Here is a 1153433-nt window from a genome sequence, read left to right as displayed (position 1 = left end):
CTACAATGCTTGACCTCCAGAATACACTGGTAGCAGTACTATCAACAGCTGTGATTCCATTCTTAAAAATCCAAGAATCCATGGTCGATACAACAAAAAACCAAGCGACCCTCTTAGCCATGATCATGACCAAACAAACCCATTTTGAAACCTTCATAGGAACCATCCAGGGGCGTCTGAAATACGAAGATGAAACATCCAGGACATGGCAAACCCACCTAGCTGAGTTGGCAAGAGTGGATCGAGTAGATAAACAAAACCTAATGGAGACAGTATCAACAATCACTAAAAAAATGATAGAGGAAAAAACAGAAAAACACTCACAAACTACTCCACAATTACAACAGCCAACAAAACAAACTCAAACCAAGAATTCAACCCAGCTAGATGTCACAAAAATAGATCAAATTACACAATATGAAATTCAAACCTTTCCCATTGCAGTACTGAATCCCTCTGTCCCGATGAACCATGCTAACATCGAACCATATCTATGTACTCCTTTTGACATCTTTGACCTCTCTAAACGAGGGATTGTGGGACACGAATCATCGAGTAAAACAAAAAATATAAAAAAAAAACAAAAAATCTCAAAAGGGCTCGTGTGCATTTCTTAGAAAAATGCAATCAGTGCAAAAATTGCTACCTGAAAACACACTCAAAAACAAGAAACAAACCGCTTATAAGCAAGTAATTCAAGAACTCGTCATTCCTTCTTCAATAAATGGGAATCTGCCGAGAATTCCAATCCAACAAGACATTCATCCACAGCCTGAACCACTTGACGCGCTGTTAGCAGTAATTAATCAGGATTCATCTAATAAACCGGCAAATGTATTACCACCCAGAGATATAACCACATATGAAGACTCGATTAATTGCAACTCCATTTCCATAGATTCACAAGATGACTTACTAATTGTCTTAGACGAATGCCAGGACACGTCTACAGACCTTTCTCAAACTAATCCACACATCCAGGTTGCACCAAATAACACCTCGTTTACATACTCAACAGTATCCAACGAGGAATCCTGGTCATCATCAGAAATGCAAAATGGCTCAAAGCATAACGATATCCCGGCGGCCCACCCGAGTCCACCACTCGTTAGACCAAAATTTCACAATCCAACGAACGCTTCTTGGGCATTTAGAATAGCACTATTTCCAAATACGACAAGCACGGAAGAGCCGATAATTATGAATAGATCCAACATCTTGCGTTTATTCAATGCAATTCCACAATTAGCCCAAATTGGATCTGATGACCTTGAGGTAATCCTCTTTCCCAACAAAAACATATGGAAGAAGCTCACATTGATTTCTACACTCAAGACACCATGCAGCGTGTCTTAGCTACAAATCGTCAACTAACAATACTAGGATTCAAAACAGAAGAAATGTTTGTATCCAGATCAATGGCTGAAAAAAAATCCAAGAAATTGCACACAACAAGCGAACGGAACAACACCTGCCTCAAGCGACCCAGAAACATGTTAAAGATACTGTACCAAACTCTCGCGAAACAATTAGTGGAAACAACCCATCTAACACCCATGATGCTACAAAAAGACAAACAATACGGCGTGACCATCTACGGACCCCGCAATGCAAAACAGGAACTAATCTCATACGCGATAACGTGAGTCAATGTAGCAGAAAAACCTATTTATAACCAGCAAATTGTAAAGATTTCCATTTGAGTAAAACATCTCTATGCTCCTGGAACACGAGAGGCCACAAACATCTTTTCGACGAACCTTCAGCAACTCTTGCGGAATCGGACATTATTTGTTTGTAAGAAACTTGGTTGAATGAAGAGGCACTCTGCGACGGATTTATAACCTTGATGAATCCTGCAATAATCTCGCAACAAGGCAGACCCGCATCAGGAATGATGATTCTAACGAAAATCATGCCCTCATGGTCGATAATAACAAGCACGAATATCCACTCTTGGGCTCAATATATCACCATCCTTATGCCGATCTTCATTAACAATGTGGTTCATTGCCCGGAAACCATCCACATAACCATTTTTAACATCTATTGGAATCCAACTGCAATGACCGACAATAGATTCATAGATTCAATATGTGAAGAAATTGACAATGTTGCTATCACTAACAGCAAGCAGAATTAGACCCTCAGGATATGTCAAGCAGAGCTAGAAAATGGATTAAAGAACTAAACCTTTGTAACATTTCCTTGAGGAAACAACCTATGAACGACAAAGTTCTCCCGCTACCAACTTGGTCACGACAAAACTCTACTTCAATTATCGACTACATCTTCATTTCAGAAGGTTTACGGAAATCATAATCTCGACTGCTAATTCTGCACACTCTTCCAGCGACCATCATCAAATAACAACTACATGGGCAATGCAAAAATCAAAAGACCAGCGATTAATTCTACCAGATCTCGAACCTACTAACTGGTTGAATAGACTATGATTAAAGCACCATCAGATAACCGAATTAGTCTCCACCTTTGAAGAAGAGCCACTTCAAGATCTATTAAAACTGAACTATGGATGGATTCTGGAAAAATATCACCAATTGATTGATTGATTGATTGATTTATTTATAGAGCGCTTTACACCAAGGCACTGTACAATGGAACAACAAAATACAAAAAACCAACAACACTTAACAATGGGAGCAAAATTTACATCTTGAATCATTCAACAAAACAGTGCAAAGAGCAATTAAATGAGGGGGGTAGAAAGGGGAGAGGGAAGAGGTGGGGGGAGTAGGAGTTAGACAGGGCGAGGGAAAATGGAAGAGGAAGAGAGAGGAGTAGGAGAGGGGAGAGAGGAATCAGGTGAGAGGGGAAGTTTTCAAGGAGGAGAAGGAAGGAGGAGGGATTTAAGGGAAGTGCGAAATGAGGCAAAGGTCGTGGTAGAGCGGATTGTGAGAGGGAGTGAGTTCCAGTGGAGAGGTGCAAGGAGTTGGAATGAGCGGAAACGGGAGGAAGCGCAGGGGGAAGGAGGAACAGTGAGGAGGAAATGGTCAGCAGAGCGAAGGGGGCGGGATGCGGAGTAGAAGGAGAGAAGGGAGGAGAGATAAGGAGGAGCAAGACCATGTAGGGATTTGAAGACAAGGCAGAGAAAGTAGAATTTAAGCTGTGAGTGGAAAGGTAGCCAGCCAAGGTAAGAGAGCGAGGAAGAGATGGAGTCACGGGAGGTAAGGAGACAGAGGGTACAGACAGCAGAGTGGTATATGGATTTAAGAGGGGCAAGTTGAGATGCAGGAAGTCCAAAGATTAGAGAAGAGCAGTAGAAGAGGCGGGAGAAGATGAGAGAGGAAATTAGGAGTTTGGTGGCGTGGAATGTGAGGGAGGAACGGATTTTGCGTATATTGTAGAGGTGGTATCGGCAGGTGCGGGAGGTGAGTGAAATGTGTTGTGAGAAGATGAGAGAGGAATCAAAAAGAACACCTAGATTACAAGCTTGGGCGGAGATCGGGAAATTAGAAGAAAGGAGGAGGGGAGGGAGGGGGAAGAGAATTAGAGGGGAAGAAAAGGACTTCGGTTTTATCAGTGTTAAGAGAGAGGAAGCGGGAGGACATCCAGTTCTTGATAGCAGTGAGGCAGGAGGAGAGTTTAAGGTGGAGGTCAGGTGAGAATGAGGAGAAAGAAAGAAAGAGTTGAGTATCGTCAGCATAGAAGTCATGGGAAATGCCAAACGAGGAGATGACAGGGGCAATGAGAGAGGTGTAAAGAGAGAAAAGGAAAGGACCAAGTACAGAGCCTTGAGGAACACCGTAGATAAGAGGAAAGGAAGGAGAGGACTGGCCTCCCCACGAAACAGCAAAGGAATGGGAGGATAGGTAGGAGGATAGCCATTTTAGAACAGGGCCTTTAAATCCGAAGGAGGAAAGAGTATGGAGTAGGAGTGGATGATCGACAGTGTCAAAAGCTGCAGAGAGATCAAGTAGAATAAGGATAGAGGATTGCTTAGCATGACGAGCAGAGAGGAGTGAGTTAAGGATAGAGGTGAGAGCAGTTTCAGTGGAATGTTTGGGACGGAAGCCAGATTGGAAGGGAGGAAGGGGAGAGGAAGAAGTAACAAAGGATGAGAGTTGAGAGTAGGCAATGCGCTCAAGAAGCTTAGAGAGGAAAGGTAGAAGAGAGATAGGTCTGAAATTAGCAGTGAGAAGTGGATCGGCGGAGTGTTTCTTTAGAATAGGAATAATCGTTGCATGTTTGAAAGTAGAGGTAAAGGTTGATGAGAGGCAGGAGTTGAAGAAGGTGGTAAGGTAAGGGATAAGAAGAGGGTAGATCTTGGGGATAAGAACGGAGGGGAGAGGGTCAGAGGGGGCGGACGTGGGGTGGGCTTTGGATAGAAGGGAGGAGACTTCAGAAGGGGAAACAGGTGAGAAGATGGACATAGTAGAAGAGGGAGGAGAGGGGGAAGGAGGAGAGGGGGAGTAAGAGAGGTAGTTAATTTTTTGCCAGAGTGTGAGGATTTTGGAGGAGAAAAATTGGCAAAGTCAGAAGGAGAGAGTGTGGAGTTGGTTGAGGGATCAGGAGTTGGAGGAGAGAGAAGACGGGAGAGAGTTTGAAAAATCCGACGAGGGTGGGAGGCTTGAGACTGGAGAAGGTTAGAGTAGTAGGAGGATTTAGCTGCTGCAAGACAAGAGTTGGAAAGTGCGTGGTAAGAAAAGTAAGAAGTTTGATTAGAAAGCGAGGGAGTTTTGAGCCAGAGTCTCTCTAGCCGCCAGAGAAGGCGCCGCATAGGACAGAGATGTGAGGTACGCCAGGGTTGAGAAGGCTTCCGAGTAGGACGAAAGAGAGAAAGAGGGTAAAGTTGATCTAGGGCAGTGGAGATAGAAGAGGAAAGGGAAGAGAGAGCATCGTCCGCAGAGAGTAGAGCAAAGTCATGGGGAGATGGAAGAGAAACTGAACAAGTGTCAGAAAAGAGGGGAGCGTCAAAATTACAAAGGTCACGACGCGAGTAGATTGGAGGGGAGGGATTAGCAGTAGTGGAGTGCAAGAGAGGAGATGGTGAGAATGAGAGTAATACATGGTCTGAAAGATAAACAGGAAGAGAAGAGACAGGGCAGGAGGGATAGGAGGAATTGAAGATAAGGTCAAGAGTTGACCCAGAGGAATGAGTAGGGGATGAGGGAAGGGGGGAGAGGAGGTAGGAGTCCAGGATGGAGAGGAGGGGAGAAGATTGAGGGGGAGAAGGAAGATGGATATTAAAGTCGCCAAGTACAGTTAGAAGAGAGGGGGAGGAAGAGATAAGCGAGAGGAGGTGATCTAGGTCTTCATAGAAGGAAGAGAGAGGGCCAGGGGGGCGGTAGATGATCAGGAAGGAAATAGGGTGGGGAGTGGAGAAGGACTTGTATAGGAATTCAAAGGAAGGGAAAGAGGGGAGAGTTGGAGAAGAAGAGGAGGAGATGTATTTGAGTTGGTACAGGAGACCGATGCCTCCGCCACGGCCAGAGTGTCGGGGGGGGGGGGGGTGTGAATGAAGGAGGATGAGGAGGTTGTCAAGGATGCAGGGACAGAAGTGTTATGAGGGGGAATCCAGATTCCAGTACAACAGAGGAAATGAAGGTTGAGGTGAAAGAATAAATCAAGGGTAGCTGTGTTTTATTACAGATAGATCTGGCGTTCCAGAGAGCAGTGTTCATGAGGGCAGAGTGGTTGGCAGTGGGGGGGTAAAGAAGGTTAGGGCGGTGAGAGAAGGACTGGGGGTAACTGGAGGAGGAGGGGTGATGATAGTGAAGAGGACTAGGCATTAGGACTAGGAGGAGAGAGGAGAGAAGAAGGGAAAGGGGAAGGAGGAAGGGTGGAGAGAGGGGGGAGAGTGAGGTGGAAGGGAGTTATGGAAGATCGCATACCAAAGGACAAGGAGAGGGACAAGTAGAGAAGGGCCGTAGTTGTAGGAGTTAGGAATGTGGTGGGTAGAGACCAGTATGACAGTTACAGAAGGGGGAGACAGTGGGCAATGAAGAACCAGGAGAGAAGGGGGAGTGGAAAGTGACAGGAGGGGATACGGGATGGCGCCAAAGGTGGACATGGGTCCAGTGATTAAAGTTGGCAGGTAAGGACAGTGGAGACAGAGGGAGCAAGCCCACAGAATAGAAATTGGAGTAATCCAGGTACAGAATGGCGCCAAAAGTGGACTCAGGGCCAGTGATGAGAGGTGGCCCAGAAGGAGCTAGGTGCGTCAGAGGGAGCAGGCACTCGAAACTGCAGTTGGAAGAGTCCAGGTGCTTGGGGCAGGAAAATGAGGTGGTAATTTTGGACAGCTGCCAGGTGATCACGGGACCAGAGTTGAGAGACCTGCAGGAACCTCTAGAGGCAGAGGTAGTAGATACTAGCAGATATGGTTGGAGGAGACCAAACGCATTGTTGAACAAACACACTTCCGGCGGGCCGGACCGATGTAGGTGTAGACCCACAGAGGCTGCAGGTTCACAAGTTGATAAGGTAGCCCAAGTAGGACCTCGTATGGTGAAGGAGGGGGCCAATACCGAAGAAGGAGCAGGGGCACACAGAGCCTCCTCGTTTCAGTCTGGACACAGGAAGGGTGAGAGGCAGATGTCGGTCTCCGGAGGTCCCAATGCCAGTCGCACGGCACCAATCACGACCAAGCCACAACAATCGACAAAAGCAGACCCATAGACATCATTTCAACATGGAAATCAAACAGAAGAGACAGTTCCATCAGAAACGACTATGGCAACTAAAGAAAAAGAAATAATCTGATTTCGAAATCGAAATAAAAAAAGAAAAACAAAAATACTCAAACTCAATCAAAGCCATTAAAGCTATGACGAAACAAAATGATGCTGAAGCGATCTTAACTGCGCTGAACCAGAAAAACACGAGGCACTTATGGTCACTGTTGAACGACTCAACCAGAGAACATACCATGATTCAAGAAGTCGAATCTCACACTTGGGTCAACCATTTTTCAAGTCTCTACAAACGAAGCATTCATACTTCGATAAGCGACGTAGAGAACGATGACTCTTCCTGGAATCTTACCTGGGAAATATATCTTAGAAATACCATCATGGCCCTCAATCCATCTCGAGCACCAGGTCCTGATGGACTGTCAAACATCAATCTTAAAGCAGCTCCAGAAGAATGGGCCACCTTCTTCATCCATCTTCTACACCTCATAGAAAAGACAAAAGAGATTCCACGCACTTGGTCAGTAGCCATTCTGATCCCAATCTTTAAGGCCGGGGACCGGAAAAATCCGGCTAATTACAGACCTATAGCCCTCTTAGATCCTCTAGGAAAATTATTTGCAGGCTACCTCCTAAAAAAAACTTAACATCTGGGCAGTAGATAATGACAAGCAAGAAAAAAGGCAAACGGGTTTTGTCACCCAAATAGGAACCAATGTGAACCTTCTTCTGTTGAACATGCTAAAATACGAAGCTATAGTTAAAACCCAGCAAATTTATGCCATCTTCATAGATCTAAAGATGGGCTTCGATTCCGTCAACAGACAAAAACTTTGGACTAAATTAACATCATGGGGCTGTCCTTCCTCCATCTTGAACCCAATAAAACAGCTTTATTCGAACACCTCCATTCAAGTCCGGCTCACGAATAATGGTATGGTGACAGACCCAATCCCCACATGGAATGGCTTGAAACAAGGGTGCCCCTTGGCCGCTTGCCTATATAATCTGTACACTTTTGATTTCAGAGAAAAAATTCAAAATAAAGCGGCGAACCCTCCTAAAATTAACAACGAACCCATTCAAACTTTAATCTATGCTGATGATATTATCATCCTAGATAAAACGGTGACAGGTCTACAAAAAACACTGGATAAAGCACAAATCTTCATGATTGAAACAATTTGCAAATAAATACCAACAAAACTAAAGTAATAAACTGACCACTCAAAAAAACAAGAATCAATGCAACCTAAAGATACATCTTGAAAACAAAGAGATTATGGCAACTAAAATAATAAAAAATCTGGGTGCACTGATTAACCCTCCCTGATTGAAAAAGAATGGAAAGATTACATCGAGTGAAATGCAAGATCATTGGCAAGACAAGGCCGTTTTTTCAATTTAAAATATGGAACGTACTCAATAAAAGCTAAAACTACAAATTTACATACAAAAAGTAGAATCACTAATTAATCAGCAATCTATGAAGTGGTCCCGCTATGAGGCGATATTCTGGAGGAAAACCCTAGCACTGCCAAAATCATTCCCGATGCCAAGAATCCGATTCAAATTAGCCCTACAGCCTATACAATCCATAGTTCTCTGGAAGCACATGGATCTCCATAGAAAAATAATCTCGGAAGATAAAATACCATCACTGGAAATCCTCAAAGAAATAAACAAGCCTTTCAGATTTCAGCCCTTTCGAAGTGGACTTCCGAGATTAAACAAAAAATGAAAACAGAAGAAATTAACAAAGAAATGCTGATAAACAGACCACAGTATGCGAAACGAAAAATTTGAACTAACAATTGGATAAGAACTACAGACGAACAAACCAGATACAAATGCCATCTCAAATGTGAAATCGAAATAAGGGCCCTTCATGAACTACCACAGTACTTGAAGCAATTTCCAAATTGCAACTTCCGTGATCTCTTTTTGCGCTTCTGACTTAATATCCTACCGACTCATGACTATCTAACTATGACAGACAAATCAGATAGCACATCCTCAGATTGCCGGTTTTGCAAAGAGCCAAACATGCAAGAAACACTATTCCACCTGATTATGGTCTGCCCAACTCTCAAAGAAAAAAGAGATCTATACAGAGACTTCTTCAAGATATCTGACAAACTAATGACGACTGAAGAAAGATGGGCAAAACTACTACAAGGACAAGATCAATGTCTTATTATCAAAGTAATTAAATTTTGGACTGAGATCACTAAAGAATTTTAAATGAATGATTGAAATGTAACGATTCAATAATACTCTTAGATGTAACATATGTACAAATTAAAAGTTTGTCAAATCAAACAAAACATTTTAATTAAAAAAAATTCAAAACAATTATTCAGCTGATTTGCATCCAGGAATCTTGGATGACTTCTAATCTTCAACTTGATGACTTTGAATTTAAATACCAACTAGCTAGGAGAGGGAACCCTGGCAGACCCTCAGGGGGATTGTTCTTTGCAATAAAGAATGACGCCGGAACAAACATTTGGGAATTCCTAGATATATTAACCGGAGCCATTGCGGTAGTCCTGGAGATCCACATTGATCCAACTCCATCTAATGTTCTGGTAATAAATATTTACTGGAATCCAATTGATGAGTTGACAGATTTCATATTTAGAATAAACGCCTATCTGACCAACATGATATTGAAATTCACAGGACTGCAGGTTGTTGTCGCAGGAGATTTCAATGCCGAGATAGAATATGGTCTGGTCTCGGTTTGACTAAAAATATGGGGGAAATTACACTACGAAACAGTGATAAAAACCAGACTATCAAAGGAGTGCCATGTGGTAGTACTAGGAAACTAGTCCAAGGTCACATTTGGCATAATTTATTTGAAAATTGGGGCCTCTTTCACATGAATGCTTTATCTAGTATCTATACTAACATGTACACGTGGTAGGATACTGCCATAGAAATGATGTATGATAACTCGGAGGGAGGGTACGAAATATCCCATATTTACCAACTGGTGGTGTCTAGAGTGGGTAAGTAGCTGCTCCAATTGAGGCGGGACTGGGAGGAGGAAGCGGGAGACCCTATGAAAGGCGGGCAGTGGGAAAGAGCTCAGAGATATCATAAAAAGGTGTCCAGGAATGCGAGGCTGCAGCAGATTCAGTTATATGTCACCCATAGGGCATACATGACCCCTCGAAAGATCACCAGAGTTGAGAGTACAGATGTACAAAAATGACCCAAGTGCGGGGAGGTGGATGCCGGGATGATCCATATGTTCTGGGTGTGCCCGGAGGTGGGACAATTCTGGGATGAAATCAAGCTACGACTATCTGAAAAGGGAATCAAGCTAGATGTAGAATCCATGTGGGCGTGCATGATTGGGGGTTTTAGCAGACCATGCAACCTGAAACACGTATGCAAACTCAAGGACCTGGCCTACATTCTGGCCAAAAGGAGAATAGCCATGAGCTGGAAAGCAGCCTATAGACCCAGATTAGAGGTATGGTGGAACGATCTTCTGAAATGGGCAGACGCTGAGACAGTAGTATGGTATGAGGCAGCCAACAGGGGGGAGGATGATGAAGTGGGACCTCTGATAGCATGGAGACAAATGGTAGCCACATTGTCGGTATCCTCCCATGCCAATTCCAACGAATGTGACATGCCGGAGAAAGGCAAATGGGATTAACCCCAAGAGAAGGGAAGTCCGAAGAACTGAGGTGAAAGTTCGAGTTAAAGTAGGGGGAGTGGGGAAGACAGTAATAAATAATACACAAATGTATGCTAAGAAGCTTGTAACTGAAAATGTTGGGTGTGATGGTTATGTTTTGTTTGTTGTAAAAACCAATAAAATGTATTTTAAAAAAATAACACGTACACGTGGTCCAACGGATTAAATACGTCATGTATAGATTACGTGTTTTTATCTAAAAAACTGCTTGACTCCTGCGTGAACTTCTCTGTGGTAGATTCCTCCCTTAGTGATCATACATTTCTCAAACTCGAGTTGATAAGGGCATCTAATTCTCCTGACAATGGTAAAATGAAAAATGGTGCAACAATAAATCACACCGGTAATCGTATTAAATGGCATGAGGGAAATGTTAGTAAACTAAACGTTACCTTTATCCATGAACATCATTTGAATCCATGGGCCAAAAGAGCTTTTTACTCTCTGTGGCCTCCTTTCCAGAGTATCTGAAATCCATGATCGCATATTCAATCAAAACTACGAACCGAGTTGTCAGTAACTCCCCCCGGTCACACGTATTTGACCCCCTAATTAGACAACAAAAAAAAACGGTCAAATCGAAACATCAGGAGGATTCTAAACAGTACAATAAATTCGGAATTAAAATCAAAAAGAGTCAGTTTAGCAAAACAGGCCTGGCTGAAGTCCCACAAGGCATTCATGCTCCAAGCAGACAACGAAGCTATGCTGAAGGCTCTAAGAGAGACCTCAGGCCATCAATTCTGGACCTTAATAAACCTTTTGGAATCCTCGCAGGTGGCCCTCCAATGTAACTGTATTATAGAGGACACCTGGATTTCACACTTTGATTCCCTATATGCATGTACATTTGCCACCCCAGATGAACTGAAGGCTTGCAGAAATCATCCGTGGGTAGGTATTAGAAATCGAAAAACAGATCATATCTTCTAATCCATCTAGGGCTTGCGGCCCAAATGGCCTGGCAAATGTCAACCTAAAAGCAAACCCGGAGTTTTGGGCAAAAGCGCTTTCTTTACTATTTCTTGATATAAAGTTAAACCGACACATTCCTGCCTCATGGAACATCTCTTACATTGTTCCCATTTACAAGAAAGGCGACAGATGGATGCCCTCCAACTATAGGCCCATCGCAATTATGGATGCGGAATCAAAAATCTTTGCAGGGATAGTACTTAAACATGTAGTGGAATGGGCTAAGTCAAATAACATCTTATCCAACAGACAGTTCGGCTTTCGAAAAAGTATGGGGACAGAAATTGGAGGCATAATATTCAGCTTACTTCTGGAAAAAGCATGTACGAAATCTGCCAGTCCGATATACATGGCTGCTATCGACCTTTCATTAGCATTTGATAAGGTGAACAGAGTATTGCTGTGGTCTAAGCTCCTACATTTTGGTCTCCCCGGGGGAATTGTAATATGTCTTACAAAACGCTAAAAAACTTCTACCTTCAAATGGAGTTTAAATGATCACATTCTCGCAAAAACCAGATCAATGCGTTACCTGGGATTCCCCGTTTTTGACACTAACAAAAATTATCTGTACTGGAACTGTGTTCTGAAAAGAGCTGTCAATTCTATATCTCAGATAAAAATAAGTGGTGCACAAGTATTGTAAATACTCCTTGTCTCCCCTACTTAGGTTCTACAAGCCAAAAGACATCCCTAAAATAATGTATGGTCTAGAGATATTACCAATCTATTCTCCTGTTTTTCTGCACAAGCTTGAATCTAAAATTTGGCGAAAGGTGATTTGTTATTTACCGAAATGTGTTCTGTTACATGCCCTGCAATACAAACTGGGACTTTTGTCTAGATTGTATGGTCCAATGGACAAGGATGACATTATATAGAAACTTGTTTATGGCTAAGCATAATTGTCTTTATGCCGAAATTTTTTTCTTTAGTTTTATGCATTGTTCATTTTTACTGTTTTAAAGTGTATGATACTGTGTATTATGTTACTTGGATTTTTAAAACATTGTAATTTGTGTTTGCTTTCTTTTTTGTAAAGATCTTTTGAAAACCAAACAATTTTTTTTTTAAACGAGAGATGGGCGAGGGTGAACGCGAGAGAGACAGAGAGAGAGAGAACCAGAAAGAGAGAGAAAGTGAAGGATAGCGGAAGAGAGGGAAGGAGAGCATAAAGTGGGGTGAAGGAGAAACAAGGAGTGAGAAAATGAGGATTAGAGGGCGAGGGAGAGGGAAGGAAAGAAACAGCAAAAAAGAGAGAATGGAAGAGAAAGAGAGAGGGGGCACAGCGAGATGGGAAGAGAGATGAGCCGGGTGAAAGGGAGGGAGAATGTGAGGGATAGTGAAAGCGGGAAGGAAAGGGTAGAAAAAGTGAATATTAGAAAGACAGGGTGAGAGAGAACTAGAGGGAAAGAGAACAGGTAATGGCACAGAGCGGGGGAATAGAGAAAGAGCGGTAGAAAGTGAATTATGGAGGGAGAAGGCACAGGAGAGAAAGTGAGAGACAGGGTGACAGGGTGAGGGAGAGAGAGGATAGAGTGGGGTAAAAGAGAAACAGGGAGATAGAAAGTGAGGAATAGAGGGAGAGGGAGAGCGAGAGGGAAGCAAAGGGGAGAAACAGCTAAAAAATGGAGCGACGGGGCGAGAGAGAATGGGGGAGAGAAAGAGAGAGAGCAAGAGAGAGTGATGGCAAGATGGAACAGCGAGAAGGGAGGGAAATAGAAACTCAAGAATAGACGGGAAAAGCACAGAGTGGGGTGAAAGAGAGACAGGGAGGGTGAAAAGTGATGGAAAGAGGGAGATGGAAGGAAGGGGAGAAAAAGCCCAAAAGAGAGACATATGGGAGAGAGAAGGGAGAAGGGTAGAGAGAAGGGGAAATAGAGACAGTGAGGTAGAACGTGAATTATGGAGGGAGAAGTAACAGGAGGGAAAGGGAGCGCCAAGGAGATAGAATTAGGGATAGAGTGAGGTTAGAGAGAGAGAGACAGGGAGAGAGAAAGTCAGGGATAAATGGAAAGGGAAGGTAAAGCAAAAAAACCGAGAAACCTTGGGAAAGAGAACGAGATCGAGAGAAAGAGAAGAGAGAAGGGCACAGAGAGGGTGGAGGAAAGATAGTGAGGTAGAAAGTGAATCATGGAGGCAGAAGGAACAGGAGTGAAAGGGAGATAAAGGGAGGGCCAGGGAGAAGGAGCAGGAGAGAGACTGTTTTAATATTTAAATCTCGTTATTAGCTGAAAATATACATCTTACAAACTGTGAAAACTGTAAGATCACTTATTAAAAATTAACTTATCATCTTCTTAGAAATAACAAATTGCTTTATGCAGAGACGAGAGCAAGAGTTTGGAAAACACGGTAGATAGCAGCAGACCTTCATAGGAGCCATTATATGATGGATACATTGCTTGTTCTTGAAGTGCCTGGTAGACAGATACTGTCAGGCAGCCCGGGTAAAATGATAATAGTGTGTATTTATTGACGTCCACCATCGACCGTGTAGGCAGGAAAGGTCTCTGCGTGATATAAAAACGTGAGGCATCCCTGAAGACGTATTACACACTAGTGTGAAAGCCTGTGTACACTGGCCAAAGTGCGTAAAGAAAGACATTGTCAGAGGGTTCATCTATCATGTAGTTACTTGATTGTAAATGATTTGTAATTCATGTTAACAGAAAAACAATTGTTATAACATTTTACCAATCAACACAGTAGGACTGCTATATATCCTAAGGCAACAGCTGCCTCTAGTGGTGACAACAGACGATGGGATACAGAAGATACAGTAGGTTTTCATTCATGCAGTAGGACCACTATAAATCCTAAGGCAACATCTCCCTCTAGCGGTGACAACAGGTGAAGCAGGCAGTCCCTACTTCACATGACTTCTACTTCTGACAAACATGCACCTGGCCTCGTTTATATAAGATAATAATAGCTATGCACTTGTTAGGGAGCAATGTGGGTCCTCGGGTCTGCTAACAAGGAGAATCTACATTGAACATGGTTTATAAAAGGGCTGTATTTTAGCTCCCCAACTGTCCGCATTGAAAGTCACAAGGCCTTTTCCACCCAAATGACTTCCATCCAAGTGCTTGTTTATGAGGACGACACTGCTATTCTTGACTAGTCATGCATGGGACTCTAGCATGCTTTAGAGCACGACTGTAGGGTAAACTCTTTTCAAAGTGAGGCTAGAAAGGACTAAAATCCTTTTAAAGAGAAGCGGGTGCCTTCCATTCTTTTGGTTTTTTTCTTCAGTGACGATTAACCAATGTGACAAGGCCTTGTCATGAGAGAAGAGAAACCCCTCTCATCCGTGGATGGGAGGTCTACCAGGAGGGAACAATCCAGGGCCAGTACTATCAGTGAGGAGGATGGTGGCAGTTGAGAGTGTCCCAGTTCCTGTGCCCACCCCACCCCTTGTACCAGCATGTATTTTTGCAGAATGCATGCCCTTGTCTCATGCATTGCCTCCTAAGCATGGGGCTCACCAATATCTTTGTGTTTTTTCCAGGAGCATTGCATCTAATCTTGCTAGCAGTATGAACCAACAGAGAGAGAGGTGTTATCCAGCACTACACATTGCTTGTGCCAGGAAACCTGAGACTGATACCCGCCAAAGTGAAAGCAACCCTCTCCGGCAGCTTCCCCCAACCGCCACATGAGGAAAGTGCGCGAGAAGACAGCAGGGAAAGAAACACAATTACACAGCAGGGAGGCCAACCGTGCTACACTCCCTAGACACAGCCACCCACACCGTGGGGCCACAGCCACACCCTAGAACACCAGAGACAAAATAAAGGGTGCACACCCAGCCACAGGTCACTCCTCCCTCAGAGGACATAGACCGAGCCCCCCTAACACAAACCTAGCTGCAGGGCTACCCGGACCGCCATCTTGGTTCCCACACAGGAAAAAGGGGTGGAGCTTAGACCACTATTTACATTATTGGCTGAGTGTACCACCTCCCAGGTGTGAAAGATAAACGCAGACTGGTGAGGAGAGGAAGTCAGGAATGGCAGGAGGGGGGAACTGGAAATCAGAAGTGCTGGGTTGTTTGGGTGAGATCAGAGGAGAAGGTGGCAAACCAAGAGACCAGTAGGAGGAAGGAAGTGCGAGAGGACGCTGAAGGCAATTTCTAAATCAGGTGATGTACTGGCTAGTGAGTGTAAGTGGTACTGCAGTGTAAGGGGGTGTGAAAGTGTAGCAAGTGTGTTTAGGAGAAACAGAGCAGGGAGTGAGTTGTGAAGTGATTGTGTGAGTGAAAAGGGGTGGTCAGAGTAGAAGGTGGGATGGAGTGGTGCTAGTAGTGTGAAGCAGGGCCACAGACGAGCAGTGTGAAAGAGAGAGTAGTCATGTAGAGGAGTGGTAATAGTGTGGAGGAGGGAGGAGTAGTATGGGGGAGAGAGTAGTAGTGTGGAGGAGGGAGGAGTAGTATGGGGGAGAGAGTAGTAGTGTGGAGGAGGGAGGAGTAGTATGGGGAGAGAGTTGTAGTGTAGAGGAGGGAGGAGTAGTATGGGGGAGAGAGTAGTTGTGTGGAGGAGGGGGGTAGTAGTGTGATGGGAGGAGTTGTAGGGAGGGTGAAGGAGTAGGGACATCAAAGGTTAGAGGAAGAGCTTGAAAAAGGAGTGAAAAACAGTGGAGGGACAGAGAAGGAAGACACAGAGAATAGTAGGAGTAAAGGAGGGTGGAGTTGGAGGGAGGTGAGTAGCAAGAAGAGAGAATCACACAGAGAGAGAGAGACCTAATCAGACAGAGGGCCTCATTACGACCCTGGCGGTAAGGGGTTAACGCCAGCGTTAGCTGCGCCGACCCCTTACCGCCAATTACGAGGTCCCCTAGCGCCATGGTGCTTTTAACACCTGCTTTTAGAAGGTGTTAAAATCCATGGCGCTAAGGGACCATGGAGTTAATTACGCCACCGTAATTTACGGTGGCGTAATTAACGCCTTCCCCACTCCCATTATGCCCTATGGGGCAAAAATGGGAATGGGTAAATGGGGATTGGGGACTTACCGCCCCGCCAAGGTTGGAATGGGGCGGTAAGTCCGCCAACCACCATGGCGTAAACGTAGTTTACGCCATGGTGGTAAAGTCACGGCCCAGGCGGTAACTTACCGCCTGGGTCGTAATGAGGCCCAGAGTGTCTGTACATCACATACCTAAATCCCCTTTATTCAAGCCACTGGACAGTGTAGGGACAGTTAGGAAGTCCATGGAGGAGTTTAGTTAGTGATGGAAAATGTCCTTCAGGCCTCAAGTTGTAGAACAAATTGTACCATAGACAGCAAGATGAAATCTGCTATATATACTATCCCTGGGTATAGGCGCCCCAGGTTAGGGAAGACATGGCTTTATAGGAGAGAAAGAGAAGGACAGCCATAGGTCAATTCAAATGTTTAATACAAAACCTTGAACCATCTCAGAATGTTGGAGCATTCTTTTAGCCATCTGTGACACATGGTGTCATCATGGGATCCTATAGGTCCAGCTTAGCCGGTCCGATAGCACAGTGAGTAGAACGCTCCTTTTGACATCTGTGCAGAGCCTGCTGACGCAGGTTCGAATCCCGGCAGGGCCAAACTTAGCCTTTCATCCTTCCGAGGTCGATAAATGAGCACCACACACAGTGGGCCAAACTCAGCCTTTCATCCTTCCAAGATCGATAAATGAGCACCACACACAGTGGGTAATGAATAATAAGCCGCATTCCGATGCGCTATATAAATGCTAAATTATTATTATACAGAGGTCACCCACTGACATCCAGAAATGTTGAAAATTGCGAGACTGACAACTACAGCCCGAATTCTCACAAGAGTCACCCTAAGAGAAGCAGGGTGTCACTTGAATGAAGAAGTGACTATCCCTCCCAGAGGTAAAGCCATGGTTTGGAACGGGTTACGCATGCAGATACCAGAGGGAACCTATGAAAGAATGGCTCATAACTCAGGGCTGGCCCTTGAATACTCCCTGGAGGAGGGAGCAGGAGTTATACACCGGAGAGTACCAAGGAGAAGTAAATCTAATTTTGCTAAACCTCGGGAATACAGCCTCTGGGCCTCATTACACGGAAGGCGGTAAGGGTTAACGGTCACCGGTAATGGTACTGGTGACCGTTAACCCTTACCACCTTACTACGAGGTCCCTTTGCGGCTTGGTACTTTAACGCCTGCTTTTTAGCAGGCGTTAAAAACCAACCCGCAAAGGGACCAGGGTGCTAATTACGGTACCGCAATTTGTGGTACCGTAATTAGCACCTTCCCCATTCCCATTATGCTATGGGGCAAAAATGGGAATGGGGAAGGGCAATGGGGGAAGGGGGGAATTACCACCCCGCCAACCTTGGAATAGGGCGGTAATTCCCCTTTCCTCCAAGGCGGTGCCAGCTCACAGCAAAACATATCTGTGAAAAGATATCGGTCCTGGACATACAAGAAGTGGAGACATTGCAGACACCCGAAAGAGCGTAGGTCAGATTCGGCGAAACGACTGAAGCACGCGGAGCGCGGGAATCCAGCCACGCACGAGGGGTCACGAGACCTGCCTCACAGGAATTTGCTGAAGCCAAGAGAACAGATCCGCTTTGGAACAGGCCTTCTGGTTTCAAAAGCTGAGAGTCAAACGCTGAGGACACCCCCCCTTTGCAACTAAGGGTGGACTCCTGTTTCACATCAACATAAATCCCAGAGGAGATGGTGTCAACTGTCATCGTCTGCTTGTGCCGAAATGTTTTACCGCAAATAGGTAGATGGTGGGTTTGGGTTATAGGCATATATAAAGAGGGGAATGATGCGGAGTACGGCGGTATCTCCGCCGTTTTATAGTAAATAATGTGGTAAGAAAATGGGTTTACACACTTACTATAACCCCACAGGTTTTACTTGTTGTTGCTGGCGCTTTCTATGAGATGTGTTCTGATGCCACCATCATTAATACATTTCAGCAAACTTTCTCAATACAATAGTTTATTGAATTTTCATATAATAAAAAACCAGGTCTTAAAAAGGTTATGCATGCTCGTTTAAAACCACATTAGTATCTCCTGATACATAACATATAACAATTTCAGAGTATTTGTGCGCTTTTTTTCTTTCATCTGTGGCGTCAGAAAGGCATTCCTCTCATGTGTTTTTCAAGTTCCTATTCGGACCCCCTTCATTGATTTACACTCTTGCAATCGTGCGTAGTTAGGGCCCTCATTTTCCTGTCATAGATCTGTGAGAAAAACGCGGCAAAGGCGTGCGTGCATTTCCACTCACCTGTCAGCAGGGGTCTCCATAGCCACTGATCCACTGTGGCCTGGAGGAGGCAGCAGCACTGCCAGACAGGAGGATCATGATGATTCAGCTCAAAGCGGTCTTCACGGTGAGGGCGTCTGCCACCCCAGACTTGGCACAGGTCAACGGGGAAATTATTTCATGGCCTCAGAAACGTTTTTCCATTACAGGCTGGTGTTGCATAAAGGGGCACGTGACCACACCGTGACAGAAATTCAAGGCGAGGCATTTGCTTTTTCCTTCCTTTCTGTCGTGCAGATTTGCTCTACGTTGCAGAGAAATAAAAGAGAGACGGTCCTATCAAGCAGGGGCACCGAGTACCCCCTCCACCTCATCAGGAAAGGCCATCTGCATAAGAGTCCCTATGCTTTCAATGGGAATTTTTTTTGTGTGCACTCCTGGGAAAACCAGAAGTCGGTTCCCCTGCTATCAAGGACTCCTAGTGCAGGTTTGAGTATGGTTGTGGACATTTGCAGATCTGCAACCGTTGGGTGTGGATTTGCAGGAGAATCCTGTGTAAAGAGCCCACCCCGCTGAAGCAACTTGCTTTTTCACTCCAGTTTCTATTCCCACAGCAGATTGAGGCTATAAGGATCTATATGAATCAGCTGCACTAGATGACTTACATCCTACAGGGCTCAAAGAACTGGCTGAGGCAATAATAAGACCAGAGCACGCATCTTTGAGACTTATCCTTGGCCTCAAACCCAACGACCGTATCTCTGCAGATCTAAAATCTCTACACTGGCTCACGGTTGCTGCAAGGATCAAATTCAAGACCCTTTGCATCATCCATAATGCTGTCTGGGGCCTGGGACCACGCTACCTGCAGCTCTCTCTCAATAAATACTCTCCTTCCAGATCTCTTCGATCTTCTCGCTCCAACTCTGCTGGTCAAACGTTTCTCCAAGCAGAGAGCTGGGGGCAGATTGCTCTCCTCTTGTGGCTCCCTCCTCTGGACCAATCTCCCTCTCTCTCTCCGCCTTGAACCGGTTAACCTCAAATTCCACAAACAACTCAAGACTTTTCTCTTCCCCTCCTCCTTCCCTCTCTCCCTTCCATGCTAACCATCGCCGCAGTCGCTGAGATTGGCGGCTAGGCCAGCCAAGAGTCCGAAAAGGGTCCTGACCTCTGCCTAATCGCCACCAGCATCCACACCCCCTGTGCACTGATCTTTGGGCCCACACGTGCCTGTTGGGTGGCTTGACGCAAGCGCACACTTACCTTTTGGGTGTTAGACCCCCCTCTTCACTTGGGATGTCTCTGCCCATGCACTTACCTGCTGTCTCTAGCAGGCACCTCTAGCACTTCCCTCCTGGGTACCGTCTAGCACTTACAACCTGCTCCCACCCCCTTCTCTTTCGCTGCACTTGCACACTCCGAATCTCACAAGAGCTAGTAGGACCGCTTTTTGTCTTTTATTTATTGTCATTTCTATTTTTGATCTGTTTCCTTGTGGCCGTCCCTTTTGCCTTGTGGCTCTTTGAAACACTGTCTTGCTGTATAAGTGCCTTATAAATGTCCAATCAGTAAATAAAATGGCTGGTTTCAGGTGATAATTTCCGAGGAAGGGGTAATGTGGGACTTTTTCATAATTACGTGTTTTTGTTCTCAGACGGTTGGTTCCTATTTTTTATAGCATTCGGTCAGCACGCACTTGAAGACATACAGCTCATGTTCGAGTTCTGGATTATTCGACGGTGGGGACTCGTTACATTAACACTTTAAAGTAAATGGGGCCCCACCGCCAAATTTCATCATTTTCATGGCGGAGTGCAAAAAGGGAGGGCAAAAGTTGGCATACAAGCATGATGTACGCCGTCCTTTGCCCTCCCCTTTTTACACTTCACCGTGCAAATTGAGTAAACGCGTGTGTGCATGGCAGGCAGCATTTACAATGGATCCCTGTGGAGTCCACCTGCTTTTTGCTCATGGAAAAAGCCGGCGGACTCCACATTTATGCATCTGAACTGCAGTTTTAAGGTCAATGGCTGGCTGCCTATCATTGCTTCTTCCAATGTATAGTCGAATATCATAATTCTCAGCTAGCCAATATTTCAGAAACTTTGTTTTCTCTTTGAAAAATTGAGGTTTGGAACAAGGTTACATGTCAGAAGCAATATAAAATGGGTTATTTTAAAGCTAGTTATAATGGTGGGAATATATTTTGAAAGGCAAGTTGTAGGCTGCAATAGGTTAATAAGGGCTACATTGGATTATGTATCGTATTGTGAGCAGAGGTGCCTTCAGAGTCAGGGTTTATTTTCGAGAAGTTTGTTGCTGCCAACTCTTGGCCAAAAAAACTCATAGAAAAATATGGAGAGGGGGTGGGTTAAGGAATATACAGGTTGGGGGAATAGGTAGTAAATAACTGGGAAGTCGGGATTGGGGGTGAACCCTCCAAATTAAAAAATGACAAAATCAAATTCGTTTTTGGGTAAAAAATCAGCAGCAAAAAACTCAGTGAAAAAACACCTTGCAATGGAAAGGCATACAACTGGCTTAAAACAGTTACGAGAAGCATGAGACTGTGACAGAACATTCTCTTTGCGACATGGGAAAATACACAGGGACGTCATTTCACCAAAATGCCAGGGGAAGCGGAAGTGACATCACACAACCCTTGTCCTCTGATGACATCACAAGTAGTGATGTCATTTGACTCACCCCGAAGTGATATCATGGGAAGCGATGAAACACGACCTTTCACCCCTTGACAACACAGGAAGTTGCATCACATAGCATTGTTCCTAAGTACACTACAAAAAACATGGTTACGATATTACTATGTGATATACATTTCATACAAGAATGGATCACCATATGTATTTTAAGATCCGTGTGTGTATAGGCCCATATTACCAAATTACTGTGAATGCAAGCAGACGTCCATGGCCAAATGATAATGATGTCTTATTTAAAAAGCACTTACGCTTAAGTGTTTATATACAACAAATATACATACAATATCACCTAATCTCTGTTGGTACTCATTTATCGACTTCATAAGAATGAAAGGCTGAGTTGAGGTGTTTGAGAACAGACTAAATCAGTGACTCACCCCTTGGAGTGTGCCTGAAATAAACCTTTAATGTGTTTAGCAATTATTGTATAGAATTCTAGAAAGACAAATTATTTGTTATTCCTATTCTTTCTTATTTAGGGTCACTGCAGATAGTGTTCAACTTGTGGACCCCCTATTTCTTTGCTTTTTTGGAGGCCTGAACAAGAAAGCCAGCCACTCCAGAAGCAAAGAGCCACATGGTGCTGGCCAGAGCCCAGGAGGTTGCATTTTTTTAGGGGTAGCAAGGGAGACTTCAGGGGTCGCAGTTGCGACCCCTGGCAACCCCTAAATGACGTCCCTGAAAACACACCAGTGAAATCTCAGCCCAGCAATTCCATATAATGCATTTTGAATGGACGGCAAGCCCCATATGCCACCACTCCACGCCCTCCCACCCTTTCCCCTACATACATCTTAAAAACGTATGCTTAATCGATCTGTGAGGGATAGAAGTAAAAGAAAACATCCATGTGTCAATAAATATACATTCAGAAATGTCAAATCATTAGCGTGCCATCAGTATTTGTCGCTGAAAAAAATGAAACCGCAAAGTATAACTATCACAAAGATTAAAGTTCTTTTAAAAAATGAAGGTGCTCCTGCTATGCTTATATTGGCTCATACAAGGGAGGATTGAAGACGCATTTCCATAGCTCCAGCGATCAACACTGGGAGAAACGTTGCCAATGAAACCACATGCTACCCTGTACACTCATTGAGTGATTCGCAAGATGTTACTGCTGGGGCTGAGTTCCCTCACAATCCTGGTGCGTGTTGCACTCGCAAGCGGAGCAGCCTTTGCTACCAGTAATGTGACGAGTGGAGCAAGAAGCCCAGGAAGCTCTAAGAGCAGGAGGAGGAGCAGCAGGAGGAGTCAGCAGGGTCAGACTGGGAGCCTTTGCTACCAGCAATGTGACGAGTGGAGCAAGAAGCCCAGGAAGCTCTAAGAGCAGGAGGAGGCGCAGCAGGAGGAGTCAGCAGGGTCAGACTGGGAGCCTTTGCTACCACCAATGTGACGAGTGGAGCAAGAAGCCCAGGAAGCTCTAAGAGCAGGAGGAGGAGCAGCAGGAGGAGTCAGCAGGGTCAGACTGGGAGCCTTTGCTACCACCAGTGTGACGAGTGGAGCAAGAAGCCCAGGAAGCTCTAAGAGCAGGAGGAGGCGCAGGAGGAGGCGCAGCAGGAGGAGTCAGCAGGGTCAGACTGGGAGCCTTTGCTACCACCAATGTGACGAGTGGAGCAAGAAGCCCAGGAATCTCTAAGAGCAGGAGGAGGAGCAGCAGGAGGAGTCAGCAGGGTCAGACTGGGAGCCTTTGCTACCACCAATGTGACGAGTGGAGCAAGAAGCCCAGGAAGCTCTAAGAGCAGGAGGAGGAGCAGCAGGAGGAGTCAGCAGGGTCAGACTGGGAGCCTTTGCTACCACCAGTGTGACGAGTGGAGCAAGAAGCCCAGGAAGCTCTAAGAGCAGGAGGAGGCGCAGCAGGAGGAGTCAGCAGGGTCAGACTGGGAGCCTTTGCTACCACCAATGTGACGAGTGGAGCAAGAAGCCCAGGAAGCTCTAAGAGCAGGAGGAGGAGCAGCAGGAGGAGTCAGCAGGGTCAGACTGGGACAAGACATAGCCCCGGACACCCAAAAAAAGTGACCCACCCCTTGCCTCACGACCCTTGACCTTGGATGACATCACCAGAAGTGATGTCATTTGACCCCACACCAAAGTGACATTCCGGGAAGCGATGAAACACGACCTTTCACCCCTTGACAAAACAGGAAGTGGCACCAAATAGCCACTTCCTGTTTTGCGAAAAATATGGTTATGATTTCACTAATGTGATATACATTTCATACAAGAATGGATCACCATATGTATCGTTAATATCTGTGTGAATATATCTATATTGTCAAATTACTGTGAATGCAAGCAGACGTCCAAGGCCAAATGATAATATGTTATTTACGCTTAAGCTCTTTTTTGTAGAACAAATATGCATACAATATCACCCAACCTGTGTTGGTACTCATTTATCGACCTAAGAAGGAAAAAAGGTTGAGATGGCCTTGCTGGGATTCAACACCTGCAGATCAGACACACATCGCAGCAGCTAGCGCTCAACACACTGAGCTATCATATCGGCTATAGTAAAATGAACAATTATTCTGTAGTGGATACCATTAAACAGGTAATTGAGATTGAACAGCAGACCAGATAAGTTCATCTGCAGGTCTGGTGCACATGGGGCCGCATGTCAAGCCTGCGTGCATCTACTTTCAGGCTTCAGAGGTTGGCAAAATAGGGAAATCAGCGCACTCACAGGACATCCCATACTCTGAGCACTCATTACCTCATACATGCAAACAAACATTCTGAACAGCATGCCAGGGAGATGGGAAAGATAGACACATTACAATAAAGCATTCATTGTGGCACAATGAAGTCAATGGCCACTTGATGTGCGAAGGTCAAATATTTGTACACTGTACAGAAGATTTTAGGCACAAGGATTTTGTCAAGTGACCGAGGACACCGAGATGGAATGTCTTGTGATGATCGTAACAGAGACAACGGCAAAAAAAACATGCTATGCAACTTGCGAAAGGCAAATACATAGTCCAAAATGAATACTTATTCTACTCTAAAATTGGTAGTTTATCACTAATATCACTAATACATATTTATCACTAATACAACAGCACAGCAACTCCAGCGGGCACCATGCCCCCTGGAGTGGCGGCACGGTGACAGCCGCCGTCCCGGCGGCAGCCCCGGCCTCTCAACTTTGCATGCTGCAACAGGGGAAAGAAAACGAGGGGACTGTACATGTCTGTAGGAGGTCTCTAATGGCGAAGGCTCCACTGCGGGGGATCTGGAACCCTAGTACACTATAATCAAATGTGAAGGGGGTGAGAGGAGGCCAGACCTATGGTTTGGGGTTGAAAGACCGAGTGGAAAATGTTCGAGGGAGAAAAGACCGAAAATTATTTTTTTGAAATAACCTTCTGTCTTTTCTCCCCTGAACATTTCTGACTTGGCCAAACCCCTGCCCACACGCCCCCTTCTTTTTTGGGGGGGGTGGCTGCAGGGGACACCCCCACATACCCCCGCTCACAATATAGTGAGCAAGGGTGCAGGGGACACCCCTGTAGCCCCCAGCACCGAATGTGTGATTTGATCAAACTTTTCGCCTGCTTGGAATTTTCGAACGGCCGAAATTCACCCAAATCACGCATTCGGGCATATATTTTTGGTCATTTTGGATAAAACCAGACCTTCAGCTGAGCTAACAAGGATGAAGAGGTGGCTCTGGGTGATGAGCCCTGTAAGGTTTTCTCTACTGGTATACAATTCCTGCTGTCACCTCAAGCTAATACTTATCCTTGTATTCGCTTCACCAATATTGACCAGTGTCTACACCTTGAGCTTAGACTCCACACCTAGTAGATCCTCAGTCCAGCTAACCTCTCAGATCCAAGTAAAGAATACTTGGACATAATACAGACTACTAATCTAACTTCTGACGATATCATACCTCAATTATTAGTGATCAAAAACACACTGCATAGCCAAAGACACTGAACCGCTCAGTCCTACCGGAACTCCAGTGCCGACCCAGCTGACCATGAGTGCACTACGGTAAGATGCTGCAACCGCCCACTGCCTCAATGATTTCTGTTGTGATCTCTGAGCCACCATAAATGATAGCTGCAGTCTGATGTGTACCCCTAGGACAACGTTTTAGGAGGCCTTAGGTAACGGGCTTACTCGCCTCATAAACCCATTATGGATCCTCGGCTGTTAAATTTGGCAATGGCCCTGGCAGGAATCAACCACAGGGGCTCCTTTTTCATTAGAAAATCATACCGATTGTTGAACAGAGGTGCCAGCTATTGCTACTGCGTGTAGTGGTTTACTGGACCTAATTTCAGACATCTGCGCTAAGTCACAAAAATATTTTCAAGATTGGGTCCAAGACAAGGACAAGAATGCCTGCGATTACAAACATGCAGAAGTGATGGTCTCAGAAATGACAAAGGCTTCGTCTGACCCCCAAATTTAGAGCAAAATCTCATCAGGTGACGGAATAGCTCAAATTATCATTTATTTACAATCAAACAACATCTAAGTGTTGATACCTTTAATTGGACTAACTGAAGATATAGGGCCTCATTACACGGTAGGCGGTAAAAAACGGGATTTACCGGCACGCGCATAGGGCCATGCCGGTAAATGACCCTACGGCCATGCCGCAAAAGCACCTTACCGGGGCCGCCCAAAGTGCTGATAGCACCTCCGCCCTCACTCTACATGCTATTAGCGGTCACCGCTATTAGCATCGACCGTTAAATTGCGGAACCGGAAATAGCGTCATCGCACCGGAACGGGAAAGAGCACGGCGGCCATCTTTTAAAACACAATCCATTGCCATCCTCTGCCCCCTGGACCATTTTGGAGTTGGGAGCTGTGTTAAATCATCCGTGACACCTGCATCATGCCCAAGGCCTTGAAGAAAACCTGTGACAGGCAGCGGAAGGAAAAGTATACTAACGAGGAACTGGTCATGTTGACACAGACCCTTGCAGAGCATGCAGAGGTAGTCTTTGCCAATGACATGCGCCGCACTACCTTGCTGAAGAAGAAAGCCTTCTGGGAGGAGGTGGCTGTCAAAGTCAGTGCCGTGGGCAGCAGCACGCGCACTGTGCGCAAATGCAGGAAGAGGTGGGACGACCTTAGGCTGCGGGTGAGGGGCATCCTGGCGGAGAACCACCGCATTGCCAGTGCCGGTGGAGATGGCTCCCCAATACGCCTGAAGGAATGGGAGGAGACATGCGCCAACATGATTGCCACCGAAAGCATCGAGGGAGTGGGCAGCATGGAGGACGGCCTGGCTACCACTTCCGATGGAGGTGAGTGTACACATGACAGGATGCGGTGTGAATGTACAGTCACCCCCATATGTGAGCACAGACCCCACTCATGCATGGACACACATCCATCCATCACCATGTCAGTGTCAGACCCAAACACACACACATGCACACATCACCAGAGACAAGTCCCAAACTCAACCATGCATGGATGAGGCACTGAACTGGCACATCACCTGCATCCACAACTGCTAAGTCCCAATGGCCACAACTGCATCATTCCTGTAATTTACATTGAGTATATTGAAACGCAACCAATGCCATCCCCCTTCTCGTCCCTGACAGGCTCACATACAGATGGGGAGGATGCCGCTGATGCATCAAAGGCACCACCTACATCCAAGAGGCCAAGGGCACAGGAGCCGGAGGATACCCCAACAACATCCAGGGGCAAGGGGGGAAGGGCACACCTGACGGGTAGGAAACATCGTCATGGTGCCACTCCCAGGGCAGTAGTAGCTGCACCACCAACTGCGGCCCCACCACCGGAGGTGAACCCACTGGCACCAATGCCAGCCACCGAGGGACCACCATCAGCTGCGGCTAGCTCCGCTGGTGAGGCAGCCGCCACTGCCCCCCTATCCGATCCGGAGGACACCCTAGGCCAGCACATGGAGATGCACATCCCAAGCCCCCCTGGAACCCCAGCGGCTATGCCATTCCAGACCCCTGGGTCTGATGGGACTGTTGAGGACACCAACCCTGCAATCATGTCCCCCATGTTACCATCACCTGCCACAGTGGATGCATCGGAGGGCACAGCATCCAGTGCACGGTCAGCCAGCACTGCCCCCCAACTCACCACCATCCTGCAGCGCCAAAACGAGCTGACTGTGCTGGTCGGCCAGCATGTTGAGGAGGCTGCCAATCTCAGTGAGAACATTGTCCAGACGGTGAGGCACTCCACTGAGCGCATGGACGCCAACACGGACAGGATATGCAATGAAATTGCAAGGCTTAGGGAGGTGCTTGTCCGCATGGCAGACACAATGGACCGCCACTTTCACCAACAAGGCCAGTCTGCCTCATCCTCGTCTTCCGGGTCGACACAAACAAGCCCCCTCAGGCGCTCGATGCGAACCACCAGGCGCACGTCTGGCAACCCTCAAGATCCTTCCAAGGACAATTGAAATTAGGGGGTTGATGGGGATACCTCGGTGTGCATTGGCGATGGCAAAAATGGCAGAGACATGAGGGACTGTTGTGGGGGGTGGTGGGAAGGGTGTTATGGGTCTGTTGTGGGGGGTGGTGGGAAGGGTGTTATGGGTCTGTTAGGGGGAGTGGGTGGGAAGGGTGTTATGGGTCTGTTGGGGGGGTGTTATGGGTCTGTTGGGGGGGTGGGGTGGTAAGGGTGGTGGGATGTTGTGGGGCTTGCACTTCTTCACCTTTATGTTAGTCAATACACTGATTTCTGATGAAAACACAGCCTTGGACATCTTCATTGTGTGTGTGTGTACTTCATTGGCGACAGGGTCCATTGCGTGCTCTGAGACATACACCAGTGCATTCCTCCCCATATCCATGTGACAGTACGAAAACATGTTCCGCAGATTGTTTGGCTGATCAGATGGTGTCTCACAGCACGTGCCTCCTGGCCATCCCCTCTTGCAACACCTGCATCCCCTTCACCTCCGTCCTCATCAACATCATCATCCTCATCATGTGCTTCTATTCCAACGTCAGGGGGCAGTGGGCCATTCCGTCTGTCACACATATTGTGCAGCATGACACATGCCATGGTGATCTTGGCCACCTTCTCATGTCCATACAGGAGAGCAGCACCAGACCTGGTAATGCACATTCAACGTGACTTCAAAAGTCCAAAGGCCTGCTCGGTCACGATGCGGGTACGGGTATGTGCATGATTGATTACCTCCTCGTGCCTGTTCTGTGGTCTCCGTACAGGTGTGAGGAGCCAGGTTTTCAGGGGATAGGCCGCATCACCTGTATGGGGGGGTGAATGGGGTCCTGTTACTGTTCACCTCAAGGGCGGCCTGTTCACATCATACAAATTGACATAGCATTGTGATGCAAGTGCTAAAATGAGAGCATACATGCAGATGGTCTGTGTGACAGCAACGTGCAAGTGTGTGGCCGACCCTGCAAGTAGAAATGGCACAATAATGCCTACAACAGTAATTTTGACATGTCCTGGGTGTGGCCAGGTCTTAGGTGTCCCTGGCCCAGGCAAATTTTGTAGCACACTGCTTGTGTAATGACATTCTGACAGCAATGTTGCCATGCTGTGAAGCATCACTTCCATGGTGCTATAGGTGTGTGGTTCAGTGCTATGTCTAGGGGTGTTCCCTTTGCATGCATTCAAGGGTACATTGCTGGATTGATGCTGTGATGCGCTGATTCTGTATTACCATCTTGACGCCATGTTGCTGATTTGTGTAATATGTGGCGTGGCATGATGTGCAATGGGGATGGATGTGTAATATTTTGCAGCCTGCATTGTTCTCATAGTCGTGCACCTTCAAATTGCATGTGGGTTCTTCTCAGGTACATCGTGGCCTTCCCTGAAGGACATTGGCGTACATCTGTATGTCCATTTTCCCTACGGACGCCAGTCAACACCCAGTTGGAGTATGTATCTCTCCCCCCCCCATTCACACCCAGTTGGAGTATGTATCTCTCCCCCCCATTCACACCCAGTTGCAGTATGTATCTCTCCCCCCCCCCATTCACACCCATTTGGAGTATGTATCTCTCCCCCCCCAAATCACGCTGCCATGTGCTTGCCCTGCTACTCACCAAGTAGCCACGAACGTTGTCCGGTGTGTCGCTCCATGTAGTGTGGGATACTTGAGTTCCGCAGAACCATGGAATCATGTGTTGATCCTGGGAATCTGGCACAGCAATGTGTGATTGTCTTGTTGGCGTCACATACCATTTGGACATTGATAGAGTGGAATTGCTTCCTGTTTCGGTACACTACTTCATTGTGATGTGGGACCACCAATTCCGCATGGGTACAGTCGATGGCCCCGATGCAACTTGGAATGCCTGCCAGTGAATAGAAGCCAACTTTTGTGTTTGCAATCTCCTGGGCAGTCTGTGGCATGGATATGTGTTCAGGTGCATGCTTCAGGAGTGCATCGAGTACCTGGTTCAGCGTGCGTGAGGATACTGGTTGTGAGATGCCATGCATCTGTCCCACTGTATGCTGATAGGTGCCTGTGGCCAGGAAGTGGAGCACACTCACCACCTTCAGTAGCGGGGGGATGGCAGTTCTGATGTCTATGAGGCTCACAATGTCGTCGTGGATCATGTCTACGATGCTGGTGATGGGAGCCCTGTCCAGACGGTACAGGGTGTGTATCTGCTCAGGGGTCAGGTTAAATGGACTGGCTCTGATCCTGGGTATTGGTGGGTGCCTCTGTGGTATGATTAGGTGCCGTTGTGGTGCCTGCTGTGCCTGTCTTGCCCTCCTCCTCCTCCTGCGTCTCCTTTGTGCTGCCTGTTGTTGTAGCAGCTTCGCTGCAATGAGGTCCTCCAGGCCATGTAATGCTGCCAGTATCGGAACCATCTTGGTGTGAGGAGGGGTGTGGGAAGGGGTGTGGTGTGCTCCTTTTGAGCTGCCACAGTCTCCATTGCCTTCACCTGTGCTGATTTGGTCCACCTGTGGCAGGTGGGAACACTGCTCATTTCCCTTAACGGGTGGTCCGCGATGCCGGTATTTGCACCATGGCGGTAAGGGGTTTGGGGGGATTTACCATGCCGCTATTAGCATGTGCACTGGCCTTGTGATGCTGTGCTAATAGCGGCATGGCGTAATTAACGGGATGGAGGGTCGCGCGCACGCGGCCTGCCCGCTCTTAGTGGCACCGTAATTAGCGGTGCCGCTAATAGCGGTGTCCCGGGTCGTGATCCACATGGGGATTTAACATTACCGGTAATACATTACCGGTAACGTTAAATCCCTACCGCCACCCGTGTAATGAGGCCCTATATTGATATAGTAGGTGCATAATCTTTTAGAATCACCTTTATCAGATTGTGGTCACATCAGAATTTTTTACAAATAGGAATGCTGGAAGTCCTAAATCCGAGTGGATTATTGGCTGTGATGAAAGTTTGGTGGAGGGATAAATAAAGACAGTGGTGGTGGTGAGAAGCATATTAAAAGGTCAGCTGAAATGCGGACCCATTAATATGCATTTAAGAACCTGAACCTGACTCCGAGAAACAAGTGAATGGGCTCTGCTATGCAGGACCCTCAGAGGCGTGTTAGGCAAGTTTGACAACTTCGCCTGCCTTGCTCTGACAGCCTGGAAGGTGGTTATTCAGGAGGTCATGTGCCACCCCAAGCCAGTGGATGTTGGTCCCCCGGTAGTATGTGGAGTACCCCCTGGTTACCTCACTCTGGTGCCCGTCACATGGCAGGGAACAGGCACCGGCCTGCAGCTTAGGCTAGTCTGGGCACCCTAGACCCAACCCACCCCACTGCTCTGTTAGGAAAGCCCACTCCTGGCACCTCTACTCCTACCCACTGCAAGGTAATGTTAGTATGCCACCTCCCCAACCTAGGGTTATTGAAGCCTTTTCTGAGCTGACACAAACATGCAGCAACGGAAAATGAAGCTTTTCATCGAAGACAGAGGGTTTCGGTATACTCAACAATAGCAGGTATTTAGAACTGTTTCAATACTCCTTTGCATATCAGAGAACTCTTCATTCTAGGTCTGCAGGTCCCGCAGTGTACTCAGTGGAATCGCGTACACTATGCTGTGAGTTTTGCAAATTTACAAACACTGAGAATTACCACTGGAATGCATATTTTTGCAGTGTTGTTTCTAGGCACAGAGCTCTCTGGCCAGAAATACAATGTCCCCCCCATGTTAATCGCCCTATGCTCAATAGAACATAATGATCCAAAACTTTACCCAGTGTAACTCCAGCCATGAAATCACATGTTAGGGGCTCAGTGGAGCTCAGCACAGTGTGAGCAACAACCAATAGCGGAAACGTTAACATCCAATTACAACCTCAGCCCATCCCTTGATCCTTCTGATGTACACAGGAGGGATAGCCATTGGCAGCTGTCAACAGATTTCCAGCTACCGGTGCAGACCATCACTTCCAGACCCACCTGTTGGGGGGAGTTTATTTAATATAAAAGCAGTCATTTACAGGCAGTCATTGCAGGTTGTGGAGTTGGGTGTGGTGAGCAGTGGTACAGTGTTATCGTGCATTAGGAGAACCTATTAGAAGGTTTTGGATGTTAGAACGGGAGAAGAGTGTGGAAGGGGTGGCAGTAGCTTCAGGAAAAGGACGGCATCAGAGAAGGCGGAGGTGATAGCAACATTATAAGAGGAAGTGGCATCAGAGAAGAAGGAGATAGTACTAAGACCAGAGGAGGAGGTGGAGGAGGTGGCATCAGAGACAGAAGAGTTAAGGATAGTGGGGATACCATCCACTTAAAAACAGAAGAGGGCATCCCTTATCTAAAAAGATCAGGAGCGTACAAGGAGACCATCTTAGCCAAAGGCAGGCTGAGGAAGCAGGAGTGGAAAGGAGACTCCACAATGGAAGAAAAAGCAGGAGAAGTCATGGTGATGTGGGCGGGACCCAAAAACTAGAAGAGGCAGGGACCAGAATAGGCACTTTGCCTACTTTACCAGATTAAACAAAAGACAAAGTGTCAGCAGCATACAGCGGCTATCTGTGGACTTTCCTCATCCGGCCAGAAATCCTTTTGCTGTTGCAATGATTGTTTTAAAAGACTAGATGCAGATAGCATTAGAACCAGGAGGTAATCGCCTTCGCCTAAGATCCAGTGACATACCCGTATTGGCAGAAATGATAAAACCGAAAGATGGGTGCATAGAAAATGACCCAATCAAATATCAAACTCTGTTGGAGGTGTACAGAACAAAAAAATACTCTTGTAATAAACCGACATTCCAAAGACATAATTTCGACCCTCAAGTTGCCCGAAAGAAAAGAGACTTGCGCTCTGATATAAGAAGAATCTCTAAGAAAGCGATGCTACAACAACTGGATTAAAGCCCATCGTGGGCTCCGAGAACAAAGAGACGCCGAAACAATTCTAGTGGCATTGAATAAGAACAATCCAAGAAGCTTCTGGTCGATAATGAATGAGTTGGAGTATCCACAAAAAGCTAGGTTAGCAAATATGGTGACCAAAGATCAATGGACAAGCCATTTTGGTCATCTATTTAAAAAAAAGAAGAACACTTCTTCTCCAAACCTGAGTGTAAGCCAACCATGGGATTTAGTCTTTGAACACGAGGAGATCCTGAACACCATACAAAAGATTAGCTTGTCAAGAGCAGCAGGCCCAGATGGGCTCTCGAACGGGATCCTCAAAAACAACATCGAGGAATGGACAGATTTTTGCACAATACTTTTCCAAAACATAACAAAAGAGGTCCACATTCCAACATCATGGAAACTGGGCATTCGAGTTCCAATTTATAAAAAGAGCGACCAAACAAATCCAGCTAACTACCGGCCCATAGCCCTATTGGATGTGCTAGGGAAAGTATTTGCTAGTCTGCTCCTAAAACAGCTGTCGAGCTGGATAAAGTTAAATAAGATCTTCGACGTACGACAGACAGGTTTCGTCAAAGGCGTAGGATGCAGGCAGTTTAAACTTGCTGATCCTGAACCTACTGAAAATAGATGCCATCAAATCAGGTAATAAAATCTATCTGGCATTTATAGATTTAGCGAACGCCTTTGATGGAGTCGATCGTGAAACTTCATGGTTGAAACTAAAATCGAGAGGATGTCCACACAGTCTCTTTCAGGCCATTTAAGAGCTCTATTCAGAGACCCAAATAAAGATTTGACTGGACAGTGAGGATCATCTAACCAAGCCCATCAAAACAGAACGAGGGGTGAAGCAAGGGTTCTCATTTGGAGCAAAACTCTTCAATTTCTATATCTCTGAGGTCAGATCTATATTTGATGATGTAGTGTCATTCCCCCCCCAAAACTAAACGGGAAACACATCAACTGGATTCTTTACGCCGACGACATGGTCCTTCTGGACCTAACACCCATTGGTCTCCAAAGAAAGCTAAATGCTTTAAAGTTGTTCATCGAGGACCTGGGTCTTGAGATCAATGTAGCAAAATCAGAGATACTTGTCCTCGAAAATAGGAAAGGGCGTCAGTCGAAGAGAAAGAAGCTGAGATGGACATTGGGGACTGAAGTACTGAGCAAAGTAACACACACGAGATACTTGGGGACACTAATAAATTCGAACATAAATGATGACCCAATGATGAAGAAGATCGCAAGCAATTGTAAACAGCTACCAATCCAAGGCAGAATCCTTCACAAAAAATATGGGAAATTTTCCTATGTCCCTAAAATAAAGTACTATAAGAGTAAGGTGACCCCCATTCTGACCTTTGGAGCAGAAAGTATGTTTGGGTGTTCGTCCGAGATTTGGGCCAGGTGCGAAAACAAGTTCTGGAAACACATTCTGCAATTACCGCTGAGTTTTCCTACCGCTTGTGTTCTATATGTGGTGGGTCTAACGACACTAAATGCTAGGATAATGTGGAACAAACTGTCCTTATATAGGAAGACATTAGAGGAAGCGGAACTAGCACCCTTTGAAGTTCTAATGGAGCCAAAAAAAAATCAAAACGGCAAGACAGCCTTAATCATGTGGAGACAGCAATGCAAAGACATCTTGATACAACTGGCAACAGATGAAAAAACACTGTGGGCCAGCCCAAATGCGGTAAAGAAAAAGCAGCTGCAACTGGACTGGATTGAGACTGCGGAAAAAAGATTGAGCCACAAATGTATGGAGAATTCGCCGATGGAAGCCAAAAGTGTTAACACAATTCCCAAATACATGATCATTTGGCCATGCAAACGCTTGAGAAAGCTGTACCTGAAATTCAGACTGAATCTATTTGAAACAAAGGAAATTCTGATTCAAAGAAGAATGATCCATTTTGAAAATAGGAACTGCAGATTTTGCAATCATACTGAGGAAAATTTAAAACATCTGGTCCTCTCCTGCCCGCACTTAAAAAATCTGAGGACACTCTTCTTAGGGAAAGAGATGGACAAATGCACGACCTACAGTAGAGATGACTGGTGGTGCCAAATGCACAACAGTGATTGTAAAATACTAACCATGGCACTCATGAGGTACTTAGAAAAGCTACAAATCAAGTTGGAAGCAGAGAAATTATAAAAGTAGCAGCGAACAAAGGACCACTTAGGTTGATAGAGTGCCTTCTGAGAGTAAGCCGAGTGTTCGTCGATACAGCATGAATTTTCACCGTTTCTCTCTTTTCTTTTTAGTCCATTGATGTCCATGCGTGGACTTTATGTAAGTAGTAATTTTTGTAGTAAGTGATGTAAGTATTTCAAAAGTTTATTTAAACTGGATGAAATAAATAAAAAAAATAAAAGACTGTGCAACTGACAGGGAGACTGCTGTCAAAACCTCTGGAAGACCTAAAATGATGCTGGGGAGAGATGAGACAACATCACACCCAGTTTGAGAGACTAGATTCTTACTATATACTCTGCTCACATACCAATACAGAACTGTGAATAATCCGCCGTGTTCAGTCTTCTGAGCATCCTACACAGGTGACTTGACTAAAGAATACAATTGTTGTATGTAGGTCCCCTGCATATAACAATTGGCAATAAAGAGATTCATACTCCTTTGGACACCCTCGCCCCATCAGCGCTCCTATCCCTCTGCGCCTCTCTTTTTAGCGCTTTACAACGAATAATAATAATATTAATAAGAATCTCAGACATCTGTTGCCATCAACAGGGATGAGCATCGCCTTTATAGGGTCTGAAGGTTTAAGTGGCTTAGATATGGGATGACACAGCAAGCTCTCTCATGCCGGTTTCTGCTGTCTCACTCTGTAACACCCCATTCACATCAAGAGCAACAACCAATCGGGAAAATGCAGTTTGGGGTTGAACTGTAAGGACACTAACAGGGTGCCTGCTTTGCATTGCCAGGAACTACAGGACATGATGTGGGAAGGGGTAAGGCTGGTCTAAATGAAACCAAAAGCTCTAAAGATTTGCTGGTTTTTGTGGGGGGGGTTAATATGGAATCAGTGTCAGCATATGAGTGGGAGGTTTCCATGTTTAAAAGGGGTGTTTTTTTTTTTTAAAGCTACTTGCTGCTCACTGGAAATTCCAAAATGGCAGCCTGAAAGTTGAGGAGAACAGCCGCAGTTTCAAGTTGGCTGCACAAGCACTGTCCATCAGTAAGAGATTGCAGGGGTGAAACTGAATCCAAGATTGATCAGAGGTCTCCCCCTTCTGCTCTGTTTTGTGGGCCCAAGCTTTGTCTGAAGGGTACCTCAGAGCAGAAGATATGGAGAGAGATATCTCCTTGGAGGAAGCTTGACAGCCTGCCATGTCAAGAGCCAAGAGAACCTACAATACACAGAGTGAAACGCAGCACAGAAAGGCAGCAGAAGGAAAGGCACATGCATGCACCAGTAGACCTTACATTATGGTGATTAGTGCTCAACTAGTGAACTCTCAGCCCAGCACCGGCACCACATGGTAGCATTCCTGGGACACTTATCAACACTTCCTGACACTACTTAATGGTAATGTCTGTGCTGATCGAGATTTATAGCAAATCATAAGGGGAGAAATTATTGCAATCCTGAAAACCTTCAAAGGAGTATTATGATAAATCCTTCAGATCCCTCACTAATTCCCCGCCTTACGACTCCTCCCAGGTGCCCAGGGAAAGGCAGACGCTTCCTGATCCTGGCCTAGGGGGTGGTTTTCTGCAGGAGGATCACATCGGAGGAGAAAGAGCCCAGAGGAGTGAGAGGAATGCGTGGGATGAGACATTTTCTCCAGGGACGATGGTTCAGTAATGCCTGTAATGGCTTGTTGTAATAAACATCTGGTTGGCCCACGAGCTATCGATCCAAATAGGGGTAAATCTACTCATACACTCCTAGACTTGGAGAGAAATAAAAATCCTTCTACATTTCAGGATACCTATAAAGCTAAGAACCTCCCTTACACCCAATGCAGCAGTGAAAGGAAAGTTGGTAACAAAAACAGTGTAAAAGACTTGCCTTTCTCTGCACAACCATGGTTAATTACTTAGTAGTGTAAAGTTCCTTTAGATAATGTTATAAGGAACAAATTGAGGTCTGATTGCAAAACAGTGGAAGTAAGAACACCTAATGTTCCTTTAGGGACTTCAAGTCCCAGAATTCCCTAACTACTGGGACAAGGATGAGGGCTGAAAAGGCACAATGTTGCAGGAGTGGCCAGTTCATTAGTGTAGATGACCCACACATGTGGGAGACTGGGAAGTTTAAAAGGCCACCTCAGGTGCAGGCCATAGCGAAGGTGTTGAATATGCTGGTGGAGAGTAGAGGAAGTCAGAAGCAGAAGGCTCTGTGTACGAGTTGGCAGCCTAGACAGAAGCTGGAGGAAAGAGATGGTACCTGAACCATTGCGAGGCAAATTCCAGCTGCCGATCCTGAGAAGGTTTGTATCCCCAGAAACCTGAAGGGCAAGGGTCATGCAGCGGGAAGCACGCAGAAGGAAGGCTTTCACCCTTGTGGCCCGCTCTGCAGAGGCTGCGCAGCAGGAAGCGTGCAGGAGGCTGTGGGTGGCTGGTGTGCACCTGTGAGCATCGAGGTCATTTCCGGTGGCTGGTGTTAACCGAGGGCCCGCGGAGCAAGAGAAGCTCCAAGTGGAAGAGGTGTGAGAGAAAGCAGGCTTACCGAAGAGGCTTGCTGCATCGTGAAGAGCCAGATTAGCAGAGGTCCTGTGGAACACGAGGGGAATAGAGACGTACGTCTAACCAGTGACTGACTGGAGCGCTCTGTTCCCGCTTGCAGTCTGGAAGCAGGCATACGAGTGAGAGACACTTGCGTAGTAGCAGTATGAGTGCAAAGCAGCACTCGCATGTCACTGAAAATAATACTTGTGCTGGTTTTGAATCCAGAACTATTATAAAACAGCAGAGGCAGTACTCGCATGAGAGTGAAAGTGGTTCCTAAGCTACTTTTGCATATCTAGCTTGAGAAAAGCAGCGAAGACTTGATATACAAGAGCCAATTGACTGTAATCTTGAACGTGGAAGTTTGTGGAAACCCCAACCAACTGTGGGGGCGACGTTTTTGAGAGTTGATGACAGTGAGCATTGCCCAATTCAAGAGAGGCTGGAAATAAGACAAACACTATCTGGACAATACTGCAAACAGCAAGAGATGTGAATTCTGGAACTAAGTGCCCATATTATATACAACACGTGGTACATGTTGGGAATTCCACAGCTTGTCAAAACCTGGGGAGAGGTAGAAGGAGACCCTATATGTCAGTCTTTGGTTGTTTGTGAAGTGGGGAAACATGAGTGTCAAAAAAGCTGCCCTTCTTGGGACAAGTGTCCAGAAGGAAAGGAGCATCATTTACAGAAAAGTGTTGAAGAGCATCAATGTGAATCTTGTCTTCCCTAAAAAGAAGTGTTGATAGTCTTGAAACTGTCATTTTTTCAAATCTGCGAAGCTGTTGTAACATCTTGTCAGTTGACATTAAATATAAAAAGCACTTGTTGTGAAAAGCTGTTTGGGCAGGAAAGTATACCCGAATTGTAAACCCTTGAAGATTGTAGGCCAGCAGGGAAGCAGGCCAAGTGAAAGTTGGCAAAGTGCTATGAGGTGGTCCTGACAGAGATATTGTTTTTTTAGTAGTATTAGAGGAAGAGCCAAGCACGGCTGTTGTGAAAAAGATATATTTCCTGGAGTTGTTCTAGTGGCAAATCATCCTGACCAATATAAACATTGCTCCTATTGGAGAACTAAAAATCGTTTCAAAGAAGAAGAGGAATTTTGCAATCTATGTGTTGCAACTTTCTGTTGAAAAGTTAAAGTTGCACCAGACTATATTGGAACTTTGTTGCAAACTGGGATTTCCTTGTGTTCTTTTCTTTAACTGTAACGAAGAATCACATTTAAAACTTGGGGAAGCAGAGTTTTCCTAGGTTGTGAAGAGAGACTTTGGTTGCTTTGAACTTAATCATTATTCTTTTGAACTGCCAAGCATTTCCTAGTTTATATGTTATATGCTTAACTGTGTGGGGCGTAGCTATACTTTGGCATAGTGTTTCATTTTCTTTTTTTTAGACAGGGAAATCCACGTCAGAGTAGGAGGAATAGCGAGGCGTTCATCCAACCTAAAATTCAGATAAAATGGCATATGTTGAGAAAACTTCACATTTCTGACCCCTCACATCATGCAGTTCCTCAAATAAGAATTGTCTGAGTACCAATAAACAGTGTTTCGATGCAGTTTTACACCAAAGCAAAGGACTAGAGCCAGTGTAGACCTTTTCATGGTACAGCGCATCGAAAGAATATTTGTTTGAATGAGGGCAATGTCTGCACTCATGCATATTGCACTTAGACATGTGTAACGTTTCTGTAATACCCTCATTGTTTTTTCATAACTGGCTAAGACATTGGAAATGTGTGTCCTTCTACAGGGTTGAGAAAAAAGCAATGAACGTATGCCCATAGCACTTTATTGTACTGAAATGCTGCTAGATTATTGCACAAGCCAAAATACATGAAATGCCAATCATAAAGACTGGAATTAGTTTGGAATAAAATCTTCCATTCATTGTCTTTGTTTACTCATAACCCCCAAGTATATCCTACTTTGCATGAATGGATGCTCCTTTTATTTGATCTATTATAACCGGAACCAAGTGCTAGGGTTATTGCTTTGTCGCCATCCCTCTATTGATCCCCCTATTGGTAATCCATGGTCATAGATCTCCAGAATTTCTGGCAACAAAAACAGGGGAAGAAACTATTGTCTTGAAATGCCTGATGAATCGCATTGCCAAATATTCATCAAAGAATTGTTTGAAGAAACAAATGTTTGTCTCAGTCAGAGCATGGATCGGGCTACATTATAACATGGCCCCAAATATTAAATCAATTTGGCAATCAAAATCCCTATGTGGAGGGAAGACACCTGCCTCCTTTTTGTCAAACTGATCAGCAAATTCTACATTTTGGGGTGGCAACTTGACTGTGACTGTTCACCCATGGAGAATAGATTTGTTGGCTTGCAGACAATTCACAGGACTTTTTTTTTTACCTTGGCCAGATGCTCCAGCTTCAGCAGAGAAACTGATCTCAGTACAATAGATGAAGTGACAGAAATGTGCTGCACAGTCAATCTTGGGGTTGTCCGTCAATAACCAAGATAAACCTAACATTAAGTGGAACTAGTGTGTTAATCATCCCATTAATGAGGATACGTAACCTTGACACATCAAATCCCACTAATTGTCTAGCCATGTTTATTTTGCTTAATTAATCTTAACTTCTCAAGATAATTGTTCACTCTCAGGTTTCTACTTATTATCCTATTGACATAATTTCAATCAGGTGTACGTCTGTGTTATTCTACTGAAACAGCTCTATTGACAGCATCAGGCTCAATTTTCTGTGAACGTCACCCTGACCTTTCTTCTTTTTTGGTTGTTTTGGATCTTTCCGGTGCTGTTTATATTGTTGATCGCCCCATGCTTTTATGTTCTTTGTCTTCATTTTGTATTTCTATTACTGTGCAAACGTGGGTTTCTTCTTAGTTGTAATGTCTGTCCTACCTCTTGGAAAGGTTTTCCCGTACTCTTCTCATTCTTCGTTTCTCGGGGTTCCAGAAGGTTTGGTTCTGGGTTCTCTTTTGTTTCTTTATATACTATTCCCCAAGCTTCTTTGATTCTATAATTGGGGGTTCAAGCTCATTTTATGCTGGTGACACTTAGATTTTTCTTTCTTTACTTTCATTTATGCACTCTCTTCATCAAAGCTTGTCTTGCTGTTTACCTTCTCCTGAATCCTGGAAAGCTGCTCATTGTTTATGCTTAAAGCTCCCAAAAAAACAGACATTTTATATTTTCGTTCCTCGTCATTAGTTACTCGTCCTCCACTGATTTCTTTTCCTCGCCTTCACAGGGAGCTTTTTAAGCTCATAATCGGGATTTATTTCTGATTCTGCATTTTCTTCTTAGGATCACATTTGATCGATTGCTCACTCTTATCATTTTCGGTTATGTAATATTAGGGAAATGCATCATTTACTTAGGTTTTCTTCCACTAAATTACTTTTTCAAACTTTTGATTTTTTCTTGTTTGCATTACTTTTGCTCTCTTTATGTGCGTTAACCAAAATACTATTTACTTTCATTCGGACCCATTCTAAGTTTCCAGTTCATATTCATTATAAAATACTTTTTCATCCCATGTGTCACACATCTACTTTCTTACAATGGCTCCTGATTATTCGTTGGTTTGTAATTCATGTGTTGTTCATGATTGATCTTTAAATCGTGTGCCTATGTACCTTTCTGGTCTCATTTCTTTGCACCAACCTTTACAATTACCAACCTCGACAATTACCAACCTTGACAATTACCAACCTTGACAATTACCAACCTCGACAATTACCAACCTCGGCAATTACCAACCTTGACAATTACCAACCTTGACAATTACCAACCTCGACAATTACCAACCTCGACAATTACCAACCTTGACAATTACATTCTTCGTCTCAAGTTCTACTTTTTTTAAATTGCCCTCAATTGGCATCTTTTCATTTTCATTCATTTCAATGGTCGCCTCCTAAACTCTGAAATGCTTTCCCTTTGGATTTATGTTGGTCTATCATGTAGCTTTTATTACAAAAAAGCTTCAAAGGAAATCTTTTGCATATCGCTTTTTCTTCTGCAGGCTAATGTTGTCACATTTATGGTCATTTGGCTGTCATGAATTATTGCAAACTTCTATTATTTCTCTCCATGGATATTGTACAGTTTTCATTGTTTTGAACATCTCTTTGGATAAAAAGTGCTACAAAAAATGTATAAATAAAAGTTAACTGCATTTTTGCTTTATGTCCCTCCCTTGAAGAACTTCGTGAGGCTCAGTTTGTCAGACGTGTAACGTAAATGAAAGGCGTAAAAGCTTGTACGCCATTCATTCACGCCACGCCACATTTTCATTCATTTTCATGGCAGAGAGCTGGGGCGGACTGCAACTTGCGCTTATGCTGCCTCTCTTCCTCTCCGCCATACAAATGCCCCAGCATTTGCACCGGCAGGCATTTTCATGCTGGCGCAAATGGTGGGGATCTCTATAGAGCCCGCCGGCTATATGCACCAGCATAAAACAGGAAGACACCATAGGGATCCATTCTACATGCTGCCTGTCATGCTCGCATGGCAGGCAGGGTGTACAATTAAACGCTGCCTACCGTGAGTGCCTGGTAGGCAGCATTTACAAATACAAAAAAATGCTGCCTGCCATGTGAGCAGGGTAGGCAGCATTTACTCATTTCCACAATGGAGTGCAAATCTGCAGGGTGAAAGGCAGTATACACGTCTGCTGAATCTGTAGCATCTGGCAGAGACGAGCTAGATTCCTGCCTAAACTTAAACCACAAACGTCTCCAACAGCCGCGACTATTTGATTCATACCGCGCAGGCGGGGTCATTAAGTGGACTTGCAAACCGCCATGCCTTGCCTGGTCTTCAGAAATGATGCGCATCTCCCAGACTTCCAGGACACCCCACCCTCTGCCCTCTAAAGTATACAGATTGGGAGGGGGATATTTTTGAAGGAAGGGAACTCTGGGAAAGGGATTCTCCTGCTGATTCCTCAACCTATCCTCCTTGCCCTCCCTGCCCCCCCCCCACGGTCATCTCTGAATGCAATGCAGGTGCCTTTGGACGGGAGTACTGTGGATACGCTATCTTGATGTTGAAGTCTTTGGCTGCATCATTTGGGTGTTAATTGACGCCTGAATGAGTGCTGATTACTGTGGTAAGGAGGTGAGGGTCAGGGGTTGGCAAGAAGCGGGAGGGGTTGAAGTGCAGTACTTTGCTAAGGAGGCAATGAAAAGAAGGAAGATTCCCATAAGGAAGCTGGAGCAGTATCCAGGATGATGAGTACGAGAATGTAAATCAGCCCCTAGGTGGAGGACCATGTGGATGTGCAAGAGGCTGATCCAGGCCACAGTGGCAGTGGAGGTAATGAACTGGCTGAGTTCCAGGTCATGGTCAATAAGGACCCCATGATTGCTTGCCTTGTGGAGCGGAGTAATACACACAGTGGGAAAGGATAAGGATGATGGGAGGCAGAGTAAGCTTTAGCAGCTGGGAGGTAGATGACCTATGTGGAGGAGAAGTTCAGCATTAGGCAACGACACGCCATCTCGTTGTAGATGGCAGAACGAGAGTTGGAGTTCAGGGACCACATATCAGGTGTAAAGCATTGGAAGGGGAATAACATGTGAGTGTCAACCACAAATAAGTGATAGGAGAAGTCGAACATGGATATGTGGGCGTAGTAAAGGGAGGAGCACCCCATGACGGATCGTGAGGATATCCGACTGTGAGGGGCTCGAAGAATAGATGCCACTGTTCTATAGAAAGGGGAGAAGAGTGGGGGGTGAGGAGGCTACAAAGTAAGAGGCAACTGGGAGCTCTCGGAGGCTGAAGATGAAGAGATGTACAGCCATCAGCATAAGTAAGGAAGTAGATGTTTGGGTAAATGCTGTTTCAGTAGAGTGGCAGTTGTGGTTTCCAGAATGGAGAGGGTCACAGAGCCCACTGAGCTCCAAATAGGCAGGGATGCATTTGAGCACCCCACACTTCAGAACTTAAGAGTTGCAAAGATAGGCTACATTTTGTTGCCTGGGTGTTTAGGGACAGGAGTCAGATGAGTAGATTTGTAGCCACCTTATATCAGGCTTGGAATATCCCATTGGTAAGTGACGGGTAAAAGGGGGAGAGGGCAAGGAATCAAAAAGTCTTCATCTCATTTGCTTTCAAGAGTGTTAAATCAATTCAAATGCAACTCTTAATTACCATTATTGCCCTATGCGATGAACATAAATGAGTAGGATGTGTTGCCCTTTAGAGGTAACCCTAGCCTGCATTTGAGGACAGTGCAAGTTATATTTATGGAGCTGTGTGATACAAGAGCAGAATAGCCGATATCGATAGACATATCAACATCCAGCACTCTACACTAAGAATTGCTCTCAAAATATTTTTGAGAATACCTTTCTAACAATACGCATGGAGCTACTTCTGCTTCATTCAAATAAAAGCTCCACCAGCATAGTCAGGGGCAGAAACTCCTTTAACCACGATCAAAGAATTGTTGGAGGTCACAGCTGTATCTCTGCTGTTCAGTCATAAGTTGCTACCCTGTCGTAAGGCATCTGACTCGGGCACAACAGACGCAAAGTGGGCTTCTACAAATTGCAAAACATGCAAAAACATGTTCGGCAGTGTTGTTGCAAGTGATGCATGGATGCATTCAAGGATCCACCATTGTTCAAACTCAAAGAATGCCAGGCAGAAGACTGTCATGGTTGAGAACAATGGCTCGGAGTTTATCCAGGGGCATCTGCAGTTGATGGGAAATGGCACAGTCTCGGGAGGATAGTTCAGGGGCAACGTGCTCGCCTTGGAAGCAAAATGACACGGAGCACCACAGGTTCGATCCCCGGGTCCGCGCTTAGAAACCTCTGGGTATTAAGCGTGTTACAAATAACCCATCATAACAGAAAGCCAGGGGAGTAACATTATTGAAGCTACAGAGACACAATCTGACGTTGGATGATGGTTACACACGTGTACAGGGCGTGTAATCTTCAGGTGAGAGCAGTACTCGGCCTGCACTCTCAAGAGTTATTCTCTATCCACACTTACGAAAACATCTAAAGGCATATACTCGATAAGTTACCATTTACTGCCATTGCTCCATAAATGTCATTTCCCTTGGGCGTGCTGCATTAGTCAAGCCATGCAGGGCCAACCACAAACAACGTAAACCTTCCACACTAATTCCGAGATGCCAAACAGCTCCTTTCTGTCTTTGAGATGGCCTACCACGCAACTCAGACCACTTGGGGAGATTGGAGTTTGCACAGGCTTTACCCAATCACCAGCCATCTCTCAACTCGGACACCATTCTCACATTCACATAACCCTCGCCCAGCCCAGCCCTGCCAGATCATATGAGGAATGTGCATGTGGGATTTGGGAGAATGATTGTGGAGCTGCAGGAGAGACTGAGAGTGCAGCGTAAAGTGTGGTGAAGTGGCAAGGAGGTGGAGAGGAGAAGGGGAGAACAGAGAAGACGTGGTGGAGAGGAGAAGAAGAAGAAGAGAGATTGCACAGGAAACGAGGAGCTGGTGAGAGAAATGACAGGGTGAAGTGGAGGGGAGGAGAAAGAAGATCAGGAGAGGATAGAATGGGTGGCAAAGGGGGAGTGTAAGGAACATTGGGAGTAAGGAATGGAAGGGTGGTGGAATGTCAGAGGAAAGGGAAAGGGAAGGAGGTGTGGAACATCAGAGAAAACAGAAAGTAAAGGAGGAGGAAAATCAGAAGAAAGAGAATGGGGATTAAAGACGTCCAGAAGGAAGTAGAGACTGATATGTGACTCTGGCAACTTTAGCCCCAAACAAGAAAGATACACGACTAGGAGAGCAGCATTTAGGGACTATTCATCCCAAAGACTGTGAGTAACCGTTTGCCCACTGAGGAGGCAGCCAAGAACTGGGGGAGAAAGGAAAGGTTTGAGGATCACAGTCCTAAATATATCACGGGGGCGTGAGTAGACTGAAAAGACTGGAGGGGGGGTCTGTACTTCTGCTCTCTATATGGTAGAGGAGAGGCACAGAGGACCCCAGCCAAGATTCTCTATTATTGGTGCGTGGTCGAGCAATCAAGGCCTAGCTTCTCAGGAGGTGATGCAGGCTGGTTCTTAAGTACAGTGTAGTCCCAGAGCCCCACAAAGGAATGTCCACACAATGTATTAGTTAAAACACAGTCTTTATATAATTAATATTCAAGGTTATGTACACTATCACAATAACTCACTTTGTGCTCAGAAAATCTACAATGGCAAATATATACAGTTCTAAAGTGGTACCACAATTATTATCAGATCTCATTAAAGTGCATCTACGATACTCTGGTCAAAAATCACACAGATCAAGGAATAAAAGTAACCAACAATAGATATAAGAGGAAAGCAGTTGGTTAGAACAATAGGCAGAATACTGGCCCCTACCACTAGACCCGGTTCTTTGTGGACATCCCCCCACCTGGGCAACCTGTAAAATAAAGATATACCACAAGCCCAGTCCATATATTGTTTACAAGAGCCTTTCCAATAGTTCAGCAACCCCAAAATGCCTGGTGTTGTCAAGTTCCTCTACGGGAAATCGACGGCCCTTCTTGAGTGCACTCCCTTTAAGGATGGAGCCACTGGTTGTCGAACGTCTGGCGAGAGGAAGGGTGAACTACGGCTGTGCTTGGAAGATATGACCCCCTTTTGGTGACTTGCCAGACCTTTTGAGAAAGCACTATGCAAAGTCGCTGCTGTAGGATTACATAGGATCCAGCAGATTCAAGTTAAGGCACTTCTTCACTCCATAGGTGACCCGCCAAGAATCCAAGCCTACCAGCAGATGCACAGGTCACCTCATGCTGCTCTGATTTATCAGAAGTGGGGGTCAGATATTACACAAGTTTTAAGAAATGCAAGGTTGCAGTCAACAGCTTTCTTGAAGAAGGGATTTGGAGAACTCAGGCTGTAAAACACACTACAGAAATCAGGGAGCGCTTGCAGATGGGAATCTACTTGGTGATCCAGGTTGACTCACAGCTCCTTCTCATTCGCAAGAGGGAACTCCGCACCTGGCAAGAAGCATAATTTTTTCAGAGACTGCAGTGGCTGAGATCAGAGACTGCAGTGGCTGAGATCCAGAACCTAGATACCAGCTGTTCCCCCTCTTTACTTTACTTTACTTTAATTAATTTGTATAGCGCGCAATGGACCTGAGGCATGAAGGCGCTCAACAAACACAAAAAGAGCAACAAGGAAAGCAGTGACAGATGCCCAAAGGACATAGGGAGAGATCAAGAAACGGTGGAGGTTATGCAAACAGCCATGTTTTCAGCCCTTTTTTGAAAGGCTCAAGATCGGGTTCAAGTCTAAGATGCAGCGGAAGGCCATTCCAGGCCGACGGTGCTGCCACTGAGAATGCCCCCCTCTCAGTCTTCTTTGCTCTACATCTGGGAAAAGCTAGAAGTTTGAGGTTGTTTGATCTAAGGGCTCTGCAGGCGACCTTGTTGGTAATCAAATCACTCAGGTAGGATGGCATAATACCCAGTGTGCATTTGAAAGTGATCAGTAGGAGGCGGAAAGGAATTTGCGCCTCTAAAGACAGATAGTGAAGAGCTCTTCTGGCTTACGAAACATGATCGTGTCTAGAGAGGCCCATTACCAATCTCACTGCCCCGTTCTGTATCACTTGGAGTTCACTGATTTCTGTTTTACTGATACCTGTCAGAAGACTGCAACAATAATCCAATTTAGCCCCTACAATTGCTCTGGCTAAGATCTTGGCATTGGCCTGTGTGATGAGAGTGCGCAGGTGGGTGAAGAGCTTCAGATAATATGCTGCTGCTGAGACCAAGCCCCCCACGTGGGCCCTCATGGTGAGGGATTGATCAAAGCTAACCCCAAGGGATTTGACTTTCTTTAAAGTAGGAATGTACACGTTGTCCAGTAAGAAATCCTTGTAAGCCGATCGTAGCTTGGATAAAGTGCCCTGTGAACCCACGATCAGTAGCTTGGTCCTGAACCTGTTGAGTGCCAGGCCATTCAAGACCATCCAGTGTTCTATACTAGCATAAGCTTTATTCAGGTTAGCTTTGTCTTGGTCATGGGAGCCTAGTAGCAGGATGATACACTGGGTATCATCCACGAAGTTCGTTAACCACATCCCTTCTTGCTCCAGCATGGCGAAAAAGGGAGCTGTAAAGATGTTGTATAGACACGGGGATATACTGGCCCCCTGAGAGACACCAAATTTGATGGAACTGAGACACGCCTCTGCTGTCTCAGAACAGACTCTACTAACCATGTTGTTAAGGAACGATGCAACCCAGCATGAGGCAGCTATGGAAAAGTTAGCCACTTCCTCGAGCCTGGAGACCATCGGCGGAGGGTCTTCCAGGTCGAAAGTGGCAGAGAGATCGAGAAGCATGAGCATGGAAGAGAGTCCATTGTCAGTACATGCTAGAAACCTCGATTTGAGTTCTAGCAATGCCGTTTCGGTGCTGTGTCCCCCTTGAAATCCTGATTGGCGGCAGTTGAGGATGGGGAAATTATTGAGAATGCCACCTGCTTGCATGCGACCTGATCCAGGATCTTTACAGGAAAGCATTGTTAGTGATGGGTCTGTAATTTAAAGGATCTCCCTTAGTGAGAGCAGGTTCTTTCAATAATGGTGTCACCGAGGACTGTTTGAGATCATTGGGCGCCGACCCATCCATGAGCGAAGTGTTCACAAATGTGTGAATTGCTGCGAGCAACGTGGGGGGACAGGTTTTAATGATGACAGCAGATAGTGGATCTCCCTTGCAGCTGGTGGTTTTCAGATGGGCCACTACCTCTGTCAATTCCTCCAAAGAGATTGCTGAAAAATTAAACACAGTAACAGTGGGACATCTTTTCAAACCCTCTGCATTTGACTTGCTGGCCTCACCTACAGCGACAGCTTTCTTGCTGGATGTGACGGTTTTAATGCCCTGTAGTTTTTTTGCCATAGCATCCTGGATGCTCTGACACCAAACCGTGTCTTTCACTGCTGTTTTAGAAGTGGCAGTTGGGCAGCAATCTAGAAAGACCGCAGGCCCTCATGAGTCCGTACGGTGTATTACTAATGGAAATCAGAGCACACACCCGCAAACTTAGTCACTGGGGAGCGGAGCACCCTTCTCTGGCAGCTGCACAAGCAAGAATGGTCTGTTTTAATGTATACTACTAGCTGTGGTCACTAAAAGGATTCTCACTGCATCTTTCGAACAATAGAGTTGTCATCGAGATATAGTCAAGAGTAGAGCGAGTTGAGCCATTAGTCCAGGTGGGCTTTTGCAACACATTTTTTAGAATAAATTGGGGGAAAGCAATAGAAGCTGCAGGCAGCACTGAACAAATATATCAGAAACAGTCACTCAACCGACTGGGCTACATTGAAAGCTTTCCAGTTTTCACTTGTGACTCAACAGTCAAAGAATTCAATGTAGGCTGTATATCATTGCCTGGCACTACTCAAAAAAACTTCATTTCCAAACAGTGCAGTTCAAATACGTGACTTAAAAGCCAATAGAGTTTCATCTCCAGACTCCAGCTGCTCACCTGGCATCTGTGTGGTGGTTGGCGAGACTGAGCTGGGCTGTGTGTGAGGTAGAGGGTCGGTAGAATCATAAGGGAAATTGATGTGCCATTGGTACGGAAGATTCAGAAAAAGCAAGCTGCATAACATTTCACCTGCTGCCTAGCTTCACCCAGTCTGTTTCAACATTGCCCTGTGAGATCGATACTGCGTAGGCAGTATCATACTGCCTACGCACAGCGTACAATATATGGAATGTTACTTGTGGGGGAGTTTTAAATGAGCACGGCAATCATGCACGCACACACACTCTCCACTCCCTACCTAACCTGAAACCTGGTGATCTTTTCCCTCTTTTTTCTCTACTTGTTGCTTGTAGAGCCGTTGCAGACACAATCCCTGCACCACCCTACGTTGTTTGTTCCGCGCACCCTTGTATCTCTTCTTCCCTCAGAGTGTCCTTCCCCTGTGACTTGTAAAGACCTTTCTTGGCTCCTGTAGCAAGGTCCACGCTCAATTAATACCCCACTAATAGTAGAAGTAGGCGTTACCGCCTTAAACAAGAGAGAGCCGAGATGAACCCTGCCTCGAGGTAGACGACTGCAATGCGCAGTCCTGTCTACAAAGCCTCTGCCAGGCCTTGTGCTGTCTGTTTTTCCCCCATCCGGGGGGAGATGAAGGGATTTGCCTCGGCCCTCTTGCCTCTCAGTGCGCTGATGTTGAGGGGACAGCTGCTGTACTGCTGTGCTCCTCGATGGTCTGGCGACTCCTGACGGACTCCCCGGCCTGGCCTCCTGGGCTCCTCCTAGACCTGGTTCTGTCCTGGACCAAGTTGTTCTTGACTCTCCTGGCCACGGCCCTGGTGTGGTCTGTCCTGGACTCCTGGCACTGGTCCTCCTCCTCCTTTCTGTATGTGGCTGAGAGGCTCTCTGCAGCCCAGTTTTCTATGCACAGCACCTGTTGTCAGCTACCAGTCTGTCAGGGCAGAAGGGTTAGAGCAAAATATAGGGGCAGGCACGCAGGCATTGAGGGCTGGTGGTGGCACAGTCTCGCGGGGCCGCATTTTCATTGGCCATTAGTTGCTTTCAACTATGCAAAGTGGCCTGCTGCAACAAATTTGTTGCTTGCTTGCTGCAGTGCAAAGTTGAAAGCAACTTTCATGTGCACGCCGCTTGCCCAGCACTGCAGGCAGCTTGGCTCCAGCCTCCTCCAGCAGACTGCCCTGCCTAGGAGGCGAGGTGTGAATCGCACATCGACACGTCTTTGCAATTGCAAAGAAACACTTGTTGTCTCTTTGTGAGCTGACGGAGCGGAAGCCGGGCCTGATACCGTCCGGACCGTTCGTCGCCCCTGGCCCTCTTGTTGTTTGCATAATTGGATTGCATACATGCTGCTTGATGCATGCATCATAATTTCCGATGCACACATCATGCATGCATGCTGCAAATCAAAGCAAGGTAACAATGAGTGTTACCTTGCTTTTTTGATTTATGCTGCCGCCGGCCCCAGCCAGCCCCCTGCAACCATGCATAGCAGACACAGTTCATCCGAACCACCCATCAACGCCATCCTGGCTGCTGGCGGCGTGGGCAAAAGCAACTTGCAACTTTGCAAGGGCTGAAGAAGGGCAGTGCACTCACTCTGTTTAACAGGGCCGGCCACCAGCCAGCCCAGAGGTTCTTTGCCTGCTGCGTGGGCGGCGCCACACCTGACCTCCGAGCATGATCGTGAAAGACAAACACAAACCAACAACAATGTTCTGGTGTTGTCAGTCACTGGGATGTGATGTTCAATAAAATGCACACAGCACAAAGCCACGGCGCGGCCCCGACCGCCTTGCAGGCCGCCGCAGTCACACAACAGAACAGTGTCAGTGAGTGACACACTGTCAGCGCACTGCGGCCTGCGGCCGTGGGGGGCGGCCGGGGCGGCGCAGCAACTAGTTGATAAATGAAAATAAAACCGGCCCAGGCAGGCAGCCCAGAAAACCGGCCCCCTAAGTCCTCAAGGTCGTTTGGCCATGGGCCGAACGACCGATACCGCCAATCCGACCCTGGACAGACCCACACAAATCTTTCTTTTCTCTTGTGCCTGACACCTAACACACACACAGCTGTGTGAGACCCCTGCTGAACGCGAGGCCGGGGCAGTTTGCCCCCCCTGTCCTCCCTTGTGACGGCCCTGATTCCACAGTGACACCTTTCCCTTAAACAAGAGCCAATGATTCTGTTTCCTTTTCTCAGTTTCCACTGATTAAGCCAGGAGAAACTAAAGTGTGTCTGCTCCAGTATGCCCACGCTTTGAAAGAGTCTAGATGAGACCAAGTGTACACAGCATGGATTTATGAAAGGAGATTCCAGCTGAAGTGAAAACACCCTTCCCTTCTCGCACAAGCACTTCAAGGAGGTTTTTCAAAAGCAAGGGTGTGCCCAAGCTGCACCACCCATTGTTCCCTATTACCTGCTATTCAGGTCCTCGGGCAGAGATGTGGGCGCCCGTTCTGGTCCTACGCGTGAGCATCATGGAAAAGGCAAGGTGGCGCAGTGACAGGTTTAGCAAACACGAATAACTCCAGGCTCACTTGATTTGTTATTCGTTCTAATGCCTCAATTGATTCACAGAATTAACAATAATTATCAGTGAGAATGTATCAATTTAGTTTCTTATGCCAGTACATATTTCAAGCTATCTGGTGCTTTATGAGGGCATTACATTCTCAGGTGATTATAAACGCACCTCAAATGGGTCGCTATTACTATATGTATTCATCATATTATTTGACCACTGTCACAGCTGGGGTGTTGTGAAACACGGTCCACGCTTCTCCTGTGCACACAGATCAAAACAACAAAAGTCTTATCAAATTGTGTAAAATAATGGGTTTAATGTTACAAATACAACAGAGCATGGCATGCGAGCAGTACCATCCCATTCTTTGTAAGACATCAAAAGGTATATATCAAATCTTCATAGGTATCAAGATGCTATTGGTCTGTACAAAGTTTCCGAATCAATCTTTACATGAGTACAATAACAAGAGCCTGTCCACGTGGCATGAAAGAGTACAGTGTGCCCTTCTCATCAATGCAGCAAACACTTCACTCACTCTTACTTTCCCAATGACCCAACTAGGCAGGCCAACCTCTAAGACCACCCTCATGGGAAAGCTTAGAACTACTGTAAGACACCCCTAATTCTTAGACCACATGATCAATTTCTCCCACCTAACTAAGTAAAGAGCCTACATGCCTCACGCAGCATTGCCCAGAGATGTGTATTGCTCTGGTAAGCAACATTTCCCCTGGAGGACAATGATTGTCCGATTCGCCTTAAAGTACTACTTTCTTGCAGGCACTTATATTATCTATGTGTCGCATATGAGTCCTGGTGGTCTTAACTTGGATGCCAACCTTTGATCTTTGTATATGTAGACATTTGTCATAAAGCTGCATTTGGTTCCTTGAGTTCCTATTCAATGGTTGAGTGTATTTCCAAATATGTTTCCTGTATGACTCAAGCTAGTCCTTTGCATGAACCTTCATAAAAACAAATGTGGGAGAGTTGGTGCTTAAAACAGGACAGGTTTCTAACTTGGTTAGTAAAATTAGATCTTGTTTTTCTGGGACCTTCTTAAACTTGCTGTAGTACCACCCTGGTCCTTATAGCTTTTGTCATCTACAGAGCTCTAGGTCCCAACAGGCACGTCAGCACTGAGCTACTGGAAGAAGAGAAGAAATCATATTAAAAAATGACTTTTTAAATTCTCTTTCTAATCAATTCTGGGAACATCCCCCTGGAGCGAATTCCATAGCCTAGTGGCCAACATAGTTATACATCTTTGAAGGTGGGATGCTCTCTGGACATTATGTTAAGAGTATAAAATTCCCTTGGGACAGTAGCATTGGACTTTATTTCTCAGATAAGTTGGTGCTGGGCCCTACAGTGCCTTATGGACTAGGGCATTTGATTGAAATATGTGATTTTACTGGCAAATAATGTTGTTTTTTAAAGACGGGAGATATGTGCTCCCCTAGGTATGCTTCTAATCACTGTCGCTTTTGTGTTCAATAGGACTTCAGAGGATTTTTTCATTAACCCCAAAAAAGAGGATATTAGAATATGTAAACTTGGCGCCAAACACAGCCCAAGCAATGGACGCATAATTGGCTGTGGCAACTCCTTGTGCTTCTATTAGAAGGGACGGGTCAAACATTTCGCCAAGGTCCTCTTGTCTGTTTTTGAGTGCCCAAAGACACATCTGCGGGTGGTGGGAGAAGGGTGCTTAAATGACATGTATTATATGTTGAAGGTAGCCAGCGCAAGGAATTCTGTGTTTGATTTACTGAGGCTTTGCCAGCTGGTTTCTTTCCATATTTCTATTAAAAGTGAAGATAGATTGGTTACGACCCAGCAGCTGATAGGGTCCCCAGACAGTTCAAACCAGATCTATGCATTTATTTATTTATTTATTACGTTTATATAGTGCGCCTAACCCTTGGGCATCTGGGTGCTTGTGCTTAAGAATACGGTTACATCCAGTTACATTTCAGGCTTATTCCATGTCATAGTTTATGCTTAAGAATATGGTTACATCCAGTTACCTGTATCATGTGCACAGTTATGGAATTATACCATCGTTGATGACCAGGTAATTTAGAGGCTTCATTCTGGTGGTAAACAAGTCTGGGTCCAGACATGACCCCTGGAGGAAACACTACACTCAACTGGAGAGGACAGGGATTCAAAGATGTACATCCTTGCCTGGTAGCATCTGCCACTAAGAAACAACTTGATCCGTTGTCTGGCCTTGTCCCAAGCAGCCGTTGGCCATTTCCCCAACACCCAACAGTGCACGGCTTTGCTGGGTTCCAGTTCATTGCGTCTCACGCACTTTAGGTACTGGGAATAAAAGAGGCAGTCACTTGTAACCCACTATCCTGCAGTACCTAGCTGTTCTTGTCGAAATATGACTAGGTAAGTGTGTCTTTGGACCGCACACAATCCATACCATGTTTTATCGATTTGTGTGTATTCTTTATTGATAGTTTATATAAGACATAGGGCCTGATTCTCAGAGCGTTTTCCTATGGGAGTGTGCCATTATAAAACGCGTCTGTGAATCAGGCCCACAGATTCCTCAACGTTTTGCGCTGCTCTCCCTGTTGGCCTTCGCTTTTCTTTCTGCTGGTAGAGCCCGATAGGTATTTCTTAACGCACAAGATTGAGACTCATTGAAACATCATTGGAAGAAGTGCTTTGCATGTCATAAGGATTGCAAATTCTGTGAGGGTCCACGGAACCGTATCGGTTGAATGGTATAGTCTTCCTGCGGGAGGGGCATTGGGGTGACCAGATGCTACAAGATGATACAATTACCTAGACGCCCTTAGATTGGTCTTGATATGTTTTGTCAAAGTGGTCTTGGCAATGGGATGAGGGCAGTGCAGATGCCAGAGAAACTCTCACATTATAGAAGGTCCTCTTGTATTAGAGACACTGTGACATTTTTCAGGGCGATATTCATTTGAGGGGAATTGTTTTCTAGTGGAGGGGTCCAGGAGGTCGCTGAATCCTGAGGTCGTTAATGGGGGAAGGGGTTGAGGTTCTAAAGGAGGCATTGAGATTATGAGCACTGCTTGCAGGCCTGCACGCACTCAGCATTACCGAAGGGCCGTATATGGACTAGAATGCTACAGTAGTGTTTCTGTATGTACGAGTCCATTCGAGGCAGTGAAACACACTGTGGCTATACGGGTGGCAATGCTCGGGATATTTTGACGAGTTCGGTGCGTATAATGGAGGCAATCCATTAGGAGACGGCTACACTCGTTTAGTTCAGTGAGGTGTGACGTCACAGTGAGGGACTTGATCCTGCAGATGGTCGTCCTGATCAGGAAAAAGATCTTGCAGGCAAAGTAATTAGAGAGGAGACTGCGTGTGACTCTCTTAATGAACTCCAAGGGTAAAGGAAGATCCCATTTTCCAAGGCACCTCTCTCATTTAAACACCATTTTTGTCTGCCAAGGGTCAGCTGTGAACGCCCAGGGCTGGCTTCTGCAATAGTACAAAACACAAACAAATGCAAACATGAATTATCACTGACACGGCACCAAAGTGCACTCCAACACAGGGGCTGTTAAAAACTCACTGGGCCTCATTACACGGTAGGCGGTAAGGGTTTACCGGTACCGGTATTTTACCGGTTGCGGTAAACCCTTACCGCCTTACTACGAGGTCCCTTTGCGGGTTGGAGAATTTAACGCCTGCTTTTTGCAGGCGTTAAAAACCAACCCGCAAAGGGACCAGGGAGCTAATTACGGTACCGCAATTTGCAGTGCCGTAATTAGCACCTTCCCCATTCCCATTATGCCCTATGGGGCAAAAATGGGAATGGGGAAGGGCAATGGGGGAAGGGGGAATTACCGCCCCGCCAACCTTGGAATAGGGCGGGAATTCCCCTTTCCACCAAGGCGGTGCCGGTATTTTACCGGCATGGACCAAGGTGCTAATAGCACCTTGGTCCACCGCCGTCCGTGTAATGAAACCACTGTATTCAAAAGGTTACATACTTTGTCTTTGAAAAAATATTCTCAGTTCAGTTACATTACAAAATCAATACATACACTCACAAAAGCAGGTCAGTGGATACCGAAAATATATTCCGCATGTTTGCAACAATGTATGCGATACAAGAATAAGGCATAAACTGTCATTAGTCAGATACTGCAATCTACTTGACATTCAGTGGAATCCTATTTGAAATCATACAACGGCTTAAAGAGTCTGCATTTTCATGTGCATAAAATACCAAGGGCAGCGGCCAATCTCCACTGGTACTACCAAATGCTCACACTTACACCAGTTGCTTCATTTTCTCCCATGCACATTAAGTTCCCAATGAAAGCTAGAATACATTTTCGACTCCTTCTAATCACTCACAAATGTCTGAAAAGCCCAGCACCAGTATACTTGAAAGAGGTGCTGGAATTAAAATCCAGTTGTGTGCATTTTATTGAACATCACATCCCAGTGACTGACAACACCAGAACATTGTTGTTGGTTTGTGTTTGTCTTTCACGATCATGCTCGGAGGTCAGGTGTGGCGCCGCCCACGCAGCAGGCAAAGAACCTCTGGGCTGGCTGGTGGCCAGCCCCGTTAAACAGACTGAGTGCACTGCCCTTCTTCAGCCCTTGCAAAGTTGCAAGTTGCTTTTGCCCACGCTGCCAGCAGCCAGGATGGCGTTGATGGGTGGCTCGGATGAACTGTGTCTGCTATGCATGGTTGCAGGGGGCTGGCTGGGGCCAGCGGCAGCATAAATCAAAAAAGCAAGGTAACACTCATTGTTACCTTGCTTTGATTTGCAGCATGCATGCATGATGTGTGCATCGGAAATTATGATGCATGCATCAGGCAGCATGTATGCAATCCAATTATGCAAACAACAAGAGGGCCAGGGGCGATGAACGGTCCGGACGGTATCAGGCCCGACTTCCGCTCCGTCAGCTCACAAAGAGACAACAAGTGTTTCTTTGCAATTGCAAAGACGTGTCGATGTGCGATTCACACCTCGCCTCCTAGGCAGGGCAGTCTGCTGGAGGAGGCTGGAGCCAAGCTGCCTGCATTGCTGGGCAAGCGGCGTGCACATGAAAGTTGCTTTCAACTTTGCACTGCAGCAAGCAAGCAACAAATTTGCTGCAGCAGGCCACTTTGCATAGTTGAAAGCAACTAATGGCCAATGAAAATGCGGCCCCGCGAGACTGTGCCACCACCAGCCCTCGATGCCTGCGTGCCCGCCCCTATATTTTGCTCTAACCCTTCTGCCCTGACAGACTGGTAGCTGACAACAGGTGCTGTGCATAGAAAACTGGGCTGCAGAGAGCCTCTCAGCCACGTACAGAAAGGAGGAGGAGGACCAGTGCCAGGAGTCCAGGACAGACCACACCAGGGCCGTGGCCAGGAGAGTCAAGAGCAACTTGGTCCAGGACAGGACCAGGTCTAGGAGGAGGCCAGGAGGCCAGGCCGGGGAGTCCGTCAGGAGTCGCCAGACCATCGAGGAGCACAGCAGTGCAGCAGCTGTCCCCTCAACATCAGTGCACTGAGAGGCAAGAGGGCCGAGGCAAATCCCTTCATCTCCCCCCGGATGGGGGAAAAACAGACAGCACAAGGCCTGGCAGAGGCTTTGTAGACAGGACTGTGCATTGCAGTCGTCTACCTCGAGGCAGGGTTCATCTCGGCTCTCTCTTGTTTAAGGCGGTAACGCCTACTTCTACTATTAGTGGGATATTAATTGAGCGTGGACCTTGCTACAGGAGCCAAGAAAGGTCTTTACAAGTCATAGGGGAAGGACACTGTGAGGGAAGAAAAGATACAAGGGTGCGCGGAACAAACAACGTAGGGTGGTGCAGGGATTGTGTCTGCAACAGCTCTACAAGCAACAAGTAGAGAAAAAAGTGGGGAAAAGATCACCAGGTCTCAGGTTAGGTAGGGAGTGGAGAGTGTGTGTGCGTGCATGATTGCCATGCTTATTTAAAACTCCCCCACAAGGTTACATACTTTGTCTTTGAAAAAATATTCTCAGTTCAGTTACATTACAAAATCAATACATACACTCACAAAAGCAGGTCAGTGGATACCGAAAATATATTCTGCATGTTTGCAACAATGTATGCGATACAAGAATAAGGCATAAACTGTTATTAGTCAGATACTGCAATCTACTTGACATTCAGTGGAATCCTATTTGAAATCATACAACGGTTTAAAGAGTCTGCATTTTCATGTGCATAAAATACCAAGGGCAGCGGCCAATCTCCACTGGTACTACCAAATGCTCACGCTTACACCAGTTGCTTCATTTGCTCCCATGCACATTAAGTTCCCAATGAAAGCTAGAATACATTTTCGACTCCTTCTAATCACTCACAAATGTCTGAAAAGCCCAGGACCAGTATACTTGAAAGAGGTGCTGGAATTAAAATCCAGTTCACATAATCTAAGATCGAATAACACCATCCAACTAAGAATTCCAGCCTGTAGACTGTCGCAAATAAAAAAAGGGCCATTTTTTGCTATACCCCCTTTTGTCTGGAATACAACTCCTTTGAACCTTAGAGAGGAAATCTCAACACCCGTGTTTAAGAAGAAACTAAAGACGTTCCTGTTTAGTTAGGGCTCTTAACTAAAATCTTCATAGGCTCTTCTAGTGATATTGGACTTACTGCCCTGCTTGTTTCGTCTGGTCTGGGTGTATTGTTTTGTCTTTGCTCTTTGTTGGCGCCCTTAAGCCTCCGGTTCAGTGGTGTGCGATACAAATTAATAAAGTAAAATAAGTTCAGGTTGTGATTGGGGATGACACAGGGATGCATTAACCAAATGGACAGCGATTAGTGATGCTTCAAAAGTGATGCTCACATTTCATTAAAATGACATTTGGTATTGTAGAGACCATAGCTTGATGCCAGATAAATGGTACGCATTTGTGCTAAAAACATTTTATTTGATCCATTGAGATAGGCTGCTAACTTGCATCCAGTTTTGAATCTCTGATTCTGATGAACTGTGATTGTCCTTAAATGGATCATCATGTATGTTTTGTCTGCCAACATTCAGACATTCAGAAAAACATGTTGTATTCCTCTATGAGCATGACCAGCAGCTGCTTGTAGTCATTGAAGAGCTGCAGGGAAGGTACTGACCCTTGCCGAGCTCCTCATGATGATGGTTGGGCATGGAGAAGAAAACGACGATTTTCACTTCGGTTTAATGCTGTTTTGAAATCATTTGTGGCAGTAGAGGTTATTTCCGTTTTTTCCCCTGGTATGGGTTTTGTGGTTAACCAAGTGCTTTGTATCCAATTGGCTCAAAAGTATTAGCATTGGAAGTTGTTTGTTTGTCAGCTGATTGAAAGAGTACTTCTCGTAGGTTCAGTTATGTGGATTCTGTGTCCCTGGCCTTATCACAGTTTACCAATCATGGGAAAGGGGAGCAATCATTGTCAGTTTCCTTTAAAGGTGGGATGATGATTGCATTTGGCATCAAGTTGTACAAAGGGTTGCCTCGACACTCACCAATAAAAATTACAAAAGTAATAAAAAAAGGAGTGTACGGCAGGCAAGAAGTAACGCAATTTATTCTGGGCTCAGTTACAGCTGGCAAAGCGAAATTCAAACAGAATGCGGAACAGAACTGCAAAACCTTTATAATGGCACAAATTAATTACCATCAAAACACATTGCAACATTAGGTCAATCCCCCAAATGAAGCTTATTGGCAAAGCTATATTATTACCCTACAGCGTGACATACATTGTCCAGAAATGACTGGGTCCCACAAATCTTACCACACCACCCTCAACCCCTGCTGTGATGTCACAGTCCAACCCACGGTTCCCACATCATAGTGCCAAAACATTTAAACATTAGAGATGACCAGCGTGACTTTATTCATCTGCCGCCAGACATCTCCACAAGTTTCCCATGAGAGCGCAATTGATTATGACACCACATGAGCCTTGAACTGTTAACAAGTTATGGACTTAATGTTGCAGCCTAGGAACTCATTGAGCCACATCTCAGGCTGACATGTGCCGAGGGGCAATTTAAAACCGCTATGGGGTGTTTTCAAAATGTCAGAAGGCCAATTGCCAGAACTAATATGCTAAATTATAAAATAGTTGTACAATTGCTCCCTTCCTCTGGCACCGATGAGCTTTGTTTCCTGACCTCAAATGTATCGAGAGCTGTTTATTTCTTTCCACAGTAGCCTGGGAACATGTAGTTTGCAATGTGCTGTCAGCTTCTTCCACTGATAGACAAATTAATAAAAGTGTGTATTTATTTTCTAGTCAACGTGAGCAAGCAGGCCTGTTTGCAATGCCTAAATCTAATGTTATGTCCAACATACTTACCTGCAGTGTAAGCCTCATTTGTACATTATTTAGTTAGAACACCATCAAAAAGTGGTATTTTCCAACCTGATGCATAAACCTATGCTGCCATCACTACAGCCCCCTCCCCTTTTAGTGGGCTACTCCAGCAGCTGATAAGTTTGCAGCTTTTCTCCATGCAGCACTTGCATCCCCACTACATTATTCCCCCCTTTATTGATCTATCAATAACTAACTCTTCTTTCCCCATCAGTCCCAAGTCAGCTACTGTTGTTTTAGGTATCCACACTCTTTTTAGTCTGGTCATATCACCCCATCATCTTCCCATTTTTCCAAGGGCCCCTCTATTAGTATATACTCCTGCTCATCCTCATCACATAAAATCCAGAAAGCAGCGTAATTTTCTAGATCCTTAGGTTGTATTGATACCCAATCAGTATAATAATCAGTTTTTTCGTCCTTGGTTAGAAGGTTAGTATTTTCATTTTTGTCTTCTACCCTGTCAACATTCAGGGGCAACATGAATTTTCCTCTCTTTGGGGTAGTATAAAGTCTAAACAGGAATTTGCCAATGTAGAAGGTGACGAGCATGAGGACCAACGTGAGAACAGTCACTCTAAATACTCAGGAAAGCCAAGCCGCACCCAAGTGAAATTGTTTTGATTGCACCCACTAACTTCATCTATCATCTTCTCATGGAATGTCTGTATTTCACTTGCTGCCGCTTTCAAAGTACCATTTGAAGTTTCCCCATCAGACACAATGGTGCAGCAACTGCTGCCAAACTTGGCACACACTCCTCCTTCAATAGCTGTTAGAAGATCCAAAACAAACCTATTTTAAAGTGCTTAACACTTATTTTACTGCATTCAGGCCTTTTGCTGTTGAATTGGCCAGCTGCAGTAACTTGTGGCACGTCAGCTGCAGTCATTTTGTGTTAACCGTGGCTTGCACACCCAGAAGCAATACAGATGTGAAAAAAGTAGCAGCCTTTGAGAAAAGTCGAAACTCAGCTGAAATCGCGGCCAAGGTTTCGGCACTTTTTTCCGCACACGTAATTATTCAATCGTCTTTTTCTATTGCGCAGTGTTTTCACCTTGCATTGGTTCACCCCCCTTTTCTTCAGCACTGTATACTGCTCCTTTAACAAGGGCTCCATGTTGCTGCTGTTTCGTGGCACCACCAGGACAGGGCATAATTGAATTGTGGATAATTGCATTCGGGGTTGTACAAAAGTGAAAAAAATACATTTGGATGAATTCCTTTATTTTCTTATTATTATTTTTGACTAACCACATTTTGAAAGAGGCAATGAAATAATGTTTGTATCAATGTAAAAACACAATTGTTTATTTGGGGGTGAAGACACAATAACAGTAAATAACGTTTCTATGAAATATATAGTCAAGTGCATCATTGTGAAATACTTAAGTAATATAATAGTTCTTGGTTGTATTTACAACATAAAGGGTGTGCAGGGGACGGGACGGCTCCACAAAGTTCTGGACATCTGCTGTAATTCACTTGATACTGGCACTAGGCATTTCCCATGTGTTGGCCAAAAGGGTATGCCTGTCATTGGACCTTCACCCAGCACACACGCCATTGTGGGATGGTAGAGATGAAGTCCTTTTACATAGGCCGACCCGGAAAACACAGTAACTACATTCACCAATAACAACAGTGGCATTTTCTCCTACTACATTTGGGGAGTTACAGCAAAAATACAGATCCGCTGGGTTTTGGGGGGCATCAAGTTCTTCAAGTTGACCTGGTTATGTACCGGCACACGTGGCTGAACATTAGCCTGAAATCAGCCTTGATCCATCACATGGAGACCAAACATTTGATGCTCTTCATTCCCAGTTCTTTCATGGATTCTGAACTCCATGGATAGGGGAGAGGTCACAATTTAACACACTAGGAATTCCTTGAAGTACAATCCACATTAAAAGAATTTTGTTCAAATATTAATTTTATGAAGGCTTCATTATGGCCTGCGGTAGACCCTTGTTTAAATCTGTGCCGGAAGGGTCAGTTAGTTTATTGCCTAATGATTCTTTGTGCCATAATAAGCAACCCCTTAAAGTTATCTCGAAAGCACACCAGATGATGCAACCTGACGTGTTGGTGCCTCAGCTCCAGACTGCCCAAAATGTAAACTTGACTTCTCAGATTTGTCAGGTGGCATCTGGTTCTATGGGAGCAGTGCCTTTATTGGCTTTTGAACGCCCCGTAGATCTGGGGCCTTCCGCCCAGGACAAAGATCCGGCAGAAGCACATGAGGCTATACACTCCTTTGAAAGAAAGAAAGCAAAAAGAAAAAGTTTGAAAACGTTTCCTAAACAAGGTCGCAAGGGCTCACATACGTTTCTTTGATCCCTAAACATCACATAGGCTCTGAGCCCTTGAATTCCATTCCCACTACTGCCTCATTAGCTACATTTTCGGCAGAAGGTTTGAAACATATTTCAAAGAAAGGTCTTTTGTCTCTATAATTATAGGCTCAATTAGTACCTAAGGTTCAGGTGACTAAATCCCTAACCAACAAAGGATCAAGAAACGTAAAGATTAATGGGAAATACTTGATTTCTACCGGTTTTAAATCAAAGGTTTTACCTGCTTCAACTGACATACTTGATTCTAGTCTTCTTACAACCCATTTGGATGGGTGGGATGAGGACCTGATCAATTTAATGGACCATATAAACAAAAAATCAAATGGTGAATTGTGTGCCAACCCAGTTGTGGAGCTGATAGTACCTGGATTCGTTCTGGGTCCCTCTACCATGACACCAATGGCCCCAGTCTTTGTGTCAGCTTCGTATCCTTTCCACTCAGTGGATAATGTATTTCTTGTCTTCCTCTCTTTGGAGCAGAGAGGTAACACATTTGTTTGTTCAATCTCTCGCGGCTGTTAGCGTCCCTAATGTAGGCGCTATAAATGCTAAAGTTAAGCCATCCAATCCATTTAAATTGCCCAGACTGGGGATTTAATTTCTGACATTAGAAGTCACATGTACAATTGACGAGGGTCCAGGAGGACTAACATATGTGTATCTTAAACAGACCTTTGCTGCTAGAGGTGCATTCCCATTGAATAGGCAATACATACTGGCTTTATTTGGGGAAGTGCCTAGTTTAAAACATATTTCATCAAAGAACTTAGCCCCAGTAGAGTTTTTGGATAACTCTCATGTGGATATGATGAAATTATGATCCCACTCACAGTTGGTTAGAAATATAGTTTGGTTGGAAGCTAAACATCTGAGGGGCACTGGCTATGTTATTTCAGACTTTGAAGGGGTGGCTAAATCAACCAGAACTATACACCTATTGTTAAGTAAGCACTTACCTATTCCACGAGACCTGCTGGTAATAAATATAAAAATCTAGTCCTTGCAGTGTGTGGGTGGCATCCCTAACCAAACCTCGAACCGCTCAGTATTTTATGACTGGGCGTTAATTCTAAACTCTTTGCACGATCGGGGGAATGCAAGACAGACTCACAATTAACACATGGGTGCAATGGGGTTTATAGTGATTACATCGAAAAAAAAGGATTGTCAAACCAAACCATCCAAAAAAAGCATCTAATGCTAAAGCATCGACAGACTATCTTTTACATGTAAAAGTGCCTTTCCATCTAAACCAGTCCACCAAAAATATAAATGGACTGGTTTCAATGGAAATGCACTTTTACATGTAAAATATAGCATTTCAATGCTATTTTCTGTAACTTTAAAACGTTACATGGAACTGTCCAGTGCTGAAATTTCGGAACTGGCCAGCTCCTTGTAATATTTTAATTTTGTTTTTTATATTGGGGGGTTTCCCCCTCAACCCCCCAACCCTAACCCTACCCCTAATATAAACCCTAATCTAACCACAGCCCCAACCCTAACCCTTACCCCTAATGTAACCCTTAAACCCTAGCCCCAACCCTAACCCCTAACCCTAATGTAACCCTTAATCTAACCCTAGCCCCAACCCTAACCCTCATGTAACCCTTAATCTAACCCTAGCCCAAACATCAACCCTAACCCTAAACCTATGTAAGCCTTAAACTAACCCTAGCCCCACCCCAACCCTAATTTTAACCCTAAACCTACTGTAACCCTTAATCTAACCCTAGCCCCAACCCTACCCCTAACCCTAACACAAACCCTAACTTTAATGTAACCCTTAATCTAACCCTAGCCACAACCCGAACCCTAACCCTACTGTAACCCTTAATGTAACCCTAGCCCCAAACCTAACCCTAACCCAAACCCTAGCCCTAACCCAACACTAACCCAAACCCTAACCATTTCGATACTACCATCGAATTATATGCAACAAAATGGTCATTCGATGGAATGGCATTTCATTGCTTATAATTCGATGCTATGGTGTTCGAGGCTATGGTGTTTGATGGATTGACCGTATACCCTGCAAGGGTAGTGTCTTGGAATATGTATGGCTTTCATTATCCGTCTGCAAACTATGAGATTTGGCTAACCTCTGATTTGATCTGTTTACACGAAACCTTGATGCTTGACACCCCATGTACTAGATATTTGCAATTGTTTATGAGCCTGCTAGAAGGGGTGCTCAGGCCGGTCATACAGAGGTTTACTATGTGCTTTGCTATTGGCAGCTGGCACTTAATTAGAAAATCTGGTTTGGGGTAGAGAGGACATATTGGGGGTTAGAATTGTTTGGTGGGATTACTCGTCTGCCATTTGGGGAATGTACATCATATTGATTGTCTACTACAATCGGTCGTCAATTGATTTGTTGGTTTTTCTGAGAGCAATTTCAGATGCACTTGAGTGTTATACGCCCAATATTAATACAGTGATAATTCTTTTGGGAGATTTCAACAGTGACTACCTGGACGAGCACCACTACAATGTTGATGATGGTAGGAAGTGCTCCATAGCATCTAGAGTTAGAGGAAGATCTTTTAGATTAATGCTCACCTCATTGCATATTCTGAACGGCAACCTACTGGGTGACATACCGCCCAAATGCACTTGGATTAGCCTTGCTGCCCAATCAACTATAGAATAAGGGTTTTAGTTGTGCAATATTGTGAGTCATTGCCTATGGTTGGAAGTTGCGGACCAAGAGGATGGTGGCCATTGTCAGATAATCCTGGATCTGGCGTGGTCAAATCAAATCGACCCTAGGGTTGCTACAAACCTTCAAATTGACATCAGATCCAGAGACCATGCAGTCCAATGGCGTTCCTTTATGGCAATAAGGTTTAATTCCAGAATTGACAAATGTTATGGTGAAGGCTGGTTTGCGAGTGGCATGCCTGATGGTTTTGTCCCACTACTTCAAAACCTCTTGAAGGGCTTAGTAACGGTTAAATATTTAAAGACAGGGCCCATTAATCAATTCAATCTCCAGAAATTTGATAAACAGATTCAATCAGGAAAGAGGAGGGAGATTAAAAAAGCTCTCAAGTGGTGCCCGGTTGGCCGTCTCAGCGTCAAAAATGCTCATGCCAATTAGGCGAAAGGCCAAAAATATATAATGTACCAAACTGATGCAGAGGCAATGCTGAAATCTTTCCTCTCCAGAGACGGCTCTTTATTTTCGTCATTACTAAAGTCACCTACCCAGCAGAATTATTTGCAAGCTCAGCTGATTACTAGGGGCCAACTATGGGAGTTGTACTTTTCTAGCCTCTACTCAGAAGTTGAGGCATATCTAGCACCAACCCTGGAATACTGGAATCCTCCAGTGCAACAGTATCTTGGAACATTCTTGATGTTGAACTAAACAGAATCATCTGTGCTATTTCAAAGGCCAAGGTTTTGAATGCTCAAGGCCCTGATGGCCTTTCTAACCTTAGTTTGAAATTAGCTCCACTTTTGTGGGCAAACGTTCTGCTTGAGTTATATCAAAATTATCTTTGCTACTGTCGATTTCCACCATCATGGAAGGACGTTACCATCATTCTTATTTTTAAGGAGGGTGATAAGGCGGACCCTACCAATTACCGACCCATTTCACTTTTGGATGTGTCCTGTACAATTCTTTATTCTTTTATCCTGAGGCCACTCAATACTTGGGCTAGACAATCTGATTCCTTTGGCATCTACCAATCAGGTTTAAAGAGTGGTACCAACACCTCACTCAATTGTTTCATAATACAGCTTTTGGCCAAACAAGCGGCAGTGGCTAAAAGGCATCTTTACCTGGTATTCCTGGACATTAGTAAAGCATTTGACTGCATTATTAAATCTAGGCTGTGGAGTAAAATGTGTGTTCAAGGATGACGAGAGGGCTGCAAACGATGCTAGAGGTTCTTCATACAGACACCCAGATGAAAGTGAGGTTAGATCAATCTGTTTAATTTCTGGCTGTATTTACGACAAACGGGGCCTACGCCAGGGTTGCCTTTTGGTCCTGTTTCTTTGTAACATGTATATTTCCAATTTCTATCATTGTCTAACGGGAGTCGGGGCACCTCCTCCTAAATTGGGATCTGTCGTAATACATTATCTGCTGTATGGAGACGAATTGTTCCTATTCGATTATACGCCTGTTGGACTGCAGCAATCTGTAAAGGCGGTGAACGCTTATTTAAAAATGTACATCTGGACCTCAATATCCCAAAGTCAAAAATTCTGATTTTGAAACATTCGAAGGGAAAAGTGCATACTTAACCATACAATTGGAAAATAACTAATCAAAAGCTGGAATTAGTGACTAATTTCAGATATTTGGGGGATCCTATTTATTTGAAAATCTCGAAATATGATCTAAATTTCTGCTCAAAACAGACGCCTTGATAGAAAATATGAACGTTTCTCACTAGGTTCGGTCATTAGAATGTATAATCAGAAGATTTTGCCCAGAGTAATCTATGGTGCGTGGACGAGGGGTGAGGGAATGCCTTGATCTTAGTTTGAATCCAGAGTATGGTAAAGTGTTCTGACACTACTATTGGGTACTCCATTGCATGCAATTCAGCATGAATTGGGTTTAATTTCCCTAAATGGGCGAATTAAATGGCTGAGGATGCAGCTATTTAGAACTATTCTTATTCCACCCAAACATACACTGTTTAGTAACTTAAAAGAAATGGACAAATCATTCATGCACAATCTTAAATGATTAGATGGAATCTTGTCTAAATGCTCTTAGAAATGGCGACTTATCTGTGTCAGTATTAGTACAGTCTCCCTTAAGAGGGAAAAAAAGATCTTTGAAAATGACGGGATACATAACAGACACATGTTGATGGATTAAAAACTCTCTGGCCATTTTCTATATGATATTTAACCCTACATATTTTTATTTCGAAATATTGTATATTGAATGCACATATCTCGAATATTTGATCTTGAAAACTTTTATAGTGAATGCATTTTTTGGGGGGGGCCCCAAACACCTGTTTCCAACCTCTTAAAACCCACCCTGACAGTTTCCCAAACATATTTAACCCTTTACTGCACCCCTAAATGCGTTAACTATAAAGGTGTTCAATATAAAGAATTCAATCTATGGGCATGCAATATAAGAAATGTGTGAATCCCAACTGAGTTACCCTGTGAGCACTCGGCAGCGGTGACCTCCTTGCAGAGTACAGGGTTCAACAGAGAGTTGGACAGCCCTGCTTAGTATGTGACTTAGTACACTTTTGGCCCAGCCACTACCTGTGCTATAGTTCTTGTGTCATCCAAATTGTTCGTTTTAAAATACATGCTTATAATGCCTTTATTGGCACAGGTTTGGGATGAAGCTTGCACAAAGGTTTCCTTGCTCTTTGATGGTTTGTTTTGATCCATGAGACATCTACTGCTTCTGAGTCCGTACACCATGGGGGGAACCACCTGCCCTATCCCTGAGGCGGTTACCAGTGAGATCGACAACCGCAGGGAAAAACCAAAGGAATGGCAATTGCAATGATACCTTTGGTCTTGATTCTTATGTCTTCAGTCGGCCGTCAGCCGGACTGCCAGACTGCACTCACTCCACTGAATGACCGCACACGAGTGGTACACGCTGCGCCATCCCAATAAGAGGAGTTGCTGGCAGGCAGGCACGACAGCTGCAAACCGATCTGGCAGTTGTTAGCAATCTACAGCACAGCAGTAGATCAGTAAGTCGTCAGGGTCCACACCGCAACCTCCAATGATGAGGTCAAGTTCACTTTGCTCTGAAATTTACTGCAAAAACAATTGTAGCCACGCGCAATTCTTTGTACTCTGCCAGACTGCAGTATCTCTCACTCTGCCTCACTCCAGTGGATGAATGCATGCGAGTGCTATGCATGCGGTCTCGGGAGGATAGCTCAGGGGCAACACGCTCGCCTTGGAAGCAAAACAACATGGAGCAACACAGGTTCGATTCCCAGGTCCGTGCTTAGAAACCTCTGGGTTTTAAGTGCAATATAAAAAACAATTACAATTACGTGCTGCGCCTTCCCTATAAGAGGAGTTGCTGGCAGGCAGGCGAGATAGCTGCAAACTGATACGGCAATTGTAAATAATCCACAGCAGAGCAGTAGATCCGTAAGTCATAAGGGTCCACACGGAAACCTCCAATGACGATGTCAATTTCAATTTCACTTTGTTCTGAAATTCACTGAACAAACAATTGTAGCGACACGCAATTCTTTGTACTCTGCCAGACTGAAGTATCTCTCACTCTACCTCACTCCCCTAAAGGTCCGCACTCCAGGAAAAAGGACAGCAATTACTTTAGAAGAGGAAGAAAAAGGTCAGATGGACAAAGATACAGAGTTACTGAGTATCTACCCTTCAAATGGATTGAAACAACTCTCAAAAGATAGGAGTGGAAGCCCTATTTCCCATGAACTACGAGGCCCTATTGAATTGCTCTAAAAATTCTATCTCTATTTTTCAAAGATCCCACAGCGTATAGTCATAATTACAGCAGATGTTGACCAGGTGGTATTTCTGGAAGGTTGAAAATACTAACATAGTAGCACTACTCATCCCGTCTAAACTAGTGTTTGAATGAATAGAGGAGGAGGTGGAACTTTTGTTAAAAATGGGCTACGATCGGTTTCAGGTTAAAACAAATGTGTCTAAATGTTGGGTAGGACGGTGGAAAGGAGAAAAAGATACTTGTTTTTTGTTAGAAAATCAGAGGTGTCTGGATGGGGGAAACAATCTGAAAATTAGAACATTAGAATACAAAGTGGAGGAAAGGGGGCCAAGTTAGTAGTAGCAGAGGATGCCAAACAAATAAACAGAAATGAAGACTGTTCATGGCTCCCGAGGGCACTATCGCAAATGGAATTAGAAGAACCTTTACTGAGAAAAAATTAAGCCTAATTTCTTAGAATTCAAGAGGATACAATAGTATCCAGAAATTGACTTCTTTATGCATGGACCTAGTCAATTGCATGGGATTTGCATTCAAGAAACTAGGCTTGTGGAAAAATAATAATAGATGGCTTTTTCAACATTTACTCAGAGAGCGAAGAAAGGTGAAAAGGGGTGACCATTTTGGGGTCTGCTTGTTGCAGTCAATAACCAGCTAAGCACAGTGATTGTTGGAGGATGCATTTGAGAGCCTTTTGGCTTTGTCCTTAAGTGGCCAAAATAATTCAGATTTGGGTTGCATATTACTAGTAAATTTCTGTAGAAATATACCAGTGGCTGAAGGAGTTCAGTTTCTGGAAAACTTGAGCAGTGCATTATCGTTGTGTTTGGAGTGTGATCACACAAAACAGGTCATTATAATGGGAAATTTAAATCAGTGGCGTCACTAGGGTTGGTGACACCTGGTGCGGTAACTCATGGTGTCACCCTTCCTAGTGAAGCCACTGTATAGGCTGCACCTTTGAGCAATTGAGTTTGCATTGCTCAAAGGTGCAGCCTATACAGTGGCTACACTAGAGGGGTGGGGCGGCGTACTCAGCGCCCCTGGTGTTACCCCCTGTGAGCGGTGTCACCAGTGCAATCTGCACTCCCACACCTCCCTAGTGACGCCACTGATTTAAATTGTATATACATGGAAAAGCATGAATTTCCAACTGAAGAAATCAAAAAAGTAATAATAGGACCTTATCAGCACATCACGAAACAATGATATAAACAAGGGTTCAAATGGAACGAGGTAATGGAGCATTGGGATATGCATCAAGTAAATCGAAATCTTGTGGGTGATATCCCTGCCAGGCCATCATGGTATAATGACAATGCCTGCTCCCTAATTGATTATTTATTTGTTACGAGACAATTCTTCATCCAGTGTACCCATATTGAAATTATAAAAACAGGAGAAAGTGACCATGGGATCCTTCAATTCAAAATAAATACTCAATGGGAGAGCGAGAGGACAAAGAACAGACCTACAAATATAATGGTCAAGTCCCAAGGAAATAGAATTTCGAGGAGACCCGCTATAAAAAAGAACTTAAACTGGAATATAAATCTTAAACGGGAAGCTGTGGATAGGGAAGCAAAGCAAGTCCTCTCATAAGATGACTTATTTTCTATATATTTAGACTCCTTCTGGACTGACGCCAGGAATGTGACTTTGGGGAGTAAAAAATCAGTAGGATGTAGGCACCTCCATGTATTTGAAAAAAAATACAAAAAATGAATTAAGACGAGAGTTCGAATCAATCAATAAAGATTAGACTTATGAGGAAGAAGACATTTATTTATTTATTTATACCGCGAATATACACATATGGCGTGCTTCAAAGAAATAAAGAAAACAAGGGGATTTTAAAGAAAGATTGTTAAAATTGCCTACACCACCATACAATAATGTTATTAATAAGAGACAGTCATCATATGCTGAATATTTTATGGTCTAAGAGTTCAGTCTTATTTTTTTAATGTAGGGGGCAAAAACATCTGCCCAGCTAAATCCAATATCTTGGGAAGGATGGGAAAGATATTTTCATGCGTTCTTTAAGTGTCTGGTGTAATTAACAGCTCTCTTGTTGTTGGAGTCCAATCCAGAATGGGGTCTAAGGATTGTTAAGGAGAATATAGTCTCCAATTAAAAGTTTCAAAAATTCTCAAGCGCCACAACATGACATTATATCCACATCTATTCTTAAAGACAATCCTTCTTTCTGCGCAAAAGTATTGTGGCCATTGTTTAATAAGATAAGTATGACCTACCCAATGCCTAATTCATGGCATTTGGCACACGCTGTTTGGAGGGGATTGAGAGAGGTACCAAGCAATTACTGTGGCGTTAAGGGCACAGAGCTGTGAACCTTCCCCCCCACACGTTCCAGCCCCCAGAACGGGGAGTTTAGGCCATTAGCACCCGTACCAAGGGCTGGGAAGGGCTCATTAAAAGTATTTTCCTTCCACAACAGGATACCTTGCGGCATTCTGATCGCGGGAGAAAAATACTATTCCAAGATGGCCACTGCATCTGAAATGAGGTAAGTGGGGGGGGGTAAGGGAGAAAGCTGGGACAGTGGGTGGGGGAAGATGTAGCGGGGAGGGAACCGGCCCTCAGGCGGCATGGAACACAGGCTAAGATTGCAGGTTGCAACTCGCGATCCAGGCCACCTGATTGGATGGCTCCCCCAACAGCGTACTAATGTCCAATAACTTAATTGGATGTGTCTGTAGAAAGGTGTATACAGCATTTCTCCAAAAAGAAATCCAGAAACGGGCAGCAGAGACTTATTGTCTGCTATTGCATCAAAGAGGTTTCAGTTAACTACAGGGGCCCTCTTTGAATGGCCTAATAATGTCAATGCTTCAATGAGTAGCAGTAAAGTCAGGGATGAAGATTTATTTTGGCATTTCAACAGTAATGTGTGTTGGTTCCGAACTTGTTTAATCTATAGTTGTCTGACTTCGAGAAGCATTTATAGGGACAAGATCCTTCTCGCCTAAAGTGGGAAAATTAAGAATTCATTTTCTAGCTTTTACTGATTTATTTATTTATTTGGTTATTGTATTTATTGATAGCGCCGAGACCCGGAGGTATCACAATGATTTTAGGATATTCGACTACACGCCCGTGGGTCTTCAGCATAGTACTGTTGCTCAATAAAGTAAACAGAACAAAATGACATAATAATCAACAGGAAAATAATTGGCATATCTTATTTCATGGGATCAATGCCAAAGAGGCTTCATAGATGGTTTATTGGAGATGATCCAGTTGTCATAGTGAAGGAACTCCTATATTTGGGATTCCAAATGATGCCCAGAACAAATAAAGAGACCTTGAGAGGAGATTGAGATTAAAATTGGTGCTATCTTTGGCCCAATTTAAAATGATTAAAATCGTTTTGGGAGATTTTTCGCTGATCCCTGTTCTAACATTCTACAAACAAAAAATAGTGCTAGGTTTAATATATGGACTTGAATGTAACCTGAATCTCACAGAATCTTTGCTTAAAAAACTGGAAGGTCAGTTGGAGAGAACTGTGTTGGCTCTTCCATCTTGGGTGTCAATATCTGTGATTCAGAATGAATTGGGACTGGTATCTCCGTCAGCTATTATATTTTGCAAGCGTCTGTAGAGGTATGCAAAAATATTTAATCCGCCCGAAAATATGCTGTTTATAGATTTATCTAGAATACAATTGACAATTGGATTTTTATAACTAAACCTACAAACAGAATTACTATTGAGGAACCCAAATAAAGTAAAGAAGACATTTTTGGAGTATGACTGGGATGGAGCCTACAAATTATATGCAAAGAATGCGCGGGTGGGTATTAGGCACAGTAGTATCCAAGGTTACTTGTGACTATTCCTGTGGCCCAAATTAAGACAACTGTTTCTAGAAGTATGTTTCAATCTGTATTTGACGCAAACAATTATTGGGATAAGATCAGGCCTGCCACAGGAAGATCAACAACGTCAATTTGGTGGCCTGAATGTTTCACTAGAAACTCTTTATCATTTAATTTTAATATGCACAGGGTTACTAGGGATAAGGGGTAAATATTTTAGGAATTATGTTAATGATGTAAATAGAGTGTTGATAGATGCTCTATGGAAATTAATGTGGTGATGTGATACTGTATCTGTAACAATAACAGGTGTAAAATGTTTCTTTTTTTAACTGAAATCAAATGGATGTGAAAGGTTTTAGAGTTTTGCTCAAACCTGGGGAAAAGGGTGAGATGTCCTAATGTCATGCAGTCAGTAATGACCGGAGGATCCTAAAAGGTAACTATGCAAAATGTAGTGCAGGTAGGTGAAACAGTGTGGAATAGTGTAAGGAACAACGCTTCGCCAAGCCACAAACCCACAAACAAATTGGGACTTTCGCTGAAATCTGGGGAACGGAGTGGGATGTCCAAATGTCATATAGCCAGTATTGTCCGAGTGGACCTAATAGGTAACTATGCAAAAATTGGTGCAGACTGGTGAAATGGTGTGGAATTGTATAAGGACCAAGGCTTCACCAAGCCACACCACAAACCCACAAAACGTTTTTGAGTTTTGCTGAAATCCAGGGAAAGGGGTGAGATGTCCAAATGTCATGTAGGCAGTAATGTCCAGAGGCTCCTAACAGGTAACTATGCAAAATGTGGTGCAGATTGGTGAAATGGTGTGGAATTGTAGTATAAGGAACAACGCTTCGACAAGCCATAAACCCCCAAACAAATTTTGCCAAAACCCAGGAAAAAGGTTGGGGTGTCAAAATGTCATGCAGCCAGTGTTGTCCGCACGTTCCTAAAAGGTAACTATGCAAAATGTGGGGCAGATTGGTGAAATGGTGTGTAATTGTATAAGGACCAGGCGACTAGTGGGAGGAGGAGCTCCAGGCTTATAAATCCAGCAACAACTATGTTCTAGGTTATTTACAACTTTGATCTACAATATTGTATTACTGTTACAAGTGTGATATTAGGTCTTTGGAACGACAAATTAGAATACTGAATATACTGAGATACAGGAAACAGGAAGGGATTTTTACCAAGCAAGGAATTTACCATGAAGTTTAGTACATGTTGTTTATATTTTAGAAAAAGGGATAAACCCGGAATTAAGTTACTTTTGAGAATCGCTTCAAAAATTACAAGAAACGAGGTCAGCAGCCGTTGGGGTGAGTACAACCCTCTGAGTTTCACCTCAGGACCCATCAAAGTGGCGGGGAATGATATAACAAATGATAATGGTTTGTAATTGATGTGCATCATTTCTTAACCAATGCGGTTGATTATTATTATTTTTTCTCTTTGTTTTTCTTTTTCTATCACCCTCTAATCATATCCTTTTCCAATCCCTTTTTTTCTGTCATTCACACACAAGCAATTTATATAATCATTTTGTTCATGTCAGTTTTTGAAAAAGGCCAAGGGCCAAAACACATCTAAACCATAGGACATATTTAAGAAATAAGCCCCAAGCCGCGGGGGCATTACCTTGTCAAGTAATGCCCCGTGGGCCCATAGTTACAGGTCTGTTTTCCCTTTCCATGGCGGCAATCGGGAGCGGACGTGCTGGGGACAGAAGTGTTCACAGCGCGTTCGCTCTCGAAAAAGGACCAAAAAGAAGGTAAGTGCGGTTGAGAGGGCGGGGGAGGGGATTGTTTGGAGGGGAGGGGTGAAGGGAGAAAACACCTGAATTACCAGCGGGGGCGGATGGCAGCCTCCAGCCGTGTGGTGGCTCAAAGAGGGACTGCCACACCCCAGCCCCCATGGAGGAAGTTTAACATTTGAGGGATTCTGTGTCAGATAAATCCCTGGCAAGGGTCAATCAAATTGCGTTTAACAATATTATTGTCTCTCACCGGGTACTAATTTGCAATATAAGTGACTGGTGCAATTCTGTGACATGGCAATTAATTTGTATCAACAGTGTTAGGAGTAGGGGGCCTCACTCCTTGGCTTCTTCCAATGCGACGGGGTACCTAACCAGACTAATTAATACCAGCAACATTTGAATCCATGTCGCAGAGGGATTCTCCTCAATACCCCAAGCTTCACCTTCTAATTGTATAAGGAACAATGCTTCGCCATGCCACAAACAAACCCACACATTTTCACGTTTATAAATATAGATAGATTGATGGCACTTGCATATTAAATGCCAGCAGGAAGCCTTCCATTCTTTGTCCATCCTTCTCTTTCTGCACTCAGTAACCTCTATCATGCATGTGCTGCCACAGTGTGAGACCACCAGGCCATGGGCTCCCTGGCAGTGCACGCAGGCCGAGGCTGGTTTCCAAGGCGTTGACAGAGCGGCAACACTTAACCCATGACATGATCTCAGCAATCAAGAACTTCTCCAACCTTGCATCGCTGCGCATGTGTGGGAAGTTGTCACAACAACCATTAGCTGAACACATCCAACTCGAAAAAATAACATTTCTTTCCCAGTGGGTGGCGGAATATGATATATGATGTAGCATTTATAACGCGTCTGTACACAAGTGCTTCTAGGCGTTCAGGAGAGAAACTCAAATGTTCACTGGCTGAGTGCATTATATGTATTCACTAGCTATTAACCCTTGCATTCCTGGCCTCTTCATCAAGTTGAATAGGCCAAATGTCTGCATGTCTTTCACTGCACGTGATGCTACTAAAAGATTTGCCTGTATCATCATAACTAAAGGAGAAGAGAGATAAAGAAAATGTTACGGTGTATTAAGAGAAGAGATATATAACGACATATCAACATCATAGTTTAGAGAGATGGAGAGATATGTCTCGAGTACCCATTCACATGATGTGCACACGTGTGACAGAACTATCGTGTATAGGCACTTAAGTTGTGACTTAAGTGGAATAATTGAATGAAGGATCGCCATTTATTGCTGTCACATGAATATTTGGTCAATCATCTGCATGAACTTAATTTAACAAAGGTATATTGATATGATTGGATATTTATAACGCGCTTCATACCCAGAGGTTTCTAAGCGCAGACCCGGGGATCGAGCCTGTTTTGCTCCGTGTCGTCTTGCTTCCAAGGCAAGCACATTGCCCCTGAGCTATCCTCCCGAGACACCAGATAAATGAGATAAACATGGTCCGAAAGGTCAGTGCCAAAAACCTGACCTTTGGGGCCATGACTATCAATATACCTGTTTGGTATTCATTTCAGCATCCAGTGTTATTGTATGGTATCAGTGTTCTGCTGCAAAGCGTGATAGTATCTTTCTTATTGAGATCCTTCACGCTGTTTCACTAGTTCTTTCCTACTATACGTGCTCGACCATAACTTTACCCCAGTAACATAAATAAGCAGCTGTCTATCATTTTGAATTAAAACTCGGCAGACCTTTCCACATGTGTGCTTCACACATGAGTTACCACTTATTCATGTCACAATAAACAATGGAACACAATCAATTCCTTTTGCGTAAACATGCCTTCAAGCCGCAATTGCATCACTTTAGACTTCTCTTTGGTCCATGCACACTTTGGCAGACCTTATCAGATCTTGCCACAGGTTTACTGTATACACATAGGTTACCAAATGTTCATGCCGTGATAATATATTGTGTTTTTCAAATCAATTAACTCACCGATATCTCAACTTAAGTGTATCTGCAATGGTTCTGACACACTGGGGGTCATTACGACCCAGGCGGTAAGTACGCCAACTTTACCACCATGGTGTAAACTATGTTTACACCATGGTGGATGGCGGATTTACCGCCCCATTCCAAGGTGAGTGGGGCGGTAAATCCCCATTTCCCATTTACCCTTCCCCATTCCCATTTTTGCCCCATAGGGCATAATGGGAGTGGGGAAGGCGCTAATTACGGCACCGTAAATTACGGTGCCGTAATTAGCACCAAGGCGGGTTAGCGCCATGGGTTTTAACAGCTGCTAAAAGCAGCCGTTAAAATTGGAATCAGGCGTTAAGGGTTAACGACGGCGTTAACCCTTAACGCCTGGGTCGTAATGAGGCCCACTGTCACATGTGCATCTTATGTACATGAGTACTCAAGACATTTCTCCCCAATCGCCCACATCTTTCCATCTGCCTCCGCTGTGGTATTGACATATCTCTTGTCTCCGCAGATCTGCGGTGGCTTCCCTAGGCGAGAGTCATACACTTGGTCCTGTGGTTAACCCCCCCCAACCCCCAGTACCAGAGACTCAGGGTTAGGATGAGAGAAACTCCTACATGTACAAAATAAAAATGAAAATGTGGGCACCTCTGATGTAGCCTGCCTCTGATATACTGCTACATGTAATACTTACATGGCACGCAACTACACCACTGTGTTGTATGGGAGAGGCCAGGTGACGGATAAAAAAAACATAAATGGAGGAGTTTAAAGCTATTGCCTGTGCAATATTGCCAGGGTGGCTCTCCCATCATAACCAATCATCATTGGTTATGATGGGAGAGCCACCCTGATTGGATGAGTATGACAGCACAGAGTGTTGCAAATTGAAGAGAGACAGGTGAATTTGGCCCTTGTCGCACCGGTCCCTCTCTCCTCCCGACGCTACAGGAATGAAAGGTGTACATCGTTCCTGGCCCCATCCTCCCCATCACCACTGTACCGCAGATGCGAGAAAAGCTACTCACTCAGACAACCATACAGATCCACCCTGATGACGACATCGTAGAAGAGATAAACTTGCAGACGATTGAGCAATTAGACTGACTGTGACCGTGCAGGGAGCCAATGACGTCACGGCTAGGACCAAGACATAGATGTGTTATACACAAAGCATTACTCTTCCATCACAAAGTTACTGCACACAGACCCGAAGAACATGCTTTGACCCACCAAGTTAAAGGACATAAACTCGTTTGCTATGCTGAATCGCAAAACGTGACGCACATGAATAAACATGAGGTTTGCACAATGCAGAACGCAGTTAACTTAAGTAGCCACAAAAGTCAAAATGAAAGATGCAGCCATATTGGAGTGAGTGGAAAGCACTGGGAAGTTTCAAGGACGCAGGGAGAGGCCTGACTCGCTGATTTGGCACGGAAACGCAGACCACACTGCTCATGCAGCCGGTGTACATATTTTTGCCAAAGCTATCCCGGGTGGGGGAGAGTTTCACATCGGCACCCGAAAGCACAGACAAGGGCAGACTTAAGAACCAGTCTTCTTAGATTAGGAGAGGAAAAAATGTTGCTGGAAGGGCAGAGACACACTGCATCAGACTGAACGTGACCGAAAGATAGCTCGAAGAAGCCTCCAGAGGACAGGGAAGGTATGACACCTGCATGTATAAAGGCTAAAAATCCTTGTAAATGTTGAGCAGGAAAATCAAGCTAGTGGGCTCTACACACCTGATCTGAGACTGAAGGGCAAAGCCTATTAGTTTGAGACAGACAAGCCGGTCAAGTGGCACAGCGAGTAGAGCGCTGCAGAGCTTGCTAACGCAGGTTCGAATCCCGGCGGGCCAAACTCAGCCTTTCATCCTTCCGAGGTCGATAAATGAGCACCACACACCGTGGATAATAATAAGCAGCGCTCAGATACCTGAGGGTTCGTAGCGCTATATAAACGCAAAATTATTAGACAGAGACCGTTGTTCCCATCTACTTTAGGACAGACAATACAAAGTAGTAATAGGTTGAAAGATAAATGTTCTAACTCAAGGCCTAGAGGATTGGAGATGGTAACCTTATTGGTATAGAAAGCACCTCTGGGGCTGTTCCCATCCCCTTGAATTGTTGCTTATGGGCTGGTAACCTTCCAAGGTATCAAGGCTGAGAAGACCCTCACTGACCAACCCCTACTCACCTTCCGCGCCAGTTCACACTTTGTTGCATCGACCAGTTATAAAGCACCAACCTGAAATGCCTTTATTTGCAACATTTAACATTTAACCCCGTATAGAGGCTATATGTAGTTTACCCCACTAACAAACCCCAGTCTGCCTGAGGTTTTGTGGAATAACTTATAATTTCTGACATCATAACCCTTTATAAACGCTTGACAAGCATATAACCACCTGAGAGTGCATTGGAAATCCTGAGATGTCCATATCTGTCCCTGTTTTGTGAGATCCCGTTAATAAAGCAGTGATGTTGTCATAATTCTGGACTTTTCTGTTTCTTGGGAATGGGGATTTCCCCCGAACCAGACCTCTTGCTGTTATATTGGGGACTTTCCCACCCCTCCACTACAAAAGCAAGGGTTTCACTGTAGTTATCTCTGCCTGTGGGTGTGGAGAGGAGAGACGGGGTTGACTCAGAGGTATGCCCCATATACCACTTGCAGGCATCACATCAGGCTTCCATTGGACACCGGAGTCCCCAGTCCCTCTCCACAATCCCTTCAGAAGTGACTTTGTCACATATTATCTCTGCTTCCTACTCCCCCTTCTCTTTCTCCCTGGTGACCTATAAGGGGTCCTTTTTCTGCAAAGCTTGTCTGGTGGGCGGGGGTGGGCATGTGCAAGAAGGAACCCCTGACCTTCGGGCTGTCATGATTATTCTGTCTGGTGGTGAAATGAGTTCGAAAATCTTGGGTCCATTCTAGAATCTAGCCTGCTCATGTTTCAGACATCACTCTCCCAACCTGGATGAAAAGGGATGTTTGATATGTGACAGTTGTTCGGGTACCCTGGTCGATCTTGCATATGGGTATGAGAGGCTTTCAATCAAATTGGAAACTCTAACAAGTCAGTCCATAGGATTACTGTCTCTGGAAGTCCAGGCTTAATAGGAGATTCCACAGGGATGCTCTGGTCTCCAACTCCAAGGCAAGAGCCACCTTGGGGTAGACCTCATTGTCTACGTGGACAAATGTGATCAGGACCTGGCTCTTAGGAAATACCTGATAGAGTACAACCAAATTACTATGTGCATCTACCTGTCCACTCACTGAGTCTAAATCACCCTCTGCTGGAGTATCGCCAACCTGCTCTGGGATCTTAACCTATCCTTCCGCGGGTCCACTGGGTGAGCTCTCTACTTGTGTCACATATTCCCCCTCAACTCCCTCTTTATCATACAGAAGCCAGTAGATGTTTTCCTGCTCTGAATAGTTGCTGGGCCACATATAGCTGGTGTCTATGGGTGGCACATGTCTAATGATACCCATATTTTATTCCCACACCAACTGGTCAACACTAACTGATGACCATTCCTAACCTGTAAAACTCCCATTTGGTCACCACGAACTGATCGACATTGCCCCGCTGCTGAGCAATTCCCTTTTCAATACCCTCTTCATGTTGGAGCTTTCATCAGGTTTATGTTGGGCTTGCCTCAAGATCCCCTGTGTAGGCCAAACCCTCCCGACCTCCAACCTCCTCTGCGGGGTACCACAAAAAATCCCATTGCCTGCCGTACAATGCACACAAAAGTACTGTCTGCCCTCCTCCCCCCTTCCTCCACCCTCAGACAAAATCCCATCAGTGCTCCACTTACCATTGGTTTGGGCATACTGGCTTTAAAGTGCCGTCACCGCATGCACTCATTTGTGACTTCTTCTCCACCAGCACGCTTCCATGGGAAGCTGACGCATGCCTCTTCCCTTATTGTCTCATTGTTCCTGTTAACATACAGCAGTGATGCTGCTCAAAACTGAGAAGCTGGCATGTCTAAAAGGGCGACTTGCCTGTCAACAGCAATGTCGACCCATCTGTCATATTGACCAGTTAGGGCTAACAAACGTTAAATGCCAATGTGTAGACCGACAGGGAATACCGTCCATGGGCTCTACCAGTTGACGATCCTGGAAGAACCTGAATATACAGCCTTCATTACCTCAGCAGTAGCACTTAGGGGAGGATTGATCAATAATGGTTTTGGATGTGCCTCCCACACCGAGTCTCCGATTCTCCAGGTGTCTGAAGGATATGATTTTGCTAGGTTCGCCATGGGGTTTGGGGCCTATATAATGACTTAGGCAAAGTCAGAGTCCTGCTTTAGCAGAAGTTGAGCCTTCCTTTCTTACTTCACCAATCAGGGGTTTGAAGGTGGAGTCTCCTGTCACCGATGTCAATACACATCTGTATTGCTTCCTCAAGAGATTCATTATAGAGTTTCCTTACCAGCCTTTAAAGGTAAGGGGAACCAAGCCTGAAAACTCATCTCATATTGGTGTGCCCTCTATGGCCTCCAAAATGTTCTTTCCAAAAATCTATTTAGTACATCCTTATTCCTTTATCACAGATATCTGAAAGTCTCAATGGATAGTAGCTGAAGACACCTCAATTTCCATCATTAAAATTTGGGGCCACATCCCTTTCTCTCTAAAATCAATTGTGTTATGTCATTACATGGGGTGGTCCATTGGGGTACAACACATGGTAAGTTGCCTGTAGATCACCAATTAGTAAAGGATCCATGCACCTTTCCCGTTGTTCCCTGGCCCGGCCGGCAGCCTCTGCTGCTCATTTAAAGTTTGATAAGAATGGATCCTCCACTGTCAGTTGCCTTTGCAATTTGATGGGAAGCATTTGTGAGGATGGCACAGTGTTGTCACTGCAGCCTTTAAATCTTCTGAAGCTTCACCATAGATCTTCTGTCATGATGCCTGCTCCCGGGAAGCCGGTTCAAGCCCTGCGTCCCCGAAAGCGGACATCCAGTCCCCAGGGAAGGACCCAGCAACCCCATATAGGGGCCCTTTGGACAGTGTCCTGGCGCCTCATAAAAGACATCAGTCCTGGCGCCATAGGCGCCAGACTCATTACGGGAGTGCTTGGGTGCACTTACCTGATGCAGACCATGCTGCAGGATCCCGGCCTCCTTGAGGCCTGAAAGGAACTACTTTACCTGTGGGACTCATTTACCATCCGGGCGTGGTCGGGGAAGGATACATACCTGATTGGAGGAAGGATACATACCTGGAACTTCTTCCAAGGCTATTTAAACCCCACCCGAACAGCCACACGTGCTTCGCGTTGGTCTGCATCTAGCAGCTGGACGCTCACCGTGTCAGCTCCTGCATCCTGACTTCTGCCACGCCTGCCAGCATCCTGGATCACCTGCAAAGGAAGAGAAGAAGAGAACAGAAGAAGGAAAAGTCCTTACCTGCTAAATCCGCATCCCGGAGACATCTCGCCGACAATCCTGAAAAGGAAGACTTTAATTTAAAAGCTCATTGCGTCGATCGCTGCAGCGCCGCATTCCACTCACCTTTACAGGGCGCCTCCATGTTCAGCAGCGATCATCTGGATTCGCAGTCACGCCCCAGCGCCTAGGGAGAAAAAGACCAGAACAAAAGGTGAGAGAGAGAAGGGAATAAGGAAAGCTAAATCTCCATGTTAAGACTTACCTGTTGATTCATTCCCTCTTCATTTCGGGTCTGCGCCGCATCCTGGCATACCCAGACCCCGGTCCCTAAGGGGAAAAAGAGACATCAGCGTTAATGAGCGAATGAAAAGACATTACCAAAAAACGCTCATTAAAGACTTATCTGATTTCTACAAGGATTTCACCTCACATCTCGGGTCGGTGCCTGTTCCCCGGCATTCCGTACCCCGGCCCCTATGGGGAGAAAGACACTAGCATTAGTACATTAATGCATGGACACAAGGGGAACCTCTTATAAAAAAAACTTACCTGGAAGCCAAGCAAGTTTGGTTCTCACCAATCCGAAAATCCAGTGAAGTAACTGGATACCAACGCGCCCCTGCATCAGAAGCAGGATGGAGAGCTCGTCCTTCCAGACCCTAAGGTGAGACGCTACGAGAAATCACAGAAGGGTTTCGAGGAGGGTGAGAGGGGAAAGTGGGAGGCCGATTGCATTACCCCGCAGACAGTTAATCCCCTATTTTCGCCTACAGAGGGATACTTCTGCGAGCCAGGCAAGCCAGATTTGGGGGCCCGGTCCAGTCCGTCTTCCGAACCCTGCGCATCACCTTAGAAGAGGTCACAGCAGCGTGAACCAGGCCAGCGCCTCTGTGGGAGTCAGGTGAGCGTAACATCTTCACAACGTTCACCTGGTTGTTCACCAGCTGTTTCAAGAGACTTTGCAGTGCAATGTTTAGCTGAAATTCTCTGTCTTCCTTAATTCGGATTTGTTGCCTGTTAGTACCGCCTCTAAGGATTGTCCAAGAAGGCCAGCTAGTCCATGGATATCTCCCTGTGTCTGTGTGTGATTGTGGCAAGACAGGACATATTCCAAGAAGCTTACAGAGGATTACCTCACAGGGGGTGGGGGGTGTTGATCTTTGGAACAGATTTCTTCTTGGTAACGTGGATCTTGGTCTATATACCCTTCCTCACATAACAAACAGACGAATCCCCACTAACCCTACTAAAAAAAAAAAACCTAAAGTTTCCTGCATACTCACCCTCAAACACTGAACAAACACAGTCATACCTCTACCGTAGAAAAAACGAAAACCACCACAAACGGCACAAACTCTACACCACTCAACAGGAAACTAAACCAACTGCACACACATCACTATGCACACTTATACACCAAATACCACAACGTCTACCAACTAAAAACAAACCAGCATACAGTGGCCAAACTGAAGCTATCAACAGCATATCGAAGCTATATTACACTTTTGCTTTCCCTCTCAATCCACCTAACTAACTGCCCCCAGCCCTCCGTCCTTTTCAGATCCGTTAGAGCACCTGGAGTCCATGAAAATAGCAACAGTGTGCGATATAAGTCACAATAACAGAACATAACTCCAAAGGGGAAGATGGTCCTGACATGTAGGCCTTCCTGGGGTTGAAGTGTGAAGATGAGTAAGGCGATGGGCTGGGTGGGGTCACTGTAGCAGACTAATCCATGTCAGCAAAGAGGTGGGAGCCCTTGTATTTAAAAGGTGCTTTGGGAAATTCACCAGGCCAACCTTTGCTGAAATGGTAGACTTGTTACATAAGCTAATTTCCTGAGTTTTGTGAAATATGTTTCTGGACCTCAGCCTGTGGGTAGAAGATTGTACCGCAGGTTCTGTTCCATCCACCTCTTGACACACCTTGCCACAATTGCGGTTGGGGGAAGCAGAGCCTTCACTGCAATTACCAGTTGGGTTTTGACAGCTTTCATTCTTAATTGATCCAAGATTGAAGAATTATATAAAAAAAAGGTCACAATAAATAGTAGCCTACTAGACAGTGATTTTTGGTAGACAATGGACCTCATTACGGGTTTGCCGGTAACCCGCCTATACTACCGGCTGGTTACCAGCAAACCTGCCTTACCCTTACCGACACCAGATATCTCGGCGTTACCAGGATATTATGGGTGCCGGCAATGGAGTTAAGTTCCCATCCCATGGAGTCCATGGGACTTCAAGGAATGGGATTGCCACAATCACTGACACCAGTAAGTCAGGCCTGCCAGTAGTTCACTGCCCCTACTGGCAAACTCAGAGTGTGCCGTTCCGGTAAAAATGTTGGATCCGGCATTACCGGCCATTTTACCGGCATTTGTACTGTACTGGCACACTCATAATGAGACTCAATGGGCCTCATTACGACCCTGGCGCTAATGGGTTAACGGCGCCGTAAAAAGCTGCAGCGCCGTTAACCCATTAGCGCCTAATTCCGAGGTCCCTTTGCGGGACCCGACCTTAACGGCTGGTCTAGACCAGCCGTTAAAGTAGGGACCGGCAAAGGGACCTTCACGGTAAGTACCGCAATTTGCGGTACCATACTTAGCGCCTTCGCCATTCCCATTATGCCCTACGGGGCAAAAATGGGAATGGGGAAGGGCCATGGGGAAATGGGGAAATACTGCCCCGCCAACCTTGGAATGGGGCGGTATTTCCCCATTTCACCATGGCGGACACGTTACGATACTGGCACCAACCATGGTGCTAATAGCACCATGGTTTAGTGCCGGTATCGTAATGAGGGCCATTGACAACTGTAGGAGTGATTTCTGTTTGAGAAGGTTATGAGGAAAAAGGCCCTTCCAGTTGCCCCCACACACCAGGTAAGCTATAAAACTGTGTCACACAGCATCCCTGAACTCTTGCAGAAAGCCCATCCACTCTCCACACAACCTCATGTTCACGCACAGCAACTTCATTTTCACACCACTAATCACTACCCACAAAACACAATCTGACTGAACACTAAATGTCATACTTGGGCTAAACACTAAATGTCATACTTGCCAACAATCAGGACTTTAGAGCGTTAAGAATGAATGGACCCTGCAACTTGGCAAGTTCTTCCCCCAACATGCCGGCTCCATTCGAGCATACCGCACTTGGGCAGACAACTTGGTTGAAAGGCAAAAGTAATGCCTCTGACTCGCTGTCAAGCTGCAGGGGAAAAAAGTACCACACTGATTACAAGCATTAACGCCAAGAACAATGTTCAAAACCCAACTCAGTACACCCTGGTTACCTTAGGAATAGGAAGTTAAGTCCTTATACCTGAGAATCCTCACAAAAGTATTGACTGAATCCGTAGACCACAAAGACAGGCCCGGTGACATGAGGTCGACCAGAACCGAAAGGTCCAAGGACCTCTAACCAAACGCATATGAAAACTCATTGGACAGAGAAAGGGAAACCCCAAACTATTGAAGCAAAAAGAACCCTCTAACAAAACAAAAGAGCAGCAGGGTGAATAATAACAAGAACAAATCGACAGAGCAGAAACACCAGAGAAGTAAGAGCAGTGACAGCTTTCAAGTAACAGACAAAATCGAGTTGGAGGCCAGAAAATGTGCCCCAGTGGAGAAGGCAGTGGCAGATTCAAGCAGTGACGCCGAACAGCAAGTAACTGGTCAGGCTGAATAGTCAGTAAACACAGTACCCACATGGTAATTCAAGAGCGGAAGTCATACAGCAAACACACTCTAAATGCCAGGCAAGCTTTTCATTGGAGTATACCATGTCTGAACGTGATCAAGGAAACAGGTCACGTGGAACCGGGCCAAAATCAGAAATCAAGTCAGCCTAAATGGATGCATGAGTAACCACAGATGAACACTTTCCTTCTGACACTGACAGATACGGGGAGCGCATGGGTGGGCAATGCTGCGAATTGCGCATGTGCAACCTTACATCGGATGTCAGAGTTTTGCTGGGTGGCCCGGATGAGGAACCGTGACGCTCCGTAGCAACTGCCAGCGACCCAGAGTCACCCAATCCTAGAATGCCAAGCAGCATGGATATACATGCTCCGCGGACGAGCCACTCACAGACAGAATACATTACGACCACAAAAAAAGGGAAAAAGCTGTTGCAAAAGCCAATCTAACAAAGACCAGAGGGCCAAGGAGCCTGTATTTTTGTAGGGCGCTACACGCCCGTAGGCCTCAGAGCGCGGCATGTAAGATGGAGAGGGGAAACCTAAGACGGTAGAGAGATCTATTCCGGGTGGGTTTTATTCTTCACATGTTTCTTAAAGACCACAAGTTAAAGGGAGTTTTTAATTTCTAGAGGCAAGGCATTCCAAACGCTATGCAGTGATAAATCGCGTCAAATATGTCGCCTGTACAAAAAATCAGAGCAAAAATGCCATCGTTTGACCCGTTAAAGGTGTACCCCATTATACCATTTAAGGGGAGCGGGGGGTCCGGTGGTTGCGGGGGTGTCCCCCACATCCTTTACATGGATTGCAGAGGCAAAACCACTGCCTTTTTGCCACGATATTTTGTGTCCACCGCCATTTTTGCTGCAATTTTAATTCCAAACACAGGGTGCGTTAAAATCAAAACTGCAATCGCCAACATTTTTCAGGCGAGTTCTTGGTTGATTAAGCATAAGGGTGTCAGAAGAGCGCAAAGATCTGCTAGATACTTTCCTCGACTCTGTTAATAAGATATGACGGGCCTTGCCATTTTCGCATTCATAAGCAAGAGACAAGGTCTTACGTTTGATTCTCTGCTTCACCGGCAGCCACTGTAGCTTCCTCCTAGCTGCGGGGACATGGTCCCATCTAGTCAGACCAAAACTGCCCTAACGGCCCCATTTTGAACAGTTTGCAACCGCTTCCGAATTCCCTTGTGCGGTTCCAGTCAGCCAGCTGTTGCAATAATCTAAGCGTGAATTGATCAGTGAGGAGGCCAACAGGGATCTATTAGTGATGCTGAGGTAAGATCTAATCTGGTGTAGAAGCTTGGTAATGTATCCGCAAGATGAGCGGATGTGAGAAACATGATTTGTCATCGAAAGATTAGCATCCAGCATTACACCCAAAGTATTCACTGATTTGCTGACGGGGATGATGTTACCCTCTATAGCAATGGATTCATACTGCTCGGGTAGATTCTTCAATTTATGCCCAGATGCTGAAATCAGAAGCTCTGTTTTAGAATCATTCAATGACAGGGAGTTAATTGCCATCCGTGTTTGTATTATGGCGAAAATATGATTCACTGCATCCACATCCTCCTGGTAGTTACCTGAAAGTTCAAGGAGGATCTGCGTATCGTCTGCATAATAAGCACATTTAACGCCCAACCCAGCAGGTCCGAAAAAGGTCTAATGTAGATATTAAAAAGCAAGGGAGATAAACAAGAGCCCTGAGGTACGCCGCATTTGTTCAGTAAGGGGTTGGCTTGGGAATTCTCGACTGCAACTCTTGAGGGTCTCGGACCGAGAAAGGACATGATCCACTTTGCTGCTTTATCAGAGAAGTTGGCTATGGACTTTAGTCTCTGGCTGAGGAGACTATGATCTATGATATGTCTTGCAAATACCCTGTCCTCTCCTCCTTGGGAGGAAACATCCTTACTCACGGATCTTGTGCCTGCTGTATGTGGTCCTGAAAGGAGAGTCTGTGTTTGGATGAGACAAGGACTATGGGCTGTGACCTTCATCAATTTGTCGATGAAGCTCTTGTTCCTTTAGTTGTACTGCCTGGTAAGTATGATGTGCAGTCACCTCTTGCACGGTAGAGTTCCTTTTCTTCTTATTCCCAGCGCAGCTGCATTGGTCACATTCATCCAATGAAGTGTCCTGTTTATATCAAATCTTGAGCCACTTTAGCTGCCAGGAATTGTCCTGATATTTGTCTTCTAAAAAGTGCCACTCATACCCTTTCCACTAATCGCCTAGGGAAGAACACCAGGCAAACTCCAAAGAGCTTACTGCTGAAAATAACCCCTTTCAGGCCAATTCCAAAGTAATGTTTTATTCCAAAATCAAGCAGAATTACTACTGACTGTTCTGTTAAAACACAACCTCCCAAAGCACCAGAATCACAAACCTTTCCAGCAATCCCTGTGGCAGAAATGTACAGTGACACGCACGCGGGGCCAGTGAAAGCACGCATCCTTAAATAGCCATGGACGAAATTCAAGGTGATGCGTTCCAAGTCATGCAGAGTGAAGGGCACTCAAGGGAAATGTAATCCAATACAGCCACAGTTACTGGCATGATATGATGTTGGGGAAAGGATACCCAAAGGAAAAACACAAAAGCAGTCAGGGACAAATGAGTATTATAAGTCAAGACAAGGAGGTTGTCCCCAAATGGACCATTCAATAACCTAAATATGGTCAACGTTATTTAACCACACACTGAGCGGGGCTACAGGAAATTATGGGCTAAGTCAAAACAAATTAATATGACATAGAAAGAATATTGAATATACAAAGAATACTATTTTATTGTATTTTGGACCAATAAGTCGTCCATAGAGTAGGGGTATTTAATAGCCCGTACAAAACATAAATAGAATGGATTCAAAATAAATGTGAAAAAATATACAAGGTATTTGCACTATTGTGAACAACTTAATACAAAACTGAAATAAACATATGAAGAAAACAGGGAACACAGTTTCCCACAAAAGTAACATATATCAAAAAAATGTACTTTCAAAATTGCTGTCTCAAAATTACATACATCAAAGAATTATACTTTCAAAATTACTTTCTGGATAATCCTCTGGTTACAAAAAGCAAAACAAGCAAACTCATGAAAAATCATCCACCACGGTTTCGATATTAATCTAGCAAATAGGGTAGTTGTTAGGAGGTCCAGATGTAGAAAGCCAATAGTGAATTAGTTTGTTCACGGCCTACCGACACATCCCATGTCTACGTCCCAAGAGTGGCACTAGACAAGACACCCTATGTGTGCAAGGGGTGTCTTATGCTAGGATTTGACGTTGGTAGATATGCTGCCTTCTTCAGGACCCCAGGGAAGATTGGAGCACTGTGGATGTGAAGAAAAACAGCTTTTAAAAGATCATAAAAGAAGGGTATTTAACCCATTAGCGTATTCTAGAACCTATGTACAATACAAAAAATGTGTATGAAAAGCCCATTAGGTGTGCCATCGCCAACAGGAGCAACCATGCAAAGAAAAAAATAATTTTGCATGTAGTTCCAACACCAAACGCCTTGTGTACCCAGAGAGGGTAGGGACAACACAATTCAATCCACCACCTCGCCCCAAACCCCCGTCACTATGTGCCGAGAGCTAGTTCATCCGAGCAGGACTCTGCCCCATACACCAAAATAGGAACCAGGTGGGGAGTGAACTTATGGTAAGTAGGACCAGACCAGTCTGGGGAGGACTGGGTGGTGAGCCAAACATAAGTGGAATGGAGGGCTTCCTGTCTGACAACAATCTGGAGTGGACACAGGAACCGAAGTAGAGCCTGGCGGGGGTAAAACATATATAGAGCCAAAGAGGTGAATGTAATCAGTCTGTCAGTGCGACCTAGGGGTAGGTGACTACAGTTAGTACCCCCTAGGGCCAGGAAGCGGATGTATAGATTAGACAGTACATGGGGGGTAGACCTTGCTAGGAGGTGGTGTCTGGAGACCATTGTACCTGTAATTCGGAGTGGATGTCTCGAACCTAGGTGAATATATTTGTGCTTGGCCAGTCCATGTGGTCCGGAGTTTTCATACTTGCGGACTGGAGCACGTCAAATTAGTTGGTTAGACAGGACTCCTACAGTAGGAGATAAATGAGTGGAGAATAGTATCCGGAGATAGTGGTGCCATATATAAAAGCAATACGAATACATTAAACAGATGGGGCAGACACCTCATATAGAAGCTGATTGGAGCGGGCTAGTGCCACTAGAGATAGCGGTAGCATGTGGAAAAACACTGGGAATACATGGATCATATGAGGCAGAAACCTCATCTGGAAGCCAAGTGGACCGGGCTGGTGCCACTGTGAGGTCTGCGCAGAGTGAATGCCTCGTATCGAGCCTGAGTATACAGAGGAAAATGTATAGGCAGCTTACCTAGAGTCAAACCGTGTGTTAGGATCTGGCATGGAGTCACCGCACTGAACGTACAGCAGTCAATGCAATAGTTAAAGATGCATTAAGGGAAGAGAATGAGGCACAATCCCAAGGAACACGAGTCTATAACAACAGAACAGGGAGCCACTTTAAGTGGGCATCTAACCACGCGAAACAGCCGAGTAATAGGGCTGAAAATGGTGGGTAGCTGAAAACCACTCCTATGTGAGACTAGCTGAGGGCGTAAAAAAGGACTTACACAGCGAAGCTCTGTAACAGCCGATAGATGCTGCAATGTGGTTACCGTTGCAATGGACCCCATGCCCGGCGTAGCTCACACGCTGTTAAGCCCTACGGCTGATCACCTGATCTAACAGGGGCAGAGCAGGATGAGAAGGGGGAGTGTCTCCAATGCGACCAAGGTGGCTGTGGCAAAAAAACCACAACCAATGACATATGCTGGGGAAAGATGCACTCAAGAATGCCACCAGAGGAGGTGCTTGTGGTTCTGCCATCTTGTTGTAGAATAAAATATAAAAGGGCTCCTGGTTGAGACCCTGTTCTGCCGAGGGGGGCTCTATGATAAGTAAACAAATGAAAAGGGTCAGTCTTACCTAATTGCCTAATTATATAATTACTTTTAAAAGCCACATGATAAACCAACATGACAATGTATACATCATTGTGGAAATGTGTTGGTGAACAAGTAAGGGAGTCATTTAGTTTTGAATCCTAAATTGCAGAGAGGGGACCACTCCTGTTTGCAGTTTTTGCAAAAGGGCCCTCCATGCAATTTTAATTGTTTCCACCAAGTACTGGCAAAGTAAAGCATAAAACACTGGTAAATAGCAATTCTGATCGTCAATTTTCCACTACTTGTCTGGAAAATTGTAAATCCCTCCAACAATTAACGACTGTGGGAACCATCCATAATGGTTTCTTTTTTACTCTGCCTGCTTTTACCAGCATGCAAAAGTCTGGTGGATTCCATAGGAATCCATTGGTTTTCTACCAACATAAAAATACATGCTGGTGGAAAACCAATCAGATTCGGCAGGGGGCCTTTAAGAGCAGGCAAACATGTTTAGTCCAATCTGCTCTCCAACTTGGCCTGTCAAATCATGCAAAATCCTGCAGTGCATAAAAAGTGGCAAAAAATGCTATTAGAGCCACTTTTTCCACTCCACCTGACTTGAAAAATGACCCCCTATGATTGTAGCTTTATTTTCCTCATCCTGAATGGAATCCTACAACCTCCAGCCTTTGAAAATAATGAGAACTTACAAAAAATGTCATGAGACAAAGTGAAATTAAATGCATGACAAGATAATTGTTTCACACAACGTGTTCTGCATCCCCTTAATTTCTAATCAGCCTAAAATCACGCCGTATATCATTTTAAGAAGAAAGTGCTGCTGCAATCTTAACTGCCTGTTACCTTTTGTCATCTCTACTGACTTCGTGTTGTAAATAATCTGCCTCTGAGACACATTAAAAAGATAAAACCTCACTGGGAGGGCCTCTGCAGCCCTGGCTGTTTGTCTTTGAGGGGTTAGAGGCAGATCAGGGGGGAGGGGCAGGGGCATTTGCCCCTTGTCCAAATGTTGAATCCATCTCTGATTGCACTCTATAGGAAATATATAAATGCTGTTTTTTAATTGTACATCTTTTATACTTTGCCTATGACATTAAAGAAAACGCTCCTTTCTTGTGTTATTTTCCAGGTGTTCATGATTAATCTTCTGAGAGGCAAATGTTTATTGGGGGTTGGGGGCAATCCTCCCAACCTGCTCCACTCCCCATCACTGGTGGGGTCCCACAGCAAATAGCAAATCATTTCCATTTCCGGCACTGCCCAGCACCCAGGATTTACATCATACTTTCCAAACAAGATCCACAATACACATGGAGTTATTCTGTCTGGATGCAAACTCTGTTACGTTACTCAAGCAGTATGAGGCTATCAATTCAGTTCTTATCAGTTTGGCTCATGAAAAGTTCTAGCAGTTCAGGCTGGGCTTCCACACAGACAGAGATACATTCTATTTAGATCAGAACTTCACTGGCAAGTACTCATGAGAAGACAATCTGAAACTGGTCCATGCTTGCCACCCTAGTCTTGTCATTTTCAGGTAGGGCCTTGTTGGACCAACTCGGTGAGGTGCAGCTTAATTCCCTAGGCATAGCAAGTGAAGCACCCACATCTGGGCATAGACACTTTCACTTCGGGAGGCAAACTGAAACCAACATGCATTGTCAAAGCCAACAGCTTTGGCTTTTGATTAGGCATGGGTAGGCTTTTGCCAGGCAGAGCCACAAGGGTATCTCCTGGCCATAAAATGGGAACAATGCGAGTACCTGGGCATATGATGTCATTGCCTGGCAAATTTCTAATACCTATAAACAAGCCAAAACTGCTGGCTTTGTGATTTATTGTTTTAGAGAGGACTCCCATGCAAGGAACAGAGGCATTGACAAGGATATTGCTTATAAAATCAGCTGGCTCAAGAAACACACACAGAGATTTGTATCACGCCAGGAGCTCATTTACAGAGGCAATTAACTAATTGAACACTACAAAAATGCTTAGATATAACACTGCCAGGTCCTATATAGCACAGAGATTGATGTTACTTTGTGATAGAGCTTGCTCAAAGAGTTCCCAAAGGATACATTTGGACGGTGAGGGGCAGGTAGTTGTAGTAATGCCATGGGCCTTCACCTAGCCATGGCTAGTGATTGGGTGGGTAAATGACCAAACACGCCTGTACGGTATGTGTTTCCACCCATCCTATCTATGTTCCACTGCAAGAGTCGGCAAAACTAAAAAAGGATGGATGTAAGTCTCTGAATCAATCATAACCACTGGCATTGCTCTGGTCACCCTTCCATACCATTGTCTGCAGAATAGCCTTGGCCCTGCCACTAATGTGAGCAGCCCTGCCTAAACTACTAGACTACAAGGCCTAAAAATGCCTGTGGTTGCTTGTGTTCCAGTGCAGAAGGTGCATGGCCTAGCAGTTGAGATTGAACTGCACCTTCTGGTGGCAGAACCAAGAGTTATCTGCTAATGGCGTTTCCCCTTCTTTAATGGCGCAGACATACTAAAGAATTATGGCATGGAATGCAGTGCAGAGCAATAATAGTGGTAATGTCTAATTGAAACCCTTGCATCTATTACTTATTGAGTTTACTACTCTTCCCTCCAGAATTACATTTTTGTTACTACCAACCTTATTCTTTTCACTTATACTTAAGTTATTAATGCAGAAGAATTTATATTTTAATGTAAATTGTAAGGGCCCTTTGACGAATCTTTGAATAACACCAGTTCTCCACATGGGAAACCCCTTCCCTGTAAGGCGAGGGTGGTGTGACCGCTAATCAATATTCCCCTTAGGGGTGCTAACATGTGGAAGGTCCTTCCAGGAGAGGGCTCCCCTCTTGGGGATGAGGATGAATATTCTGGGCCACAACCACCATATTCCCTTAATAACCCCAGCATCCAGAATACCAGTACACCACCAGATATGATGTACTGTACTCAGATTCTATATAGTGACGTGTTATGGTCCAGTAGTACAAGATTGAGGAAGGAGGCATAGAGATTGCCTCAGTAAAACAGACAAAAGACTCTTGTAATTCTCCAAAGCGGAAAACTCCTATAAAAATGGAAGAAGGACTCACCTTGTTGTCAAACCCACCCGAGAGAGGCAACAGATGCAGAAACCAACTGGAGTTTCAAACGCTGTGGGCAGACCAGAACAGAGAAGAGTGGAGGAAGCCGGCAAAGGGGGCGGAAGAAGTTCTCTGTGGGTTCAGCTGATGTAGACCTGAATGCGAAGCAGGAGGGAAGAGCTGAGCAGCATACCAAAGCGCCGAAGGGAAGTGTTGGCTTGAGGCAGGGAAACCCCTCTTAGAAGATAGGGGTAGTGAGGGCCTCTTTATGCACAAATAAACGTCTAGAGCCACCACCATGCCACCTTTGTGTCAGCTTCCTTCTTCGACACCCTTACGGCCCTCAGTCAATGCACCTTCTGCAGAAAATCTGCATGCAAGCAACATTATGTCAATTATTGTTTGATATAGTTAAGCATTTTATTAAGCATGATCTGAAAAAACACTATATTCCCGCAAAACATGAACATACTTTAAATTAGAGAGGCCAACTTTGTGATTTTAGGTTTGAGAGAATAGTTGTAGGCAGCCTGCTTGAGTAAGTGCGCTACTTCAATTAGTGGTCTGAATGGCCCTTCATTTCCCTGGTCATTCGTGCTTTCATGGCTGTGGGGCATAGATCATCGTCCAGAGCAAGCAGACATACCCTGGCCAGGCCTCCTGCAGTGCAGCCTCTCCGAATGCTAATCTCTCTGAGGGTCCTGCTGCACATTTAGAGCGAAATGCCCCCCACAGCCGAAAGCTCCCACTCCCTCTGGTCCCACATTCAAGGCCTCCTTTCTAGGGGGGGCAGGAGTGGCCTTGGGGGGGGGCTTGGTCCCCCCCCTGCTGGAGCCGGGCCTGCGGAAACGACTGCAGCGCTCTTTCCTGCCGTATTCAGCTTCACAGGGTAGCACTGGCAGGAAACCAAGAACGTTCCAAAACAAAAATGAGCCGCTTGCCTTGATGTTGCCTCATAGTTTCTATGCACCGCCGGCATTCCTGCCTTTATGCCAGCACATAAGCAGCAGCTCATGTTGCGCCAGGTTCGCCCCCATTCCCAGCCTAAGCGGCTTTTTCAATACGCAGTGAGAGAACCAATATTGCCGCTGGGACTCTGGCTGGTAGTTTCTATTATATGTTAAAGGAGGCGTGAACAGCCCAGCAAAAGATGGCATTGCTCCTCGACTGTAATATCCATTTTAAAAAGAGTGTGTAGACATCAGAGTAATCTGTAGAGGCCTAATGAGGAAGGCGCTTCAGGAAGTGGTAAATGAATTAACTAAACTTCAGTGTGGCTAGAAGTTGACATTAAGCTGTTGAGAGGAGAGAGAGAACAGAGAGAGCTGTTTCTGCTCTACTTCCCCTACCTCAATCCCGTCACACACATAGGGGCTCATTACGAGTTTGGCAGTGCAAGCAAACGTGGAGATAATTATGATATGATAGGTTATTTATTACGCGCTTAATACCTAGAGGTTTCTAAGCACCGGACCCAGGGATCGAACCTGTGGTGCTCTTCGTGCTTTCAAGGCGACCATGTTGCCCCTGAGCTATCCTTCCGAGACAATTACATTTACCTCAACTTTTCCTGCACCTCAAGCTACAGGTTTGCCAGTATTACCTCTGGTGGTATTACTGGATGGTACTACCACTGATTTTCTGAGGCAAAGTGGAGGAGTTACCTCTGTCTACAAGCTGCAGGTAACTCCTCCACTTTACAGCAAAAATAGGAGGTATTACCATCTGGTAATAACGGCCAAGGTAATACCAGCAAAATCCCCAATGGAGTGGACTCCATAGAATGGCGATTTACACCACCAAACCACCACTTGTAATCTGGAAGTATTACCACCAGAGGTAATACCTCCAATGGTAATACTCCTTGACCAAGTGGCGGTATCAGTATTTACCGCCGGAATACCAGCAAACTCGTAATGAGCCCCGCAGTTCTTTGGGTGGGTGTTTAGCTTTGAGGCAGACACTTCGGGTAGCCTTTCCTTTGGAAATACCACCAAACTCCAGTACCATTACCTCCTCATGCATGAATCATGCAGCAATGGGAAGAATATGCATTATTTAGAGTTATATGGACCCATACATTATTCCCCATTTCGGAGACTGATGGTACGCCATGGGCTTTGCATATCACCACATAGGGTGTTTGCTGAATGTGGTAATGACTGTATGTGATACTGATTTTGTCTGGAGGAGATGTATTGCACACAAACCATGCGTTGTTCACTGAGTTGCATTTTGAAATTCAGAATTACTACACAGAAAGACTCTGAATGTGGCCCATAGAGGGCATTGGCTTTTTGGGGTGTCATGTGATGGAGACATACGTTTTTGGCCTTCTGACTGTCTTCTTAGAAGAGAAGATATTTCATCCTCTGAGCCCACTTGAGCAGGGGTCTGCAAGCTGCGGTGCTCCAATTTTTTTGGGACTACAACTCCTAGGATGCCTCACCATTGGGAATGCTGGCAATGGCTGATCAGAGTTGTAGTCCAAAACATTGAAGATCCAAGTGTTGCAGAGCCCTGTGCTAGAGGACAGGTGTTGCTAGATCTTTGTGGTGAAACCTTCATATCTCTAGTTCGTAGATACAAATGTCTACAATACACCAGAATAGGAAAGTCATTTTGCTTCCGAATGAGTGGCTAACACATGTTTTGGGGTGCACAGGGACATGGGTGATGAGTGTCTATGGCATGAAAGTGGCAACTTGAGTGACAGAGAATCTCAGAGATGACCTTGCGTTGGAAATATGTCACCCAGAGTTGGGCATGAGCACAAAACCCTTGGTAATACCATTTTAAAGTGGCACAAAACATGGAAAACCCCATCATGGGAGATCGAACCGAAAAACGTTTAATCCTTTGTTTTGTTTCGCAAAAATACCATTACAAGCAATAAAAACGTTCACAATAAAACACACAAGTGATAAACTCCATCTTCGTTTGATCAAATGGCTTTTGTTTTTGGAAAAGGAACTTTCACGCATGATCCAAAGCAACACAACTACCTAAAGCTTTTTGTTTTAGGTGTGTCAGATTGTGCAAGACATGACAATACGCCTGTTGCAAAGGGAAGATCCTCACCTCCTAAAATGACCGCTAGGCCTCAAATCTAGTTCTTCTTCCCATGGTGTTTGCTATGACTTTCGGGTGCTCAGATCCCACTACCACACATGTGTGACATGTGAAGAACGAGCAGGAGCTCAATCATGCCAATAGAATAACACAGCAGCGTTTCCACTGCTCCCAGCGCAGCCTCACATTCACGCCCACAACAGCTAGGACCGGAAATTGGCCTATTCTAGTTTTACACTCCTGCAGGTGCATTTTATTCGAAGAAAGAACCCTGCAAAACTGTTGAGAACCAGGTGAAAATAATAACAAAGCTAACTTGGCCAACAAATCCTTAAATGCCGCCAACATGTCGATGCCCAGCCTTGGAACCGATATATTGTGATGTCATTTTTCCCTGTGTGGAAACCCTGAGGCGTTGGGGGGCTGAGCCACCAGGTCTTTTGGTTATAGCCGCAGATAAAAGCTCAGGGGTTACAACCAAAAAGGCTAGCTAGCCCCCAGTCCCGACAGTCCCAAAATTAGAGCAGCCCCAGATCTTTTCCAGACCTAGCAACACCCCTGTGGAAACCCATGCCCGATGTCGCGCAGTGCAAAATGCGATGACGTGCATCGGAAATAGGAGGCGGGCCAGATGCCCTGATCTAGACCGCATGCCTCTCCACTTTCATTTTTCAGGCAAGGACATTTGCCAAACGATTTTTTTGACCTAATTTGTACCATTATTTTTACTCCTCAAATATAGATGAGTGCTTGGGTTAGGTGCATTGAAAGGCGCCGGGGTGGGGGGGGGGGGGGGGGGGATAAGATGGGAAGGGGGCTGGTGTATGAGATGCAAAGGTGTTCCCAGCTTTTTGTGGTAAAAAGTGATACAAGTGGCAAAAAATAATTCGACGAAAGTATCATTTGGCAAAAATAATTCTTTATATTCCAAACACACACCGAACAATATATAATCAATGCAAAGAACATAAAAACTATACCCACAATAAAGTTAAATATAGCATGTTCAGAAAACCCCTCATTTGGCAAAAATGAACCGTGAGTATTGGTCACAGATCCCGTGCAGGGACTCTGCAGCCCCGTTGGAATTGAATGGATGCATTTGAGCTCGCGTCTGGCAGATCAATGGCCTTTGGTAAACTGAAATTTGGTCCTCAGACTTTTCTATTCTTCGAATGCAGCAAATAATATTTCAGATGCATCCTCGTATATAAAAGGCTTGGATGCAACTATGTATGATAAGCATACAGCAAAGAAGACCGCCTCGGTCCTCGAAATATGCATTCAGTATTAATAGTCTAGCATACATTTACCCTCAGCCACAACTGAAGAGGACAATGGCATAGCGCATTAAACGCCTACCTTCAAATATGTGTAGTTATTCACCTGCTTTAACAGCTTGGAAAACATGATGTTTCACAGGGGGCCTCATCACGACTTGGGCTTTACCGACGGCGGTATTACCGCCGGCGGTAATAGCCCTACCGCCGAACTCCCCGGTGCTAATAGCGCCGGATCACGAGTTCGGCGGTAAAGTAATTCCCCATTCCCCATTGAGCCCATTCGGGAATGCCCCATTCCCCATTGGGCTCAATGGGGAATTTTCGCGCTCTTACCGCCGGCGGATTTCCCACCGGCGGTAATAGCGCAAATTTTCAGCAGATTTCCCCCCAGCTCAGAGCTGGGCCGAAATCCGCCAAAGCCCTGATTCGGCGGACCCTTAAATCCGGCGGTAATAGCGCGACCGCCGGATTTAAGGGTTACCGCCGAAGTCGTGATGAGGCCCATAATGTATCCAGTCAAAGATCATCACCTTAATGTATAGAGTTTCTTGACATATTTCACAGATTCAGAGGCAGCAACATTTTTCAGAAGAACACCAGCACATCAGGAAAATATGCATAGAGGCTAATTGGCGGCAAATAATGTAGGTTCGTTTGAATTATGTTGCCAAAGACCTGAGTTCCTCTTAGTAGAAGTTCACATTTCCCTCACTGCGCTTAAGAGTTGTCAGTCTGTAGGTTACAGTCTTCAGTCAGTGGTAACTGGTTCAGTCATTAGATTGTCCACTACATTGTGCCTTTGTCAAAAGGCTGGTCACGTGGATGACCAGTTGACTCTGTGATTAGACCATCCATTGTAGAGCGCCCATATACTAGAAACTGGCACATTTTGCAGTGAGGCACATTCCAAGCCACTTGTGCCATCTGAACTACTAACTGCATAATTTCCTCTGGTTTCAATCTTGTTTACCTGGTCAATTACCTTTCTACACAAACAAGAGTCCTGGGAGTCCCTCTCTAACTGGCCTAAATCCTGGGAGAGGCTCGACCAGATTCTTAAGCTCACCATCCGTTTCGCAGAACAGACCTTTCCATTACATATCAGCCTTTCCATTACATATCAACATTGAAACGCCAGACAATTCTCCTCTGAACACGAGTACCAACAGCAACCCCAGACACTGCTTTCCGCCTGGTTGGGCCACAGCAATGCGATGAAGCTGTGCCTCTCTAAGAACAGTGAACAAGAGGTCCAAGTCTCGATTACCCTAGTAATTTAGGGTGAGAACCCAAAGCTACTTAATATGCACAAACAAAGGGGGTCATGGGAGTCCCTCTCTACCAGCCTATATCCCAGAGAGTCTCAACCAGGTTCTTTAGCACACTGTCCCTTTTACAGAAGAGACATTTCCATTTGCAGATCAGTCTTGTCCCACCCACAAGGGCAGTACAGCACCGAAGTGCCTGGCAATTCTCTTCTGAACAAGAGTACCAACTGCAACACCAGACAGGTGTTTCAGCCTGGTTGGGCCTCCTCAGTGAGATGGAGCTGTGCCTCTCTAAGAACAGTGAGCACGTCTCCATTACCCCAGTAATTTAGGGTGAGAACGCAAAGCTATTGAATATGCAAAAACCAGGGGCGGTCCTGGGAGTCCCTCTCTACTGGCTTATATCCAGGAGAGTCTCAACCAGATTCTTTAGCTCACTATCCCTTTCACAGAAGAGACATTTCCATTACATATCAGTCTTTCTCCTGCCCAAGGGCAGTTCAGCACCAAATTGCATAGCAATTCTCATCTGAACAAGAGTACCAACAGCAAACCCAGACATGTTCAGTGAGCTGGGCCTCTCTAAGAACAGTGAGCAAGGGGTGCACGTCTGGATTACCCTATTAACTTAGGGTGAGAACCCAAAGCTACTTAATATGCACAAACAAGGCGGGGTCCTGGGAGTCCCTGTCTACTGGCCTATATCCCAGGAGAGTCTCAACCAGATTCTTTAGCTCACTATCCCTTTCACAGAAGAGAAATGTCCATTACATATCAGTCTTTGTCCTTGTCATGAGGAACAGATTCCGCTGGTCCTTATGGCATCAATGGAAATGAATTGCTGCTACAGTAAGGGCTACTCCTAAAATGGCACCTGCCAGCCGCTGCTGTGTTTCACTCTATCTGAATGCAGGCTTGTCACAGGCTCCGCCCCGTCCGTGGACACTGCTGAATGGAAGCACTCCACGTTGCTTCTTTTCCAAGCGATATGCTCAACTAACCCAGTCTCCCTTGTCTGACGCTTTGGTCTTTCTTTCTCATAGAAATCCCTTGTTGGCACGAAGATCTCCCCTTCGCAATCGTTGCTTTCTTTCCATGGCATCCTTCCGGGTATGCACGCTGTCTTTTAGTTACCTTAGCAATGGTCTTACACTTGCGCTTTCATTTATGAACAGCGTTTCAACTCTTTGCAGCCGTTCGGCTACAACTCCCAGAACTTCTGCCTGCAACCTCAGGACTCCTGGAAAATCCATCTAGTTCAGAGGAGCAACCACAATGTACAAGGAAATCTTGTCGGACTGCGATTATCACGCCGACGGCATGACATTCCCTGGCAACGGGCATTCTGTCACTCATTAAGAAGGCACAGTATTTCCCAGCAACAGGTAGATGCTTCCCTCTTTGCTTATTCTTCCTCACAGTTTATTATCTCTGACTCTCCCTAAGCATTACGGTTTATAGTGACTTTTTCGAACGTCACATTTTCGAAATGCCATTTTTTCGACACCAAAATGCCGGGAAAAAAAATTTCAAATCGTTTTTTCTTATTTTCTTTTTTAAATGGGGGGTTCCCCCGAACCCCCCGTTTTTTTATTGACACTTTTTTAAATAACGAAACAAAAATGAAACATAAAATAAAAAATAAACATTCCAAATTTTTTTTTCACCATTTTGTTTTCGACAAAATGGCATTTCGAAAAAGTGTTTTCGAAAATTTGACTGGATACCAAGCATTACATCACACCCTTCCAGCCTGCTATTAGAATTCCAATCCGCCATTAACTCTTCGACACTCATCCACCAGGGTATTTGCTCTATTACATGCGTATTACCTTCTATCTACAAGTCAGTACTTACCTCTGTCTTCACTGTTCGAGTAATCTGCAATCTACTTTGTTTCTGTTCAGGGTTTTCTGAAAGTGAATTCCGCCCCCAGCAAAGTCTCTGCAGTGCCCAGCTTGTAGAAAGACGAAAGAGTCTAAAGAAGCGGAGGAGCTGCCAGGGTTTTCTTCCCCAGAGGGTATCCCTGGGAATCCTGTTCTCCCTGACCTTTTGGCTAGTTCAGGGGAACCAGGAGGATTCTCCTTTCCAGGTACTGCTGCTTCAGACCCAGGTCAGTGCAGGTTCTAATTAAACATAGTGCATGAAGAGCATATTATACAGAGATGATCACAGTCCTGCCCAAGGGCAGTCCAGCATTGAAATGCCAGGCAATTCTCTTCTGAGCAAGAGTACCAAAAGGAACCCCAGACACGGGTTTCGGCCTGCTTGGGCCTCGTAAGTGAGGTGGAGCTGTGCCTTTCTGGCTATAAATTCTGCACAGAAAACAACCTTGGGTATAGTTATAATTGAAAGGCACCCATTCTAGCAGAAATCTCCCTGCTCAATTCCAGCTGAATTGATTACACTCAGTTGGGGAAAATGACTACAAATACTCTAATACTTTACAGCAATTTAGATAATTTCGTTTTGTCCTATCAACAAATAGTAAAATGAAAACAAATTCCTAGACGTACGTTGAATTCTGAACTCTATTTACATCAGCAGAAAGAGCCAACTTTGTAGCACATCCTGCTGCCTGAACACTCCCTTGAAGTGGCACATCACCTATAATCTGCCCCTTACCATGGAAGTAACATTTGTGGGGAACTTATCATTGACCACACCATCACCAATAGCTCCCAGCTTAGAAATGGCATCCAGATCAGTGGGTGACTTGCCCTCCAAATGTATTTATTTATTTATTTATGTATTTATTTATTGTGCATTTGTTAGGCGCTTATACAAGTACATTGTGTTTCAAAGCGCCCACAGGGCAAGAGGGAGGGAACATGGAATTGAGAGACAATGAATACACTGGAGGATAAAGACGGACCTACTAGGCCTTGTAAGCATTCAGAGCATGCAAGTGCAGGGAGAGGGGAGGGAAAGAGAGTGGGGGTAAGTCCTGGAGTGTCCTGCTTGTGAGTGAGCAGCAGATGTAAGTGCCCAGTGTAGGAAGTGGTAGGGAGCGATCAGCTGCAATAACTAGGTAAGGGGTTAAGTCCTGGAGTGTCCTGCTTGTGAGTGAGCAGCAGATGTAAGTGCCCAGTGTAGGAAGTGCTAAGGAGCGATCAGCTGCAATAACTAGGTAAGTGCAGGCCTATAGTACACAGGCCAATGGGTGCCAAGGCAAGTGCTGTGGGCGGGTGAAGGTTGGGGCGATGTGGTGTGTGAGGCCAGGGCCCCAAAGGACACATAAGGGCCCTGGTCACCAATCTCAGCAACTGCGGGGTTAGCAGAGTAAGGAAGAAGGCAAGAAGGGGGTGAAAAGGAAAGTCTTGATGAGCTTCCGGAATTTGAGGAGGTCTGGCTCAAGATGAAGAGGAAAGGGGAGTCTGTTCCATACGAGGGAGCCAGCGGAAGAAAGAGATCGGCCACCGGCCCTCTGTTTAGTGAAACACTTGGTACACAGAGAGTTGGTACCAGAGGTATGTAGAGGTCTAGAGGGAGAGTATTTAGTAAGTTGCAGATAGTGGGGCCGCTGGGCCCAGACAGCCTGCTGGATGATAGAGAGGGATTTGAATTTGTCCCTTGCAGCAACTGGAAGCCAATGACTCAAAGAGTTTTTAGGGCATTTAACAGCAATGTAGATCAAATGTTGATGACGTTTTGCATCTAGTCTAAATTTAGATCTCTTAATTTTCATTTTCTACTGGGTTTTCATTTGCAGCGTGTCACACTCTGACTCTTCACTGTCACACTCTGACTCTTGTCTCACCTGTTTGTCCTTTGAAGTCTTCTTTCTTGGGTTTGGAGGTCTCTCTTTTTTCCTGGTCTTCGAGACTTGTACAGGAACGGACGATTCTCCTCTGTCGCCAGTATGCAGGTGTATGTATGCAGTCTGGATACCTGCCTTGATAAAATGGTAAGGTAAGAAGTTCAGTGTTCCTGGAAGGGTCACGTGAGTATTGGGCAATGTCCCGGAAGGGTCCAGGAGCCAGGAAGGAGCAGGGAACTCGCACAGATCCGTGAGACGGAAATGCGAGGAAAGGTTTCGGATCAGAGCCCAGAGTCCGGGAAGAGTAGGAGACTCGCACAATTCCACAAGCGGAGAATGCGAGGAGCGGTACTGACTGGATACCAGGAAGGAAGAGCACGGTACCACTGGAACCAAATGGAAGAAGGAAGCGGGTGTGGGAGGAAAAATGGGGTAACGTACTTGCCGGTAACACGGAAAGTTAGCGTTGAGACGCGCAGAGCCGCGGGGGCGTGTCTGTTTTCTAGGAAGTGGCAGACATAGCTGGAACACTAGACAGCGGTCTGCCTAACAGCGCCGGCCATGTTGGTAGTATACTGGACATGACACTATGGTGCTTAATAGACCACATATTCCAGAAGGTGCGGAAACGGTGAATCATGACAGCATGCCTCTTAAACTTCGATCCACCAGGTTTACCTGGATGAGTCAAATGAAACCCCTGCATCAAACGGGGGGGCGTTCATGTTGGGTACAGGTTCCCATGTTCATTCGCTGGGAAGATAACCTTTCCATTCCACCAGGTATTGAAGACGATCTCTCCTATATCTTGAATCACATATCCTGGAAACCTCAAATTTGACCTGATCATTGACGAGAACAGGGGGAGGTCGAAGAGCCATCCTGGTTGACTGAGAGTAGGATTTGAGTAAAGAAGTGTGAAAAACGGGATGAATTCTCTTCCAAGACTCTGGTAATTGGAGTCGAAAGGCCACAGGGTTTATGATTTCCTTCACTGTAAAAGGCCCGTAGAATCAAGGGGTCAGCTTATTGGGCCGTAGGTGTCGAGGCAAAAGTCTAGAAGAAAGCCAGACCTTGTCGCTGATGGCATAGGTAGAACCAAGTCTCCTCCTGGTATCAGCCTGTCTCTTAACATCTATCCTGGCCCTTTCTAGATGTCTTTTTACATCCTTATGTACAGTGACTAAATGCTCTATCCAGGAGTCAACAGAGGGAACCGGGGTGGAGTAAGGCAGGAGAGTAGGCAGAACAGACGGATGGAAACCTTGACTGCAAAAGAAAGGGCTTGTCTTGATCGCGGAGTGGTCAGAATTATTGTTTGCAAATTCAGCTACTGGGATTAGAACAGACCAATCATCCTGGACTTTGGAAGCGAAGCATCGCAAGTACTGTTCAAGGGTCTGATTTACTCGTTCGGTGATTCCGTTAGACTGGGGACTATATCCTGAAGATAAGGCATGTTGAATACCCACCATATGGCACAGGTACTTCCAGAATTGGAAAATGTATTGGGGCCCGCGGTTTGAGATTATTTTGAAAGGAAGACCATGCAGTCTAAAGATGTGGTTCAAAAAAATCCCTGCCTTTTCTTGTGCCGAAGGTAACTTGTTCAAGGGAGTGAAATGGGCCATATGGGAAAATAGGTCGATGGTAACCATGATAGTGGTAAAACCCTTGGAAGGAGGTAGATCCACGATGAAATCGGTGGCAATTAACTCCCAAGGATGGTCCGGCAATGCAGGTTGAAGGAGTAATCCAGCTGGTTTTCTAATGTCACACTTGTTCTGACTGCAGACTGCACATACTTGGATGTATGCCTTTATATCATCGATCATTTTAGGCCACCAAACGTTTCTCTGGATGAGCCGAAGGGTAGCCTTAATGTCCCGATGCCCGGAGTGGAAGGTATCATGACAGAGGTTTGTTATCTTGGTTCTTAGGATCTGTGTAGGAATAACCAATCTCTTGTCCTTAAAAAGGTAACCATCCTTAGCAATTTGGGACCATTGATTGGTCTGCGAGTAATCTTTGCAGAGGTCTGAGAGTGGAGTCTCAGTCCGGATGTTGTCCAATAGTGAGTTGGCCTGGGCTATGAATACAGTGTCGGGAAACATCTTGGGAAAGGTGCGATCTTCATCTGGTTCATAATCAGGACATCTGGATACTGCATCAGCTATTATATTGGGTTTCACAGGTACATGTTGAATGCAGAACTGATATTGGGCAAAAAAAGGCCCAACGGGCTTGACGGCTATTTCTGCATTTCAGTGATTGTAGGACCTGTAAGTTCCGATGATCAGTTCGTACTTGTACAGGGAACTTGGCACACAAAAGTAGATGACGCCACTCCGTAAAAGCCTGTCGCATGGCAAGTAATTCTTTCTCCAGTACTGAGTAATGTGCCTCACTAGGATTCAATGTTCGAGATAGTTAAGCAATGGGATGTTCTTCATTATCCTCAGACTCTTGCTTTAGTACAGCCCCAATAGCATACTCCGAGGCATCTGTTTCTACCAGGAAAGGTTTAGTAATGTTGGGTTGAGCCAGGATGGGTCCTCGAGGAAACCTTTGTTTTAATTCCTGGAAGGCGGTTTCCTGATCAACCGACCAATTAAAGGGTGTTTCTTTCTTTAGCAATGAAACTATAGGTTCAACTATAGCTGAGAATGTAGGAATACACTTCCTATAAAAATGTGCAAGTCCCAGGAAGGATTGTATTTGTTTAACTCATGTGGGAGCAGGCCATGAAAGAATAGATTCAACCTTGGCGGGATCCATTGCTACTCCTTGAGGACTTAAAACAAATCCCAGGTAATGGACTGTAGAGACATGAAAAATGCACTTCTCTGATTTGGCCAGCAGCTTATTCTCCCCTAGGTATTGTAACACCAAGGTAACATGTTCCTGATGTAAGAGGGGTCGTTAGAATATATCAATATGTCATCCAGGTAGACGATAACAAAAAGGAATAACATATATGAGAAGAATATATCCATAAAGCGCTGGAATACCGCTGGGGCATTGGCAAGACCGAATGGCATGACCAGATACTCAAGGTGTCTGAAGGGTGGTCTAAAGGCAGTCTGTCACTCATCGCCCTCCTTTATGTGGATTAAATGATAAGCACCCCGCAAGTCGAGTTTGGTAAAGATTACAGCGCCACGTACGGCTTCTAAAATGTCAGAGATGAGTGGTAATGGATAATGATCCTTGAGAGCACACTGATAAGGCCCCTATAGTGCAGGCATGGTCTGAGCTCCTTGGTTTCCTTTTTGAGCACAAAAAACAAGGAGGCCCCAGCAGGGGACTTGGAAGGATGAATGGTTCAATTGGTGAGATTGGTGTCCAGGTATTCTCGTAGGGCTTTTTATTTTGGGGTTCTGAAAGAATAAACATCCTTCCAAAGGGTATAACTGCAGAATCTTCAGTATCAATAGCACAGTCCTCTGGTCGATGGGAAGGTAGTGAATGAACAATAGCTGTTGAGAATACATCTGAAAATTGTTGATGGTTCTCAGCTACCTGAGTAATGTTGGAAACACTGATAGGTTGTTGAACTGGGATTCCGTGGATATGGGTTGTAACGCATTCCGGGACAGGCAATGTGAAAGACAAAATTCCGATCCTAAAAATAAGGACCCGGCAGCCCAGTTGATGTATGGATTATGCCTTTGAAGCCAGGGCATGCCCAGAACCATTGGGTAATGATCTGCCTTTATTATGTCAAAACGTAATATCTCCTGGTGGTTGTTTATAGAAAGCAGTAATTCTGAGGTTTGCTGAGTTATGGGTCCTGGAGACAACGGCTTCCCATCTATTCCTTTGACCACCTGGATGACTTCTTTGGACTCTCTGGGAATTGTGTGCTTCAAGGCCCACTCGTGGTCTAGGAAGATACCCATTGCACCACTATCCACTAGGGCCGGGATGGAATGGTTCTCTTTATTGGCCGTCGACAGAGATACCTGGAGTATCACCAAAGAGTTCTTATGATGATAGTTTAAGGAAGGAGAAGAGTCGGCGCAAGTTCCTTTCTCCCGAAGCTGGGCTCTGTTCAAGATCGGGAGCTGGTGTTTCCCGAACGCCGAGGTGGGGCTATTGGGCAGTTTCTCACCAGATGTTTGTCAGGGGCACAATACATACAAAGTCCAGTGTTGATCCGATGAGTCCTTTCCTGTGAAGAGATAGGTCCCCGCAAGGAGCCGAGTTGCATAGGCTCTGGATCCAAGGGGTTAGGTGTGACTGATTCTTTAGGGCTAGGATATTTCAAGGAGGCTTTTTGTGGTAGTGTCCGTGTCTTCTTCTTCTCTGCTTTTCTCTCTTGAATACGGAAGTCAGTTTGTAAGGACAAGTCTAAAAGAGCCTGGAAGGAACCTGGGCGGGCCACTCTAGCTAAATCGTCCTTGATTTCTTTGTTTAACCAACACCAAAACAAGGTAAAGTTGCCCAGGCTAAAGCATTTCCGGAAAGATAGGAAATTATAAAACCCACCTTAGCCCTGGGAGTAGAAAAATAGTAAAGTTTGTACGTGAAATACACCAGACATGAATCAAGGAAAGAATGCAGGATCTTGGACGTACCATAGTATTCGTCCAAAATTTCCCCTACCAGGGCACTTTCCTGAAATGCCGAATCCCTGGATGACACGAGTTGTTTTAGTGCTGCATTTTCAGCTTTGAGGTTCTGAACTTCTGTCGATAATTCTTGCATTCCTCTCATGAGATCCTGTACAGCAGCCTCCATGTTAGTTTCAATATCAGGTTTTTGGCGTCTCAAACTGTCACACTCTGACTCTTGACTGTCACACTCTGACTCTTGTCTCACCTGTTTGTCCTTTGAAGTCTTCTTTTTTTGGTTTTGGAGGTCTCTCTTTTTGCCTGGTCGTTTGACACTTGTAAAGGAACGGACAATTCTCCTCTGTCGCCAGTATGCAGGTGTATGTATGCAGTCCGGATACCTACCTTGATGAGATGGTAAGGTAAGATGTTCAGTGTTCCTGGAAGGGTCATGTGAGTATTGGGCAATGTCCAGGAAGGGTCCAGGAGCCAGGAAGGAGCAGGGAACTTGCACAGATCCGCGAGACGGAAATGCGAGGAAAGGTTTCGGATCAGAGCCCAGGGTCCGGTAAAAGTAGGAGACTTGCACGATTGCACAAGCAGAGAATGCAAGGAGCGGTACTGACTGGATACCAGGAAGGAAGAATACGGTACCACTGGAACCAAAGGGAAGAAGGAAGCGGGTGTGGGAGGAAAAACAAGGTAATGTACTTGCAAGTATCACGGAAAGTTAGTGTTGAGACGCGCAGAGCCGCGGGGGTGTGTCTGTTTTCTAGGAAGTGGCAGACATAGCTGGAACACTAGACAGCGGTCTGCCTAACAGCTCCAGCCATGTTGGTAGTATGCTGGACATGACTTAATAGACCACGTATTCCAGAAGGGGTGGAAACAGTGAATCATGACACCGCAGTGCTCGACTGCTACCTCCGTCCTTCCCAACAATGGACTGCAATGAGGGTATTGAAATACAGTCAGCTGACATGTCACACTGTCCCCATTCTAGCACCGATTCTCATTTGAACTGATATTTTTCGCCTCAGGTTACTCCTAACTCTTTTGCAGCTAACTGGGACTGATCCTCTTTCGCCTAATTTATGAGGGAAACTGCAAACATCTGTTATCGATCAAACAACAAACCCGTCAAATGGTATCTTCTCTGAGTTTATCGTGATGAATCATGACAGCGTTAAATGCATTTGAGGACCCAGACCTGGTCAATGCTGCCAATTCCTAACAGGTAAAAGCTACAATTTTCTGAAGATAGTTAGTATAAGTGTCATGAATAGCTTCTAATCAGACAATACACTCAGATAGCATAACATTCCTTCCAGCATCGTCCTATGAGTGAGAATTTGATGTTGTTGTCCAGAACCTCCCTCAGCACTTCAGCGATGGAATGATCGAAAAGGGTTGTCTCTTAAGGTGAAGTTAGTGATGATGATGAGTTGCATTTGGCTACCAGTAAATCCCTGTTGCTTCTAGAATCCAAAGTGGCCCCACCATAATCCACTGCTGAGCAAAGGTCCCATCTGTGCGCCGGGGGAAAGGGAGAGCGTCAAGTTTATCACCTTTACCTTCTACAACCAGAAATTCACAACACGGATATCCCTCGGACACAAGCAGGCATTTCTTCCCTAGAAATACTTTCGTGCTAAGTCACAGGGACATTTAGGTAGACATGCTCAGACATTTTGAGTGCCTTTCTAGCAAGCTGTGTTTCCTTCAGCAATCCCTTATTATTTCCCAAATGTTTTTTTTTTCTCTCATATCGCAGATCCTGTGCTGTTATTCATCAGAGGAGAACATTAAGTTGCGGCAGGCATCACTGCGTGAGCCACTTTGGGAGCACCAGGGAATATGTGGGTTAGGAGCATGGTGAGAAGTGTAAGTACTCATCAGGAGCCCCTCAGAGTCTTTGGCTATGTCTAGTCCCTGCCGTCTATAACTTTGTTTCAATTGCTTTGCACCTTTCCATGGGTGGTCCTACATTGCCATTTTCCAATGTAGCCTTTGGCCTAACAATGGCCTCAGCATATTTTACTTTTCAAAACCGCTGGACCATGTGGGACCATGTGAAGTTGAGGCAGTGCCGGGATGCCCAGATGGGCATAGATGAATAAAGATGAATGACAGAGAACTAAGGGCAAAGGAAAACCTCCTCTTTGGCCAGAAAACAGTATCTTAGCATTAACTGAGCCCCTTAACTTCACTCTGCGAATACATTAATAGTAGTTGCTCTTTGGACACTGCAGAAAAACAATAATATGTCTATGCACATCAGGAGAGGTCTTATTAATACTAAAATGTGTCCGCTGGGAGATTCCTATAGGCGCAATTGTTATTTGGGGCTTCAGTAGGTATAGCTTCCATCTCCCCCATCGCCAGTCACCGGCTTCATTCTACTTTCTGCCCCTTTCCTCCCCTCTTAGGACACAACTACACACACTTGCACGGCACATAGCTCGCTCTTCCCCAAAGTTCGCACCTCAAGATTAATGGTTTGATAGCTCTGTGACCCAGCAACGGCACACTGACTTCACACATGCTGGAGACCTATGGGGGGCTTAGTGTGTTGTCCCATTCCCTAAACAGTCCTGTGTGCCTCCTGCTCAGCTCCTTGGAAGATGGAGTGTGCTGGGCAAGCAGCAAGGCAAGCCACATCATGAACGTCAGCTCTGGAATGCTCGCCCTTGTGCAGACCCCCTTGCACAGATCGTGCAGGCATTCCCAATGCTGGCCTGCATTGCACCAGAAAAACAGCCAACCTTGGCTCATATGTTATAAGTATGTTCTCATAGGACACAAGTTGCAAGCTGTGTTCAGTGTCGTGTATTATTCATGTGTGATGCGCCTTCATTCAAAGAAAGTGGAAGGCGTACATACATCACAAGGATGTCAGACTATACTGCAGTGATGATCCCTAACCAGGTTAAAACCTGTATGAGAGAGAGAGAGAGAGAGAGAGACAGAGAGAGAGAGAGAGAGAGAGAGAGAGAGAGAGAGAGAGAGAGAGAGAGAGAAAGAGAGAGAGAGAGAGAGAGTTACCTGAGCCAGTACAAAGGCAGATGAAAAAACAAGTAGGGATGGAAGCAAAGCACCATTGTCGGTTATTACAAGAGAAAAAGAAGAAAGAGGAGAATAGGAAGATCGTGGAAGGCAAGTTAGTTCAGAAAAGGTTGTCAAAATTTGCCATAGAATGGCGGTCTTGACAAGCGGAGAAGGAATGGGAATGCGGAAAGCAATGGGTACATCACAGGCAAATAATTTGTGCCTGATGGACCAAGGAGGGTGCGGGTTTACACCACGACACAGAAGTATGGGTTATAGAGGAAGAGGAGGCGGATTCAGCATAACCAAGGTGGGTTTCAAAATACACAGAATGAGAATCAGAGTACTCAGGGAGGATATAACCAAGGAGGTATACATAGGAGGGTTCCTCCAGTATGTTGAAATTGTGGAATGACAGGACATAATGCGCGTGTGCGTGGGAGTCAAGGGAATGTACAAAATAGCCAATTTTCCAGAGGGGGGAGAGGTTATCCTCCACCATACAGCACACAGACCAGAGAATGCTTTGCACAAGATCACACATCTTATCGGACACAAGCGCCGCAAGTACAACATGTGCAACAGCACGGACAATTACAAATGAATCCGCCACAATTGCAGTCGCAACAAGCCCCTATGAAGACACCGCAGTATGCAAATACAGGACACGTATTGACACCTAGAATAGGAGATGTCACTGTGGTAGGAGGAAATCATTTTACAGGGACGGGAATGAGCTTGTATCCACAATAGGACAGCTCACAGGGAGACTTGATGTGTTCAGTACTATCAGTGACACCAGACCCCCAAAAGGAACCAAGGATTGATGCGACGAGAGGAGGCAAATCCTTTTCTTTTCTTGTAGACAATGGAGCAACTTGTTTGTGTATACGAGAGGGACAATATACAATGTCAGGTATTGCCATGAATACTCCAGGGTTCTCTGGAGCTATGAGTTGAGTTCCTTTTACTGATAAATTACTGGTCTCCATAGGAGAATGTGACATGTCCGTTCCCGTATTATATTCACAACAGGCACCGGTTAATATTTTAGGAAGAGATTTAATGATGAAACTTAACATGACGATTTCGTTTACTGACCAAGGAATAGTGTTCTCCACTCCAGGAATACGGTATTTTAATGTGGGAGAGTTTATATTGACGCTCACAGGGCAAGTGGCACTGTGAGGCGTTCCAGGAGATCCAAAAATCCTTCCATATCGGGTGAGCAATTAACAGACGTGGCTAGCTGGTTTGGTGGGAAAGATTGTGAGAATACCTAATGAATTTCTGTTTAGATCACGAATATCTATGTATGAGGAGGGTGGACAAACTATTCTTGTAGAGTTGGAAGAAGCTATAGTGCGAAAAGAAATGGCAATTCTCAAAGGAGTAGACGATGAAGGTAGACCATAGAGTACAGTGATAGCTTTTGAGGAGGGGTACACATTGACTGACATAACTGATGACGATATGTTTAGGGAAGACTGAACCGATGATGAAGTAGTGTTCTTCATGAGCATTACTTAGTGGATAAGGATAGAGAAAAGGGAAGTTCCACAAAGAATGGCGATAATGCGGCAGCGACCAGCATTTTTTCAGGAGGATTTTCAAAAGGTACCAAGTGCCTTATGGACCACAGGTCCTTATGATATAGGTTTATTGAAGAGGATAGGGGAGGTTAAAATAAAGCTTAAGCCAGGAGCAATTTTACCCCAAGCAAAACAGTACCCCATGTCACAAGAAACTGATGAAGGTATATTTCAGATTATTTCAGCAATGATAAATCAGGGGATTCTGGTGCCACCAGAGTTATCGTGTAATACTGCAGTGTATCCGATTAAGAAATCTAAAGGAGGGTCGTGGAGATCTATCCAGGATTTGAGACATCTTAACCAGATTGTAGATGCTGAGTTTCCATTAGTTCCCAATCCGGCAACAATATTGTGTAGTATCCCAGTAGAAGCTCGAACTTCACAGTGATCAATTTGAAAAATGCGTTTTTCTTGATCCTGTTGCATAAGGACTCCCAAGACTTGACTTCATTTACGTTTTGACAAAAAAGACTAAAACATACTAGGCTGCCTCAAGGGTACCGTGAGTCACCATCGATCTTCAACAGAGTTCTACAGATGGATCTAGGCAATATCGATCTCGAACGTGCAGTGATACAATACATAGATGACTTATTGATTTGCAGTAAAACGGAGGATGAGTACAGACAGGACTCTATCCGATTATTGCTAGTCTAGCCCATAAGGGATATAAGGTGGACAAGGAAAAGCTACAGTACTGTCAAGAAGAGGTGTTATACATAGGTCAGTTGATTTTGCATGAAGGCAAGAAATTGACACCTGAGAGAGCTAAGGCAATCATGAAAACATCAAAACCAAACACAGTGAGACAAATGCAACTGTTTCTGGGTTTGTGCAATTACGTTAGAGCCTGGGTGTTTGATTATAGCATGTACATGAAGCCACTTATGCAAGCATTAAAGAAAGCACAAGTTAGTCAAAGCTAGAAGGAACTGAAGAAATGGAGGAAGGACTAAAGAATTGAAAAAAGCTATTTGTATAGCCCCAGTTTTAGGGATTGCCAAGTATGCTGAGGAATTGTATTTATTTTCACACATAGATGGGTCAGTATTAAGAGCAGTACTATACAACGAACCACATTGGGGTACAAACCTTGGCATATTACAGTGTGATTTTAGATCCAGTTATGAGAGGACACTTCCCTTGCAAACAATCTTTGGCAGCTTCCTAGTTTGCAATTGAGAAGTCCACAAGTATTGTTATGGGCTGCTCTATGACCCTTTACGTGGAAAATGCTCTATTTGCTATTGTAGAGAAACCCAAGGGCACATTGACATCCCAAAGAGCTTCAGTTTATGAGGTAACGATTTCTAACCCAGCGATTAAAATCATAAGATGTAAAATAGTGAACTCAGCCACATTCATAGCTGAGCCAGTAGAAGAAGGTGATCATGCACATGACTGTGCCAATTATGTTGAATTTTTGGATAATATACGCCATGTGAAGGAGAATGCTTTAGCAGGATGGGAGATTCTTTTTTTATGGTTCTTTGAAAAATTGACCCGACTAGTGGGGAAAAGCATTCAGGCGTTGCAGTAGTGAGACACAGATTAAACAGGGAATTTGAATTAGTAGCAAGTGCAAGACTACGTCTCACTTTTCAGTACAAGCAGCAGAATTCGTAGCACTTATTGCCACACTCGAGAAACATAAAGGACAGGAGGTGACAGTGTATAGTGACTCCGCCTAGGTGACGTCAACTGTACACTCAGGGTTGGCACTTTGGAAAAGGAGGGGCTACCTCCGCGCAGATGATTCTCCAGTGAAGCATGCATCCTTATTAGATAGGCTCATTAAGGCACTACAACTCCCAATAGCCATAGCGGTCGTTAAATGCACAGCTTATACTAAACAAACAGATTCTATCTCTCGCGGGGATGAAGCAGCAGACGCAGAAGCCAAAACGGTTACATATTCTCCAGAAATGTCGAGTTTTGATACTCAGAATATTAAATAAAATTCAGTTACAACCGTGTTGATACAGTAAGGGTTTAACAAGTTGTCAATAACCCAATTAATAGAGATTCAGGGAAGCGCACCACAGGAAGAGCGAGAACTGTGGAAACAAAGGTGGTGTTCTTTAGCCCCCACAAAAGCTTTATGGTGACAGGGCAGCAATGGAAAGCCAGTAATGCCAGTAACTTTATTGAAAGTTGCGTAGAACAGCTACATTATCCTGTGCATGTAACTAGAGAAAGTCTTGCTGCTAGTATTACAGAAGACTGGTTCATTCCTAATTTACTGGAACACGTTGCATTATTTATAGTGAATTGCATTGTGTGTCAAAAGTTTACTGCTGGGCATACACTGAGAACGATTAGAGGAGTAATACCTTCGCCCGAATGGTCAGTTTCAGCATTTACATATTGACTATGTCGATATGCTGGAGAAACGTAATAGATACAGGTATCTATTAGTGGTGGTGTGTCCCTTCGCTAGGTGGATAGAGGCAGGTCCATGTACACACCCTGATGCCACTTGCACAACAAAGCTTGTAGTGCGCAAAGTATTTCCAAGGTGGGGTGTGTGTTAGGTTCTAAGATCTGATAATGAGCCGTATTTTGTTAATGTGTTATTTGAACAGATAAGGCGTTTATTAAGTATTAAGCACAAGTTCTCTTCTGCGTATCAACCGGAAGCAAACAGAATATATGAGAGACTCAATGGCCTCCACAAAGAAAGGATCGGCAAGATTAAATTGTCTTTGAAAAAGGGATGGCTGTATTGCCTACCCCTGGCCCTGTCGGCCCTTTGGAATCAGCCAGGATCAGACCACCACCTCACCCCACACAAACTAGTGACAGGGCGTTGAATGAGAAATAAGAGTGATGTCCAGAGCATAGCAAAAACTTTAGGTGATGAGATGCATGATTATTTGACATGTATGACTTCTAATATTTCTTACATTTCAGATCAAGTCAAGCGCCAGGTGATCGGTCTAAGAACACGGAAGAAGATAATTCGGCAACCAATCCAAGTGAACTATTACCACCACCTAAGTTATATGCTGGGGACCTAGTGTTGATTCAAACCTTTACCAGGAAGTGGCATGATCCACAGTTCCATGGCCCTTTTATTATCGAAGAAGTTGCCCCTTCTTCATCTAAAACACAAGGAAGAAGAGCTTGGTTGCACCTGAGCGATGTGAAGATTTATAAAGGCAAGACCTTCCCTCCCACCGTTATCGATCCAGAAGCAAGACAAGAAGAAGAACAATAAAAAAACAAGGAGTGATTAACTTGTACTTTATTTGGACTGGAATTCAATAGAAATTTATTTTAGCAGGGAGTGCAAAGACTTGCAGAGAATTCCAGGAATTTTGAAATGAACTTTTATAAATACCTTGAAGTAGAGAATAATGCATCAGAATCATGAATAAACATCAGTTGTTGATCAGAAATTGGAAACGCGACCAGTGTCCAGATTCATTTTGTGGAGAATATTTGTTTTAAGTGATCAAACATGCAGTACCTGCCGACAGTGATGTTCATCGGCTTGTGGTTGCTGTCTTTGTGTTCATACTTCAATCTTACCCTGCTCTTGTTAGAAGAGACGTTAATATTCACACTTTTTTACAGGGGCCTAAAAATGGTCAAGTGATAAGAAGACTCCTTATTGCTATAATTGAACACATTTAACAGTTGCAAATATAAAGGAATGTGATGATTATATTAAAAATGATTAATGAAGAAAATGGCATGATCATAGAAGGTGAAAAAGTTCAGCAAGCAGTAAGATTGCACGAGAAATGGATGCCCAGATTTCTACGCATGATATATATTTGCATGATTGTTGACGTTGTCATTCTATTCCTTTTTCTCACAGTCTCTATCATCTTAGTACTTCTGCTGAATAATGAGTTTCTATGTTCTCCCCACTGTGAAAACAGATAAAGACAGGCTCTTTGATTTCTATGAAGATATTGTGAGGAAAGAAAAGAGATGCAGTGGAAGATAGTGAAGGGATAAATACCTATCTAGATAATACAGCTCATCTGGGGAATAACATGTGGTACCAACACATGAAAAGGGTAGGGGAAAGAGCATCTAATGGGGGTTGCTATATCTGCTCTCTCATCCCCTATGCCATAAATACAGTAAGAACTTTCATTGCGAAGGAGGTTCCAGAGCACGATGCGAAGTGCCTCACCCATTTTGCAACATGTACTACTCGAGGACAGTTCCAAGGAAGTTGGGCGACCTTGCAATGGAGATCAAAATGGTCCAGCAGGGCCCTGGGTTAATTGCAGAGGGGTTGCCCTGCTCGTGGAGCGTAAGCTCAAAGTGCAGTAATGCTGAACATAGTGCAGCAGCCCGGAGGCAAGTGCAAAAGACTGGCAGAGGAGCCTGGGACCTGTAAAGCTCTGGAGGTGATCCAGGGAACCAGTCAGCAAAACTGAACAGAGCTAGGGAGGAGAATGAGGAAGGAGCTTGGAGAGAAAAAGAACGGAGGTTAGCAAGGGAGATGGAGAGAGAAGGAGGAAGAGAAGAGGAAGGTCTTGAGAAGTTTCTGGAACTTAAGGTGCTCCAGCTCAAGACGGAGAGAGGCAGGGAGGCTGTTCCAGGGGGAGGCACCTGCAGAGGACAAAGATCTACCCCCAAATCTCTGTTTGTGAAAGCGGCTCACAGGCATAGAGTTGGAGGAGGATGAGTGGAGGACTCTAGAGGGAGAGTATTTAGGAAGAGAGCGTTGTAGGTAGTGCAGGCCCTAGCCCCAGAAAGCCTTGTGGATTATGCAGAGGGTCTTGAACTTGATCCTTGCAGCCACAGGGAGCCAGTGGAGGGATTTCAGCACCAGAGAGATGCAGCCCCTGGGCTTGAGGCCAAGGATAAGTCTTGCGGTTCTGTTCTGGATGAGTTGTCGAAGACGGAGAGTAGAAGTAGAAAGATTGAGAAAGAGGCTTTTGCAATAGTCCAGCTTAGAGAGAACAAGGGCTCTCGAAATGGTGAGCCTCTGGGGGAAAGTGAGAAAAGGTAGAATACATCTAAGGAGGTGCAGTTGGTAGTGTAACTTTCTGGAGATTTCTGAGATGTGAGAAGAGAAGGAGAGAGTGGAATGAAAGATGACCCCTAGATTTTCATTGGTAGTTGAGGGTGCAGGGGCAAGGGAGGCCAGCCAGTGCGAAAGTGGGAAAGTGGGAGCAGGGGTCCCAATGAAACACTTGTGTATAGGCGCGTTATAAATGCCATATCATATATCATATCAATGAGAGCCATCTCTATCTTACTGGCATTCAGGCAGAGATCATTAGCAGCACACCAAAACTGAATTGCGGATAGACAGTCAAGGATGAGTGAGGAGGAGTCTGAGGGTAGCCTGAAAGAGAGCTGTTTGTCATCTGCATAACACTGAAAGTTAGAGGTAAAGGTAGAGATCCTGTGGGCCAAGGGGGCCATGTAGATATCGAAGAACCATGGGGATAGGTTAGATCCCTGGGGGACACCACAAGTAGAGGGAGTGATAGAGAAGAGAAAGGGCCCAAGTTCCACCTGGGAGGGCCGATCAAAGAGAAAGGAGGGAAGCCATGCCAGGGCCTGATCTGTGATGTCCAGGGTATCACAGAGACGGGTGATCAGGATGTTGTGGTTTAGCGTATCGAAAGCAGAAGAGAGGTCAAGAAGAATGAGGACAGAGAGAGAGAGTTTGAGTCAAGATTTGACAGCATGTCTTCACAGGTGTTCAGAAGAGCAGTTCCCATGCCTCTGGATGCTCTAAAGCCGGACTGATGTTCCTGGAGACAAGCAACAGATTCAGTGTGGAGGGTAAGTTGAGTGATAGCCAGCTTCTCCAAGAGTTTTCCCAGGAAAGGGATGATGGAGATCGGGTGATAGTTTGCTGGAATAGACAGGTCGGCAGAGGGTTTTCTGAGCAGAGGGTACACAAGAGAGTGTTTGAGAGGAGAGGGGAAGACTCCGGTGGCAAAAGAGAGGTTTCAGAGGTCAGCCAATGCTGGAGCAAGAGTGTCAATATTGTCCTTGATGGTTTTGGAGAGGCAGGGGCTGACCTGTTTGGAAGAGGCTTTCATAGACCAGACTTGCCTAGAGACCTCATCATTTATGACAGGGGAAAAAGAGGAGAGAAGAGGGTGAGGAGTGGGGGTGGCTGAAGGGGGCCCAAGAGATGTTGATGGAGGAGGGGGAGCAGAAAAGAGAGAGGACAGGATGTCCTGTGTTTTGGTGGTGAAATGTGTGGCCAGGGCTGAGCAAAGGGTCTGGGTGGGTGCTGTAGAGGAGGCGGCTGAAGTAGGGTTGGCCAGTTCCTTGCCGACTTTGAAAGGTTTGGCTGTGTTGTTTGATGCTGCGGCGATGCGGCCTAGAATGTAAACTTTTCTTGGAGTGGATGCAGAGTCTAGAAGGCGGCAGGCCAGTTTATCAGAGGGTGCACCTGAAGATCCCCATTTCCGTTCTGCTGCTCTGCACGTGTGTTTAAGGGCAACCAAATCGGAGTCGTACCAAGAGTTGCACTTTTTGGAAGGCTTCAGTTGGACCCTCCTGACAGGGGCAAGAATGTCAAGCGTGTTGGCGATGGAATAGTGAATGTTAGAAGGCTGTATCAGGGTGGGAGTCAGCTGCACGGGTAGAGGGAGGAGAGTAGGTGGAGGCAAAGGCAGCCATTGGCACTCTTTTCGTTGGTCAGATGTCCTTGAAGGCAGGGGTTGGTGTAGGGTGTGCCATTGCTAAAGGAGTAGAGAGCTTCAAGTGAGACTAGAGAAGAGAATAATCAGTCCATGAGAGTGAGCTAGTGAGAGGAATAGAGAGTGGGATGTCTGTGGAGATGAGAGCATCCAAGGTGTGGCCAAGGGTGTGCGGTGGACCAGAGGGTAGAATGGAAAGAGAAAGGGAGTCACACAGGTTGTGGAAATGTCCTGAGGAGTCTGAAGAGTCAAGATGGATGTTAATTCCCGCAGCAGGAGGTGTTGCGAAGAGGAGAGGAGAGAAGAGGCCAGGTCAGCCGATTCTGAGAGGAAGAGGGTGGACTGGCCCGGCGGCCGATAGAAGGTGGCCAGAGTAAGAGAGGCGACAGGTGAGAGAGAGAGAGCCTGCAGACCAGGAATTCAAAGGAGGAGTAGACCTGAGTGGGAATAATGGAAACAGGGATTCACTCAGGAAAGATCAAGGCTACTCCACCTCCTGGCCTGTTGGGCCTGGGCACAGAGAGGATCTTGTATCCTTCAGGGAGAAGTGTGTCAAAACTCATGACAGAGCTGTCCTTAAACTATATCTCAATAAGAGCAAGAACATCAAGGTCCAGGAGTTCAAAGAGGTGGCAGATGTCAGAGGAGTACTTGACAGCAGAGCAAGAGTTTAGTGTGGCAACATGGAACAGGTTGCCACTTTTGAAGGGCTTACAGGGGGGTGCAGTGGACAGAGGTCCCCCCTGTAAGCGGCAATAGTGTCTGAGAGATAGAGGTAGGAGGAGGCAGAGGGGGCAAGGATGACAAGGGTGTCAGTGAAGAGGGTGCAGGCAAGGGAGCCAGGATAGTGGAAGATGGCCAGGGAGCCAGTGTGGGAGGGGCGGCAGGATGCAATGGAGCTCCAGATGTGGCAGCATTGGGTGGCCAGGGCAGCAGCGTGGAAGAGGCTGACGAGGCTGTCAGTGTAGTGCGAGTAGGCAAGGGAGCCTGTGCAGTTGAAAGCAACAAGGGGGAGTTGTAAGGGAGGTGGTGACGTTGGCAGGAGACAAGGTAGCCAAAGTGGGCATAGTTGATGGGAGCCTGGGTGGCCATAGAAGTATGTGCAATGGAGCCCTTGAGGAGGAAAAAGGAAAGCTGATTAGACGAGGAAGGAGCCTATCAAAAAGACAGCGGTTGGTGTTGAGGCCTTTATACCAGGATGGCACCATTTCGATAGACATTTATGATAGCCTTGGAGGTGAAAAAGGAGGCAAGAAGAGCCTCCCACCGGGTACCTCAATTTATTTGTGAGGGAGAGTAAGGAGAGAGCAGAACGGCCATATGGAGAGTCCATAGGTCGGGAGCAGGAATGACAAAGAGGATGTCGGTGAGAGACTCTCTGGCGGAAACACTGACGTAGGTGTCAGTGATAGGAAGGCCTGGTTTGGAGTCCAGTATATCCTTCTTGAGTTTCTTCCTGCCAGACTTAGTGAGAGGTGAAAGATAGGAGATGCAGAAGCAGTTAGAGAAGATGGGGGAGATAGAAAGCACCACAGTGAGGGGCACATAGTGTGGTACACTTAACCAGGGAGAGCATTTGAGGTACGTGGGAGGAGATAGGCAAGGAGGGAGCAAGCGCACAGGGAGACACAAACAGGATAGGGAAGAAACAATGGGAAATGAAGAGGGTGAAGGAACAGAGAATAGACCAGAACAGAGGGCAGAGGGGGTAACTAGTCAGCACATTCCCATGAAAAGCAGGATGTGAACACACCCAAAACCGATTTTTTGAACAAGCATCAGAACAATGCAGGATATGCACACAGCCTCACAAAGAAATAGCAGCAACACCAATGCAGGATGTGAACACAGCTAAATTCGATTTTTAGATACAGCAGCAAAACCAATGCAGGATGGGAACACAGCTAAATCCAATTTTTAAAACAGCATCAAAACATGCAGGATGTGCACAGCTACATTCAATTTTTTTAAACAATCATCAAAACATGAACGATGTGCATGCAGCTAAAATCAATTTTCTTTTTTTGTCAACAGGTGTAGCAGCACAACACTACAGGGGTGTAGGCCGAGGCGTTGTAAACCCAGGAAGGAAGAAAAGTGCTATGGCCTGGTGCTTCAAAAAAAAGGGAGTGGTGCCTTCTGAGATAGATTAGATAGATTGTCAGGAGAGGCACAGGCACACAGTCTGGAGGATGATGCAGGCAAATATAACAACAGTCCACACTTACGTGATAACTGAGGGGGGAGCCCATTTGCCAAGGGCACCTGGATGAGGTACCCAGTCGCCAGGTGCATATTGATGTTTTGAGATAAGCAAAAGGGCCCACAACCCCTAGCCAGGCCCAGACAGGAACAGACAGGGCCTTAGATGTGGGGCATGGAAGGAGGGGGCCGGCTAAAAACCTGCTGGTGCCGAGATTGGATGCATATGGGCAGCACTGGCCAATGAAGCTGCATGAGGCAGCAGGGAGAACACAAAGGATGTCAGCCTCCTACAGGCAGAAGCGGGCAGCCATCTTGGAGGGTCATGAGGGTGACAGGCAGCAGTTGCCTTTCAGTGGGTAAAAGATCTTCATGTGGTGACAGCACTTCTGGGGCACATGGGAATGAGATCAATGCACAGATATGAATTCTGCACTGGGCACCCTTGAAAACAAATGTTTTGTTTCCTCTTTTTTTTATTAAGTTCAAAGGTGTACTAAATTGCAGAAACGAACACCCACATATGCAGCCAGGAATCCTGTTATGCCTACCCAATGGCATGATCCAAGCAGCCCACAATGATGATGTGCAGTGGCATGGGGAGGCCAGGTCCTCCGAGGCTCCTTGGTGTAGAATTCCTTTATGCACGTTCAATAACTTTATTATTGTCCCCTTGCCCTCCCTTTACCCAAAAACACCCTCCCTCATTATGATGCCCTCTGCACTCCCTGTGCGTATCCACAGTATGTTTCCTCTGACGCACTTACATTTAGCATATTTTACATTATAGGCGTAAAAGTTCCTTTGTTGCAAAATCATTATTTCCTAGATCGTGGACTCCACAATTTCACATACTGTCCCTACCTCTAGCCTGATATCTTTTGAACTTTTCCACCCCTCCACATGAATGTTTCCAACTTTTAATTCACAGCTAACCAAGCCTACAACTGTCTATGCCATATTTAACAATAGCCGAGGCAATCAGACATTTCTTCCATATCCGTGGTTATTGAAAATGTCTTTGTGGCAAACTTCTTATGTCCTGCATCCTAGTTTCCAGAATTTAACATGCTGTCCTCTTTCCCCTTCCCCACCTCTAGCCTGATGTCATATCATGCTTTTCCCCCCTCCAAATGTAATATTTTACACTTTTCACTTTCAGGTAGCCGCAGCTATTTTCTGTTATATCCATGGCTATCTCTCGCATCAAACCAAAAAGATTGGTGGATTTTGATTTCTAAAAATCCTCTCGCCTGCAGTGCATCATCGGAGATAAACCCCTTTCTCAGTCAAATATTTAAAAAAAACTACTGGATGTGATAACCCCAGAAACCATCCCCAAAAATCGAGTCAACGCTTTGTGCCCAAGTTGTTTCATGCCTTGGCCAATTCTGTCCTGCGGTTTGGGCAGTGCACACAAGCAAAAATTGGCCTTTTTCCTCATTGGGAAAATTAATCTGGACTAGGCCGGAACTGTTTTTTTTTGTTTTCTTAATAACTTCTTTTTTTTAACAAATCTTTCCCAAAATGTCCAGTTTGGGAGGGGAGGGGTGGGGTGTGGAGTGGAAAGGAACGGAACGTGCAGGGCGCCAGTAGGTTTATAGTCATAATGTAGAAACCAATAATGTCGAGTCATTTTTTCGAAAAGAAAATGTCGAAAAAAAAATGTCGATTTTTTTTAATGCATTTTTGTTTCGAAATGGGGGGGTTCCCACAATCCCCCTTTTTTAATTTTTTTTTTGTTTTACCCATTTTTTTTATCCCGAACCCCAAAATAAATATATAATTTTAAAATAACGGAATTCTACATTTTTTTTCGACATTTGTTTTTCGAAGAAAATGTCATTCGACATTATTTTTTCAAAAAAATGACCGACCACCGCTCCAGTACAATGCTGTCTGCAAAAGTTCAGCTAAATCCGTCATACGAGTCAAAACTTATCAGCAATTCATTTTTATGATTTCTGATGTATCTCAATACTTACCTAACCTTAACTATAGTGCGGTGACACCGCACTATAATATATATTAAATATATACATAGTATGCCTAAAATGTACTTTTCCTATGGAGAAGTCAACTTAACCATAACTACAGGGTTGCTATCTAAACATATTCGGATAACATTTTCCAACAAAATATTTGGCGGAGCCCCCTCGAAACTGGAAATGGGAAAAATGTATATAACTGTTCAAACGTTAACGAAACAAAGAAAGCTTTTTTCGGCATACTCCCATTCATGCTCCCATAGAGAAAAGGGTGCTTTGATTGAACACCGTTAGCACAAAAACAGGTGGGTTGATTTGCACCAAACAAAAAACATGTTGGGTACAAATCTGGTTTGCTGTAAATCCGCCCAGTAATTTTTTTAAAAGTCAATTGAGTGTCCGGGGCACCGGTAGAAAATCACTTTTTTGTATCTGCCACCGTGAATTGCAGCAATTGAGGCTTTTCAGAAATGAAAAACTGCCATCTTGTTTATTCATCAATATGAGCTGTTTTTTATGTAATTTGGTTGTACAATCGCAGTGATTTCACAGTAAATTTACAAGAGCACAACGGGACGGTGCCAGGAAACTCTTTTCAAAATGTATGCTAAACAAGTGTGTCATTTTCCCAAAAATGTAATTACACGTAGTGGTCGACCAACATTAGTACTTGTGTGCTGTTGTGTCCTTTAATTTCAATTGAAAACAGAACTTAAAGTAAATCCAGAAGACATTCGGCCTCATTATGAGTTTGGCTGTAATACGGCAGTAATTCCGTTACTACTGTGATGTCCAGCAAAATTACCGCCGTGTTATAACTTGGAGTGAGCCTGCACACACCCTTGGCGGTAATGATAATTAGTGGAATTACCACTGAAAAAGTGTCCCTGATGGTAATTCTGCTCAGATGTGCCAGAATTACCATTACCACCATACATTCGGCGTTAATTCCACCAGCGGAATTACCGCTGGGAGAAATAGCATCATCGCCGAAATGGAAAGCATGGCAGCAACCATTTTGAAAAACTCAGTCCACTCACAATCCTCCACTTCCTGTAGCCATCCACACCCAGAAGGGAGTGCAATCATGTCCCAGGAGAAAGTCAAAGGGAAGGTGCCCGATCTACGCCTTGAGGAAGCAGAAATTAGGTGAGGCCGAGCTGCAGATCTTCACTGATGAGGTAGTGGCCCATGCTGAAGATTTCTATGGCTCTCTGCATCACAAAGCATCTGGGGAGAGGAAGGCAGCAATCTGGGCAAGCATACATGACAAGGTCACGGCAGTGGGCACAGTCCCACAGGACAACAAGGACTGCAGGATATGCTGGAATTACCTCAATGCCAGGGTCCGCAGTTTCCTGTCCAAACACTGTCATGTGGCATCGGCCACAGGAGGCAGCACTGTGGACCACCTTGTCCTGACCACCCTGGGCGGAGAAGGCCAGTTCCATCCTCCACATGGAGGGGATCATGGGACTTAGGAGTTCCAAGGTCAGAGCCAGCAGCAAATTGCGAAACTGGTGAGTATGAATGTCCTCCCTCCCCAGACAATGCACTGGCCCAATAAGCATCCCAAGTATGTGTCCCTCAGCATAGATGGGGCCAGTAGATAGGGAAAGTGCCACCACACGCCAATGCATCCAAAAGCAATGCCACCCAGAGCATATGCAAGAGTATGTGGGTATCTGTGCACACACCCATGCACAGTAGAATGAATGTGCATGTGAGGACATGCAACTATGAGCAGCACCCATGTGTGCTGAGACAGGCCAAGTGCCAAAGTAAACCCCCACCACAACTGCCTGTACAGGCCACATTGCCAGCCCATCAGGCTGTTCCTTTCTCAGGGAGAAGTAGCCTATCTCCCTCTACCCCATCTTCCTTAACTGCTCCTACCACCACACAGGGTACTCCTGTAGGGCAGAGGATCACACTGGCTGCCTTGCAGGCCATACAGGATGCTGTTGATCCTTACCTTTCGAGGGTCACAGTCTTCTGTCTATACTGCGACCCACCACTCCGCAGGGAGGAATAGTTTCAAAGTGCTTTCAAGGCTTCGGTCAAGGAGCATGAGAAACACTGCCCATTACCTTAGATTTAAGGCACACCCAGCATCTTTCCCTGTCCACCTGCCCCTCCGTATCTGTTGTTGGTGCTCCTTCCCTCCCCCACCTTACCTCCTTCCCTCTCCTAGACAACATAAATAAAAAATAAATATAAAATATGAAATACCAAAAATAGGTTCCTTTTGGTAACACCTTTCACAGTTAGAAAATAGCCTTTTTGCAGCCTGTGTAGTCTGCAGACAGCATAATATTCCTCAGACATCTGGAAAATTACAGGCGCAGGGGGGTGAATCAAAATCAATTAACTTGTTTTTCGTTCAAAAATGGTGGCTCTTTAAAGAACTTTTTTTTAAAAATGTGGGAGGTTTATATACTGAAATAACAAATCTTCTACTGAACTTAATAATTTTTCACAAAAACTGCTTCTAATTTATTTTCTGTTTTTCCTTCTTATTTACTACAACTACTAAAAAATACTTCAATACATATTTCACATGTTCACAAAAACTATTTCAATGCTTTTGCATATTCAAAAGAAAAATCGGATTTCCAACATCAGTCAAATGCACTCCATCTCCTTGAAGAATATTAATAATATCAAACTTGATGTGTTCATAGTGAAAATATGTAATTCCAACATCCTACTAAATCATACAGCATTGTTCACATTGCACCTTGCTTTCTCGATTTGTTGACAAAATAAATTAGAACATTTCCAGATTTGTCTTTCATCTATCCAAGAAAAAACAATCTTCGAACATGAAAACAGTTCCATTAACTTTCCAAATGTTTCCTTTATAGCAAACTGTAATACAACTCTGGTGACATAGCCCAAATAGTTGCATCCACACTAAACTACAATGATGTCGAGATGCTTCAAAGTAACCATACTCCTGCAAAATGGGAGCCTCCTGCCCACTTCATTCCTCAGACTCCATACCAGGAAACTTCAAATCCAATATGGACAGGTAATCTACACTGCTCACAGTACACCATTAACCAATGGTTTCAACAATCTCCCACAATCCGGACACTCTCCTTCCTCAAAGCCATAGCCATAGCCATCTTCACTGCACAAAACAATAATACATCTTGCTACCTTGTCTTCTTGTACACCACAACCTGGAAACCTGATTGTCTAATCCCCCAATGCCTGCGGACGTCCATAGCAGAAAGCAGCCCTCATCCATAGCACAAAGCAGCCCTTCTGCCCTTTTTACCTTTATGTTTATAACACTCCCTTATTGACTGCCTTCAAACAGTCACACATCCATCCACCCATCACATCCAAAAACTCTACATGTAACCCTGTCATCTCAGTTCAATACTACAGATGTACTCTTGAACTCTCACAGTACATATCTCCTGTTACTCACAGCCACCTGCATCAAAAAACACTGTGAAACTCTCCAAGATTTCTATTTGCACATTCAACAACATCTTCATCTAGCAAGAAATAGTACAGGTTTATTTATTAGTTTTCTATGGGCCTCATTACAACTCAGGCGTTAAGGGTTAATGCCGTCGTTAACCCTTAACACCTGATTCCAATTTTAACGGCTGCTTTTAGCAGCCGTTAAAGCCCATGGCGCTAACCCGCCGTGGTGCTAATTACGGCACCGTAATTTACGGTGCCGTAATTGGCGCCGTCCCCACTCCCATTATGCCCTATGGGGCAAAAATGGGAATGGGGAAGGGTAAATGGGAAATGGGGATTTACCGCCCCACTCACCTTGGAATGGGGCGGTAAAGTTGGCGTACTTACCGCCTGGGTCGTAATGACCCCCTATGTATTTTTTTCAACACTTTTTCAACATATATTTATACAGGGTTGCTGCCACTTACCCTGTAATAAGCTTCTAAATAAGCATATTCTCTTTTTTAACCACTCTATCACATGCCATATATTGCAGCATTCTCACCTGGTCACATCAAGTGGCAGTTACTTACATGAATTGCCAATATATTAAACTTCCACACACCAAGTAACACTTACACATGTTCTACAAATCATTTGCATCTGCTTTTCCTTTCTTTTAAAAATAAGTTACACACAGTGGTGCTGTAAATGCACATATGCATTTTTTTAACTTTCAACAAAATGCTCCTAAAAAGAAACATTTTTAAATGCACAGCATTTTCAATTGTTCATTCCAAATAAATGTCATGCTTTCCAACCTTTCTCAATACATCCCTTATAGTGCAACCATTCTCCGCCTGTTCACACATATGTGTATACTACCAAAGTATCTAAATACAACACTTCACCTTACATATAAAGCAACAGTCTTTACCAACCACTACTATAAGACACCAAACACTACTCAAACTACAATCTGCCATTGTATTACCACTAGGCCAAAGGTTCTGTATTCTTTAGAAACCACTGCACCACAAACACAGCACTTATCCAACCAAGTAACCATACCAAGTATTATCCTATTGTTTATCTTCACAAAACACAAATACATATTCCATAAGCACTATCCTCAGTTGTACAACAATCATAAATACCATATACACTTACAAATACTGTATACTCCCCCTACAGTACCTATAATTACTATACACATATGACTAAAAGGTGTGTGGCCAGTAGCCAGATTCTTGGGGGCACAGCCTATGGCATTCCCCCAAGAATCTGGCCACTGGCCACAACCACCACAATAGAAATAAACCATATAACAAGTACATACAATACACCTTCACATAACAAGACTCACTGAGGACCCCCCCCCCACTCCCAATGACATCCACGGACAGTTAACATGACCGTGGACTCTGTGGTACCTGCGCAGCTTTTTTTCACCTATGAAAATAGGTCCCTATCAAATGTTTTCCGCTCACTAACCATTTCCAGGTCCTCTTTCGGCCACAACATAACCCCAAATGTATTTTCCAGACTTTTTCTCACCACGCTGTCCACCGGAAAAGGTGGTGGTCCACCGATCCAATATGGGTACCATTTCAAAAATGACAACGAATCTCATGTTTTTGAACATCCAATTAGAGTGCGTCTTTGATGTCCGCGGACACCAAGTGGTCCCTGATTGACCCAGAGGCGTCCACAGACCCTGAATTAGGAAATGAGCCCGCGGACCGGACCCAGATATCATTAATTTTGTTTGACCAATTTGTTTGATACTTTTGGGACTAAGCCGCCGCTCCTCACATAGGTTTTGTGAAAATCCGTACAGCGGTTTGGGCTGTAGAAGCAAGCAAAAATATGTTTCCATTGTGTCTATGAGGATTTCAAAAATGTTGGGATCCCCCCTATGACTTTGCCACCCCTGGATAAAACCACACCAAACTTTGCTAAATCATTGCGAGGTGGCCATATACTTTTTTTGCAAAGTTTGGTGGGGATTTGTTGAATGGCAGCAAAGTTATAAGCCACCCAAAAAGAGCTCTTTCTATGAGTTGAGCAACTTAACCATAACTACAGGGACGCTACCGCAGGCCCTGTAATAAATAAATATATAAATTGTTTTTAATTGAAGCTCCTCGACTGTGGTCAGGGTCGGACTAGGGCTATCCGGCATTCCGCCATGGGCCGAATGACTTGGAGGCCCTGGGGGCCGGTTTCATAACAAGCCACTGCCATGGGATGGTTTTTTAAGGTTAAAACAATATTTTTGTAACTTACATTACTTTAAGTTACTTTGCTTACCTCAGTTGCCTGTGGAGTACGGGCTGCTGGCTGCAGCCCACTCAGCAGCCAGACAGCTTGCAGCACAAACAAGATGTATTTATCACAGAAAGGTAAAACCTAAGTGTTACCTTGATTTTGATGAATGCATCACAATAGGCCATACTGGCTTGGCAGTGCCCCTGAGCCAAGCCTCCCATCCAACAGCGATGCAGCCGGCATGAAATTGTAAAAACATACTCAATGTCAATTGCATTGGCAAGTTGCTTGCCACTTTGCAAGTGCAATTGTTCTGGGGCCTGAGGCCCAGGGGTGCGGGCTGCTGAGCACGTGACTGCTCGTGTTGTTGTGACTTCCTGGTGTGTCAATATCAGGTTTGTGTGACTGCGCTGGCCCAGGGGGCATGCACATGGTGGTGTGAGCGTGAGCCTGGGTCTGCGGCCACTACTCACACACCCCAGCATGAGGCAGGCGGTGCAGCAGGACACAAGGTCTCAGGGAGCAGGAGGTGGACCAGACCTCTGCTCTGGCTAAAGGAAAAGCAGGTGTGTGTGCGTGCCAGTGCTGCCTGGCTGCGCCGAGCAAAGGGCCGACTGCCGAGCTGCAGGCACTGGCAGGCAGCCTGCACCTGACCCAAGCCCAACCCGCAGAGAACAAGTCTGAGAGGAAGTCAACCATCAGGATGGAGGACAAATAGTGCTGTAAGTACTGGGTACTGGCTATTGAGTGACCACAGACCGTGCACAAAAAATGTTGCCCACACTATCCCACTGCATGCGCAGCAGTCTCTGCTTGGAGATTCCACAATCTGAGGTATTTGGCCATTTCGGAGGAGGAGGGGGTGCCACATTGCCAGTACAGCTGTACTATGTTGTACAATATCATGCATGTGTATTTTCTTGACGTTTGCATAGCATTAACTCTGGCCACCCACTGAAACACGCCGCCAACAACACATGTCCTACCATCCTGCTTTCCCACAGGTGTCCCAATGAAAACGGTACCTCACATGTGTGGGTGCACCTACCTGGGGCAAAGGGAAAAGGCTAACCCACTGGTAACCCCAAGCCTTTCGGCTGAGCATATTTTGCTCATGTGGACAACATACAGATTTGGGCTTAGGGTGTCGAAGCCACCAAGGAAAACAGGGAACCCCATGCATTTCCAAAAAGAGGACACCCGTAAAAATCCACAGAGGTCTGACTTGCGTGAATCGCCCCAGAATTTATTACCCACAATCCCAGACAAAGTGAAAATTGTGTTTTTCCACCAAATTTCAGACTTTGTCAGGGATTGTGGGTCATAAATTATGGGGCGATTTGTGCAAGTCAGACCTCTATGGATTCCCACGGGTGTCTCCTTTTCGGAAATGCCTGGGGTACCCTGTTTTCCTTCGTGGCTTCGACACCCTAGGCCCAAATCTGTAGGTTGTCCACATGAGCAAAATTCCTGAAAATCTGCTGTGCGAAAAAGACTTGAGGTTACCAGTGTTTTAGGCTTTTCCCTTTGCACCCAGGTAGGTGCACCCACACATGAGGTACCGTTTACATCGGGAAACCTGTGGGAACGCAGGAAGGTAGGCCATGTGTTGTTGACTGCGTGTTTCGGTGGGTGACCAGGGTGAAATATGCGGAAATTGTGGGTTTTTTTCTGTCATTTTCACGATTTTCCCCAAACTATGGAATCTTTCCCTACATAGTTGTTGCCTGACCTGCGCAAATCACCTCTTCCTTAACTTGGAATATTGTCTACTTTTCAGAAATGTATGCCTTTCGGTTTCCATTCAGCTTTCCTGCCCTTTTCTTCCATTCCGCCCACGCATGTCCTATTGGACAAAAAACAGCAAAATCGCCTACCTCTCACAAAACGGCTGATTAGCATATCAAAATATGTTATTTTGGTTGCCACTCAATCTGTTCTTGAAAGCCTGGAAAATGGCGAATCCAGCACAGTAAACCATTTGTTCCTAGCTCTTACAAGGAAAACACCACAGGCTTCTTTGTACAACAATTTATTGGCATTTTCTGAAAAAAAAACAAATGTTCTCCTTTTTGGTTATTTTCTCTCACCCCCCTACAGCAAACTAGGATTCCTGGGTGGCGTTACGACTGCCTACATGTGGGAAAAAAGGGGCCAACTTTGGCCAAGATATCTCATGTAACAAAAATTTACAAGGGATTGAATGCGACATACCGAAATCACCAAAAAAGGCCTTGGCACTGGGGGGGAAATACCCAGGGCAGTTAAGGGGTTAAGACAGTAACGCCCCAGAGAAGATATCATTTGTAAGGTAGCTCAGTTAGTGAATGCTCCAAATGCAGATTGTGCACAGGAATATGTAACACCTGTGTTCAGCACCTGGCTTAATCTTCCGGTGGGATAATAGGCAGAGTGAATGCATTCAGCTTCAGATGCAACACAGCATTTTCCAGGTCAATTGGTTCAGAAAAAGTGGTGGAAAACACTATTATTGTTGCTTTTTCTAATTGACCAGATTTTCGTGCATTTTCTTTGTGGAGTTCGGGAGCTGAGTGGACACACCAGGACGCCCTGTATTTCCAGCTACACCAGAAAAATGCGGCCTTACTGCCAGCATGGATTCTCATGCCGGAAATAAGGAAAGGGATTCCTCTGGGATCTGCTTGGAAAGGAAACCTGGTAAAAGTGGGCGAAGTCCAGAGGAAGACACTGTCATTTCTGCCAGCAATCGCTAATTGCACCAGGTATTTACACTCTTCCAAAGTGGAAAAACAATGTGATTTCACCTGCCTTTTACGCTAAAATCTTCCATTTTGTGGCGGAAAAGTAAAAACGTTCGCCAATGGAAGTGGTCCACTCCATGCAGTTTACTTTGCGCCTTGATGCTTGGGGCTTTTGCGTGATGCTACACATGTAATAAATAAATAAATACATTTAACATGACCCCAGATAAATGACAATTTGTGATCAGAATGAGTGAGCATGGCAAGTCGCTGGTAAGATGGTGTCCTGTGCATCTTGAGTGCGTTGGCAAATGCCCTTAATTGCCATCTCACATTAAGCAGGTGCTTAAACCCATCAGTGCGGATTGGGCAATAATACGTTGACAGAGGTATTTCAAATGGCCAATTTAGCTCTTTGGGTGACATTGTCAAAGTGGGAAAATGTTGCCCAGCATGTGCCACTTTCTCTGCGGAGTGAATTGTGCCCACCCCGAGGAAGAAGTGTGAAAACCCACAAGGGCACCGTGCACTGCTCTTTCTGTGTGGGTCTTCCCCACAGGGCGACAGATGCCGACTCAGACATGGGTAAGTATCAGGTGGCAAGCCTGTACCCTAGTTGATATGGCAAAGGATTCCAGACTTCTGAGGCTGATAACATTAGTAGCATTGAGTTACATGACACCTGACAGGTATGTGTGATAAAGTTGCAAAGCAGAGCTGTTAGTGGGCTAAAGCAGGAGGCAATGTCTGCCCTCCCTAAAAGGGTACGTACAACCAAAAGTAATAGGCCCCTCCCCTCAACATGGCTCCAAACCAGGGAAATAATAATGTAACAGGGCAGAGGACCCATGCTCTGCCGTCCTAGTAACATATGAGAGTCCAGCTCTGCATTCAGAATAACAAAGGCAAAGAAAGGCTCGGCTCTGAAGCCAGCATGAGATGGAATAAGACGGACCAGACTCATCGTGAGAGGCTGGCTCGGCCCTCGCAGGGTAGCTAGAGGGCAGCACATATAGCGGGCTGCCCCTCGGGCCACCCCCCTGGGTCCACAAACACCCCACCTACTGGGCATCCCCCGGGTCTGACACATCCGGCCGCGGACCTGGGGATTGCTTATAAGGGGGTGGGCTTGCGATCGCTCATCCTCCTTGTTTGCTGTACAACCCCCCCGGAGGACAATCAAAGCAGCAACATCACACACCTGGTCCCTCTACTCCCATGACAGGGCTTACTCAGAGGTACAAACAAGATTCCCTCTTTCTTTGAAACCCCCATCCTTCGATTCCAAGAGACACACATGTCTCCTTGCCCCACACAAAAAAAGTAGCAACTTGCAGTTGGTAGAAAAGGCTGCAACTCCTATATTTGGCAGAAGTCCACTTACAGGTGATATGCCTCTTAACGAGCTGGCGTCCTAGCTGTAGCCCACTGGAAGTAATTGTTATTTCCTCTCTCTTACCATGAGCTCATAGTCAGATGTAAAACCCAGAAATGCAACATACAAAGACATGTTCTTTGCTGCTGCATCCTTTAATTTTCTTCTGTTTTATTTTCTCTTGTTTTATACAATGATATTTGTAATTTAATATGTACTGCTGTTTTAATTCTAATTTTGTGAAAAGTCGAGTTCTTTGACTAAAACACAACAAATATATAAAGCAAAGTCCCCAAGATGTCTCCTGTCTCCCCCAGATTTTATGTGTCTCCTACGACCCTGTACCCCCCTCTCCAACATCATTGAAGTGGTCAAAACCTTACCCTAACGTCCCCAACCTATCCATAACCTCTCCCTAAACCTCATTCCGGTTTTCCTACTTCCCCCTTCCAATCCGACCATCGTCACCCTTACCCTCCTTCCCTGCTGAGGTTGCGGACCCCTGTATAATCAGGTCCCAAAACCGCAGTCGGGGCAGGGATGTCATTTGGGGTCGCCAAGGGTCACAACTACGACCTCTGTGGTCTCCCTTGCGACCTCTGTGGTCTCCCTTGCGACCTCTACTAAAAAAAAAAAAAGGTTTTTTTTTTTTTTTTTTTTTTTTTTTTTGTAATGCAAGCTCCTGGGCTGTGGCTCTTTACTTCTGCGGTGGCTGGCTTTCTTGTTCAGGCCCCTTAAAAAAAGACTTGAGGCACTCCTGTTCCTATTTTTTTCTTCTAACACTTTCAGCAGTGACCCTAAATAAGAAAGAATAGGAATACCAAATAATGTGTCTTTCTGGAATTCTATACAGTAATTGCTAGACTCATTAAAGGTTTATTTCAGGCACACTTCAGGTGGTGAGTCACTGATTTAGTCTGTTCTTAAATGCCTCACTAAGCCGTTCATCCTTCTGAGGTCGATAAATGAGTACCAACACAGGTTGGGTGATATTGGGTGTATATTTTTCTATATAAAGCGCTTAATGATGTGTTATTATATAGCACTTACGCTTATCATTTGGTCATGGACGTCTGCTCGCATACACAGTCATTTGGTAATACGGGCCAATAAACACTGAACTTAATGATACATATGGCGATCCATTCTTGTATGAATGTACATCACATAGTGATATCGTAACTATATTTTTCGTAGTGTACAATGCTATGTGATGCCATTTCCTGTTTTGTCAACGGGTGAAATGTCGTGTTCCATCGCTACCCGCGATATCATTTTGGGGCGGGGTCAAATGACATCACTTCCTGTGATGTCATCAGGGGGTCAAGGGTCGGGTGATGTCACTTCTGCTACCCCTGGCATTTTGGTGAAATGACGTCCCTGAGTCGGGGTGGTTGGTTCATGCCACTCCTGCTCCTTGGAGCTGTGGACCCTGTCACAGAACTGTAAGTATGCAAAGTTATGTTATTTTATGAATTGTGTTGTAATGTAATATTTGAGCATAAATACACTTCTGGTGTCATCATTTGGCTTTACTACCTATTAAATGCAACTCTATTAGCATTTTCTGTAATGTTGTGAATTGATGCGATTCACGGATGATGGTTTGAGGGCCACTTTTTTTTGGGCAATGGGTGGGCCACTTTATTTTTGGTGCCTATTTCTTGTCCCAATCCGACTCTGATTGCGGCTCTTTGTTTCTGGAGTGGCTGGCTTTCTTGTTTAGGCATCTTGAAAAAAAACAAGGGGTTCCACAATTGTAACACTTTTAGCAGTGAGAAAGAATAGGGATAACAAATAATTTGTCTTTCTGGAATTCTATACAATAATTGCTAGACTCATTAAAGGTTTATTCAGGCACACTTCAGGGAGTGAGTCACTGATTTAGACTGTTCTTTAAGACCTCAAATTCACAATTCAGACAAAAACTTCCAAAAGCATTTAGAGTAGAGTAAGCATCCATTTCGGATTATGTATTTGGCTTTTTGCAAGTTGCAGGTATAGCATGTTTTTTTCAGCCGTTGTCTCTGTTATGATCATCACAAGACATATTCCATCTCGGTGTCCTCGGTCACTTGGCAAAATCCTTGTGTCTCAAAGCTTGTGTACAGTGTACAAATGTTTGACCATAGCACATAAAGTGGCCCTTGATTTCATTGAACCACAATAAATGTTATGTTGTTTTGTTGCAATGTGGCTATCTTTCCTATCTCCACGTCACCTGTTCAGGATGTTTGTTTACATGTATGCGGTAATGAGTGCCTAGAGTACGGGATGTCGTGTGAGTGCGCTGCTTTCCCTGTGCTATCTAAATTCTTTAATACACAGTTATGAACCCTCCCAATGGTATGTATTTTGCCCACCTCTGAAGCCTGAAAAGTAGATCCATGCAGGCTTGTTTAATGGTATCCACTACAGAGTGTGATTTGCTTTCTGACTTAGTGCTCGTTTTACTATAGCCGGTAAGATAGCTATAGTCGGTAAGATAGTTCAGTGGGTTGAGCGCTCGCTGCTGCGATGTGTGTGTGATCTGCAGGTTACAGGTTCGAATCCCGGCAAGCCCATCTGAGCCTTTCATCCTTCTGAGGTTGATAAGTGAGTACCAACATAGGTTGGGTGACATTGTATTTATATTTGTTCTATATAACGCGATTAATCGTAGGTGGTATATAATAACACATCATTATCATTTGGCCTTTGACGTCTGCTTGTATTCACAGTAATTTCATGATATGGGCCTATACACACTGATATTAGTGATAGATATGGTGATAGATTCTTGTATGAAATGTATATCACTTTACAGTGATATCGTAACCAGGTTTTTCGTAGTGTACTTAGGAACAATGCTATGTGATGCCCCTTCCTTTTTTGTCAAGGGGTGAAAGGCCGTGTTTCATCGCTTCCCAAAATGTCACTTCGGGGTGGGGTTAAATGGCATCACTTCCTGTGATGTCATCAGAGGTCAAGGGTCGTAAGATGTCACTTCCACTACCCGTGGCATTGTGGTGACATGACGTCCCTGTCTTTCTCCGACATGGGATTATCCCGACAGCTTCTGCACATGCAGGCTATTCCCTGCCCTGGCGAATCTCTTCAGAATCTAGTACCCACATATGTTCATAATGAGGCCTCATCACGTGTATCTCGGGATTCCCTGAAATGAGCCGTGAAAAAGGCTCATTACTGGGTCCTTTTCTCTGTCTTGCCGTGTAGTCCCAGGACCATGATAGAGGGAATTATGGGCAATTGTCCTCTCGTTCACCCACATGCTCCCACCAACGTCTTTGCCACCAATGTGCTCATTATGGGCTCACAAATGGTTATTGTGAGTCCCCGCATGAGGGATGTGGTGGAGCAGATAACTCCCAGATATCCAGGGGTGCACTGGCCTATAGCTAACTCTGGAGATTTTCTGGTAGGACTCTGCAACCTGGGTCGCTCTTTTGTAATATCCTATTGTATTTCCAAATGTTCTCATAAGAAAAGGTTTGAGCATGTTAAAATAGTGTAATGTGGGGCCATTTTGAATATTATTTCCAGGGCTTCATTTGGTTCCCAGTACACCCCTAGCAGACAACCCATTCATGGAAGTTGCACTGTCAGTAGGCATGAGCCTCCTGTATGCAGAGCCACCTGGAATGTTCCCATATGTCCACAGAGTTCCTAAGGCCATCGCTCCACACCAGAGCAACACGGCTCAGCACCAAGATATATCCGGGTGTGTGCTGAAGGCCGATTTAACAAATAAGAACACTCTGCACGAAAAGTGGCCAGAGATATATGGTACAGTCTGTGTTAGGAGTCGTATTCTCTCTGATACATTGCCTGCTTTTTTGCATCTGTTTCATAGTTTTAGCAATCTTCATAAGGAAACTATTGCATTTCAGTACAGCTTGGGGGAGTTATTTGGCTATTTACACACCCATTGACTGACCATGGTCATGCTTAACCCTATGGCCATGGCCACGCACTTCCTGCCCCCACCCCAATAAAACACACTGGCCCTCATTACGACCCTGGCGGAAAGTGACTGACCGGACCGCCACAGCGTAAATAGCGTTTCCGCCATTGCACGAAGGAGCAAAGTGCGGCCCATTCCGACCCATCGGGCACGAGCACCACGGCATGGCGGAAGTGCAAAGTCCGCGATGGCGGAAATGACCCCAAAACGGCCCACACCGCCGCCGTACGGCGCCCTAGGTGCAATACCGCCACCCATCACAGCGGACACCGCAGTGTGCGCCTACCGGAAAGTACGGTGACCGTAAATATACGGAAACGGAAGTAAAAACATGGGCCCGGAACGGGAAACATCCCGCCGTACACCTATAAAACCACAAAAACCACACAACCACTAAAAACACTACCCCGAGACACACCCCAACCCGTCATCCACCCTAGCGAAATCAAGAAAAATGGGAAAAGTAGCGAAGAAAGCGTGCGACCGCAAGCGGCAGGTCCACTTCTCCCGTGAGGAACTCACCGTGCTAACAGAGACCCTCCAGGAGAATGCTGCCGTCGTCTTCTCCACGCAAATGACCAGGACGGCACTTGCGAACAAGAAGGCCATATGGGCTCTGGTGGCACAGCGGGTAAGTGCGGTGGGGACCGCACCCCGCAACCCACAGCAATGCAGAAAGCGATGGGACGACCTGCGGATACGCGTCCGCAGCATACTCTCTGCCAACCGCAACATTGCCACAGCCACCGGGGGAGGTCCTGAATCACCCATCAAGTTGACCCCCTGGGAAGAAATCTGTGCCTCCACCATCGGAATGGAGAGCATAGAGGGAGTCGGAGGGATGGAGAAAGGAGTGCAGACATCCGAAGATTCAGGTAGGTGGGCCAGATAAAACAATGCTAAATCCACAATGTCCAATCATGTGAAGTACCATGTGTCCACATAGTGCAACAGAAACACATGTCCAGGAGAACGTCCACACACATCGCCCTGATAGCGCACTTTAAAACTCACAATAAATACATAAATAATTAAAAACCCCTAAAACACCCACTACACGTGCAGCAGGCACACCCTAACTGCAGGCTGCCAAACAACTGCACCCTCACTCCACACACAAATGAAAGCACCTCCAAGGCCCCGACCCAAATCACCCTCAGGTACCACCCCAATGCATGTGATACAATGCCATTCCAATACCCACAGACCCATTAATAACCCTCGCCCTCCTTTACTCCACCACAGGGTCCGATCCAAAAGACGAGCATCAGGACACCCCTACCAGCACACCTGCAAAGAGGGCCAAGACCAACGGCCAAAGACCCTCCACCTCAGCTGCACGCATCAAGACACGGCAGCAGCACAAATCAGGTGGCAGCACAGAGGAGGGAACATCAACAGGCACCCCAGCAGCCAGCATGCCCACAACACCACCACCACAGGTCCCCCCAACGGATGCCACAGAAGGCACTGCCTCTGGTGGCAGCAGCACCATAGGTGACACCCCATTGATGGCAGCATGCTCCGACACAGAAGACGGGGATGTCGAAGTCAGATCCATCCATGACCTGTCCCATTCCCCCTGTCTGTCCCATCCCGTACAACATGAGGATACCACGCAGGGGCACCCACAAGACGACGACTGGCCATCCCCCACAAGCCCTGTGGCAAGGCAACATGAGGTCAACAGCCCCTCTGTGACACCCCCGCAAATGGCCATGGCCCAGCAGAGGCAACAGTCCCTCGACCAGTTAATCGTGCAACAGCAGCAACTGGCCACGCTCCTCAAGGACCATGCCGATGAATGTGGGCGCACTAAGGCAGACATAGAAACATCAACTGAGACACTCAGGGCAGAAATGGAGAGAAGTACAGAGACACTAAGGGCACAAATGGAGAGTAGCACCGAGAGCCTGAGAGTACAAATGGAGAGAAGCACCGAGAGCCTGAGGGGGGAACTGCATGCGACGTCCAAAGACGTATGTGCCGAACTTGCCGCAGTGCGCCGTGTGCTCACTGAGCTCTCACAAACCCTTAGGGACATGCATGGACGTGAGCAGGCAGAGACATCATCCGTTGCAAGTTCCGTCCAGGGCAGCCCCCAACGTAGATCTGGGAGGAACCTGCGCTCCACAGGCAGGGGTGCCCCTGATACCCGCAGAGGGGGCTTGCAATAGCGACAGCCCACTGACAATGAGCATCTTTGGACACTGGTGTTCGGGGGGGAGGTAGGAGGGTGGAGGGGGTGTGTTGGGCTCACTTGGGTGGCGGGTCGATAGGGTGTTCAACATGATATCACATATGCCATAAACAGTGCATGATCAACCAATGAGATGTGTGGACAATGATCTTTGTGTACTAGGCCATCATAGGCGTACAGTCCATATTGTGCATGTACCAGACACACACAGTGCCACGGGTCCCGTGTCCATGTATCAGCCACCAGGCGTGAGTGCTAGAAGCATGCATCAATGAGATGCTGACGAATGTCACGGCCCTCCGGTGCCTCGCAGACTCCTTGAGGTGCTGCCACATCCCCACCCTCATCATGACCATCATCAGGTGCTTGCAGTTCTGCGTCAGGGGGCATGGGCACATTTCTACGTACGCACATGTTGTGGAGCATGACACATGCCATGACCATCTTTGCAACCTTCTCATGGCGGTACAGGAGTGCCCCGCCAGACCTGCTGAGGCAGCGGAAACGAGTCTTCAGTAGGCCGAATGCCTGTTCAATGACTACACGGGTACGTGAGTGGGCATGGTTGTAGTCCTCCTCATGCTGGTCCCGTGGGTTCCGGACTGGTGTGAGGAGCCATCTCTTCAGTGGATACCCAGCATCACCTGTATGTGGACGATAAACCTATGATGTGGAATGCCATTGCTACGTACGCACACCCCCCCCCTTCCTGCCAGGTCATTGCCGCATCACATACCCCACATCATCATGCATGAAATGAGACTCACCGAGTAGCCAGGATCTGTTCCCTGCGTGTCGCTCCATGTAGCGTGGTATAGTAGAGTTCCTCAAGACCATAGAATCATGGGTTGATCCAGGGAATCTGGCACAACAATGTGTAATGATCCTGTTGGAGTCACACACCATTTGTACATTCAGGGAATGAAATTGTTTTCGGTTGCGGTACTGGGCCTCCATGGCATGTGGGACGACCAATTCCACATGGGTGCAGTCGATGGCACCAATGCAACCCGGTATGCCGGCAAGTGCATGGAATCCCACTTTTGTGTTGGTAATTTCCTGCTCCGAGCGTGGTAGAGAGATGTAGTCGTCTGCGTGCTGCAGGAGGGCATCGAGCACTTGCAATAGTGTCCGTGAGAACAGTGGCTGAGAAATGCCATGCAACTGTCCGACTGTGTGCTGGTAGGTGCCTGTGGCCAGGAAGTGGAGTACAGACACCACCTTCAGTAGGGGTGGGATGGCGGTTGGGCTATCTATCATGCTGACAAGGTCAGCGTGTGTCATGTCCACAATGGCGGCTATGGTGTCCCGGTCCAAACGGTAGAGGGTGTGGATCTGCTCATCAGTGAGGTTGAACGGATGTGCTCGGAGGCGTGGGATTGCGGGCTGCCTGCGTGGTGGTAGTGGCTGTGCTGGCGGCCCTTGCTGGCCCTGCCTTGGCCTCCTCCTCCTCCTGCGTCTCCTCCGTGCGGCCGGTTGTAGTTGGTGTTCGTCTTCTTCTTGGAGTTGGAGTACTTGCAGTGCTATCAGGTCCCCCAGGGCCAACATCGCGAGTCCTGCCGGTAGCATTTCGGAGTGGGTGTGGTTGTGGGAGGAGACTGGGTGTGCAATTTATGTGTTTTCAGGCTGTATGGCCTCCACCTGTGGTGATTCATTCCACCTGTGCAAGCTGCTCTCCCCTTTGGGCGAGCACGTCCCGCACACAACGCTGCAATTCGAGGAATGGCATCTTGCTATTGCAATCATGTATTTGTACCCGATGGCCGTGTAACATTTGTTGATATGTACATTCGGCTATGGTCCCATTGTTTCACATACAATCTTTGCAGTCGCGAACAGACTTGTGATGGGTCAGTGGAACGTAGTACTCGAGTAACGGTGGGCCCTCATGCATCACTGTACCGAGTTGCAACGACGGGTGGGGCGTCCCATTAGTGGGTGAAGGCAGTTGCCATTTTCACACACAGCCGCACTAGATGGATTAATTTGTGATTTCAAACGGCCACAGATGCCTTTTCGACGTGATGTTGCAAATGAGGAATTCGAAGGGCGGCGCTTTCGGTTTTCAGCTAGCGGCGAGGAGATGCCCACAGGTCTGACTGCAAATATAACGTTCTATTGTTCAATGTCCTTGAGACAGGGGCCATGGCGAGGATGCAATGATTGATATGAATAGTTTGGGATGCGCAATAGCGACGTGGGCGATGAGGCCGGACGTTCCCAAATACATGTTACTTCACAACACTGGAATTACGGGCTGGGGCACTGTGGATTTTGCAGGCTGCATAACGCACAGACTCAATGGAAATTTCTAATGTTATGTGAGTAAATATTCAGGCGTTTTTATACCGGGATGAGGGAATGATGAATGGATGCATGGGCAGGTGATTTGATACAGGGTTTGCCATGTACAGGGCTTCTTGGAATCTATCCGCCTCCCCTGCGCTATGTGATGCAGGGCTGCCATAGTGGGACCATCGTCTATCTGGCCTTGTTGAGCCCTCCCTGTCTCGACGCGCCTTCAGACACTTGTGTCCATGCACGTTAACATTCCCATCTGATGGAATCTGTTTTGACAGACGCATGCACAGGTACACTCGTTTGTGATGGTGTTTACACCTCGATATAGATGGTTATGAGTCGCAAGTGGTTTTGGGGTGGTGATGATCCTTTGGAGTGGGCTAGCATGCATTTGGCTGTGGATTTAGTGTGATCATTGAAGTGAGTTGTTCGAATGTAGTTCTGATGGCCATTCTGTTCTTTTTCTTTTCTTTTGGTTGACAGGTATCTCCTCCCCTTTTGCCACTGCCATCTGTATGCCACTCCTGCAGATGGCTTTTACTCCCGACACCTGCTGCTTCGTGTTAATCAGTGGAGCAGCATTACGATCTTATGGGACGATCGCCAATGGGCCACATGCCCTTACGCAGTACTAGTGGCTCGGAGCAACATTTCGGCCTTTCAGCTGGACTAGTGCCTCCCCATTGGGACGGCCCTGCGGTTCTGTGCGCTTCCATGTTGCCTTTTCGTACGTGAATGTGGCTCTGTGTACCATGATGGAACAGGGCGTCACACAAGTAGTAGCTGGTCATTCCTTGCGGATGCAGCCCACAATGGTGATATGTGTTTTGGAGTTCATGGACTAATGGCTGTATGGGCTTGGTGATTTTGTTGTGCATTAAATTTCTATTCTGATATGGGCCGTGTAGCGTTCTAGTGATGTGGCATATTCCTATTTGGGGAGCGATGTATTGTGAGGAGATCTGCATTGGGTTCCAGCTTCGGAGTTTAGTTGCGTGGTACTGTGCTGGGCGCGTTTGCCTACGGAGCCCAGTGAGGTCAGGGATGGGGGCTGCCAATATGACTGTTTGAATGTTGTCATGCTCAGGGGCGGGGGATTGGGTTTTGTGTAACAGATGCCGGTCAGCCAGGTGGACTGGTGGAATGATGTGATTTTCGGAATATTGCTGGTCACAGGTGCCTGTGTTTGCGTCCGTTTCTGGGGGGGGGACTGTGGTCATGTCCATTGGAATGGCTTCTGTATTCGTGCCATCTGTGCCCTGCAGCTCCCATTGGCCCCTCTTGTGATTCTTTTGTTCGTTGGCATGCATGGGTGACTTGTACATTTCACTGGTTGCATTGTGACTTCATTGCACCTACGGGGAGTTGTACTTTGTGGGCAGGGAGCGGTGTACAGGCACTCAGTGGGGCCGTTTACGGTTGATTCGCGATGCCGTACTTCTCACCATGGCGGAATGGTACTTTCCGCCATGCTTGATGGCGTTAGGTACATGTCCGCTAGGGTCGGAATTCGCGTACCCTTGCGCCATGGTGGTATTTACGGTTTGGCATGGCGCGCGCGCGCGTACTTGGTGCAGTTAGCGTTGGCGTTCACTACGGTGTCGCTAATGGCTTCGTACTTTGCGGTGACGGGTCATAGTCGCACCGAGCGCTATTCGATGGCGGTATTGCATTTCCGCCATCGTTTTCCGATTTCCGCCAGGGTCGTAATGAGGCCCACTCTCCTGGGATCTCTTTGAGCTAGTTTAAGTAAGCCTTAACAACATAGTTTGAGCTTGAAGTGCCTGCTAATGTTTTCTCAGTCCTCTACTGAGAGGTAATGACTTAATTGGAGCTGTGCACGTTCTATTGGTGTAACAAAACTGTCTAAGCCAGGTCAGCCTTCAGTCACTTGATTTGTAAGCAGCATGCATGTCCTTCACTGAAGTCCTTTTAAAAACCGGCAAAGCCAACATCTTTGGCTTATGTATAGGTATTAGATAGGAATTTGACTGGCACTGCTATTATATTCCCAGGTATTTGCAACATGTTGCAGCTGCTACCACCAATGGTCAGTTGGTACCATTATGGCAATGCCTTTCCCATGTCTACACAAAAGAAAACTGCAGGCATGGCCAATGCTTGTTTCTTAGTGTGTGGCACCCGTAATGTACCTAAACTGCGTTTTTTGTTTAGTTTGCTAAAGCAGTGCGCCCTTCTCTCCGTTCCATGATTGGCCGATGTCATTTCACTGAGTCACGAGTTCATCGTGGCCAGGAATTCCAAAGCTCTCCTTGGCTTTTGCCAGCGCGTGGCCTCGGCTGACATGTTCTGTGCCATGCTGGCTGGTGCACGGCAGGGCATGACACTTCATAGTCAGCTCACAGCACCACAAATAGAACACAGTGGTGACAGAGCTGTTTGTGTTCCAAAATATAAGGGAATACAAACCAGGCGCGTTAACTGCTCGGTGGCTATTTATAGGCTGGTGTAAAGGTTGGTATCATTGTCTTACAAAGTGGAAAGTATTTTAAAAGGCGTGAGGGTGTACCAAGAGATGGCGGGAAGGTATTCAGACTGGGTCACTATTTAGTATGGATCTGCTCTAACTGTGCTGCACTCTCTATAGATGTGCTTACTAGTTATGCCTGAGGCCCGTCGTGGATCTGGAAATCCACGCCAAACACGTTGGGTTTTCAGGATACCCCTCATCAATAGTTCCTGTGGTAAATGCATGTACCGCAGTTCTAGAAATTTGGAATACTAATGAAGAGTAGCCAGAAACGCTGATATGTTTAAGGCTCTCGAGGCCTGGATTTCGGCATCCCTAAAACATATTTTTCTCATTACAAATATTTCATTGTGGGTTTCTAGGCAAAGAGGAACTAATGTCAAGTATGTCCTTATAGAAACATGATCAGCCGTATTTGGGGAAGAAACCTGACCGCCTGATACCAATATGTCTCTTCTACCACTAAGCAGGGACGTCATTAGGGGTCGCCAGGGATCGCACGTGCAACCCCTTAGGTCTCCCTGGCTACCCCTTAGGTCTCCCTGGCTACCCCTGCAGTCTCCCTGGCTACCCCTGAGGTCTCCCTGCCTACCCCTGTGGTCTCCCTGGCTACCCCTGAGGTCTCCCTAGCTACCCCTGAGGTCTCCCTGGCTACCCCTGTGGTCTCCCTTGCTTGCCCTGTGGTCTCCCTGGCTACCCCTGAGGTCTCCCTGGCTACCCCTGTGGTCTCCCTAGCTACCACTGAGGTCTCCCTGGCTACCCCTGAGGTCTCCCTGGCTACCCCTGTGGTCTCCCTTGCTAGTCCTAAAGGAGTTGCTTCCTTTCTTGTTTAGGCTTTTTAAATGAAAACAGGCAGTTCCACAAGTTTAACACTTTCTGCAGTGACCCTAAATAAGAAAGAATAAGAAAAACAAACAATGTGTCTTTCTAGAATTCTATACAGTAATTGCTAGACTCATTAAAGGTTTATTTCAGGCACACTTCAGGGGGTGAGTTCCTGATTTAGTCTGTTCTCAAACACCTCAAATTCACAATGCAGACAAAATCTTCCAAAAAGCCTTTAGAGTAGAATAAGCATCCATTTCGGACTATGTATTTTGCTTTTCTGAAGTTGCAGTTCTAGCATGTTTTTTTCTGCCGATATATGGTGATCCATTCTTGTATGAAATGTATATCACATTACAGTGATACTGTAACCATATTTTTCATACTGTACTTAGAAACAATGCTATGTGTGAACAGTCTCTGTTTTGTCAAAGGGCAATCGGTCATGTTCCATCGCTTCCCGTGATGTCTCTTTGGGGTGGGGCCAAATGACATCACTTCCTGTGATGTCATTAGAGGTCAAGGGTCATGTGATGTCACTTCCGCTACCCCTGGCATTTTGGTGAAATGACGTCCCTGCCAGTAAGTACATGACATGGAAATCGGAGTATTTACTGTGTGACATTTTACTCCCCATCTCTCATAATTTTCAAGAAAGAACGGAAGGCTTTTCTCTTCAATGAACATCTGACCCACCGGGTGTAGCTAGGCTGGCCTGCTGCTACTATGTTTTGCTGAATTGTCCCGGTCCAGTACCTGGCCACCTCCAATGACCCTACAGCTGGTACAGATAGCTGAGCCGATTGAGCTCTTGCTGCAGCGATCTGTGTGTGACCTGCAGGTCTCAGGTTCGAATCCCGAGCAGGCCAAGTCAGCCTTTCATCCTTCTTAGGTGGATGAATGGGTGCCGACTTCGGTTGGGTGCTATTGTATGTAAATATGTGCTATGTAAATTGCTTTTGGCGAAAGCGTTTTATAAATAACACATCATTATTCCTATCCTGCGCTCTCATGGCACCTTGCTTCTGAGGTGTAACATGCCTCCCTCTTTTCCTATCGTTGAACCCTCCTCATGCCCTGTTCCCTTGTCTCCACTCTGCACCAGAGCCTTCGGCTTATGTGCTGGTCATAACCACTTTATGTACCCCGCTTCTCTCACTCCGCCGGTCACATTTATAGCATGGCAAGCAGGTTAATTGCCAGCTGTGGATCCTTTTCGGTGGCCAGCTTTCCTGCCCCCCCTCTCCCATTGACCAAGAGCTGAAGGCTAAACAGCTAGATCGCACGCATTGGACATGTTCCCCAGCAATGGCGTTCCCTTCATTGGCAACCATTGAGCACCCCAGAGCAGCAACTACCTGCTCCCTCACCTGACCCGCCTCAAACCCACCTTACTATTTATACGGGAGCCTACTCGCATACCTACCTAGCCCACGGTTTCCACCTTCTGTTTCCCCCCTTTGTGTCTCTGAGATACCTGAGGGCATACTTGTGCCTTGTTGGGCCTCCATCCTCCACCTTGGGTGGGATGCTAAATGCCAAACTGCCTTCCTATGGCCCCTCAAACGCCTCATTCAGACATCCTCGCTCACTGTGTCAACGTCCAGTTTTGAGCTTGCCCCCAAAATTATGTTTAGTAAGTAATATGATTAGCCAACTTGAGTTCACGTGTAGATAAATGTTCATGCATACATGGGTCTGACTATTTAGCTATATATCCACATATATGACCTAACTTCCACCAATGTAGGGGTGTTAGTAGGTCTGGAAAAGATCTGGGGCTACTCTAATGTCGGGGCTTTCGGATCTCAGGGCTAGCTAGTCTTTTGGTTGTAGCCCCTGAGCTTCAATCAGGGGCTACAACCAAAAGACCCGGGGCTATATCCCCCCAGACCACCCTAGCGACACCTTTGCCCCAATGTCTCTTCTCTTCTATGTACAGTGTTCTGAAGCCCATTTGGCCGAGTCCGCTTGATAAAAACATTCTACAGTCCTTCAGGAAAACAGCAGTTTGGTCCCCTTGAAACAAATTATTCACATAAAACATCAATTCTTGCTGACCATACAAGGTTTTATGAGTTCAGGATTAAATGTTGGGGGCTTCAGACCGCAAGCAAGCATTTTTACAGACTCTTTAGGATGTCTGGCTTCAGTAAGTCAATACAATTCTGTGGGTTTGTGGTGTCCACCGGTGGCTATGTCTGAGCTTTCGAGTGTGGAAGTCAGGTGGGAAGCACACCCAAAGAGTGGGGTGTTTCCTCTGGCCTGATTCTAATCTGCATTAGCTCAGCCCGAACTAGAGACACCCCCACCGAGGTGAACAGTGGTAATACGTTTGGGGGAAAAGGGGAAAGAGATGCCTCTCCCACTGCCCTGACAGAGACTGGTGGTATATTTAAGCCACTCTCAAATCCAAATTGTGCTACATCAGAAATGAAGAATCTATAAAAGTTCCTGGATGACAGAGTGTGGTTTTGTTTGAAGAGCAAGGGGCCTCGATGCTAGTAGGGTGGCACAGTAAAAAAGAAGCGGTATTGGAATTAACGCCACTCTTACCATACCGCCATATCACGGGATTGAAGGGAAAGAGGAAACACCTACCGTACTTGTTTAGACACCAATGGGCAAAGTACCGCTCGGGGATTTAAAATTGGGGGTAATACCTCAGCATCAGGCCCAGTTCATGGAGTCCTACAGGACTCCATGAACTGGGCCTGATGCTGCCTTGCCGATACAAATAATTTGGTGGATTCACTGCTGATAAGTGTGGCAGTAACAGAAGCTTAGTATGGTGAAAGTACTCATAATGAGGCAGGACCGCCATTCAATGTAGAAATGTCAATGGAAAAGGTCTGGGCTTGCTTGCTGGGAGGGATCCCCAGACCACGGAAACTTAAACATGTTGAGAAACTGAAAGACTTGGCATACGTGCTAGCAAAACGGAGGATTGCCTTGGGATGGAAGAAGTGCCACAAGCCACGGGTGGAGGTATGGTGGAAGGAGTTACAGAAATGGGCGGAGGCCGAAACGATAGTATGGCAGGAGGCGAGCAACATGAGTGGGGAGGAAGAAGTGGGTACCCTGATGGCATGGAAATTATGAATAGCGGAACTGTTCGGATCTATATCGGACCCAACGGAATCCGAGGATAGTGAGACCCGGCCACATGTAGCTGATACTGAATGCGGAGTACAAATAGGCTCATAATGGAGGGTGGGACTATGGGAGCAGTGGCAAAAATGGAAATACAAATGGTGTTTAATGGAATTGTTGTAAATTGCACTGCGTGTTGGGTTTGTTTGTATTGTTGTTTGGTTTGAATAAAATTAATAAAAATTAAAAAAAATAATATATATCAATGGAAAACACGTTGGTCAGTTCAAAGGAATAGGCCCGTATACGAAAGTGGCTGAAAAAAGAAACTAACATTAAAAAAAACCATGCCTGGAATAAGAAAGGTAAAAGATAATTGACAGAATGAAAGTGTAATTAATAAATGTTCAAAAAAGCATACATTGTTAGGTGCCAGATGACAAAGCGCAAACGTTTCTTCTTCACCACTCCGGTGGTGCCAGTGCAGGTCCAAATATCCTTTAACATTAACATTGTCTGGCGTCAGTGGCTTGACACAGGAAATGGCTGCCACAAGTTCTCAAGCCGCTGCTTACACTCTCATATCAAGGAGCAAATACAGCAGCCACAGCCCTGGATCAGTAGACTTCCCAGCAGGCAAAGGGAGGTCTTTGCAGCTGGCAGGCTAGGCTTCTAAGAACTAAGCTGGAGGCAGTCCGGACAAATCCCTGCTCTCAGAAGCAGCTGGTCCCGGGTTATTCCACCAGCTGACATTTCTACAGCACAACAAAGCCTCTGGAGAAACTCAAAAACCAATGGGTAAAAACCCTGCATTAGGCCACGCCCATTAGCTGATCACGGGGGTGAGTGATTACACACATGAACGGGAAGCACTCCAGGAAGACATATCACTTTTAACCAAAAATGAATGAAAGCATAGATACCACGCCCAGGCCACAGTGGTGTGAGTGGTGTGCTGTGCTATGAGGCGTTGTCCGTCACATAAGATTTCCTACGGAAGTTAAGGGGTGTAGCGACTAAAGCCAATTCTGTAAAGCAAGCCGACGCCATAATATTGGGACTCCAAGTTACATTGTGTGTGCCACATGCGATTTATATTTTATTGACCACAACTAAAACGCAGCACCTGACAAATGGCAGGTTAACTAGATATGAGCCAACGTTGTTGGCTCCAAATATTGCCATACAATGTTGTAACGCTTTAAATCCTGCCACCTCACTACCCCTTCCATTGGATGAATCAAAAGTAATGCATGATTGTGTATTATTAACAGATAATGGGCCTCATTACGACCCTGGCGGTAAGTGAAAAAACGATGCCGGTAAATGATTACCGGCATCGTTTTCTGCTAGGTCCGATCATGACCCGTGACCGTTAACTACGATGCCATTAGCGGCATCGTAGTTAACGCTCCCGCTAACTGCACCAAGGTCGATCGCACGCGACCTGCCACGCCGTAAATACCGGCATGGCGCAAAGCTAAGCGGATCACGACCCAAGCGGACATGCACCTAACGCCATCACAAAGCCAGTTAAGTACCTTACCGCCATGGTGCTAATTACGCCATCGCGAACCAACCGTAAATGGCCATGTAAAGTGAACCCAGCTGCCACAGGTGCACAGAATCAGCATAGGTGGAGGCAATACAGACTCAGGAAGTACAAAAAGAGCACACCCCACCCCTTCCCACACCCATTCACACTCCACAATGATACCAATAGGACTAGCAATGTTGGGGCTGGAGGACCTGATAGCAATGCAAGTGCAACAACAACAACAACAACAACAACAGGCAGCACAGAGGAGACGCAGGAGAAGGAGGGCAAGGCAGGGCCAGCAAGCCCCACCAGCACAGCCAGTGCCACCACACAGGCAGCCCCCAATCCCACGCATCAGAGCCAGTCCATTCAACCTCACTGCTGAGCAGATCCACACCCTGTACCGTTTGGACCGGGACACCATCACCGCCATCGTAGACATGACACACAACGACATCGTCAGCATGATAGAAACACCAACCGCCATCCCACCCCTATTGAAGGTAGTGTGTGTACTCCACTTCCTGGCCACAGGCACCTACCAGCACACAGTGGGGCACTTGCATGGCATTTCACAACCATTATTTTCACGTACACTGATCCAAGTGCTCGATGCCCTCCTCAAGCACACAGACGACCACATCTCATTACCACGGACTGCCCAGGAGATTGCAAACACCAAAGTGGGTTTCCATGCACTAGCCGGCATACCTGGTTGCATTGGTGCCATCGACTGCACCCATATGGAATTGGTGGTTCCACATGCCATGGAGGTACCGTACCGCAACCGTAAACTATTTCACTCAATCAACGTGCAAATGGTCTGTGACTCCAACAGGATCATCACACATTGTTGTGCCCGATTCCCCGGAGCAACCCATGATTCAATGGTCCTGAGGAACTCCACAATACCACGCTACATGGAGCGACATGCAGGCCCAAGATCCTGGCTACTCGGTGAGTCTAATGTCATGACCATGGAAATGTTAAGTGGGTAGGTGAACGATGTACCAATGCATACTCCACCTGGCTGAAAGGGGTGGGGAATGATGCATACTCCACCTGGCTGAAAGGGGGGGGATGATGCACACTCCACCTGGCTGTGAGTAGCAGAGACAACGGAGCGAGATCATACCCTAAAGCAACACAAACTTCACCCAACACCAGTAAACCCAATGCCTGATGTATGCAGCCCTACCATGTGAATGAGGTTGTGTCCCAACCATGACACAACCATCTGCAAGTGCATTGTACCAATTCAGACCACATTGACTACAACGAAATGCACCTACATGCACGTCACCAAACACCATCAACTGAAAGGCCTGTCCCCCATAACTGCGCACGAAGGAGGCACATGACGGACAGAAACATCAACACACCATCACACAGACAGCAGGGCCCTCAAAATGTCCCTATAAACATCAGTATTGCTCACTGGGGTCATGATGAGGCCGACAGCAATGTTGCAATGATGTGAGCATTGACATCACAGGTCACGTGCCAGGCCACCAAAACAAACGGCATGAACGAACACCGTGGATGGGCACTCACAAGGCACTTGACCACCCTGCATACATTGGTTGATGGCATGCAAAACAGGCCATGAGAGCCATGAGCATATACCGGTCGCATAGTGTGAATCAATTAGTGCATTTAGAAGTGGTCCAAAGTAACAGTTGGATGCAAGCCATGGTGGCACATCATGTTTCGAATTAGACGTCATGACTGACACATACGTTCTCGCCCACATACAGGTGATGCAGGCTATCCCCTGAAGAGGTGGCTCCTTACACCAGTCCGGAACCCACAGAACCAGCACGAGGAGGACTTCAACCGTGCACATACACGTACCCGTGTGGTCATTGAGCAGGCATTCGGCCTATTGAAGGCACGGTTTCGCTTCCTCAGCAGGTCTGGTGGGGCACTCCTGTACCGCCATGAGAAGGTGGCAAAGATCGTCATGGCATGTGTCATGCTACACAATATGTGCGTCAGACGAAATGTGCCCCTGCCCCCTGACGCAGAACTGCAACCACCTGACGATGAGGATGAGGAGGGTGCAGATGGGGCCGCACCTCATGGAGGTGGTGATGCGCAGGAGGGGCGTGAAATGCGTCAAGATATCATCAACCAATGCTTCTAGCACACACGGCTGGTGTGTATGACATGGAGATGGCACTTGGGGCACTGTGTGTGTTGGGGACATGCACACTGTGGACTGTACACCAATAAAGCACACATACGCAATGAACAATGTCCACACATTTGATTTGTGCAAAAGGAAAATGTGTATTTTAAATGTGAATTGTTGTGACACACCCACTCCCCCCTCCCCCTGAACACCCCAACACACCCACTCCCCCTCCCCCTGAACACCCCAACACACCCCCTCCCCCTCCCCCCTCCCCCTGAACACCCTAACACACCCACTCCCCCCCTCCCGCCTCCCCCCTGAACACCTCAACACACCCACTCCCCCCTCCCCCCTCCCCCCTGGACTCCCCAAAACACACCCTGTGACTAAGTGGCTAATGTTGCATGATAACGGTGGGCAGCCGCTATTGCAAGCCCCCTCTCCCGGCCCCCGGGGCACCCCTGCCTGTGCTGCGCAGGTTCCTTCCCGATCAGCGGATGGGGCTGCTTTGGGTGGAACTGGCAGCGGAGGAGGTCCCTGCCTGCTCATGTGCACACATGTCCCGAATGGAGTTGGCTAGCTCTGAGAGCACGCGCCGCACGGCGGCAAGTTCCGCACACATGTCCTTTGAGGAGGACTGCATTTCAGCCCTCAGGGTCTCTGTGCTCCGCTCCATTTCAGCCCTCAGGGTCTCAGTGCTCCGCTCCATTGCTGCCCTCAGGGTCTCTGTACATTGTTCCATAGCTGCCCTTGCTCCCCCACATTCTGCAGCATGCTCATTCAGAAGCGAGGAGAGTTGTTGCTGGCGCGTGATTATCTCCTCCAGGGAATGTTGGCTCTGCTGGCCCATGCCTATTGCAGATGGTGTTACGAAGGGGCTGCTCCCCTCCTGCTGATTTTCGACAGGGCATGGGGTGGATGGCCAGTCCTCATCTTCTGAATGCCCCTGTGTGGGATCCTCATGGGGGCTGCTCTGGGACAGACAGGGGGAATGATGGTGGTCAGTGGGGGGTCCGACATCAAGCTCCTCTGTGTCACTTTCAGAGCATGCTGTAATGGCAGCAGTTTCGCCTATGGTACTGCTTCCTGCAGAACCTGTGTCTTCTGTGGCGAACATTGTGGGGATGTGTGGTGCTGCTGCTGCTGCCATGCTGCCTGCTGGGGTGCCTGTCAGTGGCCCGTCCTGTGTACTGGCAACGGATTTCGGCTGCTGCAGTGTTGTGGTCACTACAGCTGAGTTGGAGGGTGTTGGCACAGTGGTCTTGGCCCTCTTGGCTGGTGTTGTGGCAGGGGTGTCCTCATCCTCAGGGTTGGAATTGGAGCCTGTGGTGGAGCAAAGGAGGGAGAGTGTTATTGATGGGTCTGCGGACATTGGAATCGCGATGACTGACATCATTTTGGTTACTAGATGCAGCACATTTGAGGCAGGGGCATGCAGGTTGTCTCCTTTATGTGTGGCTTTAGCATGGAGGTATGTGGGTGCCTGCAGTTAGGGTGTGCATACTACATGTGTACAGGGTGGAGGTCGGATGTGGCTGTGGGCAGTCTCCTGCTGATGTGTTGCATTTACACTCTAGGGCAACATTGTGCTACACATGAATGGACTTCAGTGACTATTGCATGGCTTGATTTGAGGCACCTACCTGCATCGCCTGATGTCGGTGCTCCTCTCTCCATCCCTCCTACCCCTTCTATGCTCTCCATGCCGTTTGTGGAGACACAGATTTCCTCCCATGGCTGGAGTTTAATTGTGGAATCCGATCCTCCCCCGGTTGCCAGGCCAGGTTGCGGTTTGCGGAGAGGATGCTCCTGACGCGCTTTCGACACTGCTGTGAGTTGCGGGGTACGGTTCCCACCGCACTGACCCGCTGTGCCACCAGCGCCCATATGGCCTTCTTCTTGGCAATTGCCGGCATGGTCATTTGTGTGGAGAAGACCACCGCCGCATTCTCCTGGAGGGTCTCCGCCAGCATAGTGAGTTCCTCCCAAGTGAAGCGGTCCTGCCGCTGCCGATCGCAGGCTTTTTTGACAACTTTTGGCATTTTGTAGTGGGAAAATGGGTGGGTAATGGGTTTTGACAGGTCTCAGGGTCGGATGTAGACTGTTGGGGAGGATGCCAATGGATTGTGTTTTTAAAGATGGCCGCCGTGCTCTTTCCCGTTCCTCCGCGATGACGCTACTTCCGGTTCCGCTTATTTACGGTCACCGCTAATTGCGGTGACCGCTAATTACGGTCGCCGCTGTGATGGATGGTGGTAGTGCACCTTGCGCGGCGTACAATGCCGGTAGGGGACCGTTTTGGGGTCTTTTACGGCATGGCGTAGTTTACATTACCGGCATGGTGCAAAGCTCGTGCGTGATGGGTCGGAATGTGCTGGACTTTACGCCATCGGACCAGGGCGTAAACGTTAATTACGCCATGTCGGTAATGTTGAATACTTACCGCCTGGGTCGTAATGAGGGCCAATGAAACTAAGGGACAGGTAGAATTGGTGGATACCCCAATTGATAAACCTAATGGTACATTATATGTAGATGGCTTGTTTTTTAAATTATCAGATGGTACTACCACGGCAGCATATGCCATTACAACCTTAAAAACCATTGTTGAGGCTTGTAGGATATTTCAGCATTCAGCACACGCCTCTGAAATTATTGCCCTTACCGGAGCTTGTGAGTTGAGCCCCGGTCTTGTAGTTAATATTTACACTGACAATCAATATGCATTTGGAGTAGCTCACAACCTTGGCCGCTTATGGGCTGATAGAGGATTTTGAACTTCACATGGGATAAGAATACAGCATAGTACATTGATTTCAAAATGATTGTATGCACTGACCCGGCTAAAGAAATTGTCCGTCATTAAATGTAGCGTACACAAGGCCATTGTAAATTATATGTGTTAAGATGGATTTCTAAACACTGACCTGGTGGGCAGAAGTTTAGGAGGCCACCCTAGTTTACTGGAACAGGGGAACCTGCTGGATAAGCCAGACCAATCAAGGTAGCTCGGCGGCTGTCAAGACTAAGGCCCTCATTCCAAGTTTGGAGGTATGTAACGTCCCTTACCGGCATGGCGTAAATAGCGTGTCCGGGCTGTCACCAGTCCTCTAATAGAGGACTATTCCGACTTTGCGGGCACAAGCTTTACGCCATGCTGGTAAGGTCATTAGCGCCATGCCGTAAAAGGCACCCAAAATGCCCTTAGCGGCATCAATCATAGCACAGTTAATACTACCGACATTGCTCAATGTGGCATTAGCGGTGACCTTAAATAGCGGTGACCGATGTTAGCGGTCACCGCTATTTAAGGTCACCGCTAATAAGCGTAACCGGAAGTAGCGTCATCGCACAGGAACGGGAAGGAGCACGGCGGACATATTTAAAAACACAATCCATTGCCACCCTCACCACACAGGACCCCTGGGACTCTGCTGGTTTTCGGAAAAGATACATCTCAAACACCACTATGCCCAAGGCCCTGAAGAAGGGAGCTGCCCGCCAGCCGAAAGAAAGGTTGAGTGAGGACGAGCTGTAGATGCTGGTAGACACACTGCAGGAGCATGCTGCCACAGTGTTCTCAAGCAACATGAAGAGAGAAGCTGTGCTAAAGAAGAAAGAGGCCTGGGCACTTGTTGCCCAGAAGGTCAGTGCTGTGCAGAACACCCCACGCACAAATAAAGATTGTCGCAAGCGCTGGGACGACCTGCGACTAAGGGTGAGAAACATCCTTACAGTGAACCGCAGCCAGACCATGGGAACAGGAGGAGGCCCCAGTTGCCCGTTCAAGCTCACCCCATGGGAGGACATCTACGCCAGCATGATAGGGATGGAAGGCATCGAAGGAGTTGGTGAGATGGAGTGTGGCGCCACAACATCGGGCGATGGAGATGAGTGTCCAAAGTAAACATTGCTATGCCAAATCTGATGGAAGCCAACCAATATGTCCCTTCAAAAAGTCAAGCCATGGTCCCACACACACACACACTCCCAGCAAAGTAGGCTGATGCATCACAGACACATGCGTTAGGAAGGGTCTGCTTAGTGCTATAAGTTTAACCGTGTATGCTGTAGATGAGGAGGGTGTAGACCCCTAATGTTTTGACAAGGTTGGAGATATTGATTGGGGTACCATCAATGACTATGGCTGAATATTGTGGGTTGAGCTTACTTAGTCGGTCTGGGGAGCCTACTATCAAAATCTCTGTTTTCTCTCCATTAAGGCAGAGTCTATTGGTCGCCATTCAGTTCTGGATGATGGAGTACATTTTGTTGATAGCGATGGTGTCCTGTTCGAGGTTGCCTGTGATGGGAATGAGTATTTGTGTGTCATCTGCGAAGTTGGTATATATTACTCCCATGGCGTCTATTGCTGCAAAGAGTAATTTTGTGTACGCGTTGTAGAGTGCCAGGGAGAGGCAGGAACCTTGGGGAACTCCCAGTGGGACTGTTATTGGGTTTGCTGCTACATCACCTAGTGCTACTCTTGATGTACGATATGCAAGAAATTACTTGATCCAAGCAGTAGCATCCATTGAAAAATGGAAATTATTCGCTAATGTCTGACATAGTTTATTGTGGTCTACTAAATTGAAGGCCGCAGATAAGTCAATTAGTAATAGAATACCAAGTTGTTTTTACAGACACACTGCGCGCACACACAATATAAATTGCAGTTGGTGTATGTTCATTTCCCAAGAAGGTAGCTTGCCACGTGTTTCGAGCACTTGCTCTTCTACTGAGGCTGAGTAGTGGGAAGTCTTTAATAATATCACAATAGATGTGGTAAGCGATTACGCTTTCAGTTGTCCTTGCACCTGCATATCAAGTGGAGCCCACGATTCTTCTATTTTTTGTTGCTTACCACATCTATTGTGCTATTATTAAAGACTTCCCACTACTCAGCCTCAGTAGAAGAGCAAGTGCTCGAAACACGTGTCATGCTACCTTCTTGGGAAATGAACATACACCAACTGCAATTTATATTGTGTGTGCGCGCAGTGTGTCTGTAAAAACAACTTGGTTCCTACTTATTGGTGGACGACTTGGCAAGTCCCCACACCCACACTCACCCGCAGCGCTCCTCACACCACTCTTTATAATTAAAGTCCTTGCGCTGAGTCTCGCGGTCCTTGTTTGCCAACTTCGTTTACTTAGTAATAGAATACAAAGTTTCCCTGAGTTTGTGATAGCGTCCATTTGGTTTTTTAGGTCCAATAACGCTGTCTCAGTACTATGTCTTGGGCGGAAGCCTGATTGCCTTTGTCCTAGTAGCTGGTTATTTTCGAGATGGGATTGGACTTGTGTATATGCAATTTTATCTATGATTATGAGTAGAAAGGGGACTGTGGTGATGGGCCTGTAGTTGGTGGGGGTAATGGGGTCTAAGGATGGTTTTTGAGGAGGGTGGTGACCCAGGCTTCTTTGATGTTAGCTGGGATGGTGTTAGTGTTAAATGAGGCATTAACGAATTTGGTGATGATGGGTGCTAGTATGGGGGTGCATTCCTTAACTAATTTGGCGGGGAAACGGTCTCCTTTGCAGTTAGAGTGTTTGAGAGAGGCTATGGTTTTGAGCACTGAATCGGAGTTCACTGGCGTGAAGAGGATTTCAAGGATATCTGTTGTGGAGTGAGTCATTCACTCCACAACAACAACTATATCGTTCAGCACAGGGCCCATTCAATATAGTTTTTCTCTTTCGTGCTCTGTAACCGCATTTTGATGTGTGGCAGCTGCGAAATGAAACACTGCCCTTTCAGTTTGGCAGTCACCTCTGTGTGTTTTCAAATTCCAAGTCAGTAGTTTGGCATTTTTATGCCCCAGTCAGCCAAGTTCAGTTTCCTTTTGTTTTACAGCCGCAATTGAACCCCACAAACCCCCCCTCTCTTTTGTCATGGTTTTGCTCCTAGGACAGAGCAGGGAAGAGTGGGAGTTTTCACACCAGTCAAATTCTTTGATGGACCCTCTCCCCTAATATCCTCTGGCTTCCTCCATTCCCTCCTGCTCCTCCAAGGCACTCTTTGTCTCCCCCTATCTTTTAAAACTGCTTTTCCATCTCTTATCCTCCCTCTCTCACTAAGTCTGGAAGGAAGAAACTAAAAAAAGGCATTCCTTAGTTCCAACCCTGGTCTGTCTATCGCAGACACCTACATCAATGTCTCCTATAGACAGACTATCACTGACATTCTCTTTGCTGTTCCTTCTTGTAGCCTATGGACCCCCGTATTATCTCTGTCCTCTCCCGTTTCTCCGCCTCTCCCATTACTGGCTGTACCAGAGGGGAAGTGCTCTTGATGCACTTTGCATCTTCCAAATGCACCATGAATGTCTATCATAATGGAACTTTCATGGCCCAGGGCTCTCAGTCCAACCTCTGCCTTGTTGACTGGCATCTTCCTTCTCTCTTCAACTTTCCTCCTTCTCCTTCCACCCCTTCTTGCCTCATCCCCCCTCACACAGTGGTTGCCCCCACCCCAGTGCCCCCTCGCAAATCTTTTAAGGGGGGGCAACTAGCTTCACTTAGCTATCCACAATCCTCCCTCTGCTATCAAACATTCCTCTTACATCGGTCACCTCCTTGAAGACCTTGATGTCCTTGCTCTCATTGAGGCGTGGTTCAAGGCCAGCTCTGTCACTGCTTTTGACACTTTTCTCCCTGAAGGCTACAAGATCCTGTCCAATCCCAGGCCCTCCGAGGCTGATGGTAGAGTGGCTCTGATCTTCCCTGAGTGGGTACCTGCCTCCATCATCCCCACTCAAACCTACTCATCCTTTGAAAGTCTAGTCTGCAGGCTGTCTATCTCACCTACTCTCTCTCTCTTACTTTCGCTACCATCTGCAGAACCCCTGGACCCTCCTCCTGTTTCCTCTCAGAATGGGCCGATATGTCCTCCTCCCTTCTTGCCTCCTCCCCAAACTTATCTTCCTAGGTGACTTCAAAATCCATCCCGACTCTCTCAATGGGGACAATGTTCTCTTACGCATACTTTGCACACGCTTTCCCTCTCTATCCTTTCTTCTGGTCCAACCCACTCAGCCAGAGACACACCCTTGAAGCTCTCATCTCAACAGACATCCTCTGTCTAACGCTCTCATTACCCATGGTCTGACCACTCTCTCCTCTCTTCCCACCTTGACCTTCCCTGTCCCCTGGCACTTCCACCTGCACTGCCATTCTCCTTCTCCATCATTCAACTGATGAAGCGTATATCTGTCGCTGCATTTGCCTCTTCCTTCATCCCTCACCCTTCATTAGACTCTCCCTCTGACTCTGTTCTTGCTAACCTCCATCTCTCTATCTCCAACACCCTGGACATCCTTGCCCCCGTCATGAGAATCCGCATGAAGCCCACCTCCAAATGCAACTCTTGGTATGATTCTGACTTGGGCGCTTTGAAATGCAAGTGCAAAACTGCAGAGCGGAAGTGGCAGGCATCTAGCTTAGTCTCTGACAAACTGCCTTGCCACCTACTCCGAAGGCATGACCATCTCCCCATCTGCTCCAAGAAGAGGGCTCATGTTCAAACCTGTATCTCTGGAGCCACCAACAACATGGCTGAACTCTTTAAAATCTTCAAGACACTTGCCAATCCTACGGCAGTCTCCTCTTCCCCTGCCCCCTCCCAGGCCCACTGCTCTGCACTGGCCACCCGCTTCTCCTCCAAAACTTAGTACATCCTGTCTTCTCTGTCATCTGCTCTCCCCTCCACTCCCTCACCCCTCTCTCACCTCCCTCAGCCCCATATGCTCCTCTTTCTCTCCCATTGCATCAGATGAGATCTTTACAGTTGTCCACTCTATGAAAGTCTCCTCTAAAAAGGTGCTCCCCTGCTCCTCCAGAACGATCAAGGACAACATTACTTCTCTCGCTCCAGCCTTGGCTGACCTCTGAAACCACTCATTTGCCACTAGCTCCTTCCCCCAACCTCTCAAGCTCTCTCTTGTGCACCCTCTCCTAAAAAAAGCCATCTGCTGACCCTTCTTGCTCGGCTAACTATCGCACTATCTCTATAAAACTCATGAAGAAGCTGGTCATCCCCAACTGACCCTCCACACGAAATGGCCAGCTGCCCCCACGACCACCAGTCCAGTGCTAGGGCTGCAAGAGGCACGGAAACTGCTATCCTGAACACCTGTGAAGACCTATTCTCCAGCCTGGATTCCAACTCTCCCTCTGTTCTGATTCTCCTCGATCTCTCTTCTGCTTTTGACATAATCAACCACTCCATCCTCATAAACTGTCTCCATGATACCCTAGGTATCACGGGCCTGGCAGTGGTGTGGCCTTCCTCATTCCTTTCAAACAGACCCTCCCAAGTGCAAATCGCTCCTTTTTTGTCACTTCCACTACACTCTACATGTGGTGCCCCCCAGGGCTGCATTCTATCGCAATGGCTTTCAACATCTATCCAGCCCCTCTGGCCTACCTAATATCCACTTTCTCCCCACATATCCAGTGTTATGTAGACGACACACAGCTCTCCTTAAAGCTGCCATCCTGTAGCTCCTCCTCCTCCCCCTTCATATCTGACTGCCTGAATGCTATTCAGGCATGGTGCTCTGCCAGTAATCTCTGCCGTAATGCCAGTAAGACAGAGATCCTACTTATTGGGATGCCTGCTCCTTGATTCCCCCTCTCTCTAGCCAGACTCCTTGGGTCCCGTCCCCTCACCCAACTGTGAGGCAAAAATCCTTGTGATGATCTTTGACTCTTCTCTCTCTTTCTCTCCACACATCACAGACCTTGCCAAGAAGTCCAACTTTCAGCTCCACCTTCTCAGGGGCATTCTACCTTTCCCCCATCCCCCAGAAGCTCAACATCTCCAGAGTCATGTTTTTCTCTAGTCTAGACTACAGCAACAGCCTCTTGCTCAACATGCCTCTTTCCTCCCTTTGCCCCCTCCAACTAATCCAGAATAGGGCTGCAAGATGTATCCTTGGCCTCAAGCCCAGGGTCTGCATCTCTCCAGCCCTAAAATATCTCCACTGGCTACCGGTGACCGCAGCGATCAAATTCAAGACCCTCTGCATCATCTACAAGGCTGTCTGGGGCATGGAACCTCTTTACATCCAGCACTCCCTCCCTAAATACCTCCCATCCAGAGTCCTTCGGTCCTCTCACTCCAACTCTCTGCAGGTCAAACGTTTCTCCAAACAGAGAGTTGGAGGTAGATCTCTTTCCTCGGCTGGCTCCTCTCTGGAATGGCCTCCCTTCCCCCCTCTCACTTGAGCCAGATCTTCTAAAGTTCCTCAAACGTCTCAAGACTTTCCTTTTTTGCCTCTTCCTTCCCTCTGCCCATCCGTGCTAACTCTCCGTCTGCCACTGCGAATGAGGCCTGGTCCCTTCCGAGACATACAGGGGTCAGACCAACCCCCACCAGTCCCATCTGTATCCTTGGCCAGCACTTGCCCTTGGGCTCCCTCTCTCTGACTAGCCTAACCTGGTCCTCCCTGCCCACTGCACTCATCCTCACTTTCGTCCTTTTCCCCTGACACCTGCCGCCTTGACCTGTCAAGCACTTCCCTGCCCCCTTCCGTGGGGGCACCACACTCCTGCACTTTTCCCTCTACCGCCTGACCCCCTGCGCTTACCACCTTCTCAAGCACTAGCACAGTACGATTGTTACAAGGTGATTCATGATTCCCTTGCCCCCTGCCCATCTTGTCTTGTGGCACCAGGAAACACTTGTGTATAGGCGCCATACAAATGTCCACTAAATAAATAAATAAAATGGCATACAGCCCACTCTCTTTTCTTCCTCTTGTAGTGGAGGATTTGGTCTGCATCTCCTGATTTTAGGTTCCAGGGGTACGGTAACAGAACTCCTCCCTCTTTTCCTCTTTGTTCCTTTCCAGGGTCCCAGTGGTCCTTCCAGCACTCTGCTTCTTCTGGTCCCCAGGCGGAATGAAGAGGAGCTATTGCTCTAAGGAGAGGCATAAAAAGAATTGTTAAGTATTTTTGTTCAAACCTCCATTCCCCAGATAACATTTCAGAACAAGACACTAATTATATTTTTTTAATCACAGACAATATTCATTGTCAATCATGAATTATGAATTATCATTTGAATTTAATTACTCACCTGTGTTATATTTTAGTTTCCATCCAGGGTTTGGATCTTCCTCAGATGGCTCCATGGCTCTAACTTCCGTGGACTCCTCAATCACTCTAAGAGTTTGTCTGGGATGACAGCTTTTTAACTGATTGAAAAGGCCCAATTTCTCTTACGTCTGTTCTCCTTTTCGGATGCAGATCATGTAGGCAACAGATGATATTTTATCCACAATTTCAAAACTACCATGCCAAGATGGATGATATTTCCATTCCTCCATCTGGTTTCCTGGAAATTGTACAGGTAAACCTTGTCACCTTTCTCATAGTCCTTTTTTTGTGATCTTCAGGTCATAGTATGATTTAATTCCTTCAGCCGACTTTCCTAAGTTGAACTGTGCATAAGCAAACACGTGCTGATGGTGCTTCCTTATGTTCGCAATGCACTCATAAGTGATGGACGCATTTATCAGTGCTACTGAGTTCTATAGAGCAGATGCTGAGTTAACACCATTTTCTGTCTGGTCAAAAACTCAAATTGAAACATTTTAGTTGCAGAAGATAGTATAGACCTAATAGCCATCAGGACAAACGGTAATCAAATGTGAGAACTGTGTCCAGAGTCAGCCACAAACTTCTGCAGTATGATTACAATTGTCTTATTGAATCTTTCAACCCCTCGGCTCGATGCTGGGTGGTAGGCAATGTAGAGTTTTCTGTTTATCCCTAGAATCTCCCACATCTTGGCAAGCATCTCACTGGTAAAATTACTTCCTCGGTCCAACTCAATACTTTTACGGGAGGCTGAAATGAGAGAATATGTAGTTGATCATTAGCGCGCCAGCTGTCTCCGCCTTATAATTCGGGGCAGGAAGTCATTCTACCCACTTTGTAAACAAACATGTTACAGTCAACATGTACTTGTTTCCTGTAGAGGGGCATATCACTGACCTGATTAAATCAGTTTGCAAATCTGGCCAAGGCAGAGCCATTCCGCTTTTTTGTAGGGGAGCTCTATGTGTGGGGGAGATTGGCTGAAATTGTGCACATACGAGACACCCCTTTAAATATGTTTTGAGGTCCTGGGCCATGTGTGGCCAGTATGCAACCTCTCGCAAGATTTCCAAGGTCATGTGAAAACACCTATGTTCGGCAGTGGCTGTGTCATGGGTGTGATTCAACATCAGGCTCTGGAAGGAATAAGGTAGGTGCCACCCACTGGTCTCATACAGATAGGGATCTCCGTACCAACAAACCATCTTGGATTATAAAAATTTTGGAAAATGTCATCAACACCCAGAGATCCTCCTTATCTGTATAATCTGATTCTGTTAGAGGAAAACTCACAGGGTCGTCAATGTGTCGATAGAATTTTCCAATAGTAAGGTCGTCTTTTTGTGAAGTGATCAAGTCTGCATCCAGGGCAACTTTACCCCACTGAGCAGTTGAGAGTTCACTGTTGGCATGAGTTTGAGACCTGGTCACAGCCGTGACTTGGATTGCACCCAGCAAGGACTTTGTATCGATGAAATCCCCCTGTAGAGCTCCAGTTTCTGCCAGCTGGTCAGCAAGGTAATTCCCAGTCTTATCTGAACCATCTATTTTGGAATGACCCCTAATCTTCTTCCAATAGACAGTCATCTCATTAGAGATCACCAGCGGGCTTCTTCACAAACCTTCTGTGGGTAAGTTAGGTATGCTTCAATATTGTCTTTGGTCATCAGACTTTCATCCTCAAGCACCTTGAGCACAATCATGCAAGTCAGCCAATCCTTGCACCAGCGGATTCTCCTTGTTTTGGCCATATCTGACCTCCACGGGAAAGCCTTGCATGGACAGAATCAAGGAAGTAATTCAGGAATTACTTACATTCCCTACAAGTATCCTGTCACTTCATATGTACTGCAAGGGTTGGTGTGGATTCTCTATGAAGATGTGCTTCCCCTAGGTGAATGGGTGGTAGTTTTTCAATACCCATACCATTGCCAGGAGTGCCTTTTCGCAGTGATCGAATATTTCCTCCACAGAAGACAAAGTTTTGCTTACGTACAAGATAACTTTGCTAACTTTGTTGTGCTTTTGGTACAATACTGCTGTTAGGCAGGTATCTGAAAGCCCTGTCTCCAAGAAGAGCTCCTTATTCTTGATGGGGTAAGCCAAACAAGGAGCTTGGAAAAGGCTTCTTTTCAGTTGTTTAACTACCTCCGATTTTTTCCGGGCCCCACTCCCACTTGACGCTGGCCTTTAATAAATGGACCACAGTTTGAGTGACCTCTGCAACGTCTTCAATTAATTTTTGACTATAATTAGTGAGTCCAAGAAGGTTTCTCAATTCTTGCAGAGTCTTAGGGTCTTTTAATTTCAGTAAGGGTTCCCCTTTCTTTGCCTGGGGGTTGAGATTCTCAGGGGTGATTTTGTGCCCCAAGAGGTTGACTGGGGTCTTACACCACTGTGCCTTCTGAAAGGACAGTTTTGCTCTGGCCTTCTTCAACTGGGCCAGAACATAGCAAATGTCTGCAATATGCTCTTGCACATTTGAGCTCTTGATCAATACATTATCTACTTAAGCCAGGTTTCCCCTTTCGCCCAAATCAGGCATAGCCTTATGCAGGAAGATATTGAACTAATTTCTGGAGTTTATATATCCAAAAGGTGTTTCGGTACAGGTGTATTGCTGCCCCCCAAATGTAAAGGCAAGATATTATTGGTCTTCCCTGCCCACAGGTACCGTCCAGTAACCGTTGGGCAAATCAATGGCTGTGTACACTTTTTACCCTTGGATCTGTACCAGCCCTTGATCGATGTAGAGAAGTGGCCATCTAGACATGTGGACCCGTTTGTTTAACTCCCTCCGGTCTGCACACAGTCTCCATTGCCCATTTCGTTTTAGTATCCCTGGTACCAGGTTATTAAAGGTACTAGTGTAGAGGAGGCCCCAAGCACGACCCGCACTCCAACCGTCCATTTTGAAGTACCACGAACGTTCCCCCCTGAAATATGTGACGTATGATGAGCAAATAAACCAGCAGAGAGCCGCAGTGGGGCTCTGTCCAGTACCTCTCAGAAGAACAGCACCTGATGAAGTACCTACACCTAAGAAAACCTGGACAGTAAGGTACCCATTGAGAAAGCCATATCGACAAATGAAACAAAAACAAGAATGTCAGAGCACAGTCCCTGAAGAAGCTAAAAAGTTACTAAAGGAAGACGAATAGTGACGTCACACGAACCCGGACTGACGCACATGTAAAAGATATGATGACCTGCGAATGACGAAAAGAGACGAAACACCATGGATAAGTGCCATCCTAAGTTTAAAGTGAAACGAGTGATGTGAAGTGTAAAAAGCTTATGCCATGTGCGTGATGAAGACAGGCAGCCAGTTTACACATGTACATATGCTTGGAACTGCAAGAAAGCTGAGAAAATCGTGCGACTTGCTATGCTTAGTAGTAAGATAGATTGCGGCAAACACCACCTATAAATATCGACCTCAAAGGGAGCATTTTATATAAGTATACTTCGAAAACTAAAGACAGAGAGAAACCCAGACGCATGCAAATTGTGCCAAAAAAGCACAGTTAATATTGGCTGAAATAGACTAACAGTAGATACAATTAATGAAGCAAAGAACAGAATATCCTATTCTGAAAGGTCAAGATAAGCTGCAGAAGGCAGGTGGTGGGCAAAACTTTATATAAGCCTAATAAAAATACAAATACAAATACAAAACTAAAATCAAACACAAATTACATGCAGAATGAGATGATTTCACAGTGTCTGAATCACCTGACCAGCCAATCGATAAGAGAGGGAACTTTCACACCTACGCATGGCCTTGTGCCATGCACAGATATCTAAACTTTTCCAGACAGAGATGCAGTCTCAATGCCAACCACCAAGAAATAATTGATACATGACCACTAAAGAGATGATTGATTGTTGCAATAATTGGAGGAAGGCTGGGGGAGCAGGTGAGCACCCTGCACCTGGCCAGCTTTTCTGCACACTGCTACGCTAGTGGAAAAGTATGAGTGGGGTTGGTGCCAACCCAATCATAGTCGACCAAGTAATCTTGGGTCATATAGTTAGTAGAGCCAATGAGACGTCGTACTTTTAGTGACATCTACAGTAGCCATTTTGAAGGAAGGGCTTCGATGCCCCACCTGACACTGTTTATCCAATCCCCTCATTCCGTTACCATATACAGATATAGTACCTATATTAAAGTTACCTTCCAAGAACCAATAGAATTACATGCAACATTTTAAGCGTTACGTGTCAGTGATGACGAGTTTTTAGTATAAATGATGTGTTTTTTATGAAGTTCGTTGGAGTTGTTGAAGCGAGAAGGAAGAGCAAGCAATAGCTGATGCTCATGAACTCCCCGTTCTTTGTACTTCTCATTAAACTGACTCCCTTTGCCAAACCATTGATTTGATGCTAGAGTATTAATCTGCATCCCCATCCATCTCACGAGTGCTGCTACTCAACTTAAAGTGCTATTGGGCAACACCCAGCTTCATGGACCGGTTGAGGTCCTAGTGCACACTTGGTAGCAGAGGATGGTTTATCGATTATCGATTAGATAAGACACCCATTGACCGTCGACATAAAGTATCTCTAGGTCCTCAGCAATATCATGAGTCCTTTTGCCATCCAGCCAAGTAGACAGTGAATGAAAAAGACTGAACACTTTGGCAAAAAATTGCATGCCATAGAACAAGTAAGGGAAGTGACGGTGGGAGGAGGGACAAAAATAAAGTTAGAGATAGAGTAGAATGTATATATATATAAGGGAAGAAAATAATGACTCGAAGGTGACCGAGCAATATATGGAAGATACCGGGAGGATACCCGAGCATAGAGGAGGATACCTGAGCAGAGAGAGGATACGCCCAAATACCTACGCTTTAATACAGCGGTTAGAAGAAGCCTGCATTCAAAGTCCTGAATAAAATAGGACAAACTAGGAAACCAAAGCGGTTAAAGATGCTTTCGAAAGGGATGGGCTTACACTCCATGTCGGGGTAAATTATAGGGGCAGAGATCTGTGTAACCAGCTGGAGTCTGTCTAGTCTGTCTAGTCTGTCACGTCTGTCTTATGGTTTCTTACCTCTTTTTTCGTTCTTCTCTCTCCTTGACGTCATACAAAATAGGACATTTCTGAAGGAATTAGCTCGCAAATTGCGCGATTGTTTAGGTAAGACACTGTATAATATGAATCGATGATTGTTGTTTGGAAAAAAGAAAAAAGAATTCTTGTGGAAAAACGGGATTGGAGCTTGCGACGATTGGTGCTCGCTCATATTGTTGGAGTTGGTTGAGAAATGTAAAAGCATAACAAAGTGTTATATATAACAGCCGGTCAAGTGGCACATCGAGTAGAGCGCTCGCTTTGACATCCGTGCAGAGCTTGCTAATGCAGGTTCGAATAGTTTGTAGCACTATATAAATGCAAAATTCTTCTTCTTATTATTATGATTATTATTATTATTATTATTATTATTATTATATAAAGAGAAGGTTAACAGATTTAGACATGGAAGATGTTACACCATTGATACACTTGTGCAAGCAGTTGCCAAAACATGCACCTAAGCTGAAAAAGTACAGTGCAGAATGGGTTAAGGGAACCGCCAACAAAATTTTTATGCAATGGCTCCAGGGTGGATCACTGTCTAAAAACGGTCCCGCAACACATGACGACATATTTGCATGCATGAACACGGGCAAAAGTTAGACCAACGCCTAGCTAGTTTAGAACTTTGGAAGATGTACCAAGAGGATAAGGCGGAGGAGCCACCCTTAGATTGGAGACTTAACGTATGCACAGAGGGTGAGACTCCATCCGCACCACCCGCCCCGTCTGAAATGAAAAGTGAAGACAGTAAAGACGAAGGATTATACCCGCCGAGGGAACTTAAAGCCGCCACAGGATATAGCAACCCGGCGTATGAGTCACCTACACAAAGTCGTGACGAAAACCCAAAGACAGAGATAGAGATATCACCTCCAAGGTCCCGAGGGACAAGGAGAGACGTGAGAAAGGAAGAGGAGATCAAGCACAAGCAAGTACATCTCTAGATATGAATAGAGAGGGCAAAAGATGGAAAGGAGATGAGGATAGAACTGATGAGATAGCATTCGCACAGAACGAATGAATGGGAGGTCAGATTCTATTGAAACTCGATGGTAAAGGCATTGAGGACGTGAGACAAAAGGGAGAGCTAGACGATTTACAAAGAAATGCAAAGGAAAAGGAAAAGGATTGAGAGACGAAAGGATCAGGAAAAAAGATATGCAGAGACGATAACAGTTGTATCGCGAGGAGCAAGAAAGGAAAAATGATCATAAGCAGAGAGCAGCTAATGATCAGAACAGGCAGGAACAACAAAGAATAGAAGAAGAAGAACAAAAGATAAGGCAAAAGAGAATAAAAAGACAAAGGGATGAGGAAATACGAAGGGCAAATGAACGTAGTGATGCAAAGAAATGGGAAGAAGATATGGTCAGGGAAGAAGCAAGGAAGCGCAGAGAGTTCAATGACGACACAGAACGTAAGAGAAGACAGAGGGCTCGCGAGCCTGAATATCTGGAAAGAGAGGTTAAGAAACCCGGTGCAGTAGTAGATTGGGAAGACATAGAAGTACGATTCAGTACCAGGCACATCTAGGCAAATATCGAGGATGACTTCTACACCCGAAGCATCAGAGAAATGATCGATAGGCTATATGATGAAATGGGGCTAGAACAAGTACCCCAAGGGAAAGGAGAGGACGAGTGTCTTGAGAGCACATAGTTGTACGACAATGAGGATGCCTCTCGGAGTAGTTGAACGAGAGAGCTGTCCCTAGATAGGTTGACACTAAATAGGAACGAGGAAGATGAGAGGAGTTGCACGAATTGGGCACAGACAATATCAGACGCAGAAAGAGAGGAATATGAGGAAAAGCAAGAAGAGAGAAGACGCGAAAAACACTTCTCTGGAGGAAAAGAAATAATATGGTCAGATTCTAGCGAGGCGGTACCCAAGGCGTCAGATTCAGCCACGCAGTTTGGCCGACGCAAAGGAGTATCTTACGGTCAGAGGGGGGTGTCTCCACCACCCTATGTGAGCCGACTAAGGACATTGCCAGGTAGACGGCGATGCGGGAATATTACTCCTGCGAAAGACAGAAAAATTATGAGAGAAGAGACGGAGGGCTATGCGTCGCAATTCCCGTTGCTCGAGAATGGAGGAACGAGGCCACAGTATATTCCATGGCCACACTTGGATCGAGAAAACCTGAAAAATAAGTTTCCAATGTTAACATTGGGAGCCGGAAAATGGATACATGAGCTAGAAAAAATTACTGTATTGAACACATTGGCGATTGGAGACATTAAGGGTCTTTTAATCGCCATACTTGGTGATCGAGCTGACGATGTGGTGACACATGCAGGTTACCCTGGCATGACTACAGTTAATACTGTACATGATGGAGCTCCATTTAACAATTGCAGAACCGCGGTATGGAAATCATTACGGATGCTATACCCGGATACATCTGACATGGGAGCCATAATGACATGAAAAATGAAGGAATCGGAGGATCCTTTGCTTTACATTCAGAATTTGCAAGACGCATGGGTGCTCGAAACTCATGAATCTTGGGGAAAATCTATACCCGTGCTTTACCATATATTATGCCAAGGACTGCCAGATCAGGTGCAGAAGCAGCTCAAGAAATTGATAGGAATTGAGGGAAACTGTGGTCCGAGATACAGCTGACCATAGCTCACTATTGCAGATTGCTGCAGGAGAAGAATCGCAAAAAAGAGGTTGTACGAAAAGGTGAAGAGGCAAAACTAGTGCAGAAAAAATTGTCAAAGTATGCCATAGAAGGGGCAATGATAACTAGCACAGACGGATCGAACATACAGCAGGTCCATAATAAACAGCAGGGTAATCAGGGCAGTAATGGGTTCTACCCCAGAGGGAGAGGCTTTTGAGGAATAGGGTGTCAGAGTAATAAGGGAGGTTTTCAAAGTAATCAGGGAGGATGTCAAAACATGCAAAATGGCAATCAGGATATATCAAATGGGCAAATAATCAGACCACCGCCAATATGTTGGACGTGTGGGATGACAGGGCATCTAGCACGCACATGCAGAAGTCAAGGCATGGTGCAAAATGACCAAGGAACAAGAGCAAGTCTGATGAATCCATCTGTGTTTTTACAACAAGGAGGAAATGGAGTTGCACAGAATCACACGGTGCAACAGCAAGCGCCAGGAGCAAATCAAAGCTTGCAACCTTAGAACTTGATACATTTTCCACAAGGACAGTCTCAACAGTCGCCAATGCAACTGTCACAGACAACAAGTGCAGGACAGGCATTGAGCTCTGGAATAAGAGCTAACACTGGTGATGGAGGAAGTCCATTCACGCAGCATGGGACAAAGTTATATATGGACTAGGACAGCTCACTGGGAAACCTGATGCGTCTTATCCTATCAGAGACACCTAACCCTCACGAGGAACCAAGGGTGGATGTTGTTATAGGGGATAAAGAATATTCTTTCTTAGTAGACAAAGGTGTGACACGCTTGTGTATACGTGAAGGCAAGTTTTCCTTGTTCGGCGATGCTATAAATACTCAGGGCTTCACAGGAGCAACAAGTCGTGTTCCTTTTACAAATGAATTTCCAGTCTCTATAGGAGAATGTGATATGAATGTGCCACTGTTATATTCAAGACAAACCCCAGTAAATATCTTGGGACGAGACTTAATGACAAAGTTAAACATGACAATCTCGTTCACGGAGAAGGGCATTGTATGTTCAACTCCAGGAATGCATTTTTTGAACGTATGTGAAATGATTAGAGCATACGTGGGACAAACAGCTATGAGAGCTATCCCATTGGAGCCAGAAATATTTGCGTATGGAATGCGTGTGTGAATGGCAGGGCTACCAGGCCTTGCAGGCAGAAACATGAGAACCCCAGATGAATTTCTATTTAGGCCAAGAATACCTATGCATGAAGAAAAGGGACAAGTATTTCCCTTGACGATACACACAGCCATAGTGCGAGGGAAAATGGCACTGATCGATGGTTGCGATGATGAAGGCCGACAATGTTGCACAGTAATAGCCGTTGAGGAAGGCTACAGATTGACTGACGTCACTGATGACGATCTGTTTGATGAACAAACAAATCGAGAAGAGAAAACAGTTGAGGTAAATCTCATCTTTTGGATGAGGATGATCAAAAGAGAAGTGCCCCAGAGAATGATGCACACCGTCCTGAATATTTTGATGATGACATGGCCCAGGTGCCTGTCTTAGTATGCACCAGAGGCCCCTATGATGTAGGCTTGCTGAAAGGAGTCAGAGAAGTAAGGATTAAATTGAAGCCGGGAACAAACCTACCGAAAGCACAACAGTATCCCATGTCTAGGGAAGCAGATGAAGGAATTTTCATGACAATTTCTGCCATGATGGAACAGGGCATCCTAGTGACATCAGAGGCGTCATGGAATACCGCAGTGTATCCTATCAAAAAATCCAAGGGAGGGTCTTGGAGACTAATTCAAGATTCACGCCCGATAAATGATATTGTGGAGTCCTGCAGATGGACTTAAGCAATGTTGCATTAGAGAGTGTTGTCTTCCAGTATGTCGACGCAATCCTAATTTGCAGTACGGTAGAGGGAAGATGTAGACATGATTCTGTTCAGCTATTGACTATTTTGGCTGAGAAAGGATATAAAGTTGACAAAGAGAAGTTACAATATTGTCAGAAAGGAGTGCTGTACATAGGCCTCATGTGAGGGGAAAAGGGTCACCCCTGAAAGGGCTGAAAGGGCTGAGGCCATACTGAACACGGCCAAACCACAGACATTAAAACGGATGCAGAGTTTTCTAGGTCTTTCCAATTATGTCAGGGCATGGGTCTTTGACCACAGCTCATATACCAAGCCCTTGTTACAGGCCCTAAAGAAGGCACATGTAATGAAAGAAAAAATGGAATGGTCTGAGACCATGGACGAAGGGTTCACTGAACTCAAGAGAGCCATTTGCACCGCACCAGTTTTAGGGATTCCCAATTATGCAGAGGAATTCCACCTGTTTTCACACACGAATGGCAGCGTTAGGACGGCAGTACTCACACAGAGAACCACATTGGGGTACAAGCCCCTGGCATACTACAGAGGAATTTGGACCCAGTGATGAGAGGTCACTTCCTTTGCAAAATAAAAAAAGTTTAGCTGCCGCAGCGTTCACCATGGAGAAAGCTACAACCATTGTGATGGGATGCTCCATGACATTGTACATCGAGCACACACTATGTGCCATTCTAGAAAAACCAAAGGGCACATTGACATCTCAGAGAGCTTCTGCTTATGAAGTGATCATATCGAATCCATCGATTAAGATAGTTCGATGTAAGATAGTAAACCAGCTATGTTCATAGCAGAGCCAGTCACTGAAGGAGAGCCAATACATGACTGTGCGAATTATGAAGAATTTTATGATGAGATTCCCAGAGTGAAAGAAAATGCATTGGCAGTAGGAGAAATTGTCTTTGTTGACGGTTCATCGAGAATCGATCAAAATGATGGGCAAAGATACACAGGCACTGCTGTGGTGAAGCACATGACAAATGAAGAATTTCGAGTACTCATTAGTGCTCGATTACCATCTCACTATTCAGCACAGGCTGCAGAATTATTGCCATTGATACTCGCCATGATATGATATGATATGATAAGGCATTTGTAACGCGCCTATACACAAGTGTTTCAAGGCTCGACGAGGCAGGGGGGGGGATCAAGGGGAGACAGACAATGATCTTACTAGGCCAGGTGTCATTCAGATCGCGCAAGTGCAAGGGTAGAGGGGAAGGAAAAAGTGCAAGGGGGAAAGGGAGAGGGGAAAGTGCAGTACAGGGTTATTAGCATACAGCATACAGGATAAATAACAAGGGCCAGCTGGTGGCAAGTGCGAGGTAAGTGCAGACAAGTGCTGGGAAGGGGGGCTGTATGGATACAGACACAGTCCCGTAGTGCAGGGGTTGCCGTGGAGGCAGTGCAGGGGAGAGTGGCTGGGCCGAGAACGGTGAATGGCCCAGTTGCAGATTCAGTGCAGTTTCAGTAGTATTAGCAGGGGAGAGGGGGAGAGAAAGCGGAGGCAAAGAGGAAGGTTTTGAGGTGCTTCCGGAACCGGAGGTGGTTCTCCTCAAGTTTCAGGGAGTTAGGAAGGCTGTTCCAGAGGGAGGCCCCTGCAGTGGAAAGAGATCACGCAGACCAGAAAGTGACGTTGTACAGTGACTCCGCCTATGTGACGTCCACAGTGCACGCAGGCTTAGCGCGCTGGAAAAGGAGGGGCTACCTCCGAGTGGACGGCACGCCAGTGCAGCAAGCAGCCCTCTAGGATAGGCTCATTAAGGCACTACAGCTCCCAGTGGGCATAGCGGTTGCGAAATGCGCTGCCTACACGAAAGGGATAGATTTTATCTCACAAGGAAATCAAGCAGCAGACACAGAGGCCAAGTGTATGGCATCCAAGGGCAAAACCATAATGGATGGGGAAATAACTGATGTAAATGAAAAAATTATTGTTGCACGAAGTGAACATGAGGGTTATAGTAATATGGGGCAAACCCAATTAATGGAACTCCAAGGGGAAGCCCCACAGGACAAAAATAACCTGTGGAAGCTGCCAGGGTGTTCTTTAAACCCCTCAGAAAGCTTGTGGTGACAAGACAGCACTGGCAAACCAGTAATGCCTATAGCCCTGCTAAAATTAGCATTGGATCAATTGCATTATCCAGCACACATGAGAAAAGAGAATCTAGCAGCAACGATCGCTGAAGACTGGTTTATACCCAATTTAGCAGAACACATTGCATTTTTTATAGTGAACTGTATAATCTGCCAACAGTTTACGGCTGGGCATACACTAAGAGCAATTAGAGGAGTGATCCCAAGGCCCAACGGACCTTTTCAGCACTTGCATGTCGATTATGTCGATATGATTCAAGTATGTAACGGGTACAGGTATCTAATTGTTGTGGTGTGTCCATTCTCTAGATGGATAGAAGCAGGTCCATGTACACACCCAGCCTCTACCTGTGCGGCCACATTTCTGGTGAGAGAGGTATTTCCCAGGTGGGGAGTATGTGAGGTCATGAGATCAGATAATGGGGCTCACTTTGTTAACAAAGTCTTTGAACAGATTAGCTTGTTTATGGGTTTAAAACACAAGTTCTCATCGGCGTATTACCTGCAAGTTAATGGAACATGTGAGAAGCTCATCGGCTTGTTAAAAGGAAAGGAGAGCCAAGTTAAAGCTTACTCTAAAGAAGGGATGGCTACACTGCCTTCCATTGGCACTGTGTGCACTCAGAAACCAGCCTGGCTCTGACCATCATTTTACACCGCACGAAATAGCAACAGGCAGAAGGGTGCATACTCCACTGACACCCGAGATAGAGCGAGAGGTGATGCCCAGCCAACGAGAGAAATCTTAGGGTCTGAAATGGAAAATTACTTGAATTTCATGACATCTTGTCTTATTGTAATTGCAGGACAGCTGGAGCGACAATAAAAAGGGTGCAGGGCAGCACAAAACACAGAAGGAGATACTACTGCTAATTTAGTTCAGAGTTTATGTGTACCAGCAATCTTCCCTGGAGACACGGTCCTGGTGAAAAATCACACGAGAAAGAAGTGGGACGAGCCAAGGTTCAACTGACCCTTTGCAGTGGAAGACGTCACTCCATCTGCAGTCAAGCCACAAGGAAGAAGAGCTTGGATCTTCCTGGGTGACATCAAGCGATACATCGAGAAGGTCCCCTGCCCGCACCCCAACGCGAACAGACTACAGACAACGGGGAAGAACCACAGCATGTGCAAATGAGATCCATGACGAGGAAGAAAGACGCATGACCAGCAAAAGCCAAGACAAAGAATGCTTGTGCAAGGTTGTGGCTTAAATTTGGACATTTTTCTCTATGCAAAAAAGGGGATAAGGACATAAAAACGGACACTCTGTGCATCCTAGTTGCAGGGTGAAGAAGAGAACTGCATGCATAAGCCATAACATAGGTTATTGACTTTGAACATTGGACTGAGGCACACTGAAGCCTCGATAAGAAAAGGATATGCCAAATTATGATCGAGGACACACGAATTCGAAGAAAATACAGTATCCAGACTCATTCCATACAGGAGCATTGTTTGGACTCACTTATGGTGTCCGACAGCAGCGACATCACTAAAGACGTTTGAACTATTTTGACCTATTCTTGAGGTCATACCCGTCACTAGTGGTAAGGCTCACTAGCATCACTGAATTTCTTCAAGACCCTGAAAACGAAAAAACAATAAGGAGGCCGCTCACCGTGATCGCCGAGCAGTTTCTCCTAATTCCGGAATGCAGAGAGGAAAAAACAAATGGCCCGAGCAGAAGAAGAAGCGAATAGGCTTGTCAGTGTGCTATTCTTTCGCTTAATTGAAGACTGTCCAGATCTTGTCGGGAGACACACTGACGTCTTGACATTTCTTCGAGATCCAGCAAACACAGAACGCGTTAGTTTAATCCTGAACAGAATTATAATCCAAGTTGCTCTCCACACACATCGAGAGTGCAGAAGCTGCTCACATTGAGTGAGGGCCAAACAGTTCTAAACTTCAGCAAGGGCAGGACAAATGTCTCTGTCACCAGAAGATAGCAGACTGGTGAACAACACGTTTTTTTGCCTTATTTAGGACTTTGCCGAACTTGTGGGGAGGCCCGCCGGTGTTGACGTCCTCACTTTCATCAGAGACCCAGCTAATTCTACACAGTTGAGGATGCTCTTGCATGGTATTGTGATGCAGGTTGAACTTTCTAACCATCAGCAGAATTATCTGAGAAGATTTTAAAACTTTCCGCCGAGGGACAGATTGAGAAAGTACTGCCAGAGACTTCACTCTTGTTTATATTGAAATGGGCACGACATGTCGTCTGGAGTGAAGCAGATAAGAGGCACCGACTGGGAGGTCGTGTATTTTGAACACGCACAGTAAAAAGACTTGCTGAACTTATTGCCTTAATTGACATTTTTTTCGAATACAGAAAAGAGAACTGTATCCAGAGAAAATAGACACTCTGTCCAAGCCGAGAAGGACAATTGTTTCAGTACCTGCAACTGACAAGCAGAGACAGCAGAATACAGAGCTGTTGTTGCCTAGAATATATATTAATGTTAGTCTTTTTTCCTTAAATGATAGAGATGGGAAATCAAAACAGCAGCATCGTCATCCCTCAGGAGGAGAGACGTGCTCATTGCTCCAGGACTAAGTGCTGCTGCCTAACCTACAGGGACATAATGTATTTATGCATTGTATTTATCGTTGTTTTACTGTCACTAACGATTCGAACTTCATTTTTCATTGGTGCACAAAGTGTTCCGATTCCAGTGCACCCAACTAATGATGTACGCATGACACCCACAAAAGCACCCAGACCCTTTATAGTGATCCCAGTTCCTAGAAGGTCTGACAAAGGAGTGAGTGAGCATGAAATTGATGTGATTAGCAATGACACACATGCAGTGACAAGCAAGTTAAAAAGCCGGAGACTGGGTCGGCAGAGTAAGAATGAAAGAAGGTTCCTGACAACCACACGCATGCAAACTATGAGTTCACACTAGCTGGTCTAGTGTCAATGACCGCAGAACCACAGGCTAAAGAAGGGGAGAAGGTTGGACAACCAACAATGAGAAGCTATCCTACAAGCGAAATGAAAAGACAAATGAAGAAAGCTGAACTGCTAAAGAGACAAAAGGAGTTTGAGAAGAAACCAACAGAGACAGCATTGATAAGCACCCCTGATCCAGCACTGAAAGAGGCAAGTGCAAGCCCAGCCAAAATCTCACGAGCACAGATGATAGCAGAATCAATATGGCCGTCTATAGCCAGAGCCAGCAAAAGGCAAGAGGAAAAAGAAAGAATTTCCAAACTTTCCTCTACTCGACTGGCACAGATGAAGATGCCGACACCATGGATTGAGGTACCTGAGAATCCTCCAGCAAGAAGAAGCTATGAGGATGCTATTAAGGATGTGATGATAGCAAATTAAATGAAAACTCTGAGAATAAAGAGAAGCATACAAGGAGATGATAATGAACTAAACGACTACTTGCACAGCACAGCACATTTGGGAAATAACATCTGGGACCAGCATATGAAAGAAGTTGGAAGACGGAATTCAGAGGAGGAATGCTTTGTTTGTGCACTCCTACCTTACAGCATGGGAAAGTCAAAAATCTTCATAGCTGTGGAAATGACTGTCCAGACAGCACACTGTCTATCACACGTAGCAATGTGCAAGACCAGAGGCCAGTTCATGGGAAGTGATGTCTCACTGAAATGGGCAAATACAAATACAAATACAAAACTAAAATCAAACACGAATTACATGCAGAATGAGATGATTTCACAGTGTCTGAATCACCTGACCAGCCAATCGATAAGAGAGGGAACTTTCACACCTACGCATGGCCTTGTGCCATGCACAGATATCTAAACTTTTCCAGACAGAGATGCAGTCTCAATGCCAACCACCAAGAAATAATTGACACATGACCACTAAAGTGATGATTGATTGTAGCAATAATTGGAGGAAGGCTGGGGGAGCAGGCGAGCACCCTGCACCTGGCAGGCTATTCTGCACACTGCTACGCTAGTGGAAAAGTATGAGTGGGGATGGTGCCAACCCAATCATAGTGGACCAAGTAATCTAGGGTCCTATAGTTAGTAGAACCAATGAGATATCATACTTTTAGTGACGTCTACAGTGCCATTTTGAAGGAAGGAATTAGATGCCCCACCTGACACTGTTTATATAATCCCCTCACTCCGTTACCATATACAGATATAGTACCTATATTAAAGTTACCTTCCTAGACCCAATAGAATTGCATGCAACATTTTAAGCGTTATGCGTCAGTGATGACGAGTTTTTAGTATAAATGATGTGTTTTTTATGAAGTTCGTTGGAGTTGTTGAAGCGAGAAGGAAGATCAAGCAATAGTTGATGTTCATGAACTCCCCGTTTTTTGTGCTTGTCATTAAACAGACTCCCTTTGACAAACCATTGAGTTGTCATTATGGATTTGATGCTAGAGTATTAATCTGCATCCGCATCCATCTCACAGATGCTGCTACTTATCTTTAAGTGCTATTGGGCAACCCCCAACTTCATGGCCGGTTGGGGTCCTAATGCACACTGTGGATCGGACAAATAATCCCACAGGATTCTAAATTCTTAATAATATCCGTGAGTGGCTCCATGGACAAGAGAGGTAACCGGCATTGCTTTGCGAATACTGGAGCCATCTCTGGGTCCGTGGGTATGGTAGTGGAAGATGTACATCCACAGTCACATGAAACTGCTGAAAAGATATCCTGCAACTCCTGGAACACTTTTTTACGTTTCTGTCTTTGTTCCTCGATCTCACAGGTATCAGCAAGATTGATCCGTTTGTGAATGGAGGATAGCACAGGGGCAACATGCTGGTCTTCGAAGCAAGATCATCCAGAGAAACAGAGGTTACAATCCCGGATCCGCGCATAGAAACCGAACCCAGGTATTTAAGCATGTTATAAAAAAAATAACATAAAATAAATAAATAAATCCGTTCTTCGATCATCTGCCTGGAAAACCTCAGGCTTGGGCAATTTCAGGGTATGCTTCTGTTGGGTGGAGAGATATTTTTTATGGTGTTCACCTGGACATGAGGTTCTATGGATTTGAAGTAGTGGTTAACTCTAAATACCTGCATCGCCCTCCATCAGGGCCCCATCCTCAAGAACCTGTCCATTGTTGAGACTTTTGTTCACTCGTTTCGATGTCATTTTCAGTCCTGATTCTCCCTTCTCCCTGGTTTAGGGATCTATTATCTGTCCTGGAACCGGAGAGAAGGAAGAGGATTGCTTTGAAAATTAGGATTTGGAGGGTACCTGTTGAGAAAAGTCACGTTTGGAGGTGGTGGGGTACTTCTCTCCTGTGGGAAATTTGGAGGTAAGTATCCTGGGGAAGTACATACCTGCTCTGGCCCCTCTACCTTGTGCTGGGGGAGTATACGCAAACCCCAGAATTGGTTGTATACCCTTATATCGAGGGCTCACATAGGTAGTCAGTCAGAGGTGTCATTTTGCTGATACCCCGCCTTGCTACCATTCAATTGGGCCTGGGCGGAGGGTCTCCTCTGCCTCTCAGTCTGCTTATCAACTGGAGTAGTATTTTTAGGCATCTCAGTCTCCACGTCCAATGGAGTGGTCGTTTTCACCTCTGGCACATTTGTGTTACGCTCACCTGGTATCCACGGAGACGCCGCCCAGCCCTGGTTGGATGATTTGCACTCTCGAACCCTCCCCGGTCCCTTGGTAAGGCCTCTGGTTAAAGATGGGTCTGCAATATAGGAGAGCTGGATTCAATACCAGATTGTCTTTATGTTTTCCCACCTCCTTGGCCTCAACTCCTTACTCCCCCTTGGGCCCTCTCCTCGCCTTAATATTGTAAAAGTTGGATTCTCCATCCTGCTCCCCGTGGCAGGGGCACGTAGATGTGGAGGGGCGAGCAGCGACGAAGTTACTTCACCGGTGCAAGCCCCCCTGTGGGAATCCAGGCCTGCTGAGACTCTGTGGGTTTGCGGCTTTACAGTCTTTATATGCAATCCTTATGTTCCTCTTAGTTCGAATAATAATGTCTTGCTTCTTTCCTTTTAGGTATGGAAAGGTATTTTGGTGTTGTCATGCAGTTTGAAGATGAGCATGGGCCGGTAGGCGAAAGCGCGGTGTGCGCAATGCTGTCCGGTGAGTAATGCGCAATGCACGCGCTGTTTCGCCTTTTATATTGCTAACCTGTGTCTTTTCTCTCCTTGCAGGTTGCGATGTTCCTCGCCGAGCGCCGTAATGTTCCAGCAATGATACTGACCAGGAGATGACTAACCAGGTAAGAATTGTGTGGCTTTCTTCATTCGGGAGGAAACGTGAGTTAACGCTTACTAATGCTGTCTTTCTTTCTCCTCTTTCCAGGTTATGGTATTCCAGGATGCATGCGGTGCCGGATGATGGAGTTCGTACCTTCAGGTGAGTGGAACTGAAGTCGGCGATGGATTGAAGACAGGATATTGTTCCAGGTAAGTTTCGTAGTGTTCTTTCTCTCTCTGCAGGTCCTTGGTTTCAGGTAAACTGGCATCAAAGAACTGGGCACGGTGAGCGTTATGCTGCCCACAGCAGAATAACGCAAAGCATGTTCTGCTGTTTGGGTGTGGTTTAAATAGTCTCATTTAAAGTAGTCCAGGTACACTAGTCCCAGGCCTGCCACACCCAAAGTAATCCAGGTAAAGTAGTCCCAGGCCTGCCACACCCAAAAGACTAGACCGCATAGCTCAGTTCCTTGTAACTGAGCTCTGTGTGTGCCTCCATGTTGGCTGAACCCCAGCCAAGTTAAATAATCCCAAGTAAATAGTCCCATTCTAATGTTGGTGTTCATGATGGTCATGAGCCTGGTGCCAACAGCGCCAGGACTAACTCCAAGAGAGTCTTGGATGAGGTTTTAAGGCCTTTGACCTGGCCCTAACTGGAAGGCTGACTTGCCAGTGAGGGCCAGGGGCAAGTGTCATGACAGCACTCCCCCCAAGGCCCCTCTCACGGTGGCACTTCTGCCTGGTCCTGGTTTGGCTGGGTAATTCTGATTAAACTTTTTAATTAAGCGAGGTGCATGGATGTTTTCACTAGGTTCCCATGATCTATCTTGAGGGCCGTATCCCTTCCAATCAACTAAGTAGTATAGTTTAGATCTGGTGTATTTTGAGTCTAGGATATCCTTTACTTCAAGCTCTGGCTCTCCGTCAATTAATACTGGTTTTGGTGGTGTTGTAACCCGAGTACCGGGTTGTACCGGTTTCAGGAGTGATACGTGAAACACAGGATGTATCTGCATAGTGGGTGGTAGGGCTAATTTAACTGCCACTGGATTTATTATGGATTCAATAGAAGTACGTGGATGTCTACCATATATAGTGTATAAAGGGGTTTGTCCAGTGCTGGTGTGTAATGAATTATTATAGGCATATTCAGCTATCCATAACAAGTCCTTCCAATTTCTTTCCACTTGATGTAACATGCAACGTAAGTATTGCTCGAGGGTTTGGTTTGTTCTTTCTGTTTGGCCATCTGTTTGATGATGGTGACTTGTGGATAGTCGAATGTCAATTTGGGCCATTGAACAGCATTTCCTCTAGAAGTTGGATACGAACTGACAACCTCGATCTGAGATCAAGACCGATGGAAAGCCATGTAGCCATACGATTTCCTCCAGGAATACTTTTGCTAAATTGGATGCATTTGGAAGACCCTTAAAAGGAATAAAGTGTGCCATTTTAGAGAACAAGTCTACAACTACTAAGATGGAGTTGAATCCTTGACTGGGAGGTAGATCTGTAATGAAATCAAGGGACAGTGTGTGACATGGTGTGGGAGGAATTTCCAATGGTTGGAGAAGACCAGCTAGAAGACCGCAAGATTGGAAAAATTGTATGATGTCTTTACGCCATGTGGGCCACCAATAGTTTTGTTTTACTTTAGCTAGAGATTTGGCAATTCCAGGATGACCTTCAATCAGGGAGTCGTGATAACCCGAAATAACCTGCTCTTGTAAATCTTTACTTGGCAAGTATAGACGGTTCCTAAAATATGGTAACTGGTCTTTAATGGTGTAATGTTCTACTTGAGTACACCACTCTTGTGAGAAAGTGGGATTCATTAAGAGTTGGATCTTGTTTTGGAGTTCACCCTGTGTCAATGTTGTCGTAAGACCCAGGAGTTTGTCTTCTGGAATGATGGCTACTGGATCCTGAGTTATGTATACCTTGTCATCAACACCCAAGCGGGACAAGGCATCAGTCTTTCCGTTTCAGACTCCTGGCCGGTAGGTGATCACATAGTCATATTCAGCGAAGAAAAGAGCCCACCGCAGTTGACGGGATGATTGAGCCTTTGCTGTTTTTAGGTATTTCAGGTTTCTATGATTAGTTATAACCGTGACAGTATGTCTAGCACCAAGGAGATAGTGCCGCCATGCCGTGAAAGCTAATTGTATAGTCAAGAGTTCTTTGTCTGTGATAGCATAGTTGAGTTCGGGAGGTGAGAATTTTCGTGACCAGAAGGCCACAGGGTGTAATTGGCTAGTTCCTGGGTCCCTTTGTGAGAGAACAGCTCCCATAGCCATGCTAGAGGCATCTGTTTCAACTATATAAGAGAGGTCTGGGCAAGGATGCCGTGGAACTGGAGCAGAAGTGAATTTTTTCTTAAGTTCTTGAAAGGCCGTCTCTGCTTCTTCGGTCCAATGGAACTTTTAATTGTTTTTTCTCAATAGTGATGTAAATGGATGCACTATTTGGGAAAAATCTGGGATGAATCAGCGGTAAAAGTTTGCAAAGCCCAACATACTCTGGATTCCTTTAAATGAAGTTGGTGACGGCCAGTTAAGAATGGCATCTACCTTGTGCCTATTCATTCTGATACATTTTGGTGTGAGGATAAAACCAAAGAACTCCCCTTCGGTGACATGAAAAGAGCATTTTTCAAGATTTTCATACAGTTTATGTTGGCAGAGTTTAGTAAGAACGGATCGGACATGCCTGACATGGTCTTCTTTTGTAGCAGAATACACTAAGATGTCATTAATGTAAACCAGGGTGCAAACGTCGATTAACTCCTGTAAAATATAATTCATAAAGTATTGGAATGCAGCAGGAGCGTTGCAAAGTCCAAAAGGCATTACCTGATATTCATACAAGCCATATTTGGTACGAAAGGCGGTTTTCCATTTGTCTCCTTTCTTCACTCTAACAAGATGGTACGCTCCCCCTAAGGTCCAGTTTGGTATATATTTGGGCGTCTTTGACTTGATCCAATAATTCAGGAATAAGGGGCAGTAGATAACGTTTTTTTACTGTGATCTGGTTTAATGCGCGATAGTCGATGCAAGTCCTCAAATCTCCTTCCTTCTTTGGTACGAAGAATAAGGGACTGGCTGCCGGTGATTTAGATGGGCGGATAAATCTATTTGCCAGGTACTGATCAAGATAAGATTTCCAATTGAGGTTTTCTGGTTCAGTAAGTGCATAGATTCGACCACAAGGAATTTTCGCACCAGGTATGAGATCGATCTGACAATTGTAGGGCCTGTGCGATGGTAGAGTAGTGGCTTGTTCTTTCTGGAGCATGTCTTGAAACTCTTGGTATTCATTTGGTAGAGTACTAGTCACACCTAGTACAATCGCCGCCGTACTCGGAGTAGCAGATGTACATAAGTCTGTTTTCCCCTTTTCTTGGTAATAACAGTTGCGAGCACAGTCATCGGAAAAGGCCAACTTCTTGGCACGCCAATCTATTAGAGGGTTGTGAGCTACCAACCATGGCATCCCTAGGATTAGTCGAAACTGACGAGCTTTGATGAGATCGAATGTAATAGATTCTCGGTGTCCATCCCGGCACAGTAGGGTTAGTGCTGCTGTGCATTGTGTTACTGATCTGGAAGCTATTTCTGTCCCATCAACAGTAGTAGTTTTTTCAGTAGTCGACTTAGAGCATAAGAGAAGCCCCATCTCTGCTGACAGATCTTGGTCTACATAATTCCCAACTGCTCCGCTGTCTATGTATGCTTCGACAGCATGCATCCGAGACGGTTGTTGGTGATTGATCAAAATTACTGGTAATGCAAAGTGTGAGGTCTGTGGTTCATCCTTCTCGCTCGACAAGTGGACCTCTACGCTTGCCGGGCTTGGTAGTTTTCCGACTCCTTGTTATTATCTTCCTTCTCTGTGGCTCCAACAGTTCTCTTTGGTGGTTTCACTGGACATTCTTTGAGGAAGTGGCCTGCTTTTCCACAGTATAAGCATAATTGCTGTTGCCTTCTCTTGTCTCTTTCAGTTTTAGTTAAAGGGTGCTGTACACCTCCGATTTGCATGGGTTCTACCGTGTTTTCCAATGTACGTGGAACATTATCCTTGGACCGGACATACAGAGCTTGAGTGTCTAACCTTATCTGGTCCGCTTTTCAGTCTTGTAATCTGTGATCTAATTGCACCACAAGGTTGATGAATTCTCCACAGTCTTTAGGTGGGTTGACCACTTGAACAAGGACATTCTTTAGTTCCCCTCGTAGACCCCGATGAAATAGTGTGGTCCTTTTTTCCTCAGGCTACCCAGCTTCAACGACTAGTCTGTTAATTGTTGCTATATATGTAAGCAAGTCTTGACTTCATTGACGGAGTGACAAAAGTTTGTTGTCTAAGGCTTGGGCTTGGGTATGACGAGCAAAGAGTTTTTCCATTTCCATCTGGAAACCCCCAAAGTCATTTAACAACGGGTTATGCTGACTTACCAAAGGTACCGACCAATCCGCAGCACTGCCACTCAGATATGACAAGACAAAAGCAACCCGCACTTGGTCATTAGGAAAAGCCCCAGGTCTGCAAAGGAAAGGAAGACGACATTGGTTCATGAACGTTACGTACTTCTTGGGGTCCCCTGTAAATCGTTCAGGTGGAGCTAAAGGAACTGCCTCAGGAAGGGTTATTTGTACTGGATTGGTGGAAGAAGTTGGTACAGGTTCTGGCGGAATTTTACCAGGCAATGTGGTTTGTCCTGCCTGTGATTGGAGCAATTGTCTACTTATTTCGTCGGTACGATCCTTAGTAACAATCAAATCCCTCCTAAGAGCGTTGGTTTCTTGCCTGGCTGAATGTACTTCAGCGCGTAGTTGTCCCAACAACTGAACTAACTGGTCAGTCTCTGAAGTCTCCATGACAACCAGGTGGATAATATTATTGAGGCTTTGCGTTCTGTTATGCTCACTTGGTATCCACAGGGATGCCACCCAGCCCTGGTCGGATGATTTGCACTCTCGAACCCTCTCCCGGTCCCTTGGTAAGGCCTCTGGTTAAAGATGGGTCTGCAATATAGGAGAGCTGGATTCAATACCAGATTGTCTTTATGTCTTCCCACCTCCCTTGGCCTCAACTCCTTCCTCCCCCTTGTGCCCTCTCCTCACCTTAATAATGTAAAAGTTGGATTCTCCGCCCTGCTCCTCGTGGCAGGGGCGCGTAGATGTGGAGGGGCGAGCAGCGACCAAGTTACTTCACTGGTGCAAGCCCCCCTGTGGGAATCCAGGCCTGCTGCGACTTCGTAGGTTTGCGGCTTTACAGTCTTTATATGCAGTTCCTATGTTCCTCTTAGTTTGAATAATAATGTCTTGCTTCTTTCCTTTTAGGTATGGAAAGGTATTTTGGTGTTGTCATGCAGTTGGAAGATGAGCATGGGCTTGTGGGTTCCTGTGAGTGGAGAAGTGTTTTAAGTTGGCCGCCTTGTAGGTGGACCATTTGCAATAATCCTGGTCTTTCAGTCCCGCAAAGAAACTGGAGTACTCAGGGAAAAATGTCCCTTTCACAAACTCCATGCAATTGACATAATTCTTTATTTCAAATGATGACATAATTTGTTCATACAGTTCTAATTGCTCCCACACCAAATACTTTGCATTCTTGTGGTATGGGGTCATGAATCTTTTTATGGCTTTCATCTGGCTAATGGGGTCCTTAACATGTTCTCTGTTTTGTAGTCTTTCTGCACCTCTGAACCTGAGTCCATCCACCTTCAGAATCAGAGCTACTATTTGAACTCATTCCCTGTCTCCTAAGCACTCCTTAATTCTATGAGATTGGTAATATCTCCCAGAATCATAGGATCTGGACACCTCCTTTCGCCTGTACCTCAGTGAACTCTCAGGGTCAATTTCTCTGTCGTCACCTTTTAGCACAAGATAGAAAACAGCCTCTTCTTCAGACTGTTGACAATGAGTACTACCCCTCCTTCCAGGTAGTCTTGGGGAATCTACCCATTCACTGGAATATGTGGAAGTTTCTCGAATGCCTTTCCTAGGCTGAACCTTTTGCTTTTCTCTTTCAGCAGGGCGGGCAAGATTATCTCTTTTCAAGATCATTTTCTACAAGTCTAACGCTCTAAAATTCTCATCATATGAGTTTCCAGGGTCAGAATTATTCACAGGGCTATTTTCGGTCTCCCATGACACACCAGTCCAGCCGCCTTCCGTTATGTTTGGAACAAGTGAATATTCCTCAATGTCAGACAAGGACTGGCCGTCCTGACCAGGTTGGCTAGGAACAGGTAAATCCAGCTACCTCCTGTTTCACTGTTCTCTGTAGGTGGTATGCATGAGGTCAGTCTCAGTCTGTGCCTGGGAGCTTGTAAGTAACTGGCATTATTATTATTATTATTATTATTATTATTATTATTATTATTATTATTATTATTATTATTATTGTATTTATTGAGTGCAGACCTAGCTTTGAGAAGCAGCAGGGCAGTTTACAGAGGTGTACAACAATACATATACATAACAGAGTGCTTTACAGAGGTATACAACAGTACAGATGCATAATGGAGCACTTTTCAGAGGTAACAACAGAACAGATATTCAGGGGGGTAGGATACAGAGGGGCACAGAGGAGGGGTACTGGGTGGTGGGTAGAAGAGGGGTGAGCAGCGTGTAGCGAGTCAGGTGGAACGAGGGGTGACGTGATGGCCTGGGTGTTGAGGAGGGGAGACTCCGTGAAGAGGTGGGTCTTGAGTTCTTTTACAAATACTAGGAGCGTGGGGGCGAGACTGATGCTGACAGGGAGGAGGTTCCATAGACTTGGTGCGTAGGCAGAGAAGGCTTGTTTCTTGTCTTTTCCTTATTGCTGCAGCGGACTTCAAGTCTGCACGTGTCCTGGCTTCTGGTGGTGCACTGCCCACCAGAGATGCTGAGTTTCTCTACAAGGTAGCTGGTTGACTTCAGGGTGACTTCCTTATAGATGATGCAGCAAGAATTGAAGGAGATTTGTGCGTGCAGTGGGAGCTAGTGATGGTCGATGAGGGCCGGGGTGATGTGGTTGTATCTGCGTAGACCCTTGATGAGGCATATGACCATGTGTAGGACACTTCTCACAAGTCGGGACGATGGGAGGCCTTTGAGGACTGCATTGCGCCCATCCAGGTCGGATAGGACTAGTGCTTTAACATTGGATCTAAAGCTGTCTGGTGGGACGAAGGGCTTGACTTTCTGCAGGAGGGGGAGCTGATACCAAGCTTTCTAGGTTTTCTCAGCTATGTGTGTCTTGAAGGAGAGATTTTTGTCGATGTGGAACCTGAAGGGCCGGGTGCAGGAGGTTTGCTCGGGTGTGAAGCCCTCAGTGTTTATAGTTGATAGCTATGTCTGCATGTCTGAGTGTTCTGTGTTGTTGATGAGGAGCAGGAATTCGGTCTTGGAGGGGTTGAGCTTCTAGTATGCACTTTACATCCAAGACTGGATCAGCGAGAGGCAGCTTTTGAGCCTATGGATGTCATTGATGTAGTCGATCTTGAGGTATAGCTGTGTGTCATTGGTGTAATGGTGGATGTTTTTCTGTGGCTAGGAGGGTTACCAGCGGCTCCATGTATATATAGAAGATCACTGGGGAGAGGATAGAACCCTACGGGACTCTGCAGTTGACGGGTAGTATTGCCTGGTGGTCTACTGTGTTGAAAGCATCTGAGTGCTCGAGTAGAACCAGGAGGCAAAGTTGGCCATTGTCAAGGATGTTGAGGGCATCGTCGACTACCTGTAGGTTTGCTGGCTCCATGCTGCATCTGGGTCTGAACCCAGATGGGTAGGTTTGGGGGAGATTGTTGGTGTCGATGTGTTGCAGCAGTTATGCGGCTACCGCTTTCTGGATGATCTTACCTTGGAAGGGAAGATGGGTGAGGGGGTGATAGTTACCTAGGTTTTTGGGACCCACAGTGTATTCTTTAGTAGAAGGAGGAATTGTCCTGTCTTTAGAGTCGATGGAAAGGTGCCTTGAGTTAGGGAGCTGTTGGTGATCTCCAGGTAGGGACGGAGAGCTTCTCCGGGGAGGGTTTTGAGGATGGATGCTGGGAGGATGTCGCCTGTAGTCAATGTGGCTTTGAAGGTTTCTAAAAGGTCCTCTGTCGAGAGTGTCTTGAATGTTGTCCAGGGTGTGGGGCTTTCACGAGGAGGAATGTGAGGTGGATGCAGAGTTGGTATCTACATGCTGGCAAATCTTGCTGATTATGTCGATTGAAGAATGTGAAGGCATCATGAAGCAGACACAGACAACTGAGTTACACGTTTGGGATATAAACTTTTAGTTAAACAGAAAGAGGTGAGGTTATGCTAAGGTGGGATTTCCCTACTTAAATAAAATTAAGGATAATCTGTGTCAGGAAGTACAACGCAAATGTCGGTCTGTGTCCAGCACCTATACTTGCCCTTAAAGCTATTTATATAAAATGTGTAGGGATGTCAGCATCAAAATAAGTGTTCAAATAAAAGTTCAGAGTTTCTTCCAGCGGTTTTGTTTTCAAAGGGTTTCCATTCCCCAGGATTCAAATAGTTCACAGTCCATAAAGGGGCTCCCTTCCCAAGTGTTCAAGTCTTACAACAACGTCAAAACAACACACTTCCTTGGTATACTTCCCAGCTCTTCTGATTTGGTTACCTTTCACCAAGTTCAGTTTCCTAATTGCAGCTCACACAAGATTTCATTATAGTCAATCACCAGCTTCTTTGTGAGTGCTTAAAGTGGCTTTTCCATAGATGGGTGTACTCAGTCTTGGCGTAGGTCACGCAACCAGCACACCTTACTTGCTTCTTCTTCACACGCATGTTGCCACTGTTTCAGCTCTAGAGTGGTGTTTGACTTTTTCTCCTTTCACACCCTTATGCTGCTTTACCATTACTGTTTTTGCCACCATTCACTTGTTAAACTTTCACATACTCTACTGGCTTTTGCCAATGCTTGTTTACACACTTCCTTTATGGCGCATGCCAATGCTTGCTCCCACAAGCTGCACAACTCCTTTTTAACGTGTGATTTCACAAAACTGCTTTGATTCATGAAGGTATTCGACCGTACTTGCTTTTGTTCAAATCAGTATTCAAAAGACTTTCTTTCATTTCAGATCGGTATTCAAAATACTGGCTTTCATTCAGATAGGTATTCAATATGCTTGATTTTGCTTTCATTAACTTTCTTATAAGTCTTATATGCTTGCCTGTCATCCCGGTATTCCCTTTCCTAGATTGACTCACCGGTTGGTCATTACAGCATCCCAGCGAGGTTTCCAAAAACCACGAGCTCTCTCTCTCTCATGCAGCACCTCGCTCTGTCTCCTCAGCGGCACTCCGTGGCTTTGCTCCCACCTCCAATGCATCTCTTGCAGCAGTGGCAGAGCCAAGGGAGTGGTGGGGCAAAGGTGTTGGTTGCTCCAGCCTGGCACAACCCCTGGTGTCCGGTGCACCCCCATTCGTGGCCAGCTCACGCAGGGCTGACGGGCGAGCGTCGGTCCGACATGAATTTGCAAAATGCTAATCCATTAAAGAAAAGGCTTGGCACATGTGTGCTGTGGCATGAGACTACTACAGCCCTTGCCTGCCCTGGGCACGGGCTGGGGATGATTTGTTTGTTTAGGGTTACAGTTACAAAGGGTGCTGAAAATCGCTCTCTGTGTAAAACTTGGAGACTTCCCTGGGCCCGCCCCAGAATATCTGGACCCTGCCACCTCAGTTGCCTTGACAACATCAAGGCAGCAACCAGCTGGGCCCGGGGATGGGCGGGGCATGTTGCACAATGATGCATTTCCTTCATCTCCTCCAGGACATGGTGGATGGACACATGCAGGCAGGCCAGGGGGCACAAGTCAGAGAGCCACCCCACAGCACCCACCTATGGCCAGCTACAGGCCCTGGGTAAAGGTCCAGGTGGGGGGAGTATGCAAAGGGGGTGGGGGCCTCATGTGCGGGCAGGAGGCCAGGGTGCCCTCCCCTTGCCCCTGCTAACTAACACCTTAGTGCCAGTTAGTTTCAGCCACCCTAGACTAGAAGGCTGCTGCCAACTGCAGACTCCCCGGGCGCCAGGCCAGGTGGAAGGGAAACAGGAAGGAGAAGATGACACGCAGGTGCCAGGTGGTGTACAAACATGACAAAAGGTGGGTCAGTGTCATAGGTCCCAGGATTAAAAGCAACGGCAAAGGACAAAAAGACAAAGTGAGAGGCCAGGCCTCCTCACTGGAAAGGTTGGGGCCTCCCCTTTGTGTTTTTCGCCTGTGTGTGCATTTGCCCTCAGGCAAGTTTTGCGGTATAAAAATACAGGCCACAAAGAGCCCTTTCATACATTTTTCCCAATCCACACCACAGAGAGAGTGCTGAGCTTGGATTTGGAAGGAAAGGAGAAACGCTTGTAAAAGCACCTCACACTGCCCAGTCCAGCAGTGGTGCAGCCTGAGCCAGAGTCACTATGCACCACCCAGTGCTCCCTTTGCCACTTGCTGACACAGTGGTCCTGCCTGCCTGCTGCTGCCAGTTAGCAGATTTTGGAATTCAGGGGGCGGAATCGAGAGAGCGAAGAGTGAGTCTGTCCATCCAGGACCAGGAGTCAGGTCAGAAGAGAGAGGACAAGCTGCCTGCAGCATGCTGCCACGCACCACAGAGCCAGAGTCTGGAGCAAATATAAGTTACTAGTGTGTGTGTGTGTGTGTGCTGCTGTGTGGGCCGCCAGCACCCAGGCCCACAGTGGCAAATCGCTATTCATTCCTTTTGTTACACTGCTAGTACTAGTAGCTAGTCTAGTAACCAAGGAGGATATATGATGAAGTGTGATGCAAATTATGTATTTGAAAGAATATTTATTTAGCAACACTAGTAAAAACTACTGCTGCCCAGAGGGTGAATTAACTCATCAAACTAGGCCTGGCTCAAATTGGCCCAAAGAATGGCACACTTTGGAGTTTTGACGTTTGAGTCTGACCAAATAATCTGGCTGCCACTGCCCACCAGCATTTTGTGTTTCTTCTGGTTCAGAGCTGGCAGCCCTGAGCTTTTGCCCTATTAGGCCAGTCCTTGCCTGACAATGACTATGTGCCAAGCACCCCACTTGCCAGGCAGTTACACATGTGTGTGTCTGACCACCGGCGCCCAGGCCGACAGTCGCAAATCGCTATTCATTTCTTTTGTGACACTGTTAGTAGCTAGCCTAGTAACTAAGGGATATTTATGATAAAGTGTGATGCAAATTGTGTATTTTAACGAATATTTATTCAGCAACACTAGTCAAAACTACTAGCAGCCCGCAGTCCGCTGAATGAATTAACTCATCAAACTGGCCAAAATTGGGTAGGTCGGGTCGACTCTGTTAGTCTGCCCATACAATGGTCTCGGGCACAGTGATGAAAAGTGGTTGGCCCAGGCCCACAGTCTGTCGCAAATCGCTATTCACATTCGTTTTGTCAAAGACTGTTTGAGTAGTAGTAGGCCAGGAGGGAGGTTTTTGATAAAATGTGATGGAAATTGTGCACTTTAAAGAATATTTATTCAGTAATACTGCTCAAAACTAATAGCCGCATGGTGAAGGTACTTAGCAAACTGGCCCACAAATAAGTGCCTGTGCCCCACTTAGACCCAAAAAACTGGCCCACGCAGACAGTGCTTATTTGCTTTATTTTTGTTCTATTGTAGCTATATATGAATATTTATTTTGTAATTAAAGCATTCTGTCAGTTGAGCTTGCAGGAACACATTAGTATCTCACTGACTCGCCACCTCGTTCCCAAGCCTTAATGCAATTTAAATCTCAGCTCCACCAAGGTTGCAAAAACTAGGAGCACTGTGAGTTAATCAGATAGTGTGTGGTAGCATAAGTGTTAAAAAAAGCATTTTCCATATATGGTTTAACTGGGCAGGCATCAGCAAAATTGCTGTGAGCTAAAAAGTTGCTGCTGCTTTCAATCAGCCTAGAAGAACCTTATTAGCCTGGCATCAACACCTACCTACCAGCACTAGTCATTGCATTTGATTCATCTATCCAACCTGAACTAGTGGCATACAAACATAGCTAGATGACATTAACGTTTGATTGAGAATGAGTAAAGTAAAATATGGCATAACTGCAAGACATTTGAAGCATAATAGGTCTATATAAGGGACAACAAACAAGTGTGTATAAATTATATTTGTGTTTAGTTATTAGCTCCTTATTCATAGAGGTTGCTACAGTGCTACTGTGCTAACCGAGTATCCACCACAAGTTCAAATGGTTAGCTAATCTGTGTTACTTTCTGCAGAAGTAGGGAATAGAGCAACGCCATGAATCCTGAGTCATCAAAACCAGAAATGTCTGGAGCGACATGACACAAACAGGCCAGCAAACAGAAACTTGCTAAAACAGCTAAATTCTCTCAAGATATTTTGTCTGCTTTCAAAATCCAGCCCAAATGTTCCACTGACAAGCAGAAGCAAAGGTACGATATTGCTCATTCAAGCAATGCCAACGTTTTTTTAACCTCTGCACGATGATATTGTAACTATAATAGGTTCTTTCAATCCTTGCTTTCAAGACTCAGCTTCTGGTGATGAACATCTGTCTACTGCTTCTCCTTCTACCACGATAAATTCTGCAGATCACCCATGCACTGACATTCCTGAGTATCCACAATGCTCTACTGAATCAGCAGAGGGTCTGACTCCTGATCACTCAACAGACACTCTTACCCATCCTGATTGCTCAACAGACACTGTTACAGAGCCTGAAGTTAAGATTGGTTGCACAACTGCTGATTGCACTGAAACTGTTGAAGATATCAATGTTGGCACACAAGTAGTACAAGAAGACATGGATACTGAGGACATTGGGGAAAGTAGGGAGAATGTAAAAATGCAGGTCACACTTGACATGCAGCAAGATTACCCAACAAATCCATTCCTCTTTCAGAGCAGGGCAATGTCTGCGCATCGTTAGTTCAAGCAATTCTTGCAAGTGGTCCATGTCAGCCTGGATTAAAAGATGGCTATAAAAAATGTCCATATGACTCCAATCTTCGAAGATTTAGTCCAGTACGGTGTACAAAAAAAAGGTTGCAGATGGATTTTCTGTAGTAAGACAGAGGTTAGTGTATTCTCCTTGAAGTAACTGGGTCTCATTACGATTCTGGCGGTAGCCGTGCCGGTAAAACCGGCAGGCTGGCTGCCAGACACGTGATTTTTCCAGCGCCTGGCTTCCCGGAAATACTGGGGAATTACGACCCCGGCGTTCTGGGAAATCAGTCACAGGAAAAAAAGGTATTCCCCATTCCTATTTGAGTCCCATAAGAGTCAATGGGTAGGGGAAGGACAGTAGCACCGGCACCATTCATAATGGTGCCAGTGCTACCATCAAAGTCTGCGAGCAGGTGCAGTTCCGCCCGCCAGGTCAGACCTGGCGCGCGGGAGGTCATCTGGCCCGCAATCTTGTACTGCTGGTTCAGTAACAACGGTGCCGGTAAGCCTACCGGCACCGTTGTTACCGGACCGGCAGGGTTGTAATGAGGTACACTGTCTTTTTTGCTTTGCATCTTGGCTATTTGCCAATAAAGAAGAGCACTTTTTAAAGGTTTGGCCTGATCCTAGTTGTAGTTTTATCATTATAAAAAAGGAACAGAAAAAAATGTAATTCATGAACATTTCAAGATACACTGTGAAGATGAAAAACAGCTACAAATAACATTTAGAATTAGCCAAGATAGAACTATTGTTTCTGAGCTAATAAAAGCTGAATGAGAACAGATAGAGAAAAACTGTGGTATTCTTAGGTGACTGCTTGATGATATATTGTATCTCGCCAAGCAAGGGATGCCTCTCCGTGGACACGCAGAACATGCCGGATTGGGAAGGAAGTCCAATGAATAACATTTTTTGGAGTTACTCAAGATGATGTGCAAGTATGACAATGTTTAAGTACAGCATATTTCTCATGGTAAGTGGAATGAAACCTACATGAACCATGACATCCAGAATGATTTCACTAGTGCACTACTGAAAGAGACAATTTGCGCTATCCTTGAAGAAGTTAAAATGGCCAAATTCTATCGTGTCATTGTTGACTCTACAATGAATGTCAGCAGAGTTGATCAATTTTCTTTATCGCTTAGATATGTCACATCATCAGGTCATGCAGCTGAAGATTGTGTATCATCTGCTGAACTTCCTGGAGCAGGATCAGCAGACTTTTTATATAAACTATTAACATCGACTTTATAATCCCTAGAACTTGATGTTTCCTTAATATGTGGGCAGGGGTATGATGGTGCAAGCACTTTGTCTGGGTGAAAGAAGTCTCGCCCAGAGCTATAGATGTTCACTATTGTGTGCACAAATTAAACCTTGTGCTGACTGATGCTCCACAGTAAAAAGAAAGTTATTTTTTGGTACACGTGAGGCACTGTACACTGTCCCTACTGGCAGTCTGCCTCGCTTGAAAGTTCTGCAGGAGGAGCATGACCTATAGGAAACAGCCCTGCCATTAAAAAAAGCTATTTGACCCTAGATAGGCTAGTCGTAAAAAAGCACAGTTGATTCTGTGAAACAAAACATTGTTCCAATTAGCACGGCATTGCACAGAATATCCAATGGATGCATCCCAAATGCACATGGAAAAGCACTTTGGGGTGCACAAGGGCTCTGGAACACGATTGAAACCGTAGAGTTTAAATTCTTAATCTGTTTTTGGTACAAAGTACTGCAAACTGTACATACACTGTCGACATATTTGCAAAGTAGTAGTAACTGCAGAACGCATGGTGGTGACATGCTGTAAGGAACCAGAGAAACTTTGGTCAGATGTTGTATTTGATCGGTTTGAAACAGATGCTAGAAACATGGCTGAATAGAGTGGGACATCAACACACTTTCAAGAAAAAAGGAAGAGGGCTAATTTCATGATGAATCAGCTGATGATAATCCTTTAGAGAGTGGGAGGCAGGCAATCAAAGTAGAAACCTTCAATGTTCTTGTTGATACCTTTGTTGCTCAGATGACAGTGAGGTATCAGGATTTTAGAAATACTGTGCATAAATCCTCAGCACTGGATCCTAAACATTTTACTAGACCAAATCATTCCGACGCATTAAGAGTTAGCTACATTTTATGAAGGTGGTGTCCCTGTGCCTGATTCTGTGGAAGAGTATTCTTTCTTTTTGTGCTCTGTACGGGGAAATATTCTCTGACAACAAGCAGTTGGTAATAAACAATGTGCTGCCCTTCTTGATAGCCAATGATATGCACGCTGTTTACCCAAACCTTTCTAATTTGTACAGAATATTTGCCTGAAAGTAGCACCACCGCAGAAGGAAGCTTTAGCAGGCTGAAGTTGATCAAAAGTTACTTACGGTCATCAATGGGTGAAGTGAGACTTTCAAATGTAGCCTAAGTATTGAAAGAGACCTGACTGACTCTGTGGACTTTGATAAAGTAGTTCAGACATTTGCTTCAACAAAACCACACAGAAAGGCTTTGTGGCGCTGCCGCTCCATAGGTTTTTTGCTGCGGCGGTGGGCTTCTTGGTCCTAATCTGTCATTGCAAAACAACTTCAAGCACATTAGTCTTCCGTAGCCTACCACCACATGGGACACATTCTCAGTGTCACCTTGCATTTGAAGGAACAGTTTCATCCTCATATGTTTGTGTGTATTGAGTCATTGTGATGCAACAAGCATTTGATTTTAGGGATATATATTTTCAGCTCTAAGGTTTGGCCACATGTTGGCTTTTTGTACTAAGAAATGTTTACAAATGATTTTGCACTGATTCACTCAGGAAATAATGACAATTACATTGAAAGATGTATACAATGTACTTAAGTTGTTTGCTAATGTATAGCTTTGTTTCAGGAGGATCCATGTGTCTGTTATTGGGACAAAAGGTTATTTTTGGTCCCTTCACAATCTGGTATTATATTGGTATTTACATTATCATCTTATTTTATTTTAAGCTCAAATGTCTGGACAACTGGCTTGTCTTTGCCAGGGAGACAACCTTGTGTGTAATGTTTCAGAGAATCTAACAAAATTATTAACACATTTTTCCATTGCAGTGGTTTTGTATTGTTTGGCCTGGTTACCATAAGCACGGTATGGTATATTGTTTGCTTGCAAATGTTTATTGAATTGTTCTTTTTTGCCTTGCTGATGGATGGATCCAATTCAGATCTCTAGATTTCATTGTCACATTGAAATTGCATTTTAATTGGACGTTCCCTCCATAAGAAATATGTGGTGTGTAAATGATAATAGATGTGTCTTGTAGTGTAAGGTTTTATAAATGAAATATATATCGGGTAAAAAACCCTGCCAGTTTACCGTTGAATATTAAGCGTCAACAGTTCCTAGTTGTACCTGCAAAATTAAGTAAATCATAGTGAGCCCTGGCCCGACCCTGGCTCCTCTCTGACCCAAATGGCGCAGCAAGCAGGGCGCAGCGACAGCAGTGCCCCCGGAGTTCCACTTCGCCCCCTCCCACCCACAGCACCAAAACCTGGCTCTGTCACTGTCACTGTCTTGCAGCCAGCGCCTCACTCCACAGCTTGGCCTGATCATGCCGGTTCCGTACTCCGCCACAGACCATTAGCTATCTTTAGCCTTGCTTCCCACTGCATACACTCTGCATCCTTCCTGGGTCATCGAGCACTCTGTCTGCCACGCCACCTTCCAGAAGAGGTCTGCTCTTGTCCAGCAGCCCGTAGACCTGCTTCTACAGCTGACTCCATGTTTCCCATTCTTCCTGCTTTTAAACTTCCTGCTAGGTTGATTAGTCCAAAAAGGACTAGACCGCTCATTGCCAACTTGGAAGTTCTGCATTGCTCTTGCTGTCCTCCTCCTCGCCCCAATACTTAACTGGTGTGTGTGTGAATCATTAAAGATAGAATGTATGGTTCTGGTTTGTCTCTTCCTCATCCCAGTATTTAACTGGTGTTTACTGGGGCAAGATGTATTGGAAAAATAGGGTAGGGACTGGTAATAGCCTACAAAGGCCTGGGGAATATCAGACTCATTATAAAAGGGAAATGGGGGATACTGTGGCTCACCTAAGGGTACCTCATCCCCACTCCCCAGGTCTCCTCCACCCAGGTGATCCTCCCTTTCATATCCACCCCGAGGGTCAAGATTCGACTCCGACAGCCTTTCCCTGGCAACCTAGGAGGAGGATATTTGGGGAAAAGATGTGAGGGCGCCCTCAGATTTCTCACAAGAAGATGCTGATAGCAGTGGGTTGTTTTGATGGGAGTGTGGTACGGTAGAGTCAGGTAGCGGGTTGGGACAGTGCTTGACTGCTTTGAAGAGGGCTCTGCTTTTGTTGTCAGCTTCTACTATGGTGTTCCGATAGTAGGAGGCCTTGGCTGTGTTGATTAGCTGTCAGTGGATTTCTCAGAGTTCCTTGAGGAGCGCCAAGTCAGATGCTGTCCAGGAGCAGCACCAGGTATTCTCTTGTTTCCTGATGACTCTTTTGCTAAGGTTGAATTCTTGCATGCACCTGGGTGCTGACGATTTCGATTTGCAGGTGCGTTGTTTCAGTGGTGCATGTTGGTCAATGGAGGTTGAGAGGGTGGCATTGAGTGCTTCCAGTCGAGAGTCGCAGTTCATTTGGGTGATGTTTGGTCCATGTATGGTGGAGGTTGGCAACATGTTCCATGAGGGCTTCCCCTGGGAAGCCCTTGAAGGACCTGAAGGTTTGTCTAATGGGTTTCTGATGGAAGTGATTGGCTGGGGTGGTGTGCATGATGATGAAAGGCATGGGTAGGGGGTCAGACCTGTCAAGCAGGAGAGCAGAGCTGTAGTGGAGGGAAGACAGTGCAGTGATGATTAAGTTGAGGATGTTACCTTTCTTGTGTGTTGGGTCTTTCATTAGCTGTGTGAGGCTGTGGGTGTCGAGAAGGCTGAGGAGAGATTCTTTCATCGGTTTGTCTGGGAGGTTGAAGTCTCCTAGGAAGATGTTGTTGGCGTGCATAAGGTACATGGTGGTGACAAGATCGGTGAAGTTTCCGATTAAGGCGGTGTTAGGTTTGGGTGGTCTGTAGATGAGATCGAAGGTGACTGTGTCCATCAGGGAGAGTGGGAAGTGGCAGGAGAGGACTTCGAAGGAGCCATTGTTGTCTTGTTGTCAATGTCAAGTCTGTTGCGGGGCCAGGAGGTCTTGTGGATGATTGTGAGGCCTCCACCTGTCTTGTTCGGCCGGTCTCTGTGTTGGATGCTGTAGCCATCGGGGACAAGGACGTCTAGGATGTGGGTGGAGGTGGGTGTCAGCCAGGTCTCGGTGATGAAGATGGTGTCTAGGTCGTGTGTAGTGATGAGGTTGGCAATATCTGCTGCATTGGTGATAGCTGAGCGGACGTTGATGAGCATCAACTTCCGTGTTGTGGACGTTGAGGCGGTGAAGATGGGCTAAGGGCTGATGTGGGGGAGGTTGCTGCATTGCACAGTCCATGCCTTAGAGGATGGGCGATGCCGTTGGCATTGCCTGGTGATGGTGAGGATCCCCTGGGTGGACGGAGTGTGAAAAACACATGTCGGCTTATGCTGACCGGCTGTTTGAGCAGGGGTTCAGGCCTGGGTCCTCCCAGTCCGAACAGGTCCCAACAGTAATTGCCCTTTTCTTCGTCTGACCTTCACTTTGGATACCCAGGCAAGAGACACCCTTGATCTAAGAGTAAGAGCAGAAAGGAAGAGGCAGGGCTAAGCAGGTGGATGGGGCTTAGGCCATGTGACCTAGATTCACTTGCAACTGCTCACCAACTGCAAAAGAAAAAAGAGGCTGGAGGGCTGCTTGAGCAGGGAAAAAGGGATGCAAAAGCAGGAAGGCACCAACAGTTTAAAGTGATTGAGAAGCGGGGGGGCTTAGGCCACCTGACTTAGATCCACTGATCAACTACAAAGGAAAAGAGGCTGCACGTCTACTTAAGTAGGGAAAAAGTGCAGCAAAAACAGGAAGTCACCAACAGTTTGAAGTGATTAACAGGTGGGCAGGGCTTAGGCCACGTGACCTAGATCCACTTACACCTGCTCACCAACTGCAGGTTCATGGGCGTAGGACATGGGGGAGACAGGGGGGACAAATCGACCCCCACAATTGTAAGTGGGGGGGATGTAATATCTTTTATCCCCCCCAGAATATGTTTGGTGTGTTGTGCAGGGATCTGTTTTTGAAGTGGGGGGAGGGGGCTGCTTACTGTGTAAGCAGCCCCCTCCCCCCCGACCCCCAAAGCATGGGGGCAATACCCTGGGGGCAGATGGGTGATCATCTGCCCCCAGGGAAGGAGGCAAACAACAAAAAATATATATATATTTTTTAACGTAGTTTTGGGTGGGGGTGGGTGCGGGTTGGGCCCTCTCCCCCCACCCTAAGTGGATGGGGCACCTTATGTAGCCCTCCCTGGGGCAGATTTCTGCCCCTAGGAAGGGGTACATGAGATGCCCCCCATCCATTTGGGGGGGAGAGCCCACTGCAAATATTGGTAGATCCAGCCCCCAAGCCTGGGGCAGTACATTTTGCCCCCCCCCCGGGGCAGATGGCCACACACATGTGTCCATCTGCCCCTATGAAAAGGGCAAAACAAAAATAAAACAAATTATAACTTGTTTGGGGTGGATGTGGGGGCCACAGAACCACCATTGATGTTATTAGTGGAAAGGGGGTGGCCCTCTACCCCCCACCCCAAATAGATGGGGGCATTTTATGTAGCCCTCCCCGGGGGCAGATTGCTAGATTGGAGTTATCAGCGGGTTAGCCTTTTACCTTTGCGCCCAGGTAGGTGCCCCCAGACATATGAGGTACCGTTTTCGTCGGGACACCTGTGGGAACTCGGGAAGGTAGGACATCTGTTGTTGGCGGCGTGTTTCGGTGGTTCGGCAGAGGGAATTGTCTCTGACATTTGGTGGAAAAAACACAATCAGACATTTCACTCTGGACACCCACCGAAACAGGCCGCCAACAACACATGTCCTACCATCCTGCGTTCCCACAGGTGTCCGAACGAAAACGGTACCTCACATGTGTGGGTTCATCTACCTGGGCGCGAAGGGAAAAGGCTAACCCACTGGTAACCCCAAGCCTTTCAGCAGAGCAGATTTTGCTCATGTGGACAACATACAGATTTGGGCCTATGGTGTCGAAGCCACCAGGGAAAACAGGGAACCTCATGCATTTCCGAAAAGAGGACACCCGTGGGAATCCACAGCGGTTTGACTTGCGCGAATTGCCCCAGAATATATTACCCACAATCCCCGGCAAAGTCTGAAATGTTACGACCGCCTACATTTGGGGAAAAAAGGGGCACATTTTGCCGAGATATCTTATGTAACAAAAAAGTTACAAGGGATTGAATGGCGACATAGGAAAATCACCAAAAAAGGCCTTGGCAGAAATACCCATGACAGTTAAGGGGTTAAGACGGTAAAGCCAAAGAAGAGATATAATTTGTAAGGTAGCTCAGTGAGTTAATGCTCCAAATGCAGATTGTGCACAGGAATATGTAACACCTGTGTTCAACACCTGGCTTAATCTTCCGGTGGGATAATATGCGGAGTGAATGAATTCAGCTTCCGATGCAACACAGCATTTTCCAGGTCAATTGGTTAAGAAAAAGTGGTGAAAACACTATTACTGTCGCTTTTTCTAATTGGACGGATTTTCGTGCATTTTCTGGCTGGAGTTCGGGAGCTGAGTGGACACACCAGGACCCCCTGTATTTCCCACTCCACCAGACAAATGTGGCCTTACTGCCAGCATGGATTCTCATGCTGGAAATAAGGAAAGGGATTTCTCTGGCATCTCCTTGGAAATTAAACCTGGTAAAAGCGGGCGGAGTCCAGAGGAAGCCATTGTCAATTCCGCCAGCAATCGCTAATTGCGTGAGGTATTTACACTCTTCCAGAGTGGAAAAGCAATGTGATTTCATCTGCCTTTTATGCTAAAATCTTCCATTTTGTGGCTGAAAAGTAAAAACGTGCGCCAATGGAAGTGGTCCACTCCATGCAGTTTACTTTGTGCCTTAATGCTTGTTGGTTTTGCGTGATGCTACACATGTAATACATAAATAAATACATTTAACTTGACCCCAGATAAATGGCAATTGGTGATCAGAATGAGTGAGCATGGCATGTCGCTGGTAAGAGGGTGTCCTGTGCTTCTTGAGTGCGTTGGCAAATGCCCTTAATTGCCTTCTCGCATTAAACAGGTGCTTAAACCCACCAGTGTGGATTGCGCAATAATAAGTCGACAGAGGTATTTCAAATGGCAAATTTAGCTCTTTGGGTGACATTGTCAAAGTGGGAGAATGTTGCCCAGAATGTGCCACTTTCTCTGCAGAGTGAATTGTGCCCACCCTGAGGAAGAAGTGTGAAAACCCACAAGGGCACCGTGCACTGCTCTTTCTGTGTGTCTTCCCCACAGGGTGACAGATGCCGACTCAGACATGGGTAAGTCTCACGTGGCAAGCCTATACCCTAATTGATGCGGCAAAGGATTCCAGACTTCCGAGGCTGATAACATTAGTAGCATTGAGTTACATGCCATCTGCCAGGTATATGTGATAAAGTTGCAAAGCAGAGCTGTTAGTGGGCTAAAGCAGAAGGCAATGTCTGCCCACCCTCAAAGGGTATGTACGACCAAAAGCAATAGGCCCTTCCCCCCATCATGGCGGTAAGGGCCAGGATCCAAACCACAGAAAGAATGCCCTCCAATCATCAATGCCCACGAGTAGGGTACCCCTCGTGCTCCAGGAACCCTGTTAAGCAACCGCTTTGCTTTCCAGGTGATACTAACATTATTTAAAGCCAGAAGTCTAAAAGGTAATCGCTTAGTTGCAGCTGGAAATTAGCTCCTGGTGTGATCAAAATGTCTTAACCAAGTGTGACATCATCCCCTTCATGTATAAGCAATATGTGTGTTCTCACGTTTTTTCATCCACTGAATTACTGTTAGAAACAAAGGTAACAGTTGTGTCTCTTTTGTAGGCATTAGGAAGGCAGTTGCCCGCCTCTGGCATAATATGCCCATGTTCTACCAATATTGGCTAACTGTTGCCCTCTTATGGCCAGGTAGAACCATTATGGCAGTGACTGGCAAATGCCTTTCCCCGGCAGACAGTAAAGCGGAAATAAGAGGCCAATTCAAGACACGGAACAAATAGCAGTTAAGACTGACTGCATCTGCCATTGCTGTGTTAGGGAGAATATGTTGAGTGTTCAAGCAAGGAGGTATGTATTAAGCAAGCAAGCAGTGAGATAAGGGAGGGGCAAAGAAAGGCCAGAGGGGCTCTTTGAATAGTGTAACAGGGCAGAGGACCCATGCTCTGCCGTCCTAGTAACATATGAGAGAATCAAATAGATCAGGCTTTGCAGCAAATGTTAAACGAGAAAGGAACAGAGTCCAGCTCTGCATTCAGAATAACTAAGGCAAAGAAAGGCTCGGCTCTAAAGCCAGCATGAGATGGAATAAGAGGGACCAGACTCATCGTGAGAGGCTGGCCCGGCCCCCACAGGAGCACTAGAGGGGCAGCCCACATAGCGGGCTGCCCCTCTGACCACCCCCTTGGGTCCACATACAGCCCACCAACTAGGCATCCCCCGTGTCCGACCCATCCGGCCCCGGACCTGGGGAGTGCTTATAAGGGGGTGGGCTTGCGATCGCTCATCCTCCTTGTTTGCTGTACCCCCCAAACCCTGGAGGACTGTCAAAGCAGCAACATCACACACCTGGTCCCTCTACTCCAATAACAGGGCTTACTCAGAGGTACAAGCAAGATTTCCTCTTTCTTTGAAACCCCCCTCCTTCGATTCCAAGAGACACACATGTCTCCTTGCCCCACACAAAAAAAGTAGCAACTTGCAGTTGGTAGAAAGACTGCAACTGCTTTATTTGGCAGGAATCCACTTACAGGTGATCTGCCTCTTAACGAGCTGACGTCCTAGCTGTGGCCCACTGGAAGTAATTGTTATTTCCTCCCCCTTACCATGAGCTCATAGTCAGATGACAAATCCAGAAATGCAACATATAAAGGCATGTTCTTTGCTGCTGCATCCTTTAATTTTCTTCTGTTTTCTTTTCTTCTTTTCTCTTGTTTTATACAGTGATATTTTTAATTTAATATGTACTGCTATTTTAATTTTAATGTTGTGAAAAGTCGAGTTCTTTGAATAAAACACAATAAATAAATTAAAAAAGCAAAGTCCCCAAGGTGTCCCCTGTCCCCCCCAGATTTTATGTGTCTCCTACGCCCCTTTGCAGGTTGATGGGAGGGGCATCTCCACTTGGTCATAGCACCCCGTCCCATACCCTGGTTATTTAGGGTGTCTCAGTGCCCGTTTATATTTTCGGATTTCAATAGTTACTTTATCACACATGCATCTCTCTGTCAGGATTTCCTGCTTTATTTTGGGTTTCCTGTTTTAGGGGTTTCTGTTTTTTCTACTTCTGTGGATGTTTTTCCAGTGTTTTCAAAAATGTCAGTGGAGCTCATTACAAGTTTCCCGGTATCCTGCCAGTAATTCCGGCAGGATACTGGGAAACTGCGCCTACCATCTCCAAAAGAACTCCATGGAATGGGTTTGCCGGGATGACCGGCACCGGTAGTAATGGTGCCAGTGATTCTGGCATTTCTTTGCCGGTAGGGGCCTGATCTACCAGCAGGTCAGGCCTGCAGGGAGATCAGAGCCCCCACCGTCAAACTCGGGTTTCCCCCCCGGTCTGGTAAAAATGCCACTGCCAGTATTACCCGCAATTTTCCCAGCATTTTTACCTGCCAGGGGACTCATAATGAGGTCCAGAATCTGTCTTTATCAGTGTTTGCCCGTTTGCCCCATTCAAAAAATTGCGACTGTTTTTTCCAGTGTAAACGCACAAATATTCTTTTATTGCTTCATTGCATGCATAAGTAGGGTAAATCTCTCAGAGCAAGATATTATGAACACTTTCCAGAGAATAAAGATGAATGTGTTAATCCAGTAATATCTAACATTTTTAAAAGTCAAAATTATTGTAGTCAATCATGCAATACTTTTTCAGGGACTCTTTGGCCATCATTGCCCTTTCTTTGCTTCCTGTGAAGACTTTGATTTGTCTGGACAAAATTATTTTTTGCGGAAGAGATCAAATACTTGCACCAGTAAACATTTCTCTTAAAGTGCCTGCCAGTGTTTTTTCATAGCAGTCTTCTGAGAGTTAATGCTTTAATTGGAGTTGTGAACCCCCCCTAGAGGTGTAAAAAAAAGGTTTAACCAGGTCTGCCTTCAGCCGCTCGATTTATAAACATTATGTGTGTCCTTCACTGAAGTCCTGTTAAAAACAAGCCTTGACAAGGCCAATAGGTTTGGCTTGTGTGTAAGTATAAGGCCTTTCCAGGCACTGCTATTAGAAGCAAGGGTAATCTGTCAAAGGGGCTTGCGGGTAGAGATGTGCCCACAAAGCCGAAGGGAGAAAAGTACACAAGAAGCAGGAGTGCAAGGAGTCCTGCAGACAAGAAAGGATAGGTAACAAGGGCAGTGAACAGAAAAGGGCAGGGAATACAAGTTAAACAAACACGTTAGGTTCCCTCTTGGGGTGTACGCAGAATGGGGGAGGAGTTTGCCACAGAACAAGGGAAAATCCAGCCTTCTGAGCAGGTTATGATTACAGGTCCCCACTCACAGCAGTGGGGTGTCTGTATCTGCACCCTAAGGCACAAACAAGAAAACAGTACTCACAAGACTGAAGCCTGTACGGGTCCAGCAGTAATCGAACAATGGCTGCCTCCTGAAACAGGAAACAGAACACTGTTAACAATGACACAAGGTACAATATTGAAACGCGACAAAGGAAAGGGGCATAGATTGCCTGCTGAAAAACCAGCAGCCATACTCTGAACAAAGGAATTACACCAGGCACAAGTGAAGACAAGAACTATAAAAAATATATCCAGGAAAAAAGGAAGTCAAAGTGAGCAATGTTCAGGACAGAGAACCAGAAGAAATGAGAAAAGCAAGAAAACTAGAACTTAAGTGCAGGGGTAAGGCGACTGGAACCTGCAGACTGGTAACAAGGAACGGTAATTCTGGACTGGAATAACAAGGGTAGGACTGCAGACAGAAAACAAGGAACTGTAACTCTGAAGTGGGATAACAAGGGCAAAACTGAAGACAGATATCAAGGAAACGGTAGCTTTGAAGTGGGATAACAAGGGTAGGACTGAAGAATCAACGAAGCTAAATCCAGGTAACATAGGCAATGGGCACAGAAACAAGGAACTGCAGGCAGAGAACAAGATGATTACTGTCAGGGGGCTGTAGACAGGGAACACAGAACTGCAAGCAGGGGAGCAGGGCTACAGTGTAGGAAGCACAGTGGTGCAGGGCCAAAGGCACGGGGTGAAGGCAGAGTAGCAGGGCTGTAAGGCAGGGAGCACATGGCCCTGGAAACAACAGGACACGGCAGAAATCCAAGGATCAAAGTAGCAAAGGGCTGGAAGCGAGCTCAATGCAAGATACTTGTGCTCCTGCATGCAGCTGCTTGAATACTGACCCGCCCTGTGCTGGAGCAGGCTAATTAGCAGCACCGGGAGCAGTACACCTGAAAGTAATTGGTCTCCTCCCTCTTTGGACCCGGGAAAGTGAAAGCAGCACTGATCTCTAAGGTTTCTGGGGATTGTAGTTCTAAGACTGCTGCATAGGAATAGCCAGGGAATGGGAACTGCCACAAGGTGCATTATGGGACACGTAGTTTGTGAAATTAAATAAGGAAGTTCCAAAGTCTTGCAAACAGGAAGTAAAGACAAAATATGAATAAGTATGATCCGGGAAGGTTTATGGTGATGATTGAGTACCACCATATAGTCCACAATGGGTACCAATTGATGCTCAAGTGGCCCAGTTGTGACATTATCTTACCATTTGCACCGGCTAACATCAATGCCCAGTTAATACAACTGCGTCTAAACAAAAGCCAAACTGTTGGGATTGCTTATGCTTTAACTTGCAGAAGAGCATCATACATGCATTTTGTATCTGGTGCATTCTGTGCTGCAGCTTTAAAGGAATTTCCTCATATACAGTGCTTTAAGTAGGCCTAAAATTGAGACAATGCCCTAACAGGCATGAGAAGATATTTGGGGGTTGGGTCTGAAACATATATCTGGGGAACCTAATGTGAGGAATCAGAAATGAAAGTCAGACACAAGATTGGCAAGGTTTCGGTTAAATGTTTTTATTAAAAGTAAAGGGGTTGAGAAAAGGCATGTCTGACCCTGCTCTAAGAGGAATTACCCTAGCTAAACCAAAACTAAGGACATAACTGTGCAAAGATGTAATAACAAAACTGTCTTGTGTCAAAATGTTCTATTCTGACCCTCACACTGCAGATTATACTAAAAGGTGAAAAAGGAAAATTCCTTTAACCTTGGAAAGTTCAGAAATAAGTGTTCATAAAGAATAACTGATTCAAACAAAACATTCAAATAAAACAAAAACAAAAAAACAAAATAAAATTCCTCAGAGAAGAAGGTTCTTGGCTCCAGAGGGTAGTGCCCTTCCCCTGGATTCTTCCTTGGTCCTTGAGGCTGTTTCCACACAATAGTTCTTTGGGCCTCTCAAGGATAAAAAGGGCTCATGATCTAGAGGGTAGCTCCCTTCCCCTGGGTTCCTTTTTTATTCCTTGTGTTTTATCAACAATTGTTCCTTGGACCTTCTTTGGGTCTACTACCACCCTTGCCAACAAAACTGTTTAGTTTCACATTGTCCGATGTGGTGGTTTCTTCTGTCTTGTTTAATACAGTCTTTTCCAATGTGCCTGGTATACTCTCCTGCCACAACTTCCGATTCACATACTTGAGATTTTCCTGGTATACTCTCCTGCCAGGACTTCTGATACACGCACTTGGATGCGCTGGTTTGCTCTCCTGCCAGGAGTTCTGTTTTCACACACTTGAATGGCCTGGTTTACTCTCCTGCCAGGGCTTCTATTTGCACACACTTGAATTGCTGATTTTACTCTCCTGCCAGGACATCTGTTTACACACACTTGAATGGCCTTCTGTATTCTCCTGCTAGGATGTCTGTTTATACACAGTTGAATGGCCTGGTTTACTCTCCTGCCAGGACTTCTGTTTTCCAACACTTGGAGCCTTTGCTCCCACAAGTACTTATACATAATGTTGGATAACGTAACCCTGCAATAGGATATCCTCTTTCTGTTCTCTAAATATTTGCACTTCTCACATATACACATTAGGAGAGGGGTTAGTTGCAAATTAAATTTCCCCTTTTCAATACGTCCATACTGTGTCTCTGTAAATTGCTTTTTGTAAGTTTGCACTCGGCTTCTTCACTGATATGCCCTGGTGTCCCCTCAGCTTCTGGGTGGACTCGCCAGTCTTCGTTGACATTGATTCTCTCTCTCCTGGTGTGCAAATGAAGGACTCCAGCCTGCTTTCTCCTCAAAGCCACCTACTCTTCGTTCACTGTTCCGCCGTGACTTCGGCTGGACACGCCTGCTTTCCTCTCAGCTTCAGTAAGCACTGTGCTGCTCTTCACCATCTGGGATTGCCCACACGTCCCTCACCGGCTCGTGGCATTCTGCAGCGGATCTTCACTCTGCAGTTTCTTTCTTCATCTGCAAGCCGCTCAGATTCTCCACGCTGGTTTCGGCTCTTTGGTTCCCTGCTTTCCACAGCGAGGTTCAGCAGTCGATTGCCAGTTGCCACAGCAGCTGTCAATGTTACTTGGCTCGAGCTGCTTAAATTTCCCACAAGGAACGCACTGAGATGCTCGCCAAGCTGCTGGTCTCTTTTGCTCCAGTCTCTCTTCTTTTTCCCAGTATTTTGAGGATTCTGGAAACCATAGTCCATTATTGAAAATTGATTTATGGCCTTTGAATAAGCATAAAAAGGTTTTGATGGATAAATGGAGTTGTCAAACGTGATTCCGTCAGGTTGGCAAAGTTGGTTTATAGATTTTATATGGGGAATTTCCCTGTTCTTCACAGGAAAAGGAACAGATGCATGACAATAGCACATGAGGATTTCAGACATGTGAAGGCTATTTTCAAGGGAAAATGAGGGATACCATGTCTCACCCGATTCAGACATGACATTCCCCCGGAGGCTGTCTCCTCCCATGTGGTCCTAACTCCTATAGCCGCCCCCAGGGTCAGGATCAGGTCGCACCTGCCGTCCTCTGGCCAAATGGAAGGAGGTTACCATCTGGAGATCAGTGATGACTAAACTGGATTCATCACACAAGACGCACAAGTAATTAAGGCCCCTTTTATAGGGATGGGGACCATATCATTAAAGGAGTGGCCTAACTGATGTGGTCAGATTTTTGATGATCACAAAACCTACCTGGCATGAAGGAATGGCAAATCAAAGGAAATGTGTGCTAAGCAGTCAAATAATGTATTTACATGTACATTTTCCAACAAAAAAAATGAAATTTAATGAAAATAGGCCAGTCCAGAATTTTTAATGAAAATGTGTCCTCTTGTTTTTAGCACAGGACCAATTCAATTTAGTTTTTCTCTTCTTGCTCTTTAACAACATTTTGATGTGTGGCCGCTGCGAAATGAGACGCTGCCCTTTCAGTTTGGAAATCATCCATGTGTGCTTTCAACTTCGAGGACAGTATTTCTGCATTTTTAGGACCCAGTCAGCCAAATTCAGTTTCCTTTTGTTTTGGTGCCACATTTGAACTCCATACGTTTGGAAGAGAGCCCTGGTAGTGAAGTTAATTATCTTGTCGAGAGGATAGAAAGCATAGTTAAAGGGGCTAAAGATGATGCTGGCAAAATAGTCCAGTTTAGAGAAGACAAGTGTAGCCCCTGGCCACATGGGGCCCGGCTAGTAGAGGCTACACGTATGTCCCCTAAGGGGAGTCCTAAGAATATAGACGCAGACACCATTGTAATGAAAGTACTTTATTAAATGTATAGTGTTTGTTTTTATTTATTAATGTGTGTGTCTTATCAAGGTGTTTCGGTCTAGATCAAACCATCCAATCATTTAAAAAAGAGGACAGAAATGTTAGAAAAAGAAGGGGAGCAGGAAAGAGAGAAGAAGCAGAGAATAGAAGGAGAAAAATACTTACCTGGGGTCCGCTGCCTCGAGCAGCTCCCCAGGAATTCAGGCATGGGTGGCGTGTGGGGTAGTGCCCCAGAGAGAGAGCCAGGGAGCCAAACCTCTTATGCCAGGGGAAGCTCGGCCCCCAGGACTGTGGTGGGTGTCGGCCCACCCAGGGGCCTGACCAGACAGGCCCAGCATAATCCTGGGCACAGGCAGCATGCAGGGTGTGGCTCGTGCCGAAAACTACCAACCCAGCCTGGGCCATGCATGAGCGGTGACCCAGACCAGGCTGCCTTGCCGTGCCCCCAGTTGGACCATCTTATTTCTAGGGATGCGGCCTCTTTATAAAAGGGCTCCCGGGAAACATGTGTCAGGTGCGGTCAGGTAGGTGAAGAGCTGTGAAGAGGGCCCAGGGCTGGCTCGCCGGCCAGCACAGGTGAAGAGCGGGCCGAGAAAGTCCTGTGCTACTCCTCTGGGCAGCCCGGGTGAAGGAAAGCCCCACTCTGTCTCCCAGAGAAGCCAAGGTGAAGCCCAGTGGCCCGTCCCCTGTGACCCATGATGTTTTGCTGAAGGGGCAGGCCAAGAAGATCCAACAGACCGTGGGCATGTGGCCATGAAGGTGACAGTGTCCCTATTGCCATGGGGACGTGCCTAAAGTCAAGATGACCGTGGAGTGTGGTGGTGAGCATGGTGGCATCCCCACAGTACAGGAGACTCCACCTGAAGTCATAATTCTGGTGCAGGCCGCATCAGTGAGGTGGAGCAGCTCCCACGCCAACGGGGGCACCCCAAAGATTGCAAATCAAGCCTTGGTGGTGAGTGGTGTGTTTGGGCCCCCCAGCCAACGGGCCCACCCAGATGATTTAAAAAATGCCACAGGCGTGGGTGGGCCCCACACCAATGGGGCCGCTCTGAAGAATGCAAACAGGCTTCAGGGAGCAGAGGTGATGTATGCAGACCCCCAAGCATGCAGAGGGCTTCCAGATGGCAATCAGCAGAGCATGTGCTGCACAGTGAGTGTGAGTTATCCCATGTGGTGGACAGGATCACCTTAAAGAAAGAAGAGGGGCCAGATCCCCATCTTTCATCAGGGGACAGGTCCCCAACCAGCCCCTTCAACAGCGCTTTACCACCAGCCCTCAGTGTGCCAGAAACGGCCCTAAAAGGTACTGTGGAGGAGGTGACTGACTGCACCTGTCACCCCATTGTAACATAATGTTATATGATGTATACATGGTGCATGTCAATGTATATATGTATGTATGTACATAAGTAATGTTAAGTAGGATGTTATGTAGGGAATTTTAAGTAGGGTAAATGCTAAGCAGGGATATGACGCTATATATATGTAAAGAAATTAAATAGGTAAAAGGTGGTAGAGGAGAAGTACGCTGGCGAGAAGTCGCAGAATTTTGTGACGGCCTTTCTGAGGCCAGCTAGCGAGATTTGACCACCCACAGAGTTCACCCTCTGACCGCACACTCCAGGTGGGTGGTGCCTGAGTTTAGGTAATGGGTCTGTTACATCAGACTCACCCTAAGGGTTTTCGAGACTGCTCCAAGGAAGGGTGAGCTGACGTAGCAGTGCCCCGTTTAGTTGGTGCTCATGCCAGGGGAATCCTAGGGTAAAAGAGTGAAAGGGCTAAACGTATAAGTGCGATTTTATAAATAAAGAGGGGTCCATGTTGGAATCCCTGTAAAAGTCACTCTGTTGTCAGCGTCCATTTGCAATCTAAGAACTCAGGGTGTAGCCCTTCTCCTGTTAACAATTTTATTTGACAGGTGCAGTGCCCCTCCCTATCCAGATAGACTGTGAGTGGGGTTGGTCCATGTTTGACTTGATTGTGTCGAAATCTGTCTAGCATTTTTCTGACCATTCATATGGTGATCCTTTCTTGAGAAAGGATCTGAGCAGTGTTGTTGTTGCTGCATAGAAAGATTCTATGAACTTGGTGTAGTATTCAGAACTCCCAAAAAAGAGCATAGCTGTTCTTTGTGGGCCTGGGAGTTTTGGCAATGGAAACCACTAGGGATATTTGTAGGCAGAACCCTATCACAGATATTGTGTATCTCAGGTACTCCACGTAAGGTTGCTCAAATTTGCACCTCTCTGTTATGAGAGTCAGCCAACTGTCTCCAAGCTTTTGCAGACATCTGCTGAGAATGATGCAGCGTGACTCTGTATCCTAGCGATGCACTAGAACGTCATCCTGGAAGAATGTGATGTTGTAAGTTAGTTTGCAATGAGTCTCTAGAAAACAGCAGCAGGTGATGATAGGCCGCACTGAATCCTGCTGTATTGGAACGTGGCCTCTTGCGTGTTGAAAGCTGTTTAGGCCTTGTACTCTGAATGAAGACAGACCTCATGATATGCATTTTTCTCGTCCAGTTTTGGAAAGACTTTTGCATCTTGTGCCAGTATGAGCTTGGTGATGTTTGGCAAGGTGTAGGAATCAGTGGCAATGTTGTTGTTGAGGCTGAGAAGATCCGGTATGACGTCCTTTCATCGCAGGATGTTTTTTCGTGTGGTTTTTTACCACGATTTTTTTGCTGAAAAAGTAATCCCATTTTTTGGTGGGGGGGTTAAAAACATTATATAAATTGTTTGTGTGTGTACGGGAATATAAAACAATTTAAGGCGGTGGGGGTTTGGCGGGGTAACCCCTCCAAAAATAAAAAAATTAAAACATCGAGTTTTTTTTAAAGAAAATCTGCGGTAAAAAACCCAGCGAAAAAACATCACGCAATGAAATGACATGGAACCGAACATCCATACATATAGGCAGAGCCTTTGGTTGCCTTGTTTGTTTGGAGTACGAATGGGCTCAGCCATTCAGTGAATTTGACTGGTTCAATGATGCCTTGCTGCAACAGTTAATCAAGCAATTGTTTGAGGGCTTTGCGTGCTGTCAGAGGAAAAGGATGTACCTTGTGTTTGACAGGAATGGTTCCATGTCATTTCATCGGCAGTAATTATTCTGTGGTAATTTACTACGAAGTTATTACTTTGAAAGTTTACTTTGAAATTTCTATTTTTGATTTTGGGGGCTTCCCCTCCATGCCGCCTCTTCTCCTTCATTATTTCCCTTTCCCAACCCCTCCCCACCCCCTTTTACCCCTTAATCCTTAAATACCAATATTTGTCAAAGTAATTTCGAAGTAATTACTTTGTAGTAAATTACCATAAAGTAATTACTGTTGTTGAAGGAACGGTATATCAACAGGAATGGAACCTGAGCGTGAGAGGATTTTGTCAACATGCTACCTAAGCGTGCTTATTCATTTGTGGAAAATGCCTTGATAGTGACTGAAAATGTCATTGACTGTCGCGTGTTGGACTGAGAAGACTTGTTCGGTGGAGCATGGATCTAGCTTTATGCACAGAAATTGCTGAGGATCCCACACTAGGATGGCTGATGCATTGATTGATACATAGACCTTCCCTCGGCTAATTGTTTCCTGAAAAAAATGTTGCTTTGACTTTATCCCAGTAAGTCTGCTTTATGTGCCCAAAGAATTTTAGGGTGTGTTTCCTGAACTCACATTTGTCTTTGTTCATTGTTACTCTGGTAGCTTCCAATGCCATACAGATGTGGCATAGAGAGTCATCATGTTCAATCAGGGACTTGCCGAAGACAAGGATGTCATCGCTGTAGTTCAAGCAATTTAGTATCTGTTTTTGTATTGCTCTCCCAAAGTGCACGGACAGTCATAAATCACCAGTACAATTACGGAGCCTATACTTTGAACGCAGGAAGACGCAATAACTTGCAACCACACACTCATAGAAAATAATGAGCACTTCTATGGCTATGTATTCAAAGCTTAGAAGCAACCAGTGATAACATAGAAATAAATCACAGAAGAAACATAGAAATAAATCACAGAAGAAGCAAAAAATTCAAAAGGAAATACATCACCGTGAGCGAAACTGGATTCCTCATCTCGCCAGAAGCGGCTGGAAGACCCCGATAAAAGCCAGGCCGAGAGCACAACAACCCACAGGTATGCCGGACGAAAGCGCCCCCCTCCGGCTGAAGTCTCACCTGACCGCTCAGGGGTTCCGCATATATGCACACTTCAAAAAGGGGTGGCGATTTCTTGAACCTTCTGGCAACGCACTTGCGCATTGATGAGCAGCCGTTGGTTGGCAGCTGGGTCAACCGACAGTACCCTCAAGGAGCAAAGTGCCTCCCTCCTCTAAAAACAAGCACCACGAAATATTTATATATATATATTTTAGGTTTTCGTTTAGGGAAAAAAAGGGGTTTTTAGCAAACCATTTGTCCTGTCGACCATTTAGATTCGACCAAATGACCTACAACCCTAGCATTGCACTCACCACCTTTCTCAAATCAGCGTTTGTTGGCTGGTACGGGGAAGGTGTCCCCATAGACCCTTCTTCTTGTTCTTCCGCAGGAGGAGCGGAAGGTGAACACCCTGTGGCTTGGTTACTGCCTGTTTCTTAACCTGTTTATAGCGCTCTTTGGCTGCAAGTCCTCTTTTTTTGTATAATTCATACATTACTCGGGTTTCAATGCCATCAATCTCTTCTCGTGGCACACCGTCTTTTAACAAAGCCAGAAACATGTCCTTTCGGGACACTCGGGAGTCTTTACTATCTTGCCTCCTGCCTTCAGTTCTTCTCTCACTACGCCCCTCTCTGTCCCGTAGCTTGTCATCACTCTTGTCCCACTCCCCTAAATCTGCAAGTTGCCGAATGGCATCCACTACCTCATCAGTGGGTTTGCCCGTCATACCTACGAGCAAAGTCATAATGACACTTTTGTATGCGGGTGGTGCAGTTCTAATCACCATGTTTCGAGTTGAAACTGAGAGCGGCACGGCCCCCATGTGTCCTGGAGCATCTACGTGAATTGCCTCTTTCATAGCATGCTCTCTGACTTTTTGAATTGCTCTCTCAAAGTATACCACTTAGTTTCTTCACTAGGCCAATCTGTGGTAATAGGGTATTTACGGTTACATGCTCGGGCTGCTAGGTGCAACAAAGACAGCTGTGCATCATGACCATTGTCATCAGGGGGCAGCCCTGCCCTTAGGACCTCCTGTACATTGGTGTCAGTTGACAGGGGTAGAAAACGCGATGAATCCGTGGAACCCACCAACAACCCTGCAGCGCCCCCATCTAGCAATCTCACCATCCATGTCAATAAAGGTTCCCCTGATTTTTGCCTCAAACGGGTAATAATTTCCCCAACCTCCTGCTGGGTGTAATCCTCCAGCGTGGTTAAATCCACCATTCCGCCTGCAGGATTCTGCGGGTGGGGTCCGGCTCGCCGTCTTCTAACGGGCTTAGCCGCCACTGTTTTCTGCTTCATTTCCATTTTGGGTTCGGACTCATTTGCGGAACTACTCTCTAGACTGGTTGAGTCAAAAATATCACCATCCCGCTTATCCGGATCCCAGTCCACACCGGCGGTAATGATTACAGCTGCCACCTTTCTTTTGTTGACCCCTCCCCTTCTTTTCCTATACTTATACCGGGCTACTCTGACTGCTGCCCTCTCGGCCACAGCCTGATATGTGTCAGCCTTATCTTTAAAAAGTTTCATTTGAATCCGCTGCATTAACGCAGTCTGCCTTTCTGCAGCCAGCTCTCTTTCTAATCACAAAACCTCATTTTTCATTTCCACCTTCATTTGATGTATTTTCCTATAAGCATGCAAAAGAACCCAACCTCGCCTACCTAATGCAGCGCATTCTCTGCCACGTTCCACTGGAACTTGTTGCAAGCATACCATTACATCAGATGGATCAGTATCGCCCAATCCCTGATCCCGTGTTTCACTTAGCCCTGCACCGCATGCCCACGCCTGGGCCAATTTATCATACTCTTAGTCCAGCCTGGAATGGTAACATCAGAACATTCACCGCCAGCGGTAACGCTCTTTTTCCTGAACAAACTACTCATTACTAGCACACACACAGCGGCAAAGGGGAAAAAAAACAGCTTAACACAGTTCAGCACTCACTACCAAATTACTTTCGCTTGCAAGGTAACCAAATCCTATCTACGTTCAAACAGATTCTTGAATATTTGGAACAATTCATCACAAATATCCTGTTCGTGACGCCAAAAATGTTTTGCTCTCCCAAAGTGCACGGACAGTCATGAATCACCAGTACAATTACGGAGCCAATACTTTGAACGCAGGAAGATGCAATAACTTGCAACCACACACTCTTAGAAAATAATGAGCACTTATACGGCTATTTATTCAAAGCTTAGAAGCAACCAGTGATAACATAGAAATAAATCACAGAAGAAACATAGAAATAAATCACAGAAGAAGCAAAGAATTCAAAAGGAAATACATCACCGTGAGCGTAACTGGATTCCTCATCTCGCCAGAAGCGGCTGGAAGACCCCGATGACAGCCAGGCCGAGAGCACAACAACCCACAGGTATGCCGGATGAAAGCGTCCCCCTGCGACTGAAGTCTCACCTGACCGCTCAGGGGTTCCGCATATATGCACACTTCAAAAAGGGGTGGCGATTTCTCGAACCTTCTGGCAACGCACTTGCGCATTGATGAGCAGCCGTTGGTTGGCAGCTGGGTCAACCGACAGTACCCTCAAGGAGCAAAGTGCCTCCCTCCTCTAAAAACAAGCACCACGAAAAACAGTCCCATAGCTCATAACAAGACATAACAAAGTTAGCTTTCCCAGCAGAAATGTCCTTGACTACATACCAGGTTTGGAACGCATGTTTTCTTCAGCACTGTGAATCTAACTCTCAGCGAAATGCGTGCAGCTTTTCACTGCGGCATGAAGTAAATATCCATCATGGCTCCGAGCGCTCCCAGAATGCACTGCGCACCAGCGCCATGTTTTAGCTCAAGCATAACAGTTTTATAATCTGGTGTATTTCCCTCTGAATATTTCCGCCGCCAACAAAATACCAAAGTTAAATGTTTTGTAACGGAATAGAGCCATGTGCGTTATAAAGGTTGTAATGTAGTGGGATTCAGGGGCCAGTTCCAGTTGGTGGTACCCCTTATTAAGATCAAGCTTAAAAGAAAATGTGGAGCCGTTGAGCAAATGGATCATGTCAGTGATCTGGGTGCCTGGTGCCTTTCTCTCTAAATGGCTTCCTCCAGTCTGTGCATATTGATGCACAGGCGGATGGATCCCTCTGCTGATTTCTATGTTACAGGGACTATTGGAGAAACCCCGGGTGTCGGGCCACTTGCCCGCTCAATGATGTTGAGGTCTAACAGTCGGTGCAGTTCTTCTTTCAACTGTTTCGGGATATTGATAGTGATTCCCATGTGGTGTTGGGTAACTGGTTTGACAGTGGGGTCAATGTGCAGTTGTAGGTCCTCAGTTTCCCTAGGTCTTTGAACAGATTTGGGAAAACTTTGACCACGTCGCCGTCTGGAGCCATGTACTTGTGTGCCATGATGTGATGGAGAATATGGACCAGGCCCATGTCCACTGCTGTCTTAAAGCTCAGTATGCACCCGCTGTTCGCCGACGTGGAAAGGACATGCAGCTGTACTATACGGGACGTGTGTGATTTGTTTGTACACAAATTAGTGAATACCCCCTTGCAGGGGAGTGGGGTGTCAGATCCATAAGGGTAAATATCCACTGTTGAAGGCTTAAGTTTTGGGGGCCTCAGAAGCTTGTTGTAAGTCTCTTCACTTATGACATTTACGGTCGCCCCTGTGTCGATGAGGAATTCTGTTGACGTATTGAGGACTTGCAGAATGAGTGTTGGGCTATGTTCTTTGGCAGTGGTGTTATGTAAAGCCCACAGGTAGCCCCTATTCCACTGGTCGGTGGATGACCTTGACGAATCCCTCTCGGATTCTGAGTTTGTTGCCACGTGTCTCAAGTGTCGTCTCAGGAGGCACGTTGTCCTCCTTTCCGGAGATCTGTGGTACTTCTGTTCATAGTGCTTGTCACAGTACCCATCTGGATGTCTGTAATTCTTGGAGTCGTGGGCGTTGGAGTCACAGGTGTATCTGCATTCCTCCCTGTGGTATCTCGTGGATCACCGGCCACCTGGTGGTGACGGATTTCGCTGCATGGGGTGTGGTGCATTTTTGCATACTGCTCGGAAGTGGTCTTCTCCTCCACAGGCTGTGCACTTCTGTCCCAGGGCGTGGCACGAACCTTCATGCAGGTATTCATAACCATACCGATAGCATGTCATGTTGGATTTTCTGGTGCTATACCATTGCCAGGGGATAACTTTTGGACAGACTTGCGGTCTTTGGTTGAGGATACAATTTTTTGTTTCCCCATATTCAGGACTTGCAGGGTTATGGCGGAGCCTGATCTGGCCGTGGCCAGGATTTCATCCAACAATCTTTGTTTCTGCAGTCGTTTTTTTAAAATTCTGGCGACTCGCAACCTGATATTACGTGGGTATCGTAATGGCTCTTTGTTGGAATAGAGGTGAAAAGTGCAATGTTTCATGCAGATTCGTATCCTCATGATGAAGTTGTCAAGTGCCTCCCTGGTTCCTAGGTCATGGTCTGGAAGACATGTCTTTTGTAATCTACATTTGTGTGTGGGGTAAAGTATGTGGCTAAGGCCTGCTGGATCTCTTGGAATGTCGCCTTTTCTTCATCAACCAGTTCGTAAAGAACATCTCGGACTGCTGCGCCTACCGCCAGTCTCAGCAGGTCCTTCTTTCTTTGCTCCTCAACATACCCCATGGAACCTATGTATACTTTGAAATTCTTTGTCCACCGGACCCACGTTGGGCCTAGATTGCTTGTATTGGTGAGATCAAACACCACTGGCACTTTCCATGGGATGGTGTCACCTTGGGCCATATGAAATGTCTTTGACGGTCGGGCTGGGACAGTGGCTGGCATGTCGTCTGATGACATGGTTGTGTGCCCTTCTGGTCACGTGCTGCCGTGGACACCCTGGGGCAAGATGTGCTCCCTCCCCTCGTGTGGGATCCCCTATGCTGTATCTGACCCCCTGGGCCACAGGACATGAATTTGGGGTATAGTGGGGGTTTGCTCACAGTATTGAAGGGGGTTCACTCAATAGCTTCCTTGATTGATCCACCGGGCCAGTGACTTTTCACAGATACATCGGTTTCTGGGGCGGGTCTTAAGGGCGGGGCTCGACTCACTGCCGTAGATACGGTTCCTGCGAGGTGCTGTTGGCAAATGGGCTCGCCGTTGCCCTCTGTCAGGCTGGATGATGTACTGTGGTGGTTAGGATTAGGCCTGAGACACTAAACCACATTGCTTGCGATGCTCATAGGATAGCTCTGAAACCCCTTGTTAAAATTGTGCTCTGCAGGAAATATTTAAGTACAGCCTTTTAGGTTTAAAAGGTGTGCACCTTTATACTTGGCTTGCAACATTATCAACATTATAAGAAACACCTCTCCCTTGGGCTATTTCACATGTGCTGAGGATTCATTTTCTGAAAAAGGGGTGGGGAGGGAGGGGCGAGAACAGAGCCATCCACTGTCTTGAATAAAAGCCCACCCCCAACCTCCAACCCCAAACTGGCATTGCATCGCTGGTGCCTGTGGGATCCTGTCGTGTCCATGCTCATACCAGGGGGACACTCATGAAAGGATCACATGGGAGACAAATGGTTAGTTCAACTATCTTCTTTATTTCCTCTCCACAACTGAACCTCCTTTCTTTGCCCTCTTGTCACTTCCTCTCCCAAGCCCCTTTCCTCAATCTCCTCTGCCTCCCCTTCAGTGTCCCTACAAGGACAAAACATCTTCTCTCCTCTGACATGTCCAGGTCTAAATCTCTTCTGCACATCGGCGAGGTTGTCGAATCACTTTCCCAGATCGTACCTACAGAGCCGCCATATTCCGAGATCTACTTGGGTGCTCTTCCTCAACACCAGTGCTTTCTTCCTCCCCTCTCAGTGGTTCCCCCTTATCATATCCTACCATGCTTTCTTCTCCTGACCTTTTGAACGGACGGAAATGTGACACATTCCTTGTCACTTCCTTGTCCGCTAGAGCTAAAGTAACCATGGATCCCTTCTGTGCCACAACTGTAGCAGGGACAGTTATGTATCAGGGATCCGGCTTTCTTATCTGTCTTTGTTGCACCAGCACCTAATCGCTGATCTCAAAGCTTTTGGGGGCTGCCCCTTTTCACTGATCTGTATATGTGTTTGCCACCACCTTCTCCTGGTTATCCATTCCTCAGATTTCTTTATCACCTACGTTTGCAGGTCTGATGCAGCTTGATAGCCTTGTCTTGAGAGACCTTGCCATCATGAGCTCAGCGGCTGTTAGATCTGTTGATTCACGCAGGGTTGTTCTAGATTGTCTAGGCACTTTGCACAAAGCTTGTTGCAGTGGTAAATTGTAAACTTCTGCCTTTTATGATATGATATATTTTATTTATATCGCGCTCGTACACAGCTGTTTCTTGATGGTCCCCATGGCCTCTTGATGGTCCCCATGAGCCTCTTAGCCTTTCCATTTACTTGGGGCCACCATGGCATTATTGTTTGACGTTGAAAGCCCAGATGTGCTGCCAGCCTGGCAAACTCATGTCCCTGAAAAGGTGGCCCCATTGTCCGACTTGATGATTACTGGGATGCCTCACTCGTTGAATACTTCATCCATGGCTTGGGCCGTAGACTTGAAGTTTGTAGATGACACCACCCTCATTATGGGAAATCTGGAGTACTCATCTATGAATAGCAGGACATACGACCTCTTTTGCGTCGGTCCATAGAAATCAACTGCTATGGTATGCCACATGCTGTACAGTAAGTCTATTATTTCTAGTGGTACGGGTGTGTTTGTTCTTAGCATCCTGCAGTGTTCGATCACTGACGGCACAATTTCAACAATGTCAGGAAACCACACCTAATGTCACAGAAACCTTTTGGTGTTCACTACTCCCCTCATGCCCTACTTCGATGGCTGCCTTACCCAATGCCGCCGGAATGACCAACTGCATGCCTCTCAAGAGTAACGAGTCTGCCGACAGGGCCAGTTCCATGTGAACAGCTGCTAGCTTTTTTAGATCTCCACTTCCTGGTTTTTCAAGGGGTGAAAGGTCATGTTCCATCCCATGATGTCACTGCAGGGTGGGTTCTTAGAGATTAAGGGTCATGTGATGTCACTTCCGCTACCCCTGGCATTTTGGGGAAATTACGTCCCTGACCTCTCAACTCACTCCTCTAACTGTTGGTGTTCCACAATGCTCTGCCTTGGGTCTTCCCCTCTTTACACTCCTTACACTTACACCTCTGCTCTTAGGGCACTAATCTCTTCCTTTGGGTTCTCGTACCGACTCTTCACAGATGACACCCAAATCTTCTTCTCTTTTCCTGAACTCTCCTCTGATCTCTCTGTCACAATTTCAAACTGTCTCTCTGCCATTAAATGTTGTATGGCTTTGCAGTCTTTGATGTTAAACTCTACCAAAATAGAAGTGCTCTTCTTCCCTGCCAAAAGCTCTCTCTCATCTCTTCCTCTAACTATCCATTTCCCATCACCCTCCCCTACTCTTCTTCAGCTGGAATCCTCTATGTCATCTATGGCCCTTCTCACACCACCTCTACTTTTAGCTCCAAAAAATCGTGAACAGCAGCTCACTTCAACCTCCTAGGTAATAGGAAAATCAGGCACCGGCTTCCTTTCAACACCGCCAAACATCTCTTAACCACTCTTGTCTACTCGAAACATGACTACTGAGACAGCATCCTCTTTGGTCTCCCCAACTATGCATTCTGTCTTCTCATCAAGCAAGATCATTAACTTTGCCACCAGGTCTCTCTTTGAACTCCCTCACTTCACACCTACTTTCTTGTACCATCTCCAAGCTGGATGGCTGACAATGCAAAACACAGCCAGATTTAAATGTCTTCTCCTGGTTCACATATCTATTCACAGTAAGGTACTGCTGTATCTATCCTCCTCTATCAACTCCATAAGCCTTCTCATATTCACTTGCATGGAATTCTCTTCCCCCAGGCATCTGAGAAACAGTCCACATGGATTTGTTCAAAACCAAACTAAAAGCCTACCTCCTAGGCTCCAGGTTACCCTCCTAACCTCCCTCTCATCTGCCTGCTAACTAACATTTTTCCCTCTCCTCCACCTGCTGCTGTCCCTCACTTCATCTGTCTCCACTCTAGCACTTCACCTATCATGGTCACGTACCGAGCACAGCTAGCCGTACCGCCTAAATATGCCCAATGTTCATTATCCTTAATCTATGTATGTCTACTTATGTATTGGCCCTGGTGACTCTTCCATTTACTCCCCTAAACAACCTATTCAGAATGTCCCTCAAACTCACCCCGTTGTAAGAAGCTCACAAATCTTATCTATTGTACATTCTTTTATGATCAAAAGAGCATTGCTGGGTGGATGCCAAGATGGGTGGACAGAGCAGCAAAACGTGCAGCGCCATAGCATGAAGGATGGATTGCCTGTGTGGGGTGGGTGGTTGGAAGTCCGGATGTAAGGACGGAACAGCAAATCTTGCAGTGCCGTAGACAGGAATGCTGGAGCTCTGGGTGTGCCCTGGGATCAGGGTGCCTGCCTTCTGGGGATGCAATTCACAGTCGTGGGAAATGCCAGCTGCACCAGACCACTTGTCAGAGGTTCCCACGGATGGCAGATGCACGCAAGCATCCATCTCCTCGCCAAGTTGCTGTGTCCCCCACATGGACACCAGGTGGACACTTATGAAAGGATCACACGGGAGATAAATGGTGAGGTCAGTGTGAGATCTGCCCTTCAGATCTAGACTGGGTCCTCCGGTCTGTGGTCTGCCTGTGCGCACTTCGCTGTGCGGGACAGAGAGTCAAACTCAACATTTATTCATTTATTTACATTTATAATGCGCACAGACGTCTGTAGGTATCATGGCGCTGTTACAGACATTTGTTGTTGGGTTGCAAGAAAAGCATACTTAGTTACATGGCATTAGTTGTTACAGACATTTGTTGTTGGTTGTTAGAAAGGCATACTTAGTTACATGACAGTACAGCCAGTCATTGTGGGTTTCGGTAGACATACTTGGTTCCTAGACAGTACAGTACTAAATATTGGTTACAAGATGCGTGAGGTATACATGTCTTTATTCAATGCTCTCTGCCTACAGAGTGCTGTTCCCCTTCCCTTTCACATCATTTCCCCACTGTGCCCCTGTCCCGCCCCTGCCCGCCTGGAATACAACTCTGGACGCTACACCTCCCCCAATTTAAATGCCAACAGCAGAATACCCACAGAACTTTAGCCCATTTCTTCAATGAGTCTGCAGGTTTTGGCTCAAGCCCTTTGTGGGCGAGAGTTGCCTGGATCCACCCTCTCCTGTGGATCATCCAGTCCATCTTCCTCCTGGCGCGGTGGATCCAATTCCTCTCCATCTCCTTGATATGACTCGCCTGAGGAATAATCTCTTTCATCTTCTTGCGCTCCTTGTCGTGGTCTTGACAGGTCCCAGACACTCTCTTAAAGTGTGACGAGTTTCTGGTTACCTGACGCCGGTCCCCTTCCGCAATGAGTGAGCCCTTCTTCCAGGTGATGATGAGGGGATCCTCATGGAAAAACGTGTACCCTTTGCTGGTCCTGGTTTGTTTCACGACCACCACGTCCCCTCTCGAGAGTGAATGGTCCTGCTTGTCTTCTTCAATCAGCATAGCCCTTCATCTTTTCCCAGGGTCGGACCGGGCCATCGGCCATTCGGTCCATGGCCGGGCCGACTTGCATTCCCTGGGGGTGGGGGCCCATTTCTGAACTTCATGCCACCACACCTGGGCCGGTTTGGGTTTACTGTAACTTACGTTACTTTATGAATGCAGCTAGCGGATGCATTCATAAAGAAAGGTAACACCTAAGCGTTAACTTTCTTTATGAATGCATGCATCAGAGTAGGCCCGGGGCGGCCAACCCTGTGCAGAGTGCTCTGCAGGCTGCAGCCCTGAGCCAACTGCCAAGTCGGCGACACAATGGCTCCAGGTGGCCGAGGCACTGTGCTGAAGACAACAAGTGAAGTGTTACTATTTTACAATCCACACTGGGAGAGGCCGGGCTTGGCGGGGCCGGGGTTGCCTTGGCAGCCTGGCCTGCTTCCAGTGAATTGTAAGTAACATGAGTCCCGTCCATATTTGCAAGTTGCAAATTGCTTCGGTTCCTCCAAGTGCATTAAGGTTCTGGGGGTGGGGGTGGACAGGGCGGAACGAGCGGGGACATGGCCAGTGAAGGCACTGCAGCCAAGTTGGGCTAGCAGTGGGGTGGGTACGGGGGGCATGACAGCGGCCACCATCTGAGCCTCCTTCCACAGATCCAGGATCAACATGGCCCTCCAGGACCTCGGCAACAATGTGAGTACCTGAGGGGCCTATTAGGGGCTAGGGGGCTGGGCCAAGAACACTGGAGGGGAGGCGCATGTGTGTACTGAACCCAGGGTAAGAAGAGAGCTGGACATCGACTGGCACCAAAGGTGTGCTTGGTGCTGAAAGCACTGATCCTGTGTGGAAGGGTGGATGGCATGCAGGAGGCTGCTGCAGAGGATGCATTCGGAAATGGAGGGTATTCTCCGGAGGACAACAGCATGCAGGGGAAGTGGCAGCTTCTTAGGGCAGGTGATGGAGTGGGCCTCTCACCCACTCACCCCCATACAGTGCAGGGTACTGGTGGGGATCCCTGGGAAAGGTTGGGTATGCAGGCGAGAACACTGTGGATGTTGGGGTGCTGGAAGGGATGGTTCCGGGGGAGAGATGCGTGCCTGAGAGATGGGGTGATGAGAGTTTAACCCCTGTAGTAGAGTCGTGTATCTTGGTCTAATAGCAGTGCCTGGCAAATGCCTAATACTTATACATAAGCCAAAGTTGTTGGCTTTCCCAATGCCTGTTTTTAACAGGACTTCAGTGAAGGACACATATAGGGTTGGAAGGCAGACCTATCTAAGATATTTCTATTACACCATTAGTGGGTTTACAGCTCCAATTAAGTCCTTTACTCTTGAAGGCTGCTCTGAAAAAACACTGCAAAGTTTGATGATACGGCTCGATTAAAGCAAGCTCAAAGAATTCCCATGAAGAGGTGTTTTGGACGAGGAGGGGCAGGCACTGGATGGATATGGCCATAGAGATTAGCATGGCCATGGGCAGTCAATGGGTGACCAAACAACAGACACAAGCTTTGTGTCCCTCCTTGTTAGGCAGAATCCAGTCCAGTTCCCTTAGGGAGCACTACACCAGATTAGGACTACAGGTGAGAGCAATAAATCCCCTTTGGTATCAGTCTGTACCACAAAGATTTAGTTGGTAGCTGTGGCTGAGCAGTCAGACTTATCTCAAGAGGGAGATGAGCAGTATTCAGGGTTTACACAATAGGTCTACTGTACCATAGTACAAGGAAAGACTGACCAAAGCTTTGTATTTAAAAAGTATATATATATTTACTTTATACACTTCTAATAAAACACATGTATCACAGTCATCAAGCAAGTTCATTAAAGTCAAAGGAAAAATATACACACTCTCAAGTTTAATTGTAGACCAAGTGAACCAGAGCGAAAACTGAGCAACACGGCACAGTGAAAACTACACACAAGGGATCCTCTAACAATTCCTCACAAGGGAGGGAAAACACAAGTTATCTAGAAATAGTTTCTCATAACCCTAGCAACACTTCCCATCAGTTTGTGAACCAGTTCAGCAAGACAGTGCATCAGTATAGGCAATACTTAAAATGAAAACTGAGCAAAATGGCATTTCACAGTGTTTAAGGATGGGAAGGAAAGGGTAGTTAAAAGGAATAGGTGCACCAACACAGTTCTTAGTGAGAATCAATCTAAAGAAAGCAGATCTAACAAATGTGACCAGAGTCAGTAGGCCTGTGCCAGAGTCAGTGGTACTTGCCAAGTGCCCAGGAGCAAAATGTTCTTGTAGCTGCAGTCAAGTCTTTGGTTAACGAATTTGAAAAGGTGGGTGCAGAAGTTGAAAAGACAATGTTAAGTGAGGGGGGTGGCCAACCCAACAGGTAGGTAAAGGATTTAAAACACCTTTAGTGCTACCGCGAAGAAAGGGCGGCCTGGCGGAACAATGTACCTTAAAATGAAGAAATGGCTCCTGCGGTGGCGCTTGTTCCTGTTAGTTCCTGCAGTTCGGGTGATCCAGCATAGGAAGAGAGGCTGTCGTCGTGGAGGAAGGTTCGAGTTACTGCACTGCCCAGGGATGAAACCAGCCGCGGTGCTGCCCGGCGAATAAAAGGTACGCTCCTTTAAATCACAGTCTGGGTGGACTGGTGCTTGGCTATCTGGCCTCCGAGTACAGGGTATGGGAGATTCAACCAAGGCAGGTCCGGGAAGGCGATTGGCAAACTGGTTGGCCCACCAGCTCAAGGGAAGAAGGCTCTTGCAGGTGAAGATCTTCTCTTGTTGTGTGGAGGAAAATAGTGGAGGAAAATAGTGAGACGCTACAGAAGGGCTTCACCGGTGGTTCAGTCGTTGCAGATGTCTTTGGCTTCTCTCCTCTTCGGCTTCTTAGTTCCAGTGGCGACATCTTGCTTTTCCAGTCCTCAGGACCCTGCTTTTATGCAAAAAGATCCCCATTCATACAGTCTAGTTGTCACTCACACAGTGGAGTGGTCATCTTGGCGGGAGACCCTCCAGCCTATCAGGATAGAGTGCGACATGGGTTGCTGAGGCAACCCTGTCCAGGGGTCCTACTCCCCCTCCCACACAATGGACCCATCCCAGATACAGTGGCGCCGAAAGAAGGGCTTCTCGGTAGAAGCCCGCCAAAAGGACGAACAAAGGATCCCCGACCTGGGTTAGGAATTTAGAGAAAGACACGAGAAAGAAGTTATATTAATGTTCTGGCAAATAAAACCTACCGGAGCAAAGTTAATATTAAAATGCACCGGCGGTATGTTAGAGGCTGTCAAAAAATGTGGTAGTCTCGAACAATGGGAAAATCCCATAGGGAAATATTTTCAGTCGAATATTTATGGAAGTAACCACTGCCACCAGCCAGAAACTTATGAGAGAGGTACTGTAGGCTATACTCTCGAAAATTAACATAGGGGAAAAACTATTAATCCCTTCCAGTACCTCCATAGTAAAATGGGTTGTACTGGTTTAGTTCATAGGATTTGACTACTAAAGTCAATGGGGACTTTACATGCCCTGGGAGACAGTAGTTAGTCCCAGGGTATGGAGTCTATGTTTTGGTGTCACTACGACACCCCTGCGTCACTGCACTGAGGGTGCTGTGTAACACATGTGAATAAAGATTGTTCCTATGGGGTTGAGAAAGATCCCATAAGCATTCAATACAAAAATAGCCAAAATACACATAATAAAAATGCCTAAGAGTGGGAAAAAAAGAGTCTCACTCTTAGCAGGTAAAAAGAAACAAACCCTTCAGATCCAGCAAAGCTGCTGGGGGACTCTATAGGTAAGGGAAATTAGCCATAAAATGAGAATTCTCCCTAACACTCGGCCCCCCATCCCCCCAGACTAAGGGACAGGAGGATATAATCCACTCCTGGATGAGTCTCTTACCTCTAGTCGGTTATAAACATCCTAGAGAGACCATCAGCATTTTGGTGGTGACATCCTGACCCGTGCTCAATGGTAAAATCAAACCCTTGGAGGCAGATTGACCATCTTAGCAGTTTGGGGTTTTCCCTTTCATTTGCATTAACCATCTCAAGGGTTGGTGGTCTGTTTAATTGATGAAAGTAGATCCATACAAGTATGGTCTAAACTTCTTCAAAGCCCACACAATAGCAAAACATTCTCTATCAATAGTTGCCCACCTTGTTTCAGGTTCCTTCAGTTTCCTACTGATGAAGCAAATGGGGTGTTTCCTACCTTTCACATCCAGTGGACTGAGTACTGCACCTATACCTATATTGGAAGCATCTGTTTGTACAATGAAGGGTTGGTGGTAGTCAGGAGCTCTGAGAACTGGAGCTTGACAAAGGGCTTTCTTCAGACTTTCAAAGGCCTGATTGCACTCCTCATTCCATTTGATCTTTTTAGGGAACTTAGGAGAAGAGATTACATTCAGTCGAGAAGCTATGGATCCATAGTTCTCAATGAAATTCCTGTAATACCCAGTGAGGCGTAGGAAGGCTCTCACCTGGGTTTCAGTAGAAGGGGTTGTTCATTTTTGCACAGCTTCAATCTTGCTGAGCAAAGGCCTTATTTCACCACCTCCTACCTCATGCCCAAGGTAGACCACTTTACTCTGACCAATTTGCCATTTGCTTGCCTTTATGGTCAGATGGGCCTGTTCCAGAGCCTGCAAAACATATCCTAGGTGGTCAACATGTTCTTTCCAAGTAGGGCTGAACACTCCAATGTCATCCAAGTATGCCATGCAGAATTCCTCCATCCCATTTAGAACCTGATTAGCCATCCTTTGGAATGTAGCAGGTGCATTCTTTAATCCAAAAGGCATAACCTTAAATTGGTATAAGCCAACTGGGGTGGAAATGCAGTTTTCTCCTTGGCATGGTCAGTCAGCGCTATTTGCCGTGAGATCAAATGTGCTGAGGAACTTGGCTGAACCAAGTCTATCCACCAGCTCATTTGTCCTTGGCAAAGGATGGGCATCAGTCTTAGTGAATGCATTTAGAGCTCTATAGTCCACACAGAATTTCAACTCCTTGGATCCTGCCTTTGGTACTAACACATCTGGGCTAGACCATGGACTAATAGAGGGCTCTATTACCCGAGATCAATCGTCTTTTTGACCTCTCCTTTGATGTGGGTTCTTACATTCTCTGACATCCTGTAGCCCCTGCCTTTGACAGGTAAACAGTCACCAGTTTGAATATCATGTTGGCCCCAAGGGGTCAAGTCTGGTGCTAGCAAAAACAGGGAGGCAAATTGATTCAACAAAACTTTGCACTCCTCCTGTTGCTCAGGTGTCAGATTAGAAGAGAGATTAACTTCTTCTATTTTCTCATCGTAAGGTTTGCCTCTGAGGCGTTCAGGTAGAGGTTCACTCTCCTCCTCCTCTTGAGCCGAAGCTAGAAGCAGAGCTCCCAGTTCTGGTCTCGAGACATAAGCTTTTAGACGGTTGATGTGAAAGACTCTAGGAGCCTCCTTAGGATTGCCTAAGTCTACCAGATAGTTCACCTCTCCAAGTTTCCCCACACCTTGAAGGGTCCCATCCATTTGTCCTGCAAGGCCCTCTGCCTTGTTGGGACCATAACAAGAACTAGCTTGTCTTGAGCGAACTCAACCATGTTGCCCTTCTGCTCATGCCAATGCTTGACCAGAGCCTGACCTGCTTTCAAGTTATCACTTGCCTCAGCCATCATGTGTGACATTCTTCTCCGGAGTCCTATCACATAGTTAGTGACTCTGACTGGCATGGGGGAAGGAGCACTCTCCAACCCCTCCTTGATCAGGGCCAATGGACCTCTGACCGGATGGCAATAGAGAAGTTCAAAGGGACTGTAACCCACTCCCTCCTGAGGGACTTCGCTATATGCAAAGAGAAGTTATGGCAGTAGAAGATCCCACTTTTTCTTAAGAGGGTCTTCTAAAGCTCCTATCATGCTCTTCATGGTTCTGTTAAACCTTTCTACCAATCCATTTGTCTGAGGGTGGTATGCTGTTGAGAACTTGTAGGTAACTCCCACAGTTTTTCCACATAGCCTTCATGTAGTGGGACACAAAATGTGACCCCCCTGTCGGATATTACCTCCTTAGGAAACCCAACCCTGGTAAAAATACCAAGGAGTGCCTTAGCTACAGCCGGAGCTGTAACAGTCCTCATAGGAATTGCTTCAGGGAACCTAGTAGCATGGTCTGCTACAACAAACATAAACCTGTTGCCTGAAGAAGTTGGAGGATCAAGGGACCAACAATGTCGATTTCTACCGTCTCAAATGGTACTCCCACCACAGGGAGGGAAACTAGAGGTACTACATTCTTGGAGCCTCTTTTACCAGAGGTTTGGCAAGTGTGGCAACTCTTGAAATACTTATCTACCTCAGCCCCCATTTTAGGCCAATAAAAGTAGAGAGAGAGCCTTTCCTTGGTCTTCTTGAAGCACAAGTGACCAGCCAAAGGTATCTCATGGGCTAGTTGCAAGAATTGGAATCGGTTTGCTTGGGGTAATACAAGTCCTTTGTAGTCCCCAGGGAGTGACTCTGTTGGTTCACTATAGAAGAGGCCATCTTCCCAGTGTAACCTGTACTTCCCAGGCTCTTGCCCTTCAAGCTGAGAATCTGCCTGATGGCGAGGACCTTCCAGAGTTGGACATTCTCTTTGTCCCTTACTGAAGTCTGGCCTTTGGGGTCCACCTTCTGCCAGTAAAGACTGCAGCTCAGGATGGTCCACAGGGTCAAGATCTCCAATGAGTTCCTGGCCTCCTACTAGATCTGAATCCTCAGGCACTAGCTCAACCACACAGGGATGTACCTCACTCTCAGCCTCAGCTGGAGGAGGAATCACAGGTGTGAATTTTGACAACCTAGGAGATTTCCTGGTTGGCAGCACTGGAGTGCCTTCTACTGGTTTCTTCTTTGAAGCCTTGGGTTTCCCCTTTGCTTCTGGTTGCTTTGAAATAGCAGTTAGTAACTCCAGTGGAGTAGGAGTGATTTATTTTTCTATCATCTCCTCAGGAGAGCCCCTCAAGGTCCTCTCCCTTGAAGGTCTGGTAAGCTCCTGTAATCTATTACTAGGAGGTCTGGGAGTACTTGACACTACTCCCAGGTCTTTCAGATCATTTCCCAACAGCACCCTTCCTGGTACTTCAGATTGTACACTCACAGGTATCCTGACAGTCATTTCATTGCACTGGATGAGAGCTGGTAATTGGGGAAGCATCTGCACAGGCCCTCCAGCTAACTTTGTGAGGCGTTTGGGTGCCTTAGCAACATCCTCCACCTTGAAAAAAGATTTGTCCACCACAGATATGCTGGCCCCGGTGTCCCTAATGGCAGGGGTTTCCTGACCATTGACTAGGACACTGTCTTTATAATACTCTTTAGTATTAGGAGGGATAGAATTATACACATCTAAATTCTGTTGTTCCCACAACCCCAGAGATACTAAAGATACACTAGCTGAGACTCTAATGGGATCATCAGCTAGTAGTTGAAAGTTTCCACTGACCATATGTATTTCCTCCTTTGGAGCAAAGGCTAAGGAGACAGTGTGGACCCCTGAAGGTTTACCCTTACATCTGGGATACCCTTTCACATGATCAGTAGATCCACAAACATAACATTTCCCAAATGTCTTTATGAATGGTGGCTTGTTCTGACCTTCTTCTGGTCTGGGACCAGAAGGTACACTAGCCTGATTAGGTTTCCCATGTGGCTTACCCTTAGAATTTTGCTTGGGGCCCTCTTTGGAATTGGAATTATTTGAATTCTCTGTGTTGTCTTTCTTTGGCTGCTTCCCCTCATCCTTTTTCTGAGTTACCCCTGAATCCCTGTTTGCAACCCACAAGTCATCAGCCTTAGCTAGCTTCTTAGAATCAAGTTCCTTAGAATCAGCCAAGTGCTGTCTGAGCTCAGGAGAGCAGGCATCATAGATAGACTCCATCATGACAAGATTTCTCATTCCTTCATAAGTGTTAACTCTATAACCCTTAATCCATCCCTCTAAATTCTTCAAACACTCATTCACCCAAGTAGCCAAGGGGTACTATCATACTTTTTGAGGGTCCTAAACCTCTTAAGGTACTGGGAAGGAGTCTTCCCAAATCTAGCTATCAAAGCTAGATTTACACATTCATAATCCATCCTATCCACCTCCCCCAACTCCATTACCACATCAGATGCAACAGGGGGAAGCCTAGAGAATAACCAGGGGATCAACTGATTCCCTGTGATATCCTGGAGCCCATGATTATATTCAAACATAGCAAGCCAATCTAATACATCCAACTTAGGTTCATACATACCCACAATCTCTTTAGGCATCTGGGGTCTTTTTGGACTGGAAGATCTAGAAGATTCGGGGAGAGAAGCAATTTCCAAAGACAATTTCTTCATCTCAAGCTCATGGTTGAGCTCCATTTCTTTGAGCCTTAGTTCTTGATGCCGCTGTTCAGTTTGGGCACTAATTCTTTTGAATTCAAGTTCAAGTCTCATTTTTTCTAGTGACATAAATTCAGGACATAATGTGGGACCTGGAAAGGGTCTACTAGCCACAGGCTGAGGCCTTTGCGCAGGTAGAGGGCCAGAGGGGGTGACATTGTTATCCTCCTCTTCCTCATCTGTCTCAACAATAACATCTTCAACATTATCCTCATTACTGTTTGCTACATTTGCTGGAGTAGTGGGCACTACAGCACCACTATCCAGACTTTGTTTCGTTAACAGTCTATCAATCATTTCTTGTTTCTTGCCTTTGACAGGAAGACCTTTCTGTCTACACAGATCCCTTAAATAATCAGCAGTATTAGTAAGGATGGTCTCCTGGCTGTAACTTTACATAATTTTGACTTTTGTTTAAATTAAGCTTATTGTGATAGTTAGCCTTGTGGTTATTTGAACCAAAGCACTAGCAGAACTCTAAAATGTAAATCCAATACTTTTATCCTCACCGCTCTACACCAGTGTTAGGCAGAATCCAGTGCAGTTTTCTTAGGGAGTACTACACCAGATTAGGACTACAGGTGAGAGCAATAAATCCCCTTTGGTATCAGTCTGTACCACAAAGTTTTAGTTGGTAGCTGTGGCTGAGCAGTCAGACTTATCTCAAGAGGGAGATGAGCAGTATTCAGGGTTTACACAATAGGTCTACTGTACCATGGAACAAGGAAACACTGACCAAAGCTTTGTATTTAAAAAGTAGATATATATTTACTTTATACACTTCTAATAAAACACATGTAGCCCAGTCCTGCTGTGTTTCGACACATTAAGCGCTCTTCTACGCTGGATGCCCACGGAAAACATTTCCTCGAGATCCGCTAAGCTGGGGCTGCGGTCCTCCTGATGCCTGCCCGCCTCTTTAGTCCTGTAACCACTCCGTGAGGCCGAGTGGAACATATCGGGCAGCTCGGCGTGCTCGGCTCTCTTTTGATTGAGGTGGTGCCTCGCCGCCGCCATAGTGCGGCTAAGCGGCCCTTCTTGATATGCACTGCAGGCTTGGCCGAACCTCGTGGTTCTCCTTTACGGACCCTGACGCTTTGAGGTACGCTGACCCTCGCCCACGGTCCGAGGTTTGGACCCTCCTGAGCTCTTTGGACATACTATACCCACGCGACTCGCCGTGGGCATGGGGGAACCAAGTAAGTCAAACAGGGCATCCAAAACCCCCGCCGGCAGGAAGAAGGGCCCTATGGACACGTTTACCAACACACTAGTCACGCTGTGACGGTGGACACACACCCAGAAGAGGGTACTCAGGGCGAGCAAGACGTAGTGGACAGAGAAGATAAATTGACCACACTAGTACAGAACGGATTCCTTGCAGTGAACACTAAGCTGGACGAAATAGTTGCCACCATCGGCTCCTTGAGAGCCAGAATAGACAAGGAAAGTGTACGTGTCACGGAGACTGAGAGCAGGATAAGTGTGAACGAAGATACTATTGCCCACCACAGTCGAGATATATCCTACATCAAAGACACAATGAATAAACTACAGAGCAAATGTGAAGACCGCGAATCCAGGTCGAGGAGGAACAATGTCCGCGTGGTCGGAGTGGCGGAATCCTTCGGCAGGGGCCAGATGGAGAAAAATGTGGAGGAACTTTTCAAAACCCTATTCGGGGCCGAATCGCTCTCTGAACATTTTCTGGTGGACAGGGCGCATCGTACTCTAGCACCGGTACCCAAACCGGGAGCCCCACCACATACAATAATTGCCCGCCTTCTGAATTACAGAGGCAGGGATACAATCCTTCGGTTGGCACGGGAGGCCGGTACATTGCAATATGAGGGGAACCGTATACATATATACCCAGATTTCTCTGCCTCTGTCCAGGCAAATAGACGCTCTTATGAACCGGTTAAGAAACTCCTTAGAGAACGACAGATCCCGCACGCCTTGATGTTCCAAGCCAAAATGAGAATTCAACATGCAGGAAGAGCACACTTTTTTGAAAATCCGTCTGAAGCCCAATCTTACATTGAGTCCTCTATTCCCCTCCCTCCAAGGGGGGAACGACCTGCGCCGAACGATAGACCCCGGCCGGCACAGTTTGAGCACTCTACTGATCTGGTTGCAACTGGTATGGGCCCTACTTCAGGGTCCTTGGTAAATTGATACAAAAGATGGCCATCTTCTGTGTTTGGTGATGGACGCGAGCCGGGGATGGGGGTCATGTGAGGCAACATGACTATCCCGGGAATATTCCACAAGTTGAGGGACAGACATTGTCATGTTGGGGGAGACGATGAGGGTGGTGGGCGGGATGGGGAGTTTGGATTGGGTTGTTGTCAATGCAATATCCCATGGTTTGAATTGGGAAAGGCCCCCCACAGTATGGCACCTTGCCCAGGGAGGACTATCTGGGGATCTGGGTATAGTTTACTGGTTAAACAAGTGGTCTGTGAGATTCTGACACAGTTCGGGTTATTTGAAAGATACATCCAAGAGGTTGGGCATGCTATTCGAACATTTCTACGTAAGACTTGGACCACGCACTAAGGGTTAAACTGTTGTCATGGAATGTAAGGGGACTGAACAATCGGTTGAAGACTAAGAAGGTTGGAAATGATATCGTCAGACATGGCGCTCAAATTGTTATGTTGCAAGAAACGCATACTGTTGATACTGGCAATGAGTGCATACTTCCCAGCTGGGGCAAATCCAGGTTTTGTACAAATTACTCGTCTCAGTACAGGGGTGTTGCCATGCTCATACATCCAAATCTGGGATTTTGCCCTGATGGCCATAAGTTAGACCCCCTTGTTAGATATGCTCTGGTTTGGGGCTCGATTGCAGGACAGCGGATGCTACTGGTAAACACGTATGGCCCGAACATTGATGACCCCGCCTTTTATTCTAATATATACCAATTGCTATCTGCCATTGATATTCCTATTATAATCTGGGGTGGGGACTTCAACATCGCTATGGACCCTAAACTGGACAAATCCAGCACGGTTGCTAGAGCACCAAGTAGGGCTGTTCTAACTTTGCGACATGTCCTTTCCCAGCTCTCCCTCGATGACGCCTGGCGAGTGATGCATCCGAAAGGAAAGGCCTACACATGCTACTCTACGGTTCACGATTCTGAGTCCAGAATTGATCATTGGTTTGTTTCCCCCACTATGCTTGCTGTAACAAAGTCGTGTGAGATACTTCCCCGTACACTGTCTGACCACTCCCCGACAACACTTGAGGTAGCAATTCAAAACTGCCCTAGATCTCCCAGAAGATGGAGGATGCCTGGGGGGTTGCTGAGTGACCCTGGGGTGCTGGAGGAGCTACACACCGAAATTGCAGAGTTCCTCGAAATCAATATAGGCTCGGTTGATAGATGTTCCATGGTATGGGAATCCTTAAAGGTCTGGGCTAGGGGGACGCTTCTATCCAAATCCGTGGGTCTCCTGAAAGTGGTTAGGGCTGACCTGACCCAAACTGAGGGCGAACTGCGGAAACTTGAGGACGAGTACGCTCGTACACATGATAAGACCATACTAGCTGGAATACAACAACACCTCCAGGAATTTGGCAGACTAGCTGCTAGGGAAGTACAATACATGGCGGCCCCGGTCCAAGCCCATAAATATGGCAAAGGTAACAAAGCGGGTAGGACACTGTCTAAATTACTGAAACAAGACAGGCACCCTAATCGAATTACTAGTATACAAACACCTGGCAGAGAGGTTGTGCTGAATGAGAGTGGGATCAATGCTGAGTTTGCTAAATTTTACCAACAACTGTATAGCAATAAAGACACTAAGTCGATCACGGAAATCGGGGCATACTTGGAGACGCTGACAATACCGAAACTCCCTGAAGAGACCCGCCTGGCAATGGACCAACCTCTCACTACTGACGAGCTTACTGAGGCGATTAAGGACTTGGCATACAATAAAGCCCCAGGGCTAGACGGCCTGGGAGCTGAGTTTTACAAGGAGTTTAGTGCGGAACTCGTTCCATTGTTATTGCGGGTATGGGAGGAATCCCTCCAATGCAAAACACTGCCCCCGTCCATGAGAGAGGCCCTGATAACTGTTCTCCCCAAACCGCGCCGCCCGCCCCAGGACATGTCGTCATATAGGCCACTATCTCTGATCAACACAGATGCTAAGACATTTGCCAAAGTATTGGCCAATAGGCTTCTGCCGGCAGTTCCTACACTTGTACACCATGACCAGAATGGGTTTATCCCCACTAGATCTAAGGCTCTTAACCTTCGTAGGCTCTTTGGTATTATGCCCCAAATAGACCCGGGCAGAAACGCTGTAGCCGTATCATTAGCCGCGGAAAAGGCCTTCGATTCTGTGTCGTGGGCCTACTTGCTGGCAGTGCTGGAGGCATTTGGAATTAGCCCTAACTTCATTAGATACGTGGAATTACTCTACACGGAACCTGGGGCGCGGGTATTGACCAACCAGTCAATTTCAGATTTGTTTTTATTGGGAAGGGGCACCAGGCAAGGCTGCCCATTCTCGCCCATACTATTTGCCTTGACAATAGAGCCAATGGCTATTGCGATCCGTCTGCGACACTCTAACAGGGGCATCAACCTTAAGGGGGCTACTCAGCTTATCTCGCTACACGCCGACGACACGCTTTTATATATTCGTGAACCGGAAAACAACTTAGCACCTATTATGGCTGAGATTCAAGAGTTCACCGCACACTCGGGGTACTCCATAAACAGAGACAAGTCGGAGGTTTTCACCCTCACATCGTCAGCCGGCCGTCCCGGCTCCATCTGTGGTTTGAAGTGGTCTGGGGAGTCCATCCGATATCTGGGGATACTTGTCTCACGTGGGAAACACACGCTGTACGCAGACAACTACGATGCCACACTTCAGGCCTTGAAGACTAAATTGTTGTTATGGGACCGTCTGCCGATGTCTTTGCATGGTAGGGTAGCAGTCCTAAAAATGATAGTCCTGCCCAAATGATTATACCTATTTGTGAACATCCCGATATGGCCGGGAAGACCCTTCTTTAATAAACTTAGATCCATGGCGACAACCTTTCTTTGGAATGGGAAGACTCCAAGAATAGGGTGGGAAAAACTAACTGAACCGTACTCCGCAGGTGGCTTAGCAGCACCTAACTTTGAACTTTACTATTATGTTTCCCAGGCCCAGTTCTCTAAATATTGGTATTCCAAGGACGAGGGTCCCCCACATGTGGAGGTAGAGGAGCTCACCACTTCCCCCACGAACATACAGTCCGTAATCTTTGATGCACACTACAGGGACTCATGCGACTTTAACCCAGTGAGCTGTACAATTGGCGCATGGAAAGCTATATTTAAAAGACTGGAAGTACTGGCCCTGTATAACCCCCGAGGTTTCCCTCTGGAACTACCCTAACATGATACCAACACACGACGTCAGCCTACGAGAGGCCTGGGATCCCAGTGGAGAGATGAGACTGGGAGATATGTTTATAGATGGGAAGTTTGCGACCCTTCAGCTGATCATGGGGGCTCTTGGCGGGGGCCCTCTTAGGACACTGCAGTACTATCGTATGAGATCGGCCTTCCAGAAGTGCTGGGCGTCTTTCCCTGATGAACCCCCTACGCACCCATGCGTGCAGATGATAGCAGCGGGCGACCAACTGGGGGTGTTCAGTCTGTACACTGTAATACAGGCACACACACCCTCGACCAACCTAATCAAAGGTAAATCGGAGAGTGATCTCCAAATCCCTATAGACGATAAGACCTGGGAAAGGTAGTGTTCCCTTATCAAGAGGGTTTCCCTGAACGCTGGGCTATGCCTTATACAATTTAAAATTATAAACAGATTACAATAAACTCCGGCCAAGATAGCAAAGTGTGTTCCAGATAGTCCAGGCAAATGTCCCAAATGCAAGGCAAATCAGGCTGGTTCATTTCACATGTACTGGGGCTGTCCGGTGGTGGCTGACTTCTGGAGGGAGGTGGCGGAGTTCCTTGAGGAGGTTACACAAATCCCCCCGGCATTGGCCCCACAGAAATATCTATTCGGAGATATAGGCAAGTGCTCTGAAAAAAACAGAAGATTATTTAATGTCTCGTGCGCAGTTGCCAAAAAATGTATACTATAACAATGGAAAAATGCTGCGCCATCCACTGTAAAGCAGTTCCTCCGGGAATTGACATATGTAAACGAGGCTGAAGAACAATTTGTCCTCACCCGCCCATCGGATTGGCAGACCTAAAGATATCTGGGGGCCCTTCAGAATGTTTTTGTGTGATATGATCTCCGATGAAGATGAAGCTATGTAGATGTACCACCTTGTTGAGATGCATGATATTTGTACCGATTTTCTATTTTGTCATGTTTATTTCTAGCTTTAAGGTAAAGCTGTAACTGTGTTATGTATCTTCTGGACCACTAATAATAAAAAAAAGTGTTAAAAAAAAAGAAAGGGGGCGGCCAACCCAACAGGTAGGTAAAGGATTTTAAACACCTTTAGTGCTCCCGCGAAGAAAGGGCGGCCTGGCAGAACAATGTACCTTAAAATGAAGAAGTGGCTCCTGCGGTGGCGGTTGTTCCTGGTAGTTCCTGCAGTTCGGGTGATCCAGCAGAGGAAGAGAGGCTCTCGTTGTGGAGGAAGGTTCGAGTTACTGCACTACCCAGGGATGAAACTAGCCGCGGTGCTGCCCGACAAATAAAAGGTACGCTCCTTTAAATCGCGATCTGGGTGGACTGGTGCCTGGCTATCCAGCCTCCGAGTACAGGGTACAGGAGATTCGAACAAGGCAGGTCCGGGAAGGCGATTGGCAAACTGGTTGGCCCCACCAGCTCAAGGGAAGAAGATTCTTGCAGGTGAAGATCTTCTCTCGTCGTGTGGAGAAAAGTGGTGAGACGCTGCAGCAGGGCTTCACCGGTGGTTCAGTCGTTGCAGATGTCTTTGGCTTCTCTCCTCTTTGACATCTTAGTTCCAGTGGCGATGTCTTGCTTTTCCAGTTCTCAGGACCCTGCTTTTATGCAAAAAGATCCCCATTCATACAGCCTAGCTGTCACTCACACAGTGGAGTGGTCATCTTGGTGGGAGACCCTCCAGCCTATTAGGATAGAGTGCGACATGGGGTCCTACTCCCCCTCTCACACAATGGACCCACACCAGACTCAGTGGCGCCGAAAGGAGGGCTTCTCGGTAGAAGCCTGCCAAAAGGACAAACAAAGGATCCCCGACCTGGGTTAGGAGTTTAGAGAAAGACACGAGAAAAAAGTTATATTAAAGTTCTGGCAAATAAAACCTACCGGGGGCAAAGTTAATATTAAAATGCACCAGCAGTATGTTAGAGGCTGTCAGACAATGTGGTAGCCTCGAACAATGGAAAAATCCCATAGGGAAATATTCGCGGTCGAATATTTATGGTAGTAACCACTGCCACCAGCCAGAAGCTTTTGAGAGAGGTACTGTATGGTACACTCTCGAAAATGAACATAGGGGAAAACTATTAACCCCTTCCAGTACCTCCATAGTAAGATAGGTTGTACTGGTTTAGTTCATAGGATTTGACTACTAAAGTCAATGGGGACTTTACATGCCCTCGAGACAGTAGTTAGTCCCAGGGTATGGAGTCTATGTTTTGGTGTCACTACGACAACCCTGCATCACTGCACTGAGGGTGCTGTGTAACACATGTGAATAAAGATGGTTCCTATGGGGTTGAGAAAGATCCCATAAGCATTCAATACAAAAATAGCCAGAATACACATAGTAAAAATGCCTAAGAGTGGGAAAAAAGAGTCTCACTCTTAGCAGGTAAAAAGAAACAAACCCTTCAAATCCAGCAAAGCTGCTGGGGGACTCTATAGGTAAGGGAAATTAGCCATAAAATGAGAATTCTCCCTAACACTCGCCCCCCCCATCCTCCCAGACTAAGGGACAGAAGGATATAATCCACTCCTGGATGAGTCTCTTATCTCTAGTCGGTTATAAACATCCTAGAGAGACCATCAGCATTTTGGTGGTGACATCCTGACCTGTGCTCAATGGTAAAATCAAACCCTTGGAGGCAGATTGACCATTTTAGCAGTTTGGGGTTTTCCCTTTCATTTCCATTAACCATCTCAAGGGTTGGTGGTCTGTTTGATTGATGAAAGTAGATCCATACAAGTATGGTCTAAACTTCTTCAAAGCCCACACAATGGCAAAACATTCTCTCTCAATAGTTGCCCACCTTGTTTCAGGTTCCTTCAGTTTCCTACTGATGAAGCAAATGGGGTGTTTCCTACCTTTCTCATCCAGTTGACTGAGTACTGCACCTATACCTATATTGGAAGCATCTGTTTGTACAATGAAGGGTTGGTGGTAGTCAGGAGCTCTGAGAACTGGAGCTTGACAAAGGGCTTTCTTCAGACTTTCAAAGGCCTGATTGCACTCCTCATTCCATTTGATCTTTTTAGGGAATTTAGGAGAAGAGATTACATTCAGTCGAGAAGCTATGGATCCATAGTTCTCAATGAAATTCCTGGAATACCCAGTGAGGCCTAGGAAGGCTCTCACCTGGGTTTGAGTAGAAGGGGTTGTCCAATTTTGCACAGCTTCAATCTTGCTGAGCAAAGGCCTTATTTCACCACCTCCTACCTCATGCCCAAGGTAGACCACTTTACTCTGACCAATTTGACATTTGCTTGCCTTTATGGTCAGATGGGCCTGTTCCAGAGCCTGCAAAACATATCCTAGCTGGTCAACATGTTCTTTCCAAGTAGGGCTGAACACTCCAATGTCATCCAAGTATGCCATGCAGAAGTCCTCCATCCCATTTAGAACCTGATTAGCCATCCTTTGGAATGTAGCAGGTGCATTCTTTAATCCAGAAGGCATAACCTTAAATTGGTATAAGCCAACTGGGGTGGAAATGCAGTTTTCTCCTTGGCATGGTCAGTCAGGGCTATTTGCCGTGAGATCAAATGTACTGAGGAACTTGGCTGAACCAAGTCTATCCACTAGCTCATTTGTCCTTGGCAAAGGATGGGCATCAGTCTTAGTGACTGCATTTAGAGCTCTATAGTCCACACAGAATTTCAACTCCTTGGATCCTGCCTTTGGTACTAACACATCTGGGCTAGACCATGGACTAGTAGAGGGCTCTATTACCCGAGATCAAGCGTCTTTTTGACCTCTCCTTTGATGTGGGTTCTTACATTCTCTGACATCCTGTAGCCCCTGCCTCTGACAGGTAAACAGTCACCAGTTTGAATTTCATGTTGGCTCCAAGGGGTCAAGTCTGGTGCTAGAAAAAACAGGGAGGCAAATTGATTCAACAAAATTTTGCACTCCTCCTGTTGCTCAGGTGTCAGATTAGAAGAGAGATTAACTTCTTCTATTTTCTCATTGTAAGGTTTGCCTCTGAGGAGTTCAGGTAGAGGTTCACTCTCCTCCTCCTCTTAAGCCGAAGCTGGAAGCAGAGCTCCCAGTTCTGGTCTCGAGACATAAGCTTTTAGACGGTTGATGTGAAAGACTCTAGGAGCCTCCTTAGGATTGCCTAAGTCCACCAGATAGTTCACCTCTCCAAGTTTCCCCACACCTTGAAGGGTCCCATCCATTTGTCCTGCAAGGCCCTCTGCCTTGTTGGGACCATAACAAGAACTAGCTTGTCTTGAGCGAACTCAACCATGTTGGCCTTCTGCTCATGCCAATGCTTGACGAGAGCCTGACCTGCTTTCAAGTTATCACTTGCCGCAGCCATCATGTGTGACATTCTTCTCCGGAGTCCTATCACATAGTCAGTGACTCTGACTGGCGTGGGGGAAGGAGCACTCTCCAACCCCTCCTTGATCAGGGCCAATGGACCTCTGACCGGATGGCCATAGAGAAGTTCAAAGGGACTGTAACCCACTCCCTCCTGAGGGACTTCGCTATATGCAAAGAGAAGTTATGGCAGTAGAAGATCCCACTTTTTCTTAAGAGGGTCTTCTAAAGCTCCTATCATGCTCTTCATGGTTCTGTTAAACCTTTCTACCAATCCATTTGTCTGAGGGTGGTATGCTGTTGAGAACTTGTAGGTAACTCCACAGTTTTTCCACATGGCCTTCATGTAGTGGGACATAAAATGTGACCCCCCTGTCGGATATTACCTCCTTAGGAAACCCAACCCTGGTAAAAATACCAAGGAGTGTCTTAGCTACAGCCGGAGCTGTAACAGTCCTCATAGGAATTGCTTCAGGGAACCTAGTAGCATGGTCTGCTACAACAAACATAAACCTGTTGCCTGAAGAAGTTGGAGGATCAAGGGGACCAACAATGTCGATTTCTACCCTCTCAAATGGTACTCCCACCACAGGAAGGGAAACTAGAGGTACTACATTCTTGGAGCCACTTTTACCAGAGGTTTGGCAAGTGTGGCAACTCTTGAAATACTTATCTACCTCAGCCCCCATTTTAGGCCAATAAAAGTAGAGAGCGAGCCTTTCCTTGGTCTTCTTGAAGCTCAAATGACCAGCCAAAGGTATCTCATGGGCTAGTGGCAAGAATTGGAATCGGTTTGCTTGGGGTACTACAAAGCTTTTGTAGTCCCCAGGGAGTGACTCTGTTGGTTCACTATAGAAGAGGCCATCTTCCCAGTGTAACCTATACTTCCCAGGCTCTTGCCCTTCAAGATGAGAAGCTGCCTGATGGCGAGGACCTTCCAGAGTTGGACATTCTCTTTGTCCCTTACTGAAGTCTGGCCTTTGGGGTCCACCTTCTGCCAGTAAAGACTGCAGCTCAGGATGGTCCACAGGGTCAAGATCTCCAATGAGTTCCTGGCCTCCTACTAGATCTGAATCCTCAGGCTCTTGTTCAACCACACAGGGATGTACCTCACTCTCAGCCTCAGCTGGAGGAGGAATCACAGGTGTGAATTTTGACAACCTAGGAGATTTCCTGGTTGGCAGGAATGGAGTGCCTTCTACTGGTTTCTTCTTTGAAGCCTTGGGTTTCCCCTTTGCTTCTGGTTGCTTTGAAATAGCTGTTAGTAACTCCAGTGGAGTAGGAGTGATTTATTTTTCTATCATCTCCTCAGGAGAGCCCCTCAAGGTCCTCTCCCTTGTAGGTCTGGTAAGCTCCTGTAATCTCTTACTAGGAGGTCTGGGAGTACTTGACACTACTCCCAGGTCTTTCAGATCATTGCCCAACAGCACCCTTCCTGGTACTTCAGATTGTACACTCACAGGTATCCTGACAGTCATTTCATTGCACTGGATGAGAGCTGGTAATTGGGGAAGCATCTGCACAGGCCCTCCAGCTAACTTTGTGAGGCGTTTGGGTGCCTTAGCAACATCCTCCACCTTGAAAAAAGATTTGTCCACCACAGTTACGCTGGCCCCGGTGTCCCTAATGGCAGGGGTTTCCTGACCATTGACTAGGACACTGTCTTTATAATACTCTTTAGTATTAGGAGGGATAGAATTATACACATCTAAATTCTGTTGTTCCCACAACCCCAGAGATACTAAAGATACACTAGCTGAGACTCCAATGGGATCATCAGCTAGTAGTTGAAAGTTTCCACTGACCATATGTACTTCCTCCTCTGGAGCAAAGGCTAAGGAGACAGTGTGGACCCCTGAAGGTTTACCCTTACATCTGGGATACCCTTTCACATGATCAGTAGAGCCACAAACATAACATTTCCCAAATGTCTTTATGAATGATGGCTTGTTCTGACCTCCTTCTGGTCTGGGACCAGAAGGTACACTAGCCTGATTAGGTTTCCCATGTTGCTTACCCTTAGCATTTTGTCTGGGGCCCTCTTTGGAATTGGAATTATTTGAATTATCTTTGTTGTCTTTCTTTGGCTGCTTTCCCTCATCCTTTTTCTGAGTTACCCCTGAATCCCTGTTTGCAACCCACAAGTCATCAGCCTTAGCTAGCTTCTTAGAATCAAGTTCCTTAGAATCAGCCAAGTGCTGTCTGAGCTCAGGAGAGCAGGCATCATAGATAGACTCCATCATGACAAGATTTCTCATTCCTTCATAAGTGTTAACTCTATAACCCTTAATCCATCCCTCTAAATTCTTCAAACACTCATTCACCCAAGTAGCCCAAGGGGTACTATCATACTTTTTGAGGGTCCTAAACCTCTTAAGGTACTGGGAAGGAGTCTTCCCAAATTTAGCTATCAAAGCTAGATTTACACATTCATAATCCATCCTATCCACCTCCCCCATCTCCATTACCACATCAGATGCAGCAGGGGGCAGCCTAGAGAATAACCAGGGGATCAACTGATTCCCTGTGATATCCTGGAGCCCATGATTATATTCAAACATAGCAAGCCAATCTAATACATCCAACTTAGGTTCATACATACCCACAATCTCTTTAGGCATCTGGGGTCTTTTTGGACTGGAAGATCTAGAAGATTCGGGGAGAGAAGCATTTTCCAAAGACAATTTCTTCATCTCAAGCTCATGGTTGAGCTCCATTTCTTTGAGCCTTAGTTCTTGATGTCGCTGTTCAGTTTGGGCACTAATTCTTTTGAATTCAAGTTCAAGTCTCATTTTTTCTAGTGACATAAATTCAGGACATAATGTGGGACCTGGTAAGGGTCTAGTAACCACAGGCTGAGGCCTTTGAGCAGGTAGAGGGCCAGAAGGGGTGACATTGTTATCCTCCTCTTCCTCATCTGTCTCAACAATAACATCTTCAACATTATCCTCATTACTGTTTGCTACATTTGCTGGAGTAGTGGGCACCACAGCACCACTATCCAGACTTTGTTTTGTTAACAGTCTATCAATCATTTCTTGTTTCTTGCCTTTGACAGGAAGACCTTTCTGTCTACACAGATCCCTTAAATAATCTGCAGTATTAGTAAGGATGGTCTCCTGGCTGTAACTTTCCATAATTTTGACTTTTGTTTAAATTAAGCTTGTTGTGATAGTTAACCTTGTGGTTATTTGAACCAAAGCACTAACAGAACTCTAAAATGTAAATCCAATACTTTTATCCTCACTGCTCTACACCAGTGTTAGGCAGAATCCAGTGCAGTTTCCTTAGGGAGCACTACACCAGATTAGGACTACAGGTGAGAGCAATAAATCCCCTTTGGTATCAGTCTGTACCACAAAGATTTAGTTGGTAGCTGTGGCTGAGCAGTCAGACTTATCTCAAGAGGGAGATGAGCAGTATTCAGGGTTTACACAATAGGTCTACTGTACCATGGAACAAGGAAACACTGACCAAAGCTTTGTATTTAAAAAGTATATATATATATTTACTTTATACACTTCTAATAAAACACATGTAGCCCGGTCCTGCTGTGTTTCGACACATTAAGCGCTCTTCTACGCTAGATGCCCCCGGAAAACATTTCCTCGAGATCCGCTAAGCTGGGGCTGCGGTCCTCCTGATCCCTGCCCGCCTCTTTAGTCCTGTAACCACTCCGTGAGGCCGATTGGAACATATCGGGCAGCTCGGCGTGCTCGGCTCTCTTTTGATTGAGGTGGTGGCTCGCCGCCGCCATAGTGCGGCTACTTGGCCCTTCTTGATACGCACTGCAGGTTTGGCCGAACCTCGTGGTTCTCCTTTACGGACCCTGGCGCTTGGAGGTACGCTGGCCCTCGCCCACGGTCCGAGGTTTGGACCCTCCTGAGCTTACTTGGTTCCCCCATGCCCCCGTGGGCATGGGGGAACCAAGTAAGTCAAACAGGGCATCCGAAACCCCCGCCGGCAGGAAGAAGGGCCCTATGGACATGTTTACCAACACGGCTAGTCACGCTGTGACGGTGGACACACACCCAGACGAGGGTGCTCAGGGCGAGCAAGACGTAGTGGACAGAGAAGATAAATTGACCACACTAGTACAGAACGGATTCCTTGCAGTGAACACTAAGCTGGATGAAATAGTTGCCACCATCGGCTCCTTGAGAGCCAGAATAGACAAGGAAAGTGTACGTGTCACGGAGACTGAGAGCAGGATAAGTGTGAACGAAGATACTATTGCCCACCACAGTCGAGCTATATCCTACATCAAAGACACAATGAACAAACTACAGAGCAAATGTGAAGACCTCGAATCCAGGTCGAGGAGGAACAATGTCCGCGTAGTCGGAGTGGCGGAATCCTTCGGCAGCGGCCAGATGGAGAAAAATGTGGAGGAACTTTTCAAAACCCTATTCGGGCCCGAATCGCTCTCTGGACATTTCCTGGTGGAGAGGGCGCATCGTACTCTAGCACCGGTACCCAAACCAGGAGCCCCACCACGTACAATAATTGCCCGCCTTCTGAATTACAGAGACAGGGATACAATCCTTCGGTTGGCACGGGAGGCCGGTACATTGCAATATGAAGGGAAAAATATACATATATACCCAGATTTCTCTGCCTCTGTCCAGGCAAATAGACGCTCTTATGAACCGGTTAAGAAACTCCTTAGAGCACGACAGATCCCGTACGCCTTGATGTTCCCAGCCAAAATGAGAATTCAACATGCAGGAAGAGCTCACTTTTTTGAAAATCCGTCTGAAGCACAATCTTACATTGAGTCCTCTATTCCCCTCCCTCCAAGGGGGGAATGACCTGCACCGAACGATAGACCCCGGCCGGCACAGTTTGAGCACTCTACTGATCTGGTTGCAACTGGTATGGGCCCTACTTCAGGGTCCATGGTAAATTGATACAAAAGATGGCCATCTTCTGTGTTTGGTGATGGTCGCGAGCCGGGGATGACGGTCATGTGAGGCAACATGACTACCCCAGGAATATTCCACAAGTTGAGGGAGAGACATCGTCAAGTTGGGGGAGACGATGAGGGTGGTGGGCGGGATGGGGAGTTTGGATTGGGTTGTTGTCAATGCAATATCCCATGGTTTGAATTGGGAAAGGCCCCCCACAGTATGGCACCTTGCCCAGGGAGGACTATCTGGGGATCTGGGTATAGTTTACTGGTTAAACAAGTGGTCTGTGAGATGCTGACACAGTTCAGGTTATTTGAAAGATACATCCAAGAGGTTGGGCATGCTATTCGAACATTTCTACGTAAGACTTGGACCACGCACTAAGGGTTAAACTTTTGTCATGGAATGTAAGGGGACTGAACAATCGGTTGAAGACTAAGAAGGTTGGAAATGATATCGTCAGACATGGCGCTAAAATTGTTATGTTGCAAGAAACGCATACTGTTGATACTGGCAATGAGTGCATACTTCCCAGCTGGGGCAAATCCAGGTTTTGTACAAATTACTCGTCTCAGTACAGGGGTGTTGCCACGCTCATACATCCAAATCTGGGATTTTGCCCTGATGGCCATAAGTTAGACCCCCTTGTTAGATATGCTCTGGTTTGGGGCTCGATTGCAGGACAGCGGATGCTACTGGTAAACACGTATGGCCCGAACATTGATGACCCCGCCTTTTATTCTAATATATACCAATTGCTATCTGCCATTGATATTCCTATTATAATCTGGGGTGGGGACTTCAACATCGCTATGGACCCTAAACTGGACAGATCCAGCACGGTTGCTAGAGCACCAAGTAGGGCTGTTCTAACTTTGCAACATGTCCTTTCCCAGCTCTCCCTCGATGACGCCTGGCGAGTGATGCATCCGAAAGGAAAGGCCTACACATGCTACTCTACGGTTCACGATTCTGAGTCCAGAATTGATCATTGGTTTGTTTCCCCCACTATGCTTGCTGTAACAAAGTCGTGTGAGATATTTCCCCGTACACTGTCTGACCACTCCCCGACAACACTTGAGGTAGCAATTCAAAACTGCCCTAGATCTCCCAGAAGATGGAGGATGCCTGGGGGGTTGCTGAGTGACCCTGGGGTGCTGGAGGGGCTACACACCGAAATTGCAGAGTTCCTCGAAATCAATATAGGCTCTGTTGATAGATGTTCCACGGTATGGGAATCCTTAAAGGTCTGGGCTAGGGGGACGCTTCTATCCAAATCCGTGGGTCTCCTGAAAGTGGTTAGGGCTGACCTGACCCAAACTGAGGGCGAACTGGGGAAACTTGAGGACAAGTACGCTCGTACACATGATAAGACCATACTAGCTGGAATACAACGACACCTCCAGGAATTTGGCAGACTAGCTGCTAGGGAAGTACAATACATGGCGGCCCCGGTCCAAGCCCATAAATATGGCGAAGGTAACAAAGCGGGTAGGACACTGTCTAAATTACTGAAACAAGACAGGCACCCTAATCGAATTACTAGTATACAAACACCTGGCGGAGAGGTTGTGCTGAATGAGAGTGGGATCAATGCTGAGTTTGCTAAATTTTACCAACAACTGTACAGCAATAAAGACACTAAGTCGATCACGGAAATCAGGGCATACTTGGAGATGCTGACAATACCGAAACTCCCTGAAGAGACCCGCCTGGCAATGGACCAACCTCTCACTACTGACGAGCTTACTGAGGCGATTAAGGACTTGGCATCCAATAAAGCTCCAGGGCTAGACGGCCTGGGAGCTGAGTTTTACAAGGAGTTTAGTGCAGAACTCGTTCCATTGTTATTGCGGGTATGGGAGGAATCCCTCCAATGCAAAACACTGCACCCGTCCATGAGAGAGGCCCTGATAACTGTTCTCCCCAAACCGCGCCGCCTGCCCCAGGACATGTCGTCATATAGGCCACTATCTCTGATCAACACAGATGCTAAGATATTTGCCAAAGTATTGGCCAATAGGCTTCTGCTGGCAGTTCCTACACTTGTACACCATGACCAGAATGGGTTTATCCCCACTAGATCTAAGGCTCTTAACCTTCGTAGGCTCTTTGGTATTATGCCCCAAATAGACCCGGGCAGAAACGCTGTAGCCGTATCATTAGCCGCGGAAAAGGCCTTCGATTCTGTGTCGTGGGCCTACTTACTGGCAGTGCTGGAGGCATTTGGAATTGGCCCTAACTTCATTAGATACGTGGAATTACTCTACACGGAACCTGGGGCGCGGGTATTGACCAACCAGTCAATTTCAGATTTGTTTTTATTGGGAAGGGGCACCAGGCAAGGCTGCCCATTCTCGCCCATACTATTTGCCTTGACAATAGAGCCAATGGCTATAGCGATCCGTCTGCAACACTCTAACAGGGGCATCAACCTTAAGGGGGCTACTCAGCTTATCTCGCTAAACGCGGACGACACGCTTTTATATATTCGTGAACCGGAAAACAACTTAGCACCTATTATGGCTGAGATTCAAGAGTTCACCGCACACTCGGGATACTCCATAAACAGAGACAAGTCGGAGGTTTTCCCCCTCACATCGTCAGCCGGCAGCCCCGGCTCCATCTGTGGTTTGAAGTGGTCTGGGGAGTCCATCCGATATCTGGGGATACTTGTCTCACATGGGAAACACACGCTGTACGCAGACAACTACGATGCCACACTTCAGGCCTTGAAGACTAAATTGTTGTTATGGTACCGTCTGCCGATGTCTTTGCATGGTAGGGTAGCAGTCCTAAAAATGATAGTCCTGCCCAAATTATTATACCTATTCGTGAACATCCCGATATGGCCGGGAAGACCCTTCTTTAATAAACTTAGATCCATGGCGACAACCTTTCTTTGGAATGGGAAGACTCCAAGAATAGGGTGGGAAAAACTAACTGAACCGTACTCCGCAGGTGGCTTAGCAGCACCTAACTTTGAACTTTACTATTATGTTTCCCAGGCCCAGTTCTCTAAATATTGGTATTCCAAGGACGAGGGTCCCCCACATGTGGAGGTAGAGGAGCTCACCACTTCCCCCACGAACATACACTCCGTAATCTTTGATGCACACTACAGGGACTCATGCGACTTTAACCCGGTGAGCTGTACAATTGGCGCATGGAAAGCTATATTTAAAAGACTGGAAGTACTGGCCCCGTATAACCTCTGAGGTTTCCCTCTGGAACTACCCTAACATGATACCAACACACGACGTCAGCCTACGAGAGGCCTGGGATCCCAGTATAGAGATGAGACTGGGACATATGTTTATAGATGGGAAGTTTGAGACCCTTCAGCTGATCATGGGGGCTCTTGGCGGGGGCCCTCTTAGGACACTGCAGTACTATCGTATGAGATCGGCCTTCCAGAAGTGCTGGGCGTCTTTCCCTGATGAACCCCCTACGCACCCATGCGTGCAGATGATAGCAGCGGGCGAACAACTGGGGGTGTCCAGTCTGTACACTGTAATAGAGGCACACACACCCTCGACCAACCTAATCAAAGGTAAATCGGAGAGTGATCTCCAATCCCTATAAACGATAAGACCTGTGAAAGGTACTGTTCCCTTACCAAGAGGGTTTCCCTGAACGCTGGGCTACGCCTTATACAATTTAAAATTATAAACAGATTACACTACACTCCGGCCAAGATAGCAAAGTGTGTTCCAGATAGTCCAGGCAAATGTCCCAAATGCAAGGCAGATCAGGCTGGTTCATTTCACATGTACTGGGGCTGTCCGGTGGTGGCTGGCTTCTGGAGGGAGGTGGCGGAGTTCCTTGAGGAGGTTACACAAATCCCCCCGGCATTGGCCCCACAGAAATATCTATTCGGAGATATAGGCAAGTGCTCTGAAAAAAACAGAAGATTATTTAATGTCTCGTGCGCAGTTGCCAAAAAATGTATACTATAACAATGGAAAAATGCTGCGCCATCCACTGTAAAGCAGTTCCTCCGGGAATTGACATATGTAAACGAGGCTGAAGAACAATTTGTCCTCACCCGCCCATCGGATTGGCAGACCTAAAGATATCTGGGGGCCCTTCAGAATGTTTTTGTGTGATATGATCTCCGATGAAGATGAAGCTATGTAGATGTACCACCTTGTTGAGATGTATGATACGTGTACCAATTTTCTATTTTGTCATGTTTATTTCTAGCTTTAAGGTAAAGCTGTAACTGTGTTATGTATCTTCTGGACCAGGTCCGGGAAGGCGATTGGCAAACTGTTTGGCCCCACCAGCTCAAGGGAAGAAGACTCTTGCAGGTGAAGATCTTCTCTCGTCGTGTGGAGAAAAGTGGTGAGACGCTGCAGCAGGGCTTCACCGGTGGTTCAGTCGTTGCAGATGTCTTTGGCTTCTCTCCTCTTTGACTTCTTAGTTCCAGTGGCGAAGTCTTGCTTTTCCAGTTCTCAGGACCCTGCTTTTATGCAAAAAGATCCCCATTCATACAGCCTAGCTGTCACTCACACAGTGGAGTGGTCATCTTGGCGGGAGACCCTCCAGCCTATTAGGATAGAGTGCGACATGGGGTCCTACTAGCCCTCTCACACAATGGACCCACCCCAGACTCAGTGGCGCCGAAAGGAGGGCTTCTCGGTAGAAGCCCGCCAAAAGGACAAACAAAGGATCCCCAACCTGGGTTAGGAGTTTAGACAAAGACACGAGAAAAAAGTTATATTAAAGTTCTGGCAAATAAAACCTACCGGGGGCAAAGTTAATATTAAAATGCACCAGCAGTATGTTAGAGGCTGTCAGACAATGAGGCAGCCTCGAACAATGGAAAAATCCCATAGGGAAATATTCGCGGTCGAATATTTATGGTAGTAACCACTGCCACCAGCCAGAAACTTTTGAGAGAGGTACTGTATGGTACACTCTTGAAAATGAACATAGGGGAAAAACTATTAACCCCTTCCAGTACCTCCATAGTAAGATGGGTTGTACTGGTTTAGTTCATAGGATTTGACTACTAAAGTCAATGGGGACTTTACATGCCCTGGGAGACAGTAGTTAGTCCCAGGGTAGGGAGTCTATGTTTTGGTGTCACTACGACACCCCTGCCTCACTGCACTGAGGTTGCTGTGTAACACATGTGAATAAAGATGGTTCCTATGGGGTTGAGAAAGTGTTACTCACCACTCCGAATAGGCCGAAGATGCGGAGAACACGACCTTGGAGGTGTTGGTAGTATAGAATTCCGAATTCAGCCTTCCATCCCAGCTCCCCTGAGTACAAGACTCAAGCTTCCTCAAAGAGGGGCTCTTTTCCACAATGTACCTCTCTGCTGTTTCAGTTAGAACAGACAGAGGTGTCAATTGAGTAAAAGAGCGGGGAGAACACACACCGCCAATACCAATGCTGCAAAAGAATACCAAGATATTAGACAGTGTTGATGTTAAACAAGTGATTAGAACAGTTGAAATGATTGGAAAACTACTTATATGGATATTGGAGTGGAGTTGCGTTTCCCCGTGATAATCTACAAAGAATAACACGAATGAGTGGAATTGATCTAAATCAGTATCGGTTCCCACTTTAGCTATAGAAGTGATAACAACTCACCTGAGTAAAGATAAATGGAGTAAGAGGAGTCCAGGATTCTGAAGACAACGACAGGAGAAAATAACAAACAGGGAAGTTAGTATAGGGAAGTAAACCCGAACGGCACGAGGGACGCACTAGTGCCGGGTTGGTGCATTTCCGGAAAGCGTTCATTTGCACTAAAGAGCAATCTCACAGGAAAGTCACTCAATGTCCCAGAATCCAACAAAAAACAATGTCCATGGAAGACAATATATATGTACCTGAGTACACAAGTATAGTTGAGTAGTTGTTGAGATGATCTGGATGTAGACAGCAAATTGATGTGCAGAGCGGCAACCAGGGAAGAACCGCAAGACACAGAAGAGAGCCGTATCCAGTAGCGTTCCGAGTCCAACAACCAGACGATCACAGAACAAGGGAGGAGACGAAGCAATCCAAATTTCAGGCAAAAGGTCAAAACCAGGAGTTTAGATAAGGATTCGTGTAGGGAGACACGAAGAGGAAACGGATGAAACCGCGTGTAGCTGGTAACGCTAATTAGCAGCAACGAGCCCCTTGGAAGACGGTGGTTTTATAGTCGTAAGAGGGGCGTGGCTTGCTGTACGTCTTCCACGTACAAGGCGTGTCAGGTGGCCTGGAGTGCGTCGACGTTTGTTTTGACGCCATGGTAGCTTGTACCTGGACCTTAGAGGAGCCTGTAAAGAAGTTGTATTCTGCAAGGATGCCGGCAGGGAAGTCTGAAGTATAACAGCATCCTCCCCCAAAGACACCGGCAACCCCCTGGCGGAATGGAAACTCCTCAGAAGAACCGGACAATGCAAATTGGAGAGTGGCTCCCAAGTACGGTCCTCAGGACCATACCCCTTCCAATCCACGAGGTAGAACAACGTACCCCTAGACACCCTGTAGTCCAGGATACGCGAGACCTCATATTCCTCCTCACCATCCACCAAGATCGGCGAAGGAGTAGGCAGACGGGTCCCAGGGATGAAAGGCTTGATCAAGGAGATGTGAAAGACTGGATGTATGCGCCATGATCGCGGCAGAGAAAGCTTAACTGCCACAGGATTGATAACATCAGTAATGATATAGGGTCCCACAAATTTAGGCAGAAGCGAGCGTTTACCTGCAATTCGCAAATTGCGGGACGATAACCACACCTTCATGCCACTGTGATAGACTGGAGCAGGTGATCGATGCACATTGGCATACTTCTTGGCACGATCTTGAGCTCGGAGTAAATGGCAGCGTACATCCCGATGAATCTTATCGATATCTCTGATGCAATCCTTTGCTGCAGGATTAATGGCCGGTAATACCGGATCAAGTGGAAGAGCTCTAGGATGCACCATTCTCAAAACGGCCTCAAACCACAGTTGGGGATTCGCAAACTTCTTACTCTGTGGAGCATCCAGGGCCTACATTAATCTAATGACAATATGTATTATATACTAGGACAGAAGACAGAGGAATCCAGGCAGTAAACTCTAGAATAATTGGAATTCTGCCTTTAAATTAACCATTTAAGGTTAAAGAAGACTCCGGGATAGAGAACTCTATAGTCAGAGAGGTATGTAACTAATCACATACTTTTCACCTTTATGGGGGTAAGGGTCATGCAGTCAGTTTAATTGATGGACTAGTACTGTCATAAGAGAGAGTAATATAGTGCCTCCTTTATATTAATAGGGTACATCGTCTTTACACGAATACAGAAATTTTAAATAGATGATCTCAGCTTGGATAAGATCTACACAAGACACTACACACCCCTGAAGAATGTCCCACATTTTTGTGACAATGGGACAGAAACTTGTACAAGTTGGGAATTTGAAAAACTAAAATACGAAATAGCCAAAACAACATTTTAGGCTAGGGTACTCAGTGTGATTAGGTCACACGGGTTCGACCAGAGATCAAATTGAATCGACTAAAGCTGATTTACTTGTGTGGTTTTAAAATTGGTTGTTTGTTTTATTTAATATGACCATTTTTTATGATGACTTTTTTAGCAATGAATTGTGTATAACTAATAAAATTTGTATTGTTGAACTTCATAGTGCTGCTTACCTGCTAGATAGGATACCCATGTGAGTTGTGGCACCTTTTAGGTATTGAACTTCTTTTTGTAGAAAACAGGCATTGTAAGAAGTTTGCGAATCCCCAACTGTGGTTTGAGGCCGTTTTGAGAATAGTGTGTTTTGGAGACCATTAGGGTCTCGGGGGCTAACGTGGTTAGTCGCACGTCCTCTCCTGTCTTAGTGTACTTTTTCAGATATTGGCTGGCCTAAAGATGACTTCAGATAAGTGTTTAGCTTATAATGATGATTATGTGCGTAAACTCATGGAATCTTTGCCTGTAATAGGCCTTAACAAGGATCTAGATACCCTCGGCAAAGATGACCAATGGGATGAACTCGTACAGATGAGAAAAAGACTCATACGTACTGAATTACATGCGATAATTATGATAGAGTATGTAAAGAATCTAGCTTTGCCCCAAGGGTTGACAGTTAGAAATGAACCCCGTCTGTTTTTGGATAATCCAGAATTCAAGCTAAAGTGGAGCTATATCGCCAGTAAGTGTGGCCGTGATTGGCTTATACTTATTATAGAAACTGCACAAGAAACGGCAAAAAAGATTGAAATAGACTTAAAAGATCTAGAGGAGGTAATAAAGAAGAAAATGTGATGTAGAGGCTTTCAAGAAAGGACTAGAGAAACATCTAAAAGAGATGCAGGAATTTAAAACCGAAACCATTACTGAACGCATTAAAAGAATGAAGAAAGATATACAAAATTTTACCCATGAGAAGGCTTTTGGTTATACTAACAAAGATTACAAATTTGGAGAACCAAGACCAAATTCGAGACAAAATCGGAGAGTACGTTTCCGTAACACCTCTTACAGCTCTAGTGATGGAGCCTCTGAGTTCGGTGAATATAGTGATCCACCGAGTAATAGCGGTGGTACCCGACCGAGCCGGGGTAGAGGGTCCAGAGGTAATAATCGTAGAGGGGATAACCAAGGACAGTCTTTTTTAGGAAGGGGAGAAAAAGTACACCTGAGAGAATTCTTTAAAGACACCCCGTTTGAGAAAGGTGAAAACTGTAGTGGCCTTAGGAACCCCTCCACCTTTTGCGCTCCTTTTAGTGCACACACACCTGAATCCAAAGTCTTTGAAAAGAAAGTGATGGAGGAAATTAACATTTTAGAATCCCAAGGTATACCTCATCACTCTAACTTGAGTAAAGCTGAACAACAGATTTTGAAAAATTTGGGGGCGAATGAGAAAATTATTATACGCCAGGCCGACAAAGGTGACGCGATAGTGGTTTTGAATAGAAACGACTATATTGAGGAATGTCTGAATCTCCTCTCTGATACCAATCACTGCAAACTAGATAGAGATCCTAGTAATGACCTCATTGGTAAAATCAAAGACAAGGTTACTAAAGCAGTGGAAGAAGATATGATTAGCAAACAGGAGGGTGAGTACTTAATCAGAGAAAATGGGAGAATACCTATATTTTATATTCTCCCTAAAATTCACAAAAACTTGGAGAAGCCCCCGGGCAGACCAATTGTTTCGGGAGTTAATTCTCTACTTGAACCTCTCTCAAAATATGTGGATTTCTATTTGAGGCCTTTCATCCCAACTATGAGGAGTTACATTAAAGATACCACGGACGCCATCAACAGAATTGAGGGAAATAACTTTGATCCAAATGTAAATTTACTAATGTGTCTAGACATACAAGCACTATACACCAATATACCTCAATTAGCAACATTAGAGGTAGTAGAAGAGACGTTATTGAACGGATAAGATCAATATCCAGTGTCCAATTCCTTTATAAAATGGTGTACGGAAATGGCTCTCACAAACAACTTCTTTCAGTTTATGGGTCAATTCTATAAACAGATAGAGGGAACAGCCATGGGGGCGGCAATGGCACAGAATGTGGCCAATTTGTACGTGAATATGTTCGAAGAAACAGTGGTGTATACCAACCGTAATCCATTCCAAGAGAACATCCTATGTTGGTTACGCTACATAGATGACGTTTTTGTCATTTGGAAAGGGAGTGATGAGGAATCTAAGCAGTTTGTACAATGGTTGAACTTACAGAACAGATACCTTAAGTTTACCAGCAATATCAGTAATGAACAAATTCATTATTTAGATATTTGCATTTACCATGATCAAGGCTTGTTGCTGGTCAAACCATTTACCAAGGAGACTGATAGGAATGCATTATTGCACTATAACAGCCACCATGCACAACATGTTAAAAATAATCTGCCTTTTGGGCAATTTCTCCGGTTGAAGAAGAACAGCAGTACCAATGTTTTCTATGAGAATGGGGCTAATGTTCTTATTGACAAATTGGTACATAGAGGATATCCCACCGCTTTAGTGAAAAAAGCTGCTAAGAGAGCCTTTAATAACAATCGAGAAGCACTCTTGGACCAACAAATACGTAGAGGTGGAGAAACCAAAGAGACGCCACTAGTTTTTGTAAACACCTTTAGTAATCTCTCGTACAAGATTAAGAGTATTATTCACAAGAATTGGAAGAAAATTATGACAAAGGAAATGGGAAATCCGATTATTGCCTTCAAAAAGAGTACTACTGTACGTGACTTAGTCATGAGGAATGATGTAAAGAATAGAAAGAGAGTATGTCAACAGACTAACCTGTGGGGACTCCCGCCAATACTGGGACATCATCCATGTGGTAATTGTACAATGTGTATGCAAACCAAGAAAACCTTGACTGTGGATTTGGGCTTTGGAAAAATGTGGAAAATGGCAGAACACACCAATTGTGAAACGAGCAATGTCACATCTATTTAATTAAATGTCCCTGTCAATTGATTTATATAGGGAAAACGAACAGAAAGTGTACAACAAGGATGATCGAGCATAGAAGCTGCATTAGGAATAGAATTGAACAGGCACCCATGGTGAAACATTTTATGGAAAAGAAACATACCAGTAATGAATTTGAATGGGTTATTCTTAAGCAAATTAAAGGGGAGTCACAGGAATTGATTAATAAAAAGTTGCTTCAATTAGAACAGAAATTGATTTTTCTGTCAAAAAGCCATCTCCACAGGTTAAACGAAGGTGTGGAATGGCACAATGCCTAGGCAACTTGTTCTGACTCGATCATTATTGTTTGAAATGGATTTTGGATAGATGTAATCATGTTATTGCCAAAATCACCATTGGTTTGTCTACATTATACATATTGCTAGATCAGATATATGTGGTGGGAAAGACCTGTACACAGCAGTGTGACAAAAACTTCTCTATAAACAAATATATGGAAGCATATGTCTGGGGGACGTGAAAAACACCAATTTATTTGCTAACTCTTTGCAGCTCCCTTGCTGAATACTGGTGTGTGGCTCTGTTTGTATACACTGGACTTTGTTATAATGTGATCTAATGTGGCCAGCTCGAATTTGTAGTTATTATGACTAGATAATGATATGACCATCCTGATTGGCGCTAACACACACATTTGGTCAGGTGGAACTAGTGTTGTTCTATTGCTGGCGGATGGTGAAACAATAGGGGTCTGATTCCTAACATCTGAATGTCTAGCCCATTTGGTGGCTGATGCGGGGTGGCATAGGGAGCGTAGGGACTACATTTCCCTTCAGTAGCGGTCGTCTATGGCCGTGCGTGCGTGGCGTGATGACGTCATCGTGCGGCGTCACGGTTACGCTGACTTCCGGCGTGATGATGTCATCACGCCTCCCGCGAGAGCGATCGCGGGAGGTAGATTCATATACTGGATCCTACTGAGGGTCTACCATGGCCCCCGATACCGGCTCTTCTTGAGATTACCCAATTGAGTAACTTTTGGAATCTCAGCCTTTTACTCATGGCTTAAGAACTGTGGGTCTTCATGAGTCTTTGTTACCCTATAGCCACCAAAGAGAAGAGGCTAATCCCCCTTTTCCTAAGCGTGAATTGAACATTTGGGCTGGATACCTTGGAGATACTCATCACCTATATTGGTATATGAGTAAGTGGAAAAGTTTTTACTCAATTGTTATATGCATTTAGAGTATAAGAAGCAGACAAACCTTACAGGTCTTTTGTTCCTGTTATTGTATCTTTCAGGAAACAGACAGTCCTGGGGGTTTAAGAAAGCTTTTGAAATACATTATGACCGGATGAAGTAACGTTGGGGCCATACGTTTATAAGAACATGGTAAGATGCCTCCGTTATATAAGCAAGAGATGATAATTTACCATCCAGGGGCTACATTAATCTAATGACAATATGTGTTACATACTAGGACAGAAGACAGAGGAATCCAAGCAGTAAACTCTAGAATAATTGGAATTCTGCCTTTAAATTAACCATTTAAGGTTAAAGAAGACTCCGGGATAGAGAACTCTAGAGTCAGAAAGGTTTGTAACTAATCACATACTTTTCACCTTTATGGGGGTAAGGGTCATGCAGTCAATTTAATTGATGGACTAGTACTGTCATAACAGAGAGTAATATAGTGCCTCCTTTATATTAAAAGAGTACATCGTCTTTACAAGAAGACAGAAATTTGAATGCATGATTACAGCTTGGATAAGATCTACACAAGACACTACACACCCCTGAAGAATGTCCCACATTTTTGTGACAATGGGACAGAAACTTGTACAAGTTGGGAATTTGAAAAACTAAAATACGAAATAGCCAAAACAACATTTTAGGCTAGGGGACTCAGTGTGATTAGGTCACACGGGTTCGATCAGAGATCAAATTGAATCGACTAAAGCTGATTTACTTGTGTGGTTTTAAAATTGGTTGTTTGTTTTATTTAATATGACCATTTTTTATGATGACTTTCTTAGCAATTAATTGTGTATAACTAATAAAATTTGTATTGTTGAACTTCATAGTGCTGCTTACCTGCTAGATAGGATACCCATGTGAGTTGTGGCACCTTTTAGGTATTGAACTTCTTTTTGTAGAAAACAGTGCTCTAGGATGACCACCATACAGGGCAAAACAGGGAGAAACTCCAGTTGATGTATGCATAGAGTTGTTATATGCAAATTCTGCATAAGGAAAGAAGTAAACCAAGACTGTTGGTTCTGAAGGCATAAACTGCATAGATACTGTTCGATGGTAGCATTAGTTCTCTCAGTTTGCCCATCCGTTTGAGGATGGTAAGCTGAGGAATACCTGTCCTCAATACCCAAAGAAGCTGTAAGAGCCTTCCAGAATCGTGACGTAAATTGGGTGCCACGATCGGAAACAATAACCGAGGGTAAACCAAAGAAACGAAACACATTTGTCAAGAACAGTTTTGCCAATTCAGGAGCTGCAGGTAAACCAGAACAAGGTATGAATAATGCGTATTTAGTGAAGTAATCAACGATTACCCAAATAGTATCATAGCCCTGAACGTCAGGAAGTTCCACAATGAAATCCATAGACAGCATCTGCCAAGGTTTGTACGGCCCAGGAAGAGGTTGTAACAATCCAACTGGTTTGGCTCTAGAAGTTTTACACTGAGTGCATATGGAACAAGTCAGAATGTAATCCTTTACGTCACGAACCATAGAAGGCCACCAGGCCCAACGCCGTAAGGCTTCAAGAGTTTTCTAACTTCCTGGATGTGCAGCAATCAAGGAATCGTGAGACCACTGAAGAGCTAAATCTCTAGCTTGACCTGATGGTATATAGACGCGCCCTTGAATGAATGGCATAGCCTGAATGATTTCCAGATTGAGGTCAATGATCTCTTTTAGATGTTTTGAAACCCAATCAAGGATAATTGAACGCAAAGAGGGCTGAACCGAACAACCACAAATAACCTTGTTTGGCAGAAGAGGAAGAGCTTCAATCTGTTGAGACTGGCCATCCGCATGTAAGCACGATAGTGTATCAGCTGGAACTTGAGCTTTAGCAGGATGGTATGTAATAACAAATTGGTATTGTGAAAAGAATAAATGCCACCGCGCCTGTCTAGCCTTAAGACATTTCATAGATTTGAAGGCTAACAGACTGCGGTGATCAGAGTATACAGTTACAAGGTGTTTGGCCCCCAAAAGATGATGCCTCCATTCCAAGAATGCGTCTCTGACGGCTAAAAGTTTGCGTTCTGTGATGGAATAATTATTTTCGTAAGCTGTCAATTTACGAGAGAAATAGGCAACAGGATGAATCTCTCCTGAATGCGGACAGGTTTGAGACAATACCGCCCCAATGGCATAACCTGAAGCATCAGCTTCAACAAAAAAAGGAAGCTCGGGATCAGGATGTTTGAGGACAGGAGCGGAAGTGAAGGCTGATTTTAATTGATCAAAGGCTCCGTGAGCTTCTGAAGACCATACAAATGGTACTTTGACACTTGTCAGAGAGGTAAGTGGTGCGGATATTTCAGAAAACCCATTGATGAAGCGTCTATAAAAGTTTGCAAATCCCAGGAATGATTGTAATGATTTGACTGAATTGGGCACAGGCCATTCCAAGATCGCACTAATTTTGGATTGACTCATGCGCACACCATTGTTAGTAAGATCATATCCCAGAAATTCCACTTCTGAGGCATGAAATATGCACTTTTCGGCTTTAACGAACAATCTATGTTCTCTCAGACGTTGGAGTACTATCTTGACATGTTTTTCGTGGTCTTCCTGGTTTTGAGAATAAATCAAAATGTCATTCAGGTAGACAACAACAAATTGATCAAGAATGTCGTAAAACAGATCGTTCATGAAAGCTTGAAAGGTGGCCGGGGCAATTCATAAGCCAAAAGGCATGACAAGATATTCAAATAGACCGTAACGTGTTTTAAATGCGATCTTCCATTCATCCCCCTCTCTCATGCGGACGAGATTGTAAGCTCCTCTAAGATAAAGCTTAGTGAATATTTTGGAAGAACCCAACTGGTCAAGAAGGACAGAAATCAGAGGAAGAGGATACTGGTTTTTAATGGTTGCTGCATTCAAAGCACGATAATCTATACAAGGACGTAGATCCCCTTCCTTCTTAGGAACAAAGAAAAGTGGGGATGAAATAGGTGATTTGGAAAAACGAATAAATCCCATGGACAAAGCCTTGTCTATGTAATCTTTAAGAACTCCGTCTTCTTTGAGAGTGAGGGAGTACACTCAGCCGGATGGTATTTTTACTCCCGGAATTAGGTCTATTGGACAATCATAAGCTCTATGTGGGGGTAGAGTCTCCGCCATCCCTTTGTCAAAAACATCTGTATAATCTGTATATTGCGAAGGTATCACAGAGGATACGTTTTTAGAGACAGCTCCGATATTCATAGTAGGTGAAACTAGTGCCCTAACTGGACTATCATGGGTAATACCGAGTAATGTAGAACATCGAGTATTGCACATATTGGAAGGGAACTGAATCTGAGATGTCGACCAGTTGATGGCAGGATTATGAAGTTTCAACCATGGAATGCCCAGAATGACTTTGTAAGCTGGTGCTTTAATGATATCAAATGATATGTCTTCAGTATGGTCTTCGTCAGTACTCATATGGAGTGGAACTGTTTGGTGAGTTACCATTCCTGAGACAAGAAGTGAACCATTCACTGCATTCACTGTTTCAGGGATAGTTTTGCGAACTAATGGTATTTTTGACATGGTGGCAAAACATTGATAAACATAATTACCTGTTGCACCTGAATCGATCACAGCTGTAGTCTGGAATGAAGCACCATGATCTAAAGGAAATGTAACAGGTAGGTGAACTAAATGACTCGGATTCTGTACTGTAGATTCCAAGGGTGAGTTTCCCGACATAGCGACTCTGTCTACTGTCGGGATTTGGCGTTTCCCGCCTTTCTTTTAGGTTTTTTGGTACACTCAGGTAACAAGTGATCAGAGGCCCCACAATACATGCAGAGATTGTGTGTTCGACGATATTCTCGTTGAGCAGGGGTAAGCGGTCCCCTAACCACCCCAATCTGCATAGGTTCAGGCGCAGGAGATGACGAAGATGAGGCCTCTGCTGCAACCGAGCTGAACAATGCTGTTTTCTTTTCGCCGCGTCTTTCAGACTTACGAGCATCAATCTGAAGGACTAAATCTAGTAGTTCCCCGAATGCTGCGGGAACCACAGGAACAGTGGAGAGGATGTCCTTTAGTTCATCTGAGAGACCTTGATAGAAGACAGCTGTCTTCTTTTCTTCAGGCCAGTCAGTCTCTGCTGCCAACTGATTGAATCGTGCCAAATAAACCAATAAAGAATTGTTTCCTTGTCGATGTTTTAAGAGTTCCAGATCAGTAGCTTGAGTAGTGTAACGTGTATCAAATACTTTACTCATCATAGCAAGAAGGGCATCACAATTGTAAAGAACATGACTATTAGATTCCAACAACGGGTTAGCCCATGCGGCTGCAGTGCCTCCCAAATGAGACAAAACAAAAGCCGCTTTGGTTGTAGATGTGGGAAATGAGGCGCGGTGACACAGAAAATGCAATTTGCATTGATTGATGAAGGTTCTGTATTGTTTTGGGTTGCCTAGGAAGCGTTCAGGAGGAGCTAGCGGGAACTGGGTTGTAAGCATGATCGGATTTGATTCCTGCTGTGGAGGTGGAAACCCTGAACCGGATGCTGTAGCTCCGGCACCAGCCATCTGTGACGCTGGTGTGGTAACCAAAGACTGAATGGCGTCCATGCGTTGACGCAGTGCTTCTTGTGCATTGGTCAAGTCGGTACGTAGATCCGTGACCATTTGCACAATTTGATTCAAAGCATCACTGGCCTCTGTGGACATTTTTAAGGCTGCTAATTCTGTTACTCACCACTCCGAATAGGCCGAAGATGCGGAGAACACAACCTTGGAGGTGTTTTGGTAGTATAGAATTCCAAATTCAGCCTTCCATCCCAGCTCCCCTGAGTACAAGACTCAGGCTTCCTCAAAGAGGGGCTCTTTTCCACAATGTACCTCTCTGCTGTTTCAGTTAGAACAGACAGAGGTGTCAATTGAGTAAAAGAGCGGGGAGAACACACACCGCCAATACCAATGCTGCAAAAGAATACCAAGATATTAGACAGTGTTGATGTTAAACAAGTGATTAGAACAGTTGAAATGATTGGACAACTACCTATATGGATATAGGAGTGGAGTTGCGTTTCCCCGGGATAATCTACAAAGAATAACACGAATGAGTGGAATTGATCTAAATCAGTATCGGTTCCCACTTTAGCTATAGAAGTGATAACAACTGACCTGAATAAAGATAAATGGAGCAAGAGGAGTGCAGGATTCTGAGGACAACGACAGGAGAAAATAACAAACAGGGAAGTTAGTATAGGGAAGTAACCCCGAACGGCACGAGGGGCGCACTAGTGCCGGGTTGGTGCATTTCCGGAAAGCGTTCATATGCACCAAAGAGCAATCTCACAGGAAAGTCACTCAATGTCCCAGAATCCAACAGAAAACAATGTCCAAGGAAGACAATATATATGTACCTGAGCACACGAGTATAGTTGAGTAGTTGTTGAGATGATCTGGATGTATACAGCAAATTGATGTGCAGAGCGGCAACCAGGGAAGAACCGCAAGACACAGAAGAGAGCCGTATCCAGTAGCGTTCCGAGTCCAACAACCAGATGATCACAGAACAAGGGAGGAGACGAAGCAATCCAAATTTCAGGCAAAAGGTCAAAATCAGGCGTTCAGATAAGGATTTGTGTAGGGAGACACGAAGAGGAAACGGATGAAACCGCGTGTAGCTGGTAACGCTAATTAGCAGCAACGAGCCCCTTAGAAGACGGTGGTTTTATAGTCGTAAGAGGGGCGTGGCTTGCTGTACGTCTTCCACGTACAAGGCGTGTCAGGTGACCTGGAGTGCGTTGACGTTTGTACAGACGCCATGGTAGCTTGTACCTGGACCATAGAGGAGCCTGTAAAGAAGTTGTATTCTGCAAGGATGCCAGCGGGGAAGTCTGATGTGTAACAGAAAGATCCCATAAGCATTAAACACAAAAATAGTGAGAACACACATAGTGAAAATGCCTAAGAGTGGGAAAAAAAGAGTCTCACTCTTAGCAGGTAAAAAGAATCAAACCCTTCAAATCCAGCAAAGCTGCTGGGGGACTCTATAGGTAAGGGAAATTAGCCATAAAATGAGAATTCTCCCTAATACTCGCCCCACCCCCAGACTAAGGGACAGGAGGATATAATCCACTCCTGGATGAGTCTCTTACCTCTAGTCGGTTATAAACATCCTAGAGAGACCATCAGCATTTTGGTGGTGACATCCTGACCTGTGCTAAAAAGAAACAAACCCTTCAAATCCAGCACAGCTGCTGGGGGACTCTATAGGTAAGGGAAATTAGCCATAAAATGAGAATTCTCCCTAACACTCCTCATTTACCATTCTCCCTATCTGTAGTCTAATGCAATAGTTTGGGCTTAAAGCCGCACCTAATAGCCAAAACTAAAACAAAACAGTGAGCAATGTATTAAGTCATTGGGGGTCATTACGAGTTAGGAGGTAACCATGCCGCTATTAGCGGCATGGCTACCCCCTTTACCGGGCACCGGGTCCAGGTTCCTTGAATGAGGAATTACTGGGCCATTCCGACCTTGGAGGGCCTGGTAATTCCTTATTCAAGGAACCCATCCCCATTCCCATTCGAGCCCCCATAGGGCTCAATCGTAATGCGGAGGGTGCTAACAACGGGCCCGTTAAGAACGGGCCCGTTGTTAGCACCCTGGTCTGCTTGCGGGACCTGCTAAGGGCGCCTGGTAAAACCAGGCATCCTTAGCAGGTCCCGCGAGCAGACTCGTAATGGAGCGGTAAGGGGTTGACGGCTCCGGCACCTTTAGCGGCGCTGTTAACCCCTTACCGCCTCACTCATAATGACCCCCATTGTCTGCTAAATGGGGGGTAGATGGATTTGGGCAGGGCAGGCTATTGGGTCCTTAATACTGGCCTGAAAGCGCAGGGGTATTAACAGCTTCACCTCACTGATGATCCCCAACAAGGGTGAAACACGTGTATGGGGTTGCTGGTGGTACTCTCGTTCAGATTGGAATTGCCATTGTATTTCGGTGCTGGACTGCCCCTGGGCAGGACAAAGACTGATATGCAAATGGATATTTCCCATCTGTGAAAGGCACAGTGAGTAAAAGCAGTGGCTGCGAACTCTCAAGTGGTTAACAACCACTGAACAGGTTATCATGTCTGTTCTTGCGAGAGAGGGGCGCCCGCTACCTTTGTAAAACTATTTGTTAAGGAACCTGGGATTGGTAACCCTAGGTCTCCTGGGGGCAACCAGACGTGGTCTCCCTCTCACTGTGCTTAGAGAGGCATCAGCTTCACCTCACTGATGATCCCCAACAAGGGTGAAACACGTGTATGGGGTTGCTGGTGGTACTCTCGTTCAGATTGGAATTGCCATTGTATTTCGGTGCTGGACTGCCCCTGGGCAGGACAAAGACTGATATGCAAATGGATATTTCCCATCTGTGAAAGGCACAGTGAGTAAAAGCAGTGGCTGCGAACTCTCAAGTGGTTAACAACCACTGAACAGGTTATCATGTCTGTTCTTGCGAGAGAGGGGCGCCCGCTACCTTTGTAAAACTATTTGTTAAGGAACCTGGGATTGGTAACCCTAGGTCTCCTGGGGGCAACCAGACGTGGTCTCCCTCTCACTGTGCTTAGAGAGGCATCAGCTTCACCTCACTGATGATCCCCAACAAGGGTGAAACACGTGTATGGGGTTGCTGGTGGTACTCTCGTTCAGATTGGAATTGCCATTGTATTTCGGTGCTGGACTGCCCCTGTGCAGGACAAAGACTGATATGCAAATGGATATTTCCCATCTGTGAAAGGCACAGTGAGTAAAAGCAGTGGCTGCGAACTCTCAAGTGGTTAACAACCACTGAACAGGTTATCATGTCTGTTCTTGCGAGAGAGGGGCGCCCGCTACCTTTGTAAAACTATTTGTTAAGGAACCTGGGATTGGTAACCCTAGGTCTCCTGGGGGCAACCAGACGTGGTCTCCCTCTCACTGTGCTTAGAGAGGCATCAGCTTCACCTCACTGATGATCCCCAACAAGGGTGAAACACGTGTATGGGGTTGCTGGTGGTACTCTCGTTCAGATTGGAATTGCCATTGTATTTCGGTGCTGGACTGCCCCTGGGCAGGACAAAGACTGATATGCAAATGGATATTTCCCATCTGTGAAAGGCACAGTGAGTAAAAGCAGTGGCTGCGAACTCTCAAGTGGTTAACAACCACTGAACAGGTTATCATGTCTGTTCTTGCGAGAGAGGGGCGCCCGCTACCTTTGTAAAACTATTTGTTAAGGAACCTGGGATTGGTAACCCTAGGTCTCCTGGGGGCAACCAGACGTGGTCTCCCTCTCACTGTGCTTAGAGAGGCATCAGCTTCACCTCACTGATGATCCCCAACAAGGGTGAAACACGTGTATGGGGTTGCTGGTGGTACTCTCGTTCAGATTGGAATTGCCATTGTATTTCGGTGCTGGACTGCCCCTGGGCAGGACAAAGACTGATATGCAAATGGATATTTCCCATCTGTGAAAGGCACAGTGAGTAAAAGCAGTGGCTGCGAACTCTCAAGTGGTTAACAACCACTGAACAGGTTATCATGTCTGTTCTTGCGAGAGAGGGGCGCCCGCTACCTTTGTAAAACTATTTGTTAAGGAACCTGGGATTGGTAACCCTAGGTCTCCTGGGGGCAACCAGACGTGGTCTCCCTCTCACTGTGCTTAGAGAGGCATCAGCTTCACCTCACTGATGATCCCCAACAAGGGTGAAACACGTGTATGGGGTTGCTGGTGGTACTCTCGTTCAGATTGGAATTGCCATTGTATTTCGGTGCTGGACTGCCCCTGGGCAGGACAAAGACTGATATGCAAATGGATATTTCCCATCTGTGAAAGGCACAGTGAGTAAAAGCAGTGGCTGCGAACTCTCAAGTGGTTAACAACCACTGAACAGGTTATCATGTCTGTTCTTGCGAGAGAGGGGCGCCCGCTACCTTTGTAAAACTATTTGTTAAGGAACCTGGGATTGGTAACCCTAGGTCTCCTGGGGGCAACCAGACGTGGTCTCCCTCTCACTGTGCTTAGAGAGGCATCAGCTTCACCTCACTGATGATCCCCAACAAGGGTGAAACACGTGTATGGGGTTGCTGGTGGTACTCTCGTTCAGATTGGAATTGCCATTGTATTTCGGTGCTGGACTGCCCCTGGGCAGGACAAAGACTGATATGCAAATGGATATTTCCCATCTGTGAAAGGCACAGTGAGTAAAAGCAGTGGCTGCGAACTCTCAAGTGGTTAACAACCACTGAACAGGTTATCATGTCTGTTCTTGCGAGAGAGGGGCGCCCGCTACCTTTGTAAAACTATTTGTTAAGGAACCTGGGATTGGTAACCCTAGGTCTCCTGGGGGCAACCAGACGTGGTCTCCCTCTCACTGTGCTTAGAGAGGCATCAGCTTCACCTCACTGATGATCCCCAACAAGGGTGAAACACGTGTATGGGGTTGCTGGTGGTACTCTCGTTCAGATTGGAATTGCCATTGTATTTCGGTGCTGGACTGCCCCTGGGCAGGACAAAGACTGATATGCAAATGGATATTTCCCATCTGTGAAAGGCACAGTGAGTAAAAGCAGTGGCTGCGAACTCTCAAGTGGTTAACAACCACTGAACAGGTTATCATGTCTGTTCTTGCGAGAGAGGGGCGCCCGCTACCTTTGTAAAACTATTTGTTAAGGAACCTCGGATTGGTAACCCTAGGTCTCCTGGGGGCAACCAGACGTGGTCTCCCTCTCACTGTGCTTAGAGAGGCATCAGCTTCACCTCACTGATGATCCCCAACAAGGGTGAAACACGTGTATGGGGTTGCTGGTGGTACTCTCGTTCAGATTGGAATTGCCATTGTATTTCGGTGCTGGACTGCCCCTGGGCAGGACAAAGACTGATATGCAAATGGATATTTCCCATCTGTGAAAGGCACAGTGAGTAAAAGCAGTGGCTGCGAACTCTCAAGTGGTTAACAACCACTGAACAGGTTATCATGTCTGTTCTTGCGAGAGAGGGGCGCCCGCTACCTTTGTAAAACTATTTGTTAAGGAACCTGGAATTGGTAACCCTAGGTCTCCTGGGGGCAACCAGACGTGGTCTCCCTCTCACTGTGCTTAGAGAGGCATCAGCTTCACCTCACTGATGATCCCCAACAAGGGTGAAACACGTGTATGGGGTTGCTGGTGGTACTCTCGTTCAGATTGGAATTGCCATTGTATTTCGGTGCTGGACTGCCCCTGGGCAGGACAAAGACTGATATGCAAATGGATATTTCCCATCTGTGAAAGGCACAGTGAGTAAAAGCAGTGGCTGCGAACTCTCAAGTGGTTAACAACCACTGAACAGGTTATCATGTCTGTTCTTGCGAGAGAGGGGCGCCCGCTACCTTTGTAACACTTTAATACCGACACTGTCTTTTTCTTTGATTGGAGGTCCCGATTTCTCATCCCTCGATCTTCCTCCTGATGATCAACAACCTGTCATGGCCACTTGCCCAGGATTACAGGAGCTGCACCATCAGGTTGTGGGAGCAAGGGGTAGCCTGGTTCACGCACATCCCTTTGGCACGTTTATACACAGGAGCCCCGGTTGGACTCAGTCCTGAAACCTTTGGCGCCATGCTCATGGAGAAACATAAGCAAGACTCTTTATTATGGGCAGGAGTGCTTTTGAGGAACTTTCCACATGTGTGCAGTCAGCCCGGGTGTGGCTTTCCATCTTGAGCTGCACGTTCAACTTTCCATCTATAAGCTGCATGTGCAACTTCAAGGAGTGGCAGGGTGTGGCAAGCAGAACAGAACTAATGGGCTTTGCTTTAAGAGCTCATCTATAAAAGCCAACCCAACCCCAAGGTGCACGCTTCACATTAATCTGCATTTGCATGCAGCATAATGCTCACCGCCTGGGATAAAGCAGCACTTACCTTTGGGAATCCAGTCTCCTGCCCATAGGCTTACCTCCTGGAGTCAGCATTCACCTGCATTCTTCACCGCTGAGCCTGGCGTCCATTCTTCATCCTACGGAACGCAGGACTTCTGCTCTGGGCACTGCAGCACAACATCTTCTTCATCCTCCGGTGTGCTGGACTTCAGCTCTGGGCACCGCAGCACGACATCTTCTTCATCCTCCGGTACGCAGGACTTCAGCTCTGGGCACCGCAGCACGACATCTTCTTCATCCCCGAAGGCGGACCCTGTAAAAGGGCAAAAAGCAAGGTTAGACATTACGAACTTTCAGTTTGAGATCGCACTTGCAAACTTCTTTGTGCTTATCCTTAAAAGCTCACTTACCTGCTGCCAGACCGCCGCGGGATACTTCGCTCCTCATCTGGGCAGTCACACCTATTTGGGAGAAAGATAGACATTATTACAGAGCTGACAACAGGCTGTGAGAAAGACAATACAAATACTTCAAGACAAAGAGAAAACTGAAAGACACTTCCCAGAAAGGTGTGGAATAGTCGCAGCTGGACTGGACACCTCGTATGAAGGACCAGTGAAGGAACTCGGTCCTCATCCTAAAAGCGCCCATGCCAGAAGTAGCAGGACGGAGAGCTCACCATTAATAATCTACAGGTGAGCCTTAATGGGTCGATACATGCTCACGAAAACCACGCTATGGGAAGAAGGGTTTGAGAGGGAATTCACTCACAGGCCAGCAAACTTACGTCCTCTCATATCTACGCATGAGCAGTGTTCCAATTCATTGTAGCAGCCCACAGCCTATTAGCAATGGGCGAAAGCAGACAGGAGGGTTCTACTTCCTGGGAGGGCTGCAACCGTGCCCCAAAGTCCTTGCAGAGACCAGGTGAGCGTAACACAACCCCTTTGTGCTGAGTCAGTCTGGTGTGCACACTCTGTTGAAACATGACTTCAGCGGGGTACTTCCCCGTCGAGCTTTGAGGGGTGTTCCTGAATCCCTCAATAGTTGATGAAGCACTTGCACCTACGGTGGTCTTGTCAAATTCAGGTTAGCCATGTATCTTTCAATCATACCATTTGCCTGGGGCCATAATGGCCTCACCTTCCTGTGTTTGAAGCCCATATAGTCTGCAAAGTCACAGAAGGCTTAGCTCGTGAACGGTGGTCCATTATCTGATTTAAACATCAGGGGAACACCATAAGCAGTGAAGATCCTATCCAACACCGGAATGACATGGTGTGCCACAGTGGAAGAGATTACTTGTGCTTCAGGTTATCTGAATATTCATCCATCACTGCCACCATGTATTTCCTGCCTTCCATCGGCCCAAAGAAGTCTATGGCAACCTCCTCCCACACCCCTTCAGGTAGTGGTGACATGTTAAGTGGTTCAGGGTACCTTGTAGGGGTGATGAGGCTGCATGTGGAGAGTCCCTTAACAAGTTTTCTACCAATCCATCTGGTTGTGGAAACCATACTTTCTGGTGGAGAATTTGTTTTGTTGATACTATTCCTCTATGTCCTACATGTGTGAGGTTTAATACTTGTTTCCTGAGTTGATTCAGTATGATGATCTTGTTCACTTTTAGGAGTAAACTCTCTTCTGGTAGTGCTAGCTCATCTCTAACTAATAGTAGGCTGTCCATGTCTTTTTTGTTCAGCCGACTCTCCTTTGCTTCTTTCCTTGACTGGCCACCATATTCCTGTCTTCAGCCACTCCCTTATTATTTGAAATGCCTTGTCCTCCTCCACCGCCTTTGTGAGTTCCAGGACTTTTACACCCTTCGGGACGGTCTGATGGATGAGGTATCTGATGTATTTGGTCTATCACTGACGGTTCCGGGGTATGTTCTTGTCCTACTTTCCCGGTTTGTGGATGATGTCAAACGAGTAGTCTTGTAACCGCAGGCCCCATCATGCAATGCAGGGTGGCATTTTGGCCTGCGGGTTGCCATAAAGGAACATTAATGCTTGATGGTCCGTTATGATCGTGAAGAGCTTTCCGTATAAGAACAAGTAGAAATGTTTGCAGGCCCATACGACTGCCAAACTTTCTTTTTCTGCTTGGTAATAGGCGTGTTCCGTTTCTGACAGGCTTCTGCTCGCATATGAGACAATGGGCCTCATCACAAGTCTAGCGGTAACCCTTAAATGCGGCCGTAGCGCTATTACCGCCGCATTTAAGGGTCCGCCAGATCATATCATGATACCTACACCCGGGCATCAGGCTCATGCTCATGCCCATCAGCTCCGGGAGCAGGCATCCAGATTCTTATTAAAACCCCAACAGCCCCGGCTGGGGGCTGTTTGGGTTCGGTCCTGGCACCTTAGGCGCCAGGCTCATCATAGAAATCAGTCCTGGCACGATAGGCACCAGGCTCATAGACTTTACTTACCTGATGCAGACCATGCTGCAAGTGAGACCAAGCCAACGTGAGGCCTGGATGGCACTATTTTATTACAGGGACTATTTTTTTACTCGGCGTGGTTCTAGGGAACTTCTTACCTGGAACTACTTTGGAGGCTATTTAAACAATGCCCGAACAGCAGCACACGCTTCGCGTTATTCTGCATCAAGCAGCGTAATGCTCACCGTGCCTGCAGTCAGCATCCAGTCTTCTGCCACGCCCGCCTCGAATCTGGAGCTCCTAAAACAAAGAGGAAAGAAAAGGACAAGGTTAGAAAACGAACTATTTTCGAATTCCTCACCTGATTCCGGATCCATCTCGCCTCCGGACCTGGAAAGAACATCATTTCAGTACGTGTCGCATCTCCAGCTGCAGCGCCGCGTCATACTCACCAGTCCTCGCAGCATCATTCGATTCGGCGCTGCCTCATTTCTTTGCCGAACTCCGGCACCTGCGGGACAAAAGAAAACAACAAGGTTAAACATGTGCAACATTTACCGGACAGCGTAAGGTAATACAGACTCTTACCTGAGTGCCTCCAGCTACCAGGAAAGCATCTTCTCACAAACTCAGCAGCAAGACAAGGAAGGAAGGGGGGAACAAGAGTGAACATCGGACATATTGAACTCTATGAACTTGATACTTACTGGTCCTCGCCAAGAAACCTCAGAATCAATACTCTCCGGAACTCTCCCACGCCTTCAGACCAGTGAAGTAACTGGCATCAACACGCCCCTGCAATCCATGCAGGATGGAGAGCTCATCTTTCAAGAGTATAAGGAGAATACTTCTACGGATCAAGCAGACAAGACTAGCAGGGCCAGTCCAGTCAGTCATCTCTGCACTACGCACCACGTTGGAAATCCGCCGGCGGTAATAGTGCAAATTTTCCCCATTTGGCCCATTGGGGGATGAGGAATTACCGAATGGGCCCAATGGGGAATGGGCAATAACCCTTCCGCCAAAACCGTGATCCGGCGCTAATAGCGCCGGGGGTTTGGCGGTAGGGCTATTAGCGCCGGCACTAATAGCACCGCCGTTACCGCCCAACTCGTGATGAGGCCCAATGTGTCTCTGTCCTGAGCCCTCAGGGCTCTTCTGTGCTAGTATGGCCCCCAGACCCACTGGGCTTGTGTCAACTGTCAGTTCAGTCTCCCTGTCCGCATCAAAGTAGTTATCTCTACTGAGGTACTCTCCCTCAAATTTTTGTTTTCGGGGGCCAGTGTCTCGGAACGGGAGGCACAATAACGGAAAAATACACAATTGAGAAAAACTGACTACCCCACTCTATGTCCAACCAGTACTGGCAAAGTGATCTACAGATTTATTGTGAACCTGGCTTTCACCTTCAAATTAAGTGAGCCAGATTTATACAAAACATCTTGTATTTTGTGCAGAAGGAACAGAACCATACAACTCAATTAATACACACTAAACATGACCATTTTTCAATATGTCCATATCAATTTATTAAGTGTTAGGATCACTTTAGAAAAGTTAAAAAGGGAGAGAGATAGAAAAACAAATCAATGAAACACACATTAATCGTGGTACATCAATATATCTTCTCGCTCACTTCTAAAAAACACAATGTTTCATATGGGGTTTTGTTATCTTAATAGAAAAAAACACTCTGAACAATTCAGTAGTTTACAGATACCAGACTATATTCTTTAGCTAGTCTATTGTCAAGTGTCGACATGTTTCGGCCGTTTTTGGAGATAAAACACTATCCCTAGTGTCTCTGCAACCAATACTTTTTAGGCCTTCTTCAGGACAGACAATTTCTTGTTAGTTGCTGGACATCTCTATTTCAAATCCCCCGTAACAGGATACTCTAAAAACAAACATGAATACATTTATACATTAATCACACGATAAAACAATGGTTCCATTCCAAACACACACATTTTCTTTATTCTTTAATCGATTTACCATATTCTCATAATCTCTTAGGTTGTTCACAATCAATTTAGATCTATCGATCACACACGCCTTTACTTACATCCTGGTTGGACTTGAGCTTTATACTAGGAGACCCCTAGTCGTAGCAGGTCTTAATTCCTGCTTCCCAGATGTCACGAATCAATTCCGGTTTATCTTATTTCCTGGCTGTGTGGGAGACCTATTTAACATAAGGAACCCAATTTTCTTTTAGTACATGTTCATTTGATGTATATTAGTTTAAGGCACAGCACTCTCAAACATACTCCTGGTGTCATACTTACTCAGAATGACACCCCTTAGTTTATGTCCCATATTTTCTACATTATGTACACAGGAGAATTAATCCTCTATGTTGCTAAATAGTTTCATACTTTCATCACCTTATCAAACTGTTTTCTTAGACTTTGACTTTTTCCATTTTTTCTTTTATTTTTTCATTTATATCTTACATTTGTATTCCCCATATGGGCATGTTTGCAAAACTAGCAACACAATCGTGGTCCCACACTGACTTGCTTTCCTTCCGCTACATATGGCTGGCCCGTAACAGAGTTTATTCCATTCGGTGCACGGGGAGTACTACAAAAGCTTCAAAATCTTCAAAATACTACACAGCTCGACAGGGTGGGAACAGCCCTCGGGACACGTACGTGTCAAAGTAGCTCAATACATTTCCCCGATAACCTATGAAAAGCATAACAAAACAAACGGGGGCGGTTTAGTCAAAAAGCCTCTCCATCATCTGAAAACACTATGTCTCCCCCAAAAAACGACCCGCCTGAGGAATTTGCACGGCCGAGTGGGAAGGAAGTCCCATACATTTAACAACAACGGCGGTAGTAATATTGCCATTTGAAATGCAAGTCCTTAAAAAGGGCTTAAGTTTTTGTACCAACGGCAAAAGCAAAGGATTTTGAAACTCAAATAGAATTACAGAAATTCTTTCGAGTTATCAGACTCCAATACTTTTTCAAAGATTCACCTACATTGAATAAAAAACAAAGTATAACGGGTCTGAAACCACCCTCGACTTTCACTCATCTCAATAACATGGTATCTCCAGCTATATTAGCTTTCGAAAACAAAATTACCGAAGAAAGTAAAAAACTAATATCTTCGAATAATCGACACAAAGACAACTTGAGTCGAGAAGAAAGAAAAGCCCTATTATCACTACAAACGAATCAGACATTCCATATAAAACCAGCTGATAAGGGGGGGTGGGATTGTCTTATGGGATAAATTGCTCTACGCTAGAGAAATCGAAATTCATCTGCAAAATCCCCTTTTTTACCGCAAGCTCGATCGAGATCCTACTATGCGTTTTAAAGATGAAATCAAAAGTTTGATGAACCATGCAATGCAAGAAGGATGGATAGAAAAAGATGAACACACTTTTCTGGTCAAAGACAATCCGGCCATTCCAGCTTTCTACCTTCTGCCAAAAGTGCATAAGAACGCAGTGACACCACCGGGCAGACCCATTGCGTTTGCCATGAATTCGGTTTTAGAACCTCTGTCAATGTATTCAGATTGGTTTTTGAGACCGTTTGTAAGAATTATGAAGTCTTTTGTTAAAGACACCACAAGCATGGTGAATATCATCAATGATTTACCATGTCAAAAAGACAGTTTACTTGTAACACTAGACGTAACGGCTTTATATACAAGCATACCTCAGGGTGAGTGTTTGAAAATTATGGAAGAGGTTCTGAATAGAAGAACATCGACTCTCGATTCAGTCCCCACTTCGTTTATTTTGGAGTGCATTCGCTTAGCACTCACAGAAAATGTCTTTCTTTGTGATGGAGTTTTCTTTCGGCAAATCCATGGAACAAGTATGGGGGCCACTTTTGCCCCAGATCTGGCAAACTTGTACATGGACCATCACAAAACCACGTCTGTATACCATGCCAATAATCCATTCAAAGAACAGATGGGACATTGGTATAGGTATATAGACGATGTTTTTTTATGATTTGGAAAAGTGATGTAGCGAGTTTAGAAGATTTCTTGGTGGGGCTCAATAATCAGAGCATGTATATAAAATTCACTATGACATGGAATCCGTCGTCCATTCCTTTCCTTGACCTATTGATCCTCAAAACTGAAAGTGGCCATTTGTCAACCACGTTGTTTAGAAAGCCTACAGACAAAAATACCCTCCTGCAATTTGACAACTTCCACCCTTTGGCTTTACGTGAAAATCTCCCCATCGGGCAATTTCTGCGTATTAGGAGAAACTGCTCTAACAGATGGGACATTGGTATAGGTATATAGACGATGTTTTTTTATGATTTGGAAAAGTGATGTAGCGAGTTTAGAAGATTTCTTGGTGGGGCTCAATAATCAGAGCATGTATATAAAATTCACTATGACATGGAATCCGTCGTCCATTCCTTTCCTTGACCTATTGATCCTCAAAACTGAAAGTGGCCATTTGTCAACCACGTTGTTTAGAAAGCCTACAGACAAAAATACCCTCCTGCAATTTGACAGCTTCCACCCTTTGGCTTTACGTGAAAATCTCCCCATCGGGCAATTTCTGCGTATTAGGAGAAACTGCTCTAACATAAGTGATTATGTAAAGGAAGGCAAGGAGTTGAAAGGAAGACTAAAAGCCAGGGGATACCCTAAGAGATTAGTACATACTGCATATAAGCGAGCAAAACATGCAAATAGAGATAGATGTCTCCACCCGGAACCAAAAGTACAACAAGAAAAAATAACATGTCTCACCACATTTAGTCCAATTAGCAATCAACTCAGACGGACTATTAAAAAGAACTGGCATATCCTAAAAACGCTGGATTTTGAACCAGTAACTCCTCGTTTCGCTTTTAAGCGACAAAAGAATGTAAGAGATCTAGTAGTTCACTCGTACCCTAAGAAAGAGAAAACAGCTACCCAGACCAACTTGTGGCAACTACCACCAGTACTGGGACACTATAAATGCGGCAAGTGCGTTGCTTGTGCAACTACAACCAATTTGAAAGAAATCGACCTCAATGGAAAGAACTGGGTATTCCGCTCTTTCACCAACTGTGGATCATCATGGGTCATCTATGGAATTAAATGCCCATGTAATTTGATCTACATTGGTAAAACTAAAAGATGCATTAGACAACGAATTTGTGAACATAAATCTTGTCTGAAGAGCAAAGTACCTAACAAACCGTTAGTTGCACATTATGAAACAAAAAAACACAAACATACTGACATCTTATGGTTTGTGTTACAAACAATCCCGGCAACCGAAAGAGGAGGCAGTAGGGAAATGTTACTAAGCCTGGGTGAACAAAGATGGATCTATTCCTTGAACACAACAAAAACAGGTTTGAACTCAGCGGTAGAGTGGAATTCCCTCATCTCCTTAAGATAGTTCAGTTTAGAATTTTAGAACTTGAGCAATTAAATACTACGCTGTTGCTTTAAAAGCCCAGTGGGCTATGCACATGTCACGTGAACGTTCCAGCCAGTTATAAAATAAGAAGAGAGTTGGATAGTTTCGAATACGACAGTCTAGACGCTTTCGTGAAGTCTCGCCGTACCCTGACGTAAACAGTAAGGTAAGCCCGACTCTCTAAAAAGCTTTGCTAAGCTTGTTAGCCTGCCGCCCCGCGTACCAAGGAAGACGCGGCCGATTATAATGGCAATATTACTACCGCCGTTGTTGTTAAATGTATGGGACTTCCTTCCAACTCGGCCGTGCGAATTCCTCAGGCGGGTCGTTTTTTGGGGGAGACATAGTGTTTTCAGATGATGGAGAGACTTTTTTACTAAACCGCCCCCGTTTGTTTAGTTATGTTTTTCATAGGTTATCGGGGAAATGTATTGAGCTACTTTGACACGTACGTGTCCCGAGGGCTGTTCCCACCCTGTCGAGCTGTGTAGTATTTTGAAGATTTTGAAGCTTTTTAAGTACTCCCTGCACACCGAATGGAATAAACTCTGTTACGGGCCAGCCATATGTAGCGGAAGGAAAGCAAGTCAGTGTGGGACCACGATTGTGTTGCTAGTTTTGCAAACATGCCCGTATGGGGAATACAAATGTAAGATATAAATGAAAAAATAAAAGAAAAAATGGAAAAAGTCAAAGTCTAAGAAAACAGTTTAATAAGGTGATGAAAGTATGAAACTATTTAGCAACATAGAGGATTAATTCTCCTGTGTACATAATGTAGAAAATATGGGACATAAACTAAGGGGTGTCATTCTGAGTAAGTATGACACCAGGAGTATGTTTGAGAGTGCTGTGTCTTAAACTAATATACATCAAATGAACATGTACTAAAAGAAAATTGGGTTCCTTATGTTAAATAAGTCTCCCACATAGCCAGGAAATAAGATAAACCGGAATTCATTTGTGACATCTGGGAAGCAGGAATTAAGACCTGCTACGACTAGGGGTCTCCTAGCATAAAGCTCAAGTCCAACCAGGATGTAAGTAAAGGCGTGTGTGATCGATAGATGTAAATTGATTGTGAACAACCTAAGAGATTATGAGAATATGGTAAATTGATTAAAGAATAAAGAAAATGTGTGTGTTTGGAATGGAACCATTGTTTTATCGTGTGATTAATGTATACATGTATTCATGTTTGTTTTTAGAGTATCCTGTTACGGGGGATTTGAAATAGAGATGTCCAGCAACTAACAAGAAATTGTCTGTCCTGAAGAAGGCCTAAAAAGTATTGGTTGCAGAGACACTAGGGATAGTGTTTTATCTCCAAAAACGGCCGAAACATGTTGACACTTGACAATAGACTAGCTAAAGAATATAGTCTGGTATCTGTAAACTACTGAATTGTTCAGAGTGGTTTTTTCTATTAAGATAACAAAACCCCATATGAAACATTGTGTTTTTTAGAAGTGAGTGAGAAGATATATTGATGTACCACGATTAATGTGTGTTTCATTGATTTGTTTTTCTATCCCTCTCCCTTTTTAACTTTTCTAAAGTGATCCTAACACTTAATAAATTGATAAGGACATATTGAAAAATGGTCACGTTTAGTGTGTATTAATTGAGTTGTATGGTTCCGTTCCTTCTGCACAAAATACGAGATGCTTTGTATAAATCTGGCTCACTTAATTTGAAGGTGAAAGCCAGGTTCACAATAAATCTGTAGATCACTTTCCCAGTACTGGTTGGACATAGAGTGGGGTAGTCAGTTTTTCTCAATTGTGTATTTTTCCGCATCAAAGTAGGACATATTTTCCGCCCTTGCTGTCCTGTCGAGAATGGATATGAAGCTTGCTTGAAATTCAGTTGACCAGTGAAAAGAAGCATGTTGCTTCGTCAGTGCCTTCAGGGGTTCACTTATTGTCGCAAAGTCCTTGATGTAACAAGCACAATAGCTCGCTAGGCATAAGAACGACCGAAGTTCCGACAAATTTGTTGGTGGCAATGTCTCATTTAGTGTGTGTACTTTCTCCGGGTCCGGTGTCATCCCGTCTGCCGACAAAATTTGACAAAAGAACCGAATTCACACTTATCGCGATTTAATGTGAGATTGGCCACTTCCAGGGCCATGCATACTCGCGCCAGGGTGTCATCATGCCTTTCCGTTGTTGTGCCAAAGACCAGGATGTTGTTGTTATAATTAATACAGTTCGGGATATGCTTCCTGAAACTCCCCCTAGTGGGCAAACGGAAATGACCGCCTCCTCGAGGTACGAGCACCATTGCTTTTTGCGGGGGGATTCCCAGTGGTACAATGCTCTCCCGAGCACTCCAAACTCACTGCCGCGGCCCAAGGCTCTGAAGTACCGCCTCCGGGCTTTGTACTACCTCCTATCGCGTGTCGGCACCAGTCAGGAGCTTCCTGCTTTTACTGACTTGTGTGCCCTAGCTGCCGTGGCAACGGCCGCACGTGTAAGTCGTTGTCCTCGTCGCCAGTTGTGAGATCTGTCCCTCAGATTTGAACCGGGGCCTCTGGTCTGTGGTTTAAGCCTGCGCGCATCTCGCTGCGTGGGAACAGAGAGGCAGAGACGGAGTCGAACCGAACATGTCTTTATTCAACGCCCTCTGCGTACAGACTGCCGTTCCTCTTCCCTTTCACGTCACTTTCCTCCCAGCACTTTGGTCACGCCCCTGCCCTCCTGGACTACAACTCCTGACGCAGTCAACTATCTTCTTTATTTCCTCTCCACAACTGAACCTCCTTTCTTTCCCCTTTATCAATTCCTCCCTCCCGCCCCTTTCCTCAATCTTCTCCTTCTCCCCTACTGTGTCCCTGCAAGCACACAACAGATCCCACAATAAAAAGCACTGCTTTAATGGGGTGTGTGTAAAACCCGGAATGCGCCGGAATGGGCCGGAATAGTACTCTAACATATAAAATGGCAGCAAAAATGACAGCACATTGTTCAACCTTCCCCATTTCCAAAATGTTCTTCATGTGTGTTTGCATCATTTTCAGGTGAGTTTTGCTGCCGTTGTATATATTAGGGTACCGTTCCAGCCCGTTCCGGGTACTTTTTCGTGTGAAAATGTAGCTTTTGGGCAGCAATGGGTTAATGACAGCACATTGTTCAACCTTCCCCATTTCCAAAATGTTCTTCATGTGTGTTTGCATTATTTTCCGATGCGTTCGTTGTATATATTAGGGTACCGTACTGGCGCGTTCCGGGTACTTTTTCGTGTGAAAATGTAGCATTTGGGCAGCAATGGGTTAATGACAGAACATTGTTCAACATTGCCCATTTCCAAAACGTTCATGTGTGTTTGCATCATTTTCAGGTGAGTTTTGCTACCGTTTACCGTTCCGCCCTGTTCCCGGTTTTACACCGTTCCGCTTTAATGTATATTTGTGTGATGAAGTAGTCTATTGGTCAAATTTGAATAATGAAAATGGGTCAAATTTGAATAATGAAATTTGCGGTATACAACGTTGTTCTCTATGCCTGTATTTGTTGTATACCCTCTTCTGCGTGCTTTCCTCGAAGCACTTGTAGTAGTATAATCTTCGACGTGCGTCGCGCCTGGGTGTTTGTAGTATCCACTGCTCCTTCCCGCAGTGCTTCGTTGTCCTCCACCGCTCCAGCGGGGCTACTTCTGCGCGTCTCGCGGGCTGGCTGGGCACGCTCGCCACACTGACTCTGTCACACGTTTTGGGTTTAAGGAGTGCGGCGCCAGCCAATGGCACGCGAGGACCCGGGAGGTGTGTGCAAGCGCGACAACTCGCCGCCGTCACTTGGCCCAGCATCACTTCCGGTACCTGTCAGCTGGGCGCACCGACCGAGCTCACACAAACAAGGACGCGCGGGGTTAGTCAGCTTGCGCCGGCCGGGAGCTGCCTGCGCACCCCATGGGAGCTCCGCCGTGGGGCGCCTGAGGCCCCGCCGCACGGTAAACACCGATCATGAGTGCCGTTCTTCTCTTTCTGACTCGCATGTTACCTAATTTATGGGGCTCCCAAGCTGTCCCGTGTCTGCTTGTGTAGCTCTTCAGTCCTATTTTGTTAATTGCATTGTAGGGCTTCAGAACCGTATTTAAAAAATTAAAAAAAACATTGGGTGGGGGCGCACGTAGCTAAATGCTAATAATAAAACGGGCATCTTGATACGTTACGTGATAGATATCTAGAGAATGCAAATGCTGAGCTGTAATCAGTGCAGGGATCTCTGGCAGTACTAGCATGGCTATTTAATGCCGGGCTACGTGACACGGGGGAGAGCAGAGCCCTGTTTTTCCATGTTTTGTCTTGAAAAGCCTATACAATTCCTGACGTTGATGCTTTGGAATACTTGTACTTTTGTTTGCCCGGACGTGAAGGACTACTAGCCCCAAAATGCAGTTTGGAAGAACAGGATGAATGCACCCGCCTCACATGAAACAGTTTGTGAGCTGTTGAAAAGCCCCGAGGCTGTCCTGCCGTGGGTCATATGCTCAGCCCTTTCCCTGCGCGCGTGTGTTTGTGCATTAATCACGCATTTGCTGAGTAGCAGAAGCCGCAGCTCAGTGATTCAGTGGCAGGGCATTTGTGATCGCCTTATCCTATTACGGCAGCAGAATAACGTGCAACCTAGAACGTTGCTTGGTTCGCAAAATATTCCCACCACTGAAAAGGTGATTTACAATTCTGTTTCAGGAGTGCCTGGAAAACTGGGTCTCCAGCTGGTTCTGAATCTTGTTTGTTGGTCGTCTGTGCAGTGGTGCTGTGTTTGTGTGAAAGCAAGAAAAACTTGATTTGGGTTAGTTACTCTTCTGACCTGACCTGCAGACCCTTGAAAAACGTGTTTACGTTATCCTGTCTGTTTGCAGAACCTCCCCTTGCCGTCTCCACTCGCTGTTGCAGGATTGGCCTCCCCACCCCCACCCCAAACGCACACACTCCCTCCCCCATCAATTTGGTCTTGCATTCTGGCAGCCACTTTACAACAGAACAACGCAACCCTGCGCCTCACCCCAAAAATGCCACGAGACCAGTTCTATTTTTGAATGTGTATATCTGGGTCAGGCTACTCCACAAAATGCGTGCTTACACCCCCTCCGCCCCCACCAAACTGCCGTTTGGGTGGGTTGTAAACCAAAGAGTAAACTTTTTAAGCAGGGAAGCGGTTCACTGAAACTCCTTGGATAATATTACAGAGCGCAGAAGGCCGTTGTTGTGGGAGCAAAACGAGGTTCGTGGTGTCCAGTGGACTTGTGGATATAACATGGAGGCTACATTCCAATTATACCTCACTTGGTTTTTGCCAGCAGTCACCATTTACATTGATTTAAGTACTGTAATCCTACCCTCAACAAGCACTAATCTAATGTATGATGTAATCAACGTAACCAATTTCTGCAACTTGTGTAACTGATATCTATTCAAGCATCCAATGTAACCAACCTTCTTAAGCAAAATCGCTTAGATGCCGCTGGTTTAGGTGCCCTATACAAATGTCAAAATAAATAAATACACATTGTCTTGCTACCCTGAAGAATCTTTAGAACAGAAAGAGGAGCATTCGAACTGTACGTTTTCTTTATTGGGTATTTAGGGGCTTTAAGACCATTGCTTTTCGTATTCGGTTTTAAATATCATATCTTTTTTGGTAGGCTGGATAATTTTATATGCTCAATACATTTAAAATGTCTACATTTCATAGGAATGTGGCCGCTATAATTTGGCTTCGCGTAGTTTCTTTTCAAATGTGTATCTTTTGTGTTATTGGAGACAATTGTTGGGTGAAGACATTGATGTATCTCTGTGACTAATGAGCCTGCGTTACACTATTGTGAAGTATTCAGTGGGCTGCTGTCTTGCAACCAGTAGCGCTGCCTAATGTAAGAGTGCCTTTAGACTTGGATGGGCAGTCGTGAGAAAACGTTTCGTTCACCGGTTGTACCCGAAATTCACTTATGATGGCAGTCTTTATTTGACACTTAAACTAAAATAATCCCCAGCAATTTTATTTTAGTAGTTATATATGGCTTGTACTGGTACCAGTTGTAATCTGTGCTTTTTAAAAAGAAAGTCTTGTCGGCACGTGAGACAAAAAGCAAGGAAAAATGCTTCTGGTTAAAAGCATAGACATTCACCAAGTCAAAGCATTCAGAAAGGGTCAAAGCCAAAGGCTGGACTGGTGAGGTGGCTGAGGGCTGAGCTGGCAAGGACCATGGCTCTGGTTGAGCTGCAAGCCTGGAGCAAACGCTACAATCACGAGAACTAAACATAACAAAGCAGCATTCTTAAAATTCCAAGAAACTACACTATGCCAAAGGCATCAGAACAGCAGATATACTGCAGAAAAGAATGCTCAAAATCCAGGAGATGAGCAAACTGACATCTTGCAACAGTAAGCACAAAAATCAGGCCCAGCAGATAGGTGGGGAGGGAGGATGGAGAGAGTGGGGAAAGGGTGTCATATGTTCTTGGGGGTGTAGGTGGGGACGTGGGGAGGCCTTATTGCCTCCCCACAATCAATATGGGGCCACAGTGTGTTCTTGCCTGCTGTTCCAGTCACCTGATTGGCTGAGTTTCCTTCCCTGGCTGTAAATAGTGTGTTCTGCCTATGCGCGGTGTCCGAGGATACATAGTTTGAGGTTTCTTCTGTACCATAGTTTGAACATGCAGTGTTGAGTTATGTTGCAAAATGCAGGTTTTTATGAAGTTCTCCATGATGTAAGATCAAATCTTGTCTCGCGATGCATATTTTTGATGCATGCGATTTGTATAGTTTGGTTCAGATTAGGGACTTTTCTGACCTGTTTTCGCTTGCATTTCTGTTCCTCAAACAGGATAAAAATGCATTTTTTGGGTCGCATTTTACAGCTGCAGGCACCTCGAGGCCCTGTCCCTGTGAAAGGCGCTGGGAGCTTGCAGAACACTGTCGGGAGAGCGATTCTATTGAAAGTACTGCCCACAAAAATCTATCGAATGTTACAATTTGACCTATTTCGTCCAGTACTATTCGATCGATTTTTAATAAATACTGAACATGTGTTGCGGGGGTGTCACCCGCTCCCCATGTTCAGTATTTTTGGTATAGGGTGGTTGCAGAAGTGTTTTCCCCTTTTTTCCTCAAAATTGGAGGCAGGGATAGAAAAAAAAGAAAATAACAAAAAAGGGACCCTGCGGAGTCGGATCCGACCCGCGTTAGAGGAACTGATCTGGCCCCGCAGGGTTGCAGGGGAAGTTGCAGCAACCAAGCAGTTAAGTAGGGGAGGGGGTGGGGTGGTGGTGAAAGGTACATTTTGGGTTTTTTGGCTGAAGTGCAAATCAATTCGCAGCGAAATTGACTACGGTCAATTCCGCCGCAAATAATTACACTTCGGTCAAACAACCCAGAACACCATTCAAGGCAGCTGGTCAGCGCACAAATTGCGCTACAGCTCAAGCCTGTGGAAATGCGCCAGTCACCTTTGAGAATAAGGTGAACTGCTCATTTCCAAAAATGGGTTGTCTAAAAATAGCATATCCTCCGTTCTTTTTTTAAATGCCCCATTATTTGAGGAACTGGATCTAAATCTACATTAAAAAAAACAAAAAAAATGGTTACACTATGAGAGAGAGGGAGAGTGATGGGTGAGATGTGAAGTGATAGGCAAGAAAGCAGATGGAGAGCAGTGGGTCAGAGAAGGAAGCGCTCCACACGAGAGCAGAGGAAGCAGTGATGCGGTGGGCCAGAAATCTGAGAATGGGCAGAGGTACAGAAAGTAGAGGGAGCTTGTGGTCAGTGAGCCAGAAAGCAGAGAGGAAGTGGTTGGCCAGAAAGAGGAAGTGAGCTGCAGATTGGGAAAAAGGATGAGGGAAGAGTCTGATAGAATGGGAGAAGGGATGGAAGATGCAGAAGCAGCATAAAAGAATGAAGGACTGTATATTGCGGGAGGAATTGTAGAGTGTAAGGTGTGAGTTGGGAGTATGATTTGGAGTGTGACAGGGGCTGGGCAGTGCAAATTGTGACTTGACAGTGTGACATAGCACGTGAGTATTTGTATGACAGAGTGAGAGGTTAAGGAATGTAAGTTGTGATGGAGAGTTGGTGAGGTGTGTGTTGGTGAGAGAGGTGTGTGGGTGTTTGGGGGATTGGAGAACATAGATGGGGAATATTTTCAGCATTACAATTGATAATGATCAATTTAGTTAATACTATTAAATAGGCATGAACATGAAACCAGAAATGTAGCCAAATCAAACACTGTTCTGCCAAGCCAGAGACATCTGGGACTCTTCCCATTAAATGAATACAAAAGATACATAATAATGATACCCTGGCTCTCTTGTAGCCTTGCACTCTGCCTATTTCCTGCAATGTGGCAATCTTACACCCTCCAGTTAATACACAATGTCCCACAAAAATGCTGCAATAAATAAAGGTTTGTGCCGCAAAATTTGCCATTTCATGCCGCAAAATTTGCCATTTCATGCTGCAAAATCCTAGGTCTGCCCAGGGCCCTGGCCTGGTTGACTGGCCTCTGTAGCTCCAGGCGCAGCAGGTAGAAGTCGACATCAAGGCTCCCGGCTCCAAATGGCAGCATGGTGTTGGGGTGGGTGTGTTGTGCATGGGTGGGTCCTTTGTAGGCCTCTGATTTGCATTGGTTCCACCTGGGCCCTCATTGCTGTCTCCTCCCTGCTCCTGCTGGTGTAATGGTGTTGGGGAGGGTGTGTTGTGCATGGGTGGGGCCTCTGATTTGCATTGGTTCCACCTGGGCTGTTATTGCTGTGGCCTGTGTTCTGTTACCTCCAGCTTTTTGCTGGAGGTATTTTCGGTGGATTATCCGCCGCTTTTCTGACGCTAATAGCGCTTATGCCGGACTCGTGATTGATGTTTTAGTGCTAATGGTTCCTGGCGCTGTTATGGCCGGCGCTTGTACAGCCGACTGTCCTTGCGCCGGCTGTAATGGCGCCGGCGGTATTTGGAGTCGTGATCGTACGGACCCTTAAAATCGGCGCTAAGAGTGTTCCCGCCGATTTAAAGGGTTACCGCCCAAGTCATGATGAGGCCCTCTGGGTCCAAAGCTGGACTGGAGCAGTTGGGAGTCAATAATACCACCTCGCTGTTATTTTGCGTGCATGAACCAGGCTTCTTCTCATTGTGGAAATGGGTCAAACCAGATCCCGGTGGGGCGAGTTGTATAGATCTAAGCAGTGAGTCAGTTTGAAGTGGTGGCTCAGTTCAGTTTGAATGCAGTATTCCAGTTTGTAGGGCTCACCACGGTAGGTTAAAAAATCTGGCTGGTTGGAGACATTTTAACTGCTGATTGGGGTTGGTGAGTAATGCTTCAGTGGTTCGAGTCAAGATTCAGTGCAGGTTGGAAGCTGTGGTCCTTATGGTCTGCTATACTGTTCAACAAGGTAGCAGTTCAATGCCAGTTCAATGCCAAGCCAGTTTGAGTCATTGTTAACCACTGGTTCGGCTCAATGCGTAACACAATTCTTCCTGTTGGTTTGAGATGAGGTCTGGCGATGATTGGTTGATTTGAGCCGAACAGGTGACAGGCTCTGATTGGGACGATGCAGCATCAAGCTGGTTCAGAGAAGCAAGCAACAGCAGTTCAAGTCAAGAGTGCTCAAAGCGGCATCAGCGGTGCCCGTTAGACGGCATGGGTCCTTCTCCTCCAATGAGGTCTTTGGTACTGGTGTAGTTGGCAGAGAGGTTACGGTTTGCTCTAACAGCAGGTCACCTCCCATTGTGCCCTGGTAGTGGTCAGGGAGTAGAGCTTGCCTCTACATTGGGCACTCAATTTTCACCTGTGGTGGCAGACTATGGAGGTCAACTCTCCTATAAGAGGTCCAACTTAATTATTCCTTCTCCCTGGATGCTCCAAAAGTGAATCGGTTAAGGAGTGGCAGACCCATCGCTCCCCCTGCCTTTCTTAAAGGCAAAAGTTCAAGGGTGATTGAAGGAGGCTTGCTTTTGTCCAAGGTGTCCAGTCCCTGTCCTTGTGACAAGTGGTCTTTGTCATCTTCCATCATACTCAATGTGTTTTGTGCTAAAGGAAGTGGAGGGGGCCGGAAGGAAGAATACAGATAGGAACAAGGTGGTAGAACCTTTCCCCAACTGAGCTGAGCACACTCTGGCTACACTAACGTGTCCCCTACTCAGAACCCAGACCCAAAGCAGTAAAGGCCCTTTGGTATGCAGTACCCTGGTGTGGGACTAGTCCTTTTATATAGGGTGTACCCTTTGAGTCTTGTTTCCCAGTACAGCTAATCTGATGGCTTCCTGTGCTGGGGAGGGGTGTTAATATGACTTCATAAACAAATGAAGGTGAGGCACTCTCTTTCAGCCTCTTGTCCTGCTGGCTGGCAGGGACAGGCTGTCTGACTAGAATACATGTAACCCTTCTGCAGCTGGTCTTGGCTCACAGTGCTGACATGTGCATGGTTCAAATCTGTTGTGGCTTTTAATAATTATGTAAACCTTCCACGACCATATCACATGGGGTATTGATTATATTTGCCTCTTACCCAGCCACCATGAGGGGAAATTACATGATTGTATGGAATTTGGAACAGAGGTGTACGTTTAAATGCACCCTCTGCAGTGACTTGGCACTCGTGACCTCAAACCTGTTCTGCGGGCAACAATATATTAGACTACCCTTAAAATGGGGAGTTCATGTCAAAGTGCCATCCAATAGATCATTGGTCGGATTCAATCTAGCCTGGTCTGTGATTCATATATAACCACATAGATCCCTCCCCTTGTGCCAGCAATAAGCCAAGAAACAGGCCAGGGTACAGAAAGAATATATATTTATTAAATAATGGGTTCATTGAATATTTGCACCAAATGATTACACACACCACATTCTATGTGGCACAAAACATCAATTCAGTTTTTGTGGGATTTCACTTTTGGGTCCCGTGTACACAGAACACCGTACAAATAAACAGTTCAACCCTCCTGTCCCACAAATACCCCTGAATGTCAAAATTAAACAATACCTTGGAACACTGCAAGATCATGAGCATTAGCATTCCTTGATAAGGTTTAGATTTAAACAAGTGCAACCTTTTTCTATTTTCAAAAGCGATTTCACACATGCAGCGCTTTGTATGTTTAATTCCCTGCGCACTTGAAAATGCTAGCAGTTTTGAAAGCACGACAGACTTTTGATAATATTTTGGATTGCTAAAACCCATCTTTCTTCTTCACCCTGAAGCAATACCAAATCGCTCTTCTATCACTTTCTCACTCTCGGGAGAGAGTGTTTGTTATTCGATTAGGAGCTACACTTTGTTTAATTTAGCAAAGCACTAACACCCAGACCTTCAGTTAGACCCAGCACCCCACTGCTCAAATGCCAGATCTGAAGAATGGTGACCGTTAAGAATTTTGTTTTTTTTAAACAAGGACACCGCTCCCTTTAGGGAATTCCGGAGTTGACAAGGAAAATGGGTGTACCCAATTACATTTACAAACTATAGTGTTTATTGACACGGAGAGCGTTTTGTGAATTTCGAATGTTTACAAAATCACCCTGTGGTATTTGACTATAGGGGCAATTCATAGACTTATTTATCAAAATATGCTATGGATCTACTTCCATTGCAGGCGCCCCCCTCCGTAATTCCCAATTAACTAAGGGGAAGTTATTAAACAAATCCCCACACTGGGTTCGGTTGGACAAACTGCTTGCATTGGATTTCCGTGTTCAGCGCTCTGGAATGACCAGGACCCTCTCTTGGGGAAGCACAGGGATCTGGTCAGGTACTTCAATCATGGATGGCCACAAGAATTCATCCATCTATCTTGCTCTCCATGCATATATCCCAGCCTCTTTAGTCTTTCCCAATAGCTGTCTCCCAGGCAGTGTTACATTTGCAGCATTTTTCAATAATTGCGACCAGATTACTTCAGACAGCTATCCTGGTAAGGTTAAATCCTGCAACCCTATTTCATTCTCGCCAGATTGAACCCATAGATCTAGGGCCTCTTTAAAATGAGGTAGCAATACTTAGAGATGGATGGGGATGCAGATTTTACTAGTACATCTATAATCAAACGGACTCAGGAAGTCAGCAAAACATGGATCTGTTTTTATTTTCAATGATCTGAAAAGGGGAGTTACAACGGACATCAACAGACGGCTTGATTTCTCTCGATGCATTTCATAACTTTTATAGTCAAAACCCGTCATCAATGATGTCACAATACGTGGCAAAGTACGGGGATGTGTTGGGCTTACAGGGAACATCTAAGTATACGTTTCATACTAATAAGGATAGTGATTGGGTCTCTAACATCAGTTGGACAACTAAGCACTCCTCTAGTGCAAGTCATCTTCATAGTCATAAAATACACGACAATCTATTGGTTATACAAACTAAAGGTCTGTCTGGTACGTGGCCCTCTGCTATTGGTTGTCACCCTTGTATCCTTCTGGAATATTTCACACACCAGCAGCATGCAGGCTGGTACCTCGGGTGCCTGTGGGCTGGTCTTGACCATAGCTTCCCACCCAATAAGTCTGACATCCATCATCACTCTTGCGGTCTGCCATTCAATTAAGGCTTTCAACTTGGCATTGCAGAAGCTGCCTGTGCCAGAGAATAAAAGGGAAGTGTGGCATGGTTTTATCTTTTGGTTTCGTTCTAGCACGAACCAAAGTAGATTTCAATATAACGATGGACTGGAGACCATGTTTTCGAGCTCTTTGCTGCATTTAATATTATTAAATGTTGAACCCTTGACGCCTTCAGTGTTTTTTCTTTAAGCTTCAAACATAAGTTTGTTTCTTTCTCGCGTTCATGTAACTACTGGATGGACAACCAGGCTCGCGGTGGCCTCGACTCTTGGTGCTGGGCCAGCCAAGCCTTTCTTGAATTTCTCCTTCGCCATTAGCTATTTTCCAACTGGGCCACATGCTAGGAAAGATTTCATATGTGTATGTAATTTTCCCTCCATGTGTCAACCCCCAAACTTTTTGCTGCTGTTTAGACACCATTGACTGACTTTGCCAGAGAAGCACAGCCTTCATCTGCACTCCTCTGAGCTTTCGCTCACTTTTTATGGTGAAACTGACATGCCCTTAAGACAGTCAGTACTGGGAGACTTTGTTTCCCTTAGTCCTTTTCTCATGTTGCTTCTTTTGTGCAACATGTAACAAGTGTGCAATGTATCTTACCATACAGCACACTTGGGTCTATAGTAATTTCCAAAGGCCCTAGATACTCTTGCTGGACTTTTTATGAACTGTGCAGATGTGTCATGGACAGGACTGGTGGCAGCTATCCTTTTGCCTTTATTTTTAACCCTTTCCTGCCATGTTAACCGCGTTTGGCACAAATAGGTAGCCTGGCTCCTAAATGGCCATGCCACGAGGTTCTTTGTCCTGTCCTTTGGCCATCTTGCCCCTTCACCTTCCCCAGTTCGAGTTGACCCCGGGCCAGTCCTTATTTGATCATGCACTTTGCTGCTAATCCCAATGCTTTCGCAGGTCTCTCTCTCACTCTCACTCTCACTCTCTCTCACTCTCACTCTCACTCTCACTCTCACTCTCACTCTCTCTCACTCTCACTCTCTCAATACACATCCTGGGTGCCAGAGTCTGGAGTGTCCTGAATGACTGAGACCACCATGGAGTGAGTGTTTGTGAGCAGATCTCCCATTGGGCCCTCTTTGGATAAGGGGGAGGCTGGAAACACCACTACCAGGTCGATCTACTGAGTTCTCAATGAACAAAGGACAGGATCCAAGTATCCTGCAACTACGAAGCTGAGTCGAGGAACCACTGGTGACCCGCTGGAAGGTTTGGCACCCTGAGCCCGCTGTCGTCCCGTGGGACCCCTCTGCATCTGGTCGTCCTAGAAGGTCTGTGAAGAAGCTTTGACCCATTGGAATAGTGGCACCAACTATTCTTGGCACCTTCACCAAAACCTGCAAGTAAGCTTTCTCGGAAGTGTCCCTGGGCCAACCAGTGGGCTGACTAGCTTACACAGGACCTTTGCTCTGTCTCCGCCGTTGTTTCGAGGAGGCCCTCTAAACTTGGGATACTGCTAGCTATGTGTCCACGGTACCCTCACACTGAATTTCGTACACTTGCCATTCCCAGGTCTAAAGTGAGACGAGGACGCCCGGACCGGAGTAAACGCGGTAACCATGTTGCCCTGCTGCGGCAGCGTCCTTTGCAAGTCCGCTGCATTTGTGACCCTCTTCCCCCTAAAGCCTGCTGCAGTGAAACTGTGGCGATTCATCCACCCAGAGCAGAGAAATTGCCAGTGTGCCGTTTGGGAATCCTCGCTGGATCTCACGAACTAAAAGGTGCCGAGATGTCCTTTTTGCCGCATTCGAACCTGCAACCGAATTGGACTGACCTGCTGAATTTTGGGTCTCGTTGCATCAGGGACCGGTGAGTAATCGAAACCCCAACCGACGGCCCCTAGCACAAGAGCCCATTTTTACGCATTAGTGGCCCCTGGGGGCCCCTCTCCTGTTCACCGCTATTGCAAAATAGCGACTCCATCCCAAACTCTCGAACTGCCTCTGCCTTCAAGTGGAGGTCCTTCTTGAATAGTGAGAACTTATTCTTCATCGCCTTATCCACCTTCCCCGAGCTGCTAGAGACCCCTGAAGAGACCTTGTTTTGCCCATTGGAACAACCGCATGCGTTTGCATCACATGTACTATTGAGCCCAAGGCTCCCCTCTTCTTAGGGCTTGGACTGCCTCTTAGGTGAATAACTGATATTGAACTGGGCCTAAAAGATTAACTGCACTGCCTGTTTCCTTCCCATCTAGGTTGTCAACATATTTCGTGCAGTCACCCCTTTAGCCCCCCCCCCCGGTCTTGTGTGTGTATATATATTGTATTGAGAGGGATGTATTGGTTTACTTGGTGTTACTGTGATTCTTTGCTATGGTCTATGTTACAAAGGCCTTGTAATGTGTCTATATTTTTAATATAACACCTGTCTGGAGTAATTTGTAAGTGTCCTTACTCTGTGTGCTCATTGAGGTCCTTCAGTCACCCTCACCCCTCCTGAGACTGTCTTTACCGCCTGCAATAGCTACCCTGATTGGTCTGGCTTGTCCAGAGGTTACCCTGTTCCAAGAAACTAGGTTGGCCTTCTGAACCTCTGCCCCTCCTGGACAGAGTTCAGAAATCCTTCTTAACACCACACTAAAAATGCTTTCCAGTCACAGGGTTCAAGCCTTGCTAAAGTGCATCGTGGAACCTCCAGGTTCTATACATTCCTTTCCTATGTATATACATTGGTGCATCGCCTCAATCTATTCACTACGTAGCCAGCCTCAAGATCACTTTGTCTACTTGCGTTACTGTGTTTGTACAATTGTAAAATGACTGCATTTTCTTCAGCGTTTCTTTGCATGCGCATCTTCATTTCGAGCCTGAAATGTTGCTCATCTTTGACACCTCTTCAGATCTTACCGAATGTCTGTTCTTTTGTCTTTCATATCTTTTCTGGGGGCTTCAGTTCTGGTCCATATGACATCACCATTCTTCTTTCTCACTCATTTTCACACTTCTTCCACGACTTTATCCAAAAGGCCATTATATCGTTGTGAATGCATTTCTCGTGGATACTTTATTTCAAGAATTCTTTGCGGTACAGGCATCCTCACTGGTACTGCATGTGTGGTAATTTCCGGTTCCCAACATATAGGCAACATGGGGGCAGAGCTTTTAGTAGGGGCTTTGGCTCTTCCTCTACAGGATAATAATTAGGCAGTTCTCCCCTCTCTGGCTTGTGCAGCCACTTTTTAACCTCAACGCCACACCTCCGAAATAATGTAATCAGGCGGTGTTAACTTATTAGCCCTGACTTGTTATTGAACCACCCAGCTCCTCTCTTTGGATAGGCCCCTGGAGTTATACAGTTGAATTAAGGGATGCATCCACCCACCAGCATTTTCAATTGACACTTTTAAATTTGTCATCTTGACTTTTTTTATTTTACAAATAAACATAATGTATATATTTTTGATTTCCTCTAATACTTCTGCTTGTAATGAGCAAACTCCCGTCTCAGCAGGAGTTTGCATGTCCGACCTGAAGGTTTTTCACACTTTACTCATAAATAATAAAAGTCTGTATCACCGAACTTCATACCCAGTTACATGATTCCCGATGTTACTACCTCCTCAACTTTTGGTCTTGTGTCCTTTTCTGGGGCACTATAAATACATTTCAAGGCTTAGCCTATGACCCCAAGGTTGAATTTTGATGAATATGTGGCAACAACGCGGCCATGGGATAAGATTCAAAATTATACATTCCCATTTCTGTTAGTATCACAATTCCAAAGTTAATGGGCAAAACGTGATTCCTAATATAAACCTATGGCAACATAATTGCATACATCTGATTCTGACCATCAAACGGCACCCTAAGTTTCAGTTCTTGTTCAAGGTTTCATTTCCCGTCAGAGCATTTGCTCCAGTCTCTGCTGCTCCATTTTAGCCTGGTGTAAAGTAATCCGCCTTTCCTCTCCCAAGGTTAATGGATTATCTGTTGCTTATCTCGGAGAACAGACTCCAATAAAATTCCTTCCTGGTTACTTGAGCTTTCTGAATAGGAACTGAGCCCTTCTCAAAATATAGAAACTTAGCCATGCCTCTAGAAATAGACACTTACATTTTTGGAGGTGATTCTGTGTTGCAAATGCCATGCTTTCCATGTAGAATAAGCCTTTAACTTTTCTTGTCTTTATGCAAGCCCCAATCAGTATTTGGATTTCTCTTTATTTGAAACCGTATTATATGTGGCAGATGGAATTTCTTAAGAACAGTCTAGGTCGTAGACCTACTAACGCGTCAAATCAAACCACTTCCTTTTGGTTAACCATGATTATAAGATTGGAATACTTTGTAGTGTTTTTGCCTCAGCAAATGGGGGGGGTGTGTGTGGTTTATATGGCTTTAACTGGGAGGTGTGAAATAGTGGGTTGACTATAACAGAGAATGGGCAGGTATAGCAATGCAATCATTTCTGTGTACCAGAGATGTGCATGTATCAAGTCAATAACCAGACTTGGTCAACTGGAGCATATGAAGGACTAATGATGCTATATTTGTTGGCTTGTTCTATGTGCTTTTTGCATCTATGAATGACTTCTGTATCTTTTGAGCATTACCTGCATGGACCGTATCACGTCGACTGCAGCAGGACAGTTTCATGTCGCCCACAGCAGGGCTGGAGTGGAGACCAACAAATCCTCTGGTAGCATGTGTGGGTGAAGACCATAGCAAGCACATTGGAGAGAAGTTCTTGTGGGGGAGGCACTGTAATAGGCAAACTGTGCTGTTGGGAGAGGGGTGCACCAGGACAATTATTGCGGCAAGCAGCAATTCACCCTACCCAATTTGGCCATCCAATTTTTGTAGAGGATGGCTAGAAGACGACAAAATGTCACTTTGTAACAGGAAATTAAAACTAAGCCAGAACCTGGAGGAAATTTGAGACCCTCGATCAAGGACAAACGTATTAAGACCATGTAGGTGAAAAACAATAGGGAAGAGCTAATTCCCAGACAAGGTGCACTCGGAACCTCTTTACAGTGGCCACAATAGGCCATCTCAGTGAAGGAATCTACCAAGACAAGAATAGCAGATCTGAGACGTGTGCACATCAATGATCACATGTAGGCTTACTGTGTGCCATGCAGCCAGCAGCACCGCTAGCGGTTGTAAGAGGTCTACTGGATTTGAATGTGGTCTTGCACAGATGTCTCGGGTCACAACCTATCTTTCCACTGTTTAGTTTGGGATATTAAGTGTTGCTTGCAATACCTATTCCACTAGAGTACAGAGAGGGTCAAATGGCATAGGAGGACGGACACACAGCTTGTAGGTGTATGGTTATTTGCCCACTCGTTGACTGCCAATCGCATACTAATCTCTATGGTCTTTCCCACCCAGTTCCTGCCCAAAACGCCTCCTTGTCTCTTCTTTGAATTTGCATTAATCAAGCCTTGCTATCAGACATTGCAATTGAAGTGCATGCCAGTGTTTTCTTTTTCAAAGCAGTCTTTAGCAATTACGTAATTGGAGTTGTATACCTGCTTCTGATGTAATAAGTGTCTGTCTTCAGCCATTTGTTTTATAAGCAATATGAGTGTCCTTCACTGAATTTGTGTTAAAAAAACATTGGCTAAGCAAACAGTTTTGTCTTATGTATAAGTAGTAGGCATTTGCCAGGCACTGCTATATGGAAACATTTACATCATTATCCTCCACTCCAAACATTATTTCCCAAACTGCCAATGATGGCCTACAGGAGAGGGAAGAATCTTAGAGACAGACTAGTGAGAGCTGAAATAAAAATCATCCAGGCATGCAAAGGACGCTCACGAAAAGCATAAAGGGTATGGTATATACCTGTATCTACAGTACCACAACAATGTTATTAAAGTCAACCCAATCCAACATCCTCACAAGGGTCAGAAAATAGCTCTTAAAGATTTTGCCCCATGCAGCACTACAGGAGTGACCTAAGCTATAAAATATCCATGTGTACTCCTATATGTTAGACAAACTAGCAGGACAGCAAGAGAGAGATGGCTTGAGCACAAATCCAACATTCGCACACCGAGCCTGAAGTCACCAGTAGCGAGACATTTCAAGGAGAATAGGTACAATTTGGCACAGATTAGATTTATGATCCTAGAAGTTGTTTGAATATCATCTAGAGTAGGCAACAGAATGAAAAAACGCATGCAGAGAGAGATGCACTGGATCCACTTGTTGGATACAGTCCATTCTAAAGGAATGAATGAAGAGTTTAATCTACACTGTTTTGTAAGATGTAAATCTGTTTGTTATTAGTTGACACTCTCTTAACCAGAAAGAGTTAATTGGACTTTACTTTTCTAATACCAGTCGGCTTGGGCCCTTACCAAATCCTGGTTTCTTCTGATAGGAATAATGGTTGGGCTTAGTCTCAGGGTCCTACATTTTGTGCCCTATATGTAGATTTCCTTCACTAACCCCCTCATCCCGTTTTATGAGACATGTAGATGCTTTGGAATATACTGCTTTGAATTTTCAATTTGAGAATTGTTATCACGTCTATATTTTGTACATAGCTATGTTTGATTGTAATAGGAGAATTTGTTCAAACCTCAGCGGTGACTAATACAATATACCTGCATCTATTTGACTACTTGGCTGCTTTTACACCCTCTTGATTGCTTGATAGTCTCAACAATAATGTAGCTAGATATGTGAGCCTCTTTCTTTTATAATCATACACAATGCTTGTGGTATTTTATTTCTTTAGTGGGACTTTTGGTTCTCTGTAGATTTTTTTACTTTTATTGTATTTTCGTATTTCTTCAACACACTCCTCCTTGGCGGTTTTCCCTATTTTTTTTTTTTTTTTTTTGGTCCATAATTGTTTTATTTTAATTTTCTGAGGACTTTTTCTGAATACATGGTATGTGTTTATAGATCCCTTCTATATTTACATGGCTGAAGGTCTAGTGACTGTCTTCTCTAGTCTTTTTTTTTCTGTTTACTATTGGTTTCCATAACTACGAAGGCCTTTTTCCTCGGCCTCCTTTCTTGAGTCCTACTTTGTTTTTACTTATGTTTCCTTGGTTACCTCTGCTCTACCAGTCCCGTTTGCGTCTTCTGTGACAGCACTCTTCGCGAACCACGGTGTACAATCCACCGGTTAGATATAGTGTTCTTTTATGTGTTAAGACATTGGTATTTCATATTTGATTGTGTCAAATGTATGGATATGTCATTACAGCTCAACTGACGGTTTACCTTAAGTCAGCGACGATCGATATCTGAAACGACTTTAGACTCAGGTTGGAGTTTTACTGACACTTCGATTCGTCACTCGGTGGATTAGTACTAATTATCCCGGAGGCACTTTCTAGGATATTCTTCCGCTAGCTACCTCTAGATATGTTGGCTTTGTTTGTTAATGTTTTGTTATTTCCCTCTTTTCTCCAGTAGAACTCATGGGAGGCCACCGACTATCTCCTTGTGACCGAGTGGTTGCCTACTCGTTGCCTACTCGTTTCATTTGTGACCGAGTGGTTGCTCATGCATTTGTGAGGTATTCTTTTTGTTACCTTGATATCCTGACTCTTCTGGCATGTTTCACACCGTGTTCTTATTTAGACGTACCTTATTCATTTATTTGGGATCTGCATATACGGGCTACAGACACTTTTTCTTCAGATATATAGCACGTTTGTTAAGCGTTCTTGACTCTGCATGTTTAATTTATTTTGGCTTATGGGACACATACTAATACACTTATTCTTGAGAGGATATCATCATAATATTTGATTATTTAATTTGAACTCTTAGCAATTCATAGCATACGATTGGCATGTATATCACTTACCATCTTATGTTTTACATCATTAACACAGCATGTTTATATATGATTTAATCCTTTTTTTGTTTTTATTGGCATTTTGAATAATAAACATAAAATCCCCCCCCCTTCTTCCCATCGTGTATGGTACAAAAAAAGTCATTTATAACATTTCAAGCTATTGACAGAATTCTTAGTTTTTGTGGGTAGTAAACCCTGTTCCAGTCATTACTTAGCTTTGTCACCTTGTAAAGAGTAAGTGATCCATTTGAGTGCAAGCAGGTTCCATTCGCTGACATGTGGTGGATCCTCGATTTACATCTTTGAGCGATTACCAATAAAGCAGCAGGATCTAAGTGACCTAGGCTCCTGTAGATCAAATATTTGTGTCCTATGGGCATTTACTTATTAACAATATTTTGTCAGCCCCGGGCAGCTCCACCAAACATGTCCCCAGACCCCAATCTCCCCACATTCTCGACACCTGTCAGAAGGTCGGATTGACGGTTTCATTTTATGTACCCGAGCTGGTGTGTAGTACCATTGTGTTATGAGCTTGCACCAAAATCCGCGAACCTGCATAGAGCTGGTAATTTTGGGTGTTTCCTTCCACGACGTATGCCTTTCTTCTTCCGGTACCTCTGCCCCTAGTGTTTGGTGCCATCGATTGCATGTATCTCGGAGAGCTTTTAGGAATGATGTCGGCTATTATTTTATACACTTTTGAGATGAGCATTTTGTTTCCTGGATTAGATGTGACAAATTTCTCAAAAGCGGTTAGGTCTCTGATTGCAGCCTTATTTGAGGGAGCCAAAAGGCAGTGTCTAACCTGAAAGTATTGGAATCTGGCATATTATGAAAATCCCAGTTCTAGTTTGCATTGTGTAAAGGGTTTGGGATAATTTCCCTGGAACATGTCTCGCAATCCATTGCACCCTGCCCGTCTCAATTTAACAAATGCAAGCGGTTTGAAACATGGGGTAAACTGTGGATTGTAAAAAGGTTTGTAAGGGGAGGAGGGAAGGTCGTCAGTGCATGTTTTGGGGGCCGATCTTGGGCTGCCACAGCTTCTGTTGCCCGCCGAGTGCCATTTCCATCTGGACCCATCTTTTTCTCTGTGGTGTTCGCACATTAATCTTTCAAGACTCAGATTTGCATAGCTTGATAATATTTTAAGAAATTTGGCAAGCCCAGGCTGCCCCTGGCCCTTGAGGTCATCAATACACGCAGAGCTACCAGTGGGGGTTTATTCTTCCATATAAAAGTGGAGATCGCCCCATGCCATTTTCGGAAAAAGGAGGCAGGAAAGCGGATTGGTAGTGCCTGAAATATATCGAGCGCTTTAGGCAGTGTAACCATCTTTGAGTTGATTCTACCTAACCAAGACACCGACAGCAGGCCCCATCTTGACAGTTTTTTAATTTCTTTGAACAGAGGAGGATAGTTGACCTCATACAGCCCTGCCAGAGTTGGAGTTATGGTAACTCTCAGTAGTTTGACCACTTACACAGCCCACTCGAATTGTGTGTGTATATAATCGTAGGTGCTGCAGGTCATCATGCAGGAGGGATGAATTTAAGATTTTGGATTTGGATGTAGTTATTTGTAAACCGGCAGCCAACCCAAACTTTTCCAGTTCTTGTGCTACTGCTTGTAGTTAGTTCAAGGGATCTGAAGCTAGGACAAACGTATCATCAGCATATGCCATTTTATGTGAAATTCCAACAAAATCTATCCCCCGGACAGCGTCTGTTTTTCTGATCTTGGCCAGAAACGGTTCCAGATGTAGTGCGTATAGGGGCGGTGACAATGGACACCCTTGTTTGGTCCCACGCTGTAAAGCATTGGGAGGGATAAATGGCCATTTATGAGTAGCCTAGCACTGGTTTGTATATAGTCTGCCCATATTTTATCTATACGTTTTTCCACGAACCCCATCTGAGCCATAGTCTGAAAACAGAATGACCATTCAACCCGCTCAAAAGCTTTCTCTGCATCTAAGGATAAGAGGACCGCTGGGATCTTTTTCTTTTTGACCTTTTCTAATAATATACGATGCATTATCCTAATATCCTGCATCTGTTGTTGTTTTAAGAGGCCTGATTGGTCTGAGTGTATTATTGAGGGTAACAGATCCTCTATCCTGTTAGCTAAAACCTTGGTATACATTTTTGCGTCCATATTTATTCAGGCTATTGGTCGATATGACCCGCTCAAGCACAGGTTCTTGCCGGGCTTGGGGAAATAGTACTATTTTAGCTTCTTTCATTGTAGGGGATATACGACCGGTATCGATAAAGGAATTGTCTAAGTAAGTTAGTTTAGGGGCTATACGTTTTATAAAATAATGCAAGATACCCGTCAGGGCCAGGTGATTTGTTCATCGGGAGGCAAATGACCCTGAGAATTTCTTCTTGCGTTATGTCTGAGTCAAGTTGGTCCCTATCCGCTGTCGCTAATTAGGGAAAAGTGACTGCATCTAGGTATGCTCTTTAACACCTTGGATCAAGCACTTCTGACTGATGTAGATTAGAGTGAAATGCATGAGATTGTAAAATAATATGTGGAGTTTCAGTGATTATCTCACCCGATGGACGCTCGTTTGTATTGTATGAGATGCGGCTTTCTGCCGACACTGTCTAGCTAAGAGTTACTGTTGGCTTTTATGTAATATATAAGGTATAACAGGGTTTTTTTTTTGTGATATGTTTTTTTGAAAATTTGGTTTTATTGAAGTTTTACAATTATGACCTAGTTCAAAAAATAATGCAAACATTGGTATATATCAAAGTGAGGTCACAACCTCCCCCCCAACCCATGCCATGCTTTAATGGTCGATAACAACAACATGGTCCAGCACATCATCTGAAGATGCAATGCGAGCATAGGGTTGCTTCCGAAAGAAAGACGGTGCTCAAAAAACAAGGTCCAACATATAAGTCACATTTCCTGTAACAATCGATCTCTTCCCACTCCAAGGGGGTCGCCCCGAGTATTGTTCCCATCGAGAGGACCGTCTGAGCTGATTACTTATGCCTCAGGCTATTTTCCCATATTTATCAAAAAATGGCAGCCATAGGGCCTCGATGTTATATCTGGATTCATCAATCAGGTGGGTAAGATACTCCATATCATAGATTGCCCGTGTTTTCGCTTCCCCCTCCCCAGGAGGTCGGGGTAATTTCCATTTTTGGGCCCAGCAGCATCTAGCCGCGACTAGCATGACCTGCAACATATGGTCATGTTTCACCTTGGGGGGGGGGGGGCCCCCCCTCAACCTCAATGCCGAACAACACCAGCCAGGGGGACAGAGTTCTTACCATTCCGTCCACTCCTCTTATCCATGACAGGATCTCGCTCCAGTAGGTCTGTGCCACCTGGCACTTCCACCACATATGGACATAATCCCCCTTTTCAACGTGGCATTTTCAGCAGTTGGGGTCGTAACCTTTTCTCATTCTGGCTATCCTGTGGGGGGTAGTGCCATCTGTGTATCAACTTCAGGGCCTGGTGGCGGTTTTGGGGTGCAGTTGTGGAACGGTGTGCCTGCCTGCAAATCTTGGTCCATCTTTTTTCCGTTATGGGGGTGCCTAAGTCCTTCCCCCATTGTACTTGGGAAGATGGGGGGGGGGGGTCCGTGGAGTAGAGAACAACAAAAAGCTATAAAGCCGTGATATCACCCCCTTGGTACCTTTGTGTGTTATGAGGAATTTCTCAATCAGTTAGGTCCCGCCTGAGTGTGTCACCCCATCTGCTCTCGGTAAGGGCACCCTTAAGCTGTAGGTATCGAAAGGGGGAGAGGTTAGGGAGGCCCAGGGCATCCTTCAGGTCACCTAGAGATATAAACACCCCATCCACCCAAAGATGTCCGGCCCTACAAAGACCCACCTCGTACCATTGCTGGAAGGCTAGTGGTTCGTTGATCCCTTCCCAAAGTGGCGGAGCCCAGATGCAGCTCAAAGGTGAGGGCCACGTTGTGAGCCATCTTAGGTAATCCCCTTCTTTCCAAATAGACCACAGCACTCCCAACACTGGATGTTTTAGAACCCTTCTCGGAATAGATGTCTTGAGGACCCATAGCCACTCGTCCAATGTGACTGGCGAGAAGAGTGTGTTATCCAGTGTTACCCATTGTTTCTTTGGGCCAGTCGTCAGATGATCAACAAGGACGCGCAATTGTGACGCCCTATAGTAAGAGTTTAGATCTGGGAAATTAACTCCACCCTCATCCTTGGGTCTAGTTAGTGTCATAAGCAATCCGGACTTACCGGCCCATAGATAGCGGAGAAGGGCCCGCTTGATCTCTAGGAGAAATGAGTTCAGTATCTGGGTTGGCAGCATTTGAAACAGATATAAGAATTTGGAGAGCATTACCATTTTGATGGAGTTGAGGCGAGCCATCCATAATAGGCCGGATTTTGACCAGCGTCCCAGGTCGTGTTTGATTGACCGCCACAGGGGCAGGTAGTTTACCTTAAAGAGATCTTCTAGGTGTGATGGAATTTGGATCTCCAGGTGAGAGAGTCCCTCTGTTTGTTTACAAAATGGGAGGTTATCGATGTATTGTCCTTCGGTCTCGTTGAGCTGGCCTGCCGGGAAAGCCACTGATTTATCTACGTTGACCTGATAGCCTGTCAGGGAACCATACCGCTCCAGACTATTCAACACCTCTGGGACTGATTGGGATGGTTTAGAGAGGTACAGGAGGACATCGTCGGCAAACAGGGTTATTTTGTAGTCAGTCCCCCTATTTTGACACCCTGATCTGATCATTATTCCTGATTGCTCTGGCCCAGGGTTCCATCAACAGGGCGTATATGAGGGGAGACAGTGGGCATCCCTGTCTTGTGCCTCTCTCTAAAGGAAAGGACTCCGACTCTCCTCCATTGACCACCACTTTGGCGGAAGGACGGGAGTAAAGGGCCGTCGTCCATCCCCGCCACCTGGGTCCCATCCCCAAGGACGACAGAACCCCCTCCATGAAGGCCCAGCTCACCCTGTCAAACATCTTCTCCGCGTCTAGAGACAAGAGAAGAGCACCGTCGGATTTCACTCCATTTGAGCTCAGTATGTGCAGGGTTTTGCGCATGCTATCTGCTCTTTGTCTATTTACTACAAAGCCTACCTGATCGGGATGGATCAGTCGGGGAGACACCTTTCTAGACGTGTCGCTAGGATCCTGGTGAAGATCTTGGCATCTGTGTTCAGAAGCGAGATGGGCCTGTATGAGCCACACTCGCAGGGTCTCTGCCCGGCTTAGGGATAACTGTGATTATGGCCTGCAGGAATGTCAGTGGAATGGTTTCTAAGGTTTTGATTTGGTTAAATAACTTGGTCAGTGGTGGACTGAAATTGTTTATAGAAATCCGCTGTGTACCCATCTTCTCCCGGGGTCTTGCCTATTTTAAGCTTTTTGAATGCCTCTTCCACGTCCTCCTCTGTTATCTCCTTGTCTAGTGTCTCCCTCTATAGGTCTGTGAGCTTGGGTAGGGGGTAGTCTTCAAGATATTTTCAAATTTCATCCAGTGATTCACCCTGTGGTTTAGTGTAAAGGGCCTTATAAAAGGCCGCAAATGATTCGGCTATGTGTTCAGGTTTTAGCTGGGCGTTGCCCGCCCCGTCCTTGACCTTTTCTATGCGTCTGCCTGCCCTGTTTCCCCTCAGCCTATGTGCCAGAAGAGTTCCAACCCTGTCTCCCCTCTCATAGTATCTCTGCTTCGTGTATCTCATTTTTTTAACTACTTCTCCAATCAGGATTGTATGCAGGGCTTGTCTCCTCTCTCATTTCATTCAGGAGGTTTTCACGGTCTGTTTCCTTTGGTGAGCTGTGCCCTCATGGCCCGCAGGTCTTTCTGGATTCTATCAGGGCCCTCTCTCGCTTTTTGCTTGAACCCTCTGCAATGAGGAGACCCTTGAAGGTGGCCTTCGCTGCCTCCCAAACTGTAACCATTGGGACTTCCGCTGTGTCGTTTGATAAGAAGGCGGCTTCTATTTCCTTCTTAAGGAATTCCCTAAACGCCTGGTCCCTCATGAGTGTGTCGTTACAGCACCACCTACGTGATTTCACGGTGGCTTGCAGCCGCCATTCCATAACGAGGAGTTCATGATCCGACCAGGTCACAGATTCAACCGTGGGGTTTCCGACCTCTCCCCCTCCCTCTTCCGACACCAACAGCAAATCAATTCTGGTATATGTTTGGTCGGGGGGGGGGAGAAGAACGTGTAACCCCCAGGGGTTTGCCAGCATTTGCGCCATACGTCAACCCAGTAGTACTCTTGTAGGAGGTCCCTCAGGGCGAGATTATCTTTCGTGGGGGCTTTTGGTCCCGTCCCTTTGGCCGACCACCAGTCAAGATGGGGGTCTGTAATGAGATTGAAGTCTCCGCCCAGGATTGTGGCTCCCTCGGCCCACCTGTCCATGATATGTGATAGGTTTAACCTGCCTTCAGCCGTTCTAAAAATTCTTCGTGTAGTTGGTCCTTTGTTTGTTTCAAGATCCTTCATTGCACATTGCAGATCCTCCTCCAGTTCTATCTCAAGTGCACCTTTTTGTGTGTCTTGTGTGTCTAATGGCCCCCTCCGCTATCAGAACCCCCCCACGTATAGTTGCCTTGAAGGTATCCCATACTGTATTTGCAGCGGTCTCCCCAAAGCGATTAAGATCAAAACTCTCCTATCTTTTCTATTTTGTCTCTCACTACCTGATCCCTCAATACTTGTAGGGGGGAATCTCCAGGCCCATAATCCTTGTTTTGCCTTCGACATATTTGAATCTATAGAGATTGGGGCATGATCTGACAGCGTTATCGTATGACACTACACTAGTATCGCCTAGAAGTGGGATTGAAGCCTGAGCATAATTTATACGTGAAAAGGAGCAGTGGACATGTGCATAGAATTTAAACCCTTTCTCTTCTCCTCTGAGAGTTAACCAAATGTACACCAGAGACATATGTGTGCATTTTTACTTCAATGTATTTAAGGGGGGAGGTTGAGCATAACAAGTGATAGTACTACGATCACGGCTAGGGTCCCAAGTTATATTGAGTTCTCTGAGGAGTAACGTTAAGCCCTCCCTGAAGGATTCCAAATGTGCAAGGGTCATCTTCAGAAAGCCCTCCGGGCCTACATTGGGGACGTCCACTGAAGCCACTGTTGGTGTCAAGAGCCCAATACCTAGGATCGCAAAAAATATGGCAGCCTTCTTTGTGGGCCTTGGTAAGTATCACTTTAATTCGGGCTCCCACCCTAATTGCTAAAAGTACCCTGGCCACTTTCCCTTTGGAATTCGCCTGTAGAATAACCGGGTGGTGTCGCAATCGAAGCTTATGCTTATCTGAATGCCGGACTTGAGTTTCTGGAAGCGCCACTAAGTCTGGTTGGTAGCGCGCCAGTACGCCCTCAAGCTTCCGCTTTACCGGGATGTTCAGGCCTCTAATATTGAGCGTTAAACACTTGAAAGTGACTCGACAAAATTGGGACCTCGATAAGGCTAATGTGTTTCTGAACCAGAATTCTGCTTGAATATGTTACAACAAACCATGCACTACAGCCCCCTCCCCCCGAACCCTGTTCCTCTCCTCACAATATTGAGATTCTCCATCCCCATTTTGAATTTCCCCCTTGTCCCCCCTCCTCACTAATGTCCCCTGGTGTGAACCACAGTACCTAGTGTATACTGGGGTGAGAACCCACAGCTGTGAATCGACATATGTCCCAGGGAAAAGTGTGGGGTATACTAAAACACCCATCTGTTACCTGAACAGATAAGATCCAAGATGGGTGAATTCAGTCTCCGCTAATGTTGGGTATTACCGCTTTACTGTTCATAGTTTGCTTGTTTTTATTATTGTTGCGCCCCTATGAAGATGCTTTTGGGGTTGGTCCTCTAAAATGAATTTTTCAGACTTCTTTCTGGGTGCCCCTATTTCTGCGGCCTCGATCCTACCCAGGAAGTAGATTGCTTGCTATGACGAGTATTTGTGTTTTCGGTTTGTCCCACTGCAGTATCTTCTATTTGTAGAAGGGCCGGGCCTGCCTCTCAGAAGTGATTTTATTCTATTGTCTTTCCACAGTAAAAACCATTCCAAATGGGAAGGCCTATCTGTATCTCGTGACTGCAACGTTTTCACCATTGCTTGCCTATCTCTGCATTTTTGGAGGGTTGTCTGCGATAGATCCTGATATAATTGAATCTCCACCCTGTTGTATGTTACTGGTCCCGATTCTGTTGCCTCTTAAAGGATTTGCTCCTTCTGTGGATTGGATGCACGGGCTACTAGTACATGTCACGGGCGGGCCCCGGGTTCTGTTCTTTTCAGTCCTGTCCTATGAGCTCGGTCCAATAGGATATTGGACTCTTCCGCTGCGATTAATCTGCAAAGATGTGCGTTGGTGTCTTTTAGATGCAGGCCCGTCACTGATTCAGGAAGGTTTTTAATTTGAATATTAGATCGCGGGATCTATTTTCCCCATTTTCACAGTGAAGTTCAAGATTGTGAACTACCCTCGCCAAGTCTTCAATAGCCACATCTGACCTCCTACATTAGTGTGTCAATTCTTGTATTGCACGTTCATTTGTGTCGACCCGGTCCCCCACGGTGGAGATTTTTGCTGAAATCCACGAGTGCCTGAATTTCTGAAGTAAACCTAGAAAACTGCGGTCAAAAGGAGGCAGAAAATGTTTCTTGAAAGTCCTGCAAGCTTTTTGCAAAATCCTCTTTGGAGGCCGCCATTTCTAAATCTTTGCGAGGAGCTTCCAGTAGGAGGTTGGGCTTTGTTATATTTTTCAGGTGTGGGAGCAGTTGGATCTTTTGCCCACAGTCTTGGCAGAGGATAGATATATAGTCCCTGTGGCCTGCTGAGTCACCTGAGATGGGGCAGCTTATTGGCAATACAAGATTTCAGAGTCCTAAATCCTTTGGGACGAGGACTACAACTTTTCCAAAGAGCGCTCCTCTAATAACACTACACTATGCTATTATCCCCCTTTCCAACCGTGCAAGCTTTGAGTCACACTTCTGTCCAATGTTAGTGGCTTTGATGTCCGCCTTCAACACAGAGTGACATGAGGGTAGTCTGAGGAAGGGAGGGGCTGTGCTTCTCCCTTTTTGCTGCCACAGCAGGTGCTCAATAAGTAGTGACATCTGTTAACTCTCCTTGGGTCAGGCAAATTATAAACTTGTACCCTGTCTGCATGTATGTCCATGGACTCCTAAGGAATCCCTGTGAAGGTGGCATTCACTGCGCATCATGTCCTGTCTGAAGGGGGCCCAGTGTATCTCACAGCGCAACCAACATGGCAAGGCAAAGGTCTGGAGCTCCTGTGAGAAAAAGTCTGTGTCGCTAACCACTGCCGAAAGCCGGGTCTTGTCGGATGCTGCAAAAAATCTCAATTTATGCTTCTCACAGGAAGACATGATGGCGGCTCGCTTGCTCTGACCGGACTCCTCGTGTGTTGGTGTCCCTGGTCCTCAGGACCACCTGGAACACCTTGGGGCAGAGATCCGGCCAAAGCACGCCAACAGCCCGAGAGAGGAAATGACCTTGCGCTGCTCAGGGAGCCTCAAGACTGCAATCTGTTCGTCCCCGTCACTGCCACACCACCACCACAGGCTTGGGATATGGGTTATCAAGTACTGAACTGCTGATGGGTGTGCCCATTCAAGATGGGGGGGAGGGGGGGAGTGGCACTTCTGCATAGTCCCTGCATAATCTGTTTCTAAATGGGAGCGTCTCTACAGTGCGGCGGCCATCTTGGAATCCATATAATTTCATCCTTGAATGCACTTAGTGTTATTACATCTTATTGTATTATAGATATTTGATTTGCACCCGATGAAGGGAATGTTTTCCCGAAAAGCGTTGTGCAGCTTTAATTTGAATATAAAGGAAGACTTTAAAATTCAACCTTCTCGTACCCAACATGATTTATATTTTTTCCAAGAATCTTATGACGTACCTTGTGCTTGAATGTATAAATCTACATGCATTACTTGTGGCTGATCTTTTCAGCAAAAAGGTGTACAGAGGACGGGAGTGCCCGATATTTCGAACACCATCTGTTCCTTTGTCTTCAACCTTGTGTCGAGCACCCATGTGTATATAAACGTATTGTTTACATCTGTTAACTACTATTACGTGTTGGTGTGCATCAATACCATTTCTACACACTAGTAACTGCTATTCGATGCGTAAGTACTCGCCCCATTTTTCACCTGCTACCATCAATGGCCAGTTACTACCACTATGGCTGTGCCTGACCACTGCCTTTCCCACACCTACAGAAACCCAAGCTGTTGCCATTGTCAATGCTTGTTTTGCTAGTTGTGGCCACCACCAACAACCACCACAAAGGGACAATAATTGAATCGTTTTTCTAATTGTTCGGTGTTCCCCTGTCTTGGAATCGTGACACCAATGCAAGACAGTTTTGATTCAGGGATTCCTCTGAGTAGTAAAGAAAGACCCTGACAATGGGCATGGCCCCTACAAGCACTACAGCAGAATATGGAAATTTAGCAAATTCGTTTTTGAAACATTGCTTTATCTGCAGAAACACATTTAGGGTACAGTGTGAATGTGCACAATGTAATAATGGCACAATAACTACAGTTCCCGAGTCTTGGGGGTAGGATATTGGTTCTCGAGACAAGCCATTGGCTTTAGAATGGTGGCCCTCAAGTCTATATATTGCAGTGAAATCATAGGCTGGATGAAATGGGTGCCATATAGTCTGTTGGGCATTCTAACATTGTGCCGATCCCAGTACCAGTAGGATTTTGTTGATGTATACTGTGACCCTATGATGGTCCCCCATGCAAATGATGGGGCCACTCTTCAAATGCCACCTTGGTGGCCAGGTGTTTGATCTTTGGCAATGTATTTCTGTTCCGATGCAGCAGTTTCCATTAGGAAAAAGGCCCTGGGTGAGGGTTTCATGTTTCAGGACACCGCTGCAAGAGGATTGCAGCCCTTGCGATGGCTGTTGCATCGTCCTCTACAAGGAACATTGCTCAAGGTTTGCATGTTCTAACATGGGTCTAAAGGTAAAGGGCTTCTCAAGTTTCTGGAAGCCTTCTTGTTCTGAAATGATAGCCAGAGCAATTATCTGGTCTAAGTTGGACTACTGTGGTAGCCTTTTGACTGGGATCAGTAAAGCCGCCACTAATCAAGTGCTGTAAAATGTTGCCGTAAGACTAGTGGTCGGACTATCCTGCCGGGATCATGTATCGGCTGCAAGAAGGTCCTTGCACTGGCTCCCTGTAGCTTCACGGATCTATTATCGCCTATTGGTGATAACCTTGAAATGTAGACTTGGCTTAATGCCTAGATATCTACAAGATCTCATCTCTAATAAGGTAATTAACCGCTCCTTAAGATCCAGTGCTCAAAACTATTTGACCATGCCCACAAGCAAGACCAAAAAAGTGGAGAATGCAGCATTCTCTGTAGCAGCCCCCAAAGCCTGCAATTCGCTCCCTGTGGATCTCCGTGGCTAAGTGTCTTTAACATGTTTTAAGAAAGAATTAAAAACATAGTTTTTTACTTAATCTCTCGTAAAGCACTTTTGAGCAGCTTTCTGGTTAGATAGGTCCTCCAATTATTTGTTTTATGTTGTCGTCTTGTCTGGGCCCTAACGCCCGCAGGTCCATGGCTGCGCTATATAAATAATTTAAAGTAAACTTCCTCAGTTGTCCAACTTATTCCCATGGAATGTTCGGTGAAACGTGGGAAGAGGTTAGCGAAGTTGTGAAAGTTGACAAACTCAAATTACCTTTGTACAATCAGGCACCGTGGGAGCGGCCATGATAAAGTGGCCTCGACCTGTCATATAAACACCATATAGAGACCAACAATTCCACTGTATTCATTTCGAACTGGCACTTTGTTTCACATAAATGTTATGGGTGCATAAACTCAAAACTGTGTGGCCATGGTTTGTGTGTTCCATCAACGTGGGTTAGCATATCCGTATGTCATCCAGATACACTATATGATAAGTAATTTTTAAGCTGTCTGTACACAAGTGTTTCTAGGTACAACAAGGCGAGGAAGGGGAAGTCAAAGGGGAACAAAACAAACTAGATTACTAGGCCTTGTCATTCAGATCATGGAAGTGCAAGGGAGAGTGAGAGGAGAAGTGCCAAGCAGAGGGGAAGGGAGAGTGCAATAAGCAAAGCTCAATTAAGTGCATCTGGGTCACAGTAAGTGCAAGGAGGTAGGGGACTGTAGTGTTTCAGATACAGTCCCTCGTGCACGGTAGGTCTGGAGGCACTGCATGGCGCTACTGGTCGTGACGTTGCCTTGTCCACATAAGGTTCAGAGGGATGCCAGATAACCAGCTAAGTGTAGCAGACAAGAACATCAGCAGGGGTGAGCGAGGGAGAGCGCGAGAGAAAGCAGAAGAGAAAAGGAAGGTCTTGAGTTCTGATGTGGTCCTGCTCAAGTTTGAGAGAGGCAGGGAGGCTGTTCCAGAGGGAGGCATCAGCCGAGGAGGGAGATCTACCCTGCACTCTCTGCCTGGAGAAGCGTTTGACCCTCAGAGAGTTGGAGTTGGATAAGCAGAGGGCACGAGAAGTAAAGTGCTTAGGAAAGAGAGGGTTGGATGTAGTGTGGTCCCTGGCCCCAGAAAGCCTTGTGGGCAGTGCAGCCGGTCTTGAACTTGATCCTTGCAGACACCAGGAGCTATTGGAGAGATTTCAGGGCTGGAGAGATACGATCCCTCACTTGAGGCCAGGGACAAGTCTTGCCATCCTGTTCTGGATTAATTGCAGAGGGTGAAGCGTAGAGGAAGGCAAATTTAGAAAGAGGGTGTTGCAGTATTCCAGTCTAGAGAGAACCAGGGCTCTGGAGACAGTGAGCATCTGGAGAATAGGGTGAACACCTCCTGAGGTGCAGCTGTTATTTGGACTTCTTAGAGATGTATGTGATGTAAGGAGAGGCTGTAGTCGAAGATGAAACCAAGGTTTTTTGTTTCGCAGGAAAATGCAGGTAGAGGGCCCACGCAGAGCGACCAGAGGGAAAGCGGGAGCAGGGATCCCAATGAGAAGGATCTCGGTCTTACTGGCGTTCAGGCAGAGATCATTGGAGGCACACCCATCCTGAATCGAGGCACACCCATCCTGAATCGAGGCACACCCATCCTGAATCGCAGATAGACAATCGGGAATGAGCAGGAGAGGAGAGGAGAGGAGAGGAGAGGAAGCTGAGGGGAGCCTGAAGGAGAGCGGAGTGTCATCCGCATAACACTCAAAGTTAGGAGAGAAGGTAGAGATGAGATGGACCAGAGGTGCCAAGTAAAGGTTGAAGAGCCAGGGTGAGAAGTTAGAGCCCTGGGGAACACAACATGTGGAAAGAAAAGGTGGTGGAGTGAAAGGACCCCATTTAGACCTGGGAAGGTCGATCGGAGAGGAAGGAGGTCAACCAGGCTAGGGCCTGTTCCATGATGCCCAGGTAGTCACAGAGAGGATTGATCCGGTTGGCGTGATCATCCAACATGTCCCAGAAAATGGTGTGATAAAATGCTGGAAAGTAGTGTGCCTCAAGGGAATTAAATGATACGCCTATAAACCATGCTCTGTATGAAAAGTAGCTTCCCCCTTGTCCAAGGCCTTGGTATAAACCAGACTGTATTCTCCATCAAGATCTAACTTGGTGTACGCTTCTGCAAAGCAATTTCTTCTTTCTTTAAATGTTTTATTGTATTTATCGTGATATCCTTGACCTACAATAACCTGCTTAGGTTCAAACTCTCACTTTCTCTTTGGAACAAAAATAAGGAGATGCCTGGTATGGAAGATCACATATGAATATCAATGAAGCCCATAGACAAGCTATTATCCATGTATTGCTGCAGATGGTCCCCTCCAACCCCCCCCCTCCTTCAGAGCGTTGACCCATCCACAAGGAATCATAGCCTTTCCATGACGTCTGTAGGGCAGCCCTATTCCTGAAAAGGGGCAATCTTGCCTTTTTCGTTCTAAACGCATCAAAATATTCCTGGTGCTCGGGTGGCAACTTGACAGCATTGTTAGTGGCTATATGATGGTACTATTTGGCAAGTGGTGACCAGGACATACTGGTTTCACAGACCATGCATTCTATCCTTGAACCGGTCTTGAAGGGAAAAGTGTGGGGAATCCAGTTAATGGGTGCTGATAATGGTTATAGTGGTCCGATCAGCATGCAGCGCTGATGGTGACTGGCTGATGGCTGCTACAGCATCTGGATTGTTTGTGCAGGCAGGCTCCTCTGTCTGACAAGGATGGTGATGTGCTAGATTCTTAAGCTCACAGCCACATGTGTCTGTCTTGCCTACTCGGGTGGAAAAAGCAAGCAAGCGATACACAAAAAGGTGGGGAGGAAATCGGGCCGCAAGGAGTTCCTGCGACCAGAGCCACAAAATCAGTTTCAAAAATGATCAAAGCTAACATCCCAAAAAGCAGCTGTCCTTCCCACTCTGCTTGGGGAGAGATCCCGGAGGACAAACCTCATAGACTTGAAGAGAGCCCAAGTACTAGCGGGCATGAGGATATTGGGAAAGGGTGTTGGGAACAGTTTTTCTAAAGTCCAACTAAGGGCTTCATAAAACCATATCTAAGCAGTCAAGGTGAGTCAAACCTAATAATACATTCAGAATGGCATTAATCTATTCTTGGGGAGTAAAACCAGGTTGGGTATTACAATACTGTAAGCAATTCAATGGCAGTAAATCTTACTGGTCCCAATATAGTGTTATACAGTTATAGACACACTTAGACCAACACTGTTACAGTAGCTCTTGCAACATTCTTTCCAGAATGTATACATTTACATACCAATGTTAGTATTTTAGAATACAGTTCAGAGGGAGAACCTAGTTTGTATACTACCTAGAGGGGCCTATTCTACTCGGGGATAAGTAAGAAACTAGGGACACAATTTCAGAAGAGCCCAGAAGTAATTTGGGGAAAGCACAACCCAACAGGTGAGTAATTTGCCATGTACTCTTCTAACCACACACGGAGTGACTTCATGCAGGCAAGTAAGAATACTTATTTGAATTAACTCTGCAACCTTACAGTTTGAGAAGAGCAGCAGCCATTCAAAGTCAGTAAGTAACTGAAGTGTATTATACAGCTCTAAGAGAAGTAATAATTCTGACTTTTTAGAAGTGCTTTAAAGCAGTTCAGCGAAAGCATAACCCAATTATACACTTTAAGAAAGACGCAATGTATTTCAAGTTAAGTAAGGAAACAAGTATACTGTTTAGAGGGGCTTCAAGTAACTCAAAGACACGTATTCACACTAAGACTGTTTTAGAAATGCACTACAGCATATTGGGGAAATCAAAACCCAATAACATAAGAAGAGCACACGGCTAATCATGGTGGGGTAAATCCTATTGGAAGGCTTTTACACTCATTTGCTTTAGAATTGATAAACTCTATCAAATCTATTACTTTTTAGAAGTATGAACCACAATTCAAAGCGAGTAAAATCCCTTTTTAAAGGAGCAACAAGCAATTTAATGGTAAGTATGAACTTTTAGAAACTTTGAAACTTATTCTATTGCAGAAATAGTAGCCACAGTAACTCATTTACACGTTCAAGAAAGAAGCCATATGATATGATACGATAGGTTATACTATCATCAAAGTCCTTCCCTGTTCTGTAGTATGAGTTTTCTCTGAGGCAGAAGAGGTACCCTAGTGGTCTAGGAGCAAGCTGTAGGCAGGTCAGGATAGGGTTTCGGTACAGGAAAATCAGTTTCAGAGGATGTCTTCTTCAAAAAGTAAGTATTAGCTTCATAGTTAGTTAAAAGTGTTCAGGGACTTCACAGAAGGCTCCCTATATGCATTCCAGAATTTGGTATGGGAAAACTCCCAACCACACGAATCACCCACCCAGTCTCACAGAATTCACACAAGACTTAAGGTAAGTATTACCCAAGCCAAAACAGTACCTTAGCAGAAAAGAAGAGCGCAGGATCCGGTCCTTGGGTTCTTGGTCTGGAGACTAAAGAAATTGACACTGAAGGAAAACTGGTAGCAGTCATCGACTGGGGAGACTTCCAACAAAGGATTCTTTGCAGCTCATCTCAGCTCTGGGGACTTGGCGCCCTTTTATGGGTACTTGATGAAGAATGAATATTGCTGGTCGGATTGTCTTCACTCTCTCGGTCCTGCACTCTGGTGTGGGGACTTCAGGGATTTGAACTGTGTCTGGTGGTCCAGGAGGAGCCCACCAAAGTTTCAGGTGAAATCAGACTTCGGGAGACCAGACTTCGGGAGACCATACACTGCGCTCAGGCTCGAGGTCCCCTGGTATTGGCGTTTTGCAGCCCAGCAAGCTCGGAGCACGTTGAGGATGGCTTGTTTTGCAGGTCTTCCCAAGGCTCGAAACTAGGGGATCTCAACAGCCTCTGGGTAGGAGTTGTCTCATTACAAACCCCCAGGTCGCTTGGAAGGAAGGGTTAAATCAGACTCTGGTTAGACAGCAGGCTGTCCGGTTGCTGGAAATGGTTCCAGCTGTCGTTTCTTCATCTTCGGATTTGGTTCCAGTTGTTGACTTGCCAGCAGCTTCCAGGATTGTAATATTTATCAGGAACTACAGCACTTCTGCAAACTCTCACTGCAGTTTACAGAAAGGGGTGGGCTAGCTGTCCAAGCGGGACAGCCAGCCCAGCAGTGGGAACTGGTTCCTTTCAGGCAAGGTGAAAGACAAAGGGCTGCAGAGTTTTGGATTCCTCCCTCGCTTCCTGCCTTCTCCGATACACTGGAGCCTCTGCAGGGAATACAAAGGATTCCTGCCGAAGACAAAAACTTCAACCAAGGTCGTTCCCACCTAGAATGGCGGAAGGCGACCTCGGAAGCAACAAGCAAATGAGAAATGGAGGGGGGGGCACCATTCTAGCAGAATGGTGGCCCTCCACAGAATTTGACAGTCAGCGAGTAATGACTAAAAGTCATATATATTGTTTCACTGCAACCAGCCATTCAAGTTAGCATTAATGTTACACTGTATCCCCTTTGCCAAATACCTGGTATTTCCCCAGCACGCCACATAAGGTGGGTGTGCTGGCTCACTATATAAAATGTAAAGGGAATGGGAATCTAGCTTTACTTCTCTGGAAAGGTAGTTCACCCAAGATATAAAAAGAGAAATAACAAAGGGAAGCCCAAAGGGGCAACTCATCCTAAGCCCAAAAGTTATAGGAAACTATAATTATAATCGCACACTGTGGAGAGACATAAAAAGGTCACCCATAAAAGAGTAAAAGACCAGGTTAGAGGGGGAAAAATATTCCCACTCACCTAGGGACAAGGCAAAATCATTACCAAGTCCAAGAAAAAAGGTCTGGGGTTGACACAGGTCAGGAAGATTGATCACATTTATTAAAAACGTACCCAAGACAGGGCAGAAGCTACGTCTCACTAGGACGTGAACAACAACTTGAGCTGGATCTTCTAAAGTTCTGGAAACCTCAAGACTTTACTTTTCTCCTCTTTCCTCTCCCCCTCTCGTGCTAAATCTTCCTCTGCCGCTATGACCGCGGACTGGTCCTAGAGTCATACAGGGGCCAGACCAAACCCACCAGACCACCCCTGCATTCTTTGCCAGCACTTGCCCTCGAGCTCTCTTGCCTGCATCCTAGTTCACCCTGCCCACCACACTCTTCCCCCTTTTTTATTTTTTTTTATTTTATTTCACCCCCCCTGGCACTTGCCTTCTTGAACCCCCTCCACCCGTCCACACCTCCACCCCCAGCACTTCCCTGCCGCCTCCCTCTACCCCCTTACTCTCTGCACTTAACACCTTCTCCAAGGGCAATATAACCGTTTTTTTGTTTGTTATTCCCTTGTCCCCATCTTTAATGGATCAGTACAATAGACACTTATACTAAGCCGTCGACCCAAAAATTTTATTGGTGTTCTCTGATGGGCTATTACTGCTTGGGGCCCACCTAGTATTGTAGTTTATTTACTCTGTTTAGTTGAAATTCAAATTCCTTTCAACGCTATATTGGTTCTCCTTGGTTATTGGGCAAGGAGAGATGACCATCATTTTATGTGACGCACATAAATATCCGGTAAATCAATCACTAAAACATTTGCTGATAATTAGAGTCTTTGTGCAGTGGACGTATCCTGTGTGAGCTTGGGAGAGCCGTCGGGGCAGCGCAGAGCAGCGCAGAGTTCGCGGGATATCGCAGGGGGCGGTGTTTCTTACTCCAACTTGCCCGCTCCTGCTGACGTCCTCGATACCGTCGGATCGCCGGATCACCGGACCCGTTCCACGATGGAGGTTCGTTCTCCCGACATCAACATCCTCGAACCAAGACCCGATTCAGGACTCGAGAATTTGAAAGTAACTTTGTCAAACAACGCTGGAGCCCCTGACTTGGAGCCAGCCCGCCCCTCACAGCCTGCCGCCATTGAAAGCTCACTTTCCACCCCTGTCCTTTCCCAAACCCTTGTTTCGCCCTTCTCCCCCTCCCACCCCATGGCTTCCTTCCCTCCCTACACTCCCCTCTTACCTACCCTTCCCATCCCAGTACCCGTCTTCCGCACGCCACCCTTACCTCCTGTTCCTTTCCGAGCTGTCTTGGCGGACCGTGGCTCTGTGGGATCTGAGGAGGAGGGGGAGGGGCCTTCACGCCGGGCTCTTCGTGCGAGGAGAGAGACTGCCGTGCCCGCTGCGCGGGGAATGCCCACGAGGAAGCGAGGTGAAAGGCTAGCGCTTCCCAGGCAGGCGGTGAGGCGCGTGGCTTCTCCGGGCCCGCTTGCTCAGACTTTGCAGCCCGTGGATCCGGCGGACGAGCCGGCGACGGGGCTGGCCGTCTCGGCGGAGTGCGGAGAGGCGGTGGACGCTGGCTCCTCCCGCCTCGCCTCCCCTGGCTCGGGTGGCCGAGCGGCCCGCACTGCGCGCGAGTCGCTGGGCTGTGCCGTGGACGAGGATTCCCGGCGGCCCATTGCAGCCTTGGCGGAGCCGGGGAGGCGGACCTGCCCCTCTCCTCCGGGGAACGCGGCTCCCAGCACATCTTGTGGGCAGGTTGACGCGTTCCCATGACATAAAGGAGATCCTAACTTTGCTGCAATGGATACTGCAATTTCCTCAGAGGGAAATGAAACGGCAGTGGAACACTTTCCACCAATCCAGGTGGAAACCTATTCCATCAGTTCAAAAGGATCATCACTCAATGTAGAGGTCCACTCAATACCTAATTGGAATGCCCTGTTGAGCCCTAAAGCGACCTTTCACCACTCGGAGTCAGTTAAAGACACTAACGAGTGCATGCTGAACCCAATTCCTTTTCCCAATTCAGAACTTCACTTACCTGGTGCGGACATCCTTAACAAGGATGAGGTTTTATTATCTGATCCCGGAAGATCGGGAAGTCGTCTCCCTAATACACCTCTGAAAAAAGTACATCAAGTAGCCCAGGCGATGTCTGCTCAACAAGCCCCCCATTCACAAAACAAAAATTCAGACAAAATCCTGTCAGCTGAGGAAGATCAGAATCCTACCAAAATCTACATTAAACGACATCGCAACACAAGCAGTAAGTGCAGAAAAAGGCAGACCACGAAACCAACGGTCCCGCAAAACAAAAAAATGGGACCCATGAAACACCCCACAATACCCCTCACTGAGGCGGCCCTGAATGACTTTTTTAAAAGGAAACTGGATAGCCGGTGGACTCCCCAGGACGAACTATCTGATAACGAAATTTTGGATAGTTTAATCTACCAAGAGCAACTTGCCTCCCATTCAAACTCAGTGCTAGGGGGCCATCTCAAAAAACCTCAAGAAGTACAGTCCAGAACAAACCCACTAGTGGCACAAGACCCTTCTGTGGTAAGATGGCATTGCACTCCCAAATTCATATTAACAACGGAAACAATTAAACAAAATACTGAACCAACCCCTGACACTGCTGAAATCTTACTAAACAAAGAAGGTGAGAGATTAAACACCACACCCCTGAAAGAACGCTCAATTGCAGTCCACACAGAGTCTACCATAAATCAGGTTTGCCAGGGCTCTGACCAAAGGAGTAGGTTTGACGCTCCAAGCCCTCCCATCTCAGTACAAGCAACCATCAAGTCTCCCACCTCAGAGGAAAAAGCCCTGCCTCAACAAAAACCAGAGGATCCACCAGTTCGTTCAACGTCCCTTGTACTCCGACACAATTGAGAAGACCGAACGATGGAGGCTACCCGACACCCCAATCAACGCCTCAATACAAAAAGGCAGACCTGATGTCTATTATGTCTACGATGACGATCACGCTTGCCCCTTTTAGCAAGCTGTACGAGAGCATTAACGACACCTTACAAGATCAGACGTCCCTAATAGCATCAATGCAGTCAAAGCTGAACTATCTTGAAGGCTTCATCGTTGGAAATTATGGCAATCTCGCTTCAAGAATAGACCAATCACTTAAAACGGCTCTCCCCAAAACCACGCTGCCCATGTATGGCACATTGGGGGATCAAGCAAACAGAGTGTCAACATCTACCCAAACAAATCAGAACCCTCCTTTACCTGTAGCTCAGGACCATCACGAGGCCGAAGTCTCCCAAACACGCGATAATAACGTCTCGGAAACAGAAAACTTGCTGGATCCTCTGGACGCAATAATCGCGATAATAGACTAAAATAATAAGCCCACCCACAAGGACAATCGAACCAAATCCTTTACTGGACCTAAGCCTTCAATGTCAAATCACTTTTCCTACACAAAACCAGTGGGTCACCGAATGGCCACCATCAAAAGTCCAGCCCAAATCCCGAAGGTTTTCTCCTACGGGATCTTCAACCAGCAACAGACCGCACTTCACTTTGGTGCAAAGAAAAATCCAAAAAGGATTGTGACGTTACAATGCTCTCAATCAGTAAAGAAGAAAATCAAGCGGGTGGAACGAACCCAAGATCCAACAACTAAGTCACAAGTAGAAAATTCTACCTTGACGAACCATCAACCGATCACAATAAATTTAACAGGATCAGAGGAGCTATCGGACTCAGTAATGACTGTAGAAGATCAATCTGACCGGAGCTCGATAACGATTGACGAAATTGGCTTTGAACCAAGCAAGAAAAAAGCCTCAAAACGTAAAGCCACAGAAGCATGTACTTCTCCAGACAAACGAGAACCACCAATTAAAGTTCTTCTGCACGATCGACCATCACCAGAACTGCGTGTAGCAAAAAAACATTCAAAAAAACAAAATGACTGTTCAAAAAATCCAAAGAACAGAATAGTCAACAAAAAAAACGATAATCACGCAGTAAGAACATCAAACCCCTCTAATCGAGGAATCAGATCTCGGTCTGTGAGCTTACGTCCCCGCGATTCTGTGAGGACATCGAATCACAAAACTCGCGCACTCGAAACGCAATACGAACCCAGCAACAGATCTCAACTACCCTCTCAGAACCATCGTGCAGCAACAACTATCAAAAATTCGATAAAGCAGAAGAGAGAAAGGGACCCAAAAGTCCTAGTGAAGCAAATTGTAAGTGTCTCCATCGTTAGGTTGAAAAAGATCAATCCAAACGGTGGAGAAACCACATTGAACAGAACCAATATTCTGAAAATACTGGCCCATATCCCAAGCCTAAGACAGATCAGAAACTACGACTTGTGGATGGTGGAACCAAGTACATCAGGAAGAAAGGACTATTCATATATTCACTTAAACTCGGAAATCATCAATAACCAACTGATGAAGGAAACAGAATTGCTGTTGATTCTCGGTTACGAACTTACAGAAATTAAGCGGTCAAACAATCAAACTGAACCTTCATCTCGATCACTGATGGGCCTGAGAGAACCGAGAACCTCACCAACAAAGCCCGGTCCCTCTCGCATTCATTATGTCAGCAGGATGGACCACTTACGTTCATCTGACAATAAGCGAACAAGCAAGAAACTAAGAAGATGCACAGATCCGGAGGAGGACCCTGCTTCTCTAATTAATCGTCATAAGGGACAGCTAGTGCCCGACCAACCCCAAGTACGATCGCAGAGAAGTTTACATCAGCCTCAGAAACTAGCACCATTGAATCAACTGGAAAAAACAGAGGAGAGAACTAAAAGGCCCTAGACCTGGCTCAAGGAAGAAGCACAACGTAACAAGAAAAATTAGCAACTATCATTAGAAGACGGAACTAACTCACCAGATGCAGGAAAAAAGGAAAATCGACTTAAAACAGACCTGAAGTACTCCCTAAAACTGGGAACTTGGAACACAGGTGGATTTGAGCACCTAACTAAAATAACGGATGTCAACTTAGGCACCTTCGATATCCTGTGTCTGCAGGAGACATGGCTGACTACTAAACCCCAACTGGACGGGTATGAAATAACTTTTTCAGCAGTAACAAAGGGACCCTTGGGTCGACCGTCTGCAGGGCTAATTACGGCTCTCAGATCAGGATCGGGACTTAAAGTAATTGAAGTTCTGGCCACACCTAAATGGATCCAGGCGATGATTCTAAACCAAACATTCAACCAGGAACTCTCTCAGACTTCGAACAAGGGGAAAACCCTCTTACTTAATATATACTGGAACCCAGATGTAACATCTAACGAGGAATTTGAATCTACCCTCTCAAATTTGTTCGACGAAGCCGACGAAAAAATCCAGCATCATAACATCATAGTAAACGGGGATTTCAACGCAGTATGCGAAGGGATCGGGCAAGATCACAAACACCAAATCACTTCGGCAAGAAGAAGAGGGAAACTGCTTGAGCATCTCATGAGAGCAAGGGATTTGCATAACCGTCACCTGATGCGCACCAACGCAAACCTGGAGATCCCCACGTGGGAAAGAGGGAACCAACATGCTTCGATTGATCATGTATTCGTCTCCAAGGAACTACTTCTGGTGATCCATTCCTTTGCGGTCAAGCGGACGACGTTCAGCGATCACAACCTTCTCATTACGGAGGGGAAGAACTGCAGACCCCACTCTCTCGCATACCCAATCCCCCTGGAAAAGTCGACTACGGGGAATCGGGTAAAGATATCGGAAAAAGGACTCCGAGATATCGATTCTCATTACTCCCATTTCCATCTTAATGGTGAGACTCTGGGAACAACTGTCATAGACATCCTGGATTACACCCCTTTGCTGTCCAAATTCTCGATATCAAAGTCAAAATCCCGCAACTCGGCAACTGCCCCCAACCACCTACATAATATCGATTTGGTGGAAAAAAGAAGACTTAAAGAAAGTTTACTTAAATAAACCCACCGCAGAAAACCTAATCCTGTGGAGGCTGGCTGTCCGCGAATACAAGAGTTGGCTTAGATAGTACCGACACAAACTCTATCAGTGTGACGCAGAACAAATGCTGTCAGCCATTTGCGGAAATAAACCCAAGGAATTTTGGAACCTGATTAAGGGAACTCTAAATAAAACATCTGGAGAAATCCAGAATAATGTAGGAGAGGCCAAGTGGATAATCCACTTTTCAAATCTGTTCGCACCGATAGCTGACAACAACTTTTCGTTTGGTTCGGGTACCAGAACAACAGTCCATGACACCGAATTTTGGAATATCCCTGCTGATGAAGCAACGATCCTGCTAAAAATAAACAAATTGAACAACTCGAGGGCCTCCGGGCCGGACGGCCTCTGTAACGCCGAGCTTAAGTCCCACCCAGAACTATGGGCAACTATAATGAGTAAGATCTTCAAAAACTGCAACCGCCTCCAGGATATCCCTCTGTCTTGGAAAAGAGGTATTATTGTACCTATTTTCAAGAGGGGTCCCACAGACGACCCGGGTAATTATAGACCGATTGCCCTTTTGGACGTCATGGGCAAGGTGTTTGCATCTCTGGCCCTGGACGCTTTCCAAAAATGGATCATGGACTCGGACCAAGCGGATCCTTTTCAAAATGGCTTCGTAAAAAACTCTGGAACATCAACCAACATCTTTTTATTAAGCTCCCTGAAAGCCAGAGTACTGCAGGGAGGCCCTCCTATGTATATGGTTTTTATTGACTTGGTCCAAGCCTTCGACCAGGTCAATAGACAACGACTATGGGCCAAATTGGAAAGCTTAGATTGTCCAAGTGACATCTTGGAACCCATAAAAGCCTTACATCACGGAACCTCAATACGGGTGCGACTAAGCGCCGAAGGCAGATTGTCAAGGGAAATACTCACATCAAGGGGTGTAAAGCAGGGATGCCCGCTAGCACCAGCTCTGTATAATGCCTATATAGCAGATTACAAAAAATCATCTGAACTGATCAGAAGTTTCCCCCCATCCCTAGTAGGCTCAAAAATCGAGAGACTACTCGATGCAGATGACGACATTCTCATGGATTCAACCCCTATAGGCCTGCAACGCCAATTAGATAATCTAACTCGCTACATGGCAGAAAACAACTTAAGATTGAATAAAGAAACAAAAATTTTAATACTGGGAACAGCAGCTACAAGAAGGAAAAAATTCACTTGGTATGGAGAAGGGAAGTCGCTGGAAACAGTCGAGGCCTTTAAATATCTGGGCATTATGATCAGCAACGACAAAGAAGAACAAGTCATGCAGGAGACCCTTTGGATAAAATTGAAGAAGCTTACGGCGCAGGCCAAAGCAGTGGACAGGAAATACGGAAGATTCTCCATCATTCCCGTTATAAGATTTTACAAAGCTAAAGTCGTTCCTGGCCTGATTTATGGCACGGATGCAATGCCTCTGATCCCTGATTCAATCTGGCCAAAACTTGAAGGTTTCTTCTGGCGGGGCGTTCTAAATCTGGCCACCTCGACACCGATAACACTGATAAGAAGAGAATTGTGCTTATCCTCTCTTCAGGCCTTAAAAATGAGATCGACCATCATGCTATATCGTAAAGTCTTCGACTCTCCAAAAAATAAAGTTCTGGACCTTATTAGGAGAGAAACTAACTACGGGAACAACTCAATGTTGACCAAATGGGCCCAATACAATCTCTCCATTCTCCAAGAACTAAACATCAACCTGGAAACATTAATACAAAACCCCAACCAGGTATCAAAGAAACTTCTTGAAGCTGACTGGATAAATACCCAGGAAGTTGCAACCAACTACTCGATGACAGTCAATCTACCCACCACGCCGATGAAACTTGACGGGGTACGTGGATACCTATGCAAGTTCCCAGATAAACGGCTAAGCAGAACTTTCCTAAGGTTCAGACTGAACCAGTTGAAAACAAACTAAGTCCGAGCGATTCGAAATCAATCCAGCTCAAACAACTGCCGGTTTTGTGAAACATCGGACAATGTGGAAACTACTAAACATCTGATCCTCGAATGCCCTGGCCTAACAGGGAACAGACATCGATTTCTGGCCGACCCATTGAAGAACGACCGCACCCTCGATTTAGAAAACCTATGGGCCCTATTGGCTAGCGGTAACAACAGAAGGTGCACTATCGGTCTGTCTGTTTCTGGAAAAACTGAATTTGTGAAATTGGCCTTCTCGGTTAAAAGACCCCATTCAGAACTAAGAATGAACAATTCAATAAATCATCATTGGTCGGATTTTTGTGAAAATTGTAACACAATTAAATCAAAAAAATAAAAAAATAAATAAATAAAAAAAACATTTGCTGATGGACTGTGAGGGTACTTGGCCTGCTAGAGCAGCCCTGTTCACGAGAATTGTGGTCAGAAAAGAGGGGATTCTATCTGAAATGTTTTGGGATAGATTGATCTCTGGATATGAGACAATGTTTTTAATAGCCATGATACAGGTTCTGGAAAGATGTGATATCATAGTCTGAAAGCAGTGCTAGTGTATCCGTTGAGAATGGGTGTCCCAATACTACGATGGAATGTTATGTTGATTTAGTCTGAATTATTGATTGTTGCCTTTTTTTTTCTCGTCGCCTTGCACTGCCATCATGTAGTCATTTTTAATGTTTTAATGACTTGCATTCTTTTTTGCCTTTCTCATTTTATGTGCTATAGGGAGTTATACTAGGCGTTGCGCCTATTTTTTCTGGTTGTTGGTTTCTTTTTGTTCTGTATTTGTCATTGAATTGGTGTATTGTTCGTATTTTCTTCAAACAGTATTTTGTTAACTACTGATGATATTTCTTGTGTTCATTTTTTTTTTTGTAAAAGGTTTTCTGTAACTAGAGGCAATTTTTTTTTTTTTTTTTTTAAAGAAACAAAATAAGAAAAAAAAATGTGTAACTACTCTTCTTTTTTTAATCACTGCTCATCTTTTGCAGGGATAAGCCATGAGCTCTGCCAAGCTACTAAAATTAGAACTCATTTAGCGCATAGTTAAGTCTGTGCTTCGGAAGCTAGGGAGTAGAACAAACGAGAGTTTAACCATCCTCCACCTTTACTAGGCCTGGGACTTCCTCACAACATTCTTGATACTTTGTAGATTGTGTTATGTTATTCGTTCATCGTGAGTTTATGTTCCTAGTGAAATGCTATGCAGAGCGTTGAGATCCTCTTACTCTATGACACTACCGGAAGGCTATAATTGTTATGGATATATGTCAGTGGTCCGTAATGTATTCCTCATTTCAAGTGTGGGGAAAATACCTATATGTATTCCTGCTTGTTGGTGAGTGTTCTTACTGATCAAGTGTCAGTTTACAAGATATTAGCCATGTAGAGTAAAACGGCCCTACCTAGATGGAGCAGGCTAAACTGATTTTCGCAGTGCTGATAATCTGCTTTTTTTTGTTGTGATTGGCTTCTCTGGATTACACACTCGTCCTAAATGGAAGCGGCTCAAAGTGCCCTGCAGGTGCTTGCTTACCTGAGTATCGGGAATACCTGTAGAGAAATGTGAAAAGGACTGCACAGTGGGAACCCCCACCCACCCCTCCCCTTTTCCTCAAACTGTGCCCGTCTCCAGGTATGGTTTGTAGCTAATAGTGTGAGCCTTTGCAAGAAAATGTACTAATGTTGCCTGCCACAATTATCAGTACTTCTGCATCAGCGACTAGTTATGCCCAGCTTTGAGGGATGGCTCTCTGCAAATCAGATCATTGCTTCACTTAACAAGTGCCTTGATTAGTTAATGCCTCGCGATGAAGAAGCCATGTGGTTCCATGTAGCGTTATTAGGAAAGATTCCTCTTTTAGCAACTTTCCCTCCATAGTTCTATGGATGCCCAAACGTCTTGCTTTTTGTTTTTGAACCTGTCCCAACATTTTACAGGGAAGTGAAGCCTTCAGTTTTTGTTGTAAGGGGAAACTGATAGTCCTTCAGACAAGGTACTGGGAAACTTTGTTTCCCTTTTGACCTCTTACACCTTTTACTTGCACACAGCATCTTACAATTCAGTGCAATGGGGATACTTCTGTATCCCCCTAGTGGTTTACCCTTGGGATGTGGGGTTACTTTTAGATCTGCCTAAACACAAGCTGGTGGCAGCAGATGCATTTTTACAATTGTAATTTCTAGTGTACACATTCACGTTTACCACGTATGGCTTCTAAACTTGTCTAGTGCTCTAAATGGCCACACCACGAGATTTCTGCTTGTTCTTTGGCCATATTGTTTGGCCTTCGTCCTGCCTTGCCAGGTCAGGAAATCCTGTATAAGGTCATGCACTTTACCAGGAAAGCTGCTGCTTCGCATCCCTGGTGCCTGAAATGCTGGAGTGAACCCAACCATGGTCCCTGATTGCACCACTGCTGGCTGTTTGAATGGTGCAGATCCGTACCATTGGTGGGCTTGGACTGCTTCCAGGCTGGAGTTTTGGATAGTAAGAGGGCTCCTGCAGCCATTTGTTAAGATCGGCGTTAGAGCCAAGAATCCTGTGTGGAAGAACAGCTGACGGTAAATCCATCCTCCACCGAACCACCTCCCGCCTCCTAGTCGACCCATTGGGAAAATCCAGGCCAGGAGAGTAAGTAAATCCAAAGCATTTATCTCCCCCGTCCTCCATAGGATAACATTGGGAAAAAGTTGCTGAATCCTTCCATTACACTGTTTTTTTTTTTCATCCTCTCACCTGGACAGTGAAACCTGAAAGATGAGAACACTTCTTTACTTGCCAGTAACTTTGTTGCATCTCTTCTCTTGAATATTTCACCAACACAAGTACTTAACCTGCATCGGATACATTTTGGACAGAAGTGTTGTGACGTTTGGGCTCAAGGCCCCACTCTTCATAGGGATTAGTCTTCTGAGGCAAGGGCATATTTCTTGTGACTTGGTTCCATCTTACTACATCATTTACCTTATTTTATTAAAGTAATTGCATTTTAGAACAAATGGCGATTGAATGTTTATTATTGAGTGTTGCATATATATTTATTGAGTTTTGTACGATATCACTTGCCTGTTTAATTTCTAGTCTAGAATAAATACAGTATTTTTGTACATGCCTGTCTCTATTAAATTATTGTGTTCTTCACGGTGGACCTCTGGCCCCACTCACTCTCCTAAGCATAGCCTTGACTGCTCACCATTGCTACCTTGATTGGGGTTTGGCTAAACTGAGTCCCCCTGTTCACTATAACTAGGGTGGCCTCCTAAAATCTGTCGTCCATGTCGGATTCTAGAAATTCATCTTAACAGTAGCTAACTGTGAATACGACTTTCAGGTGGGCACGCTTCCAGCATTCTACTAATTAACTTTCAGTGGTTACCCACTGAATTCTTTGACGACTGCTCGCAAATATTGATATGTTCTATGAGGTTTTCTAAAGTGCAAACCTTGCTATGCAAGAGTGTGCACAGGCATGCAAGTGTTTTATAAGACTCCATTGAGTAGCCGTTGACAAGGTTTTCTTCAAGCAATGGAGCCTACGTTAACTTACAGAATGTTAGGAGAGGTGGGCCAGAGACTGCTTGTATTTTATTGTTTGCTTCTTGCATTCCTTGTTTTCTGGTCATTGGCCTAGTGTTGACCCTACCTCCTCCAACCGTGTTCAGATTCTCTCTGGGGTTTGGCCCTCCGTGTATAAAACCACAAATGTGTGTTCACGCTCGGACATGCCCATATGGTCACGTGCAGCCAATTCCAAGTGAGCATGCAGCGTTCAGACATCGTTCTGGTCGGTTCGCATTTTGTAAGGTTCTCAATATTTATAGGCTATCCATCATGATTCATATAGACCGCGCTTATAACTTGCTCTAAGCAAGTCATGATTGATTGTGTAGATCAAGTACTGGGATTGGAAAGTCGGTTTATTTTAGTTTGTCAGGTGTTAAGAAAAATGTAATCTTTGTCAGTGGGTTGGGATGTCTATCCGTCTGTGGAAAGTGTTTTATTTCAGAGTTGTCCTACCCTCACATCAAATACATCGGCTTGTCTTGTATTTTATGTAAATGTGTTTTATATCCCAGAGGATAGCTCGGCGTCAAAATGCGCACCTTGGAAGCAAGACCACACGAAGCAACAGAGGTTCGATCCCTGGGTCCGCACTTGGAAACCTCCAGGTGTTTAAGCACGTTATAAATACGCAACTAAGACACACAAAAAAACAATTCCGCAACTAAAAAACAAAACAATTCCTGTTACAGCACCTCGATGATCGCGGGCTGTGTGCGCACTTTAAAAATGTAAAATAAATAAATATCACACTTTTAAAAAACTTCTTTATGGCACGTTGGGCCTTAAGTTCTGGGCAGGTCGTTGTCCTAAGCAAAGAAGACCCCTCCAGAGGTCTGTAACGCTATTAGAAAATAGCAGTAACGGAAAAATAGGTTTTGGTGGATAAGCAACAAAACATTGGTTTAGTAGTGTGTGAAATAGATGGACAAAACATGTTGGTTCACGTCGATGGTGCAGTGGAAAACAGATACTCTCCGCGAGGGAAGTGTCTTGTTGAAGAACCTCTTTCAGGCAAGTTGTATTGTTTCTACAATGCAGAGAAATGTCTTTTGCCGTTTCCCATCCTGTTTCTGAAATCGAAATACAGTTAAATAATGGCAGTTTTTGACTACATTCGGCTCGTGGAGGTAAACCATGACTTCCATTACCCCATTCAATGGTAGTCGATCAACGGATTAACAGAGACTCCGTCCTGGCTGGATTCTTATTTGTGAAGCGTAGGCTGGCCCCATGTCAGAGCGGGGTGCATAATTTGAGAACATCCGCTCTGCGCCGTTTGCAGCATTCAGTATTTTAATGTGACCGCTGTTTTGATTGTTTTGAGTTTTCGCCGTGACCTCTTGCACTGGTGGCATGATACCTTTCAAGCCTCGCCCGAATGGGTTCTCGTGTTTGTGGCAATCAAATGCCTAGTCATGTTGCCATAGGTTGCACATGAAAAGCGATTACAGATTATATTCATGGCTCTCTGTGTTTGCTTATTGAACAAAGCTGAGCATGTGTCCGATATGCTGAACGTCGATGGTGTATGTTCCACCACATGCATTCTCGGGTGAACTAAATAAAGCAGTTTTTAACTGGTTTGTTTTATAACTTTTTTGAAGGTTTCAGAAGAATGATTGAAATGACCTTGCGCTTCAACTTTTTTTTTTATTCACTTCCTTATTTTTCCTTAATACACATTAGGAGATGAGTGCTTGATGGCTTTGAAGTTTTCCAAGAGGAAACGGTTTTTTATTTTGCTGTTTTTTTTGGGGGAGGGGGGCTGTTGCCCTGGATGAGGGCACTGAAAGAAATACGCAGTACGCAGGGGTGTTGGACGGAACGTCCTTTTTATTTCACTGCTCCAACAAAAACTGGTGCCAACCGCGCCTTCTCCCACAATCCCCGAACTCCCTCCTCCTACCATGTCTCCCTCGACCTTTGTGGGCGGGGCTTGCGGTTAACCCTGTGGAGGTCGGTAACACCACCCCCAGACAAAATGTCCAAACGTCCCTTTAACATTCTTCGACCAGTCTTGCTGGTCTCCTGATGACTCGCTGCTCTCGTGACAGACCTCTGGACCGCTGTCGTTTCGCACTCCTTCATTTTGGTCTGCTCCGGGGATCTCTTCCTCCGACGGATGCCACAGGTCATCTCGGGGAGCTCGAGGCTCTGGACTGCTAGGTCTTGGGGGAGACTCGTGGTCCTCCCTTGTGACGTGGTGCTTGAACTGTTGGCAGTTACTGGTGATGATCTTGTCCTGGCCTTGGGCTGTCACCATCATTCCTTTTACTCCTGTGATTTTCATGGGGCTCGGAACATACCGAGAATATGTCTTGCTCGCCATGGGTTGTTGTACTAACACTTCGTCCCTGATGTGAAAGTCTTTGGTTGTTGCTTTGCGTCTGGCATCAGTGGTTTGCCTTGCTATTCGTTTGTGTTTGGCATCTCGCAGCATTTCTGCGTTGGGGACTTCCGTTCCCGACGGATTTCGTGGGATGCGAGTGTGTACCTCGTATCGTAGCATGAGTGCTGCTGGTGCTTTGTTAGTGGCCTCATGTGGTGTGTTTCTGTAGTCTCTCAGGAGTCGGCATAGGACCTGATGTGGGTTGTTTGCTTCAATTCATGCTCTCTGGATAGTTTTTTTTATGGACGCCATGAAGCGTTCCACCATCCCGTTTGCCTGTGGGTGTCGGGGTGTGATCTTCATGTGCTTAAATCCTAGGTGATCGGCAAGCGCTGCAAACTCATGTCCACAAAATGGGGGTCCATTGTCAGACTTGATTACTCTGGGGATTCCCCATTCGCTGAGGACTTCCTCCAGTACTTCAGCGACTTGTGGAAACGCTGTAGAACCCACTCTCTTTACTATGGGGAACCGCAAGTGTTCGTCTATCAGCAGTAGGAGGTATTCTCCGGATTCCATTGGTCTGTAAAAGTCTATGGCTACTCTTTCCCAGGGGTGGTCAGGCATTTGAGTCTGTTGCAGGGGGTCCGTAGTTTCGGCTGGGGATGTGCATTGACATGCGTGGCAGTTTCTTACCCATTCGTCTACTGCGGCGTCTAGGAATGGAAACCAGGTATGGCACTGTAATTGTTTCTTTGCGCTTTCGGCTCTTCTGTGCCCTTCATGTGCAGTTCGGACTACTTCTTTTCTTAGGGCAGCTGGTATTACAATGCGGCAACCCCTGAGTAGAATGTTGTGATCTTTCACTGCTAATTCACTGTGCACCCTCGCCAGTCTCACAATTTCATCTCTGCATACCCCCGGGTGTGCCAGCATTGCACGTCGGTGATCTTTCCACTTGTTGGCTGGTGTCAGGCTGATGGCAAGCACGATAGTGGGGTCTGCTGCTGCTGCTGATGATGCTGCAGCGACTGCGTCTAGTGAGAGTGCTGGAGGTAGGGAGTGTTCAGCGATGTAGTTGACATATGCGACATCTCCTCTCTGCTGTATTGGGGGCCCCACTGGATGTCGTGGGAGGTAGTCGGCAGGGTTCAGGTCGCCCCCAGGTCGATGAATGATATCGGTCGTATTCCTGAAGTCGTATGCCCCACCGTTATATCCGCGGAGGCATCTTGGTGTGGGGGTTTCCGAAGAGTGATAACAGCGCCTGAGGATCTGTTATCAGGGTAAATCTTTTCCCTATCAGGAAATTTTGGAAATATTCGCATGCCCACACAGCGGCGAGACTTTCTTTTTCCTCCTGGGAATATGCTTTTTCTGGGGTGGACAATGCCCTGCTGGCGTATGCCACCACATGTCTGGGGTTGATGTCTGCGCTAAGATTGCACCCAGGCCCACAGGGCTAGCGTCCACAATCACTTCCGTGTGCCACTCTGGGGTGAAGTAGGCGAGGCGATGCGCCTCGGTGAGAGCTTTCTTTATGTCACTGAAAGCTCGTTGGCATCCTGGAGTCCAGGCAAAGATCGACTCCTTTTATAGCAATCTTCTGAGCGGTTCCGTGAGAGATGCATAGTGTGGTATGTATCTGGAGCAGTATCCAGCCATCCCTAGGAAGGAGCGGACGTCGGCCGCCTGTTGTGGTTCCTTGAGGTTGGATATGGTGTCCACTTTTTCGGGTTCAGGCATCATTCCTTCGCTGGAGAAAATGTGTCCAAAAATGTTTAGCTTGCCCTTGCTGAACCTGCATTTTTCGATATTGAGTGTAAGGCCAGCGGCTCATATGGCTTCACATGTGGCGAACAGTGCTGCGCCGTGTTTCTTTTGATGAGCCAAAAATGAGAATGTCGTCGTTGTAATTCAACGCTCCTCGTATTGGCCTAATGATTTGTCGTACCATCTCTTGAAAAATCTCAGTGGCAGAAGAGATGCCGTAACTCAGTCTGCGGTATCTAAATGGGCCATTGTGGGTCACAAACGTTGTGATTGCTCTGTAGTCTGGATGCAGTTCCAATTGGTGGTAGCCTTGTCTAAGATCAAGTTTGGAGAACAGGCGTGCTTTGTTTAGTTGTACGATCATGTCTTCAATGCGTGGGCCCGATGTCTCTCGCGTTGAATGGCAGTGTTGGCTACCCTCATGTCGACACATAGTCGCAGCTTGCCCCCTTCTTTGGGCACTATGACCAGTGGGCATACCTACGGTGTTTGTCCTGTTGCTGGTTCGATAATGCTGTCCGTGAGTAGTTCAAGTTCACGTGATACTGCCTGTTGGAGGTGAAAGGGTGTTGTGGTATCGGCCTCACGTTGTGGTCAATGTGCAATTTAATTGGGGGCCCTTTTTCCCAACCCTAAGCATATGCTTGGGAATTTCTTTTCAATGTCTGCTTTTGAGATCAGGTTTTGTGACTGTTCCTGTACTATTGCTCTGACTTGTTCTTTTGGCTCCTGGTGGACAGTGGTGGATGTGATTGTGTCTCCTGCCCCCACGTGGATCTCAATTAACCCTATGTGAGAAGCGGTATGATAGCTGAGCAAACATCTGCCTTTTGTGAGGGATCTAATCACGTGGATGGTGGTGTCTACCTGGCGTCCGTTTAGGAGAAAACGGCACGTGAACCGCCCAATTATTTGTAGTGGCGTGGCTGCACCCCACTGGAAAGTCCTGGAGTTTGAAGGCTCAAGTACTGGTGGCTGTGGGATTTTCATGTATTCTTGTTCGCCCATTATGTTTACAGTGGCGCCTGAGTCCACCATGAAGTGAAAAATGCAGTTCTCCATCTTGATCGGTATTTTTGGGGCTTCTCTAGCCTCCTCATTGTCAAGTACCAGGTTGAAGTATTCGTCTTGGTGCTGTGAGTCATATTGCATGTAGTATGCGGTAGCTGGTGGGTCATAGTATTGTGTGTCCTCGCCATGATCTTCAGGTGGGTTGTCATATTCGTCTATCAACTGTTGTTGTCTATCTCCGTAATCACGAGGTTGAGCGTTTTCGTAAGTTGATATTCATCGACCGCTCTGATATGTCTCTGCTGGTTCTGTTGGTGGTATCTTTGCATTCCACCTTGTGGAGGTGTCGGGCGAAACAGCGTTCTGACCGGAGCTTGGGGTGGCATTGTGGGGAATGGCTTCCCTTCTCTACACACTGATTGGTAGTGTCCTTCCCTCCCACAGTTCGAGCACCTCTGTGACAGCACCGGGCAAGATCCTGAGTGTGGGTATGCCATGCCACATAGGTAGCATTGTCTCTGTTGCCGTGGAATTTGTGTCCTGTAGGACTGTGGGCCTCGATCGTATTGGTGAGGTGTCTGAATTGCAGCTATGAACCCTGCTGAGTCTTGTTTCAGATTGTTGGTGCCGGCCATGGACGCGGCTTGCGCATCGACTCTTTCAAAGATGCGGGCGAGCTCACTTACTTCAGGGATGGTGAGTGGTTTCTTTAACCGCTGCTTTTTTAGTGTGGGGGATAAACAGCCTTCTATGACTATGGGGCGGATTGCTTCTTCTAGGGAGAACTCATGAACATTTCTGTGTGCTCCCTTCACTCTTAGGCAGGTTATGAACTCATCCACTGTTTCTTGGTTTTTGGACGCACTGGTTGAAAAGGTATCTTTCATAGTCGCGATTAGTCTCGATTATGAGTAGCTTGTCTAGGACGCTGATCAGTTTTGTAAAATCACTTTGTTCGGCTGCGGGGACTGTCTTGACAATTAGTTTAATTTCTCCCCCCACCAGGTTCAGAAAAAGGTCCTTTAAGTATGGGGAGTCTCCATCTCCAGATCCTCTCACAAAATGGTGGAAGTCTTCCCTCCACTCAGTCCATCTTGGCCCTTTTGTGGCGTCGTGGAAAATGGGGGGGGGGCGGCGGCATCTTTAGCTGGATAGACTTGGCTGCACGCGTAGGCTGGGGTGACGCAGGGTTACTCATTATGCAGTGTGGTTGGCCGTAATGTGGGCCTTATTGGGTGAGGATGGTGAAAGCTCTCTTTGTGTGGAGCTGTTTTCAAATAGTCTCACGGGACACTGTAGCTGGGCCACATGTGCTGCAGGTGGGCTGCTTGGGCGAGCACGTGCTTCCACTCACCTTGTTATCTTTGATTTCCGTAGGCTTCCCTTGAGCCACACGTGTTGTCTCTCTTTCTGCGCCAGGATGACGCTGTGGGCAGCTGAGGCTTTGGTGTCCCAGGAGGTTGGGGGGGGGGGGGGTGCTGGTGGGCTGCTTGTCGGCGAGTAGCGGAGGCGGGCTGCGCTGTGCCCAGCGGGCAGTTGGGGGGGGGGGGGGGGGGGTGTGTGTGTGTGTGTGTGTAAGCGGGGGGGGGCAGACTGCCCGTGCGCCATTTGCGCGCTCAGCTGGGTTGCTGGCGTAGCTGAGGAGGAGACGCGGAGGACTGCACGAGTGCTGGGCTCGCGCTCGTCGGGGCCGCCGTATCAGGTGGTAGGAGGAGGAGGAGGATCGGGCGGATTGCCCATGGAGCGGAGGGTTTGGCTCCCACGCGTTGGGGCGGACTGCCCGTGAGGAGGAGAATGAGGACGAGCAGTGCGGGCATCTAGCGTACTGGGACCGTCCTCGTCGCCAGTGTTGCCTGGATGAGGGCCCTGAAAGAAATGCGCAGTACGTAGAGGTGTTGGACGGAACGTCCTCTTTATTTCACTGCTCCAACAAAAACTGGCGCCAACCGCGCCATCTCCCACAATCCCCGAACTCCCTCCTCCCACCATGTCGTCCTCAACCTTTGTGGGCGGGGCTTGGGGGTTAACCCTGTTGAGGTCAGTAACAGGGGCGGGGGGTTTAGGGCCTCATTACAAGTGGGTGGATTTTATTTTGGGCAAATTCCAGCTGGTTGTCTTTACCATTATCATTGGTGTCATTTAAAAAATATATATATATATATTTTTTTAAAAAAGCTCGCCCAATCGCATCAATGTTAATTCACTAGTGCCATTGATTTCTTTTAAATTCCACTTGGAATATATTTTATTTTCTGGCTCTTTTCACCCTTGTTTTGTGGCAGGAAATTGATTAGGAGCAGTGTGTGTAATACTCAGTGGGGAAAAAAAACTTTAAGATGAACCAATTAATTAGAACAAAATCTTTGAAATTCGGCAGTTAGGGGAGGTGATGACAATCTTAACTGGGAATCCGTCGGCTCCCTAGATGCCGTATATTTTATATTTTTTCTTTTCTCTCCTCATTGATCCCCAGGAGACAGAAGATGCCCCACATCTTCAGTCCGTGCACATGGGCTGAGCATCTGGGGGCACTACATGTTAAGATCTTCATATCATCTTAATGCTGTCTAAACCGGTGGGTTTTATTCTCCACTGAATTTCAAGGGCTTTGTTATAGTCTTATTCTATCTTCTCCAGGGCCTCTTGGGCAGCCATGGCCATTATACATATCCACTTTGCAAAAAGTGGAATACAAAACTGTGCCCCTCTCCCCCTCACGAGTAAATCTGATCCCACCGGCCATGACCTTTAGCCCTGGCCGCAGTCCTTGTTGCCACAATTAGGCTAAACACCCCTGGTCACTCCACTGACCATGGTCTGTGTACAGTCCCCTTTTTTACATTTCCACGATTGTTTCCACTGGCAATTTCTTGCAGGTACATAACTGCAATCGGAAAAATGGCGACCATGTGTTGCCACGATGATGCTCCCAGTAACGCAGCATTTTCCGATTACCATGGTACTGCACAAAAGCTCCAGGTAGTATTCGCCATCTCCACTGCCATGCTCCTTGTGGACACCACATCATTCCGAAGTCCAACCCATCCTGCGTATATCCCTCCTGACCATCTCCTATTATCATATTTTCCCTACTCTTTCCCGTGACGTGGTATTCTTATCCCCAGACCCCCACCCTGCCCCAACCATGTCTTGTTTATTTTATTTATTTATTTATAAAGCGCAGCCAGGCCCGGGGGCATAAGGGCGCGTAAATTAGATCTGGTTACAGTTACAATTAAACAGTCAACAGAGGTTACGTTACAGTTACAGATAGGTGCAAACGTAGTATTGCAAGTGTGTAAATCTACATTAAATTACAAGGTGTGTCAGCGAAAGTCAAGAGGTTAGGCTGTCATAGAGTCTAAATTATGAAGCCAGGACTTAGTGTTGTGTTTGAACAGGTTGAATGAGGATTCTGCTCGCAAGGATGCAGGGATAGTGTTCCATAATTTGGAAGCTTGTACAGGGAAGCTAGCTCCACCCGAGTTATGAAGTTTGAATCTTGGTATGGTCATGGTGTTAGTTTGTGCTGCTCTGAGTGGTCTTAAGGAGGTGTGGGGTGTAAGTTGGTTCGTAAGGTATGCTGGCGCAAGGTTGGCCCTGGCTTTGTGTATAAGGGCCAGCGTTTTAAGGGATATTCTGTGTTCGACAGGGAGCCAGCGTAGTTTACGTCTGGTCTCAGATATGTGTGCCTTTTTGGGAATGTTGAGGGCAGCCCTGATGGCATTGTTTTGGACAACTTGCAATTTGTTGATATTTTTGTGACTAGTGCCCAAGTAAAGAGCGTTACAGTAGTCTATTTTGGATAGGACTAATGCTCGGGCAAGAGTAATGCAATTGGGTGCGGAGATGAACGGTCTACATGCGGTGATCAACTTGCAGGTGTATGCAGCTGATGATGCTACTGCATTGGTTTGTTTGGAGAAGGATAAGGTGGCATTGATGTAGATACCAAGGGTTTTAGTGTTATTTAACAATGGGATAAGCTTGCCATCAATGGTAAAGGCTTTGAATGAGGGGTTAAGATTTTTGAGTTTAGCATGAGTGCCCAGGATGATCAACTCGGTTTTTTCGTCATTGAGACACAGTCCATGGTGTGCCATCCATGCTTGTATTACAGAGTAGATTTCATTAAGGGTGGTGCTGTCAGTTTCGTAATCACCCGTCATGGGACTGACTATCTGGGTGTCATCAGCGTAATTGGTATACGTGACACCCAGATAATCAAGGATATCGAACAGGGGTTTTGTGAATATGTTATAAAGTGTCGGGGACACGCAGGAGCCTTGCGGGACTCCACAGGGTACAGGTGAAGGTTCGGCAGAATCCGTTGGAGAGAAGAACCCTCATGGTTCTGTTCGCCAGGAAGGAACTAATCCAAGCCGTGGCTGCGTCTGAAAAGTGTGCTGCAGATTTCAAATGGTGACAGAGTGTTTGGTGATTGACCAGGTTGAAAGCAGCTGACAGGTCAAGCAGTAAGAGGAGTGCGAGTTTGCTATTGTCTTTCAGGATTTGGATCTGGGTAGTAAGGTCTATTAATGCAGTTTCCATACCGTGTCTTGGTCGGAAGCCTGATTGCCTGAGTCCTAGGAGGTTGTTTGATTCTAAGTAGGCCTGTATTTGAAAATAGGCTGCTCTGTCTAATATTTTTTTATAAGAACGGTACAGTAGTTATCGGCCTATAGTTAGACGGGTTGGTTGGGTCAAGAGTAGGTTTTTTGATAAGTGGAATGACCCAAGCGTCTTTAAGATTGTCAGGTACTATTCCAGATTTGAAGGAGGCATTGATGAGGTTGGTAATGAATGGTGCCAGGTCGTGAGCTGCCGCTTTGATGATCGGGGCAGGGCAGGCATCACCTTGGCAGTTTGAGGGTTTAAGTTTCCTGATGATGTTTTCTACTTCCCAGATTGAGAGGGGTGAAAAGCTAAAAGGTTTGCAGGTTGATTTGAAGGTAGATGGTTTGTTCGGTAGTTGTTTATAGTTCGGGTCAGCTAGTAGTAAGGATTTTTTTAGCTTTGATTTTGGTTCGAAGGCGAGCTATTTTATCTAATAATGCCTTCTGAATATTGTTACACCATAGTGTGTCAGTAACACATTTGTCTGTATGGGCGATGGGGGGATTCTAGTTCTTTCAGAATCTTAAAGAGTTCCTTTGTGTTGGAAACCGCTTGTGTAATCCTTTTATTATAGGTATCTTTTTTGGCAAGAAGTATGGCTTCTTTGTAGCTAGAAGAGGCTAGGATTAGCTCAGTTTTATTAGATGTTGTGGGGTGTTTCTTCCAATGAGCCTCAGCGGTTCTTTTAGTTTTACGTAATTCTCTTAACTGTGGCGTGAACCAGGTGTTAAGGTGTCGCTGTGGTTTAGGTTTCTGCAATTTTAGAGGGGCAATGGTGTTCATTGCTTTGAGAATAGCCTGGAATCCACTAAGACTGTGGGGTCGGCGTCTGAGTCAATATTATTCAAGATAGGCAGTAGTATAGGTATGAGATTGTCCGGAGTGATATCTTTCTTGTTTCTCGTGCAGGTGGCAGGGGCGATGTTGGGCACCAGGAGGGGTGTGTTGGCTTTGATAGTAAAGGTTAATTTATGATGATCCGACCAGATGCAAGGGTCATTGGATAGGAGGTCAATGGAGCAGTTGAGGTGGGAGAGCCAGTCTAGTCTTCTGCCTTTGATATGAGTAGGTTCATGGATAATGTGTGTGTGGCCCAGTTCAGATAAGGTGTTGGCTAGGTCATGGGTGTTAGAGTCCTTAGGATCGTTGAAACCTAGATTAAAGTCCCCAAGTAAGATGGTTTGGGAATTAGGTTTGGTATTTATGGTTATAAGTGATGCAATGTCCTCTATAAAAGAGGAGATGGGTCCTGGAGGACGGTAAATAAGGTGCACCGTTGCCGTGTGGTTGGGTGAAAGAGGTAGTTTAATTGATAGGGATTCAGCAGAAAGGATTTGGGCGTCTTGGATGACTTTAATGTCGAAGGTATTTCTGAATATGAGGGCGAGTCCGCCTCCCTTCGTTTGAGTGGTGTTTCTATCGGATCTAATGATAGCATAATCCTTAGGTATGGCGAGGGCCAGAGATGGGCCGGATGCAGCATTGAGCCAAGTTTCTGTGACTGCGAGGAGATCAAGATTTTCATAAGCTATAAAGTCAGCGATGTCGAGAGCATGGGCAGGAAGAGACCTAGCATTCACCAAAGCTGCTTTAATTAATATGTCTTTTTTGGGAGATTTTTCAGATGGTATCGGTCGACTATGCCGAAGGCTGTGAGCTAGATTGTTTGAGTCAATGGAGGAATTGCCAAGGTTATGGTCCGTATGCAAGTGTTTCATTCTACGGGCTCTTGAGTTTCTGGATGAGATGCTAGGGTGGTGAGAGTAAGGAGAGGTGGGTGGGCCGGTTCTAGGATTCAAACTAGTGTTTCTATTCGAAAGGCTGGGGTGGTGAGAGCATGGATAAGTAGCTAGTCTAGTTCTAGAATTCAGTCTAGTGTTTCTAATGGCAATGGAGCAAGGTTGGTTAGGTGTTGGTCTAGTAGCAAAGTGGCGTATCCAGAGTGCAGGATCATCCAGGTATGGATTTGCGGGTGTCATGGTGCTGGGCAACGATGAACTAGTGGATGTGTCTTGATTAAAATGTGGGTTGGGTTGACTAGACCAGTGTCTACTGTAGGTATGCAGTAGGTGGATGAGAGTCGATGGGTACCAATACATGATGTGGGTGGCGTTGCTAGTACACAAGGTAGCAGATGCGGTCTGTTAGCGACCAGAAGCACTACACTGATCAATTCAATGTGGTCAAAGGGTAACCATGAGGCACAACATAACAATTAATGGGGTCTGTGGGCGACCATAAGGCACAACACAACATATCCAGTGATATGCCCTCTGGAATCCTGCAGGATCTCTGCAATTAAAAAAATCAACCGAAAGCATGCTTCTTTTGCCCATCCAAGTGGCCATTTGGTCCTCCTTTTACCCTCCCCTCCCCTCCCCTTCATATTTCTGTAGGCCTCAATACTACTACACTGCTCTGCACCATGGGCTCTATATAACGTTTTTATTTTTTTAAGTACTGGGGCCACTCCCGTCTATGTCAAATCTTTAACTACTGGACATATTTACTTCAAACAAAAGGAATAACTTTGGCACACTTGTTCAAATCCATCAGGCAGATTGTGCTGTGCACGTGTTAAATTGAAGCAACTTGTTGTCTATGAGGGAATGAATTGGAGTTGGCTGAAACAGCTTTTTTTTCCCCTCTGATTACTTTTGAACCATTTTATATATTCACTTTACAATGCCAAGTTTTGATGGGCCCGTGCCAAACACTTATTTTGGAAAATGTCAGTGTGTTTTTGCAATAGACGTTTGGGAAACCTCAATGCAAAGTGGTTTTATCTTGACTATAGTGCAGAGATTACCTCCCTATAATATTATGCTATTGTTCTAGCTCATAGTATAGTCTGGGTCAAGATGAATATTTTGTTTTTCAAAAAATAACATTTCACGGTAACTTTGAATGCTTTCATGGATAATTCTGAACAATTGCCACACTAAATGTTTGAGTCATACGCCACTACCTGCACATTTTCCATTGACTGATTTATATTTAAAAACCGTTTTTTGAATTGCTTTTTGAAAATGTTTTGACAGGAGAGCTTCCTAACGTGGAAAAAAAGCATTCTTTCAGCTCAAACAACTTGTAGTTGTCCTCTTTGATATTCAAGGTATTCTGCGTGCACCTAGATACTGATCATTCAGAAACTAGCCACAAAAAGAGAAATTGAAAATCGAGCTGGCCAGTTTCTAGTTGATCGAGATTTTAGATTTATTTACAATATATCTATCGTACATGGCCAGAAAGAATGTATATCTTCTGTGTGAACTGTACATGTCATGGCTGATTTTATCAGTTGTTATATGAACAGGAGATGTACATGTACACTATTGTACGTTTTTGAAAAGAAATATCAATGTCAGGCCTACCTGTGAATAGTCATATGTTTCGGAAGTGTAGGAGATGTAAATCACATATGTGGGTGAAATATAAAACTCCTATATGCCTAACATTGTACATCAAAGTCAGATATCGCTTTAATGTGAGCTTTCATATGTGTATACTACCTGTGAATTGCATGGGACCTTCTGGCAAACACTCATGTTGTACATATGCACCATAGACTAGCATGCCCGACACGAACGACAAATACTCATACATACTCCTTAACAGCATGGTCGTCCATATAACACGCTCTTATACACTATACTCCATCCTCCCTACACAAAAAGTGTAATTAAAATCGTAAAACTAATATATAATTTTTTTTAGAGTTCAGGTTACTCTAACAAAAAAAATAACAAAGTTAAGGCACAAACACTACCCACAAATTCAACCAGGAAACTCAAAGTATGAACACTAACTCCATACCACTATGAACCTAACCATGGTGCTCTCTTCAAATATAAGTTGGGTTACTTTTGCAACATAGTTCAAGCAAGCGTTTAGGTTAGATTGGGAGTGGTATGGAGTGAGTGTTCATACTTTTGGTTTCATGGTTGAATTTGTAGTGAAGCAAAACCTTTGAAATATAATGGTTGTGGGAAGTGAGGACCATCTTAACTCTGCAATTTACCCACTGCCCCTGTTGTTGACCCCCAGGATGCCACTGTGTGTCTGATTGTGAATTACTACTGAGAGATCATGTATTTATTTAAAGGCTTTGCACTATGGGGGTGGGGGTGCCAGAGTTCACATGGTCATCACTTCCCACGCACGCTGCATTTCAAGGGCTATGTTGCCATTTATCAGATCACCTTAACTCTCTCTCAACTGATTTTATTTCAACGAATTTCAAGGGTTTGTTATGAAATATTTTCTTCAGTGCCCATAGCATTTGGCTATGACCCCTATACCAGTTACGAGGCCCAGCCCATCCTGCCCCTCAAACAACCTCCCTAGTACCTATCCAGATCCCATCAGCTATGGTCTATTTACATGGCCAGCAGCCTCTGGGGCTACTGGCCATGGCCTTCGATGGTCTCCACTGTACATGGTGATTACATTTGTTTGAGACCCAGATCCCCCTGCCTAGTAAATTAGATACCACCTCTGTGTATGTTCAAGACCGTGGCCCAGCCATAGATGTTAATAGGCTATTAGTTAGCCCCCCCTTCCTTTACCCCTTTTTTTTAAACCTGCTATAAGTTATCATGCTAACAATGTATGGCTTGATCAATGCTGTCCTCTAGTCCCTCGAACATCATTCCTGGTGTAGAGAGGCAAATGTACACATTTATAGTGCCTGCCCCCTCACCTCTATCATACGTGACACAGGTATCATCCCAATACCGCTTCAAAGATATGAGGGACGTTATGCACTTACACAACCATATCACATGTGCCCTCACACTGACGTGGTGGAAGGGATGTCATCATCCAACATTGGACATTGAAGAGCTATAAGTGAAATCATACCAGAGTAAAGTGACGTCATGAAGAGAAGACATGAGGACGCACTGAAACGATATGCAAATACTTTAAGAATGAAGATGTAACTGAAGTCACAAGAGAAACATGTATGCAAATACAAAGAAATCATATACCCTAAGAAGATGCGCAAGAAGAGAATCAGTAAATGTATATACACAGAAACGCAAGGTAGATGAGACATATAGAAGCTTGCTGCAGGAGAAAATATAATGCGAGTAAAGCGGCCATGATGAAAAGGTGGAATTTGACTCTGTATAAATAATAAGCAAAGAAGCTTTGAAGAGAGCTGCAGAGCTGACGGGCACTGGAAAATAGCTTTGTGCGAAGAACAAAGGATATCTGTTTGGGTTGGGGTCAAGGATGCCGCATCAAGAGGTAACTGCAAGGCACAAGGGGAGTCAAAGGCAATAATTTACATACGCACAAGATATTTCTCTTAGATTAAGTAAATGAGAACTTTTGCAGATGTCAAGTATTGAACAATTAAAGATGCAGAAGGCCTTTGCAAAACGGAGCAACCAAGTTTCCAGAGACCAAAAGGAGTAATGGTACCAGCCTAATTGAATTAAGTAGCACTAAATAAAAGGTCTAAATGGACAACATTGTGGTCTCCTCACAAGTGGTGCAAGACTCGAAAACATGGACTTTCCGTTAGGCTCTAACTGATGATTGCGATGTACCTACAGTCCCTTGAAAGTCCCAATGAAAAGAACAGTCAGCAAGGTCAATTACAGAGAAGAAGCCTTGGCTTGGGGCCTAACTGATGAGATGGTAGGCTAATTGATCAAGTGGGCAGTGGTCTGACGTTGACCCTGCACGTGGGTTTCGTTTTGCTTACGTGTTGCGAACAAGCCGAATGTCCAAAGCTGGGAGAGAATGATGACCAATCATGAGGGCCTATGTAGCATTGTACCATACATTGTTGCAGAAGCCAATCCACTGCTGTTAGTCTATTAATCTTTGTTATATGTATTTAGAGAGAGTTCAAAGCGTGCCTAGCAGCTAAGGGGCAGCAAATTAAGTTACTAACACCTAAATAAAGTATAGATCTGTATGTTCCCTTAACCAATCCTTCCTTTCGGTTGGTTTTTATTGCCTGCCACGTAGGATGACATCATAGCTGATGTACATCGAGGTATAAAGTCTTTGTGTAATGGAAAGGGAGAGGAGAGTGAGTGAGCTGAAATGTGTTTGTTCACCAGGTTTCCCTACTTATCTTGAGCTGATAATAAAGTAGTAATTTGCCATATTCTTGTGCACTGAGTCATTTCTACACTGGTCTTCTGTCGGGCTGCAAATCAAAATGTCGTCTACATACTGTATGACCGTGCTCTCCATCTGTACATTGCCTAGGTCCATCTGGAGGACCCTATTGAATATGGAGGGTGACTCAAGGTACCCTTGAAGTTTCCACTTGTGTTTTTTATACATAAAGGAAGTCCAGTCTTGTGAGTCTCTGTGTCGTGGTATAGAGAAGAAGGCATTCTTCAAGTCTATGACCGTGAAACAGGTAGCTTCTGTCGGAACGCTGCACAACATTGCCACTGGATTTGGAACCAGAGGATACTCTGCTTCTACAATGTGATTAAGGGGGCGCAAGTTCTGGATAAAACACCTTGACCCCCTCCTTTTGCTTTCTAAACTGGGTACACTGCAGTGTTGCAGGGGTGATTCTGATGGGACTAGAATACCTCTCTCCGCTAGTGCTGCAATCATGTCATAAATGCCCTTGTCTGGCTCTTTTGATAGTGGGTACTGTTTGACTGTCTGTAAAATTGCTCCTGGTTTCAACTTTATCTTCACTCCCCCACTCATTTCAGAAGCCCCACATCATAGGGACTTGTGGTTCATAGGATGCTGGGCACCTTGGCCAAATCCTCCTCGCAGAAGGATGGTGGTGCTTGCAGCATCATTGCCATCCTCTGTGGTACCCCTCTGTAGTGTATCTTCAACCAGTATGTCACACTCATCTCGAACACCATCTTGTTCTCTGACTGTTAGTCTCTGAATAGTTCTCCATCTGTCACTGTGGTTAGCTTGTACCCTTGAGCTACGGCAATCACTGCTCGCTGTGGTCTTCCTGTGTTGTCCATCCCATGTACGGCTATCCACTCGTCCCTCACAATCACTGCCTCAATCGCTATTCGTATTATTGGCCCGCCTGCCTCATCCAATGGTATCCATGGTCTGAACAAATACTCATTTGGGACGCGCCACATTTTCCCCATAATCCCTGGGAGTCATGCAATTGCAATCTCAGTCACATACTGGAACAGCTACTCCTCTATTGGCACCCCTCTCTGTACCTTCTGTCCATAATCGGCTTGAATGATCTCTTACGTCGAGATAGTGTATCCCTGGTGTAGAGCACACTACCCTTTTGTCTGTGAATGGAATTGTCCTGTTTAGTCTGTTCATAGTCTCGTCCCAGTATATTTACAGGTGTCTGTCGAGAGTAAAGTAGAGGCAAAGGTAAATCGTGTTCCTCTCTAGAAAGGGAGATATTGTCGGTGAAAGGAACCACTTCCGAGCCCCAGAGACTCCTTGAGTATTCATGGCATCCATCGCCGGTCAACCTAAATGTTCCCTCTCAAATGCAGGACCTAGTCGCCCCTGTCCCTACAAGAAAGGAAAAGGAAAACGTTTTGTCACCTATAGCCACCCCTATGCAGAGTTTCTCCGCAGGGTTGGGCGTGTTCGACAGGATGGAACACATCAAGTCCGTCTGTGGACTGTCCTATTGGCAGTATAAGGACATCCCATTCCCAGAAAATAGATTGTTTCCCCACCATGGTGACCCCTGCCAGGTTTCTAACAGGGGCCGTTGCCATAGAGTCCATGTGACACTGTGACGTCGTGTGGCAGCAAACTATTCTGTATCTGTGCCACCTGCTGAATGCTGGGGTGATTGCAAATCCTGTGGTATGGGTGCTTGAATCTGTGGTACCTGTGTCATGGGCTGTTGTGCCTGCATACATGCTCTCTGTGTATGTGGTTGGTTCTTTGTGTAACAATCATCTTGGTCCCCCTGATATGCTTGCTGCTACTGTGCTCCCCAATTCTGCTGCATCCCTCTGTTTCTGCACACTCTTGAAATGTGGCCCATCTGCCCACATGATCAGCACTGTGGTGGCTCCCTCCCTTGCCCTTGAAACCTCCTGCTGCACCTGCGGCTGGTTTCCTCTAAACCCTCCTGGGAAACCCCAGTGGTTGTGAGGCAAATGTGGTCCATACCTGCGTCCTTTGGGTGGCCCCCTCATCCTCCACAGCATGTTCCCCCCCCCCTGACCGCCATGAATCCTCCCCCTGCGGGCGCCAGTGTGTACTGCTGCTGTGTCTGCTGTGCGCCTTCGCTCATCAGTACCGCCCCTTCCAATGCATACTTGATAGTTTCTTCTGTACTAGTTTGCTTCCTCTAGATATCTTTCCTCAGCCTTCTTCCTAATTTTCTCCTGCAATAGCGTACAGTGGTGCACTATCGTGACCTGTATTTCTGGCCAAGGTTTTGCCTCCATGCCTACTAACTTCTTCAGCTGCTTCTGATCTTCACCTGCTTCTGAAGCGGTTCTGGTTGTCCCTGGCCTAATATATGGCAAAATACTGCTACTGTTTTGTCCCACGGTTCTCGCATTTCAAGGCGCCAAAGCTCTTGGATCGCCTGAATATAGTATAAAGGGTCTTCACCTGGCCCCATCTTGTGGGACATATTTTCACCAATGTCTGACTTGTCTGGGTATTGTGTCCTTAAAGCTTGCCATACGGCAGCTCTGCAATTTGCGAACGGCGAGCCATTGTGCGTCGTGTCTTGAACTGTCACTCCAGGAAACTCCGCCCTCTTCCATATGTCATCAGCGCCCTCTCTGAGGATTGCCACTAATAGCCCCTTTAAATCCCCTATTGCTAGTCTCTCTCCCGCTGTCATCCTTTCCATCTCATATGTCCATTTCCCCGCGGTCAACAGAGGTAACCTACATCTCGCGTTTTCCTTGTCAATATGCTTCCATGGTATATATTGAGCTCGCCCCCCTCCTCCAGTAGGGGCATTTGTGTGAACCCTACCTCCCCACCCGCTCCTCTATTCAGTCTGATCTGCCTTTTGACATTTCTACTGTCGGTGTACACGTCTATTGGTTATCCGATGTGTATTTGAGAACAGTTGTCGCATCCCCCATGATCCTTTCTCTGGAACATATTCTAGCCATCTCCCCCTTTTTTTCGCCCCCTGTGAGGACTCTCAATCTCTGAACGTATGGTACTAGGTCATCGATATTGCATAACTCGGCCACTGACCGTGGCGTTCGATTGCCTTTGTCACCCTTACTTGCCACTCATTGATCGGCTGCCCTGTACTTTTCTGTCCCTCTTCCCTGGTATATGATGGTGGCTTATATATCGGGTTTGAATGCCCCTCTGCTGCCCTAAGCTCTCGTAATGGGTACACCCCATGCTCATCGTCTGTGTCCACGTAGTTCTTGATTGCAGGATCAGGCCGAGGGTGGGGGCGCGGGCGCCTGCACCTCCTCTTGGGTCAGCATCCGCCTGAAACATCTTCCATAACTCAAATTTTGCCATGCAACTTACTAGCTTCTTCCCCTTGTAGGTACCTTATATGTGAGTCAATAGTGATTGCTGCACATCTTTGAAGAAACTTCTGCATGGTGGCCATGGTTTGGTCAATTTACCTTTTTTCTTTTATTCCACTCTACACTATATTTGCAAATCTTGTCTTTATAAGGTGGAAGGGTCTTGTACAGGTGCTGTAGAGGCATGTCACCCCTGCACTTCCCTTGATACACTGCTTTTGCTCTTACCTGACCTCCAAATTGAGGGTTTCGATAGTCCACTGTTAAGGGAGAAACACAGTGTAATCCATATTGCTTTTTAATTGACTGAGCCTTTGGCTCCACAACCTGTCAGGCGTGCTCTGCGCACCGCCCCTTCGCAATCGCTTCCACCTCGGGCGCACCCACAAATCTCACGCATGCGCCTTCCGCGCACCCTCCACTGGTTCACCTTGTCTTTCAATTTCAAGCTTTCCAACGCTAGCTCTTCACCATCTCATGTCCTCCAAGTACTATGTGCAAACCTACGGGTGATGTCGCCAATTTACTAAACAAGATGCTAGGTGCTATTAAGAAATCAATTAAGGCGTGCACAATGCTACAACCCTGTTGCCTCAAAAATCCACACAAACCCCACAACGGTCTCCTGCCTCCTAGCAGAGTATACCAATATTCTCTTGTGTTCAATCTCTACCTGCTGCGTCGCCTTGCAAGTAATCAGTCTCCTCGCGACTTAACCAGTCTAGGTCAGCTTCCTTGCTAAACCTTATAGGGATACCATCATCTGTGACCCGAGCTAAAATGCCCAACCCACAGGAAATCCACTATTTACATACATCTATCATCTGTGCCCTTGAGTCAATAGTCTAGGTTGTTCACCAGAACCTTTACCTCGAACCCGAATGTGCCCCAACCACAAATGACATCTACCTCCCACTCCTGTCTCTACGAAACTCGACGATGCCAAACAATACTCCACAATACTAGATACCCTCCCTCACACCCTGGTTGTTGTTGTTTGGCTGGCTCAATACTTCCACTCCGTGGTCTGCTGACGCTGCTCAGCTGCAGCGTCCCCCAAAGCTGCTACTTCCCCTTCCTGGTCTGTTGGCAGTCTCACAGATTTCGGGCAGGATATTTCCCAGGCTGGCTCCTGATGGCCTTTCCGCAGGGCATGCGTTCCCTGTCGTCGCACGCAAGAGTTCCTGTAGCCTTTCAGGTTCTGCGGAGAGAGAGTCTGCTTCGTGCCAGGCTAGCGTAGCTAACCATCACCTCTGCTACCAACTTGTTAGGGTTGTTTTCCCAGGTATACCAGAGGATGGCTGGCGATCCACCGGACACTCAAGGGCCCACTCCCTTCCCCAGTATAAACGGAGGATTCGGCCAAGTTAAAACTGCAGTTTATTTAAAATAAACAGGGATCATAAAAGATAATTAGGACTCTCCAGTACTTATCAGCTCTCCATTGTGTACATTCCATTTATTTACAAGTATTGCGCCATCACTGGGCCCTTCCCCCAAAAGCCTATCAGAGGATTGGGTATGAAGTACTATTACCTATGGAAGTACCCTATAGAGGTTATTCTACCGGCCCTTGCATGTTAGGTGGCTTGCCTGTCCCGTCCCCAAGAAACTATCTCTTGGGAGGATAGCTTGGGGGCAACGTGCCCGCCTTGGAAGCAAGACGACACAGAGCAACGCTGGTTCGATTCCCCGGGTCCACGTTTAGAAACCTCTGGGTATTAAGCGCGTTATAAATCTATCATATAATACATTGTTGCAGAGTAATGGGTTTACCATTGGTTCTTTCCCCTCGCCATCCACCCTGGAGTTTCTATGCAGTGATTGGTTAGAGCTGATCTCCCTAGGCCTGGGACTCGATTCGGTTCTCAGCCCTCTGTGCACCTCTTCAAGGTGATGTGCATGATTACGTGTCTTTATTGTAACTAGTATTGTACCACCTTTGCCTATGAGAGTACGCTCTGTTGCAACACTTGTTGCTTCTTTCTTCTGGCTTTGCTGGGACTGGCACTGCTTTCCCACCACAGGTGAATCCCCATTTTTCATTTGGCTGCATCACGTGCTTAGAGACCACAACATTGAGCCCTTGAGCTTGCATTTATGAGGTTTTATTTCCTTTCTATGCAGCTGGTCCCCTTGTCGTCTGAAGATTGGAAGGTGTCTGTATCTCTGATCATGGCTGTGATCCTGCTTTGTGCTCTGTGCAGTCTGAATCAGCTCTTCTCGTCTCAGGTTCTTTAGCTTGAGGCCTTCTGTAATTTTCCTTAAACATCATATTATGATTGCTACATGCTCTGGTTATACTAGGTCATCTAGAAGTTAGTCACACATGGTCCTATCAGGCTGCCTGTATACTCCTGTATTCCCATAGGGTTATTCACTTTAAGCATCTGCAAGCTGACTCATGATCTCGTGTTTGCATTGCGTTTCTGCATTTGGCTAGTGATAAAAATAATAAAAGCTTTGACAGTATGTATATGTATCTGTCCTCTAGCGATAGAACTGTGTAAGCATGTTCTTCGTGTAAGCGAATGTGAGTCTGTGTAATGCGGTGCAGGACTGCGAGTGTGCTTAATGACTAACGCTGCTATGTCGTGGTGTCACTAATGACGGCAACATTGTGGCTCTTGGTGCTTTAATCGAGACTGTCCATTAGGGTGTTTCCTTCCACAATCTTTGTTTCTTCCCCTATACCTGTGAAGACATGTACCGGATTAGGTCTGTATGGCTGACTGAGAGGATAACTTTCTGTGTATTTGTCAATCATTGGTGCACTCCGGATTCGTCCAAAATAAGATGGGTGGCTGCAAGGGTTTCTGGCTATTAGTCCTGTCATGAATCTGGGGGTGAGGAGGGGGATTCTCAGGACTCTCTTCACTTTTGTAAGAACACCAGTAATTCACGTTGATATTTGTGCTGTGATGATCACTACTTGGTGTGTGGGTTGAGCTCTACTCCTTGGCTTGCAGTTCACCTTGCCTCTGAGTCCCAGAAAGTTCTACAACCAAGCGCCTAGCTTGTTCTTTTTGCGATGTTTCGTCTCCTTTTTTCCATGCGCTTTCCGTTCCTGTATGTGTATGGCAACTTCATTGACCTCCTAAAAGGGCAGGAAAGATTTACCATTCCAAAACAGTGCAGTGTTCATCCATCCGTACCACATCAGCATGGCATTATGTGTATGCAAATTAGCCCAAGTCCAAGCCTTTTGCTCCAGATAATTGTTAAGACTACTGCACTGATGATGAAGACTGAAACCAGGTATGTAGTTGTCTGTAGCATTGAATAAGGTCTGTCTTCGGTTGATAAAGCCATGTCTAAAGTAGCACTGCCCTGTAACACGAAGACCTTTTCCCCAGGTGTCACTTGTCTCTCACATTTTGAACCTAGACAGCACGCCGGTACTTGCTCGCCAGTCGTTGATTATCACTTTTGCACCCTATGATGTGTTATGCCAAACACCTATTCATTCACATAACACAATCTAGAGTAGAATGGATAACAAATCCAGATAAAGCAAGGTGATAGGAGTCCTGTGGCGTCCTCAATCGAATGGTCAAGCTCTTTTCTTGAATCCAGTGCCATCAGTGGTAAACCTAAGACCACACAGCAGGTGCTACAACAGCAGATTTGGTTGCCTGAACTGGGGATGCTCCCATCTGCAGTGCTTACAAAAGATCCTCCTTGGATCCAGGAAGATTGAGACGATGTATAGGAGGATCTTTCAGAAGTGAAAGAAATGCATACCCACCTCCAAGCAAGAGATGACTGACAGGCAGATGAGATACCCAGCTAGTGCAAATGAAGGCAAAACCTACATCTGCGTTAAATATGTGAATGGCAGCTTTGAGCTTTTGGTCATTTTGTTTATTCCTTACATTGGATTGTCCTATTATTGGTGTGCATATTGTGCCAGTCTGCCGTTGGTATTGCCCCCTACCGACTTCTCTGGGGCCTGTTGGATCATGCTCTCTGGACTCCTTGGATGGCGGGATGGATGGGGCAGGTGGTAGAATTCACTGAGGGATCGCATCCTCCACATCAGGATATTACGCAGGGCACCGGATACGATTTTACAAGTGTAAATTAAAGCCTAATTATTTTACTCCTAGAGTGGCAGTACAGCTATTTTTCAGGAACTAAAAAGAGCTCTAAAACTGTTATCTTTATGTAATCCGTGTCCTCCTAGTAATTTTCAGTTTTTGAAAAGATGCATTTTTACTAATTTCCACCCAGAAGTAGTAATATTAAAATGTCTTCCCATGGCACTCATCTGCTGGTTCCACTCCTCTTTAAATGTCCATGGTTTGGATCAGGAGCTTAATCCAATGTGTCAATTGTCTTCTATTTTGGGGAGTATTTCTGTTTTGAGCAGCATTTGCCTGTTTTTGGAGAGTAAAGGTGACTGGCGACACCGTTTAACTGCAGAGTGGTTCGGCCTGATGGGAGGAAATGTTTTGTGCAATACATTACTTCAAATGTGTGTGTGTTGTAGGAGGGGGGGGGGGGGGTTTATGTCTTTTTTGGGGGGGTTGTTGCATTGATGTCGATTTCAGTCCAGTAATAATATAAACCTGCGTTACAAAACTGTTCTTTTAACTGCAGAGCAATGTGCAATGAAATGGTGTCCGGTTCATGTGAACAAATAAGAGCACTGGGTTCAAATGCACCCCATGAACAATTTATTGGCGCACGATCCCTACCCCTTTCAAAACCACTACATGCAGACGTGGGACCGTGTCTAGCAGTGAAGGTTACTTTTAAAACGGGCATGTGTACGGGAGGTGCGATTGCTCCGCCCGTTCTGGCCACATTGTTCAACTGGACCTGATTTGATGGTACGCATGTTGTAGTATGTGAAGTTTTGTTTACCGCACCACCACACTGATGATATCATATATCTAGGCCACTTGTTTTTGTTTACTGACAGTCAGAATATGAATATTCAAAAGGTGCTGTATATCTAGACTTCAACTTTGTCGTATGTTCTTAAAGTGCTTTCCTTAGGGTTTGGTCTCGCTTATGGTGCACATACACTGGGCAATAAGCGGGCCTAAAACACACAATTCATTTGTATACATGATGATGAACTTTAATGTTACATTTTTCTGGTGATGTTGTTTCTTTCTTCCTTACTCTAGTTTCCCTGTATGTGCCTCTGATTTGTATGCATTGTGGATCTTCATATGTATTTGTACTAACACAAGTGTGTAGTAAGGCTTGAATTGTTAGCTATTTATTCCATGTTTAACATTACTCAAAACTCTGATGTAGCATTAATTGTACTTCTATGGTGCATGCTGCAGCCATTCCATATGTGTATGCATGATTGGGTTCTTGTATTAACAACACTCCAATATAATGTCTTGTTTAGATGAGTATTTGTATTTATTTTAATTTATATAGCTCTTTAATCCAAGGCGCTTTACATGAGGAACAAGAAAATACAACAAGCAATACATGACATTAAAACTAAACCAGTAAACAGTACAAGGAACAATTTACTTTATTTATGAGGTTAAGTGCAAATGGAGAGGGACCAGAGTGAGAGAGAGAGAGAGAGAGAGAGAGGGTGGGTAGGAGGTGCAGGTGCAGGTGGAGCTGGCTTCGGTGGAGAAAAGGAAGGAAAAAAAAGCTAAGGGGATGAAATAGGATTTTAGAGAAGGGCGAAATGAAGGGTAGGAGGTAATAGAGCGGGTGGGGAGAGGAAGGCGGTTCCAATGGAAAGGAGCGAGAAGTTGGAAGGAGCGGAAGCAGCACAGGGTGAAGGAGAAGAGAGAAGAAAGTGATCTGCAGAACGGAGAGAACGAGTATAGAATTTTTATTTTTAAATTTTATTTACTTGTTTATAATCAGATTAGCAATTTTTACAAGAGTAACTGCTGTTTCTTCGAGACTAAGATTACAGAAAAGGAAGAGAAGAAGTGAAAACAAGATAGTCACAGCAGGAAGGAAGATGTAGCAAAGACCAGAAGCGGCTGAAGATAATTAAAGAGGTCAGTGCCAGGAGCGCACAGAAGACCGAGAAACATTTAAAGTTCGGGGAGAAGAAAAAGAAGATAAATTTAAATTAATATGTTTCATTTAGACAAGTCCTTCTCTTGAAAGAATGGAGTCCGTTTCCAAAGCTGCCATTCAGCCAGGTCTCCAGCTGAGTGCGTGGGAAGTGCAACAGTTTGTGCGTTTATTTTCTGAAAAGCCGCTCCCAAAATATTAGCCGTTGCTATTGACCAGGTCGTCTTTTCTCCTGACATCAGTCTGTTCCACCATGTGGATTCTTCTTCTTCCTGGTGTCCCACAAAGTCGGTGCACAGGCTGTTCAAATAAGTCTCCCGCACTTCTCTTAGCTCCGAGCATTGCATTAGGATATGTCTTACTGTTTCCGATTGGTTTGACTCGCCACAAAGTCTGCATTCTTTGATGGCCGTTTTTAGTCTAATAGCCTGAATTTCGCGTGTTGGCAGGAGATTCAAGCGAGCTCTCATATATGTTGGTCTTAGTTTTTTATCTGGGATCTTTATGCAGTATGGCAGTGGAGCCTTCAGTCTGTTAAAGGTGAGCAGGAGATGTTTTGTGAGTTTGTTGTACTGTGATTTTTTTCCAGAGTATTGATCCAATCTTGGGCTTCCAATTTGGTTTTTACTCTTAATTGTTTCACTTGCAGGTCTTCTTCTGTGCATGCGATCTCCCCCAGCTTCTCCCTAAACTTGTCTACCCAGACATTTAAGGTCGTCAGATTGCGGTTATGCTAATTCTCTTTCAATGATCTTGTGAAACGGCGGAGACTCAGGTAGTACGGTATTTCTGAGGAGATGCATCGCACCAAGTATTACCGTTGCTTCTAAAGAAAGCAAGCCTAGCTCTCGCCTGATGAGGTCCACTGAGACTGAGTTCGGGAGACCTAGAAGAGATTTCCAGAGGTAGCCTTCTAGTTTTTGCCAGATGGTGTTGGGCATATTCGAGGTTGCACCCATCCCATAGGTGATAGTAGGGACTACTTTCCCTTTTGTAGAATTGGATGACCGGTATTACTGAGAATTTGCCATATTTTCTATCCACTGTCTTCATTTGGGCTGCTAGATTTTATGCTTTTTTCCACAGTGTTGCATGCATTGTTTCGTTCACAGATGCATCAATAAACACTCCTAGTATTTGTAGGTGGAGACCACCTCAATGTTTACCTTGTCCAAGGACCAGAAATTAAGAAGGGAGGATAGGTAGGGAGGGGCAAGACAATAGAGGGCTTTGAAAGGAAGTTGAATTTGAGCTGGGAGTGAAATGGGAGCCATCCTAATGAGTTGAGAAGAGGAGATGAAGTTGTGAGGTGAGAGAAGGCATGGGGAGCGGATGGCAGAGTTGTAGATGAATTTGAGGGGGTAGAGGTGAGAGGAGAGGAGAGGAGGGGAGTCCGAAGAAAACATTCTTTAATACATTAAGTAGTTCAGGATAGGTCTCCTGATCACCCCTGACATCTTGTTAACACTATTATCAACGCAACCCCTTGTAGGGACTTTTCATCAAAGTGAATTTCATATGTGATGTCATTGGTGACATTTGTGATGATATCTTTGATGTCCTGGGTGTTCGTCTTAGCAGTGCACGGTGGTGGCACGAGTTATGGTTACTTAGCTTACCATAACTGGCACATTTCTTGGGTTTCTAGGTTTTACTTGTAACCATTACGTCCCTTTGTCACTTAATTTAATAGATTTTTACTAATGCAACTTAACCATAACGTACCGTAACAGTTTTTCTGTGAATTTCATAGTTTTTTATGAATGAAAATGTTTTATGATGTTACATCACTGTATATTTATTAATGTGTCTATTATATATGAACCCACTGTAAACATCCTTTAACAAACACATTTTGTACAACGCATAGTCATGTTTGTCGTTATCGGCACTGCATGCTGGGGATGCAAGTCATGGTTGAATTGCTTGGGGCATGAGGCTTGACCAGAATCCCAGCCCCACCAATACACCCCCGTTATCCACTGCACCTAGCCTGCATCCTAGGTCAGTGTCCACTATACCCCGATTATCAGGCCAATTCTCCACAATCCATGGGGCATGAGCTTTGGGCATGCTGCATTACCCAATAGGCAAATCGGAGTAGACATTTGTCCTTGCTCAGGGCCAGGCCCATTGCCCATGCACCAAAGTTATATCACAATGTTTTGTACTTACCTTTTTGAAACTTTCAAAAAAGTAAAACACTGGACAGATTTGCAAAACCATGCTTTGTGGTCCTTGCTGATGCTCCTCGGTAATGTTTGCTGCAATCCTGTCCAGCACTTTTCCTTCCCATTCAAACCTATCCCGATTTCAAAAAACATTTTAACACCTAGCCGGTCCCTGGTGGCCATGCCCACTTTGACCCCATTGATGGTCCCTCGTGGTGACGGCCAGTAGCCAGATTGTCCAGGTCATGATAATCTGGCCACTGCCCATGGCCACAGGCTATACCTCAGTCACCAAAGGTATAGCACTATTTCTTTATTTATTTTATTTATTTTTTTGTACCTATACTGACACTTTTCAAACCATAAAATTCCAAAGCCATGCTTTCGGATTCTTGCCAATGCTCCTTGCACGAGTTTACTGCAAATCTGTCGAATGTTTTTTTTTTTTATTTTTAAAGTGTCAAAATGTACATACAAAAAATAGTCCTAACTTAGCCCCCACTTTACATCCATTCAGACTTTGCACAAACATTAAAGGTTGGGTCTATAATCTTTCTGAAAACCTATGAGCAGATTTGTCAAACGGCACCAAATTCATAAGCCTTTCAAATATTTTGGGCACCCCTCTAATTTTGCAGAACCATTCGGGGCCAGGTCTAACGTGATATTGCACATTTTCATGCAGTTTCATTGAGTGGCGCCAAAGTTATAAGCCCTCCAAAAACTGCTTTTCACTGACCCTGTAATGCAGAAATATGCATGGATGTCCCCGAACATCTGAGATGTTCGCACACTGTGTAGGAACACCCGATTTTTGTCTTTTTATGGCCATATCCCATCCCATTCCCATCACCGCTCACTTCCCCATAGATTGTTTCATTAGTTTGACAAGTGCAATGTTGTGTTTCTTTTTTTAAAAATGTTTTACTGCGATGTCCGCGGACTACGGGCGCAGTTCGCGAATCCAATATGGCTTCAGTTTAAAAGGTTTTGACGCACCTCACGTTTTTAATTAACTAATCAGCAGGCGTGTATGTTGTCTGCGTACATCGCGCTGCTCGGATCGGTCCAGAGGTGATTGCGTACTCCGAATCAGGAAATGAGCCCATGGACCGGACCTAAAGATAATACCTATTTAGCTCAGTGAGTTTAGGTGATCTTCTGTTGTTCATATTTCCTTTGGGAGCGAGTTCTAAGTCTTGCTGATATGCAGGGGAAACGCTGTTTTCCCCTCAATGTATGCTTCGAGTATTATTCAGGTTTGAGGCAAATGTAGTTAATGGATGTCCGTTTGTGTTTGTAGATGGACATTTTTTTCCTGTATGAATTCTGCCTCTTGCTCTGTTATGCAGAGCATTTTGAAGAAAATTTAATTTTGACCATTAGCAGCCAATGTAGTGTTCTCAGTGCTATTGTGATGTGCTCACTTTTAGTGAGTCTGACGAGTAGTCTTGCTAGTATGTTCTGTATTCGTTGTGTTTTTGGATGAGGCATGCTGGCATTCCAAGAGATGCTGTTGGCGTAGTCTATTCTTGACAATAGAAATACAGCAAGTGTTCTATGTGGGAAGGTAAAGAAGGGAGGTATCCACCTGATTGTGTGTAGCTAGAAGTAGCATTTATTAACTGCTGCGTTGACCTGTGTTTCAAGTAATCGTCCACTAATATTCCAAGGTTTTTAACCACTTTGGATGGTTCTGGTGGGTGTCCCAATTCAGTAGGCCATGGAGTGTGACAATGGTTTGACGAGTCATTGGGCATGATCATGATTTCTGTTTTGTCCGTTTTGAGTTTGAGGCTATTGGTGGTACTCGTCCAATGGTTTATTTCTGTTATGCCGTTTTACTTAAAATGTTGACATTGTAATGAGATTTAGAACAGTCAGTTGAAGTAGGTCAGACCCAAGATCAAGCTCTCACCCTTTGACACCATAGGCCTGGAAGTCATGGGGGACCTTCAGATCCTAAGAGAACAGATGGGGCCTCCTGCTATTTGTCCTACTCTGATTCATTCATAATTGGCTGGTGAGGATGAAAGATGGACTTCCCCCTTGTTAAGGTGTCTGAGCTGTCGGGGATCCATTTTGAGTGTGATCTCCTCACCTTGAATGACACAGCCCCTTTGTCTGTTGACAGCAGACCCCAGGATAAGGTATAGCAAAAACGTTTGTATTATCTATGATTAATAAGAGGGATACTCCCTTTGCCCAATTCCCCACACAGAACCCTTGTGATAATTTCCTTGGTATTATCAAGAATGGACCACGCAAATAGTCTCTACCTTGGAATGTCTGACAACTACAATGCATCAAAAATACTGCAGCAAGACTACTCCTGAGACTAAAAGAAGAGACCACATTGCACCTGCCTTAAGAAACCTACACTGTCTATCGGTAAAGAAATGCATCAACTTCAACGCTCCCTGCATTGCCCATAAATTGCGACACAGACAAACCACTGAATTCCTCCAAGCAACAATCGCCCGATACCAACCAAGAAGAGATTTCTAGCACCGACCAAATAGAAACCATACACTACGAGAAAAGAAAATTTGGAGGAACTGCCTTCTCCATCTGATAGCCAAATTATGGAACCCAATCCCGAAGGAAATAAGATCGACAGAAAACCACCTTACTTTCAGGAAACAACGAACAATCTGGGGGTTCAACTCGCCGAGATACATATGGACCAACTAAGTATACAACAACCACTCCAACATACGCACCACCCCAACCTTCTGCAAGGACTGGTTCTACAAACGGCAAGGCCTGGAATAATGAAAACGCAAGATAAATGCCAGCAGAAAGACGCCATAATATAGCTATATAATGCCCAGATACCACCCTAAACCCGCTAACTATCCCCGATTCTCTCTTCCACAACTCTCACCTACCAACACACCCAAAGGGCTAGTGAAACAACCCACCAATACTCAAACTACACATCCCTCTCTAGTCAAACTACAAAACCAATAACCTGTGACACCAAACAGCTCAAACACTGCCCTTCCAGACACAACAAGCCCCAGTGCACAAAACACAATGCACACCCAGAAAGCTTGCATGCACAGATGGCAGTTCCCCCTGGTTCTGCATGCATCAACTGCCATGCACAAATATCTATCCTAGCCCTCTCCCCTCACTAACTAACCCAACCCACCTTACAGAGCCACTTGAGCTCCTGGAGACCATAAAAATGCCAGTGGGGTGTGGTGTAAATTCACATAACCTTTGAGTGAACAAATGTGAGTGATGGGGAAACCCCTGTCTGTAGTGACTCCATTATTTCCATTTTCCCAGTTGCCCTTGTATAGTGAATCAAAGGTATCTGTAGAAAAGATCAAAATTAAAAAATCAAATGGAGACTTGACCGCACCTTTTTAACGGTTTTCGAATATTTGGGAAGTTTTTAAAGAATATAGGGGTTGAGTAATAGATAAAGTATGTGGAGAAGGCATGAGGGTCTTCACCCTCATTATAAAAACAAAAGATGCAGTAATTTCTCCATTCCATCTTTTCATGGACATCCGGTATCAACTAGGTAAATGGTGGTGTTTATGGTGATTTTGTTTCTCTCTACAAATCTAGTCCAAAGCATGAGAACCCGGTTTATGATTTACCATGCAAGAGTAAAACGTAATGCCCCACTCCAGTTTAAGGTGGAAAGTAACATGTAGTAGGAGAGGTTTAAGTGTTTACCCGTGAAACGGAGTATGCCAGACCATGGGAGAGTTGGGGAACTATGCGACCCTTGAAGATTGTTTTAGATTAGTGCCTCATGAGTTTGTCAGACTATTGGCTTTGTGTGTGTGTGATATATATTTTCAAGGAAAAAGTGCAGTTAAGGTGAGGTGACCACCAAACATAACACAACAAAACCCTTGAAATTCAGTGCATTGGGAAACTCTGGACCTCCTTAACTCAGTGTGCTCCCATTGCAAAGCCCACGAGCCCATATATATTCTACGAGAAGGGATTCACAATGCCCTACAAAATGCATTTATGTGGGTCCTGAATTTCCCAATGCACTGAATTTCAAGGGTTTTGAGTTATGTTTAGTCACCTTAACTGCACTTTAACAGAATTTCAAAGCTTTTGTTATACCATTGTTTTATTACGTCACCACTGGGCCACCATGGCCAGCGGGTATGGTCTTCAGCCATGCCGACTACATTTATCGGAGCCTTCAGCATGCCCACTGTATTTATTTTCACCGCCAGTGGCTGCAGTGTTTGGCCATGCCCACTGTATATGTTAAATCTGTGATGGCCCACTAGTCGTGGCCTTTGGCCTTGCTCACTGTAGTTCTTAAATCAGTACTTGCCCACTAGGCCTGACCTTCGGTTGTGCAACTTTTTATTTAACCCTAATAAGACACTGCCTTCAGTCATGGCCACTGTATATATGTTTTTATGTTTCTTCCCCCCCCCCCCCATAACCTCGGCTATAATATCAATGTACTACATATATCCCCAATTTTCAGTAGTTTCGGATAGCCCCGATTAGATGTAAAAACAGAAAAAATGTTTCTGCTGGACCCCCACTCACTCAGCAAGTGCCCATCTCCTCGTGGCAATGTCCCCCCCCTACTTCCAACTTCCATTTGCCTCCCTAACCTTCTTCCATACCCGTTCAAAAACTCAACATTCCTTGTGATGCACTTTCATTGCCGATCTCATCTCCAGTAGTCGTGGGTATCCAGCGAATATTCGCAGCTGCGAGAAAAGGTTTGTGCTACAAATTTGTCTGCAAAATCTCAGCCAACTCTGTTGCACAAGTCCGTTATTAGCAGTGCATTTTTTCGATTTTGTTTAGCTAACTCACCTTAACTATAGGGGGCCGACTGCTGCCCTATAATATGTATTCCATTATGAAAATTCTTTTGCATTTAATATTTTGTGTGCACCTCACTCGTAAGTCCTTTTTGAGGTATGTGCATGGAACTGGAAAGATAGTGTAAATGTGGTTTTGAGCAAATTTATTTTTCGAAGCGATTGTGTCGCCCGACCTACTCCTTATCTTTGATATATCCTCTTCCAGCTTGCTGGCCTCGGAAATGTTTTCTCACCAGAGGGCACTGTGCGTCGACGTCCCTCGAGTCGGTGTCCGTCGACAGTCTCCGTATCGACGCCGATGTCATCCTGAGTATAAATAGTCACGTGCAGCATCCATTATTCAGTTCTGTTTTTCTGCGCTTCGTTGAGCCTCGGAGACGTAACGCTCAGTTCCTTTCTTCAAAAATCTTCATTATTCGAAAAAATCTAAGTTTCTTCGATGGCATCTTCATCCGAACCATCAACGCCATGATCCAGTTTAAAAAAAATGCTGAGACTGTGGAAAGAAGATGTCTCTAACGGATCCTCACAGGATCTGTTTGTGGTACCTGGGATCGGAGCACCAGTGTTCAGAGTGTGAGGACTGCATGTCCATGACGGCGAAAGCATTGAAGGAGTGTAAGGGGTAGTTAGAAAGAGGTAAGGCAGTTAAAATGTCTAACCCTTCGAAAGTTTCCTCGGTTGAGACATTCGTCTCCTCGCCATCGGAAGAAACATTCCCGGTCGAGATCTCGAAGCAGTTCCCATCACTCTTCGAGATCGAGACACTCTAAGAAGAGGCGGCATAGATCTCCCTCTTCCTCGAGTTCCCCGGAAAGGGTCACCTGCCCCACAAAACATAGCTCTCTGACTAAGTGGGAAGAATTCCGTAAAAATATGCTTAGGGTCTTCGAGAAAGCAGCCTCAACCCCCTTGTAGATGCCTAGAGGTGATATCCTGGGTGAAAGACCCGAAAAACAGAAACGCTGCGAGTCGTTGAACCCGGCGAGTAAAAATACTCCAGAGCGCCATGAGCCTTTGAGTAAAGGCAAAACACCATCGGACAAGACTGCGTCATCGACGCACACATCGGCTTCGTCGACTCCGATGAAAGGTAAGCCTAAAGCCTCTGGTACGCCACAGGCACCAGAGTGGCGTCGACAACCTCGACGATGCTGAGTAGGATCCCGATCCTCTCGAGTTCGAGACCTTTTTCGACTGGTTAGAAGCCTTTTTCATTTTTTCAAAAACTTGCACGTCGAGAACTATGACGTTTTCACAGGCATTGACTACAATTTGGCTCCTTCCTTTCTAGAAATGAGTTTCACTCCCTATCCAAGGTCTGATTACTTCAGAGCCTTATCTATATATGAGGAAGGGGAGGATTCGGACAATGCAAGACCTTTTGGTCTGCAAAGAACAGTGCCTATTCCAGAGGAATTAATCTCTGAAGAAAACGGGTTGAAAGATCTACAAGAGTCTCTTCAGGAGGGTAGTGGTATAGATACCTCTCCAGAGGCAGAATTTTCTAGACCAGAACCTGGCGAACATGCTGAGATGCCTTACAGGGCCCTTATGGCCAGAATAATACAATTTATGGGGTGGACTACACCCGCACCCTCTTTTCAGCAAGATGACCTTATTGATATTCTAGATAAAAGACCCCAAGAGGATCCCATTGTCCCTTTTTCATGCTGCACTGCAAAGGAAAATATCTGCAAATTGGAAACTCCTGAATTTGTCCCAGCAGTAAATAAAAAACTCTCTGCTAAATACAGAGTATTGGCTTCAGACCCTGAATATTTAATCAAGCGTCCAACTCCAGAGAGTCTAGTGGTGCAGGCAGCGACTTCATCAAGCAGTAGGTCGGCATACCCCACTATTCCACAGGACAGGGATGACAAAAGGTTTGACGCCATGTCAAAAAAAGTTTTTTCGACATGTAGTATGGCGCTTGAATCTACTAAGGCCACTTGTACGCTAGCAAGATTCAGCCACATCCTTTGGGAGTGCGCTTCATCTGCGGCTGACTGTCTTCCAGAAGGGGAAGAAAGGGAAGCATTTCTAAACATCATTAAGGATGGGACGGATGCAATGTGTGAATCCCTTCAAACAGGCATTGACTCTGCTGACAGAGCCATGGCGGCAAGTACCATAATCCAAAGATTTGTGGTTGCGGAAGTCTGGTTTTGCAAGCCAGACTTCTGAATATGCCCTTTGACGGCACTTCTATCTTTGGCAAAAAGGCTGATGACAGCCTGGAGAAATTGCAGACATCAAAAGCAGCAGCGAAACCACTTGTGGCTGCAATCCGGCAAAATCCAAATCGCCCCCAGGTACATCCTGGAGGGGGAAGTCCTTTAGTTTTTATTCCGCATTCGGAAAAGGCAGAGGACAGCCAGCTCAAAGAGGCCATAGACGATTCACCCGTGGTGGATGGGTCAAAGGTACTAAACCCGCATCAGCAGGTGCTTCTAAACCCCTCTGAGGTCTCCCCTCACAAGACACCAGTAGGAGGCAGGTTAACTCAACATCTGGCAGAATGGCTGGCTACTGTGTCAGATTCTTGGGCATTGGAGACAGTTGCCCAAGGTTACTGCCTGCCTTTCCTACACACCCCTCAGTCATCCACCAGGGAACAACCCTTTGAAGTTTCCAAACCCGCTCCTTATTCAGGAGATTTTGGACCTGCTAGAGAAAGACGCCTCTAGACCTTCAGGATGCTTACTCCATGTGCCAATCCATCTCAAGCACATGAAGTACCTGAGGTTCGCAATTGGCAACTCTCATTATCAATATCGAGTTCTGCCATTTGGGCTCTGACCTCCGCCCCGAGGTTCTTCACCAAGCTAATGGCGGTTGTGGCTGCAAGTCTAAAGAGGGAAGGGATTCACGTCTATCCCTAACTGGACGACTGGTTGATCAGAGCAGCGTCCCCGGAACAAGCTCAGACTCACCTGGATTATGTTTGCCATTTCCTCCACAAACAGGCTTCTCCCTCAACTTAAAGAAGTCACAGATGATACCATCACAGAGACTCCAGTTCATTGGAGCAGTCCTGGACACGTCCCTGGGAAAAGCCTCGCCACCAGAGGTGAGGGCTCAAGATATTCTACAGATGGTCACCAGATTTCAAAATGCCCAACGTCTACCGGCCTTCGACTTCTTAAGGTTGCTCCCTCCCATGGCATCCTGCATTTTCCTAGTGCCAGAGGCTCGCCTGAGAATGAGATCTCTCCAGTGGGCGCTAAGGACCCAGTGGTCACAATTTTCAGGAAGGATGTCCGATCTCCTACTGATTACAGACAGAGTAGCTCAAGACCTTCAGTGGTGGACCTGTTGGGAGAACATCTTGAAAGGAGAACAGTTTTGGCAACCATGGCCAGAGATCACAGTAGTCACGGATGCCTCACTCACGGGGTGGGGTGCCCATGCCAATGACTTGACCATCAGAGGTCGTTGGTCTTCATCGGAGTCCAGACTACACATCAAACTATTAGAGCTGAGAGCAATCAGACTGGCGCTGAAGGCTTTCCTGCCATCAGTACAGGGAAAGAATGTCCTGATAATGACGGATAACGCAGTGGCCATGCACTACCTCAACAAAAGAGGAGGCGTAGGGTCGCTGCCACTGTGCAGAGAGGCAATGCAGCTCTGGTTCTGGACAATTCAAGAAGGAATCTGTCTATCGGTTGTTCACTTAGCCGGATAGAAGAACTTGACGGCGGATGCTCTGAGCAGGCAGAACAGTCTCCCACGAGTGGGAACTAGCTCAGGAAGTCCTTCAAGAGATGTTCGCCCTTTGGGGAGCCCCTTAAGTGGACCTCTTTGTCATGACCACTGCTTCCAAGGAGTCAGGACCAACCCAACACCCTTGGAAGCAGACTCATAATATATACCATCGGCGCCAGCCAGTCCCAATGGGGACCTTTTGGACCCTGTCCTGGCACCGGTGGTGCCAGGCTCATAAAATGGACCAGTCCCGGCACAGGAAGCGCCGGGCTCATAACAAGTGTGAAAGTGCTTGGGTGGACCTACCTGCAGCAGACCATGCTGCTTACTTACCAGCAGAATGATGTTTCATTCTCTTCTGGCAGGGACTTCTTTTTCTTCTGGGTGGGGCAGGCACCACTCCCTGGATCATTGATGCTGGAACCCTTCTGGAAGCAGGAACTCTTTTTTTTCCTGGGCGAGGCTGTGGAAGGAGACACCTAAGCACTCCTGTGGGCTATTTAAACCACACCCGATTGGTGCAACGTGCTTCGCGTTATTCTGCATCTGCAGCAGGACGCTCACCGTGTCAGCTCCAGGGAATCTTCAGCTCCGGATCTTGTTAATAAGAAAATTACCTGCTGGAACCAATCTGCAGTCTTCAGCAACTCCTGCAAAAACAAAAGGCACAGGTTGGGCAAAAGCAAGGTTGGCGCTTCAACTTCCCCGATCCATCGGCAGCATCCAAGGCGTTTTTTCTGCATTTCTCGTCCGGCATCGGGCCTGCAAAGACAAAGAACATTGGTTACTAACGCTTAGTTGCAAAACGACTTACCTGCGTTACGCTCGCCCCAACGCTGCTCGCGCCACATTCCATCACCTGTAAAGACAAAAAGAGACATTAAGGTGCATTCTACAGCCCTAGAGCAGCCTTTCTTCTTACGTGCCATCCTATTCTCCATCTTCTTGCTTCGTTCATTGCCACGAACCGGGAGGGCATCTTCTTTGGCACCGGCAGCAACTGAAAAGGAAAAAGACATAGACATTAAAAGAGAGCAATCTAAAAAGAACTTTAATACTTACAAGTCACGCTCGTGCAGCAAACGGCGGCATCGCTCTCAAATCACCCTCTGCAATCAAGAGGCTGAACTCGAATCCAGTGAAGTAACTGGACCCAGCGCCCCTGCACAAGACGCAGGATGGAGAGCCCGGCATTCACCTATTTAAGGTGAGCGCGACTACAACCCAGTACCACGGGGAGAGAGGGAGAGAGGGGCTTGGAACTTCTCCCAACCTTCCAGCCACTAATACCTAGATTTTCTACTTGCAGACACCTCACCCTTCGGGTCAAATTTTCAGTGAAGAAGGGGACTAATCCGGGAGCCAAACGAATCCTACGCCTAACGCTGAAGACGGTTTCACCGCCCAGTCAAGACCCGCGCCTCCGAGGGAATCAGGTGAGCGTTACACTCTTCGCCAGCAGTGTCAACCGGAAGTGCGATCAGTATTGCTCAAGGGAATTTCCCTGAGGGGAGCTCTAGGGGACGCGTTCATAGTGGACTGGGAGTTTCCACTCCTGTACGTGTTTCCTCCAGTCCCCATCATTCCTCATACGATCAGGAGGTTGAGAAGATTCCGAAAACCCATTATCCTAATTGCCCGGATTGGGCCAGGAGAAGATCCAGTATCTGGATCTTCTAGACATGTCCATCTGCCCTCCAATTCCCCTTCCGCAAACAGATGATCTTCTCTCGCAGAAGGGAGGTCCTGTTCTCCATCCGGATATCAGAACCCTCCACCTTCAAGCCTGGTTTCTGAAAGGCTGAGCTACAAGAATTGGGATTTCCCGGATGATGTAATAGAGTTGTTGCTTTCAGCTAGAAGGCCAGCAACAAAATCTTTATACCGCTGCCGCTGGAACAAATTTTGCAGCTGGTGTAGAGAAAAGAATATTGAACCCTTTTCATGTAATACACCGACGGTGTTATATATTTTTTTGCTTCATTTAGCAAATTCAAGTCGGCACAATCAAGGACTACCTTGCAGCGCTGTCAATCTTCAAGCGCACTTCAGAGCAGCCCTCTTACTTCAAATTGCCCTTAGTGATTCAATTTCTGAAAGGGAAACTAATGTTTTCCCCCAACTCCTTTTCACGTTCCAATGTGGGACCTAAACCTAGTTTTAAAATTTCTAATGGGCGCTCCATTCGAACCCCTTCATTCCTGTTCATTAAGATTTCTTACTCTTAAAAATATTTCTAGTGGCTTTAACTTCTGCCAGAAGCGTGAGCGAATTACAAGCTTTATCTTGCAAACCTTCACATACAATCTTTCACAAAGATAAAGTTGTTATACAAGTGGAGCCGAATTTCCTCCCAAAGGTGGTCTCAGAATTCCACATCACACAAAAGATAACTTTACCCTTGTTCTATCCTCCTCCCCATCCAGGGAAAGAGGAAGAGAGATTACAGAGGCTGGATCCAAGGCGTGCCTTAAGTTTTAATATTAGTAGACTTGCAAAGATCAGGCAAGCAGACCAATTGTTTGTGGGGTATGCAGGGCACAAGGTAGGCTTGCCCATTACAAAACAAACCATTTCAAGATATATTATTTTAACCATTATTGAATGCTATAAACTGGCAGGAAAAGAGCCCCCTCAACATCTCAGGGCTCATTCAACCAGGGGTATTGCATCCTCTTCAGCTCTCCAAAGAGGAGTTCCAATTAAGGACATATGTGCGGCTGTGTATTGCTCTTCCCCAAAAAGTGCACGGAACAACCATAAATCACCAATGCAATTATAGAGCAAATACTTCAAACCATAAACAGACACAATAACTCACAGCCACGCACTCTTTAGAAGAGAATCAGCTCTTTACAGCTATTTATTCAAAGATTACAAGTACATAGAAATAACTCACAAAAATAATAAGGACATAGATTACAGAAAAAGTAAAAAAGAAATACATCACCGTGAGCGTAACAGAATTCCTCATCTCTTCCAGAAGCAGCTGGAAGACCCCGGGAACAGCCAGGCCGAGAGTACCACAGCTCACAGGAAGGCCAGACGTAAGCGTCTTTCTCTGGCTGAAGTCTCACCTGACCCCCTCCGGGCTTCCGCATATATACACACTCCACAAAGGGGAGTTAATTCTCAAACCTTCTGGAAATTGCACTTGCACAGTTGAGGAACAGCCGTTGGTTGCCAGCTGGGTCAATCGAGAGCTCCCCCGCCAAGAAGCGCAGTGCCTCCCTTCTCTAAAAACACGCTCCATGGAGAACAGTAGCAAGCCATAACAACGTTGGCTTTCCCAGCAGAAATGGCGTTGACCGCATACCAGGTTTGGAAAAGCATGTTTGTTTCAGCACTGTGAATCTAACACTCAGCAAAATGTGTGCAGCGTTTCACTGCGGTATGAAGTAAATATCCAACATGGCTCTGAGCGCTCCCAGAATGCATTGCGCACCCGCGCCATTTTGGATCAAGCATAAATTGAGCATAACAGGATGCCAAATGGTCGTCCGCACAAACTTTCACTAAATTTTACAGTCTTGATTCCTCCTCTAGCCAGGAGATGAAATTTGGAAAAGCTGTGTTGCACTCTGTGCATGTTTAAAAGGGGAACATTTAATTTGACTCCCGCCTCCTCTATATACTACTGCTATGGGAGTCTATCAAAGATAAGAAATACGTTGGAGGACACAATCCCTTCGAAGAAAAAGTTAATGACCAAACTGGTAATGTTCTTTTGATGGGATGTTCCTCCGACGTATTCCTTAACGCCCCTCCCATCCATATCGCCCCTCCCATCCATCCCTGCAGTAAAACTTCCCTTGTAGTTGCAGCCTACACTCCTTCAAGGTTAACCAATTGAGGCAAAGCAAAATAACACGTCAAAACGGAACTGAGCAACAGACGCGTGACTATTTATACTCAGGATGATGTCGATACGCAGGCTGTCGAGGGACACCGACTCGAGGGATGTCGACGTGCAACGCCCTCTACTGAGAAAAAGTTTCCGAGGCCAGTAAGTTGGAAGAGGATATATCAAAGATAAGGAATACGTCTGAGGAACTTCCCATCGAAAAAACATTACCAGTTTGGTAAGTAACTTGTTCTTCTGTACTAATGTGGGAAAATGGTTGTGAACTTGAGGACAAGATCGTGGATAGACACCAGCACCTGTAACACGCAAACATTGTGATTTTTTTTTTTTGCTATCTCCAGCAGGAACTTTCTTGATGGAATTGGTCAGGTTTTTTGTGTAAGCGGCACACTGTCGCCAACTGACTCATCGGCCCACTTTATGAACAGACGGTGCAAGGAGTCCTCCTCCTGTGTTGAATTATCTGAGTTTCGTTTATTTAATATGCTGGGGTGCTTTTGAATAGGTCATTGCGTGTATTTCCTATAAAGTTGAACGTCTGGTGGGTTGGTCAGGTTTGTTCGGGTAGAGTGAATGTATTGTTCTGGCGATTGTCTTGCAAGACAAACTAACCTACCTCTGACTCGATCTGAAAATATTTCTGTTTGCTTGGTTTCACCAACAAGAGTTAACCTACCAAAAATTAGTTGGAGCTTTAAAACATTATCAACTTTCCGGTAGCATGAAATTCAGACACTGTTCCGAAGATGCTGTGCCTTGCACTGTCATTACCTCGTATTGTTCGTACTTCATTTCATTCATCAACAGGATAAAAGAAGAGATGTGCTACCTTTGCTGGCTAGCCATTGTAATTATTAAATTGAAACACACCCACCAATGTCAGGATCAGAACTGCAAATTGCAAAGGAAAGAGAACCAATTTTCCCCCATCCCTCCGGACCACGTCGCCACAACGTTGATGCCCTCTGGGATGATACCAAATTATGAATCACTTGTACTCCATTGTAGCACCACCCCCTGCATCTTCTGAGCTGCCTCCTAATTTCGGGACCACCAGCATACAGCCTTGCATTCGTAGAAGGGTTTTCTGATGTAGTTTCCAATTTTGTAGTGGACCAGAAATCTAGGGGACTTTAATATACGTTTTAGTGATCAGCCCAGGACAACAACCAGAACTTAATCTGCCAATTTGGAAGCAAAGCATGTCAAATGAGAAACCCACTCGGCGGGACATAGACTGGACAGTGTGCTCTGCAGCTGGGCCCTATTGGAGGGGAACATGTATAACTGGCCGAACAACGCCCCTCCAGGTGAAATATACTCTGAACAAAGGGACACAATTCAAAATTTATGGAACAAGAAATATTCCAACAAAATGTAACTAAGGAATTGCAGAACCCTAAGCTAATCAACCCTGTGCAATGCCTTGTGTCAACTTCTCACAGAGGACTGAAGTCATCATTTTAATGTTTCTCTCGCGTGGAATAAGGAAATAGTATCTATCTAGGACTTTAGAATATCTCTTAAGACTGCATAACAGTACGAAGGGCTGGTTTGAGACTACTACTACGACTGAATCTAAGAGAGAATGCCCCTCTTCATACCCTATACTGGCTATCAGACTCAAGATCCAGTCCCGGGCATTGTGTTATGTTAATAGACTTTTATACTGTGCCAAATTGCGTATAGCACAACGCACCAACCGATGTGAGATGCAGAGTTTCACCCAGAAAGGAATCCAGCCCTGCAAACCAAGGTGGGGGTTGTTTTAGTCCAGCAAAGCTGCCTTACACCTGGGGGCATCATACAACAGAAATCTCCTGAAAGGCTCCTTTTTGCCTTCTATGGTAACTAAACCACGGAACACCATATCATAAAAATCCAATCCATGGGAGTGTTCCCCCCTCATTCAAACAAGCCTAGATAGTTACAAGATCAACCGAAGAAGGTATGCAGTGAAAAGGTTGCCAAAACAAATGTCGACAGTGGAAAAGGTCTTGCTGAAAATACCTCTGCGTTGAAAAGCAAAAATTACTCGGATGTAGCTGAACAGTAGTCAAAAATGCAGTGCTGCTAGGGCTTAGTGAGCTTGTGATAACGGTTATGGTAAGGCTGTGGCTAAAGGAATAATGTTTTTGATTTAAGTGTTAAAGAAAGGGATAGGGTGGTTGGAGAGGGTGGCTGGTGATGTTAGCGTAGGATTGGGGCTAGGATAAACCTAATTGTTAGTGCAGTGTAGAGTAAGCATTGGGGTAATAATAATTTCATTTTTATCCAAAGTACTTGAAGTACATTTTTTTATAATCTTATCTAATCCAAATTGGTACTCCTGCTAACCTTGGGAGGGCGAAAGCCGTAGTGGACCTTGCCAGGATTCGAACGTGCAACATATCACACACAAATTGTGCTTAACCTGCTGAGGTTTCCTACCGGCTAAGGGTAATTTTTAGAGTTGTCGTTAGGGTAAGGCTTAAATTGGGGATTAGAGCAAAGGTTTGGATTAGGGCAAGGGCTACGGAATTATTGGCAAGTTGGTGATGGGGCTGGAGTTAGATTCATTTTCAAACTTTACAATGCTTGTATTGAAGGTCCACATATTTTTTCTGACTACTTTTTCGAACAACTACATTTTCACATAGTACCCCAAAGAATAGAAGCATATGGAACCAGAGCAAGAAATCGCAGGTCGGAGAGCTGAAAAGGCGATACTAAGATATGCAAAACAACCAACTGAACAATTGGGCCACACTTTGAAAACTCAGTATAAGAAACATAAGCGATGAAAAGCATGAGGAAGAGACTTGCAGATTCGACCCCCAGCAAAGGGGGGGGGGGGCGGGGTGCTCCTTAAGTGACTGTACCAAGTAAGACCACCCTACTTTCTTTCATAATTGAATGCACTCTGCTAATCAAGCATGAACTGCCCAAACTTGTCGATCCACACCGAACAAAGTTCACCAAATTCTCACTCGCACCCTATTGGTTACTGGTGTGCCTGGCGTCCTGTCCGCACCCATTAAGATAACTCATTGGAGGGGGGCGTGGCCCCGCCGACGCTGCGGTCGCTCCTTTGACGGCCTCCGTGGGATGCCCGCTGCTGCGACAAATTGGGGCCAATATTAGGCTAGGACGATGGACCGAAATATAACCAAGGCTTGGTGAAAGCCTGCTGCAGGGGGTGGCTGCGCTCCGGGAGTCCTCTGGGGACAAGCTGCGGAGATACGAAGCTTTGAGCTCCCCGGCCGCGCCTTTCTCCAAGATGGCGTACGAGGGCTCGGAGGATTGCAGAGGCCGAGCAGCGGAGTAAAGAAGAGGAGGAGCTCCTGCCCCCGAGGGATCTTTGCGGCAGTCCCCGTTCAGCACGCTGACCCCCACATACATAACTCTCCTCGCCGGGGATTGCCCCCCCTTGCCCTGTCTCTGCGGGCAACGCTGAGGCCACGACGCAACAGCCCGTGCGGCCTGGCCGAGGCGCACGGGCCCCCTGGCTCCAGCTGCAGGATGCCGGCGGCGGTGCGCCCGTAATCGGAGAGAAGGGGCCCTAGCGGGAGGATTCCGCTTCGGACGCGGCTCGCCGCGCCAACAACAATAAGAAGCCCCGGCCTGGAGTGGAGGTGAGCCGGGGGAAGGGGGACATCGGCAGCGCTGCTCCAGTGCCTTCCCATAGTGAACCACCACAGCCAGCGGGGGACACCGTCCTTAGCGGCCTGCAGCAATCCCCCGCCACCCCACCATCGGAAGAAGCTGCCAACAGCAGGGGGGGTGCCGCCGGAGCCCCCACCCTACGGCCAGAAATGGTAACAATTTGATTCCCCCGATATCCCCCCTACTACAGCTCCGCTCAGCTTCCGGGTGGGACAAGCCACCGCTCTGGAGACAAGTTGGGAGCTACGCAGCATGGCTTGAGCAGGCCTGGTGAGTTCCCAACAGCAACTAAGAGGGGGCAGCCAGATACAATTACCCCCCTTACCTACCTGACACACAAAGATCTTCCGTCCTCCTGGGGCGCCCCGGCCCACCTTCTGCAACCCCCCATCCACCCACTGTGACTCTTTGGCCCCTAACACCGCCTAATCCTCCCCTCTACTCCGGGGAACACAGAAGCCCCGTTTTGCCCAGGAGAACGAGATGTCCAAACAAGCCAAGACCGGCAAAAACGCAGACATTGCAACAATGCTGACGGATAAGTCTAAAAAACAAGAACCCCCTGGTTCCACCCCTCTAGCAGCCCTAGAGGATAGGGGTACCCTCACTATGAAAAATGATATTAAGGCTTTCATGGCAGAAAACACCGACCAAAGGGTAACAGACGCCGAACGGAGGCTAGGAGAAGTAGAAGACCGGACACGGGACCAAGCATTGACCCTGGCGGAGGTTCAGCGCTCAAACTCCTCCAGGATAAATGTGAAATATTAGAATTTAAACAAGAAGACGTGGAAAACTGGGCCTGACGCAACAACCTGCGCATCCGGTGGGTTCCAACCTCCGTTCCGGATAGAAACCTGGTGGGATATGTGGGGGACCTATTTCAGGCTCTTCTACTGGACTTCGATAAGTCACAACTCCTCCTGGACCGCACTCGCAGGATGCGCCCTCGCCAGGGAGTGGAAACTGACTCTCCACCAGACGTCATTACCAGAGTGCACTTCTTCACGACAAAGGAAGCCATTTCTGCAATCAGTCGCTCTCGTGATGAAATAATAAATATTTATTATTATTAAATTATTATAACTTTTCAGAGCACCCCCATCCAAATTTACCAAGATTTATCCGTCCTCACTCTCCAGAAAAGACGAGCCCTTCGACCCCTAGCTGTCTTTCTACAAGACCAACAAATTTGTTATCGATGGCTCTTCCCCACGGCCCTACAGTTCTCCTACAAAGGCACTCGAAGAATAAGCAACCTGGAGGACGCTGAAAAGATCATGACCCTGGTGCCCTCTGAAGCGCGGTCACCCATGAACTCTGAGAGGGGCCTCTGATTCAGACCTCCCGAAATCACCCATCACTACGGCAAACTCCTGGTCCAGAGTCCCAGGTTCAGAAAGAAGAAATAGCCACACCTAAAGTAACCTCACCATTCATAAGAAATGAAAGAAGACCCCCGACTGTCGGGGCGGCGGGCCCCACCCCACGGCCCATGCCCGCTTCCAAGATTCAACCCATCTATATCCTTGGAAGACGATACCTACAAGTTTAGCCATGTTGCTATGAATAGTTACGTGGTCATGTTGGCCAAGGGGGGGTGCTGGACATATAAACCTGCCCCTTCACCCCCCAGTTAAATCTCCACCTCCCTGTTGGAGGCTTGAGCAAAAATTCTCAATGGCAGTGAAGCACGCATCTTCAGTACCCACGAGATGCTGGCTGACACAACCTCGTCCCCCACACCCCCATCAGACATAACGACTGCATCGTTTAGTGGTCCACTCCACCCTGAACTTCGTCTCACTGAATGTCACAGGTCTAAACTCCCCAGTCAAACGCAAGTCAATATTGCAAAAACTTCAAAATGAAGGGGCGGCAGTAGCCATGCTGCAGGAAACACACTTATTACCAGCCGACTTTGGACGTCTACGCTCTCTTCTCTTCCCGAAACAATTTATTGCATCTGGAAACTCCAAAAAAGGGGGCACAGCTATTCTCTTCGGGAAGGGGGTGGACCCCAGATTCTCGACGCGAAACTCTGCCCGGAGGGCTGGTTCGTTGCTGTGAAATGCTTTCTACTGGGGAACTATACTCCTTTGTGTCGATATATGCTCATAATTCGGCTCAAGCCGCCTCTACGAGGCCCTATGCGCTGCTCTCCCCTCCTTCCTAGAAGGCCAAATTATCATTGGGAGGCGACTTCAACAGAGTGCCGGACCCTACAATAGACTAGTCCCACCCTCCATCATCTGGGGACTTCACCTTAGCTTTGGCACTACTACAGCTATTCAGGACTCTGGACATGGTAGACGCATGGAGGGTTCTCCACCCCTCCAAAAAAGACTTTTCATTTTGCTCCAATGTCCACAGAACATTTTCAAGGATCGATCTCCTTCTGGTCTCCACACAAATTCTCTCATTCACCAACAAGGTCTCTATAGGCCCACGGATTCTGTCGGACTATGGTCCAGTGTCCTTGGAAATCCGAATCCAGGGCCCTCCTCACCCAGTCCGACGTAGATGGACACTCAATGATCCAATTCTCAACAAAATGCTGCTTAGGGACTCGATCGCTACCACAATTAAGAATTTCTTTCTTGAAAACCCTGTAATACGCATCGCCCGCCAAAACCTGGGGCGCTATGAAAGCGGTCGTGAGGGGGGAGTTAATAGCACGGGGAGTCGCCTTCCACAAAGCCAGACGTCAAACCCGCTTGGCCCTCGAAGACCTCCAGAAGGCAGAGCAAACTCATAAAGAGAAAGGATGGTCCCCGAGAACCCAAAGTGCCATTCACACAGCACAGAAGGAGGCCCACCACGCCGAACACACAGCACATGAAATGGCTAAGGCCAAGCAATTCTATTACGCCAAAAACAATAAAGCAAATAAGCTACTGGTGGTCAAACTAGCCAAAGCAAAACGAAACGTGGTTATTGGGCTCTGAGACGCACCTGACCGCTCCACCACAGGACGTGAGCGAACAAAGGAAATATCTTCGCAAAGCAGCACTCCCTCGAATCCCAGACGCCACGCGAGACCTCCTGGACGCACCAATATCTACTGAGGAGTTAGATGAGGCTATAAAATCGCTTAAATCTCACGCGCCAGGCCCAGATGGCAACACAACCAAGTTCTACAGGGCCTTCAAGCACCAACTACTCGCCCCACTGGTACAGCTGTTCAACTCTTTTAGAGAGACTGGCGTGATCACCCCCTCCATGCAAGAGTCAATCACCCTCCTGCTCCCCAAACCTGGAGGCGACCCGAGATGTCCAGCCTCATATAGACCCATCGCCCTCCTCAACATTGACGCCAATATTAGCTCACATCCTCCCGGATATAATTCAGCCCGACCAGTGCGGCTTTCTGAAGAACCGATCTACGGCGGACAATATACGCAGAGCTCTGAATTTGGTGGATCTAAGCACACATGGAGAAAGAAGGATGGCACTCTTGGCACTGGATGCAACTAGGCTTTTGATAAGGTGGACTGGACATTTATGAGGCTTACCCTAGAGTCATTTGGATTTGGGCCGGAATTCCGCGCGATGATTCTAGCCAACTACAAAGCATCCAGAACCCTACTCGGAATCAATGGCAATCTCTCGGCCCCCATCCCGCTGACCTGCGGAACGAGACAGGGATGTCCACTGTCCCCACTCCTATTTGCCTTGATCATGGAGCCCTTCACCCAAAGGATTAGGCTGAACCACTCGATTAAGGGGCTCCACGTAAGGCCCTCGCACCATAAACTGGCCCTCTACGCAGACAATGTCCTTCTAACTATCACTGACCCCCGCAGTTCCTTGGCACACGCCTTGGCCGATCTAAACAATTATGGAAGGGTCACGGGCTTCAATATTAACTTCAATAAATCAGCAGCGCTGGAAATAGTGATTTCACCATGAGAGCGAGAAGACCTAATTCCAATGTGCCCGATCCAATGGAAAACGAAGGCTATCAACTACTTGGGGGTCCAGATTCCGGCTAAACCGACAGATGTCTACCGCATGAACTTCCCTCCGCTCTTCCGAGAACTGGAGTCCGACCTGAAGCGCTGGGCATCCCAGGAGATCTCCCTGATGGGCAGGATCACAGCATGTAAAATAAACCTGCTTCCAAGATTTCTGTATACATGTTCAGCCCTCCCAATGATGATCCCAACCCCTGCACTTCAGAACCTACAGAGGAAAATGCTGCAATTCATCTGGAGGGGGGAAAAAAGCCAGAATACCAAGAGACTCGATGATGGGGAATGCAAGACTTGGCGGCCTGGGGGTCCCTGACCTCCAGAAATACCAGATAGCAGCCCAACTAGCGTGCACCCAAGCTTGGCAAACAATTAACAATCACCCTAGATGGGTGGACATGGAACAATCGCGCCTAGCCCTTCCCCTATGCTTCCTTCCCCACATCCCACTGGCGGCCAGACGACCATGGCAGGAGCTATTACTGACCACCAAGCACACTGTGACCACATGGGATAAATTGCTGAAGCAGAAGAAAATCCCAAGGGGACTTAACCCCTCCTCCCCGGTCTTCATGAACCCTGCCTTTTCCCCCAGGAACAGCTCCCAAAAACCTCAAAAACTGGATCGCGGGCGGGTTAGAGGCCATAGGACAACTCTTCATGGGAGGACAACCACTCTTACGAACAATGTAAAGATGGCTTCCACCTTCAAGAAACGGACCGGTTCACTTACCTCCAACTGTGGCACTGGTGTTCCCACTCAGATACGCCAAGCAGCAACACGCCTTCCCACACCCATAGAACTTACTCTCAAAGACCTTCCACTCGGAGGTAAGATCTCAACATTATATAAGCTTCTCCAAAAAGACTTTCTCACCTCCAAATCCCGGGCCATGGCACAGTGGGAGGCGGACCTGGGACACCCCATAGAGGACCAAGCCTGGGTAGACATCTGGACCCGCACCCAATCAGCATCCACCAGTGTTACAAATGGAGAATGCGCCCACAAAATCTTACTATGCTAGTACTACCACCCCCCGCCCCTCCCCTTTAAGACTGCACCACATGAATCATTCGGTGGACCCGGCCTGCTGGAGACGATGTGGCCAAGTAGGATCCTTTTTCCACTAGTGGTGCACTTGTCCCAAGGCCCAGAACTTCTGGAAAGAATGCATAGCGGTCATTGCAGAAATCACGCACATTACACTCACACTAGAGCCTGAGCCTATTCTCTTGGGTGCTCCGGTCCCGGGGATTTACCCATGCACAGGCCCTAAAGCTAAACTGCTGTCCCAATGCCGGTTGGCAGGTAGAATAGTGGTGGCCCGCACATGGAAGTCGGTGGAGGGCCCACTCCTACCCTTGTGGTGGGTGAAACTGTGGGATGTACTCATCGCGGAGAAGGTGACCGAGGCCAGAGCAGGCCTTCTCCACCGCTTCCAGAACATTTGGAACCCAGTCCTCGAATTTGATCGAGACTTTCCAGCATTAACATACAAACCTCAGCTGGCCAGGAGGGTCCTGGAAAGCTGGCCCGCCCTACAAGGACAGGAACAGGAGGAAGGGGAATGAACTACGGGATGAACTCAGGGGGGGGGGGAGCAGTACTCTTGTGTAACAATGCATACTGAATGTTGATCACAAGTGAATGTAATGTTTTCCTGCCTTGTTCAAAAATAAACATATTTAAAAAAAAAAAAAGATAACTCATTGGAAAAAGGCAACCGCACTACACAGTACAGTAGGATGTATGTTTTTTGTATAGATCTGCAGTTCTGTAATGCAGTGTATTGCAGTAGGCTGTTAAGATCTGCAGAGACTCCTATGGCAAGCCTCATAAAAATGTGATCCTTCTAATTATCACCCACTCCGTCATACCATGAATACACTAACAGGTACTCGCTCGGCATGGTTATGTACCAGGCCAATCCATGCTGCAATGGACATTTTGAAGGCCCGTACTACAAAAGATTTGTCACTGGCAGGGTGTCCATGATGTTTTCTGTGCTATGGATGATTTTAAACTCTAATCTGTGACTAACTACTAAGTCTCAACCTCCTACCAGAGCAGATACTGATCCTACTCTGCGGTGGCACACTTGACACACCCTTTTCTCCAGGAAAAAAAGCATCACATAGCACTCCCTAATCGACAGGCTCCATCTTGCTGATCACCCGCACCCATCAAAAAACTAAAGTACAGGCATATGGGCAACCATAAAACGCAACCTGCTTGGGTCAACCAATTATGCAGCAATCGCTTCTCTGCTTCCAGTAGCACCTCCCAGTAGCATAATGAAACACAAACTCTTGCGGCAATCATCACCGCTACATTACGCACACAAATCCATATTGTATTAAACATATGGCAAAATATCTGCCAAAAATGCGAACAACTTTACATGTTTGGACCTTGGGTGTGAGCTTCTGCTTTGCATTCCATTGCATTTGTGGTGTACCTGTTTCAGCCCGTCCCAGAAGTGAACAATGCCAAGATGTACCAAACCTACTGAGCCGTGAAGGTGTTCGGGATAACCGCAGGTAACTTGGCAGACTTATTACATATCCAATAGAAATTGCTCCCAGCCATTTAGCACCTGCGTGTAGCCTAGAAGAGACTTGTTTGTATATATATTTCTGAGGCTTGCGGAATCTGCTTAGATCACATGCTGTGCATAGGCCGACATCTAGTGGAAGCTGCGGAGTATTACAGTTTGTTTTTCGAAACTCAAAAATGGTCGTCGACACAAGGCGTGCCAGTAATACTATCCCTAGTGTGACGTCCACTGTATCCATGATCCCTCAAGCGTGTAGGACCCTCAGATTGTTTTTTTCCACCATACTGGTCGGAAGCATTGCGCAGAGTTCCCTGGCTTTCAGCCATTTTGCAAAAAATCTATTCATTTCCCAGTTCTTTCACTCCCATGTCGAGACATCGAAGATCGATGCCGATCCGAAGAACAAACAACTGTTGAGAGCTGCACGCCGGACTTTGGGCCTCAGAAGGCCTCTGGTCGGGCCTTGGTAGGCCTCTGGCCTCGGCCCTGCAAGTAGGGAGAGTGGGGGGCGGAGACATACTCTACACTCTTTTATTTCCTACACGCACTAGCCCGCTGCCACAGGTGCATATGGAGAGTACTCCATTTATATTTTCCCCCAAGTGAAACCGCAAGTACCCTTGGGCTGACAAACGCGCCACCTGTAACCTCTGCTTGCCGAGGGATCACCCTGATGCCAACTGCAGAGTGTGTAGCCTGTTCAAGGCGAAAACACTAAAGGACCGCTCCACTAAACGTTGGGGCCACCACCCCAGGCAACTCGAGGCCATGGACGCGGTGGGTGCCTTCAGTGATGGCAGCAACGCTGTACTTTCGGATGGCGAGGGAACAGAGGTGTCGAAAGACGCCCATGCGCAAGTGCCCGACCTCGGAGGATTGTCCGGCAGGGCAGTTATGCGGAACACACCCGGCGACACGAGCGCTATCCACACTACTACATATAAACACTCTTGTCCAACTGAGATTCGACACGCATGTCGAATTCTCGGAAAGAGGTACAAAGAGAGCGGTTCACGGAATCAGTGTCCTCTGGGCATCCCAGGTCGGGTTAGCCACACGACACAAGGCATCCGTCCACAGTTGCCAAGAGTGCCTCGCTTCCCAAAGTCACGGAGGTACGTTCGTCAGAAGACTAATCTGACCTCCACCCCCAGGCCGCACACCAGAAGTTAGCTCCGGCAGCCCGTCCGGCGTCTTCCTCCGATTCCCAACGTGCACACTCTAAAGAGAGAGAGAGAGAGAGAGTACCCCCAAATCTCGTCAAAGCTCGGAGAAGGTGAAAACATCAGGGAATCCCTCTTCTACGCAAAGGGAAGGGGGTAAACCGCAGCAGAAGTCTTCTCACTCTGCTTCTGCACCACAGACACATAGGGAAAAACAGAAGTCTTCAGATAAACAGAAATCCAAGACCCCTGTCACTGCCCCTAAGTCCACAATCATTCCACCCACTCCTCACGATATGGGAATAGAAGGGGACACTTCTCAGGAAATTGTCATTCCCAGCTCCAGAGAATGGAGCAGTGAAGATATAGACAGGGTAATGAGGAGAATGTCTTCCCTGGCTGATTTCTACTCTAAAAACCCAGAACATTTCCTCATTTCTACCCCAGACAACGCTGCTCCTTCAGGATCCAGGGACCCTCGGCCCTTAATAAGAAACCTCGGTTTGAGGCTCCAACTCGGGGCCTGACTTCAGACTCTTTTTACATACAACCGTACCAGCAGTATGGTGAGGATCCACAACAGTATGATGAGGATCCAGATTTAGTAATGTTGGACGACCAAATGGGGGTAGATTATTATGGGGATGACGAGGGCCAGGATGGGGGAGGAGGATGACGTCGCAGAGGTCTACAGAATAGACTCTCCTGTTCGCAAAGAACCTCAGGTTACCGACTCGCCAATAGATAACCAGCCCCTTCTAAATGAGGTCTTAGGTAGAGCTGCAGAGCACTTCCGCATAGACACTCGGGGGGCGCAGGAAGAGGGGGACTTTGCAGAAGAGCTAGTTGGAGACAAGAGACCCATTGCTCAAGCATTCCTATTCTCAAATCCATCCAACAGAGAATTGATCCTTCCCTTCTCACCCCTAATCTCACCAGGGCTGTAAAGTCCAGAATTGAGAAAATGTTAGGGCCGCCCAGTCAGACCCACTTTACATAAGGGGTCAACTTAAGCCCGACTCCTTGGTCATTACAAACACCAGAAAAAGAGCAGGGATTCCTCTATCTTCATTCGAAGCTCTCCCAGACAAGGAGAGCAAAATAATTTATGGGTTAGGAAGGAAGGTGGCCTCCACTTCCGCTTACCAGGCAAGGATCGCCAAAACCACCACTCTGCTGGTAAACTATAATTGCCACCAGTGGGAGCAGGTAGCTATTCTCATTGACTCTGCACCTGAACCACTAAAGGGTCAGTTGGCCCAGATCTCGTCTGAGTGTAGAGCCGTGTCCGGTTGCATCCTGAAGACAACCTTTGATGCTGCAGATAACGCTGGCCGGCTCATAGCAGAGAGCACTGTCATTAAAAGGCACGCTTGGCTAAGACAGTCTGGGTTTAAACCCGAGACCCAGGCAACCCTTATTGACATGCCGGTCGAACCAGATCTCTTGTTTGGTAAAGCGGTAGAGGACACACTGAAAACTGCCAAAGACGAGTATGATACTCTAAAGTCCCTGGGACAATTGACGAATAAACCCCCCCAATCAAAGAGGGAATAGTAATTTTTGTCGCTCACACGGCCAAAATTCGCAGAGAGGCTCCAATTATACACGGGGACAGGGTACATCTTGGGGTGACAACCAGCAGACTACCCAGAGTTATGGAAGGGGTAACAAGAGGAGCCGTGGTAGAGGCAGCCCCGGCAGAGGCAGTACGCCTCCCACAAAGCAGTGATGTTCCGCTCAGGGTCCCTTCCCACGCATCCCCAGTAGGGGGCCGCATTTCCAACTTCACGCAAGCATGGGAAGGGATCACATCAGACAGATGGGTGCTGTTCACAGTGTCCGCAGGATACTGCATCGAACTGCTAGAGCGAACCCCGAAACCACCCTCCACGACAAAAGATACATTCACTGGACCACCAGAAGATCCTCCTCGAGGAAATCGTCAATCTTCTCGCAAAGGACGCGATAGAACTTGTCCCGGCAACCAGGTAAACAAGGGTATCTATTCAACTTACTTCCTTGTGCCAAAAAAAAAGATTTGACAATACGCCCAGTATTAGACTTACGCCCTGCAAACAAGTATGTCAAGCCCCTAAGATTTCGCATGACTACTCTCCAAGAGGTAATCCCCCTCCTAAAAAGGGGGATTACATGGCAACATTGGACCTGAAAGATGCCTATTTTCATATTTCCATGTTCCCAGCGCACAGAAGATTCTTAAGCTTCAAGGTGGACAGTCAGCACTACCAGTTCAAGGTGCTCCCCTTTGGTATAGCCTCGGCTCCAAGGGTATTCACCAAGGTACTGGCGGTGGCGGCGGTACACCTACGCAGGCAGGCTATCCCAGTGTACCCTTACCTGGATGACTGGCTCATCACAGGGGAGACCCCAGTAATTTGCAGTTCAAACATTCAAAGAACGATCAACCTCCTCTTCAAATTGGGTTTCTTGATCAACGAGAAAAAATCAAGCCTGGTGCCAAGCACCTCCAAAAAATTCCTAGGAGCTGTCCTAAACACTCAAGGGGGGTTGTCCTTTCCATCAGAGGGAAGAATTCGGAATCTACTGCTGCAAATTCCTCTATATCAACTCAGCCGCCAGATAAGGGTGCGCAAAACGATGCGTTTGCTAGGCATGATAGCGTCATGTATTTACCTGGTCCCCCACGTGCGCCTGCGCATGCGACCCATGCAAGAATGGTTGGCGAAACATTGGTCTCAGGCAAGTGGTCAGTGTGACGATCTAGTGATCGTTTCGCCAACACTTGTACAAAGTCTTCATTGGTGGACAAGAGATAATCGGTCAAAAGGGAAACCCTTTGACGATCCGGAGTTACAAGCTGTAGTCACTACAGAGGCGTCCCTGTCAGGGTGGGGAGCACACCTCCTCCACCACACAGCTCAGGGTCTCTGGTCTCACTCAGTGGCCAAGAATCATATCAATCTGCTAGAGCTTCTGGCAGTCTTCAGAACGCTTTGAGCATTCGAACCCCACCTGTTGAACCTGTCAGTGCAGATTTTAACAGACAGCACATCAATGTTTTACATAAACAAACAGGGAGGGACTAGTTCGCCAAATCTGTCCAGGCTTGCCCAGAAAATGTGGACATGGGCACTCAGACGGAACATTTACCTGTCATCTCAACATGTTCCAGGGGATCTCAATTCACTAGCAGACGCTTTAAGCAGAGACCCCTCCTAGAAGAACACGAATGGTGTCTACACAGAGAAGTCATAGAAGACATCTTCTCACAGTGGGGTTTCCCCACTATAGGCCTATTCGCCACAAGTGAAAATAGGCAATGTCCAGGATTCGCATCCAGATTCCCTCAGCCAGACTCCAAGGGGAAGGCCCTGTGGATGAACTGGTCAGAGATGTTTGCCTACGCTTTTCCACCAACCCCTCTCGTGAGGAAGGTGGTCCACAAGATGCACAGGGAATCGATGACGCTCATCCTAGTTGCTCCCATGTGGGCGAGGCAACCGTGGTTCCCACACCTACGCAAACTAGCAGTGTGCAAACCCATCAGACTCCCGGGGCTGGTACAACCTACTGTCCCAGCACCAAGGCCAAACAGTGCATCCTCAACCCAGCTCAATGAACTTGGCAGCATGGCTCCTGAAGTCATAGAGTTTGGACATCTGAACTTACCACAGAGATATATGGACATTCTAAAAGAATCTAGGAAACCAAACACGAGGCACTGTTACTTTTGATAAATGGAAAAGATTTGTTATCTGGTGCCAGAATAAACAAATCAACCCGGTTGATTGCACTCCTTCCAATATTGTCACATACATGCTCCACCTGCTGGATGCAGGGTTGGTATTTAACTCGCTCAAGGTACACCTGATGGCGCTGTCAGTCTACACCACCTCCCATAACAAGGTTTCGTGGTGGAAAGTACCAGTGGTTAAAGCCTTCATGGAAGGGGTAAAGAGACTCCACCCTCCAATTTCAAACCCACCACCAGGCTGGGACCTTAATGTGGTGCTTGCTAAGCTCATGGGCCCACCCTTTGAACCATGCATAAAGCCAGTCTCAAACACCTGACCTAAAAAACTGCCTTCTTAGTAGCCATTACATCCATAAGAATGGTCAGTGAAATTCAGGCTCTGTTAGTGCAGGATCCTTTCTTTACTGTTCATAAGGATAAACTGGTTCTACGAACACACCCTAGGTTCTCACCTAAGTTAATTTCTAAATTCCACGTTAACCAGTCCATTGAGCTTCCGGCCTTCTTCAAGAACCCAAAAGCTCTGCTGAGGTGAAACCTTACACTCTAGATGTGCGAAGAGCGTTCCTCTACTATGTAGACAAGACCAGGCCGCTAAGGAAAACAGACCAACTGTTTGTCTCCGTAGCTACAGGCAGAGAGGGAGATTGCGTCTCTAAAGGTGCCATCTCGAAGTGGATAGTCAATTGTATCCAGCTATGTTACTCCCTTTCTGAAAGAACTCTGCCTTTTACACCAAGAGCCCACTCTACTAGAGACACTGAGGTCACTCTGGCTTTCATTGCAAATGTACCCCTTGACACCATTTGCAAAGCAGCTACGTGGAGCTCTATTCACACATTTACTCAGCACTACTGCACTGACACTCATTCCCAGACAGATACTCAAGTGGGATAAGTGGTTCTAAGACATTTATCTGCTCATGACCCTTCTCACACCCCACCTTCTTCTAACACTGCTCGCTAATCTATGCACAGCATGTGATCTAAGCAGATTCCACAAGCCTCACAAGGGATACATTACTCACCGTGATCATATTTCTGATGCTTGTATCTGCTTAGATTTGCATGTGCCCGCCCTTCCTCCCCTCGGAGAGAAGGCGCATGGATGCTTGTAGTCTTAACTTTCTATCTGCTTGGATAATCTGTACTCGTGCTACTCCTCATGTCAGAAAAAATACAATCTGAGGGTCCTACACCCGTGAGGGATCATGGGTACAGTGGATGTCACACTAGGGATAGTATTACTGGCACGCCCTGTGTCGACACCCATTTTCGAGTTTCGAAAAACAAACTGTAATACTCTGCAGCTTCCACTAGATGTCGGCCTATGCACAGCATGTGAATCTAAGCAGATACAAGCATCAGAAATATGATTATGGTGAGTATGTATCATATATATTTCACTACAAAAAAAACTTCAAGGGGATATTATGGTTAAGTTGCCATACCAAAAACCTGTGCACTTCACTAAAAAAAACGTTCCCACCTCCCCACTATGCTTCAAAGTAAAACCGAAAAACCCCTGAAAATCGCCAGTTATGGTAGACTGCGCCACCATACCTGCCATCACCACTGTGCACTGCTAACACTAAAACCCGGAACATCAAAGATGGAATCACAAATGTCATTGATGACATCACTGACGCCATCACTTGTTTAGCCCCTTTGTTTTCGTTCACTGATTTTTTTATATATATATATATATATATATCTATATATATATCTATATATCTATATATATATATCCATTCAGTAAAACAACTTTGTTAAAGGGATGTTACACTTCACAGTGAAACCAATAAACACTACACTTTCCCTAATTTTGGTAAACTAGGCAACCGTAACTCGCACCACCTACGTTCATTGCTAAGACTAACACCCAGGACATCAAAGATGACATCTTTCCGAAAGCAATGGAATGTGGATGTTGTAAAGGCAGTACACCTACCCTTACTAATGTCAAGTAAGATGGAGTTGATGTTTGACCGCACCATCTGTGCAAGTTGTGCGTACATAAACAGAAAGGGGAGTCCTAAGGACATTACCTCGGCGCACCGCTTAAAAACGAGATAAAACATGTTCGTAGAACACACCAGGTGTTCGGGATGGTAGTAAATTAGCAAAATAGGAGTGTTAAGGACAGTATAGATGTCCATATTGTCCGCAACCAAGATGGTGCCGTCCATAGAACAGGCGCGGTGGCCTGCAAGGTCGTAGTCAAACAAAGTGGAGTTGTCCTAAGGACACTGGACCTGTCCGTACAGTGAGCATATCATGTATGCACATGCGCAGTATAACCATAGGTACAGAGAACATCGTGCCTGACCCTAACTGTCTGTCTCACTTGTGTCGCACTTTCAATTCGTTTGAGAACCCGAACACTGTCTTTAGGACACTTGCGCAAGTTTGTTAGTCTGTATTTGCTGTCCAGCGGACACCCATTTCTGTCGTGGATGTGTTCAGGACATCATCATGTGACCGCACCCACGCTGAGCGTGTGCACTAATTTGCGCAGTTTGTGTGCTTCTGCAACAGTACAAAAGGAACCTATGCACACAAGGAAAAATATTGTACAGTCTAAAAATATCATTTCACATATTCCAGACAATAGCTTATCTGAGAACATGTGACATTTTCAGAACGCTTTTCAGTGATGAAGATTGTCACGAGGCGCACCCCTCGACCCCTATAAATGGCCACACTCTGAGCGCATCTTCATTGTCCTGCTAGCTATAGCCAATTGAGGTGCCTTTACTGCAGTAGTGACCAAAAGTAAAGTAATTGGTATGGCATCCATGGCTGCTGTTGCTTCATTAGCCTCTGCACCACTCCCAAACCCACCACCACCAGCACCACCACCTCCCCAAGGGCCTGCAGAGAGATATACGGGTGAGGATGTAGAGATCGAGGAAGAAGAGAATGAGGTGGAGGAACTCTGCACTACAAGCACTCGCCGGGAGTCGTGGGTGTGGCGGTTGGTTTCCGTTTATGGGAACGTACCAAAAGCACGTGCGAACCTGGTGAGGTGTAACCAGTGCCAGGTGTTGCTAAGTCGGGGGAGACTTGGTGCGTACAGCTTTGGTACGACAACCATGAAGCGACACCTCACTTCGTTCCACAGTGCGGACATTCGCAAGGTGGTGCCATGTGAAGAGCATAGTCGATAGAGTTCCTCCACAGCATCCTTCGTGTCCGATCCTGTCACCACAAGAGACACTCCTATGGGGGAGCGCCTCCCTCCAGCTGCCTCACAAGCCATTCGCGATGCTGTTGACCCTTACCTTTCAAAGGTCACAATAGTGTGTATGTATTGTGACGCAGTACTATGCAGGGGGAAGAGTTTTCAAAGTGTTTTTGAGGCTACGGTCATGGTCACGGAGCACCAGAAGAGCTGCTCCTTAGCTAAGTAAAGCTCACCCTATATCTTTCTCTGTCCACTTGCCCTTTCTTATCCCTGTGGTTGGTGTCCCTTTCTTAGCCTCCTTTGTCCTCCTCTCCTAGCGTGTCGTGTGGGCAAAAGCAGGAAATTTGAAAACAACAAAAATTGAAAAACATTGCTCTTTTCAGAGCCGTGTTTCTCAGTTTAACAATAGAACTATCAAGTGACCGATGTAGGCCTCCGCATTTGTGAAAAAGTTTGCGGACAGTCGTAGGACACACAAAAAAGGAGGGTGCAAGGGGAGCAAACCCCAAGGAAGTGGACGCTGGGAGTAAGTGGTGGCTCTGAAAAGAGCCTTTTGGTGCTGTTGTGTGGGTCAAAAACTGTGGATTGGAGAAAACGGATTGTCACATAGGTTATTGTGAATGCAAAAGAGGTCGCAATGCATTTTGTACATTGTGAAGAAAAATTTGATTGCCAGCATATGTGAGATGGACTCCATCTCTGCGGAAAATGAAAGAGCTGCAAAACAAAATGGGCCTCATTACGAGTCCGGCGGTAAAACTGCCTGGTTACCGCCGGACTCGTATTACCATTGCGCCTCTGTGATTCCCGGAATTACCGGGGCATTACAACCCCGGTGACCCGGGAATTCCGGAGGCGGAATTATGTAAATTCCCATTCCCATTAATGGGAATGGGGATCATGGAAACACCGGCACCATCTTTTGATGGTGCCGGTGTTTCCTCGTCCCCCTGCAGGGTTGACGCCTCCGCCTGCACGAGTCCTGATCACCAGGTATGGAAATAACGGTGGCGGTGGGTTTACCGCCACCGTTGTTTCCATACCGGGTGAGTTGTAATGAGGCCCAATGGTTTCATTGTGGAAGGAGGACATGCCAACATCTCTTAGAAAGGCACAAACGGCCTTATTCACATTGCGTCTCGCTTTCTCCATTTGTGGACCAAATGCAGAAGAACGCAGTCATATTTGTCTTTTTGCAATACGGGAAAAAAGTATTTGACAATTTGGAAACATGTCCATGACCTTCGCAAGTCCTTCCTTCATTGCAAATTGCAAAGACATTCCAGAGACATGGCCTAAACTGTTGCCTCCGCAATGAATAAGTATATCTGGAGGATGCTCTGACAGTAAAGTAACGCAGAGAGGTACCAAGTCCAGCCACTTCATTCCACTCATGCCATGCCAGTGCATTTCCACATGAGGAAATCCGAGATCTGCAGATAGACGGCAGCTTTTTGCATGCACCTTCAACCAATGTTTCCATGAGTCTCCCAGAATCCAGATAATTTGTTTTTGAGCACGCAGAGCCATGGCTGTGTGGTCTCCTGTCGGGGACAAGACTGTCTTACTGAATCTAGCCATTCAGAACACACCTACTGAACTTTATTGACCAATCCCTAGCTCCGCTCATTCTCATTTGCATGCGTCTCCACCCCAGAATCCCCGTTGGTGATATACGCAGCCTGCAAACTACCACCATATCCGCGGACATGTATAGGATCAGAGCGTGACGACGGTACATTAAAGTATTATTCCCCTTTTTCCCCCTTTAAAGCGGGCTCTGAAAAGAGCAGTTTTTTTGTTTTTGGGCATATGCCTTAGACATCTGTTTTGTTTTATTTTTTTTGTATTTTTTGTCCTTACTGTACTCCTACAACCATTGCAGAACCTTCTCTAAAGCAAGCCTTACATTCCAAAAGAACATGGCATTTCCCAAAGAAGATAGCGCAACACCATCTGCTTCAAAATCTGCATTACTTGGAACAATGTTATCGTGGCTGCAGAAAAAACATACCAGCTTGTAACATGAAAGCATGCATGCCGCGATTGATGATACACCTCCCAATACTTTGATCTTGACAGAAAACAGAATTGTTTTTCCATTTTACTCTAGTGAGTAAACCATAAAAAAATACTTTTGTTGTTGTGCAGATGTTCATGAGTGCTTCAACCAACTGTCCCAAATCTGCCAACAAAGTACGGGAATTCACGTAGCCCAAATGGCAAGCACCGCAGTGCAAAATTACCACATGAGGAGTGGTCATCCTACGCATGTCTCTGCAAACTTGCACAATTGCCGCAACAAATGTCTCCAAGCACCAAAACCCTGACCCTCTCCACCTCTGCCATTTTCAGTATACCCACCGTCTTTCGACACAAAAGAGCAATGTGAACATCTGATTGGCTGATGGCTACAGTCCCCTTTCCATGCAGGATTTGCTGTAGAAACCCGTATGTGACACGCCCTACCCGCGGACAAGCATTGCCTACGTGCGGCACGTAGCTCTTACCCAGTCCTTCTACCCTTTCTACATCGGTAGCAAATAGAGTCCCTCATCGGAGACGACTAAGCAGTCACACAACCATCCACCAATCACATTGAACATTGCTAAATCTAACTCCATCATCAACATTGCGCACTTCAAATGCACTTTCGATGACTCTGACCGGAAGTCGCATATCATTGCAAAGCACCTACTTCACAAACTACTGTGCAGGTGTTGCGGATTTCTACATAAAGCTCAATGTATGCGCACATGCATGAGTATAGAGTACAGGTATGCATATTTTAATCAGAGAACATGTGCAACCCTTATGATATTAATTTAAATAAATTAATGCCGCTAAATGTGCATAGGCAATACATAACAACGCTCCCCCTTTTAAGTGCAAGATGTCCCATTTATCATTGACAAACCGTACAACTTCTTACTGTCTTCCACATAACCTATACATACGTTACAAGCATGCCTATTTAGGGCGAAACTCTATTTTGCATTAGAAAATGCCAGAGTTGTGTACTGTGTACGGCCTACAGTAATGCTACTTGAAATGTGATCGGATGAGAAAAATAAGCGCTCCCGATTGCTCTGGTGACATCTCCCTCTGAGGGTCTTCCGATGTGTCGGCATTGTGCTTATAATTTGCAAGTAGAACATTTTTTTTCCCATCTACTATTATGCCCCATCGCTTACAAACCCCTCTCCTTTAGATAGTATACCTTTTTAAAAAAACAAGGCATTACCATAACCTTAAAATTGTTCTCAATTCAGAAGGACTTGCAAGTAACATATAAAGGCAGCACAGAGTGAAGTGAAATGCACACGTGCACTGGGTTGAAATATGAAAGTAGAATGCTTTTACGAAAGATGCACAATTAATGTGTGCTGTATCATCACTGCTGTAAACACACAAAGTAATGTTTTTTTTTCTTCAATTGCAGTGAAGACTACTCTCCTGACAATCAACAGCATCTACACTGCAAACAACATATCCGAAGAAACCTGGTCATTTCGCAAATAAAAATTAATTACAGTATTAACTTTATATTGTAACTATTCCTCAAAGAGGCTGCGTGGGTTATGTTGTTTAATTTGTACACCAAAGCAAACATTGATTTCTGAACCATTCTAACTACAAATACCCATTTATTAAACTGAGAATAACGGGCAGAATGACTCACAAATGCCTGTGTGTTTGGAACTCCAGTAACATACAGAATCATTAGAAGGTTAGTTCTAGAAAAGAAGTTGCTGTTTTTAAGTTTATGGCATTTCGTTTACTAATAATGCTTCTCGTCACCACTAGGCCACTTAGTACTCTCATCTGAAGCACATTGTAGTAGTATACAAACAGTAAAATAGCCTTACCAAATCATTGTAAGGGTCCAATGCACATTCACACACCATGACAAAGAGCTTCCCCATCAGACTCATGCACACAGCACACGTACATTGAACAACAGACCAAAGCATGCCTTCTTTTTTTCAACAGACACCAAAGAATGCCTACCAAAAAGCAACTTCGTAGAAAGGAACGCAGAAGTAGAGCAAATAAAAATGTGTTCAATCTAAGCAGCCATCTGTAGTAGAGCTTGTAGAGAATGTTGGAACAAACCAGCTAATGCAGTCGTTTAGCAAAACAAAGGAAGCTTCAACTACAGAAACTTTACCTCCTCCATCAAAATGTGTCACAAAACACAAAAAGCGTGGCAAAAAATCGGCTACCAGTACAGCTAACAATGCTCCTAATAATCCTGATATAGTAACAAGAACCCATAGTAAAACAAGTATTTAGGCATAAATGTTTTGTCACAGAGTGCTTCAGAATCTACTAAGAAGAGAACCGAAATCATCCTCACCCCTTAAAGCCTACCGTAGAAAGTTAATCCTACAAGCTCTCGTGGACAGTGCAATCCTTCTCAAAAGGAAGTTGTTTATATTAGTTTTAAGTAGGATGAAAGCACTAACAAAACTAAGTACCAAACTACAAAAGAAACTCGGCAATAAATGGAATGTGAACAAAAATAGTTTAAGTTTGTGGAGGTGAATGGAGTCACAAGACAACCACAGAACCATATTTTAATGAAGAAGCATACAAACAAAATCAAACAAAAACAATTGCCATCCATATCAGTGGACGAGAGTATGGGAAAATCAATAGTACCATCATGGAATAAGAAACTCTGCTTACAAAAGTAGCCCCTGAAAACTCAATTACATCTCGATTCGACAGAACCACACCGTCCAGTATACAAATGGCCGTGCACATAAATGTCTGCCATTCCAAACAAAGCTTTCAAATCTTTACGTCCGTTCCTCAATCAGTATGTAAAAGGTAAAGACAAAACTAAAATGAAAGTGCTGCAAAATATGGATATTTGTCCACTGTGCAAATACACAGTACTACAAGGACATTCATTAGCCTGCATTTCTGGGCCTATTTGCAAAAGCACCTTCCATGATATCAAAAGCATATCAGTACATCATTCAAATGTAAGACATCTGGTGTATAAAATATGCTATGCAAAAAGTCCAGCTTCAGAATTGGGCAATTTAAATAACACTCTTCTGCATGGTACACCCAAATACTTACAAGAAGAAACTGCCCGCATTCAGAGAAAGTATTTTGGAAGTGAAAGCCACTTACAAAATTCAATAGTCATAGTAGCAACAAATCTGCACGTAGCAACCTTCTATTACACACATACAGAAAAGAAATACTAAAATTTAAAAGGACATTGGCTGACGTACCAAACCGTGTGTGTGTGTTGCCACAGAACGTTTTACAAAAGGAACACAAAAAATGTGGACATAGCATACAAAATAGAAGACAATGAAGATTCCAAATGGTTTGAATTATCTCTCTACCTTTTAGCAGAAAACAAATATGAACTAACTGAACGCCTAATATGTTGCAGTTCCTGTACTACAAAATTAGATAACAACACTCCTTCACGTGCTATTGCAAATAATTTGGAATTGTTCCCACTACCAAAAATCCTGCAACAACTCAATCTGTATGAGAGCATCATAATTCAAACAGTTCACCCATATACCCCTTCATCCAAAAACAGCAACATTACCTCCCTCTGAATTGGTGAAATGCATTTGTGGCAAAGTAGTTTATTTGCCATTAGATCTAACCGAAAATGTACTCGCTCTAGGAGTGCAACGTTCAATAGAGCATTCTTTAAAAGTCTTGGTAAATGGTGTACCAACAAAAGACAAAAAATATTTGGCAACAACTGGTGGACTTGCATCAAGTTAGACAAGCATTGCAATATCTAAAAGAAAATAACGAGTACTACAAGGAAATAAATATTGAAGAAAGCTTAAGGGAAACAACTGAAATAATTCAAGAGCCATCAGAAACTGGACAATTTAATCTTCTGGATCCTGCTACAGTATCCGCTCTTTTGGACCAGTGCACAATTCATCCATTGCATTCCAATGAAAGTATAGATGATGCACTAGAAACTTACCAAATGCGACAAACCAAAGGTTCACCAATGAGTATATGGGAAAAAAGTATAGAAGCACATGCTTTTCCACTGCTATTTCCTACTGGCAAAGGTGGAAGATACAATGATAGACCCACTCAGAGTGGGGCATCAGAATACCGTTCATTATGAATGTATTCGCAAGATCCCAGATTTAGACAAAATGTGGAATATATATTCCACCTACCCTATGAAAGTGAATTAGCAACGCTATGTTACGGATTTGCACACATTTTGAAATCTGGAACCCACTTTCAAAATATGTCAGCTACGCAGTTAATACAAAAAGTACAGGAAAAAGATGAGGTTTTATAATCAAGTATAACAAATTTGTTTGCAAACATGCGTGGTACAAAGGAATACTGGTTCCGACAGCACGGAGACGTGCGTTGTATGATCAGAAACTTTGGACCACCGACTTGGTTTGTTACACTAAGTTGTGCAGAATATCCATGGGAAGATTTGCATGAGTTCCTACGCATAGAACATAGATATATTAACACCTGGAGAACTTTGCTCTATAGATCCAGTTAATGTGTCAAGATATTTCCATCATTGTTTCATTGACATGCTACACTTTATTTGCAATAAAACTGTTCCGCCCCTTGGAGAATTGCAACACTTCTTTTAGAGAAAAGAATATCAAGCGAGAGGAGCACCACATATTCACATGCTGTTATGGATCAGAGGTGCACCTAAATTTGGTCACGACAGTGATACACTGTTTTGCAGTTTATCCAAAAATATGTTGCTTGTGAAATCCCTTCACAACAGACACATAGTGAGCTGCATGGGCAGAATTTACAATTTCAAAGACACAAATGTGGCAAATATCGCAGCAAATACAAAAACAAAGGTAAATACTACACCAAATGCCGCTTTGGTTTCCCTAGACCAGTTACAGAAACAGGTGAAGTGAACAACTTCATGTCTTCAGTTCGACATAGTGTTAAAGATAAATCACCCAAGAACACGTATTACATAAAAAGAACAGAAGAATCAAAATATAGCAATGATTACAATGCAATCATTGCCCTCTTATGAAATGCAAACATAGATGTGCAGTACATTGCAGACAATTCTACTGCTGTTGCACGATATGTTACAGCCTACTTAACAAAAGCAGAAAAAAACAGAGCTTCAAGACCTCTGGTATGACCTAGCATCAGGCAAACTATCACAGAAATTGTACAGCCTACGCATAAAAATGCTCTCTCATAGAGAATGTGGCGCCTATGAAGCAGCATATCATTTAACCGGTACTGCTTTGTATGGAAAATCAGACCACATAGTATGGCTAAGTCTTGGTCCTGCTAAATCTAGAAAAAGAGTGCTGAAATCATATGAGGACATAGAAACAATTGCCAGAAATGATCCCAACAGCCAAGACATACTAAAAAACAATTTTCTGGACACATACTATCTGAACAGGAGTAGCACTTTGGAAAGCATGTGTCTATACCACATAGCTCAAAACTTTGCATACAAAAATAATATAAAACCCAGTGAAAGCAAAGGTAGATGTAGAGTGACCGATTGTGAAGGGAGCTAGTGAAACTTACCAAATGAAGCTTAATTAATCACGTAAAATTATCATTAAAAACTCCTCAACAGAAAGAACTATATTACATGTCTCTGTTACAACTTTTTAAACCATGGAGAAAAAAGGAAGACGTGCTAGATAACTATGACTGCTATGAAGATGCGTTTAAAGCAAATGCAAGAGCTATCACCGATGTGAACTTTACGGAGTACAAAAGAATGTTCCACAATGAGCAGCAACAGGAAGAACAACTTCAGGCCCAACTCGATAAGGACTCTTCCGACAATAGTCAACCTTCTGTAACTGGAAGTGAAGAACCACTAGGACAACCACTAATAGCAAATGAGGCAGAAGTAGCTATGGCAGAAGTAGAAAACACCATGTATCGGTATCAAGAAGATACAGAAGACTTAACTGTACAACAAGCAACAATTAACAAAGATCAGCGCACCATTTTTGAAGACGTAACAAAACAAATTGTACATGGTTTACAACACGAAAATAAAGAATGTACCTGCCAAAATTACAAACCTATACTGCTGTACGTGAGTGGTGAAGCTGGATCAGAAAAAACATTCTTAATCAAAATCATCAGCAAGTTCCTTCAACAATTGACAAACAACAAACTGTCAGCTGTTGTAACGGCCCCCTCAGGTTTAGTGGCCTACAACATAGGCGGTGTCACTTTACACCGATTACTACTGCTTCCAGTAGAGCATCAAAATAAATTAGACTATTACAAACTTTCTGCAGAAGCTGCAGTGGAAGTACGCAGAGTATTAAAACAAATGAAAATGCTACTAATAGATAGGTGGGCATGGTCTCCAACCTAATGTTGACTTTGATTCACCTCAGATTGCAATAAGTACATAAAAGTAACAACGAAGAACTCTTTGCAGGAAAACAAATTATCGTTTTCGGAGATCTTCTACAATTGACACCAGTGAAAGGTGAACCTATTTTTAAAACCTTAGGCCACAAACTCTGCCGTAAAACTGTTGGCAGCATAGGAAATGTCAACCTTTGGCAACATTTCCAATACAGAGAATTAACAGAGAACATGCAGCAATCTGCAGATCTCACTTATGCCAACATCTTAAAAAGTATTAGAGTTGGGTACTATCGCAAGAAGCACAAGCAGTATTGAAAAACCGGCACATTCATGCACTTTATGGTGATAATGCATGTGCAACTGATGTTATGGAACAAATTGCACACAAAAATGTCAATTGTATGGCCTTAATGCCAACTCTTGCAAGCTGTTTCAAATTCAATGAAACAATGTTAAATAAAGCAATGCAACCAATAATTGAAATTAGCGCCACAGACAAACTAGACATACATGGTATGACAGTACCCATGTGTGAGCAAGCCACAACAGGACTAAATAGTTTAGAAAATTCAATCTCCTACACAGCCGGGTCGGAAAAAATATTAAAATTATCCTTCAATTGTAGAGTAATGCTTAAACGTAACCTTGACGTCGAGCAAGGACTAGTTAATGGAGCACTGGGTACAGTTGTTGGCTTTCAATCATACCCACGTGACCCCAACATTCAGTTTCTCAATATTAGCTTTGATAAACTTTCAGAAGTGAAAAGGATAGGACGCTCAATTGCTCTATTCCTTCTCTCCAAAGACATGTATGTCTGTAGAGAGCAATTTTCTCTAACTTTTGCATATGCAGTTAGCATTCATAAATCCCAAGGTCTTACCCTAGACAAAGCCTTGATGGATATAGGAAACAGTCTTTAAGGAAGGCATGAGCTACGTAGCATTATCACGCTTACGTACACTTAACGGTCTATTGCTAATGAACTTTGATGCAACTAAAGTCAAAGCTGATATTCCTTGCATTCTAGAATACAATAGACTGCGTTCACTCTACACCCCCATCTGAAACAATATCCTGTTCCAGATAAAGTGAAACGTGGTAAAAGAAAACTAAATCAAACAGAAATGCAACAGAATCCAACAGCAAATCCCTCAAAGAAAACAAAAGAAGGTAAAGCTTCATCAATTACCACAAAGAAGAACCTTTTAGGGAATGTAAACCAGGTACGTCTTCAAAGAAGGAACATAAACACCGAAAAATGCACTGATACAGAACTAGCTGGTCCATTCAAATTTGCAAATGAACCTGGGGTAAGTTGCTATGCAAATGTAGCAATTAAAATTCTATTTCAATTGCCACCAATTGTTAATATTTACTTACACAGTACAGACCAATTGTGTTTGGAAATGTTAGTGCTTCATAGAAATACAACAAACAATCCTGACAACACATACAGAATAAGGCAAGAATTGGACTACTGTGCTGCAATGGTGAGATTCACTATGAACTCACAAGAAGATCCACAAGAATTTCTAATGTACTTACTACTTGTATTGGAAAACAAAAGCATACCTGTAAATGAAATCTTCCAGATATTGTACATGTGGAAACATACATGCACTCTGTAAATATGTGATACAGGAACAAATCCCAAATGAGCGATTTGTGTATGTTTCCATACCTAATTGTGAATCCATTCCATTTCAGCAACTTGTACAGAATGCAAACCATGGCAGATTATGTACTGTTCGCAATTCAGACAATCGCTCCACTTTACTGATACAATCGCATAGTGCCTATATAATAATTATGCTTCTATGTTATAATGCAGATGGTACCAGAAAATAACTGCAAACTGACTGGATTCACACACGGTCAAGTGTCACTTGGAAAGAAAACCTTTACAACAATAGATATAATCTACCATGCAGGAGCTACAACCAATGCAGGTCACTACACTGCATACATTAAAAAGAAATGTGGATGGTTCGAATGTAACTATAGCACCATTACTGTAAAGCAGAGATTGCCAGCTAATCTTACAAATGCGTATTTAATCTTCTTAAAGCCAAAATGTAATAATGTGTACTTCAAGACTACCAAAAAATTATAGAAAAGACTACAAACAGTTGGGCAGTTAGATACCTGTTGGCGTATTCCAAGAGGATATAACAACGCAAATAAATGAATATCACAGAACTGTAAGTACAAATGCACAGTTAGAATACGCCTACAGGTATGTAACTGTTAAAAATTGGCAGCAAGGCAACAAACATAACATTAATCAGAAAGATGAAGGAAACGCTCAAAGGAAACAAGGAAGTAGTTGGTACCATAGCAAATAGTTTTTTTTTAATCCGACATGGATTCTTTTCCCCAGACCCAAGGATTAGAAAAGCAAACACAGAAACTGAGCAGAATGCACAGTACACTGGTTTGTAAACTAAATATGAGGGTAAAAAAAGGTAAACTGGCTATTATGCAATGTAGTAAGTTTTAATAAAATGCAAAGACTAACATACTTTTTTCTTTTATCACAGAAATTTAAAAAGATACTTCCGCCAACTACTAAAGGCATTTAAAACATATATGGATTCTTAACAAAGTAAGGAGTAAGTATATTGGCAGTCATTTTGTACACATGCGAACCTACACGTCTAATCTATGGTACTAATATGCTGCAGTGGCTGTAAGCTGGCCCTTGCATCTTGGTTGTGTAACATACCACCTACGCCTTACGACCAAGGTACAAAGAGTATAGTTCCTACCTACAACCATCGCTGCATATCAAAACCATGGTCCTTGTAAATTAACTACTTATAAGTTAACTTTTGGGACCATCGTCTGCAGCCATGCAGCCAAGATGCTAGGAAGTGCACACAACTACCGCATTACACCACACCCATATTCACTTATAACCCTACGGCTTATGACTTCAGTCTTGGGTGCATGGCCTTTGGGCATGCAGGCAACACTCTGGAGGCAACACTCTGGGTCCTGGGCAGAAACACCACAGCATATTGGAACAATTGTGCCTTGTAATTTCACTACAAACAAAGTTGGTTTAGGAAGCATGGCCTAATTTCTTTACACCTACTTTTTGGTCATTTTAATGAAAAGCACGGAAGGTCACCAAATTTACAAAAGCATGCTTTCTGGACCAAGCCCCTGCCGCAAATTTGGTGAAAATCCGTCCAGCGGTTTGACCTGTAGCCGTGCGCAAAGTTTTCCTCCCATTCAGTCTATGGGTAAAACAGAAGTTTTGGGATCCCCCCTATGACTTTGCCCCCCCTGGACCAAACCTCACCAAACTTCGGAAAAAAATTCAGAGTGGCCCATATACTTTTTTATTTATTTTTTTTGGTGCAAAGTTTGGTGAGGATTCGTCCAGGGGGAGCAAAGTTATAAGCCGCCCAAAAAGTGCTCTTCCTATGGAAACAGCAACTTAACCATAACTACACGGCCACTAAAATATATATCCTCTGTTTATTTAGAATTGTGCGGAAAAGGGAGTTGGAACAAATCCAGTCTTGGAAACATTTAAAGCATAATGGGTCATATGCAATGGACCAAGTCCTAGTTTGCACCTCATGTAGAAGTTGGATTTGTTGGATGTTAAATTCTCATTTTCCGGGAGGTGCACCTTGCCCCTGGGTTATGCCCCAAAGCCCAAGAGCTGATTTTAGCTCTGCCTATCAAATCTGTATTTCTATTCTTGGATTCTTCCAGCTCGGACCAATGACTTGGTAGGGTAAGATTGACATGTCAACACTCCTTTAGCCGACGAATCAAACAAAGGCAGCAATGGATCGCCGAAAGGGAAACCGATAGGAAGGGAGATGAACGGAGATGATGAATGTAAAATATACCGCACCAATACCAGAGGGGGACAATGCGTGCCTCCAGCTGGTATAAAAGCTCCAAAATAGCTCAGATGGAAACTTGCGATCCCATACACCTAATTAGAGAAACTAAAATGCCATCTCCATAGGGTAATCGGAGACGTGAAACAAGAAATGCAAAGATCAAGAGACAAAAAAAAACCTAAGCCAAAAAGATCAACTTTCTGCATACATCTCTCACAAAAACCCACACAACCACTTCTCTGCACAGAAATCCGCACGTACCTCACCACACCGCAACAAACGCACACATAACTCGCACCAAAGGACCCATATCAATTAGATAATCACACCCAAGCTCAGTGCACAGTGAAAACCAAACTGATGCTTCCAACAGGACACCACTGTTCTCACTCTCCTACTTCCACTTCACCCTACTCACCACTACCCCTCCTTTTTTGTTTGCAGGTCCGCCAGAGCGCCTGGGATCCAATTCTGTTGGTGACGGTGCATGTTACAAATACCTTTTTTAACATTAAAAGCAGCGCTTCTAACGTGAGATTATTGAATTACTAACTGTCCTCCTGAGATGCTTGTGCATAATCTGTGATCTGCTCAGGACTTGGTCAGGGTGTGGGGGTCTGGGCATGTTTCACTATTGCAAAGTAGAAACCCTATTTTCTAAGTATAAACACTTCAAATTTAACAAAATGGGTGACTACAAAAGCTGGGTTATTTTTAAAATAATAGGTTACTGTGCAGTGCAAGCGGAGCATTGCACAGGGCAAGCTTGCACTGCTCTCAGACCATTCGTAGTGACTACACCATCTTTACAGTGAATTGTGAAGCTTCGTCCATGAGGCTTTAGAGCATCTTGTATGTAGCAGCCAGAAATCTTGTATGGTGGTTGACAAGGTTGAGACCATGACTTGCTGGTTTAGGCTGAAAGTCTCTAGTGGACTAAATGGCCCAGTGCAGACTTCACGCAGCTTGGAGACCTCATGGTACAGCAGAGGCAGCGCCCCATTGGGAATTCTGGCAACAGAATGCTGAACCAGCCAAAGGGCTAAGGAGGCCTCGTGGAAGTCCACACCGAGCCATGGACCTTCTTACTTGCCCGCTGAAGGGGGAATTGATATTTGGGAGGCCTACCTGGATATTTGATTAGGATAGAGGTGGATAAAACCGTATCTCTCCAGATATACTGGCCTAAGACACTGTTGATCCTACGCATTGGCTATACTGAGAAAGGCTGGTGTGAGTGGTAGGCTAAAACATCTGGAGGGCCACTGGTTGCATTTCCCTAGACTAAGCAACTGGAAGGTGAGGCCTGGGAGGTATTTAAACATAGCGTTTGTGTATCCGCTTCCCTGGGAGGAGAGACTGGTGCATCACGTTTCGTTGATGCCTCAGAAGTTTTAGAAGTTGATCTGTGGGAATTGCAACGGGCTTGGTTTGGAATGGAAAGAATTCTGGCGAGTGAACTCTAGTTGTAAAAATACATCACAAACCACCTAAAATCCTTATGAGATACTTTGGGAAAATATTTATGAATCATTAACCTGATAGATTGAGGACTATGCGTCCCTGCCCCAGTGCAAGATGGCTTTGTTATGTTAAACAGGGGGGTGGGGGTCTGGGAAACTCTACCAGCACGAACACAGCCCATTGACTTGTTCTTGGGTGAATGGCCCCTGGGAGAGTCTCAACCAAGTCTTAAGCTCACTGTTCTGTTCACAGAGGAGAAGTTTCCCAGACCCTCCCCTGTTTTGCATACAAAGTAACTTAGGGTCTCACCCTAAGTTACCAGGGGACTCCAGGCGTGGACCCCTTGCTCACTGCTCTTAGAGAGACACAGCTTCACCTCACTGATGCCCATCTAGGCTGAAACACGTGTATGGGGTTGCTGTGGTACTCTTGTTCAGAGGAGAATTGCCTAGCCTTTCGGTGCTGGACTGCCCCTGGGCAGGACAAAGACTGATATGTGGGGAAATGTCTTCTCTGTGAAAAGAACAGTGAGCTAAAGACTTGGTTGAGACTCTCCCAGGGGCCATCCACCCAAGAACAAGTCAATGGGCTGTGTTCGTGCTGGTAGTTTCCCAGACCCCCACCCCCTCAACCCCCACCTTTGTTATGTTGCTGTGCTTTTGAGCGGCACCAAATTGCCACCGTAGGCACACACAAATGAAGTAGACAAAAACATATTGTTAGCTCCAAGTACCCACGTCTCACATACTACAGATTGATTTCTTGGGAACTAAATGCCTGCTGGACACTACCAATAAAGATACATTGTTACAGCCTCTTATTTGTGAGTAGCCGAAACGAAATTATCTAAATAGCAAAACTATACCTGGTAAACTCTGCTAACATGTATTTCAATAGAAAGTAGAACCGGAAAAACAGAATCGAGAAAATAAAGTGCACCAGGTCTGTGCACTGGCCCTCTTCCTCTTGATTTAAACTGCTTTAGCAGCGTTAGCACTGCTGTTGCAGGCAGTAATGTTAAGGTAGTTTGTCACCTCTAGGGTATCCGTTTATCTTTTGCATGCACGTAGATCTGATGTGCGTCAGTAAGATCAAGTTTCATTGTTTGGCTTGTTTTGTTGATGTTTGCAACAAAATGGATGTAGAACAGGGAATGTGCTGGAATTTTAAGCCATAGCCAACCATGGTTCTTTTTTGGAAAGGGCATACAATTGAAGGCATATTTATTCTACTATCATTAAACAATGAAACTCTGCAAGTCGCCCTTCTTGTCCGACTAGTATGACATCTTTAGTGGGATGCTAGAATTTCCCCCACTTGAGTCACAAATTGCACTTTTGACTTGCGGTCAATCTGGAATGTCATCTTGTGGGACCTCGTAATAAAGAAACGTTTGAAAACAACTCTGCATCCGACAATGGGGGTGTTCTTGTATTCAATTTCCTAGATATGGCATGATAAATTGAAACGTCTGTTGCCTCTCTAGTTTGCCCTTAGTACAGTGATATTAGAAAATGTTCTGTATTTAATTTGCGCCTTCTGTTTGCAGATATACTTCATGTGAGATTCCAGGAATGTATTTGTTCACTAGCTTAATGATCCTTCAGGTGATTAAAGTATATAAACTGAGAATTGTGGCTCTGAGACTCTTGACTAAACACAGCTATATAAATTCTTCTAAGAATGTAAAATATAATTCCACGTGTGCTTGCTTGCATATTTAAATCAAAATGTAAAAAAGCCCAGGGCAATGGCAGATACAGTGCAACCCGCAGACTTTAATTGGCTGCTTTACACAGTACACTTAGTAAAACGTAATGCTCCATCTTAGAAAATAGTAAGTGTCTTTTCTGAAATTTATTCTTTTATTTTATCCACCGGAGAATGTTCATTTTCAGGAAAGTTTACCTGGGAGGGTAATGAAGACCTTTCATATAGGTACTTGAGTGCAACATTGACTTGATTTGAATTTAGGTTTACAAAAAACATAAAATGGAGTATTGTTTCTTAATAATGTTCACATGCATTATATCATTATTTTGGAACCTTTTTGCTAAGACTTTCCCAGTAGGTTAAGACTGAAACGCATCGACCATCTTGTTCCCTCCAGGATGTGGTTCCCGAACAAAATACATTTCGTTAGAAATGAAGGAATTTAACAATCTTCTATTTGCTATCCAACGCGGCTAGCCAGTTTAAAAGTAATATGAACGCGGAAGCCAACTAGCCAAAAAACAAAACACTGCATTCATTACATCAATGATTTTCGATGGATATATGTACATGTATTGATTTACTTCCATTTTATATGTTTCATAGATGACGCGCAAACACAAATATCTTTGCAGCTTGTTGGGGTAAGAGGCTTTGGGGTGATTACAGATGGAAAACCAGGCTTTTAAGGGTGACGTTTTTTTACTTTGTCGTCAACACATCCCTTGGTCCAATTCCACTTGAATTGGAAAACCAGATGCAGACAAAGTAACCCCCCAACAGACTGCAGGGGTGGACCGGCCTATAGGGAACTCTGGATATTTCCCGGTGGGCCTCTGCACACTGGGCCTCTTTTCTGTGGTATTTCCAGTTCTCATAGGAAAAGCATTGGCTTTGCTGAAAATGTGTCATAAGGGGCCACTTTCAAAATTATTTCCAGGGCCTCTTTGGGTCTCCAGTAATTATTTCCAGGGCCTCTTTTGGTCTCCAGTAATTATTTCCAGGGCCTCTTTTAGTTCCCAGTCCACCCCTGACTGTCTGCGAAGGAAGACTCGCCCCCTTGTCTGGTAATTGTGCCCCATGCACCCGCTCTGCCACCAGGTGTAGCCGTACAACATGACCATGGCCTTTGCCTGACTTCAGACGCAGGCACACCATCTGTGCCATTTCTTTATATGCCCTGCTCCTCCAGCGCTGCCCGATGGCATACAGCAGGTTCCAATGTTAACGGAGCTGGATCAGTATTAAATACTGCATCAAAAGACCTAACCGTGTAGGAAAGTAGCCACTGCCAGAACACAACGATGTACCAGGCAACTTTCACGTAGCAATTAGAAAATCTGATGTATGAACCTACAATGTGCACAATAATTGCAATCTAATGGATTACAAACACACAGCTGGCTGCATAGACCGTCAAACGCGTCCTTCTTGCCAATGAAATGTTTACGTAGTGCTCCCTGCACTTAACAAAAGAAGGAAAGAGCACAAAACCGTTGTCGAACCAGAGACTATACAACAATATTAGGGAAAACAAGCAACCTGGTGGTCCAGAGTATTCCTTGATCTAATGCTGCATTTCTGCTACAGAGGACGATAAAACGGTATCCAGTTATTTTGATGATTCATTTTCACGGGGGGATGTTTTACCGAAAGGAAAATAATGAAAAAACCCAGAATCTTTTCGTGTGTTTTTAAAAAAAAATTAAAAAAAATAATCTGAGGGTCGTGAGGGGGCTTGTGTGGGCTTAACAGTCCCGCCCCCCCCCCCCCCCCCCAAATAAAAGCAAATCGGTTATTTCTTTCAGTGTTTTTGGTAAAACATCCCCCTCTGAAATGTTTTCGTTAAAATCACGTGGAACCGATAAAACATCAAACTTTGACATCAAATTTATTGTTGCGACGCCCATCCAAAAAAAAAAAAATCTAACCTGCCACAGAGGTAATGGTACAGATGGTAAAGTCAAACAACCAAGAAGTCCAATCCACTGCTCCCAACAGACTCTTCCAAAATATACATTAAAAACAAATACAGGGTTTGAATTTCAGATTTGATAAGGAGCTGAAATCAGCTCCTGGGTGTCTGCCATCACCCAGTAAGAAGGATTTACCTTTGGGATCCAGGAGCGAGTACATGCCATGCCGCAAATCTGGCATGCACACGAGCTGTAACGTTTTAACTTTTTGTCCATTATACACGACATTCACAATGCTTTAAATGTTATTGTCTTCATACACATTCCAAAACACACAGTTAATGTGACATGGGTATGACGATGGAATGGGGTTCTGTTGCTGCGCTCAGTGCGTTTCTGTACTATGGGTTTTTGTTCGAAAAGAATGCTGAACAGTTTCTTCTAGTCTATTAGTACTTTTGGGATCGCAGTAGTAAGAAGCAAACTGAACACAGTGGTGATTGTGCAATCACCCACAACTGAAACAATATGTGGAGTAATATTTACAGTTGATAAATATTGGATAAAATAAAGCACTGATAGACTAAACAAACCAGTATTGAGCATTCTTTTGGAACAAAAACCCAGTGTAGAAAAATGCACCGAGCGCAGCAACAGAACCCCATACTATCTTCAAGTCTTGCATGTACTATTGGACAGACACCATAACAGGGGTCAGAAACTAACGACAGCTGTTTTAAAAAAAAAATCAAATTATGAGATTAGTCACCATAGCAACAGACGTTTGCCTGCTATTTTGTTTTAATGTGACATAGGTGTGTTTGCATGGCACCAGTTAGCCTTGGAAGCCAAAAGTTTATTTTGTTATTTGTTGATGGCAAGTTAACCAGACTCTATTGGGCTAGAAGCAGGAGCTAAATTGCCCCGAGCAATTTCAAACCCTGCAAACACGTATTGCACGTCATGTGTATCAATTGTTTTAATCTCAAGTGGTTCTGCGAATGGTCCAATTCTAAGCTTTGAAAAGTATATTTTGCATCTCATTCCTGAGAACTCAGCATTTTGGCAAGGCACTGATAAGACAAATGTTGTAGGGTCAAGTGGTTCCAGGCATGAGAGCCATGTGCCATATAGGTTTTCCTTCCTTCCTTTTTTTTTTTTGTTTACATTTCAAATTGGTTTATGCGCCAGACCTGGGGGTATCAGGGCGCACAGGTCCATGAATACTTAAAGCTTAGGTTACAAGCAAGGTCAAATATATACAATTACAGGTATAGTAAAAGTCAGATCATAGATACTTGGAGAGATAAAGTTGAATAGAGTATACGAGACAGAAATGTACAGGCAGGGTTATAGTTGTATACGATACAATACACGTTTGTACAGAATATGCTCACTATATATATATATATATATATATATATATATATATATATATATATATATATATTTCTGATGTTTGTTAATCTGCTTAGAATCACATGCTGTGCATAGGTCCGACATCCAGTGGTCACTGCGGAGTATTGCATTTTGTTTTTCGTAGTCGAAAAGGGGACGTCGACAAGGCGTGTCTGTAACACTATCCCTATAGTGAGGTGTGTTGTACCCACAATCCCTCACGCGTCGAGGTCCCTCAGATTGTTTTTTTCCGCCCAGCTTCTGGTCGCCTTACGCGGAGCTCCTAGAGAGACATTGCGAAATACTTACTACGGACCTCGGTCCTTAATTATACTTATTATATTGTTAAAGATCCCTCCACTCGACGTTAGCTGTGAAGCTGTTTCTCCGCCGAGCAAGTTTTCGACGGAGGGGAAGAGACGGAGGGGATCCTTCGGCGCTGCCGAACACGTGGCCTGGCCTCGCCGGCCAACATACAGTAGGGAGAGTGGGGGTTCCAACTTTTATCTTCTCTTTGAGAATGTCTTTCTTTCTCCCCTATCTTTCCCCTGGGGTTGTTATCACCAGTTATTATTGCCTCAGCTATGGAGAGGACACCTTTTAAGTTTTGCCCACGCTGTAGGGGCAAATACACTTGGAAGGATAAACACAAGCTCTGTAATCGTTGCTTGCCCCTCGATCATAAGGAGGACAGCAGCGCGGCCTGTAAGCTCTTGAAACCAAGAACTCTTAAAGAACGGAAAGTTAAGAGGTGGGCGGACTACACTATGTCGAAGTCCGTTTCCTCACCCGCCGCTGCTGTTACAGAAAGTGACGAGGCGGGTGATAACTCGACGTCCGTTACGGAAGTCATTAACCCCCAGAAGGAGCGCTCGCGCTCCTCGACGTCCGTCCCCGGCCCCGACGGGCTCGGCTCACGCCCTGCTTATGGGGATGAACACCCCGGCGACAAGGACGCACATAGACCCCATAGGCCTAAGCACACAACCCACGGCTCTTCTTCGTCGAAGACGAAGGATCCATCAGCGCCGAAGGGGACGCAGGGCACTCCGGTGTCTACCTCAGACCGTAAGGGTCTCAAGCCCCACCCGCAAACGCAGCCGCGACTAGCGATTGGGCTTTCATCAAACACGGGCGCTACCTCAAAAACATCCGACGTAACGCTCCATAGAGCGGCCGTCGAAAAACAACGCGTAACGCAGGCAACGTCGACACCAGAGCCCTCTACTGACGAACTCGTTGTTGAGAGCCTGGCGAGAATTGTTTCCGAAGACAAACGTAAGCGGACGACGAAACAAACGTCGAATACCGCACCAAAAGCTATAGAAACGCCGAAAAAGCACAAGAGTAGCCAGGAACTGCCCCCCTCATCTAAGGGCACTTCTGAACTACCGGAGGGCTTTTCTGAGGGCGACGGAAACCTTTCTTCGACGTTGTGGGAGCGTTCTAAGCGTTTTGAAGGTGAAGACACTGATTTCCCACCTCTAGACTATTCAGGGGTCCCCCATGAGACCCTTGAAAGACTCCATTCTTGTATGGAGAAAATGGAAAGGTTTTTGGGAAGCCAAAACCCACCCACACACAAACGACCAAGAGAATGGCCCCAGGATGACCCTAGGGTCAAGATCCCTAGGCTGTTTCCCCTTTCTACAGACGTATATGACCTCACTGAAGAGGAGCAATACCTCCAGGAAGATGAGGAGGGTTTGGGTGGAGAGGAAGAACATGAGGAAGAGGGGTTTGAAGAAGATCCTTACACTAGTGCAGGAGTTTTTGAAGAAGATACAGCTACCTCGCAGCCCTGGCAATCCCCACCAGTGCAGCCTTGGCAATCCCCATCTGTGCACTCAGACCCTGATGCCTTTCACCCTTCTCCTCCCAAGGATTCACCTATTGTAAACACCTCTCCCATAGATGACCAACCTTCACTTAATGCACTATTGCGCAAGGCAGCAGCACATTTTGAAATAGACACAGGGGAAACTCTTCCTGACATAGACTTTGTAGAAAAAGTTATTAAAGAAAAAGCCCCTGTTAGTCAGTCTATTCCGCTCCTTGCTTCTATAAAGAGAAGAATAACTCCTTCCCTTTCCAATCATGCATTAGTCAGAGGGGTCAACCCTCGGATAGAAAAGCTCTTCAGCCCTTCGTCCTCTGACCCCTTGTACATCAGAGGACATTCTATTCCGGACTCCCTTGTAGTTGCTAATACAAGAAAAAGAGCAGGGGTACCACTATCCACTAGTGAGGCACCACCTGACAAAGAGGGCAAGAAGCTCTATGCACTTGGGAAGAGAACCACGACCTCCGCAGCCTTCTCAACTAGGATTGCAAATAACAATTCCCTACTAGCTAGCTACGCAGATGCACAGTGGAGCAAGCTGCATAGCGAAGCAGAGGACGCACCAGAACCCCTGCGTTCACGCCTGTTAGCTATCATCTCAGAGGGAACTCTTGTAAACCAGGGCATCGTAAAGAACTCCTTAGATGCCGCAGAGACGGCTGGCCGTTCCCTGGTTCAGGGAATACTTCTCAAACGCCATGTCTGGCTGCGCAATTCGGGATTTAAGCCGGAAACCCAGGCTTCCCTGATAAATAAGCCCATAGAACAAACACATCTGTTTGGGGAAGCAGTTGATGAGGCCCTAGAACATGCGAAAAAGGAGTTTGATACCATCAAGACTCTTGACCAAATTTCTAGGCCCCCTAACAGACGCGGCTATGGCAATAGACGCTCCTTTCGTGGCCAACGCCAGCAAAACCAACAGCAATTTTACTCTGCTACCAACTGGCCCTCTAACCAGGGTAACAACCAGTTCAGTCAAAGAGGACAACGCCGTGGCAAAGGAAGAGGTCGCGGCTCCAGCCACAAAGGTTCCACGCCCAATACCAACAAATGACCCGAAGATTCGGGTCCCCTCCCATGCATCACCGGTCGGGGGCCGGCTAACATCGTTCCTATCAGCATGGGAGGAAATATCGTCAGACCGCTGGGGTTTATCCACCATAGCCCACGGATACTGCATCAAATTCAACGGTTCCCCGAAGTACAGACCCCCACGGAACCGACGCATGACACCGGAACACCTCACCATTCTTCTTCAAGAAGTAGAAGAGCTACTGAAAAAAGAAGCTATAGAGGCTGTCCCCCTATCTCAGGTAACAGAAGGTATTTATTCAGTGTACTTCCTTGTACCCAAAAAGGACTTAACCATGCGCCCTGTATTAGATCTGCGCCCAGCTAACAAGTTTGTCAAACCCCAAAAGTTTCGTATGGTGACCTTTCAGGAAGTAATCCCACTGTTATCACAAGGGGATTACATGACAACACTAGACATGAAAGATGCATACTTTCATACTTTAATGTTGCCAGCGCACAGAAAATACCTCAGGTTCAAGATGGAGAACAAGCACTACCAGTTCAGAGTACTACCCTTCGGGATAGCATCTGCACCAAGGGTATTCACGAAAGTACTGGCAGTGGCAGCGGCCCACCTACGCAGGTTATCCATCCCGGTATACCCTTACCTCGACGACTGGCTCATAACAGGGGATTCTTACGAAACATGCTTCTCCAATACCCAAAAGACCGTAGACCTTTTGTCCCAACTGGGCTTCTCCATCAACGAAAAGAAGTCCAGCTTAGACCCCAGCCAAATCAAACAATTCCTAGGGGCTCTAATTCGAACAAAGGACGGCCTCGTCTTCCCCTCCAACGAGAGGGTCCAAAACATGCTGTTTCAGATCCCCCATTATGTGACAGGTCGAGAGGTGACGGTACGCAAAGCAATGCACTTGCTAGGGATGATGGCGTCATGTATTTATTTGGTACCTCACGCGCACCTGCGCATGCGCCCAATGCAAGAGTGGCTCTACAGCCAGTGGTGTCAGGCCAGCAGACAATGGGACGATCTAGTGGTGGTCTCGCAGGCCTTGGTTCTCTCGCTACGGTGGTGGACAAAAGAAAACCTGTTATTAGGGAAAACTTTTGCCACACCCGCAGTGGAAGCCACTCTAACCACAGACGCATCCCTTACAGGATGGGGGGCTCACCTATCCCATCAGACTGCTCACAGAGCGTGGACTCCGAGCCTAGCATCCAAGCATATAAACCTGCTGGAACTACTAGCGGTGTTCAAAGCACTGAAAGCCTTTCAGGAACACTTACAAGGAAAGACAGTGATGGTCCTCACAGACAGCACCACAACCATGTACTACCTCAACAAGCAAGGGGGCACTCACTCTCCAAGACTGTCCAAGCTGTCCCAGAATATATGGAAGTGGGCTCTCAAACACAACATGTTTCTACTATCACAACATGTACCAGGGGAACTCGATCTGCTGGCAGACAAACTCAGCAGAGACTTCCCCCTACCCGAAGAGTACGAATGGCAATTGCACGAAGACATCGTCTTAGACGTCTTCACGCAATGGGGGTTCCCGGAAATAGACCTGTTCGCAACTCTGGAGAACTCACAATGCCAAAGTTACGCCTCCAGGTACCCCCAGAACCAGTCCAAGGGGAACGGTCTGTCGATTCAATGGTCAGGGAAATTTGTTTACGCCTTTCCCCCGACTCCCCTTCTCAACAAAGTGGTACACAAGATGCACCAGGAGCAGGTTACCATGATACTAGTGGCCCCAATGTGGGCCCGGCAGCCATGGTTCGCTCACTTGATGGAGATGTCCCTATCTCCCCCAGTGAAACTTCCCTGCCCGTACAACATGCTGTCACAGGACAAGGGCAGGACACTGCATCCATGCCCTCAGACCATGAACTTAGCAGCCTGGCTCCTGAGATCATAGAATTTGGACATTTACAACTCCCGCAGAGATGTATGGACATCCTCAGGGAAGCCAGAAAACCTAATACTCGCCACTGCTATTCTAGCAAGTGGAAAAGATTTGTCATCTGGTGTAGAGGTAAGAGCATCAACCCGGTTGACTGCTCTCCCACTAACATTGTTCTGTACTTGACCCATTTACTGGATTCAGGTCTAGTCTTCAATTCCATTAAAGTCCACCTAGCGGCACTTTCTGCATACACCACTTCCCAACTTAAAGTGTCGTGGTGGAAGATACCAGTTATCAAGGCCTTCATGGAGGGGGTAAAGAGAATACACCCTCCGATAGCTAACCCAGCTCCCGGATGGGACTTAAATGTGGTACTTTCTAGGCTCATGGGCCCTCCTTTCAAACCCATGCACAAGGCAACTCTTAAAGACCTCTCTTAAGACTGCTTTCCTAATAGCTATCACCTCCATTAGGAGAGTTAGTGAACTACAGGCTCTTTCTGTACTAGACCCCTTCGTAACAGTTCACAAGGATAAGGTGGTTCTACGCACACACCCAAGGTTTGCACCAAAATTCATCTCGAAATTTCATGTAAACCAGTCAATAGAACTACCAACGTTCTTTCAAAACCCTTCCAGCTTGGGAGAAAAAAGTCTGCATACACTAGATGTACGCAGAGCTGTCATGTTCTACATGGAAAGAACCAGACCACTGAGAAAGACTAATCAGTTCTTTGTCTCTGTGGCGGCAGGAAGAGAAGGAGATGCAGTTTCAAAGTCCACTATATCTAGATGGATTGTTCAATGCATCACTCTCTGTTACACTCTTGCTAAGAGAGAACTACCCTTCAAGCCAAGAGCACATTCCACTCGAGGCACTGGGGCTTCCATAGCGTTCATTGCAAATGTTCCCCTTGAGTCCATCTGCAAAGCGGCTACCTGGAGTTCTGTGCACACCTTTACAAAACACTACTGTCTAGATGCACACTCTAGATCTGACTCCCAGGTGGGACAGGCAGTATTAAGACATCTTTTCTCTACTGTTCCTTCTCATAACCCACCGCCAACTCCGGGTACAGCTCGCTAGTCTAGGCACAGCATGTGATTCTAAGCAGATTAACAAACATCAGAAGACAATGCATTACTTACCGTAAAAGCATTTCTGATGGTTGTATCTGCTTAGATTCACATGCGCCCACCCTTCCTCCCCGCTTGGATGGAAGGAACATAGAAATCCTTTTCTATATTTCTCTCTTTTCTGTACTCACTCACGTCTAGAAGGCTCCCTCAGGGCAGAAAAATACAAACAGAGGGACCTCGACGCGTGAGGGATTGTGGGTACAACACACATCACTATAGGGATAGTGTTACAGACACGCCTTGTCGACGTCCCCTTTTCGACTACGAAAAACAAAATGCAATACTCCGCAGTGACCACTGGATGTCGGACCTATGCACAGCATGTGAATCTAAGCAGATACAACCATCAGAAATGCTTTTACGGTAAGTAATGCATTGTTATATATATATATATATATATATATATATATATATATATATATATATATATATATATAATGTGGTTAGTGTCTAGCACACAAGGCAGGTAGTCAGGGGGGTTTACTGAGTAAGGTTGCAGTACCCACTGGTATGGAGCCAATTACTGGTCGTTATCTTTGAGCCATTTAGTAAGGTTTTGTCTAAAGTTAATGTAGGTTTGGTCAGCTGCTCGTAAAGGATAGGGTAAGGAATTCCAAAGCATTGGTGCCTTAACTGTAAATCTGCTGCCCCCAACTTTGGTGAGTTTGAATCTAGGCACGGCTAGGCAGTTGGTATTGGCTGTTCTGACAGGCCTAAGCAAGGATTTTCTCTTCATTCTGCAGCATTATTTAAACATTTATGTATGAGAGAAGCCATTTTCAACCGGATTTTATCACTGGTTGATAGCCAATTGTGTAATCTTCTTAACACTGAGATGTGTTAATTTTTAGCAATGTTTAAAGGGGCGGCGTTCTGAAGTGTTTGTAATTTCTTGACAATGTATTTGTTGGCGCCAATGTAAAGGGAGTTACAATAATCCAGTTTGGAACGGATTAAGGCTCTGGCTAGAATGATACAGCTATTTATAGAGGGGAAAGGTTTACCCGCTCTGATAAGTTTGCAAGTATATGCAGTGGCGGATGCCATGGAGTTCACTTGTTTGGTAAAAGTAAGGGTGTTTCCATCAATGTTAAAGGACATGTAATCAGGGCACAGTCTCTTGAGGCTGGAAGTGGTGCCCAGGATATTAAGCTCAGTTTTATCATCATTCAGGCAGAGACCGTGTGCGGTCATCCATGCCTGAATGATGATTTAAACTCTATTTACCAAGTCCGAATCCTTGTAATGATCCCCTGAAAGTGGAAGGAGAATCTTGAGTATCATCAGATATCATGTGTGCATAGGGTGGTTGTCTTTGTGTGGTGGGAGCCTACAACCATGCTCGTGGAGAGCAATCAGTTTACATATGTATCCAAGGCACGCATCCTGAAAGCCTTGTAGGCATTTGCCCGAATTTAAGTTGTCCCATTTACATTGTATTTATGTGAATTCCGGGGTTTGATATGGTCGGACATCTATGTTGCAGTGATCTAGCCAAAGCCCTGGGACATTCAAACCGGAGCCTCGTTTGTAGCAATGAATCTTGCTTGCATTATGGGTTGCTAATTGGTGCTATGATGTCTGTGATTAGGTTCATGAGAAGTAGAAGTATGGGACACACCACACCATACGCCTTGAGGAGGGAGGGGGGAGCTGGTCACATTTTGGACGGGTAAAGTGTTAGCTTTCTGAACTAAATGAGATTGTAGACTATCTTGCTACCTTGTTTCAGTTCACGCTGTTTGGCCACAGAATGAATGGCATTTTTATCCTATGTATTTTTGCACCTGGGTTGCCAATCGGGCTGCTCAGAATGCAGTCTGAATCTTGGATCAAAGCCTGCATTCCGAGCAAGCTCACTGATGCTTGCATCCTCCCACCCACCCTTTTCCCTTCCTCTTTGCCTTGGAAATGGAGGAGGTCTCCAAACAGAGACCAGTGTTCCATTTCCAAGGTGCCCATGTTGGGTGAGTTTGTTTGAAACAGGTTACGGCGAGCACACAGACCATTCTTTCAAACACATTTCTATCGTGCCCTTCCCGCCACCCCTGCCCGGGTGTAACACAGGGGTGCTATTGACAATTACCCTCTCTGTGGGATTCACAGGCTAGTAGCAGTGCTGACCAGTGCAGCGGAATGGAGAACCAAGTGCAGCTAGAGGGCACAAGAACGTAAGCAAGGACAAAAGGGGCAAACACAGTACATGCAAAATATAATATGAACACAGAAAACAGAGAATGGACTTGTCTCCCTCCACCCCCCCCCGCCCCTTTCCATCGCCCACCTCTGCTCACATAGTGACGACAAAGGGGATAGCAATGTAACACACAGACCAGAATAGAGCGTGCACACCAGAGTGCAAGAAAGGAAAGGCAGTAAAACGGAGACAGCGGGTTTTAGCAATTAGCAACAAGGCAGAAGGGAAAGGAGATGAGAACAAAGGTACGAAGAAAGGGATGCAAAAGAAAGAACACAGGGGTGTGAGTAACTGTCGGCGCCAGCCAGCCCATTTGGGCTACCAAGCCATGACGATATGCATGGCCTCAGACCATATTTTGAGAATATAAGGAGGGCCAAGGGGAGCTGCTCCCCAGCCTGATCAGCACTCCGAACGGAGCGCTGATCAAAGTCATCCTGCGAACGCAAGAAAATGTTTTTCTTCATGTTAACATTGTCCTGTTCAAAATCCCAGGTGGTCTGCGGACGCAGAGGCCACTTCCTAAATTTGGCAGGTCCTACTTTTGCAGCTGCAGTACGCAGGCACACCGACAGAAGTTGCACGCTATCAGGAGTCCACATTCAGAGCACGTTGGCTGTGTGGAGCATACAGAGCACAAAGGAGTCATTCTGCTTACGCAGAAGACTCCTGTTTTTGCAATCGTATCAACCATTGGAGCATTGTCCTGCTTGCACTCTGTGCACACCCTTTGCAAAATGAGACCTTACATTTTGCTTCCATGCAAGTGTAATCCACAAAAACGTACGTGTGCAGAGGGATCGAAACATCTTGTCCGGAATTAGGAAGCAAGGAGCATTCGAAGCGAGGGGCAAGCGTGGAAAGTAGTGTCACCTGAAAAGAGTGGGGGGCCTGAGGCCCGCACAATTGCAAGAGCAAGTAAGGGGGCCGGAGGCAAGGAGCACGACACATGCAACTGAACGTCTGATCATTGCCGGCAGAATCCCAGCTGCAAAGAGGGTGGAGTAGGCGGAGCAACGCGAGGGAAAGGATAACCCCCAGACAGTGTTGCAAAGCAACGAGGAAACTGTCACTTTAGCTGCATGCAAAAGCCAAGGCTACAATTTGTAAACACCACCGTCATCAAGACAAGACTGCAGTCCACGGCGCACGCATTTTGTGGTAATTTCAATATTTTAAGAAGCTCTACTGCACGGCGTGCTTTACAACCGGCCTCAATATACCAGCATCCTGAATCACGGACACAGCTTGCAGCAAGAGCTCGAAACACCAAACAGAACGGAGAGCCAGGCAGACAGATTGACAGCAGCAGGCTCTGGTCCTGCAGCTCAGAAGCAGACGGGCAGAAATGCACTGTGGGTAGGGGCGTGGCTACGCGCCGGGAAAGATGGCCACCTAGAGGTGCCGCTCTGCCTCAAAAAATGTACTTGATGCGTTAGGTTCTTTATTTATTTTTATTTTAACTTACCTTCTTCGCGTGTTCCCTCCTTTTAATCAGCTCCGAACGGGTTTGCAGAGTTTCAGAGGCGCTCGGACGTGGTGGAGAGTTTCTGCAGCAGCCGTGTCGCATCCCATGAAAAGGCACCGAGACTCTGTTGGAAGCGCTCCGCCCCTCATGTGGAGAGGTGTGGCGTCACGCTCAAAGTGACGCGCCGGCTCGGGCCCAGTCTCACAGGCCCATACAAACAAAGTGTGCCACCCGGTGGACAAAGAAAAGAATAGGAAATGAGAAGAAAGCAATTTACCTGCCTTTCCAGGAAGACCGAGAAAAGAAAGACACAGATAAAGAAAGACAAGTAGGTGAGAGGCAGTGGAGGAGGGGGTGGTAAGAAGAGGAGTAAGGAATAAGAGGTGAAGAGATAAGGTAGAGAGAAGATAAGAAGGGAAAGGGGAAGAAAAATAAAGACATATACTGTTGCAATTTAAGACCCCTGCACCATACATTAAATATTTCTTGCCAATACACTTCTGTCCTCGAAATATTATAAATAAGTGCCACATTGTCTCACCAGCGATCTATATCTGCTTATCACACGGCTTGGAATATTAACCCCCACTCCTCACACCTCCACAGCTTTGCATGATTATATTCTGCTCTGCAAGACGGCTCTTGGAATCCTTTATGATATCATTATTACCTACTGGATCTCTTCAACTTTTTCGCCTCAATAGTATACGCCTTATTATTCTGTCTTTCTAGTCTGGTCTCTTTACCTAAGAGTAATACAGGAGGAATAATATGGAGATAATAGTTGTATACTAAGAGTCATCACAGAAAATATATACAACGAGGTACCGCTAAACTCTTCTAAGTTAAGAAGTCACTCTAACATATTACAATAAAGCGGTCGTAAGAATAAATGCAAGCAGAATATAGTTCTGATACTTATCTGCCCTCAACTCTGAACCTCAGCTAAACGCCCAAATTACAAGCGTCAGTCAACCACCTTCAACTTCAACTATGGCAGCTAACAAAACTAATCAGAAAAATGCATCCTCTGCTAAAGATGCCACCTCCTCTGCTACAAATCTTAAAAGACCAAAAAGTGACTCGCCACCTCCACTAGGCATTTCCGATCCTGCCATTGAAGCCATTCTAGCTGAAATTAGAAACCCTTTATTGAAACCACAAACACTAAGCTACAGCAATTAGATGAAAGATGGATGGGGGTTAACAGAGTGGAGGAGGTAGAGAAAAGAGTTGGTGTTCTTGAGGACATAACCCCTAGAGTGGCGCAATTGGAAAAATCTGTTAAATATCTCCAAAGACACACCGAAGACTTAGAAAACCGCAGTCGGTGCAACAACCTATCCATCTCAGGCTTATCAGTGGGTTCTGAGGGTACTGACCCTATAGTTTTCCTACAGAAATTCTTGCCAGCCATTCTACATTTGCCCTTGGAAACAACATTTAACATAAAACGGGCCCATAGAATTGGTCAACCTACAGCCTCTTCCACATCTCGTCCGCAACCTAGGACTCTCATATTTTATCTATTGGAATACTCACAATTACAACTCATCATTTCCACAGCAAGAGAGCGCAAATCACTGACTTGGCATGGCAGCAAGCTTTTTATTTGACAAGATGTGGCCAGAAGCACGGCTCAAAGAAGAAACGTCTTTCTATCCTTCCGTCCTGCTTTAAAGCAACTAAATATTCGCTATGGATTGTACCACCCATGCTCCTTTAAAGTAACACATGAAGGTCGCACTGCAGTGTTTGAAGATCCAGCCGATTTGAGATCCTTCATACAATCCATAAAAACTGACCTTATGGACACCTCCTCACCTGCAATGGCCTTGTCATCTACCTCTTGAAACCTTGACCTCATATCCTATACAAATTGTCCCATGGTTCATTTTTCTTTTTCTTAATATTATTATTAACCTAATGCAATGACTATCCAATTACTCTAATATATTGGGGCGGGCACTCTTTTGGTGTCCCTCGTCCAATGATGGTCGCTCTCCTCCTTTTGGCGACCCAGTTGGCGCTACCTATCCCCGGTATATCTTTTCTCCCTGTTCCTTCTCCTTTGTCCTGTTTGATCTCTTAAAAAAAACCTGCATTTCATTGTCTGAGTTTTCCCAATGTAAGATCAAACCCCTTTCTCCCCTCCCTGGTCCTCAATGTTCTATCCTCCTGTATAACTATTTGGGTATATATGTTTTAAACCAGATAACTAAGGATCTGTTTCTATTATCGTTTTACAGTTATAAGTTGCATGTTTATCAATATGTTTCTGACTAAATGATTTTGAAATGCATAACATGGGACATCAAGGGATGTAAGAATCCCATTAAAAGATGCAAAGTTATATCTCACTTGAACAAATTTAAGCCAATGGTTGCTTGCCTACAAGAAACTCATTTATCCAACAAAGAAACAATGAACCTCAAGTCTCTCTGGCTGAAGGAGGTTATTACCAGTCCTGCTACATCCAAGAAAAATGGAGTTGCTATATTAATAAGTAAAAAACAACCCTTCAAAATTCTTGACCAAGATGCTGACACTAATGGCAGATGGGTTTGGGTAAAACCTTTAATTGATTCTACACAAGTATCAATCCTAAACATCTACGGGCCCACATTACCAGATCCCCACCCCTTTTGGATCGCTATCAAACAAATGATACCTAAAAATAACTTCACCAATTTGATAATGTGCGGAGGTGTCAATCAGGTCCTTGACCCTTTTTTAGATCAAAAATCCAGCTGCATGTTCAAACCCAATAAAACTCACAAGTCCTTTCTTAATTGCCTTGCGGAGACGGGACTAATCGACACATGGAGACTATCTCATCCCACACAATTAGACTATACCTTCCATTCTCCCCCACACAATACATTGTCACGCCTTGACTATATCTTTGCAATCAAGACCTTTTCTGGATCTGTTATAGATTCTAAAATCTCTAATATTGTATCGGATCACGCACCGGTTATCACATCCTTTTTCCTTACAGATGCGAACAAAGTTGCTACCAGATGGAAAGTTAATAATTTCCTTCTAAATGACCCACAGTTTAATCAATCCGTTCAAGATTTCATCCAACAATATTTCACTAACAATCAAGACTGTGATACCTTGGTTGTTAATAATTGGGACGCATTCAAAGCTGCCTTAAGTGGTCACATAATGGCCCTATCCGTTAGGAAAGAAAAACTCAGGAAAAAACACCTAGATGACCTTTACTCTAAACTCACCCTTGCAGAACAATGCTACTATGTAGAAACTAACTTAACAAACTTACGACAAGTAATAAAATTACGCTTTGAAATCAATAAAGAAATCACAGAACTTGCAGCAGGTACCATACTTAAATACAAAACAAAGCTATATCAAACTTCAAATAAAGCGGGTAAAATGCTTGCTTTTTATCTAAAAACCAAAAAGGAAAAAGTTCAAATTTCGAATATTAAAGACACGCAAGGCATATCTCATCATCGCTCTGATGAAATACTTGAATGCTTCAGGAAATTTTATACTGATCTCTATGCTCCAGAAAGCTCTATTCCCAAAGACAATATTGATTCCTTTGTTAAAAATATCAGTCGTACTTCATACCCCAGAATAGACCTTTCTTACCTTGACAATATTACCTCATCAGAGATTACTAAAGCTATTCACAACCTGTGTAAAGGCAAAGCACCCGGCCCAGATGGACTATCCACTGAAATCTATATCAATTTATCCCAAGTATTAACCCCCAAAACTTCAAACACTTTTTTCATACTTTATATCACAAAAATCTTCCTCTGGTTCATTCTCGGAAGCTTTCCTAATCATTTTCCCTAAACCTGACAAAGACCCTTCCCTCCCCAGTAACTATCGACCCATTTCCCTTATTAACATAGAAAGCAACATTTTTGCTAAAACACTAGCTAATAGAATCGAATCCTCACTCTGAAATCTGGTTAAAGCGGATGAAACTGGCTATGTAAAAGGACTTAACATATCCTCTAATGCTAGACTTCTACTTAATGCCGTTAACCTAGCAGCTAAAGACAAAAAAGACAGATAAGGCTATGCTGCCATTGCATTGTTTGATCGTGTAGATTGGAATTTTATGTTCCAGACCCTACGTTGACACAGATGTGGTGAAAAATGTATCTCACTTGTTAAACTCCTTTATTCAGCCCCTAAATAATAATAATAATTTGGCATTTATATAGTGCTACGAACCCTCGGGTACCCGAGCGCTGCTTATTATTACCCACGGTGTGTGGTGCTCATTTATCGACCTCGGAAGGATGAAAGGCTGAGTTTGGCCCCGCCGGGATTCGAACCTGCGTTAGCAGGCTCTGCACGGATGTCAAAGCGAGCGCTCTACTCGCTGTGCCACTTGACCGGCTAAATCCGCTGACTATTTAAATGGACAAACATCCTCATTCTTTCCCTTGCTCAGAGGCACGCAGCAGGGCTGCACCTTCTCACCGTTATTATATATTCTTTCACTTGAACGGTAACTGGAATTAATAAGATCAAACAAAAATATCCCGGGGATTCAAGCAGGTGCTTCAATTACCAAAATTGCTGCATATGCTGACGATATTCTTATCTTAATCAAAAACCCCAAACTTCATATACCTAACCTCCTTAGATGCACTATCTCAGTTTGGTCATGTATCAGGATATAAACTAAATAGACAAAAATCAGAAATGATTCCCTTAAATCCCTACTGCCTCAAACATGACATTGACATTTTCATCCTCAAATGGTGCAGTGGTTCCATAAAATACCTAGGACTTCGTTTTGCCCCTACAATCCAAGAGACCATCAAGCTTAACACTAAAACGTTACTGGACACTCTTCGGGATCTCGCATGCAGATGGTCCCCCCCCCCTTTACCTCTCCTTGTGGGGGCGTTTGGATGCAATTAAAATGATGCTATACCCTATTGTACTATATTATCTTCAACTTCTCTCCGTTCCACTTTCCCTTTCTTTTTTCAAATCTATATATTCCATGCTACTAAATGTTCTCTCGGGAGTAGGAAAAAGCAAAAGAATTGCGCTAACTAAACATATAGCACCTTATGAAATGGGTGGTGTTAGATTCTCTGACTTTAAGCTATATCGCTCTGCATTTCTCATAAAACAGTCTCGCCAATGGTTTACAGATCCGAATTCGCCGATACTCCTACATGGTATACATTAGAAAATCACACAGTTCATCCACACAATATTACTGATTATATATACATATTTAAACATACCTCAAAGGACATCTTGGAATCTATTAAGCATCCGTTTTAGCCCTACAAACCTTTCTCTTCCCTCATACCAAAACTCCCAATAAATACCTTTCCCCTTTACTGTGGCATAATATGAATATTGTAATAAATAAAAAGATCCTTAATCGCAAAGCATGGATCAAAAAAGGAATCGGATTCATCCAACACATTATTGATGGTCCTTCCATTCTCTCCTTCCAACAATTCTCTACCATATTTACCATACCCAAGACTGACTTTCAGTTTTACAATAAATTAACTCATGTCTTGATGGACTTGGTCACTTTTCCAATGAGATTCTTTCACCAGACGCCCTCGGACTACTACAGCTAACCATGACCGGTGAGGTTAGAGCCTCAAAAATATATAATATGCTCACCTCAACATTTAATATTTGCCCTATTCGTCTGAAGTGAGAATTTGACTTAGGATATTTGTTTGAAGATCATATATGGCTCCGCCTGTTTTCTAAAATTAAACAATTGTCGGTCTCAACAAACATTACACAACACTATTACTACTTTATTCACAGAGCATTTATCACACCAGCTAAATTAGCTAAGGCCAACCTGAATTATGATGCTAAATGTTGGTTATGTGGCCTATCTCCCGCTACATATATGCATATGTTCTTTGAATGTTCATATATTGTTACATTTTGGCATGATATTTGGAAGCTCATTAAGCGTATCTTCTCTGTAGATGTTGCGTTTTCTTCTGTGAGTATATTTTTAGGTAGTCTGGCCATTACAACATCTATTCCACCTGACTCTGCCAGATTATATGATCTATTTATCTGTATAGCCTTAAAATGTATCACAGCGAACTGGAAAGACTTTCGATCGCTCTCTACTAGAGCATGGTGGAACGCTATTTGTTAAACTCATAAATTGGAAATGTGCATGACTAATAATCAAAATACAATTCCTAAATACAGTGCTAAATGGTACTATTTCACCTGTTATCTTAACTGTTTCAATGTAACTGCTCATGGCTCCTGAATATATAGTCTCAGGTTTACTTCACTAACCTGATGACTATATTTATATTCTAATGCCTGTTTTATATTATTACAGATAGATCTGTTTTATGAAATAATCTATTATACCCATCTTCCCTCTGCTCCCATCTGTTTCTTGTATGTCTCCTGTTTGTCTGCCCGTATGTCTCCCCACATTTCTATTATCTCCATATTAGTTACTCTTTACAGACATGTTTTACAACAATCCATGTTTAACTAGCGTTACCTCCAACTTCTATTCTACTCTTGTTCAAATTGGTACAATTAGTTAATTAATAAATGTTTTGGATAAAGATCACATTCTTCCTTGTTAAGATTGTTAACTCTGTTCATCCTTTATGGTTACTTGTTCCACTCAGTCTGTAACGTGCTAACACATGTATCACTATCTGTATCTTGAATAATAAAAATCATTTAAATTAAAAAAAGAAATGCACTGTGGGTGCAGGAGGCTCCATGTTGGGGCTTGGGGGGGAAAAAGGGAAAATGCCTACTTCAACTCGAGAAAGAAGCAAGTTTAGTCAGCTGCAAAAGCAAATAGAACAAGTGAACTTTCCTTGGAGGAATCGATCCCCATAGACTCACCATAAGAAAACATGTTATGGCGTCGGGGAAACTTTCCCAGCTGCAAGGAGACCCCTGGCTGTCGTAGGATGGACAGGGCTTGTCGCTCAGGCAGGGAAACCACTGCAGAGCATACACGACAGGAACACATCAATCATTGGCTTTGGGGCAAAGACCGTATGTGGAGCGTCCTCTTTTCATTAGACAACTCCAAACGGGAAATGCAAAGCGTGAAGATCAATTTACGGGAGTGGCTGACAAAGTATGGTGGGACATGGTTTAGGAAGAAACTCGGCGCAGAAAAGGAAGAAAAGTTTGACTACAACAGCACAGAAGTAAGCAGCCAGCCAGCCAGCAAGAAATCACAGGAAGAGAAGTTTTTACTAATGCAAAGATGACGAGCACAACGCAGATCGGCAAACGGAAAAAGAGCAAGAAGATGAAGAAAAGTGTCAGATTGAGAAAGAGCACATGGTTAAGCAGACAGAGGCCATGTTTTGCAAATAAAATGAGAACCCGCAATAGAGGTTCTCCAGTTCGCACAGTACTCCGAACAGAGCACAACAGATTTATTCTGCGCACGCAGAAGACTGCAATTTACTACTACAGAAACAAGATCACCACACGCTGCTCTTACAATCCCTTCAGGTGCGATGAAAACGCAATGTCCGGCTGTTGCAGGGCGGATGCAAGCGAAATTCGATAAGTAGTTATGGAAAGTAGATGACAAAGTGTGTTGTCACACATTCATCTCAAAAGTAGCAACCGGGTCGAGCCGGTCAATGAGTAATTTTAGTAGCTAGCGAAGTAATTTTGCGGTATAATTCACAGCACACTGCATTTTTTTTTATGCCGTTGGCCAGTCTCTGTGCAGTAAGCGGCAAATGAAGGTGGTATTATCTGGAAGGCTGGTGGTTCGAGCCCAACCACAGATGACAAAAGTGTGAAAATGTTATTGTTAATTTGTCATTAAGCACAGAATACATTCACATAGCCCAGCTATTTAATTACTCTGATGTAGTGGGAAACTTGAACTTGTCTGGGCACGTAAGTGTTTCAGTACCAGTTTGCAAGGCAGGTTGGGGATCATTGCATCTGTTAGCACAGAACGGATAGCTTGCTGTGTCTACCACACGACCCGATCTGCAAAGTGTTGTTTCATACCATTAAGGTGACTAGGGCACCACAGGGCCACCGCAGAAACACACAAGTGAGTCGGGTCATCCATCAGGAAAACAAAGTTGATCCTGGTGTAGGCCTAATCCATCTTTGTTAGGAGAAAGTTGGGGTGCAGCACAGATCGTACAGCAAAAGCTGAGCAGACGTGTAGCCAGTAGGATTTGCATGGGGTTTATGATGAGCTGTGGAAAGTAGGAATAGAAATATTCATGATATCTCGGGTGGGTTGGCAGAAGCAGTCTTGGGTCCCCAGCAAGGAAAGGTTTAAGGGGGCCCAGCGCCTGGGGGAAAATGAACAAAGCAAATGTCAGCAAGGTCTGCCCCGATTGTCTTGATGCTTAACTTGCAAATCTGTGATGGTTAAAGTGAGCAACACAAAGCGCCCATTTAAAAGATGCAGAGTTTCTGCTAGCGTGACATATACACAATAAATTGCTTTAAATCCGTAATCTAATGTTTTCAACATAAGGAATAGCAACGAGCTGGAAATCGGCGACTGAGAATCTGCATATCTAACTTGACGGATTACATAACTTTTACAGGACCAGTATTAAATTGCTGACGGTACAGTAGGGTAATTTGCTAGGACTTATAGGGCACAGGCGAGATGTAAAATAGAATTCAAACCACAGCTATATTCGTTATCATAACACATAGCGAGAGGTTTTTTGCAGGTTCTGTTCAAGTTTGTGCATTATTAGATAAACACTATAATGGCACTATTACCTTATTCTATCAAATCTAAATATTTGAGACAAAATCGAGAAGACGACGGAATAGCTGCAAGGTTGTAGTACATAGATGGCTGAGAGCAAAAGCATTCTTAATTCAGGTTATGTTATGTCAAGCTAATTTATGGCACTCACAGCTACCACCCAAGGGCATGCATAAGTAGCCTATGGCACGTGTGTTGGGCAGGGTACCGTAAACCTCAGGAGGTATGTGCGAGACCACCAACAACTGCCAAAGGCTGGTCTCAAAAAAGCCAGTCTTCTGTGCTGTACAGGGGCATTTTAAAGCTAAAAGGGTCTGTTCAGACACCAGAATTTACATACGACAGCTTTTTATAGAATGTTAATGGCACAGATAGCACAACGAAACGTCTAAAGTGCGGTGGCTTCCAATTAGGCTGCAGCCAGACCATTGCTTTAGGGCAAGACATTTTGTCTTGGCTAAACTGCAGCTTCCTAAAGCGGTGAGATAGGTATACCAAATTCATCCAACATTGGCAAGTACATAATAGTGGTGAATGTAGACCGTTTCCCCACCCATCACCCGGTAAGTAATGAAATTAGAAGTCCGAAGCACAGAGAGGAAAGTTAGTATGGCCACAATTGGCAGACCAACGGCTGTGGCTGGAGGCACACTCAAAGCAAAGAATAGCTTCACTGCAGTTTCTGCCTGAAAGCTACTGGTCAAACCGTTGGAAAAGTTGCTGTGTTGGCCCATGGCCAAAGGCATACCCATGATGCAGGTAGACCATAAGCATTACACTATAGGTAATCTTCCCTGCAAGATGTTAAGATGGATTTCTGAACTCTGACCTGGTTGGCAGAGGTTCATAAGGCCAGCCTAGTTTCTTGGAACAGGGTAACCACCTGGACAAGCCAGACCAATCAAGGTAGCTATGGTGGCGGTCAAGACAAGGTCTCAGGAGGGGTGAGGGTGACTAAAAGACCTCAATGAGCACACAGAGTAAAGGACACTTACAAATCACGCCCACGCAGGTGTATAATATATATCAAAAATACAAATACATGTATTCCAAGGCCTTTTCAATTCAATACACAGTAAAATAAATCGCAGCAATACTATTAAATCAACACAATCCCATCTATACACATTATATATATCTCCAATTTGATTCAAATCTGAATGCACCAAATGGGTCCACAACCTAAACTGGGAAGGAAGCAGGCTGTGCAAATAGTCTTTAGGCCCTTCTGTATCAAACACAATCCTAACTGAAAGGCAGTCCACTCCCTAAAATGAGAGGATCCTAATGTTTAAATGTACTTGCGAAGTTGGCGCATGCAGTAGTTCACATGGGCAAAGAAGGGGCTGGACAGCTCAGGAAGGTAGGTGAGATGATGCAGAATAGGTTCCCACTATTCGAGGAGGGCCTCCACTTGAGGGCAGAGTCGATTCCAAGATTTGGAATAGTCTCTTAGTTCGCACTAGCAGTGGAAAGGAGAGGGGCCCTAAGGGGCCACTTGCGTGGAAAGATGGATGCGCTAGGGGCCACCAGTTAGGGTTGCAATTACTCACGACCCCCGGTGCACTCCGGACCAAACTTCGGCAGTCAAATCCACTTCAGTTGCAGGTTCACATGCGGCAATCTCGCGGCTCTGTGGCTTTCAGCGATGAAGATACAGCGTTGATTCCCCTACTGCACAGTGGCAATTTCTCCGCTCCTGGGGGATGGATCAGGCCACTTCTGCTATAGCAGGCTTCAGGGCACAATGGACCACAGCTGTAATGAACTTGCAAAGTTTGTCACCACGGCTGGGCTACACGGCAACCGCTTAAACTCCGGTTCGGGCACACTCACTTTACTCCAGACCTGGGAACGCCAAGTGTGCGAAATTTGGTGTGAGACGGCCGGGAACACAGAATCTGCGATGTGCCAGTTTTCAAGGCTCTCCTTGAAATGGCGGCGGTACCAGGGCAAAACGTCTGCGCAAGCTGGTCAGTCCACTGGTTGGCCCAGGGACACTTTTGAAGAGGCTTACTTGCAGGTTAAGATGAAGGTGCCGAGAATAGTTGGTCCCACTATTCTAATGGGTCGAAGCGTCTTCACAGACCTTGGACGACCAGATGCAGAGGGGTCCAGCGGGACGACAGCGAGCTCAGGGTGGCTTCTTAGTTTCAGGATACTTGGATCCTATCCTTCGTTCAATAAGAACTCCAGAGATCGACATGGTATGGGTGTTAAGGACCCAGTTGGAGATCTGGTCACATACAGGCATACCATACATGGACCAATCATGATTCCAGGCATTCACAGCACTCCAGACTCTGGCACCCAGACTGTGTATTGGAACTAGACGTTCCAGCCTACATCCTAGAGGTGCGCACACAAGGCATGCAGAAGCCTGCGAAAGCTTGGCGATTCGCACGAAAATGCATGCCCAAATAAGGACTGACCCGGGTCGGCTCGACCTGGTGTAGGTGAAGGGGCAAGATGGCCAAAGGACAGGACAAAGAACCTTGTGGCGTGGCGGTTTTGGAGCCAGGCCACCTAACCGTGCCATACGCGCTAATTGCGGTTTACCTGGCAAGAGGTTAAAAATATGCGAAATGATAAGCTGCCACCAGCCCTGCCCAAGGCACGTGCACTCGCTTAAAAAAATCCTTTGAGTGTATCTAGGGCCTTTGGAAATGACTAGACCCTAGTGCACTGTACTGTATGGTACATTGTACACTTGTTACATGTTGCAGAAAAGTTGCAACATGGTCAAGGACTGAGGGAAACAAACGTCTCCCAGTGCTGACTGTCTTTTTAAGGGCAAGTCAGTTTCCCCATGAAAAGTGAGCGAAAAGCCCAGGGGAGTGCTGCAGAAGGCTGTGCTCCTCTGGTAAAGTCAGACTATGGTGTTTAAACATGACCAAAAATGTTGGGGGGGTACACAACTGGAGGGCAAATTACACATGACATCGAAATCCTTCATAACACAAGATTACTTTAAAGCTATGGTTCACACAGTCCGAAAAGTTGTTGTACAGGCCCTTGGCCAAAGGCATAGCTATAATATGAGTAGACCAGAAGCATTCACTGCTGGGAACTTTCCCCACAGGATTGCTTTAAAGCTATGGGTCACACAGTTGGAAACGTTGCTAGCGGACACGTGGCCAAAGCCATGGCTATTATACGGGTAAACCAGAAGCATTAGACCACGGGGAATCTTCCTCACAGGAGACCAACACCCGGAAAAATGACAGCAAAATATAAAGCAAAATGCTGCAAATCCAGGTGATCCTGGCAGGGAGTTGAAAGCCACTAGTTACCCAATGCCGAACGGCTGGGAATAAAAAGAATGGGTCAACAAAAATACGCACCTCAGAACAGGGTGCCAGCATAAGTGCGCTCCCTGCATAGGAAGCATTTGTTCACCTCCGGAGCTAGAGGGACTCGCCAGTAGAACAGCTGATCAGTACACTGGTGAAAGGATGCCCCTAAGACTTTAAGAGTTAATATTATTAGAATTATAAATTGGCCGTTTTATTAATACAATTTTAGAAAATGTCATTGCATAGTACTAGTTCACTGATTGACCTTCACTTAGCGGAACTAGTTCACCTGGTAAGACACCAGCGCATCCAATCTGAAATAGTTATCCTGGCCGAGATAGCATCAGAAGGGGACCATGGCTAATTTTAAGTCACCAACCTTTATATTCTGCAATTGTGCTGACTTTATGGGGGACAGCCTCCAAAAATGCTATGGATGTTGGAAAAATAAAATACAAATTAGCCAAGGGGTAGTACGTTTCTCAGCAGGAAAGGCCCGCGACCCTATCGGACGTAACCTGATTGTTGGCCAACCTGGAAATCCTACAACTGGAATGGGGCGACCTACCTAGTAAAGATATGAACGTTTTTCCTGTCGAGGATCCTCATCAGATTGGCGCCCAAGGGGGATCGATAATCCAAGAACATTTTGGGGGGTAACCTGGATGGCTCATAACCCATCCAGGTGTGGCGGCACAGGCCAGGAGGACCACAACTGACCCATGTGCCCAAAAGTACAACAGAGACGAGACTTTGTTTTCACATGAGTACATTTTATGAATAAAATTACAATCATGTTTTATGATTTACTTCTGTATTGTGCAAAAATCCTGGCGAGGGTTTGAGTTATACATGTATAGTTGCAATCTCTTGCTCCTCAGTTTACGAGTCCTGGCATCAAGACACTATTCACTCTGTGCCTATGACCTGGGCTGAAGGCTCTTATCGGCCGGAAAAGCTCACAGGGCGGGTGATGATTGCTGAAAAAAGATGGCGCGTTTGTAAATACGGGAAACTGGCAGACCAATACTTTTACATTAGCCATTTACTCTTGAAGTTTCACAATTCAGTATTTAAAAAAAGAAAAATTATAACTGTTCCTTGACTTGGACTTGCGAGAACCCAGCGTGGGTTTTGTGGGTATACATTGGGACACAAAAGCGCATATGCAGGAAAGAAAGTGGCATGCACGAAATATTGGCAGAGGTGTAGACGCCACCATGCATTTCATTTTTGCTCAATCAATGGGGGTCATTACGAGTACGGTGGTAAGGGGTTAACCGCACCGGTTAGGATGCCGGTGCCGTTATCCCCTACCGCCGCATTCCGAGGTCCCTTGGCGCGTCCCACTAGGGCCGGCTGGTTTTACCAGCCGCCCTTTAGTGGGACCCGTTAAGGGACCAGGGAGCTAATAACTGGCCCGCTATTTGCGGGCCCGTTATTAGCACCTTCCCTATTTCCATTGAGCCCTGTGGGGGCTCGAATGGGAATGGGGAATGGTTTTCAGAATGGGGTCTTACCAAGTCCTCCAAGGTTGGAATGACCCGGTAAGTCCCCATTCCGACCACCCGGACACGGGTTTGGAGGTAGCCATGGTACTTGTAGCACCATGGCTACCTCCAAACTGGTAATGACCCCCAATGTGTCTCTTTCCTGTTAATTCCTTTTCGATTTCATCTACTGTGGAATCGCCTTAGTCGAAGAGTTAACAATTACCATTCAATGCTTAGGAGTTAAACATTTTCAAAGATCAAGGAGCAAATGTATAAAAAAGACACCTTTGGACTCTGTGTGATGTTTATCAAGGAGTTGCAGGTAACAAACATCGGCCATCCATTTTGTTTCCAATTCAAACTTTTACTTGTATATTGACAATCTGATCTGTAACTGTTTATTGTTTAAAGTTCTAGAGCGGTTAGAGAGGGGCAGTAAGTAGTGTCTTGGTGAGCTGCCGCCCTCCATGGCCAAGTATTTTGCCGTTTTGCTTTCGGGTCCTGCTACCTTCGAATGAAAATACTCGAAGTGGTCTATTTACCTGCAAACAAGGTTAAATAAAAAATGAATTGGTCCTTTTCTTTAAAAAAAAAAAAAATTCAACAAAAAAAGGATTGTATGTCGGGTTTATAACACGCCCTGATCAGCGATCACCACCCTTGACTCTAAAGAAGTACAATCGATGCAAACAAAACGTGGGGTCAAAGGACGCCACTGGTTACATCACCTGCTTCCCTGCCTGCCATTCCATCTGGGGGGAGCTTGGAAAATGTCGAGTTTTATGTATGTATGTATGTATGAAAGAAACTGGTTACTGTGTTAGTTTGTAAATTAATGCGTTTAAGAGTATGATACTTGAAGTTTTTTTTTAAAAAAGCCTCCTCCACCGCCACCCGGTGGTTGCTTGTTTCTTTATTTAATGATGATGTGGAGTGAGCCACGTGCCGCAGGCACTGCACAAGAGTGCAAAAGCAACCTTTTTTGCATTCTCTGCATACGGCACTTGCAGTCTCTTTACAATGTAAGTGCATGTAGGTGGCAGAGGCAAAAACTTACTGTTCCTCAAAGTCCTATTTTCTTTGGTGTGTCTCCACCCTTGTGATGGGCACTCGCTTGCTTTACAAGCGTGGAGCCAGCTTCAATATTCGGGTTGGGGGTCAAAATGTTGGCAACGCATACTTGGGAGTAAACGCAAGTGAAATTTGGGACTGAGGGGGAAGGTGAGATTTGGGTGGAGGCTGTTTTATATAGAAAAAATATACTCCCAATATCAGCCAACCTCTGTTGGTACTCATTTATCGACCTCAGAAGGATGAAAGGCTGAGTTGAGGTGTTTAAGAACAGACTTAATCAGTGACTCGCCTCCTGAACTGTGCCTGAAATAAAACTTTAATGAGTCTAGCAATTATTGTATAGAATTCCAGAAAGACACATTATTTGGTATTCTTCTTTTTTTATTTGGGGTCAGTGCTGAAAGTGTTAGAATTGTGGCACCCCTGTTCTGTTTTTTTTCATTTATTTTTTATTTTTTTTAAGAAGCCTGAACCAGAAAGCCAGACACTCTAGAAGTAAAGAGCCACATGGTGCTGGCCACAGCCCAGGAGCTTGCAAAACAAACAAACAGACAGTTGAAAAAAAAAATGTTTATGGGTAGCAAGGGAGACCTCAGAGGATGCAGTTGCTACCTCTGGTGACCCCTAAATGACGTCCCTGCTCAGGACATTGACGGTGTATGACGAAATGGCTAAAGCTCTGCTGTAGTACATGGATGAGTAGTGGCTAAACTGCCTACTCGGTCCCAAACTACTACGAAAACAGCAGTGATCCTAAAAGTAAAACAGATGGAGCCTAACTGGGTTTCCTCCTTCCCCTTTTGTGTATTAGTACACAGCGAGAGTTGAGCCGAATGCAACACTCATTCTGATTGGCTCTTGCTGGGTCATTACCCGGCCGAGAATCCCTCGATTTTCGCCTGGGATTCGAGCCGCCTTGCCCACGGCGGGGGGCGTGGCAGCCCCTCAGCCAATGAGGAGGCTCCAAGCGGGGCCCCGCTCCAAGCCTCCCCGCGGCTGAGAAACTGCCTTCGCCCCCCGCCGGGGACTCAGGTAAGGGTGTATTTTTATTTATTTATTTTTCCTCCCACCTCCCTGCCCTCCCCACCCCAATTACCTTCTGCCTCCTTTGTCCACGGTGGGTCGTGGCAGCCTCCAGCCGTGTGGAGCCTCGAAGCGGGCCATTGTCATGATCTCTGCTTCCAAAAGGTCAGGGTTTTCCCAACTCCCTTGGAAGCAGATCCATAACCCAGGTTCCGAGTGCCAACCAGTCCCAATGGGGACCTTTTGGACCCAGTCCTGGCGCCAGTGGCACCAGGCTCATAAATATGCCCAGTCCCAGCGCTGGAAGCGCCGGGCTCATAATGCTTGGGTGGACTTACCTGCAGCAGACCATGCTGCTTACTTGCCTGCCAGTTGAGCCTCTGATCCTCTTCTGTTTGGAACTACTTTTCCTATTGGGTGGGGCTGGAGCCACTCCCTAGATGCAGAACACTGGAACTCTTCTGGAAGGCAGGAACTCTTTTCTTACCAGGAACTCTTTTCTTACTTAGGCGTGGCTGTGGAAGGAGACAACTAAGCACTACAGGAGGCTATTTAAACCACACCCGGTGGATGAATCTTGCTTTGCGTTATTCTGCATCCTCTGCAGCAGAACGCTCATCGTGTCTTCTGCATCTGATCAGGGGCCTAAGGAAAAAGGCTTACCATCCTGAATCCAGTCTTCAGCAACACCTATAAAGACTAGAAAGAACAGGTTAGCATTCCGGCATCTAGAAAGGCAAAGGCTTACCTACTCTTCGTGCGCTCCGGAGGTCTTCACACTGTATTCCGGCATCTGAAAGACAAAAGCTTGCCAACTCTTCGCACGCTCCGGAGGCCGTCGGCGCTGCATCCCGCATCTGAAAGACAAAACAAGGTGCGTTTAAAGACATTGGGGAACTTTAATACTCACGTGCCATTACTCCTTTCCACATCTAACCCAGTGGGTATCCCGGCACCCTGCAGCCGCTCCGAACTTGTACCTGCAAAATAAAAAGACAGTTCGAGCGCATTGTGAAGCTGGCAACAAGCGCTTACTTACGTGCTTCCAGGCGCTTCTATTCATCACACGGGCTCCATCTTCAAGGCACTTCAGCCCGTCATCCGCCATCGCCGGAACCCTGCAAAACAAGAGACATCATTATTAAAGACTTTAAAGACATTTGAGTTACTCGAAACTTACAGTTCGTGCAGTAAACGACGGACAGCAGTCCTCTGAAGTCAAGAGGCCTGCGCTACCTATCCGGTGAAAAAACTGGTTACAGCACCCTGCCCCGAGGCAGATGGAGAGCTCGGCATTCACTTACCTAAGGTGAGAGCGTTAACCTGTGGGGGTCTACAGGAGAGGAGAAGAGGAAAGAGATAGGGACACCCCAATAACCCCAGTTCATTAACCCCGTATTTTCTATCTGCAGACATCTTACTCTGCACGTCAGGCATACAGGGCACAGAGGTCCAGCCCAAAGAGCCAACCGGGTGCTGCACATCACCTTTGAAGATACGGTAGTCGCCCAGTCAAGACCGGCGCCTCTGCGAGAATCAGGTGAGCGTTACAGCCATCCATCCCTGCAGGGGATTCCGGTGCTTTTTTTCCTTTCCCTCCATCTCTTCCCCCCCCACTCCTCACCCCACTTACCTTCTTCCCAGAGCGGATGCGCTGGCAACATTTCTGTTCCCAGCGCGTCCGCTCCTGATGGCGGCCATGGAAAGGGAAAACTGACTCCGTTGCACCCTCCATGTTCCCTTTAGATGGTTCGGGTACAGGGTTCCCCTCTACCTTGGATGCCTTTTGCCTTCACCTCTGTTGGAAGCAGTTCAAAGGTGCATTATTATGTCCACAGTTAAATCAGTGGAGGGGTGTGTGTGACCCCTTCCATTATAAAGGCAAATGTTACAGGGATTGGACAAAAGTGAGCCTGCTATAAAGGGACCAATCCCTGTTGCTGTAACAAGTGACCCTTGGTTTATTACCCCTTATCCTGGGTGCATTGTCCCAAAGGTAATTGGGAAGACAGGAGGGAAGAGAGCCCTAACTGAAAACTGTTGAAACACCTTCTCGGGATACATTCCCTCTCAAGCTTCTCTAACTCTGCCCCATTCAAGGCTGCTGCCTTCGAAGGCTGATTGGATGATAACAATGTGGTGTTGGGCTGGACTTGATGTCAGTGCCCCTTTTCAAGTAAGGTTCTCCAGAGATCTCCCTGTGATAGCTACTGTGCCCCAAGGGGAGGTGTTGTCCTTCCACTCAGGGTCTCAAAGGTAGGCAGCATCCTCACTATAGTCTCATTTTGAGCAGTGGAGACAGCCATGAATCTGCTTCACCATGACATCACTCGGGCTTGCATGTCGAATTGGAGTAGCTCTAATAAATATTTTCTTTAACCATTAGCAGGTATGGCCCGTTCTTAGCGATTGCCCCCCACCAGACTCCTGAGGCAAACATTACTACATTTTGATGCAGAAGTTAAAATGCTACCCCTGTCTGCAGGATCTTGGTGTCCCAGCAGCTGTCAGGAATGCACATGACCTTTGAACCTGCTCTGTACCACTGGAGAGCAGGGGTTACAGATGTCAGGAAACGAGTGCAGTCAAGGTATATGAATGCACTATGCTTTTGGCATGGAGCATTTAGGAATGTGGGATTTGAGTAGTTGAGTACTAGTTGACCCCTTTACAGAAACTGAATTACCTGTATCATTTTCTTAATAATAAAATGAAAGCCTGGGCTTTCTCACCCTCGACAGTCAGTCACAAGGTGAATAATCACTGCATAGCATTAACCATGATACTGATTCAATCGAAGCACCTTGGTGGTGGAGTGGGTGCCCAATCAAAATCCTACCAGCCATTCTCTACATACAGGTACAATAAAGACATGGCTAACACAGGTCTGCTTATGCCAATCTTCTATAGGGAAATGAATGAGTAGATGAGACTGGCCATTATGTCAGGACCTTCAGGTTTAGGAAGCTCTGCATAAGCTGACTGGGCTTGTGGACTCAACAGACGTAAAGCCTGCCAACAAGCCAGGAAACATTTGTCATGCATCTGCTGTTTCTCTTGCGATGGGCCCTCAGTTCTACTTACCTCTGAATTTTGGGTGAAGAGTAAGCATACTGCTCTTCTGCATAGACTTAAACTGACGAATTGGCAGTACTCGGTCTCTTTCCATAGTCTATATTAAGTAGGTGACTGCCAAACAGCTCTGAACTCTAATCTAGCTACCACATAGCCTTGTACATCTGCAGTTAAGGCGTACTAACACAGTACACAGATATATTTAGTCAAAATAGGCGCAGGAGCACTGAACCATGGAGAGTTTTATATAAGGGACGAGCTATGCTTTTTGAAAGTACTAAATTCGATAATGCAGGATTAATGTAACTCGGTTGTAATGTTTTTTTTCTTGTTGCTTTTCTGTGAGTTCATACTCTTTCCTGTAAATATATGAGCAAAGGTAGTATTGATTTAGATTACACCAACTCCTGATCTTCGCACACTGAATCGGTCTCCACCTGTACAGTCTCCTCCTCTGGCCACCACTAGGCAAAAGTGGAAGAATCCATGTGTACCCTGTACCAGGCCCCTTACCTCCAGGCCAAAGTGAATGGATTGACAGTACCGCATGCTTGCCAGATACGGTTCTATGTTCCATCAGCAGTATTTCTTTCAATTAGTTTTTTTCCAAATTATTTTTCTCTGATAAAAAAAAAATCAACGTATTTTTCTACTGTGGTGGAGGGGGGGTTCCCCCTATGTATTTTTTTTTTTCCCTAACCCTCACCCCATATATGTATGCCCTTGGCCACCTCCCCTATTTTTTCAATACGTTTTTTCGAAGACAAAAATTCAGAAAAAATCCCATCCCAAAAACGGTTGATGTAACAAGTGAGTGAGTGTAACCAGTACAGGCACCCAACCCTAATTCAGTGAAACCTGTACATTTATATTACCAGTCCTGGTGGACGCACGTACAGCTAGCTGGCTGCAGATCAGAGGTACACAAACTTTTTCTAGGGTTCCAACATTTTCCATTAGGTCTTTACTGGGGCCACATTGATCTCCAGCTACTGCCTAAAACGCAAAGCTCCCAAAACCTTAATACCTTGATTCGATTGGAAAGATAATGGGGGTTCCAAATCCAGATAAATAATTGGCTTTTCTTAAGCACATTGAGTTAGTAATATTGATAAGACATGAAATTATTTGAATATCAAATATTGTGAGCGGGTCTGCAATTTTACCCAAGTAATTTGTGTTGCCATTTGTGTTAAAGGGACCCTTTCAAAGCACACTTAATTGTGAAAAAGAAACTCCTTTTTAAGAAGCAGGGATCCTGGTCCTGGGTGCTCCCAGCCTAACTGGTCCAAACAGGAGTGACTTTTTCAATGTCTGGAGAGACGGCTTGGGATCTAACAGTGAGAAAAGGAAGCAGCAGCACTAAACTGCATATTGGGGCAGAGGCGCAGCCGGGCCTGAAGCGACTGTAGTTTGGGCCCATTGCAGTGCGATTAACATTTGTAAATTCCCCTAACCGCACGGCTGAGTGGCCATTTACAGACTTTGGGTGAGCCTTGCTCACTCAGGCCCTACCCTATCTGTCACAAGTCTGAAGGAATGTCCAGAGAGCAAAACTGTATTAATCACAAAAGTGTATCAAATTCTATTCACCGTTACAAAATATTTGCAAAAAAGTCAATTAATGACATATTACTTTCCATAGCATCATTATATCACATAACACGACAACATGGAGATGCATAAAAACTGGCTAAATTAGTCCATCACAACAACCATTCATAGTTCAGCATTCAAATGTGGGATACACATTCCTCACGTCACATCTGATTATTTTAGTATTTGATTTTTCTTTTACACAAACAACAATAGAGACAATTAAAAACAATCTATCGCAAGGGTGGTTCAAGAAGGAAGAATGTTGTGTAGATCACATCCCTAGGGAGTAAGCTCAACCGGTTTCGACGTAGAGTTTATATTGAACAACGTCTTTATCAGGAGATAGAGTGAAGGGCTGCAAAGAGAGAGCAATACTGGATAAATATGCGTCAGTGCCCTATCTAAAAACTGAACTCAAAAGTCAAAGAAATGTGTTGCCACCATGTGCCACCTGTTACAGACCAATTATTGAATAAAAATGTGTGCTGGAGAAGTAGTAAAAAATCAAGACCACCCCAGTACAGAGTTTTTTTTAAACCAGAGCAAAAGACACCAACCCTTAGAGACGTGCTGAAGAAGACAGTGATTGCACCATAAGAAGCCATTAATGCAGAAAGATTTGAGTGACCAACAGGAAACTAGTCTACTCAAAGAGTGAAGACATGCTCAATTTATCAAGCAGAACTAACCTCATATATATGGCCATTCACAGGCAGGATGGAGAAAAGGGTCATTAAGCTGGAATCTGACCACAAAGGAATCTGCGTTTGAACAGGAGAGGGAAAAAGGCAACTGGGACAAGTAATGAGCCACTAGAAATGCTGCATTGGACAAAGATACCCTAATGCAAAAGACCAGATTTTACCTGCAATTGGAAAAGAGCTGCTATAGGCTGACCCCTACAGTGGTGGATGTATTGGGGTGGCCTCCTTGATGGTTTGTGGAGCGAAATGGGTCGTGTCAGCAGGAAATGGCCTGATGTGCTGTTAAACAAGAAATATTTATAGCTCAATCAGCATAAACATAAACAGAGCAGAAAAAAAGCTGCTCTAGAACTGAACAGCTCAAAAGCAAGAAGGAAGGGGCCCTTTTTTTGTTTAATTATTTACATTCGCCTCCAGAGTATCATGTCACCATTTGCCGACCTAATAAACCACTAGTTCAAAGAAGCAACATGGATAACCAACAAGCTAGAGGCCCCACAAGACCGAATATAGTGCTTAGCCCAAATGACACGAAACAGACCGCAGTTGGAAAAGTAATGCAGGCTGACTGTCTTCAGACACTGGCACAAGGCATTAGCCATAAGCCTCAAAAGCAAGTGTGCAACCCACGGCAGTATACCGTGTTAGTTATTTCAAATTGTGAGCACTGCCAGCTATGTAAGAATACTGACAGCTGCTTAAACAAAGAAATTGCAAAAATTGCGTACTTACATAAGAGCGTCCGCGGCATTGGCGGCTTTCAATGGAGAATCCAGCGTGGAAAACACAATAAGCGTGCTGCGCTACCGGTAGTGCACCAGCCCTCTAAAAGGGCCTCTGACTCACGTGAATGTGTTTAATACGACGCAACAAGGCTGTGCTTGGTCTAATCAATGCGTGTCACATGAAGGACCCTATGCATGCCCCTGGGAACCATACCAAAGGACAAAGAAAGAGGACTGGATATTCAGTGCAGACAGTGCATAAAACTCACATGAGGCTGCCACAGCCAGAATTACCCATGAGTGAGGGCAAAAAAAGGGAATGCTAAAAAAGCTGATCTGGGGAATGAAAACAAAAGGCAATAAGTCAAGCCCGCCTTGATTAAATGCAGAAATAGCAGCTATGATAACTAGATGCTAAATATATGCCCCAAAATAGTGAAAAGGAGAGAGCCACCTCAGCAAAAACACAATTGGCAATAAAGATGAAAGCACCATTGCCATTTAAGATGGCATGATGCCTAATATGTGCCAGCAAAGGAAGTGAAAATGGGCCAACTTGGTTGGATAGTTGTGAATGTTGGTGCTGAATGCTGAAAAAGTGCCCGGATGGAACAGGGCATAGAGAGATGAAACTGTCTATCTGGCATTGAACTCCCATGTTTCCTTTGAGTTCAATCCTTTGTGGAGAGTTCTTAAATTAAAAATCCACATCTGTTCTTAATAGGCCAGTTTATTGATTGTTTGTGCATGTCCACTTGTTGAGATTTTTTCAATACAAAACCAACTTAATGAATCTGCGTCATGCCCCATCTCAATAAAACGAGAGACCAATGGGGCAGTGAGAGAGCGCATCCTGATCTTTGAACGGTGTTCATTGATGCGCACATGTATCTCTCTGGTAGTCTTAGCTATGTAAAGCAAGTGGCGCGGACACTGGATTGCGTACACTACATTCTTGCTTTTGCAAGTGTTGAAAGTGTGCAAATCCCATCTCCTACCTTCGTTCACAAAATGTGTCATCTTTTTGGAGAATCTACAAGCCATACAAGTGGTACAGGGGTAATGACCTACCACCTGTTGGAGGTTAACATCCCTGACCAAATTACGTCGTGGCGGTAATCTCTTGGCTCGTGTGAGCTTCTGTGCCAGACTCTTGCTTTTTTTTAAAAGCAAAGAGTGGTTTTTGTATTTTTATTTCGGCAGAATTCAAAATCCTCCATTCTTGAGGATAATCCCCTTAATGGTCTCACTGTATTTGCAAAATGTGGATACACTTTCTGTACTTTTAGGTAGAGCAATAAGTAAGGCATCCCGGTTGATGTACCGCACTCTTTTTCTTGAATGTTTAACTAATTTTTTGGGGTAACTCCGAAGTAACAGTCTAGCTTGTAATACATCTGCATGTTTGTTGTAGTGAGTGATGTTGGAATAATGAAGTTGTAACCGTAAAACATACCATACGTCAAATTCCATAATCTTCCCTATCTGTGCCTGTGGGCAGAGGTTAGGTGGCCTAGACCCACTTGCACCAACTGGCCAATTACTGTTCAAAGCTGCCATTTTGTGTTAATATACCCTAAAACATTACTAAGCGATGCAGTGACATGATCTCTTAAATCAAAGGCACAATTACCTAATTTCACTAAATTCCAGAAATTCTTATTTGGAGGTGCCATTTTGTACGGATATCTGGAAGCAAAACTGGCCCATACATAGCTAATCTATTAACTATCTATTAATGATTCCAGAGTCAACAACGCAGTGACGACATAGATCTCTCGCACATTAAAGTTCAGAGATATCCTTTAATGGTATCCGAAAGCATCACTACTCAGAGCGAGAACATCCAAATAAATATGCTGCATTTTTACTTTTGCTCATTCCTTGGTTATAAAAGTGTCCAAACTCTATAGAACATTGTTTTGTAGTAAAACTCTGAAACCAGCAAGAATGAATGTTCAATGGTATCCAAACCCCTATGGTTTTCCGCCTATAAGTGAATCTTTGCCAAAGCGGCAGAGGAAGCAGGTTGCCATGGAGACTAACAAGAGTGGGTTGGGTGGTCCCATTTTATAGGGTACATTTCAATATCCTTATGGCATGTAAGCTGCTTGCAAGCTGAGCCCGTGACGACGACGAGTAGGAGAGAATGTAGCTCTGCATTGTGAGTTAGCAACAATAGAAACACTTGCAAATCTTCGATCAATACTTAACAAACCACACCAATTTACATCTAATGTTGCTATTGGGAATATATTCCTGACATAAGGTGCACCTAAACTACTGCCACCTAAGGTGGTTTTCCAGTTCCCCCAAGTTGTAGAAAAAAAATATGATGGAAGACTAAAGTTTAGAGTGAAATACCAATTTGAATGGTTTACATTTTGTCCAGATCCGAGCGACGGATCCATGTTGGATTTTCAGGTTACCTCTCATTAACATTCATGAGCTAAATTTGCATACAACGCTTCTAAATGCATGCACATTTTTGCTCAAGAATATTAATTAAGGATATCCTGAAAACCCATCAGGTTTCCGGCCTTCGAGGCCTGGAGTTGGACAAGAATGAATCATTCATTTATATCACTTTGAATTTTAGTGAAGGCTTTTAATTGTACATTATTAGTAGGGACATCTTATGCAGTGGTCTTCAAAAGGAAGCTGGGACACTACCAGTGCCTCAGACTTGCAAGTACGTCGTTCTCCAGGTCTGTAGACCTTGCAGTCCACTCGACAGGGACTGAGCAGATTAAAAAGTGAAAAAGCAAGAAAATGACAGGTTGTTAGGAACTTTCTTTTGCCTAATATTATAGGGAATATTCTCAAGCCCAAGAGTCCTCCGGTCAAGGGTGAGAGGAGAAGATGGAGTGTAATGTCGGTGCACTGGGCATGCAGATAACTGCAATGGAAAAAGCTCAGTGTCAGTCAAAGGAGCGAGTGAAGGGCTCCAGGGGTGAACTATAGGGGAATGCAAAGTGGAGGTGCAACTGCAATCTGACCCTCGGTTGATGTGCATGCGCATTTTAGATCCACCAAAGCAGCAACTAGAGCAATTTGCAAGTGCAAGGCTATGCAAGAGAAATGTAAGCCACATGCTCTAGATCTTGTTTGCTGGACGGGTAGAACCTTTGATTCTGAGCAAAGATAATTTTGAAACTTAAATATCAACTATTATATAACTTTTTTGTGGTGGTAAAATCAATCTTTTCATTGTTCGTGAACTGCACAAAGAAGTATGCGTTACCGTTTCTGCTAGTTTGGTTTTTCCAGTTGCCCTGCAATAAATATGTAGTGCTAATTATTGTGGACTAGCAGAAGTACCTGTTCTCCGAGTGGCTTCTGCAGACAGACATGATAACACTGATCCTGTAGATTGCTGTTCCGATTCGCTTGATGTGCTTTGCACCCTGAATTAAACTGCACTGAGAATGGGTGTATGTGATTGGCTGACATACCTCAGAGCAGACATTGGGGGGAGACGAGAGTTGGTGTGCTGCTGCATACTGGGACCTTCTGTGTCCTCTCCACTTGTCACCTCACCCTGGCGTGGTGCAGTTTGTTGCAGTGCAAATATCTTGGAAACTGTGTAACCTAGGGCCAGGACCTCGAGTTTTGTTCCTTGTATCTGGATTGGTCCTTCTATGACCTCTCTGAGGTTTTGCCGATTTCAGGCAACCGTCTTATGTGTGAAGTGCTGAAATTTGGGGAACGGGGTGTGGTGTCCAAATGTCATGTAGCCTGTAATGTCCGGAGGTACCCCAACGGGTCACTCTCCAAAAACTGCTGCAGATTGGTCAGACGGTGTGGAATTGCATAAGGAACAACACTTTGCCACAAATCACACCAAAAACAAATGCATTTTGACTTTTATATATAGATGAAGGACGATTCCAAAGTTGTGTTCATGATTTGTGAATTGAGTCCTTTTCGGTTCTATTGAAAAACTGCTTTTCAGTGTCTAAGAACAGACTAAATGTAACCATGTCTTATTGATATTTTGTGAGAGGAGTACTACGGCACTATTTTTCTGTTTTTGAAAATAAAACCGTGGAAAAGATCAAAAACGAGCATTGGTAATGGCAACACTATTTTTTTTAACGCATGAAACAGAAAATGTATTTGTCGGGCATTGCTGTAGTAATATGAGCTGGCCTTTTATAGTAGCAGCAAAGTAGTGCTAGTAGCGGGGCATCTAGTAGCAGTGCCCTGCAAATGCCTGTACACAACTGTTGACTCTGCCAATGCTTCTTGTTTAGCAGGACTTCTGTCAAGGACATGTATACTGCTTGTAATTCTAGTGGCTGAAGGCAAGCTTGGATAAGACCTGTTTATTACACCAGTAGCTCATGTACAGCTCTAAACCGTGAACTCTCAAAATACTGCTTTGAAATAACAATGGCAGGGACTTCGAGGACAAAGTTTCAAGTACTGCTTTATAAAGCTCGCGCAAAGAGATCACAGAAGGATGTGTTTTGGGTGGAGACGGGCTGATCGTGGGTGGTAGTGGCCATAGGGATTAGCATGGCCATGGGAATTTGGCGGGTGAGTAAATGACCAAAACGCCTAAATTATGTGTCTCGCTCTCCTCATATACCATATCCATCCTAGCTGTACTCTAATGCAACAGTTTCGGCGTGTATAGGTGGCACTGCCTCCCAACAACCAAAACTAAAAATGATACGTGGGAGCGCCCTTTTAACATATTTAGCTCCAAATGTAATTCCTTCAAGTGCTTGGGGATTAGTCCATGAATGGGATTAGTAAGTGAACTGCCAAGCCCTTAGCATGCCATACAAAATGCCAAGGACGGGATGTTTACATCCTTGGCAATGAAGGACTTGGATAAGCTAGTAATACTTCGTCTCCAGCAGTGAAGAGGGTGGCTGCATGAATAAGCAAATACCTTGCAACCTGTGCTGGCAACCCAAGGGCTATTGCAGCTGCTGAAAGAGACGTGGTTATATGCATTTTAAACTGAAGTTAACATGTACTTGACATGTGTAGCAGGGGTTTCTGGGAACGTGACAGTGAGCCCCTATCTAGTGGTTACATGTCTAACTTTAATCGGTGAGATTCCAGCTCCAGTAGGTGCATCGTCTCCTTGGCAATGATGGGTAGGGCCCGTGATCTGCTATCTTCTTTTTTTGGTATCTGAAGAGCACTTAAAGGCTGGAAGTTAACCAAGTGCTCAAAGTCCACATATTCATCATCAAAGCAAGTTTATTTTGGGTAACTGCCCCATAAAAGCAACCGACCTATGACACGTGTCACAGTATATAGGCCTACCTCCAAAATACTTTAACTGTAGATTTAGCTGCATGTTCTTTACTGCAGTGGTCAAAACCAGTTGGATACCAAACTAGCACAAAACATAATTTACAATTTCTTTTTTTTTTTATTATTTAAAAAAGCAATTCCGTGCATCTGTTTTAAATGTAGTCCTCCTAGCCGATCTTAAGAACACTAGCCCTTTATAGGTCCCTATTGGCAGGCTACAATTGTGATGCCTGATAAGCTAGTTCAAGGCCAAACCATTTGCTAGAAGTTCTTGCTACAGTGGAAGTCTGAGTCGCACATAAATAATATTTAGGTGATTTTCCTCACCTACAGATACTTCATGTCAGATAACTACTTTTTCGACTCCCTTGAATATGCTTTTACTTTAAGCTTCCAAAAATCGTAAAATATGTCTGCCTGATGATCACCTCTGAAGCCCAAGTACATATACACATTTCAAAGCAATACAGATGGGTCAATTTGGAGTATGAAGGGGGGATAAGGGGAGCTATGAGGGAGCATGTTAAAGGTGGGGGCCAGAGAAGTAAGGAACCTTATATGCCAGTCGGACCCAGATCAGGACAGAGCCGCATCAGGGGAGACTACGCAAGCCGAGCGCCTCAATTCAGGATACAGGCGCAAACTAACCAACCCTACTAACATTTTCCCTTTCTGCATACCTCTCAAACTCCAAACCAAACACAACCAAAACCTACAGCACAACAAACCGCACAAACTTCACTACATTGCAACAACTAAACAAAAACGCACAGTCTTGCACAACAGTACACGACGAGTACCGGCTGCAAACACTCCTGGCCCAGCCAACGGACCCACCGGGCTGAGGCCGCTAACAGCCCATCACTGCTCTCTTGCACTTTTCCTGCTTCCTCCCACTAACTCAACCTCCCCTCCCCTTTCAGAGCAGCCAGAGCGCCAGGGGACCACTCCGGTGGTGATAATGCACGGTACAAATGTCCTTTAACATTAACATCCCTGCTGCTCCTTTGGTGTATGATGTCCTACTGCACTGCTCTCGCCAATTGGTCTAGGAGCACATTTCTTATCTTGAACACATATTTTCTTGCTTGTCTTTTCAGTCAAGTGGGGAGGGGCGGGCTGTCCCCTCCCCCCAGCAGCCTTCTTTAAAAAGACATTTAGAACCGACCCCTGATAATCGGACTTCACTCTCTGTACATTTCTTTTGCATTGATTATGAAAGCTGTAATTGTAGTTCAGCAATGATTAAAAGCAACTTTTTTGTTTAGGTTTTCCATCTGCTGGTGCACAGATACAGATGTCTTAAATCTCCAACTACAAAAAACAGTAATATGCTAGAATAACCCATGTGCAGTTGAACCTAGAGTTATTTGCTTGGCACCAGCCCACAAAACAAGTAGAACAAACCTTGCACTACTACATTTCAGTTAGCAGCCCTCCTCCAAAGAAACGAGTCAAAACAAAGATCACACACTGAACACAACGTGATGTTTAAGAATGACGACAGTTTGGGCTGTAAGGACATTATCAATTTAGAAAATCTTCACTTAGACTAACCTAGTATGTTTAAGATTACTTCTGTCCTCATTTTGTTCTTCCGGAGACCACAGTCCCTCGTGCCTGCATTGGAATGCAGTGATCCTTTGTGAGGGCTAAGGAGGTTAAGAGTGACAGAACACAACCAGTTGCTATTAGTTTGAATTATTCCTTGCAACTCCTTAAGCGTTATGGATTTTTTCGTTTGAGAAATAAAATTAAATGTTAACTCTTGATAACCCGAGAGGTGGCAGCCGCAAGAGTTGAAGCATAGCCAGTTGTGCGACCCTGCATGCAAGTGCACAGAAAAGATGCTGAACGACGACGTCGTTGACAAGGTATACAATGGAGGAGTGGTCCCACACCTGCAAAATCTCCTTGTTTAACAAGTAAGCTGGTGGAAAGCCTATTCAGATTGTACAGCTCGAGTTAATATTTACCTGATCAAATGTAATGATTAGCTCTCACTGCGCGCTCAATGTGCACAGAGAAAATAAAGTGGATGAGCTTACACACTGCTGAAGACCATACGTTCTGAAAAGGCATTTTTTGGGGTGCTTTTCTGAATTTCGCAAATGGTTTCTGAGCATGTAGACCATTGTATTGTAGAATGGGCGTGAGCGCCAACATTTCCCCTAATCATGCTTATCTGGTGGCTGTTGCAAGCTGCAGTGATGTGCAATATGCTGAACAAATAAAGGAAAGGCATTTGACAAGGTTGAATAGGAGCCACAGCTTGCGTACCTGAAACTGATGTCCACGTGTTGCTGTGCTTTCCGGGGAAGACGTTTGCACCCGCAGGATTTCTTTTTCTGTCTTATGAATGATTTTTATTTCTTTGATTTGTAGAAGCAGCTACTTGTCGAGATTGCCCTATAATTGTTGTGTGCTGATTTGTCTGCTGTAGCCGTGAGATGTGAGTGACCCTACACTGCTGTCCCCACTGACATTTCGATGTCCAGCACACACTAAGAAGGTGAGAAACCCATTCCGGTTTTTATAATCTCGCTAATTGTAAACGACTGTTTGAGGCTAAAACAAAAATCCATAACTTTGATGTGGCCGAGTGCTGCTTGTGTTGGTGCCAGAGTGCTTTTAGGTTTTAATCTCTCTTACAGGGTTACAACCAAATTAACCTGTGTTTAGCCGACCCACTTGTAGATAGCTGGGTTACAGGATGATGATTTCTGTCTCCATTAGAAATGCCCCGCCACTATGCAATGCATACCAAAACATTTGTCCACAGAGGATGATTACAGAAAGTGGTAGGGAATGACCATATACCATTCATAATTGTTGTTTCTTGAAAGTTTGAGGAATATTTGCTGCTTACTATGTCTTAATATAGTCTTTCGCTCTGACCAGTCACTGCTCCAAAAACATCTATTTAGGCTTTCAAGTAAATTTTTTTAATGTTTTAATTTGTATTTGTTTTTTTAAAGCAAAAGCATTCTTGTAATGAACACATTGTGGGAACAATAATCTGGTGACCCGCTGTTTGGCAAACAAGAGATAAATTGCACTTTTGGCAGTAGTTGATTGAAAATGTTTTCATTTATGAAGGCAATTTGTATTGTACAGACAAAGCTAGGAGGGCTGTTGTGCATCAAGCATGCATGATACACTGTATAGCAGAGAGATTGAGACTTTTCAAAAGATTTTGTCTTCTGTTTACACACAACGGTTACAAAAAACGGAGTAATACTGCAAATGATTCAGACCGCCAAGACCTAGACAAATTCCAAATAATTCTGCATAATGACCAATCAATACATACTTACTAACATACATGAAGTGGGGTTGGCCAGCACTCGACTAACGCACAATGAAATAAAAGAAAATACATGTGTATAAAATTACCAAACATTAATCCCCCAACATACTTATTAAATATCAAAATATTTAATAATTGATTGATTCACACAGATTGGAGTGGGCTTCCAGTGAAAACTGCAAGGCATTCTTGACAGCTATAAGAAGACCTTTAAATGGAGGCAAATCAAATTTGTTTGAGAACCTACCATCGCACTAAAGACAAATGGATTTAAATGTATGGCTGGTATTCTGACTTTACCTTCTATACATACAGTAAGCAATTTTTGCATGCATTTTCATTCTAGCTCCCAAGCGAAGGGCAGATTTTTGCCACAGCGAATCATACATTTTCAACACGCTGATTTTGCGAACACGTTTGTTTTGTAATGCTGGGGGATAACCCCAATCTCAAATGTCCTAACTGGGCTTTATAGTGTAATTAGAAACTTGGATCCCATCACCACTCCTATTCAATTGGCTTTCAGTTTCTTTAGAAGGGATTTTAAAAAAATCTATTTGTGAGGTGTAGTTGCTAGTGGATAAGCAGATCCAAAAGTCGCAGGCATCCATGGCAAAAGAAGTCAAATACCAATCATGAAAGCTTTTTAGTTCCTAAACATTTTCCAATCCAAGGCCAATCTGTTTGCAAGGACTAATCTGGCATCTTCACCTTGTTACACACTAACCCCAATTGGAAGTGCACTGCTGGCATTGAAGTCGGTATAGGGCAACCTGCGCCTCTCCCAATGTTTTGGACTACAACTCCCATGATCCCACACCATTGACTATGCTGGCTAAGACTCGTGCGATTTGTAGTCCAAAACATCTTTAGAGCCAAAGGTTGCAGACCCCTGATGGAAAACGAAAACATGGTTTCTAATGGTAACCTTCAAGGATGTTTTTGCGATTGCAATTGACTGATAAGCATTCATCCTGTGCCTTGTATAACCCACCAGTACATCCTTCCTCGGGCAGCCCCTCGTCTAGCTCCCTAGGACACTCATCCAGGCTTGCATGCATAATTCATTTAACATTCCAGGGCATCATCATCAACCTCATGCTAGCACTCGCCCACTAAAAGACAGATCACCAAAGATTATTGAGCTTAAACCTATCGCAGTGGTTTCAAATTTCATAACCATTGTGGTAGGAGACAGACCAGTTTTTGGTATTCTTCATTTTCTTATATTAAGTAAGAAGGCCTCTTCACTCATCCGCCTCCAACTCCCTCATGGTCAGTCGCTTTTCCAAGCAACGAGTGGGTGGTATATCACCCTCTTCGGCTGGGGCCATGCCTCTGGAACTGCCCCCTGTCTCCCTGAAACTTAAGGAGAACCACCTTCGGTTCCGGAAGCATCTCAAAACCCTCCTCTTTGCTTCTGCTTTCTCTCACCCTCTCCCCTGCTGAATTCCTGGCTTATACTGAGACTGCACTGGCCGACCTGGCCACCCTTTTGATCTCGGGCACAAGCCCTGCCAGTTGCTCGCCTGCACTGCCTCCCTGGCAACCCTTGCACCTGGGGACTGTTGTCCGTATACCTACAGTCCCCTCACCAGAACTTCCTCTGCACTCACCCTGCACTTGCCACCTGCGGGCCTTTCTTTTATTTATCTTGCTTATTTATTATTCCATGTACTGCACTTTCCCCTCCCCTTCCCCCCCGCACGTCTCCTTTTTCCCCCTTCCCTTGCACTTGTGCAATCTGAATGACACCTGGCCTAATAAGATCGTTGGCTGTCTTCCCTCTGTTCCCCCTCCCTTGCCTAGTCGCACCTTGAAACACTTGTGTATAGGCGCATCATAAATGCCATATCAGATCAATGTCTCTAATCAATGGATTTCCATGCCTAGCCAAATTAAGGTGCGCATCGTCTGTGATGACGTCTAAAGTAAACCATCTGTCCTCCGTCCAATGATAAGTTGCTCTCTCCCTACCACTAATGACCTGAAGACTGGCTCCTTTTCTCCTGGATAGGCTTCCCCAGCCTTAGTAGACAATTTTGAGATACTGGTTATCTCTTGGATTAACTTATTTAGTTCTTCTAGGGTGCTTTTCCAAGTCTTTGGGCTCCCCGATTCATTGTCTATATATGCTTCTCCTCATTGTTACAGGCTTTGGATATTCTTGTGCAATGTCTTTAAGTGGCTCTGAAAGTGTCTTTCTATGAGATTAAGAGTGATACAGTGTCCCTCTTTCTCTAGTTATTATCCTGTTTCTGTAGTTTATTTAAATGAATGAGACATTTAACTTCTTGTTCCCCCCTCCTATTTTCCTGGGTCTTTCTCCTTGAGAGGTTTTTTGTAGACCCAACAGTTATTCTTATTCTCCTGTTCAATTCTTATATTACTGAGATGAGTAAGAGACGTTTCATACTGTTTCTTGCTCTTTCTGGGTTGGTGCCATTCAGTGGGAAGAGTAGGCTGAGTCCCATTGTGTTTCTCCCTCTTCTTAGTTTCAGGCCACTCACTGGGACTAGGTGGTTGAGTGTACTCTCTATCCCAGTCTTCCCTCCTGGGTCTCCCACCCTTCCTGTTACCTTGTTTTCTACGGGTTGACATCTTCCTTCGTGGTCAGGATAGCGTTGGTTCTCGCTCAGTCTCCTTCTGTTTCTTCTCCGCAGCACCTGTGCTCCAGCGGTCTTCACGTTGTTACCAGACTGAACAGTCCACCTTTCCAAGGTCAAGTCACTGCTCTCAACTTGCTCGTTCTGCTGTGTTTTTCATTACCATCTATCTCTGGTTTTAAGCTTCCTCAGTGCGTCTTGCCGACAGCACCCTGTGGTTTCCCCCTGACGGAGGATCTCCCGGTCTCTCTCAGCATTCCTCACTCGGCTGGTTTGTAACTCTCAGGTTCCACGTCTCCTGGACGGTAGTGTTGGTTTCCAACCATGGAGTAATCAATATTACTCCATGTTCATTCTTCTTCATAGTCGTTTTACTACGTTGATCCTCAGTTTGGATCTTGTGTCTTATGTTGCAGTACCAAATAGTGGTTTGGTTTGATGTCACTGGAATTGTGATGTTACTGTTGTTCTAGAAGATAAGGTTCTAAGGAGTTACTCTGCGGAACGGGAGTCCTTGTTCCCTTGAGGGGAGTCTCTCCCTGTGAGGTCCTGCATGCCAACACCACTACCGGGAGTATTGCGTAGCGGGCTCACCTGCCTAGCCCCACAAGGAAGGGCTCCCCTTTGGGGAGAAGTGACTAAATACCATCTAATTAGTTTCCTTCATTCGCAGGCATGTGTGCTGGTCCACACTAGACATTCTGTGGCATGCGCCACAACGATTCCAACTTGGAGGCACTAAAAGGTTGTATTGCACACCCTTTCTGGTCCATGTTTTCCTTTTGGCACCACCCTAAGAGTCTAGGAGCACCTCACACCTAACCGTCCAAGCGCAGATCTCAACACACACCTTAGGGATGGATTTGCAATAACAGTTTAATCATATAGGAGCAAGAGGATCCAAGATGATGCACATATTTGTTAAATGTGAGTTGCAAGTCCAAATAAACTTGCAATGTTTTTACATGCTGGGCAACTGGAATATCACAGCCAGCGCCAAGCAACTACAAAATGATTGTACTCAGAATCCAGTTTCTTCAGTTTGGAGCTGGTCCCAGCAATGAGTAGCTCTGTTTTCTTATCATTGAGCATCAAGAAATTGAGCGCCATCCAGCACTGTATTGATAATACTGGTATGCTGTGCAAAATCCCCAGACAACTCCATTCAAATCTGTGTCGTTTGCATAGTTTGCGTACAATACACCTAAGGCATCCAGACGATCACACAAATGTATATAACAAACTGGGATGTACTGGTGAAACAATCTGGGTAGGTGCAAGGGGCAACAATTGCACAATAAATACACTAGGGAGATCAGTGCCTTGCAGATGTTAACATCCTTACAGGGCAAAGATGTTTTTGAATATTCGGTTAGTCAGACTTTTTTTCTGAACAAGTGATTTTCTTCAGCTCCTAGTGTGGTAGCCAGTTTGTTCTATAGGTTTGCACCAGCAGTGCCCATTGTTGTCCCACCTAGCTTCTTTTCACTGGTCTATTTTAATTTCTGTTGGAGATGGGTCGGTTAAGTGCCTCAGTAGGTGTAGTGAATAATGCAGAGTTTTGTATGTGATCCAAGAGGCAGTGTGGCCCTTGGGTCGTCAACCCTATGCTTACGCCTTTCATCCTTGTTTTAGAATATCTAGGTTTGGTGGGTTAGACTGTTGGATATGCCATGGCAATGATTATCACAGTAGTGTGTGACCTTGAGAGAGCCATGGCTCTCATCGCCACATGGTTTGACATTGAGCAAAAGGAGTATGCACTTGAGTTTATGAAGTTGGAAATGGCCACGTCTGTTAGGCTTGTAGAGTGAATTAGAGAAGGCCATCAAAGATGATCACCAGGTTACTCACTGCAGGGACCAGGGTCTGATGGTGCCCACAATAAATAGCCCAGACGAAAGGAAGGTGGGTGAGTATAGAACTGCCAAGTAAGTGGTTTCTGTTTTGGAAGTATTCAGGCTTACATTTATGTGAAACATTGAGTCATGAATTTCAGTGAGGCAGGTCGTGATGAGGCAGCTGTCTAGGAAGACATCACCACCACACCGGAAGGCAATATGTGTGTTAGTATAATGAAGGGCCCTGCCTAGCCATGATAATGGATGGGATGTCCGTGGAACCGGGTACCGCTACCCAAGTGATGCTGAACCTGGGGGTGGTGTGGGAAGGAGCCACTATTCAACCCCACTCTTCCCTAGTAGTGTGGCAGGGACTTGTCAGTAGGCACCACCACCAAGCTCTGTCCCTTTTAGGGACTCTAACATAAGCAGACCAACTGTCCGGAGACCTCAAACTCCAAAAGGACCACATAACTCTGAGAACCTAATTCAAGTGAAAGCTTACTCAAGCAGAGGTTTGCAAGTTCCACATGCAGGCGACACATTTGTGAGAATACAAACTTGTGAACTGCAAAGACTCATGAAGCACCCAGCTCCTACCACCACCAGCTGGAGATATACATGCACAAGCCGCCGATCCAAGATGGGGCTGGGCCCAGATATCATCTTGGCTCGCAGACCTGCAAAGCAAAGAGGCAGAGCAGGTATTGCGTTCGAAGTACTACCTGAGAGTTCAAACTAACAGTATTCTGCTAACATTCACACACACCCAAGAACGGAGGACCTAGCACACAGTGAAATCCCTGTACAAAAGGAAGTGGTTTTTATAGAAGTGTTTGGGAGATGAGATTGAGAGGAGGAGGAGGCTGGAATGGAGGAAACTGAAAAAGGTGATGTGGTAGAAGAAAAGGTTGGAAACAGAGGTGTGGGGAAAGAGGAGAGGTGGAGAGACACAAGGCAGTGGAGAGTTTTCCAGAGGCTGTGGAGTTCAGCAGTGTAACATCAGTAGGAGATAGTGGGATATAAGGAGGAATTGGGAAGTTGTCAATGTGGTGGTGAGCGATGAGAAGGAAGAATCAGTAACGTACTTAGTGACTGGGGAGCAAGAAGTAGATCAATACTGTTATACTAGTTAATAACAGACTTTTATTAGGGCTTGCACTTCATGAGCTGGCCAAAATAATAATGAATGGGGAAACTCAAAAATAATAATTGGTCAGGAATTAATGTTTCTCTTCCTCCTGAGTGGACAACTCTGCATAGTGGGGGCGGCCGGGGGGTAAAGTGGGTGGAGTGTCACCACAATGTCCTACTGGAAAGTCTACCCTTGATCCTTCCAAGCTCACTGCATCTGTAGTTCACTCCCACAGTTTATCAACCCCTTTTAGTCCCCACCCACCTCTACTCCTGTGGTGATCTCCCATGTCCATTCTTGTGCCTTCCCTCCCACCCATGACGTGGCGCTCTAGAACCTATCTATGCTAGCTATATAACTACTTTTACAATAATCACCTTGCAGTTCCTTTCTACTCCTTCGTAGTTCTTTCATCTCCTAGCTGCGTCCTTCTGCAAACTATCAAATCCCTCCTCCAAGAACATGTCTACCCTCTGTTCCTGAGTTTGGGTTTCCTCTGGCTGGCCCCAGTCTCTCCTCCATCCTCTACATCTAACCTGCAAAGTTACCTCTTTGTAACATGTGACTGCCTTCAACATCACTTGCCCGACTTTGGACCCGGTGACTCTTGCACCACCTGTTATTTCCACAACTTCCTTCTTATGGTTATCGTCTCTGCCTGATTCTATAAATTCTTCCTGCTTGCAGGTCAAAAACATCTATAGCTCTACGTTTCTCCTCTTAATCTCTTTCCTTCTCCACATCTCGTCACTGCTGACCACCTCTAGCCAAATTCAATCCGCCTCAAGGCAACCTCCTGCCCAGTATCCCCTTGCCCAGTCCTCTTCTTCATTCTCCATGATGTATCCACCTCTGCCTTCTCATTACTTTCACCTGCTGGGACCACCACCACCACCTCCTCCACACAGTCACCACCATCTCCTGTCCGCATCTCTGCCTTCAAACTATCACCTTCCGTTAGCACCTTCTGCTTGCTACTACTACCAGTATATGATGTAGCAACCTTAAACACCTGGGAACTGATAATGCTACTTCCAGGTACCACCTCTTCTGTCACTGTCGGCACTACCTCCTGAATACCAGCACTGCCCCCTTCTGATGTAGCCACAACCTATGTCCCCATCCCAGACTTCCCTCCCCCTCTTTTTGCAAATGAGTGTCTAAGCTCCTCCTCTCTCCAGACTGCTCTGCTCTCCAAATTTCTGTTCTGCCAACATCATGAACCGAATGACTACCTGAACTTTTACACTGCTTTGGACCCTCCCCATAGATTGAACTTGGGTCAGGGGGTCTGCAGCTGTGCGTCTAGCCCAGTGATGGCTCAGGATTCGGCTACTAGGGTTTAAAGCCTTACTTTAGCCCAGTTGTGGTTGAGGGGTGGGACTAAACCTCGATCAGACTTGGGGCCATTTTCGATTTCGTCATTGGGCAGGGAGGATCAGGCAGAGTTGTCCCAGTAGGTCTAGTTTGCTTGGATTAGCTGTGCTCTTAATCCTATTTTAGACTTCATCATGGTGTTATCGGCTGCTAAGCAGGTTTGCAGACTTCATACGTGGTTCCACACAACTTCAGCCTTTGAGAAGCAGATGTGTAGATCTCAAGGACTACACAAGGCCTACAAACTTTCATTCTACTTTTGGAGAACCCTGGGCATCCTTTTGAGAACCAGGGTCACTTAGGACAGAATGTTATTCTGGTTCCCCATTGTTGGTGGGAATATAGGGACGTCCCCTGCCAAATGATGAGGACCAACCAAGGGTGATCTGGCAATCCCTCTGCCGCCACCAGGTAGATCATCCACTGGCACAGGGAGGCACCTGGTCCCCTCAGTCTTTGCCCAGTATCAAGTAGGGAACTTTGTCGCAAAGAGGAGAACGATCAACCAGAGAAATTAGTGGTAGATCAGAAAAACGAGTTGATGGAGTGGCCTGGGAAGGCAGAGGCCAGGAGGAACAGTACTAAATTTTTGCTATGCGCCTGGAGGACCGGAGTGCTGGAGGGGAGAAGGTATGAGCATGTGTTGAAGCAGGCAGGTAACTGGAGTGACGTCTGCAAGGCGTACAATTGAAAAGGGAACCGGAGAACAGAAGACACTTTCTGAGGAAAAGATTTTTACAGAGGTGCACACGTGGTAACCAGAAGGGGCAATCGGAACTCTGTGAGAAATCTTCTAGAACAGAGTTAGAAGAACCTCCCTCCAGTTTGCCTTGCAAGCCAAAACCAAGCCATGGGGCTCTAAACTTGATGACCCCTCCAACTCCACACCACTTCCCACAGCTTTTCAGTGGCTTCCCAGATCTGGATCGGAGCAAGATGTGGACCTTGGAATAGGATTCTACCACGAAGGTGACGGAGGACCAAAATGACTAACTGAAAACTTCCAAGGATTACTAGGAGAAAATCCATGCATTACCCAAACTCCCAGGCACTTCCTTTTGGTTTACATATTGTGGGATCCAAGGATTAGCTATCCTGTGTTTTTTTTTTTTTGTTTTGTTTTTTTCCTTTTGTTACCACTTGTTTGGTTCCATCCAACCCATCTTTTTATTCTCAAGAGACAACCCTATCGAACTGCCACCTGCAACCCAATCGGCAGATGCCGGAACTTAAGTTCTTTCCTTGCTGGGAGTGGGGGTTAGAGAACGGGAGGGAGAAGTGTGGGGTTTGTTGCTCACAAGTTGGCATATTTAGATGCTGTTATTGTAAATAAACTGTGACAAGACCTTAACCTGATGACTCTGTTGATTCTACTTGACCTCATGATGATGATTTACAGATAAGTAGAGAGTGAAGGGGAGATGACAGAGCCTTGGGATTCCCTTTCTAAAACCGTTGACAACCCTTGTCTTAGAGAGAAAAGAATACAATTTTATAGAGTCCATCTTGGGGTACGGCAATTCATGCCAAAGGAGTTCCTGAATTTATTCAGTGAAGAGACATAGTTGACAGTGTCAAATGCAGCTGATTGGTCCAAAATAATGAGGATTGCAGAGCAGTCTGTGTCCAGTGACTGAAGGAATTTGTCTCCTAAAAATAAGAGTTGTCGCTGTCCCTCTTGCATGTTAGAACCCAGACATTGCTATAGGATTTGGCCAATGAAAGAAATGTTAGGAATTGGGCGGTAGTTGCCAAAGTTAGTGGTATTCTTGAGAAGGGTCAAGACAGTATTTTATTGAGGAAAACGCTCTGAACTGAAGGAACTGGTACAGTGTCCTAAGGGTGAAGCCACAGAACCAATGTGTCTTTCATGGTGCTGACTAGACGGGGGGGAAAAACCTGTTCAGCCGACACTTCATCTTTCACTAGCGGTGACATGTTTGAAAGAGAAGAGTCTTGGGTCCGTTTTTTATTTGCAAGAGGATGAATGAGGAAGATCTCAGATGGCAAGCAATGTTGGGCTGTACCCTATTGCTATCGCCAGGGAAGTATGATCGGTCTTCAGGCAGATCATTGGAGAGGCTTGAACTCCTTGCAGATTGGAAAAAGACCACAGCTGACTTATTTGCATCCAGAAACGTTTTTTAAAATGTTTTATTGTTGGTTCCTTAACCTCTTCAGTGTCTCCAGCAGGTCACTTGATCCTCCTGATCCGTTTTTTGCCATGGACAGTTTCAGGGTGGTTATATCAGTGGCATACGAACTTTTGCATTACTGAGATTTCTTTTTCTTTTTTGATGGGGGACACCAAGATAGCCAGAAAGTTAGAGCTTTCTCTGTGTGGAGTGATGGTCAGGATGTCTGGAGCATAAGTTTCTGCGTCAGCTGCTGTATTTGGAGGCTTTAAGGTATTCACAAATAATGCAGTGGAGGCGCATTTTATGGGCTGTACTAGGAGCAAGGGAAGCGGTGAGTGAGCAGAGCAATAGTTATGCTTGCGGTTCCTTTATTAGAGTCACCAAAATGTTTGTCTCTGCTGCGCGGGGTGCAAACTCAGTGGAAAGGTGCCTCTGTGAAAAGCACATGAAAAAGATTTTTAAAAGGACCTTGGCTATGAAGCCAGCGGTGTGGGCTGCACTCCCAATATCCACTTAAGTGGTTTCTAATTCTTCGAAATGTTCCATAATTAGTAAATCAAATCTTCTAATGGTATCTTAATTTATTAACTAATTGTATGCATAATAAATTGTTCTTTCACATTTTATGCGCAGATGATTCACCTAAAATGGAGCAGAGGTTATGTTGCATTCAGTTGATGTCCCCAATTGGGTTACAGAAGTCTTTAGAGATCTCTGCAAGGACACCTGGGGCACAGACACTCTTGCCCAACGAGGAATCCTTCCATAGTCTTTGTGGCAGGAGGTAACAGGTGGTCGGTTGGAGAACCTTCAAAGAAACGTATTCCATCCTGAGCTCTATACACAAACATTTAATATCATATTTAAGGATGCTGAGGCGATGCGAAAGTAAAGCAACAGGCAATTGGACTGTGGGTTAGAGAAAATGCATGGCCTTGTACATTCCGAAGACTTTATTCAAGGTGATGCTAGTCTATACTGGAGGCTTGTCAGTGTGTGGGGGAAGAGGGGAGGTGAGGGGAGTTTCTTTTGCTCTGAAGATGAGGGGAGTGGACTAACTTGTGCTATATACTTCAGTGGGAGTGGTTGCTGATGTGGGTATTTCAGCCAAAAGGGGCCCAGTCGTTGATCTGCAGAAACGCACGCGTTTGCACAGCTGTGAGCAATTCTTCAGGGAGCCTGAGGTTTGATTTTGCAACACGTGTAGTCGAAAGGTGTGGAGGTTGTTAGTTCTGGAACATGCTTGTGTGTTTTGGGTTAAGTATCTAAAGCAAAGCTTAGCTGTTGTTCAGTTAAAGGTAAGATATTTCAAAAATTGTCATTAACAGATGGTGGGATAGACAGTTTTTAAGAGCATGGGTGCTTTGAAAGAGTGAAATAGCTTGAATCTGTTTTCAAGATGTTTTTGTTTAGACAAGGCGTAGCATGCACATTTCTCAATCAAGCAAAAGCTATGTTTCAGTTTGCAGGTGTCTTCCAGAGATTAGGTCCTAGGTAGAGTTCTACAACATCTGGACCTTCATCAAAGGAGATGCCTTGCTCTGTCACTAGAACTCCCAATAGGTCCATGTACATTTTAAAGAGCATGGATAATCCCATAGCGCCTTGAGGCCCACCACACAATGGCGTAGTGTTAGCTGAGATAGTGAGATGTCTTTTTGGAATAATAGTCCAGGATACTTTTATTGATTTCACCATATAGGTGGAAATAGGAGAATAATGCTTCACTGCCGATCTGGTCAGAGATCGCACAGCCGTCGAGGTATAGCAGTACTTGGGAATTTCCATCATCTGTAAAATTCGAGTGTGGGTGTGTGGCATCTTTGACTGACGCCTGGGTGATTCGGAATTGTGTGCAAGATTCATGTAGTTTGTGGGGTATGTGAGGGGTTGTAGTGGCAGTATAACGTTTTCTGATGCCAGCTTGGAGGGATCTTGGGTGGTTCAGAGCAGTGGGTTTGGTTTCTGAAATAGTCTGTGTTGTTGAGATGAAGATTCTGTGCTTTTCCTTGTTCTTGCAGACCACTGAGTGAGTCTGCTGTTGACGGTGGCAACATGTTTTCTTTGTTGATATGCATTGCATTTCTGATGTTTGTCTTTGAAGTACAAAGGGATGATTTTATATTTTTTTTTGGGGGGTTGAATCAATTCCTCTTTAGTTTTGAGTGGTACAGTGATCCACCACAGAAAACGCAGCCACCATTGCTTATGCATCCGCGGCCCAGTCAGGGATTTTGATTCTTTGTGGTAAGGATGCACAGGAATCTGGGCTGTATCAGGTTGCCAAGGCTTTTTGCACCCCTTTCACATGAGACGCGTTAATCCAGGCAGCCATGTATGTACAGTACTCCCAGCATTAAAATGAATCCATATTGATTCTGCCAGCCTTTTACAGGTGCAATCAAAATCTGATAGGGGGTGGGGGGAAGGTGCAGATGCGGAGTGGTATTTATGCTCTATGATCTGATTCGTCCAAGAATTGCCATCACAATTACCTATGATGCATCACACGTGTTGTCTATTGTCATAGGGCTTAGTGTCGGACTCCACTGCCTATTTAATTGGAGGAATGCATTTTCTGTACAATGGCGTCTAACAGATTTTCAAATTGTTCGTTCTAGATGTAAAGGGCAGCGGACGATAAATTGTGTGAAATTCGATTGTTTTAAGGCATGAGATTTTTAGGGAAATGTACCTTGATGTTAGTGAGGAATGAGACGAAGAGTTTGTGAAGGTGCACAACTGACCTCTGTTGAAAATTAAAACTAGCATTAGCTCCTGTCTGCTTTTGTTCTGGTTGATGGAGCAGTTTTCTGGAACCAGCAGATCAGGTTGATGCAGGTGCGTTTGAGATCCTTGCACCTGAAGAATACCAACTTCTAGATCACTTTTTTGGGCTTCTAAATATACATTTGGTTTCTTTTCTTTCCTCTCCCCTCCCCCCCCCTTCACCTCTCCAGTCAAATGACCGTGTCAAGCCTTATCCGCCAAGATGGCAGACGGACTGTTTTGTCATCAAAATATTATGGAGGAGGATCTTGGCAGCCCCCTACCTGGAGAGATCCTGCAAGAATTAGAGGACATACAAGACCTATCTGAATCAGTCGAAGATGACAGCTCTGGTGCATTCAGTATTACAGAGTCCCAATGTGTGGGGAATGGTCCCGGGTCCAATGGGTCTGCCATTACAGACTATGCAGGTAAGAAATGTTTAGTATGGCGAATAGGTGGGCAAAATACGTACAATAATTACTTTATTATGTGATTTAAAAAAAAAAAAAAGAAATTCTCAAATATCCGCTTGCAGCGTTCATAAATCCTTCTGAATCATCAACTGTAAGGACCTAAAAAGAATCTATGTTCACTATTGAAAATGTGGCAAACGTGTGGTTATTACTTCGGTTTGATGCAAGCCTGCTGGAGCGATGAAGCCATTTTGGCAAAGAGTTACTGGGAATGAATTAATTCAAATGTATACACTGAAGATTAAGATTGAGCCATTTTATCACATTTCAGCATTCCAAAAATATATTCCTGTTGAGAGATGACACTGGTTTCTTTGCCAAAGCAGTCCCTTCTTCAAGGTTGTCATCCTTAGTTTGGCTGCTCTGCTACTGTCTCGTTTGGCTCCACAGGGGTCCGCGTTGGCTCCAAAGCCATTTTGTCTTGATCTATGTGGCAGTGCGGACCATTTACACATTGCATGTTGGTTTTATTTCCATGTGTTATGTTGTTTGTTATTGAATACTAGTGTACAGGCCTGTATACACGGGCCAAAGTGCAGGTTTTCATTGACACAGTAGGACCACTATCAGTCCTAAGCCTATAGCTCCCTCTAGCCGTGACAACAGGCAAAGCTACTGCAATGGACAATCCTAAATCTGGCCTTTTATCATATTGTTAGACTAAGGGGGGACGACTTTGCCATCCAACCCCTGGGCCCCCCCCTCCCGGTGACTGCTGCACGCTTAACTCAACGGCTTGGGCGCTTGTAGGGACACCTCATCAAGGGCTTGTTTTCTTCACACACCCTCCCCACACCCCTTTGGGGAATTGGAAAGTTGGACAGTATACCAGCAAAGTTGGAGGAATGTGGGACGGAAGGACAGCAGACACATATATTTAGGGCATACAATGACCCCAAGTCAAAGCTTCACGGTACCATCACTTGCACAAGTTCATCACACAACTTAATCAGTTAAGACACTTCAAACTCCTTAAGAATTGTAGATTTGAACCAGATACCATCAAAGTTGGGTGCATGTGGGATGGAATGATGCCAGACTCTTATGAAACGTTACACGAAATCGTCACTTATACACAACTTCATCAATGAATGGACTTCAAACGCCTCAGGAATTGCAGGCATATACCACTGAATTGGACAGTATACCATTAAAGTGGGTGAAATGTGGAACGGAATGATGCCACACCCATGTCTGTAGGACATGCGTTGAACCAATTTAAAGCGTTACAAAAAACGTTACACAAAAATCATCACTTAAGATTTTATATAATGGCCAAAGTGACACTTTCACTTTTAGATACATATCCTTGTACTCCGTGGTCAGAGTATGAAAACAAGTAGTGGAACTGTTTCCTGCTGGCCTTCACCCGCTCCCCCATAAACCCCGTTACCCCTCCTGCGCGCAATACAAACCCCCAAACACACCTGCTGTTTAAGGGAATGTTTAGAGCACTGCACTGAAGCGCAAGTTTCAACTTTCCAGCAAGAAGCAATTCCGGAACGGTTTCTTTTTAAAATAAAAGTATAGGAACAGTAAAACTTTTGTTTAAAATTCTTGATTTATTTTTTTTAAAGCAGGAGCATGCCCCCAACCGCTCCCACCCACTTCGACCACTGCTTGTTACAAGGATTGGGTGAGAGCTACCCACGACAATATTTAAATTGTAAAATCAAACTGTTTTTCCTTTTACATGTTATTTGCATTCTAACACAAATATTTCATGTTAGCTAATCCCTTGTCGGAACCTTTACTCCTATTCCACAGCCTACAATAACATTAAAGTATTATACATTCTTCATACAAATTACCTAAAATTACAAACACGCAGTCAAAATGGGGCTTTTCCACCCTAATGGGTAACGCAGTGGGGGCACACCCCCTAGTGCTTTACAGAATAGCACAGACAATGGTTGACAAGAAGCAGAGTCTGGTTACTTCAGGCCAACGGTCTTCTCTGAAAGGGAGACTGCAGGATGGGGTTCTGCTTCCAGGCCACACATGATGTAATACAGTGAGGAGCGGTCGTGACCTGGAGGCCAAAGTGTACTGTGTAATGCAATGGGCTTGAGCGGGAGACTGCTGCATGATGTCTCTCTGCGGCTGTGCCAAATATTCCTAACTGGCACCAGGCACTGAGCTGAATTGAGTCCCAATCACAACGGCGAGAAACAGCAGCCGCCCTTGACTCCACAGACGGGCTTCACCCCGCAATATTCTATTTAGGTAGTATTCGGGAAAATACCCAATAGCTGGTCAATTATTTGGCAATAGCCAAATATGAAGCGGAACAGTTTTTATTCACATCAGCCTTAGATAAAGAATACAAAAAATCCATTCTCAGCAAAACGGAGACCAGATGTATGAAATGATATAGCAAATGCTAATCAAAGTTGAAAGCATTACGAATGCAAAGTGCTAGTTGGCAATGAATAAAATGAACATTGCAATTTCCATTGCAAATCACACACACTGCGATCTCTTGTGCGTTGTAAGGAAGTTTAGGTGGAAACGGGTGATTTATTTATTTTTAAAAAAAAAATCGCCTTCTTTGTAGCTCACACACAAATGTATAAATGGCTTCTGGCCGCTCACAAAGGTCTCAAGGCAAGGGTGCATGCGAGTGCCCTCCAGAACCCTACTACTTTTATAGAGAGGACCCTGCAAGGCTGGAGAGGACTGACCAGGCAGACAGACGCCCGGCTGGAGCAGGGTCCATCACAGATGGTGAATCATATGACAGAATCTGTCCTAACCCTTCAAGCTTGAAGGCACTTGCATGCTGGGCGTTCTCTCCCTTCCACCATAACTCTATGCACTTCCCTCCACCCTTCCCTCTGACCAGAATAGAGGGGGACAGCCCTGTAGCCTTTCCTATGCTTCGGTCTTTTACCTCCCTCTCATCTCACAACCGTGCCAGATACAGGGGTCTTGATCAGCCTCGGGCCACACAGAAGGGTACCCTTATTTCTCGCACTGGGGCAGACTAACTCCGTTATGTGACATGTAACTGATTCTCCCCCAGATCTATTGCGATCGAAAAGGCTTCTTAGCAGTGTTCCAATTTCCAGCTATCAAAGCCCACCCCTGCTTTTCTCTCCTACCAATTGTACCAGCAGATCACGGTCTCTGGCGATGCTACATTCAAATAGTCCTCGCATCTACCTTTCTGTACCACCTTAAACGCACTGGTCCATCTGAAGATGAGATGGATTTCCCAACATGAAGCTCTGTCTGTCTCCACTACCTGTTGTGAATTCTTAAGGTTCCCCGAGGCCTTTCCCATAGAAGCAAACTCTACTGACCTCCCACTTGTCCTCACTGCTCCTTTTTCTCCCATATGCAAACCTATGCACATGTGTAGTATTTTTATGAAGAGTTCTGTCGGTAAATGTTTAATTCCATTCCCTTTTCAAATCTTTGGCTCACTGAGTAGTTATGTTGGCTTCGAGTGAGAAGACAAACGTATTTGGCTGCAGTCGAATATCAAGACAATATTCATCTGTAGCCGAATTTCTTTTTTTTAGCCAAAATGCTGCTGAATACTTGCTTAAAGTTTGATGCATCCCTTCCGCAGCATCAGACTGCTCCAACACAGCTCCAGCCTCTAGCAGCTGCTGCACCTGTGTAAGGGACCGCTAGGTAGGAAAGGGCCGCTCAGAAGAGCAGGGATGGTCATGAGAAAAGGTGGGAAGGCCGGGTGAGTCGAACCGTAGCTTTCTGAGCTAATATGGTGTGGTGATGCATCCTGAACTGGCAGAAGCGGCGGGAGAGCAAAAAGAGGAAGGTTTGGAAAAACGGATACTTAAAAGCGATGCAGGTAAAAGGATGAGGCACGTTCCCACCATCATACCGTAATAAGATCAGGTTGCAAAACAATACCTCTGGACTCTGGTAATCTTTTATCATGATGGGGTTATCCTTCAGGCTTTGGCTCAAAATTTCAGCATGCACGTAGCATAGTAAAAGCACACCAGTTCTGGTACACCAAGGTGCAATGAAAATGCAATTGTCTGTAAAATGGATGCCAAACTGTGTGTTAATGGTTATTTATGAATGTGCTTATTTTCGCAACAGCTCATATTCACCTAATTAAATAACTTTAATTGAATTATATCATAAACTAACCATTACGTTGCAGGGTATTTGTGAGGCACAATGTTCAGTTTGCATAACCTTCTGGAGCTCGCGTGTCTGGGTTATGGGGTCTTCCCCAGCAAACAACGTTGGGCGGTCTATGGCTTTCCAATACCTTAGGTTTCCTAGAAAGTGTGATGAGCTGTAGCTCAAATGAGACAACTGGGTAGTGTTCAGAGTATGACGTTCTTTGGGTCTGATTGGGAATGGCTTTTATTTGTGATGGGATGCCTGTGTGTGTTGTCGGAGCATGTTAGGCTGAAGAAGAATTCAGGAGTCTTGTGTTGGCCAAGTTGTCTAACTCTTTCTTGGGAGCAGCTTGGTTTTGATCATGCACTTCTTGCACAAATCTTAGAAGTGCTGTTATAAGCGTATGTGGAATCACTTACCATAGGCACGAGAACCAGAATCGCACATTAAATTTGACATGAATGGCTTGAAGAACTAGAACTTATTCAACTGATTTAGACGAGTTCCAAAAATGTAAAGTTGAATAGAGTTTGTGTTCTTTTGTTCCTTCACGACTTTGATTATTACTTTGGTGTTAAATTGACCGTATTCCATGGTTCAAAGGGCTTCTTGGTATAAAAATGTATCGTCTATTTCCAGCGTACGTAAGTAATTTATACTCACACTTACAGAAATGCGAATTTAGCATTCATATTTTATTAGAACATTTTAAATGTATATAAAACACCCTATACAAATTCATTCTCTAACCAGATAACGTACCCTTGCTAGCTTTCAACATGTTTGCCTTCTTTCTGCTCGCCTTTAATGTTCTTGTTTTATCAACAAAACAAGCACTGAATTTCTTTACTTGAAGAGGAAAAAGGCGCATTTAGTGCTATGGTCCAGCCTAACAAACATAGGAGACAGATTTTCGTACTTATGAGACCGAAAATAAGATTGGGTGGTGTTTAACCCAGGCACCTATAGTATGCTGAATCGGTCAGAAAAGCATACATATTTCATTAACATTATATACCCGTTCCTCTGGATGGACGACTGGAAATCCTAGATGCATCGTTTTGGCGCATCACGCTTGTCCTCATTTAAATGTGTGGGTCTGCAAGATGTGTTGACAAAGCATATTGCTACAGCACGACTTTGCAAGGGGCATTGGCTGATTTGCAACCCTTAAAGGGAAAGTTCTCTCAGAAATTGTATTGACCCAATCGATCGGGCATGTATTTTTGAGCATACATTGATTCAAATTCTTTTTCCAATGCATCTTAACTTCAGTTTTCTCACATTTACGCATGTGAAACTCACGGGTCGGGAACTGCCACTTGTGCTAATCTTATCCGTTGATCCATAGCCCTAAGTTCAGGTTCCCTTGCAGCACTAATTCAGATCACCCGCCCCTCAAGCTGACATCACTAGATGCTTACGCCCCTTGTCACAGCGCCAATGCACGTCTCGTGTCAATGTCCTCTGAGTGCAATCTATTGATGTCTCTCTATGGAAATGAAAGACTCCTCTTACCTCTAACTATCAGCAAATCCTTTCTGATCAGACCACATTGGAGTTTCTTCTTCCTTTGTGTCAGCGGATTTCATTCCAAGCCTCCAAGAGTTCTTTTGCTCCTGTATTGAGAACAGGTACTTGCACTACCTCGAACAAATTAACAGTGTAAGCGCTTTGTATATGAAAAAAATGTTTCCGTACTTTACAAATCATGCCATATTAAAATTCTATATTTACATGACTTCTTTTACTTGGGTCAAAGCGAAATTTCAAGGTTTGGGCCTATTCCTCTGGTCTTTGCACTATGGGTTTTTGTAACATGTCTTCTTATTTTTCTTTAAGATTGCATTTTAAAGTAAAGCCTAATTTCGTTACTTTATCCAAAAAACAACTTTTTTCTCATTGTTGATTTTATACTTCTTAAATACTCTGGAATTATGGCAACAATTCAGGCCTACCTGTATGAGCCGGAGTATACAGAAGAGGAAATGGTTGAGAAAGAAGGTGAAGTGATGGGAAATCTGTTGAAGTCGTGGCAATCAATCACTGGACCCAGGTCTTAGTTGCATTGAACATGTTTCCACATGGTGTACCTGCCATCAGTGTGAGGTGATGCCATCTTTGGTTGAGAACTGCTGTCGCAGAGAAAACTCTGGCTGCTTGGCCTACATAGCCGAAGACACCCCACCACTATGCATGAACCAGCTGCATGACTTCACGTCAGCCTGACTTATAAGATCTGTTTTGCGAATGATGGTCCTGATGCACGAACTTGGAGCAACAGTTCGCCCTCGTAATCCAAGTAATGAGTAAGTTTCCTGTTTAAACGTTGTATTTTTGACAACCTAGAAGCTTAACATTTTGTTGTTCTACTACATTGTAACTTCGATGGTTCACTGACGATAGCATTTGTCTTATATTTGATAAAAGGTCTCTTTCTTAGCCCAAGCCTAAGTTTTCATTGTATTTAACGACCTAACAATACAATGTGTTTTATTTTTAAGTTTAAAAAAAAAAGTCCCTATGTTAGAAACTTTCATTGCTGGAATGTGAGTTTGCACTTCTAGATCATCGCTACTTGATAACAATAGTACTGTCAGTACTTTACTCGCAAAGGTACTTTTTTTTAAAGCATACCAATGCCTTCTATTTTAGAAGAGAGCCCAAACAAGATGAATGCAATTATTGGTTTAATTAAAGTAAATTATTTATGGATCTCTTACACAGATGGTACAGGCTTGTGGTCTATTGAGCGTTTACATGGTGGATTCATGGGAGACTAGGATTCTGCATTCGACGAGTAATGCCTGCCTGTGTCGTTCGAGCCATTCGTGAAAAATTCCCCAGGGACTACGGACAATACAAGGTATTTATACAGACAGTACCTTAACCACAGCAGTATAATTTGTAGTTTGCCAATGCCATTAACCTTAGCTTAGAGTGGCTTTTTACTAAAATATTAAATTTTCTATTAAAAATATGTATAATAATTTTACATTGTATTTTTTTTTTATAACATGTTTTGTCTTTTCGTGTTACAATACAATAACATATACACTTACAAACATAAAACTGTGCATACATGTGGTAGAGCTACATGAGGGACCTCTGCCTATATGCGGACCAATGTAGAAACACAAGTGAGGTTAGGAATACAGTAGATATTAACCATATCAAGTGTCCATTTGACATTTCACGTTCAGTTCTTACAGATGACTAGAGGGTTTAATGACCTAGCTATTATGCCCAGAGGCGGCGAGGATGTTAAACTACAAGCTGGATTATTTCAAATTGTCTCAGTTTCACAACATCTCTTCCCACTTCCCCCATACTTTGTCTGCTTTGCCCGGGCACCCTCTTGCTTGTTAAACCCGTCGTTCCATTGGGATAATTGCGTCTATCTGATTTCCATTGTTCATACTGTGGAATGATCTCAGAACCCCATAGTTGCGCTATGTTTCGTTTAGCTATGCCGGTGGATGTTGAGACTAATAGCTTTTCACAGCGCGATAGGTCCTGTTCCGTATCAATACCCAGTAGAAGGAGTTTGGGGTCAGTAGGGATTGGTCAGCCTAAGACTCTGGCGAGTCTATCACAGCAGCTACGCCAGAAGTGTTGTACTTGTGTGCATTGCCACAAAATGTGATAGAATGTCCCCTCTTCTTGCTTGCAACGTAAGCATTTTGGATCAGATGTCTTGCCCCACTTGTATAGCACCACTCGAGGGTAATACATTCTGTGGAGTATTTTCAGCTGAATGAGTCTGATTCTTGCTGAGATCGCCATTTCCCTGGGGTACATCAGGGTCTCAATCCAGTCTTCGGGTAGAATCGGGCCCACGTTCCCTTCCCATTTGAGTTTCAGGCTTGTGAGCTCTCTTGTGGCAAAGGAGGAAATGGCATTATACATGGTGGATGTGATCCTGGCTTTCACACTGTCTAACTATATTTCTCTCTATGGGCCTGCACTCTGGCATTTCCAGTAAGCAGGCTCTCTGTTCCATCAGTGCATGGTGTAGCTGATTATAGTGAAAACTTTCAGTGGCAGGGAGACAGTGTGTGGACGAGATTTCGGCAAACGGGATTATTTTATTATTTGCGTATACCTGCTCGATGGTATGAATACCAGCTGTTACCCAAGCCGACCATTTAGGGAGATTGTCGAGACCTGCAAATGGACGTTGTTCCAGATGGGCTGGACCGGGGTGAGTATGTTGTCCCAACCTATGTACTTATGAGTATCTCTCCATATTTGGGCTGTGTGGGCTGTGATCGTGCCCTTAGGATGACGATTCACACTAGTGTATAGGCTTTCAATCGGGGTCATATCATGACGGGCAGCAATCTCAGCCTGTATGTGGGGGAGCTTTGGGTCTCCATGCAGAATGTCGTTTGTTGTCGCCATCTGTGACGCCCAGTAGTAGACCTGGATATTCGGTAGCCCTATTTCCCCCCTCCCAGACCGAGCATTGGAGGGTTTTAAGCGCTGTTCTTGGGTGTTTCCCTGCCTATAGGAGTCTACGTTGTGTTCTGTCTATTGTGTGGAATTCTACAACGGGAATACTGAGAGGGGCGTTCTAGAGGATATAGAGGAATCGGGGCAGGGCCAGCATTTTGAAGAGTGCCGCTCTGCCTAACGGCGTCAATGGCAGTGATGCCCAGTGAGCTACCTCTTGTGAGTATCTTTTGATCAGGGGGTGTAGGTTTTGGGTTACATAATTGTCAAGTCTGTTTTCTATTAGGACGCCAAGGTATTGGAACTGTGTGGTCTCGATACGGTATGGGGAGCCGGAAGGCGGAATGCAGTCTATCCCTTTTACCGGAAAGAACACCGATTTCACCCCATTCACTCTTAGTCCGCTAAAGACCCCATAATCCACCAGTAATTGAGTTACTATAGGGCAGGAGACCGCCGGGTCCCCCAGATACACTAGAAGGTCATCGGCATACAGGGACACCCTGTCCTCCCACTCTGAGTTCCAGCAGAAGCCGCGCCACGTGGGTGAGCTCCGTAGGATGACTGCTAGCGGTTCTATTATTAATGCAAATAGCATAGCCGAAAGTGGGCAGGCTTGCCTGGTACCCTTACCCAATGGGAATATACGCGAATGCCAGCCGTTTACCCTTACCTGTGCTAGTGGGCAGTTATAGAGGAGTTGGACCCATTTTATAAAGGAATCACCAAATTGCATCTTCCTCATGATCGCCCATAAAGCATCCCAATAGACAGTTTCAAAGGCCTTTTCAAAGTCTATGGCCAGTAATGCTAGTGATTGTTGTAGCACGGGTGCTTGTTCTAATGCCAGATGGAGTCTGCTAATATTCATTCACGTCGACCTTTGGGGCATGAAGCCACACTGGTCCGGGTGTATCAGTGTTGTGATGACCGCTTGGAGTCTATTTGCTAGCACTTTGGCCAAGATTTTGGGTTCACTATTGATTAGGGATATGGGTCTATATGAGCTGCACTCATCAGGGGGTTTGCCTTGCTTGGGGATTACTATTATGGTGGCCTTACGGAGGTCCGGTGGGAGCCTACCTTTGGTTGGGGAGTGCGCGAACATGTTGAGCATCTGCGTGGATATGTCCAGGTGGTTCAGCTTCTTCCAGATATGGATCGGGAACCCGTTGGGTCCTGGCGTCTTGCCCGTTTGTAGCTGGGAGATGGCCGCAGATATTTCATCCACTGTTATTTTGCTGTCTAACATGGTGACCTGTTCCGTGGTAAGTGTTGGGAGATCAATGTTGTCGAGCATGTCACTGGCTGGGGTGGTGGCCGGGGTTTGTAGAGATTTTCGTAGAAATCCGCAAATCACTCTATCTCCGCATCAGTGGAGACTGGTTCTGCGTCTGCTGTCTTAATACATTTCACCTTTCGATGCCCCTCTTCTCGTCTCTCCAGCCAGGCGAGCATTTTCCCAGCTTTTTCTCCCATTTCATAAAGGCGTGCCCTCATGGCGTGGTGTGCCTTTTGGGCACAGTCAAGCGATAGGTTATGGAGTTTCTTTTGCGCTAGTGTTAACGCTCGATTTGTCTCCGGGGTATTGTTGGTGATGTGCTCTACTTCCCTGGTCACCACCTCTTCTTCGACAGACTTAATCTATTCACAGTGTGCTTTTTTCTTTGCTGACGTCCACGAAATGATGTCGCCCCTCAGGACTGTTTTGTAAGCTTCCCATAGCGTGGTAGGGTCCTCGACCGATCATGAATTTTGCTCATAGTAATTGGAAGTGGCTGTCTCTATCTTCTCCTGTAGCTCTGTGAACACCAAGTAGTAGGTGTTCAGACGCCATATGGGTGGGGGGCACGGTCTCTGTTTCTCGTTCCAGGATCAGTGTGGAGTGGTCTGAGATACCCCGTGGGAGTAGGGATGCGTTGCATATTTTGTGCACATTTTGATTTGGCAAGAAGAAGTAGTATTCTGGACATGGAGGCATGCACTCCAGAATGGAAGGAATATTCTCGGACATCTTTGTGTACGTCGCGCCATGCATCTCGTAGTCCCAGTGCGGAGGTAAATTCCGCCAATTTGGTGGTGGTGGCTGGATTCCTTGCCCTCAGGTGTGAGCGATCTGAGACATTGTTCATGACCTCGTTAAAGTCTCCTCCAAGCACCCATGTATCTGCATCGTTTTCTGCAAGGATCGGGGTAATGTCTGCTAGGAGAGTAGAGATGGGGGGGGTGGGGGGAGGAGGGGAGTTTATTGCCAGGATCGCCAGGGTTTGATTGCATATTGTTGCCTGGACGTGTACATAGCGGCCACCTTTGTCTTGTGTGGTATGCGTGATTTCCAGAGGGAGCCTTTTATGTATGAGTATCAGCACTCCTCTCGCGCCCATGGAGAAGCCCGCATGTACTGCTGTGCAGTAATTAGATCTTTGGAAAAATTTCCAGGAGGTTCCTGCCAGATGGGTTTCGGTCAAAAGGACTATGTCAGGGGAGTGGCGATTCAAGTGCCGTAACACCAGCCTTCTCTTGATACTGGAGCCTAGCCCATTGACGTTCCATGTCATGACTGTTAGGCACCTAGTGGTTGGAGTCGCTTCAGGTGGCATCTGGTGCGTGAAGTATAGTCTCACAGATGTGTTTCCTTTGGTGCTTTTGCAGCGAAATGGCCGCATGGGCCAAGTTTACATTGCTCTCGGTACCTTTGCATGCTAAAATGTGTAGACAAACGTTGTCTCCAACTCCCCCCCCCCCCCCCTACGCCCCACCCTCAACTGAAGCATCTGTCGACCCAACAGCAACATGTGAACAGTTAAACTTTACAGCACCTCCGTGTGGTGCTGGAACTTAAGTCTTGGTTCGGGGGGCGGGTGTTTGATTAATTAGCCACCGGCCTGGATGTGTTCTGTGATTAGACTGTTGTAGGGAGCGGAGGCTCCATAGCGTTACGTTACTTGGTGACTCTAACATATTGCTCACAGCTGCTCTTACTTCATACATCTCCCTGCTGTGGGTTTTCTGGTTGTGGTTGCTGCTGCGGTTCTTGTTCCGGCGGCCGCTCCGGGCGAGGGCTATTGCGTTCCCTTCTCTTTCTTCCCTCGGCGCTCCAGTCCCCTTCTATATGGCGCTCAGCCCAGCTCCACGCTTCTCTAGGATCAGTGAAGTGTACGGTTGTGCCCTTGTGGAATATCTTGAGCTGGGCCGGGAAGATTAGCCCATACTTAACACCCATCGAGTGCAATCGTTTCTTGAGCGGGGTTGAATGATTGGCGTGCTTTCTGCACCTCTCTGGTGAATTCAGGGAAGAAGGCTATCCTTGATCCGTTAAATGTGACCGTGCCCTTTGATCTCGCCAGTTGGAGAACAGTGTCCCTGTCCCTATAATAAAGAAATCTGGTGATGACTGTGGGTGGTGGAGATCCCGGTGTGAACTTGCCAGTTGGGATACGGTGGGCACGTTCGATAGAGAAGAACCTGGAGAATGACTCTGCGTCATAGGTGTTTGCCAGCCATTCTTCGAGGAACAGTTCCATGCATTCCCCTTCTGCTTTTTCAGGAAGACCGACTATACGGATATTGTTGCGTCTGGATCTGCCTTCACTGTCATCAGCTCTTGCTTCCAGGGTTTTAATGCGCGCTAACATTCTCGACACTTGCCGATTCACTCCACGTAAGCCATCCTCGGTTTCCGAGATTCGTGTCTCCGCTTCTCCCGTCCGGGAGGTCAGCTTTTGCAGGACGTGGCACAACAAGGACACGTCTGCGCCAATATTGTCCATCTTTTTTTCCATTGATGTCCTGGAGCTGGCAATGGCACTCATTATGTCTCTGAGGGAGATATTTTCTTCCACATGATATAGATCGGCCGCTGGAAGCCTCTCTGGTGAGCGAGGCACTGGAGTAGATGCATATTGATCAATTCTACTCTGCGTAGATGTTATCCTGGGCTTATCTTTACCCATCTTTCTGCTTAGTAGGATGTTGGTGCAGGAGGCTGGTGTCGGGTCTTGATGGGGGGCGGGTGCTGGTCGATAGGATAGGCCGCTGTTGCCGGAGCTGTGGTGGTGGTTGCAGCGGCGCTAGGCTAGGCGTGGCGTACAAGGCGGTTACTTATATCCGCACTAACTTTGTGTGCACCTTTATCTCAATGTCCGCCAATTCTCTCTTTCCCACCATCTCCCGCTCCTTACCGACCTGCAGCACACCCGGGAGTCGGGTTGTTAGGTTGTTGGGGCCATGCCTCGGTTTGCCGGGGGTTCTGTGCGGGCGCTCTATGCCAAGCGGATGGCCCGCTGTCACTCCGTGTATCGTCCCTCGTTGCACCACCACTGAGCCCGCCTGGGCTTCCCTCACTCTCTCGCGATGGGGAATGGTCCGCAGGTGACGGGCGCTGGGCGCGCCCCGGGCTCGCAGCTACAGGATGTCCGCAGAGGCGCCCGCCCAGCAGTTAACAGCAGGCCGGTACCCGCCGCGGATGAATGGGCGAAGCCCGCCCTCCGCTGCCGCACAGCACATCCGTCGGGAACCGGATATCGGACGGAGTGCCGGTTCCTCACGTGCGCCCGTAGACGCTGTGCCCGGTGTTTGATTTTGTTTCAGGGGCTCGTCCTCTGCCTGTTACTGCAAACGCACGGCGGCCATCTTGGAAACGGCCTTCGTTTCGGGTCCCTGGACTTTCCGCTCGCTCGGGAAACCGATCCACGCTCTGGTTTCGTGCCGTTGCAGTGCGATTCAGTGCAGCAGAGGTTCTCACTTCGGTGAGTTACTTTGGGGCTCGTCACAGAAGAGTTTTAATGCAGGATCGTTACAGGATAAGGCCGGTGGCACGGGAGCAGCAAAACTCACAATCTCATCATATGGCTGCTGGCCACGCCCCCCTACATTGTATTTTTTGAAATTCTTTCAATTGAATGTTTCATTTAAAGTTTAAAATGTTTCTAATCTTGAACTGTCACTATCAACATACAACAAGGCACAAACGCTACAGTGAAAATAAATGAAAAAGTACTTGCATTTAAAGGGCAATTGCAAATCATAATCTTATTTACCAACCTGTTTATTTTTGCCTTCATGTACTCTGTTTATTTTTTTTTAATGCGCCACCTAACCCAAGGGTAGCAGGACGCAGAAGCAGCAAGAGGATTGCGATGAGAGCCAATACAAAAAGTTATGGTTATAAAAGATATAAGATATACACTATTTACAAGTTATATAGTAAGATGAGACATAGAAGATCAGTAGATATACATAGTTATACACAATTTACAGTAGGTATAGTGAAGCACAGTAGGAAAAGCATTAGGTGTCATGTTCCTTGAGCCAATGGATGGTATTGGATCTGAATTGTAAGTAGGGGAAGTCTTCCCTAATGGCTGGAGGTAAGGAGTTCCTAAATTGAGCCGCTTTAACGGGAAAACTGTTCCCTCCAGACATAGTACGTTTGAATATTGGCACTCGTAGATTAGAAGTAACCTTTCTGGAAGGGCGGTAGGATACTGGTCTAGTGAATCTCGTTATCAAGTATTGCGGGGCAGCTTGGTGTAGACATTTGTGAGTCAGAGAGACGGATTTGAGGAAGATTTTGTCTTTCGTTGAGAGCCAATTAGCAGCTCATCTAGTCCCTGAGATGTGAGCTTTCTTTGGGAGGCTTAGAGCAGCTCTTAAGGCATTATTTTGTAAAATTTGAATTTTGTTCGTAATATATTTGTTACTGCCTACATAAAGAGCATTACAATAGTCCAGCTTGGACAGGATCAGAGCTCTAGCTAGGGTGATACAGTTGATGGGTGAGAGGAATGGTTTAGCTGCTCTAATAAGTTTGCAAGGGTAAGATGTGGCGGATGCCATAGCATTGACTTGTTTTTTAAAGGTAAGTGTGGAATCTAGGTAGAAGCCGAGAGTTTTGACCTCATTGGCTACGGTAATAATGTTCTTGTCAATGACAAAGGAAGAGTAAATTTGGCCTAGTTTGTTAAGGTTATGTGTAGTGCCTAGGATGAGGAGTTCTGTTTTGTCATCATTCAGGCATAGGCCGTGTGAGGCCATCCATGCCTGGATGATGAGGTACACTCTATTTACAATGGCTAAATCCTTGTCATAATCCCCCATCAACGGGATGAGGATCTGAGTATCATCAGCATAGTTGGTGTAGGTGATACCCAGACCATCTAGGTCACCGAAAAGGGGCTTTGTGAAAATGTTGTACAGTGTAGGGGAGACACAAGAGCCCTGAGGTACGCCACAGGTGATGGGCGTTGGGTCAGCGGCTGCTAGTGGGGAGAGGACACGCATGGTGCGGTTGTTGAGAAAAGATTGGATCCAGTTGGTTGCCCCTTGAGAAAGGTGGGCTGCCGATTGTAAATGATCAGAGTATCTCATGGTCAACCAAATCGAATGCAGCTGAGAGATCGAGAAGTAGCATTAGTGCAGTTTTACCCTTGTCTCTCGGCTCATCTATCTGTGCCTTAAGGTCTATGAGTGCAGTCTCAGTTCCGTGCTGGGGTCTGAAGCCTGACTGTCGGACTCCTAGAAGGTGGTAATGTTCAAGGTAGTGTTGGATTTGTTGATATGCTATTTTATCAAGCATTTTGAGTAGGAACGGCACCGTGGTGATGGGGTGGTAATTAGTTGGAGTGAAGGGATCTAGGTTGGGTTTTTTAAGGAGTGGGAGGACCCAAGATTGTTTCAGATTATTGGGTATGGTGCCTGATGTGAAGGATGCATTTATTAGTTTGGTGATAATGGTGCAAGTTCACGGGCTGCATCTTTTATCAATTGTGCAGGGCAAAGGTCCCAATGGCAATTCGAAGGTTTGAGCGTGAGGATGACATTTTCAACTTCTTTACTGGATACTTTATGGAGGTTGAAGTAGGGAATCGGCGACAAGAGGCGGCGTCCCGGTGGGATGTGACATTAAAGAGCTAGTGATGCTAGGTTTGGTGGTGGAGAGAAGGGAGTCTTTTTTAATGCTAATCTTCGTTTGCAAGGAGGTCATTTTGTTACAGGTTTTGTATACCCGTACACCAATTCTTATCCTTGTGGCAGGAGTCGGGCATCTGTACAGGGGATTCTACCTCTTTCAGAATTATAAATAACTCTTTAGTATCAGATTTGGCTTGAGAGATTCGGAGATTGTAGGAAGTTTGTTTAGCCATGATTTCTTTTTTATACTGGGAGGCTAATTTGCTAAGTTTTTCTTGTTATTTTCTGAAGGATCTAACCTCCAGATTTTTTCACAACATCGGTGCTCCTGTCTGATGGCCTTCAGCTGAGGAGAGAACCAAGTATTCACATGTTTACATGGTTTGCTCTTTCTCATCTTCAGAGGTGCTATGACATCAAGAGAGGATAGCATTACTTTGTTATACAGGTCTACCATGGTGGATGGATCATTGTGGTCTGGAATAGCATTAAGGGTAGGTAAGATCAGAGGGATAAGGTTTTCAGGAGTGATGTTTATTTTATTTGTAGTCTGGACAGCTGGAGCTATACTGTCAGGTGACGATGAAGTAGCCTCTAAGGAGAATGTGATCAGGTAATGGTCAATCCAGAGTTGTGGCAATATAGATGAGACCAAGATTGGGCAATTATGCACTGCTAACCAATCGAGTGTTCTGCCTTTAATGTGGGTGGGTTCGGAGATCTTCTGGATAAAACCTAATTCCTCTAAGGTATTGTTGCTTAGAGTGGCATTAACATCTGAAGGGTCGCTGAGACCAAGGTTGAAGTCTCCTAATAGGTTGCTTTGGGAGGAGTTCTTGAGGTTGTTGGAAAGGATGTTTGTGAGGTCTTCTTCAAAGGATCCTAAAGGGACGGGGGGGGGGGGGGTCAGTAGATAAGGTGAATAGATACAGACTGTGTATTAGAGAGGGTTAACGTCACCGTTAAGGATTCACATGATGCTGTGTTGAGGGGTGGAGAAATGTTCAGTGTTAGTTTAGTTTTAGCTATTATGGCGAGACCGCCACCTCGAGAAGTGGTATGATCAAGTCTTAATAGGGTATAGTCGTCAGGTAAAGGTAACATATGGGACCAGCTGCTTGGTGGAGCCACGATTCGGTGACAGCTAGGAAGTCCAAGTCTTCATTGTATAGTAAGTCGGCTATGTCTGTTGCATGGGCAACCATAGAGCGGGCATTTATGAGTGCGCCCTTGGTCACAGACTGTTCTGATTTCAAGAGAGGTGGCTGGATTTTAGGAATACCTTTCAAGGCGCGGATGGGCTCTCGACAGATTCTACTATTGAGTTGAAGAGGATGTTGGGCGTGACTAGTATTGCAAGGCCTAATAGAGGCATTGCTTTGCACTGATTTAGTTAAAGGGTCATAAACATTACATTATTCTTTTTCAGAATAAACTACTCTTTCAATAAAAAATTAACCGTCAAACCTCCACTGGCATACTAAATAAAATCAATGTGGTAATATGACAAGTGATTAAAACTAAATTGTAAGTCACCAACACCTTCAAGCATCTAATATTCAAAAATGTATACTTGTTAGGACAATTTTTCTAAAGTACACCTAAGTAACACTTCCCTTGGGCAATACAGAAACTCCAGCTTTTAGTACAGGCCTGTACCACCTAGTATATTGGTAGCTGTGACAGAGCAGCCCGGCTTATCTTAGGAGGGAGAGAGGGCTGTAGGAAGGTACAAAGAACCTGTAGCATACATATGACCGAAATAAACACGTACACACAGATGTATGTAAAAAATAATGGTTTGTTAAATATACACGGGCAAAGAAGTTAAGTACCATTATACTTAAAAAAAAAATTATAAGTAATAAACCCAATCTAAAAACCAACACAATAGTTCTCTTAAGTAAACCATAATATAAAAAGACTTTCTAGAATAGCAGTATGCTGTTCAAGGTAAGTACAATCACATTATTAGACTTTTAGAATTGCAGTTTGCAATTCAAGGGAAGCAAACCCTATTGGTAGTAAATAAACTGTTACATGTAGTCTGTTTCAGGAATATGTAGTTACGCCATCATTACTTTTTAGTATAGTGGAATACAATTCAAAGTTAAGCAAGAACTTGGCAATTACTTTTCATTTTGGAAATATGTAGTTCAAAGGTAAGAAATAGGTTTGTAGCCCATGTAACTTCATCTATGTCAAGAACATGCATCTACAGTACCAAGACTTAGCAAGTAAATTATCACACTTGTTAAGAGTTCCTTCACCGACACCTTATGCTTTTTAGTAGTCCTTCCCTAATCTAGTACATGAGTGTTCTCAGAGACAGAAGGGGACCCTAATGGTTAAGGGGCCGGCAGTAGGCAAAACAGGATCAGGCAACTGTAGGAAATCCGAGTTCCATAGGCTATCTTCTTGGAACAAGTCGAGTTAGTAAAATGTTTCAGAGACTTCGTAGAAGGCTTTCTGTGTGTGTTCCAGCGTTGGTCCTAGGCAACGGTATGGTCGAACTCCCAAAAGCATGAATGACCATCCTAGCCACACACGAGTGAGACAAAGACTTTAGGTATGTTTTACTTTAAGTCACACAGTACCTCAGTAGTAAAGATGTTGCAGACATGGGAGATCCTCGAGGCCCCTTTCATTTCTCCAAGACAATCATCATTGTATATCTTAATGGTACCGTCATGGTCCAGGGCTCTCGGCCCAATCTCCTCCTTGATAGGCGTCCCACAAGTCTCATTAACTTCCTCCTTTCTCATGCCACTTCTTCCAACACCTCTCTGGCTCCTATGCCACCTCCTTCCTTCTCTGCCACATCTCTGGCACCCACATCCTCCTCCGCTCTGGCCCCTATGCCACCTCAGTCTACTGCCTCTGCCCACCCACTGGCCCATCTATCGCCTCCGCTGGGGGGCCCTCACTCCCGCACCTAGAAGGCTTTCAAATGTGGCAACCTGCTCCACGTAGCTACACTCGCTCTGCTGTCAAACATTCCTCTGACATCTGCCACCTCCTTGACCTGTATGTCCTCGCTCTCAGAGACATGGTTCACGGCCAGCTCTGTCATGAGTTTTGACACTCTCCTCCCTGAGGGCTATAAGATCCTCTCCGAGCCTAGAACCAACTGGCCCGTAGGTGGAGTGGCCCTGATCTTTCTGGTAGGGTCCCTGCTTCTGTCATTCCTATGCAGGCCTCCTCCTCCTTTGAATGGCTCTCTCTCTCCTGGAGCCTCTAACTGTGGCCACCTAGTCAGGTCACCCTCTTCCTCGCAAAATGAGCTGACCTCTCATCTTCCTTCTTTGCCTTGACCTCCCAAGGTCTCTTCTGAGACCTCAACATCTACCTGGATGCTTCTAATCTTTCCTCTGGGCTTTTCTGCAACCTATACGACTCTCTCCCTTTCCATTCTACTCTCTGGTCTGACCCACTCAGCTCGACACACCTTGCATGTTCTCATCTCCTCCGGCATCCCCCCCCCCTCTCTAACCCTCTCACCAATCCTCTCTCTTGGACTGACAACGTTCTGCTCTCCTCTCACCTCTTGCCCCTCGAGCATAGCCTACCCCAGCACTGCCATTCAACCCATGAAGCGAGTGTCCGTGGATGCCTCTACCTCTACTTTCTCTGCTCCTCCTACACCTGCGGCTGACTTGCACTCTGACACAGCCCTCTCTAACCTGCATCTTTCCATCTCCAACACGCTGGACATCCTTGCCCCAGGCATGAGAATCTGCCTGAAGCCTACCTTCAAGTGCAATTCTTAGTACAACTCAGACCTTGCCACCGTGAAATGCAAATGCAGGGTGCCTGAGAGGAAGTGAAGGGCTTCGGGCACATCCTCTGACACTGTCCTGCCGATTGCTCCTGTGGCAGTACAGACTCTGTCCTTTTCAAGAAGAGGGTCCATATCCAAGCCTGCGTCTCCGAGGCCTCTGACATGACCAAACTCTTCAAAATCTGCAAGGAGCTTGCTAATCCTGCAGTCTCCACCTCTTATGTTCTCTCCCAGTCCCTCTGTACAGCTCTGGTCTCTCATTTCACCACTAAAACTCAGGACATCCTGTCCTCACTTTTCTCCTTCTCTTCCTCTCTCATGCCCCCTTTGGCCGCCACTACCTCTCCTCTTCCTTTTTTCTCCTTCGCTCTGACAACACCTGACAATGTTTCTAGACCAGTCCAATCTATAGTGTCGTCCAAACGGATCTTCTCAAACCTTAAAGGAACTCATTGCCACCCTTGCTCCAGCCTTGACTGATTTCTTTAATCATTCCTTCACCACTGGATCTTTCCCCTCTCTCCTCAAGCACTCCCTCCTAAAAGCGTCTGCTAATCCTACATGTCCGACAAACTATCGTCTGATTTCTATCTCTCCTTTCCTGTGCAAACTCCTGGAAAAGCTTGCGATCTCCCAGCTTACCCTCCACACTGAATCTGTTGGCTGCCTGCATGACCAGTCTGGCTTCTAGAGAGCAGTTCGTGCCTCTGGCTGCTCTGAACACCCGTGATGATCTGCTCTCTAACCTCAACTCCAGTTCTCCCTCTGTCCTCCTCTTCCTTGACCTTTCCTCTGTTTTCAAAATGGTTAATCAATCCACCCTGATCAGCAGACTTCGTGTGAACCTGGGCATCACGGATCAGGCCCTGGCGTGGCTGTCGTCCTTTCTTCCTGGACCACCCATGCCAAGTCCAACTTGCGTCCTTTCTCTCCACCACCTCTCTCTCTCAACATGTCGTGTCCCACAGGGGTCTATCCTCTAACCCTGGCTCTTCAATGTCTATCTGGCCCATTTGGCCCACCTGATTTCCACCTTCTCTTCTAACTTTCAGTGTTATGCAGATGACACTTGACTCTCAGGCTTCCCTCAGTCTCCTCTGCTCCCTCCCTCATTCCTGACTGTCTATCCGCGATTCAGGATTGGTGCACCTCTAGCGATCTTTGCCTTAATGCCAAAAAGACCGAGATCCTTCTCATTGGGACCCCTGCTCCCGCTTTCCCTCTCACTCTGGCCACCCTCCCTGGGCCCCCTTCCCTTGCCTTCCTGTGAGGCAAAAAACCTTGGCGTCATCTTCCACTCCACCCTCTCCTTCTCTCCGCGCATCACAGACCTTACCAAAAAATCCCACCTCCAGCGGCACCTCCTCAGAGGTATTCTACCTTTCCTCGCTTTCCCCCAGAAGCTCACTGTCTCTTATCTCCAGGCTCGACTACTGCAACAGCCTCTTTCTCAACCTGCCTACCTCTACTCTTCGACCCATGCAACTAATCTAGAAGACTTATCCTTGGCCTCAAGCCCAGGGACCGTATCTCTCCAGCCCTGAGTTCTCTCCACTGGTTCCCAGTGGCTGCAAAGACCAAGTTCAAGACCCTCTGCAATGACCATAAGTCTTTCGGGGGCCGGGGCCTGCTCTACATCCAACTCTCTCTTCCGAGATACCTACCCTCTAGAGTCCTTCGCTCAACTACCTTTTAACTCTGAGGGTCAGATGCTTCTCCAGGCAGATAGTGGGGGGCGGTGGGGTAGACCTTTCGCTCCTCTGCAGGTGCCTCCCTCTAGAACGGCCTCCTTGCCCCCCTCAGACTTGAACCAGACCACCTGAAGTTCCAGAAGCAGCTCAAGACCCTCCTTTTCCCCTCGGCCTTCTCTCTCACTCCCTTGCTAACTTACCTGTCTGCTGCACCGACTAGTTGCTTGGTTCTCCGAGTCTCACTGGGTACCAGGCTCCTCTATGACCAGTCTTCATTGCACTGCCTCCTGGCCTACCGCGCACTACGGGCTGTAACTGTAAGCCCCACAGCGCCCCTTCCTCCTGCACTTACTCAGTGCCATGCTGCCCCGATCCAGGAACCAAGCCAATCGGCACACATCCTACATTCAGACTTTGGGGAGTGAATGTCCTTTCAGGACTGCCAGCCTCCCAGTTGGAACTGGTTACAGGCAGGCATGCCACAAGACAAAGAACTGAGCTGTTTTGGACTCCTCCCTCGTTTCCTGTCCTCACAAACACTGAAGCCTTGCAGGCTTCTCAAGAAACTCCTGCCGAAGACCAAAGTAAAACTAGGACCTCTGCCATGCAGCATGGCGGAAGGACCAAGAAAGGGCAAGCAAACAGAAATGGTGAAAAAGAATACAGCCACTATTTTGGGTCAATGGTGACCCTTCTGTGCTGTAGCACATTTGTGAAAACAGCCTACGGGTAAAAAAACACACACAATTCAGTAAAACACTCCACTGCCACCAGCCATTCAGGTATGCTTGTCACTGTAGCAGAAATGTTACACTAGAAGTGAGATGGGTGGGATACAGTGTAACCCCTCAGCACTCCACGTAAGGTGGGGTGTGCAGATCTCAAAATGGGAATTGTAGAAAGGATAAAAAGTATCCTTCTACCCATGAGAACATTAGTTCACACAAGGCAAATTGGAGAAAATAAAAAGGGAAGCCCAAGGGGCACCCCCCAGTATCACTGCCTAGAAAGTGCTGTGTGGTACAATAATGAAATGTAAATGCCCAAAAAGCTGTAGGAAAGTAGGAGTCCAAAAATGAAGTATCGAGGGACACACAAATGACTACCATAGAGTGAAAGAAAGGGTGAGTAGGGGAAAAGGTTCCCACTCACTCAAACATAGAACAATCATCCCCAAGTCCAGCAAAAAGTGCTGGTGGTCTCACATGTGAAAGTGATTTGGCAAAAATATGAAAATCTAACCTAAGATCATGAAGGAGTACTGTTAGTTCAATGAACAATTTTTAAATATTCTGTTCATCATACTCTAACACTTATCCTTTCATAATGTACTTGTGTATTCAATGTCTGATTTATTTTTTTAGTGTTTTGCGCCAGTAGGCGCAACACTGTAAGTGAATGTGCTACTCAGCGTGTAGTAACGTCTTTTGACAATTGTCCACCTAGGACCTGCTGTCTACATACACACCTTGCAAGTTCACGTCCCTGCAGTTAACATATCTTGGTGTCCTTTAACAAGGTTCCTGGCATATTCCACTAGTTTCATCCATATCCATCCCCCCTCCCTTACCAAAGGCAGTTTTAACCTGGGCCCATGCATTCAAAAGGGGGCTGGGTGGATGGCAACAAAATACACTGTACACCTCAAAGGAGTCTTTCGCATTGGTGGCCATTGGCCACATGGCCACCCCAGACATGGTGTCTCCAGACTCCCCTTTGACGACCCCATCCCTGCAGCCAGCATATCTGTGTCCTTTGACTAAGTTCCGGGCCTATTGCGTTCGCCTCATCCTCCTCGATTTCCCCCCCACCCCCGGTATTAATAGCAGTTTGCACCTGTGACTGTGCGCTTGCAAGGGGGTTGGCAACAAACAAGGTGCCAAATACAATGCACACCCTTAAGCGGTCTTTCGCATGGGGTCCATTGGCCACCCCTGACAATTGTCTCCACACTCCCCTTTGAAGACCCAGTCGCTGCAATCAGCATATCGGTGTCCTTTGAATAGGTTCCGGGCCTATTTCGTTTGCCTCATCCACATCCATCCCCCTCGGCTATCAATGCCATTTCACGCCTGTGATTGTGCGCTTACAGAGAGGGCTGGGTGGATGGGAACGCACACGTCACACATTCACATACTCGCCCACTTTTGTAAGCATTTATAAACCCCAAAGTTAGCAAGAAAGCATTGCTGCACTCTTCAACAGATATTGTCATTGTGCTGCTTGTTACCTTGGTTGCTGAATCGGCTCATCTATTTTTCCAAGCACAGATTAGTGAACTCATTCATTTTTTGGGTTATCATTTTCAGCTCTGTACTTTTCTAGTGCTTTTTACTCATTGTACATCCTATTTTATTTTCATTTATCTCCATGACCTCACCATTGTCAACCTTTCTATGTACTTTTTTCCCTCTGTAATGACCACATCACATGACAGTTTATTGTTTGTAAATGTAATGTTTCGTGATCCATCAATGCATGTGTTATTTAGGTGGCTAAAAGGATGATCCGTGTACCAGTAATACGTTTCTTCTTGTTCTAGACCAATGACTTGTGACTAATGTGATCGCTGCAATGGTTAGACCAGGTTGCAGGGCATTTTTCAAACTCTAAAAAAAAGTTTCCTTTCCATGTGATGGTTGAATTACTCACTGTAATACTTTATTAATTGTAATATTTCTTTTTTTTCTAGATCTTCTGGACAATCGAACAATGCCTTCATGTATTGTTTTGGGATGCCCTATTATCAGCCATGTCAAAATTCCAGCTACCATTATGCATATGTTCCCAATGGATATAACGTTGATAAGAACATGATGGTTGAACTGTGAATTTGCAGTACCCAAGATTGAAAGCATAGCCAAGTGTGTCTCGGAGGACATGTGGGGCAATCGATTCCTGAAGCATGCACTTCTTGCAAGATATGTACAAATCATCAAAGTAAACTAAAAAGTGGCACCCCAGACTCCTTCCCAAATTACCTCCCAATGCAGTTCCAACTCTTTCAGCACATGCTGAGTTGGGCGACTAGTGAACATTGAAAGATTTATGTATATTCATATGTACGCAATTGTGTATGTACATATTTCGTCAAAATTATCACACAATTTATTGAAATAGTGTGTAAAGGTAACGTGATGAAAGGTTTGGAGTTTTTGTGCAATATTGGTATCGATATTTTATTGCCCAATTTTCCGTTGTATAGTTTCTTCTTGAATTAATCTACTTTAGAGATGCACAAATAGTTCAGTGCAATGTGAGCCTTTTTAAAACTTTAATAGTGTAATCTGAAAAATGGTTATTTTGATAAATGGGGTGATAACCACATCTGTCTTTATGTAGACCACACTGATGGAAGTCAAGACCGTTCTCATGGAGGAAACGGTAGACCCCTCAAATATCCTAACGGTGAGCCCAACTTAAATGCATGTAAGCTTATTTACAGTGTATGAAATTGTCTAATTTGTATTACTAATGTATTTGTTTCTATTGAACATTGTTATGAATATTTACATTGAAAAAGAACAAGATTCAACTTCAACTATGCAGGAATCACCATCAACCTCACTCCCTTTTAAAGTAATATTATACTATTCATTTAGATGTGGCCCACCCTGTGTCCTTCTCTAGTGTTCTCCCCACTGCCCTCCTCTTCTCTTCTCTCCCTACCTACTCTATGCTGCTCTCTGTCTCTCCTATCTTTTCTAACTGCTTCTCTATAGAATATCCTGCTCTCCTCACTAAATCTGGTAGAAAGAAGTTTAAAAAGGACTTCCTGGTCTCCAACCCAGGCCACCCTATCACTGATACCTATAACAGTGCTTCCTCCTGGCAGGCAAACCCTCACCGACATCCCCTTGTCGTTCCCTCGCCAGACCTATGGACTCTACATATGGTCACTGTGTTCTCTCCTTTCTCTTCTCCCATTAAGGGTGGCATCCGGTGGGAGGCCCTCCTGCCCTCCTTCCATTCCTCTAAGGCCATCATTAATGTTTGTCATGATCTCTGCTTCCAAAAGGTCAGGGTTTTCCCAACTCCCTTGGAAGCAGATCCATAACCCAGGTTCCGAGTGCCAACCAGTCCCAATTGGGACCTTTTGGACCCAGTCCTGGCGCCAGTGGCACCAGGCTCATAAATATGCCCAGTCCCAGCGCTGGAAGCGCCGGGCTCATAATGCTTGGGTGGACTTACCTGCAGCAGACCATGCTGCTTACTTGCCTGCCAGTTGATCCTCTGATCCTCTTCTGTTTGGAACTACTTTTCCTGTTGGGTGGGGAAGGAGCCACTCCCTAGATTCAGAACACTGGAACTCTTCTGGAAAGCAGTAACTCTTTTCTTACCTAGGCGTGGCTGTGGAAGGAGACACCTAAGCACTACAGGAGGCTATTTAAACCACACCCGATGGATGAATCTTGCTTTGCGTTATTCTGCATCCTCTGCAGCAGAACGCTCATCGTGTCTTCTGCATCTGATCCTGGGCCTAAGGAAAAAGGCTTACCATCCTGAATCCAGTCTTCAGCAACACCTATAAAGACAAGAAAGAACAGGTTAGCATTACGGTCTTCAGTGACAGCTCTTCACTTACCTGGTCCATCGGCTGTCACCAACGCCTCGCGCTGCATTCCGGCATCTGAAAGACAAAGGCTTACCTACTCTTCGTGCGCTCCGGAGGTCTTCACACTGCATTCCGGCATCTGAAAGACAAAAGCTTACCAACTCTTCGCACGCTCCGGAGGCCTTCGGCGCTGCATCCCGCATCTGAAAGACAAAACAAGGTGCGTTTAAAGACATTGGGGAACTTTAATACTCACGTGCCATTACTCCTTTCCACATCTAACCCAGTGGGTATTCCGGCACCCTGCAGCCGCTCCGAACTTGTACCTGCAAAATAAAAAGACAGTTAGAGCGCATCGTGAAGCAGGCAACAAGCGCTTACTTACGTGCTTCCAGGCGCTTCTATTCATCACACGGGCTCCATCTTCAACTCACTTCAGCCCGTCATCCGCCATCGCCGGAACCCTGCAAAACAAGAGACCTCATTACTAAAGACTTTAAAGACATTAGAATTACTCGAAACTTACCGTTCGTGCAGTAAACGACGGACAGCAGTCCTCTGAAGTCAAGAGGCCTGCTCCCCTTATCCAGTGAAGAAACTGGTTTCAGCACCCTGCCCCGAGGCAGATGGAGAGCACAGCGTTCACTTACCTAAGGTGAGAGCATTAACCTTTGGGGTTCTACAGGAGAAGAGAAAGGGAAGAAGAGAGAGACATTCAATAACCCAGTTCCTTAATCCCATATTTTCTATCTGCAGACATCTTACCCTTCGAGTCAGACATACAGTGCACAGAGGTCCAGCCCAAAGAGCCAGCCTTGTGTTACACATCACCTTTGAAGATACGGTATACGCCCAGTCAAGACCGGCGCCTCTACGGGAATCAGGTGAGCGTTACAGTTTACTTGAATGGTATCGTCTTGGTCCAAGGCTCTCAAGCCAACCTTCTCCTCTTTGATAGATGCATCCCGTTCCTCTTCAATTTCCTTTCTTCTCCTGCTGTCCCCTCCATGGCTTTCTCGCCTCCCACTGCTGTCTCCTCCTTGGCTACCTTGCCCTCGCCTCTTTCCTCTTCTGCCCCCATTGGGCTTCTTCTACACCTCTGCAGGGCGTATCTCTGATTTGTATCCCTCCCCGGAAGCCTTTCAAGGACGGCAACCTTCTCCATATTGCCACTCTAAACTCTCGCTCAGCTGTCAAACAATCCTGACATCTGCCGCCTCCTCGAAGAACTTGATCTCTGTCCTCAGTCTCACAGAGACATGGTTCACGGCCAGCTCTGTCACAAGCTTTGACACTCTCTTCCCAGATGGCTACAAGGTCCAATCTTTCCGGAGGGGGTGTAGCCCTGATCTTCCCTGTGTGGATTCCTTTCTCAGTCATTCCTACTCAGGTCTACTCGTCTTTCAAATGCCTCATCTGCAGGTTCTCTTTCTTTCTCTTCCTTTCTTTCTCTCTTTCTTTCTCTTTCTTTATCTTTCTTTCTCTCTCCCTCTCTCCCCTCCAGGAAGTGTTGTTAGTTGAGGCTTTCGCTACCACTTTCACACTCACACCCTGACACAGCCCTCTCTATGCTCCACTCTGCTATATCTGATACTCCTTGATGTTCTTGCCCCTGTCATAAGGATCCTCCTAAAGCCACATGCAATTCCTGGTATGACTCCGGCCTCGTCCCCCTTAAACGCAGGATGGCTGAGAGGAAATGGCGTGTTTCCGGTACATCCTCTGACAAACTTACCTGCCGCCTGCTCCAAAGGCAATACTAGCTCTGCCCATACCAAGAAGAGAGCCCTCATCCAAGCCCCAGGCTATGCGGCATCCAACAACTCGGCCGAACTCTGTAAAATATGCAAGAAGCTGGCCAATCTTGCTGCAGGCTCTACCTCGCCTGTCCCCCTCCCAGGCCCTCTGCATGGCCCTGGCTTCTCATTTAATCTCTAAAACTCAGGACATCCCGTCTTCTCTCTTCGTCTCCTCCTTTTACCTTACTGCCCTCTCCTCCTCTGGTTCTTCTGTGGACACCTCTCCTCCCTCCTTCTCTGCCTTTACCCTGTTCTCCCCAGACAAGGTTTCTAGACGAGTCTGATCTATGAAAGTCTTGTCGACCTGTTTCTCTAAAACCGTCAAGGACCACATTAATACCCTGACTCCTACTTTGTCTGACTTCTGCAACCATTCCTTCGCCACTGGAGTCTTCCATGCCCCCCTGAAGCGCTCCCTTGTGCACCCTCTTCTTAAACCCTCAGCCGACCCCCCCCTCCCTCCTGCCCTGCTTACTACCGCCCAATCTCCATCACTCCTTTCCTGGGCAAACTCATGGAAAAGCTGGCCATCTCGCAGCTCAATCTTCACACTGAATTGGTTGGTTGTCTCCATGACCATCAGTTTGGCTTCAGAGCTGCCAGAAGCACGGAAACTACTCTCCAACCTTGACTGCAATAGCCCCTGTGTCCGCATCTTACTTGATCTCTCCTCTGCCTTTGACACGGTCAACCATGCCATCCTGCTCCACTGTCTCTGTGATAACCTGGGTATCACTGATCAGGCCCTGGCTTGGCTGAACTCTTTCCTCTCACATCGACCCTACCAGGTCCTACTTGGGTCCTTCCTCGATCTCTACCTGTGGTGTTCCCCAGGGGTCTAACCTCTCTCCTTGGCTATTCAACCAATACCTGACACTTCTTGACACCGCATTGGCGCGCTCTGCCCCAAATTTCAATGCTATGCGGATGACACTCGGCTAATTTTCAGGCTCCCTTCCGCCACCTCTTCGCCTTCTCTCATCTCTGACTGTCGTCCACTATCCAGGTGTGGTGTGCCGCCAACAATCTCTGCCTTAATGCCAGTAAGACTGAGATTCTCCTCATTGGCACACCTGCTCCCTCCTTCCCTGTCACACTCTGGCTGGCTTCTCTTGGCCCACTTCCTTCTCCCACCTGTGAGGCTAAAAACTTTGGGGTCATCTTCGACTCTGTCTCCTTCTCTCCTCACCTCTCTGACGTCTCTAAGAAGTCACACTAGGAAACTGCACCTCCTCAGAGGTATTCTTCCTTTCCTCTCCTTCCCCCAGAAACTCACTGTCTCCGAGCTCTGGTTCTCTCTAGGCTGGACTACTGCAACAGCCTCTTTCTAAATCTGCCTGCTTCTACTCTCCGCCCTCTGCAACTCATCCAGAACAGGACTGCAAGACTTGTTCTTGGCCTCAAGCCCAGGGATCGTATCTCTCCAGGACTGAAATCTCTACACTGGCTCCCAGTGGCTGTGAGGATTAAGTTCAAAACCCTCTGCATTGTCCACAAAGCCTTCTGGTGCCTGGGGCCTCATTGCCTCCAACTCTCTCATCCTAAATATCTTCCTTCTGGAACTCTTCGCTCATCTGCCTCCAACTCCCTCAGGGTCAGTCGCTTCTCTAAGCAACAAGTTGGTGTTAGATCTGTTTCTTCGGCTGGGGCCTCCCTCTGGAACACCCACGCTGCCTCCCTGAAACTTGAGGAAGCAGCTCAAGACCTTCTGCTTTGCTTCTGCTTTCTCTCCTCCTCTCTCCTGCTGAACTCCTGACTGAAACTGCAATGGTCACCTTGCTACCTTCTGATCTCGGGCCCAGGTCCCCCCCGCCCCCCCAGCTGCATTCCTGCACTGCCTCCCAGGCTACCCCTGCACTTGGGGGCTGTTTCTGTACCCCTACAGTCACCACAAGCTCTTGACACTTGATGTCTGCACTTTTACCTACTGTGTTTATTTATTTTATACTGTTGATACTATGTATTGCACTGCCACCTCACGTCTGCACTTTCCCTCCTCCCCCCTCCCTTGCGCAATCTCCATGTCACCTGGCCTTGCAAGATCGTTGTCTGTCTTCCCTCTGTTCCCCCTCCTTTGCCTTGTCGCACTTTGAAACACTTGTGTATAGGCGCGTTATTAATGCCATATCATATACATTATACAATAGGATGTATAAGGCCAAGTTCAACTCTAAACATATTGATCATTGTTATTGATTTATATTTGCTATTGATATAAATTGGCATTTAGGATCTTATCACAGTTTTTATTCTATTTTTTATTATGTTTTCTTGCTATATTTCTCTTAAATCACTATTATAAAAACAATTATTTAGATATGGGGGATGCAGGAACTTCAACAACGTACTGTTCTTCTTTTGCAACCGATCAAGAGGATGAGGTATGAGGCATAATACTTTATTGAATGATATTAATGATTGTTGATAATATTTTGTTTAAAAGTAATAAAAATGAGAATTGATTTACAATTAATAATTTTGAGAAATCGGAAAGCATTCAATCAACAATCTTGTGTCAGTAACCTGCCCATCTGCAGCAATGACAGTAATCCATCCCAAAACCTTTGATTGTAGAAGAATTCCATGGAATCTTTCATTCGCAGAATGGTCTTATGTACGTGTTAACTGTTGCTGCCTACCTAATTCCCAGTAGATGAAAAATAACCTAATACAGCATAACCTTGGTGGCGACAATGTATTCACTTTGTTTCGCTTGATCACTTTGTAGTGCTAACTCTCACCAATTCTATGTGACATCTTTGAAGTTCAAAAAGTACAATTTCAAATATTTTATTTTTTAAACATTCAATCTACTTAGTGATTGACTTTCTTTTCTTTAAAAGTATATTTTACATTTTTTTTTTACTAGAAATGTCTTCAAATAATTTACTGTCTGTGTTCTTTGGATAGCTGATGTTGGAAAGTCGACAATCAAACTAAATTCTGAACATATAATGTTTGTGATTACAAGAATTTAACATGACATTGTCTAACTATTATCAGTCATCTATTGTTCTTTTCATGTCATTTTCACCATGTGAGAAGGGATTTTCATACCGGAATTATGTTCCATTTGTAATTGTACAGATGTATCTTGAAATGGAAGAGTACAATTGTCATGATGCCTACCCCCGGGGACCCAGACCAAGTCCAGCAAGCAGGCATCAAGTTACCCCAAGCAAGTCCAGCAACCCCTGCTAGGGGCTATTTGGGTGCAGTCCTGGTGCCATTGGCGCCAGGCTCATAGATTAAAACTTACCTGATGCAGACCATGCTGCAAGAGCTCCAAGCCAAAAGAGGCTTGGAAGGGACTATTTTACCTAGGGACTATTTTTTACTCTGGTGGGGCTGGGGAGGAATACTTACCTGGGACTACTTTGGAGGCTATTTAAAACCACGCCCAAAGAGCAGCACACGCTTCGCGTTATTCTGCATCCAGCAGCGTAACGCTCACCGTGCCTGCAAGTCTGCATCCAGCCTTCTGCCACGCCCGCCTCGAGTTTGGAGCTCCTAGAAAAAGGGAGAAAGAAGGAGAAAAGGTTAGAACAAGAGCAATACCTTTTGATGCTTACCTGAATTCCTGATCCATCACGCCTTCGAGCTGGAAGAAAGAAGTTATTTTATGCGCGTCACCTCGCCTGCTGCAGCGCCGCGCTGAACTCGCTAGCCTTCGCGGCATCTTCATTCCACCGCATCCTCCTGCATGTTCCCGCCGCACTCCGGCACCTAAGGAGAAGACCAGAACAGCAAGGTGAGCCAAGGGAATACAGAGGAATACCCCCCATAGACTTACCTGATTTTACCACCGGGGTACTATTCCTCTTCAAGGGTTGGCGCAGCTTCCACTGCATCTTAGCCGAACCCCGGCCCCTAAGGGGAAACAAAAGGACAGCAAGGTGAAACAAAGGGACTAACCAGGGGAACCCTCCTCACCACAATAGATTTACCTGATTTTACCGCCGGAGGCATTATTCCCCGAGACTTCATACTTTCTCTCAGCGCCTGAATAAGGGAGAAAGCAACAGGTTACATATTGACATTATTTTATCAAACTGTGTTGGATAATACAAATCCTTACCAGAATATTACCGGTTGTCACGAGGAACTCTTCAGTAGGGTCAAGCTGCAACCTGCAAGGAATCGGACAAGAGTGAAAGTCAGGCATTTGAACTCTTACGAACTACATACTTACGGTGTCTTGCCGGGAATATCGGAGTCAATATTGTTCTGGAACTCACCAATTCCTTTAGTCAGTGAAACAACTGGTTATCTACACGCCCCTGCGCTCAATGCAGGATGGAGAGCTTATCTTTTCAAACCATCAGGTGAGACTATAAGAGGGGACATCAAAGGTGATCAGTGGGGAGAACAGCGGGGGTGGGGGAATTTAAGCTCAACTCCACGGGTGGTTAATTTCCTTTCTCCATTTGCAGAAGAATATTCCTACGGGCCAAGCAAACGAAGCTAGGTGGGCCAGTCCAGTCCGTCATCTCGGCCCTACGTGTCACATTGGTGGAGACCGCAGCTGTCCAGTTCAGATCGACGCCTCTGTAGGTGCCAGGTGAGCGTAACAAAAATGCTTGGTTTCAACATTTTTCAAATGCTCTTTTTCAGTTGGGTGGTGAAGTCAGCAAATCAAGATTGACTGTATCGAAGCACACTAGGAGAACTGGGGTATATATCATCCAGGCTTTTGGTCTTGTAACGGGGTTGTATAGAAATTGATTAATTGATATTAGATTTTGAGGTTGAAATTCACAGTAAGTGTGCAATAAATGATGCATTTATTTTAATCAATTGGAAGCATAGGAAGAAGAGCAGAAAGACTCGGACCACACCACTAACTAATGCTGTTGCTTGCCAAACTAATGTCATTTGGAAGCAACTAATGTTTGAGGTTCAGCATGCTCGTCTCAAGGTTCAGAGTCTGGTCTGAATGCAGATGCCCCGTGGCCGGAATTTTAATTGAATGACACCAGTGAACCGTGGAAAGTAACGATGGATCATTGTTGCAGCACACAAGGTCCACCAGAAGTGACAGACGGCACACAAGATGTTTCTTCATTCCTTGCCGACCCACTCACACAATCCACATCCTCAAACAATGTCAATCAAAGAAAGACATAATGTTCCCCGTTTGCCCAATACATTCTGAAAATCCCAAAACATCAGAGTGAAATCACTGAAGCGTCTTCAGAATTGATCGACTATGTTCGGGAACTAGACATCCCTCTTCCTACTGGGGAATACTTGTCCTCCACTGTACTGCAAGACGGTTGGGTATTAAGGGAGCCACAAACATTGTATTTGACTGCTGCCTGCTACAGTTAATCAAAAGGATTAAATGTGGTCATAAATTATGTATGAGGATTTGTGGGGGGATATTGTTAGTTTACTTGTCTACTCAAAGGGACCAACCTGAAGATCAAGGGTAGCTGCGTACACCAACATAACACATTTTCATGGGTTGTTCAACCTATCCTTGGAAAAGTGCATGCTGGAAATGCATTTTTTATTTTGCATTGTTTAGTGGATCAATGTTAAGCAAGATTTCAAGTTTCTGTAAATGTGGTGGACGAATAATGTAATTGTAAAATAATGTAAATGTTCCGGAATTTCTTTTGATTTAATTACGGTTTGTGATTGGATCATATGCAATATCTATTAATAAATGTGTTTGACATTACTTTTTTTGTTTTCCCTCAATATCATTGATTTATGTAACATTAAATGTGTGATTATTTTAAGTCTGTGCCTTATTCATTACAAGAACAGGACTAGTGATGGAAAGGAATGTGACATAATTTGATCTTTACAGTCAGGTAGATGCCAGATGTGATATTAAATTTTTTAAAATGTATTTTGCACAGAGAACATGGAGTGACAGTTAAGGAACAACGTGTTGTGTGATTGATAGTAAGTGTGCAAAGAGGCTGACCATTTATGGATGTTGTCATCCAACAAAGATGCATTTACTTGTAAAGTTTCAAAACCATTACTTTTCTGAATCATTGCAAAGCCATGGAGGCATTCAATCTGTACAGACTGACTTACCCACACATGCTCAATACGTCTAACCCTAAAATAAATCCTCCTTTTTAAATACGGTGTTCTCAATCCATGTGTTGGTCTCTATATATTCACCCACCTTTTTTCTCCATCAATATCTATCATTGGTATATCACGCTGTAGCCATCTGGCTATCCTTGTACTTCTATATGAACAGTTACATCACCATCTATGTACATCGCCATTGATGTTTACAGACGTATATATGAATCCATACATGTACCTATATCCAGATGTGCCTTTGCATTGTATGCATACTTATGTCTCAATCAGTCTACCAAATTATATTTGTACTAAAGACCATACTCTCATTTCTATTCATCTATCTTTTTGTTTCTCTGTGTATACTGACATCGCTTGACATTTGTATCTTTTTCCTCAAAATATTCTATTTGGCTATCTGAAGGCTGGGCAGCTATTAACTCGTTTATACTTAGTTGTCTATGTATAATGCTCACTATAGTCATAATATATATATTGCAAGAAGAAAATGTGCTGACAAGATGGCACACACTGCACTCCAAGGTCCAGGGCAAAGAATGAAAATGACACCATGATAATGTCAGGCACCGGTATTTAATGGAAAAATAAATGAAACTGACATGTAGGGCACACACACATGAAAGACTCGTTTTCCGCTCGCTGAGTGCTTGTTTACAATAAAGTAACTTGACCATTACAGGACATTTAAAGTGGCCTGGTACTTCTTTGCTGTCAATCACATTGCATTAATGGAAACAGAAATGCAGGCAGCCATTTTGGAATACAACCTGAAGATCCACATTTATAGAGTTGACCGACAATAATGCAGGTTGATGGCCTAATGGTTAAAACAGTTAAAACACTTGGATTACTTAAACCGTATGACAAATTTTACCAACTTGAGGGATAAACATTAAATGCATGTGCATAGGTCCAAAACCGCATGTTAAACTGTCACGAGATGCAATTCATCATAAGGTTTAGAACCATATATATTTCGAAGAACCTACGTGCGGTAGTACACAACGGACTGCACTCCTAATAGCAGCTGGTGATAAAGTGTCCTTTCAGCAAAACAACACAAAATACCTTTATTCCTAAGTGTGCCTTGGAAAAAGATAAGCGCATAAAAATGACACGTTTTGCGGTATTCCAACTGCTTGATCACTTGAGGAAAAGAGACACCGATGATGGACCATAATATACCCGGATGTCTCTATGGTTATGCACAGAGTGTCAACATGTAAAGGTGGTTGGCGACTTGGTAATGCGATCGGCCATCTTTAGGTGCTGTGATGCCTACTATTTAGAGCCTGTACTTAGCATATTGCGTCAATCAGGCTCATGTTTGGTCTGGTGAAAAATGCCGTAACGGGCAATTAGAGTTCCACCCTGAAAATTAAGTTCATGTGAATGACTGGCGATGTAAATAGATTATAAGAATGTCAATAATGTATATATAATTTTTTGTGACCAGTTAGAAATCTGATCCTCCGCGCATAACATGATATAGTGTTTGGCCGTAAACACGGAAAGGATCAGAAGGGGCTCAAGTGACTTACACTTATTTGTCACTGCTCTCAAGAAAAATAATCTTTTTCTATATATATTTTGAACATAGAGAAGAAATGCATCATTGAACTCATCCTTGCCGAGCATGGCAATCTCCCCCACACTAGTGCGGAAACTGGTCATGACTATATATTTGAAGAGTCAAACATCCTATTTGCTATAAAAAAAAAGCTTTTATGGTACTGTTCATAAATGTGCAAATAAGTAAAACAGCAGCATCATAAATGTGCACAATTTAGCTCAAGCAGCAATTGTAAATTGCATAGTGCTCTCCGTCCATGCATGCAACTCTATAGGATTAAAAGATATACATCCCATGTTTGTGGTGACAGTGCATATGTTATTGTATTACAGTGTGCATCTGAATTCAAAGTAAATACCTATTTCACTACAGTCATTTACCAAACAAAGCTTCCACATAAGCAATGTAAATGCATGCATGGGCTGCTTAAAAGACTCAATAATAAAGTGCATAGTGCGTACAAATATTGCTCCTAAAAAGTGCCAAGTGCTCCATTGTAATTTCAAACATCTCCTTAAGCTGGTTTGAGTTATCAATGACCTTTAGTCCATGAAGTATATGACCAATCGCATAAGTGGCTGTTATGCTTGAGCTAAAACATGGCGCTGGTGCGCAGTGTATTCTGGGAGCACTCAGAGCCATAATGGATATTTACTTCATGCCACAGTGAAAAGCTGTACTCATTTTGCTGAGAGCTGGATTTACTATGCTGAGGAAAACATGCTTTCCAAACCTGGTATGCAGTCAAGGACATTCTGCTGGGAAAGCTGGCTTTGTTATGTCTTGTTATGAGTTAAGGGACTGTTTTCCGTGTTGCTTGTTTTTAGAGGAGGGAAGCACTTTGCTCCTTGAGGTTACTGTCGGTTGACCCAGCTGGAAACCAATGGCTGCCCATCAATGCGCAAGTGCGTTGCCAGAAGGTTCGAGAAATTACCACCCCTTTTTGAGGAGTGCATACATGCAGAACCCCTTAACTGTCAGACGGGACCTCAGTCGGAGGGGGGACGCTTCCGTCCGGCATACCTGTGGGCTGTTGTGCTCTCGGCCTGGCTGTTATCGGGGTCTTCCAGCCGCTTCTGGCGAGATGAGGGATTCAGTTACGCCCACGGTGATGTATTTTCTTTTGAATTCTCTGTTTCTTCTGTGATTTATTTCTGTTTTATCACTTGTTGCTTCCAAGCTTTGAATAAATAGCCGTATAAGTGCTCATTATTTTCTAAGAGTGTGTGTGGTTGCAAGTCATTGCGTCTACCTGCGTTTAAAGTATTGGCTCCGTAATTGCACTGGTGATTAATGACTCTCCGTGCACTCTGGGCGAGCAATACAGTGGCTCAATGCATCTGAACACCAAACTACAGTATAGAAGGGACATAATCTGTGTCATATGGAAATAATCCATACCCAACTATACAAACTTACACTTGTCAGATAAAATACTAACAATCACACAATGCATGTAAGGTATACTAAAAATATATATGTGTACATTTTCAGTTGACCAAAGTAATCAATTCATCAATTGGGAACATTCATTCCATGTAGAAAATTCTGGATTGGAAATTCAATCACTAAATTATCTAATCAAAATCCCAACTTGGTATGGTACATGTTGCTAATTGGTACACAGTCCAAGGCACAGGGTAGACACATGCACTCACGTGCCCAAAAAGGTCTAAAGTTCCTCATGGTACATGTGGCCTTTTGGTTTTTTGGTTTCCAGTTCTAGAATGCACTTTGTTTCCAATTGTCTTTGCAAGAGCTCTCAATTACCTCCTCTAGGTGATTTCAACACTGTATGTATTCCAAAGTAGGTAAACCCCTCCAATTTACCGCCATGTTCGGCTTTAAAATGGAGTGCGATGGGATATGTAGGATCAGCATTTTTAATTGCCTGTATGTGTTGGAGCACTTTCAATTTTCCTATTGTGCTCCCCACCTACCATTTGTCACATGGGCAACTTAACACGTACACCACAAACTCGGTCTCGCACGTAATGTGTGACCTTATTTTGATATCTTTACCCAAAATTGCGTGTTGGTAGCTCGCAGTGTTGATTGCATACTGGCAGGCCTTTCATTGTGAGCATTTTTGGAAGCCTGGTGCTTTGGTATTAAGCCAGCAGCTACCCAATGAATTGGTTAGCGGACACATAAAACTAGGTACCAAAATATCTGAGCGACGTGGGTCTACGAAATGTTATGTTCATTTTTTCACCCAATATTTTGTTCAGATGTTAATCTAGTTTTAGAACATGCCAGTGTCTCTGCATGACCTGGTGAATATTCTGTGCCCCATTTCCATACGTCAAAATAAGGCGTGTGTCACTCGTGTCTGTGGAGTCCTTTAAAATGGTGTTGGATACCAGAAGTGAAGTGTGATCAATGTCTCTGGCTTTCAAGAAAGCTCTTTCAAGTACTCTTTTAGAATAGCCACGATGTTTGAACCTTTGCGCCATTTGGGCACATTCGCTGTCAAAAGTGTCAATTTTAGAACAGTTTCTACCTATGCGAATGAACTCCCCATATGGGATGCTCCACTTTAAAGCTGTGGGATGGTTGCTCTTGGCATGGAGTGATATGTTAGAGCTGGTGGGCTTTCTTTACAAATTGGTGACCTGTTCTCAGTGAGCCACAGTAACAAGAATATCCAAGAATATGATGGCAGTCTTGCTGAGGCTCTCGGTGAACTTCATGTTAAGCTTATTAACATTTAGTATCTTAACAAAGTCCAGCCACTCTAAACCGGTCCCCTCCCAGATAATAAACAGGTTGTCAATATAACGTAACCAAAGAGCAATTTTGGCTGTTTATTGACTGTTACTGGGATGCCATACCACAAACTTAGCCAACCAGCCCATTAAGTTTGCATACGAGGGGGCGAAAGTGGTGCCCATGGCAGTACCCTGGAATTAGATTAAAAAACTCTTTGTTGAATAAGAAACAGTTATTGGTCAAGCAAAGATTGATCATCTCCAGTATCATACGTCCGTGTTGTAGATAATTCATCGATCTGGTGTATAGGAAATATTCACATGCTCTCAGGCCATCAGTGTTTGATCAACGTATAGAGAGACACTACATCCAATGTTGTTAACAAATGAGTAGATTCCCATGGTATGCCTTCGATCCTACTCAAATCTTTGGTGTCTTTTAAATTTGAGTGTAGTGTAGTCCCAAAAGGCAGCAATGTTTCGTCCACAAATCTTGAGGTATTTTCCAACAGGGCCCCACATAGTGTTACAATTGGTCAACCCGGGGGCCTTGTCAGACTCTTATGCACTTTAGGCAACAAATAGATTGATGGCATAACTGGAAATTTAGGATGTAGAAATGTGACCGTCTTCATCTAGCAGGTCTCTTTCCTTCCATGTCGGCAAATGTTCATAGTTTATCGCTCATGGCCTCTGAGGGATCATCTGAGTTTAGCATAACAGGCTTTGTCTGTTAACTGTCTTTCTGCCTCTTTAATATAGTCATTGTGATTCATTATGACTATATTAATCCCTTTGTCTGAAGGTTTTATGATATAATCTGTCAAAGCACCCAATTGTGTGACAATCCATTGTTGAGAAAGGGTTCAATTATTATGGATAAGAGGCAGCTTTCTAATTTTTTTCAAATCATTGATCACCAGATCTTGGAACGCTTCAACATGTCCGCACGGTTTAAACATTGTATAAAATCTAGTTCAGTCTTGCCTGGCCAATTGATGTCAATGTTCGAGTGCCAGTCTTAATCTATAATGTCTGCACTTTCATCATATTCACATTCCAAGTGCATGAGGTTGCCTAATGTTAGCATATCCTGGATGGGGACATTTGTGGGTCCCTGCATGCATGGTTTGGGACTTGGCTTGGATGGGTTCATCGCAAAAAATATCTATATGTATGTCCATTTCAGCCAAGTCACCCATTCCACAACGCCACCTAGTAGCAATTGCTGGAAGTTCATCATAGTATTACTGGCACGCCCCTTTTCACGTTTCGAAAAACAAACTGTAATACTCTGCAACTTCCACTAGATGTCGGCCTATGCACAGCATGTGAATCTAAGCAGGTACAGGCATCAGAAATACAATTCTGGTGAGTAATGTATCATATATATATATATATATATATATATATAATCTATATCTCAGGATTGAGTCGCGCTCCCAGTCAGATTATTCCTCTGACAGCCCGCAGCCTTCGAAGGATCACCAGAGTCCACAAAATAGAGTTTAAAATGTGTATTTAAAATTATCCGTGCAGCTCCACAAAGAATTGCCGGGGGGGCAGTGGGGAAAATGCAGCGTTTTGCAACAACTAATTGCTTGGTCACATGAAATACATAGAGGGGAAAAAAATGCCATAGGCAGTGTGGACCGCACTCCAGTTCAGGAGATGCCGAAAAGAAAATCCAGAACACCAAGTTGTTTTTTTTTAATGAAAAATACATACGGCAGAGGCAGGACAACACAGGGACAGAGTCCCATATGACGTGTATCACGCTCAGAGTGCTTGTTCACATGAAAGGAGCATAACAGAAGTTCTCTCACAATGTCGTCTCGGCAGCAGCTAAGAAGAAGGAAGTGGGTGCGGCTGCGTCAACTTCCACTTCCCCGCCGGACAGCGAGGGCAAGAAGTTGGACTCTATGGGATGACGATGCCTTAGCGATCGTGGCCCGCTACGACAGGGAGCTCTGGTTCAAGATAGCTCCCCTGCTAGACTTCCTGCCAGATGACAAAAGGGCGGAGGCCCTAGAAATTCTGCAGGAAGGCGAGGTGGCGTCGGATCACGCCATAACGGTGGCAACGGACATTGCCGATACCGGATTTCGCCAACTGGGCAACAGAGTTTGCCTCCGACGACGAGGATGGCTCAAGTCGACAGACTTTCACCAGGACGTCCAGTCCAGGGTGTTGGACATGCCGTTCGACGGCAACAACCTTTTTGGTAAGGTGGTGGATGAGTCCCTACAGGCCATCAAGACCGACTCGGAGACGGCCCGGGCCCTGGGGGTGCTTCAACAGCGACGGCCCTTTCGGAGCTCCGGAGGCAGAGAGGGTGCCTCCGAAGGATCCAGCGGTGGCTCCTCCACTTACCGCCAGGCGGCCCGCTCCTCTTCCCAGGAGGCCTACAGAGGTCGCGGCAAGCAAGGGGGTTCCCGTCGCCAAGGAGGCCAAGGCGGCAAGGCTGCCTCCAAGCAAGACTGACCCGGCCGTGTTGTCGGGGCCCCCACCAAAGCACCCCGGTGGGAGGCCGGCTGACTAAGCTAGTCAGCGTGTGGGAGTCCATCTCCACTGACCTTTGGGTGTTGGACACCCTGGCCAACGGGCACTCGCTGGAATTCCAAAAGAAGTGCCCTCGCATTTCTCCCATGGCCAGGAAGGAGAATCCCGTCCCTCAACTACGGTTGGAGGTAAAGGCGATGCTCAAGAAAGGTGCCATCGAGCTCGTCCCCAGAGGGCTCCGGCGCTCCGGAGTGTACTCAAGGTACTTCCTCGTCAAGAAGACAGGGGGTTGGTGCCCCATCCTGGACCTGCGTCGCTTAAACAAGTGCATCAAGGCACAGAAATTCAGGATGGTCACCCTCCAGCACGTGCTGGGACAGCTGGAGGAAGGCGACTTCCTATCGTCTTTGGACCTGGAGGATGCTTACTTCCACATCCCTATTCTAAAAAGGCACAAAGTTCCTCAAGTTCGTGGTTCAGGGACGCCACTACTAATTCAGTGCCCTACCGTTCGGATTAAAGTCGGCACCCAGGGTTTTCACCAAGTGCATGGCACCAGTGGCGGCACGGCTGTGTCTGCACGGGATCCACGTTTACCCCTACCTGGATGACTGGCTAATCCGGACAAGGGAACTCTGTCGAACACACGGCGAGGACCGTCCGGTTGCTCACGGAGCTGGGGTTCGCCATCAACTACCCCAAATCCCACCTGGTTCCATCGCAGATAGCACTGTTTCTGGGAGCAAAGCTCGAAACAGTGGGGCAATTGGCCTCCCCTTCAGAGGAGAGGACCAAGACCATCCTGGGCAAGGTGCGGCACCTGCTAGCCACAGACGTGGCCAGGGTAGTCCCTCCTCGGGATGATGTCCTCATGCATCTATCTTGTACCCCTTTGCAGACTTCGGATGCGTCCGCTACAGGAGTTTCTCGACGCCTGCTGGCTTCAAGCGAGGGGCTGTTTCGAGGACAGGATCCCTCTCGACGAGGAGTTCCGTCGGGCGATCTTATGGTGGGGCATCCGTGCTCACCTCACGACAGGCACGGAATTTCAAATCCCGGCGTTTCAGGAGACGGTGACGACGGATGCCTCTATGGAGGGTTGGGGGGCCCACACCGGAGACCTCCACGCAAGTGGCCTTTGGCTCCTGGAGGAGAGGTCTCTCCACATCAACATTCTGGAGCTCCGAGCAGTGTTCTGGGCTCTCAAGTCGTTTCTTCCGTCCCTCAAGGGCAATGTGGTGAGGATCTTCACCGACAACACCACCACGATGTTCTATATATACGGAAGCAAGGAGGCACCAGATCCCCAGCCCTATCCAACGAGGCCCAGGATCTGTGGCACTGGGCCGTCGCCCAGGGGATGTTTCTGGTTCCCTTCCACCTGGCAGGAATAAAAAACACCATCGCGGACTCACTCAGCAGGGAGCTGCGCTCGTGCCACGAGTGGGAACTGCGCCAGGACCAAGTGGATCGACTCTTCCAACGATGGGGCAAACCCCAGATTGACCTGTTCACGACGGCGACGAACTCCAAGTGCCAGAGGTTCGCCAGCAGGTTCCCACAGCCGAGGAGCATGGGCGAGGCTTTCTCGTTCCCTTGGGACGGCCTGTTTCTATACGCGTTCCCTCCGTTGCCGTTGCTGCTCCGCCTCATCAACCAGCTCAAGAAGTTCAGGTGCAGGATGATCCTCGTCGCACCGGCGTGGCCGAGGCAGACCCGGACCTTCTGAACTTGTCAACGTCCCCACCAGTCAAGCTGCCGGCAGATGCGGATCTTCTCTCCAGAGAAGGAGACGCCATTCTCCATCACAACCCACAGTCGCTGAACTTGCAGGCCTGGCTCCTGCAGCACTAGAGTTTGGAGGGTTCGATATCCCGGCTGATTGCATAGAGGTTCTTGCAAAGGCCAGGGCGTCCTCAACTCTCAAGTGTTACGGTCATAAATGGAAGAGGTTCTCATCTGGTGCCATGCACAGAAGATTAACCCTCTGCGGATTACGGCCCCTCAAGTGCTGCCGTACCTACTGTCGCTGGCCAATGCTGGACTGGCTCACGCCTCCATAAAAATACATCTGGCTGCCATCTCCCGATCTACCAGGACTACGGGACGGGTGTCCTTGTGGTCTCATCGCCTGGTAAAGGAATCTATGAAGGGACTATTCCGATCATTCCCGCCGGTGAAGGCCCCTGCCCCGGCGTGGGAGCTTAATGTGCTGACCAGGCTCCTGGGAGCCCTATTCGAGCCTATGCATTTGGCGCCTTTGAAGTTCCTGTCATGGAAGACCGCGTTCCTCGTGGCGATCACCTCCGCACGACGAGTGGGAGAGATTCAGGCCCTATCTTGCAAGCCTCCATACTTGACTTTTCATGAAACGAGGGTAGTGCTGAGGACGCACCCCTCCTTCATGCCCAAGGTGCCGTCGGACTTCCACCTCAACGAGCCCTTGGTGTTACCAGTTTTCTTCCCGTCGCCTTTGACGCCGGCCGAGAGGACTTTGCACTCGCTGGATGTAGCTAGAGCACTGAAGTTCTACGTGGAGCGCACGTAGAGTTTTCGGAAGACGTCACAGCTGTTTGTGAACTTTGGGTCTGTGAATCAAGGGAAGGCTCTCTCGAAGACTTCCATTTCCAGATGGCTCTCCGCCTGCATCATGCACCAGAGCGATCGCTGCTACCACGGCGTTCCTGTCTGGTGTGCCCCTGCTGGACATCTGCAGGGCAGCTACGTGGAGGTCGACGCACACCTTCACAAGATTCTACTGCGTAGATCGGGACTCCAGGGAGGAGTCCAGGGTCGGCCAAGCAGTGCTGCGCAACCTGTTCGCTTAAGGTGAGCCTGGTGAGGAGGTAAGAGATGCTTAATATTGAGTTGTTGTATTGCTTAATGTTGAGCCTGTTGCCACCTCCTGTGGTTGTGTATACTGCTATGTTTTCTTTTATTCATGAGCATGTGAATCCATGCCAGACCCGATGCTGGAGAAGGAACAAGTTACTTACCTGTAACTGTTGTTCTCCAACATGGTTCTGGCATGGATTCACATGCAAACCCTCCCACCTACCCCTCTGCAGCTCTTCACTTGGTCATACTGCCGCTTGGCGTGCTACCAAATCTGAGGATGGCTGCCAGAGGCGGGGCTTAGGGAGAGGGCAGTCATTGGCTGGGGGCAGTATGACCCAGGGATCAGTGATTGGTTACTACTAAGAAAGACAGATCAGAAACGAAACTGATACTGAGTTTTTCTTTACCGAGGATTCCCAGCCTGACGACGGGGAATATTCATGAGCATGTGAATCCATGCCAGACCCATGCTGGAGAAGAACAGTTACAGGTAAGTAACTTGTTCCTTTTTGTACATATATTAAGGTATACGTTGATTGATCGCTTCTATCCATGTACATGTATTCTTCTTCATGTATGCTTCTTTATATATACCTCTATTGATTGGTCTGTATACATCTATCCCAACGTGTGTTACTGTCTGCATCTATATGTATCCATCACTCTCTATGCAACCGTCTATATCTGTAAACATTTGTCTGTTGATCTGCCCAAATGTATGTCTGTAACGTTCTCTGTTGGTCTTTAGTATTGTGTGTTTCGACTGTATGGAATGTATTCCGTGACATAAAATACCTTCAGTGTTCCCAAGAAGCGGTGTGTACTAAACTGCCGTTTGAGAGCCATACTCGGTCATGGGAGAAGTGAAGAGCGGATTTCTAAAATGAGTTTGGGCGCTTTACTCTGCACAGAAGGTGGGTAGGTGCATGGAGTAAGTTTGCAAGAGAAGTCACCTGGGTGAAATGTTTAACTGATGGACCCAATTTCAGAAGTGTATCTTGGTTGTATGGTGGCTAAGGGGGAAATGCTTGTTTTCATGGAGTGTATTCAAATTCTGAAAAGTGTGGCGATGGGTTAGCTGTGTTTTGATGTGATACGGTTAGGTTTCGTTTTGATGGGGGGATGCCTGACTTTACATTAAAGAGAGCCTGGCACCACCTGGTTGTAAAAACTCATTTGACAGTAATGCCATCACCACCTAGCCCGACCGGCGCTGTAGGTTCAGACAGATCAACAACCCTCCCTTTACCCCCACTGCTGCAGGATGGCCTCCCTTCTGGGCATCTATAACAAACCTTATCATACATACCCAGAAAAAAAGCTCATGCCACAGTTAGCAGGCAAGCGGCAACTTGCAGTAGGTGCCTGTGCAGCTGTTATGGCCAAGTGGCACTTGTCATGAACACACAAAGGGCACATGCCTTGTGGTGGCCCTGAGCGCACAACAATGTGTGGTGTAAGTGTACTGCACTGCTCCAGGTGCCGCAGTAGCCCAAAGCGGGTGGGACAGGGCACCTTGAGACGATTAAAATGTAATCTGTGCACAGTATAATTTACAATAACATATCATGAATACTTGTTTGTGGTCAGCGCCTACTGAATTTCACAAGAAACCGTGCATATAATTGTGGTTTTAGTATTGGGTTGAAATAAGTTTGTCATTATTGATTGCTCCAAAGTAAATTGGGTTTGTAAGATGTTATTATGTATTTGCGTTGAAAAAATAGCTGACCAGATGAACACTTCCTTTTTCTGCATGTATTCTTGGACGTTAACATTTATAAAAAATAATGAAAAGTTACATTGAGAAGGGGTATATTTATAGTAAGGAACAAAGTAAATATGTTATTCTTTGGAAGAATTGAAATATTTCTTTATTTTCACTGCACAGCTGGCAATTGAAAGTGGAAGATATTAATTTTTTGTGGCATTTGTTCCTGAAAACGAAACCTTCCTTTGGCAATGTGAGCACACAGTACACGGTCTCTTTATTTATCCTTGAATCCCTCGTACTAACAATTTGAAGGACACCATGTAGCGAATACCCACAAAGAATTGATAAGATTCACTATAATGAAGCCTGACATTAGACAATGCAGTTTCTATTTATAAGAGCCTTCGATTGAGATGGTGCCTAAACTTTACATAGAATGGAAAATCAGCAAATAATGTAAGGAAACTTACATAATATGCGACTGAGGTTGGCATGTGTGCTGTATGCTTGATGATTAACGATGTCCCACATTGATCAAGTTGACACAAAGACTAGCCATCGTACATATACATTTTACCAACATAATTGTTACTTAACATAGTTATATACTGTGTATATTTTTGAAAATGGGTACTGAAACATATTTTTGCCTACCCAAATGTAAATGGCTACGTCACTGCGATGTGAGCTTGTCATGGATACAATCTTCACATGGACTGTTTTTTGTATCCAAAACTGGACAATAACCATCAATAACGGAACCGTAATATCATATTCTGGGACGCTCATCAGGCACCAGTTTGTTCATTTTCACTGTCAGCGATACAAATCAACATCCTAGCCTTTATGGTATGAACATGTGTGGATCGCAAAATGTTGCATTTCAAAGTGAAAGGAGTCCTTTGTTCGCACAAACGGACCGCCATGTGCCATGTGCGCCGATCAATCTTCTATTTTGAGCATCATGTTAAAAATATATAACAACTTGTTACATTCTGACTTTATATTTTCTTAAAAGTAGAAGTTTGCTTCTTTTTGTGAAAAGAAAGTGAACTTTTACGCTGTGTGGGTTCTATGTCCATTCATCCCCATAATTCATTTTCTGCCGAAATGTTTTGCCTGAAAAAACGCAAATCCCTCCGTCCCTATTACTTATTTCCTATTCCCCACCTCACCCTTCCCGTTATAGCCCTTGCTCCCACCCCCTATTTATTTCTGGCAAAAATGTCAAAAATACAGCAAAAACATAATGGATGATGAATGAACATTGTACCTGCTGTGTGTGGATGTGTATTGATCTTCCTAGATTTGCTTTATGTAACGTTATGACGTAGTTGAAGACTGGGTACGTTTGGCTACGTTGTCTACGAACATCAAGAGAATAGGTGGCGCATATCATTTTGGCATGTCACTGTAACTGAGGGACCGATGATCTCATTTACTGCTGCAAGGGCTCTTTAGCTTAGGGCAATGGATAAATGTATAAGATTAGTACAAGATGACGGTTCCCGGCCCGTGAGTTTTGCTTGTGTAAATGTGATGTTATGGTGGACCCCCAGGCAGGCAGAGCCTTTTGCTAGGAGTTTGCGGGTGGAAGGCCTAACTGCTTCCCAGCCCAAAGAACATAAGGTCCACACAAGCAGCAAGGTGTAACTGAGGTTTATTCCAGCCAACAAACCACAGGGAACTCATGTACGGCAGCAATTCCGGACACCTCTCTGCAAATTCTGGCTCGCAGGCCAGTTTTGATGGCACGTGGCGTCACTCTTGCGTCACAATCCAGGCCCTTCTCCAAAAACCTAACTCCACTCAGGATAGGCTATTGAGTGGTAGTTCCCCTATAAGAGCCCGTACCGAAGGTTATCTATTGGACCAGGCCATGTCCGGTGTCGTGCTTGATCTATTCCCGCAAAATTGCTACAAAACAATTGTTAGTGTGCGAAACCCATGATTGGTCAGTGATCCCGGCTGACCAACCCTGGAGCCAGGAGTTCTGATTCGTGGACCCGCGTGCCCCCAACCTTGGGACAAAATCTGTCCCCAGCCTGCATAACACCTGTTCTTAGCCCACGTGCAACTATGTGTCCGTGAAGTGCAACTATGTGTCAGCACCATAGCAGTGTGTGGACCATCATTGCTGTGAGCGCGCTCCATTCCCCGTGCAGAACTATAGCTTGAGTGTAGCAAATTTGTTGCGACCATTGTCTGGTCCATGAGACGGTTGGCTCTTCCCAGCCATCAGATCTTGGCTCCTCATCAGGTTGACCGGGTCATGTGCTCGGAGACCACGTTTGTGTGCTGCAGGGCTCTGAATTATTCTGTATTTTACAGGAACTGGCCTCGTCTGCAGATGGTGTTACTTTGGTTCCGCGTGTGGAATGTCAGCTGCAACATTACGACCTCGACATTGGCTTTGTTCCCGCTGCAATGATTCTGCTTGCACAGCACTCTGCATCTTCAGGTTTTCCCGAGGGTTATGGCCTACTACGATTCCCTAAGCCATGGTCTGGCTTCTACATTACATGCTTAAAGTGTCCCTAAATTAGTGCATTATGGCTGCCGGGTCCCTAGAGTGCTCCTATCATGCCATAGGGATATTTGCATATAAACATCTGCAAGCATTTACATGTTCCTTTCTGGCTCCTTGCGGTCCTGCGGAAAGCTAATGACAAAAATAATATACGTGCAAATGGTATGTATATGTCACTGTCCTCTAACTCATAGAAATGTATACGTGTGTTCTTCGTGTAGTTAGGTGTGTGTGTGTGTGTGTGTGTGTCCTGAATGTGCAGATGGCACAATGTGCTTCATGTCTGATGCTTCTGTCGTCGTGTCTCTAATGACTTGGGGCATGGCTTCTCGGCACTTTAGTCAATTCTGTCCATGTAGCCACCTCCAGTTCCATCTTGTGTGTCTTCGTCCACTTTGGGCAATGTTTGCACGGCTTCTGGGTTGTAGAGGGAGCAGTGGGGATTGGTGTGAGCTCATACGATTGCCGTCCATGTTGTCTTTGGTATTTCTTCCTGTTTAAGGGTCTTCCGGGACGGGAGGCGTATTCTGCCCTTCCATCTTCAGTCCCCCCCCCTCTGGTCGACTTGTCGACCACACCTGCACAATCTCTTTTATCGTCTATCAGGCGCCACACCTTGGTTATTCCTGCAAGGTGTCCATCGTAGTTCATGTGATCCTCAAATGACCAGTACGTGTAGATGCATCCACCTTCTTGTTTGCACCATACCCACTTCCCCCACATACTTCGGCTTTCGTGGATTTTCAACTGTCATCCCAGGTGGGAATATATCAGATTCTGGTATCTTCTGTCTCAGTCTCTCTATTTCCTTTACAATTTCATCCATTGTTTCACCTTTCTCCAGTTCCATCAATACTTGCATCCCAACCACCTCTTCTGCCGTTTTCTGGTACCTTCCAGTGCATATTTTGATGCCGCACAGGGATCAGGGATACAGCCCCCAGTATCAGTCCTCCAAAAATTATCTTCAGTCCATCAGCCAGCCAGGAGGGCATCCATGACCAGAGGTAGTCGAATCAGCTCTTGTCCTTCCCTGTTCCCCTGGCCTCCTCCTTCCATTTTCACGTGCATCTGAGCTAGTTCAGCAACTGTGCCTGAGAGCGTTCCATTGTCTTCATCGTTGGCTGGTATGAATGTGCAAAACAGAAAGGTGATGGCTGGAAGGTTTTGAATTAATCATAACCACGGGTAAAGCTCTGGGCAACCCTCCAGAACATTGTTTTTCAGCCTGCCAAGCCATTACAGAAGGGGAAAACCATATGCAAATCAGGCTTGGTCCTACCGCAAAAGGGCAGTCCAGCCCGAACTGCTAGGTCACATCCCTTCTGCACGAGACCACAAGCATCTCCAGACATGTTTCAGCCTTGTTGGGCATCATCAGTGAGGAGTAGCTTGGGTCTCTAGGCCCGGCAGACTCAGGACCCACATCTGGGCATACTCGTCCCAGGAACTCCCTATCTTTGCGCACACTCCTCCTTCCTTAGCTGTGAGGAGGTCCAGACTATATCTATTCAGGAGCGCCACCTACCTTATCGCTCTGAGCGCTTCTTTGATTGCGTTGAACCCGTTCACTGAGTTTATGGTTGCCATCAGTTGCCAGCGGGTAATCTTCAACCGCTTGGCGTTTGAATATGTCTGTATTCCAGGTATCAGTGATGCAAAGAACATTTGTGTCCTGCTGAATAATCTGTGTGATGCCGGTGCATCATCAAATGCTGCCTCTGATCTTCCGCCAAATGTAATTTCTTTCTCTCTTCACCCTGCTGAGATGCTTTTGTGGGCTGTCGGTATTCAGCTGGAGTGTCGCTTCAAGTTTCAGCGATCTTTTCTTTGTCTGCATTTTCGGGAAGTCATTGAGTGTGACATATTTCCTCAAGACTACTAAAGAGGGCATGTTGACTTGTGCTAGAGAGCATACCTCCCACCCCCAATTCGGAGATAGTTTGTGATAGGCCTTTGCTCCTCAAGCCCAGTAGTGATCCATCAGTACTGCTGTTCCTACCCCCTTTTCTGGTAGTTTCTATTCTCTTGCATTCAACATTTTCTCCTACTTCTTCTTCTCCTCCCTCGTGCTGATAGCATAGTGCTGGTGTGGTTAAGGGAATGATCGGCATGGGTCCAGCTTCATTGTCCACCCATGTTACCACTTTTGCGCTTCTGCCTCACTCTTTAAGGCACTTATCGTTTTCTTCTTGTACCTTATTCACTGCTGCCTTTGCTAGAGTGAGTGCCTTACTTCCTATCACTGCGTCCTGCCAGTCATCATTTGTATATACTTGCCCATAGATCCGTATCTGTGGCCTCTCCCAGCATCCCAGCTCTCCTCCTACCTCCCTTGCTCTCCATTTGCATGGCAGGTATTGTAGTGTGATTGTCTTTGTTTCTCCCTTCTCAGGTCCTTCTGTTATGTACTGCAGCCCTTCACTTAGTTGCCAATAATTGTTCATCATAGGTAACGTCTTAATATAACTGTCCTCATATGGATATGTTGCTTTTGACATCCATCTTAATGTTGCTGTTCTCCCTTGTGTTTGGAACATTGCTAGATACATTAGACATTGTACTGTTGTTGCAGGTATTTCTGTTGCTACGAAGTTTCTGGAGGCACTCATGGCATAAGGGATTAATGAACAGGCATACCAACTCTCCCTGGTTGTGTCCCTGCCAAATTTGGACATGTGCTTGTACCACATGTTTAAGTGTACTGTGAGATATGTGTCAACTCCCTTCATGTCTGTTACAACACTGTGCTTACCTCTTCTTACCTTATCAGCAGTGTCTTCTATTCCACCTGACATGGCAGTCCGTGCTGCTTGGGTCGGGGGAGTGTTAGTGTGGGAAACAGCGGTAACCTGCAAGGCAAAGTATAACTGCTGAAAGACAGTGCCTAAGAGTCTAGTGGATAACAGGAACCACACAATAAACATAATAGTTTGTATTATTTGTACCATAATTACCTATGCTGCTATTGAGCAGTTGATGAGATGATAGTTGTCTGCCTGCAAATCGAGGAAAGATGCGTTATTGTGTTAGTATTTGTGAGTATTATTTAAGCTCTGCGTACTAATTAATCATCGAGTGCCCAGGCAAAGATCTCTTCCCAAATGTCCTGGATAGAGGAATTTTGCAACGTTGGAAGGACAGTATAGGCACTGTGTTCAAGCTGTGGATATGCTTGAGCCAAATACTCTATGAATACTAGGAAGGAAATTCAGGGGAGCGTGCTCTAAAATTGCGGTGTCATCTTATAGCATGGACAAATTGGTTGGAGAATGTTTCGGGGTGGTCAGTGGGAGGGAACATCGGATAACCCTCTCTAACATTCAAATTACAGTTGCAACACTCTGCATGTGCCAGATAAGTGAATGTTAAGACATTGTTACTGCTGTAGTCGGTGCACGACCTGCGTGTGCGAAAAGGGCATGTTAAATAGTGTTACTGCTGTCAATGTGCAATTGGCTTCGTTGGTTTTTCTGGAGCAGTATATTGGGACAAGGAAATTGACAACTATTTTCATGGGTCAAGTGGCCTCTTGTTGGAAGGGAATGGTATTGCTCATTAGTCTGATAGTATTAACGTTGCTGTGGGGATATCAGTGGCGTGGGAGCATCTGACCATTGGGTGACAAGTAGTCTCTAGTTCAGGGTGTTTTGGGATGGTCGTGTTTTCTCGTGGATCATCAACAGTTGTAGCGTTGGCCCTGTCGATCTCTGCAGCCATGCGTTGGGGCGAGGCCGATGCTTTGTTAGGGCTTGACGTCCTGGATATGGTTCCAGACAGATCGTCCTTGCAGCTTCACTGCTCAATCTGTTGTGGCTTCAACTGTGTGTGGGCCAGTGAAGCGGGGCGCATTCCAGTGCCGAACAAAATTCCTTAGTAACACCGAATCCCCTACTTGTGCACGTCGCTCTTGGTGTGTTTCCTGTTCCAGAGTGTTGGTGTCTTCTTGTACCTTGTCTACCGGCCTGCCCTGTGTTCACTAAAAGAAGCACTAGAAACCAGTGAAGTTATGTACTCGTACATTTCATGTCCCAATACATCAGCTACATTTTCTGAATCTTTCAGTGCCCTAGTGTGAGGAGCCAATGGGAGGTGCATGTGCCGTCCTGTGACCACCTCATGGGGCATTAAATGGTGGTCGGACCCTGGTATGTTGCGCAGTTCGAATAGGGCCAATGGCAAACAGTGCAACTAGTTTTTCTTGGTGCTTTGTTGAGTCTTTGCAAATTGTTCTTTCAGTAGTCCATTGAGGCGTTCACACACCCCATTTGCTTGCAGGTGGTACGCACATGCGAATTTGTGTTTTATTCCTAGCAGGGTGGTGATTGGCGAAGTGAGGGCCGTTGTCAGACCACATGACCTCACAGATGCCCTATCTTGGGAATACTTCCTGGAGCAGGCATTTAGAAGCTCGGAGGTCGTTGGCATGGGAACAGGGCCCTGCCTCTATCCATCTGACAATGGGCAGGCAACTACTATCATGTAGCGGTATCCTTGACATACTTGGATCATGTCCACGTAGTCAACATAGAGGTGTGGGAACAGGCCTTTGGGTCTAGGTATGGCTCCTCTCAACTCTTAGGGTGTGCCCCGCTGTGAACTGCTGGCACGATAAACAATTGGTAATAAAATTTGCCACATGTTCATTTAGATTGGGACAGAACCATGATTCGCCAATGCGTGCAGAAATGAATTCTTTTCCTAAGTGCGTGGGTGATACAGCTGCGTTAGTGCTGTTTTTAGTAGCGCAAGTCGCATGACCACCTTCCCTATGGTCTGGCACCATAGGGTGTCTGTAGGGGATATTGAACACCTTCTCTTTACCAAGAGTTCCTTCTCAATACTGGGTGCAGCTCGCTGCAGTTCCATTATCTGAGTTTCTGTAAGGTGATTTTAACCTTCTTTCAATATCTGCCTCACCCCCCCCCTTTCCTTGTGTGCCCCCTTAAGTTCCCACATTTCCCCCAAAGTATGATGCACACTTCGCTTCATGATCTGCAGCTTCATTTCCTCTCGAGATTGCGTCTTCGCCGTTAGTGTGTGCTTGACACTTCACTAATGCTAGTTCCTTTGGGTATGTTATTACTTCTATGAGCTCTCCTAGCAGCAGGGCATGCTATACTGGAGTCCCATCAGCTCTCCTGAATCCTCTTTTGAGCCATCTAGCTAATCCTTAATGCACTGTTGATGTTACATAAGCGCTGTCTGAGTATATTGTCACACTTTTCCCTACACTATTTTGCAGAGCCTATATTGGTGCCACTAATTCCGCTGCTTGTGCTGAGTAATGGAGAGGTAATCGAACACTTGCTACTACCTCACTTGCCCCATCTTCTTTCAAACTCACTACAGCAGCCCCAGTTCTCCTGATGCCGTCTCCTTGATCAATAGTTGAAGAACCATCAATGTACAGTACTTCTCCCCCCTCAAGTGCATCTTCCTCCACTTTTCGTGTTTCTGTGTATAGCTCTATTGTTTGGGTGCAGTCGTGGGCCAACTCTCCGGGTTGGTAGACATCTGCTAAGAATAGTGCTGGGTTTAGTTTTGCATCACAGTATTTTTAATTCTGGCTTCCATAGTATTATTTTATAACCTGTTCTTTGTGTCGTTAATGTGCTCTTTGGCTTGTTCAGTATCGCAAAGAGGGCATGATCCACGTAAAGGGTGGTGGCGCACCCCATTGTTATTCAAGCTTTCACTACTGCGAATGCTGCAGCAACCAATGATTGTTCGCAAGGTTAATGACCTCTCATTACAGGGTGAAGTTGTCCTCTGTAATATGCAATGGGCTTATGGCCCATGCTTGTCTTCTGTGTCAGTACTGCCTCCATAACCACACCAGCGGCATTTGAAAATAGAAAGAATGCCTTTTTATAATCTGGGGTCCCCAATAATGGAGCTGTGGATATTGCCTCTTTAAGCTCGTTAAATGCTTTGGTAATTTCTCTTGTCCAAGCCAGTGGCTTTGCTTCTCTCTGTGCTTCCTTGAGGGCAGTCAAGAGTGTACATGTGTTGGAACTGTAATCGAAAACATGCTCTGCAATAATTGCACAGAGCGAGGAGCCTCTGCAGCTCCCTTGCTGTTCTAGGTTGTGGAGCGTCCTGTATAGTTTGTGCCCTCTTTGGGGCTATGTGCCTACCATCTTTGGAAATCAACTGCCCAATATACAGCACTTCCTTTTGGCAGTACTGGAGTTTGGCATTGTATACCCTATATCCCTTTTCTGCTAGTACTGTGAGCATGTGTACTGAGTCTGTTCTGCACTCTTACTCTGTTCTGCTGCAGATGAGTATGTCCTCTACATATTGCAAGACTGTGCTCTGTCTGGACGTTCCCTAAATCTATCTGGATCACTCTGTTGAATATTGATGGTGACTCGCAGTACCCTTGTGCTTTTCCACTTCTGTTTGCAGTACATAAAGCTTGTCAAATCTTGTGAATCTGGGTGTAGTGGTATTGAATAAAAGGCGGTCTTAAGGTCAATAAAGTGAAGCAAGTGGCCTCTGCTGGGATGCCACATAAAATCGCTGCAGGGTTCCCTGCTACGGGCTACTCTGTCTCTACAATGTGGTTAAGAGGGCGTAAATCTTGTATGAAATGCCATGACCCCCCCCCCGTTAGTCTTGCGCACAGGGTACACAGCGGTCTTGCATGGAGATTCTGAAAGTACCAGAATGCCCCCCTCAATGAGGGCGCTGATAGTTTCATAAATGCCTTCATCTGCTTCTTTGGTCAGGTGGTAATGTTTCACCCGTGGCAGGATTGCTCTGGGTTTGTTTTTATCTTCACTCCCCCCTGTGCTCTTTATGCACCCCACATCATAGGGACTTGTGGTCCATAATGTGTCGGGTACTTTGGCCAGATCGTCCTCAAAAAATTGTGGTGGCGCTTCTAGTGCCAATTGCCATCCTAGGTGCAACCTCTCTGTATGTGATGTGCATCCAGAATCGCATGCTCATTTTCAACAGCATTTCTGTCTCTCCTTTATCATCTGAAAATAGCTCTTCATCTGTTACCTGTGTTGGCCTTCATCCTTCTGCTACTTGTGAGGACAAGAGGTAGCGTGTCGGAAGCGGCCTCTCACTACGCAGCGCAGCACTGTACACGCTAGCTCGATACGGGGTGCGGCTTGACGCGATTTCCTCACACGTTCCCTCCACGCCGCCGGGGCCTTTCCTCTAACGGAACGAAGAGCGGCGGTGGAGCGACGGAGGTGCGGCTGGTTCAACACGGGGGCTCCCGAAGCCCGTGGCAGCAGTCAGTGACTGCATGAGGAGTCACTGCATGGTCCTCGGTCCCCCCATGCCTACGGGAGCCGCGGTATAGGCGAAAGAGGCGGAGAGGCAAAAGGACGGGGACGGCGACCACGCATCCAGCGAGGGGAGTCCCGGAGCAGATTAAAGAGGTGAGGTACCGTGCTCTCTTCTGCCAACTCCCATACACATGGAACATGGTGAGATAGCATCTTGAGGGCTTTGCTGTGAGCATTGGAGGTGAGTGGTGAGCTGTGAGGCATATCCCTGGGCTATACCTTACGCTCTCCACATCTGATCCTCATATAGTCAGCATTGAGGTTCATTGGGCGCCACGCTTCCGTTTGCCAGCACAGTAAAACCAGAGTGCTAACTGTGATATTCTAACAATCTGGTGTAGAGTATTTGCACCCTATTAACCTCTACCCGAGCGCAAACTCCCACCTACCTTGATCAGTGGGGCATTCGTGGGAGTTTTTTTTGGATCCCACATCCACACCTTGATACCATTTTTTGGTAATTCGAGTACTGGGGCCAGTGCCCAAAATACGCAAGCGGGCCTCAAGACCATACGCTCAGGAGACTGCGGGCCCAGGCCTTTGATCCTGGGCGTGTTGTGCTACTGGGAGTGCTGAGTACTCTCTCTGGCCCCAGGCGAGAGGGACTGTCTGGATAACGGAGGCCAACCCATCTCCATTTTCTCGGGGGTGAAGGGGTTGATAATCTTTCTCCGGCAGTCACCATACCTTTTCGCAATATTGTCCCTTGTGATATCTAAGTGCGGAGGGCGCTAATTTGAGAAATCCCGTATGCCTCCGAAGAAGAGACCTACACAGTCAAAGTATAATCTTGGAGGATCCAAGGGAATGGAGACTGCTAAGAGTCCCTCGAACAATTCTACTGTGCGGGCTAAACCCAGAAAGAAAGCTAAGAATGAAATTCCCGCAGACCAGGGAAGGATCACTGAGTTTTTTACACAAAACCCACTCCCTGAAACAAATTCTACCACGATTGAGGAAGCCTTGGTTCTCGTGCCCTCTAATGAAGGATCCCTATGTGCCTCTACTTATGATGACATTGACAACAATTCATTACTGGAATTATGTCTTAATATTCAAAGGAAAATGACTCCCGCCCCAGGATCGATACCTGCCAACATGGACCGCGCCAACGCTAACAAGCAGAGAATTAGTCCACTAGTATCTCCCACTCCAGTTGAATGCATGGGTAGACTATCAGCATCCCCAAATTTGGCGATGGCTTCTATGGAAGATAGCCCCATAGCTGAAACTGAATGCCTGGCTGATACCTATCCGGGTGCGACAGAGATCGCTGAGATCCAGTCCTCAGTGGCATGACTGCAATTCGCCCTTAAGGTCTTACTGAAAATGACGGGGAGAATTCTGGATAATTCAAATGCCCTAACCTTTGAGATGGCCACGAGAGAGAAAGTAAAGGGTACTGCTGAAGTTGATCAATCAGCAGAGTCCAATCTATCGGAAGCCATAAAACTGGCGGACATAAGTGAAGAACATCATTCTGAAGAGCTACAAAGCCCGGGGATGGTGACAAAGATAACGAAGAACCATTCTTCTCGCGTAAGCAACGCAGAATGGCCAGAAGAGCAGCGGGGATCAAAAGAGCTAAAGAAATGGCCATTTCCAAGTCTGTTAAGGATTCCGCCGGACATCCCTCAAAGAAAGCCAAAAAACGGGCAGCCAGAGCAAAGAAAAGGAAGAACTGTGGTGAGGGCTGCTTGACCAGCTGGCTAATTTCTGATAGAGAAAAGACGACTGAGTCTGGAGGAGGAGGATATATGTGAGGAGGAGAATCAGAGGGAGGAGCCGGAGATTGTGGACAAGGACAATCTTGGGAGTCCATTAGAGTTATCAGCAACATCTATTATAACTCGTCCCACTGAATCTACACCTAGCCTGGAAGGAAATCTTATATGTCTTATAAAGAATTTGTATCTAAGTGAAAACTCAAAATGGCTCGCTCGCTCAGAACTGTTAACTAGGCTGAGCTATGTGCCACAACTGAGGGTCCTTAAGTCAGATGATTTCCAATTCGTGGAACCACTAAAAGGTCCTAATCCTCAGGTCTCAGCATTTCATTGCAAGTTCCTATCTACCGCGACATTGTTAAGGAACTATAAGACCGAATTGAAAGCGGTTGATGTGGAGGTTGATGCTGATCTCAATGAACCAGATCAAAGACAACTGCCTGCTAAGATAGATCTGACAGCTGAATCCAACCCCCGCCCCAATTTCTCTGAAGGGAAAAAAGTGGACATCACAGACATACAACAAGCATTAAAATGGATAGCGGATTCACTACCCGAAGTGCTGCTAAAGCAATGAGATATGTCTATTCTGTCCTGGAATTGTAGGGGTTTTGCTCACTTATTGTCAGCTGAGGGCTCTATTAAAATCTTAGATAAACATAGCTGTTTTTGCCTTCAAGAAACTTGGGCCATGGAGCCATTGACTCTGGATGGCTTTGTCATTTATCAAAGGGCAGCCAACAAAGGTACAAAGGGAAGACCCTATGGTGGACTTATCATAGGGGTGGCTAACATGTTTGGTTCCAAATTAGTGAAAACTGACTGTCCCAGTAATTTGATGGCAGTTGAGATCGACTATACTAACCAGACAGGAACGGATCACTTGCTACTAGTTAGTCTATATAATCCCCCGGGTGCTCTAATAAGTGAACAACTCCAGGAGGCCTTACAAAACATATTGGCTACCTGGCTGTTAAAACGTGGGAACACTGGGGTAATAGTGGTTGGAGACTTCAATTGTCATATGAGTGGTAACATAGGGAAGTCCTATAACCCTAAATTAAAAATTAAAAATTATTTGCAATACACCAAAAAAAACGATCCCGAAGGCCAAGGATGGAAACATCTGTTTGATCTATGGGACATTGAAATGTTTAATGGTAAAACTGCGAGCGACTCTCCAGGTAATTACACCTGGTCCAATAGCCGTTCAAGAAGTACCATAGACTATATTTTTGTTTCCCCTAGCCTGTATGAGATAGTGGAGGATATGCAAATAACCCCTAACAAGTGGAGTGATCATGCTACACTCATATGCAAATTGAACATTGGGACACAAGCCCATCCTAGTATCAACATGGGTAACATCGTGCCAAATAAAGCCGGTACTAGGATCAGCTGGTCAGATAAAAATGTTGCTCTTGCGGTGGCAGCTACGGGTAACAATGATCTAAACTTGCTATCGAACTTCCAGGAGATGTCGAGCGACGCCATTGAACACTGGATCTGTTCCTTTGCTAAGAAACATGCGGTCTGTCGTACGGGGTCTATGATTAGCTGTGGTAGGGAAAAGCCACCCTTTGACATAGCTATAAGATAGCTATAAGAAAACTTAGGTATAGAATTTGAGAGTATTGGTGACTATGATCTCTGCAAGCAGTCACGTATTGTAAAGGCATCTCAACTGACTGCACTGTTCTATAGATTCACATTAAATCAGGGGGGGTTCAATGTATGGGGCACGAGACAACTGTACATGCAGGTATTATCCCCTATGATCACCTATGGTCCTGAAGCCCTCCTCAACTCTGACCTGAAATGGCTACAGGTGATTGAGGGGAAATTTTGGCGCGCTATTCTGGGTCTACCACCGGGAATCCCAATGGCAATATTAAGACTGGAATTGGGGCTGACCTCATTGAAAGCGATAGTACTAAAAAAGCGAGCCCTACTCTATTTGAGAATGAGGGATGAGACTAAAAATGGGCTACTTAAGGCAGTTTACCTAAAGATCTCGAAGGACAAATCCCCGTGCCCTTTGAAGGAGCAAATGTCTAAATTCCTGACGACCATTGGGTGGCAAACAAGAGAGGGCAAGGTAACTGTAGACATGCAAAGGGCTCTGGTTAAACGCATAGAACTCTGGGACTGGCTGGAGAATTACGCTCATCTCCAGAAGCTGAAAAGCTATCAGTTTGTCCAGTACAGGCTGTATAACTATAAAAATCTGCACAGCTATCTCAATTTATGCCCGGATAGGAGACTTAGACGTTTCATATTACTTCTAAGGCTAGAACAACTACCTACTTTAATGATAACAGGCAGACGAGACATGATCCCCCCCCAGAATTACGGATTTGTCGGTTATGCAAAGGAGTGAATCAGCTAGAAACGGCCAGACATGTACTGACTGAATGTCACAAAATGTCAAGTACCATAATGCTTGGCTTGGGTCAGCTTGTGCATAACCAAGGTTACATTAAAGAGGAGTTATTTTGGCATCACTGTATTAACTCCAACAGTATAAGACTCATGATGGCACTATACAACGTTTGGCTGAAGGTGGAAACAAGACTTAATATAACCATCTTGGCGGATATAAAGAGGAGTTGATGCATAGCCATCGCTGAAACACACGAGGGGCTGTTGGCTAATACAGGCCCCTATTTATACAGGAACTGTAACAACACTGAAATTAGACTGATATTCCATCTGAAATTTTTAATGGAGAACATACGGTAGGATGTGGTTAGATCTGGTCCCTGAAATATTGCAAATGTGAACCTAAAATGAAGTTGTTTTATATGGTTTTTTTAGGAAATGTATATTTAGAGAATTTAATATTTAGAGGATTTAATGTATTGTCTTTCGAGATAATTTCTTATGCAATGTTTGTTAATTATTGATGGTTTTTCATTACAATTTTGTTCCCATTTAGTTAACATTTTAATGTGTAAAGTTTCAATGTAAACTAAGTCACAATAAATTATATTATTATAGCTACTGCAATGATTGCCCTCCTTGCCTTCCCTTGGTCATCAATTGCATGTACTTGCCACTACTCCCTCAATGTCTATGGATACAATCATTCCCTCCTTCTCGTCTAGTGGTGTCTCTGGTCTAAGTATGTACTCACCTGGTCTCCTCCATACTTTCCCTGCTATTTCTGGCATATATGCCAGGGCCATGCTTGATGTGATTGTGATCCGAACCCTCGCCCCCAATGGAACCCTCCCTGTCCACGGTAGTTCTGTTGGTATCCACTCTTTCCCATGTACCCTCCTCCCATGGGCGGTGCATGTTGTTGTCAGTTTGTATGGGATCTGTTGTTGGTACTGAGGCTGTTGTTGAGCTGGTGTTGCTTGGGTTTGCGGGTTGGGGCTAGTAAGTAATGCTCCTTCTAGTGCATATTTCGACAGTTTTCTTTGAACTAGTTTCACTTCATGGCTTCTCGGCACCTTAGTCGATGTAGCCAGATCATCTTGTGTGTCTTTGTCCACTTTGGGTAATGTTTGCACGCACCTACGTTGTAGGGCCTGGTGAGCGGGTATCTCCCATAGTAGGAGTCCATTGGGGGAGTAGTGGGGATTGGTGTGAGCGTGTACGATCGGTGGCCATGTTGTCTTTGTATCTTCCTGTTCGAGGGTCTTCCGGGATGGGAGGCGTATTCTGACCTTGCCTCTTCAGTGATAAAAAAGGAAGGTAAGGTGCATTGGGGAAAAACATTCAGATCGATCGATGTATGCTCAAATACATGCCCGATCGATTGGGCCAATACAATTGCTTAGAGAACCTCCCCTTTAGTCACAAGTCAGCATGTTACCAGATTAGAAGAAAAGGTCATGAAGGAAAAAAAAAATCACTCATTTAAAAGGAACTTTTTTTGTTTTAGTTGTATTTAGACATTTGCTGGTTGATTTTACATCTTTATTTGTTTATACATTTTAAGACATCACTTTCTTGGGAACATATTTTCCTGTGTTCTCCCATTCCATCAACCTCTAGAACCTGCATAGTGTTCTTAGTGTTTGTGAAAATGGCACCCATGTTTCGTTTTGTAAGCCACCCAAGGGGCTGATCAACTACTCAGTTGAATCAATTTCTCTTGAAGAATTTCCCTGGCCTGATGTCTGTTTCGTTGACCATACCAGAGGTCAATGAGTGGCGTAGCCTGCAGGACTGCCCCTGCGCATTGCAATGGTTATCAGGATAAATGTGCATGCATGGGCAACCAAATGCAAGGGGAAGGAGAGTGCATGCAGGGCTGGGTGTGGGAGAAAGGATTGACATTCTGTTTCCCATGGCATTTCCTTTTCTTTTAATGCACTTTTTATTGTTTATTTTTTTTTTTTAGACACCATTTCACCTGCATCAAGTCCTTCCTCCATTAGCTTCCCGACCGCACCAGGTAGCGTAGATGAAACGCCTGGTGGAGCGCTAAGCATTGAATGTAAAGTTTGTGGGGATAAAGCCTCGGGCTACCATTATGGAGTTCATGCTTGCGAAGGTTGTAAGGTAATGTGATTTCTGGTACAGCACCAGCCTTGTTTTATTTGGGTTTTTATTTTTATTTATTTTTTACTTTGTATGATGCTTGAAAGAGTACTTCTAGGTTAATCTAAAAACCCTTTTTACATATTCCAGTCCAGGAAGGTGACCCCCACACCTCCACCGATTTTATCAAAAACGCATCAAGTTACTGGCTGTTGGTGGTCTATGGTCACATCCAATGAATTCTCGAAATTGTTTTTACAGTCTTCAATTGGAATCAAAATATCATTCTGTTGCTGTAAAACCCAGATCTTTGTCCAGAAGAGCAGCTATTTGTGGAATTGTGTAATAGCCATATTACAATGAGGCCATAAGGGCGTCTCAAATGCTAGCATCATAACTGTCAATTGCTGGTGGTGTTACCCTTTTAGTCCCAGTGCTTCAGTGGTTTCCTGTGGAAATGAAATTCTGTTACAGAAAGAGGAAATACGGAACACTTATAAAATCTGCTCGGCCAGGCTAAATAACGCAGGGCGTAATTAATACAGCCAGCTGAATTGGTTCTGTCTACAGTCCCCGTTACAGGGAACAATTCCAGCCAGGCCATGGCTGGATTTAATGCCCAAAAGAGGATCCACACTGAGCCTGTCCTGCAGAAGGTAGCATCTAAAAGCTATTGAGGCTGTGTGAAAAATGCCATGTGTGAAAACATGCATGATTATTGAAGAATTGTTTGTGCAGCCCTTTGAGCTGCCCGAATTTTACCACTGGCAGTAATTGCCCTGAGCAATGGTTATACTTGCTGTATTTCAGTAGCTGCTGGAAAAGCAAATAAATGTGTTGCACTAGCAGTATTTAGTCCTGGTGGCAATGTCCCATCACAGGCAAGCGCGTGTCATTGCAATCCCACGTCATTGCAATCCCACTGACAGAGAAGGAATTTTACTTTGGCTATATTGACTCTGTTGTAAGGCCCTAAGTGTTTTGTTTTTTATTCAAACAGGGTTGTTCCAATGTTGGTCCAGTGAGATTTCTTGTGAACTTGATTTCATTCCTCCGCTTTCAGCATAATGTCCTAGAATGTTCTTGCAATTGCTTACATTAAACAGTGCTAACGGGGAAGCATTGGGAAGGGAATTTATCCGGCATTCTGTAGCAAAATATAACAAAATTCTCATAGGGCCATTCAAAACAGAACAAAAAGACTTTTCAGAGGGGACCATTTTTGGGGTCATAAAAAAATGTCAAGAGTCAGTGGGGAGCCTGGGCAAAAACTCCAGCGAAGTGCAAACGTTCTCTTTGTGGCTTGTGGGCATAATAGGTGAAAAAAAGAAGCTCCTCTTTGATGTTCGGCACATACACTTTCAGGAAAGTGAGATGGGAGAGTCGGGCAAATTGGCAGTCCATGGATTAGGTTTGCGAGGGCCACGGAGTATTGCCAAACCGTAGATCAGGTTTGTGCAGGCCACAGACTGAGGCTTGGGGCCAATCTTGTGAGCATTTGTTATTAATTAATTCCTGCACAGGCAGTCAAGTTGAGCAACTTATCTCAAATTCTTAACAGGTCTTCTTTGGACAGCTTTGTCTACATTGCACTGAACCCTTTTTGTAATGAGTTTTCTTCGCAATTTTAAGCATTTTGAAACAAGCTTATGTGTGTGCATTGAAACATGATGTTAACTTCTTTCAAGTGAATAAGAGTGGTTAATTATGGTTAGTAGTGTATTGTTTTATTTAGGTTTTTTCAGAGTCTATGCAAAACCCCAAATTCATTGTGTCAGGAATTACCTACCGGTCCCACCTTGCTCCTCCATAATTTTTCATTTCTTCCTTTCTGGCCATATCCCCTCCTTGGTCAAATAGAGCAGGGACTCTGAAAAGAAATTGCCATTGTGACCTGTGATGGAGCAAGGACGAACTTGCTGCTTATCCTGCTTCCACTCTTTTCACTTGAGAGCAGCATTTGCATATAGTAGAAATTGCCATTTCTTACCACATTTATCTCTGGTACGTTCTGGATACAGTCTTCTGCGATACTCTTATTACTCTACAAGGTGAGCACAGCACATCGCGAACAGGAGTTGTGGTCCATTCTGTAGAAATTATAAAGCTGGATTTGGTATCTGCTCCACACCGTACATTTGTGTCCTAACTAACCTTTATGCATAATGGCCATTATTTTTGCTGCTCAAGGCAGCGCACTGTAACCATCTGGGTCAAGTGTGGCTTGCATGCAGACTGCAAAGAAATCGCCCACTGAAAAGTTGAAAATCCATTTGGCTGCAAGGGACAAAGACAAAAAACTAGGTAAGCCACCAGGCCTCAAGTCCTGGCTATTTGCAGGAGGCTAGCCGTATCACAGAGACACCCCAATTCGAGGGGATTGTGTCCTCTGACGTATTCCACATCTGTGACGGGTAATGTCCACAGCTGTGCTGCTTCGGAAGATATTCGGCAGAGGGCGTCCTGCATCGATGCCGTCGATCCGTTGTCCCTCGAGGGCCTCCGTCGAGGGTCGAAGTCATCAGATGTTATATATAGGACGCAAGGCACCGTCGCCTCAGTTCAGTTTTTTCCGCAAACGTGTTTGCTTGGGAATCTCGGCGCGCTCGATTCTTCTCTTCGAAAGCAAGTCTTCTTCTACTACCCCAAAGTCGGGCTTCAAAAAATGTCGGGACTGCGGTTCAAAGATGTCCATCACAGACCCGCACAACATCTGCCTCTGGTGCCTTCGGCGAAAGCCACGCCACCGACAACTGCGAGGATTGCCAGTCCCTGATGTCTAAGGCCTTGCGGGAAAGTAAGAAGAAATTGAAGGTAGGTAGGGTGTCTAAGCCCCATAAATCGAAATCCGCTGGGCTTTCGACCGATTACTCGAGGGGCGACTCTCCACGTCGGAGAAAATCCAGGGGGTCTCGGTCTAGGAGTGGTTCCCCCCATTCCTCTGCCTCATCGAGGCATTCTAGGAAGCGCTGTCACCGGTTGCCTTCCCCGTCCTCGTCGGAGGACGACGTCGCCAGACGGTTGACTTGTCCCTCCAAGTCTTCGTTGCCGGCCGAATGGGAATCATTCCGCCGGCAGATGTTGGCGATTTTCGAGCCGCAAGGCACAATTCCATACGCGCCTTCGAAAGAAGTCGACAAGGAACAGGCTCGGTCCACCACTCGCACGCCTTCGGGCTCGGGCGGTTGGCGCGATCATTGGGAGCCGTCGAGGTCCCGTTCGGAAAAGGGAGATCGCCATAGCCATGCCAGATCAGGTCCCGGTCCTCGACTCCTTCAAGACCATCGGAACCTGTGAATCCTTCAAAGAAGGCATCAGCGCCATGTCCGTCGAGGGACACTCTCGGGGCTCTGGCCTCAAAGAAGTTGACAACGCCGTCTGCGCCTCGGTCAATATCAACGCCGATTCAGTCGACGCGGTTTGTGGAGGATTTGACGTAGATGCCCCGGGGGGCTGTGGAACCTCTGAGGAAGGCTCTCATTAAGTCTGAGGGGCCTGTTTTTGAGCCCTATTCTGTTCCTACTCCTAGATTGGAGTTTGTCCAGCCTTTGCAAGACATTTCAGAGGTTGAGGAACTGTCTGACGAGGCGATGGTTGTGCCTTCTGATGTCCCGGATGATCTTTTGTCTGGGCATAGTCAGATGGAGTAACTCCGTCAGTCATTGCATGACGCTAGTGGCCTTGACACTTCTCCGGAAGTGGCGTTTGGCCGACCTGAGCCTGTGGTGCATGCAGATTCCTCCTATCGGCGTCCCATGTCAAGGGTAACAGAATACTTGGGATGGTCTGTTCCACCTCTTTTTGCTCAGGATGATTTGACGAACATCCTGGATCAAGGTCCACCAACTGACCCGGTGTTACCGTTTCACATGGCTTTGCAAAGGAGGGTGGCGGCGGCTTGGACTGCTCCGGAGAGTCTACCAGCAGTTAATAAGTTGCTTCGGAAAAAATACCGCCCATCCAGTGGTGACCCGTGCTACTTATCAACGCACCCTACTCCGTAGAGTTTGGTGTGGCAGGCGGCTACGGCCTATTCGAAGCAGGCTGTGTACCCTACCATCCCTCCTGATGGGGACGATAACCGCTTTGATGGTTGGGCGAGGAAGGTATTTTCCGCTGGGGATATGGCGTTGAAGGCAGCCAACTCCACTTGTGCCTTAGCGAGATTCACTCACTCTGTGGAACTGTGCGTCTTTGGCTGCTGAGCATATTCCCAAAGGGGAGGAACAGGATGGTTTTCTAGCCCTCGTGCAAGACGGCAAGGATGCCATGTGTGAGTCCGTTCAGTCGTGTTTGGACATGGCAGACTGTGTCAGCCGGTCCATGGGTGCGAGCACCGTGATACGCAGGTTTGCGTGGTTGCGGAAGTCGGGGTTTGCTCCTGATGTGCAATCCCATCTTCTGGAAAGGAATAAGTGGGCACCACTGTATGATAATTCTTAAAATGAAGTAACAAAGTAAACAGATGAATGAAGCTTCTCAAAAAATGTTTTGAGGGAGCTGGCTGTGAAGAGTCTGGAGACACCCTGACTCGAAAAGTAACAGTGAAGGAAAAGACCAAGTATGGCCAACTTAGTCACACAGCCGCTCTCCGTTATACCCAGAACAAAGGGTTATGAAGTTAAAGACTTTCTTCAGAATATTCCTGTATATAGGCAAACGTGCTTGTATCCAATTTCAAAAATGATAGTCAAAAAGAGTTGAAGTTAAAGATGAATTGAATAATGGTTTATCAAAAATTATTGCTAAGAGCACAACACTAATGGAATCTTAGTGAGGCTGCAGCTACACATCACATGCTAGGTATGGACTTAATATGCCAATGCATTTCGGAGTATGCAAACACCTTCATCAGGGCAAGTCTGTATTGAAACAATGTGAACACAACATAAAAACACATGCATAAATCAATAAAGAAAATTTAAACACATACCCGAGTGTGGAATGTTCATTTGAGCGTTGGAATATATATTAGGAAATAAACGACAAAATAAATGCAGTAAGGAGCAAGTAAATAAGCAACATAATGAGGCTGTAGGAGTGAAAAACAAATAACAAATGGTACCTCTATACCGGTATGTAGCCAGTGTAGCTTTTTTTGGAGTGTCAGGCTGTCAGTAGCACCCGTGGTCCAATAAAGGACAGCGGTCACAACGGCTTTCTAAAAGCATGAAAGTTAGAGTAATCAGAGGGCTACATGTGTTTAAGTGAAGCAGTTTACCTATTACAATCTAAAATAAAATGCAAAGATACTTGTGAACGCAGCACGGCCGTGTAACAAGCCGTCTGTACGCTGCAGTGCATCGCATCGCCGTGTTGTGGCGTTGCTAGGAAACGGGTTATTTACATAACCACGTGACCGCATCGCGTCTGGAAGACGGCGCGATGCGGGTAACTTTCAAATAGCTATGCTATCTCGATTTCTAAGTCCCCAAGGTGTGAACTAAGTAATTATTTAGTCTAACGGTGGTCCAGTACAAATTCTAGAGTGCATAATGTCAAAAAATAAAATTATAGAATCAGCATGGAAATGAAAAGAATACTGCGTAAAAACAGCTGTGTTTGAATACAAAATGGCAAATATAAAAAGAATCAACAAAAGTGAAATCTGCCACTAAAGGTGGCATTGAAAACAATGCCACCTTGGGTCCCAGACTGGACATCCGGGAGGCACGGCAGCAAAGTGTATACATCTATGTGAATATAAATAAACCAATTTAGCAGATTAAGAGCGACATGCAAATTTCTCAATCAGGGAAACAAAAATAAATATTAGATGTCACCTGGAGACCCAGGCATCAGATGCAGAAAAAACAACTTCTAAAGCAGCTGGAATAGCACAAGACAGTGGAATACTGTCATACGTAAAGCATGATGTCCATGTGCAACAAATCTGAGGTTCAAGGGAAAGTCTATAGAGTATACTGAACCTTCAATATTGGTTGCCACTCAATCACTATGCCATAGTTAAATGTAGCAATGATAGTTAATCTCTTCATTGAGCCCATGAGGAGATAAACGACCAAGTTTATCTATCCAAAAGGTTTCTCTCCTATTAAGCCGCAGTCCAAGGTCCTCATGTGGATTTATTTTTTGATCCCGAAAAAGACGGGAGATTGAGACCCATCATGGACTTGCGTTGGTTGAACAAGCTCCTCAGGTAGGACAAGTTCAAGATGGTAACTCTTTCTCAAGTCCTCCAGGCCCTTCAACTTCTGGATTGGTTGGTGTCTCTAGACCTCAAGGATGCTTACTTTCATGTGCCGATTCATCCAAAGCACAGGAAGTACCTGAGGTTTCCGGTTGGTGACTTGCATTTTGAGTTTCAGGTCCTGCCGTTAAGATTGACCTCCGCCCGAGGGTCTTCACCAAGCTGATGGTGGTGGTGGCGGCGTATCTCAGGAAAGGGGGGATTAACGCCTACCCCTACCTTGACGATTGGTTGATCAGGGCGTGCTCTCCCGAGCAAGCCCTGGATCATCTGTCTGTCACCTGCCACTCCGTTCACAAGCTGGGCTTCTCTCTCAATTTAAAGAAGTCCCATTTGACACCTACCCAGCGGCTCCAGTAAATTGGAGCAGTGCTGGACACATCCCTGGGGCAGTGTTCGCCTCCCCAGGTGAGGGCTCATCACATTCTGCAGATGGTGGACAAATTTCAACGTGCCCAGAGTCTCCCGGCGTTCAAATTCTTGAGGTTGCTCGACCTCATGGCATCCTGCATTTTCCTGGTGCCAGAGGCCAGGCTGCGGATGAGATCTCTGCAGTGGGATCTCAAGATGCAGTGGTCGCAGTTCTCCGGCAGGATGTCAGATCCCGTTCAGATTCCGACCTCGGTCGCCCAGGAGCTTCTATGGTGGGCCGACGAAGGCAATCTGATGAAGGGAGCACCATTTTGGCAGCCATAGCCGCAGGTGACGATCGCGACGGACGCATCCCTCACAGGTTGGGGAGCTCATGCCAACGAGTTGACAGCCGGCGAATGTTGATCTCCGTCGGAGTCCAAACTCCACATCAATCTGTTGGAGCTGAGGGCCGTCAGGCTAGCCCTGAAGACTTTTCTGTGGTCTGTGCGGGGGAAGAATGTCCTGATTATGACAGACAATACAGTGGCCATGCACTACCTCAGCAAACAAAGGGTGGGGGGGGCAGGGTCACTCCCGTTGTGCAGGAAGGCAATGCAGCTCTGGATCTGGGCCATCCAGCAAGAAATTTCGATCTTGGCAGTTCATCTGGCCAGAGATGAAAACGCGGCGGCGGATGCTCTGAGCAGGCAGAGCACGGTCTCTCACCAGTGGGAGCTGGCTCAGGAAGTTCTTTTGGGGAACCCCACAAGTGGATCTCTTCGCCACCAGTGTCAACCGGAAGTGCGAAAGATTCTGCTTGCGGGAATTTCCTCCCAGAGAAGCCTTAGGGGACGCGTTCGTAGTAGAGTGGTCCTTCCCACTGCTGTACACGTTTCCTCCAGTCCCCGTCATTCCGCAAGTGTTGCAGAGGTTATGGAGGTTCGGTTCCCAAATGATCCTCATTGCTCTGGCATGGACCAGGAGAGCGTGGTACCCGGACCTTCTAGATCCATCTGCCCTCCACGCCGTCTTCCCTACCGAGACGATCTGCTCTCACGGGAGGGGGGGTCGGGTTCTCCATCCAGAGGTCAAGTCTCTCGGCCTTCATGCTTGGTAACTGAAAGGTTGAGGTATAAGGATTGGGACCTCCCCGAAGACGTGATGGAGGTGTTGCTTTCGGCCAGAAGGCCCGCAACGAAATCCCTGTACCGTTCGGATTGGAGAAAGTTCTGTGACTGGTGCAGGGTATAGAATGTGGATCCTTTCCAAAGTTCCATTCCTTTTTGGTTTTGTCTTTTTTGCTTTCTTTAGCCCACAAGGGCCTGCAAGTGGGTACCATTAAGGGTTACCTGGCGGCGCTGTCCTTATTTAAGCACTCGTTTGAGGAATGTTCTTATTTTAAGATCCCTTTGATTTCTCAGTTTCTAAAAGGGCTAACTAATGTGTTTCCACCGTTGCCTCTCCAGGTGCCGTGATGGGTTTTGAATTTGGTTTTAAAGTTCCTAATGGGAGCTTCGTTTGAGCCCTTACATTCTTGTCCGTTGCGTCTGTTGTCCTTTTAAAACTATATTTTTAGTTGCGGTTACTTGCACACGCAGAGTGAGTGATTTGCAGCCACTTTCCGCCAAGCCACCCTTTGCTGTGTTCCATAAGGACCGGGTTGTCCTGCGGGTGCGGCCTTCTTTTCTTCCGAAGGTTGAGTCAGAATTTCCATTTGAGCCAGAATGTGATTCTTCCAGCGTTTTTATCCTCCACATCCTGGTAAGGAAGAGGAGAGGCTCCATAGGTTGGATTCTAGAAGAGCTTTGAATTTCTATCTCTCACGCATGTCCCGGGTCAGAGTGGACGATCAGCAGCTCTTTGTTGGTTATGCTGTAAGGCGCGTGGGCCAGGCTGTTTCCAAACAGACCTTGTCTAGATGGATAATTTTGACTATTACTGAGTGTTACCATTTGGCGGGAAAGGACCCTCCAGTAGGCTTACCGGCTCACTCTAATAGGGGTGTGGCTGCTTCCACTGCTCTACAGTGGGGTGTTCCGATTCGCAATATTTGCAAAGCAGCCACATGGGCCTCTGTCCATACTTTTGTGAGACACTATTCCTTGGACTCCATCCATGGGCAGGATTTGGCCTTTGGCAAGGCAGACCTTTATTCAGCAATTTGATTGGGCATTCTAAAATTCTAAATTGTAAATTCTATTCCCACCTCCATAAATTGGTACTGCTTTGGGAGTCTGTCATAGATTTGGAATACGTCGGAGGACAAAATCCCCTCGAAGAACAAGTTACTTACCATATCTGGTAACAGTCTTTTGATGGGATGTTCCTCCGACGTATTGCACGTCGCCCTCCCAGCCTGCCCCTCTACTGAATTTCCTATGCGATTGCAGCTTACGTTTCCGATAGGCTTTCTGCGGTCATACTGGCAGGAGATTGGTGCCACACGTTCTGGGGAAAAAACTATAACTGAGGCTACGGGTGCCGTGCATCCTATATATAACATCTGGTGACGTCGACCCTCGACCGAGGCCCTCGAGGGACAACGGATCGACGCCATTGACGCAGGACGCCTTTAACGAAAATATTCCGGAGCAGCACAGCTGTGGACATTACCTGTCAAAGAGTGGAATACGTCGGAGGAACATCCCATCAAAAGAACGTTACCAGATATGGTAAGTAACTTGTTCTTCTACATTACTGAACACCACACATACACACACCACATATGCCTACACGCCACACATACACACCACACACAGTGGTGCCTACCACCAGGCCTGCAGTGAAAGTTGTTGCAGAACAGAACAAATGAGCAATTTTATAGTGCAGTACAGTTGGTGTTCCTGGGGATTGTCTTGCTCCTGGATAACCAGTCTATTAATTATTTTGTTTCTAAAAACAAACTCTGCGACTGTATGAAGAGGCGAAGAACCTGAGCATTCCTATATATATATATATATATATATATATATATATATATATATACTGTTATTTTTATTGTTACAAAAATAAAATTGTTAATAACTGAATTATAACATGTGGCAAGGTTAACAATACTATATATATAGCGACTATCTGTGAGTGCACATATAACCCCCCCCCAATCATCTACCAAGCTGCATGACTAATTGCTGCTCCAAGAGTACATAAGCATTAAGCCCATATTGTATAAAACGCCATTTGATTATTCAGAGGTGAGATGTGCTTAGTAAGTGTTACCCAAAATGCAAAGAAAAGAAATCCAAAAAGGCGGGCAGGGCACAAGCCGTGAGGAACATTCCTGCCTAAAGCGCATATTGGCTTTGATAACTTTTACAGATGGTTGCATTTGTCAACAGGTAAACAAAAGCTACTCATTAAGAAGACCTGGTCAATTCAAAAAGGTGTTTGGGGAAGGTGGGATCCAGACTTAGTTCTCTCTTTATTCGGAAGGCACCGAGATGTCACTATTCCAGACACAGTCTTGTCTATTGGTCGTGCAGTGTTCTTCTACACCACTGAGGAGAGAAGGTGTTGGTTTCTCTGAAGGCTATGGATGAGGGGGGAAATACATCACAAACAGGAGTTGTAGCCCATTTTGTAGAAATTATGAAGCTGGATTTGGGAGCTGCTCCACATCATGAATTTGTGTCCTAACTAACATCAGCCAGCTGTGAAAACTGTTTGTGTATCTGGGCAAAGAATGCATAATTTATTTAGCCGATATTGCTGCTATTGATGACTAGCGTTGTGTGTAGTAACATTCCTAAGTACTGTGTAAGTTTAGTGACTTTTGAGGAGGGCTGGCGGGGACAAAGTGGGATGGTAGCTCTCATACATTTTTGTAAAAGTAAGTTCTTCAGACTGTAATTTGATTTGTTCTGTTTTACACAATATTTCAGACGTAATTGATCTATTTCGTGGCACCCTACAAAATGGCATCACAATCTTACTAGATTATTAAAATGTTAGGGCTAAATAAACCTAAAAAGAAAAGGTGTGAGACTTCTCCCCACAAAATAACCTATAGGGGAGCTTTCATAGCTGTGAGAGGAACCGAAATGTGTGCAGGCGTACACCCAATGACTGTACTGTTATTTTTATTGTTACAAAAATAAAATTGTTAATAACTGAATTATAACATGTGGCAAGGTTAACAATACTTCATTTATATTTTGGGTAGCTCATTTTAGGATAGTCCGGTTAAAATGGCCCAAAGGCCACATAGTCGGGATAAACTTGGTGTTAGGGCAGCAGAATTAGTGAATAGTTTGGAGCGAACTGGGTATGATGAGTAGGGAACATCACGAAAAGGCACAGATGAATACAAAACTATTAAACAGGTCAGTCATTTTCAGTGGGACAGAACTCCAGATCAGTGAGCGCTAACATCCAGGTCTGTGGCCAAGAATAGGGATGAGTGAATATCTTAACCAGCCAGGCAATGTCAAATTTGTAGGCTTTCTTCTGTGGACTGTACCCCAACACGAAAGGATTTGCACATTATTAAGGGGGGGGATCTGTGATGCCAGGTTGTACATTGCCAGTGCACTGCACTTTGGGTCCATGGCGGACTACATAGAAAAGGGAGATGGCGAAATACAACTGATTAGCATAAATGATTTGGAGTTTGTTTTAAATTGCCATCCCCTGTATTAAGGCCTTACCTTAATCCAGGCACATAGTTTGATGTTGGTGTTTGAATGCCACACAAGGAAACATGTACAGGTGCTCAGAAATGGGAACCTCCAACTTCACTAATGTGCCAGCTATCAGAACTTGTTAAAGACCTGGCGTTTGGGAACCATGGGGTGTGTATGTAAAGGCGAGAAAGAAAAAGGAAGGCCCGTTAATAGGAAATCAGAGGTGCCCTCATCTATCCCACCAGAACACCATTGGATGATCCAGAGCGCTGTGAAGGATTCAGGCAGGCAGGTCTTTAATACTGAAGAACTGCAGTAATATGGGAACAAGAAAACATAAATAAATGGCCAGCAGAATCATTCTGCTTCAGTTCATGCAGTAAGACAGTTACCTGAAAGGAGTCAATCCACAAAGAAAGACTACATAAAACTGCAGCTGGTAGTTTTATGGGAAACTATGTCAGCAATAGTCGGCATATGGTGTGGGGTGTTGATGCGCTTCAAATGGTTGTTAGAATCACCACAGAATTAATCAAAGTCTTGAAAAAGTAAAGTGACTCTAATTCTCCAACAAATACTGGAACGGGTCTGGGTCATGAAAGGCTGACTCAGATCTGTGGTGCTGTGAATGGCGCTAAGGTCTGGGGTCCAAAAACAATCTGTAGTGTTCGCAGCGGTCCTGGAAGGAACTGTTAGATTTGTACGACACGCAAGGTTAAAATGGGCAGCGTTCCATTTGTTTCTGGGAACGTCACATCTTGGAGCGGGGAGACGCCATTGTTAAGTGGCTATTCCTCTACCCAAGCTATTCGTCTGCACCTGTATCTGCACATCCAGAAAGGTTGCCACAGTTTTCCCGGGAGGAGGCAGCTGATAGCCCTCTCTCATATGACCACTTAAAAGGTGGGCCTTCAGGGGCACTGCTGGGTAGCTGATCCATGTAGTCTCATTGAGAGTGCTCTGTAAATTTCTCAGAATTATCCTGATTTCATGCCTTTTTTTCCGCTTAGCTCGCTCCACCTGTGGGGTGCTGATGAACCAGAGAGCTGTGCCAGTGGACTACCGAACGGATAGCCGAGTTACCCGCTTCAAACACTGACTAAGGCCTACCTGAGTCATTGGCTCGCCATGCCAGCTCTGAGGCCCATTTCAAACCTGGTAGCGCTCTAGGAAGGATACAACAGCCCGAGGGGTGGGTTGAGGTAATGAAAAGGACCTATTGGCTGCAGTTGACCCCGTGTTGGATAAGAATCGAATCAACCATCGGATCGGCCATTGCACACACAAACATGAGTGGGGAGACAAAACATTTGAAGACTAGCACAGTCCTAAATTCCTCACCCCTATTGACCATGCCCTTGCTGCCTTTGCTTTCAGCCTTTCATATTATCCACACCTACGATCCTTCACCGTACACAATACAAACTGCGGAAGACTGTATCCTGGTGTTTGCTGGATTGGTGAAGCTGGCATATTGACTGTGTTGCATGCAATATGTGGACTTCCTGCAGTTAGACCTCAATGTGTTCTTGCAGAGGAGCCATGTGTGTGTCTTAGTATCCTGAAAACCACCTGTGGTGTCTCGATCACTCTGCGTTGCGGTGCCCATTGCCACTTCGCTCTTTGACTGGAGACGATCACAAGACTGCATTGGTGTAGGGGGATGGGTGTGGTGGGCGCCGCTCTCTCCCTCACTGACTGTGCTGTGACCAACTCTCATTGTGAGAGGCCAGCTGCATTGCTGAATAGGGGGCTTGTACCAACATTGAGAAAGTGGCACACATGCACACTTGTGCAGGTGGTATGTGATGCACTACATTTGCGGCTCTATACCTACCAGCTCTTTAACTACCTGCAGCTGCGAAATGCATACAAAGCTAGCTACATGGATATAATTATACATAATCCCATGACCTAGTGTAATGCAGCATCATTTGAAAAAAGCACTGCTAATATAACTGTTCACATCCGCAATCACCCAAAATCAAACTGCATGAGGGAAAATTATTAAACTGCTTGACTTGCCACAGCATAGCCATCCCCTGGCGCTATCCAGGGCACTAGTCAAATGGCGTCTACCCCCTGAAGCGCTCCTCTATACTAAGGTATTCACAAACACACCCCATATTAGACAACTTGAGAGATACTGCAGTGGATGTTAACGCATTACTATGCAGTTTGAACTCATCGGCTACCAACCACTATCAGAAAAGATGCATCTGTTCTATTGTACTCATGAAATTACTTACTTTAAAACGGCTTTCCAGGAGCCCAGGACAAACAATTGAGTTCCCAAACATTGAGGTGACACACTCTTGCAATGGCCAAAGATAGATCTAGGAAATGCTATCATCAAAGCAAACCTGATTACTATGGCCTCAGTCTTGTCACCCAAGCATACCCTTGCACCAGAAGATAAACCAGCACTGACCTTCTAGTGGTTGATGGCCTGTCTCTAGCAGACATTGTCTGCTATCAATGATTCGAGGATCTCAATGCAAAATAAGATTGACTGCATTTTGATAGAAGTTGATCTTTTACATTAGGACATGCAGAAGGTGTCATGAAGAGTTGGTACCATGGAGGAATGGAAGTCTGAATCTGAAAACAATCTGTACTTAGTAAAAGGACAATTGATTGAAGTGATGCACAAAACCAAAACTTTTGAAGACTGAGAGAAGGCTGAAGAAAGATCCAGAAGGAATAATATTGGTGTACTTGGTCTACCTGTAAAAATAAGTAGGAAACGATGGCATGCTTGTCTGGTTTTTGTGCGGTTAATCTGAGTTTATTGTGGAGGTAAGATGGGGTTTTGTGGTGGCTATCTGTGAAAACAATGCAGAGTCATTTGAAGGCAATTATTTACAGTGGGGGGGGGGCAGTAGAACTTGCTGAGAGCTGGGGTTGTGTGTGAATGTTTTGTTAGGTGGAGGACTGCATTCTCTGTGGAGAGCGAGCCAGTGCTTAGACTGCGGTGCAGAAGTCGTTAGTAGGAAGGGTGTGTTTGATCTTTTGTAGTAGGTGCAGTTGTTTACTGCAGGTTTTGACAAGAGCATCTGTGTGTATGTAGGTGGGGTTTGATGGTGAAGCCAAGGGATCTGACAGGTGTGGGGAGGGAAGTGTAGGTGTGGGTTGTCTGTGGCAAGTTCTTATATCCAGGGGATGAGATTGGGTTTGTGTTTGGAGGAGGGGATGAGGGGGTGAGGAGGTATTTTGTTTTGGAAGGGTTGTGGGCGAACATCCAGGTGGTGGTGGAGAGAAAGATGTTGAGGATAGATGAGATTTGGAACTATATTTGTCTCGCACGCGTGTGGCGTTTGCTAATGGTCTGTCCAAGGGATTCAACATATAGGTTAAGGAGGTGTTCAGATGGGGAGGAGTCTTGTGAGGCCCTGTACTTGACCTGGGTGGATCAAAAAGGAAGCATGGAGACAGTGTGTGCTGTCAGTATAGTAAGGATGTGAACCAGTCGAGGATGGTGCCTAAGAGTTTCATCCTGTGGGATAGAATGTTGACTAGAATGGTATGTTAAATGTTGTCGAGGACTAGGAGTATGAATAGTGCTGAGTGTCCTTTGTAAGGGATGTTGTGGAGGCCATTAAGGATGGGAAGTGGAGCAGTCTCAGTGCAGTGTCCAGGCCGAAACCCAGATTGGAAGGGGTTAAGTAGGTTGTGCTGAGGTGTTAGTTTGGTAGTGACAAAGCATTCAATGATTCTGGCGAGGTATGGCAGGATAGTAATGGGGCGGTAATTTTAGGGGAGCTTGGGGTTGCAAGATTATTATTTTTTTTTTTGCGGAGGGTTGAGATTTTGTCCAGTTTTGAGAGCAAAGGGGGTAGTATCGTGTGAGAAACAGGAGTTGATATTGAGCCGGTGGGGATGCACTTGGATGGAGCTTCAGGTGGGCATGCTTCATCCAGGAAGTGTGCGGATTTTGTTTTGGAAAGAAGGGTGATGACAGTGTCTGTGTCAATGGGGTGGAGGGTGTCCAATGTATTGACATTTTTGGGAGTGGAAGGGGCGGAGTGGGACAACAGAGGGGAGGTCTTGCCTGTTTTTAGGAGTTGAAGTAGTCGATGAGCGAGTTGCACACTGCAGTGGATGGGATGTGGATGGTGATTTGGAGAGGGATTTGACAATGTGGAATATTTGATGAGTGTGTTTGTTGGCGGATTGGAGTTTTTGGAGATAATGGGTGATTTTTGACATTGAGTATGGCTGTTTTGTATTTGTTGCAGCAGAGTTTGAGCGGTGTTCTGGTTGCAGTGCATGGGTTCTTTTGCCAGGCTCTTTCTAGGCTTCCAGCTTGATAGAAATGAGGGAGTTGTTTAACCATAGTTTTATTTATAGTGTGCAAACCAAGCTTTGAGAAACAACGGAGCGCTTTACAGAGGTATACAATAGAGATGCATATCAGAGCGCTTTTCAGAGGTAACAGAACAGATATACAGTGGGTGTAGGATACAAGGGGAGCAGAGAAGTGGTACAGCTGTACACGGCGGCTGGGAGGAGAGTGGCGGACGGCATCTAGCGAGTCAGGTGGAGCGGGGGGTGATGTGATGGCCTAGTTCTTGAGGAGGAGGGTCTCCTTGAACAGGTGGATTTTGCGTAGGCAGAGAAGGCTTGTCTTCTGGTCCTTTCTTTTGTGCAGCAGCGGGTTTCAAGTCTGCACATGTCCCGATTTCTGGTGGTGCATTGTCCGCCGGAGATGCTGAGTTTCTGTGCGAGGTAGCTGGGTGACTTGAGTGCCACTGCCGCATAGAAAATGCAGTTTATGGTGGTGGCTGCTGGTTTTTTCAATTTGAGACAATTTTGTGGCATGCCTGTGTGATGGTGGTGTAATTGTTGATGAGTAAAGGGATGTGCTCGTGGGTCGTAGGGATGCAGTATGAGCGGTGCTAAAGCGGAGTCGTTAATGTGTTGATTTGTCTGGCTGGTGGCGAGGGGGGATTTGTGGTGGGAGCGGGATCCTTGTGTAGTAGAGTGAGCATGAAGGGGATAGCCAAGTGTTCTGCCCACAACACCCAGATCTGATTTTCCACTGGGGCATGATTTCTGCTTGTAATCAAAAGACCCATAGTGTTGCCAGCAGTGTGTGGGGTAGGCGACGAGTTGTGTGAGATCCTAGGGGGCAAGTGGAGAGAGGATACTCTTTAATATGGGGGGTTGCTGTCTGGCTGGTAGCTACCACAGTTTAAATCGACAAGGTAGATATTGATGCATGGGGAGATGTGGTTGCTAGTTGTGAAGTCAGTGTGGAAGTTGGAATTGTGTGTTAGGATCAGTAAATGTGATGAAGAAAGGTGGGGTGTGATGGTGGGGAGCAAGCCAATGAGGGTGCTTCAAAGAATGTGTTTTTGGAGCTGTGGGGTTGCTAAATGTGAGGCACTCTTTATAAATGATCGCAATACCACCACCTTGTTTGTTTGGGCGTCTCTGTGGTGGTGCAGGGAAGCATGTCATGGATATTGGTTGCGTGATGGGGTTTGAGTCATGTTACTGTCGGGAAAAGTTTGAGGATTCTCCCAGTCTGGTGCAGCTGCAAGAGCAACCTCTTGTCTATGAAGAAATGCAAGACACCAATGCAAGCCTCGTTGGGACAATTCACAGGTTTGAGAAAGGTGAGATCCAGCAACGGTATCCGCACACAGGTGAGGACCTGTGACCTTGCAGTCGCGGTCACAGAAGCTGATCGAGGATAGGATCCCTTGATGCTGGAACCCTGAAATTCAGGGAGAAGACGGCTTGTGGCACAAGCTGGCGACCGCTGAAGTTCCAGACTCTATCGCAGAACAACTACGCTTCTGACATGGTAGCCCCCAAAAGAGCTAGTCAGTCCACTGCCCGTTGAGGGATACTTCCGAAGGCTCGGAAGAGCAGAGTCCACTAAGGCGTCAAGACTAGTTGGTCCGACTAGTCTAAGGGCTGAAGCATTGCTCAGTCTTTGAAGATTGGTAGTCAAACAGAGCTAGAAGGGATGCTTGACCGCTTCGGCAGTCTCTTCAGATCTTCAGCAGGCAGTTCTTCAAGGGATTCTTGGCTCCAACAATGATCTGAAGCGAGGGCTGCAGAGGCCCACTTCATATCCAAGATCGAGCTGGCAGCAGGTCCAAGCCCACCAATGGTAAGTATTTGCACCATTCAAACAGCCAGTAGCTGTCCAATCAGGAACAACTACTGGTTTGACATTTGCCACACACCTATACCTTCTGGCACCATGGAGGTGGGGTGGTACTAGACAGTCCCACCACCTTCCCGGGTTACACAAATGCAGCACCAGCCCACGAAAGCAGCACCTTTCCCAGGCAGGTGCATGACCTTCTAGGGAATTGCCTGACCTGACAAGGAAGGAAGGGCAAACAATATGGCCAAAGAAGCAAGTGAAAGTCTCATGGCACGGCCATTTTAGGGCAGTAGCCACATTTAGTAATAGCCATAGGCGAGAAACGCAAATGTGCATGCTGAAAATAATGCAACAATCGTATCGCCGTCACCAACAAAGGCCATATAAAAGTAACCTAAAATCCCATGTGTGAAAATCTGAGGTAATGCAAAAGTATCCCCATTCCACTGCACTGTAAGGTGCTGTGTGCAATGTTAAGTACAGAAATTCAAAAGGGAGTCTCCCAGTGCTGATAGTCTGATGGGTTTCTCCATAATCATGAGCAAAAGGGAAGTGAAGCTAAGGGCTTTACTTCCCTTCATAAAGTCAGAATACGTTTTTTTTAAACTGACGGTGTATAGACAGTATGCAGCGAAAATTGCAAATCGGAAATTTTTTCTAACACACCCTAGCAGAAGGTATTTAATTTCATTCTGGGGTACATTTCTTGGTCTATATTGGATTCTTTTTTCATCCAACAAGGTGAGATACAGATGGCTTTGAGTGTAAGATTCCATCCCTGTGAACAACTCGCCATTGCTACTTTCAATATGTCGGAGGAGCTCACGATAGACTCTTAATAAACTTGAGAAAAATAGATCAATGCTTTGCATTAAATAGAATATCTCTTGCAGGCCATGGAGTCCTAAGGAAAGGATACCAGGTAGTGCAGTGGGTTGAGATGTTTTCCATACTGACAGCTAGAGAAAGAGACACGGTTAAAAACCTTGAGAAGCTTGAATCTGAGGTAACACACAGGGAGGATAGGAGTGTAGGAGAGGGAGAGAGACGGAGATAGAGGAGAGAGTGAGTGAGTGAGGGAGGGAGGGAGATGGAGAGGGAGGAGAAAAAAATATTGCAACATGGCCACTGATACTGCATGACAGGAAAATGGTGATTACAGGGAGTAGAATTTACAAAGGGGTGATAAAACAGAGAAATTGCTGACTTGGCTCAATAAATGTGAAAATGTCTCTCACATGTAAGTGAACTAGTTAACAACAGTGAGTATGATGGTTTATGGGGACATTGCGAATGTATTTGCCAATTACTATGAAAGGTTATACCAAACACTTCAAAGTAGCATGGTTGCAGACCATTGATCTTCATACATTATCTGAACAGCAACTAATTGAACTAGAAGGGGAGCTCACCAAAGATGTAGCAGCTGTTAGTGTTTTATCATTTGTATGCTTCATCAACTCTCATGAGCCCCCCACCCCCTCCCCCCGGACTTCTGGACCTTTTTCTGAAATCCTGAATGAGTGGAGCCTTTTTCCACTCCTTCATTCTTACGGGCTCTGACTTTTGGAACTTTGTTCTGTGTTTTACCTATCCTATGGAGTCTACTTTCCTCCATACCTCCTTAAGGCATCTGTATTTTACTATTGCAGCTTACAGCTCCTTATGGGCAGTGTTGCGGAGGACCCTTTTGGTCCTCCTTGGATTATTTTCTTTATCCTAGAGTAACTACAGTTGTTAAGGATAGAGAGATCCTTAGTATCTCCCCTAAAACTTTATACTGGGAGATTGGCACACACCACCATATGTGGAGTGCCAGGGGGGGGATACCTAGTATTCCCCCTTCTCTCTGCTCCTGTGACTTTAGTCATATTGGCAACCTCATAGTTATGGCTGGTGGCAGTGGACGTGTTCTACGAACTACTGTGATTTTTTTTTTTTTTTTTTTTTTCTTCTCCTTTTCCTACCGCAGGCTATGTCCATAGCCCCGGTCATGCACAATAGGGGCACTCAAGTACTAACTTGGGGGCATTCCTTCTTTTTCGCCATTTCTAGAGTGGTTGTTCTTTGTTAACCCTTTTACCATTCTGGGAGGGAAGGGGTGTGTGGATGTGTGTGTGTGTGTTCCCGCCCCCCTGCCCCCATTAGGCTCCAGAGTGTCTGGGCAGGCAGAAAGTGGGGGATGAGTTTTCCACCACTCTGTCCTTTGTCTGCCAGAGTGCCTGAATAGAACCAGCTCCCACTGGGGGTCTGTCTGTCCTGTTTGGACAGTCATGTGCCCCTTTCTGTAAATTGGTAAGAGATTGCAGAGGAGTGTGTGCTGGGACTGTATATATGGTGAGGCTCCTGGAGTGAAAAGCAAGTGGACTACTGGAAACTAAAGTAACCAAGGAAGAAGACAGCCAGAGACGCCTGCAGAACCCTTTGCAACATTGTGAAGAGACCACTGATGTCCTGACCCTGTTTCAGATGTAACAGAGGAACTCCGAACAGGATGACTCGTTCCCTTTGACTGGTGGGAACAACCAGTCACAAGATGAACTTTAATTTTAGTCATCTCACAAGGTTCTCTGATTTTTGCAGCGCTGCGGAACCCCAATGCCAGGAGACTGTTGACCCATTTGAGGTGCATCATCATGGAAAGGCTGAATTCGTCCAAGTCTTTGCTTAGCCCTTAAGGGCACTCCAGAGACACAATCCAACTCGTCAAAATCCCCTCGACCGAGTGCAGGACTGCAGGAACCGAAGTTTGACCGGGGGAATCGCGTCTTTTGTTGGTGCTGCAGGAAGGGCGCCAAAATCGCAGAGTAACCAGAGAAGTTGATGAAAGCCGTGCCAGAGGTCCTTCCTCGAGACTGCTGCTGAGAGATCCCCTCCATTGTCCTGCTTTTCGTCCTCAGACCCAGGAATCTGGAGGTCAGGTCCGGAGCTGCAACATCATGGAGCATCCAGCCACAAACACTTTAAACAAAGGTACTGTGGGAAAAGGTAGTGCTTACCTTATTCCAGGAAGTCGCTCCATAGAGTTGGAGTGCACGTGGGTGGGTCCAGGGCACCCCCCTCCTACCCCAGAACCAAGCCATTGCTTTTGTCCCCTTTAGCGAGTCCTTGGACAGCGTCTCTGGCGTTGGTTAAGTCTGCTTGCGTTTTGTATTCTAAAGCCTAGAAAGTATCCACAGGAACTTTTGTATTCTGCTGCTTCTCAAGACTTTAAGCCTCTCTGAACTGCCTTTTTGCTAGGGTTGTGTGTTGGACTTTAAAGACTTGCTGTGCGAAGAAACTGCCGCTAGGACCTTGAGATAAGCTAGTATAACACCAACTATTTTCCTTCCTAAAAATCACTATCCTATGTCTTTGCTAACTTAATTCAATTACTGTATTACTTTGTGGGTGTGTTATTACCGATAATACGGTAGACCTGTCAAACTCCTGTAACAATTGTAAGCCTTCAGCAACTACCAACTAAGAGGCCTTTTGAAAGTATCTAAAAGTATACCTATGCGTTTCGGTTTACTGTGTATTTAAGTGACTTTTGTGGAAATATAATCTAAATTTTAACATAAATATAAGTGTTTCTTTGATGTGCATAACTAACTAGGTTCGGTGTACTTACCTATAGCTCACTTCTTCCTCTTATGATAAGCCTGACTGCTCTGCCACTCTATCAAGGTTCCTGAGTAGTAGATGATGATACCAAGAGTTGGGGATCTACAAACCACTGGGCTAGCTTACTAAAGTCTTACTTCCAAGTGGGTGTTTAGGAAAACCCCCTGAACAGCAGCACTGGCAATCTCATATCTTCAGTCTGGTAGATCCTCTGGTCCTAATATTTCCCATTGATGTTTGGAATAAAAACTGGGAAATAAGATGACTAAATCCATTCTCTAAATGTATATGGAATGTTGAGCCAAAGGGAAGTGACTCCCTGATTTACAACATGCAACAATACCTGTCATGCCTAAAAATGACAAACCTTCAACCTAATGTGCTTCATATAGGTCTTTCTTTCCCATTAATAGTGAAGCCAAGATACTAGCAGAAATCCTCACTAACCAATTAATACGTATCATGCCCACTCTATTACACCCGTACCAATGTCTATCCCTACCTAATAAGGCCACCAGAATGAATATTCAAAGACTGCACTTGGATATTGATCAGGCTCCTCTCATTCAGACACCTTATCCATCCTCGCTATTGTCTTTGAATAGGCGTTAAATACAGTGATGTGGCACTTCTTGTCGTTGGTATTGATGAAAATGGGTTTTGGAGATGATTTCCTAGTCTGGACCAAACTTCTAGCTCGTTAACCATTAGCATTAATAAGCGTTAACGGGATAACCTCTTGAGCCTTCACACTTTAAAAAGGGGAATGAGACAAGGCTTCCACTTGACCCACTTGTTTTTGCTCTGGCCATTGACCCATTAGCAACATGACTTGGATCGGACTCGTGATGGCTTGGTTACTCTTGGACCACAGAGCATGAAGATGAAATGGATTCTTATACTGATGATCTATTCATGTTCTTGGTATATTCTACCCATTCCGGCCCTTGTGTAGTGAACATACTGCAAGAATGTAACACATGCAGTGGTCTACGGGTCAACTGACACAAATCTACTTTTTCAGTACAGGATGGTCCACTTGCAATACCAGCTAGCTACAACTGCCAAATTGCTGAAGATACATTCAAATATTTGGGTATTCTTATCAGCAGGGAGGTGGCACCCTTTCTGAAACGCAACCTGGATCCCGATAACAAATAGATTCTGGCCTGGTGTGAAATATTGGACACCTCTGCCACCATCTCTACTCTGTACAGCGGCTTTGTTTAAAATGATGATGCTTCCCAGGTATCTATACATTTTACAAAACACCCCATTCGTAATTCTGAAAACAGTAAATTCTCAATTTATTTGAATTCTAAGGGCTCTACCATGGCAGAACTCCCAACGTACAAACCTTATACAGCTCTCCGGGAGGGGGGGGGGTATTGGTCGTCAAGATATCCGAAGATATTACTGGTCTTCCTGATAGCCTGATGCAAATGAGTGGCTATATGTTGACTTGGAGACCCCACATATTAAGGCGGGGTGTGCATGGATGGGACAGATTACTCCTTTGCAGACCTTATACGGGGGGCAGTTAACAGTCCACTTGCAGCAAATTAGAAGCTCCAAAATCGAGGTCACAGAAACCAAGTGCTCGATTATGAAATAAAACTTGATTTATTTGAGCTGAAAGATCTGGACACATTTAATGTACTCAGTGACATTATTGATAATGGTGCTATAATCTCCTGTCAAGGATTTATGCAAAGGTTTACACTGCCTTCATGAGTTTTATCATTCTATTCAACCGACTCATACCTTGAAAACCGAATTCCCAAGCTTTCAGGATGTTCCGACTCACTCCCCACTGACAGTTCACCTGATCAATGGTAAGATTGAAAATAAATATATTTCAACACTACCCGGTTATTTTATTGTGTTAATCTCTGACTCTGCTTAAGATGAAATCCTAGTGGGATGGAGAAGTCGGACCTCTGGAGTCAGGAGAATGGACTAAGGCTTTTTATGTACCTGCACGAAGTAGCTATCTCCTCCGGACTGATTGATTCAGTCTTAAATACTTCACAGAATTTACTATTGATAAACAATGCTTTGCAGAAGTGGTTGTTCCCAGCACCCTTATTGCTCTCCTTGAAAATCTGCTGATTGCACTTTCTGTGATATACTTTGGCAATGCCCAAAGATACAAGTGTTTCGGTAATCAATTCTAACACGCCAAACTATAGTCTATGGGTAGTGAAATAGATGGATCCTAAAACGTTTTTGGGTATCTGGGACAACGCTTTTTTTCAACAGATGTGAAAAACAATTCATCTCGACAGCAGTAATAACTGGCAAGCAAAACATTGCTTTGAAGTGGGCTAGTGAGAGGTAGGGAGAAACCTGCTGGAATCTGTAAATGGAAAGCTGATATCGATTATTGCATTTTAGTGGTGGAGCGTGTTTATCGAATGCGTGGTTGCCCCCAGGAATGTGTTAAAATATGGAACAAATGCAAACATGTGGGATAAACATTTATATTGTTATTGCGCTGTTCCAGGGGGGCCTGGAAGACGATGACTCCTTGAACTATTCTACAGTTTTTATTTTTCTATTTTGGTTTATGGTTTCTACCTTCATTTTATGTTTTTGAAAATTAAATAAAATGTGTTTGAGGAAAGGAAGGCCTTATCTGCACATAACCAATATTGAGTCATGGGGCAGAGACGCCCTATTTTTCCATTCAGAGAGATCTGCTAATGGATTTTTGGATATTCTTGGAATGTGTGGGTTCTAATCAATCCCACATACTTTAGTTACCACTGGAGTTGCTGTTGGTACTGGTGCTCATAGGGGGTTTGTCTAGCATTTTGTGGTAGACCACCCAAAAGGTGGCATCTTCTATGAGCTAAAATGTAAATGAGGTCTTCCTGAGTGATTTTTCAAAGGCCGTAGAACAATCTATTTGGCTTGTGTTTGTTCTCAATAGAGCATATCCCACTGCCATACTTGCACCTCACCCACCTACCACCCCACTCCATCAACGGAATCAAATAGAGGGCTATACCTCAGTGCTTCTTCAGGAGCTGATCTTATTCTGTTAGTATCCTCCTGCAGACAAAGGTTCACAAAAAGTAGCATTGTCTGGTCATTCCCCATGTTCCGGACAGAAAGCTCTGTTAACTTTGCGTAAAGCCATTATTGGTGTATTTGTATTCACTAAGAGCATATCGGTATGATATATTACGTAAGTTGACTTTAACTTGCATTCCAAAATGGTAACATTAAGAACAATGCCAGTAGCTTGAGCGCTATTTATTTTTGTATTTATATAGTACACTAAGCCTGGGAGCATCGAGGCGCTGTTGTGTACATTGCTGAATCGAGTAACGGGTCACATGTTTTACAGTCTATGAGCAATTGTTCAAAGCAAGAATACCGACATATTTCCACAACAAAATGTGAATTACAATGGTACTTATTTTTATTTATTTATTGCATTTGATTACACGCCCAAACCCTGGGGTATCACGGCGTACATACATCTTGAACATACATTTACGGTATTATCAGCTTGAAAACGTAAGTTGGAATGACATGGTTATTTACATCATATTCAAATATTACGGTTGGCATAGTCTTGTTACAATAGCTTGAGGTTTGCTTGGTTGGTTAGTATTTATTGAATAGCCAAGTTTTTAGTTGCTTCTTGAACTTGTGGAAGGAGGTCTCGTTGGTGAGGTGGGTGGGGAGTGTATTCCAAATACGCTGTGCTGCTATTGGGAAGCTGGAATTGCCTGCTCTGGTGGTGGTGGTGAAGCTTGGGACGTGGAGGTGTGTTGTTGCTGGACCTGAGAGTTCTTCCAGTGGCTTTACGGGATATGATTTGGTTAAGGTAGGTTGGTGCTGTGTTAGAAATGCATTTATGCGTAGGGGTGAGTTTCTTGCTTTTATAGGTAGCCAGTGGACGTCTCTTCTGTGTTTGGAGAGGTGTTCTCTTCTGTTGATACCTAGGGCAGCTCTGAGGGCTTTGTTTTGCAAAAGTTGTAATTTGGTTACATTTATATTTGAGGTGCCTAGCAGTAGAATATTGCAATAGTCTAGTTTTGTAACTATTAGGGCTTCAGTGAGCGTTAGGCAGTTTTGGGTGGAGAGGAAGGGTTTGATTAAGATAATGAGCTTGGCTGTATATGCTGTGGAGGCGGCAAGTGCGTTAATATGATTTTTCATAGTGAGGTTAGAGTCTAGCTGGACGCCTAACGTTTTGACTGTGTGAGAGATGGTGATGGGGGTGCCATCTATCAGAATGGAGGTGTAGTCAGACGGTAGTTTGAGTTTGGCTGGGGAGCCGATTATGAGGATCTGTTTTTTTCCCGTTAAGGCAGAAGCTATTATTCGCCATCCGTTTTGGATGAGGGAATAGATTTTGTTGATGCAAGCAATGTCTTGTTCTAGATTTCCTGAGATGGGGATAAGTATTTGCATATCAGCAAAATTGGTATATATGACTCCAGTGGCGTCTAGTGCTGCAAAGACTAACTTGGTGGATGCGTTGTATAGCATTGGGGAGAGGCAGGATCCTTGAGGTACTCCCAAAGGTACTGGGATGGGATTGGCTGCTTCTCCTAGGGCAACTCTTGAGGTGCGGTCTGAGAGGAAGGATTTTATCCAGCTTGTGGCTTTCTTTGAGAAGTAGAAGTTAGTGTAGAGGGTGTTGCATAATTTGTCGTTATCGACTAGATCAAACGTGGCTGAGAGATCGAACAATAGTAGGATGCCCAGTTGCCAGAGTTCCTGATGGAGTCCATCTGTTTTTTAAATCGAGGAGGGCAGTCTCAGCGCTGTGACTGGGCCGGTATCCAGATTGTCTGTCCCCTAATAGTTGGTGCTGTTCTAGATGAGCTTGTACTTGGGTGTAGGCTATTTTATCGATGATTTTAAGGAGGAAGGGTACGTTGTTATGGGCCTGTAATTGGTAGGGATGGTGGGGTCTAGTGTGGGTTTTTTGAGCAGGGGTGTGACCCATGCTGACTTAGTGGATGCTGGTATTGTGTTGGATTTGAAGGATTCATTTATGAAGTTTGTGATAATGGGAGCTAATGTTACAGCGCAAACTACTTTAGCAAGGAAGTTGTCGCCTTTGCAATTTGATGGCTTGAGGGAGGCTATAGTTTTAAGAACTTGTTCCTTGGTGACTAGCTTAAATTGGAATTCCGATACATTGGGTTTAGGATTGGCGTTGGGCTGTTGTGATGGGCTGTTGGTATGGGGTGTTAGTGGGTTTGAGGAGCTTTTTTTGGGCAGCTATTTTGTTTTGGAGTGTGTTCACTTTGGAGGATAAAGCATCCTGGATGGTGTTGCACCAAGCTTTGCTAATGTTAACAGGCTGATAGGTTGGATAGGGGATTCAAGTTCTTTGATAAGGGTAAACAGTTCTTTCGTGTTAGAGGCTGCATTAGCTATCCGGTTGTTAAGTGAGTCTGCTTTCTGGGTGAGTATGCTAAGTTTGTACGTTTTGGACAATTGTTGTAGTTTCGTTCGGAGTTCAGGGGAATGTTTTTTTTCTAATTCAGTGTTCTAAAGCTCTTTTTTCCCTTCTGAATTCTTTAAGCTCGTCACTGAACCAGGGAGAGCTACATTTGGGTTTGCGTATTTTAGTTTTGAGTGGGGCTACTTAATCAATTGCAGCTTTTAGGAATTGGTGGTAATGGTCAGAGATGGTATTGGTATCAGAGAGGTTAAGCAGTTTGGCGTTGAGTAATTGGTGAGGAGAGGGTTTAAATTCCCAGGGGTGAGTTTACGTGCGTTTCTGACTTGGATAGGTGCTTGCTTAGGAGCTTTAGTTGTTAGGTCTGAAATAAGGTTGATGGTAAAATGAATTAGATGGTGGTCGGTCGGTCCAAAGCATATTGTGAATATCCACTATGGTTACTATGGTGTTAAAGGTGAGTATCCACTCGAGGATTCCACCTTTGGAGTGGGTGGGCGCTTTCACTATTTGTGTGAATTGCATTTCGCAGAAGACCTTGCAGCAGGCTGCAGCTTTGTTGTCTCAGGGTCATTGAAGCCTAGGTTGAGGTCTCCTAAAAGTATATATTTTGTATTGGGTTTGAGCGAAGGTGTAATTAAGAGGGGTGACTCTGCCTATGTCTGGGTTGGTGGAGGTACTTGGAGATCTACAGACTATTAGAAAGTTAATAGTTGACTTTGGGCTGGTGGCAAGTTTGAGAGCGAGAATTTCGTAACCCGCTAGTGATTCCATTTTGCATTCCCTGAACTGTAGTGATGTTTTGTGGATTATGGCCACTCCTCCACCTTTGGCATTTAGACGATCTGCTCGAAGGAGGGTGTAATCCTCAGGGACGGCTAATGTGATTTGAGGGCCTTATGCAGTGTGCATCCATGTCTCAGTGAGAACTAGGAAGTCAAGTTTGAATTCTAATCTACAGTCGTGAATATCAATTGGGTGAGCTCCTAGTGATCTTGCGCTTAGTAGTGCTCCTGATAGTGAGTCACTGTGTTTGGGAAAGCTCGGAGGTGGGATCAGGTGTGTCTGGGGTGTTGTCACTATGGTGTTGGGTAGGACTTGCAATTTCTTATTTTTTATGGTATTGTGTTGTGTGATGGTTATAGGGTTTTTTTTTGTCTGTGGGTGAAGCGTGTGGTTGAGTCACGGATGGGGTCTGCTGTGTTTTAAAGGTGGGATGGTGGTGGTGGGTGCGGATAAAGAGTTTATTTCTTGTGTGCACTGAGCATGGTCTGGATAGGGGTGTAGTATATGTGGTGCTGGTGGATAGGCGTGCTTTGCGGATCTTACCTAATATAGGTAGTGTTTGGCTGCGTGAAGTCGGTGTAGTAAGAAAGGCGGGGGTGCTCAGGAGGAAAGGTGTGGGGCAAGGCAGAGGGTGGGGTCTGTGACAGAATAGTCTGGCAAGGCCTGTGTTATGTTGTATGTAGGTGCCTTTTGAGCAGGCTATGTTGTTCAGGTTAGATGTTGCTGAGTTGCTGCAGGTGGTAGCAATGGGGTTGGTGTTGTGGATGGGCATGGTTAGGAGTGTGGTGGTGTTATGTAGAATTAAGAGGTAGTTGAGGATGAGGAGGAATGTGTGAGGGTGGTGACCTCTGGGTGTTATTCTGATCTTGTTTTTGCAATGATGTGTATCTTGTAGCGGGTGTGTGTCAGTGATAGTGTTGAGGCATTGGGATAAGTGGTATGGTATGTTGTGAGGGAGGGCTGGTAGACATGAGTGAGGAGGTATAGCAGTTGGCGGTATGTTGTGGATAGCTAGGAGTTTGGATGGTGTGAGTAGCGCTTAACTGTGGTGCAAAAGTAGTGGGCAGGTGTATGGACGGTGTGCACTGGGTAATGTGTTGTGGCGCGGTGGTCTATGGAAGTAGGTCTGCTGGGGTTGATTGGACGCTGTCCAAGTCTAGCTCACAGTTGATGGTGTTGCAAAGTGTGTAAATTCTGGTCAGCACTGGGCAGGTATCAGATATTAGGCTAACAACTTATTATAACAGCGATGCATATCATGACAAAAGATGTGGTGTTTCACTGTCAGGGGTACAGAAAACATAGGCATACAATGATATTGAAAATGCTAGATGTATGTCGTGTTAATTAGCTTCTATGCATTTAGAGATTAGAATACAATTTAAACAGTGCTAGGCATCGAGTTGGTGGGCAGGGCGCGGAGGCCGCTTGAGTCAAAGTCTCGGTATGCAATAGTAAGGTTTGCTCACGCAGCGTGATGACAAACCGGATGCCGTCATTGGGGGCAGTATAGACGATGGGGTGGCATTACTGGCATAGTTATACGGAATCTGATTGTTTGAGTCTTAACAGGTCAGGGTCTGGTTGGTGAACGATCGGGCAAGGTGGGGGTAGTCACGCCACTCGATGTTGGGCATAGTAGGGCGCCCTGCACTCTGGACAGCTCGTGAGAGGCTCGGCACAGGAGCATTCTTCCGGGGCCTTACTCTGGTGGGCCGGCGCTCGGCTGCTGGCCAAGGCTAGTTGGCTGATGGGGTTTACTTCAGCCAATCAGGGGGCAGCCAGACAAATGGATGTAGCTGTGGAGTCGGGCACTAGGCGGCCATTTTGAGAAAGTCATGCGTTTTGTTAGGCAAAGGCTGATCTTCGTGGATGTCTAGGAAGGTAAGCGGATTGAACCAAATAGGGCGGTCTGGGTCATGAGAAGGTGGAATTTGTTGAAATCGTGCTCACAAACATCAGGAATGAATTGTGGTTTGCTATGCAGGAAAGGGCTTGCTGGCACTCATATAATGTGTGCAGCAGCTTACCTTTCAGGCGGATTGATGGAGAATCTCTCCAGGCTACACCTGCAGCACGGAGACCACCGGTGAGCTCCTGCTCAGGAGGAGGTATCTGGTGAAATAGGCAGATTTACTGGAACAGCAGAGTTTTTGTGCTTTTCGTGAAGGCAAATTTACAGGAACAACCAGGTTTTTAGTACTTTTTGGAAAGTCCAATAAGAGTTCTCTGCTCGCGAGGTAGGTGGGAGAAAGTTCCAATGTTTGGCCGGGAAGCTGAAGCCTCCCACTTTGGCCCTTTTTAAATTTGGACTGAATAACAGTGTGCGTAGGCTGCCCCAGTAGGTCTGGAGGAGGAGGCTCTTGAGATTTTTTTGTACTAGGTAGGGAGGGGCATCCATGGACGGGCATCTGTGCGTTATGGACATAGATTTGAAAAGGATCCGTTCATGAATAGGAAACCAGTAAGCTGCGGGGGTCAGTGGGGTGTCCAAACTTAAAACTCAGCCTGCCCCCAATTTCCCACTAACAGAGACCTCCCTAGAGAAGGATTTATTCTGGTTTCACTGAGCACAGTTATGCTTTAAAGTTTCCAAAGTACAATGGTCACCATAAAGGGTTTTAGAGGGTGCACAAGAATTGTGCAGAAACAGGAATGCTGCTCTACTTCCGTTTGTGTGGAAGATATTCAGCAGATCGATAGTTGTGTTCACTCCTGATCTGCAGTACAGAGGTCCGTACTAGACCCACCACTATTACTAAAGCAGCAGTGATCCAAATCGCAGCCCGACGGGTAGATCTCCACCTCGTTATGGTAATATGGACCCACCTCAGGCTCTACTCTGCAGGAGGAGTGTGAGCGAATAGAGAAAATGTTACTAGGGTACCAAATAAACTAATGTCTACAACAATAGAGTACGTTTGTAAACTAATAATGCTAACTAAAGACACACGATTTTTGAACTAAAACACAGGGTCTGGAGACTTTGGACTGAAAAGGGGGGGCTTTGGGTTGGAAGATGGGTGCACATGCAATGATTTCAGCACCAATTGTCAGTTATTGGTGATGTGTTTTTAAAAAGGCGGACAGTGGGGGTTTTAAGCGATAAGGGCTCTTTAAGGCTAGCTAGATAGACAGCACCACTTCAAATACATTAATTGTATTTCTTTGGAACTGAACATTGTCGAGCCAGGTTTTTTGGCACTTTAAATGGATCGAGCCAGCTTGGAGACATTTTCATTTGATGATTCCCACTGGTTTGTGAGCGTCCAGATGGTCTGCTCAAGACGGTCCGATAATGCAGTGCTATAGCAGTGATAGGGCCTCATTCCGGGTTTGGAGCTAACCATGGAGTAATTAGCTCGATGGTTGCCTCCGAAACCGTCCCAAATCCGGCATGGTGAATGGAGTAATTACTGGTCCATTCCAGGGTTGGAGGGACCGGTAATTCCCCATTCATCTTTTGCCCTTTCCATTCCCATTTCTGCCCCATAGGGCTCAATGGGAACGGGGAAGGGGATAATTACCGCACCGTAAATTACGGTACCGTAATTACCTCCGAAGTACCTTTGCGGGTCCCGTACTTTACTCCTGCTAAAAGCAGGAGGTAAGGAAGGACCCGCAAAGGGACCTCAGAATACGGAGGTAAGGGATTACCGGCATCGGCACCCTTACCTCCAACCTCGGAATGACCCCCATAGTCTTTGGTGAAATTCTTAAAGAGAATGGCAATTGTTCAACAAAAGACCAGTAAGTCAATGAACACTCACCTGGGTCTGAATGGTAGGGATGTCCTAATCCTGAACTACTTAGACATTAGCTAGAAGTGGCTGTTTCATACTGGCATTCACTTGGGGGTCCTAGGTAAGTTACAGCACAATACCCAATATGGCACTGGGAAGCCTTAGTCGTGCCAGCATTCTGCATGGCTTGGAGCTTCTGCTTCAGATGAGATGGTCTTCCCTGGTGCAGCAACATCTTCTAAATAGGCAATGCTGAACTAGAAGTATTCAAAGTATTTGAGGACCTGGTTTACCACCCTCTGGAAGGTGGCAGGAGCGTTTTGTAACCCAGAGGGCATAACCGTGAACTGGTAGTGTCCCTCTACTATGGAAAATGCTGACCTCTCCTTTTTCGCTCAGGCCAACCTGCCAGTATCTGGCCATGTGGTGAATAAAAACGAGTGTACTTAGCAGCAATTTGTCAATCAAGACATATGCAAGAGGTATGGTGTGTGGATCCATCTTGGTCAGAGTTGATCCCTCTGTAGGCCACACAAAGTGGACTTAGTTTTCCCATTGCTGGATTTAAGAACCAGCACCACAGAGATAGCCCATGGACTATGGATGGCTCAATAACCCAGACATCCAACATCTTGGAGACTTCCACCTTTAGAGTACCCCCTCACTTTGTCAGCCAACCGGCAAATTCTGCTCTTCACTGACTTGTGTTTCCGGTGTCAAATTGAGGGACACACCAGTCTACTCAACCTGGAGTCAGTGATAAAAGACCTGCTGTCAGTAAAAACATATAATGTTGGTCTTTATGGCAGAAGTGGAAGAAACATTGTTTGACTAGAGGCACTTCATTCCCAAGAGGACGCTCAACAGCCCAGTTGATTCAAACTGTAAGCAACGTTCTCGTGGTCCCCAAAGATGGCACCCACAAAACTGTCAGAAACCAGGAAACACGCAACGCCGGATAAAACGCAACTTCACACGTGAGACAGATGCATCGCTTCTACCTTGCAAGCATTGGCTGTCTGTTTCTTTCTTCCTTTTTTCCTTGTTACCTCTCTACTCCTTCCCAGTATTTCTTCCTCCTTTCTTCTGTTTCTCAGTTCTTGGAATCCTTGTTCGATACCTACTTAGGGCCTGATTCATTACTTGGCGCAGTAAACGTGCTAAAGAGCACGATTCACTGCACCAAATGAGGACGCCCAGGCTCCACCACTATTCTCAAGTGGGCCTGGGCATCCTCGTAGTGCACGATAATGCACCTTCAGGATTGCGCCTATTTTAGTTATAATAGATGTAATCCTGAAATCGCAGCAGCATTTTTGAAAAATAACATATTCTTTATTTTACAAATATGCTTCCGAGAACACAGGTGTATATACACTTCCCTATACGCCAAGTAATCAGCTTCAACGTTGCAGCCTACAACGTTGAAGCTGCTTGCTTTGGTGTATATGAAAGCGTTCATATACACCAAACAAGGCTTCTTGCGGCATTCCTCCAGTATAACGGCACCAAAATGGTACTGTATATGTGCGCGATTTTAGTGCACATATAAAACTGGAGGAGTGCCACAAAAATACCCTTCTAAAAAGCCAGGTAACGCATGTGGCAGTTGCTACGTTGGTTTCCAACCCATCCTAGCAACCGTCACATGTATTCCGAAAGTGGTGCATTCCTACCGATTTCGGAAGAATGCACCACTTTCAGAATCGTCTTAAGTACTGAAAAGGTCATTGACCCTTTTAACAACCTTTTCGGTACTTCAGACGAGGTTGAGAATCGGGTCCTTAGAGAGCTCCTGGCTGAACTCTGCATCAGCTAATCCTTTGGTTATCGCATCTGCTACAGTATACATTCCACTAGAATTCTACATTCGGCACAACGCTATCAAGCTGTGAAAGGGTTACTTATTCCCCAAGGTGGGGTTTTCCCCTTGCCTTCATCCCAGAGTTTACTCGAGTTTCTGTTCATTCCAGAACTCAAGTGTTCTCTGGGCTGTGGGCACTTGCATCCTTGCCGTTTCCCAGACAAGGTCCGTGCTCTCATACTTACCTGATACCTGCAAACTGGCCCAAATTTTGCTGGCAGTTTTGTAATAACTGTCCCATCAGGTCAAAGGATACTTGTACCCCCTTTATGGAACCATATGTGGCGTTTGTTTAGCAAGACCGGAAGGGGATATGTCTCCACTTCAGACTTTCCATCAGTCACCAGAGCCTATAACAAGTCATCGCTGCTGTAATCCAGTTTCAAGCAGTTCACTTGAAAGACCACATTCGTCTGTCTAGGAGCCTTTGTTCTAGGAGCATTTGTATCAATGGTTTGGTTAAATTCGCTGATCTTTTACAGAGCCATGATCAGTTCAGCCCATTTGGCCTTCAGTGCACTGGATTTCATATGTTCCATGGTTCAGACCACTGGTCCTGGAGTGTATTCCGTCACAGTAGCCTTCTGATGATGCTAATGTTTAATCAACTCCTGGCTAGCCTTCAGATTATGAGTAGGTGTTGTGTACTGGGCCATTTGGATCTCGGCCCAAATACATAATCCACTATTTTGTGGGAAGCACTTTGGGAGTTACCCTTCCATCCTCTTCACACTAGTCTTGGCGGACCCCTGACAGGGTGGCCAAGGGTGGGTGGCCAAGCTGAAGCTCCATGGGACTGAAATTTTCTTTGTTCTATTGCACCTCCAACAGCAGGCACGGCAGGAGAATATCATACCATTTTACCAACGGTGCTCTTTCAAGCCACCTATTGTGACTTTCAGGGTCTTGTTGACTCTATACCCAAACCAATTGGTTTAAGGATAGAAATAAATAGAAAACCTTGAAGTAATTCCACAATCCTCCCTCATCCACTTAATATAAGCAGATCTGCAGTTGGAGCACCTGCCAGAAATGACTTTCTTTAAGAAACCCTACACAGGAGAATATACCTATCCAAACTTTTGCCACCACATGGACTTCATTACTTATCAAGGAGACGGCTGCAGAGGGTACAATGTGACATGTCTACCACTACCATACTGTGTAAGTTCCCTGAGATGGTTTTAGGGTGCAAAACACCCACAATTTCCATTCCTATCCTCTTGAAAGGGTGCCCAACCACTGGTTGTGGAATTGAAGCATGACTGGAACACATCCGAAGCCAGTAAAATTTGGCAGAAAACTGGTTGGCTGCCTTTGTCAATCCGACGGGACCTGCAAATGTATGTTGCGAGCCAAGTCCAGTAGGAACCTCCTGGAGCATTGGGGAACAATCAGTCTCTGGTTGCCTCCACCTGCCTCAATTCTTGGTCTCCCTGTACGGAAGACCATTCTCTCAGTAAACCTTGAACAACCCAAGTGCCTCGCCCTGAGCCTGTTCTCTGCCTGCTTTTGCAGACCTGCTAGACTGAGGCAGTCTCTCTCTGGCCGACAAGTGAGCCTGCTGTGGACAGAGTTCTGGCAGCACCGAAGATCTGAGGCTCCCGTGCCCTTCATCTGCCATTTCTTTTCAATGACAGTCAGCAACCTTGAGATAAGAGTCCTATGCTACACCAGTAGGCATATCCGTGGTGCTGGGGCTGGCTCCTGCACGAGCTGGTGGCTCAGTGGATTAGGTATCTAGACTAGGTACTATTGGGGTCTCCAGTCAGAAGAACTTTGGGTCTATGTCCTCAAACCCTTTTTCCATGGGTGCTTCCTTAGCCTTAGAACTGGTGACCGCCACAACTTTTTTGGGATCTGGAAAATCATCCCATAACAGACAATCTAGTGGAATTGAGTCATTTACTACTACCTAGTGGTTTGAGGTTTTGCCCCTCACGCAAAACTTTACCATAGCTTGTTTGCATTGGGTGAGGGACATTAAAACCTGTGATCTCACAGCCTGAACCTAGGGCATAATGACAATCTTTACCTTACACCAATGTGCGACTAGCTGCAATGGGGGATGCAACACAGGAACTTTGTTCCCCTGGATGAGATGTGCTAAAGAAAACAGGAATTAGTTTCTACTCTGGGGACATGGTACCTTTCCCACTCGGTCACAAGTTAACAATCTGCTACTTCCTGGCCTAATGGAAATTAATCTACTAGGCTGCCCACACTGATTGCTTCCTCCATTAGGGCAGCACGGACTATGGCCTGTTTTAATCTACCCTCACATGCTGGATCTCACTTTCTGTGGGGCTAACCCCCACACCGAAAACATCCTTTGGACATTGAGGGTGGTGATGCCTATGTGTCAGAGGTACCATTACTCTCTCTTCCTGGTGAGCCATGTGGCTGGGATGTCCATCAGATGTTTTGGAGGCTTTTTTGAAAGACGGTTGAAAACGAATGTCCTTACCCTCATTTTCATTATTCTTAATGCAAATCCTTTTGGCTTTTGGGTATGCTCACCCAAGTCTTTTTTTTGGAAGCGAGTACTGGCATACGCATCTGTAGTCCACTAGATGCTGGTGTAATTCGGCATAACTTTTTAGTTCCTTTTTGAGAATATGCTCTCATGCAACCACAATCTCGTGCCTCAATGCACCTCGGGCAGTCCCACAGACATACATACAGTAAGGTGCTACATGATGCTAAAAAGGTCCTGCGGAAAGTTTTGAGAGCATTAAGAAAATGTTTACCAAGTATAGATGCTCAAAAGGCGATTAAAATCAAGACGCACTGTCTATCGAAACTGGGCAAAGTCTCATGCTATTATCATCGAGCAAGATCGCGCTGAACACATGTTACGCCTTATCATGACAAAGAATACACGTGACATCTGGAAGATTCTGAACATGGACCTTTCTAAATGTACTCCAAATCTAATAAATACCATACCAGGCGACATATGGGACACGCATTTTTCCTTGGTTTTTCAAAAACCTGAATTTGAGTTCTCGTTAACGATCGGTACCGCTGCCACAAGTGTTTCAGAGCGCGACGAGACAAGGGAGGGGAACAAGGAGGACAAAAACAATGATCTAACTAGGCCCATTGACATTGAGAATGCGCAAGTGCAGGGGACAGGGAAAGGGGAAAGTGCAAGGGAGAGGGAAGGAGTGAAAAGTGCTAAGCAAGGGATAAAGCAACAACAGCTGGTAGTGCAGCCAGCAAGTTGGCAAGTGCAAGGTTAGAGCGCAGACAGGGGGAGTCTGGTAAGTGCAGGTATGGGGACTGTAGGGTTACAGATACAGACCCAAGTGCAAGGGTTGCCAGGAGGCAGTGCGGATGCGTGGGCAAGGACCTGGGCCCGAGAATCAGAGGATAACCAGCTACCCAGTGCCAAAGCAGACAGATCAGCAAGGCAGAGGAAGACTGAAGGCAGAAGCAAAGAGGAAGGTCTTTGAGGTGCTTCCAGAACCGAAGATGGTTCTCCTCAAGTTTAAGAGGTATGGAGACTGTTCCAGCGGGAGGCCCCAGCCGAGAAAGAGATCTACCCCCAACTCGTTGCTTGGAGAAGCTACTGACCCTGAGGGAGTTGGAGGTGGAGGAGCAAAGGGCTTCAGCAGGAAGGTATTTACGAAGGGAGAGTTGAAGCTAATGTGGATGGGCCCAGGCTCCAGAAGGCCCTGTGAACGATGCAAAGGGACTTGAATTTAATCCTTGCAGCCACTGGGAGCCAATGGAGAGATTTCAGGGCTGGAGAGATACGATCCCAGGGCTTGAACCCAAGGACAAGTCTTGCAGTCCTGTTCTGGATGAGTTGCAGAGGGCGGAGAGTAGAAGCAGGCAGATTTAGGAAGAGGCTGTTGCAGTAGTCCAGCCTAGAGAGAACCAGATTTCTCAAGACGGTGAGCTTCTGGGGGGAGGAAAGGAAGAATACCTCCAAGGAGGTGCAGTTGGTAGTTTGACTTCTTGGAGACGTCAGAGATGTGAGGAGAAAAGGAGAGTGTGGAGTCGAAGATGAACCTGTGGTTCATAGCCTTGCAGGTGGAAGCAGGAGGAGCAAGGGAGGCCAGCCAGAGAGCACAAGGAAAGGAGGGTGCAGGTGTGCCGATGAGGAGAATCTGTCTTACTGGCCCTAAGGCAGAGATCATTGGTGGCACACCCCTCCTGGATAGCAGACAAGACAGTTGGGGATGAGAGAATGAGAAGAGGTGGCAGAGGGAAGCCTGAAAATGAGCAATAACCCCAATACCCCACCCGCCTGAAATGGATTCACTGCTTCATGGCCAAGTTGTTTTGTACCTGTTCCAATTCCGTCGTGCAGTTTTGGCTGTGCAGTGGAGCAAGATTATGACCTTTATTCTCTTGTTTTGAAACCGCTCCACCCTGATCAAGTCTTGGCCTCGAAATAGTCTTGGCTGGCACTAAGCCAAAACCCGAGTAGGCAATTGGGAAAGAGACTTCAATGCTTGTCTGATTCGTTATCCAGGGATAAGGGTTGATTGTTGGGCCTACCTTAAATACAATTAGGGTAAGAATGAGGGGGGGAGACATACATTTGGGCTGACAAACAATTGCAGCACCAGGTGTATGGCCTTGGGGCCAATAGGCAAGAAAGGCATTCTCGTGACGGTTCACGTTTGTATTTTATACTGTTCTTTTAACGTTATGACCCTTTGTCTGATGGTGGTAGCACTTGTCGACTGTTTGTTTTCAAATGAGACTGAGGCTGTGTGTTTTGTTACAGTAGATGCGCCCACACATATTGTGGGTTTGTGTATGTATACTTTGCAAAGATGTTTTTTGATATAATTTTTTATGCTTCAGGTTTGAATTTAGTATAAACTGAGTTACTGCATATATATTCCTAATTGAATTTTCAGTGTTTGAGAAACAAAATAAATACATTTCGTAATTTATTGATTTTGTTTTAATTCGAGATTGATTCTTTAAATACACAGGGACCAGTTTTGTTTTGGATGATTGGGGTGGACCTCTAATGAGTTTCTTAATGTTATAATGGCTTCACCTGTGGGGAAAAATTGAGAATTTGAATTGGTTGAGCAGCATTTTGTACTGCCTTTTCTTCAGATGCATGTAATTCTGCAGAGGCCTCCATGCAGTTGGGCAGTGGGCTGGGGGATTAATTGTACGTTGGAGGCATTTCTGTGCAGAACAGTTGAATCGCCTCTGCTCTTCCTTGCTCATGTCTCTTTGATCTACAACTGGGGATGGCTTTCAGAACACTGCTTCCCTTCAGGTATGTGCGCAAGTGAGAGACTGCCCTGTTTGCATTTCTCTGCTGCCTCCTCGGCAGCAGTTTTGAGGTTGGCCTTGAGCTGACTGTGGATATATTTTTGAGGGGCTGGGCATCTCGCTGCGTGTGGGAGTTTTCCCTCCCCCCAGACCTAGGATGGTGCATTCTTTTAAATTGGTCATTCCCATGTGTCTTAAATAGGCAGTTGCGACTAGGCGCTAAGGGACAAGGCCCTCCCATATGCGTAGCATGAAGTGAGGGAAGCTGGGGGAATCCTCCACCACACCGTTCACCACACCGTTCAGACGCAGCATTGCTTATTGTGCGCTGGAACTAATTGGGCACCATATCTTTACTCACCTTTCAATCCCCAACATAAAACAGGGGACTTTGTCACGGTGCTCAATCCTGTTTAGTTGCTAAATCGCTTGGTGGATAAGGGAATAAACAATTGCTAATTATTTACAAAATGTTATGCAAGAGCATCTACCTTGCTGCTTATAAGAAATAGTTTGTGCAATGAGAGTGAGTCAACCTGCAAGGAATTACTTCCTGCAAACTCAAGATCAAAAGATCCATGCTAATACAGTAAATGTATGTTTGTACGAACAAACAAAATGCCTTATCCGCTGTACACACGCGTGACAGTTACTTGCTTGGTAGAACTAGATGTATTCCGGACTATCAGGCAGAATCCTGTGCAGTACCCTTAGGGACCACTACACACAATTAAGACTACAAGTGGCAATACAAGTTCACCTTTGGTACAAGCCTGTACTACACTGTTAAAGAGGTAGCAGTAGCGGAGCAGCCAGACTGATCTCAAGAGCAAATGAGCAGTAGTAGAGATTACACAAAGGACTACAATTACTGTAACTCGAGCAAACACTGACTCAAGGTTTTTGGTTTAAAAAGTAAAAGTACATTTATTTCTAGACAATCTGTTCGTAAAACCTTCACTTCTATTAATTAAAAATCACAATTAAAATACACTACACACAACCAATTCACTTTGTGCAGCACAATTTAAGGTAAGTACCTTTTGGATTTGACAGACGGGTGTTGTGAAACAAAGACGTTACAGAGAATACAGATGCGAACACTTTTTGACAGTAATGACAGTTCGGTCTTACTAAAATGTACGCGTACCCGCGGGAAGAATTGTTACCGGAGTTAAACCATACTTAGCACCTGAATTAACACAAGAGAGTTGGGGATAAAAATCATACGCAATAATTTTGTCAAGCCAGATAAAATCAGAGGACACTTTCCTACAAGTGAATAAAAGTCAATAGGCCTGCGTCAGTGTCAAGTTGAACAGGGTTCCTGTTGCCGAGGATCACACGGTTTGTACAGTTCACGATTCGAGATTGCCAGGAGTACTTGGATATTGTCGAAAGAGGAAGCAAAAGTTATAAAAGGGAAGGAAGATGAGGACCAGCCTTTAGTGAGGAGAAAGGGGTTCACCCCAGTTCCTCGAGGTCAGGCACAGTACCTTATTCAAAGTGAAGAAGAGCTGGTGCTACGGCAGTTGTTCCTGTGGCTTCAGTCGTGGAAACAAGGACGTCTGGAGCGATCTGCACTACCCAGGGATGAAGCCAGCAGCAGCCAAAGCAACAGTGAATAAAAGGTGCGCTCCTTTAAAACAGGAGAGGCTCTTCAGGTGGCTATCCGATCCACTATAGCTGTGTGCAGCGATTTCGACCAAGAAGATGATCCTCTGCCTGTGGAAGATGAGCTGGTTGATCCCACCAGGCTCAAAAGAAGAATACTCCGGACAGGATCTTCTCTTGTAGTTGGAGGGTAGATGGCTCAGGACTGCAGCAGGGCTTCACCGGGACTCGGTAGTTGCAGCAGCAGTCTTCTTCTCCGCTTCTCTTCGGTTCCTTGCAGTTCCAGTGGCGACTCTGATTTCCAGCCCAAGAGTCCTGCCTTTTATGCGAAAATCCCCCATTCAAACAGCCTGGCTGTAAATCACACAGCAGGGGGGGGTTGTCCGGCCCGGACAACCACCTCAGCCAATCACGACAAAGTGCGACTTGGTTTTCCAAGGATACCCTGTGCAGGGGGTGACTACACCCCTCCCTCACATTCAGCCCACTTAGACACCAGGTGCCAAAAGGAGAAAGGAGGGCTTCTTGAGAGAAGCCTGCCAAAAGACGGTGAACAAAGAAGGCAAAACAGGTTTGCTGCGCAAAGTAAAACACAAGAAGGACTTTAACAAAAAGAAATGGCGAATAAACCCGACCGGAGCCAAAAGAAAGAGTATTTGGTCAAGCGGGTTTATGTTTCAGGCTAATATAATAGCCTGGAACAGTATCACGTTTATATAGTATAATCGCAGTAGAAAAGTTAGGGTAGATACCACTACCACCAGCCAAGTCTAGATGTTAAAAGAGCAAAACAAATCTCAGAGAGGCACAGACGAAAAAGGGATAGGATTTAACCCTTTCCAGTACTCCATGTAAGATGGGGTGTACTGGGTCCGTAGTTTTAAATGACTACGTAAAGTAAAGAAAAATGGAGTCAGTGGGAAGTCTCAAAGACAACCCTGTGTCACTCCACTGAGGGTGCTGTGTAACACACATAAGTGGGGTTCATGGAGTGGTGTACTCCAGAGCCCACGATCACACAAACAGTAAAAATACACATGGCAAAACACATGTAAGAGTGGGAAAAAGGCTCACACTCTTACCAAGTGGAAAAAGTAAACTCCAGAAATCCAGCAAAGCTGCTGGGGGACTCACTAGGTGAGGGAAATTAGCCCTAGAATGAGAATTCTGCCTAACACGAATCTTCTGTGTTCTCCCTTCATAATGTTCTGCAACCACTTGCAAATGTTGTTTCTGTGCACCATCCCACCATAGCCGTGTGTGAGTAAGATGAGATGTATAGTTTATTGACTAATAAAGAAAACAATAAACAAAACTTTACCTTGTTAACACCTTGTAATAACATTTTCCAAGAACCTCCAGGAGCCATGCTTCGGAAATATTGTGGAAGAAAATAAAAGGAAGGCCGCATCAATGTAATAAATAAAAATGCCTTACAGGGGCATGACCTGAAGGGAGCGGGCGGGAATAAGGGTTTTTCTTTTCCAGGTCAAAAATGTAGCACCATCATGGCATTGTTGGATTAGAGTTTCATTGATATGCCAAATCACCTTCACATGTGAGACCCCCTGCTTTTTTTTCTATGTTCCTGAGTGAGTGGAAACATTTTTCCCACTCACCCTTTCTTTTACTCCTTTTATGTGTCTCATTTTTCTGACTCTCCATACTTTAATTTTTTAATTATACTTTCCTATAGCTTTTTGGGCATCTACATTTTACTATTGCAGCGCACATCACTTTCTGTGCAATGTTGCTGGGGAGCCCCTTTTGTTTCCCTTTTTATTTTCTCTTGGGATCCTTGTGTGAACTACGCTTCCCAAGGGTAGAAGGATACTGTTGATCCTTTGTACAATCCCTGTTGTAAGATCAGCACACCCCACCTTATGTGGAGTCACTGTTGCTGTAACATATGTTATAGTTCACTACTTACTTTGCAGAACACATGTTCTTAAGGGTAGAGTGATTGTTATCCTCTCTACATTTTATATCGAGACCAGCACACCCCACCTTATGTGGAGTGTTGGGGGTTACTCTCTATCCCCTTCCTCACTGCTCCTTTATCATTTCTGTTACAGTGACAAGCTTAAAATTATGGCTGCTGGCAGGGGATGTGTTCTAACGACTTTTGTTTGATTTTCACTTGCAGGCTGTGTTCACAGATGCGGTAATGGTCAGAAGGGTCACCATTCATCTAGAATGGTGGCTTTCTTTTCTCACCATTTCTTGCGTGCTTGACCTTTTGTGGTGCTTTTGCTGTCCTAGGTGAGTAGGTCCAATATTTTTGTCTTCAGCGGGAATTCCTTGTGAAGCCGGACGAGGCTCCAGAGTGTTTGTGAAGAACAGAAGTGAGGGAGGAGTGCCAAACTCGGCAGTCTTGTCTTCTGTCATGCCTGCCTGGCACCAGTTCCAACTGGGAGCTGCACCCTCCAAAGTTTGAATGTAGCATGTGTGCCGATTGTTTTTCAGAGTCCATTGGACCCAATGGGGCATTTCTGGTGCAGCTAATGCAGAAGTAATTCTGCCACAGTAATTGTGCCGAATATTTGCAGAAAGTCTCCGAACTGGAGGGTGAGTTTGCCGATGCCCAATGCTGTAACGCATGTAGAGAGCCCTTTACGAAGTCCCTGAACACTTCTACAACTCTAAAGTCTGTTACTTGTGAGGTGAGAATTCCTCAAACTCTGACTTTCTGACAGTTGGCACCTCATCCTGACGATCTAAAGCTGGCCCCTCGACCACCGGGGTCCCCTACTGTCTCTGAGAACATGCATGCCCTGGATTAGGGACCGACTGCTAAGTATAAGGCCTCTGCGAAGGAATTCACACACAGAACCAATGTGTTGGTGCTGTAACCATTATTCCTGGAACTGAATAAGTTGCTTACCTTTGAGTTGCTTATAGTCATATCGCGCTCTGAAACACTTGTGTACGAGTGCGATAGAAATAAAATATCAATATCAATTCTGAAAATTATTGTAAGGTTATTTACTTGCCTTTGAATTGTTTTCCACTCTTCTAAAAAGTAATATTGATGTGCCTATGTATTCCTGAAATGGCATAAGTATAATGATTCATTACCAATAGGGGTTTACTCACCTTGAATAGCATAGTGCCATTCTAAATGTGTAACTAGGTTTTAATTGCCTGGAACTGCTGACTGCCCTTCTGAAAAGTATCACAGCGTTCTTGCTTACCGGAGAATTGTGTTCCACTATTTTGAAAGGTAATGTTGGTATAGCTATTATTCCTCAAACTGAATAAGTGACATAGTTTACTACCAATGTCATTATACATGTGTAAAACTAGGTTTTGCTCACCTTGAACTGCATAATGATATTCTAAATGGGGGTTTATGCTTTGTTTTACCTACCATAAGTATTGTGTTGGTTTTTATATTGTTTGACTTATAATAGTATTTACCTTTCTGAAGAATTCTTTGTATTTATAAAATAAACCTCTATCTTTACAGTACATCAGTGTATAAGTGTTTCTTTGGATCATATGTATACTACAAATTTTTTGTACCTTCCAAAGCCCTCTCTACCTCCTAAGATCAGCCTGGATGCTCTGCCATAGCTACCACTATACTGGGTAGTACAGGCGTTGACCAAGAGTGGAGTTCTGTATTGCTCTAGGTACAGTTTTATAGAGTCCCTTGATTGAACTTTAGAAAAACTGTCTTAACAAGCATCGTCCTGTTTCATTAGCTCAGTTTTTATTATTTTTCTTTCCCTCCTAGCTGTCTTTGGTTCGGGTACCCTTTCGCCACTATTTTCGCACGGCATTGCTTGTCTATCATGAACTAGACTGAACACGTGCACCTAAACCACAGACTATGAACTTTTGTCCTGATTGGTTGCAGTAGAGAAAGGCCGTTGAGCTAAAGCCAAGGGATCTGAGCGGCAGAGACAATGGAACGCTCATCGATAGTGGAAGTTATCAATGGGATGGAGGCTACTATGCCCCACCCCTGAGGACGACCAGACCGAAAGTGTGATAGAGCTGCCACATTTACACGGAAGTGCAATACCACGTGCTATCAATTGACATAACACCAATGACGGGCTACTTAAACAACGAGGGATGTTGTTGTAGACATACATGGCAGGAATAACATGCCAGAAGGCCTGATCACTGGTTATTAAAGCTTCGGGTTCCAGTGCCTCAGAAGGTCTAAAAGGAGGGCGAGTTAGTTGGTTGGGAATTGGTTCATGCTGGCTGTTTGTCTTGCAAGCAAAATAAAACATCCTTTTGATTTAACTATTACTGAAAACAAAAGCCATTATTTTTGATGTTCACAATATGTTATGTAAACAGTGTGCAGAAAAGAGCCTTCAGAACGTAGACCAGGACCTGCAAACGCTTATTTTAGAAACATCCTGTACAAAAACATTTTAAAACCAATATAAAAAGGTCAAATCTGCAAACATTATGTGCATTCCATCTACATACTCTGCAATCATTAGTCACATAGATAAGCTATATAGAGCAATTATGAATCCGTTAATTCCTTCATCCTGTCACATGTTTAAATCAAATTAAGAAACCAGCCATTTATCAAATCATTGGGAATCATGCATCTCTGTTTCTACCATAAAGAAACCAATGTACACTTGGAACATGTTGGTGGATTCAAATGCTTTCAGGCATGAGTGAAAAGCCCCTACCCTTTTTTGATTATATTGCATACAGAGCTGTGTTAAATAAAATCTGCCTTATTGTGGAATCCCGGCAACGTTTTGAGAAAATGAGGTTCCAGTATGGCTGGTTCCCCAAGAAGTCACGAAACTGCAACCAAAGTGGACATTATTCTTGAAATTCCAGAGGTGACCATTTAAAGGTTAGCAAGTACTTAATTAGAAAAAGAAAAATCTCTGATGAATTTGTATTTTAAATCTGAATTTTTATGCAAACCTACTTTTCTGCTTTTGACTCAAAAGTGGATTAGTTTTATCGCATCTCACCCTGGCTTTTCGGTCACACGTTGCTTTATTTGTTAAATCTGCTCATTTTCAACCTTTGTCTCTTAAACATAATAAACCTTTAATTCTTGTCATCTGAGTTTTGTTTGCGTGTTCAGTCTCAGTTCAGGTAACTGTACTGCAGTGTCTTCTTAAATCCCATTCACCTCTCTAAAGGCAGTGCTTCAAGCTTCTGCCAGAATAGTTCAGTGGCTGAAAAATGTAGGCTGTTAAACCTATCCTAAGACTACACTTTAAGGACGACCGCGTCTTGTTGTCTTGCCCAAAAGCTACTTCATGCTAGCAGTCAGTTATTTGGCTCCTAATGTCAGAGTCTGGAGTGAGCGGGCAGTATTTGCGGTTTGACAAGCTAGGACCAGTTTTGGTTGGAGGGCACCAACTTTTTTTAAGTTCATAACCCTGTACAACTTTTTTGCGATCACCTTTCTCAAATCTCTGGTCTGATTATTTAAAAAATCTTTGGACACCTGTTTCAAGAGCCTGACTTTTGGATATCTCCAACTGGCTAAACTTGAATTGAAGTTTATTGTGCACTTGCATGTTGTACCCTACCTTTTTCTGATCAAAGTTGTTTTACTTGATGCATTTTAACTGAAATGTGCTCTGGTGTATTCCAATGGCACCGGCAACCCTTTTTGACTACAGTATTTAGTATTGGTCTCCATTCTAAATATACAACCACATACTTCAGAATTTTCAGTGCAGTGAGATGAAACTAATTTAATTGCTACAGAGTTTAAAACTCAACGAATGATTAAAATCGCCAAATAGCTTTGTTCTACTACAAAGGGAACTGAGAAGCCACTTGATGGTACTGTATACGTTTATTGTGTATACGTTTATTGGATTGAAATCTAGGTATTTACCTTTGACAAAATGGCTATTTCGGTGCAGGAGTAGAGGGATGAGTAGTGGCTAAAGCCTCATCAGTCTCACACTACTGCTAAACCAGCCGTTATCCCAATCCTAAAGGTAAAATGGGCACAGCTCGACATGGATACTGGCTTGGCCATTTAGGACTATTAGAATAGCGCAGGCCTAGGACTGGATGTGCTCTTTTAGTAGGGGTACGAGCTGGTGCAGAATCAACCCAAACAACAATAGTACTGTAGAACCAAAATAAAATGTCAGGCCAAGATTTCTTTTCTTTTTTAAAAAAATAAGATCTTTAAACTAACAGAAATGCATACAACTAATAGGCCAACTGTGCAAAGGAAAACACATACAAAGCAGAATTTAAAATAAAGCGGCACTCTTTGTTTGTAGACTTGGTGTTTAGGCAAAGATTTCTGCAGCAAAATGTCAGTGGATAGGTCTGTAATAAATAGGGACGGAGTGGGGGTTTACAAGTCACAAAGGCCCTGGAAGGGATCCCAGAGGACAGGGCCACTTCAAATACCCTTTAGTCCTTCCCTTCCAAGGGCCAACTGCATCAAGCAGGGCTTTTTGGCATCCGACTGGGGGTCTGGGCACAGAACTGGGAGCAGTGGTGACCCTATTCAATGATTAAATTATTTAAAAAAGGTAGCTGGCACTCCCCTCCAGAAAGAACATGTTATGATAACCTGTTCTGAGATCAGTTTGCAGCACACGCTTTTTGCTCACTGTACCTTTCACAGATGGGCAATATCCATTTGCATATCAGTCTTTGTCCCACCCACATGGGCAGTCCAGCAGCGAAATGCTATGGCAATTCCTCTCTGAACAAGAGTACCAACAGCAACCCGATACACGTGTTTCAGCCTTATTGGGTCTCATCAGTGAGGTGAAGCTGCGCCACTGAGTACAGTGAGCAGGGAGTCCACGTCTGGTTGCCCCCAGGTAACTTAGGCGGGACAAAGACTGATATGCAAGTGGATATTTCCCATCTGTGAAAGGTACAGTGAGCAAAAAGCGTGTGCTGCAAACTCTCATCTCAGAACAGGTTATCATGCCATGTTCTTTCTTGAGAGGAGCGCCTGCTACCTTTTTTGAAATACCCTATTCAATGATGCAGGGTTTTTAAGCAGAGGCAACTACTTGGGGGTCACAGATGCTGGAAACTGCATGCAGTGTCTTGTCAGTGATGCTTCAGGAATCCTCCTCTGGTGTTGAGAATCTAAACTTACCTTTGGTAGTGAGCAGGCTCGACAGGCTTAAAACCGCATTGTCGGGGGGGGGGAAATTCTGCCGGGGTCGGCCGGGCCGTCCGCAGACCTCCGGGCAGGGAGGCCCCAACTCCTCCCGTATATCCCAAAAGAGATAGAGTATGAGACACACGCAAGAAGCAAGGTGACTCTGCTGTTAGACAAAACGGCAGGGATGGGTCAAGGAGCGTACGCGTCCGTCCTGACACACACACAATCGTGGGGCTCGCAGGCCCTTTTTACCTTAGTATGACGCGCTACTTGTGTCACTTGGAAAGTTTAGCAAAAAACCTATCTCCACTCTGGATTGGTTACTCGAGTGGTATGGTTAGTATAGCGCACATATAGAGAACGGCGTTAGTGGCTGAGGGTTAGTCAGGTGGTATACCTGGGCTGTCCCTTCAATTTGATACATGGAAATTGTTACATGAAGACCTCTGAGGATTGGTCAATGTAAATGGCGTCAGTGATAAGAACCCCATGTTCTAATTGGTCCGCTCGCGAGCCTCCAGTCTGGGACTATCGCTGTTCCCAGCTCGCGGTGCACCTGTCATTTGCAACAATGTTTTAATATGGGTAGGTGTAAACAATGTGAGGATTTATTCATATGTTGGGAGGTCGACTACTCCCACTGCTGCAGATGTCCAATGAGTCTTTTAATTGTATCTGCCTGTGTCTTGAAACGTGGGATTCAGGCGTCTCCTTCCTCCTGGGCTTGGCATCTTGTCAGGTTTGGCTTTGTCACGTGAGGTGCGACCGTGTTTGAGGCAAAATTCAACACAATTAATATTGTTTTTCCTACTCTGTGCCTGGTTTATCTTGCAGGTGCGACCTTGGCGTTGGCTTGCAGCGTGCGAGATTGCAACATCGTGCCCTTGGCGGTGTGCTTTCGCCGGGCTCATTTTGCAGGGTCAGCAACCCAGTTCTTGCTCATTCAATGTTCATGGAAGCTTTTGCTTGCGGCCTACTTGGGCCTGGTGCATAGGTGGAACCGTTTGATGCAGGGCGCTTTAGGTTATGGTATCATATTGCTTTATCCTCAGTATCGTGTCCCCGTTATATTCTTCATTATGGTACATGGCTCTTAGAAGAAGCGTGAGCAAGCCTTTTTAGATAAGTTCATGATGCGTCTTGCGTTTCTGCATTTTGAGAGTCTATGTGGAAAATAATAAAGATGCACGTCCGTGAGTATGTCTGTCGCCTACGTCATAGCACTGAGTATATTCTTCGTGTAGATTGGTGCGGGAGTGTCCGGTGTGTATATTTGCACAGGTGTGCTGACCGTTGGCTAGGTCGTCATGGCATCTCTAATGACGTGTAGGTTTAGTCGAGATGGTCCGTGCCGCAGGTGTCGGCATGGACAGAGCGGGCTGCTTGGCAGGTAGATGGGCACATCCGTATGTTCCTGTACCAGGGTATTTGGTCGTCTGGTAGATAGGCAAACTCCTCTCGTGGCGGGTGTCTAGGCCGTGATCCTCTAGGCCAAGCGCAAGAGGGGAAGGGCGGGAGCCTGGTCTTCCATTCTCCCACTTCAGTCCCCCCTCTGGTCGACTTGTCGACCACAAACATATCCTTTTCTTTATCTCCTCTTACTCTCCATATTTTAGTTATTCCTCCCAAATGTCCATAGTGGTTAACATGGTCTTCGAATGACCAATACATATATTCACAGGTTCCTCCAGGGGTGCAGTATACCCATTTCCCTACGTAGCTCCTTGGGTTTCTTGGGTTTTCGAGCTTCACAGATGGTGGGTCCAGGTGGTTGGTGATGATCTGGTTGCGCAACCTCTCTCTCTTTTATGATTGTGCCTGTGTGTTGGCCGTCATCTGTTGGCATCAAGAGGTGTATACCAACCATTTCGATCATCTCGTCTGTGGTGCGTGCCTTCCGGGCTTTCCAAAATCTTATTATGATCAGTGTAGCTCCAGCCAGAATAGTACATCCTACTTGAATCTTCAGTCCATCTGACAGCCAAGATGGCATCCATGACCATAATATTGAAAACCAACTCTCATCCTTTTTCACACCTTTACTTTCATCCATCATTTTTGAGTGCATTTGGGCCAATTGTGATACAGCTTCCGTGAGTGTACCATTGTCAGCATCGTTAGCAGGAATGAATGTGCAGCATGATTGGCCTATCTTTGCGCAAACTCCTCCCTCCATTGCTGTGAGGAGGTCCAGTACATATCTGTTCTGTAGTGCAACCATTCTTACTGCTCGCAATTCCTCTTTTATTGCGTTGAATCCATTTACTGTAGAGTTAATTGTCATCATTAGTTCCCACCTAGTTATCTGGAGCCATTTTGCGTTTGCGTAAGCCTGCAGTCCAGGATGTATTATTGAGGAGAAGAACATAGCTGCTCTGCTGAATAGTCTGTGTTCCGGCGGGATTGAGGTCAGTGCTGTTTCCGACGTTCCCCACAGGTAATTTCCTGTCAGAGGTTCTCCTTGTCTTTTCCTTCTGTTGAGGACAGTGTTGTTGCCGTTGCGTCTGTTCTCTGGCCCTCTCCGAGGCTGTGCAGATCTCTTCTTCCTTTTGTTTCCCTCATCCATCTTGGGGAAATTCGCCATATTCACATGCTTCTGGGGTACCACTAGTGATGGTACATTAACGTGTACTATAGTGCATACACCATTCCACAAAGGGGGCAGTGTGTGATACGCCTTGTCTCCACAGGCCCAGTAATGGTCCATTACTACTGCTGTTCCTGCTCCCCCCTCAGGTAACTCCATCACGCTTTCACAGTTGGTATTGTATCCTACATCCACCTCTCCTTTATGTTGGTAGCATACCTTAGGCGCAGTTAGCGGCAGTATTGTTATTGGGTCTTCATCCTTCTCCATCCACGTGAGCATGGGTACGTACTTGATCCAAGTCATCCAACACCTATGGTTATGTCCATCAATAGTTGAAATATTTTCTCTTGTTACCATCTTGCTGCCAACCACTCCTATGTCCCATTTGTTGTCCATGTACACCTTCCCTGTTATTATCATCAGTGGTCTTTCCCAACATCCGTTTTTACCAGGGACTTCAGTGGCGTACCAATCACATGGTAGGTACTGCAGTGTTACCTTCTTTGTTTCTCCTTTTTCAGGACCACTTGTTATGTATTTGAATCCTTCAGCATGTAAACTGCTCTTGTGGCAACTCAAATAAGTCTTGAGGAAGTTGTTTTCATATGGATATGTATCTCGTGTTTTCCACACCAGATGCACCACTGTCCCTTGAAATCTTCCTTTCGTCTGGAACAGTGCCAGGTATATTATACATCGTGCTATTTTCCCATCTATCTCCGTGGCAACAAATGTTCGAGAAGCGCTCATAGCGTATGGGATCAATGAGCAAACGTAGCAGCTGTCTTCCGTTGTCTGCTTACCTATGTGGGTCATGTGTTGATACCATATGTTGTTTGAGATGTGTGCTGAATCTTGTACGTAGTTGTCAATGCCTTTATTACCTGAGTATGTGCTGCGTTTAACTCTATTTTCCTTGTGTGGGATTTTACTAGTACCACCTGACATAACACCTGTTGCAGCTGGGGATGGGGGTGTATTAGGTTTGGGTACAGCAGTAATATTGATAGCATAGCTGTACTGCCATACAGAGGCAACCAAGAACCCGGTGATCAATAAAATCCCAATCAATTTTATTACAAATGCTAATTTCACCGGCATTTTGCTCTTACCTTGCTGCAGTCCGGCAGCTTATTCTTGCGACGTTACAGTTGCCCGCCTGAAAATTCTTAATATGCTCGTTATTAAGGTTAGTTATTGTTATTAAGCTCTCCCTATCAGGTAGTCATTCAGTGCCCAGGCGAAGAGCTGTTCCCACGCCAATCTAAGCGATCTCTCAGGGCAGGCAAGTATGGTTGGAGGTGAGGCATTGAATGTTCTATGGCCAAGAGGAATGCTGTGTAGTAGACACATACCTTCCTTCTTTTCAGGTACGTTGGCCTTTTTACTTCATATACAAATTGGTGTGACAATTCTTCCAGGTAATTATCGCCTGAGGGTACCATCTACTCCTGGGCAGTGAATTGGTTAGTTATCTACTTTCTTAACAGTACAATAATACGCTGTACCTGCATGTGCGAGAGAAAAGAAAGAGAACATTCAGGTGTTTACATGTGTATATGTGCAAAAACAATGTCCTTCAGTTCAATTGTTACTACAGTGGGCAGGGGGTCAATGGGCAGAGGGTTTGGGGTTCAACTGGCGGAAGTCTCTTTACCCTTTGATCGTGTAACCATGGGGTGGGCGGTATGGGGATCACCCCTTTCTTTTCTAATAGTTGTCTCTGGGGAATCTGGGGGGTGGCAGGGTATGGGGACACTTAGGCTGTTAGTTGTGGTAGAAGTCTCTTCCTCCGTTGGTGACGCTGTTGTTGTTCTTCCAGAGGCCCTGTCGGTGGCGCTGGGGCGGGTCTGGGGTTTGTAGATCTTTACGTCGTGTAGGTGGTTCCAAGCACGTTTGTCCTGTAACTTTACTGCTCTCGTTGATACCTCCTCTACCAGATGGGGGCCAGTGAATCGTGGACTGTTCCACTTTCTGTTGAAATTGCGAAGTAGTACGTGGTCACCTTTAGCAACTTTGCACAGTCTTTCCTTTTCCAAATCTTTATCCACGTCTTCTTGTTGATTGCTGTTAGACCCGCCCCGCGTGCGCTCGAGCTGTTGAGACACAAACACTACACTAGTAATCAAAGACACATATTGGTACATTTCATCACCAAGAACACTCACAGTACTCTCGTGGTCGGTAAATGCTCTGGATGTTGGCGTTAGGGGAAGGCGCATTTGACGTCCGGTAACCACCTCGTGAGGGGTGAGGTGGTGGTCGGACCCTGGTCTATTCCTTAGCTCAAATAGGGCTAATGGAAGGCAATACAACCAACTCTTCTTTGTTGTTTGCTGTATCTTTGCAATTGCCTCCTTTAGTAGGCCATTCAGGCGTTCACATACACCGTTGGCCTGTGGGTGGTATGCGCATGCAAATTTATGCTTGATGTTCAGCAAGGATGTGATGTGCTGGAACATTTCGTTTGCGAAATGTGGGCCATTGTCTGACCTCAGTACCTCGCACACTCCCCACCTGGGGAAGACCTCCCTCACTAGGAATTTAGCTGCTCTAAATGCATCTGGGTGTGAACAGGGCCCTGCTTCAATCCACCTTGAAAATGGGCATACTACTACAATCATATACTTATTTCCTTGACATACGTTGATCATATCAACATAGTCAATATGGAGATGCCGTAACGGTCCCTCTGGCCGGGGTATAGTACCTCTTATCACCTTCAGAGTGTGGCCGGCCGTAAACTGTTGACATGTGAGACAATTGCTGATAAAATTTGACACATGAGAATTTAACTCGGGGCAGAACCAGTCTTCCCTAATTCGTGCTGCAATTACTTCCTTGCCTGTGTGGGCTGGGTAATGTAGTTGGCTCAGGGCGGTGTTCAAAAGTGCCAATGGTATTACAACCTTTCCAGTGTCACCCTGGCGCCATAGTGCGTCGGTTGGTGACATTGTGCATCCTCTTTTTACCCATATTTCTTTTTCGGCCATTGGTGCAGCCGCTTGTAGCTCCATAATCTGTGTGGCTGGGAGATGGGTGTACCCTTCTCTTATCAACATCTCCTTAGCCATTCCCCTCCCTCTCCCTCTCTGTGACTCTGGGGGGTTCCATATCTCACCAAAGTATGCAGCATACTTCGCATGTGCGTCTGCTGCTGCATTCCCTTTTGAGATGTGGTCTTCACCATTGGTGTGTGCGGTGCATTTGACCAAAGCTAATTCTTGGGGGTCATTTATTGCTTCAATTAGTTCAGCCAATAGGAGGGCATGTTGCACTGGAGTGCCATCAGCTCTCCTAAACCCTCTTCTTCTCCATTTCGACAGCCCTGAGTGGACAGTGGATGTAACATACGCGCTGTCGGAATATATGGTCACTCGTTTGTCAAAGCTTTCCTTCAACGCCAAGATCAGTGCAACTAATTCCGCTGCTTGAGCAGAGTAATGCTGTGGTAATTGTACACATTTCATGGCCACACACACCGGTACCTCCATCATTTTTACCACTGCTGCCCCAGTCCTCCTTACACCATCCCTTTGGTCGATAGTTGATGACCCATCAATGAACAAGAGCTCACCTCCCTCTAGTGCGTTTTCTTCAACCTTTCTAGTACATGAGTACATGTCAGTTATTTGCGTACAGTCGTGGGCATAATCTCCCTCCTCAATTACTTCTGCTATGAACCTTGCAGGGTTGACCGTGCTACATCTAAGAATTGATAGTTCAGCTCTGGATAAGATGATCTCATAACCTGATGCCCTTTGTGTGGTTAGGGTGGACTTAGGTTTATTCAATATGGCAAATAGTGCATGTTCCACAAACAGTGTAGTTGGGCACCCCATGGTGATTGCTGATGCTTTCTCTACCGCAAAAGCAGCTGCGGCGAGACCTTGTTCGCAAGGGAAATGACCTAGCATCACAGGATCTAAGTGGCCGCTGTAAAATGCTACTGGTTTGTAGCCCATGCTTGTTTTTTGGGCCAACACTGCTTTCATTACTGCTGAGTCGCAATGTGAAAATATAAAAAATTGTCGCTCATAGTCTGGGGGTGCCAGTACCGGAGCAGTTGATATCGCATCTTTCAATTCATCAAAAGCCTCTTTCATTTCCATTGTCCACCCCAGCTTTTTCTCCCCTTTATTAGCTTCCTTTAACGCCTCAAGCAGGGGTCCTATGTATGAACTGTAATCAAATACCCAGGCTCTACAGTAGTTGCACAGCCCCAGGAACTGCTGCAGTTAGTTCCCTCACTGTTTGTGGCACTGGTGTGTTTGAAATGGCCTGTGCTCTTTGTGGTGCAATCTTTCTTCCATGTTGGGATATGAGTTGCCCAATGTAAAGTACCTGTTCTTGACAGTACTGTAGCTTTTCCATGTCTACCTTGTAACCTTTCTCAGCCAATATTGTCAACATCTTTAATGAGTCCTCTCTGCATGTTCTCTCGTTTGTACTGCAAATTATTATGTCATCCACATACTGCAACACTGTGCTTTCCACTTCAATGTTACCCAAATCTATCTGTATTACTCTGTTGAAAATTGAGGGTGATTCACAATACCCTTGTGGCAATCTGGTGTGTTTCCACTTTGTGTTTCTGTAAGTGAAGCTTGTCAGATCTTGTGAGTCTGGGTGCAATGGTATTGAGAAGAATGCATTTTTAAGGTTGATCACTGTAAATCGTGATGCTTCTGCTGGAATGCCACACAATATTGTGGCCGGGTTTGCTGCTATGGGGTATTCTGCTTCTACTATGTTGTTCAAGGGCCTGAGATCCTGTATGAAGCGCCAAGAACCCCCTTTAGCCTTGCGCACTGGATATACAGCCGTGTTACATGGTGATTCTGAGGGGACCAATATGCCATTATTTATAAGGGCCGTTATGGTTTCATATATGCCCTCATCTGCCTCTTTTGATAGTGGGTACTGTTTCACTCTGGGGAGTATTGCACCTTTTTTCAATTTTATCCTTACTCCCCCTATACTTTTTATGCACCCCACGTCATAGGGGCTAGTAGTCCACAATGATGTGGGTACCTTTGTCATATCCTCCTTAAAGAAGGGGACTGGGGTGCATGAGGGTGCCTCAAGTGCCATTGCAATTTTCTGTGCTACTTGTTTGTACGCCACTCTTAGCCATATTTCCACACTCATCATAAACACCATTTCACCTTCCTCCTTGTCTTCTGAGAACAGCTCCTCATCTGACACCTGGGTGAGTCTACATCCTTCTGCTAGTGCTATCACTGCCCTCCATGCTCTTCCTTCTCTGTCTTGGGCATGTACAGCAATGTAATCAGCTGTTGCTATAATGCTCTCAATGTCCACTGGAACCACCTTTCCTTCTGGTTCTTTGACTGGTGTTTCTGGTCTGAACAGATAGGCTGCTGGCCTCCTCCAGATTTTTCCCTCTATCCCTGGCATCCATGCAAATGCCATGTCTGTCCCGTACTGGAAGAGTTTGCCATCTACTGGCTCCGCCCTAATCGCTGTCTGTCCGCAGTATGCTTGCATAATCTGTCGTGCTGTGAGCATGTTTATCCCTGGAGTAGAGCAAATTATGCCGTCCTCCGTAAAGGAGATCGTCATATTCAACCTGTTCATTATGTCTCTCCCCAGTATATTTACTGGTGAGGCACTATAATATAGAAGTGGAACTGACAGGTCATAATCTCCTATAGATAAGGGAATGTTACAGGTAAAAGGAACCAACCCTCTAGCCCCAGAGAATCCTTGGGTGTTCATGGCTTCGCCTGACATCTTAAATTTACCTTCCCTTATGCAAGACCGGGTCGCCCCGGTGTCAACAAGGAATGATAACTTTTTGTCACCTATCGTTACCTCTATGCGTGGTTCCTCCGCACTATTAGGTGTTACTGACAGGATGGGACACACCAAGGCCGTCTGTGGGCTGTCCTATTGAGGGTACAACGATTGGCCATTTCCTGTGTAAGGGTTGTGTCCCAGGACCGTCACCCTACCGAGTTGTGTTTGTTGTACTTGGGGTTGTTGTGTTATCGCTACCTGTTGTTGTGGCAGTGATGTGTCTGTGGCTGTTGTTGTGTTATTAGTTGTTGCTGTTCATTTCCCTGTTGCAACGTCTGCTGTTGCTGTATGCCCTGCTGTTCCTGTGTGGGCCTTGGTTGTCCCTGTTCACTCCATGATGGTGTTCCTGGTCTAACTCTACACGTGCGTGACATGTGCTCTAATAATCCACAACTCCAACACACCGGTGGTTCCCTACTCTGCCATGGAAAGCTCCCTCTGTTGTCCTGGTATACTGGTTGCCCTGTGGGGTAGGAATTTCTAAGTCCCCCCACCTGCTGTTGGGTGTTATATCCGTATCCTCTCCCTCTCATAATTCCTCCTCTCCCCCTGTTATAATTATAATACCCAGCTCATGGCATTGGGTATCCTCCTCCCATGTTGGTCGTGTATGGTTGGAGTGGCGGCACCTGTTGTGTTATAGTCTGTGAAGGTGGTATTTGGGAGGAATCTTGTGCAGCCACTACTTGTGTGGGGCTTTGGGTCATTGTTGTAGGCGTAGTTATTAGTGCCCCTTCCATTGTGTATTTAGTAAGCTTTTTCTGTACTAGTTTAGCCTCTTCCGTTTTCCTGTCCTCTTCTTTTTGTTTCATTTTTCCTTGCCATGTCCTGCAATGATGCACTATAGTCAGTTGTATTTCTGGCCATGCTTTTGCTTCCATTCCCACTACTTTCTTTAGTTGTTTCTGAACTCCTTCTGGGAGCCCTTGTACTAGTATATGATAAAATATTGCTGGTGTCTTGTCCCATTGTTCTCTAGTTTCCATGCGCCACTTCTCTTGGATTTCCTGAATATAATCAACAGGATCTTCGTTCTCACGCATCTTGCGTGAGGTAATTGCTCCTATGTCTGATGTGTCTGGGTACTGTACCCTCAGTGCCTGCCATAGTGCATGTCTGCAGTTTGCGAATGGTGCCCCATCATGCGATGTGTTTGTTATTATTACCCCAGGGAATCCCGCTCTCTTCCAAATGTCATCCGCTGCATCCCCTAATATCGATATTAGAAGGCCCTTTACATCTCCTACTGCCAGTTTCTGTCCTGCGGTATGTTTTTCCATTTCATATATCCACTTACCCGCACCTCCACTTAATGATGGGAGCCTGCATTTTATATTTTCTTTGTCTGTATGCTTCCAAGGGACATACTGTGGTCGAACCCCTCCCCAGAAGTGGCATTAAGTTATGTCTCATTTTACCCTTTGTGTTCCATAAAATCGAGTCCTCACACCCTTCCTCTTCTTCCCTTTCTTCTACATCGTCAATTTCATCCGTATTTCCCCTGCTCGTAACTCTTTCTTCTCCATCTTTTCCCCTTCTTCCATCATTTCCTGTATTTAATGTGGGCATGTGTATTCGTCCTTCCTGCCTGCCTGCGTCTAGGGAGGTCCCTAAGCCGACATGCATAGGGTGTCAGTTCGTCTGTGAAGGGCGCAAGTTTTATTGTGCGTAACGAGCGTGAGGTGGTTGAGCATGTAGGGTGGGATGGGAGAGGGCGTGATGGGGACGGTGCGGCCTCATGTGTCTCTTTCCGCTATTCCTTGCTCTCCCTCCTCACTTCTCTCCAGTTCATCCTTTCTCCCACGGATCCATGGTGAGTCTGTGTTGGTCCGGGTGATGTATAGTTTATCTAGGCTTTCCCTTTCACTGTTTCTTCCTTCCTTTTCCACTCCTTCTTCCTCACTACAAAAGTCAGTCATAAACGGCACCCCCCACTCGGTCTTTTTCCCCTTGATTGTTACTGTTTTTAAGTCTATTAGGTCCAGTTCTCCTTTTTCTCCTTTATCAACCGCTCCCCTTTGCGCTGATGATGTTGCTACTTCTGTGTCTCTATATACATCCCTCCATACTTCACTCTCTCTTCTCCTATCTTCTCTTTCTCCTTCATTTCTCTCCTCCATCTCCCTACCATTTTCCTCCCTTTTCCTTTTTAATTCCTCCATTACTTCACTACTCATTTGTTCCAGTATTCTTTCATCCTCTTTCTTCCTTTCCCATTTCACCCTTTCCCTTTCTAATATACTCTCTATCACCCTCCCTTCTTCGTATTTCTTAGTCGTTTCTGATAGTAATCTCCTCTTCCACATTGCCATTTCTCTTTCTTTCTCTTCTTCTTCCCTTTTCTTTTCTCGCAGCACTGCTCTTGATACCCTTTCGGCTGCTGCTTTTACCCTTTCAGCTTCTCTCCTTTGCTCCTCAGTTCGTTCCCTTATTTTTTCCAATTCGTTCTTACCTTCTTTCCTTTTCCTCGCTCTCTTTCCTCCCTCTAGAGCTGTTTGATCAGTTCATTCTGCTCATCCCTTAACTCTGCTAGTCGTTCCTCCAAAATCTCTTCCTTTTGTCGTAACAGCTCTTCCCCCCTCATTTCACTCTCCCTGCTATTATCCTCGTCTGTTTTCCTTACTACCTCCTTCTCTTCTCCTGTTAATGAACCTCATAATTTTAATAGTATCTGTGCAGCTACCCACTCATCATTTCCTATTTCCACAGTTTGTTCTTCTCCAGTCCTCCCCTCCCCTGCTGGCATCTTCCTATGAGCCACATATGGTGGAGGGCTGTATGCCGGGTTCGAGTACCCCTCAGCTGCCCTTAACTGACCTCTTCCTATTTCTCCTAACTCCCTTAAAGGGTACAACCCCCCTCCCTCTGTTTTCACTCCCTTTGCTAGGGGTATATCGTTGCTCGGTTCCTTTTTTATTTCATTTGATGTATTATTCTTTTCTCCTCCCTCTTGTCCGTTCCCTGTGTTCTTTGGATCTTCACTCCCCTTTTTCCCATCCTCTCCTTCCTCCTTAATCTCTTTTTCTTCCGGTATTTCCCCCACAGTGAACATTCCATTTGGTCCTGGTCGGGACCCTTGGAACATCCTCCATAAGTTAAACACCTCCACGTGGTTTGCCAACTTCTTCCCTTTGTATGTATTATGCAGATGGTTTAGTAGTGAATGTTGGGCATATGGATCGAAGCTACCATTAGGCGGCCATGGTGTTATGTTGTTGTCCGTCCCCTGGGTCCATTCTATGCTATACTTAATCAGTTTCTCCCTATGGGGTGACAGTGTGGTACATGTGTTGTAGTGGGGTAGTGAGGGTGTTCCCCCACCCTCCCGATCCTGTCCCGTATGACATAGTAGCGCTCCACTTGTTACCCTTCCCCTATTTGGTAGCGGTTATCTCACTAGCAGTTTACAATATACAGCCTTATATCGTTACCTGGCCCCGTAAGTTTGGGGACTTGCGATAGTCCGCTAAGGAAAATTATTAAAAATATAGTATTTACATTTGTATATTTTATTTTCTTCTTTCTTCCTTTACACGACACCCTTACGGCCCCCTGCGGTCGAGGCGCACATAGCCCCCTGCGGCTGCGTACCCCTTATGACGTTCTTATACAGTCCTATTTTCACTTGCTCCTCCTCCTTCTTCTACACTTGCCGTGGCCGGCGTTCTCCGTGCGCAGCCACGTCCCCATTTCGCCTTTCCCCGATCAACTCATTACCGTTCATCTCCGTTTCCCCTCCCTTACCACAGTTCTCTTCCCCACCACCCTCAGACGGAAGGATGCCTTGTGCTCGGGATATCCTATGAAAGCCCTATTGGTGACGTCACCGATCTCTTCGAGCCACTGGTAAGTTCTTCATATATTCTTTAAGTTCAAAATACACTTGCAATCTACCCCCGTTAACCTCACAGCTGTCTTCCTGTCACTCCTGGAACAAGGTAATCAATAATATAATCGGACTGCGCGCGCACGCTGCGTCGCCTCGCGTGTGATACGCCCCTCGACGGGAGGGCTTAATCAGCCAATTATCTTCCGTATTGGGCAACTGACTAGCTACCGCCTACAGGAAAACGTCATCTACCTATCGAGTTTCTTGCTCGAACAATAGGGATCCTCATCTACTCATTGATCAATAAATGCCAAATCGTAGGAAACCACACACACACACACCCTTACACGTAGTCGCGACCTAGGCCAATCAGTGTCTACGAGCGGCCGCACGTGATGTTTTCGTGCTCCGCCCCCCCCCTCTCTCGCGTAACGTAGCTCACTGCTCTCGCACTCGTTCGGCTTTCATTTCATTGCCTACACTAAATTATCAAAACCTTTGCCGCGCACCTGTGCAACATCTCCCACCTCCCGTATTTAATTCCTCCCCCCTCCCTCACAATTTCACATTGCTTGTTGTGCGTGGCATGCTCACCAAGTTCTCCTGATGCGGGGCCGCTCGACTGCGTGCACCCCTCCAAGCGGCTCGCTACCTCCCCTCGTCTGGACCACGTCAGGACACTCGCCAACCGCGGGCGGGATACTTCTCAACCGGCTCCCGAAGGCCAATATCCGGATTGCGCTGTCCGGTCTTCTCGCAGTTCCGCGATGGTCCTGTAGTCCTCAGAAGGGGGCAACGGCAGAGGGGGCCGCGCCGCCGGGCCTCCTCACAACGGTAGTACCGGGAAAAAAGTAAAAATAAAAAGCAGATCTTAAACAGATCTCAGCAGTGCCTCCAACTTGTCGGGGGGGAAATTCTGCCGGGGTCGGCCGGGCCGTCCGCAGACCTCCGGGCATGGAGGCCTCAACTCCTCCCGTATATCCCAAAAGAGATAGAGTATGAGACACACGCAAGAAGCAAGGTGACTCTGCTGTTTATTAGACAAAACGGCAGGGATGGGTCAAGGAGCGTACGCGTCCGTCCTGACACACACACAATCGTGGGGCTCGCAGGCCCTTTTTACCTTAGTATGACGCGCTACTTGCGTCACTTGGAAAGTTTAGCAAAAAACCTATCTCCACTCTGGATTGGTTACTCGAGTGGTAGGGTTAGTATAGCGCACATATAGAGAACGGCGTTAGTGGCTGAGGGTTAGTCATGTGGTATACCTGGGCTGTCCCTTCAATTTGATACATGGAAATTGTTACATGAAGACCTCTGAGGATTGGTCAATGTAAATGGCGTCAGTGATAAGAACCCCATGTTCTAATTGGTCCGCTCGCGAGCCTCCCAGTCTGGGACTATCGCTGTTCCCAGCTCGCGGTGCACCTGTCATTTGCAACAATGTTTTAATATGGGTAGGTGTAAACCATGTGAGGATTTATTCATATGTTGGGAGGTCGACTACTCCCACTGCTACAGATGTCCAATGAGTCTTTTAATTGTATCTGCCTGTGTCTTGAAACGTGGGATTCAGGCGTCTCCTTCCTCCTGGGCTTGGCATCTTGTCAGGTTTGGCTTTGTCACGTGAGGTGGGACCGTGTTTGAGGCAAAATTCAACACAATTAATATTGTTTTTCCTACTGTGTGCCTGGTTTATCTTGCAGGTGCAACCTTGGCGTTGGCTTGCAGCGTGCGAGATTGCAACATCGTGCCCTTGGCGGTGTGCTTTCGCCGGGCTCATTTTGCAGGGTCAGCAACCCAGTTCTTGCTCATTCAATGTTCATGGAAGCTTTTGCTTGCGGCCTACTTGGGCCTGGTGCATAGGTGGAACCGTTTGATGCAGGGCGCTTTAGGTTACGGTATCATATTGCTTTATCCTCAGTATCGTGTCCCTGTTATATTCTTCATTATGGTACATGGCTCTTAGAAGAAGCGTGAGCAAGCCTTTTTAGATAAGTTCATGATGCGTCTTGCGTTTCTGCATTTTGAGAGTCTATGTGGAAAATAATAAAGATGCACGTCCGTGAGTATGTCTGTCGCCTACGTCATAGCACTGAGTATATTCTTCGTGTAGATTGGTGCGGGAGTGTCTGGTGTGTATATTTGCACAGGTGTGCTGACCGTTGGCTAGGTCGTCATGGCATCTCTAACGACGTGTAGGTTTAGTCGAGTTGGTCCGTGCCGCAGGTGTCGGCATGGACAGAGCGGGCTGCTGGGCAGGTAGATGGGCACATCCGTATGTTCCTGTACCAGGGTATTTGGTTGTCTGGTAGATAGGCAAACTCCTCTCGTGGCGGGTGTCTAGGCCGTGATCCTCTAGGCCAACCGCGAGAGGGGAAGGGCGGGAGCCTGGTCTTCCATTCTCCCACTTCAGCATTGCGGTACTGTGACAGCTTGAAGTAGCTGATAGCCAGGCAATTGTGTCGAGTTGGGGACATTCAACGAATAGGTGTGTCTCAGATGCGAAGGTGGCAGAGCATCGCCATCAAATGAAACTCAAATGTGGATGTGGTCGAAAAGGACTTTGGCGGTTCCCTTGCAGCAGCTTGGAGGCCATTGAGGGTGCCCAAACCAGAATTGTGAGAATTTGGGTGTTTTGGGTACTGTGAGACCCAGTCCAGGGTCTCGGTGACAAGGTAAGTCCTTTTGGCTGCCCTTTGCAGCCAGGATGTTTTGTAGAGGGTATGTGAAGGGTTCTGTTGCCTTCAATGAGCTGGGTCACGGGTACCAGTGTCTCAGTTGCTGCAGGCCTTGTCCAGCCAGCTGGTCATCCCAAATAGGCCCTTGGTATGGTTAGTGAGAAGCTTTCCTCTTCATTGGTGCTGCTGTCTTCACCTCTCTGGCAGAGGACCTTGGATTAAAATGTACTCCCGGTCTGGTTCCAGCGATTCCTTCTTTAGGCAGTGTCCAACGATAAATCCACTAAGGCAGGATTGTCCAATTCCAAGCTTCGACGGTCCGAAGTATGTTGCATTTTCAGTATACTCTCATTGATATTTGAGATACATTTTCATACAATGTATGCACATTTTTTCTCATGAATATTAAAAAGGGATATCCTGAAACCCCTTTGGTATTCCAAGCGTTTTGTAAAGGGACTAATCTTGGTTGCTGTAACAAGTGTCTTTTGCCTTCTGATGTGCTACTGCGTGCCTTGTCTGCAGCAAATCGGTAGAGCGAAACTGGAAGTTTGGGAGCCGTAGTAAATTCTATGCTGTTACGAAACCTCTGTGGACTGAAGCTCTTTCCTGGGCTGCGCCAACTCTGCCCCTTCCTTTCTGGCTACACCTAAAGGAATCCATTAATCATACAGATTTGAGGTGTCTACTGTAATAACGGGACTGTCTTTGACACATCCGTACCTAGAAGACTTCCAATGGGGTCTTTATGTTCCCTTGGAGGGGCTTCAGAGTGGGCTTCCTAGGTGGGTCCCAACATGATTGTTGTGGGTACACTCAGCCCAGCTAGCTTATTTCACACCAGGCTCAGTTTTAAATGAGTCACTGTTCACCACACTGACAAAAACAATAATGTGTCTGGCTGTAAAATTGTGTAAATTTCAGCCATTGTCAAAACCAGACATGGCTTATATTTTGTTTTTATAAACACCCACAAGCTGCTTGGCCCACAATTGAAAATATTGTGACCCAGAGGTGCATCCATTTTAAAAGCCGTTTGTCTGAACTTTGGGTTCCAGCAGCAGAGTTTTGGAATTCACATGTGATCTTTGAACCTGCCTCCTTGCCACTGTAGGACCGCTACTTTGGATGTCAGACTGTCAAAGCACAGTACATTGTTGCATTGTTTTGGCATCAAGCGTTATAATGGTGGGGTCTTATCAGACCCCACTACCAGAAACAGAAATGCCTGCATAATTTTATAATTCAAAATCAGAAAAGCTCAGGCCATCACACCCTCACCAATGACATGCTATCAGTGCCAATACAGGGGTCTCCAAAAACTCAGCAGGAGTGTAGTTTAAAACTGAGTAAGCAGCAGCTGTGTACAAATACCCGAAAACTCTGGTGATAATGCGCCTGCTCTAAAAGCACAGACATGGGTTGAAAAAGATGAACGCCTGGTTTATAATGCAAAGAACAATATGCCTAAAAAGAAAAAAATGATACAACTGTAATAAAAAGAAATGAAGTTCCCACTCCACTTCTTTGTATCCTTTATTATTGCTTCAGCCTTGAAAGGCATGGTGCCCCTTCAAAATGTTCCTTCTTTTTCCTGTCCTACATAATGGATGCTACTTTACCCTGTGCCACAGAACACTCCTACCCTCACCCACTTTACATGTCGAGTTTTCTCAAACCTCCCATCCTCTCCTCCTTTGTGCCCTGTGTTCAGCAAAGATATGTTAGTACAGTATGCCTTTGTGGTACAAGCCTCTGCAAAATGTTTATTGTGCTATTTCTCTACCTTTTCATTTATTTATTTTTTGCTTAAAAAATATGTATTTGCTGTTGTTTTGTTAAATGTTTTAAAATGTACCTTTTATGTTAAGTTGTGAGGATTTTTGTTCACTTTTCTATGACGTTTTACTTTCAACTCTTTGGCAGATATCTCTGCTGCAACTGGAAGTCACTTGCGAGGGCTTATAAAAAAAACCTATACTGCTATACTAAATGTTTCACAAACTGCTTTTTTTAACACAAGTGGAAATGAGTGAATACAAATGTTCAGATGTGTATTAAATGTTTTAAATAAAGTTAACTGAATTGTAGTTAATCAAATTGAGTAGAATAGTATTTCATTATATTTTCCATGGAAACACCGCACCGTAATTAACGGTGCTGGTGTTTCCATTTCCGTTTGCATGCGGGTGGCGTTGCTCCTGCCAGGTTAGACCTGATGCACGGATTTTGCAACCAGAAGACCTGGTCAGCCTACATGGCGATGTCGCTTCTCTTTCCAGAGGCTAGAATGTTATAGTTTTAAGGAAATGCGAGTTTGGACCAGATTAAAAACATGAACAGCAACACAATCCCTTATGCCATACATCCAAGACACAGGATATACACAACAAATGAGCTGGGCAACAGTGACAGCCAGGCTGTGATCTTTTTTTCAAAATAAAAACTAGTTTACAATATTATACTTACTCTGCATTCAAATGAAAAGAGCAACACAGTGAGACAAATGTGCAATACAGATTGCAAAAAGAGAATCGCATTAAACATTGACCGAATTCCTAATAAAATATCAGACTAAGGTGTGAAAGTGTTTGCGCATTGGAGAGATTTGGTGAGCCAGAGCTATAGGGGTGTATGGTATGTTTCTATGGGAAATGCCAATGCAGAAACTTTAAGAATTCACAACAGAAATTGGAGACTGCTAAGGATGATGTAGTCAGTTATCTCAGCCAGAGTGACATGCCTCCTCCTAAAATGCATCTCGGAGTTCTAGTTGGGAAATCTCTTAAGTTCCCCTGTATGCCAGTTTAGCAGAGGCAGTAAAGAGAGATAGGTTTGAGGTCTCTGTATGTTGAGTAGTCTGAGGCTTGCTCTGTTGTTGAAGTTGCTAATCTGGTAGGATATTTGGAAACCAGATCACTTGCTCGGCTGGAGTGCCTCTTCTTCATCCTTAGCGCTGAGGCCGAATCAGTAACGTGAGGCAGTGCAAGATGCGGCTGACATTTCCCAACCCATATTGTCTCTAGTGAGAACTTGCTTATTCTCGTAAACCACATTACAGGTCAGTCTGCCCTCAGCAGAAAGCATATGAGAGAAATATTCTCTCTGGACAGAGATGGGGAACACTTGCGTATGTCATGGGGTGGAGAGAGAAACAAACGCAAGGGGAAAAGCCACAGTCGTGCATGCTATAGTGTGGTGGGAAGGAAGTGGGGTAAGTAAATGTTGACTGCGATTCGGTGGAATTAATTGACTTGTGAGTGACACGGCCCCAACCCCATCTGCTGCTCTGGAAGAGTACCCTCCTTTTCTTGGCTTATGGGGAGAGGGAAGTCGGGAAATGGACCATTCGCTACAAATGTACCATCGACTTGTGTCCTGCACAAGCAGACGGAAGCCATTTTATACATTTTTATGCATGCTGCGAGGAAGGTTTAAAACACTTTCCATCTAAGCCACCTTGCAAAATTGCCATATGCACTTTGTTCATTGCAACATAGTACGTTTGAATTTCTGAAGGCTAGTACTTTAAGTAGCAATGGTTTTGCAGATGCAACTTCCTACCGTGCATTTGCTCAGTGCTTTCTTATTAATCTGTTATTTTTTTGTTTTGCATGCTGTAAGTAAGCATATGTTGATTAAAACGAACATAAATTAATTAAATATGGAAACGCATTTAAAATGGTGCTTTCATTTTTTTAAAATGTGTTTTTTTATGTTTGGAACATGATTTATTAAATGTAACTATTCAAATGTATAGTCTTCGGCTGACAACATGACCCATTATTCAGACGAATACTAAATATTCTGTTCGGTGCACCCTAATTCAAATAAAATCTATAAAAGGCAATAAAACCAAACAAGCTAGCTAAAAACACTAAACCCACCTCTGTAAACGAAACATAAATAATTCACAACTGTGTGTGAAATGGCATTCTAGGTTGATAAGCTGGGGAGTTTATTTGTTTTAACTCTTGAATAAAGTGCCAAAATCACCCGAATGCCTCACGGCGCAAGTATTTCTGCAGTTGCCAGTGTTCATGGATATACTCTTGTAGAAAAGGGTAGGGAAGGGGACTTACAAGCCACTATGGTCCCAACAGTGGAACAGGGAGATGGGGCATCTTCACAATATCTTAAGGTCTGGTTGTTGGTGCTTGACTATGTTGAGATGGGCTTCTAGGCACTTTGGATGTGGTCCAGCAAGTGTGGAGTTGATGCAATTCCACTGGCAGTTGGCATCTAGTTGGTTCGAAGATGCAAGCGTAGAGTTGGTGTTTGAGATGACGTGACGATGGGTCCAGTGGTTCTGGGTGGTAGTCGAGTCGGCAGCGAGACAATCCCTCTGCTGGGTTGAGTTGTTGCTCGAGAGGCACAAGTGTGATTTGCTTCTAGTAGTCGAATTGGAACTCAAATCTGTGGCACCCGCAATGTGGAGCACCCTTTCGGGTTGATCGAGGCAATCCACAGCTTGGCTCAAGCTAGCCTCTGGATTGCACAAAGTGCAGCAAGCGGTTCAAAGTTTGTGGAGAGTGGCCATAGCAGCACTGCAGGTCCTGTGGTGCCTCGATGGGCCTATAGTGCAGACGATCCGAAGCGTTGAGCAACTTTATTCCAGCTGCTTCTGGGGGGGTAGAGGGAGGAGCAATGTAGGGTCTCCAATACAAGGTGAGTCCTTCAGTTCGGTACTTCCAATTTAGGCAGTTGGTTAGCACCTAAAGGGACTACTTCACCCCGAGGGCAGGATCCTGGTTTCAGTTACACAGCCAGGTGAGCGGGCCTGGTCCACAACAGTTCACGCTTCGCTGTTCCCATCAGGATGGTTAGGGGACAGAGGTCTCCTCCTTGGATGCATTCGGTGTTCACTTCCCTGGGAGAGGACTTGGGGGTAGGCTATGTTCCCGGCAGAGGTCTAGTGAATCCTTGTCTCCAGAGTCCAAAGATGAATCGAAGAAAGGGGTTGGGGGTCCTTATCTGGGCAAAATGTCACAGGGAATTGGTCCAAAGCAAATCTGCTGTAAGAGGTCAAATCCAGGCTGTTGTAAAATGTGCCCTTCGCCTCCTGACATCACACTTAGTACCGTGCCTGCAGGAAATGGGTTAAGGGGGACAGGAAGTGGTTCAGTGCTGTAACATAGACTAAGATGGTGGAACCCCTCTTACAGCACCTCTCCCTTCTGTCTACTCTAGCCCTTCCCCCTTTCCATGCCTGCTGACATTAAAGGGGCTCCAGTGGTGAGCACCATGGTGTGAGTGTAGCTTTGTCAGTGCTACCTGTTTGAAGTGAAATGAGGGTTCCTGTACCATGACAGGAAGGGGTTTTCCTTCCTGTAGAAGAATCAAAAAGCAGCAGCCTTACTATTCTCCGACATTGCAACAGTGGTGGGAGACCAGACAGTAATGCATATCATTAATGTTGTAGCTGGGCCCTGCTTGCAGTGCTGATATTAGTATGATGTATTGCTGCGGCTGTATTGTTTGATCTTAGCAGCCAGCATGCCACAGTGGGCATGCCTCATATTTACAGATTTCCATGCCACGAGGATGACTAGGTTACACCATCATTACATTTTATATTGGAGATGCAGAGGGTTAAAAATACACTTCTGCCTGTGGACTCTTTGTGTTCCAGCAGATGTTAAGAATGGACTTGTGACCTTTGAACCTGCCATGTGCCACTTCAGGGCTGGTGCTGAGGGTGCCAGGAGGCTACCTCAGCAAAGGCAGATGTGTACTATCGTTTTGGTGTGGAACATTTATGAAAGGGCGTCTGATTAGCAGAGCCTTTTTTCAGAAACAGAATTGCCTTTATCAATTTATATTAATAAAAATCAAAAACTCAGGCCCTCACCAGATATAAAGAAATGTCAACTTTCCTGAAATCGGGAACCTCAAGATGAAGTAAGTTCCAACTCGTAAGCCCCAGTCGCCCCAATCGCCTCCAGATGTGTTGACATTTTCCAACCAAGTAACTGGAGAAACCAGTATGTGTAGCTTTATTGACTAAGCAATAATCTTGTAAACACAACAGAAGTAAAAAGCTAGTCTAGCTGTTTTAGTGTGCATATGATTTAGTCGAACCTGCGTGGCCCAACCACCAGCCTGGCAGTGGCATGAATTCCAATATTCAGAGGAGCAAGTGTACAATTGGGTAGACTGTCCAAGACAGAGTTCCCTGAATTAATCTTCTAGATATCCACGCTCCGACATTCTGAAAAGGGAATAAGTGAGGGATATATTGTATGGAAAACAGATGGGGAATTTGTTACAAATTTCTGGATAGTCATGTGTGTCAATATAAAGACCTTGGGAATTTGGAGAGTTTGCAAGAGATGGGATAACGGTCATTGGCCAGGTCAGCCATTCAGGCTTGAGGAATATAGATTGAAAGAGGAGCTCTGGTTCAGAGAGATGGCGTTTTATTTTAAAACTGATCAATCGATTTGTCTCTGATACCCTGCAGGCAGTGCCTCAGCAACTGAATATCGCCGCCCTCTGACAACTGCACGTGAAGCTGGATGGCTTCCTAGAACAGCTTTATCCACTGAATAACCTCTTGATTGGTTGTGCAAATAAAAAAATTAAAAGGTGCCTTTTAGGTTTCTTCTTGAAGGGGAGAGGTGGTTAGTCTTTGTGAATTCATTTGAAGGGGGCACGTTACATTCCACATGGACCAGGGGCTGGAAGTGTAGCAAGTGGTAGCTCGTCACAACCCTTGTAACTAAAAGTGCTTGAAAACCTTTACCCCAGTCAAATCTAGGGCACAATTGAAATCTGAGATCCCACTTGATGGGGCAAAAGGCTTCAGTGATTTGTGTTGTCCATGCTACTCTGGATCAGCATGCAAAACATGCCCATATTTCTCACACGTACATGGAGTCCACCTGATGGCTCCAGGGTTCCCTGAAGGGAGGAAACCAACAGAGTTGTAGGTGTGGGAAAGCCAGAAGCTGTCTGAATGTGAGCTAGGTCCTTTGTAGAAGTGGACCTGCTGCTGCATGATTGGGTAAGCCATGATGAACACCTAATTTAACAGTGCACAGCAGGCAAAGCTACTTCCTGTTGAAATATTCAGGAGGAAGACCCCGAGAGTGAGGAAACGACCAGAGGGAGAAGCACTATGAGAAGAGCATGCCTAATCACTCTAGCAAATAATTTTTGTCAAGGAGCGAGGAAGACGAGAAGCAAATGACACACACAAAGCTCACTTATTGTAAGACCAACGAGGTAATTTGGTGAACTACGGAGATCTTTCCTGTGAAGTGAATTGTATGGCCGGAATTCTAATCTGTTTCCTAAAAAGTGCCAACTGTGATGAACTAGAAAAAGGATTTCGACTCCAGTGATCATGGCTCTAGGCTACCTATTTAAATAAAAGGACAATGCCTAACTGACCCTATCGCTATGAGGGAAGTTTTCTGCCTTCTAAAACAAAAACTAAGGGTCCAATCAAATAGTCCAAGTTGTACTGTTGTCGACTTCGACACTCGTGAAAGCCAAAGCTCGAGTGCTCACTGCCATCCTCAAGTCGGGAGCATCCGCTTCGTTTTTGGTTCTCTGCAGAAAATGCACTTGCCGTGTGGAGCTTGCCGAACGCGGGCTCTGTTTTTTCTCCGGGTCTGTGTCGGTTGCCTGGCACCATGCCCACCACTGTTCACTAGTGGTCACAAGAGAAGGCTGTTCTTTCCGTCTCCATCCCTCTCCTGGCTGGAGCCGCTTGCTTTGTCAGATTGCCCGCCTCTCAGCCTCCATCTATCGGGTCCCGCTTCTTCCACACCACTGCTGGCTCTGCATGGCTCTGCCCCTCCAGGATGTTGTCTCCACAGAGGCTCGCATCTGCGTAGCGAGGAAGCTTCCATTCGCAATCCACGCTGCTCTTATGCATGTCAACAGAACAAAAATAATTGTCTGGCTTCTTTGATTATGGCATTCAGATGAGGTTCAGCATTACCTGAACCCAATTGAGTAAAAGAAGGGTCTTTGTTGCTTATAGGCATAACAGGAGATAGCAACGTCTTTCCAGCACCCGAATAGGCAGAAAGTGTGATTTGTTCCTTATTGGAATGGTGTGGAAGTGGGAAGCAGGCCAAAAATATGGAGGCCGTGTGGGAGACCTTAGTCAGAACCTCACTTTTAGACCAGGGGGTCAACAGACACGATGGAGGTGCAAACAAACTGGGTCCCCCCTCATGGTAATAACAGGCAGGTTACATGGAAAAGTGGGAACACAATGAAGGCACCAAAGTCTTTGTAGAAACCAGGAACAGATTTATTACAGGAAGGAGTAAACTCATAGACATACAGGACTAGCTAGGCACACCCATTGACATGGAACCCGGGTCCTGGGGAGTACGCTTGGATGCAAAGGTGGGGCAAGGGAAACCAGGGGAGACAGGGAAGAGTTGCAGGGGGGGGGGGCTGGTAGAGATGGTGAGGGGGAAAATGAGAGCCAGTGCAGAGACACACACTTGGGGACCGACTCACTGACACAAGGAGGATAGAGAAGCGGTGAGGGACAGGTAGACACAGAGAGGCAGGCAGGGTGGGGGTGGGGGTGGGGGCAGAGGCTGAGGGGACAGGAGAGAGAAGCGGGGGAAGAAGAAAGAGCCCAGGAGACCCACTGGTGAAAAAGTGGACCATGGTTGGGGAGGAAGGGAACTAGAGGAGAAGGATAAGGACAGACGGGGGAAGGCTACCTGCCAGAAGGGCTTCTGCAGCCTCTGCCCCAAACCCACGTCAGCACACCACACCGCCAGCAGCCAAGGAAAAAAGGAGAGCTCAGTCCTTTCTCCACAGGCTTATATAAGGCTGTTTTTCTCTGACTGCAGGGCCGGCCTCCCACTCAGGCAAGTGTTTGGTTTGGCAAGTGTTGCCAGGGGTCACTTCCAAGGCAAGCCCCCTCATCCAGGAAAGTGTTTGGCTGTTGCTAGGACATGTTGTGTGATTCCCAGGTCAGGGGAGTTGAGCCCACAGGTGTGGAAGTTAATTGTAGGATACAGTGGATGGGAGTTAGGCACAAAGGGGAGGTTATTTGTTTGACTAGGGAATGGAGGAGGTTCCCAAAGCGGGACCAGCTTGGTGACTCATGATAATCATGGGGTGGCCCTGCCAGAGCCACCCGCCAACTGTCGCTGGTTCTCAGGAGAGCAGAGTAAAGATTCAGTCCTAGGTGGCAAAATAGGTTTTTAGACAATGGGAGTTGGTAGGCTTACTATCCAGTGTGCCGGAATCAAGTACAAAGTATGGTGATCGGGCAATGTGGGGACCAAGCACAGTGAATACAGGCAAAAATACACACACATGGCACTTGACAGAAATATACAGTAAGCATATGTTGGAAAGGCTTCACATTATATTTTGTATATGCTACGAGGCAGGATTCGGGCAGATTACAGTGTATTCTGGTAAAATATGGTCTAATTACCCTCTCCTACATTAATATCTGCATTTCCGTGATGAACTATTCAGTCACTTTTCCACTATTTCACTACAGACTTTTTATTAGCCCCATCTGGCTCTAATTCTGCTACGCTGCAACTTTGAGTTTACCTGTATAGCTAACCTGTTCGTGAAATCCTTCCCTTTCTAGTAGTTAACACCCCACTTTCTTTTTTCCATTTCAAGATTTGCATGGACCCTATTGGTCTAATTTTTAGAGAATCAAGACTCTGGTTATACCTACCTTCTAATCTCTAGGGAATTACAATTTGGGATTGGTTTTCTTAAACAAGCAACCTCCTTAATCTTCTTTATGTATCAACTAGGTTGCCAAGTTTTGCTGGTTTGGTTATTAGTCAGGGAGACCTAGAGTTAGAGGGCAAATAAAGTGGGGAGAACTTGAGTGGTAAAGGAGACAAAAGAGAATTTCCTTTGTGCTTGGATTCAGCCACAGGTTGTTAGCCTTCATCCATACCTGTACATCTTGGAGCTAATTGGTGATCTTTTCGTCTCTTGTAATAGTTTTAGTCCCCGTCAAACGATTTGAGCGTCGTCGGCATATACCAGAAATGTGGGTGAAAATTGGCAAAAAGGATTGCTAGTGGTTTCATGTAACAGTTGGAATGCTCCTCCTTGTTTCTGTAAAAGTCAGGATAGCAGGGGAGGAGCATTGTTTTATTTTATTGCGCTGACTTAGTGTCTTTAAAGCCAGAGACGATCTGCAGGAGCATCTACCATATTGCATTACTTTCTGAAGCTGAACGTGCATGCTCTGTTATTGCACGACTGTGGGATTGTAACCCCTTGTACTTGCTAATTGAGGAACAACCTGCAAACCACATTTCCTGAAAAATCGACAGCATGCACAATTAACCGTTTGGTGATGTTGGCTTTCTATTTAAGCCCTGCTGAAGGAAGGAAGATGAATTCCTTGTACACAGCCTGCACTTAAGAATGAAAACGCACTGATGTTTTTGAGGTGTCCTTTCAACCAGGAAGCAAAGGTCCTGGTTGAAAAGACAGCCTCTGGCGAGTGCCTAAGATCTAGGTAGGTGTTGGACTGTTTTTAACTAGGTTATGATTTGCTGAAAACCACTGTAGCTCAAGAATGCAAGGAAGGGAATCGCTCAGGCAGACCCAGGGACTTTACTTTTCCATGAAAGACGCAGGAGCACAGTTACAAATAATCCCCGAAATGTATTTTCTTCTCCTGCCTGAAACCCTCTGTACCCGCTCTGTCCAAAGCCTTCCAACTGGATTTTCAATATTCTATCCTTCAAATACTGATTGAAGATGTTCTCTGCCCTTTATGTAATGTTTATATTCCTTTGGGGGCTTCTGAAGATCTGCAGAGTGCTTGTAGTTTGGCAGCCACAGGGTCGAAAATGAAGATTTGATGAGCAGGATCTGAAACCCAGTCCTGGGTGTCTGCATCGCCTATTAGGCAGCAGCAACCTCTGGGAAACCAGGAGCAAGTACACAGCATGCCACAAATCTTGCATACACACAAGAGGCAAACTTTATTTTTGTCAGTTTATGTATGATCCATTGGGCTCTAAATGCCTTCTAGGTGTCATCTAATGCTTCTTCATACACATTCTCAATAAACAAAGTTAATGTCGGATAGATGTCTTTGTATAGGTACGACTGGGTAGCCGAATGTAGCAACTTGTAACAGTTTGTGGCAATCTAACCGGGCTCTCCTAGGCTAGAAGCAGAAGCTGAATAGCTCCCACCAATTTTGGACCCTTCGGTCATTTTGGCAGCTTAGTATATTTGTTGTGGGACATGCAGGCAGTTTTTATCTCGGGGACATTTGTACACTCACGAAAGACGGACCAATCTTACTGCTTGAAGAGGGTACCCATTCATTTTACCGAAAATAAGAGTGGTAGGTTTTACCGAAACTCAAAATACCGAAAAAATACTGACAATTTAAATTAAATATATATGGTAGTGGGGTAATGAGTAAAAATGGGTGGAGATGAGGTTGTGGTGGGAAAAGGATAGAAAAACTGGGGGTCCAAATAAAAAAAAAAATTCAATATTTTTTCGGTATTTTGACTTCAATGAAATTTACCACCCTGATTTTACCTTGGGTAAGATCACATTTAACCCTTGAAGAGTCTCTATTGAGGTGACTGGACGCTCATTATTACACACAATCTCATAGTTCGAGGGGCATTTTCCTTGAATTTTTAAAGACCATCATAATTTAGACAATGTTTGTTAAACTAATGCATTTCTTCATTTACCAAAGTTTTCCTGCAATGGCCGAGCAAGCGGATCCAAGGGAACGCTTCCCTTTTGCTAGTTCTTTGGTAGCCTGAGGATCCAAGGGAATGCTTCCCTTATCGGCAGTTCTTCGGTAGCATGAGGATCCAAGGGGACCTTTCCCTTTCGCTAGTTCTCTGGTAGCATGAGAATCCAAGGGAATGCTTCCCTTATCACCAGTTCTTCGGTAGCATGAGGATCCAAGGGGACCTTTCCCTTTCGCTAGTTCTTTGGTTTTCTGCTGCGAACGTGCCTCATTTCCCTTGGCTGTTGTTGATTGCATCCAGTAACTGCACTGCCATTCACCCCCTTCATTCATCTCCCACTCTCTTCTGTATAGCGTGTTGTCATGTGTAATTGCTGCTCTGCCATGAGACCCATCGCTTTAAGTTTCTGCCAGCCCTAACAGAGGTTAGTGGTCATACACCAGTAAAACTTCTAGTTCTGCTTTTGGTTCTTTGGCTGTTCACATTCAGGTACAGGTCGTTCACTGGATTACCATTTCCTCTTGTTCAGTTTCGTTATGAGTTAAAATATATGCAAAAGAAACCCTGTGAAAACTTGAATACATTTACATCACTAGGTGTTATCGCTATTCAGTGTTTTGAGGGATGAAAAAAGAGTAACTAGGCTAAATCCAAAACGTGATGGGTGGCAAGGCCTTGAATTAATCAGAACCACTAGCACTGTTCTGAGCGGTTTCCATCCCTTGCGTTTTCAGCCTGCCGTTACCATTAGAGAAAATGATCAGGACACTCGTGTTCCTGCCACCAGTTTGTGCAATACTGTTCAAACTTTTCTCTGCACGGGAACACAAGCATCCTTAGGCCAGGCGTGTCACCAAAACCGAGCAATACGTTTTTTATGGAGTGGCGATATGGGGCAAGGTAGGTAGTGAGGCATGGGGAACGAGTGCCTGAAGTTTTCAAAATGGAGCATGCTTATGTACACAGGTACGGTGCATACATTAAGGTACAGCTACAAGGAAGGGTGGGAATGATGGTGATAGAGGGTGAATATATTAAAAACAGAGTGGACACACGCTCTACAACCCCAACCTGCCCATGCAAAATAAAAATAAACATTTATGTAAATATACATGAAGGCATCTGTCTGTTGAAAGATGTTTGCCTCAATGTTCTAACTTTTAGCAGCCATTAAGCTTGTATGCCATGAGTCTCTATTCTTAGTTGCTTGTTCCTCAACTCCCTTGTGATACTAGATTAAAGAGACCGCTTTGTCTCTGCCACAGCTTTTACCCCAGTTCATGTAGGGGGCCATATCCTATTTGGAAACCATTTTCCCTATTTCACGGGAATGCCGACAATTGAGGGAATGAAAAATGTGTGTGCTAAACGTTGATTCTTCTAGGAGTCCTCAACCTGTGAGGAGGATGTTGGACAATCTCTTGCTCTTGTGTTTATTTAGCGGGGCTGTGGCTGACCTTTAGTATGCTTACTGCACCATCTTTCGTTTTCAGGATTCATCTGGCGTGTGTAGGATATTTGCTGCATTCTTCCATACTTCTTGCTGAATTGGCTTAATACTTTCTCGACCTTGTTTATTTGTTCCATGGGAGCGGTTTCCTGGCCTCACGGTCTGTTGCTGATGCTAGTCTCCCGTTGAATTGCCTCTTCTGGTGGTCCTCGCCACTTCTGATGCAACTTGGGGTCCAAATGCTCGTGTTTTGTGTAAGGTAACTTTTCAAAGTTCTGCTGTTCTTCATAATCTGACCCTGCCGAACAAGGTAGGCCTTTTGTTTAGTTTAAATTCTTTTTGTCATTTTCTTTTTCTTGGTTTTAAGTTGAAATGATCTCCTAGTTCATTCTGACACCTTCCTTCACTTGGTTCCTCCACCCCCTGCGCTTAAACCCCTCCTTTCTGATTCTCTATCCTAAGAGCACCTGCTGCAATGATAATGTATACTTTCAGAAGATAGCTGTTGCAACCTTTTTGCTATTTCTGAGAGCAATGTCCGCTCTGGTTGCTTGCCTGTCAGCCCATTTATATACCTCAATACACCAAAGGGGCTTCCCAGAGCTAGGCAGCAACAGGGAGAGAACCAAACTAAACTACAAAGGGTTTTAATTCGCTTTTTAAACCCATGGTGATTATCCATCCAGCAGAGTTGTTTTAATGGCATTGAGAACTGAGAATGGAGTACCAGACACTGACGGTTGATAGTGTCTCACATTAAGGTACTGTGATGCACGCCCATATACCACCTTATGTATTAGATCCAATAGCTTAACATTACAGCTGCTTATGAACAAAAGCTAGGGGTTGTGTGCTCTAGGCACCTAGCAACTGTGGCCTCAAAGCTTTGTATTACTTGCAAATAAGGGTGCACCGAATAGCAGATTTAGTATTTGGCTGAATACAAAATAGGTTGTCAAGTATTTGACCAAAAACGAATATGAAACTGAATAGTTTTGATTTCATAAATTGCGTTCCAACCTTGAAAACCACACTTAAAAAAAATAAAAAAAACTTTTAAAGGGGAAGTATGCAAAAAATAATATTTTCCCGATTGTTCCGGCATGTATTTTTAAGCATACTGTAATCTATCTTTAAAAAAATTCCTATGCATCTTACTTTAGTTTTCCTCACTTTAACACATGTGAAAATAATGGGTTGGGCGCTGCCATCTTGTGCTAATCTTATCCGTTGATGCATTACCCTTAGTTCAAGTGCCCTCACGGCAAGCATTACAGATCGCCCGCCCCTCAAACTGACATCCTTAGACGCTTATGCCCCTTTTCACAATGACAATGCACTTCTCGTGTCAATATTCTCTGTGCGCAAGCTATTGACATGTCTCCATGGAAATGCTAGATGCCTCTTTCATCGACCAGTATAAACGGGCCCTTTTTGAGCAGACAGAATTGCAGTTGCTTTTTCAATCGTCTTACTGTATTTAGTTTCGATCGCCTGTGACTCGTTTCTGCTCTGTTCAGCTATCTTCCTAATACGACGCACCGCAAACAGATACTTACACTAGCAGAACTGATTTAACTTGGTACTTGCGTTTTATTTAAATATTTGTAATATTTTTTAGCAGTGTCTTCAAACCTTATTTAATTTCAAAATGTCATAGTTTGTTCCGATTGTGCAGTTATTTGCTCTATGGGTATTTTGAACATTTTGTATTTTCCCTTCTTTACCACTAGTTGCTACATACAAACAAAAACGTTTTTATTTTTCTGACTGTGGATTTTATAATTATTCAATTTTCAGGAAATATGGCAACAATACAGTGCTACCAGTACAAGCTTGAATATTCTGAAGAGGAACTAATTGAAAGAGAAAGAAGCAGAAACGATTGGGAATTGGACGATTGTTGGGAAGATTAATCACTGGAGCTTGAGCATAGTTGCATGGAAGACGTTTCAAACTGGTGTACCTGCAATCGTTGCAAGGTCATGCCAACGAGGTGGAGAACTGCTGCTGCCAAGAGAACTCTGAATGCTTGGCCTACCGAGCCAAAGAAAACACACCACTGATAGGCATTACCGAGCTACATGACTTCAGGGCAGCCTCCCTCACAACATCCAAGTTGCGGATAATGATGGTGCTTATGCACGAGCTTGGCGCAACAGTTCACCCTTGGAATCCGAGTAATGAGTAGATATACTCGAAATGTAATGTCATTTTTTACCACTGAGACTACTGGCATTTCATGTTGTTCTCCTACATTGTCAGAACTTCGATCGATCACTGACAAATGAATTTAGTCTGTAAATTGAATACATTTCTCGCACTTATTGCAAATTGGAGTGTTTATCACTTATGTGTCTTTCACTTTCAACTAAAAAGCATTAGTTCTCTATGGCCCGAACTGTTCAGGCTTGCATGGGTGTTCACTTTTGTAATTTGTCGATGCTTCAAACCACAAGTACATTTTTTTCAGAAAGATACTTTTCTAAGGCGACTATGGCATCGAATTTAGTATGCATTTTCAAGTCAATTGGTACACTTATCTGGTTCATTCAATTAAAATATTTGTTTCTCTTTCACAGGTGGTACAGACTGGTGGCCTACCGTTCATTTACATGGTGGCTTCATGGGAGGCTTGGATTCCGCATTTGAGTAATACCCGCCTCTGCCGTTCAAGCCATTCATGCCAAATTCCCCAGTGACAGAGGACAGTACAGGGGATTTTTAAACACTGTGCCGCAACCTCATGTATACAATTTGTAGTTTGGTTGTGCCATCAACATCCCCAGACTAAATAAAATACAAATTAGCATATCCGAATAATTAGTTACATTTTTCAGTGAATTTAGAACACGCCCAATCGTCTGAGGGTCATGAAAGAATGGTTGCTGCCCTTTTGTGCTTGCCTCGGCCCTATCCATCCACCCTTCAGTATCCGTGGCAGTTCACACCTATGACCATTTGTTACTGAAGGGCCTGGGTGGAAACTCTCAAGATGCCAAACACCATGTACACTTCAAAGTGATATTCTAAACGGTGACCATTGTCCACATGTCCTCCCCAGACCCAGTGTCTCCAGAGTCCTCTCTCCAAGACCCCGCCCCACACTCGTCCACATCCATTCCGCTCCAGTATCAATGGCAGTTGGCACATATCAACAGGGTCGTACCCGGCCCATAAGATTGTCATGGAGAACCAAAGAAATCGTGGCCCACAGTTGGAAGTCGCTATCATTACTTTTCTGATACTGTTTGAATAGTTCCTGAGGGGGAACATTTTAAATAAATGGTGATGCAAATTGTACATTTAAAAAAAATATTTATTCAGCTACAGTGTTCACTACTACTAGCCGCATATTGAAGTAACTCATCAAACTGGCCCGCATTGCCCAAAAATGTGGGCCACTTTGATAAACAATTGGCCCACACAAGCAATTTGCATTTGTTGTTCAGCTGTAGCCCTATTGCCCCATAGGCAGTACGAGTAGGCCTATGCCTGTGCGCTCGCAAAGGGGGCTAGGTGGGTGGGTATGACATATGTAAAACCTTGATATCGAGGCTGAGTGGTTGTCAACGAACACATCACGCATTCACACACACTTTTCTAAGCCTTTTTAAACACCTTGATATTTACCAGGAGAACATCTCTGCAATCCACAAGGTATATCGCCATCGAGCTACTTGTTCCATGGCTACCCGTTTAATGGCTACTTGTTCCCCGGCTTGCTGTATCAGCTCAGTAACGGTAGGTCACATGTTTGGTTCTGTATGTTCATCGATCGCTGCTATGAAAGTTTCAATCAATTTGGACCAAATCTACACAAAATTCAAATATTCATTTGTCTCAGACTTAATTTACCATTATAGATTGTCTGATGTATTTTGTTCTCGGTAAATAGCACATTGCATTACTGTGCATTTTAACAAAATGGAATGTTCCCTGGTCCATGTTTGAAAGCCTGTTTTCTTTTGATGCTTGAAAGTTCATTCAATGGACCAGTAATACGTTAGAATGTGCGGTGTAACAATCAGTTCTGGCAAAAGTGATCGCTGTGTTAATTAGACTAGGTTACACAGGTTTTCTTCTTTAAAACAAACTTTACAGACAAAGCTGTGTAATAGTTGCTTTAGTCACATTCATAAACTATTTATAATAATTTTTCCAGATCTTACGGAATTTTCAAGATTGCCTTAATGTATTGTTTTCGGTTGCCCCTCTGTGAGCCATGTCAAAAACTTTGGGCACAATCCTGCATATATTCCCAAAGGATATCTATTTAATAAGAAGATGGATTACAAATTGCAGATTTCCAGTGGACGAGGTTGAAAGTAGAACCAAAGCTGTCTTGGGAGACGTGAGGGCCCATCAATTGCCCGTCTGCAGTCTGCACTTTACTGACGATATGTACGAACAATCAAAGTACATAAAAAAACATTAACCCAGAATTCTTTGTAAATTGCTTCCAAATGCAATTACGACTCCATTTCAGCAGACGCTGGCTTAGGTGAGTAGTGGAAGATTAAGTTGTTATGTATGTTGGTATGTAGGACAGTGGTCTGTATAAATATGTCTTAATGATCCCTCAATTAATTTAAAATGGTGTATTGAAATGGTAACTTCATGAATGGTTTAGAGTTTTCATTGTTTATTTCCATCAATGTTCTATTACTCAAGTTTCTCTAGTTACCAAAATTACCCAACTTTTAAAATGTTTCACTTTAGACTACTTTTTCTATCCCCGCTTTCATGAGACTAATAAATCAGTAAAATGTGACCCTAAGCAAAAACGGCCATAGTGCCCTTTTCAAAGTTGGCTAATGTTTTCGAAATGTGTTGGTTGGCATGTCCTTTACCTAGAGCTCACTGATGGAAGCACAGACCCTTCCAGTGACAAAACCACTGATATGTCTAGTATCCCAATGGTGAGCCCAACCGACGTGCACAAAGTGATATTTTAGAGCATTGGATGTGGCCACATTTCTGATACTAATATACCTTTTCCACTGTAGTCTTTTCTGACAATGTACTGAAATGAAGGAGCAAGATTCTTCAAGTACTTTTCCGGCGTGAACATCAACCTCCCTCACCTATCCAGTAATTATATTGTACCTTTATATGCGATTGAACAAATCATGCATGTGTTATGCTTGGAATTTGAAATATTTAAATATATTATGTATAGTATTAGTTATTTACACAAGTGGCATGTATAGGTGTCGCTCAGTATGTACCATTGTGTGCATCTCATGTTTTCAGATTTTTACATCAGTGTTAAAACAAGTACTATGTTATAGGGGGATGCTGGAACTTCGATTTCAATCACTTCCTTGTTTGCAACCGGTCCAGATTATGAGGTATCTGTACTTGGATTCCTTGCTACAATGAAAGTAAATCCTACAAGAGATATACTTTAAGACTGAAACGGATGTGACCTTGCACTGTTTCAAGCTTTTCTGAATTTGGTTATAACATTACACTGCCTCCCTAATGCAGAATAAATTCTAAAGGAAACCTTACAGCGCAAACTACTTTTGAAGGCAACATTATATTCGCTGTTTTGCAGGGTGATCTTGGATCAAGTCCATGTGTCATCGCTGAAGGTTATAGGGTGAAATTTGAAATGTACATTATGACAAAATCACGCACACCGTATTCGAGGGTATGTTCATATGAATGTTCGATTTGTGTTGCAACAACAAGCCTTATAGTATAAGGTTCACAAGCATTGTAAACTACTTTGTGAGGAGATCTCTGTAAGATTAAAGATTTGACATTTAAGTTTGATTGCCATTTACCTTTTTTTATGATTCTTCTCTCCAAGTAATGTCTTGAAAATTTCTAATTTGAAGAGGCACATGGACCAGAGGTATACATAACCTAATATGAAATACAATTGAGCATCAAATTGGATTGGGATTCCATTTTTATAATGTTCTAATGTTTTGAAGTCCGATCGGTCAAGGTGGTTCTGTTTGTAGATATGTACATGTCAAAGAAATTTGCTTGATTTAAACCATATAAAATACTATTTTTTCAGCTTGATGTTGTCGGCAAAGCGAAGTCCATGGTTTCGAAGTGAATTAAGAAAACACAGGTGAAGAACAAACCAGTTTGTTTTGGTTAAGATTTTAAGCAGATGGTTTAGTCATATGTTTTTAGTTGGAAAATCGTATCTTCTGTATGTGTGCTATACATTGAACATGTTTTCACAATGGAGCAACTACTATTGGAGTCATAGCATGGTCCAGTCAATATTCAGACTCGTGATGCTTATGTCAAGTGGCCAGAAAACTAATGGAATCTCGCCTGCAAACCATAGAAAGTTACCAAGGACCATTGCTACTTTATGGAAAATCATCCAGATGAAACTAAAGACAATGAAGATGCATTGTAATTGCTTGCAGACCATTTGACGCAATCTACACCCTCTAAAAATGTTCCACTCACCAAACATTCAATGTTACCTGTTTCTCCAATTCATGGAGAAAAATCACAGCCTGAACGAACAGCAGCTGAAGCATCAACGCAATAGACTGACGAATTTGCGAGATATCTCGACTTCAGTATACCTAGTTTGGGGAAATGTTCCACCACTGTTGAGTCGCAAAACACATTACTGCAGGACAATTGGCTATTAAAGGAGCAAAAATACATTGTATTAAACTGCTGCCTGCTAGAGATAGTACAAATGATTAAATGTGATCATAAATGAAGTGGGAGAATATGCGGGGAGCCATTGGTGAATTTCTCTGGTGTATTACAAGCCACCAACCTGAAAATCCAGGCCAGCTGTGTCCACCCCTTACCAAATTTTCATGGCCTGCTCAACCAATGCTCGTTAAAGTGCCTCCTGGAAATGTACATTGTTCAGCAGCTTTACTGTTCAGCGGATAGACTTTAGGTAAGATTTCAAGTTTTTATACATTTGTAGGACTTAGGTTCCTTGCATTATACCCAGTACTACAAATATCAGAGCAAATTCTAATTCCCCGCAATTGGTCATGCTTGGAAAATCGAACAGATGTCAATGGACAGTAGGCTAGCTGGCGACGGAGAGTGACGGTCCAGGATTTTCCGCTAAGTGCTGCACTTACCACTTTCAAGACATGGAAAGTAAAACATTTTAAGTTTGGTCATTGTGCAGGTGTCTGAATGCACATCGTCTGTGGCCATGGAGAAACATGGTTTCATTAAATCCATCGAACATCTAGAATCAATTTGATGTATGGCATGTTGCCAAATCAATCAATAAAATAATTACAGTGGCTGGTTAAAAAAAAAGGGTTAGAAAAACCTTTTAAAGTGGTCTGTATGTCATCAACCATCTTTGGAGCTCCAAAACGTGTAATGGATCTGTGGAGATTCTTCTTGAAAAATGGCGTTCAAGCTTGATAATGGGACGACAGGGAGCTGATACGATGTGGAAAACTCTGCACTTGATCCATGAGTGACAGAAAATGGGGGGGAGACCCGGCCCCTCTCTCAGTGGACACCGAGAAGGCATTCGATAGGGTGGAATGGGGTTTCCTGGAGGAGGTTCTGGGCAAGGTAGGACTGGGATTGAAGTTCAGGTGGGGGATAATGGTGCTGCACACTTCACCCAGGGCGTCAGCGGCCATCAATGGAGTCTACTCACAGTGGTTCACGTTAAGCAGGGGTACGAAGCAGGACTGTTCCCTTTGCTGATTTTATTCGCCCTCTCCCTAGAACTTTCAACACAGAGACTCCGACAGGACCCCCAAGTGGTAGGTCTCGCGGCTGGTGGGATAGAGTACAAAGTGGCCTTGTATGCAGATGACTTGTTGTTGCACACAAGGGACCCCCTGACGTCCATACCTCGGGCGATCCAGTTAATCAACAGTATTGTGAGCTTCCGGCTTCAAGATTAACAGGGCCAAGTCGGTCCTATTTCCATTGAAGGTATTTGGACAGGGAGATAACAGATTTGCCCCACTTGGAGTAAGTTAGAGGGGACACATTGGGATATCTGGGGATTCATCTTTCAAGGCAGTTGGGGGACTTATTCAAAGCTAATTTCCCTCCACTTGTTTCCAGTTTGAGGTCCGACCTTGAAAGATGGGGGAAACTGACCATATCCTGCCTGGGGAGATTAAATGCCCTGAAGATGGTTTCCCTCCCTAAATTTCTGTGTTCCAAATGCTCCTGATCCACCTCCATGAGTTATTTTTTGTTTTGTGATTTAAAGGGGACAATGCTGAAGTTCTTATGCCAAGGGAAGAAAGCGAGAGTAGCATATGATGTCCTTACATTGCCCAAAGATAGAGGGAAGTGGGGGGTGGGACTCCCAAATCTGCAGAAGTATTATGAAGCGGTACAGCTGATAGTCCTCATACCCCACCTGCAAAGGCAGAAGGAAGTCCAGTGGGTTGACTTGGACAACAACAACCTAGCCCCCGCCACGGTTGCAGAGTGGCTGTGGGTACCAAGAAAGAAGCTCCTACGCAAGGTCAGGGACCACCCGATCCTGGGCACCATTTTATATTTATTTATTCGGATTTGTGTAGCGCACATCTGTCCGGGGGAATCGTGGCGCTGAAAGTAGTCTTACTTGTTACATAACACACATGGTGCATGGATTACAATGGGCATAGCATAGGTACAAACAGTTGTCATACAGTACAGCAGCAGGAGGGTGGAAAGGGTTAGTTGAACAAAGTGGTTTTGAGTAGTCTGTGGAAAGCATGGTAAGATTTTTGGTTCCGAAGTGTAGTGGGGAGTGCTTTCCAATTTTTTTGGTGCTAGGTGTTGGAAGCTGGACCCTTCGGCTTTGCTTCTTTTGAATGTGGGTACATAGGTCTGGTTAGCCAAGTGTGTCCTGGTGGGTCTGGTGGATGTATTGAGGGTGATTCTTTCAGCGAGATAGGGCAGGGCGTCGGCGGAGAGGCATCTGTGGGTGATGGCCATGGATTTGAATAGGATGCGTTCTTTTATTGGTAGCCAATGGGCCTCTTTTCTGGCTTGGGAGATGTGCTCCCTTTTAGGGAAACTCAGTTCTGCTCTTAGGGCAATGTTTTGTGTGACTTTAATTTTTTTTAGGTTTTTTGCGGACATGCCCAGGAAGAGGGCATTGCACTAGTCTAATTTGGTGCCTACTATGGCTCTGGCTATAGCCAGTCAGTTTTTTGTGGACAGGAAGGGTTTGTCGGCATTGATTACCTTAGTGGTAAGCACAGCGGAGGAGGCAATGGCATTGACCTGCCGTGTCATGGATAGTGTAGAGTCAAGGTATACTCCTAGAGTTTTGACTGCAGCGGAGACTGTGATGGTGGAGTTATCAATGTTAAATGATGTGTATGGCGGCGGGAGTTTGTTTAGCGTTTCTTAGGTGCCAACTAGTAGGATCTCTGTTTTATCCCTATTTAAGCAGAGGCCGTTGGCTGCCATCCAGGTTTGGATGGCTGTGTAGATCTTGGTTAGTGCCGCGGCATCTTGTTCATAGATCCCTGTAAGGGGAGCAGGACTGGTGTATCGTCAGCATAGTTGGTGTAGGCTATGTGACGCCAATCGAGGTCATTGAACATTGGGAGGGTGAAGATGTTGTATAGGGTGGAGGTAGTGCAAGAACCTTGTGGGACGCCAAAGTGGATTGGGGTTGGGGGTATCGCTTGCTGAGTCGGAAAAAACGTTCATAAGTCGACCCTGAAGGAAGGATGTGACCCAGGAGATGGCTTCCGGCGAGAAGTGAGCTTTGTTTTTAAGTTGCATGCTTAGCATGTCATGGTTGATGAGGTCAAAGGCCACGGAGAGGTCCAGCAGGAGGAGTGCTGGTTTCCCTCTGTCCATAATTTCATTGAGTTGTATTTTAAGGTCTAGTAGGGCCGATTCGGTCCCGTGTCCAGTGCGGAAACCCGATTGTCTTTTCCCTAGAATGCAGTGTTCTTCCAAGTATTGCTGGATTTATGTGTAGGCCACCTTGTCCAGAATCTTGAGCAAGAAGGGAACGGTCGTGATAGGTCTATAGTTGGCGTTTTTCGGGATCTAAGGTAGGTTTTTTGAGACGAGGGTGCACCCAGGCTTCTTTTAGGCTGGTTGGGACTGAGTTGGCGTTGAAAAAGTTTTCTTTTTGTTCTCAGTCACTGCTTTGGTGTGGGAGGATGATTAAATGTGCTAAGTGAGATTTTTGTGGTGGATTAGGATTTTTGCTTGAAGGCGTTCAATTTTGTTTGAGGGCGGACTGTATGGTGTTGCACCATTCTTCTTGATCCTTGACAATCTCTTGAGACTTAGTGGCCGGTGTAGATAGTTCCTTGAAGATGGCGAAGAGCTCTTTGGATTCTGAGGAGGCATTGGAGATTCTATCATTGTAGGATCCGGATTTAACTAATATGATGGATTTTTTGTATTGGGTGGCCAGTGATTTATATGAGGATAGTGAAGAGGCGGTCGCAGAGCTTTGCCATATGTTTGGGGCTTTGCGTTTTTTAGTACGTAGTTCATTTAGTTCTACTGAGAACCAGGTGTTGGAGTGTTTGGTATTTTTGGATTTTTTCTTTTGGAGAGGGGCGATGTCTATAGCGGAGCTAATGGTGGCTTTATAGATGTCCGCCAGTACGGATGGCTCTGCGGTGGCCAGGGGGTTGGTGGTGAGGGTGTCTAGGTAGGGGGAGATACTTTCTTTAGTAAGATTCTTGGCGCTTCTAGCCATGGCTGGGGGTGCTGGACTGAGTTTTTCTACTGCGTTAGTGGGTGTGGGGAAGAGGAAGTAAATAAGAAAGTGGTTGGACCATGGGGTAGGTGTGATGGATCTGATGTCGATGCCACGGTTGTGGTCCGCTATCCAGTCAAGTGTATGTCCTTTGCAATGAGTGGGGGAGTGTACTTTTTGTTGAAAGCCCAGTTCTAGGAGTGCTTGAGCAAGTGTTGTGGAGTTTCTGTCTTTCTGGTCGTGGAGCCCCAGGTTAAGGTTTCCTAGAAGGATAGTTTTGGTAGTAGTCTTGAGGTTTTCTGCTAACAGATGTGCAAGGTTGTCCTGGAAGTCTGATATGGCACCTGGTGGGCGGTATACTAGATTCAAGGTAATGGTGGTGTTGAAAGATAGGGAGATCTTGGCGGTCAGGGAGTCGACGTCTTCCCTGAGTTCGGAGGAGAGTTGTCTTGCTTCTAGGTGATCCTTGACTATAAGGGCTACTTGTGGGATAACTGGGGAGATAGCAGGGCCGGCGGCATTGTGGAGCCAGGTTTCAGTGATGGCAAGGAGATCGAGGTTGGTTATGAGGTCATGGATTTCTGTAGCGTGAGCAGGGAGGGATCTAGCATTGATCAATGCACATTGTAGGTCCGGGCGTGGCAAAGGGGTTGAGATCACGTTTTGACTTTTGGCTGCTTTCCTGCTGGTGGAAGTAGGTTTTGTTTTGGGTGTGCAGAAACTAGTTGACTTGGCGGTCAGTTTGAGGCGTTCTGTGGCTTGTTGGCTTGTGAGGTTTGAGGTGGGTATCTGGAGTGGACGCCTAGTATTTGGTTTCTTGAGTTAGTGGCTCTAGGGCGTGTCGAGTGTGTGAGGGGTTTAGATTTAGTGACTTTGAAGAAGGATGGAAGGAAGGGCGTAGGGGGGGATGAGGGCAGAGGGAGGGGGTGCAATGTTGGCCATGATGTGTGGTGAGATGCACGAGAAACAGCAATGGTTGGTATTGGGGGAATCGGGCATGGGACTGGTAACCTTCAGTTGAAGGCAGCAATCAATCGTAGGCACAATCAATTTTGAGCGCAGGGCAGCAATTAAAGGCACAATCAATTATGGGCACAGGGCAGCAATCAATTAGAGGCACAATCAATTTTGGGCACAGGGCAGCAATCAATTAATTCCCACAGAACAGGTTATCATGTTGTGTTCTTTCTTGCAGAGGGGTGCCCTGTCTTTTTTTTATTAAAACATTTTTAATGGGCAACATAGTTCATTGATTCTACCGGTGGTGAACCTTTTGTGTTTAAAGATTTTACCAATGCCTCTGAGGAATCATTAGATATTTGTAATTAGGAAATGTCTAAAAATAAGACTTTTTTGATGCATGGAACAGGTCAAATGGTTTATGTAAGTGGGTGAAATGTAATAGTAAGAAATGTGTATTTTGCTTTTAAAAGTTGAAAGGTTGATTTTTTTTTTCTCAACTGAACTTATACTTTAAAAAAAATCTTTTTCCTCAATTAGCTTTCACAATTCTTCCCCAACTGTCACAACTTAATATATATATATATTGCTTTCCAATAGTACCACTCTTTAGCACTTGTTCCTTCTATGACTTGGCGTAACCTTTCACCAGGTTTCTTTGGGGCAAGCACCTCTTGTTAACAGGGAACCGAAAAGTCACACTGATCCTTATCAGGACCTCTCCACAAACCATGCTCACCTGCCTCTGGATAACCGCCTCCAGATGGACAGCCTGTTTGCAACCTTCTTTCCTTTCTGCATTAATACCGAAAACAATGTTCAGGATCAAGTATTTTCCTGCTTCTATCTTGACTGTAGCAATGTGAATCTACCTCAGCCACAATGATGGGTATCCCGAACCTGAATAGCAACCTTTACACCTTTGGGGCTTCTCACTATTCCCTTCCTCTGTTTGGCAACCTTTATTGCACTGATGTTGCCAGGTTTGCAATGTCTCTTGGCTTGGGTGTTAGTGGTATTCTTGGGTTTCTAATACGACCTCCACACTAGACTGATGTTTACCCAAACCCACACTTTCATTCCTGGACCCCGTTTGGCTTAACGTCAGTCCCTTTTTCAAGTCTGCAACAGTTTGGTATTTATAAGATGTATTCATTTGCCTTTGAATAAGTGCAATGGTACAGTGTTTGCAAGATTTACTAACTTGCCTCTAGGTCTGTGACGGTATTCGTAGTGCTTATTAGCTTCTTTTTGTACATTAACCACAAGTCTGCCTTTATAATGTTGCGTAGCCTGCCTTTCACTCTCTCGCAAGTGATTCCGCCTGCTCTGAACATGCGGCCTGCACCGGAGCACCGCAGTGTCACTCTCATAGCTTAGACTCATCGCTTCCAGGTGCTCCTCTCCTTGTTAGGAGGACCACTGCAACTGTTGTTCCTCCCAACAGGTGCACCTCCTCTCTTCAGTCACCGCCGCCTCTTTGGCCATGTTGAATTGGAGGCGCTCTGCCTCTCTAAAGTCCTCGGTGCAACTCTACCACCTGAGACCTGTCGACTCCTCACACTACGCCTGCCTTCCGCTCTGACAGCTCTGAAAGACGTAGTCTTCTTGCGTAAGTGTTTCATCCACACGCTTCCTACCGTGCAACATCTGCGGTTTAGGATATTAGCGGCACAGATCCCCCCCAAGGACTCATTAGGCTGGGTGTCTTCTAGCTTCTCTACTCTTCTCTCCTACAGCATACACAGCCCACACTGCTTCTCAAACTGCAACTGCCTCTGCTTCTTTTTCTACTACCTGCACCTCATGGATCTTTTATGCCACCCACTCTCCCTCAGTTGTAGGTAATTCCTGGCAATTAGCTGACCCCTTCCACATCCTTGTTCATCTGTATCCCTCTTCCTTGTCCAAATACTGAGGGAATTCTGGGACTTGAAGTCCCAAATGAGAGTTTGTTTTCTTTACCCTTTCCACTTTACAATAAGCCATCAATACACTAGGATCTCAGGAAAGTTAAATAATGTTCCCCTTCATCTTGACTGGTTTCCTCCCTCATGTGATCCTCCCGCACAACACAACCCCCAGGGTCGGGTATCAGGCAGTTACGTAGTTTCTGTTGTTTTTCAATCTGCTTAGAATCACATGCTATGCATAATCCGACATCCAGTGGTAACCGCAGAGTATAGCATCTTGTCTTTTGAGAATCAAAAGAGGACGTCGACATGGGCGTGCCTGTAACACTCTCCCTACGTGACATGTAGTGTACCCAAGATCCCTCATGCATAGAGGTCCCTCAGATTGTTTTTTTCCGCCCAGATAACTGGTCGCCCTTATGCAGAGTTTGTAAAGAACATTGCTATTGTCCAACGACCTTTGGTCGACTACTTCTATAAAGATATTTAAGACCACCCTTCCCGTCCCTTGTCTCGACGGCTGTTCCAGTTTCCGCCGAAGACCCGCGAGATTCGACGGACAGTGATCCTTTCGGCGTTGCCGACCACGTGGCCGGGCCTTCCGCCGGCCTATACAGTAGGGAGAGTGGGGTCGGGTGGACATTTCTTTTCAAACTGAAAATGCCTTTCTCTTTCTTCCCTCTTTCCCAGTTGGTATTAGTCCATCTGTGTAACCTCAGCTATGGAGAGGACTCCATTTAGATTTTGCCCTATTTGTAAGAGCAAATTCCCATGGAAGGTTAAGCAAAGACTGTGTAACCGGTGCTTGCCACTCGACCACAAAGAGGAAGGGTGTGTGGCCTCCTCCGCTCCAAGACTTTGAAGCAGCGTAGAGTAAAACGGTGGGCGGCCTACTGTATGTCCAAGGTCGGGACTTCTCCCACTGCCGCTACCACCGAATGTGACGATGTTGAGAGTGACTATCGGACCTCCGAACCAGAGCTTGTTGACCTTTCGACGGAACGTTCACGTTCTGCATGGTCTGTCCCGGCCCCAATAGGCATGGCGTAAACTCTGCTTTGGAGAAGTCACACCCCGGCTACAAGGACGGACACGTGCATGACCCTAAGCACACAACACCTAGCTTTACTTCGACTACGTCGAAGAATACTTCGGCACCAACGGGTGCATCGGTAACTCTGGTGATACCCGCCGATCACCGAGATCGGCAGCCCTCCCCGCAGCCGCATGCGTGCCTAGCGACTGGGCAATCCAAGACAAAGGGTGCTACCACAAAAACACATAGTTCTGTCGACACTCATCACAGGAAAGCGTACGGCGACTATAAACAGGGGACTCGAGACCAGGCCTTACACCGCCGAAAGTTATGGCACTGCCGTAAAAGGTGGCCCATAGGGGCAAGGCCACGATTCCGCCGAACGGACCCCCTTACAATAGTCAGATGCACCTATGCACCTCCCGACAGGTGAGGACGTGGAGGTCAGCCTGGCTAGAATTGTGGCCACCGATTCTCAAAAACGGCACTCTAGGGACTCTCTGAAAGACCCAAAGATCCGCCGAGATCTAAGACTAGCGTTCAGAAGTCGAGAGAAGGACACAGGGATATCCCACCTTCATCGGTTTCGCCAGCGAACTTCTCTGAAGGACAGGAAGGACTTTCTTCAATGTTAAGGCACAGATATTTACGTTTTTCAACGGAGGAAAGTGCTAGGGACACTTTTTTGACCCAAGACTATGAGAGAGACACCTTTACACACCCCTAGACCGTTCTAGGTCGTCAGTTTGGACTAGGGAAAAGTTTGAGGACTGCATGGAAAGGCTGGACAAGTTTGTTTCACGTGCAGAACAACTTACACCAAGAAGGCCAAGGGAAGTAAGCCCTGCTAAGCCTAGAGCTAAATTCCCAAGGCTTTTTGACCCCTCTTTAGAAGAGAACATATATAAATATGACCTTACTGAAGAAGCCTTTCTACCAGTTAAGGTACAGGAGAATCCTTTATATAACGAAGAGGAGCATGAGCCCATTGGAGATGAGACCCTTGAACATGAACCTATCAAAGGCTGGGGGGAGGACCCAGATATGGGTAACCCTCAACCATGGCAGTCCCCAGAGCCTCAAGACCCAGACACAAATATTCTGGCTTTGGACTCTCCTCAAAACACCCCTACAAGAAATCCCTCTCCTATTGATGATCAACTAACATTTAACGTAATGTTACGTAAGGCAGCTGATCACTTTAAAATTGCCACTGAAGAGGCAGTACCTGAAGCCGACTTAGTTAAGGATATACTCGAAGAGAAGCTGCCAACCAGCCAAGCCATCCCCCTACTCAATTCGATTAAAAAACGCCTTGCTCCATCTTTGACTACACCGGGGTAAACCCAAGAATTGAAAAACTCTTTTGCCCCTCTCCATCAGACCCTCTATATATTAGGTCATTCCTCCCCAGATTTTTTGGTAGTCACTACCACAAGTAAAAGAGCAGGGGTTTCTTTATCAACATGTGAGGCTCCCCCTGACAAAGAAGGGCAAATAATGTATTCCCTGGGTAAGAGGGTTAACACAGCGGCAGCGTACTCCTGCGTATTGCCAATAATACCACTCTATTGGCCAGTTACGCAGATGCGCAATGGGCTTTAATACAAGAAGGCCTACAAGAGGCTCCAGAGCCTCTACAAACCCGTCTCCTTACCACAGTCTCTGGTTAACTTGTCTACCTTCAAAGCATTTTAAAGAACACTTTGGATTCTGCCGAGACAGCCAGTCGAGCCCTTGCTCAGGGAATTCTCCTCAAAAGACACGCGTGGCTTCGAAATTCAGGGTTTAAACCTGAAACACAAGCGTCTCTTATAAACAAACCTGTGGAGGAATCCAACTTGTTTGGGAAAGCGGTCAATGAGACGTTAGAGACTGCGAAAAAAGAACATGAAACCCTAAAAGGTTTGGACCAAATTACTCCGAGACCTTCCACAAGGCGAGGATTTGGAAACAGGTTTTTTCGTGGCCAACGCTCCACTCCTCAACAATACCCTTCAGGAAACTACTGGAACTCTCCACAAGGAACAAATACTTACAAACCCTGTACCCCCAAAGGGGACATCGGCGCAGTAAAGGGAAGAGGCAAGAACCCGACACCCAGAGGTTCTTCTGCCTCAGGTTCCAAATGACTCGAAGATTCGGGTCCCCTCCCATGCCTCTCCAGTCAGGGGCCGGTTGACATCATTCCTGAAAGCATGGGAGGGAATAACCACGGACCAGTGGGTGCTAAAAACCATATCCCACGGGTACTGTGTAGAGTTCAACCAATCCCCAAAATACAAACCTCCACGTCAACGAAGACTAACACCAGAACATCTTGGCGTACTTCTTCAAGAAGTCGAGATACTGGAATAAAAAGGAGCCATAGAGACCGTACCTCTATCGCAGGTAAAGAAGGGTATTTATTCAGTGTACTTCCTTGTACCCAAAAAGGATCTAACCATTCGTCCTGTTCTAGATCTGCGCCCAGCGAACACATTTGTAAAACCACAAATTTTGCATTGTCACCCGGCAGGAAGTAATTCCTATGCTCTCACAGGGGTATTACATGGCAACTCTGGATATGAAAGATGCATACTTTAATATTTCGATGTTGCCAGCGCACGGAGTACCTCAGGTTTATGATAGAGAACAAACATCATCAGTTCAAGATACTACCCTTCGGCATAGCATCCGCACCAAGGATATTTACAAAAGTACTAGAAGTAGCGGCAGCACACCTATGCAGGCAATCCATTCCAGCATATCCTTACCTCAACGACTGGCTCATAACAGGGGACTCTTGCGTAACGTGTCTCTCAAATACCCAAAAGACAATAGATCTTTTATTCAGTCTGGGATTCTACATCAATGAGAAAAAATCCAGTTTATACACCAGTCAAGTAAAACAATTTCTAGGGGCTCTAATTCCAACAAAGGACGGCCTTGTCTTCCCCCTCCAACGAGAAGGTTCAAAACGGTTATTTCAAATCCCTCACTATGTAGCTAGTCGAGAGGCAACAGTACGCAAGGCTATGCGTCTGCTAGGAATGATGGCGTCATGTATCCGCTTAGTTCCTCACGCGCGCCTGCACATGTGCCCAATGCAAGAGTGGCTAAGCAACCAGTGGTGTCAGGCCAATGGACAGTGGGACGATTTAGTAGTGGTCTCGCTGGCCCTAGTTCTCTCGCTGCGTTGGTGGTTGAGGGAGAGCCTCTTGAAAGGGAAATCCTTCACCACCCCCGCAGTGGAAGCCACTCTTAACTACAGACTCCTCCCTTGAAGGGTGGGGAGCCCACCTGCTCCAGCAGACAGCGAGCAGAGTTTGGTTGCCAGAGATAGCGTCCAACCACATAAACCTGCTGCAACTGCTGGCAGTGTTCAAAGCACTGAAAGCATTAGAAACACAACTACAGGGAAAGACTATTCTAATCCTCACAGTCAGCACCACTGCCATGTACTATCTGAACAAACAGGGAGGCACTTATTCTCCAGGGTTATCCAAACTGCCTCAGAACATTTGGAAGTGGGCTCTCAAACGCAACATGTTCCTGTTATCACAACATGTTCCTGTTATCAAAACATGTTCCAGGGGAACTCAATCTTCTGGCAGACGTACTCAGCAGAGACTTTCCGTTGCCCAGGGAGTATGAATGGCGATTACACAGAGACATCATCGCCAACATTTTCGCACTATGGGGTTTTCCAGAGATCGATCTGTTCGCGACCCTGGAAACGCCCAATGCCAAGATTACACCTCCAGGTACCCCCAGAACCGATCCAAGGGGAATGGACTCTGGATAACATGGTCAGGGAAATTTGTCTGCTCCCCCCCCCCCCCCCCTCGACTCCCCTTCTCAACAAGATTGTGCACAAGATGCACCAGGAACCAGTCCTGATGATGTTGGTGGCCCCCATGTGGGCCCGCCAACCATGGTTCGCTCATCTGATGGAGATGTCCCTATCTCCTCCAGTCAAACTGCCTTGCCCGTACAACATGTTGTTGCAAGACAAAGGGGAGACGCTTCACCCATGCCCGCAGACATTGAACTTAGCAGCCTGGCTCCTGAGGTCATAGAATTCGGACACCTGCAGCTCCATCAAAGATGTATGGACATCCTCAGGGAGGCAAAGAAACCTACCACTAGATAGTGCTATTCCAGTAAATTCTAGTAAATGGAAACGGTTTGTCATCTGGTGTAACTCAAAGAGCATCAACCCAATCGACTGCTCTCCCACTCACATTGTCCTATACCTAACTCACTTACTTGATTCAGGCCTAGTCTTCAACTCAATAAAGGTGCACCTAGCAGCACTTTCAGCATATACAACATCACAACAGAAGGTGTCATGGTGGAAGATACCAGTGATTAAAGCTTTCATGGAAGGGGTAAAAAGAATTCACCCTCCTATTTCTAACCCGGCTCCAGGATGGGACCTAAATGTGGTGTTAACTAGTCTTATGGGAGCTCCTTTCGAGCCCATTCACAAAGCAAATCTTAACCTCACCCTCAAGACTGCTCTTTTAATAGCAATCACCTCCATTAGAAGGGTAAGTGAACTGCAGGCACTCTCTATTCTAGATCCTTTTGTAACAGTTCACAAAGACAAGGTGCTTTTGCGCACTCACCCTAGATTTGTGCCTAAATTCATTTCCAAGTTCCATGTGAACCAGTCATTAGAGCTACCAACGTTCTTTCAAAATCCCTCAAGCCTGGGGGAAAGAACCCTGAACACACTGGATGCACGCAGAGCTGTCATGTTCTATATGGAAATAACTCGTCCACTAAGGAAGTCTAATCCGTTTTTCGTGTCACTGGCCACAGGAAAAGGAGATGGATTGTCAATTGCATAACACTCTGCTACTATCTTGCTAAGAGAGAACTGCCCTTCAAGCCTAGAGCACATTCCACTCGAGGCACTGGGGCGTCCATAGCATTCATTACAAATGTTCCCCTTGAATCCATTTGCAAAGCGGCAACCTGGAGTTCTGTGCACACCTTTACAAAACACTATTGCCTAGACACTCATTCTAGGTCTGATTCTCAGGTGGGACAGGAAGTACTATGACATTGTTTCACTACTGTTCCTTCTCACAACCCGCCTCCAACTCCGGGTACTGCTTGCTAGTTTATGCACAGCATGTGATTCAAAGCAGATTGACAAACATCAGAAGACATGCATTACTTACCGTAAAAGCATTTCTGATGGTTATATCTGCTTAGATTCACATGCGCCCACCCTTCCTCCCTGCTCGGAAGGAAGGAAAATAGACGTCTTACTACTTTCTTTCTCTTTTCTGTACTCTCACAATAGTCATAAGGCTCCCTCTTGGCAGACAAAATACAATCGGAGGGACCTCGACACGTGAGGGATCTTGGGTACACTACACGTCACATAGGGATAGTGTTACAGGCACGCCCATGTCGACGTCCCCTTTTGATTCTCGAAAGACAAGATGCAATACTCTGCGGTTACCACTGGATGTCGGACTATGCACAGCATGTGAATCTAAGCAGATACAACCATCATAAATGCTTTTCATACTTTCCACCTAACCCTCTTTTATCTTGCCATCCCATATAAGTGTGTCATGTACATGTACATAGTAGTAGCCGTACTGAGATGATGAGTCAGATCCACCTTACAGAGAGCTCTCAGGGAAATACTGTGGGGAAGAAGAAGAAGAAGAAGAAGAAGAAGAAGAAGAAGAGGAGGAGGAGGCGGAAGAGGAGGTGCAGCGGTATGAAGACCAATCGTCAAAACACTATGGAGCAGTCTAGTGTGTCAAAAATACTGATTGCCAAAGCCAATACAAAATAGAAGAGGGAAAATCAAGCAGAAGATTCAGGCCTTTTCAGGAGGATCCCCGAGCCAGGAGGACGTCCAGCATGGAGCAGAGAGAAAGCCGCTGACTGGACATGACAACAGGAGAAGAGGCGTCCCTACCCAATGTGCAGTACCCTGTCCGACAAGAGAGCTGGAAGAGCTGAAGTCCAACGGAGCATAGCCGTCGGACCGCACGATCAGGGAGAGACTCGCCACCCGCCTAGCACCAAATGATGCAAAGCTGCCACAGTCGCGCAAGCAGAGGGAGAGAGCGCGAGGACCCGAGCAAAAGAAGTGCTTGCAACCAGCGAGCAGGACCCGACATAGACCCAAAAGGTACAAGGGCTGTTGGGTAGGGGGGGGAGAAATGAGGGCAAGAGAAGCCTGAAAACCAGAGTCTGGGACCCCTACATAACTTTAGAGACCTCCTTAAGTAACCTGAGACACAATAGTCCCTGGTAGGGTAGTGAACCAGGTCTAGCACCAACAAGATATAAACAGGAAAGAAGGGTTTGGGACCCTCAACCGAAAGAGGTCATCCTACCCACTCTTCCTCATTGCAGTAACTGACATGGAAGTAAACAAGGTCTGCCAGCTCGGGTCTAGGACCCGCAGCCAAAATACAGCTGAGAAGGGCCTGGGGAAGGGAGTCCTTCCCCCAGCCTTCGTGAACTCTGACAGGTCTTTAGGATCAAGAAAAAGGGGAAAAGAAGCCACAGACTCTGGAGTTGTATACTGTGAAGCCAAGAAAGATCAGGGCAAGGAAGCCATGCCCCCTGGTGTTGTGTACAGTGAAGCCAAACAAAAGGATGCCCAGGGAAGGGAGTCATTCCCTGGGCATTGAGAAAGTATTGCGAACAAGGTACCTCGAGAAGGGAGACCTTCTTCAGGAACCAAATGGTGAAGAAAACTTTGGGCGTTAAATTACGTTAGTTTGAATTGAGAACTTTACAGCATCACAAGCTGGAACTTTGTTTTATATTGTGGAAAGGAACTGAGACCTGTGGAAGGGAGTCGTTCTCTGAGCCGAAGTTTCCACCTGCAATTGGAACAATAGTCCATTGTCCAGAAGAAGAGCGCCATTCTCCTTCTTCTGGACCAAGAAGATCCACTACCTCTTTAGTATTAGTTAAAGGTGTGAGGGACATAGGTAGGCATTTTGATACAGGGCAGTGGACTCTTTTTATTTACTTTGACATTCTGATCGAATCTTAGTTACTTGGTTGAGGCAGGGAAACCCCTCTTAGAGTGAGGGAGACCTAGGTTATCGCTTTATTTTGATTACATAACATTTCATTCAACAATCATGCCACTTGTGTGTTAGTCTCCTGCTTCTGCACCCTTACAATACGCAGAAGCTCGCACTGGTCGTGCCCACACCATACTGCTTGTGCAAAGTGTGCATTTGCTCACCCAATGCACATGCTCCTGCTCGTGAGTAAAGCTTGTACTGTAAATACTCTTGCTTTACTTGTACTCATTTGCTAGACATGTTTGTGTGAGCACATGCAATGCTTGCACCGCTTTGTGATGAAAACATGTCCCTGACCTTACCAATAGTGCACCTTGTGAGGGAAGGTTGCACTGAATGTGCCCTCTGTGTACCCATCAGATGTGTGAGGGCTGCGTTCCCTTGTGGCCATGGCTGCCCGTGTTGGCGAAAGAGTATGACCATTCACTCTTTGACTGGCTGGGCTTTTCAGATGCAGAAGCAGATGCACATGTGGTTGCAGGGCATGTTCTGGTCCGGGATATGTGGGGTTGAGGAGGTGGTTAAAGAAATCTCCGCACAAGTTAGCAAAACTCCTTGCATGGAGCACTCCAAAATAAAGGACTAGACTCCATGCCTCCATGTGTGACCTTGGCCAGCCAGTTTGGTAGAAATGAGGAACACGACTGCAAAGCCGTTTTGGGTCCAGTCGCCAAGATGTGGAACTGATCACACTTTAAAAGCTGCTAATCTGGTTTGATCGTCTCGTGCATTTTCCACCTTCGTGCACATGCAGACCTCCACTTGGCCTTTGACGTGATATGTTTGAAGCAGCGGGCGGTATTGTTTGTGTTACTGCCATGCTACACCGTTTCTGGTGCCTGCACCAAATGATTTTCTGTGGCACACAAAGTAATAACAGTATTTGTGCCCTAGTCCCTTTTCCCTTTGCGTATCTGAAACTCTCCTTCCATAAATATTTAGGTTCCTAGGATTAGTTGTTTAAATGTTTCTCCCAAATTATTAAAGCATTCATCATGGCTTTTCCCTGAATTCTGCCTAAAAATCGCAGTGCTTTGGTATCCCTCTATGTCGCAGAGGAAAATGGCTACCTTAATGTAGAGTCTACCCTTCCATTCCCTAAAGCTGGTTTGCACAGGCAACTAGATTTCCCTGAGCAGTGGGATATGGATGTTTTTGTTCCTCTGTGGGCCTGTAATGTCCGGGAAATTTGAGCCGGGATAATCATTCGCCTGTAGGCTTGGGTGGTTTATGCATTGGCATAAGGATGCATGCATTTCCCTTGAAGGCTAAGGGCCATGGGGCAGGGGCACAGTGTTCCCCCTCCAGCATTGGCAGTTGTATGCAGTCAGGGACCTCTAGGACCGAATTGGTGAAGACAGTGGTACAGGAGGGCACGGGTTCACATGTAGGGTTAGACGGGCTGGATGCCTGGACTAGTGCTCCAGACATGTATCTCTAAGTCTGGACTTCTCATGCGGTGGCTTAAGCATTCAGTTGTTCAACTCTGGGGACTAGATGCCTTAGAATAAGAGTCTACAACCTTTGGGCCGCCAGATGTTTTGGACTACAGTTTGCATCAGCTTAAGCCACCATGGTCGATAGTGAGTGATCATGGGAGTCGTAGTCCAAAACAGCTGGAGAGCCACCAGATGCACACCCCCGACCTTAGGAGAAAGAGGATTGTATTGTTTGTTTATATAGCGCCTATACACAGGAAAGCGTTTCAAAGAACCCAAGGAGGGTGGGAACATGGGGGTGGGGGAGAGACAACAATCGCTCAGAGCCCTTGAAATTCTGAGATGATAGTAGACTGCACAGGCAGAGTACGTACGTAAAATCCATTTAACAGTTGACACAGCAAATGGGTCTGCAGCGATTCTGCCGTTTTTCCAGTGCAGTTAAGGGGAGAAGACATGGGAGAATACAGACTATCTGCATGCACGTTGCATTTGGATTTTGCAAGTGCATAGATGGTCACAGGACGGGGAGGTCCAAGTGCACCCATTCGGCAGAGATTGGGGTAAGTGCAGAGAGGCACTCACTTGGGTTATTGATAAATGCAGTGAAGGTGGGTGGGTGTAGGGCCCTGAGGCAAGTGCGAGAGGACTGGCGGGGGTGCCCGGGACTGGTGAGACACTGAGGTACACCAGGTGGCCTGTCAGCAAGCTGTAAGGAAGAGGGGGGAGAGATGGGGAGAGCTAGGTTAGCATGGTAGAGGAAGAGAGAAGGAAGAGGAGAAGAGGAAGATCTTGGGGAGTTTCTGGAACCTAGGAAAGTCATGCTCAAGACTGAGGGCAGCAGGGAGGCTATTCCAAAGGTAGGCACCTACTGAGGATAAGGATCTCCCTACAAATCCCTGATTGGATATGGTCATTCCCCTCGGCATGGTCACCTGGAAAGACTGAAGATGGAGGGAAGCAAAGTGTTGGTGGTTTAATATAGAAGTAAGCATGATGAATACATCAGTTAAGTATGGTATGCTCTAGATCTGATCTCATGGCTGCCTTTAGAGTAGGAGTACTATGCAAGAGTGCAAACTAATTAAAATAAACAAAGTAGGAGGATAAAGATACCTACATCACGCAGCGAGTACCTTTTTAGCAAGAGACCATTTCTTGCTTGGAGCCAGTTTGGTGATCTTGAGGGGATGCAGTCCAGATGTTAAATTGACTGTCTCAATTTACTTGCCACCATTTGGGTTCTTTCGAAAGAGGCTAAACTATAGAATTAAGAACCACACTGTGAGTGCATGTGATTCGGTTTTAGAATGTCATGCTATACACGAGTGGTTGGTCCGGAATAATTAAGTTAGCCTACAGAAAATAAAAATGTGGGCGTCGACCGGGGAAGCTTTCATCACACTATTCCTATCCAACGTGTAAAGGTCCTCCAATTCAGGCAAGCGTGTCCAACCTGTTATTGTCAGGTGGGATTTCACCTGGAAACACCCTGATTAAGCCAGATGCTTTGTAATGGAAATGCTCGTGTACACTACATACTTTCCATTTCGCATCTTGCAAAATGGCCCCCTTTTTACAGATGTGCTCTTAGCCTGTCTCTAAGCAGCCAGTTGGTCAGTGGCTGTAGTTCGCTGGTTCTGACAGGGTCAGCATCTAAGACATGTGTCACTTTCCCAGGCAAGGCCAGATCCTCTCTCCTTCTATCCTGCGCGCGTAGAGCTTAGTCGCAGGAATGAATACTTTGCTGCTATTTTTGCCGCCTAGCAGTAGCCACGAAGTAACCATAGACTAACAATACAGAGTGTGTGCTTCCATGGGCAATGTGCAACCCGCATACCTGTCCTCTAGCGTGCTTTTCTGCTATCCTTTCTGGATTTGGTTCTTAATCTCCTCTTAATGTATTCCCATAATTAACATGCCACGAGGAGGATGTGCACAATGAAATGCAGTCCCAAAGGAGCAGCTCGTGAGATACAATGTTAAAGGGGGCTCTTCCTTTAATTTCGGGTCAGTGATCTGCTTCAGTGTTGGGGAGCACTGGGAAGCAGTCCTTTTCCGTGGCAGGGCTGTGGAATCCTCCTTGGCCTCAATGTAAGAAGCAGAATGTGTTGGCCTTCGATAAGATCCTTATGCTTTGAGGGACTGTTACTTGGAATTTCTTTTCGGTGTCATGTTCGCTCTCTGCAATGTACCTAATGCACACTGAGGTGCACGAGGCTACATGTATCCACCGCTATCAGCCTTGACTTTACAAGAGGTCTTCATGTTGCTTTGTTCCATAGCGAATGCTTTGGCGTATGCATGTTCTCCTGGTAGACTGATATCATTTTTCATGCATAGGAAATCATCGGCCTTAGGCATTTGAGGACATGCTATGGATGTGCCCGATACTGCTTATGTGTGTCTTCTTTCATGCATCTTTGGCAATCTGAAGTTTGTGATTGTTGCTTTTCATTGTGTTGGTATGTCTCATCAGTTTTCATCTTGTCCTGGCCTTCTGTCTCCAAGGTCCTGTGATCCTAGTCTACCTTCACCAATGCTCTCCTCCCCGTCTCCTCTAATCCACCCGCTGCCAGTCTCCTCTATTTCATTATTTTCTCTTCTTCCCTTTCTTCTGACTCTCCTTCCATGGTCTGCTGCATTATTTTCTTTTCTCCTTTTGTGTCTTTCTGCCTGCTCCGCGCTTTCCAGTTTCTGCCCCCAAGGCCTCTGCCACACTTAATCCTCCCACTCTCCTTTTTTTGTACTTCTCCCATAAAGCACCACAATGATCCTTTACACTACATGATGGAAAGTAGTGGAGAGCCTAAGAGTAAAGAGTGAAGTTCGGCAGTAACTGCAGTCATGGTTGCATTTCTTTCAGATTGTTGAGTAAGCGCTCTGGTGGCTGCATTGCGCCTGGCTTTAGAAACGGATTGGGTAGGTTCGTCTCTAGACCCAGAGTCTTGTGATTTGGAGCACATTGTGTACTTCGCCTGCTTTTGCCTACTTTCTACGTGTGTATAATGTATTCTACAAAATACCAAACAGAACTATTCAATGTCTACTCCCGGCTTCTATACCATGCGTGTTGGTTTCTATCATTTGCTCTCACCACAGCCCCACACACACGTTTGAGATGATCATCCTGCTAGACCAAATGCCCCCAAAACTCTCCCCTACTTCTTGCATCTATGTGCACTTTATTGTCTTTTTTTTCCTTGGGATGTGCCCAGAGGGCGGGTAGGAATGCTGTGCAGCTTGAGGGAACAACTCGCCTAATCTGCATACCTGAAAGAATCCATGAAAGTCAGAGACAATGTTTTCAGTAGGGAAATGAATGCACGGTGCTGTAAAGTGGTTTGGCCAGGATCACATACTGGTCAAGTGAAGAAGCTGAGATTTTAGGACCGTATTTTTCGGACCATAGTTTGTTATTCGGGCAATAGGCTGTGGGGCTGCATTACGAGTACTTGGGTCCATTTTATTATATTGTCCGGATGAAGAGTGCTATATTACTATTCAAGTAATCCACACCAATTGATTCTGCTAAAACCCGGGAGTCGAAATAAAGGCGATGTATTTCCTTACGCGTCCTGGCTGCTGCCACAGTTTTTAGTTTTGAAGGCATGGTTTCAACATGACTTCACGTTTTAGAAGCGCTGATATAAGTTAACCCTTTCTCAAAGCTGCGAATCAATCCTTTGGGTTAGAATCGCAAATCCTTTGCACAGATGTTTTGATAAATGATTCTAGACCAGACGGCGCAGAATGAATACCCCCCCCCCCTAATTTAGTGATTTGGTCAATTAGCTGGTCTTGTACAATTAAGAACTATAGTCAAAATGAGTCCCTTTTCAGATAATGAAGAAGGAAAGATACCTCTTCTATTGGAGGGTTCACAATCAACAGGGTCTAGACACGCTTTTATACCTGAAGAGTAATATCGCCTTATCACTCTGACCCCAGTACAGCACCAATCTGTCGGGCAATATTCCTGCAGATAAATGAACCAAATACAATCGCAGGCACGTGCTTCTGTCTTGCTTGCTGTTTTCAGAGGCCTGAAGCTGTGCTTCTGTGCCTCTGGATTCCCCTTTATTGTGTAAAGGCAATCTCACACAGTGGCAGCCCTCCACTGTGGGTGAAGGGTGCCGCAGTGGCAGGCCACCCCCTCACGAGAGACGGGCATCACAGCCCTGCGTGCTTTATTTTCACAGGGGACTGACTGACACTGCTGCCTACCTCTCAGCAGGGGCGCGTTCCTAGATATGCCTTTTTGTTTTTTATTATTCATTTGTTGCGCACGCCTCAACAAACGTAGCACAGAGTAGTGGGAGCCGGTGGGGCATCAGAAGACCGGCCCCATCGGCTTCCATTATTCTGCACTAGCAGTGTGGTCCCGCTCCCAGATGGGAGAGGACTCGGTGTGTGTCTGTCCCAGAGAGGGGAGTTGGGGGCGGGGGGGGGGGGGAGTTGTTGGACCCTCCGGTCTATGCACGGGCGCATAAAGAGGAATGAATGAAGGTGTATACATTTGTATTTATTTATTTATGTAGGTGTTTGTTTTTAGGAATGTGTGCATGCAAGGAGTTGAATGTGTAAATGCGCGGATGCAAGTGTTTGTGCGTCAGCACCTAGTGTTGACCCCTAAATTTAGTGGTAGGTTGCTGGGGGGCATGGCATTGTTTTTTTTTTTTTGTTTTGCTGTACCCTTGATGCACAATACCGGGCATAAAGGGTAAAGCAAATGTGGTGAGTGAAGTGAATACATTGAATGTAGGCGAGTCTAGCTACGTGATAAAACTTCCCTTATCATAGCACTTCACTTAACATATCGGCCAGGACTCCCCCACAGCTGCAGTAAATCGTTAACCGATTAGCAATTCTTTGAGTGGGATAACAAATGCAAGGGGTGGCTAATGAGTCACTAAGCAATATTTGGGGGCGGCCAAAGGTGTGTCCTGGACTGAGAATAGGACGTAACTAAGGAACCTTTAAAGGAACTGAAGCATGTATAAACAAAGGGTTGGCTTAATGCAGATGGTGGAGTTTTTCTATCGTGCATGAAAGGAACACACATCTATTAAAACGTGTGTTAAATATAACGCCAGGAAACATTTGGACTAAAAAGAATCCGTCATAAAAGATCAATGCACAAAGATAGTGATAGTGTTAATGTGCGTGTTGCAGAGATGTGCGTGTACCCCGCGGGCAGCCATTTCACACACCAGTATGATAAAGAGTTACTGTGCTTGCTGCAGAGATTTGTGAAAATATAAAAGACCTGGGCAAACAAATGCAGAGGACTTCAACTAAAGAGCTGTCGACCTAGTATTAGTTAACTTGAAACCACTAGGTGGCAGCGGTACACTTTACGCAATTTACAAATCCTGCTTTCTTGTATCGGCTAAAGCTGCAGCATTTAGCGAGTGCGTGCAGGCGGGCTTATTTTACTCTGCTCTTAGTAAAGGGCCCAAAAACGATATCCAGGTCAAACAGTATAGCACTGGAAAATTTATAAGGCAGTTCTTCGTGAACCCAATTGTTGTAAAGGTAATATTAAAATCCTTCCGCACCAACTATTTTCCAAACTGAGCATTAATGGCATGCGAGATACTGTATCTAGAAGTTTTATACGGGTACGAATTCTGCGGTGTGTTCGTTTTAGTGCTTGCCCTTGGCTGCGGGCAGACAGACCCACTGGCACAGCGACTGGCTAGTTTTCTGGCTCGCATGATCACGTGCCTCGCGTGCTTGTGCTGCGGCCAGCAGTATGACGCATCATCAAGGAATTTGCGGGAGAATTTTGTGCGCGCCTGGTCTCTGCAGAGTCGCTTATTCTGACGCAACGTTATTGGCCAGATTCCCTTCTCGTGTCGAGAGGTATTGGCTGCTCAGTCCTGATGGTACCGTAACTTTTTCAAGGGCACTACTTCGAAAATTCTGCATGCCCAATGCAGTCGGTAGTTTATTCATAGCTCTCAACTCACACGCTTTTGGCGGGTGTCACCCGCCTTGTAAAGGGCTGACTCACCCGCCAAGCCTCCTGCACGCCCATTCATCCCAATGGGCGTCTCACCCGCCAAAAACAAAATCGGGTGATTTCACCCGCCCTTGCAACACAAATGGTTGAGAGCTATGGTTTATTTCACTGTCGGTAGACGCAGCAGGGGCACATTCAATGACAGTACCCCATGGTGCATGGCTGTAAGTAGAGGGTGTTTGACAGACACTGAGATTTTCGAAAGTTTTTTTTAATTTGATGTCACAGCATAAATAATTGGACGCAAATACTGCTGAAAGTGATACGACCATCTGATCTTGGTGACCGCCATTGCCACCATTGTGATGTGTCTCCGGTTGCATGCGCCGCACCCGGAGTGTTCGTTAGCAGCCCTCCCTCCTACAAAGGCCACGCACACACACACACACACACTTGCAGTTGGATTGGTCCCCCCAGTCGCTCTGCGGCGGCTGGGAACACCCACCCACTGTCGTAACAGGTTATGCCTGCTTGTAACCACCTTCTTGTAACTATGCGCCCAGATGCCTCCGGGCAAGGCTGCACTCTACAAAGAAATACAAATACTTTATTTCTACCATACGCGGCAAGTGCAACGTCCCTCTGCCGTGTGCATGTGCCCTTAGAGAGGCAGCACCATTCTCCTCCTTTTTCATAACAAACGAAGAACAAAGGTTAACTATACACAGAATATAAGAGCACACCGCAAACAAACAGACCCCTTTATTCACAGCCACCCGTGTCCCAAGCATCAATTCCAGTCCACGGGTGGTCCCACCAGTTCAGGGTTCCAGCACATAGCCACTCAGGTGGGCAGGCCTCCCCCTCCCAACCCTCTGGGGATACCTCCTGCCCTACTCCTGGATCGGGCCCTCCTCACTTGAGCTCCCCCGAGCCAGGGAGCTTGGCGGATGGGACAGGCCACCGCCCTCATCCGGTACATCATTCATGTCCCTTCTCTTCAACTCCTCCGACCTGGCTTCTCCAAACTTCTTGAAGAAAATGGAGTTGCGGGTGACTGAGGCAGTCCCATCTGACGCTGTTACCATGGAGCCGTGCACTGCTACCACGTCCAGCTGACCAGGCTCATATGTCAAAGATAGCATCCCTTGCAGCTGTCGATTCTTGACTAGTACCTCATCATTGGGGACGAACTGCTGGGGGCGGAGTCCTCACCTGATATTCTCCTGCTCAGTCCTGATTCTCCTCTCCCTTTCCACCTGCTCGTCGTTGATGACCGCCGGCTCTTTCTCCTACTTCTGGGATGAGGCCTCTCGGACACCGTTTGAACAGTGCTTCAGCCAGAGCACACCCGTGGATGTGTGTGGAGTGGGCCAGTACTCCCGTAAGAACTGGTATAGGGCCCTCTGTAGACTGTGGCCCTGACCTTAGCGATGCATAATACCTTGTTGGTGTTCTCAGGAAGCGTTCCGTCTCACCGTTTGCCCAAGGCCACAGAGGCGTCATCTTGCGGTGATGAACCCCTTACTCCATTAACTGGGCAAAGCTCTCGCCTTGGAAAGGTGGACTGTAGTCTGAACATAGCACCTGGGGCAGTGCGTGGCAAAGATTTTCTCCATTGCAACGCAACGTTCTCAAAGGCCACTGACTCAATGAACTCCACCTCGGGATACCTGGACCATTCATCCACGACCATGAGAAAGTGTGTGTCCTGGCCTGTGGACCCAAAGTCAGCGTGGACTATCTCCCAGGGCTTGATACCTCTCGGCATGGTCTCTATGATGGTTTCCCCCTGAGTCGGGGACACCGCCTGGCACCACACGCAGGCCGCCACAAACTCCTCGACCTGCCTTTCCAGATTTGGAAACCACACCTGTCGCAGGCAGGCTTTGGTCTTGGCGGTACCTTGATGTCCTTGGTGTGCCAGTCCAATCACCTGCATGACCTTGACCTGCGGGATCACAATTCGGTCACCCCAGAGCAACAGTCCTGACTCTGATAATGCCAACTCATCTGTGACCCTCCATAGCTATTCAAGGGCCAACTTCGCTTCATGGGTCCTCAGCGCCAATGTTTCCACTACAGATTTCCAAGAGCCTTGTTGTAGAGCCGCCTTCAGGATGATGTAACACTCGTCCTCCGCTGCCGCCTGTTCCAGCTCATGGATCGGCACCAAGTTAGGAGTCGCCGCCTCCACCACCAGCTTGACATGCTCTTCGGCCTCACCGCACTGATGTTCTTCTGCTCCTCTGGTTCCCCCTGTGGGTGTCTGGACAGATAATCGACTGCATTGTTGTTGCCCGGCCGATATACCAGGGTTATATCATACTCCAGCAGGGCCAGCTTGGGTTCCCTGGCAATGACAATAGGAGAAACTCAGGGTGTCGGGCCTTCCACCTTTTCAATGATGTCTAACTCAACTAAGCTGTCCAGTTCTTTCCCAACCAAGTCCCGCAGATAGAATGGAACCCGGCAATGCTTCAAAGCGATTGGTTGGATGGGCTCATCAATGTGGAGCCTCACCGGATCATATGCCATGCGGCCGATGCCCTCAAACAGCAAACTTTACTTTTCAAGGAGCTCCTGCACATCCTCCACGTAGAGGGAGTAGGCAAAACTCACTATACTGAGTGCCTCTGCAGTTGCACAGCTCAGCAAGGCGTTACTGCTGACTGCCGTGACATAGAAGTGGGCCCTGATAGATGACCCTCCATGTCCTACTTTGGCCACAAGCGCCTCATCTAACGGGATGGGTTGTTCCCCTCCAAACGTAAAGATACGTGCTTTATTAGTTTGTAGTTTTGGCGGGCATTCCGTGGCATCAGTGTGTTCCCGCGCTATGATATTCACTGATGCCCCTGTGTCGACCAGGACCGCAGACTCGTTCTCCTGTACCAGACACTGTGGCTGTCTCCGGTTCTTGGGCCGCAGAGCGCCAACCCTCGACACAAAGAAGACGTTCTCCTCATCATCGTCCTCCTGAGGGGCACCTTCCTCCCCTTGATCGACCTGGGCGACATTAGGTGGGCACTGTTGCCTGAAAAACCCTGATCGAACGGGTCCCTTCGTGACCATGACCGGCATTGGAGCTCTGCACATCCGAGCATAGTGATCCGACGCCCCGCACCGGCCACATGATTTCCCTTGCGCTGGGCACTCTGTGTGGTGATGGAGGTCCTATCCACACTACATGCAAGAGTCCATTGTTCTTGAGCCGCTATCACGCTGGTGGCCACCTGGACATCCTGCGCCTCTTCCCCCTTGGCCATGGCCCACTGCGCACTCATCTTCCAACTTCCTAGGGCGCACCACCACCTCCATTTTGGATACTGTCACCTCAGACACCTCTTGGCAACGCCCAAGTTCCAAAATGCCAGGCAGCTTGATCCCCGTTTCATGCAGCACCTGTCTGCGCAGCTTTTCGGACAAGGACCCTTGAATCAACTGGTTGCGGTTCATAGTGTCCGCATTGTCCAAAGCTCATGGCAGAGACAATCGGCGCAACCTGCGTAAAAGTTGTCCAATGTTTTGTCATCCTTCTGGCGGGCAAAGCACATCACGAAACCTACATAGTCAACATTTGCATGTGGCATGAAGTACTCCCTTAAAGCGGTCTTGGCTGCAACATCTGTGGCATTTGGAGGCAGCAGGGACTGAAACACTTCATGGACTGCAGGGCCTATGGAATATAGAAGCGTTGCCACCTTGCTGTCATCGTTGGTTTCACCCGTTGCTCTGAAGTAATGTCCAGCCTGTCGATCCACATTTTCCATCTCTGCCCCAAACTAGACGGGGCACCCGAGATGTCAAATTCGGGCATTGGTGTAAGTGCGCCCTGCTGTTTTAACACAAGCGATGCTTGGGGAACAGGAGTTGCTGCTGCACCCCGGCCAGGGTCCTGCATGGCAGTGAGTGCACAGGCACCCCACCCAAATTAAACGGGCTGCAACTCACTGACCTGCACCAGATGAGTGTGACAATGTTGGTCAGGCACTGCTCCTTCAAACTTCTGATGACTCTACCACCATGCAAAACAGTCCAGAATGCCCTCCCAGGCACCTCTTGGAAAATGTCCAAAGTGTAGAAAATTGGGGCAACAGGTGCACACCCAGTACACCCCAGTCCAGCAGTACACAGATCAGGTGGCTCTTGCAGATCAGGGACTTCCTAGCCACTCCAGTTGCTCCAGAAATTGAGCAGGCCACCCAGGCCCAGGGGAACAAACAAAGGAATTGCAAGACTTCCCCAGCTCCTCACCTCATACTCGACGTAAACATCTGAAGAAACACTTCAAAAACACAGAATGTACAGCATTAGCTGTTCCCCTGCTGAGGAATCCAAAAATTCTGCTCGGATGAGGCACAGGCACTCTACAATAGAGCCGCAACCATCCCGAGCAAGTCGTCAAAATGGCGGCCAAACAGCATGGATCGCACCCTCTACGCAGCATCCAGGAACAGTGAAATTGACAAAAGAAATCACTGCCTGAGATCTCACGTTGTCACCACTTTGATGTATCTCCGGTTGCATGCGCCGCAAAGGGCACATGCACGTGGCGGAGTGACGTTGCACTCCGCCGCATGCGGCATAAATAAAGTGGGCGTTCCCAGCTGCCGCAGAGCAAACGGGAAGCCCGACCCAACTGCAAGTGTGTGTGCAAGGCCTTTGTAGGAAGGAAGGGGGCTCACGGACACTCCGGGTGCGGCGCATGCAACCGGAGACACATCTCAACCATCAGTAGCCAATGTGAGGCTGGCATTGATGGAAGTGCTGCTTCCTAGAAGTTTAAAAATGGCCATGACCGTGGTTATGATGGATTCAAAGCTTTCAATTGCTCCCTCTTAAGTTTTGCGTTAGTCACTGTTCGTTGAGCGTGTATATCCATATGTCCCAAGCTTTCCCTGACTGGAGTTCCAAGCTACGCTTCACTCCCGATGCCCAATGTGGCTGAAACAGTGTAATAGTTGCTTCGGGTTTCATGCAGAACAGATATGAAGTTCGAGTTCAGTCTTTTTTTAAAGGAGTTTTAAAGTGAGCCTTAGCCTCATTTGCATGTGTTTTCTTAAAAAGGTTGGTTTAGGTGGCCCTGAAAAATTGCCAGTGTTTCTGATTAATTCAAAGCTTTTCCATTCATTGTCCTTCAGTGGTAGATCTGGCATTGGCTGAAACTCGAAATTATGTAAACCTTTGCAAGAGTTGCAGCTGCTGACGTTGAAGGATCTTTCAAGGTGGCATTTTATTTTATTTTTTAGTGTTTCATGGTGGGGAGAGGGGTTCCAATGACTAAAACTATATGCTTTATTACCCATTTTAATGTTTGTATTAATCAAACTCAGAAGATGAAGGGCTGAGTCTGCCCTGCCGGGATTTAAACTTGCAATAGTGCCCCTTATCTTAGGCATGCACCTCCAAGATGCATTATGTGTCGAAATATGACTACTCCAAATTTCATATACATTCAATACAAATTCTTCAAATCACACTAATAAAAAGAAAATGAGTAAATGGAGAATTAATAATGTTCAAAGTGATTCCAAGATGGCCGCCAACACCAGGTAGACGTGTGTCGACGGCGCTCTTGTCCCTTCAAACTATTTTGGCGGTTCAACCATCCCCTACGTGTGAAGAGCGGAGAGCCTTGGCGGTCTGCATGCCCCCGCGCCTGGGGGCGGCCGTGTATAAGACAGCAGCTCGCAAAAGAAGAGTTATTTGACCTGGCAAACACTCGAGGCCTGCGGGCTTGAGGGGCCCTGCGTGCAAACGCGGGACGGGATCGGAATCACCGCTCCCCCAGGCAGAGGAAGAAGCTGAACGGTATCGGGAGTGCGGTCGCAGCCCCTGCCATTTTAGGCGCCTCCTCGCCGACCAGCGGGCGAGGAGATCGGCATGTCTCCACACCCCCCGGGAGCTGCGGCAGTCTGATCCGGCCGGAAGGAGGAGGGAAATCGGCGGCAGGGGTCGGCCCTTGGGAGCGACTCGGCGGGACTGCCACCCCGCAGGTGAATCTTGGAGTCGCCCACCAGCGGTGCCTCGGGCAGACGCCGACCCCGGATCGGGCCGGGACTGGCCCCCCGGTGCCTTCTCCGAGGAAGTGGAGCGGCCTGATCTAGCGGCGGCTGGTGGCGGGAGCCCGCAGCAAGGAGAGCGGGCTCGACATTGGAAAGGCAGCTGCAGCTAAAGACAGTAAGCGGTGGGGGGTGCGGGACCCGGATTACATTGGCCCCTCGGGTCGGGTGGAGTTATGGAGGGGGGCCCCCTCTCTGGGCACGGGGGGGCCCCGCCCCCGCTGCATTGTTGGGGGGTTGTCCGGGACTGATAACCGCTCCCCCAGGGGCAATACGGAGCCCGGCTCTGCGCCGAGGCACTGGGGCGTCCAGGACTAACATCTGCTCCCCACCCCATTGCAACCCCGACTACACCCTGAGACACCAGTGTGCCCGGGTCTAATGCCTGCTTCCCCCCAGCATAATACGGAGCACAGCTACGCGCCGAGGCGTTGGAGTGTTTAGGGCTGATACCTGCTCCCCCCCGGCATAAGGAGTCCGGCCACACAAGTAGGGTGAGCACAGCACAGATTCACGCACCCCTGCTGACTGGGAGGACGCACCCCCATCAAGCCCAATAGGAGCACCAGGAACTGCAGTAATAGGGGGCTGTGACGTAGCCTGGTCAGTAACGGCTTCTGGAGGAGGCGCAGACGGGGCCCTTGTCCCGCAACTATGGCAACCAAAAATAAAAGCAAGGGGAACAAAAGCGGACAGACCCAGGGAGAGGCCCCCGGCCCATTATAGCTCTGTGGGCAAGCAAAGATGCAGCTGAGGACCGAAGGGCCACAGAGGGGGGGGGGGAGCATGGAGCAGGAGCATACTGAGACCTCGGAAGCGTCTGGCTCAATCTCGCGTCAGGATTTGCGCGGGGAGCTGCTCTCACTTCAAGCGTCATTGGGGAAAACCTTCCAAGAACAATTTCAGCTGATGCGGTCGGACATCAATCAGGCAATGGTGGAAATCAAACAGGAAGTGAATCAGCTGGGGGAGAGAACGGACATAGCGGAAAAAGGCCTGCAGGAGGTGGGTAGGGAGGCCACGGAGAACAGCGAAGCAATCGAGAGGCTTGGCACGGCAACGCGGAACTTGGAAATTAGAATGGGAGACATGGAAAACAGGATACATGATAGGGACCTGAAAGAGACAGTTCATGCAGAGCTGCTGGGAGAGCCCTCGCCTGATCGGATCGAGCTGGACAGGGTCCACAGGGTCAGGATTCCTCAAAAAGAATCCTAAGTCCAGGCCGCGAACGTATTAGCCGCATTCACAAGATATGCTCAAAAAGAAGCAGTTCTCGGGGCCGCCAGACAAAAGGAGCCGATTACCTTTAACGACCAACGCATCGAGTTGTACCAAGACCTGGCCAGCAGCACTCTGCTTAAAAGACGACAATGGGGTCCACTCACCTTGAAACTTAAGGAAAAGGGAATCGGGTATAAATGGACCTTCACTTTTGGGCTTGTCTTCGAATGGGCCGGGTCTCAGAAGCGGATAACCACGATGCAGGAGGGGGTGGACATACTCCAAATTGACCTGGATCGGGACTTGCACGAGGGCCGCAGTGTGGCGAGCCCGAGTGGCTCGCATGAGGCGGGAGGCGGAGTGCGACCCAGGCTGTGGGAATGGTCGATGGTAGGCGAGGGGAAGAGGAGGAGACCCGCACGGCGGAGGCCCCCGGCAAGGGGATGGGGGTAATGGAGCCAGCAGAGGAGGAGAGTCTCGGGGACAAGGAGAACTGACTTGATGTCTGATCAGTCTTAGGGGGTAGTGGACAAAAAGGCTGCTTCTGAACATGAGGAGGAGACAAGGAGCTGCGAGCAAACCTCATGGGATCACTAAGAGCGAGGGAGCCTAGACGGGGAGGGAGGGAGGCGGGAAGACCTAGTGTTAAGGTCATCTGGGATTGGGAGGGGGTGGGGGGAAGAGGGTTGGGGGGTGTCTCAGGTGCTGCCCAAGGGGCGAGTTAAGAGTGGTTCACGTACCAGGGTAACTGGAGGGGTGCAAACGGGTGGAGGTGAGGATTGGACGAAGGGTCATGATAGGCGGGAGTAGGAGTTTATTCACAATTCAAATGGGTAACGCATAACGTCAGGGGCCTCAACACTCCGCTGAAAAGGAAAAAGTTGGAGCACTTCACGATGCGGGGAAAACCAGACTTTCTGGGGCTGCAAGAAACGCATCTGCTCCGTAAGGATCAGTGCCGCTTGAGGCTGAGAGGGTTCGACCAGGTATTTCAAGCGACCGGTCCCACAAAAGCAGGGGGATGGGGGGGAGGTGGCACTGGCCATCAGAGGCATTGTGAATTTCCGCATGGACGACACCCTAAAAGATAAAGAGGGTAGGTTTGTGTTAGTGAGAGGCAAAATCGCAGAGGTTATTTATGCGCCTAACACGGGCCAAGACCCCTTCCTCCGCAACCTCATGGGGAGAATAGGCGACTGGGCAAGGGGGCCAGATAATTATAATGGGTAACCTAAACATTGCATGGGATAAAGCTAAGGATAGATTGGGGGCACCTAGGAATCGTGGTGGAGGGGCGGTGGCCTCGGCGGAACTAAGCGATAAAGTGGCGAGCATGGGGCTGAGGGATGTCTGGAGGGAACTGAAAGGGGATGCAGAGGGCTACACCTTTCTTTCCGAAGTCCACGGGACACAATCTAGAATTTACTATATTTGGGTCTCGGCTAACCTGGTGGGTAGAGTTAAGGAGATAGAGGTGGGGCCCATGGGAATAGCTGATCACAAAATACTGTCAATGCAGCTGGAACTGGGAGTGAGGACAAGGGGATTATGGGGCTGGAAATATCCAGAACATTTGCGGAGAGATCCTTTGGTAAGGGAGGAGATAGAGGGCAAGATGAGAGTTTTTTGATAGCAACAAGAGAGGGGACACGGGAGAAGATATAAGATGGGATGCATTTAAGGCTACGATGAGGGGAGAAATCATAGCAGCCAAAGCACAAAGACAGAAACAGCTACAGGCCCTGGTGTCCCAGCTGGAGGCAGAGGTCGAGGAGGCGAGAGGTAGGGTGGCGACGAATCCCAGTAGGTCTAATCAGAGGGACTATAGGAGGGCGGTGGGACAACTGGGGGTCCTCCATACTAAAAAAGCAGAGGGTGCCCTTCTTTTCGTGCAGCAAAAATTCTATTCTAAGGGGAACAAGGCCGATGCCCTGCTGGCCCGCCTTCTTCGGGGAGCTGCCTCGAAGAACACAATCACGGCGTTGAACTCGGATATGGGGGACAGGGTTACTCGAAACGAAGACGTTCGAGAAGCCATGGCTGAATTTTACGAGACCTTATATACATCACAGCACCCCTGCGACCAGGCCCAGGAGAAATTCCTGAAAGGCGTTAACTTGTGCAAACTTGAGGGGGAGGCCCAGTTTAGTCTTCAGCAAAACATAACGGAAGAGGAAGTGAGGGGGGTCGTCCGGAAGCTACCCGCAGGGTACTCGGCGTCTTTCTACAAGACCTTTGCCGGGGTGCTGGTACCACAGTTGACCTACCTCTTCAACTCCTTTAAAGGTAGTGGGCAAACCACTTCATCTATGAAAGAAGCCAAGATTTCACTGATTCTGAAGGCGGGCAAGGACCCTCTCGAGAGATCCTCCTATAGGCCAATAGCGCTTATTAATGTGGACGCAAAAATATACACTAAAATCCCTGTGAATAGGCTTGAGGGGCTTCTCCCGGACCTGATCCACCAGGATCAGGCGGGATTTGTGAAGGGGAGGCAGACTGCGGATAATATCAGAAGGGCGGCCCATCTAGTGGAAAAGGCGGAAAAGACTGGTACCCTGGCAGCGCTGCTATCCTTAGACGCGGAAAAAGCGTTTGACCGGGTGGAATGGTCCTTCCTCTTCAAGGTCATGGAAAAAATGGGGCTGGGAGGCACTTATCTTCAGATGGTCAAGTCGAACTATGAGGGTCCTCGAGCGAGGGTGGTGGTTAACGGAACCTTAGCTAGATCGTTCCAACTCCAACGGGGTACAAAGCAGGGTTGTCCCTTCTCGCCCCTGCTTTATGCGATCTACTTAGAGCCCCACTTGCAGGCAATTCGGGAATCGGAAGGGATACAGGGAATACCGTTTGGGGGGAGACAGCATAAAGTGGCGGCCTTCGCAGACGATATGTTACTCGCCCTGACCAACCCAAATAGAGTCGAGTAGGCAATGCAGGCTATTATAAGAGGACTTTGGGAAAGCATCTGGTCTGTGCATTAATATGCATAAGTCCGAACTGATGGACCTGACACTGGCAAGGGAGAAGAGGGAGAAATTAAGAATGTCAACCCCCATTGCCTGGCGTCCGGGTGGAATCACGTACCTGGGGGTGAGAATCACTCCGGCCCTTAAAGGGTGGTATGTGGTGAACTATCTCCCTCTTTTGCAAAGAATCAAAAAGGATCTCCTTAAGTGGCGGAATCTCTGTATTTCCTGGTTGGGGAAGCTGGAGGCAATAAAAATGGTTACCCTCCCAAGGCTGCTCTACTTCTTCCAGGCTATCCCCCAGGCTGTCCCGGCCAGCTTTTTTTAAGGAGCTCAAGTCGATAACGAATGAGTTTATATGGGAGGGGCAAGGGTCAGCAGGCAGCTGCTTATGGCTCCGAGAAGGGGCGGTGGACTAGCACTTCCCAACTTCCGTCAATACTACGAGGTGGCCCAGCTAAGGGTGATTATGGAATGGCTTCGGGAAGGGGAGGGAAAACACTGGGTTGTGATGGACCGAGCGGTCACGTAGCATGCATTGGGGGAGGTCCTGTGGCATACCCAGACACCATCGGCCAGGCCATATGTATCTGAGCTCCATCACCAACTTGGTCGCGGATAACTGGGACAGACGGGTCCAACACAAGGAAATCACAACTTATCCATCCCTATTCACTCCTATCTTTAATAATAAAGACTTTACTCCCGGGCTGGAGGGAGTGGCATTCAGGAACTGGCGGGAGGGGGGCTGCCGGTGGATGCGAGACATGTTCATAGAAGGGGAGATCAGCACTTTTGTGGAGTGCAAAAGGGACTTCGCATTGGGGGAGGGCGAAAGGCTGAGATACTCTCAACTGCGGCATTGGCTCCTACACCCCATGAACAGGGAAGCGGCCACTAAACCGCTGACCCCTTTTGAGAAGTTCTTGATGACCAATGATGGCTCGAAGGGCCTCATTTCGCAGCTCTACAAGATCCTGGATGACGCTACCCCGAGGCCGCAATGGGCATATATGGGAAGGTGGGAAAGCATACTGGGCAGGGAAATGGAGAAGATGGAGTGGGAAAAGCTATGGAGGAAAATCCCCAAATTGGCAAGAGCCTCGCAAACCCGGGAAGCTTGGTATAAGATACTGTACGGGTGGCACTACACTCCAGCTCGTGTGCGTAGGATTTACCCAGGGGCATCAGGAACTTGCTGGAGGGGATGTGGTCAGGAGGGCACTGCGGAACATATCTGGTGGAGATGCCCGAAAATAGCCCCGTTTTGGGAAGACACCAAACAGGCGATGGAACAAGCGTTTGGGTCAGAGGGTGGCATATCCCCGGAATGGTCTCTATTAGGTCTGAAGCCAGCAATAGCGACAGGTGGCCCAAGGGGTAGGGATAGAGCGAGGGTGATCCTCACTTTGGCGGCAATGACAATCCTCGCTCAAAGATGGAAAAGTACAAACGTGCCGATGTTCCAAGACTGGTTGCGTAAAGTTTGGGAGTTAGTAGCGATGGAATGGGCCTCCTATGCTATGAACAATGCAATACAGAACTTTGCAAGTGAGTGGGGGGAGGTCCTTGCCTTCCTCAGGGATGACTTCAGGATTGGCTGGCGCTCACAGCGTTTGAGACTCCTGGACCTGGAATGATCCTGAATGAACACTTAGAGGGGACGATTAGCCACGCAAAACTTGCATCAGCACCAAGGGGGAAAGGGGAGGGCAGGAAAGGGGGAGTTTTGGGGTTTGTTACATTTGTTGAAAAATTTAATAAAGAGAATTTTAAAAAACATAATGTTCAAAGTAATTTTATATATAACAAAGCTGAGCTGTCAAATATCACATTTCTCAAAATGGTAGCATACATACAAAGATGTAACATCCTTTTAAAAAGATCATTTAGAAACCCGAGTTGTCATTCAAATGACATTACATTTCATAGTAATGCACAAGCGAACTTAATCACATGGTACAAAATCCTATCACTTTTAGAATAAACGCGAACTCCTTAAATTATATCTCAATGCTTTTCTAATCATAGCTTCTTCTTCCAATTTCTTTTTTAAAAACACTACAGGGATTTTAGGTGCTTAATTTAAGGCTATTTTCAAATTCAACGCCACTGGGTCATTATTTAAATGTTACCTGTAGTTGGATAACATTACGTTTTCAAAAAATGTAGCCTTTGCATCTCGACGCCTGCATCTGTGGCGCCACACATGTATGCCATACATTTTAAACGCTCTCCGTTTTTCCTGCAAACTGTGTATTCTGTGGCCATAATTGTATAGGTGTTTGGACCCCTTAGAAAACGTCACATTACCCACGTGACAGTACGACTAAAACATGTGCTGGGAAACGTTGCCTATAGTTAGCTAAATTGGCATCTCACTAATAACCAGGTTGCATTGTGTTTGAAAATACCCTCAACAAATTCAGGACTGAAAATGTATGTTTTCAACAAAAAAAAATTGACCTCCTCCTGAAGAGGAATCGTCTGTAACACATTGAGCTATAATTTTAGTTCAAATTAGTTTCAAGTGTTTTAATTTTGTGCCACGTGATTAAGTTTGCTTTTGCATTTCTATGGAATGTAATGTCATTTGAGTGACAACTCGAATTTCTGAATTATCCTGTTTTACGGATGTTAATTCTGTATGTATAATTTCTTATACTACTATTTTGAGTAATGATGTGAAATAGGACAGTTCAGCTTTGTTGTATGAGATGAAGTATGTTACTTTGAAAATGATTTATGAATGATTGTTTTTCTTTATTTACTAATGTGCTTTTTAAGAGTGTGATTTGAAGAATGTGTATTGAATGTATACACAATGTTAAGTAGTTAGTCCTATGTTTGGGCACATTACTTGATGGGGAGTGCAGTGGAAAGTGACCATGGAAGTTTTCCAAGTCCGCTTTCCTACCAGGTGTATTATCTTCACCTGCCCCCAAATAAACGTTTGAAGGCTTAAATAAACCTATATTCTTCGAATCTTCGTAGGGCCCACATTTCTCAAAATGTTGAATCTTCCCTGGCCTTACAAGCCTTTTGACATTGATCGCAGGCTGTCCCGAAAGCGCCATGTTTTGGCCATACTCTCATTAGTGCACTGGTCTTCAAAGTTTTTGTCCTGGGACCCTCTGAGCAAAATGTGGGCAGGCTTCCCACCCACCCCCAAAATGCCAAATGGGTAGGAAGTCCAAATGGCTATGAACAATAGCGCACTATCCCCACACCCTGCTTACAGTACAGTCCCTGGTCTCCCCCCACCTGCTCCCATCAGTCTCTGGACCCCCTCATCCCACTCCTAGCCCAGACCCTGGGCTCTCCACACTCCACCCCACCACAGAACCTGGGTTCTACTCGCCCTGCTCCTAGCACATTACCAGGGCCGGTGGTGACTGGTAAAAAAAATTTAAGTGTAGGGGGATAAATATTTCTCCCAGATATGCCATAGTGACAGAGCATAGCGAGGGAGCTCAAAGCAATCAAGGGGGGTTTGGGGAGGTTCTCCCCGGGGCATTTTAAAAAAATGTTTTAAAATGCTGCATTTTAGAGCACGCTTTTAAAAAAAAAAATGGGTAAAAAGCCAAACAGTTTGCAATTAGCACTAGAAGGCTCAGGCGGGAGGCATGGTATTTTTACTGGACATAAGTGACAGCTGTTGTATTTCTTTATGATCCATTTATGTTCTAAAAACGGAGACTGCCACACTAATGCGCAGTATGCTAAGAAACAATTCCCAAGATTACTAGAACTTTGAGGCTGTATGAAATGTTTCAGTATGTCACAAGTACGCAGGGTATCGTGACTTTTACCCAAAAAGAACAGTATTAAATATACTTTTTATAAACAGCCACAGCTATTTAGTATTTTTTGTGTGCTTTTTTTTACATTTCAACAAAACAGCCATGTGCAGCAAGAAAGAGGAAAGGGTAAGCATTCACAACTCATGCGGAATTAACTTCCATAATTGCATGTTCACTCAGTTTCCCATTGGTGTCTTTGCTCAAGTTATTACTTTAAGACCTTGTTGCATGTTTCTAGTGCTCCCTTCCAAATCCGCCTCATCCCATGTGGACATAATTGCACTCGGCCGTATTGTCCCCTGTCCTATCTATTACATGATGCAACCTGTGCAAGTTCCAGGACATGTTCCTACCAGAAACATAACCTGTTGGGTCGGGGTGTACCAGAGCGCTAATCACTCGCTGCAATCTGTTCGCCAACAACGCAGCAATAACTTTGCAGTCTTGGTTAATTATTGAAAGTGGTACATACGAGCCGCACTCAAGCAGTTGCTTGCCTGGCTTAAGTATCAGCACTATGATGGACTCCCGGATGCTAGCCAGCAGCAGGCCCACCTCAAAAGCCTCTTTCAGCATTTGCAAGAGATGCAGCAAAAGGTCTCCTGCATAGAATTCTGCCGGGAACCTGTCTGCCACCGGGGTTTTGGCTGAGGGTAATGTATGGTTGCCTTCAGCTCCTCTTCAGTGAGCAGAGCATCAATCATCTCTGCTTGCTACTGCTCCAAATCGGGCATCTCAATCTCTGCCCAGACTTCTTCCATGTCCCTGGCGCAGCCCTCCTCACCAGCATCATGTAAGGGCCGGTAGAACCGGCTGAAGACAGAGTTGATCTCGCTCTGGGCCCGCCATTCCTCCCTGCACTCGTCCCTAATGCAGCTAGTCATACCTCTTCTCTCCTCAGCCCGGCATAGCCAGGCCAACAACCTTCCGGGTTCATCCCCACTTTCATGGACTTTCTCTATGTATTTGTTGTAATCGTGCTTGCCCAATTGCTCCCAGGCTGCTTTGCAATCCTGACGTAGCTCAGTGAGCCTCTTCTCGCACCCCGCGGGTTGTCCCATGCCATTCGCTAATGTCCATCTTTGCTTCCGTGCTAGATATGGTGCCTAGCAGGTCCCTCCATATTCCACCCATTTTACCAATTGCCTCCCCCCTAATCACCACCTTGAAAGGTTCCCACAGAGTCCCTGCACTTTCCACACTCCCTGCATTGTGTATAAAGAATTCCTGTCTCTTCTCCCATATAAACTCTAAACTGTTCGAGTAGTTCCTCCGCTCTTAATCTCCACGTTGGTATTGGGGGTTTACTTGCAGTCAGCCCTACAGATAAGGGGTGTATCGGCCACTTTTACTCACAAACAAAAAATACGGAAAAGACATGTAGAATCCTGCACCACTGATTTCACCCCCACAGCTCCATGGATATGTTTGGACTTATAGTGCACATAATACCACAGGAAGTTAAAGTGCATGAATAACTGCGTGCTACGTAATGCATATTACAAAAAAGATTTCCGCTTTTCAGTTAAAACATATTTTCATTTGCTTATTGGGAAAATGGCTTACACTTTTACTCCCTAAAAATCATTTTACTCCCAAATTAGGTAGTAAAATACTCCCACTTCCAAATCCTATCCGGAGCACTGCTTGCGGCACCCTGCCACATCACCAGCAGGAGTGCATGGTCTGAGAAGACTCTCGCCTTTACTTGGTGGCGACAAATTTCCCCAAATCTCAGTGCTCGTGAGCACATAATTGATGTGTGTGTCCATTCCATGCAGACTTAAATAATAGGAGTAGCCTCTCCTGTCCCCATGCAGCTGCTTCCATATGTCGCACAGTCCCAGCTCCCACACTAAGGTCTCTAGCATTTTAGCCGGCGGTGCCCGCTTTTTCTACTTATCATCTGACCTATCTAGCACTGGGTCCAGGGTACAATTAAAATCTCATCCCCACAACCACAGGGCTCCTCTGTATGGCACTAGTTTGTGACCCAGTGACCTAAAAAAGGTGGTAGCATCATGGTTGGGAGCTTTGTGTTGATTATGCAGATCTCCCTCTGTTCCAGGAACCCATATGCAATAGTCATCCTGCTCTCATTGTCACACTTAAATTCCAGAGGCTTAAAAGGTACCGAGGGGGCCACCCATATGAGGATACCTCTAGCATATGCAGAATACGGCGATCCATGCACTAGCCCCCTCCCCCCTCTTCTAGGCAGTTGTGGCCAGTCTAGCAGCAGTGAGATGCTTCTCCTGTAGAAGGGCCACATGCACCCCTTTGCTCATCAAGTATGTGTGCACCCTGTTCCGCTTGATAAAGCTATTGAGCCCCCTGACGTTTCAGGAAATGACCTTAATGATGATCATTGGGTTGTGTGGGGCCCTCCCTTTTTAGGGCGTCCCACTCGCCCTGCCCCTCCCTCCCTCTCCTCCATATCCTTCGGGACCAGTCTAGCAGCAGTGAGATGCTTCTCCTGTAGAAGGGCCACATGCACCCCTTTGCTCATCAAGTATGTGTGCACCCTGTTCCGCTTGATAAAGCTATTGAGCCCCCTGACGTTTCAGGAAATGACCTTAATGATGATCATTGGGTTGTGTGGGGCCCTCCCTTTTTAGGGCGTCCCACTCGCCCTGCCCCTCCCTCCCTCTCCTCCATATCCTTCGGGACCAGTCTAGCAGCAGTGAGATGCTTCTCCTGTAGAAGGGCCACATGCACCCCTTTGCTCATCAAGTATGTGTGCACCCTGTTCCGCTTGATAAAGCTATTGAGCCCCCTGACGTTTCAGGAAATGACCTTAATGATGATCATTGGGTTGTGTGGGGCCCTCCCTTTTTAGGGCGTCCCACTCGCCCTGCCCCTCCCTCCCTCTCCTCCATATCCTTCGGGACCAGTCTAGCAGCAGTGAGATGCTTCTCCTGTAGAAGGGCCACATGCACCCCTTTGCTCATCAAGTATGTGTGCACCCTGTTCCGCTTGATAAAGCTATTGAGCCCCCTGACGTTTCAGGAAATGACCTTAATGATGATCATTGGGTTGTGTGGGGCCCTCCCTTTTTAGGGCGTCCCACTCGCCCTGCCCCTCCCTCCCTCTCCTCCATATCCTTCGGGACCATCAGTCGGTCTCTGTCCAGCTCTGAGGCTGCCTTCGTTTCACTGCCCAATCCCCTTTTTGTCACCACCAAGGCATCCCTGTAAATGTGTGTGCCACTCGGCAGCACCGGTGGCAGGTTGCAGGACAGTTCAGCGTGTTGTTCAACCAAACAAACGTTTCCCAAATCCCCAACAGCGCCTGACACGTTCAGGGTCAGCTGCTTCTTGTACTTAATTGGTACTACACCCTTGCCCCTCCCTCCCACCTTCCTGTCTTGTGCGCTGCAGCAGGATGCCTCTAATCGGCACCCCAAAAGAGAAAAAAATGGTCTATAGAGTGGGTATGCAGCGCCAGTAGGCAACCACTCGCACCACGGTCCCAAAGTCAACCTATAACCTTCTCACCCTTCCAGTGAGGTCCACTGTCTCCCCCACTCAGCTTGTGCATCTCATGTCGCCCCACTGTGTGTTCCCTTTAGGCCAAGCAGACCCGCTCCATTGCTGCCCTTTAAGGGCAGGGGCCTGCCTCTGGTCTCCTCTGGAGGGGGGCAACTCCTATCGTGTCCATCCATGCGTGCGCCCCTTCCGTACTGTCAAAGTGTGAAGTGCCATTGTGGAGTACTTATAGCCTGGCAGGGTGTATCATCATTTGCTTCAAGCCTGCCACATTCTTTCTTTTGTGGGGCCAAAAGCTGCCCTATGCCTCTGCACCTTCAGCGTGTAGTCTGGAACGCCTGCATGTCAAACGGTCTCCGGGGGTGCAGGCCCCTCACTCCCCTAGTTTGCTTGCAGCTGGCCATATCTTGCTTTCTCCCCATTGTTCCTCCTTGCCCAGCTGGCCTGGTCCCCATCATGCTTTCCTCACTGAAGTCTCTTACCTGGCGCACTCATTCTGTGGATTATTACTGCCATTTCATTCTGTTGCCCGGCGCCACTATGCTGCAGTCTCTGGTGCGATATTGCCCTCTATAGTCTCTCGGAACTACCATTTGCTTGTGACACTATTTGGCATGCGCTGCACTGCTCACCTTTCACATCAAGGCTCAGTTTCTCGCAGTCGGGCGACCTTCTCTCTTCCTTTTCCTTCCTAGGCTCAGGTCCCTGCTGCCTCCGCTTCAAGGGTAAGTTGTACAGAAGAAATATTTCTCTCAGGAAATGATCACCTTCAATTATCCTTTCAGCGTAGTGGATTTTTGTGATGGGCTTTTCTGTGGATCGAATCAGGTATTGGTGCTATTTTGAGCTTTGAGAGAACCAATGTTTTACTGATGTGCTCGAGTGTTTCCTTCTTTTGTGAAAGCTCATACAGCGGTTTCCATGGTCTTTATTTAGAGACTGCCAATGAACAGAGGTCTGTGTTACCGGGGTCCTCCGGGTGCTTCGAATATTGATTTTAGAACCCGTCTGGGTGTGCTATTAGCCACATAACTACTGCTGTAGTCTCTCCTGCACAGCATTTATAGTGACACTGTGCTGAGGAAGTACTCCTCTTCTAAATTCATTGGTCTTTCAGCATACATGGATGCCTGTGTCTTCCGCATTTAAACTGCTATTGCTGCTTTGAGCTTATGGGCCTTTGGAACGTGCATATGTAATAGATGGGATTACACCAGAATAATTCTGAGTCCAAATAACCTGACAAGCTCAAAATGGCAAGTTACTGTTTTATTAAAAATTATCTAAAAAAGGGAGGTTACAACTAACATCAACGTATGTACGCTCAGTCTCTCAATGATTTCCACAGAAAAAAATGTACTTCATATATTCAATTATGCATCACAGGGACGTCCTATTACGTGGCAATAGTGAAATAGTCGGGATTAGTTAAGGGAGATGTCTAGGTATACAATCATGCAGGAGCTAGGATTGTTATTGGCTTTTCTTTATCAGGTGCATAACGTATGCCTACCTCTTCAAACATGTAATTTAAGAATAAATAGTTACATGGTGTTTCACTGGTCTTCTAAACTAGAAGGTCCTTTGTTATATGGACTAATACAATTGGTTGGCATGCTTGTGCCATGTCTGAAACATTTGGTTCATTTAGCAGCATGTAAGCCCTGACCCAGGTGTAGGGAGATGGGACATGAAGCTACTTCACCACCCAATTAGTCCAGCATCTCTCATCACCCATGCCGTCTGCCATGAAATTGTCTTTGTACTTGGCCTTGTAGAATATTCTCGTCTTGGGAATGCATGGGAGTGAATACACTCGCTAACATGTCTGGAACTCAAAGTTTAAGCTCTATTTCTATCCGTGGCTCACATGACAAGAGACTACGATTTGGTCCGTTTTGCAGCTTTTAAATGCTCTAAATGAATTCAAATTTGGCATCCTCTGTTTTCTTTCTTGCACCTTCACTTGAGAAGCTTTATCCTCTGCACTTGCGTTCGTCTTCAGAGTAAATAGCTGACCCAGATTTCTAAAATCTTGACTTCAGGCCAGACAGCCTCGCCACGCAGCTACACTAGCCTGCTATTCTGCTTCTACACAGCTTGTCAATCCCCCCTAATGGTTTCTGATACCAATGTCCAGTTTATGTACAATGGTGGCTTTGCCTGCATTCTATTGACTATTAGCTAGCCTATATGATAACTTGATCTACCTTGCGTTTCAGCATCTGTACATTTATTGAACTTTGTTTTCTGCAGCACCTTAACGTGTAATGTTCTTCTTTTCCAAGTTGATGGCTCACTTGATTCTTTACTTCATCATTTGTCCTCTAAGATCCATACATTGTCTTCAGTCAGTATCTCGGGATGTCTGCATACTTTCTTATGATGTCATCAGTTCATTTTCTTTGCTCTTTGTTACATACGAGGCATTCCCAGGTGAGCTGGTGTGCCTCCTCTGTCCCATCTGGGCCTTTTAAAAAAAAAAATAAATCTGGTGCTGCGTCTCCATGTGCACCCAGGCTCCTGCTTGCGGCCTCGCTCCCCGACTCTTTCCCCTCCCTCCGCCTGCCTCCCGACCCTCACTCCAACCATGATTGGCTAGCTCTCCGGTCTTAAATGAACCTTCCAAGACAGCCCTCTGCCTGGCAGCCCCTCTGGCTAAGGGCCCGAGGCAAAGGGCGGCTCCTACACTGGCGGCTCCAAGATGTGTCTGCAGGTGTCCGCAGGGGAAGCTAGCAGTCAACCGACACCATCAAAAGCCGTAAGTGTGGCATGGGTGGGGTGTAGAGCAATTACTCTACACCAGAAAACCCCTGCCACTCTACCTTACCTTCCCATAACTTAGACTGCCATAGACTTAACCCATGCATACTTAGAAATATATGTGACCACAAGCCGGATATTATCCATGATTGTACTTGAAATGTTGCCTTGCACTGCATCCTAACATACTAGCCCATGTTAACAAGTGTCACACCTGGAGGGAGTTATGGACGCTAGCCTGCGTCTCATTTAGATAGATTTGTGAAGATCGGCATCTGCCTACTTCGATGGAATGAGGAAGGTTAGCATGCACAACTCTGATAGAAATGCAATTGTCGGCATGTGCCGCACTTAGAATTCTTAGCTTTGGCATGTCTCGCATTTAAATAGCGTTGTAAATATTAGCATATGCCACACCTAGATGAAACTGTAAATGTTAGCATGTGCTACACTTAGACGGAATTCCTAACTTTGGCATGCATAGCATCTAGATGGGACTGTGAATGTTAGCATGTGCCACACCAGGATGGAACTTGAATGTTGCATGTGCCACACTTAGAAATGAGAACATTTGCCTGCGCTGCATCTAGATGGGATAGTGAAGGTTAGCATATGCCACACTTAGAGTTGAGAACATTGGCCTGCCCCATATCTAGATAATTACTGTGAGGGTTATCAAATGCCACACTTTGACGGAATTATCTAGAGCAGCAAGTACTACACTTGGACAGAACTGTGAATTTTAGCATGTTAAATGTCATATAACCCACTAACCAATATACGCTCAAACTCTCAGCATAATTATCTCACTCAAGAAAACTCACACAACAAGGTGCACGCACTTCACCACACTGCAACAACACATAAGCCGCACCAACAGCACACGCGGACTGACACTGATCCAATACTCGCACCAAAGCTCAGTACACCACTCCTCTCACTATTGTACTCCCTCTTCACCTTACTAACCCATCCCACCTTCTCCTTTGCAGATCCTTCAGAGCGCCTGGGGACCAATTCCGTTGGTGACGGTGCGCTATATAAGTACCTTTTAACATTAAATATTCCATCAGGGAGTTCCTCCTGTAGGTTGTCTTCACTTTGAGGGTACATTTGATAGAGTTGTCTCAAAGGATATCTCCTTCCAAATACTCGCTGCGGTATTGGTACGATAGCTGGTGTCGGGCATGGCACGTTATTATGTCTCCAATACAAAGCAGGTAATGGGGCTGGATCTCCTGCAGATGTATACATCTGCTCCTCTACAGCTTAGTCAAGGCTCAGTGTTTTCCCAGGCCCCCCTCCTTGGTGTCCTCTGCTCGTAGTTGTTTGGGCTCTCCGTTGCTTCCTACAAGTGGAGCAGGCTGAGCCCCTCTCACCTCAGCCCCCTCCCTCCTCAGTTGCTCGTTCCGGATGTCTTCTGGCGGTCCCCCGTTGCAGGAGTCTCTCTCTCAAAGAGCTGCTGCACTATGCCTCACTGCCACCGCCAGGGTGGTCTGCCTCTCCATTTTTGCAGCACACAGCTGATGCAGGCCCACTCCTGCGTGTTCCTGCTACACCGCAGTCGCCGGCTTAGTCTCTGCGTCCCCCATGCTGGCCACAGTATCCCCTGCGTCACTCAATGTGCCTTTCACTACTCTTGGCAGGTCGACGCTTGCCTGACTCCACCCAGCAGGTCTCACCCCAGGGACCACTTTCCATATCTCTTCCGCACTTGTCCCTCTTCAACTCCCTCGCCCGGCGTTCTTCTGGCTGCAGCTTCACTTCTGCTTTTTGTTGCTTGACCCCAGAGTCTCATAAAGCAGCCTTATCGCTTGTGCTCCCAGGCACTCTCCGCCCGCCTCCGCTACTATCACAACAACCACCGATTCAAGCTTCAGTTGCCATCTTCCTTCGCAGACTCCGCTGCAGTTTCTTTACTTTTTGCAACTCTCCAGGCTCCCCGCAGCTCGCTCTCTCTCACAGGTACACACTGCTCTATACTTTTTCTGCTGTTTTGCTTTGTTGTATGGCAGTAAGGCTCATCAGTTTACCGGATCAGGCAGGAGCTCACAGAGTAAGCGTCTTCACCTCCATGGCTGCTGGCCACACCACCCCCCTCCCACCCCCCCGCCACCACACAGCTATTTAGTAGGTTTTGGAATATCAGAATCCGATGTGGGCTGCTGAATCCAAACATTTCAGCTTGTGTGCATGCTAGCCATAATACGGCAGGAGACTGTCCAAGTGTCAGCCGCAGCTTATTGAGAATCGGTTTGCAATTATCTCTCTACTTTGCAGTTTGCGTAGCGCTTACACACTGGTTATCCATGCGCTTCCATCTTCTGTGAGTGGCTGAGATTGTGGCTGAATGCCAGGTATTGGAAGTCCCTGACAATTCACTCCGTCAGAGCAAAGTCTTAATTGTTGAATCAGGCAAACGCCACTCTGTGTTTTTAGTTTTGTAACATGACCAGACCACTTATTTTCATTGCAATACAAGGTTAATGTCTTTTATACCCTTTTGTTTAATTTGAAGTATAACATTTTATTACAAAAGATGTGTTCTCACAATCTTATACATTTTGTCTCTTATCTGGGGAGATCAACCTCTTGCTTACACCACTTTATTTGGACATGTACTATCACAACCGTGCCCAATCTGGCCATGTGGCATACGTTGCTCTATGCTACACCTCTCCGCTTCTGATCTAAATCAATTGTGTCCTTACCCTTCCCAGTGCCAATAAACCTACCCTTATGATTTAGACATTTAGAGTTTAACAATCTGTTTGCAGAATTCCCCTTTTGTACTTTGAGCCAAAATGAATTATATAATTCACGTTTCATGTTATTATTTTTAAATGCTTTAACTGTCTGTTTTACTTAGTTTGAAATCTTCTCAAGCAACTTTGGGATGCACTGATGTACCTGGGATGTCTGGGTTTATACATACTTGTTGACATTTGTCAGCTGGCAATAAATTGTGTTTGCTAAATCTGGTCTTCAGCTTGCAATGAATCTCTTATGTAATGGTACCATTTACCTGCATATGACTATCATTACACTAAATGTCTTTCTGTCCACAATCTAGACAGAACGAAATTTAGTGTAATGGTAGCCATATGCAGGAAAATGATACCATCGTACACGATATTCATTGAAGATCAGAATTTTTTGTTGAGTCTAGAATCTAGACTAAAAAAGCCTTGGTTTTTTTCACACTGTGGGTGCGCGACCCCCCTCTTCCCCCCCACCGGACCATGAGGCTGTGGCCCCCAGGGCGTCTAGCCCCACAGTTTGAATACCACTGCATTAGTGGTACTCATTCCAGAACATTGAGAAAGCTAAAAGAAGGACCCAGGCAGTAATATCCTTTGAGTGGTACTTGCTGTTCCTGATCACTTCTCATGTAATGTTAACCGCTTCAATGGAACTCTTTTCAACCCTGAGAAGGATGAACTGAGTCAAGCGCATCTGACAAGCAACTGGCTTTGCCTCAGTTCCATCCTCTTTCTGCATGTATCCGTCTGATGTAAAGTCTTTTCTTTTTAATATTTCAACTGATGTCAGGATGGGCAAAACAATGTTGATATGTGAAGTGCCCGTGCTGGATCATGTTGAGTAAAGCAACACTGCTCTGACCCCACAAATACAATTTTGAGCAGGCTTGTAAAATTGGGCAACTGACTCTCTCTGGAAATGTACTGATGTTTTTCTTGGCGGTACACATGAGATTATCCAAAATGTTGAAATCTTAACTTTCATTCTCTGTCAGATTTTTCTTCTATTTTTTTTCTCTTGCTACTTTCCATCCATGTCCCCATAAAAGCCTGGTGCTGCCAATCTCTTTGGTAGATGACATCCGCCTGTTGACAGTTATTTATTGTGTGCACTAATGTGAGGCTCACAACAGAGTTTAGTTTTCCCTCAAGGTTTCACATTTTGGGGGTAATTCATAGAATTAAGCGCACAAGTGGCGCACGCGGCTGGCGCACAGTGTGCGCGTGCGAATCTCTGCGCCAGCCGCGGGCGCTAAAATCCATTTCCGCACACAGCGTATTCATGGATTTTAGCTACCAAAACCAGCTGTAGCGCACAGTGGCGCAGCGACCCTGCAGCAGCGCCAGTTACGCCCCTCGCGCAGGGAAAAGCCATCAAAATCCCCAATCCATCGCAAAGGGCTGCGCTAACCCTGTACCAGCACGGCAAGCGGGTATGTGGATTACTGGGGTTTGCGGGAAGTTTCACACGCGATTTCAGCAGGGTACGTGTATTTTGGGGGTGCGCGGGAAGTTTCACACGCGATTTCAGCAGGGTACGCGTATTTCGGGGGTGCGCAGGAAGTTTTACACGTGATTTCAGCAGGGTATGTGTTTTTCAGGGGTGCGCGGGAAGTTTTACACGCGATTTCAGCAGGGTACGTGTTTTTCAGGGGTGCGCGGGAAGATTGACACGCGATTGGCCTGGGTACGTATATTTCAGGGGTGCGCGGGAAGTTTCACGCGCGATTTCAGCAGGGTACGTATATTTCAGGGGTGCGCAGGAAGTTTTACATGCGATTTTGCTGTCAGAGCGGGGAACAAATATTTCGGGGGTGCGTGGGGAGTCCTACACGTGAATTGGCAGTGTGGGTCCTCCCAGGTGTCCCCTTTACCCCCTCCACGGCCCCTGCAGGCAGCCCACATCACAGGGGACTGCCCTGCACCCCTGGTCATGTCCTCCAGCACCCCCACGCCCCCAGCAGTGAGGGGCACCTGCCAGCAGGCCCCGACACATGTCCCCCAGCCTCCACCACCCCCCATCATTGACAGGCACCTGCCAGCAGGCCCTGACACATGTCCCCCAGGACCCCCACCCCCCAGCAGTGAGGGGCACCTGCCAGCAGGCCCCGACACATGTCCCCCAGCCAACATGTCATCACAATCTAGATCACTGGCTCTTATGGCCACCCAAATCCCACCCCACGCCCCCCCCTGGTCCAAACACCCAACCAAGCTTTACATCCACTCCAAATTGAAATCCCCATTACACGATAGATCATAAATAAGCAGTATGCGCATGAGTACAAGTCTGTCAGACCCATACAATGGAAACACATGACTGAGAACACCCACATTGTGACATGCATGAAATCAATGAGAGAAGACCACACATTGAAGTAAGAAACAGAAATGTATTCAAGTCAAAATGAAGGGAATGAAATCAAAACACACAATAATGCCAATAATAACCAAATGCAGCATGTACCAAAAAATGATGAATAAATAAAATGAGAATCCAAATTAATCCAAATGAAAATGTGTCCAAAGTCACCGTCCAACAAAGCAAATCCAAAGTGAAAGAAAAGCGTAATATCCATTGCTCCATGGTGAAGAAAAAAAAAGATGAAGGAGAAAAATCCACTGTAAAACTATGTACAAATAGCAAATCCAGGGTCCATGAGCCCAACGACATAAATGAAACCTACAATGAAACCTACCTAATTACTAACTATATACAAAAATGTGAGGCATAATGCATGCGCCTCAAATGAAAGAAAAAAGAAATGAAACTTAACACTAATGAACTATATACAAAGGCGGCGGGCAAGTCCAACGGCTCACTAGTTGATGTCATGGGCCAGGGCATCATCAAACTCCTGTTCAATGTCTTGGAGGCGGGCCTGTTCTCTGGCCCCGCGGTCTCGCAGGGATAACGCCATGTCCACCTCCAACTCCCTGCGAATTCCCTCGAGGCACTCAGCCCGCCTCAGCGCCCTACGCATGGAGTTCTCCGCCCTGACCATTGTGAGCCGTGCCTCCTCCACCCGCCGACGCTCCGCACCTATCTGCTGGCCCAACCGCTGCCACACGGAAGACACTCCTATTCCAGGGTCCTCCTGCCGATGCCTGCCCCTCTGATGTAGATGGCCCCGAGCCATGATGCCTCCCACGTTGAGCCTGCCTCTGACGCAACTGCCTCTGCCAGCACGACGGCCTCCAGGCTGATGGAATCCACCGACGCCGTGCCCTGCCCGATGATGCCGGCACATCCTCCATCTGCTGGGGTCCAGTTGCTGTGCTGTCCACCCCTCCTGGTCCTTCGACTGTGGCAGGGATGGGATCCCCACCAAGCTGGCTGCGTTGGTCAGGGCAGGTCCACAAGGGGCCCTGGTGGCATCTGGGCCGGAAGACGGCATGGAGAACGGACTGGCGCAGTGTCTCCACAGAGGAGGAGAGGGCCGCCAGAGTGGCTGACACATGTACAAAACCCCCGACCATGGACACTCCCAACTGGGCCACGTTGGCACGCTGCTCTTCGTGATGACGTGCATGCTCCCCCCGGGAAGCACGCTTGTCATCACGAATGTCACGCGTGCGCAACGCAACACCAATCAGGACCTTCTCCATACGGCCAGGGGTCCCCTCGTCCACACGTAGAGGAGTGTCAGATGACAGGGACATCTCCCCCCCCCTACTTGCGGACGGGCCTGGGATGGGGCATCCCTGCTGGTGCATGGTGGTGCAGTCACGGTGTCAGGGACAGTGACATGCACAGGCCCCTCCACGGCGACCTGTGCTGCCTCCTGCCCCTGTTCCCCTGGACTGTACCACTTGCACCAGTAGTACCACCCCCACCAGGCCCCATGTGCGGCTCAGTAGCGGCCTCCTCCTCCTCTGTGGAAACCACCAACCTGGATGGCTCCACACAGTCTTTCGCCGTTGCAAGCCCCTGTGGGGGCTCACCCACCCCTCCCGCTGCAGCCTAGTGGCAGACGCAGCACGAGTCCCCTCACTCCCGGACGATGGTAAATTCTGGGAGGGTGACTGGGCCTTGCGTCGCCGGCCGGTGGGGGCATCCCCGCCGCTTTGCTCCACAGCGCCGTCTCCGCCCTCTTCATCACTTGCCGCTGTGTAGAGGGAGACATAGAACACAAGCATCAGGGTACTGTACAATGGTCCCCTAGACAGGAAGCAATAGCAGATGAGTGGCACTGTCAAACATCACTTCCATCATGTCCCTCCACATCACATGGGTCAGTGCAGGCAAAACACATGCAGTAACAGGCATGGCGCATGCATTGAACATTTGCATACATGTCCAAGGGACTCTTGAAACATACAATGCTGGTTTGAAACTCACATGCATCATGGGTCATGCCTATCACATGCACACACTTCACCGTAGTTTCATCCATCTGGCCTCGTACACCCCAGACACAGTGGATACAAGGATGAGTAGGCTGCATCAGTGAATCTGAACATTGTCACAGACATGTGTCATGCATCCATGGCATTTACAAGTCACAGACACGCAAGTCAGACACACAGACATGGACACCATACATGTCCATGACCGCAGCACCCATCTCTCACACCCCATCCATGACCAATAACAGAGACATGCATTAATGTGTGCATTCCGCATGCCGCTCCGCGTGTTGCATTGTAACACATGCACCTACCACGTGGTTCACACATTACTGGTCTCACATGCATGACCATGATGTCCCTGCACACACACATACGTACATGGCCTATGTCACACATACAGGCAAGTATCAGACAACCAGCACCCTGCAACATGCCCTGTCTCACACAGCAATGCTTGGCCACTTACTGCCCAACTCCAGACCGGTCTGCCTCTGAAGGTTCTGGGCGTGGAGCGCTGGGCCTACGCGTTCCAGGACCCTCATCTGGATGGTACTCATGCTGCCCCGGCCCCCCTCCACGAGGCGCCGGGCCTTTATGTGGGTCCTGGACCTCAAGTCCTCCCAGCGCTTCTTGACTTGCTTGATGTTGCGGGTTGCCACCCCCTCTGCGTTGATGGCAACCACAAAGCCGTCCAAGATCCTATCCCGTCCTTCCTTGTTGGCGCGTGATGTTCCGAAGAGGGCAACATAATGCCCCAGGGCATGCTCCACCAGGACACCAACTTCCTTCTGACTGAAGCTGGTGGCCCTCTGCCCCTCTGGCTGGGGGTCGCCAGTGGTCTCAGATGGTGTTTGCCCCGACATGGCGACCCCCGAGGCAGGCGTGGGTGGGCAACTCGGTCTTGGGGCTGGGCTGTGGAGCAATGGTATCCCAGTCGGGAGTCTTCTGTTCCAGCAGGGGTGGACACAGCAACTGGACCCCTGCAGATGGCTGATGTGCAGGCACCAAATAGCAGGGCACGTCAGGCAGCAGCAGATGGCAGGTGGGAGCGTGCTCGGGGCTCTGGGGGGGCAGGAAAATGGCCTTCAGGGCAGGAGCGTGGTCTTCCGTGTGTTTTCGCGTGGCCAGCTTGATACGGAGTGATTTGGCACGTGAAAAAATTGCATGTCAGCGTGTAATTCGAGGAAAGGCCCTTAGCGCGTAAGCACACGTACGTGATTTCATTGGACCAAAGGCCCTAAACGCGTCTGTGACGTATCGCGCACGGGCGTTGCCCTTTCGCATGTAAAACTTCCCGCGCACCCCTGAAATACACGTACCCTGCTGAAAACGCGTGTAAAACTTCCCAGGAATACACGTACCCAGGCCAATCGCCTAGGTACCCCATTCAGTATATGCGTGCTTTTTATTTGTGCACACTTTTGTAATGCGCAGGGACTCTACCGCCTGCCTTCGTGTGGCGGACGTGTTTAGGCCTGTCCGTGTCTTTGCCCGTGTGCGGGTTTGCCCTATTCGATTCCATGAATACGTGTGGTTCGTGTGCCTGTGGGCGTCCCGTGTACTTCCCAGCAGTACTTCCCCTGTTACGCCTTTTTCACACATTATTCCCCATTCCCTGTGTTACGCCCCCTGTTCCGCCTACTTTTGTTGTGTGCGCTGCGCTATGTGCGCTTTCGCTGTGCGCTTAGCGCACGCTGTTTGGAGACATGTGCGCCAGCGTGCGCCATGCACGGATTTGGCGCACAACCAGTGGGAAAGTAGCGCAGCGCCTTCCTTGAATCGCACGCATGCGCTTGCTTTCTCACGCTTGCGCCTCCTTGCGCTGGGATTTTCGGCGCACGTTTGTTCCATGAATCGGCCACTTTATTTCAAACAAAAAAAATAAATAAACCCTAAATGAATCTACTCTACCAGGGGATTCCCTACCTGGTCTAGAATCTAAGGGAAAACATACACAAAACTAACCTTTACATTAAAGGGATGGTTCGCCCAAAATGTTTTATATCAAAAATCGATTGGCAATTTTTTTTTTTTTCCAAGTCCCTATGTAAAATTTTGAGCTCAAAGAAAGCACATGGGGGCATCCATTTTTTGTTTGCTTGGCTTTTGCGGCACTAATGAAGGAAAAGCCAGCCAGCTGTAGTAAACAAAAGCTACCACTGGGTGGCTTTTCCTTCCTTCATTGGTGCTGTACGCGGAGGACAGGGACCAGAGACTACAGGCAGAAAAGAGGACGGAGCTCCTCCAGCCCGGAAAACTTAGAAAAAAAAACACAGCTAGTGCTTATTTTTAAAAAAAAATAAATAGCACTTACCGAGATGCATCTGTCCTCCGAGTCCCGGCACCAATGAAGGAAAAGCCACCCAGTGGTAGCTTTTGTTTACTACAGCTGGCTGGCTTTTCCTTCATTAGTGCCGCAAAAGCAAAGGCCTATTTTGGTCAGATTGGAGACAAGCACAGGTTGCTGTTTGTTCTCTATAAAGAAATGTTGGGCTGGACTAAGGTACAACCCTTTTCATCTCGCAGAAAATATTGTTTATTGTTGATCTGCGTGACTTTGGTGTCCTACATAACTCTTTAAGCCTCACTAACTAACTCTTACATATATACAGAGATTAGTTATAATATATCCCCCTGGCTAAATACAATTTGGGGTTCAATTGAGGTTCTTTACTGTCTACGGAATTTATGCACTTTTGAACTAAGTTAGGCACATTGCACTTTTGCTTACATCCTAGGATGTTTAGTAAAATAATATGCACTTTAACTAGATATGTTTAGTATCAATTATATGTTTTTAAGCTGTTTTTAATTGTAGGACAATTGTATATGTGTTTATTAAAGATTGATTGAATATATCTCTATGATTCCTTGACCTGATCTGTCCCCATATTTAGCTCCCTCACAGTGCGCAGCTTATTCCATTGATTGATTCTATGGTTCTATTCCCATGAACTTCCTTTTTCCCCTCTGGTGGGTCTGTCTTGCAAAAGCAAAGGCCAGCACAGGCGGGCATCCATTTCACTAAATGGATGCGCCCATGTGCTTGCTTTTGCAAATTTTGTGCTTGAATTGCTCAAAACTTTACTTAGGGACTTGGAAAAAAAATGCCAATTGTTTTTTTGTTTTATATTGCCTATCTATTTTTGAAATAAAAACTTTTGGGCGAACCATCCCTTTAAACAATTCAAAGTAAAGCATAAACAACATAAATAAGATGTTCAAATAACCAATGTCTTGGAGGACTTCTACTCGTTCTGTGTAGGTTCCGCTCTTCCAGAAATGTCCAAAGTCAAGATCTCCCAAGGGAAAAAAAACAGTCTTAAATCAGTTCTTGAAAAGTCCAAAGAAACAGTCATTCAAACAAGAACCCACAGGTAACAGTTTCTTCTTCGGTGGATGAAAATCTTTCAAAGTTCCACATAATGTTCTAAACAAAAAGTACTACTTCCACTTTGATAACAACTTTACTTTTGTAATTTCTGCAGCATCTTGAATGCAATTTGTCAGGATGCTTCACTTATGGGAGTGGCTCTCTCCGTGGCAACCTCCTCCTGCCAATGTTACTGTGAAAGCAGGCTTCTCTGCCCCACAGACTGCTTCTACTTCATCAAAATGTAAATATTCAGACAAAATTCTAGACAAGCACAGTTCTACTTCTGCTGCGACTTGATATTGCGAACATGTGTTAGGCAACTTAAACAAGACTCTTTGACCTCTACTGTTTGGCAAGGCACTCCTTCCACTATTACAAGAAAGGGCAGCCTCTTTGCCTCTCCTCTAAGTCTTGTAGCTACCACAAAACCTGCCTTCGCTTCTAAGTGCCACAATTTCAGCTCCACCGATTCTTCCCCAGGTTCTTGTGCACTTTTGTTGTCTCCAGGGTTTATCCCAAAGATGCAGTGCCACTCTCCCAGTCTTATATAACTTTGTCACCCTTGTAATAGAGGACTCTGGGGTTGTATCCACTTCAACTTCAAGACGAGTTCCAGTTCATTGGTCTGGTTTCCCCTTTTGAAGTTTCTGTCTATCAGCTTGGGTAATGCTTGTTCTACGTGCAATTTCAACAACTTCTGCAACAATTAAATGCTTGTTTAAAATGTCGGTTAACTACAAAATTAGATTTAGGCATACACGATTTTGCCTTGTTAAGCTCAACTTGCTACTTGCGTTCCCTTTAATTCAGACAGCATTCGTCTTTGACAATGATCAGGAGACACAATACTTTGTACGCGGCTTCTCTGAAGTAAAATATTCTTGCAACTTTTTGGGGACGTCTGCCACAACTTATTAAATCATTACTGCTACCGTTCTCCCTTTTAATAGGAGGCACGCAACCTCTGTTTAATGATTTTAATATAACCAAGGGAAAAGGAGGGCTTTCTTAACATGCAAGCACTGTAGCTATTTCCCTTTGTTCGACGAGACTTCCCACAACTACTAACAATTGCACTCGCTTTACCTTGTACGTGAGTGAGTTTCAGCTGGATACAGTTACCGGAAAGGAGTTTCTGATGCTCTGGAGTACAGCGCTTCCTTTACTGGTTCCAGAGTTACAGCGGCTGTGTGCTGCCTCCACTTCCCGACTTCTTTCTCTGCTACTGCTACCACATGCACTCTCGGGATCCACACCCCTATTCAGCACGGGTGTCTCGGATGTAGCCTCGTTAATGGAGTCTTCCTTTCTCTAGTTTCCCTCAGCTTGCTTCTGCACAGAGCCTCGGGTAAAACCAAGTCCTTCAGCTCTGCATTTGTGGCAATTAGGTGCACCTGGAAAGACTGCCAGCTTCTCCCAGTCTCTTCAATCCAGCCACAGCCAAACAGGGTTTGTTAGCACAGGACCAACTCGGAGCCTGTAGATGAAATCTGCTCTGGCGTCCTTTCTGTGGGCACACCCAAGCCTCCTGGACCGACCCTCCTCCACTCCCAACCCGCAATCACAGACTAGGCACTAGGCTCCCCACTTCTCACAACAAGCCCGCTACCATATCCAACTCCAAAACCAACAAAAAGCAAAAGGCACTTAACAAACCTACCCCACCCCCACTAAAAGGAGCCCTACTCAATGTCAGATCCCTTGCTGCCCATCCCACGGAAATCGCCAACATCATTCTAACCAATGATCTTGACTTCCTAGCCTTAACAGAAACCTGGCTTCATGAAGCTTCCGGACCCCATCTATCACTAGCCATCCATGACAAATATTCCATACTTAGAGCGGACAGACCTAACGCCAGGGGAGGAGGTGTAGCAATTATCTCAAAATCCTCCTTAGGCTTCAGATCAGCCCCCCCCCCCGTGTCACTCTCTTCCTGTGAGCTGCTCACGGCCAAGTTACAAACCTCCCCCACAAGCACAATCACCTTCCACCTCATATATAGACCTCCAGGCCCCCCAGTGGCCTTTGAAGAAGACACCACTTCTCGCATTGCCGAAAATTCTAAGCCGTCCGCATAAATCATTATCCTAGGGGACCTTAACCTCGGTTACTGCGATCCCAATGATGCACCTGCTGCTTCACTAGCCAATGCCTTAACAGAACATGGCTTTGCACCACTCATTGCCCTCCCCACCCACCAGAAAGGTCGAACTATCGACTGGGTGGCGACCCACAACTGCGACACCATCTGTAAGGACCCCCAACCTCTAGCCTGGACAGATCACCACCTCATACCTCTTTACATTAGTATCACCCACGCCACACCTGTAAAATGCCCCATAGCACCAACATGCCCCACCAGAAGCAAACGCAACATCACTGCTGAGGCACTTCTACCCCTGGTCCTGCCCACCCTTAATGCACTCCCAGCTAACGCTGATTTAAACCTACTAATCGACACTTTCAACAACTCCATGGCCAAAGCAATGGACACCATTGCCCCCTTGAAATTGCGCAAAGATAAACGAAGAGCGCACCTTAACACATGTTAAGGTGCTAAGGCACTCTGGAAAAAGAAAGCTAAGGCTCAACTCACTTGGAAAGCCAACCCCTCTGCAGAAAACAAAATAAACCTCACAACTATAATCACTCTTTATAAAAACGAAATAATTTGCAGCAAAAAAGAAGTCTACAACGTCAGAATCGATCAGGCAGGATCCTCCACTAAAGAACTATTCAAAATTCTAAAAGAACTCGAAAACCCCAATCCACCCACAGACACATGTCTGAAAGACAAACCCTGGTGCACTAGCATCCAAAACGCCCTTAACAATAAAATCCTAGGACTCCAAACCAAAATCAAGGACAAACTCCAGCAACTGTCCAACAACAAGCCTACTAACCCTAACCTACCAACGCCCTTTGACGCCATATCTGGCTTCACTTTCAAGAAAGTAACCACAGCAGAAGTTCAAAAAATCATTACCTCCTTAAAACCCTCTAACTGCAAAGGGGACAGCTGCCCCGCCCAGATCATAAAAGACGCAGCCAGAGATCTATCCCCCTTCATCACTAAACTTATCAACCTATCATTCACTAACAATTCTGTCCCCAGCAACCTAAAACAATTCTGGGTTCTCCCACTCTTGAAAAAAGAATCCCTAGACCCAACCATACCCACCAACTACAGACCCATCACCACAGTCCCATTCCTCTTAAAAATACTGGACCGAGTCGCCTACCTCCGAATTCAAGAATACCTGGAATCCAATCAACTGTTAGGATTACGTCAATCTGGCTTTAGACCCCAACATGGTACAGAATCTGCCCTTGTTGATCTTAAAAGCCAGATTGATGAAATCAAAGACAAGGGCAAGACTGCACTCCTTCTCCTCTTAGACCTCTCAGCGGCCTTTGACCTGGTCGACCACAATATCCTCTGCAATCACCTGGCCCCCGCAGCTCACTTCCCCCCACCCCCCATCGCCTGGATACAATCATTTCTGGCGAACAGAACCATGCGAGTCTTCTCCACAACAGCTGCAGCAGACCCTATACCTATCTCTTGCGGGGTCCCACAAGGCTCTTGTCTCCCCCACTTTGTACAACATATTTACAAAGCCACTCTTTGATCAACTGGACCGCCTGGGTGTCACCTACACGAATTACGCAGATGACACCCAGATACTCCTCACTATCACAGTCAACTACCACACAGACGTCACCCGGATTAACGAAATATTCTCCATCATTCAGGCATGGATGGCCTCTCATGGCCTCTGCCTGAATGATGAGAAGACAGAGCTCCTCCTTGTCGGCTCTCACAGCAACCTGTCAAAACTTAACCCCAACTACAACAATATCGCGATCGATGGTCACACCATCCCTATCGCAAAAAATGTGAAAACCCTTGGCTTTTATCTTGATGCCAATTCTAACCTTCACAAACAAACCAACATGATCGCCTCTGCCGCCGCTTACACCGGCAAGCTTATTAGGTCCAGTAGACCCTTCCTTTCCACCACAGCTGCCTCACACTTGCCAGAGCCCTCATACAGTTTAAACTAGACTACTGCAATAGTCTGTACCTAGGTGCCAACCAAACCACAATTAACAAACTACAGGTACTACAAAACAACGCTCTTCGCGCAGCACTCAACATTCCCAGACAAGAGCACATCTCCAATACTAGGAAATCATGCAAATGGCTCTCCATTCGACGAAAAATAGACTTGAAAACCATCTGCCTTACATATAAGGCTCTAAACCACCTAGCCCCCCCCCATATCTGTCCAACAAATTTACCTTAAAACCTGCCACAAGAACTACCAGATCATCCAACACCCTATACTTAACAGTACCCAGATTCTCATTAAAAAGAGCGGGAGGAACCAGTTTCACAGTACTGGCATCCTAACTCTGGAACACCCTACCCTTTTAACATAAAAACCATACAGTACTTCCAGGTTGTTTAGGAAAAATGGTATCGGTTGGCTCCTGAACAAAGAGTAACACCTAGTTTAGGAAGGCACACATCCCCCTACCTAACCTTGTCCGTGAAATTTGCTCTGCGTTTTGTTTACGTCACAATGTATATATTTCATACTTCACTTTTGTATATATCACAATATGTAACTGCTGTATCCTGAATTTCTTAAATTGTTTGATTCTGCAATTGTATACTTCAAAATGTAACCGTCCTATTTAAGCGCCCTTCTACCCCTGGGTCTGGAGCGCTATACAAATAAATAAACAAACAAACACTTCTTGTGAGCTGCCAGCCTCCTGCTCTGCTTCTTCTGCTGCTGCTAACCTTCTAGCTCCTGTTGCAGCTTCTTTCTTCTGTTCCTTCCTGCAACAGCCTTTTATGCTATTGGGCGAGTTAATTGGCTTGAGGTGCAGACCCTCAGTCTTAATTGCCCGACCTTTGCCAAAAGCTATTGGGCTTGCCTGCCTATTTGCTACCTCCTCGATGCCTCTTTAGCCCTCTTCATCAGTCCCTGATGGATTCTGGGACATGTAGTTAGTTTTAAGGAGATTCGGTTTTCTTATTCTCGTACTACTTTTGATAGTACTTTCACTTTCCCTGATATTGTTGAAAGAAGAATAATAAGGCTTAACCTATTATTCAACAGAACAGAGATTGAACAGAAAATACCACATTTCCATCATCCCTTTTGGCTTACCTTTGGCATTGGGGAGGATATATATTTTTAGGGAGGCGAAAGACTTATTGTTCAAATACAGTACTTTGTTGGGTTATATCCTGGGAGTTTATCTTTCCATCTTTAGCAGGAGGTTGACATAGTTTACATTGACAATAAGCCATTCCCTCCTTTAGCCCAGTAGCAAGAGTATCCCTCTCCAAAGAGACCTACTATGTCTCACCCTGTGAAATCACCCCAGCACCATAGGCCTGGTTTCCACCCAGGTGATCCTCCTGCAGTACACCACCCCGAGGATTGGGGCCAGACAGCATCTGCCCTCTCCTGGCCACCTGGGAGGAGACTTTAGGCAGGGGTTTAGTGGAGGATCTGCAGGATTCTCCACAACTGGCTCTTGCTACATTTGTGTTCTTGGTGATCTCAACTTAATTAACTGGGAAGGATTCGTTTCAGGTCCCTCAGTGCTTCTAAGATCACTCTTGAAATAACTGTATTATGCTATGTCAGTCACAATTCGGAAATTAATTCCTGCGACTGTGGTTTTCTTGCGGTTCAGTTCATGCTGCAACATTTTACACTTTGTCTAACACCCACAGCACGCTTGCAGAAATCCAATTCATCCCTTTACATTCCTTTTTGCAAGTATTTTGAAAATTCTTATGTTGTATCTTCATGAATTTATACATTGTATTAAATAGGATTACAAACAATAAAAATAGAGAATATACATTTTACTTTGGCCAATGAGGTGGCACTTATGTGCTTCCTAAAGCTGAAACCATTGCATTGGAGTACTTCTAAGATGGAGATGGCGCACGAGGATGGATACATCGCTTGTGTCTGTTTTAGTGTTTTACCCACCTGTTGACGTCCCATGACCTGCTAAACCATATGGTCATTCCCATCCACTACCTGCCCCAACACATCCTTCTGGAATCTCCTTTGCTCTAGCTCTATAAAGTAGTAACTTCAAACGTTGGCATGCCAGAGGTTTCGAAGCAGTCTCCCGAAAGTTAATGGTTTAGTTGTAGTTGTAAATGTGCTAATGGTATAATAAATCTGGCTTAACCACGTTTGCCTTAAGCCATTTGATTTATATCCATTCCTTGAACCCCCGGCTTTAAAAAAAGCATTGACAAAGCCAACAGTGTTGGCATTGGTATATGTATTAAAGGGGCCTTTGCCAGCCACTGCTATTTCAGCTGAATATTTTCTGGAATACTCACTTGAAGCCAAAGTCCACTTTCTATGTTTAGCGATCTTGTCTCTGATCAATGAAAGCCAATAGCTGACAGTGGAACTGCTGGGGGAAGATGGTAGCAGCCACTAAGCTATTTGCGAATTGGCTGCTGCAAATGCCACCCTTGCTGGTGTGCCGAATGCTTTTTTGGTCAGTCACCCTCCTTGAGCAAAATACACTCTGCACACCAGCGAGGGTGGAATTTGCTGCAGCCAAAAGGCAAATAGCGTATTGGCTTTTGCAGCCTTCCCCCTGCAGCATTTTGCCCACAAAGCATCACCAAAGGAACTCCTTGGAGACTCCATGAGCAAAATGCGTTCTACACACCATTGACGGTGGTGTTTAGGTAACGTACCTCAAGCAGAGGAACGTATGTATACACCACATTGACTGGTGTGCCGAATGTATTTTCATAACTTGCCTCCAAGGGCATACTACTGGAGGCAACTTGCCTCTAGAGTTTTATACTGCTGAAGACATGTTATGGAACTAGCGCAGCATCTTCCGATGGATCGATGGGATGTACATTTTCTGATGGGTTTAATTACTAAATCAATCAGAAAATGTGCATGTATCCATGGGACAATGCTGCATTTTTTCCATAAGGCCTCAAGCAGCCGATTACAATTATTTTGTAGCAAATAACATGGCTGGAACCCCACTTCGTCCCACCCCCATCCCCATAGTGAACTATTTGGATTTAGACGAATACTTGGGCCAACTATTCGGCTGAATAGTAATTTCATTGTTTTGTGCACCTCCTAGGTGTTTTTGGTAGCCTCTTATATTTGCTTCTAATGAAGCAAGGCTCTGTCTTAAAAGCTCATGAACCAACATCTGTGTAAAACAATGTAGATTTTGAAGTTTGGACTTTAAACATTACCCGTGCGTTACGGAATACTATTTTGGCATCCGCCTTAAAGCACTGGGTTTTTGTGGCATTCTGCCTTGCAGGGTCTGCTGCCTGGGACACCTCTATGGTGTACACCACAGCAACATCCTTGCTTTATGTTCTCCTGTATTATTGAAACTCTACTAAATCCGATTAAAAGAAAGCTTGCGACACAGTACTATGATCCTCTCAATTACAGCGGCCGCTCTGTGCCTTTCTCTTACAGGGGTTCTTCCGGCGGACCATTCGATTGAAACTCACGTACGGCAAGTGTGACCGCACCTGTAAAATTTTGAAAAAGAACAGAAACAAGTGCCAATGCTGCCGTTTCCAAAAGTGCCTTGCAGTTGGAATGTCACATGATGGTAAGCGAGCGCATGCGCATCGCATGTCACGTGCTTCTAAGTGACGCGCTAGGGAGCATCTGCATTTTGCAGCTTGCCCTCTTAAAAAGCAGCAAGGGGGTTCAAATGCTGCATTAGGCCAACAAAACACACATGTCCTAAATATGATATCGACCTTAATTAATACAAAAGATAAAAACAATTTCTGTAGCCTCAAAACCATAGTAAATATTTGTTTAATGTTACTGGGATTTATTCTGTGCTTCACCTCCAGGTGCTCTGGCAAATCTGCATGTGGGTGGGGAGGTGTTAGCGTAGTCAGAGAGGGGAAAATACAAGAGGGCTTTTCAGTTATGTAGATGCATGCTATGCAGCCTGGAAGTACACTGAGCTGCGAGTGTTGGTATGTTTCTGTGTGCTCAGTGAGCGTAGAGGAATGTGTGTCCAGAGTGGAGCCACATGTGCCCATCATGCGAAGGCTCATTGGCCAGGGCTGTGGTCGTAAGTTGACTGTAGAGGTATAGTGTTCTGTTGGGAGGGATGGGTGTACATTCCCGTCTGTTGGAACGTAGAATTTGAGCACATTGGTGTGGGGGGTGTTAAATCCTCTCTCTCTCCGTGTGTGCCGGCGGGAGAGTGGAATGGAGTTAGCCCCGCTCGGAAGGCCTGGCCAGGAGAGAGCAAAGAATACACGCACATGTTATTCGTATCCTGCCCGGAACTGCCCTCGCTCGTGGCAGGGCAGGGCCTTTATTTCCTAGCGCCTGATGTCACTGCGTTTGCGGAACGTCAGGCGTACATAACATTCCTCCTTTTTTCCAACAACTTTAACCAAACACGCTATGCATAACTCTGTTTGCTAAGCAGCTGTACTCAACTGCGCACTCTAGTCCAGCACAGATTATTATACTATTCTTTGGTGTCCTTCTACCACTCAGTCTTTGAACCTCACTGGGGCTCTTGGGGCTGCCCTCAAAGCATAGTGCCCTCCTCTTGTGGAAACAGAGAAATTGACATGAGGCCGGGAAGCCCAAATGGAAACACACCAACACAGGTTACAAAGGACCATATAAAGCGCTTTATTTCAAAGTTACAAAGTTACCAAGTCATCAAGGTCAATTGACATGCGAATAGCTATTCGGCCCTCTGACTAACACACGAACCTTCAACGTTAGGTTCGCACTGAAAGTGGGAGAGACCGATCATCGGGATGCTTGGGTTTTTATACATTTAGTACTGCATTGGCCAGCCCTCCTACAAGTTAACCATTTCTGGAACCATGGCTAGGGTTCGTAGCCAGGTCGAACATACAATCTCCATATATTAGATCGGTTCCGCTGATACAGTTACATATTTATACCTAGGTTAAACAGAGGACAGGGTCTTAGTTCATGACCCTAACAAGTAGCCTGCGGACATATTATTCATTCACGTGTGCGGAGGTCACCATGGCCGAAGTCTTACTCGCAATGTCATTCGGCCTCCATTTTGTGATTCGGGGTGACTTCCACACTGCAAGAATACCTAGAAATGGCGGCTAGATCCAAGATGGCAGCTTACACGATACATTAAGGTCAAGACCTTGCCGCGGAACCTATGTTCACAATATTCTTTAGACAGCTTGGCGTAGGCCAACATACATTTAAACAATGCGATTGGGGTCACAATATTATATCGATTTCCACACTCTAGGGGCCGTCCCCGGACCTGTGTCCTGTGGTGGCTCCTCTTCCTTATTTGGAGACGCCTCATCTGTACCACCCAGCAGTTAATCTGATTGATGCCCCAAGGTCGGCTCGGCCTCGGGTTGGTGGTTCTCGTTCTCCAACGGCGGATCTTTTTCCTCCGAGAGCTACTGGTCCCCATCAGTCCACATTTGTCATGCTCTTTAACCATGATGCGTTTCTGGTGATCTGGCGCTGCCATCGTGCTGCCGTTACCATGGTTCCTTGTCGTCGAGTTACAGTCCAGGGAACCAAATCATACCGTGTGTCCAATTTTGTTTTCGAGGGATTTCGCACTACCAACACCTGATCCCTTACTTGGTGTCTAGACTCCTTTGCATGCCTCCTGATGCTCATGTGCTCATTTGCAGTGATCCTCCTTTGGTGGATGCGATTGCTGTTGTAGGTATCTGTGCCCCTGCTTGGGTGGTGTGGAATGAATGAGTTTATCATTGTCCCATACATGATGTCTGCCGGTGGTAACCCTGTGGTGCTGTGGGGTGTCACTCGATAGTTCCTTAGAAATCAGTACAGGTCCACCCTTCAGGGGCCGGAGTGTGCCTGTGATAGTCGGAGCACCTTGTTGAGGGTAGGTATGAACCTCTCTGCATCGCTGCTGGCTTGTGGCCATCTCAGCGTGGTGTGGTGGTACTGGATGTTGAGATCATCTAAGTACTTTTTGATTTCCGCACCTTGGAAGGGCGGCCCATTATCGCTTCTGATGCGTTGCAGCAGGCCATGGGTAGCGAACATCTTTTTGAGGGCTTGGTATTACCATATCTGCAGATGTGGATGATGCAATTTCTACCTCCGAGTATTGAGTGGTCATTGATTGCCACTAGCAAGTACGTGCCCTCCTGTACCACGCAAAAGTCAATGCTGATTGCGTCCCACCTTGAGGATCCCCGCTCTGCCGCCTAAAAGGGTTCAGGGTTTGGTGGTGCACTTGTGATCTGGCACAGGAGGCAGGCCGTTATGAGTTGTTCCACCTTGGTGTCGATGTTTGGGAACCACACTCTGTGTCGGATCCTGGCTTTCGTCTTGACCATACCTTGGTGGCCTTTGTGGGCCAATGCTATGATTCTGTCTTGTAGGCTGTTGGGGATCAAGATCCGTGCCCCTCTCAGGATTAGTCCTTCCTTGGTAACCGACAGGTCTTGTCGTATCGGGAACATGCCTGTGAGGAAATCTCTAGCTTCAGATGTGCGGTTGTGTACATTTCTGAGAAAGGATTTCCACTTGCCTGATATGATGGAGTCTTTGACCAGGTTGCAGCAGGGGTCGGTTTGGGTGGCTTCCACAATGTCCTCAATGCCGACTGCTTTAGGTTTCATCGTGTGGACGACCTGGCAGATGTGCTCCTCAGTTTCCTCTGCCACGTTCACTTCTTTTGGCGTGGCGGCCCTCGGGTGCATGGATAGGAAGTCATCAGGGTTGCTGGTTCCTGGTTGGTACATTAGCTCAAATTCGTACTGTTGTAGGTGTAACAGCCACTTCCCTATCCTGGCCGGGAGGTGCGCAGAGGATCCTGTGAATATAGGGATGAGGGGCTTGTGGTCTGTGTATGCTTTGAACTTCCTTCCATATAAGTAAATGTGAAAATGGCGGCAGCCCCACAGTACTGCGATGGGTTCTATTTCAATATGTGAGTACCGTTGTTCGGTTGGAGTCAGTGCGCGGGACGCATAGGCAATCGGCTTTGTCTCTCCAGTTCGAGCAACGTGAACCAGGATCGCCCCAAGGCCAACGGGGCTGGCGTCAACGTATAGTTCGGTCGACAGTGTGGGGTAGTAGTAGGCCATTGTTGTCTCGGCCGAGAGGGAGGTTTTGATCCGCTCGAACGCCTCCTGGCAGTCGGGGTTCCAGATCCATTTTGTGTTGGATTTTGTGAATTCTCTGAGCGGTTCGGACAATGTTGCCAGGTTGGGGATGAACCTCCCACAGTGTGTCGCCATCCCCAGGAAGCTGTGTACCTCTGTAGGTGTGGATGGGGAGAGGCTTTCTTGATGTCTGCAACCTTTTGCGGGTCGGCTGACACCCCTGCGCTGTTGAAAATGTATCCGAAAAAAGTGATTTCTTCCTTCATGAATTTGCACTTGTCTTGGTGGATGGTCAGTCCTGCGGTCTTTAGCCTGCTGAGCAGCATCTCGAGGTGACACATGTGCTTCGGTCTGTTGTTTCACGACATGGATGAGAATGTCATCGCTGACATAGAGTACTCCAGGGATGCCCTGTATCACCTCTTGGATGGCCTGCTGGAAAACCTTGGCCGCCGAGGAGATACCAAAGCTCAGCCTTTTGTATCGGCGTAGGCCCATATGTGTGGAGAAATGTGTAATATATCTAGAGTCCTGATGCAGCTTTAACTGGTGATATCCAGCATTGAGATCAACCTTGGAGAACACTTTCGATCCCGAGAGGTCTGAGATGATTTCGTCGAGTGTAGGGGTGATGTGCTGTTCCCGCTTAATAGCTGCATTGGGGAGGCGCAGGTCGATGCAGATCCTCTCCTTCCCTGGTTGCTTTGGCTTTTTTGTCACCACCATGAGAGATACCCACGGTGTCGGCCCAGTCACCTCCTCTGATTCCCGCCTTTTCCAGCTCTCGCAGCTCCTTTTCGACTTGGTCCCTCATGTGGAATGGCGTTCTTCTGTACCGCACTGCTCGGGGCTGTACCGATTCGTCTATGTGGAGCTTTATAAGTTTCCCTTTTAGGCTTCCGATACCTTTTGAGGAGGCTGGTGAAATGAAATGATATTTTATTTATATCGCGCTCGTACACCAGTGTTTCAGAGCGCGACCAGGCAGAAAGGGAGGGGAGCAAAGAAAAAACTGAAAACGGCGATCTTACTAGGCCCAGTGACATTTAAGAAAGCTCAAGTGCAAGGGAAACGAAAATGGGGGAGAAGTGCACGGGGCGGGGGGAGTGGAAAGTGCGAAGCAGAGGAGAGGAAACATAAATAAATATTAAATAGAATAAATAATAAATAAGGGCTTTAAACCATGGTAGTGCAGCCAGCAAGTGGCAGGTGAAAGTTAGTGAGAAAGTTATATCTGATAAGTGCAGAAGAAACGTGGGAGGGGGGGCTGTATGGGTACAGGTACAGAACTCTAGTGCAGATGGTGGCCTGGAGGCAGTGCAGGAGGGTGGCAGGGTGAGCAGATACCTGGGCCCGAAAGAACAGAGGGTGGCCAGGTGCACAATGCCATGAGAAGAAACAGATCAACACGGGAGAAGGGGGGCAGAGGCAAAGAGGAAGGTCTTGGTGACATCCATTGGGTCTGTGATGTCACAGATAAAACAGATTAGCCCCAGGTCTTGTGCTAAGTCCCCACTCAGTAGGCATTTGATGCCTGCGTTGACGACCTATACCTTGGATGGTAGCACTTGGTCGCCTCTGCTGAGTGTGGTCCGGAAACTTCTCACGACTGGAAGCGGGATATTTCACCCGTAGGCAAATAGAAGTCTGTCTGTTTTCTTTAGGTCGGGAGGGGGGTGTAGTTTTCGGAACATGATTACCGGCACTATGTTTAATAATGCCCCTGTGTCGATTGTCATTTGTGTCTCCTGTACCTGTATGGCCACTAGGCATTTCACTCTTCTTTGCCTCTTTGCTGACACTGCACCTCTGCGTTAGAGTGCCAAGATTAGGCAGACTTTTCTCCCCTTTCTCAATTGTCAGTTTTCTGCCTCTTTCATCGTAATGCCATCATATCACCTTCTTCGTCGGTGGATGAGTTGGTAATTTCAACGCGGCGGGCGCTGGCCTGTTTCTTCTTTTTCTGGGCTCCTTTGTCTGGTAGTGGCTTGGGGCGTTGCGTTTGCCCTGACGATCTACATACTATCGCATAGTGGTCCTTCCGGCCGCATGCTCCGCACGTGGTACCTTGTGCTGAGCAATTTCATCTTCCATGATGCATGCCTCCACACCATCCACATTCAGTAGGCCCTGGAATCCTTGATTGCCACCGAGGTGAGGTGTGTGTCATTGGGGTCTTCTCTCAGCTGATGGCAGCTAGCGATATGTGCTATCATCACCACAGCCGGCGTAAGCTTGAGCTTCTGCAGTGTGGTGCCCATGTGTGCCGCCCTCACGTGTGGCAGTTCTCGTTGGCGCCCATATTCGAGGATTCTGGCCAGAGATATACCTTTCTCGCTTAACACCATCCTGCATAATTTTTCAGATTGCATGCCATTGATGATTTGGCATCTGATCTCCTTTTCAACGTTGTTGAATTCGCACGAGAGGTCGAGCTTTCTGAGTCTCGTGTCATACGCGTCGAGCGTTTCTTCTTCCGTCTGGATGGCGGTGCAGAAGATGGTCTCGTTGTCCGGATTTAGTTGTGGCATAAAATGGGCTGTGAGAGCGTCTTTTGCCAGTTGGTAGATATCCGAGCCATCTCCTATCACAAGAGAGTTAAAGATTCGTAGGACATCATCACCCACGTCGAGTAAGAGGTGCAACCTCATTTTCCTAGGCGTTGTGATGTCTTTGCAGTCCATTGCCATTTTGAACTTCTGGATCCACAGCAGCCAGCGGGGGCCCACAGAGGTAGGGGCAGTATATGTGTCGAACGGTCCAAACGCCACTGTTGACCCCCCCCTTGCGATCACGTGGGCGGCGTTGCGGGTGATGGCGTCGCCGCAATCCTTGACAGTGTGCCAGGTCTGGGTGTGGATAGGCCTGGCGCCATGTTGCACTGATGTTTGGGCTGTCACAGATGACATGCGTGTGCTGTGAAGCTTCTCACCTTCGTAATCCTGTTGCCAAAAGTGTGCCAATTATGCCCACCGGCACTTCTTTGGTTATGCTTGCAGTGTAGCGTAGCCTGGTCTGGGATGAGACTGGGCCGTCGCCAGGTGTGCATTGGGGTCCGACAGGTGCTGTTTAGCAGGCTTCCGCAGTTGCCGTTGCATGTGCACGGATGAGGCAGCAGGCCAGAAGAAAAGTAAAACAATTTTATTTTTCTTCCGGTGAGGGATGGGCCCCCCACCGTGTTCCCAAAAATGTGCCCTTGTCGAGGGCGAAGAATGCCTGTTCATGCTCACGCACGCGATGCTTTGTTGGTCCGTCCCTCGTCGCCAGTGTGCCGGTGGGAGAGAGGAATGGAGTAGGCCGCGCTCGGGAGCCCTGGCCAGCAGAGAGCAAAGAATATACACACATGCGTTATTTGTATCATGCCCGGAACTGCCCTCGCTCGTGGTGGGGCCTTTATTCCTTGCGCCTGACGTCACCGCGTTCGCGGGACGTCAGGCGTACATAACAGGGGGCAATTTGTGGATTCTGCAGTAGCAGGTTGATGGACACAGACCTTCTTGAGCGCGCATTTTTCCAAAAATAACATGGCATAGCAAGGCATGAAAGGCATAACCAAGCATTAGAAGTTGGAGCAAAGCATAGAAAAGGCTTAATCATACAAAACAACCTGGTACTCTCTGCAATGCACATCTACCAGTGGCTTCTTCAGACAGGTCCCATTTCACTTTCTCACTTCGCCACTCCCCTTCTCCCTCTCTCCCCCTTTCTCAACCTCTCCCCCCCTCTCTATTCCCCTTTCTCTCCCTCTTTCTCTCCCCCTCTCTCTCTCTCCCTCCCTCCCCCCTCTCTCTCTCTCTCTCTCCCTCCCTCCCCCTCTCTCTGTCTCTCCCTCCCTCTCTCTCCCCCCCCTCTCTCTACCGCTCTCTTTCCCTCCCACTCTCCCCACCCAAATGAATACATTTCACTGCACGGCCACCTCACCGAAAATGCACACAAAACAGCTTATTCTGATGTGCAGTAGGATTCAGGCTAAAGAGCCCAACCATTACCACATCTGTGCAGTTGGCTGTTTCATCCAACTACGATTGATTTACAACATGAAGCAGTGAAACGCAGAGGATCTTAGTTGCATCCAGGTTTGCAGTGCGTTTCACCATTGCAGGAGTAATTGCCCCCATTCACCTGTATGGCAGATGAGTACAATGGCAGCCACCATGAAAAATACAGTGGGTGTTGCTGCCCATTTTTCCACGCTTTTATTATTTTTTTTTTTTGGGGCAGTGCCTGCTTTTTGTTTGCACAGGAAAAGTTCGAACTGTACACAAAGTCAAGCTGCTTGGCGTATATGGGACTACTGCTCCCCATGGTCTGATTAAGGATCCCCAGCAAGGTGTTCACTCCAGTTTCGGCCCATAAATGGGGTGCGATCTGTTAGCATCTGTACTGCCTACCTCCCTAGGCGGTTAGCCACGTTAATCTGTACTTGCCCTTATTCCATGTTACTCCCATAGCCTTAGTTCCCAGTTAGTGTATGGCGCAAATATTATGCATGGCATCTCGGAATCTTTGTTGGCAAGATTATGGCTAGTGAAAGATTTCTGTAATCAACAAGGAGCAGCAATAGCGACTGTTCCGCCCTCACTTAAGGAAAGGGCATTTAGACCAATTCCTCACCAAACTGGTTCTTGTGCACCTCACCATAAAGTCTCCTTAGTTCAAGATGACGCTTTTGCTTTTAGCGCGCACTGTATTATTTCTGACTTTGGTGGAAAACGGCTGACATGTTGGGCGGTGCTTGGGCCCAGGCGTGAACTTTTAGTTTGGTCAAAACTACGTGGCTCTTTGTACAAATGCTTTCACGTGTCAAGGTAGTCCTCCCATGGACCTGAAGGAGGGCGGGTTGGATTTGGGGAAATAGCGCTAGAACAATATTGACTACAATATGTAGTGTGTACCTTTCTGCATATCAGCTGCAATACAAATATATGATTTTTGTTTGCTAATATTTTTATCCTCGTCTTCCCTCTAGCAATACGTTTTGGACGAATGCCGAGGTCTGAGAAAGCAAAACTTACAGCAGAAGTTCTCACGTGCGAGCAAGAGCTGGATGATTCGCAGATGATCGATCTGAAAGCCCTTGCCAAGATTATTTATGAAGCCTATCAGAAAAACTTTAATATGAACAAAGTAAGAGCTCGAGCCATCCTCACAGGGAAAGCCAATAACAATCCGGTAGGTATTGGATTTCTTAGTAAATTCAGTAAAGCGATAAGAATGGCAGTAGGAAGGTCAACTATATCATAGCATTGAGGGCCCTTGGTGCATGTGTGATTGCTTGTGGGATTCGAGCACTTTACTGGATGATTTTACTGTGTTATTGTTTCAGGTCTGGTATTGCAAAACGGATTTCATATAATAAAATGCACAACGTTTAATTTTATGAATTAAGATTGTTTACTTACCTGCAAGTCTTGTAGATTTGATATGCCATCCCATAAAAATAATTTGAAAGTCTCATCTAATAGAAATCACAGTGAAAGTGTGTAACGCTCACCTGATTCCCACGGAGGCGCAGGTCTGGCTTCGAGTGCTGATGCTTCTTCAATGGTGAAGCGCAGGATTCTGAAGATGGACAGGAAGGGCCCCTCTACTCTGGCTTCTCTGGCTCGCAGGAATATTCCCCTGTGCGTGAAAAGGGAGTATTACCTACTGACTGAGTTATGCTCAAGCCTCCCACTCTCTTCCAACCCTGCACGATACCCTGCCACGATTCCCCGTGAAGTCTCACCTTAGGGTCAGGAAGGATGAGCTCTCCATCCTGCTTCTGATGCAGGGGCGCGTTGAAACCCAGTTACTTCACTGGATTGAGGATTGATGGGAGTTCAGGTAAGCTTGACTATTCAGGTAAGGCGCTGTAAAAGTTCTGCTGCAAGTTCAAAAGTCCAAGCTTAAAAATAATATTCATTGTCTTGTTGCAGCAAGCGCTAATGCTTATGTCTTTTTCCCCTTAGGGGCCAGGGTTCGGAATGCCGGAGATATGGCGCCGACCCGAAGTGAAACGTGCAGTTACAGTAAATAACAGGTAAGTTCTGGATGAGCGCTCGGGTAATGTCTTTGCATTCGCTATCTTTGTCTTTTTTCCCCATAGGGGCCGGGGTCCGGAAAATGCCTGGAAGCGGCAAGACCCGAAATAAAATGGGAATGACCCAACAGGTAAGTCTTAGAAGGAAACTGAGCTTTTCCAATTCCTTTCCTTCTCTCACCTTGTTCTTGTCTGTTTCTCTCTAGGCTCTGGGAAGTGGCTGAGGATCCGGATGATCGCTGCTGAAGATGGAGGCGTCCAGGATAGGTGAGAGAAATGCAGCGCTGCAGCGATCGTAGCGAAATGCTTTTAAAAATGATGTCTTCCTTTTCAGGATTGTCGGTGTGATGTCTCTGTGGTGCTGATTTAGCAGGTAAGGTCTTTTGTCTCCCTTTGCAGGTGAACCAGGATACTGACAGGCGTGGCTGAGGTCCAAATGCAGGAGCTGACACGGTGAGCGTCCAGCTGCGAGGAGCAGAACAACGCGAAGCGTGAGTTGCTGATCGGGTGTGGTTTAAATAGCTTTGGAAGAAGTTCCAAGTGTGTATCCTACCACCGATCAGGTATGTATCCTTCCCCGACCACACCCGGGTGGAAAGTAGTCCCACAGGTAAAGTAGTTCCATTCAGGCCTCAAGAGGGCCTGGATGTAGCAGCATGGTCTGCATCAGGTAAGTGCACATTAAAACACTTGAACACATGTCCAGCTTTATGAGCCAGGGGTCCAACATGAGCCTGGCGCCTAAGGCGCCAGGACTGCGTCCAAAGGGCCCCAGCTTGGGCCCGCTGGCACTCCCCTGGGGGAAATGATGCCTGCCTCTGGGGTTGCTGGGTCGGACCTGGCTCCTTGGAGGTAGGCATCATGACAAAGTGTTTGTTAGTAAATGTCATTAATTCCTGGTACTCCCGGCACACCTTTTCATTCCTTTTGCTGATTTGAGTCCTGAGCATCTGTGGTCTTGTAAAAATCCAATACAAAGGTTTTTTTTTTTTGCGGTTTTAGCTACTTTGTTCTAGTTTTGCATGGGTGGTTGGTTAATGTGTCGCTAAATTAGTCGCAACATGCAGGGAAAAAAAGATTAACATATTGGGATGGCCTTTTTGAAATATCATAGTGGCATCTTCATTTAATCTACTCCTAATCGTTTATTTAACCTGCTTTCATGTTTACATTTTACTATTTTGCCAAATCTATTACATTACATTTGTACTGCGCCTTATGTTTTTTGATTTCTTATCCATTGTTGCTGTAACTTTTGAACACACTTTTCCTTTGGACACCCTGGACTATTCATAATGTACCATTATTTTCCCATTATTTAAAAAAAAATGTTTTCCAATTTCGAATCTAAACTTCGATTATAACCTTAGTAACCTTAATGCTTATGTTTTGTAGTCAGTTTCCTAAAACGTACAGTGCGTTCAATGGCTGGGTGGTCTTAGAACCTGGGCCTCTTGGTTGCACCCATGAAGCCATGGAAATTAGCTTTCCGTTTTCAAGATCACAATTTAGTTTCAAATTGTTCTAGATGTTATGCTCCATGTTTGTACCAAGATTTCACTGTTTGTTTTCCAACCCTAGTATTTTACAACCCAAACCAGCCTGGCATTCGGTTCGTTTGAATACATTAGTGTTTTTTTCTTTCAAAGAAATCGAATTGGAGGAATTCAGGCTAGCTTTTAAACTGTTGCCGTAGGCTGTCCCTCAGACTCTTTGGTCTGTGGTCCTGGAAGTCCACTAACTCTTATTCACTGGGATTTCAAGTGTCTTTGATTTTTTTCTTGGCTTTGGTGGTTCATGTGTGTAGCTCTTTACTTCTCTCTCCTTTTGGTCTACTTTCTTGTTGATTTTGTAAAGGTGATGATTCTAAAGTGGTCCTTTTACACCTGCTGGGCTTGCTTCAACCACCAGTGCCGAAATGGTCAGACTTTGACACATCTCACTGGGTTTGAACCATGGGATGCTCGTCTTTGTCTCTGCCACGGTTTCTGTCCGCAATAGGTAGTGAGGAATTCCCTCCCCCAGGTTGACTTGGTATCACTCCTCAACCTCCTGCTCCTATCTGATCTTCCTATAGCTTCCTCTGCTTTCCTCCACCATGACCCGCAACAATCAAGTCCTCATCACCTCCCCTCTTAATTCATTTTCCTTTTTTTCCTTTTTGAAGCCCTAGTATGAAGGCCTCCCTGGCTTCCCTTCTTGTGTCCGCTTTTCCCTTTAAGTTTCTCCACTCTCATCTCACGTGTCCTCCTCTTCTTTCTCTCCACCTCCCTGACTTTCTCCTTTCTGCTCTCCTCTCCAGGTTTTGTCACTTTGCGAGCCACTCTGCCTTTGCCTCCCCCCCTTTCCCTTTCCTTGCTCCCCCTAATCTGCTCTCCCTATCTCCTGCCAACATCCACACCCCATTGACTTGAAGCAGTTTATATATGGATGCAGACTTTGAGCATCTGTCAGCTTCAGAGCTAGTGGAGCGGAGCAGGGAGAATGGTCACCAGACTTCCGCGTCACCTAACAGCTTTGTGAACTGAACCCTTCAGAGGGTTGTTCACCATCTTGGATTCCACATTCTCTCTGCACGCGTTGCTGTTGGTCATTACATCTGCTTTCTACAGCTAAAGGTTTTCTAAATTGTGCTATTGGGACATATGGTAGGTGGCCAGTCCCAGGGGAAGGGGCGGATGACAGCAAGAGCGTCACAGGTTAGAACAGGGCTAAGGAGTCTGGGGTCCCTCCCTTATCCACCTATGAGTCCTACAATATGTCAGGAGTGGTGGCGTTCATCCACATGGTGTCCCCAGCCTCATCCCAAATCCCAAATATTGGGATTATCACAGGCCCTCAGTGTCCATCAACTCTAGTCCCCATCATGTCTCTGGAAAATCCCTTCCATACGCACCCTGTGCTGATGCTGCCTACAAGGGGGTTGGAGATGCCATTGCCATTTTAGTGTTCACTTCTATTAGAGTCCCAGAACAAAATCTTAACCGTACCATTAGTCTCGGGACAATTCAAAGTGTTGGCATTTTGCAGTGCTTAATAAAGGAATCCCCATTAAGCGCCATCTTGATTTCCTTTGGTCTGCCACCAGTGTAGAACATTTGTCTCTTGGTTATGCCTACTTAAATTCTAACTTTTCTGTTCCAATGATTAAGAGTAATCCATGCCTTGTGATTCTGGCAATACTTCAGTTCTCTGACAGTCCTATTTGATTTCACAGCCAAAGTTATTTTTTGTATTCCTTCCCATCCCATGTTTTTGTTTAAATAAAAAATGTTAATAGTTTCCAGAGGACAATGTATCCTCTTAACGGACATGAGAATACAAGCTGTCACTTATTTGCCCAAAGAGCAGGGCAGAGCAACATCTGAAAGGCAAAGATTCCCAATTTGACCCATAGAACCTCAGGCTTTCGAGTAACAGAGAAATAGAAGGGGAACATCGTATGACCGCCTTCACTCAGATAAAGAGACAAACTTGTGGCCAACCTTTTTGCACTTCATGGTCTAATTGAAGCCGAGAAGAATCAAATGTAGAGGTAAAGCCTCAGGAAATCCCTTGTAGGTAATTACCTTTTTTACAATACTCTTACTATGTTCGCAAAATAACTAAAATATCAGTTGCCCCCACAACTTAACTGCTTTTTAAGGAAACCTTCACTGCCATATGTGCAAGATCATACTGCCAGTTCTCTTGACACCAGAAGGTTCTCCTTCCCATACCTCCTCATATGTCCCCCAAAGGGATGGGTTCCAATCTGTTTTAAAACAAATGCTTGCAGTTACATTGATATTCTCATGCGCCCATGTTTTCAGAGAAAAAGAAGACAAATTACCCCTTTCCTCTCTGAAAAACGTGGGCGCATGAGAATATATCAATGTAACTGCAAGAATTTGTTTTGAAGCTAAACTGAGTAGAGGAGCCAGAAACTCTGTTGTTACTATCCCATGCGACCCTGAAAAGATAACCATCAAATATATATAAGGGCGCTGAGGTCCAACTTTAGGAAACCGCCCCCCCCCCCAAAGGTTCCTCAGAAAATCCAATCTGTTTTAGCTTGCCACTGAAATTGTCTTTGTTTACCTTGAGCCGTTGGTCAAAAACAGTTCATTGTAAAATCAGTTCACTAGATGTTAAGTGGGGACCACTGTGCTAGTAATTTGTGCTGCAGGCCCAGGCATGTGTGGTAGGAACAGAATTCTACAGAATCTGCACATTCAGGTCTGTCTTGTTTACAACTCTCTTCATCCCCGGAATCTTTTACTACGGAGGGTAAAACATTACATGAGCATGACTCCATGGGGACCTATTAGGAGGTGTCTGGACTTTGAGAGTCACCCAGATGATTCGGAGACTTGCAACCCATATAATTGTTTTTAACCTTTGCTCCCAGGGCTTTCGCCACCAAAGGTAAAACAGAGTTACAAAGGAGTTATATAAGGAATTACCTTTTATCATAATTGTATATAGTTTGTTGGGATGGTTGTCTGTTTTAAGTGTTTTGGAATGCCTTCCACCTGTAAAATAGTTGACACTGGGTTCTTGTCTTTTCTCTGTGTTAGTATCTTCGTTGTGTGTTTTGTTTAACTTTTCCTTCTCCTTGGTCAAATTTCTTTTCCCCATCATTGCTCAGTCTTTCAGGACCTTTTCCATTTCCAGCGTTGCCATCTTTTCCTTCTTTCCTCATTGTTTTCTTTGTCCAGGGGTTCTTTCCTCTCCTCTTGACCTTTGTTCCAGGTCACTGCTTTTGCTGCATTTCCTGGCCTTGAATGGACTATGTGGTGTTCTTCTATTTCCAGTTTCTTGTTTACTAGGGTTTCTTTCCTGACAACTATTCTCCTCTCAGCAGCCCTCAGTAACCTGCTTGCCTTCTGGTGTTCCTTTGTTTTGCCCTGCTATACCTAAAATCATCTCCTTCACATTGGGTTGCTCTTCCTTTGTCTTGTTTCACTGCTCTTTTGTCTCAGTTTGGTTCTTTGTCGAGACTTAATTTTGTGTTCATCCTCCACTCTGCCTCTTTTCTTCCTTCTTCCTTTTGTCTCACTAGTGGTGGTTTCCTCTTTTTTTCGTCTCTCCCAAAATCACTACCCTCAGGGTTACATTTTTCTCAAGCTCTCCACCTCTTTCACCATCACTTCTTTTTTCAGGTTAACTGCCTTTCTTCTTTTCCCAGTTTCTCAACCGTTCTTCTTGCCATAGCTCCACCATGTATCATTTTGGGTATCATGTCCTCGCCTCTGCTTCTCTCACCTAATCTTCTCTCACCAGTGTTCCCACCACGTCCTCTACACTCCTTCTCTGTCCCTTCCTGTCCATCTCTTTTTTTCAGTATTTCTCTGGACTGCCTCGACACCTGAGCAAACCTCCTAGGGTTCCTTGTCTCGCTAGGTGTTAGACTGTCGCCCTCCTCAGTGTTGTAACAGGGCCTTTGCGAGTGTCTTCCTTTCTTTATCATGTACCCAGGACTTACTCCTTACTGGCCTCTACTTTTTTGTTTTGACTCCTTCTGCATCTCCTTTTGCCTTTTCCCTTTCACAGTATTTGCCCTCTTATCTTTCTCACTGCCCCTTCTTGTTCCCACTTTCTCTTTGTAGTCCCTCCTGCTTCTCTTGATCTCCTCTGTTACCTTTGTCATTTCTCTTGCCCTTTTCTTTCTTGGTCTCTAGCTGGTGTTTGGTGTTTGACTGTGCTACCTAGATGTACCCCACCTGTTCCAGGCCCTTCCATCTTCCTCTTTTTAAATCCCTTCTACTGCATCCTACTCCTTAATAGAGTCGCCCTGCTGCAGTGACCCAGTTTCCCATGCTAGTGAGCCACCACTCATCCCTTATATTAGGGGGTGGGTCTCCCTCTGATTTGATCTTCACTGTGGCTTCTAAGCGCTTGCAGGTGGGGGTGGGGTTCTCCATCTCTGACATGCCCCACAAGCCTCCCCATCGGCCACGTGCCACTATCTTGGAGGTGGGAGGGCTGAGTGTCGCGGAACACTGAGTGCCACCCAGAGCCACGGCCCAAGCCAGAGGCTATAACCCCACCATTTCCATGCTGCATCTTTGCCCCGCCATTCCCTCCCTCCCCCACAAACACCTCCACCCACAACCTACGCGCAGCATACTATTAAATGGAATAGCAAGCTGCTCCCAACATGGTGACACATCAGTCTCCCGTGGCCCCCACGATGTCGGCTCCCTGTTGGAACTAATGTTTCAGTAGCCCCAACAGCATCGCCGGATGTTTGTAAGGAACCGGAGGTAAAGGAGGGGTCTGACATATGGGCACGATCTTTATTTCTAGTAACTAGTATATCTCGCCCCAGCGTCCCCTGGACCCGTGCCCCAGATTCAATATGTGATGTTGTCACATAACTTAATGAAGAATAGATTATGATTGTTGCCTATTAATTAATGTTTAGACCCAATTCCTTTTCTTATTCGTGGCATGTGGAAACTCTACCTCCTGGTTGCCCATAACCGAGAATGTGTGTCCACCCAAGATGTATTGCTTCCATGCCTCCCCTTTATATTCCCCAACTACTGCTCGAGAGATTGTCGCTTCACCCTCTTATGGGGATTTTGTAACCATTTAACCAAATTTGGAGACAGAAGCAGATCCTAAAAGGTAAGCCAAACCTCTCTACATAAGATAGCTGTGGCAGAACAGTAGGGCAGAACTCCAGGAGGTATGGAGAGCAGGCAATAAGTAGTTATTCCATACAAATAACCAAAGAAAACACCTAAACTGGCATACTGATAAATATACACTTTAATATTGAATTACACCGAATCTCGATCTGGTAAAATAATTACTATTGGTTAAAATAACACAGTGCATATATAAAAACTGTAATGATCCCTTAAGATATAACCCACTCTTAACACTAAAATGTCCAATATCTGCAGATAGACACAGTACATAAAGGTTTTAAAGGGTGGGAAGAAAATAAGGATTGTGAACAAATTAGGTTAGTATATTCACAATGTCATATTCTGAACTCCTGTACTAAACACAGTCGCAGTAATCCTAAACCCCTTGGACATAGTATTAGAAATAATCAGGGGTGTACCAAACTTTTTGGTTTTGAGTAAGTATTCGGCTGAATTTCAGCTGAAAAAAAGCTGTTTGGCTCCGGGTGAATAATTAGATATTCGGCTCCTGTCGAATAGTTTTTATTCTCATTTGTATGCAATTTAACAACTCCAAGCAGCAGATATGGAGCTCAAATTACAAAAGTAAATGGAATTAAACATTGGGAATCATTTTCAAAGTCCAAAAGTGAGGCAAAAAAACAATGGGAAAGCCATTTCTCACTTTTACGCTTTTAGACATTTTTTTTTAATTTGGAGGCAGCGAAGGAGACGGTGAAGGACCGCGAAGCCTAAATAACATTTACGCCCTGCATTCCTTCTCTGCGGTTACATGTTTTCATCGCAGCAATTTTTGTTGCACCGGTTTTTACCATTAAGTGATATATATATATATATTTCTGATGTTTGTTAATCTGCTTAGAATCACATGCTGTGCATAGGTCTGACATCCAGTGGTCACTGCGGAGTATTGCATTTTGTTTTTCGTAGTCGAAAAAGGGGACGTCGACAAGGCGTGTCTGTAACACTATCCCTATAGTGACGTGCGTTGTACCCACAATCCCTCACGCGTCGAGGTCCCTCAGATTGTTTTTTTCCGCCCAGCTTCTGGTCGCCTTACGCGGAGCTCCTAGAGAGACATTGCAAATACTTACTACGGACCTCGGTCCTTAATTATACTTATTATATTGTTAAAGATCCCTCCCCTCGACGTTAGCTGTGAAGCTGTTTCTCCGCCGAGCAAGTTTTCGACGGAGGGGAAGAGACGGAGGAGATCCTTCGGCGCTGCCGAACACGTGGCCTGGCCTCGCCGGCCAACATACAGTAGGGAGAGTGGGGGTTCGAACTTTTATCTTCTCTTTGAGAATGTCTTTCTTTCTCCCCTATCTTTCCCTTGGGGTTGTTATCACCAGTTATTATTGCCTCAGCTATGGAGAGGACACCTTTTAAGTTTTGCCCACGCTGTAGGGGCAAATACACTTGGAAGGACAAACACAAGCTCTGTAATCGTTGCTTGCCCCTCGACCATAAGGAGGACAGCTGCGCGGCCTGTAAGCTCTTGAAACCAAGAACTCTTAAAGAACAAAAAGTTAAGAGGTGGGCGGACTACGCTATGTCGAAGTCAGTTTCCTCACCCGCCGCCGCTGTTACAGAAAGTGACGAGGAGGGTGATAACTCGACGTCCGTTACGGAAGTCATTAACCCCCAGAAGGAGCGCTCGTGCTCCTCGACGTCCGTCCCCGGCCCCGACGGGCTCGGTTCACGCCCTGCTTATGGGGATGAACACCCCGGCGACAAGGACGCACATAGACCCCATAGGCCTAAGCACACAACCCACGGCTCTTCTTCGTCGAAGACGAAGGATCCATCAGCGCTGAAGGGGACGCAGGGCACTCCGGCGTCTACCTCAGACCGTAAGGGTCTCAAGCCCCACCCGCAAACGCAGCCGCGACCAGCGATTGGGCTTTCATCAAACACGGGCGCTACCCCAAAATCATCCGACGTAACGCTCCATAGAGCGGCCATCGAGGAACAACGCGTAACGCAGGCAACGTCGACACCAGAGCCCTCTACTGACAAACTCGTTGTCGAGTGCCTGGTGAGAATTGTTTCCGAAGACAAACTTAAGCGGACGACGAAACAAACGTCGAATACCGCACAAAAAGCTATGGAAACGCCAAAAAAGCGCAAGAGTAGCCAGGAACTGCCCCCTTCATCTAAGGGCACTTCTGAACTACCGGAGGGCTTTTCAGAGGGCGACGGAAACCTTTCTTCGGCGTTGTGGGAGCGTTCTAAGCGTAGGTGAAGACACTGATTTCCCCCCTCTAGACTATTCAGGGGTCCCCCATGAGACCCTTGAAAGACTCCATTCTTGTATGGAGAAAATGGAAAGGTTTTTGGGAAGCCAAAACCCACCCACACCCAAAAGACCAAGAGAATGGCCCCAGGATGACCCTAGGGTCAAGATTCCTAGGCTGTTTCGCCCTTCTACAGACGCATATGACCTCACTGAAGAGGAGCAATACCTCCAGGAAGATGAGGAGTGTTTGGGTGGAGAGGAAGAACATGAGGAAGAGGGGTTTGAAGAAGATCCTTACACTAGTGCAGGAGGTTTTGAAGAAGATACAGCTACCTCGCAGCCCTGGCAATCCCCATCAGTGCAGCCTTGGCAATCCCCATCAGTGCACTCAGACCCTGATGTCTTTCACCCTTCTCCTCCCAAGGATTCACCTATTGGAAACACCTCTCCCATAGATGACCAACCTTCACTTAATGCACTATTGCGCAAGGCAGCAGCGCATTTTGAAATAGACACAGGGGAGACTCTTCCTGACATAGACTTTGTAGAGAAAGTTATTAAAGAAAAAGCCCGTTAGTCAGTCTATTCCGCTCCTGGCTTCTATAAAGAGAAGAATAACTCCTTCCCTTTCCAATCCGGCCTTAGTCAGAGGGGTCAACCCTCGGATAGAAAAGCTCTTCAGCCCTTCGTCCTCTGACCCTTTGTACATCAGAGGACATTCTATTCCGGACTCCCTCGTAGTTACTAATACAAGAAAAAGAGCGGGGGCACCACTATCCACTAGTGAGGCACCACCTGACAAAGAGGGCAAGAAGCTCTATGCACTTGGGAAGAGAATCACGACCTCCGCCGCCTTCTCAACTAGGATTGCAAATAACAATTCCCTACTAGCTAGCTACGCAGATGCACAGTGGAGCAAGCTGCGCAGCGAAGCAGAGGACGCACCAGAACCCCTGCGTTCACGCCTGTTAGCTATAATCTCAGAGGGAACTCTTGTAAACCAGGGCATCGTAAAGAACTCCTTAGATGCCGCAGAGACGGCTGGCCGTTCCCTGGTTCAGGGAATACTTCTCAAACGCCATGTCTGGCTGCGCAATTCGGGATTTAAGCCGGAAACCCAGGCTTCCCTGATAAATAAGCCCATAGAACAAACACATCTGTTTGGGAAAGCAGTTGATGAGGCCCTAGAACATGCGAAGAAAGAGTTTGATACCATCAAGACTCTTGACCAAATTTCAAGGCCCCCTAACAGACGCAGCTATGGCAATAGACGCTCCTTTCGTGGCCAACGCCAGCAGCAAAACCAACAGCAATTTTACTCTGCTACCAACTGGCCCTCTAACCAGGGTAACAACACCCAATTCAGTCAAAGAGGCCAACGCCGTGGCAAAGGAAGAGGTTGTGGCTCCAGCCCCAAAGGTTCCACGCCCAATACCAACAAATGACCCGAAGATTCGGGTCCCCTCCCATGCATCACCGGTCGGGGGCCGGCTAACATCGTTCCTTTCAGCATGGGAGGGAATATCGTCAGACCGCTGGGTATTATCCACCATAGCCCACGGATACTGCATCGAATTCAACGGTTCCCCGAAGTACAGACCCCCACGGAACCGACGCATGACACCGGAACACCTCACTTTTCTTCTTCAAGAAGTAGAAGAGCTACTGAAAAAAGAAGCTATAGATGCTGTCCCCCTATCTCAGGTAACAGAAGGTATTTATTCAGTGTTCTTCCTTGTACCCAAAAAGGACTTAACCATGCGCCCTGTATTAGATCTGCGCCCAGCGAACAAGTTTGTCAAACCCCAAAAGTTTTGTATGGTGACCTTGCAGGAAGTAATCCCACTGTTATCACAGGGGGATTACATGACAACACTAGACATGAAAGATGCATACTTTCATATTTTAATGTTGCCAGCGCACAGAAAATACCTCAGGTTCAAGATAGAGAACAAACACTACCAGTTCAGACTACTACCCTTCGGGATAGCATCTGCACCAAGGGTATTCACGAAAGTACTGGCAGTGGCAGCGGCCCACCTGCGCAGGTTATCCATCCCGGTATACCCTTACCTCGACGACTGGCTCATAACAGGGAATTCTTACGAAACATGCTTCTCCAATACCCAAAAGACCGTAGACCTTTTGTCCCAACTGGGCTTCTCCATCAACGAAAAGAAGTCCAGCTTAGACCCCAGCCAAATCAAACAATTCCTAGGGGCTCTAATTCGAACAAAGGACGGCCTCGTCTTCCCCTCCAACGAGAGGGGCCAAAACATGCTGTTTCAGATCCCCCATTATGTGGCAGGTCGAGAGGTGACGGTACACAAAGCAATGCGCTTGCTAGGGATGATGGCGTCATGTATGTATTTGGTACCTCACGCGCGCATGCGCCCTATGCAAGAGTGGCTCTACAGCCAGTGGTGTCAGGCCAGCGGACAATGGGACGATCTAGTGGTGGTCTCGCAGACCTTGGTTCTCTCGCTACGGTGGTGGACAAAAGAAAACCTGTTATTAGGCAAAACTTTTGCCACACCCGCAGTGGAAGCCACTCTAACCACAGACGCATCCCTTACAGGATGGGGGGCTCCTGTAAGACTGCTCACGGAGTGTGGACTCCGAGCTTAGCATCCAAGCATATAAACCTGCTGGAACTACTAGCGGTGTTCAAAGCACTGAAAGCCCTTCAGGAACACTTACAAGGAAAGACAGTGATGGTCCTCACAGACAGCACCACAGCCATGTACTACCTCAACAAGCAAGGGGGCACTCACTCTCCAGGACTGTCCAAGCTGTCCCAGAATATATGGAAGTGGGCTCTCAAACACAACATGTTCCTACTATCACAACATGTACCAGGGGAACTCAATCTGCTAGCAGACAAACTCAGCAGAGACTTCCCCCTGCCCGAAGAGTACGAATGGCAATTGCACGAAGACATCGTCTTAGGCGTCTTCACGCAATGGGGATTCCCGGAAATAGACCTGTTCGCAACTCTGCAGAACTCACAATGCCAAAGTTACGCCTCCAGGTACCCCCAGAACGAGTCCAAGGGGAACAGTCTGTCGATTCAATGGTCAGGGAAATTTGTTTACACCTTTCCCCCTACTCCCCTTCTCAACAAAGTGGTGCACAAGATGCACCAGGAGCAGGTTACCATGATACTAGTGGCCCCAATGTGGGCCCGGCAGCCATGGTTCGCTCACTTGATGGAGATGTCCCTATCTCCCCCAGTGAAACTTCCCTGCCCGTACAACATGCTGTCACAGGACAAGGGCAGGACACTGCATCCATGCCCTCAGACCACGAACTTAGCAGCCTGGCTCCTAAGATCATAGAATTTGGACATTTACAACTCCCGCAGAGATGTATGGACATCCTCAGGGAAGCCAGAAAACCTAATACTCGCCACTGCTATTCTAGCAAGTGGAAAAGATTTGTCATCTGGTGTAGAGGTAAGAGCATCAACCCGGTTGACTGCTCTCCCACTAACATTGTTCTGTACTTGACCCATTTACTGGATTCAGGTCTAGTGTTCAATTCCATTAAAGTCCACCTAGCAGCACTTTCTGCATACACCACTTCCCAACTTAGTGTTGTGGTGGAAGATACCAGTTATCAAGGCCTTCATGGAGGGGGTAAAGAGAATACACCCTCCGATAGCTAACCCAGCTCCCGGATGGGACTTAAATGTGGTACTTTCTAGACTCATGGGCCCTCCTTTCGAACCCATGCACAAGGCAACTCTTAAACACTTCACTCTTAAGACTGCTTTCCTAATAGCTATCACCTCCATTAGGAGAGTAAGTGAACTACAGGCTCTTTCTGTACTAGACCCCTTCGTAACAGTTAACAAGGATAAGGTGGTTCTACGCACACACCCAAGGTTTGCACCAAAATTCATCTCGAAATTTCATGTAAACCAGTCAATAGAACTACCAACGTTCTTTCAAAACCCTTCCAGCTTGGGAGAAAAGTCTGCATACACTAGATGTACGCAGAGCTGTCATGTTCTACATGGAAAGAACCAAACCACTGAGAAAGACTAATCAGTTCTTTGTCTCTGTGGCAGCAGGAAGAGAAGGAGATGCAGTTTCAAAGTCCACTATATCTAGATGGATTGTTCAATGCATCACTCTCTGTTACACTCTTGCTAAGAGAGAACTACCCTTCAAGCCAAGAGCACATTCCACTCGAGGCACTGGGGCTTCCATAGCGTTCATTGCAAATGTTCCCCTTGAGTCCATCTGCAAAGCGGCTACCTGGAGTTCTGTGCACACCTTTACAAAACACTACTGTCTAGATGCAAACTCTAGATCTGACTCCCAGGTGGGACAGGCAGTATTAAGACATCTTTTCTCTACTGTTCCTTCTCATAACCCACCGCCAACTCCGGGTACTGCTCGCTAGTCTATGCACAGCATGTGATTCTAAGCAGATTAACAAACATCAGAAGACAATGCATTACTTACCGTAAAAGCATTTCTGATGGTTGTATCTGCTTAGATTCACATGCGCCCACCCTTCCTCCCTGCTCGGATGGAAGGAACATAGACATCCTTTTCTATATTTCTCTCTTTTCTGTACTCACTCACGTCTAGAAGGCTCCCTCAGGGCAGAAAAATACAAACAGAGGGACCTCGACGCGTGAGGGATTGTGGGTACAACGCACGTCACTATAGGGATAGTGTTACAGACACGCCTTGTCGACGTCCCCTTTGTCGACTACGAAAAACAAAATGCAATACTCCGCAGTGACCACTGGATGTCGGACCTATGCACAGCATGTGAATCTAAGCAGATACAACCATCAGAAATGCTTTTACGGTAAGTAATGCATTGTCAAATATATATATATGTGTGTTTGGGTAGTGGGGGTGGGCTATTGTTTTGGCGTTGGGGGGGGGGGGTCCCCATTAAAAAGAGAAAAAAATTGCCAAAAAATGACACGGGTGCCCATGGTGAAAAAAAGCCGCAGTGAAAATTGCTGCGATTAAAACGCATGAATCCCCTTTTTGGCTTCAAATACTACATGGTTAAAACCAGCATTTATGTTTTGCTGGTGTTTAACTGATGGATTCCTGTGAATTCCGCTTGCATGGAGCACCTGCTAAAATACAATTTAAATGCAGTCTTCAAATTATAGATGGCAGGCAGGATTTTCAAGTTTTACAAGAAAAGAGTAAATTGTGTTTTGCCTATTTTGTATTCTTTCATTTAACATTTCATTTTGCATGCAGGGAACCCACCAGCAAGTAAGTAGGACAGTTGGTGGTTCCCTGCTTGCTGTTTACACTTTATCAAACCGTATTCTTGCTAAAATATCTGACGGAGGTGTATATGCTCTCCTTTCCGTTTCTAATTCTTTACTGCCAGCATGTTATTCTAAACACTCATCTTTATTTTGTTAGATTTGTCTGTGGCTTTTGACACTATTGATCACTCTTTCTTCTCTTTCCTCTTTTGCATTCTCAGGGTCTGTTCTTTCTTGGTTCCGGTCCTGCTTATCACAAAGGACATTCTTGGTTTCCTGGGCTGGATCAACCTTGGATATATTTCCTCTTGTTCATGGTTTTCCCCAAGGCTCGGTCCTTGGTCCATTCCTTTTTTGTATACTTCTTTGTCACAAGTTATTTCATTGTTCAGACTTTCTCACCACTTTTATGTGGATGACACTCAACTCTTCTAGTCTTTCTCTTCTTTCACTGCTGAAATTCACAATAAACTCTACATGTCACCTAGCTGTCAATTCCTGGATGGCAGAAATTGTTGTGGTATTAAATGCTGCCAAAACTGAAATACTCTTTTTCCCCTCAAACACTATTCCTTCTCCTATCCCTCCCTCCCTCCCTCTATTTCTTTTCCTCCCTCTTTGCTTTCCATTTCCTCCTTGGCTCGTAATTTGGGACTTTACTTTGATCCTGACCTATGCTTCACTTCTATCTTTCTTCCTGCGCTTGTCGTGATCATTTGTTTAACATCCACAACGCTCGTCCTTTCTTAACTTATGATGCAACAAAAAGCATGATCTCCTCATAATTTTTTTTTCTGACCATTCTATTCAGTTTCTCTATTTGGTCTTCTCTCTCCACTGAAATCAGTTTTAATGCTTCCATTCGTCTTCATCTTCTGTTCCTAAGTGATTCAATTGTCTTTTCTCTCTCTGCTCTCTGCTCTCAACTGGCTCTTTCCATTCTCGTCTCAAATTTAACTTTTTGTTTCTATTTTTTAAATCTCTTCACAATCATGCACCTACTTATCTTTGTTCACTGGTCTCATTTTATATCCCTAATCGTTCTCTGTGCTCTGTCACAATATCTCCTTGCATCTCCTCCCTGTGCTGGTTCCTGTTTTCGTTTTTTTATTTGGCTTCTTTTCATTGGAATTCTCTTCCACTTTCTCTCTGTTCAATTTCTTCATACTCTTATTTCGTTCCTCACTGTAGACCTATTTATTGCAAACTGATGTGCAAGGCTGATTGTTCTATTCTTGCTTATATGTTCATTTTATTGTCCCATCTGTATGAATCTCTGTACAGCGCTTTGGATTAAATCGCTTTATAAGTCCCAAATAAAATCTTTAAAAAAAAATACAAAATATATGTTTACATCGGCCTCGCCTTCACTCAAACGCACAGTTTTCTCCAATGGGTAATCTCTATGGAGAAACTTTAAGGATTGATGGCAGATAGTGGAGAACAGTAGGGCTGAGGTAGTCACTTATGCCAGGCAGTGTGACTTCACCCCACCTAAGATGCCCCTCAGGCACTTAATATTGGCAGGTTTCTACAGTTTACCTATGGGCCAGTCTGTGAGAGGGAGTTTATATGACTTATGCTCTACTAGTAAAATTGCTGTAAATTGGAAGACTTCTCAACAGGTGGGCTACCTTTTATAGGTCAGTAGAACTGGGGACATGTCGGGCAGTGATTCGAGAGTGGGGTTGTGAGCACCGGGAAGGTGTGGCTACCGCGCTGGAGCTTACTTCTTTGAGCTTATCTTTGAGCTTAATGCGTACTTGCAGCCTGTTGTAAGAACCCAGTGGGGCAGTGCTTGAAGCCCCTGGCAAAACGTTGCAGAGGGGTTGGAGATTCTTACGGAGTTGGTGCTGTACACAAGTTTGCATATTACAGAAGACTTCAATTGCGTTTGTCATGTTTCTCTTTCAAAAAATCATGAGAACTATCTTGCGTTGTGCCATTGTTCTTTAATGGTACTAAGGTGCCGACACGCGTTTTAGACCACTTGGGGATCTTTATGAAGGCGGGTGAATTATTTTCATATACACTGATCTGGCATAGCTGTAATGCTTGGCTATATGGGGCACTGGGTAGTGCTTCTGTTAGCAGCGGATGCTCCAAATAGGTTCTTCTTGTCTGGCCGGGCATTAAAGCTACCCCAGATCTGCAACATGTCGGGCAGTGCAAGATGTGACTGAAGTTTCCCAACACATATTGGCCTCTTGAGAGAACTTGCTTATTGGGAAATCTCGTGAATAATAGGCCACTCTGTCACAAAAGGTAAGGTGTAAGGAATGAGAGAACCTTTGTGTGTGCACAGACTGAAGGAGATGGAGAGCACTGTATGTGCTGGCGCTGTGGGTTGGGGATTGAAGAGTGAGACACAGAAAAGACCAGGGGGAATGCCATTGAGCGTTGTGGCGGAATACCATTGAGCATTGTGCCAAGGAGATGGGGTGAGTGGATGTGAATTGAGATTTGTTGGATTTGAGCAACTGGCCAACAGGCAAGTGTTGTCTTGGAGCTTGTAGATTTTGGGCAGATGCAGTCACATGTTGGGCTGTTCCAAATGCAATTGACCCTGCGCCAACCATATTGACCTCTGGAAGAGTCCTATCCCTTGTTTGGCTAATTGGCCGGCGAAGAAATAATAGTACAGCATGGAATCCAATAACTCACTTATACCCTCGATTTGTGTCCTGCTCAAGAAGGCCAAAACCATGTAGACATTTCTACATGACTACAAGGAATGTTTGAAACTCACTTTCCATCTTAGCTGCTTTGCAACCTGAAAAAGGTTTCAATGTATGGGATTTGCAATGAAAATTGTAAATTGCAACATCCATTTTCTTCACTGTAAGCCTACACTTTTGCATTCATTAAGCCTGACAATTTGAGTAGACTGTTTTGCAAGTGCAGCATCCTTCGATATATTTTATCCCTGCTTTTTTAATTAATCGCTTCTTTCCTAGCTCGTATGCTTGATGTAAGGATGTTATCTTGATTAAAATGCAGAGAAATAAATGAAACCTGGAAACACATTTAAAATGGTATCTTTTTTTTAAGTCTGTTTTTCAAGTTTAGTTATGATTATTAAATAAAACAACTATTCAGCGTCCTATTCAGCTTTGGCTGTATACTTGATGAACTTTGGTATTCGGCTGAATCCTAAATATGCTATTCAGTGCGCCCCTAGGAATAATACAAATACATAGTCACTATACAGTCAATGTTAGACATATCAGGGGAATGAAGAGTGGTGGTAAGCAGAGAACACGTAAGAACACAGTGGCCACCAAAAGTTAGAATACATTTACTGTAATACTTTGCAGTTGTACATTGTAACCAGGCATTTCTCATAGGGCGTAGTGTGGTACAGGAATTTAAAAAGACATTTCTGATGATTAGAATCAAATGCTGTGCATATAGTCGGACATCCAGGGGAAATCGTGGAGTATTGCATCTTTCTTTCGAAGATCGAAAGGGACGTCGACATGAGCGTGACTCTAACACTATCCCTAACGTGACGTGTAGTGTACCCAAAATCACTCATGCGTCGAGGTCCCACAGATTCGTTTTTTTCCCCCAACCTAGTTGGTCGCTTATGCAGAGCTTGTAAGAGTTTTATATTGCTAACATTTCCACGGCCTAAGGCAGTCTAGTCACTCTAAGGACCTTGGACTGCTTTGTGGGTTTCCTGCCGCCTACATATTCTCTGCAACTGTCGACCGCGTGTCTCGGCCCTCCGGCCAGGCCCTTACAGTAGGGAGAGTGGGGTCTTGGGTTTTTATTCCTCTCTGAGAATGTATTTCCTTCACCCCTCTCTTTCTCTTCTTGGTCTGGCTGCCGCTACCCTCTGCTACGGAGAGGACTCCCTTTAAATTATGCCCGTCATGTAACAGCAAGTTTCCTTGGAAGGACACCGATCGCCGATGCAATCTGTCTGCCTCGTGACCACGACGAGTGCTTATGCAAGGTCTGTAAGCTCTTTCGACCGAAAACATTGAAAGACAGGCAGACTAAACAATGGGCGGCCTTTGCTATGCAGGCCAAAGGCCTTCTGCCTGTCTGCGCCATTGCTTCAGATGACGAGTAATCTGTCGGCAGCCATGACTACGATTTGGAAGCTATTGACCTCTCAGCAGAGCATGTGTGCACCCAGATGCCCGTCCCTGTCCCGATAGACAGGCGACCAGCACTGTTATGGGGAGATCTCACCTCAGCGACAAGGGCAGCCACGCACCATCTGTGCAAAAGCACACAACCCCTAAAGCCTCTTCGACAGACATCGAAAAGAGGGTCAATGCCTGCAGGACCATCAAGAGTTTAAGCACACCTGCCTTACTTCGCGGTTCGACGCCCTCCACGCAACCACATGTGCAGGCATGAGACTGGGCACCCTTCTGGAACGGGCCGAAGGACCCGTTGAGTCGCCGACTGCACCTTCAGGCGTGTCGAGACCCTCTATACAGCCGCCGAAACTTTGCGAAAGCCTTTCCGAAATAATTTAGGTGGCCAAGGAGTACCTGGGCACCCCCTCTCTTCTGAGACTATTCGTAACCCCCCCACCCGCCCCTCTCTAAGGCCTTATTAGGAAAGTCTCCCACTTTTGAGAAACCCTTTCTTCCGCCGGACCATTCAGCTTCTTTATGGACTAGGGAAATGTTTGAGCAATATATGGACAAAATGTTCCAGTTCATTGAATTTCCAGACCGGTATATTATACCCAAGAGACCTAGGAAAGTGGACTCTTGTCCCATCCCCTCCAAATTGCAGAGACTCCCCACCTCTGCACAGGGACACCAAGAAGACATCTAGCAGGTACCAGATGACCCAAACCAGGCAGTTTTATGAAGAAGTTAACCCTTTTGATCAGGACCCAGCTGATCAGGACCCACACTGGCACCAGGCGGAGGTTCAGGCTCCTTGGCTTACACCGACCTATACTGTCGGCCCAGGCGCCACCTGTCTGGATCCCCCTGCTACTCCTGCACAAAGAGTTGTCACCTGTCGACGACCAGACGTTGTTCAATTCCATTTTAAAAAGAGCAGATGACCATTTTAAAATTGCAACACATGAAGCCGCTCCAGCCTCAGACTTCGTGGAGGATATTCTCAAGGAGAAGACTCCAACTAGCCAAGCTATCCCTTTACTGAATTCTATAAAGAAGCGTCTGGCCCCTTCTTTGCTGTCCCCAACTCTCACTCGGACAGTTAACCCCCAGGTGGAGAAATTATTTCGCCCATCGCCCTCAGACCCCCTCTACATTAGGGGTCATGCTACACCCAACTCCTTAGTCGTTACGACCACTCAGAAAAGGCCGGGGGTACCTCTGTCCTCAGCAGAATCCCCTCCGGACAAAGCTGCAAGAAGCTTTATGCCCTGGGCAAGCGGGTCACCGCCTCTGTGGCCTACTCCACAAGGATAAAAAAAACACCATGCTACTGGCAAGTTAGTGATATCCAGTGGGGCCTAGTGCAGGATGTTCTTCAGGACGTTCCAGAGCCCACCCGATCATGCCTGCTGGCGGTCGTGTCTGAAGGCAGACAAGTAACCCAAAACATTCTGAAGAACACTCTGGACTCAGCTGAGACCGCTGGACGCACCCTCACGCAGGCTACCTTCTTTAAAAGACATGCCTGTCTGGGTTCAAACCCAAAGCCTCTCTGATATGCCAGTGAATGATTCAAACCTTTTCATCAAAGTGGTTGATGATGCCCTAGAGACGGCAAAGAAAGAACACAAGACCCTGAAATCACTGCGCCAGATCACGGCTAAGCTCTTTCACCAGCATGGAGGCTCCAACTCATCCCGGTAATTTCGTGACCAATCCTCATGCTCGCCCTAGGGGCAATAAGGCTTAGGAAATAATTCCTGGTCCTCTGGTCAAGGATCCTCTGGTAACGTTCAATACAGGCAAAAACTACTCCTAGAGGCTCCCCGGCCTCCACCTCAAAGTGGCTCACCTGTTCAGGTCCCCTCCCACGCACGCCGAGTCGGGGGTCGCTTGTCTTCATTCATCCATGCCTGGGAGGGGATCACTTCAGATCAGTCGGTAATGAAGACTGTTGCCTACGGTATTGTATTGAGTTTCCCCAACCACCTCGCTACCAACCAACGAGAAGCAGACACCTCTCACCTGAACACCTGCGCATCCTGCTGGAATAACAAGTCCTGCTGGAAAAGGGCACCATCGAAGTCGCCCCCCTTCTCCAGGTAAACAAGGGTATTTATTCAGTGTATTTCCTTGTACCCAAAAAGGATCTCACCATGTGCCGTTTTAGACCTGCGCCCTGTGAACAAGTATGTCAAACCTCAAAAGTTCAGGATGACACTTCAGGAGGTAATCCCACTGCTGCTGCAGGGGTATTACATGGCCGCATTGGACATGAAAGATGCATACATTCATATTTCAATGTTGCCAGCGCACAGAAAGTACCTCAGGCTCATGATAGAGGACACCCACTATGATTTCAAGGTTCCCCCATTCGGTATTGCCTTAGCCCCAAGGGTGTTAACAAATTCCCAGAGGACGGCTAGAGCACCTCTTGAACCTAGGATTCTCTATCGGCGATAAAAAAAATCCAGTCTAACCCCCAGCCAAGTCAAACAATTTTTGGGGGCTCTAATTCGGACAGAAGACTGGCTCGTCATTCCCTCCAACGAGAGGGTCAAAACCATGCTGTTCCAGATCCCTCACTATGTAGCCATCAAGTGACAATACACAAAGCTTTGCGACTGATGGGGATGATGGCCAACCCTGCATCTGCCTAGTTCCTCACACTCCTCTGCGCATGCACCCCATGCAAAAGTGGCTCTCGAGCAAATGGTGTCAGGCCAGCAGCCAGTGGGACAATCTAGTGGCTGTCTTGGCAGCCCTCTGTCGCTGCAGTGGTGGTCAAGGGAAAAATTTCTGCAAGGCAAGACCTTCACCACCCCCGCAGTAGAAGCCACTCTCACCACAGACTCATCTCCAACAGGGTGGGGAGGTCACCTCCTTCAACAGAAGGCACACAGCGTGTGGTCTCCAGCAGTAGCATCCAATCGCATCAACCTTTTGGGACTCCTTGCAGTGCTCAAGGCGCTGAAGGATTTCCAAACACACCTCCAGGGGAAAACAGTTCTAGTCCTCACGGACAGTACTACAGCCATGTACTACTTAAACAAATAAGGAGACAGTCTCTCTCTGGGCTGTCCAAATTGTCCCAAAACATTTTGAAGTGGGCACTCACACAAAATGTTCCTCCTTTCACAACATGTTCCAATGGAATTCAATCTTCTGGCAGACATACTCGGCAGAGACTTCTTCCTACCCGTAGAGCACTAGTGGTGGCTACAGGAGGACATTTTACTCAGCGTCTTCGCAGAATGGGGCTTCCCAGAGATAGACTTGTTTGCCGCAATGGAGAACACCCCAATGTCCCACATAACCACTCAAAGGGGAACGGTCTTTGGATAACATGGTCCAGGGGATTTGTCTATGCTTCCCCCAGCCCCCCGATTCCCTTGCTCAGCAGGATAGTGCACAAGATGTACCAGGAAACGGTCACAATAATCCCGGTGGCCCCTATGTGGGCCCGCCAACCTTGGTTCTCCCATCTCATGGCAATGTCAGTCTCCCCTCCCAGGAAGCTGACATGCCCGTACATCATGCTGTTTCAAGATGAGGGAGAGGCACTACATCCATGCCCTGAAACTCTCAATTTAGCAGCCTGGCTCCCTCAGAGATGCATGGACATACTCTGAGAGGCACGGAAACCTACCACCAGACACTGCTACTCCAGAAAATGGAAGCGCTTTATCTGGTGTAATGTCAAGTGTGTCAATCCTATTGATTTTTCACCTAAAGATATAGTCCTTTACCTAACCCACCTGTTAGATTCAGGACTGGTTTTTAATTCTCTTGTCCACTTAGCTGCACTTTCGGCGTATACCACATCCGAGAGTTTTTATTGTTGAAAATTCCTGTAATCAAAGCCTTTATGGAAGGGGTAAAAAGACTTCATCCCCCTATATCCAACCCAGCTCCTCGGTGGGACCGAATGTTGTTCTTACCAGATTGTGATCCCCCTCCCCCCCTTTGAACCCATGCACAAGGCTAGCCTTAAAGTACTCACCTACAAGACCGCCTTTATGGTGGCTATCACCTCTAGAAGGGGAGTTTGTGAACTGCAGGCCCTTTCAGTTCAGGACCCATTCGCCACAATTCACAAATACAAGGTGGTTTTGCACACGCACACACTCGCTTTGCGCCCACATTTTTCTCAAAGTTCCATGTAAACCAGTTCATAGAACTACCCACCTTTTTCTAGAACCCCACTACTGTGGCGGAAAGAAGCCTCCACACACTGGATGTAAGGAGAGCGGTTATCGATCATCTGGAAAAGACAAAGCCACTAAGAAAAACAAACCATTGTTTCAGTGTTAGCTGGTAGAGAAGGGGACCCTATCTCTAAATCAGCTATTTCTAAGTGGATTGTAAACTGCATCACAATGTGTTACACTCTTACCAAGAGAGATCTACCCTTCACGCCTAGAGCACACTACTTGGGGAACAGGGGCTACCATAGCATTCATTGCAAATGTTCCTCTAGATTCCATTTGCAAAGTTCTGTACACACCTTTACACAACACTACTGCCTGGATACACTATAGGTCTGATTCTCAGGTGGGACCAGCGGTGCTAAGACATCTCTTTGCTACTGTTCCTTCACACATCCCACCACCATCTCTGGGTACTGCTCGCTAGTCTATGCACAGCATATGATTCTAAGCAGATGCACAAGCATTAGAAGGCGTGCATTACGCGCCGTAATAGCTTTTCTGGTGATTGGATCTGCTTAGATTCACATGCGCCCACCCTCCCTCCCCTCATGGAGTAGAAGGAACATAGGCTTCTTACACCTGCTCTCTTCTGTACTCGCTCACGCGGACTATAAGGCTGCCTCACAGTAGGAAAAAACAACCAGTGGGACCTCGAAGCGTGAGGGATTTTGGGTACACTAAAAGTCACGTTAGGGATAGTATTAGTCATGCCCATGTCGATATCCCTTTCGATCTACGAAAGAAAGATACAATATTCTGCGATTCCACTAGATGTCGGACTACTTGCACAGCATGTGAATCTAAGCAGATACAATCATCAGAAATGCTATTATGATGATTAATGTATGTCGTACAGTCTTACAAGCTAAAATTCCAGTCTTTTGCCTAGAACGTCCAGACAAATGTCCAGATGCAGGTAAGAACCTTGAAACTACTAGGGTAAGTTAAAAAGTTCCCAAAAAGAACAAATAGGATAAAGTCAGGAGTCGCAGCAGCAGTTATGGGGAGAAGGAAGGTAAGTACCAGTTTTACCCCACAGGCGCAAAGAAACAGCAACCTACTTACTACAGGGGTTGCCAGGTGAGATCCTTTTGAAGAGCCTCCGTGCCAAGGTAGAGACTCAGCAGCCCCAGAAAGAGATACAGCCAAGCACAAGTCATGCCAATGCAAATTAATTGCAAAACCTGATATTCTTCTTTCCTAGTTGAAGTTTACAGGACCTGATCATCCAGGTACTTCAACCAGACCAATGACGACCCTGACAGCCAAAAAAGAATGTCTTCCCAGGAGTGGGGTCAACATCCAGAAGTGAAAGCTACAGCAGAGATTTCTCCTAGAAGACAGAGGAACCTGACTAAGCAGATTCTAACAGTTATGAGGACAAAGAAGGATAACGCATCAGCAGAATACAGTCCCACGATGCAACCATTGGAGACTATCTAGGATTACTGAAATGATCAGGAGAGCTGGATATTATGGGGGGCGGGGGGGGGTCTCTATACCTGTCTGGTCAATGGCAGCTCCCGAAGCCAAAGTAGATGACCAAGGCAATAAAACAGTGCAGGGACATCCTAGATCGAATGAGCCCACAAGAACGTTCAGGGGGAAAAAAGAGGACCGCGTCCTTTATCCAAAAATACAAACCAGAGCTATGGTAATGAGACACAAGCCCAGCGGTACAATATCAGAATGCAGCAGCAGCTTTTCAGCAACAACCTCCACCTGCAGGTAAGCAAACCTGCAGCCTTCCATGAAAGAATTTGACTGCACTGAAGGCAGCATCAAGGTCTCCCTTATATAAACCTAAACACTCATGGGCCAGCCTTCCGGTCACACACTAGGGCACTTAAAAAAAAAGTGTTGAGGGTCAGCCAACCGGAATGGACCCAAAAAATACCAAACTTTCAAACCCACTCCCACAGTATGTCTAATGGCCTGTCTGAGGCTATAGACTGGTCTTAACCAGTCCAAACCACATTAGTGGGTGCATGGCTAGGCTTAGATTGAGCCCATGTGTTCACAACAGCCATTTTAGGCCTTCATTTTAGTTGCGAAGACAAAGGGATGGCTCAAAAATAATAAGTCCAAAAGCAGGACAATAGTACTGCAACGGCTACTAAATTGGTATTGGGCTATTAGTGCGTGAACATGTTTGCACCCCGAGTGATGCCAAATCTAAACTACAACTGCCACCAGCCTTCGCCCTAAAACCAATGTGGGGTTATATAATCACCCTAGGACCAAAATGGGGTGCACCCCTGTTCTAGGAGCCATATGGGTGACCATATACAATCTATCTGCCCGTCATTATTCTAGAATCATGCAGACATTTCTTGAAGTTACATTTCCTGATTTAAAAAAAAAAAAAAGTATATATATATAGCGTGAAGTACAGCAGTGATCTTTTTGCATTCACATTCTATATGCAGGAATACTCTAGGGTTTGCTTCCTCCACCTTAATGCTTTTGCTACGGGTTGCAAGTTGTTGCAGGCTAAGCAAAAGCGGTGTCTCCCCTACTAGTGTGGCAGTGAGTACAAATATTGTTTTACCCCCGAAGATTGTATAATACCTGTCATTATTTGTCTGTCTTTACTCTGTTTTGTACCTGGCTAATGATTTTAGTTATTGATTTTACCTCCCATTCCTTCCTGTTGTGCAGAAGCATTTCCTCCAGTTACAAGACTCTGGCTGCTGCAGCCAAGACCTACAATTTTGCCAGATTTTCTGTCAGCTTTATGTACTATAGCCAGCATGTACTTTCAGGTCTTCCCTGCACGTGTGGCATTTTACGGTTGAGAATATGGGCATCGGTGAGTCTTGGTCCAGGGTAGATGTAAAACCTAGATCTACTTAAGGTGCTACACTGATGGTCACTTGGAACAGCTTGGAACCGCTATAGGAGGTGCTTCAATATTTCCGTTTCGAAACATGCTGAATTCTTTGTGTGGTTGTCCAGGTCCAAAATGTCAGTACCATAGTAGAGCATTCCTCCTGATTTTTGTGTCAATGACTTCTCACGCAGAAGTCCACAGACACTGGTAGTCTGTTTGACAGTTGTATTAAGGGAAAATAATGTTGGGAAACACCTGCTTGTTTGGATGTAACTGGAAGAATATTTTCTATGGCCAAAGGGCCAGGAAGGGGTCCACAATTTCAATTAATCTTTCTCTTGGAAGAGCTTTTGTTCGGAGTCCAAGGTCCCAAATGTTCACACCACGGACAATGGCAAAACAGTCGCTCCGAGTTTTATAGTGCCCCAGTACAGTTCCTGATATGTGGTTGGGGTTTGGTTCTGCAGACCTCGATTGTGGTTTCTTGTCTCATTATCTGTACTTTAGTGAAGCGTCATATCCAGCATGGCCAGCTAGTCTGTGGCAGCGGTTGTACCCCATGTCTTTGGGTGTCTTCCAGTCCATCAGGTGGCCGAGCTATGTAGCTCCCCCATCTCAGCCTGTGGGTCTCCCCTGAGAGATTTCCCGCTTTGCGGAAATGTGGTAAGGATTTCTTCCCCTTTGTTTTTTTATGTCTGTTTAGAATGTGCTCCTTGCCTGCTGCCTGTGTGATTTCTACAAGGTTCTAGAGTTTGAGCTGATAGCCTATCAAATACCTTCCTGGTCTGATCTAAACATCCTCCCTAAATCTTCTCATCCATGGCATGTAGCGCCTCTGGCTCTTTGTTTGCTTGATCGCCTTCTCTTGCACCATCTGTCTAGTCCATAACAGTCTCTGGGCCCGGGCACTCGGCAAGTCTACTGCACTATCCAGGATTTGTATCTCAGCCTCATTAATACTGTGGCGCTCTGGACACAGACACCTATCTGGCTCTGCTCCTAGGTGACCTTCCTGGTCTGGCCAGCGCAACTCTTGATCTCCTCCACCTCTTCCTTTCCTCAAATTCTCACAAACTCTTTTCTGCAACAGTGGTGTTCACCGCACAAACTCAACAGGTTTTCTGGCTCTGTTTATACTGTGAATAATTGGGTAACTGAGCCTGATTCATGATCTGTTCCTTCATTGTGGGACTGTTCTTTCCCCAGGATTCCTAGGCTTTGATTTGCACTACCCCCTTTGTCCTAAGTCCTCCTTACCTTCAGGGGCGGGCAGAGGGTTGAAGAGGGGGAGGGGGTTAGTTGGCTTGCCCCAACCTGCGCAGATCAACCATGTCAGTCAAGAATAGATAACATGGCTGTTTCCCCAGTCACAATTCAACCTACTGGGTCTGCTGTGAATTTGAACTTTGTCTGTGATCCTGCATAAGAAGTGTATACTGCAGGAGTCTGTGATTGCGTCCCCACTTCCTGTATCTGTCCTGCTGCCGAATGATTTCCTTCTGGGCTGGTTAACGATTCTTGCAGGTTTTTGTCCTGCAGATGCCCTCCATGATGCTGACACTGAAGCTCTTCATCCCATTCCCTCGCGAGCGGCATGTAAACTGTTGTGGCGCGTGTTCCTCAAGGCTTTCTTAATCATTGTATGCCATGGCTGCTTCTACTGCATTATTTTTCTGTTTTGTCCATATGAAGCACATTTCTCTCTGGGGTCTACTTCTGGCCTTGATGGAATGGGGCCCTTACTTTGACTAAGGGAGGACTGGAGAGTTCTGTGGATTCCACTTACCCCCTCCATGGGATTGCATCATGAAGCGACTGGTTTCCCATAGCACCCAGACTTCCCCAGCCACTCCTTGCTGGTTTGGCCAAAGTAACCTCATTACGTCAGAGGTAAGCAGGCGTAATATTACCCAATCTCCTTGTATGTTTTGTAATCAAATCTGCTGCTATATCAGCACTACAGTGCTCTGGACAATGAGGTTCCAGCTGTTCTCTTCATGCCAAGATATATTAACTATTTTACTCTTACGAAGGATGTTCGGCCTCCAGCGAATGTGGGCTCTGTCTTTGCTCCCTAATACAAGCCCCAAATTATTGTTTTTGATTTTGTATTTTTCACTGAAATGGAGCATTGTATCCTTCAATGGAGGCTAAAGTGTGTTGGATAGTATGTCCCAAGAAAATGGAATCCTTTATGTACTAAGGTAATGGAATTTGCAAACCTTCCATACGTGGTGTATCTCAAGTTACCGATGCAGGACATTTGCATAGAGGTTAAATGGTTTGCATGCCAGCAGGCATCACGACTACTACTTCTCACCTTTTCTTGGATTGCTCCTCTGTCATTGTGTACCGCTTCAGATCTGGATGGTAGCTTTGCTACGAAGGCCATGAATATTTTTAGATGCATGAACGTGCCATTCTTGAAGAGCTGTCGCCAAATGTGTTCTGTTCACTGTCGTTCCTGGATCAAGACCAATGTTGTAGCATATTACCAGCTTTACAGTTTTACTGAACTTCTTGCTAGTATGAAGAAAGGGAAAGAGTTGATCAATGCGCAAGAGCCCTTCCCTAGACACCCTTGGATTTTATTTTGCGCTTAGTTTTCTTTAGCCCGTTCTTGCTGCAACAACAGTAGGATGATTTTTGTAGATGTTTTTCATCAATGTTGATGAGGCCTATTGTATGCTAGATTGCTCAGGGGGAAACTTCGTATTAGTGTGTGCCATGATTTAGGGAATTTCTCAATTATTCAAATGTGACTTTTAGGATCTGCGGCCAACTTGCTTTGAGCTGATTTAATGCATTTGTGAGGAAACCCATTTGGCACCAGTGCTTTTGCATTTTTAAGTCTGCCTCATATGCTTTGATTTGAAAATCCTTAGACGGCTTCTTCCAGCTCTTCTGTCGTTTAGAGGACTACTTGCAGTCACGTGCTTCTTGACTTCAGCTGTTTGGTGGCTGGTCAGGCTGATAAACTCCACCCATAACAGCTGTTATTTTGGCATCACTGTTTAAGTGGTTTGTTTTTCTTTTGCCAGCTATGAAAAACCAGAGGGTGTTTCACTGCCTAGACCCCAGGGATCCCTTACTCAGGTGGCCAGGACAAGGCCATCGCCTTTGGATCCAGACCCTGCGGCTGGACAATTGTGGGAGGATCACCTGGGTGAGGGGTCCTCGGGTAGTGTGGGGGGGGAGAACGCCTGATGGCAAGACATGGTATTCCCACCCCCTTTCCAAATACCCCTGTCCCATCCTATTTCATAGGATATTACAACTTCCCAGATCCCCCTCCCCCCTTTCCTACACAAACACTTAGCCGACGAATAGGAGTTCTGAGGCTGAAAGGAGTACCACCCATGCAATACATTGGACCTGCCCTACTAATACGATCAGGCAGGGTCCGGCACTTGATCTTCATTACCAATACCTGGTTCCTATTAGTTCTCACCACATGGTTAAAAGGTGGAACACTGAGACACTCTCTGAGCAAGGCGGTGCACGAGAAGAAGCAATTCTTCCAGGGCAACAGCGAACCAGGCGGAGCAGAGCAACAGGCCGAGTGACGGAAGCGAGGTACGAGAAACCTTGGACACGGCGGCAAGAGATCGTGACCTCCAAAGGGCCATGAAAGCTGCGCGAGGATGCCCAGTCAGAAAAAAGAGACACACCTCTTTTGTGTTTCATGGACACCAGCCGCCCTCGCAGGTGAATGGCAGAGTTTAGGGGAAGTGCAGCGGCAGTTGTGGTATCAGCCTTGACTTCAGGATCAATGCCGCAAAAGACATTGACACAGCCAGTGAGTTGATGAAAGCTTTGAAAGTCCTGTCTGTGTTAAAGGAAACTTGACAGCAATCCAATGAGTGAAGGTTGCATGTGTGAAGATAAGACGCGAGAGATAACACATCATTGTAAACAACTGTAAATTAAAGATACAAAGTAAGTGTGCTCTGGCGAAAGAAGATTGCCCAATCGAAAGTCTCTGTGAAATGTCTGATGCTGTAGAAGTGGCTGGGAGAGTAAAGAAACTGAGATGCAAGATTTTAACTGTTAGGTTTGATCCCGGCAGAGGGAAACCCGGAGGTGAGAGAGATCTTTGAACTTTGAGATAAGTACTGTGCTCGAAACTACATTTACCAAGAGGCCTTGGTGTAAGAGAGGAAAAGTGACATTTGAGGAAAGAAGGTCGAAGTGGTCACGCCGAGGTAAGAGCAAAAGCCTTGTAGTTTCGAAAGTCTTCGACAGCGTAAGGAAAGTGAAAGGAGGCCTTGTGCCGGACAGAGGAAGCCTATGAAGAGGTGATTGAAGCTTGGGGAAGGGAAACCCCACAAATTGTGATTGAAAGGTTTGAGCCCGGCAGAGGAAAACATATACTGAATTTTGGTAACCAGAAGGAAACTAACTTTTGTTGAATTGTAGTACAAGCTAAAAGAAGACCTGGGCTGGAGTGAGAGAAAGCTGAGAGGTCCAGCAGATATAATAGTGACTTTTTGGGGGAAGGCCAAGTGGGCCCTGGTCCACGAAACAAACTTAAGCCAGAGTGTGCTGCAAGGTCCATGTGTGCCACCTTACCCTGTGCTACAAAACGTGGGGAAGGGAGTTTATTCGGCCATACGGACATCTGTTGTGAACACTGATTTTCCTTTTTGCATTACACATTCCCTTTACACATTTATTTTATTAGAAAAAGGGCAGGCATTAGGTTTATTAGTATAGGCTTTTTTTATTGTGATTAAGAACTGACTAGGACTGTATTTTCTTTTTTTTGTTGGTCGAGAATACTCCCATCTTTGTTAGAGGGCACGATTGGAGTTTTCCAACCCCTTTTAAACCATCAATAAAGGTTTTGAAACTTGCAGCTCTTGTGTCAGTGTCTACTTGTGATACTATGCCTCACTCACATACCATAGTTCAAAATCATAAGTCTTCTCTGCATACTCAATAGTCTGTCTATTTGAGCTTCTATTTGAGCTTCCTCGTGCATTGTTTTTACTGATGTCTTGTTTCCTCTGCATCGCTTTCCTGCTCAAATAATTGTAGTTGTATATTCTGTGTTTCTATGACTGTGGTACTAATCGGGACTTGGTAATGTTGCTTATGCCTCAGATGGATATTATTGGAGATTAGTAGCTTACTCATCATGAATGGGGCAATTGTTTCTTTGATATCTTGGCTCTTTAGCCAGTCTCAACGTTTCTCCTTTAACACTGCTGACCAGAATAACCTTGTTATTTTCAAGGTAATGGGGCAATGAGATTGAACAGCCTGATAAAGCAACCTCTTGTATTCTTATCCCCAGCATGTTGGATGGAGATTCTCCGATTCTCAGACTTATGGTTACTTTCCATCCTTTGTAAGATTCTAGTGTTTTCGTACAACACCCAGTCTTGTAACCAAACCATGTTAAAATAAATCACTGATGCGAATTCTGTTCGGCTAAAAGTAGGGATGTCCAGTACTTCATGATTTGGAAGTAATACTGAATGAACATCTTCTCAAGCAGCTCCCTCTAGAAATGATGGCTAAATATTGGTATTCCACAGCATTCTTTGCTGCTTACACTCCCTTTGTCTAATTCCCTTTTTGCTAATTTGGAATTAGTCACTGCAGGGGGCTCAGATTTGTCACCTTTTCAGTAAGTTGGGAATCTAGCTCCCTTTGGGGTTTTCTACCAGATATGACCACCTCAGCGGAAGGGAACATACTGGAGAAGGTTAAGGAGTTTGTGAATGGGGTGTGGAATCTCTGAAGACCTCTATGACCCGCTGGAGGACTTACTCCTGAATGTTAATGAACCACAAATGGAGGATACCAGGGTGTGTATGAGGGGCTTACAGCTCAGTGCATGGTTGCTCGAATGGGGAATGAGATCTGTTAATGGTCGCGTTGAACCTGATATCCCGGGGAAACAAACCTTTCATAACCAACTGGGCAACTGCAGTGATGGGCTGTGTGGGAAGGAAGAGGCCTACTAAGATGCGCCCTATGGTCTGTAATGGGGAAATTATCCTGAGAGTAAAATAATTTGATCACCTAGGGGGTTATGTTTTCGGAGGCTATTACTGGAACTGCATATTTGAGAAAACACTCTTTGAAAATGAGTCAATAAACAACTGGCATATCCCGTTTTTTAAAAAGGTGTAAGGGCCAGCCCCTTTGTGGGGACATACAAAGGCCATGGAACTCCAGGCAAAAGAAAATAAGTTCTTCAAACAGCTTTGGGGACTCCCGGGCTCAAGCTCCTGTGCTTCTGTTCACAGCGAATTGGGGATGGAGTACTGGGAGGATGAATGTGCAGCCACCCCTAGTTGTTTTTGGCTAAGACTATGGGCAAATAAGCATGCATTTTTGTGCCATTTCATTATTAGATGCACCATTAGTAGGGATAGTTGGTGTAAAATCCCATGGTTGGCATACATAGGGGAGTCCTTGTGCACCAGCAACATTCAGGCTCGGTTTCCTCTGGCTGATGCGTTGTCCCCCATGCAATTGAGTGTGTACAAGCAGGCTGTGCATCGGGGGATATCTGAAAAGCAGGCCAACTCAGGAAGTCCTCCTATTCTGAAAGCCAACACTTGTTGATCAGCAGGATATCTGTGATACAGCTGTATCTTGTATGGGCCACGAAAAAGAATGACAGATGGCTTGTAATGAGGGCTAGGTTTGATTGCCTACTGTTAAGGGGCAATATGGAAAAGTGGCCAGACTTCCCTAATGATCCTAGCTGCCAGTGTGCTGGGCGGCAAGGGAAGACCTAAAGCACTTTATATTTTGTTTGCCCTGTGTATGGGGATATTGGAAGAAGTACCATCTTGCAGGTGGTCAAGATAACTAATATCCACCTTTATAAGCCTGCATTATTGTTTCTTTTGATGGCTGAATCAGAGCTGACTCCTTGTGCCCTTTTATCCTATTTGAAAAGTGCAATGTACCTGAGAAAGGGGATTTTAAGGGGATAGAAGTTGTTTCTTGTTTTGTTATCTTGTTTGTCTAAGGTATTGAATGTGTACATTTTGTTGTATTCTTATGCTGTATTGTGATGATTTGATTGCTGCACACCTAATGTTTTTGATGTTTGTGTTTGATGGTATTTTATCTGAATAAACTTTATACTGACTGATACTGCTAATTTGGATGGGGCTGCCTTTCTCTAGCACTTATGGTACTTATAAGCTGGAGCAGAAAGAATAGAACATTGTTTTCTGAGAAAAGTGTAATGTACATATTAAGAAGATCTACATATGGTCAAGGCCTTCTAGGGTTAGCCCTTGCACATGCTCGTAGGAAGATACTTATGGTAGAACATCTTGCCATATGGTGACTCTGCTGCTGTTTTGAAGCTGACTAATATATCTCCCAGGCTACTTGGGTCAAGGTCTCCCATAGAGCTTCAATATTATGAATCCCTAAGAATTGGCCAATTGTGGCGATTTCTGCACTGTCCCAAGGCATGTGGTTGAAGCTCTCTTCCCAAGTGTTGGCCATCTCCTCTAATGGTAGGTTATTCCCATTTCTGTTTATTTATGATGAAAACTCAGTTCTACCTGAGCTTCCATCCTTTTCCCTAGTTTCCCCCTTGTGTGACTTTTGCATTTTGCTAGATCACTTCCATCAGTTTTGGTCATGCAATCTGCTTTACCTTGATCAGAGACTTCAGATGCAGCATGACAGGCATATTCCACACTTCACCTCTACCTGTCTTGAGTACCCGACCCTCTTTCTCACAATATACTGCCATCCTTATTCTGATTTTAATACTATGTTTCTCCCAGTTATCTTACTGGCCATGACCTTGGCGTCAAAGCTGGTATTAATTGCTTTATCTATTCCTTTCCTCACATTTATGCCGGTTTGTTTTTTTCAGTGGTTGTTACTGCTGCCTTACGGCTTTTTCGTAGTACTATACCGAGCCACCCAAACACACGTTTGGGTTGCCGGGCCTTTTCTGTGGCCAACCCCAGGCTTTGGAATTTGCTGCCTCAAAATTTGAGAACAATTGAGGATTTCTCATCCTTCAAAAAGCATCTCAAAACGTTTCTCTTTAGATAAAGCTCAGATATACTACCCCCTTTGACACCTGGGTTTCGTTTACATATATCCTGGCTATCAGTTGTTTAAGCACCATGATGCCTTAAGTGATGGAGCGCTATACAAATAAATTGATTGATTGTTGCAACTCAACAAATGGTGCAGACTATTTTTTCCTTTTTCACCGGCTCTATCGTTATCCTTTGCTCTCTTATTAGATGTGCACCCATTCGCTTTTTATTGAAGTTGATTAATTGAATCAAACGTTATTTGATACATCCAACAATAATACAGATCTTTCAGAATTTCCCTTCGGTCAGGTGTGTTTGATCATTTTGAGATCACTTCTACAGGTTAAGCCTGCTCCTGGTCAATAGAATAGTCAGTGTTAAACTTTTTTCTTCAGAGCTGTGATGGACACATTTTCCCTGATCACACATGTGTTTTCGGCATCGCATTCCTCAGTTCCTCCATCAGTGACTTTTAGGGAGCTCAGATTTGTCACCTTTTCAGTAAATTGGGAATGTAGCTCCCTTTGGGGTTTGCTACCAGCTATAGTGACCACCCGGTTCCCTCTTGGGGAGCAGCAAGTGGAAATTTGATTTTCCCACTGGACAGATCCATTGTGTTCTGTCACCCAAGCCCCTCGTCACAGTCTGTTACAATACCAGGTGTCCTGCAGTGTTTTAATGCTTCATTCATGACGCACATCCGAACAGCTAAAGTTGTCTGCCCCAGTGAACTGTTTCTTCCAACCACCCCTAACTATCACATACCATAAGCATCATCTCATAGGCACGCAAACTCTACATTCTCTACACACGCATTCTCATCCACTGAAACCCCATTGCCCAATCACAAAGAGGAACCGCACGCCCAGTTCATATCTTAAACTAACACGCACATCAAGACCCAGATTCCACTGCATGGCTATACAATGGTAAAGAGAAAAATCTGTAGGTCACTAGTGAACCATTGTCTTGGAAGTGAGTTTCCTTAGCCTCCAGTGCACTTTTTAAATGATAACCTCTTTGTGTATTGTTAAGAAAGTACTAATTTGTTTATTTATCCATAGCCATTTGTCATACATGACATGGAGACACTATGCATGGCAGAAAAGACTCTGGTGGCTAAGCTGGTAGCCAATGGAATACAGAACAAGGAAGCAGAAGTTCGAATATTTCATTGTTGCCAGTGTACATCTGTGGAGACGGTGACCGAACTGACGGAATTTGCAAAGTCAATCCCTGGCTTTGTTGATCTAGACTTGAATGATCAGGTGACTTTGTTAAAATACGGTGTATACGAAGCTATGTTTGCCATGCTGGCTTCTGTCATGAACAAAGATGGGATGCTGGTAGCCTACGGAAATGGTTTTATAACCAGAGAGTTCTTGAAAAGTCTGAGAAAGCCAATTGGTGAGATGATGGAGCCCAAGTTTGAATTTGCAATGAAGTTCAATGCACTGGAGCTGGATGATAGCGACATTGCCTTGTTTGTGGCAGCTCTCATTTGTTGTGGAGGTAAGACTGAACTTCTTATTTTATTGCTCACATTTTCATATTCAACAACCATTGAAACAGTTATTATTTTCATTCAGCAGTAAGTAAATGCAGCACTGGCTTCCTTCATTGTATGCGGATTGGCAATATCACTCCATTGTACTTTCACCTTTTTTACCTCATTTTTTTTGCCCGCTTCTCTCATTAGCAAGTTGTTAAAAGAACGATGTTGGCAACTCTTCTGAAGAGCGCCCTCAGTGACCCAACTGGTTAAGATTTTAGGGTGTTGGTAAATGCCTGAATTATATATAACCTTTTCAGTTGAAGTTTTGCTCCTCATTTTACCGAGGGGAAATATTTGATGTGATCCAAGGTAGATTATTGTAGAAATCTGGTACAAATGAAAATGGCCTGTATTGGTCAACCCCTTTTTTTAATTTTTTTTTTTACATGCATTGAAAATTCACAGTTGCAGGCTGTGTTGGAACCAAGTAGGTCAACTATTCTCGTTTGTTAGCCTAAACAGGATTACTCTATACACTAGTCCAAATCGGCATCCAGGACAATTTGACTGTCTCAATTAAATCCACTTTAAGCCTCTCAAGTGTAGGCCTTCAATGATTTTATAGGTAGATTTGGGTGAATATAAATGCCCACAGCACTTAAGGGATCTAATGAGTGGTGCGGGGGGAGATGCAGATTGTCTGCTTCTGAAATATATTTCTTTAGCAGCTACTAACTGGTCTTTGCCTACAAATAAAAAAAAACTGTTTGGCAACTAGGATCCTTGATTTTCTGATGAGAGTTCATGCCTCAATTAAAAAGTCCTGAGATTGTTGGGCGGTCCCTGAAATTTTGCATGCTAGCGAGAAATGTTGACTGATGCTGTCTGTCTCTGTTTATTACCATATGTGTGTAAGACAATAGAAACTGAGTAAAGAACTATGGAAAGAACCTACTTCACGTAGGACTGAGATACCAAGCTTGTCTAATAGGATGGCAGCATGAAAACCGAAACAAGCCCCAAGCATTATACAACTACTGAATACTCCCAAATTTACTTTCAACTCGACTGCTATATCGGAGATGGAAAACATGTTAAAGAAATTCCATCCTACCACTTGCTTTGGGGGTGTTGCTCCAACTAAATGAATCCTGGACAGCATACATATATTCTCCTCTTTTTTCACTAGGTTTGTGAATTCACCTTTCCATCATGCCTTGGCACCAGATGGTATTAAAGTAGTTACATTAACACCACTCGTAAAGAAGTCAGAACTTAGTCCAATGGCGCATTTAATCTTAGACCAATAACTAACACATCGTAACACTTTATAACTAATTGACAAAGTTGGTTGCTTATAACTCCAAGACCACCAGGAACAAGCCAACCTCCTGCACCCAAAGCAGTTTGGCTTTAGCCCACAGCCAGGGGGGCGGAAATTGCCCTAATTGACCTGAAATCCAATCTGTTGAACATCATGCATCAGGGAAAACGGGACTTTTTAAGCACTCCCTTGTACACCCCATCCTCAAGAAGCCGTCTGACGATCCTACCTGCCCGGCCAACTATCGCCCAATCTCCATCACCCCTTTCTTGGGCAAATTCTTGGAAAATCTGTCCATCTCCCAGCTTACGCTCCACACTGAATCTGTTGGTTGTCTCCATGACCATCAGTCTGGCATCACAGCTGTCGGAGGCATGGAAACGGTCCTCCTGAACACCCGTGAAGATCTGCTCTCTTACCTTGATTCCAGCATTCCTTCTGTCCTCATCCTTCTTGGTCCTTCCTCTGCTTTCGACACGGTCAACCATGCCAACCTGATCAGTCGACTCTGTGAGAACCTGGGCGTCACAGATCAGGCCCTGGAGTGGCTGACCTCCTTCCTCTTGGACCACCCCTCCCAAGTCCGACTTGGTCCCTTTCTCTCTGCCGCCTCTCTCTCTACCTGTGGCGTTCCCCAGGGCTCTATCCTGTGACTTTTTTTTCAACCTCTACTTAGCCCCTTTGGCCCACCTGATTTCTACCTTCTCCTAGAACTTTGTGTTATACGGCTGATGCTCTGCTTTCCTTCAGGTTACCCTCAGCCGCCTCCTGCTCTCTCGCTCATTCATGACTGTCTATCTGCAATTCAGGATTGGTGCACCTCCAACAATCTCTGCCTTAATACCAGTAAGACGGAGATCCTTCTCATTGGGACCTCTGCCCCTGCTTTCCCTCTCACTCTGGCTGCCCGCCTTGAACCCTCTTCCTTCGCCTTCCTGCGAGGCAAAAAACCTTGGTGTCATCTTCGACTCCACTCTCTTTCTCTCCTCACATCTTGGATGTCACCAAGAGGTGCCACTACCAGCTGCACCTCCTCAAAGGGACTCTTCCCCTTCTCACTTTCCCCAGAGGCTCACTGTCTCCAGAGCCCTGGTTCTCTCTAGGCTGGACTACTGCAGCATCCTCTTTCTCAAGCTGCCTTCCTCTACTGTCTTCCCTCTGCAACTAATCCAGAACAGGACTGCACAACTTATCCTTGGCCTCAAGCTCAGGGACTGTATCTCTCCAGCCCTGAAATCTCTCCACTGGCTCCCGGTGGCTGCAAGTATCAAGTTTACGACCCTTTGCCTTGTCCACAAGGCTTTCTGGGGTCAGGGCTTGGGTCCGGGGCTCGGGCCCTCACTACATCCAACGCTCTCTTCCAAAATACCTTCCTACTTAAGCCCTTCGTTCATCTACCTCCAACTCTCTTAAGGGTTAGACGCCTCTCCTGTAGGTGCCTCCTCCCTTTGGAATGGCCTCCCCGCCCGTCTCAAACTTGAGCCGGACCACCTGAGGTTACAGAAGCAGCTAAAAACGTTCTTCTCCTAGGAGAGAGATCTCTCTCTCTCTCTCTCTCTCTCTCTCTCTCTCTCTCTCTCTCTCTCTCTCTCTCTCTCTCTCTCTCTCTCTCTCTCTCTCTCTCTCTCTCTCTCTCTCTCTCTCTCTCTCTCTCTCTCTCTCTCTCTCTCTCTCTCTCTCTCTCTCTCTCTCTCTCTCTCTCTCTCTCTCTCTCTCTCTCTCTCTCTCTCTCTCTCTCTCTCTCTCTCTCTCTCTCTCTCTCTCTCTCTCTCTCTCTCTCTCTCTCTCGTCTGCTGTACTGACTGGATGCTTGGCTACCCTCAGAGTCTCACTGGGTGCCAGGCTCTTTCTTGATCAATCACCTTTGCACTGCCTCCGGGCCTACCAAGCAATTACGGGCTGTAACTAACCCTACAGTCCCTTGTTCTCCTTGCACTACCCAGAGCTGCGTTGCCCTGGCTGCACTTATTCTGAACATTGGTGCCCTATTTTTCCCTCCCCCCACCCCCTCCCTTTCTCCTTGCACTTCTCGTTCTGGCACAATCTGAATGACATAAGGCCTAGTAAGATTGTTTGTCTTGTCCTCCCTCTGTCTTGTCCTCCCTTGTCTTGTCGCGCCTAGTAACACTTGTGTACAGGCGCGTTATAAATGACTTAACATATATCCTATGTTGTATCATATCTGGCGCAGATATTGGTCACATACAAATTTAGTAGAACCCTGAGATCCTCTGGATCTACGCTACTCATATGTATTAAGACAAAGCGTACCCAAGGCAATGGGCGCTCTTTTGTCACAATAGCACACAGGGCATGGAATAAATTACCCATAAGTCTTCGCCCAGAAACCAACCTCTTGCGGGGAGAAAATGGTGTTGAGTCGAGCGATCACCAAGATGTTTGACAAGTAGGGTCATCAGATCCATATTGAAATGTAGGATGGAAAGGACTATTCTGATTTGTGTTGGTAACTTGTTCCCGGGGAAAGGTGTATTCCATTCCAGAAAAATGTCTGAATCCTAGTTTCTCTTTTGAAATTTGTTGTTTCCAATTTAGCAATGTCTGGCTTCTCATAGTTTGTTGGCCTTTGGAGATGGTGAATTTCTCTGCCAGGTAGAGTGGGTTTTTGCTTTGACTGCTTTGTGGGGGATATAGGCTGCCTTGAACCTTTAGCATGTTTGGTAGCCAGTGCAATTCCTTGAGGATGAGGATGAGGCTGATGTGGTTGATTTTTCTTAGTTGTGATGAGGTGTGCTACGGCATGCTGGACTGCTTTTCAGAGGAGCCAAGGTGGCATATGGTACTTTTATGAGTAGGACATTTGTGTTCCAGGTATATGGAATTCTAAACTGTTAAATCATTGGGTAACACAGGTACAGGCATCAGCTGAAGGCAGATTTGATACGCAAGGCAACTGTGCCAGAATGTTACCTTTTGGGACCATCCTCGATCAGATAACTGATCATTTTCTAATGTGATGATCATCGAAGAGGGTAAAGGGTCTGTTTGGTCTTTGACTTGCCATGTCTTTGCCACAAGAGTAAATGGAACACCAGCAGGAGGGAGGAAATGTTCCACCACACTTTGTATTGCTTCTTGAGGTGGCTTTCCCCAATGTGGTGGGGGCCGGAATTTTGTTGTTGTTCACAAACCCTCTACAAGTGACTAGTGCAAACAATTAAAGCTACCAAACACAGATTTCAGAAATGTTTTTAAAACAGTATTCTCTTCATAATCAACCGTAAGCGAAAATTCTAGTTTACAGGCACTAAGTAGGAAGACCTATTAAAAAGACTTGTTGGAGTCATGCATAGCAATCCAAAACATTCTTAAGGAGATAATTACATTTTAAGTCTGTTGCCCAGTTTCTGTAGAAAGTATTGTCCATACAGCCAGCGTTAAAATATCTTGTCTGTTACTTTAAGATATTTTTTTTTAGGTTTCCACCTTTATGTTCTCATGCAAACCATTATCGATATAACGCCAACAAAAGCATCTTAAACATCCCCCCTTTTTCAGAAGGCTAAACATTTTCCATTTTTGCTCTGGTATAGTAGATCCATAATAAAATTGCTTTTAAATCAAATGGATTGAGATCAAGGTGCATCTTCTTCACTCCACAAAGAACTTGTAACTAGCATGATGTGTTAATATTCCAGCCTAAATCTCATTTCTATTCCTGCTGTTGCTTCTCAAGAACTAGCACATAAGGCACAGAGTTAGTATGTTACAGATTTGATGTTTTTTAAGAATTAATTAAAAAAGGGTGTCATAGTCCAGTGTTGGGGGAGGAGGGGCAGAATTGACGGCAGACAATTTCTCAACAACCAAGAATTCTAAATGTCCAATAACCATAGATTTGCTATTTCCTGGTAGCATGTGTAGACCCATCATGTCCAATTTGTGATGTGCCCAGCCGAGGGCTTCATTTGTTGGCAAGCTGCTTGATATATTGCAATGCAGCACAAAAGTGGGGAAAACAATGTGGTTGGAGAACAATATAATATTGTGGTTCCAAATCTATAGCAACCAGCTACTGTGTTATATAGAGTGACTTTTATTTGTATTTGTACATGCTTTATCTTGTAATGGCAGGACACTCCTGACAATGTTTTGATTTGTGTCAGATCTCTTGTAATTTTTCTTACTCATACATTCCGTCCCCTTTCTTCCATCCTTGTGGGCGCCCCCCAACATGGGGACAGAACTGGAACCTTTGGCAGCGAGAAATTGAGCTTCCCCTTTAAATTTAGTATAGCCTGCAGGGGCACGGCCTCCGAGGCCTTATCTCCGTCCTCTTTTCTGCATGGACGGTGTCAGAGTTGGCAACCAGTGCAGAGGCTTTTTTAGCTTTCCGATTGCTCCCCGTTTTGTTTTTCAATCTGATTTTAACCTCCCTTCAGTGCCTCGCCTCCCCCGGCACATGTCGGCTGCAGGAGGATTCACAAGATGTGCCTCTAATGCGACCGCTCGTTCCATGCCTCTGACTCGCATGCACTCTGTCTTTGAGTGTTTGGGGCCCAACCACCGCTGGGATACATGTTCGGCTTGTAGCGCTCTGTCACAGGGCTTTCAAGAATCGGTTGTCGCGCTGTCCCGCCCCCCCACCTTAAGGACTTTGTCTCCAGGACCTCCCTTTAAGACAAGCTAGGCCCTCTGTTCAGCACGGCTCCACAACGCAGCGACTCCTTCCCTGGGGTTCCCACAGATCAGGGTTCCTCTAATTCAGGTACTGGCAGGCCCAAGCCCTCTACGGCTACCAGCTCCCAAGCAGAGGTGCCTGGGGGCTGTTCTGGGCACTCCGGGAACAGACCTGAGGCTGTCCTGGCTACCGGCTCCCAAGCTGAGGGGCCCTACCAGGTTGCCCTCGGAAGGGTGACAAGTTCATCCTCTTCTTCTACCACAGGGGGTAAGGGTATTTCGAGGGGATTGGGTCCTCCGACGTATTCCATATCTATGACAGGTAATCACCACAGCTGTGCTGCGGTGATTACCTGTTATAGATATGGAATACGTCGTAGGACCATCCCATCGAAAGAACGTTACCAGGTAAGAAAGTAACTTGTTCGTCTAGTGCCACCTCGAAGAGTCTGTCCTCGGCACGATCCAATGCGGCTACCGGCACAGGTGCTGAGGCCGTCCAGCCTACCAGAGCTTGCTCCGATGTCGTGAGTCGGGGCGTTATGACTACCGGCCGTCCGGCTGAGAGGTAGACGCCTCTGCTTCGGGTGTAAGACCCAAGTTGTATCCTCCCATGTCTGAGGCTCCTTGGCTCAGGGCCTCTGCGACCTCGCACCCAGGGCATGGCGTAAGGCTTCAAAATGGCAGTGAGGCACGTGGCGGAGGCTGCCAGGCCGGTGTGCATCTTGGATCCAGCTCAGGGGCTGCCAGTGCTTTTGCCAATTGAATGGGCTTTGCGAGATAATCCCAGCACCCTTCCCTCAGGAAACAGCAGCGCATGCTGCAGTGCAGGCTTCTGGTTTCCTCACTCGGGGATACATCTAGCCATCCCAGCCTTACGGCTACACACACCAGCCGCCTCAGCGCTTTGACCAGGAACGGAGGCACAGCGCCTCGGAGGGCTGGGCCCCTAGGGACCTAACTGCTTGCTTGGACCGCTTCTTCGAGCGCTTCCTCTTCCTCATGCGTTCCTCTCAAATGAAGGGGCTACTGAAGGACATTGTGAAGGAGGTCATCCTGCCGGTGACGCGTCCCCAGCCCTCTCCTCTGGGGGGTACTCCAATTCCTCCAGCGCTGCTGGTTCCAGTGCCAGTTCCTCCCTGGTCCAGGCCTTACCATTTGTTCTGATCCCTCCTCCACCTCGTCCTCATGTACCACCAACGCCTCCCTCTCAACAGCCGTTGGACCTGTCTGCGGCTCTGGACGTAGGCGGGCCCCCGCTAGTATCTGCGTCCCAGGGCCTGGCTTCCCCTTGGTCTGTGAAAAAGGGGGTATGGGACGATGAGACGATGACTGCCAGGATGATGAACCCTCAGCATCTGTTAAGGCCTATCATGACCACCTTCATGGCCTGGCGAAGATATTGTGGGTGGGTGGGGGGGTCGCTCTGCCTGAGGAAGCCCTCCAGGAGTTGAGAGTGCTAGCAGAGGTCTTAGGGAAACATACCACGATCCAGTCTGGTATCCCTCTCCAGAAGGATGTTCTGTAGGTGGTGCAAAAGATCTGGGAGAAGCCCAGGTCCAGCACTCGGATGAGTAAAAAGTTGAACAGCAGGTTTAGGCTGACGGGCCGGGAGCCAATCCTCCTCGCCTCCCACCTGCAGCCACATTCCCCAGTGGTGGCTGCAGCCGACTTTTATTCTAAACCATTGTCTTCCTCCATGGGAGCTACCTCGAATTGCCTCTCCAAGGAAAACAAAGTCCTTGAGTCTTTGGGGAAAGCGCTGTTATTCCATCTCAGGACTGCATCTGTGGCAAGCCAACGCAGAAGCGCTCTTAACTGCAGCTATTCAGAGGCTGTGGCGGGAGCTCAATGAATTTCTGCCTCGCCTCCCTTTGGACAAGCAAGTGTCCTGCAAGGCCGGGATGACCGATGCCCGGGCCATTGCGCATGGAGTCTTCGGTCTCCTACATCGACACAGCCAGCACAGGGCTTTGCCTTGGGGTCGAGATGAGAAGGACGGCGTAGATGCATGTCACTAAATTGTCATCTGGTGTGCAGGGACAAATCCTGGATCTGCCCGTTGAGGGCATGGACCTTTTTCATTCATCAACCGATGATGAGTTGACAAAGAAATCCTCCACTCAAACCGCCAAGTCCTTGCCCATATGGACAAAACCAGGTCAGAAATCCTTCCTTCAGTCGCAGGACCGAGTTCAAGCCCCACGGCATCTCTGGCTTCCGGTACTGCAGTACACAGAGGCCTGACGGGTCACACAGCAACAATAGGAGGAAGCAGCAGAGGACGTCATGCAGGTTTTTCTGCTCCCCTCCTCTGCCTCCACCTCGGACGCCAAGAAGCAATGACAGCAAGGTCAGGGAAAACCGCTCGCCTGTAGGGGGACCTTTGGTTTTGTTCCAGGACATCTGGAAGCGTCGGCAACCCAAGGATCCTATCTATCTTCCTCTTCCTTTGCCTTTACCATCTTCTCCTACTTTGTCAGAACGGGTCCTGGGCTCTTTTACAGGAGGTCCTTTCACTCTTGGAGATGCAGGCAATCGAACTGGTTCCTCTTGTAGACATGGGCTCTGGGTACTATTCATGGAATTTTGCGGTACCCAAGAACAACCAAGCTGGCCTGTGGGTTGTCCTGACCCTGTCATTTCTTAATCTGTCTTTACCGCTGGAACGCTTCAAGATGATTACTTCTGCGCACATAGCTACTGGGGAGAGACACTGCTTTAAAAAATGGTGGTAGCAGCCCTCAACTTCAGTATGACTATACATCATGTATTATGTTATCGGTTTTTGTAAAGCGTGTGTTCACCAGAAGCATCTTGCCGCTGAAGGATACAACGTAAGCAACAGTAACGTTTTCAGTGAACAGCGGAAAGTAAGATCTTCCGTAACTTGAAGAGTAAAACGAAGGGAGTTCCATAACTTAGCCACGGCTCTGGAAAAGGAGCAGCCACCCATCCTGGTGAGACAGAGGTGAGGGACCGGTAAAAGGCGGGCGTCTTTACAAGGTCCGGTGAACAATACAGAGGGATTTAAACATTACTCGATTTTAGACCGGTAGTTAGTAGAGCGAACAAAGTGCTGGTGAGATATGAGAACCATAAGGGGTATCTGTAGCAATATGGGCCGCCAGGTTCTGAAGTAACTGCAAGCGGTCAAAGAGATGGAGGCTGAGCAAGAAACAAGGAGTTACAATAATCCAGGCAGCTAAGAATGTGGGAAGTGACCAAAAGGGCGCATAGATGGATAGGGAAGAATGGTAAGACCTTTTGAAGGACCCTCCGTTGGAAATAGCCAGTCTTACAAATAGAAAAGACCTGGGCTGCAGTGAACAAAGACTGAGAACTTGAAGCCAAGATTTTTTACATGAGACAAAGGTGATGGGCAAGGACCAAGTTTTGAAGGCCAATTGTGGTGAGGGAGCAGGAAAACCAGAGTGTGCACCATGAGGGGGGCCACCAGAATCTTTGTCTTGTCTTCATTTAACTTGAGCCAGTTGCTACCCATCCACCTACCCACCATCGCAGGAAAGTGAATTAGTGTGGGAAACGAAAGAGGATAAAGCCAGAGTCTGGCACCTAACCACCAGGAAGGATGCAAATCAGGTGAAGACGTGTCCCAAGAGGTCTGCCATGAAGAGGCGGTTCAACAGCACAGAGTGATGCACTGTATCAAAGGCCTCTGACAGATCTAAGAGAATCTGTGCCCCCACCCTGTCCTGGTCTGCCAGTTGAGTAACTTCATCCAGCACTGAGACAAGTACACTGTTCGTGCCTCGACCAGGGTGCAAGCCTGACCAGAAAGGATCCAAGAAGTTAGAAAGTTCCAGAAAAGATGTGAGTAAAGGGGAAATCAGAGATGCCAGCAGTTTCATTAAATAGAGATGAAGAGAGATGGAACGAGAATTGGCAAGTATAGAAGGCTTTAGGAGAGGAATGATAGTTTGAATTCCACTGGAATAAGGCCAGATGAGCAGGAGAGATTAACCGCCTGAGAAATCCAAGAGGCAATGTGTGGCAACATTTCCTAAGGAGTCCCCAAGGGAATGGCATCCATGCGAGAGGCCAATTTAGAGCGCTTAATTGCTCTTATAATATAGTCAGAAGAGAACAAAGGGAAAGTGGACAACAACTCAGGGAACTGCTGAGGGAGCCAGAAGGTCGGGGGGATCAGTGCTCTAGACAGATAATGAGATCGGGTCATGTATATCATTGACCATTTTAATGAGTCTGATAAAGAATCGCAGAGAAATTGGATGCGAGTCACGCCTGTCAAAGAATCTGCACCCCTGCTTTAATCCCTGATTGGTAGATACGGGAGCCGTGAGAGATCCTTCTTGCGTTAGACAGACTGAGACTAATGTTTCAGTGTACAAGAGTTAAATGAAATAAAATAGCTGTGAGTCAATATGCCAAGCAGCTAGTTTACTCCAAAGGTGTTCTCGGGCGACCGAATCAAAAGCTGCCGAATAATCGACGAAACAAAGATAAAGAGCACCGTCCGTTCCACTGCAGACATCAGCTGTGATAGTATCTGGAGAGCCCACATGACTTTATCTGTCGAGCATCCTTTCCATAAGTCAAGTTGCTGTGGATTGAGAAGATGCAAGGTTTTGGCCCATTCTTCCAGCAGTTTTAAAAGTATTGTTGCAAAAACTTTACTGCTGGAATCTAACATAGCGAGCAATCAGTAATTTCATCCTCGATTAATTTATTTTGATAAGGAATTTACCATAAAAGCCAAACATGTAGATTACAGGGTCAAATACAATCAATATACATGTTATTGCATAATTTACACAGATAACATACAAAATAAGTTAAGAACTGTCTAACGGTACAAAAAAAACACAGCTAGAACCCATGTCGAACAAAAATGCTTCAGTGCATGCAGTAGGTATATTTTGCATATTCCTCGGGCGATAGGACATCCTATAGAGGAAATTATTATATAAACGGGCGGGGGGTGTGCTTCTTTAGCCCAACAATAATTGTGAATAGTTTAGGGGCACCGTTTAGCACAAATATTGTTTTTACGGGAGATTATTACTCATCTTTGTTGTCCTAAACCAAGCCCAGATCAAATGCCAACCCACTCGAAACGTGGCCAAAGAAACCTTGGTACTTAAAGTGCAAGGGCCACATTCACGGTTGAGACATGTAGTTGAAGAACAAGTTGCCTTAATAACATGTTTTGAATATCCTTATACGTAGGACAGAGGAACAGGAAGTGAATTCGATCTTCCCTCTTCCCTGGACAAAAAGGACAATCAGGGCTCCCACTTGCATTCCATTTTGATTTAATAGATGCTAAAGGTAGAATGTCAAAGCGAGCTTTGAGGAATAGAGCACGCATTAACTTGGAACTCATTGCATCGAGAGAGCCTTCGGAACCCTGGTTCTGTTTAAGGGCCCAGTAGTTACTAAACTGAAGTGACATAGCCGTACTCTCTACTATTTCCTTCATTCTTTCCCCGTTAATAGCGTGCAATTTTAGCTTTTGAGGATTAGTCCAAAGTTCATGTAGGTTCAATAGGAGCAGCTCAGACTTTACATGTCATGCCCAGGGGAGTGATAATCCCCCCGCACCCCTCCTGGTCGATTACATCTTTTAGGACTGTCTGATCCAGTACAGTAGTGGGTTTGTTCTACATATTTGTCTAGTGGATTGAAAATAAGATTCCAGGAGGATCTGGAGGGTCGGAGCACTTGATGGGAACCCCAATACACGTTTGAGAAAACCATTCTCTCCCACAGAGTTGTGTAAGGTTTGTCCATCCCCATAACTCGGTGCCGAAGACGGCAGCCTGCCTGGCCTGGTCTGTGGAAGCCTCTAGGCTCACAGAGATAGCACCACCTCCATGAGCTTTAGCAAAGTTGGGCTATAGAGCCACCATAAGTCAATGCTGCCTTTTTTGATTGCTCGTTCCAAGAGCAGTTTTCGTGCACCCTTATGCCCAGATGGTCAAATCTGTCTACCTGCTTAATACCCTTCCCATTTATGGTCAAGTCAAGTTTCAGATGCTTTCTCCGCTGCAGACCCTTGAAAACCCTGGCCTTTGTTTTGTCAGTATTAATTTCAAACAGTTTTTGTCACAAAAACTACAGAAAATCTCCAGCTGACGCTAAAGTCCCATAGGTGTTAGAGACTGAAGTTTGGCGTCATCGGCAAACATCAAGACCGGCATTTTGTCATGAGCTAGTGATGGGGCATCCATGGACAAAGACAGCAGCTTGCAGATTAACCCACTATATGATCCTTTTTTATGTAGCAGAACTAGAATTGATCATCGCCAACTGTCCGGGATGACACCACTATACAGAATCTCCATAAACATAATGTGTAGGACCTCAACCCAGAACAGTGGACTCCCTTTCAGCAGGACATTAGGTAAGGCGTCCAGTCCCGGCACCCGGAATGATTTCAGTCATGATATTCGTACTAGTCATAATATCAGTTAGGGTATTAGCTCCACGAATTTGACAATTGTCTGTGCTACCATATGAGTTGGTATCCCAATATGTCTCAACTAGAAATTCAGTCCACTTCTGCTCTGTAATACCACAAAGCTCTTTCTGCGATTTAGAATATAAATGGGTTAGATATAGATGCCAACATTTATGGGAGTCATTGGTCTTAGTGAGCTTAAAGATAGATTTCTATTTGGCTGATAAAGTACTACTTTTGTTTTGCCCCGGACAGTTTTTCTACCTGGATCTCACCATTGCCATGTCCTATTTTTGGATAATTAGAGAGATGTTTTTTTTGTGCCTGATATTAGTAATCTCGAACATTGGGGCCTTCTTTTCATAAATATCTATATCCAATATGTGAGGCATTGTTCCGTTCTGCACATAGATACACTTGGGCCTGTAAATGGGTGGCCATTCTATCAGCAGTAGAAACTGGAGTTGCCCATTACTTTTAGATAGCAAGTCATTGGGCATCCAACCCGAATCCTCAATATGCTTGCACATTGTTTGTGTGTTGGGCTCAGTCCATATTATTACTCTGGGCACAAACCTCAGCCCTACTCAATGCTGATTTGTTCCTTCTCTGCAGGTTGATGTCAGACATAGGCTTTAGCATTGCATGTTCACTTAGTGTTGTATGACTTATCTCATAATTGCTTGTTAAGCTAAGAAGAGTGTTGGTAGCAAATCTGCAATCTAGGCTTGGAGGAATCTCCAACCTGCCTCGTAATATCAATGAAGGAGGACTTCCCTTTGGGTAAAAGGGGTTCTAGATGGTAAAGTAACATATTGTCCACCCAGCCGGCCCCACGTTTTATCAAATCAAATTCATATTTGCTAGCCGCTACTGAACGTTTCTTAAGTTGAGATAGGTCACTATCCAACAAGTATGAATCCCAAGGTGTTAAGCAATTGGCATTGAAGTCTCCAGTCACCAAAATTTCACCACCTGGGTGCATGCTATACCATTTCTCCATAGTAACTTGAATGTTATCACATATGGATTCTGTCATGTGACCATCCGGAGAATCGTAGATATTAACAATCAATGCTAGTATTAACATATGGAAAATTATCAATAGCAATGGACATACAATTGGTAGACTTCCCATCCATTCTAATCTGTATGACATCCATATTGGAGCACACTCTGATGCAATTTCCCCTCCCTTAGGTCGGCCTCTGAGATTAGTTCAAGTACCCTGAATAATTATGGTGTATCCGTCCAAAAGTAAATCTGTGCTAAGCCAGGTTTCTTGCAAAAGAAATACGTCCACTGAAATGAGGGCCTCGATACCTGCTATATGGAAAGAACAAGTTATAGCCCTCAGGCTATTCGCCCTACTTCAGTATTGACCGACAACTATGTAAGGGAAGCAGGTATGACACGGACACAAGAGGTAAAGTTAAAACCTTTATTCACTTTTCAGGGTTTGGAAAAACTCCTGGTTTGCCCTGTAGCTATGATGGGAGTAGTCACTACCATCAAATAATAAAGAAAACACTGTTCTAGTCAGTCTGTCCAATCAAAATGGCCTATACTGACAAAACCTAATGCCTTCCCGATCTCTTATACAAAAAGTGTATAAAGGGTAATATCTATGCAAAGGAAAAATAGAAGTATAAAGGATTAAGAGGCCCCCATAGACAGAATGACACACTCTGGCTCAGGTTCTCAAAACAAAGGCAGTTCAAAACGTGGGTCGATGCCAGTCTAGCGTTCCACGTTAAAGTCACTAATTCCAGCTTTCAAAAGTTGTTTCACAGTTCAACAAGAGTTCACGTAGGTTTCCCTCAGTCGGCTCGGACCTTTCAATCACATCACTTGCAGGGGTTCCCTACCACAACCTTAATTCGCATTCATTAGGAGGTTCCCTTCCTCTGACTTATCACACTTCCGGTCTCCCTCAGTCGGGATCAGACCTTTCACAGATGTCAAAGACCTTCAAATGTGCAAGGCTTTTACTATAGACCTCTGCAGGACCACTTTGACTTTCTCTTCAGCTGACCCAGTGTCTCTTGGTCTTGGTAGTTCAGTACCATAAGCTCTAAAGTAATCTCTCTCTTTAAGCATTCCCCTTTTCACATTTCACTGAGACTTTCGAGAGGGCTACTTCCTTTCGCCGGACCACTCCGGCGCTCTATCACTGGCTTCACACACAGTTATCAGCTACTTAAAAGTTCATCACTGTTTAGCTTTCTTTCGCGTCTCATCAGCATGTGTGCAACCTTCTCTTGTGAAACTGTTGTGGCTTCAATCTTTCCTTGACACACCCTGGCCTTTTATGTCTTTCACTAACTCACTGGTTGTGTGCGTTCCTTTGTCTTTGCGGCTTTGATCCACAAGTCAAGGTTAATAACACAGGCTTGGCCTTGTCTCCCCGACTCGGTCGTTCACCCGGGAGAGTCGCTTGAGTCCTTGAAACATGATGCAGGTTTCTTCTTGTGTACGATTTGGTTTTCTCTGCGTCTCCTTCACGGCTTCCTGGAGGCAACAACCTCCTGCAGGGAACTGCAGGTATTCTTTACCCTGTTCTCTTATCCCTTGATCGATCAGTCGCTCTGCTCCAGTATGTTCGCCTTTGCCCCACTCCTTCTCGTGTTCCACCTTGCTCAGAGTGAGTCTCTCTGTTTATCCGTGTGGGAACAGTTAATGGGTATCAGATGTATGTGGTTAAAGTCAAGTGCCTGACTTTGCCTGACCCGATTTAGCGGGACAAGTCCAATGTGATATGTAAGGGTTAGCCTCTTTACTCGGTCGCCCTCTTCCTTGGCCCAGTGTTTGTGCAGAAGGGGGGAGTTTGGGGGGGTTGGAGGGGGCTGGAGTTGGAACATTGGCAAAGCCTATCAAATAGGATGGGTCATTGATATGGGAAAGGGAGGTATACCGCGTCTCACCATCAGTCGCCTCACCCCCACTCCCCAAAGACATCTCACCCAGGTGATCCTCCCGCACTGGTCCACCCCCAGGATCAGGTGATGGCCTGGGGGGGGGGTGAGAGAGAGAGATATCGAGATATCTATCTATCTATCTCTATCGATCTGTGACTTGGCTTTTGCTGGGTTTGACCCTGGCGTGGAGGTTGTTCTTAGAGCTGGTTGTAATTTAGCCCTCTTAATTCCAACACTTTAGTCCCAGACATAGACGATTCTCCTCCCAGCCTCTCTTCCTGACATATCTGGATATCAAAACCCAGATTGCGCAGATCTGTTGCTGCTTTGAGGACCCTTTCCACCACCACTGAAACTAAGGAGACGATGGACCAGTTCGTTGAGCTCTATACTGTTGTCACCTCCACAAATTGTCGCCCTGCCTTAATAGTTGTAGACCCTGTATTTGGCTAAAAAGGGACATGAGATTCTTAGGATTGAAATACAGACTTTCATTTGTGGGCGCAAGCTCCTCAAAGCTTAATAGACGTTGGCCAGGATTGACAGTCCAAGAAACCACCTTATTTCTCATAGTAGACTTTGATTGTGACATGCTGCAGAAATTGCTGAGACCCATAACCAGCTTTGAATTCGTAGGCGCTGGTATGTACGGGTAAGGTCCACAAACAAGATGCTCTTCCTACCAATTCCATGGGGCCCTTCATATGTTGCATTCCAGACGATGGCCTCGGGTTTGCCCCAGCTGAATTTGAATGAGTAGGCATATAAAGGAGCCGAGATGGCGGCTTGTGCCGCGAACATCGCTGCCATTTTATACACTGGGGCTAGCTGCCCGTCCAAATAGTATTGGTGAGTGCTGACCATTGCTCACCAGTCCTTGCAATGGCACTTGTGGGTCCATATAAGTAGCCCCCAGTGGCAATATAGATAGCTGTCCCTGAGGGAAGTCTTGCAGTTGCTTTGGCAAGTTGGGTAGCTTAAGAGGCTGCATAGTGGGTGCCTTTATGAGTCGATTGGCCAGCTGATTTTCCAAAATTGTATGTCTTTTCCAGCCCTTATGTTTGTAAAGAATGTAAGGCTGCAGGTCCGGTAAATTGGAGCTGTTAGGGAGAATTTTCATTTCTGTTGCAATTCCCTTTAACCTTTGAGACCCCTAGCTGTTTTGCTGGACTCGGGGCTTTTTTAAATTTTACCGCTGTGTGGGAGCTTTTCCTCACTCACTCATGTGTTTTCCTGACTATGATTTTCTATATTCCTTACTGTTTTATGGAGTCTGGTAAACTCCATAGGCATCTGTTTTGCATTGTGACACACAGCACCTTTTGTGCAGTGCCACTGGGAAGTTCCTTGGACTTAACTTAATGTTTTACTACATTTTCTTGGTGAACTACTGTTGCCAAGAATAGTAAGACAACCCCTGTCTTACTTACCTTTACTTTATGGGTACAGCACACACCACCCTATGTGGAGTGCTGGACGGGGGTTACATAGTAATTCTATTCACCCATTCCTCATGTAAAGTTTTGGTATACTAACTCACTTGAATGGCTGGTGGCAGTGGTTTCTTTTTTTACTACCTAGTGACATGTATCTGCAGGCTGATACCTCAGCTGCAGTGCTGCACCAAATGGCACGGTCTTCTTTTTTCGCATCGGGTGTGAGCCCTTTGTGTAGTTTTGCCTTTGGCGCCAGTGTCTGGAAAGGCAGGAAGTGAACATTTACCTTTGTCTCTAGGTATGCCTTTGTGAAACCATTTCCTATTTGCGGCTGGCTGTTTTGAAAGGACAGCTCACCCTGCTGTGTGATAGACAGCCTAGGGCTGTAAATGAAATGAGAACTTGCAAAAAAAGTGAGGTTTCTGGTACTAGGCGAGTCGACCACTGGAGGACAGAATCTGAAGCAGAGGACGAGAGAAGACTCCAGCAGAACCCTCCTGAACCGCAAAGTGCCAGGTGAAGCCCTGCAACTGTACTGACCCCATTTTCTAATCGACAGGGAAGACCCGTGAAGGACGACTTCCTCCCTTAGACTAGTGGAACCAACTAGCCTCGAGACACTGTATTTTGGCGCAACCCCAGACTTGCTGCGATTTTCCAAGGCTGCAGAAGCCCAATACCCGGGGTACCTCAACCACTTGTGAGTGCATGGTCTCCCAAAGTCTGAATCCGGCCGGATCTTAGTAGGCATCCAGAGGACCCTATAGAAGCAAGACTTCTGCATCCAGAGTCCCCTCACCAGAGTCCAGGACCGAGGGATCAAGGAAGTCCTAACCAGAGCTTTTCGTTCTTCGTTGGCACTGAGGAAAAGTTGCCAAAACCACAAAGAGCTGCTGAATCGACGGAAATCTATTGCTGCCAAGTCCCTCTCTCTCGAGTGCTGCCGCAGGAGCCCACCAGACATCAGTCCTTTCGTCACCACGACCAAGAACCAGGAACAAGGGACTGCTGCATTGCATTGTGAAGGCAACCAGCTGGAACTCTCTTCATTACAAGGTATTGTGGGGCTTGGAGTATTTTATGCTTTTGCCATTTGGGGTGCTTCCAACCTTTTGAGAGTGTGTTTTAACCCAACACTAAGTTGACCTCAACTTACCTGCATTGCCTTGCAGCTGGTGCTTTCTAAAGGTGACTCCTCTTGAGTTGCAGTGATTTCTCCTTTGAACACTGACTATTTTTGACTGCCTGCATCCCTTTCGGAGAATCCAACTGTTATAACCTATCAGGTTTACAGTTGGTTGGAGTTGTTTGGCTCGGGCTCTCTACCTTCCGCGCACCTTTCTTTAGGGACAGTTGGTGAGTCAGCCTGCAGCCTTGCTCCTGGTTCGTCTGGGGACCAATTCCAGGGTTCCCAAATGGATGGATGGATGAATGATTGGGTGGGATGACAAACCTGCGGATATTGGAAGGCGCTGGGGGTTTCAATAGTCCCAGAGTGTAGCAGTTACGCTTAGGTATTGATTCGTGGTCAGATCCGAGTCGTATTGGTGCTTATAACTTGTTTGCTTTATTATTTCTTATGCAATTCCACAAGTCACTTTTAGAAACATCATAGCGGCGGATAACGTCAGTTGTTGAGCATTGGTGAGTGCAAGCAGCCGACGCGTGTTTCGACCTAAGTCTTTTTCAGGGCCAATATAGTGCTATGGTGTGCTCTGATTGCTGGTCCTCCCGTGTCCGGGTGCCAATGGGGCTGATTAGCCTGATCTGATGCTGTGATAGGCGGAGGGGAGCGATGCGCCTGTTTCACGCCGAGCGAGTGATACTGTTATAACCTATCAGTCTGTTCTGTTATAACCCTAACCTTTCCTTCCTGAAAAACTCCATATTGCAAAGGTGATACTATATAAATGTTATATTGACCTCAAATGACGTCTCCTCTGGGTGCTGGAATCGTGTAACATATAACTGAATTACTCACCTGCTTTATTCTTCACTTTTTTGATTTGAAACCTAACTTGGAATCCATGTTACAGCCAATTACTGCTTCTTAAAGAATGCTTTAAGTATCTTTGTGTATAAATAAATATGTTATTATAACTTTGTGTGTAAGTGTTTAATTGGATTCTTGTATTTACTAGTCTCATTGCACAGCTCCACAGCTCCACAGCTCACATTACCCCTCTTAAGATAAGCCTGACTGCTCAGTCACACTACCAACGTGTATTGCACAGGCCTATATTAAAAGGTGGCTATAATACCAAGGAGATAAGTCTTCTGTAGTCCCACACCAGTTGGACTGCACTAATTCTTACCTTACAGGAGCCACTTATCCAAAAGTTCCAGGCAATTTATTGCTATGTTTATCCATTACTTATGCATTAGGCTGGCTCTGACCTTTCTCTGCCTTCTGTTGATATTTCATTTTAGCGGGGGCCTTCGGTTCCCCCTGTTTGGACATTGGTGGACACAGAGTGGGCAGATGAATAGTTTTCGGGGGCCTACCTTTCTTTACACTTATCCGTTAACTATAGGCCTGACCCATAATAATAATTGCATTAGGATTGTTTATGCTTAACTGGGCTGTGTGGCCAAGATGTAGATTGATTTACATGTGATTTAGTGGTAAAATCCACCCTAGAAACCCTGGTCACTTCCAGCTGAGGAGTATATGCAAAAATAGTGATCTCTTCTGATAAAGCAGCCTCTGCGTCTGCCTGCTCTTCAAGGTTAGAGCACCACTTGTGGTAGTGTTGGTGGTATTAGCCAAGATAATGTTTACAAGCAAGGCCTGGACTCACTTAATCTCATTCTGCTAATTGGCCATGGCAGGGCACAATCGAAACATAGTGTCCATCGTGACAGCAATCGAGCATGGGGTTGGCAAAATGACAACTCTGGTTCTCCCAATAACTGATTGCGTGAAGACTCTGAAGTAGTTATCGTTGAGCTTTGCATAGTGCCGTCAACCCTTGCTGCAATCCCAGTTAAGTCGGGGCTAGAGGACTGGTTAATAGCGATCACACCAAAGATGTTTGGGTCTTGCCATGCTGTTTCTCTTATGTACGTCCTACATAGGACAAGGCACATATTAAGAAGTTGTCAATGGTATTGATTGATAGCGGCAACACTTGAATAACGGAGACATTGGTGATGACAGGCCTGACTGACCGCTGTGTCTTCAGCTGATTAGTAGGCGAAAATAAATTAGTAATCTTTTGTTCCTCAGTCTGTTTATTTGATGCCGGCCTGTGTGGGGTGGTAGAGACACTCCCCACCCCCTCCACTGTGAAGGCACTGTGAATTACTGGTTTCACTGCTGGCCAGCTGGCCAGCTGCCCGCGCGTTAACGGGGGCTGCCGTTTAGAATGGCTCCTCAAAGCCTAAGTGCGGAGTAGAGGAGGTTTCATCCCTTGCCTCTTAGAAAGATTATATTCGTAATAAGTCATACGCCTAGAACGCGTTAAGTTACTGTTTGTGGATATGGGTTGCCCAGAGCTGCCACAGACCGCTTGTTACAGGGGGCCCACTATGGACATCCAGCAGGCTCCCCGTAGTGCTACACACATCAGCACTCTGGAGGCTCAGTGCCTCTGGGAGTTGGGGCCTGCTCTGGACATCCACCAGGCCCCATGGTGCTATAGGACACCAGCACCATCAGGAGTGGGGGCACAGCAAGCCATTCCCCTGACCATGCAGACCTCTGCCACCGTACTGGCACGAGGGTCCCACGGCATCAGGGCATGCAGGCCTGTGCTGCCATGTGTAGGCATGCAGGCCTACATAAATAAGACACAGACTCAGCCGTTCTGCTGCAAGTGTCTGCAGAGGCTCATGTTATTAGCTTGGACCATGTTAAAAGGGCAATACACAGGGGAGGGGTACATCCCCTTAAAGGGGCAATACACTTGGGAGGGCCCCACACCACACTCCTCCTTTTTCATAACAAACAAATGTTACTAAAACATAAATGATCCCCTCACCCTGTTACAGAACGACATTACTTAGGCTACCTCAGAATCGTAGGATCAAACAACAGATAGGATCTGCCACAGCTACACACATGGGCTCACATGCTCATAGACCTACCACACATATAAGCACACTCTGCACATAACCCGCAAATGACAGTAGCGGTTGGCGAACCGCCGACGGAATGTCGGCAGTTTGACCATATGTTTCAAAACCCTTTATTAACCTGAGGTGTGGAACTGCAACCACTGAATGTGCCATGGTCAGCTGCTGGCACCATAAAGCGCCTACCTACAAACTGCGGGATCACAGCTTTATCTAACTGTTCCTTACTGAAACCACTTTAAGCAGGTAGCTAACACGCAGGCTCACAGCATCAAAACACATGTTTACCAAGTCCTCTTTAATCAACTGCAGGGCTGCCGGAGATCAGTTCCCTGAATGGACGCTGATGGAAAGGGAAGCCATTTCCATGGGCCCAAGTATGTTGATGTTGCCATTCAAACAACTGGCAAAGCGGCACCTGGGGGCAGCAGGGGCGACATCGGCTGATTCCCTTGATGTTGGGGCAGGTAACGAGACCCGGGCAGCAGGGCGTCCACGATGTGCCAGGGTCAGGCTCAGTTGGTCCCTTGACATTGGGCAGTCAGCGAGACGTGGATAACTGAGCATCTAAGCTGCACCACCTGATGTTGATCAAACCAGGGGTGACAGGATATTACTCACCCCTCCTTTCTGGCAATCAAGATTGTCGACATGTTACAGGGAAACAGGAAGGCACACAAGCTCTCATGAGGAGCTGCAACCCTCTGTCGCTCCTAGCTCTTCTTCTGGGCGACTGGTTTGATTGTTGCAAGACACTTGCCCGACACAGGTGATCAGGTTTCTGGGCCACTTCTCTTCCTCCCTGGCAGGTGTCATCGCTGTTGGCACTGCAAGTGTTGTCCCGGTTCGGAGTTGGCAGGAATCGCACCCAAGGCCACATCAGCAGGCTGCTCATCAATGGTAGGGCAACGAGGCTGCTTGCAAGGCAGGCTGGACAACACTGATGGCAGGATGTCAGGTCCTCGCCACTTGCTGCCAATTAGCTTCCCCCAGGCAGGATGCTGCGAGCAGTAGAGGGTGCACAAGCCCTCACACTGAGCTGCAACCATCCTGTGTCTATGCTTTGCATGTGCCAGTTTAGTTCTGTTCGCTTCCGAGCGCGTCCATTGATTGTGCACCCACACAAATGCAGGCAGCTGCGTTGTTCAATTCCATTCATGCACTGCTGCAGATCCGTTGAATGGCCTGACTCATTAGTGCAGGCAGCCAACCACGCGGTATAGGGCTGACGAGGAATACAGGCCTGTTGGGCCGCATCGCCTAGTTGGACACTCCATGGCCCGGGGTATCAGTTGTCTCACTGCCAGGCCCGGGATCTGCAGGGGCCTCTTTCTTTTCAGTGCGTGCTCCAACATGGGGCTTCAAACTTCACCCGTCTGTCCCGGAACTTGCAAAGGCCATCACGTTTCCTGGTGCCGGCACGGGATGTTGTACTCTCCATCCTGGCCTGCTGGGCTCAGGTTCATATCCCTTCCATTGCTGGAGTTCACATGCTCAGAAGTGGAGATGCAGGGCACCTCCTGTCTTTTTCCTTGCTTCGGCATGTCTCATCCGACTGCTTTCACTACCCGCCCCAAGGTCACTTTCTCGCGGCGGGTCTTCCTTTCCCCACCAATCCGCTCTCGGGGCTACTGGATCTTCAGTGTGCTGCCTGCTGTGTCACCAAGTGCGGGCAGCCAACCCGGAGAGTACCCCGTCCACTGGCAGAGTCCCAGGAACTTCAGAGTACTACTTGCCTGTGTGTGTACTGGGCCAGCAGTCATTTCCCTAAGCACCCTTGGCAGGCCGCTCCTGTTGATTCCAGGTTCCTTGTCTTAGCCGTCTGGACTTTCAGAACGCTGAGATGACACCCCAAACCTCTCAAGGGGTGTTGCACGCCTCTCAGCCACGCAACACTGTCATTTTTCAGAATGGTTCCGAGGACAGGAGCACTTGGGTACTTGCTTTTGCGAGCTCTGGTGCGGCACACATACAGCAGGCACCAGCCTTTCCTTCTCCCGGGCAGGAGATCCTCATCTTTGTTTTCCCCCAGTGGGGTACTGCACCACCCAGGCTCCTCCTGAGCGGATCCTCACTTTCCTGCCCCTGCACGGGCGCCTCTCTTCCTTCTGGCAGGATGTACCTCCACTGCTGTCGGCCTCTGCATTCCTTCCTTCGGGCAGGAGATTGCCTGCATTGCTGTGGTGGCGGCGCTACATGGTATTTTCGTGTCACTCTTATCACCGCCTGTGCCACCCGTGTTCACACTGTGGGCTTGGGCAGCAATTGCGAACACTATGCAGCCTATTGTGGGATGGTGGTGGGCCAGCCATCGGCGTCCTTCTTGGCTAGAGATTTTATCCGGGCCTCTGTTTTCACTGCTCCAACATGGAACTGCAGGCTTCATGAATGCTCAGTCATGTTGCATGCAGCGTTTCTTCTTCTTCTTAATTACTGAATGCGTGGGTGGACCCACGAAAGGCGCTTCCCCATCCAATAGGATGATTTGCACCAACCCACCAATCAACACATAGCCCACATAAACTCACAACTCCTCCGACCGCCCCGTCTGTCTCACAAAATCCAACAACACACTGCTCCTCCTCCTGCCTCTCACCCCGTCACCTCCCAGCAAAGCCTTCGCACTCATCTCAGCCACACCCAGCACAGACAACCGAACCCTCATCAATTCTCTCTCCACAACATGTGTCTCACACCTAAGCAAAAAATGTCCCACAGTCTCAGGCACCCCACACACTGCACAGTCCCTCGACTCACGCTTCCCCACTCGATACAGACAGTCATTCAGCCCCACATGCCCTATCCTCAACCGATTCAGCATCACCTCCTCCCCCCTCCTCCATTCCAGACTTCTCGCATCCACCTTCACTGACACTTTCCCACGAACACCAAACATCCACCTGCCCTTCACCTCACTCACCCACCTCTCCTGCCACTCATCCATGACCGTCTCACCACCACAGCCTTCACCTCATCCACACTCAAAGGCAACCTCACATCAACCGTTCCCCTCATACCTTCACCCGCCGCCAGATCCACCAACTCATTACCCAAAATGCCACTGTGACTGGGGACTCACGCCAACTCCAAATCCATTCCCCGATGCACACACCGATCAATCTTCCTCCTGATGTCCAAAATCGCATCCTTCCTATCACCATCCCCTGCTACCCACTTAATGAATCCGAGATCACCACCACCTTCTCATACCCCAACTCGCACACCCTATCAATCGCCACCAACTCAGCCGTACAAATAGACACATCATTCGTCAGACGCCCCACTTTATACTCCCCAGTGCTTTCCAAATAATACGCCATACCCACTCTCCCAGACACAGGATCTTTCGAACCATACGTGAACACCTTACATCCTTCCTTCCCTGCCACATACGCCTGACCCAAAGCCTTGATCTCACCCCGCAAACCCCGACACCACATTCGCCAACTCTAAACACACCTTTGGAGACCCCATCATCCACATCGCCCATCTCACCAAATCCATACCCGTCACAGCCAACAACTCACCTCAACCCCACTTCACCCCCTTCTCCCACATATGAAACCCCAAAGTGCCCCCCTTCCTCCGCCACCGGTTCCTATAATAGTCAAACCTCCAATTATACTTCAAACATTCACGCACCGGATGAGCCACACTCTTCGCACTGCACTTCACCCACCACCTCATATTCAACGCATCCCTCCTCAACCCCAACGGCACCTCCCCCACAAGCACCTGCACCGCATTCACTGGAGAGGACCTCATCACACCCGAGCACACCCTCAATGCCCTCGCCTGCACCCTATCCAACCGCAACTTCTGTTTCTCCACCAGTCAGCCCAGTATTCCAAATGGGCGTGGCCTTCTGACGTCGCTGCTTATGCCACTGGTGGTTGGCACACACGCCCAGACATCATGTAAATGTTCTCGCTCCAAGTCGGGGCACTTCTTATCACTTAAGCTCCAACATGGTCTTGATGGGGCTGCCAGCACAGCAGAGTGCTGCCTGCTTTACTTGTGGAAGCGGGCAGCCTCTGTGCACTATCAAGACCGCCCCAGGGCCCAGGTCTCAATGGGGTCTGCTCCGGCATGGATGTCACGTGTCCCATCATCACCGTCATTGATTTATATTTGTCTCTTGACAGCTCCGATACCGGAGCTTCATTTCACTGCCTCAGGCCCAGGATCTCAATGGGGGCTCCGGCGTGAATGATTTCTTTTTTTATACTCTTGACAGCTGTGATCCCGGAGCTTCAAATTCACAGCCGCACGGCCTGGGATCTCAGTGGGTGCACCGCCGGACGGCATGGTACACCGCAGGAGGATGCAGCCGTTTCCTGGCACTGCCACAGGGCTGCGTACTCTCCACCTCCGGGGAAACAGGCACTTCACCCCCCTGCCCCCCCTCCATCTCGGCAGATGCCGCCCTGCTCTGACAACCCGCGCAGCCACTGCTGCTTCTAATGTGGTGGGGGCTCACTTTGTTTGCTCCACCGGAGCACTTCATATGCAGCGGATGCCGCACCGGGGCTGTGGGCAAACCTCCAGCCAGGCCGCACGAGCACCATCCTCACAGAGCGCCACGGGGGGGGGGGGAACACCGGCAGGGAACACTCACCATCTTTTTCCCCCATCCCGACAGGGATGGATGCAACAGCCACTCCTTATTCATCTCCTTATTCACGGCTGCGGCTGCCCTCTCCTTTTCTTGCTGCATAGCGGCGAATGCCACAGGGGCTGCAAGCAGATCCTTCCTCCCGGCTGCATGAGCACCTCTACTGTGAGGGCCGCGGCCAGGGAGAGCCCATCAGCATACATGGTGGTGGATGTCGCCTCCCTCCCCAACGGGGATCCGGGAACCCCGCAGGGTTCCTCCACACACACACAGCCACAGCTGCCGCCATCTTCCCTCTCACCAACAGCCGAGAACAGCTCCCTCCTTCCTCCAACCATCCAAAGGAAGGAGCGAGAGAACAAAATCTCAGGAACCGCAGGGACAGGGAGCTCTGCAGGGGTGGTTCTCCTCGTCGCCAATGTTACAGGGGGCCCACTATGGACATCCAGTGGGGCCCCATAGTGCTACACAGATCAGCACTCTGGAGACATCCAGCAGGCCCCATGGTGCTATGGGACACGAGCACCATCAGGAGTGGGGGCACAGCAAGCCATGCCCCCGACCATGCAGACCTCTGCCACGTACTGACACAAGGGTCCCATGGCATCCGGGCATGCAGCCCTGTGCTGCCTTGTGTAGGCCTGCAGGCCTACATAAAGGAGACACAGACTCAGTCGTTCGTCTTGGGAGTCTGCAGCCGTTCTGCTGCACGTGGCGCTTGTTCTTCTTCTTGCTGATAGAGTTTTATCCATCAGTGGTGATTTTTGGATACCGAGGCTTAAGCCTCATTACTCCATCTTCTCAGGTTGAGTGTGTAGTCGTGGGTTTGTATTCTTCTTGGTCTGTGTGGTCTTGTCACAGTAGGGCTGGGCTGGTTCTGCTGCACGTGTCTGCAGAGGCTCCTTTTATTAGCTTGGCCCATGACACAGTCCCCCCTCCCTCCCCCCGCCCCCACAAAAGGGCAATACACAGGGGAGGGACACATCCCCTTAAAGGGGCAACACACTTGGGAGGGCCCCACACCACATCACTTGTCCTTGACACACTGCGCAGCAAATGCTTTTTTATTAAGCCTAAGTGAGCCAGATGAAAACAATGGAACGTTTTTTTTTTTTTTTTTAAAGAGTAAAGCTGCAAGTGATCCCCACAGTTGTCACAGACCACTCTAGATATAAATGACTAAGCCACAAGCAACTCATCAGAGGAAACTTAGCAAGTAGGGAAAAGCATTTGAGTGGTCAGCAGATTGTGATGAAGCTTTCAAAAGGATGAAGACAGATGTTAAATAGCAAAACACATAGCATACTTTGAGCTGGGGTGGGCTGGCTAATGGGGAACTCTGGAGATTTCCTGGTAGGCCTCTGCACCCTGGGCCTCTTGTGTGTGAACCTATTTTATTTACACAATTTCACATAGGAAAAGGTTTGAGCTTGCTGAAAATGTATAATATGGGGCCACCTTGAACGTTATTTCCAGGGCCTCTTTTGGTTCCCAGTCCACCCCTGACTTTGAGTGTTCCTTTTGCGCTAAACTCAATGTAGATGTAAGCCTGGTTAGTAAAGTGGCCTAATTGGCGCAACAAAATCGGGAAGAAATGTAACTTGCTTACCATGCAAATGTCACTTCACAGGCAATGATGGAGCATACTCTTTGCCACGTGTTGCATCTTGCGTTCTCTCCTGTCCCTGTTCTGTGAGCTGATGTGCTTTGGAATGCCTGCCTCTGGAATGTTGAGTGAGTGTTTATGTTTGAGTGTTCCCTAAGTGTCAGTTGAAAGGGAGCTGCCTAGATGAAAGAGTGCTGGTGGAGGTCTTTATCTCCTCTACCTAAATGAATTTACCTGATACCTGTGATCCTGTACCTGAATGTAAGTAAAGAAGTTACTCACCCCAGCAAGGTCTCACTGGGTCTTAACTGAAGCACACATCTTTTCATTGTTGATGAGCTGGTTGAGAACCCAGAAGTCCAGGAGGTGCCAGAAGTGACTGTCTAAGGGCCAGAAAAGTAAAGGAGACACCAGAAAAGAGACCTCTTTAGTAAGTGCAGGAAACATCCACCTGCCATTGGCCACCAAAAGAGAAGACGCTCGCTCCACCAGAAGGAGCATTCATATGCCAGTACTGGAAGAGGAGGCATAGTAGGTCCTGCAATGGGCAGGGCAACCTGAGGGAGAGAGGCGGCTGCTGCGACAGCATCCGAGTGAGGCGACTGCTGTGACAGCCTGGGAGTTGAGCAGGTGGCTGCGGCAGGAGCCTGTCGGTTGAACAGCCAAACAGTTGGGGCGACTCTGTGTGGGGCAGGAGAAAACGGTTCTGTTTGGGGCAGGAGTTAAATGCCCAAGCGGTCCCTCTGGTCTATGGAGTGTTTCTCTGAGTTGTGGTGAGTCCTTGTTAGAGTAATCTCTTTGTGGCTGGTTAGCAGTCTGCTGGCCGTAGTAGAGAGCAAAGTACACAAAAGAGGTGGGGGGATTAAACTGTGGACCAAAACACCCCCTAACTTTAGGAACACCTAAAAAGTATAAACTAAAGAATGATCCACAGTGTAGTATCACGGTATCACGTGTCCAGCCTCACTAATTAGAAGGCAGGAATAGGGGTATTGAGAACACAGTACACATATCTCTAAACATTAGTGCTTTGGTATTTTAGGCTCTACTCAGTGGGAATTGGACCAGTTATACAATTGTCAATTTTATTTAACCTTCAATGGTAAATATACATCATAAAAATGCCAACATGGCATAATTCATCATTTAATACAAAACTAACACAATCCTTAAAAACTTTTGTACATAAAAAGAAGAAAAAAAGACAAGAAAGAAAAAGCGAAAAAACACAGAAACGACCAAATCACATCAGTGACAATTTAAGTACACCGGGAGAAAAAGAGTGCACATATGATCCTAGGGAACCAAGGATTACAGCATAAACACAAAAAAAATTTCTAAATCAAATTATTACTACTAAGTCTAACCACAATACAACTCAAATAACTACTAACTTCCACACTACTTCACTCCCATTTAACCCGACATGTTTCATTCCTCACTCATTTCATACACACGCAGTCAGGGGAAATTCATCAGGGGTGTATACTTAAAAGCACGATATGTCTCAATCGGTCGTTTTACGCGGCGGAACTGAAGTTACCGCCTCTCAACCTGAATAGTTCAAGGTGAACATTTAATGTTCCACACCTATTCTGCCAACTACCGCGTTTAAGAACTACGCGAACACTGGCTTTAGCAAAGGCACCTGGACCCATACAATTTACAATTAATTCAAAAAGTGAACTGTTATAGCGTCCGATACAAAAACAGTTATTTTCTTGTAGTTGTGGTAAAGTTCGGACTGCCCTCTCGCGAGGAACGGACACGTGACACCTTACGGTAGCTTGCGCAATACTTCAACAAAGAATGGTATGTGGTGGATGTCTGAACAGATTCAAGTGCCCTCTATCAGATCTCTACACAGGTTCCACTAAAAGGCGCTTCCAGTCATTTTAAGTTGATGGCGTTGTGTGTAGCTCTAATACACTACTGCACATAACGAAAATGTTGCCGTGTTGCACCACTCAATCACGTATGTCGTTGCGAAGTCGACATCCCTTCGGCGCGGCCAATAAGTTACTGGCGTGTCATCGGGTGGAATGCAGCCCAGTTTCTTGTGAGTCTCGTCGCGTTTGTCAAATTCTGGTAGTAGAGAGCAGCTGAGCTGTTAGCTTCCAGGACTGTGGTCTCTTATCGAAACTATGGCAATGCAGTCGGCTGTGGCATTGCAGAGCAGCAGGCTGGAGCGGCGTGAGCTCTGTGTATCTGTGAGGGAGCAAGTTGGCTGCCGTTACTCTGTCCTGTTCGCTTTCCTCTGTCAAATTATGATGTTCAAGAACGTCAAGTGGCGAGCGTTCGGCAGCAACTGGCGAATTAGGAGCGGTGCATGGTCATGGCACATTCTCACTTCAGGGTCCTTTTCTTCATCAGGTTCGGACCACGGTGTCAACGTTTGCTACCGGTATTGAGCAGATGGAGGCCTGTCAGCAATTTTGTACCAGATGCAGCGGCGGTTCAGGGCCGTCACGGGATGTTGGACACCCTCGTAGTAGGTGTTGGACACCCAAGAGGTTATGGATTTGGAGTAGGGTGTTGCACACCTGGCCAAGTCATGTTATTTTTCTTCTCCCTGTGCATTTGGTTTGAGGGGTTGGACACCCGATACATATGTGGGGGGGGGGGTTGTCCCCACGCCATTTGTATTTTGGTGGTGGGCTCCCAGTACCCTTAAGGTGGTAGCTTGCTCTACCGTGATGTTTGGTGAGGGGTTTCCAAATGGATATGTATCGCATTAATCTTGGATAATTTTCAACCTTTTGTCTCATCTTTTGAGGGATGGGGAGGCCTAGCTGAGAGGTGCATGCACGAGGTGGCCTATAGGATCTGGGAGGCTGGCAAGGGTCACCCAGGAGACCTCCGAGATGAATACTGGGAGGTCAGGTCAGACAGAAAAGTGGGAGGCGCATAGGCCTCACGGGCAAGGTGTGTGCAGGGTCAGAGGGCCCAGTGCCCCTCCCCCCGCCCAAGGAGTCTCCTGATGTTGCTTGTGCCGTGGCAAAGGGTCAAGTTGGTGAGCATGGGTGGTCGTCGTTCCTTTGATAATGGGCATCAGGTGTACCATAGTTTACACCACCTGTGTGTATTTGGCAGTAGTTGTTCAATTGGTGGTGTGCTGATCAATGGAATGTTGGAACGATGAAGGCAGATGGTCAAGTGTTTGACATGGAATCAGTTGGAGCTCAGAGTGTTTTGGGGCTGGTCACTGTAGGGCCCACATGCCAAGACTGTTGTTTGGTTTGGTGACTGTTGGTCTTGTGCCTTTGCTTGAGAGATGCTGAGGGGTTTGGTTTGATGTTAGTTTTCTCTGTGTTCTGAGTGAGGAATGGAGAGATGGATTTTGAGACTTTTTGGTCATAATTGTCCGTATTTGGCATGGTCCTTTTGTTTTCTCCATTTGGTTCCCTTTCGGTTTTGTTTTAAGGAAGGAGGTGCTGTGAGCTGATGTGCTTTGGAATGCCTGTGCCCTGGAATGCTGAGTGAGTGTGTTCGAGTGTCAGTTGAAAAGGGAGCTTCCTGGAGGAGAGAGTGCCGGTGGATGTAAATGTACTTGCATGAAACCTGTGATCCTGTACCTGAATCTAAGTAAAGAAGTTACTCACCCCAGCATGGTCTCCGTGCCGCTGGACTGTCGCACACATCTTTTCATAAAGCCTGGTCATAGTGTGGCATGTGAACATCAAATGATAATAGATCACCAGGCACTGTTATCGGTATATAGCAATCTAAAAGCCCTTCAAGAATAAAAATATGCGGTTTAAGACTCTTGGAGTGAGCAAACTGGGCAAAGAACACAACCAGGCAGTCTCAAGGTACCAACTGAAATACACTTCAATTGAGCCATTGCTGGCTGCGCATTACATCCTCATGCGATGCCCTAATTCACCGCCACTCACGCTGGCACAAGTAACCGACTACAAAAGCAGTATTGGCAATGCCAACAGTTTGGGCTTTTGTGTAGGCATGGTAAAGGCACTTGTCAGCCACTGCCGTAGTGGTGTTAACTGGCTATTGATGGGTGCAAAAAGGTGCAAGCACCTGGGCATCTAATAGCAGTGCCTGGCGAATTCCTAATACTTGTACACAAGCCAAAACTGTTGGCTTTTCCAACAGTTGTTTTCAACAACTTTAGTATAGGAGACTCAAAGAGTTTATGAATCGAGTGGCTGAAGGCAAGTTTGGTTAGGACATTTATATTACACCAGCAGCTCATTTACAAACTCCAATTAAGTAATTAACTTGCAGAACACTGATTTGAGAAAACACTGGCAGGCACTTTGAGTGCGATCTTTGGTAAGGCATGATTAAAGCTAGCTCAAAGAGTTCCCATGAGGAGGAGTTTTGGGCGGGGAGGGGCAGGAACTGTGTGTGGCTGGCCATGGGGATTAGCATGGCGATGGACAGTCAATGGGTGGGCAAATAACCAAACACTTACAAGCTTTGTGTCCCTCCTCATATGCCGTTTCTCCCTATCTATACTCTGATGCAATAGATTTGGCTTGTAGGTAGCGCTTTAGCGCCACCTAATAGCCCAAACTAAAAATATCGGACTGTTGCACGTTTACAAGCTGAGCAGTTGAATGATGGAGGGCACATAAGGAAAAAAGCTACCCAATAGATGTGCATAAGGAAGACCTTAGGGTTTTCAAAAGGGTACATGAAGAACTCTCAGAAACAAGGCAGTTCTTTGCACTTAAAGAGCTGAAAAACCTCAATCAATAAATTGATACTGTGCATGAATGGCATTGAGGCATTTTACCAACGAAGACATATTTTTATAAGCACCTGCATATTACCCAACAGTGTATTTCAGGGCTGAGAGGACAGTAGGGGTATGTTACTTCCATAAAAGCATTAGTAAACCGGACAGTTGGGACAACTACACATCTACCTGATACACTGTAGCAAAATGTAGCAGAGGTTTTTGCACCAATTAAAACAGACAATTATATTTGAGTACTGATGGATGTATACTCAAGATTTCGAATCCCAATACAGGCACCAGCCACTGCTACCAGAGCAGTCATCTCGCTGCTAGGTTTCTCTTCTGGGAAGTTCTAGAGATGGTGAACAGACAATGGCCATTGTTTTAAAGGGAGTGTCTTTTCAAACTTGCTAGGTACATTAGAATGAATCCTTGCAAAATATGCTGTTATGGACCCAGTCAGGTGGGATAGCGTGTTATAGTGTATCATGAGCACCATCAAAAAAGGTGAGTTAGAAATGCCAAGATGGCCGCCGGACCGAGAGCACTGTGAACGTGGTGCTCTCACCCTCACATCCCCCCGGTGCCTGTCACACCAGAGAAATTATAATTAAGCTTTTCCCCTGACAGGGATTTCAGGCGGGGGTCTGCTGAGGTAGCACTGCTGAAGATATCCAGCTGTGGATTGCTGGAATCAAAGCAGGGCAGCTGCCGAGTTGGGAGCGGCGCTGTGGCTCCACACTTGGGCATCGCCTTCCCGCTAGCATTGTAGACTGCAGCGCGAAAGACGAGGCTCGCATTCTGGACAAGCTGAGGAGCCGCCCCAGGCAAGGGTGAGGAAGTAGAGACGGCCTGGCGAAGCGAATCTTGCACAGCTGTTGCTGCATCCAGATGCTTGTTCGCCCCCCAGAGAGTTGAGGAGCAGCTCAGTGAACCGCGCTGAAGAGAGCAGAGGAGGTGGGTGACGTTCCCCCCTCCACCCCCCCATAACAGTCCCCCCAAAGGCAGTCGAGACTTGGTGTGGGCTAGCCTCACCTGAGTGAGGCCAGAAGGAGACCCGGCGAAGGACAGCCTCCTCCCCCGCACCCTCTTCCAGCCCCTTTCTGTGACAGTGCTTTGCTGGTGGGATGAGAGGAGGCTGCAGCGTCGAGGCAAGAGGTTGGGAGGGCAGGCTGGGGACCCCACCCTAGCAGGAGAAGATCTACAGCTTGCAACATCTGAGCACCGGTGCTGTCTGGACTAGGGTGTGGGGAGCCTGCTGTCACAGGCCCACAGGCAAGAGGCAGAAAAGAGTGCAGCCGAGGTGGCGAGGAATGTGGAGGCCTCCACTGAGGTGAGAAGGACTCTGGGTGGCCTTTGGTATCCCCTTTTAAAGCATAGAGGTGGGCCACCTCATTCAAGGGCCCATGGACAGTGAGCCCACGTGACGAGGCCCCAACACCAGGTGGGAGCTTCCTTCCCCACAGGGCCCAGGATGGGGGAGGCCTAGCTGAGAGGTGCATGCACGAGGTGGCCTATAGGATCTGGGAGGCTGGCAAGGGTCACCCAGGAGACCTCCGAGATGAATACTGGGAGGTCAGGTCAGACAGAAAAGTGGGAGACGCATAGGCCTCACGGGCAAGGTGTGTGCAGGGTCAGAGGGCCCAGTGCCCCTCCCCCCGCCCAAGGAGTCTCCTGATGTCAAGGAACAGAGGCAATGATGCGTTGCCCACCCCCAAACCCTTGAGGAAGACCCAGGAAGGCAACCTGCAAAAGCTGTGGAGGAGGTAAGAGGAGGCCAGCACACCCAGCGACCAGGGGTCCCAGAGAGAAAGCGCCCCGGAGGGCCCAATATCCCTGACAAAGGAGCAGTGGGTCATGCAGGTGGTCCTTAGACAGTGCTTAAAGGACTTCCACAACAAGATCACAGAGACGCTCCAATCACAACTAAACATCATAAGCGCAGAATTTACTTGTCAAAAGCGACATTGCTGTCTTGGAAGAAAGAAGTCACGGAGCAGAGAATGCCCTGCAGAAAATTGGGAGGAAAATAGATGTCTGGGTGGAACAGCTGGCTCGGGTCATGCAGAACCTGGAAATCCAGAGCGAAGATCTAGAAGACTGCTCAAGGAGATCCAATATATGTATACAAGGGCTTTCAGAGGGAGTGGCAGGTCTGAGATTCAAGATCTGGCACACTCTAATCTCATAAAAAGAAGACTGATTGGGCCAGTGGTTAAGGCTTTTATGAAAGCGCAGGTGAGATACAAATGTACCTTTCCTTTTGGCCTTCTGTTCTTTTTGGAGGAGAGGCAACACTGTGTCACCACTAGTGAGGAAGGTCTTGAAGATAGAAGGGTCCACCATGCAGTGGGAACAGACATGCGAGAGAGTCGACCAAGAGGAAGATGTGCGAGGAGATGACGGTACTGGCAAAAAGCCACAAGGAAAAGGGCTCAGAGTGGCCCGACAAGTGGACTGATAAAGGACCACACCCAGAGGGGGAGCCCGGCGCTGGGCTCTCCGTGAAGACATTGTGGTGTTTGGGCCATATCTTCCAGTGAGGAACTGCCAGGGGGATGTGGGGGAGCAGCCGTGGGAGGGTTCAGGGATGATTGCGAACATCTTGGGTATTATCCATATGGGTCTTGGATTACCCGCACAGTTTACCTCTGGGGTGTTTCAAATGCTCAATCCCCATGGCCTGTTGCTTGGGGTGTCTGTAAGATGGTTGAGCCTAATCAGAAGGGACTTCGATCCAAACCGGGCACAGGCGATAAGTTGTCTCTTAAATTAGCCGCCCTCAATGTCGGGAGTCTCAATGCCCAGGTAAACCAGAGGAAGGTGGAGCAATTTCTGGGGAGGGAAAAGCCGGATATGGTGGCATTGCAGGAGATGCACATTCAGAAGGGGGAGAGGCAGAAGCTTAAACTAAGAGGTTTCCCCCACATTCTCCTGGCCAATGCCCCAGGAAGGACTGGGGGGTGCTCGTAGCTCTTCGGGAGTTGCCAGACCTGCCCATTATGGCCACAGAGGGGGATTCTGCAGGCAGGTACATCCTGGTGAATACCTGGTGGGGTGGGGTGGGGTGGCTCCTATACTCTGGCGTAGATATACAAAGCTAATACAGGACAGGATGGGTTTTTGCAGTCCTTGCTGTCCAAGATTGAGAGGTTTGCAATGGGGAAGCTAATTTTAATGGGGGACATCAAACCGGCATGGGACCCTAGTGTGGATAGAAGGGCCAGGGTGTACCTAAATCATGTAGCCCCCTCAAAGAAATTGAGAGAGTGCTTAGCTCTGGTGGATTGCTGGAGGGGAGGTACAGGGGGCGAACAAGGGATATAGGTTTTACTTCCACGTCCATCAGACCTTCTCATGGATTGGCTACATCTGGATGTCCAGCTCCTTGTTAGGGTGGGTGAAGGGGGTGGGCCTGGGGGCGATATCACTGTCGGATCATGCGCCCATTACAGTTACCCTATATTGAGAGAGGGCAGGCACCGGGCTTTGGAAGTGGAAATTCCCAGAGCATCTTCTTACCTACACAGTGATCTGTGGTGACATGGGGGCCAAAATTGAGGATTTCTTTTTAATCAATAAGACTCAAAGGGTACAAGACCACATTGTTGGGACGCTTTTGGGTGACCCCTAGGGGTGAGCTGATTTCCATTAAAGCTCAGAGACACAAACAATTGAAGTAGACACAAGTAGACTTAGAAACTGCTCCAACAGGTCCTGGAGACGAATACAGGAAACGCCCTTAGAACAGAATTTGGACAAAGGGCCAACTGCAGGTTCTCCAGACAAGAAGGGTCAAAAAATACCTCCTATATATGCAGCAAAGGTTCTATATTAAGGCTAATCGGGGGGGAAAAAAGAGGCATCCAGAATGATCCTTAAAATCAAAAGGGGGAACGAGGGGAAAGTTCTTCCAAAAGGGATATTAATGCAGCCTTCACAGAGTTTGTCTACCATATATTCTTCAGACTCCCCTAACGGAGAGGCTGAGTACATATATTTTGCAGTGCCCCCCACAGAAGATAACGTCGGGGGAGAGAGAGAGAGTTTAGAGGGGGACATCACACCTGGGGAAGTGAGGGTAGGTATCCTTTCCTTGCCAGGGAACAAGACTCTGATACTAGTTTTGGTATTTAACTCCTTGAGGAACTCTGGGTGCAGTACCCCCACAATGGAAGAGGCAAAAGTGGTGCTTCTTGCTAAAGCCAATAAAAAAAACCCACGCAGTGCGGATCGTACTGTACCATTGCTCTCATTAACATTGATACATAATTATACACCAAGATCCTGGCGACCCCCTTAGAGGGATTACTTCCTAAATTGATTGGCCCTGACCAGGCCGGTTTCACCCATCAAAGGGAAACAATTGACAACACGCAACAAGTTTGCCACCTCATCGAAAAAGTTAATATACCCAAGATCCATGCTGCGCTGCCCAACTTGGATGCTGAAAATGCGTTAGACTGAGTGTAGTGGTCCTTCCTGTTCTGCACGCTGGAGGCAATGGGGTTCAGTACGAGGTTCTTGCGGATGGTCAGGGCCCACTACCATTCTCCTTCCCTGCGTTTAGCAATTAACGGCCAACTATCAAAGGGGATAAGGGTCTTCCGGGACACTAAACAAGGGCACCCTCTTTCTCTGCTTCTTTATGCCATTTGTTTGAAAACGCTCTTGGCAGGCTTAAGCTCGGTTTCGGACATCAAGGGCGTTGGCTTCAGTGGCGAAGAGTACAAAATGATGGCCTTCGCAGATGATATGCTCCTTGCAATCTCCTGGCCAGACACTACTCTTCCTGCAATCTCTAGAGAGCTCTGTGAATTTGGCGCTATTGCGGGTCTGAAGGCTAATGCCCACAAGTCGGACATGTTAAACCAGTCTTTAACGGAAGCTCAGCCTCAAGGGTTGCAGGAATCTTGTCCCTACATATGGGCACAAAACAGCATCCAGTATCTAGGGCTGCACATTACTAAGTCTCTGAGCCTGTTGTATCAAACCAACTACGTGCTCCTACTAGAAACAGTGAGTCGTTTGTTGGTTGAGTGGGGGCTTCTGTTCATATCTTGGCTGAGGAGGGTCAACACCCGGAAGATGGTGATACTCACCAAGGTCTTGTATCATTTTCAGGTACTTCCTATAAGTGTCCACAGAAGTTCTTCAAAACTGCAGAAATGGATGGGGACATTCTGAGGCTTCAAAGCGCTATAATTCAAACAAAATAGTGTATTGGAGGCAGAGTTTCAAAATTGCAAGTCAAATTTTAATATAAACATATGACACACTCGAGCAAACTTAGGTTCAACCGCGACCAGTATTTCATGGAGAGTGGAGAAGTGAAGTACCTCAAGGGTTCACTTTGTCACTTTGTATGCAAACTGAGCCTGCATCAACATAGTTCAAAATGTTATTCATTTGTACCATATAATGTTTAAACCACACACCAAACCTTTATCTAATTTCAAGTGGGTAGAACAGCAGATATTATTGCTATGTCAATAGTCTTTACTTTGCATATGGCTCAATCTTCTACTTCGTCCACCAGTTCACAGTCGGTGACTTATGTTTGAGGTCCTTAAACATAAACCCGCTTGCCCTTCGTTCCAACAATGGTAATCCTATTTCAGCAACCTTTCAAAGATACCTTATGCTTTCGATAAGGATGGAAAGGCTGGACACTATCATTCAGTGTGTAATTAACCTCTGCTTAGTGCGGTCAGCCTTTACATAGCATTTAACCAAGAGAATGAAACGGTATTGAAACAGGTTTTCTTCCCCCGCTCAATGAGAGGACATGCCTTCAATCCTATTTAACCTAAGTTTATCAGTGAAGACCGAGAGACTTAAAACATACATCCTACACAGCCCCAGTCTTTTCATGTAATAACACACTCTTGCTATGACTAATGGAAAGGCCACAAACACTTTTCTATTTTGATTCTTCTGGTGAAATTGACAAATGCAACCCTTACATCACAAGAAAACAGGGTTTTGATCGGGAAAACAGATTAGCTTAGGCTAAGTACACATATTATTATATTCTAGCAAACCCTCCTTTTAGCCTAAGCTAATTCATTTTTCTAAGTAATCTAAATCAAACAAGGCGATACCAAAGATCCTTGAAACTATAGACCTATCGCCCTGTTAGACCCTTTAGGCAAGGTCTTTGCTACGATACTCTTGGAACAACTTCAAAATTGAGCAAAAAAAAAGGAAATCTTTGCCATCAGACATTGGCACCAATATCAACCTTCTGTTATTGAACCTCGTAGAACAAGAGGCAATATTGAAAAGAACGCAAATATTTGCTGTTTTTGTCGATCTACAACAAGCGTTCGATTTAGTAAACAGAGACCTACTGTGGGGAAAACTCAATAACTGGAGATGTCCGCAGAATATTCTCGAACCCATCAAACAACTTTGCTCCAATACTTCAATCCGAGTAAGGATGTCCAGATCTGGCACAATGACACTCTAACCTGGAACGGCCTCAAGCAGGGCTGCCCTCTAGCAGCCACTCTTTTTACCCTTCTTACAGCTGATCTTGAACACAAAATTCACACACCAGACCAACCCTCCAAAACTGAATGATACATCTTTACCCTGTATAACTTATGCAGATGATATTGTTCTATTATCTCAAAATCAAAGAGGGCTACAAATAGCCCTGTCAAATCTCGAGGCATACATGGAAACAAACCAACTAAAAATTAATATTCAAAAAACAAGTTATGTCTTTAACACAACAACATTCAAACAAGAAAAACACCAAAGCGCTCTTTCTATACAAAGAAAAGCTCACACAAGTCGAGACTTTCAAATATCTTGCAATATGGGTGAACCAGTCCCCAACTGAAACTGAATGGGCCCATCTTAAAACCAAAGCCCACTCACTAGCTCGACAAGGACGTATTTTACACCACAAATATGGGAAATTCTCAGCTCGACCGATTATAACATTCTATCGCCAATAGGTGGCAGCCATACTTGCCTATGAAGGAGAAACTATGATCAATATTGACCCAAAGATCTGGCGGCAACAACTAGAAGGGATCTTTTGAAAAAGAGTACTATCCCTCCCACCGGCCGTTCCATGGCCCGGTTGAAATTCGAGCTAGCAATACAGTCACTGGAATCACTCATGTGGAAAAAAATTAGACCTCCACAGGAAGATGATCACAGAAGAAGCAAAGATACCAATAATGCATATATTCCAAAACAAAACCTCCACATCCCAAGCAACTACTTTACTTACTTGGAAAAGACATATGGAAGCAATACGAATAACATTAGAGATTCCGATAGAAATGCTCTTACAAGGACCAGGAAAGGCCAAAAGAAAAATTCCTCTTAATGACTGGATCAAGATGATTGAACAGAAACATACTGATTGTGCCACGAGTAACTCCTGCTTTGGCAAAGTCTGACTGACCACTAGACAGCAGTCCCAGTTATTAAGAGTTTTCTTGTCTTCTCTCTTCTTTCCTCTCTTTTGTTGTTTTTAGTTTTTTTACCTGCTTCTCTCTCCTCTCCTGACCCTCCACCTGAAAATGTTGATTGTATGACTGTTCCCTTGCTCCCATCCCTGATACACAGAGAGATGCATGTACTGTTGTTGTTTTCCTATGTTTAAAATCAATAAAGTCTTTGATAAAAAAAAAGATGATTGAACAGAAGTCGAAATACCAACTAAATCTGAATTGTAAATTTGACAATCGACTGATACATTTTATTCCAAAATATCTTCAAACCTTTCCAGATCGACAAGTACGAGACACCTTTTTAAGAATATGGCTCAACATACTCCCAACAAAAGAAATCGTGATGAAAAGAAAAATAATCCAGAGCGAAATGAACTGCCGATTCTGTTAAAGGAAAAATGTATCAGAAACACTACAGCACATTTTCATGGAATGTCCAGCTCTAAATGAAAAACAAACTCTATTCAGAAGTCTATACATGAACCCCTCCGAAGAACTAAGACCAGATGATAGATGGGCGAAATTCTTACTGGAAGATAACGGGACATTTTTACAATTGTAAGATTTTGGGAAACTTTGATGAAGACGGAAGAAATATGATATTTTAATAGCCGATTTTTAAGTCTGAAATAAAGGAAACGATTAGACCTTCAATATCTATGTCCATTAAATCCTGAATTTTCATTTCTTTCATCATCATGACATTAGTTTCATGGCTATCCATCGGAAGGGGCTTAATCTTTTGCACTGCTCTAACACAGGTCTGAGACAAAAGGGAACAGCATACAGGAATGCACTGGAGACCACAGCAACCTAAAATTGGGCCTAATTACTAGCAATATAGACCGCAATTTCCATCCCCAATCTTTTAACAAGTTCCATAACCATTGGGACCAGCTGGTCTACTGTCCGACGTCATAATGTACTGTTTCTCCCAAAACATGTAATCGATCAATAGCATCAAAGATATCACTGGATCTATCAGGTTTATAGGTACAGCAGGAGGAGCGCATTATTTTACAGATCCTTTTGCGGCAGTGATAATGTCCAATATTACCCTATTTTTAAGTACCACCAATCTAATAGTATTCTGCTCAGTTGTTAAATTCACAGATCTATTTGCAGTCTCATTTAGCATACTTTCTAGCACTCTACTGAGCCTACGAATGCTTCGAGTTTAGGGCAACCCATAACAATGTTAATATCCCTTTCCCAAAATCTGCTGCCACCTGGGTATCCGTATAAGTGTCCACTTCCCTTTTCCCTCTCTGTAATTGTACACGCTGATGTATATTATATGTGGATGCCACATAAACTCTAGGGAATACATTATCAAGGTAACATATGCCTGTCCAACCCTTCTTCAACCATTAATATGCATTCCCGTCCTCACAAACATAATACCAATTCCATAAGGAAGAATGTGATCAGTATAATTGGTGTAGTCAACGATCATATCAAAGAATTGCATATTATAATATTTCCTTAGTATAGCAAATGGGGGCTCTCCTACCATGGGTTACTTGAAATAAAGAATAGGTAACATTCATATAAGAGGTGTAGGACCGCCATGGGAGTTTAGACAATAATGGTGTTAACCACTATCCTTCCAGGCGGGGCACGTGCTCTATCCCAATCATTTATTAAACTGCTCTGAGACAAGAAAAGTACAGCACATAATATTGATCGGTTAACTGGAACCGCATAATAAGGTATTCCTTTCCATCTCCACTCTGCTGGACATGTGAACAAAGCCAACAGTCGGTCTTATTAATAGCCTTTTGAACTTTGTCCAAAATGCGCACACACAATTAGTCTGATAACCATATATTTCAAATGTATCCAAGGGGTGATGGGTATGGATTAAAACATGGGGGGATAGGTGGCGCTCGAGAGCCCCAAGCAAGATAGCGGCAAGGTGATGGTGCTCTAAAGAAGGCAGGGGTAATCTCGCAAAATTATACAGTCTATCCTGCACGGTTTTCATCCTAACTACCAGCAATGACAAGCCTTGGATATTGGGAATAGTCTGAGGCTTAAAGTGCTCGCTCAGCGGGATGCAAGGTCTAGAGCACAGTGACCGCTTGCTGGAGGCCGCTGCTTGCCTCATGAGAGCCGGAATTGTCAGCGTGCGAAGCAGGGGAGGAGCTAATGCATAAAGCGGCTCACCGCATAGTGTGGAACCAGTGGGCCCCTCTGGCAGAGACAACGCAGCGAAACATGGAGAACTGGACCCTGGTCTGGACACGAGATCGCAGGGTAGAATCCAGACATGCCTCCCCAGTGACGATGCTCCAGGACAACGCAGCGCTTCTATTACCGCGCTGAAAGATGGACCATGGCAGTCCCCCACCTCCGAACTTCCTGTCAAGCTCCCGCACTGCGCTGATGCAAATGACGCAGAGGCGCACACACCGCAGAGAGCTACAACTGTTAGTTGGCCCATTTCCCACGCGGCTTTTGTCAACCAACCTGCCCGTATGCCGCCTTGCCATTAGAACCGGCCAAGTTTGAGGACATCTGTGCTAGACCGGAACACTCACTGCTGGGCCTCATATAGGGGGAATATCGGACCATCAGTCGGGCAGCACTGCAACGGCTGGTGTGCGCATAGCGGGCCCCCATACAATACAATATGACAAAGGACGAGATGTTGTAATATTCTCTTTAAAGTACACAGGAGCCTCCCACACTATCTCAGCCAGTGATTTCACAAGACTTTCATTTTAGTCAATACACCGGCTGCCAATCACCCTGCACTATAACAGCTAACAGTCGGGGGGGAGGGGTAGTGAGGGGGGGGTCCCTCCACCACGAAGACCACGGAGCGCTGGCCATCCACCCTGCCCACGCATTTTCGAAAGATCTGAGTCTGCCTCAATTTCGCCACGAGCCCCCAATGAGCCTTATGCCACCTACCATCAGCCTACACGCAAGGGGTGAGGCCCACGCACAACTAAGCATCCCAGCTAACCTACAACCCTATTGAATCAATAATGCACCATGGCCAAGCAGACAGCATGGATGCACGGAAACGCTTCAGCACTCCCCTGAGACGGCTACAACCATAGCACCCAGGTGCTTAGGCAATGGCCTGGTTGCACCAACCATTTTTTCTACACGCCCAAGGGGGCATCTTAAATGCTACCTACATACCTGCAGGCACCAATACCACGGGCATCGGCTTGGGGGCTCCCGATGTGTCTCTAAGTTGCGGGATGCAGGTTTTTCGACCTCCTCAGTCTACAGCAGACATCACTTGGACCCGCAACAGACTACGGGGAATTAAGTACTTAACCACCTAGCTTCCAGCCTGCCACCAGGGTGTGGCAATAAATCTATCTGGTAGCAACATCAATACAGACAATGCTTCAAATCCGACAAACACCTCTACGCCGGTCTGCACGCCAACACATGAAAATGAATGTGCAAAATCAGCTACAAACACTTCTCACAGAAATGAGGGCATTGGGCCATAGCACCCAAGAGACTAACGTCACTGTTGTAGAGATCAAACGTGACCTCTTATCCAGACTTGCTTGAATGCACAGCAGACCATAAACAACGGATTAGGGCACTCTAGGATAACAGCGCAGTGGCGGTCACAGATCTTGACAGGCTCATAAAAGAAGTACAGCGCCTCGGCGTGAAAGTAGAGGACCACGAAAATCGTTTGCAGCGCAACAACCTTCGTCTGGTCATCCTCCCCAAAATGGTGGAGGGATCGGACCTCGAGGCTTATGCTTACCGCCTATTTCAAGACCACCTCCACATCCAAGACCCAAGATCACATGTGATTGAGAAAATCCAAAGGGCTCCCGTTCTGAAACCAGCTACAGGAGACTGCCCCTAGCCCATTACAATGAGGCTCCCAAAATTCCAACATAAGGTAGCCATTCTACGTGCCTATAGAGCAATCTGCACAATTTGTGCAGAAGGGTCGGAAGTCTGCATCTTTAATGATTATTCTGTCAAAGTATCTCGACGTAGGAAGAGATTGGCTCTGCTGTTTACGACACTACAAGGCACAAATCAAAAATACTATTTGAAATTCCCAGCGGTCTGGTGCATCGAACTGCACAAAAAATGGCACTCCTTCGATGACCCTGAGGACACCTGGAACTATTACGCCAACAAGATCTTGTCCCTGCAAACTTTCCTGTAGATACTGAGAACGAGAGACCAACCCACCAGACAGACGCCCCGCAATAGCACCAACAACATCAGCAACGACCGCGGGGTAAGTGACAACTCCCTGGCAGACACCCAAACGAACCTGATCGCAAGGACTCCTGATGTGATTGAACATGACCCACACTGCCCTTGTCCAATCGTTAGCGCCAGACATAGCTCATTGCAACTATCTACAGTGCATGAGTTTGGGTCACGCAGGAAATAAATGCACAACCTTGGTCAACATGTTTAAATTCCCAGAATGTGCTAACCTAGGTGGATAACAAAAGAACCCGCCCCCCTCCCCCGACTTCCGGAGTCGCTGGTGAATTTCACCAGCATGCCAGATGGGCGGCTGAGATTGGCATCATCTCTCCTAGCCCTCCCTGGGCATGGGCTCTTAAGAAGCAGTATTGGGATACTATTGGTTACGACCTTCAGGTTTGAGGTCATGTTTGTTTTGTCAAAGTTCTTAATTACACACACCCATATTGTCCGATCAACACTGCTCTCCCAGGTATGAATACTTCCCCCCCCCCACCCCCTTCACGTAATCCCATCGCTAACAAACCAGGACCCCACAGAAATTACTAACGGCCTCTATTGACACTAAACGTGCAGGGGCTAGGTCACCGAATCAAGACTGCGAGTTCTCAACTTCCTGCATGACACGTAGTGCGATATCACCTTGCTTCAGGAAACACATCTGGACGCACATGAATCGGGGAAATTAAACCGAGGATGCGCCGTACAAAGGTAAAAAAAGGGTCTCCATTCTTAATCACAAGCGTGTTCCATTCCATGCACTTCACACCATCTCAGATACAGATGGAAGATTTGCACTAATTTAAGGCCGGGTCCATCAACACCCCCTTACTCTTCTGAACATATATGCCCCAACCAGAGAGAGACCGACTTTTTTCACACATGTATTTGCAAAATGTGCGCATTAGATGGGGAATCTCACTAATTGGAGGTGATTGTAACACAATCCTAGCTGTGGCACTGGACCATCAGGGCACACTCCTATCGCAACCTCCGACCCCACGCAAACGCACAACTCTGCTAACCCTTGTGTCCGAATTAGGACTCAGATATATGGCAAACACTCCATCCACAACGCCACGATTATACCTTCTACTCGAACTGCCACAAAGCTTAGACCAGACTAGACTACTGGGTAGCCCAGACGAAAGCCCCATAACCGATGAAACAATGTACGATATTCCCCATGATTGTTTCGGACCATGCACCAGTACTTCTGCACATTGAACTACCTGGAGTCACACCCGACAGGCCACCATGGCATCTAAATTTAAGAGCACTGACATACCCAGATTTTCTCTAACGTTTTATTGAAGACACTGACTTGTTCTGGCAAACCAACCTGACTCGACACTATTCCCCCATCACTTGCTGGGATGCAGACAAAGCCTTGGGGCAGTGCATTTCACGCTGGCCCCATAAACTAAAGAGCTGGAAGGAACGTGAAAATATCATCATTGCAGACATTACACTCACAGAAACCCAGCATAAATTCCCTCACACACAAATGCCTACATGATTTGGCCCTTACTTTGCTCAGCGGGTTACCATGCCCACCTCTGCAAGGCCATCCAGACTTGCCTATACCAACACGATCACCAAACCCATAATACGCAGAGTACGCGCAGGCGGCTCCAGCCTCCCTGCTATTGCAGCTACCCATTGGAATGCCCTACCATCGCACATAAGGGGAATTGACTCCCATTTAGCGTTCCGCAAAGCTATCAAAACAGCGCTATTTGTCTGAACTGCTACTTGCCAATATGCTGTAACTAAGTAACTACTGCCTCCTATGCAATCTTGTTTATGTACACCTTCTTGTAACGAGCACCTCAATGCCTTTGGGCTGTAGCGCGCTATACAAATGTAAACATTTTTAAACATTTTAAAAAAAACACATTGATCCGGTATACCGACATATATGCCCAATTTAGCAAACTAATAGCCAAGGTCAAACAAATCTCTACCCAACAGGTGCAGAAATGTTTCAAATGCTGGTCGCAGGCCTATCAAGATGCTGACAGACCCCTCCATCAGATGGAGCTCGCCCTTCGCACCAGACTAACCTCCCAACATATAACCAGCATCCCGGACCAAATCGGGAACCTACTAACTAACGAAAGAGACATCAATAGACACTTTGCAGAATATTATGCCAAACCTTATGCCAAGCCGAGCCCAATTGCTCCCGACTATATAGATACTTTCCTCAACACTCTACATCTAAAGACAGTGGGCCTCATTACGAGTCTGGCAGTAACCGAGCCGGAAAAACTGGCAGGTTACCGCCAGACTCGTATTACCATTCCGCCTCCGTGATTACCGGAATTACCGGGACATTACGACCCTGGTGACCCAGGAATTCCAGAGGCGGAATTGTGTAAGTCCTCATTCCCATGGAGCCCCATAGGACTCCATGGGGATGGGGACCATGGAAACACTGGTTCCGTCTAAGACCGAGCCGGTGTTTCCATGTCCGCCTGCATGCGGGTGGTGTTAAACCCGCCAGGTCAATCCTGGCGGGAGTGACACCTCCCGTCTGCAGGACTCTTAATCAGCCGGTCCGGAAAGAATGGTGGTGGCGGTTTTACCACCACCATTCTTTCCGGACCAGCAGGGTCGTAATGAGGCCCAATCACTGATTCGCAAAAAATCAGAACTCGGTACACCAATCTTAGCAGATGAAGTTACCCAAACCATTTCATCATTGACAGCGGGAAAGGCATCAGGGCCAGATGGCATCAGAACTCGGTACACCAATCTTAGCAGATGAAGTTACCCAAGCCATTTCATCATTGACAGCGGGAAAGGCATCAGGGCCAGATGGCAAACCCATTGATTCATATAAATCGATGATAGACAGCCGTGCCCCGCTGCTCGAAACAGTATTTGCTGAGGCACTGACTCTCGGTCACCTGCTAAGGTCCATGATGGCGGTCAATATAATTGTCTTCAACCCAGAAGATTGCGGATCATATCGACCGATCTCGCTAAACAACGCTAATGCCAAAATACTGGCTAAATGCCTTGCACGCAGAATCAAGAAAACTCTCCCACAACTTATCCACAGCGATCAAACAGGCTTTATCATTGGTTGTCACTCTGCAGAAAATGTTAGGCAGCGCTACATGGACTCGCCGGACGGGAAGACCGAGGGGAAATAATACTGATGGTCGATGCTGAAAAAGCGTTCGACAAAGTTCGATGGGACTTTGTTTGGGGCACTCTCAGCTTACAGATTCCGACCAACTCTTCGGGGGCTCATGCGATTATTGTACACAAATCCCCAAGCCCCAGTGACCACTAACAGAACTGCCTTGAACTTGTTTAATCTATATTCAGGCACCAGACAAGGTTGCCATCTGTGCCCCCTTTTATACGCGCTATCCATATACGCGCTATCCATTGAGCCGCTAGCGGAGAAACTACGCACTGACCCACAATGGAACCGTGTGATGAGAGGGGCCGAAGAACAGCGAATATCCCTGTACACCGACAACCTTCTGGTTTATATTAACAACCGTGCTGTCTCGCTCCCACACCTGCATCAACTGCTTGCTTCACGAATATGGACCCATGACAGGGTACAAGGTAAACTGGACGAAATCGAGGTTCTACTTCTCAGACCCGACATACCATGGGAACCAGGTGGGGTAGCTCCCTTTCGCCCCCAGCTGCATTCCATCAAATATCTGGGGATCCAAGTAGCCCCATCCATCCAGGAAATTGCAGACCTAAATTACCCACCTACCATAACAAAGATCTAATCAGATGGAATACACTCTATCATCGGCAGGCCGCATCAATGCATTTAAAATGAACTCCCTACCAAAACTCGTATACCTAGCAATGATGCTTCCTAATGCCCCAACGCAGCAAATGTACAAAGAGTTAGATACACAATTGGCAAATTCATTTGGAGAGGCCAAAAGGCAAGGATCCGGCTCGAAATTCTACAGGCCTCCCAAAATGAGGGTCGACTGGCAGTACCAGCCTGGCGGACTTACTATCAGTCAGCGGCAGATACATCTAGTTGGAAATCGATGGAACTCTTCCCTGATAGCACCTTATACCCTGGCCGAAATCCTTGCCATCCCACCTAATAAACTACCTAAACGCATTAAATTGCACCCATTGATAGGCCCGTCGCTACCACAATGGCATAGAATGAGACAACTGTGGCCCCAGCCTGATTAGCATACGAGCAATCCTCTCGATCGGCCTAGACCAGCCTTTACGTAAAAACCAAGATACCTACTGACTAGAGATTAGAGTGCTAGACCTATAAGACGGGGACAAACTGATGGGGTTCCAAGAAGCTAGCCAAATACTTTGACTACAACACATGGAGTGGATACACTACCATACTATACGAGAGGTGATTACATCCACACAACCAGCCAACATTTGCAGAATATCCCATCTGTGGGGGAACTGGAAATAGAACAAAACCCAACAAAGTTTCAGAGAATATGCTCATTCTACACAACCTGCATCCCGAACAACATCATACGCAACATAATTCTCGCAGCACAATGGTCCAACAACTTAAATATTTCCATAGATGTGGGCGATGTATACAAGTATTTCGAAAACATGGCAGCAACATCACACAATATCTGCAACAGAGAAATACAATATAAATTGATTCAGAGGTTGTATTGTACACCTAGTAAACTATACCGTATTGGTCTTACTCGGTCACTGGCGTGCTGGCGACATTGTAAAGAGATGGGTACAATGGGCCATCTTATTGACATGCCCAATGATTAAGACATATTGGGAATGGGTTCACAAGTTGATCTCACATATTCCAAATATAACGATAGATTTGGCCCCTGGACCAATCGTTTGGCACTGATTATGCGGACTGGCACACAGATCAAATTATAAGAAGACTGGCACACACACTCCTTTTCTCAGCACGCAAGCTCTTAATCATGCACTGAAAAACAGTCATTAATGTTGATTAACAAGATATGCTTACTTGAATGCTCCGTCCTGAGACGTCGAGGCAGGCCTTAACAAGCAGACCACTTTAGGGATATATTGGGCCCATACATCGAATAAGCAGGAATCACAACCAGAGCCTCCCTCGTCATACAGGGCTTGCAGCAGAGCCTGTCACCAGGGTGTTAGTACAACTTCAAAAGTACTGTACATAAGAGATCCCCCATCAATAGACACATGTACTGGGGTAAAGAAATTATACAGTGTACTGGATGGCTCCTAATTGAGCATAATTAGCCAAACATTTCTACAATGTGTGTGTATTATTAACACTGTTATAATAATTGTCACTATGTTGGTTAGGGGTGGGAGGAGGGTGTATTACTGTTAAATGTGTTAGGGTGAGGGGAGGGGAGGGTAGGGATTAGGTCAAGGCATTGTTACCCGACGTCGTTATCAGGCAGACCGGTCATGTAAACTGTTCATTACATGCTTTGCAAATACTTAATAAAAATAATTTTTAAAGAAAAACATGGGGGGTGGAGGGGTAAAAGGGATCTTAGTAGTGGCTTCATTATCATCGGGAAGAAGTATCTTTAAAAAGATGCACAGAATCATGCTCCAGATGCCAAAAGATTACAGAAAGCCCCATCACCAAGACCGTACAAAATGTTAGTATTACTAATTGATCTTCTTTTGTCCACAGTTTTTGTGACCGAGAATGTACAGTCATTCTATTGTCTTTTATTCGAACTTGATCACCGAGAGGATGCAGTGCCATAATGCAGGTTTCTTCAGTCCTTAGATACCCTGTTACTTCCTGGTGTGCACAGGGATCATGACACGTTGGTAATGCAGGTTTTTTCAGTCCTTTGATACCCTGTTACCTCGTGGTGTGCACAGGGATCAAGACCTTTTTGTTTCCTGTGGGTGCAGGGCTGACCTCAATACCAGGTCTGCATTTGTAGGTTTCTGGTGGGTACTTTCCCACCCCCATAGATACAATCCTATTCTTTCCTGGGTCTGAAATGACATGCTCTTCGAACAAAGTGGGTGTCTGTATTGAAGACTTTATATTGGGACTTGACAGACTCGCAGGGGTGCAAAAATCTGTCGTTTCAGGCAGAGGAGGATGATCCCCATCAGAAGGTGAGGGTGTTTATTTTTATTTTTTTATTTATTTTAATTCTTGTTACGCGCCACATGGCCATGGGCCTCAGGGCGCACAAAAAATAGATACAAGACACACAACTTGACCAGCGAAATGAGAAGGGAGCAGTAGAGGGTTACTCCACATTGAAAAGGTGAGTCTTTATGGCTTGCTTAAACAGGAGATGGCTTTGAATCGGTCGTATCCCAGCTGGTAGGGCGTTCCAGAGGAGAGGGCCCTGAACATCAAGAGTGGTGCCCCCAAATTTAGCTGTCTTAAATCTAGGGGAGCAAGAAGAGTAGCAGTGGAAGAGGGAAGGTTTCTTCCATTGGACCTGATGCTAATGCGTCCAGACAGATAGGAGGGATTACTGAAGGACAAGCACTTGTGTGTTGTCATTCACACTTTATATGTTATACAATGTTTTATGGAAACCAATTTAGCTTCTTTCTGAAGGTGGAGATATGAGTGTGACGAGATTGATTGAAAATGGGGCACACAACATTGTTCTGAGCCACCTGTAAGATTGAATATTGGCGACAGTAGACTATTGCAATAGTCAAGTCTGGAATTTATTAATGCTGTGGACAAGAGAGCACAGTCTTCGGCTGTAATAAAAGGGCGAATATAGCTGATTCGTTAGTTATCAGTCCACAACTAGACCTGATGTTAGAGACATGAGACATCATAGCTCCTCATCGAGAAGAACTCCCAAGGTTTTGACTTTCCTCTGGACAGTGATGGTATTGTCCGCAATAAGGAAGTTGGCATAGTCAGAATCAAGTTTGTTCCGGGTGTTTTTAGAGGGTAAGGCAACCAATTTGATATGGGCATCGAGGATCCAATGTTTTTTTACCTCTACTCAAACAGCAGTCTGGGTGGCTAACAGCACCTGATATGGTCCTAACCAGTGTGGTTCCAGTGCAGTGCTTCTTTGAACGTTTTTAGTCATTATCAGATCGCCGGGTTTCCACCCAATGTCCCTCTCGCAGATTTTTGTCCAGTACGCTATTCTTCACCTGCTGGTGGATAGGATGCAATTGTGCAGTCAATTATTTACAACAATCAACAAGCAGTGGTGCGCAGTTTCCTTCAATGCTTGTGGGCTAGGAGCACCCCAAACATTAGCTGGTCTACGCTTAACTATTTTATATGGGGATAACCCTGATTTGAATGCTACTGTAGTCCTCATAAAACGCAATGCTAAAGCTAGAGCATCTGCCCACTTAAATCCTGTGTGTGCACAACCTTTAGCTATTTTATTTTTAAAAATGATGTTGTATGGCTCACTTAAACCTGCACTTTGTGGGTGATTAGCCGTGTGAAATTTCCTTTTGATCTGCAGTCCATTACACACGTTTTGTATTACTTCGGCAATAAAGTGGCGGCCATTATCAGACCAGATTACCCTGGGTAATCCAAATCTGGGGATTCTTTCAACATGACTTTCGCAGTGCAGATGGCTGTATTTTCTTTCAAGGGGGAGGCCTCTACCCATTTTCTCAAGGCACAGATCACTACTAGCACATATTTCAGATTATTACATCTTTCTAATTCAATAAAGTCAAAATGTAAAACTTCACATGGGAAGGTAGGAGGATAAAAATTTACTGCGGAGACTGTACTCCCTCGAGCTACATTATGCTGTAAACATATCATAATGTGATCTCTCCTCTGCGTTTGACATGGTTAACCACAATATCCTGGTCTCATGGCTATGTGACACCTTGGGAATCACAGATCAGGTTCTGGCCTGGTTAACCTCTTTTTTTCTCCGATCGCCCATCCCAGGTCGAACTTGGTGCCTTTCTCTCAACTATCACCCTCTCAACCTGCAGCGTTCCCCAGTGTTCTAACCTATCGAGCTGGTTCTTCAGCGTCTACAGTGTCTACATGGCTGCCCTGGCACATGCGATGGCCACTTTCACCTCTAATTTCCAGTGTTATGCTGATGACATGCAGCTATCCTTCAGACTACCCTCAGCCGCCTCCTCCTCCTCCTCAGTCATACTTGTCTGTCCGCTATTCAGTCATGGTGTGCTGCACTTTGTCTCAATGCCAGTAAAACTGAGATTGTCTGCATTGGGACACCTGCTCCCGCATCCCCCTCCTCTCACTCTGGCCAGCCTCCCTGGGCTCTGCGCCTACCCCCACCTGTGAGGCCAAAAACCTTGGTCATCTTCCACTCAATCTCTCCTTCTCCTCTCACATATCAACTACACCTCCTTAGAGGTGCTCTACCATTTCTCACTTTCCCTCAGCACTCACTGTCCCCAGAGCCAGCCTCTTCCTCAACCTCCCTGCCTCTGTCCTGCGTCCTCTGTAACTCTTCCAGAACAGAACCGCAAGACTTATCCTTGGCCTCAAGCCCAGGGACAGCATCTCTCTGGCGCTGACATCCATTCAATGGCTCCCTGTGGCTGCAAGGATCAAATTCAAGACCTTCTGCATTGTCCACAAGTCTTTCTGGGGACGGGGACCTACCTAACTTCAACATTGCCTTCCTAAATACTGTCCGTTTCGAGCCCTGCGCTCTTCTAGCTCCAAGCTTCTGCGAGTGAGCCGGTTCTCCAAGCAGAGATTTGGCGGAAGATCCCTTTCCTCAGCAGGTGCCTCCCTCTGGAACGGCCTCCCTGCCACCCTCCGTCTTGAGCCTAAAATTCTCAAGTTCCAGAAACTCCTCAAGACCTTCCTCTTCTCCTCTTCCTTCTCTCTTACCCTAGCATGCTAACCTAACTCTCTTCTCTTCCTTCTCTCCCTCCTTTAACACAGCTTATTGACTGGCCGCCTGGTGTACCTCCGAGTTTCACAGGTCCCAGGCACCCCTGCCAGTCCTTCAGCACTTGCAGCGAAGCCCTACACCCCACAACACTTGTAATAAAATCTTGAGAGCTTCTCTCTCTGCACTTCACCAGTCTCTACTGACTGGGTGCACTTGGTCCCCTGACCTTCCCTTGCCCTCCTGCACCTTCCCTTGCCCTCCTGCACTTGCACAATCTATTTTACAGCCCTGCCTGAAGATCGTTCTGTCTGTTCTCCCTCGTCTTCACCCCTTAATGTACACTTGAAAAAAACTGCGGATTCGTTGACAGGTCTATTTGCTGTATCTAAACTGTTAAATGTATACTATACACTTAATCTGCATGTGCAGACTGTTATCGTCTCAGAAATTCAAGGGATCTGAGCGACTGTTGTTTTTCCCCTTGTTCCTTCCCTCCTTGAGCGCTTTGAAACACTTGCCTGTGTATAGGCACCATATAAATAAACATTATCATAGCATAACCTTTTTAACCACATTCTCAGCTGTTGTAGCGGTCAATAAATTACACCAAACATTCTCCAATTATTTGCAAATAGTGTTAGCGTGTATGTGGGCAGGTCCATACGCACAACCAAAGGTACAAAGGCAATAGGTAACATTCATTGTTTTTTAGACCACGACTCAACACCCCTCTTCATTCTGTATAGAAAGGCTATCTTCCCACCCCCTCATTTCCTCATCATTGGCCATTGCTTGTATCTCCTTGACGCTGACAGAGGTTTCCTCCATGTATCCTGAATCCTGGGCCCCTCTAATATTCTCAACATTTTACATCCCTGAGCCACAATCTAATGCTGTTTTGTTTGGCTATGGAGTCAGTAAAATCATTCCCTTTGTGAATTTCAGTCACTATCACATTTACTTATGGCTAGTTTCTTTGTTAGCGTTAGAGATGTCAATCAATGCTGTATCTTGGTTCTATGTGAGGTCACAATTCCCCTTTCTGCCCATAGTTTCCCAAAATGATGTGCTACTCAAAAAACATACTGACTGAGTGAAAATATTTACAGACAGTTTTTCTGATAATTTGCAAGCACGGGTCAAAGCTATGATTTTTGCTGCCTGTGCTGAATTAAAAGGCATTTGTTTGGTTTCAACTATAGTTTATTAATGTAGTAACTGCATACGCTGCGGTTGTAGTTGCATCAGGCATTTTAAAACATGACCCATCACAACAGAATTGTCCCTCCGCTTCCGAAAGGGGAGGATCCTGCAAATCTTTTCGGCCCTTGGTGTCTTATTCAGTTGCGAAGAGACAAATCATGGTTGGCTGCCTCATTTTCCCCAATAGCCTGATTCGGTATGGGTAGTAGCTCAGCAGAGTTGCGTGTATTGCTGCGCTTAACCTTAAGTGTGCTGAGAACAATATCAATTCATATCTGGTAAGTCTGGCTGTGGTCGTGTATTGGGTCTGAGTCCTATTTAAAAGGGCATTGACTGAGTGAGGTACAATCATGGTTAAAGAATTACCTAAAACCATACCTTTTATTGTTTTACTGATGAAGCTGCAGCTGCTACTGCGTGCAAACATTTAGGAAAAGTCCTTGCAACAGGGTCTAACATGGAGGAAATCTAGCTGCACAGTCTATTCCTCTGTGTTCCTGGGTCAATACAGCCAAAGCACATCCATTAACTTCATGCACAAACAAAACACATTCTTTATTATAATCAAAAGTCCCGAAAATGGGAGCAGAACAAGGCACTGTGCGCAACAAAACAAATGCCTCTTGATGTTCATCAGTCCATGTCACACTTGTGTACAAGCGTGATATAAATAAAACATCAATTCAATTCACCGGATCCTGTATATATTTAGTCGTGCGTTGTATCAAGGGTTTAACAATAAGCAAATAATTGGGTATTTGTTGTCTAAAATAACAGGCAGCGCCTGTAAGCGCTCTAACTTGTTTGTGTTTTTGACTGTGGCATTTGAGAAATGTAATGGTATACTAATAAATGCATTTTTGAAGTTGATCACTGAGAAATATTCTGCACATGGTGGTATAATGTTAAGAATGGGGGTTATGTCTGGAACTATTGGAAATTGAGGTACTACAATCTTGTTGATCGCTCTTCAATTATGAAATATGGTAGGCTTGTGTCCCCTTTCTTATAAACTGGTACAATTGGACTATCACATACACTCCCCGTTATTTCTTCTACGATCCCTTGTCTTACTAGGTCGGAGACAATTATTTCAAGTGCTGAATAACCTTCAGGGGATACTTTGTACCGGGTAATAGGCAAATAAACTGCTCCCTGACGTATTTCTATTTTCACTCGGGCAATATCCATAAGGCCATTGTCATTATCTGATACTGCCCATAAGGCATCAGGCATGTTGTCAAACTCTGGTGGCAGAGGTTTTGCTAAAAGCTGATTTATTTTCAAAGGGCATACTCTAACATGTTCTCCATCAGACGTAAAATAAATAGCGCACAATTTCTTCAAATTCAAACCCAAGACATTTTCTCCACACTGTGTAGTCAATAAGACCGGTATCTCGCTAGCTGCTGGTCCTAAGAGAACAGGCACTGGAACTGATACTTTGCTAGCTATTGGTGTTTGTTAGGGAGATTTCTCACACAAGTGCTAAAATCCCATTTACAATTTGAATGTGTCAAGTACCTGGAATGCAGGTTGTGGGCCTTAGAGCCCTCTAGCTCTTTTGCTATATTTTGGGGCTTTGAACTTTTTATTTTCTATGTGTTTTACTTTTGTGTCCTTTGGTTATGGAGTTTTAAAAGAACTCCAAGGCATCATCTTTTTCTGTGTGTGTCACAGCACCTTCAGGGAAGTGGCACAGGGGTATCTTTTAGACTCCCCAAGGTTTAAATACCTTCTCTGGGACTGACTACTGTCTCCCAGAGCATGTAAAGTTAAATTGACTTTACTAGTCTCTTTAAATGTACTGACGCAGCACACCCTATCTTACTATAGAGTGCTGGAAGGGTTGCCTAGCTTCCCCTGAGTCAAAACACTAATGTAACAGTAAAATGTTACCCTTTCCTACTTTAAATGGCTGGTGGCAGTGGTTTAGATCAAACTACCATGATTTTTCCCTACCGCTAACAACGGTAGCTAAAAATTGGGTCAGCCATGTTTTTCAATATGGCGCCCAAGTCCTATCTGTAAAAACAGACTCCGGTCATCTTTTTTCACCATTTCTTTTAGGAAAGGTCCTACTTGTGTTTGTCTCTGCGCGCCAAACCAGGTTTGGTCCCTTTGTTCGTTGGCCTTTGGCGGGCTTCAGTGCTGAAGCCCTCCTGTGGCGCCTGAGTGTCTGGGGTGGACAGGATGTGAGAGAGGTTCCCGAAACTCCCTGTGCTTAGTCACCTAGGAGACCTGAATGCACTCTGGCGTGATTGGCCGGCTGGCTCTCCAGCAAAGACAGCCACCCTGCTGTGTGAGTGACAGCCAGGCTGGAATGAATGGGGAAAACCTTTTTAAAAGCAGGTCTCTGGGACTTGGAAAGCTGAGTCGACCACTGGAACGAAAGAACCGAAGAGGAGAGGAAGGAAGAGGACTGCTGCAACTCCTGGACGACCAGTGAAGCCCTGCTGCAGGTCCGAATTGCCAGAAACTCCCGACGACAGAGAAGCCCTTCAAGGTTAACTTCTTCCCTTGAGTTTGGTGGGAACAACCAACTCCCAAGCCACATGGACACCGTCCTATTCTGGTCGAATTTTCATCAGAGTGCTGTTGAAAACCGGATAGCCAGAGGGAAGGAAACCAGCTCGTGGACTTTAAAGCACTTGCATCTTAAACAGACGTCTAGCTACAGCTTTGGCCTCTTCTGTGGGCAGTGCAGGAACCTCCGGACGTCGTCCTTGTCCCCACGACTGAAGCTCAGGAACAGTGAGATCTGCTTGAACTACCAGGAACAACTGCCTCCGCTACAGATTTCTTCATTGTCAAGGTACTGTGAAAACGCAATCCGGAAATCTTTTCGGCCATCGAGAAAGTGCGTGAAACTTTCCTCAACCACGAAGGCTTGTCCTTCCCTTAACATTTGTCAAACTTTTCGCCTAGCCAAATCCTTTGAAAATCTGTGGCAAAGACTTAATCGTTGCTTACCAGAACTGTGCTATCCTATACAAAAGACTCTGAACCACTGACTTTGGCCCAGGCCTGTTGAGAAGAATTGCTGGTTGTATTTAACTGAAACCCTTTGCCCTGCTTATTGATGTATTTGGGCTGTCTAGTCTTCTAACCTTGTCTTTTTCCTCCTTTATTAAGTATCTGAAGTGCCATTTTGCTCACACTTCATTTTTTAGCTAAACTTGTTCAGTTACTTACCGGTTGGATTTTTGTGGTGTAGTAGTGTGTGATATTGAGCCGCTTGTGCTAGTGTAAGGTTTTAGAACTGACTGAGTAAATAAATGTATATTCTTTTACCAAGAAACCTTGAGTAAGTGTTTACTTGAATCACTGTATTGGTTGGTCCTTTGTGTAACTTGTTCTACTGCTCACTTAAACTCTTGAGATAAGTCTGGCTGCTCAGCCATCACTACCACTTTACTGTGTAGTACAGGCTTGTACCAAAGGTGAAATTGTGCTTACACTTGTAGTCCTAATTGCCCGTAGTGTACCCAAGGGTACTGCAGGTGATTCTGCCTAACAGTGATCCAGCAAACCCTACTTAAATATTGGTATGCCCACTCAAAGGCATATCTGGACCATAGCATGATGTATAGAGCTCTTTCCGCCCCTGTGTCTACTAAAAATCGATGTACCTGTCTCCCAAATCTCATGTGAACATAGGGTCCTGCTTGATCCACAGGAATGGGGACCGGTTCCATTTTCATTTGAGGGCTGTCCTATTCTTAGAAATCCCAAGAGAAATCCTCGGTGTTGTATTAATTAATGACAAAAGGATCGTTTGGATTGTCAAAAAAGTTGGTGCTAATAGGGACTGTAGTAGTTGCAGCAGGGCTAGCCACAGGCCGAGGTAGTAACCATCCACCCCTACCTGCCCCCCTGACCTCCTCTTCCCCTTCTCTGAAACATTCCGCTTCCCCTGTTCAACAAGGCTGGGCACTACGCCCCCCATTGGCCCTCCTGTTTGCAATATGCTCACTGATTAGGCACTGGCAGTGACAATGATACTAACTGACCAACACCCCTCCCTCTTGGCTCAATAAATGGACCTCCCCTAGTTCCCTGTTATACTTGCTGTATTAAGACTCTTATCTTAAGATCCACTCGATTCTTCTCTGCTTTTTTTCTTTTTTCACATTCACTCTATTTTTGTAATATTGAGCCATATGCAGAATATCTGACTGTGTTTTAGTCTGCTCTGATTGCATTATAAGAATGCTAATTTCTGGTAATAATTTCCGGATTCATTTATCTGCAAATAGCTGTTTCCCTGCGTCGTAGTCATTTCATGTCCTGAAAAATCAATAAATACTTGCTCAAACTTATTGAAGTACTTTGTTACCCCTTAAGTTTTATTCTGGACACATGCGGCAAGCTTGTCCCAATTAATTTTTTTTCTCTGGTAGCACCCTCTTAAGTTGTGCAACTATCATGGTGGGCATGTTGAGCACTGCAGTAGCGGGCCTGTCGCCAGCTGTCCTATGAGCATCAAGTTGAAAAAGCATTTGCCATGACCCCACCCCCCAAAGTTGCAGTGTAAGATATATTTCTGATTGGTGTCCAAATATCTGATGGCAAGAAATAGGGTTTCCAGATGCCTACTAGTAAATTTATTCAAAATGGCCTCTAATTCTTTATAAAAACCGGTAGGGTTTTTTCTAATGTCAGGGATTTTCTGTTTCAACTCATTTAATTCTTGCCTGGAAAAGGGCACGTTAACAAATTGAGCTTCATGTTTAGCAGGTTGCATAATTGTTTTCCCTTGATTATCAAGGACAGGGTTTCCTTGAGCATCAAGGGTGGCATGCTGTGGTATATAAGCGGGCGGCACCTCCTGCATTAACTATGTGGTTTTCATAATTTTAAAAGTGCCATTAAATGTATAAGTTACTCTGCGATACTCATCATGGATGCATTATCTATTTGTTTAAGATGTTGCAACTCTGCAGAATTTTTTATCTCGCCGTCCTCATTTTGCTGCGTAATTATATCCAACATTACTTTCATGGTATGCATCTACATCTGAGTAGCATATTGACAAAGGGTACTGCAAATAACTGAGAGGTGTGAGAACAGTACGTGTAATAAATTGTAATTCCTCATCTGAAATGCGAGGCTCTTTACATACTATGGTATCAGAGGGCCGTTGGACATATTCAGAAGTACTGGCTTCAATCCAATTCCAATTGAGCTTTCTCTTGTCCTTTCATTTCACTAAATATCTCCCAAAGTCTTTTAACATGTGTAAAAGCAACCTTCTTCGTACGACAAGAGAAGGCAGCTAAGTTTATATCTTGCAATTCCCTAGGAACTACCTAAGGCAATTTTTGTTTCCACTGGATCCAGATCTCATCACCCAAACATTCTAACAGAATCAGTCGCTCAGGGACTTGGGTTTCAAGTACTTCATCTACTGCATTCTGTCTGACTCTGTTCTATTCGAGCCGAATAGCCTGCTTCCAAATAGTTTCTTCAAATGGGAAGGCATTAAGGCGGCCTGTATATTCCTAATAATAGGTTGTAATTTCCGGGCCTTTTCTTTAGTTAATGGGCCATGCATATATATTCACTCGGAGGGTCTATGATGGCATCTGATCTATCATATTCGTCTAACGAAAGGGAAGGATTTTGGGGAATAGTGGGAGGGAATTTGAGGCCTGGGGGCCCCATGGCCTCTGTGTTTGGCCATACGGGGGAGGAGGTGCAGAGGGGAGAAGATGCTGGCGAGGGTTAAGAATTAGTTCTATCATGGGATCTTGGGTAGTAGTAGGTATAACGGGGTAAATGCCTGTTATTTGAAACAGACAATCTCTGTCTGTCTCTATTATTTTGTTGGTGTTTCTGCTGATCAGGAACTCAAACTTTATCTGCCTGTGACATGTCTTCGAGCAAATTTCTGTTCACGTTTGATTTTCTGCGTGGCTTCCTTGCGCCAATCACAGATAACCTCAAAGGCGGAGAGTTGAGCCTTATTCTTTAATACAGATTCTAGATGCTGAATTATGGATGCATCAAAAGAGCCATTTCCTGGCCATCGCAAACTAGGCGTGTCTCTAGTCTGTGCCATGAACTGTTGAATACTATTGCCCCTAACCCGTATTTGACATACATTTCGTATGCTGGGGAACTTTCTGGGTATGCAGGCTGAACAAACTCTAAGTCATTCGCAAAGCGAATGCAACAAAATCCAGTCCAACATTTACGAAGCTTACTGGGACCAGCAATCATAAAAACTTTGATTTTTCCTGGTAAGGAAGAGATTTGCAAATATCTTCAGTTTAACCCAACCAATCAAGTCTTACCTGCCAAAAAGCTATTCTTACTCACAAATTACTGTCTCAGTTGCCCTGGGAAAAATATTGCGTGCAGTCCTCCGATGGGCTCTAGCCAGGAGAGGGCATATATGGAGAGGAGACCGCTGATGGAGGCTAGTGTCAGCTGCTGCAATTAAATCTCTGATAGCAGGAATCCCTGAAACCAAGCGGTCCAATCGGCTATTTCCTCGCCGTTACTTCTAGTAATCAAGGTGCCCTTGTCCTCGGTGGGGCCCCAGTTGGGTGCCATTTGAGACTTCTAAGCGCTATAATTCAAACAAAATATTAGAGCATCTGAGACAGAGTTTCAAGATTGCAAGTCAAATTTTAATATGCACATAATACACTCAAGCAGACTTCAGGTTCAACCATGACCAGTATTACACGGGGAGTGGAGAAGTGAAGTACCTGAAGGGTTCACTGTGTCGCTCTTTATACAAACTGAGCCTGCATCAACATAGTTAATTTGTTATTCATTTGTAGCAGATAAAACAAATCTGTTTAAACCACACACCCAGCAATTCACCCAGCCTTTATCTAATCTCAGTGGGTAAACCAAACTGCATTCAGCAGATGTTCTTGCTATGTCACTCTTTACTCTTCTTTATTTTGCTTATGGAACAATCGTGTACTTCGTTCACGGTCAGTGACTTATGTTTGAGGTTCTTAAACATAAACCCGCCTGCCCTTCGTTCCAACAATGGTAATCCTATTTGAGCAACCTTTCATGCATTTGGTAGCAATGGAAAGGCTGAACACTATGATTCAGTGTGTAATTAACCTCCGTTTAGTACACTGAGCCTTTACATAGCATTTAACCAAGAGATTGAAACCGTATTGAAACAGGTTTTCTTCCCTCGCTAAATGGGAGGACCTGCCTTCAATCTTATTTATCCTAAGTTTATCAGTGAAGGCCAAGAGTCTTTAAACATACATTCTAAACTGATCCAGTCTTTACTTGTAATAACATGTTCCTGCTATGTCTAATGGAAAAGGCCACGCATACTTTTCTGTTTTGATTTGTCTGGTAAAATTGACAAGAAAACAGGGTTTTGATCACGAAAATGGTTACGTTTATGCTAAGCAAATGCACATATTGTTATTATATTCTAACAATTCATCTAGAATAACAAACATTGGAGGGTTTCTATGAAAATGCTTATGGCTCCTACACATAAGGGAAGGCTGGGGGCACCCAATATCCACCTGTATTACCCTGCAGCTCCGATTAGGTTGTCAGAGAGTAGTTTACGGGTGACCAGGGCAAGATCTGACAGAGGATGGACAGAACAGTGGTGGGAAGGACCCTAGAGGAGGTACTATGGTGTGCTCTGGTGGACAGGCCGGCAAACATATATTGCAGCAAGATCACAGCCTTGGTGGGGGACACATTGGATTCTATTGTCCACTTGGTGGGTTTGATGACCTTTTCCTCCCCTTTAACTACTCTATTCCGAAACCCCTAGTTCGGACTGGTAGTGGAAAGGGGAACCTTCGCTCAGTGGGAGTAATCTGACTGCCGCAAGCTGCGAGAGACGGTGGAGGGCCAGGACATCATAAGGTTTGTCCAATGCAAACGACAATTTGCCTTGGGGGAGGGTGAGAGATTCCATTACACGGAACTGAGGCACTGGCTAATGAACCCAGAGAATAAGGCAGTGGCGATCAGGGAGCTGACTCCCTTCAAGAGACATGATTCTCACTGGCTCGTGGGTGTTAGGGTTGTGGGGGACTGGGAGGTCTCTCCAGAATACATCTTTCGCCCCTTTGTTAGGTGTAAGTATAATGATATCATTAGTTTGTTAATGATTTGAAGTTGGAGTCAGCAATCCCGGGAAGCGATCTCTTTTCCCTGGTCCCTCCTCCACCTCCAGACCTGTACCCATATTAGTCTATTCTGTTCCTCACTACCTGCCTGGGCCAACACTGTCTTTCTAGTCATGCGGTTTGGAATCACCACCTGCTGCTGCTACCACCTGCTCTAGTTCCTAACCACCTCCTCTTAAAATTCTACTGCAAGCAATTTACTATTGTGAAACTTTAATTTAAAATGTCAAAGTACTGCATTGTGGTTAACAATATTGTTCCTCAACATTTGATGTGTTTTTTGTTGGTTTGTTTTCTTTTGGTGTTATTGGATTTCAAGACTGATAGTTTAGATTTCATTGTCTCACTTTTGTGACTTCATGTGTTTCTGTCCCATTTAACCTGATTTTACCGTAGGTATATGTATCCACATTGATATTTACAAAGGTAATACTTGTTTTTGATCAGCATATGCTTAATATTTTAAGTAAAAATTTGATGGATATTTTCCTTTTTTTGTGTTTGCAAACAGATCGTCCTGGTCTGGGGAATGTCTCCATTATCGAAAAAATGCAGGAACGCATAGTGCATGTACTAAAACTTCACTTGCAAAACAACCATCCCGATGACACCTTCCTCTTTCCCAAACTACTCCAGAAAATGGCTGACCTCCGACAGCTTGTTACTGAACACGCCCTTCTTGTTCAGAAGATCAAAAAGACTGAGACTGATGCTTCCTTGCATCCGCTGCTCCAAGAAATATATAAGGATATGTACTGAGAGAGTTTGTAAATTTCCTACCAGATCTCAGACAGAGAAAATCAAAATAAATGGGAGCAAATCTGCAAATACATTTTGGGAGAATCAAACAATTTGTGATATGGACTACTGGCTTATCTAGATTTTATTTTTAAAGCATTAAGTGCTAGCAATATACTGATTGTCCTGTCATTTTAAGACAAAACCCATGGTTAAAATTGGAAAATGTTTGTGAATGTCTTTTATAATCAGAAGAATTAATAGTTGGTTGATGGATTCTTCCAATATGATTTTGGGTGGAATGTATGTGTATGTGTATGTGTCTCTGTGTCTATGCATATATGCGCTGCACACTTTTGGAGGTTTACTATTCACTCCATGAGTTACTGCATTTACATTCTTGCTAAGAATGTATATGCTCTAGATTCCTTGTTGGTTTGTGTGGACAAAAGCATGCATGGTGAAGTACAGTAAACATACATTCCATTTGTTTACTCGGATCGCCTATGCATGGAAATTTGTCATTTTGAAGGTAAGAACAGACCTGACGCAAGGTGGTATCTTGCCACTCTGCAGAATCGTAGTAGCTTCTGACACCGAACTGTGCTCCATTTCCACAATTTGACTGCTGTATATTGAGGGAAGTCATTTTGGTGGCGGGCCACCAAATTGTGATTGCCTTACCATTTTATCAAGAGTACATTTGTTGCTTCATGTAGTAATTTAAGTATGGGGTTACTTTGAATTTGTTGCCCCTTTTTAAAAGTAAGTTTTATTTTTTAAATATCACTTAATCTGGTAATAAGAGCACACCTAGTACAGCCGCTATCCATAGATGTAGTCTTGGCACCTCAGCCTACTAGCTTCAGGAGTACTTAAATCACTCAAATTAACCATGAACAGTTGTCTAGTGTTGTTCTGTTTTAGCACCTTTTTAATTAAATCTTTTAAGTATGCCCTTTTTGGTCCCCTTTTAATTGAACACATTACATGTACTGTTTCCAGCAGGATATGTGTCCAGAGGGAGTTCCAGAGCTTCCAATAGCATATCCCAATGAAGGTTAAAATATATATTCAAGAAACCTTGAAGGGTTTGTGTCCATAATGTACCTGAAGCCAATGTAGTCAACGACAGCCATTTACATTCACCAATGAAAGAGAATTGATCATTGAAGATCATGTCAGGTGCTCATAGGATAGTGAAAGACCAGACCACATGTCATGAAAGCATGTAGAAGCAAACCATATTCTCATTCACATGATGTCTTTGAAACGGTTAGAGAATTTCAAGTGTAATCTCTTAAAGTGTAAAGACATGCACGCATTTTATTTAAGGAAGATAATCTTTATAAAATGCCGGTAACTACAAGATTATGCACAATTTTGTTTACCGAAGGCCTTTTTTAAGACAACTTTATTTTTGCAGTATCTTTCACACCACGCATGTACCTCCCTTTAGCAGAGACAGACCCACTACACCTTTGTAGAAAATATCAAAATCTTAGATTGTGGAGCAGCCAATCGAATAGGAGGCATTTTAGGTGTCATGAGTGTCTCTTAACATAATACCCAGATGTCCATATCTCATACCACAAGTCTAATTTTGGATGGAACAATGATGCACTACTTCATAGAAGTATCAGAGTAAGGACATCACATTCATCCATGTTTATGATACCCTCGTATGGAAACTAGATTGAACTGGGTTCTAGTTCGTTTAGAAAAGCAGGGACTGCTTTAATCCATTCAAAATGTCTGCTTCTAAGCCAATGTCCTCTTCCTCTTCATCTGAACTATTCTTCATTTGCTGTATTCCTTTATTTAATGTATGTAATTCTGAATTCACCCAGTAATGAGTTCAACATGCAATATAGTACTAATTATAAAACACAAAAATTCACTCGGGTGTTAGAACCTTTTTTTTTTTTTTTTTTTATTTAAGTTGCACACATTGCTTTCCATGATTATGGGGCTATGTTTTAGCTTGGAATATATTTTAATTGAAAGTATTTAAACAATGTATCTGTACAAACTGGTTAATATTGAAATTGTTCTTATAAAAGGCAGTTATTAAATCTTGGGCAAAATATACATTTGCGATAATGCCAGTTTGTGCTGAATTGATATGACCAGGGGGTCGCAGAAATGTTGTCTAACTCCCAAATACTAATTTCGATTTGATTTATAGAGGTAGAGCTAAATGGACATGCATAACTTCAGTATTCCATGGTATCCTGAATGCAAAGTCAATAGAACATCTTGATTCTTAGGACATTTTCCACCTTTCAAGTACCATTGATACATTTTGTGCTAGTGTGAACTCCTAAAATTCTATCAAGTATCATTTAAAAGCATTTGGACATCCCTATCCTGATGTTCAGGAGGCTAGGATGGATTCATATTTTCACAGGGTAAAAATAGTTCTGGCACAACGGATTTGCAGTGAAAACTGGTGTGTAAAACTAGGCCTTAGTGTGGGAGAAAAACCCCATGACTAATTAAAAAATTGAAGTAGGTGGGTATCTTTTAAGAGACCAACCAAATGGCCCCTGTTCCTTCATGGTTTTGATCAGTTTAACTTTTGGATGTGTACAATGGGTGAAGATGTGTATAGCTATGGAATCCTAAGAGGAATGTGAAATGTGTTACTGTTGTAAGGTGAACTTTACAGAAAGACTAATAGTTTTCAGAAGATATTGTTATATCTAATAAATGTAACTATTTTCTTCTATTTTGAAAAACAAGCAGCATTATTTCTGGAATGGAAATTGTGGGCTGTACAAGAAATATGCTTTTTGTTTTCTAAGTGTTAATGGATGATTTGTTAGATGTAGAACTTCTGATGAATCCAGAAGATCCTGGGTTTCCTTCTTTCTCAGTGCTTGTGAACGAAAGGGTGTATGGCTGTATGTGCAAGGCTGGATAATATAAATAAGGCATTAGCAAATCTGAAATCTCACTGGTACTTAAAATTACAAAAATGCTTACTCTGTCTAATGGAGATCCTCCAAATACTTAACAGTATTACTTCTACAATACAAACCTTATATCTAATGTTATCATCTAAATTTAGGGTGTTCGTAACATTTCCCGGGATTGGATAACGTCAAAGAAGCATAAGTAGAAGTTAAATTGAGAAGGATTGCAGCTTTTAGTAATGTCAAAGGGTGTAAACACACCAGAAAGCATTCCTCAGTTCTACTGCTGAAGTTGCAATGTAATGTTGACTGAACACTGCAGCATTAAAGACTGTTTTTGATCTGCATAAGTGACCTGGAGCATCCCAAAGAAAAAGAAAGATTAAAGCTATGTATGCATTTCACCATTCAGGCTAGTGATACATTGTAGCTATATTCGCTGTAAACATATTGGGGTTTATTTTTATTGTGCCTGGTTTTTGCACAGAGAAGGCTCCTTATGCGTACACTTATGCAAGCAGTCCTCTGCATGCAATTTTCAGTAAATGCCTTCTGCAACAGTCATTGTAGATGACCTTTCAAATTGTTTCAATGTGTGGGTGCGTTTTTCACATGCAAAACAGGTTGGACCTTGGTTTCAGCACAGAATTTACACCCAGACATGAAAACAGTCAGAACCGTCACCTGCCATGTATGTGCATGGCAAGAAGGCATTTACTGGAATCCCAATTGATTGACTGGCAGTTATTGTGGGATGAAAATGACCCCATTTTCAGTTTCTTTTTTAACATCTTCATCAGAAACTTTCCTTGGGGATCATTTCAGCTCTGTTAAACAGGTTTTTCAACTCTTTTATACGTGCCCATTACATCCGAGCTGCATAAATCCCCTTTTTAAAAACAAAGCTGGAACAGGCATGTTGTAGGAAGGAATAGCGTAATTCTCAAGTGCTGCATGGCTTGGACCTAATTTCATATCTAAATCTCGGGTGCAAGTCTGAAATGTGAGTATTCATGGGCTCCTTCAACCCATACGGGGCTGTGTGCAGCTTATGGTACACTTCTAATGGCTAAATGTGTGCGTTTGTTAATGACCAAGAAAATAACCACAAGTCAGTCCATCTCTTGCGAAAGCTGTGGCATGAGCATGCCTGAGGATCATTTCAGTTACCAGACTTATTTCTTTACATGCCCCACCCCTCTGTGGTTTGCTTTACCAGGTCTTTTGCATATAAATTACATTTGTCTTATTTGGTACAGCCTTTACAACTGAATGCCAAAACACAACATATTACAAAGCCTTTTCGAAAGTTATACAATTTACAAGCGTTATCAATTCATAGACGTAACCTCAATTTGCAAGGCTATATCCTGTACTATGCCAACAGACAAGTTAACATAAAACCTTTTAGATTTCATCCAGAGACTTCCTACTTTTGTTTCCTTTTTTTTAATTGATGAGTTCCAAACAAAAACATGTTCAGTGGCATGTAAGTTATGCCAAAATTGCTCATACATAAACTGTTTTTTTACAGTCATAAGCTAATCTGACAGCTTTGGGTAAGAAAACTATTATGTTCAACAGAAACAAATCAGTGTCGCTTCTGCATCCAAGACATTCTAGCTCAATGGTGATTATTCACGCATTACAGTAATTGTGTTGCTTGAAGGTTTACCACAAATTGTCCATTTGGAGACGCTACCATCAGGGAAAAATTGTGTTGTGTATAATTTGATCATAATTTGATAACTATACAGCAGGTTTATTTTCTCATTAACATAATTTAAATGTAAAGTTTCGAGATAACTAATGAAATATGCTGTTCATTGTGAAGAGAATTTGTACATTCTGTATTTTGAAGAGCATTTCCGTTGTCCTTAAATTTGCAATAAAAGGTATTAGTCAAAGATCATAATCCAAAGGCATGCTTTTGTTTGAGAATTAAATGCATTTACATTGAACTAAAGTACAGTGTGTTGCATTTCATAGTGTCAGTTACTGGTGATTCATTGGAATACAGGATCTAAAATAACAAGGAACAGTCCATAGAATGCAATTTTAAACCAATAGGTGTGTGGTGTGTACCTAAATATTACTTAAAGCAATTAAATATCCATATGGACCCTGCTGTCAAAGTGCGAATGAAAAATGTTTTTCGTGAAGCTTTTGCCCAGCAAACACTCTTAGTAAATACAGAAAGGTGATGAGACCTAGTACTCTTATTGTGCACAATTTACTATGCGTAGCTCTCCTATGCAGCAATTGTTTTTAATGGCACAGCATATGTACCTGCATATGAGTGAGGTGAAAATACAAAAATGTTATTAAAGAACCTAAGAATATATAATTTGAAGTAGGTATGCGAATATTGCAACCAGTTTAAAATGCATTTAAGCCTACATAGGAGTTGCATTTCAAAATATATAAGTACAGATGGAATGGCTTATTTTGTGTATTTTGCACATGGCATGTGTGCAACTATGCAAATGCAAGGTATATTTTATAGGGGTATGTATTTTCAAAAATTACCTGCTTTGGGTAAAGTCAATTTCGGCATTTAAAAAATACATGATATATTTTCCACGTTTTTCTGTATTGTTTTAGGGTTATAGTAAATATTATTTTCCATTTATGCACTTACAGAAGTGCAGAAACGTAGTTCTTGTGGACAGTTTCAACACTGCTTTGGTTACACCCCAGATGAGTTGAACTATGTGAAAATACACTTCCGAGTCAATTGATAAAGCATTTCTTTTCCTACTATGAACCATTCCTAACCTATTCTAGGAATAGTATAAATATTGAAACAAACTTCAGCCCTAGAATATGTTGGGAACGTGCTGGATAATTGACGGAAAAAATCTTAATCATACGAAATGTAAAAACGTGGTACCTATTTAACATGATGCAGGTAAAATGAATAGCATACATTTAAATACTTTTTTTCATACAGGTAGTATAAAGTGATTTATAGTCTTGTAGAACATGCATTTTCATTATAGCAATTCTCTTCCAAATTAAATACATCAGAATTGGTTACTGTACAAATTGGCTGTGCATTTCCTATTCACAGTTTCATGAATCACAAGTGCTCTTCAAGTTTACTCCAAATGGGAATTCTGTTAAAAGCCAACGCTTTAATCAAAACTGACTTTGAATTTGTAAAATAAAATGGTGCGTCTTACAAATTACCTACTCAGACTATCCTACAAACATTCTGTTTTTGTTTCTCATTTGTACCATATGTTTTTATCCAGATTATTAGTTATTTTATTGATTGTAATGTAAATGTTTTATTCTTGTGAAGAATGTGATGGGTCTTCCATATGTGGTTTGTGCTTTATACCCATGCATTAATATTCGAGAAATGGTGGTTGATCAGCAGGTAGCACTGTGCAGTGGAAAGTCCAAAAAAATCGTTGCACATGCAATGAAAAGTTGAGAGGTCACCTGTGGAGATGTATCTTATGTGGATAAGGTTCTTTGCCTGTATGTAACATGTATGTTACACTGCTGAGATAGTGGTTCCTACTTGCGACCACCCCTCCCACCCACCACATGGTACCTATTCAGAAAGGACAATGTGATCTTTGTTTGTTCCACGTGTTAGCATTTTACACTATGAAGAAGGTTGCATGATATGTTCTTTGTGGAAATAGTACACTTTTGCACTCCCTGAAACTGCAGCAGTACGGGTTTGCTACTGTTTTCTTTGTTTTCAGATACACTGAAGTCAAAGAAGGTGAAATGTAATGTCCTCACTAAATGCCAGTATATTGTCTTCTGAGTCACGCATAGTGAATGTTCACAACACATTTGACCTCATGAAGACCTATTCAGTCAGACTGTTGATAATGATATGTAAGTTGATTCGAGCATGCCTGTCAGATGGCCAATGGAGACATTAATTTCTATTCCTGCGCGAGCGCATTCTTTATAGGTATTTTAGAACTTTTTTTCCTTTTTTGTAATGTGTAATAATGACATTTTGACTAACGATTAGGCTGTAATGTTGATTATTCATTAGTGACTGTTTGGACGTAGTTGAGAATGAATTGGCAGTGCAATGACATGGAAACTAATGTCAATTAATAAATGTGCAAATATTTGCCTAGGTGCCTTTTGCAGAATATATCTAATGTAACCTTTAATCAAATAAAATCTGTTTTTGATGACTTTAGATTTGATGTAAATAAACATTATTTTGGAGTTTGTCTTCTTGCAAGGCTCCTCTATCTCAGGTATAAGTCTGTGGTACACTGCCTCTGCATGAGCCTGCAGTGAGAACAAAACTGTGGTAGCGAAAAATGAGGAACTATGTGGTTACACAGGAACAGTCAGAGGGAAAGGAGAACCAAGACTGATTATTTTGCACTGTTAAGAGATCATATGAGGTAAACATTGCGGAGCAAAAACATTGCTTGTTGAATGCTTCCAATACAACGTTTATGAATAGAAAAATGTGGACTTTGTCACTTTAAAAAAAATACTTTTAATTTTAATTTTCTATGTTGGAAATAGTGGTTAACTAATCAGAGACTGTGCCGATTGTATGTAATGTGTTCTTGTAAAAACAAAATACTCTAAGTTTGATGAATGTGATATTACAAGGTACCATGTTGCTTTAATTTTTGAGGAAAATAAAACTTTTTTTATTAAAAAAAAAAGACAGAAGCCTGTGTGGTGTTCATGTGCTTTTTTAAATAATGGTGCCACTTCACTTGAATCATCAGAAAAAATCATAAGGTCATGGAAATACAAAGGCATCTCATGTCCTGCCCTGAGTAGCGTCAAAAATCTTTCCCTAGAATGATGGACCAAGATGGATGTAGATAAAGGTAAGTTGTGTTTAACCCACATTACGTTTGTTACATGTTATTCTGTTTGTTTGCCACATATGCAGTGCAAGTCAGCAGATGTTACCACATCTTACCTTCTAACGTTAGCAGCCTCAGTAATGTTTTAAAGCTGAAGCATAGGACCTTTAGATAAGTTCTTGACTGAAGACCGAACAAGAAGCCACGTTGCATGTGCTGATACCTTTAAGAATTGTTGATAGTTTACAAATCGAAAAGCAAGTCCTCTCTTTTTGCTTCGCTTTCAAGAACATCATAATCAATAATTATTCTTTTGTGCCATGTTCTGTGAGCATGGCAAAGTGGTAGTGCATGAACATTATATGAAGCCTTCCTTAAAGGAGACTTGCCTTCACTGAGTTTTGTTATTAGTTGGACCTGTAAACTGATCAGCTTTGAAGTCTGCCCAGATGTTGAAAAAGCTAATAAATTTCAGTTTGCAACAGGGATATCGTAAAAGAGAGTTAGGATGGGGCCATACTCGGAGAAGGAATAGAATTTGGGAAAGGCCAGCATGGTCTTTCCAAATTAGGAAGATTTCATAGAAAGTAATATGGAGGTGTACCTTACTCTTATGTTTTCTCAGGGCTGTGGAGAAACTAGAGCTATATCCCATTCCTTTTAGCAGGTAATAGATAAAATACTTAATTTTAAGGGTATTATTCAAATGGATCCTATATTAATAAGAGTCGAGTGATACCTGTTAAATTCAAACATGTGTACACCGAGAACGAACCTGCTTTATCAGTAAACCTGGCAACTGCCCAGAAATAAAGCAGAGTAGCATATGCCAACAAAGGGGCCTGATTTTTTCGAATTTGCTGAAACTGAAGGCCAATACACAGGCAAAACGTTCACGTGCCAGGTTTCCATTCTACTAGTGACTACCAAATGGATACTAAACGAGGCAAACTGTGCTTCCGGATTATGGGCTCAGATGCTTAAGACTGAAAGAGGGAAAGATTAGGTGGTTCTGGTGGGGGAGAATGGACAACTTAATTTGTTTGTCTTTAGTTTGGAAAACACCATTACATTGCTTTAAAGCAACAACAAAAAGGCTTCATTGAGGCTTGTAGTTCAACTGTTGTGTGCAGAAAGCACATTGATCAGTGTTTTCTGCATGGCCCGACCTGGCTCAATCCTTGTTTTGTTATTGCATTTACATTGTTTTCACTATTCTTAACAACAAAACTTTTCAGCATCTTGGTAGGATTGTTGACCTCCAGGGCACACCCATTCATCTTTGGAAGACCATTGTTCACACATGTAGATGTTTGCATGGAGCGAAATTATTCTCAATTTCCAAAGAGGTCCTGTATTAGTTTACCAGCAGAAGACTATATGATGACATCAATTAGTTAACAGCTCTATATGTATTAGTATAATATGGTTGGTTTGTGGAAGGTGGCAAGGTTTCTCTAAGCACAAAAACAGGAATGTTGTTTTCTCTAATTGACTCGTAGAGGAGTGGCACATGTGAAAACGCAGATCAGAAAGTAAAGGAAATCTGAAAAATGGTGATGCCCCAACAATGACCGTAATGCAAATTGCACAAGCTGCGAGTGTTCACTTTAGAAAGATATATTGACTCGGAAGACATGCTCACTATAAGCTTTGTTTCTGTGCTCACGTTAAAATGCGTTATCCCAGACATATTCTAATACACACTCTCCTAGTGTATAAAAATGTCTGTAGAAATAAATGTGAGAACATGTGAATGTTTCTTACTCAATTGCTGAGTTTGTTGCAACCCTCTACCATGTAAGTATTGCGCTCCAGTGACAGGGAGGGTTGGTTCCCATAGAATGTTGCATTGTAAGCAAACTTGTGAAAGGCAGAGGTAATCTATAAAAAAAAATACAAAAAAATTAAGTTTGTGTCTCTGACAACCTGGTGAATTAAACATGCTCTGACTACTCCTTGTACTAATTCAGTGCTGAGCAGATGTAGAGAATTAGTACAAGAAATCTAGGCATCAGGTTGTCAGACTACAAACATTTTGAAAGGTTGTTGTAGAGCACATTAAACGGATGAAAAGGCATTTACTTGTCGAAGAAGTACATACTTTAAAATGTCTGAGTATCAATCAAAGACTTCTGATCAAGCCCACTGTTAAAGTAGGAGCAATTGTGGTGTTACCAAAATAACAATACAGATATATATAAATATATATATATATATATGTACTATTCAATAAACTTGCCATAAAACAGAAACTTACAAAAGATTCCATTTTTGATGTGCAAAAAAAGTTGATTGATTCAAGAAGGATTAGAGGCAGGATATATTTCCGAGTGTACACCTTTAAACTTGATAGTAAAATAAAGGCATAGCTAGACGTACAATTCGCCAAGGGTACATAAAGTGACTAGCGTTCTGGGTAGACAAGTAGTAACCCACAATGATTACAGCGTGACACAAATTTAAAGGCACGCTGCAGCCATTGGTGATCATTCATGGGACACACTACACTGTTTACAGCGTTTAGCAGAAGCAGAGGATATTATGTCTTCAGTAACATTCGATGTTAAGTCTATAAACAAGCACTGATCAGAGGGGATGCTAGCGATAGCAGAAGCAATAGGGAGATAACAAGTAGCTGAAGTGAACCATGTGTATTTTATGAAGTTATTGGAATTCGTGTTAAACACTTTTTTTTTTTTAAAATGTGTGTGGACCTACTATTTACAATTAATTGGAACCGGCATGGGAGCTCTGTCTAGTACGAGATTCGCCAATTTGTCTGAGTAAATTTAAGCATTCAAATGGCTATCACCCCTATGTCAGTGGGTGGAAATGGCAGTAACAGTCTACAGGCCGATCCTAGGTAGGCCCTCGAGCAGGGCTGGGGACACTGGGGTTAAAGCCATTTGCACCCTTGGGTTTATCTGAGGTGCAAATGGTTTCTTTTTTTTTTCCTCAGGAGATTGACTGTGCTTATTGTGCAATACCAATCTCCTGAGGAGGAAAAAAGGTGGCCGCGGCCATACGGAAAAGGGACTAGACCCTTTTTCATTTCTGTGGTGGTGGCCGGGAGCGAGAGGAGTGCCAGGACCGAAGCGTATGGCTCTGGTCCAGCAGATAATTTTGGAGAGGGGGAGGACGTGGAGAAGGGGTTGGTTTTGGGGCAAAGGGGCATAACAGGGAAAGGCTCCCTGGTGACTCCCCACTTTAAAAAATACAAGATGTCACCTCCTGCGGAAGGGCCTTGGGCGGCTTGAAAAGCGGGTGGAGACTGTGTATTCTCACCCACTGTTCCAGCCACCTGATTGGGTAAGCGCCCTTCCCCTGGTGTGAATGCAATCAACTGCCCCTTTGGTCCCATTGAGGGGTGGCGATACATTGATGTTGCTTTCGTAGTCAGGCAGGGAGATGGACATACTTTTGGGTTATATCTTCAGGAATTAAACAATATTGATGATTGTGTACCACTAACCCAGGAAGGTAACAAATTCTAAAGTGAGTTTATTTTTTATTTTTTGTCACAATCATGTGAAGTTCTCTCTGCTAAATTCCAGATAAATAACTCACAATCACTCACCATTCACTTAATATATAGACCGCCTGGTCCTCTTGGCACCTTTGAGGAGGATCTGCATAACATAATCACGAGTAACCTGAAACCTTCTTCGCAACTACTCCTATTAGGGGATTTTAACTTAGGCTTTAACGACCAAATGGACAAAAATGCAACAGATATAGTCGATATAGTCAATGCACTAGGTCTTTCCCAACAAGTCAACAAACCCACCCATATAAAAGGAAGAATACTTGATTGGATAGTGGATTATAACTGTTCAGCCACTATCTCATCCCTCCTGCCGTTTTTGTGGACAGACCACTCTTTGGTGTCATTCCACCTCTCTCCTATAAGACCTACTCCAGTGGCCCAGCCATTAGTGCCACCATACTCAACAAGGAGTAAAACAAATATCACAGCAGAGAAAGTCATCCCTGCTATCCTGCCCACCCTTAATGCACTGCCAGAAAATCTTGACCCTAGTATCTTAGTTCAGGAATTCAACAATATTAAGCTCACCACTCTAGACAAAATTGCCCTTGTGAAACTCAGACCTAGCAAACCAATAGCCCATTTAAACAAATGGTTCACACCACAACTTTAGGACCTTTGCAGCCTAAAATAAAAAAAGTGAAACTAACTGGAGACTTTGCCCCTCCAGCGAGAACAAAGCTAAATTAACCTCACTTTCCTCACATTACAAGAAGGAAATCTGCCGGGCAAAACGTAACTCCTATGATGAGCGTATTGCTCAATCCAACTCTAGTTCTTTGAGTATGGAGAAGAGTTCTTTCATACTAGAGTCCCCAATAGCCATACCCGATGTTTGTACCAAAGACAAATCTTGGTGCACAGACATCCAACATGCTCTAGCTAATAAAATCAACATGTTCCAAAATAAAATTCAGCAAAAAAAAGAAGTACTGAACGTACAGCACCTGCCCAATAACCTCTTGCCCAGTGTTTCACCACCGGTACACAAGACCACCATCCACTTTGCCAAACTGACCACCTTGGAAGTAGAAAAAATTATCTTGTCACTGAAGCCTTCGAATTGCAAAGGTGACATCTGCCCAGCACAACTAATAAAAGACGCTGCTAGAGAACTATCCCCATTCATCACCAAACTGATAAATGCCTCCTTCACCTCCGGCACTATCCCGGCTAACCTCAACAATCATGGGTGCTCCCTCTCCTCAAGAAACAGACTTTAGATCCCCTTATTCCTACTAATTACCGGCCTATTACCACGGTCCCATTTCTGTTAAAAAAAAAATACTGGATAAAGCAGCCTACATCCAAATTCAAAAACACCTTGAATTGCACAAACTCTTAGGTAACAGACAATCTGGTTTCCGTCCACTACACGGAACAGAAAAAGCCTTAATCGACCTAAAGTCCCAAATAGACGAGCTGAGAGACAAAGGTAAGACAGTACTCTTGCTCCTACTTGATCTCTCTGCCGCATTTGATCTGGTCAATCACAAGGTCCTATGCAGACACCTTGACTCTGCGGCCTACTTCTTACCGGAAGCCATCAAATGGATTGCGTCCTTTCTGAGCAAGACAACTATGAGAGTCTTCTCTCTCTCGGCAGCCGCTGACCCGACACCTATCCTGTGCAGTGTTCCTCAAGGTTCCTGCGTCTCGCCAACCCTATACAATATCTTCACCAAACCTTTGTTTGATGATCTGGACCATCTGGGTGTCATCTATACCAACTACGCCGATGACACTCGGATTCTCCTCCCGCTTTCATGGGATCACAATAAAGACACGGGGTTGGTGAACAAAGTATACCTAGTCATCCAAGCATGGATGGCCACTCATGGCCTATGCTTGAACGATGATAAGACCGAGCTGATAATCTTGGGCACACAGACCAACATTAAAAAATTAGGCCATGAATTCTCCTCATTTAACATTGACTGGAACACCATCAAAGTCTCCAAGGAGGTAAAAACCCTTGGATTCGATTTGGACTCCACATTGTCCTTTGATAAACAGGTGAAATCCCTCACCTCCTCCACGGCTTACACCTGCAAGCTACTCAGAGCTGGTAAGCCATTCCTCTCTGATGACAGCTGCCTGATCCTGGCCAGAGCCCTAATACTCCCCAGAATCGACTATTGTAATGCCCTATACAGTGGTGCGAATAAATCTACTATCCAAAAGCTCCAAACACTACAGAATAATGCCCTAAGAGCAGCCTTAGGCATTAATAAAAAAAACTCACATCCATCTCCGCCCTTAGGCGCCATCATAAATGGTTATCCACGCCTTATAAAATACAACTAAATACGCTTTCTTTGACTCACAAAGCCCTCAACAATGCGGCCCCCAGCTACCTTACAGATAAAATCCAGAAAATAATCTCTCACAGACCTACCAGAATTGGGAATGTTAACTGTCTGACCATACCTAAATACAAGCTCACCACTATTGGTGGTAATAGCTTCCCTGTAAAGGCAGCTAAATTCTGGAACTCACTGCCACAAGATCTGAGAGCTGACCAACCCTATCTTCACTTCAGGAAAAATGTAATAAAACATAGAATTACTACAGACCCCTAGTCTCCCAGTACCCGTCTCAGTCTTGTCCGCAACTGAAAAAATCTACTCACACTGTATCAGTATTGTAATATTGTGTTAATACCTACAGACCACGTGTAATCTAGTCTTCCTATCGTGATATACAGAGGGTATCACTTTCGCAACCTGTATTTCTGTACATCGTTTACTTTTTATCTCTGTAACTACATAGGCCTTTTTTAGTTGTCGCTCTTATTTGTACATTTTTGTAAATTCTGTAAGCATGTAATTATTGTATCTGGTGTATTTCTCGCAATTTTGTAAGCTTTGCATTTTCATATGGCTGCGCCCTTTTACTCACGAGTCTGGTGCGCAAAACAAATGAATAAACAAACAAACATATATAGATGTATGCAGCAGTGAAGTCGGATTTATGACAGGTTATTCTTAAACCCACATATTGCCACACTTTGCTACATGCATATTCATATCATCCAAAGAACCAAATTGAGAATTTGCTACATATGTAATTTTTACAGCTAAAATAATTTGCATACAAGATTCTTTTTTCATTCATTTAAGAGGTGGGTGCTTTTGGTTAGAAACTTATAACCCAAGACATTTGACACAACACAGTGGCAGTTCTTTCAGCAGAGCAACGTTATAGAGCGGTCAAGAATTGTTAGATATTAACAGCAGAAAACATTGTATACTAATGTGTTTGTTATGAGGTATGGTCTAGTGGCTTGTAAAGTAAACCATATTGTTAAATCTGCATGAGACCTTTTATTGACGTATTCCATTTGAAATAATTTGGTACCATCACCAACCATTGTGGCATGCAAGATGCGTGGGAATATGAAAGACAGGCTAGGGAAGCAAATGTGAACAGTACGGACGCCCAACATTTGTTGAGTGCATCTAAACTGGGGACTTCCCCATGCTTGAATTGTGTACACTGTGATAATATAATTAAAGGACCCATATTTACACACCCGCATACGGGGCAAGAAATTATATGGAAACATTTCATCACCTGTTTTAAATAGATTTGTGCTAAGTTATATATTGTAGAAGCAACCTGTCCACTGCAAAAGTAGATGGGTGAACATAAATCTCATATCAGATTACATAATATGAAATCTGCAGAAGCGCAACCTTTTATTGAGGCACTGCATAATGCGTCCCAGTTGAGCTATCAAGTTTTGGAATGTGTGGTAATGTAATGCACCTCTTACGCCTAGAAACACTTGTGTACAGGCGCGTTGTATATGCCATATCAGATCATACCTTTGCACCCTCGGGTCCTTGTACACCATACAGGGCAAACATACCCCGATAACCCGGAAAGATCCTCCCCCCCCCTCCTCACACCCCCCAGGCCTAAACTCAGCTTGCTGAGGCCCAGGGAAACGCAATCTGCCTAGGGTCACACGTTAGGTGAGAGGTCTTCCGTGTCATCCTCTCTGAGAACAGGTTAGCCGAGAGAGAAAAAATTAAGTGAAAATGTATTCGACTCAGGAAAAAAAGAACTCCTACTTTCGCCTTGTGTTGGAGGTGCGCTAATAAACAACTAGTTCATTGTCGCCACAAGAACAACTTCGAAATTATGTATCGTATAACTGCCCACCTGTATGCCTGGATCACTCCTCAACCCCCCCGCTACCCCTGCCCCCTCAGTTAGCCACAATGCCAAAATGACCCCCTGTTACTCTGTAATTAGCAGTTGACATGTAATTGGAAAAATCAGTTTCTGGCAAGTAGATAAAACAAACTGCTCCGTAGTGACCCGCCAACAAAACGGAAGTGCACATATCAGCATTTCAGTATGTAAAAAGGGGGTGTTTGATAAAACTCATAATAGTACCCTAACTCTGCTGGAGCGTGCGAGCAGGGCAGCAAACACCCATGGCCATTGAGCCGAGCATTGCTGTGGGATCCAAGGCAACGCCACAAAAAATAATTGGCTTGTAAGGCGCCATATTCCCCTCAACAGGACAAACTTCCCTAAAAAAGAGAAATCCTAAATTCACCCTGCATGCTGTTGAATTTAAACGGGTACTGTGGATATCTCAAACACAGCAGTAATGACGCAGGACTCAATGAAGCGCAGAGGCGTTAGCTTGACATGCAATACCTTTAATCATCAAGTGCGATGGCGGGTGCTCCGCCTACCTTAGCATGTGGGTTGCAACCCACAGTACAACAATAGAAAGGGGACAGGGTCTCCCTGCATAACATTAATAATGGACAGAGGACACTCCATCTCCCCCTTGCTTAACAAGAAACGGGCAACTTTAGTTCATTTATTCAATCCAGAGAGAGTACTTGCAAACCACCCCTCGAAAAGGTCTATGCAGGTAGGGCGTGTCCTCTACACGGCAATCGCTGTCACTGTCCTCAGCTGTATTCAGAGTCTAGATCAGACGAGTCCTCGCCGTTTGTTGTGTTGTTCCTCTGGTGTTCTTCACTGTCAAATGTCTGAAAGAATGAAGGGTTTCTGGTGACAATGCCATTGGGGCTGGCCGCTGTTATCATGGACCCTTGTATGTGCGTAAGTCATTGGCTCTGCCTTAAAAGCAGACAACTTTTTAGAATCTTGAGTTTGCCGAACTAGCCCCTGATCACCTTTTTGAAAGTTGCTGGGCTTTGCTTTCCTTCTGTGGCCAGCATACTCCTTCATTTTGTTCTTGATTTCCTTGTCTTTGGCCTGGGCCATTTCAGCACATTCAGCCGTTAGAGAACGGTTGGGATTGTGCAGCAGCGTTTCTCCAACGACTCGCCCAAACATTAGTGCTGAGGGACACGTTCCCGTAGAGCTGTATGGCGTGTTTCTGTAATCCTGCAACAAGGTGCATACGATTGAGCATCCCCTCAAAGTGTGTTTTAAGTTGCTCATAAATCTCTCCACTGTTCCGTTTGCTTGCTGCCAAAAGGGCGTGACTTTGCCATGTTTGCAGAAGACCTTGGGTTCCAACATCGAAAAGTCATGTCTGCTGAACGGGGGTCCGTTGACGGACTTCACGACGGAGGGGATTCCTTAGTCAGCAAACGTCTTATCTAATGTCAATATCACCGCCTGGGCACTGGTGGAATGAATTAAATGCACCTCTGGTAATCTGGACATTTCATCAGTGATTACAAGTACATATTTGCCATTTGCTAGTGGGCCAAACATATCAATGGCAACCTCATCTCATACCTGTGGTGGCATCAGTGTCATCTTGAGGGGCTCGGGAAATGTGTGTGGGGCGACTGCCTTGCATGCTGTGCATTTGCCCAGTACTTGTTCCACCCTTTCATCCATCTGTGGGAACCACACTTTAGTCCTAAACTGTCTTTTTGTGGCAACAATCCCTCGATGTCCGGAGTGTGCCAATGCAAGTTTTTGGTCCAGCAGGCTTGCCGGGATGACAATTCTATTTCCCTCAGCAATAGCCCATCCGGGGACACTGACAATGTGTGTTTTATGAGTCGGAATGTGTGAAATTGTCTCTTCAGCTTCAGATAGTGGCTGACTGTGTTTGTTTTTTGGGTGCTACTGACACAACTTCAGGCATTCTTAAATTTTCTGGAGCAGCTGGTCGTTTTTCAGGCCCTCTCACAGTTGTGCACTCGTGATTGATTTGGGCATTGCATTGCTTACTAGATAGTTTATATACTGATTTGCTTTGATGGATTGTCTCTCGTCCTGAGCTGCTAGGGGATATCGCGATAGGAAGTCTGCCAGGTTGTTTTCTTTCCCCGGGCAGTGTACGATTTTGAAAGAATACTCTTGTAGTCGGAGTTTCCACCTAGCAATGCGTGGTAGCATCTTGACTGTTGGTTTACCATAAATGGTGGTAAGGGCTTGATGGTCCATGATGATGATGGTAAATGAGTGTCCATAGAAGAACAGATGGTAATGTTCACATGCCCATACCACTGCAAGGCTCTTTTTCCGGTTGTGAGTATGCACATTCTGTTGTGGAGAGGCTGCAGCTTGCATATGCTACTATGTGTCTTGGAGAGCTAGGTGGTGCTCTTGCCTTTGTTTGATCTAGGATTGCCGCTAGACCGGCAGGCATCGACTGTCACTTCTGTGTTGAGCTCCGGGTTGTAATATTCTATGCATTGGGTGGACGCAATTTGTTTTTTGATTTCCTGAACAGCCTCATCGTACTCGCTGGACCAGGAGAATTCTTGTCCCTTTCCCATGAGTAGTTGGAGGGACGTGCTGACTGAGGCAAAGTCCTGAATATATCTGGTGCAGTAGCTCGCCATCCCTAGAAAAGATCTTACGGCGGACACTGATGTGGGCGTGGGGGCTTCCACTAGTGCTTGTACCTTGTCTGGGTCTGGTTGTAGTCCGTTATTTGAGAATATGTGTCTGAAAAACTTTAGTGTCAATTTACTGATCTCACACTTGTCCGCATTTAGTGTCAAATTGGCATCTCCTAGCGCCATGCACGCTCTCCTGAGCGTGTCGTCGTGTGCCCCCAAATATTAAAATGTCATCGCTATAATTTAAACGGTGGGGAATATGCTTGATGACTTATTTAATTTTGAAAAATCTCTGCGGCTGACGACACTCCAAAGCGGCGGCACTTGTATCTGAAGTGCCCCAAGTGTGTGGAGAAGTTTGTTCTGTACCTGGATGATGGATGGAACTCTAGCTGATGGTATCCTTTGTTTAAATCAAGTTACGAGAATACTTTCGCCCTGTGCAGCAGGGGCATCATGTCCATCATTCGGGGTGCCAAGTGTCGTTCTCTTTCTATCGCCACATTGGGAGCTCTCATATCTACACAGATGCGGATGCTGGTGTTGGTCTCCTTCTTTGGCACGGGTACTATGGGGGACACCCAATTTGTGGGTCCCTCTGCTGGATCAATAATATCTTGTTCTAATAAGGACTAAATCTCACCTTCCACATGCCTTTGGATGTTGAGCGGTATGCCCATGTAGTGTTTAGCAGTCGGCTGCACCTGGGTGTTTGTGCAAGTATATTTGCTTGTCCTTGAGTTTCCTGAGGCCTTTGAACAACGGTAGGAAATATTTTTTCATCATTTACTTCATGCCGGTTGTGTATGCAGACATTATCTGGTACATGGCTTGTATTAGCCCAATTTGAATGGCTGACCGAAAACTGAGGATTCTTCCCCCTGGTACTTCTCTCACCATGTACATTTGGATTTTTAGGCTCTTGTCTTTGTACTGGCACGTGGCTGTGAACATTCCTGTGTAGTTGAGGTTTATTTGTGCCATATGGATATATGTCCGTGTCTGCTTTGCGCAGTTCTTTCTTTTTTGGTGAGAGATTTGTTACTCTTACGTCCCGTCCCCTTTCCTCCATACTGTATGGACGTCCCTTCCAAGGGATGGGAGACAGAGCCCTTTTCACCAGAAAAAAACCTTATTCCTCTTTAAATTTAGAGGCGCACACAGGGGTGCGGCCCAGGGAGCATGTGCTGCCCCGACTCTGCCCTCCGGCACCACACCTCAGTCACCTTTTCCGCATCGACGGGAACGGCCGAATTCGCCAGCGCTCCTGGGTTTGGCTTTGGCCATGTAATTCCATGCGTGGATACCTCTTCTCTTTGTCTTTTTTCTTATCTATTATGCAGGTACTTGGTCCTCGGGCATCACGCTACTCCCCAGCACATGACAACTTCTACAGGGTTCAGCAGGTGTCCATCCTGCAACAGGCTCTTTCCAACTTCAGACCCCCACACCCTCTGCCTACATTGCCTTGGCCGAGACCACGGTTGGCAATCATGTTCGGCATGTGACTCGCTGTCCTCGAAGGCGCTGAAGAACAGACTAGCCAGGTAGAGGGAGCTCTTCCAGAGGTTGCCTCCAGAGGATCTCAAGAACTTCCTGAAGCATTGAACCAGGCCCAAGGTAGGGCTGATATTTTCCAGCACACCCCGCAAGGGAGACTCCTTCCCAGGGAATCTCCGCACGGGAGGGACTGGCCAGGTCCTTTTACTGGCACGTGCACCGAGGCTGCTGCAGCTACTGGCCTTCGCGTCAAGGGATCCTCGGATCCTCCCGGGCACAGTGTTGGACCGGAAGGTTCTTGTACCAGGTCTGTACCCGAGGGACTCTGCCCTTTTACTGGCACCATTGCCGAGGAGCTACGCCCTAACACCGGCAATATGTCTGAGGGGCTATGCCCTAATACCGGTAATACGTTTGAGGGGGCACCTAAATGCAGCTCTACTGACCCCCAGGTTGAGGGTGTCGCACCTATTGGGCCGAGGCCAGATGAGCAGGGAAGGCCTCGTGATCCAGACGCAAGAGTCTTGGACGAGGCCGGGCCCAGCGGGCCGAGCACCACATCGCAGGCATGTGGCAGGCAGCTTGACAAAATGGCCGCTGTGCCAGAAAGAGGCACCCGTCCTATGCCATTCCAGGAATTTGGCCAAGAACGAGTGTGAAGGTGGGACTGCCTCAACCAGGTACGTGGCCTACAGTCTACCATTCATTTGCACAGGGTAGTTTTCCTTTGTGTCCATATGGACACGGTACGCAGTGGCTCCAGCAGCCCCCCGCTACCCTGTCGGTACCCACTGCCACCTCTTTGGCTAGTGAGGAGGTGCTCTTCGAGAAGTTCCTTGGCCTCATGAGGTATCCTCAGATGGGGAAGTCATCCCTGCCATGCTAGCGGCACCAGAGACTCCTCCATCGGGCCCCCAGGCCCCGGTGCAGCCACCTCCTCCGGCTCCACAGCCAACTCTGCAACCTCTGCCGCCGCCTCAGCCTCCTGCTGCGGTCCCTCTACCCCAGCCTCCGGCGCCATCTCCTCCTCCTCCTCCTCCACAGGATCCTCCAGATCCGCAGGATATGGACGACGACGAGGAGGATCTGGACATGCCATCCTCAGCCAGGGCCTTCCACGAACGTCTTGCTGGCCTGGCGGAGTACCTGGGCCTTCCCCAACCCGAGGTTGAACAGCCGGCAGAGGGGGTTCTGGCAGGTGTCCTCACATGACGCCCCTCTGCCAACACAGGCATTCCACTGCAAACTGATGTCTCTCTGGCCAAGAAGGTTTGGCTCAAGCCCCACTCTGTCCAGCCGTTCAATTGACGCCTGGGCGCCTAGTACAGGCAGATGGCGGGGGATACAATTGTGCTCTCGACCCATCCTCAGCCACACTCCTCGGTGATCGCTGCAGCATCACTATACTCCAAGCCTCAGTCGTCCTCAGCCTCCTCTTCTGTGGCACTGCTAGGCAAGGAGAAGATCTTGGAGGCGTACAGCAAGAAAATCTACTCCAAAGCATTCTTGCACCTCTGTCAGGCCAATGCAGATGCCATGCTGGCTGCCGCCAACCAAAGGTTATGGCGGGAAATTGCAGACTTCCTCCCGGAACTCCCCACCCAGTGCCAATCATGCTTTAAGGCGGGGCTAGCTGAAGCCAAGCTCGTGGTGCATACCTTATGAAATCCACTGTGGCTCATATCGATACCTCAGGCCGTGCCATCTGCATTGCCACGGACATGAGGAGAACAGCCTGGCTCCAGGTAACGAATTCAACCCGGATGCCCAGGGAAGCATTCTGGATCTACTGTTCGGGGGTGGGACCTCTTCCACTCCTCTACGGACAAAAAGCGGGACAAAAAAAAAGAGCTCACAAACGGCAAAGTCTCTATCCATTCCTACAAAGACCATGCCCAAATCGTACACCCAATCTCAGCAGTGCTCGGAAAAGGGTCGTACATATGGAGGGTTCCGCGGCTTCCAGAAATGCAGATCCAGGCAGCCGGACCACTCGCCGTCCCAGAACCGGCGCAAACAACAAAAAGGGGGGGGCAGTAACTGCTTTTTCCTGTCCCCCTCCTCCGCGTCAGCCTCTGAGGGAAAGCAGGCATGACATGCCCCTTCGGGTCCACGTGTCTCCAGTGGGGGGGGTGGGGAGGGAGGGTTGCTCTCCATGCACAATTCTGGTGCCAGAATTTCGCAGACCCCATGATCCTCTCCCTAGTATCCACAGCGTACCGACTTCCTATCCCAGCCTCTCCTCCCTCCTCCCCTCCACTCCCACAGGTTGGGACAGCAACTCTTTTGGCAGAGATCTCGTCGCTCGTAGAGAGCCTGGCAGTGGAGGAAGTTCCAGCCTCCCAGCGAGGCTTCGGCTTTTACTGTCGAGTCCAGGTGCAGGACCGAGAGATCGTCGTTTAGGGTGGCTCCCCAGCCCTCAAGCGCGGAGTCTGTGGTGATGGTGGATTTTTGCCATTCAGAAGAAGAACCAGGCGGGCCTGAGAGTTGTGCTGGACCTTTCCTCCCTCAACCTCTCCTTACCCCTGCAAAAATTCAAGATGGTTACGCCAGCTTTTATAGCGGAGACATTGGACAAGGGAGACTGGATGTGCTCCCTGGACCTGAAGGACGCGTACTTACTTCAGGATCATGGACTACCACTTTCAATACAAAGTCCTTCCATTTGGCCTCAACTCCGCCTCCATGGTGTTTACCAGACTCATGAACGCTGTGGCAGCCCTCCTCAGAGTGCAGGGCCTCCACATCTACCCATACTTCGACGACTGGCTCGTCAGGGTTACATCTCCGGAGGCGGTTCGTCACTCTTCACATGCCCTGATGAACACACTGCACGATCTGGCCTTCTCGCTCAACCACAAGTCACAGCTGCAGCCTGCGCAGACTCTGACATTTATGGGACTCATTTGGGACACGTGCTCCCAGAGGGTCTTCCTGTCGGAGGACAAAATCTCAGCCATCAAGAGGGCCACCACCCACTTCCTCAGCAGAGAAGTGACCTCGGAGTGGTGGTACCAACATCTCCTAGGTCTGGCTGCGGTCCTGTTAAGTGTCGCACACGAGACTAAGGATGGGAAGGATTCAGCTGCACTTCGCGGCCTCATGTAATCGGGAGCGGGGCTAGCAATCCGAGATCATCAACGTTCCTCCATCTCTCCACCCAGACCTAACATCGTGGTCCATGGACTGCAACCTACGGAGGGGCAAGCCCTTTCGGCTGCCTCTCCGCAGGTCACCATCACCACACCACAGACTCCTCGCTCGAGGGTTGGGTAGCCACCCTAAACGATCTCTCGGTCCACGGCACCTGGACTCGACAGGAGCAGGAATGCCACATCAATTGGTTGGAGCTGAATGCTATATGGCTAGCGCTCAGAGCATTCCTACCACTTCTCAGGGGCAAGGTTGTCCTCACCCAGACAGACAACTCGGCTAGCATGTACTACGTCAACAAGCAGGGAGGCACCAGATCCCCCTCCTCTGTGCAGACTGGCGATCAGCATGTGGGAATGGGCCCTGGAAAATGACATTTACCTCTCAGCAGTCCACCTCCTGGGGGAATCCAACCTGGAAGCGGACAGTCTCAGCAGGATGGGAGTGGACAATTACGAGTGGCAGTTAAAGAACCTAGTTATTCAGGAGATCTTCAACAGGTGGGGGTCACCCCCACGCGGTCTCTGCCACCTGGCACAACAAGAGGTGTCCCCAGTTTGCATCCTGGCAAGGTCAGGGCCCCGGCTCTCTCGGCGATGCATTTCACCTCCAGTGGACTGGCATGAAAACCTTTGCCTTTCCGCCCACTCCTGATCCACAGGGTAATTTGCAAGATGAAAGTCTCACCGACTCCACATAATTCTGTTTTTAGGAGCTCCTTAGCCTCTCTGAGGTGCCCCTATACACTTTCCGACGGGCCCAGCACATCATCTGGTGCAGCAGGGGGCAGAAGGATCCGCCCTGCGCCAGGGAAACTGGCCCTCACAGCGTGGTACCTGAGCAGGGAACGCTTCGGCACCTTAGCCTCTCACAGGCCAATCTGGAGATCATACAGGGCGCCAGGAGCAAAGCCACCATGGCCCAGTACAAAAGCAAATGGACCAGATTCTGCCCCTGGGCATACTCCAAGGGAATTGACACCCTGGCCTGCACTTTGGACGATGTGCTCTTTTTCGGTGCACCTTGCTCGTTTGGGCATACAGGTGGACACCTGCCGCTCATACCTTGCAGCCATTGGGCTTACAAGAACTCTGAGGAAGTATTTTGTCCTCCTCCAACCCGATCATCAAAAAACATCTGACGGGTCTCGCTAGGCTCTACCTGCCTACCAAGAGACCGCACCCTTTGTGGGACCTTAACGTAGTCTTGGGCGCCATGGCGCACAAACCATTCGAGCCAATGGCGTCCGTGGCCATCAGGCTGGTCACCATCAAGACAGCCTTACTAATCGGTCTTACCTCGGCTCGCAGAGTCGGCGAGATCCAGGCGCTGGTCCCCTGAACCATATACCACCTTTCACAAGGACAAGGTAGTCATGCGGACTCACCCGGCATTTCTGCCCAAGGTTCCATATGTGTTTCACTTGAACAAGGAAATAGTCCTTCCAACGTTCTTTCAAGGCACAGAGTGCTGCACTGCCTGGATGTCAGGCGTGCCCTAAAATTCTGCTTGGACAGGACCAAGAGCTTCCGCAAGTCAGACACCCTGTTTGTCACTTTCGGAGGCTCGAGGCCAGGCTATCAGGCCTCTAAGGCTTCCATATCCCGCTGGATGGGCTCTGCCATCAAGGAAGCATACAAGGGCCAGCACAAGCCACTCCCGGCCAACATGACGAGGGCCCAAGCAATGGCCATTGCATTCCAGCGCCATGTCCCTTGGCAGGTCATAAGCAGGGTGGCCACTTGGGCCTCTCCCTCAGCTTTCTGAAAGCATTACTGTTTGGATGCTGGCTCTAGATCTGATGCGGCCTTCGGACAGGCGGTTCTCAGGAAGCTGTTTGCTTAAGGAGGGGCCCCTCTCAACCCTGGGGCTACATTCAGTTGTAATTGCCCATACAGTATGGAGGAAAGGGGACAGGACGTAAGAGTATTTATAAGTTACTCACCGTAGTGACAAACATACTCTTAGTCCATAGTCCCCTTTCCTCCAAACGTGCCACCAACAAAATTTAAAGGGGAAGGTGTTTTTTTTCTGGTGAAAAAGGTTCCGTCTCCCATCCCTTGGAAGGGATGCCCATACAATATGGAGGAAAGGGGACTATAGACTAAGAGTATGTTAGTCACGATGGTGAGTAACTTATCATTTCTTCATTGATGACATTTACTGATGCCCTGATGTCGATAAGGAATTCACAGCTCTGTCCGTTTATCTGCAGTTACAGGGTTGGGCTGTATTCGGTGGCTGTGCTGTTCCCTTTGACGTGTACATATCCTCTTTTGGTCTCCGTTCGATGAGGAGGAATTTGACTCACGTCTTCACAGGGATGCTTCCAGGTATCTAATCTTCTGTCTTGTTTCTCGCCTCTGTGAGTCACGTCTGCTTATCTATTGCTCAGAGTCTTCCTTTCTGTCGGCATCCCGCAAGTCTTTGCGCAATGTCTCACGTGTTCTGCTGTGTGAGCTGTCTCTGCTGGTTGTGGGAGATCGCCTTGTGGTCGGTCGAGGACTTTCCCGCCTTGAGCGATTACTTTCCTGGCTACCGGTGTCTCTGCTTTATTCCGTCAATCGAAAGAATGTAATGTTCTTGCATACTGATGAAAAGTGGTTTTCTCCTCCACATTTGTCGCAATGATGTCCTACTGCTGGGCATGCGCTGACATGCTGAAAATTATACCTGCATCTGTAACACTTCTTCTGTTCTGAACTGCCTTCAGATGTACGTATGGGGTACAGAGTTGCTGGTGACGCAGATTAGTTGGTTTTAGTGTTGCCTAGTGATTTGGCTTGTAGAGATAAGGCAGCGTTCGCTCTCGCAAGTTGGAGGATTTCGTCCAGTGTTCTACTCTTTTGTAGCAGCTTTTTCCGGAATTCAGGTGATTTGCACCGTGAAATGGCTATGATTTTAGGGCCTGTCTTCGAAATCATAGTACTTTGCCCTTTTCCGCAGTCTCATTACGAAATTGTCCATGTTTTATCCCTTTTCCTGCATGGACGTGTGGAACACGTGTCGTTCGTAATCCACGTTTTTCAGCGGTGCAAAATAAATTATTCAGTGGTGTTGGGCAGATTTATATGCAGTACCCTTTGGGAACACCACACACAATTAAGACTACAAGTGGCAGTACAAATTCACCTTTGGTACAAGCCTGTACTACACAGTAAAAGTGGTAGCGGTGGCTTAGCAGCCAGATTTATCTCAAGAGCAAGTGAGCAGTATCAAATAGTTACACAAAGGACAGCAATTACTATGATTCAAACAAACACTTACTCAAAGTTTCCAAGTAAAAGAATATACATTTATTTACTCTTTAGTTATATAACATTTCACTATCCTATAGCAGTTTTAAAAATCACAATCTTAATGCGCCACACCACTCCCAATAAGTTCCAGACAAGTTAAGCTCATAAAATGAAGTGGGAGTAAAACGGCACTCCAGCAATTTAAAAGGGAGGGAAAGACAAAGTTAATAGAAATTGAACCACACCAACAGGTAAGTACTCGGGGCAACTGAGCAAGAGGAACTACAGTGATAGAATCAGGTCGAAAAGGCTTGGGACCAAAGTCAATGGGTCAAAAGTCTTTTGCTCAAGATCACACGGTTGGTTCAGGGTAGTTTGCGGTAATGTTCGTTTCACGGATTCCGGACTAGGTTGGTTGGCAGAAAAGTTAGTTCAAAGAGAAGAGAAGGACAAGCTGTTGGATTAGAGAAAGATTTCAAACACTTTCACCGCGGATGAATGAAACGAACAACCGGATTTGCACAGTACCTTAAAACGGAGAAGAAGCTGTAGCTGAGGCAGACGTTCCTGGTAGTTCCTGCAGGCTCACTGAAGTAGGAAGACTGGAGGGTTCTGCACTACCCAGGGAAGAAACCAGCAGCAGAGCGAAACAACGAATAAAAGGTGCGCTCCTTAAAACCCAAGCAGAGTCCGACCTTCCTGGCTATCCGGCCCACTGTAGCTCTGTACAGCGAATACCACCAGAGGAGGGGTCCTGGCTTGCAGTTTGGGCGAACTGGTTGGTCCCACCAGCTCAAGGGAAGAAGTTTCCTGGAGGATCTTCTCTGTCGTCGGATTCTGAAGATTCAGACCTGCAGCAGTGCTTCGCCGGGCGGTTCAGTCGTTGTAGGGGTCCTCTTCTATCAGCTTCTTCTTAGTTCTTTCATTCCAGTGGCGACTCTGCCTTTCCAGTCCCAGGGACCTGCTTTTTATGCGGTTTCCCTCATTCACACAGCCTGGCTGTCAATCACACAGCGTTGTGCCTGTCCTGGCAAGGACAGTCACCCTGCCAATCAAACAGGAGTGCGACTTGGGTTACCAAGGGAACCCATGACAGGAGTCCTAAAACCCCTCCCTCACATCCTGCCTACCCAGACTTTCATGCTCCTTCTCTGCAGAAGCCCGCGAAAAGACAGCGGACAAAGGGACCAAACCTGGTTTGGCACGCAGAGTAAAACACAAGAAAGACTTTTACAAAAAGAAATGGCGACTAAACCCAGCCGCCGCCGAAATAAAATATATTTAGTCAAGCGGGTTTATGTTTGAGGCTAATAAAATTGCCTAAAACAATGCCATGGTTATATAAGATGACCGCGGTACGAAAAATAGGATAGTTACCACTGCCACCAGCCAAGTCTTGATGAAAAGGGAGCGAAACAGTGCTCCCAGAGAAACAGACAAAAAGGGATAAGAATTAACCCGTTCCAATGCTCCATGTAAGATGGAGTGTACTGGGTCTGTGATTTAAAGAGACTATATAAAGTTAATGGCAACTTCACATGTTTCTGGGAGACAGTAGTCAGTCCCAGAAAAATTGAGTCAGTGGGAAGTCTAAAAGACAACCCTGTGTCACTGCACTGAAGGTGCTGTGTAATACACAAACAAATGATGCTTATGTAGTAGGTGAGGCTCCAGAGCCCAAGATCACGCAAATGGTAAAAATACACAAAACAAAAACACATGAAAGAGTGGGAAAAAGGCTCACACTCTTACCAGGTGAAAAAAACGAAATCCTAGAAATCCAGCAAAGCTGCTGAGGGACTCATTAGGTAAGGGAAATAAGCCATTTATGAGAATTCTCCCTAACACTCGCCCCCCTCACCCCCAGACTAAGGGACAGGAGGATTTAATCCATTCCTGGACGAATCTCTACCTATAGTCAGTTAAAAACATCCTAGAGAGACCATCAGAATTTTGGTGGTGACCTCCTGCTCTGTGCTCAATGGTGAAATCAAACCCTTGCAGGCAGATTGACCATCTAAGAAGTTTTGGGTTCTCCCCTTTCATTTGCATTAACCATCTCAAGGGTTGGTGGTCTGTCTGAATTGCAAAGGTAGATCCATACAAGTATGGTCTAAACCTCTTCAGAGCCCAGAGAATGTCAAAACATTCACGCTCTATGGTTTCCCACCTTATTTCTGGTTCTTTCAGTTTTCTACTGATGAAGCAAAAGGGGTGCTCCCTACCTTTCTCATCCAGTTGACTAAGGACTGCACCTACACCTATATTGGAGGCATCTGTCTGCACAATGAAGGGTTGGTGATAATCGGGAGCTCTTAGGACTGTAGCTTGACAAAGGGCTTTCTTCAGGTTTTCAAAGGCTTGAGTGCACTCCTCATTCCATCTAACCTTTTTAGGGAATTTTGGAGAGATCACCACATTCAAGGAAGGGAGAAGCTATCGACTCATAGTTCTCTATGAAGATCCTGTAGTACCCAGTGAGACCTAGGAAAGCTCTCACTTGGGTTTGAGTAGTAGGGGTGGCCCAGTTTGGCACAGCTTGTACTTTGCTGGGAAATGGCCTTATTTCACCTCTTCTACCTCATGACCAAGGTAGACCACTTTACTCTGACCAATTTGACATTTGCTTGCCTTTATGGTCAGATGGGCCTGCTCAAGAGCCTGCAAAACATATCCCAGGTGATTAATATATTCTTTCCATGTAGGGCTGAGCCCTGCAATGTCATCCAAGTATGCCATGCAGAAGTCCTCCATCCCATTCAGAACTTGATTAACCATCCTTCGAAATGTAGCAGGTGCATTCTTTAGTCCAAAAGGCATAACCTTAAACTGGTAGAGGCCTGCTGGGGTGGAGAATGCAGTTTTCTCCTTGGCATGGTCTGTCAGTACTATTTGCCAATAGCCTGAGGTTAGATCAAATGTATAGAGGTACTTGGCTGAACCAAGTCTATCCACCAGTTCATCTGTCCTTGGCAAAGGATGGGCATCAGTCTTAGTGACTGCATTTAGAGCTCTATAGTCCACACATAATCTCAATTCCTTGGATCCTGCCTTTTGTACTAGAACAACTGGACTAGACCATGGACTTGTAGATGGCTCTATAACCCCGAGCTCAAGCATCTTGTTGACCTCTCCTTTGATGTGGGATCTCACATGTTTTGACATTCTGTAACCTCTGCTTTCCACAGGTAAAATGTCACCAGTGAGAATATCATGCTGGCCCCAAGGGGTCAAGCCTGGTGATAGTGAAAACAGGGATGCAAACTGATTCAACAGAACTTTGCACTCCTCCTGTTGTTCAGAAGTCAGCTGAGAAGAGAGATTAACTCCTATTTTTTCATCTAAATATTGGCCTCTGAGGAGGTCAGGTAGAGGTTCACTCTCCTCTTCCTCTTGAGCTGAAGCTAGAAGCAAAGCTCCTACTTCTGGTCTTGAGACACAAGGTTTTAAACGGTTGGTGTGAAAGACTCTGGGAGCCTTCTTCGGTCTGCCTAAATCCACCAAATAGTTCACCTCTCCAGGTTTGCCTACAACCTTGAAGGGTCCTATCTATTTGTCCTGCAAGGCCCTCTGCCTTGTTCGCACCATAAGTAATACTAGCTGGTCTTGAGTAAACTCAACCATGCTGGCCTTCTGGTCATGCCAATGTTTGACCAGAGCCTGACCTGCTTTTAAGTTATCACTAGCTTCTGCCATCATGTGTGACATTCTCCTCCGGAGACCTATCACATAGTCACTCTGACTGACTTGGGGGAACGAGCACTCTCCAACCCCTCCTTGATCAGGGCCAATGGACCGCTGATTGGATGGCCATAGAGAAGTTCAAAGGGACTGTAACCAACTCCCTCCTGAGGGACTTCCCTATATGCAAAGAAAAGGCATGGCAGTAGAAGGTCCCACTTTTTCTTAAGGGGTTCTTCTAAAGCACCTATCATGCTCTTCATAGTACGATTACACCTCTCTACCAGTCCATTTGTCTGTGGGTGATAGGCTGTAGAGAACTTGTGACACCAATTTTTCCACATGGCTTGCATGTAGTGGGACATAAAATTGGATCCTCTGTCGGATATCACTTCCTTAGGAAACCCTACTCTGGTAGAAATACCAAGTAGAGCCTTAGCCACAGCCTGAGCCGTAACAGTTCTCATAGGTATGGCTTCTGGGTATCTTGTAGCATGGTCTACTACAACCAGGATAAACCTGTTACCTGAAAATGTGGGAGGGTCAAGGGGACCGACAATGTCAATGCCCACCCTCTCAAAAGGAACTCACACCACTGGGAGAGGCACCAAGGGTGCAACATTCTTGGCTCCACTCTTGCCAGAGGTTTGGCAAGTGGGACAGAGCCTACAGAATTTGTCAACTTCTGAACTCATTTTAGGCCAGTAGAAGTAGAGAGAGAGCCTTTCCTTGGTCTTCTTGAAACTCAAGTGACCAGCCAAAGGTATCTCATGGGCTAACTGTAGGAACTGAAGTCTGTTGGCAAGGGGCACTACAATTCTTTTGCAGTCCCCAGGGATAGACTGTTGGTTCACTGTAGAAGAGGCCATCTTCCCAGCTTAACCTGTGCTTCCCAACTTCTTGCCCATCAAGTTGGTTAGCAGCCTGTTGTCAAAGACCTTCAAGAGTAGGACACTCTCTCTGTCCTCTGCTGAAGTCTGCCCTGTTGGGTCCACCTTCTGCCAGTAAGACTGCAGCTCAGGATGGCCAACAGGGTCAACCTCTCCAACTAACACAGTGTCTTCTTCCAGATCTGATTCTTCAGATACTGGCTCAACCACACAAGGTTGCACCTCACACTCTGCCTCAGCAGGTGGAGGAGCCACAGGTGTGACTTTGGACAATCTGGGGGATGTCCTTGTTGGTAGCACCAGGGTGCTGTCTGTTCTTTTTCCTAGAGGTCTTGGGTTTCCCCTTTGTTTTCCTGGAAATAGCAGTGAGCAACTCCTGTGGCATGAGAGTGATAGTTTCCTCTATCAACTCCTCTGGAGAGCCTCTCAAGGTTCTCTCCCTTGCAGACCTAGTGAGCTCCTGTTTCCTTTTACTGGGAGGCCTGGGGGTGCTTGACACAACTCCGAGTTTTCAGGTCATTACCCAACAGGACTCTCCCAGGCACTTCACTCTGCACACGAACAAGTGTTTTGACAGTCATATCATTACACTGGATGAGAGCCGGTAACTGGGAAAGCATTTGCACAGGGCCTCTAGCTAACTTGGTGAGGCGTTTGGGTACCTTTATCAACATCCTCCACCTTCAAAAATGATTCATCCACCACAGTTATGCTGGCTCCAGTGTCTCTGGTGGCAGGGGTTTCCTGACCATTCACAAGAACACTATCTTTATAATACTCTTTACTATTATCTGGGATGCAATTATAGACATCTAAATAATGTTGTTCCCACCAGTCCAAGGACACTAAAGAAACACTAGCTGAGACTCCCATGGGTTCATCAGCCAGTAGGTAAAAGTTTACACTTGCCATAGGTACTTCTTCCTCTGGGGAGAAGGCTAAGGAGACAGTGTGGCCCACTGAAGGTTTACCCTTGCATCTGGGATCCCCTTTCACATGGTCAGTTGGCCCACTAACAAAACATTTCCCAAAGGTTTTTGTGAATGGGGGTTTGTTCTGACCTCCATCTGGTGTGGGTCCAGATGGTGCACTATCCTGATTTGGTTTCCCTTGTGGTTTACCCTTATGTTGTTGGTTGTGGCCCTCTTTTGGATTGGAGGTATTAGAATTATCTTTCTTTGGCTGCTTTCCCTCATCCTTTTTCTGATTGGCCCAGAATCCTTGTGAGTAGCCCTGTTGGCAACCCACAAGTCAGCAGCCTTAGCTAGTTTCTTTGGATCTATCTCCTTAGAATCCGCAAAGTGCTGTCTGAGCTCAGGAGAGCAGACATCAAAAATAGACTCCACCATAACAAGATTTCTCATTCCTTCATAAGTGTTTACTCTGTAACCCTTAATCCAACCATCAAAGTTTTTCAAACATTCACATACCCAGGTAGCCAAAGGGGTACCATCATGCTTTTTGATGGTCCTAAACCTCTTAAGGTACTGGGAAGGGGTCTTCCCAAAACTAGCAATTAAAGCTAGCTTCACACACTCATAATCCATCCTATCCACCTCCCCCAACTCCATCAGATGCAACAGTGGGTAGCCTAGAGAAAAGCCAGGGAAGCAATTGATTCCCTGTAAGATCTTGAGTACCATGGTTATATTCCAACATTGCCAACCAATCCAAAATGTCAAGCTTAACCTCATACATACCCAAATTTTCTTTAGGCATATGGGGTCTCTTAGGACTGGAAGACCTAGAAGACTCTGGGAGAGAAGCATTTTCAAGAGATAATCTTTTCAATTCTAGTTCATGATTCAACTCCATTTCTCTGAGCTTAAGTCCTTGGTATTTTTATTCAGTTTGAGCATTTAAACGTTTTAATTCCAGTTCAAGCCTCATTTTCTGTAGAGCAATGAATTCAGGACTGGGTGTAGGACCTGTGGGGGGTCCCAGTGGACAAGGGTTGAGGTTGCTGAGCAGGCAAGGGAGCAGAGAGGTCTACATTAGGAGACACATCTGCCTCTTCCAACTCATCATTAACAGACATATTATCCTCCTCAATACTTTGGTTCTTTAACAACTTTTCAATCAATTCAGTCTTTTTGCCTTTGGCAAAGAGTTTCCTTTATTTACACAGATTTCTTAAATAATCGGCAGTGTAACTCAGGATGGTCTCCTGACTGTGGCTTTCCATATCAGACATGATTAATATTGCTTTTTAGTGATGTTAGCTTTGTGGTTAGTTGATCCAAGGCAACACTCTTAAGTACTTTGATCCTCACTGCTGTACACCAGTGTTAGGCAGAATTATATGCAGTACCCTTTGGGAACACTACACACAATTAAACAAATTCACCTTTGGTACAAGCCTGTACTACACAGAAAGTGGTAGCGATGGCTGAGCAGACAGACTTATCTCAAGAGCAAGTGAGCAGTATCAAATAGTTACACAAAGGACCGCAATTACTATGATTCAAACAAACACTGACTCAAGGTTTCCAAGTAAAAGAATATACATGTATTTACTCTTTAGTTATATAACATTTCACTATCATAAAGCAGTTTAAAAAAAAAATCACAATCTTAATACACCACACCACTCACAATAAGTTCCAGACAAGTTAAGCTCACAAAATGAAGTGGAGGCAAAATGGCACTCCAGCAATTTAAAAGGAAGGGAAAGACAAAGTTAATAGAAATTGAACCACACCAACAGGTAAGTATTCAGGGCAACTGAGCAAGAGGAACTACAGTGATAAAATCAGGTAGAAAAGGCTTGGGGCCGAAGTCAATGGGTCAAAAGTATTTTGCTCAAGATCACACGGTTCAGGGTAGTTCGCGGTAAAGTTCGTGCCACGTATTCTGGACGAGGTTGGTTGGCAGAAAAGTTAGTTCAAAGAGAAGAGAACAACAAGCCCTTGGATTGGAGAAAGATTTCAAACACTTTCACTGCGGCTGAATGAAACGAACAACTGGATTTGCACAGTATCTTAAAACAGAGAAGACGCTGTAGCTGAGGCGGATGTTCCTGGTAGTTCCTGCAGGCTCACGGTTCCTGAAGCGACTGTCGGACTGACAAGAAGTAGGAAGACTGGAGGGTTCTGCACTACCCAGGGAAGAAACCAGCAGCAGAGCGAAACAACGAATAAAGGGTCTGCTCCTTAAAACCCAAGCAGTGTCCGACCTTCCTGGCTATCCGGCTCACTGTAGCTCTGTACAGCGAATACGACCAGAGGAGGGGTCCTGGCTTGCAGTTTGGGTGAACTGGTTGGTCCCACCAGCTCAAGGGAAGAAGTTTCCTGGAGGGTATTCTGTCGTTGGATTCTGACCTGCAGCAGGGCTTCACCAAGCGGCTCAGTCGTCGTAGGGGTCCTTTTCCATCAGCTCCTTGTTGGTTCTTTCATTCCAGTGGCGACTCTGCCTTTCCAGTCCCAGTGACCTGCTTTTTATGCATTGTTCCCCCCCCATTCACACAGCCTGGCTGTCAATCGCACAGCGGGGTGGCTGTCCTGGCAAGGACAGTCACCCAGCCAATCAAACAGGAGTGTGACTTAGGTTACCAAGGGAACCCATGGCAGGGGTCCTTAGACACCTCCCTCAAATCCTGCTTACCCAGACTTTGAGGCGCCTTAAGGAGGGCTTCTGTGCAGAAGCCTGCGAAAAGACGGCAAGCAAAGGGACCAAAACTGGTTTGACGCGCAGAGTAAAACGCAAAGACTTTAACAAAAAGAAATGTCGAATAAACCCAGCCGGAGCTGAAATAAAATATATTTGGTCAAGCGGGTTTATGTTTGAGGCTAATAAAATAACCGTCGTATGAAAAATAGGGTAGTTACCACTGCCACCAGCCAAGTCTTGATGAAAAGGAAGCAAAACAGTGCTCCAAGAGAAACAGACAAAAAGGGATAAGAATTAACCCTTTCCAATACTCCATGTAAGAGGGGGTGTACTGGGTCTGTGATTTAAAGAGACTAAAGTTAATGGCAACTTTACATGTTTTTGGGAGACAGTAGTCAGACTTCACACTGACTCCATTTTTCTGGGACTAAGAGACAACCCTGTGTCACTGCACTGAAGGCGCTGTTTAACACACAAATAAATGATGCTCATGTAGTAGGTGAGGCTCCATAGCACAAGATCACACAAATGGTAAAAACACACACACAGCAAAACACATATAAGAGTGGGAAAAAGGCTCACACTCTTACCAGGTGAAAAAAACGAAACCCTAGAAATCCAGCAAAGCTGCTGAGGGACTCATTAGGTAAGGGAAATCTGCCATTTATGAGAATTCTCCCTAACAAGTGGATCAGTGTCTTGGAAGGTATCTATCGTGTTTTCAGGCATCTCAAACAATGTCCCTCACAACCGGTCCTAGTGAGTGCATTAATACTCCTCTAAACTGGCATTCTTCTCAAATGCCTGTTGCGTCAATATGTGTAATTCCTTTAGCCACCTGGCCCATCTTGGTGCCAAACTGCTTGTGTCAGATATGTCGAAATGCTGCATGGCTTGTACTTGTAATGAGTCATGGCTGTGATGGTGTTCCCCGTGCCTCAGGCTGCCTTGTACTAGCATCCGCAAGCGTGCACACTCCGACAACAGTGAACACACATCCGGTCGTTCCAAGGTCCTGGCAGCATCTGCCGCACGGACTGTCTTTATTTCAAACGCGCATGCGTGGCCATAACGAGGCTCGCGCATGCGCACACCCAGTTAATGACGTAACATCCCTTTTTTTCTTTAAACAAAATAGTGCAATAACTTGCAACTTGAACAGGCTCAAATATCAAACATTAACTTTTCTTAACAGTAGTTTATTGGCCTCGGGCAGTCACCTGTTCAGTCTCCTGAGTCTAGGACGTAGTCCTTGAGCCGAACAGGTAAGTTGCGTCCTTGTCGCGCAGGGTACCGCTGCTCCGGACTTGGTGGTGGGGTCCTGACTGCCCGTGGTGGATCCACAGACGGGTCCTCTTAAGGGAGCTCAGCACCGTTCGTGTGTCGTGAGGGACCCACCGGCTCAGCATCTCCGGGCTTGATGTCGATCTTCTTGAAAAATGATTGGTTGCGGGTGATGGTTCCTCTTTCGCTCGCCGCGGTAATCATGGACCCCTTGCCATGGGTGACAGCCCACGGTGTGGCTCATAAGGCAAAGGCAATTTTCATTCGGGCCTGCGGTTGCGTACCAGCACTGAGTCTCCCACCACTATCTCCTTGTCTTGCAGCCTTCTCCTTCTGCTCTACTTCTCGTTGTGGGCCTCACGCTCTTTTCTCACTCTGTCATTGTCTATAACCCCCGGCTCATGCCCTCCCACTTCCGGGAGGAGCCCTCTCGGACATCGCCCTAACAGAGTCTCTGCTGGGGCCACTCCGGTGGACTGGTGAGGGGTCGTCCTGTACTCTGAGAAACTCAAAAAGATTCCTCTTCAGTTCCCCTCCACTGTTTGCTGCGATGCGAAACACCTTGTTGAGCGTTCTCATAAGCCTTTTGGCCTCTCCATTCGCCCGGGGCAAGAGTGGCGACACCTTCCGGTGCTGTATACCCCTTTCTCTCAGATACTGCCCAAATTGGTGTCCATTAAATGCTGGTCCATTGTCCGAGCAGAGAACTTCCGGGAGGCCGTGCGTGGCAAAAATAATGTCTAACGCCAGGATAGTAGGGTCACTGGCCGTTGAATCCGCGAGCTCCACCTCCGGATATCTCGACCACTGGTCCACTACCACTAGGAAGTACATGCCCCTTCCTGTCAACCCAAAGTCAGCATGGACCGTACCCCATGGCTACTCACTCCGCTCCATTGAGTTGATCGGTGGCGCTCTTTCCAGGGGACTTGCTGCTTGGCATGGCAAACATCCTTTCACGTGCACCTCAACAAAGCCCCCCAGATCTGGAAACCATACTTTTGGTCGCAGTCTCGCCTTCGTTTTTGCCACACTCCAGTGTGGGCCAGCTCCAGGACTCGAGCCCTCAGCGACCGTGGTACAACAATTTGCCTCCCTCTTAGCAGCAAACCATCCTCAGAGATGGAGAGTTCATCACAAATTTTCCATAGTGCCTGGAGGTCCCTCTGGGCTCTGTCTTCCCTCCTTGTGTTGTTCTGTAGGATATCTCTCCATTCCCCACGCCTAATCGCAGCTTGGATGATCTTGAATACCTCGTTGTTCGCCGACTCCTGTGCCACAACATTTCTGTCCAGTGCCACCGGCATGGCACACTCCACAATGTTATGGATGAATTCTTGGCACTCCACCACTTCGCCATGTCCATCTTCCCTTTCCTTGTTGGGGTGGCGGGACAGGTAGTCTGCCGTATTGTTCGTCCCCGGGCAGTATACCAATTTGACCCCATATTCGATAAGGGCGAGCATCCACCCCTCTATCCAGGGAAGTGGCTTTGAAGACGCGCCCGCTAGGATGGGCAGAAGTGGCTTGTGATCCATTATAACAGTCACGGGTTTCCCCAGTGTCTGCAGCCCCACAGGATAGCTAGGGCCTCCCTCTCAATCTGAGAGTAGCGTCGCTCTGTCTCTGTGAGGGCTTTGCTCGCATATGCAATGGGTAGCATTTCGCCTCTCGCATCCGCTTGCATTAGGACTGCCCCCAGTCCCACCAGGCTCACATCCACCACAATCTCGGATTCGGCCATGGGGTCAAAATACGCAACCGTGTCCTGGTCAGACAGCGCCTTCTTGATCGCCAGAAATGCCTCTTGTTCTCTTTTGTCCCACATCCAGACAGCGTCGTTCTTTGTCTGGGCCCGGAGGGGTTCAGAGAGGGATGCCAGCCCCTTGATGAATCGGCCGCAATATTTAACCATCCCCAGAAAACTGCGGACTTCCGTCAGCGATTGGGGGGGCGGCAGCCTCGCGGATATCCCTGACTTTTTCCAGATGCGGGGATACCCCGTTCTCGTGAAACACGAAACCAAATAACCCAATACGGTCCTTGAAGAATTCGCATTTCTCACGATGCAAAGTGAGGCCAAGGTCTTTCAGTCTCTGCAGGGTTGCCTCCAAACGTTTAATGTGCTCGCCATGCGATGTGGTGAAGACCAAAATATCGTCACTCATATTTATCACTCCCTTGAGGCCTGCCAGAGCGCCCCTGATGGCATTTTGAAAGACCTCCGCGGCGGAGGATATCCCGAAGCTAAGGCGCTTGAATTGGTACAGACCCCCGTGTGTGGTAAAGGTGGTAATGTACCTCGAGTCTGTGTGCAGCTCCAGTTGGTGGTATGCTGCCCTCAGATCCAGCTTGGAGAATATCCTGGCTCCCTGCAGTTTGCCGGTAATGTCATCTAGCGTGGGCGTCAGGTGGCGTTCACGCTTAATGGTTGCATTGGGCAACCGCATGTCCACGCAGATGCGTACCTTGCCCGGTTGTTTGGGCGTCGGCGCCATGGGTGAGACCCATGGAGTCGGCCCCTCCACCCTTTCGATGATGTCCATGCTGATGAGTGCTTTGAGCTCATCTTCGACCTGGGAACGATGTTGGGCGAATGGTTTCGTCTATATGCAGTCGCACTGGCTCTGATTTCAGTCTACCAATCCCTTGGAAGGTATCCGCAAACCTCTCCAAAAGTGAAGTAATGTCCCCTTGGTAGACCGCAAGTGCAAAATGAACAAGGTCCAACGCTTCCGAGGCCGCACAACTCAACAGGGACCGTGGGCTGACATATGTGACGAAAAACCTTGCTTTAATCACCTTGTCTCCTCGGGATACGGGAGCCACAAACACCCCTTTTATGGGCAAGGGAGTGTCACCCCCGAACATGAACATTTTGGCCCTTGACTTGTCCAGTGGAGGAGGACGTGGGATGGCCTCATAATGTTCAGTGGCCAGCACACACACCGAGGCCCCAGTGTCAATTAGCACCTGTGTGGGAACCCCTTGAATGTCCACAACGCACGTCGGTTGTCTGCGTTTCTTGGTCCCTGTCGCCAAATTCGAGATGAAGAAGACGTCTTCATCCTTCTCCTCTGTGATGTTGAGCCAATGGGTGTCCTGCTCCACTGCAGCGATATTGTGTTGTCTCCTAAACCCACCGCTTAGCCTGGCAGACCCTCTCTGCGTGGCAACTGGGGCAGCAGCTCTACACATCCTGGCATAGTGCCCTGGCGTGTTGCATCTCCCGCAGACCCTTGATTTAGCTGGACAGTCTTCTGAATGCGGTAAGTCATACCCACAATATTGACAAATGGCAGAACCACCTTGCGGTGTTGTTGGTTCCTGTCTCTTCTGGCTCCACCTCGGTTTTGCCTGAGGTTGTCTCCCTATGGCAAAAGCGTCCTCATGCTTGCCTGGGCGTACGGAAGCATCCATCTTGGCTCCTCTACTTTCAGCCAGTTCGTACACCCTTCCACTGTCCAATATCTGTAGTAGGGACATGCCCGGCTCCCTCAGGACCTGTCTCCGCAGCTTACGTGAGCTGCAACCTTGAATTAGTTGATGGCAGACCATTACTTCTGTGTCCGTCCATCTGCACGTGGTGGCTAGCTGTCTTAAGTGTGCACAAAATTGATCCAATGATTCATCCTCATGCTGCTTTTCTCTGCACATGACAAACCTGTCAAAGTCCATGTTGGATAAGGAATAAAATGGTCTTTAAGTGCAGTTTTGACAGCATCGTAAGTCACCACCGGTAGGGTGAAGGATTCATAAATGCGCAATACTTCTGTCTCCGCTGAGTATAGCAGTGTCACTACTTTGGCATCATCGTCCGTTTCCCCAGTGGCTGCAAAAAAAATATCACTTTATTTGATCCATAAAAGCCATCTCGGGCCCAGTTTTGAGGGTGGGCCCGAAGTATCAAATTCTTGCATGGGTTGTAAGGAGCCATGCTGCCTTCTCACCAAACTCGCCGCCGCAAGAGCTTCTCCGTCGCTGTCTGCCATCTTCACAGGTCGCACAGGCACCTCAATCCGTGTTAGAGGCCGCAAACCTGGCTAAATTCAGATTCGACGTACCAGAACTCTTGGGCTGAGCTGCCATGATGATGTGCTGTGGTTTCCTCTCTCCCACAACCTGTTTGTACAGGCCGACGTGTCGTCCCCCTTTTTTTGGGAGAACTGCAGAGTGTCCAAAAATTGAGGAGATGTTCACCTCAGTATTTAGGCAGCGCACAAGCACCCTCGCGGGCAGCAACTACTGTCAATACCAAAAACAAAATGGCCGCCATCACACGTGTGAGGTTCGTAATACACGAGAAGATGAAATACCCATGGCGACATGTTTGTACGTGCCGAGCGTTTCTCTCCCCGTGTCCCGCCTCATCACCAATGTGATGGTGTTCCCCGTGCCTCGGGCTGCCCCGTACTAGCATCCGCACGCATGCACACTCAGACAACAGTGAACACATGTCTGGTCGTTCCAAGGTCCCGGCAGCATCTGCCGCATGGACCGTCTTTATTTCAAACGCGCATGCGTGGCCATAACGAGGCTCACGCAGGCACACACACCCAGTTAAAGATGTAACAATGGCCACCCTCCTCCCTGTGCGTAGGATTGCGAGGAGTTGAATTAGACTGGGGGCTCTGTGAGCTGCTGCCCACTTCAGTGTCAGACATGATGGCTGGGGCACAAAGGTTTTAATTGCTCACCTTTGGGAACTGCAGTGTGCTGCCCTTGAGGCTCAATGCTGCTGTGGGCTGGATGACAGCAGGGAGGTAGAGAGGCCTTCTCCACCACGTTTTCTTGGGTCTGGTGCTTGCAGCAAAATGAATAACTTGTGGCAGTGTGTGCAGCTTAGTTGAACTCTTGCTGCTTGAAAACGAGGTTTTGTCCCCTGTAAATGGGTGTTGGGCAGCTGAAAATGCAGTGCGATGCTGAGATGCCAGATTTCCTCCGTAGTGGTGCCTGCTGGCATGCACACGAAGCTTGCATGTTGTGGAATGTTTTGTATGGTCGGACGCGTGTGCTTTTAAGTTTCCTTCGCTTTAACGTTTCCTCTGTGGCGGTCTCACCTTCTGTTGAGATGAAGGCACTGTGGCACGTGGTAGCATGTGCCATATGGGCCAGAGCAGGACGTGGGTGTGCTCGGCTGCGCGTGCAGTGGTTCGGGAGAGCAGCTGGAGATTTCACTTTCGTATGATTGGGAAGGCGCCTGTTTTGAAAATGAATCTGCATGATGTGTAATCACCTCTTCACCATTGTTGAATTGAAACAGGTACGGTGGATATCTCAAACAGCAGTAATGAATGAGGCAGGACTAAATGAAGCGAGGAGGCGTTACATTGACATGCAATAACATTAATCATCCAGTGAAATGGCGTGAAGGCGGATGCTCCGCCTACCTTAACACATGGGTTCCAACCCACAGTACGACAATAGAAAGGGGACAGGGTCTCCCTGTATAACATTAATAATGGAGAGAGGACACTGCCTATGCATTCCCAAAATAACCGGTTGGACTGACACGCAACATTTCCGTATTCGTTGCATTGGGATTCGGGTGAAAGGCACCATGCACCCCACAACTGAAACCTATATTTCCATGTTTTTCACAAAGCTCTTTGGCATCAGTGTTACAACAAAACTCCGAATAATCCAGCGCCACAGCGACCGCCCCATAAGCTCCTCCTTGGACAAAGCAATTGAAAAATAAAAAATAAAAATGGTTTTGTCGCACCTTCATCGTTTTCTGAGTGCAAACTGTGAAGCAATACTAACGAAACAAAGTACTGTACATATGGCACAAAAACACTGCACATACAAATGTAACCCTGGCTGCATGGCGACCGTCCAGGGCACGTCAGTGGGGGATGCAGGCCAACCACTGGAGTATTTGCAACTATAATGGGTAACCCCCCGCAGTAATGTGAGTGGGGGGGGTTAGATTCTATTAAGAGACATTGAGATGAGTATTGTGCTTATATTGTTCTTTACTCTGAGGCCTGGCTTAGTCAGGTTGTTATAGGAGTGACCTCTGCTCGAGGACTTACTGGTAACTTAATACGGTAGTGTTACTATGGCAGCTTCTGGTGGTACTGGGGCTGATGGTAGTTCCTCGGTTGGATACCTAGTAGGCAGGCCCAAGAGGTGTCTGGTGGTTCCTCAGAAGTAGGTAAGGAGTTGTGCAAGAGTCACTGGATGGTGGTGCCTTATGCCTTATGGGAACTGGACATCACGTTGGTCTCTGCCTTTGACCGCCTTATTACAGGCATCACTGATTACCGCTCCCGGGGGAGGGTGGGTGGCTGCTGCAGAGGGTAGCTCGGGACACATGTTCCCGCGCAGTGCAAATGTGTTGCAAATACTAAGCATGTAAAAAATGTACTTAAGAATGGAAACAGACCTGTAAACTGAGCACACGTTTTTTTTTAACTTCCTACTAATCTTTGGACATATTAGACATTAAATACACTGCCAGCGCATCTTTCTTCCACGTGAACGGTAGCTCGCCCGACCCTTATTGCCATCCCAACACTCATCGCCATAAAAACCACTGGCAGTAGTATCCATCGCCACCCATCCCCATCCTGCAGCACCGTTTTGGAGAATGTCAAAGGGTAACTGAACGAGGGCAATGTTTGCCAAGTAATAAAAAGACCACATTAGAAAAGTAATATACCGGTGTGTAATGAATTATACATATATTGCACTGTGCATAGACAACGTGTAAGGGATTAGACATACATTGCACTGTGAAAGCGGGCGACGTGTCACAAATTATGAAACACCTCGAGATGAAGAAATTGCCAGAAAACACCCAGAACAAATGAGAAGTCACTTTTGAGGGGCCTGCCAGAAAAACTTGGGACAGATGAAAACGTCATCTGGTGTTTTGTCATAAGCGTCCTCTGATTTTGCAGAGAAATAATTCCCCCTATTCTTATGCGTTGGATTGAGGGACCACCTTCTCCTCAAATGCGCAGCCATTTTAGGGAAGCTAGCAATTTGTAAATCGCTCTGGGCTACTACAGGAGTGGGTTTACCTATTCTTACTAAGGATCAGAGTCCTCCCCAATTAGGAAGTAATTTGTTATGGGCTCTTGACCCACAGGCCCAATAGTGGTCCATTAGTACAGCTGTTCCTACTTGCATTCCTGGGAACTCATACATTTTGTTACACCCCTTATTTTCTCCTTCTATTGCACACTTATTCTTCATACATGAGGACACGTTTTTTACTGGGAGTATGTGTAGTGGGCCTGCTTCATCTTCCACCTGTTAGCATTCTGGTGTATTTATCCCAATCCTTATGAAATGCATCATTTACTTTGTAGACAACCACTTGTGGTTGTTCTGTCAGTGCTTCTGCCTTACAGTTGATCAGTCCGTTGATCCATGCTTCTGGGGTGTATAGTTGTCCTTTTATGTGCAATTAGGCTGTTTCCCGACACACAGGTATTTCTCTTTCCCTTTTATCATTACAATTTAAAAATTGGTGCACCTCAACAGTTCCCCTCTTCTCGGACCCGATAGTATATATTTTATGACTTTGTTATTTTCATTACCATTGCCTGTGGTAGATGCTGCTTTTATGAAATTATACACCCGTGGAGAATCTTCCTTTGTTGCCCACATCATAGTGACCTTCCTTTCTTGAAACTGTCTTGTCATATAGGTTGCCTGCTGTGCTAGACAGAGGGCCTCATCACAAGTTTGGCGGTAGCCTTGCTGGTAAAACCGGTAGGCTGCTGCCAAACTTGTGTTTTTTTTTTTTCCCGGCACCCGCGATTGGGCAATTAGCGGGTCATTGCGGCACCACCAGACCCAGTAATTGCCCATTCGTGGGCGCTGGAAAAAAATGCTCCCCATTCCCATTGAGCCCATGGGAATGTGGAGGTCAGAATGGTGCCGGTGCATCCGACATGCTCTGCTCGCGGGTGCCAGGGAAGGCACCCGTGAGCTGAACTTGTACTTTGCCGGTCCGGTAACAATGGTACCAGCAGGCTTACCGGTACCGTTGTTACCGGATCGGCAAACTTATAATGAGGCCCAGTGTACCGAGTGCACCGATACTTCTGCGGCCACAAAGATTTTGGAAGCGCTCATGGAGTAGGGAATGAGGGACCACGCATAGAATCTCTCATCAGATGTCCCTTTCCCCACCCTGCTCGTGTGTTTATTTATTTTACTGTTATTTTATGCTCTGCCCCCTCCCCACCCTCTCCTGCACTTGCGCTATCTCAAGGTCACCTGGCCTAGTAAGATCGTTGTCCCCTTCCCTTGTCGCGCCTTGAAACACTTGTGTATAGGCGCGTTCTAAATGCCATATCATATATGGCAGAGTAGAGCACCCCTACCAAGGTTCTCTATATGGTAGCTATGGACGAGCAACCAAGGCTTAAGATCTCTGGAGGTGATGCAGGCTGGTTCTTAAGTACAGTGAGTCGCCAAGCCCCCACAAAGGAATGTCCACACACTAAAGTATGTGCTAATACAGTTCTTTACATAATAATGCGGTTCAGAGATATGTACACAATTCAATAACACACTTTCTACTCAGGTAATTTTATAATGGCACATATTTGCAATTTTATGTGGTACCACACTTAGAATTTATATTTCTTTAAAATGCATTAACTGTTCGCAGTTATAATAGAGCATACAAATCCTTCAATAAGGTGTATCAACATAGACAGTAAGGAAAGAAGACTGATTAAAGTTATGCAATGGCAGAATGCTTTCTTTATATATAGATGCACAATTCTGAATGAGGATCCCACCACTGGGGCAACCTGTAATAAAATAATTAACAAGCCCAGTCCATAAATGCTCAATAAGCCTTGCTTCTTGGCTAAAAGGTTAAAATACTCCAATGTAACTGAAGTGGAAGAGATTCTTTGACAGTTCGTTGACGGTATCCTTCAAGGATGGACCCCCTTTCAAGAAGGCGCCACTGGGTGTTGAGAGCCTCGAAGAAAAGTGGAACACTTGTGGTGATGCTGCAGCTTCGACCTTTGCAGTGCTCTTCGATGATCGATTGTGTTAGTCCTGGCAAGAGGAGGCATGCGGTAAACCTCGATGCAAAGTGTTCGGTGCCGCAAATGAGACTTGGTGATGGATGCAGGCCTGGCAGCAGGTGTCGCGCGTCGTGTTTGTCGGTCCTCTCTCCCGCCGGTGCTGAAGCCGCAGCACGTACCCCGTGATAGCTTTGGCGATTGAGACTCGACCATGGGATGGACCTCAGATCTTCATTCAGTTAGTGTCCTTGGGACGTCTTTGTCTGCTTTTGGCAGTGTGAAACCCACTGGAAGACTTTTCTCGGTAGCCGGCGACCTCGACTTTCTTTGGTGGGACAAACCGCATCAAGGAGTCCCCGCTACTGGGTAACACGATTCTACTTGAACAAGCAAACAATAAAATAAATTAGCTTCCAGCGGTCATGCAAACCTTCGACTTGGACGATACCAATGGACTTTGATGACTCTCGATGTCCAGATGCTCTCTTCAAGATTCTCGGCTGACCCCTTCTCCGGTCGACAGCTTTTCAGGACTAGCTTTCAGGATGTTTGGATGAAGAACAGCAGTTTTGCACAACTGTCCCTCGTAGCTTGCGGAAAGGTCTCCCAGCCAGGTCCTCTCTTGGATCAGTCCTTGACAGACTCAACAGCTTTTAGATGACTTCAAAGGAAATGTGTAGCAATCATCTCCTCCAGCTGGGCTTCAAGGATGAGCTTCAAGTTTTGACTTCAGCTTCTGAACAAATTGGTAAGTGAGAGGTTCCCAAATATACACATCTGTCCCACATTCACTCTGGCTGTGCCAGGCTCAGTCAGCCAATCACACAGAAGGGCATTCATGCAGGCAGCCAGCCAGCCAACCAGGCTCACAGGCAATGCAGGCCATTCTCTTACACCCAGGCACCCATAACAAAGAATGCGGATTAGGGCAAGCACCAAGCCTTTCAGCACACTACACTTCATGTCTGTTTCAGGCTGGGCTGTCTCATTAATTGTCAGCCACACAGAAACCAGACACCCATGGCATAGAATGCATATTGGTCAGAGACTCTTTTCACACTGTTCCCACCCCAGGGGTTTAACCACTACATACAGTCACTTGGAAGGCTCCAGCCGGTCTCGCCTGGATTTCCCCACAATACCATATATGGTTCTTCCACCCAACAGCCAGTCAGGGGAAGGAAGAGAGTGCAGGCTTTCCAGGACTTTTGGAAAACAAGGTAACGGGCAATAGAAACCAAGAGGCCCCAGGGGCCATCTTGCCTTCTATCAGAAATCCACTGATTCCTATGGCAGGGAATGGGTATCCCCAAATGGAGGCTACTCGGAGCTCCTGTCATATCAGCATGAGGCTGCCACCAGCCCACACCCTGCTCTATGGGTGCCCAAAAACATGCACTAGAGGTACAGGGTTGTACCCCCACCAATGAATGCTATAAGGGTATACCAAGAATCTGCTCCCCATAAATAGAAAGAGGAACATCTGCACTGCCAGGGGTCCCAACTGGACTCCTGTGCAGAAAATAACACAGAACACACATAAGGGAGTACAGGACAAGGACATGGAGGCACTGTCCCTCCAATGCATTTCCAGTATCACAACGCCGCCAATGCCAATGAAGGAAGCGCCCTTCTCCTGCTTTGGCAGGTACACCCACAGCCAGAATACCCACCGGTATGGAGCCTCCCCTGAATTGCCGATGTGGCTCTCCTTTTTGATGGAATTGCTGTGAGTGGAAAACTGAAGCCTTTCAACTCCTCCTTGGACTTCCCATATAGATGGGATGTTTCGGAGTGGGATTCCCTTCTCTTCCTGTATGAGTGCCGTTTGCACTCGTGTGTTGAAATAAAAGGTTTATGGGACGCAGCATGTGTTTTGCCTAGGAGCACAGAGTATGCCTAAGGGCTGGGTTTTGTTGCTCCGGCGAGGCGGTAGACAAACAGGCAATCTGTGCCTTTTGTTTATGATTTGCCCATACGCTTTCTCCTTTGGCCTATTTCTGCCGCTTATTCACTTCAACTCTGTTTATTTACAACTTCTTGCTCCCTCAATCTGTTCCTCGTTCTTAAAGGACATCTCCACTTCTGATAACCAATGCTGCTACTTCTGCCACCACCACCACTACTACTGCTACAACAAATGTTTGGTCCTTCTCTTTTATGAATGGGAACTTTGTTAACCATAAAGAAATTACTAAAACGTTGTGTACATTTCTGCTCCTCCTTTTGTGACTTCTTCGTCTCCGAACTAGTTATTCCTAGTGCTGATGTTTCTCTAGGCCTTTTTCCCCTTTCTAGGAAAGTTGTATCTGGCTGTTTTGCATTGTTGCTGTGTTTGAAAACGAGGCCTTTTTTTCCCCCTTTCCAGGAAGGTTGCATCTAGGTGTTTTACATTGTTGCTGTGTTTGAAAACCTGGCCTTTTTCCCCTTTCTAGGAAAGTTGTATCTGGGTGTTTTGCGTTGTGGTAACTGTGGTACTGTTAACAGTGTCTCTTAGGCCCTCTCCACTCCACGACTGAGTGTACCCATCTGCTCGGTCCGCACGTTCCCTACTGTGCCCCCCCTCTGCGTATCCCATTAGGCTCTCGCATCCTTTAGATTCCCCCCCCCACCCCATAAGGGGTGCCGTTGTACTGTTAGTCACTTGTCTTCTCTTCCTGTGTTTCCCTACTGTCTCTTTCCTTTTTGTTGTGAACCCGGTCTCCCACCCCCTACGCATCCTGTGTTGTGTGGTGCTCGGCTGTGCATCTCTCCCTCTTCTCTCGCGCCCTTCTCCTCCCAACATCCTCCTTTGCACCCTCTATGGTGCTCTATTTCTTCCATCTTCTCTAACTGCTACCTCATCCCCTATCCAATCCCTCACTAAGTCTGGAAGGGAGAAGTTCATGAGGGACATCTTGGTTGCCAACCCTGGCCTCCCTATCGCTGACACCTACATCAGTGCTTCCTCCAGACAGACTCTCACTGACATCCTTTTTGTCGTTCCCTCACTGGACCTGTGGACCCCTCATACGGTCTTGGCTCTCTCTCTCTCTCTCTCTCCTACTCTCACATTAATGGTGGGACTCATGGGCGGTCTTCTTGGCCATCATTAATGTCTACTTGAATGGCACCGGCTTGGTCCAGGGCCCTCAGCCCAATCTCCTCCTTTTTGATAGGCATCTCTTGCGACTTATCAACTTCCTTCCTTCTCCAGCAGCTACTCCTACTTGTACCTCTCTGGCCCTCTACCACCTCCTTCCTCTGCCTCCTCCCTGGCACCTTCCTCCTGTTCTCTGGCTACCCTTCCACCACCTGCTATCACCTCTGCCCACACTCAGGCACCTCTACCACTTCTGCCAGGTGTACCTCACGCCTGTACCCCTCCCGCAAGTCTTTCAAATGTGGCAAACTGCTCCAAGTTGCCACTCTCCACTCTCACTTTGCTGACAAGCACTCCTCTGACACCTGCCACCTCCTTAGAGAGCTTGACCTGGATGTCCTTGCTCATGGTTCACGACCACCTCTGTCACGAGTTTTGATGCTCTTCACCCTGATGGCTATAAGATCCTCTCCGTGCTCAGAACCAACCAATCCGGAGGGGGAGTAGCTCTCATATTTCTGGAGAGGGTCCCTGCCTCAGTCATTCCTAAGCAGGCCTACTCATTTGAATGCCTGATCTGCAGGCTCTTTCTGACCTGGCCTCTCTCTGGCCATCGTCTATAGGCCCCCTCTCCTGGCTACCCTCTACCTCTCAGGCACTCCCTTGTGCACCCCCTCCTTAAAAAGCCTTCTGCTGATCCTACCTGTCTGGCTAACTATGGCCTGATCTCTATCACTCCTTTCCTGGGCAAACCTCTTGAAAGCTGCCCATCTACCAGCTCACTCTCCACACTGAAACTGTTGGCTATCTCCATGACCACCAGTCTGGTTTCCGAGCACAGAAACTGCTCTACTGGACAGCTGTGAATATCTACTCTTCTATCTCGACACCAGCACTCATTCTGTCCTCATCCTCCTTGATGTATCCTCTGCTTTCGACATGGTGAATCACACCATCCTGATCAACCCACTCCATGAGAACCTGGGTATCACAGATCCAGCCCTGGAGTGGCTGACCTCTTTACTCCTGGAGTGATGCTCCCAGGTCCAACTTGGGTCCTTTTCCTCCACCACCTCTCCCCCCGCATGTGGTTTTCCCCAGGGCTCTAACCTCTCACCCTCGCGCTTCAATCTCTGTGACCCCTCTGGCCCATCTTATCTCCACCTTCTGCTCTGTCAGTGCTATGCAGATGACCTGTAGCTCTCTTTCCTGCTCCCTACAGCCTTCTCTCCTCTCTCGCAAATTACAGACTGTCTAGCCACGATTCAGGATTGATGTGCCTCCAACGACCTTGGCCTTAATGCTAGTAAGACGGAGATCATTTTCATCGGGACCTGTGCTCCCACTTTCCCTCTCTCACTCTGGCCACCCTCCATGGGCTCTTTTCCTTCCCCTTCCTGTGAGGCAAGAAACCTTGGTGTCATCTTTGACTCCACTCTCTCCTTCTCTCTTCACATCACAGACCTTTCTAAGAAGGCCCACAAACAGCTGCACCTCCTCAGCGGTACTCCTCCTTCTCTCACTTTTCCGCCAGAAGCTCATGGCCTCCAGAGCCCTAGTTCTCTCTAGGTTGGACTAATGCAACAGCCTCTTTCTCAATCTGCCGCCTTCTACTCTCTGCAACTAATCCAGAACAGGACTGCAAGACCTATCCTTGGCCTCAAGTCCAGGGACCATATCGTTCAGCCCTGAACTCCCTCCACTGGCTCCCGGTGGCTGCAAGGATTAAGTTCAAGGCCCTCTGCATTGTCCTCAAGGCTTTCTGGGGCCGTTCTGGGACCATTCTCATCCCAAATACTTTCCCTTCTGAGCCCTTTGCTCTGCTACCTCCAACTCTGAGGGTCAGATGCTTCTCCAGGCAGAGAGTATGGGGCAGATCACTCTCCTCTGCAGGTGCCTCCCTCTGGAATGGCTCCCCTGCCACTCTCAAACTTGAGCTGGACCACCTGAAATTCCGTAAGCAGCTGAAAACCATGCTTTTCTCCTCTGCTTTCTCTGCCTCCCTCCCCTGCTGACCTACCGGTCTGCTGCACTGACTGGTTGCTTGGTTACCCTCAGAGTGTCACTGGGGAACTGGCTCCTTTTGACCAGTCTCTTCCGCCCTGCCACTGGGCCTGTCATGCACTAAGGGCTGTAATTGTAACCTCTACAGTCCCCCGCCTGCTTGCACTTACCCAGAGCCTGGCTGCACTTACAGAGCAATACTGCCCTGATTGCACTTCCCCTCCCGTCTTATATTTCCCCCCTCCCCTTCTTCCGCACTTTATTTCTGCACTTGCACGATCTGAATGAAACAAGGCCTAGTAAGATTGTCTTGTCCTCCACCAGTGCCCTCCCTTATTTTGTCATGCCTAGAAACACATGTGTACAGGTGTGTTAAAAATGACCTATTATTAGTGGGATATTGCCAAGAAAAAGGGGTGAGCCCTTTGGGCTCATCACATACCACAGGGTGTTAGTAAAGTGATCAGCGTAGGACCAATAGCTACTCACATCTATGGACTTTTACATTGTATTGCATTTTACTTTTTTATTTGCTTAATGGCCATGGGGTCATTGTTTCATTCAACATAGGAATGGGTATACACTGGCTTGGGTAGATCATAAAAAACTAGTTCTTGCAATGCCAAACGAATAAAGAAATGGAGACAAAAGTAGGTAAAAAAAAGGCAGCTACAATCATCACTGCTAGTGTGTCCACATGTTGCAAAGGGCCATGTGCATTAGGTGGCCTACAGCCAAAAGTGTATAACTAACAAAATTGAAAATCTGTTTCCTTTTTATGAATAGCTGCAAAAAGATTTACACAATCATAACAAAAAGGGCCCCTTCAAAATGTTCCTATGTTGTTGACTCTTATAAGAACTGTACAATAATGTCAAGAAGGACTCTTTCAAGGATGAAATATGTCTTTGAGTTACACAAGAGAGTTACAAGAGTGATGTTTCGGGATCAGAGAGCAGGATAGAAATTGACTGTATTAGGGAAAATTGCAATGTTTGGAAGGGCATCATTGAGTGTTCAGACAAGTGCGATGTCTTTGTTTATACAGGCAAACGTTCTTGTGGGGGAAAGAGTTCACCGAAGCTGGCTGTTTGGTTGTGAGAAAAGACAGTGTGCAACTTTTATTCTTCTGTGGATAGCCGTCTTCTTCTCGCAACCTATTGGGTTTGGGTGCCTGTCGCCTCTTATTCAACATCTAGGACTGGTGACAGGGGGTCTCGCCTTTATATGGTTTAATGTCACTTAAGTGGAGCCAGGCTTTTCTTCCTTGAACACAAAGAGCAGTAGGTGAATCCTCTTTGACTAAATGGGGGCTGTCGAAATGAGGCTTATGCCACCTCCTCACAAAATTCTTGATTAGTAATTTGCCCCGGGGTATAGAACAGGGGGCTCGAGTAAGGTCAGGAGATTTATTTCTTCACTGTCTTCCTCATTCGTCTTTGACTGCTCCTGCTGGTCTCAAAGCTGTTGAGACATAAGAGAGACTTGCCGTCCTAGCTGCAAGGTAGGCATGCATTTCAGAACCCAAAACATCAGCAGCACTGTGGACATCAGTTCACGCTCTAGTCGGAGGAGCAGGAGGTATATGCATACAACTTCCTACCACCAGCTCGTGAAGAGTCACGTGATGGTCTGAGACAGGCTGATTGCGTAAAGCAAATAGGGTTAAGGGTAGCCAATGAAGCCATCCTCTTTTCAGAGTCATCTTTAATTTAGCAATTTGTTCCTTAAGAAGGCCATTGAGGTGCTCACGAATCCAGTTTGCCTGCAGGTGATAAGTGGAGGAGAATGTGATGCGTTCATCAACGTCATTTACAAAATGCGGTCAATTAGCAGAACAAAGGACTTTGCAAACTCCCTGTCTTGGGAACACCACGTGTATTAGGAATTCTGAGACATGTGGCATCAGGATATGTGCACGGACCGGCTTTGATCCAGCAAGAAAAGGGGCATACGACTACTAACATGTATCTGTAGCCGTTACAAACTTAAAGCATATCTACATAATTGATATGCAAATGTTGGAAAGGTCCAGTAGGATGGGGTATTTTGCCTCACTGTTCGCAGTATGTGCACCACTGTGAAATGTTGACAAACTATGCAATTTACTTTGAAGGCAGCAAAGAGTTCCTTTTAAATTTGGTGCACACCATTCTTCCAATATCAGGTCTGCAAGACTCTCTCGTAATGTGTTCTGGGTGATGTAACTGTACTAATGCTACCTTGAGTAACCCAAAGGGCATGACTGGTTTTGCAGTGCTGTCCTGCTGCCACATTGCATCTGTGGGGGACAATGAGCGCCCCCCTGCATTTCCACAAATCCTGCTCTTCTGGTGGCATGTGTGCTTGTAATTCAGTAATCTGTTCTATGGGCAAGGTATTAAAGCCATGTGTGTATTTATTAGGTGCTGTGACAAATTCAGATATTTCAGGAAATATGCTACTTTTTTTTGCCTCTATGTCAGTGACTTCATACCAGCAGGAAATTAAATGTGCACCCTTAATATGGACTGCGCACTTCACCACAGTAATAGCTGATGGGAGCTGTAGTGCATCTATGAGCCTGTGCAATAATGGTGCATGCTGCACTGATGTCGTCTGCGTGCAGCAAGCCCTGCCTCTTCCACTGTAACAGTCATGCGTGCACTGTTGATGACACGTAGGCAGAGTCTGAACAAATTGTTACTTCCTCATCCATCTCAAGTGCTGAAATAGGTGTTACTAATTCTGCTGCTTGTGCTGAAAAATTCAGGGGCAATCTCACACTTGCCACTATTTCAAAGCTGCAATTCTGTTTTATTTTTACCACTGTGCTCCCTGTGTGCCTTTCACCATTGCTCTGGTCAAAGAACTGTCAATCAAGAGTATTTTACCCCCCTCTTAGAGCATTTTCTCTAAAGTCTGGTATCTCGCCATAACATTCAGTGTTTTTTTATATGTATTTTAATACAAACTTATGGTTTATTATAAACCTTTGTCTCGCATCTAAAATCAAGCACCTTTGACAATAATGGAAGCCAATGCATTTAGTCAACATGCCCGGCCCTAAATATAAAAGACGCGGCAAGAGACTTATCTCTGTTCATCTCCAAGCTTATTAATGCGTCATTCACAAAAGGTACCATCCCACGAAACCTCAAAGAATCATGGGTCCTCCCCCTCCTGAAGAAACAAACAATGGACCCTGCTATACCTACGAACTATAAGATTACAATGGTGCCTTTCCTCCTAAAGATTGTAGACCGGGTGGCATACGTTCAGATTCAGAACTTCCTGGAAAAAAAACAACTCCTCGGCACCCAGCAATCTGGATTCAGACCACAGCATGGGACCAAAACAGCACTTGCAGACCTTAAGGCCCAAGTTGATGAGCTGATAGATCAGGGAAAATGTGCCCTACTACTTCTTCTGTATCTCTCAGCAGCGTTTGACCTGGTGGACCATAATGTCCTCTGCAACCACCTAGGGTCAGCAGCGCACTTCTTGCAACAAGCCATAGCTTGGATACAATCATTCCTAAGTGAAAGATTTATGAGAGTCTTCTCAATATCAGAAGCAGCTGATCCCATTCCTATCACATGTGGTGTCCTACAGGGATCTTGCGTCTCTCCCTCTATGTATAATGTATTTACTAAGCCTCTCTTTGATGATCTCGATTGTCTTGGTGTCACCTATACTAACTATGCAGATGACACCCAGATTCTCATCCCACTTACGGGGGATTACAATCAGGATTTGGCCTTGGTGAATAGGATATACCTCATCATCCAGGCATGGATAGCACTCCATGGTCTATGCCTGAATTATGACAAAACGGAGCTCATCATCCTGGGAACCACACCCAACGTTAACAAACTCAACCACTTCTATACTTCATTTGATATATATGGCAATACGATCAAGGTTGCGAAGGAGGTAAAAACCCTAGGTTGACGCCAGCCTCTCTCTGACTAAACAAGTGAATGCAATGGCATCATCGATAGCCTATACTTGTAAACTGATCAGGTCTGCTAAACCTTTCCTCTCACCAAGTAGCTGTACCACATTGGCTAGAGCACTTGTGTTGTCCAAGTTGGACTACTGCAACGCATTATATATCTGATCCAACAAACACATCAACAAGAAAATTCAAATACTCCAAAACAATGCCCTGAGAGCAGCATTAGGCATGACCAAAAGAGACCATATATCTACAGCAAGGAGAAAATCTAATTGGCTCTCTACCATCGATAAAATTAGACTCAAAACTGCCTCACTAACTTTCAAATGCCTCAATAATGCAGCACCTAGGTACTTGACAGAGAGGTTCAATAGAAGACTAACACACCGACCGACCAGAGCAGCCTATACTAACTGGCTGACAGTCCCTTAAAACGAGTGATAATTGGAGGTAATAGCTTCCCTGTCAAAGCTGCCCAACTTTGGAATTCCCTCCCATCTTTCCTCAGGGCGGACCAAACTTACCCACACTTCAGACAAAACGTCATCAACTGGTTCAAAACCAACGATATCTAAGCCCAAACGTCCCACCCTTCATCTCATTCTCCTCCCAATGCAACGTCTATTGTGTAATGTGTCTCATCTATGTATACTCATGCAACATTATCTCTGTATTTCTTTGTAATATTTCTATGTAATACGTCTGAAATCCTGTATATTATGGTACATTTTCTCTGTATCTCACAACCATGTAAGCTGAAAATGTTCCTTGTCCTCGCGCCCTGATACCCTTGGGTCTGGTGCGCGTTACAAATAAACAAACATTTGTTTCCATTATATTCAATAATTCCATTCTGTTCATCTCGTCCTTTGAATTCCAAAAGGGACCTTCCCCCAATTTAGATCAGTCAAATACTTCTGTAGAAATTGAAAGACAATGAAAATGTTTCTCCCAGCAGCATATCTGTCCACCAACCATCCGCACAATAGGTTTTTTTCAATTCCAGATATCGCCCTATATGTCGAGTCCTTACGGCCGTAAGACCTGGGCAGAAAAAAGCATAACATGTTTCAATGTTTCCACCTCACCCTCTCGCACACAGAATCTACAATTTACTTTGCTTCCAGTGTGTTTATAAAGTGAAGTAATCTGTTTTTCTGGATAGAGGTTGAACCTAAATCTCAAACCATATCAAAATCTGGGGCAGGGGAATTTAATCAAATATTTAGGAACGCAGTTGAATCACTTTACTTCCCAATGCAGGCCTTCATAAAGCCGATAGTTGTCTTTGGCTACCAGCGTTTTCAACCAGTCTGTTTGCCAGAGATTTTTTTTTAACCATGTCTGGATTTAGCACCCCGGTCTGTTTGTCGGTCCCTATGTGTTCCAGAAAGACATTTCGATTTGCTAAAAAGTCATTAAGCTCTCATTACTTTTTGCCAGTTCCTCCCTTAGAATCTGATATGGAATCACAGTTGTTAGCATGATGCATTTCCAGAAAAGCAATGGGGTTTTCCAAGTGACTCTCGCTACTAATGATATAAGGCCCATCTTGAACCTTGTTAAGACTGTTGGGATTCTGTGGGGTAATCTTGGAACTGTTCTTCAAAAGCCTCCCTCACAGGATGCCCACACTTTCGCTGGGGTGCACACAAAGGCCTCTGCTCCATAAATTAGAGCTGGGACTACTTTAGAATAATCGAAAATAGCACTGGTTTGATTGAAAACTTCCCATACTTCCTGTGTATCGGTATCCAGTAATATTTCCGAAAACACATTTTCAAAATGCCATTTTGTCAAAACAAAAATGCCGGAATTTTTTTTTCGGAATGTTTTATTTTATTTTATGTTTTATTTTTGTTTTGTTAGTAAAAAAAAAGTGTCAATAAAAAAAAGGGGGGATTGGGGGAACCCCGTCATTTAAAAAATAAAATGAAAAAAAAACATTCAACATTTTTTTTCCCTGCATTTTGGTGTCGAAAAAATGGCATTTTGAAAATGTGACGTTCGAAAATGTCACTATAAACCCTGTGTATCACATGCTCCTGGGTTTTGAGATTTCTTTATCTCATTTGAAAAATCCAGGAAGCGAGGTGCATCACAGATACTAGGACTTTCACACAAGCACAGAGGGATGGAATGTGGAATTACCTCCAAAAGTTCTGAATTCAGATGCCACTTGAAAGGTTTCCTGTGTATGCATTGAACGGAACCCAAGATCAAGATGTTCGAATTGGCAGAATGTATTTCCAGTTCGTTTTCCGCCATGTAGCCCTGTAGTGCCCCCAGTCTGTGCTGAAGTCTGATCAGAGTTTGGTCAAACAGGACCAGGTCGTCAGTGTAAAACATCCAACCCAGGTCCTGCCCGCCAATCATCTGCGGAAAAGATCTTGATTACTTTAATGAATCTTCTAGGTCGCTCAGGAATACATTAAAAAGGGTTCGGCCAAAGGGCTACCCTGCTTCTGGCCCCTGTGTGTATGGATCTCCTTTGTAAGGTCCCCCTGAGCATTCAGCATGATGCAAACCTTCATCGAAGTATAGACGGCCTCCATTGATGCGAGGAGATCCACAGGGCAGCCCCAAGCTTGGAGCCATTGAATGCCTTCCTCAGGTCAATGAAGGCACGATACAGCTTGCTTCACTTGCTACAAGCATTCCGTTTTAGAAGGTTCAAAATAAAAAGGTACACATCAGTCCCTAGCCCTTTGACAAACCTTGTCTGGCGGGGGTCTGTTCTATTTGTTGTCACTATCCACTTCTGTAGGTGGGTAAGAATTAATGAAGCATATCATTTGCCCAAAATATCCAAGAGGACGATGGGGCGGTAGTTCCCCATCGTGTCACTCTGAAGCAGTTGGGTCTTGTATGAAATGAGTGAGTTGTTATAGCTCTGCTTTCTTTTTCTAGCTTGTAGAGAGCTTGCATTAGAGCCATTTTGGTTGATAGTTGGAATGTCTCTTAATTGTCTTTTTTTCCAAGGCAACCCTCTGATCAAACTTGTGACTTGGAAAAGGATCTGCCCTTCTCATCTTTGAACCTTTAATGCCAAATTCTGTCAGCAGCGAAACATAACTAGTGTCCAATGGGATGTGTTTAATCTTATCATTAAGGCCATGATGGGCAACGCCAAACTGGGAGGACTGGAGGTCCCCAACCTGTGTAAATACCAGGAAGCTGCACAAATGGCACCCATACGGGCATGGGTCATGGCCTCTGGGTGCCCAAAATCGGTAGAAATTGAGCAGTCCCGCCTCCTGCTCCCCCGGCGCTTTCTTCCGTACATCCCGCATCCACTTCGCCGAGTTTGGAGTGGGACTCTGGCTGCCACTAAAAACACACTCAAAATCTGGGACTGGACCTTAAAACATAAGGGCATCCTGAGGGGCTTGGGCCCCTCTTCCCCGATCTTTTATAACCCGACCTTCTCTCCTGGTACCCATCCACTGAACTTTAGGAACTAAACGTGGGGAGGGGGGCTCGAATCCCTGGGACAACTCTTCATAGATAACCAGCCGCGCTCCTTCGAACAATGCAAAGCAGCCTTTCATTTAACGGAGAGGGACAGGTTCCCATACATGCAACTGAGACACTAGTGCTCCCATCCCCAAACCCGTCAAGCAGCATTACGCTCCCTTAGACCTCTTGAGGTAACCCTGAAAGAATTGCCACTTCGAGGGAAAATTTCCACGCTCTACAAATTGTTGCAGGAGGACATACTTACCTCAAGGGCCCTTTACATGGCACATTGGGACACAGACTTAGGGCAACCCCTGGAAGACCAAACATGGGTAGATATATGGTCCAGGACTCCCTCCTCATCCTTCGGCATCACCAACAGGGAATGCGCTCATAAACTACTTCTGCGATGGTACTATTCACCGATATAACTGCATCGCTTTAACCGGACATTGGATCCCAACTGTTGGCGTCTTTGTTGTCAACCAGGGTCAACATTCCATATGTGGTGGCCATGCCCAACAGTAAAAGCCTTCTGGGTGCGGTGCATCCCCACTATACAATACACTACCCAGGTGGCAATCCCCATGGAACCGGAAACTATTCTGCTTGGTGCTCCAACCCCAGGGATTTACCCAAGATCCGGGAAAACTGCTAAGCTTCTGACACAGGAAAATTACAATAGCTCGCACCTGGAAGACAGTCGAAGGCCGCTCCATGACTCTCTGGTGGACCAAGCTTTGGGACATTTTGATCGCAGAGAAAGTCACAGGAGCCAAAGCAGTCCTTCTACATTGATTTACAATGTGAACATTATGGGCGCCATTCCTAGAATATGACCAAAACTATTCAGCAATGACCCACAAAACCCAATTGGCTAGGAGGTCCCTCCACTCAGGCTGGGAGCTGAACACAACAGTACCTGCGCTGTTGGACTTGGTGGAAGACTGATTTGGAGCGGGGGTAGGGGAGGGCCCCTGAGGTCGCTGGTTCATGCTTACTCAGTTGCATTTCCATGTGAAGGGGATTATTGTATGCCTTTAATATGCATGTATTGTTCTCCTCTGTGGTCCGGTTTAAAATAAACCTGTTAAAAAAAAGTGCTCTTTTCATTTAAAATGATTTCACTTTTGCACAATGTAAATAATCCAGCCATGGCCTATGATGATGCTAAATACAGCATTAGAACACAGCTGAGGTCATTTTATCTAAAGGCAGCCTTCCACTTTCAGTATATATGTCACGGGGGGGGGGTAGCTGAGCAGCAACGTGCTCGCCTTGGAAGCAAGATGACATGGTGCAACATAGGTTTGATCCCCAGGTCGCGCTTAGAAACCTGGGTATTAAGCGCGATATAAATAACCTATCGTATGTAACCTTGAATAATAAAAAAAAATGCATTATTGTCTCAGTTAAATCAACATTACATGTATTTGTATTCCTTGGAAAGTGTAATTCGGCATGTTAGCCTTTATGTAAAGTCAAATGTAAATAGACAAAAGACTAGACTGGTAAATGGATAGAGTGGAACAATTCTTGGTTTATTTTTTCAGCTCACAATGCCAATTGCTTAATAGCTTAAATAATCATCCATGTTACGTTTATGAAGTAAGAAGCTGGCAAGTAATAGGAGGGGGTCTAACATGATAGCTTATGACATTGCAATGTCACTCACTCGCATTCTTACCATAATAATCCTTGCTAATGTTAGAGGCAAGACTAGGCAGCTACTCAAAGGCACGTACACAATGGTATTACAAAGCTATGTAGTAAGCTATAAAGGGGGTGATCCCTTTAATTGATAAATGTGGACAGATGCAAAAGGCCATTGCGTTTCGGACCTGGTGGGTCCTTGGTCAGGACACACTCAGCGCATACACATCCAAGCCAGTAATATTCATAGATGTCCCACAGCAATCAACTAGATAACCAGCAACCCCCGGTAACACATGGAATTAGCCCAGTACAAATGTAATAACAGTGACCTGTCATACATCTATGCTGAACACAAAAAAAGAAAAGAAACATTAGAACCATATTGTTACATCTTGTAAATGTGCATGCTTAAATGGCATGAATATACTGGCTATGCAAAACTACGTTTGTGAATGAAACCGTGTCCTAATACTTTGATGCTCTTCCTGTAGGATAGTTGCTGCCTTCAAATTACCAGAATCCTGTGCTTCAAATCCCATACTAATAACAGAATCGGGCCTGCGGTACTGGTCATGATGGCCTGTACAATTTAACATTGAGACGAGTTGAATGTGAACTGGGTGGGTAAAGTGAGCCGCGCTTACTAGTGCATAAACTCAGATGACATACACTGACGTGTCCCCTCGGTAAGCGAGCGGAGGGTCACCTAATCAGGAAATCAATTACGCACGACCGAATGGATACACACTCTTTCAAAGTTTCTCAGCCTGCGGGTATGTATGCCTGTGTCCTACCACCGCTGCCAAAGTCCTTATGTTACCTGCTTGTCCTACTTGTTACTGGCATTTTACTGTCATATTTACCCCACACTATCAAGCTTGTAATGAAGCCCGTAGTCTTTTCAAAACAGAATTTACTTTCCCATAGTCTTTGAAGATTAAGTGTGGTCATAAACAATTTTTGGTAGAATAGCACCTAAGTGTCCTGCATTGTTTGGAGAAATGCTGAGTGGTATTGTGATACAAGTTTGAGCAAATTGCATTTCAAAATCTCTGTACTGTTAGCATTCAACCGTGCCCCAGGCCGCCCCACACACTCGCACGCATTCAGCACAGAGGTACGCGGGCACGTCTGATCTGAATGGGGTCCCGGCGGACTGCCATGTCCGTTCCTCGTTTATTAACAACCTGCATGCACGAGCCGGAACGAGGCTCGCGCATGCGCACAACAATAATATGCTATGTAACATCCCTCCTTTTCTTTAAACAAGAAAGACACTAAACATTAACCATAACTCATACTGACTGTCGTGGGCCACCCTAGGCCTCGGGGTCCATAACATTGTCTCGGAATCGAACCGAACGCTGCCGCCCTTCTCTGCTTGGATATCTTCGACTGCCCCCTGGGGTCGGCAGTGGCACTTCTCGTGGGGTGAGGCCCCCACCTCCATCTTGTACCTCTGTCGGCTGGGCGGTCTATGGGTCCGCTGGCTCAGGCATCCTTGGTGTATCCTCCGGCGGGTTGACTTCTATTTTCTTGAAATAGGACACATTTCTGGTTACCATCCCTCGCCCATTGGCTGCAGTTACCATGGATCCTTTTACATGGGTCACCCCGAGGGGCTGCGGTTCGTAAGTGAGGGACATCTTCCCTTCCGGATCTCTATTCCTTACCAGCACAGTGCCCCCTACCGCGATATCCTTTTCGTGGAGATTCCTTTGCTCGCTTTCCTTCTCGTTCTTGGCCTGCTGCTCCTGCCGGACACGCTTGTCATCAATTACCCCTTGTGCTCTTCCTTCCACCTCTGGAATAAGCCCTCTAGGGCAGCAGTTAAACAATGCCTCTGCCGGTGCGACCCCTGTGGATTGGTGTGGGGTCGTCCGATATTCTCTCAGGAACTCGAAGAGGTTCTGGCGTAGCTCCCCTCCCCCATTCATTGAAATCCTGAAGATTTTATTTAGAATCCGCATGAACCTTTCTGCTTCCCCGTTCGCTCTTGGCCAGAGCGGGGTCACTCTCCGATGTCTGATGCCTCTGTCTTCCAGGTATTTGGCAAATTGTTGTTCCTGAAACGGCGGGCCATTGTCCGAGCATAGTTCCAGTGGGAACCCGTGTGTGGCAAAGATCTTCTCTAGTGCCAAAATGGTGTGATCACAAGTCGTCTACTCCACCAACTCAATCTCTGGGTATCTGGACCACTGTTCCACCACGGCTAAAAAGTACAACCCCCTCCCGTGGACCGGAAGTCAGCATGTACGGTTCCCCATGGCTGCTCGCTTCTATCCATGGACCGTATCGGGGGACCCCTTTCCGCGGGGCTGGCTGCTTGGCAGGGAACGCAGGTGCGCACAAACTCGTCTACGTGCCCCTCCAGGTCGGGGAAGCATACCTTCGGTCTCAGGCATGCTTTAGTTTTCGCCACACCTTGGTGCTCTTTGTGTGCTAGCTTGTGTGCTAGCTCCAACACCCTGGCCACTAGGGTGTTGGAGCAATCTGCGACCCCGTAATAAGAGTCCAGCTTCCGACACAGAGCATTCATTTTGTGCTTTCCAAATCGCCTGCAGGTCTTTCTGGGCACCTGTCTCACGTCTGGCGTTGTTGACTAGCACGTCCTTCCACTCTCCGCTGCCCATGGCTGATCGAATGACCTGAAACATCCCATCGCTGTCTGACACTTCCACTATCTCTTTACGTGACAGTGCCACCGGCATGGCAGCCTCCACAATGCTGAGGACCATTTTGATTCATTCCTCCACCTCAACATTGTCTCGATCGTGGCCAGCCCCGGGTGCCGGGATAAATAATCTGCCGGATTATGGGTGCCAGGCCGATATTGCATTTTTACTCCGTATTCAATCAGGGACAACATCCACCATTCAATTCGGGGGGAGGTTTTGATGATGCCCCGGCCATGATAGGTATTAGTGGCTTGTGGTCTGTGATGACCACCACCGGTTTGCCAAGGATGTACAGTCCGAAGTGTTTACACCCCCACAGTATCGCCAGCGTCTCCCTTTCAATTTGCGAATACCATCTCTCGGTATCCGAGAGAGCCTTACTGGCATATGTGATTGGGCGAATATGTCCTTGTGTATCTGCTTGCAGCAGTACGGCGCCCAGTCCCACCGGACTGGCATCCACCAAAATCTAAGATTCTCTTTCCGGGTTGAAGTATGCCACGTATACCCATGCCACGTTGTTTTTTGTCAGCACCCTCAGTGGCTCCGATAGAGACACCAAGTCACAAATGAACCTGTCGCAATAGTTCACCATGCCAAAAAAGCTTCTAATTTCGGACAGTGTATCTGAGGGAGCTGCTTCACGAATGTCCCGCACCTTTTCTGCCCCCGGCATGGAAGACGAAACCGAAGAACTCAATGCAGTCTTTGAAAAACTCACACTTCTTCTTGTGTGGCGTGAGGCCTAGGCTTTTTAGTCTGTCCAGCACCCATTCTAATCTTTTCATGCGGTCGAGGAGGCAAAGACTAGGCTATCATCGCTCATGTTAATTACCCCTTTCAGTCCCGCCAGGGCTCCACGAATGACGTTTTGTAACACCTCAGCTGCTGACGAGACTCCAAAGCTCAACCTTTTGAACTGGTACAATCCTTCATGCGTGGTGAAAGTGGTAATGTAGCGGGACTCCGGGTGTATGATATCCTGACCTTAGATCCAACTTGGAGAACACCTTAGCCCCTTGCAGCTCACCAATGATGTCGTCCAAAGTCGACGTGAGGTGTCTTTCTCTTTTGATGGCAGCATTGTGCAAACGCATGTCAACACAAATGCGCACTGCTCCGGGCTGCTTAGGTTTCGGCGCCACCACAATCGGGGACACCCATGGAGTCGGGCATTCCACCCTCTCTATGATGTCCATATCAAGCAACGACTGCAGTTCTTTCTGTACCTGGGCCCTCATGTGAAATGGTATTCTCCTGTGCTTCAGGGCTGTAGGCCTCACCGACCCATCGATATGTAGTCTGTTCGGGTCGCCCTTCAGCTTACCCACCCCACGGAAGAGGTCTTCATATCATTGCAGGAGGCGGTCAGCGTCAGTTTGGTACACTGACATGATGAAATGGACGATGTCCAATGCCTCCAAGGCAGCACAGCTCAGTAGGTAATGAGGGCTCACATCGGTAACAAAGAGCCTAGCCTTAATTATATTTTGTCCATGGGTGATGGGCGCTACAAAGACACCTTGAATGGGCAGAGGCGTATTCCCCCCAAAAGTGTATATCCTTGCTTTGGAAGTTTCGAGTTCTGGTGGACTTGGGAGGGCTTCATAGTGATCTGCCGCCAGGACACAAACTGAAGCCCCTGTGTCAATTAAAACCGGCATTGGGGTGTCCCCAATGGTGAGCATGCATGTGGGCTGCCTCCTTTACTTTGCTCCTGTGGCAATGTTGGAGATCAAAAATACTTCCTCCTCATCCTCTGCAATGTTCAATTCTTGCACACCCTGTTCGATTGCCGCCACATTCCTGAACTTCCTGGGGTTACCCCCACTCACTCTTGCCAGTCCCCCAGATGTGGCCACCGGAGCCGCAACTCTACACACCCTCCCATAATGTCCAAGTGGGCTGCATCTGCCGCACACTCTTGCCTTTGCCAGACATTCGCCCACGTGAGGCAGATCATACCCACAGTATTGGTAGGATTGTGGACTATAGCAGGTAGGAGGGCCCTCCGTTCTTTTCTGGCCGCATCGTGACTTTGCAGGCATAGGCCGACTCACAGCGAAAGCTTCTTCACTCCTACCCGGGCGCACCGCTGCGTCCATCTTGGCTCCCCTGCTCTCTGCTAGCTCGTATGCACGCCCTGTGTCCAGAATCTGCGCTAGCGTCAGGCCGGGTTCTCGGAGGACCTGTCTCCTCAATTTTCCGGAGCTGCACCCTTGAATGATTTGGTTCCGTACCATGCCTTCCTCATTCTCCCACCTGCAGGTGCTGCCCAAATGTCTCATTCTTCCACAGAACTGGTCTACGGACTCATCCCCCAGCTGCTTCTCCACACGCATGGTGAATCTATTGTAATCTATGTTTGCCATGGGCAGGAAGTGGTTTTGGAGGGCCAGCTTGGCGGCCGCATAGGCGGTCGCCTGCAGATTTAATGACTCGAATATTCGGTGCACTTCCGTCCCGGCTGAGTATAATAACGTAGCCACTTTTGCATCGTCCTCTGTCTCACTGGTGGCTCTAAAGAACATTTCATGCTTTTTCACCCACAGTAACCCTTTGGGTCCAAGTTTGGGAGGGGGCCCCGAAATGTCAAACTATGGCATGGGTGCCAAAGTACCCTGGTGTCTGCGTCGCACTTGCGCAAGGGCGATAGCTGCACCATCCTGATCAACCATTCCAGCAGACTGCATGAGCACCTCACGTTGTTGTGAGAGGCCGCAAGTCTGTCAAGTCCCAAATATGCCAGGGGTCCCCACTCACTTGTTGAGATAGCTTCACCAGTCACTCCAATGGGCGTGCTCCTCCCTGACAGGGTTGACTTCCCAGTTGTTCTCCGACACCCCAGTTACGGGATGGGTCACCACTGACCTTTCACACCTCTATCCTGGGGTAGTAATCCTTATGTCCAGGCCATCAGCTTAGCACAGTTGCCTCTTGGGGCACTCTCCCCTGGATAGGAAGAGTGACAGCCTGATGAGTTGGCTGTGCATGTAGGGGTGTCCACAACACCTTCAAAATACCAGAAACACGGCCATCGGATATCCGACAGCCGTGAAAGTTCCAAAAATTGTGTTCTTGTAGTACACGAACAGTGCACGAGCACCCTTTCGGGCCGCAACCGTTGTGAATGAAGATTTAAGATGGCCGCCAACTTGCCGTGTCTGATTCGGAGCTGCGGAGCGTGTCAGAACGCCTCCTCCGATGTGTAGATGCCTTCAGAGGATCTCGCGCACACACACACGCGCAGCGCTTCCTCATCATCAGTGTTAGCATTCATCCTTGCCCCAGGCCGCCCCACACACTCACGCGCATTCAGCACAGAGGTACGTGGACATGTCCGATCTGTATGGGGTACCGGCGGCAACTGCCGTGTCTGGTCCTCGTTTATTAACAACCCGCATGCGCACAACAATAATACGCTACGTAACATGTACCTCCTTGTACTTCTTGTCAGGATAAGAGGACCCATACAAGTGTTGGTGAATGGAAAGGAGAAATCCAAACGGCATAGGCCTACTGTTTTGCTTGTGGTTTTTTTTTACCTGTGGCTTTAAGTTGTTTTTAGATCCTCAGAAGCCACAAGCTTTTGATGGTTTTATTTTTAGAATCCCGGGGCTTTTAATAGTTTTTTAGCCACTTCCATTGAATTGGTTTCTGTTCTGTTGACTCACACCACACACCGTTATCACCACTGGAGTGGTCTCCAGGTGCCCATGTGGCTCTGCAAGAAAAAGTGTTGGGTGGGTTAGTGAGGATATAATGATAGGATATGTCTAGAACCAGGAGAAACTGGTGTCTGTTGGTTTGATTGTGTGCACTGGTTGATTGTGTCTGTAAGGGGAAGGTCCAGTGTCTGGGACTGTTTGTTGTACGCAAATGTTAATTGCGTTGGGTTTGTGTAATTTGGCTAGCCCGTAGGGCATAAATGGAGGGTATGTAGGACCGGAGCAGGAGCTGGGTGGTTAGTACATTGGGTACTGGCTGACCACACCACCACTCCAAGCTCAACACACTAGCCACTCCCACAAATTCCTCTAAATGCAATACCTGGGCTACTCCCACTAGCCCCACTATCGACAGCAAGAATGACCAGACACAAAGTGTGCTTCTGAGTACAACAAGATTAGACCGGTAATGTGACGCATGGCTAGTCTTCACAAATCTATCTAATGTGATGCATGGCTGATCGTCACACATCTAAGTGTGATGCATGGCTAATCTTCATAAATATATCTAAATGCGATACACAGATAATCTTCATGGATCTATCTAAATGTGACGCATGGTTAATCTTCACAATGCTATCCAGTGCTACGCTTGCCTAATGTTCAGAAATCCACCTAAATGCGACGCTAATCTTCACAATTTGTCAACTGTAACTTGTTTCCTGCCACCACTATGGATTTAAGTTCAAAACCTCTCCTGCCCCCCAAAGTACATCGAATTGTAACACATTTCCTGCCCCCAGAATACATCGGTGTAACACAGTTCGTACCCCCAGAATAAATGTAACACATTTCCTACCTGCAGAATGGAGCTAAAGGGGGATGCCCTGGCACTAATCAAAGTATTAGAAGATCAGTAGTGGTGGGGTTTTACTGGAGTACAGTAATGGCTGTACTCCCCACTTTACTTGTCTGTTGCTGTAGGTTGTCTCGTTAGGTGCTCAAGGGCGAACAGAGGCAAACAAGGATGGGAGCTGGCCTTTGCCTCTGGCCCTTAGCAAATGGCTGCCTAGGCAAGGCTGCCTTGGGGTCCTCTGTAAAGAGGCTACTTCCTTGTAGTGAAAGACAATCATAGGCCGAGTTTGGCAGGAGGAGGACAAGGGGAGCGGCTTGGGGTGGAAGGCCACACCGAGTCAAAGGGCAGGAGGAAAGGCTGCAGGCGTGGGGAAGCCAAAATCAAAATAGTGCAGGCGGGGAATAAATAAATGGTACAGAGTAAAGAGGGAAAGAAATAACGTGGGCAGTGCAAGTGGGAGATCAAGGCTGGAAGCTGGGTAAGAGAGTGCTGGGGGCAGATGGGATCAAAACCTACTGCCTGGAAGCAGCGCCGAGCAGTGAGGCAGATTCAGAACTTGCTCTCATCAGCCTGCAGTCTGGCTCGTGTTTGCTTCCTTATTGTGGAAGCCAATTATGGGCCGAGTTGGGGCAGAAGGAGGACAAGGGAGGGGGTTGGGATGGAAGGCCACACAGGGTCACTGGGCAGGTGGAAATTGCGAGCACAGGGAAATCAAAATAGTACAGGCAGGGGAGAAATAAATAATAAAATGTGGGAAAATAAATTAACGGCACTGAGAAAAGAGAGAAAGAATTAGAGTGGGCAGTGCAAGTGCACAATCAAAGCTCAAAGCTGGGTAAGAGAATGCGGGAAGCAGGCGGGATCTAAATGTACTGCCTGCAAGCAGTGCAGAGTGTTATATATTATTTATAGGGTGGAACATGAGTGAAGGTTCTTGGAATGTGGAAGTCTGAGGGTGAAGGCAGTCGGAGATGGGCCAGAGGAAATTAAACTGCAGTCATATTTTGCTGTACTCTTTTAGTATAATAAATAGTTCAAATTGAATACGAATTGCCTTTATAATAGTGTTTACGAGTTGCTACTGCATCATGACTGCAGGGAAGACAGTGGCAGAGCGGACTTGCGTTTCGTGTTGGTGCTGTCGACACGCAACTGGATGACTACTTTGTGGCGCGGCAGCCCAATACGCACAACTGCAGAGGGCTGCCATTTTGCCCCAGGTGTTAGTGAATGCACGCAAATGCAGCACGTGAACATTTTGCTTCAAACGATTGGCAGAAGAAGGTGCCATCACTAGAGGAAAGGACCAAGTAACGCACACAGAAGTGTGTTGTAGTTGCTGTGGCAACCCACAAACACATGGTCACAGCGGCTTTGTTGACAACCGCTAGGCAGTGCGCAGTAGCGTACGCCTTTAACGTTGTTGCTAGGGAACCTGGCAACAAGTGTTAGCCAGTGCGCAGGAGCACACAACTTGGCACCAACTTACTCATTGCTGTGGAAACAGCCTTCTATTGATCACTCCTTAAAATATATTTATATATAAATAAATTAGATATAGGTCTAGTATTGAGCCAGTCACAAAATGAAGGAAATGAGGAATAGACTAGAGGCATTTGCAGAAACCAGCAGGCTCCAAATTCCACACAACAAAGAGACTTCTGCCGGCGATAGTAATTCACAATATGCAGATATTCCAGGACCTGCGCTCTTCCTCCCTCAAGGAGCTGGAGAACCATTAATAAGATGGAAAGACTGGAAGGAGGATTTTCTAAAATTCGTGTTGGCAGTATATGGTCTGAATTATGTGGTGGAGCACAAGGATACACTTCTGTATCATTGCCTGGGACATGGAGGACAAGAGACCCTGAAAAGGATGCCCAATCCCACAGTTGAGGATGGCACTGTGATGAATACATTTGAAAAACGAAATAAGAATTACGAAGTCAAGGAAAATAAAGTGCTTGCCAGATATCGGTTTTTAACCACAAAACAGACAATACGTGAAAATATTGACACATTTTTGACGGTTTTGAGGGGACTGGCAGTCAAATGCCAGTTCAAGCCATGCTGTCATGAGGAACGGTTGCTAGACCAATTGATGATCATGTGTTCTGAAGATAAAGTATGTGAGGAACGCTGAAGGGAAAAGGACACAAATTTGGACAGAGCAATAGAAATTGCCAACCAGGTAGAACACACCAATTCGTGAATCAAGGAGTTGTGCGAGTAGGGCACAAAGAAAGCAGAAGAATCGTCAGAGACCAGCCTTGTGCACAAAGACAATAGAGACAAAGCCTTTTCTAAAATGTTATTTAAAGGTCCAGGGAACACGGACTGGAGGAATAAGGGTCCAACCAACAGGAGAGATTGCGGTGGAAATAGGAGACTAACCAGCAAGTGAAAAGCTACTATGGGTGTGGTAGCACAGATCATTTAGCGATGAATAGGGAAGGTACTGCAACGTTTGTAGAATGTAGATTCTGTGGGAAGGCCACCTTGCTAGGTGCTGCAGGTTGAGGAGGGTACGCTTCAGGGGAATTAATGAGTGTGGGCAATGAAGGTGAAGAATTTGATGAGCTTGAAGTTGTACAAGAAGTGAACGCAGTGAGTGAGGTGAAGGTAAAAAAGCCCAAAGCCATGATAGAGGTGAATGGTGTGGCTGTTGAAATTCATGTTGACAGAGGCATAGATTACACAATCAGTAGGAAGACTTGAAAAGGAGAACGGTCTAGGTGTGTGTTGAAGGAGGTGCGTGTCAGTGCGCATGCTTATGGAGAAAACCCCATTGTGATAATTGGGGAAATCAATGCCAAGCTTGTGTTCAGAGGGAAAAGCACATTTAGTAAGGTTTTTTGTAACAAGTGCTGGAGGCGGCGGGCGTGGCCTGGAGCTGTGGCGATAGGCATGGCTTCCTAGAAGCTCCTGACTCCGACCTCGCCACCGACTGGATATTCGCTGGCAAATTTACCCTGAAGAAAGCAACAAACGGTGCACAGTGCATGGAAGGTAGGATGCACATTTGGACAGAAGTGGGGCTCGCAAGACTGCCCCGTTCGCCCTAAACGGAGGAGGGTATACAGCCCCAGAGCATCCAGAGAAGCCATGAAATGGCGGCTGCGTCGCACCAGCACCCGCATTCGGCTTTGATGAGAGGGAGTCAGGCACAACTGTTACGGTTCCTGCACTTTACAGTAACTCTAACTGGACCTGCACACAACAGCGTTTGCCTTGCCGGAGCCTGCGAAGTTGGGTCTGTAGAAGCACGACGATAGAAGGTGGGGGAAGGAATCTGAGGGGCAGCGCTGTGGCTCGGTGTAGGGGGCATGCCACGCATCATGGCAGAGCCATAACCCATTCTTCGCATCGCCAAGTCACACTGACTGCAACCCGGGACCCAGCCAGCGGGATGAGCACGTTCACAAGAGTCATACGAAGGTTCGCAACATACCGGCAGAGCACTAGCAGCACATTATAGGAAAAAGTGGATCTGAGGGTGAGTCCGCTGCCCTAGCGTGACTTTCCTAGTCCACTCCGGGGGGCCCCTCCTACAGTTCTCCCCCCGCTGGATGAGACCGCAATCCACATTATGCCTGAAGGGACCTCCGGACTCCGAACTGGCACAATTACACCTGCGGCTGCCTGAAGATAAGCGGTTCAGCATTCAGGCACACCCGAACCTTCCATCTGGCCCCTAATCCCTCTCCCTCCCAAGTGCTCTGAACGGGATGTGAGCTGCGCAGGGAAGTTCAATGAGCAGCTCTGCAAAGGAAAGACAGCCAGGCGCAGGGGCTCCATAACATCAATATAACAAAGACTTGGGCTCAGTCGCACCCAGAGGAGGACCAAGGTGCCGATCCTGGGGGCTCCTTCCCCCCACTCCAATGCACCCAATCCAAATCGGACTGGCACCAGAAAAAAACCTGGTGTTTATGAGATGACGTGGTATTTTTTGGGCTCGAGAGGGTTGAGGGAAGGTCTTTTTATTAGAGGTTTGACATGAACCATTTTGAATGTGTCAGGAAAAATTCCAGAGGAAAGGGAGTCATTTATGATGGATCTTGCATGTTCTCCTGCGCAGGTAGAAGTGAACATTTCTTTGAGGGTTGTGGCCGGGCAAGGGTCTAGCGGTGAGCCATATGGTTTGCGGGCAGAGAGAAGTTTGAGAAATTGGTCGGGTGATATTGGACTAAAGGAGTCGAACGTTGGTTGGGTAGTGGTCGTAGGCGGTGGATTGGCCGGTATGGGGGGTAGGTTGCCTAGTGGGTGTAAGAGAGCTAGTTTATTGGTTAGACCATTTGTTCTTTCGAGAGCTGTGGCATAAAAGTGGAGTGAGAGTGAGTCGCACAGCGATTGTGAGGGGGTCTGGATGGTGGTAGCGCATGATGGCTTGGTGAATTCAGTGATGATTTTGTGAAGTTCTTTGCTGGGGTTTTTACAGTTTAGGATTCGGGAGTTGTAATGGGCTTTTTTTGCTTTCCGCCTTGTATTGATGAAGGTGTCAGGCCAAGGTGGATCTGCTCAGGGGGGTTTTGTCTTTCTGCCATTTGCGTTCTAGGTATTTATATAGTTGTTTAGTGGTCTTCAATTCAGGTGTGAACCATCTAGGGAAAAGGCCACGGCGGGCTGATGGTTTGCAAGAGGGTGTGAGCCGCATTAGTGAGGTGTTGAGCCATGAGTCAAAGGCGTCAGGGGTTAGTTGATTATTGAGTTGGCAGGTAGGTGGAGGAGACTGGAGGAGTGCGTCATCTAGGTCAGGAAGGATTATTAGTTTTTTCCAGCATTTGCGTAGACTCTGAGGTTCAGGTTCGGGTACGGGAAGTGGGTCGAGTGAATGAATGGCGAAAGAAACAATGAAGTGATCGGACCAGATGATAGGGGTGGGGGGGATTAGATGTATCCGGTTGTGGGAGCTGAAGATGGCATCAAGAGTGTGTCCTTTATAGTGAGTCGGGCCGTTTATGTGGGGTTGGAGGTTGATCGCGTCTAGGCCGTCAACCAGAAAGTGTGTCATAGGGTTGGTGGGGATGTCGAGCCATATGTTGAAATCTCCTAGAAGGGTGAGGTTGGGATGGTTTAGTTGAAGGGTGGCAATAGAGTCGCAGAGGTTGTTTGAGAATTGTCTATCGTAGCCAGGGGGTCTGTAGATTATTAGGAAACTGTGTGAGAGTGAAGGGGATAGGGATAGCTTAACGAGGAGTGATTCGCAGGAAGGAATGAAAGGTTGGTTGTCAATGATTGAGGCATGGAAGTGAGACTTGAAGACGAATGCTATTCCTCCTCCTCTATAGGGGCGGTTCAGTGGGATGAGGGAGTAGTTGGGGGGGGGGCTTCATTGGCGATAGGGGCGAAGTCGTCCGAGAACCAGGTTGTAGTGATGAAGACTAGGTCCGGTTTGTCAGAGGCGAGGAGGTCAAAGATGCTGTGTCTGTTTTTTGCTACGGATCGGGCATTATATAGGATGCAATTCGTTTCGGTAGGTGAGATTGGTGTCGGAGCAGCAGCGATGGGGGGTGGTGGGGAGAGGGTGGAAACGAGAGCGAGAGGGGTGGGGTGGTTGATGATCGATGGGAAGAGTGGGCGGGCAGAAAAGTTGGCGGGCTTCAGGTGGGAGTGGATGGACGCGTGTGTTAGGATGATTGGGTTTGGCATGGGGGATTTGAAGGTGGGGTGTTAGGAGTTTCAGTTGTGGTCGGTGAGAAATCGAGGGAGGGGGTTTTAGGCAGGGTGAGGCGTGGTGGGAGGGTGAAGATTGGGGGGATGAGGTGGTCGGTCGAGACAGGGGAGACGATGAGTGCTGAGAGATTGAGGGGGACCAGGTACGTTTTCCTCTTTAGTGTCTTTGTTGCGATTGGTGTGTGCGAAAGGGTAGGGGGGTCAGAGGGGGAGAGGGACGCGGCTTCTGTTCTTGCTAGGGCTAGGCGTGCAGTTTTTAGGGAGGGGAAGGTGTGTGGTCGAGGGGGATGATGGTGGGGGTTAATGGGAAAAGCAGGGGGTGCATGGTTGCTGGGCATGGTGTGCCCGGTATGCTAGTGAGGGGAGCGGGTATGATCAAAGTAGGCTGATCGGTGGAGGGGTTCGGAGGAATAGTGGTTTTAGAGTGGCTGGCTCGCCATCGTGCCCCTCTGGCTTGGTGTTTGGAAAGGGGATGCATAGGGGATGTGTTAGAGGGTGGGATGAGGGGGGGACGGGAGGCAGGGCTGGCAGGAGGACACGAGGCGGTGCACGGGAGTCATTTCTGGCAGACCTTGGTGGATTGGGTGCACTCATGGTTAGTAACTGTGATATAGGTAGGTTGGAAGATACCGTTCTCACGATTCCACTTTAGCTATAACACTGGATGTTAATTGTTGACTCTTTCTGTGATTAACAGTACCACGGCAGTACCTGGTACTAGGTAGAGTTTCAGATGCAAATGACACTTTATATTTGGATTTTATCCGTTCGGCTATATCACTGGGTGAGATTATTCATGGTTTCTGGGTTCAACTAAGCAGGGTGATATTATTCACTTGTTCTAAGTTTTAATGTGCTAATTGTAAACTAGGCTGCAGATATGCCTTTAGGCGTTTTTGAAGTGTCGCTCGACCATAGGATATGCTGTTAGGCGACCTATCTAGTTGCAACTACAGCACAGTCACGTTGTTTGGTAGACTTTCTTCTAGCAAGCTGGAATGCAGATATGCTATTAGGGAGAAATTCGAGTGTAACAACGCCACAGATATGTTTTTAGGTGGACTTATAAGTCCAATTTAGGAGGACTTTCTAATTGCAGTTATGATACAAATACGCTATAGGGTAAACTTTCTAGATGTATATTTCAAATGCAATTATGACACAGGTATGCTATAGGACGGAGTTTCTGATTGAAATTATGACATATATAAGCTATAGGGCAGATTTGGTAAGTGCAATTGTGCCACAGATATGCTATAGGGTAGACTTTCTAGACTGTGGTGCAGTGATGTTATTAGGGACTTTGTCTAAATTCCGCTATGCTAAAGAGATGTTATGTACATTTCTAAATTCAACTTTTGTGCAGAGAGGATATTGGGCACCCTTCTAAATTCAAACAGGGCACGCTATTAGGGACGCTTCTAAATTCAAGCAAGGGGCGCTATTAGGCACACTTCTAAATGCAAGCAAGGCACGCTATTGGGCACACTTCCAAATTCAACTTTGCACAGAGATGATATTAGGCACACTTCTAAATGTAACTTTACACAGAGAGTCCACTTCTAAATTCAACCAGGGTGCGCTATTAGGCACACTTCAAAATTCAATTTTGCTTAGAGAGGATATTAGGGACGCTTCTAAATTCAAGTAAGGCGTGCTATTAGGCACACTTCTAGATGCAAGCAAAGCACGCTATCGGGCACACTTCTAAATGCAAGCAAGGCACGCTATTGGGCACACTTCTAAATGCAAGCAAGGCACGCTATTGGGCAAACTTCTAAATTCAACTTTGCACAGAGAGGCTATTGGGCACACTTCTAAGTGCAAGCAAGGCACGCTATTGGGCACATTTCTAAATGCAAGCAAGGCATGCTATTGGGCACACTTCTAAATTCAACTTTGCACAGAGTGGATATTAGGCGCACTTCTAAATTCAACCAGGGGACGCTATTAGACACACTTCAAATTCAATTTTGCTTAGAGAGGATATTGGGGACGCTTCTAAATTCAAGCAAGGCGCATTATTAGGCACACTTCTGATTGCAAGCAAGGCACGCTATTGGGCACACTTCTAAATTCAACCAGGGCACGCTATTAGGCACACTTCTAAATGCAACCAGGGCACGCTATTGGGTACACTTCTAAATTCAACTTTGCACAGAGAGGATAATTAGGTACAGAGAGGATAATTAGGTGCCGCAGAACCCCAAGAAAAGACTGGTAGGTATAACTTTTATTCCACTAGACTGGATCATAGTTTTCACCAGCTAACCAGTCTTGGCGCTGGGAGCACACCGAAGTGAATATCAATGTAAACTTTGAGGCCTTCTTTGCAGCTGACCTTATCAAAGTCAGTTCCTGAAGATCAGCAATATATCATATACCGGTTTCAAGATATTGGGCCTCATTACGGGTCTGGCGGTTTTGGAGAAAATGCTTTTAAATAGCTTCCAAAAATCAATGGACTGTACATCCAATAAATCTTCTAATCCCCAATTTATTTGGTGAATAGCTGTTTGATTTTATACGAGTAACTGAGTTCTATAAAGGCTTTAGTGGGAACACATTTTGTAACTTCTATAACTTTACACTCTCTTGCTGACCTTCATTAAACTTACCAAAATAATTCAGGTTGCTCTAACAAGTTTTCAAACTTGTGGTGTACAGTCTTTAAGCGAGGCCGAAGTCGTAGATCTTCAAAAATGATAAAGAAACTGAGAATGCCCTCTTCACTAGAGTTGCTACTGGTGATTTACAAATATGTTAAATAAATTAAGTAATACCCTGCAGAGAGCAGGAGCGCAGAAATGCCCACTGGGCGTATTTGAGGTGAGGAAAAACAGTTGCCAGGTCTGAGGGGGTGATTTTTCAAATACCAACCTCCTCTGTCGGGCCTAATGGGGGCTCTGCCTATCAGTTTATAGAAGTGAATGAACAGGCAGATAATAGTCCGGTTTTCCATTGACATTGCATGCAAATTTGAGTTGTAGCCCCAAGGATGGAACCATCAAACAAATTAGCTCCTCCCAAACTGTGCCTGATAATAACATTAGTAGCGCTGCCACTGATGAGGTAGTGGTTATATGATAGTGTCCAACATCACTTTTACTAACAGGTTTTCAGCTTTAGAAGATAAGCGCAAAATAGATAATTCAAGCAGGGGGCAATTAAATAGTTTAGCCAGTGGCTGTGGCCTTGCTCCCACCCAGACTGGCTGTACTGAGGGCAGTATTATAATTAATCTCCCACTTACCTCACAAGCCAAGAGTAGCAGACCCAAATTGGCCCAGAAGGAGTGCACGTGTCACACGGGTTCCAGACATCCGGAGGTATTTTTAGAGTTAAAGAAGTTGAGGGAAATTGTAAACACCTTAGTCTAACAATTGACATGTTGGATAGAAAGGTTTTAGCTAATACAAAGGAGACCTATTTCTGCCCCGACATTGACATAAATCTTTCCCCCCCCTGTGAGAAACCAGAAGGTGTCTCACCCACCAGGCCCCAGGTGTCTCTCAGGTGGCCAGGGCACGGCCATTGCTTTTGGTCCAGACCCTGGGGCTGGATGATCACCTGGGTGAGGACACCTGATGGCAAGACGCAGTATCCCCCCCCCCATAACACCTTTACTTCATCCTACGAGGTAGGATACCTGGGAACTATAACTCCCGACCAATCCCCCTCCCTACACAAACACTTTCATACAGACAGGCCGCTCTGGGAGAAAACAGAATCATACCCGTGCATTGTACATGACATGTCCCACTACTGTGGTCAGGCAAAGTCAGGAAATTACTTTTAACAACTCATACCTGACTTCCATTAAGCTTCCCACATGGATAAAAGGCTGAGCACGAGAGCACACTCTGTGTGAGGCAAAACACATGAAGGAACAGCACTTTACAGACAGCAGCTGAATGAGGGGAGAAAGGCGGCAAACTGAGAAGGGAAAGCAAGGAGGGAGATACCCTTGACCTTTCCGGCGAGAAATTGTTCCTTTCCAGAAACCTTCAGAGTAAAAGGCCAGGAAACCAGACTGACCCACAATGCAGGATTCTTCAGAGATACCTGGGGCCCTCCTGCATGACTTGTCGAGTCGGGGAGGAGCAGCAACCGCCATGGTACCGTCCTTGGCTCCAGGATCAAAGCAGCGCCAGAGAGATCAACACAGCCGGTGAGTTGAGGAGACTGATGCAAGACCAGTCTGTGTTGAAGTCAAGGATGCAAGCAGCAATATTGAATGAAGAGTGCAAGAATGAAGAATATTAACACGTGTGGTGAGAGACGCGAGTAAAACACAATTGCTGATGGATGTTTGAACTTTAATATGAATCAGAGAAGGTATGAGACAAAGTAACAAAGTGGTCCGGCACCGTGAGTGTGCTCAATCGACGGTCTCTGTGTGATGTACCCAGACAAGAAGTGACAGAAACAAAAGCAAATAAAGTGAAACCTATGGAGGAAGTGAATTGAGGTGGTCCTGCGATGGTTTAAAAAAAATCCATCACACAATGGAAAGTCTTCGAATTTTGATAACAAAAAGAAAGTGAGATTATAAGGTCCCAGCCTGATCGAGGGAGACCAATTGTGAACTTGTGTTTAAGAGGGTCCGAACCTGACTGAGGGAGACCCGTGGTGAACAGTAAAAACCAGAGAATTTGTGAATGTGAAAATCCTGATGAGAAAGGAACTTTAGCACTTGTTTGTAATACCAGGCACTCTGCAATAAGAGACTTTTATTGGGGAAGAGACTTTGGCGCAGAAGGCCCAGATACTTATGTTTTAACTGCATCCTCATAGCTGAGAAGCCAACTGCTCAACTATCCTGACATATTGTTTCTTGAACACTTTTCTTTTGCATACATCGTTTTCCCACACCATTTGTATTTAGAAGTAAGGATTGACAAAAGGTGTATTAGTATAGGCCCTTTTATTGTGACAGAGACTCCACTAGGACTGTATTATTATTATTTAATGGTCGTAGCTTACTCCCATCCTTAGATTTAGGGTTAGAAAGGCGTTCAACCAAACCATTGAAGTTCAATAAACACCCTTGAGCTGTGTTCACTTGTGTCTGTATTCACTGTTTGATACCATACCTTCCTTAAACCCCTCAGTCTGTCACACAAACTCACAACACAAGTAGAGTACCACAAACTCTGATACCAGAGAGAGGTAGTGTAAGAGCTAGATTGAGCACAACTAAGGATTTGAGGCCCTATGGCGTTACGGATGACCCAAGCCTAATTGTAATATCACAGACAAGCTAGGATCTAATAACCTGCCCAGGAGGACCCATCACCAAAGGCTAACTATGGAGAAAGTAACCTCATCCTGCAACTTTGCCAATAGGCAGATTTATAGCAGATTTAGACAAAGGGAGGGCGGGGTTTAACTTGTCTGTGTATATGTACAATGTGCCCAAATTGCCCCCTGGCGTATATATGATAGCCAGGAGACCCTGACCAATAAATGCACCCACTGGATTTGACATGTCAAGGGGTGCTTTTCTGTGATCAGGGACGATACTGTGAACGTGGGGTGATACCTGACGCTGCACACAATGATTACATAAAAATACAATTGGTGAATAGGCCTCTGGTCGAGGGTCTTCTCGCGATCAAATTTAGAACCTATCCTCCAAATGGGTCCAGGATTACCCGTATTATTCCCCCGACCCGAGACCAACTAAATAACGTGGGTCAAAATGTGCATAGGAGAAGGGAGATACACCATTCTAATGAAGATGGGTTGGATAATGTGGATTGACTGACCTGTGATCCCAATCTGGCCCCGATAATCAACCGTACAGCTTGCAAAGTTCTGACATGTAATATTGCGGGAGCGGAGAAGCATTTGGCAGAGCCTGAGTTGTGGTTGTTTATTCTGGAATTTGCTCTCATCTGTCTACAAGAGACATACAATGTATTGGCTAAAAAGGGCCTTAGCGTGAGGCCCAGTGGCGGGCTGCTGATCTGGGTAAAAGTCAGTTTATCACGGGACAAAGCGTTGTGCAAGACAGGTTCTCTTGACCTCCAACACATTGTGATAAAATTATGCAATTGACGGTGCTTGCTTTTATTTAATGTATATAATCGACCATATGGTTGTTCCACATTGGGCACTTTGCTCCTTCTAAAGGATTTAATCATGAAGTGGGACCATCTTGACTCTAGTGTCCTGCACGTCTGGATTGTAGGTGACTTAAATTTACAATTTGAGCCCCCTAAAAGACTTTGATGGCATGTGGGACGATCTGGCTTGGGATATTCCTACCCTAGTGGCAGATTATCCCACCAAGATGCATACGCAGGCCATTGATACTGCCTGGATCCTCAATGGGTGGCATGCAATAGGCGCTCGGTACTTGACCAACCAGCCAAAAATACTTATAGTGGACATGGATGTTCGTTATGTATTGACGATTCGTTAATTTTGGTGCTAGATCACTGTGAAAGCGACCACACACCCATAGTTAGATTCTTGGGCCAACAACGCCATAACCTTGACTTAATAACTCAGTCTTTGAACATTGCAGTGGTTGGCCACGCCCGTCGTTGCATCAAATGGGCCAGGATCATAGCTGCTGAAAGTAAGCCGAATATTTATAATGCAGCTTTCGGCTATTTTGAAAACATCTGCAGCGTAGCTTGCCCCGATGAGAGTCATGATATTTGCTAAATCAGACATCAACCTTTTTCCTCTATTTACTTACCTGATGGGGGAGGTAAAGAAAGCAGAATTGAAGCAAGAGGGTTGGTGAATGCAAAGCATCCAAAAAAGAACTAATGTGCAGTTTTGCAGATAACAAACAGGTAGACAAGAGATGCTTGGGAAATACTTAGAGCCAACTACAAACTAGTAGTTAAAACTAAGAAAGAAACATTTAATAAAGCTAAGTGGAAGGGCTTGTTAGAGGCAGTTAAGAGTGGTGATTCCTTTGCATTTTGGAAATCTGTATCGGGAAAAGGTGTGTGTGGAGACAATCTATTCCAATTTTGCATTGGCCCTGATTACTGGCGGGCCCACTTCCAAGAATTGTATGGACCTTTGTATGGATACAGTAATTACCAAAGAAGAGATGGGTGAAACCTTGGTGAATCCCAGAGAGAGAGAGAGAGAGTGTACAGGATTTAGTCTCTCAGCTGAGGTGTTGGAAGCTATTAATAAATCAAGGGGGCAGGTGGTGCACCTGGCCCTGATACAACTCCTATTGATCGGTTTTACGGACGAGCCATACGTGCGAACACCCGTTCTGTGGTGATTATACAACACAGTGATTCATTTAAACAGAGTCCTAGATACGTGGAGGGAAGCTAAGTCAGTCCCGATATATTAAAAAAGGTGGTAGAGAGAACACTGGCAACTACTCACCCATTTCGATGCTGGACACGGAAGGGAAGATTTCTGCCAGGGCGATCCTGGAGCACCTCCAACGATGGGTGTTCTCAAGAGAGCTCATTAACCATCTCCAGGCAAGATGGAGGCCAGAAATGAGTACTCCTGACAATGCTTGCATTTGTTCCTGATTCTGCAGCAATATACTGTATTAAAACGGTAAGGTTTATGAGGTCTTTGTAGACCTAAAGACCTCATTTGATGGAGTGCCCTGGAATCATCTCTGGCAAGTATTGGCAAAGAGGAATATTCTGAACTATCTAGCAACGCTCATTCGACAGCTGTACACTAGTAACAAGGCAGCTGTCGATGATGGGGCCTGGCGGAAGAGGTCACAGCACAGTTTGATGTGGAAAGGGGAGGCAAGGAGGTGCCCCACTCCAATTCTGCATCTATATTAATGAGTTCACCATAGAACTCGTAGACAACTGTTCCAAGAATCTTTGTGATTCCCCTAGGTTAGGAAGTGACTTGTTTCAAGCATTAGTGTTTGCATATGATACAGTATTGCTAGCCACAACCCCAATGGGCCTGAAACACACCCTACATTGTTTTGTGAATAAGTGTAATCAATTGGGGTAGGGTGATTGTGTTCACAGACCCAAATCTTCAAAACGTTTGAACTTGAAGTTAGAGGTTGATGGCCACAGGCTTGAATAAGTTCCCTATTATGATTACTTGGGAATTAGGTTCTTTGAGAGTGGCTAAACTAATTGTTGTCTACTATACTAGTGAAAAATAGTGGAGGTATCAGGAAATTCCATGCCAGCTATGGGGGAGCAGAGGGAGGGGTAGTGACCCCCGTCAATAGAGATTTATAATATGCAAACATGGTCCTCAGCATTCAATGGAGCTATGGGGCTATACTAATACTAAATATTTGCTTATAATTGAAAATAAGTTCTTAAAAAGCCTGCTAGAACTCACAAAGAGTTCCCCAAACACCCATTTACATATGGAATAAGACATTTGGCCAATAATTCATCAAACAGCGCTGAAGCCGGTTTTATACTGGGTGAGGTGTGGGTAATGCCCAAATTGGAAAAATATAGGGATGCACTTAAGCATGTCCTGTAGAGTCTAGGTGGTCGATCCATTTCATGGGCTGTGCACGTAAGTATCTAACAGCAATGAACCTAAGAAGTTTATGACTTGATAAGCGGTTGTAAACATAATGTGAACAATGCCACTCAGGCATTATCTTGTGAAAGAATTAAGTAATCCTGCTCCCTTTAGAGTACAGCAAGGCACAAATTAGTTTAAAAAAATTGATTAGCAGTTTGCCAATTAAAATGCTCCAGATTAGCAAGCAAACCCATTTGATTAGCAGTGTTGTGCTAATATTTTTAATGTCACCAGAAGTTATTTGTATTGAAGACAAAAAATGAGCATCAATACAGCATTTTTGTCTACCGCTGAAGTAGGACATTAGTGAGAAGAGCCAGGCCTTTAAAATTCTTTAAAATTACGCAAGACCTGCAGGTCGAATAACTTTGTTTACCCACTCAACCTAAGAGAAATACACTAGACCCATGGCAAAGAATGAAAACATATTTAAATGCACTTTCTGTAAAATGGCGCATGTCACCATAAACCCACTTTGTCTGGCACACTGCTGCCACCCAGAGGCCAGCCAATTACAGTGAAACTTTTATTGGACATTTATTGCAAACAAAGTAAATGTTATATAAAAGTTTCAAACATCCCTTGCAAAATGGTACTCGACCTTCATGAAATCTACTCAACTATTCGAGTGGGTGAGTCGACTTGCGAACCCTGGATGAGTGTCTGTAAAATGTCAAAGGAATACCTGCATGAATGGACACAAATAAATTGATCTGACACAAAGACTCTGAAAACAGTTTGGCCAGCTCTCTCTCACAGGTTCTAACATATAATGCAATCATAATCAGAGCAGAGCAAGCTCTGGAAGCTTACTACAGTGCATGGTATTGCAGTAGATCTGTAGATGTACAGTCTGGATGGAACATTGATCACTACTTTGTGTAAACCTCTAGTTAGCTTTGTGTATTCATTATGCAAGACGAAATAAAGTAAGAGACTAAGCAAAGTGCATGGCGTTGGGCAAACTAGGTGGAATATTTTAGTTTGCGCCCATCTCACTTTCAGGGTATTTGGTATCAATCAACATGGTGATAAGATAGAATGTAAAGGAGTCGGGGGTCAGGTCATGGGTTGAAATCCATTTGCACAGATGTATGCAGCCAGCAACTAACAGTACTGGGTTTGCCATCAAAAGCATGTGGCCTTGTGATCATGTACATTTTCAAAAGTGTTCACTCGTCAATGTGATGCATCTTTCCCAACAAAATGAAATATATTTTTTATTTTATTTTGCATTTGTAGAGCGCACTACAGCCCTCAGGCATCGGGGCACTGTGAACTTAAGAAGGCTTAATTAAGGTTACAGGGATGTAGCCCAACAACAACAGTTCTTAGTACAAGTTACTCAGTATCATCATATGAATGGCATATGGATAAAGGAACAGGTGCAGTGTTACACAAAGAGCTTGGTTTTGATGGCTTTCCGGAATGCGGAGTGAGTGTCAATACCTCTAATGTGAGAGGGGAGGGCGTTCCAAAAAGTGGCGGCCACTATGAAATTAAGGTACATTAACCTACATTTTATTGTAAAACATGGAGCCAATTCAGTGTTTTTTTACAGTATGAATACTGTAATTATGCATTATATAACAACTTACATTTTTAGGAATGGAATTTCAGAACTGTCTTTTAAAAAACATTTTTTTATATACATACTGGTGTTTGCCAGGAAGGATTTAGTAAGCTTAATACAGGTATTATCCTGATTACTTCTGGTTTGCAATTATTAGAAAAATAAAATAAATCTTGCCTATCACTCCCACATAGGCCGTTGGCACTTACGAATGGAGGAGATGAGTACTGCTGCACTCTTTCTTCATTAGCCCTGTTGAACCAGCAGTGAAAAGAGCGTAGAGAGCCCTGTGGGTAAGAGAGGAATGTAGGGTGAGCAGTGTTTTTATTGAACAGCGAGACTTAAATAGCTATTTTTGCTACACAAGTGTTAATTTAATTAGCAAACCTACAGAATTGCATAGCAAATTGCTATGCAACACTGCTTATTTTATGCCTTGTACAGGTATGTCATATTTGGTCACCAAGCAGAAGCCAGGTTTTGAAGAGTATCTTGATTTTGTTAACCGCACCCATGCACATGGTCTATATATTGAATTATGGCTAAACACATTGAAAGTCGCAAAGTTCACATGACATTGGAATGGGCAAACTTCTGCTATTTGTCCAGTGTGTATGTTTCAAAGACAAGTCTGTCACACACTATTTGTTGCTTTGCGAATTCTTTAAAGAGCAGAGGACTATGTGCTTGTTACCACTGTTTAAAATTGCACACATTTGTTGCATGGAAGATGCTATGGCCTATTGTAAATCTTCTAGTTAAGTTTATTCACTGTGACTGGAATAAAAAAACATGGTGAATACGACGATTAGCAGCCAATACAATTGAGACTTTGACGTTATAATTATTATTGATTTGTACCTACTTACTTAGGGGAACAGAGATAGTTTGCTGCTGGTAACGGTTGCTTTAAAGAAAATATAATATGAGGTAAGCAAATTATTGATGATTGTAATTAAGTACTGCTGTTCTTGAAGCAAACAATCAGGCAAAGATGAAGTGTGCTCTTAGATGTTTATATTATACTATTAATTGGCACATTTGATTTTTAAATACTCTTCTTTTATGTATATGTTTATTTATTTATTGCATTTATTAACATCATCCAAACATGGCACTGGTACAACTGGGTGAGTCAATCACTGTATTGTTTAAAATGTATCAATCTGTTCAACAAACTGTTTTGTTTTTGCTAGGAATGTGTTAGGTTCACTAGGCTACCCTATATGTCAAATTCATTGAATTGTCTGTATTAATATACAAGAGGGCAACCTTTGCTCTCATCACAATCTAAATTGTCAGTGGGCCTCATGCCGAGTTTGCCGGTCTGGAAAAAAGGGTGCCGGTAAGCTCACTGGCACCCTTGTTTCCAGACTGCCAAACTACGGGTTTGTCTGCCAGAGTCGCTGTGCCCGACAGGTCTGATCCTGCTGGGCACACCGTTCACGATAAGCAAAGCCGTCACGGAAAAACTGAATGGTGCCGGTGCTTCCGTGCCCTTTTGGACTCTATGGGAATGTGGATTAAGAAAATTACCGGCACCTGACTTCCCAGCCGCCGGACTTGTAATAGCCCAGTGACACTTAGAAGTCAGGCGCCAGTCATTCTTTATGGGTCCGGCAGACCCGTAACGAGGCACAGTGTGTTCTGTTACTAAACCTTGGGCCGCCCTGACCAATTGTCTATATTGCCTTATAGTCACTGTAATCCTGATGACATCCATCAGGGTACAGTTGAACCTCTCAACGCACCCATTACCTTGTGGATGATAAAGAGAGGTCATAACCTGTTCTATGACATGCCTTTCCAAAAACTCCTTACATTCCTTTGAGACTAACTGGGTACCATTTTCCGATAGACACCTATGTGGAAAACCTTCCCTCCAAAATAAAGGTTCCAAAAACCTTATGATGCTACCACTGGTCACTTCTTTTAGAACACAAATCTCCAGCCACTTAGACAATAGATCCATCACCACCAACAAATAAGTATCTCTCAACCCTCTAATATTATTAGGGCCCAACAAGTCCAAAGGAATCTCATCCCATGGTGTTCTTGAACTCTCCCTCACCACCATGGGAGTTTTGTGAACACTGAACCCTTTGTCTCCTTTCCCACAGTATCAAGAACTTTTTACCAGCTCCTCTACATCCTTACCAACTCCAGGGCACCAGAAATCGGACTTTATCAATCCTTCAGTTCTTGCTAGCGCCAAATAACCACAATGCACCAACTCCATCACTGGGCCCCTCATTTTCTCCAGAACCACCAACTCATGCCCTCTGCACAAGTAGTTGTCTTTTACACAGTACGATCCTCACTCTCCTATACTCTTTGGTACTGTCATCACCAATCTCAGTAGAATTTCTGCTCACCAAACTCATAACCAATGGTACATACCATCCTCAAAACACGCTACATCCCAATTAGCTCTCTTAATACACTATTGCACCTGTAAAATCTCGGCAACATCCTCGTCATCACACTTGACCTCCTCACCAATCACCTCCCCGACCACTACTGACTTCCACTTGATAGGGCGTCTGCAATCACATTGTTCCTACTTTGTACATGCTCCATGCAAACTTGCAGTGCCTGTAGGGTATTGACCCACTTCATTATTCTTCTAGAAAAACTTCTATCCCACCTTTCGTAAAAATACTAATCACTGGATTATGGTCTGTTCGTATTGTGAAATCACACCCCTAAAGGTACATTTTGAACATTTCAACAGCCCACATACAAGCCAATGCCTCCTTTTCCACCACTGAGTACCTCACCTCTGCTTCCTTCAATGTCTGCAAAGCGAATGTAATGGTGAACAAATCACCACCACTCTCTTGCATTAAAACCGTACCAAGACCAACATTGCTGGCATCAGCATAAACTGAGTCCTCCGACTCTCCACAAAACTAGATAGCACTGGAGCCCCTATGATCGCCTGCTTAATGTCCTCAAATTCTTTGACACACAACCAATCCCAATGAACTGATAAGTCTTCTCATACTCTTTGTCCTATCTGACAATTTCTCAATGAACTTGCTAAACAATTCCACCAAACCCAGAAAACGAGTACAAATCACTCTTGTTTTTTGGACGCCCCATTTTCCTGATCGCTTCTGCTGTATCATGTTTTGGTTTCACCCCTTCCGGTGAAATTTCGTGCCCCAGATATACTACCTTACGTGCCCTGAAAGTACTTTTCTTTGGCAATCGTAAGTCCCGCTTCACTCAATATCTCCAACACTCTTCTCAACCGAATGTCATGCTCCTCCTCACTCACACCACAGATCAGAATGTCATCCTGCTAGCACAACACTCCCTTCTCATTTCCCACTAACCGATACATAACATTTTGAAATACACTGGCTGCTGACAAAAGCCCAAAGGGCATTCCCCGGCACCTTAAAAGACCAATGGTCGTAAAGAAAGCAGTCAAATCCATGTAACTTTCATGCAGTTCAATCTGGTGGTATGCCAATCTGAGGTCTAAAATTGAATACATTTGAGCTCCAGCGATCCCAGTCAGTAAGTCATCAATCCTGGGAAGCGGAAACCTCTCTGCCACCAGCATACTGTTTAAATGTCTCAGATCTATGTAGAGTCTCACCGAGCCATTGGGCTTCCTCACAACAATTATGATGTTTCAATCTTTTCAATGACACCCTCATACTCCATTCTGGTAATCTCCTCCTCTACATCTCTGCGCAGAGCCAATGGCACCATGCATAACTTGGCCACCTTGGGTTGAGCTCCACATCTGAGTCTGATGCGATACACAAAGCCTTTGAGGCAACCCAGTCTTTTCTTTAAAACATGTAAACCAATCTCTGTCAACCCTGTTTAATCGTTATTGGGTTTAACACCATCTATCACCAGAACTTGCTCAGGGTGTCTTGCGTCTAGTCATATCTCCAATTCAGCCTGCTCACTCCACAACAATAATTCCCTTCCTTTACTTGCTACGTAAACTATTCCTTCAGCCTTTCTGCGCTTGAATTCCAACTCTCCATTGAACTGGAGGCATGACAGACACATAATAGAAACACACGTGCTTGGGCTGGAATCTGCCATTTTATTGTTAATCTCCAACAAGGTAAGACAAGACCTTTACTTAGCGACCCCCAGCCAGTGCAGCCCCTCCAACTGACCAACCTGGAACCTACCAGCAGGACAAGGTTCCAGATTCCAACAAGGAACACAAACCACCATGTAAGGCTGGCGGAGAAACTATTTACAGTACAACCTTGTAACACTTGGAAAGGAACTATTATAGACACTAAATATGTACTTCGATGGATTGCATGGATGCACACCACTCTCACACAACCCTGTCCCTGGGGCTCGTATCACAGAGACTTGGACTGCTCGTCTCGACTCTGCTACCTCTAGTATCCTTCACAATGATTCAGCTATCTTCTCCTACTCCTTCTGCTCTTCCAAAAGAGGTGGTGGGGCAGGCCTGACAATCATCCAAGCATGAACATCGGACCCGTTGCACCAACTAACTTTTTCCCACCCACCTATTCACTGATACCCAATTGTCCTGCCAACATTATAATGATTTATCAGATCGTCGGGCCGCTCAACTGCTTCACTGACCTTGACTCCCATGGCTCCATTTCCATAAGGCCCCTTTAATACTCATGGATGATATTACCCTCCCTAGATTCTCTCGCACCCATCAACTTGAACTTACTCCCACCTCTCTGACCCCTTCCCTCTTCACAATCTATCCACTGACGTCCAATGAAAGTTCATTATCTCCATCTGACCACTCAATACTCCTACCCAAAGCTACTACAAGTGTTTTGCTGATCACATTTTGCTTTCCTTCACTGTGGAGGCAGTCCATAAATCCTTCACTGTTGGAGGAGCCTCGGCGGAGTGAGACCAAGTGTTTTGCTGATCACGGGGTAGACGGGAGTCTGTTTTTGCTTGCGTTCATTGTGGAGGTGGTCCATAAAGCCTTCACTGTTGGCGGAGCCTCAGCTGAGTCAGACCAAGTGTTTTGCTGATCACATTGCAGAAGGGTGTCTGTGTTGCTTTCCTTCACTGTGGAGGCAGTCCATAAAGCCATCACTGTTGGCAAAGCCTTGGCGGAGTGAGACCAAGTGTGCTGGTTTTGGGTGTGCAGGCTCAAGTTAGCTTTGCACTCCCCCCCCCTGGGGGCCCGCTTCCCCCCCTCTCCTTGCTCTTCCTGTGCTTGCTTTGCCCGGTGAACCTCGCTGCAGAAGTACTACCTGGAAAGAGTTCTTTCTTTTACATAACCCCACCATTATTGCTGATTCTGAGTTGTTTGGTATTGGCCCAGTACACATGCTGCAGAAGACGAAGTACACCATGCACAGCAAAGCCCTGAAGCCTGGAAAGTGTATACAAAGTCCAACACGGATGCTCAAGGCTCGGAGCAGAGCGCTGCAGGCATAAAAATGCAAAATTGACTGTATTTCTGGTAACATTGGCCCCCTACAACAAAAGTTCACAGGCTTATGTAACTGCACGTTACTGTCTGGAGGCTCAGTGGGGGCAATTAGACATTCTTCTAAACCTATTGCTCCACTAATACAGACCGCACAATTCTCTGACTCTCACCGCCTGACAGCGGTCTTTGTGGTAGATGGTAGCAACAGTGCCTCTCATTGTTCAGCATCCTTGGATAACAATGGTTTGTTACTCAAATTGTGTCACAACCTTAAAAGTGCACTCGCTGCACCTAATGGCACAACATCCCATTGTGCAGCAGATGAAAACATCTATGCTACCCCAGATCTGGAAGCACTTGTTTCTCCACCAGAGGTGGCATATGAGTGCCGCGAGGACGAAGATATGTCCATGGCCATTGATCAAATCTCTTTTGATAGGAGGAAGTTCATATATCATTCTAAAAAAGTTTTAGAGGCTAAAATGGAAGCTGTGTTGGCTTTGTGTGCTAATATTGCGGCAGAAAAAAAAGAACAAACTCCTACTGACTTAAGTGGTGGGGGCACACACTAATGAAGGCTCTGTGGCTGCTCCAATGGAAAAGGACAGGCCTATTACCCTTCTCCATTTCACAGGTGGCCCAGGTGGATCTTGGCTAAAGGGGTCTGAGTTGTGAAAATGTGCTACTAATAAAGCGCCCTCACATTCTGAGACCCTTAATATCGTGGCTGCGCCGGAGAGCGATGCTATAGATGCTCTCTGTAATGTAATCCATGATCGACAGCCCTGAGATATTTGTGGCTGAAAGCCAGGGAAACTCCATCTGCACAAAGAAGGGCGTAAGCAACAAGAAACAAGCAGCCTTCCTGAATTCATCCATAAGCTGCCCTACTGAACAACATGACTCAGTTATATTGGCATCTCCCCCCCAGGCGTGCCCGGTTGATAATTAAAACACAGGGAGATGGTTTGAGTGGACAGGTGGTTTTGCATGGCCCTATGGATAAATAGTTATGCCCTAATTCCACTTGACTAGCGACCACCACCAACATGTCTTTGGCTACCCTTAGAAAACTGCCCGAAAACGATAAACTAACCACAAGGCTTTTTGGCCGGAACAGCTTGACTCAGTCTATGCCCCATCTAACAGACCATCCTGCATACTGAATTCCCATCTTTTGCTCAAATTTCCAGTGCTATGCTGATGACACCCAACTCATTTTCAGGCTTCCTTCAGCCACCTCCTCTCCTTCCCTCATCTCTGACTGTCTCATTGCCATTCAAAATTGGTGTGCTGCCAACGATCTCTGTTTAAATGCCAACAAGACTGAGATCCTCCTCATTGGTACACCCTCTCCATCCTTTCCCCTCACTCTCTGGCCAGCCTCCCTGGGCCCTCCTCCTGCCCCTACCTGCAAAGCTAAGAACCTCGGGGTCATCTTTGACTCCACACTTTCCTTCTCCCCACACATCTCTGATGTCTCTAAAAAATCAAACTTCTTATTGCACCTCCTTAGAGGTACTCTTCCTTTCCTCACTTTCCCCCAAGAAGCTCACTATCTCCCAAGCTCTGATCCTCTCTAAGTTGGACTACTGTAACAGCCTCTTTCTAAATCTACCTGCCTCTACTCTCCGCCCTTTACAACTGATCCAGAACAGGACTGCGAGACTTGTTCTTGGCCTCAAGCCCTGGGATCGTATCTCACCAGCTCTGAAATCCCTTCATTGGCTCCCAGTGGATGCAAGGATTAAATGTAAAACCCTTTGCATTGTCCACAAGGCTTTCTGGGGCCTGGGTCCAAAATACTTTCAACTATCCCTCTGTAAATACCTCCCCTCTCGAGCCCTTCGCTCCTCTACCTCTAACTCCCTCAGGGTCAGTCGTTTTTCAAAGAAACGAGCTGGAGGTAGATCTCTGTCTTCGGCCGGGGCCTCCCTTTGGAACTGCCTCCTTGCCACCTTGAAACTTGAGGAGAACCATCTACGGTTCCGGAAGCTCCTGAAGACCTTCCTCTTCGCTTCTGCCTTTGGCCCGCTTCTCCCCTGCTGATCTGCCTTTTTCCCTCGGCACTCTGCACCTGCCCACCTTCTGCCCTTCAGGCCCAGGTACCTGCTCACCCTGCCATCCTCCTGCACTGCCTCCGGGCCACCCCTTGCACTGGGGCCTGTGTCTGTACCCATACAGTTCCCCACCCACTCTTCTTCTGCGCTTATCAGATACTCCCTATCTGACTAACGTAGCACCTTTGCCTCTTACAGGCTGCACTACCACTGCTAACACTCTATTTAATTATTTATGCACTTACTATTTATTTTGTTTCTCTCCTATGCTCTGCACTTCCCCCTTTTTCCCTTCCCCATGCACTTGCGCGTTCTCAATGTCACTGGGCCTAGTAAGATCGTTGTTTTTGTTTCTCCCCTGTTCCCCTCCCTTTGCCTGGTCGTGCTCTGAAACACCTGTGTAAGAGCGCGATATAAATAAAATATCATATCATATCCTGTGTCTGTCCATTCCTAGCATTTTCATTTACAAGAGGATGCCACATTCTTTGACTCAATGGGTCGTACGGTTCAACTGGATGAAATCCATCAAGATAGAGAGAGTCCTTTTTTGAATTGTACCAATTGCATGCATTATTGAAATCTATTCCATGTTTGGCCTCTATCACTAACTATGACATTCTACGAATCTAATTGCCCAAATGGGACAGCACACTCAACTGGCTCCTTATTAAATTCCGCTCATCAGTCGCTGCCTCACTACTATGGACCTATGCTAATAATGTATATGCCAGGGGCCTAAAAATCACTGTATGCTATTTGACCAAGGGAAAGAAATATCAGCTACCTGTGCATGTTATGTTCCCTCCACGACCATGTACCCGAGAGACCAGTTTGTTCCAATAGACATGCGGTTGATTAATACCGTGCCACAATGCTTGTGTTCCCAGCATGCCAAAAAGTATGCAGTGAATCATAAAGATAGTGACCCCAGTGCCAAAAACTCAATTTGACTGCAACAGCGTGTGGGTATTATGAATTGGCTTAGCTGGAACACACAAGGATTGTGTTCCTTTTTGGAACATCCGGTTGGGTCTGCATATATTCGAGCCTGTGACATATTTTCATTACAGGAGACATGGGCCACGGAGGCGTTCTTGTAGATGGTTATAACATATTGTTTATGTCAGCTAAGCGTGGTGATAAGGGCAGACCGTGTGGGGGGACTTGCTATTGGGACTATGGTTAAATATACCCTGGAAGAATACTCCATGACCACCCCATCATCGTATTTTATGGCTGTCACCTTATCAATTATTGGGCGTCAAATTCTTGATATTAACATATATGATCCCCCAGGAGGTGTTGAGACGAGGGCCATCATCGATAACATCAAAAGTATGTTATGGACCTGGTCTGAGACTTTCCCCAGGGGAGGGACCATTATTGCGGGAGATCTAAATGCGCCCAACTTGCTGCAGGAATTATCCAGCGCTTATGACGGGCTTGACTGTAGTAATATGGGAGACTTGACCGGCCAATTCCAAACTAAACATCTGTGGTTGAATCTGGCCATGACCCAAGATCTCATTTGTCTGAATACAAAAAACACTAACAGTGAGAATTCTATAGCTACTTGGTCCAATGGATACAGCTATTCCAGCTTGGACTATGTGTTTGTGGATAGATCAAATGTTAAACATTGTGGGGCCCTTGTTACCACATTTAATACTGCTAGCGATCATGAATCTTTGGGGTGGCCTTATAGTATAGCACCCATTTGGCGCCCTTGTATGCAGGCCTCTGCCTCAGTAAATACACAGGGTAATTAAATTATTCTTACTAGTAATAACGTTGTGACCATTCACAACTTTGTTAAAAACAATAATTTCATGCTCACGAAGTGGCTCTCTGAAAATGGGTGGGATGTATCCAGGGTTCTGCTTTTTTTTAAATAACTTCTTGCATTTGATCCAGAGGGTGTTTGCTCCTCCTATCTCACATCCTAATAACTTTGATGTTGCTGTGAACCACACGTAAAAAGCATACCGGAAGCGATATAATGCTATTAAGAAATTGGTTTGTAATAGTGCCACTGAGAAAAAGTGTTTGTTGGCCCACTTGTCTTCTAGATGCAAGAATTGGCGCCGGTATCACAAATACTCTAGGAGCACTGCTGAGTGGAAGGGTCTATTTTAAATTCTACGCAGCAATGATGATAGGAAGTTCTGAGCTATGATCAGATCTTTTACCCGTTGCTCCAGTGGTATTGAGAAAAATCCTATTAATGTGGCATGCGGGACAGACGCCATATTGGCACTATATAACAAACCCAATGCAAACTCCTTCTCGATACCCTATATTCCTGACACCCAGTTCCACAAGGGATTTGAGTGGGAGCATATCCTGTGCATTATCAGGGGCTTAAATGGCTCTAGACGCCCCCGGGACCTGATATGATGGCTAACGTCATTTTCAAAGATGACCCAGAATTTTGGGCAATGGTATTGGCGGATTTATATTTACAAATACTTAAAACCGGCCAAATACCATCTAGTTGACGTAAATCGACTCTCATTCCAGTATTAAAAAAGGCAATCATACCAACACGCAAGATTATCGCCTATTGCCCACGCTTGACATTAGTTCAAAAATGTTCTCTATCATTTTGTAAAAAAATCTCACTACTTGGGCTATAGCTAAGAATTTGCTTTCCCTGTTTCAAACAGGGTTTCGCAAATCGCAAGGCACTTTACACAACTTTAGAATCTTGATACCGATAACCAAGTTCTGTGCAGGATGACACTTATGGAAATCTGTATGTGTGATTTGTCGATTTTGCAAAAGCATTTGACAGTTTCTCGTAATCGACCGTGGACAAAGCTGGCCAATTGGGGTATTGATCACTCACTTTTGTACTTCCTTATCCCCTTATACACTGACATTACTGTATCGCTTTGTGTAAACCAGAATGGAGAGGTCCACGAGGATATTCCAACCAACACTGGACTGAAACAGGGTTGTGGCTTGGCCCCGTCCCTATATAATCTATATGTGGCAGACATTGCCTCTTTATTGAATCAGCCCATAATTTCCCTCCTCATATCGGCAAAGCCCCAGTTTCCCGGATTGGCTGTGCCGACTATACAATACTTTTAGATAGAACACCCATTGGTTTGCAGCGATCATTAGAGGCACTAGCTGAGTAGGCTGTTTTAAACCATCTTTGTGTTAACAGTGTCAAAACCTAGATACTTGTGTTTAGCAAGAAAAAGAAGGTGGGATTCAATTTCAACTGGTGCTATAAAGGCTCCAGGTTGGAAATAGTGGACACATATGTATACCTAAGAGTTTCTATCAGCAATAGTCCTTCTCTGCATATACTTGGTGACTTTATCCAAACTAAAACGATGACAAAATGGCTGGTACTCAGGAGATTTGTATGTAACAAAGGGGGCAAAAAGGTGGAGCGTTTGCTTCAAATATATCGCAAAAGTATACTCTCCATGATTTTCTATGGTACCGCGATATATCCAGACCCAATAGTGATGTGGATAGATAGGTTGTAAGGAAAACTTTTGAGATCTATATTAGGGTTTCCTCCCTCGGTTTCAGTGGAGGCTCTCCGCTGTGAGCTTGGGGTCCAATCTATCAATTCTCTTTGGCTTCTACAGTGGTGCAGGCTCTTCTTGGTGATTCTTTACTCCCCTATTGAGCTATAGAATGTATTTAGTTATCTGCCCGGACTATATAGGGAGGGCACTGCTAAAACATTGCTTGTTCAGCTTAGAGAGACAGCTTTGAAGCATTTACACAATTTTGATATTGATGTGCATGACTTGATTGAACAACCTGACACCATTAATATTCTGAAGAAGAACAAAAACAATTTTGATTTTATTGTCAATATCACTTATCTTAGTAACCTGTCCATGTATCGGGTGTACAGTACCCAAGGTTTTCGACGGGACCATCTTCCGACATATTTAATCAAATTTGTGTTCATGAATATACAGAGGTTTATTATATTCCTACGTTTTAACATACGTCCGACTAGAGAGCATATAGGGAGATGGAATAGATTAGCATTAAATGAAAGAAGTTGTCGATTGTGTAATGTGCACATTGAGACTGCTTGCCATCTACTCACCGAATGTCAGGCGCTTACACCTTATTATACTGCTAATTACAGCGGTTTAGTACACAATAAATGTTCTATCCAGTGTGACCAATTGAATTGTGGAATGCATTATTTAGCACAGAAAGCACGGATATGACGGCTGCAGCCTACTATGTGTGGAAAGTAGCCATATAACAAATTTCAATACCTAATGACTAGATATTGTCTGGACTACAAATGAATGAATTACAAGTTAACCGTTTTATTTTTACATTTTAACAAAACAAACATTTAAATTGTATTTTGATGGATTACATTGATCAATCATTTTAGTATTGTTTTTACTCATTCAACTTGTCTTTTAGATAACATGATTCTATATGAAATATCTTTTTACTGGATTAAATTGGCAAACGGTTTGTTTTATAACCATATGCTAGCAATAAATAAAACAAATGACTTTGCCCACTACCATCTTCTCAGAAATTTAAAACATGTATGATACGCTCACCACTGTCCTATCCCTCCTTTCCCCGGATTTCTCCAACCCCCACATACCTCTGACAGCCCCTCTTTACTACTCCTCACAACCTACTTCTTGTGGATGAGAACCCAAAATAATGACTGCCAACCCCTCTCGCTCCCACCTTGCATCCCTTCTTGTGCCTTGGGTATCTTTCAAGTGTCTTTCAAAGTTGCAAATGACTTCCCCATTCTCAAGAAGCCCACAGCTGACTGCAACAATCCTGCAAAACTATCGATCTGTTTCTCTCCTTCCCAACTATTCTAAAATTCACGATTGTCTCTTATTTAACAGAATTTCATCATATATATATTCTGTGATGTCTGCAAACCGCTTAAATCTGGATTTTGAAACCACCCTTCTGCAGAGTCAGTCCTAGCCATGTCTCTAACTTTCCCTATAGTCTAATTCTACCAGAGCTCTTGGCCACCTTTGACATGATGGACCACCCCTCTCTCTTCTTCTGATCCTGTAAGTTGTGGGAATTCGCAGAGCCATTATTGCATTGGTTGCCACTTAACTCTTCAATCGTTTATTTTCAATTCTTTTGGATGCTAGTATCTCTGACCCAACCCCTTCCCTGTCAGCACCGCAAAGTCTCCTTTCTCAGGCTCTCAGCTGTCTCCCTCAACACCCACTGCCGCTATCATTTGATCTCCTCCTTTTGGTTCTCCATTACCTTTTTGCAGCGATATGCAAATCTTCTCATTTGCAACTTTTACTCCTGACCTCTCTGCGCGCATAGCCACTGGCTGGTACTTAGTTATTTTATGCTCAACTGCTTCAAGTTATCTACCTTCCTGTCTCCAATGATCCCCCACCTCCTATCTCATTCTCGCATGACTTGGGGTTCTTTTTCAACAGCAATCTTAACCTTCACAAGTTTATTACCTTTTCCTAGAATGCAGCATGGATTAATCTGTTTAAAATCTGGAAAAGCCACCCCTTCTAACTCCAACAGACCCCTCTTACTGGCCTTAGCACTCAGTCACTATGACTACTGTGCAAGCCTTTTCCTCGCTTGTCAAAGTACGCAATTACGCTCCTTGTACCCTCTCTAGCCTTACCTGCTCTTCGACTGCTCGCATGTCCACAGGCTTTCCATGACAGACTGGTACCTCTAAACCTCTGCTACCTGTGTGCACATCCCTGCAAAGGGCTATTCCTTACTGATATATATGGGGATACTCTTAGAATCTTGAGTGTGTCTTGCTTTGACTACATCAGCATGTTTGGGGTGGAACCTAGGAATGTTGGGCTGAGATCTAGAAGGAGAGAGTAAATTGGTCCTGTCTTAAGAAGATGAAGTATCATACTGCAGTCACTATGCATTAACCTTAATGCTAAATAAAAGATTTACCTTACATGATGGATCTTGCAGCTTTATTATACCTACCTAGGTAATACTATTCCTGTCTACTTTCGTCCACAAAATCTGCAATCTAGTTCACTCCCTAATCTCTACTTCCCTGTCCACACTGCGCCTCCTATTCCTTTCACTCCTTTTTCTTTACAGCCCCACATCACTGGAACCAACTTTCCTCTCATGTAAAAATCTCTCCTATCTGTTCCTACAAATGTTCTCTAATGCTCCCCCCTCCGAAACCTACACCCAGATAACTCCAACAAACAGACAAACCTGTACATTTCCTTTTTACATTCTATCCTGTAGTCAATCTTTGCTCTCTGATTTCCATCTGTAATGTCTACCCCATGCCCAGTATATATACCACCTATGGCACATCAACTATCAACCATCTCTTGTGCCAATTTAAGACACCTGATTCAGGATTGCCCTGCTTTATGTAATTGTTTTGTAAGCATTTTGTAAGCAACATCTGTTACTAACCTTACATAAATACAAAATACAAATAAATGACCATGACATAAACATGAATCTTTAATTGAGTATGTTCATAACGGTGAAATACATAATAGGCAATCATACTGAAGCAGATTAGTATATGTACAGTTTGTTACTAAAAGAGCAAAATAAAACGATTGTACCTTCAACCCAGTGGACTGAGCAACACATTGTTATTGAAGGTAAATGATAGGGTGCAGCAGCAGTAAGAGCTGTCATGAAAAGATGGCAAAACCTCATTGTCTGCCACTCACCAGACATGCCGGATTTAAGGAGTGCAAAGTTTTTCAATTAACAAGATCTACATTATAAAACTGCTTATTTTGAATACCCTAGAGCTATTTGTTCCAAGGCCATTTCAGGATCGTGAATTCATTCCTCTACATGACTCAGATTTGGCATGTGTTCTTCTTTTAGCCAAATCCTGTTGTATCTCTGGAGGAAACTGTGCTTTGTGTTCATCGATACAAGGAAGGCAGAACCTTTTGGAGTAGAACAGGCTGCATTCCTATTAAGAAAAAAAAGATTACAATTAGAATTCAGAACAATATACTTTAATGCAATCTGTTCCCTAAGACACTGCACCCTACAACTATCTTCTACCACTTTCTGTCCCATATCCGGCTGTTCTAACAGCCATCCTCTGCTTTGCCAACTCATTGTGTGTTCCTATTGAAACTTTGCACTGCAAAGGATCAAAGAGCTTGTTTCTGTGACCAGTTTTCTGCTCTCCTGATCTATCTTTTTTGTATTTTTTATTTATTTTTATTGGGTTTTTGCAGGAACATACAGTATTTCAAAACAAGAAATTGAGGGAGATGCCCTCCCAAAGTAAACAAAATGTACTTGTCCTAATACCTCACCACCCACCCACCCACCCCCCCTGATACAGTTGAGGATACATTTCGGATGCCAATGTTTGAGGCATACTCTCGTTAAACAGTCTCGGGTCAGGTGGGCCTTGACTGCCCCACATAAGCCATGATTGTCATTATGGCGCTCCTTTCCCAAGCTTTGCGTGCATCAGCCCGGGTGGTCCATTCTCCTTTTTGCTTGTCCCTCCCCTCCTTACTGGAACACATTGTGAAATTGTAGCCATTCTGTTTCCACCAGGCCGCTATTCCCATGCAGGGCAGCCAAAATCTTTTCCATTAGGTAGATATCTTTGGCCGTGACCGACCGTTCCTGCACTTTTGGGAGGGGTCCCCTCTTCCAGTGTCTGGCCCTGCGAGCCCGTGCTGCCAGCAGGAGCCAGTGGACCAGGGATGAGGGCGCCCCCCAGGTTTCTGCTCTTTTTTCCAACCCAAAAAACACAAGCAGGGAGTATAGTATGTATGTCCCCCCACCCCCTCATCCCTAACCCAACCCAGGACCTCCGGCCAGAAGAACTGGATCCTGGGGCAGTCCCACCACATGTGCCAGTAATCTGCTCTGGCCCCACATCCATGCCAGCAGCGGGGATCCACTGCCGGGAACATTCTTGATAAGCGGACAGGGTCGTATTGCCATCAGTGGAGTTGCTTTATTGCGTGTAGCTTATACTGGCATGAGATGGAGGTCTTAAAGGCTTGCCTGCATGTTTGCTGCCAGAGGCTAATTCCCAGTTCAATGCACAGGTCCCTTTCCCAACGCGAACAGAGTGACCCAGTGGCCCCTACCTCAGTTTCCAGCAATGCCCCGTAAAGACGTGAGATAAGGCCCCTCATGTCTAAATAACCATCCAGTACCTTTTCCACTGGTGCGAGTCCCCTCTGAATATGCTCCTTCCACTTGCCTGATATAAATACACCCTTGAGTCTCAGGTATAGGAGGACTGACAGATTCCCTATTCCCAGGGCTTCCTCGAGTTTATGGATGCTTGTGAATTCTCTGTTTTGTATCAATTAGCCCACCCTCGCCAGTGCCGCCTCGAACCACAACTGGTAACATTGAACCTCTGGTATCTCATCCCGAGTGGTGATGCCCAGATGTGGCTCATCGGCGAGGGCCACGTAGTGATCCTAGACTCACCTTACCCAATAGCCATGACTTCCAGGTGTACCCAGAGGATCGGGTGTTATTTAATACACTTCCGGGGACGGTTCCTCGGGACCCAAAGCCACTCCCCTCCCATAGCCAGAAGCAGGTACTGGTTCTCTAAAAAGACCCACTGTTGTCCTGGTCTATCCTGAGATGTGGAACCAACGTTCTGAGTTGTGCCGCCTTGTAATATGTCGTCAAGTCTAGCAGTCCCAGTTCCACTCCCCCTCTGTCCTTGGGCAAAATGAGTGTGTCATAACCCACCCTGGGTTTGCGACCATGCCAGAGAAATCGCATGATGCGCCTCCTGGCTTCTCTCAATTGTTCTATTGGTACACTGATTGGGAGCATCTGAAACCGATATAAAACCCTCGGAAGGAGGTTCACCTTTATTGCGTTTAAGTGAACCATCCACAACAACTGCCCCTTCCCCTAGGTCACCATGTCAGAATATAGCCTTTCAAAGAGTGGTGGGTAGTTGGCCTTGCCTAGGTCTTGGTCGGGGTGGACTATGTCAATCCCCAGGTATTTCAGCCGATCTGGTTGGATATGCAATCCCAGGGGGACCAGCTGCTCTATGTTCCTGGCTGCGTCCGGAGAGAACGGGAAGACCACTGACTTTGTTCGTATTTACCTTAAACCCAGAGTACCTTCTATATTCCCCAATCACCTCCAGGGCTGCCGGGATAGAGTGCGTGGGGTGCTTTAGATGGAGCAGTACATCATCCGCATAGAGACCAAGCTTAAATTCCCTGTTCCCCACCGTAATGCCCTGTGGTTCCCCCCTTAGGTATCCAGCAAGGATTTCCATGGTCAATGCAAAGAGCAGGAGTGACAGAGGGCACCTCTGCCTTGAGCCCCTCTGTATTAGGAAAGATCGGGATAGAAGCCCGTTGACTGTAACTCTGGCCGAGGGGCTCTTGTATGGGGCTTGGTTGCCCCGTTGGAACCCTTCCCCAAAACCAAATTTCTTAAGTAACCTGTTGAGGAAGTCACAGTACGCGTCTGTGGCCACCAGTACTGGGTTACCCCCCTCTCCCGCTGCTGTTCTCATGAGGTGATGGTTCTTGCAAAGGGTATCTGCCCCCTGCCTCTCTCGGATGAACCCCACCTGGTCAGAATGAATACGTTTTGGCATAAGACCCTCCATTCTTGTGGCCAATATCCTCATGAACAATTTCACGTCCACATTTAGCAGGGAGATTGGCCGGTACGACTTACAATCTATAGGGTCTTTGCCCTCCTTGGGGATAAAGGTAATCAGTGCCCTCCCAAATGACATGGGAGCCTTCCCTGTAACCATAATACTGGTGAATAGGACAGCCAGGTATCATGCAAGGGATCCGGCAAACGTCTTGTAAAACCCTGCTGTGTACCCATCTTCACCAGGTGCCATCCCCAACTTCAGACCTGATATTGCCATAAGAACCTCTTCATACGTAATTGGTCTGTCTAGGATCAGACTCTCTCCCTCTCCGAGTTCCGGGAGTGGGACCTCTGCCAGATATTTTCCAAGCGGAGCCTCGTCGAAGAATCCCTCCTTCCCATTGAGTTTCTCATAGAATGCTAATCCCCCCCACCACCTCGCCCGCATCGGTGAGCCTCTACCCACCTTCTTCTTGAATCCCAACCACCCACCTCTCCGCTCTCTGGCCTCTGAGTTTGGCGGCGCTAGCATGGCATCCGACTTGTCCCCCTTTTCGTAGTACTTTTGCTTCAGGTACTGGAGGTTGGCATAGACCCTTCAGCTGCTGGCGTTTGCCTCTAGCCACTCTGAGGTCTTGCTCCCTCTGCCCTGCCTACTTGCCCTCTGCCCTTTCTAACAGGCAGATATCTCTCCTAAGCAAGGACCAAACCCTCTTCTTTTTGGCCCCTTCCCTAATAAGGAGTCCCCTCCAGGTTGCCTTCGCCGGATCCCAGACCATTCCCCTATCAACCTCCCCCATGTCGTTGATTTGGAAGAATTCTTTAATGGCCCCCATCATTTCCTCCACAAAGACTGTGTCCTTGAGGAGAAGGTTGTTGCATAGCCAGAGTGACTCTGTGGATTTCAGCCCCGAGAGGGTCACCTTAAGCTCCACCAGGTCGTTGTCGGACCAGCTAATTGGGACGTGTACAAATGAGTTCACCCAACTGAGCTGTCTTTGTTCTAGAAAGAAGTAATCGATTCTTGTTCTGGAGCCATGGACCGGGGAGTAGAAAGTGTAACCGTCCTCTGTTGGGTTGGTGTCCCTCCAGACATCTACGAACCCCTGGTTCCACATGTGGTCAGCTAAACCGTTACCTACGGTCCCCCCTCTACTGCCCACTGGGGTGTGCCCCCCACTGTGATCCATCACCCTTTCTGCCCACATGCTGAAGTCCCTCTCTAAGATGAGAAGGCCTTCCGCTCTGCCCATAATCTCCCTCATGGCCTCCCTCAGGAACTGCATTTGGACCGTACTGGGGCTGTATACTGATGCCAGGGTTATTTTCATGTTGTCAAGCGACCCAGAAACCACCAGTACCCTCCCATCGGTCTGACCCCAGGCCACTGGATCTATGCTATCCTACTCCCCCTTTCTTAACTGGCCCGAGGCCCAAAATGCCTGTCTGATGTAGGCCCCCGGGATACGTCTTTCATCCCCAAGGACTGTGCGGGTCTCCTGCACTAGGAGTGCGTCGAAGTTGCCATTTTCAGCTCCCTCCCCAGTAGTGAACATTTAGTGGGGGAGTTGAGGCCCTTCACGTTCAGGGAGCCCATTTTGAGGACCTCCACCCAGCCTACCATATTAAGGGGCTCCATTCAGCACTGGCGTGGCCCTCCAAGACCCTTGGACATCACACAAAGTTATGCCTCGCTTTGATGCTCCGAGTTCACCTATCCGTGCATCAGGTTCGTATCTGTCCCGTTACCCTCCCCCATTGTTCCCCCATAAACTTTATATGTTTGGAGACGCCCACCCTAATGTGTGCCGCTAAGGTTGAGACTGTCACTCCTCCGCTGGTTCCCATAACACCTCACCTCCCCCCGGCTGGGGTAGTGCACATTTGGTTTCCCCCTTCTAAGATCAGGAAGTCTCTATTCGTCCATTGTCTTCCCCCCTTTTCCTCTCCAGGAGGGGTGTTCAACCTCTTAATCTTTCTGCAGCCTGAATCTTCTTTTTTGTGGCCTGTGGGCCCTGGGGCTTCCGCTGCTGGTCTTGTGGTGTTGCATCCGTCTCCATCGTGGCCCCATTCTCCTCCTGGCTTTTGATAACCTGCAGCACTTGGAGGGCCTCCTTTCCCCCAGTCATTCTGTAGTCCACTTCTCCAAGTTCAAATGTTAGGGTGAAGGGATGGGACCAACAGTATTTAATGTCTTTGTCGGAAAGCCATTGTGTGAGGGGGCGACACTCCCTACGGCGGACCAATTCCATTTTCTCTCTATACCTGAGGAAGCGCACCACTATAGACCTCAGGCCCCTCCGTCCTCCTCTTCCTCTTCTGTGTGCACCTCTTTGCCCCCCTCAAGTGCGAATAGCTGGTTTATCAGGCCTTGTTACTTTCGTCCGTCTTCCACGGTCGATTCACCTTTCTGTTCACTCACTCTGAGGATTCTCAGGTTATTACGTCTCTCCCTGTTTTCCAAATCGTCTGTCTTCAGAAGCATCTCCTCCTCCCTGAGTTCCAAGTCTGTCAAGCGAGCTTCGTATTTCATATCGAGAACATCCATTTGCAGTTGGTTGTGTTCGAGCCCTTCCATTTTGTCAACCCTGCCCTTGAGGACACAAATGGAGGCTTGTATGTCCGTTCTGATTTATTTTTAAATTTGTTTATTGGCATTTCTTATTGTTACAGACATATCAACATATCAGAATTGCATACCAATAGTAACGTTGAGCACAACATATAACCAAACAATACAATTAAACTGTGGTGTTCTCCGGTGTGTACTCCTTGTTCCAGCTAGCTAGGTACGGTGGGCGTCTGAAGGGCCCGAGTGGGGTGCCAGGGGTTGAAGGGAGGGGGGAGAGGCGAAGAGGAGTGGGCGGTCCATATGCCGCACTACCCAGGTAAGCTATCCTGGGGGTGGGGCGTCAGTGATCTGCAGGGTTGTTTGTTCAAGGCGGTTTATCGTCTGAGGGGTGGAACAACTCTCGTGTTAGGGTTTTCCATGCTTCCAGTGCCATGCTTGCGTCATCTGGGGATCTGAGGACTCCGTCCTCCCAGGCCTGAGTCTCTGCTTCTACCCATCGTTTCATTTCCGGTGCCATGTCAAGTGTTGTGGGCCACCTGCCCGCTTCCAGGCCATTGCAATGGTTCTTTTTGTTAACACGCAAGCCATGTCCATGAGTTCAGTTGCATGTTTTATCTTGGCTAGACGAGGGTATGTGCTCAATAGGCATTCTTTAGGAGACCAGTGGTATCTGGTCATGCCAGCTGACCTGCATATTTGTTCAACTCTAGCCAGAGGTGAGGTACCCTGAGGCAACTCCAGAACATGTGCCATAGGTCTGCGTTTTCCGATTTACACCACGTGCATCTGTGGGGGGCCTGCCTGTTGAACTGGGCTATTCTGTGTGGGGTCATATATGTGCGATATAGCACGTTAAGTTGTATCAGCCTGAACGTGGCATTCCTGGATACTTCCTTGGGAAACGCCAAGGCCCTCTCCCATTCTTTGTCTTTGATCTCCTGTCCTATATCCTGTTCCGATCTGGCTTTCAGATCTATGCTGCGGGGGTTAGGTCTGTCCGTTAGTTGGCTGGATATTTGGGATTTCAGTCTCCAGCCGTCCCCCCAGGTTGTATAGCAATGTCAGAAGGGGGTGTGCCTCAGGTTCTTCAGGCCATGCGTCCCACTTCATACGTACGTGCGGTGCACTTGGCTCGTTGGTACCATAAGAATTGTCTGCACGGCACACTGTCTGCCACCTGAAGCGATGTGAAGTCTCTTCTGAAGTTACCTTTGTTGTACAAGTCTCCCAATGTGTAGACCCCATTTCTCTCCCAGGATCTGATCTGTGCTAGATCCGTGCTAGATTTGCATAAGTCTGAGATCATCGGGACCTCAGGGGAGTATGGGGGTTTTAGGTGTAGTAGTGCCCTGGTTCTAAGCCATATTTGCTGACCTAGGACCACTATACTTAGGCATATCTGTGGTGCCCAGACGAGTTCTTTCAGGCATAGGGGACTAATTAGGTGCTGAAGCAGTCCCGTTTCTGCTGTGGTGTCGTCAGACAACCATCGGGCCACAAAACTTAGTTGTGCAGCCAGGTAATACCATTCCAAATCTGGGAGTTGTATGCCGCCTAACCTGTGCCTGCTGGCCCCCATAGGAAACCTTTGAAAATAGTTTTCAGTATATGAAAGAATGAGGATTTGATGTAATAGTAGACGTTTTGGAAGTGTTAAAGAAATCTGGGGAGGACTATCATTTTGATAATGGACGCCCTGCCCATTACTGATAGGGGGAGCTTGGACCAGAAGCCAATTGACTTGCGCAATGTTTTCAGTGCAACTCCGGTGTTATATTTGTGCATCAGCTCTGGGGAATGCATCACAGTGACGCCTAGGTACCTGAATGAGGTTGGTTGCCACTGAACTCCAACCTCCGGAGATCCTCGATATTCATGCCCTTAAGGCCTGCTAATGGGAACAGGCAAGATTTTTGTCTACTAAACCGTATGCCTGAGACAGCGGAAAAATTGTCCAGAACCTCCAACATGCAGGGCACATTTAAATGTGGGTCTCTGACATAAAGGAGTACATCGTCCACATAGATTGATATTATGTGATACTCCCCACCCAGCCGAATGCCGGCATCAAAGAATTGCTTCCTGAAGTAGATTGCAATTGGTTCCAGACCCAATATGTACAGCATAGGGGACAGTGGGCAGCCCTGTCTAGTACCCCTGCGAATGTCCCATATCGAAGACACAAGTCTGCCAGTCTTCACTCTTGCTTTGGGATTGGTGTATAGAATTTTCACCAACTTAATGAAGCCGGCCCCAAACCCAAATTCCCTGAGCGTGGCTAGTAACCATTCCCAATAGATGGAGTTGAACGCTTTTATAGCATCTAATGATAGTAACGCGTAAGGGCCCTCATGCTGGTCGGTTTGGGCTTTGATGTGCTGGAGCCTGCAAAGGTTTGCCATAGTGTTAAGGCCGGGTATGAAGCCATTTTGATCATTATGTACTTACCCACTGATCTACCTCGAGAGCCTGGAAGCCAGAATCGTGGTCAATATCTTGACATCGTAATTAAGCATTGCAAGTGGGCGATAGGCGTCACACTCATCGGCTGGTTTTCTGGGTTTGAGCATCGGGATAATGAGTGTTTCCCTCATGCTCTCTTGCAGAGTCCCTAGTTTGTTAGCTTCCTGAAATACCTTGAGTAGTAATGGTGTGAGTGATGATTCATAAGTTTTGTAAAATTCTGGGGTGGAGGGCGTGGCCTAGCAGCCATGGAATAGGCTGTTCTCTCGAGTGCTCCCTGATACGGAAAACAGATCGGACCGAGCGCAAGCTCTCAGACCACCAATTACAAGAATAAGAACAGAGGACATCAGTGTGAATGGAAACGGGAATAGATGCACGCATCCGTGAGCAAATCCAACAAACCTAACTAAAGATATGTAACTTTGATGCCGCTGACCGAAGACGCTGGGCTAGCAGCAAGATGGCGGCGAGTCCGAAACAAAGGATCCTCGGGACGCACCAACCGAACCGGTGGTGAAGAATGCTGCAGCCAGGAATCGGGCGCGCATTCATATGAGCAAGCACTAATCGAGTGTGCCCAGCAGAAAGACGAACGCACAGCTGCAATCAGCTGTTCGTGCTCCGAACACCTGCAGGACCAGGGCGGAGAAGGGCGAGCGGACGGGTGACCAGGGATGCAGCAAAAACCCCTCTGGATGAACGAGGGCAGCCGTGCATTGCTGCCCGAGCTTCCCAAAAGCTGCATGTAAAGCGCCCAGGAATTGGGCGGAACATAATGACTACGCGCGCGGCAGCAACAGCCGGCGCACGGGCGGCTGCAGTGTAAAGTGGAACACTGCCATATATAAACGTTGCAGGCGCGGCCACGAGGACATTGGAGGTGGCATAACGCAGGCACAGAGAAGCTCTGGACGACCGTAATAGTCGGCGAATGTTCAGATTAAGAACAAAGCAAGGCTCAATAAGCACACGCACCCTTATAATGGGGAAATATTGAACAGCAGGAGAAACACCCCTCCTCCAATGGGATGCACATTAATAATAAGCACGAGTGGCATGCCTCAAGTAAGGGACATGCCAACACCAAAAGTGTGCAGTGCACCCAGCTGGCGAGGTCTGTAAGCTGCCCCAGCCAACTATAGGTGACAACACAGGGACAACAGAAAATAGAAACGCCGGAGTGCTGCAAAGCATGGAAAACAGCGCCTGGGGAACCCGGACCAAGAGAAGGCATCGACTGGCTACTCACTCATGACTCAGAGAAGACAGATTAATCGAACCAAATTAGAGGTATGCAGTCTGGGAAACCTGATAACAAGAAAGTGCATATTCTGTAAATAAACTAAGCTGGAGGTGGTCGAATAAGGTTGTGGCAAGAAGAACACTCCTGGGGAGGCAGCAACAAATACTGCCTGATGGACGAGCAAAACACTACAATGAGGCAGGAATAACCCTGCATAAAACCTGCCCTCCCCTAAAACAACACGCTGACTCTGGAGGGGAGCCTAGACACGTTGGAAGCACTGGTGCACATGCCAACTGAGGGTAGGAGACGTGTACCAAGTTGGAAAAATATATGGACCAGGGGTATATGAGCTCAGACACAAGCAGGCATTGGTGCAGCGCCAGGCCCCCGCGACACAGCGAAGCGCACCAGGGCAGGGGGGGTGTTGGATTAGAACAGCAGGTTGCATACAAGAGCGACCCACACACAACAAACTAAGCGCATGCAACATACAACGCCGCAGTGAACCCAACACCCGAGACGCCAAGTTGTGGACTTATATAATCACTGAAAAACAAGGAGAGAAACGTAGACCCAAACAGTAGATGGACCAGACCTACGACCACCAGGGCAATGGCACTCAAAGGAGGCAAAGGTAAAGGCAAGCACCAACGATGGATATATTTGCCAAATCACAGCAGGCCTTAACCACAGTGGCACAGTCCACGGATACTACAACAGAAGAGATGACTGCACCAAGGGATCACCGCCAGATACTGGCGGCCATAACGGAACTGAAATCCTTGTGGGGAGCTGCGATGGCAGACCTCAAAGCGGCGCTGGAAACCAAGATAGACGCTGTAGGGATAGAGGTCAACTTACTATGAGAAGATGTAAGAGCACTAGGGGATTGAACAAGTGGCTTAGAGAGCGCTGTCAAAACCAACACCGACGTTAGCACCACCAATACTAAAGAAGTTCATATTTGAAAGCAACAAAGGTCCAACCTGGAAAACCGAGCAGAGGAAGCCGAGGGGAGAGCGAGACGCAATAAGATACACGTGGTGGGTCTACCAGAAGGAGAAGAGGGCCAGGACCCCACAGATTATGTGGAAAACCTGCTCATCCAGGAAATAGGAGCAGGCAAGCTCTCCCAGGGATTTGCGGTTGAACGAGCGCACAGGGCCCTGATGAGAAGATCGCAACCCAGGGAAACTCCCTGAGCCATAATCGCAAAGATACTGAATTATAGAGAAAGGGAAAAGATCTTTGAATTTTTTCGGAAAAGCGGAACAATAATGCGAGCTGCGGCAAACATGACTGCATACCCGGATTATACCATGCAAGTACAAAGACAACGGTACAGCTATGTTGCGGTGAAAAGAAGGCTGAGGACCGCCGGGTTAAAATCCATGCTTTTGTACCCTGCGAAACTTAAGATCCTACACAGAGGAAAAGCACACTTTTTCGAAACTCCGGAGGAGGCCGCATGCTGGCTGGACACCCAGGAATGCCCAGAATCTGGAGATGGCCAGGATCGTGATAGACAGGATAAGTGATACAGCATTATGTATGACATTGAAAGTGGTGGGAGAGATAATAGTGAGGTGCCAGTAACAGGGGTAATTTGCGTGCTAAAACACGCAGAAGTGAACTAATTGGTTACTAATGGCCGAATATGCCGGACTGGAATATAGAATTGCATAATGTAGCTATAAGTACAAAAGTGCTATGGACATTTGCCGATATGGGAGACACAGAGCAGGGACGACCTACCCCTGATAATAGTATTTGTAGAGACGCCAGTAGGGCGTTATCTCCCTGCTGTACCCCGAGTACTGGTACTAGCCACAAAACGGGCAAGATGTGGGGCGCCTGAGATCCAGGGATGGAGCTGGGCAAGGGTGGGGAGGGGGGTGGGAAAGTAGGGAGGTGGGGATAATGTTGGGGCAGGAAAGGGAGGGGGTGGGAAGGGAGGGGAGTTGGGGTTTGATTTGGGGCTGGGAGGAATGGGGGGAGGGGGGAAAGTTGGGGAAGTAGCTAGATTAACGAAGGGGAATAGTTTGAAGTCGGGGAACAAGCCTACATACATGAGGGATGGACTTCAAGCAAGACCGGGAGACTTGCAAGGGGAGGAGAGGGATGATACTGGATTATGGGGGACCTTAAGATAGTCACCTGGAATGTCAGGGGGCTTAACAGCTACCTAAAAGGAATAAGGTAATGATGTACCTGCGCAGACAGAAAATAGATGTAGCCCTGATACAAGAAACCCACCTCACAAAAGAAAGGTTGGAGGTAATCCGGAAGAAGTGGAAGGGGACTGTTGTTGGCGCAACATACTCAGCTTACGCTAGGGGGGTGATTACCTGGATAGCACTGCATGTCCCATTCCAGTTACTACAGTCAACGGTGGAAATGGATGGGAGGATGGTTGCAATTAGGGGGCTGGTGGAAAATAAAGAATTAAGCATTATAAACACATATGCCCCAAATCAAGACACAGCGGCATACTTCAAGACCCTGTACAACAAAATGAGCGTGTATCTGGGGGGGCAATGATCTGGGGAGGTGATTTTAACTGTACACTAAACCCAAAGGTAGACAGGTCAGATGACAAAATAGACAGACCCACCCAGGCCGCTAGGGCGTTGCAGTTATTGCTAACGAATTTCAGGCTCGAGGATGCATAGAGGGTGTGCCACCCGCAGGAAAGGCAGTATTTGCATCACTCGGCCCCACAGAATCTGCACACTAGGCTGGACTACATGTCTGTCACACAGGAGCTACTGACAGAAACAGCACAGATAGATTATAAAGCGAGGGTCCTATCAGACCACTCGCCATTGTTCCTAACATGGCAATACTACTTTGAGACCAACACTTGCAGTGTTGAGTCAGCTGGTACGTTGTGGGAAGCCTTTAAAGTGGTAGTGAGGGGGATAGCCATAGCTAAGTCCAAAGGTCTACAAGGAGGGATATTAACAGAACTACAGGAAGCGTAAAAAGAGCTAGAAAGAGTGTTAAGCAATGAGGGTGGCACCAAGGAAGATACTGAACCCATACTTAGGCTGCAACAGAAATGTGCGGGACATTGGGAGAGACTTAAAAAGTATACAGAGAGACAACACGCTGGAGGAGATAAACCAGGGAGGCTGCTGGCATGGCTATATAAAAGTGAGACCCCCAGAGCTACAATCAGAGCAATAGCGAAAGAGGATGGGTGTATAGTGGACACCCAAGAGGGTGTGAATCGCGAATTCTTAGAGTACTACCAACAATTGTATGGAGATGAAGGACGAAGTGATGGTAGGGAAATAAGGGAAACACTGGAAGACATAGGCATGCTGCGAATCAGCACGGATGAGCGAGAGGAACTGGATGCCCCAATCACCCTAGAGGAACTGGAAAAGGTGGTAGTGCAGCTACCCACCAGCAAGACTCCTGGGGCCAACAGACTCCCTAGTGAATTCTATAAAATGTATAGAAATTAGGTGCTCCCCTCACTTTTAGCAATGCTTAATGAGGCATACGAAACAGGGAAGTTGCCGGAGTCCCTGAGAGAGGCGATTATCATACCACTCCCCAAACCCAACAAGCCTGGTAGAGACTGTGGATCATTCAGACCGCTATCGATGCTTAATCAAGATAGCAAAATACTCACAGCGGTTCTGGCAAATGGAATGAGATGGATCATTAATACACCCCGACCAGACCCTGATATGTCCCACACAGGAATATATCCAACAACCGCAGACAACTTCACTGAGTTATAGAGCACATGAAAGAGGACGCGGGCGAAATGGCAATTGTATCGTTAGACGCAATCAAAGCCCTTGACTCAGTCAAATGGCCTTGCCTGATCGCAGCCCTGACCAGTTATGGGATAGGGCCTGGGTATCTTAAATGGGTTAAACTGCTATATAGTGCGCCGATAGCCAGGGTAAAAACGGGTGGCAACTTGGTAGGGGTACTAGACGGGGATGCCTGTGGTCCCCTATGCTGTACATCTTGGCACTGGAACCCCTGGCGATATATCTAAAGCAACAATATCACATAATAGGGATTAACATAAATGGGGAGCCGCATTTAGTCTCTTTGTACGCTGACGTTATGCTTTTGTATCTACGATACCCCGAAGAAAACCTCCAATATGTTTTGGAAGTAATGGAGTGATTTGCGTTGCTATCTGGCATTGCAGTGAACCCCAAAAAGTCATGCATATTTCCGCTGGGTAGGTATGTCGGGATCCGCGGGACCAATTACCAGTCTTACAAGCACCATGGGAGATCAACACGTTTAGATATCTTGGGATAGACATCTACCATATGGTGGAGGCAGAGCACCAACATAATACTGAGAAGGCGGTCAAGAGCATTGAAAATTGTATAAAGTTCTGGGTGAAGCTCCCCCTGGCGATGATGGAGAGAGGGGCGATGCTGAAAATGGTAGTACTGCTGAGATTATTGCATTATTTTGGGAACATACCATATCTGATCCCAAGGCGATTTTTTGCTAGGATGCATAGCATATGCAGGGAATTTCTCTGGCACGGGATGAGGAACAGAATCGCCCTTTGGAAGTTACAAAATTCGTATGATAAGGGGGGTATAAAATTGCCAAATTATGAGATTTACTATCTAGCGAGCCAACTGCAGTATGTGGCAAAATGGCTGTCAGAAGATCCAGCCTCAGAATCTAGATTGTTTAGACTGGAATGTGCCCCATACTTCCTGAAAGAAATTATATGGCTGCCCAAATCAGATATGAAAGAACGTCCTGAGATGATGACATTGGGTTGGGAAATATGGCATAAGGCCTGTCAAGTATTGGGGAACCCAACCCCGTGTTCCCCGCAAGTGCCACTGGTCGCATTAACGGGAAAAGATGGTCAACTAATGAAGATGATCAGGAAGCACTGGGAACCGATGGGGATAGCAACGATGGGAGACATATGGCAAGAGAGGAGGATCAAGGAATTTGGGATGTTGGTAGAGGAAACAGGGTTGCATGCGGGACAGTACATCACATATCATAGAATGGTGCGGCGAATTACAGAGACATGGTCCGAAATAGTACTAGAAGAGCAGCCGGATGCTGCCATAGAAGTGATATATGATATAGCAGAAGGGGGACACGAGATATCCAGGATATATGAGCTGGTGATGTCCAGAGTGGGGAAGGAAGTGGTACAACTGAGACATGACTGGGAAGAGGAAGTGGGGGCCCCCATGAGTGATGGGATGTGGGAGCGGGCCCAAGGGTACCACAAGAAAGTGTCAAGGAATGTGAGGCTACAGCAAATACAACTGTATGTAACCCACAGAGCCTATACGACACCCCAGAAGATAGCCAAATTTAAAAATGCAGAACGGCAAACATGCCCCAAATGCAGCGAAGAAAACGCCGGGATGACGCATATGTTCTGGGCATGCCCAGAAGTTGAGAAATTTTGGGGTGAAATAGCCCACAGATTGGAGGAAAAAGAGATTAAGATAACTGTTGACATAACACGGGCATGTCTAATAGGGGGTTTTCCTAGACCACGTAAACTTAAACATGTAAGTAAACTAAAGGATTTGGCATATATACTTGCGAAGCGTAGAATCGCCATGGGATGGAAGGCTTGCTGTAGACCAAGGATAGAAATATGGTGGAAAGACCTTCAGAAATGGGCAGAAATGGGCAGAAGCTGAAACTGCAGTATGGCAGGAAGCTAGCAACACTGGAGGGGAGGAGGAAGCAGAAACCCGGACAGCCTGGAAACATTTAATAGCCACACTGTTTGGGTCCACCCAAGACTGGTCGAGCGACCAGGACTCAGCAGAAAATACAGAAGAAAGATCCCAATTGCAGGATGAAGAAGTGGACTGCGAAGTAGGGTAGGCTCAGGCGGGCGGGGGGGTAGAACGAGAGACGCAGTAGACATTGTTTGAGTTGCATATAGTTGAAACATTGTAACATGTACTGCAAGTTTGATTGTTTGTTTGGAATAAAATTAATAAAAATTGTTTAAAAAAAAAAAACTCTGGGGGCAGCCCGTCAGTACCTGGGGTTTCAACGGTGGCTAAGGATTTTATGGCCTCTGTAATATCTTCAGCTGTTATTTCTGCATCTAGGGCGTCTCTCTGTGTGGGTGTCAATTTAGGGAGACCGATTTCCTCTAGTGTATCTAGGATTTTCTCCCGCGGGATGAGGGTGTTGTGTGAATAAAGTTGGGTATAGAACGATTTGAATATGTCTTTGAAGTCCTGCTGTGTCTGGAGTAGGGTGTCACACGCCCGCTTTAATGCGGTCGTGAGGTGTTTGGAGTGTTCTTTTTTGCAGAGCCAGGCCAGGAGGTGACCCGGTCTGTCAGCCTCTGTGTGTGCCCTGGCAGTTCTGGCCTTGTAGTCGAACTTGGTCAATCTGCCCATGTCCCACTGCATTTACCTCGTAGCTGACGTAATGTCTCCTTGCCTTGGTGTGTGCTAGAGGAGGTGGACTCCCCCTTTTTGATTTCGTTTTCGTTTTCACACTGTTCTAACTCATTTCGCAATAGTTTCCTGATACCGCCGGCTTTTGCAATGACTTCCCCCGAATTACTACTTTGAGAGCCTCCCACACAGTGCCCACCCTTTCCACACTGCCCTCATTTTCCTCAATATATTTCTCCAGAGATTCTTGGAGGTCGCTTTTGAATGCCGGATCTTTCAGGGCCTCAGTTGGCATCCTCCACAGCGGGCCTGGAGGGTCTGGGGCCCGTTACATTCCATGGTACCTGTAGTGGCGAGTGGTCAGATATGGATCGCCCCAAATATTGTGCTGAGTCTATGTGGACAAGGCATTCCCTGCCCATAAGTATGTGGTCTATCCTGGTCTAGAGATGGTGTGGGGATGAGTAATAGGAGTAGCCCCGCCTCCCTGGATGCAATTCTCGCCAGACGTCTACCAGGTCTAGCCTTTCCAGAGCTGAGTTCAGCACGGTGGAGGCCGCTGCAGCACGATTTAGGGGGGGAGCAGATCTGTCTAGATCTAGGTCATGGACACAGTTGAAGTCCCCGCCCCACATGAAAAAGCTGATCCTATGATGAGTTACTTTGGTGTACAGCAGCTCTAAGTGGGCTGGGATGTTGCAGTTGGGGAAGTAGGAGTTCAGTAGGCACACCTCTACCTGTTCTGTGTGTGCCAGCACTATCACATATCTGCCCTCTGGGTCTGATACCTCCTTGAGCAACTTGAAGGGAATTTGGGGCTAATCCACGTGAACACCCCTTGTGCAAATTTTGAGTAGCCCGCTCTGAACCCATGCCCTCCCCAGAGCTCCTTTAGGTTGGTCGTGCCCTCACCTGTCAGATGAGTCTCTTGCAGTAGGGCTATCCCCACCCGCTTTCTGTTTAGGTATGATTTTATTCTATCCTGCAGAGGTAGGTGCCCATACCCTGGACGTTCCAGGTTAACAATGTGACTTGCACTGCCCTGTTGGTGTTGAAACCCACTGCAAGAGCTGCCACTACCGCCGTCCCCACGCCTCTAAGGGACCACCTCACGATCCCCCCCGGCAGCCCGGCTGGTGGGATCCATTCCCAGCGGGTCTGACACCAACCGCACCGCACTCTATTTTTTCTGGAGATTCCGCAACTGCCCTAACTCCCGCTGTTGTGGGCGGACAAACAAACAATAACAATGAACAACTGCTCCCAGCAACCACCGTGGAGAGGTGGCGCTCAGGTGCCCCCCGGCCATCTGATCCTGTCCAGGCCATTCGGCACAAGGAAAGGGCTGGCAACTGGCCTGCACTGAACTTTCTGTGGGGTGGGTGTAGGTGTACTTTGCTTGTGGTTCAGTGTGCTTGCTGTCCAAAGCAAGATTGAGTTAACAATGCAGTGGTAGCGAGATGTGGTGGACGACTATTGCAACTTCCTAGGTAACATGCTTTATGATGTACCCCCATAATCCCGCCTCCCTGGTTCCCTCTCATTCAAGTGATGGGTTTGTCGTCTCCCGCTGGTTGTTATGTTCCAGCCAAATGTTAGCTGTCTCGGGTGTTTCTAGGGAAATCGCCTTCCCTTTGTGGAGCACCTTAAGGCGCGATGGGTAAAACAACATGTATTTGAGGTTGAGTTTTCGGAGTCTCGCCTTTACTGGCACAAAATAATTCCTGGCTCGCTGCACCACCGGCGTATAATCTGGATAAATAGCGATCTTGGAGTCACCACGCTTAATTTCCCTTCCTTCTCTTGAATACCTGAGTACAATCTCCCTGTCCCGAAAGTTCAGGTTTTTTGCGATCATCGGGCGTGGCTGTGATCCAGGTGGGGGTCGCTTTTGTAGGGACCTGTGGGCCCGCTCCACTAAGAAACCCTGGGATAGGTTGCTGGCTCCGATCTCTTGCAGCAGTAGGGTTTCTACGAAGTCAGTTGGGTTCGGGTCCTCCATGTCCTCCGGAATTCCTAAAATGCGAACATTATTGTGGCGAGTGTGCTCCTCTGACTTCCGATCGTGCCTCAAAGCGCGCCACTCTTTTCTCGAGTTCATGGCTTCTGCAGTGGACACCTTCTCATCTAGGTTACGAGCATCCTGGCGCATCAACTGCATGTCGGATTTGACTTTGTCTATTTTGGTGTCGATAAACGATCTAAGTGCTGCGATGGCTTGTAGTACCTGGGTGTCCTTAGTGTTGTCTGTGTTGGAGGGCGGCTCCTGCTGTGTGAAGGTTTCTGGTTGTTGCTGTTGCTTAGGTTTGGCTGCAGAAAAAGACTCCATTATTGTTGGTTTCGCTTTGTTTTTGGACGGGACATGTCCACTCGGGCTTGTGGGGCTGTTGAAGTGGTGTGCGGCGGGTAGTAAGTCCCCAGGTTGTATAATGTGTGCGGGTCTGCTCCCCACAAGTGATGTCGTGAGAGCTTGCGTCCGATTACCTGCGCTTTTGCTATTCACGTGGTGGGCTGCTTCTGTTTAGCCTGAGTTAGACCGATGATCGGAACGCCTCTGTGCTTCCAGTCAACTTCAGTGGATGCTGGTCTGGTGTGCAGGGGCCCCCGTTCGTGCCCTCTGTCTGACTGGTTATTTCAATGAGGCTGTGATAGCGGGAGTGGGCTTTCCTCCCAGGGTTATTCTGGTGGTGCTATGATTTGTGGTTGCTTGATCAGGAAACTATTGTATGAACGGTTGACAGAGCGCCCACCTCAGTGGCCAGTAGGGCCAATGCTCTGCTATATGGGGTGCGCTATTGTTGCTCCTGGTGCGCTACCGGTTAGCTTGACTTCCAGCTGAGGGGGTTGTTCCTGTGGGTATATGCCTTATGGTGCCTGGTCGCCTCAGGAATGACCTGTTGGGTCTGCTGAGTGTGTCGGGGAGGTGAGGGGGGGGCTGACAGCCCACCCTCGCGGGTATGATGTCTCTGCAGGGAGCCTCAGCTATGTTGATTCTTGCATTCCTTTGCTGCCTCTTGCTATCTGCGATCAGAAAGGGAGAGCCGGACCACAGGGTGGGGGCGCCAGCAAGGATCTGGTAGCTTTGATTGCTGTACACTGGTTCTGCCCCGCACCCTCCCGCGGCCGCGAGTCATGGTGCCACATACCTGTGGTCCGGAGCGGCCTCTCCCAGCAGGGCTCTAGTCTTCGGTCTGATTCTGCTGCCGGGTTCCCACGTTGCAGCGCGGCGTATCTCATCCGCGGTTCAGAGGCTTCGGTTCCGTGGTCTTATCTCCGCTTCGACCCTCCAAGGGTCCGTCTCGCTTGGGTCGCTTCACGCGACACTGCAGTGCTCCTCCCAGCAGACTGGCACTGGGACGCCTCAGGGCGATTCTGCGGCTTGAGAAGGGGCAGGAGGCCCTGTTGCAGGGCTGTACCCCGTGTGGCACAAGACCTGCAAACTCAAGGCTTGGTGTCGCTGACACGCCTCCGGGTGGTCCCGCAGGGCAGAGCGGGCTCAGTCGGGGGTCCACGGCTGAGGTCTCCGGTTCCTCCTCCTCTCAGGCCTCTGAGGAGACGAACAACGCCATTTTGCTGGGCGCAGGGGGACCTCCCGAAACAGCCGTCACAGAGGCTTACTTGGTACGATTTTCGTTCAGAGGATCTAAGGGAGGTGGGGAAGGAGTTTGTCCACCTGGAGCTGCTTTCAGTAGGGCGAGATTATAACTTTGTGCATCGTTTCAGGATCTAATTAAGGATCGTGGAGAGGATCCCAGCAGATTCACCTCCTCACGGCATGCGTGCTGGCCACGCCCCCTCGTATGGCAGTTCTGATAGCTGTGATTTCCTGAAATATGTACTTGAGATCGTCTCTGGTCAGAGCTGGAGGTAGAGCAGGGGTGTCCTCCCCTGATGCCATTTCGTGGGTGGTTAGGGGGGTGGTCCCTTGATGCACTTCCAGGGGTCTTCGGAATCGTTGCAGGGGCAGAATCCCAGGGTGGGCCCTCTTCTTCTTAGTGGCCTGCCCTGTATCTCCTCCAGTGTGGTGCCCTGGTGCAGTACACGTGAGTTGCTCTGCGTCTCTCGGGTTATAGTGTCACCCGAGGTATGGGGCCCGTTCTCCTGTGCGTTATATGTTTGATGATTCCGACCTGGTTTCTGGCATCTGTCTCCCTCCGTGTTTGACTCACTGAAGCGTGGAGGGTGCTGCCCGCTGGCTGTCTAACACGCAGGGGGCCTCCCCCTGGGGATTCTCATTCCCCTGAACTGTGCTGTGGGGTTCCCCGGGTGGGAGGTTGTTACTGGTGCCTGATCTCTCTCTCATGTGTAACGAAGGATCCCATCCCTTGTTCAAGGTGTGTCTCTGTGTCTTCGGGTCCATCAGACCCCTACTATGTCCCGTTTCGGCCAACTTCCAGGGGGGACGATTTTCCCTGCTCTTGGGAGCTCCTCGTCACCTCCTGCACTCCTCGTCCCTACGTTATCAGCCCGTGGTTCCTGGCCTTGTGACCGATCGATGGCTCTATGTTGGGGATCAGTCTCCCCCTCACTGTTAAGCTATGCTGTGGTCCTTTTTATGCTATCCTGGTGTCTTTAAATACTAAGACTATGCCCCCCCTTCACTGTTTCTGGGTCGCTGCGTAGGCTCATGGTCCTCTCAGTGTGGGCCCTGTGCGTGCAGGCACCCACAGGCGTGTTGCGCAGAGTTTTTCCCTTGGTCCGTACAGTGGTGCCAGGGTTCTGTGCCTTCTCTCCGGCTTCTGGGTTAGGCCTTGTGGGGGACGCCTAATTTCTTGTGCCTTCCTTCCGTGCGGTCTCCTCACTTCTGGACCGAGGGCCGAAGGGGATGGGGCCCAGGGCTGTACACTAAGCCCTCAAGACAGGTCCCTGGGGGCTGCAACTTTTCGAAGGCACACCCAGCGTCCATGGTGCCTCAGGCGGCGCTACGTGTGTCCCTTTTATGTCGAGACCCTGCCATCTCCAGAGCTCTCGATGGGGCCTCTCACGTTGCGCAGGGGGTCCCTGTGGCTCTCCCCACTGTCGGCTCCCCCTGTGGGGGATCGTATGTCCTCTCCTGCAGTGTCTGGACCAGACTCTTTTTCCCTCTGTCGCGGGGGTGGGTCCCCTCCTTCACCACCAGCCTCCTCACGTCTTCACAGTGTGCGCTCCGGCAGTAGATGGGCTCAGGCGGGAGGCCAAGGGGTGGCAGCGCTCCCGCAGCGGCCACCCAACCTAGTGTGTTGGGGTCTTCCTGGTTGTTTGTGGAAGTCTGCCTGGTCTCCCGTTTCTTCGAGTGGGCCCCACCAGCGCAGCCTCCGGGTGCCCCTCCATCTGGGTCCCAAGTATTGGTATGCGTGCAAGGACTTGGGCGAAAGCCTGTGAGTGGCCTCCGCTCTTGCTGAGGCCGTCTGGCCTGGCACTCCTTGTGACTCTTTTATGCCTAGGGAGGTCTGTCCTGTCCCGTCCCTTCTTCCATGGGGCCTCCGCTGCGTGTTTGATTTCCAGGCCACGTCGACTTGCTTCTCATCCCGGAATCTCGTGGGCTCGTCTGGGGTTCAGCTTACATTTGCGGCCTGGTTGCCGCTGGTCAAGTGCCCCGCAGCAGTCACCGTTGTATTGGGGCAAACACCGGGCATTTTGCAGGATCCTCTCGAGCCCAGCCACACCCCAACTGCCAGGCACGGCGTCGTATCAAGGGTCTGGATAGCATCCTCTCTGCGCGCTTAGGTCGTATAATTTGCAGCACAAAAGGCTCCTCTGCCTACTCTGTTGCTTCTGGCTCGGAACACTGCCGCTGGTCTGGGCGGGAGGGGGCACTGCTCACTGCCCTCCAGGTGTTTCGGGGGCCCGGGGGTAGGCTTGGATGGTAAAACTCCACCCGGGGGAATGCAATGCTCTGAAGGCCCAACGGCTTGGAGCAGAGCACGATCTTCACACGTCCATCCAGGTATTTGTATTTGTATTTGTTTTATTTATAAAGGGCAGCCAGGCCCGGGGCATACGGGCGCGTAAGTTTAGATCTGGTTACAGTTACATTTGAATGGGGTAAGCAAAGGTTACAATGGTTACGGTTACAGATAAGTACAGACATTAGTATTACAGATACATACATACATACATGTTGCAATGTTCATGTGGCAGGCAATGGAGGCTGCTGATAAAATATAGTATAAAATAAATTATTTACAATACGTACAGTAGGCAGTCAGTCGTTCAAGGATCTGGGAAGTTTAGGCTGTCATTGTGTCCATGTCGTGAAGCCAACGCTTCGTGTTGCGTTTGAATAGGTTAAAGGAGGGTTCTGACCTAAGGAGCGCGGGGAGTGTGTTCCATAATTTCGATGCTTGTACAGGGAAGCTAGCTCCACCCGAGTTATGGAGTTTGTATCTCGGTATGGACATGGTGTTTGCTTGAGCTGCTCTGAGTGGTCTTGATGATGTATGTGGTGTGAGTTGGTTGGTGAGGTAGGCTGGTGCAAGGTTGGCCCTGGCTTTATGTGTGAGGGCCAAAGTTTTGAGGGATATTCTGTGCTCTACTGGGAGCCAGTGTAGATTACGTCTAGTCTCAGAAATATGCGACTTCTTAGGGATGTTGAGAGCTGCCCTGATGGCATTATTTTGAATTACTTGTAGTTTGTTGATATTTTTGTGGCTAGTGCCTAAATAAAGGGCATTACAATAGTCTATTTTGGACAAGACTAACGCTCTAGCAAGAGTAATGCAATTGGGTGTGGAGATGAACGGCCTACATGCAGTGATCAATTTGCAGGTGTAAGCGGCTGATGATGCTACTGCATTAGTTTGTTTGGAGAAGGATAAGGTGGCATCTATAATGTAGATACCAAGGGATTTTGTGTTGTTTGAAACGGGGATAGGATTATCATCTATAGTGAAAGATTTGAAAGCAGTGTTTAGATTTTTTAGTTTAGCGTGAGTACCAAGGATGATCAACTCTGTTTTTTTCGTCATTGAGACAACGTCCATGATGTGCCATCCATGCTTGTATTACTGAGTAGATTTCATTGAGGGTTTTGCTGTCTGTTGCATAGTCACCCGAGATAGGAATGAGTTTCTGGGTGTCGTCCGCATAATTAGTATACGTGGCACCCAGATAGTCAAGGATATTGAAGAGGGCTTTGTAAATACATTATAGAGCGTCGGGGACACACAAGAGCCTTGTGGGACCCCACAAGGTACCGGTGAAGATTCAGCTGAGTCAATGGGAGAGAAGACCCTCATGGTTCTGTTCGCCAAGAAGGAACTGAACCAGGCAGTGGCTGCGTCTGAAAAGTGTGCTGAAAAAGTACGCTCCCCCTAGCGGTCTCCCTGATCTATCTTTTATCCAGTGGCATCACCCTAGCCTGCAACATCGAGGCTATAGTCATATACATCTTGGAAAAACCTACTGCTGACTCGCACAAGCTCTCTTTTTACAGACCTGTCTCTTCTGACCCAACAATCCAAAATTCACTTAAGTTTTCTTCAACCACATCATCAACTATTTTGAGGCAAACGCATTATTCGACCACCTCCAGGCTTGATTTTGAATGCAACACTTAATCAAAACTGAATTTACTGATTTCTTCACCGTTTTTACTGCTCACCATTCCCACCTCTCCTACATACACATTCTACTTGGTCTCTCTGCCGCCTTTGACAGTGTTGTTCACTCACCGTCCTCCAAAATCTTTCCTCCCTAAGCTTCAAGAATACCATATCAGACTAGGTGGCTTCCTATCTCCCTGACTGTTCCTTTTCTGTCAAAATTAAGTTGTACACCACTTTTAATACATCTTTCCCCTATTACAATGGGTGTCCTTCAATGATCTAGCCCTAATGGCCACACCTCTTCACCCTAACTCCCAGCAAAACTGATTTCATTCTTTGGCTTCTATTACCCCCTATTAGCTGATGACCCCCAGATATTCCACTTGTTTCCCTCCTACACTCATGACCTCTTGGAATGCATCACCAGCGGCCTCTCAACAATCTGCCAGTGGCACCCCCCATGCTGTGTGATGCTAAACTCCTCTAAGACAGTGCTCTTCTTTCCCTCTGCCTCCAATGCCAATTTCACACCCTCTCAACCCCTAAATCCTTTCCTTCTCACGTCATCATCCAAGGCTAGCAACGTCAGGGTCCTTTTTAACTGCAAAATCAATCACATGCTCTCTAACACTGCAGCCATGATTGATTTAAAAAGCCAGACACCTGCACATGTCTGCTACTCTGCCATAACACAAATCTCTCTGTTGACTTCAACAAACTAAATAGCTACTCTGAAGTGTTCCTTGGCCTTAGCTCTTTTTCCCCCCTCAACAAAGTACTTAACTTTGCCCTCTAGAATATAACTACTGTAGGACTCAGCCTGCCAGTTGACTTTCAATGTAAAATTGCTCTCTTCTAGTTACTGCTTCCTGTCTTCAAACCATTCAATGGCCTTCCTCCACACTATCTTGCTGACCTCATCTCTCTTTACTCTCCCAATGGGCCTTGTGCTGCACAACCTCTCTGTATCTCACCAGACCATGCTACCTCCCATTCCGCCGCTTTACTGGCCCTCATAACTGGAATGCTCATCCATCTGACAACAAAGCTATTTAATCAGATGGACTGTTTAAGACCCGGCTCAAGCGTCACCTGCTTGCCAGTGAGGGGGCAACACTTGACCATTCAATAACTTCCACCCAACCACCCTGCTTGTCCTACCCAATGTGCTACAACTATATGCATGTAAATTACATCCATGTAATTACTGACCAATTCCATAAAAGTACATCTGCTTTATGTTGGCCTCCCTATAACAAAACATGCCATTGTATGTATCAATGCCTTACCCCTTTACTCTTACCAACACAATCACTGCCACTTGGTCATCAAATGGTATGGCGTAGGTATCCTTATAGACAATGGAAAAATACGACTTTCCTATTAAACACCCCATGACGCCAACAATATAGTTTTTACAAAAATTCCCTGATTTACTGCAGGTCTGACTGAATATGGTATTGGATGGGGAAGTAAACAAACAGCTGAAGATACAAACACTTAAATAAGGAAATATGTAACTCATTTTTACTCATACAAAAGAAACTCAATGGATATTAACTTAAAGAAATAGAGTGACAAGATAATTATTCTCAAACAACTTGAAAAGTAAAACTATACAAGTATATTGACCACGAGCTAACCCAAGTCCCCTGAAATTTTTCATGAAGGAGAGATGTATATCCTACTTCTCTTATTACCAAATGTTGAAAGAACTACTGGAATTTACTACAGGGCAAAATGTATACTATTTTTAAGGGCAAATACTATCATCAAATCAAGGGAGTAGTGATGGGAGCTCACTCTATGCGCCATCATTGGTAAGCTTCTTTATCAGAGAATATCATATCACATATGCTCTATGCAGTACTGATGAGAAATTAGAGGAACATGGCATTATTTGGTTGCGACATATCAACATACTAGATATCTGGAAAGGAATGACAGACTATGTCAATAGAGACACATCAAGATTGCATCAAAACCCATTTGGAATAGAATGAACATACGGAAATGTATATTGTTTTCAGAACTTTCAATATACGTCAAAAATTTTAAAGTCAATGCCATTCAGGAAAAAGAGGAGAACTGGTTTGAAAACCCATTGAAAATCACATATTTGAATAGAAAATAGACACTTGTCAAAGGATTTAAAGAAAGGGGTTATGACACCAAATGTGTTAACAATGTGCTTCATGCAGCATCGAAGAAGGAAATAAAAGTATGATTCTCACAACAAAGATAGATCAGAAACATGAAACAGACTCAGTTGGGTTCATAACACAATTCTAATTCTAGAATTCATTGATAGATTTAAAAAAAAAGTCAGACATTGGCAAATATTACTGGATACAAATAGGTTTATTGAGTTTATGTAGCGCTCTACTCCAAAGTGCTTTACAGAAAAACAACAAGGTACAATAATGAAAGAAGCATATTACAAACTTGAAACAAACCAGTGGTACAGTATGTAGAACAATTTACTCAAAAGGAAGGAGGGAGAGGAAGGGGGGAGCTCCCAGGTGACCTCCTACTCCCTTAGGTGGTTACAGCATCCAATATGAGGTCATCAGGAGGAGGGGGAAGGATGAAGGGGAAGGGAAGGGGTGGGCAAGGGTTTCAGGGGGGAGAGAGGTAGGGAAGGAAAGTCAGGGGGGAGTGGAGAAGAAGGGCTTTCAGGGTGGAACGGAAAGACGGGTAGGTGGGGGAGGAGCGGATAGAGAGAGGTAGGGAGTTCCAGTGGAGCGGGGCCAAGAGTTGGAAGGAGCGGAAGTGTGAGGAGGCACAAGGGGCTGGGGTACAGTGAGAAGGTAGAGGTCAACTGAGCAGAGAGAGCGGGAGGAAAGATAGGGGGCGGCGAGGCCATAGAGAGATTTGTAGACAAGGCAGAGGAATTGAAATTTCAATTGTGAGAGGAAGGGGAGCCAGCCGAGTTGAGAGAGTGAGGTAGAAATAGAGTCTCGATTTTTAAAAGTGTGGGATATCGTCCATGTGTGCTTATTGTGAGAAACCAAAAGATGTCCCACTCACTGGTCCCCGGGGAGCTGTCATCCAGGTGGCCAGGACACGGCCATCGCTTTTGGATTCAGTTCCTGGGGGTGGACCAAAGTGGTAGGATCACCTGGGTGAGGGGTCTTCAGGGAGTGGGGTACGGGATGGTGGGACACAGTATCCCTCTCTTTCCTGTAACACCTTTACCCCATCCTATCAGATAGGATACGTAGGAACTCTACCGTCCCCCATTGCCCCCCTTTTCCTGCACAAACACTTTCACCCGGACAGCCCGCTCTGAGAGAAACCAGACTAACACCTGAGCAGTATACCTGACGTGTGCCAATACAATGGTCAGGCCAGGTAGGCAATAACTGACCATCACTCATACCTGACTTCCATTAAGCTTCCCCACACGGATAAAAGGCAGAGCATGAAGCACACTCTGAGCGAGGCAAAGCACACGAGGATACAGCAGTTTCGAGACGGCAGCTGAACGAGAGAAGAAAGACAGCAAAAAAGGAGGGGATAGGAAGGGGGGGGGGTTGCCTTGACCTTTCCAACAAGAAACCGTTACTTTCAAGAGCCCTCGAGATTAGAAAGCATAAGACAGGGAAACCAGACTGAAGAATTCTGTATTGTGTGCCGGTGATACCTGGGTCCCTCCTGCGTCACTAAGCAAGGCGAGGAGAAACAGCAGCCGTGGTGGTGCCGTACTTGGCTCCAAGAACAAAGCAGCATCAGTTAAATCACATATTGTTAAAACACGTGTGATAAAAGACGCAAGTAAAGTTAAACTGCTGATGAGTGTTTTAACTTTGAAGAGACTTTGATGCGATACCTTTGACAGAGTGTTCCGGTACCGTGTGAGTGCTCAATCAACGGTCTCTGTAAGGTGTCCAGCTGAGAAGCGGCAGAAGTGAAAGTTAAAAGGGACATATTAAGAAGAGAACAAAGAATTGTGAAACAAAGTGGTCCTGCGACAGGTCAAGCAAAATCCTGCGCACAGTCGAAAGTCTTTAATTTTGATATAGTAAAGAAAGTTTAGAAAATTAGATGAATTTGGTCCGAGCCCAGCAGAGGGAGACCGATTAAAGGTTTTGTGTTAAAGTGGGTCTGAGCCCTGCGGATGGGGACCTGGGGTGAACAGTGAATCACCAGAGAAGTTGTGCATAGGAGAATCCTAAAGAGTAAGGAAGTTTGAATGTTTGTTTGTCGCATCAGGCCCTCTGAAATAAGAGACTTTGAATGGCAAAGAGACTTTGGCACAGAAAGTCCTGATACTGAGATACTGAGATCTTGAACTGCATCCTCATGCTAAAAAAGCCAGAGTATGTGCTAAGCTCGAGTGTGCTGCCTTGTTCCATGCTGAAAACACGGGGAAGGGAAGCTAATGGCTCAACAATCCTGACTTATCATTTCTTGAACATTTTTCATATGTATAACATGGTTTCCCACACCATTTGTATTTAGAAGGATTGACAATAGGTTTATTAGCATAGACCCTTTTATTTTAACCCGACTCTACTAGGACTGCGTTCTTTATTAGTTGATGCTGGTAGATTTTAGGCAAGATTGTATGCAGTACCCTTTGGTTGCACTACAACAACCCTGACCTCCTGGCAATAGGAACCCAACCTTTGGTATAAGCTTGTACTACACAGGTTGGTAGCGTGTTGAGCCGCAAGGCTTATCTCAAGAGGGTTCAATGTGAGCTGTAGGTGAGTTACACAGAGATTCACAATGTGAAGTATTCAAATAAACACTTACACACAAGGTTTCTTGAATAAACAATAATTAATTTATTTATCAGTCAGTTAGAGTAAGTCTTCTTCAGAAGGGGGCAGTATAACAGTAACACTCAAACACACTTCATAAGTACACACTCTTAATATTCTAAATCAGTAAGTACCCTTTTGGGATGGCCCATCGGTACTACCTACACCCTAAGGTGAATTTAATAGTTAGGGTGCTGGGGACATCAATTGTCACTGTTGCATTTAGAATCACGCTTAGGAGTGTGACAAAGGGAAAGATTATTATGACACAAGGGGGCGTGGCTTGGGCAGCCATGGAATAGGCTGCTATCCCTGTGAGCTCCGAGATCTGGTGACTAGATCCGACTGAATGCGCATGCTATTATATGCAATTATAGCTATGAAACACATGACAAGGCGTGGGAAGGCAGCGTGCAGAATATGAGCGAGCCAATTGCACGCTTGAAGCGAAGGAACAGCCAGAAAGATACATTGTATCTCAGGACCAGCCACGAGAGGAGCATCAAAATGGCGGCGGCAGCCACGAACAAAGAGATCCCGAGGGGCGTGTCTTCATAATGGAAGAACTGACTCCGGCAGATGGATACAGTTGCACAAGTAGAAGCAATACAAGGAATGCTACATTGCTCGTCGCCGGCGGCAGCGAATAGCGTGTGTCCTCTCTCGACTTACCCGAGGACATTGGCGCATTGAAGGAGAGCATCGGAGATGTGTGCCCGAGGACATTAGAGCACGAAGCACGAAGAGCGGGCGGAGGAGCGGCGCCTACCGAACGCAGGGTGGAACGCGGCGAGTGACGGCCGACCCTGCAAAGTGGAGGCCTGCTGCTGCGGCGTGCGACTGACGCAGGCCCGGGAAGCAGGCAGAGAGCTCCCGGGACTGGCGTTGTGAGCGACAAGCGCCGGGGCAGGGGGCCCTGACGGACCGACTGCGTTCACGGACCACAGGAGGCAGAGAGAGGCTGTCAGGTACGGGCACACGGACACGGCAGTGAACTCAGGGAAGCACAGTGAGCGGGCGGACCCTTTGCCGCACTGTATACTGGGTCTGCAGCTAGAAAAGCCCAGCAACGATTCACTGGCGCACCGCAGGAGTGCATCGGATATGTGCGCCCAATAACGTTCGGGCACAAAGTACGAACAGGGAAACGATGAAGACGCAGCGCCTACTAAACGCAGGGTCGAGCGAGGAGAGTAACTGCCGACTCTGCAGAACGTAGGCCTGCCACTGAAGACACGCATCTGGCGCGAGCCCGGGGCGCAGGCAGAGAGCTTCCGGGACTGGCGCTGCGAACTGAGAATATTGCGGCGAAATCCCTGACAGTTCAACTGATGGCACGCAGTGAGAGGCTGGGGGATACATGCACGCGGATATAACAAAGAGCTGTGTGAAGCACAGTGAGCGGGCGGCCCCTCTGCTGCATTGCATCCTGGGTCTATGACTCAGTAGAGCCCAGCACCGAATACCGACACATCACCACTGCACATAACTGACCCTGCGGATCGTGGGTGGACCGGGGGCAATCCGGGAAGTGAAGTGCCATTGAATCCCATGACAGGGCGAAGTGGGAATAATGATATGAACTGATGGCTACGAGTGGGAGCGTGAGACATACCACAGAAAAAACACACCCAACAGCTACATGTGACCAGGCTGGTCAGCGAAGTAAGGAAGAGGAGAAGAAATAAAATGGGGTGCTAGTGAACGTGCGCTCCCGGGCTGACTGACCCATGTACGAGAGGGGGCTAGTAATTTGTTGTGTTACTAGGGGCTTGTGACACGGATGCAAGATGGCGTCATGGCAGGACTGATGGGGTTTCTTGAGGATGTGGAAAATACAGTAGGAGAAGCGGCTCCACGAGGAACAAGATACTGGAGGCAAACTGTGAAACAAGGGAGGAACAGGCCAGACCTGAATGGTCGTTAGAGGACCACGACATAACAAACAAATATTAATCAGGCCAAACACAAGCGCGCAGGAGAAGCTCCCTTTGAAGTGGATGTATGGCGCTGGACTTCCTATGGGCCTGAAACTTCGTGGCAGTAACGGTAAGGCGAATTGAACGACCTTTAGGAACAAGTGGCTGGCGCACGGATAATTGCATGCAGAAAATAAACGTGGGCGGAAACAACCCACTTGAAACGCAGATTTGCGCGCCATAGCACAACGCAACTTGCTGAGGTGGAAACCCCAACGCCTGAAGGACCTGGGAGTGGTACAGCAACACCGTATAGTTGGAACCAGGCACGCAGGAAGATTGCGCGATGTCAGTGAAAGGACTGAGAGCTAATTCTAAACAACCCACAATGGAGGTCTTTGCAAAAGCACAGCGGACCTCTACACCGTGCAAAGCATGGTGGCGACCCCCGCAGAAGGTGCCTTAGAAGGTGACAAGCATCAGATCCTGGCAGCCATAACGGAATTGAGCACCAAAAGGGGCTCTGCAATGGCGGACCTGCGGACAGCCCTAGAGAACAAAATTGATGCAGTGGGGATTGAAGTTACCCTGCTAGGGCAAGATGTTAGGGCGCTGGCAGAAAGAAAGAGCGGTCTAGAAAGCGCAGTGAAGATCAACACAGATGTCTGCGCAAACAACGCAAAAGAGGTCCACGTGTTAAAACAGCAGGTCGCCAACCTCGAGAATCGAGTGGAAGAAGCGGAAGGAAGGGTGCGAAGAAATAACATACGGGTGGTCGGCCTGCCGGAGGGAGAATAGGGCCAAAACCCCACAGACTATGTGGAGAACATGATCCTCCAGGAGAAAGGAGCGGACAAGCTCTCACAAGGGTTCACTGTTGAGCGAGCGCATCGAGCCCTGATGAGGAAACCGCGACCTGGGGCCCCTCCGAGGCCGATAATTGCGAGGATCTTGAACTATAAAGAGAAGGAAAAGATCCTGGAGTATTTTCGTAAGGGCGGAACAATAGAGAGAGCATCCACCAACATCATGGCATACCCGGATTACACGATGCTGGTGGAGAGGCAGAGGTATAGCTACGTGGCCGTCAAGAGGAGGCTGCGCATGGCTGGCATTAAGTATATGCCTCTGTACCCTGCGAAAGTAAAGGTGCTTCACAAGAGCAGAGCGCTTTTCTTTGACACCCCAGAGGAAGCGTTGTCATGGCTGGACCTGCAGGGCTGCCCGGAACAAGAGGCGGAACGAGATCGCCAAGAACCTGACAAGTGAGGAATTTGTGTCATGGACATGGAGGGGATATGTGGGAGGGAGACCCTGTCATGGGAAATAAGAGATTTTATGGACATTACGTAGCCTTTGGACCTTATGCAACGGCTGGACTGGAATATAGTGAACAAAATGCAAGTAGGAGCTGCATAGCACTTACATGTAGCGTAATAAAATGGGAAATAGGAGCAAATGGATGGATGCAACCTACCCCAGAGAATTAGTAGTTAAGTGGCCATTAGGGCGACTTCACCCTACTGAGCCCTGAGCATAGGCTTGTGCTGGACAGGGCTAGATGTGGGGGTGCCTGAGATCCAGGGATGGAGCTGGGCAACAGTTGGGGAAGGTGTTGTTGGGCAAGGGCAGGGAGATGGGTGGGAGGGAGGAGGGAGAGTTTGTCATGTATATAGTTTTGGGAAGTTTAAGTTTGAATATGAGCCTATATAGAAGAGCTGGATGGTCGTATCTGAACTGCACGGGTGGAAGGGATCTGTTTGGAGTGTTTGTAGTTATAGGAAGTTTGAATTGGGGACTGAGCCTCGATAGATTGAGAAATGGGATCCGGTCTGCACAAGGGAAAGGGAACTATATTGGGCCATGGGGGATCTCAAAATAATCACATGGAATGTCAGGGGACTTAATAGTTATCTAAAAAGGAATAAGGTCATGTTGTACCTGCGCAGGCAAAAGATAGACATTGCACTGTTGCAGGAGACACATCTGACACGGGAAAAGATGGAGATGGTTGGGAAGAAATGGAAAGGGGTTGTGGTGGGCTCGACATACTCTGCTTATGCTAGAGGAGTACTCATCTGGGTGGCGCAGCATGTCCCGTTTCAACTAATACAGGAGGTGGCGGAAACGGATGGGAGGATGGTCATATTGAGGGGATTGGTGGTGAATAAGGAGTTAAGCATTGTAAACACATATGCCCCCAACCAGAACATGGCAGCGTATTTCAAGACTCTGTGCGCCAACCTTAGTATGTGTATGGGTAGTGCGGTGATCTGGGGTGGGGATTTTAACTGTGTATTAAACCCCAGGGTAGTTAGATCTGATGGCAAGATTGACAGACCCGCTCCAGCGGCTAAAGCACTGCAGACACTGCTAGACGACTTTGGTCTGGCAGATGTGTGGAGAACGAAACACCCCCAAGACAGGCAATATTCGCATTACTCCGCCCCGCAGCAGCTACATACAAGGCTGGACTATGTCTTTGCGACGTCGGAGGTAATAATAGAGATTACTCAGACAGAATACAAAGCGAGGGTCCTCTCAGACCACTCGCCCCTGGTTCTCGGGTGGCAATACTGCCCCCCGAGGGCACGGATTCCGACATGGTGCCTCAGAGCAGAGGCGCTTAAGGACCCCGTTTTTTAGGGAGGACATGAGGGAAGAGATTACAAATTACTTCGAGATGAATACGGGTAGCGTTGACTCGGCAAGCACATTATGGGAAGCCTTCAAGGTAGTGATGCGAGGGGTAGCCATAGCAAAATCGAAAGGCCTGCAGGGTGGGGTTCTGGCTGACCTACATGGAACAGAAAGGGAGCTAGAAAAGGCATTAAAGGGAGGAGGTGAGAACACAGAGCTGGTACTTAAGATACAGCAGAGATGTGCAGAACAATGGGAAAGACTGTGCAACCTCAACTACAAAAAATATATAGAAAGACAGCATGCGGGAGGGGATAAAACAGGACGGCTTCTGGCATGGTTATATAAGAGCGAAATTCCCAGACCCGTGATCAGAACGATAATGAGAGAGGATGGTAGTGTAGTAGACACCCAAGAGGGAGTTAATCAGGAGTTTGCGGATTATTATAAATTGCTATACGCGGATGGAGAGGGAAGTAGTCACGGGGAGATTACGGAAACATTAGAAGACATAGGACTGCCTATGATAAGTGCTGAAGAAAGAGAGGAGCTGGATGCACAGATTACTTTGGAAGAGTTAGAAGAAGTGGTGAGGCAGCTGCCTACTAGTAAGACCCCGGGGGCGGACGGGTTCCCAAGTGAATTTTATAAAGTATATAGGGAGGAAGTGCTCCCCCCAATGTTAGAAATGGTAAATGAAGCATTCGAGGTGGGACGGTTGCCAGAGTCACTTAGAGAAGCGATCATAATACCGCTTCCCAAACCCAACAAGCCTGGGCATAGCTGTGGTTCTTACAGACCTTTGTCGATGTTGAACCAAGACAGCAAGATATTGACAGCTGTCTTGGCAAACAGATTGAGAAGAGTTATTAGCAAACTTATACACCCCGACCAGACGGGCTATGTCCTGAATAGAAATATAACTCACAATCATAGACGACTCCAACGGGTTGTTGAATGGGGTAGTAAGAATGAGGGCGAAATGGCGATTGTGTCCCTGGACGCGGTAAAGGCTTTCGATTCGGTCAAGTGGCCGTGGCTGCTGGCGGCCCTGGCGGGGTACGGAATAGGGCCTGGATATATAAGTTGGGCGAAGATGCTATATAGTGAACCGCTGGCGAGAGTTAAAACAGGATCAGTGATATCCGAGAGATGGCAACTTAGTAGAGGCACCAGACAAGGGTGCCCATGGTCCCCAATGCTTTATATACTAGCACTGGAGCCCCTAGCAATATACCTTAGACAACAATATGATACCATCGGTATCGAGGTGGGAGGGGAACGACACTTGATCTCCTTATATGCGGATGATTTGTTGCTGTACTTGAGACACCCAGAGGAAAATCTTCAGTATATTCTGGAGGTGATGGAGACATATGCGGGGCTGTCTGGGATAGCGGTGAATCCTCAAAAATCCAGTATTTTTCCGTTAGGTAGTTATATAGGAACCCCTGCGAGACGTTTACCGGTGTTACAAATACCATGGGCGGTTAGTACTTTCCGGTACCTTGGGATAGACGTGTACCACACGGTTGAAGAGGAACATAGACACAATACCGAGGTAGCTATTGCGAAAATCGAGAAGAGTATGAAATTCTGGGTGAAGTTGCCCCTAGCAATGATGGGACGAGGCGCAATGCTGAAGATGGTGGTCCTACCTAGGCTCCTGCACTATTTTGGGAACATTCCATACATGATACCCAAGAAGTTTTTTGCTGAACTGGACAGCATGTGTAGGGATTTCCTGTGGCATGGTACCCGAAGCAGAGTGGCGCTATGGAAGCTGCAAAATTTCTATGAAAAAGGGGGTATGAAACTGCCTAATTATGAGGTTTATTATGTAGCGAGCCAGCTGCAATACATTGCCAAATGGCTCTCGGATGACGAGACCCCCGAATCTAGGTTGTTTGGACATGATTGCGCCCCATTTTATTTAACAGAGATGATCTGGCTGTAAAGACAGAAATGAGAGAGCGCCCTAGGATGATGATGCTTGGGTGGGAGATGTGGCGCCGGGCATGCCGGATGATGGAGAACCTATTCCCATGTTCCCCGCAGGTACCACTAGTTGCATTGACAGGGGGAGATAAGCAGCTGAGGATTATAATCAGGAACCACTCGGAATCGGTGGGGCTTGTTACGTTAGGAGATATCTGGCGAGAGGGGATCATTACAGATTTCGAAGTGCTGGGGAAGGAAGCGGGGTTACATATGGGCCAGTATATCACATATCACAGGATGGTGCAGAGAATCAGGAAAGCATGGCCCGAGACAGTATTGGAAGAAGAACCAGATGCTATTATAGATGCAATATATGATATGTCGGGGGCGGGGGGGCATGAGATCTCTAGACTGTATGAGATGGTGATGTCTAAGGTCGGGAAGGACTTAACACAATTGAGACTAGACTGGGAAGCGGAAGTAGGAGCCCCGATAGAGGACGGAATGTGGGAACGTGCCCTGGGGTACCATAAGAAGGTGTCAAGGAATGCAAGACTAAAACAGATACACCTGTATATTACGCATAGAGCATATATGACACCCCGGAGGATATCCAGGTTTGAAAATGCTGGATGACAGGCATGTCCCAAATGTGACGAAGAAAAGGCTGACATGGTACATATGTTTTGGTCGTGCCCAATAATTGAGCATTTTTGGGGTGAAGTGGCACAGAAACTAGCGGAAAAGGGTGTCACGATCATCATAGATACAGCCTGGGCATGCTTGCTGGGGAGGGTTCCCCAGATCGCAGAAACTTAAGCATGTTAGCAAACTGAAAGATCTAGCATATGTGCTTGCTAAAAGAAGGATTGCCATGGGATGGATGACATGTCATAGGCCACGGGTGGAGGTGTGGTGGAAAGAGTTGCAGAAATGGGCGGAGGTTGAAACCATGGTATGGCAGGATGCAAGCAATGTAGGGGGAGAGGAGGAGGCGGGTAACCTAATGGCATGGAAATCATTAATAGCGGAATTGTTTGGAACATTACAAGATCAGACAGAATCCACGGAAAGTAAGACCCCGCCATGTGCGGCAGATATAGAGTGTGTGGAATAAATAGGCTCATAAAGGGGGGTGGGATTGGGGGAGCAGTGACCGAAATTAAGTAATGGTTAATTGAACTGTTGATATATGCACTGCGTGTTTGGTTTGTATTGTTGTGTGGTTTGAATAAAAACAATAAAATCTTTTTTTTTTTTAAATAAAAAAAAGGTTATTATGACACAACAAGTGATCTCACAAATATTTCTCAAAGCAGGTAAGTACTTTTTGTAACCCCCCCCCCAATGCAAAGTTAGTTAACCCTTTCCTGGAAGGAAGACCAAACACATTCACAGAGGGAAGAAGAGTCATTCAGGGAACCAGGCTAAGCCAAAGTCAATTTGAGCAAAAGTCTAGGTGAAACTGAAGCACTTCGCAGAGGTAGGTAAAAGACTTGCACAATGTTTTTGTAGAAATAAGAATTCAAAATAGGGCCACAAGCTGTTTAGGCTTGTGAGGTAAATAGGCTGTCAGCAACTCTACAGAGCAACCACAACAAGTGCCACCAAACGAGAACAAGTGTAGTTACACAACAAAAGGTAAGTTCTCTTAGACTGTACAGCACCCTTAGGTTGAAGAAAAGTGCAGCAGATTACTTCTATTCCTGTGCAGATCTGCAGATCCTGGTGTTCCTGTTCCTCAGTCGTGGGGAAAAGAGGGAAGACTTCTGGGGACTTCTAAACTGCAATGGGTCGGTGACCGACTGCAACCAGCAATCTTCAAACAGGAGGCACTTGGGTGTTTCAGCTTCTCGTGTCTACCGCAAGTAGCAACAACGCAGTTTCTGGCTGTCGAGATGGACTTCCTTGCATCTGGGGTCCAGCACTCTGTTGAGGTGGCTCAGGCTCGGTCAGTCCTGCTTACTGGGAGTCTGGAGGATCTTCCTGGAGCTCTTGGCCAACTTAAAAGCAACACTCACAATCTGGTGTTCCAACACACACAATTCAACCAGCTCCGAGAGGATGTCCAAGTGGCTTACTTTGTTGATTGGTTCCACAAACTCAAAGGGAGAAGTCGTCCTTGTAGGGGCTTCTCTGTTGATATGAATTTGTAGTTTCAGCACAGCAGCAGGGCTTCACCGAGCAAACCAATGGTCCAGGAGTTGCAGCAGGCGTCCTCTTCAAGTTCTTCTTCGGTTCCTTCGTCCAGTGGTCGACACTGCCTTAAAAAAAAAAGCCTCACCTTTTATGCAGGTTTCTCCCATTCATTCCAGCCTGTCAGTCACCCAGCAGGGTGGCTGTCCTTGCCGGACAGTCAACCGGCCAATCACCACAGAGTGCATTTGGGTCTCCTAGGAGACTAAGCACAGGGAGTTTCAGGCACCTCCCTCCCTTCCTCCCCCACCAGTTACCGTGGAGCCAGAGGCGGGCTTCACTTGTGAATCCCACCAAAGGCAAAGCGAACAAAGGGAGCAAACCTGGTTTGGCACACAGAGTAAAAGGTGACACCAAATGACACCAAAGATGCTGCTTGCCAAACATATTTCACCATGGAGCAACTACTATTTGAGGCGCAGGGTGGTCCAGTCAATAAGAAAACTCGAGATGCTTATACCCAATGGCTAGAAAATTAATTGAATGTGACTGTCGAAGCCAGAAAAGTGTTGTTGGACCATTGCTACAAAATGAGAACTCGACAAAATGAAGATGAAACTGAATATAATGAAGATGCTTTTTAATTACTCACTGACCACTTGACACAATCTACACCCGCAAAAAAAGGTCACCCAATAAACAATCGACATTGATGGTTTATCCAATTCATGTGCAAATAACACAAGCTGAAGTAACAAAGACTGAAACTTCTACGCAATTGACCGAGGAACTTGCCAAAGATCTTGACTACAGTATGTCTAGTTTGGCCGATTAGTCCACCACAGTTGAGTCACAAACCACAATCATGCAGGACGATTGGCTAATAAAGGAGCAGAAATACATTGTATTCGAGAGCAGCCTGGAAGGGATTATACTTATGCTGAAATGTGTCCATCCATCGAGGGGGAAAATATGCGAGGAGCCATTGGTGAATGTGACTCGTGTATTACAAGGCACTAACCTGAAAATCCAAGCCACCTGTGCCCACCTCCATGATACATTTTCACGGTCCGCTCAACCGATGCTGGGAAAAGTGCCAGCTGAAAATCTACTGTGTTCAGCAGCTTTACTTTTCAGTGGTTCTACTTTTAGTAAGTTGTCCAGTTTCTGTCGATTTGTGGGACTTCAGTTCCTTGCTAAAACGCAGTACTACAAATATCAAAGAGAATTTGTATTTCCTGCTATTAGTCAAGCCTGGAAAATGGAACAAATGTCAATTGAAAGGACATTCTCTGGCAAACGGTTCAGGCTAGCTGGCGAGGGACAGTGTGACAGCCCCGGATTTTCAGCAAAGTACTGCACATACCAATTTCAGGACATGAAACTTAAAAAAATTTGATTTCGGAGGTTGTGCAGGTGACCCAATGTAAATCCTCAGTGGCCATGGAGAAACCTGGTTTCATAAAATTTCTCAAACATTTTCAATCAAGGGGAATGCAAATAGATCTCATAGCCACTGACAGACATGTTTCAATAGCCAAGGCCATGCAAGAGCAGTTTCCAAACATTCGCCATCAATTTGATGTATGACACGTTGCCAAATCAATCAATAAAAAAAATCCCAGCTGCTGGTAAGAAAAAGGGTTCTGAAAATATTTTACAGTGGTCCCAGTCTTTCAGCAATCATCTTTGGTGGAGCTCCAAAACTTGTGATGGGTCTGTGGAAATTCTACTTGAAAAATGGCACTCATTGATGCACCACTGTTCCAACATCCACTCATGGACAGAAAACCAACATTTTCACCAATGTGCACATGGACCTTTATCGGAGGAACAGGAACCCAAGAAGAAGTGGTTGGTTCCATCTTCACCTCCACACAAAGCTCTTGAGAAGATTGTGTTTGATAAAGCTCTTTCAAGAGAACTGAAGGGACTCACAGAGTTCTGTCACACCAGCGATTTGGAGGTGTTCCACAATATGTGCCTAAAGTACAGGCCCAAGAGGTTGCATTTCAGCATAGACGGTATCCAATCTCGCACATTACTAGCCGTATTAGAGCATAACGAGAATCTAGGCCGAGAACAATCGAAAACTGCAGGAAACTTTGGAATGCTTCGTTACACAATGGCCTTTTCAAAAAGAAGCAAAACATGGGTTGCCAAACCGATACACCAGGAAATGGAATTCGATTTTGTGAAAGATCTCACTTTGACTGTGTTGGCCATGTATACTAATGGAATCGATCCTGATTTTGTTCTGAGGACACATACATTGCCACTAAACATTGCAAATGAGCCCCGTCCAACAAATGTGGAACTCGTTGAACGGTTGACTTCCTGGTATAAATGATTAGCAGCGGTGTGTATGTGCCACAATGTTTGTACATTGTACATGACCAATGGAAATCTATTCAACTTGAATTTCAAGCTATTAAAAGTATGAAGAAGTATTAAGCGTCCAAATGGTCATTTCAAATGTATCCTCTTTGTCAATTTATTTTGCAAGAAGTGCCTGTTGGAGTATGCCATACAGTGTAACTCTGTGTTTTGCCACTTTCCTGCTTTCGGCCAGCTCTTGTGGGTCCTTCACTGATCTGGGCACGGGAGGGTCAGATGGATATCAGCATGAGAGAAACTGCAGTGTCTGCAGTTGCCTTAGCATGCACATGTCCAAATAGACAGAATAAATATGTGTCCCACTAGGGAATGAGACCTAAGCTAAATAACAAACTTGGCACGCAAGAACTAATTACTCTAAGCAAAACACCACATTTAAGGGGGCTGTTGGTGTGAAATAGGTGCATTCTGACTTATATTTGTATGGGGCATGTGTTAGGGGTCGTTCCTTTCGGATGCCTTATCAGAAGGGCTGATCTTTGATTTGCGGCTATTGGAGTCTTACGATTTCAAACACAGTGAGGATAGGTGTTAGTGCTACCAAAATATGTGACCACTCTAGGTTAGATATAGGGTACATGAATTGGAGGTGGCACAGGGGTAGGGTCTGGTGACCAGATGCGTTCAAAGGAAATAGGGGGCATGGGTTCAGGGGACCACGGCCTGGCAGGGAGGGGGTGGAGATGGCATGAGTCGGGCAGCAGAGATGGATGGGGCAGTAAGGTTGGAGCAGACCTTGGTCTCACATTCTTGGATGAGCACATTTTGTCAGGGCTCGATACTCGCTACTTGCAAAAATGATTACCTGCATTTCCATGAGAACAGGAGATGCGCTGAGCTGACAGAAGACAGAGGTGGTGGGGGCTGGCTGTGCACGGCGCTGGGAGAGTGAACATTTCGCCAGAGGGGTAGAGGGCCTAGAAAAATATGGCGTTTGAAAGGACAAAAAATTGAGTTCAAAGTATACACATTAGCAATGAAACATGGGTGATGCAAATAGGTATAGGAGGGGTGGAGATGTCTCCCACCTTAGCTTATACGTTATTTGCCCGGTACGAGAATGGTGCAGCGGGGCGGGATATACCGCCTCTACTACAACATTTGTTAGTGCACGGGAAGTTCACTGGAGATGGAAGGGCACTTGGATTTATGAATTGTCAGTGTCTCACATTATCCGCAGAACACATTCCTCTGCGAAAACAGGGTGCAATGGGGAGGACTCTTAACTGGAACTGTTGCCCTAAAATTACTAAATCACTATCAATGTAGATTAGTAAAGAAGTATTCATGATAGCGCAGCATTGGTAGATGCCAGCAAACAATATGTTTATTTTTCGAACATATTTTGAATGCCATGTTGGACGGCTGGGCTAATCGCTCCAATGGAGTCAAGGTCACTGCGTTTGATGTTGTTGTGGGCAGTTCACACTGACGCTTTCTGTACAGTATGTTTTTGATTTGTGGCTTTCCTTCACCAAAAAGCAAATTAGCATACGCGCTCCTAAGAAGGTTCAATTGTTGTTCGTCCTTGGAAGAAAGGGAGGATTCGCTATGGATTGAAGGACTGGAGGTGTGTAATACCCACCAAAATGATAAGGTTCACCATTTTAATACTGGACAAAGGAACACGTCATTTTATTTCATGACAACCGTTGATCTGAGCCGACACACTGCGTTACACCAAGAGAATGGAAATACCAAATATAATGTAAGTTTTACTGAAGTTGGGGCATATTGGTTAGGGCATATTGTGACGACACGCAAATACAACCTGTATGTATTTGTCTTTGTCCCGGGCACATGGGCAGTCCAGCACCGCAATGCATGGGGTCCACGTCTTGGTTCCCCCAGGTTCCACCACACCATTTTCGTTGCTAATATTCCGTTATAATGCTGTGTATGTGTTGTTCAAATTCTTCTGTCAGCTTCCGTATCCCATTGTGAGCTAAACCTACTCCACAGCATAATCCACAGCACTCCATACACATACCCCACAGCACTAACCTCTCAAGCACATTGTACACTCCAACTTTCCACAGTGTTTTCTCAGTGTTTCCATTGTTTCTGGTTTGTGTTCATTATTAGGTTTCACACAGTGCAGAATTAAAGGGTAAATGGATAGATTTGAATAAAGAATGGCTACTGAAATATATTTCTGTTATGTTTTCTACACAGCTACATCCTTCCTTTCTGCGAATGTCATCGTTTCCAGATACTCAGTAATGGTTTCTTCAGCAGGCAGTGGCAGATAAACCTAAATGGTTGAATCGCAATTACTCTTTTGTGGGACGATTGCCTGGGACCGATATGCCTTTTTGCGGTACCAGCGACAAGGACCAACCTGACATCATTTACGGTGCGCTAGCAAGAAGCTGATGCCGAAGACTTGCGATTCAAGGTGCGTCCAATGCGCTTCTTCTACAGAAAGGAACACTGTGTGACTCATGATAAGGATTTGATGTACTAACACAACGAAATGATAAATTTGGTTGAAAATGGAAATTGGCAGATGTTCTCGGAGCGCTTATTGTGAAATAAAAGCACATTATAAATTGGAGAGTATTGGTATTTCCTTTAAAAATTGTGTTTTCTATTCCGATTTGGGACGCGCTGTGCGGTGAGAGGATGTGTGTGGTGATATTCAGGGTTCTGCGTCAAGTAACGTGAAGACGTAGATGATGACTGGGCGCGTTTGGCTACGCTGCACACTAACGTCATGAAAATAGGCGGAAAATATCGCTAGGAATAGTGATGTCCGCTTCAGGGGTGGGGGATATGATTTAGTGCCGCAAGTGCGATGCGGCAAAGGATAAGATTAGCACAAGATGGCCGCACCCACTGCTTGATTTTGCATGTATAAAAGTGAGGAAAACTAAGGTATGGTGCATAGGAAATGTTTTTACGATCGATCACAGTTTGCTTAAAACCACATGCCCAAACGCATGGGACAATAATATTTTGGAGCGCACTATTCCTTTAAGGCGGAGGGGGCAAGTATAAGAGAGGACCTGTCGCAAGCAATTGCAAACAACCGGACAGACATTGACTCTGTAGGAGAGCGGGTGATGGTAATGGAAGAGCGTCTGTCGGAATGGGACACAAAGAGGCCCGAGTGGTCGCAACAAGTGAAGGAGACAGAGGAGAAAATAAGGGCTCTGGAAGAAAAATGTGAGGACCTGGAAAACAGGTCGAGAAGAGACAATATACAGATCACGAACCTGTTTGAGAGTTTGGTAGAAGGAGAAAAGGCCATAACATGGGGACAGAGAGAGCTCACAGAGTGGGCATCCGGAGGATGGACCCGCGGGCGAGACCTTGAGATATAGTAGTCAAAATGCACAACTACAAGGACAAGGCATAGTTAGTAGGAGCGGCCAGGACAAAGGGGAAGATCCGAGGGCGAGGATGCGAAGTGCAGCTATATGACGACTTGTCCCAAGCAACGTTGGCGAGGAGACACGCACTTAAACCGCTCACGGAGGAACTTAACAGAAGGAAGCTGAGATACCGTTGGCTCTTCCCGACGCGTCTCCAATTTCGCACGGGCAACGAGAACAAAATTGTATCTCAGGTGGAAGACGGAATGAGAGCACTGGGGCTGGCCCAAAAAGAAACAAGAAACAGTGTCACCGGGAACGATCTGGGTGAGGCATTCGGCGAAGCTCGAGCCAGGCCACACGGATGGGTCACGAAGAAGGCAAAGACAACGTGAGGAAGAACAATGAGTCGAGTAGAGGCCCACAGCCATAGAACTCAAGGACTAGAATATAGTCTGATGTGGGATAAGCAATTGGGGAAAAGGCAGGTGGGGGGCAGGGGTGTAACGCTCACCTGATTCCCGTAGAGGCGCCGGTCTTGACTGGGCGTATACCGTATCTGCAAAGGTGATGTGTAACACACGGCTGGCTCTTTGGGCTGGACCTCTGTGCACTGTATGTCTGACTTGAAGGGTAAGATGTCTGCAGATAGAAAATATGGGATTAAGGAACTGGGTTATTGAATGTCTCTCTCTTCTTCCCTTTCTCTTCTCCTGTAGAACCCCAAAGGTTAACGCTCTCACCTTAGGTAAGTGAACGCCGTGCTCTCCATCTGCCTCGGGGCAGGGTGCTGTAACCAGTTTCTTCACTGGATAAGGGGAGCAGGCCTCTTGACTTCAGAGGACTGCTGTCCGTCGTTTACTGCACGAACGGTAAGTTTCAAGTAATTCTAATGTCTTTAAAGTCTTTAGTAATGATGTTTCTTGTTTTGCAGGGTTCCGGCGATGGTGGATGCCGGGCTGAAGTGAGTTGAAGATGGAGCCCGTGTGATGAATTGAAGCGCCTGGAAGCACGTAAGTAAGCGCTTGTTGCCTGCTTCACGATGCGCTCTAACTGTCTTTTTATTTTGCAGGTACAAGTTCGGAGCGGCTGCAGGGTGCCGGAATACCCACTGGGTTAGATGTGGAAAGGAGTAATGGCACGTGAGTATTAAAGTTCCCCAATGTCTTTAAACGCACCTTGTTTTGTCTTTCAGATGCGGGATGCAGCGCCGAAGGTCTCCGGAGCGTGCGAAGAGTAGGTAAGCCTTTGTCTTTCAGATGCCGAGTGAAGAGCTGTCACTGAAGACCGTAATGCTAACCTGTTCTTTCTTGTCTTTATAGGTGTTGCTGAAGACTGGATTCAGGATGGTAAGCCTTTTTCCTTAGGCCCAGGATCAGATGCAGAAGACACGATGTGCGTTCTGCTGCAGAGGATGCAGAATAACGCAAAGCAAGATTCATCCATCGGGTGTGGTTTAAATAGCCTCCTGTAGTGCTTAGGTGTCTCCTTCCACAGCCACGCCTAGGTAAGAAAAGAGTTCCTGCTTTCCAGAAGAGTTCCAGTGTTCTGAATCTAGGGAGTGGCTCCTGCCCCACCCAACAGGAAAAGTAGTTCCAAACAGAAGAGGATCAGAGGCTCAACTGGCAGGCAAGTAAGCAGCATGGTCTGCTGCAGGTAAGTCCACCCAAGCATTATGAGCCCGGCGCTTCCAGCGCTGGGACTGGGCATATTTATGAGCCTGGTGCCACTGGCGCCAGGACTGGGTCCAAAAGGTCCCAATTGGGACTGGTTGGCACTCGGAACCTGGGTTATGGATCTGCTTCCAAGGGAGTTGGGAAAACCCTGACCTTTTGGAAGCAGAGATCATGACAGTACCCCCCCCTCAAGGCCCCTCCCAAACCGGGCTTCTCCGGGGGTTTTGGCTTGTCAGGAAATGTTCGGTGAAATCTTTTGATTAGGCGAGGAGCGTGGACATATTCAGCAGGTTCCCAGGATCTCTCTTGAGGGCCGTAGCCTTTCCAGTCAATTAGGTAAAATAGTTTAGATTTGGAGATCTTGGAGTCCAGAATGCTTTTGACTTCAAACTCGAGTTCTCCATCAACTAGGATAGGTTTTGGAGATTTAGTTAGTCGGGTTTGAGGTTGCACGGGTTTTAATAGAGAGACGTGGAAGACCGGATGTATCTTCATGTGCGGGGGCAAGTCCAACTTGACCGCTACTGGGTTTACTATGGTAGTGATGGAATAGGGACCAAGGTATCTTGGGTTGAATGTGCGTGGCCCTTTTAGAGGTAGATATTTGGTGGATAACCAGACTTGATCCCCTACTTGATATTGAGGGGCTTCCTTCCGATGTTGATCTGCTCCTTTCTTGTATTGTTCTTTAGCCCTTTGAAGGTGAGAAACAGCTTCCTTAAAGGCTTGGCTGATTGTAGAATGCAGGTAGTCTACTGCTGGTGTTTCAAGATCTTGGAGGGGATCCAACTCCGAGGTTCGAGGGTGACTGCCGTACAAAAGAAAAAACGGGGTTTTCCCAGTTCCCGAATGGACAGAGTTATTGTAGGCATATTCGGCTATCCAAAGGATGTCTTTCCAAGTTTTTTCAGTTTGTTGCAGCATGCAGCGTAAATACTGTTCCAGAGTTTGATTGGTCCTCTCGGTTTGTCCGTCGGTCTGAGGGTGGTGACTGGTCGATAGTCTCACATCAATTTGAGCCGACCGACAGCAACTTCGCCAAAAATGAGAAATAAATTGACTACCTCGATCCGAAATTAGAACCGAAGGAAAACCGTGCAGTCGGACGATGTTTTCGAGAAATTCTCGGGCCAGAGTTGCTGCTGTTGGCAAGCCTTTGAGCGGAATGAAATGCGCCATCTTGGAGAATAAGTCCACGATTACTAGAATCGTATTGTATCCGGAGCATGGAGGTAGATCGGTGATGAAGTCCATAGAAAGTGTATGCCAAGGGCGAGGTGGGATGTCAATAGGGCGTAAGAGGCCTGCTGGTCTTTCCTTTTGACTCTTGTTTTGGGCGCATACTCCACAGGACATTATAAAGTCTCTGATATCTTTTTTCCAAGACGGCCACCAGAAGTAGCGCTTGATCTTTTCTGAGGTCTTGGCCATACCGGGATGTCCTTCCATTAAAGAATCGTGATAACAAGAGATTACTTTTTTCTGTAAATCTGTGCTGGGTAGGTATAATCGTTCTTGGAAATACAATAAGTTGTCCTTTACTGCAAAGTCCTTTCCCTGCAGATGCCAATTCTGTATGTCTGCTGGAGTTACAAGTTGCCTGGCCTTGTCCTTAACTTCCTCTATGGATTCTGTGGCGATTACACCCAGAATTCTTTGTTCGGGAATGATTGGTACAGGTTTAGGGTTGATCAAGTTTTCTTCCACTCCCATCCGAGAAAGGGCATCAGCTTTACCGTTCTTTGTACCAGGTCGATAGGTAATTATGAAGTCAAACTCGGCAAAGAATAATGCCCAACGGAGTTGTCTAGAGGATTGGGCTTTTGCGGTTTTCAAATATTGCAGGTTTCGGTGATCCGTAATCACAGTAACGGTGTGTCGGGCCCCCAGCAGATAATGCCGCCAAGCCTTAAAGGCAGACTTGATAGCCAGAAGTTCCTTGTCAGTAATCGTGTAATTGATTTCAGGAGGCGAGAATTTGCGGGACCAAAATGCCACGGGATGCAACTGATTGGTTACCGGGTCCTTTTGTGATAGAACTGCCCCCATGGCAAGGCTTGAAGCATCAGTTTCCACGATGTAGGGGAGTTCGGGGCGGGGGTGTTTTAAGATTGGTGCAGAGATAAATTTAGTCTTCAAATCCTGGAAAGCTTGTTCCGCCTCGGTAGACCATTCAAAACGTTTGTTTTTCTTTAACAAGGCAGTGATGGGCTGGACTATTCGAGAGAATTCGGGGATAAACCTGCGGTAAAAGTTAGCGAAGCCTAACATGCTTTGCACACCTTTTACGGAGGATGGTGATGGCCATTTGAGAACTGCATCGACCTTCTTTGAATCCATACGCACTCCGCCAGGTGATAATATGAATCCCAAGAATTCAACTTCAGTCACGTTGAAAACACATTTTTCCAACTTAGCAAAAAGTTTGTGTTGACCCAATCTTTCGAGGACCAATTTCACGTGTTTCCGATGTTCAGATTCCGATGAAGAATAAACGAGGATGTCGTCAATGTAAACAACAACACACACATCTATGAGCTCTCTGAGGACATCGTTCATAAAATATTGAAAGGCGGCCGGGGCATTGCAAAGTCCGAAGGGCATGACCCGATATTCAAATAGCCCATACTTGGTGCGGAAGGCCGTCTTCCATTCATCGCCCTCTTTTACTAGTACCAAGTGGTAAGCTCCTCTAAGATCCAGCTTTGTATATATGCATGCTTTTCTGACTTGGTCCAGGAGTTCAGGGATCAAAGGTAACGGATATCTATTCTTAACGGTGATCTGGTTCAGGGAGCGATAATCTATACAAGTTCTAAGGTCTCCTTCCTTTTTTGGAACGAAGAACAAAGCTGAAGAAGCAGGGGACTTGGACGGACGAATAAACCCATTTGCCAGGTATTGATCCAGGTATTGTCGAAGGTGAAGGTTCTCAGGCTCGGTGAGGGCATAAATTCTACTACAAGGAGGAGTAGATCCAGGTATCAGGTATATCTGGCAGTCATAAGACCTATGAGGAGGTAGAGAGTTAGCCTGATCCTTCCGGAAAACATCTTGGTATTCTAGGTATTCGGGAGGTAACTGGGGAGTCTCTGAAGAAATTGCTGCCAGTGCAACACCAGGTGGAGGGTGACAAGTAGAGACACATTCTGGAAACTGGACCGTTCTTGCTCGCCAATCGATCAGAGGATTGTGTTTCTCTAACCAAGGTATTCCTAGAATAATCTGAAACTGAGGGGCCTTGATCACATCGAACACGATCTTCTCATGGTGTCCATCTTGACTTACTAGTGTCACCTCTTGAGTGGTATGCGTTACTGGCCCGGAGGCTATCTCCGTACCATCCACCGTAGTAATGACGTCCTTTACAGCCTTGGGACAAAGAGTTAGATTCATCCTCAAAACTATTTCATGATCCACATAATTGCCGATGGCACCGCTGTCGACGTAAGCTTCAATTGCATGTAATCGATCCGGATTATCAGGGCTAATGAGGACCATAGGTATCACGAAATGCGAGGTCACGGAACTGGTTTTCACGCTCGGCAAGAGGACCTCTATTCTTGTCGGGCGAGGTCGTTTCCCTGCTCAGAGTTTGTAACTTTGGTAACTGCAGCTCCTACTGCCTTCTTGGCAGGTTTCACCGGACAGTCTCGAAGAAAGTGCCCTGAGTTTCCGCAATAGAGGCATAATTGCAACTGTTTTCTCCTTTCCCGCTCCTTTTGTGTTAGAGGACCTTTCAGACCCCCTATTTGCATGGGTTCCCCGGAGTCTACTCCTTTGGAAGGAGTTGGCGGTTTGGAAAATACTCGAGCATCAAACTTGGAACGATCGGCCTTCCTGTTCTGCAGTCTGTGATCTATTTGAACGACTAAGTCTATATAGTCGGAACAATCTTGTGGGGGATTCACTACTTGGGCTAACACATCTTTGAGCTCTCCACGTAGACCTCTATAAAACAGCGTAATCCTTTTGTCCTCAGGCCATTGAGTTTCCACTATCAGTCTGTTGAAAGACGCAATATAAGCCAAAAGGTCTTGATTACCTTGTCGCAACGAAAGAAGCTCATTGTCCAAGGCCTGCCCCTGTGAATGTCTTGTGAACAGTTTTTCCATACTGAGCTGAAAAGCTTGAAAATCATGGAGGACCGGATCATCTTGATTTACTAGAGGGATCAACCAGTCTGCCGCATTGCCACTAAGGTACGAAAGCACGAAAGCTACTTTAGCTTGATCAGTTGGAAAGGCTGCTGGCCGGCATAAGAAATGCAACCGGCACTGATTGATAAATACTGCAAACCTCTTTGGGTCACCAGAAAATCGTTCGGGCGGAGCCAGAGGTACATTCCCAGGTAGGTTGATCTGCACTGGATTCATAGAGGATGTAGAAGGAAGATTTCCCCCAGATGCGGGTAACGGGGTCTGTCCGGCTTGTGACTGTAGCAATTGTCTAGCGAGATCATCTGTTCGCTCCTTGGAAATAATCAGTTCCCTTCTTAGAGCGTTTGTTTCCTGACGGGCTGCATGCACTTCTGCCCTTAGTTCCCCAAGTAACTGGGCTAGCTGGTCGGTATCCGAGGTTTCCATAGCGCCTGGACGGGAGTTTTGTGGTAGGCTTTGCGTTCTGTAACGCTCACCTGATTCCCGTAGAGGCGCCGGTCTTGACTGGGCGTATACCGTATCTGCAAAGGTGATGTGTAACACACGGCTGGCTCTTTGGGCTGGACCTCTGTGCACTGTATGTCTGACTTGAAGGGTAAGATGTCTGCAGATAGCAAATATGGGATTAAGGAACTGGGTTATTGAATGTCTCTCTCTTCTTCCCTTTCTCTTCTCCTGTAGAACCCCAAAGGTTAACGCTCTCACCTTAGGTAAGTGAACGCCGTGCTCTCCATCTGCCTCGGGGCAGGGTGCTGTAACCAGTTTCTTCACTGGATAAGGGGAGCAGGCCTCTTGACTTCAGAGGACTGCTGTCCGTCGTTTACTGCACGAACGGTAAGTTTCAAGTAATTCTAATGTCTTTAAAGTCTTTAGTAATGATGTTTCTTGTTTTGCAGGGTTCCGGCGATGGTGGATGCCGGGCTGAAGTGAGTTGAAGATGGAGCCCGTGTGATGAATTGAAGCGCCTGGAAGCACGTAAGTAAGCGCTTGTTGCCTGCTTCACGATGCGCTCTAACTGTCTTTTTATTTTGCAGGTACAAGTTCGGAGCGGCTGCAGGGTGCCGGAATACCCACTGGGTTAGATGTGGAAAGGAGTAATGGCACGTGAGTATTAAAGTTCCCCAATGTCTTTAAACGCACCTTGTTTTGTCTTTCAGATGCGGGATGCAGCGCCGAAGGTCTCCGGAGCGTGCGAAGAGTAGGTAAGCCTTTGTCTTTCAGATGCCGAGTGAAGAGCTGTCACTGAAGACCGTAATGCTAACCTGTTCTTTCTTGTCTTTATAGGTGTTGCTGAAGACTGGATTCAGGATGGTAAGCCTTTTTCCTTAGGCCCAGGATCAGATGCAGAAGACACGATGAGCGTTCTGCTGCAGAGGATGCAGAATAACGCAAAGCAAGATTCATCCATCGGGTGTGGTTTAAATAGCCTCCTGTAGTGCTTAGGTGTCTCCTTCCACAGCCACGCCTAGGTAAGAAAAGAGTTCCTGCTTTCCAGAAGAGTTCCAGTGTTCTGAATCTAGGGAGTGGCTCCTGCCCCACCCAACAGGAAAAGTAGTTCCAAACAGAAGAGGATCAGAGGCTCAACTGGCAGGCAAGTAAGCAGCATGGTCTGCTGCAGGTAAGTCCACCCAAGCATTATGAGCCCGGCGCTTCCAGCGCTGGGACTGGGCATATTTATGAGCCTGGTGCCACTGGCGCCAGGACTGGGTCCAAAAGGTCCCAATTGGGACTGGTTGGCACTCGGAACCTGGGTTATGGATCTGCTTCCAAGGGAGTTGGGAAAACCCTGACCTTTTGGAAGCAGAGATCATGACAAGGGGCCATTCCATACACAGGCCATCGAGAGGCGACCACGTCAAGAACCTGGACATGGATCCGGGGACACCTACAAGCGGGGAACACATAACCAGTTCTGAGGGCTACAAGGGTGCATAGGGTCAGTCAATCAGAGGAAACAGGGGGTGCCACAGCAACCGGGGAAAACTATAAAGGAGATGGGATGTACAGACTAAACTCATGGAACATAAGGGGGCTAAACAGTCCTAACAAGAGGGTGGCAGTTCTGAGGGAAATTGATAAAGGAGGGACCTGAAATAGTCTGCTTACAAGAGACGCACTTATTGAAAGGGGACGAGGGGCGCATGCGTAGCAGGAGCTACCCTGCAATTTCATGCCACGGTGGGTGCCAAATGGGCGGGGGTGGCTATTCTATTCCATAAAAACGTACAAATTGAGTTGGCAAAGGTTAAGCGCGACACAGAAGGGAGATATGTGATTGTGAAAGGGAAAATGAGGGGTCAGCTATACACATGGGCGTCAGTGTACGCCCCCAACCAAGGAAAAGAAGGGTTCCTGGGTTCCTGGTAGGATTTCTAGATGAACTGGGCAAGTTTGGGGAAGGAGAAATGATTATATTGGGAGACTTCAATCTAGCGGCGGACTCTGGCTGGGATAGATCGAGGGGACTGAGTGGCCACGAAACAGGAACGATGTCTAAACAATTGCTGGGAAGGCTTAGAGAAGAGGGGATCTGCGATGTGTGGAGGGTGCACCACCCGCAAGAGAGAGATTACTCCTTCTACTCCCATGTCCACAAGACCTACTCCAGGATAGATTACATTATGGCAACACAGGGGATTGTCCAGGCAACCAGCAACATACAAATGGGGACCATGGCGCTGTCCGACCATGCACCGGTCACGCTAGAGTGGGAGGGAGGAACACGCGGCGAGGGACCGGGGGATGGAGGCTGGAAGAATATCTGATTAGAGACCGTGAAGAGAGACAACTGAGAATGAGATACGCAAATTTGCAGAGGATGGGGGAGGGGCAACATAGGGGAGAGGTGGGACGCAATTAAACAGCAGATAAAGGGCCTCTTCATAGAAGTGGCAAAGAAGAACCGGGAAGAGCGGAAGAAGGCAGAAGAAGAAATAGAAAGGGAGATAAAGGAACTAGAGCAGAGCCACAAGGAAAAGGGAGCAACCAAGATAGCTATGAAACTAGCGCAGTCAGTTAAGATAGATAACAAATAAATCCATGGAGAGTACCCTCCTTAGGGGCAGACAGAAGTTCTTTGAACAGGGTAATAAAATAGGGACGGTATTGGCGAGACCGTTGAGGGCCAAAGCACAGAGAGCATTCATCTACACCTTGGAGGATGGGAGTGGCAAACAGGCAGGGACATAAAGAGCTAAGCGTAGGATTGTAAGGGATTTCTATGCAGACCTATATAGGGAAGACCCAGCAAACAGAGAAGAGCAAGTGGCATACTTAGCAGAATGGGAAGGGCAAATAATAAAACCAGAACAAAATGATCAATTAGAAGAACCCATAGTATGGGAAGAGGTACAAAGGGTGATATCTTGACTAAAGGTGAACAAAAGTCTGGGGGAGGATGGGCTTACAGCAGCATTTTATTTAACGTTTAAGGACCCCCTAGCCAAAATCCTTACGGATGTATTTAACCATTTTAGACAGGTGGGGGAGGTCACTAAGTCCATGAACATGGAGCACATCAGGCTCATTCCAAAGATGGCGAAGCACATTTATGCTCCTCGTACCATCCAATTGCACTCATCAACTCGGATGCCAAGTTATACACAAGGGTACTGGCGGCAAGATTACAGGGGATGCTATTGTGTTTGGTGATGCAGGACCAAACGGGGGTAATACACCTGTGAACATTGTGGCGACAAATATGAACCCAACTGAGGGATGTCCACAGTGAGTGGTCGGTCTGAGCCCGACTGTGGGAGGCTAACGTTGAGAGAAAGATCGGAGCCCGGCTGAGGGGGATCCAAGAGTGAAGAATAATCAGCCGGCTTGATGATTACTGGAAGGAACTTTTGTTTTGTTGATTATGGCATATCGGGCCCTCTTAGGCAAGAGACTTTTCATGAAAGAGACTTGGGCACAGAAGGCCCTGATATTGAGAAAAGGAACTGTACTCTCGTGCCAGAGAAGCCCAGGAGTGTGCTGTGCTGAGCTCAAGAGTCCTGCCTTGTCCTGTGCTGAAAACGTGGGGAAGGAAGGGAGACCCTGGCCATAGCATCCTGACTTATTCTTTGGTGAACACTTGTTTCTTTTCTTGTGAAAAGTATCCCATACTATTTTGTAGCATAGCAGTAAGGATCGGCATTAGGTTTGGTAGTATAGGCCCTTTTTTATCTGACTCGACTCTACTAGGACGGTATTATTATTATTTGATGGTCGTAGCTTGCTCCCATCTTGGATTTAGGTTTAGATTAGGCCATTTTTACAGTTTAATAAACACCCTTGAACTGTGATCACTTCTGTCTTTTTTACTTTGGTACCTTGCCTTCCTTTGATTACCTGGGGATATGGTTCAAGTTCAGGACATATGATGGCAGTATCTGACATGTGGCTTGTAACTCACAGGAGAGAGTCTTGGGTAAATATCCTCTGTGTCTTTCTGAGAAGTGATAGACCCTGTATTTTTTGATGCATTTATTGCTATAAATGTAACATCACATGATTGTAAAACAAGAGACACCTTCATATAATTAACATAACTGTGAGACCGTCACAGAATAAAATCGCATCATAAACAAGTGTGTAATGTCAACAACAGTTTTATTCAAATAAATGCTGTGACAAGATCCCTTGTTTGAACCTGCGAACCAGAAGCAGGGTGGTCATGAGGGCTGGTTGCCACCCCAAGCTAATGAGACACTGGGCCCTGTGGAGGTAAACGTGGAATACCCAGGACACCCCTGCTACAATCAAATGAGTTTACCAATGGGACCATTGAGGCCAATGCAGTGCAGCCCTCCCCTCCAAGGACCTGGCAAGTAACTTCAGCCCCCTCCTTCTGTGAAACCAAAGCAATCGGCTCTCCCAGTCACCCAGAATCTATCACCTGGGATCAAAAAGCAGGCCTGTCCATTTAGTGGATCCAGGTGGCTAGGCAAGGTTACCCTCAGCACTTTTATTGAGTCAAAGTATGATTCCTGATGATATTTCTGACACATTAGTTTCCCTAGCGGCAGTGTCTGAGTAATCTGAACTCACAAACTGTGTTATCATTTCTTCAGCAGGGGCCCTAGAAAAAACACAAGAGCACCACATTCATACCAGTGCAGAACTTGAGAACAAGGCGCATCCTGTTGCAACATCAACAATGAAGGAAGTGACCCGCAGCGCGGTCTGCGGGACTCGCACAGATACATTCAATCCCTCTCATCGTTTATTTCAATGAGGCTGCATGAGACACAAAATGTAATTTCTACTGCAACTTAAGATGTATAGCGCTGAAAGGCTGTCATAGGAACTTAACGCCTTACGCTGTACATGCTGACAAACCAAAGACTGCTGAAAAGAAGCAAACTCACTACAGCTTCCAGGGGCAGATGGAGGTAGCTCTCATATAGTCAGGCACAGTTTGAAATCCAAAATGCTAGTGGCCTTAAAATAACCTTAGGTATAGACCACCTGACACTAAGCACCCAAGAGCAGCAAGATTCCCCAAACCCTTATGGGTGGAAGCATCAGAGTTAAAAGTTAGCCTTGGGCAGTATCCAGGTACTGGGTGTTACGTTGAGAAGGCAGAAGGTTGGATGAAGGCATTGGGCTGGAGGAGGAAGCATAGCAGAACATTTTTTATTAGAAGAGGTTTACCATCAGTGAAGGGTGTTCCTAGTTGGAAGGTTGACGGTGGTGCCCAAAGTCAAATCCTAGAAGGAAGCTGGAGAAGCCCAAGTAATAGCTAAAGGGGGAGATACTTAGATCAATATAGAGGAGTAGGGTGGACACCTGGTGACTCTCTTGTCCCCAGTGAATAGGGATGTTCCAATGAGCCAGACTGGTCCGGGGCAGACATTAGTGGAGGGCTGTAGAAGGAGCTGGTGCTGCATCAGCGAATGGCAGGGAGCCAATGTTAGACCCTGTAGGGTCAGGGTGAGCCAGGAAAAGAACAGAGACCTGACCAAAGGCCCCCTAAAGTCTAGAAGCCCTGGGAGCAGTCTTTGATGCTGAGGATATTGGGCAGCTGCTTGGAATAGTTGAAAGAAGCTCTACAACTGAGCCAGGTGCTGGAGCACCCACCAATGGAGGACCCTGGAGCCACTAGCCTCACTGAAGTGGTTCGAGAATGCCTGGAAACCTAGAACACAGAGACAAAGAGCAGGTTCCTCAGTGGATATCTGAGCAGGAAAGTGACATAAGCCAAATGCAGACACTATTATTATTTTTAGGGTATATATTGAGTTTGGACCTAGTTTTGGGAAGCAACAGAATGCTTTATAAGTCACAGTGGTGAGGAGGGCTGCAACACAAATCATGGCAAGGCCCAGAGAACTAGAGGAGGAAGGAGCTGATGAGAGCTTACTGGGGAATGCAGCCCAGATTAGCGTCATGCCAGAAACCAATGGGAAGCAAAGGTGTCTTGCAAACATGCTGGGGGCTCTGGCACTGAAGCTTGCAGGAGGCAGGACCTGCTAAAACGAAGCAGCCTGTTTAGCCTGCTGTAGGCTATAACCAAGATTATATTGGGAGGTCAGAATCGGCCTGAATTGGAGATTAGGAGAAAATGAAACATTGAAAGTCAGCTGAGCGTGGCAGGTGCAGAGAAGCTGAAGAAGCAATGAATAGCGGGCAAACAATAACTGCATCCAGAAAAGTATCGAATCCTGCTGAGATTCAGTAGATGTATACCCATAACTAGAGGAACTGGGGGGAGCAAAAGGGCTTGCCATTGAAGGTATTCCCCCATGGCAAGGAGGTGATATGAAAATGTCTTGCATGTGTGCAAGATGTCAGGACCACGACTACAGAATTCAAAAGCCAAAAAAGAAGCATGGTGTTGTGCTTTAAATACCCTGAGAATGGGTGAACTGAAGGGTGACAAACCCCAAAGACCTGTTGGTTACAATAGGAATTTACACACTGAACCAGGCCTCTAGTTCCTGTAGACTGGGCCCTTGAAAGAGAGTTTTGGATTCCTCAAATCCTGACACTGTACCTCTAGAACTTCCCCTTTTTTGTTTTAGGTAAATAACCCTTAGTTCCTGTAGGGGTTCACACACCCCATCAACCAGAGAATTAACAACTCGGTGGGTAGGCTGGTCCTAGGAACAATACAGGCAAGGAACCCTGCCCAGGAAAACTGGGAATCACTCAAAGAGTATTATTCCCACATTCCCATCAATACTCTTCTTTTTTGTTATGCCATCCTGTGCACTGTGAATTTCAATCATCCGGTTAGGCCATTCTGTTTCCCTTTCCCAGTTTATCTTTAGGCCTTCACCCAACCTCCCTATTACTGGAAAAAAGGCGCTGGAGCATACTTTTAATGTGCTTAGTTTCCGTTGACCCCCCCCTGTCATGGCCTGGTCATACACAAAGACAGTGGTCATTCATAGAGCTTTCACGTCATTCCCTATAGAATGCCCAAAAGAAGAACAGACAACTCGCTGCTGAATAATAAAGGCTTGATATTTTCATAGAATGTAAAATAGTGACCCAAAATATGACAGACATCTTGAAACAGGCTAATTTACAATTATCTTCACCACCAGAATCTGACTCAAGGTCACAAAAGTCAATCCAAACAAATGGTAGACCAAAAAAACACTGAACCACACAAACACTCTGTCTAGTTTACCACTCAGTCTCCAAAACACTCTACTAAAAATCTGCCAACATTAACCCGATGTCCCATACCAATAGGTCAACCCCAAAGACGCTGGGTGATGATGTGCACATGATATTGTGAAACTAAAGTCAGAGATACTTGCAACCCAGACAGTTAGTTATTACTCTCTCTTTTTGATGTTTTACTGTGAACCCTTATCTTGTAGGCTGGAGCAAACTAACCTTGAACACTCCACTTAGTTTCTAATGCTCTCCTGATCACATTTCAACTGGACAAAGAGGCAACATGAAGCAGCCATACGCCACTGATTTGAGAGAGCGATATCTAATAAAAACCAATGTGTACAAAGAGAAATGAAATGATGATTATAAGCCCCACAATTCTTTGCATAAAAAACAGACTGTGGAAGAGAGTTTAAAAGTAAATAGGTATGGGACGAGATGAAGTGGACAAAGAAAAATGATTATGCGGTTTACTTCTATGTTAGTGACAAAACAAAAGAAACCAACTAATAATAACAGGTAAAAACGGAGGATGTGTAAGTATGAAAAAATTAACAGAGGACAGTATGTCCAAGAAGCATGATTGTGCACTTACATCATATCACTTAAAAAAGAAGTCCTGGTGTACACTCAACCTATGTGGTGCACTGTACGCAAATAGAAAGCAGGTAGCTGCTTGATGTAACCCGATAAGGGACAAAACTAAGGGATAAGCAAGGGGAAGTAGAGGAAGAATGGAAGGTGGGGTAACCGACAGGAGTCTAATAGGGTGACCCCATACTGGGAACAAAGGGTGAAAGTATTTGCCGAGAGGGCCCAAGACAAGAGTAACTTTGCTTTCGAATATTTTTCATTTCTTTGTCACTTTTGAGGACTTTCTCTACACCGCCTTAGGCAACCTGGACCACACCCCCTCTTGTATTGCCTTAAATGAAATCTTTGCTATGAAGGGCTCTGACATTGAGAGGCTCTCCTGGATTCTCCCCGATTGCACATACGAGGCAATACTTTCTACCTTAATATCATCAGTCTCCAACATCCAATGCAAAGTAAAGTACCAAAGTGGTCTGTCCCAAAGCCCTTCGTTTGGGCTGACCATGAGGCAGGCCTACAATTACTATTTTTCTAATATGAACTTATTTGAAAGCCAAGCCATGTAGCCACCATCTTCTTGTTTTTGAGCTGGTCTTGGCTGGTTTCAGCCCAGAAAGTCCCTAAATCACATCCAATGGGGGTAGGCATGGATCTGTTTTTTAGGGCCATATTGAATGGCTAGTCACCCCTCCCTTTGTGTCACGGCCAGACTATAATTTGAGGGTTGGCTTAAGCCTACCACTGGTAGGAAAGACCTCCTCTTACCCTAGGTCTGATCTGGAATTCGAGAAAGAATGTTGCTGGAATGCTGCAAAGTCTCCAGCCTAGCTACATGCATACAGTGAGTAGAATGCGGAAGCTGTGTACGACAAGGTTTCTCCAGCACGGACTCGATCAAAGTAACCAGAGTTTTCATCTCCTTCACTATTTAGTCACAGCAGCCCCCACCAAGCTTAATCACACCTACTCATTCCCCACACCTTTCAGAGGGCCAACACGGAAAAACATTCCCCAATCGAGCCAATTTGATATGCGCAACGCCAGTAAGACGCCTTCCATTACCGCGGTCACTGAGACCCCACAGCAGAGATTCTTGCATGACCCTGAGCAAGGTAGGAACACCACGCAAAATGGATATTACTATCCTTAGTTTGATTAAGTTTAGGCCCGTAATTAATACGGACATTATTATCATCTCTCAGGACACACCCACATATCTACGAGAGCAAGTGTCCGCTGATGTTTGACCATTATGGTTCTGACCCAATACTTCTGCAACTGAGGTAAGGATTCAGCACTTAACCATCCACTTTGCCATAAGCTCCTAGAATTCAGACGACGTACAGGGGGACAAAGCGTTATATTCAGCGCCTATTCCCTTTGTACGCCGCCACCATGTTGCACTAAAGACTAAAGTCATATCTTAATATGTGTTCCAGTTGCCAGTTTACATCTTACCCACTGAGGCTTCGCTTCAGGGACCCTTGACCAATCACCAGGTCAGTTATACAATACACAAGTTAATCAATTAAATTATTCTATGTGATCACTACGAGAGCCTGAAGAAGGGCGTAAAGCGCCCGAAACACGTAGTTGTTAGAGATAAGAAACAACATCCCTAATCAGCCATATGAAAGGACTGACTGACTCCTATCAAGTTATTGGGACATTGTTCTAAGAGAAATTGAAAATCCTGTGCATATGAAGTAAATATGTATATAAACGAGGCAGTTCATTTGATCCTGGGGCTCACTTTAAACCACACTGGGTTATGGCATTTACTTGGTCAAAAGTCTGAGTTCCACCACCCAGAGCTCCATTGCACACTCTAGCCACACCTAAACACAACAGGCAAGCTGCAATGACTGTCCTGGACTTATTTTCTTCCTACAGGCAGCGTAAGTACCTGACCCCAAGTATTGTGGCCCACATCTATTAATTGGATCTGTCCTTGTCTTCTTCTAGGGATCATGGGCTGTAGGACTTTGTGGTCCAACTGTAAACGCACTTTCCTAATACACTTCTATTGCAGGATATCTGCTCCTCATCCTTCCATCTACATGCAGCCTGGCAGGAACTTGCTGCTGGAACACTCCTTGGAAGGGTCGCTCCTTAGTCTTCTCGGGGGTGGTTGCCTCTGCAACTGCATCTGTGGGATAAAACCAGACTTACCTAACTTTACCCTATCACCGCAGTTCAGTATATGTACTTTGTCCCGTTATTCCCTATAGAGATACTTTTTGAAGACTAAGGGCCTCATTACAAGTATGGGGTCCGGAAATAAGGGTGCCGGTAGCAACGCACCGGCACCCTTTCCGGACCGCCATACTATAACAATGCCAGTATCATATTGGACTCCATGGAAATAGGGAGTTACCGTTACTGCCGCTGTAAAGACTGGAGGGAGGTTATCTGTACTCCTCCCCTCTGTATGGCAGAGTAGAAGCACAGAGCACCCCAGACAAGATTATTTATTGTTGGTAGCAATGGACGAGCAATCACGGCTTAGCTCTAAGGAGGTGATGCGGGCTGGTTCTTAAGTACAGTGTAGTCCACAAGCCCCCACAAAGGAATGTCCACACACTATGTTAGTGATAACACAATTCTTTATATAAATAAGGTTCAGAATATATACACAAACAATAAAATACTTTGTGCTTTGGCAACACTAAAATAATAAATATGTACAATATCCATGTGGTACCACAATTCACTCTTGACTCCTTTAAAATGCATCAACTGCTGACAGTTGCAATGACATACAAGTCGAATAGCAATGTGAACCAACACCGGACATAGGAGGGAAACAAGTGGTTAAACAATTGGCAGAATACTGTGTCCTGCTACCCCACAGTGCTGTGTGAGGATGCCCCCACTGGGCAACCTGTAAATAAAGTATATTGACAAGCCCAGTTCCTATATTGTTTAGCAGAGTCTTATTCCCTTCTACAAATGTTCTACTACCCCAATGTACCTGGTTTAGCAGAGTTCTTCGATGCGTTGTCAACAGATCCTTCTTGAGTGAACTCCCTTTAAGGCAGGAGCCACGGATCATCGAGATTCCTTGAAGAAAAGGTGAGCAATGTCATCGAGGTAGCAGCTTCGGTCCTTGCGGTGCTTTTTGACGATCGGTCGTGGACGTCCTGCGAAGATGAGGTGTGCGGTACACCTCGATGACGAGAGTTTGTTGCCGCAAAGAGTACTGAATGAAGAACGTAGGCCCAGCTAGGGCATCGGGTCGTTGGCATTTGGCATAAGCGATCGGGACTCAACCACAGCTGGCTTTCGGATCTTCTACTAGTAACTGGAGGGACGGCCCAAAGAGCGTCAGAGCTATGGGCTAATACTATATGGTACAAAGGGGGTTGCCCTGACGTCTGTAGTACTGGGGTCTACTTATTGAATACAGTAGGCCTAGATTTATTGTATCATGTCACATACATGCAAAAACATTTTTAGATGTAGTAGTACTCATGAAATTGAGGAATACAGACAAAAATAGATGTGGAGGATACAGCTTTTGTTTTATTTTGCTGTTAATGCATATCATAGTCATGCATTTGTAGTCTTTTTATGATTTTTTTGTAAAAGGTCCAGTACATTAAGGGTAGTTAGTTCTTAGTATTCACAAGTCCTTAATGTAACTGAATTAGCAACAGAATTGAGTTTATACAAAGCTAAAACAAAGTAGTGCTTGGAGATCGATGTGTAACCACCACCTATAGTGACAAGTGATAGTACAGGTACAAAATACAACCAAACAGAAAACAATAAATGGTATAACAATTGGTTGTATGTAGCCAGGCTAGAGGGTGAATTAACACGTGGTCGACGTCTGGATCTGAATCAGGAGATTGGGCGGACCAGGTAGAGAATGGGGTGCTGGTCTTAGACGTTTCGGCAAGATGCCTTCATCTTGGGCCTGGAGTAGGTCTCCCTGGGGGGTAGCAATGCTGAATGGGACTTTGAATTGCTGTTTCACGGGTGAGGAGCAGGGTATCTATTGGTCCTTGCTTGTAGGGTGCAGCAGCAGGCTGCTGTAAGCTTACTCAGTGTGCTCTTGGTGAGGAGGCATTGGAAGTGGATGCTGGCTGTGAGTTTGGCAACTGCTAAGGGTCTGGGGGGTAAATGATGTGGTGGGAGCTTGGTTCCCAAAGAACAACCAATTGTTATACCATTTATTGTTTTCTGTTTGGGCGATCACTGGAAGGAGATAATGATAAGACTATGACAACCCCAACTTGTTGCTCTCTCTCCCTGAATGTGCAGGGGTTGAATTCTCCGATTAAAAGAAGGGCATTAGATGCACCGCATGGCCACCTATATGGTACAAAGGGGGTTGCCCTGACGTCTGTAGTACTGGGGTCTACTTATTGAATACAGTAGGCCTAGATTTATTGTATCATGTCACATACATGCAAAAACATTTTTAGATGTAGTAGTACTCATGAAATTGAGGACTACAGACAAAAATAGATGTGGAGGATACAGCTTTTGTTTTATTTTGCTGTTAATGCATATCATAGTCATGCATTTGTAGTCTTTTTATGATTTTTTTGTAAAAGGTCCAGTACATTAAGGGTAGTTAGTTCTTAGTATTCACAAGTTCTTAATGTAACTGAATTAGCAACTGAATTGAGTTTATACAAAGCTAAAACAAAGTAGTGCTTGGAGATCGGTGTGTAACCACCACCTATACTGACAAGTGATAGTACAGGTACAAAATACAACCAAACAGAAAACAATAAATGGTATAACAATTGGTTGTATGTAGCCAGGCTAGAGGGTGAATTAACACGTGGTCGACGTCTGGATCTGAATCAGGAGATTGGGCGGACCAGGTAGAGAATGGGGTGCTGGTCTTAGACGTTTCGGCAAGATGCCTTCATCTTGGGCCTGGAGTAGGTCTCCCTCGGGGGTAGCAATGCTGAATGGGACTTTGAATTGCTGTTTCACGGGTGAGGAGCAGGTTATCTATTGGTCCTTGCTTGTAGGGTGCAGCAGCAGGCTGCTGTAAGCTTACTCAGTGTGCTCTTGGTGAGGAGGCATTGGAAGTGGATGCTGGCTGTGAGTTTGGCATCTGCTAAGGGTCTAGGGGGTAAATGATGTGGTGGGAGCTTGGTTCCCAAAGTACAACCAATTGTTATACCATTTATTGTTTTCTGTTTGGGCATCACTGGAAGGAGATAATGATAAGACTATGACCACCCCAACTTGTTGCTCTCTCTCCCTGAATGTGCAGGGGTTGAATTCTCCGATTAAAAGAAGGGCATTAGATGCACCGCATGGCCACTTTAGACTCCTCAATCATGTTTCTTCAGGAGACTCACTTGCTCCCGTCGGATGAATTCCGGCTTAACAGTAAATTATATCCCACAAACTTTTGCGCTTCTTCAGGGAGTAAGAGAGCTGGGGTGGCCATCCTGGTTCGCAGAGGACTCTCGTTAGGGGTCTGTAAGACGCTGAAGGATGTGGGAGGCAGATATGTCTTAGTGGTAGCCGATCTGCAGAGGAGGAAGGTGACACTGGTCTCTCTGTATGCGCCCAACGCACAGCAGGACACGTTTTTTGAATCTGTCTCGAAGCTACTGTTTGAACATGCGGAAGGTGAAATAATAATTGGGGGTGATTTCAATGCTGTAATTGACCCTCTGATGGATAAAACTCTCCCCCCAACTAGCGCTGATAAAAATAATTATTTGGCACTTACCACGCTTCTGCGGGAACATTCCCTTATAGAGGTATGGAGATTCTGTCATCCAGAAGAGCGAGAATACACATATTATTCTGCGGTGCACAGGGGATTCTCCAGGTTGGATATGTTCTTAGCGTCCGATAAGTTAATAGCCCAAGCAATTGACATAGATATACTGTCCAAGGCCTTGTCAGATCACGCCCCAGTCCTACTCACGTTGGCCTCTTTTCAGGGCCGGCCTAGCCCACCACGGTCATGGCAATTGAATGAATTCCTCCTGGAGGATACCCAGTTCCGATCATGTATTTCAGAGGCTATTACCTTTGTTTTAATGAGAATGAGACAGAGGCACTGCTGTATACAAAGATAGGGATGCAGCGAAGGCTGTGCTTCGGGGGCAGGTAATTGCTTACTTGGCGGGGAAAGGTAGGGCCAGGAAACAAATACAAGCCCAGCTGGAGCTGGAGCTCCGGAAGAGAGAAGAGGCACATAGGTGTATACATACTCAGTCAGAAACGAGAGGTTAGGATAGCCCAGAGAGCACTCCAGACTCATCACATGAGCCGTGCAGCGTATAGTATGATGAGAGTTAAGCAATACTACTATTCTAAAGGTAACAAGGCCAATCGGCTATTACCAGCCAAGCTGAAACTACGGGCGAGCGGCAATAGGATTGAGGCACTGGTGGATGGGGAAGGAAAGAGGGTCACATCAGAGAGAGAGAAACTTCGCGTAGTGGAGGAGTACTTTAGGGCTCACTCTGCCTCCCACCAAACAGATGTTACCTATGGCGGAGGGGATCATACGAGATGCACATTTGCCACAGTTGCCTCAAGGAGCCAATTACAAGGTAGGAGATAGAAAATGTGATTCGCTCCCTTCCTCTGTGTAAGGCCCCAGGGCCTGACGGGTTCACAAATAAATTCTATAAGACCTTTAGGGCTGAGCTTTCCCCTTATTTAGCAAAACTCTTTAATAACATCTGGGCAACGGGGTCGGTCTCGGAGTCTATGGCAGACTCCACTACGACATTGGTTTTGAAACCCGGAAGAAATCCGATTGAATGCGCATCTTACCAACCAATTACTTTACTAAATACGGATGCAAAACTACTAAGTAGGGTGATAGCAGGGCGCCTGGGGGAGATTCTTCCGACGCTAGTGGAGAAAGACCAAACAGGGTTTATATGGAACCGTTCGACTCAAGATAATATACGTCGGACGATAGATCTGATAGCTCTGGCCCCTAGACTGCCAGGTAAATTGTCGCTGTTATCATTAGATGCCCATCGGGCTTTTGACAGTATGTCTTGGAGTTACTTACAGTTGGTGCTACAGAAGTTCCGGTTTGGCCCCAGATTTTTGAGGTTGATTCTCTCCAATTACCAGTTTCCCTCCACTAAAGTCAAAGTGAATGCGAACATGACCCCAGCGATGCGTTTGTATAGGGGCACTAGGCAGGGTTGTCCCGTCCCCTTTGGTTTTTGCATTAGCTTTAGAGCCCTTAGCACAACATGTCCGATTGAGTAGGGAGATCATGGGCTTTGAATTTGCAGGACAATGCCATAAGATAGCGTTATACGCTGATGACCTGCTATGTTTCCTGAAGGATGCAACTAAGTCCATCCCGCCCCTGATGCGCTTATTGTCCAATTTTGAAAACATTTCTGGCTTTGGGGTGAATGCAAATAAATCGGTGGGTATGGCATTAACTGAGCCCCTGGAGAATATGGCGGCGATACAGGTGGCCTTTCCCATTCCCTGGTCTTCTACAAACATTCCCTACTTAGGGATTAAACTGACCCCGACCTATGCAGGCCTATTTAAGGCAAATACACCAGCACTATTTAGAGAGACTAAAGAATGGCTTTGCCGATGGGATTCACAGGAAATGTCCTGTTTGGGGAGGGTGAGTGTGGTAAAGATGTCTCTTATCCCGAAGCTGCTATATGCCTTCCATTTGTTGCCAATACGGATTCCTGAGAGGGATCTTATAGATATGCAGAAGGAGATAGGATGCTTTGTGTGGGGAAACAAGAGGCCTAGAAAACCCTATAAACTCTTGACGAGAAAGGCGATACAGGGGGTTGTAGGTCTGCCTTCGGTTCAGCGCTACTACAGGGCGGCGCAGGTGGCTCCTATGTTAGCCTGGGGGAGTTCCACTGAAACTCCTAAATGGCAGGAAATAGAGCAGGAAGCCTCTCCATTGCTGTTAGAGTATTTCCCTTTCCTGCCCAAGGAGGCGCGAAACTATCAGGGGGGACGTCTGCCCACAACGCTTGCTACACTTCAAAGCTGGGATAAGGCGAGAGTGCAAAGGGGGATAGCTCTGGGTCTGGGTCCGTTGTCCCCTGTGGCACAAAATCCGGCATTTACACCGGGACTAGCTCCCAGCTCATTTCAAGGGTGGGAATCAAATGGACCATTGAGGATTAGGGACTTATATGTAGATCGGGAACCACTGACATTTCAGGAGTGCAAGGAGAAGTTTGGTCTGTCAGAGGGGGAACGGTTTAGGTACACACAGCTACGACACTGGTTGACTAATAGGGAAACTCGCCAAGCTGTCAGCAGAGCGCCAGTTGGTATAGAACTGAGAATTCTTGAGGGGCAGAGCTCTCATAGGCTGGCGGCTTGTTATGGCCTTCTAGAAAATGTCTCTGAGGGTGAAAAGCTCCCCTACATGTTATTGTGGGAAAGAGAGTTAGGAGTTGAAATCCCAGCGGAATCCTGGCAGCGCATATGGCATACAGCCCACAAGAGCTCCAGATGTACATTGGTAAAAGAAAATGCAATTAAGATATGCTTTCGTTGGTACTTCCCACCGACTAGATTGCATGCCATGAACCCCGGGTATCCGGATACATGCTGGCATGGGTGTGGTGAAAAGGGTGATCTAGGGCATATGTGGTGGCATTGTGCGGTCATCCAGGACTATTGGTTAGAGGTCTGTTCCAAGATCAAGGATGTTACTGGAACGCTGCTACCTATGGACCCGCGTATACTAATCCTAGGTGACGTGCCTGAAGATGGGTCCTTCCCGATGACGGGGTCCAGAGCAGCCCTAATTGCGCAGTTACTTACTGCGGCACGAATCACCAGGGCTCGATTTTGGAAAGCGGTGGAGGGACCACAGGTGGCATACTGGTGGGTGAAGGTGTGGGAATTGATGGGCCTTGAAAAGCTCACTGCTATGCTAGAAGGGAAGCTATCGAGGTTCAGACGGATCTGGAACCCTTTCTTGGACTATGTGGAGGATAGGGAGCAGCTGCACTTTAGGCCGGATCTGATGAGGCACTTTATGAACTCCTGACAGACTTGCAATTGCGTACTTTGCACAGAAAGGATATTGCTACGAATTGCACAGGCTCCAATTTATTGAATGTTTTTTTTCTTTTTTCTCTCTTTCCCGCTTCTCCTGTTTGTTTATTCTTGCATTGTTCTCCAATTGATTGTTGATAAATGAATTTGTTCATGATCTAGTTAAAGTTGAATTGATGAATTGATAATGCAACGTTATGCTTCGCTGAATGGAGATGGACTCAAGGGAGGGTACTCTGGACTGAAAATTTGATGAATTGATGTGCGTGCTCCTTCCCCTTGTCTTGAAAATTTTAAAAAAAAGAAAAAAATGTTTTATTTAAATAGGAGTATGTCGGGATAAATATTGGGGGAAATAAGTAGTATCACATTATATAGAAACACATTTATAAAAACCCAACATTATGCTTGAAGGTACACAGACCAAAGCATATAACCTTATTTGGAACAGCTAACCGAAGTTCTTGGGAAGTCAAAACCAATAGTTACCAATCAGTTGTACTGTGACGCTCAGCAAGAAATCACATAGTCATTTGAACTGGACAATATACTTTTGTTATCTAGTTAAACAAAGATACTAGACACAGTATAATCCTATAACTCCGATTCAGGATAACGGTTATTCTAGGGGAGTTGGACCTTGGAGTGTAATATTCAATTACAGTAGCTTTTCAGTTCACAGACTAAGCAATAACTCTAACTTATTTCAGGGTAACACAGTCAGACTCAAGGTAAGTAAAACCTATATACTTTTTACAGGAGCTATAAGCAACTTAGAGGCAGGTGTAAACGAAGTTCTTTTTTGTGTCTGCCTAAAACTGACCAGGGAAAGCAAAATCCAGTGTTACACTTTATGAATGACCCAAAGTTACTCTAGGTAGGTAAAACCTAAGGCAGACTTATTCTGGACAGGCTAACAGCAAGTCAGAGGAAGCAAAAAACTCATTTGGGGGACACTTATACAATTATCCTTTCAGGAATAATAAAATGAAACCAACAGCCTTACTTGTGTGGAAGAGGCACAACCAATTTACAGGTGAGTAAAATAACCTTATATCTACTTTCCAGTATGGCAGAAGATTTCTAAGGTAAGTAAACTAACCTTTTATATACTTTGCAGAAAGGTTAGAAAATAATTTCTTATAATGTGAAGTCAGTTTAAATCCTTTAATGAAGTCTAGGTAAGCCTTTCAAATAAGTAAATGCGTTCAACAAATTACTGCCACCAGCCATTAATGGTAAGTTTGTCCTTGTAACATAAATGTTACATTTATTTAAAATGAGAAAGGGGATACTCAGTATCTCCCCACCACTCCAAATAGGGTGGGGGGTGCTGGTCTCACTTAATGAAATGTAAAAGAGATCTAAAGAAACGTTCTAACCTTGGTAAGGAATACATTACTCACCGTAATCGTATTTCTGGTGCTTGTATCTGCTTAGATTCACATTCTATGCATAGGCCGACATCTAGTGGAAGCTGCAGAGTATTACAGTTGTTTTTCGAAACTCGAAAATGGGCATCGAAATAGGACATGCCAGTAATACCATCCCTATTGTGACGTCCCCTGTAGCCATGATCCCTCACGCGTGTAGGTCCCTCAGATTGTATTTTTTCTGACATGAGGTAGAATGAGGAGTAGTGTGAGTACAGAGTTCCCAAACAGATACATATATGTATGGAAAGCTCATGTAAACATCTATGCACCTTCTCTCAGGGGAGGAAAGGTGCGCATGTGAATCTAAGCAGATACAAGCACCAGAAATACGATTAAGGTGAGTAATGTATTCCTTCTGTTGCTTGTGTAATCTGCTTATATGACATGCTATGCATAGATTAGCGAGCAGTGTTATGAGAATGTGGTGGGTTGTGAGAAGGAGTAGCGGCAAATAGATGTTTTAGAACCGCTTGTCCCACCCTGTGTATCTGTCCTGGAATGTGTGTCAATGCAGTAGTGCTGAGTGAAGGTGTGAACTGAGCTCCATGTAGCCGCTCTACAAATGTTGCTAATAGTACATTTGCAAGAAGCCCCACTGCCCCGTGTGGAGTCGGCTCTAGGTGTAGAAGGCAGTGTCTTGTTTGATAATGAATAGCATAACTGTATACATTTGACTATCCATTTGGAGATTGCTCTCTTTGAAACGTACTCTCCTTGTCTGCCTGTAGCCATGAGACAAACAGTTGATCAGTTTTCCTAAGCGGTTTGGTCTTATCTACGTAGTAGAGAACCGCTCTCCTCACATCTAATGTGTGGAGTTTGACCTCAGCTGAGCTATTTGGCTTTTCAAAGAAGGCCGGGAGCTCAATAGACTGGTTTACGTGAAACTTGGAAATAACTTTAGGTGAAAACCTAGGGTGAGTCCGTAAAACCAATTTGCCTTTATGGATGACAAAGAAGGGGACCTGCACTGACAAGGCTTGGATCTCGCTGACTCTTCTTATGGAAGTGATAGCCACTAAGAAGGCAGTTTTATACGTGATGTGATGTCTCTAAGGGTAGCGTGTTGCAAAGAGGGGGGTCACATGAGTTTTGCTAGTACTATGTTTAGATCCCAAACAGGCGGGAGGATAGAGACTGGAGGATGTATTCTTTTCACTCCCTCCATGAAAGCTTTAATGACTGGCACTTTCCACCACGAGATTTTACTTTGAGAGGTGGTGTAAGCTGATAAAGCTGCTAGGTGGACTTTAAGAGAGGTAAAGACCAATCCGGAATCCAATAGGTGGAGCATGTAAGTAAGAATTTGTGATGGAGTACACTCTATGGAGTTGATCTGTTTAGATTGGCACCAAATGACGAATCTCTTCCACTTGTGGAAACAGCAGTGTCTGTTGTTTGGTTTCCGTGCTTCTTTTAGGATGTCCATACACCGTTGTGGAAGATTAAGGTGTCCGAACTCTATGACTTCAGGAGCCATGCTGCCAAGTTCAAAGAGTGAGGTTGTGGGTGTAACGTTGATCCCCCGTGTTGGGTCAACAGGTTGACCTGGTATGGGAGCTTGATGGAACGCACATCGCCAGCTTGCGCAGATTTGGATACCACGGGTTGTCTCGCCCACATAGGAGCAATTAGGATGAGTGTCATCTGTACCCTGTGTATTTTGTTCACTATCCTGCTGATTAATGGAGTCGGGGGAAAAGCGTAAGCAAATATCCCTGACCAGTTCATCCATAGGGCGTTCCCCTTGGAGTGTGGCTGGGGGAACCTGGACATGAAGTCTGGGCATTGCTTGTTTTCTTTTGTAGCAAACAAGTCTAGAGAGGAGTATCCCCAAAGAGAGAAGATGTGGTCTACGACGTCTGTGTGTAGTTGCCACTCGTGCTCTTCTGGTAGAGGGTCTCTGCTGAGAGAGTCCGCTAGTGTGTTCAGTACTCCTGGAACATGTTGGGAGGACAGGGACATCCCTCGACTGAGTGCCCACTTCCATAATTTCTGCGCCAGCTTGGACAGATTTGGAGAGTGTGTACCTCCCTGCTTGTTGACATAGAACATTGCGGTGGTGCTGTCTGTTAGGACTTGTACCGACAGGCTCATTAGGTATTCTTCGAAGGCTTGTAGGGCCTTGAAGACTGCCAATAACTCCAGTACGTTTATGTGTTTCTGTACAGTCACTTATGACCAGAGGCCGTGTGCTGTGTGGTGAAGGTAGTGGGCTTCCCACCCAGAAAGGGACGCGTCCGTTGTGACGACCGCTTGTGCTTCCGGTTCGTGGAAGGGTTTACCCTTGAGAAGATTTTCCCTTGACCACCAGCTTAAATTCTGAACCAGTGTTGACGAAACAACCACTAGATCGTCCCACTGATCACTTGCTTGAGACCATTGTTTCGCCAACCATTCCTGCATTGGTCGCATGCGCAGGCGCACGTGGGGGACCAGGTAAATGCACAATGTCACCATACCTAGAAGACGCATTGCTTTGCATACTTTTATCCGGAGACCGGCTTGATACTGGGGTGTTTGCTGAAGCAGATTTTGTACTCTCTCCATGGATGGGTAGACTAAGCCTGTTCTTGTATCTAATACAGCTCCTAGGAACTGCTTTGATGTTTTTGGTATCAGACTTGACTTTTTCTCATTTATGGAGAAGCCCAATTGGAAGAGAAGGTCTATTGTCCTTTGCAATACCCTTGTTTACCTCCTTGTGCGGCACAACCTCAATGGCGTCCTTGAGGAGTAGAGCCTTCCCTTCTTCTAGCAGGATAAGTTGTTCCTCCTGCGATGGTTTTTTTTGGCGCGGGGGGAGGTTTGACGGTCTTCCTTGAAGCTCTATACAATAACCCCCTGTCACTGTTGACAACACCCATTTGTCCGAAGTTATACCCTCCCATGCATGGGTGAAAAAAGAAATTCGTCCCCCGACTGGGGAGGCATGGGAGGGGACCTGTAGCGGGGCGTCATTGCTTAGAGGGTGTCCCCCCACCTCTGGTGGGGGAGCCTCTCCCTCTTCCGCGGGCCCAGCGCTGACCTATGGGGTAACCCTGGGTCGCTTGTTGATTGGTATTCCAAGAGGAACCTTGGTTTTGGCTGTATCCGGTTCCTCTCTGCGCGTTTTGCCCCCGAAAACGGCGGAAATTACTACCACCTCTTTGGCCTGGTTGTTTATTAGTCAGTTGGCCAAGGAATTTAAGAGTCTAATACTCATCCTTGGTGGACTTGAAAGTGTCTACAACTGCTTTACCAAACAACACGTTTGGCTCAACTGGCATATTTAGTAGGGTAGCTTGAGTCTCAAGTTTAAAGCCTGACTGTTTAAGCCAGGCGTGGCGTTTTAATATTGTGGCTTCTGCAATAACGCGTCCAGCGTGGTCAGCTGCGTCAAAGTTATTTTTTTAGGAGGACGCCTGCTGTAGCTCTGCCTTCGGCAGCCAGAAGGGAGAGTTTGGCGTTTAATGGTTCTGGCGCTGACTCTGCCAGGGCCTTTACCTAATCCCACTTTGTGCAGTCATAGCTGGATAGCAAGGTGGAATTATTTGCTATCCACGCCTGGTATGCTGCGGTGGACGCTATCTTTCTACCCATGGCATATCATTTTTTGCTCTCCTTGTCCGGAGGGGCTTCGGAGGAGGCCAAGGGGGCACCAGCTCTCTTGCGGGTGTTGGTAACAACCAGAGAGTCAGGTCAAAGTTGGCCCCTTGTATATAAGGGGTCGGAAGGTGCTGGTTTGAAAAGATTCTCGATCCTAGGGTTCACCGCCCCGGTATTGTATGGCAGTTCTAGGGAAGGCTGAATCCTTCTTTGGACTGACTTTAGCAGGGGAATAAATTGGGTTGCAGGTCTTTTATCGCCCAACATGTTTTCTGCAAAATCCTTGTCCTCTTGGACCTCTTGCGTTTCCATTCCAAAATGTTCTGCAGCCCTTATGAGGATATCGTTGAATAGGGGCTGGTTGTCCACCAGGGAGTCTGGTAAGGGAGGTTCTTGCTGGACTGGAGAGTCCATCGCAAAAACCACAGACTCGGTGTCATCTTGGTCTTGATTGTCTTCCCCCCCGGCATTGTAACCCTCGATGTCATAACAGGGATCACCCTCGTCCGAGTATTCATCCTCCTCTGCGTCCTGGTCATAAAGGTCGTAGGAGAGACGAGGAGTTGTGTGTGCTGGTTCAGCAGCCAATTCTACTGGGGGAAGAGATCTCTTTTTATACGGTAAAGCCGTTGCCTGGGACTGAGAGTCTGCAAATGTTGTATTGGAACCAGATGCCCTTGTAGTGGAGGCGTGGAGGCCAGGTTGTCGAGAACATGTGGATGTTCTACAAAGAAGTTTGCCAAGCAGGTCATGCGACTCATGACTCCGTCAATATCATGTGCAGTCCATTTAGCTGAACTGGGTAGAACCCCCGGGTAGGAGGAGTCGGGTGTAGTAGGGGTATGTCTTTCTTCTTCATCAAGACTGACAGTGTCAGGCTGATGTGCATGATCAGGCTCTAGTATAGTGTCCTGTAAGGGCATACTCTTATGTTGGCTAGAGGGTTGCTCCCCAGCCTTATCCTTCCTAAGTGAGTCCCTGTCCCTAGAGGAACTGGACCTGTGTCTTTCCTTATGGTCCCTGCTCTTAGACAATGACTTCTTGGAGCTAGGGGTCCAAGAGGGGGCTCTCGAGGACTCCCTGGGTGTGTCCCCAGATGTAGACTGAACTTTGACTGCGGGGATGGCTTGAGCGGCACCTTTCGCCGTCGCGGGGCCGGACGGGGGAGTTTTGAGTCGGGCGTCCTTTGTCTTGATAGGCTTGTCATGCGGCGGCCGCTCGGGGCACCCAGAGGACTTCTGATCGGAAGATCTGCCCTTCTCCGTCGACTCTCGGCGTGCGACTTCACTTGCATTGCCGTGGGGCATGTGTTTGTGGGGGTGTGTGGTGCCATTGCCGCCGGGTGTCTTCCCCATAACAGCCTGTCTGCTAGGGTCAGGGGCTGGCACTGGGGAACGTGGAGGTTCCCTGTCACCCTCACCGTCCGAAGGGACAGCATCGCTGCCGTTGCTGGGTGTCCCTTCGACGTCCATGGAGGCCTCGAACTGCATGGCGTGATGGGCCCAACGTTTAGTTCGCCTGTCTTTGAGGGTTTTAGGTCGAAGTAGCTTACAAGCCCGACAATGAACCTCGTCGTGGTCTCTATTCAAGCAAAGGTTAGAGACCCTATGCCTGTCGACCCACGTGAACTTCCTATTGCAGGAGGGGCAGAACTTAAAGGGAGTACGCTCCATAATATTGGTAGGCAGCTGGGCGACTATGGGAAAGGGTGGGAATATACATGTTTATGACCATCCCCCACTCTCCCTACTATAAGGCCGAAAGGGCCTTCCAAGGCCGGGTGGTGCCGTCAAAGTCTCCGTCTGACGGTCAGCTTCGTAGTATTCTTCAGTCTTCACCGTGTCGAGTCACGCGTCGGTAAAATGACAGGAAGAAATACTAACTTAATTATCAAAGTTCGACGGCGTACGCCGAAAATGGGCTTGCTTATATTTTCGTGACCACTCACGATGGTTGAAAAAAACAATCTGAGGGACCTACACGCGTGAGGGATCTAGGGTACAGGGGACGTCACAATACGGATAGTATTACTGGCACGCCCTATTTCGACACCCATTTTCGAGTTTCGAAAAACAACTGTAATACTCTGCAGCTTCCACTGGATGTCGGCCTATGCATAGCATGTAATCTAAGCAGATTACACAAGCAACAGAACTGTAGTTAACTCAAGGTAAGTCAGAGAAAGTTAAAAGTGGAGTCCCTTGGGCAACCCAGCAACAACAGGCACTTATTGCCAAAAAGTTGTGAAAGAGGATACATTTTAAAACACACTATGGAGAGCTCAAAAATTGACACCCATAAAAAGAGTAAAATATTCTGTGAGTGTGGAAAAATGTTCCCACTCACAGAAGTATAAAATAAATCCACCAGTAAAGCTAAAAGTTCTGGGAGTAACACAGGTCAGGAAGATTTATCATTACTAAGAAAAACTTACCTAAAAAAAAGGCCATCAGCGCAAGTGCCAAGGATTGCATGTGTGCTTGGGGTTTCAGTCTAGCAGAGGGTTTGACAGACACCAAACCTCAGTGTACCTTTCAAAGATGGGAAATAACCATTTGCATTTAAGTCTTTCTCGCACCCAAATACGCAGTCCAGCACCAAAGTGCTAGGGTATTGCTCTTCTGAACAATAGTACCAATAGCAACCCTAGACATGTGTCTTCTAGACAAGCGATAAGCAATATAAATTTACGAAAGGTAAAATATATACATTAATGCATCATAAACCCGATTATATTGGCGTAAATAAATACCTTGTAATATATTATCTAGCACTGAAATTGCAAGTGTAATAGCATTAGATTGTTTCTGTTCAATGTCCAAACATTTGTGAACAAATATAAAATGTTATTGTAACCAATTTTTGAAGACAGCTACAAATCATTTAAATCTGGAAGTCAACCTTTCAACAAGTTCCTGTTTTGGCGGACAAGGCTCGTTTGTAATGTTTTGTGACATGGTGTGTGTCTTGGGAACAAAATCAGGATCCATTCCATGAGTATGCATGGCCAACACAGTCAATGTTGGCTCTTTCACAAATTCAAAATCCATTTCCTGGTAGATTGGCTTGGCCACCCATTGTTTACTTTGTTTTGTAAAGGCCATGAGGTAACAAAGCATCCTAAATGTTCCTGCAGTTTTCGCTTGGTCCCTCCCAACGTTCTCGTTGTGCGCAGGTACAGCTAGTCTTGTTCTGGCCTCCATACCACCTATGCCGAAATGCAACCCTTTGGGCCTGTACTTTAAGCACATATTATGGAACACCTCCAAATCTCCAGTATGACAGAATTTGGTGAGTCCCTTCAGGTCTCTTGAAAGCATTTTATCGTACACAATCTTCTCAAGTGCTATGTGTAGAGGGGAACATGGCACCAATCACAACTTCTTGCGTTCCTGCTCTTTCGATAAAGGTCCATGTGCACATTTGTGCAAATGTCATTTTTCTGTCCATGAGTGTACGTTAGAACAATGGTGCATCAATGAACGCCATTTTTCAAGTAGAATTTCTAAAAATCCATCACAAGTTTTGGAGCTCCACCAAAGAGGGTTGCTGATAGACTAAGACCACTTTAAAAGGTTGATTTGGCAACATGACATAAATCAAATTGATGCTGAATGTGTGGAAACTGCTCTCACATGGCCCTGGCTATTGAGCCGGTCAGTGGCTATCAGGTCTATTTGCATTCCCCTGGATTCCAGATGTTCGATGGATTTAATGAAACCATGTTTCTCCATGGCCACAGACGATGTTCATTCCGACACCTGACCAAACTCACAATTTTCTCACTTTCCATGTCTTGAAAGTGGTATGTGCAGTACTTGTCGGAAAATCCTGGACTGCCACGCTGTCCATCACCAGCTAGTCTGACACGTTTGCCAGAGAATGTACTGTCAATTGACATCTGTTCAAGTTTCCAGGCATGACTAATAGCAGGGAATAAGAATTCCCTCTGATATTTGTAGTTCTGAGTTTTAGCAAGGAACTCAGTCGCACAAATTGACAGAAACTGGAAATCTTACTGAAAGTCGATCCGTTGAACAGTAAAGCTGCTAAACAAAGTACATTTCCAGCAGACACTTTGGCGAGCATCGGTTGAGTAGACCATGAAAATGTATTATGGAGGTGGACAGAGCTGGCCTGGATTTTCAGAATGGTGCTTTGTAAAGCACGATACACATTCACCAATGGCTCCCTGCATATGTTTCCTCTTAATTTATGATCACATTTCAGCATTGGTACAATCTCTAGCAGGCAGCTGTCCAATACAATGTATTTTTACTCCTTTAATAGTCAATCGTCCTGCAGTCCTTTGTTTTGCGACTCGACAGTGGTGGACATTTCCCCCAAACTAGGCAAACTAAAGTCAAGATCTTTGGCAAATTCCTCAGTAAATTGCATTGAAGCTTCAGGCTCTGTTAGTTCTGGCTGTTGAATGTTTGTTGTGTGGAACATATTTAGAGGGTGTAGATTGTGTCAAAGGTCTGTGGGCATTTAGAATGCATCTTCATTGTCTTCAGTTTCATTTGGGCGAGTTTGCACAAAGTAGCAATGGCCCATGGTAACTTTGTACGGTTCGCAGGTGAGATTCCATTCAGTTCCCGCCCACTGGACACATGCAGCACGAGTTTGAATATTGACTGGACCACGCTGTCCCTCAAATAGTAGTTGCTCCATTATGAAATCCATTTGGCAAGCAACATCTTTGATTTCAGTTGTTGTCTGGGACTTTATGCTCCTCTTCCTTCTGGGCCTCTAACAGATTTATCGAAAAAACATGCTCAATGTATAGCACACATACAGAAGATACGATTTTCCAACTGAAAACATAATATGACTAAAACATCCGCTTAAACACTTCTCCAAAACAAATTGTTTTTTCTTTACCCTTGTTTTCTTAATTCGCTTTGAAACCGTGGCCTTCTCTTTGCCAACTGCAACATAAAGCTGAAAAAAGAGCCTTTTTATATGGTTTAAATCAAGCATTTCATTTCCACTCAAACAAACATAGGTACATATCTACAAACAGAATCAACTTGACGGACTTCAAAACATTACAACATTATAAAAATGTTTTCCCAATGCAATGTGATGCCCAATTGTATTTCATATTAGGTTATGTATACCTCTGGTCCATGTCACTCTTCTAATTCCACATCTCGAGTACATTTCTTGAGAGAATAATCATTGAAAAACAAAATACACTGCCAGGAAGGAAGTCCTCTGGCTCCCCATCCGTGAGAGGATTAAAATGCAAGCACTTGTCATTACGCACAAATGCCTATACGAGACAGCCCCTCGCTACTTATCCAACAAATTTACGAGTCAGAACTCTGCCAGACCTACAAGATCCTCATACTTACACCAACTCAACGTCCCAAGGTTCAACTTGAAAACAGCTGGGGGAGCCAGCTTTCCCGTGTGAGCAGCAAAATCCTGGAATGCCTTACTCATGACAATCAGAGCCGACACCTCATTCGGGGCGTTCTGAGCTAAGGTAAAGAATCTACTCTCAACTCAGCTATAGACTGTTATCTGCACTTAGCCAAAAACCCGTACCTTGTGCGCTATTTACTTAAATCTTGCACATTCTAAGATGTATCACTAGACAGAATTCTAGCACCTTTGCAGCTAATATAAGATTACTCACGGACCACTATGTAACCTGGTCCTGCTTGCTATGACTCTGTACTATCCTATGTTTTATCTTGTATGTGCAACGTTATGGAACACTGTTGATCCCAAGACAATGCGCCCAGTTACCCTAGGGTTCGCCCACGCTATACAAATAAACAAACTAAACTAAACTAAATGTCAATCATACTCAAATGTACAATCTTTCATCGCACAGAGCACTTCCGCACAAGGTAGTTTAAAATGATTACGAACCATATACTACAAGGTTTGTTGTTGCAACACAAAAAGAACATTTGTATGAACATACCCTTGAAAAAACAGTGTACGTGATTTGGTCATAATATACATTTCAGATTTCACCTTATAACCTTCCGAGACGACACATGGCTTCCTCTGAGATCACCCTGCAAAACATAGTGATTAAAATGGTCGCCTTCAAAAGTACTTTGCTTTGCAATGTTTCCTTTCTTATCTATTCCTCATTAGGAAGGAAGTTTAACGTTAGACACAAAATCAGAAAAGTCTGAAACAGTGCAAAGTTATATTCATTTCAGTCTCAAAGTATATCCTTTGTAGGATTTACTTTCATTCGACCAAAGAAACTGTAAGTACGCATACCTAATACTCTGGACATGTTTCAAAGGAGGACGTGATTGTAGTTGAAGTTCCAGCATCCCCCTATAACATAATACTTATTTTAATATGGATAAAAAAGCAAAATGAAACTGAAAAAAAGAGATGCAGATGATGGTACATACAGAGAGACACCCAGAAATTCCACTTTGTGTAAATAACCAATACTATAAATGATAATTTTGAATATGTTGAAATTCAAAGCATAACACATGCATGTATTGTTCATTCGCATATAAAAGGACTAGTATAATATAATTACTTGATAGGTGAGTGAGGTTGATGTTGACTCCGAAAAAGTAATTGATGCAGAATCTTGCTGCTTCCTTTTCGGTACATTGTCAGAAAATAGTGCAATGGAAAAGGTAAATTAGTATTAGAAATGTGGCCACATCCAACGCTCTAAAATATCAACTATGGAAACTTGAGTAATAAAACTTTGATGGAAATAAACACTGAAAACTCTAAACCGTTCATGAAGTTACCTTTTCAATACACTACTTTAAATAAATCGAGAGATCACAGAGAATACATATTTATACAGACCACCGTCCTACATACCAACAAACACAACAAATTCATCGTCCACTACTCACCTGAGCCAGCGTGTGCCGAAATGGAGTCAGAATTGCATTTGGAAGCAATTTACAAAGAATTCTGGGTCAATGCTTTTTTGTGTACTTTGATTGTTCGTACATATCGTCGGTAAAATGCAGGCTGCAAATGCGGAATCGATTGGCCCTGACGTCTCCCAAGACAGCCTGGGCTCTACTTTCAATCTTGTTGACTGGAAAACCGCAATTTGTAATCCATCTTCTTATTAAATCAATATCCTTTGGAAATATATGCAGGACTGTGCCCTGCGTTTTGGCATGGCTCACAGAAAGGCAACTGATAGCAATACATGAAGGCATTCTTGAAAAGTCTGTAAGAGCTGTATAAAAAAATATAATTAATTATTACAAATAATACTGGATGAATGTGAATAAAGCAAGCATTACACAGCTATGTCTATAAAGTTTGTTTTAAATAAAGAAAGAAAAACTGTGTAACCTAGTCAAATTAAAACGGCAATCACTTTCTTACAGAATTGATTGTTATACTGCAAATTGTAACGTATTACTCGTCCACTGAATTAACTTTCAAGCACCAAAATAAAACATGCTTGCAAATATGGACCACAAAACATGCCATTCTATTACAATGCCCAGTGATGCAATGTGCTATTTACCGAAATCAAAATGCATCAAACATTCGATAATGGTGAAGTCCACTAGGTGGCAATCGATAGAAACTTTCAGAGCACTGATCGATGAACATAGAGAAGCAAATAGGTGACCTACCCTTACTTGGATGAATAAATGAGCCGATTCAGCAAGCAAGGGAACAAGCAGCCGTGGAACAGGTATCCGGGGAACAGGTAGCTCAATGACGACCTTGTAGATCTCAGAGATGTTCTCCTGGTAAATGTCAAGGTGTTTATAAAGGTTTACAAAAGTGGGTGTGTATGTGAATGTGTGACATGTTCGTTGACACCCACTCAGCCTCGATGCCTATGTTTCACATCAGCCATACCCACCCACTCAGCCCCCTTGCGAGCGCACAGGCATAGGCCTGCTCGTACTGCTAATAGGGCAATAGGGCCAGGGTTGAACCACAAATGCAAAATGCTTGTGTGGGTCATTTTGTTTTAGGAAAGTGGCCTATTTTTTTGGGCCATGTGGTCCAGTTTGATAAATTACTTCAATAAGCTGCTAGTAGTAGTGTTGCTGAATATATATTTTTTAATGCATATTTTGCATCACATTTTCATCAAAATACTCACCTTGGAGGCCACCAGGGGGCGCACAGGCAATGGCTGCCTGAGTGCACAGCTCCCGTCTTGACCGGGCTATCGCAGGGGATTGAGCCCCCCCAACCCCACCGGCAGGCCCACCTCGACAGATTCACCTGGCGACCCACCCACCAGGCGAAAGAGCGGCGTCCGGGGTCCCTGGGGATCCGGAGATCAGGACCCGGGACTCCTGGGCGGCCTACAGAGTGCGGCCTAGGCGGCCGCAGAGCCAGAGGAGAGGCAGACCCCTCCCGCGTCCTTTTGGACCCACGACTTGGCCTCCCCCCTCCTCACGACTTGCCTCCTTCTCTGGATCGGAGTACCGGCCTGGACGGGGACCGGCCCCCCAACGGCCTGGAGACACCACAGCGGACCGGGGGACGGGATCGCCCTGCCCTTCATCCCTCCTCCCGACCCTGACGGCATCGCGCGAGGATCCCCTTGTGCGGCGGAAGACGGGGTTTTCCTCGGCACCCGGAGGCCTGGCACAGTGATTCTGGGGCCCGATGCCCCCCCCAAACACGGAAACTGCGCCACCGGTCCTCGGGATTACCCGGGAGCGAGGCCCCACCTGCAGAGGGTGGGGCATGTGCCCGCCCGGAGGTGGCCCCCCACCCCCCTACTTTTTGGAGAACAAGGTTCGGCCAGATTGCCGGGCCCCCACGGGTCGGGTGCGGGAGCTGCAGCGTCTTTCCCCCCTGTCTGGTCGGACGCTCCACCCCCCCCTTTTGGAGACACAGCACCAGCGCACCTCGATGTGGGGGATATCCGGGTGTGGGGCCCCCGCCTGCCGCTGGTGGGGCGTGTGCCTGCCCAGGGGTGGCCCCCTCCCCCCCCATCATCATAACAAGAGCCCACCGGCTGGGGGTAAGAGCCTCGGACCCTCTCCCCCCCGCTCAACGAGAAAAACCCTCCTGGCCTGGCCACAAGGGCCCTCCAGGTGTCATCACCCCCTCTCAGGGAGGCCAGAGGAGGCTCCTGTCTGGCACGATGAGCTTGACCAGGGTGTGAGGCCCCCGCCGGTGGACAGGCGGGGCGTGCCCGCCCCCCCCGGATCTCAACGCACCCCAGGAGGCATCAGTGAAGCTCTCAACTGGGCGAGGGGTGACCGGACCGCGCCTCCCCCTCTTCAGCACACTCCCTCCCCCGTGTGGGGGGCCAAGGACTGGGCCGGAGGGGACTCCCCACCCCCGCTTGGGATCGCGGAGCATTGGCCTGCATAGCACAGGGTAGCACCAGATGAGCTGGAGGGAAGCCCTACAGGGATACCGCTTCCAGGAAATCGCAAGGGGCAGCGAGGGCACGAGCCTCAAGAGGACCATGGCCCATTCGAAGGGTGCAGCCCCGTCCTCGGCCGCAATGGAAAGGGGTTTTGCCTCGATCTTACAGGAAATCAGGGATATGCGGTCCGACATAACCCAGAAATTTGAGAAAATGGACCAAAGGGTGGACAAGGTCGAGGACAGACTGTTACAGGTCGAGACCTACCAATCGTCAACAGCAGCCCAGGACATACAAATATGCATGAGGCTTGAGGCCCTGGAGAAGAGGGACGAGGAAAGGGCTCGGCAGATGGACGATTTCGAGAACAGGGAGAGGAGAAACAACCTCAGAATTTTTGGTGTGCCCGAAATGGAAGGGGAAACGGAGAGGGACGTCACCCGAGTGGTGCGCAAGATCATCGCCCTCCTGTTCGCAGAAGAGATGACAACTGAACCCACCTTCGATAGGGTACATAAAGCGGGGGGCAGGGCTGGAGCCCCCCGATCAATTTTGGTCCGGTTCCACTACTACACAGACAAAATGGAAGTGCTGGAGGAGGCCAGAAAGGCCAGAGAAATCACCTACAATAGCCCCCATGTCTCCATATACCAGAACCTCTCGGCCTACACGCTGGCCAAGCGTAGAATGTGCCGTCCCCTCACGCAACTGCTCAAGGAGAAGGGCATACGCTACAGATGGGGCTACCCGTTCTCCTTAACTTTTGAATACATGGGCCAACGTTCAACCCTGATTACGGAAGAAGACATAAGGGGGGCTATTCAGGAGTACACAGTGGACTCGAACCCCAGGAGGGGCCCAACGGGGCCGGAGCATGGCAGACCTAATGGCCCTGGCCCGTCCGGTGAAAGAAGAAGGCGCACCGGCGCGAGGAAATTCAGGAAAATGAATACCCCCTCCCCAGCGAAAGACGGAGAACGGAATAACTCAGAGGATTGAAAACGGGGATGACCAGTCGGGTCCTTGACAGATGGGCGCAGATTCTGAGATTTCACTACTTACATCGTCCCACCGAACAGCAAGTATGATGGGTACACACACGGGACGCAGCCGAGGGGGGGTTATGGGGGGCTCAAGGGGATGAGCTTCTTACGTGGACTTCCTGGCCGAGGTGGGCAGGCTGGTGGTTCGGCCAAAAGCTAGTGATGGCGGAACTAATTGGCTGGACGCCGAGGTGGGGGGTACACAAAAATTGGGGTTGTTCAGTTAGGGTTTGGGGAAGGGGGGCAGTTGGGGATTGGTTCTAGGCCCACCCGAGGGGGTAGGGGAGGGGGGCACAGGGGAACAAAAAGCTATCCAAAGGGAGCATGCAGGGAAGAGCTATGGGAAGAAGTTGACCGTGAGAGAGGAAATTCTAGATCATGGCTGAAAGTATGCCCACCCTGGGGGTGGGCTCCTTTAATGTACGAGGCTTAAACACCCCTACGAAGAGATCCCTGGTGTGCAGGGAATTTAGAAGGGCAAGCCTCGATTTTCTCTTCGTGCAAGAGACTCACTGGCCACGGGGGAAGGAGCCCAAGATGCAGGGAGGAGGGATCAGGGAGGTCTTCAGTGCTACCCACAAATGCAAAAAGAGGGGGGTCGCCATCTTAGTAGCGAGGAATGTGGGTTTTGAGAACGAGGCCACGCTGAAAGACCCAGGGGGCCGCTACCTGCTAGTGCGGGGGCCCCTGCAGGGTGCCCCACTCACTCTGGCCGTTATCTATGGCCCAAATGAGGGCAAGTGCAATTTTGGGAGGAGGTGAGCGATAAACTCAAGCATTTCGTACAGGGCACGGTAGTGGTGGGGGGGGACTTCAACATGGTCCTGGACCCTGCCCGAGATAGGAAACGTGCTGGACCCCAGCCCTCCAGGGCGGCGGACGAGATCATGGCTCGTAACTTCCAAAGGGTCAACTTAGAGCTGGGTCTGATGGACACGATTCCGACGCCCAGAACGCGCCCCTTCTTTCACATATTACTCAGCTGTCCACATGTCATTTTCCAGGATAGACTATATTCTGGTGGACGAGATCCTGCACCCATTCATTTCTGGCTACAGGGTTGACCCCGTCCCCTGGTCCGACCATGATCTGGTCCGCATCACTATAGTGAGGGGAGGGTTAAGCGATCGCAGGGGGAGGTGGAAGTGCAACGACTCCCTGTTGAAAGACGAGGTCCTAGCCCAGGAGGTTCTCGAGGCCATCACGGATTTCTTTGAACTCACTGATAATGGGGAGGTAGGCTCGCATACCTTATGGGACGCCTTCAAGGCAACCCTTCGGGGAGTCCTGATCAAAATGGGAGCCCAGAAAAAAAGGGAAAGGGAGACCCAGGAAAGGGTTTTGAGGGAGAAGATTTCCCAACTCCAACCGGGGGCCCTCCCACGGCCCCCTTGGACCGTGCTCAGGTGGCCGCTCTGGCTGACTACAGGCTCCAGCTGAGGGGTCTCCTCCTCCACAAGACGGAGAGAAGTCTCCAACTGGTCAAACAAAAGTATTACGAAAAGGGGGACAGGGCGGACAGGATCCAGGCTTGGAAACTGAGGGATGTACAGAGAAGTAGATTGGTGAAGGCAGTGAAGAACGAGGTGGGTGAGGTAGGCCACGACACACCCCACATTGGCGAGGCCTTCCGTCGATATTATGAGAAGTTATACTCATCGGAATACAATGGGGGTGAGGCGGAGATTGAGGGGTTCCTAAACTCTTTACAGATTCCAGCCCTGACCAGAGAGATGGCGGAGGGGTTGGAGGGTCCGGTGACCGAGGATGAGGTGGAACGTGTGATCCGAGGTATGAAAGTGGGCACTTCCCCGGGGCAGGACGGTTATTCGGCCTACTTCTATAAGAGGTTCTGCTCGACCCTTCCCCCCCATTTGGTGAAGGTGTTTAATGCGGTGCTGGAGGGGGGCTCCCTCCCGGACTCCATGATGGAGGCAATCATAGTGGTTCTCCCCAAGGAGGGCAGGGACCCCGCAGAGTGTTCCTCTTACCGCCCAATTTCTCTGTTGAATATTGACGTAAAAATCCTGGCCAAGGTGATTGGGGGGCGATTGGAGGGGATCCTGCCGAAACTGGTCCACGGTGACCAGGTGGGGTTCATCAGGGGAAGACAGGGCTCAGATAACATCCGTAAAACTATTGACCTGCTCCACTATGCCCAGGTGTCTGACCTAGATGCAAGCGTTCTGTCCCTCGATTCGGAAAAGGCGTTCGATAGGGTGGAGTGGAGATTCATGGTACTCACCCTCCGGAAAATGGGCTCTGGGACACACATTAGGGAATGGGTGGCGGTGCTATACAGGGCCCCAAAGGCCAGGGTTCAAGTGAACGGCAAGTTGTCAGAACCATTCCCCCTCTCGCGGGGAACAAGGCAGGGTTGTGCATTGTCCCCTTTGATTTACGTCCTCTCCATGGAACCCCTGGCTATTGCAGTCAGAGCTCACCCGGATATAAGGGGGATAAGGAGAGGCGAAGTGGAATTCAAACTCTCCCTGTTTGCGGATGATATCCTGGCTTATCTGGTGTACCCGGTGTCTTCGCTTCCCCTCCCCCCTCTTGTCCCTGATGGCAGCCTTTGGGCGCCTCTCGGGCCTTAAGATTAATGCTTCCAAATCAGTCCTGCTCCCCATGAGATCCCTGGACCCGGTCTTGGACCCCCTGGTCAGCCTGGAAGGGATAACAGTAGGGAAGGCCTCCATCTGATACCTGGGAGTCCTTCTCACCCGGGACCTATCCAACCTCGCCCAAGCCAATTACGATCCCGTTGTGTCGAGGGTCACTGCAGATCTTAGGAGGTGGGGGCAATGATTCTGTCATGGTATGGTCGTATGACGGCGGTGAAGATGAACATACTCCCGCGCTTACTTTACCTCTTTACCGCCCTCCCGACTAACGTCCCCGACCAAACCTTCAGGGTCCTTCAGAACGCGGTGCGTGAATTTATATGGCAGGGTAGGACTGCAAGGCTATCTTGACCCTACCGAGGGAGGAGGGAGGGTTTAGGCTACCAGACTTTCAACTCTACTTCCGCGCTGCCCAGCTGCGCGTACTTCTGGAACACATGAAAGAGGGGGTGGGCACATATTGGTCGTACTTGGAGGACCTGCTTAAGGTTCAGGACCTCCTTTGGGCCCCAAGCATATTCATCCCGAATAGACTTAAATCTCACCCAACTTTGGGAGTCCTCTGGACGATCTGGAAGGAAAGCCCCCAGACGGCTCACTTAACGTCATGGCCGTCACCGATGTCCTCGCTCTGGGGTCACCCCCTCAAAATGGGAAGCAGGGGGTTCCGCAACACACAGTCCTGGTCCGACTCGGGGTTGGAGTGGGCGGGGCAAATGTTTAGGGAAGGAGAGTTTCTGCCTTATGAGGATTTGAGAGAGGCCCTGGGGCAGGGGTCCCTCACCATATTTGAATATCTCCGCTTGAAGGGAATCCTATGCGACCAATCCTGGGGCCAGAATTTGAAAAGACAGTTTTTTATTTGAAAAGTAATTTGAGAAATGACTGGACACGGCGACCACCAGGAAGGGGGCGGTATCAGGGATGTATAGAATACTGAACACTGTTAACCTGGGGGAAAGGAGGAGATTCCATACTTTTTGGAATGACTTGGTGGGGGAGGAGATCTCTGAAGACACCTGGGCAAGGATATTCAAAATAGCCTTCCATGGGAACCTATTTACAGCGGACATGGAACACAACCTCAAGATCCTTCAGGGGTGGCATAGGGATCCCGCGAAGTTGTCGGAGATGTTTACGGGAGTGTCCCCCGCATGCCCGAGGGGTTGCGACCAGGTCGGTACGAGAGGGCACATGTGGTGGCACTGCCCGAAAGCACAGGCGTATTGGGTGGAGGTTAGAGGCTGGATCGCTGAAGTTTCGGAGGAACTACTCCCCCTAAACCATCTAACAATGCTACTGGGCCTCCCCCCTGAGGACGCGGACATAGCCAGATACCCAAAAATGTGGGAAACAATGCTGAGGGCCGGGAGGGTGGCCCTGGCCCAGAAATGGAAGAGCCCGGAGACCCCATCAAAGGAGGACTGGCTAAAAAAGGTTAAAAACATGTTCCTGATGGATAAACCCACGGCAATGATGAACAATGATCTGGGCACATTCCAAGAAAACTGGTACGGGGTACAGCAGACCTGGGGATGGGACGTTCACTGATCCACAGGGTGGTGACATGGAAGGAACGGGCGCCTACGCCCCGGTGGACGGCGGACGTTATACAGCCACACATGCAGTCAACACTCAGGCTCTTTCTCAAGCTCTGGATACACAGAGCTTTCTACGCGTCTCCTTAAAAGAAGTAGGCGTAAATGGGACTAAGTTTGTTTGGGGGGGGTGGGTCTGCGGGGGAGGGGGTGGGAGGTATTGGGCCTGCCATAAGTATAATTTTTCTGCTGTAAATGTTTCATGCCCGTTTGTTATATTATGAAAATGCTAATAAAACAAAGTTAAAAAAAAAAAAACTCACCTTTGGGTAATATTCAAACGGTGTCCGGAAAGGGATGAATAGTGACTTCGCACTGCGGGCCACATTTTCTTTGGTGTCCAAGAAAAACCTATGGCCCAGTACAATACTAGGGAGGTGGATGGATGGGGAAGAGGTGAGCGCAAAAGTCCAGGAACACTGCTCAAAGGACAAAAACGTATGTTGATTGCAGGGTTTGGGTCATGAAGAGGGGAGTCAGGAGACACTGTATCTGGCCTGACCATGTGGACTACGGATATCACAGAATATGGGACGCATTCTTTGAGGATAGTCGCAGCCACATCAGCATGGCATGGAGGCATGGGAACACAAGTAGTCAATAAGATAGGAGGTTGGAAACCACATTGTTTCATAAGATGTATAAGACCAGAGCTAACATAAGCAATATCTTATAATAGACAAGAGAAATCCTACAAATCAGCATATATCGTGGGACATTCCTTTGTGGGTAGGACAGGAAAGTGGACCGAAGAGTCAAGAAGCAAACTACCATTTAATAACACAATCACATCCTGGTGTGAGCAATCTATTCTGACCCAGAGCGTTTCCACGAAAATGGAACACTACTATCAGTAAATGGAAAGGAATTATTCCATACAGGGATTGTAAACATAATAGCAACAAGGGTGTGCTAATAGAGCTTTAGGAGAGCAAGGATCTTTTGGGTGAAACCAAGTGGCCCTGGACCCACTCAGGTGTGGCGGCATGGGCTTAGAAGGAAGCTGCCAGCAAGCGCAAGAGTGCTCATCAGACATGATGTAGGTCCCCAACACACAGACCTGAGAGCCCCCAATGGGGGCAGTTGGTGAGCCAAGGAGGGCCAGTTCTTGTTTCACGGTCCAAATGTCCAAAAAGTTCAGAACGATGAAAACGCTGCACATCTGTTGATTTGTAACATAAACACAGTAATCTTGTTTGGTTTTTTATTGTCATGTTTAATAAAAGCCACAGACTTTTATTGTCAGCACAAAAACAAAGTGTCTGCATAATTTTGTATGATGCGTAATGTATATTTTCAATGCTACACAAAGGCTAGCGATTCCACCGCTTGTGGCACCTTGAGCATCCACACCTACCCAGCTGCCTTGCAAGCGCATGGTCTTAAGTGCGAACTGCCATCGATACTGGCGAAGGAGGGAGATGGATGGGCTTGAACAGGGGAAACTGGAGACACTGGGTCTGGGGAGGCCATGTGAACAATGGTCACTGTATGGACGATCCCTTTGAGGTGCACATGGTGTTTGGCTACTTCAGTGTTCCCATCCACCCAGCCCCCTTGGGAACGCACAGTCATAGGTGAACTGCCATTGATACTGGAGGGGGGATGGATGGGCATGAGACAAGCGCAAAATGCCCCGAACACTGCCGAAGGGACACAAACTTAAGTTGATTGCTGGGGTGGGGTCTTAAGAGGGGAGTCTGGTGGATCCCCTTGAGTTGTACATGGTGTTTGGCATCTTGAGCGTTCCCACCCACCCACTACTGGAGGGGGGTTGGATGGGGACGAGGCGAGCGCAAAAGGACACCAACCATTCTAACATGACCCTCATAGACGATTGAGCGTGTTCTTGACTCAATGAAAAATTCAAACAACTATTTGTATGTGCTCATTTGTATTTTTTTAAGTTGGTGATGTTGATGGCACAAACAAACTACAAATTGCATACTTGTGGTCACAGCATAGTGTGCGAAAATCCCCTGTACTGTCCACTGTCACTGGGGAATTTGGCATGAATCGCTCAAACGACACAGGCGGGTATTCCTTGTCTAACGTGGAATCCAAGCCTCCTATAAAGCCACCAAATAAACGAACGGTAGGCCACCAGCCTGTACCACCTGTCAAAGAGAAAGGAAAGACGCGTCCTGGCATTTCCATGGAGACACGTCAATAGCTTGCGCACAGAGAGAGTTGACACGAGACATGCATTGGCGTTGTAAAAAGGGGCGTAAGCATCTAGTGATGTCAGTTTGAGGGGCAGGTGATCTGTATTCTTGCTGCAAGGGCACCTGAACTTAGGGCGATACATCAACGGATAAGATTAGAATGGCTGGCAGCGGAGTAGCAGCTTAACTCAACTGCTCTGCGCCTCTCCCTGAAGATATTTGTAAAGAAATTGTAATGAGTTCCAAGAAAAAGATTGGTGAAGCGGACAACCCTGCCTCAAAGAAACCCAAGCAGGTTCCTGAGATGGAAGAAACTCCAAGCCTTCGGGATGTCTACAAGACCATTCTTCAGGTGGCCCAGGATGTTAGTGATATTAAACTGACTATGGCTGAGCTCAATTTGAAAACTGGTCAACTGGATGGCAGGGTCACTGAATTGGAAAAATCATCTTCAACTATGAGCTCTGAAATAGCAGGCAGCTTTCAGACTTACAATAATTTGAAGTCTGACTTACAGAAAGAAAGAGAACTACGCTTGGATTTGGAGTTAAGGATCAGGGCGAGAAACATCAGATTGGTTGGAGTGGAGGATTCAGCTGGTAAAGAGGATGACTTGCCTTCTTTGGTTTTTCAGGTATTTAAAGAAAGTTTTCAATGTACTACAGTCAAGATGGAAGACGTTGATAATATCTTTAGGATTGGGAAGCGCCTGGGGGACAAAGCAAGGCATATTTTGGTTTCTTTTTTGAATCTACGGTCAAAAGAACGCCTGATGAAAGCTGCCAGACTGGTTGGAAATGCCTCTTCTAAAGGTAAAGCTGTTTTTGTTTACCCTGACTATCCTAAAGAACTCTTGCACCTGAGGAGATAATTTCGGGGTGCTAAAGACATGGCCAGGCAGCTTACTCGGAGGGCCTTTCTCAGTAGGAATAATGTATTTACCATTGTGTTTCCTGATGGTGAAAGGAGCACATCAGATACTGTGCATGCACTGGATTGGTTGGACACATATAAGAGGAGCCTTTCTGTGCTTGTTCCTACTACTGAGTGACATTGGATTTGCTGGTGCCCACCCTCTGTCCCCCCATCCTCCTTCATGGCTCTTGAATTTTTCTTAATCATCTCTTTTTGATTTTTGTCAAAGTTTGCTGTATTTTGGACATTTAAAATGGCACCGATTACAGATATCAGTTAACGTTACACATTTAAAAGATACTTTGGAATTTCATATTGCCGTGTCTTTATGACTTAAGTGGAATTCTTGTCACGGCCTCGGTGCGCTTTGGTTAAAGAAAGGAACCTTTTACCGTGACGTGGGACGCACGCACAGACCACGCTGCGGTCAGCTGGTTATGCCGGTAGTTTCGTTTCGGGTGCTAGCTGCGCCTCTGTTGGTGCGCTGCCGTGGAACTGGGCCGGCTTCAGATGGCTTTTGTTCGCCTTTGCTCGTGGATGGACTGCAGCAGAGTGAAGCCATCGCGGACAGGCACCAGCGTTGTTGTGCGGTATGTTTCGGTGGCAGAGGGGGGGAGCATGGAGCTGACTGGGTTCACGGCAGGCAATATGGATGCTGTGGGTATGGATTGATCGTAACGTGTGAAGCCCTGAAACAATTTATGCACCTTGTTGCTGTGGTCTTGCTACCATTGAGATGTAATGGAACATTTCTCTTTGATGATTCCATATTGAGTTTGATCTTGCAAAGAGATTAACTATGGCCAGAGTGGGTGTTGAATTTACTGGATGGATCTGGAAACGACTTTTCTTAGGCGACTGGAGGATATTGGACTCTCCTATGCTGGCGGGATGGTGCCAGGAATTCGTGCAAGCCTCTTGGTCCCTCTTGCTCACAGTGTCTTCGCTTTAATCTAATTTCTTTTGCAGGTTTTCGAATCAGCCTTGTGAGGCTCATTTTAGTTGTTAAGCGGAGGCTCACCTTGGGCTTTCTATGGGTGATTGGTGCTGTGTTGTTTGAGTTTGCGACTATTTTTACGGTTTTATTGGAGTATGGGGGATTTTGGGGTTCTTGGGTTGCCTTTACTGGTTTTTTGGGTTTTATTTGTTCGCTTTTCTTGTTCTTTTATTGGGAATGTTCACTTTTGATGCATTAATGTTTTTTAATGTACCTTGGGAGGGGTCCTGGGAATGGTTCTGTATGTTGTTTCATTTGTTTTTTTGGCTGGATAGACTTCGCAGTCTTATCTGTTCTTTTTGTTTTTTAGTTTTTGTTTTGTGTTCATATTTGTGTGAGTTTCATTTTTCTAGTTCTTTTTATATATTCTTTGCTTTTGATATTCTAGACCTTAAAGATATAATGGCAACTTCTCGCACAGGTGGGGCAGTCAATGACCTGTGTGTTGTCTCTTGGAATGTGAATGGGGTCAATAATTTAGTTAAGAAAAAGAAGGTATTTCACATGTTACAGGAGATGCATGCTGACATCTGTTTCTTGCAGGAGACTCATACTTTGGCAGATGAGATTTCTAGGTTGGAAAAGGAGTGGGTTGGTTCTGCATATGGCTCTTCCTTTTCGTCAAGATCAAGGGGTGTGGCCATTTTGTTTCGGAAGAAACTGCCCATTAAAATTTTAAAGGAGTGTGCGGATAAGGATGGTCGAATGATTGCCTTGTTGGTTGAGATTCAGGGGGAATTGTTGACTCTTTGCAATGTGTATGCTCCTACAGTGGATGATGGCTCCTTTTTTAGAATGGTGGCACAGACACTTTTAGATTTGAATAATTCTAACATTATCCTTGGTGGAGACTTTAATACGGTAGTTGATCCTACGCTGGATAGAAGTCGGGTCAGGCGTGTGTTGCATTGTGATCATCATCATCAGGCACTTAGATCACTCCTGGAAGAACACAATTTGAAAGATATATGGCGTCTGGAGAATTTGGACAAACGTCAATACAGTTTCTTTTCTAATGCGCATGGTGTGTTTTCTAGACTGGACATGATTTTTACTGGTGGGAATGTGTCGGAGAGTATTGTTTCTAATCGTATTGGTAATATTTTATTGAGTGATCATGTCCCGGTTGAGATGCATTTGAGACCTAAATTTCAGTCTAACTGAAGTTTCTCATGGAAACTGAACACCTCTATCTTATTGGATGATGATATTTTGGAGCGGGTTGTTTCGGAGGCAAACTATTTTGTTATGGAAAATCGCTCTGAGGTGATCAGTGTGGCGAATACGTGGGAAGCCTTTAAATGCTGTATGCGTGGTGTGTGTTTAGGGCTGTCTAGTGGTAAATGGAAAAAAGAAGAGGGTAAGAGGCGTGATCTTGATCTACGTATTGGTGAGGTCTCTCGGGATCTGATGCTTGATCCAACTAACTCAGTAAAATTGGTAACTTTGAAAAAACTTAAAAAAGAGATGGGAGACTTTTTGTCGCAGAGAGCGGAACGTAGTCTGTTCTATTCTAAATGTACTTATTTCGAAAAGGGAGAACGTTGTGACAGATGGCTAGCATACCGGTTGAAGAAAAGGATCTCAGAGTCAGAAATTGCTTCTATGGTTGACCGGGAGGGTAAACTTACATTTGATCACAAGAAAATTAACTCAATTTTCCGTGACTTCTACGAGAATTTGTATAGCAATGAGGCTGGTATAACAGGTGAGGGTGAGGACTTCTTCGGAAATTTGAATTTCCCTAGGATTCAGGATGCTGAACTTGGTCTTCTTGGTGATTTGATAACGGTTGATGAGATCAAAAGTGCGATGTCAGAGCTGAATGTGGGTAAATCCCCGGGCCCAGACGGCCTCCCTTGTGAGTTTTATAGGATCCTTCCGAACTCGGCCTTAGAGCTCTTGAGAGATATGTTTGTTTCTAGCAAACTGGATGGGACGCTGCCTAAAAGTACTAACCATGCGTCTATTTTGGTCTTTTTGAAAAAGGGTAAGGACTGTAATAATCCTGCTAGTTATCGTCCAATCAGCCTTATCAATACTGATAATAAGATTCTTGCCAAGGTTCTTGCTATGCGCCTGGTTCGGTTCTTGCCCGCTTTGATTGATGAGGAACAATCTGGATTTATGAAAAATCGGCGTACGTCCAGTAATATCAGGAGATTGTTAATTACAATGGAAATGGCGGATAGGTTGGGCTGTGATGCCGCTGTTTTTTCCCTTGATGCAGAGAAAGCTTTCGATAGGGTCAGTTGGGATTACTTGTATTCTGTATTGAGGAGGATGAATCTGGGTGAGGATTTTGTCTCTTGGGTTGCTCTTCTATATGCCAATCCCACTGCTGACGTTAAGACTAATGGAGTGGTATCTGTGCCTTTTTGTTTGAATCGGGGCACGCGTCAAGGTTGTCCTCTTTCTCCTCTGTTATTCATTCTGGCGATTGAGCCTCTGGCTGTTTGCATCAAAAATGAACCGGATTTACAAGGTGTTAATTGTTGGGGTGTTATGCAAAAGGCTTGGCTTTATGCGGATGATCCATTATTGGTGCTGCAGAATTTGGAAGTGTCCCTGCCTTGTCTGATGAGGATTTTAGCTGATTATCAAGTTTGTTCGGGATACAAGATTAACTGCTTGAAGTCTGAAGTGTTGCCCCTGTCCAGCAGGAGTGATAAGACTTTGGTTACGGGGCTGAGGTTAACTTGGTGAGAGGTGCGCTTGCGCTATTTGGGGGTGTGGCCGACGCATCCGGTCGCCCTTATGGTTGATGAAAATATGAGTGTAGTCATTCGGGATTGTAAAATGGATTTGGAAAGATGGTCGCTGCTTAATCTTTCCCTGTGGGGTAAAGTCAATGCCCTGAAAATGAATTTGACGCCTAGAATTAACTTTGTATCTAGCATGCTTCCACTGAAAATTAAGAAATGTTACTGGAGAGATCTGGACCGTCTTGTTCAGGAATACTTATGGGACTGAAAACCACCGAGACTTAGTCTTTGGAAGTTACAGCTTCTAGTCCATTTGGGTGGTTTGGGAGTTCCGAATTTTAGGGCCTATCATTTGGCCTTTTCTGCACATTCTTTTGTACCGTTTTTGAATGATGAATTGAACAGCTGGGCGGTAGTGGAGTCGAATGCCTATGGGCCGTTGGGCCCTGGTGCCTTGCTGACCACAAATACTAAAATTTCTGGGGGTAGTTTGTTGACAAAGGCATTTTTGCGCGCCTCATGGGTGGAAATCTGGTCATTGCTAGGTCGTGATGCCTTTAAATGCAGGAGTGCCTCTATCTGGCTGAATCCTGGGATTAGGGATGATTTTAGGACAGTTTTTTGGCCTGAATGGTTCTTGACTGGTATTAAACAGGTCTCTGATTTGGGAAATGATGTTAGGTGGTTGACGGCTGTTGAGTTGAGAGAGAAGTGGAGTTTTGAAGGTTTATCCGATTCATCCTATAGACGTCTGAAGAGGTCTGTGGGGGAAGTGGATTGATCGGACTCTTTGGATGTGAACATTTTTCTGGCCGATTCAAATGGGAAGGAAGGTGGTTTGGCCAGTAGACTATACAAGCTAATTGTATCACATTATCAAAGTAATGACAACTGGCGGCGAGTTTGGAATGAGAGAACTGGGTCTGAAATTGAGGTTGAGGCCTGGCAGAATATGTGTGGTAATGTCTCATTGTGTTCGCTGAATCTGAGTGAACGGTCTCGACAGATTAAGATTTTAAATCGCGTGTACTGGTGCCCAGAAACACTACGTAGAAGAGGCATGACTGATACTGATGATTGTTGGGGTTGCGTCCAAGAAGTTGGGTCATTGGAACATATGCTATGGAGTTGTGTGCGTGCTAGGGATTTTTGGAATAGAGTCTGTGATGTGTGTGACAGGATTACGGGTGGAGGGTCTAACCTGGATTTTAAGACAGTGATTTTGGGTGATGACTCAGGATTGGCTGATGTCAGTTCCGCCCTTAAAAAGTGGATTTTATAGAGCTTTCATTGTGGCTAAGCGACTGATTCTTCGTGGATGGAAGGGTCAGGTTCCTCCTTCATTTGAGGAGTGGGTCCAAGAAATGCATGGTCTGTCTAGGACTGAAAAGTTGCTTTACAAATTGAAATATAAGTTGTCTTCATATGAGAAGATCTCAAATGTGTTTAATGATTTCTTTTAATTTTGCTTTATGCTTTTTCTTCTGTAATTTTGCCTTGTTGTTTTGATGTCTTTGCTGTATATATTTCTAAATACTGTAAATAAATAAATAATTTTAAAAAAAAGAACAAGATGACCACGCCCAACCCGTTGTTTTCGCATGTGTAAAAGTGAGGAAAACTAAGGTAAGATGCATAGGAAACTTTTTTTTTTTTTTAATTTGGTTTTATTGGATTTTCATAACAAACAAGTCCCACAAAGGGGAGAGAGAAAATAAAAATAAACATATACATATGCATTTGGTTATACAGTAAAATATGAATTTCAATATTCTAACACCTTTGTTTAGCATCGGGTTGATTTACCTTTTCATTTGCAGTATACAAAATCTTATAACTCTTCCCACTCCCGTTTCTTCGACTTCCTCCCTCTCCCCCCCCCCCCCCCCTCTAAGGCCAGACATTTGTTCCGCAAGTGTAATGTGTTCTTATGTGTTCTTATGTGTTGGTGGTTTCTTTTTCCAGGTTCCAGGGGTCTCCATTGTTAGGAACCGCTTCTTTGTGTTTCTTTGTTGCATTTTGGGATAGATATAGGATGATATCAATCGTTGGGAGGGTGTTGTATGTGAGGGAAGTTTCCGGGTTCAGGTTCTCTATGTGTTTCTACCTCCTAATGTATAATCCTTGCCATGTATTTGTTCAAAAAATCCATCCAGAGAATATCGCATTGTGTTGACCTGCCATGTAGGGATGATGTTATTTTTTCCATGGTGCATATGTCTGACGCCACATTGACCCATTCTTTCTCAGTCGGGGTTGTTGCTGACTTCCACTTCATAACTAGCAGAGCCCGTTCATCCTCATATTTCTCAAAGCCAAACAGGGCGAGGTAGGGGTCTGCCGTTCTTTGGATCCCATCCAAGTTCCTGATACACCCCAGGACCTCTACTTGGTATTTTCACAATGATCTATTAATCCAAGTAAGCCTGTATAAATACTTGGGTGTGCATATACAGGACTCTTTCTCGGCCCTCGATCAACAAACAGAGATTTTTTCCAAACTTCGCGTGCTCATTGCACAGGCCAAGATCTTGAAAAGTAAATTTGGCAAATTTACGTTGAAACATATTTTGCTATTCTATCAACAGAAAGTAATTCCATCCCTCTCTTATGGTCTCTATACGATGCTCCCAAGAAAATCCCAATGGTGGCGAACTATAGAAGCGGCCTTCTGGAAACAATTATTGCAATTGCCCAAAAGCACTCCACTTCCATTAATCAGACATGAACTAGGTATCACATCGCTAGAATCTCAAATTAAATGGAAGATGTGCGCTTTATTAAGGAAAGCTTCCTTGGGCCTGACCTCTGGCGGCCTGCTGACCATTTTGGCTCAACACCTGTTAGCACAAGAACATGTTTTTTCCAAAACGCGGTGCAATATTGTTTTGAATTCACTTGCAGACGCAAGCATCACACTTGAACTATTGTTAATAAACCCAGTTCGAGCAAAACAAAAGCTATTTGAACATGAATGGATTCAAAATCGCACCTTGTGCCTCCAGTATAAAGATTTTGATACTCGTGTCTTTGGCATAAAAGCCTTAAATATAACAGAACCCTATTTATTAAAGTGCCCGAGCCCATATATGCGTCAACAATTCCTAAGGTTTTGTTTTAACCTGTGGCCCACAACACAAATTCTGGCCAGACGTAAGCTTGTTCCAAAATGTGCAGATTTCTGTCGTTTTTGTTTAGATAAATCTCAAATCGAAACCTTGGAACATTGTATTCTATTCTGTCCAATGCTGGCATCTCAAAGATCGAAATATTTTAAAAAATGCAACGTGACCAAGTTCATGTTTATGTCTACAAGCGACATTTGGTCAAATATAAATAATTTCCCGAATCTGACCATCCATGTGGCAATCATTTGCTTTCTCAATTCGATTTTCCCGAAAACAAATGATTTCCATTTTGGAGAATATGTAGTCTAATCATTTATTTCTGATCTCTGTATTTCTGTATTTAACCTTTGCATTGCTTTGCTTTTAAATGAAATGTTGCTAAACTGTATTGAAAAATTGTTAAATGTTTTGTATTATTTGGCTATATATCTGAAAGGATGATTTTATTATCCATATCAAATAAAAAATAAAAAATGTGTACAGTACCCCTATCCCTAGGGCCTCTACTAGCTCTGGGAGTGTGATGAAGTAGTCGCTTTTTAAAAGTTGGCCTACTCTTTCCAGTCCCGCTTCGTACCAGGTCTGATATCTCTCTACATAGGGGATATTGTCATTAATTCCCGGGGACCATAAGTGGCTCAGCGGTGATGGCCATGTGGTGAATTTCCTCATCTCCGTGCCTTCCCTCCATATTTCCCATATTGTTTCTAGGATTGGGTGTGCCTTCGATCTGTTCAGTACTCTCCTCCATGGGGCCCACAGCCACTTCGAGACCGTGGCCGGGGAGAGGTAGTAATTGTCCATTTCAATCCACTGTGGCTCTTTCTGATTGTGCAGGTGGGGAATGAGCACCCTTAGTTGGGCTGCTTCGTAATATTTCTTGAGATCTGGGAGGCCCACCCTGCCCCTGTCCTTAGGTAATGTCAGGGTACCATGTGCAATTCTAGTTTTTTTCCCTTGCCAGAGGAATTTTATAATCGCTCTTGAAGGCAAGCGTCCCCAACCAGCACGATCCTCCTTGTATATATTTACAAAACACGTCATCAGAACCTACATACTATAAGGGGCACAAGTTCAATGGGATCGGGTGGTGATGACTAGCTATAGGCGCTGCTGCGATGTGGTTGGCCTTGGCTGGAGGACGTCATTGGTCAGCCTCGTGGGTTGGGTTGGGCCTGGCGGGTCGGCTGAGTTCATCCGGGCGGTGTTGTTGTGCCATTGTGGCCAGTGTCAGAGATTAATGTCTTTTCCTGACTTATTTGCCCTAGGCCATGCACATCGCAGTCATTCAGTTATTGCAATATTATCGTCTTTAGTAAATCTTTCAATAGGTTATTCTACAGGTTAATGCAACACAGGAGGAATGCACCTTGTGAGGGGTCTGATGGTCATTCATCAGTGCATGGTTACCAGTGTCCTGTTGACCGGTACCATAGGTCGAAGGGCTAAGTCTCAGGGCATGGGACGGGCGGTACATGCCTCTCTGTCTTGTTAGAAGTCGTTATGAATGGGCTGCCGTGGCCTTGGGTGCTGCAGAGGGGGCTACAAATCTTTGAAGCGGCTCCAGCCTGGTTGGGGGAGGTGGAGCAGCGCGGCGCGGGCCTCTGCTCTCTTGTTTGGCAGTCTTCGCAGGGTGGGAGGGGGAATGGCCTTGCACATATTCACAAAGGTATTTTTCTCGTGTGTTGCTGACTTTAGGTACAAACATTTGAACACTCTATAATACTCATTTGGATCACTCGAAAGCATACATTTCAACTTTGCTAAATGTCTCTCAAATATAGCCAGTCTGAGCACCTTATTTGTACACTATGTTTTAACAACTACAGCATTTAGTTATATGCATATACATTTGCAGTAAGTGAGGTAGTAGTGTGGTTGGTGGAGCACAAAGAAAGAGACCCGCCACCGTGCGTGGCGGTAGTGGCACATAACGGCTTAGACATACACACATGACGGGTGCATTCTCGCGCATCCTTCACATGAGCCCTCTGTATGATTACACTTGTCTTCCCTTGTACTCTAGCAGCATTAATTCGGTTATGGCGCGGGACCGTGGAGTGTAAGCTTTTCAATGATACATATAACGAATAGTCCCCCGGAACGCTTTTTATTATTTGCACACAACTGCAGGGGTGTGGGTCCTTCATTGCTGGTGTCATGTGAACATGCGTTCTACCATAATTACACATTTTTACAGGTTTCTTTAATAGAAGAAGTTTTGTGAAGAGAATGTGCGTATTACAAGTAGTTTTGGCATTAGTATTTGGGGACTTTTCTGGTTTCATCCGATGACCATTTTACAGTTCTCTCCATCACCCAGGCCTCGCTGGCCGGGTCATGCTGAGAGCAGTGATACACTGCGGAAGGTGAAATGTTACAGTGTTAGTATCTTCCGCTAGCTCATGTCCGTCTTGTTCGTGGGAACCGGCTCACAGCGGATCTGCCAGGGCGCTGCGGCAACAGGGATAATTGAAACTCTCCGAGGGTGGGGGCCGCGCTACAGTGACCTCTGGGAAGAAGTGTCCTGGTATCTTAATGGGGAGCATTTGGAAGGGGTACAGAAATCGTGGGAGGCAGACCATTTTTATCGCGTTGAGGCGTCCTAACCAGGATATTGTCAATTTGTCCCATCTAGCCAGGTCCGCGTGGAAATTTTCAAGGAGTTTTGGGAAGTTGGCTTCATATAGGCTTCCTATTTGTTTTGTGATTCGTATCCCCAAATATTGTAACGTATTGTGTTCAATCGTTAGACCAAGGAGGGAATATTTGTCTTCATTTATCTCTGTGGACCATTGTAGGGGGAACAAAATTGACTTGGTTCTGTTGACTTTGAATCCTGATAATCGGCCATATTCCTCAAGGAGGAGCATGGCTCTAGGGATGGACGTTTTCCGATTGGCTACATGCAACAGTATGTCATCGGCGTACAGTGCCACTTTATATTCAATCTGGCCTAATCGCATTCCCTCAACTTGGATATCATCTCTCATCTTCTGTGCCAATGGCTCCAGTGAGAGGGCAAAGAGGATAGCTGAGAGGGGGCATCCCTGCCTAGTACCCCGTTTTAGTTCAAACCACCTAGAGTATTCCCCGTTCACAAATACTGAAGCTTTGGGTGCCGTATAAACCGCCCAAATCCCTTTTCTGAATTTAGGCCCTATCCCAACCTTGCGTAAGACTCCTGTCAAGAAGTCCCATTCTACCCTGTCAAAGGCTTTTTCTGCATCAATGGAAAGCAGGGCTGGGTCATTGTTCATATCTTGGGAGGCGTGGACCAGGTGCAAGGTCTTGCGCATGGTATCAGCTCCTTGCCGTACAAGAATGAAGCCCACTTGGTCAGGGTGGATGAGATGAGGCATAAGTGTCTCAAGTCTAGAGGCTAATACTCTTGTATAGATTTTTGCGTCTACATTAAGCAGGGATATGGGACGATACGATCTACATCTTCTGGGGTCTCTTCCCTCTTTCGGAATCACTGTTATGAGAGCTCTGACAAAAGATTCCGGGGGTTTCCCTGTTTCTAGGATCTCGTTGAATAATTCGACCGGAAATGGTGTGAGATGGGTACTAAAGGATTTGTAGAATCCGGCCGTATATCCGTCTTCTCCTGGGGATTTGCCTAGGGTCAACCTTTTTATCGCGTTCTGTATCTCTTCCTCTGTTATGGGGGTTTCTAAATAGGCCGATTTAGTGTATGTTACTTTGGGGATGTTGGTGGCGGCTAGATAAGTCTCTATGCCACTCAGATCTGGGTACGTCTCTGGGGTATACAGTGTTTCGTAGAAGTCTGCGAAGACTTCTGGGATGGAGGTTTTACTTGTCTCCGAGCTAAGCCCTCCATCTGTTATCTCTTGCACCCTGCGTTCCGCTAGCCGTGTGCGTTGTTGTGTTATATAAATCTTTTGAGAAGTAAATATAATCAATATGAGCGAGGGTGTTGTGCGGGGCTGAGAAGAAGGTGTAGCCTCTTTCATTTGGGTGCATTCTTCTCCACCCATCATTCATCCCATACACATCCATCATGTCTGTAAACTGAGTATATTCTCCTCTAGCTCTATCTCTCGTTTCTGGGTTACCAGTTTTTTGATCCAACGTGGGGTCTGCCCATATGTTGAAGTCACCGCCTAGGATAACATGCCCAGTGGACTCGAGAATAATTTTGGGAATTGTCTTAGACAGGAATCTAGCTTGGCTTACATTGGGGGAATAAATTGTGGTAATTGTCACGTTCACGTTTCCAATGGATCCTGTTACCAATAAAGCTCGGCCTTCTATGTCTGACCAAGTCTTAGTGACCTGAAAGTCGGTTCCCTTCCTGATAAGGATTCCAACCCCGCCTTTTCTCAGCGGGCCGGAGCTCCAAAATTCTATTCCACTTCGTTTCCCTAGTACTGGTCTTTCATCACCCTTCATATATTTGGTCTCTTGTAAGAGAAGGATATCAATTTTTGCTCTACGGAATTCTCTGGACCCAAGGGATGTCTTGGTCGGTGAGTTGAGACCTTTAACGTTAAGTGTTCCTACTCTTATGGAGCCCCTTCTGTGAGATTCAGCGGTCACCATTATTATGGAGTCTCAGTGTACATAATGTTTGACCGCAACCACTAACATGCCTTCCGTTCAATTGACCACATAACATTTCTCACTTTTTCAGTTTCTAAAGATGTCTCGCTTGCCCTTCGCTTAGTCTTGCCCCGTGCCCCTGTCTCCCTCCCCCTCCCGCCTTCCCCATCCCCATTTGGTGGCATCCATTCGAGCCCAGTTGAAAGCACTGGCCCGGTATCGAACCACCAGCGGAGACCGTTGCCTCACGGTCCCTTGCAATAATAAAATCAAAATAAAGAATAAGCCCCCACTACCCTTCCCTTGCACTTAACATACAAATCAAAGTTAAGCATCTGTCTCAATGTTAATCGAACAGCCAGTTATCAAACCTTGTGTTATCATGAGACATTTAGGTTAATTATATTATGTCTATCGGGGTCTATTTGTCCCCCTCTGGGTCGATATATTGCCCCTGCGAAATTTCCTTGAGCCTTTCACCCTTCTTCTCTTTAGGCCTTGAATGCGCCATTCTCTTCCATCCTTAGTTGGGCCATCTCGATCTTCTTTATGGCCTTGTGGGCCCACCAATTCCGATATACACGCTTTGATCTCTTTCTCTGAGCTCAACCTGATCTTTGCACCTTCATGTTCAAAGGAGAGGGAGAAAGGGTATCCCCATCTAGAACGAGTGTCCCGTTCCTTCAGCCATTTCGTGAGGGGTCCACACATTCTCCTGAGAGCTAGCGTCAGGGAGGACAGGTCTTGATAAATCGTTATTTGTGGTCCTCCTAGGGTGATCGCGCCCCCACTCCTTCCTTTCTCCAACACCCTGGTCTTGTCTTGGTATCGGTGAAACCGGGCGAGGATTGATCTTGGGCCTCCGGAGGGGCCACCAGCTCTGTGGATGCGTTCTGTTTTGGGTTCATCAATGGCTTTGTCTGCGACTAGCAGCTTTATGATGTCGTGAAGTGTTCGTTTAAGGTCCTCTTCCGTTTCCCCTTCTTGTTCTGGGATTCCAAAAAAGCGTAAGTTGTTTCTCCTTTCGCGATTTTCCAAATCGTCCATTTTAAGTTTGAACTCCTCTTCTCTCTGTCTGTTATTCTTTGTTCCAGCTGTGTCTCTAGAGTGTCTATCGAGGCTTGGTTGTCCTCCACTCCTTCTAGTCTGTCTTCAATGTTATCTAGGCGTTGTATGAGCTTGTCCATTTCCCCTCCTATATTGTCCCCCATGTCCTTTATCTCCGTCAGTAAGGCGGCTATGTCCCCTTTCGTGGCAGCAGTTTCAACATTCACGCTTGCCATGGTTGCCATTCTGGGGGTGGCGGATTAGTGAGCTGATGGAGCGTATGCGTAGATGGTGAGCTTCTGTTGTACGTTCATACGCTCTAGGTGCTCCCTTTGGCTGATACTTCAGAGTTCCGAGTGTTGCAGGTTTGAGATCTGAGGGGCCGGGGTCATTCAACAGGGGTCGCTTTGGTTCATAGTTTTCGCCGAGTTCAGTTGCTCTTGGATATCTTCCTCTGTCTCTTGGCTTTTGGCCTGGTCGTGGAGATTGTGCTGGATGAGTACTTGGTCACTGAGTTCAAAAGAAAAATGGTCTGTGGTTCTTGGTTCTAGTACCTAGCGTCTGCTCCCCTCTCACTTGTTGTCTTGGGTATATGTCGCGTTGTCTTTCTCATGCTCAGCAGTTATATTCAGTTGGGTGCTCCTTCAGTGAAACCTTGATCACGAGTGGACCCAGTATGGTTCCAGGGATTATGGGTATGTTTTAGGGTTCTGTATGGAGGGTAGCGCCGTGTCTCGCTGCGTGCTGTGGGAGCAGCTCTTAAGCGTCCATTCCGATATGCTGGAATGACGCAGTCCCAGTGTCTCTGCCGTGGTTTGGTGGGGGTAAGCCCTCCCCTGTTCTATATCTCCCAAACTTCCTCTATGGGGGTGTTCCTCGTATGCATCAGTGGAACCAATGCGTTTCCGGGTCGCGCGGGGGCCTGACAGCTGTTGAGGCTCCACAACGTTCGATTCTCTCTCTGAGAGTTTGGGCCTTCCTGTGTGCTAGTTGGAGGCACCAAGCCTTACGTGCAGATGCGCATCTATCCGGGCCCTGAGTGTATGATTAATGTCCCGTTCCTCCCTGGGCATCACACTCCGTTTGGCTGGGGGTCGAAGGGGTGCATTGGTGTAAGGGCTGCTGGGGGGAACGTATGGCTGGAGGCTGGGAGGGCGCGCGCAGCATGAGACTAGCACACGCAGGCCTCAGCTTCGTTATTGTTTCAATGCAGCTTCTTCACTCACCATGCGGTTGGAAATCCGGGGGTGTCCGTGGCCGCCTCCGAGCGGCTTACCCCTTTGCAGGACGTGACATGGGGGCCCGCAGGTTCACCACGGGTCTCGAGGCTCCGCAGGAAGGAGCTGGAGTCTCTTCGGGTGTTGGGGGCAGGGGCTGGCGTGCCACGGCTTCTCGTCTGGTGGAAAAGATGCAATATTTGCACGAAAACATGTCTGATTTTTCCCCAGATTTCTTTCAGAAGCCAGTGATCTGCTGTGATCCCAATTCGTATGCTGTAATGCTTTAGTTGGGGCCAGACAGTGGGGGCTTTTACTGCTTTTGGGGACCCGAAGCACGGAGCTAACACAAAAGAGGAGAGCATCCGTGCGCCCCTTGGTGGCCAACCATAGGAAACATTTTTAATATCGATTACAGTATGCTTAAAAATACATGCCCGAACGATTGGGACAATAACATATTTGAGCAAACTATTCCTTTAAGTTAAATTCTTACCCAACAGGGAGATTGCTGGCAAATTCTAGGGTCCCTTCCCACAAAAGGAATCTCCTTCCCCAACTCCTCGGTATTGAATGTTATTTCTACCCAGTCACTCTCCTTCTAGTATCAAATCCCTCAGCTCAGTTTTATCAGACTTCCTAGAGTCAGCAGACGACCCTAAGTAACAGGATTCAAAGAAATTACAACCCCAACTCAAACCAATAAGCGACCCAGGGATTCGATGTGAGCAGGTTTTTGAGCCTCGGGCTGCTTGGGGGCTTGCACTTAAATTTTAATTTTAGTCTGAAGAACAGGGCAAAAAGAAAAGGACATTTAATTTCTTACCAAATGCGTTATGTGTCCGTCGCACAAAATTGTACAATGCCCCCAAAAAATAAGGTGCATAAATGGCTTACCATGCCAACACAGACAAGTCGGCTGCATGCACTGCACTTGGATCCAAGAATCAGGAATTTTTCCTTGTCAGGGGTGAATGGATCTTTCATGACATAGCACTCCTCTAAGAGACTGGAAGAAACAAAACTCTGCTTTAACGCTGTGTGAAATTGCCTACTTTCATACATAAATCGCAGGCCGCAAATTACATATATTTGTATTCTAACCATGATAAAACTGTAGAGCAGCTGCTCAAAAAAGTGCATCTCAAAGAGATGCTGAATTGCTTAAAGATGTGAATCTATTACTACACCCAAATCACAGAAAAATACGAGGAAAATACTTTTTACACAAGACAGTGCAATAATTTGCATAAAAGAGTTGCTGCCCTAGCACTCTTTCAACTCCACTTTTATTAAACATGGAGCTGAGTGGACTCCATTTGTGGGCTAATTCACCTTCTGTTCTTTCTTGCCTCTTTGATCTTTCAATCCCTCATCTCCACCTGGGATAGGAGAGTTTTCAGCAAGTTGTGGGGGAGGGGCTGATGTTCCCTTGGGGTTACATGCATAAAAAGCTACTTCTCTATTCTCACACTTTCACTTGCTCCTCATCCTCTGCAAACCTTTCAACTACTCAACAGTATTCCATACCCCGGCACCCTAATCCCTCTCTTTCTTTCTTTCTTTCTTTGTGCCTCTGATTACCCAGGCTATTTCCCCAACAAAGTATCTTCTCTTAGTTCCTCTATTTCATGCTCTCCATCAAATTCACCAGCCGCAGTCTCATCTCTTTCCCCTCTACCTCACTACTATCCTCCTTTAACCCTCTCACTTATCTGGACACTGCTTTTCTATCTTGCGCTCACCCAACAGCCTCTCCCTCTAGACCCATTTTTCTCCTTGTTGATTCCTTCTATTTACACTCATCTCCATTCATATCTCACCTGTCTTTTTATTCTTCATGTACTGCCTCCTTTCCTTCATCCTTAAAACATGTTCTTACCATACCTATACTTAAAAAAACCTTCTTTACATCTATCAATCCCTTCATATTTCCGCTGTTTCTCTTCTGTATTTTCTATCCAAATTTCTGGAAAGAACACTCTATTCCCAAACTGTGTCTTTCTCAATCTTCATTCCCATCTGCCCCTCTTCAATCTGGCTTCCGTCTGGCTCTCTCAACCAAGATTCCTTTCTTCATGTTTCCAATTAACTTTGCACCTTACAGCAAGTTATTATCTATACTTATTCTTCTAAATCTTTTGGCTGCCTTTGACACAGGTGACTGTCCTACCCTTTTGTCCTCCCTCTCTTCTACTGGTATTTCTGTCTCTGTCCTGCAATGGTTTGACTATGAATCTGTGATCGCTTCTAATCTGTTTCCTGGGCTGCCCACTTTTCTTCTCCTTGCCCTTTACTCTTCGGTGTACCACTAGGATCTGCTCTCAGACCTCTGCCGTTTTCCCTTTACATTACCCTTTTCTCTTCTTTGATTCAGTATTATGGACTATCATGTCACTTCTATGCAGCCGATTCACAGATTTTCTGCTACTTCTCCGACTCTCTTCACTCTATTATTTCTTTGTGTTTCAGAGCCATCCAACCTTGGATGGATTCTCACTTTTTCCATCATAGCTCCTTGAAAACCAACATTCTCTTCCTTCCTTCTACTCCCTCTGACCTTTGTTTCCCCTCTGCTACTTTTGCCGTTCCCCGCAGCTCAAAACCTTGGTGTTACTTTCAACCCCGCGCTCCCCTTCTCCTCTCAAATTTCTAATACTGCTAAAACCTGTAATTTCCATCTTCACAACCTCTGTCGCATGCGTCCTTTACTCTCATTTCAATCCACAAAAACTCAATCTCCTTCCTCATTCTTTGTCATCTTGACTACTGTTCTGCTCTCCCTCTTGGAATTTCTTCTTCTCACCTTACTCCCTGATGGTAAGTCTACACCTCTGCTAGACAACTACTCTTTCTTCTACCTTCTCATTCCTCGATCATGTATTCCCTTCTTTTCCATTTCTTTTCTAGCTTTTGTCTTTGGTCTACTTTTCCATTTCCTCTCTATTGTCTGTAAAATGCTTTTACAGTCTTGCACCACCCTATCTTTCTGCTCTGCATTTGTTCCATTCTCCCTCCGGCCCTTAGATCACAATCACTCTACCTTCTTGCTGTTTCTAAATCTCAATGTGCCACTTCTCTTTTTCAATTGTTCTCCCTTCTTGTCCCTAAATCTTGAAACTCATGACTTCTGCCTATTCGCTCCTTTTCACCTTTACAGATTTCTTGCACTTGTTTTAAAACTCCTTTGCTCTCCCACCTCTCCGACACATAACTCTGGCCTACATTCCTCTTCATCATAGTACCACCTAAAATATTGATCTAAATAGTGTGGGCAGCATTTTGGCAAAAGTACTACATAAATCACAATAAAATACAAATACATATACATGGACTGGGCTTTTTATTCTATCTGTACTTCTGTTTGAACGGACGGTGGGATGGAGGAGGGTAGAGGGAAAAAAGAGAATGCATTTTTAAGACACGGGAGAGTTGAATTACTACGTCAAGGGGTTTGGTTTTAAGGGTGTGTGTTTTGTGAGGAATCTAAGGGTGTCCTCACTTCTTCCCACAATATATCCTCCTCTCAGGTGGCCAGGGAAAGACTGTCGCTATCAGATCCTGACCTGGGGGTGGATATATGAGGGAGTACTACCTGGGTGGAGGAAACTTGGGGAGTGTAGACGAGGCACCATTAGGTGAGACACAGTATCCCCCATTTCCCTTCCACAATGAATCCACCATCCTCCAGGCCTTTATAGGCTGTTGCCAATACCTTCCCTATATTTCCCATAAATCCTTCCACCATAGACACCAGTTAGTTACTGGGACGAGGAAGAAAGCCACCAGAGAAATACATCCTTTCTTTATTGATTCACACACATACACAAACCAGTTATGTACTGGGACCAGGCAGGCAGGCAAGAGCAATGCAGAACTCCAAGTCAGCAATGAGTGGTCTAGTCCTTTTCAGACCGATCAACCTGGCAGGAGGTTTAAAAGCGGCAAGAACGCTGCAATAGCCTTAGCTGTGGAAGTAGATCTACGGACTGCTGGAGGAGCGCAGACCTCTCCTGGAAGGTGGCGTGACAGACTGAGTGCTCGAGAACCCCGGTCAGATGCAGAGTGAATGCAGCAGGAAGCAAGGCTGAAGGAAGCTAGAAGCCAGCGATGAACCGCAGAAAGGGAACTCGTGTGACCATGCAAAGCTTCGGAGTGAGGCCCGAGCTGCGAGAGACGTATCGGTGGCAGGAGCAAGCGGCGGAGATACCATACCATACCATAACATAGGCAATCTATACCAGGTAATTTTCTTTCACAGGTACCGGAACAGTAAGAGCAGGTTCCAGCCCAACAGCACTCACAAAAGCACTTCGAAAATGTGCGACACCCACACATAATAACTGCAACTACTGCCTCAAACTTGTAATTGTAATTGCTCCTAGCTGCTGCCTCTGGGCTCTGCTTCACTTGACCATTTGCCACATTACATTGGTGAAATGGCACCTACCCTCCCCATCCCCTTTCCTTCCCAGCCCCAAAACTTGAAAGAGAAGGACCCCTTCCATCCTAATTAGATCTCTAAAATAAGCCTTTCATCTTCCCCTATAACACTCACCCAATTAAATGATTGCAATTTCATTTTACATTAATCGCTAAACAACTGCAGATGAAGAAAAACAGAATTTATGCAGGTGATTAAGAGGGAGCATGATTCATTGGTGGGGCGGTGGCAGAGAAACTGCCTGCGTGTGCAAGGTTTTATTCGAAGTTGTATGCCGGGGGGGGGTTCAAGACTCTGAGGAGCACAACAAAGGTATTTAAATGAAGTTGATATTCCAATTTTATCAGAGGAACCAGGACTTAAACTAGATGGGGCCATCACAGTCCACAGTCCCTTAAAGCAAATAAGAGCCTGTTACCAGGTGGCCTGCTTTTACAAAAGGTCCTCTGGTTCCCTGAACCCAAGGTTGGCCAATTTATATAACTCCTTCCCAGAATCAGGAAGGTTTGCAGCATCCATGGATGTGGCCTACTGTGATGCTTGAGCTAAAACATGGCACTAATGCGCAGTGCATTCTGGGGGCACTCAGAGCCATAATGGATATTTATTCCATTGCCTCAGTGAAAAGCTGCACTTGCTTTGCTAAAAAACATGCTTTCAATGTTATTCGTTGCTGAGCCTGGTATGCAGGCCTCAGCCAAGGACACAGCGCTAGGAATGTAAGAATCTACAGGTGCAGGCTGGCACCAGATATAAAAAGGTTTTGTTATGTCTTGCTATACTTGCGCCAAGGTCTCAGGATGAGTTATGGAATTGTTTTCCGTGGTGGTATAGAAGAGGGAAGCTTTGCTCCTTTGAGTTACTGTTGGTTGACCCGGCCGGCAACCAACTGTCACTCAGCAATGCGCAAGCGCTAATGCCAGAAGGTTTGAGAAATTGCCACCCCTTTTTGAGGAGGGCATATATGCGGAGCTCTGTAAAGGTCATGTGTAAAAAACACAAAGACCTTAGTCGGAGGGGGGGGGGGGCGCCTTCTTCCGACCTTCCCGTGGGCTGTTGTGCTCTCTGCCTGGCTGTTACCGGGCTCTTCCAGCCACTTCTGGCGAGATGAGGGATTCAGTTACGCCCATGGTGATGTATTTTCTCTTTAATTCTCTATCTTTTCTGTGATTTATTTCTGTTTTATCACTTGTTGCTTCTTAACTAGGAATAAATAGCCATATAAGTGCTCATCATTTCACTAACTGCGTGTCTGGTTGCGAGTTATTGCTCCGTCTACCTGCGTTCAAAGTATTTGCTCTGCTCTGAAAATGTACTGGTGATAAATAACTGTCCGTGCAGTCTTGGCAAGCAATACACTTTGGCGACGAGGATGGGATATTTGTGATGAATTGCTCCAAATATTAAAGAATCTGTTTGAACCCAGATAGGCTTTGCTTACATTGCAAGCAAAAGTTTGTTTTCATTTGGCAGTGAGCGTTGGACTGTGGTAATCTGTTTTTTTTTTTTGCGTGTGCGTGCCTGCGCGAGTGACTGCAGCATGGAAAGGAAAAAAAAAGAGGTTTTGCAAATTACTGTAATGATGAATAGCTTGTTCAGGAAAAAGGGTGTCCCCGGCTGGCGGTGAATGGCCCGAAGTTATGATTCCAGGGTGGGCTAAAAGCCCATATGATAAATTAGCACAGGTGTGGGCGTGCGGGGCTGGTCTGAGTGAAACATGGGACAGTAGTTTGGGAGAAGCTGCTCCGTCAGAAGTAATGCTTTGTTTACAGCAGATTTTAGTGGAGAGGGGATGGGAATACAATTCTTTGGGCAGGCGGGGGGTGGGTCCTCCTGCATGCCTTTAGGAAAATATCACAAAAAAATGTAGAAATGAAAGAGCATATTTTGCAATAAGAAAAAGAGTTAGCTGCCGAGCAGCAAATAGCTTTGATGCAGGAAATTCAGATTCAACTTTTTAAAGACAAGGCTGATAAATATCAGGCTGTGGCAGAGCGGGCCACGGTTAGGATAGCTCGCTACAAGTATAAAAAGAGGCGAGGGGGTCAAGCAAAGGAAAGTGGCAACTTTAATCGCTACTGCAGGTGTGGATTGGGACCCTGATAAAGGGGATGGAGACATTTTTGACTCAACAAGCCCAGAGAGTAGCTCGGCAAATGAGTCAGATTCTAATGCAGAACTGAAGCAAAGGACAGTGGCAGTGAAGTCGGTTAGGAGACGGCGTGCCGGACCTCAACCGCAGAATCCTGCAGGCGGGGTTGTGGATTTAACCACGCTGGAAGATTACACCCAGCAGGAGGTTGGGGAAATCATTACTCGTTTGAGGCAAAAGTCAGGGGAACCTTTACTGACATGGATGGTGAGATTGCTAGATGGGGGTGCCGCAGGGTTGTTGGTAGATTCCACAGACTCACCGCGCTTTTTGCCTTTGTCAACTGACACCAATGTACAGGAGGTCTTAAGGGCAGGGCCACCCCTGATGACAATGGGCAGGATTCACAGGTGTCTTTGTTGCACCTAGCAGCCCAAGCATTTAACCATAAGTATCCCATTACCACAGATTGGCCTAGCGAGGAAAAGAAGTGGTACAGTTTGAAAGAGGCGATTCAAAAGGTCAGAGAGCATGCTATGAAGGAGGCAATTCATTCACCTCTGCAATTCTATTGCCACCATCCAACTAAACCATCCCAACCTCACCCTTCTTGGAGACTTCAACATATGGCTCGACATCCCCACCAACCCTATGACATACTCCCTGGTGGACGGTTTAGATGCAATTAATCTCCAACCCCACATAATCGGCCCGACTCACTATAAAGGACACACTCTTGATGCCATCTTTAGCTCCAACACCCTGATTCATCTAATGCCGCCCACCCCTATCATCTGGTCCGATCACTTCCTTCTCACGTTCGCCATCCACTCACCCGAACCCCTTCCCGTACTCGTATCCGAACCTCCAAACATACACAAATGCTGGAAGAAACTAATAATCACCCCGGACCTAGCCGAGGCACTCCTCCAGTCTCCACCACCTACCTGCCATCTCAACAATCACCTAACCCCTGAGGCCTTTGATTCATGGCTCAACACATCTCTGATGCGGCTCACCCCCTCGGGCAAACCATCAACCCGCCGTGGCCTTTTCCCCAGATGGTACACCCCTGAGCTGAAGACCACTAAACGACAATACAAATACCTAGAATGCAAATGGCAGAAAGAGAAAGCCCATGAGAGCAAGACCTCCTTGGCCCGACACCTGTATCGGTACAAAGCTGAAATCCGGAAAGCAAAAAAAGCCCCCTACATCTCCCGAATCCTAAACTGCAAAAACCCAAGCAAAGAACTTCACAAAATTATCTCGGAATTCACCAATCCGGCTTGTAACACAACCATCCCGACCGCGTCACAATCACTGTGTGACTCTCTCTCCCTCCACTTTTACTCCACGGCTATCGAAAGGACAACAACTCTAACCACCAAACTGGCTCTCTTACAGCCACCAGGCAATCCTCCGCCCGTACCGGACAGCCCATCAGCTGCGACCTCTACGCAACCAACGTTCAAATCCTTCAGTCCAATATCACCGGAACAATTCCTCAAACTCCTATCTGCCCGCAAACCATCTGGATCACCATTGGACCCCTGCCCAGCCACAACCCTAAAAGAAATCTTTGCCTCCACCTGCGCAGGAGAACACGCAAGATCTATCATAAATGCCTCCCTTTCTTGCAGTGTCTTTCCAGACGCATTCAAATTGGTGCACGTCAAACCTCTAATTAAAAAACCTTTGCTCGACCCTCTCGAGCCCAAAAACTACCGCCCCATCTCAAACACCAGGTTCCTTGCCAAACTCATTGACCGAACCGCCTACTCCAAACTAAATGCCTTTGTTGAAGCCAACAATCTCCTAGACCCCGCCCAATCAGGATTCAGAACCCGTCACGGAACTGAAAGCACCCTAACCTCGATCTGGGATGACCTTAAAATGACAGCTGACTCCGCGGGATGCGCCGCACTAATCCTTCTCGACTATCGGCTGCTTTTGACACGATCAATCACTCAATCCTCCTTGACCGCCTCCACTCCCTAGGAATACGTGGAACCGCCCTTAAATCGATAGCGTCGTTCCTCAAAGACAGGCACCAAATAATGACACTCTCCAACTTTACCTCCCAAGCCCGACCAGTCGACACAGGAGTCCCACAAGGAGCATGTCTATCCGCCCTCCTGTTTAATCTCTACCTGATCACCCTCCCACCAATAATTTGTTCACACAACATCCTGTGTTACAATTACACCGACGACACTCAACTAATTCTAAAAATCTTGAACGCGAAACCCAACTCCCAACCTGATCTGGCATCCTGCCTCCTCAACATAAAACGCTGGATGACCCAAAGCCACCTCTTGTTAAACCCCTCCAAAACAGAAATCATGGTTTGCGGCAACTCCGATCTTCTTCCCCACCCACTACCCTGGCCACCCGCCATGGGCAACTCACCGACACCCTCCAACACAGTGAAAATTCTTGGATGCAACCTGGACTCCGACCTAACACTCTCACACCAAGTCAACAATGTCTCAAAGTCCTGCCACTACCACCTCAAAAACCTTAGGCGCATCTTTCCATATCTCTCATTTCCCAACAGAGTTTCTGCGGTCCAATCAATCGTCATATCAAGACCGGACTAAGGAAACCCCCTTTACCTCGGAATTCATGCCTATCAACTGAATAAACTCCAAAGAGCACAAAACGCGGCGGCCAAAGTGCTACTTGCGCTCAGTCCAAGAGACCACGTATCCCCAGCCCTCAAGACACTGCACTGGCTTCCAGTAGCCCGTAGGGTGGCCTTCAAAACCTTATGCCTCACCCATCGAGCACTACATAAAACTGGACCATAATATCTTCAAGAAAAGCTAATACCTTACCACCCCACTCGCACCCTTAGATCAAGCTCAGCCGGCCTCCTAGTAATTCCCAAGACAAACTCAGTCAGGTTAGGCGGAGCATCATTCTCAGCCCTGGCCCCAACCCTATGGAACTCGCTCCCTCCCCACATCCGCCTAACGTGAGGACTTAACGGCATTCCGCAAACTACTGAAAACCTGGCTCTTTCCCTAAAACCAACCGGTTCCAAACCAGCATCATCAATCATCACAATAACACCGACCCAGCAAACCACCAAAAAAATAAATTAAAAAAAAAACAAAAAAAAACAAGTACAGCTAAACTAACCAAACTGTAACCTACAATGACAAGCAGAACTAAAACGAGTAATGAAGATCTAAACAGTTAAGTGGATAATAGGAATAAATCACTTAGAATATAGAAAGCGTGGACAGCAGATGAGCGTGGAGACCGGATGAGCGTGGAGAACGGAAGAGTGTGGAGGGCGTGAGCGGATGAGTGGGGTGAACGAATGAGTATGGATGAGTATAGATGAGTGTGGATGAGTGTGGAGGATGAATGCTGTTCGCGGATGAGTGTGGAGAACAGTCGAGTGTGGAGAGCAGATGAATACGAAGAGCAAATGAATGTGGAGAACGGAAGAATGTGGACAGCAGTTGAGTGTAGGGAGTGGTTGAGTGTGGACAGCGGTTGGGCGTAGAGAGCGGAAGAGCGTACAAAGCGCAAGAGCGTACAGAGCGGAGGAGCGTACAGAGCGTGCTGAGCGGAAGAGCGTGCAGAGCGGAAGAGCGTGCAGAGCGGAATACCGTGAAGAGCGTTGAGAGTGGAGGAGCGTGGAGAGCGGAGGCGCGTGGAGAGCGGAGAAGCATAGGAGCGACTGAATGGGGGAGCGACTGAATGGGGGAGCAACTGAGTGGGGGGAGCAACTGAGTGGGGGAGCGGATGAGTGTGGAGAACGGATGAGTGTGGAGAACGGATGAGTGTGGAGAACGGATGAGTGTAGAGAGCGGAAGAGTGTAGAGAGCAGAATAGTGTAGAGAGCGGAAGAGTGTAGAGAGCGGAAGAGTGTAGAGAGCGTATGAGTACGGAGAGTGGATGAGTGTCGAGAGCGGATGAGTGTTGAGAGCTGACGAATGAGGAGGGCGGATGAGTATGGAGGGTGAGAGGGCTGAGGGGGGAGACCGAATGAGTATAGATGAGGGTAGATGAGCGTGGAAGAATGAACGCTGATGGCAGATGAGTGTGGAGGGCAGTGAGTGTGTAGGTCGGTTTGAGTGTAAAGAGCAGACGAATATGAAGAGCAAATGAATGTGGAAGATGGATAAAATGTGGAGAGCACATGAGTGTAGAGAGCGGTTGAGTGTAGAGAGTGGTTGAGTGAAGAAAGCGGATAAGCGTGGAGAGCGGATGAGCGTGGAGACCGAACGAGCGTGGAGACCGAACGAGCGTGGAGAGCGGATGAGTGTGGAGGACATGAGCGGATGAGTGGGGAAAGCGAACGAGTAAGGATGAGTGTGGATGAGTATACATGAATGTGGAGGATGAATGTTATTGGCGGATGAGTGTGGAGGACGGTTGAGTGTGGAGAGCGGATGAATATGAAGAGCAAATGAATGTGGAGGACGGAAGAGTGTGGAGAACAGTTGAGTGTAGTGAGCGGTCGAGTGTGGAGAGCGGTTGTGTGTAGAGAGTGAAGGCACGTGAAAAACGGAAGAGCGTGCAGAGCGGAGGAAGATGCAGAGCGGAAGAGCTTTGAGAGTGGAGGAGCGTAGAGAGCGTGGGCGCGTAGAGAGCGGAGAAGCATGAGAGCGACTGAGTGGTGGGAGCGACTGAGTGGGAGGAGCGGCTGAGTGGGGGGAGCGACTGAGTGGGGGGACCGACTGAGTGGGGGAGCGGTTGAGTGTGGAGAGCGGTGGGGGGAGCGACTGAGTGGGGGGAACGACTGAGTGGGGGGAGCGGATGAGTGTAGAGAGCGGAAGAGTGTAGAGAGCGGAAGAGTGCAGAAAGCGGAAGAGTGTAGAGAGTGGATGAGTGTCGAGAGAGGATGAGTGTCGAGGTCGGTTGAGTATAAAGAGCGGACTAATATGAAGAGCAAATGAATGTGGAAGACGGATAAATATGTAGAGCAAATGAGTGTAGAGAGAGGTTGAGTGTAGAGAGAGGAAGAGCGTGCAGAGCAGAGGACCGTGGAGAGCAGAGGACAGTAGAGAGTGGAGGAGAAGGGAGAGCGGAGGAGCGCGGGGAGCGGCTGAGTGTGGGAGCGGCAGAGTGTGGGAGCGGCAGAGTGTGGAGAGCGGCAGAGTGTGGAGAGCGGCAGAGTGTGGAGAGCGGCTGAGTGTGAAGAGCGGCTGAGTGTGGAGAGCGGCTGAGTGTGGAGAGCGAGGAGAGCGGCTGAGTGTGGAGAGCGGCTGAGTGTGGAGAGCGAACGAGTGTGTGGAGAGCGAACGAGTGTGTGGAGAGCAAACAAGTGTGTGGAGAGCGAACGAGTGTGTGGAGAGCGAACAAGGGTGTGGAGAGCGAACAAGTGTGTAGAGAGCGGCTGAGTATGTGGAGAGCGGCTGAGTGTGCGGAGAGCGGCTGAGTGTGCGGAGAGCGGCTGAGTGTGCGGAGAGCGGCTGAAAGTGTGGAGAGCGGCTGAGTGTGTGGAGAGCGAACAAGTGTGTGGAGAGCGGCCGAGTGTGTGGAGAACGAACGAGTATGTGGAGAGCAAACAAGGCTGTGGAGAGCGAACGAGTGTGTGGAGAGCGAACGAGTGTGTGGAGAGCGGCTGAGTGTGTGGAGAGCGGCTGAGTGTGTGGAGAGCGGCTGAGTGTGCGGAGAGCGGCTGAGTGTGCGGAGAGCGGCTGAGTGTGCGGAGAGCGGCTGAGTGTGTGGAGAGCGGCTGAGTGTGTGGAGAGCGGCTGAGTGTGTGGAGAGCGGCTGAGCATGTGGAGAGCGGCTGAGTGTGTGGAGAGTGGCTGAGTGTGTGGAGAGTGGCTGAATGTGTGGAGATCGGCCGAGTAGCGAACGAGTGTGTGTAGAGCGAACGAGTGTGTGGAAAGCGAACGAGTGTGTGGAGAGCGAACGAACGTGTGGAGAGCGAACGAATGTGTGGAGCGAACAAGTGTACAACGGATGAGTACATAGAGCGGACGAGTGTTCGCGGACGAGTGTGTGGAGCGGATGAGTGCGGAGCTGATGAGTGACAGATCAATCTGTGGAGCAGATGAGTGCGGAACTGATGAGTGGCAGATGAATCTGTGGAGCGGACGAACGCATGGAACAAATGAGTGTATGGGTGAATAGTGCATAGAGCGGATGAGAAACACATAGAACGAACCTGACTGCTCAGAATTGCGTGACGTGCATATTTTGTTTTGGAATGCAAGGAACCTTTGAAAGAACATACTTCATATCACACCCCACGCTTACTCTCTCCTTACACCACCATACAACTAGAACACAGAGATACCATGACACCATTCGGTATAACTGTTCTCATATCTACATCTGCCGCTCACCCCCATCACTCTAAGTAAACATCGCTGGTTTCACACCCCAGCCAGGCGTTTCTCCTCAGGCCTAACGCTGCCACACTCGGTCTGGATAATTCCGGCCAGACCGAACACATACCCCAGATCTCTCAACCACCACACCTACCGCTAAGAAGCAGCTACCACACGAATTCCGCACCAGCTGCACACATACCGGTGCGCACACGCACCTTTGGACTCTCTCTAGTCTCTCCACTGACCTGAACTTCGGTTCCCAAGGGTGTTGAACCTACCAGCGCCTTCAGACCATACCAATGGTATATACGGCGCTATATAAATGCAAAATAACAATAACAATAGATGCTCCAGGACATATGGGGGCATTGCCGCTCTCAGTTTCAACCAGGAATATGGTGATCAGAACTGCACTGCCTGCATACAAAAGTGTCATTATGACTTTGCTCGTAGGTATGACGGGCAAACCCACTGATGAAGTAGTGGATGCCATCCGGCAATTGGCAGACTTAGGGGAGTGAGGCATGACAAGCCGCGAGAGAGAGAGGGGCGTAGTGAGAGAAGATCTGAAGGCAGGAGGCAAGATAGTAGAGACTCCCGAGTGTCCAGAAAAGACATGTTTTTGGCTTTGTTAAAAGATGGTGTGCCACGAGAAGAAATTGATGGCATTGAAACCAGGGTAATGTATGAACTGTACAAAAGAGAGGGCTTGCAGCCAAAGAGCGCTATAAACTGGTTAAGAAACAGGTGGTGACTAAGCCACAGAAGGACCCCTCACCTTCCGCCCCTCTTGAGGAAGAACAGGAAGAAGGGTCTATGGGGACACCTTCCCCGTACCAGCCAACATATGCTGACTTGAGGAAGGTGGTGAGTGCAATGTTAGAGGCAGAGTCAAGTTACACTCCTTTAAAATTTGACTAGGGTCACGGCCAAGCTCCGGCAGCGTCCGCTCACATAAAAGTTGATAGGCGGTCCCATGTTAATGTTAAGATTTTTTGGGGGCCGGGAAATACGCAAACGGTGCGAGCATTGATAGACACCGTGGCGGAGGCCTCTCTGATTCATGGAAATCCAACACGATTCAAAGGCAGACACTTTACCATTACCGGGCTAGGGGGGAAGAGACCCCCGCAGTACATAAGTGGATATGAAAATAGGCAAGTTGACTAAGCAGAAATACCCAGCGTTGATTGTCCCGATACCCGAGTACATAATTGGCTTTGACATTCTAGAAGGATTGACTTTGGGACTAGGAGGTATAACGTATCAGTTTGGGGTGAGTGCATTGACCTGCACATGCATTACCGTAGGAAAACTGAAGATGCCCCCAGTGCAGGTGCCTCTGGCGACCAAGCGGGTAGCGATGAAGCAATACCGCATTCCAGGGGGGCACAAGGAAATTTCAGACACCATGAAAGAGTACGTGGAGGCGGGTGTGTTACGTCCTATTTCTACCGCGTGCAACAACCCACTCTGGCCTTTCAAAAAAGGGGACGGGTCCTAGAGGATGACGTTGAATTACCGCGAGTTAAATAAAAACACTCCTCCCTTGGTGCCCGCAGTCCCAGATGGCATTATCTTGATTGAGAATGTCCAAAAGTTTGAGGGGACCTGGTATGCAGTGGTAGATTTAGCCAATGCATTTTTCTCTGTGCCAATTGCTGAAGAGTGCCAAGAGCAGTTTGCATTCTCTTGGAGCGGGCGTCAGTACACCTTCACAAGGTTATCTATGGGGTACTTACATAGCCCAACTATCTGCCACCGGCTGGTGGCAGAGCACTTAGACAAGATACCGTGTAAACCTGACATACAGATCTCTCACTTCATTGATGATATTTTGATTCAGGGTAAGGATGAGCGCAGTGTGCACAACCAGTTAGAAGTCATTATGGAAGGATTGAAGAAGGAAGGGCGACAGATTAACCTGAACAAAATTCAAGAGCCAGCTGAGACAGTGATATTCCTAGGGATTCAGTGGCATAATGGGCATCGATAGATGGTGCAGAAGGCCCGACAGAAAATCCTTGAGTTCACCACTCCAATGACCAAAAAGCAAGCTCAGAAGTTCATAGGGCTGTTTGGGTTTTGGAGATAGCACATTCCCCATTTAGGGCAGATACTGGCTTCCCCTCTACAAAGTGACACGAAAGAAATATGAGTTTCAGTGGCGGGAAGCGCAGCAAAAAGCATTTGATTTGGCGAAACACACCGTGAATCAGGTGCTTGTTGTATGGCCATTGAAGGAAGGCGAAGTGGAATTGAATGTGTCTGTGCAAGACAATTACGCTAACTGGAGTGTGTTGCAGAAACAGGACAGGAAACGTGTGCCATTGGGGTTTTGGAGTCGTAAATTGCCCGATGCTTGTAACTCATACACTCGGTTCGAGAAGCCGTTGCTGGCATGTTATTGGGCCCTGGTCGATACTGAGCAAATGACAGTGGGGCATGATGTGTTGATAAGGCCTGAAATCCCGATTATGCAATGGGTGCTGAGCTCTCCTAAAACACACAGAATAGGACACGCTCAAGAAGCCAGCATAATCAAATGGAAATGGTACATTCAAGACAGAGTTAAATCAGGGAAGGGTGGGGTTGCCAAATTACATGAGCAAGTGGCCAACATACCACCCTCAGATTACATACCACCGGAAGTATATGAAAAACGCGAATCTCCTGTGAAATGGGGAGTACCTTGTGGCAATCTGACCGTAGAGGAGACAGAGCATGCCTGCTTTACAGATGGCTCGGCCTGATATGTGGGAACCGAGCGATACTGGAAAGCAGTGTCTTACAATCCCAAGACTAAAACTATTTTGACAACGTCAGGGAAAGGGAAGAGCAGTCAGTTTGCAGAACTTTACGCAGTTTACCAAGCATTGAAACAAGAGACCCCCTGGTCGATGTCATTTGTACACAGATTCATGGTCAGTGGCGAATGGATTGGCGGTGAGGCTGCCAACCTGGCAAAAGAATGGGTGGATGATTCATTCAAAAGAGTTGTGGGGAAAAGAACTGTGGCAAGATATTGCTGAAATGTTATCACAAAGTGAAGTCACTGTGTATCATGTGGATGCGCATTGTGCTGCAGATTCATTAGAACGTTGTTTTAATTATGTTGCAGATGAACACACCAAGTTTTCATCTATGGATGCGGAGGCTCAAGAAGACGATTTGGAGGGTGTGGCCAAGTGGGCTCACCAGAAATGTGGGCACCTTGGAGAAAAGGCTACTACCAGGTGGGCACATGCTAATGAAAACAATAATTTTGCAATGTCCAGTGTGCCAACACCAACAGCATAGGCCTATCCCTCAGATTGTCCAGGGTACGTTGCGAAGAGGAAAATTACCAGGTCAAATTTGGCAGATTGATTACATCGGTCCCCTGCCAATCAGTAAAGGCTGTCATTATGCATGCACTATTGTGGATACATACTCTGGATATATGATGGTTTTGCCGTGCAAACGTGCCACACAACTGAACACCATTAAGTTGTTGGATCAGATGATGTTGCATTACGGGGTGCCTTTGCAGATTCAAAGTGACAATGGGTCACACTTCAAAGGCAAATTAATTCAGGAATATTGTTGGGAAAAGAGTATTGAATGGCTCTACCACTTGCCCCATTACCCTGCAGCTTCAGGATTAATTGAACGGATCAATGGTTTGTTGAAAGAACAGCTACGCAAATCTGGAGATGGTAGTTTAGCAGGCTGGCGTGATCGTGTGTTTGATGCGGTGCAAGTGTTAAACAATAGGCCTGTGAATAATCATGAAACTTCTTTGATGCGGCTAATGTCTCCTGCTTTACAGATTCAACCCAACTCAGTCAGAGAGACCCTATTGTACTGGGAAATTACCCCGGGTTCTTTAGCTCCCTATCGAGCGACTCCAGAGTCAGCAGGGGTAGACTTGTATTCTCATGAGGAAATCAGATTAGACCCGAGAGGGATTGTTGTGATTGGAACAGGGATTGGGGTACACATTCCTCCAGAGCATATGGGATGGATTGCCCCTAGATCTGGCCTACCATTGAAGGGAGTTCAAGTGCTGGGAGGGGTCATTGACACTGATTACCAAGGCAAGATCAAAGTCATCTTGTTGAATAGTGGGGACCAAGTGTTACCGATCCATAAGGGCGATCGGGTGGCCCAGTTGATTATTGTTCCTGTTAAGTTGTCCATGATTAAAAAGGGGGAGCCTCCCACAGTGTTAACTACCCGTGGGGATCGTAGTTTTGGCTCTTCACACAGTATGGTATGGTACCGGGTGCGAAGGTGTGGGTTGAAAGACCATGTAGCCCACCAGTGCCCGCAGATGTTATTGCATCAGGCAAAGACCAGGTAGTTTTAATAATGGATCCCGGTGGAAAAAAATGGCAGTATGTGCCCACAGACAAATGTTACCTAAGAGTGATTTTCAACACTGATATCACTTCTGGGTTTGCCTTGTAGATCCTTTGTCTGGCTGATGTAATTGTGGGACTAAATGGACTAAGTTTGGGAGAGTCAAACGGCATGCTGCTGTCCGTGAAGGATGTCACTTCTGTGCCAGCGACTCATGGGAAACCGATAATGATGATCAATGATGTCCGAAAGCAGCCTCATGCCGATGCTGAAAAGCCAGCCAGACCGAAGAAATGGATTTGTGGAATGCGAAAAGCACGTCAGGTGCAAACGCAAACAACATTGATGCCAGCTATACAACAGATGTCTTTAGGACGGCGAAAATATTCACCGGTAATTACCCAGTGAGAGAATATGTGGACATATTTGGCACAACAGCTACTCAACATTACGCACTTTTGCCTTACTGATGTGCATCATGCAGAAGCTTTGCTGACTACTTGTTTAGTAGCGGTGACGACACCAGTTCCGGTTCTAAAGCACATTTTTGGCGTCATGCACAATGATTCTGCAGTTCAATATTCCGATATCAGACAATCCTTTTCAATCTATGAGTACTGCAGGTTTTGCCAGGAAATAGATCACAAGTGGAGACACTTGACACGTATTATAACATACAATATAACTCAAGGCAATGTGTGTTACTTTATGACCTGCAATGTAATAGAAATTGGCAAAAGCAAACAGCTGAATTTAACCAAACAGAAAAATCAAACTTTGTTTGAGAAAAGGTTGTGTTCACGAGTTCCAAGCACATGTACCAGTGTGAATAATACTATGCCTTGCAATCATACAGTGATAGCTGCCAGTCATCTCAATCACGTGAAACTTCCAACAGGATGGCTCTTCTCATGTGGCAACATCACATACACTTACATTCCAGCTAACATTTCCGGAGGTCCATGTGCCTTAACTCGATTAGGGCTAAAGATGTTCCCTTTACACCCAGCAATGTCTCGAAGCAAAAGGTCAACTTTTGAATCTGTGGGTTTATCCCCAGATTGTGATTCACAAGTGCAATTGTTATCAGAGGCTGAGGTTCTAGCATTAGCCCTTTCATTAGTGGGAGTTCGGGGTTTAGCTGCTGGGGGTTACAAATCTTTAATTAAACTAGCATGTTTAGTGGTAAAAGGACTTAATCCTACTTCTCAAGCATTAGAAGAGTTGCTCCTTGATAGCAAAGTTATTAGAAAAGCAACTTTGCAATACAGGGCTGCCGTTGATTACCTCTTGCTGAAACATAATTTGGGCTGTAACGCAGTTGAAGGTATGTGTTGTTTCAATCTAAGTGACCATTCACAATCCATTGAAAGTCATATTAGAGGTTTAAGGGACCTCATTTCCCAAGTGTCTCCAGATCATACTGGGAATTGGTGGGATTGGTTATTTTCATGGATTCCCGACATTGGGGTACACCGTGTTACACCTTTGCTTGCATTTGTATTATTTTGGCTATTATAATAATTGGTTGTTGTTGTATTCAATGTATTCCCAACTTAGTTCTGATGTTTCGTCGGTTTCAGAGACCGGCTCTGGGCTATGGAAGGTAAATATCCAAGGGTGGATTGTGATGCTTGAGCTAAAACATGACGCTGATGCGCAGTGCATTCTGGGGGCACTTAGAGCCATAATGGATATTTATTCCATTGCCTCAGTGAAAAGCTGCACTTGCTTTGCTAAAAACATGCTTTCAATGTTATTCGTTGCTGAGCCTGGTATGCAGGCCTCAGCCAAGGACACAGCGCTGGTAAAGCGAGAATCTGCAGGTGCAGGCTGGCACCAGATATAAAAAGGTTTTGTTATGTCTTGCTATACTTGCGCCAAGGCCTCAGGATGAGTTATGGAATTGTTTTCCGTGGTGCTTTAGAAGAGGGAAGCTTTGCTCCTTGGGGTTACTGTCGGTTGACCCGGCCGGCAACCAGCGGTCACTCAGAAATGCACAAGCGCGAATGCCAGAAGGTTTGAGAAATTGCCACCTCTTTTTGAGGAGGGCATATATGCGGAGCTCTAGAAAGGTCAGGTGGAAAAAACACAAAGACCTCAGTCGGAGGGGGGATGCCTTGTTCCGACCTTCCTGTGGGCTGTTTTGCTCTCTGCCTGGCTGTTACCGGGGTCTTCCAGCCGCTTTTGGCGAGATGAGGTATTCAGTTACGCCCATGGTGATGTATTTTCTCTTTAATTCTCTATCTTTTCTGTGATTTATTTCTGTTTTATCACTTGTTGCTTCTTAACTATGAATAAATAGCCGTATAAGTGCTCATTATTTCGCTAACTGCGTGTCTGGTTGTGAATTATTGCTCCATCTACCTGCGTTCAAAGTATTTGCTCTGCAAATGTACTGGTGATAAATAACTATTCGTGCACTCTTGGCGAGCAATACACCTACATCAGAATCATACCAAGAGCTAATCAATCCAGACGCAAAAACCTATACAAGATTAAATATAAATTTGGTATAAACGGTTGTGGCATATTTGGTGGTGCTGTATCAGGCTGATTTTGTGGCATGGAGAAATATGGGGCATAATACAAGTAGAATCTTATATATAATTGATAAGGTAGGAACTGTATCAGCGCTTCTAGAATTGTGCACAGAGAAAGAATTTGTTCGAGTCGACTGGATGTTCATGAAAGGGGTGCTCTGAAAATGTGGATCTGGGGAGAACCTGATAAGAATGATATGAGAGAATTATGTTCCACTTGTGGCCCAGGTGAAGGCAATGGTAAGCTCTCACAACGATTCTTACTGCATAGGGGACGAAACAAGGTTGCCCTATATCCCCTCTTCTTTGCTTTCATCATTCAACCCTCTGTGAATCGTGTTAAAAGGGCAGATTATATACATGGGGTTAGATGGGCTGAATGAGGAACATAAAATAAAATGTGTTTATCCGCAGACAATATGCTCCTGTCCCTCCATAGGCGGGGGATTCAATTCCAGGGGCAATGGCTGCAGAAGAGACATTTTTGAAAATGTCAGGAATTATGGTAAACATGACAACTGTTGAATTTAACAATGAAGGGATCTGACACATGAGAGGAAGTGGCTGTACGCTGGGCTACTAAATCTCTGAAATATTTTGAAGTTCACCTCACCAACTGAGCCTCTGGAATACACAGAGCTAATTACGCACGTATGTGGGAGCAGTTGCATCAGGATGTTTGTAGGTGGAAGAGAGTAATGACGACGACGACAGGGGTCAGTAAGAGAATGCAATACTAAAAATGAAAGTTCTCCGTAGAATGCAATATTTATTGTAAACGCTCATAATAATGGTATCTACTAGTAAATTGCTAAACTGGCAGAAACATTTTGTCAATTTCATTTGGCTTGGTTGAAAGCCTTGCCTTACTAAAAAAAAGGTTTTACTCAAATACTGAGAGAAGGGAGGGATGGGTTGCCCGGATTTAAAATGATACTTTCAACTCAACTGCGGGTTTTGGCTGAATGGATGCAAACCATTCCGGACAAACCCTTTCTGTTAATGGAACAGGCGGTAGCGCCTGCCCATATTTGGAAGCAACTATATCAAGCCAAGCAAGATAAGCCCAAGAGCCTGTGTAATAAGCCTTTGATGGAAGACTGCCTCAGTCTGGGTCGATGTAGCTGTCAGGCAAGGTCATACCTCATTCCCTTCCCCATTTACACCTGTAGTGGGCAATCACACTTTTACACCAAGGTTAGAGGAGAGGAGGTTCACAAGCTGAAAGTAGGTTGGCATCATAAATTGTGAGATATGTTTGTGAAGGAGGGAACACTTTCAGGAATGCAAGGCCTTTTTGAGCTGGGGAAGTTAGATAGAATGCAGTACTTCCAGCTGAGGCACTGGGCTCTGCAATTGAAAGTCAAGCCAGGTGGCTCTAGAGTATTGAAACCGTATGAGCAATTATAGTGACCAACAGGAATGAGGGGCTAATTTCCAAATTTTACAAGCTACGGGTAAACTCATGTCAATGAAATTTAGAGGGATATAAACAAGCCTGGCAAATGGATCTTACAAGAGAGTTTGGCAAGACATGGAGGTCTCGTTGAAACAGGTGCCCATAAAACAACAATATCAGCACAAGCTTTATAGGTCCAATATAAAATTATACATCAATGTTATCAGACTGAACACATTTTGAGCCAACAGTACCACAGTCAGTAGAACTTACGCTGGAGGAACTGTGGAACAAGGGTAAACTTTGATCACATTTGGTAGCAATACCCTGCTCTCCGAGGATTTTGGCTGGAAGTTAGATCATGCATAGCCGAAATAGGGGTTGGTGAGGTTCTGAATGACCCGGGCAGCATATTACTTGGAGCAGGGCCACAGGACAGACATGATGGAGGGCTAAGACATGGATGCTGATCTCCAAGCTTCTCTTGGCAGCAAAGTGACTCATTCTCAGGCTGTGGAGGAAGACTGATCCCCCCACAAATGTGATTTTGCTGATGAGAAAATGGCAATTATTAGTGATGGGAAGAATTACACATGCTGCATACATCACGACCAGCGACTTCTATGCAACATGGTCTCCGTTTTATAAACTATGTACAGTCTTAATGCTGCCCGCAAGGATGGTTTAATGCATATCTAAGCTTTTCTTGTTTAATATGGAAAACTCAAAAGTGTACCAATATCTTATGGAAAGTTACAATTTCGGAAGGGTTTTTAAATCAAATTACAGGTCATGTAGTATTGATATTTAATATTATGATAATACTGTTATACTTGGCTGTCTGTTAAACTTTGCTCACCAAGTGTTCAATGAAATTGGTTATACAAAGCAAATACATGGACTTCCAAGATGGTCACCGGGTGGAAAGCAGCGTAATTGCAGCGCTCACACTCCCCTGGGGCCATATACAATAAAGACTTGAGATAACCCCTCGGTGAAAACACATAACAGAGGCACCAGAACATTAATGGCGACATTGCAGGGTGCAGAGGGTGGACCACAGTGCCTTGACCGGTGAGACGCCGGTCCTGATGAAGCAGACACGGCAGCCCCGCGGACGACTGCATCTCATGGTAAGCGGCGGTGTTGCCCTGCAGGCCTGGCTCAAGAGAGCGCAGTAAGGGGGAGGAGCCAGCGCTGGTGGCGCTGACGGCACGGCACTGTGGTGGAGGGATTTTTCCCTGCCCCCAGGTGATTGGAAGCAGCGGCAGCAGAGCCGCCAGCATACCCGGAGGCCCATGTGTGAGGTTCCACTGAGGAGGAGCTGGACTGCGGTCCAGGTCCAACAAAGAAGCCCGAGTGGGCGGGACGCGGATCCCGCTGTTCAGATAAATCACTACAGGAGTGAGGGAGCGGGAGAGAGAAAAGGGGGTCCTGCCTGGAATTGAAGGGGAGGCTAAGCTTGGGACAAGTGTTGCAGCGGCCAGGGGGCGTGGCTAACTGGTCATGTGAAAGGCTGGAGGACCCTGGAGCTCCCGCAGATCCGACAAGATCCTGAGTATGCCTGCCGGCAAAACGAAAGCAAAAGACTCCAAAAAGGCAGGACCAGCTGTGGGAGTAGATGAGGCACACAGCATACTGAGTTAGTCCCAGAGACGGTCAAGTGTAACGCACATATCAGAGCTCATCACACCAGAGAAGCCGCGCAGAGCGACATGGTCGATATTCCTTCCTAGCACTGCCCCATCTATCTCCCCAAGACTGTACACACAAAGCGGAGACCAAACACGAAGTTGCCTACGCATAAACGAACGCTGTGAGGGCGGATAATGGAGCAACGAGGGACACTGTGGATGGCATTCTGTGTACGAAGGCTCAAAGACTGTGTACAGCCCTGTGCGGGAATCTCTCAGCTGACGACCGGAGAGCTGAGTAGATGAGGCACACAGCGTACTGAGTTAGCCCCAGAGACGGTCACCGGGGACGGAGATAAGGGGTAAAGAAAGTCGCAAGACCCCTACGGACGTCCACCTAAAATGGCCGCTCGGAGGAACAAAGGAATTGCAGGAACCGAAGTGCCGAAGGACGAAGCGTCAGGATAATAAACAAAAGTCAGCAGTCCCCTCGAATAGCCGGATAACACAGCGAAAGGCGACCGCCGTAATACCCCAGGTGCAGCGGTGTGCATGCAGAGGAGGAGCTGAAAGCTGCATATCAAGTGTAACGCACATATCAGAGCTCATCACACCAGAGAAGCCGCGCAGAGCGACATGGTCGATATTCCTTCCTAGCACTGCCCCATCTATCTCCCCAAGACTGTACACACAAAGCGGAGACCAAACACGAAGTTGCCTACGCATAAACGAACGCTGTGAGGGCGGATAATGGAGCAACGAGGGACACTGTGGATGGCATTCTGTGTACGAAGGCTCAAAGACTGTGTACAGCCCTGTGCGGGAATCTCTCAGCTGACGACCGGAGAGACGCAGAGGATACATTGTATGGTGCAACTGTATCAGGCTTAGGAGAGGATAACACGAGCCTCTGTAGCAGTGAAATTGACAAAGGCTTTGATTATAACGAGCCCGTACGTAGAGCGGAAGCCCAGATGAGGCACACCACCGGTCAGGCCGGCTACGCAAAAGAACTAACCCCGAGGGCCACGAAAAAACTGACCACTCACTGAGCTGTGTAGCCACTGACTGGAGGCAAGCTGAGCGCAAGGAAAGCAAACAAATAATATGCCCATATGCGGAGGAGAAGAAAACATGAATAGGAACGACGGTCCTGTTTACACGCGGCAGGACTCGCAGTAAGTAGCCGGAGGTGCGCAACGGCTCCACACGCATGGTAGGCAGAGCAGTATTTGACAGACGGGACTGCGGAACACGGTCCCGAGACAGGAGGACCCGACCGAGTAGAGGGGAGTGACCCAGGAAACACTCTGCCTGGTTGCAGGACCGCACCAGGCGGACAGCTCTAACAACAGAGCCCGGACCCACCGAAGCGAAGCCCCCCACCACCTTGGGTAACGGATACATACAACGGGCCCACCGCACTGCAGGCTAATAGTTAAGGTTGACAGGACAGAGCGGCAGACCAACCCTCCCATACAGGAAGCGAGATTGATGTGGTCACATAAGGGAGGATTGCCTGGCAGCATTTATGGCTACTGACCCAAATTGAAAGGACAAGATGAAACACTCTGGGAGCCAGTGAAGAAGCCCCCACAAGTCTGGGCCATCGCATGAGAGGGCAGTACATAACATTGGCAGAGCGTGTTACCCCAGGAGGAGTGGCAACAAACAGGCTGCACCCCACTCAGGAACAACAACAGAACACAGAAGCTACAACTGGAGGGCAAAATAGAGGGAAGGACACAGTTGCCACTGAAGCGCATAGCTCTACATCATTCCACAAAGATATCAAGAGCCAGAGTGACATTTCGGCCCACGCTAGCGGAATCAAGTGCCCCCAGATCAAAAACAAGCACTACCGCGCCAGCGCAAGCTTGCGTGACGGAATCCCAAATTCTAGAAACTGGAGGCAAGCATATTGGGCGAGATCGCAATGGCAGCCAAAATGCTCAAAATAAAAGGGAAACAACCTACCATAGATGAGTACACTAAAACGCTGCAACCAACGGACGGAGCCAGGTGCAAAGAGAGGAATTTACAGACAGACACAGCTCCAGCGAGCAGCGAACAACAGATCCTAGAGGCGATAGCAGACCTAAAAATCACTTGGGAAACCAAACTAGAAGCGGCCATTACTAACCTCAAAACGTCCCTCCAATTCAAGATAGATGCAGTACAAGTGGACGTCAACTTGTTGCGACAAGACGTAAGAGCTATAGGTGAACGCACAAGTGAGTTGGAGAAAGAAGTACAATCCAATACCACCACCTGCACAACAAATGCCTCAGAAATCCACACATTGCGTCAACAAGTCAGCAACCTGGAAAACAGGGCCGAGTAGGCCGAGGGACGGGCCCGAAGGAACAATATACCTATGATAGGGCTCCCGGAAGGGGAAGAGGGAACGAACCCCACAGACTACATTGAAATCATGCTGCTGCAAGAAATTAAAGGAGGAACACTCACCCAAGGATTTGCGGTGGAGAGAGCCCATCGTGCACTGACACGGAAACCAGCACCAGGAGCACCCCGAAGGCCAATCATCGCCAAGATACTAAACTATCGGGATAGCGAAAAAATCCTGTAACATTATCGGAAAAGGGGGCACAATACAGAGAGCATCAGCGGCAATAACAGCATATCCGGACTACGCGCTTCAGGTGCAGAGACGCCAACTTAACTTTGGAGCAGTCAAGAGGAGATTACGCGAAACAAGCTACAAATACATGCTGATGTACCTGGCAAAATTGAAAATAATCCACAAAAACAGGTCCTTGTTCTTTGAGACCCCAGAGGAAGCTATGGACTGGCTGGATGCACAGAACAGCCCGTCAGGGATGACCGATCAACGCTGTCCGGTTAAAGGTGCGAATGAAAAAGGTTTGAATGCAATAGGTTTGGGTACATAGGACCAAAAACAAAAGGTTCGATTTTTTTTAAATGATATATTTATTTTGGGTTTCCGTCTAGGTAAAAAAGTGTTTTTTACAACAAAAACAGGGGTTGGGGGGATCCTCCCCCCCCAGAAAAAACAAAATTGTACAAAAAAATAAAATAAAATTCGAACCTTTTGTTTTCGGTCCTTTTATTTCAAACCTATTGTATTTCGAAACTTTTCATTGGCACCTTTAACCTATAACCCTGATCAATGAGAGGGCAGAAACGACAAGTGAAGCAGGGATCATGGAGACCGAGGTGCGGTATAAACACTGACATTGGGACTTGATTATAGACCCACATACAGTAGCGAGTAGAAGAGCAATGTATTCGGCGGGCAGGACACATGGTAATATTAAGGCGGGAGATACAGAGAATCCAACCCATACCCCGCTAGATAGATTAGTTTGGTTGCCAGTAGTGCGGCAACCCCCTGCTGAGTCCCTAGCACCTGCGGAACCAGGGTAGGACTAAATGCGGGATAGCCTGAGATCCAGGGATGGAGCTGGGCAACATTTGGGGCGGGGGTGAGGGTGTGTGGGGGGGGTGGGAAGAGAGTAGGGGTTTTGCAGTGGTGTTTGGGAAGACGGGGGTGGGGGGTCAGTTGGAGGGTTTGGGGTGGTATTAGACAGGGAGCGAGCTCACATCCATGCCAAGCACACTTGGAGAGAAGGACAAGGAGGGAGAGAGAAGGGATGGGATATGAATGACAATGGGAGAACTTAAAATAGTAACCTGGAATGTCAGAGGACTCAACAGCTACCTGAAGAGAAATAAGGTAATGATGTAACTGAGAAGGCAAAAAAGTGTGGACATAGCCTTATTGCAAGAAACCCACCTCATGAAAGAGAAACAAGAGGTGGTAAAGAAAAAGAGGAGAGGGACCACCATATGAGCAACGTACTCGGCATACGCCAGAGGGGTAATCATTTGGGTGGCGCCGCATGTGCTCTTCCAGATGCTGCAGGCCACGGTGGAGCCGGATGGGAGGATGGTACTGATTTGGGGGCTGCTAGACAATAGAGAACTGTGCATCATAAATACATACGCCGCTAACCAAGATACAGTAGCCCATTTCAAGACACTATATAGTAAAATTAGCCCTCACATAGGAGGCATAGTTATATGGGGAGGGGACTTTAATTGCACGCTGAACCCCAAAATGGACAGATCAGACACAAAACTAGATAAGCCCACCCCCGCAGCGAAAACGCTACAGGCCCTGCTGAGAGACTTCAGGCTGGAGGACATATGGAGGCAGCAACACCCGAATAATAGGCACTACTCACACTATTCTGCCCTACAAAACCTGAACACGAGACTGGATTAGATGTTCACCACTCTGGAACTTGTGGGGGAAATGACGGGCTCAGAATGTAAGGCAAGAATACTATCAAACCACTCCCCTCTGGTCCTGGTGTGGCGTCATCAGCCCCCCAGAGCCAGGATCCCAACATGGAGGCTTAGAGCCGAGGCATTGAAGGATACCACATTCCGAGAGGACTTAAGGGAGGAGATAATTGGGTATTTCGAAAATAATAATGGAAGTGTGGAGTCAGACGGTACCCTATGGGAGGCCTTTAAGGTGGTAGTGAGGGGGGCGTCCATATCCAAATCTAGAGGGCTCCAAGGGGGCATAGTGCGAGAGTTACAGGAGACAGAAAATAAATTAGAAGTAATTATGAGAAGAGGGGGCACCTCACAGGAGGATGCCGAACATGTGAGCCAATTACAACAGACATGTGGTGGGCTCTGGGAGAGGCAATGCAACCTGAATTACAAAAAATACATTGAAAGACAACACGCAGGGGGAGACAAACCGGGGAGGCTGCTTGCATGGTTATACAAGAACGAGACACCAAGATCAGCAATTAGAGAGATAACGGGAGCGGCGGGCCAAGTCTGGAACACCCAGGAGGGTGTGAACGAGGGATTCCTTGGATTCTACAAACACCTTTATGAAGATGCAGTAGAGACGGCAGAACAGGAGACTCAGGAGACACTAGAAGACATAGGATTACCTAAATTTAGAGAGGAAGACAGGGAGAACCTAGATGGCCCAATCACAATAGAGGATCTAGAGACAGTGGTAATATATCTGCCCACGAGCAAAGCCCCTGGGACAGACGGGCTCCCTAGCAAATTCTATAAAACATATAGACAAGAAGTTCTCCCCCCGCTATTGGCAATTCTAAATGAGGCATACGAGAAAGGGAGACTGCCAGAATCTCTGAGGGAGGCGGTAATCATTCCACTCCTCAAACCTGACAAGTCAAGCACAGACTGTGGGTCGTACAGACCACTATCCATGCTAAACCAGGACAGTAAAATTCTCACGGCTGTGCTGGCGAATAGACTTAAGCGTGTAATAAATAAACTCATACACCCCGACCAAACCGGATATGTCCCAGGTAGAAGCATATCCGATGACTACAGGAGGCTCCACCATATCATAGAACAGGTGGAGGGCGACACAAGTGAAATAGCAGTAGTCTCGCTAGATGCAGTGAAATTCTTTGACTCTGTGAGGTGGCCTTGGATGTTGGCGGCTTTTAAAGAACACGGGATGGGACCAGGGTACCTGCGGTGGGTGAAAATGGTGTATAGCTCCCCAACAGCCAGGGTCAAAACGGCGGGAGCGATAATTTCAGATAAATGGCAACTTAGCAGAGGCACGAGACAGGGCTGACCGTGGTCACCGATGCTGTACATTCTTGCACTGGAACCACTAGCGATCTATCTGAGACAGCAGTATGAAGAAATAGGGGTTTACACTAAGGGGGACGGCACCTGATATCATTGTATGTGGATGATATGCTGCTGTACCTGCGGTACCCATAGGAAAACTTGCAATACATCTTGGAGGTGATGGAACGCTACGCGTCCCTATCGGCTATAGCGGTGAACCCCAAAAAATTGTGCATGTTCGCCTTGGGAAGGTACAGAGGAGTCCCACGGGAGAACTTACCTATTTTGCAGATAGCCTGGCAGACCAGAACATTCAGATACCTGGGGATTAACATATACCACACGATCGCAGACGAGCACAAATATAACACGGAAAGGGCATTAGAAGGTATCAAGAACAGCATGGGGTTCTGGGCAAAGCTCCCCCTAGCCATGGTGGGGAGGGCGGCCTTGCTTAAGATGGTGGCCCTGCCTAGGCTACTTCATTTTTACGTAAACATCCCACACATGTTGCCCAAACTCTTATTTATTAAACTACAGCGTTTATGCAGAGGTTTCCTGTGGCACAACTCCAGAAACAGTGTGGCCCTATGGAAATTACAGAATACGTATGACAGAGGGGGTATAAACTTGCCGAAATTTGAGATATACCACTTGGCAGGACAGTTACAATATGTCGCTAGGTGGCTGTCGGAAGACGAGACAGCAGAATCTAGATTGCTGAGAAGAGAATGCAGCCCTTATTTCCTAAAAGAATTGATATGGCTATCCAAACCAGAGTTGCATGTGCGATCGAGATTGCTGGAACTGGGCTGGAAGACATGGCGCAAAGCATGTCGAGCTATAGGAAACCCAACCCCATGCTCCCCGCAGGGACCAGTCGTGGCGCTATGCGGGCTGGATGAGCAACTGAGGAAAGGGATCCGCAAACACTGGGAGCCGGTACGCCTAGCGACCTTGGGAGATATATGGCAAGAGGGGAAGGCACTGGACTTCCAAACGATGGTGGACGAAACTGGGATACATAAAGGGCAATATATCACATATACTAGAATAGTTAAACGGGTGAAGGAGACGTGGTCCGAAATAGCAGTAGCAGAACAACCTGATACTGCCATAGAAACGATGTATGATATCTCATAGGGTGGGCACAAAATATCCCGGATTTACGAATTGGTGATGTCTAGAGTGGGTAAGGAATTGCTCCAATTGAGACGGGACTGGGAGGAGGAAGCAGGAGTACCTATGCAAGACGGGCAATGGGAAAGAGCTCAGAGATATAAAAAGGTGTCTAGGAATGCGAGGCTGCAGCAGATTCAGTTATTTGTCACCCATGGGGCGTATATGACCCGCCGGAGGATCGCCAGATTTGGGAGTACAGAAGTACAAAAATGCCCCAAGTGCGGGGAGGTGGATGCCGGGATAATCCATATGTTCTGGGTGTGCCCGGAGGTGGGAAAAAGTTCTGGGAGGAAATTGAGCTACGAATATCTGAAAAGGGAATCAAGCTAGATGTGGAATTCATGTGGGCATGCATGGTGGGGGGATTCACCAGACCACACAACCTGAAACACGTGTGCAAACTCAAGGACCTGTCCTACATCCTAGCTAAAAGGAGAATAGCCATGAGCTGGAAGGCAAGCCATAGACCCAGATTAGAGGTATGGTGGAACGATCTCCTGAAATGGGCAGATGCTGAGACAGCAGTATGGTATGAGGCAGCCAGCAGAGGGGAGGATAGTGAAGTGGGACCTCTGATAGCATGGAGACAAATGGTAGCCAAATTGTCGGGATCCTCCCATGCCAATTCCAGTGAATAGGACACATCCGAGAATGGTGAAGGGGATTAACTCTTAAGAGAAGGGAAGTCCGTAGAACTGAGGTGGATGCTCGAGTTAAAGAGGAGGCAGGGGGGAAGACAGTAATAAATAATACGTAAATGTACGCTAAGAAACTTGCAACCGAAACTGTCGGGTGTGATGGTTATGTTTTGTTTGTTTTGGAATCAATGAAAAGAATAATAAAAAAAAAAAAGTGTTGCAGCGGCCAAGAGTGGAAAAGGACTGGGGCCAACTGTGGAAGCTACAGACAGCCAAGCCTAGGTCCAGGGTGCATGTGCAGTGGATAGGGCCCCCGAAAGGGGCCCAAGGCCTGGTCCAGGCCACCACAATGCATGCTTGCCCCAGAAGGGGCTTGGGACTGTACGAAGAGGATTTGTCCCTTACCACGCTCCCTCCCCCGGCCAGAACTCAGCAAGGAAAGAGTGGGAGAGCAGGAATCCTACCTGTGCTGTAGAGGAGCCCTGCGATGATCAGATGCAGGACCCCCAGGCAGAACTCTGGGGACTGGATACGGGCCTTGGGGCCCTGGCAAGAGGCCTCTGTGGACCTAAGGAGGAATGGAAGCCGATGGCCCTCCCTGTCTCAACGAGGAGAGAAGCGGCACACAGGAAAGCCCAAAGGGGTGTAAGCAGAAGACAGGTCCCTAGCAGGGAGGTCCCCTGGGCCCTGGAGCGGGGGGCCAGGTGGGTCCTTGGCAGAGTTTTAGACAGCAAGGTTAAGGAGTGTGGGACCAGGCCCTCCCCCATCTAAGTCCACCGTCCAGACGTCATCAACAAACAAAAATAAGGAATCACAGTTAGCCCCCAAAGCTTCCAAAAAGACCCAGGAAGGTAACCTGCAAAGGCTCTGGCAGAATGAAGAGGAGACGGCTATAGGGTTCGATCAGGGCCTTCACCCGGAGGGAGAATCCGACAAAGTGTCAGCTCCGGCAAAGGGCTAGTTGGTTACCCAGGAAGTGCTTCGGCAGTGTTTCCTGGACTTTGAGGATATAATCTCTGACACGATTCAGTCCTAGCTGAGCATGATCCGGGCAGAGCTCCCCCAGTCGCTGCAGGCAGTGAAAGACGACATAGGGAAGCTGGAGGAGCGGACTGACGAGGTGGAGAATGCCATTCAGGAAATTGCAGAGGACACCTGGAACATTGCCAAACTGGTGGAACAGTTGGCCTCCCATGCACAGGGCCACACTTCCTCTCCCACCCCAATGGCCTTAGCAGACCAGCATGCCCAAGACACCATCCCATCCTCTGTCCCACCCCATTCCTACCCAATACAAACCCTTTCCAACCTGCCTTCTCTGAGTCTCACCCTACAGCAGACACTTGTAGTATCCAAAAAGCAACACGGGCCACCATCCCTTGCATTCCTATCCCTAAGAACCTCACTATTAGTAACTCCCACCCCAGCATAGGCTCAATAAGACTTGACCGCCTCAGATCTAGGACACACACCACTTCGACTCCTACTAATTCAGGCCTAAGAAAAAGTAAAACCAAACACAAACCAGCCATTCACCTCACACACCCAATATTATCTCCCGACCAGATCACTCCCTGCTCCAATGTCTCCTCCCCCGCACACTCAACAGAAAACCTCGCCAAACTACAACCGAAACAATCAAGGGCACACTAATCAACGCAAGATCTTTAGTCGCCCATGCCTTAGACATAGCTGACATCATCTCCCTTAATGATCTAGACTTCATAGCTATTACCGAGACCTGGCTCGACGCAGCCTCTGGCTCTGCACTAGCGCTAGCTATACCTAATGACTACACCATCTACCGCGCAGACAGACAAACTACCAAAGGCAGCGGTGTAGCCATTATTGCAAGAAGCTACTCAATATAAGACACATACAAAACCAGTCACTCCCATCTGCAGAATTACTCACCATCAAACTATCCACAACCAACACAAGCACAATCATCACCCACCTCATCTATAGACCGCCAGGCTCCATATTATCATTCAATGACGATATAGCTCTCTTGCTCTCTAACAACACCAAACCCAACTCACGACTACTTATCCTAGGTGACTTCAACCTCGGATTCAAAAACGACAAAGATGACAAAGCCAACACCATTGCTAACACTATCTCAGAATTAGGACTCACCCACCACATCGCACAACCCACACACAACAAAGGCTACTTCCTTGACTGGATAGCTGACCTCAACTGCTATACCACCATCCTCTCCAAAAAACCATGCGCCTGTACCGACCACCACCTCATCACCTTCACCATCAACAAAGACACTCAAACACCTGTTTCTCCTCCCAATGCTCCACCTTCACTCACAAGAAACAGCAAAAATATCACAGTTGAGAAACTCCTCCCTCTACTCCAACCTATAATCGACTTCTCACCCACCATTATCAGCCCCATTGAATTAGTACATCTCTACAACACAACCATTCTCAAGGCCATAAACACTGTAGCACCACTCAAACTACGGAAAGCCAAGCCACGCGCGCATCTCAACTCCTGGTTCACTCCCGAACTAAAAATTCTCTCCAAAAACAAAAGACAAGCTGAATAAGCGTGGAAACAGTCTCCCTCCGCTAACAACAAAACATCCTACGCACTAGCCTCCAATACCTACAAGTCAACAATCATCCAAACAAAAAAAAACATGTACAACGAAAGAATCTGCAACGCCAAATCCAACACCAAAGAGCTATTCAATATCCTGAGAGACCTCGAGTCCCCCTCCCCCATCCCAGACACATTCACCAAAGACATCTCTTGGTGTACCAACATACAAGAAGCACTCCTTGGCATGTTACAAGCCAAAACTGAGTCAAAGAAAGAAAGTCTCACTTTCGCTGATAATCCAATCCCTTCCACCCACACCCCACGAATGGATGACAAAAACCTATTCGAATTCTCCACCATAACTACCAAAGAGGTTGAAGATATAATTAACTCTCTGAAACCATCCAAATGCCAAGGTGATATCTGCCCGACGCCAGTCATCAAAGACGCGGCCAAACATCTTGCTCCTTTCATCACATCCCTTATAAACTCATCTTTCACATCCAGCATAGTACCCAACAACCTAAAGGATTCCTGGGTTCTACCCCTTCTCAAGAGACCCATCTTAGACCCTAGTGTACCCACGAATTACAGACCTATTACGACTGTGCCCTTCCTCCTAAAAATCCTTGACAGAGCTGCCTATCTGCAGATACAGAACCACCTTGAGAAAAACAACTTACTAGGACTAAGACAATCAAGCTTCCGCCCCAAACACGCACCGAGACTGCCCTGATTAAACCTCAAGACACAAATGGACAACATCAAAGACAACGGCAAACTAGCCCTTCTTCTCCTCCTCGACTTGTCAACCGCCTTCGACTTGGTCAACCATGACATCCTCAGCAAACACTTAACCTCAGCAGCCAAATTCTCAGACAAAGCTAATGCATAGATTCAGTCCTTCCTGAACAACAGATCCATGAGGATCTTTGCTCCCACAGCCTCTGCCAAACCAGCCCTAGTCACATGCGGCGTCCCCCAGGGCTCCTGCGTTTCCTCCCACACTATACAATGTATTTACAAAACCCCTCTTTGACATACTGGACCGCTTGGGTGTCATCTACACTAATTACGCAGATGACACCCAAATACTCATCCCACTAACAGGTGACTATTCCACCGATAACACAGTACTCAAAAACATGTATTCCATTATCCAAGAATGGATGGCCAAACACGGCCTGTGCCTCAACGACAACAAGACTGAGCTTCTTCTCCTAGGCTCCCAATCCAGACTCAATAAACTTGACAAACATTACCAGACATTCACCATCAACGGCAATAACATTTCCATCTCCAACAGCGTAAAAACTCCTCCCTCACACGGACAAGACAGATCAACGCCATCTCATCCGCCACCGCTTACACATGTAAGCTCATCAATGCCAACAGACCTTACCTCTCGTCTTCCAACTGCACCACCTTAGCCAGAGCACTAGTTCTCTCTAAAGACGACTATTGCAACGCTCTCTACCTGGGTAGCAGCCAAACGAATATCAACAAGCTGCAAGTTATCCAAAACAACGCACTAAGAGCAGCTCTGAATATACCCAAACACATCTCTGACGCTAGACGATCCTGCCAATGGCTATCTATACCTCAAAGAATCGAGTACAAAACACTCTCGCTCACTCACAAATGTTTATCTAACCAAACACCCAGATACCTCTCAGACAACTTCACACACCACACCCCATCTGCCCAACCAGATCAGCCCAAACACACTGCCTAAATATCCCCAGATACAAACTCCAAAAAGCAGGAGGCTCAAGCTTCCCTGTGCTTGCCACGAAACTCTGGAACTCACTACCAGTCGATATTAGATCCAAACCATCCTTTCACCGATTCAGACATAGTGCCAAAACTTGGCTACTGGCCAAAGAAGTTTAGAACGCCAATCATTCCCTCACAAATGTACTTACTGCCTGCACAATCTGCACAACCTCAACCCTTGTGAATTTTGTCATATTATGTACATTACCTGTAACTGTTTTATAATGTCTATATTACCTGTATTGTTTACCTATTGACTATGCTCGCAACTTATTGCTACCTTGTAACCATGTCAAGTGCCTGGATGCCCCGGGACCAGGCGGCGCTATACCAATAAACTAAACTAAACTAAACTAAAGCAAGGGTCACTCAGAATGTAGAAATTCAAAGCGAGGACCTGGATAACTGCTGAAGATTCAACATACGGATAAAAGGCCTACCAGCAGCAGTAGCAGACAAGGACATGCGGGAGATGGCGCAGAACGTGTTTGCGGATTTGATGGAACTGGAGGACGGATCTGCAATACAGCTGGACTGCATTCACAGAGTGGGGCCTAAAAGAGGAGAACCGGGGTCTAGATCCAGCTGTGTTGTGGTGGCTTTGCACCAGTATGGTCAGAAGGAAAGGGTGTTGACAGCAGCCAAGAGGTTAAGGTCGATCAAACTATAACGGGTCGGAGCTCCAATTGTTCGAAGATCTGGCACAGGTCACTCGGATGAAGCAGAGGAAGATGGTCTCGGTGGAGCGGCTGAGGTGCGCTATAGATGGACCTTTCCCTTTGGTCTACTATTCAATTGGGAGGAGAGGAAGCATCGGGTTACTACTTGCGAGGAAGGCCTGACGGTATTGAAAATATGAGAGGAGGGGACACCTCAACAAGATCAGAGGCCAGCGAGAGAGCCAGCCAAACAGAAATTGTGAGAGTGGACAAAGGTCCCAGCGAGGGGCCTCAAAAGGCGAGCACTGTGTGGCACAGCCAAATCCCCTGATAAGGGGCAGGGTTCAGAGGGCCGTCTCCCTGCCACAGACAAGGATCCACCATGTTATGGGGAGGGGGCGGACGACAAGAAGGCCTAGGCAGTATGCCACCTGGGGAAGTAGGGAGATGTTGTGGGAGGCACTAGGGGTGGGGGGCAGTTGGGGGAGGTGCGTACCATCTTGGTTTAGTAACATGGGTCTCAGGAGACCCGCACAGGTCTACTCTGGGTTACTACAGAGGCTCAGCTCCCAGGGCATTGGGCTGGGCGGACTAATAGGTAGGTTGAGCCTGACCATAGTTGGGGGGATGCAGGATAGTTGGGGACAGGGGGAAGGATGGGGGGAGGGAGGGGAAGGGGTGAGGGGGACAGTGACAGTGGACATCCGGCTTTAGGAATGGTTCCACCCCGTGAACGATATTGGTAGTGGTGAGACGCTTCATATTACCACCCTCAATGTTAGACGGGTCAACTCCCCGGTCAAGAGGAGGGTTGAAGCAGTTCTTGGGGGCAGTGGGGAGCCAGAAATGGTGGCCCTGCAGGAGACGCATATTCAGAGGTTGAATAGGCATAAGCTGAAACTTGAAGGGTACCCTCACATGTTCTAATCTAATGCTCAGGGAAAGACGGGGGTGTGTTGATAGCTATCCAAGATTTACCTTGTTTATGTGTTATAGCCCCCGGAGGGGATAACAAGGGCAGGTACCCGGCAGTGTTGGTCCGCTGGAAGAGGGGAACGTATACCATAGCAGCGATGTATGCACCCAACACGGGTCAGGATGGGTTTATATGGTAAGTGCTGGCCAAGCTGGAGAGTTTCACCACAGGGTATTTAGTGCTAGTGGGGGACTGTAATCTACCGTGGGACCCAAAGTCTAATAGGAGTGCAAGGGTATATCATAACCAGGAGAGGTCCTCCGATAGATTGAAAGAGCGCATGGCCCAATTGTCCTTGGTGGATTGTTGGAGGGAATTGCGTGGAGGGGTGAAAAGGGAAACACATTCTACTCCCATGTCCACAGCTCTTTCTCGAGAATCGATTACGCTTGGATCTCAAATACGGTGTAGGGGCATATAACAGAGGTGGAAGTGGGGGCGATTACAGTTTGAGACCACGCGCCCATCTGGGGAGGTGCAAACGTGACCTATAGAGGTGGAAATTTCACAGCCAACTGCTGAAAGACAGTGTTATATGCAATGACTTAAAGAGCAAGATTGAGGAATTTTTTAGATTTAACAGTACGGAGGGAGTACAGGACCATATTGTATGAGACACATTTAAGGCCGCCATGCAAAAAAAAAGTCTGAAGGATAAACAACTATACCAGCTGCAGGAGTAGGTAATGGCCAGGATGGAAGACAATCCTGGGAGTACATTGCAGAAGGAATATAGGCAGATAAGGGGCCAACTAGACATATTACAGACCAGGAACGCAGAGCGTTCCTTACTTTACCTCAAACAGAGGTATTATGTTAAGGCTACTACGGCAGATTGGTTTCTGGCACGGCAGGCTAGGGAGAATGAGGAGTCCAGGACAATCCTCAAACTTAGGACAGGGCTCGGGGACGAAAGCCCCTCCTTGCCCGACATAATGTCTGAGTTCACAGAATGTTATTCCACCTTATACTCATCAGATTCCCCTGATGATAGTGCTCAGACAGAGTATCTCTCCCATTGCCCCCTACTGAAAATCATGCCACAGGAAAGGGAGGAACTTGCTTCCCTATCGCTGGACCAGATGGTTTCCGGGCAAATCTTTTATAAGACCTACCAGGTGGCACTGATTCTAGGGTTAGTCCCGTTATACAACTCCTTTAGGAGAGAGGGGCAAAATTACCCAATCCATGAAAGAAGTCAAAGTTATATTACTCCCTAAACCTGGTAAGAACAGCACATTATGCAGCTCATACCACCCTGTAGCACTTATTAACCTTGATGTGAAAATCTATAATAAGGAGCTTGCTTCGTACTTGGATAAACTTCTCCCCAAACTGATCGACCCTGATCAGTCGGGATTCATCAGGCAAAGGCAGACTTTCAACAACATAATGCAAGTGTGCCACCTAATCGAAAAGGTCAACAAATCTATGACTACAACATTAATGCTAGCGTTAGACACGAGAAGGCATTCAACCATGTTGAATGGTAATTTCTCTTCTACACAATGTAGGTTTATGGGTTTTGGGTCTAAATTCCTTTCACTCATTATAGCAAACTATCAAATGCCCTCCCTGCATCTGTCCAACAATGGTCATCTCTCCCGAGGGATAAGAGTCTTGCATGGTACTAAACAGGTGTGCCCGCTTTCCCCGCTTTTATACGCGATCCATTTGGAGACGCCTTTGGCAAGAACTAGGGCGACCCTAGACATCAGGCGGATCATCTTCGGAAGCGAAGAGCACCAAAATACAGCCTTCGCAGATGACATGCACCTCCTGATCTCAGAGCCGGACACAACACTCATCCTTTTCTAGAGAACCTAGGCTCTTTGGTGCAGTCGCAGGGCTAAAAAGTAATGCTCATAAGTCAAAGCTATTGAACTTGTCTAAACCTCCCGCCACCATCCAGGTACTGCGGGGCTCTGTACCTTAAAGTACTTGGGGGTCCAGAACACTGCTTCTCTGGATTCTCTCTTCCAGGCTAATTACACACCACTGTTGGAAAACATGAAACAGCTACTAACCGAATGGGGACCACTGTCCATATTGTGGCTTGGGAGGGTCAATGTCCTTAATATGGTGATCTTGCCTAAGATGTATATTAATATTTCATGGCCTTGCCAGTGGAGGTACCTCAGGGATTTTCTAAGAGCCTCCAAAAATGGGTGGGGCATTCCTCTGGACCCATAAGAGACCTAGGTTAGTCACAAAACTATTAATGGCCCGAAAAGCAAAGGCAGATTTGGGGTGCCAAACTTCCACCTATATTATCTTGCAGCCCAAATCAAAGTGGTTTGGGAGTGGTTTTTGGGAAGCTGCACTAAAATAGGGTGCCAGATGGACAAGGGCATGGTGGGAAGGCCTCTGGAGGAAGTATTGTGAGCCCCAGACAAGCACCTTTTTCCAATTAATGCCTTTTATCTCACCTGACCAAAGGCCTTTTATGTTGGATCGGGGCAGGATTACCACGCCTTTCCATTTCCCTACCTTATGCCCCATTCCCACCACATACTCTCAATACACAGCCATCTATTGGCACCAACTCCTCAGTCAATGGCTCACTTCAGCCTTTGCTTAGGAACCCTTCTCAAAAGAGAGCTTCTATCTGGTCAAAAAAATTCCACTACGTATTGAAACTCTTGAGCACATCAAGCATCCATAACCTGTCCTCAATAAACCTCAACATAACTAAAATATCGTGAACCTCTAGTAAGAGAAGGAGCTCTTAAAGGTCATTTTACCAGATTTTCTACCAATGTACCGTTTCTTTCCAGCCAAGCACCAGCAAATCTCTTTCATTTAGCTCTTCTTACACTATCACTCGTCCTTTTGTTTTAGCTCCTATGGGGTCGACCTAGTTTCCCCTGTTCATCCTCCATCTTTTCTCCCACGTTCCTCATCCTTCTCAGGCTTTCACCTTTTCACCCTTGCCACATAGACCATGATCTCGATTGACTCTCAGAGCAGGGTCACAGGTCACTCACACACAGACAAGGACTCAATGCACTAAGAGCATTGCGGTGGTGATTAGCACAGTACGAGAATCAAATAAAATAAAAAATGCACAAATAAGTGTGCATTTAATGGTGTTTCTAATGTGATGTGCATGTTTCCTAATGTATCTGTCAAATAACTCATTTTTAACTGAAATGGCATTTCGCGCATGACGTGCATTAAAATCGTATGTATCACATCACGATTGGAACAAATATGTGCAATTTCACACATTCACACAATAGAACCTGTATAGCAAAAAGACTGTTTAAGGAGATTAACGTGTGGTCTTGTATGAACCATCCATACCAACACAGTTTACACACTACCAAACAGTTTGACAGCACTGAAGTTGAGAAGCCATGTGCATCATGTTACAACAGGTCTACTGTGTTTGAGTGGAAAGCACACATGGTACCACCTTATTATCATAGTCAATGACAGACACTATGCGTCACAACATACCAGTGTATATTATAGCATCAATGAATATAGCACAAAAGGACATGTGCTTGTCCCACAGAATCTACACATGTTGCCAAAAAGTGGTTCAGGCAATGTGACACAATGTCAGGTGAAGGTGACGAGAGGGTCAAACAAACCAGGTAGCCATGCTCAGGATACAATCCTTAAAAAGGGTAGAGCTGAAAAATATTTACATGAGGATAAGATCCCACATCCCTGACCATTTCCTTTTCCAGAAGGATGTCGATCCACAGGATTACTCAAAATCTGACTGACATCAATCCTGACATGTCACTTCTGCGAAGGATGAGGAAGAGCCAAAAGCCCAGAAGGACAGCAGCACACAGGCAAAGCAAGAGGCAGACCTCGGGAGGATAGCTCAGGGGCAACGTGCTCGCCTTGAAAGCAAGACGACATGGAGCAACACAGGTTCAATCCCCAGGTCCGCGCTTAGAAACCTCCGGGTATTAAGCGTGTTATAAATAACCTATCATATCATATCATACCCATTGCCTGGGATGGGCCCATCTGATAATATGGCAGGACCAGTACCGCTCCAGATGGTAAAGTTGATTGCATATTCAAGGAGTCATGATGTGTAACCCTTTATTGAGAGGCCACCCTCAACACAGGGAGTTCCTTCCCTCCCCACTGAAGGTGTCACACAACAAACTGTTTGATGGATTATTTTATTCAGCCCTATCTCCAATTTATCTAATATCCCTTGGATCCCTCCCTCTGAGCTACCAATGAGCCAAGAACCAGGCTGGTGTAAAGGAACTATATTTAGGTTTAGATGGATTAGATGTTACGAAACTCCCACTGAAATGTGAAACACCACTTTATCTGTGGCACAACCCAATAATCTTCTCTCAACATCAGGGGGGTCATCTTCGGATAATCTTCTCTCAACATAGATAAATCACAAAAGTGAGTTGAAAATAACACAAATCACAATTCTTTGCTTTCTACAAATGTCACTTCAAGAAATAATTAGCGCTTGTCAGTGAGCACATTTATAGATGTAGTGCTGTGCAATTTTCGATTTTCCTGTGTGCTTAAAAGGCCAGCATTTTATTTTTGTTTACAAATTTGTACAAATGCATATCGCAATTATTAATTCATCCACACTCGCTTTCAAATAAAAGGGTGATTTAGTGGTTTGTTTTTCAGACCCCCCCCTACTGTGGCCTGCGTTGGGGAAGTCTGACTGAAAGAATTGACTAATTTGGGAATTTTGGATTTTAGAACCCTCCCTCCACTGAAAGGCCTGTGTCAGGGAAGCTGGATGGTAAAGATTGGGATGAGTTGAGAATTTAGGATTTTCAGTCCCTCCCCATCCCACTTAAAGGCTGGTGTTAGGGGAAAGTTGGACAAAAAGATCAGACTAATTTAAGAACAAAGACACCCCTCTTCCTTAAAGAAGTCGGGGTCAACAGGACAAAAACGATTACCCAATTAAATTATAAACTATAGTTTTTCAGCTCACACTGGGAAGTGAGCTTTATTAATTTCGAATTTAACAAAAATCACCTAGTAGTGTTCCCCCAAATGGGGAATTAATTAAATTAATCTTTTTAGTTAAGTAGGCTAAGGATCTACACATTTTTGCCCACCCCCACTATAAAGGGAAAGGATTTAAGGCAAGCAGACTCCCCATCTTTTGGTTTCCCCAGGCTCAGTTCTACTTCCATAGAAAGCCTCTGTTTGAAGTTCAAGAAAGCCAGCTGCATGCCACGAAACTGGAAAGATAGAGCAGGGGTCTGGTCACTCCACTCTCAAGGATGGCCTCCCGCTCTCCACCATAGAATCCAGTCCGTTTTTTAGGCCTTCCTAGAAATAGACAGCTCCACCCAGATGCACTTTCAGCAATCTCCTCTGGTGTTTCCTTGCAGCTGTCAGATGGTACATTTCAAAAGCTCTGTCCCTTCCTCCTAGTGCATTCACCCTTACACAGCAGCAATGCCACCAGCAAGTTTCTAATCTTGGGGGAGTACCCTGCAAGAGTTCCTGCAACTAGGATTGGACAGTTACCCTGCTCTCTCCTCCCAAATCCAGCCTCCCTGTAAGGATTGGTTTAGGAGTTTGGAACAGATGTGGCAATTCCCATTTGCAATCCCCATTAGTTCTTATGTCAAATATTTAGTAAAAATCTAGTTATGTGGCGAAACTTCATAATTGTACTTGTGCCATAATATATATATATTTTCTGATTCCGCTAATCATGGGAAATTAAATAAGCCGACAGCCAGGTCAGCACCATTTTGCATGGCAGTGTGGAAAGTTTCCGCCATTTTCACAGAACGCCTAATCGTTAGAAAAATGCAAAGAATTATTGCTGTCAAAAAGAGATTGCGTGACAAGGGCATGAAATATGCCATGTTTTATCCGGCAAAGCTAAGAGTTGAGCATGAGGGCAAGCCGCTCTTCTTTCAAACACCTGAAGAGACTAGCTCCTTTTTAGACATGCTACCAAGGTCTACAGGATCTGGGAACAACAACATGTGATTTAACTGCGGGGATCATAGTGCGGATCGATCCTCCCATGGTTGGTGCGATTTCCTGAGGTGGGGTGTCCCTTGGATATGCAATACTTAGTATGTGCAGAGAGGGTCGGCTCCTAGCCTACCCTGAAGCAAAAGCTTGATAACTGCTATGGTTGGGGTTGCTGCTACTTTGGTTTGTTGGGGTCACCAGAGGGGGTCGGGGGATGTTTTGTTGGTCAGGGGTACAAGGGGGATACGGGGGAGAATAGGACTCTGACATGTTGGGGGGTTGTCAGTAGGGGTGGGGGGCGGGGTTATAGTGAGGGGGTGTAGGCAGGCGAGAGGTAATTTGAGCAGGCAAGATGAATTACCTGCGGGTGGCGACACTTAATTTTTTGACCTGGAACTTTAGGGGTCTTAACAACACGCCCAAATGCCGTTAAGTCTTACAATATTTAAGGCAGCATTAGGTTCGGTTATCATTCCTCCAGGAGCCTCACCTGACAGCGGGTACCGAGTCCAAATTCGGGAAAGAGCTGGGGGTGTCATCGGTATTTCTCATCTTATTCCTCTTATTCTAGCGGGGTGGCCATTATGGTGTATAGCTTGGTGGGGTTTCTGCAGACCAGGGTGCTGAAAGACTGAAGGTAGGGCGCTGATGGTACAGGGGGTAATCCAGGGGAAATTATATACACTGATCTGCTATTACGGTCCCAATCAGGATGTGACGGATCCTTTCCAGTGGGTCGAGAGGCAGCTGGGGGAGATCCCAGAAGGGGAGATAATGTGGGCAGGGGACTATAACGCAGTCCTGGATTTGGCTCAAGATCGGACGGGCGGGGTCCTACGCACGGTTAGTAGATGCTCTGACAGAATTCAGGGTATGATGTCGGTGTGGGGGTGGAGGATGTGTGGAGGGTGAGGAATCTGGTGGCACAGCAATTTACACACTACTCTGCTCTGCACAATTCGGCTGCACGCCTAGATTATTTTTTAATATCCCGTACGCTTCTGGGACAAACTAGGGGGGTGGAAATATTGGCTCGGACCCTCTCGGATCACGCCCCTGTTTTACATCCACCTGAGGGGGCAGGCGGAGACGAGGCCTCCCTGGAGATTTAAGAGTGATAGTTCCTCCTTAAGGACAGTGTCTGCGAGGCTATCAGATGCCATTGAAAGGAATTTCGTGGCTAATGTAGGGTTGGTGGCTGCAGTTGGTACCCTGTGGGAAGGTTTTAAATGTGTGATAAGGGGGGTGTCTTTAGCTAAAGAAGTGGGTATCCTAAGGTGTATAAGGAAGGATCTAGCTGACAAGGAAGAGGAAATTCGTATACTGCAAAGGGAAGCTCCTACCGCTACAAATCTTCAACAGGGGGGAAGTAATGCAAAAACTACAGGAATTTCACATTCTCGCACAGAGGGAGGTCAAATATTTGTGGGATAGGGTGGCCCCTCGTCAATACGGAGAAGGTCAATTACCGGGTCGGTCGCTTGCCAAGGTCACTCGGTTGGGTGAGCAGCCGAATAGAATAGCGGTAATCACTGACGAGAGGGGGGTGGATCAGTTTGAAGATGAGAAGATTGTTCGCGAATTTCATACATTTTATAGTCATTTATACTCCACCCAGTCACAGGCCATGCAGGCGGCAATAGACGCGTTCTTGGATGAGGTGGGTTTATATTGGTGCTCAGATGAGCAACGGGAATGGCTGAACAGACCCTTGACATTGGAAGAGGTGGTTGAGGTTATTAAGTCACTGCCGAGTGGGAAATCTCCCGGCCCGGATAGCTTTACAGCTGAATTTTATAAATGTTATGTGGACAAACTTGCACCATACTTGTTGCAGGTATACCAACAGCAGTGACAGAGGGGAGGCTTCCAGAGTCCCTTAGAGAGGCGGTTGTAGTCGTGTTGTTAAAATCGGGGAAGCCCGCAGAAGACTGTTCTTCGTACCGCCCGATTTCCCTCATTAATCTTGACAATAAGATACTGGCCAAAGTGCTGGCTGCCAGGCTGGCACCGCTGATGCCCACTATGGTCAGGGCCGATCAGGCAGGGTTTATTCCTGGGCGGTCAACATCGTTTGGGTTGTATAGAATGTTTGGTCTGATGGCGGCACTTCCCCGAGACAAGCCTACAATTGCAGCCCTGCTTTATGTCACCAAGGCATTTGATTCCGTTGAGTGGGCGTCCTTATTCTCTTTCTTGCGAAGAATGGGGTTGGAGGGGGGTCGTTCATTTCCTTGATTTCTTTATTGTATACAGATTGGGTTGCCAGGGTGTGGGTGAACGGGCAGACAACTGATTTAATACCACTTGAGCGAGGGACGTGCCAGGGGTGCCTGCTGTCTCCCCTCCTGTTTGCCCTGGCAATTGAGCCATGGGCGGAGCCGGTGAGGGAGCTGAATATACACCGGGGGGTTCAGTTACATACTCAGAGCGGCGATTTCGCTCTACGTGGATATGGTCCTGTTCATCCGTCATCCTGAGGTTAATTTGGATCCGATTATGGTAGATATCCAGCTGTTTGGCGAACTGTCGGGTCTTAAGGTGAATGCCAGTAAATCGGTGATCTTTCCGCAAACAGAGGCGATGGGCCAGTTCCGTGATACTTGGGGATTCCAGTGGGAATTAGTCAGTACCCGCTATCAGGGGATTACAATTGCTAGAGACGAGGGGGTGGCCTATCGCAGAAATTACCTGGAAACACTTGAGTTGGCCAAATTAGCTATGGCTAGGTGGGATGCGCTCCCGCTTAACTTATACGGTAGGATTTCAGTGGTCAAGATGACCATACTTCCCAGGTTTCTCTATGTGTTTCTTAAAGTACCCGAGTTTGTCGCAAGCTATGGATCAGAAACGTATGCAATCACCGTTTCCGTTAAGGATAACTCAAACATCAACGAGTGATGGAGGAGTGGCATCTGATGGTCAAAACGCGCAAATAAGAATCACAATTAAAAGAAAAGGACTTTCTGAGGATAACATCAAAGAGGGTCCTCAAACTACAACCTCCGCCCCTGGATATCATGAATGCCATTGGTTAGCAGGGGCCTTAAACATAAAAAATAACCAATAATGCCAGGAGCTTGAACCCCCCATGGAGTGCTGTTTAGCTTCCTGGAACACACAAGGGTTTATACATCTGTTTAATACAATCTGGCTAGACAATCTCCATATCGTGTGTTTACAGGAGACATGGTTAAGTGAGCTGCTGGTAACCTTGGAGTTTGAGATTGCAATAAATCCGGCTATAAAATCAAAACGTGGGCGCCCTATGTCAGGGTTGCTGACAATGGTGAGAAGAGCATCAGGATGGCGTATTATAAATTCTGTCAACCACTTTCCTTATATTCAGGAGACGTTCATTGAAAGAGCCGGTGCACATGAGCATACTCAAGACAGGATTATAATACTGAACTTGTATTGGAACCATCTACGAGCCGAAAAGACGGATTTCATTGACCAGATAACGGGATTAATCGATCTTCGGGTGGAATCCTCAAGTTGGTCGAAGATAATTCTTTGTGGAGATCTGGGGGGCGCTGTTGCCACATCGGAGATGGCCGCCTAGCGCAAGAGCTCCAGCTCGGATGAAATCCTTACTTAAATTAATCCTGTCAGATACCTCCCAAACTCAAAAAAAAAGCCACATCCTGGTACCAGAAGCTCCGGCGTGCACACCGATGAAAAATTGTCCAATATCGGAACCGTAGTGCAGAGAAATCCTGCATCGCAGATTCGGCGGCTGGTGTAGGCCTGCGAGGCCGCCTTCGGGCACCACGATCGCCCGACGGAAGACCGAGGTGGGGGAGGAGCGCCGCGCGACATACAACATCCTGTCCTGAAGGCAGGGGGACGCCGAGAGTCTGCCCGCTCGAGGACGACGGTACTGGAGCCTTTGCCCTTGCCTGCAATCTCCGTTCGGGATCCACTTGGGGTGACGGGACCCTGCGAGAGAGGGAGGAGAGGCTTGGAGGAGTTGGACTGCCTCGCGGCTGCAGAGACCCGGCGGCCGCTCGACCTGGCTCCCGCCTTACAGCCCGCCGCGGTTCTATCCGCGGCTCCGAGTGGACCGTAACCTGCTCCTTGCCTGGGGGCCTGCGGCCGTAGCCTGGCCCCCGTCCCACTGGCCCCCGTGGTGGAGCTGTAGGGGAACCGCGACCCTCGCCAATGGATGCGGGCCGGCCCCGGGGACGAGTGGAGCCCCCGCTCTCCCACCTCTATTTCATCAAGTAAGTGGCTGCAAGCTGCGGGGAGAGCTTCACATCAGGAGGGGGAGGGGGAGGAGGATCGCTGTGGACGCAATAAAGAACTGTGACAGCATTCCATATACCGACGCACCCTCAAGGCTCATCAGATACCTGGGTGGAGAGACATCTATCCTTCATTGGGCAAAAATCTCCCATGACCGCAGGTCCTACGCCACACGGGCGCAGCGGAGCTGCCGTGTAGTGCTTTAACACAGCAGGTCCCCCTGGCGAGGCCCTTTAATTTCTGATCAGAAGTGGCAGGTGGGGAGGCTCGCACCAGTGCAACATTGCGGAATAAGATCCTGTACACTGGTAGCATACCAGGCGGAACCAAAGTATACCCCCTCTCCACACCTGTGACATATAGTGGTACACAGGGCAACAATACGTGGGAGAACACAGTCCATCCTGCCTTGGAGGCCGCACCACATGGGCCGCACCGAGAAGAGGGGGGCAGGTGGGAAGAAGATCGGCCCGATGGACACCTTCACTAGCTCGCAACCGCAGGGGGCGGCTGGCGGGGAACCACAACTACCTGATGGGCAGGAGACTGACCCGATGGAAGGCCTAGCGGCGCTGGTACAGAATGGATTCATGGCTATGAACGTTAAACTAGAGGATATAGTGGCGACGATCGGATCCTTGAAGGCACGTGTTGAAAAAGAAAGCGCGCGTGTTACGGAGGCAGAAAATAGAATAAGTGCAAGCGAGGACACAATACTGCAACACAGTCGAGATATAGCCCACCTCCAAACGGAACTACACAAAACCCAAAACAAGTGTGAGGACCTCGAATCAAGGGCCGGAGGAACAACATCCGTATTGTTGGGGTAACGGAAGAGTTTGACAAGGGTCCCATGGAGAGATGAGGTGAGGCCTTGCTGAAAGACATCCTAGGTGCCGACTCCTTCTCGGATCACTTTCTGATTGAAACAGCCCATCGCACCCTAGCACCGCGGCCGAAACCAGGAGCTCCCCCTCGGACTATAATTGCACGTCTCCTCAATTACCGAGACAGAGACACCATACTTCGGCTGTCGAGAGAAAAAGGAACCTTATGCTATGAGGAGAACAATATTCACATATACCCGGACTTCTCAACTAATGTTCAAATACAAAGGAGGTCATATGAAGGGGTGAAAAGGCAGCTACGTATGCGAAATGTGCCATATGCCCTCATCTTCCCGGCGAAAATGAGAATACAACATGGGGGACGGGCCCACTTCTTCGAGAACCCTACAGATGCCATGTCGTACGTGGAGTCTTCCATCCCACTACCACCAGGAGACCGATTGGCAAACCAAAATGCGAGTCCATAACCGAGGGGTGAGAGACGAGACCCAATAGAGCGGAAAGTGAGGCTAAAGCTCGACTGCCTGCCACCTGACAAGAAATTGAAGAAATTGGCAGTTACGTAACGGTGACAAACTGAAGAAAAACTGTTGTTTTTCCGGTCTTTGAGCCTCAGTCTAGAGCGCGCCGGATGGCTGCAACTAGTGACCCTCAGGAAAGTTCCACATGTTCCAGGGACTGTTTATTGCGGGGCAGCATTGTCAAATTGGGGCTGATGATGTGGGTGGGGGATTAAAATGTTGCGGGATTAAGCAAAGCGGGGAGGAGGGGGATGTTCTGGCACCAGGACTCAGTTGGAAGAGTCCCTCAAGTTATAAAACGTGGTGACATTGCAACACATGGACCTATCCTAAATAACACCAAGGCAGGAAATACAAACTGGGTATACAGACCTGGCTAACCCCGTCAGAACGGCCCGAGGGCTTAAATTGAAACTTTTTACTTGGAACGTCCGGGGGCTGAACAATCGAGCCAAATTGAATAAAGTGGGAGCTTATATCACTCGTCATCAGCCTCAGATTGTCACGCTACAGGAAACTCATGCACTCCAGAGGGTTAACACAGAGTTCTTGAAAGGGTGGGGTAAGCATAGATACTGTACAGAATACTCTTCGCAGGCAAGAGGGGTACTGACCCTGATTCACCCGTCAGCTGGGTTCCGATTTGAGAGGAGTAAAATACACCATATGGGTCGCTACGTTATGGTTTGGGGAACCATTGCGGGGGAAGAACTGATTTTGATAAATACGTATGGTCCGAATATAGATGACCCTGATTTTTATACAAATGTATTACAGGAGATTGGTGTGTGTGGGGATGAGCAAATAATGTGGGGAGGGGATTTTAATGCTATTTTAGACACAGTACTAGATCGCTCCGCCTCCACACACAGGAATCCCACGAGAACAGCTAACACTTTACATCAAATCATCTCACAACTACAGCTAGTAGATGCCTGGAGAACACTGCACCCCCAAAGGAGACAATATTCCTTTTACTCCTCAGTGCATGACACCGAATTCCGCATTGATTACTGGCTGGTGTCTGCGTCTCTCATGCACCAAATTAAAGAAAGTGAGATATATCCTCGCACTCTATCAGATCACTCCCCTATTGGGTTAGACATGATACTAGGAAACCTTAGACCCCCGGTCAGGAGATGGAGGATGCCTTCTGACATCTTTAAGGATCCCGCAGTGGTAGAGGAATTACACACCAAGGTATAATTTTTTTCTCGAAGCCAATAAGGACTCAGTTAATAGCCCCGCGATACTATGGGAAACATTCAAGGCGTGCGTGCGCGGTATGCTGATTTCCAAATCCACGGGGCTATTGAAAGCAGTCAGGAATGAGCTAGCGGAGGTTGAGAAGCGATTGGGGGGGCTAGAGCAACGATATACATCCCTGCATGAAGACAGCACCCTTGCAGATATTAATAGTAACCTACAAGAATTCAACAAACTAGCCAATAGGGAATTGCTGTATTTGGCCACTCCGGCCAGGGCACGCCGATATGGCGAAGGGAACAAGGCGGGGCGAACCCTAGCTAACCTGCTGAAAGCTGATAGAGGCCGGACCTTGATCTCCAGCATAGTAGCGGGCGATGGCACAGTGACAACAAGCGAGGAGGGTATTAATAGTGAGTTTTCCCATTTTTATAAAGAACTTTACGCCAACCATGACTTAAAAACCCCGATGATATCAGAATATATTTAGATAGTATCACGCTCCCAAAGTTGATAGCTGAAAATAAATCATTGTTAGACCAGCCCCTTACGATTGAAGAAATTAAGGAAGCAATTAAATCACTAGCTAACGACGGTCTGGGAATCGAACTATACAAGGAGCTGAGTGAGGAAATTGCCCCGATATTACTGTCCATGTGGGAGGAGGCCACAGAAGTAGGAACACTGCCAACGTCCATGAGAGAGGCCATAATCACGGTACTCCCTAAGCCCAGGCGCCCCCCCCCAATGAGACGTCCTCGTACAGGCTACTGTCCCTTATAAACTGTGATGCCAAGATATTTGCAAAGATTCTGGCCACTAGACTCCTACCTCACATGCCAGTATTAGTACACCCTGACCAATGCGGGTTCATCCCCACTAGATCTACAGCACTCAATCTACGTAGGCTATTTGGTGTCATGGCCCAGATCAAACCGGAGGCCCAGGCGGTAGATGTGTCCTTAGATGCCGAAAAGGCGTTTGACTCTGTATCATGGACCTACCTGTTCATGGTGTTGGAAAAATTTGGACTGGGCCCATGCTTTCTGAGATATGTCAAGGTGTTGTACACTAACCCGGGAGCTAGGGTGTTGACTGCCCATACTATGTCAGAGTGGTTTGAGTTGGGGAGGGGTACTAGACAGGGCTTCCCGTTCTCCCCCATACTGTTCGCCCTTACCATGGAACCAGCTGCTGCAGCAATCAGAGAGCATCAGAAACAGAGGGGTATATGGATGGCGGGCCTGACCCAATCGATATCCCTATGTGCAGATGACACCCTATTATACATCCGAGAACCTGACACACACTTGGGCCCAGTGATGGAAATTCGCTGAATATTCAGGCTACAAAACTAATCACTCTTAATCTGAAATCTTCCCCCTGACCCCTGCTACCAGATACCCAAGCAACACACACGGGCTACAGTGGTCCCCAGACAAGATAAGATACCTGGGGGTTATCGTCTCAGGAGATAGGACATCCCTATTATTGAATAATCACGAATCCCTACTGACTACGATTGCCTCTAGGCTCTGCTTCTGGGCTAAACTCCCTATTTCACTTATTGGCCGGGTTGCCATACTAAAAATGGTCATCCTTCCTAAGCTACTGTATATGTTTACTAATGTTCCGATTTGGCCTGGTAGGCGATTTTTTGACACTCTCAGATCCATGGCGGTGGAATTTATATGGTGCAGGGGGGCGGCCAGGATGAAGTGGGAGAAAATGGTGGAACCATATAATAAAGGTGGCATAGCGGCTCCGGACTTCGAATTATATTATTTGGTTGCACAGGCCCAATTTGTTAAGCACTGGTATGACGAACACGACACCTCACCACACATCTGTCTTGAAAAACATGCAGCACGCCCAACCGACATAAGGTCAGTCATCTTTAAAGGCAAACACAGGGATGAATGCCCATTGGACCCAGTTAGCACAACAGCGCAGGCATGGTTCAAACTCTACCGAAGGCTTGGGATTAAGACGCCTTACTACGCTGAGGCCCCGTTTTGGAACTTCCCAGGTATAACACCAACATATGATCCAGGTATACAAGGCAAATGGGACCCAGATGAGGAATTTAAAATCAAGGACATATTCCCTAATGGTAAATTCATAACGCTGGAGGACTTCAAAACAAGGATGGGAAGGGACCAATTGATGATTTTGCAATATCACAGAATGAGACTGGCCTTCAAGGCTCGGTAGCCAATGTTCCCAGATTAACCCCCACCACACCCATGCCTGCTGACCCTGGCAACCCGAGCTGGAACCAGCATTTCGGGGCTATATGCGACCGTGCAGGCTAAAACTCCAACGGTAAACGTAATAAAGGCCTCCTGGGAAGCTGACCTGGGCGAGGATATAACTGACAGAAACTGGGAGAGGTACTGTGAATTGACCAAGAGGGTGTCCATGAACGCGGGCCTCCGGCTGATTCAGTTTAAGATGCTAAATAAATTACACTATACCCCCCAGAAGGTGGCGAGGTTTACAAATAATGGTCTGGTGAATGTCCAAAGTGTGGGGTGGATCGGCCTGACTCGATACATATGTACTGGAGCTGCCCTCATGTGCGTGCCTTTTGGGGTGGGGTAGCGAACATCCTAGAGGAGGTGGCCCAGATACCTGCAGACCTCACACCACAAAAATATCTGTTTGGGGACGTTGGTAAACAGGCGGAGGTAACAAGAAGGCTCTTTAACATCACATGCGCAGTGGCCAAAAAATGCATTTTGCAAAAATGGAAGAGTAAAGAGGCACCGAGAATGAGCCACTTTCTTAAGGAATTAATGTATGTCAATGATTGTGAAGAACACTACATAATGTCACTCCCGAACTCCAGTAAACCAAGGACATCTGGGCCCCGTTCAGAATGTACTTGTGCGAGGCGGACTCGTCAGTAACAGCCCGGCAGGGCCCAGTGATCCATCAAATCAGGAATGCTGTTTATGCTGTAATATAACTGAACTGAATGTTGTTGTTCCGAATATATGCAATATGTGTTGTTGTTGCAATGTCATGTACCACAAGTTTTAAATAAAGTTTAAAAAAAAAATCTTTGTGGAGATCTAAACATCAACCTACTTAAGCAAGTAAAATCAGACCTAGGCATACTGGCACAAGCATGGTTAATCGAAATGGGTCTACGAAATTTCCAGATGTTGAATGTAAACACTTGTGGTGACATACCACCTGTTCCCACATGGCACCGTGCGGATTCATCATCTATTATAGATTACATGTTCGTGTCTGAAGCTCTGCACCCTAGGATACATTCGCTGAAGATCTGTGAAAAAGCAAACAGTGATCATGATATGTTACTCATGAAATTTGTGACATCTGAATCTGCTCAAAGGCCAAAGTGGGCACACAAACTCCAGGTCGAATCAAACAGAGTTTGTTTAAGATTGGAGGAGAGTGAAGTTAAGGCTGCAATGATCCAGTATTGTCAATTGAGTACAGATCTTGAATACGATCAATTACTGACACAATTCAAAACAATAAAGGTAGGCCTAAAAAACCCTAACATGGTTCGGGCTCATCATTTCGATCTCGAGATCCTTATTCAAAAACGAAGGATGCGTGCTGCACTTAGGAGAGCTCAGTCCCTAGATGCTGCCACTCGAAAACTGGAAAAAAAGGCGGTGAAACAAAAATATAAGAACTCGTTGAAGATGCATAAACATGCCTTAGTGCAAAACGATGCGGAGCAGATGCTAGCTACATTGAAGAATAAAAACTCAAGGGACTTTTGGAGTCTCATTAACAACTTTCAAGCTCCTCAAATTGCATTGCAGCCTTGCATGGTCTCGGGATCCTCTTGGATAGCCCATTTTGAAGCCCTTTGCAAAGCAAAGGCTCAAGGATTTGTCCCATTGGAAACATCTTCGAAACCGTGGGCCCTGACTTTTCCGAGAGAAGACATTGTGTCAATAATCAAGAATGCAAAAAACTCCCGAGCACCAGGCCCTGATGGCCTTACAAACTTTACTATTTAAACAGCTACCTGAGCTATGGGCATCTATATGCGAAGCCCTATTTGACAGAATAAGTAAGTGCCGTAGGACCCCAAAATCCTGGAAATCTGCTATCATTGTCCCTATCTTTAAGAAGGGAGACAGAACATGCCCAAAACATTATCGCCGAGTTGCACTATTGGACGTTGTGGGGAAAATGTATGCCACAATGTTGCAGCAAAAACTGGTGGCATGAGCAGTCGAGTCTAATCATGTAGACAAAAGGCAATCTGGATTTGTAAAACAAGTAGGATGCTCACTAAATCTGTTACTTTTGAACCTGATGAAAACGGAGGCGATAAAGTCGAACACGAAGGTCTATTTGGCCTTCATTGACTTTTCATGTGCATTTGATACCATTGACAGGCCACTTTTGTGGTTAAAACTACAAAGTTGGGGATGTCCGGTTGATTTAGTAGCAGCACTCCGGGATCTCCACTCTGAAACCTCAATAAAAATCTGTTTGGATCGTTCTGGAAATCTAACAGCACCAATCAAAACCTACAAAGGGGTAAAACAAGGCTGTCCCATAGCTGCCGCTATATTCAGCTTATTTATATCGGACATAGGCTTATCGATCGATTCAGTAAGTTCTTTTCCACCAAAAGTTGCTAAGTCACATCTAAGCTGGCTGTTATATGCCGATGACTTGGTCCTGATGGACCTAACACCTGTCGGCCTCCAGAGGAAACTGAATGCGGTTGACCAATATGTTGCAACTAACCAATTGGTGATAAACACAAAAAAATGTGAAATCCTGGTGTTAAAGAACCTGAACAGCCAAGGAGGGAAAAAATCGAAACAACTGAGATGGTTCCTAGGTCAGGATTCCATTCAGATAGCCCAGAGCGTAAAATACCTCGGCATGTTAATAAATTCATCAGTCAACGAGGGGCCATGGATTACTGAAACCAAAAGGAAATGCAAGCAATTGGCAAGTCAAGCTGTCATCATGCAAAAGAAATTTGGGAAATTCTCAATAAAACCAGTGCTAGCTTTTTACCAGCAAAAAGTAATCCCAGTCTTATTATATGGTGCTGAAAACGCTTTGGGTTGTACCCATGAAACATGGACATCGCTGGAGAATTGTTTCTGGTCTAAGGTATTGGCTCTCCAAAGGGGAATTTTGACAGCATGTGTGAGATATGAACTGTCGCTCATATCGATCCATGCTAGGGTATGCTGGACCCTGGTGAGCTTGTTTCTCAAAACTCGCGATTGCGAGCAAATACCGCAATTCGACATCTTTCACGAGCTAACAACAGCAAACAACAGCATGGTGTCACTGTGGTCTAAGAGATGTGAAGAGATTCTGAGTGAATATGGAATCAGTTTGGACATGCTTCATAATGACCCGAACGCCGCCAAACTAAAAATCTGGCGTGCGGATTGGGATCAAACTTGTACACAACGAGCTGCAGCAAAAATGATGAGTGAGGCGCCGCTCGAAACTCGGGGTATTTAATTCTCCACAACGCTACATTGAGTTGTTTCAAGATCCTCAGGCACGAAGAGTGTTCATGATGCTGCGTCTAAACATATTTAAAACCAAAGAACGGTTGGCCTCATGGAAATGTAATAAAATCACAAATCCATTGTGTAGACTATGCACTAAAGACAAGGAAACCCTTAAGCATTTGGTGCTATTTTGCACGACACTTCGATCAGAAAGGACAATCCATCTGGGCCCTTGGGGCCTAAATTACCCTTCCCTTTGTGCCGACGATTGGTGGGCCAATATGTTCCAAGGATCGAACATGAAATTGATACTACCATTGACTCGTTTTCTAATGATAATTGAAAATCATTTGAATTTACCGTTGGTTGATGAGTAATGAGGATAGTGATTAGACCGTACGGAAGAACAAATGGGAGGGGTATTTCTAAAGGACTGTGATTCTTCGATGTGTTGTGTTTTGTGTGTAAATATTTTAAAGGTTTGTGATAAACCGATAAAATTAAATAAAAAATAAAAATAAAAAATAATGTACCCATAGCTGTACCCAAGACCTATTTCCGGGACCTCTGCTCGGCGGTATCGAGATTCATTTGGGCTGGTAAACAGGCACGGATCTCTTGGGATAAATTGGTGGCGCCGATTCCGGAGGGGGGCCTTGCTCTGCCAGATTTTGAATTGTATTACACGGTGGTACAGGCAACCCGGTACTGGTATGAGATTGTGGCCGAACATCGGCACGTAGAGGTAGATATCCATTGCTTACCCAGCTGTCATGATGCCTGCCTCCAAGGAACCAGACAGGGTCCGGCACCCTCAGATGCAGGCAACATGTATACTAGGGAAGTCCCAGCCACCCCAGATAGGGGCTCGTTGGACTCAGTCCTGGCGCCATTGGCGTCAGGCTCATAAGGGATAACAGTCCTGGCACCATCGGCGCCAGGCTCATACAAGATATGGAAGGAATAGTGTTTGGTGCAAACTCACCTGGCAGACCATGCTGCAATTTCCTTACCTGGCAGATCATTCTACAACTTCCAGATGAAAAAGGAACTACTTAACGACACGGGTGTGGCTGGTGGCAGGATACATACCTTCAGTGGAAGGATACATACCTGGGACTACTTGAAAGGCTATTTAAGCCACGCCCAGACAGCAAACCACGCTTCGCGTTGTTCTGCTCATAGCAGCTGGACGCTCACCGTGCCTGCTCCTGCTCCAGTCCTCGACCACGCCTGCCAGCATCCTGGAAGCACCTAAGGATAGAAAAGGGAAGAAGAAACAGGTGAAAACAAACCTTACCTGTTAAAGCTGCATTCTGGATTCAGCGCGCCAACGTTCCTGCAAAAAGACATCATTTTACATACTCACCGCGTCGCATACATCTCGGCGCACTTCTCTTACCTGCACGTGGCGCCTTCGGCTCTGCGACGCCCATCCGGATCTCCTGCAGCATTCCAGCACCTACGGGGAGACGAAGAGAAGAAAGCAAGGTATGAAGGGGAAAATAACCAAGAAGCACTTACCTGCCAAGCTAATTCTTCTTACCTTCGGGTCGATGCCATTCCTTGGGCATTTCAGCACCCCGGCCCCTATGGGGGAAAAAGCAAACATCACATGAGTGAATACAAGAACCGTAGCAAACGAACTATTTAAAACTTACCTGCTTACAGGTCGGACTCAGCTTCTGCTTCGTGCCGGCTCCATTTCTTCTGCATTCTCGAACTCCGGCCCCTAAGAAAAAAGAGACAGGAAAAGACAGTAGTGGGCCTACACCAAAACTCACCCGAAATAAGGTTTTCGACGGAAACCGCCCTCAGCCTGGAGTCTTCCGTTACCTGCAAAAGAGAAGAGGAACAGTTTAGACTCAAGCTTGCCATAAACATTTACGGTACTTACCGGAACAGACAAGCAAACTCGAACTTACTATCCAGTGACGTAACTGGATCCCAACGCGCCCCTGCATCAGAAGCAGGATGGAGAGCTCGCCTTTTCAATCCCTAAGGTGAGTCTCCACAGGGAATTACAGAAGGGTTGCAAGGAGGGTGAGAAGGGGAACGGGAGATCAACACAAAACCCGCAGAGTATTAACCCTTCCTTTTCGCTCACAGAAGGGTATTCATCCGAGCCAGACAAGCCAGATTTGGGAACCCAGCCCACTCCATCCTCAGGGTGCTGAACATCTCCTTCGAAGAGGCCACTGCCGTCCAGACCACGCCTGCGCCTCCGTGGGAACCAGGTGAGCGTTACAGAACGCGAAGCCTACCCACAATTACCCACCCAGGGCGCCATGGAGACCTCTGAAACAGACCAACTGGCCCAACTATTGGGGGAATTACGGGCGGAAGTTCACGCCGCCCGCCAAGAAACCAACGTTCTTCGAAGAGAACTGATCTTGTCCAAAGAACGAACCGATGACCTGGCTAAACAGCTTTTGCAGAATCAGGCTGGACAAACGCCATTACCTGCTTCCGGGAGAGAGTCCACTCCTATGGCTTCCACTAACCCGGTGCAAATTAACCTGCCGGGAAACATGCCTTTGGTCCACCTGAACGTTTTGCGGGGGACCCCAAGAAATACGCTGTTTTCATGAACCAATGTCGTTTACACTTTTTATGTAGACCTGGGGCCTTCCCTAATGACCAAACTAGGGTGGCTTTTGTTTTATCGTATCTCAGCGGCTGTGCAGCCGACTGGTCTATTCCGTTGGTGAATCAAGACGATCCTATCCTTCGTGACTTTCAACGCTTCCAGGCTAGTATGGAGAGATTATTTGCCCGGCACGCCCCGGGGGAGGCCTTGGATAACGAACTTCTGTCTTTGCGTCAAGGGAACCGAGACCTCCTATCTTATATCGCCACATTTAACAGACTGATCGTGGAAACTGGGTGGCCTGAGAATAAAAGAATCACCTTGTTTCATCGAGGACTTCGTGGAGAGCTAAAAGACGATCTGGCTCAAATTGTGAATCCACCCCAACTCTGTGAGGAATACATTGATTTAGTGGTCCAACTTGATCATAGACTCCAGAATAGAAAGACTGATCGGACTAGATTTGAAACTCGGGCTTTGGTAAAAACCCACGCAAACCCCAAGAGTACCGACACTTCGGAGCCAGTGCAAATTGGGGGAGTAAAAGGACCCCTAACGCAGAAAGAACGAGATAGAAGACGGCAAAACCAGTTATGTCTCTATCGCGGAGAGTCTGGACACTTTCTACGAAATTGCCCGGTAAAACCACCCAAGAAGGTGGTTGGAGCCACAGACCAAAACCTTCCAAAATCTGATTCGGGAAACGATCAAGCCCGACAATCGTAGAGGTCCGCTTGCCGAGCGTGAAGACAAACTCTTTGACCTCGCATTTCATCATGCCAATGACCCTTGTGGATCCAAAGCAGCCTCAACGATTACATGGCATAAAGGCCTATCTCGACAGTGGGGCTATTGGGAACTATGTTGATCTTGAATTGACTTCCAGGATTGGTCTCCCTCTCTGACCAAAAATCACCAAAGATGTCATTACCACGGTTGATGGGACCGAAATTGCCTCTGGGCCGGTAACACATTCTACCACAGAAATGACACTGGTTGGCCAAGATGGTCATAGGGAAACCATAGTGTTCGACGTAATCAAGGCTCCACAATTTCAGGTAATCTTGGGGATCCCTTGGTTAGAAGCACATAATCCTCGAATTGACTGGCGAGCAAAGAGTATCACCTTTCCTAACTGCAGACAAACTTGTTATTCCGGAAATCCACAAGTGGGTCTAGCCTCAGTAACCTCTGTGTCAGCACAACTACCACTTGAGTATCAGGACTTTCAGGACGTTTTTCAAATAGAACAGGCTAACACCTTACCACCTCACCGGCCATACGATTGTCAAATTGATCTGGTACCCAATGCTCAACCGCCTTGTAGTAGGATTTATGCCCTTACCGAACCAGAGAATCTTCATTTACGCCAGTATTTGGATCAGTATCTTGCCAATGGGTTTATTCGCCCGTCAAAGTCACCGGCTTCTTCAGCTTTGTTCTTCGTGCCGAAAAAGGAAGGCGACCTTAGAGCATGTATTGACTATCGCGCCTTAAATCAGATAACGGTTAAGAATTGTTACCCCCTGCCTCTGATCCCTGAACTCCTCGACCAGGTGAAAGATGCCTGCATCTTTACCAAGCTGGATTTAAGAGGGGCTTACCATCTGGTGCGCGTCAGAGAAGGCGATGAATGGAAAACGGCCTTCCGCACCAAATACGGACTCTTTGAATACCAAGTGATGCCCTTCGGGTTGTGCAACGCACCTGCTGCCTTCCAGTATTTTATGAATGACGTCTTTCGGGAACTCATAGATGTTTGTGTCATCATATATATTGACGACATCCTAGTGTACTCTTCCTCGGAATCTGATCACCGAAAAAATGTTAAGGCCGTCCTGGAGAAACTACGCCAGCACAAACTATTTGCAAAGCTCGAAAAGTGCATTTTTCACGTCACGGAGGTTGAGTTTCTTGGTTTCGTCCTAACGCCAAAGGGAGTTCGAATGGACTCACGGAAAGTGGACGCGATCCTCAAATGGCCATCCCCTAGTTCTGTGAAAGGGGTTCAGAGCATGCTTGGTTTTGCCAATTTCTATCGAAGGTTTATCCCAGAGTTTTCTCGAGTGGTTCAACCCATCACAGCCCTCTTACGGAAAAATAAAGGCTTCGAATGGACTACAGAAGCTGAACAAGCATTTCAGGAACTAAAAACTAAATTCACCTCCGCACCTGTGTTAAAACATCCCCGTCCAGATCTCCCTTACATTGTGGAAACTGACGCATCTAGTTTAGCCATGGGAGCGGTTCTATCACAGAGGGACCCAGTCTCGAACCAACTGCATCCTGTGGCCTTTTGGTCCAGAAAATTCTCAGCTCCAGAAGTTAACTACGCAATCACAGATAAAGAACTATTAGCTATCAAGTCAGCTTTCAAGGCTTGGCGTCATTACCTTCTCGGCACAAGACATACTGTTACCGTAATTACAGACCACAGGAATTTGCAATACTTAAAAACGGCCAAAGCTCAATCCTCACGCCAACTCCGTTGGGCCCTGTTCTTTGCAGAATTTGACTTTGTGATCACCTATCGCCCCGGCTGCAAGAATGGCAAGGCGGACGCACTATCTCGAATAGGAATGGGCGATTCTACCCGAACTCTAGATCAAGTTCTGATTATTCCCGAACAGACAATTTTGGGGGTGATCTCCTCACAAACTCTAGAGGATATTCAAACTAGAGTTAAATTGCTTTTCGACGCTGCAGCCTTGCAAGAATGGAGCCTGAAAGATGCCAGATTTTCAATTAATAATGATTTACCTTATTTCCAGGGGCGACTGTTCTTGCCTCAAAAGGATTTGCAAGATCTCGTTATTGCCCATCATCATGAGACACTAATGGAAGGACACCCGGGCATCGCTAAGACTGAAGAAAAAATTAAAAGGCATTTCTGGTGGCCCTCCTGGCGAAAGGATATAAAATCTTTCGTGATGACATGCGCAGTGTGCGCCCAAAATAAAAGTCAAAAGCAAAATCCAGCCGGTCCGTTACGACCTCTGGACATCCCACTGGCACCTTGGCATCGCTGGATTTTATAACTGACCTACCTCCTTGTCATGGATTTAATACTATACTGGTAATTGTAGACCTCTTCTCCAAGATGGCCCATTTTATTCCCTTGAAAGGGCTGCCTTCAGCCTCCACCCTAGCCAAGGAATTTCTTGAGAACGTCGTTCGTCTACATGGTTTTCCATCCATATTAATCTCCGATCGGGGAAGCCAGTTTATTTCTCGGTTCTGGAAGAGATGTTGCCAAATGGCACAAGTTGATGTGCGTTTATCTACCAGCCACCATCCTCAGACCGACGGCCAAACCGAGAGAACAAACCAGACATTGGAACAGTACTTACGGTGCATGTTGCATCAATCAGAATATAATTGGAAATACATTTTATGGATTGCTGAATACGCGTACAACAATTCTGTGCATTCAGGAATTGGCCAGACTCCTTTTTATACCTTATTTGGCCACCATCCCAGAACTTCCGATCTTGTACCACCTCAAGGCCTTGAAATGCCCGCCGTGGATAACTTACATGCCACCATAACCCAAGCCTTCAAAGAAGCCAAGACTCATTTACAGCAGGCCAAGGACAAATAAGGAAAATGCTGACTTACATCGGAGCGAAGTACCTCCTTACCAAGTTGGAGATCAAGTGTGGCTGGCGACTAGACATCTACCACTTAAAGGCCCGCAAACATTTAACCCAAGATATATAGGGCCTTATCCAATCAAGGCTGTAATCAACCCGGTAGCCTTCAAACTCGATCTGCCCCCCAACATGCGAATCCATCCGGTTTTCCACGTATCACTGTTGAAACCTGTACAACCCGGAACCAGGCTACTCAAGCCACCAGAACCAATCCCAGTAGATGGGGAACTGGAATTCGAAGTTAAAGACATATTAGATTCTAAGATGTCCAAGTCAAAGGTTTTATACCTAATTGATTGGAAAGGATATGGACCTCAGGAGAGATCTTGGGAACCAAGCGATCATATACATGCACCTCGTCTAATACAAAAATTTCATCGTAAGTTTCCACACAAACCAAGGCCTCCGGACAGTACATCCTTGGGAGGGGCCTTGGGGGGAGGTACTGTCATGATGCCTACCTCCAAGGAGCCAGACAGGGCCCGGCACCCTCAGAGGCAGGCAACATGTATAATAGGGAAGTCCCAGCCACCCCAGATAGGGGCTCTATGGACTCAGTCCTGGCGCCGTTGGCGTCAGGCTCATAAGGGATAACAGTCCTGACACCATCGGCGCCAGGCTCATACAAGATATGGAAGGAATAGTGTTTGGTGCAAACTTACCTGGCAGACCATGCTGCAATTTCCTTACCTGGCAGATCATTCTACAACTTCCAGATGAAAAAGGAACTACTTAACCACACGGGTGTGGCTGGTGGCAGGATACATACCTTCAGTGGAAGGATACATACCTGGGACTACTTGAAAGGCTATTTAAGCAACGCCCAGACAGCAAACCACGCTTCGCGTTGTTCTGCTCATAGCAGCTGGACGCTCACCGTGCCTGCTCCTGCTCCAGTCCTCGACCACGCCTGCCAGCATCCTGGAAACACCTAAGGATAGAAAAGGGAAGAAGAAACAGGTGAAAACAAACCTTACCTGTTAAAGCTGCATTCCGGATTCAGCGCGCCAACGTTCCTGCAAAAAGACATCATTTTAAATACTCACCGCGTCGCATACATCTCGGCGCACTTCTCTTACCTGGACGTGGCGCCTTCGGCTCTGCGACGCCCATCTGGATCTCCTGCAGCATTCCAGCATCTACGGGGAGACGAAGAGAAGAAAGCAAGGTGAGAAGGGGAAAATAACCAAGAAGCACTTACCTGCCAAACTAATTCTTCTTACCTTCGGGTCGATGCCATTCCTTGGGCATTTCAGCACCCCGGCCCCTATGGGGAAAAAGCAAACATCACATTAGTGAATACAAGAACCGTAGCAAACGAACTATTTAAAACTTACCTGCTTACAGGTCGGAGTCAGCTTCTGCTTCGTGCCGGCTCCATTTCTTCAGCATTCTCGAACTCCGGCCCCTAAGGAAAAAGAGACAGGAAAAGACAGTAGTGGGCCTACACCAAAACTCACCTGAAATCAGGTTTTCGACGGAAACCGCCCTCAGCCCGGAGTCTTCCGTTACCTGCAAAAGAGAAGAGGAACAGTTTAGACTCAAGCTTGCCATAAACATTTACGGTACTTAACGGAACAGACAAGCGAACTCAAACTTACTATCCAGTGACGTAACTGGATCCCAACGCGCCCCTGCATCAGAAGCAGGATGGAGAGCTCGCCTTTTCCATCCCTAAGGTGAGTCTCCACAGGGAATTACAGAAGGGTTGCAAGGAGGGTGAGAAGGGGAACGGGAGATCAACACAAAACCTGCAGAGTATTAACCCTTACTTTTCGCTCACAGAAGGGTATTCATCCGAGCCAGACAAGCCAGATTTGGGAACCCAGCCCACTCCATCCTCGGGGTGCTGAACATCTCCTTCGAAGAGGCCACTGCCGTCCAGACCACGCCCGCGCCTCCGTGGGAACCAGGTGAGCGTTACACCAGCACTGTTACGATCGATAATTCTCACCACGCCGGGACGGCCTTGCACATCTCGAAACGTGGTGGATCTCACATGTAAGGGTTGGACTCTCCTGGAGCGGAAGACTAGAGGGGAAACTCTGTACTCGCCGGAGCTCCCGGTGATATATATCCCGGACATCCCTCTGTCTAGCGACAAGGGTTATGTTGCCTTGATGAAGAGGTTGGGGGTGGTTAAATTTGGAGAGTTGTTCCCGAACGGGCGGTTTCTATCGATTGAACAATTGAAAGGGAAAGGGGATTTATCCGCGCTGGATTTATTTTGTATTACAGGTTGCCGGTGACGCTGCAGCAAATGTTTCCTTCTTTCCCGGAGCCACCTGGTGTGGCAGAGAAACTTGATAAGTTGATACGGGGGTGCTTGGGGGACCGGGTGACATCCGCGCTTTATGCGTTGGCCCTGAAAGACAGAGGGCCTCATTCCGAGTACGGCGCTAACCAATGGCGCTATTAACGCCTTGGTTGACGCCGTACCCGGACCGGCAGCGCCTTGGTGGATGGCGGAATCACCGCCCCATTCCAAGGTTGGCGGGGCGGTAATTCCCCATTCACCAAGGCTCTTCCCCATTCCCAAATGAGCCCCCGTAGGGCTCAATGGGAATGGGGAAGATGCAAATAACGGTGACCGTTCATTACGGTCACCGTTATTGGCTTGAAGGCCCCTTTGCGCCCTCGACTTTAACACCTGCTCAAAGCAGGCGTTAAGGGCGAGGGCGCAGAGGGAACTCGGAGTATGGCGGTAAGGGATTACCGCCACCGGTCTCGTTACCGGTGGCCGCTATCCCTTACCGCCATACTCGGAATGAGGCCCAGATAAGTATCAGGGAAGTTGTTGTGGGAGGTGTGGGAGAAGACACTGGGCAAGGAGATATCAGACACCACGTGGAGATATTATTGTGAAATGACTAGGAAGGGGGCGATTTGCTCCAGGTTTAAATTGGTTCACTTTAAGTATCTGCACCAATACTATTATTCCCCGGCTCAACTAAAGGAGTTTTTTCCTCAGAAAACTGGTGCTTGTATTAGATGTGGGCAGGCCGAGGTGGGGTTCCTTCACGTGGCATGGGACTGCAGAGAAGTTCGCTGATACTGGATGCAGGTTTTTGATGTTATCGGTGAAATAGTGGGACAGCAAGTGGAGCCTTATCCTATGGTTGCCCTGTTGGGGGTATACTAAACAAATACCTACAGAGACGAGGAGATTGATAGGCCTCCTTCTGATCTTAGCTAAACAGAGAGTGGCTATGGGATGAGGTGGTAGGTATGGCCCCAAGGTTACCCAGTGGGCGAAGGATGTTTTGTACTGCATTGACATGGTATCCAGATGGGGAGCAATGCAGAGGAAATGCTGGGGGGACAGACAAATGTGGGATGCGTAGACACTATATCTTCTCAAACAACCGAGCGCTGAGGATGTTGATTCCCTTTCACCGCAGAACGATGTACGTAGAGCCCTGATGCCGGGGGAGGCCCCATGATGAACTTGTGTGTCTCCGGGAGGTCAGCAAGGTTTTATGGGCCGGGATTCCGGTGGCAATGGGGACATTGGGCTTGAACGTGGCATTAAGCTGCGACCAGGACCACTTGGAGGTACTATCTACGGGTTAGTTTCATGAACTTGCTGTCTGGATCGCAGGAGGTGTTCTGACTGCTGCCTGTCGTAGACTCCTGTCAGCTTACTTTTATTGTTGCCTGAACATGCATATTGTTGCGTCTGCCTACACAAACTGGGGACGGGGGGCTGTTGTCATTTGTTGAGTTTGCTGTTATATGAAATACCAATAAAGAAAGTTTTTAAAAAATGCAAAGAATTCCCCATATTCCTAATTTTACAATCCACCCGATCACCAGCTCTCACATTTGTAACATTATCGATCAGCTACAAACCCATTTTAGATGGCCATTACAGTTCCTTGAGTCGCAGCTGGATGCATTGTATATCACTACAATCGCCTGGAAATTACATAAAGAATGACACATAAAGAAACAAAATCTGATTCATGGTTCCTCTGAAAAAGGCCTAAGTTATACTTTAAAATTAATTGTAAATCTGCTTCTTCCAGCCATTTGTCTGTCAGGACCAGCCTGTGAGTTTTTTTTAGGAGTCTCTTTGAAGTCGGTTGCTTGCTCTTTGAAGATTAAGTTTTAGCCTCCCTTCATTATAGCCCCTGTCTTCAACCCAGACTATCTACATTCTGGTCATGTTTCAGCCAAGGAAAATGGTCCTGCAGAGACAGCAAGTCTAATGGACACTTGGTTTTCTACACCTTTCAAGCAAGCCACATTTTATTGCAGTTGTAAAACTACGATGCTAGCCTTCCAGTGGGGGAGTTTTCTGTGTCATGTGTCCCATAGCCAGCAAAAGGGTTTGCCTTTCCCTACAGAAACCTTTTCATGAAAATAAAGTGGCTTTTCTTTTCAAAACGTCTGCTGGTATTTTGCATGCAAAACATAATATACACTACTTTTTGGTCAACCCGCACAATGTCATTTCCCATGACATTTTTATGTTAACAGGGGTACATTGTTCAAATTTAAACTGCAAACACACATGCAAAGCCGTGTTTGTGTCAGTGGTATCTCGTCCTTAGCACTACGTTTGCAGTGCCAAGGATGAGATACCTCATTCTTTTTGGCACTTCTCTTTGTGCGATCGCTGCAAAGCAGCAATCGCAGAAATCTGAAATCTAACCCTCGGGCTATGTGAGGAGGAGGTTCCTCCTCACAGGCCGGTGGTTGGATTTCCTTTCACAGCCCGGTGGTTGGATTTCCTTCAGTGTCACGTCAACGTGCGTAATGCGTGCTGACGTGACACTGAATGTAAATTTCACTGCTGCAGCATTTTCTGGCTGCTGCTGTGAAATGGAAGTTAAGTTCCTCCCTCAAGCTCTGACATTTCTCTGCCATTTTGATCAAGGGAGGTGTTGTTGGAAAGGGGAGACTCTCCCCTTTCCAACAACACCTTCCTTAAAGCATTGCTGGCTGCTGATTGGTTGATCCGCGCCCCCAACAATGCCACTAGACATCGTCCCTAACCATCCTGGACTGGAGTTCTGGCTGGGCTGCATTACAGCTTTTCCCCACCAGAGTAGGATATTCCAGGATGGTCGGAGGTGATGTCTCCGGTCTTGGGCATCTCTCTCCCATGTGGGTCGACCATCCCCAAGTGCAGTGACAGTTCCGGGGAGCCCCGGCAGGGTCCCGATTCTTCCTCAGAGGGAAAAGCTTAACACAGCCCAGCCAGAGCTCCAGGCTGGGCTTGGGTTGGTCAACCCACATGGGATACAGGTGCCCAAGGCCTGGGACATCACCCCCGACCATCCTAGAGCTCTGGCTGGGCTGAGTTGCCGAATTTCCCTCTGGGAATGGATGGGGACCCTGCCGGGGCTCCCTTGGACTGCCCCTGTGCTTGGGGATGGTCGAGCCACATGGGAGACGGGTGCCTAAGCCCAGGGACATCACTCCTGACCATCCTGGAGCTCTGGCTGGGCTGCATTACAGAATTTACCCTGGGAAGGGAGGGGGATCGTTCCCGGGGCTCCATGGGTCTGCCGCGGCACTTGTGGATGGTCAACCCACATGGGAGATGGGTGCCAAGGCCAGGGACATGACCCTGACATCCTGAAACCCTGGCTGGCCTGCGATACAGCTTTTCCCTCCGGGAAAGGACGGGGAATGTGCCGGGCCTCCCTGGAACCAACGCTGAGCTTGGGGATGTTCAACCGATCTGGAAGTTAGCCGCCCAAAGACAGGGAAATCACCCCTGACCATCCTGAAGCTCTGGGTGGACTGCACTATAGAATTTCCTTCTGGGAAGGGGTGGGGACCCGGCCGGGGCTCCCTGAGACTGCTGTTGCACTTGGGGATGGTCAACCCACATGCGTGAAGCAGCCCAAGGCCGGGGACATCACCTCCTGACTATCCTGGAGCTCTAGCTGGCCTGCGGTACAGCTTCTTCCTCTGAGAAAAGATGGAGACCCTGCCAGGACTCCATGGGACTAACGCTGTGCTTGGAGACGGTAGACCCACATGGGAGATGGATGCCCAAAACAGGGCACATCACCTCCAACCGTCCTGGAGTTGTGGCTGTGCTGTGTTACAGCTTTTCCCTGCGTGGAGGTATAGGCACACTGCCGGGGCTCCCTGGTGGGGGAAAGCTGTAACACAGGCCAGCCAGAGCTCCAGGATGGTCGGGGGGGATTTCCCTGGCCTTGGGCGGCAGTCTCCCATGTGTGTCAACCATACCGAAGCACAGTGGCAGTCTCAAGGAGCCCCGGCAGGGTCCTGACCTTTCCCGGAGGGAGAAGCTATAACGCAGGCCAGCCAGATCTACAGGATAGTCGGGGGTAATGTCCCTGGCCTTGGGCGGCTGTCTCCCATATGGGGCGACCATCCTCAAGTGCAGCGGCTGTCCAGGGGAGCACCGGCAGGGTCCCCTTCCCTTCCCAGAGGGTAATTCTGTAACGCAGCCCACGTAGGCCCGGCAGTGTGTCAATCCCTCCCCAGAGGGAAGAGCTGTAACACAGCCCAGCCAGAACTCCAGGACGGTTAGGGGTGATGTCCCCGGCTTTGGGCATTCGTTTCCCATGTGGGTCTACCATTCCCAAGCCCAGTGGCAGGGTCCCCATCCCTTACTGGAGGGAAATTCTATAACGCAGCCCAGCCAGAGCACCAGGATGGTCGGGGGTGATATCCCTGGCCTTGGGTGGCTGTCTACCATGTGGGTTGACCACCCCCAGCCCAGCAGCGGTTACAGGAAGCCCTGGGATGGTCCCGGTCCTTTCCCAAAGGGAAAAGGTGTAACGCAGGCCAGCTAGAACTCCATGATGGTCGGAGGTGATGCCTCTGGCCTTCGGCGCTGGTCTACAATGTGGGTTGACCGTCCCCAAGTCCTGCAGCAGTTGCGGGGAGCTCTGGCAGGGTCTGCATTCTTCCCTGGAGGGAAAAGCTGTAATACAGCCCAGCCAGAGCTCCAGGCTGGGCTTCGGGATGGTCGACCCACATGGGAGACGGGTGCCCAAGGCCTGGGACATCACCCCGGACCATCTTTGAGCTCTGGCTGGGTTGTGTTACACTTCTCCCTCTGGGAATGGACGGGGAGCCTGCCGAGGCACCCTAAAACCGCAGCTGAACTTGTGGGCGGTTAACCCATATGAGGGACAGTCACCCAAGGCCAGGGATATCACCCCCAACCATCCTGGAGCTCTGGCTAGGCAGCATTGTGGACGGTCGACAAATTTTCTTTTCCATGCAGGTAGGTGCACCCACACATGTGAGGTACTGTTTTCCTCCGGACACCTGTGGGAATGTGGGAAGGTAGGACATGTGTTGTTGGCGGCGTGTTACAGTAGTTTCCAGGTGCAAAATGTCTGAAAATTGTGTTTTTTACCTAAATTTCAGACTTTGCAGGTGCTTGTGGGTAATAAATTCTAGGGCGATTCGCCCAAGTCAGACCTCTGTGGATTTTCATGGGTGTCTCCTTTTCAGAAATGCATGGGGTTCCCCGTTTTCCTTGGTGGCTACACCACCCTAGGCCCAAACCTGTAGGTTGTCCACAAGAGCACATTCCTGCAAAATCTGCTCTCCCGAAACACTTGGGGTTACCAGTGGTTTAGCCTTGTCCCTTTGCGCTCAGGTAGGTGCACCCACACATGTAAGGTACTGTTCTTGTCGGGACACCCGTGGGAACGCGGGAAGGTAGGACATGTTTGTTGATGCGTGTTTCTGTGGTTTCCAGGTGGGAAATGTCTGAAAATTGTGGGGTTTTTCCTACATTTCAGACTTTGCCTGGGCTTGTGGGTAATCAATTCTAGGGCGATTCGTGCAAGTTAGACCTCAGTGGATTCCCACATGGTGTCTTCTTTCTTTTCATAAATGCATAGGGTTCCACGTTTTACTTGGTGGCTGCGACACCCCAGGCCCAAATCTGTAGGTTGTCCACAAGAGCAAATTCCTACAAAATCTGCTCTCCCAAAACACTTAGGGTTACCAGTGGTTTAGCCTTTTATCTTTGCACCCTAGTAGGTGCACCCACACTTGTGAGGTACTGTTTTCGTCGGGACACCTGTGGTAATGTGGGATGGTAGGACATTGTTGTTTTGGTTTTCATAACCTTTTCATACATTTGCTACTGCATTTTGTTACACAACCCTTTTATTTCCCAAATGTAACTTACATTTAGTTGCTGCTTTAGGCACTGTACGCTTTGTAACCTACACAAGTCACCAACCCTCCGAACGGCCTGCCTGTGCTCTTCCAGAAAATGTATGTTTGCCATTCCTCACCACATTTGTTTTCCTTATTTACACATGCTAAGTACATCTGTTTAGGCTGTCAGCATAAAAATCCTGTGTACCATGGCTCAGTTTTTGGCTTGTAATATTGCTTGTTTTGTGACACATTAGGAAAAATGTGTGATTTCCTAACTAGAAGGACATGTTCAGCACATACCTTTTCTTTCTGTCATTTTTCCCCAAAGTATGGGAATTTTACCTACATAGTTGTTGCCTGACCTGAGTAAGTGACCACTTCCTAAACTTGGAATTATGTTTACTTTTCAGAAATGTATGCATTTCTGTCTTGCCATTCAGCTTTCCCAACCTTCTCTTCCATTTGGTCCATGCATGTCCTATTGGAAAAAAAAGATAAAATCGCCTACCTCTCACAAAATTGATGGTAACCTTATAAAATATGTTTTTTTGGTTTCCACTCAATCTGTTCTTGAAAGCCTGGAAAATGGCGAATAAAGAACAGCAAACCATTTGTTCCCAGCTCTTATAAGGAAAAAAACACAAGCTTCTTTGTACATCATTGAATTGAAATTTTCTGGAAAAACACAAAATGTGCACGCTTTTTGGTTATTTTCTCTCACCCCATACAGCAAACTAGGATTCCTTGGTGACATTATGACCGCCTACACGTAGGAAGAAAATATCCCAATAGAAATGTTACAAGGGATTGAATGGCGACATACCGAAATCACCAAAAAGGGCTTGGCACTGGGAGGGGAAAACCACTGGCAGTTGAGGGGTTAAAAATCCAAATTTTTCATGTTAAAGAGACCTTTGATTTTCTTCTTGCCTTGTGAATTAAATGTTGGTTTTCATTGGGTAATGACAGGTAGGCCTTTTTCACATAGTAATACAGTTTTCATTTGCAAACACAAATGCCAAACCGTTTGTGTGTCAGTGTTGAAAAATCCTGTTTTTCATGTGAAAGGGACCTTTGAATTCCCCTTCCTTTGTGAATATAAATGCTTTTTTCATTTTGGTAATGACCGGTAGGTCTTTTTTGGATTGGAGTTGTTTGACCGTGGTAGAATTGTTTGCGGGGGAATTGACTGCAGTCAATTTTGCCGTGAATATGATTTTATGTCCTCTTGTGCGCAGATGCGGCGTCCAGTTGCATCATTGCCGCGAGACAGAGAGTGAGGGAGGTCGCTCCCTTTTCACTCCATCTACCGTGGTACGTCGCAGCTTTCTGCCTCAGTAATGTTAATGGCCACTGCTCTGCCCATCTACAGCTAGCATGCGCTGGCTGGGAAAGTTATCAGGAAATCACAGATCTCATCAGGACTCAGCCCTTGAGTTCCAGTAGATTTATTGTTCATCTTCTGTTGTCGCCAGCAGCTGGTTGCTCTTCAGTACGGGTACATCCGCCTCCTGATGAAAACGTTGTACAAACTTACACCCTACGTCGAAACCAGTTGAGAAAAACTCTAAGGGATGTGATCTTCGTTTTCCCTTCTCTGATCCACCGTTATAATAGATGTGTTTCTAATCAGCTCTATTATGTGTTTTGGCAATTATAATACCAATGAATGCCGCTGTGAGGAGCAGCAATAGATTTTCTCTCCTCATCTGTTTTTAGCATTAGCCTTGTTGTTGTTTTTTAACATTTTGGGTGTCTGCCACTGTGTGTTGAGTCGTGAGTGAAAGTTGCACTATGAATGGCAAGTATGAATGATGTTTTAGTCTATTTTTGGCACATTTTGCTGCTGTATTGTGATGCCAAATGTATTAGTGTTTATTAAATGGTAATTAAATTGCTTTCCTATTTTTGTATCACTCTAAATACATTTTGATACATTGATTTAAATGATGTTGTGCTCTGGACACATTTTTCCGCTTTTCATGTCCTAATAATACTCTGGTTCAGAGGTCGGAGTTTTCCTGCTCCTTTCAGGTTTTGCTATGATTTTACCACGGCCAAAGACACCAAACCCATGTCCCCACAATTCAGTACATCACCCCACCTCCCACTTACCTTTTGTCAATCCGCTGCCTCTCCTGACCTTGCAGAGTCAGTTTCGTCCCTCTAACGCGGGTCGGCTCCAACGCCGCAGGATCCCCTTTTTTTTCTGTCTCCTGCCTCCAATGGTCAGGAAGCAGGGGACACCCCGCAACCCCCCCAATCACCCAAGGACAAAAATACCAAACATGGGGAGCGAGGGAGACCAGCATAACCCCCGGCTCCACATCTTCTGTATTTGTTATAATTGATCAAATGATACTGGCCGAATTCGGTCAAACGTACCATTCAATCATTTATATTCGTTCAAGTTGGCCAATTCCTCTTGTTCACATGGCCCTTCAGTTTTCACTTGCATCCACACATGCAAAGCCGTTTTTGTGTCAGTGTTGAAAAATCCTGCTTTTCATGTGAAAGGGACCTCCAGTTTGGGGCCTTTGTTTGCACCCCACATATGGCAACCTGCTGCAACCCCTCAAATACCCAGACTAGGACCAACGGGAACCGCTTGCGTCCCCATACAACCTGAAAGAACGAAATGCTGCAACATCTGGTGGCTATCCTCCTCAACTTTCTTCTATGCATTGACCATTGGGCGAGTTCCTACGGGGATTGCACTCTGAGGTAGCAGCTACCAGTTAAGCCCTGATTAAAGAGATTGGAGCACACAGGACAAGCCAACTGTCTGCAATCTGTAGACCGATACACCTACAAAGACAGCATGACGACAATATAGCTGCTGTGAAGAGATTATTTGCTACCCTTGAGAGATATGCTGCAGCAGGAGATCCAGCCACACATGGAACCACATGCCCAAACTACTCCAACCCTGCAGAAAACCCCAAGTAAGCCAACAGCGTGATGAATCCAGCAGCAGGCAAGGAATCACATTTAAGCATAGTCAGCACCAGGGACGCAAGCATAATCAGCACCAGGGACAAAAGAGACCCATTTGTGGCAATTTGGCTTTACATTTTGTTGAAAATATTTAGGTTTGGAGGGACAGTGGTACATGGGTTGAGACCTTTTTCATTTTATACATATGGGGTCTGATGTTAAGACCAAAATTCATTACTTTGCAAATCAGGTGTGCAGTTAGTCTCTTTATTTGTTCACATTTGTTGGAAAACAAGTTGGTATGTGTTGTGATCTGCACTGACAAGGGGAGTGATGAATGAAGAACTCAGCAAACTTGTGATGTGAGAATGTGAGTTAGCTAGATGGGCCAGAAGGAGGTGGCAGCAGTTGTAGGATGATGATGAATAAATCGATCAAACATACCTGTTTGGTGTGATCATTTGTACAACAGTTTGCCATTTTTCTCTGTAAATGGTGGTAAAATCGTCATGCCATTCCGAATCTGTGTGATCCGTGTGTGTCGATGACAAGTCTGTTGATGATATTTGGATACTTCATTGTGTGATGTGGACTAGAACTGACAAGTGTACAACCCGCCAAAAAGAAACCGATCTCCCCAATACTGAGATCTCCTTTTTGTTCTTCTGTATCGCTCATGGTCACACCTAGGAAAGGGGCAGGGATAAATATTGACAACACATACCTGCAGACTATCTCAGTGGACACTTGCATGTCCGTCCAATACCGTCCCAAGCCAAGTGCTTGAACAAGTTTTCATCATACATGCTGTGAGGGGTCAGAAGTAAGGCTCGGACACAACAGTGGCATGTTTGTGGCCAGAAACCTTTATTAAATGAAAAAGGGTTGGGAAAATACCTCTATATCGCTAAAACTAAGAGGGGTTTCCCTGCATCTTAGAAAACGAATGAAAATGTCAGAGTGCCCAAAATATCAAGTCTGTCCATATTATATCTCAAAAAGCCTACTTCTTTTCTTAACACTAATTACATAAATCAGCTGATCTCTTCCTAAAGTAAAACTGCTATTTGTGTTTCCAAGTAACAGAAAAGTTCATAATCTCTTGAGCACAAAGTGGCAGAAATAAAGAAATGTTCAAAAACTGTAGGCCTGCAAGGTTATAGTCGTAATGCTTTCCCCAAGGTTCCTTATTTGTAGTATTCTTTGTAGATATAACCAACATAAAGGTTTCCCAGTTTCTTGGGTAATAACAAATGGCAAAGAAAACAAAGAAAGATTCCCAAAACTGAAGGATTCCAATCTTAGGGTCGTGGCCCTGCCCCCCCCCCCCCGCCCCCAAGAGCCTTCTTTTAATGTTTCCCTCCATTTGGGGCCTCTGAGGCCTGCAATTGTTCAAACAAAAGTGTTAATAGGCAGTTCACAAGAACATCTTCCTTATGCTTTTCCTATTTATCCTAACAACTTGGCACATTCCCTTTGCCAAGTGTAGGATTTGTTGGGCTATATGTTCTCCTCGTATTTTGGGTGCAGGTGCCAGGCTCGCAGTGTAACTGCTTGGTTCTCTATCCTGCCAAATAGTTATCCCTTCTTGAAACATTCTATTTAGGTGCGGGTCCCAGACTCGCAGGATTCAATATGGCTTGGTATATTGTCCTGCCAAGCCTTCGTCCTGTCGTGTACTATCCCCTCTATGGATGCGAGTCCCAAACTCGTAATATTCACAGTTGCTTGGTTTACTCTCCTGCCAAGTAACAGTTCCAACATAGGCTCTTTCTATTTGAGTGCAGGTCCCAGACTTGCAATGTTTAGATTAGCTTTTTTTTCCCGGCTTGCCCCCGGTTTCCAGATTCCCAGACTCCCTTTCTGTGATCTCTGCCTTCCTACCTTCACTGCCCTGGACATCATGCCCCACTTGGGTAACCCAGGTACCTGTTTGGTTTGCACTGGAAGGTACCAGCATTTCTTGAGCGGCTGCAGCTTCTCTGGAGGCTCTGGTCACACTCCGGACTTTGGTGCAGTCAGCAGCAGCTTCCCTGAAGTCTGCTTCTTCCCAGCGGTGTGTCCTCTCTGCTAGGCACCTTGCCTGTGCTCGGGATGCCGAAGACGTTCCAGACGGCAGTAACACAAGCAGTCCTGGCTTCTAGGACCTTGATTGCATTTTCCTCTTCTTTTGCGCTTGGCTTCCCTCCAGCTAGCTCTCATCCTGCTGGCAGCGGCACAACTTGCCTGTTTTCGCCATGGAGGATCGTCTCTCGTCTGTATCTCAGCTGACTGATATTTATGCTCCTGCGTTGGGATAGGAAGTTGCTTTGGGCCAGCCACAACCGTTGAAAGACTAGAACACTCATCCTGCCTTTCGACAGTGATTCTTGGATCATCTTCTTCTCAGTACATATCATAGAGTCACATGTAACAGACTTTGCGTTTTCTAGGGTTTGAACTTTGTCAAGCATATTAGATTGACTAACCTGGCTATAACAGATACTGCCTTTGTCAAAGGAAGGGAGGGGAGGATTGAACATTGGAGAGGGATTTAGGGGTAGTAACGCGGGGCATACCACATAATCTGAATATAGTTGTCCTTGATCCCATAAGGGCGTTCCTTCCCCCATGTGATCCTCCCTCAGTGCACCACCCCCATGCGAGCTATTGTACTGTGGATTTACCGCCCTGACCCCATGGGAAAGCCCCCCGCCCCCCAAGGGGAGGGGGAAGACATCTCAAGATTTACCACACTGCACATACACCACTCACACAGGACCTGGGTGCCACACATGCCGGCATATGTAAACATAACTTGCAACCAGCTCTTCCCTTAGACCTGCTGCCGTGTCCCTCAGTCCATCTGCTGCAGTATGCTGGACTGGAGAGAGTGGCCACAAGTCGATGTAAATTTGCAGACCACACTGAGAACAATGTTATCTAGCGCTGAAAAGAAAACTATGGTGCTGCACACAGTTGTGTAGTAGTAGCACTCCCCCACACTCTCCCCAGAGCGGTTGAAACACCTGCAGCATAACTTTAGTATCCCAAATGTACGCTTAGTGGACTTCCGGGCGTGTTTGTGCGTAGCCTCTTCTCACTGGGTTTCTGAACAGGGATGAGTGGGTGTATCCTAAGGGAATAAACACTGCCATCTGTGGATTACATTAGGTTGTGCATGATGCCATGTGAATGCATGTCAAACGTATTCTGTAGTGTCTTACTAAGCAATCATGTAATGAAGTACTGTCCTACCGCCAACTGCTGGGCAACAGCAGGCTGCCAGTTGATGATACAGTCGTTGGTGGCTCCAGAATAGTTTGCATTCAGGTTCAGGATGGTGTTGCGTGCATCGTAAACCATCTGTACATTGAGGAAATGCCAGTGTCTTCTGTTGCTGTAGCAGTGTTCAGTGGGTACAGGTGGTGTGAGAGCCACAGTGGTGCAATCAATAGCACCATTGTCCCCAGGAAAGTCTGTAATGTCGTAAAATGCCCTAACTTCTCCGGCACCTGCTTGCGGATCATTGGGCATGGCTATATGTAGCCTTGTAAATGCAAAGATCAAATTGAGGGCATGCTGCTGGGCCAGTGACTGAGGACTACGAGATCCCTTCTGTAATGCCACTGGTCGTCTAGAAGGAGCCCCAAGCGAAAACAATGCAACCTACGAGATTCACCACTGGTGTTATGGCATGCCCCTACATTGTGGTGGAGGAGAGATCCTTCCTCCCACTGTCTAAGCATCTCCAATATTATCTAGGGTGTGAAACCTTGACTCTAGGGGACCTTCATCTGCCAGTGCAAATAGTGTGACCCTGCTATAAATCCTTGCCCCCTCCTCCTCATGAGTTGGCACAGCATAATGATGCTCTAGGATCGGCCATTATGAAAAAGGGTGTCTTATTCATTGTGCTGACCTTTTTTACTATGTGGTGTACTCAGACTTTCCCACTTGGTACTTGGAGAAAATGTTGACAGGCATTGTGTAGTGCAAATCATTGACTCAGCCTTTGTGAATAAGTTTTGTGGAGACGTTTTTCCAACCTTTTGCATGCTAATTTGGTGGATTTAAATTGTTTGCATATATTTTTGGCAGTTCTGAGAATGATATGCATACATTGATATGATTTGTGCCAAAAAATGTTTTTAGAATCTACCCTCTGCATAACAATTGTCACAAAGATGTTTCAATACTAAGAAGACATATTAGTGCATGCTCACTTGAACATTTTCCTCCAATGAAATGGGGGAAAGAGACTGTGATTCCATCAGAATCTATTGAGGTGGTAAATCAAATGGGTTTCTCGACAATATATGAAAATGCAAATAAAAACTGCATTTAAACATTAAATTGATGATAAACTGATGTATGTATGCAGATGAGATAACATCTGGCCGCATATGACCGTATTTAAAGATCTTGCTATGTGATGAGGTCACATTGGCAATTCGTCCTTTAGGAGGCCGGGGATGCTGTTGTGCAGTCTATTGTGCTACATGGAGCTAGTATATTGGAGGATTTCCCAGAGCACCTCTGCTTATCCCAACTCTCACCCCAATGTGTTAGTTCACCCTCAACATCTTAAACCATCTTTGAAAGAGCAACCCCACAGCTAGACCCAACTCATGGAATATAATGATATACCAATTCAAGGAACAGATGCTTGAGGAGCGCAACCCTGGGCACAACCCTGGTCTAAGATAAACAGGACAAGACAAACACCTGGACAGTAGACTACCGGGGACACGCGTGCTTGTGGGGAAGCAGCACCCGAGGAAAAGCCACCAATGACATGCTTGCAGGAGAAGACCAACAATGCGCATCACGGTTCACAAACAGCAGAGGAAACATCGGTAGAAAAAGCAGAGTTCAAAGACGAGGCAACATGCTTGACTTGGCAGTGTGAACGGGAAGCCACCTGGAGTACAGAGGCATGCAGACGCTGTGCACAGATCTGCGTGAGCCACAAGGCAGACAGGACTCTTCCGACTACCTTCCAAATTCCATGTATACTATTAAAGGCTTGACTCTAAAAATGGTAAATTAGACGATTCAGGGTTATGAGGAGGGAAATAAAAACAAGGCTCTGGTCCTTAACATGGGAATGGAGAGAGAAGGATTAAGATTGCACAGAGCAAGTTGGTGAGTACCGCAGAGAACAAGAAGACAGCAAGCAGAATACCATATTCTTTGGCACCCAAGAGACTTGGAGGTTACTGGAAGCAATACTGCCAATACTGAGAGAGAGAACGTGAGAGAGAGAACAAAGTGCTTGCTTGCATATATAGCTCAGACACTGGAAGAGACCAGACCAAGAAGAGAAAGAATATACAGAGCTTGCTGGGAGCTATACCTCATAAACAGAGAGATCAGACTGGAGTGAGATAATGTCTGAGGGAGATGTAAGAAATCCAAGTTTTTTTTCCGAGGTAGGCCCTGAGGTTCCTCTATTCAGGTGGCTAGGGGAGGGTCATCGCTTTGGATCCCAAACCTGCAGGTGGATAAGCGAGGGAGGATCACCTGGGTAGGGGAGTCCGGGGTAATAAATCTGGGAGACACTCCGGTGAGACGCAGTATCCGATTAGGATAACAGGTGTGAGGAAGACATCCCCAACGCATTTATAGGATATTCGGGTCTCTCTTTCTTGAATAAGGAAAAGAAGTCCAATCATAATAGAATGCCATGGGACCAGAATCTGATTGGCTATAACGAACGGGTCCTTCCCCAACTAAAGTCAAAGAACGTCTTATCCATATCAGTCCAACTATTACACATTGCCAGTAAAGAAAGATGAAATTGGGAAAAGGGAATTGCCCTGGCCATATACAAATCAAGCTGGGTGTTCCCCTTCTTCCCAATCTCAACCATTTTATTAACCTTCACCCTGCACGAACTCTCATTGGTCTTGTCCCATCTCCCCGTCGGCATTTCCAACTTTCACGAGACGAGGAACATGCAACTAAGATCAATGAGGATAACCCATAGGAAAAGCATTGGGAAGCAAGACATGGCCTACTACTACAGCCTATGTAGGTGAGTGGGCACAACTATCATCAATACAAACTGTAGTTATGCTAACTCACAGTGTGTTTTAATTTCTCAAAGGTTGGGGTGCAAACGCGAAAGAATGATGCCTCTGCACGGGGCATTACAATAATAGCAACAATGCGGACCAAGGCCAGAATGCCTTCAGCGTGGGTTGCACACCCTTAATCTAGTTCTAAAACTAGACGAACGTTCAATGGTAGATATTAAAACCTTTTTTCTTTTTGTTACTTATATGTTGTGAATAACGCTAATAATACTCGTAATTCGTTAAAAAAAAAAAACAGCTGTATTGATGTTCCAAATTATAAAGACCACAATGAGCAGCCTATGCCAGAAAAATGCTATATTTCGGAAAATGTGTCCATCATCCGGGCCAATAGCTCTATAGACAATGTATAAAATTGTATGACCAGTCACCAGGACCGTATATATACAGGAAACCAAAAATGTCTGAATCATGGTATAGATCATACCATCAAATCAGAAAATGATCAGCTGATACACCAACACCACGTGCTGTTGTCGCACATAACCCAACTGCAACCACTATCACCAAAGGGTCATAATTCAGTACAATTTAGTGTACAATTATAACATTTGTCCCAATTACAATCATCAGATTCAGTCCTATTCCATTCCATAAATGGTAATTTTACATTTCCAATGCAACAGTACACTAGTCAAAGGCAGATAAAATTAAATGAAACGAGAAAAAGAAGAAAAGGGAAAAAAAAACAGAAAAACAAAAAGAAATAAAAACTGAAAATCAACCATTAGGGATGTTTAGTGACCAATCCTATTATAATCACCCTACAAACAGTTCACAAAACTCAACACTGCGGCTCTGTACATCTTTGCAAGCCATGTGTACATACTGCGCTGTAGAAACTAAGACCTCACATATCTCTGTCATTCCTATACTGGCATCAAACACACCATATATTCAAAGAAACACTGAATCCTGCTACCCAATCCTACCTGGCGTCGCTGGAATTCTGTGGTCAGTGGGTATATAAAAGACACAATTGCAAGATGTATAGGTGTCTCTGCGTCCATGCTCTGTGGTGCGTAGATGAAAGTTGTTCTGACGAATCTAAAGGTGAACACAGCAACACCCTGTTACTATCCCCTATTCCGGATTACCCTGTACTCGAATTAGCTGCATCCTATGACCACGTCTTCCATATCTCTCTTCATGTGTCCTATTGCACCGGATCCCCACGCGTGTAGCCACAGATTTTTCACAGAGTATTATTCTAGATGGAGAGTCACGTGACCTCCTGCCACATGACTTGATGGTTTGACCAGCGTTGCTCGTACGCGTGATGTCTTTTTTTTGTAACTGAAGGGACAGCCCTAAAAACGGGCAGGAACTAAAGGGCTGGGAAAACAAGATGTATATACAATGAATGTTCCTACCCTCTCTAATTCAATGCTGCAATAATTTAGAGCAGTGTGTTTTTTAAACCTTCCAAAAAACACCATGCATAAGTATTGAATAATGATTACGTGGTGATGAAACAACCATTAACAATGTTTGGTTTTTTATGGTAGCCTCTTTATTATTTTTGTGGCTAGTCTTTTTAATTATATTCTTAAAACAAGAAAAGAAACAGATGTTCAGATAAAATAAGGTGGCACAAGGGATCACCTTGATTTTAGCTTGACACAACTTAGTTAATGACAAATCAACAACTGTACATATAATGAACAAAACAAAAGGAAAAACTTAGAAACCTGTGCAGGTCTTTTCTGGTCTGTACAAACAATATGCTATAATTATTTAGTAGGCTGAGGGTGAACCCAATATTGCTTCATAGAGTCCACCATTCCATAGGTTCAAAGCTATAACATATTAGATTCAATTACTATTCATCTCAACACATTTGAACAGAACAATGAATTTCAGAAAAGCACAGAATTCAAACAATTCGCTCATATAACCGTGGTTAGAAAATCAGGATGTCTAGAGAGACTGGTCCATAACTGTGGTTAGAAAATCAGGATGTCTAGAGAGACTGGTCCGACGTCTATTAAAGAATGAAGGGGATTTAGTGTGGTCCTAACATGGTGGTTTGCAGTTAATTTTCCACAAGGATCACTGACGTTTCGATTGTTTACATTCACAATCTTCTTCTGGGGCCTTATATATGTAGGTCTCCCTATGGATAGACAAAGAAAAAGGTGTCCACTTAGAAGAGAGTACCAAGTGTTTCTGTTAAAAATACAAGTGAAAGGATATAAAAACTTTATATTGTTGTTGCTGCAATAAAGAAGTGAAGGGCTGTGGGCCCTTGGAGTTCAGAAACTGACCTTTCCTAGGAGCTTCCTGGAACCTTCTGTGGTTCCCCGGTTCTGTGGAACTGGTAATTTGTAGGCTGTGCATAGGTGTCACAGTCTAAGCGGGCTGGCAAAGAAGTTCGTACCATCGCCTGGGGTTGAGGGTCCGTAGTGGCGGCCCTGTAAAAGAGTAGAGACAAAGGCGAGGTGGAGTTGTGAAAATAAATGGCGAATGTTTGCTGTGGTCTTGAGTGCCTATGAGGAAGATAGGATTCCTTTCTATTGCGTGAGTTGCAGAGAGGCTGTGGTGGGGCTCAAGAGGGGAGCTCACCTGTATTAAATTGGGTCTGAATACGGCTCGAGCTGCTCCTCCGGGTGCAAGTCGTCCGGTGAGGAGTGGTTATTGAGTGCGGGAGGACGCTGCTCGTAATGCGTCTAAGTAGAGCCGGCGCAGCTGTGTAGTGTCTCCACTATCGCGCATGCGTAAAACAGGGCCGGCTGGTGTCTGCGCGCGTGCTGAATAGTGTTTCAGCTGACGCGCATGCGTGATGCTAGTCCGTGTAGTGTCTGTGGAGTGCGCGCGCGCGCGTACTGTGTTGCAGAGGGCAGGGCATGCAAGTGTGTCGCGGTGCTGCAGCCGCTGCCCTGTAATGAAGGAGCACCGCTTCGGATGGCTGTGTAGCTGTGCCATCAGACCTGATTCGCAAATGGTTGTTGTGTCACATGTGGATGTGTGAGGGGGACACGGCTATATTATCTGAAGAGCGGTGAGTGCTCACTACTTGTCGGGCTGTGGGGCCAAAGGGGGCGTATGAACGTCAGAGAGGTACCTGATGGCTGGCACTGGTTAGCCAGCTCAGTAGTATGTAGAGACCTCCCATATGTGGGCGTCAGTGTGCTCTGCTGGTCCTGACTACTGGACCAGTACTAGGTCGTCAGGACCACCTGTAGTTGTATAAAAGTCAATTTCAGGTAGTAGTGTGGTAGTCTAAGGGGGCTGCTTCATTTAGGCCATTTGTTAGGGTCTGCAGCTTGAATATCCACCAAGATTCCTTATGTCTGAGGGTATTCGATATGTTGGTGGTGCCTATAACTCGATCAATCACCCACCATTTAAATGAATCATGGGCATGTTGTAGTTCCATGAAGTGTGAGACCAATGGGGCATTATGTGCTCTGCACCTTATCCTTGATTTGTGTTCACTTATTCTTTTGTGCACGGGCCTGGACGTTTGGCCCACGTATCTGAGTCTACATGTGCACTCAATGACGTAGATCACATTGGTTGTTTTACAATTTGTAAATTGTCTGAGCTTCCATTCCTTGTTTCCTATGGGGAAGGATTTCATTTTTGACGTTTGTCTGCAAGCCATACATGAGCCACATGGGTAATGCCCACTGATTTCTCGCATGTTCCATAGAGAGGAACTTGATGATTTTCTACGGGACCTGGCATGGGTCAATAGATCCTTCAGGTTCTTGTTCCTCTTCAGGGCCATTCTAGGTAATGGTTCGTCTGGTAGGTTGAGTTGAACGATGGGCCAATATCAGCGGACCTACGTAGCATACATCCGCTGTCACTTTAAGAAATAATAAATAAAAATAGATTTTGAACAATAATGGATGCTTCTGTGAAGCTGGTCCTGTCAAATCACCCGGTGTATTCAAGTCAGTCACTTAAAGATCTACTGACGCGCTCTCACTCGCAATAGAATTCAAATCTACATCTACTGCTGAAAAGGTTGATCTAAAGTTAATGCCAAGGTGTGTCACATGCCTACACCCACTCATAGTATCCAACATATCTCATGAGTGATCCACATCGGGTCAACAAAAGAGAAAAAGAAAAGAGAGATAAATACAGTAAACCAATAATAAAAGAGAGATGAAATACACCAATCTTCCCTAATCCCACCTCAATGTCAAGCCTCTTCCTTGAGAGTAGACCAATATATTACTGTAGTACTTAGGATATAACCACAATAGAAACTACCAGGATGAAGAAGAGAACAGAAGACATGAAGATTACCGACTGTGCTAGTACTGGTACGAGGTGGTCTGACGAAGCAGTCTGAGGAAGCATAAAGATCAAGGTGTCCAAAGAAACTTAGACAACCCGCCAGGGCGGGACTGGCAACAATGTATAATCTGCAAAGACGGAGACTGTCCCGCGCGGGAGTTTCAAACCTGGATGGCAGATCAGAGGAAGAAAAGAACGCAGGAAGCCGGCGAGCAGCTGAGAGAGTCCTCCTGGGGTCTTGCTAAAACAGATGCAGACACGAGACAGAGGAGAAGCAAAGCCGAGCGGAGCTAGCAGAGCCGAGCGGAGCTAGCAGAGCCGAGCGGAGCTGCAGGCCGAGATGCCGCAGTGCAGCAAGAGCAGATAATAGAAGCCCAAAGAGCCAGAGAGACGAACCTCAACCCCATGAAGCCCCAGTGACGTACTAAAGCCCTATTGAAGGTAACAGGTGGTATGGGAGACCCAGAGGGGACACAAGGGTGCAAGCATGGCAGGATTAGGTGACACTCCCTCAGCTCATGAGAAGTGATTCGGCTGTTGGTCTAAAAAGGGTAAGCCATACATCCAAACTAATCTTCCTTTTAGCAGTGGCAGAGATAAGCCCACTGACCACCAGAGAAGGGCCTGGGACCCCAGCATAAGTGAACTGAGTACTATGAAAAACCTGAAGGTATTTTCACTTCTCAACCCCTTGGATCCTCTATGCAGGTGGCCAGGGAAAGGCCAATGTTTTTGGATTTCGACCCTGGAGACAGAGAAGTGAGGGAGGATCACCTGGGTGGAGGGTCATTGGGGACTAGGGTGCCCTTGGGCGAGCCATGCTATCCCCCTTTCCCTACTAACGACCATCCCAACCCTTCCCCAACCTTTATGGGCTATTGTAAGATAGCTCCCTCAAATCCCCACCATTGACACTTGACAGTACTGGGGTGAAGAAGCGGCAACTGAGAGCAATGAAGACTATTCTCTTTTACTACTCTAGTACTGGGACGAGGCTGCTAAGAGTAGTGAAGGTCAGGCATGACCCTTTAATTGTAGTCCGGCAAGGCTGAATGATCATCCTTAGCAGCAGCCTATTAAAGGGCTGCAGGTGTATACATGGAGCCCAATCCAGTGGGGAAGGGGAATGCCAGGAGAAGGACCAGTAGGCTGGTGCCAGAAGCAGAGGACTCTCCAACATGGTGTAAGAGTGGGGACTCCCTGGAGTAGTCTGGGAAAGATGAGGGAAGCCATGCTGGAAGGCTGCCCCTTTCCTTCCTATTCAACGTGCTCGTTCCCCAATGGTGGAGGACTACCTCAGGAGTGTCTGAGGGGTAGAAACTGGAGCCCCGGCACGGAAGGAAGAAGGCAGCGTGAGCCGTGCTGCAGCACCTACCTTCAAAGCGAACAGTGGGTTTATAGTAATTGAGAAACCCGGTGCCCGTGTGTGAACTTTAGCATTTTCTGAAATACTTTGTATCTGAGTGCTTGCGTGTGACGAGATACATGTTTTCGAAGGTTTCCGAACACTGAATTGCTCAATTAAAGTGAAACAAACTATACTTGTCAATTATCTAACAGAGGGAAATACTTTTTATCGGAGTGGTCGCATGTGGCAGCAAACATGTTTTTGAAAGTCTCTGAATGCTGAACAGATCAGTTCAAGTCAAACAAACAGTTACATTTGTCATTTATTAAACAAAAGGGAATGTTTGCATCAGAGTGGTCGCATGTGGCAAGTAACATGTTTTCGAAGGTCTCTGCACATTGAACTATTCATTGAAAGTGACAGGAACACCTATTGAACCATATGATGAAGGGAAAATGAACCCTAAACTAAAGGCTTAATTACTGAATACCGATTTGAATTAGAATGTTGCTACTAACCAGATGAAAGCCAAAGGAATTAAGAGGAAAATTAAATCCATGCAAACCATCATACATTGAAGTGCTAAAATGTATATAATTCTAAATCAACCATAGTATGTTGAAATATAATATGATTTGAAAGGCACAGGCAACCAAAGAATACTGAAGCCTAATTTACAGTGAAGGCGTGAAAACTACAAAATTATCCCACTGGTGTATTTGACAACAACATTAAACTAAAAGAAGACAAGGACATATAGGGCATAATTCACAGGAGCGTTTAATAATGGCAAAACACCATTGGAAAACGCTCTGTGAATAAGGGCCTTAGTGTTTCCTTTTGACGTATGGCACTTGGAGCTTGGGGAAGGGAACCCTGAGCTCTGACAAGGAACATTTCACTTCAAGGCTTTTTGAATGATATGATTTGGAACTTGGGGAAGGGCACCCTGAGTCCTAACTTGGGGAAGGAGACCTTGAGACCTGAAAAGCTTACTGCATTCTAACTTTAAGGGAATTTTGAGACTTTATTTTGTTGAACTGTTTATTACTTGGGGAAGGAGCTGAAAGAAAGTCTTTGTATTAAACACTGGTTTTCTTTTTGGTTGCTGGCATCCCTACACATTGCATGGTTATAGTTGGGAGGGCAAGCATAGGTTTTAGACACCAACAGATTCCTAAAATGAACTCTGACTCAGACTTTCCTTTTATTTAGGTAGGGAAATCCCACCTCAGCATAGGCCAAGTTAGGCTTTTTTCGATCTTGACATTTAAGTTAATAAAAATGATTGTTTTGAATCTGGAATCTGTTGTGTATGTCCTTCTTGGTGATGCCTTCACAGTACCAGAGGAAATCGGCCCTGTAGCAGTGGCAGAGATACGCCTACTGACCACCAGAGAAGGGTCTGGGGCCCCAACACCAGTCAAACAGACATCCAAGGAAATTCTCTTCGTCCCAGTGGCAGAGATACGTCCACTGAAACCCAGAGAGGGATTTGGGACTTTTCTAATACTATCAGAGAGTGGCAAAATAAAAACCAAGTTTAAAAGATACGGAATAGAGCTCTCAAACACCAAGAGAAGGGAGTAATTCTCCTGATGAAGAAACTAAAGCCCATTGAGTATACTCAAGAGAAACCAGGGGTAGGGAGTCATTTCCCCTTGCCTTGTTGTGAACTATACTGGAGTGTGCAGACCAATACGAGGTTAAGGGAGTCATTCTCCTGATTCAGAAAGCTGAGTTATACAAAGGTTTTATTGGAACCACAAGCCATGGGAAGGGAGACATTCCCATTTGACCGAAGAACATTTTTGGGAACACCACCCGAATACCAGGAGAACAGAGTCATTCTCGTGGAGAAAGAACTTTATGTTGGATTATATTATTCTTTAGTTGTAGTGTAAGGGATAGAAGTAGGTTGTGACATGTTAGGCAGAATCCTGTGCCGTTCCCTTAGGGAGCACTACAGAAGATTAGGACTACACGTGAGAACAATAAATCCCCTTTGGTATCAGTCTGTACCACAAAGATTTAGTTGGTACCTGTGGCTAAGCAGTCAGACTTATCTCAAGAGGGACATGAGCAGTATTCAGGGTTTACACAATAGCCCTACAGTACTACGGCACAAGGAAACACTGACCAAAGCTTTGTATTAAAAAGGAATATATATTTATTTTACACACTTCTAGTTAAACACAGTTATCACAAGTATTAAGCAAGTTAAATTCAGTCAAATAAAACATACCCAACCCCCTAGTTAAATTGTAGACAAGTTTGAGCAAGAGTGAAAACTGAGCAAAACGGCACAGCGAAAACCAAACACAAATGGCACTCTAGCAATTTCTCACAAGGGAGGGAAAGCAGTTATACAGGAATATCTTCTTACACACCCTAGCAACACTTCCCATAAGTTTGTGAACAAGTTTAGGCAAGGCAGTACTTTAGCATAAAGAATACTGAAATGAAAACCGAGCAAAATGGCACTTCACAGGTTATAAAAGTGGGAAGGAAAGGGAAGTTATAAGAAGTAGTTGCATCAACACAGTTCCGGTTGAGAAGCAATCTAGAGAAGGCAGTTCTAACAAATTTAGCCAGAGTCAATAGGCCTGTGCCACAGTCAGTGGTACAGGGCAAGGGCCCAGGAGCAAAATGTTCTTGTAGCTGCAGTCAAGTCTTTGGTTAACGATTTTGAAAAGGTGGATGCAGAAGGTGAAAGACAATGTTAAGAGAGAGGGGCGGCCAACCCAACAGGTAGGTAAAGGATTTAAAACACCTTTAGTACTACCACGCAGAAAGGGCAGCCTGGCGGAATGATGTACCTTTAAAATGAAGAAGTGGCTCCTGCCGTGGCGGTTGTTCCTGGTAGTTCCTGCAGTTCAGGGGATTCAGCAGAGGATGAGAGGCTCTCGTCGTGGAGGAAGGTTCGAGTTACTGCACTACCCAGGGATGGAACCAGCCGCGATGCTGCCCGACGAATAAAAGGTATGCTCCTTTAAATCACGGTCCGGGTGGACGGGTGCCTGGCTATCCGGTCTCCGAGTACAGGGTACTGGCGATTCGACCAAGGCAGGTCCGGGAAGGCGATTGGCAAACTGGTTGGCCCCTCCAGGTCAAGGGAAGAAGGCTCTTTCAGATGAAGATCTTCTCTCGTCGTGTGGAGAGAAGTGGTGAGACTGCAGCAGGGCTTCACCGGTGGTTCAGTCATTGCAGATGTCTTTGGCTTCTATCCTCTTCGGCTTCTTAGTTCCAGTGACGATGTCCTGCTCTTCCAGTCCTCAGGACCCTGCTTTTATGCAAAAAGAGCCCCATTCATACAGCCTAGCTGTCACTCACAGAGTGGAGTGGTCATCTTGGCGGGAGACCCTCCAGCCTATCAGGATAGAGTGCGACATGGGTTGCTGAGGCAACCCTGTCCAGGGGTCTTACTCCCCCTCCCACACAATGGACCCACCCCAGACTCAATGGTGCCGAAAGGAGGGCTTCTTGGAAGAAGCCCGCCAAAAGGACGAACAAAGGATCCCCGACCTGGGTTAGGGGTTTAGAGAAAGACACGCGAAAGAAGTTATATTAAAGTTCTGGCAAATAAAACCTACCGGAGTAAAGTTAATATTAAAATACACCAGCGGTATGTTAGAGGCTGTCAGAAAATGTGGTAGCCTTGAACAATGGGAAAATCCCATAGGAAAATATTTGCAGTCGAATATTTACGGTAGTAACCACTGCCACCAGCCAGAAACCTTTGAGAGAGGGACTGTACGGTACCCTCTCGAAAATGAACATAAGGGAAAAACTATTAACCCTTTTCCAGTACCTCCATAGTAAGATGGGTTGTACTGGTTTAGTTCAAATTGACTAGTAAAGTCAATTGGGACTTTACATGCCTTGGGAAACAGTAGTCAGTCCCAGGGTATGGAGTCTATGTTTGGGGGTCGCTACGACGCCCCTTTGTCACTGCACGGAGGGTGCCGTGTAACACATGTGAATAAAGATGGTTCCTATGGAGGTGAGAGAAACCCCATAGACATTAAACACAAAAATAGCCTAGAACACACATAGCAAAAATGTCTAAGAGTGGGAAAAAGAGTCTCACTCTTAGGAGAAAAAAACAAACCCTTCAAATCCAGCAAAGCTGCTGGGGGACTCTATAGGTAAGGGAAATTAGCCATAAAATGAGAATTCTCCCTAACATGACACAGGATGGTTGAGTGTGATTTTGACAGACATTCTGACAGATCCTGCAGTATTAGTTGGAGGCAGGGAAACCCCTCTTAAGACGATAGGGATAGTTGAATTTTCTTTTTACTATAAATAAAAGTTTATAGCAAATAACATGCCACCCTTGTGCCAGCTTCCTTCATCAACGCCCTTAAAGTTTATATATGTCTGCATCCGATAGGCCTGGAAAATAACAACTAGTGGTTCAAATAGGCCATGATCGTATTAATGCATGGATTCTGGGAGGCTGAAGGAGCACCGTTATGGCCAATTACATTCTGTTCCAATTACTGGAGAGTTGCAGTGAAACAATTGTTAGGTGTATTCGTTGCCAATAGAAACGCTAAGCAGATCAACAAATTTGTATCCAGTGCAATGACAATGTCTATCCGGTGGTGGTATCGGTCATCCTTTACCTTCAGGAAACCCTATTTCTATCAACTCATTTTTCACTATTTGTTGCTCGATTTAGTCAACCCTGAAATATTCACCATCAAGTTTGGAGAAAAACAAAATGGCAGACAAAAGACACTAAGGTGTGGGATGAAGTCCAATGTCAGTTTCTTGGCACCACTAAGGTCAGTAGAGGAATGGACGGAAGGCGGTACAGGTAGGATTCCCTGGCCACATTCCCATGGTCCCCATCACACAGGGTAGCTGACAATCAAGGTGGTCCAGTTCAGGGCAGCCCTGGGGACCTTGATCCAACCACCCCCCCAGTCAACAAGGAGCAGGACAGTCCTAGTAATATTGATCCTCCCCACAACGCCATTAAGACCATGCTGGACAATCACAGTGGACCCTGTCCCCCAAATGGCAGAGCCTGAAGATCCCTCTTGATGGACGCCAAATCCTAGTGAATGGAAAGAAACGCTTCATTTGAACCTAAGTCAGTTGCCTTTATATGATAAAATGTTGCAACCCCACAGTACTAAAGGAGTTACCTTTAAGGCCCAGTGAGAGAGTTAGTGAGCTCTGGAGACTCACGCTTCCAACAATTTGTAAGTTTATGGTACTATGGACATTGATTTACCCATGTGCGATCAAATTTGACAATTGTCCCCCGGCAGAGCGATCCTTCGCTGGGGATACAATTTTGCCAATTCACCACTAACATTTTCCGTACATTGAGGATTTGGAAAGCTTGTGTGGGGTTATACAGGCTTGCAAGTCACACGCAGACGGAACAGGAGAGCAGTGTCCTAGGCAGACAGCACTAGCTAGGATTAGGAAGGAAAGAGTACATTCTAAAGTGGCAGGCAAGCTAGAGGAAGGCTTGATCTGGCCGCCTAGGCCCAAAGTGAAAGCAGCAGCCAATCCAAACCCTATCCCAGTTACCAGACACAGGGTCAGCCACTCACCAAGAGTCCAACTCCAGAAGAACACTATAAAACAGGTGTCTATGTCTTATTGTGTGACTAGTGATAATGTTATTGTTACAACATTCACTCAAAAACATATTTATAGACATATATAGCAACCTTTATTGTCCAATACTTCACAAAGAAAGCCTTTTGTCAAGAACAATGTACCATTCATTCAACATGAAGTGACATTTTTCAAAAACCGCTATTTCACAAATGCATATGTATATATCGCATATACAATAACAGTAAAACTCTGGGTAAGCCGTTCATGTTCCAGTCCCTTGATTTGGTCCTTCTTAAGGGGCAACCGATGCAGCTTTTGCAACTGGGTTTCCTGTGACTAGAACAAAAACAATGCTCCTAACATAATAATAGCCACTAGTTTATACACTTTCAATGCATTATTCCTCTAGAACTATATATATTTTTGAAAGAAGGTTATTAACTGGTGCAGGAGGACCTGATGACTGACACTTTCCTTTTCATAGGCTCAGAGTTTACATTATTATTCAGATGGTCTCTATGTTGTATAATAGGGAATGTTTGAGTACATTTCTACTTTTATAGGTGATATATTAGTGCTGCTCTTTTTCCCTACTTAAGGAGCCCTCCAGCCTCTTTTCCTTTGCAGATGGTGAGCAGGTGCAAGTGGATCTAGGTCACCTGGCCTACGCAACACCTACCTTCTTAGCCCTGCCTCTTCCTTCCTGCTCTTAACTCTTAGATCAAGTGTGTCTCTCGCCCGGTCGTCCGAAGCAAAGGGCAGACAAAGAGAAGGCCAATTTCTGTTTGGACCTGTTCTGACCAGGAGGACCAGAAAGCAGGTAAGCATGCACCAACATGTACTTACTCCCTCTGTCCCGACCATCATCAGGCAACGCCAAGGTCAACTTCTCCGGTGCTGGGGTGAGGACAGGTGCTCCGTGGCACAGTAAGTTGTGCAAGCTGTGTAACGCTGCCTGCCTCTTGTATTTCTCGGTCTGCCCCTGTTATATGTGATGCCTGTATGATGTGATGCCTGTATGCTTAAATCCTTCATCTTGCTGCCCCGCTCACCCCAAGGCAGCCCTATCCTGCTCTCCCCCCTGCATCAACAATCCCTCCCTGCTCATTGTGGGAGTTTGTATTGATACATTATGGTGACACCATCACTGCCTTGTTGCTGATGCTTTGATATGACTTTTGGACTCATTTGACTCATGTTGGTTCACCCATCTCGAATCTTGTCGTTCTCATGTTGGACTTCCTTAAGCATCACGTAATCATGGTGAACATGAGTCATGTTGTGCCCATCTACGACTTGAATCCTGGCTTGCACTTGCTGATCTCTTGCAATATTATGTGTTCAGTACTGACCTCTGCAACTTGATGTACTCTCTCCACTTCCTTATGTGCTCTATAACAATGTATTTTGACGACTTTGCTTTTTCCTCTCTTTCACCACTCACTGCTTCTCAGTATTCTCTTCCTCTTTCTGTCTTTTCTCTCTCTCCTCTCCACCCTCCCCTCACTATAGTCTATGCACTTACCCTATCAGAATTGTCGTCAGGACTAGTATGATAGTCGTTGTCTGTCTCATCTCCTACCTCCCCAGCCAGCCAGGCAGCGTGGACTGGAGGAGGGGGTTCATGTTTTCCAGTGTGTTTTCCAAAGTCATATCAAAGCATCAGCAACAAGGCAGTGATGGTGTCACCATAATGTATCAATGTATTGGAGATTGGAAGGACTTGGAGAAAGCCTAGGCTGAAGAGACTGATTAGGCTGGCAAGGAGGCATCAGTGAAGAGCAGGAGGAGATGGTAATAGTGAAGGAGAAAGTGGTAAGACCTAAGGTGAAGGAGGAAGTGACAGCCCAAGAGGAGTGGGGGTCATCAGGAAGAGGTGGAAAAACCAAGGGGACAGGTTGACATTGTGTGCCCAAGGTGTTACACAGGAGGCAGAGGTTGGTGGTGGTGAAGGATGTACATGGAATCCTAAGGTGATCACTTAAGATGCCAAAAGTGGTACACAGAAGGTGATACCAACAAGTGGTAAAGGTGATAGAGGTAGAAAAAATATCCTGTGGTAAAGGTGATATAGAGGAGGTGGAGGTTCAGGTGGAAACATCTGGTGGCAAAGGTTGTACAAAGAAGGTGGAATGCAGGAATGGTCACACAGCTAGAGAAAGGGCTAGCCATCCCAGGGATCACTCGAACCAGCTCCAGGTGTTAATGTTTGCCCTCACCAAGAGCTGGGCCTAGTCATTCATCTGAAAAATAAGATTTCTTCCTAACTGATACCAGGGACAAGGAAATCACAGAGATTTGCTTCAGTATATTGTGCCTAGAAAATCCAGCTATACTAAATAATATACTGACCCTTATCCCCAAGTACTAGTTGCACCCAAGGAGCTGGAACCTCAAGAAAGGTTTGCAACCCAACACCATCTACTCCCAGAAAACATAAAGACCCCAGAACATAGGCCAGCCCACAAATAGAAACCACCATGGATAGACTACCCCGGGAATTAGTCTGTGGACAGCTGAATGTGAAGGTGAATGGTAAGCTTGAAAAGGCAGTATCGCATTCACACTGGACACCTCATCCAAGACAATCCTTCAAAGGTTTTATGAAGAAGAGGACTTTGGCGTATTTTATTAGCAGTTTTTGCAGGGTTGCAGAGAACACCAGATGGGACAAGGAAAACTGGGTCTGCTTCGTAACTCCTGTACTAACTGGGGATCCGCAGGCAGCCTAAAAAATGTTAAACCCAGAAGATACAAAAAAACTCAAAAAGGGATCTAGTGGTTAAGCCCAACCCCTAATATTACAGGCAAAGTATGCCAGATCTGTTCCTACAGCCAGTGGAGACCTGGATGCAATGAAATTACACAATATTGTGTGCCTTTTCCAAGTGATTATCGAGCATAACGCCGGCTGAGGTGAAGGACACGCACATGTTTGAACAGTTACCTGTGATTTTACCAAAATCTTTTTATTGGAGGCCTTTTTAACCCCCCCGCACCCCATATATGTTTTCTGTAAAATTGTTGAAGTAAAAAATACCTTGAATATAAAAAAAAATCGGTAAAATCACTACACACCGTTTTAACAGTTCTGCAAATCGTAGCAGTTTGCTGAGAGATACTTAAACAAAACCACTCTGGAACAAGATGCACAGACGGCAATGGGTCACATGGGAGGAGACTTTAGGCTGGGTACCAATGATGACTCTGCAGGATTCATCACAGTACCTAATGGGAATGCCATCGATTTACCTGCCTATGCGGTCCACCATGTCAAGCATGTAAGGGATGGGACTCTGGAATATGGGCATAGAGAAGGGCGTCACCCGCGTATAATGAGATGACATGGGTTTGGCCATCTACTGTGATTCCCACATCTGGAAATTGATCCCTAAAAATGTTCACGAAGGGTTCCAGTGTCATCGCAAAGAGGATGGGAGACAGGGTACATCACAATTGTGTGCCTCTCCCCAGTTGCCACCTAGTGGAAACCTCCCTACTGGTTTACACCCTCACACGGGGGCTTCGATACAGCAGACTAAACTGTTTCCTAATGTTCAGGCCCAGTACAAATGATGTTATCAGTTCTTGTATGAGCCATCCCCAAAACAGCACGTCAAAGGATTTAATTGCATCTAATGACACGATAACCAGTTCTCCTCCACCCCCTCTACCCTCTCTATGACATGTTGAAGGGTCCTCATATTCATTGTCGTGTTCCTCCTCCCCTACAAACCCGCATTGGTCATGATGGACTAAGTTCGGGTTGTGTATCGCTAACCTTTTGGCCAGTACCTTACCTAAAATGTTCCCATCTACATTCACTAGGGAAATAGGGCGATATGAGTCGCATCTGAGTGGATCCTTTCCAGGTTTTAGCAACATCATCATTATAGCTTTTCTCATGGATTCCGGTAAGAGTCCCTTCTGAAAGGATGCGTCATAAAGCAGTTTCAGCTTGTGGCCCAGGAGGTCTGTACAGGTGAAGTAACATTCTGCTGGAAGAGCATCCCCGCCCAGAGACTTCCCAGTCCCAAGAGAATCAATCGCAGCTCTTATCTCCCCTTCTGTTACCAGAGACCTTCCAGCTCATCTCCAGCTGTACCCGTAAGTTTCGGTAGGTGGGCAAGATCTAACACCTCCATCATGTCCTCTATGTTAGACGGACCTCCGTTTGTGTACAAGGCTGTATAGTATTCATGAAAAACCTTATTGATGCCCTTCTGTGTTGTAACTATGTCTCCTCTGCCTATAACAATTTGGGTTATAAGAACCCTTGGGTCCTCTTTTCGGAGAAACCAGGCCAGTAGCCGGCCCGCTTTATCCCCTTCCCTGTCAATCCTTTTGGCGTAATGAGTGCAATTGTGATTCCCTAGTCGCTCCTATGCTCCAGCCCTCTCTATGCGTTCCCCGAGCAGTTCTGCTCCACAAGCAGACCCTTTGACCAATTCCCCTCCCAGCTGTAGTATGTGGTCCTCAGAGTCTCGTAGGCGAGTATGCAGCTCAGATCTTACTCTGCAGGAAGTGGCCAGGCAATGCCCTCAAATAGTCACTTTGAATATGTCCCATACCACCCCATAATCTTCCACAGAGTCCTCGTTAGATGTGAAGTAGTCTACGATGGCCTGGTGTATCCCCTCCTTGTAGATGTAATTCCCTCAGTGATTCAGTCCTGAGTCTCCAGGTATCGTCCCCACCGTCTGCCCCAGGTTATCTTGGTTTTCAGTGGGGCATGGTCTGATAGTGTTTTCCCCAGATAGGTTGTCTTACTATAATTAGTGAACTGGTCCCCATTCACCAGGATGAAATCTATGCGCAAGTGTGTATCGTGATGATGAGAATCAAATTAATAACCTCTCTCTCGTTGACATTCTGTTCCCCGCCATAGGTCTATCAGCTCAAGGTCTAAAATTATTTGTTTTAGGAATTGAAACCCCCCACACCATTTCCATATAGGTGTACCCTTCCAATGCACCACCCCCGAAAAGTAGGTATCATTATTAATATTGGGGACATATATGTTGATCAAGTTGTTCTCCCTCCCATCTAGGGTTCCCACCAGAATGAGTGTTCTCCCTTCAGTGTCTTGAATAACTTTGGATATTTGCAATGGGACCCCACTGGCTATCCACGTCAAGTTGTCTTGACTTCATCATGCTCTGTCTTGAATAAGTGTGTCTCCTGTATGAACACTATTTGCACCCCCATCTACGCAGAGAGCTTAGTATTTCTCTTTATTTTTTAGCATGGCACACTCCAGGTTAGTAACATGAGATTCCCCATATTAATGAGGAATTTCTCACCCCATATCCCATCTCTTGTCCCCTCCCACTCCAGCCAGGCTCTGTCATCTCTAAATCATCCATTATTGAGTCAAAACATACCCCCACCTCCCACCCCGAAACACTCCGAACCCATCCCAACTCTCCCTCGCTCCCTCCCTCCCTCCCCCCCAACTCGCCAATATCCAAACCAGAACAAACAACTTGGGCATCTTCTGTAGTTATAAATAAGAGCTATAACAATTCCTATAGCGTATGCGTCTGCCGTGTAGTCGTATCCTCCCAGGCGGTGGGACTCGACAGCCAGCTGGCATCCGGGGTGTGGCGATTGTCTCTCTGTGTGAGAGAAGCAGGGAGACGTCAAGAAGCAGCAAAACGCTTACGATCCCCTCCGGTGTTGATCCTGGCTCCACTCCCCCAACAAAGGTCGCATGCAGGTCTATTGTCTAAGCATGTGCAATTTGTATCAGGTTCCCTGGGTGCCGTTCATGGGAGAGGAGTCCAGCGTGGTATCTTCAGAACCCAGTCCATCTGCCGATTTATTTGCGTCCATTTCTCTCTCTTCCTTCACCTCCGCCTTCCGCAGGGTGCCATCCTCTTCCACTGTGAACCTTTAGACACCGGACCTCTCTATGCCCTGGCCCCCAGGCCTTGAGTCTGGGCGTCCTCTGGGTATCCGCCGATCAGATGATCTAGGCTTTGACCGGCTTGCGTATGTCTTAGTGGACAAACTTCCTTCTGCCTCCCACTAGTCCCATGCTTCTTCCGGGGAATTGCAGAACCAGTGTCTGCCGGCCTGAATTATCTTTAACCTGGCCGGGTAAAGCAACATGTGTCGGACATTGTTCTCCCTCAGAGTTCGCTTATTTTCATCAAAGCCCCATGTTGTTGCACTTGTTTGGTGTCGTCCGGAAAGATCAGGGCCGAGCCATTGCCTGCCGGGATGGGGCCACTTCGCCTGGCTAGCTGAAGGATTGCATCGTAGTCTCTGTAGTTGAAGATCCTTGCTACCAAAGGCCTTGGCCGTGCTCCGGGCTGGGGCTTGCATGCTGGGACCCTACGGGCACGATCCACTGCGAACTACTTAGAGAGCCCTTTAGAGCCAACTTCATCCTGTATCCAGGATTCCAGGAAGAGTTCCACTGAGTCCCCATCTTCTCCCTCCAGAAGACCAATTATGTGAAGATTATTCCACCGTGAGCGGCTCTCAGTGTCTTCCGACTTCGCTTCCAGGGTCATGGTTGATTGTGCTAATGCAGAAATGTGTTCAAATCTCCCCCTCAGCTGCTGCAACCCTAACTCTGCTTCCTTTTGTTTCTCAGATGTTTTGTGCATATCTGCCCGTAAGGTTCAATTCCTCCTCAATGTTCACAATTTTCAATTCCTGGGCCGATCAGGAGCTTTGCACTGCCAGTAGGACCGCCTCAATTTTATTCTCCAGATTGGCACCGGGCCTGGCTGCGGTGTGCAGGAATGTGCTGTCTTGAGGTTCTGCATGCATGCTATTGATGTTGCAAACGTGTCCATTTTAGGTTGTCACCCCTTTCCCTCATCCTGTAGCGCCCGTCTGGTTCGGTTGGTTGTGGCAAGTAAGCTGCAGCTGATGGGTCGTAGACGAGTTGTGATCCGACTTTACGTGCCTCTCGAGGCTCTCCCCCTGTCGAGATGGTGTCGCCAATGTGTTGTGTGGTACCTGCTGTCCCCCCGCGCATTGTGGGAGGCGTCCCTTCCTGCATTATCCCTTAGAGTGGCGGGCGCAGGGTTGTGCATTTCCCACCCCATTATACATGGCAGTTCCTAGGCAATGTCTCATACACTCCAGGGAGGTGTGATATGGGGCCAATGTCACCGCAGGCATGAGGGTGTTTGGGAGAAATTGCTGGCTGGCTCCCTGCCTGCAGGGTGTGCCGGGTAGTTTCTCTAATGGTGTGGGTGAGCACCTCTCATCGCGTATCCGGGAGCACTACAATCCCGCCTGCAAGAGTTGCCCCCATCCTCTCACTGATACACTGGCGGAAGAGATGCTTGCATGTAGGCTGGGGGGCAGGCAACACCTTATCACCTGGAGGTCTCCAGCCCCATTACTGTTCACTCTCCCATTCCTCTGTTCTTCGACCCATCAGTCTCCCGCTGGTTCAACTACACACTTGCCAAGCAGGCCACAGGTCCGTTCAGAGTGGGGCGGTCCTGTTGATGTGCCTGGTGGGGGTCAGCACTCTGTTGCAGGAGCTCCGGTGAACTACAACTGTATCCTCTGCCTGCTGGCCATGCCCAAGCTGTTGGACTTCATTAGCCGCCAGACTGCTGCACAAGTAGACCTTATTCTTCCTGAAGAACTCATTCCCATAGGCCTAGTCCCCTGTGTAGAAACCTAGCAAAAAGATAGGAGCAGAGCAACAAGGCACATCACTGTTCTCAAAAAGGTGAGGGAAACCAGCTCCTAAAGGAAGACTGTATGGATTGTGCACACCAATGGAAAAAGAAGCAGCCAGAGTTGAGGACACCAGAGGGACATAGCAGCATGAAGGAGAAGGAGGACCCATGGCACCACAGCACAGGACTTTGGGCTCCTAAAGCTAGGTTCTGATGCCTGCATTGCACCAGGCCAACACCAACACTGCAGTAAAACAAGTAGAGAGTTGGGAGAAACCCTTTCCGTGTTGTACTGGTAAAATATAATCTTCTTTCTAATGTTCTTCCTTTCCTCCTCTAATTGCCTAATGTTTCAGCTATCATTTTATCCTCCCTTCTCGCATCCCACTTCTTTCTTCCACCCTCTTGTCTCTTTTCTTCTTCCACCAATTTCCATTCTTGCTTGCTCGTGCATCATCATCTTTTCTCAAATACCTTTTCCTTAATTTCTTCCTTCCATTCATCTTGATTCTTTCATCCTTTTTCATCACATCTCCTTACCTGTGTCCTCCTCTCATTGCATCCATTCCTCTCTTTCTTACACTTGAAATCTCGTCTACAGTCCCATATCATGCGTAAGAAAGTTACATAAACTCAACAGTTACTAATAAACAGTTGCTAATAAATACCTTCTCAACAATTTTAAGAAGAGGTTTATTAGCTAGGTTATTTGGCATTTGTATACCGCCTTTTACATTTATGATTCCAAAGCGCAGTGGGATAAACGCCCTCGGGAACCGCAGTCCAGGTCAGTGGAGAGAGTAGTGTAGTATAATGTGCATGAGTGCATTCGATAAGTGTGCAGCCAGTGTGCAATAGGTGAATTGTAGCTGCATACTGTGGTGCAGTGGCTGTGTAAGGGCAGTAGAATGTGTGCAGTAAGACCAATGGAATATGGTATCTGCATTCTGGCGGTGCTGTTGCTTGAGGGTGACGTTATGTGTGCAGCTAGGCCAAATTCGAGGGGTATAGCTGTGTTCTAAAGGCTGTTAAGGTGAACGTGGAGAAGTGCAAGTATGAGTGCAGCTAGGCCAAATTGTTCTAGGGGTATAGCTGCGTTCTAATTGTTTGTTGGTGCAAAGGCAAGAGTTAGCATAGCGGTGTGTTTGAGTGCGTCTGTGTGCTTTCCAGTCGGACCTTGTTTCTTTTCAGCTTCCTGTCCCTGTCAGGGGTATGGAATCTTCCTGTATCCTGGTGCGTCAAATTGTCTGGTGAAGACTAATGGGTGGAGACAGGTAGATCAGTCACAAAACTCATGTTCTTACGGCATAACTGCTAATGCTATACTCAGTCGGCAGTTTGTTTTATTGAATCCTAGATAGGTATTTCTACTTCGACATAACTGGATAGCTGGTATTAGAAACAAATAAGTGCTTGGGCGTTTCTGGCTATAGTTCTTTGTAGGGATTTCCAGATGTGTAGAACTAGCAAGTGAGGGCAGTTCCTGGTTTGAGAGAATACTGCATATTTGCAGGTCAATGATCAAGTTCATAAGTGCTGATTGGCGCATGGGTTTCTAGTTCTGCTAGATAGATTACTGGTGGGTAGTTCTATTATATACATTCAATGGTAGGAGTGATTAGCAGCTTAACTGATGTACGACCCTCCCGATATCTGGTTCTGCTCTGGGATTTCCAGGTGTGTAGTGTTTAGCAGGAGGGTGCCTTCTAGGCTGATTGCGTGGTGAATAGTTGTGTGGGCTTGATCAAGCTCAAGAGTGTTGGTGTTAGGGTTACGAGTCTAGCGCAGTTGCCCACGATTAATGGCGATAGCTGGCTTCAGGCCTTAGCATGTGCCAAGTTCCTGTGGATGGGGCGTTGAATACATTCTGTCAGGTGCAGAATTCTGTCAGGGTGCCAATACAATTTGGATTCACGCATGGGCAGAGGCCCTAGGTGGTGGAGTTGGAGATCGTCAGGCCTCGTGGTCTATGATAGGGTCTGTATTCAGCAGGGTACCACACCAGGTGTCAATCTAGGTGGTAGGTCCGGTGGTTAGGCGAAGAGCCAGATTGTGAGTGCCTTTCGGAACGCCATGTACTCTTTCCTGTGTCCATTGCGGGGAGAGGCAGTGAATTCCACAAGGTTGGCACCAGGGTCGAGTAGACTGACACTACAATCCTGGTCGAATTGGAGGTGGGGACCACTAGGAAGAGAGCAGTGCTTGACCTAAAGGTGTAGGTGTAAAGGACCGGACCGCTCTCTAAATGGTAGAGGAGAGGCATAGAGGACCTCAGCCAAGATTCTCTATTATGGTAGCAATGGACGAGCAATCAAGGCCTAGCTTCTCAGGAAGGTGATGCGGGCTGGTTCTTAAGTACAGTGCAGTCCCCAAGCACCGACAAAGGAATGCCCGCACACTGTATGGGTTAAAACATGGTCTTTATATAATTAATATTCGAAGGTATATACAATATCACGATTACGCACTTTGTGCTTGGGACATCAACAATGGTAAATATATACAGTTCTAAAGTGGTACCACAACGATTATTAGATCTCTTTAAAATGCATCAGTTATATGGTCAAAATGTCACACAGATCAATAAAGAGGAAACCAGCAGTAGAGAGAGGAAGAAAAGCAAGATGGTTGAACAATTGGCAGAATACTGGTCACTACCGTTAAACACAGCTCTGTGTGGAGATCCCCCCACCTGGGCAACCTGTAGAATAAAGATACAAGCCCAGTCCATATATTGTTCACAATAGACTTCCCAATAGTTATGCAACCCCAAAGTACCTGGCATTGTAGCGTTCCTCGGTGGGGAATCGATGGCCCTTCTTGAGTGCCCTCCCTTCAAGGCAGGAGTCACGGGTCGTCGAACGTCCGATGGAGAACAGGTTGAGCTACGACCGTGACGTGGCAGCTTTGTTCCTAGCTGTGCGCGTTGACAGGGAAGCGTAAACGTCCTGCAAGGAAGAAGCGTGCGGGGCACCTCGGTGTCGATAGTTCTGGACCGCAAAGAGTTTGAAGAACTGTAGCCCAGCAAGTGCGTCGAGTCGAAGGCGTCTCTGTGGTCCTTGGGTCGCGGGAAACCCACTGGCGGATGCTCCTCGGCGCGTCGACGGTCAGGCCTTCTCCAGCAGGATACAGCAGCGACAATGCGGGCGAGAGCATCCTTGGATTCGAAAGTTCCTAGGCAAAACGGGAGCACGGCCGCTCCGGTCGGCGACGGCGGTCGGCGACAGTGGCGGACAACAGTCCGGGCGCTTCTCTTTGTGATTCCGTGGCGGTCCCCGTCTCGGGTCGGCAGCCTGTCGAAGGTCTTTGGCCAAGATCTGCTGGTGCACGATGGTCCCTCGTAGCTCGGGAAGAGGGCGCCTTACCAGTCCTCTCTGGGTTAGTCCCTGGAGGCACAGCAGCTTTCAGATTGTGAAGGAGAGCAACAGCAATTCTTCTCGTCCAGCAGGGCTTCAAGGTCAAGCTTCAGTTACTCGTCGTAGTGGACTTCAGCTTCTGAACACGATTCCTAGCAGTGAGTGGTCCACAGATATACTGTTGATCTCTCATTCATTCTGCTGGGTCATACTCAAGCATCCAATCACGGCGAAGGGCATTCATGCAGGCAGGCAGCCAATCAGGCACACAGTGCATTCAGGCCATTCACTTCTCTCCAGACACTCGCAACAAGTTATGTGTATTGGGACAAGTACCCAGCCATTCAACACTCCACACTGCATTCATACCTGTTTCGGGAAGGGCTGTCTCAGTCATTGTGTCAACCACCAGATACTAGACACCCACAACATAGAATGCATATTCGTCACACACTCAATTCACCCAGGTCCCACCCACAGGCGTACCCACAACATACGGTCGTTGGGAAGGCTCCAGCCAGTCTGGTCAGCACTTCCCCACACTACGATATATGGAACTTCCACCCAACAGCCAGTCAGGGGGAAGGGACAGAGTCAAGGCTTCCCGGGACTTCGGGAAGATCAAGGTAACAGGCGATGAAAGGCAAGAGGCCATGGGGGCCATTTTGTCTCCATCAGGAATCTACCAATTCCAATGACAGGGCCTGGGCATCCCAAAATGGAGGACGCTCAGGGAACCAGTCAATTCAGTACGTAGCTGCCACCAGCCCGTACCCTGCTCTGTGGGTCACACACAGGTGCCCAAAAACATACACTAGGGGCACAGGGTTGCACCCCTACCCATTGTTGCCACAAGGGTATCCCATGGGTCTGTTTACCAAACCAAAAGAGAGAGCTGCACTGCCAGGAATCCCACATGAACTCCTGCGTGGAAAACACAACAGAACACACGATAAAAAGCAGTAAAGGACACGGATACGGAGGCCCTGTTCCTCCGATTCATTTCCAGCATCACAGTAGGTCGGGAGGTAGGGCGTGATCTTGTCTTGTAGAATCTTGTCTTGTAGGAATTTGGGGCCTGCTTTGTGCACCACTCGATGGGTAATGGCTGCCTCCAAAACCAATGGCGGCATGGCTACCGCCAAACCCGTAATGAGGCCCATTGACTCCAAGTCACTGACCAAACCGCCTCTGCATCACCTTTTTATCCCAGACTTCACCTATCTGCGGCTCACCTCACCTACGCACCTGCCCATCCGTTCTCTTGTACCTCTGGTAACCTACCGGCCTAAGTGTAACTTTTCTCCTGGATCAGTCACTTGTGTGCTTCCGGCACAAGGACCTGCGTCTACAGTTCCAAACTAAGTTTTGCTTCCCACTTTTCGACGGCCGACGCCGACTTTCCTCGATCCACTACTGCGCACTAATCTATACTATAGTACCAATTCCACCCGGCTACTGTACTAAACCTGATGCGGCATGGAAAAAAAAATGCAACATTTCGACTATATAGCCCAATACAATACTGTGTACCTCTGAACTGATATACCCGCCTAGTAACAGTGCCTTACTGTGTTCACACCTAGTCCCCTATGATAGAACTCTGCTGTTTTAGGCTTAGATACTGTTATACAGCGCCCATGTTGATATCTGCATTTTGCCTGCTTTTGTGCTTAGTTTTGTTGTTATATGCATTTTGCCTACTGCTTGTGCCTTGATTTGATATTCGCATTTGGCTCACCTTTGTGCCAGCTTTATTTGCTTTTTGCCTACTTTTTGTGCACTGATCTGATATTTGCATTTTGCCTACCTGCTGTGCATAGGTTTGATATTTGTTTATTGCCCACTTCTTGTGCCTTGATTGGATATTCCCATTTGCCTACTCTGTACCTAGGTATCGATATGTGCAGCTTGCTACACCTTACCAAGTAGCACACCTGCCTAAATGCTGCTGCCATCACTGCTAGCCACTGTATATAATTGCTAACTTAGTGTGCACACCACAGCCTGATTGATCAGTATACTTGCCCAATTGTTACCTGCCACCTTTAGCCACTTCTGTACCCGGTCACCGACCTAAGCAACCGCACTGTCTAGACCCACAACATAATTGATAGCTCATGAGTCAGTAGTGCCTCATAGCCAGTAACCCCACCAGTTTCTACTACACCAATTTGCACCAACACCAGCTTTCAGGCCCCCTACGTTATCCTACTCTGTGATCTGCCTCCACTATAACCAGGACTACTTTCCTTACCTAAGTACACATACTGTCCTACAACTACGTGTATGATGCTCAAATGCAGGTTGCTTTTTCTAATAATACTGCTACCTTTCGCTTTGGTTGCGACCTACAAGGCCTACTTCGAAAAATATAACATACAGATGGCCCCTATCTACCCTTCTCACATGGCCGATAAACACAGCATCTCATTAACCATGTCCACATTATTACCACCCTCTCACACCGTAACTCCTACCAAATTCTTAACCTCTCTACAATCTGGCACCACTAAACCCAACACCTCCCTAGGGTTGACAGCAAGTAGCCATGACACACTCACACTAGCCAATGGATCAAGTTATACGCTGCCTGCCCTACACCTAACCAACCCTGCCCTGTACCCATCAGAAACTCCAGACTAGGTTCCAGACTAAAGAAAGGGCAACCTATACTAACCAACTACAGAACCAGAACTAGCACCAAAAGAAATAGGGATACCCAAAATAACCGCAAAATTAATAGTATCTCGACTCCTCTTGCCAAAAAGCCCTCACTCACAGATAGGTCTAAGGCCAACGTCCCACCAATCAAGTGCGCACTCATAAAAGCAAGTTCGCTGCTAGCACATGCGCTAGACATAGCCAATCTCATAGTAAGGAATCATCTTGATCTCCTAGCAATATCTGAAACTTTGCTTCACGCTGCAGCAGGCCCTACACTCTCCTTAGCCATCCCTGAAAATTACACCATCCTTAGACTAGACAGAGAAACTTCCAGAGGAGGTGGAGTAGCCTTCATTGCCAAAACTCAGCTTGGCTTAAGGGCAATCCCAAATCAACCATTCCTTTCAGATGAACTCCTATCTATTAAATTACCTCTTACGGCCACTCGCACAGTAACAATACACCTTATGTACAGACCTCCAGGTCCACTATCTACTTTCGAGGAAGAAATCACACGACTCCTCACTACAAATACCAAACCTGGCTCCCAAATCATGATAATGGGAGACTTTAATCTGGGCCTGAAGGACATCAATGACGATAATGCACTAGTCCTTGTGAATACCATCTCAGAACTGGGCTTCTGACACCGTATCCTTAAGCCCACAAAAGGGAGAACACTAGACTGGCTTGCTGACCTTAACTGTGACATCAATATCACAACCAATGCACCCTGCACCTGGTCAGACCACAATATCATTTCCTTCACTATCCAGGATAGTCTCGACCCATTTCGAACAGCCTACGTGCACCTCCTGCGCTCACTAGAAATAATCGAAACATCACAGTAGAGAAACTTCTGCCTCTTCTAGAACCTATCACCAGAGACCCTATCCTCACCAGCATGGACCCTTCCTCGCTAGTTGAGCTGTACAACCAGGCTCTACACCAAGCCATCGACAAAGTAGCACCCTTAAAAATGCGCAAAGCTAAGCCACGTGCCCATCTAAATACCTGGTTCACCTCCAACCTCAAAACCTTACAAAATGAAAAAAGAAACACAGAAGCAAACTGGAAAAAGTTCCCCTCAGACCTGAACAAAGAAATATTTACAAATGTCTCGAGTAGCTAGAAAAATGTCATAGTCCAGACAAAAAGGGATACTTATAATGACAGAATCACAAAAGCTAATTCCGGAACGAAAGAACTATTTACCATCCTTAGAGAATTAGAGTCCCCTACGCCCCTACCAGAACCCTGCACTAAAGATGCAACTTGGTGCTCAAATATACAAAAAGCACTTCTTGACATAATCTCTGTTACAATCAAAAATCGAAACTAAGAAACTAAGAAACTAAAAAACGTAGTTTGCCGGACAATACACAATTCCTAGAGTCACAGGAATCTGCCTCAAAACACTGTAGTCTATTTCTGTTTACCCCCGTCACCACTCGAGAAGTAAAGGAAATAACCAGCCTCAAACCATCGAGATACCAAGGGGACATCTGCCCTGGAACAATCTCATCAGACAGGCTGCAGAGACTTTTGCGCCTTTCATCACTACGTTGATTAATGCATCATTCGTAACGGGTACGGTCCCGACCAACCTGAAAGATGCTTGGGTCTTACCTATATTAAAAAAAAAAAAACCTTGTTCCCCAACATACCAACTAATTACAGACCCATAACAAAAGGGCCTCCTACTTGCAAATCCAGAAGTACATTGAATCGAACAATCTCTTTGGCTTGAGACAATCAGGCTTCAGTCCATGTCACAGCACTGAATCAGCTTTCATTGATTTAAAAACTCAAATGGACGAACTAAAGGACAAAGGCAACTTAGCCCTCCTCCTGCTATTTGATCTTTCCGCTGCCTTTGATTTAGTCAATCATAAAGTCCTTTGTAAACATCTCTCATCAGCAGCCACTTCTCAACCAAAGCTATCACATGGATACAATCATTCCTGGACAACAGAACTACGAGGGTATTAGCACGCTCAGCGACAGCCGAACCGGCCCCTGTCACTTGTGGAGTTCCACAGGGCTCATGCATATCCCCTACTTTATACAATCTTTTTACTTAGCCCCTGTTTGACAACCTTGACAACTTGGGTGTCACCTACACTAATTATGCAGATGACACCCAAATTCTCATCCCTATCTCAGGTGACTATGACATCGATACTAAATTGCTCAATGAAATCTACCTGGCCATTCAAGCTTGGATGGCTATCCACGGCTTGACGACAAGACAAAGCTACTCCTCATTGGATCTCAGACTAAATTCAATAAATTGGACAACCAATTTAAATCCTTCAACACAGACGGCATCAATATCAAAGTTTCTAAGGAAGTGAAGACCATAGGAATTTAGACTCCTCACTCACCCCATGCTCTGTGTGCCCCCCACCCCTTCCCTGGTCGCCTATGATGCTGTGTGTGCCCCACCCCCTCCGCTGATCACCTGTGATGCTGTGTGTGCCCCCCACAATCACCCTGGTCGCCTGTGATGCTGTGTGTGCCCCCCACCCCTCCCCTGGTCGCCTGTGATGCTACGTGGGCCCCCCTCCCCTGGTCGTCTATGATGATGTGTGCCCCCATCGCCTTTCCTGCCCTTGATGTCCTCCCCCTCCCCTCATCCCATTCATCCAAGCCTGATAGTACCCCCTAATTAATCTTTGCATTTGCATGCTGTTGCCGCCCTGCACCATGAGGTAGGCACTATGCATTTGCCCATTGTTTGACGTTCACATCTGTGTGCTGCCGCCCTGAAACATGGGGTAGGCACCATGAATTTGCCCACTGTTTGACCTTCGCATCTGTGTGTTGCTGCCGCCCTGCAATATGGGGTAGGCACCATGCATTTGCCCACTGATTTGATTTTTGCATCTGTGTGCTGTTGCCGCCTTGCAACACGGGGTAGGTACCATGTATTTGCCCACTGATTTAACCTTTGCATTTCTGTGCGACTGCCACCCTGCACCATGGAGTAGGCACCATGTATTTGCCCATTGTTTGACTCTCGCATCTGTGTGCTGCTGCCGTCCTGCAACATGGGGTAGGCACCATGCATTTGCCCATTGTTTGACTCTCGCATCTGTGTGCTGCTGCCGCCCTGCAACATGGGGTATGGACCATGTATTTGCCCATTGTTTGACTCTCGCATCTGTGTGCCGCTACCGCCCTGCAACATGGGGTAGGCACCATGTATTTGCTGATTGCTGAACTCTTGCATATGTGTGCTGCTGTCACCTTGCAACATGGGGTAGACACCATGCATTTGCCCAATGATTTTGACTTTGCATCTGTGTGTTGCTGCCGCCCTGCAACATGGGTGCAGGCTTACTGGATGTTATCGCCATGTACTTCTCGTTTGCACTTTGCGTATGATGTATTACCATTACACGTTCCACAATGTTATAATGCACTTCTTACGCTTCCTTTTCTGTAACCTGAAGCACTGGAACTAATCTCTTAAGTTTAAGCACTTAGATACCGCACGCAGGGTTTTGTGTGCTATATAAATAAACAAACAAACAAGACAGAATTGTCTTCAAATCCCTAGCTTTAACCCACAAATGCCTATCTAACTCAGCTCCCAAATATCTCACATCCAAATTCACTAGAAACCAGTCTGATAGACCCACACAGGCATCACTCGCTCATTGCCTTAAAGTTCTTAAATTCAAGTTACAAAAAGCAGGGGGCAACAGTTTTCTTGTATTAGCCACTCAACTATGGAATTCCATGCCAGTAGCGCTAAGAGGTGAAACTTCATTCTGGGGTTTCAGGAAACAAGTGAAAACTTGCCTGTTCACACAATAACTCCCATAAGCACCCTGCTCACTCTATTCACACATACGTGGTTGTGCAAACATGATCTCTGTTCCTTCTTACAATACACCTGTGAAATGGTTTAACACACTATTATGCTGTGATGGCTAATGTGATGATTAATGCCTTCCAACTGTAATTCTGTTCTAGTAAGGTGCTTCACACCTGCCTGCCTGTAACCGTAAGATACGTTTTTTTGTATGTGCCCAGTTACCCGGGGTCAGGAGTGCTTTATAAATAAATAAATAGACAGCGAAGCCCTCAGTCCCTCAGTTCAGCCATCAGGGTGGGGACTGACTGTCTGATTTCAGTCAGTGAGAGAAGAACGCTATTTGTGTAAAGGGAGAATTTATATTCCTGATACCGAATCAGGATACCTCAGATGTTGCAGTGATGCGAATCACAAGGGGTGCCATCCCTGCTTTGTGACTCTAAATTCTCGCAAGGGGAGTAGCCCTGCCATTAAGCAGGATCCAGGTCAATGGAGCCGAATATATAGCTAAGATTGACTGCTGAAATCTCAGCCCCAGGCCCGCCTTGCAAAGAACCACTGGGAGATAGGAGCAGTCTAACCGGTCGAAAGCCTTATGGGCATCTAGGGCTAAGAGCCCAGCTCTCATATGTATCCTCTCGGCTATGTCAACAACTAAGTCAAGATCTTTTCTGGTGTTGTCTTGGGTAGACCGGCGAGCAATGAAGCCAGTTTGGTTCGGGTGGACAGAACCCCCATCAGACAAGAGGCAAGGATTTTTGAGTATATTTTAGCGTAATTGGGCGATATGAGTCAAGGAGTTTGGGGTCTTTATCGGGCTCCAGGAGAAGAATAGTGAAGGTTTCAAGCATAGTGGGCATCATTGAGCCAGTGTCCGGGAATGAATTGAAGAGCTGAGTCAAGTAGGGGAGGACATGATGTCACAGTAGGAGTCATAGAATTCAGAGGTGAATCCATCAGGCCCCGGGGTCGAATTTCTAAGGGATTTTATGGCAACCACAACTTCCGAAACTGATATCGGTTGTTCAAGCTGCAGGACCTTTGTGGATGGGAGAACCGGGAAAGCTACTGAGGCCAAGTAGTCATTTAATCTACCTTCCCTGGGGGAGGGGGAGGGGAGGCGGAGGCCACGTCAGCATGGTACTTATGGACCCAAGTTAATTTGTCATCTTCCGTAAGGACATTATTATTCCGAGCTCTACATTTAGCCAACTTACGGAACAAGATCTTATTGGCCTTGTTGCCTCTGGTGTAATAGTATTGGTTGACTTTAAGCAAGGCTTGGGACGTGCGGTCTGCCAGATGGGTTTGGCTTTAGGTATATTCAACTGTTGCCTCGCCCTGAGGGAGCCCGACTGCATTTGCGTGTCCTCCCTAAGCCGGACCTCCTCCTCGAAGTCATTCCGGAGACGGGTCCCAGTTTTCGAGTACGATGCAGACAGGCTCATGACCTCACCCCTAATCACTACCTTCATGACATCCCAAGCGGTACTCAAGGACACATCCTCAATGAGGTTATTTTTCAAATAGCTATACTTGACCCAATATTCTGTCAGATGACACCGTCCCTCACTATCGGATTATAGAACCGCCAAGGCCTCCGGGTCAGAGGTGAGAGCCCCGAGACCGTGAGAGAGAGTGTGACCGGAGCATGGTCGGAAAAGGAGACAACACGAATGGACCCATTAGGGATGAAGGGAGCAAGGGAAGAAGAAGTCAACAGCATGTCAACATGGGAATACCCCATGTGGACATGCAAGTAGTAAGTAAAGCGCTATGAATGTAAATGTGTTACCCATATATGACCCCTTGACTCCCAAATACCTCCTGTCAGGGTCTTGTAAAATCCCAGTTTTGAGGAAGGGTGTTGATTTGTCAAATAAAATGGTCACCCCTCTTTTCTTACCCTCGCTTGACGCGAAGAAGCCTGGTGAGAAACTAGCATGTGTGACTCTCCCCTCATCAGCCCGCAAGAGCTGGGTCTCCTGAAGGAAGACCACAGAAGGAGAGAGGTCTATTAATGTACCCATTATAGACTTACATTTGATAGGCAAATTTAAGCCTTGGATGTTCAAAGTGATCATTGACAGTGAACAATCCTGTGGACCATTAACCATGCTATCCATAGTGCCCGGTGTGTCAACCCCAAGATGTTGATCTATGCCAGCCAGCGAGGCCTAACGCGAGCTGTCCGTCCTCTGTCCTCAATTTTATTCCACCCCACTTCCACCCCCACCATGGAGAATATTTCCTGTGGGTCATCAAAGTGAATAATAATGCTAGTCGTTATTCAAGCAAAACAGGACATTAGGCGTTTTCCGTGATGGTGACCAGGTAGGGTGGATGTGCTGTAACGCGCTCCGTCCCCCTTGAAGCACCACACTGTAGCCAGCATAGAAAAGACATAGGAGCCGAGGCCCCTACAAACCCGCGGAGCGCAGCAACAGTGTACGAGTCGAGACCCCACACAACCCCGGGGGCATGGGACAGCAGTAGTGCACCCTGAACAGTTATGAGCCACGCAGCGGCACGTAGCGGGAAGGGTGCAGCTAGGCTGCTGCGGGCCTCCGCAGGGAGGAAGAACCGCTTCAACATGGGAGGGCCCTCTGAAGCTCAAGGTGGACTCCAGAGGCAGCACTGGACGCTCCCGCGGTGTGCGGCCGACCCGCAAATAATGTGAAGAATAAGCAGGGGTGAGTTGGGCAATTCGCGCCCACAGTAACAGGCACTGAGGCCCCACACAGCCCAGAGCAGCTCCGGACCCGAGTCCCCCGCTTCAAGCGGCTGCGTGCCTCTTAGAAGGACGGGGGCGAATGGTGGCGACTGGGAGTGAGAGCTGATCGCAACGCTGCAGGAAGGGCTGGGATAGCCGCCAGTATACAGCGGCGAGGAGGAAATGCTGTTCGATCCCCGACATTCCTGACGCCCCTCTGCAATTTAATTCTAATCTCCTCAAGACACCGAAGGCGCCCTGGGGGCAAAGCGGACTTGCAGAGCACGGGCAGCCTGGGCGGGTGAGGGGCGAGCATATGGCACCTGAGGGAGCAGCCATCGGGTCTAACCACAGGCCAGACCAAACACTGGCCCCTGCCACGACGACATGAAGAGCGGCTGACAGCCCGCCATCGGACGGGGATCTGGGCTTTGTGGCAGAGCTCTGCATTAATCCCAAGGGACTGTCAGGTTCTCACACATTCTCATCTGGACAGCACTCCCCCACCAATTGCTTGGTCCCGAGGGGACAAGGAGTGCGGCCAGCTCCACCGGGCGCGGTCCCGTGGCAAAGCCCCCCATTGCCAGGGAAGATAAATCAGCTCTGCGGACCCGCAGCAATACACAAGTGTGAGACCCAACAGGCAGTGGTGCGGACAGGGATAACACTGGCCCAGGGAGGAGGGAGACAGGGGACCAATAAGTCTCCGCCAGCCAGTGGCATCAAATCCCACACCTGAGGCCCAAAGAGGAGGGGAAAGCAGCCGATACCACGTCCCCCATTCCTCAACCACATCCTTGCACAAGGACTTGAGGCACATAGCCGACAGGGAAATACCACGAGCTAGTAAAGGAGAGTACGGATCAGGTCTGGGTGACGTTCCAAGATTACAGGTATTCCGAGAGCACAACTAATGTCGGGAAGCAAAGGCAAAGCAGCAGCAACAAGAAAGCAGCCACAAATCCCTACTCAGGACGGTTCTATCCAACGCTGCTGGTCCAGAGCCTCAGAAACCGGGGAGCCCCAAATAAAACTCTGGAACTGGCAACCATGCAGGAAGGGGACCTTAAGTCAACGACCACCACAATGGCTGCATCAAAGGAGCACATGGAGGCATGCTTCCAGGAGTTCCAAAACAAGATGACCCAAGCCTTCCAGAGGCAATTTGCGGCTTTCGTGCGGGAGATGAAACAAACCATAGCGGAGATGAGGAGAGACATCTCAGACCTGGGAGAGCGAACTTACGCAACTGAAAGGGCCCGGCAGGAGGTGACAGAGGACACTCGGTCAATGGACATTGCATACGAGGAGTTAGCAGGGGCAAAACAACAACAACAAGAAGCTCCAATGCGAGGAACTGGAGAACAGGTCCCGCATATCCAATATTCGCATTCGGAACCTCCCGGAAGAAGTGGCAGATGTAGACTTGAAAAATGCGGTCACTCGAATTTTCGAAAGGCCTGGTGGATAAGGAGCACAGTGGCGACGTCCCGATTGACAGGGTTAACAGAACAGGGCCAGAGAGGCTGGAACCCGGCTCCAGAGCCTGGGATGTGGTGGCTGCACCAACTAGTTACCTGCAGAAGGAAGCGATTCTCCATGCAGCCTGAGCGGCGGAACCCATCCTCTATAATGGGATGGAAATCCATCTCTTCCAAGATCTGGCCCATTCCACCCTTAAAAGAAAGGAAATGGGCCCATTCCTACAAGACAAACATATCAAATACAAATGGACATTCCCCTTTGGGCTGCTATTTCATTGGGAAGGCAGACAACATATGGTTACTCCCCAACAAGAGGGATGACAAATTCTACATCTTGAGGACGAGGAGGACACCACCGAGACAAGGAGATTGCTGCAATGCTACTGACGCACGAAACCCTGGGAGTGGACTCATGTGAACTCAGGACGTAAGCAAACCCCGCCGCGGGGCCCGCTCCTTATGACTCACCAGAAGAACGTCCCGGGGACTAAAGAAAGCTCATAATGACTAGAGGCACGACCTCAGATTTCAGCTCGCTGTTTCTCTTCAACAAGGTACCCCAACATATCCGGAGACGGAGTGCGGGATGAACTGCACCTTTGGTATCTCAATGTGGGCTTTAGTGTGCCCCACCGTTTGGCCCAGGGAAGTAAGACAGGTCCATCCACTGCTTCGACGGCGGGGGCGACACCTAGGTAATGAGACCCGCTACAGGGCAAGGGGGAGGTTGGAGTGGGGTGGGTGGTTGGGAGAAAAGAACAGTTGGGGGGTTAAACTGATCCAGGGGCTCTGAACGAGGCGCAGACAAGCTCACCCTCATGCATGTTTAACTTGCTTTCTCTGAACATAAGGGGCTGAATACCGCAGTGAAGTGGAAAAAGCTGGAAAGACTGTTAGCACATCACACAACGGATATCATAGCCTTGCAAGAAACTCACATCAAAAAGGCTAAGGCCCATCACCTAAAACTGAGATGGTTTCAGCCGATCTCAAAGGCTAACGCTAACGGCAAAGTAGATGGGGGGGGTGTTTATGATAGCGATTAAAAATGGGCTTGCTGCCCAGATCTTGTCCTCTAAAGTAGATAAGGCGGGATGATACCTCTTCATAACATTGCAATTAGACAAGTCCATCTTCACCATCCCCACGGTCTATGCTCCCAACACAGGGCAAGATGGACTCCTGCAAACTGGCAGACCTGGAGGGGTTTGCCCAAAGGGAGACAATCCTGATGGAGGATTTTAACTAAGTGTGGCACCCTAATAGGGACAGAAGCACTAGCGCAAAACACCCACAGCCCCTCACCAATATTCGCCCTACAGCAAAAGATGCAACATTTAGCGTTACATGTTTGGGTGACACTAAAGGGAACAGATACAGGATTCACCTTTTATTCCAATGTGCATCACACTTTCTCGCGCATTGACTATTTTTGGGCCTCATCCACGCTGCTGGGCAGAAAACAACACATAGATACTCTTCCGATAACTTTATCCGACCATACACCAATTGCGGTGACGCTTAACCTGCACAGACACAAGAAAAGCCTGTGGAGCTGATCCTAACCAGAAGAAGCACTAACAGATTCCACTATCCGGGGGGAGGTGGAATCCAAAATCAAAGAATACTTTGAGTTTAGTGGTGGTGGGGGAGGGGGGAGGGGAACGTCTGACCCAATGGTTTGGGACGCTTTTAAGGCAACCTTAACGGGAGAGCGAGCGCCCTCCGGGCAAGCTGGCGAAAGCAACAACAGGCCATGGAAACCCAGCTGAAAAATGATCTCCAGGAGGTAATGGATAGAATGAAGCATAAAACCTCTACGAAGCTCCAGAAAGAGCTTCAACATTTCAGAGGACAGCTAAACCTCCTTCAAACGAAAAAAGCTGAATGGGGCCTGCTTGCGCTTAAACATAGGTACTATATACACTCCAATAAGGCAGATAAACTATTGGCGAGAAAAGTCAAGCAGAAGGAGGCAGCCCAAACAATTAAGGAGATCTCTACTCCACTGGGGGAGATGGCCCACTCTACCACTGACATTGCAGCCCAGTTTGTCAAATTTTACACAGAACTTTACAGATCCGATAATCCAGATGAAGCATAGCAGCATGACTACCTTAGGCCACTCACCCTCCCGAAGAATTGACAAATAAGTCTGCAAAGAACCAGACGCAGATATCACAAAGGAGAAAGTAATCCAGACAATCAAATGCATTCCCATTAACAAGATCCCGGACTCAGACGGTTATACTGCCGGGTTCTATAAAGCATATCAACATGTCCTTGCCCTAGACTGACGGCGCTCTTTAATTCATTTGCACAATCTGGAGGCGTCACTGCTTTGATGGCCAAAATTCGACCCCCCCCCCCCCCAAGCCGGACAAAGATCCTGAGCAATGCAGTTCGTATAGACTTATCGCATTGATTAACCTAAATGCGAAACTATACGCCAGAATTCTAGCTAGCGGATTGGAACCCCTGCGTCCACAGTTGTCCATCCTGACCAATCTGGATTTATCAGACACAAATGCATGATAATATCAGGAGGGTCTGCCACATTTTAGAAAAAAGTCAGAAGAAAAGAGAGCTTGTAAATGTCCACTCCCAAGACGCAGAAAAAACTTGACAGACAGGGCTGCCCCCTTTCCCCACTCCTTTTTGCCATATACCTTGAGCCCTTTATGTCCGCAATCAGCACAAACCGTGACATCAAGGGCATACAGTTTGGGAGGGGAGAGCAAACGGTAATGGCGTATGCGGATGATATGCTTTTCTCTTTTTTAATTATTTATATGCGCACAATGGATCCTCAGGCATGATGGCACGTACAGACAAACAACAACAAAAAAAACAACAGTGATAACATAAAGAAAATTTAAAAACTAAAAAGCAGCAGTGACGGCTCTACAAATAAATGTCATTAAACTAAAACTAAACATAAGTGTTAAGGTATAAGTTACCCTTTTATAATGAAATCAAGGCTACAGAGAAAAAGGGGGCATAGAGTATCAATGTGCAGTTCGAACCACCCCTAGGGATGCACTTGCATGATCTGAGATATACAGGAAGATTACTAGAGCCACAGCCCACTAGCACACAATCACTAGATGGCAGAGAGCACCAGTTACTAAGGTTGATTCTACTGACAATCTTCATGTCCATTGTTCTAACAACTCCTGGACCATTTATTTGCCGTAACCAGGCGAGTACTTTGTTTCTCAGTGTATCTTTGACTCTTGCGGAACCAAAAACTCCCTCCAGGCGGTAATCAGGGAGATTCACTGATACAGGAAAGTAGCAGGTTTGAAAGTGAATCTGGTAAAATCAGAAATACTTAACTTAACCTTGACGGGGGACAATCTAAAGCAAGTGCAACAGCTAACCCAATTTTGATGGATTCACACTAAACTCTTGGGTGTAAAAATAACCCCAACTCTGCAGGGCCTGTATGGGGCAAATTATCATCCACTATTAGAGCAATTTCAGAAGCAACTTTTTAAAGCGGTCCCCCTGGTTGGGCAGGACCAATGCAATAAAAATGATGGCCCTCCCAAGACTGTTATCCTACTTCCAAGCACTCCCCGATTATGGTACCGGAAGCTTTCTTCCAAGCAGTTTACAAAATGATAAGCGCATACATATGAAACCACAAACCGCCCCCGGGTGGCGTTGAATGTGCTCCAAATGCCGACCAAAAAAGGGGGCCTGGGCCTGCCAGACCTCCTCATGTACTATTGGGCTGACCAAGTCTGAGTCATCAAAGACTGGTTGGCTCCTAAATCAGGGAAGATTTGGCGCCAGATGGATCAGGCCGTGGTCTGTGCCCCACTGGGGGAAGTTTTGCAGCTCCATAAAGAGGATCGCCCACAAAACATGCATAAATCGGATATCACTAAACTGGTTGAAATCACATGGGACTTATTGGCCCAAAACAGGCAATTTATGACCTTTCCCTCCTCATGTACACCGATCTTTGGCAATTTCCAATTTACCCCCGGCATCACTTCAGGGGCATTTAAGAAATGGAAAGAAGCGGGATGCAACGCACGAAAATAGGGGATATGTTCCAGAAGAAAGACATAAAAACGTTCACCCAATGGAAGACTGACCTGCGGCTATCCGAAAGGGATAGACTGCAATATCTTCAGCTAGTTCATTGTCTTATGGCTCCCCTGCAGAAGAAGGCGGCCACATGTCCCCTTACTCAGTTCGAAAAATTCCTAGCCACTGATCCAGCCGACAAGTGCTTAATTTCTAATATATATATAAAATAGGGCAAGTTGCGGAACCAGGTATCAGCCCAAAATATATGAGCGCATGGGAAGAAATGCTAGGGGATATTCCGAAACTGACGCAAGCTATGCAGATTAGAGAGTTCTGAATATGTGCTATAAGCTATTCCTTTGGCCACGCATGCTTCCCTAGACCCTGGGCAGTCTACCAGTATTGCAAGACCTGCACTGGTTGCCTTCAACTTGTTGCAGGTCCCAAATTGTGGCAATCTGCATCGTCCTTCATGCTTACGGGGGGTGGAATTCATCTGAAAGACTATCATACCAAGCAAAGTTAACAGGACGCCATGAGAATACGGCATTCCTGAGGGTGCCACACGTGGAAATGTAATGTGTGAAGGATAACTTTGTTGCAGTACTGACAAACTTTGGAACCCATCTATCGATCCAGCTGTGGGGGCCCTGGCGAACACTTACATACATATCCTTAGGGATCCGCGAGTGGGCTCTGCAGGTGTTTTGGGCTATGACCCCTATGGTCCGGCATCATTGTCTATGCTGGCTGGAGATTCTGGTGGGGGTGGTGCGGGCATCTGGAGGGCCAGGGATTGCCTTGTCTATTTCGACCCCAATTAACGTGCCTATAGGCAATAATATCATCGAAGTTTACCTCCATGGGTTTCGCCAGACACTCTATCTACTTCCCCCCACATGAATACGCTCATGCACGCAAACCTTGTCTGGCATTAAGTCTTGTACACTGTGTTGAATGTATTAACGTCTCCCTTTCAAAGATTCTCAGGCCTGTTTCTAACAACCACGAACATGCTCTTCTCACTTAAATCTACTAGGGAGTCAAGAGGCCATGCACAATGCAGATACGGCTCTATTCAGGACCCAGCACCACAACATAGCATACATAATATGAACAAGCATCCTCTTCTACGCCTTGTCTGTTAGCATGTTATTTCACCACTTTCCCCCAACGTACCTCTTAACAAGGAATTTTGGGGATTTAGAGTGTTTAGGTCTGGCTCATGAGAGTGTGCCATCCAGCAAATAAAGCAGACAATTTTCACATGGACTCTGTCAGTACCCGGATTGGAGGAACGTGGACACTGGATGGCATGTGCATCGGGGCAGGGGGGAATGCTTCAGTTGGGGTTTTAGAATTAACCTATTTAAAGTTGTTTCATATTTTTTTCTCATTTATTCTGACAAGTTGATTGCTTATGTCATAATTCTAGACAGAAAGTGTTCACCGAAATCTCAATTTAAGGCGGATTAATCTTATCCAATGGTTAATATATAAGCTGGGTAGTGAATATAATTGGATGCTTGCTTTTGTTAATTTCTCCTTTGAATCAATGGGGTTGTTTTAGCTGACTGTTGCCTTTCCTGGTTTTCAAAATATCTTGAAGTATATGACCTTCCAGAACTATGAGATGAGTAGAAGTGTTCTGATCATAAAACAAATAAGTTGTTGATCACATATCCTCTATTGTGTTCCACTGTGTTCCCAAGGTCATTTGGGATCTGCATCCCCCCTCGCCTCCCTCAAGTCCACTTCTGCAGGAGTCTGCCCTGATAAATTCTGGTTTCACCATCACTGTCTTGTGGCCAATGCTGGATTTGACTTTTATGGACTTCATTCATTCACGGTACGTCACCCTTTCTCAACTCTCATGCTGGACTTGCTTTGCATCTTGTACTCATGGTGGCCCTGAATCATGCTGTTCCCATCTCCATCTTGTATCCTGGCTTGCAACATTTGTGTTACTACTGACTTCTGCAATTGCATTCACTCTCCCCTCTAGCTTCTCCACTCTTTTGACGGCTCTCTGTTCTCTCCTCCTTTCCTTTCTCCCTTTTCCTATCTCCTCCCCTTACATTCTTCTATGCACTTACTCTATCAGTATTGTCCCTGCACCTAGTATGATAGCAACCTCGCCTGTCTCCTCCCCCCCCTTTACTGGTTTTAAATGTCGTCAGGCCTAGTATGATAGTTGCTTGTTTTGTACCTCTCCAACCTTTCTGCACCCTTCTCCCTCACCTTTTGTTTTTCTCCGGCTCTACCAGAAATGTTGTCAAGCCTAGTACGGTAGTCGCCTGTCTGTTTCCATTTCCTTCCCACTCTCCCCCTCCCTTCCTTATCTATGTCTTAGCTCTTGCACTATCTGAAATGTCGTCAGTCCGAGTACGATAGTTAATTTCACATCCTTACTGTTCATGGCCTGTAAGAATGTCATAGTATTTTCTCTTGTTCCCTCCCTTGAAGCGCTTTGAAACACATTGTGTATAGGCGCTATATAAATAAACTATCATATCATATCGACTCACAGATTTCTGTTGACATCACAAAATCTGATCAATTTGAAGCATATAGTAAGTGATGGATGTTAACCATACATGGAATTGGGGTTTGTGGGATGGCCTACTCAATGTTCAATGTTTCATATCTATGGAACTAACAATGTAATATGGTATCAAGTGTTTTAGTATGGAGTTAGGTGACGAAGTCAAGACCAAGGGTTTGTTATAAAAGAAAAAGGTCTATTAATGATTAACTTAGGTATGAGTGTTAGCATTGTAGAGTTGATAGAGTGGGTGCTTATGTTAAGTAGGCTAAGACCGGAGTTAATATCTCAATTATTATTGATTCACTTGTAGGGTGTGTTTTTATTTCATGAATCTTATTTGTATTGGTAGAGTTTGGTGGCAATGGCATTGGCTCTCAAGTAAAGGGTTGCGGGATGATGGGTTTAATTTAGCTTTAATGGGTTTAAGTTGTTTAGAGTTCAGTTAATTGGGGAGAGGTGCCCAGGATGTTGGGCTTTTGGAATGTGGTATTCGAGTTTATACCAAACGCTGTTCTTTGTGTTTTGCATCCGTTCTGGGGCGGGTGGGTTGGGATTCGCATCTATTTACTTTATAAATGAACAGGGTCCTTGTATTAACTGCCTGGTGAGATTGAACATGGGTGATAATTTGAGAGTGGTGACATGGAAGGTTAATGGTTTGAACAATGTGCAAAAGCAGAAGAAGGTAATTTCCTACTTGGATGATCTAAAAGGTGATGTGTGTCTTATTCAAGAAACACATCTTGTAGAGAAAGAAATTGATGATCTGAAGAAAGGTTGGGTTGGAAGAGTGTTTGGATCTACGTTTAACTCGAGATCTAGAGGAGTGGCAATTTTGATTAGAAAGAATGCCCCAATCAAAGTTTTGAAAGAGGTTAAAGATGGTGATGGTAGGGTTGTGGCAATTCTAACTAATATTCAAGGCACAGCAATAGGTTTTTGTAATATATATGCGCCTACAGTTGATGACAGTAATTTTTTCAGGAGAGTTGCCCACATTTTACAAAGTTTGGGGTCACGAAATATAATTCTGGGCGATGATTTCAATACAGTTTTGGACTTCAGTAAGGATAGGATTAGTTTGAGACGTATCAGGGATAGTGACATGCACTATAGAGCACTGAAGGATCTACTAGAAGAACATAATCTAAAAGATGGTTGGAGGATGGAAAATCCTACGTCCAGGGAATTTACATTCTATTCTGGTGCACATGCGACCCATTCTAGGCTAGATATGCTTCTGACGTCTGGGAGAGTATCTGAGAACTACTTGATAACCAAAATCGGAAACATTGTATTGACTGATCATGCCCATGTTGCGATGGATATGAAATTGGATTTTCATTTAAAAAAACAATATAAGGAGATTAAAAACCTGGGTGTTGGATAATAAGAAGGAGATGGATAAACTTTCCACAGAAATGGACTACTTTGTGAAAGAAAACTGCACAGGAGAAGTTAGACCAGATGTGGTTTGGGAAGCTTTCAAGTGTACAGTAAGGGGTTTGGCAAGCAGTTTGAAGAAAAAATCTGATAAGAGACATTTGGAGTTGGAATTGAAAATTAAAGATATATCTAGGAATTTAGTGATTAATCAAGCTAATACAGTTTTAATCCATGAACTAAAGAAATTGAAAATGGAATTGAGAAATCTAATTTCAGATCGAGTGAATAAGAAGTATTTTCATCAGAAATGCGCATATTTTGAAAAAGGAGAACAACGTGATCAGTGGCTGTCTTTTAGGCTACGGATAAGAGATTCTGAACGCACAATCACATCTATCAAGGGGTTGGATGGTCAAATTACTTTCAAGCCTACGGAAATTAATAAAGTTTTCAAGTCCTTTTACACGGATCTATATAAAAATGAATCTCACATAAATGTATCGGATTGTGGTTTTTTGGATGGAATACAGCTTTCAAAGATTTCTCAGGAAGAATCAAATAATCTGGAGAAGGATATAACATCAGATGAGGTGAAGGAAGCAATTGCTAAACTTAATACTGGTAAATCACCTGGACCAGATGGGCTACCGGTAGAATTCTACAAATGGTTACCAAATTCAGCATTGACTCTTTTGTTGAATATGTTTATATGTTCCAATTCTAGAGGTTTGCTCCCACGGACCACTAGGCATGCTATGATCTCTGTGTTTTTAAAAAAAGGCAAGGATGAGACTATAGCTTGAAGCTACAGACCAACAATAAGATTTTGGCTAAAATACTAGCGATGAGAATAGAAGATCTGTTGCCGAAATTGAAACATCAGGATCAGTCTGGTTGTGTCAAAGAAAGGAGAACTTCCAGTAATACCAGGAAGCTGCTAATACCATATCTGTGGTGACTGATTCAACCGAGGATTCTGCAATTCTATCATTAGACGCAGAAAAGGCTTTTGAGAGAGCAAATTGGCAATATATGTTCATGGTTCTTGAGAAAATGGGGTTTGGTACTCAATACCTATCTTGGGTTAAATTGCTCTATTCCAAACCGACGGCTGATGTAAACACCAATGGGCTGAGATCAGAATCATTTGAACTTGAAACGGGAACAAGGCAGGGATGCCCTTTGTCCCCCTTGTTGTTTGTAATTGGAATTGAACCATTAGCTATTGCATTAGGGCTGAGGACGGTCTACAGGGTGTCAGCTGTCAGGGCTTGCAACAGAAAATATGGTTGTACGCCGATTAATTGTTATTAGTTCTTAAGAATCTGAGGAAGTCATTACCCTTACTGATGAATATTCTGACATCCTTTAATTCATACTCTGGTTATAAGATAAATTGGGCTAAATCCGAGCTCTTACCCTTGGTACCGATATGTGATAGGACTTATGTAACGCAATGGGGCTTCAAGTGGTGTGCAGAAAAATTGTTATACCTAGGAGTTTGGATTCTACCGAATATCACTGACTTTATTACAGTAAATGCGAATATGGTCTGCAGCACATACAAAATGGACATAAGAGATGTGGAAGATGCTAAACTTGTCCTTGTTGGGGAAGGTTAATGCTCTGAAAATGGTGTCTACACCGAGGATAAATTATGTGCTAGGTATGATCCCACTAGACATTAAAAGAAAATACTGGTCGGAACTGGATAGAATTACTCAAAATGTATTATGGGATCAGAAACCACCAAGTTTATAATTAAGTAAACTACAGCTGCCCTTGGAGAAGGGTGGTTTGGGGGGTGGCCAATTATAAATCGTATAATTTGTCCCTTATGACACAAACCTTGACTGAGTTTACAAAACCAAATCCAAATTAATGGGTTTGTGCTGAATCTAGTCATGCTGGTCCCCTACTGCCTAGAGCTTTGTTGATGACTTTACCTCGGAAATATGGGATGACTGATCTCTTGACAAGAAGTCTATATTATTCCTGGAAAGGTTTGAATAACTATTTGGGAATTGACGCATTAAGAGATCCTAATGTCTCTATATGGTTGAATCTAAGTATTAAGGTAGAGGGAAAGACTTTGTTTTGGCCTGAGTGGTTCCTACCAGGTGTGCATTGGTTAGGGGACCTTTTTGAAAATGGAAAATGGATGAGGGTCAGAAATTTTCAATCAAGATTTAATATTCCAAATTTCCGATTGGCTGATTACCGTAAAATCAAGAAAGCAGTTGGTGAGATCGACTTAGAAAAGAAACTTGACGAGGAATTGCTATGGCGTAAATCAAAAGTGGGTGAGTGTGGACTGGTAAGTCGAGTATATTGCTCAATTGTGTGGAAAAATGATTTGTGCAAATGAGGGATTCCTCTTTTTTTTGTAAAGGGGGCTATGGTGTTAGAGGAGTAAATGATTAAAGCAACGAGAAGTCACCACTAGCTACCCACCTCCACTACACTATAGGTGTAGGATTACCTACTCAAAAGGAGATCATTTATAACATCCAGTTATATGTGCAGCCAAAACATAGTATCAACCAAGCATATTTTAATTTATGTATCACAAACAATTTAATTTCATCAAGTGTAAAAAACATATAAAACAACCAATACATGCGATAGTGATTCCAAAAGTAGTACAAAGGACAAAAGAGTGGGATAACATCGACACTTTTAGCTGTTTCTCTAACAAATGCAAATATAATTCATGTGCATTGTTTGGTTATGTGATGTTGGTAACAGTGAATAAGACCATGACCAGATTAGGAAAACATGGAATAACAGCGTGCTCTGATGTGTTTCTGGGAAAAAGGAACACTATTGTGATCTAAATTTCCTTAGTGGTGTGCCAAAACCCGTCTTCAGGACGCAGATGGTTTGGACAAAAATGGTCAGTAGCACCCGGAGCATGAACCTTGTGCATCAGTGTCGGACCTAAAAAGAATAAATAAAATGTCTTAAAAAACTATGTTGGCAGTCACATATACATTGTGAATTAAAGAGTAGGAGTCCTACTAACCTTTGTTCAATTTCTTTTGGGTGTGGAGGGCAAAATTATTTTGGACATTCAATGCAGCCTATCTGTAGATTTGGCATCTGGATAAATCCGCAAACGTAGGTAAATAAATGCGCTCGAGCAAGTATGGATGGTAAATATTCCCATCTTTGTGAACACTATACTTTTGAAGTTAGCGCATGTGTCAACATATACTTTAAATAATTACCATTTCAACTCAGTGTTGAGAAGGCTGAAAAGTGCTGGCTTGCAATACGGAATCACATTCTTGCTTAAGCAGCAGACCATGGACTGCATGTCCCACCCAGCATCGCGGTATCCTAACAAGGACATGGTGAAAAGATATGTATTGCGTGTTAGCGCCATATCCCATTTTGTATTACAAAGACTGAAAAATTGAGCAAACACAGGAGCATACACTTACTTCGGTTGGCGTATTGTTGATGAATCGTGTCCTGTCGCGTCTGGGCCGCTACTAATATGGTCGATGTTTTCTGTCCGACCTGTGAAGTCAGATTGAAATTCGCGGCATTAACTAGTAAAGGGCAGTGCTCAGCGATGCAGGTACCAGAGTGAGGACCAGTCGCACGCTTACCTCTACACTCCAATGTGAATTCCCGTATTTCGAACGAGGTGTGAAAAGTGATAATGGACTACCTTTATACTGTATTACAACTTGGTGCAGCCATTTAATTACATGTATCACCACAGAGCACTTAACACGGAAAACGGACTGACAAACGGTCGCTCTCAGGTCCTGCATAGGACTTTGAGGCACAAAGGTGTGCCATCTTGGAGTGTCACCATAATCCTATGTTCACTAATGAGTAAGCAATGCCTAGCAATTATGATAGCAAAGCATCATTTATTGCCTAATGATATTAATAATGCTAATAACTTGGCACATTTTTGAGAGTTATTTAATCTATCCGTATATACCCTTTTCTTTGCCAGATTTTTTTGGGATTAGTTTTAGCTGTCCGTACATTTAGCATCTTGTGCACATGCCTGCTGTCGTGACATCAAACTAGAATACATAGGATACATATCTTCAAACTACAGGTCACATATCCAAATTCCGATGCCCCGTCAAGAGTGTATGTTATGAACACATTGCATGATCCCTTCTCTTACATACTATGACAGATAGATGGAGAGGACACAACAGAATTTTAATGGACAAACAAATTCCATTCGACCGATATGTTTAAGCCGGTCTGGGCAGTTTTTAAATCGTATATCCATTTCTGTTCCAGTTTTTTAAGGGACAAGTCCCTATTACCACCTCGTGGATGAGCTTTCGTGGTCTGTATTACAAACCAAAACATATCTTCACAGGTATGTTTGGCCTCTACAAAGTGGGCAACAAGAGGCTTATCTGGAGTCTCATTACGAATTGCTGAGAGATGTTCTCCTATTCGCGGTTTCACAGGTCTTATAGTTTTGCCCACATATATGAGCCCACATGGGCATTTAATCCCATATATTACCCACTTTCTAAGGCAGTTAGAAAAGCTTTTAAATTTCCATATACGGCCATAGTTTAAGACATTTTATTTATTCTTTTTAGGTCCGACACTGATGCACAAGGTTCATGCACCGAGTGCTACTGACCATTTTTCTCCAAACCATCTGTGTCCTGAAGACGGGTTTTGGCACACCACTAAGGAAATTTAGATCACAATAGTGTTGTCCCTTTTTCCCAGAAACACATCAGAGTGTAGACGCTGTTATTCCATGTTTTCCTAATATCTGGTCATGGTCTTATTCACTGTTACTAACATCACATAGCCAAACAATGCACATGAATTATATTTGCATTTGTTAAAGAAACAGCTAAAAGTGTGGATTTTATCCCACTCTTTTGTCCTCTGTACTACTTTTGGTATCACTATTGCATGTATTGGTTTGTTTTATATGTTTTGTACACTTGATGAAATTAAATTGTTTGTGATACATAAATTAAAATATGCTTTGCTGATAAAATGTTTTGGCTGCAAATATAACTGGATGAAATAAATGATCTCCTTTTGAGTAGGTAATCCTATTGCTTAATTGTGGCAGAGTATAAAAGTAATGATCTATTGAGGGAGGAATGGAGTAGGAGGATTGGGTGTGACACTGATGAGGTTCATTGGTCACGTATGTGTGAGAACATTAAACTATGTTCTTTGAGCTTGAATGAGAGGTTACGACAAATTAAGATCTAAGATCATGAACAGGGTCTACTGGACACCAGAAAAGTTAGAAAAAAAGATGTATGGCAGACAATTCAGATTGCTGGAACTGCGCCAGATTGAGAGGTTTTTGGTTTGACTACAGTAGAGTTTGCGAAAATGTCCTCAAGGAACTAGTTCCTTTTGATTTTAAAACCTTAATATTGGGAAGTGATATGTTATTGGAGGATATATCTACATGTATGAAAAAATTGATTTTTTAGGGGAGCAATGGTTGGAAAAAAGTTGGAAGACGGCGAATCCTGTTACCATAGATGTAATAGATGTATGGATTGAGGAAATGCATAATTGGCAGAAATGGAAAGAGTTATATTTCGGAGAGATAAAAATAAATGTCTTTATTTGAAAAAATCTGGGAGAATTTCCTTGAATTGTACTGATTAAATACATGTGATGTGAATACTGGGGTGGGTGGGTTGGGGGTATTCTATTTAATGTATATATGTATGGTTTCTGTTAAGTTGTGTATAACTTGTGATTGAATGTTTATGCTTTAATTGTAAATATTGTAAATTAAAATAAAATTTCAACCAAAAAACAATTGAGAGTTCTGGTATAAGATTATGACTCATTGGCATTACACTCCCACTCGTCTGAAACAAATGTACCCCAATGCATCAGAGGAGTGTTGGCGGGGATGTGGCGGGGTGGGGGACTGGCGGCATATCTGGTAGGGGTGCCCAAAACTGGCAGGGTACTGTAAACAAATCAACCAACACGTCCAAACAATATTCGGAGCAGAGCTGCCCAGGGGCCCAAGGGAGGGATTATTGTGTCCAAACAGCCAGGCCAATAAGAGTTGGGCAAAGACTACCAAGAAGGCATGTACAATCATGTAACGCTTACCTGGTCTCCACAGGGCCGTAATGATTTCCAAGCCTGTTGATCTGCTACAACTGAAGCCTAAAAGGTGTTTCCTGTCAAGAAAGAAGATCACAAGAAGGGGGTGCTGTAATTGATAGGAATGGTGAAAACTACTAGAATTCTATGTCTGTCTTCCACCCAGAAGTAACCCCCCTCTGGAATCTAAGACCCACACTCTCCTCACCTGTGTTTTGTGTTTAAGGTGCTCTTCATCCTGCCATCACACAGGGGCACGTTGATGTTGAGTCTCTGAAGACTAGGATGCTGTTGAATTAATGAAGACTGGAGGCAAGTGTCTTTAAAAGTAAATGAGTCTCTTGACAGTACCAAGGAGAAGAAACTGTTGTCTCTGATGAAATGAATATTTTCTAAGTTGGAGAGATCTCTCTTGCTAACTAATTTAGTCTACTTTCTTTTGCAGATTCTCAGTGTATAAATGCTTTAACAGAAGAGTTTGAAGTTTCAAGGAAAAGAATATGAAAACCTTTTCTTGTGGAAAGTTGGCACGCTTGCTACAAATGAAGCGCACAAAACATGAAGGGGTTCTCGGTATTCTGACAAGTAGTTTTGACTGAGGAAGGTTTGTGCGTGTATTCAGGAAGAAAAACGCTACACAATGTAAGTTTGTCTTGTCAGAAAACACTACAACCTTTTACTGCAGAGCGCGGTTAACAACTGTGAGGAAAATCTCTGTGGAGCTTCAGGTATGTATGCGCATAGGAATTATCTTCACCCTTAACACTGTAATGTTTGTTTTATAACGAATGTACCTTTTGTTTTGCAGGTCTTCGGATACAGAGAAAATACCCCGGAAGGTGCTGCGGCTACGAACGGAAACTGATAACTCAAGCGGAACTGTGACGAAAGAAAATTCTTCTTCTGGAAGACTCCGGCGATGGAAAACTTTGATCAGGTAATTCTTATCTGTGGTCTGTAGATATTCTAGGAGTTATTCCAAGTATTAATATTACTTTTTCTTTGAATTTACAGGTTCTGTGAGCAGAAGCGCCGATAGCTTTACACCGTTGTCAGCGGACCAAATGCGAAGCGCACGTTACTGCGGAGGTGGGGCTTAAGTAGCCCTTGGTGTCAAATGTCTAGATCTTTGCTGATACTTGTCCATGACTCACTGGCCGGCGCCATTTTATGGGTACTGAAGAGCTATTGAATCCCTATGGAAGTCTATGGTTATTCAATGCTGTGAATTGTGAGAATGCCATGTGTGCCAGGCTAATACCCACCTAAAGCCTACTGATCTGTACAAAGAATCCCGCCTGGCCTGAACTCCTGAATCTAGACTATGAACCCTGGATGTGATCATGACAAATCCTGTCACTGCCAGCACTCCTTGTGATTGCGCAGAAATGGAAGGCCAAGGACCCCCCAGTTGAACATGACTGGTTGGCTAAGATTTGGCCATTCATGGCGATGGAATGGATGACTTACTCTTGCAGGGCATGCAAGCCAAATTCATAACTGATTTGGAGGAGGGGATGGACTTTGTACATGAAGACTTCAAAGAAGGGTATTGCCCACAAAAATTTTGCATTCTGGAAATAGGGTAAATACTTTGTCCGTCAGCCGCACGGATCGATACAGTGGAGAAGGAAGGAGGGGTTGGGGTGGGGGTTGTGGGATATGGGTAACTGTTGTATTCTGACTTCATGCTAAAATCAAATAAAACATTTCTTTTTAAACCAGTGAATTAGGCAACCTGCAACAGGGAGAAACATGACATTAAAACCTCTAACGAAAACCATCTGAGCCGCCAAACCACGTTAACTAGAGAGATCAGTGGTGGCGCCTGGCAAGCTCTCCAGAACCAGCTGTGTGTTAAAGCCTATGGCAAGCGATAATCGGGACACTGATCACAAAGCTGTGCGAGATCACACGAGGTGGCTTGAGTCTTTCTTCTTTCTGCTGCCTCTTCCCACTTTGGACCACAGGCCCACTCTGGCACCTGCCCTGGGCGGTAGATCTGAACTAAGGACCAGCTCCGCAGGGGGGACCGCAGAGCCTGAAGAGAGAAGCTGATCATCGTCTTTCATTGTTGCCATCGATCATGACCAGTTCAAGTTGGTGAAGTGGAGTGCGTGGGGAACCCCCACCTGTATCAAATGTCCCTCTCGTGAAGCCCTTCCAGAAGTGCTCGCAGTGCTTTGTGTTTGAACAACATGACCCCTGCTAAATCCTGATATAGTGCCAAGGTGGCACCCTGGAAACGTAGCTCCTCTATTTGGCTAGCTTGTGCCAGAATCTTTTCTTTCAGCTTATAGAAGTGAACTTTTGTGAGGACGTCCAGAGTGTAATCATGTCGCTCAGGTCCCGCCAGGTGAACTCTGTGGGGCCTGCCTAGCTCAATCGGGTTATTCCTTGAAACTTCCATGAGCTGGTGGAAGAGATCTGTCAGAATACTGAAGTAGTGGGATCCTGCAGGAGTGAAGCTGGCCCACCTAGCCCCCTAAGCCTGCCTGCTCAACAATCCTGCTTCTTTAAAACTATTGGCCAGGCAAACCCAAGGGGAAAGGGGAATGGATAAAACAACAAAAGACAAGAACTCCCACTGCAGGTACTTCAGACTGTCAAGGTTTTGGCTCTGATGGGATGTTCCTAAAAGGAAAATACAACTTTAAATGAATCTGTTCTTTTAATATCTTACTGACTACACTCTGTAATATAATACTTTCTCTTAATAACAATTACCTGTTGCCTAAGCTTGATTTGCCAATAGGCTGCTTCAGAGAAATATATGTATGTTGCTGTGTGGCTGACTGTATCAACTCATAGAGCTTCCTCCTCTACTTGTCTTTCTGCACTCTTGTTCTCTTTATTTTCTTGAAATCCTTTAATACATAATATCCAAAGTATGGTTGTTACTATTTTCTTTGAATATCTAATCTGGCTGTAATTTTAGAATGAAAACTTATATAATATTTATTACCTTATGTAATTCTGAAGACTCTTTATAAAAATGTTAGAACATTTTCAATTTCCAAAAATATTATGTAGCGTGCTTCTTTAAAACTGTTTCTCACTAGAAAATGTTCCTTTCAATAAACTCTCAAAAACCGCTTCTGATTCGAACTTCGAAAACAGTCTCCACTTTACTTTCTTCCGTTATGCCGACAAAGGTTAAATGGAGAAAAAACAGTGACCTTCAAAATGGCCGTGACGCACGTGTGACGTCGCTGGGTCCTTTATTCTAACCCACGCATAGAAGTCCATAGTAATACGCGACGCAGACTCGAAAACCAAACGAAACACGAAAATATTGTTAACTTGTTAATTGACTAATGTTAAATGTTAAAAACGCAGTGAATACCGCCCGCGCGCCTAGTTAGTAAATTTAGATTTATTTACCCTTGAAAATAAAAATAAAAGAATATTTCTTCATGAAAAAAGTTCATCAAAAAATTAATCAGGTTAAAAAAAAATAAACAAATGTACTTTTCCCAAGTCTTTCTAAAAAAATTCCAATTCAAAGTATATTAGTCTTCAATTAAAATACAGAAGTCCACTTAGCTTATCAGTGTTCCTAGGACTTGACTCTTCACTGGCTCAGCAAACGGAGTGATAATGGATTTGGATTCTTCAACTGCAGACTGATCCACCTGCTAACTAAACTACTATACTTGGATATCTTTGGATTAAACCAATGGATACTAAAATCCTTTTAAAAAGGAAACTTTAATTAAAATTTAACAGGAGCTGATAAATATATGACCTACTCAACTACAAACTTTAATGAAAGGCAGTTGAAAATGACCATGAACATTCTAACTGACATCACAATGCTGTAAGTTGAAGCTAAACCAATCACTACTGTGAAAGTGTTCCACCATCTTGGCTTGGGGGCATTTCATCTTTCTAATTGAAAGTTAGTTAAGGGAAAATAGAATAATTTGAGAAAGAACTGTCCTGTTCTCTAAACAGAATTTATTTAGTATTTCAACCACTCTCTCTTTCTAACTTTCCGGGAAAGGTATTTGAAACTCCCCATTCTCTTAGGAATCTTATCAATGTGAGGTACTAAATGTGCAAACCTGACAAGATCCATGATGTAGGCTTCCAGGTCACGGTCAGCCATGTCGGATGGGACTCCTCTGAGCCAGATGTTGTTGCGTCGAGATCTATTCTTGGAGTCTTCATACTTGTCACAGAGAAAGGTCACCTCGTCTTCTAGGGCCTCTATGCTGTTAACTTACGAATGTTCACACAAAGTGGTTTGGACCTACTCAACCCTGCGCTCTGCCTCATCCATTCGTTTGTCTCTCAAAGCCACTTTCCCAGCCATTTCAGCCAGACTGCATTGGATGTCCTTCCTGACCTCTGTCAGCCACTGTAGCAGATCTGGCCAACTGTAGGCTGGGCCCCGCTGCTCCCTCCCGGTGGACCTGAGCTGTTGTCGTGAGATCCTTCATTCCCCAGTCCTGGATCTGCAGTAGAGGTGCAATTTCTGATGATTATGGGGTTTTCCCAGGTTTTGCCATGATGCGCTACAAGTGTACCCCAAGCGTAGCTCTGGCTGGAGCACTAGGGCATGACTGGGCCCACTCGTGAACGAGGCGAAAACCCCCTACAGTGTTGCTTTGTGAGGCAGTCCCTACCTTGGCTCCTCACAGTAGTGTCCCCATGCAACCTTTGGGCGTTGTGGCAGTGGAGATCATGCAAATTGAGTGCTGGTCCGTTGTGGGCTTCAACCCCTGTCGCAGGTCAAAGTAAGCAGGGGGAGGTGGGCCTAGGTCTCCCGAGGGTGGGCAAGTATATGAGTGAGGAGCCCTGCCTCAGACTCCAATGTCACAGTCCAAAAGATGATGGGGCTGTGTGCTCGGGCCCCACTCCAGCCCCCCACCAGGGCCAGGTTGCACTGCAGTGTCGTCCCTTGCACCTCAACCCTCCAGGGCACAGCAGAGCCCCCAGCAGCCCCCTCAGCCTACCTGAGCCATCCAGGTCTCAGTGCTGTAATTAATGATGCAGGCGCCCCAGGCCCGGGAAGAGTAGAGTAACGCTGGAGACGGCAGCGGGAGCCCCACCTCTCCATACCAGCCAGAGACATTGGGTGAAGAGGAGCCCCAGGCAACAGAGGCCGTTCACCGCAGCCACAAAGCTGGGATATATCAATGGCAGCAGGGAAGCCAACACACCCTCCTCTTAGTCCTCGCCAATCGCCCCAGGAACCCTCAGCAGGCAGGTGGCCATGGCAGGCAGGGCTCTGTTGTCCGTGGGTCGGATGCGCGGTTGCCAGAAGGCCATATCAACAGCACAGTCAGATGCAGACTCTCCCTGTGTCGTCTCTGGTCCAAGATTCGAACTGCAGAGTCGGAAAGCAGTCCCCTGCTAGCGCTGCATTTTAGGCGACCATTAGAGGTCTGCTAGTGCCAGTTGCTGGCATGTTTTTCCCAGCGAGTGCAGGAGGCACTCAGGCAGCCATGCTTCAGTGCTCCGTTGCAAGGCCATGCCCCCTCTTTATGGCTTTTTCAAGGACAGTCTTAACCTGCCTGAACCCTGGAAATATACCATTGAACACACACATCGAGCCCCTATCCTGAAGCTGCAAGCAGGGGACATTTTATTTATTTATTTATTTATTTTAGTATTTGTATAGCGCGCTGCAACCCATGGGCATAGAGGCGCTGAGAAGAATATCTATGCAGGCTTGCTTAAGGGTTACAAGATAGCAGACTGCGTATCATCACCATATGCTTATTGAATTTCCAGCACAAGGTGTAAATCATGAAAGCTTATCGGGCAGCTGGCACCATCCAACTCGACAACTCGATGATTCGACTTTTTAATGATTTCTCCATGGATGTTTCATGTCGCCGAAAAAGGCTTCAACCCTACATTCAATGCCTTGAAAGGCTCTGACCTTCGTCATTACCTCAAATTCACTGCAGTCTTTTGTATCCAAATAGCCAGGCAGTGGCATTCATTTGATGACCCTGGTGAAACTTGGCGTTTCCAGAAGGTGCATTATCTGGTCACGTCAGAAGAAATACCAGAGGAAACCAAACAGCCCCTCAGGAACCCTTTGGAATCAGTGAATCAGCAGGACCCGAACGCATCTAAATGGTGGAAGAGAAGTGGCCGCCCCCCTAGAGGTCTGGAACACGACCAGAGACAAGCAGGTAGCCCCAAAAGATGACTGAATGATCTGCATCAATTGGTACCTTATTCGGTGTTCATGGCAATGGTGAGTGAGCTGTTTGGAGAGGTAGTGCCTCACGCATACTGAACACTCCTTCTCTATGATATGTTGCCTACAGGGTGGTACTCTTGGCTCAGGGGCGCTATGCTGCCGCATTTCACTGATCCAAGATAAGCGTGCACTGTTCATTTGGGGATTTCAGTTATATTGCATTCTGCAGGGCGACACACTATAGTTATATCAGGGATGTTGCCTGCTTTCCACCTTATGCCCGTCTTAATGCTCACACATGCCTCACATCTTATGGTGCTTTGCTCCCCGTCGTTGAGGAGAGTTAGTTGATGGGGGTTCTGGGAGTCGCCGTCTGTGGCACAACCAATTCCTACCACACTGGCTGAATATTTGTTGTATTGGGGTCTAGTTACGGAGCTGCAATGTTCTTTCAGTTACACAGTTCTTTGTTTAGGGGTTTTTGGTTTGGAGGAGCACCCTACTGCTGCTGGCCTTACGACCCAGGGTTTTCGTATTTGCTATCAGGTGGCAGATTTCACATTTGTAATGTCCAGCTTGCGCTTCCTAAGTATGGGTTAGAATAGCTACTATCTACACCCCTGCATGCTGCTTCAGGTCTATCCTACGATTCAATGTGGCTTGCTGAAATATTGTAGGATCACCCATTGCCCAGTCGTCTGCTGATGGGTATGCTCTATGGGCTGTATGCAACACTTCAATGGTCTCACTCACTGCATTACGTTGAACGTCCAGGGATTGGGGCATACAATTAAGCAGCAGAGATTACTCATTTACATTAGGGACCTGAAGAGAAATGTTCTCTTGTTGCAGGAAACACATTTAAAAATGGTGGAGTTGGCCAAATTATGCAGGGGTGGGGTGGCGGTTCACTCCCCTTACCATGGAAAACTAGGGATATCTATCATGGTCCACAAGCATGGCCCACTTACGATCCTTGACACTAAGACTGATAAGCAGGGCAGATATGCACTGATCCACGGGCACTTATATCACTAACGGATTATGCTTATCAATATCTACGCACCCACCACAGACACACCAGGCTTTTTATCACATACATTCGCCACCTGAGTGCACAGTTTATGGACACTTGACGCTGCTTGGAGGGGATCTTAATGTCGCCTTGTCGCTGGCTCTAGACAGACTGGGCACTGTTATTGGTACAGCGCGTCAACCCAGAAAATTGAAGACGCTACTCTTCCTTATTGCGGATCTCAGACTGACAGACATCTGAAGATATAGGAACAGGGGCAGGAGAGAGTACACGTTTTCCTCGCATCACCACCATAGCTATTTGTGCTGAATTATTGGCTTTTGCCATGTAATGTGATCCACATGATTACCACATGTGATATTCTCCCAATGGCACACTCTTGTACCATGCGCCGGTCTGTTTGGTAATCAATCTTTCCAATGCGCCTCAGCGCTCCCAATCTTGGTGACTGAATTTGATGGCCCAAGGTTAGCTCGACTTTGTTGAACATTTGAAGGACGACTCTGAGGAGTTTTGGCAGAATAGCCTCACTTACGACTTTCCCACATTAAAATGTTGGGACGCTTTGAAAGCGTATTTGCGGGGACAATGTATCTTGCGGTGGTATACAAAGTCAGCACCTGAAAATCACAGAAATAAACTCTCATTATTAAACTCCAATTAGCTGAGCGGGAACATAAAACTGGTACGCGACCCTGCAGAGCTTGCACAGATTCGCTGCACAAGGGCTGAATTGACATGAGTCTCTGCTTCAAGGGCACACAAATTCTTTACTAAGTGGGCTCATAGATTAGACACAGAAGGGAAAAGGCTGATCTGCATGCTTACTTTAGCACTGAAGGGGAACCAGTGCAGCCAGATCATAGAGTTGTTACAAGATAATAATGGAGACCTGCTGGCACGGCGACAAGGCTGTTAATGACTGCTCTGCTGGGTTCTTTGGAGGTTTATATGCTCCACCCCCAGATAGGGACCTGAGTCTAGTTCACAACTTCCTGCAACCTCTCCAACCTCCGTTCTTGGGGCTGGCAGATCTGGACACGCTGAATGCCGCAATTTCAGACGAGGAGGTGCACAGTGAGGTGGCGAGGCTTGCCGCTGGCCCAGACAATGTCCTCATTGACTTATATTAATCTTTGAGCAAAGGCTCGGTCAAATGTACAGAGAAGCTACCGAGAAGGGTGCACTCCCACAAACACTTCGGTTGGCTAATATAGTGATGTTCCAGAAGAAAGGGAGGGATCCTATGCGATGTGGTGCATTTTGCCCAATTTCCCTTATAAACTCGGACGCCAAAATATGGCAAGATGCCTTGCGAGCTGCCCAGAGGGACTCCTGCCGAGGTTAGCGCACCAGGACAAGACCAGCTTCATAATGCGACAACACTCTTCCGATTATGTGCAGCAACATTTGCACATCAACAGTGGCTCATCAGACCTCTCAAACGCGATCCTGTCTCTTGATACCGAAAAGACGTTTGACAGGGTCAGGTGGGACTACATGTTCATGTAGTAAGTAAATTTGGCTGTTCATGCAGCATACTGCAGATGATCCAGCTCCTTTACAATAAGCTGCATGCTACTGTTACCACTAACGGCCTGACATCGGAGCCCTTTCACCTTCACAGCGGTATATGGCAGGGCTACCCTCGTTCCCCCATTTAACGCCTTGGCGACTGAACCGTTGACCGTCAAACTACAGATGGGCGAGGGGTGGTCTGGCATAACCATGAGCGGAAAAGAACACAAAATCTCCCTTTATGCCGACGATATCCTCTTATATGTTAATAACTGCAGTTGTTCCCTACCCACGATACACTCGATTCTGCTTACCTAGGGACTAATAGCCGGTTACAGTGTCAACTGGGACAAGTCCAAGGTTATGCCCTTGGGACCAGACATACCCTGGTGATCCTGCCGGTGTGGCGCGGTTTCGCCTACAATGCCAACACATCAAATATCTTGGGGTGAATGTCGGCATGTTCCTTGCAGATCTCGCTACCCTTAATTATCCCCCCAGTTACAAGCAGAATTATAATGGACATAGATAAATGGCAAGATTGCTACTATCACTCACAGGCAGGAGTAATGCATTAAAAATGAATTAAATACCAAAACTGACCATGATGATTCCGATGTCCCCGCCGGTGGCTATTCACCAAACTCAATAGGCCATAACTAAATTCATCTGGCGGGACAAGAAAGCTTGTTTGAACAGGTCGATACTGCAGGCTTCCAAGACTAATGAGCACCTAGCACTTCAGTTGAGAAAGGCCTACTATATAGTGGCGCAGGTCTTCTGGGCCAAACGTTGGCTAAACACAGCAGACATGTGTAGTTGGCCACCAATCGAACTACATATACTACATCCATACACACCACAGGAAATGCTGGCTATCCCACCCCGCCCATGTCCCAAAAGTAATTAAAACCTACCCTATTTTAGGCCCTACCCTGTCGCAGTGACATTGGATATGCATATTAAAAGGTTCCGATTTACGTATCACTGAGTCATGGATTAGTTTGCGGGCCTTCTTGCCCTATAGTGTTCGCATAATTCTACACGACCGACAGGCTACCCACTGGCAGGAGGTGAGAATTATAGACATATGTGAGGAATCAGAGTTGCTATCATTCTCTATTTTAGAGGCCCTCTCTGCCTCAGAGAAAGACTGGCTGTGTAAAATGGCCATTCGTTCTGTTTTCTGATTTACCACAACCGAATCTAGGGCTTGTGAACCGTCGTTATGTTATGTGATTTGGCATTTGTATAGCGCCTTTTGCTATTCTTATAATTCCAAAGCGCTGTGGGTTGGACACCCCTGGGGACCGCAGTCCAGGTCAGTAGATAGAATAGTGTAGTGCAACGTGCTTGGGTGCACTCGGTATGTGTTCAGCCAGTATGCAATCGGTGGTGTGTAGCTGCAAACTAGTGCTAGGTGTGATGCAGTGGTTGTGTAGGATCAGTAGAATGTGTGCAGCAAGACCAATGGAATATGGTGTCTGAATTCTGGCGACAATGGTGGAAAATGACGTTATGTGAGCAGCCAGGCCGAATTCGAGGGGTATAGCTGCGTTCTAAAGACTGTTGAGGTGCACATGGAGGTGTGTAAGTATGTATGCACCCAGGACAAATTAATCGAGGGGTGTAGCCGCATTCTATTGTTTGTTGGTGCAGAGGCAAGAGTTAGCATAGTGGTGGGTTTGAGTTTGTGTGTATGTGTTTATGTGTTTGTTTTCCAGGGGGCATTGTTCCTCTTCAGCTTCCAGTGCCTGTCGAGGGCATTGCATCTCCCCTTTTCCTGAAGGGTCAAATTGTTTTGGCGATGACTGATGGATGGCGACAGGAATATCTGTCCCGAAACTCATTTGGTCACTGTATAGGTGCTAGCAACGTCCTCAGTCAGCAGCTTTGCTAAATAGAATCCCTGGCGGGTGTTCTAGTAGGACAGTTAGGATCAGATAGTTGGGATTAGCAAAGGATAAGTGTTAGAATGTTCCTTGCTATATAGTTCTCAACAGGGATTTCCAGATATGTTGGATTAGCAAGCAAGGACATTTCCTGGATTGATAGCATAGTGCATAATTGCAGTGCCAAGCTCAAATTCATAAGTTCTATTAGTGCTTTGGGTGCTAGTTCTGCTATATAGGTTACCACTGAGTAGTTCTGCTATATACATTCAGCGGTGGGTGTGATTAGCAGATTGGCTGCTTGTTATGCTTGACCTAAAACATGGCGCTGGTGTGCAGTGTATTCTGGGGGCACTCAGAGCCACAATGGACATTTACTCCATGCCTCAGTGAAAAGCTGTACTTACTTTGCTGAGAGCTGAATTTACTTTGATGAAGAAAACATGCTTTCCAAACCTGGTATGCAGTCAAGGACATTCTGCTGGGAAAGCTGGTTTTGTTATGTCTTGTTATGAGTTAAGGGACTGTTTTCCATGGCGTTTGTTCTTAGGAGAGGGAAGCCCTTTGCTCCTTGAGGTTACTGTCGGTTGACCCAGCTGGCAACCAACGGTTGCCCATCAATGCGCACGTGCATTGCCAGAAGATTCGAGAAATTACCACCCCTTTTTGAGAAGTGCATATATGCGGAACCCCTCAACGGTCAGACGGGACAAGTACAAAGACCTCAGTCGGAAGGGGGACGCCTTTGTCCGGGATACCTGTTGTGCTCTCGGCCTGGCTGTTATCGGGGTCTTCCAGCCACTTCTGGCGAGATGAGGGATTCAGTTACGCCCACGGTGATGTATTTTCTTTTGAATTCTCTGTCTTTTCTGTGATTTATTTCTGTGTTATCACTTGTTGCTTCCAAGCTTTGAATAAATAGCTGTATAAGTGCTCATTATTTTCTAAGCGTGCATGTGGTTGTAAGTCATTGTGTCGTCTACCTGCGTTTAAAGTATTGGCTCTGCAATTGCGCTGGTGATTAATGACTGTCCGTGCACTCTGCGCGAGCAATACATTTTGGCGCTGTGAGCAGGGTACTTGTGATGAATTGTTCCAAATATTAAAGAATCTGTTTGTACGCAGATAGGCTTTGTTTACATTGCAAACGAAAGTAATTTGGCAGCGATTGTTGGATTGTGTTAATCTGTTTTATTTTTTGGTGTGTGCGTGCCTGCGCGAGTGACTGCAGTGTGGAAAGGAAAAAATATATATATATATAAATAAAGAGGTTTTGTACATTATTGCAATGATGAATAGTTTGTTCAGGAAAAAGAGCGTTCCCGCTGGCAGTGAATGTTCTGATGTTATCATTCCAGGCTGGGCTAAGAGCCCATATGATAAATTGGCCCAGGTGTGGGCATGCGGCGCAGGGCTAAGTGAAACATGGGATCAGGGATTGAGAGATGCTGATCCATCTGATGTAATGTTGTGCTTACAACAAGTTTCAGTGGAAAGGGGAAGGGAGTGCACTGCGCTGGGTAGGCGGGGTTGGGTCCTCCTGCATGCCTATAGGAAAATACATCAAAGGAATTTGGAAATGAAAAATTATATTTTGCGATTGGAAAGAGAGTTGGCTGCAGAAAGGCAGATTGCGTTAATGCAGCAGATTCAAATGAAACTTTTTTAAAGATAAAGCTGACACATACCAGGCCGTGGCCGACAGGGCAGCAGTCAGAGTAGCCCGGTATAAGTATAGGAAAAGACGGGGAGGGGTCAACCAAAGAAAGGTGGCAGCTGTAATCGCTACCGCCGGTGTGGACTGGGATCCGGATAATTGGGATGGTGACATTTTTAACTCAACCAGTCTAGAGAGCAGTTCGGCAAATGAGTCAGATCCCAAAACGGAATATAAGCAGAAGACAGTGGTGGCTAAGCCAGTTAGAAGACGGCGAGCCGGGCCCCACCCGCAGAATCCTGTGGGCGGGGTTGTGGATTTAACCACGCTGGAGGATTACACCCAGCAGGAGGTTGGGGAAATTATTACCCGTTTGAGGCAAAAATCAGGGGAACCTTTATTGACATGGATGGTGAGGTTGCTAGATGGGGGCGCCGCAGGGTTGTTGGTAGATTCCACGGACTCACCGCATTTTCTACCCTTGTCAACTGACACCAATGTACAGGAGGTCTTAAGGGCAGGGCCGCCCCCTGATGAGAATGGCCAAGATTCACAGGTGTCTTTGTTGCACCTAGCATCCCAAGCATGTAACCGTAAATACCCCATTACCACACATTGGCCTAGCGAGGAAACAAAGTGGTATACTTTGAAAGAGGCAATTCAAAAGGTCAGAGAGCATGCAATGAAAGAGGCAATTCACGTAGATGCTCCAGGACACATGGGGGGCGGCCCGCTCTCAGTTTCAACTAGAAATATGGCGATCAGAACTGCACCGCCCGCATACAAAAGTGTCATTATGACTTTGCTCGTAGGTATGACGGGCAAACCCACTGATGAGGTAGTGGATGCCATTCGGCAACTGGCAGCTTTAGGGGAGTGGGACAAGAGTGATGATAAGCCACGGGAGAGAGAGGGGCGTAGTGAGAGAAGAACTGAAGGCAGGAGGCAAGATAGTAGAGACTCCTGAGTGTCCAGAAAGGACATGTTTTTGGCTTTGTTAAAAGATGGTGTGCCACGAGAAGAAATTGATGGCATTGAAACTAGGGTAATGTATGAATTATACAAAAAGAGAGGGCTTGCAGCCAAAGAGCGCTATAAACAAGTTAAGAAACAGGTAGTAACCAAGCCACAGGGGGACACCTCACCTTCCGCTCCTCCTGAGGAAGAACAAGAAGAAGGGTCTATGGGGACACCTTCTCCGTACCAGCCAACATACGCTGATTTGAGGAAGGTGGTGAGTGCAATGCTAGAGGCAGAGTCAAGTCACACTCATTCAAAATTTGACTAGGGTTACGGCCAAGCTCCGGCAGCGTCTGCTCACATAAAAGTTGATAGGCGGCCCCATGTTAATGTTAAGATTTTTTGGGGGCCAGGAAATACGCAAGGGGTGCGAGCATTGATAGACACCGGGGCGGAGGCCTCTCTGATTCATGGCAATCCAGCACGATTCAAAGGCAGACAATTTACTATTACAGGTCTCGGAGGAAAGGAGACCCCCGCAGCGCAAACTGAAGTGGAGATGAAAATAGGCAATTTGAATAGGCAGAAATACCAAGTGTTGATTGTCCCGATACTTGAGTACATAATTGGCTTTGACATTCTGGAAGGGTTGACTTTGGGACTGGGAGGTAAAACGTACCAGTTTGGGGTGAGTGCATTGACCTGCACACCCATTACCGTAGGCAAATTGAAGATGCCCCCAGTGCAAGTGCCTGTGGCAACCAAGCGGGTAGCAATGAAGCAATACCACATTCCTGGGGGGCACAAGGAAATTTCAGACACCATCAAAGGGTATGTAGAGGCGGGTGTGTTACGCCCTATCACTACCGCATGGAACAATCCTCTCTGGCCTATCAAAAAAGGGGATGGGTCTTGGAGGATGACGGTGGATTACCGTGGGTTGAATAAACACACTCCTCCCTTAGTGCCCACGGTCCCAAATGCCATTACCTTGATTGAGAATGTCCAAAAGTTTGAGGGGACTTGGTATGCAGTGGTAGATTTAGCCAATGGATTTTTCTCTGTGCCAATTGCTGAAGAGTGCCAAGAGCAGTTTGCATTTTCTTGGAGCGAGCGTCAGTAGACCTTTACAAGGTTACCTATGGGGTACATACATAGCCCGACTATCTGTCACCGGCTGGTGGCAGAGCACTTAGACAAGATACCGAGTAAACCTGACATACAAATCTCTCACTACATTGATGATATTTTGATTCAGGGCAAGGATGAGCGCAGTATGCAAAACCAGTTAGAAGTCATTATGGAAGGATTGAAGACGGAAGGGTGGGAGATTAACCCGAATAAAATTCAAGGCCCAGCTGAAACAGTGATATTCCTAGGGATTCAGTGGCATAATGGGCATCGAGAAATGGTGCTGAAGGCCCGACAGAAAATACCTGAGTTCACCACTCCAATGAACAAAAAGCAAGCTCAGCAGTTTATAGGGCTGTTTGGGTTTTGGAGACAGCACATTCCCCATTTAAAGCAGATACTGGCCCCCCTCTACAAAATGACACGAAAGAAATATGAGTTTCAGTGGGGGGAAGAGCAGCAGAAAGCATTTGATTTGGCGAAAACACCGTGCAGCAGGTGCTTGATCTATGGCCATTGAAGGAAGGCGAAGTGGAATTGAATGTGTCTGTACAAGACAATTATGCTAACTGGAGTGTGTGGCAGAAACAGGACAGGAAACATTTGCCATTGGGGTTCTGGAGTCGTAAGTTACCCGATGCTGGTAACTCATAACTCAGTTTGAGAAGCAGTTGCTGGCATGTTATTGGGCCCTTGTTGATACCGAGCAAATGACGGTGGGCCATGATGTACTGATGAGGCCAGAAATACAGATTATGCAATGGGTACTAAGCTCTCCTAAAACACATAGAATAGGACATGCTCAAGAAGCCAGCATAATTAAATGGAAATGGTACATTCAAGACAGAGCCAAATCAGGGAAGGGTGGAGTTGCAAAATTACATGAGCAAGTAGCCAACATACCGCCCTCAGATTACATACCACCGGAAGTGCCTGAAAAACACGAGTCTCCCGTGAAATGGGGAGTACCTTATGGCGATTTGACCGTGGAGCAGACAGAGCATGCCTGGTTCACGGATGACTCAGCCCTATATGTGGGAGCAGAGCGATACTGGAAAGTGGTGTTGTACAATCCCAAGACAAAAAAGATTTTGACAACGTCAGGGAAAGGGAAGAGCAGTCAGTTTGCAGAGCTTTACGCAGTTTACCAAGCATTGAAACAAGAGACCCCCTGGTCGATGTCATTTGTACACGGATTCATGGTCAGTGGCGAATGGGTTGGCGGTGTGGTTGCCAACCTGGCAAAAGAATGGGTGGAAGATTCATTCAAAAGAGTTCTGGGGAACAGAACTGTGGCAAGATATTGCAGAAATGTTATCACAAAGTGAAGTCACTGTGTATCTTGTGGACACGCATTGTGCTACAGACTCATTAGAACGTTGGTTTAATTCTGTTGCAGATGAACACACCAAGATTTCATCTGTGGATGCGGAAGCTCAGGAAGACGATTTGGAGGGTTTGGCCAAGTGGGCTCAGCAGAAATGTGGGCACTTTGGAGAAAAGGCTACTATCAGGTGGGCACAAGCTTGAGGAATCAGTATTCCTTTAGAGGTAGTGAAAACGATCATTTTGCAATGTCCAGTGTGCTAACACCAACAGCATAGGCCTATCCCTCAGATTGTTCGGGGTACATTGCGAAGAGGAAAATTAACAGGTCAAATTTGGCAGATTGATTATATCGGTCCCCTGCCAATCAGTAAAGGTTGTCAGTATGCATGTACTATTGTGGATACATACTCAGGATACATGATGGTTTTGCCGTGCAAGCGTGCCACACAACTGAACACCATTAGGTTGTTAGATCAGATCACATTGCATTACGGAGTGCCTTTGCAGATTCAAAGTGACAATGGGTCACACTTCAAAGGCAAATTGATTCAGGAATATTGTCAGGAAAAGAGCATTGAATGGCTCTACCATGTGCCTTATTACCCTGCTGCTTCAGGACTGATTTAACGAATGAATGGTTTGTTGAAAGAACAGCTGCGCAAATCTGGAGATGGCAATTTGGCAGGCTGGCGTGATCGTGTGTTTGATGCGGTGCAAGTGCTAAACAATAGGCCTGTGAATGAGCATGAAACTCCTTTGATGCGGCTAATGACTCCTGCTTTACAGATTCAACCCAACTCAGTCAGAGAAACCCTATTGTACTGGGAAATTATCCCGGGTTCTTTAGCTCCCTATCGGGCGACTCCAGAGTCAGCAGGGGTAGACTTGCATTCCCATGAGGAAATCAGATTAGACCCAAGAGGGATTGTTGTAATTGAAACAGGGATTGGAGTACAAATTCCCCCAGGGCATATGGGATGGATTGCCCCTAGATCTGGCCTAGCATTGAAGGGAGTTCAAGTGTTGGGAGGGGTAATTGATGCTGTTTACCAAGGCGAGATCAAAGTCATCCTGATGAATAGTGGGGACCAATTGTTACCGATCCACAAGGGCGATCGGGTGGCCCAACTAATTATTATCCCCGTTAAGTTGTCCATGATTAAGAAGGGGGAGCCTCCTACAGTGTTAACTACCCGTGGGGATCGTGGTTTTGGCACTTCAGACAGTATGGTACCGGGTGCGAAGGTGTGGGTGGAAAGGCCAAGTGGCCCACCAGTACCCGCAGATGTCATTGCATCAGGCAAAGACCAAGTTGTTTTAGTAATGGAGCCCGGTAGAAAGAAATGGCAATATGTGCCCACAGACAAATGTTACCTAAGAGAGTGATGTACAACCCTGATATCTCTTTTCTGGGTTTGCCTTGTAAATCCTGTGTCTGGCTGGTGTAATTGTGGGACTAAATGGACTCCGTTCGGGAGAGTCAAACGGCATGCTGCTACCAATGAAAAATGTCACATCTGTGCCAGCGATCAAGGAGAAACTGATAATGATGAGTAATGATGTCCAAAAGCAGCCCTATGCTGATGCCGAAAAGCCAGCCAGACCGAAGACATGGATTCGTGAAATGCGGCAAACACGTCAGGCGCAAGTGAAAACAACATTGATGCCAGTTATGCGAGAGGCATCTTCAGGACGGCTAAAACATTCTCCAATGATCACCCATACGGAGAATATGTGGACATACCTGGCACAACAGGTGCTCAACATGACGCACTTTTGCCTTACTGAAGTGCCCAATGCTGTAGCCTTACTGACTACGTGCTTAGTAGCAGTGCTGATGCCAGTTCCGGTTCTAAAGCATATTTTCGGCGTCACGCACAATGATTCTTTGGTTCAAGATTCCGATATCAGGCAATCCTTTTCCATCTACGAGTACTGCAGGTTTTGCCAGGAAACAGATCGCAAATGGAGAAATTTGACACGTATTATAATCTATAATATAACACAAGGCGATGTGTGCTACCTTATGACATGCAATGCAAAAGAAATTGGCAAATGCCAACAGCTCAATTTAACCAAACAGCAAAATCAAACTGTGTTCGAGAAACGATTGTGTTCACGAATTCCACGCACATGTACCAGTGTGAATAACACTATGGACCTCATTACACGGTAGGCGGTAAAAATCGCTAATTACCGGCATGGCGTAATTAGCGTGTCCGCCCTCGCAAGAGGCCGCAAATTGCGTGCCATTATGAGATCGCGGGCACGAGCCTACCGCCATGCCGGTAATGAGCCTACCGCCATGCCGCAAAAGTCCCCAAAAAGTCCCTTAACAGCATCGTCAAAAGCGCTGTTAGCACTTCCGACCTGCCGCCACATGCAAATAGCGGTCTCCGCAAATAGCGTTGACCGCCATTAGCGGTCACCGCTAATAGCGGTTACCGTAATTTTGCGGAACTGGAAATAGCGTCATCGCACCGGAACGGGAAAGAGCACGGCGGCCATCTTTAAAAACACAATCCATTGCCATCCTCCTTATCCAGGACACCTTACCAGGAACCACGTTGGAAAATACACCAAGGACACTGTTAAGATGCCCAAGGCCGTTAAAAAATCGTCTGAGCGGCAACGCAAGGAGAAATTTAGCAAGGAGGAGCTCCTTATGCTAACGCAGACACTAGCAGACAATGCTCATGTCGTCTTCAATAACGACATGCGTCGGGAGGCCATTGTGAAGAAGAAGGCCATCTGGGAAGAGGTAGCCCACAAGGTCAGCGCGGTAGGCACCACAACCCGCACAGTCAAAGACTGCCGAAAGAGGTGGGATGACCTCCGGCTCCCTGTGCGGAACATTCTATCCGTGAACCACAACCTGGCTACGGGCACAGGAGGAGGCAGTGAATCGCCAATCAAGCTCACTGAGTGGGAGGAGACATGTGCATCAACCATCGGGGTGGAATGCATCGAGGGAGTTGGACAAATGGAGCATGGCGTGGCCGTTTCGTCCGATGGAGGTGAGTGTATGTATCTAACAATGCACAGTGTAGTGTGATGTTCCCCCCAATCATGTGTCCATATGAATGCCGTGGCTCCAGCCACAAACAGACATGCATGCATCACCACATACCCGTACAACACAGACACATTCATGCATGACCCACCCAACATCCCCATTACCTGCATCCACACTAAAGAGCCCGGAATGCATAGAACGGCATGACATATTCATTTTGCTCAAGGCAGGTCGACCCATTACTGATGGTTGTCAACATTTCTCACCCTTACAGGATCACACACTGACACTGAGGAGGCATGCACTTCCACACCTGCTCCCACATCCAGCAAAAAAGCCAGGAGGGATGCCACAGGGGACACCGCCACATTCACAAGGGCAGCCAGGACGAGTGACCATGACCACAGGGCCAAAGGCAGCCGGGACACCAGTTGCACGCATCCACAGGCCATGGCTGCTCCCGTCATGGCACCCACGGAAGTGTGTCTCCCAGCAGGTGAGGGCAGCATCGAGGGAATGCACTCTGTTGGCACCAGCTCAACGGGTGAAGCAGCAGCCACGGCCCCACCTTCAGATGAGGAGGACACACCTACCATTGATGCTGATAGCCAGAGCCCCAGACCAACAAGCCCCTTACTGGCAAGCCCGAGGTACTCTTCAGGTCCGGGTAGTCATGGAGATTCACCCACCCCTGAAGGGATATGGATCCCCCAGATATCCTCTCCTGATGCAAGTGCAATGGGTCCAGGTGCATCAGCCATCCCACCAGCACCCACCATGCGACATGACCTCTCGACCATCTTCCAGAGGCAGACCGAGATGAGTGGCCTAGTAGGGCAACATGTGGCAGAGACAGCCCGCCTGAGGGAGGACATTGCTACACTTGCACAGCAGACAAGGGAGGGCATGGAGGCATGCACCAGCCAAATCTGCAGTGAAATAGCCCAACTGCGGCAGGCCATGAACCGCATAGCAGATGCTATTGAGCGTCGGTGCCCACTCACAGCCCAGGAAGAACCAGGCCCCTCCTCGTCTGGGAGTTCACGCCAGACTAGTCCCCTACGCCGGTCTATGCGGAACCTGCGGCGCACGGCTTCACAACCACCAGATGACGATGCAGGCACTGGCAAATAGGGCCACCAGGATTCGGGTGCCACATGTGGCAATGGACACATTCACGTCATGAGACTCACATGGGAGTGTTGAGGGGGGAGGGGGTAAGGGTGTATTTGGGTGTGTTGAGGGGGGGCTAAGGGTGTATTTGGGTGTGTTGAGGGGGAGGGGGGCAAGGGTGTATTTGGGTGTGTTGAGGGGGGAGGGGGGATGGGTGTATTTGGGTGTGTTGAGGGGGGAGGGGGATAAGGGTGTATTTTGGGAGTTGGGGTAATGCACTTTAGTATCACATTATGTTCAATATACACTGTTCTGAGTTTGAAACCCAAGCGTGGTCTCCATTATTGTGAATGTGTCATTCATTGTGGACAGGGTCCTTTGTGGGCCTCGAAACATGCACCAGGGCAACAATTCCCATCTACGTCCATGATATTTCACCTTGGTGCATGATGAGATTACAGAATCAGATGCTGATGCACATCGTGTGCCTCCTTGGCACTGCCTGTTTCATGTCCTGCCGGGGCATTCCACCCGCACTCATCCCCAGCCACATCATACTCTTCTGGTGGTTGCATGTCAATTTCAAGTGGCATAGGCACATTCCATCATATGCACATTTTGTGATGCTCTACACATGCCATGGTTGTCTTTGCCACTTTGACACGGCCGTACAGGAGTGCCACACCCAGGCCGTTTAGGCAGCGGAGCACTGTCATTGGAAGGATGTACAATATTGTTGTCCTCTTCCTGATGGTTCTGTGGGTTCCGTACAGGGGTTAGGAGCCACCTCCTCAGTGGATGGCTGTCATCGCCTGTATGGTGTGAGGAATGGGTACCTGTTACGGCTCACCTCTGGTGCTGGCTGCTGTTGTTGGTGCTGCACTGCTATCATGTAGTCAAGGCTGTCATGTCATGCTGCTGCTATTGGGACCATCTTGGTGTGGGGAGGGGTGTGGGTAGGGGTGTGGTGTGCTCTTTTGTGCTGCCTGTCTCCATTGCATGCACCTGTGCTGATTGTGTCCACCTGTAGTTGATGGGTACACTGCTCAGGTCTCTTAACGGGTGCTTTTCGATGCCGTTATTAGCGCCATGCCGGTAAGGGGTTTTTGGGAGTTTTACATGCCGCTAATACCATGTCCGCATGGCTTGTGATGGTCTGGTATTAGCGCCATGGCGCTAATGCCGGCATGGGGGTCGCGCGCCCGCGGCCTTGCCGCTATTAGTGGCACCATAATTAACGGGTGCGCAAATAGCGGTGGGTCCGGGTCGTGATTGGCTTAGGGAATTAACGGTACCGGTAAATCTTTACCGGTACCGGTATTCCATTAACGCACAATGTGTAATGAGGCCCTATGTCTTGTAATCATACAGTGATAGCTGCCAGTCATCTGAATCATGTGAAACTTCCAACAGGATGGCTCTTTTCATGTGGCAACATCACATACACTTATATTCCAGCTAACATTTCCGGAGGTCCATGTGCCTTAACTCGATTAGGACTAATGATGTTCCCTTTACACCTAGCGATATCTCGAGGCAAAAGGTCAACTTTTGAGTCTGTGGGTCTATCCCCAGATTGTGATTCACATGTGCATTTGCTATCAAAAGCTGAGGTTCTAGCATTAAGCCTTTCATTAGTGGGAGTTTGGGGTTTAGCTGCTGGGGGTTACAAATCTTTGATCAAATTAGCATGTTTAGTAGTCAAAGGACTCAATCATACTTCTCAAGCATTAGAAGAGTTACTCCTTGATAGCAAATTTATTAGAAAAGCAACTTTGCAAAACAGGGCTGCTGTTGATTATCTATTGCTAAAGCATAATTTAGGTTGTAACGCAGTTGAAGGTATGTGTTGTTTCAATCTAAGTGACCATTCACGATCCATTGAAATCATATTCGAGGTTTGAGGGATCTCATTTCTCAAGTGTCCCAAGATCATACTGGGAATTGGTGGGATTGGTTATTTTCATGGATTCCTGATATTGGGGGTACACAGCGTTACGCTTTTGCTTGTATTTGCATTATATTAGCTATCATAATAACTTGTATTTAGTGCATTCCCAACTTAGTTTTAATATTTCGTCGGTTTCAGAGACTGGCTCCTCTGCCACTGGGCTATGGAAGATAAATATACAAGGGTGGAATTGTTATGCTTGAGCTAAAACATGGCGCTGGTGTGCAGTGTATTCTGGGGGCACTCAGAGCCATAATGGATATTTACTCCATACCTCAGTGAAAAGCTGTACTTACTTTGCTGAGAGCTGAATTTACTTTGCTGAAGAAAACATGCTTTCCAAACCTGGTATGCAGTCAAGGACATTCTGCTGGGAAAGCTGGTTTTGTTATGTCTTGTTATGAGTTATGGGACTGTTTTCCGTGGCGTTTGTTCTTAGGAGAGGGAAGCGCTTTGCTCCTTGAGGTTACTGTCGGTTGACCCAGCTGGCAACCAACGGTTGCCCATCAATGCGCAAGTGCATTGCCAGAAGGTTCCAGATATTACCACCCCGTTTTGAGGAGTGCATATATGCGGAACCCCTCAACGGTCAGACGGGACAAGTACCAAGACCTCACTCGGAAGGGGGACGCCTTTGTCCGGCATACCTGTGGGCTGTTGTGCTCTCGGCCTGGCTGTTATTGGGGTCTTCCAGCCGCTTCTGGCGAGATGAGGGATTCAGTTAAGCCCACGGTGATGTATTTTCTTTTGAATTCTCTGTCTTTTCTGTGATTTATTTCTGTGTTATCACTTGTTGCTTCCAAGCTTTGAATAAATAGCCGTATAAGTGCTCATTATTTTCTAAGCGTGCGTGTGGTTGTAAGTCATTGCGTCGTCTACCTGAATTTAAAGTATTGGCTCTGCAATTGTGCTGGTGATTAATGACTGTCCGTGCACTCTGGGCGAGCAATACACTGCTAGACAGGCCCCTTGGTAACTAGTTCTGCACTTGGATTTCTAGGTGCGTAGGATTAGCAGGCAGGTGACTTCTTGGGCCAATTACTTAGTGCATAGTTGCATAGCCTTGATCAAGCTCATGAGTGTTATTGGTGCTTGGGTTACAAGTCCAGCACAATGGCCTGTGTTTAATGGCGATAGACAGCTTTAGGCTTCAGAGCGTGCATACATTCCGGCGGATGAGGTGATGCAAAGGTTCGGTCAGGTACAGAATTCTGTCAAGTGGCCGTTACGATTCAGGTTTCAGGTCTGGGCAAAGGGTATAGATAGTGGAGATTAGATATTGTCAGGGCTGACAGTCTATGACTTGGTCCATAGTCAGCAGGGTACCACGCCAGGTGTCGGTCATGATGGTAGGTCGGGTGGTTCACTGCATTCCTTTGTGTGTTTTTCAGGCGAAGAGCCAGGTTTTGAGTGCCTTCCAGAAGGCCATTTAGTCTTTGCTGTGTCTAATACGGGGAGGCAGTGAATTCCACAAAGTTGGCGCCAGGTTTGAGTACCCTGACCCTGCGATCCTGGTAGAATTGGAGGTGGGGACTAGGAGGAGGGATGCACTTGACCCAAGAGCACAAGTCCGGTGGTAAGGCGTGATCTTGTCTTGTAGGAATTTTGGGCCTGCATTGTGCACCGCTCGGTAGGTAATAAAAAGGAATTTGAAGGTGGCCCTCCATCCAATTAGAAGCCAGTGTAGGGTGCATAGAGCCGAAGAGATTTAGTCCCTTCGCCCCAATGCTAGAAGCAGTCTGGCAGCCAGGTTTTGTACTCTTTGGAGTTTAACTGGCATGCCAGTGCACCCAGGTAGCGGGAGTTCGCATAGTCAACTCTGGACATGACAATGGACATAATTGCAGTCAGTCTGTTCAGGGAGGTGAGGTAAGGGAAGATACGCTTCAGTAGCCAAAGGTGGAAATGACAGGTTTTGGATGTATTGCTGATGGGGTGAGAAAGAGTTAGGTCGAAGTCCATTGTGCAGCTAAGGTTTTTTACAGAGATGGTGGTCGCGGGAGGGAGGCTGAGTTAGGGTGGCCAGGGAGTCTGATGGGGAAATAGAGCCGATTTTCCACATACCATGATCTCCGTTTTACCTGGGTTCAGAAGGAGGTGGTTAGTTGTCATCCAGCGGTCAATGTCTGAGGGACACAGGATTTGTGTCAACCGCATAGTTATAGCAAGTGAGGTTGTGCGAGCGGATGATCCTGGAAAGGGGGAGCAGGTAAAGGTTTAAAGGAGGGCAGGGGGGCAGGCTTCTTGGGGTACACCAGTGTTTACTGGGTGCACAGCAGGGAGGAACGGAGTGGAGATGGGCGATTTGTTGTCTACTAGAGAGGAGTGAGGCTACCCAGGAGAGGGCTGTATCTCATATTCCTAAGGAGTGTAGTCTGTCAAGGAGGATCATGTGGTTGATGGTGTCAAACGCTACTGAGAGGTCAAGAAGAACAAGAGCTGTGCATCCTTCTGAGTCTGCTGTCACTTTGTGGTCATCCCAAATAGAGATCAGCATGGTTTCTGTTCCGTGGCGTGGATGAAAGCCTGATTGTGCAGGGTCTAGGAGATGGTTAGATTCAACAAAGCCATTGAGCTGTGAGTAGGCAGTGCAGTCAATGAGTTTTTCCAGGAATCTGGTGTTGGAGATTGGCCTGTAGTTACTTGGTAGTAGAGGGTCAAGGGATGCTTTTTTAAGTAGACGGTGACATGAGAAATTTTGAAGGAGTGTAGGAAGTTGCCGGAGATGAGGGGGTTGTTGGGAATGGGCCTTGCAAGTTCTCCTGCACAGGAGAGGGTGAAGATGTCTTTGAGGAGGAGTCGGGACAAGGGTCAAGGGGTGAGCCGGAGGTTCGGCTGGTGGATAGTAGTTTTGTGAATTCTCTGCTCGAGATAGGGTTGAAGAAGCAGAAAGAAGGGTTTCAGGGTGTGTGGAGGGTTGGGTCTGGTGGGGCCAGTGTAAAGAGGGTGGACAATAGGGAGAGTTTGGCGTTGATGGTGGCTATCCTGTCTAGGGGTGTTTTGTGGAAGTGTTCTAACAGCGATTTGCAGAGCGTTTGTGAGGAGGCAGTCGGGGCAGCGGTGCAGGGTGGGTTCGGGAATTCAGTGGTGATCCTATGGGGCTCTTTGCTCCGGCAGTTCATGATCCTTTTATTATATATGCTTTTTTTGTGTCTTTTCAGGGTTCTGATCTGTAGTTTCTATGGTGGAGGTTGAGTATTGATTTGCTTTGCTGGGTCCTACAAGCTCGCCATTTGCGCTCCAGGGAGCAGTTATGAATTTTTAGGAGTCTTCAGGAGGGGGGTGAACCATTTGGGAGGTCCTTTGAGGGAGGGAGCGGACATGGAGGTGGTTCATGGGATGAGAGAGTCATTTAGCCAGGAGTCGAAAAGCTCTATTGGTAAGTGTCTAGCTGTGGTCGGGAGTGACGTGAGGGCACTTAGTAGCATCTCGGACAGGTCAGGTTTTACTTTGACCTTGTTCCAGCACTTGAACTGAGATGTAGGGGTAGAGGATGGCATGGGGGGTGGCGGTGGTGTGAGGATGGAGAAAGATATTGCAGAGTGGTCTGTCCAGATGAGGGGATGGACGTGGAGATGAGGTCGGAGAAGCTGACAATGGAGTCGAGGGTGTGGCCAGCAGTATGTGTCCTCTGATCTGCTGGGTGAGTGCCTCTAGGCTGTTGACCAATGGTACAGTCATGGAGTTGTTGGGGAGGTCGAACCAGATGTTAGAATCTCCCAGTAGGGTGGGTGCTGGGTGGTTAACTAGAATGGCTGCTGGTGAGTCGCATAGGCTGTTGGCAAAGTGTCTGTCGTAGCCCGGGGCCTGTAAACAAGTAGGAAGCTGTGCAAGAGGGTAGGCAAGAGAGAGAGTTTGACTAGGAGGGATTCGTAGTTGGCTGTGCTGGGTTGTGTTTGAGTGTAGGTGATAGAGATGCGAGCTTTGTGCAGGATGGCTAATCCGCCTCCTCTGGAAGTACTGTTGTGAGTTATGAGAGAGTAGTCAAGTCTGAATGCTTTGTGAGCGATAGGATGAGGTCGTCCGAGAACCAGGTTTCGGTGATGAAGATAAGACAGGGGTTCTCGGGGGGGTTAGGAGATCAAAGATGCTGGATTGGGGCATGGCCAGCAGCGCGATGGGAAAAGTCTCTCCGGCTCCCGCGACCGTTAAACACATCCTGGTAAAAACGCATGATTCCTGCACAATATAAGACTACAAACACCCCTGACGGGTGTCGGACACCCCCCGAGTACAAGTGGGGTGGAAAGCAGCAGAAACCGCGGTTGCACAGAGCTGTGGGCACGAAGAACTCTGAATGGGCACCAACCAGCCCGCCTTAAAGATGGCCGCCTACTGGTGTAAACGAATACACTGAAGCCGGGAAGCGGGGCTGCACTGCAGCGGAGCCCTGTTCCCCACCTGCCTGCTGGCAGCATCGGAGGCAGAGCTCCGGCTCGCGGGCAGACTCTGGCGAGCCTTCCCGGAAGAACGAAAATTCAGCGCGCCTTTGCTGGTGCGAGACGCCCTGGGCCTTGGCGGCGGTGTCCCGCAGCCGACGCCGGAGGAAGGAGAGCGCGCACCCCCCAGGTAGCACCACAGGAGCCGAGCCCGGGAACTGCCGATGAGAAAGAGAATGAGCGGTGACGAGCACACTGGTCCAATCACGGGCCTGGTGGACCTGCGGTGCACTGGGGCACGAGAGCCCACCAACAGCTGGACTCGGCAGGGGCCTGGAGGAAAGCGGCAAACACACCACCCCAGGAGCGGGGCCTGGAGGCCTGCACCGTGCGGCAGCATAGGCGCAGTCAGCGCGCAAGGACGCCGGCGGCCCCTGCCAGGGGGGGGACTGCAGGAGCATTGTGCCTCAGAGGGACAGCAGCCACACTGCCTGAGGTAAGGGGACAAGAGCCCTGCAGCGAGGCACAGCCTTGACCACACCCCAGAAACACGTGGGCGATCCTGTGGGGAGGCAGTGAGGCCACGTGGCAGCCCGGCAGCCCTAACAACCATACCAACCCGTGCAGCGGGCAAGCGCACCGCTGGGACATACAGCAAGACAGGTTGCGCCTCTCACACAGCGGGCAGGCCTAGCAGGGTGGCTGCAGCCCCACAAGCTCGGCTGTGAAGCGACAGAGTGCCTCCTGGGTCAGCCACCCAAAAACCGCCCACTAGCATAACACCGAGACCCGGAGGGGAACCCCCCCATAAGGTGCATGACCAGCACACACCTCCTCATCCCGCTAAGGCACCAGAAAGTTAGCACCAAGGCCAGGGGCTAAGCATTGTAGACACAACCACGAGGCAATCAGACCAAGGTAGAAGGGCACACTGGTACTGGACTGGTCACATAGGTCATAACCAGACCCTACGCCGCAGAGGACCCCGAATGCAATCCCAGTGCCAACAGACCGCGCAGAATTGAGCGGACCAAACAACCCGCTATCCAGCTGCAATAAAGGGATCTCCGCGCAAAGCCCACATCCACAAGGCGCAACAAGAACCATGGGGAAAGACAGATCCAAAAGACTTCCCACCCAAAGCAGTATGGATCAATACACCATTCACCCGCCACAAGCTCCCGACCTCCACTCGCTATCCTCGGAGGAGGTAGAGACAGACAATACGATCTCCCTGAAGGACGTGATGGCCGGCCTAGTGGATTCCCGCACGTCAATGGAACACAAAATGCACGGAATAAGCATGGATGTGTCCCTCCTCAGGCACTGTGGAATCAGAAAATACAATATTAAGGCTTTTACACCATGCAAAGAGAAATACACCATAACAGGCTTGTAAAGATTCCCAGAATCTTTATTGCAATACTGTACAGTTTACAAAACAAAGTACACAAATAGCTATTTGGCCGTCAATACATCACAGAGACCACCAGCAGGGTTCAATGTGAGCAGTGAACAGGAATTGCTAGCTGGACATCAGCGTATTTATACAATTTCTTCATAACGATGTCCAGCCTCCTACAAGTTAATCATGCACTGGGCTAGGGTCGCGCCACGTTCATTCCTAATTTACATATCTCATGCATGCGGTTTACTTTTTAATACATTTGCTAACAAACACTATTATTCTCTGGGTTTAACTTTACACTCTTTACACATTTGTTTTAATACAGGTCAAACAGATGTTTCGCATGTCGTGTTCAAATAGCGTTATTGTTCTTGTAGGTTAACATTGCCGATTCAAGTAATCCCCTGATCCGAGGTCAACAAAGGACAAGGTCTACATTACCCTAACATGTAGCCTGCAGGCAGGTTGGACATTAACTCTCCTACAGAGGTTGAAGAGGTTAAAGTAAGAACAAGAGAACACAGGTCGGCCATTTTAGGCCATAGGAACTAAAATGTCGGCTTTAACCTAAAATGGAGGCTTGATTCACTTAAGGTCGCGACCTTGCAATACGGATTTCCTCGCAAAGCGACTGGGCATAGGCCAACATATACAATGAAGACGAAACAATATTATATCAGTTTTAACAGCACGACCTCCAAAAACGAACAGCACGCACTGGGGAGGCCGAACAACGCATTTACAACACAGAAGATGGGATTCACAACATGCAACAACAACTCCAAAGCGTTACATCCAAGCTTAAGGTGCTGTAGGACAGAATTGAAGATTGAGAGGGTAGATCTAGACCAACAACGTGTGCATACTCGGCATACCCGAGAAAGCAGAAGGCTCTTGCATGGAACTGTTTCTGGAGCAGTGGCTCACCGACCTGTTCGAACCGGACTCTTTCTCCAAGTTCTTTTCCATAGAGAGAGCACACAGAATGCCCTTGGGCAGGCCGGCACCCGGGCCCCCCCACGCACAGTAATAGCAAAGTTTCTAAACTACAGGGACCGAGACGCATTACTGCAACATGCACGCGCCAAGGGCACAATCACCTTCAATGGTTCCAAAATTGCCTTTTTCCCTGATTATACTAGGGAAGTGCAGAAAGCGAGACAATCCTTTGACCACCTTAAAAAGCAACTGTAAACAATGAGCATAAAATACGGTCTGCTTTTTCCCGCACAGCTCAAGATCTACCACAAGGGAACCACAGTCCACTTTAATGACCCCAAAGAAGCATGGCGCTGGGCTGAACAACACATAGAAGGAGACTGGTCAACCTCTCACGGCAGAAGGGGAAGAATCATAGACCACCGCCTGACCAGCAGCGAGCACCCCGACAGCCACGAGCACAAGACCCACCGGAAGACATAGGGAGATGACCCCCACCTCGACCTCCAACAGAGCCCCGATACTCAGCAGTAAATATGAACTGAATCATCGATCCATCTACAACACACCTTAACACCCAATCCAAGGTAACAAGAAACACTTGCATGATAGGGTCGCGGGGACGCCTCGTACCTGCACATTAAGGGCACCCCCCTCTGACAAATACACTCCACGTCAGTGCTAGCGGTGGTACCCCCCTAGGTATACTTCTCGGGGGGGGGAACTACCTGAACCTCAAGTTTAGTTTGTCCTATGTAAGTTGTCCGGTTGACAACTTGTAGTTCTTATGTTCGGGCGACAGATGCTTCTAGTTGGGAGGAGTATAGGGTGGGAGGTTATGGGTTTGTTGTGTTTAGTTATGAAAGGGGCAAGTCAAGCACGAAACATACTAAAGTCAAACAAGAGGGTAACAGCACATGAACGCAAAGTAGCCCGGCGCCGCCATCAGCAGCACAGACTTTCTCAGCCACAGACAGATATGGCATCACGTAACACCAATACCAACATAGCCAGAACGCTCAAACTCATGACATGGAAAGTCAACGGCCTCTGCAATGCAATCAAACGCCGTTTGGTAGGGCAATACCTGAATAGGCACGCACCAGACGTAGCATTTCTGTCCAAAACACACCTCGCGGACACAGAGTGTTCCCTATTAAAACGTACAAACTATAGACTCGCACTCCATGCAGGCTTCACAATGGGCTCACGGGGTGTCATGATACTGATGCACAAAAAACTCCCCTTACACCTGAACACAGTAACCCAGGACACTGGAGGCAGATACATATACGCGACAGGCACGCTCTGGGAGCACTCCATCACACTGCTAGCTATCTATGCACCACCCACTCTACTAACGCCGCTACTCACCGACATCTCCCCCCTGATCACAGAAGACACCTCCAACATTACGATATTAGATGGGGACTTTAATGAAGTCATGTACACAACCCTGGACCGCTCACACCTACGCAATAGAAATCCAAGTGTACCCACCAAACTTGCTACATTCACGAACGCCTTGGGCCTGTGTGATGTATGGAGAGATCTCCACCCCAACACCAGGGAATATTCCTTCCACTCTGGGGCCCACGCCTCGCTTTCCAGATTGGATAACTTTTTTCTCCCATCAACTGACTTACACAGGGCACAAGAAGCATGTCTGCTCCCCAGGGGCATTTCCGACCACTCCCAACTGGTGCTGAAAATCACAACATCCAGGCCGACCCCCCCCAGCCTAGCTGGCGCCTGAATAATTACTATCTGGATAATCCAGACCTGGTAGACAAGCTCCAAGAGACAACCAAAACATATTTCGAGCTAAACACAGAGTCCGCATCAGACCCCGAGTCACTATGGGAGGCCTACAAAGCAGTACTGAGGGTGGAACTCATCTCATGGAACGTCCGCACAGAGGAAACAATATCTACTCAAGGTACACGAAGCGGAACAACAGGTAAAACAGGCAGTGGAAATGCACATAACCCAAGACATGCCCGGTACGAACCGAGCCTTACTCCTAGCACAGAAGCAGCTCAAAAACACAGCACTAGATAACGCCAGGCACGCACACACGGCAATGCGGGCACGGGTATATGAAACGGCCGATAAAGCCGGTAAAATGCTAGTGTGGCTGGAACACAAGGAGCAGGGACGCAGCCATGTCTGGCAGCTACAACAAGCCCACTAGTGTCAAGTCAGGACATAACGCGGGGTTTCGCAGACTATTATGCTGCACTTTATAAGACACCCACCACCCGGGCAAACACTTCAATCATAGAGGAAATCAACTTCGCCACTTTAAACATAACATGACAAGAATTGCTGGAGAGGGATATCACAGAGGATGAGGTGTCGAATGCCATGTTAGGCCTCCAGGCTGGCAAGTCCCCAGGCCCAAATGGCTTCCCGATCGAGCTGTGGCGGAAGGTGGGAACCAATGTAATTGCCCCACACCTACTGCGAATGTACCAACACGCAAGGGAATGGGGCATCCCATCTCCAGACCTTAGGGAAGCCACAATAATAGTATTACCCAAACCGGACAAACCCCCTGAAAACTGCAGTTCATACAGGCCCATTTCACTTATAAATAGCGAAACCAAAATATTAGCGAAGATACTTGCAGCCTGACTGCAACAGGTCATCCCGTCCCTGGTCCACCCTGACCAATGCGGCTTCATGCCCCAGAGATCGACGCGCATGAACCTCTACAGACTGCATTCAGCACTCAAAAAAGCCGACAGCATTCAAGGCCCGCTGGCTTTTTTAGCAATCGACTTCGAAAAGGCTTTCGAGTCGGTGAGATTGGAGGCCATCTGGGACATAATGAGACACATGGGTTTTGGCGCAAACTTTATGAGCTGGGTGCAACTACTATACAAATGCCCAATGGCCAGAACTAAGGTCAACGGCTGGCAATCGGACCCTTTCAGACTGGGCAGAGGCACTAGGCAAGGTTGTCCCCTATCAGCCATGATCTTCGCAATTGCCATCAAACCCCTGGCTATCCTCCTACGAAACACACCACTCTGGGAGGGCTTCCGCTGGTCGGAGACATGGGAGGACAGAGTCTCACTATGCGGATGACCTGCTCATCTACTAGAAAGACCCACGCAACTCCTGCCATAGAGTTACACAAATGCTGAAGAGATACAGAGCCTTCAGTGGCCTAGGCGTGAACTAGTCCAAATCCATCCTATTCCTCATAGGTAGCATGGCAGCCACATGTCCCGCGGACTGCCCCTACCAAATCGTAACAGAACAGTTCAAATACCTCGGGGTAAAAATCACGAAGCATCTTACAGACTACACAGCATTGAACCTCCACCCAGCCGTGACGAGATTCGCAGAGGACACTCGCCATTGGATCTCTCTGCCATTGACACTGATGGGCAGAGCTGCCCTGTTCAAAATGATCGCTCTTCCTAAGTTCCTGTACATCCTGCAAAATGCACCGCTGCACATCCCACATCATTAATTCCTCAAAATAGACTGCATCCTTCGGAAACTACTTTGGAGCGGGGGCCACCCGCGGATTGCTCTCTCTACTCTTCAGAGGCCCGTCTGGGAGGGTGGGATTGGGCTGTCCAGACTGCAAACTTACTACCGGGCCAGCCAGTTGGCGCTGGTGAATGACATGCTCCATGCAGGAACCTTCCGCACATCAGATGGATCAACACTAACAGTATAACAACACCCCTGGAACTCCTGTATTGCGGCCTGGGCCGCACATCAGCTCCCAACATGGAAATGCATATCACACGAATCTGGGAGGAAGCACACCGTCACGTAGGATGGGACTCGAAACTGACACTGGCCCAACCTCTGTGGAACAACAGTCTTCTCCCCGAAATACAGAAGCTGCCTAAATGGCCCGTCTGGGCCCAGCGTGGTATCACCAAAGTTGGAGACGTAATGAGGGAGGAGAAACTGTCCCCGTTTGAAACACTACACTCTGAATTCGCCCTCCCAACCTCTGAGGGATACCACTATACTCAACTGAAACATGCATTGCACGCCCACCGACAGATCATCAGTGAAACGCCAGAATGCACCCCGCTAGAGCGCAACCTAGTCCAGGACCAAATAAAATGAAAAGTCACTTCAACTATGTACCACGTGATCACATCCTTTGCCACGCCTGAACTGGTCAGCCTGAAAGCCAAATGGGAGCGAGACGTGGGACCACTACAACCAGAGGACTGGACAGAAGCTCTGATGTACCCCCGGGAAGTGACCATTTCGTCAAGGCTCCGACTGGTCCAACTTAAGATCCTACACCGCACCTACTATCCAAGAGTGGCACTCTTCCGCTGGGGCAGGGCCTCCGACTCGCGATGTCTACGCTAAAAGCGTGAGGAAGGAACTTTCTTCCATATCATATGGGAATGCGACAATATACAGCAACTATGGCGGGAATGCTGTAACAAACTGTCCAGTCATGGGCAAGCCAATACAAAGGGGACCAAAACAGCTCCTGTTAGGGATTTCCGACTAATGTGATCTGACCCGATATGAGAAACTGCTCAGGTCAACCGCTACAGCGGTACTCAGAAGGAAAATTGCGCAGCTATGGGGATCGGAGAGAACACCCAGCTACGGCCAATGGGTCACAGACGTGGACATTTGTGTAGTAATGGAACGCAGGGTGTACGCAGCAAGGGGATGCCCGCAAAAAGCGAGTAAAATATGGCAGATATGGGAAGATGATAGCTAAGTACCCGACGTGATGACACAAGCAATATGTACTAAATGGGTGGGGCGATGCCGGGCTAGCAAGCCCAATACACACAAACTGTTTCATGAGATCCCTCATCGAAGACTTGATGGTCCGAGGGGCTGAGGCCCCATCCCCCTTTTTTCCCCTTTGTTGTTTTTATCCTCTATGTTTCTTTTCCCTCCCCTGCAATGCACAGTGTTATTTGTAATGCTTATTCATGTTTGAAAATCAAATACATTTTTTGATAAAAAAAAAAAAAAGATGCTGGATTGGTTCTTGGCTATGGAGCGGGCATTGAAGAGGGGGCAGGTGACTTTGTGAGAGGTAGAGGGGGCAGCGATTACCCGGGTGTCTTGAGTTTGGCCAGGCTGGGATGGTCGGGTCGTTGGAGGGATGGTTTTGGTAGTGGAGAGAAGGTTGATTGGGAAGGGCAGTGAAGTAGGACGGATGGAGGGAGATCTGGAGGGGGTACAGTAGTGGGTGCATGGAGAGTGCACAGGGCTAGGGACTGGGAAGAGGGGGCGGGCAGTCAGAGGTCTTAGACTTAATAGTGGCATGGGATGGGCAGTTTGGGTGGTGACGAAAGGCTTGGAGGGCTGAGCTGTGGTGGTGAGAGTTGGTGGGTAGTACAGAGGTGTCTGGGTAGGTGTTACGGATGGTGCACAAGGTCTGGGGAAGGGAGGGTACTGTCTACAGGGATGGGGTGGAGGCAAGGGTGGTAGAGGGGATGTTGTAGTGGGGGTAGACGAGGGGAGGTGGGTCGGGAGGTGTAGGACACGTGAGGCATGCAGAGTTGAGGGCAAAGGTCATCTACCTCTGAGTTTTGTTTGTTTGGGTGCCGAGGGACTGTGCGAGAGGGTGGGGTGGTCAGTGGGAAAGGAGGTAGAGGTAATGATTTGGGAAAGGGCAAGACGCGCCATGCTCAGCAAAGGGAAAGGGCTTGCCATGCTAGGCCATTTGGGAGTGGTCAGTGTGGTGGAGAGATTGGTAGGTAGGTGTGTAATTCTTGCAGATGGAGGTGTGGTCGGGTGAGGGAGGTGGCACCGGACAGTGGGGGGGCCGGGGCGGTTGGCTGTAAGATGTCACAGCGCCACTGGGATTCCTCTGGGATGGATGCGGCAGGAGTGGGGGACAGGTTGAGTGTGTGTCTGGGGGGTCTGTTTGGAAGGTGCAAGGGGACAGGAGGGGTGAATGGGTTGAGGGGAGCCTCTCCTTGTGCTAGAGATGAGCTGTGGCCAATGTCTGGTGGTCTGTGGGGTTGGCCAATTTCTGGTGGTCTGTGGGGTTGTAGCTGAGGGGGCGAGGAACATGGGGGGTGGGGAGAGGTGCTGGGTGTGTTTCCGAAAGAAGGCGCAAGGGTAAAGCGGGCAGAGGGGCCATGTTTTTTGGAGTGCCAGAGAGCTCCTCAGGTCTGTGAGTTGGATGCCGGGCGGTGGGATTCTTTGGGATGGGCAAGGCCTTTTGCCTGTGGAAGTGGAGGAGCTGAGGGGGACATTGAGGGAATGGGCCGCGGATGGAGCAAACAGTGCAGGGATTGGTTGTTTCTGGGAGCGCCAGGGTGCCACTCTGGTCTGGGAGTTGGAGAGTTGGCGCAGAGTGGATGTTGGATGCTGTGCGGTGTGAGTGAGGACCAGTGGGAAAGATGGATTCGAGGTTGGCTGAGAGCCAGGGCTGGTGGTTGGTAGGGGGTATGCAGTGGGCGACTCAAGGTGGGCCAGGGTGGTCCTCTGGTCAGCAGGTTTGAGGGTGAGTGATGAATGGTGGTGGCGATGGGTCGGTTTGTGTTCAGGAAGGAGGGTGCAAGGTTGTAGGATATGGCTTGGTTGGGGTGTGAATGGGACTGTCTGAGTGCTGTGTGTGTATGTGAGTGTGGGTAGTGTGTGGTGAGGTGGGGTGTGTATGTGAGGGATTCTGGGTATGTAATGGGTTCAAGAATAAGGGTGCGAGTGTGGGTGGAGAAGAGCGGATGTGGTGTGATCTGGGGTGGATGATTCTGGGAGAGTGTGGTAAGGGGTTTGAGAAAGACTGTGCGAGGGTGGGTTGTGTCGGACCGATGTGGTGTGTTCTGGTGTGCTTGAGAGCTGCTCCTGTAAGTGGGAGTGGGTGGATGTGGCGAGTGGTAGTGTGAGCGTATGTGAGTCTGGGTGAGTGTGGTAGTGATGTACAGGAGGGTGAGGTGGGATGGGTCTAGATAATGCCTGGCTTGAGGGTGTGCTGATTGCCATTGTCAAGTAACGGTGAGGCTGGAGATGGGCGGGTTGGCGGCAACTGGGGGTGGCTGTGATTTCAGATAATACTATAGAGGGAAGGGCTAGATTTGAGAGAGTCTTATCAGTGTGCGAAGATGCCCTGAGATGAGGCAACAGTGACTAGTGCACAAGGGTTTTATAAAATAGGGGCACAAACAGTAAATGAAGTAATACCTATGTATGGCACACCTGGATAGAGGGAGAAGGGCCCAAGATGGGTGCACAACAGTAAAACTAGTAGCCCCTAGAAATGGGATAATGGGACCTAAAAAGGGGCACAACAGTAGCTGTAGTAACACCTAGATCTGTGAGATCTGCATAGAGGGAGAATGACCTAGAGATGGGTGAACAACAATAAAAACCAGTAACTCTTATATAGGAATGCCTGGACCTAAAATGGTGGCACAACAGTAAATGCAGTGACACTTACCTTTGGGACACCTGGACAGAGCAAAGAAGGGCCTAAAATGGGGGCACAACAGTAAATGCAGTACCCTCTAAATTTGGGATACCTACGCCTAAAATGGGGGCACAACAGTAAATGCAGTAACACCTAGCTTTAGGACACCTGGGTAGCAGGAAAAGAGCCTAAATATGGGTGCACAACAGTAAATGCAGTAACGCTCAAATTAGGGATACCTGGACCTAGATTGTGGGCACAGGGGTAAGTGCAGTAACAGCTAGGAATTATGGTTCATCAGAGCAATCTGCCCAATTGCGAGATACGGTTGACCAACACAATATGGTAAAATGCAGTATATGGCTGACTAGCACAATCTACCCAAGTGAGAGCTATTGCTAAGTGACACAATATGGCAAGATAAGAGATATGGTTGACTAAAACAATCTACCTAGGTGTCTGATGTGGCTAAGTGCACAATATGGCAAGATACAAGAATATGGCTAATTAACATACTCTACCTGGTTGTACGATATGGCAGAGTAACACAATCTACCTAGGTGTGAGATATGGCTATAACATTATGGCAAGATACGATATATGGCTGACTAACACAATCTACCTAGGTGTGAGATAGCGCTAGTTACCACAGTTGGTCCAGGAGCTAGAAACGGCTAACATGCAAATGTTCGGCAGACTACAAACTTTTAGATAAAAAAAAGATAGGTTGAATAGTTTAATGGGGAGCAGTTATGGTTGGTCCCTCTGTCCGGCCCTTGCTTACATGGTCAGTCACTGCTAGTTGACTGGTTGACACATGCGCTGCAGGCTGTGCTGGCAAACACTGGCAAACACGATCTGAATCTGCTTCTGCAGGAGCTGCCCTTCGCATTGGGGCCCTTAGACAAGGGGACTGCACAGGCAGAGGGGCTGCCCTGATGGGTTGTGTAATAAGGCAGTATGGGCCAATAAGGGCAGGGGGTGTTCGGGAGGCGGGAGCAGGGCCAGGAAACCACAAGATCGGACCAACATCGCTCAGAGCGCGAAAGGGACAAACAAATTGTTTAAATGGATGGCCGAAATGCAGAAAATGTTGTTTCAAATGGCACACACATGACTGTCTCATCTCGGGCCAGCTACCAGAAGTGGTCCAGTGAGGCGATGGAGGCATCTTTTAGCCCACGCTCGTATGTACTAAACAGATGCCCAATCAGGGTGGGTCGGGAGGTGGGAGCATGGCTGGGAAACCCGGAAAACGCAAGATATGACCTACAGCACTCGGAGCGTGTGGGGGACAAACAAATTGTTAAAATGGATGCAGAAATGCAGAAAACATTATTTCAAATGGCACAAACACCAGGATGGCTGGTTGCAATGTGCTTGACGTTCCCAAATGCAGGACACTCTACAGTTTCTGAACCTCTAATAATCTTAAAAGAAATGCTCAACTAGCAATGATATGGCCCGAAGACGCACTCCTCCATCTGCACGGACGACATATACGATGCCTTCACAATCATTAAAGAAGTGTCATGTAGCCTGAAGCTTAGGAAGATACATTACAAAATTATTCAGAGAGCCTATTTTACCCCAGCTAAGCTCTACGCAATAGGGCTATCTTAGTTCTCTAACTGTTGGAGGCACTGCAGAGCAATAGGCGCTGTGGGTCATATCCTATGGACTTGCCCAATCGTCTGCCAATGTCGGTGCACTTTCTCCAGACATGTGGCCACTCTAGAGGTATACGACATACCCCTGATGCCCAGCGCTATACTATTTGGGCTTGAAAGGGAGGAATGGCATGATGACTCACTGGCACGTAAAGTGCTACACAATGCATTGCTTTCTGCACGTAAAGCACCATTGATGGAGTGGAAAACACCAACCCCACCTAGCACACAGACTTGGCTTGCCCTGCTAGCTAAACTTTCGGATGCAGAGCAATCTCGTTTTAACAGACTGTGACACCCACCCGTGCAGACAAGTTTGTGGTATAGCGTCCACCTTTATCCGAGTCTCCACATATGGCTAGGCTACATATCACATGAGCATGGTAATACAAACAGGGATATACCCTTTGCTAATACCACCCAGCATACATGTTTAAATACGATCACCCTACTAACCATTTGCTACCCTGCACCATAGGCTGAATATTGCATTGGGAGGCGGGAGTGAGTTTGTGGGGGGGTGAGGATTTGGATAGGCGGTTGTTATTGTTATGATACCTGACAGTGTATTATATTGCTGGGCTGTTTCAAGGACCGTGTTAGATTAGGTAAATCACTGCTGGAGTATGCATTTGTTATTCTATTTCTTATTTGTTTTAACCCTTCACCTACCCAGTTCGATTGGATTGACTCATGGCATATATACTGTACAACCGCCTTATATGCTGCAATGTCACAGTATAGCGGTCTCAGTTTTTGTTTCTTTGTTTGCAATATAACCACAAAAGTAATGGGTGGAAGTTTTTGAATGAATCTGAACCACTGGCATTGCTCTCTCACATAGTGAGACAAACTATAAGCACAAAAGTGATGGGTGGAAAGTTTTGAATGAATCTGAACCACTGGCATTGCTCTGGGCAACCTTCCACAGCACCGTTGTTTAGCCTTTCTGCGCCGTTGCAAAACAAAACCAGCCATATACAAATCAGTCAGGTACTACCACCAATGGTAGCAGCCCAGCCCGAACTGCTAGGCCAGGTTCCCTCTACACAGAAACACAAGCAACCTCATACTGTTTTCAGCCTTGTTGGGCCTCCTCAGTGAGGTGCAGCTTAGTTCCCTATGGCACAGCGAGCAAGGGACCCATGTCTTCGTTTGCAATAACCATAATAAAAAGATTTAACAAAAACAAAAGATCTGTAGTTGTTGTAACTAAACATGTTGCATTTAATTTGTGATCGAGTCTGGAAGTGTGTTTTGCTTCTTTTGGGCTCTACCTATCTAGTGAGGTATCAAAGAATAAGTTAAGGTTGGGCCCTGATTATTTTTTTTATTGACCTTAAAAGAGGCAAGGTTGCGCCTGGCCATTGGGATTCTAACCTGTGACCTCTACATTACATATAGATGGCTGCAGAGAGCACATGAACCTACACATATGCACTTGTTAAGTTTATTTGGGAAGGTACAGCACTACTGCGATTTCTAATCTAAGGCTTTTTGATTTATTTTCTGTTTTCAATATTCATTTACGTTTAAATCTTTAAATCTTGGCCTCAACATTTGGTTCCATTAAGGGCCTCCTGCTTCTCACTTCCAAATCCAAATTAATGTTTGCACTAGCAAGGAACATTCAATCATAATTTAAAGGGGAGGCTCACTCAAAAATGTTATTCTTGTAAAAGATGGCCCATAATAAAAAAATATACATAAAGCATATTTTTACAAAAGTTTCCTATGTAAGGTTTTCAGCAAATAAGCCTCAAAGTCATACATTCCAAGCACTAGGAGGCATCCATTTTGTGAAATGAATGAGCCTCCTGTGCTTATGTTAATTAACTCTGCTCTTGCAGCAATAATCAAGCAAGAGCTCACTACTGGGAGCTTTTGCTTATTGCTGCTGGAGAGGAGAATGCTGGCAGACTACGGCCTGCCAGCGTTGTATTGATAATTGCAGTTACTTTCTTTTTAAGCTTCCAGGGCTCCCCTGCAATTATCATTACAGCGCTCGCATGCTGCAGCTCTCCGGCAGCAATAAGCAAAAGCTCCCAGTAGGGGGTTTTGCTTGATTATCGACACGAAAGCCGAGTTAACATAATTATAATTGGATATTTATAACGCGCTTAATACCCAGAGGTTTCTAAATACAGACCCAGAGATCAAACATGTGTAGTTCCGCGTTGTCTTGCTTCCAAGGGAAGCACGTTGCCCCTGAGCTATCCTGCCGAGCACAGGAGGCTCATTAATTTCACAAAATGGATGCCTCCTAGTGCTGACTTTAAGGCTTATTTGCTGAAAGTTTTAAATAGGAAATTTTGTAAAATATTTTTTAGGTATATTTTATATTATAGCCCATCTTTTGAAAGAATACAATTTTTGATTTAACTCCCCCTTTAAACCTACTTTTAAACCTAAGAGCCAGCCTAAATACATTTTATTTTATTAGTTTGTCCATCATATTCCTTTGCCTCGTGTTACCAAAGGTTCTACATTGAAATACTGACTAAACGAGGTGAGACCCCCGCACGCCCCCACATGCCCCCTACCTTAATTTATTCCCTTAACCCACAACCCATATATTGTTCGTGCAAATACGTTTTTAAAATTCTATTTAAAAAATGCTGCATTTTCAGCCTCATTTTTTGTCTAGCTTTTTTTAGGGACTACCTTACCAACAGCGTTTGTTTGTACACGCACTACTCCTACTAGACCAATATCCTAGAATAAATATTCTGACCTGTACCTGCAGCACTATAAGTTGCCATTTCGGGTTATTAAGCCTACATATCGTCAAGGATTGCCCATGCACTCTCTCGCTTGAGCCCCTTATATGCCCAACACCACATCATTTTTATTGTATATTACTCCAAAATTGCGTTGGAAACACAATCTGTATTTTATCACTACACATACATCATGGTTTTGATTCTTGCTAGCCTTTCAGCAATGTATTTTGGAATAGCAAGCATCCGTACCAATACCAGACATTTCCCTCTGCTGCACCCCCTCCATCTGCAACCTCTTTTTCGGAAACATCCAAAAAGACTCTTTAAAATCCCGAATGGGATATTTGGCCGAATTTCGTCTGTTCAAAAATTCCCAACAGATGAAAAGTTCAACTAAATCCCCCATTCGATGACAATGGGATACGGGGGCTGCAGGTGTGTCAACAACCAGGGAGAAGGCAAACTGTATTTTGTATTTCTAATAACAAAGGTCGCTTCACAGATGTATGACGCAGGTAATGATTCTTCTCATGCTTATGCCTTGCTGCATAAGGTCCTGTCCAGGATGATGCCAGTACTCCACATTGACCTGAAGAAAGTATCTTTGTCAACTTTCCCCATGAATTTGAGTGGCAATGACTCGGCCAAAGTTATAACGTCCTGGACGAAGGTGAACTTTGCATTGTAGGACATGGCACTGGACATGAACCTTGTGCCCTAACAACATATAAAATGTATAGAAGGGTAGCTATCAATTATGGGAATACTCCATGGAGAGGTCCCAAGTGGCATCTGACAGACAAAGAGAGCGAAGCTCGAGTTGTCTATATTGTCGCATGGAACCCGGGGGTGAAATGCACTCTGTAGTTGAAAGCTACCTATGTTATGTTATGTTAAAGGTTCTTGTACGGCGCACTGTTTCCACTTGGCCTGGTCTCCTGGCGCTCTGGCGGATTTGTAGGGCACGGGCAGTGGCAGGGTTTGTTAGTCAGATTGAGCAGGAAAAGAGCAACAGAGCTTTGATGTGCTGTTGGCAGCTTCAGTTCGGAGATACCGGACACTGAGCATTGGTGTGTTTTTTCGGCTGGTAGCAGTCATGTGGTGTTGAGGTGAGATTGTGTATGGTTTGGTTTTTTGTTGGATGTAGCGAAGTTGATGTAGATTATGGTACAGTAGAGGTATGGTTGTGTTTAGTTCAGAGTTTGAGGCTGAGTATGCAGAATGGTGAGTTTTTAGTGTGGTTGGTTAGTAGCAATACATGTCATGCCATCAACAGTCCATCTAAGTGTGACACATTAATGTTCCCAACAATCCATTCATATATAATTTTATGTTGTGTATGGTCCCTCATTCGCCTCTTTCCAACTCCAGTCGTGTACCTCATGGACCAGCAGTGCAAAGGGTGTAGACCAGAGGCATTAGGGACTATATACAACATCAAAAATACCAAGTGCCTCATTTCAAGGTTGGCGGTGTGGAAACAAAGCGCACCAAAATTGCAGTCATTCCATTACCACCAATTTAACAACCATTTCCTGCAGGTCAAATTGTGAGTTTGGAGTAAAAGTGAAAAAAAAATACCTCCAACGATTGCTGAAGGTTTTTCATCCACTTTCCTTCCAAAAAATTGAAGATTTTCCATTGGCAGAATTACCGCCCGTTGTAAATCCCCCCCCACCCCCAAGTACTCTTATGGGCTTCAGGAATAGGGATCAAAGCTGCAATTCTGCCACTTGAAATCATGCAGGTTTAACGTGATTGTGGATGGCGGAATCGGTAAACGAGTTGGTGGTATTTCTACTTACAATACTGACAAACTTGTAATGAGGATTCAAGTTCCCTCTCCCCTCACCCCAAAGCACTATAAATAGCTGATAGCGAGAATTCTGTATGTTCCTGCAGTGACGTCATAGCAGGAAACTACACGATTTGGAAATGGAAACAGTTGCTAATGCTAGGCTAATAGCTTCTTAGTGAGGCCACACACATTATTATTTCCCATACATAAATAAGGGAATTGCATTCTGACACAATGGCCTGACCGTTTACACACACAAGAAACCCTAGGAAAACAAACCCCAGACCCATTTGGAAACTAAAGGGAGGATGCCCCCATTATACACCACAGAGATCAATGGACCCGGCTGGTGAGATCTCTGGTTATTTTTTAGTAAGAACTGAAATGCTAAGTAACAGAAGAAAGAAAATGTACATTTATTATACCAATGAAAAAGAGCCATCGGCACTGGGAACATATTGTTAAGCTTTCACTGTAACGCAAACGTTGTGTGTTAATTACTTATTCGAATTTGCGACTTAAATTCAGGTAAAAAAGAATAATGTAAAACATTTTTATTTTTAATGATAAAAATGAAAACATTCAAACAAATAAAAAATAATCGCACCACATTCCCAAATCTCAAATAGGAACGCATAAATAGGATTACAGGGCTGCGGTAAATGCTGAATACTTTAAAGAATCATCAGTACTTACACTATGGAACGCGTGTTTGGAGGTTTCTGCCCAAAATAACTGTAAGGTGCCGTTAACTTGCATAACTGACATCGGAATACCCCTTTCGGCTGAACGTCTACTCTGGACTCCATTCCGTACACACGAGCGCTGTATTAACAACAAACATAATTCTTATGGTGAAATATTGGTTAAAAAAAACATATTTATCTTGCTAAAGGCCACTGTTTGATTGGACCAGCAATTAAAATGAAAAAGAGCCTCACCACTGATGTAATGTCGTGAGTGAAGCCTTCACTGAGAAGTCACATGACCATGAAGGGAGCCTGCGGCCAGGGGAGCGGCGGGCAGAAAGGGAGGGGCAAAAAGGGCACAGACAGTTACGTGCTGGAAAGGGAAGAATACAGATGTGTGAACCTGCGCCCCTTGTGTCTGTGCCGAATTTATGTTGAATTGTTTTGCCGTGTGGGGGAGATCACATTGGCAACGAGGGCAGTTGGTCCGCTCAGGCCATTCAGGGGCAGCCGTGTCAGGATCATCAACCAATGTGCCTTTTAGGTAAGAATTGGTGTAGTAACACGTGTGTGGGACTATAAAACACTTACCTGCTTGGTATTAGGTAACCCACCTTTTGGTATAGTTCTGTACTAAACAAGTTGGTAGTGTGACTGAGCAGCCAGGCCTATCTCAAGAGGGGTGCATGTGAACTTAGAGCTGTAGCAATGAAATTCGCAAATACAAGTAACCAAGTAACACTTACACTCAAGGTTTCAGTTATAAATAGTTATTTATTTAACACCTGTTTTTAAATAAGCGTTCTTTGAAAAGGGCAAGATACGTAACATTGTAAATATACTTTAAAATACATTTCAGAATTAAGCAAGTTGTGGATACTCTTTGGATATGCTTATTACCACACTTCCTAAACCCGGAGGTGACTTCATTCACAAGGACAGTAGTGGCATTTATGTATCACTAGTTATACTTTGCAGATTCTGAGGTTGCAGAAAGAAGAGATTTAAGGAAGGAAAAAGGTTAAATAGGTTCTCAGTATGTGCGCGGACAACTAAATCTTCCAATGAAATCTACACAAGGCTTTCACAGCAATAACAGTCTAAAACAAGTTACCACCTATGAGTCAATGGGAGCACAGTATATTTAGCAGAGGCACTTATTAGATAAAAAGTCTTGCACAAGGTTAGGGAGAGAGTTTCTAGAAAAATCACTTGTAGGGTCACAAGCTGTTAAGCCTGTGAAAAGCAGAGTTGGATTCAACTCTAAGGGTAAGCTACTGCAAGTCTCAACTGAGAAAAGAATAGCTCAAAGACACGGAGGTAAGTACCCAAAGTCTAAACACTACCTCTGGTTTGCAGAGTGCTCCAGCTGGATTCTGTCCTGTTGCAGCAATGCAGACCCCGGGTTCCTGAGCCTCAGTCGTGGGGACAAGAGGGAGAACATCTGGGGGGCTACTGCAGTGGCAATTTGGAAGTCGTAGGCAGCTACAGACTCTTTTCGGATCAGCAGCACTTCATGGTTTCAGCACTCAGTAAACAGCACCACCACAGATCTCGAATACCGGTTGGGCTTCCTTCACTCCTTGATTCCTGCACTCTGATGGGGGGACTAGAGCTCTGGTCATCCTGCTTCTGGAGGGTCCTTAGGAGACTCCTGGAGCTTCTGGCCGGATTTCAGACGATGCACTCGACTACGGATTTCTCGAACCCTGGCACTCGGTTCTTGTAGCAGCAAAGAAGTACAGTCAGTCAGGGAAGATGGTCCAGTGGAGTTCGTCTCGGGGTTAGTTGGTCCCACTAACCCAAGGGAAGAAGTTGTCCCTTCCGGAGCTTCTATTGTCGATTAGAAAAAGGAGTTTCAGCACAGCAGCTGGACTTCACCGGCAATTCAAAGGTCAGGGGGATGCAGCTAGCTTCGTTCGCTGTTTCTTCGTTGGGTGCTTCACCCAGTGGTCGACTCAGACTCTAGTCCCAAAATCCTCACCTTTTTAGCAGGTTTCTCCCATTCATGCACAGCCTAGGCTGTCAATCACACAGCAGAGTGGCAAGGACAGCCAACCAGCCAGCCAATCAGGACTGGTTGCATTCAGGCATTCCTAGAGACAAAGGACAGGGAGGTTTTGGGAATCTCCCTCACATCCTACCTTTACAGACACATTGGAGCTAGAGGCGGGCTTCAGGGCTGAAGCCCGCCAAAGGCAAAATGAATAAAGGGCTCAAATCTGCCTCGACACACACAGTAAAACCCAAGAAAGACCTCACAAACAGAAAATGGCAAAAAAAAGAAGACCGGGCCATTTTGACAAAATGGTCACCCATGGGTGCTATACTGCAGCTGAGAGTTCAGCCTGCGGTAGAAAGCAAAATGGTAGGAAAATTAAACCACTGCTACCAGCCATTTAAAGTAGTGAGGGTATTATAAAAATGTTTACATGAGAGAGTAGTGTAGGGGAGGATTGGTCCAAAAGACCCCCCCTTGCCTACATCCCCTCCGCCGGTGAGAGCCATGGCTCATCAGGCGTCCCCTCCTTACCACCAGGGCCCAGGTGGTGGATGGCTCACCTGTTGAAGACATTGCCCAAACATATTGAATTTAGCTAGGCCTCAGAAACCATTTTGTCTAATACATTTGGGAGCTGTGGTGTATCGGTGCATTTTAATGCTCTTTGAGATGGTTGGTGACCGCCCTTCTTATATTACAGATTGGTTCTGCGTCCTCTTTTGTAATCATCTGCAGACTTGGTTGTCATTACAAGGGATTTCCTCCCCTTGCCCCACGTTGTGGGTGGCTTCACTTGCGTGAAGGTAATTTTTATTTAATATATCCTGAACAATTCATGACTGTTGTCCTGTAGTGATCTGTGGCTCATTGGTAGTGTGATGTGTCCTTTCTAGGTGTGACGATATTTTCGGCGGATTGAGACGCCTTTTGAAGTATCTTGGTTTTTCAATTAAGAAAAATTAGCCTATCTGTCATTTACAGACGTGCGTTGAAGATTCACCACATTAAGGTAAATCTAACTGGTTTAATTTCTAAACCTTTTTGTGGAATTTTTCTCTTGACTGAGTCAACTCCACTTTTACATTTGGTAATACCCCCTCCCCTGTGGATCTGATTAGTTTCCTCTGTTTCCCTTCTTTGCAGGCTGGTTGCCTGAAACTACCCATTCAACACGGTGTTGAGAAGAATAGTGGATGTTTTAAAGGTTCCCCTGAAGAATGTTTGCCCGAAAGGGGCTTTAAAGAACAGAAACATGTTGGGATTATATGTTGTTTTAGTGACACATTTAGGTCTTTTCTATGTACTGTGATATGTGATTTCGTCTGTGTCCATTTGTAAGTGGTTTATTTGAAATTTAGCTTTTTAGATTTTGTAGGTTTTAGTGGTAGTTTTGTACACTGTGTTAGGTGTGGGTAGTATCTTATGTTTTAATTTAAATATTCTGTATTAAACAAAAATGTTTTTTGAAATTTGGAATGTTGCACGCAGTCTATGTTGTCAAGACCTGTAGTGCCGGAGAATCTGTCAGAGAGAGAAAGTTTACCATCTTATCCTTCTTTTATAATATAATCTATGTTCCTATTGGTGGAGTAAGATGTGGTACATATAAATAGGATCCTGTGTACCTATTCGATTACACGTGAGCTCGGCGCACTACAGCGCGGCCCCCACCTTTGAAGAGTTTCAATTATCCCTGTGGTCACAGCTCCCTGGCAGATCCGCTGTGAGCCTGTTCCCACGAGCAAGACGGACATGAGCTAGTGTAAGATACCAACACTGTAGCATTTCACCTTCCGCTGTGTATCACTGCTCCCAACATGACCCGGCCAGCAGAGCCTGGATGGAAAAAAGAACTGTAAAATAGCCCTCGGAGAAAAGCAAAAGTTCCCAAATACTAATGCCAAAACTACCTGCGATAGGCGCATTTTCTCCACAAACCTCTTTTGGTTACGAAAACCTGTAAAATGTATAAATATGGTAGAATGCATGTTTACATGGCATTAGCAATGAAGCACCCACACCACTACAGCTATGTACAAATAGTAGAAGCGCCCCGGGGGGTTATTTGTTATGCGTATCATTGAAAAGTTTACACCCCACGGTCCCGCACCATAACCAAACTAATGCTGCTAGAGTGCAAAGAAAGACAAATGCAACCATAATGAGGGCTCATGTGAAGGACGCGCGGGAATGCACCATTCATGTGTGTATGTCCAAGCCCCTTATGTGCCACTACCGTCACGTACGGTGGCGAGTCGTTTTCTATGTGCTCCACCAACCTCACTACTACCTCACTTACTGCAAATGTATATGCATATAACAAAATGTTGTAGTTGTTAAAACATAGTGTACAAATAATGTGCTCGGACTGGCTATATTTGAGAGGCATTTAGCGAAGTTAAAATGTAAGCTTTGGAATGATTCAATGAGTATTGTATACTATTCGAATGTTTATGATGCTTTCACCTAAAATCGGCAACACACGAGGAAGATACCTTTTGTGAATATGTGCAAGGTCATTCCCCCTCCCTCCCTGCGAAGCCTGCCAGACGAGAGAGCAAAGGGCCGCGCCGCTCCACCTCCCCCAACTAGGCTGGAGCCGCTTCAAAGATTTGTAGTTCCCTCTGCAGCACCCAAGGCCACGGCCCGCCACCTGCATTATTTACAGCCCAGCAGTAAACCTCCGCCTGAATACACAAATCCAGAGGCGCCCTCTCTTAAACCCCACAACCCACCGGATCACCTTAGGTTAATGGCCCCTGTAAAATTAGGACACCCAATATTATGGCAACATTACAGCAACACATTCATAACGACTTCTAACAAGACAGGAGGACATGTACCGTCTATCCCATGCCCTGAGACCCAGCCCCACGACCTATGGTACCCGGTCAACAGGACACTGGTAACCATGTAATGATGAATCGCCATTAAACCCCTCTCAAAGTGCATTCCTCCTGTGTTGCATTAACCTGTAGCATAACCTATTGAGAGATTTACTAAAGAGGATAATATTGCAAATGACTGAATGACTGAATGACTGCGGTGTGCATGGCCTAGGGCAAAGAAGTCAGGAAAAGACATTCATCTCTGACACTGGCCACAATGGCACAACAACACCACCCAGATGGACCCAGCTGACCCGCCAGGCCCAGCCCAACCCACGAGGCTGACCAGTGACGTCCTCCAGCCAAGACCAACCACATCACAGCAGCACCTATAGCTAGTCGTCGCCACCCAATCCCATTGAACTTGTGCCCCCTATAGTGTGTAGGTTTTGATGACGTTTTTTGTAAATATATACGCCTGTCTTTGCTATGTCAGACAGAGCGCTCTCGGAGTTTGCAGAGTTCTTTGCATGCCGTATTCTGATTGATAAACTCCCATTTACGCTCACCCGCACTTGTCTTGGCCTTATTCCCATTCTGGGAGAGTCCATCATTGTCTCTCATTGCAGGGAGGATTGTGCTGGTTGGGGACGCTTGCCTTCAGTAGGATAAGGGGCTACTAGTTAACCCCCCCAGCACTCCATATAAGATGGGGTGTGCTGGACCTACAAAGAGAAAAAGGTAAGTAAAGTCAATTTCACTTTACTATTCTTGGGAACAGTAGTTCACACAATAAAAGGTATTTATATCTTAGGAGGAATCTAAAGGATTTCTCTGTGACACGGCACTGAAGGTGCTGTGTGTCATCATACAAAAAGTAGATGCCTATGGAGTTGTCAGACTCCAAAAACAGAGGCAATACATGATCCAAATCAGGTGACAACACACGAAAGAGTGAGCAAGAAGGTCTCACTCACTCCAGGGTTAACATTAAAAAGTCCTAAAGTTCAGCAAAAGAGCTGTGGGTCTCTAAGGTGGGAGGATTTTGGCACAAAAATGAAAATCCTTCCTAACAGCGCCACGTGGAGTGCTGCTGGAGTGGAGACTACCTCCGCCGGTGAACTAGCCCAGAGACACCCACTTAAAAATCCTGCTGACGGAGGAGTGTGCAGCGCCGGCTTTGCTGGATATCAGCGAGTGACTGATGGCTACTGCAGGGAGCACATCAGTTACAAGGATTGCTCCAGGAAGGAAAAGAGAGCAAGCACACCAGAACGCTGCTGTACAGGCCCCGCTCAATGCAGGCAATGGAGGGCGGCCCCTGCAGCTATCTGTGGTGAGAGAGAGCACTGATGACGGCAGAGAAGCTCTCAGCTCCCTCAAGGTAGCTGCAGGGCACAGTGCAATCATTCCCCATAAGAAAGAAAGATACTAAAGGAACACGTGCAGTAAGGGCAAGTGGTTATTCACAATGCTTAAGACCACTGCCTGCTAAATTGAGAAATATGAGTCCCTACAGCCACAAGGAAGCAAGTCGGATGTGTTTTGCACCATGTCTGACTCAGAAAACCTGACGGTGGCTGTCACGCAACCAGGGGCTCTGCCCTCGAGAATACAAGACAATCTCACCATGCAACTTCCCACTCATATTGATTTCTAAGGGACCAGCAACCTGGGGCCCACGTGGAGATGGTGGGCGAGGGACTTTGATGTGTATATCCGGCCCATAAGTCCCCTGGATGATGAAAAAAAACACAGCCTACTGACGCTGGCCATTGTTCCAAATGTGTGTGACACAATGGATGAGTTCCCTGCAGGATCAACCGACTCGTATGTCGATTTAAGAGCTGCCCTTAGGGAATATTTCTTGCCACACACCAATGTGGACTATAAAAGTCATGTATTCCACACGACCAAACAAACCAAAGGTGAAACTATGGACACTTTTGTAGTGCGCCTCCACTTTCACCACAAACATTGTGACCTTAATAATAACTATAACCAGGTGGCCCTGCGGTCCCAAATCAACGCACGATGTGATGCCGACTTCAGGAAAAGACTGCTCCAGAAACCTTGCTCGCTGGAGGAAATACTCTGCCTGGCAAGATCAAATGCAGTGCTAGCACTGCAGGTTGAGGCCATGAGCAACGTCACAGTCTCAAATGTGCAGTCGGAGATAATCCACAAAATGGAGGCCACACTAACGCACAAAGGCAACAGAGAAGCTTTTTGCTACCAAAGTGGATTTGAGTTTCCCCCTGAAGGCGCGTGCTTGGCCAACTGTACTCAGCATGTGGGGACAACCATTTCAAAGTGGTCTTTTGCGTGTCTCGCAGTCAAGCATGAGGTGAAGGGTGCGGCAGTTCAATGACATGCAAGAGAGAGAGAAACCCCAAGGGCCTCCAGCGGGGACTAGTCAATTCTACAAACGCCCTCCCCGGAAACACTGGGAGCGGAAGGAGGAAGGTAGGGCATACGAAAGAGGACCACCAAAGTGGTGGTCAAGCCGTTCATCCACATCACAGCCCAAGAGAAGGCTCAAGAGGTACGTCCACTACTTGGTAGAGCAGTCCCAATCGAACAGTGGGTCCAGCCAATGGTCGGCGCAAGAGTCAAGAAAAGAAAGGACATTTCTATGAACAGCCAAGAAAGAAAGAATACCTCTACACCCTAGGGAATCCCACTGCGAAGGAACAGAGACCCATACTACCACTCCAGGTGAACAACAAGCTCGCCGAGTTTCTGGTTGGCACAGGAGCCACCGTAAATGTCATCAGTGAGGAAGTCTACGGCAACCTTCCACAAGCCCCAAAACTCAGACCAGCAGAGATGAACATTAACCCTTATGGGTCAAAGACCCTGTTGCCATGCAAAGGCTACTTCATGACACACTGAAAATACAAGACTCAATTCGAAAGGATACCTATGCACGTGTTGCAGACCGCTAAAGACAGCGGCTGCATCCTGAGATTTAAAGCTGCTTTGGATATGGGGCTGATACATGTGCTTTACCGACTTGTGGCCAATGCGTATCTTGAACGGTCAGGGATAAATGAACAACTGTTCCCCACGATCTTTAAGGTCTTGGTAAGCTAAAGGGCCGACAGATCACCCTACACATAAATCCAGAAATACATCCAGTGGCCCAACACTACTGTGGAATCCCTGTAAACATACAGAGGCAAGTAGAAGAACTACACAACCTGTTGGGGAAGGGTGATTATTGAGCCGGTGGTAGGGCCCACCCCATGGGTGTCATAGATAGTTCCAGTCCCCGAGAAGGAATCACATGACATCAGATTATGCGTGGACCTTCCGCCGCCCAAATGAGATCATCATGAGAGAACAACACCAAGCCCTGAAGATCACAGACATGGTCCATTTGTTAAATGGGGCCACTGGATTTTCCAAACTGGATTTAAAAAAGGGCTACCAGCAGCTGGAACTTAGTGAAGAGTCCAGGTACATAACAGCCTTCGTCACTCACCTGGGCCTTTACAGATAAAAAAAACCTCTGCTTCAGGGTGTCTTCATGCGCAGAAAGCTTCCAAGCCGAGATACATGATGTCATCAAGCATATCCCCGACTGCCTCAACAACAGCAGACAATATACTGGTGTTCGAAAAAGACCAAGAACAAAATGACAAACATGCTGGTGAGGGTATGCGCTTAACTTGGAGAAATGCGAGTTCAGGATAAACACGCTTCAATTTTTTGCACAAGTGTTCTCGACTTGGGGCATGACTCCAGACCCTGAGAAGGTAGCGGCACTGACAGTGCAAAACCCCTGTATAACAAGTTGGACCTGCAATCGTTCTTAGGGCTTGCCAGATAATGCACCTGTTACATTCAAAACTTTGCGTCGGTGTGTGAACCACTGCGAGCCCTCACGAAAAAGCAAGTGCCATTTGTGTGGTCCGAGCCCTGCCAGCAAGCATTTGAGGAAATTCGACAGCGCATCTTTTCTACGGAGAACATGGCATATTTCAACACTGCAAGGGAGACATGGCTTGTTTTCTATGCCAGCCCCATGGGGCTGGGTGCCATTTTAACACAAATAGACCCAGCTGATGAAGGCAGAGAAAGAAGGCCTGGCTGTAGTATAGGCCTGCAAACATTTTCATGTGTTCCTTTATGGCAATCAATTCACTATGGTCACTGACCACACAGCACTGTCATTCATTTATGGAAACCCACAGGCCAAGATGCCACCCAGGATCGCAAGATGGGGTCTGTGGCTCCAGGATTACAGCTTCCTAATCATCCATTGACTAAGCAAAGAAGAAAACCTGCCAGACTTTGTCCTGCCATCCCATTGCATCAGCCGCCTCAAGTCCCTCAACTGCTGATCAATAAATCCACTACATTGTTCAGGTCGGTGGCCCTGAAAGGCGTTGACCTACCACACATTTTGCAGGAGACGGAGAAGGATCAGGCATTTCAAGTCATCCTCGGGTGCATTGATTCAGGCTGCTGGAAACAGGCCAAACTGGTGGGAGAAGGTGCCAGGCCTGAAGTACAGCAAGACATTGGAGGCCAGATTTTGGTCTAGGAGGAATGTAAACGATCAGAAGACAGCATACTAGTAAAAGGAACAAGATTGTAATTTCCCGGACGCTGCCAAGGAGGGTACTCGAGTTGGCTCATGAAGGCCACCGAGGGATAGTTTCCATGAAGAGAATGCTGACACAAAAGGTGCGGTTTCCTCAACTTGACGCTCAAGTGGAAGCACTCCTCAAGAACTGCCCCACGCGGTCATCAACCCTCACATGAGACCTGAACCTTTGCGCAGCGTGAGACGAGATACTTATTGACTTCCCTTTGGTCCCATTGAAGGAGGGGAATACATATTGGTAGAGATGGACGAATGCTTCATTTCCTGGACATCCAAATGGTGAGTTGAACAGCTGAGTATCATGCCATCCTGGCGCTGGATAGGATGTTCACTGCCTATGGAGTACCAAGAGTAGTCAAATCGGATAATTGACCCCCTTTTGCAAGGCCATTGTGGCAACAGGCCAATGGTTTGGTGGAGCGTTTCATGAATAACATCAAGCCAAACATTCAGATTGCCCATTTAACGGAGAGCCAGTTGAAAAGATACTGGATCAACTACTTCAAGACTACCAGAACAGCCTGCACAGAACTACAGGGAAAGCACCATCACAGGTCATGTTTGGCCGCAACATCTGGATACGACTACCTCACGTCACTATCCTGGAAGAAGCCTACGTCGGAGACTGTGAAATGCGTCAGCAGGACGCTCAGGCCAAGGAGATCATAAAGCGGTGCTGCTATTCAACACGAAAGGCCCGCGAGAGTGACCTACTGCCAGGGGACATTGTGGTAGTTCGACAACCCCAGACTCACAAGCACAAAGCAGCTTTCGGCAGTGCCCCGCTGACTGTCACCAAAGTAAAGGGGGTCTTTCATCACTGCAGAGGGCAAAAGAAGAAATGTGGCTTGCAATTTATCGCACTTCAAGAAGATGCCAGGGTTCATCCTGAGAAAATCCCGAGGAGAGGAGTCGGATCCAGAGGGTTTGGATACTTCATACGAAGGTAATGGGGAGGCCTCGAATGACAAGCTTGTTGTTTCACTGGGTGGACCGAGGCCAGGTGAGTGGCACCCACAGGCCTCAGAGAGCGAGAAATAGACCCCGTAGACTAAGTGAGAAGGTGGACTAGGAATCGACATTATGTTTAAAAAAAGGGGGGTTGTAATTTCGTGAGTGAAGCCTTCACAGGGGAAGTCACAAGACAAGGGAGGGAGCCTGCGGGCACAGGATGCAGGGGGGTAGAAAAGAAGGGGCAAAAAGGGCACAGGCAGTTACTTGCTGAAAAGGGAAGAATAAAGGTGTGTAATCCTGCTCCCCTTGTGTCTGTGCCTAATTTATGTTGAATTGGATAGCCGTGTGAGGGGACATCATAACTGATTACTCAGCAGCCTCAGAAGCAAGGAAAGGCGAGAAGATCTCAAACATCGGAGGACCATAGAATTCCTGACCGAGGGCAGTATATGTTTTGTAGAAAAGGTGCTGCATGCAATCCACCTCCTCTGTGGACGCCAATCTAGGTCCTAAACGAATAGTGCTCCACGCACGTTGTTCCAGTGATCTGTCAGCTAATAAAACAGAATTGTAAATATGCAAAAGTTTAAATAGTGGGATCTTATTGTGCTACATGAAGATCCAGAGAACACACTTCTCAAGATAACAAACAAGCATTGGCAAATCCAATGTTTTTTGCGTTTACTGTTCTTCGAATTTTGCATTTATAGGCACCAGAGTGCAAGGAAACAAGAATACGTTTTCAAGAGAGGATGTGAGAAGGGATGCAGGTGTGCATTAGAATGAGAAGGGGAATAAAGAAAGGGTGGAAGCCATTAAGATAGAGTGCCATTGATGATGAGCAAGAGGAAACATGAGCGAGAAAGGATGAGAGAAGGAGGTTAAGAGAAAAAGCGAGGCAGGATGAGAACAGGGAAGTTTGGAGGAGATGGAATGAGGGTACAAGAGAGGGAATGTCTTCAGGTTGAGAGACAGAGCACAGAGAAAGAGAGCCAGAGCAACGAGAGAGCGAGGAAGATAGTGAGCACACAGAAAGAGAGGAAATAGAGAGACAGCTCTAGAGAGACAGCTCACAGAGCGCAAAGAGACCGTGCTGAGAGAGCGAGAGAGAGAGATAGCCAGCACAGGGAGAGAGACAGGGGTCAGACAGAGCAAGATAGGGCACAGAGATGGAAGAGAGAAAGAGAGAGAGAGAGAGAGAGAGAGAGAGACGCTGCATAGATAGAGACGACACAGAGAGGGAGAGAGCACATGGCAAGAGATCTCCCTCCCAGAGGAAGACAGCACATAGAGAGACAGTGCACACAGAGAGCATGCACAGCGAGAGTGCACAGAGAAAGACAGAGCACAGAGACAGTGCACAGAGAGAGTGAGAGAAACAGCGCACAGAGAGAGAGAGACAGCACATGGGAGAGTGACAGAGCATGGAGGCAGTGACAGCACAAGGAGAGAAAGAGAGCACATGGAGAAAAAGAGCACATGGAGAAATAAAGACAGGGGCATGGAGAAGAAAGAGAGAGCGTTTGGAGAAAGAAAGAGCGCATGTGAAGAAAGGGAGAGAGGGCCGCATGGAGAAAGAGAGAGAGGGCACAAAGAGAGCATGACAGCGCACGGAGAGAGAGCGAGAGCATGCAGAGAGACAAGAGAGAGAGAGCTAGAGAACGGACAGAGAGAGAGAGAGAGAGAGAGAGAGAGAGAGAGAGAGAGAGCACGCAGAGAGGGAGTCAGTGCACAGAGAGCGAGAAATGTCACACAGAGAGCGAGAGAGACAGCACATGGAGAGAGAGACACAACACAGAGAGAGAGAGCGAGGGGGTGAGAGAGAGACACAGCTCAAAGCTTGTGACAGCGCATGGAGAGAGAGACCAGTGCATCGAGGGAGAGAACACACACAAAGAGAGACAGCATGCATAGAGAGCAAGACGGTGCAGAGAGAGAGAGAGAGAGAGAGAGAGAGAGAGAGAGAGAGAGCGAGAGGGAGAGAGATGGACCTCAAAAAGAGGTGGTGCACAGAGAGAGAGACGGCGCAGAGAGAGAGAGAGAGAGACGGTGCACAGAGAGAGAGAGAGAGCACACACCCAGAGGGAGACAGCACAGAGAGAGTATGCACAGAGAGCGAGAGAGACAGTGCACACAGTGAGACAGCACAGAGAGAGATGGAAAGACAGCAGCACACAGAGAGAGATAGCACCCACCCAAAGGGAGACAGCGCAGAGAGAGAGCATGCAGAGAGAGGGAGTGCACAGAGAGAGAGAGAGAGAGAGAGAGAGAGAGAGAGAGAGAGAGCGCGAAAGAGAGATGGCGGACAGGGAGACAGCATGGAGAGAAAGAGAGCACATGGAGAAAGAGAGTGTACATCGTGATAGAGGCAGCCCATAAAGAGAGCAACTGCACATACAGAAAGAGACAGTGCGTGGAGAGAGAGCGCACCCAGAGAGACAGCACAGACAGTGCACACACGAGAGAGCGAGATGGGCGAGAAAGAGGTGGTGCACAGAGAGGGAGATTATACACAGAGAGAGAGAGAGAGAGAGAGAGAGAGAGAGAGAGAGAGAGAGAGAGAGAGCACATGGAAAGAGAGACAGCCCATAAAACGATATACAGTGCATGGAGATAGAGGGAGCCCATAAAGTGAGAGACAGCACATGGAGAGCGAGAACCCATGGAGAGAGAGAGGTGTGCACAGAGAGAAGAAGAGGCGGCACACAGAGAGAGGGACAGCGCCCATAAAGGGAGAGGCAGCACATGGAGAGAGAGAGACCAGTGCATGGAGAGAGAAACAGCACATGTGGAGAGAGAGTGCGCAGTGAGAGAGAGAGAGCACAGAGAGAGCGCAAGACGGTGCACAGAGAGAGAGACGGCAGAGAGAGATGGCGCATGAGGGCGCACCCAGAGGGAGACCGAACAAAGAGCGAGAGAGGAAGAGAAAGTGCGAGAGGTGGAACAGAGAGAGAGAGAGAGAGAGAGACGGCATAACGAGAGACAGTGCATGGAGAGAGAGTGACAGCGCATGGAGAGAGAGCCAGACAGTGCATAGAGAGAGCGACCGCGCATGGAGCACGAGAGGGAGAGTTCATGGAGAGAAACGCACCCAGAGAGGGACAGCACAAAGAGAGAGAGAGGGAGAGATGGCACAGAGAGCGAAAGAGGAGGTGTGCAGAGAGAGATAACGCAGAGAGAGAGACAGCAAATGGAGACAGAGAGGAACAGAAAGCACGAGAGATAGAACAGTGAGAAAGACGGCGCACAGAGAGAGAGACGGCACACAGAGAGAAACAGCACATGGAGAGTGTGACAGTGCATGGAGACAGAGAGTGACAGCACATGGAGAGAGAAAATGGAGAAAGACAGCCCAAAAAGAGAGACAGTGCATAGAGAGAGAGCGACTGCGCATGAAGCAAGAGAGAATTATTTCATGGAGTGTAACACACCCAGAGAGAGACAGCGGAGAGAGAGAGAGAGAGCACATGTAGAGAGAGTAACAGTGCATAGAGGGAAAGAGTGGCAGCACATGGAGAGAGAAAGGGAGCGTATGGAGAGGCAGCGCATTTAGAGAGCAGAGAGAGAGCAGAGAGAGAGACATCATAGAGAGACGCAATGAGAGAAAGATGGTGCACAGAGAGTTACGGTGCACAGAGAAAGACAGCACATAAAGAGAGACAACACATGGAGTGAGAGAAAGTGCGGTGCGAGAGGGACAGCTCATGGAGATAGAGCGCACCTAGGGACAGCGCACGCACAGAGAGAAGTCGCACACAGAGAGACATCAGTGAGAGAGAGACTGAGCACATAGAGACAGCACAGAGAGAGACACAGCGCAGACACAGCACACAGAGACAGTGCGGAGGGAGAGTGCACAGAGAGAGAGAGAAAGCACACCGAGAAAGAGTGCACACAGAGAGACAGCGCACACAGAGCGAGACAGCTCATGGAAAGAGAGCGAGCGTATGGAGACAAAGACAGAGCTGTGAGAAACCAGAGGGTGACTCACCCGCTAGTCCTCGGGATCTCTCTCTCATGTGGTGTTATGCTTGACCTAAAACATGGCGCTGGTGCGCAGTGAATTCTGGGGGCACTCAGAGCCGTACTGGATATTTATTCCATGCCTCAGTGAAAAGCTGTACTTGCTTTTTGCTGAAAGACATGCTTTCAATCTTATTCGTTGCTAAACCTGGTATGCAGCCTCAGTCAAGGACATTCTGCTGGGAAACTCTTGCTATGAGTCACTCAGCAATGCGCAAGCGCTAATGCCAGAAGGTTCGAGAAATTTCCACCCCTTTTTGAGGAGGGCATATATGCGGAGTGATCGGAAAGGTCAGGGGAAACCACACAAAGACCTCAGTCGAAGGGGGGACGCCTTGTTCCGACCTTCCTGTGGGCTGTTGTGCTCTCTGCCTGGCTGTTACCGTGGTCTTTCAGCCGCTTTTGGCGAGATGAAGGATTCAGTTACGCCCACGGTGATGTATTTTCTTTTGAATTCTCTGTCCTTTCTGTGATTTATTTCTGTTTTATCACTTGTTGCTTCTAAGCTATGAATAAATAGCCGTATAAGTGCTCATTATTTTGCTAACTGCGTATCTGGTTGTGAGTTATTGCTTCGTCTACCTGCGTTCAAAGTATTTTCTTGCTCCACAAATGTACTGGTGATGAATAATTGTCTGTGCACTCTTGGAGAGCAAAACAGGTGGCCAGGGCACAGCCATTGCCTTTGGATCCAGATCCTGGGTGTGGATCAGTGTGGGAGGATCACCTGGGTGAGGGGTCTTCGGGGAGAGGAGGTGAGGCAACTGATGGTGAGATGCGGTATTCCCCCCTATTTTTTTTATCCAACCCATCCTATTATTTAGGATTCCCTAAAGTCTCAGCCCCCCTCCCCTTTTAACACAAACACTGGGCAGAGGAAGAGGATGACAGAGTGACAACATTAACTTTCACACAACCTACTGGGCATGTCCCATTAATCGGGTCAGGGAAAGTCAAGCACTTGATTCTAAGTGCATAAACCTGATACCAATTAGCTCTCCTCACACAAATAAAAGGCAGAACCCAAAGACACTTTGAGCCAGACGGAACAAGAGTATGAGCAGTACTTCCAGGATGAAGGCAAATCTACTGGAGCAGAGCGACGGAGCAAGGGGCGAGAGCAGAAGGTCAAAAACCCCAAGAGTTCCCTACCGGTGGTCGTTGCGTCCAACAGGCTGCGGAAAACACATGGAGAAGGCCAGATCCCACAAGTGAAGACTGCATTCTGTTTCAAGGATGCCAGCAACCCGCCCCAGTGAGCAGCAGAGTTGGGGAGGCGTGGCCAAGCCTGTGGTACTAACCTTGACTCATGAATTGGATATTGCAAAACCAAGAAAGGGATACACACAGCCGGTGAGTTGGCAATCAAGCGGAGAGGCTGGTGTGTTAAATGTTTGAAGTAGCAACATTTTATCACAAGTGAAGGCTGCACACATGTGGATTAGATGTGAGGAAAGGCAAACATGTGAATGAACTTTGAAGTAAAAGACAGCTGTGAAATCAGCAATACTAAATAACGGAGTGGTCGGCAAAAGGAAGTAGCCCACTCAAAAGTTTCTGTTAAAGGTACATTGTTTGTAGCGATAAAGCGAACGAACAGCAAAAGTGAAATAGAGAAGTTTTACTCCTAGAGAAGGGGAGAGTGAAAGTTAAACTGTAAACTTTGAGTCAAAGTGGTCCTGTGGTGGTTTGTAAAGAAAGCCACGCACATTCGAAAGACATCCAAAAATGGTCGGAGCCCCACAGAGGAAGACCATAGTATAATGGGGAAGGGAGCCCCTTGCAAGTTTGTGGTGAAATTTGTCATGAAAGGTCTGAGCCCGACAGAGGGGAACCTTTGTGAACTTTTTGGTTGAAACATTATTTTGGAATTCAAGAAAAGAAACTTTAACGTGGAAGTCCAGACTGGCCTCGATCCACGTTTCTGAATGGTTTATTGTGTTGGAAACCGAGCCAGAGTGTGTCCTCCTGCCTATAGGGACCACCTTGCTCTGTGAGGTCTAACGTGGGGAGGAGAGCTGGTTCAACCACATTTATTCATTTGAACACCGATTTTTCCTTTTGCATACATTTCTCCTTTTTACACTTTTTGTACAAGCGATAGGGCAGGCATTAGGTTTTGTTAGCATATGTCATTTTGATTTGACGGACTCCACTAGGACTGTTATTTATTATTTGATGGTCAAGACTACTCCCACCTTAATTATAGTGCAGAGTAGGAGTTTCTCCAACCCCAACAATTTCAATAAAGGTTTTACAAATTGTACCCATTGTGTCAGTGACTTGCTTGTGATACCATGCCTCCCCTACAGAGCGCATAGAGAAAGAGAGACCCATGGAGAAAGATAACAAGGCAAGGAGAGAGAGACAGCAAGACAGCTCATGGAGGGAGAGTTCTACCATTGAAGACGAAGGCACTAATGTCAATAAGGTATTATTCTGCAGTAGCACGCGGGTGGTGGAGCCAGCCAAACAGATGGCTAGGAACGCAGGCTTGAAACGCTGGTACAAGCTTGCGTTCCAAGCCGCCTGACGGCCGGCTCCCCCCACTGCCACTCTATCTCCCCCCCACCCACTACTTATCATTTTTCATTAGCGGCTGGCCACCATGGAAAGGGAAGAGGGGCAACTCCCCTTTCCATGGCGGCTATCTTGGAAAAGGATTTCACTACTAGGTGCGACCAAGAACATCTCACAATAGTAAGTGCTGGATGCTGGTTAGGGGTAGGTTCCATGATTATGTAAGTTTAACACAGCGCCCACTTGCTATCCCTGGGAGTTACACACAGGAACACACCCTGTGTGATGCTCATTGGCAGCTTGTATCCCTATAAATCTTATGTTTGCATCATTCAACTATGTGCAGTGTCTTGTAAACAACACCCCCTAGTTTTGCCTCTCACTAGTTAAAATAGTAATTCAACTATACAAGCTTTCAGATGGGAATGCTTTGCTTAACACCTGTCATCAAACGTCCAGAGGCCTCCCACCAGGAGAATAAACAGCCATTACCATCTTACCGGCTCCCACAACTTGCTTGATCTTCCCCATTAGCTGAGTGGAAAACTCCTGCTCAGTTACTACGCTCCACCCACTGAGTATACTGTATCTCCCAACTACATTTTACCTGCCCACAACCACTCTGCTCTTACTGTACCCACAGGCATGCATAATACCTCCTACATACGCCCTCCTTTTTTCCCTTCCACTCCCCGCTTTACTGCCCTTCCTTCCCCCAAATCTTTCTGCCTTATCCTCATGACCATCTCCACTCTCAACTACCCTCACCACCCCACCCCCACCTGGCCCAACGCCCAACCACCTCAATTCGGCACCACAATCTCATCTATCCCCAAATTACCTACACTTCCAACATCATTGGCGTCGCCCTATGGAATGCAAGATCACTCTGTAATAAAACTGCTGCTGTTTTGGACTTGTTTATACATATAAATCTTCACTTCCTCTCTACTACAGAAACTTGGATTCCCCCACAACACTTCTGTTCCTGCTTCTCTCACTTCCTCCTCCTCTTCCTTCACCCATGTCCACCACTCCACGGGCCGTGGAGGCGGCATTGGCCTCCTTTTTCACCCGAAGTGCCTATCGACTCCCTGTCCCACTCCTCCTCCAGTCCTCCCTTCCTTTGAGTTTATGTACAAAATGTTCACCTCCCCGCACGCCATATCTTTTCTCATTATTTACCGCCCACCTGGCCCTCTTGGATCCTTTTATGACGATATTGACCACCTCATTGGGCTCATTTCCCCCAGTCCCCCATCCCTAATAGTGGTGACTTTAATCTCCATCTCTCAACTAATCCACCAACTTCTTCCCTCCTATCTATACTTGACTCCTACCTTCTTACCCCTCTCCCTTCCCCACCCACACACTCCTCCAGCTCCACTCTTGACCTTATCTTTATCTCATCCTTCTCCGCCTCATCTGTATCCAACCTTCCCAACTATCTTTCTGACCACTATTTACTCTCTGTCTCCCTTACTCCCCCTTTCTCTCCTCCCTCTCCCCCCTCAGCCTCCATCTCTTTCTCCCAGCGTGACCTGCATACTTTTAATCCCTCTCACTTTTACACCTCCTGCTCCTCCTCCCTCCCCCCTCTCTCTCACTTCTCTCTCTCTCTGCTATCACGGCCTCTTCCACTCTATCTTCTTCCCTCACCTCCAGTCTTGACCAACTACACCCTCTCACCTCCTTCCGCCCTTCTCGTAAACCTGCCCAACCCTGGATTTCTCCACATCTTTTCTCCATGCGTCGCCTCCTTAGACACCTTGAACGACGCTGGCTAAAACACCCCTCTCCAACCAACCAATCCACCTACTTTTCATACCACTCCCTCTATGACAACTGCCTCAACTCTGCCAAACCAACTTACTTCCGAGACCTCCTCCACTCACAATCTTCTCATCCTCGCCGAATCTTTCAAACCCTGACTCGCCTTCTCTCCCCTCCTACCCCTAATCATTCTATTGCCTCCCCTCTCAGCCACCAACCTTGCAAACTTCTTTTCCTCCAAGGTCCATAATCTACATCATGACATTTTACACCCCCCTTCATACTCTCCCCCTTCCCCACCTCCCACCACCCCATCCACTACCATGTCTACCTTCACACCAGTCACTCAATCTGAGGTTTCCCTCCTCCTATCTAAAACTCACCCAACCGCTGCTCCCTCTGATCCCCTTCCCACCTCTCTCATCCCCAAAATGTACCCTCTCGTTATACTTTACCTTACTTCCTTCTTCAACACTTGTCTGGCCACCTCTACCTTTCCTTCTACCTTCAAACATGCTATCATTATCCCAATCTTGAAAAACCCTCAGCCAACCTCACCTGGCTTCCAGCATTCGCCCCAACTCTCTCTTACCCTCCCTATCAAAACTCCTTCAACGTCTTGTCTACTCATAACTCTCAGCCTTCATCTCCAACCTCTCTGTCCTCCCCACTACTCAATCTGGATTTCGCTCTAACCACTCCACTGAAACTGCTCTCACCTCTGTTCTCAACTCCCTCTGCTCTGCCCACTACTCTAAACATTCTTCGATTCTCATTCTTGACCTTTCAGCAGCCTTTGACACTGTAGATCACCCTCTAATCCTTGACTCTCTCTCCTCCTTTGGCCTCAAAGGCTCTGTCCTTAACTGGTTCACCTCCTATCTATCCAAGCGCACCTCTGCAGTCTCCTGGGGCGGCTGCACTTCCCACACCTACCCCCTAAACTACGGTGTTCCCCAAGGATCCGTGCTCGGCCCTTTTCTCTTCTCACTCCATACCTCCCTTCTAGATCCAATCATCTCTTCCTTTGGTGTCTCTCACCACTTTTATGCTGATGACACCTAGCTCTTCCTCTCCTTATCTTCCTTTACCCCCGACATCCATCTTAAACTTTCTTCCTGCCTCACTGCCATTAAATCCTGGATGTCCTCTCATTTTCTTACCCTTAATACTGACAAAACCGAGGTCTTATTCTTTCCCGCTAACACCCATCCTCCCCACTCTTCACCTCCCTCCATTCTCTTTCTGCCTTCTCAGCTACCCATCTCCCCCTATGCCCGCAATCTTGGCCTACACTTTGACTCTAACCTCTCCTTTACTCACATCTCTCTTACCTCTCGTTCCTGTCGCTTCCATCCATATCTCATTTGCAAAATCTGACCCTTCCTTACCTTTCACGCCACTAAACTCCTAATATCCTCTTTAATCTTCTCTCGGTTTTTCTACTGCTCTGCTCTCCTCTTTGGTCTCCCTTCCTCACATCTAACCCACCTTTAATCCATCTACCACTCTGCCATTCGTTCTCTCTGTCTTCTGTTTATTGTTCTCAGCTACTTGATTCATGACTCATTATGTATTGCTTGTAATGTATTCACTGTTGTTTCGCTTTGGCTTAAAGCACTATACAAAATTCAATAAATACAAATAACATTCTTCAACACATACTTGTTTCATTCGTGGCCTAGCTTGCTTTGTGGCTGTACATACACACTTAATAATATGCGTAAATCTAAGCGAACAAACTATAATGAAATACAACTGACTCAAAACCCTAAGTCTTCACTCATCACTAGCATGATAAAAGACTGGCCCACGTGCGGGATAGTTAGGACTCCATCAGGGGAAAATTAAAGAAATGTGTCCCACATAGCAGGTTCAAGGAAATACACGCTTTGTGTCGAGAGTTGGTTGAAAGTTAATGTAGATAAAAAATGTGGTCAACATTTTATCAAAACATATTCATGTTAGCTGCTCTTTCATATTTGCCCATTTATGTGCTAATTAAATAGGTGTGAATGAGTACATTATTTGCATGCAGTGTTTGTTTGCAACATTTAAATTTTTCGAGATGTATTATACATTATTTCATATAAGCGTAGTTAGAAAACGTTGTGTTTACTAAAATGCAAGCTCCTCAGAGCAATGTATATACCAGCCCTCCCCCCTTTGTGCCAAATCCTGTTGCCCAAGTAGTTATGCTGAAACTGAAAAAACAGATCAACACAGTCGGGGAAAAGTCATAGTATAAGGGTGGCGTTTGTTAAACTCTCAGCTAAATGCACACCACTATTGGTATCAGGTAATATTATCCCCATATATATGGTCGCCATATATAATATCGCCAGGAAAAGGTTGTGGGAATATTATAATATTGTATGGGTGACCATATATATAGGGACAGGGGCAGCCAAAAAAAACAGGGTTTGGGGGTTGCGGGGGTGTTCCCCGCATGTTCCATGCAATGTCCCCACAAAAAACGGCCATTTTTGCATTGCGATATTTTTGAGGGGACATTATTAAATGGAACCCTACTATTGGGCCGTTTACTAGCCTCTGCCCCTTTCACTGTCCCCACCCACGGTTCTCTGCCTAGACCACCACTCCAGCAGTCTTCCTTCCTTTCCAACCCAGTTTGAGTGAAACACAAGAGATCTGAAGTCTCTCACACAAAACAGCTTTGGCCCGCATGTTGTCGGGTAGAGTTCTGTTGGTAAGGAACATCAAGGACCCTCGGCCTCGGGCATGCAAGCAGTGACTTCACCTCTCCAAGTCGAGCAGCACATGACTAACAGCAGGGCAGATCAGAGACGGAAACAAAATTTAGATATCCCTCCGAGCAGCTCCACCCCTGCACAAAACAAATTCAATTTCCATTGGCGCATAAAGCCAGCCAATGGCTATTGAGTGTGTGCTTGACTGCTCACTCAGACACTGTTTTATAGGATAAACAATAAGTCGGGTTCGGCTTCTCTAGTTCTTCAGCGAGGCTGCACCAATGACTGGAGGAAGACACATTGCCAGTGGGTTGCCAGTTATAGGATCGACAGTAAAAGGATTGAATGGTCAAAGGATCGACACCAAAGGGTCGAAAACCAAAGGATCGAATTATTATCATTTTTGTTCACATTTTTTTTTTGGGGGGGGTCTCCCCAACCCTTTTTTGGTAAAAAACACTTTTTTCCCTAAACGAAAACCCCCAAAAAAATATACAATTTAAAAAAAATTCGATCCTTTGACCTGTCAACCCTTTGGTGTGGATCCTTTGACCTGTCGACCCTTTGTATTCAATCCTTTGACCAGACACCGTTGCCAGCTTGTAATAGAAAGCACGAGTGATCTACCCAGAGCCAGTTCAGCTTCATAATGAAAATAGAAAAAAAAACTCCGTATTGGGCACAAGTCCTGTGCAGGCCTCATGCTGCAAACGCATGGTTTTGCGGGATAGTATCTTTTCACCTAGAAGTGTAAAGGGGCGGCACCATTTCACTGATACATACAAGTCCCACTGTTTCCACATTGCTGCCGTACTGAGTAGCACAACATAGCCCCAAACGACATGGCCTGCACAAATAGTCGTTATCAGCCTAACTGCAGGATGTAGCCCAATCTAGCACGCCCACGTGCCGGGACACGACACGGAGGTGAGTAAACAAGGAAGGGATCGTTGGGGGCGTGGTCTGGCGCCAACGGCGGATGGCCGCCCGAGTTTACATCTCCCACCGTATCTTTGGCTGCTTCCGTAATACGTTCCTATTTATTGTTTTTATTTTCTGACACTGCCCACTTGCCTCGTGTGGTTTGTGGCGAGTAGGGACGCTTCTTTCTGCCCCTCCGGAGTAGTCGCCTCTTCCCCGGCTACGTTCGGTGACGGCCTTAGCTGAGGAAACGTTCGGCTTTTCTCGTGAAGCAGTGCCGTGAGTCGGGTAGAACTAGGCCTCTCCGTTTGTCTGAACGCCACCTAGTGGATAAATAAAAGTTTACATGTGAACAACATTTCTTTTCTATTGAGAGGTAACTTTATTTTATTTCTCATTCGTGCTCCATGGACACTTTTTATAATTGTTTTATCATCCGTTTTCTGACTGAAACGGGTTCTACTTTGGAAATCACCCCCAGTTACTCAGACCTCACGTGCATCATATACGTTACTATATCACACGGCCGCTGTAGCGGGCGTGTAGTTATGCTTAAGTTGCTAAACTCGTAGGAAGAACACTTTTTCGGCGGCTTATAACTTCGTTCCACAAAAGTGTAGACATCTGTTGGTTCTACATAGGTTAACACAACCCAGTGTCAAGGTTGTTTTTCTCCCCGGCACCCCACTAATTTATCACCAATATCTTGAAATAACTCAACAAAGAGGTGTGCGCTAGGACATAGATATATTGGATTCTTATAACTTTGTTCCCCATGACGGATCCTCAAACTTAGCTAAAAAAGTATAAGGCCGGCTCTGAATTTTTTTGCCAATTTGGGCAAGGTTTCGTGCAGGAGGCAAAAGTTATAGGGGGTCCCAAAAATATTTATTTTCCCATAGACTGAATGGGGAAAAACTTTACACATGGCTACAGCCCAATGGCTGGATGGATTTTCACCAAATTGGCAGCAGGGGCTTGGGCCAGAAAGCATGCTTTTGTGAGTTTTGTTGAAAATGGGACCAGTAATTGTTTTACAAAATACTGAAATGCACATCCCAAAACATTTGTGATATCTGGGTCCGCTTTGCGGACAGAAGTGTCATTGGAACGCGGTACGGCATGGTGTCGGAGAACTTTGGATGCGGCCAGTGGTTGGCTGGAGTGAAGAGTGCTGTACGTCAACATTATTTGGCAAAGCCGCCATGGTGTATCAGAGGACAGTGTGACGGCGGAAGAGTCTGGAAAATGTACCGTACGCATTGTGTTGGTGATAATAAGGGAGGGAACGGCTGGGGAAGTGAGAAGTGGTTCATGTGACATATGTAAGCGAGTATTTTCTGTGGTGATTGGAGGTAGCTGTCATAACGGTCCCATAGCCTCTGCTGCAACCTGTTTGCAGCGACCTCTTTTTGTGGTGAGTGGTGGCAGGTCAATTGCAGATGGGGAGTGAATTGCACATGAAATAGGTTGGGTGGGAGCTCGGGTGGCGGTGCGCTGCGGATGGAATCGCAGTATTTGGGCACATGGAGGCATGCATGGGTGATTGAAGGTACGGTGGGTGTGTGGAAGGATTACACTATTGGATGCATGGCCGATGGCTGTAAGGTGTGCACTCAGGAGCATAGGGCTGTAACATACGCACCGCAGGAAGGCATGTTTGACTCTGCATCCGGTACAGGGTGGTGCTTGTATAGTGCAGTGTGTGCAAATTGGTTGCAGTAGGGTCAGTGTTGCAAACTGAATGTGAGAAGGTTGGCAGTGACACAGTACTTTGTGAATGGGAGTGGGTACGCCCGCAGTATATGAATGAAAGTGCATAGGGGTGCAGGAGAGTGTTTTGTTTGTACACTGTGTTAACTGTTGCAATTTGTTGCTGCATAGCTCCATGATGGTGTGCAGGTTGGGTAGGACTGCTGGTGGCAGTGGTGTTTATGTGGATGGCTGTAGTTGGTGACATGCATAGTGCCATTATGTTGCTGTAGGTGTGTTCAAGGCCTATGCTGTGTGCAGATTTCTTGAAGTAGGCCCGATGTTGTGAAAATGTTGTGGTAAGTGACACAATACTTTGTGAATGGCTGTGGGTAGGGGTGGTGGAGGATGGATGTTTGTTTATTCATTTGTAATGCGCGCCAGACCCGAGGGTATCAGGGGGCAAAGGTTACAAGGTAATACACAGCTTGGCTTACAGGAATGAGTTACACATGTCAAAACAGGGATGGAACAATGATACAGGTACAAGAAATGAGTAAGAATCAATAAATACATGGATGAGGAGCACAGGCTATAATACATGTACAGGATTGCGTATGAATCATAAATGCATGGAAGAGCACAGGATAGTCGAACATGCTATGTGGGGGTAGCATAGGGTGATCAATCTGGAGAGTAGGCAGGAAGCCGGGCCTTAGTAATCAGTTGACTTGAGCAGGATAATGTAATTATGTCTGAAATTGAGGTAAGATTGAGCTTCTCTCAGTGAAGATGGCAGGGCGTTCCATAACCGGGCCGCTTTGACTGGAAAACTACTGCTTCCTACCTTTTGAGAGCTTAAATCTGGGAATGGTGAGGCAATTAGGGTTGACAAGTCTTGAAGGTCTTCTCTGGAATCTCTCAGTGAGATAGCTGGGAGCTGCGTTATTCAGGACTTTATGGGTAAGCAAAGCAATTTTTAACTGGATTTTCTTCTAGGTCGAGAGCCAGTTATTTTGATGCCGAATCTCAGATATAGGAGTTCTAGCCACACCGAGAGCCGCTCTAAGGGCATTATTTTGAAGAATTTGAATTCTTTGGATGATCGATTTATTGGATCCAATGTAGAGGGCATTATAATAATCTAGCCTGGAGTGAATGATTGCTCTGGCCAGGATAGTAAGTGCAGCTGTGGTTTGAGAGAAAGAGTTTACCATTTCTAATAAGCTTACAAGTGTAAGCAGTGGCAAAAGCCATGGTGTTCACTTGTT

General features: G+C 46.2%; 2 protein-coding genes across 5 annotated transcripts; one reads left to right on the top strand and one right to left on the bottom strand.

Annotated features, from left to right (window-relative positions):
• Positions 1 to 278994: 278994 nt before the first annotated feature.
• On the top strand, positions 278995 to 770320 carry PPARA (peroxisome proliferator activated receptor alpha). 4 transcript variants are annotated; one of them, XM_069628183.1, is made up of 8 exons: positions 278995 to 279152; positions 440134 to 440260; positions 453116 to 453355; positions 514035 to 514195; positions 656332 to 656470; positions 664963 to 665165; positions 700397 to 700844; positions 740348 to 740723. In XM_069628183.1, exons 3-8 carry the CDS (start codon positions 453148 to 453150, stop codon positions 740458 to 740460), a joined length of 1272 nt encoding a protein of 423 aa, XP_069484284.1. In that variant the 5' UTR covers positions 278995 to 279152; positions 440134 to 440260; positions 453116 to 453147; the 3' UTR covers positions 740461 to 740723. The 4 variants fall into 4 exon arrangements, with proteins under 4 accessions (XP_069484284.1, XP_069484282.1, XP_069484283.1 ...); XM_069628181.1 differs by lacking the exon at positions 740348 to 740723 and adding an exon at positions 762962 to 770320 and having other exon boundaries at positions 278997 to 279152; XM_069628182.1 differs by lacking the exons at positions 440134 to 440260; positions 740348 to 740723 and adding an exon at positions 762962 to 770320 and having other exon boundaries at positions 278997 to 279152.
• Positions 770321 to 858693: 88373 nt separating this feature from the next.
• CDPF1 (cysteine rich DPF motif domain containing 1) lies at positions 858694 to 1150781 on the bottom strand. Its single transcript, XM_069628180.1, has 4 exons — positions 1150624 to 1150781; positions 1128128 to 1128256; positions 961481 to 961592; positions 858694 to 859189 (listed from the first exon to the last, which is right to left on the bottom strand). Exons 2-4 carry the CDS (start codon positions 1128238 to 1128240, stop codon positions 859040 to 859042), a joined length of 375 nt encoding a protein of 124 aa, XP_069484281.1. The 5' UTR covers positions 1128241 to 1128256; positions 1150624 to 1150781; the 3' UTR covers positions 858694 to 859039.
• Between the last annotated feature and the right edge of the window lie 2652 nt (positions 1150782 to 1153433).

The sequence above is a fragment of the Ambystoma mexicanum genome, chromosome 12, assembly GCF_040938575.1.
Source record: "Ambystoma mexicanum isolate Mex_15411 chromosome 12, UKY_AmexF1_1, whole genome shotgun sequence".
Taxonomy (NCBI): Eukaryota; Metazoa; Chordata; class Amphibia; order Caudata; family Ambystomatidae; genus Ambystoma; species Ambystoma mexicanum.
Note: the sequence above shows the minus strand (reverse complement) of the source record. Positions and strands in the feature narration are given on the sequence as shown.

Excerpts from the sequence above, each read along its gene's own strand:
- CDPF1 (XM_069628180.1), bottom strand. The coding sequence starts at position 1,128,240 with ATGGAGTCCAGAGTAGACGTTCAGCCGAAAGGGGTATTCCGATGTCAG. Across the intron at positions 961,593-1,128,127 it reads CCAAACACGCGTTCCATAGT|TCTCTTAGAGGAGTGCTATG; the intron begins GTAAGTACTGAT and ends TGTTTCTTCCAG. Across the intron at positions 859,190-961,480 it reads GACTTGTCTGTGTTGGCATG|GAATGCAGCCTGTTCTACTC; the intron begins GTAAGCCATTTA and ends TTTTCTTAATAG.
- PPARA (XM_069628182.1), top strand. The coding sequence starts at position 453,148 with ATGGCAGACGGACTGTTTTGTCATCAAAATATTATGGAGGAGGATCTT. Across the intron at positions 514,196-656,331 it reads ATGCTTGCGAAGGTTGTAAG|GGGTTCTTCCGGCGGACCAT; the intron begins GTAATGTGATTT and ends TTTCTCTTACAG. Across the intron at positions 665,166-700,396 it reads GGAAAGCCAATAACAATCCG|CCATTTGTCATACATGACAT; the intron begins GTAGGTATTGGA and ends ATTTATCCATAG.